Source organism: Schistocerca cancellata, chromosome 5, assembly GCF_023864275.1.
Source record: "Schistocerca cancellata isolate TAMUIC-IGC-003103 chromosome 5, iqSchCanc2.1, whole genome shotgun sequence".
NCBI lineage: Eukaryota > Metazoa > Arthropoda > Insecta > Orthoptera > Acrididae > Schistocerca > Schistocerca cancellata.
Genome location: NC_064630.1, coordinates 49,915,988 through 51,069,420, shown reverse-complemented (window position 1 = coordinate 51,069,420; position 1,153,433 = coordinate 49,915,988). Strand labels below are relative to the sequence as shown.

Below are 1,153,433 nucleotides of genomic sequence, written 5' to 3'. Positions count from 1 at the left end.
TAGACAAGACTCTTCGAATTCGCTTTTCCATATTGTTAAAATAGCAAGTCGTTCGAAGAATATGATAACATTTTCGTGGACCAAAATGTGCGTAGCTGAGATGAATGTACCAAATGAGCTTATTAACAAAATCGTCTGGAATGCAAAGTACCCATAGCTTGTCATCAACAGTGCAGCGTTTGAAGAGTATGTTGTTTCTAACCAGGTAATAATGCCGAATCTGAGTGTGTGTCTTTTCATGCCATTTACTTTTGATGTCTTTCCAAATCGGATCTTTATCTTGTTCATGAGCAATGTCCTTTAAAGATGTGGTGATGAAGTTTTCAAAGGCGACTTTCTGAATGTAAAGAATACTGAAATTTTTCTCAAGGTTGCCTTCTGTGTTACTTTTCTCAAGCCCAGCCGGTGCGCATGACAGCGCGTCCGCAACAATGTTCTCCTTGCCGGGAATGTAAACTATTGTGAAGCGGAATTCTTGCAGAAACAATGCCCAACGTTTTAACCTGTCATGATTTAATTTTGAAGACATAAGAAATTGTAATGCACGATGATCACTGTATACTTTTACGTGCTTGCCAGAAAGAAAGAAACGGAATTTGTTAAATGCCCAAACGATAGCTAAAGCTTCTAATTCAGTAACGGAATAATATTTTTCAGATTTTGTTAGCACTCGGCTAGCAAAAGCAATGGTTTTCTGAACAGTAATGTCATGTTCTATGGCTTCTTGAAATAAATGGGCACCAAGACCGACATTGGAAGAATCCGTGCTAAGGCAGAAATCTTGTGACAGATCTGGATTGGTGCGTGAAGTAATGCTTCTTTCAAAGAATTGAATTCCAACTGTGCTTGTTCGTCCCAGTTCCAAATAGTATTTTTTCCAGTGAGAGAACAAAGTTTTGGTGTAACAAGAATTTGCATATTCAGAAAACGACGGTAAAAATTTACGAGACCTAGAAAACTGCGGACTTGTCTTTTTGTGGATCGAACTGGAATGGCTCTGATTGCTTCTAACTTCTCAGGATCCGGCTGAATGCCTTCAGAAGAAATAATATGTCCCAAAAACTTCACCTTTGACCTACCGAATTCAGACTTTTCCAAGTTAACTGTAATTCCAGATTCTGCAAAAATACGTAACAAACTGTTGAGGATGCGATTATGCTGTTCCCATGAAGCTTCTGCTATCAGAATATCATCCACATATAAGGTGATGTGACGTTTTAAGAACTCAGGTAATATGGAATTTAACCCACGAATGAATGCTGCCGAAGAAATGTTCAAACCAAAAGGAAGTTTCCGAAACTGATAACAAACGCCGAAACAAAGGAAAGCTGTGTATTTTCTACATTCTGGATGAAGTTCGATCTGATAAAAGCTGGATCTGAGATCAATGGAAGACAACACTTTTACACCATTAAAATTTTGAAGAAGTTCTTCCATCGTCTGCGGCCTGTCTGTTTCAGGAATAATGATAGTATTGATTTGTCTCGAATCTAAGACAAGCCTGATCGATCCATTTTTCTTCTCAACAACATGTCATGGGTTGTTGTATGAGCTTACTGCAGGCTCAATAATGCCCTCATTAAGCATAGACTGTATTTCTGTTCTAACACGGTCCCTATAATGCGTCGGAATTACGTATGGTCTAACACAAAATTTAGTATGCTCACGAACACGAAATTGGTATTGAAATCCCTTGATTGTTCCTGTTTTGTGAGTAAAAACTGTGGAATGTGCTTGTAAAATCTCAAAAAGGTCCTGCCTATCAGTGTCATTACAATTCTCAATTGTTTGAATTTTATTCTGAGTTAACTCATTAGTTTCAAATATGCCGTCGATACCATCCCTGTCAGTACTTGCAGAGTGATTATTAGTGTCTAGTTCCGTAGAAAATTCCGAACTGTTGTCTAACGGAACGTAAAGCCAATTAATTTCCTCATCATAGTTTGAGAGCCAGTCTTCAAATTTCAAAGCTATTGACTTACCTTCTTTCTCTAAACTTATTTCAGCATCGTGAGAGCTTAAAATTCCTTTGTATTCATTCAAAAAGTCTACTCCCAGTATAATTTCCGTCGACAATAATGGAACAATAAGAAAGTTCATAGAAAAGCTGTGGCTTTGGCAAAAGAATTCTAAATTGGTTTGTTGGCGTACATCTACACTTTTTCCAAAGATTGCACCTTGTAATTTAATCTTACATAACGGAAGTATGGGACAATCGTTCGATTTGTTGCATTTGCTAAAAGCTGTTTCACTAATTACTGAAATGGGACTGCCAGAGTCAAGTACTGCCGTAAATTTTACGTCATTTACTGTAATGTGAATCACAGGATATGCAATGTTGTTATGTTTTACGTCGTGTTCCTGGAGTAAGATGTCTCTAATGTCTTCCATTCTTACGTAATTACTAGCTACGGCAGCTGCGTCGTCAGTTTCGTAAGTACGTTTTGTGGCTGCCAGCGGAGTGAGTCATTGCCTATTGTCTCTTTGTTGGCGCGCGTCGTTATTGGGATTTGGAGACCTAACTTCTACAAATTCATTGTAACGAGAGTGCTCTACTCTGTTTAAATCTCGCCAGTTCTGATGCAATTCAGGTCTGTCGTTACGATCATATCGTCTGTCGTCATGTCGGTAGATTCGATAGTTTCTTTCTTGTCGGTCACGTGGTGGAGAATTTCTCCCTGAATCGTAACTGCGCGCTGGACCGTTGCGTCTAAAGTTATTCTGTCTCCCTTGATAATAATTATTTTGGTTCCCATATTGTCTGTTTCTCTCATTGTCTCTGTGATAGTCATTACCGCGGAAAGGTGATCTTTCCCTGTAACTGTTACTCTGCCAGTGGTTGTCATATGGGTGGTGTCTGTTTTGGTCACGATTTACGTTGTAAGAATAGGTTTGTCGTGGCCATTTATTGTTTCTGTCGTCACGGAATTGTGACGGATGTGACCTGTAGTGATTGTTTTCCTGTTTTCGCATCCCACGACTGTCTGTGTCAATTTCTAATTCTTGTAAGAGTCCCTGAAAAGCTTCAATGTCGTCTTTGCAACGTCCTGCCAAAATAATATGCCGTAAATGTTCAGGTAATTTGATTAAACAAATGCGGATGAGTTCTGAGGGGCTGTATGGGTTTGACAGGTACTGATTCTTGTGCAACATGTCTTCAAAATATTTGACAAGACTGGAAAATTCAGATTGTTCAAAGTGTTTCATCATCATGATGCTGTGTTTTACTCGGTCTTGTGTAGCTTGTGACCAATATGCTGAGAGGAACACATGGTAAAATTCTCCTTCACTATGACAATCGTGAATGACCGATCGCATTCTTACTGCTGGTTCATTCTCCAAGTAGCCACACATAAATTCTAATCTGTGTTCTAATGACCAGTTGGGAGGAAAACAATGAGAGAATTGATGGAGCCACGCTTGTGGATGAATGTCGTTGGCAGAATTCTTAAATGTTTGAATTTACGTGTAGTAATGAACAGCTTATAGTCAAAGTCATCGTGTCGGCGAGTAGCATATCGGTCATTGTTACGTCGTGTCGGCGGTTCCATCTCAAAATTCGGTCCACCTTGCCAATTCCTTTCATAATTACCGAAATGCCCTGTGTTATTATTTTGTGGCTTTTCCGTATTTCTAAGTTCCTCTTCCCGTGTTGGAGCGCGCGTGTCCTCTGAAATATGTAATTCTTGTATCACCTGCGTCAACTGATCTTGTACTTCCCGGATTTCTCTTTTGCGTTGCATATTAATTTGATTTTGATTATGTTTAAATTTCTTAATTTGTTCATACTCTTCTGTGTCAGTGAAGGCTACAGTTCTTGTGTCATTCAGATCATCGTCTACCTTTGTAGATAAGTTAGTGACCTGATCCGAAAGTTCGGCTACTTTCTCTGATAGTGAACACATTTCCTCAGTGTGTTTTTGTGAACCAAGTTTCAGAGTGTCCATTTGTGTTGAAATCGAATCTACTGTGTCCTTTAAGTTTTCCTGAGTTTTTGCAAGTTGCGTAACCGAATCGGTAGATGCAACCTTTAGCTTGCAAGGTCTCATGATTTTCATGAACAATAGTTTGCAGTTCTTTTATGGCTGCTTCGTGATTCTGTAATGCATTTTCATGACGCGAAAAAATAGGTTGGAAATGCTCACAAATTTGTGTTTTTACGTCATTACAGACTTTTTGACATTTCGATTCAATGTTATGTAACTCAGTAGTTAAATCTTCACGTGTTTGTTCAAGTGTGGTGTCTAACTTTTGAAGCTTTTGCTGTGTTTGTCTCTGATTTTGTTCCATTGTGTCTAACTGTTGCTGTGTTTGTCTCTGGTGTTGTTCCATTGTGTCTAACTTTTGAAGCTTTTGCTGTGTTTGTCTCTGATTTTGTTCCATTTGTTGCATTAGTTGTAATAACAATGCATTAGTGTCTGGAATCTGTTCCTCTACGCTTTTCGGCAGTGCATTTGCACCGGCAACATTCACATTTTGACAAGCTGAAAATGTGTCTTGACTTATTTGAGAAAACGGTGAGGACGCAAAACCTGAATCTACAGTATTTGCAATATTGTGTTCTGTCATTTCGAATTCCTGAGGCGAGCTGTTGCCGACCGATCGATCGATAATGCTTCCCTGTTCACTACCTGTTTCACTGTCCACACCATTATTTGCCGCCCGCTCCATTTCCCTATGCACAATTACCAAATTACTACTTGGAATGTCTGTTAATTCACTACACAGTGGTGCTGATAAGCTACGCTCGTCGTCACTATTATTTCTCAGTTTACTTTGGAGCCTAGTGTTACGTTTTTCACACGCCATTATTGTCACAATATTTCACACGATAACACAGAAAAGCACAATTTGAAGAGCAAAAAATAAGAGAACACATTAACATAGCACTGAAAATAATATCTAGTTAATTGCAGCTGCTAAATACTTGGTGCAAATCTACATGCATGCCACAACTGTTTTACTGTACAAAAATGAAAGACTGCAACTACAAAGGAGATTTTCTCTATAATTACGCGCTAGCAATAAACAAAAGCTACACTAATTACACAAACTGCAAGAAAAAATCAGAAGATTCCAGTGAGGTATCCTCGGCTAAGGGTCGACATATGAAACGTCCCCTTTGAAAAATTATTCAAGACTGTGCTTAACCTGACACACAATATTATTTAGCGCAACGCAATCTGACTTTCAAAAATCCCTACAAAAGAATGGCCCTGACTAACATTAAACTATACCTTTCACAAATAACTTACCTCACAAAAATCTTCATTACTCGAACTACTGCAATACAGCGAGCGCCACTATTGCCAGCTAAATAAAAGATTCAAACTACAGAAGACACTAACTACTGATAGGGATAGTTAGCAAATGAAAGATTTTAATAGAGAACAAACACTGTATTTACCTTAATATCATCAAAAGTCATATGTAATTTCAAAACTCCGCCATCTCTCTCCTCACATCCACCACTGCTGGCGGCTCACCTCTAACTGTGCAACGCTACGCGCTGTTCACATCCAGCTGCCGCTGCCCAACACTACAATGGCAGACAACAATGCAAACTAGCCACATACTGCACACAGCACAGCCTGTGATTTTCATACAGAGCGCTACGTGGCATTACCAATATAAAAATCTAAACAGCCTACTTACAAGTCTCTTGTGAGGGACCGTGTCAAAAGCCTTCTGGAAGTCTAAAAATATGGACCCGCTTTGCGATCCACTGTAGATATCATTCAGCACTACCTGCGAATAAAGACCTAGTTGCATTTCACAAGAACGATAATTTATGTATTTGTACTCACTACATGTCAACAGATCGTTTCTAAGAGAGTACTTATGCCTTAATCTGGAGAGCCAGGTTTCCTTCCCCGTCGACTCCACTGTTTTAAATTTTCGCTGATTTCATCGATCGCATAAGGTAAGTTTGACGATGATCCGATTATCAAAGCTACGCTTGACACCGTCCGCATAACTACGAACTGTGATAGCTTGACCTCGACACAAACAGGACGCTAAATTTTACTCCTTGTTCAAGGTTCGACTTTTTTTTCAGTGAGTAGGAAAAGCTGAAGAAGTGTGAGTGCAACAACTGTTAGTAGTTCACTAAACCTGCTCGAAATTCTAGAGCAAAGGGGGGTAGACAATGGCACTGTTTGCTAATCTCCGGAGGGGAGATGTTCATGTACTTTACGGTCTCTGTCGGTCTTCGATGAATATTTTGCAATTTAGTTGAAATAAGTGTACTGTAACATGTTTGAACGATTGTACGTCGTCCCCAGAAAGTTTTTGTGTGTATCGAATCGTGTAACAGTTACTGTTAGCCCCTCTACAGATTTTAATGTAGCAGCAATACACAAACACTGAGTAATCTATGAAACAGAAGAAGATACATGTCACTGACATGACTGTTTTAGCCTGTGGGATAAGGTGCCTACCTTCCGCAATAATCTTTTTCTTGATTCACTCCACTTTTGTGGCCTCACAACTGCTATAAATGTCTTTCGCCAACCAACTTGCATTCCTCTCACGCCCCTGACCGACTTCGTCACAGAAGTTTTGAGGAGTTCCTCCTGCGGAGGAGTTCTGTCAATCTGGCGGCTTTTTGTCGCCCACCCGCTGCCTTGAAGGGAGCGTGTCTGCCCCTTGAGCTCGGCTGAGTGAAGGGAGCTAGGAAGAAAGCGAAAGTGGAACGGGCTCAAGAACAGCACATTCTTTATCGCTGTTCCCTTCTTCCTCGTATATTTAACATATTTCGTGCCAGTCACGTAGCATATTTCCCAATAGAGCAATCATATACTTTAAATAAAATGACAGAATGAGCAGGAGGGATAAAACCACCAACACCACGGTTTTCATGGAACGTGTCACACTAAAGCGATGACAATACTCAGTTTGGTATGTGTCGCTTAATTTACATGTTATCATGTCACACTAAAACCACGACAGTACTCAGTTTGGCATGTGTCGCTTCATTTACATGTTACCAAGTCACACTAAAACCACGACAGTACTCAGTTTGGCATGTGCCGCTTCATTTACATGTTACCATGTCACATTAAAACCATGACAGTACTCAGTTTGGCATGTGCCGCTTCATTTACATGTTACCATGTCACACTAAAACCATGATAGTACTCAGTTTGGCATGTGCCGCTTCATTTACATGTTACCATGTCACACTAAAACCACGACAGTACTCAGTTTGGCATGTGTCGCTTCATTTACTTGTTACCATGTCACACTAAAACCACGACAGTACTCACTTTGGCATGTGCCGCTTCATTTACATGTTACCATGTCACACTAAAACCACGACAGTACTCAGCTTGGCATGTGCCGCTTCATTTACATGTTACCATGTCACACTAAACCATGACAGTACTCAGTTTGGCATGTGCCACTTCATTTACATGTTACCATGTCACACTAAAACCACGACAGTACTCAGTTGGGCACGTGTCGCTTCATTTACATGTTACCATGTCACACTAAAACCACAAAGTACTCAGTTTGGCATGTGCCGCTTCATTTACATGTTATCATGTCACACTAAAACCACGATAGTACTCAGTTTGGCATGTGTCGCTTCATTTACATGTTACCATGTCGCACTAAAACCACGACAGTACTCAGTTTGGCATGTGTCGCTTCATTTACTTGTTACCATGTCACACTAAAACCACGACAGTACTCAGTTTGGCATGTGTCGCTTCATTTACATGTTACCATGTCACACTAAAACCACGACAGTACTCAGTTTGGCATGTGTCGCTTCATTTACATGTTACCAAGTCACACTAAAACCACGACAGTACTCAGTTGGGCATGTGCCGCTTCATTTACATGTTACCATGTCACACTAAAACCACGATAGTACTCAGTTTGGTATGTGTCGCTTCATTTACATGTTACCGTTATGGATACATTTTTTCCCTTCCCATTATTGGCGTTTTTATTTTATTTGCATTAGACGATGGTACCTGTACGCCAAATCATGTTATGTAATTGTAATTCCGTAAGTTAAAGTTCTGATTTACACAGAAATTGGAATAAAGTACGCAAGCATGATCGACGACTCGTATGTAGTATTATTTCCTTTATTGACTAAGAAATACGCAGCTGTAAGACTGGATGGAACACAATTGCACTGATCCTTCAAGATTTGACATTGCAGTTAAAGAAGCAGTGTAAGAGGGCAAGAATATTCTTCAACCTGATACAGAGCTGGTGTTGCTATGAATCACATTTTGTTTCCATGACACTGGTACACATCGAGCAACAACTTTTTTTTAAAAGTTGATCGCCAACGAAACTTCATCCAAAAGTTTTTTATTCTAATAAAGTGTTTACTTCTTCAGTTTCAACAAACGCATCATACCTCTATACTATTTTCCATGGAGTCGTTGATATGATAAATTCTACAAACGTTGCAAGGAGTAATTACAATACTTAACAAAATGCATTACTGTTTTTATACGCATTAGAATTACAGGTATCATTAGGTTATCAAAACCATAAATCCCAATTTTGTAAAATCTTTTTTTTACGTAAGTATTTGAAATATTATATGTCTAGCTTTATATACTTCACGTTGCAATACATCAAACGGCTCTTACTGTTTACTGCTTTAAAATTCATTGAATAAATAGTAGTTTTTTATTTAAAAAAACTGGCTTCGATCTGAGTAGTATACGGTTACAAGATTTTAGGGACTGTCACTATTTGATGTGTACTATATAATCTCATTAAAGTATGGGTATCGGTCTTTCCTTTTTAATTGTGTTCTTTGTCTGAAGTAGTGGTATTACGACCGTATATATAACTACATTGACTTCTCTTTGGCAGACGAAATATGTAATTAACTTATACAGCCACTGAGATTAGAGTGTGAAGCATCTGCTATGTATGAAATCTTCACGGACAGATTCCCTAGAGGTTGATCCATTTATAATCCTAAACAGCCTTTCTGTAGCAGCAGTACTCTCTTACGGCGCTGATCTGCAGCGCACAGCTAGTGTTGGAGAAGATTGTTCTACAATACAGGGTGAGTCACCTAACGTTACCGCTGGATATATTTCGTAAACCACATCAAATACTGACGAACCGATTCCACAGACCGAACGTGAGGAGAGGGGCTAGTGTAACTGGTTAATACAAACCATACAAAAATGCACGGAAGTATGTTTTTTTAACACAAACCTAGGTTTTTTAAAATGGAACCCCGTTAGTTTTGTTAGCACATCTGAACATATAAACAAATACGTAATCATTGCCATTTGTTGCATTGTAAAATGTTAATTACATCCGGAGATATTGTAACCTAAAGTTGACGCTTGAGTACCACTCCTCCGCTGTTCGATCGTGTGTATCGGAGAGCACCGAATTACGTAGGGATCCAAAGGGACCTTAGGTACAGAAGAGACTGGAACAGCACATTACGTCCACATGCTAACACCTTTTTATTTGTCTTTTTCACTGACGCACATGTACATTACCATGAGGGGCGAGGTACACGTTTTCAATTACGGAGTGGAATAGAGTGTGTCCCGACATGTCAGGCCAATAGATGTTCAATGTGGTGGCCATCATTTGCTGCACACAATTGAAATCTCTGGCGTAATGAATGTCGTACACGCCGCAGTACATCTGGTGTAATGTAGCCGCAGGCTGCCACAATACGTTGTTTCATATCCTCTTGGGTTGTAGGCACATCACGGTACACATTCCCCTTTAACGTACCCCACAGAAAGAAGTCCTGAGATGTAAGATCAGGAGAACGGGCTGGCCAATTTATGCGTCCTCCACGTCCTATGAAACGCCCGTCGAACATCCTGTCAAGGGTCAGCCTAGTGTTAATTGCGGAATGTGCAGGTGCACCATCATGCTGATACCACATACGTCGACGCGTTTCCAGTGGGACATTTTCGAGCAACGTTGGCAGATCATTCTGTAGAAACGCGATGTATGTTGCAGTGCTCTCCGATACACACGATCGAACAGCGGAGGAGTGGTACTCAAGCGTCAACTTAAGGTTACAATATCTCCGGATGTAATGTACATTTTACAATGCAACAAACGGCACTGATTACGTATTTGTTTATTTGTTCAGATGTGCTAACAAAACTAACGGGGTCCCATTTAAAAAAACGTAGGTTTGTGTTAAAAAACATACTTCCGTGCATTTTTGTATGGTTTGTATTAAACAATTACACTAGCCCCTCTCCTCACGTTCGGTCTGTGGATCCGGTTCGTCAGTATTTGAAGTATTTGATGTGGTTTACGAAATATATCCAACGGTAACAGTTTCCCAGACATGGGAGGTTAGCGGGGGGGTTGGGGGAGAGGGGAGGAATGTAAGGCTTTTTTAGACAGATAGTTGTTACTTACCTCATTACACAAAATGTTAATATGGCTTACCCATCAGACGTTGAAGACCACATGGACACCAGGTAATGCTCAACTGTTTGCTTCATCTGCCATTACATCACATTCACAGCTTACACATGAATGATCTGAGCTGGTAGTTGTAAATATTAGTATCTGTGATTTACTTACATTGACCTCTAGTCCCTGATCATGGAAATATGTACTAATTCCACTCCCTAGGTGCCCAAAATTCCACAACCTGGTTGTCTTTGCCATAGAACAAGAGCGAAGTGCCGTCAGCATAATTTAGAACGTGTGAGTTCATGGCAGGCGCTTCGTCATTAGTGATACAGGACTTTGTTTTCCAAAATTCTTCTTCATTTTTCATACTAAATCAAACATAAGAAATCAATTTTCAATAAAAACCCCATTTTCTAACAGTTTTATTTCTAATACGAACATCTTCTAATTCTATACAAACTTAGGAAACTAAAGGCGATAAAAAGTTTGTTCCTTGCGAAAACAACACGTATTCATCTCAGTACTCGTCTCTCTCGTGTTCATTTCAGTTTCCTTAACCTATCTTCTAAGATAAGTCATAGGGCCGATATTGCCTCGCATGTTTCTACATTTCTACGGAATTCAAACTGATCTTTCCCGGGTCTGACTCTATCAGTTTGACCATTACTCTGCAAAGAATTCGTGTTAGTATTTTGCAACGTTGACTTATTGAACTGTTAGTTCGGTAATATTCACATCAGTCAGCACCCTCTTTCTTTGAAATTGGAATTGCTACATTCTTCTTGAAGTTCGAGGGTAATTTGCCTGTCTCGTACATCTTGCACACCTGATGGAAGAGTTTTGTCACGGCTGGCTCTCCCAATGCTGTTAGTAGTTCTGATGGAATGTCGCCTACGTCCGGGGCCATCTTCCGGCTTAGGTCTTTCAAAGTTCTGTCAAATTCTTCTCGCAGTATCGTATCTCCCATCTCATCTTCATCTACGTCGTCTTCCATTTCTTTAGTGTTGCCTGCAAGTTGATCTCCCCTCGTATAGACCCTCTACATATTTCTTCCACCTTTTAGCTTCTCCTTCTTTGCTTAGGGCTGGTTTCCCGTGTGAGCTCTTGATATTCATACAGATGCTTCTCTTTCCCCCAAAGGCCTCTTTAATACTCCTATAGACGTTATCTATATTTTCACTATTGAAATATGTTTCTAAATCCTTACATTTGTCCTCTTGCTATTCGTGCTAAACCATTTTGCTCTTCCTTTCAATCTCTTTTTTAGGGCTATATATTTTTATGTTTACTATCGTTGGTTATTTTCCAAGTTAAATGCGGAATTCCCATCAGGGTACACAGAAAAAGCTTCGAAAATGTGCGCCATGCTTTATACTCCGTAGAAAAATTCTCTTCGACCACTCATGCGTATTCTCGACTCGATCACTGTCACATCATCAATATATATATATATATATATATATATATATATATATATATTACAAGTGTTTGAAAATAAGGTTTATAGAAAAATCTTTGGTCCGTATTATGACAATGAATCACAATGCTGGAAGAGAAGACACAACATAGAAATCCACGAGCTATCACAACAACCAATTATAGTAAACATAATAAATGCTAGAAGACTGCAAAGGGCTGGACATCTGATGAGAATGAAAGAAGACCAAATTGTGTTAAGAATGTTCAGGGAGAAGCCTTATGGCAAAAGACCAAGGGGGAAACCCAGGAGTACTTGGTGCAATGAAACTGATTGCATATGCGAATTATTGGAAATAAATAACTGGCAAGAGGCAGCACAAGACAGGAGTATCTGGACGAATCATGTGAGATCGGCATGGGAGCTACGAGTCCCTTAGAGGCCTACTGCTACTACTACTACATATATTCCGTTTCACCTGTTTCATTTGTGGTATTTTTAAATTATCCATTTTCTTCAATTAAATTGAATCTCTCCTGTGTTATCCAAGGATTTCTACTAGGCCTTGATATTAAGGCATAAATTTTGTTAATAATATTATGAATATAAACACCATTAATGCCAAAACTGTGTATACCATCGTTCATTTTTTTTTACCTGTTTCGATAAAACAGAATGAACCCAATGACGACGATGAAGCTTCACTGAAACATGCGTGGGTAAAAACCAGAAAATAGTGTTTACTCAAAGCAGAACCCTATTGCCAAGATCTCTCTTACGTCATTTACGTTTCGAATCTCCTGTAATTCTGAGATCATATTCATGTTTCGTTCAGTACTGCAGTTCGCCACAACCTACAGCATGTTCTCACAGTTTCCCATGTTCACTAATCTATACATCGCAACACCAATAGCTAAACATCAGCCTCATAGAACTAGGGAATATCTAGAACCCCATTTTCTCAGGGGACAAGTAAAAATTTCTGCAGACATCAAGAAACAAACGCTGATGTATTGCACGGCTTTTATTCAATAATCAATTTAATGTTGGTCTTTATTTTTCAAGTTAAATCCGTAATTCCCATCAGGGTAACCAGAAAAATCTTCGAAAATGTGCGCCATGCTTTATACTTCGTAGAAAAATTCTCTTCCACCACTCACGGGTGTTTTCGATCACTGTCACACCATCAAACAGACGTCAGCGGAGATAGTGAAAGCAATAAATATAACAAGTAAAGCGACCCCAGAATATCAGACATGGTGACGACAATAGGCACCTTTGTGATAAAAAAAACTGAGTAAAGGAACCAACGATCAACTTCAACGGATGTCTTGTGACGTAAGCCCAGACCAAACGCAATGAACTATAAAGAACAAAATGAAAAGAAAGAAGAAAAAAAGGGGTAGCGTCGTTGATTCATAATCAAAATGACTTCTGTACCGGGTTAGAATCCCGCCGCTGCTTATAATAATCAGCAATGGCAGCCGAAGGCTTCCGCCATAAGAAGTCACTACTCATTCTGCAAACAGCCTTGTCAAAGAGGGCGGAGGAGCAGACAGACGTTCAGGCCCCTCTCTTGTCCTTGAGGTGGAAAACTGCTCCTAAAGGCAAAAGAATCAGCAATGATCAACGGCATGAGGATGCAGAAGGCAATGGAAACTACTGAATTAAAGAAACGTAACGTCCATCCACAGGACATGTGGCCTGTAATTGAAAAATGTCATGATGATCTCTCCATTGGCAAAACATTCCGGAATAGTCCCCCATTCATATCTCCAGGAGAGGACTGCCAAAGAGGAGGTTACCATGAGAAAAAAATTGAATAATCAACGGAAGGATACCGTTCTATTAGTTGGGGCGTGGAATGTCAGAAGCTTGAACGTGGTAGGGAAACTAGAAAATCTAAAAAGGGAAATGCAAAGGCTCAATCTACATGTAGTAGGGGTCAATGAAGTGAAGTGGAAAGAAGACGAGAATTTCTGGTCAGTTGAGTATGGGGTAATATCAATTGCAGCAGAAAATGGTATAATTGGAGTAGGATTCGTTATGAATAGGGAGGTAGGGCAGGGAGTGTGTTACTGTGAACAGTTCAGCGATAGGGTTGTTCTTATCAGAATCGAGAGCAAACGAACACCAACAAAGGTGGTTCGGGTATACATGCCGACGACGCAAGCTGAAGCTGAAGTAGAGAAAGTGTATGAGGATATTGAAAGCGTAATGAACTATGTAAAGGGGAACGAAAATCTAATAGTCATGGGGGACTGGAAGGAAGTTGTACGGGAAGGAGTAGAAGATAAAGGTTACGGGAGAATATGGGCTTGGGACAAGGAATGAGAGAGTAGAAAGTCTAATAGGGTCCTGTAACAAATTTCAGCTAGTGATAGTGAATACACGCTTGAAGAATCACGAGAGGAGGTGGTATACTTGGAAAATGGCGGTTGATAAGGGAAGATTTCAATTAGATCACATCATGGTCAGACATCATCATCATCATTTAAGACTGATTATGCCTTTCAGCGTTCAGTCTGGAGCATAGCCCCCCTTATACAGTTCCTCCATGATCCCCTATTCAGTGCTAACATTGGTGCCTCTTCTGATGTTAAACCTATTACTTCAAAATCATTCTTAACCGAATCCAGGTACCTTCTCCTCGGTCTGCCCCGACTCCTCCTACCCTCTACTGCTGAATCCATGAGTCTCTTGGGTAACCTTGCTTCTCCCATGCGTGTAACATGACCCCACCATCTAAGCCTGTTCGCCCTGACGGCTACATCTATAGAGTTCATTCCCAGTTTTTATTTGATTTCCTCATTGTGGACACCCTCCTGCCATTGTTCCCATCTACTAGTACCTGCAATCATCCTAGCTACTTTCATATCCGTAACCTCAACCTTGTTGATAAGGTAATCTGAATCCACCCACCTTTCGCTCCCATACAACAAAGTTGGTCGAAAGATTGAACGGTGCACAGATAACTTAGACTTGGTACTGACTTCCTTCTTGCAGAAGAGAGTAGATCGTAGCTGAGCGCTCACTGCATTAGCTTTGCTACACCTCGCTTCCAGTTCTTTCACTATGTTGCCATCCTGTGAGAATATGCATCCTAAGTACTTGAAACCGTCCACCTTTTCTAACTTTGTTCCTCCTATTTGGCACTCAATCCGTTTATATTTCTTTCCCACTGACATTACTTTCGTTTTTGAGATGCTAATCTTCATACCATAGTCCTTACATTTCTGATCTAGCTCTGAAATATTACTTTGCAAACTTTCAATCGAATCTGCCATCACAACTAAGTCATCCGCATATGCAAGACTGCTTATTTTGTCTTCACATATCTTAATCTCACCCAGCCAGTCTATTGTTTTCAACATATGATCCATAAATAATATGAACAACAGTGGAGACAGGTTGCAGTCTTGTCTTACCCCTGAAACTACTCTGAACCATGAACTCAATTTACCGTCAACTCTAACTGCTGCCTGACTGTCCATGTAAAGACCTTTAATTGCTTGCAAAAGTTTGCCTCCTATTCCATAATCTTGTAGAACAGACAATAACTTTTTCCTAGGAACCCGGTCATATGCCTTTTCTAGATCTATAAAGCATAGATACAATTCCCTGTTCCACTCATAACACTTCTCCATTATTTGCTGTAAGCTAAAGATCTGGTCCTGACAACCTCTAAGAGGCCTAAACCCACACTGATTTTCATCCAGTTGGTCCTCAACTAATACTGGCACTTTCCTTTCAACAATACCTGAGAAGATTTTACCCACAACGCTGATTAAAGAGATACCTCTGTAGTTGTTACAATCTTTTCTGTTTCCATGTTTAAAGATTGGTTTGATTACTGCTTTTGTCCAGTCTGATGGAACCTGTCCCGACTCCCAGGCCATTTCAATTATCCTGTGTAGCCATTTAAGACCTGACATTCCACTGTATTTGATGAGTTCCGACTTAATTTCATCCACCCCAGCCGCTTTATTGCACTGCAATCTATTGACCATTTTTTCCACTTCCTCAAATGTGATCCTATTTCCATCATCATTCCTATCCCATTCCACCTCGAAATCTGAAACATTACTGATCGCGTTTTCACCTACATTGAGCAACTCTTCAAAATATTCCCTCCATCTGCCCAAGGCATCCACAGGATTCACCAGCAGTTTTCCTGACCTGTCCAAAATACTTGTCATTTCCTTCTTACCTCCCTTTCGAAGACTGCTAATTACAATCCAGAATGGTTTTCCAGCAGCTTGACCCATAGTCTCCAACCTGTTTCCAAAGTCTTCCCACGATTTCTTCTTCGATGCTGCAATTATCTGTTTGGCTTTGTTTCTTTCTTCAACATAACTTTCTCTGTCTACCTGGGTTCTGGTATGTAGCCATTTTTGATACGCCTTCTTTTTCCTTTTACAGGCTGCCTTGACTGTATCATTCCACCAAGCTGTTTGCTTCATCCTACTTTTACACACTACTGTTCCAAGACATTCTTTAGCCACTTCTAGTACTGTGTCCCTGTACCTTGTCCATTCCTTTTCCAATGACTGTAATTGACTACATTCAACTAACTGGTACCTTTCTGAGATCGCTGTTATGTACTTGTGCCTGATTTCCTTATCCTGAAGTTTCTCCACTCTTATCCTCCTACATATGGACCTGACCTCCTGCACTTTCGGCCGCACAATCCCAATTTCACTGCAGATTAAATAATGATCAGTGTCATCAAAGAATCCCCTGAATACACGTGTGTCCCTCACAGCCTTCCTGAATTCCTGATCTGTTATTATATAGTCAATGACAGATCTGGTTCCCCTGCCTTCCCAAGTATACCGGTGAATGTTCTTATGTTTAAAAAACGAGTTTGTGATTACTAATCCCATACTGGCACAGAAATCCAAGAGTTGTTTCCCGTTCCTGTTGGCCTCCATTTCCTCTCCAAATTTACCCATAACCTTTTCATACCCTTCTGTTCGATTTCCAATCCTGGCGTTAAAATCACCCATGAGCAGAACACTGTCCTTGTCCTTTACTCTAACAACTACATCACTGAGTGCCTCATAAAAACTATCCATCTTATCTTGATCTGTCCCTTCACAATGCGAATATACTGACACAATCCTAATTTTCTTGCTAGACACTGTCAAATCTATCCACATCAGTCGTTCGTTTACATACCTTATTGCAACTACGCTGGGTTCCATTTCTTTCCTGGTGTAAAGCCCTACACCCCATTGTGCTATTCCTGCTTTGACTCCTGACAGGTAGACCTTGTATTCTCCCACTTCCTCTTCTTTCTCACCCCTTACCCGAATGTCACTAACAGCTAAAACGTCCAGCCCCATCTTACTTGCAGCCTCTGCCAGCTCTACCTTCTTCCCAGAGTAGCCCCCATTGATATTAATTGCTCCCCATCTCATTACCATTTGTTTGCCATGTCGTATCTTAGGAGTCCCTGGTTTGTCTGTTAGAGGTGGGACTCCGTCACCTCCAAAGGTCTGAGGCATTTTGCTCTGATTGTTGCCAGCATCTTATTTAAAGTACCAGGGAAGCAGGTTGCTAGCCTTACTTGCCCCAAGTCCCATTGGGTTTTACCCCTAACGGCTGAGGGACTAACTGGTGGGTTTGGTAGTCTTTGCCGTATGAGCACAAAGGTGACCACGACTCAGAATATGTCCGAGATGCCCAGCCTTATTCCAAAGTAACTGGTATCCCGACTGTCGGGACCACTTACTTGGCCATTCATACGTTGCCCGTGGTTCATGAACTAGGACATGACTACAGGAACCCACACCATGAACCACCATGGCCAGACAGAGACTCCAAAATTAGATACTGGATGGTCAGACAGAGACTCCAAAATTAGATACTGGATTGTAAGACGTACCCATGAGCAGATATAGACTCAGATCGCTATATACTAGTGATGAAGAGTAGCCTGAAGTTTAAGACATTAGTCAGGAAGAATCAATACGCAAAGAAGTGGGATACGAAAGCACTAAGAAATGACGAGATACGCTTGAAGTTATTTAAGGCTATAGATACACCAATAAGGTATAGCTCAGTAGGCAGTACAGTTGAAGAGGAATGGACATCTCTAAAAAGGGCCATCACAGAAGTTGGGAAGGAAAACATGGATACAAAGAAGGTAACAGAGAAGAAACCGTGGGTAACAGAATCAATTGATCGATGAAAGGAGGAAGTACAAAAATGTTGCGGAAACTCAGTAATAGCGAAATACAAGTCGCTGATGAACTAAATATACAGTAAGTGCACGGAAGCTAAGACGAAATGGCTACAGCAAAAATGTGAAGACATCAAAAAAGAAACGATTGTCGGAAGGACAGACTCGGCATACAGGAAAGTCAAAATAACCTTTAGTGACATTAAAATCAAGGGTGATAACATTAAGAGGGCAACGGGAATTCCACTGTTACAAGCAGAAGAGAGAGCGGATGAGTGGAAAGGATACATTGGAAGCCTCTACGAGGGGAAACATTTGTCTGATGTGATAGAAGAAGTAACAGGACTCGATTTAGAAGAGATAGAGGATCCAGTATTAGAATCAGAATTTAACAGAGCAGTAGTGATAGATAACAATCCATCAGAATCTCTAAAATCATTGGGGGAAGCGGCAACAAAACGGCTATTCACGTTGGTGTGTAGAATGTATGACTTTGGCGACATACCATCCGACTTTCTGAAAAGCATCATCCACACAATTCCGAAGACGGCAAGAGCTGACAAGTGCGAGAATTATCGCACAATCAGCTTAACAGCTCATGCATCGAAGCTGCTTACAAGAATAATATACAGAAGAATGGAAAAGAAAATTGAGAATGCGCTAGGTGACGATTAGTTTGGCTTTAGGAAAAGTAAAGGGACGAGAGAGGCAATTCTGAAGTTACGGCTAATAATGGAAGCAAGGCTAAAGAAAAATCAAGACACTTTCATAGGATTTGTCGACCTGGAAAAAGCGTTCGACAATATAAAATGGTGCAAGCTGTTCGAGATTCTGAAAAAAGTGGGGGTAAGCTATAGGCAGAGACGGATCATATGCAATATGTACAACAACCCAGAGGGAATAATAAGAGTGGACGATCAAGAACGAAGTGCTCGTATTAAGAAGGGTGTAAGACAAGGCTGTAGCCTTTCGCCCCTACTCTTCAATCTGTACATCGAGGAAGCAATGATGGAAATAAAAGAAAGGTTCAGGAGTGGAATTAAAATACAAGGTGAAAGGATATCAATGATACGATTCGCTGATGACATTGCTATCCTGAGTGAAAGTGAAGAAGAATTAAATGATCTGCTGAACGGAATGAACAGTCTAATGAGTACAAAGTATGGTTTGAGAGTAAATCGGAGAAAGACGAAGGTAATGAGAAGTAGTAGATATGAAAACAGCGAGAAACTTAACATCAGGATTGATGGTCACGAAGTCAATGAAGTTAAGGAATTCTGCTACCTAGGCAGTAAAATAACCAATGACGGACGGAGCAAGGAGGACATCAAAAGCAGACTCGCTATGGCAAAAAAGGCATTTCTGGCCAAGAGAAGTCTACTAATATCAAATACCGGCCTTAATTTGAGAAAGAAATTTCTGAGGATGTACGTCTGGAGTACAGCATTGTATGGTAGTGGAACATGGACTGTGGGGAAACCGGAACAGAAGAGAATCGAAGCATATGAGATGTGGTGCTATAGACGAATGTTGAAAATTAGGTGGACTGATAAGGTAAGGAATGAGGAGGTTCTACGCAGAATCGGAGAGGAAAAGAATATGTGGAAAACGCTGATAAGGAGAAGGGACAGGATGATAGGACATCTCCTAAGACATGAGGGAATGACTTCCATGGTACTAGAGGGAGCTGTAGAGGGCAAAAACTGTAGAGGAAGACAGAGATTGGAATACGTCAAGCAAATAATTGAGGAGGTAGGTTGCAAGTGCTACTCTGAGATGAAGAGGTTAGCACAGGAAAGGAATTCGTGGCGGGTCGCATCAAACCAGTCAGTAGACCGATGACCAAAAAAGTTCTAGGGGACTGATGACCTCAGAAGTTAAGTCCCGTAGTGCTCTTCTTCATATCTTTGGCGGCGGGCATTTAACTGCAGCGCGTGCGTTCTGCTGGGACTCTTGCGTGGGGATCGTCGGTGAGATGTTCAGTGACGTGGGACTGTGTACGTAAGCAGCTCGCGGGGACCCCGAGTCGGCACGACGAAGGATGGTGGCCAGCCGCTACGGCGTGTTGAATCGTGCAACGACGATCCATTGCCCATGGTGATTTGGTTTTCCTAGAGGTTGGAAGGACAAGTTCCTTCGAGTCTGTTACAAGCTACACAGGCCGAATGAATTGGAGTCGTCGAGTTGCTACTGTGTTGCATGCACCTTAACTGAACACGCCACTGTACTAAGAACTATTTTGAATTGTTCTAGTTGTTTATCACGCAACTCGGTGTCGTGACTTGATACTCGACGGCAGTTGAGGAAGTGTGGCTACGTCCAACAAACCGACATGAAGCATGGCTAAACACGTAGTTAGAAGTGCAAAGAGTAGTGCGTAAGGCGGTGTCTGGCGTTCCAAGCCACACACAGACATTTCTTCCATGCTACCTTGTAGTTCATTATTGTAGTTTGGCGTTTAAATGTGTGCCGAGATAATTCTTGTGATTTTAACTGTAGTACATTATTTTAGTGGTCCTTTTGCGAACTGGTTAATATAATTGTAAGGGCCGTGACTGGCCAAGTAACTCACGGAGGCTGATTTCATTGTAAGTATTGATCACCTGTTCTCTAGACAAAATTGTGTATCTCATACCTCAGAATATTGTCCGCCGCTGATGTGTTTTGTGTTGCAGATAATTGGCAGTGGTCGACGTGAGCAAACTAGGAGCAGGGTACCAAGGTGGCAGAGTAATATTTAAGGCCCTGTCCCCCCCCCCCCCCCCCCCATTTTAACATCTCGGGGTATGTTGTTACTGTCTTGTGCTTCCATCCTTCTCGTGAAGAGTTATGGTGTCTGAAGTTCAATTGCACTGCAAATTTGAGTTCATTTCTGTTTCATTTGCTGTCTCATGGATCTCTTGTATTGATTAAAATCCTTTGGTGTGCTCGCGCCTATCACTAATTCACACGCAGTATTGGAGCGGCCTCATTTTAGGGGCTATTGTCATACGCTCATGTTCTAGCAGTTTTGTCAAATTAAAGCACCTCCTCAGTCGTGGAAGTGATTTTTATTATAATAAAGCTTTTAGGAATAGTGTTTTATTTAGGAAGGTTGGCTAGCCAAATCTTACAAGATTTGTGTCCTGTCACTTTAGCTGATTGGAAGTAATTAAAGTTCAGACAGGAATCTTGTGGATATTAGTTCCACCTAAGTATTAAAGTCCATCTGAGTTAGTTTAACTAGTTAAATTCAGTTTTCTTGTTTTATGGGTCTTCTTCTAGTTACAGAAATTTGTTCGTCATTTATCCAAGTGATCTGGCTTTATAAGGCAATCGCCTTTATTATTGTGATTTGATAATGCTTTATGATTGAATAAAGAAGTATCTGGCAACTGCAACGGATTACTAGTGTGATAACGTTGTGTCCTTATGACCCACACCCTACTTTGAATAAATCATCCAATTTTTCTAAAATTGTAATCATTTATTTGCCTGAACATGTACATCACATCTACCAACTTCCGTCCCATTCGGATAATTTCTTCGTGCTATGACGTTTTTTTCTTGGCACGTATTTCATGAAGTACAGGGTGAAAAGTATTTCAACCTACAAACTCTGGGAGGTTGTAGGGGACATCAAAACAAATATTTTCCCCTAATGTCATTTTTTCTTATGAGGAGTATTTAAACCGATAGAGGAAGATTTCTCTGGAGGCAAATTATTTAAACCAACAAACACTTTTCCATTTTTTTATCACCAAGGGACAACACATTAACACAATCCAATTTCTATTATAGTAGATTTTCAGAAATGCCTCCATTGACATGTAAGCAAAGGTTACACCGTCGGATCATGTTCTGTCTGTCACGGGCAAAAACCCCAGGAGTATCCTGAATTGTTCCTGCTGCTGCTACTATCCGGGCAACCAGATCCTCTTCTGATGCAACAGGAGTTGCGTAAACAAGGCTGCTCATCTCTCACCACACAAAAAGTCCAGAGGGGACTATCTGGGGATCGAGCAGGCCACGATACAGGACCACCCCTGCCAGTCCACGTTTCTGGGAAACGTCGGTCCAGAAATCGACGCACACGACGACTGAAATGTGCCGGCGCCCCGTCATGTTGGAACCAAATGCGTTGTCTTGTATGGAGCGGGACGTCTTCCAGCAATTCTGGCAATGTTCTGGCGAGAAAATTGTGATAGTGTCTGCCATTTAATGGCCTAGGTATCAGATACGGCCCAATTAAACAGTCCCCAATAACACCGACCCACAAATTAACGAAGAACCGCATTTGATGAGCGCTAGTAACTGTGGCATGTGGGTTATCCTCATTCCAAACATGCGAATTATGCATGTTGAAGATTCCATCACGCCCGAACGTTGCTTCGTCGGTAAACAACATAGAGGATGAAAATGTAGGATGCATTTCACACTGTTCGAGGTACCACTGCGAAAACTGTGCTCTGGGTGGATAATCAACTGGTTCCAGGTTGTGAGCACGTTGTAAGTGAAATGGACGTAGCAAATGATTCAAATGGCTCTGAGCACTATGCGACGTAACTTCTGAGGTCATCAGTCGCCTAGAACTAATTAAACCTAACTAACCTAAGGACATCACACACATCCATGCCCGAGGCAAGATTCGAACTTGCGACCGTAGCGGTCGCTCGCCTCCAGACTGCAGCGCCTAGAACCGCACGGTCACTCCGGCCGATTGGACGTAACAATTGCTCTCGAAGGACTGTTCTTACATTCGTCTGATTCGTCCTCATATTACGTGCAATTGCACAAGTGCTGACTGAAGGATCCTGCTCCACATGCTGCAAGACAGCTTCCTCAAATTGCCGTGCTACGGCGTCCCTGACCAGATAATCTTCTAAATGACCCGGTCTCACGCAGACGTTAGTACACAGCAGCAAAGGTCGTATGATGCGGGATACGGCGATTAGGACATTGTTGTTGATAAACCTGTTGTGCAGCTCGTCCGTTGTGGTGCGCTACGTAGTACGTAAGACGGACTCCACCAGTTTAAATAATTTTCATTGGAAAAAATGACATTAGGGAAAAATATTTGTTTTGATGTGCCCTACAACCTCCCAGAGTTTGTCGGTTTAAATACTTTTCACCCTGTATACACTGTAGACATGGAAGAGGGGTTAAGAGCAGCGTTACTTTAGAATGCCATCTTTCTTCATAAAAAACAAAGTAACCGACCCATGGTACTGATGTTACAGTACGAAGTAGCTTATTGTCTGCATCCCTTGCGCGACAAATTCGGGTGAAAAGTATTTCTACCATGAACAACCCAGCCGAGTCCCGCCACGTGTCACGGTGACGTGCTGCCCCGGCTGCAGAGTCTGGTGTTTTTGAGGTAGAGTGCTTTTTAATTTCTGTCCCCCTCAATGGGTAATTATTTTTCTCCTCACTCGTGAATGCACGGTTCTGAGATGTCGTGTGTTTTGCTGACAAAGGCTGACGTCATGAATGAGTGTATGACAACGGAGGTGGACTTGCGAAGGCGGGGCGCATTAAAACCTAAACAATGGCTCCGAATTCACCTGCGTGTCAAATCACCAAAACAATGGTGGCGCAGCGAGCGAGTCTGCTAATGAAAGGGCGTAGCGCGCAGACACCTGCTGGCCGTGGCAGACCGAGAGGAAGGAGAGCGAACAGTGTGACTGACACAACACCGTGGAGCCCCGAGTTCACTCGGTGCAATATAGGCGGCGATAAATCCTCCCCACTGTACTCCATCGTGAACAAAGGAGATGGCTTGAAAAATTTCAGTCGCGGTAATTTACACTACTGGCCACTAAAATTGCTACACCACGAAGATGACGTGCTACAGACGTGAAATTTAACCGACAGGAAGAAGATGCTGTGAATGCAAATGATTAGCTTTTCAGAGCATTCACACAAGGTTGGCACCGGTGGCGACACCTACAACGTGTTGACATGAGGAAAGTTTCCAACCGATTTCTCATACACAAACAGCAGTTGACCGGCGTTGCCTGGTGAAACGTTGTTGTGATGCATCGTGTAGGGAGGAGAAATGCGTACCATCACGGTTTCCGACTTTGATAAAGGTCGTATTGTAGCCTATCAAGATTGCGGTTTATCGTATCGCGACATTGCTGCTCGCGTTGATCGAGATCCAGTGGCTGTTAGCAGAATATGGAATCGGTGGGTTCAGGAGGGTAATACGGAACGCGGTGCTGGGTCCCAACGGCCTCGTATCACTAGCAGTCGAGATGACAGGCATCTTATCCGCATGGCTGTAGCTTATCGTGCAGCCACGTCTAGATCCCTGAGTCAACAGATGGGGACGTTTGCAAGACAACAACCATCTCCACCAACTGTTCGACGACGTTTGCAGCAGGATGGACTATCAGTTCGGAGACCATGGCTGCGGTTACCCTTGACGCTGCATCACAGACAGGAGCGCCTGCGATGGCGTACTCGAAGACGAACCTGGGTGCTCGAATGGCAAAACATCATGAATCCAGGTTCTGTTTACAGCATCATGATGGTCGCATCCGTGTTTGGCGACATCGCGGTGAACGCACATTGGAAGCGTGTATTCGTCATCGCCATACTGGCGTATCACCCGGCATGATGGTATGGGGTGCCATCGGTTACACGTCTCGGTCACCCTCTTGTTCGCACTGACGGCACTTTGAACAGTGGACGTTACATTTCAGATGTGTTACGACCTGTGGCTCTACCCTTCATTCGATCCCGGCGGAACCCTACATTTCAGCACGGTGATGCACGACCTCATGTTGCAGGTCCTGTACGGGCCTTTCTGGACACAGAAAATGTTCGACTGCTGCCCTGACCAACTTATTCTCCAGATGTCTCACCAACTGAAAACGTCTGGCCAATGGTGGCCGAGCAACTGGCTCGTCACAATAAGCCAGTCACTACTCTTGATGAACTGTAGCATCGTGTTGAAGGTGCATGGGCAGCTGTACCTGTACACGCCATCCAGCCTCTGTTTGACTCAATGCCCAGGCGTATCAAGGCCGTTATTACGGCCAGAGGTGGTTGTTCTCGGTACTGATTTCTCAGGATCTATACACCCAAATTGCGTGAAAATGTAATCACATGTCAATTCTAGTATAATATATTTGTCCAATGAATACCCGTTTATCATCTGCATTTCTTCTTGGTGTAGCATTTTTTTCTTATATTCTAATTTCCCGTCAAAACAGCCTTAGACGTCAACAGTGTAACCATACAGCCGGAAGATGGTGTCTACGGCGCTCCATACCCTCAACTGCAACACCATTGCGCTCACGGAAATACATTACCTAATCAGGTAAAACTTGTTAGTTGACATTAATATGTGGTGTGGCTGCGCTTGGCCTTTGAGACGTCTTGAAGTCTGCTGGGGACTCTTTCAATGACGTTTCTGAATGCCTGTGGAGGAGTGGCAGCCCAGTCTTCCTTAAAAGCCGAAACCAAATAAGGTAGTAATGTTTGACGCCATGGTCTGTAGCGAATTCGACGTTCTAACTCGTCCCAAAGTTGTCCCATTTGGTTCAGACTAGGACTATGGGCAGGCCAGTTCATGTCAAGAAGAGGGAAACAATTTACTTAGGATGTCACAGTTTGGGTCCCCGAAGGGTTTCTGGTCTGAGAATGCTATTTATACATTCATTCAACAAGAAGAACAAGTCTTAAATAAGAAAATATCGCCAGCTGGCATTTTTTGTGTTCTTCTCAAGGTCTTTGTTCGTGTAGATCCTGCAAATGTCTTCAAAAAACACTATTTTTATGGCGTTGCTAGCTATACCCACACGTCGTATGTGTCATACTGAACAAACAAATCGCAAAAGGTTGTGCTGAATAATTCAGACAATGTCGGAAGGGTAGAAAATTTTGGTGACTGGGCAGAAATCACGAAGGGAGTCCACACGGATTAATTTTGGGTCCACTGCTATTCCTTATACATGTGAATTACTTTCCACTTTACATTCTAGAAGCAAAATTTTTGCATACGATACTAGTGTTGTAATAAATGTCATTAGAGGCAAAGCGGCAGAAGAGATAGTAAATTATATTTTCCAAAGAATTATAATATGGTTCTCAGGTAATGAACCTCCATAAATTCTGAAAAAGACGCTGTATCCAATTAATGTGATATATGAGCAGGAGTCAGTAAATCGAGTAGAGCGCTCAAAATTTTTGGGTGTACATATTGACACGACGCTGAACTAGAAGAAGCATATTTGTAAATTTCTCAAACAATGAAGTTCAGCTACCTTTACTCTTCCTATAAAGCTAATCTATAAAACAAACGAATCAATGTCTTGACATACTTTCCGTGCTTCCTCTCAATAATATTTTACGCAATAATTTTCTGCGTTTAACTGATCACCTAGAAGAAGATATTGACTGCACAAAAGCGAGAAGTAAGAACAATATGTGGGGTTAACCCACTGACGTCATGTAGGTACCTATTTAAGGAGCTAGGAATTTCAACTGCGCCGTCACAGTACACATATTCGGTAACGGAATTCGTCACATATAACCCACCACTGTCTGAAAGGAACAGTGGTGTCCATAACTACAACACTGCCAGAGACTCAGTTCAATATGCAGCAACAAAAATCTTTTACCATTTGCACAACCGCATGAAATCTCTAACAGGGAGCAAAGCCAGATTTAAATTTAACTTAAAAACATTTCTCCTGGACAAATCTTTCTATTCCGTTGACGAACTTCCACTGCTAGACAGAAAAAAGATTAAAAAATATTTTCAAGCACATCTGCATGAATAGGAGTAAAATATTCAAAGCTTTCGTTAATGTTAGCACTGATCACATATCCTGTTAGCATTGTTATACACATCCTGTAAACTGACTCGTTACACATCACTTCAATAAAACAGTCGTTCAAGTGATCTCTGGTTCTTGTGACTAACTAACTAACTATTGCCTCACAGCTGATACAATCTATTTTCGTCTCCAAACAGTTCCTCTGTTGTACAAGTATACAATGCGTAAAATGTGTTCATATCCTTGTGTATTTATTCGTTTTCTTAAGGGCAATAAGGGGACTACGTCCCTACCAACAAGGGAACCTCCCCATCGCACCCCCCTCAGATTTAGTTATAAGTTGTCACAGTGGATAGGCCTTGAAAAACTGAACACAGATCATTCGAGAAAACAGGATGAAGTTGTGTGGATCTATGGAAAAAATAAGCAAAATATACAAATTGAGTAGTCCATGTGCAAGATAGGCAACATCAAGGATAATGTGAGCTTAGGAGCGACGTGGTCCCGTGGTTAGCGTGAGCAACTGCGGAGTGAGAGGTCCTTTGTTTAAGTCTAAAAGTGGAAGCAAGGCTAAAGAAAAATCAAGACACTTTCATAGGATTTGTCGACCTGGAAAAAGCGTTCGACAATATAAAATGGTGCAAGCTGTTCGAGATTCTGAAAAAAGTAGGGGTAAGCTATAGGGAGAGACGGGTCATATACAATATGTACAACAACCAAGAGGGAATAATAAGAGTGGACGATCAAGAACGAAGTGCTCGTACTAAAAGGGTGTAAGACAAGGCTGTAGCCTTTCGCCCCTACTCTTCAATCTGTACATTGGGGAAGCAATGATGGAAATAAAAGAAAGGTTCAGGAGTGGAATTAAAATACAAGGTGAAAGGATATCAATGATACGATTCGCTGATGACATTGCTACCCTGAGTGAAGAAGAATTAAATGATCTGCTGAACGGAATGAACAGTCTAATGAGTACACAGTATGGTTTGAGAGTAAATCGGAGAAAGACGAAGGTAATGAGAAGTAGTAGAAATGAGAACAGCGGGAAACTTAACATCAGGATTGATGGTCACGAAGTCAATGAAGTTAAGGAATTCTGCTACCTAGGCAGTAAAATAACCAATGACGGGCGGAGCAAGGAGGACATCAAAAGCAGACTCGCTATGGCAAAAAAGGCATTTCTGGCCAAGAGAAGTCTACTAATATCAAATACCGGTCTTAATTTGAGGAAGAAATTTCTGAGGATGTACGTCTGGAGTACAGCATTATATGGTAGTGAAACATGGACTGTGGGAAAACCGGAACAGAAGAGAATCTAAGCATTTGAGATGTGGTGCTATAGACGAATGTTGAAAATGAGGTGACTGATAAGGTAAGGGATGAGGAGGTTCTATGCAGAATTGGAGAGGAAAGGAATATGTGGAAAACACTGATAAGGAGAAGGGACAGGATGATAGGACATCTGCTAAGACATGAGGGAATGACTTCCATGGTACTAGAGGGAGCTGTAGAGTGCAAAAAGTGTAGAGGAAGACAGAGATTAGAATACGTCAAGCAAATAATTGAGGAGGTAGGTTGCAAGTGCTACTCTGAGATGAAGAGGTTAGCACAGGTAAGGAATTCGTGGCGGGCCGCATCAAACCACAAACCAGTCAGTAGACTGATGACCAAAAAAAAAGACCTACGGACATCACACACATCCATGCCCGAGGCAGGATTCGAACCTGCGACCGTAGCGGGTCCAGACTGTAGCGCCTAGAAACGATCGGCCACTCCGGCCGGCTTGACTGTATCAAGCTGGACGCTAGTAATACTGTATCCAAACATTACAGACATGTTCTTCCTACTCATGCGCATTAACTTAAATTTTTCCACATTTAGGGCTAGCTGCCATTCATCAAACCAACTTCAAATTTTCTCTAAGGCGTCTTGTATCTTCCTACAGTCACTCAACGCCGACACCTTACCGCGCACCACGGCATCATCAGCAAACAACCGCATACTACTGCTCACTCTTTCCGGCAAATTATTTATGTACGAGGGCTGTCCAGGAAGTAAGTTACGATTAGTCGCGAAATGGAAACGACTATGAAAATCCGATAAAGCTTTGCAAAGATGTGTTGGGCAGTGTTTCTAGTATGACTCTAGGTAGAATTATGTCGCTCTTTTCATTGCTGAGCTCTCAGTGAGCGCGTAAAGATGTTACAGAAAATAGTGTCTCCCGCCAAGTACGAGGGCCTGGTGAGAATTTTCCCCTGAAGCTATGCAACCAACATTACATAACTGTCTTGCGGTTTCTTGTTCGAGACAATTCTCAGTCCCATTTTGCAGGGGCAATGAAGATGTTCCTCATCGTTTCAATTGGAAATGTTTGGTTACCCACAATACAGCTCGTAATTGTCTCCCACTGAGTTTCATCTCTGCTCAAACGAACCGCTGGCTATGAAGACAACATTTTGGCACAGACAACGAGCTTTAGGCCAGCGTAGAGAATTGGCGGAAAGCACTGGCGGCTGCCTTCTATGATGAGGGTATTGGAAAGTTGGTACAACGCTACGACGAATGTCTGAGTCAGAACGGCGACTACGTAGAGAAGTAGCTGAAAGGTGTAGCTAACTGTTACAAATGAAACATTTCTGATTTTCACTGTGATTTTCATTTCGCGATCAATCGTAACTTACTTTCTGGACAGTCCTCGTATATAAAGAACAACAGCGGTCCTATCACACTTTCCTGCATCACTCCTGACGATATCCTTGTCTCTGATGAACACTCGCCGTCAAAGACAACACACTGGGTGCTATTATCTAAGAAGTCTTCGAGCCACTCATATGTCTGTGAACTTATTCCATTTATTCGTACCGACGTTAATAGCCTGCAATGGGGCACCGTGGCAAATGCTTTCCGGAAATCTAGAAACACGGAATCTGCCTGCTGCCCTTCATCCATAGTTATGAGTATATCATGTGAGAAAAGCGGAAGCAGAGTTCCGCAAGAGCGATGCTTTCTAAAACCATGCTGATTCGTGGACATAAGCTGCTTAGACTCAGGAAAGTTTATTATATTCGAAAATGTGTTCAAGGATTCTGCAGTGAATAGAAATTAGGTATATTGGTCTATAATTCTGCGGGTACGTTCTTTCTTATATATTGGAGTAACCTGCGCTGTTTTTCAGTGGCTTGGGACTTTGTCCTGGGCGAGAGATACACGATAAATGCAACCTAGGTAAGGGGCCAGTGCCGTAGAGGACTCTTTGTAAAATCGAGCTAGGATTCCATCCGGACCTGGTGACTTATTTGTTTTCAAATCTTTAAGTTGCTTCTCTACGCCAGGTGTGCTTGTTCCTATGTCGTTCATACGGGAGTCTGTCCGATGGTAAAATGACGGTATGTTTGCAGGGTTCTCCTGCGTGAACGACTTCTTGAAACTGACATTTAAAACTTCGGCTTTCGTTTTGCTGAGAGATGGTACCACCGGCGCGTATCGAGGTCATGTTTAGTTAGCAGCATCTTTGGAAATAATGCACACCAAGTTTCAGCCATATTTGTCTATTTCTTTGTGTTTGGCATTCGTGTGAATCAAGGAAGTCGAGTGGTTGCCAAAAAATTTCGTGTGGTGATAAAACATTACTTTATGAAGGGCAAAACGTCTCAGGAGACTAAAGAGAAGCTTGATAAACATTACGGTGACTCTGCACTTTCGATTAGAACAGTTCATAAGTGGTTTGAAAATTTTCGGAGTGGCCATATGGGCACAAGTGATGCTGAACGTTCTGGACGTCCTGTGGAGGTTATGACTCCAGAAATCTTTGATAAAATCCATGATATGGTGATGGATGACAGAAGAGTTAAGGTGCGTGAGATTGCTAGTGCTGTGGGCATCTCGAATGAATGAATACATAATATTTTGCATAAACATTTGGACATGAGAAAACTATCCGCAAGATGAGTTCCGCGATTGCTCACGCTTGACCAAAAACGGAATCGTGTGGAGTGTTGCACTATACTCCTGAGACCAAACAACAATCTAAACAATGGGTTACCAAGGGAGAATCCGCACTAAAAATGGCGAAGACTATTCCTTCGGCCGGAAAGGTTATGGCGACAGTCTTTTGGGTTTCGCAAAGGATGATCCTCATCCACTATCTGGAAAAGAGTCAAACTATTACAGGTGAATATTATTCATCGTTATTGGACCCTCTCAAAACCGAGCTGCAAGATAAACGCCGGCGTTTGGACCACAAAAAAGTCCTTTTCCATCACGACAATGCACCAGCACACACCTCATCAGTTGTGGTCGCAAAATTAATGGAAACAGGATTCCAACTCATTTCGCATCCACTCTATTCTCCAGACTTGGTTCTCTCGGATTACTATTTGTTCCCCAATTTGAAGAAATGGCTGGCGGGACAAAGATTTCATTCAAACGAGGAGGTGACTGCAGCAACTAATAGCTATTTTACAGACTTGGACAGTTCCTACTATTCGGAAGGGATCAACAAATTAGAACAGCATTGGACGATGTGTATAAGTCTAAAAGGAGACTATGTCGAAAAACAGGAAAGGTTTACCCCAAACACGTAAGTAGTTTTTATTTTTACACGGACTTTTCAAACGCCCCTCGTACATACGACTAGAATTTTCTCGGGTTCTCTTTGCTGAGGTGTGACGGTGGTAGTTGTTGTATGGTTCGCACATAGATTTTTCGACATACGCACGAATCTCTACTAACCTTCGCTTGTAGTCATTTGTGCGTCCCCTTTTGATCCTAGAATGCAACAGCTTCTGCTTCCTCAGAGTCTTAAGAATTTCGTTATTAATCCTAGATGGGTCTTTTCCATCCATCCAAGTTTCATTCGAAACGAATTAGGTATATTGGTCTATAATTCTGAGGGTACATTTCTTTACCTTTCTTATATACTGGAGTTGGGACTCGGTGCTGGGCGAAAGATTCACTATAAGTGCAAGCTAAGTAACGGGCCTATGGCGTGGAGACTCTAAAGTCGAACTAGGATTCCATCTTGACGCCATACCGAGTTATTCTTGAAACTAAATTAAACTTCGCAATCAGGCTAAAAACACCGCTTTATGCCGACAGGCCTCCGTATTATTCCCAGAATGAGATTTTCACTGTGCAGCGGAGTGTGCGCTGATATGAAACTTCCTGGCAGATTAAAACTGTGTGCCCGACCGAGACTCGAACTCGGGACCTTTGCCTTTCGCGGGCAAGTGCTCTACCAACTGAGCTACCGAAGCACGACTCACGCCCGGTCCTCACAGCTGTACTTCTGCCAGTATCTCTTCTGCGAAGAGCTTCTGTGAAGTTTGGAAGGTAGGAGACGAGATACTGGCAGAAGTAAAGCTGTGAGGACCGGGCGTGAGTCGTGCTTCGGTAGCTCAGATGGTAGAGCATTTGCCCGCGAAAGGCAAAGGTCCCGAGTTCGAGTCTCGGTCGGGCACACAGTTTTAATCTGCCAGGAAGTCTCCGTATTATTGTCTTTCATACGGCGTAATTCGGATTCTTTAAGTGGAGGCGTGGTACCGGACATCAGACAGCTCTCCTGGCAGTCGCCGGCCTTGCAGACCTTGGAGCTGCTACTTTTTATTCAAGTAGCTCCTCAGCTGGCATTAAGATGCCTAATGGGCCGGCCCGTTCCAGTCCTCCCACCAAGAAATAATCCTTTGCACTACTGGGAATTGAGCCCGAGTCTTTTGCAAGGCAATTGGACGAGCTGATTACTCAGCTACGGAGATGAAGGGAAATTTAATCTTACCTCTGTTATATCAACATTAAGAGTGCGACAAGAATTCCCCTGCTTTTTTCAGAGGAGACTGGATAGGTGCGGAGTACACTGGAGGCCTCTGCGACTGGCAGTAAATGTCTTAGTACGTGATAGGAAAAGACACAGGAGTCGATGTACGAGGTGCATTCAAGTTCTAAGGCCTCCGATTTTTTTTCTCCGAACTGGAAAGAGATAGAAACATGCGCATTGTTTTAAAATGAGGCCGTGTTCATTGTCAATACGTCCCAGAGATGGCAGCACCGTACGGCAGATTGAATTTTACCGCCAGCGGCGAGAATGAGAACTGTTTTAAATACTTAAAATGGCGACGTTTTCCTTACTTGAACAGCGTGCAATCATTCGTTTTCTGAATTCGCGTGGTGTGAAACCAACTGAAATTCATCGACAGTTGAAGGAGACATGTGGTGATGGAGTTATGGATGTGTCGAAAGTGCGTTTGTGGGTGCGACAGTTTAATGAAGGCAGAACATCGTGTGACAACAAACTGAAACAACCTCGGGCTCGCTCAAGCCGGTCTGACGACTTGATCGAGAAAGTGGAGAGAATTGTTTTGGGGGATCGCCGAATGACTGTTGAACAGATCGCCTACAGAGTTGGCATTTCTGTGGGTTCTGTGCACACAATCCTGCATGACGACCTGAAAATGCAAAAAGTGTCATCCAGGTAGGTGCCACGAATGCTGACAGACGACCACACGGCTGCCCATGTGTCGTGTTGCCAAGCAATGTTGACGCACAACGACAGCATGAATGGGACTTTCTTTTCGTCGGTTGTGACAATGGATGAGACGTGGATGCCATTTTTCTATCCAGAAACAAAGCGCCAGTCAGCTCAATGGAAGCACACAGATTCACCGCCACCAAAAAAATTTCGGGTATCCGCCAGTGCTGAAAAAATGATGGTGTCCATGTTATGGGACAGCGAGGGCGTAATCCTTACCCACTGCGCTCCAAAGGGCACTACGGTAACAGGTGCATCCTACGAAAATGTTTTGAACAACAAATTCCTTCATGCACTGCAACAAAAACGTCTGGGAAGGGCTGCACGTGTGCTGTTTCACCAAGACAACGCACCCGCACATCGAGCTAACGTTACGCAACAGATTCTTCGTGATAACAACTTTGAAGTGATTCCTCATGCTCCCTACTCACCTGACCTGGCTCCTAGTGACTTTTGGCTCTTTCCAACAATGAAAGACACTCTCCGTGGCCGCACATTCACCAGCCGTTCTGCTATTGCCTCAGCGATTTTCCAGTGGTCAAAACAGACTCCTAAAGAAGCATTAGCCGCTGCCATGGAATCATTGCGTCGGCGTTGTGAAAAATGTGTACGTCTGCAGGGCGATTACGTCGAGAAGTAACGCCAGTTTCATCGATTTTGGGTGAGTAGTTAATTAGAAAAAAAAATCGGAGGCCTTAGAACTTGAATGCACCTCGTACAAGTCATAGGAGGTGTAGCATTAGAGGTTGACAGTGGTTTGGGATAACTGCTATCAAATAAGGCGACACGTACAGATCACACTTCTTCGGAATTTCTGAAATCATTGCAGGAAGTGGCAAACAAAAGCCTACTGGAGTTGGTGTGTAGAATTTACACTGCGCAACAGAATTAAACGATCACTTATTCGAAACATCGTAATTGCCTCCCATTGCGACGTACAAGTTTGAAATTCAATTCAAAGGTACCCAAAACCTTCCTTTGTAACACTGCAAGACGGTGGCTCCCTGGGATCTTTGAGACCTTTCGAACAGCAGGGAGTCGACACATGCCAAGAACAGGCCAGAGCTCAGACGTTCATCGAACGTGTAAGGTGGGTTAGTGACGTCACATTGGCACCAAATTTCACCACAATTCTTCTCAACGCCACCGTGGATGTGTCACTTGATGTAAAGGTCGTCACATTCCCTATTACCCACATTTCTTTTGACGCCTCTGCACTGTAGGTCAGAACCGCGACACCTAGCGTTGGAATCACGTGGATTTCTTATGGCTGACCGTAAAAATCACTCCAGACACGCCATCGCTCACAATGGACACGAAAAACTGCAGCGAGTGGCACAATTGGCGTCAATGAAACCACCTCTTTACTTGGGCCGTTGATTCCCACACACTTCAAGGTCGAAAACGACAGTTTGCAGTGAGATAAGCAACAAGACCATGCTCATGGCTACGTTTGATACTAATAAAATTTTCTCGGGATTCCAACAGCGTCAAGTGGTTTGAAATCCACGAACTTTCGGCCGATTACTCTTCGGCCATTGACAAATGGTGACTATCTTCTGGTTGCTGCTGCCGTCCTTATATAGCCGCGCTGCCTTGCGTGACGTCACAGGTACCCGCTCCAGCACCATATATGGCAGGGGCGGGCAGGAATCCTGCACATGTGCGGTGCACTTGCACGCGTGCTGTTAACAGGTGTTCCGCGTGCACACAGGGGCAAGCTGGCCACCCGCTTATCTCCCATCCTGGGGATGGATTCCTTCTGTCCGCTCCTTCCTCTGTAATGTGTTTTGTATCCTAGCTTGCTTTATTGAGTGAATGAATAAGGTTAGTAGGAGTGCTTGAAAGAAATCATGGTTTGAAAGAGTACCTATTACCTACGATACGTTTTATTTAATTATCACAGGTGGAGTTTACAATATTTGGAACAAAATTTCTACATACAGACAAACACAAACAGTTACGTAAATTTTCATCACTGATGTTTGCTCTTAACCGAGACTTATTAATTCAGCAAACGGTTTTCCAGCTCTCGCTGTATTAAGCGCAGTCTTATAACTTGCACATACCGCTGGGCTATTATTGTTGTCGTCCTGAAAACTTGAAAACAGTGCTCCATAAAATGTTAAATCAGTTAGATGAGAGACATGACGAGAGAAAATCGCAGATCTCTCGTGACAACAGCAACTACGACAAATTCAAACGGCTCTGAGCACTATGGGACTTAACTGCTGTGGTCATCAGTCCCCTAGAACTTAGAACTACTTAAACCTAACCAACCTAAGGACATCACACACATCCATGCCCGAGGCAGGATTCGAACCTGCGACCATAACGGTCGCGCGGTTCCAGACTGTAGTGCCTAGAACCGCTCGGCCACTTCGGCCGGCCAACTACGACAGATTCATCTGGTATCGTCAGATCGCTTTTCTTAAGCTCAGTCAATTCCCCATCCGCTCAGAATCCGACAATAAATTGTACTCGTCCTTGTGAAATTTATTATAATGCCCTTCAATACTAAACTTCCGTTGACCAGCGAGAATACTGCCACATATTAAACATTTCGAATTTTCACGTTTTTGCACAAAGAAAAAATGATTCTCACATTATTTTTTAAAAGATAGCAAATCTCCACTTCTCCGTTTCTTGAAATACAACGTTCACTACATAGTGCTCGCTTCGCATCAACGTCCGCAGCTTAGCCTGGCACTACACTGACGCAACCTGCCGGCTGTCGCCACAGCCCCATTCGACGCCTGCACGCGAGCAGCACACGTGCAGCGCTGTGCGCTCATGAGCCGCGCGCAACGTTTGCCCGCCCCTGATATATGGTAATGTTTGCGTTGCGCGGCCGCCGCGCCCGCTTCAACTTTCCGATGGCCGGGTCCAACGCTGTGCATAGCTGCAGGCCGCCGTCTCTATTGAGCGTGTTGTCACAAATTTTTGTTTCGATCGCTTCTTTTATTATGCTATCCCAAAAACTGTTAGTCCGTGTGATAATAGCTGTCTCGTCAAATGCAATACGATGGCCGTTTTCTAGTGTATGCTCTGCTACCGCTAGTTTCTCTGGGTACCGCTAATTTCTCTCGTGTTCTACACAGCGCTCTTCAATATACGCACATTAGCTCCAGTTGTCGTCAATGTGTTCATGGAGTACTTTGAGAACATCGCCCAGGACACAGCTCTCGGAAAGCCTAGCTGCTTTTACCGTTACGTCGACGACACGTTCGTTGTCTGGTCTCATGGACGTGAGAAGCTGGCAGAAATTCTTGGACCACATAAACAACATCCATGACAACATCAAGGTCACGATGGAAATGGAGACTGATGGTGCCTTGCCGTTCCTTGATGTCCTCGTCCGCCGCAAAGCAAATAGGTGTCTCAACCACAGCGTTTACGGGAAATCCACCCACACAGACCGATATCTGCACGCTAACAGCCATCACCATCCGTCGCAGAAACGTTCTGTTCTGAGCACCTTAGTGCATCGAACCGAAACCGTCTCAGATTCTGATAACTTGCCGAAGGAACTGAGCCACTTACAGAAAGTATTCAGGGAAAACGGCTACAACAACCGCCAGATTTCGAAAGCTGTCTTTCCGAAAATACGTAAGCAGAAATACTTCGAGGAGGACTCGAAGACGTATGCGTTCTTGCCTTTCTGTGGCGCGATAACAGGGAAGACAATCTGGATCCTATAGAGGCATAAAATCGATTCGGTCTTCAGGGCTCCAGCAAAAATTTGACAGCTCTTGAGGCCTGTGAAAGACGACGTAGGCCTCAGAACACTAGGAGTATATAAAATACCACGTGGGTGTGGACAGCTCTATGTCGGACAGACTGTGCGTACCATTGAACAGCGCTGTGTAGAACACGAGAGATGTTTTCGTCTACAGTACCCAGAGAAATTAGCGGTAGCAGAGGATGCATTAGAAAACGGTTATCGTATTGCATTCGACGAGACATCTGTTATCACACGGACTAACAATTTCTGGGATAGCATAATAAAAGAAGCGATCGAAATAATATGTGGCAACACGCTCAATAGAGACGGCGGCCTGCAACTAACAAGGGGACCTCCCCATCGCGCCCCCCTCAGATTCACTTATAAGTTGGCACATTAGATAGGCCTTGAAAAAATAAACACACATCAATCGAGAAAACAGGAAGAAGTTGTGTGGAACTATGAAAAAATAAGCAAAATATGACTAATCCATGTGCAACATAGGCAACATCAAGGTAAGTGTGAGCTCAGGAGCGCCGTGGTCTCGTGGTTAGCGTGAGCAGCTGCCGAACGAAAGATCCATGGATCAAGTCTTGCCTCGGGTGAAAAGTTTACTTTCTTTATTTTCGCAAAGTTATGATCTGTCCGTTCGTTCATTGACGTCTCTGTTCACTGTAATAAGTTCAGTGTCTGTGCTTTGCGACCGCACCGCAAAACCGTGCGATTAGTAGACGAAAGGATGTGCCACTCCAATCGGAACCGAAAACATTTGATCACAAGGTCATAGGTCAACCGATTCCTCCACAGGAAAACACTGGTGGCGGCATGTGCGTCACATGACAGGAATATGTTGTCGACTCACCTAACTTGTACACTTGGCGAATGGGTAAAAAGATTCTTCTACCTTGCCCGATTTAGGTTTCCTTGTGGATGTGATAATCACTCCAAAAAAAGTGATGAAAACATAAGCGTTTGTCACATAAACTGAAAATAAAAAGTTAAATATTTCACCCGAGGGAAGGCTTGAACTAAGAACCTCTCGTTCGGCAGCTGCTCACGCTAACGACGGGACCACGGCACTCCGGAGCTCCTACGATCCTTGTTGTTGCCTATCTTGCACATGGACTACTCAGTTTGTATATTTTGCTTATTTTTTCATAGTTCCACACAACGTCTTCCTGTTTTCTCGATTGATCTGTGTTCAGTTTTTCAAGGCCTATCCACTGTGCCAACTTATAACTAAATCTGAGGGAGGTGCGATGGGGAGGTTCCCTTGTAAGCACAGCGTGGGACCCGGCCATCAGAAGGTTGAAGCGGGCGCGGCGGCCGCACAACGCAAACATTACCATATATGGTGCTGGAGCGGGTACCTGTGACGTCACGCAAGGCAGCGCGGCTATATAAGGACGGCAACAGCAACCAGAGGACAGTCGCCACTTGCCAACGGCCGAGGAGTACTCGGTCGAATGCTCTTGGATTTCAAACCACTTGACGCTGTTGGAATCCCGAGAAAATTTATTAGTACATTGATACTGTTCATGGTCCTGGGCAATTAAAGACTTCCCTAAGGACATTGTGGGTATGCATCCCCGTCGAATGTGATCGTACTCCTTTGGAGCGCAGCTGACCGCAATTTTTGCTCTTCTGTAAAGTCTGGAACCAGTAACGCGAGTTCAAACCATTCGTCGAAATTTGAACGTGATCTTAAGCAGCAACAGGATGCTTATTCTTTTTCAACTCTCCTGTTTCACGTCCGCATGTGGCATGACCACAGGAGTCTGCGACATTGACACATGTGTGAATAAAAAGGAAAAGCATCCCCTCCGAGACCCTCTCAGTTTGGCGAAACCGTCGATGGCACCTAGCCACCTTTACTGAGAATTTGAAAATGATCTTGTATAGAGATAACCTGTGTGGCCGTCCCAGGCGCCTGCACCAAGGCAACCCCTTGGCATCCCTCGAATTCTGTCTCAAGTGTTGTCGAGCCCAAGTGTGACATCACTGGCCGTCACGTTTTTGCACCGTTACAGAGTAAGGTTGTAGGCATCTTTGAGTCAAATTCTAAACTTTTGCGTAGCAGTGGGAGACAATGACGTGGTTTCGAAAACGTGATCCTTTAATTCTGTTGCGGAGTGTATGATTCCAGACAAATGCTGTCAGATTTTTGGTATAATATCATCCACACAACACTAGAGATATCAAGGGAAGATAAGTATGAAAACTATCGCACTGTCAGCTTACGAGCTGACATGAACAACATACAGAAGAATGGAAAAGAAAATTGTTCACCCTGTACGTCGAAGAAGCAACGTCGGAAATAAAAGAAAGTCGTACGGTACGATTAAAATTAAGGGTGAACGATATCAGCGTTAAGATACGCTGATGACATTGCTATCCTCATTTAAAGTGAGAATGAATTACAGGGTATCTTGATTGGAAGGAACCCAATAATGAGCGCACACTAAGGAGAGGAAACTGAAGCAAGGTGAAAGTAATAATGAGGTAGCAGAAAAGAGATTATGATAAAAGTAAGATCAAAGTTGGTGATCATTTGTCAAATAATTCTGATAGCTTGAAAACAAAATAACACGTTACAGGTGAAACAAGCAGGACACAAAAAGCAAAGGAGCACATGCACAATAGACATTCCTGGCCAATGGAAGTCTACTAGTATCAATCATTGGCCTAAATCTGAGGAAAACATTTCAGAGATTCTACGTCTGGACCACAGAATTGTAATAAGGAAGTGAATCATGGACTGTGGGAGGGGGGGCGGGGGGGGTTGAGAAGAAGAGGATCGATGAGATTGATATGTGATGCTACAGAAGGATGATGACAATTATGTGGACTGTAAGGTACGTAATCAGAAGGTTCTGCGCAAAATCAGCGACAAGATGAAACAGTGGAAGACATTGACAAGCAGAAGGGCCAAGATATATGTTAAGACAGAAGGGAATAACTTCCATGACACTAGAGGGAGCTGCAGAGGATAAAAACTGTAAAGGAAGACAGAGGTTGGAGTATCTCCAACAAATACTTGCGGATGGAGAGTGCAAGTGTGCAACGGAGATGAAGAAATTGGTGCAATGCAACAATTCGTGGCTGGCCGCATCAAACCAGTCAGAAGTGAGACGACAGAAACACGGTGTTCAATAAAAGTGTCTAACACTTGGGAGGGGTGGTAGTACTCATTGAAACAAGAAAAATAAGTCCGGTAAACATGGGTCCAGAAATGCATACTTTCTGAGATAAGTCCAATAAACATGAGTCCGAAAATGCATACATTCTGCAATAAACATGTGTTTACAGGAGGTGTTCAACCATGGAGTCCATTCATGACATTGCGCCCCTCTGGCGTAAGGTATGACGCATCCTTTGAAGCGTACCAGGTTGTTGCTGTACTTGCTGGTACTACGCAACGAACATGTGACTCTGTAGTGTCCGCACTTCTTTGATTGGCGTGGAGTAGACCAAGTGCTTCAAGTTGGTTGGTAGGTTTGGGGGAAGAGACCAAACAGCGAGGTCATCGGTCTCATCGGATTAGGGAAGGACGGAGAAGGAAGTCGGCCGTGCCCTTTCAAAGGAACCATCCCGGCATTTGCCTGGAGTGATTTAGGGAAACCACGGAAAACCTAAATCAGGATGGCCGGACGCGGGATTGAACCGTCGTCCTCCCGAATGCGAGTCCAGTGTCTAACCACTGCGCCACCTCGCTCGGTTAAGACAGAAGGGAATAACTTCCATGACACTAGAGGGAGCTGCAGAGGATAAAAACTGTAAAGGAAGACAGACGTTGGAGTATGTCCAACAAATACTTGCGTATGGAGAGTGCAAGTGTGCAACGGAGATGAAGAAATTGGTGCAATGCAACAATTCGTGGCTGGCCGCATCAAACCAGTCAGAAGTGAGACGACAGAAACACGGTGTTCAATAAAAGTGTCTAACACTTGGGATGGGTGGTAGGACTCATTGAAACAAGAAAAACAAGTCCGGTAAACATGGGTCCAGAAATGCATACTTTCTGAGATAAGTCCAATAAACAGGAGTCCGAAAATGCATACATTCTGCAATAAACATGTGTTTACAGGAGGTGTTCAACCATGGCGTCCATTCATGACATTGCGCCCCTCTGCCCTCTGGCGTAAGGTATGATGCATCCTTTGAAGTGTACCAGGTTGTTGCTGTACTTGCTGGTACTACGCAATGAACATGTGACTCTGTAGTGTCCGCACATCTTTGATTGGCGTGGGGTAGATCAAGTGCTTCAAGTGTCCCCAGAACCAAAAGTATAGGGAACTGTTGGCTGGGGAACGAGCATGCCCAGGTATGAGCACCCCCCTCCCCCTCCTCACCAATCCGGCGGTGCTGAAATATATGCATCAGATGTTCAAGCACATTGTGACGAAAGTGTTCTCGTGCGCCATCGTGGATGAACCACATTTGTATTCGTTGTTGCAATGGTACAACCTCTACCAAGGTAGGCAATACATTAATGAGGAATTCCAGATAATGCGCTCCAATTGTGGTAGCACGTGTGGCCATAATAATCTATAGCCAAGTACAACTGCCCTTACATTGATTGTGAATTATTGTTGATGCCCTCTTTCCCGAAGTGCTTGGGAATTTACGTCTGCCCATACATGCTGGTTATGGAAATTCACAAACACCGTATTTTGTGAACCCTGCCTCATCTGTAAATAATATCTTGGATATGAACAGTGGATCTGTGTCACTTCTGCAACAGCAACTAAAAGAAGTGCCGTCTGCCATGATGATCCTGTGGCCTTAGGGCCTGAACGAGCTGTAAATGATACGCGTACAATTGCTCGTGAAGCAACTCCCAGATAAGAGTGTGAGGCACACCTTCTGCTGTTGCAAATCGTCGCACACTGTTCCAAGGGTTTTCTTCCACCGAACGTAGCACCCACTCCTCCATGTGAGGCATTCGATTGTGCAGGACCTTCAATTGTCAGTCTTCCGAGCTGCAAGGGTACCTGTCTCTCTCACACACTGGAAAAATCTGCCGAACAGCTTACCAGAGGGCACTCAGCACTGTAGATATTTTTTAGCGCAGAGGGCACAGGCTGCAGGTTACGTCCATTTGCTGAAGCATAGCAGAATTTCATATCCGACATTTCGTTTCAAATAGTAGGCAAATAGTAGCAGATAGTAGCAGGTGTTGACAGATGCGAAAATTACCGAACTGTCAGTATAATAAGTCACAGTTGCAAAATACTAACACGAATTCTTTACAGAGGAATGGAAAAACTGGTAGAAACCGACCTCGGGGAAGATCAGTTTGGATTCCGTAGAAATATTGGAACACGTGAGGCAATACTGACCCTACGACTCATCTTAGAAGCAAGATTAAGAAAGGGCAAACCTACGTTTCTAGCATTTGTAGACTTAGAGATAGCTTTTGACAATGTTGACTGGAGTACTCTCTTTTATATTCTGAAGGTGGCAGGGGTAAAATACAGGGAGCGAAAGCCTATTTACAATTTGTACAGAAACCAGATGTCAGTTATGAGAGTCGAGGGGCATGAAACGGAAGCAGTGGTTGGGAAAGGAGTGAGACGGGGTTGTAGCCTCTGCACGACGTTATTCAATCTGTATATTGAGCAAGCAGTAAAGGAAACAAAAGAAAAATTCAGAGTGGGTATTAAAATCCATGGAGAAGAAATAAAAACTTTGAGGTTCGCCGATGACATTGTAATTCTATCAGAGACAGCAAAGGACTTGGAAGAGCAGTTGAGCGGAATGGACAGTGTCTTGAAAGGAGAATATAAGATGAACATCAACAAAAGCAAAACGAGGATAATGGAATGTAGTCGAATTAAGTCGGGTGATGCTGAGGGAATTAGATTAGGAAAAGAGACGCTTAAAGTAGTAAAGGAGTTTTGCTATTTGGGGAGCAAAATAACTGATGATGGTCGAAGTAGAGAGGATATAAAATGTAGACTGGCAATGGCAAGGAAAGCGTTTCCGAAGAAGAGAAATTTGTTAACATCGAGTATAGATTTAAGTGTCAGGAAGTCGTTTCTGAAGGTATTTGTATAGAGTGTAGCCATGTATGGAAGTGAAACATGGACGATAAATAGTTTGGACAAGATGAGAATAGAAGCTTTCGAAATGTGGTGCTACAGAAGAATGCTGATGATTAGATGGGTAGATCACATAACTGATGATGAAGTATTGAATAGAATTGGGGAGAAGAGGAGTTTGTGGCACAACTTGACAAAAAGAAGGGACCGGTTAGTAGGACATGGTCTGAGGCACTAGGTATCACAAATTTAGCATTGGAAGGCAGCGTGGAGGGTAAAAATCGTAGAGGGAGACCAAGAGATGAATACACTAAGCAGGTTCAGAAGGATGTAGGTTGCAGTAAGTACTGAGAGATGAAGAAGGTTGCACAGGATAGGGTAGCATGGAGAGCTGCATCAAACCAGTCTCAGGACTGAAGAGCACAACAACAACAACAACAACAACAACAGTAGGATTCCATTGCTAATAAGTTGTGGAAGAGTGAAAGTGTAAATGTACTCTTCGATTTGCACCTACAAACAGCTCAACAACAGTAAATGCATGAGTGGATCTGCGTTTGGAAGAAGGTAAAACATCATGATACATATCCGGGGTTGACAGTACTGTACAATAAGGCACACAAACACAACGAAAACCACCGTAGCCTACAATATAACTCTAACCACACAACTGACTGCAGACCACCTAATGCTAGGTAGAGTACTGTGAGTAAAACGTCATAATACCCTGCCGACACATTTGACAGACCGCCTATGCAATGACTATGCTAATATCAGCAACCAAGCGTCGTGCAGACGGTCCTTTAAACATGTATTTATCTCGGAAAGCGTACTTTTCCGGGTTCGTGTTTATTGGATTCATTTTTCTTGTTTCAATGAGTACTACCATCTCTCAAAGTATTAGAACCTTTTTTTTTTTTTTTTTTTTGATCATCAACAGTACACGGATGCGTAAGTACCATCGCGAAACGCTTATGCCTTTACAGTTTGGCGAGGTAATGGTAATTCAGCTGTAACCTCCCCCTCACTTATCGACTTTAATGACAGTGAAAAATTAAACCGCGTGTACCTAATGGAAATTTGGGAAAAGCAATCGTCACCGAAGTTAATTTGTCGGTAAAGAGGGAGGAAAGTGTTACATCTAAATGAAAGGAAAAATGCAAATGAAACTGGTGGAAATTAAATTTGAAAAGGGGTAAAGTTAATAAAGAAAGTAAATGTGCGGCCGTTACGTTAACAATTAACTAGCGGTAATTAGATATTTGAGATTTGGGGGAAATTACGGTCGCCAGTCCTAAGGACAATTACTATAGTAACTGAAAAAGAAAGGTTATTACACATATAATTAGCACTAGAAGCGTGGCAACTGAAGGTTGACACGTGTAGTGTGAAAACTGAAAGTTTGTCAGAAGTAATAAATTTCTCTACACTCTGACTTAATTTAGCAAAAGAATTAATAAAACCGGAAAATCGAAAGTTAATTTAGTGACTGAAGTTAATAGTGAGCTTTCTTTCTGAAACACATCGAAATTCAGTGAAATACGGTTAGTCTTGGACTACCTCAACAATCATTTCAAAAGCTACTCGAATCTACGCAATTTAGAAATAAGAGATTTAACTTTGAACTTGAATTAAATGATTCTGAACAATCAACAACAGTAAAATTTAGTACGTACCAAGCTGAGCTGTAGTCACAGGTAAGCTAAAATATGGTAACAAAACTCACACACATAATTTGTGCTTGTGTAATCTAAATATTGTAGCCAGCTATGAATACTTTAACTGAACTTTGAAATTAAAGCAGTGAAATAGAATAATATTGCTTTAATGCTGGCGTTTGAATTTCAACGACACTCGGGTTCATTCCGGAAAAGGAAGGGACCCTGCTTGGTAATGCAATTGGGACAATGAGCAACAAACGTTCATGCTAAGTTGCTGTAATTTTGTGATTTGAACAGTTTTAAAAGCTGAGAGATGCCATACAGTTCTAAAACTTTACGTGCTTCCAGTCTTCCTTGTTGGTTGATTGAAGGTTTGAAGCCGTCGATCGAGGAGATGGCGACAGTCACTCATTGTCGGCCGTCGCTGTTGCAGAAGCTGGATGTTGGCGCGCCTTCTTCTCGACACGGTCACCAGGCGAAACGGGCTCTTGATGTGCGCCAGCTAATGCTTCCCGTCCGCGTCACCGTGTCAGAAACTATCGTCGCAAGTCGAGCACAATACATGCTGCCAAACCCCGAAAGCGCGGCAGCTCGCGGGAGCTTCACACAACACACCTGCTCCACTGCACTACCCCAGCCAGACTCTCCCTGCCCGCGCTCCACGCGACAGAGTTAACACTACCAAAGATCCTAAACACTCTGGTTCTCCACACGACCTATCGACGTATTCGTTCGATAGCATAGTTTCCCCTAGGCAAGACCCAGCGTAAAAATACAAATAATATTTACAAAACAATCAAATATACATCGACATAAATGCATAAATATATAAATATATATATATATATATAAATAAATAAATAAATATATAAATATATATATATATATACAAACAGTAAAACAATTACAATATATAACGAGACAGAAATATCATATCTTGAGGTAACAAAACAAGGAAAAAGAATTATAGTACAATAGATGGAAATAGGCGGATATGCATTTCCGGCGTTACACAGCGATCACTTTGTGATAGCAGTAGTAGCGGTAGTACTAGAAGTAGTAGCAGTAGTGTTAGCAATGTGTTATTCATTCGAGGGTTGCTTTCTTAATGGTTCTGGACACGTCATGATAGTAGTGCGTAAAATCGTATATGCAGGCATTTGCGTACTTACGGTACTAGAGACCTAGTTTGACATGTATCATACAGATGGTGTCCGTGCCCTTGCCTGAAGTAATTTAGGAGAACAACAGAATATCTAAACCTGGATGGGTGGATGGGGATTAGATCTTCCATCCTCCTAAGTTCAAAGCCAGTCCGTATAAAACAGCGCATCCTCATTCGGTTTATTGATAGTGTACAGTAACGTTTTGTGTACACATTCGTCCAAAGGTGTTACTCCACCCGAACAGAGCATGAAGGCCGAACGGGACCGACCGGCCGCCGTGTCATCCTCAATCCATAGGCGTCACTGGATGCGGATATGGTGGGACATGTGGTCAGCACTCTGCTCTCCCGGCTGTATGTCCGCTTACGAGACCGGAGCCGCTACTTCTCAATCAAGTAGCTCCTCAGTTTGCCTCACAAGTGCTGAGTGCACCCCGATTGCCAACAGCGCTCGGCAGACCGGCTGGTCACCCATCCCAGTGCTAGCCCAGCCCGAAAGCGCTTAACTTCGGTGATCATTCGGGAACCGGTGTTACCACTGCGGCCAGACTGTTGGCTAAAGGTGTTACTACATAGCGTAAAAAGGCTAGTGCTACATTTCTCAACACCAATCACTGCTTACATGACACACATTTTCCGACACTATCAGTTGACATCAGGACCATGACGGCGATATTTCGTTTCCACTTTGTGTACGGCTACTTCCCATTTGCTTACCTGATAAACTGAATCGGCATCCCTCTATAATGTGTCAGACATTGAGCTTTCAAAGAGGATAAGATGTTAATATTATCCACTACAATGGTATAGTGTAAAGTTTTCCATTAAAAAGAAAGTAAATGCATGCAATGATAGTAAAGCAATAAAAAAGACCCTGATGACTGACAAATACGTCACATCCGAATAGTAACAATGGAATTAATAAGGAATACATCTTATATTGTAGTACCATACGATTTCTTTAGAATGGTCTTACCATTTATATGTGAATTATTTTGACTGTGACGTCTCATAATGAGACAATTTCTCGTATTTCATATTGAAAGGTGGCTACACTGAGCCACAGCGTCAAAGATCGCGCCAGAGAGTATTGTTCCGCCGCCTCCACTGGCAGTGATTATTGAGACGCAGCGACAAGCAGTTCTTACCGAGAAGTTGTGGTGGACACTGCTTGTCGTGAAGTCAGAGTGAGATGTGGTAGTGGAGAGTGTTGTTCCATGTTTTATGCAGTGGTTTGATGGGAGAGATAGCAGATGTTGTTCTAATGGAGATATTGTAATGGTCAGAGTGCATTTCGTCAATATATATGGAGGTATTTTCTTTTGTTCTTTCAGCGACCTGAATAATGTGTCATTACAGGTTCAGTCAACAAAGCATCTGGCGTGTGTTCTTGTATTAGAGTGTAATTCTGGTTTTCTTGCGCAATTATAGTATTTCTAATTTTCTTTTATCACGTCAGTATAATGGTATTTAAAATTTCTTGTCTTGTTGAAGAAGAACCGTGCCAGATGTGTACGTTGAGTCATACTTCCACACATACAGAACAGCTACACTTGTGCTATATTGGCTTCGTAGATTTTATAGTTGCTGGGGACTTAATTAATTAATTGTGCTAACAGAAATTTTCTTACATTCTTTGTTGACATTCTAAGCAGTCAGATTGCGTAATAATACTAGTCAGGGACAGCCGTTTACGAGACTTGCGTAATCGGACATACAGCGACAGAAAATTAAAAAGTATTTGCATTGCATTCTTATTTTTTTTAATTAAGCCCCCATGCAATATATATCCTTGCTGACAGCTGTTCCTAGAACATGTGATGTGGCTCATTAGCATCTAGTCACAGCAGTCGCAAAGAAAGGTTATCTACTTCATGCCAGATATTCAAATGGGAAAACTTTTTCGCAATATTCAAACATCTAATGGGTAGTTAGAATTTTGATACACGTTTACTGGTGTGTACAGTTTAATATTCAGCAAGTGATAAATGCTCTTCGTAACGAGTGAATAGAGGGATACTTTTCACTGGCATTTTTAACAATATTTTATCAGATGTGTTTCCCGCCGATTAAATTGCTGATGGGCTGTTCATTTCAGGACTTAACAGCTGCTAAACCAACTCATGTTAATTGTGTTCGTTATCTGAATTAGTATACCCGTCTTCAACTAAGATCCATAGTACCACACAAGTTACATATAATTCTAAATTATCATGCATTCTAAAAATTCTCTCTTCGCTGTATCCACTTACTGGATTGTAGTTTACTGCTCCCTACCGCATGGTACAGAAAGTTGGTTAGGTCAGAGGAAAGCACTTAAGGGTTAAGAAGAGTAACGTTGTAGCTAATCAAAAGAGAATTCTCTTGCTTGAGGTGTGTTCTTTAGGGGAAAAGTTTCAGTCAAAGCAGTAGCTAACTCATCGGCCAGGAATCCGATAAAAAAAAGTTTTCCTTTTCTATTATAATGTTCCTCAGCTAACGAATGAGGCAGTATGTGTGCTCCTTTTAAGCAGATAGGGGGGCATGGAACAAAATGGCATACTTATTTTCGATTGATTATTCTAGTAGTGTCGGCTTACGAGCGTCCTACTTGCAGTAGGGCCGAATACCTTATGATTCGTCAATCAATTTTAATGGCACCGCATTCCGTTTATGTCTCGACCGCAGTAATTCCACACGCACATATTTTTCTGTGCTTGCTACCATCTCTCTTCTGCGTCCGAGTCTCTGAAATTTTCCCTAACAGCTTCCATTTGTAATTACTGCTGCTAGCTAGTGGTACGTACTTTTTAATAAAGTGGAAGGTACCGAATGCCTGGAAACACAACACTGATGCTTTCAAAGTAATGAAAAGCTGACTAGCATTTCCTACTGCATTACGTTATTTGACGATGAGAGCGCAATAAATAAAAATTACTCCCCGTTTTTTAGATGCTCGCCAATGAAGTGAAACTGGGATTTATTCCGTGGGAAAATTTTGAATCAAATGTAACAACTCGCGTGGTTGGTGAGAAGTTAATGATGAGGGAAGAGGGCGGTGGGGAGAATGGTGGCGAGAGGGGATGAGGGGGGAAAGCGAGATCTTTTGTGGCGGTCGCACTACTGAGGGTAATTCCTCGGCTGCCTGCAACTGCGAAAGCTCGATTTCAGAGAATGTCTGAAAGCAGCCAATTAGTGAGCTCAACTTTCTGGCATTAGCATTTCTGCTTCACCAGAAGCAAGATTCGGTTCCAGTTAACGAAGCCACATAAATGCGGAAACTTAACACTCTCTTAGTGGCGAGCACGACTCAGCATGCAGTTCGATGTTCAGAAGTTTCGTCTTCTGAAAGATCTGCAGCACCTGGAGCGAAAAATTGGAGATGTTGACTCCAGTCTCCTACGATCAATGTTACAGTTTCTGTTATCTTTATTTCAGTGAAGTAATTCGGGCCCTGAACTGTTATCATAATTTTTTTCCTACCTTGAGGTTACTGGGATTTCTTTGACTCTTGTTTTGCTGAGGTGAAAATAATATAAAATTGTATATCATTTAGACTTTGGCTACCGTCGACATGAAATATAAAATTACAGAAGTCATTAAGCCGGCACATTCTCCAACTTTTTGGGTCTCAATATTTCGGAATCGCAGCTGAGACCTTTATCAGCTTTAACTCTTGTGGCATCGCTGCAGGGGAGACTTATACAGTACGAGACACTTTGGGTTTCTTCACACAAATTGTTTTTTTAACCACATGTAGGAATCGTAAAGTTCAAATGTTTATTTATCACAAAAAGTAGTAACCTTTCATACTTTAGCGCACCAAATAAATAAACTAATGGTCGAAAATGACTATGGTGAAAGACCATTTCCCAGTATCGGACACTTTACAAATTCATTAATTACAACTGTAATTGTTTATTGTGGGCTAACAAATGATACCTTTGTTTACTTTATAAGTCATTCTAATCAAATGGAATGTAAAACGAGATAAATGAGTTATGTTTATACAGGGCAGTTTTCTCACTTGTAGTAAAGGAGATTTTCTTGGTCCTTGCAAGCCACCTGAACCCATCCCTTGCATGATATGCACTGAACCCAATCTTCATTTGTTGATTTCCTGCAAATAATACACTCTGTCGTACTCTCTTCTTCGTTAGTGTCGATTTTAGAACATTTATTCTGTGGAATATTTGTCCGGAAGTGACGTTTTCGATTTGTTTTCACTTTATTTGCTTCTTTTTCTGATCATTGTTCTTCCTGTTTTTGCATCTTCTACTCTTTTTAAGGCTACTTTAGTAAGCCTCTCTTCTGATTCTTTTAATTTCTTCTCCAGCATTTCTTTATAAGGGCTGCCAGTTAATATTTTACTTTCTTCACTTATTCTCTTCCTACTGGCCGGCCGTGGTGGCAAAGCGGTTAAAGGCGCTACAGTCTGGAACCGCGCGGCCGCTACGGTGGCAGGTTCGAATCCTGCCTCGGGCATGGATGTGTGTGATGTCCTTAGGTTAGTTAGGTTTAAGTAGTTCTAAGTTCTAGGGGACTGATGACCTTAGAAGTTAAGTCCCATAGTGCTCAGAGCCATTTGAGCCATTTTTTTTCTTCCTACTGACAATTTACTTTCCATCTTTCTGTGACACTGGCGAAATTTTGTCCACGACTATTAGGAATAAGGACGAAACGCAGCTTCCTTGCCCATCAAAGTACTCAGAAGTCCTCGGAGGTGAAGCACAAGCAGAGTCCACCGTGGAAAGACTTGTTGATGCAATGACGGATAAGGTGGCATCTGAAGTACATGATGGCATTAGTTCAACCGTTGATGCAGAAGGAGTTCCAATTATAGCCCCTGGTTCTTCTGAAGAAGCAGTTAGGCTTACAGCACCAAAAACAGCCGGTCTTGAAAGAACTGATGGACTTTCATCAGAGAAGTGAGTTGCAGCTAGGAAGTCTATATCTGTGAAGATGTCTTTCTTTAATGCATGGAGCCCATTGCAGGAAAACCCAAAAGTTACAAGATCCATCCTGTACATAGCCTTGAAAGCAGTCCCAACCAAACCAGCAATGCCCCTCTGAGTTATTTTAAGTGGGCGATATTGGTTCATTAATCCAGCACAGACTTCATTGTAAGCCGCTCTGAAGGACCTTCATTGTACGGTCTAGAGTCTGAAATTTGTGCGTAGTACGAGGAGGAATGCTTACCATATGCTCATTGTTGTTTCTTGTATACAAAATCACTTGAAGTTCCTTGTGTGAACTGTGGCCTTCTAAAGCTATAAGAGAAGGACTTTCCTTTGTTGTCTTCACACAAGCAACAAATACCTGTAGCCGAAGCAAAAATGAACTTGCTGTGATCCACCGACTTTGTTCATAAGTGAAGATAGTTCCCTTTGGTGTACCTTTTTTTAGCTCATCGGCCATTTTCGTTCTTACAAATACAAATAAAGGGGGTAGGAGCACATCACCTGTAGTGTTGACTGTTAGCAACACAGTTAAGTACGAGGGTAATCCCAAAAGTAAGGTCTCCTAGTTTTTGATAAGTACGTAGACCTGTTTATTTCTACAATGGTTTACATCAGTTTACAGCTTGAACATTTCGCTATTTTTCGACATAATCACCATTTCTGTCGATGCATTTTTGTAGATGATGTGGCAGTTTTTGTATGACCATGTCATACCCGCTCGCCGCCATGCTGCGTAGAAGGATGGTGCCACTGGCGTGATTGTTGCTTGGTCTCAGGTGTAAACTCGGATGCCCAGATTTCGTCAGACGTAACAATCGGGTCCAGAAAGTTTTCCTGCTCGGCTGTAAGGCGGTGAAGAAATGCGCGTGAAGTTGCTGTATGTGGTCCTCGGTCAGCATGCGTGGCACCCATCTTGCGCACACCTTTCGGTAGTTCAATATTTCCGTTAAAATTCCGTGAGCGGTGCTTCCGGAAACCTCAGGAACCAACGTGCAGAGATTATCCAGGGTGATCCGCCGATCTTCACGCATAATTTGTACAAGCTTCAACACTATCTCCTCAGAAATTGACGGTCTCCCGCTCCTTTGTTCGTCGTGAATTTCCGTCCGACCAGCTACACCACATACGAACATTTTTGACATCCATGCCCGAATCACCATACACTTCCGTGAATTGGCGATGAATTTCAATCGGCGCAGTGCCCTTTGCGTTTAAAAACCGAGTTTTTTTTTTTGTCATCAGTCTACTGACTGGTTTGATGCGGCCCGCCACGAATTTCTTTCCTGTGCTAACCTCTTCATCTCAGAGTAGCACTTGCAACCTACGTCCTCAATTATTTGCTTGACGTATTCCAATATCTGTCTTCCTCTACAGTTTTTGCCCTCTACAGCTCCCTCTAGTACCATGGAAGTCATTCCCTCATGTCTCAGCAGATGTCCTATCATCCTGTCCCTTCTCCTTATCAGTGTTTTCCACATATTTCTTTCCTCTCCGATTCTGCGTAGAACCTCCTCATTCCTTACCTTATCAGTCCATCCAATTTTCAACATTCGTCTATAGCACCACATCTCAAATGCTTCGATTCTCTTCTGTTCCGGTTCCCCACAGTCCATGTTTCACTACCATACAATGCTGTACTCCAGACGTACATCCTCAGAAATTTCTTCCTCAAATTAAGGCCGGTATTTGATATTAGTAGACTTCTCTTGGCCAGAAATGCCTTTTTTGCCATAGCGAGTCTGCTTTTGATGTCCTCCTTGCTCCGTCCGTCATTGGTTATTTTACTGCCTAGGTAGCAGAATTCCTTAACTTCCTTGACTTCGTGACCATCAATCCTGATGTTAAGTTTCTCGCTGTTCTCATTTCTACTACTTCTCATTACCTTCGTCTTTTTCCGATTTACTCTCAAACCATACTGTGTACTCATTAGACCATTCCGTTCAGCAGATCATTTAATTCTTCTTCACTTTCACTCAGGATAGCAATGTCATCAGCGAATCGTATCATTGATATTATTTCACCGTGTATTTTATTTCCACTCCTGAACCTTTCTTTTATTTCCATCATTGCTTCCACGATGTACAGATTGAAGAGTCGGGGCGAAAGGCAACAGCCTTGTCTTACACCCTTCTTAATACGAGCACTTCGTTCTTGATCGCCCACTCTTATTATTCCCTATTGGTTGTTGTACATATTGTATATGACCCGTCTCTCCCTATAGCTTACCCCTACTGTTTTCAGAATCTCCAACAGCTTGCACCATTTTATATTGTCGAACGCTTTTTCCAGGTCGACAAATCCTATGAAAGTGTCTTGATTTTTCTTTAGCCTTGCTTCCATTATTAGCCGTAACGTCAGAATTGCCTCTCTCGTCCCTTTACTTTTCCTAAAGCCAAACTGATCGTCACCTAGCGCGTTCTCAATTTTCTTTTCCATTCTTCTGTATATTATTCTTGTAAGCAGCTTCGATGCATGAGCTGTTAAGCTGACTGTGCAATAATTCTCGCACAAAAACCGAGTAACCGCACGCAATTCGCACTTGGCAGTAACATCCAACGGGAGCTCCATTCTCAACGGCTGCCAATCCAAGACTCAGCGCGGCGTGCGCGTGTTTACACGCAGCGCGTAAAGCACTCTTCATAACAGTGTGACCAACTGCCACACAAACAGAGTTCTGTACTTATAAAAAAATAAGAGACCTTACGTTTGGGATTACCCTCGTATCTTCCTCTTTCTACTGACGTGATTTTTCTAGCTTGTTTTTTGCCTTTTTGGGACAAAACCGTTGTGGCACTTTCATGAACGACTAAGACATCAGTTTCGTCACAGTTGAAGATGTCTAAGGGGTCAAACTTGTATTTTGTTAACGTTGCCTCATACTTGTTATAAAACAAGTCACTTATTCTCTGCTAAAACTGACAGCACCTTAAACACTCCTTGATCGAGTTTTTCACAGAGATGGTTCAGGATGGAGACCTATAAATTCATAGTATAATTTATCACCTACTGTCTTTTTTTCTTTATTGAGTTCTACATATACATCTACATCCATACTCCGCAAGCCACCTGACGGTGTGTGGCGGAGGGTACCTTGTGTACCTATATCGGTTCTCCCTTCTATTCCAGTCTCGTATTGTTCGTGGAAAGAAGGATTGTCAGTATACCTCTGTGTGGGCTCTAATCTCTCTGATTTTATCCTCATGGTCTCTTCGCGAGATATACGTAGGAGGGAGCAATATACTGCTTGACTCTTCGGTGAAACTTCAACAAAAGTCCGTACCGAGCTATTGAGCATCTCTCTTGCAGAGTCTTCCACTGGAGTTTATCTATCATCTTCGTAACGCTTTCGCGATTACTAAATGATCCTGTAACGAAGCGCGCTGCTCTCCGTTGGATCTTCTCTATCTCTTCTATCAACCCTATCTGGTACGGATCCCACACTGCTGAGCAGTATTCAAGCAGTGGGCGAACAAGCGTACTGTAACCTACTTCCTTTGTTTTCGGATTGCGTTTCCTTAGGATTTTTCCAATGAATTTCAGTCTGGCATCTGCTTTACCGACGATCAACATTATATGATCATTCCATTTTAAATCACTCCTAATGCGTACTCCCAGATAATTTATGGCATTAACTGCTTCCAGTTGCTGACCTGCTATTTTGTAGCTAAATGATAAAGGATCTATCTTTCTGTGTATTCGCAGCACATTACACTTGTCTACATTGAGATTCAATTGCCATTCCCTGCACCATGCGTCAATTCGCTGCAGATCCTCCTGCATATCAGTACAATTTTCCATTGTTACAACCTCTCGATACACCAGAGCATCATCTGCAAAATACAATGGCTGTGCAGTCATGTTACGTAGAGAAATATGAGGATAGGTAAGAAGAACACCGTCATTCTTACAGTACTCAAAAGTTCTAGGAGGCTGTTGGTGCACAACTGTAAGGTGTGAAGCCACTTCAAACACAAATCACAATTTTTTTTTTATTCATTGACATCATTCTATTATACACACCTGCCAAGTCCTCAACTAAGCTTGATTCCCATTCTTCTGAAAAGGTCTGCTTGAAACAACCTGTCTGGGGCTTCATTTCAACATCACCATGTTTTAAAAGCTTTAGTCTATCTGCCAAAGCACTTTTTGGGCAGAAAATTTAATATAGACCAATCCTATTCCCATTTTGTCAGATAGGACTTGCTCAATAGCAATCTTGATGTAATTCTCGGACCAAGGTCCCCTTCTTTTCTTTTTACCCACGGCGTGGAATGTGCTTGGAAAGGGAAAAATGGTATTAGTGCACTTTGCAGTCGCACTAATACTGTAGTTTAAGTGTCCGGTACTGAGCAAGTGATACCTGTCCGGTAACGGGCAAATGATGCGAGGGGAAAATCTAAGTTTATCATCATGAACTAACGTTTAAAACCGAAGTTGTCACCGCTACCTATTCACAATGAAACAGGCGTTACCACAAAAAATAGATGAAAACATTCTACTCACCTAGTCTATTGTGATCTTCAGCGACAAATAGCTTCACATACAAGAGTGCATCCGCCCGACATCCATCGGAGTTTTTGAGAAACACGCTCTGTTCGGCGCTGGGCAGTGTCCGGTTATATGCAAGTTTCCGCTGTACATTTTAAAATCCTGTTTCCTTGGGGGCGTTGAAAATGTTCATGAAGCATGAAGAGAAAAGTAGTTAATGAATATGAAATGGTTAAATTTAACTCGAAATATCATATGAGACGTAATTTTTGCCTTTACCTTTTAAGGTACTAGAAAAACACGATGGCTGTGCAGTCAGGTTACGTAGAGAAATATGAGGAAAGGTAAAGAAGAACACCGTCATTCTTACAGTACTCAAAAGTTCTAGAAGGCTGTTTCTGGGGAAGATCCCAACAGTGTGACCAAGCCTGTCAGATGGAAAAAAATTTGAAGAATGACACGTTTCTATTCCGCAAAAGATTTTTCATTGCATCGTAGTATAATATTGCTTGAAAACTGCAAACAACCAGCTGTACCTTGTCTACAGATAAATCACATTGCCGCAAATCTTTGTATATGTGGTAAAGAACAATTATTGGAGTTTCTTGTTGATATCCATGGCTGACTAAGAGAATATTTAACAAAATAAACCACTGAAGAATTATCCTTTCCATAGGCCTCGATTTCTATTGAAATAGAGAGATTACTTGCACGACTGCAAAGATATCCTTCTTTACTCAGAACCAGCATTTTTTTCTTTTCTTTTTTTGCCGCTTGACAGAAACATAGAAGCGATATAATGGCTAAAGACAGTAACCGCGTACGAACGGTGCGAGTATATGTGACAGCTAAAGTAGATTTTGATTTCTGCAGTTTAAAGCTAAGTACTTCCAGGTACGGAATATACACTTAATTGAATCAAAAACTGAAAAGTTTCGTAACATACGATTAAAAATCGGAATACCACACATACAAAACTGTGGCCAGCTAACTAATATCGAGCTAGGTGGCGCAATGGTTAGCACACTGGACTCGCATTCGGGGGGACGATGGTTCAAACCCACGAGCGGCCATCCTGATTTAAGTTATCCGTGATTTCCCTAAATCGCTTCAGCTAGCTGTCGGGATGGTTCCTTTCAAAGGGCACGGCCGCGTCCTTCTCCATCCTTCCCTAATCCGTTGGGACCGATGACCTCGCTGTTTCGTCCCCTCCCCCCCAAAAAGACCAACCAACCAATTGACTAGAAGGAAAAGAAAATATTATTAGTTACACGTTATTGTAGTAATGCAAAAAGTGTAGTCTGGGCACAAATGATACGTACTTCGAAACAATTTCTCTTTGTCTTTCACATTCCTTAGTAAGATTTGCTTAAATAGTAGTGAAATTTAGAAGACTAATTTTTGAGTGATTTTCAGTTATAACAGCTTTTGCAGACTAAATAACATATTTTACGGAAATTAATCTGCCTCATGTGTAAACATATTGCATACGTCGCTCGGCTTTTAGTTGATCACATGGGGAACCCGTGCACTCGTAGAAAATAACGATCGAGATCTGGACCACGACGACAGCGCCCAAAGAATTGAGCTACGTGTCAAACATCTAGCATAAATATTTCTCCCCCATGCAGAAATGAGAAATTTCAGTGAAAGAACCGACTATAGTATCCCGCTCACGGGCGAGAAGTATGCAGCAATTCTCTGTTATAAGCAACGTTTCTCTTAAACTGGCGAAAAGAACTACCTCCATTCACCTTTTAGAAAAACAAATTTTCACACTGTGACCATCCGCTGTCGCGTCTGCAGTGTCCCGTGATCGTGTCAGGATGGGTGCGGCCGCTGTTTTTCAGTTGTGAAGTGACTCATCCGTCTCGTAGTACTGGTGCCTGAGAAGTTGAAATATTTAGAGGCGAGGAAACTCGATGGATAAGGACGATGAACTGTAACAAATAACTAAGAGAGAACAGTTACGTAGGGTAAAAAACTACTATCGAAGACTACGAGGTGCTAAGTGACTATGTATGTTGTGCAATCCTGCACGTACCACGTGCAACTAAGTGCCATGACCATCCAAGTCCCGCCCTTACGGCAGAGTAAGGCAGATCCAGTGCCTGAGGCAAACTGTCCACGGAATCCGCAGCAGCGCCAATGGCGCCACTTATAAAGGCTCGCATGCCGCACCTCCCACGCGATCACGCCCTGTCCTCCTATTCTCGGCTCTTTCTAGAAGCTTCTCTGCTACCAGTCACGTAGCCAGGAGCCAGGTTGCCCTAAAAAAAAAAAAAAAAAAAAAAAAGTCTCTGTCGCTTCCTGGCGTCCCTGCTGCCATTAAGTTACTGTTCCAGGCACTTACATTGTACAGTGTTACAACTCTTACAATTCCCTCTTTATATCCCTCGCGACTCATTTGCGACAACGCTCTTCATCCTCCTATTTTGCACATGGTCGAAATGTGGTGTCACCGCCAGACACCACACTTTCTAGGTGGTAGCCTTTAAATCGGCCGCGGTCCGTTAGTATACGCCGGGCCCACGTGTCGCCACTATCAGTGATTGCAGACCGAGCGCCGCCACACGGCAGGTCTGGAGACACTTCCTAGCACTCGCCCCAGTTGTACAGCCGACTTTGCTAGCGATGGTTCACTGACAAAATACGCTCTCATTTGCCGAGACGATAATTAGCATAGCCTTCAGCTACGTCATTTGTTACGACCTAGCAAGGCGCCATTACCAGTTACTATTGATGCTGTAAAACATGTACCGTCAAGAGCGATGTTCACCATTTATGGATTAAAGTTAAGTATTTCACAGCTACGTCCTTTCTTGCTAGTCTAATTTCCTTGACCTGTTCCAGACCTCACGCAAGCCTGCGTGAGCTAAAACGCGTGCCTTTCGGCTTCCTCTCATAGTGGGTTCGCTCTCTTGCCAATCCACAACACGAAATATTGTCGTCATGAAGTTAAGTTTCGTTGTCAGTAGCACAGCTGGAGGTCTTCCAGCCCACTCCTCAGCCTTTGGTTTAGAGGTCTAGGCCTCAGAACCCGGTGAGGGCAGTTATATTAAAACATCCGTGCATTGCCTAGATCTAGGGGCAGGGCGGTGGGGTAAAAAACGAAGATGGCTGAATGCAATATGGTGCTGGAAAGAAATTCAGAAATGAAAGAGGGCACTGATGGGGAATTCAAAAAGTGCGAAAAGGTGCAGATGGGGAAATCAGTAATTTTACCAGCCCTTAAAATGAAACAGCCAATGAAAGACCAGTGTTTTACCGGTCACTGGAGCGAAAAAGCCGACCTGTATTGCACAGTATTCACAATAGCTGAACGATCTGAATTATTTGTCAAAAGTATGTTAAGAGCGTAACAGTATTTCCATGATTTGAATTTCGCATCATGTTCAAAAGTATCCGACAATCTAAACGTTGCTCCATGTTCAAAATATCCCAACAGCCTGTGCTATTTATGGTGACCGCACACACACACACACACACACACACACACACACACACACACACACACACAAGTGTAAGCTTCACCTAAATTGCAAAATTGGCGTCATATACAAAACTATACGAACAGTATGAACATTGCACCGTGCTGAAAACTATCTGAACGATTTGAATTTTTGCGTAAATTGGCGCCCTGTTCAACGGTATACGAACGATCTGAACTTTGCGTACATTGGCGCCGCGGTCAAAAGCGTTTCAACAGTTGGAATTTTGCGTTCATTGGTGTTATATTCAAAGTCAGGCAGGAATTTTCGCACGCGAGGGGCGAAAGTTAAGTGTAACACTTCGAGGTGAGGAGAGCAGCTGAGTGTTTATTCACGAACTTCGTCGGGTATGGAAACGCGTGTCTTCTCAAAAATCCTGACAAACATTGCGTGATGTCTGCACGTTGTTGTTCGCATGCAGTCCACTCCTTATTCTGAGTTATTACATGTAACCTAGAGAATGCTTCGAAGAAGGTGGAATACTCCGTCTGTTACGGAAGTTCAAACACTGCAGACAAGTATAGATCACAATAAAAGCCCGCATCTCGTGGTCGTGCGGTAGCTTTCTCGCTTCCCACGCCCGGGTTCCCGGGTTCGATTCCCGGCGGGGTCAGGGATTTTCTCTGCCTCGTGATGGCTGGGTGTTGTGTGCTGTCGTTAGGTTAGTTAGGTTTAAGTAGTTCTAAGTTCTAGGGGACTTATGGCCATAGATGTTGAGTCCCATAGTGCTCAGAGCCATTTGAACCATTTTTTTCACAATAAAAACGCTGAGATATGAAGTTCAATATATTAAAAAACATCACATTGTCATAATGCATGTACAACCAATGAAGTTAAGGAATTCTACTACCTAGGCAGTAAAATAAGCAATGACGGACGGAACAAGGAGGACATCAAAAGCAGACTCGCTATGGCAAAAAAGGCATTTCTGGCCAAGAGAAGTCTACTAATATCAAATACCGGCCTTAATTTGAGGAAGAAATTTCTGAGGATGTACGTCTGGAGTACAGCATTGTATGGTAGTGAAACATGGACTGTGGAAAAACCGGAACAGAAGAGAATCGAAGCATTTGAGATGTGGTGCTATAGACGAATGTTGAAAATTAGGTGGACTGATAAGGTAAGGAATGAGGAGGTTCTACGCAGAATCGGAGAGGAAAGGAATATGTGGAAAACACTGATAAGGAGAAGGGACGGGATGATAGGACATCTGCTGAGACATGAGGGAATGACTTCCATGGTACTAGAGGGAGTTGCAGAGGGCAAAAACTGTAGAGGAAGACAGAGATTGGAATACGTCAAGCAAATAATTGAGGACGTAGGTTGCAAGTGCTACTCTGAGATGAAGAGGTTAGCACAGGAAAGGAATTCGTGGCGGGCCGCATCAAACCAGTCAGTAGACTGATGACCAAAAAAAGAAGAAAAAATGTACAACCAATTGGTTACAATATACATTTTCGTGATATACTCTAAGACAAAGAAACTACGCATCACGAAGGGGTTATCGGAATGGGTCAGAAATTGGTAGTGTGACGTACGTGCACAGACAAACACATGATTACACTTGCAGAAAAGAGAAAGAGCTTCAGAAAGGGAGCAAGTCAGTAATGCATTGGCCCACGTCTGCCCCTTATGCCAGCAGTTATTCGGTTTCCCGTTGATTGCCAGAGTTGGTGGGCGTCCTCCAGAGGGATATCGTGCCAAATTCTGTCCAAATGGAGCATCAGATCGTCAAAATCCACAGCTGCTTGCAGACCCTTACCTTTAATGCTCCAGACTTTCTCAATTAGAGAGCGATTCGGCAATCTTGCTGGCCCAGACAGGGGTTGGCAAGCGCGAAGACAGGCAGCAGAAACTCTCACTGTGGGCGGGTGGGCGGGCATTATCTTGCTGAAATGTAAGCCCAGGACAGCTTACCATGAAGGGCAACAATACGATGCATACACAATTGTTAAGGCTTTCGTGGCCACTTGTTGACAAACTGCCTATTGGCTTCTGTCTCGGGTTCTTCGGCCGACGTTCATCTAATGATTTTTCTGACGTTTCGCCAGCACGAGTGGCTGGCATTGTCAAAGCTTCACCCTCCATTGCCGGTGGTGAACTGGTGGCGAGCTCGCGGCCGCAGACTATATGTACCTGGCGCGCCAACGTCCGAGGGCTTCTCCGCGGTCACTTCCGGTGCGGTTCGCCTCTTGCTACCTGCGACGGTCGTTCGCTGCAGTACGGGAAGCCAGGATCCGTTTATCTTAAGGCTTTCCTCTTTCTTGTTGAAACTGTTCGCGTGTTTTTGGATTTCTACAGCTTCTCTGAACAAGCGCGTGTGATAGTGCTTCTCTACAGCCAGAACTTCCGTGTCGGCGAATTTTATTACGTGGTCGGTCTCATTCAGTGCGTGCTCTGCCACGGCCGATTTCTCCACCTGCCCCAACCTGCAATGTCGCTTATGCTCTTTGATCCTGGTGTTAATGGATCGTCCAGTCATTCCGACATAGACGTGTAACAGAGCCAAACACTCGGCGAAGTAAGTAACCAGAAAAAGAAATGTCGGCTACGGCCTTTCTGCCGTACATTCCCAGAGTGACGGACAGAATCGGCCGTATATTGCGCAAACACGGCGTAAAGACGATTTTCAAACCGACAAGGAAGATCAAAGAGTGTCTTAGATCGGCGAAGGTGAAAAGAGACCCACTTGCAATGTCGGGAATATACCGTATACCTTGCACATGCGGAAAAGCTTATGTCGGAATGACTGGACGATCAATTAACACCAGGATCAAAGAGCATAAGCGACATTGCAGGTTGGGGCAGGTGGAGAAATCGGCCGTGGCAGAGCACGCACTGAATGAGACCGACCACGTAATAAAATTCGCCAACACGAAAGTTCTGGCTGTAGAGAAGCACTATCACACGCGCTTGTTCAGAGAAGCTGTAGAAATCCAAAAACACGCGAACAGTTTCAACAAGAAAGAGGAAAGCCTTAAGGTAAACGGATCCTGGCTTCCCGTACTGCAGCGAACGACCATCGCAGGTAGCAAGAGGAGAACCGCACCGGAAGTGACCGCGGAGAAGCCCTCGGACGTTGGCGCGCCAGGTACATATAGTCTGCGGCCGCGAGCTCGCCACCAGTTCACCACCGGCAATGGAGGGTGAAGCTTTGACAATGCCAGCCACTCGTGCTGGCGAAACGTCAGAGAAATCATTAGATGAACGTCGGCCGAAGAACCCGAGACAGAAGCCAATAGGCAGTTTGTCAATACGATGCATGTAATATCGTCGACATACCGCTGTGCTGTTAAGGTGCTACGGATGACAACCAAAAAGGCCACGCTGTGAAGTGAAATGCAACCCCAGACCACCGTTCCTGGTTGTCGGTCGTATCGCAGACGACAGCCTCGCTGGTGTCCCACCGCTCTCTGAGGCGTCTCCCCAGACACGCCTTCGGCCTGGAATTTCATTGACAGGAGTAGTACCTTGTTCAGTGATGGGTCTTGCTTCGAACTGAGGCACGGTGACCAGCGCGGACGTGACTGGATACCAACCCGACTGTCACCCGCCATGCGCACAGACAACCTGGAGTGATGGTCTTGGGTGTTATTTCTTTCCATGGCGGGGCTCTTGTTTGCCTTACGCGGCACCCTGCAGCACAGCGGTATATTGACGATATTCTAGCCCCACTTTGTCGCCCTTCATGGCAAGCCGTCCTGGGCTTACATTTCAACAAGATTAAGCCCTTCTGTACATGACGAGAATGTCTACTGCTTGTCTCCGTGCTTCTCAAACCCAACTTGGCCAGCAACATCTCCAGATCTCTCCCCAATCGAGAACGTTTGCAGTACTATGGGCAGGGCCTCCCAATCGTCTCGGAATTCTGGCGATCTAAGAGGTCAATTAGACAGAGTTTTGCACGATATCCCTCACGATGAAATTGAACAACTCTGCCAATCAGTGCCCAGCCGCGTAACAGCCTACACAAGGGTCAGATGTGGACCAACGCGTCATTGACTTACTCAATCCTGTATGAGACAGCAATATACAATTTCACTGTCCACATAATAGAGTCCTTAAATAGTAAAACGTCACCAATAGGAATTTTCTGTGACTTGTCCAAAGTATTTGATTGTGTGAACCAGACATCATGTTACAGAAATTACAATTGTATGGTATAAATCGAATAGCATATGAGTGATTTAAGTCATACCTACAGAACAGGTTTCTTTATACGGGTCAAGTGATTGAAATAAGTTTGCCACTTCATCTAACTGGGATGAAATTACATTAGGTGTCCCACAGGGTTTAATCATGGGTCCCCTCCTGTTCTTGATATATGTGAACGACCTCCCTTCTTATCTTAAACAAAAAGCTGAACTGATACTGTTTTCTGATGATACAAGCATCGTTATTAATCCGGTAAAAGAAACTCCAATTGAAAAGATACAAATAAGGTCTTTGGAAAAGTCATTAATTGGTTTTCTGCAAATGGGCTTGCTTTAAGCTTTGAAAAAACACAGTACATACAACCTTCTGCTGCAAAAAGTACAGTTCTTTCAATAAACACATCAACAGAAGTCAGCAGACAGGGTAGAGCATACTAAGTTTTTGGTGTACATATAGATGAGAATCTTAATTGGAAAATTCATATTTTGGATCTTGTAAAGCGACTATATTCAGCAACTTTTGCAACCAGAATAATTGCCAATTTTGAGGATTCTCTGATGTCATACAGAATAATATTTTGGGGCAACTCAACACTTAGATAAAAAGTATCCACTGCTAAAAAGAAAGTGGTTAGAATAATGTGTAGGGGGCATAGTCGCACATCTTGTAGGCATCTTTTTAAAAGGTTGGAAATTCTTACAACAGCCTCACAGTACATTTACTCACTAATGAAATTTGTTCTCAACAACATGGACCAGTTTAAAAACAATAGTGACATTTATGATTATAGCACCTGAAAAAGAAAGACTTACACTATCCTTTACTCAGCCTATGTTTGGCACAGAAAGGGCTAAAATATGCTGCTATAAAAATTTTAGACAAATCACCTGAAATAAAATTTCTGACAGACAGCAGTAATAGCTTCAAAAGTAAATTGAAATAATATCTCCTTGACAACTCCATCTATACCATAGATGTATTCTTGAATAGGAATAAATAAATCTATAAATATACTATATGCATGTTGTTCCATTTGAGGGATTGGGGTAAATAATAGAAATATTAATCTTTAACACTGTATATCTTGTTTCATATGTGCATTTCCTGTGCACTTGACACGTTCCACATCATAACGGATTGATCAGATCACTGGAACACGCCACCAACTAAGTAACTAAACTCAATTTCTGAAGCTCTTTCTCTTGAATAAATCACGCAGTTTTTCTGAAATTCTAATCATTTGTTTCTCTGCCCCGCACGTCTACCGGTTTCAGTTCCATTAGGCTAATTCTTTCGCGTAGCGTCGTTTGTTTTTGTCTTAGAGTATAATGGTACAACTTATAGCTTACTTTCTCATTTCACCTCTTTCCTGTATCCACAGCGTGCACAACTAGAAGCCTCCACTCACAATTTTATAATATACTTCAAGGTGCACTTGGAGAGGACAGACCTATGGTGTTAAACAACGCACCCTACATGGCACTTTGAGGAAATATCGTGCTGAACGGTAGTAACACATATTCGCATATGTAAGGAACAATGGTTGCTATACTTTCAACTACCCTCTTTCAACTTCTATTCAAACTCATGCAGACATTAAGGTGACTATGCGCTAGGCAAAATACCTTATCTTGCAGTACAAAACGTTTGCCAGCTATGCTGACTTACGATATCACACAGTGGAGACTTCATGACACTTTGCCCTTCATACACTACTGGCCATTAAAATTGCCACACCAAGAAGAAATGCAGATGATAAACGGATATTCATTGGACAAATATATTATGCTACAACTGACATGTGGTTACATTTTCACGCAGTTTCGGTGCATAGATCCTGAGAAATCAGTGCCCAGAACAACCACCTCTGGCCGTAATAACTGCCTTGATACGCCTGGGCATTGAGTCAAACGGAGCTTCGATGGCGAGTACAGGTATAGCTGCCCATGCAGCTTCAATACGATACCACAGTTTATCAAGAGTAGTGACTGGCGTATTGTGACGAGCCAGCTGCTCGGCCACCATTGACCAGACGTTTTCAGTTGGTGAGAGATCTGGAGAATGCGCTGGCCAGGGCAGCAGTCGAACATTTTCTGTATCCAGAAAAGCCCGTACAGGACCTGCAACATGCGTTCGTGCATTATCCTGCTGAAATGTAGGGTTTCGCAGGGATCGAATGAAGGGTAGAGCCACGGGTCGTAACACATCTGAAATGTAATGTTCACTGTTCAAAGTGCCGTCAGTTCGAACAAGAGGTGGCCGAGACGTATAACCAATGGCACCCCATACCATCACGCTGGGTGATACAACAGTATGGCGATGACGAATACACGCTTCCAATGTGCGTTCACCGCGATGTCGCCAAACACGGATGCGACCATCAACCAGGTTCGTCGTTGAGTACACCATCGCAGGCGCTCCTGTCTGTGATGCAGCGTCAAGGGTAACTGCAGCCATGGTCTCCGAGCTGATAGTCCATGCTGCTGCAAACGTCGTCGAACTGTTCGTGCAGATGTTTGTTGTCTTGCAAACGTCACCATCTGTTGATTCAGGGATCGAGACTTGGCTGCACGATCCGTTACAACCATGCTGATAAGATGCTTGTCATCTCGACTGCTAGTGATACGAGGCTGTTGGGATCCAGCACGGCGTTCCGTGTTACCCTCCTGAACCCACCGATTCCATAGTCATTGGATCTCGACCAACGCGAGCAGCAATGTCGCGATACGATAAACCGCAATCGCGATAGGCTACAATCCGACCTTTATCAAAGTCGCTTTTCTCCTCCTTACACGAGGCATCAGAACAACGTTTCACCAGGCTGCGCCGGTCAACTGCTGTTTGTGTGTGAGAAATCGGTTCGAAACTTTCCCCATGTCAGCACGTTGTAGGTGTCGCTTCTGTAGCACGTCATCGTGGTGTAGCAATTTTAATGGCCAGTGGTGTACATCGTTATTTTACAGCAAAATAGTAATAAATTGGCCCATACATTTGAAATCTTCCCGCGCGCTATTCGTAATTGTAAAAGGAAAGGTGGAGAAACACAGGAGCCCCAAAACTAAGCTTCGCCATACGCCTTAAGGCGGTATGCTAGATATAGAGGTAGACGGAGATCGTCTGGGGTGTTCATTAGCCACGGCTCTAGCTTGGTATCTGACGCACTAGAGGAGTGGTATAATTTGTATAATATGCATGAATATGATTCTTAATTACAGCTTTCTTAGTGCAAGATGTCCCTCCTTAATGTACCAAGTTTTGAAATGATCACTGGGAGACTCGTTGAAATATTGTCATTCTTGTAATTATGAAGTAAATTTAAATGTCTAATATAAATGTGACGGGAAGACAACTCCCTACTAAGAGAAGTAGTTACGCATTGTTACTTGCACTCAACAGCTCTTCACAGTAATAAACATGGTGCGGCAAAGCTACGGGAAAAATAGATAACAACACATATAAGGAACAGTTGATAGTGATTTATTAAAAGAAGTTTTTACAGTATTTAAGAGGTGTGTGAAGATTTTGCGTGGCAGTGTACAGGATGCCTCAGGAGGAATGGCCAGTAGTCAGAGACATAACAGGATCGATTTTCCGAAGCAAAAAGGTCTAGTAAATGTGGGCTCTAACATGCATATCTTATGAGCTATGAGCGCCTCATCCTCTTCAATATTGTGAAACAAATCTCTTCTACTGCGAGTTCTTTGCTTTCCGTATTTTGAGAGGTGGTAGTGTGGACCAAAACAAGAGAAAAGTGTCCAGTAAACATGAGCTCTAAAGTGCATACCTTGAGGGCTACGAGCACCTGTTCATCATCGCTGTTGTGGAACATATCTTATCAACCAAGTAAGTGCTCATAGCGATTGAGGTATACTATTTCGAGACCTTTGTTACCAAACGTTTTTGTTACGAATTGTAATTCCTGTCATATCCCTGAATAATGATCATTACTCATAGTACACTGTGCATACTGGTGTGCTAAATTTAAGGACGAAAGTACCTTTCGCACTGTTTGTTACTGCTAAGTAACATAGCTTTATGAAACGTGGACCATACATAGAAAGAACTGCTACCGTACGGTAGAGAAGGTAAGTGAAACAAAAATGCAATGAGTCGAACAGAACTGACACTTTGTTCAAAGACAATAATTACACTGAATTCACCGCAATTTTAAGGGTCCCCTTGACATTAAAAATGGCCGAACACAACACGGTGTGTGATGACCATGGACGGCAATGCATGCTCTGCAATGTGCTCTCATTTTGGTCGCAATGTTGGTATGAAATTCCTGCGGTAAGGCGTCCCTTTCCTGCACCAGTGCGTTTGACAGCTGCTGGATGATCGATGGAGCATGTGGGTGTGCTGCAATACCACGGGGTTAGCAGTCGGGGGAATGGACAGAACCGTCCTTAGCTAAATATCGTCTCGTTCCAAGAGCTCTGCCCGTTGCGCTGTTCGATTCTGTCACTCGTTGACATCCACAAAATTACTGACAGGGCCTAATGCATCCCTAGAAAGACGCTCATGGGGAAGGAGTATTGTGTCGTAGTAACGTTGAGTAGTTAGTGTGTCATGTTGAAAGATTTAGAGGTCAATAGGCCCATGCAACCTCATGCCTCCCCACGCCATAACACGTGGACCACCCAGCAATCATGTTCGACAATGCTGGATAGGTGGGCTCACGTAATGCACCCAGGAACATTTTGGAACTTGATCATTTCAGTGGTCAAGTATTTCGGTGTGGGTAAGCGTAATGCTAAATGAGCACGCTGACCTGTGTATCTTTCAAAACGGTGCACTTGCAGCTCAACGTTACGGTAGCGGTACTACCGTCGCGCAAGTTACAGCCAGGCAAGGGCCTGTTTACAGTGAGTTACGCTCACCAGGAGTTGTGAAGTAAAATAGAGGCCACAGGAGCGTAGAAACGCCGGAAAAAGTACACACAACAGTTTGCATGGCGCAAGTCACAAGCGGAAGTGTTATTAGTACATGACGCTGAGCGGCGCGTTTAGCAAAACAGAGGCGCACAGCTGCATGTAAATAGGTGCCGGTTCACTAACAAAGCATTCAAGCGTGGCAGCTATGCTGGATGGCAGGGCGTGTCACACCACCAGCTACACGCAGCAACAGATGAGGCGCCAGCGTTCCAGTCCACGGCGGGTCGCTGGTTCGACCCTCTGAGGCCAACGCGGGGTCTGCAGCCAGCCAGCGGCGGCCCATGCCACGGCTCGCTACACCGAGAAGACTTGTTGGCTCCCAACACACGCTGGCGGCATCCCGAGGCGATGGCTGCAGATTCGGACGTCGGATAGCAGGCGCTTGTTGTCGCTCATGATATAAACCTTGACGGTGAAGAAGCCTACAGCTCCTGGCGAGTAGTGCTGAGGCGGTGGAGGTGAAGACCATTGAGATAACTGTTGGTGCATCCTGAGGTCATGGCTGTACAAGGCCGACACACAATATGGCGTGGCAGGTGTCACTCGGGCGGCCATTCCATGCCAAGCCCTTTCACGGACAGTGAAGTGGTGTCCTCAGCATTGTGGGACCCAGTGACACAGACCGAGGGGAACGCAGCACTGTAGTTGGAAACAATAAATCACTTGGAAAGCTTGGACGAGTCTCTTCTACCTCTTCCTGCTTCATATGGTGTTGCTGTTACATTCAGTGTCAGAAGTTGCTACTACATTACTGTAAGACTGTACTCTTTTTCCCACGTCCATTTCTTCAGGGGTGCATTCGGCAAATGGACTGGCCTGTCCACTCGAATCCCTTGGAGCACTTGTGAGATGCTTTGGGGAAATACAGGGTGATTCACCTAACATTACCGCTGGATGTATTTCGTAAACCACATCAAATACTGACGAATCGATTTCACAGACCGAACGTGAGGAGAGGGGCTAGTGCAATTGAGTAATACAAACCATAAAAAAATGCACGGAAGTATGTTTTGTGACACAAACCTACGTTTTTTTAAATGGAACCTCGTTAATTCTGTTAGCACAACTGAACATATAAACAAATACGTAATCAGTGCCGTTTGTTGCATTGTAAAATGTTAATTACATCCGGAGATATTGTAATCTAAAGTTGACGCTTGAGTACCACTCCTCCGCTGTTCGATCGTGTGTATCGGAGAGCACCGAATTACGTAGGGATCCAAAGGGAACGGTGATGGACCTTAGGTACAGAAGAGACTGGAACAGCACATTACATCCACATGCTAACACCTTTTTATTGGTCTTTTTCACTGACGCACATGTACATTACCATGAGGGGTGAGGTACACGTTCGACGGGCGTTTCATAGGACGTGGAGGACGCATAAATTGGCCAGCCCGTTGTCCTGATCTTACACCTCTGGACTTCTTTCTGTGTGGTACGTTAAAGGAGAATGTGTACCTTGATGTGCCTACAACCCCAGAGGATATGAAACAACGTATTGTGGCAGCCTGCGGCGACATTACACCAGATGTACTGCGGCGTGTACGACATTCATTACGCCAGAGATTGCAATTGTGTGCAGCAAATGATGGCCACCACATTGAACATCTATTGGCCTGACATGTCAGGACACACTCTATTCCACTCCGTAATTGAAAACGGAAATCACGTGTGTACGTGTACCTCACCCCTCGTGGTAATATACATGTGCGTCAGTGAAAAAGACCAATAAAAAGGTGTTAGCATGTGGACGTAATGTGCTGTTCCAGTCTCTGCTGTACCTAAGGTCCATCACCGTTCCCTTTGGATCCCTACGTAATTCGGTGCTCTCCGATACACACGATCGAACAGCGGAGGAGTGGTACTCAAGCGTCAACTTTAGGTTACAATATCTCCGGATGTAATTAACATTTTACAATGCAAAAAACGGGACTGATTACGTATTTGTTTGTATGTTCAGATGTGCTAACAAAACTAACGGGGTTCCATTTAAAAAAAACGTAGGTTTGTGTTAAAAAACATACTTCCGTGCATTTTTGTATGGTTTGTATTAACCAATTACACTAGCCCCTCTCCTCACGTTCGGTCTGTGGAATCGATTCGTCAGTATTTGATGTGGTTTACGACATATATCCAGCGGTAACGTTAGGTGACTCACCCTGTATATTGCAGCATGTCCACGTGCACCAACGGCTATCCAACAGTTTTCAACAGCCCTGATGGAGGAATGGTAGACTGTACAACAAGAACTCCATGCCAGCCTTGTGGCCATCTGCAACAGCATGTACTGCCTTCCGTGACATTCAAGCATGGTGCAAGAGCTGAACCATATGGCGCATGCTTCCAAACCTCCCATCAGATACGTTGAAGCGAAGTTTACGTTGCACATGCTGTGTTAGATGTTACATTGTAATGGAGGACAACAACACCTTCACTTTAGTTTTCCCCCTGTTGTTCTGTACGGTGTGGCACAGCAATGTCAGTGTTACAGTACAAATCGGCATTGACGGTTGTGCTTTTGGCATAAAGAATGTATACACAATTCCTTCATAGTCGAACAAAACTGCTGTTACGACCTTCCCTGCTGATACCGCAACTTTGCGTTCCTTTTGCACAGGCGAGGATGTGTTTCTCTGTTCCATAGACGCTCTCTTCCTTCCAAGTGTGCAATAATGCAGGCATGTCTCATCGCACCAGTGATGCTTAGGGAATAATTGCCTTCCATGGAGTTACACTTAGGGACTTCCAGATACACCTTAAACCTTGCGCCTTTGTGTGCAGATGACAGTGTTCACAGAACCCAGCGTGCGCCCTATTTCTGATATTACAGGTCTCGGACGATGGAATGAGCACTGCCAGTTGAGATGGGCATCTGCTGAGCAATGTCAGCTGTAGTCCCTCTGCAACTGCTGCGAATCAGTTCCTCGATTGTCTGTGGCTGATGTCGACTGCCTTCCTTCACGTCAGCATCACACATGGCTGTGAAGGCTTACTCGAACTGTTGGCACCATTTCACAGCAGCTGGATGTGGCATTGCATTTGCTCGACATACCTCCAGAATTTCACAGTGTGTTTTTGTACAACTGTTATGCGACAATTTTTCCCGCACTGCGCCAGTGACTGATGTAAAACCTAGAATAACAAGACAGACGTAAATGGTGCAACTAATCCCCACCAATGTGAGGATCAGTACCTGTGATTGCCAGTACTTACCACAGTTGATAATTTCCTATATTGAACTGCATGTTCTGCATTGTAGGTCATAAAAGCCAACCAGTGGACACCCTCCCAGAAGAATTTGCAAAACGTCCTTGGACACCTGCAAGGGATAAAGCCATGTGGTCAGCGTGGTTCATGCTTTGAGGAAGCCACCCCTGTGCGCTGGACGCCAAAAGTCACAATACATATCGTATCTCCAGTTGCACTGGGACAACAGAGTCTGTTTTAACGACCTATGTGCAGTAGGGGGATGCGTGCCACTTTTGGCAGAGACCTGAAAGGACGCCATTGTGGACGAAACAGTAGAAAGCCAGGTTTCGTCGAAATGCACAGACCGCAGAAGATAACATTTGAGAACGGAATGAGGGACAGCTAAGTTTAGGACGCTTTTGAAGAGTGACTGTGTGACACCATCACCAAGCTCAAGCCGTAGAAGACAAAATGCTTAACTCAATGTGAAAATGGCTACGACTGGATAACATAAATAATTTAGAACTGACAGAGGGAGACATGGCTGTGCTTACATAGTTCCATCCTCATTGGTCATAGACAGAGAAGGAAAGCCAGTAGGACAAAGTTTTTCAGTGCCAATTCTTACGAAGCTTGTAACTGGTTAACCACTTGAAATGAGAGAAAGGGTAGGCCAGCGTCTTTTAAGACAACCTGCACTGTTCAGCGCTCAGAATGTTTATTGTTCAGCCAATCAGAGTTATGTGATGCCAGAGTAACGCCAAGATCTGAGTGTTCCTTTTAGGAAGGAGATGGCAAAAAGTTACTCTGCAGCCAGGTTTCATCACAGAAAGATCTCTACAGGCTAGAGATGGGCATCCGTTCCTGAACTGATTCAGGGAACCGGATACTTCTAAGGTGTGGGTGATGGGTGGTTCATAAGAGATTAATGGGAGCTCACCTGATTTCTAAATGTGTTACTGGTGGCTGAATTGAGCAGAATGAAAATTCTCCTGTACTCTGCTGTAACAGCGCCCCACGCCACATCCTTAAGAAAACGGATCCCAAGCTACAAAGAACGTGCTACAGACCATGTGCACATGTGGACTTGCGTACCCTGTTAGTATGTGAAGTTTTTGTAAGGCATGAAAACAACAGAAAATAAAGAAACTTCCTCTTTTTTCGATATGTTGGCTGTCAGGCTGTACTCATTCAGCTATCTCAATAGCAATCCCAGTTACAACAGTTTGAAAGTAAGCACAACACAACACCCAATCCTGGAGTGGAAGAGAAAACCTCAACCCTGCCGAGAATTGAACCCACGCTCACTCACTTTGTAGTCTGCCGCGCTGACTGCAGGGCTACCGCAGATAACGGTAGATTTGTTGTTTAATACAGTACATTAATGCAGAAAAAGCTTCCAGCATCATGTATCTGCGCTTCATTTGAAAAGAAAACCTCTGATTTCAGAAGCTCAATAAATGTTTACATACTTCTGAGTGAGTTGTTACTTCTTAGCTTTTGATTCAGCATTGTACTCAGAATGTGTTGCCATATAAGCTGCAGTCTACAGTCACCACACAGTTGGAGTGTATCCCAAGGCCAGGGCGATCCACGCAGCACCCACCTCCCAATAGCTCAGGACTCCCACCACTCTCACCAATCAGAGTGTAGACGGTCCACTAGCTACTGCTCCCCACCACTCTCAGGGATCGGACCATAAAGTAGCTCACTATGTCTCTGCTCTCCATCATTCTCAGGGATCAGATCACAAGGCAGCTCACTTGCTCACCTCTCTCCACCACCCTTAGGGATCAGACTGCAAGGTTGCTAGCTGCACCACACCATTCTCACGGATGAGATCACAGGAAGCAGTTCACACGGCGACTTGAGGTTCACTTTGTTCTCTGCTCTCTAGACACTGTGATACAGCTTGCAACCTGACTGGACACCTCTGCATCTGGATTCAGCTTTTTATAAATATAATGGTATTTGTAACACTTGATTATTGTAATGTACATGAGTCCATGCACTGCAGTCTACAGTCACCACACAGGTGGATTGTATCCCAAGGCCAGGGCGATCCACGCAGCACCCACCTCCCAATAGCTCAGGACTCCCACCACTCTCACCAATCAGAGTGTAGGCGGTCCACTAGCTACTGCTCCCCACCACTCTCAGGGATCGGACCATAAAGTAGCTCACTATGTCTCTGCTCTCCATCATTCTCAGGGATCAGTTCACAAGGCAGCTCACTCGCTCACCTCTCTCCACCACCCTTACGGATCAGACTGCAAGGTTGCTAGCTGCTCCACACCATTCTCACGGATGAGATCACAGGAAGCAGTTCACATGGCGACTTGAGGTTCACTTTGTTCTCTGCTCTCTAGACACTGTGATACAGCTTGCAACCTGACTGGACACCTCTCCATCTGGGTTCAGCTTTTTATAAATATAATGGTATTTGTAACACTTGATTTTTGTAATGTACATGAGTCCATGCACTGCAGTCTACAGTCACCACACAGGTGGATTGTATCCCAAGGCCAGGGCGATCCACGCAGCACCCACCTCCCAATAGCTCAGGACTCCCACCACTCTCACCAATCAGAGTGTAGGCGGTCCACTAGCTACTGCTCCCCACCACTCTCAGGGATCGGACCATAAAGTAGCTCACTATGTCTCTGCTCTCAATCATTCTCAGGGATCAGATCACAAGGCAGCTCACTCGCTCACCTCTCTCCACCACCCTTACGGATCAGACTGCAAGGTTGCTAGCTGCTCCACACCATTCTCACGGATGAGATCACAGGAAGCAGCTCACATGGCGACTTGAGGTTCACTTTGTTCTCTGCTCTCTACACACTGTGATACAGCTTGCAACCTGACTGGACACCTCTCCATCTGGGTTCAGCTTTTTATAAATATAATGGTATTTGTAACACTTGATTATTGTAATGTACATGAGTCCATGCACTGCAGTCTACAGTCACCACACAGGTGGATTGTATCCCAAGGCCAGGGCGATCCACGCAGCACCCACCTCCCAATAGCTCAGGACTCCCACCACTCTCACCAATCAGAGTGTAGGCGGTCCACTAGCTACTGCTCCCCACCACTCTTAGGGATCGGACCATAAAGTAGCTCACTATGTCTCTGCTCTCCATCATTCTCAGGGATCAGTTCACAAGGCAGCTCACTCGCTCACCTCTCTCCACCACCCTTACGGATCAGACTGCAAGGTTGCTAGCTGCTCCACACCATTCTCACGGATGAGATCACAGGAAGCAGTTCACACGGCGACTTGAGGTTCACTTTGTTCTCTGCTCTCTAGACACTGTGATACAGCTTGCAACCTGACTGGACACCTCTCCATCTGGGTTCAGCTTTTTATAAATATAATGGTATTTGTAACACTTGATTATTGTAATGTACATGAGTCCATGCACTGCAGTCTACAGTCACCACACAGGTGGATTGTATCCCAAGGCCATGGCGATCCACGCAGCACCCACCTCCCAATAGCTCAGGACTCCCACCACTCTCACCAATCAGAGTGAAGGCGGTCCACTAGCTCACTGCTCCCCACCACTCTCAGGGATCGGACCATAAAGTAGCTCACTATGTCTCTGCTCTCCATCATTCTCAGGGATCAGATCACAAGGCAGCTCACTCGCTCACCTCTCTCCACCACCCTTACGGATCAGACTGCAAGGTTGCTAGCTGCTCCACACCATTCTCACGGATGAGATCACAGGAAGCAGTTCACATGGCGACTTGAGGTTCACTTTGTTCTCTGCTCTCTAGACACTGTGATACAGCTTGCAACCTGACTGGACACCTCTCCATCTGGGTTCAGCTTTTTATAAATATAATGGTATTTGTAACACTTGATTATTGTAATGTACATGAGTCCATGCACTGCAGTCTACAGTCACCACACAGGTGGATTGTATCCCAAGGCTAGGGCGATCCACGCAGCACCCACCTCCCAATAGCTCAGGACTCCCACCACTCTCACCAATCAGAGTGTAGGCGGTCCACTAGCTACTGCTCCCCACCACTCTCAGGGATCGGACCATAAAGTAGCTCACTATGTCTCTGCACTCCATTATTCTCAGGGATCAGATCACAAGGCAGCTCACTCGCTCACCTCTCTCCACCACCCTTACGGATCAGACTGCAAGGTTGCTAGCTGCTCCACACCATTCTCACGGATGAGATCACAGGAAGCAGTTCACACGGCGACTTGAGGTTCACTTTGTTCTCTGCTCTCTAGACACTGTGATACAGCTTGCAACCTGACTGGACACCTCTCCATCTGGGTTCAGCTTTTTATAAATATAATGGTATTTGTAACACTTGATTATTGTAATGTACATGAGTCCATGCACTGCAGTCTACAGTCACCACACAGGTGGATTGTATCCCAAGGCTAGGGCGATCCACGCAGCACCCACCTCCCAATAGCTCAGGACTCCCACCACTCTCACCAATCAGAGTGTAGGCGGTCCACTAGCTACTGCTCCCCACCACTCTCAGGGATCGGACCATAAAGTAGCTCACTATGTCTCTGCACTCCATTATTCTCAGGGATCAGATCACAAGGCAGCTCACTCGCTCACCTCTCTCCACCACCCTTACGGATCAGACTGCAAGGTTGCTAGCTGCTCCACACCATTCTCACGGATGAGATCACAGGAAGCAGTTCACACGGCGACTTGAGGTTCACTTTGTTCTCTGCTCTCTAGACACTGTGATACAGCTTGCAACCTGACTGGACACCTCTCCATCTGGGTTCAGCTTTTTATAAATATAATGGTATTTGTAACACTTGATTATTGTAATGTACATGAGTCCATGCACTGCAGTCTACAGTCACCACACAGGTGGATTGTATCCCAAGGCTAGGGCGATCCACGCAGCACCCACCTCCCAATAGCTCAGGACTCCCACCACTCTCACCAATCAGAGTGTAGGCGGTCCACTAGCTACTGCTCCCCACCACTCTCAGGGATCGGACCATAAAGTAGCTCACTATGTCTCTGCTCTCCATCATTCTCAGGGATCAGTTCACAAGGCAGCTCACTCGCTCACCTCTTTCCACCACCCTTACGGGTCAGACTGCAAGGTTGCTAGCTGCTCCACACCATTCTCACGGATGAGATCACAGGAAGCAGTTCACATGGCGACTTGAGGTTCACTTTGTTCTCTGCTCTCTAGACACTGTGATACAGCTTGCAACCTGACTGGACACCTCTCCATCTGGGTTCAGCTTTTTATAAATATAATGGTATTTGTAACACTTGATTATTGTAATGTACATGAGTCCATGCACTGCAGTCTACAGTCACCACACAGGTGGATTGTATCCCAAGGCCAGGGCGATCCACGCAGCACCCACCTCCCAATAGCTCAGGACTCCCACCACTCTCACCAATCAGAGTGTAGGCGGTCCACTAGCTACTGCTCCCCACCACTCTCAGGGATCGGACCATAAAGTAGCTCACTATGTCTCTGCTCTCCATCATTCTCAGGGATCAGTTCAAAAGGCAGCTCACTCGCTCACCTCTCTCCACCACCCTTAGGGATCAGACTGCAAGGTTGCTCGCTGCTCCACAACATTCTCACGGATGAGAACACAGGAAGCAGTTTACATGGCGACTTGAGGTTCATTTTGTTCTCTGCTCTCTAGACACTGTGATACAGCTTGCAACCTGACTGGACACCTCTGCATCTGGGTTCAGCTTTTTATAAATATAATGGTATTTGTAACACTTGATTATTGTAATGTACATGAGTCCATGCACTGCAGTCTACAGTCACCACACAGTTGGATTGTATCCCAAGGCCAGGGCGACCCACGCAGCACCCACCTCCCAATAGCTCAGCGACTCCCACCACTCTCACCAATCAGAGTGTAGGCGGTCCACTAGCTACTGCTCCCCACCACTCTCAGGGATAGGACCATAAAGTAGCTCACTAGGTCTCTGCTCTCCACCATTCTCAGGGATCAGATCACAAGGCAGCTCACTCGCTCACCTCTCTCCACCACCCTTACGGATCAGACTGCAAGGTTGCTCGCTGCTCCACACCATTCTCACGGATGAGATCACAGGAAGCAGTTTACATGGCGACTTGAGGTTCACTTTGTTCTCTGCTCTCTAGACACTGTGATACAGCTTGCAACCTGACTGGACACCTCTCCATCTGGGTTCAGCTTTTTATAAATATAATGGTATTTGTAACACTTGATTATTGTAATGTACATGAGTCCATGCACTGCAGTCTACAGTCACCACACAGTTGGATTGTATCCCAAGGCCAGGGCGACCCACGCAGCACCCACCTCCCAATAGCTCAGCGACTCCCACCACTCTCACCAATCAGAGTGTAGGCGGTCCACTAGCTCACTGCTCCCCACCACTCTCAGGGATCGGACCATAAAGTAGCTCACTAGGTCTCTGCTCTCCACCATTCTCAGGGATCAGATCACAAGGCAGCTCACTCGCTCACCTCTCTCCACCACCCTTACGGATCAGACTGCAAGGTTGCTCGCTGCTCCACACCATTCTCACGGATGAGATCACAGGAAGCAGTTTACACGGCGACTTGAGGTTCACTTTGTTCTCTGCTCTCTAGACACTGTGATACAGCTTGCAACTTGACTGGACACCTCTGCATCTGGATTCAGCTTTTTATAAATATAATGGTATTTGTAACACTTGATTATTGTAATGTACATGAGTCCATGCACTGCAGTCTACAGTCACCACACAGTTGGATTGTATCCCAAGGCCAGGGCGACCCACGCAGCACCCACCTCCCAATAGCTCAGTGACTCCCACCACTCTCACCAATCAGAGTGTAGGCGGTCCACTAGCTCACTGCTCCCCACCACTCTCAGGGATCGGACCATAAAGTAGCTCACTAGGTCTCTGCTCTCCACCATTCTCAGGGATCAGATCACAAGGCAGCTCACTCGCTCACCTCTCTCCACCACCCTTACGGATCAGACTGCAAGGTTGCTCGCTGCTCCACACCATTCTCACGGATGAGATCACAGGAAGCAGTTTACACGGCGACTTGAGGTTCACTTTGTTCTCTGCTCTCTAGACACTGTGATACAGCTTGCAACCTGACTGGACACCTCTGCATCTGGATTCAGCTTTTTATAAATATAATGGTATTTGTAACACTTGATTATTGTAATGTACATGAGTCCATGCACTGCAGTCTACAGTCACCACACAGTTGGATTGTATCCCAAGGCCAGGGCGACCCACGCAGCACCCACCTCCCAATAGCTCAGCGACTCCCACCACTCTCACCAATCAGAGTGTAGGCGGTCCACTAGCTCACTGCTCCCCACCACTCTCAGGGATCGGACCATAAAGTAGCTCACTAGGTCTCTGCTCTCCACCATTCTCAGGGATCAGATCACAAGGCAGCTCACTCGCTCACCTCTCTCCACCACTCTTACGGATCAGACTGCAAGGTTGCTCGCTGCTCCACACCATTCCCATGGATGAGGCCACAGGAAGCAGTTCACACGGCGACTTGAGGTTCACTTTGTTCTCTGCTCTCTAGACACTGTGATACAGCTTTCAACTCGCTTTCTTGACTGGACACCTCTCCATCTGGGTTCAGCTTTTTATAAATATAATGGTATTTGTAACACTTGATTATTGTAATGTACATGAGTCCATGCACACAGACTGCCTCAGGAGGAATGGTCAGTATCAGAATACAAGGATATGACAGGAACGATCATTTGAAGCAAAAAACTAGATATGGACAGATGCCCTATTCTAAAGTGTTTCTGAGATGGAACTTTTGTACTTTTGTTCTGAATAACTCGAAATTCGCAACCTGTAGCGAAAATGTGTTGCACTGAAAAATTAAACTACATTAAATTTTCGATAAAAAGACCCAACTCGTTCTTTCCCTAAGACTTAAAGTTTGCGTGAAGAGAGATAGACAATAATAAAAATTTTGTGCGACATGCATGCGCTGAGATGTAGATATATTGTAAGTCAATTTGTGGTGTTTCCCGACTTGATAGCTCACATGCGTTTTATCAAATTATTTGTCTCCACTTCGACTACACTACTCTGTTACATTGTAAACAATGATAATGTACTGAATAATAAAGAAAATAAATAACAATGTAGTTAAATACGTTCTGTTTCGGAAACCATTCAGAATAGAGCATGTGTCCACATGAAGTTTCATGCTTCAAATGATCATTCCTGTCATCCCTGAAAACTGACCATTCGTCCTGAGACAATCTATATGTTATGTTTAATTTTTAATTAGTCATTTAAGCTGGACAGATCAATGTCTTCAGGGCCCCTCTTACGTCAGACCAGACACTTATAAGTAATTACAAAACTTATTAAAATCACAGTTAATTAAAGAAATCATGATATTTTTAATATGATATCTCTTCTTCTCCGTGCATGTGTTAGGCATTTGGCTGTTATGCCCTCCTTGTTGGGATTGTTGATTTTTCTCGGTCTTCTTAAATATCTCATGCCCTCTGGGTAATAATATTACCAACAATGTATCCAGCTACTCTTCTTAGCAATCGGATCTCTACTGCTTGTATTCTGATGGGAACGAGTGTCTCTGCCGTATTGTCCAGGCAAGAGTTTCAGGGTCTAGGGAGCAGTGACTATTGTGAGCAGTAGTGGTTCAACAATAAATTAGCTGGATCATTTGGACTGTGACGCCGTCCTGTCAGTAAATGCTGATCTGTAGGATTTTTCGACAGCTTTTTCACCTCAAGACAGAATTTTTCGCGACTGACGTCATTTACCTCTGTGAAATAATCAGTACGTTTTGTTTGTGGTTCAATCATGACTATCGCTGAACTGAAGTACTGGTAAAGTTCCTGGGTGGGACAACGGGATCAGCCGCAGCTTCCACTCTGCCTATACATCTCTGGATCACACAAGCTTTTCCATATAGCATCTGGTCTTTATGTTTGAGATTAATATATTGCCATGCCTTACTTACCGCTCCTCACAGATTAATTGAATCTGTTTGCTTTTTGCTTTTATCTATTTTATTTTCAATGGTAGGAGGCCATTTGTAAGTCCGATGTGCTGTGTCTGCGAGATTCATGAAATGTTTTAGCTCCTCCGTTCAACAAGGTGCAGGTTTTCCCTTCAGGTTTCCGATCTTTGGGGTTGCATATTTATTGTGTAATCCAGTGAACTTGGTAGTAAATCTATAAAGCTTGTCTTTCAAGTCCAGGAATGGAACAGAAGTCGTCCCCCAAATTATCTCTTCCAGCTCCAATGCAAGTTCAAGTACACTGATACTTTTCAATTCTCTATATGTTCTCATTTACAGCTTATTCCTTGGATATTTTAGAGAGCAAGTCACGAATACGATGTTGTGAGATGATTCCAGGTAAGAATTTCTTTGCTTGTGGATTTTGTGGCAAATATATGTATGAGGGTGCGGCTATAGGCTGCATTAAGGCTAACAGCAAGATCAAATATTGTTACGTTTGAAGAAGAAACTACACACGTGAATTTCAAAGTGAAGGGGCAGAATGTTTACGTGTTACTATCATTATTTGTATGCTCGTAAGTCGAATCGAATTTTGAAAGGCCAGTTTTGAAAGAGGCTATCCCGCCTACTTCTGGAGGTTTGTAGAAGACGCAGACAGGAAAATTTTGTTAAGGGATCTGATATTTACGAACGAATATTCGACTTGTTTGCCTTCATTACTATTTGATATGAGTAGGAAGGGCGGTAATGCGTCAAAGTGTTTGTATGTCGCTACTTCACCTCCTCATCAGTTACTTCTGTTGCAGCTTCGGACAATGCAGTGTATGTTTACGGAACTGGAGAGCATGCTTACCTTGAGCCATGTGTCCACCTTCGTTAGAAGAAAGACATGGATGTCGATATTCTCAAATATACGGCGAAGTTCTTCGAAATGAGTTGAAAGTGATGGCCAGCTGTGTTCTACCACAACAACACAGACAGACTGGTAGAACATGTGGCTCCATTAGTGGACACGTTTGTAGCTCCTGAATCACAGGCTTTACAGTTCATTTGAATTGCGTTTTTCTAGTCTTTATCCGCACCATTATCCTGCAATCTCTTGTTCACACGCTATGTAACCCAAGTTCGGATATCACACTATTCACAATACTTATCTTTCAGCAGTGAATCCTCGTGTATTTGTCAGACATGTCTAAGCGAGTTCCTTAAGGGGATTTGGAACGCCCTATCCCGACAGCCTCTCCCCGATCTTATTGAATCTGTATATTGAGCAAGCAGTAAAGGAAACAAAAGAAAAGTTCGGAGTAGGCATTAAAATCCATGGAGAAGAAATAAAAACTTTGAGGTTCGCCGATGACATTGTAATTCTGTCAGAGACAGCAAAGGACTTGGAAGAGCAGTTGAATGGAATGGATGGTGTCTTGAAGGGAGGATATAAGATGAACATCAACAAAAGCAAAACGAGGATAATGGAATGTAGTCGAATTAAGTTGGGTGATGTTGAGGGTATTAGATTAGGAAATGAGACACTTAAAGTAGTAAAGGAGTTTTGCTATTTGGGGAGCAAAATAACTGATGATGGTCGAAGTAGAGAGGATATAAAATGTAGACTGGCAATGGCAAGGAAAGCGTTTCTGAAGAAGAGAAATTTGTTGGTTCAAATGGCTCTGAGCACTATGGGACTCAACATCTTAGGTCATAAGTCCCCTAGAACTTAGAACTACTTAAACCTAACTAACCTAAGGACATCACACACACCCATGCCCGAGGCAGGATTCGAACCTGCGACCGGAGCAGTCCCGCGGTTCCGGACTGCAGCGCCAGAACCGCTAGACCACCGCGGCCGGCAGAAATTTGTTAACATCGAGTATAGATTTAAGTGTCAGGAAGTCATTTCTGAAAGTATTTGTATGGAGTGTAGCCATGTATGGAAGTGAAACATGGACGGTAAATAGTTTGGACAAGAAGAGAATAGAAGCTTTCGAAATGTGGTGCTACAGAAGAATGCTGAAGATTAGATGGGTAGATCACATAACTAATGAGGAAGTATTGAATAGGATTGGGGAGAAGAGAAGTTTGTGGCACAACTTGACCAGAAGAAGGGATCGGTTGGTAGGACATGTTCTGAGGCATCAAGGGCTTACCAATTTAGTATTGGAGGGCAGCGTGGAGGGTAAAAATCGTAGGGGGAGACCAAGAGATGAATACACTAAGCAGAGTAAAAAGGATGTAGGTTGCAGTAGGTACTGGGAGATGAAGAAGCTTGCACAGGATAGAGTAGCATGGAGAGCTGCATCAAACCAGTCTCAGGACTGAAGACCACAACAACAACAACAACATATCCCGACAATGTTAAATTTAGTTACTTGGCTTTCCTGTATTTCAGGAACCACTGTACCTATTGACATGAAAAGTTTACAGGTCATTAAACTGTATGTTCTGAGTCTACTGCACTACAATAATTGTATTTCAGCCACTCCTTTCGGAAATTCAGTTTTTTAATTACTGGTTAAAATTGTGTGTACTTTTCTTGTGTCTTATCCTAATTTTATTTATACATATCATTATCTTCTTCTTTTAGTTCAGTACACTCAGTACATGTATGTTATTACTCCCTGAAAATTTGAATACTCTACTCGAAGTGGTTTCTGAGATTTAGGGAAAAATGCAACAGAAAATGTAAATTTTCAGGAATGGTTTCTAAAGTTTCAAAAGACTCTGACTCAATACATACTTAATTTTTTATTTTTAGTAACTCAGAAGCACCCTGCACCATACTGTGCATCATCCTCTTCGTATTTTTCCAAGTTTTTTCTTCTTTACTTCTTTCTGGACTTCTTAGTGGCCAACTGTGCTGCATACTCTGCTTTATCAATGCGAACCTCGTCCATCTGTCAAAGTTCTCTGATGCAGTTTGCTCCAGGATTAATTCCCATATGCTGTATCACTTTCACCCTACCAATGTTGCCATCGTTAAAAGCAATAACAGCATCACTGACCCCCTCTTTAGTGTCTTCATCCCAACAAAAACATTTTTTTGCAAACGAGTCCATATAATATTACTGATTGACTCATTGGGATTTTGAGTCTGACCATGCAGACAACTCGTCAGTAATTCAGGACTTGCCAGGCCACTGTAAATAGGTTTTATGATATCCATGACTGCTGCTGGGATGGAATGTTTATGGCTGTACGAACTGTTTGAGTACTGGGCATTGCAGTAATTGCGCCATAAATCAGATGCAGGCGGGCAAAGGTGGTGTACTGGTTTTTCATCAGTTGACAGTCTGTGGAAGAAGGTAGCCCATACTGCCTGCTTCATTTTCAACTTATGCTCAGCATTACTTCTAATGGCCATCCCATAATACTGCTCTGGTTCACCAATCATATTGTCTGTCAACCTGCCTCTTATGGTTTTACCATCAGAAAGTTTCTTGTCTGTCAGACTTTGTTTCAGCTTCCTCAACCCTGTGGCCATCCTGTTTCGGACATGACTTTACAACACAGCCTTCTATAACAGAATTGCCGATTTTATTAGATCTTGGAATAATGCACGTAAAAAGTTTGACCGGTTTAGATTCTATTTAAAAAAATAAAATTAAATACTCCCCACGTGAATTTATAAGTGACATATACGTATCATTTTATTCGGAAAATTGCAAATTTTATAATGAGACAAAAATCCGAAAATGTGGACTTTTTTCCGCTCTAGCTCCCCTTAATCACTATTACTGTTTCAGACCTTTCCCTGTATGATCCAAACGTCCTACAACCTCCTCTGTAACTTCTGACTACAGAATGTGCTGCAGGTATATTTGTTTTCACTTGAACCTTCTACAGTTTACAATGTCTAAGTTAAGAGTAAATATTTTAATTTTTCCAGGGCACTTTTCAGTGCTGGAACGCAATATGTCAACCACATTCCCTTCGACTAAAAGAATTACGTGCGATGTATGGTACCATTTTATCAAAATTGGAAAAAATTAAAATGCCGCTACTGTCAGTAGACAATTTCCTTGGCTTTTGGTTCATCATCAAACCTGAAGGGCCATCTAAAATCGAAGCATCCAACAGTGCCTCTGGAACGATGTAGGTCAGGAAGCCTATCAAGTTCACCATCAATCGATGAAGAAAATTGAGAAATCATTTGTGGTGAACCGTCCGCACTGCCGTCTACTTCCACCTTGGGTGAAGGTAACCCGTCAGAAAGGCAAACTGGGCCTCAAGCTGTATCCTGGGAATCAGCGTCGTCCGGTTCTGGACTAAGTCCTGATTTGCTTCCTTTTTTGATGTCCTCGCCCCCTTTTCATTTAGAACAACCAATGAGTAAATGTTTTAATACTATAAAGGCACTCACATTAAACGGAAGTGGGGCGTTACTTCAACTAGGGAATCTGACTCCAATTGCTGCACCATTTGGGTCGTACACTGTGTTCCATCTGTTATCTGTACCACAGCAGAACTGTCTCTGCAGAATATTCTGAACATATTCTCTCTTCTGTTAATGCGCCACTGTTGTTGTTGTGGTCTTCAGTCCTGAGACTGGTTTGATGCAGCTATCCATGCTACTCTATCCTGTGGAAGCTTCATCATCTCCCAGTACTTACTGCAACCTACATCCTTTTTAATCTGCTTAGTGTATTCACCTCTTGGTCTCCCTCTACGATTTTGACCCTCCACGCTCCCCTCCAATATTAAATTGATGATCCCTTGATGCCTCAGAACATGTCCTATCAACCGATCCCTTCTTCTGGTCAAGTTGTGCAACAATCATCTCTCCTCCCCAATCCTATTCAATACCTCTTCAGTAGTTATGTGATCTACCCATTTAATCTTCAGAATTCTTCTGTAGCACCAAATTTTGAAAGCTTCTATTCTCTTCTTGTCCAAACTATTTATCGTCCATGTTTCACTTCCATACAAATACTTTCAGAAATGACTTCCTGACACTTCAATCTATACTCGATGTTAACAAATTTCCCTTCTTCAGAAACGCTTTCCTTGCCATTGCCAGTCTACATTTTATATCCCCTCTACTTAGACCATCAACAGTTATTTTGCTCCCCAAATAGCAAAACTCCTTTACTACTGTAAGTGTCTCATTTCCCAATCTAATTCCCTCAGCATCATCCAACTTAATTCGACTACATTCCATTATCCTCGTTTTGCTTTCGTTGATGTTTATCTTATGTCCTCCTTTCAAGAGACTATCCATTCCGTTCAACTGCTCTTCCAAGTCCTTTGCTGTCTCTGACAGAATTACGATGTCATCGGCGAACCTAAAAGTTTTTATTTCTTCTCCCTGGATTTTAATACATATTACGAATTTTTCTTTTGTTTCCTTCACTGCTTGCTCAATATACAGATTGAATAACATCGGGGAAAGCCTACAAACCTGTCTCACTCCCTTCCCAACCACTGCTTCCCTTTCATGTCCCTCGACTCTTATAACTGCCATGTGGTTTCTGTACAAATTGTAAATAGCCTTTCGCTCCCTGTACTTTACGCCTGCCACCTGCAGAATTTGAAAGAGAGTATTCCAGACAACATTGTTCATAGCTTTCTCTAAGTCTACAAGTGCTAAAAACGTAGGTATGCCTTTCCTTAATCTAGCTTCTAACGTAAGTCGTAGGGTCAGTATTGCCTCACGTGTTAAAATACACTCCTGGAAATGGAAAAAAGAACACATTGACACCGGTGTGTCAGACCCACCATACTTGCTCCGGACACTGCGAGAGGGCTGTACAAGCAATGATCACACGCACGGCACAGCGGACACACCAGGAACCGCGGTGTTGGCCGTCGAATGGCGCTAGCTGCGCAGCATTTGTGCACCGCCGCCGTCAGTGTCAGCCAGTTTGCCGTGGCATACGGAGCTCCATCGCAGTCTTTAACACTGGTAGCATGCCGCGACAGCGTGGACGTGAACCGTATGTGCAGTTGACGGACTTTGAGCGAGGGCGTATAGTGGGCATGCGGGAGGCCGGGTGGACGTACCGCCGAATTGCTCAACACGTGGGGCGTGAGGTCTCCACAGTACATCGATGTTGTCGCCAGTGGTCGGCGGAAGGTGCACGTGGCCGTCGACCTGGGACCGGACCGCAGCGACGCACGGATGCACGCCAAGACCGTAGGATCCTACGCAGTGCCGTAGGGAACCGCACCGCCACTTCCCAGAAAATTAGGGACACTGTTGCTCCTGGGGTATCGGCGAGGACCATTCGCAACCGTCTCCATGAAGCTGGGCTACGGTCCCGCACACCGTTAGGCCGTCTTCCGCTCACGCCCCAACATTGTGCAGCCCGCCTCCAGTGGTGTCGCGACAGGAGTGAATGGAGGGACGAATGGAGACGTGTTGTCTACAGCGATGAGAGTCGCTTCTGCCTTGGTGCCAATGATGGTCGTATGCGTGTTTGGCGCCGTGCAGGTGAGCGCCACAATCAGGACTGCATACGACCGAGGCACACAGGGCCAACACCCGGCATCATGGTGTGGGGAGCGATCTCCTACACTGGCCGTACACCACTGGTGATCGTCGAGGGGACACTGAATAGTGCACGGTACATCCAAACCGTCATCGAACCCATCGTTCTACCATTCCTAGACCGGCAAGGGAACTTGCTGTTCCAACAGGACAATGCACGTCCGCATGTATCCCGTGCCACCCAACGTGCTCTAGAAGGTGTAAGTCAACTACCCTGGCCAGCAAGATCTCCGGATCTGTCCCCCATTGAGCATGTTTGGGACTGGATGAAGCGTCGTCTCACGCGGTCTGCACGTCCAGCACGAACGCTGGTCCAACTGAGGCGCCAGGTGGAAATGGCATGGCAAGCCATTCCACAGGACTACATCCAGCATCTCTACGATCGTCTCCATGGGAGAATAGCTGCCTGCATTGCTGCGAAAGGTGGATATACACTGTACTAGTGCCGACATTGTGCATGCTCTGTTGCCTGTGTCTATGTGCCTGTGGTTCTGTCAGTGTGATCATGTGATGTATCTGACTCCAGGAATGTGTCAATAAAGTTTCCCCTTCCTGGGACAATGAATTCACGGTGTTCTTATTTCAATTTCCAGGAGTGTATTTCTACGGAATCCAAACTGATCTTCCCCGAGGTCGGCTTCTACTAGTTTTTCCATTCGGCTGTAAAAAATTCGTGTTAGTATTTAGCAGCTGAGGCTTATTAAACTGATAGTTCGGTAATTTTCATATCTGTCAACACCTGCTTCCTTTGGGATTGAAATTACTATTTTCTTCTTGAAGGTATTTCGCCCGTCTCATACATCTTGCTCACCAGATGGTAGAGTTTTAACAGGACTGGCTCTCCCAAGGCTGTAAGTAGATCTAATGGAATGTTGTCTACTCCTGGGGCCTTGTTTCGACTCAAGTCTTTCAGTGCTCTGTCAAACTCTTCACGCAGTATCGTATCTCCCATTTCATCTTCATCTACATCCTCTTCCATTTCCATAATATTGTCCTCAAGCACATCGCCTTGTATAGACCCTCTATATACTCCTTCCACCTTTCTGCTTTCCCTTCTTTGCTTAGAACTCGGTTTCCATCTGTGCTCTTGATATGCATACAAGTGGCTCTCTTTTCTCCAAAGGTCTCTTTAATTTTCCTGTAGGCAGTATCTATCTTACCCCTAGTGAGATAAGCCTCTACATCCTTATATTTGTCCTCTAGCCATCCCTGCTTAGCTATTTTACACTTCCTGTCGATCTCATTTTTGAGACGTTTGTATTCCTTTTTGCCTGCTTCGTTTACTGCATTTTTATATTTTCTCCTTTCATCAATTAAATTCAATATTACTTCTGTTACCCAAGGAGCTCTACTAGCCCTCGTCTTTTTACCTACTTGATCCTCTGCTGCATTCACTACTTCATCCCTCAAAGCTACCCATTCTTCTTCTACAGTATTTCTTTCCCCTCATTCCTGTTAATTGCTCTCTTATGCTCTCCCTAAAACTCTGTACAACCTCTGATTTAGTCAATTTATCCAGGTCCCATCTCCTTAAATTCCCACCTTTTTGCAGTTTCTTCAGTTTTAATCTTCAGTTCATAACCAGTAGATTGTGGTCAGAGTCCACATCTGCCCCTGGGAACGTCTTACAATTTAAAACCTGGTTCCTAAATGTCTGTCTTACCATTATATAATCTATCTGAAACCTGTCAGTATCTTCAGGCTTCTTCCATGCATATAGCCTTCTTTTATGATTCTTGAACCAAGTGTTAGCTATGATTAAATTGTGCTCTATGCAGAATTCTACCAGGGGGCTTCCCTTTCGTTTCTTAGCCCCAATCCATATTCACCTACTACGTTTCCTTCTCTCGCTTTTTCTACTACCGAATTCCAGTCACCCATGATTATTAAATTTTCGTCTCCCTTCACTATATGAATAATTTCTTTGATTTCATCATACATTTCTTCAATTTCTTCGTCATCTGCAGAGCTAGTTGGCATATAAACTTGTACTATTGTAGTAGACGTGGGCTTCGCGTCTATCTTGGCCACAATAATGCGTTCACTATGCTGTTTGTAGTAGCTTACTGTGGTGTCACCGCCAGACACCACACTTGCTAGGTGGTAGCCTTTAAATCGGCCGCGGTCCGTTAGTATACGTCGGACCCACGTGTCGCCACTATCAGTGATTGCAGACCGAGCGCCGCCACACGGTAGGTCTAGAGAGACTTTCTAGCACTCGCCCCAGTTGTACAACCGACTTTGCTAGCGATGGTTCACTGACAAAATACGCTCTCATTTGCCGAGACGATAGTTACCATAGCCTTCAGCTACGTCATTTGCTACGACCTAGCAAGGCGCCATGTTCGGTTACTATTGATATTGTGAATAATGTACAGTCAAGAGCGACGTTCACCATTAATGGACTAAAGTTCAGTATTCCACCAGCTACGTCCGTTTTTCGAAATTCTAATTTCCTTGTCCTGTTCCAGACCTCACCAGCCTGCGTGAGCTAAAACGCGTGACTTTCGGCTTCCTCTAATAACAAGGTGTTGGCTCTCCTGCCAACCCACAACACTTACCCGCACTCCTATTTTTTATTCATTATTAAACCTACTCCTGCATTACCCCTATTTGATTTTGTATTTATAATCCTGTATTCACCTGACCAAAACTATTGTTCCTTGCACCACTACTGTTGCGCAATGGTTTTAGGGCGGGATGTGTAACGTAAGTTTCCGAAGCTCCTGCGTATCTAAAGAATGCTTTGAGTCTACCTTCAGGAAGGAAAGTAAATGGAGAGACTGGTGGACCACCACAACAACTCTGTAGTGGCATAAATTCAGAAACCAAGTGCTGGAGCCTGCAATTTGAACTACCCTATCCACTAAGCAATGCACAGTGCATACAGACCGCGAATAGAGTTCTACCTCCGCAGTGAATGAATTATCCAGTGATCAACTGCCTGTAACTGTGCGGTTCAGACTAGATCATAGACCACAAAGTGTCCCACCAGAAGGTACTTATACGAGAAAGAAGACTTCAGCCATGCCATACCTAATGCTGAGCGAGCGAATAATCAGGTAATGTGGACTACGAACTGTAATGGAGGCTCAGAACGGCTTCTTAATCGTATCTTAGCTGTAGTTGAACATTTGAAACGTCCCCTTAGAAAAATTATACATGACTGTGCTTAAACTGACACACAATATTTTTAGCGCAACGCAGTCTGACTTTCAATAATCCCTACAAAAGAATGGCTCTGACTAACATTAACCTAAACCTTTCACAAATCACTTACATCACAAAAATCTTCGTTACTCGAACTACTGCAATACAGCGAGCGCCACTACTGCCAGCTAAATAAGACATTCAAACTACTGAAGGCACTAACTACTGATAGGCATAGCTAGCAAATGAAAGATTTTGATAGAGAACAAACAATGTACACTCCTGGAAATTGAAATAAGAACACCGTGAATTCATTGTCCCAGGAAGGGGAAACTTTATTGACACATTCCTGGGGTCAGATACATCACATGATCACACTGACAGAACCACAGGCACATAGACACAGGCAACAGAGCAGGCACAATGTCGGCACTAGTACAGTGTATATCCACCTTTCGCAGCAATGCAGGCTGCTATTCTCCCATGGAGACGATCGTAGAGATGCTGGATGTAGTCCTGTGGAACGGCTTGCCATGCCATTTCCACCTGGCGCCTCAGTTGGACCAGCGTTCGTGCTGGACGTGCAGACCGCGTGAGACGACGCTTCATCCAGTCCCAAACATGCTCGATGGGGGACAGATCCGGAGTTCTTGCTGGCCAGGATAGTTGACTTACACCTTCTAGAGCACGTTGGGTGGCACGGGATACATGCGGACGTGCATTGTCCTGTTGGAACAGCAAGTTCCCTTGCCGGTCTAGGAATGGTAGAACGATGGGTTCGATGACGGTTTGGATGTACCGTGCACTATTCAGTGTCCCCTCGACGATCACCAGTGGTGTACGGCCAGTGTAGGAGATCGCTCCCCACACCATGATGCCGGGTGTTGGCCCTGTGTGACTCGGTCGTATGCAGTCCTGACTGTGGCGCTCACCTGCACGGAGCCAAACACGCATACGACCATCATTGGCACCAAGGCAGAAGCGACTCTCATCGCTGAAGACGACACGTCTCCATTCGTCCCTCCATTCACGCCTGTCGCGACACCACTGGAGGCGGGCTGCACGATGTTGGGGCGTGAGCGGAAGACGGCCTAACGGTGTGCGGGACCGTAGCCCAGCTTCATGGAGACGGTTGCGAATGGTCCTCGCCGATACCCCAGGCGCAACAGTGTCCCTAATTTGCTGGGAAGTGGCGGTGCGGTCCCCTACGGCACTGCGTAGGATCCTACGGTCTTGGCGTGCATCCGTGCGTCGCTGCGGTCCGGTCCCAGGTCGACGGGCACGTGCACCTTCCGCCGACCACTGGCGACAACATCGATGTACTGTGGAGACCTCACGCCCCACGTGTTGAGCAATTCGGCGGTACGTCCACCCGGCCTCCCGCATGCCCACTATACTCCCTCGCTCAAAGTCCGTCAACTGCACATACGGTTCACGTCCACGCTGTCGCGGCATGCTACCAGTGTTAAAGACTGCGATGGAGCTCCGTATGCCACGGCAAACTGGCTGACACTGACGGCGGCGGTGCACAAATGCTGCGCAGCTAGCCCCATTCGACGGCCAACACCGCGGTTCCTGGTGTGTCCGCTGTGCCGTGCGTGTGATCATTGCTTGTACAGCCCTCTCGCAGTGTCCGGAGCAAGTATGGTGGGTCTGACACACCGGTGTCAATGTGTTCTTTTTTCCATTTCCAGGAGTGTATTTACCTTAATAGTGTTCAAAAGTCATAATATATATAGCAGTTCATGACATCCATTCTTACAAATGTACTGTTTCTGATGGACACACGTCCAGATCATCCGCTCTCAAAATTCTGCCACTTCTCTCCCCACATCCACCACTGCTGGCGGCTCACCTGCAACTGCGCAACGCTACGTGCTGTTAACAGCCAACTGCCCAACGCTACTATAGCGACTATTGCAACAATGCCGACCAGCCTCAGACTGCACACAGCGCAGCCAGTGATTTTCATATATAGCGCTAAGTGGCGTTACCAATAAGAAAACCTAAACAGCCTACTTACATAGCCCCCATGCTCCCCACAAAAAATTTTACAAATTGTTTTGGGCAGTGGCCAATACAGATTTGAAAAATTTTTTCATAATTTCAATAACAAAGAAATCAAATGCACACACTTATTGATACAATGTTGGTCAAAAACTAAAATTTTCTCACAGTCCATGAAGACAGTCCTGATCAGTCATCACAGTATTAATTACAATTTTATGCATAAAGTCTGAGCAGTAAAAGAAAATGCACACGGAAGTAGTGGATTTCCATGCTGCCTTGAAGAACTACTGTTGTCCTTCCAACGAAAAGACAGTGCTGAATCTTGACATGCAGACAGGTAATGGCTCACAACAGAGCAAACTCACAGCAGAGTCAGTCGAAGTTTTGAAGAATATTGGTAGGTAGGTCATCACAGAGCAGACCACTGTAGTCCTGTTAGAGATTGCGGTATTGGTGGGCCACCAGAGGTGCAGACCCACTGCAGTCCTTGTAGAAATAATGGTATTGGTGAGTCATCAATCATGTAGACCCACTGTAGTCCTTGTAGAGATGGCTAGTAGCCATCCATTGCGACTGTGCAGGTGCACAATCACCATCGGAGAGTCTTGTGGACAATATAGCAAGTCCATGAACCACCACTTGTCCACCCACAAAATTTTTTTTTTATATGTCCATAGAACCAGCAATGCTGTTATCCAGTCCCTTGCTGAATTATTAACACACGTGCAAACGCTAACAGTCCACTTTTTTCACATGTTGTGCATATACTATGACCAACAGAAATGTGTGCAGTGAAATGAATGCTTACAAGTTACTTAATTTGATAAACTGGTGTCAATTACAATTTTATAATATGAGAATACAATAACAAAGGTACAAAATACATCATTAAAGAACATAACAATACAGATAACATTTGTAGTAGTACAGGCTTTACAAAAGAATAGAAATAGACATACACATCAGTGTTACAGGATTTATGACATAAGTAAATATTTAAAATAATGAAAATAATTTTTGAAACATTAATTTCACAAATGAGCATTAAAACAAAACAGAATAAATAATGTCTAAACATCTTTACAAAGTAAATAACATACTATAAATGCAAATTATATTTGAGGATAACAGTATTCCTCATCATAGTGAATGTAGCTGAGTATTAGAAAAATTATGTAACGTAAGTCTTATCAGATAAACACATAAAGACAGGAAGAACACACATACACAAGGTACACAAACACATAGTGGAATGACACAAAAGGACAGGACAGGATTCGTTTTCAGTGTGACATTTGGTACTGCAGTCCAACCCAAACTTCATTTCATAGATGTTTCCTCTTACTTCACCTTTTTTTTTATACCTTGCCAATGCATTTCTTCCAATTCATCACAACTCATTCTCTTACAAAGCCTACCCCCTCTTAAGCTAACTTAAATCTACTGAGCTCAGATGCTAAACTAAGGGACAAGGAAATGCAGCAGCACAAAACAATTAATAAAAACAGCAATGAAAAAATGCAAATTGGCAAATCTAGCAGCAGTAAATCTAAATTAGCAAAGCAAATGCAATACTACAAATAATATAAGGTAATGTGCAGCAAACAAGAAAAGTAAATCAGTAGTAAAACTGGCTTAACAGAGTAATACAAAATGACATTCAGTAGCACTATGCCTGGCAAACAGCAGCAGCAAATGCAATAACTTATACCTAAATATGACATAGCTCAAGCAGAAAAAATAGTACACTAAACACAACAATGCAGATAAGGGAAATGTCTATTCACATCTTAATATCTACATCATTAAAATGGTGCACCACAAGAAGTTATTCTACCAAAAAAATTAACAAGTAGTTGAAAAGAAAATTATGTATGCAGTTACTGTTATTAATCCCTTCCTATTGTTCTTTCCTTTGCAAGTGCTCCTTTTTCGAAGAATATGGATCATAAAATTATTATTTAACAGATCTGTTGGCAGAAAGTGTTCACATTAGCAAATGCATTTAATTTTATTTCATAAAACCAATGCTGCAACACAGCTGGAAAACAGATATCAAATGAAATAAGCAACTATGTACAAAGCATAAAAATATCATTCAATAGTCACGTGGCATTTCATAAGTTAGTAGAAATTCTCTCAATTCTCGTAGAAAGACACTTGTCATAATCAGGTGTGCAGATGTAAGAATATTTCCCATCAGTTCATAAGCATTTCAGTAAGTGGCACAAAGTACGTGCTCCACAGTATAATCATATGTTTCCAAGTAATAGCGTGTCATATTTGCGATGCTTTCTACAAAGGAATGTCAATAGCGAGGTTAATGGTCTCTTTTGTTTCACTTAATGGCTTTTTCTCCAGGCAGGTGGCACAGCTGGGCGTCCATGGCGCATTATGTGAAGGTCACTTAACTTTCTTACCGAAATATTTACGACAGCAGTGACAGTCTCATATAAAAAAAATTTCACAGGTCGAGAATTTGCGTTACAAATGTGTAGAAACAAAATCCTATACATATAACAGCGTCCAAAAAATTTTCGCCAGCATTGTGATACATTCACGCATATACACACATTTCATAACTCTTAAAGTACAATTCTTGGTTTCCAACATCCTTTTTCACAAACCAGAGTCCCTAACCACTACTCATTATTCCTTACCTTATTACACATATACATATTCGTCGACACTTCTTCAATATTTCATCATAATAAATACATATCATAATAAACATTCCTCAACAGCATAATACACATCGTCGTCATAATAATAACATCATAACACCTCAGTCAAATCTCAAAAATGTCGTAGCTCTCTGCAATAATTTCAAAACCTAGAACAATTCTCTGCTCATTTAAATAGTGTCATCTACCTCAAACGTACTTTAAAAATCGTGATCGCATACCAAATACATCATTCAAAGCTCTCATAGTATCACAATGGTTCCGAAAAAAATATGAACAGTTCACAAAGTACAGACAAAATACAATTTCATAAGTGTGAAGTTATCCAACTGTTTAAGTGCGTAGACATGTGTCACTGACTTAGTAAAAAAAATGTTTGTTTCTCTGTTAAATAATCAGATAGCTGTGTAATTCTGTGTTAGAGAAATATGGTACTGATGTGTAAAGTTGTATAAGCAAATACCATATTAGCTAGGACTCCTTGTGCTTGAGAAACACATGGTACACAAAGTAAGCGTGTACCCCCCCTGAGGATTAATGTAATTATACCCTCAGGTGTTACAGATTACAGCAATGGAGTGAAATGTATCACGGAAAACTTTCTTTGTAATTCAAAATTCTTTAAAAATAAATGTTTTAAGTACAAAATTAACCACTCAAATGCGTGTCCTGTAGCGCTAAATGTTCGTCTTGCTGTAAGATAATTCTGTGGAAGTGTCATAGTTATCGTCCTCTGTAAGCTACGTGCTGTTAACAGCGAACTGCCCAACGCTACAATAGCGACTATTGCAACAATGCCAACCAGCCTCGGACTGCACACAGCACAGCCAGTGATTTTCATACAGAGCGCTACGTGGCGTTACCAACATAAAAACCTACAACAGCCTAGTTACACATTCATCTCATTATTTTCTGCATTCTTTATGTACCAAAGAACAAATAAATAATGTTAGTTTATTATACGGCGTTTTTACTCAGCCACAAGTGTTAAAAGGACTTCTTATTGTTATGTAGCTATGACCAATATCCTAGTTCACGTAACATCGCAGGTGGTCATTTCACTGGGTTGTATCTTTTGTTATTTTTTTTTTTCAAGTAGCTGCTTTCGCTTAGGGATTATTGCTGACGCAAAATAAGTAATTAATATACTCTCTTATATATTAACTGCCGAGTTACGACGCTTTATTATCGACAAAGAAAAATGGCTGTTCCTGTTACTCATGGTTCTTCTGGTCGCATTTCGGAATCATTCGAATAAACCAAGACAAAATCGCCGGCTGGAGTGATCGTGCGGTTCTGGGCGCTACAGTCTGGAGCCGAGCGACCGCTACGGTCGCAGGTTCGAATCCTGCCTCGGGCATGGATGTGTGTGATGTCCTTAGGTTAGTTAGGTTTAATTAGTTCTAAGTTCTAGGCGACTGCTGACCTCAGCAGTTAAGTCGCATAGTGCTCAGAGCCATTTGAACCAAGACAAAATCTATAGCCATAAACGCAAAGCCTCAGTTACCGACGTATCTCTCAAGAGGCCTTTGTTCCTGGGGCATGTACTTTTGTTTTCTCTTCTTATAACTAGTTAGTTCCTGGCGCAAGTAGTAAAAAGCTGACTGATATAGCATGCGTTGTCTGCAGGCTCCATTTTTACCGAAAGTGCTTGTTTCAGAGAACGCTTCAAAGTTGCATCGTTCCCAGTGTAGCTCGTTCTGCGGTATAGTCTTACTCCCAAAGAACGTTATCAAAGTTTCAGAATGGGCAAACCGACTTTTATGAGTCCGCAGCGCACGCTACAAGGCAGAGTACACAAAAGGCTTTAATTTTATGGCTGCAGATAGAATCCTACTGGTCTTTACAGGAAATGTTCCTGCATCGAATTACAGCTCCGTCGAAACTGATAGCGCCGCTTTTTTATTAAAAAAAAAAAAAGAGGACACATTCCCGGGAAGTACAGTCTTCTGTTCGAAACGTCATCTGTTTGGTCGCAAATTGGCTCACTTCGGTGGCGGTCGTTGTCAGGTGCGCAAAGCTTTCTGCCTGTCCATTCGCCATTGTTGGGCGCGCAGCCCGCTGCTGAACTAATGAGATTTTTACGGGTGATACAGATCTCATTATCTTTCAAAGTCCATTTGCATAGGACGTGTGGGGCGATGGGCTAATTAAAAAGTTTGTTAATTTAGTTTAGTCCACGCACGCAGCAATGGGCTGAAAACTACGGAGACAGGCAACCCAAAACTAGTCGTAACGAGTTACATACAGTCTGCATTCTGCTGACATTCCATCTCTCCTTAGGTAGAAAAAAATTTACTTCATAATCTGGAGTAATTGTCACAGAAATCATACACAGTCCAGTCACATTGCCGGCCGGAGTGGCCGAGCGGTTCTAGGCGCTACTGTCTGGAGCCGCGCGACCACTACGGACGCAGGTTCGAATCCTGTCTCGGGAATGGTTGTGTGTGTTGTCCTTAGGTTAGTTAGGTTTAAGTAGTTCTACGTTCTAGGGGACTGATGACCTCAGCAGTTCAGTCCCATAGTGCTCAGAGCCTTTTTTTTTTTTTTTTTTTTTTTTTGAACCAGTCACATTAATGTGATAAGCGTGTATTTTCGATGTCAGTGTGCAGTACCACTCACAGTCCAGCTGGCAGTACTAGCAGTGGAGGGTATTAAGTTATAAAGCTTATCAGGGTATAACACTACCGTCTGCTACCGCTATACCATAAACTCAAAGCTGGAGGCAGTTTGTAAAAATGGAGCTATTCTGTTAAAGTAATTATGGTATAAAGCAATAGAGCAGTGTTATACTCTGAGAGGAATTCTGTTATACTGACCGTGTTGTACCTAACGGAGGTGGCTTATCGGAAGTGAAAGTCAGAAATACGTAAATATTTGAACAGTAATAAATAATATTTAACCTATACACACTGTTCAAAGGATAAAGAAAACGGTCGCCAGCCTAATTAGGCAAGAGAATGATTAACATTCTTGTTCAAGAAAATAGTTATTAGTAACTTTAACGGATAAACACAACTTATACTTTACCACACGCGAGTGCAATGAACTCTGACACCTGCATATGTTAACGTTAAGGTTGGAACTAACAGCTAGAGCAGCACAAACTATTTGCAAAAATATAACAGGTAACGAAACACACTATTACTTTCAGGGCTTATTCAAACTGACTGGTCTTTATAACATTACTATTAATATTCACTGCAGAATCATTAATTGGACATAGGTTCAGTATTATTGTTCAAATATTTTCGTAGCTGACATAAAATTATAAATGTAGTTCACTGCAAAATTATGAACTGCTCACAGGTTAAATATCTCTCAACTAAATACTATTCTATTTAGAATGAAAGTTAAATGGAATTCACTAACAGGTTACTTCTCACTGTCTTTTGAATAAAGAAATTATTGTTTTCATAGATAGTGGTAAAGGATAACCTGTGGATCTTATTACACTATTAATATGCACTTTCAATGCCCAAAAGAAACAAGTGCTTAGCAAGCACTCAACTTTCCACAACTGCAATTCATTTGTCAACATTGTGTCTCCTGCAGTGAGACACAATGTTGACAAATTTACAAGAAATTAACTCACCTCTTAAAATTTACTACAGGCAGCACTATGATCGTTAACCAAGCAAAACTTTATAAGCCTCAGTTTTAAGAACTTTTAATCTTTAAAGGAAACAGCAAATTGTCTATATTACCACAGTCTTCTACTTTCAAGCAAATGATTAAATAGGTGACTTTGACACTCCACAAAACTTCTAAATTAGACTGTTTCCATTACTGGGAGGCTTTCAATTTTTACACAAACTAGAACAATTGGTAATCATAGTTCAAATGGAGAGGAACCTGAGAGGTGTTGTGATAGGGAAAAAAATGAAGGCAGGTACATAAATTCAGTTACAAGTTACCTTATGTTTGTGCACACTAAAACATCCAATAAGCTGATCCTTCACTGTACATTATTATAGTATTCCGTTACAGTGATTGCGCAATGTGGTGGCAGCTGCATGTTCGTAGGTGGATTTGCAGGCAGAATTGCTGGACTCTGTCCCTTCTTGGTGGCGATAATGGATACCAATTCCAGAATCGTTCCAGCTATTTATCCATCCATCCGAGGCATTGGAAAGTGGCAGAAAAAACCTCTCTCGGAACCAGCACAATATACAACTTTTACATAGCAGTGTACAATTTGGTAGCTCGTTCCCGACTGACTCTCAATTCCATCTTTTCTACCTAGGCCAACCACAATTTGTGCGCGCTACTCAGTTCCGTTCCCGAGGGGAACCACACTATCTCTTACGCACAAGATAACTAAGAACCCTAAGTGAGGATCAGCAGTTTACATAACAGCAACCAAACGCATTAAATAAAACAGAACATTTGCACATATTAGTATTTCTACAAAAAAATTATTCACGCAAATTCCAAACGTATACAGTAAGTTTTGTCCCTCCAAATGGGACAAAGAATTTAAATGACAGATACACTACATTGCACAGACTCAAACCATGACATCAAAGTTTTTACAAAGGAAGGAGTATACAATTTTGTGTTATCGATTCAATCAAACAACATTTACAGAAGCTCAACGATGTAACATTAAATAAAACAAAGCAAAATAAATCAGTAGAGTATTAGAGATATGGTGTTACAAGGGGAACGCGGAAAACAGGGCAGTCGTTGTCGTAAAGAGCGTTAGATGGGCTTTCAGGCCAAGGGTGAAAACATTTCCGAAACGGCTAAGTTTGTGAACTGTTCGCGTGTCTCCGAGGTTAAAGTATATCGTGCATGGCAAAACGACGCTGTCCAAAACCGGATACGAGGCAACTGGGGTGCACTAGCGACCATAGATGGCACGGGTGAACGACGGTTGCGGAGATGATGTCGTGTCCTGACATAGATGGGAGAGCGAAAAAGGGGTTGCTGATCAGTCTGCGCTCCGGAGTGGTACAGAGCAGAAGGCAGAAGGACAATTCACAGTGGAGGCACTTACTAGAAATGCAGGTGGTGAGACTCGGTAGGGCATTCGTTGTGGAGACTCTAGGACAAACAGGGTTTTGAAATAGTTGTTTATTCCAGACGGGACTAACTAATACACTGGAGGCTAGTTCTAGGGTTAGAAAAAGCATGAGTAACACTGTTACAACAGAAGCCAGTGCAGAAGTCCCAGGAGTGGACGCTAACCACAGTAGCAAACACTAGCAGCATCTTAAGGCAACAACTTAGTTGCGAAACAAAACATAATGAATGTGACACTGTTCACTGAGACACTCCAAGTGAGAGAGAGCAGACTTACGCGGAGCTGGACTGAGGCTGGAGTCGACAGATCGTCTGACTGAGAACTCTGCCAAAATGCAGAATCTAGGGGTTTTAAAGAATCGCGTGGGGCCACTGTTTTTCCCACTTAAAGCCATGCAGCCAATCCCGTAGGTCTCTTGCAGGTGCCTGCCAATCATGGTTTAGTTAGGTCCCCTCTACTGCAGTTGCACGAAGTCCGTATTTGGTATCAGCATTGTTCAGCTGAAAGCTAAACGTAACTGCTCTGCCAAATAAGGCTTGCAACATTATTGTTATACGTCATTTAGCCCCGCCCCTCGGGCTCCCCGGAGTAGGGACTGCCGGGTCAACAGTTTTTGGTGTTTTCTCTCTCTTTGTAACCCTTGCGAGTCTACTGACGTAGCTGCTCTCAGGGTTGGTATCAAGCTGGCTTCATACACTAGTACGTGCCTGTTGGTTACAAAGGTCTACGGTGACGACCTACTACAGCGTCCAGACGACATATTATAATACTCCTTTCTGCTACTGTTATACCATAACCTCAAAACTGGAGGCAATTTGCAAAACAGGATTATTTTGTTGGATTAATAATGGTATAAAGCAACAGAACAGTGTTACCCTCTGAGAGGAATTTTGCTAGGTTGACCGTGCTGTACCTAACGGAGGTGGCTTATCGGAAGTGAAATTCAGAATTACGTGAATATTTGAACAGTAACAAACAAAATTTTGCCTATCTGCGCTGTCCAACTGATAAAGAAAACGGTCGCCAGCCTAATTAGGCAAGAGAAAGATTAACGTTCTCGTTTAAGAAAGTAGGTATAAGTAACTATAACGGATCAACACAACCTATACTTTGTCACACGCGAGTGCAGTGAACTCTGACACATACGTATGTTTATGGTAAGATTGGAACTAACAGAGCAGCAGAAACAATTTACAAAATTATAACAGATACCGAAACACACTATTACTTTCAGGGCTTACACAAAGTGAATGGTCTTTATAACATTACTATTAATATGCACTTCTAATACACAAGAGAGACAAACACTTAGCAAACATGAGTATATAACGTTTCACCACTGCAGCTTTCTCACTTTTACTACAGCGAAACACAATGTTGACAAAATTGCAAGAAACTGACTAACCTTTTCGAATTTACTACAGACAACGATGTGATCATTTACTTTATAAGCCTCAGTCTTAAGAACTTTTAATTTTGAAGTTAGCAACAGCATTTTAATAAGCAGTTTCAATAGGAATATTTTCAGCAAACAACATTTACTTTAACTCACTCTCTTGCCACCTTAACTTTAACTTTCTTTTTACTATGTTGAAGAGGCATTAATGAGCAAAATATTGGGCTTTAATGTTCTTTTAGTAAGGACACTCGGATATCACTTTAGCTCAAACGGAGAGGAACCTGAGAGGTGTTATGATAAGGAGAAAAATCAGGGTAGGTACATAAATTCAGATATAAATTACCTTATATTTGAGCACACTAACACATCCATTAAGCTGATCCTTCACTGTACATCATTGTAGTATTCCGATGCAATGATTGCGCAATGTGGTGGCAACTGCATGTTGGTAGGTGGAATTGCAGGTAGAATTGCTGGACTCTGTCATTTCTTGGTGGCGATGATTGATGCCAATCCCAGAATATTTCCAGCTATTTATCCATTCTTCCGAGGCATTGGAAAGCGGCAGGAAAAGCCTCTCTCGGAACCAGCACAATATGCATCTGTTACATGGCAGTGCACGGACTCGTAGCTCGTCTCCGACTCGTAGCTTGTCCCCGACTGACTATCAGTTCCACCTTTTCTATCTAGGCCAACCACAATTTGCGCGCGCTACACAGTTCCGTTCCCGAGGGGAACCACTACACCATTTACATACAAACTAACTAAGAACCCTAAGTGAGGATCAGCAATTTACATAACAGCAACTAAATGCATTAAATAAAACAAAACATTTACACATATTGACATCTCTACAAAAAATTATTCACACAAAATTACAATTATATACCGTAAGTTTTGTTCCCTCCAAATGGGACAAGGAGTTTAAATGAAAGATATGCTACACAGCATAGAACCAAACCATGACATCAAAGTTTGTATAAAGAAAGCAGTATACAATTTTATGTTATCGATTCAATCACACACACTTACAGAAGCACAGCAGTGCAACATTAAATAAAACAAAAGCAAAATAAATCAGTACAGCATTAGAGCTATGGTGTTACAATATGAAGTTACATGTTAATTCCTTGAAGAGTAATTAACGCCCTGGGACCGCGTCTGGGGGCGTCTGCATTTTCGCAAGGCTCTCCCCTTACGATTAACTTCATGTAACAATATCACTCCTGGTTCCGCCTGCCCTCAGCATCGTCTCTGCTTCCGCGCCTTGGAACGCCTGTCCTCCTTTCTCACAGCTTCTAGATAACACTACAGTAGCAAGGAATAATCAATATGTTACAATGAGTAAAGGCGAATAGACTGAAACTATTGGGCAAATGACTGCCCAGATCAACCAACAGTGTCTTACATAATTCGGTAGGCTTCCGCGGCCAGAGTCAGTCGACATGAAAGTTTTCTGAGTATGGTACAGCGTCATATTGTATACAACTACTGCTGGAGAAAACCAACGTTTCGGCCACGGTTGCAGCCGCCTCCTTCTGGGTCTACTAGTCCAATAGTCCAGTGTCTTCTCAATGACCGTACTCATATTGACTGCTGTTCATCGTCAACGAAGGCTGGAATTTTCATGCCAGAACCTCAACTGGACCTTTTCAAATGGATCTCGCTTTATGCTCCATCGGATAGATGGCCACTGGCGTGTACGGCTCTGAAACATCTCGGCCTTAGGAGGAAGTTTTATGGTCTCGAAAAAGTTTTCGTTGAATTCCCTGGGTGGTCTCGTCATTGTTGAAGCCACAGTGGACCAACACAAGCACGCATATATCCCCCGGGACCATGGCTATCCCCCCTGCATATACACTCCTGGAAATGGAAAAAAGAACACATTGACACCGGTGTGTCAGACCCACCATACTTGCTCCGGACACTGCGAGAGGGCTGTACAAGCAATGATCACACGCACGGCACAGCGGACACAACAGGAACCGCGGTGTTGGCCGTCGAATGGCGCTAGCTGCGCAGCATTTGTGCGCCGCCGCCGTCAGTGTCAGCCAGTTTGCCGTGGCATACGGAGCTCCATCGCAGTCTTTAACACTGGTAGCATGCCGCGACAGCGTGGACGTGAACCGTATGTGCAGTTGACGGACTTTGAGCGAGGGCGTATAGTGGGCATGCGGCAGGCCGGGTGGACGTACCGCCGAATTGCTCAACACGTGGGGCGTGAGGTCTCCACAGTACATCGATGTTGTCGCCAGTGGTCGGCGGAAGGTGCACGTGCCCGTCGACCTGGGACCGGACCGCAGCGACGCACGGATGCACGCCAAGACCGTAGGATCCTACGCAGTGCCGTAGGGGACCGCACCGCCACTTCCCAGCAAATTAGGGACACTGTTGCTCCTGGGGTATCGACGAGGACCATTCGCAACCGTCTCCATGAAGCTGGGCTACGGTCCCGCACACCGTTAGGCCGTCTTCCGCTCACGCCCCAACATCGTGCAGCCCGCCTCCAGTGGTGTCGCGACAGGCGTGAATGGAGGGACGAATGGAGACGTGTCGTCTTCAGCGATGAGAGTCGCTTCTGCCTTGGTGCCAATGATGGTCGTATGCGTGTTTGGCGCCGTGCAGGCGAGCGCCACAATCAGGACTGCATACGACCGAGGCACACAGGGCCAACACCCGGCATCATGGTGTGGGGACCGATCTCCTACACTGGCCGTACACCACTGGTGATCGTCGAGGGGACACTGAATAGTGCACGGTACATCCAAACCGTCATCGAACCCATCGTTCTACCATTCCTAGACCGGCAAGGGAACTTGCTGTTCCAACAGGACAATGCACGTCCGCATGTATCCCGTGCCACCCAACGTGCTCTAGAAGGTGTAAGTCAACTACCCTGGCCAGCAAGATCTCCGGATCTGTCCCCCATTGAGCATGTTTGGGACTGGATGAAGCGTCGTCTCACGCGGTCTGCACGTCCAGCACGAACGCTGGTCCAACTGAGGCGCCAGGTGGAAATGGCATGGCAAGCCGTTCCACAGGACTACATCCAGCATCTCTACGATCGTCTCCATGGGAGAATAGCAGCCTGCATTGCTGCGAAAGGTGGATATACACTGTACTAGTGCCGACATTGTGCATGCTCTGTTGCCTGTGTCTATGTGCCTGTGGTTCTGTCAGTGTGATCATGTGGTGTATCTGACCCCAGGAATGTGTCAATAAAGTTTCCCCTTCCTGGGACAATGAATTCACGGTGTTCTTATTTCAATATCCAGGAGTGTAGTTCGTGTTTTCCTTGGCACGCTGTCATCTACCAGCAGGTCGATTCAATATGTCACACAGTTCGCAGTGACCGTGCGTGGTTCGAAGAGCATCTGGATGAGACTACCACACTCCGCTCGCCACCGATCCCCCCAGAGTTAAACCTAATCGAAAATCTGTACGACGACGCGACTGGGTTGTGTGGGCCATGGATTTTCAGCCTCCGGACTTGGTGCAGCTGGCCGCAGCTCTGGAGTCGCTATGGTTCCTCATACCTGTTGGTACATCTACATCTGCATCCATACTCCGCAAGCCACCTGACGGTGTGTGGCGGAGGATACCTTGAGTACCTCTATCGGTTGTCCCTTCTATTCCAGTCCCGTATTGTTCGTGGAAAGAAAGATTGTCGGTATGCCTCTGTGTGGGCTCTAATCTCTCTGATTGTATCCTCATGGTGTCTTCGCGAGATATACGTAGGAAGGAGCAATATACTGCTTCACTCCTCGGTGAAGGTGTGTTCTCGAAACTTCAACAAAAGCCCGTACCGAGCTGTTGAGCGTCTGTCTTGCAGTGTCTTCCACTGGACTTTATCTATCATCTCCGTAACGCTTTCGCGATTACTAAATGATCCTGTAACGAAGCGCGCTGCTCTCCGTTGGATCTTCTCTATCTCTTCTAGCAACCATATCTGGTACGGACCCCACACTGGTGAGCAATATTCAAGCAGTGGGCGAACAAGTGTCCTGCAACCTACTTCCTTTGTTTTCGGATTGCATTTCCTTAGGATTCTTCCAATGAATCTCAGTCTGGCATCTGCTTTACCGACGATCAACTTTATATGAACATTTCATTTTAAATCACTCCTAACGCCTACTCCCAGATAATTTATGGAATTAACTGCTTCCAGTTGCTGACCTGCTATATTGTAGCTAAATGAGAAAGGATCTTTCTTTCTATGTATTCGCAGCACATTACACTTGTCTACATTGAGATTCAATTGCCATTCCCTGCACTATCTGTCAATTCGCTGCAGATCCTCCTGCATTTCAGTACAATTTTCCATTGTTACAACCTCTCGATATACCACAGCATCATCCGCAAAAAGCCTCAGTGAACTTTCGATGTTATCTACAAGGTCATTTATGTATATTGTGAATAGCAACGGTCCTACGACACTCCCCTGCGGCACACCTGAAATCACTCTTACTTCGGAAGACTACTGTCCATTGAGAAAGTCATCCTGCCTTCTGTTACCTAGGAACTCTTCAATTAAACCACACAATTCATCTGATAGTCCATATGCTCTCACTTTGTTCATTAAACGACTTCAAAGCTTCATTGACTCTCTTCCTGTACGTCCCCACAGCAAAAGTTGGATCTTATTTCTTTATTTGTATGGCCTACAAGGTCATTTTACAGTCTTATTTAAGGATTTCATATGTAAAAGGTTAAGTATACACAAAAAATGTGCATAAAATAAAAAATCAAACAAACAATCCAGAGAAAATATTATAATTGAATATCTAGGTCTCTTAACCACTCTTCAGCTCTTTGTTTCACCAAATGCAGCGCGATGGGTCCACCAGGAAAAGCCGGCCGCTGTAGCCGAGCGGTTCTAGGCGCTTCATTCCTGAACCGCGCTGCTACTGCGGTCGCAGGTTCGAATCCTGCCTCGGGCATGCATGTGTGTGACGCCCTTAGGTTAGTTAGGTTTAGGAAGTTCTAAGTCTAGGGGACTGATGACCTTAGATGTTAAGTCCCATAATACTCAGAGCCATTTGAACCATCCACCAGGAAATGTTCGTAGTATACACTCTCCAGTCAGGTGCTGTACAGTTTCCACAGGATCACCACCGTCACGCGGCAGGATATTCATACAAAAGGGTAGCACATCTTCCATGCACTGTATGGAATCGATTAACGGATATCCATAGTTTCTGGGGAGCCCAAATCCATTCACACGTTGTTAGTGTCAATTATAAGATGTGATTTAGTAGGACGAAACTGCTGCCAAACCTCTTTACATTCTTGATAAACATCAAGAGCCGCACCTTGCGTTGGCCAGGGTGATTTTCTAGATTTGAGTCTGCTGGCAGGTGTATTCTGTAGTTGATTCCATAGAAATGAGTACTGGTGAGTGAAACATTTTTGGAACTCTCTTATAGCTCCTGCTTCTCGTCTTATTAGTGGAGCTGCAATATGTAATATTACGTAACAGGCAGCCATGAAAGGAAAGGAGCCGGAAGCCTGGGAGGGTGGAAAGGAGAAAGAAGCTGGGTGGCAGGGGAAAAGGAGAAAGAAGGAAAGAGGGAGAGGGAGCCCTGAGGACGGGGGGAAGAAGGGGGGATTAGATCTGGTAGGAGGGGTAGATGGAAGGCACGAGGACATTATCCGGGAGGGGGAGTTGGCGGAAGGCACCTTGGGTGAGGATATGGAGTGAGTGAAGATGGAGACCAGGTGGGACACTGTGGTACAGGTGCGGCAGTGGGCTGGGGTGGGAGAGGATGGGGGAAATTAAAGGATGGGGAGGATCAAGTTTGTGGGAGATGTATAGGATTCGTATTCGTTCAAGGAACAGGAGGAGATGGGGGAAGGGGATCAAATCATAGAGGTTCCGCATGGGGGACAGGAGACGGATGCGATAAAGAAGGCGGAGTGCATGGTGCTCAAGGATTTGGAGGGATCTGTAGTAGGGGGGGGGGGGGGTGCGGAGATCCAAATGGGGTGGGCAGAACACGGGATGGGGTGGATGAGGGATATGTAGGATAGTGGAAGGGTCTAACCCCATGTTCGACCAGAGAGGAGTTTGAGGAGACTTGGACTGTGTGGAGATAGGGGATCCAGGAAAGGTGGCAGTCGAGGGTGACCGTAATCGGCGTCGGTGCGGTACTAAATACCCGCACAGCGGAGGAACACTCCCGCCTGATTCGCTGCAATGACATCGGCGGCTGCAGTAAAAGGTTCGTGGCAGCAGCGCCCTCTGTTGCTTTGGTCTGGTGTACGCGAAGCCCCTCTGTGCTCGCGCTGCAAATAGCAGAGCCCGAACGTCGAATAGTCCTAGAGTCTGAGCTGGCAACCAACTCGACGGCAGTGTGTTGCAGTGTGGCGTCAGCGCCTAACAGCTTTTGCGACACGCCGGAATTAATGGAGACACCGCTGTTGTTAGGCGTCGTCGTACTTCCTCAATGGTCACATACAATGATTACGCGAGCTGGATGCTGATAGTCCAACTGCAAGACCTGTACGTCCCTGGTGTCTCAGACTTTCCGATCGTGGACTTCGCGACCCGTGACGTCAACTTGTGTTTCCGACCACTAAGATTTTTATCCGTGGCTTTTTGCCTCGCCGAAGGAAGCCGCAGCAGTGAGAGAGACTCTGATCGGAAATAGCATGGTGCAAAAGTAGTTGATTGTTGCTATGATTTTTCCGTAAGAACGACACTCCTTCAACTCTCTCTCCCTCTTTCTCTCTCTCTCTCTCTCTCTCTCTCTCTCTAACATAGTACATTTTCCTTCCTTCCTTTTTTTGCCAGACTCTTCATCTCACAGTAGCACTTGCAACCTACGTCCTCAACTGTTTGCTTGATGTATGATCCCCCATCCCTCCTCTCCTGTGCAGTACTGGTCTGCGTGCCACCAGTTCGAGTCGACGACTGTATTACCAGATAAGTTCAGCCTGGCAGGTACAGTCATGAGCTGCCTAGTAGACAGATAGCGACAATGTTAGTTTGGAATGAAACATAATATGATCTCGTACATAAGTAGGCAACAGGAGGACTCAGAACCCGAGGTATTCTTTTCCTGCTAGAGACTCCACATTACATATTTCAGCAGGACAAGTCACACTGATGTTCGAAGTAAAAGCCTTTTTGGAAGAACAGCTGTTTCCACTGTTTTCGTGGCCAGGATATTGAGCTGTAACTGACTCACGACGGAAATAATGAACTGTAAGATACAGTGTTATAGTGAAGTATATGACAACGACAGGCGCAAAATCGAAATCGACTGCTTTCTTGAGGTATGATTTGAAGTGAGAAGTGAATATCTGCAGCCATCTTTGCAACTCAAGAATGCAGTGACAATATGTGGATGCAGTCACGCCCATTTCTCAAGAAAATTTGGCTTGTAAAGCTACCAGGGAACTCGCCGTGGACAGTAGCTGGTGCCGTGACTTGAGACAGTTTGGGGCTGCCATGTGATCATGGGCCGAGTTCATACGAGAGCCATTCGGAAAGTATGTTCCGATCGGTGGTGAAGCGGAAACCACTTTGAGAATCAAAAATGTTATATTTGCAACAGTTGGCTACATCTCCCAGCTACTTCCCTACATGGTCGCCTCTCCGACTTGAAAAATTGTCGTAGAGTTGTGCGAACTTTCCAATGCTCTCGTCATAGGAGGCAGCCACCTGTTCTCTCCGACAATACTCCGCCGGTCCATAGTTGACTGAACCAAAATGTTGTGTTCAACTCAATGGTTCATGTGAGCAGAGATGAAACTAGGGGCAGCTACTTATGTACTATGAGCCTTGGCGACTGGCGGTAGGGTGTTCTAGTTGCATCGCTGATATCGATATTCGGCTGTCTTTAACTGCTCCCCTCGGTGGTTTTCAGGGTGAACGTGTGACGAGAAGTCTCGGGTCGGCGTTCAATGAGCCAGCTTGTGTTGAAAACAAGCCGGCGTCCCTAACCTTGGTGCACGGGCCTCGCCGTGCTCGCCGCCCTTGTCTTTTGTCGCGCCGGATGTACGGTGCCGATCATTCAACGCCTTGACGTGCATTGTGGTGGGTTCGTCGTCCCACGCTGAACAGCTTCCCAGCTCGTAATTTGCAAGCTCCAAGTTACGTATGACTTCTATTCTGCGTTTAACGAAGAAGATTGTTGATACTTATTGTGGCATGGGTAGCTGCCGGAGATGGTTCTGCATTTGTTTCCACACTGGCTATTTCGTTTCTCATCATCTGTGAAGTGTGTATTTCAAGTGGTTTTCATGCAAATTTTAACTTGTTTTAGGACATATTGACCGCTTTGGGACTGGTTGCGGTTATGTACGCGCCCGGCAGCCGTAGAGTTAATGGTTTAATCATTTGTCACGGCAGGATTTGGTATGTGCCTTAAAGGGCTCCGGAAAGGCTCAAAATCATGAAAAGTTCAATTTTTATTTTTTTGCGTTTTCTGAATCTGCAGACTATTACCTTTTAATAAATATATAATTTATTCAATTCCGAACACTACAACTATTTTTAATTTTTTTTTTGAAATGTGTTCTACATGGGCGTGACCCATTGTGGCGCTGTTAAACTGCTGTCAAATGGTGTTATTATTAACGTCCGTGTTCATCAGGTACATTCTAGTGATGTGAGATAAAGTATGTGTTGTGGCTAACCTGTGATGGTTCAATATATATCGCTGGTATGATTGTCGATTGTTTCATGTTTATTTACTCTGTCGTTATCTCGAAAATATTCGTAATTAATTCTGTTTCTTGAGTCTCTGTTTTGTTGAAGTATAATAATGAGTCAAAGTAAAGTTATTAGAAATCCTCTGAAGGCTTTTAAGAAAAGGAGAAATGTTGGAAAGCCAAAGGTATGTGTTATTACTGTAAATAATAACATTCTAACACGGTACGAGCGATGCTTGCTTTAGACAAGGAACGCCTTCGGGCTGCAGACAGGGCTGTAAAGAGTCTAGAAATACAAGCAAGAGTAACCACGATGAGGAACAAGAGGAAGCTGGAGGAGGAGTTTGCAGAGGATGAAGATAATCCATCCTATGGACCTGGAATGCACTAAAAAGTTAATCCAATCTTTGTCGCTCGATTCCCAAAACTTTTATTTTCTCATACTAATTACATGTTTTCTAAGGATCTTCCAAACATATTTGTTTCAAACTTTCAGTAAATGTTACACAGTACCTTCTACATAATTTAACACAGCCTTTTTCCAAAAAACTGTATATTTTTGAATATATAAATAAAAAATTGCAAAAAAATGTTGTGAATTTTCATTACAATTGAAAAAAAATCATCTTTAATAACTGAACTAAAATTTTGTAAAATCCCTGTATTAAGTTGTAGCCAATATTCCAATAAATAATCTGTAAAAAGTTCAACTTCCTACCTCAAATACTTTGTGAGGAAAGATGTAATTTATAAGCGTTATTTTAACATTGCAAGTATAGGGCGTTCCGGAGCCCCTTAAGGCAACTGGAAGTGATCTCTAGGTTTCCTGCTAATTTACTGGGAGACGGGTAATGTTAGAGTATTGCTCCATAAGAATTCTGGTGCATGCTTATTGTATATTCCAGTGTGGCTGTGATTTGACCTTGTTTTTATTGCGATCTATTTGTGCTGCAGGCCCATTTGTTAAGTCTGCTCTTTTCCTGGCGTCGGTGCAGTTACGGATTCTGGTCAGGACCTCTCAGTGTGAGGCCAGTCGGACTCTATATAAATATATACCGCCTGCTAGTGAGCCCGTGCACAAGCCGTGGGGAGTGGACGCTCGTATTGCCTGCCGGCCGTAGCGTTATAGCTTCCAAATACTGCTGTGGGCTTTAACACTGTTCTCTAAAGTTAAATGCAATTTGGTAATCATTCTGAGTCATTATGTCCGTTAGGCCACTTTGTTAATAATAGCGTTTCTGTAAGTCTTTTTACTGTTACTAGCCATTGTTATTTAACACTTACGTTAATCATCTGTGTATCTTTAATGAATGTGCAACTTGTTATTTTTCCTGTGTGCCAGTTTTGCAACCTTTGTTGGCTTAGTATAAGCATGTTTCACTGTGGACCTTTATGTGGGCAGTTCAGTTTTATTAAGCTTTAAGATCTTGTTTTTTTAATGAAGCTGTGGTATTATGTGGCTGTGTAACTTTGGGTTGGAAGTGTATAGTGTTAATAGTCTTTTGAGATATGTTAAAAATAGAACGATTGTTTATGAATGATTTTTTCACCGCGTCTGCTATCTATGATTTTGGTTGCGGAGGCAAAATATGGTTCTTATTCGTGTTTACGTAATTCAATTAAAGTCAAGATTTGTATATTGCATCAGCAAGAGGGAAAATGTCCGAATTGAAGTTTATTATAAAGTCTGTTTTGAGTGAAATTAAAATTCTGAAACAATCACAAGCTTGTCCATCACTAGTGATCCCGGGCTTCCTATTTCCTTTAAATAACTGTGGTGAGGTTGTAATTTTTGATTTTCTAAAGAACTGAGTAGTACCACGGCCCAGGCTATATTGTGGGTGATCAAACACTTCCCATCGAAAACGCTGGAGGAGCATCTTCATTGCCCCTGCATAGTGGGGCCGAGGATTGTCATGAGCCGGCCAGGGTGGCCGAGCGGTTCTAGGCGCTTCAGTCCGGAATCGCGCTGCTGCTACGGTCGGAAGTTCGAATCCTGTCTCGGGCATGGATGTGTGTGATGTCCTTAGATTAGTTAGGTTTAAGTAGTTCTAAGTTGTAGGGGACTAATTGTGGTGTCACCGCCAGACACGACACTTGCTAGGTGGTAGCCTTTAAATCGGCCGCGGTCCGTTACTATACGTCGGACCCGCGTGTCGCCACTACCAGTGATTGCAGACCGAGCGCCGCCACACGGCAGGTCTAGAGAGACTTCCTAGCACTTGCCCCAGTTGTACAGCCGACTTTGCTAGCGATGGTTCACTGACAAATTACGCTCTCATTTGCCGAGACGATAGTTAGCATAGCCTTCAGCTACGTCATTTGCTACGACCTAGCAAGGCGCCATTACCAGTTACTATTGATGCTGTAAAACATGTACCGTCAGGAGCGATGTTCACCAATTATGGATTAAAGTTAAGTATTCCAGCAGCTACGTACGTTATTTGCTAGTCTAATTTCCTTGACCTGTTCCAGACCTCACGCCAGCCTGCGTGAGCTAAAACGCGTGCCTTTCGGCTTCCTCTCAAACCCGGGTTGGCTCTCTTGCCAATCCACAACACTAATGACCTCAGATGTTAAGTCCCATAGTGCTCAGAGCCATTTGAGCCATTTGAATTCCCATGAAGAAGGAGCCGCATGACAGTTGTGTTACGGCAACTGCACAACATCAGGCGAAATCTCTCACCAGGCCCTCATACGTGGCGGCAGACTATTTCCTAGGCATCTGCACGTGCTCACTGAGCACACAGAACTGAAAAGAGCGACTTGATGCGATCTATGGGCATACTAGAGGGACTGCCCTACACATCTGTGCAAAGTTTCATCGGATGTCCACAATGGTTTTCATTTCGCGCCCGATCGAAACTTACTTTCCGAATAGCCTTCGTATGTTCCACACTGGCCAGCATTTAGGGACTTTTCGAGGAGAGACTGAAATGGTTGGCACCCTGTAGCCAGGACTGGCCGGTTGGTGTTACCCAGCGTCTATCGTTGAAATCGGAAACAGCCCACTAACGAAAGAAAGATACGACTGGAAATTCAACAGCTTAAAGGACAATAATGGGGGAAGAAACAAATTCCCAAGCAGCAGCTCTCCTGAGATTCATTTCAAAGGTCATTCTGGAGATTACTTCCAAAGGTTCACATCAAATATCATGCTGTGATTCACATGCCATTTCACATAGAGCAGTGTGACTGCATTCTGTAGGTATGTCAGTTTGTTTTCCACCCTCTTTTTATACTTTTTAACTGGTTTCCGCATTTATCCCGATGTCTATTGTCATCTTGCGTCGTTCTCAGTTTCTAGTCCTTGTTGGATGGTCGTTCTTTCGGTCCGATGTTCGAATCTACTCTGTTCTTGTTACCTGATTTCCACCTCCAAATGTAAGTTGGAACTCACTTCTTCAGTCAAATCACTGCAGACAAAAGATGTTGCATGTAACATCAGGAGCAGCGGATGGCAGCGGCGACCCGTACAATAACAGTCATCCGCCATGTGGCGGTTTTATCTGGAGAGCGTTAAAGAAAGAAGCAATCAACTTGGTGTGCGTAAATCTGATGTGAGCGTCATCCATAAAGCTGTGGGTATGGGTCGGTGGGAAAATAGGAGCCACAGGCAGTCAGACAGCTGACAACGACGTCATGTCGGCTCATCTGGAGATTGGCATCTCACACGGATAGTACGCCAGCCGCCTGTGGCTTCATGCATGAAACGCCCTGCTACGCCCGCAGGGCAGGACAGGTAGTTGGAATTGTGGAAAGGGGCCAAAATGAGCGGTCGTCAGCTACACTCGAACACATATAACTTTATTTATTTGACCAAACATTGCAGCTCAAATTCTTGAACTTAGTTATCGACTAAATACGCCACACTATCTTATGCCTTAAGGGCACAACCACTTTAATTTTTCAAAAAACCGGCTGAAAGCCATTAACTCGAAATACAGACGCGAAAGAGAATATTTAGAGAGCAGAAGGCCTAACGTTAAGTAAGTTCTACAATTTGGCTGAAGGGCCAAAATAAACACTTGAAAAGCAACATCCTTAATTTAAAGACTGCTGAAGGTCCATGATGTAAGACTCAAGGCAAAATTAAATAAACAAAACACAAGGCAGAAGGCCTTACCTTCAATTAGGCTGAAGGCCCCAAACAGTCTGATGCTCGAAAGACAAAGATCCTTAATTTAAAAACGGCTGAAGGCCCCATGACTTAAAACTCAAGCTAAAATAAATTTAAACAACAAAGCTTTATCTTAAATTAAGCTGAAGGCGCCAAACAATCTAATACTTGACAAGCAAGGAATTTTAATTTTAAAACGGCTGAAGGCCCATGACTCAAAACACAACTAAAATAATTTTTAGTAGGCAGAAAGCCCAATGCTTTATCTATAAACAATATTTTAATCAGGCTGAAGGCGCAAACAATCTAACACTTGACAAGCAAGGAATTTTAATTTTAAAGCGGCTGAAGGCCCATGACTTAAAACACCACTAAAAACAATTCAACTTTAATTCAAAACCATTGACTATGAGCCATACAAATACACACAACAGAAAATAAGAAAAGGCGGTGCAGCTAAAGGCGCTCTGAAGTTTCGGGGTCGACCAGCACGTGAAATACTAACGACCACTTAGGTGAGACAGGGAGTCGGCCCAGCCATTCTCGATCCGACGACAACCCAACCAACAGACAGTCAACGGACCCACCGACGAGGTAATTTGCGCTCCACTCGACCAGCACACAACCGGGAGTTCAATGCAAAATGTAGTACGAATGGACGCCCACAACCAAGCATACACACCATGCAGGACAGTACAACACGGTGAGGAAACGACACTGCCTGAATTTACGTCAACTGCCAGGACAGGTAACTGGAACGTTAACGGCCACAATCCACAAAATTCCACTGGTGCACTTCAATTGCAAATACCCAAATACAGTTAGACTCCGCCGGATGGTGGCTAAACCTTCGTCAACTCGTACATACACTTTGTTGTTCGCGGGAATGTCCCAACAGTGAACAACAAGAACCAAATGGCACAATGTGAACAGTCTGAACTTGCTGATAAATTAAATTCAAACTCAACTTTCGTGTCCAGGGTCGGTGACCCACGGACCTCATAGCAATGGGAACAGCCGCACACACTCCGACACTGCGTAGAGACCGCCAACGGGCCCCGGCCAAACTACGCCCCGCGGAGATTTCCTCGCTGCTCCACGCCAACCGACCGACTGCTCGCACACAGCACAGCCGGAAACTATAAGCGCCAGGTCAAAGATAGTACGAGGTGCGAATATCGGTACACACCGCTGCTGCCTCTCACGGAGAGAGCGAACAACAGCATAATCGCAATAACTACGGGAAACCAAAAACAGAATAGGAACCAAGGTTTAAACCAACGCATAACATGAGCCTCAACACAGCTGAATACACTGCCAGATCTAACATGTGGGGAGATAAAATGAATACTACTTGAATACTACTCCTGCATGCCTCATCAGTGAGTCGTCTCTACGCCCAAAAAAGTGACCTTTACTAATTTTTATTTATAATTTATGCATAATAATAAATGTAATTTTAGCACCCCCACTTCATTCATTTGAATTTACAACATTTTTGTGCCCAGTCTATGGTGATTCCATTCCATTTTAATAAATTTACTTACAATGTAGCTGAATACACACAAATTATGAAAATGGACATACATTTACGAGGTGTGTGGGAAAAGTAAAGTGGCTAATTATTCATCTACCAAAGTTTTTATTACTTCAAACAGCAATATTGTCCCATTCAAAATAGTTCCCTTCACAGCCATACGCCAGTGGAGGCTTCAACTTTTAGAGCCTTTTGTTCCCCAGGGCCCCAAAACGACATCCTTTTCACGCATTTTTCAATTTCGGGAAAAGAAAAAGGGCACAATGAGTCATAATGAGGTGAATAGAGGGCTGTGGAATAACAGGAATATCTTTTGAGCTCAAAAACTGCGTGATAAAAGTGGCCGTGTGACATGAGGTGTTATGATGTAGCGTTCACTTGTGTCTGCAATCTCCTTTCTTACTCGATTCACCTTTTCCCTGAGCCTTCCTTTCAAGCACATCTTTACGAAACACTTGGTTGACAGTTTGTCCTGGAGGACTAAATTATTTATGCACCATGCCCCTGTTGTCAAAAAAGAAAATCAGTACTGTTTTGATCTTTTATTTGCTCATTCGAGCTTTTTTCGGTCTAGGAGATATCTCAGCGTGCCACTTCTCACTTTGCCGCTTTGTCTCAGGATCGCAGTCAAAGAGCCAGGATTCATCATGTGTGGTCGCACGATTAGACCATTCGCGGTCACTAGCAATTCTTTTAAGAAAATCATGCGTTTCTTCAATTGTTCTACTACTCATCTGTGATATTTTAGGGCCCTGCTGTAGCACAAACCCTTCGCGGCCAAAATTTGATCTACGGTGAAACAGGTTACCCATCATTATTATCGTTAACCGTCTGCCTGATCTCACAACAACGCGCATACGTTCGACGTCTCCATCGGTTTTTGAAATTAAAGGTCTCCCTGGGCGAGGTTCATCCTCAACCTTGTTCTCTGCCTTCCAAAAATGATTTGTGCCAGCGAAAAAATTATGATCTTGATAAGGAATGTTCCGCCGAGGACGGTTGAAACTTTTCGAACGTCACTGTCACGTATTCTCCAAGTTTAACACAAAACTTGATGGCATAACGTTGCGCTAAATTCCGCTGTTCCATTTTCGTAACACACAATAAATACACAGCTTCACTGATGGCGCTCTCAGACATCATGTGACTGCTGTACGGAGGTGAATCTCCGACAGAGCACCTGGAAGGGATGAACACACCGGTACTCACAAGCACAACAACACAGTGGTACCAGATCACTCGCAATATTGCCAGTCTCACTACTTTTCTCACACACCTCGTGTAATGTATGTACGTATGTTCCACACCTCCTTCTAAACAACTGGACAAATTTCAGGCAAACTTAGTACAGATATCCCTTATCGTCTGAAAATCATCGCTGTGAGCGTAACAACCAATTACCTATCAAAAGGGGTGGGGTGCAGCAACGTAGAATCTAGTGTGGCGCACTACACGCTAATACCCACACTTCGGTCCTCTAGCAGTGGAGAATGAAATCACTTAAAGATGTACAGCAGACTTCACGCAAAATTTCAAACCAGTACGACACTTTCTCCATGACGACCCGCACAAAATGATGAAAGGGTAAATATTATCGCTTAGTACATTTTTTGCTGTTCGTGCACTAAAACTGCTGCATGAAGCGCTACGTTTAATTTATTATTTTTTTACTACTCACTGTATTCAGAGTATACTTTGTAGACAGTATTCGCATATACCACTGAACGTACCAGAAAAATTATATCATTGTACGACACATATTTCAGGAGATATGATATAAACAATGCTATATGTTAAACACTTCCGCATCATGCACGACGTTTTAATTTATTACTTCTTTAGTATTAACTCTGTTCAAAACACAAATTTGCAGGCAATACATAAACATACCGCTGGATGCACTTGCAACATTATAACACTCTACAGCACATAGTTCAGTAGCTATGACGTCAAACATTGATCTGCGTGGAAATGAAACTGCAAAGCCAAAGTCGCTAGAGATGCAGGTGAAATATCTGTATAAATACGCCTGATATGTGTTCAATATATGTGAAATATGTTTAACATGTGCGTACACGATCAAAGCCATTGGTGAAAAAGCTCATCCTAAACCTCTGAAACGATTTCAAGCAAATTTCATATCTGTGTTAGTTACAATCTGGAAAGGAATACTGTGGGGGTGAGAACCACGAGCCTCTTATTTCGGTGAGTTTGACAGTGTGGATATAGGAGTTAGACGAGGAGATGGATAGATTGCGAGGTGGAAGGAGGAGATGGATACAGATAGGGGGAGGAAGAGTAGATCGGTAGAGAGATTGGGAGGGGAAATGGACAGAGGGAAAGGAGAGGCGAAGGTGGAAGGAGAAAGGAAAGAGGGGGAGATGGATAGAGACAGGGGCAGAGAGAGGGCGGATGGTTCAAATGGCACTGAGCACTATGGGACTTAACATCTGAGGTCATCAGTCCCCTAGAACTTAGAACTACTTAAACCTAACTGAGGACATCACACACATCCATTCCCTAGGCAGGATTCGAACCTACGACCGTAGCGGTCGCGCACTACCAGACTGAAGCGCCTAGAACCTCTCGGTCACAGCAGCCTGCAGAGCGGGCGGAGGAAGAGACGCAAAGACAGAGGGGGAGGGGCAAACGGACAGAAAGAGGGGAAAGAAAGAGATGGACTAATAGAAGATTGAAATAAATACATACTCTTGCAATGCCAGGAAGCCGGCAATTATTCTACAATATGAGCGTTAATGGGTTGTTGAAAGTTCATATTTGGTATACTTTCACGTGTATACGTGTACAACAATTGGCTATGGCAGGGTTATGTATATGACACGATACAAAGGTATTGAAAACACAGGGGCGATTGTCACAGTTTCATATAAATTGAAATGTATGTTGAAGGAACGTAAAACATGACTGACGTAAAAAAAAATCATTATATGCCGAAGAATATAAAATTCATACAAGATTTAAATACTACCATTTATAAAAATAAATAAGGAGCATCTTATTGTGCGATAAATTTTGTAACAGTATTCCGTAGAAGTGAAGCTACCTGAGACTGATTTTATGATAATGTAACACTTTCAGCTGATTCATTAACACTTCCGACTCTGTCACAAACATGTGATGCTGAGATATAGTTATCACAAAGTAATAATCACCTGCTAATTGCACTGTTGTTATTATTTTTGGGTACATATGTTTGATGAGGTGGCAATGTTAAAATGTCCGCCTCACATGTCCATTGAACATACTTGGAACAAACCACGTCAATGGAGGCTCTTTAGAAATAATGTCCAGGCCCTTTCTGGTTACAGGCTCAGGCGCACAATGTAGAGCTTCCACAGCAAGCACAGTCCAGTAAATCACATGCCGTATACAACCCTACAATCTCAGTTGTTTATAAACTGTGTCAACCTAACCGCAGATTCAAATCTCAGACTTGGGAACCTTCTTGGGGTTGAAATTCTGGCAAACATTTATGTGAAAGAGAACTGTAGTTTTCAACTATAAAATTTCTCATAAAACTGGCAGCTCTATTCACTAAAGGAATTGTCATAGCGATAATTTTATTGTGTTGAAGTTAACGACACTGTTGTTTCATATGTTCACTTCTACAGTTGACTCTTCACTGAAGGATTCGGGCTCGAAGTCAGACAGAACCAAGAGTTTTTGTCTCGAGAGAGGACTGAAATCGCGTCCGCTGCATAGGCAAGACAACTTGAAAGCTCTCTGTTTTCTGTCTTACACGAAACCCTGACAGAAATCGCCCAATGAAGCTGTCTTGTGTGCAAGTGCTGTGTTTCACTTAACCATGAAGATAGATTCTCCAGAACCAACTGTTGTACATAGATTCCTCGAATTACACCAAGAACACCGTCATCACATATTTTGAGGCACATGCTAGTTTGGACAAAGAGCAACATACGGAATTATAATGAAACTAGCACCCAGATTTTTTATTTTAAACCCTGTGCAATAACTAACTCTCCACGTTACAATACACTTACCCATTATCTGAAATGCAAGCACCGAAGGATTTAAAATGTGGCACTAAAGAAAGAAAAATTATACAACAATGGACATTTGGAAAGGTGGTTGCCTGTCGCTACGAACAAGTAGAAAAAATAGCATTTCCTTTGCTTACAGCCTCTTGACGAAAATGGTTATGAGAGAAATTACAAAAGCATATGTTCAATAGCTGAGGAAGTACATTAATCAAGTACACACTCCTTTGGCGTCCTGTCTGCAGTGTCACGCAACTGTTCGTTCTGTTACATAAAATAAGTATTATACGTGGACTACATAACTGAACTGATTATCAGATTACCATCACTTAGCATCACACGAATTTGTGAGGTAAGTCGTTACAGACGAAATAAGCCGACAATATCATCTTACCCAAGTTAACAACAGCATAACAGCAACAGATATAATCCATTGTACCAATCAAAAAACCTTCGATTACAATGTGCTGCCTTGACGTAATGTATCACTTGGAACAACACGTTAAATGAACGAACACTAAAAATGCATTGAAAGCAGTATCGACGCTCTGGGTCAGAGTAGAAGAGCGATAAGTGCAATGCTAGCTGGAAAACAAATTTTTGATCACAAGAGACGAGCGATAAACAATGCTTGTTCTTTTCTATGAATTCTCAATATAACTGATCGTTGAGTTTGGTGCACAACGATAACGCCATCACAGTGAGAATAACAAACTTAGGTGTCCATCGGGTTATATTTATTGTCAGTGGGTCGCCTAACGATGAAGAAGTTGTAGGACAGTGTAAAGGACCTTAAAATCTAAGTCAAGACTGAGATTAATAGATATTCATTTATTATAACTACTCATAATAAGAATTAACAGAGAACAGAGTTCTCTAAAATTCAAAACGTGCCAAGATTCAAAACGTTCCAAGATTCAAAACGTGACAAAATAAAAAACGTGCCAAATAAAAAAACGTGCCAAAATAAAAAAGGGGCAAAATAAAAAACGTGTCAAAATAAAAAACGTGTCAAAATAAAAAATGTCGCCAACACTGTGGGGAGTTACCAAAGGTGTGGAAGGCTACGGAAAAATACATCCACACCTGCTCTTCTGGGCAGCTCGAGAAATCAAAGATAACGATACGACATGTTGCCACAAATTATACCCAGATTAAGCACACAAGTGGCGTGGCAAAGTAATCAAGCATCGAGCTGCTCACAATATGACTGGCACTATTGCAATTGCAACACTTACATTTCTCCAAAGTCAACAAACCGAGTGCCCATCAAGACAAAATGCCGGCTTAGAGACATGTGACGCTCTCAGCAGCAGGCGATCGAATGATCACGAAACACATATCTTCCTCCACAATTTCCTACGAGGTGCATTCAAGTTCTAAGGCCTCCGATTTTTTTTTCTAATTAACTACTCACCCGAAATCGATGAAACTGGCGTTACTTCTCGACGTAATCGCTCTACAGACGTACACATTTTTCACAACGCTGACGCCATGATTCCATGGCAGCGGCGAAGGCTTCTTTAGGAGTCTGTTTTGAACACTGGAAAATCGCTGAGGCAATAGCAGCACGCCTGGGGAATGTGCGGCCACAGAGAGTGTCTTTCATTGTTGGAAAAACCCAAAAGTCACTAGGAGCCAGGTCAGGTGAATAGGGAGCATGAGGAATCACTTCAAAGTTGTTATCACGAAGAAACCGTTGCGTAACGTTAGTTCGATGTGTGGGTGCGTTGTCTTGGTGAAACAGCGCACGCGCAGCCCTTCCTGGACGTTTTTCTTGCAGTGCAGGAAGGAATTTGTTCTTCCAAACATTTTCGTAGGATGCACCTGTTACCGTAGTGCCCTTTGGAACCCAATGGGTAAGGATTACGCCCTCGCTGTCCCAGAACATGGACACCATCATTTTTTCAGCACTGGCAGTTACCCGAAATTTTTTTGGTGGCTGTGAATCTGTGTGCTTCCATTGAGCTGACTGGCGCTTTGTTTCTGGATTGAAAAATGGCATCCACATCTCATCCATTGTCACAACCGACGAAAAGAAAGTCCCATTCATGCTGTCGTTGCACGTCAACATTGCTTGGCAACAAGCCCCACGGGCAGCCGTGTGGTCGTCCGTCAGCATTCGTGGCACCCACCTGGATGACACTTTTCGCGTTTTCAGGTCATCATGAAGGATTCTGTGCACAGAACCCACAGAAATGCCAACTCTGGAGGCGATCTGTTCAACAGTCATTCGGCGATCCCCCAAAACAATTCTCTCCACTTTCTCGATCATGTCGTCAGACCGGCTTGTGCGAGCCCGAGGTTGTTTCGGTTTGTTGTCACACGATGTTCTGCTTTCATTAAACTGTCGCACCCACGAACGCACTTTCGACACATCCATAACTCCATCACCACATGTCTCCTTCAACTGTCGATGAATTTCAATTGGTTTCACACCACGAAAATTCAGAAAACGAATGATTGCACGCTGTTCAAGTAAGGAAAACGTTGCCATTTTAAGTATTTAAAACAGTTCTCATTCTCGCCGCTGGCGGTAAAATTCCATCTGCCGTACAGTGCTGCCATCTCTGGGACGTATTGACAATGAACGCGGACTCATTTTAAAACAATGCACATGTTTCTATCTCTTTCCAGTCTGGAGAAAAAAAATTGGAGGCCTTTTAACTTGAATGCACCTCGTACTTTCAAAAAAATTCTACACGGAGGGAACGACTCTTGCTGTTGTCAATGTGACAGGTGAAATTATCGCTTATGTCATGAAAAAGTTGGAGAACTTCTCACTCTTGGTGTACAAAACGAATCTTAGCGAATAAGAGGTTGGCACAGGAATGGAGGTGTCCCATCGATCTTTCGGATTTTTCGCGCTAAACACGGTAGAGGGGAGACTGAATTCGATTGCGTTCACGAAATTTTAGAGCTGATGAGGCGGACTCTCAGTGCCTCCTCCTTTGACGTCCGAACAGATTAGGTGAACATGTTGTGCTCAGTTACTCTGTAAGGAGAGGGCAGTGACGGCACGGAGCCTTCAGTTTAGGGCTGCGAGGCACCAGGCACCAGTTCTCCTGACAAAAGCACAGAGCACACTGCAGTCTCATATCCACAAAATCTGTCTGGCTCCCAGGGGACCTTCGCCCTCCCTAATGACGTTCTCTGACAAAGACGAACCAGAAACCACTCTGAGAACACCTTCCCAGCGACAAGGACGCTAAGCTTTCCTCCTAGAAAACGTGTCCATTGTACCCTAAATAAAATCAGTCACATAATGGTGACAAAAATGAATCAATTTCAGGTAGCAGTATGTGAGAGTAACGTCACAGTAACGTGCCATGAAGTGACGTATATTTGAAATAAGTGTACCACAATCAAATTACATCTCTTGACTTTCGTATGAGTCAAGTACAAAATCAGTACAGCACCTTAACAACGATTACATAGTTTGAATTGATTAATATCGATTACTAAAACGGAGCTTGCAAGACTGCCCAAAAGTTGCCGCTGGGTAAAACTTATAATGCATTCTTTTCTATATTCTGGTCGGAGCAGAAATTAGTGACTTCTCGTCATATGATTCACAGATAGAAACGGATCAAATCCAGAATTTGGTGTTACCAATCTTACCTTAAAGGATGTCATGATTTTCGCAAAGATAGATATGCGTCCTACTACAGTCGATTTCATTGCGCCACAGTGACAACTATGTTAGTATATGAGCAACTGACCACTGAATAATAATACTCCGCTTTACCCGTCTCTCTCTACAGCCGCCGACCGGTGTGGCCGAGTGGTTCTAGGCGCTACAGTCTCGAACCGCGCGACCGCTACGGTCGCAGGTTCGAATCCTGTCTCGGGCATGGATGTGTGTGATGTCCTTAGTTTAGTTAGGTTTAAGTAGTTCTAAGTTCTAGGGGACTGAAGACCTCAAAAGTTAAGTCCCTTAGTGCTCAGAGCCATTTGAACCAACTCCGCTTTACAGCAAACGTGAGTAAATATTGTGCATTTGGTGATGATGAAAGGCTGCGGAATAGACAGTCACATGTGAAAAAAACCTTACGTCGACTAGTGTGACCGTTGTTTGAGTACTCCATAGGCAGCATACGAAACAGTGGGCCTTCGGTAGAGCAGTGACCTGTATGACAATAGTGTCACATAGCTGCTGTGGAAGCATTTGATTTAAAGGAAAAAAAATTATTCCTACCAGCTGTTTCGAGCGCTGCTTTTTGTACTGCAACTGATTCCGTACCTTTCAGAAAGTCTCTATGTGTCCATCTTTTCAGAGATGGTTGCGGGACTCGGTCATTCAGTATAGAATGTCAAATCAAACAACTTTTAGCTGTCTAATTTCCAAACTGTTGTTTTATTGGGCTACCAGTTGTGGTGATATATTACGCCATCTTCAGTCCACGACATTGGGACACAGATTCACTTCAAATATAGGACAACATAATAAGAGGTGCATTCAAGTTCTAAGGCCTCCGATTTCTTTTCTCCGGACTAGAAAGAGAAAGATGCGCATTGTTTTAAAATGAGGACGCATTCATTGTCAATACGTCCCAGAGATGGCAGCACCGTACGGCAGATGGAATTTTACCGCCAGCGGCGAGAATGAGAACTGTTTTAAATACTTAAAATGGCGACGTTTTCCTCACTTGAACAGCGTGCAATCATTCGTTTTCTGAATTTGCGTAGTGTGAAACCAATTGACATTCATCGACAGTTGAAGGAGACATTTGGTGATGGAGTTATGGATGTGTCGAAAGTGCGTTCGTGGGTGCGACAGTTTAATGAAGGCAGAACATGGTGTGACAACAAACCGAAACAACCTCGGGCTCGCACAAGCTGGTCTGACGACATGATCGAGAAAGTGGAGAGAATTGTTTTGGGGGATCGCCGAATGACTGTTGAACAGATCGCCTCCAGAGTTGGCATTTCTGTGGGTTCTGTGCACACAATACTGCATGACGACCAGAAAATGCGAAAAGTGGCATCCAGGTGGGTGCCACGAATGCTGACGGACGACCACACGGCTGCCCGTGTGGCATGTTGCCAAGCAATGTTGATGCGCAACGACAGCACGAATGGGACTTTCGTTTCGTCGGTTGTAACAATGGATGAGACATGGATGCCATTTTTCAATCCAGAAACAATGCGCCGGTCGGCTCAATGGAAGCACACAGATTCACCGCCACCAAAAAAATTTCGGGTAACCGCCAGTGCTGAAAAAATAATGGTGTCCATGCTCTGGGACAGCGAGGGCGTAACTCTTACCTATTGCGTTCCAAAGGGCATTACGGTAACAGGTGCATCCTAGGAAAATGTTTTGAAGAACAAATTCCTTCCTGCACTGCAACAAAAACGTCCGGGAAGGGCTGCGCGTGTGCTGTTTCACCAAGACAACGCACCCGCACATCGAGCTAACGTTACGCAACAGTTTCTTCGTGATAACAACTTTGAAGTGATTCCTCATGCTCCCTACTCACCTGACCTGGCTCCTAGTGACTTTTGGCTTTTTCCAACAATGAAAGACACTCTCCGTGGCCGCACATTCACCAGCCGTGCTGCTATTGCCTCAGCGATTTTCCAGTGGTCAAAAAAGACTCCTAAAGAAGCCTTCGCCGCTGCCATGGAATCATGGCGTCAGCGTTGTGAAAAATGTGTACGTCTGCAGGGCGATTAGGTCGAGAAGTAACGCCAGTTTCATCGATTTCGCGTGAGTAGTTAATTAGAAAAAAAATCGAAGGCCTTAGAACTTGAATGCACCTCGTATGCAAGCAGTAAGGTGCACTAATCTAGCAATTTCGAAAAAACCGCAAGTGAAGTTTTACGCGCCTGTTATGTAACGCGTCTATTATGTAACTGATGCATCTTTGCGTGGACAACGATCAATGATGATACCGAGTGACGTATGCCGATCCACCGCAGTAGCCCATGGAACAACCACGTCATCAGAACCTCGCAAGGGAAGAAGTTTGCAGTCACCTTCATTAGGTTTTGCACCTGAACTCTGGTAAAAATGGTCGATTACAGCCTTCAGTCGAGGTATCTCAGCAGGATTTCGAAGTAGAACCATCACGTCATCCGCGTATCCGCTTGATCTCCATGAACTCAAAGCACTGCACCTTCGCAAAGATACGTCTGTTCCGTAATAGACGCGCAAAACTTCTCCTGCGATTTTCTTGGAATTGCCTGAGCAGTGCACTTTATTACTTCAACATTATGTTGTCTCGATGGCCTACTAAACGTGTAGAAAGTTTTAAGTAAATCCGTGGTCCCAACATCGTGGCCTCCCCTTGTAAGCACGATGCAGCTTGTGGCTAATACACACAACGAACAACATATGATTTCACATTGGTATGTATAGCGTAATGGAAGTTCAATTATGAAACGTATCTTGTTATTGTTAACATTTTATATGCAGTATTCTGTATTTTAGATCAGAAGAGAGTGGTCATTGAGATGAAACTAGTTATCAAAAAATATATTTTTGCTATCTATACCTAGAATTTTTAATCAATACATTTTAACATGACACGTCACTTGTCTCCCTACGTGACACTGTCACATAACAACAAAATTACTCGTTTACAGCTATCCATGGACCAATCTCGATGATCCTGCTCCCACTATGGTCGTAACTGACGATGACGTTGGGTCAACGTGGTCACACGCATGGTTCATCTGCGGGTAGCCCCATCTTAAACGCTTGTGTCTCATTAAGCCCTGCACTCCGTCGTCACATTTGTTGCAGATTGTCACCTGTCCAGCTTCACAGGGAGGGACGGCGATCTATCTGAGAGTTCTGTGATGAGGCGTAGACATCCAACACTTTGTCGCCTACACGTTGTTTCACCACCCTTCAACCAATTTCCACACGTGTTCACCCACCATCACTCGACAGAGGAAAGTCCACTGGACCTGACGGGATACCAATTCGATTCTACACAGAGTACGCGAAAGAACTTGCCCCCCTTCTAACAGCCGTGTACCGCAAGTCTCTAGAGGAACGGAAGGTTCCAAATGATTGGAAAAGAGCACAGGTAGTCCCAGTCTTCAAGAAGGGTCGTCGAGCACATGCGCAAAACTATAGCTCTGTATCTCTGACGTCGATCTGTTGTAGAATTTTAGAACATGTTTTTTGCTCGAGTATCATAGCGTTTTTGGAAACCCAGAATCTACTATGTAGGAATCAACATGGATTCCGGAAACAGCGATCTTGTGAGACCCAACTCGCTTTATTTGTTCATGAGACCCAGAAAATATTACATACAGCCTCCCAGGTAGATGCTATTTTCCTTGACTTCCGGAAGGCGTTCGATACAGTTCCGCACTGTCGCCTGATAAACAAAGTAAGAGCCTACGGAATATCAGACCAGCTGTGTGGCTGGATTGAAGAGTTTTTAGCAAACAGAACACAGCATGTTGTTATCAACGGAGAGACGTCTACAGACGTTAAAGTAACCTCTGGCGTGCTACAGGGGAGTGTTATGGGACCATTGCTTTTCACAATATATATAAATGACCTAGTAGATAGTGTCGGAAGTTCCATGCGGCTTTTCGCGGATGATGCTGTAATATACAGAGAAGTTGCAGCATTAGAAAATTGTAGCGAAATGCAGGAAGATCTGCAGCGGATAGGTACTTGGTGCAGGGAGTGGCAACTGACCCTTAACATAGACAAATGTAATGTATTGCGAATACATAGAAAGAAGGATCCTTTATTGTATGATTATATGATAGCAGAACATACACTGGTAGCAGTTACTTCAGTAAAATATCTAGGAGTATGCGTGCGGAACGATTTGAAGTGGAATGATCATATAAAATTATTTGTTGGTAAAGCGGGTACCAGGTTGAGATTCATTGGGAGAGTCCTTAGAAAATGTAGTCCATCAACAAAGGAGGTGGCTTACAAAACACTCGTTCGACCTATACTTGAGTATTGCGCATCAGTGTGGGATCCGTACCAGATCGGGTTGACGGAGGAGATAGAGAAGATCCAAAGAAGAGCGGCGCGTTTCGTCACAGGGTTATTTGGTAACCGTGATAGCGTTACGGAGATGTTTAACAAACTCAAGTGGCAGACTCTGCAAGAAAGGCGCTCTGCATCGCGGTGTAGCTTGCTCGCCAGGTTTCGAGAGGGTGCGTTTCTGGATGAGGTATCGAATATATTGCTTCCCCCTACTTATACCTCCCGAGGAGATCACGAATGTAAAATTAGAGAGATTAGAGCGCGCACAGAGGCTTTCAGACAGTCGTTCTTCCCGCGAACCATACGCAACTGGAACAGGAAAGGGAGGTAATGACAGTGGCACGTAAAGTGCGCTCCGCCACACACCGTTGGGTGGCTTGCGGAGTATAAATGTAGATGTAGATGTAGATAGCTGACCAGCTCCGCATTTTCCGAGATGCTATGTGCCGGGTGCCAGCCCACATACGCTATGTGATCAAAAGTATCCTGACACCTGGACGAAAATCAATTACAAGTTCGTGGCACCTCCATCGGTAACACTGGAATTCAATATGGTGTTGGCCCATGACACAAGTGACACCCAGTCACTTGACCACGTTCGAAGTCCGCGGAGCGCTCCATTCTTTTGTAGGGATTATTGAAAGTCTGATTGCGTTGCGCTAAAAAAAAAATAGTGTCAGTTTAGTGATGACCAAAATAAGTAAAGAGAGAAATGTCTGAGTACGTTCAGTTTTGCTCAGCTGCTTGAAAATCAAATAATATAAGAGGTTTATCAGCACACTCATTTATAATTTTTCCAAGGGGACGTTCGAAGATGTAGATTACATTATCTCCCAGGTGCACTTTCTAGGCTTTACTCGCAGTGCAACATTCCCAAAAGAATGGTTCAGAGACCTCACTCAGCAAAAGTGAATAATTTCAGACGGCAGTAGGTGATGGGGTAACTATAGGAAATGTTTTAAAAACTCTGTAACTCTGGCTCTACATTCTTAATATTAGCTGAAGTCGGATATTAAGCACAAACGTGTTTTCATAAGGTGTTCAAATGGTTCAAATGGCTCTGAGCACTATGGGACTCGACATCTTAGGTCATAAGTCCCCTAGAACTTAGAACTACTTAAACCTAACTAACCTAAGGACATCACACACAACCATGCCCGAGGCAGGATTCGAACCTGCGACCGCAGCAGTCCCGCGGTTCCGGACTCCAGCGCCAGAACCGCTAGACCACCGCGGCCGGCATCATAAGGTGTATGGAGATGGTAATACTCCGGTGGGCAAATTATTGTTGGATGCGGTGAATACAGTGCAGCCTCTGAATGATCAGATTAATCTGACAAAGATAGACTTTGGACTATTTCGAGTATCAGAAAGACGATAGCGGGGCAAATTTCTTTGAATTGGTGATCAACCCAGAAGTGGTGAGTGCAGAACAATTCTGATGTATTATTGCGATCACTTACATGCATATCGTTAATTTAGTACGTTTTTTATGTAAACCCCTGGTAATAAGAAGATGAGTCATGTTGTGGATTGGCAAGACAGCCAATCCACTATGAGGAAGCCGAAAGGCACGCGTTTAAGCTCACGCAGGCTGGCCTGAGGTCTGGAACAGGACAAGGAATTGAGACTAGCAAAAAAGGTACGTAGCTTCTGGAATACTTAACTTTAATCCATAATTCGTGAACATCGCTCTTGACGGTACATGTTTTACAGCATCAATAGTAACTAGTAATGGCGCCTTGCTAGGTCGTAGCAAATGACGTAGCTAAAGGCTATGCTAACTATCGTCTCGGCAAATGAGAGCGTAATTTTTCAGTGAACCATCGCTAGCAAAGTCGGCTGTACAACTGAGGCGAGTGCTAGGAAGTGTCTCTAGACCTGCCGTGTGGCGGCGCTCGGTCTGCAATCACTGATAGCGGCGACACGCTGGTCCGACGTATACTAACGGACCGCGGCCGATTTAAAGGCTACCACCTAGCAAGTGTGATGTCTGCCGGTGACACCACAAGTGAAATGCAAACCTTACATTTTTATTAACAAGTCGAAATTTCGCCCCGTTATCCAGTACGTTGAAAATGTAAATGTAAAGAATACAGAGTGTAAGAAATTGCAACAACTGTAATGTTACGAGGGTGGATCAAATGAAAACCTTAAATTTGTAATAAGAAATCGAAATTTCGTGCCGTTATCCTGTAAGTTGGTAAAGCGTGCTACAAACAGCGTGCAGAATGGCCTGTAGGTGGCAGCATAGTGCAGATGCACACATACCGTCGCAGCATCAGTATAAGGATGGCCGCCCCACTTGCGACTTGCACCAGGGAAGAACAGCGTTCTGTTATCCGGTTTTTGCGTAGTGAAGGTGTGAAACCTATTGAAATTCATCGACAAATGAAGGTTCAGTACGGTGATGCATGTTTGTCACAGCAGCAAGTCTACGAATGCAGTAGGAAGTTCGCAAGATGCTCCTCGTCCGGGTCATGTACAACGAGTTGTGACTCCACAGAACATTGCAGCAGTTGAAGCCATAGTGAAGGAAAACCGCCGAGTGACACTGAATGACATTGCAGCATGTTTACAGATTAGTCATGGGTCAGCACACCACATTGTGCATGATGTGCTCCAGTTTCACAAAGTGTCTGCAAGATGGGTGCCACGGCAGCTGACTCCTAAATGAGAGAACGACGCGTTTTGATGCTTGTGAAGAACTTCTTCGGCGCTTTGAACGAGAAGGTGATGTCTCCCTTGCAAGAATCGTTACTGGGGACGAAACCTGGGTTCGCTTCCACCATCTGGAAACGAAGAGAGCGAGCAAGGAACGGTGCCATTCCTCATCAGCAAAACCAAAGAAGTTTCGAATAGAATCATCAGCAGGGAAGGTTATGCTGACTCTCTTTTGGGACGAAAAAGGCGTCATTTTGGAGCATTACATGCCTAGAGGGACCACTGTCACCAGTGCTTCATACACAGATCTCCTAAAACATCATCTGCAGCCTGCAATCAAATCAAAGCGACGTTGATTGCTGTCAGCAGGTGTCCTTTTGCAACACGACAATGCAAAGCCCCACACTGCCTGTAGAACAGTTGCAACAATCACAGATCTGCATTTGAGTGTCTTTCTCATCCACCATACTCACCACACCTTGCCCCAAGTGATTTCCATATGTTCGGACCACTCAAAGAAGCAATGGGAGGAAAGAAATCCGTTCTGATGAAGAGGTACGCCACGTGGTGCATGAGTGGTTGCGCTGACTACCAAAAGAATTTTTTTTTTACCCTAAAGGAATTTATGCACTTTGTAAGCGCTGGAGGACTTGCATTGAGCGTGGGGAGATTATGTTGAAAAGTGATACATCTTTGTACCACTTCTGCACAATAAATAATATTTAAAAAATATTCAAGGTATTAATTTGACTCATCCTCGTAAAAGGTGTAATAGTTGCCGCATATGAACGTTTCCGGAAGCAGCAATTTTACTTTAGAAGAAGAGGACTGAGTTTGCCTTCGCTTTGCCCAGTACATGAGCAGTGGGCAACGAGAAGTTTCCATTGAGAAAATATTAACGTAATTAGACAGATTCAAGCCTTTATTATCAGGAATTTTTTTTCCAATTTGTAGGAGGAAGTTTAACTTTACGACGAAATTTTGTGTCCAAAAAGGTTTAGATTTTTAAGAGCGATAGTGCCAATGGGAGGGGGCTAAGACTCGCTGCGGTTTTAGAACAAGTTCATTATTCCAACAGTCTTTAAGTTTTGGGGAAGAATTTTTGTTACAAGAATTATAGTTAATAGGTAGTATTACCACATAATTTCGATAATTTCAGTCTTTCAATAAGATTTCAATTTCCTTTCTCAAGAGCATTTTAGTTTCCATTTCGGATTATAATTGTCAAGATGTTTTAGTAGGAGAAGAGGCGCGTGTCGCAGTTATATACCGTCTATTTCAATGATAGTTTAAATCAACCCTGTGATTGTTTTTCTGTCCTTTTTTTCGTATAAAAACTTGTAAAGGCCGAGGGCGCAGGCCAAATGGTCGAGGTCATTGAATACAAAACTGGTTGTGGTGGACTGAAGCACAAGAATCATAAATAAATAGAAAAACAAGAACCAAACTAAAAATGTAAAAAAGTGGAATAACTGTTATCGTCGCCAGATTCTTAAGAGGAGATCTGCCTATCATAGGTATTTTTTGTCAGGATGGGAAGATCTGGGATGCGGTTCTCTCAGCTTCCTGAGGCCAGATGAGGGATACTGTGGCGTGTAAGCAACCAATAGTTTTATTGATAGTTAAAAAGATCCGCGTTTCTGTATTTAAATTTTTTGAATCTTTCAGTATTTCACTTTCGGTTTTCTTCGTGAGCAAAAGAAAGGAAAGTTAAATTTCAACGTTTCGTCGACATCGGAGTGATTAGAGAGTACGACGAGAGTTGGCGATGAAAGCAGACTTAGCCAGCTGTGAGATGATTTGGGAAAATCGCGGAAAACATTGATTCGCATAGATGATAATTATAAGTCTACATCGAGTTGATTACATTTTGAGCCACAGTATTATGTCTGATACGAATAATCATAAATGTGCTCTATCCCTGAACTCAAATAAAGATGGCTGGGTGGGAATTCCTCAAGTTCGAAGATGATATATGAACGTTCATGGTCATCATTGTGGATCTTTTCCTGCACTAATTTGCTTGTTGCCACGAATGGTAATGTACAGTAGGCTTATTATATTATTCTGAGAGGGCAATGTAATATGTTCAAGGCAAGTCGAAACAAACGAGCTCGAGAAAAATAAATCGGTCGTCACACTACCGTTGTACGCGGATCGGTTTTTAAGTGAATACTGTCTGTGACTGTCCAGACTGTGCCTACCGACTGTACCGTCACACCGACAGTGAGTGACTGCAGAGTAGCGATCATACCTACGCAAATGTTCCGAGTGTTTGCTGATCGCTTGAAAACGGCACTTCCTCCATTAAGTTGTTGACGTTGACGTCAGTAACAGGTGGCAGGAGGCAGTAGCAGCAGCTGTCCACACGTCCGCAGAACTGAGAGAAGCAAATTGGACCCACTCTGAGACCAGCTGAGACAGAGTAAATTGATTGTTGAACTTGGGGAAGATACTACAGCTTGGCTATTGCCTGTCAGAACATCACGAGTATTTTGGTTTATGCAATTTACAAACAACTTCCGCAATTTTCATTAGGACAGTGAATTCACCCGGTTTTCCATTTGTGTTTGTGAAATGCCCTGCTGAACCCGCAGGACAGGACAGATAGAATAAATTGTGGAAAGGGGCTAAAATAAGGGGCTGTAAGTTACACTCGAACATACAACTTTATTATTTGATCAGACATTACAAGAGCCCAAAAATTTTTTAAACACACAGCTTTAACCTTTGGGACTTAATTTCTGGCTGAAATCCACTTTAATTTAAAAACGGTTGAAGGATAATAACTTAAAACGCAAGCATAATCAGAAATTTAAAAGGTAAGCCTTATCTTAAAACAGTTCTTTAGTTAGGCTGAACTAAACAAGATAATTTCAAATCGGCTGAAGACCGAACACTTAAAACTCCATTTAATTTTTTTTAATACCAAAGTCCTTACGTGAAACAGTTCTTTAATTTAGGCTGAAGTCCTTAAGAGCAAACAACTGAAACTCAAACCGGCTGAAGGCCGAAGACTTAAAAATTCAAAAGATTTTTTAAATGCAAAAGGCCTTACATGAAACAGTACTTTAAACTAGGCTGAAGGCCTTAAGAGTAAAACTGTGGTGTCACCGCCAGACACCACACTTGCTAGGTGGTAGCCTCTAAATCGGCCGCGGTCCGCTAGTATACGTCGGACCCGCGTGTCGCCACTGTCAGTGATTGCAGACCGAGCGCCGCCACACGGCAGGTCTAGAGACACTTCCTAGCACTCGCCCCAGTTGTACAGCCGACTTTGCTAGAGATGGTTCACTGACAAATTACGCTCTCATTTGCCGAGACGATAGTTAGCATAGCCTTCAGCTACGTCATTTGCTACGACCTAGCAAGGCGCCATTATCAATTGCTATTTATCTTGTGATGCCTGTACCGTCAGACCGATGTACACCAATTATGGATTAAACTTAAGTATTCCAGCAGCAACGTACCTTATTGGCTATATTAATTACATTGTCCTGTTCCAGACCTCACGCCAGCCTGCGTGAGCTTAAACGCGTGCCTTTCGGCTACCGGTCATAGTGGCTTGGCTGTCTTGCCAAGTCACAACAAAAACAACTCTAGTTTAAAACAAACAAAACCGGCTAGAAGCCATACAATTACCAACAACAAGAATTTAAAAAATCAAGGCAGCACACACAAGTGCGGCCAGATGTTCGAGGGTCGGACTGTACTTCAAACACTAAAGCTCGCTTAGTGTTTAGACAGGCAGTCGGGCCAACCATTCACGATCCGACGACAACCCAACCGACCGACATTCAGCGGACCCACCGACAAGATAACTTCCCCTTCACCTGACGAGGGCACAAGAGGGAGTTCAACGGAACAACGTAGAACATATTGGCGCCCACAACCAATCATACACGGAGCTGTCAAACTACAAACTGTGCTGGACAGCAACAACGCGATGAAGAGAGGACACTCCCTGAAAATTACGTCAACGCCCAGGGCAGGTAATCGGAGCGTTAAAGGCCACAAGGCAGAAGATTCCGCTGGTGCACCAATTCAAATAACCAAATACAGTGAAATTCCACAGGAGGGTACCTAGAATTTTCGGACTTGAAAACCACGTTCTTGCTCGTGGGAATATCCCAACAGCCGACAGCGAGCTCCAAACGACGCAATGTGAACAGTCTTGACTTGCTGTTAGGTTAAATCAAAACTCAACTTACGTGTGCAGTGTCGGTGAGCCACGGACCCCGTAGCAATGGGAACAACGCCACACACTCCGACACCGCGTAGAGACCGCCAGCGGGCCCCGGCCAAACTACGCCCCGCCGAGAATTCCTCGCTGCTCCACGCCAACCGAGCGACTCCTCGCACACCTTTTTTTTTTTTTCTTTATTGTAATTTTTAACACCTTACATAAGGTGGGCTGTCAGCAGCTGAGTACGCCGCTCTTCAGCCTTGAGAGTTACAATAAAATAGAGGGGACACAGAGAATACAATCAAAAATGGTGGGCATAACAATGCAGACACCAAAAAACAAATAAACACAGATTCGGTCACGCCTGACGAAAAAACATCACTGACACTAATTGACACGGCGCACAAAACACGGACAACTTCGACGGAACACGTGAACAGAGGAGGCGTGACGACGAAAGAACACTAAACACAGACAAAGGCACACACACAAGACACTGATGGCGGCGATCTCCGGCGCGCGAATGTTCACAGAGCGTGTGCGAGTCGGGGGACCTGCCAAGAGAGGAGGAGGAGGAGGGGGAGTGGGAGAGGGAGAGGGGAGAGCAGAGATGCCATGGGCAGGGGAGAGTGGGTGAGGGGGGAGGCGGGAGGGGAAGCCCGGGGGAAGAGGGGTGGAGGACGGGGGACGGGGGAAAAAGGAAAGAGAAGGGAGGGTGCCTAAAGGAAAAGAAACAGGGAGTGGGGGGGAGGATCAAAGTTGATAGGAGGGGTAAATGGAAGGGAGGAGGACATCATCAGGGAGGGGGAGCTGGCGGAAGCCATCTCGGGAGAGGGTAAGGAGGGTGGAGAGATGGAGACCGGGTGGGACGTGGGAATACAGGCGCGGCAGCGGGCAGGGATGGGAGAGGAGTGGGGAGACGAGCGGGTGAGGAGGATCGAGTTTGCGGGAGGTGTACAGGATCTCACACACCGCCCAGCCGGAAACTATAAGCGCCAGGTCAAAGATGGTCCAAGGTGCGAATATCGATACACACCGCTGCTGTCACCCAGGATAACCGCATAATCGCGATAACCGCGAGAGACTAAAGACAGAGGAGGTTTAATCCAGCGCATAGTATGAGCCAGCCACGGCTCAATTTGCTGCTGGGTATTGTGGCTATACTGCACTTCGAAACTTGCGATCGTTATTGCAAGAAGGAAGAACAAATAGTAACGCTAAGACAAAGGCAGATGGCCGTGTGCGCGCACGCGCGTGCGTGAGTGTGTGTGTGTGTGTGTGTGTGTGTGTGTGTGTGTGTGCTCCTAGTGACATCATCACTGATTTGTTCTGCCCATAGTTACAAGGAGGTAGGTGAAAGAGCAATGGGCGAGTAGATCATAGATCAACATCTAAAAATATGTGACAAGATGATCGTAACAGATGTGTGAGCGATACACAGAGTATTAAGGTAAAGGGAAGAGCCTTAGATAAGGATGTCTACTAAGGAAGTAATGTGATGGGCATGCATGCAAGGCGGTGAACAGTGTTAGGGCGAGTGGCGTGATTTGTGTTTTTGAGTGAAATGGTCATTTATGATTTCACGGACGAAAGGCTTCGCAAAATTAGATAGCTTTCTGATTACTTCTGCATTAGTCTCTACATACATACTCCGCAAGCCACAGTACAGTGTGTAAACTTTTAGATGGCAGACCTCTCCCTAGTCCTGAATCGGTAGAAGTCGGTAAACGTCGGGAGGCTTCGGTAGGCACGCAGTTTCGACTGCTGCCAACATTACGTAGCTGACTGTGTTGTACAAGGTAGCCATTGTCGTCTGCTTCGTTATTGTTTTGCGCTGTACTGTTCTGCGTGTTTTTATTGTGCAGTTGTGCTAAACATTATCAAAATGAGTGAAGAGGCAGTTGCTGGGCCATCTCGGAAGTTGCCAACAACCCCTACCGGTAGGACTACGGTTAGAAGGAAATCAGTATTACGTAGCGATGCTCGCAAGATTATATTGCGTGTGATTGAATTCTGCGAAAGGGAAGCGGAACAGAAAAAATTGCTTCACCCCATTTACAAATCTTCAGTGAGAGCTGCTACATACACAGGACAAAGCATGCGTAGCATTGGAAGATTCAGTTTTCCAAGAATCATCCTGGCGTATCACCACAAACGCCTAGCAAGAGAAGGTGAGTTTCCATTTCAGATATTTTGTTCACGATGACTTTGAAGGAGGCCCCTATTTCGTCCGAATCATCTTATATTTCATTTTTCCTTGCTACCGTATTGCTTTGTATGGAAACACCACTGGTTACTGTATTATTTCGAAACACATTCATATTACAGTACATTTCCAAATTCAAAAAAATACATGCAGTGCAGAAGGCACTTTCTTGTAAATCTTTCTCTCACTTTTAACTTAGGAAAAGAAGTGGAGAAATCGAAGTAATAATCGACGATTTCAACCAGCGTGTCATTCGCGACACGATAGCGGAATTTTATTCAGTGCGGAAGATTGTGCCGAGCCTGCGAACACCAGAGTATCATTGCAATCGGATGAATGGTTTGTGAGCACATAGTAGACAAACATACACACACACACATATATATATATATATATATATATATATATATATATATAGATATATAGATTTTAATGTACATGACGATTTCAGTTTCGTTTACGAACAACATTTAAAGCGAGTTTTACTTCCAAGCCTTTCGTCTGCTTTCGTGCAAGCATGACGCGCAATTTGTAGTGCCAGCACTGCAACTGGTAGGCGCGCCTTGTCCCCCCCCCCCCTCCCCCAACAGCTCCTCTCACCTCGCCAGCCAATGCTTGCTTCCTCCTCTCCCCGCACTCCGCTCACGACTCTGCCGTCTTACAGTTAACACACAGTACGGTGCATGGCGGAGGGTATTGTGTACCACTACTATCACTTCCTTTCCTGTTAAACTCGCAAATAGACTGAGGAGGAAACAATTGTTTATATGCCTCCGTATGAACCCTATTGCAGGCACCTCCAAATGCCTGTTTTCTAGATTTTTCTCAGTATTGTTCCTCGAATAGATCTCGAATTCCCTTCAGGTATTCCCATTTGAGTTCCCGAAGCATCTCCATAACGCTTACGTGTTGTTCACAGCTACAAATCTAGAAGCCCGCTTCTGAATTTCTTCGATGGCTTCCTTCAATCCGACCTTGGGCGGATCCCAAACACTCGAGCAGTACTCAAGAATAGGTCAAACCAGCGTCCTATATGCCGTCTCCTCTACAAGTGAACCACTCTCTCCTGAAGTTCTCTCAATAAATCGAAGTCGTCCATTTGCCTTCCGTACCACAGATTTCATATGTTTGTTCCACCTCAAATCGCTCCGCAAAGTTACGCCCAGGTATTTAGACACCTTGAAAGTGTGAAGCAGCACAACATTAATGTTGTCTTCGAAGATTACGTACTTGTTTTTCCTACTCATCTACATTAGCTTACGTTTATCCACTGTTAGAGCTAGCTGTCATTCATCACACAAATTATAAATTTTGTTTAAGTCATGTTGTATCCTGCTACCGTCACTCAACGATGGCAGCCTCCCATACAGCACAGCATCATCGGCAAACAGCCCACCCTAGCCCCAAGATCATTTATGTACGAGGTGTAAAACTTTGCTTCCGCCGTTTGTTCCCTAACATTTGAGGCTTTAGTGAAACAACATGTATCATTCAAAGTATTTCCCATCGCTGGCCACTACTTTCTCCGATCTTTCAGGCAGTGTAAGAATCTCGCGTCGAAAAAATTGTTCATCTTTTGAAGCGATCCACTTCTTCATGAGATCTAAAAGTGTTGGTCAGGCAGGCCGCGCGCCATTCTACATCTACATCTACATCCATACTCCGCAAGCCACCTGACGGTGTGTGACGGAGGGTACCTTCAGTACCTCTATCGGTTCTCCCTTCTATTCCAGTCTCGTATTGTTCGTGGAAAGAAGGATTGTCGGTATGCCTCTGTGTGGGCTCTAATTTCTCTAATTTTATCCTCATGGTCTCTTCGCGAGATATACGTAGGAGGGAGCAATATACTGCTTGACTCCTCGGTGAAGGTATGTTCTCGAAACTTTGACAAAAGCCCGTACCGAGCTACTGAGCGTCTCTCCCGAAGAGTCTTCCACTGGAGTTTATCTATCATCTCCGTAACGCTTTCGCGATTACTAAATGATCCTGTAACGAAGCGCGCTGCTCTCCGTTGGATCTTCTCTATATCTTCCATCAACCCTATCTGGTACGGATCCCACACTGCTGAGCAGTATTCAAGCAGTGGGTGAACAAGCGTACTGTAACCCACTTCCTTTGTTTTCGGATTGCATTTCCTTAGGATTCTTCCAATGAATCTCAGTCTGGCATCTGCTTTACCGACAATCAACATTATATGATCATTCCATTTTAAATCAATCCTAATGCGTACTCCCAGATAATTTATGGTATTAACTGCTTCCAGTTGCTGATCTGCTATTTTGTAGCTAAATGAAAAGGCTCTATCTTTCTGTGTATTCGCAGCACATTACACTTGTCTACATTGAGATTCAATTGCCATTCCCTGCACCATGCGTCAATTCGCTGCAGATCCTCCTGCATTTCAGTACAATTTTCCATTGTTACAACCTCTCGATACACCACATCATCATCTGCAAAAAGCCTCAGTGAACTTCCGATGTCATCCACCAGGTCATTTATGTACATTCTGAATAGCAACGGTCCTATGACACTCCCCTGCGGCACACCTGAAATCACTCTTACTTCGGAAGACTTCTCTCCATTGAGAATAACATGCTGCGTCCTGTTATCTAGGAACTCCTCAATCCAATCACACAATTGGTCTGATAGTCCATATGCTCTTACTTTGTTCATTAAACGACTGTGGGGAGCTGTATCGAACGCCTTGCGGAAGTCAAGAAACACGGCATCTACCTGTGAACCCGTGTCTATGGCCCTCTGAGTCTCGTGGACGAATAGCGCGAGCTGGGTTTCACATGACCGTCTTTTTCGAAACCCATGCTGATTCCTACAGAGTAGATTTCTAGTCTCCAGAAAGGTCATTATACTCGAACACAATACGTGGTCCAAAATTCTACAACAATTGATCTAAACAGGTGACAGTCAGAGGGAGGAATGTCTGGAGAATACTGCGGGTGGGGTAGGACTTCCCATTTTGACGTTTCCAAGTACGTTTTGATCAGTTTTGCAACGTGGCGTCGAGCGTTGTCGTGCTGCAAAATCACTTTATCATGTCTCTCACTATATTGCGGCTTTTTACCTTTTAATACTCTGCTCAAACGCATTAATTGCGTTCGATAACGAGCACCTGCGACTGTTTCACTTGGTTTTAACACCTCATAGTACACGACGCCGAGCTGGTCCCACCAAATCTTGGAGCCCTGAGTATTCGGTTTGGCCGTCGACGTGGAAGCATGGCCGAGATATCCCCAAGATATTTTGCGTTTGGGGTTGGCATAATGAACCCATTTTTCGTCCCCGGTCACAATGCGATGCAGAAATCCCTTCCGTTTTTGCCTCTGAAGCAACTGTTCACAAACACACAAACTCCGTTCTACGTTTCTTGGTTTCAGCTCACACGGGACCCAAGTTCCTTCTTTCTGAATCATGCCCATGGCCTTGAGACGTTTCGAAGTGGCTTTCTGTGTCACTTCCATTAACCGTGCCAATTGTTCTTGAGTCTGACGTGAGTCTTCACTAAGCAATGTCTCCAGTTCTGCATCTTCGAAAACATTCTCTCTTCCACCACTATGCCGGTCTACGACGTTAAAATCACGTTCTTGAAGCGTTGAAACCGCGTTATTTCACTAATAGCGTCCTTATCACACATACTTGAGAGCATTGATGAGACTCAGCCGCTGTTTTCTTCATATTGAAACAAAACAGTAACGCCACCCGCAAATGACGAGAATTTTACTCGTAACCAGACATTTTCAATGAAGAACAACGTTATGATGCAGACAGAAATCGACTAATGTTTGAATGTGGTTATGCTGACCGAAGTCCAACCTAAATGCCCGACGTTTCCCATCTGTTTTTTTCGACCGCCACTTAACCGTTGTCGCCACCTATCGGCAACGGCGAAAGCAAAGTTGTACACCTTGTATATACAAAATTATAGGGCCCAGTCACACTTCCCTTGGTACTCCTGAGGATACCCCTGTCTCTGATGAACACTCACCGTCGAGGACAACGTACTAGGTTCTATTATTTAATGTGGAACGACGGGGTGACAGTCGAAAACCAACTCCAAACTTTTTTGTCACGGAATTCGAATGTATATTCATTCAAAAATTATTTCCCAAAATGTTATGCGCCAGCTCCAAAAAATAACGATTCTGTGAGCGTTTGAAGCCGAGCGTGCACGGCATGCCTCGGCGTTAGAGAACCCGTTGCCACAAGGCATTACCGATGCCATCACACCCATTTGCTGGAGTTCTGTTTGGGTAGTTTCACTCAAAATGTGAACGACAGTTTTCAACAGTCTCATTTGGAGACACGCTTCGGAAATAACACCCAGCCGAAGCGAAGTTGACAACAGTGCTTCGAAATGGCCGTATGTCTATTCAGTATAGGCCATACTGCATTAATGCGGTTGGCAAATGCCCTTCAAATCAAAATCGACGAAGAAATGCGCCAATTCTGTGAAGATAGAGAAGCCAGTGGCGATGTGCTCAGCGACGAGAAGGGCTTTGAGAGGACGAAAATGAGGGCTTATCAGATCAAAGTAGCAGAAAGCGGCCATCCAATAGCCGGGGCGATAGTTGTTACTGACCAGGTGTCGATGATATCCCGTAAGATTCATGCTTTGTCCCTTTTGTTTTATGTGATAATTACCTGTCAAACTTCAAACGCGTCTCTGTCAAAACCATGTTCTTCGGCACGGTTGGCGTCGTCCATGCTACAGTTTTCACCCGATTTTAATGATTTTTGGTCTCCTTTGAAGCAAACTGAGTTCTCTTCAGTTCGTCGTAGCCGATTTTTTTTATTTTGATATTTAGCATTTTTTCGGCCAAAAATAGCGTTCGAAAAATTGCCATTTTTTTAAATATCGATAATTTCACAAAAAAATTATTTTTCAAATCCCTACGATGAACTAAAGTTACGTCTGTAAGGATCAGGGTGACATGTTAATTTCATGTTTCAGGTAACGACAACCGAAGTTACAGCGACAACCTTTCAGAACTGTCTCGGGAATATGCCAATTACACAATGTGAAGAAACTAATACTTTTCATAAACAAATGCCAATAAAAACTTCAATATATGCTTTATTCACTGCAGCAAACCCCATTTGTCTACTACATTCCAGGACGGAGAAAAAAGACCCTGAATTTGATCAATATTCTGGTCGGTCAGCATGTCGTTCCCCCTTAAGAATTCTTCAAGCCACTCGCATACCTGGGAACCTGTTCATCTACATCTACATCTACATTTATACTCCGCAAGCCACCCAACGGTGTGTGGCGGAGGGCACTTTACGTGCCACTGTCATTACCTCCCTTTCCTGTTCCAGACGCGTATGGTTCGCGGGAAGAACGACTGTCTGAAAGCCTCTGTGCGCGCTCTAATCTCTCTAATTTTACATTCGTGATCTCCTCGGGAGGTATAAGTAGGGGGATGCAATATATTCGATACCTCATCCAGAAACGCACCCTCTCGAAACATGGCGAGCAAGCTACACCGCGATGCAGAGCGCCTCTCTTGCAGAGTCTGCCACTTGAGTTTGTTAGACATCTCCGTAACGCTATCACGGTCACCAAATAACCCTCTGACGAAACGCGCCGCTCTTCTTTGGATCTTCTCTATCTCCTCCGTCAACCCGATCTGGTACGGATCCCACACTGATGAGCAATACTCAAGTATAGGTCGAACGAGTGTTTTGTAAGCCACCTCCTTTGTTGATGGACTACATTTTCTAAGGACTCTCCCAATGAATCTCAACCTGGTACCCGCCTTACCAACAACTAATTTTATATGATCATTCCACTTCAAATCGTTCCGTACGCATACTCCCAGATATTTTACAGAAGTAACTGCTACCACTGTTTGTTCCGCTATCATATAATCATACAAAAAAGGATCCTTCTTTTTTGTATTCGCAATACATTACATTTGTCTATGTAAAGGGTCAGTTGTCACTCCCTGCACCAAGTGCCTATCTGCTGCAGATCTTCCTGCATTTCGCTACAATTTTCTAATGCTGCAACTTCTCTGTATACTACAGCATCATCCGCGAAGAGCCGCATGGAACTTCCGACACTATCTACTAGGTCATTTATATATATTGTGAAAAGCAATGGTCCCATAACACTCCCCTGTGGCACGCCAGAGGTCACTTTAACGTCTGTAGACGTCTCTCCATTGAGAACAACATGCTGTGTTCTGTTTGCCAAAAACTCTTCAATCCAGCCACACAGCTGGTCTGATATTCCGTAGGCTCTTAATTTGTTTATCAGTTCCCCATGTTCCCCATGTCCGTACTGTGGTGTACTGAGATACCACACAAGAAAAGTCTGCGACAGTTGGTACGAGAAGTACTTTGGACATCCGTCCGCAGCAGGAACATCACTGTGGTCAAACCAATCACGCTCACCGAGAGAATCTCGCCCCCTGGAGCGGCAGCGCCACCAGAGAGACAGATGCGAGCTTAAGCAACCGAGCACGAGCGGAAGTTGTCAGTTGCAGTCCTAGTCTTGCAGAACGTTCGTCGTGTCTTCAAATCTTCAAGCCGTCGAGCGAGATGGAAGCAGTGTCCGATATTGTACGCGCAAACGAAGTTGACACTCGGCGCGGTGGCTGATGGCGGCTACCTAAAGGCATTTCCCATTTACAGTCGCTCCCATCAGCCACCGATCCGAGTGTCAACTTTGTTTGCACGAACAACTGATTCACAGTGCTTAGTCCTCAGTAGAAGCAGGAGAGCGAATAGAATTATCGTGTATGGACAGAGGCCGCCTGCCTAGAGATTTAACTAAGTACTGTTGAGGCCACATGTAGTAAGCGTTGCTTCATGTAGTGGAGAATGGCAGAACAGAGGCACACCGGCGACCGAGGCGTTGCGAAGTAAGCGCGGGACAGGTAGCCTTGCTGACAGTAGCAGACTACCAACCGGCTGACGCAAGGACGCACAGACTGAGCGCCGAGCGAAGCCTGGAGAGTGCTGAGTAAGGGAAGTGAGGCCAGCACGCTAAGTTACGCTGCAATATACTGCGGGAGTAATAACAAAAAGCTACCGCCGAGGGTAAGAAACGTCCTCCTGCCGGATACAAATAGTGGAGCGCAGGCAGCAACAGACAGAAGCCATTAGGAAGCAGTTCAGATCTGAGGACGGACGTGGTCCGTGTCCGAATGTTCAATTTCCGTAGATGACGATTCTGGAAGTGTGTTCCAGCTCACAGGAGTCATCCGTTCGCCACCAGATGTCAACTTCAGCTCTGGGGGTCGGCCCAAGTTCGGTCGGCGCCATGGCTGAATAACTACGAGGTGCATTCAAGTTCTAAGGCCTCCGATTTTTTTTTTCTCCGGACTGGAAAGAGATAGAAACATGCGCATTGTTTTATAATGAGGCCGCATTGATTGTCAATACGTCCCAGAGATGGCAGCATCGTACGGCAGATGGAATTTTACCGCCAGCGGCGAGAATGAGAACTGTTTTAAATACTTAAAATGGCGACGTTTTCCTTACTTGAACAGCGTGCAATCATTCGTTTTCTGAATTTGCGTGGCATGAAACCAATTGAAATTCATCGACAGTTGAAGGAGACATGTGGTTATGGAGTTATGGATGTGTCGAAAGTGCGTTCGTGGGTGCGACAGTTTAATGAAGGCAGAACATCATGTGACAACAAACCGAAACAACCTCGGGCTCGCACAAGCCGGTCTGACGACATGATCGAGAAAGTGGAGAGAATTGTTTTGGGGGATCGCCGAATGACTGTTGAACAGATCGCCTCCAGAGTTGGCATTTCTGTGGGTTCTGTGCACACAATCCTGTATGACGACCTGAAAATGCAAAAAGTGTCATCCAGGTGGGTGCCATGAATGCTGACGGGCGATCACACGGCTGCCCGTGTGTCATGTTGCCAAGCAATGTTGACGCACAACGACAGCATGAATGGGACTTTCTTTTCGTCGGTTGTGACAATGGATGTGACGTGAATGCCATTTTTCAATCCAGAAACAAAGCGCCAGTCAGCTCAATGGAAGCACACAGATTCACCGCCACCAAAAAAATTTCGGGTAACCGCCAGTGCTGAAAAAATGATGGTGTCCATGTTCTGGGACAGCAAGGGCGTAATGCTTACCCATTGCGTTCCAAAGGGCACTACGGTAACAGGTGCATCCTACGAAAATGTTTGGAAGAACAAATTCCTTCCTGCACTGCAACAAAAACGTCCGGGAAGGGCTGCGCGTGTGCTGTTTCACCAAGACAACGCACCCGCACATCGAGCTAACGTTACGCAGCAGTTTCTTCGTGAAAACAACTTTGAAGTGATTCCTCATGCTCCCTACTGACCTGACCTGGCTCCTAGTGACCTTTGGCTTTTTCCAACAATGAAAGACACTCTCCGTGGCCTCACATTCACCAGCCGTGCTGCTATTGCCTCAGCGATTTTCCAGTGGTCAAAACAGACTCCTAAAGAAGCCTTCGCCGCTGCCATGGAATCATGGCGTCAGCGTTGTGAAAAATGTGTACGTCTGCAGGGCGATTACTTCGAGAATAAACGCCAGTTTCATCGATTTCAGGTGAGTAGTTAATTAGAAAAAAAATCGGAGGCCTTAGAACTTGAATGCACCTCGTACAGCGAGAACTTCCAGCAGGACCGGTCGCAGCGCGGTCTCGGTCACAAGCGCCGCGGGGGACTGACGCCCGGACTCCACTGCAACCCTGCCCCACGGCGCTTAGTCCGTCCATGACGGGACCTCGCGGACATCGCGACTGACGGATTCCCAGCCGTCGGTGCAGCAGGCGAAGGCAGCTGACTTCGCGGCGACGAGTTCATCGCAACCACAGGGCATCCTGGCTTCAGCGGAGCACTGGCGGCCTGAGGCTCCGAGTGCGATCGGCGGCGCGCATTGCGCGTATTGTTGCAGAATCTGCACAGTAGCAGCCAGGCAGAGGGAGCCGCAGGGCTGGGCAGCGACGGCGAGGAAGAAATTGTAAACAAAGTTCAATAAATTATTGTAAAACTCCACGCCGTCTCAGTATTTGGGGGCAGCCACTGTGTCTGCTGGTAACAAGTACTGCTAGTCTGAAACCGTTCTTCGAATAGTACCTCAAGACAGAAAATAAGTTTTCTTCAGACTTTAGTCTGTTTTCATGGAATTGTAGTCAACGCAGGACAGACAGACTGCATTTGCATTCTACAGTTGCTGTAACCAGGCTCAACAAAGTTGAGCTGCATTTGCATTCTACAGCTGCTGTAACCAGGCTCAACAAAGTTGAGTAATATACAGTGTGATTCAAAAACCATACCACAACTTTGAAAAGCTGTATTTAATCAAAGAAACATGATGCAACCTTGGGTAATTAATCAACGTGAAGAGGACTCACCGAAGATTTTTTTAGTAGAAAACTAGTTCATAAATGTTCAGTATGGTGCATTCCAGACACTCGATCGACACGAATCCCCTACTCGAACTCGTTTCACACTCTCTGTAGCATATCCGGCATAACAGTTTCGATAGCTACAGTTATTCTTTCTTTTAGTTCTTCAATGTTAGCTGGTAGAGGTGGTCGAAACACAATATCTTTAACTCACCCCCACAGGAAAGAATCATAGGGGCTGAACTCGAATTCTCAGTGCATCATATATTGACATTTTGCCGATTGGCCTCCCTGCTGTGTAAAATGTTGCTTCATAGCTAAACATTAACTTCGAAATGAACTGGTCATCTGTTTCCATCTTCTCAAGGACGAACTTGCATAACTCCATTCTTTTCACCTTATCAGCTTCGTAAGGGACCTGAACCAATTGCAGACGATAAGCTTTCATAAACAACCTTTTCCTTAGCACTCTCCAAATGCTTGGTAGCGGAATTTGCAGCTCTCTGCTAGCTCGGCAGGTGGATTTTGCTCGACTGCGAGCACATGCTTCTTGAATGTGGCCAACATTTTCTTCACTGGTGCGCATTCTTCCGAAACTTTTTCATTTGCACAAACACTCTTTCTTTGTGAATTGTTTATAACAACGTACCATATACTAACTATCAGGAGGCTGAACACCATAGTTGGTCCGAAATGCATGCTGAACAACTGTCGCCGATTCACTTCTACGGTACTCGATAACACGAGAAGCTTTTTGTTGAGCAGTCGCCACTTTTGCACAGACAACCGAAATGCAGGTTACGTAGCTAACAGTGCTCGTAGTGATCAAACGAGCTACCAAATGTAACTTCAGAGCTCCCTTCAATCGACAAGACGGCGTAGCTCTCCTTATCTTCTTTGCAGAGTTTGCGATTTTCAGAGTTGTGGTATTCTTTTTGAATCACCCTGTAATTTACTATTCACTATTCTGTGTTACTTTCATTGCATGTGTACTGAACTAGAACCCACGCATCCATCCTACCAGGACACCTCTATTAATCTTTTTCAGCCGCAGCGAGTCTTTCGTCAAAGTGGACTGTTCCAGTCCACAATACGTTCCTTTTTTCTTAACAATCTGCAGTGCGGCACCATCCCAAATGCTCTTCAGGCATCCAGAAATACGGAAACCGTCTGTTTCCCTTCATCCATAGTTCGCAGTATATCATATAGGAGAAGGGCGAGTTGAGATTCGCAGGAGCGGTGCTTCCTAAAACCGTGCTGCTTCGTGGACTTAAGTTTTTCCGTCTGAAGGAGATTTATTATATTCGAACTTAGAATATGTTCAAGGACTCTGCAACAAACCGAGGTTAAGGTTGGTTGATTTGGGGGACGGTACCAGACAGCGAGGTCATCGGTCCCATCGGATTAGGGAAGGATGCGGAATGACGTCGGCCGTGCCCTTTCAGACATACCATCCTGGCATTTGCCTGAAGCGATTTAGGAAAATCACGGAAAACCTAAAGCAGGATGGCCGGACGCGCCGATGTTAACGATATTGGTCTGTAATTTTACGGGCCTACTCTTTTATCGTTCTTATACAACGGAATCAGCTGCATTTTTCTCCAATCGCTTGGGACTTTGCACTGGACGAGAGATTCGCGATAAATGGAAGCTAAGTAAGGGGCCAGTGCCGTAGAGTAGTCTTCGTAAAACTGAACGGGGATTCCATCCGCACCTGGCGACTTATCTGTTTCCAACTCTTTCAGTTGCTTCTCTATGCCACGGATGCCTGTTATTGTCTCCATACGGGAGTCTGTTGGTTGGTCAGAGGATGGTATGTTTACACGATTCTGCTGCGTGAACGATTTCTTGAACGTGAAATTTAAAACATCGACTGTCCTTTTGCTGTCTTCTACTGCCGCACCAGACAGGTCAAGGAGTGACTGGTTAGAAGCCTTAGACCCTCTTAGCGATATTACATAGGACCAGAATTACCGAGGGTTCTGGACAAGATGTTTTGCTAAGGTACGGTGGTGTTAGTTGTATTCTTCATGCATAGATGTTTTTACAGGCAAACGAATCTCTGTTAACGTTTGCCAGTCGTCGTTTTCGCGTTCTCTTTCGAACCGACTGTCCAACAGCCTCGCTTCCTTAGTATTTTCTGAATTTCGTTGTTAAACCACGGTAGGTATTTTTCGTCCTTAACCCACTTACTAGGCACATTTCTCCACAGCACCATTTAAAGACCGTTTAAACTTTGCCCATAATTTCTCTACATCCCTCACACTGGATCTAAATGATGTCAGTTCATTGTCTAAGTGACATTCCAACAACTGCTCATCTGCTCTCTTTACCATAAATACTCTCCTAGCTTTCTTGACTGATTTATTAACTTTGGTAACCACAAACGCTATGATGACATCATGATCACTTATTCCCATCTCTACACTGACACTGTCGATAAGGTCCGACTTGTTTGTAGCTACAGGGTGTAACCTCCCCCTCACTTATCGACCTTAATGACAGTGAAAAATTAAACCGCGTGTACCTAATGGAAATTTGGGAAAAGCAATCGTCACCGAAGTTAATTTGTCGGTAAAGAGGGAGGAAAGGGTTACATCTAAATGAAAGGAAAAATGCAAATGAAACTGGTGGAAATTAATTTTGAAACGGGGTAAAGTTAATAAAGAAAGTAAATGTGCGGCCGTTACGTTAACAATTAACTAGCGGTAATTAGATATTTGAGATTTGGGGGAAATTACGGTCACCAGTCCTAAGGACAATTACTATAGTAACTGAAAAAGAAAGGTTATTACACATATAATTAGCACTAGAAGCGTGGCAACTGAAGGTTGACACGTGTAGTGTGAAAACTGAAAGTTTGTCAGAAGTAATAAATTTCGCTACACTCTGACTTCATTTAGCAAAAGAATTAATAAAACCGGAAAATCGAAAGTTAATTTAGTGACTGAAGTTAATAGTGAGTTTTCTTCCTGAAGCACATCGAATTTCAGTAAAACACGGTTAGTCTTGGACTACCTCAACAATCATTTCAAAAGCTACTTGAATCTACGCAATTTAGAAAGAAGAGATTTAACTTTGAACTTGAATTAAATGATTCTGAACAATTAACAATAGTAAAATTTAGTACGTACCAAGCTGAGCTGCAGTCACAGGTAAGCTAAAATATGGTAACAAAACTCGCACTCTTAATTTGTGCTTGTGTACTCTAAATATTGAAGCCAGCTATGAATATCTTAACTGAACTTTGAAATTCAAGCAGTGAAATCGAATGATGCTGGCGTTTGAATTTCAACGACACTCGGGTTCATTTCGGAAAAGGAAGGGACCCTGCTTGGTAATGCAATTGGGACAATGAGCAACAAACGTTCATGCTAAGTTGCTGTAATTTTGTGATGCAACAATTTTAAAAGTTTGGCCGGCCGAAGTGGCCGTGCGGTTAAAGGCGCTGCAGTCTGGAACTGCAAGACCGCTACGGTCGCAGGTTCGAATCCTGCCTTGGGCATGGATGTTTGTGATGTCCTTAGGTTAGTTAGGTTTAACTAGTTCTAAGTTCTAGGGGACTAATGACCTCAGCAGTTGAGTGCCATAGTGCTCAGAGCCATTTGAATCATTTTTAAAAGTTTGAAAAGCTGAGGTTTGCCATACAGTTCTAAAACTTTACGTGCTTCCAGTCTTCCTTGTTGGTTGATTGAAGGTTTGAAGCCGTCGATCGAGGAGGTGGCGACAGTTACTCATTGTCGGCCGTCGCTGTTGCAGAAGCTGGATGTTGTCGCGCCTTCTTCTCGACACGGTTGCCAGGCGAAACGGGCTCTTGATGTGCGCCAGCTAATGCTTCCCGTCCGCGACACCGTGTCAGAAACTATCATCGCAAGTCGAGCACAATTACATGCTGCCAAACCCCGAAAGCGCGGCAACTCGCGGGAGCGTCACACAACGCACCTGCTCCACTTCACCACCCCAGCCAGACTCCCTCTCTGCCCTGCCCGCGCTCCACGAGGCAGAGTTAACACTACCAAAGATCCTACACACTTTGATTCTTCACACGACCTATCGATGTAATCGTTCGATAGCAGTTTTCCCTAGGCAAGACCCAGCGTAAAAATACAAATAATATTTACAAAACAAACCAATTATACATCGACATAAATGCATAAATATATATATATACAAATAGTAAAACAATTACAATATGTAAAGACACAGAAATGTCATATATTCAGGTAACAAAAATAGGAAAAAAAATTTATAGTACAATAGATGGAAATAGGAGGATATGCATTTCCGGCGTTACAAGGGCCTAAGATATTTCCATCGCGTGTGGGCCGCCAAACTAGCTGCTCTATACAGTTTTCGGTAAAAGTGTTCAGGAGTACTTCGCAAGACTGTCTGTCCCTACCACTTGCAATCAATCCATAGACGTCCGGACTATACTCTATTGGTTAAAGTCGCCTCCAACTAGTATTGCCGAGCGGTCTAGGGCGCTGCAGTCATGGACTGTGCGGCTGATCCCGGCGGAGGTTCAAATCCTCCCTCGGGCATGGGTGTGTGTGTGTTTGTCCTTGGGATAATTTGGGTCAAGTAATGTGTAAGTTTAGGGACTGATGACCTCAGCAGTTAAGTCCCATAAGATTTCACAAACATTTGAACATTTTTTTAACTAGTATTGCATGATCTCGTTGTTTGCGTGACGTTGATCGTACACATGCTTTCAACGATTCTAAAACTGTCACAGTAGAATCAGGTGGCCCGTAAAAACATCCAACAATCAAGTTAGTTTCACTTACACTTATTATACGTAACTGGACAACTCCACTGCCACACTCAACTCTGACGTCAATAGAGAGAAAATTTTTGTCAACTGCAATGGACACTCTCCATCCTGTGGCGTCTAATCTGTCATTCCGGTAATCGTCCCATGACCCTCTAAATCTCTCTTTCTACATTACTTTGAGTTTCAGTCAGCTCTCGGTCTCAAAAATAAATTGAGGGCGAGAACTTCCCTGGAGGGCAGTAAATTCGACAACTTTGTTAGGAATACTTCGACAATTTATTGATAAAATTTTGACAGTTGAAATGTCTTTAGATACAGGGTAATTCAAGCTGACGGAATGGATTTTGGGTACACTAATAATGATATCTTTCCGAAATTTATCTGTATTACTCCTCGAGCATGTCTGCAAGCAGTGAAAGACTATTTTCTCATTTTAAAATATTCACTCGTTATTGCACAAAACGTGATCAAAAATACACTACAGAACTTCACCCTTGTTTCAAATACCGGCTGTTTTATTATTTTGTAAAATTTAAAGGAACTGTGCTATCACTCTGTATGCAGTACCCTATAGATTAAGAAAATTGTTTATTTTTTCCTTTATTTCAGATAAGATTTTCAGCTTGCAGGGCTCCATTCATTGATACAGTTGATTTTTAAGAGAAAAACTTTAACTCTCCGGATGTGGAGCTTTATGCAGACTGAATTCCTTTAAAAAATAAAAAAAATCTTGTCCAAGAGTCAACAAATATGTGCAGGAAGATTTACTTTGATTGCCTCACTAGTTTTTCCAAGAAAATCGTAAAAATCGCTTGTATTGTAGGCTGACTGAGCAGTATTAATCCATAAACACTCTCACCTACATTACATTTATTTTAAAAGGGGGGAAAAGGGAAATTCTTCACACCAAGCGTTAATCATTTCAATTCTTCCGACTTACACAAAAATTTTGGAACAAGTGACCTGCCTGAATAAATCTTCTCTCCTTATCAACCGACTCGTGGCGTCGTGTAATCGCAACGTCTCGACGAGTTTCCTATTAGTCATCTTCAGACTTCGCCTGAAGATCAATAGAAACTTGTCGAAACGCTGCTGCAACACGGCTCCACGAGTCGACTGAAAACTCGAGAAATTTTATCAACAGAATTTGCAGACAACTGTATTCGCGTATAACTGTATTCGTACGTCAACAGCGCCGATTACTATCAGTGTCAGGGAGCTACAGAGCTCACTACGATCACTGCAATCGCGCCAGAAGAATGCCTGCTGGTGCTGCTCCCGATGGATCACTTCCGTGACGCACACAGACAAGCGGCCGAGAACGACAGCCGTCCATCGCAGCGCAGCGCCGCCCACCCGATGTGCAGGCGGCCGCACCTGTTGATCCTACAGGGAAGAGGCGGGGCGGTGGCGACTGGCGGCGACGTGCCTCCCCCTGTTTCCCCTGGGGACTCCCGCTCTTGACGAGGATCAGCGGCGCACGGCTGAAGGCGCACGTCACGAGATCCGGCTCGTCTCGGAGACGACCCGTTACTTGCTACCGCTGGGATATTATCTCCCCCTCGAACCTAATGTAATGCTAATGAGTGACTGAAACAATGGAATGTAAGGCAAAGCACAGTGGTTTGCGAAATATGGATGTAAAAATACTGGAAGTGGTAAAACGATTCATACGATTTCACAGAACCATATCCTCTACCCGAAGAACTGGCCATTAAAATTGTTGCACCAAGAAGAAATGGAGATGATAAACGGGTATTCACTGGACAAATATATTATACTAAAACTGACATGTGATTACATTTTCACGCAATTTGGGTACATAGATCCAGTACCCAGAACAACCACCTCTGGCCGTAATAACGGCCTTGATACGCCTAGGCATTGAGTCAAACAGAGCTCGGATGGCGTGTACAGGTACAGCTGCCCATGCAGATTCAACACGATACCACAGTTCATCAGGAGTAGTAACTGGCGTATTGCGACGAGCCAGTTGCTAGGCCACCATTGACCAGACGTTTTCAATTGGTGAGAGATCTGGAGAATGTGCTGGCCAGGGCAGCAGTCGAACATTTTTCGAACATTTTCTGTATCTAGAAAGGCCCGTGAAGGACCTGCAACGTGTGGTTCTGCATTATCCTGCTAAAATGTAGGGTTTCGCAGGGATCGAATGAAGGGTAGAGCCACGGGTCGTAACACATCTGAAATGTAACGTCCATTGTTGAAAGTGCCGTCAATACGAACAAGAGATGACCGAGACGTGTTGAAACGCGTACGTTTCAACCAGCGATGGTGAGGCATGACAGAATCTCTGACCAGAGAGTTATTTATCTATCGTTGCTAGTCTGCGCTTAACCGCGCGAGTCTGCAGTTCCGAGTTGGACGCAGTAGTTGTACGTAGCGAGTCGCGAGAGTTAGAGAGCAGTAGCGCGCGCGAGACGACAGTAGTAGTCAGTACAATGGTTGCGTGTAGCGAGCCGGCAGGAACAGTCGTGTGTGAGGAGTCGGCGGGCGTCGACATGGGTCTCTGGTCACGATTCAGGACGAGGTATATTGTTATCAAAGGTAATGAAGCAGCATTGCGCTCAGGCAATAACATCTGTTAATTGTAATTAATTTGTTCAAGAAATGCCCCAATAATAATTTTGTTTTCAAAGCAATCTTTTTAAGAAAAGAATCGTTCCAATTGAAACAATATTTCCTATGCTTTTCCTCCCGGAATCAATTTATCAGATTAATTATTGCACAGGGCCTAAGGTCAGCGCAGCTGCCCTTATAAAATTTATCAGGTTCATCTTAACGTTAATTTTGTGGAGACTTAACATTTTGCACATTTTTATTATCATTGAGTTTTATTACTGTGGGAAGCTAACATTTGGCTCTATTTGCATTTTCATTCAATTCATATCATTTAAAAATAATTACGGGGAGGTTACACTTAGCACGATGTCCAATGCTCAATTAAATATTTTCTTTTATTTTCACGGGAAGGTTACACTTTGGCTTTATTGTCATTAACATTGAAATATTTAACATTATTTCTGTGGGGAGGTAACAGTGTAACCAATGGCACCCCATACCATCACGCGGGGTGATACGCCAGTATGGCGATGACGAATACACGCTTCCAATGTGCGTTCACCGCGATGTCGCCAAACACGGATGCGACCATCATGATACTTTAAACTGATTCATCCGAAAAAATGACGTTTTGCCATTCGTGCACCCAGGTTCGTCGTTGAGTACACCATCACAGGCGCTTCTGTCTGTGACGCAGCGTCAAGGGTAACCCAGCCATGGTCTCCGAGCTGATAGGCCATGCTGCTGCAAACGTCGTCGAACTGTTCGTGCAGATGGTTGTCGTCTTGCAAACGCCCCCATTTGTTGACTCAGGAATCGAGACGTGGCTGAACGATCCGTTACAGCCATGCGGATAAGATGCCTGTCATCTCGACTGCTAGTGATACGAGGCCGTTGGGATCCAGCACGGCGTTCCGAATTACCCTCCTGAACCCACCGATTCCATATTCTGCTAACAGTCATTGGATCTCGACCAACGCGAGCAGCAATGTCGCGATACGATAAACCGCAATCGCGATAGGCTACAATCCGACCTTTATCAAAATCGGAAACGTGATGCTACGCATTTCTCCTCCTTACACGAGGCATCACAACAACGTTTCACCAGGCAACGCCAGTCAACTGCTGTTTGTGTATGAGAAATCGGTTGGAATCTTGCCTCATGTCAGCACGTTGTAGGTGTCGCCACCGACGCCAACCTTGTGTGAATGCTCTGAAAAGCTAATCATTTTTTTTAAAATCTTTATTCAGTTCATTACATTACATTATTCATATAACCCACTACCTAACTACATTAGTGGGTATTAATAATGATACAGTTAAATGCAGCTTTTTTATTCTACACTACAGGTACTTCTATTAGTTTTACTCTAGTCTTACCGCTATGGGGCTCTAAGCTACTTAATCTAAAGAACTACATTCTACCTGCAGCCTTACAAGTGTGCCAGTGCTACTATAAACCTACTAGGTGTTGGCCCGGCCCACTGAGCTAATCCCAGTGGGCGTTCCCCTGGCACTGGGCTGGCCTTTAACTTAGTGTCGCTGCAGTCTATTCTAGGTATTATCCTATCTTCTACATCTAATCTAACTACATATGTCATGATTGGTGTGCGGTCTATTCCGGTGTTTTCTACCCCCCTCCCTCCTAGTGCAAGGTAAGGCGGATTCCAGCCGTATGACGGCTGGCCAGGTCCCTACCCGGCGGTACAGGAAGAGTGCACGAAATCTAAGTCGGTGAAAGTGTTTGCCTTTTACTGGTGGTTGTCACTTAGAAAGTTCTTAAGTACTTTCTTTGATATTACATCAGTGAGAGTATTTAGGGTGTTGAAAGTGTTTTCGTGCCTTAATATGTGGTACGTGTCATTGTTCGGTAGCTGTTGTCGTAGATCATGGGCTACATCATCGAAGAGGCGGCACTCATACACCACATGCTCTGGGGTACCTTGCACAGCACCACAGTCACACGCTGGTGTAGCCTGCTTCCCAAACCGACATAGATATGTTGGGTATGGTCCATGTCCAGTAAGAAAGTGCAGCATTCCTCTCGTGGGTGTGAAAAATGTGAATTTTAACCTTTCCTCTATATCCGGTAGCAGTTCATAAGTTCTGCGTCCCGTGTCCTCACTGCTCCATTGATTCTGCCAAAGTTCAATTCCTCTCTTTTTGATGGCATACTTGTCCCCAGCGTCGACCCCAAGTATTTCCCTGATTTTATCCCTATTCTCTTTCCTCGCCCAGTACCGCGCGGCTTGCTCCCGAATTTTTATGTCTAGTGGACAAATCCCCATTAGCACTAACAGCGCTCCTCCTGGTGTAGTCCTGTAAGCCCCTGCTGAACGTAGAAGCATATTCCGCTGCACTCTTCTTACGGCCATGGCAGGCATGACCCTCGTGAGTCTGTGTGCCCATACTCCTGATCCGTATCCTACTATGGAGGTCAGAATACTGTTATGATATAGTTTTATTAGGTTGGGTGGAAGGTGAAACCGCTTATGACCAATTCCAATGAGATTATTTAATAAAACCAATGACTTTTGGGATACGGTATCAATGTGTGATGCAAAGTTCTACCTCTCATCGATGATTACACCCAGGTATCGGGCCTCACGGCGCCGAAGAACTGGCATGCCGTTGATTCTTACAGTGGGATTTCTGACCAGTTGGCCTTTAAGAAGCAAGTATGTTGATTTGTTGGGCGCAATCGTCATTTTACTTTTGTGGCACCACGATGTAAGCACAGTTACGGCTCTTTCCACTTTCGGCTCTAAATCCTCACGGCTTCGGCCGCCGACCAGCAAGAGGAGGTCGTCTGCGTATGCTATGACCTCTAGCACATCGTCGCAGTTCTTTAGGCTTCAAGTAGTGGCTCCATATTGATGTCCCAAAAGAGAGGTCCCAAGACAGAGCCCTGAGGACATCCTTTGGTCACAATCTTCCTGACCATGCCGCTAGGGGCCGATAGCCAGACCTCCCTGTCTGCACAATAGCTCCTCAGACAGCCGTATAGTAGCCCTGGACAGTTCTTCTCCCGCAGGCGGGAAAAGAGTGAGGGCCACCACAGGTTGTCGAAGGCGCCACTGATGTCCACCATGATGCCGACGACATACTTGTGCGGGGCAGAGCCACAGACCTCGGCAGCCAGGGCGATTGCGTCAGACGCAGAACACCCAGACCGAAAACCGAATTGTCTGTCGCTCATCCCACACAGCATGCGGTGTGCTGTCAGTCTGTGTGCTAGTAGCCTCTCAAAAAGTTTGCCCAGTACATCTAGCAAGCAGATGGGTCTATAGGATTTGATTTCTGTAGGATCTTTGTCTGGACCCTTTTTTATTATGATTACGTTCGCTTTCTTCCAGATTGCTGGGAATTTCCCGAGTTGTAGGTACTCGTTTTACAACTTAGTGAGAAGAGCTACGAGCTGGGGGGGGGGGGGGCAAGGAATTGCACCACTTCCACAGTAATGCCGTCCGGGCCAGGAGCTTTTCCCTTTTTAAGGGCCTTTATCTGGGCAGCGACTTCCTCTTCAGAGAAGGGGTAAGTTCTTATGTTATTGTTGTAGTCCCTTTGGTCTTCTCTTCTTATTCTTTTCTGTTCTTCTGTCTCATTTTCCTCCACATCGTCAGGCAACAGGACCCGGAGGAGGGCCTCGGCAGTTTCCTGCCATGTGCCCGTCATCCGGTCCCCGTCCCTGACGGTGGATAGCACCATAGGTGATCTTATTTTCTCTCGTACTAATTTATATGGGACTCCCCAAGGGTCTGTAGCCAATTGGCTTTTCACGTAGTTTTCCCAACTTCTGACAGCCCTGAGCTGTTGAAATTGATCCTTACTCTCTCTGTAGATCTGCAACCATCTTTGTTTTTCTCCCCAGACGACACTCCGCTGGTAGTACCTCCTCGCCCTCCTTACAGCCTGGCGCATCTGTCCTAATTCAGCCGACCATGGTGTGGGGGTGGACGCAACGGCTCTCCTCCTGGTTGGTACAGCAGCTCGCACTGCCCTGGTGATCGCTTGTACCAGTTCTTCGGCGCACTCTTCCACGTTTTCGTCACCCTCCAGCAATGTCGGGATGTTGCACTCTTCCACGAGACGGTCCCAGTTGCTCTTGTTATAATTGAGCTGCAGCTCCCACCCCATGTCCCAGTGGCACTCCCTTTCCCCAATAGTGAAAGAAATTAGGTTATGGTCACTGGTGGTTGCTCTGTCCCACACTTTCCAGTTGTTAATTTTTGTGGTGAGGTTTGGTGTTACTAATGTAACATCTATGTTTGTGCCTTCTTCCCCGCCGCCTGTATAGGTGGGGGGGGGGGGGTTCCCTTGTTGGTTTGCAACCACCAGTTGTAATGCCATTATTGTCTCTTCAGCCTTTAGCCCCCGATCGTCGTGAGTGCCACTGAACCATAGGGGGGACTTTGCATTTATGTCTGCCGTCACTATCATCCTGCGTCCCCGCAGTGTCGTGGCAACCTGTGTGAGTGTCTCCAAGAACCCGTCTATTTCTCTCCCATATTGGAAATATATGTTGGAGATGTAGATCACTCCTGTAGATGTTTGCAGTTCCACGACATTTCAGTGTTCGCTTGAAAACTGCGCGAGGACCGTGGCCCTGAATGATCTATTGGTAATTACTATTGCAGCTTTTGGTTCTGCTCCAGAGTATATTATTTGCCAATTGGCAGTCATATATGGGATCCGTCCCGCTTGGGAGTACGGTTCCTGTAAACAGAGTACATCTAGACTCTTCTCTTCCACTACCCTCCGAAGTTCCTGCAAGACTAGTTTACTGTTATGTGTGTTTATCTGACCCACGTTTAGTTGGTTCACGTGGGAAGTAAGTATGAATATGTGATTCTGGCCAGTTTTTGGACCAGTCGTGAGCTATTCTACCATTAGTTATTATTGCTTGATGATATAGTTCCTCTATGTCGAAATTCTCATTTCGACTTTCAAAAACCTTTTTGACTAGATCTCGCAGGGCTCCGAAGTCGGTGGGGAGATTCATTGTCTTGAGCAGGATTCTGTCCACAGCCTCCATTACTGGGAAGGTGACATCTCTGGCATATTCATGGCCGACACGTACCACATGTCTTAATGCCGTAGTGAGGATTGCCGGCTCCTTCAATCTGGAGAGTTGCAGTGCATGCTCCAGGTTGGGGTATATTCGTTGGGGGTCTATTCCTATTCCTCTCTGGGTTGGTGAGTCGGGGGATGACTTTGTGCTGCTCACTTCGTTATACTGGACTTTTTCGGTATTTACCGATTCTTTGCTGTGTGGAAGTGAACTCCCAGGTACAGGATGCCTGCGTGGCCGAGAAGGTTCTTGGTTCGACCCAGGTCCCCAGCAGGGAGGAGAGGGAGCTTTTTCTCCACATGGATCTGTTTGTATGCATGCGTCTTTCATTACTATAACCATAGTTCTTGGTTGCGTAATTTTTTGTATAAATTGTTTAAATTTGTTTGTCCTCAGAGCGTCCCTCAACCTCTTGCTTGGGGATTTCCTTTTTGGCTTCCTGAGTTCAGGTATGGCCTCAGCCATAGTCGATTCGAGAAATTAGTCTTTGTTCCAACATCCTATACGTTGGGCAGTTCCTTCCAGTGGTGTTGCATGGTTTCCTTCCCCTTTTTATGCATGGGATGCAGGTTACATTCTAAGTACAGTTTTCCCCACACCTGGAGCAGGCCGGCTTCCTTTCACAGTGTTTGTGGACATGGTCCAGATCGCCACAATTGTGGCATCGGGGGACTACTAAGTAGGCTCTGACATTGATTGCATGGAACTCTATATATACCTTACCCATAGCGGTAAGTTTGCGCCACATCTTGCCGGAGACCTCGGCGACGTGACGGACAACATCTCGTTCCCGAGGTCCGGTTTTAAAACGCAGCTTGAATTCGTTTTTGAAAGTTTCCCATTCGTTACCATCAGAATTCTGATTATACAAGGTTTCGTATATATCACTTTCAGTCAGGGCTACAGGTACATCACACAAAATAACCAGTGGATTTCTCTTTTTAAGTGGTTCGCATTTAATAGCCTTCTTTAGTTTGGAGTTATTTAATATCTTATCTCTATCTTCCTCTGTGGCAAGATCCACGATTACTACATTTTTTGTGGCTTTCACTTTATTGATTTTAATTTTGTCTCTTGCCGGGTCGATAGTAGTTGTAAAAATCTCCTGCACTTTTTTAATGGTCTGACCAGGCAGGGGTCTTAAAAAGACTGCCGTGTCTGGTTTCTTTGAAACCTTGGCGATCGTTTCTTTGGTTGTTTGGGCCTTCGTGGCGGTTTGCGCCACCACTCCAGCCCATGTCTTGACTGGTTGTTGTCGTAGTCTGCCGTTCTCCTTCTCCAGCTCTTCGAGACGCCCTTCGAGTTTCGCATGTGCAATAGCCCAGGTAGCGAGCTCGTTCTTTAGTGCCAGGACCGCAGCTTGGCTATTTTTTCCATTTTTGACACTGGAATCTAGGATTTGACTGATGCGACAGTGTCTTTCGTATATATTTTCATCATAATGTCCCACTTCCTCCTGTGAGGTAGGGACAGTGGACATACTCGCCCTCGATAACGCACTCGAATCACTCGTCTCTTGTTCAGCCATATTGTCGACGAGTGAAAGAAAGTTGGGAGCCCGTCTCTTACCCCGGACCGGCTCCTCTGGCATGGGGGGGGGGGGGGGGGACTGTTGCAGCTCGCCCACCGACCTCGCCCCTAGGTCAAGGGCACTCCAGAGCTGCAGGGTTCAACGCGCCGTTGCCAGCGCACTGGTCCCCGTCGAAGGCCTCGTCGTCGACGATTTCACGCGACGCTCCTCGGCAAGTGCACCCCGCACTCCGGAGAGGCGGATGCACCCCTCGCCCTTCGCCGCCTACTAGCCTGAGTTTCCACCTGAAGGCCAAGGAGCCACTCCTACTCAGGTGGTGGGTCCGTTCCCCAGTCGTTCGGCGGTCTGGGCCCATCTAACCTGGCCCAGGCGATGTCACCTCCTCCTGGGTTTTGCAGAACACGCCCCGGTTACCCAGGGGCGCGGCGAAGCGCCCTTGCCGACTCGCGCCGTGATCCCACGCCGACAAACGAGGTCGCCGGCATGCAGAGCACCTGCTGGTCTGTGCCCTGCGAACAGAAAGGGACTGGTGTTCGGTCTCTCGACACAGCTCCCCCTGTGCCACGCACCCTTCGCTTTCGCATCGGGTTGGGTCGCAGCTCTCCCTTTTGTCGCAAGGCAGAATGCCAAGCTTATCATCTGGCACCACGGGAAGGCGGAAAGAGCCACTTGGGAAGGAGAGGCTGTAAGAGACGCATCACTTCCCCGAGTGAGGACTGCCGCGGCACGCTCGACATAAAGCGATACGCCCCAGTGCGAGCTTCTGTGCCTTACGGCGCGCCGGCAACGGGCAGGCCCGCGCCGAAACGCGCCGTCAAGCGACTGACCTCACGCCAAGCTAATCATTTGCGTAATATAGCATCTTCTTCCTGTCGGTCAAATTTCGCCATCTTCGTGGTGTAGCAATTTTAATGGTCAGTAGTGCAGAAACCGCGGATGGATTTTCTTTTTGGGTATCAGTACAAAGTTTTTATTTCCAAAAGAGCAATCCTATTTTACGAGGGTGATAATTTAAGCCCAGGAAAGTGTCCCTCAGATTTTCCTTAAGACAGAAGATATGTTGTTGTTTTCTTTTCATCCTTGAGTTCGGGAGAGGCTTTATTTACGTCAGGGTAACTGAAATCGATCCAGTTGTTGCCAAACATGCATAAATACTAGTGTGCGAAACTTCAGGACGGAAATAACTTTCGCATAATGTGTCATTGTCAAGTAATATACCTCTATGAAACATGGTTCACGCACAGAAGGACCTGCTACAATATAGGACAGAAGGTAACTCTAAGAAATATGCAATGAAACGAACAGAAATAAAACTTTTATTCAAAGACAGTAATTACACTGAAGTGACCGCGTTTCGTGATGGTCTCCTGAACATTACAAACGATGGGACATGGTTCTCAGTGGGATGTGTGCCCTCAGTGATGGCAAAGCATGCTCTGCAACGTCCTGCCATGCTGGCCACTACGCTGGCAAGGAGTTGTTCTGCTAGTGCTTTCCATTCCTCCATCAGCCCGATTAACAGTTCCTGGATGGTCTTTGGCGTATGTGGACGTACTGCTGCACGTTTCTGTAGCGTATCTCACTTGTGCACGATGGGATTTAATTGGGAGAAACAGGCTGCCCAGGACATTCGCCGAATATCCCCTCGTTCCAAGATCTGCCCCCACCTGCGTTGATCGATGCGGTCGCTCGTGATCATCCACAAAATGGCAGTCAGGACTGGATACAACCCTGGAAACATCCACATGGGGAAGGAGTAAAGCGTCAAAATAATGTTGACCGATGGATGTACCGTGTTCTAATATTCAGGATCTGTACACTCATTCAACATTTTGCCTGCTCACACCTTAACACTTGGGCCACTAAGACGACCATGTTTGACAGTGCTGGACGTGCCCTCACACGGCGAGAAGCAGAAACGCGTAACGCAGCCAAGAACATTCTCGAACATGATCGCTTTGGTGGAACAAGTGTTGTGGTATGCGCAGGCGTAATGTTGCATAGCCTCACTGACCACAAAATCTTTGATCACACCACACCCACTGGTCAACGTTATTGTGACACTGCACTTTTTCCCCATGTGGATCGTTTCAGCAATGCATTCGACCCTGACTTCATTTTTCTGGATGACAATGCAAGACCACATCAAACAGAGTAGATGGGATGTGCCGACGACCATTCAGCAGGTATCAACCATGCTAATGGAGAAATGGAATGCCCCACCACAAAAACTCTTTATTAACCTTAAGTTAGCGTAGGAGCACATTGATAAACATCCGGGAGTCCGTGGTGACCACATAGCCTCTTAAGAAAACATGACCCAACCGTTTCTAATGTCCAGAGGACCATCATGAATCTCTGTGACTTCACCGTAATTATTGTCTTTGAATAAAAAGATCATTGTCGTTCATCTCGTTGCGTATTTCTTTCCGTTACTTTGTGTACTATACCTTAGCAGTTCAGTCGATATGTGGTACAAAAGGAAGGAAAGAAGATTGGGTTTAAGATCCTGTCGACATAAATGTCATTGCAAACGGAGTACAAGCTCGGATTGTGCCAAAGATGGGGAAGGAAATCGGTCGTACCCTTTGAAAGGAACCATCCCGGCATTTGCCTGGAGCGGTTTAGGAAAATCACGGAAAACCTAAATGTGGATGGCCTGATACAGGTCTCAACCGTCGTCCTCCCGAACGTGAGTCCAATGTGGTAACAGCTGCGCCACATCGCTCGGTCTGTATATGGTACAACTTTCATCGAGGTATGAACCTGGCAGTGAAACATTATGCGAAAGTCTCTTTCACCCCTACGTTCTGCTCACCATTGTGTATTTCGTGAAAAAAAAAACAATTGTGATGTACTCTGTCAACATTTCCGCTGCTGGTATCTGTTATTCATGGTAAATCTGACCTTAATATGCACAATTATTTGTAATTAATAAATATGACTCATATGAGTCAGGCCGGCCAGGGTAGCAGAGCTGTTCGAGGCGCTACAGTCTGGAACCGCGTGACCGGATGGTCCCAGGTTCGAATCCTGCCTCCGGCATCGATGTGTGTGATGTCATTAGGTTAGTTAGGTTTAAGTAGATCTAAGTTCTAGGGGACTGATGACCTCAGAAGTTAAGTCCCATAGTGCTCAGAGCCATTTCAACCATTTTTGATATGAGTCAGCTTATCACTGTGAAAGAAAAAAGAAATCACCACCACCACTGTATCCCAGAATGGGACTAACAAAGTACTCGAGCCGTGGCTGGCTCATGCTATGCGCTGGATAAAACCTGTGTTGCGATTCTGTCTTTACTATTCCGCTGTTATCGCGATTATGCTGTTATCCTCTCCTTCCGCGGGTGGCAGCAGCGGTGTGTATCGATATTCGCAGATGCAGATAAGTAGGAAAAACAAGCACGTAATCTTCGAATGCAACATTAATGTTGTGCTGCGTCACACTGACATGGTATCTAAATACCTGGGCATAGCTTTGCAAAGCGATTTGAGGTGGAACGAGCATATGAAAACTATGGTACGGAAGGCAAATGGACGACTTCGGTGTATTGAGAGAACTTTAGGAGAGAGTAGTTCACCTCCAACGGAGAACGCATATAGGACGCTGGTGCGACCTATTCTTGAGTACTGCTCGAGTGTTTGGGATTCGCCCAAGGTCGGATTGAAGGAAGACTTCGAAGAAATTCAGAAGCGGGCTGCTAGATTTGTAGTTGTGAACAACAGGTAAGTATTACGGAGATGCTTTGGGAACTCAAATGGGAATCCCTGGGGATAATTCGAGATCTTTTCGAGGAACAATACTGAGAAAATTTAGAAAAGAGGCATTTGAAGGTGCCTGCAGAACGATTCTACTGGAGCCAACGTACATTTCGTGTAAGGACCACGAAGGTAAGATAAGAGCAAGTAGGGTTCATACGGAGGCACATAAACAATCGTTTCCTCCTCAATGTATTTGGAGTTTAACAGGAAAGAAAGTGATAGTAGTGGTACAGGGTACCCTCCGCCATGCACCGTACTGTGGCTTGCGGAGTATGTATGTAGAGACAGATGCAGAAGTATTCAGAAAACTATCTAATTTTGCGAAGCCTTTCGTCCATGAAATCAGAAATGACCGTTTCACTCAAAAACACAAATCACGCCACTCGCCCTAACACTGTTCACCGCCTTGCATGCATGCCCGTCAAATTACTTCCTTAGTATGCAACCTTCTCCAAGGCTCTGCCCTTTAGCTTAATACTCTGTGTATCGCTCCCACATCTGTTACGATCATCTGGTCACATATTTTTAGACGTTGATCTATAATCTACTCGCCCTTTGCCCTTTCACCTACCTCCTTGTAACTATGGGCAGAACAAATCAGTGATGATAACACTAGGAGCACACACACACATACACACACACACACATAAACAGACGCGTGCGCGCGCACGGCCGCCTGCCTTTGTGTTAACGTTACTCTTTGTTCTTCCTTCTCCAATAAAGATCGCAAGTACAGTATAGCCACAATACCCAGCAACAAATTGAGCCGTGGCTGGCTCATGCTATGCGCTGGATTAAACCTCCATTGCGATTCTGTCTTTAGTCTCACGGTTATCGCGATTAAGCTGTTATCCTCCTCTTCCGCGGGTGGCAGCAGCGGTGTGTATCGATATTCGCACCTTGCACTATCTTTGAACTGGAGCTTATAGTTTCCGGCTGTGCGGTGTGCGAGGAGTCGGTGAGTAGGCGTGGAGCAGTGATGAGTTCTCGGCGGGGCGTAGTTTGGCCTGGGCCCGCTGGCGGTCTCTTACGCAGTGTCGGAGTGTGTGGCGCTGTTCCCATTGCTACGAGGCCCTTGGCTCACCGACCCTGGACACGAAAGTTGAGTTTTGATTTAACCTACCAGCAAGTCAAGACTGTTTACATTGTGTCGTTCGGAGTTCGTTGTCGGCTGTTGGGATATTCCCGCGAGCAACAACGTGGTTTTCAACTTGGAAAATTCTAGCCACTCTCAGGTGGAGCTTCACTGCATTTCGTTATTTGAATTGAAGTGCACCCTTAAGGCGTAAAATTCTTTAGGCCTTCAGCCTAATTTAAAGAACTGTTTCATGTAAGGCCTTTGGTATTTAAAAAAAATTTTAATGTAACGGAGTTTTAAGTGTTAACCTTCAGCCAATGTGAATTTAAATTGTTTGCTCTTGAAGTTTCTTAATTCTTGAGGCCTTCAAGAACTGTTTTAAGATAAGGTTTTGCCTTTTAAATTTCTGTTTTGGTTGAGTTTTGCCCAATTAAGAACGGTTTTACGTAAGACCTTTGTTGTGTCTTAAAAAAATTAATGTTTTTAGCCTTATGTGTTGGGCTTTCAGCCGAATTGGAATTCAAATTGTTTGCTCTGAAAATCTCAGATTCTTTGGGCCTTCAGCCTAAATCAAGAACTGTTGCAAGATAAGGCTTGCCTTTATATTTCTGATTATGCTTGCATTTTAAGTCATTAACCTTCAGCCGTTTTTAAATTAAAGTGACTTTCAGCCGGCAATTAAGACACAAAGACTAAAGGTGTGTGTTTAAAGAAAAATTTTTTTGGGGCTCTTGTAATGTTTGATCAAATAATAAAGTTGTATGTTCGAGTGTAACTAACAGCCGCCTATTTTGGCCCCTTTCCACAATTTAAACTACCTGTCCTGTCCTACTGGTTTAGTAGAGCGTTTCAGTACTCACTAAATCATCCTTACAGAATCGCGGTCCGACCCACAGGTTATAGCGCGCACTCCACGTCAAAGTGAAAATTTGATTCTAGGAACACCCTTACATAATGTGTTACATTCACTTCAGCTATACTTCATAGGTATTGTCTGCTTACTTATTTCTAAAGGGAATTTGTAATTTTTTCGACCGTCCTTACAAAGAATCAGTGCCTCGTCTAACAAGTGAGGGTTATTCTAAACTTTGGTGTTACTAATAGTTAACGTAAGATATTGATCACTATTATAAATTTTATCTCCGTTTTTTAGGCTTCATACCTAAACACATCGACTATTGGGTCTTTCGATATTTAATGGACTCGTTTATGTTCAATAGAGCGATGACTGTCGACTCATCGCAACCATGATCCCCTAGAGGGGTTTTGTGCACAGCGCTATGATCTCTTTCATTATAACAGTGGTTTCTCGGATGAAATAAAATACCTACTAAAATACATGAATCTTACTAACAAGAGCATAAGAATAAGTGATTTTTAATTCCTATTATGTCGCAAATAACGCGCCCTTTCGAAGTCGAAAGTTGTGTAATTTGATTTTTATCTTAGTATTCATTTCTTCAAAACCCCTATTACACAACACTACACTGCCTAGCAAAAAAACTGAAGCACCCAGAAGAGGAGGAGGAAACTAACTAAATCTTAACGGGTTGAGAGTGATTACAAAATCGAGTCAGTTGGCCAAGGAACTTGGCAGCATCGGCCCGCTTATGAAACACTACGTTTACATGCGATACATCTACCGAAACACAAAAACCGAATTTCGAAAACCGTTTTTCGCTGTGGTGTTTACATGTTAAGGTCTTAAGTAGATTTGCTAGCCCAGTTAAATATGGCGCTAGGAAAGCAGCTGTTACAGTTTCTGGTCTAGTCAGCACAATCACCATTTCTCTTCAATTACACGGAGACAGCTTCAGTCTAATATTTCTACTTATCCTTCACTGTAAAAAAGACGATTCCGTCCATACTAGCCGAAAACTTTGGAAAACAAGACGAAATCTGAGTTTCATTCAGGAAACAATGCCACGCGGGTTAGTCGAGCGGTCAAGGGCGTCTTTGTCACGGTCCGCGCGGCTACCCCCGTCGGAGGTTCGAGTCCTCCCTCGAGCATGGGATTGCGTGTTGTCCTTAGCGTAAGTTACTTTAAGTTAGATTAAGTAGTGTGTAAGCTTACCTACCGATGACCTCAGCAGTTTGGTCCCATAAGAGCTTACTACAAATTTCCTATTTTCCAGAAAACAATATTACATAATTCTGTGTTTGAATTCAGCTGATCTGTACCGCATAAATGTTACACTGAAGCGCCAAAGAAACTGGTATAGGCACGTGTATTCAAATAAAGAGATATGTAAACAGGCAGAATACGGCGCTGCGGTCGGCAGCACCTATACAAAACTGGCCACAAAATCTTTGATCACACCGCACTATCTGGTCAACGTTATTGTGACACTGCACTTGTTCCCCATGTGGGTCTTTTCAGCAGTGCATTCGGCACTGATTTCATTTTTCTGGATGACAATGCAAGACCACATGGAACAAGCGTAGACGGGGGAGGTTGTGCAAGGAGAGAATATTGGGCGAATGGACTTGCCAGCCCCTTCCCCCCGACTTAAATCCCATCGAGCACGTGTGGGGTGCGTTGGGGAGACTTACTGCAGAACGCCCACGTGTGCCGACGACCATTCAGCAGGTAGCAACCACGCTAATGCAGAAAAGGAATTTCCTATCACAAAAACTCTTTATTAACCTTAAGTTAGCATTGGATCACGTTGATAAATATCCGGGAGTCCGTGGTGATCACATAGCCTCTTAAGAAAACATGACCCAACCGTTCTAATGTCCAGAGGACTATCATGAATCTCTGCGACTTCACCGTAATTATTGTCTTTGAATAAAAAGATCATTGCCGTTCGTTTCATTGCGTATTTCTTTCTGTTACTTCGTGTACTATACTTCAGCAGTTCAGTCGATTTGTGATACAAAAGGAAGGAAGCAAGATTGGGTTTAACATCCTGTTGACATACGTGTCATTACAAACGGAGTACAAGCTCGGATTGTGCCAAGGATGGGGAAGGAAATCGGTCGTGCCCTTTGAAAGGAACCATTCCGGCATTTGCCTAATGCGGTTTAGGAAAACGTAAATGTGGATGGCCGGATCCAAGTCTAAACCGTCGTCCTCCCGAACGTGAGTCCAACGCGATAACAGATGCGCCACATCTGTATATGGTACAACTTTCATCGAGATATAGATCTTGGCAGTGAAACATTGTGTGAAAGTCTCTTTCACCCCTACGTTTTGCTCACCACTGTATATTTCGTGGAAATAAAACAATTAGAATGTACTCTGTTAACATTTCCGCAGTTGGTATCTGTTATTCATGATAAATCTGACCTTCAGTTGCATAATTATTTGTGATTAATAAATATGAGTCATATGAGTCAGCTTATCAGTGTGAAATGAAAAAAAAAATAAAATAAAACACCACCTAGACTGAATCCCAGAATGGAATTAACAAATTACTCACTAAATGATCCTTACATAATCTCGGTATGATGCACAAGTTTAACCTTCTAGGAAGTTTCATGTTAGAGCGCACTCCACTGCAAAGTGAAAATTTCGCTCTGGAAACACCCATGCATAATGCGTTAAATTCGGTTCAGCTACACTGCATAGGTATTGTTTGCTTAAAATACTTATTTTTAAAAGGAATGTGTAATTTTTTTGACCGCCCACACAGCCTTATAGGGAATCAGTGCCTCGTCTAACAATTGTGGGTTATTGTAAACGTTGGTCCTACATTTATCTAATTGTTAACGTACGATTTTGATCACTATTACAAATTATATCTCCGTTTATTAGGTTTCATCCCCAAACTCATGGACTATTGAGTCGTTTATATTTAATAGAGTGGTGACTGCACACTCATTGCAACCATGATTCGCTAGAGGGGTTTTGTACACAGCGCTAAGATCTTTCACTATAACAGTGCTTCGTCGGATGAATTAAATACTAACTAGAATGTGTAAATCTTACTAATAATAGCATAAGAATAAGTGATTTCTAATTATTATTATGTCGCAGACAACGCGCTCTTTCGACGCCGAAAGTTGTGTAATTTGATTTTCGTCTTAGTATTCATTTCTCCAAAACCCCTATTACACAACACTACACTGCCTAGTAAAAAAACTGAAGCACCCAGAAGAGGAGGAGGAAACTAACTAAATCTTAACGGGTTGAGAGGTTATCTGATATTATTCCAGGGACTACAAAATCGAATCAAAAGGACAAGGAACTTGGTAACATCGGCCCATTTATCAGTCACTACGTTTACATGCGATACATCTTCCGAAAGACGAAAACCGAATTTCGAAAACCGTTTTTCGCTGTCGTGTTTACATGTTCTGGTCTTAAGTGGATTTGCTAGCCCAGTTAAGTATGGCGCCAGGAAAGCAGCTGTTACAGTTTCTTATCTAGTCAGTACAACCACTATTTCTCTTCTATTAGACGAAGTGGGAACAGCTTCAGTCTAATATTTCTACTTATGCTTCACTGTACAAAAGGTCACTCCGTCCATACTATCCGAAAATTTTTGAAAACAAGAAATCTGAGTTTCATTCAGGAAACAATGCAGTGCGGGGTAGCCGAGCGGTCTTAGGCGCCTTGTAACGGTCCGCGCGGCTCTCGGAGGTTCGAGTCCTCCCTCGGACATAGGTGTATGTGTTGTCCTTAGCGTAAGTTAGTCAAGTTAGATTAAGTAGTACGTAAGCTTAGGGACCGATGACGTCAGCAGTTTGGTCCCATAAGGCGAAATTTCCAATTTTCCAGGAAACAATATTACATAATCTTGAATTTGAATTCAGGTGATCTGTACCGCATAAGTATTACACTGATGCGCCAAAGAAAATGGTATAGGCATGCGTATTCAAATGAAGAGATATGTAAACAGGCAGAATACGGCGCTACGGTCGGCAATGCCTACATAAAACACGTGTCTGGCTCAGGTGTTAGGTGGGTTACTGCTGCAGGAGTGAGTTTGAACGCGGTGTTATAGTCCACGCACGAGCTTTGGGAAACAGCGTCTCCGAGGTAGCAGTGAAGTGCCGATTTTCCCGTACGACCATTTCATGAGTGTACCGTGAATACCAGGAATACGGTAAAACATCGCTGCGGCCGGAAAACGATCCTGCAAGTGCGGGACCAACGATGACTGAAGAAAATCGTTCAACATGACAGAAGTGCAACCCTTCCTCAAATTGAGGCAGATTTTAATGCTGGGCCATCAACATGTGTCAACGTGACAACCATTCACGAAACATCATCGATATGGGAATTCGGCGCCGAAGGTCCACTCGTGTACCCTTGATGACAGCACAACACAATGCTTTACGCCTCGCCTGGGCCTCGTCAACACCGACATTGGACTGTTCATGACTGGAAACATGTTGCCTGGTCGGACGAGTCTCGTTGCAAATTGCATCGAGTGGATGGACGTATACGGGTATGGACCCTGCGTGTCGACAGGGAACTGTTCAAGCTGGTGGAGGCTCTGTAATGGTACGGGGTGTGTGCGGTTGGAGTGATATGGGACCCCTGATACGTCTAGATACGACTATGGAAGGTCACACGTACGTAAGCATCCTGTCTCATCACCTGCATCCATTCACGTCCATTGTGTATTTCGACGGACTTGCACAATTCCAGCATGACAATGCGACACCCTAGAATTACTACAGAGTGGCTTCAGGAACACTCCCCTGAGTTTAAACATTTCCGCTGGCCTCCAAACTCCCCAGACAAGAACGTTAGAGAGCATATCTGGGATGTCTTGCAACGTGCTGTTGAGAAGAGATCTCCACCCCCTCGTAATCTTACGGATTTATGGACAGCCCAGCAGGATTCATGGTGTTAATTCCCTCCAGCACTACTTCAGACATTAGTCGAGTCCACGCCACGTCGTGTTGCGGCACTTCTGTGCGCTCGCGGCGGCCCTACACGATGTTAGGCAGATGTACCAGTTTCTTTGGCTCTTCAGTGTATGTGCTTAAAAGGATGTTTCAGAACCGGTTGCGTTTATGTGGGAGCGAAAGTCGATTGCGGAACAGGAAACCGGCAACTAGAAACGGATTTCCAGGATCGATTTGAAAGTGTTTACATGACCACGAAGAAGCGGTATTGCGGAATCAGTTTACGAAATCCGGTTTTGGGAGCCCCATGTAAACGGGGTGTGTGTGACATTCCTCTCATTCTGGCCTGGATGCATGCTCTGATTCAGTTCGGAAAGGTGTCATAAGGCCGTTGTTTCCTCTCTTCAGGGAAGCTGCCCCACACCTGTTGCAACTGGTCCTTGACATACTGAATGCTGGCACTGGGGTGAAGCTAACGTCCCAGCTGGTGCCATTCACGTTCTGTCAGGGGCTTTAATGACCACGGGAGCATCTTAACATCACGCAAACATTTCATAGGAGTGTCATATGTGCAGGAGCATTTTCCTAGTGAAAAATGGCACCTCAGGCACTGTCAAGTGAGAAGTAACTCATGAGGACGCAGGATGTCTGTGTTTCTGTGCTGTCAGTCATTAGCAGTCGTGACCTGAGTTCACACTGTCGGGCGACGGGTAATTATCCAAGCCGTCGTTACTTATTTATTAAGCCTGTGGAAAGACAAACTGTGCCCACCTACATTCGCCGTTTACGAGAGTCTCAAATCTACTTCTGCTGTCGGCCAGAAAGCGATGGAGAACATACTGACCGCAACTTCCAGTCCACATTACTGTCTGTACTCACTGAAAGAAAATGTTCCTAATTGTTATTTACTCTACAGGATCAGGAACTACGCCTATAAATAAAAGTTTTGGGTTTTTAACTGATTGATACATTCTGCAAAAGTTCTCGCGCCCAAATTTTAATAATATCCCTAATAATAACAATAATAATGACTCTATTGGAAACAGCATTATCAACAGTTCAGAGGCGAACTGTATGGGTAGTTCCAAGTAAAATAGTCTATCGCTCCGACTTCTACTCACCAAAAGTTAATTATTCAGCTTAAGGGGAGTTAGAACGGAAAAAATCTTTTTTTTAATATTTTCGGATTTTTATCTCACTATAAAATTTGCAATTTTACAAATAAAATGATTATATATATATCTTATAAACTCACGTGGGAAGTATATTATTTTATTTATTTACATATAATCTACACCGGCTGAAAATGTTAAAATTTTTACATGCATTACTTCAATTACTTCAATATCTATTAAAATCCGTAACTTTTTCTACAGAAGGCTGTGGATTGCTGTGTTATAAAGGTTAAATTACGTGTATGTATTGGTAGCACTGTCAGAAACAGTATCATGTCGTTTCATAGTGTAAACACGCGTTGTATGTCGAAGTGCTAACGTTTTTCTGAGGAAAAGTGAGGAACAGATTGGTAAATCACTCAAAAAGTAAAGTATGACTTCAAAACGAAGTACTTTTAAGAAACGTGGGTTTCATGGTAATAGATTTTCGAATAAATGGAAATACTGTGTTCTACATGTGGCGTCTGAAGTTTCATAGAATGAAATATAGACAAACTTATCAGTATCTAGAGAAACACCCATTAGTGCTTCGAAGATTAAAATTAAACGTTATGATACACTGTTTTCTCAAAACGAAAGTGATGTAAATGGTAGGTTAGGTTATATTGTGATAGATTTACACATCCTAACAAGGGTGTTAGGTGAAAGTGTGTGTTGTAAAACATGTGGAGGGCCATTTAGTTGACATGGAGACAGTGAGGTAACAAATGGACTATCCAGGAAACTTATCATTAATTGTGCCAGTTGTAAATATACTCATTCAGTCTGGAATTCTGATAAGTGTAAAAACAATTATTTTTAAGTGAATATTAGGTGGTTTTATGGATTGAGAGCTATTGGCAAAGGACAAACTGCAGCAGAACAATGTGTGCCGTGACGAATACGCCACGCCAATCTTGTAAAATCGATAAGTATGCAGGATTTATTGGAACTGCTGTGGAATCTGTTGCATGTGAGTCAATGAGGGGTGCTGCAAACCAAGCTGTTGAAATAAATGATGGTATGACTAACATACCAGTAGCTTTTGATGGCACTCGGCAAAAGCGCGGCTACAGTTCTAAGAATTCTGTTGCTACAGTGACCAGTGTGGCTACTGGAAAGGTAATAGATTCCCAGATTTTAACCAAACATTGTTATAAGTGTAAATCAGGGAATGAAGAAGGGCACATCTGTGACAAAAATTATGAAGGAACAAATATTGGTTGGAGGCCTCTGCAGCTACTGAAATTTTTAGTCGATCTGCGAATGAAAGGGGAGTGTATTACACTTAGTTCTTAGGTGATGGAGACTCAAAAGCATATAACTGTAGTAGCCGTATGGTGAGAAGATTATCCCAAAACTGCAATGTGTTGGCCATGTCCAGAAGAGAACGGGCACCAGGTTGAGGAAGTTGAAACAAAGTTTGAGAGACAAGAAACTTCCTGATGGTAAAACCATAAGAGGCAGGCTGACAGACAAAATCATAGATCAACTAAAGCAGTATTATGGGATGACCATTAGAAATAATACTGAGGATTTGTTGAAAATGAAGCAAGCAGAATGGCCTACGTGCTTCCACAGAGTGTCACCTGATGAATAACCAGTACACCACCTTTGCCCACCTGGACCTGATTCATGATGCGCTTACCGCAATGCCCAGTACTCGAACAGTTCATACAGCCATAAGCGTTCCATCCCAGAAGCAATCATGGTTATCATAAAACCTATTTGCAGAGGCTTGGCAAATCCTGAATTACTGAAGACGTGTCTGCATGGTCCGACTCAAAATCCCAACGAGTCGTTCAATAACCTTACATGGACTCGCTTACCAAAAAAATGGTTTTGTTGGAATGAAGACACTAAAGTGGGGGTCAGTGGTGCTGTTATTGCTTTTAATGAAGGCAACATTGGTAAGGTGAAAGTACTGAAGCATATGGGAATTAATCCAATAGCAAACAGCCTCAACGAACTTGAACGGAAGGACAAGGTTCGCATTGGTAAAGCAGAGTATGCAGTACAGTTGGCCACTAAGGAGTCCAGAAAGAAGAAGAAACTTGGAAAAAGATCAGGAGGATGATATACAGTATGGTACAGGGTGCTTTTGAGTTACTAAAACCAAAAAAATAAGCATTTATTAAGTGAGGCTTTTGAAACTTTAGAAGCCGTTCCTGAAAATTTACATTTTCTGTTGCATTTTTTCCTAAATCTCAGAAACCACCTCGATTAGAGTAATCAAATTTTCATTGAGTAATAACATACATATCCTGAGTCTAATGAACTAAATAGAGAACATAATGTTACGTATAATTAAAATTATTTAGGACTACGTACAAAAAAGTACACAAAATTTTAACAGTGTAATTAAAAAAATTGTATTTCCGAAATCAGTGGCTGAAATGCAAGTTCAGTAGACGCAGAACACATACTTTAATGTCCTGTAAAAATTTCGTGTCAATGGCTACAGTGGTTCCTGAAATACAGGAATGCCAAGTCATTAAATTTAACATTGTGAAGATAGGACGTTACAACTTTCATTAAAAGTGGAAAATAAGCTCGCCACTTGCTGCGCAGTTTTGCCAACATTATGGGCTGCACACAAAGAATAATTTCCGTGAAATCTAAGCGAACCAGGACGGTGTACAGTCCCCGCGATTACACTTGCTACTTTTACCGAAAACGCATTCAAGCCTGACCAGCTCTGACATCATCCGAGGCAGACGTTTGACTGATGCGAACAGTTGATATCTCGGTGGGAAGTTGTAAGTAGGCTGTTTAGGTTCTTATACTGGTAACGCCGCCGCCACGTAGCGCTAACTGTCTGAAAATCACTGGCTGTGCTGTGTGCAGTCTGTCTAGTTTGCAATGTTGTCTGCCATTGTAGTGTTGGGCAGCGGCAGCTGGATGTGAACAGCGCGTAGCGTTGAGCAGTTAGAGGTGAGCCGCCAGCAGTGGTGGTTGTGTGGAAGGAAATGGCGGAGTTTTGAAATTACATATATTATGACTTTTGATGATATTAAGGTAAATACAGTGTTTGTTCTCCATTAAAATCTTTCATTTGCTAACTATCCCTATTAGTAGTTAGTGCCTTCAGTAGTTTGAATCTTTTATTTAGCTGGCAGTAGTGGCGCTCGCTGTATTGCAGTAGTTCCAGTAACGAAGATTTTTGTGAGGTAAGTGATTTGTGAAAGGTATAGTTTAATGTTACTCAGGGCCATTCTTTTGCAGGGATCTTTGATAGTCAGATTGCGTTGCGCTAAAAATATTGTGCGTCAGATTAAGCACAGTCTTGTATAAAATTGTTCTAAGGGGACGTTTCAAAGTGTCTCTTGTCGTTGCCTCCGTCGCCATATTTAGATACGGGCGCAGTGGAGCGCCAAACGGAAAATCTGCTACCACCCGCCCTGGGTACATGTAGCGGTATCTAAATGGCCCCTTTTTTGGACAAGTATTAATTCATATCTGTGTCGTCTAACAATTTACAATCTTCTTAATTTTTATATCAACAGAGATAAGTTTGCTTTAATTACTGGACAAGTTATTGCTCGATCACATTAAAAACTTACCGGCTAGAATTTTTAGAATGGGACCGACAGTAGGACATGACCTCTGATCTTCCTTGCATTCATAGTTGTTTATAATACACTCCTGGAAATGGAAAAAAGAACACATTGACACCGGTGTGTCAGACCCACCATACTTGCTCCGGACACTGCGAGAGGGCTGTACAAGCAATGATCACACGCACGGCACAGCGGACACACCAGGAACCGCGGTGTTGGCCGTCGAATGGCGCTAGCTGCGCAGCATTTGTGCACCGCCGCCGTCAGTGTCAGCCAGTTTGCCGTGGCATACGGAGCTCCATCGCAGTCTTTAACACTGGTAGCATGCCGCGACAGCGTGGACGTGAACCGTATGTGCAGTTGACGGACTTTGAGCGAGGGCGTATAGTGGGCATGCGGGAGGCCGGGTGGACGTACCGCCGAATTGCTCAACACGTGGGGCGTGAGGTCTCCACAGTACATCAATGTTGTCGCCAGTGGTCGGCGGAAGGTGCACGTGCCCGTCGACCTGGGACCGGACCGCAGCGACGCACGGATGCACTCCAAGACCGTAGGATCCTACGCAGTGCCGTAGGGGACCGCACCGCCACTTCCCAGCAAATTAGGGACACTGTTGCTCCTGGGGTATCGGCGAGGACCATTCGCAACCGTCTCCATGAAGCTGGGCTACGGTCCCGCACACCGTTAGGCCGTCTTCCGCTCACGCCCCAACATCGTGCAGCCCGCCTCCAGTGGTGTCGCGACAGGCGTGAATGGAGGGACGAATGGAGACGTGTCGTCTTCAGCGATGAGAGTCGCTTCTGCCTCGGTGCCAATGATGGTCGTACGCGTGTTTGGCACCGTGCAGGTGAGCGCCACAATCAGGACTGCATACGACCGAGGCACACAGGGCCAACACCCGGCATCATGGTGTGGGGAGCGATCTCCTACACTGGCCGTACACCACTGGTGATCGTCGAGGGGACACTGAATAGTGCACGGTACATCCAAACCGTCATCGAACCCATCGTTCTACCATTCCTAGACCGGCAAGGGAACTTGCTGTTCCAACAGGACAATGCACGTCCGCATGTATCCCGTACCACCCAACGTGCTCTAGAAGGTGTAAGTCAACTACCCTGGCCAGCAAGATCTCCGGATCTGTCCCCCATTGAGCATGTTTGGGACTGGATGAAGCGTCGTCTCACGCGGTCTGCACGTCCAGCACGAACGCTGGTCCAACTGAGGCGCCAGGTGGAAATAGCATGGCAAGCCGTTCCACAGGACTACATCCAGCATCTCTACGATCGTCTCCATGGGAGAATAGCAGCCTGCATTGCTGCGAAAGGTGGATATACACTGCACTAGTGCCGACATTGTGCATGCTCTGTTGCCTGTGTCTATGTGCCTGTGGTTCTGTCAGTGTGATCATGTGATGTATCTGACCCCAGGAATGTGTCAATAAAGTTTCCCCTTCCTGGGACAATGAATTCACGGTGTTCTTATTTCAATTTCCAGGAGTGTATATTCTTGAAAGTTGGTACACGTGTATTGTAGCATTATTGTAATCGCATGCTGTAATGAGAAATTTCTATTACAAAAATAAGTGATACTTAATCTATCATGAATAAGGGCGTTTTCGTTCCAAATTAAGTTTATAGTAAATAACTTGAAAACTAATAGGGCTAGGGTATTGGTGCCACAGAGATAATGTTTTTATATCAAGATGAGGTTAAGTACGAATTTCCATCTTTCTGAGTCTAATATTTAGCGCTTTCATTTTCCTGTCAAAATGCCACTTTTGACCAAAATATTGCTCTGATCAAGTTTCCACTTGTATGTTTTATTTGTGACATACGTTTTCATACTCTGAACAATTTTTAGCTTTCTAGTTTTATTACTTAGAGCCACTTATTTTTTCTTAAGATTGTATATTTTGCGTAACATATTCATTTGATCATTCTGATTCTTACTGAGTTAACATTAACATACTGAAGTATACGCTGACGATGTTTGAGGAAGTTATTCTAATTTTTTATTTCACTGTTGTATTATGGTGCAGTTAAGCACTGGCGCGTTATGAAGACGTGACGCAGTTAGTAGTGAACTGGAGTAAGTCCCAGCACACTAGCTCGTCTCTGTACCTCACACAATGATAAAGCGCTTGTTTCGCCTCAGCGCCCAATGACTCCTCACACCATGAGGCCAGATGTAACACCCGTGTGCCACTCCGAACACTGGATGAATGAGGTCTCTCCCCAGGTAGCCCCGAGACACGCCGACCATGGTCACCTGGGGTTCAGAAGAATGGCGATTCGTCACGCACAATCAGTACAGTGCGACGTCATTCATCAGCATCCCGCGCTTCCCGGTCACGACACCAACGAGCAGCCAACACGTGGGACAGCAATTCCCTGGTGCGGTTGCTGCTAAACTCCAGCTGACGGTGCACGATGAAACAGGATATTGGAGTACATTAATTGTTTACGGATGAGAGGTGCAGACGTGAAGGAATTGCGATGGAACCTAGATGTCCAGTGTACCTGCCCTCAGCTTCTCATTCAGTCCACCATCGGGCCACTGCTACAGCCGAACGCCCCATAATTCTGGATATCGCACGACTGGCCCAGGGCAGCTAACTGGAGACCTACAGTGAGGTCCTTTTGAGATTCTGTCAGGTATAACCTACCATAGGCCTCGTAACAACACTGAATACGAATAATATCTGTATCGCCATCTTCTCAGTGATGGTTGCGGGACTCGTATGTTCTGTACAGAATGTCAGATCGATCACCGGTCAGCCGTCTAATTTGCAACTTGTTATTTTACTGAGCTACCAGTTTCGGCGATTTACTACTCCGTCTTCAGGCCCCCTGAACGATATGAAGGAAGATTCCAATCTGGGTTCCGGTCAAAATAGGGGCCAGTATTCAAAGACTAGTTTCTGTAGACTTCTCCTTGATATGGTGATCACTTCAAACGTCATCTGCCAACAGATGGTGAAGGCGGTCAGGGGGCCTGAGGATGGCGTAGTACATCGACGAATCTCGTGGCCCAATAAAATTACAGGTTCGAAATCAGACGGTTGAAAGGTGTTTGATTTGATATTAAATACGGATAACACTAAAGCACTCTGTTGGCAGTTCTACCTATCACAGAGAATTGCGACTATAATTATTTATTCACCCCCCTCGCGATCCCATGATTTACACATGTAAGAAGTCAGAAATTTATTGAAACTTACAGAATCGGTATATGTGTCATTTTGTAGTAAATAGCCCCAAGTTTCGTATAAAAGTGTCAAGTGTGTAAGAGGTCAACCGCCCCTTACGTACTGAGAACAACATATCTTTGCCTTACACAGGTCGCAGTAGGTACTATCGACAGACGAGTGCCCAGTGCGCCAGAGGATAGCCAGTGTTGAGACTCCGATCAAGTAAGTTGTTGGCTGTTAAGCGAGCAGGGAGCATTTCGGCAGGACGGCCGACCGCGTTTACAATGGTTTAATGGGTGTCGGCCGGTGTGGCCGAGCGGTTCTAGGCGCTTCAGTGTGGAACTGCGCGACCGCTACGGTCGCAGGTTCGAATCCTGCCTCGGACATGGATGTGTGTGATGTCCTTAGGTTAGTTAGGTTTAAGTAGTTCTAAGTTCTAGGGGACTGATGACCTCAGAAGTTAAGTCCCATAGCGCTCAGAGCCATTTTTTAATGGCTGTGTGTGTCATCCATCGGAGTGGGCCTGACCTCCAGCAAACACGTAAAAGGCGTTAATTGAGTGATTACGTCGGTGTGATTAAGTGTTCATTGGTGCACTGCGATTACGCGACAACCGCGCCGGACACCCACGAATTTAATTGCAGTGATGAGTGTGCATTCAGTGCCACATGAAGAATATTGGCGTGTGACGACTTGTGATGCGTTAACCATTATTACTTTGTGAGACAAAAGGTATAGAACATTAACAACAAAGTATGTACCGGTTATTGCTACCTGGCATCGTAATTAGCGTTGTTGGACTTGATACGAAACAACTCCTGTGCAAATATTAACCGATCAGTCTTTATCAGCTGCACACGGTCAAACTATTTTAAACTGTTAGGCTGTAATCCACTAGTCAGTAACGGAGGATTTACATAGGGAGTGTTTCTATTGTCAATTTGGTTCGATGTAACTACCATTTGTGATGCGGCAAGCATCCCTTTGGTAATCAAATTCTTCCCACACTCGTTGCTGCAAATGGGGCGTAACTCGTGCAACGGCAGCGTAGATTCGATTTTTCAGGCCGGCTAAATTGTCTGGTAGGGGAGAACGTACACACGGTCTTTAATGAAACCCCAGAGAAAGAAATCCAGTGATGTCAGTCTGGGGAGGCAGGTGACAATGCGATTGGCCCTTCACGGCCGATCCACTGACCCGGGATGTGATTATCGAGGAAACCTCGATCTTCCGTGTGATAATGAGGTGCAGTGAATCAAAGTTAAGACTGTTTCCTATAAAACAACACATCTACCGATTCTGTAAGTTATCTCAATAAATTTCAATGTAAATGCAAATCTGCATCGCAAATATTGGGGAAATGGAAAACGCTGTTGATGTGAGGTTTTCACAGCATCGGTTGTTGATCAGGGAGTCGTACCGTTAGCCAATAAACAGACTGTAATAACACTTGGAATATATATTTTTTGTGCCTACACTTTTTAAATGGAACAATGGCTATTGACATTAACAAGCTAAGAGTAAGGTAAACTAGAATGTCAATCATGTTTGTATCAGGATTCTAGTGCGAATCTTTTATCAGATATCGTACAGTGAAAAGTTTCCACACCGACCGTTATTTGTGCCAGTCGAGGCAGTCACCCGGCGAAGTTGCTAGGCAAGATGTTGTTATGTTTGCTTACAGTGAACTTGGGTGTTCCTTGAGTGCATTGTGACTTGCTAGTCAGTTAGTTATACATAAATTGAAGATAGATGGGGCAGAAAGGAAAGGGAAAGAATTATTAATGTCAGCTGCATCGGGACATTACGCAGAATCAGCGGCGATGAGTGAAAATGTCTGTCTTACCGAGATTCGAACCCAGGACCTCCTGCTTACAGGGAAGTTGCGTTAACCACTGCGCCACCTGGAACACGGTGGCCATCACCACTACGCGGACTATCACAGCACCCCTCTTGGCTGACCCACATTACCATCTAGCGCCACCTATATGCAGTCCCTTTTACATGCCCTCGATGCTGGCTACTCAGAGATTCCCACGGGAGGTCGGACGTAGTTATGCATCCACACTGGAGAAGGTCGATTTATTGCCCAGTTAGGTGAATCGTTCATATAACTGATGGAAGGCATGGACAGGGACAGGGACTGCAGTCAGTTGGTGCTAGATGGGAGCCTGTGTTGCATCAGATCCACACTGTACCTCCCGTGCAATCACAAGAGGAAATGGTGTGAGTCAGGCAAGTGTACTACTCATTCTCCATCAACAAAGGTTTCATCCCTATCATATCTCTTTCCATCAAGAGCTGCATCGAAACGATTATGAGAATAGTGTTAACTTCTGTAGATGGACATTAAGACAGCATACTCCAGACGTATTATGTGTCTTGCTTAGTGATGAAGCCACATTTACCAATCATGGCCAGGCAAACCACCGAGACATGCACGGTTGGTTCTGTTGACAATCCCCATTGGCTTCGTCAGGTGGAACGACAGCGTCCATGGAGCGTAAACGTGTGGTGTGGGATATTGGTCCATCAGCTCATAGACCTGTTCTTCACAGACGGGACACTGAACGTGCACAAGTGTTGCAGCCTCCTAAAAGACTATCTTCCTCAAAGGTGAGGAGACGTTCCTTTACAGACTAGGAGGAACCTGTGGTACCCACTTGATGGCTGTCCATCCCATAGTGCACGAAGTATTACAGCCAGTCTTCAGGAACTGTTTCCAAACCGTCGGATTGGAGAGAGATGACCAATACCTCGGCTGGCCTGTTCCCTGGATTTGACCCCTGTAAACGTTTATCTGCGCGGAAATCCAAAAGATGCTGTCTACAAAGACATACCAACTACAGCCGATGATATACAACGACGTATCACTGGTGCCTGCTCGGACAGCTCCACTCTAATGGTAGCATGTGTATAGCAGTCGTTCCATACCAGACTGAAAGCGTGTATTGTCACTGCTGGTGGTCATTTTGAACAGGACCAGTGATGGTCAGTTGTTTCGTTATTGGTCGCAATCCATATAACTAGTGTATTCACTTATGTTGTTCTTTAGTATGTGCTGGTACAGGTATTGTGCAAGTGCGTTGTGGGAACTTTTCTAAATACGGTATCTCGTAAACCACTCACACAAGGATCCTACAACAAACACCGCTGGCATCTTAATTTACCCTACTTTTACTTTGTCAATGTCAGTAGGCATTGTTCTACTTAAAAACTATATTTTTGCACAAAGAAACACTTTCTATGTGTTATTACAATCTGTGTTTGGCTTTTAATACAAGCCCCTGACTATCAATCCATTCTGCGGAAACTGCGAAACTGCAAATCAGTAGCAGTTCTAGGTGATCATGCTATATATATATATATATATATATATATATATATATATATATATATATATATATATATATTCAGTACTATCGTGAAAATTTGGGCATAATAATATCGTTAATAACCACATAAAATTCGAAGCAAAATGGGTGGTTATCAACATATTCCTGAGTCAAGTAAACTAAACAGCAAATAAACAATTTCTTCAGCCTTCAGTTGCAAGGTAATTTTACTCGTTTACCTAGGTTTCGATTCCAGTAATGGAATCTTCTTCAGAACAAAAAATTAAATTATTTTGTGAGCCAAACACTGGCCATGTCACAGATTAAAAAATAAAACAATAAAGACGCATAATCATAATTTTTTAATCTGTGACATGGCCAGTGTTTGGCTCACAAAATAACTTAATTTTTTGTTCTGAAGAAGATTCCATTACTGGAGTCGAAACCTAGGTAAACGAATAAAATTACCTTGCAACTGAAGGTTGAAAAAATTGTTTATTTGCTGTACATTTCACAGTTGCTGACACGCTGCAATATGTTAAAGATTTGTAAAAGTAAACTAAACTCCGCCCGAACATATCCCGGAAGACACTAACTGTACTGACCGACCGCCGTGTCATCCTCAGCTTACAGGCCTCACTGGATGCGGACATGGAGGGATGTGTGGTGAGCACACCGCTCTGCCGGCCGTTGTCAGTATTCGTGTCTGGAGGCGCTACTTCTCAGTCATATAGCTCCTCTATTGGTCAGTTTTCGTGTCTGGAGCCGCTACTTCTCAGTCATGTAGCTCCTCTATTGGTCTCACAAGGGCTGAGTGCACCTCGCACCCCACTTGCCAACAGCGCTCGGCAGACCAGAGGGTCACCTGTGCAATTGCTAGCCAAGCCCGACAGCGCTTAACTTCGGTAATCTGACGGGAACTGGTGTTAGCACTGCGCCAAGGGCGTTGGACCATATTCTTAAGTAACGGACGGGATATAAAACAAAAAGACAAAGTATGAACTTCATTCACTGACTGCTTGTGATCCCTCTAACTTCTTAGAAAGCGAAACAGTGCAAGACGATTATTGCAAGAAACCTGCATAATCGCTAAGAGTAAAGAGTAAGAGACTGAGAAAGAAAGTAACGTAATGCAACACCGTCAACAGAATGCTTCTCCACAACAAGCATGTGTAGGAGATCTGGGTTTCAGAATGAACGGAACAGTGTCAGTGACATTCTGAAGCCTCATCATCAGTTCAGTCAAACAAGTATATTTGTAACGAAAGTGATCAGTGTCAATTTTGTATAAGCAGAGGATGCTGTTACACTTTTCTATCACTTCTTGGTACTAGAATTTTATGCTCAGCGGCCGGCCGCGGTGACCGAGCAGTTCTAGGCGCTTCAGTCCGGAACCGCGCGACTGTTACGGTCGCAGGTTCGAATCCTGCCTCGGGTATGGATGTGTGTGATGTCCTTAGGTTAGTTACGTTTAAGTAGTTCTAAGTTCTAGGGGACTGATGACCTCAGATGTTAAGTCCCATAGAGCTCAGAGCCATTTGAACCATTTTTTTTTATGCTCAGCAGTTGACTGGTATCGCTGAATTGTGTACTTGTCTGTTTACACTAAAAGCCAGTATATGTCAACAAATGTGTCGTCGTTAAGCTAATGACAATTGTTGGCAAAGGCAATAAAGCTAGGACGTGACAGACGCCACAACGCATTAAATGTCAAACAAAAATAAGTTTGATACAATTAAACCAACAATCAAACGATGAAGTTCAAATGGCTCTGAGCACTATGGGTCTTAACTTCTAAGGTCATCAGTCCCCTAGAACTTAGAACTACTTAAACCTAACTAACCTAAGGACATGACACACATCCATGCCCCAGGCAGGATTCGAACCAGCGACCGTAGCGGTCACGCGGTTCCAGACTGAAGCGCTTAGAACCGCACGGCCACAACGACCGGCAAACGATGAAGTAATAATTATGAAATGACGATAATTTTATGTATTTTGAACTGTTATATTAAATCATGGAAATGCACAAAAGGTCCAGTTTGAGGCCTCAGAAGTTAAAAAAGTTATAGATTGTATTATACAGAGTTGTTGTTGTGGTCTTCAGTCCTGAGACTGGTTTGATGCAGCTCTCCATGCTACTCTATCCTGTGCAAGCTTCTTCATCTCCCAGTACCTACTGCAACCTACATCCTTCTGAATCTGCTTAGTGTATTCATCTCTTGGTCTCCCCCTACGATTTTTACCCTCCACGCTGCCCTCCAATACTAAATTGGTGATCCCTTGATGCCTCAGAACATGTCCTACCAACCGATCCCTTCTTCTGGTCAAGTTGTGCCACAAACTTCTCTTCTCCCCAATCCTATTCAACACCTCCTCATTAGTTACGTGATCTACCCACCTTATCTTCAATATTCTTCTGTAGCACCACATTTCGAAAGCTTCTATTCTCTTCTTGTCCAAACTAGTTATCGTCCATGTTTCACTTCCATACATGGCTACACTCCATACAAATACTTTCAGAAACGACTTCCTGACACTTAAATCTATACTCGATGTTAACAAATTTCTCTTCTTCAGAAACGCTTTCCTTGCCATTGCCAGTCTACATTTTATATCCTCTCTAATTCGACCATCATCAGTTATTTTGCTCCCCAAATAGCAAAACTCCTTTACTACTTTAAGTGTCTCATTTTCTAATCTAATTCCCTCAGCATCACCCTACTTAATTCGGCTACATTCCATTATCCTCGTTTTGCTTTTGTTGATGTTCATCTTATATTCTCCCTTCAAGACACCATCCATTCCGTTCAACTGCTCTTCCAAGTCCTTTGCTGTCTCTGACAGAATTACAATGTCATCGGCGAACCTCAAAGTTTTTATTTCTTCTCCATGGATTTTAATACCTACTCCAAATTTTTCTTTTGTTTCCTTTACTGCTTGCTCAATATACAGATTGAATAACATCGGGGAGAGGCTACAACCCTGTCTTACTCCCTTCCCAACCACTGCTTCCCTTTCATGTCCCTCGACTCTTATAACTGCCATCTGGTTTCTGTACAAATTGTATATAGCCTTTCTCTCCCTGTATTTTACCCCTGCCACCTTTAGAATTTGAAATAGAGTATTCCAGTCAACATTGTCAAAAGCTTTCTCTACGTCTACAAATGCTAGAAACGTAGGTTTGCCTTTCCTTAATCTTTCTTCTAAGATTAGTCGTAAGGTCAGTATTGCCTCACGTGTTCCAGTATTTCTACGGAATCCAAACTGATCTTCCCCGAGGTCGGCTTCTACTAGTTTTTCCATTCGTCTGTAAAGAATTCGTGTTAGTACTTTGCAGCTGTGGCTTATTAAGCTGATTGTCCGGTAATTTTCACATCTGTCAACACCTGCTTTCTTTGGGATTGGAATTATTATATTCTTCTTGAAATCTGAGGGTATTTCGCCTGTTTCATACATCTTGCTCACCAGATGGTAGAGTTTTGTCAGGACTGGCTCTCCCAAGGCCGTCAGTCGTTCCAATGGAATGTTGTCTACTCCGGGGGCCTTGTTTCGACTCAGGTCTTTCAGTGCTCTGTCAAACAGAGTGAAATAAGAAATTAGCATCGGTAGAGGTCAAACAAACAGTATGAATTAGACGCAAACATTTAAACAACATGATGAAAAGCATTTTATAAGAAGAGTATCGTGACATCGAAGTTCTGGCTGGGATCAAAGTACCTACAGTCGCTCCGAATTCCTGTGTTTGTATGGTTCAAATGACTGAGCACTACGGGGCTTAACATCTGAGGTCATCAGTCGCCTAGAACTACTTAAACCTAACTAACCTAAGGACATCACACACATCCATGCCCGAGGCAGGATTCGAACCTGCGGCCGTAGCAGTCGCGAGGTTCCAGACTGAAGCGCCTAGAACCGCTCGGCCACCTGTGTTTGTACTTTCAATTACAAGAATGTACATAGAACATAATAATGAAGCACAACAGGCTCATTAGAATGTTAAATATGTAAGAAGAAAGAAGGAATGAGCTTCTGATTACAATCAGACATAACGAACACAAAAGTGTTAACTGTTTTGTGGAAGTGAACTGGTTCGCACACAGAGTCTCAGTTCTTTTGCTGTAAGTAAATAAGGGAAAAAACATTATTTTTACGCTTATCCCACATTTCTTTATGTTTATCAGTTGTGCCATTGAGTGTTATATTGTGTCGAGGTATCTGCCAGAGATAACATTAATCTAGTGAAAGTGAACTTTTCCTTAGCTATAATCTGTGTACTGCGTTTCGCTGGCCTTTTTAGTACAAATACACACACACTCACACACACACACACACACACACACACACACACACACACAGGCTGTACAAACATGTTGGTACTTCTCTGTTTTCAGAAATAAGTATTGCTTGTATCAAAGTGAACAGACTACTCTCTCAGTCAAAATTACAATTAGTTTTTTTCTATAACTATCCTGTTCCCCAAATTAATTTTCTATGCCTTCAAATGTAATTTCCTGTACACGAATTAATTTTATTCTAAATTTGATTGTAATAATAATTTACTCTGCTCGTTTGTTGGAATACTCATATGTAGTAATGCAGGTGAGGTACTTTACACCCAACGATTTTAGGAGAATAGTGCCGAAAAGTAATGTTTCGGAATTTTTTGTGTGAAAAATCTTAAAGATTGTTAAATAAAACAAACGTTATTAACATTCTACGTCTTTACTCTATTTATTTCTCAACATAGTCACCATAGCGGCGAACACTTTTCCTCTAACCAGACCAGTTTGTTGACACCATAACTATAGAATATTTGATGGAGTCAAACTCTCAACTCTGCTTACACCGTTTTATCGCTACCACACTGAAGCCCTCGAAAGTGTTCTTTAAGTTTTGGAAACAAGCGAAAATTGAAAGGGTCCAAGTCGGGACTGTATGGAAGGTGATCGATGACAGTGTACCCAAGGCGTCGGACTGCGGCAGAGGGCGCAGCCCCGATTCCTTCCGCGGTCAGAAAAATGGTACCGAATCCTCCCAAGCCCACAAGGGTGTGAAAAACGATAGGACCGATTCCTCCGGGATGAAGGAGGTAGCAGTTCTAAACGTTATGAATACACCAAGCAGGCAAAGGAAAGCATATGAAGTTACAGTAGAAGATGTAAAAAATTTTCGCGTGTATTGTATGTTTAAAAGTTTTATCTTTTATCTTATTGAGATAAAGTCCAGCCGGCACAGCACCAGCGATTGAGTCCCGCTCAAGGTCACGCGCAAAGCGTGCATAAGTGAATCAATATTTTTTGTTTAAAACATCGGAGGGGTAGGGGAAGGAGATAAGGAACATGGCAGATTCAAATGGCTCTGAGCACTATGGGACTTAACATCTATGGTCATCAGTCCCCTAGAACTTAGAACTACTTAAACCTAACTAACCTAAGGACATCACACAACACCCAGTCATCTCGAGGCAGGGAAAATCCCTGACCCCGCCGGAGATCGAACCCGGGAACCCGGGCGCGGGAAGCGAGAACGCTACCGCACGACCACGAGCTGCGGACGAACGTGGCAGAGATAATTATATTATTGTCTATAATACAACATACAATGTGTCAGCTTGGGGGGATGCAGTCCTGTTACCTGCTTACCCACCTGGTTTCGGGAGGATTCGGGGCTACACCAGCCGCAGATGTTGCAGCACTCGTGTGTTGTCTGGAACACTACTGGCCATTAAAATTGCTACACCACCAAGATGACGTGCTACAGACGCGAAATTTAACCGACAGGAAGAAGATGCTGTGATACGCAAATGATTAGCTTTTTAGAGCATTCACACCATGGAGGTAAGAATAAGGGGAGATGGCGCTACGTATCCCAGCCGTACTACGTTTTGAAGCCATGGGGGCGTAGCTCGCTGCCATGACACTCTGACCAAAACATTGCCAGTGTGCTATAGCGCTGCGTGTATTACAGTCGCTAATTGCACCATATACGCATGTAACGTCATCAGATTGGTTGTTTCAGAGTTTTTGTTTAAAATAAAATCTCGTAAAGGCGAAATTCCGCGTTTCTTCTGATTAAAAATAGTTTTTAATGTAATATGACAAATAGCTAGTCTTCAATGTAAACGATACAATTTTGTTAATTCAGTAATAACCATGTATCACAAACTAAATAATAGAAACTGAAAACTAAGTTAGCTATACCCTCCCTCCAAAGCCCCATAAATACATCTTGTTTGTAATACGTACTGAGACATTTCAGTTACGTTACACTACTGGGAAACACTGTTCATTACCACCAATATTTACTGAAATACGGTACATAGAATGGCAAATCTACGCAGTGTCCTGTTTAGGCCTATACTTTACGCCAGTTAATGTAGTGTTAGCTTCTAATTTGGTACATGATGAAGACAAAGTGAGTTACTCAACACTTCGATTATCGACGATACGTGTGTATTATACTGAAACGTGAACTTGAAAACTAAGAATTTAATTCTTTGAATTAACATACCTTTTGCAAATGTTTTGGGTGTGCAGGGAAAATTGATGGTACAGCATTTTCTCGGAGCCTTACTCTTGAAAGGGAAGTTTGGTCTATGTCCTCTTCTCGGAAATGCTGAGAACATATAGTGCTCCATTCAGACGCACGCCAATTCTTCCTCCTCACGGCATTCTACCACAGAGCTTTCCGACTTTCATTTTTAGGAAATCTAAAATCATACAGAAGAAAAACACGCTATAGTACATGTACCGATGTAGCACACGTTCATTCACAATGAAGTTGTAAAATCACACTTAACGAGACAACTAACACATGAAATGTTATTCCCTTCGATTTCGCATCACAATCAGAACGATTCGTACATCCGAACACCACACGAGTCACCATAATAGCGCAAAATCCTTCCAAAAGCGAGCGACAAGCCTATGCACACAAGCTTATAGTAGCAATGTTTTGGTCGGATTGAGATGGCTACCCTCGGCTTCACATAGCTTCGCAGCTGTGACGTCACGGCGTCTCCTTCTATTCTTACCTCCATGATTCACACGAGGTTGGCGCCGGTGGCGACACCTACAACGTGCTGACATGAGGAAAGTTTCCAAACGATTTCTCATACACAAACAGCAGTTGACTGGCGTTACCTGGTGAAACGTAGTTGTGATGCCTCGTGTAAGGAGCAGAAATGCGTACCATCAAGTTTCCGACTTTGATAAAGGTCAGACTGTAGCCTATCGCGATTGTGGTTTATCGTATCGCGACATTACTGCTCGCGTTGGTCGATATCCAGTGACTGTCAGCAGAATATCGAATCACTGGGTTCAGGAGAGTAATGCGGAACGCAGTGCTGGACCCCAACGGCCTCGTATCAATAGCAGTCGAGATGACAGGCATCTTATCCGCAAGCCTGTAACGGATCGTGCAGCCACGTCTCGATCCCTGAGTCAACACATGGGGACGTTGGCAAGACAACAATCATCTGCACGAACAGTTCGACGACGTTTGCAGCAGCACGGACTATCAGCTCGGAGACCACGGCTGTGGTTACCCTTGACGCTGCATCACAGACAAGAGCGCCTGCGATGTTGTACTCAACGACGAAACTGGGTGCACGTCATTTTTTCGGATGAACCCAGGTTCTGTTTACAGCATCATGATGGTCGCATCCGTGTTTGGCGACATCGCGGTGAACGCTCGTTGTAGGCGTGTATTCGTCATCGCAATACTGGCGTACCTCCCGGTGTGATGGTATGGGTTGCCATTGGTTACACGTCTGTGTCACCTCTTGTTCGCATTGACGGCACTTTGAACAGTGGACGTCACATTTCAGATGTGTTACGACCCGTTGCACTACCCTTCATTCGATCCCTACATTTCAGCAGGATAATGCACGACCGCATGTTGCAGGTCCTGTAAGGGCCTTTCTGGATACAGAAAATGTTCGATTGCTGCCTTCGCCATCACATTCTCCAGATCTATCACCAATTGAAGACGTGTGGCCAATGGTGACCGAGCAACTGGCTCGTCACAATACGCCAGTCACTACTCTTGAAGAACTGTGGTTTCATGTTGAAGGTGCATGGACAGCTGTACCTGTACACGCCATCCATGCTCTGTTTGACTCAATGCCCATACATATCAAGGCCGTTATTACGGCCACAGGTGGTTGTTGTGGGCACTGATTCTCAGGATCTATGCACCCAAACTGCGTGAAAATGTAATCACGTGTCAGTTCTAGTATAATATGTTTGTCCAATGAATACCCGTTTATCATCTGCATTTCTTCTTGTTGTATCAATTTTAATGGCCAGTAGTGCAGTATCATGCTGAAGGTGAGGGTGCTCCATGGGAGGACGAACTCTTCGAACTGGGAACTCGATTACACTACGATGTGTCTCACGCACCGACGTAGTTCGGTTATACACCGCCATGTTACGCCCTACATTTCGGATACATCTAGAGCAATCGCTTAAAAAATGTAGACATGAATAGTAAAGATGTACAATTTTAATAAAGTTAGTTTTATTTAAAAATCTGTAAGAGTTTTCACATAAAAAAGCGGAGGCATTACTTTTCAGCACGCCATCGTCATATGCACGAACGCGTACAGGTTAATGTTACTCGCGGCTGTGTATCAGCAGCTTCTCGCGTGCAGTTTATAAATACGGATGTGTTAGTAGCAGCTGCTGCAATGAATTTGTCCCTACCTCCCCAGCGGCTGTTTTAGCGAGATTAAAGAATGAAAGTGATACGTGCGACAGCGTCGGTGGCGAGATGTTATCGTCAGGAAACACGGCCGTCGTACAGTGCACGCAGACTGCGCTCTCACGCCACGTCCCAACCCCACCACCACCACCTAAAGGGTGCTGGTGACGTCACCAGACACTTGTTGGCACCGAGCTTGATGGCTGACCGGTGACCACACAGCCAGTGTGAACCTGACAAGGTTCAAATGGTTCAAATGGCTCTGAGCACTATGGAACTTAACAAACGTGGTCATCAGTCCCCTAGAACTTAGAACTACTTAAACCTAACTAACCTAAGGACATCACACACATCCATGCCCGAAGCAGGATTCGAACCTGCGACCGTAGCGGTCACGCGTATCCAGAATGAAGTGCCTAGAACCGCACGGCCACACCGGCCGGCGAACCTGACAAGGATAAGGCAAGCAGACCGCATAAAGACTCAGTCACCCGCTGGAAACATGGCGCTTAACATCCACTCCAGTTTGGATAATGGATTCAGTTCGGCATGGAACAGAGTCCACTAATTTCTTCAAGTACGGCACATCAAGCTGAAACCCTCCTGTGATTTTCAGCATGGCTCTGAGCACTATGGGACTCAACTTCTGAGGTCATCAGTCCCGTAGAACTTAGAACTACTTAAACCTAACTAACCTAAGGACACCACAAACATCCATGCCCGAGGCAGGATTCGAACCTGCGGCCGTAGCGGTTTCACGGTTCCAGACTGTAGCGCCTAGAACCGCACGGCCATTCCGGCCGGCTGTGATTTTCAGATGCCCCCACTCTTCAAAAGAGCACTATACAGATTAGGCGACGCGATCTCTGTGTTCGGAAAATCTGGAGAGTGAGGTCTGTGGAGGTGTAACAATTTGTGGTACAAAAGTACTCATCAAGCTTTCACGTAGCCACAGCAGAAGTTCACTACTCTCCCACCAGGCAGCACATACATCATCATCTTTTACAGTTCTGTTCTGGAACCTCGTGGCATTCGGACGCTTGTAGCTGGTGAAAATGAAGAAACGCCTTTCTCACATGGGACGTCTTTCTCGTCGCCAGACGTGGTGTCCGTCGTGTTTGCTGCAGGCTCTGACATGACCTGCCACGTCTCACGGAACGCAATGAAGTCCTCTTCGTGATGTGAGACATCAGCGCCCTCCAGCGGCAGTCTGCATAATTTGGCGTTTAAATCACACACAGCAAAACCTCCTTTTCGCACTCTCCAGCGGACTGACTCAAAAAAAATGTAAAATGTAGGAAAACGAAACTACAGGAAAGTGCGGGAAACACAAAAATTGAAAACGATTAAATTACAGAAATGATAATTAAATCGCCACCCTAGTGTGCTCCCTGCCGCCGTTGGATAAGCAGCTGCAGCAGCAAGTCGTATACTCCTAGCTCACTCATTTGTTACATAGTTTAATTCTTAATTTCTTTGCGTGTTTTTGGCACTTGCATTGTTTAATTCATAAATTTCGGGCGTATTATAGTATTTGAGAGTTGTAGCATAGCGTTTTAGTACCTGAATAGTGTAAAATCGCGTAGTCTCCTTCCGCCGCCGAGCAGTGTGTCAGCAGTGCACAAGTGGCAGCATTACTGCATTTACTAGGCAATCTTGTATTTTAATAACCGTTTAAATTTTGTGTCGTTTTGTTTGCGCTCTCTGTAGATTAGTTCAGACGTTCTTTGCACAGTTTTTAGCATGGATAGGGATTGCAACTGCTGTGTTCGGATGCAGGCTGAGTAGGCATCCCTTCGCTCCCAGCTTCAGGCAGTGTTGGCTTCGGTCACACAGCTTGAGGCTGTTGCCAATGGGCATCACTATGGGGGTTCGGATGGGGGTTTGTCGGGGACGGCCAGCTCGTCCCACGCATCCCCCGATCGGACTACGACTGTGGTTGCCTGGGATACTGCCCGCATTGAGGCTGATCCCTCACCTGTGGTAGAGTGGGAGGTCGTCTCAAGGTGTGGCAGGGGGCGAAAGACATTCCGGAGGGCTGAACGGAAGGCCTCTCCAGTTTGTCTGACGAACCGGTTTCAGGCTCTGTCTCAGGCTGATACTGATCTTTGGCCTGACATGGCTGCTTGTCCTGTTCCCGAGGTTGCCCCTCAGCCTGCAAGATCCGGGCAGTCGCAGAGGGTGGGCTTACTGGTAGTTGGGAGCTCCAACGTCAGGCGCGTAATGGAGCCCCTTAGGGATATGGCAGCAAGGGAGGGGAAGAAAACCAAAGTGCACTCCGTGTGCATACCGGGGAGAGTCATTCCAGATGTGGAAAGGGTCCTTCCGGATGCCGTGAAGGGTACAGGGTGCACCCATCTGCAGGTGGTCGCTCATGTCGGCACCAATGATGTGTGTCGCTATGGATCGGAGGAAATCCTCTCTGGCTTTCGGCGGCTATCTGATTTGGTGAAGACTGCCAGTCTCGCTAGCGGGATGAAAGCAGAGGACTGACTGCGGACCTTTGGTACAGAGCCGAGTGGAGGGTCTGAATCAGAGGCTGAGACGGTTCTGCGACCGTGTGGGCTGCAGATTCCTCGACTTGCGCCATAGGGTGGTGGGGTTTCGGGTTCCGCTGGATAGGTCAGGAGTCCACTACACGCAACAAGCGGCTACACGGGTAGCAGGGGTTGTGTGGCGTGGGATGGGCGGTTTTTTAGGTTAGATGGCCTCGGGCAAGTACAGAAAGGTCAACAGCCTCAACGGGTGCGGGCAAAGTCAGGACATGCGGGCACCAAGCAGCAATCGGTATTGTAATTGTAAAATGTCGAAGCTGCGTTGGTAAAGTACCGGAACTTCAAGCGCTGATAGAAAGCACCGAAGCTGAAATCGTTATAGGTACAGAAAGCTGGCTGAAGCCAGAGATAAATTCTGCCGAAATTTTTACAAAGGTACAGACGGTGTTTAGAAAGGATAGATTGCATGCAACCGGTGGTGGAGTGTTCGTCGCTGTATTTTATCCTGTAGTGAAGTAGAAGTGGATAGTTCCTGTGAATTATTATGGGTGGAGGTTACACTCAATAACCGAGCTAGGTTAATAATTGGCTCCTTTTACCGACCCCACGACTCAGCAGCATTAGTGGCAGAACAACTGAGAGAAAATCTGGAATACATTTCACATAAATTTTCTCATCATGTTATAGTCTTAGGTGGAGATTTCAATTTACCAGATATAGACTGGGACACTCAGATGTTTAGGACGGGTGGTAGGGACAGAGCATCGAGTGACATTACACTGAGTGCACTATCCGAAAATTACCTCGAGCAATTAAACACAGAACCGACTCGTGGAGATAACATCTTGGACCTACTGGTAACAAACAGACCCGAACTTTTCGACTCTGTAAGTGCAGAACAGGGAATCAGTGATCATAAGGCCGTTGCAGCATCCCTGAATATGGAAGTTAATAGGAACATAAAAAAAGGGAGGAAGGTTTATCTGTTTAGCAAGAGTAATAGAAGGCAGATTTCAGACTACCTAACAGATCAAAACGAAAATTTCTGTTCCGAAACTGACAATGTTGAGTGTTTATGGAAAAAGTTCAAGGCAATCGTAAAATGCGTTTTAGACAGGTACGTGCCGAGTAAAACTGTGAATGACGGGAAAAACCCACCGTGGTACAACAACAAAGTTAGGTAACTACTGCGAAAGCAAAGAGAGCTTCACTCCAAGTTTAAACGCAGCCAAAACCTCTCAGACAAACAGAAGCTAAACGATGTCAAAGTTAGTGTGGGGAGGGCGATGCGTGAAGCGTTCAGTGAATTCGAAAGTAAAATACTTGGTACCGACTTGACAGAAAATCCTAGGAAGTTCTGGTCTTACGTTAAATCAGTAAGTGGGTCGAAATATCATCTCCAGACACTCCGGGATGATGATGGCATTGAAACAGAGGATGACAAGCGTAAAGCTGAAATACTAAACACCTTTTTCCAAAGCTGTTTCACAGAGGAAGACCGCACTGCAGTTCCTTCTCTAAATCCTCGCACAAACGAAAAAATATCTGACATCGAAATAAGTGTCCAAGGAATAGAAAAGCAACTGGAATCACTCAACAGAGGAAAGTCCACTGGACCTGACGGGATACCAATTCTATTCTACACAGAGTACGCGAAAGAACTTGCCCCCCTTCTAACAGCCGTGTACCGCTAGTCTCTAGAGGAACGGAAGGTTCCAAATGATTGGAAAAGGGCACAGGTAGTCCCAGTCTTCAAGAAGGGTCGTCGAGCAGATGCGCAAAACTATAGACCTATATCTCTGACGTCGATCTGTTGTAGAATTTTAGAACATGTTTTTTGCTCGAGTATCATGTCGATTTTGGAAACTCAGAATCTACTATGTATGAATCAGCATGGATTCCGGAAACAGCGATCGTGTGAGACCCAACTCGCTTTATTTGTTCATGAGACCCAGAAAATATTAGATACAGGCTCCTAGGTAGATGCTATTTTTCTTGACTTCCGGAAGGCGTTCGATACAGTTCCGCACTGTCGCCTGATAAACAAAGTAAGAGCCTACGGAATATCAGACTAGCTGTGTGGCTGGATTGAAGAGTTTTTAGCAAACAGAACACAGCATCTTGTTATCAACGGAGAGACGTCTACAGCCATTAAAGTAACCTCTGGCGTGCCACAGGGGAGTGTTATGGGACCATTGCTTTTCACAATATATATAAATGACCTAGTAGATAGTGTCGGAAGTTCCATGCGGCTTTTCGCGGATGATGCTGTAGTATACAGAGAAGTTGCAGCATTAGAAAATTGTAGCAAAATGAAGGAAGATCTGCAGCGGATAGGCACTTGGTGCAGGGAGTGGCAACTGACCCTTAACATAGACAAATGTAATGTATTGCGAATACATAGAAAGAAGGATCCTTTGTTGTATAATTATATGATAGCGGAACAAACACTGGTAGCAGTTACTTCTGTAAAATATCTGGGAGTATGCGTGCGGACGATTTGAAGTGGAATGATCATATAAAATTAATTGTTGGTAAGGCGGGTACCAGGTTGAGATTCATTGGGAGAGTCCTTAGAAAATGTAGTCCATCAACAAAGGAGGTGGCTTACAAAACACTTGTTCGACCTATACTTGAGTATTGCTCATCAGTGTGTGATCCGTACCAGATCGGGTTGACGGAGGAGATAGAGAAGATCCAAAGAAGAGCGGCGCGTTTCGTCACAGGGTTATTTGGTAACCGTGATAGCGTTACGGAGATGTTTAACAAACTCAAGTGGCAGACTCTGCAAGAGAGGCGCTCTGCATCGCGGTGTAGCTTGCTCGCCAGGTTTCGAGAGGGCGCGTTTCTGGATGAAGTATCGAATATATTGCTTCCCCCTACTTATACCTTCCGAGGAGATCACGAATGTAAAATTAGAGAGATTAGAGCGCGCACAGAGGCTTTCAGACAGTCGTTCTTCCCGCGAAGCATACGCGACTGGAACAAGAAAGGGAGGTAATGACAGTGGCACGTAAAGTGCCCTCCGCCACACACCGTTGGGTGGCTTGCAGAGTATAAATGTAGATGTAGATGTAGATGCATACATGTGTTGATATACATCATTGGGAACATGTTGAAAACGTGTGCCCCAACCGGGACTCGAACCCGGGATCTCCTACTTACATGGCAGACGCTCTATCCATCTGAGCCACCGAGGACACAGAGGATTTTGCACCTGCTGGGACTTATCCCTTGTACGCTCCCCGTGCGATCCACATTCCCATCATGTCCACACCTCTACATTCGCAGTGCGCCTAATAGACGTTTGCCCATCACACTCATTACTCGTGGCAGATTAACCTACCAAGTCCCTTACGAGTTGGGCATAGCGTGTGAGTTCGCACCAGAAGGTCAATGGGCGGGTAGCCGTACTTTAACTACACTCCTGGAAATGGAAAAAAGAACACATTGACACCGGTGTGTCAGACCCACCATACTTGCTCCGGACACTGCGAGAGGGCTGTACAAGCAATGTTCACACGCACGGCACAGCGGACACACCAGGAACCGCGGTGTCGGCCGTCGAATGGCGCTAGCTGCGCAGCATTTGTGCACCGCCGCCGTCAGTGTCAGCCAGTTTGCCGTGGCATACGGAGCTCCATCGCAGTCTTTAACACTGGTAGCATGCCGCGACAGCGTGGACGTGAACCGTATGTGCAGTTGACGGACTTTGAGCGAGGGCGTATAGTGGGCATGCGGGAGGCCGGGTGGACGTACCGCCGAATTGCTCAACACGTGGGGCATGAGGTCTCCACAGTACATCGATGTTGTCGCCAGTGGTCGGCGGAAGGTGCACGTGCCCGTCGACCTGGGACCGGACCGCAGCGACGCACGGATGCACGCCAAGACCGTAGGATCCTACGCAGTGCCGTAGGGGACCGCACCGCCACTTCCCAGCAAATTAGGGACACTGTTGCTCCTGGGGTATCGGCGAGGACCATTCGCAACCGTCTCCATGAAGCTGGGCTACGGTCCCGCACACCGTTAGGCCGTCTTCCGCTCACGCCCCAACATCGTGCAGCCCGCCTCCAGTGGTGTCGCGACAGGCGTGAATGGAGGGACGAATGGAGACGTGTCGTCTTCAGCGATGAGAGTCGCTTCTGCCTTGGTGCCAATGATGGTCGTATGCGTGTTTGGCGCCGTGCAGGTGAGCGCCACAATCAGGACTGCATACGACCGAGGCACACAGGGCCAACACCCGTCATCATGGTGTGGGGAGCGATCTCCTACACTGGCCGTACACCACTGGTGATCGTCGAGGGGACACTGAATAGTGCACGGTACATCCAAACCGTCATCGAACCCATCGTTCTACCATTCCTAGACCGGCAAGGGAACTTGCTGTTCCAACAGGACAATGCACGTCCGCATGTATCCCGTGCCACCCAACGTGCTCTAGAAGGTGTAAGTCAACTACCCTGGCCAGCAAGATCTCCGGATCTGTCCCCCATTGAGCATGTTTGGGACTGGATGAAGCGTCGTCTCACGCGGTCTGCACGTCCAGCACGAACGCTGGTCCAACTGAGGCGCCAGGTGGAAATGGCATGGCAAGGCGTTCCACAGGACTACATCCAGCATCTCTACGATCGTCTCCATGGGAGAATAGCAGCCTGCATTGCTGCGAAAGGTGGATATACACTGTACTAGTGCCGACATTGTGCATGCTCTGTTGCCTGTGTCTATGTGCCTGTGGTTCTGTCAGTGTGATCATGTGATGTATCTGACCCCAGGAATGTGTCAATAAAGTTTCCCCTTCCTGGGACAATGAATTCACGGTGTTCTTATTTCAATTTCCAGGAGTGTATATATGAAGGTAGTATCTGTTTCCGAAAGAACAGATACCGTTCATGACCGTGCAGCTTCGCTAATTATCAAATGGTTCAAATATGCTCTGAGCACCATGGGACTTAACTTTTGAGGTCATCAGTCTCCTAAAACTTAGAACTACTTAAACCTAACTAACCTAAGTACATCACATACATCCATGCCCGAGACAGGATTCGAACCTGCCACCGTAGCGGTCGCGCGGCTCCAAACTGTAGCGCCTAGAACCGCTCGGCCACCCTTGCCGGCCTCCAATTATCATTTCATTCTAGAGAAGCTGCACGGTCATCAATGGTATCTGTTCTTTCGGAAACAGATACTACCTTCTTATATGATTTAAATCACCCTTACGGCCATTCTCCTTATGTTGTACAAAATTTGAAATTTAAAAAGTTAAATGTTGCTTATTTTAAAAATTGTAAAGTAATTAATTGTTTTTGTCTCTTTCTAACAGCAGTTATCTCTGCTTCTCTCTCCATAGTACACAAAGCTTCGATCATGAAGTCAGTGGCGGAGTGCTGACACACACAAACACAGGCAGAGGTTTCCCTTCTCGTTCCGATCATGTCCAGTGGTGTAAATAATACATGGAAGCAAAAGTCTTTCCTGAAACCGCATTATAAATATATTCCTATTTTGAGACTTGTTACAGATAATCAATATAAAATTACTTTAAAGAAAACTTGTAACACATTACTGGTTAAAACATTAAAGTTGGCGGTCTTCGTAAACGGAATAATAGGCACGAAATCTACAGCTTCCCGCCTATAAGGAGGTCACTCGGTTCAGGGACATCCTGGGTGAAAAAGCGGGTGGAAATCGTCGACACCGAATATATTGAGGAGGATTGGTTGCATATGACATTAGGTCATACCAACCTACTATGGATTAGCGTATTTCAGGCGGAAATAACGATTGGTGAAAGTTCGTTACAGGGAGAGCCGTCTTCAAAAGCGGCGCTTATTTGTTTAATGACTGTGAAATTAAATGAAAGCTGTTGCAATTCAGCGTGATGAGAAGAAGGAAGGTTGCTACTAAAGTCATTACCATCAGATCGTGATCATTATTAAGGCAGCGACTCAGCACACTTTCCCAGCCTACCAACCGCTGCGAACCTATAATACATGTGGCTGTGGCCCAACACGTCGACAATGAAAATGTTCCTTAGCGCGCTAACGCTCTGTTACATGATCAATAACTCTGCGTATGGTCTTTGTTCCAAGACTGACTCTGAGCAGCAATAAGGTGTACTTTTTGCAGAAATCTGTATGAAAATCATCGTTAAGGGTCGTGATGACATCAAAGAAACTCGTTAATGACGGGAAAGCATTATATTGAGAGAATGTGACTTCTGTTAGGACCAACAAAAATGAAAGTGGAAGGCGGGAAAATACGTATAAAATGCGAGAATATACAAACGGCGTTTTACTTTAGTTTCTTTACGAAAATCGAACGCGCGTAAAATATCAGCGTTAACTCTGTTAGCAACTGTCGCAGACAAGCGGAGGGAATCGCAAAGAAAATTCTGGATGCGTCGATGGCGTAAAGAGCTAGTAATGCTTTACAACTATCTGATATATACAGGGTGAGTCCCCTAACATTACCGCTGGATATATTTCGTAAACCACATCAAATACTGACGAATCGACTCCACAGACCGAACGTGAGGAGAGGGGCTAGTGTAATTGGTTAATACAAACCATAAAAAAATGCACGGAAGTATGTTTTTTAACACAAACCTACGTTTTTTTAAATGGAACCCCGTTAGTTTTGTTAGCACATCAGAACATATAAACAAATACGTAATCAGTGCCGTTTGTTGCACTGTAAAATGTTAATTACATCCGGAGATATTGTAACCTAAAGTTGACGCTTGAGTACCACTCCTCCGCTGTTCGATCGTGTGTATCGGAGAGCACCGAATTACGTAGGGATCCAAAGGGAACGGTGATGGTCCTTAGGTGCAGAAGAGTCTGGAACAGCACATTACGTCCACATGCTAACACCTTTTTATTAGTCTTCTTCACTGACGCACATGTACATTACCATGAGGGGTGAGGTACACGTACACACGTGGTTTCCGTTTTCAATTACGGAGTGAAATAGAGTGTGTCCCGACATGTCATGCCAATAGATGTTTAATGTGGTGGCCATCATTTGCTGCACACAATTGCGATCTCTGGCGTAATGAATGTCGTACACGTAGCAGTACATCTGGTGTAATAACGCCGCAGGCTGCCACAATACGTTGTTTCATATCCTCTGGGGTTGTAGGCACATCACGATACACATTCTCCTTTAACGTACCCCACAGAAATAAGTCCAAAGGTGTAAATAAGATCAGGAGAACGGGCTGGCCAATTTATGCCCGTGTCTGTTACAACACGCAACTGAACGTCGGAGGTTTCAAGCGTCAACTTTAGGTTGCAATATCTCCGGATGTAATTAATATTTTACAATGCAACAAACGGCACTGATTACGTATTTGTTTATATGTTCAGATGTGCTAACAAAACTCACGTGGTTCCATTTAAAAAAAGTAGGTTTGTGTTAAAAAACATATTTCCGTGCATTTTTGTATGGTTTGTATTAAACAATTACACTAGCCCCTCTCCTCACGTTCGGTAGGTGGAATCGGTTCGTCAGTATTTGATGTGGTTTACGAAATATATCCAGCGGTAACGTTAGATGACTCACCCTGTATACCGGTAGAAGTTATTCGTTAGCAGTAAGTCAACTGAATCTTCATCCCATTTTCTGTTTTAAGCTGCATAAAGTTAAAGTCAAGTTTAAATGTTCAGTTGCGCAAGCTTAATATCCATATTGTCGTTGCTGCATTAACTACCATCACTCTAAAGTAACATACTACATCAGATTAGGATCGAGATTTGTTTCGTTATTTCATTTGAATGGAGTAAGAGATCGCCACTGAAAAAGATATTTATCGGTAAGATACAAACATTCAGTCCATAAATGCAGGACATAGGAACATACGAGAGTTTCATAATATCAAAAACTCCCAGTGTGTAATTTGAGGACTTCTGACAGTCTGGCAGTTACGTTGAGATTTCTGGCCACTGGCCACAGTCGTCGCCCTTTGCAACAATAATTGCAGCAAATACATTATTTATAATAAATAACATCGATTACTGCATGCAACACCTCTGTTAAATTAATAAGAAAGACCCAGAATCTTTTAGAGAACAAAAGGCGAAAAAAAGTGAGCAGAGGTGAACACGTATTCGCTACCTTTCGCTTCACAGCACACGACACAACCAAATTAGCTAGGGCTTCAACATGACAACGACACTGTGTAAAGAGTGTATCTACAACTGCCATTAAGTGATATTTAACTATGACAAATTGTACAGAAACGACGCGCTTTTAATAAATCATCATTGTTCTGTAGCATTGAAAATGTACACTTTCATAGCACACAATCTATAACACTAAAAACATCAATTATGGGAAGCCTTTATCTACTGAAATGTAGTTATGTCACTTTATTATATCAAACTGTAGCTGAAATTATGCATTTTCGAGAGACCCATAATTTGGTTATGCTTTTACACCGTTTGTATTGATACCACATAGTCTATGACCAAAAAAATACCAGATACATATTTTAACTCAGTGCGAGAAGGGGGCACTTCAGTTCATCTTGTGAGGTAAAAACGATGCCATATCTCACTGCCCATGTTGCTCTCCAAGAGATAAAAACCTGTCATGCCAGATTCTTCATTACACTCTCCGAACTGTGACGTCATCAGCTGCTTTTCCACGTGCGTTTTCACGTCCAGTGAGAGGAAGGCTTTAAGTCACTTTTGTACGTTCGCGATGTAAAATTAATATAGGAGAACTAAGCCTTTTGCGACGGCACTGTTGTATAAAACATTCTAGGACTTCTTGCCGAGTTATCGTACAGCTGAAGTGGCCATGTCTAATAAATAAATAAAAATGTTAGTTACGGTGCGACAGTAATTTGACAGTTCCACTCTTACGACGTTATATGTTTACAAGTCTATAGCGTCGTAAGAGTGGAACTGTCAAATTACTGTCACACCACAATTAAAATTTTATTTTCAACTTATTTACATCATTTATCATTTTATTAAAATTGTGACATTTATACGACAGTTCACGAAAGACGTAATATGGGAGTCACATCAATCTAGACGTACTTGACAATGACGAATAAGGCCGAAACAATCTGTCCTGAATAAAAGTTACTTACTATAAGTGCAGCTATTTGGTGCCTCTGTTCTAATAATCAGGTCGTTATCAGAAAACGAATGTTACGTGGTCAGATGTGGGTGAGAAACTGAAGCGGATGTAACGCCCTTATGTCCACGCAGTCTTTGAAAATGGAATTGTAGCCCCGAAATGCGTTGGCCATAAATTAAAAAAACAACAGTATTTGGACTTAACACGAAATATAAACAATTAATATTTCCTGACCTAGAAGTTACAGTCTCACAGACGTTTTAACAACTATTGATGACAGAATTACCTCTCATCGCGCCTTCCATACATATCGCGTGTCCTTCCAATACCGTTTGAAACGTCCTGCTAAACCCGCAGGACAGGACAGGTAGTTGGAATTGTGGAAAGGAGCCAAAATGAGCGGATGAAGTTACACTCGAACTTATACAGGGTGTTACAAAAAGGTACGGCCAAACTTTCAGGAAACATTCCTCACACACAAAGAAAGAAAATATGTGATGTGGACATGTGTCCTGAAACGCTTACTTTCCATGTTAGAGCTCATTTTATTACTTCTCTTCAAATCACATTAATCATGGAATGCAAACACACAGCAACAGAACGTACCATCGTGACTTCAAACACTTTGTTACAGGAAATGTTCAACATGTCCTCTGTTAGCGAGGATACATGCATCCACACTCCGTCGCATGGAATCCCTGATACGCTGATGCAGCCCTGGAGAATAACGTATTGTATCACAGCCGTCCACTATACGAGCACGAAGAGTCTCTACATTTGGTACCGGGGTTGCGTAGACAAGAGCTTTCAAATGCGCCCGTAAATGAAAGTCAAGAGGGTTGCGGTCAGGAGAGCGAGGAGGCCATGGAATTGGTCCGCCTCTACCAAACCATCGGTCACCGAATCTGTTGTTGAGAAGCGTACGAACACTTCGACTGAAATGTGCAGGAGCTCCATCGTGCATGAACCACATGTTGTGTGGTACTTGTAAAGGCACATGTTCTAGCAGCACAGGTAGAGTATCCCGTATGAAATCATGGCAGTGAATCGAGGAAGTATAGTACATACTGACGAAACTAAAATGAGCTCTAACATGGAAATTAAGCGTTTCCGGACACATGTCCACATAACATCTTTTCTTTATTTGTGTGTGAGGAATGTTTCTTGAAAGTTTGGCCATACCTTTTTGTAACACCCTGTATAACTTTATTTATTTGACCAAACATTACAATACAAATTCTTGAACTTAGTTATCGGCTAAATACGCCACACTATCTTATGCCTTAAGGGCACAACCACTTTAATTCAAAAAGAAAATGCTAAAAGCCATTAACTCAAATTTCAGATGCCAAAAAGAATATTTAGAAGGCAGAAGGCCTTACGTTAAGTAAGTTCTATAATTTGGCTGAAGGCCCAAAAATCTAACACTTGAAAAGCAACAACCTTAATTTAAAGGCGGCTGAAGGCCGATGATTTAAGACTCAAGGTAAAATTAAATAAAAAAAAACACAAGGCAGATGGCCTTATCTTCAATTACGCTGAAGGCCCCAAACAGTCTGATGCTCGAAAGACAAAGATCCTTAATTTAAAAACGGCTGAAGGCCGTATGGCTTAAAGCTCAAGGTAAAATAAATTTAAACAACAAAGCCTTATCTTAAAATAGGCTGAAGGCCCCAAACAATCTAACACTTGACAAGCAAGGAATTTTAATTTTAAAGCAGCTGAAGTCCAATGACTTAAAACACCACTAAAAAAAATTCAACTTTAATTCAAAACCGTCGACTATGAGCCACGCAAATACACACAACAGAAAATAAGAAAAGGCAGTGCAGCTAATGGCGCTCAGAAGTTTTGGGGTTCAGCCAGCACATGCAATACTAACGTTCACTTAGGTGAGACAGGGAGTCGGCCCAACCATTCTCGATGCAACGACAACCCAACCAATAGACAGTGAATGCACCCACCGACAAGGCAACTTGCGCTCCACTCGACCAGCACACAACTGGGAGTTCAATGCAAACGTGAAAGGCATGGACACCCACAACCAAGCATACATTAAGCTGTCGAACTACACACCGTGCTGGACAGCGAGAACACAGTGAGGAAAGGACACTGCCTAAATTTACGTCAACGGCCAGGGCAGGTAACTGGAACGTTAACGGCCGCAAGGCAGAAAATTCCGCTGGTGCACTTCAGTTGCAAATAACTAAATACAGTTAGACTCCACCGGATGGGGCTAAACCTTTGCCAACTCTTAACACACACGTTATTGCTCGCGGGAAAGTCCCAACAGTCAACAATGAGAACCAAATGGCACAATGTGAACAGTCTTGACTTGCTCGTAAATTAAATCCAAACTCATCTTTCGTGTCCAGGGTCGGTGAGCAATGAACCTCGTAGCAAAGGGAACAGCCCCACGCACTTTGACACTGCGTAGAGACCGCCATCAATCCCAGCCAAACTACGCCGCCGGAGATTTCCTCGCTGCTCCACGCCAACAGAGCGACTCCAAACATCAGAACGGAGACAGCATTAAAATAACTGAGCAGTCGATATCACAAGCTACACCACACAGTTTCACGAACACTTGCACAAAAGACTAGACAATACTAACGGCAGCGACTCTGCAATAACAAGGACGAATCACGAGTCGTCACACGCAGGAAACCCATAATCGATCGCCGGCCAACATACACGTCGTCCGACAACACGACCGAACGACGACCAATCAAAATGGTCCGCACTCAAGTGATGCGTATCGGCAACCGTCGGGCAAGTCATGGCTGTCCGGACCTCACTGCAGCCACGCCCCGACTGAACTTCTGCCGCACCCTAAGTCAAAACACTTCCAGGTCCGACCTGCACTGCTAGTGCCGCCCAACTCACTGACAGATCCCAACTAACGCCAACACACGACAACCGGGAAGTAATAGCAGTCGCCAAAGATAATACGCCAGGGCTTATATCGATAATCGCTGCTGCTGCCGCTCACGGGTAGGCAAGAGGGCAACGAGGTGGTAGTAGAGTAAAAACAGGATGTCAAACGAGATATGGCACGAACACGAGCCACACACGGATCACTGTTACTAATGGCACGCGGTCTGTTAGCGACATTCGGAGCCTACGTCAGTACATACATGCTCTTCAAAGTCAATTATGAGTCGCCGACCCTTCCCCCAGAAAGGGTGGGGGGATCTTGGCCTAGTCCATGTCCCGACAGAGTTTTGGCCCTGTTTCTCAGCTCGCACATCAAGCTGTGGCGCAACCACTCGGGAAGTTTGACAGGTTTGCTGCTGGAGTCCTTAGATCCGTCCTCCCTTATGACCCCACTGTCGACGCAAGACATACCCTCCCCCCCTACTTCGGGCACTTTTACATTGAACACAGTTACGTCCATATAGCAGTACCACTGACGAAACAGGCGTCAGCGCGGGATATATATCGTGCCCTACAGCGGAGGCGCCCACCAAACATAGTGAGGCCAAAAAGGTGGTGTGGCGAGTGACACACGCGGTTACGCTGGATACAGACGTCCGATCCACATGGTACATCACAGTCAACGGTAAACAGATCACCCGATGATGCCTCACAAGATAAATATGGCAGAATCGCCTCTATGTGCAGACTACGGAATACCGGAAACGGACGAGCGCCGTCTCACGTGTGGCGCGGCAGAATACGTATGGCGCTTGGTGCGACAAATTTTGTCGTATTTTCTACGAGTGACTCTGCCACGCAACACACTTCGGCTTCTACTGTTTCCGAATGAACAGTATTTCAGGCGCACCAAAACAGACGCAGTCACGTTGATCCGTGGGCGTGGCTACAATACTTATTTCACGATGGACCTAAAGATGCATTAGACTTTTGGAACTACCTGCAAGAACGTCATTGCAAGATCGTACGAAACCCAAAATGCGGACAATATTTTTCTAATTGCTACGGGACCCTCCACGCAGCTGGATCATCAACAGGTAGGAGAAGATACCCTTTGACTGAGCTGACAAGACTGTGTCCGATTCTCGGTGGAATAACATACGACATGCGTGAAGACGTACCTGGATGATGAAGCGTAAGGAGAGTAGCAACACACCCTTCTTCATCGTGTACGAAGCACTTTTTTATTCGTTTTCCCCATATATAGGGTGATTCAAAAAGAATACCACAACTTTAGGAATTTAAAACTCTGCAACGACAAAAGGCAGAGCTAAGCACTATATGTCGGCGAATTAAGGGAGCTATAAAGTTTCATATAGTTGTACATTTGTTCGCTTGAGGCGCTGTTGACTAGGCGTCAGCGTCAGTTGATGCTAAGATGGCGACCGCTCAACAGAAAGCTTTTTGTGTTATTGAGTACGGCAGAAGTGAATCGACGACAGTTGCTCAGCGTGCATTTCGAACGAAGTATGGTGTTAAACCTCCTGATAGGTGGTGTATTAAACGTTGGTATAAACAGTTTACAGAGAATGGGTGTTTGTGCAAAGGGAAAAGTTCTGGACGGCCGAGAACGAGTGATGAAAATGTAGCACGCATCCAGCAAGCATTTGTTCGCAGCCCAGGAAAATCGACTCGCAGAGCTAGCAGAGAGCTGCAAATTCCACAATCAACTGTATGGAGAGTCCTACGAAAAAGGTTAGTTATGAAACCTGAACGTCAACTACCCGAGGCGATGGATCGGCCGCCAGGCAGCCCGTGACAGAGCACTTCATCACTGGCCTCCAAGAAGCCCTGATCTTACCCCCTGCGATTTTTTCTTATGGGGGTATGTTAAGGATATGGTGTTTTGGCCACCTCTCCCAGCCACCATTGATGATTTGAAACGAGAAATAACAGCAGCTATCCAAACTGTTACGCCTGATACGCTACAGAGTGTGTGGAACGAGTTGGAGTATCGGGTTGATATTGCTCGAGTGCCTGGAGGGGGCCATATTGAACATCTCTGAACTTGTTTTTGAGTGAAAAAAAACCTTTTTAAATACTCTTTGTAATGATGTATAACAGAAGGTTATATTATGTTTCTTTCATTAAATACACATTTTTAAAGTTGTGGTATTCTTTTTGAATCACCCTGTATATTACCTCGGTGTAGGAATGTGCCTAGATATTGTTTTGCTTACTCAGAGCACGATGCGGTGCTAGGTACATTTATTTTTGTTGTGGTATAAGAGAAATACAAATTACGAATATCTTAAAATAAGTAAATAGAAATAGCTAAAAATTCCCACAAAAGATTTCCCATTACCATCCCTGGTACCTTGACAGGCGAGGGGGACACTGTGGACAGGCCTCGGGTTACGACCCCTGCGCACTCTGCCCTCCCACCCTCCATTCCATACCTCAAAAAAAAAAAAAAAGTGTGGAAGCGCACTAATTGGCTGTTGGTTGACTCAGGTTAGATTCCTGCTGCTACCAACGTTTTTTCATTTAATTTTATTCCTCGAAATGTTAAACTTTTAACTATAAAATTTATGTATATCTAAACAATTCAGTTTATATATGTAAAATTAATATATTCCGTTTATTTATGATTACTACCCTCATCAGTCAAAGGGCTACAGGCCATTACCTCGCAGCACATTGATAAAATCTTGCACGAGCCACCACTGCCATTATTGTATTAGGCTAGCGAGGTATCCACTGGATGTATAAATATGTGACAGACTGTCATACAAAGGTATGGATCATACTATCGCATGACAATACCACGTCCTTTTCTCGTGGTGTCATCTGACCAGATGATTGCAGTCTACACTTTATCTAGTGAGTCCATCTTATATTTTGCTGATTTTTTTGTCTAAATATATGCATTGAACGCTCCAGGGGCTTGCAGGTTGATGAAGCAATGGATGGAAGCAAGAATGGATGAGAATGATATATTATGTAGTCATACACTTACATGAAACAAAATAACGGGACACTGCAGAGGACATCAGCAATGGTTGTACAAGATAGTTAATTCTCCCATTCGCTGAAATTACATAAGTAGATTTCTTATGTAAACATATAATCTACTTAAACATAAATCCTTAGTTCACTACACTATTTTTTTCGTTAAAAAATTCCTCTGGTATTTTAATGGTCTAGAAACAAATGGTATTTAACGTAAGCTTGTCAAATTTCTTGAAATTGTCTAAGAAACTGCTTGGCAACGAAGCTCCGCTTGCACACTCGTCTTCAGATTTAACATGTTCCACCACCAAGCCCCACATCCTGCTTTAATTAATTTTTACTTAGGATAGTTTCTTGGGAAGGGGGAGTGAACTTCGCAGACTACACCTGCTTCTTTTGAAGTCAGCAAGAACTGCTAGTGCAATAATTCTTTAAATATGCTGCCTGACATGAAAAATGAATTAACCAGAACACATGGTCGTATGTCTATGTATCACCATGCTCATACTACCATTGGCGAGTTTCTAAATGACTTAGAGTTGCAATTGTCTGTGTCAGGTAGAACGACCATCGAGGTGCACTATTGCTGTTCGTGTTTAGTTTTGTTGCTGGGCCTGGCAGGGCTTCTAAGAGGTGCGAACAGCATCAGATATCAGATGTCGAGTGATCGCTGTGGATGATATGGAGCTGCCACACACTCATGTGAGAAAGCGTTATCAGCCCCTGACTGAGTTAGAAAGCGACCTTATCGTGGGTCTCCATTTGTCCACCTGGTCGAATCCTGCAATACCCAGGTTTGTGGGGCATTAGATGTGACGTTGCTCCAGTGTTGTACTGCATGGAAGCGTGAGGGCAGGCTTACTCGTGATATGTGGACGACATCTCACGAACACGACGATCCCCACATTGAGCACCGAGCACATTGTAACCCCTCCACGTCCGCGCCCGCCACCCGAGAACAAGCAGTGGACTGACAAACGTTCTGTGTCACCCCACGTCAGTGGTCGGAGATTAGCAGCAGCCCGGGCAAGGAACCACTGTCCCATACGTACGTATACTGCCACTAACAGTAGAACACAAATGGCTTTGTATGGAGTGGTCTCATGACCAGGAAGCATGAGTGGTGTCGCGATGTGTTAGGCGAAAGAACCGTGGTTCAGTACTGCTACCCCAGAAGACTATAGTCAACACGTATGGCAATGACCCCGACAGAGGCCTCATTCTTCCAATTTTGGAGAGGTGTAACGGTGTTACTGCTCGCTTCATAGTGTGGGAAGCCATTGCGTGTACGAGGTGCATTCAAGTTCTAAGGCCTCCGATTTTTTTTCTCCGGACTGGAAAGAGATAGAAACATGCGCATTGTTTTAAAATGAGGCCGTGTTCATTGTCAATACGTCCCAGAGATGGCAGCACCGTACGGCAGATGGAATTTTACCGCCAGTGGTGAGAATGAGAATTGTTTTAAATACTTAAAATGGCGACGTTTTCCTTACGTGAACAGCGTGCAGACATTCGTTTTCTGAATTTGCGTGATGTGAAACCAATTGAAATTCATCGACAGTTGAAGGAAACATGTGATGGTGTTATGGATGTGTCGAAAGTGCATTCGTGGGTGCGACAGTTTAATGAAGGCAGAACATCGTGTGACAACGAACTAAAACAACCTCGTGCTCGCACAAGCCGGTCTGACGACATGATCGAGAAAGTGGAGGGATTTGTTTTGGGGGATCGCCGAATGACTGTTGAACAGATCGCCTCCAGAGCTGGCATTTCTGTGGGTTCTGTGCACAAAATCCTGCATGACGACCTGAAAATGCGAAAAGTGTCATCCAGGTGGGTGCCACGAATGCTGACGGACGACCACACGGCTGCCCGTGTGGCATGTTGCCAAGCAATGTTGACGCGCAACGACAGCATGAATGGGACTTTCTTTTCGTCGGTTGTGACAATGGATGAGACGTGGATGCCATTTTTCAATCCAGAAACAAAGCGCCAGTCAGCTCAATGGAAGCACACAGATTCGCCGCCACCAAAAAAATTTCGGGTAACCGCCAGTGCTGAAAAAATGATGGTGTCCATGTTCTGGGACAGCGAGGGCGTAATCCTTACCCATTGATTCCAAAGGGCACTACGGTAACAGGTGCATCCTACGAAAATGTTTTGAAGAACAAATTCCTTCCTGCACTGCAACAGAAACGTCCGGGAAGGGCTGCACGTGTGCTGTTTCACCAAGACAACGCACCCGCACATCGAGCTAACGTTATGCAACAGTTTCTTCGTGATAACAACTTTGAAGTGATTCCTCATGCTCCCTACTCACCTGACCTGGCTCCTAGTGACTTTTGGCTTTTTCCAACAACGAAAGAAGCTCTCCGTGGCCGCACATTCACCAGCCGTGCTGCTATTGCCTCAGCGATTTTTCAGTGGTCAAAACAGACTCCTAAAGAAGCCTTCGCCGCTGCCATGGAATCATGGCGTCAGCGTTGTGAAAAATGTGTACGTCTGCAAGGCGATTACGTCGAGAAGTAACGCCAGTTTCATCGATTTCGGGTGAGTAGTTAATTAGAAAAGAAATCGGAGGCCTTAGAGCTTGAATGCGCCTAGAAATTACAGCTCACGAATGATGGCGACTGAAGGAACTATGAGGTGCGACAATAAAGTAATGAGGCTGATTTTCTTTGCAAGATGTGGCAACCCTGCGGGATTGCGTAGGCACAATATCTTTGACACTAGGCTATAAACTGCTTCTAGTCCAAGTGGCACATCGATGCAACTGCTCAGTCGTGAGTTGTGCTGTAATAAGTTAACACGTCTCCTCACGGAAATGGAACAGCATAATATTGCGCAACGGTAAGCCATTTCTTTTTTCGTTAAATTGGGTGAAAACGCGACAAAAATCTACCGTAAGTTTCAGAAGGCTTTTTGAGAAGTGGTTATGTCAAGAGCTCAAGTTTTTTGTTGGCATAAAATGTTTAGTGAAGGCAGAACGAATGTTGAAGATGTTGCGGATGATGCTGTAGTATATCGAGAGATTGTAACAATGGAAAACTGTGCTGAAATGCAGGAGGATTTGCAACGAATTGACGCATGGTGCAGAGAATGGCAATTGAATCTCAATGTAGTCAAGTGTAATGTGCTGCGAATATACAGAAAGAAAGATAATTTATTATTTAGCTAAAATATAGCAGGCCAGCAACTGGAAGCAGTTAATTCCATAAATTATCTGGGAGTAGGCATTAGGAGTGATTTAAAATGGAATGATCATGTAAAGTTGATCGTCGGTAAAGCAGACGCCAGACTGAAATTCATTGGAAGAATACGAAGGAAACGCAATCCGGAAACAAAGGAACTAGGTTACAGTACACTTGTTCACCCACTGCTTGAATATCGCTCACCGTTGTGGGATCCGTACCAGATAGGGTTGATAGAAGAGATAGAGAAGATCCAACGGAGAGCAGCGCTCTCCTTACAGGATCATTTAGTAATCGCGAAAGCGTTACGAAGATGATAGATAAACTCCAGTGGAAGACTCTGCAGGACAGACGCTCAGTAGCTAGGTACGGGCTTTTGTTGAAGTTTCGAGAACATACCTTCACCGAGGAGTCAAGCAGTATATTGCTCCCTCCTACGTATATCTCGCGAAGAGACCATGAGGATAAAATCAGAGAGATTGGAGCCCACACAGAGGCATAACGACAACCTTTCTTTCCACGAGCAATACGAGACTGGAATAGAAGGGAGAACCAATAGAGGTGCTCAAAGTAACCTTCGCCACACACTGTCAGTTGGCTTGCGGAGTATGGATGTACATGTAGATGTCGAAGACCGCAGTGGATGACCATCAACCTCACGGATGGTTGTCTACTTGGCCAGCGTGCTTGAACTCATACGATCTGACCGAAGATTATCTGTGAAAATGATTACAGAAGAACTGAGCATCAATCAAGAAACGGTTCGTCTAATAATAACCGAAGATCTTGGTATCAGAAAAATTTGTGCAAAAATGGTCGCCAAAAATCTCACACCACAACAGCGAGAAACAAGGGAAATGTGGCTCCCGATCTGTTAGAGCAAACGGAAATCAATCCAGAATTGTTCAGGCGTGCTATCACTGATGATGAAAGTTTTTTTTTTTCAGTACCATCTAGAGACAAAACGCCAAAGCTCGCAATGATGCTCAAAGGGATCACCCACACCAAAAAAAGCACGCATGTCAAAGTCAAAAGTGAAATGCAAGCTTGTGTGATTCTTTGATTCCAAGGGAATTGCTCATAAAGAGTGGGTGCCTCCTGGACAAACAGTTAATCAGTATTACTACAAAGACATTTTAGAAAGAATTCGTAAAAGAGTTCTTCGTGTCCGTGCCAGCATTGCTGATAATTGGATTCTGCATCAGGATAATGCGCCACCCCATGCCAGTACAGCAATGTTTAACCTCAAAACGAATTTCAGTACTACCACAGCCAACCTATTTACCAGATATCGCTCCGTGCGACTTTTTTCTATTTCCAAGAGTCAAAACGGCGGTCAAGGGACAGCATTTTCAAACTACACAAGATGTCCAAAAAGCTGTGACGAGGGTCTTGGAGGATATTACAGAAGATGAGTTCCAGAAATGTTACGATCAGTGGTAGAAGCCCTGGAAAAGGTGTGTGCAATCAGAAGGGAACAACTATGAAGGAGACAACACTGAACTTGGCTAAAACGGTACGCAACATTTTTTTCTCGTCAGTCTAATTACTTTATTGTCACACCTCTTATATCGGCATAATAGTATGTCATGGACATAGTGCGACCTCATGTGTTGCATCTCATGCGACAGTATTCTTATGCCATTTTTCAACAGGACAATCCTGGTACACACACAGACCGTGTTTTTATGAAATACCCACGTGATAAGTACTCCCATAACCAACAAGATCCTCTGATCTGACCAGACAGAACATCTGTGGGACTAGCTAAGACGTACATTCCATCCCAATGCCAGTATCCAGCACTGAAGACAGGCTACAACAGATGTGGACCACGTTCTCTCACGAGAGCGTACAACGACTTCATCACACCTTCCCAAAACAGTCCGTGCATGCATCTACGCCAGAGAGGGTGCAACCTCAAACTAATAAGTAGGCTCTCACTGCTAAGAATTTCACTCGATTTCGTAATCACTGATATAGTATCACGAATCCCCTCTGAGACGCCCTGCTAAACCCGCTGGACAGGACAGGTAGTTAAAGTTGTGAAAAGGGGCCAAAATAAGCGGCTGTCAGTTACACTCGAAAATACAACCTTTTATTTGATGAAACATTACAAGAACCAAGAAAAAAATACTTTAAAAAACACAGCTTTAGTTTTGGAACTTAATTAGCAGCTGAATGCGCCGTACAGTCTCATACCTTAATGGCAAGACCACTTTGATTTAAAAACGGCTTAAACCCAATAATTTAAAGCTCAACAAAAATCAGAAATTTAAAAGGCGAAGCCTTATCTAAAAACAGTTCCTTAATAAGGCTGAAGGCCCGGAGAATCTGACACTTTAAGAGCAAAACAACTTAAATTCAAAATCGGCTGAAGGACCAACACTTACGACTCAAATTAGGCTGAAGGCCCAAACTATCTGACGCCTAAAACGCAAAACAACCTTAATCTAAAAATCGGCTAGAAGCCATAGAAGTACAAACAACGAGAACAAAAAGAAAAGGCAGTACACCCAACGGCGCTCAGAAGTTCCGATGTTCGTCCTCGAATTCAAACACTTAGGTGAGACAGGCAGTCGGCCCAGCCATTGTCGATCCTATGACAACCCAACTGACAGACAGTCAACAGACCCATCGACAAGCTAACCTGCGCATCACCCGACCAGGACACAACAGGGAGTTCAATGGAACAACGTAGAAGAAATTGGCGCCCACAATCAATTGTACATAGAGCTGTCAAACTACACACCATGCTGGACAGCGAGAACACGATGAGGAAAATACATTGCCCACAGTCGTTTAATGAACAAAGTAAGAGCATATGGACTATCAGACCAATTGTGTGATTGGATTGAGGAGTTCCTAGATAACAGGACGCAGCATGTCATTCTCAATGGAGAGAAGTCTTCCGAAGTAAGAGTGATTTCAGGTGTGCTGCAGGGGAGTGTCATAGGACCGTTGCTATTCACAATATACATAAATGACCTAGTGGATGACATCAGAACTTCGCTGAGGCTTTTTGCAGATGATGCTGTGGTGTATCGAGAGGTTGCAACAATGGAAAATTGTACTGAAATGCAGGAGGATCTGCAGCGAATTGACGCATGGTGCAGGGAATGGCAATTGAATCTCAATGTAGACAAGTGTAATGTGCTGCGAATACACAGAAAGATAGATCCTTTATCATTTAGCTACAAAATAGCAGGTCAGAAACTGGAAGCAGTTAATACCATAAATTATCTGGGAGTACGCATTAGCAGTGATTTAAAATGGAATAAGCATATAATGTTGATCGTCGGTAAAGCAGATGCCAGACTGAGATTCATTGGAAGAATCCTAAGGAAATGCAATCCGAAAACAAAGGAAGTAGGTTACAGTACGCTTGTTCGCCCACTGCTTGAGTACTGCTCACCAGTGTGGGATCCGTACCAGATATGGTTGCTAGAAGAGATGGAGAAGATCCAACGGAGAGCAGCGCGCTTCGTTACAGGATCATTTAGTAATCGCGAAAGCGTTACGGAGATGATAGATAAACTCCAGTGGAAGTCTCTGCAGGAGAGACGCTCAGTAGCTCGGTACGGGCTTTTGTTAAAGTTTCGAGAACATACCTTCACCGAGGAGTCAAGCAGTATGTTGCTCCCTCCTACGTATATCTCCCGAAGAGACCATGAGGATATAATCAGAGAGATTAGAGCCCACACAGAGGCATACCGACAATCCTTCTTTCCACGAACAATACGAGACTGGAATAGAAAGGAGAACCGATAGAGGTACTCAAGGTACCCTCCGCCACACACCGTTAGGTGGCTTGCGGAGTATGGATGTAGATGTAGAATTTACGTCAACGGCCAGGGCAGGTAACCGGAATGTTAATAGCCACAAGGCAGGAGATTGCGCTGGTGCACTTCAATTCAAATAACCAAGTACAGTTAAACTCCTCTGGAGGGTGGCTAAAATTTACCAGCTTGAAAACACACGTTGCTGCTCGGGGGAATATCCCAACAGCCAAACGACACAATGTGAACAGTCATGACTTGCAGGTAGATTAAGTCAAAACTCAACCTTCATGTCCAGGATCGGTGAGCCACGAACCTCGTAGCAATGGGAACAGCACCACACACTCCGATTTCATAGAGGCCGGCAGTGGACCCGGCCTAACTACGCGCCGCGGAGATTTCCTCGCTGCTCTACGCCAACCGACCAACTGCCCAGGCCCGGAAATGGTGAAAGGACCAAGTATACGTCGGCCGATGAGACGACCAACCGAACGACCAACCAACGGTCGTCCCGCTGCAATCTCCCTCCGTCGGACAGTTCATGTGTGTCGCCAGCGGTAGGCGAGCACTGGTTGTCGGCGCCTGACTGCTGCTCCTTCCCTCAACTTCACTGCTGCTGCTTCCCGACTTCACTGCTGGCCCGTCCCGAACTGACTGCCTGACACACGACGACCCGGAAATACTATCGGTCGCTCCAGAGATGGTACGACAGCACACTTATCGATACGAGCTGCTGCTGCCGCTCACGGGCAAGTAAGGCACAAAGTTAGTGACGCCAGTAAATGGAATAAGAAAACGAGGCGGCAGTACCGGAGTAGAAGATGACAAACAATAAATGGGATAAACGCGAGCCGTGCACTGCTCACTCTCAACCCGTGAAATTCCATTCCGTTTCCTGTTCCCTTTCTGCGTGCTCTACGTTTTTCTCAGGAATAATATAGCGCAAAACGCTTTTAAGAATTTTGGGGCAAATCTAGGGAATATCAAATTTACAACCGCAACTGAGTGGTCACTTAAACACGACAGCCACACCATCCCACAACTTGAAATAAACTCTCTTCTAGTGATACTGTTGTGATTTGGCAGGAGCCAATTCACGGAGTTTGGAGGAAGCCGAAAGGCACGCGATTAAGCTCACGCAGGCTGGCGTGAGGTCTGGAACAGGTCAAAGAAATAAGACTAGCAAAACAAGAGTAACTGGTAGAATACTTAACTTTAATCCACAATTGGTGAACATCTCTCGTTACTGTACAGGCTTCACAATATCAATTATCAAATGCTATGGCGCCTTGCTAGGTCGTAGCAAATGACGTAGCTGAAGGCTATGCTAACTATCGTCTCGGCAAATGAGAGCGTATTTGTCAGTGTAGCTTCGCTAGCAAGTCGGCTGTATAACTGGGACGAGTGCTAGTACGTCTCACTAGACCTGCCGTGTGGCGGCGCTCGGTCTGCCATCACTGACAGTGGCGACACGCGGGTCCGTCGTATACTAGCGGACCGCGGCCGATTTAAAAGCTACCACCTAGCAAGTGTGGTGTCTGGCGGTGACACCACAGATACTAAAGGATCTTTTGGTCCTACATGCGTCTTTCTGCCTGCACCAAGCTGATTAGCTTCTTGCCGTCCATCACTGAGTCGCGCAACCGACTTGGAAAACTCAAACTGATTTGACGCTTGTGTATGTCGCATGGTACTGCACGACAGCGGACACCTTTTTGTTTGACCTGCACGTTGTCGTGCAAAATCGCGCGATTTGTCGCAAGTTAGCGCACCCAGTGGACGTTAGGCCTACTGACAGGAACAGTCCACTCAATTCGCTGTCAAATGCCAAGTAATTTTAAACAGCATTATATTTTGCCCACACTTAATAATATTAACATCCGTGAAATGTCAGTGCAATAAGGCCTCGAAACCTCACTGTAATGGAGTTCTCGAGGTTCAAATTATTACCATTATTTTAGGGTAATTAGAAAAAGAAGCACAGCCTACGTAAGATAGATTTTGTGTACGTCACTAACTGTGGAGCACCATTAACATTCCAGAATTTCATTGCCATTAAAAGTAAAAATACTTAATAATCATATAAATCAGGGGCGGGCAAACGTTGCACGTGGCTCGTGAGCGCACAGCGCTGCACGTGTGCTGCTCGCGTGCAATCGTCGACTGGGGCAGTGGCGACAGCCGGCAGGTTGCGGCAGTGTAGTACCAGGCTAAGCTGCGGACGTTGATGCGTAGCGACCACTACGTAGTGAACGTTGTATTTCAAGAACCGGAAAATGTAGAGTGAAACAAGGAAACGGAGAAGTGGAGATTTGCTATCTTTCAAAAAGTAATGGAAGAATCATTTTTTCTTTGTGCAAAAATGTGAAAATTCGAAATGTTTAATATGTGGCAGTATTCTCGCTGGTCAGCGGAAGTTTGGTATTGAAGGCCATTATAACAATTTTCAGAAGGACGAGTACAATTTATTGTCGGATTCTGAGCGGATGGGGAAATTGACTGAGCTTAAGAAGAGCGATCTGACGATACTAGATGAATCTGTCGTAGTTGCTGTTCTCACGAGAGATCTGCGACTTTCTTTCCCCATGTCTCTCATCTAACTGATTTAACATTTTATGGAGCACTGTTTTCAGTTTTTCAGGACGACAACAATAATAGCCCAGCGGTACGTACAGTTATAAGATTGCGCTTAATATAGCGAGAGCTGGAAAACCATTTGCTGAATTAGTGAGTGTCGGTTAAGAGCAAACATCAGAGATGAAAATTTAAGTAACAGTTTGCGTTTGTCTGTATGTAGAAATTTTGTTCCACTCCACCTGTGATAATTAAATAAAACGTATCGTAGGTAATAGGTACTCTTTCAAACCACGACATATTTCACGCACTCCTACTAACCTTATTCCTTCATTCAATAAAGCAAGCTAGGAAACAAAATGCATTGCACAGCAAGGAGCGGACAGAAGGTATGGTGGGGAGGGGAGATAAGCGGGTGGCCAGCTTGCCCCTGTGTGCACGCGGAACACCTGTTAACTGCACGCGTGCAAGTGCACCGCACACGTGCAGGATTCCTGCCCGCCCCTGATATAAATCATGAGAAGTCTTAAATTCAATGTCCTTAATGAAAAATTATATCGAAAAGTATCATACGACTCTGAAAATAGTCTGTGGAGCCAAAATTTCAGCTACCTTATAGAAAAAAGACGAAAGAACATTGGAGATATGTCTTGTAAGTAATGTCCGGCTACAGATCAAAACAATTCGTCACGAAACAAAGATTATGGTAATTTAGCCTGAAGTGTTGAAAGCTACAAAGGCCAGAAAAACTTTGTAGTGTGATAAACTAAAAAAGAACAAAAATAGAGAAGCACGGCGTACATGCTCGAAACTCGTTACTGTCAGCATCAGACGTCCCTCACAGCTTATCAGAATAATTTAACAACTCTTCAACAGTGTCCGTACAGCAGGTACATTATAGCGGTCTCTGCTGACAACGTTTGCTCACGCGCTTGTCCTTTCACACGCAAGCCTGAGCTCTAATAGGCTGTTGTCATGAAAGTCAGCCACACCTGAACGCTACTATAACGAGTTCTTCCTCTGCTATAAGTGGCATCTCGCAACATAGATTCTAAGTCACCAGACGCTGTAAATACGAAATCTACCATGCGGCTTACCTAAACAGTTCGGGTGCTACCGCCGTGACGTTTAAAATAAGAATAAAAATGCATGGACAAGAATTTTACGGCATAATATACCGTTACTACAAACATCTAAGTGATAAATACTTGTTTTGTAAATAAAACTGCCTTTTCCTGATGCTAGTTACTTTACTTATCCCATACGCGTTTCGCCTTCTCTTCTTATAAGGCATTATCAGTGGGATCCATAACGATACAGTTTTGTTAGTTTCAGATTATTAAACAGTTCATTTCGAGATTTTTTTGTAAAAAAAGTAATTACTTACGATTTGCTGGTCTGCAGGTCGCACTACCACTTTTATCACTGCCATATAATCACATCTTTGTGTTCTCGGCTTCCACACACTGTTCATCATGTTTCTCACTCTTTTTTGTGGTGGACTATTGTTCTTTTGTCACTCTATACAACTATTTCCTCGTACACTATTTTTCACAACGTAAGTATTGCGACTCCATTACATGTTTCATCTTCTTTGGTATGTTTACCTATTTGTTGCCAACCTAACGAAGTGTATGTTCGAGACTCACTTCTGTTTATAATGTTTACACCGTGTGTGTGTATAAGTGAGAGAGGGGGGCACAGAGCCGACGAGGTTTTTTTTTTTTTTTGGGGGGGGGGGGGGGCCGTGTACTAGCTGTTAGCGAGTGGTTGAGAACTTTCGTGACAGCTGATTTGACTTTTCGTTTCAATATTCTGTGGAGGGGTTCGTGGATGAGTGAGTGCAAAGATGTTGGGTTCTATTATTATTATATTGGACAGTATCATTATATTAATAGTTTTTGCAAACATTATTCTATTATTTTATCTATTAGTGTAAATAATGAAATGCTTGGCATGTGTACTTGGTCATCCAACAGGATTTTCCCCACTCCTTTGGTTTTCTGTATGTGGTAATTTTCTTGCATGGCTAGGACGACCTCCAGACCAGATGTGAGGAAACGCAGATCAGCAAATCGTAAGTAATTACTTTTTTTACAAAAAAATCGCGAAGTGAACTGTTTAATAACCTAAAACTAACAAAGCTGTATCGTCACAGATCCCACTGATGATGCCTTGCCGGCTGATGTGGCCGAGCGGTTCTAGGCGCTTCAGTCTGGAACCGCGCGACCGCTAATGTCGCAGGTTCGAAACCTGCCTCGGGCATGGATGAGTGTGATGTCCTTAGCTCAGTTAGGTTTAAATAGTTCTAAGTTCTAGGGGACTGATGACCTCAGGTGTTAAGTCCCATAGTGCTCAGCGCCATTTGAACCTCTTTTTTTCTTATGATGCCTTACAACAGAAGAAGGCGAAACGCGTATGGGATAAATAAAGGAACTAGCAGCAGGAAAAGGCAGTTTTATTTACAAAACAAGTATTCATATGCTTGCTGCGGAGGATGGCCACACAAACAAATTTGTTATCTGAGTGATATTGTGCACCATAAAATACACTCCTGGAAATTGAAATAAGAACACCGTGAATTCATTGTGTCATGAAGGGCAAACTTTATTGACACATTCCTGGGGTCAGATACATCACATGATCACACTGACAGAACCACAGGCATATAGACAGAGGCAACAGAGCATGCACAATGTCGGCACTAGTACAGTGTGTATCCACCTTTCGCAGCAATGCAGGCTGCTATTCTCCCATGGACACGATCGTAGAGATGCTGGATGTAGTCCTGTGGAACGGCACCTGGCGCCTCAGTTGGACCAGCGTTCGTGCTGGACGTGCACACCGCGTGAGACGACGCTTCATCCAGTCCCAAACATGCTCAATGGGGGACAGATCCGGAGATCTTGCTGGCCAGGGTAGTTGACTTACACCTTCTAGAGCACGTTGGGTGGCACGGGATACATGCGGACGTGCATTGTCCTGTTGGAACAGCAAGTTCCCTTGCCGGTCTAGGAATGGTAGAACGATGGGTTCGATGACGGTTTGGATGTACCGTGCACTATTCAGTGTCCCCTCGACGATCACCAGTGGTGTACGGCCAGTGTAGGAGATCGCTCCCCACACCATGATGCCGGGTGTTGGCCCTGTGTGCCTCGGTCGTACGCAGTCCTGATTGTGGCGCTCACCTGCACGGCGCCAAACACGCATACGACCATCATTGGCACCAAGGCAGAAGCGACTCTCATCGCTGAAGACGACACGTCTCCATTCGTCCCTCCATTCACGCCTGTCGCGACACCTCTGGAGGCGGGCTGCACGATGTTGGGGCGTGAGCGGAAGACGGCCTAACGGTGTGCGGGACCGTAGCCCAGCTTCATGGAGACGGTTACGAATGGTCGTCGCCGATACCCCAGGAGCAACAGTGTCCCTAATTTGCTGAGAAGTGGCGGTGCGGTCCCCTACGGCACTGCGTAGGGTCCTACGGTCTTGGCGTGCATCCGTGCGTCGCTGCGGTCCGGTCCCAGGTCGACGGGCACGTGCACCTTCCGCCGACCACTGGCGACAACATCGATGTACTGTGGAGACCTCACGCCCCACGTGTTGAGGAATTCGGCGGTACGTCCACCCGGCCTCCCGCATGCCCACTATACGCCCTCGCTCAAAGTCCGTCAACTGCACATACGGTTCACGTCCACGCTGTCGCGGCATGCTACCAGTGTTAAAGACTGCGATGGAGCTCCGTATGCCACGGCAAACTGGCTGACACTGACGGCGGCGGTGCACAAATGCTGCGCAGCTAGCGCCATTCGACGGCCAACACCGCGGTTCCTGGTGTGTCCGCTGTGCCGTGCGTGTGACCATTGCTTGTACAGCCCTCTCACAGTGTCCGGAGCAAGTATGGTGGGTCTGACACACCGGTGTCAATGTGTTCTTTTTTCCATTTCCAGGAGTGTATATAGGGTGATTTTTTCTACCGTGTACAAACTCTAGGGATTGATCGACGAGAGAATGCGGAACAAAAAAGGTCTAATAAACTTACGTCCGGAAGATCATTTATTCAACCGTACATTGCTACAGAGTCTGCGGTCTAATACGCGCTGTACCATTCAGCCACAGTTACAGCGTGTGTTGAAAATGGTTCCCATGTGCCTCAATGCACGCGTGTACGCGCAGTAGCTTGTTCTGTCTCACACGTTCACATCGGCCAGGCTGCATCCGAACAGTGGCAAAGGCAGCGTGAATACGCTGCTCCACTGTGTTCACATCTGGAATGGGCTGTGCATGCACGATACTTCTGAGATGATCACATAACCAGAAATTGCGCCGGTGAACGAGCAGGCCATGCAGCAGGACCCCCTCGTCCGATCCGTCCACCAGGGAAGACACGGTTGAGATGCGTCCGGATGTTAACAGCGAAGTAGCAGGCATCTAACCATTCGAATCATCAGTGGCACTTCTTCCAGCAGGGGAGGCAAAGTCACCCGCAAGAAACTTGCAAGGTGTCAGGCAAATCCAACACTTTCCATGAAAACCCTGACACGATAAGCAAATCCAGTAGTATGTCACATAGCTCCGAATAAATCGTGACATTAAATTAACCAAAGTAATATGAGTAACGGGTGAGCAAATGGAATACCACAGACTAACACAAGAATGCCTAAATGCATGTCATACCTTCCCACCGTGAGACAGACGCAATTCCGAAAGGAGAAAGGAGAACAGAAGCCGAAAGCAGAACCGTGTTAAGCTAGAAGGCCCTACAATAAGGGACGGACTCCCACGTCGCTAGCTAACCACCAGGACCACCCCCCAGCCCATGTTAAAAGCTAGAGCCCTCCAGAAGAACAGTATAGATCTTACGATAACACTAAAAGGGCCACACCAGCCGCAAGTTTTAGCGTGAGACTTTTTCGCGTCTCTGTTACGTTGCAGACGTTAAGAACATTGTCCCACCACGAAAAGTAACCCCCAGGACCACCCCCCAGCCCATGTTAAAAGATAGAGCCCTCCAGAAGAACAGTATAGATCTTACGATAACACAAAAAGAGCCACACCAGCTGCAAGTTTTAGCGTGAGACTTTTTCGCGCCTCTGCTACGTTGCAAACTTTAAAAACATTGCCCCACCACGAAAAGTATAATGTTTCTCATTGGATAGACAGAATTTTTGTAGGCGGAGCTTAAGGTTAACATTCACCCTGATTGGTCAGATGAAAACACAGCCAGATAGTTTTTTTCAAACCAACTTCGGTAAATTGTAGTAGGGAGAAGTTAGGAGGGAGTTGCTTCCGAGACGGCGAGCTGTATGGAGCTGTGCCGGCCGCCGCCCCTGACGAACACCGACAAGGTAATGAACGCACGCGATGCCGCATTTTTGAGCGCATAAGGCTTCACTCAGAACTACAGAAGTCTCATCTGTTACATCCCCTTTTTACGTAATACTAGTGTCGATCGTCAATTGAAGCTCATGGTATTCACATTTGCTACGTAAGTTAAAATCTGAAACGCGATGATTTCTCTGTTATATAATTATTGAGAAGCCACGTCAGCCACTATAATTTACGACAAGTTAGATTAGTAATTAAAGATAATTGAGGGTCACTGTAGACCATTTTGATAGTTTTCTCTTTTGTGAAACTTAATTTAAACCTAGATTATAGATGTGATATGGCATAAGTCATCCTTCGATCCATTGTAGAACTTGGAAACCCACTCAGGGAATATTCGTTCACATTTTTATTGAATGCAGTTGGTTTTTATCATCCTGTATTAAAATATTTCCTTTTATCAACAGTACAATTGATAAACAATGTTTTGTGAGTAGAATAAAATTTCCAATGGTAAACTTAACTGCTTTTTCGACGTTATTTTACCAGCTAACTAAAAATAGGATAGCCTTGAACCCCTTCCACAAATTTTAGTTAGTATTAAGATTCGTTTACAGGGAGTGCAGTGGAGCTGACGCTGAAATCATTAAGTATTTGGTTATATCATCGCTAGTCTCACTGAACTCTTCTGAACTCTACATGTCATGTGTGGTCTGGCGTCTCCTTACCAGCAACAGGTCCCAGGTTCAAACTAGTCAATTCCCTAAAAAACACGCTCAGAGCGTCGTTGCGCGAAAGTGGTAGGGAGACACGACACACAACAAACAGAAACCACGCAGAATGTTAGAAACTCCGATAGTTCTGCCTGTCAAACGACGTGGAAGGAAGACTGGTCCCGAAATGCGGTCGCCTATTATACCGGCCCACACATTGCGGCTGCACCGATGCTGATGATTCGCTGTCACCATACCATGGGGGTTTTGCATGCTATACCACCGATGACTGTTATGTAAGTTTAAGATACCACTACACCTAAAGGTGGCCGCATCTGTGAATAAGGTGGAATCGTGGTTGCCTGGTGAAGAAACCATTGACAAAACTGCTCCCGATTTGGAAAGTCTGTCTCTAGTAAGACGTGCACAAACTGTAAGTAATAAGGGAGTAACAACTGTCATTGAGAATGTTCCACACGGCCGACTGGCTTACCCTGTACTGGCGGTCCAATTGACTGATACTGACACGGCAGTCGCCTTCCACAGTGTCAAGCACATTTTCCTCCAAATCTGGTGTCCGAACATTTCAGGTACGTCGTTCATGATTTCCTACTTCCAGAAAGGACCCTGTCTTAGACAAACGGTGAAACACTGTTGTAAACATACAGGGTGTTTCAAAAATGACCGGTATATTTGAAACGGCAATAAAAACTAAACGAGCAGCGATAGAAATACACCGTTTGTTGCAATATGCTTGGGACAACAGTACATTTTCAGGCGGACAAACTTTCGAAATTACAGTAGTTACAATTTTCAACAACAGATGGCGCTGCAAGTGATGTGAAAGATATATAAGACAACGCAGTCTGTGGGTGCGCCATTCTGTACGTCGTCTTTCTGCTGTAAGCGTGTGCTGTTCACAACGTGCAAGTGTGCTGTGGACAACATGGTTTATTCCTTAGAACAGAGGATTTTTCTGGTGTTGGAATTCCACCGCCTAAAACACAGTGTTGTTGCAACAAGACGAAGTTTTCAACGGAGGTTTAATGTAACCAAAGGACCGAAAAGCGATACAATAAAGGATCTGTTTGAAAAATTTCAACGGACTGGGAACGTGACGGATGAATGTGCTGGAAAGGTAGGGCGACCGCATACGGCAACCACAGAGGGCAACACGCAGCTAGTGCAGCAGGTGATCCGACAGCGGCCTCGGGTTTCCGTTCGCTGTGTTGCAGCTGTGGTCCGAATGACGCCAACGTCCACGTATCGTCTCATGCGCTAGAGTTTACACCTCAATCCATACAAAATTCAAACGCGGCAACCCCGCAGCGCCGCTACCATTGCTGCACGAGAGACATTCGCTAACGATATAGTGCACAGGATTGATGACGGCGATATGCATGTGGGCAGCATTTGGTTTACTGACGAAGCTTATTTTTACCTGGACGGCTTCGTCAATAAACAGAACTGGCGCATATGGGGAACCGAAAAGCCCCATGTTGCAGTCCCATCGTCCCTGCATCCTCAAAAAGTACTGGTCTGGGCCGCCATTTCTTCCAAAGGAATCATGGGCCCATTTTTCAGATCCGAAACGATTACTGCATCACGCTATCTGGACATTCTTCGTGAATTTGTGGCGGTACAAACTGCCTTAGACGACACTGCGAACACCTCGTGGTTTATGCAAGATGGTGCCCGGCCACATCGCACGGCCGACGTCTTTAATTTCCTGAATGAATATTTCGATGAGCGTGTGATTGCTTTGGGCTATCCGAAACATACAGGAGGCGGCGTGGATTGGCCTCCCTATTCGCCAGACATGAACCCCTGTGACTTCTTTCTGTGGGGACACTTGAAAGACCAGGTGTACTGCCAGAATCCAGAAACAATTGAACAGCTGAAGCAGTACATCTCATCTGCATGTGAAGCCATTCCGCCAGACACGTTGTCAAAGGTTTCGGGTAATTTCATTCAGAGACTACGCCATGTTATTGCTACGCATGGTGGATATGTGGAAAATATCGTACTATAGAGTTTCCCAGACCGCAGAGCCATCTGTTGTTGACAATTGTAACTACTGTAATTTCGAAAGTTTGTCTGCCTGAAAATGTACTGTTGTCCCAAGCATATTGCAACAAACGGTGTATTTCTATCGCTGCTCGTTTAGTTTGTATTGCCGTTTCAAATATACCGGTCATTTTTGAAACACCCTGTAGAATGCTGTGGTTGTTGTCGGCGGTGATGGGTCTCCTGACACAACCTTGCCGCCCGACGCCCGATGCCATTTGCCTTTCCGTAAGTAAACACCATGTCGGCAAGCTCTCGCCCCGTATAGGGAGCCATTGTGTACAACGCTGTGTCATGTCCACTAAAAGGTGAGTCAGCAAGAGAAGTGAATCGGACACAATATTACCAATTACTACGACAAAGAGGGCGCTAGGGCATGACACATGAGGAATAGCACCACCCTGTAGTAGGAAACCATGCATACTGTAACTGTGGCTGCTCTGTACAGCGCGTATTAGACCGCAGACTCTGCAACAAAATATGATTGAATAAATGATCCCTAGCATGGGACCCATTCATTTCCGGACATAAGTTCATTAGACCTTTTATGTTCCGTATCCCCTCATCGATCAGTTCGTAGAGTTTGTACACGGCGGAAAAAAAAGTCAGCCCGTATATTCAGCGTTCTGACGTGTTGTTACTGCACAGACACGATGGGTTGCTTACACATTTACATACGCCTGATGATGATCGAAATGTGATCGAAACCAGTCAGCCGGCCGGTGTGGCCGTGCGGTTCTAGGCGCTTCAGTCTGGAACCGCGTGACCGCTACGGTCGCATGTTCGAATCCTGCCTCGGGCCTGGATGTGTGTGATGTCCTTAGCTTAGTTAGTTTTAAGTAGTTCTAAGTTCTAGGGGACTGATGACCACAGATGTTAAGTCCCATAGTGCTCAGAGCCATTTGAACCATTCGAAACCAGTCATACTGTAACCAAAACACCTCTCACTATTTACAAAAAAAAAAAAAAAAAATCTTCTGGAACATGGCATGAAGGCCCAAAAGTACCGCCGGCCGCCGTGTCATCCTCAGCCCACAGGCGTTACTGGATGCGGACATGGAGGGGCATGTGGTCAGCACACCGCTCTCCCGGTCGTATGTCAGGTTCCGAGACCGGAGCCGCTACTTCTCAGTCAAGTAGCTCCTCAGTTTTCCTCACAGGGGCTGAGTGCACCCCGCTTGCCAATAGAGCTCGGCAGAGCGGATGGTCACCCATCCAAGTGCTAGCTCAGCCCGACAGCGCTTAACTTCGGTGATTTGACGGGAACCGGTGTTACCACTGCGGCGAGGCCGTTGGCCCATACTGCGACCAAAAAGAACGTGAAACTCAGACGGAAAAGTAAACGATATACATCCGCATAAACGTGACGTTATTAAGAACGTAACACAAGACTGACTTGGATTCTCTCCTCTGCTGGCTCACAGCACAGCTACCAGGTAACATAACTCGTTCACTTGCAGAAGCTGACAGTAAATAAATGGAAAGGCAAGGGGAAAATGCACACCGGGCAGTCAACCAAGATTTGCGTAAATCTGAAATTGGTGGTTATAATTAAACGTTCGCTACTTGAGAGCCCCCCCCCCCCCCCTTTGGAAAACGAGTGGTCGTACAAAAACAAAATTTTGTGGAAACATTTGCAAAGATACTCGGAAGAGAAATAAAGTATAAACCATTGAAACACGCACATTTTAATTTCCCCATGAGAGTACAACAATTTTTAATTGCGTACCGTAACCGAGCGAGGTGGCGCAGTGGTTAGCACACTGGACTCGCATTCGGGAGGACGACGGTTGAATCCCGCCTCCGGCCATTCTGATTTAGGTTTTCCGTGATTTCCCTAAATCGCTCCAAGCAAATGCCGGGATGGTTCCTCTGAAAGTGCACGGCCGCCTTCCTACCCCGTCCATCCCTAATCCGACGAGACCGATGACCTCGATGTTTGGTCTCTTCCTCCAAACAATCCAACCCAACCGCAACCCAATTGCGTACCACGTTTACGTTCCAGGTTACAAACGTTCCTCGATGTGATGGTCATCTACATCCATGACGGCCTGGAACAGCAGTAGAGATACCGTATCGCAGCTGTTGGCAGCACTTTTCGAAAGGTGGATCACGTCTTGTTCGGCTGTAGTGACGCAGCTCGTGCACTGCCTGAAGAGCGCACATTACGTCCTGCATTCTCAGCTATGGCAACAGCAACTTCTTCAACAATTCGTCCGACGGCCTCTCCCATGAGCAATTTCCAAATCGTCTTGTTGATTTGAACTCCCGAATCAAGTTCTTCAACCTCGGTGCACAAAGATCTCACTGTCTTCCTTTAATGCGTCGATACTCGCGCAGAGCAACAGCACAGTTTCTGCTGTTTTGATAAAAGCTTTACGAGTAAATGGTTCAAATGGTTCTGAGCACTATGGGACTAAACTTCTGAGGTCATCAGTCCCCTAGAACTTAGAACTACTTAAACCTAACTAACCTAAGGACATCACACACAGACATGCCCGAGGTAGGATTCGAACTTACGACCGTAGCGGTCGCGCGGGTCCAGACTGAAGCGCCTAGAACCGCTCGGCCACACCGGCCGGCTTTACGATTAAAGCCATGCTCACCTTACCCAGACCTATGTTAACTGTCTGCGACTTTAACGCACACTGATGCTTGTGTCTGAACCCTATGTCGCGGTGCAAGTAACAGCAACACAAATCCTGCAGAGCAGTCCCAACCTCATTCCGACAATGTTGTGTATCTATACGGTAAATAGTTTTCCGTCTACACTGCCTTGCGTAGCGTAAGTCTAATTCTAACCACTCTGTGCACATTAACGAAGACAATTTAGAAAAGCTAGTCATTTATGAAAAATTCATGGTACCAGAACATAAATTGCAATAATATTTTCTTATTTACAGTACGGGTATATATAGTGTCGCGACCACATATAGTAAGCGTTGCTTCACACAGTGGAGAATCGCAAAACAGAGGTACGCCGACGGCCGAGGCGTTGTGAAGCAGGCAGGCACAGATAGTTTTTCTGACAGCAGTGGTCTACCAACAAGCTGACACAAGGACGCACTCAGACCGAGCACTGAGCGAAGCCTGGAGAGTGCCGAGTAAGGGGAAGTGAGACCAGCACGATAAGTTACGCTGCAATATACTGCGGGAGTAATAACAAAAAACTACCACCGAGGGTAAAAATCGTCCTCCTCCTGGATATAAATAGTGGAGCGCAGGCAGCAACGGACAGAAGCAATTAGGAAGCAGTTCGGATCTGAGGACGGACGTGGTCCGTGTCCGAATGTTCAGCCTTCGTAGGTGACGATTCCGGAAGTATGTTCCAGCTCGCAGGAGTCATCCGTTCGCCGCCAGACGTCAACTTCAGCTCTGGAGGTCGGCCCGAGTGCAGTCGGCACCATGGCTGACTAACTACAGCGAGAACTTCCGGCAGGACCGGCAACAGCGCGGTCTCGGACACAGTGTCACAGTGTCGGAAGTTCCATGCGGCTTTTCGCGGATGATGCTGTAGTATACAGAGAAGTTGCAGCATTAGAAAATTGTAGCGAAATGCAGCGGACAGGCACTTGGTGCAGGGAGTGGCAACTGACGTTTAACATAGATAAACGTAATGTATTGTGAATACATAGAAAGAAGGATCCTTTACCGTATGATTATATTATAGCGGAACAAACACTGGTAGCAGTTACTTCTGTAAAATATCTGGGAGTATGCGTGCGGAACGAATTGAAGTGGAATGATCACATAAAATTAATTGTTGGTAAGGCGGGTACCAGGTTGAGATTCATTGGGAGAGTCCTTAGAAAATGTAGTCCATCAACAAAGGAGGTAGCTTACAAAACACTCGTTCGACCTATACTTGAGTATTGCTCATCAGTGTGGGATCCGTACCAGATCGGGTTGACGGAGGAGATGGAGAAGATCCAAAGAAGAGCGGCGCGTTTCGTCACAGGGTTATTTGGCAACCGTGATAGCGTTACGGAGATGTTCAGCAAACTCAAGTGGCAGACTCTGCAAGAGCGGCGCTCTGCATCGCGGTGTAGCTTGCTCGTCAGGTTTCGAGAGGGTGCGTTTCTGGATGAGGTATCGAATATATTGCTTCCCCCTACTTATACCTCACGAGGAGATCACGAATGTAAAATTAGAGAGATTCGAGCGCGCACGGAGGCTTTCAGACAGTCGTTCTTCCCGCGAACCATACGCGACTGGAACAGAAAAGGGAGGTAATGACAGTGGCACCTAAAGTGCCCTCCACCACACACCGGTGGGTGGCTTGCGGAGTATAAATGTAGATGTAGATGTAGGCGCCGCCGGGGACTGACGCCCGGACTCCACGGCAACCCGGCCCCACAGCGCGTGGTCCGTTCATGACGGGACCTCGCGAACATCGCGACTGACGACTTGCCAGCCGCCGGTGCAGCAAGCGTCGGCAGCTGACCTCACGGCGACGCGGCTCCGTTGGCGTGCCCGTACTGGGGCACCGGGCGGCGACGAGTTCATCTGGACCACAGGGCATCCTGGCTTCAGCGGAGCACTGGTGGCCCGAGGCTCCCCAGTGCGATCAGCGGAGAATCTGCACAACAGCAGCCAGGCGGAGGGATCCGCAGGTCTGGACAGCGATGACAAGGGAGAAATTTTAAAGTTCAATAAATAATTGTAAAACTCCACGCCGTCTCAGTCTTTGGCGCAGCCACTGTGTCTGCTGCTAACAAGTGGTGCAGAGGCCGTAAGAATAGTAAAGTACTGTAGTACTTCTTAACGGTATGTTGTATAAACTGAGATGACAGAAGTCACGGGACACCTCCTAATATCGTGCTGGATCTCATTTTGCCTGGAGTAGTGCAGCAACTCGACGTGGAATGGACTCTACAAGTCGTTGGAAGTCCCCTGAAGAAATATTTAGTCATGCTGCCTCCATATCCGTCCATGACTGCGAAAGTGTTGTGCTGTACATCTTTGTGAACATCACTCAGCCGGCCGGTGTGGCCGTGCGGTTCTAAACGCGTCAGTTTGGAACCGCGTGACCGCTACGGTCGCAGGTTCGAATTCTGCCTCGGGCATGGATGTGTGTTATGTCCTTAGTCAGGTTTAAGTAGTTCTAAGTTCTAGGGGATTGATGACCTCAGTAGTTAACTCCCATAGTGCTCAGAGCCATTTGTGAACATCACTCAGTAGGGGCAGCTGTGGCGGTAATTTTTAAGCTAATTGAAAGACTCACTGTCTGGCCGCTAGATAGCGTTAACATCTGTGACAACGATAAAAGATAGCAAGGCCAGAGATGATTATTAATGAGCAATCCTGTGTGCACTAATGAATTAGTAGCTCTCTGTCTGTGTTGAGACCTGAAAGACACTAAACGCATGTGTAAAAAATGAATACACGCCAGACATTATTAACCTTGTGGATGTATTACGTAAGCATCATGTGTTGATGACGATGTTTGGTTTGTGAGGCGCTTACTACGCGATCAACAGCGCCCGTACGAAGTCCTACGTTAGGTTACGTTAGGTTAGATTTTTATGCAGGCTAATTTTTTTACACACTCCAATCTAACCACTGTCATGAATGATGATTGTAACCTCCCCCTCACTTATCGACCTTAATGACAGTGAAAAATTAAACCGCGTGTACCTAATGGGAATTTGGGAAAAGCAATCGTCACCGAAGTTAATTTGTCGGTAAAGAGGGAGGAAAGGGTTACATCTAAATGAAAGGAAAAAATGCTAATGAAATTGGTGGAAATTAATTTTGAAAAGGGGTAAAGTTAATCAAGAAAGTAAATGTGCGGCCGTTACGTTAACAATTAACTAGCGTTAATTAGATATTTGAGATTTGGGGAAAATTACGGTCGCCAGTCCTAAGGACAATTACTATAGTAACTGAAAAAGAAAGGTTATTACACATATAATTAGCTCTAGAAGCGTGGCAACTGAAGGTTGACACGTGTAGTGTGAAAACTGAAAGTTTGTCAGAAGTAATAAATTTCGCTACACTCTGACTTAATTTAGCAAAAGAATTAATAAAATCGGAAAATCGAAAGTTAATTTGGTGACTGAAGTTAATAGTGAGCTTTCTTTCTGAAGCACATCGAAATTCAGTAAAATACGGTTAGTCTTGGACTACATCAACAATCATTTCAAAAGCTACTTGAATCTGTGCAATTTAGAAATAAGAGATTTAACTTTGAAAGATGAATTAAATGATTCTGAACAATTAACAATAGTAAAATTTAGTATGTACCAAGCTGAGCTGCAGTCACAGGTAAGCTAAAATACGGTAACAAAACTCGCACTCTTAATTTGTGCTTGTGTAATCTAAATATTGTAGCCAGCTATGAATACCTTAACTGAACTTTGAAATTAAAGCAGTGAAATCGAATGATGCTGGCGTTTGAATTTCAACGACACTCGGGTTCATTCCGGAAAAGGAAGGGACCCTGCTTGGTAATGCAATTGGGACAATGAGCAACAAACTTTCATGCTAAGTTGCTGTAATTTTGTGATGTAAATATTTTAAAAGTTTGAAAAGCTGAGGTCTGCCATACAGTTCTAAAACTTTACGTGCTTCCAGTCTTCCTTGTTGGTTGATTGAAGGTTTGAAGCCGTCGATTGAGGAGGTGGCGACAGTCACTCATTGTCGGCCGTCGCTGTTGCAGAAGCTGGATGTTGGCGCGCCTTCTTCTCGACACGGTCACCAGACGAAACGGGCTCTTGATGTGCGCCAGCTAATGCTTCTCGTCCGCGACACCATGTCAGAAACTATCATCGCAAGTCGAGCGCAATTACATGCTGCCAAACCCCGAAAGCGCGGCAACTCGCGGGAGCTTCACACAACACACCTGCTCCACTGCACCACCCCAGCCAGACCCCTCTGCCCGCGCTCCACGCGACAGAGTTAACACTACCAAAGATCCTAAACACTTTCGTTCTCCACACGACCTATCGATGTATTCGTTCGATAGTATAGTTTTCTCTAGGCCAGACCCAGCGTATAAATACAAATAATATTCACAAAACAAACCAATTATACATCGACATAAATGCATATATATACAAATAGTAAAACAATTACAATATATAAAGACACAGAAATGTCATATCTTCACGTAACAAAATGAGGAAAAATCTACAGCACAATAGATGGAAATAGAAGGATATGCATTTCCGGCGTTACATGATCATGATGAAATGATGAGGACAACACAAACACCCAGTCGCCGGGTAGAGAAAATCCCCAACCCAGCCGGGAAACGAACCCGGGCCCCGTGATCCAGAGGCAGCAACGCTAGCCACTAGACCACGAGATGCGGACAGGTTCTGTGTGAAAATATATTCAAGACAGTTTTAAGAAAGCTGTTTGAATATTTATTTATTAGTTATTAAAAGTACATCATAATGTTCGGACGATCGTGAGACCTGCAAGGACACCAGTAATAATGGAGGGAAACACTAATGTCTCACCGGAGTGTTGAACAGGCATAAAAAATTATTTCAAGACGAAACGTAAGAATATTATTTATTATTTATATCTATTCATTCATAACGAAACATTATTGTTCAGTTTTTTTCCTTCATTAGCTGCGTTGACTGTTCGGATAGCCGAGACCCCTCGTTTATCCGATAATATATTCCAGGACAATCTTAAAAATCATTTAAACCTTCAAATAATATTTTCCTTATTATTTCAAAATCATTTTCTCGAATAATTTTCCTACCGAGTTGCCAGTGCAGGATTTTGTATACGAAATGACATCTCGATTATGTCCCATAAATGTTCGAGTGATCTGAGTGGCCAAGCCATTCGCTGAAACTGTTCAGAATGTTCTTCAAACCAATCGCGAATAATTGTGGCCCAGTAACATGGACACTGTCATCCATAAAAAATTTCTGCGTTCTTTAGGAATATGCCGTCCATGAATGGCAGCAAAAGGTCTCCAGTGGCGCCTTCAACAACCTGTGGTGGTATTCGCTATTCTCCTGCCTCCAGGAGAAAGAGTGTCCAGGGCTGCTATATGGCTGTCTGAGGAGCTATTGTGAGGATCTGGAGGTATGGCATCCCCCAGCGGGAAAGTCGGAATGGCAGCAAAACATGTGGTGGCCTTCGCTTTTCTCCTGCCTCCGGGAGAAAGAGTGTCCAGGGCTGCTATATGGCTGTCTGAGAAGCTGTTGTGAGGATCTATGGCTATCATCCCCTAGCGTGAAAGTCGGAAAAACTATCACCAAGGGGTGCCCCCAGGGCTCCGTGTTGGGTCCCCTTTTCTGGGACATCCACATGGAGCCTCTTCTGGACAGCTTGCAACAGAGCGAAGAGGTGCTAGAGGTGATAGCCTACGCTGATGACCTCCTCCTGTTGGTCGGCGGCCTAAGTCATGAGGATGTAGAACCTAAGATAGAGAGAGCAATAGAAAAATAACAACTATGGTGCTGTAATACTAAGATGACCATTTAACCTACTAAGTCGACTTATCTCTTACTTAAAGGACAGCTGGTTATAAACCCAACCATGGGAATCTAGGGCACGCCAGTTCTTCGGAGACGGGAGACACATTACTTGGGCATCATCATCGACGAAAGGTGGAACTTCGCAAAGCACATGGCTGTGGAATAGCGTGGCTGTGTGGCCGCCATCTTGATGCGCAATGCGGGTGAACTTGAACGAGCTTCAGCAGGCGCCACCAGGGCCGCGCAGGATCGCGCTCTACTTTTAACAGAGCGCGATCCGCTGGAAAGGCCCGCTTCCGGTGTCGCCATTGCTGTGCTGAGCGGGGTTGCTTCCTGCCACGCCCAGATATGCTTATCGCTATTACGTCACGGGTCTTTATATCTCGCTCGTGAGGCAACAGCATGCTCATTCGACTCGAGGCAACGGCACGAAGAACACAGCCATGCTTTACAGGAGGAGAACGTATAGAAGGAGGAACAGAATGCCTGTTTACAAGAGTGTGGACAGCTTCTCTATTAATCCAAATGAAACAGGCCAACAAGAACTATTACAAGGACCAATTACCTTTGTTGGTTGCAAGATTCAGTTTTCTTGTACTACTACAGATGTTGTGAGTGGTAATTCATGGTTGACCATTGCCACACTCCTGGAAATGGAAAAAAGAACACATTGACACCGGTGTGTCAGACCCACCATACTTGCTCCGGACACTGCGAGAGGGCTGTACAAGCAATGATCACACGCACGGCACAGCGGACACACCAGGAACCGTGGTGTTGGCCGTCGAATGGCGCTAGCTGCGCAGCATTTGTGCACCGCCGCCGTCTGTGTCAACCAGTTTGCCGTGGCATATGGAGCTCCATCGCAGTCTTTAACACTGGTAGCATGCCGCGACAGCGTCGACGTGAACCGTATGTGCAGTTGACGGACTTTGAGCGAGGGCGTATAGTGGGCATGCGGGAGGCCGGGTGGACGTACCGCCGAATTGCTCAACACGTGGGGCGTGAGGTCTCCACAGTACATCGATGTTGTCGCAGCGACGCACGCATGCACGCCAAGACCGTAGGATCCTACGCAGTGCCGTAGGGGACCGCACCGCCACTTCCCAGCAAATTAGGGACACTGTTGCTGCTGGGGTATCGGCGTGGACCATTCGCAACCGTCTCCATGAAGCTGGGCTACGGTCCCGCGCACCGTTAGGCCGTCTTCCGCTCACGCCCCAACATCGTGCAGCTAGGGCACACAGGGCCAACACCCGGCATCATGGTGTGGGGAGCGATCTCCTACACTGGCCGTACACCACTGGTGATCGTCGAGGGGACACAGAATAGTGCACGGTACATCCAAACCGTCATCGAACCCATCGTTCTAACATTCCTAGACCGGCAAGGGAACTTGCTGTTCCAACAGGACAATGCACGTCCGCATGTATCCCGTGCCACCCAACGTGCTCTAGAAGGTGTAAGTCAACTACCCAGGCCAGCAAGATCTCCGGATCTGTCCCCCATTGAGCATGTTTGGCACTGGATGAAGCGTCGTCTCACGCGGTCTGCACGTCCAGCACGAACGCTGGTCCAACTGAGGCGCCAGGTGGAAATGGCATGGCAAGCCGTTCCACAGGGCTACATCCAGCATCTCTACGATCGTCTCCATGGGAGAATAGCAGCCTGCATTGCTGCGAAAGGTGGATATACACTGTACTAGTGCCGACATTGTGCATGCTCTGTTGCCTGTGTCTATGTGCCTGTGGTTCTGTCAGTGTGATCATGTGATGTATCTGACCCCAGGAATGTGTCAATAAAGTTTCCCCTTCCTGGGACAATGAATTCACGGTGTTCTTATTTCAATTTCCAGGAGTGTATATTACGAGGAGGTGATTCCCCACTAGCAGGACTTGAGAGCTACAACGAGAGAGATATTGTATCTTTTCGTACATTTGCAATTGGAGTACTACCAAACCGCAATTATGGAACCTGTGTAGTAACCACAGACAAGCCATTTTCACTCTACACAAGAAACAGGAGGAAGATTAATGCAAATGAGAGATTGAATGTATGGTGCAAGATTAGTGGTGTTCTTACAAAATATATTGTACCCAGAAAGCATTACAACTATTAAATAACCTGATTTCCATTGGAGATGAAAGATTTCACCTTCTGCCTCATCTGATAAAATTATATCATAATAGTATAATAACGCCAATAGTGGGTTATGGCTCGGGAGTCTGGGCTCACAGGCTCACGAGGGTGGTGCCCGCCATGACAGCGAGAAGAGTACAAAGGAACATGCTACTAAGATCTGTGGGGGCTTATAGAACATCCCCAGGGGGAGCCCTGTTAGTTTTAATGGGGCTCTGGCCTCTGCATATAAAAATAAGAGAGAGCAGGCCGCATGGCAGTGGGCTAAGAAAGACAACATTATAAAGAAATTATGGGAGCACCTGTTAGGGATAAGGGTGAGATAAGGAGGAGGGGTGAAGATTTATGGCAGGAGTTATGGGAGATAGATGAACCTGGTAGAAGGGCTTTTCAGTTCCTACCAAATATAAGGGAAAGAATTGGAATGAAATATTTTGAGCCGACTCGGGGATTGTTCCACTTCCTCACTGGTCATGGTCCCTATCCGACTTATGTATATATGTCGGTTTGGGAAAAGGGCGACGCCCGCGTGTGACTGTGGCGCATCAGAGGGTACTCCTGACCACGTGGTTTACGCGTGCCCCCTTTTCGATGATGTAGCAGCCGCACTACGACAACTACTGCCGAGTAACAATACTTACGACCTACTCAGACAAGAAGAGACCTTTCAAACACTGAACACACTAGCCAACGAGGTATCACGAAAAGTACTAACAATATTCTTGAGAGACTTTCGTGACTAGTTGGTAATCACCAATCGCGTCCAGCACTGCAATCCTGTACCGCCTGTTCGTGGATAGGTCGACTAAACAGTTGGAATCCGCCACGTGCAGAACTAGGGGAACTGGGGTGATCCACTTCACGGACTTGACAAATGCACCGATTATGACGTAGATTAGGTAGTAGTTTTAGTAAAATAGAATAGGATAGTAGATTAGGAAGCTGCAGCGACAATTAACTCCTTGCCTGCCCTGAGCCAGGGGCATGCTCATAGGGTTTAGCTCTATGAGCCAGGCACCCAAGTAGGTTTGTATTAACACTGGCACACATGTAACGCTGCATGCAGTTACCACAAATCAGCTGTAGTTATTAGAAAGTATGCTAACACTAGAAGTAGTAGAAGTAGTCTGCCCATTAACCCATGTAGTACTGTCTGGAGTAACGCAAATTAAATATTGTAAGAGGTATGCGCTGCCTGAGATATGTAAGCTATAAGAGAATCTGAGACCAAAGAGCAGTGTGGCTGCATTACGAACTGTGTAGCAGTAGCAGTAAGTTGTTGCTAGTCTGCGCTTGTCTGCAGTCTGCTCTGGTATGGTATAGTGTATCGTGTTGGCTGGGCCGGTCGCGGTGCAGCGATGCCGGAGACTGAGTATTATTGTATAAGGTAAAAAGCAGCCTCGCGCATATCTAGTAATGTTATGCAAACTCACATGTAAATCTTTTAAAAATGTCCTAATAATAATCTTTGTCTAATTTCTAACAAGCATTCATTTCAATTTAAAGAATTTAATATTTGTTTTAAATGCATGATCATTCCGATTGTTGCAAAAGAAAAATCATTTGCTTCCTTTCATAAATAACAAGTGTATAGGCCAGCACTGCACAGAGCTGTCCCGGAAAATTTTTATATAAGAGCAGATATATTCGCCGTCTTTATTGAGGTAAAAATTTTTCCTTTTTTTTATTCAGAATGATCTTACGGGGCCATGACGCAGCAATGCTGTCGCCCAAATTCTACCAGGTTACTGAATTTATTTTTTATTACGAGGTTTAGGAATTTTTCTGTTTCGAGCTTACATTAAATGAGAAAAGAATTTTGTGGATACATTAAATGGCAACCAGTTTTGTTCTGAGGTTACACAAAAATTAGAATCGCTATCCGTAATATTATTCTTATTTTATTATTTTATTATTTTTTTGTGGGGAGGTTAAAAATGTGAAACGAATGAATTTTGTGGGGACGTTACAGTTAAATTAGAATCATTAACCCAATAATACTCATTTTATTTTTTTTTTTTTTGTGGAGAAGTTACAATATGTAGTAGCTGCTATTATAACAACATTATAGAATATTAAGACCCACTAATCACTAAGGTGATGGATTACTCTTGTATAATTATCATAAATGAAAATAAAGAAATAAAAAAATAAAGGTCTCCATATAGCTGAACACCCAGCAGTCTCGTTCGATTCCGTGTAAACACAGCCCACACTATTGTGGAGCCAACATTAGCTTGCACAGTGCCTTATTGACAACTTGGATCCATGCCTTCGTTGGGTCTGCGTCATACTCGAACCCTACCGTCAGCTATTACCAATTGAAACCGTGACTCGTCTGACCACGCAACGGTTTTCCTGTTGTTTAGAGTCCAGCCGATATGGCCACGAATGCCGTACTGTTATAAAAGGCACTCGCATCGGTCGCCTGCTGCATGACACCGCATTCCTCGCCCTCGCTCCTACCCTCCACCGGTCCCAACGCCTTCTCCAGAATCACCTTGACCTTTTTGCTGCTTGGTGTAACCAGTGGCTCCTGACCCAGGCCATCATCGTAGGTCGTACCACTCGCTCCTTCCGGCTCCTGGATTTCTCCCTTACTGTCTGCGCCCGTCCTGTCCGCCTTACCTCCACCCTCACCTACCTTGGCCTCACCATTGACCGTCACCTCACCGGGATCCCTCATCTTCGCTCCATCCAATCCAAAGGCCACAACCACCTCCGACTCCTCAAACTCCTCTCTGACCGGACATGGGGGTTGCACCCCTCTACCATCCTCCACACCTACAAATCCTTAATCCGTCCCATCCTATGTTATGCCAGTCCTGCCTGGATATCTGCACCCCCCCCCCAAATTCTATAAGTCCCTCCAGATCCTTGAGCATCATGCACTCCGCCTCGCCATCCATATACGCCTCCCGTCCCCCATGCGGATCCTCTATGACCTCATTCCTTTCCCCCATCTGCTCCTATTCCTCGAACATATCCGCATCCTCTACACCTCCCGCGTCTTGAACCCCCTCACCCCCTGGTTGCTCCTCTCCTCTCCGATCCCCGCCCCCTGCCACGTCTTCACCGTTGTGTCCCCCCTACTCCATCTCTACACCCTACATCTCCTTTCCCAAGGTGGCTTCCATCAACTCCCCCTCCCAGATGATGCCCTTTCTCCCTCCATTTATCCCTCATATCAACTCTGATCCTCACTCCCCCTCCTTTCCTCTGTCCTTTTCCCGGGCTCCCTCTCCCCCCTTCCATCCTCTTTCTTCCCCACCTCCCCTCTCTTTGCCCCCGTCTCTCCTCCGAGTCCTTTTACATTTCCCTCCTCTACCTCCTCTCATTCCCTCTCGCTTCTGCCCTTCTCCCCCTTTATTAGTCCTCTCCCTCCTTGGTTCCCCGCCCTTTCATTTTTTCCTCTCCTCCCTCCTTGTTTTTTCCCCTTCTCCAGGTCCCCACCCCCATCTGCCTTTGGATCGGGAGTGCCATATTTGTGCCGCCATTTTCGTGCAGTGTTTTACGGTGTGTTTTTCCAGTGAGTGTTCCGTGTTGTGTCTTTTGGGAAGTGTAGCGAACAGCCATCATACTGTCACTGGGTATGAATTTTTTTATCTCTTGCGAACAGAAACCAGACTGTCGCCCTGTTTTTTCTAATTGTGTGTCTACTATGTTACTTGTCTGATTCCTGTGTATTTTATCAACATTGCCAACCCCCTTTTGCTTTCTGTTTTAACTTTCCGCATTTTTACGCTATTTTACACTTTAAATCGCCATTTTATCGCCTGTTTCTTCTTGTTTCTTTCTTCTTCCTTTTTTTAACAAAAAGTCTGTAGGCTGTAGAGCAGCGTAGTAAGCTGCTGCCAGCCCGCCCCCTTCGGGGGGAATTGAAAATCAATAAAGAAAAAAAAAGTCGCCTGCTGCCATAGCCCATTAACGACAAATGTCGCCGCACTGTCATAACGGGTAGGTTCATCGTAACTCCCACACTGATTTCTGCTGTTATTTCACGTATTGAATGTTAGCACTGACGACTCGACGCGAACGCCGCAGCTCTCGGTTGTTGAGTGAAGGCTGTCGTCCATTGCGCTCTCCATGGTGAGAGGTAATGCCTGAAATGTGCTATTCTCGGCACACTTGCCACTGTGGATCGCAGAATTCTCTAATGATTTTCGAAATGGAATGTCCCATGCGTCTAGAAGCAACTAACACCCCGCATTCAAGGTCCGTTAATTCACGTCGTGCGGCCATAATAACGTCAGAAAGCTTTTCACATGAATCACCTGACTACACATGACAGCTCCGGCAACGCACTGCCCGTTGATACCTTGTGTACGTGATACTACCGCCATCTGCATATGTGAATATCGCTACCACATGACTCTGTCTCCTCAGCGTATAATAAAAACTGCGTCATCACTGCTTTTCTCTCATTGTGGTTAAAAGTGGGTGTAATACACTCCTGGAAATGGAAAAAAGAACACATTGACACCGGTGTGTCAGACCCACCATACTTGCTCCAGACACTGCGAGAGGGCTGTACAAGCAATGATCACACGCACGGCACAGCGGACACACCAGGAACCGCGGTGTTGGCCGTCGAATGGCGCTAGCTGCGCAGCATTTGTGCACCGCCGCCGTCAGTGTCAGCCAGTTTGCCGTGGCATACGGAGCTCCATCGCAGTCTTTAACACTGGTAGCATGCCGCGACAGCGTGGACGTGAACCGTATGTGCAGTTGACGGACTTTGAGCGAGGGCGTATAGTGGGCATGCGGGAGGCCGGGTGGACGTTGCTCCTGGGGTATCGGCGAGGACCATTCGCAACCGTCTCCATGAAGCTGGGCTACGGTCCCGCACACCGTTAGGCCGTCTTCCGCTCACGCCCCAACATCGTGCAGCCCGCCTCCAGTGGTGTCGCGACAGGCGTGAATGGAGGGACGAATGGAGACGTGTCGTCTTCAGCGATGAGAGTCGTTTCTGCCTTGGTGCCAATGATGGTCGTATGCGTGTTTGGCGCCGTGCAAGTGAGCGCCACAATCAGGACTGCATACGACCGAGGCACAGGGCCAACACCCGGCATCATGGTGTGGGGAGCGATCTCCTACACTGGCCGTACACCACTGGTGATCGTCGAGGGGACACTGAATAGTGCACGGTACATCCAAACCGTCATCGAACCCATCGTTCTACCATTCCTAGACCGGCAAGGGAACTTGCTGTTCCAACAGGACAATGCACGTCCGCATGTATCCCGTGCCACCCAACGTGCTCTAGAAGGTGTAAGTCAAGTACCCTGGCCAGCAAGATCTCCGGATCTGTCCCCCATTGAGCATGTTTGGGACTGGATGAAGCGTCGTCTCACGCGGTCTGCACGTCCAGCACGAACGCTGGTCCAACTGAGGCGCCAGGTGGAAATGGCATGGCAAGCCGTTCCACAGGACTACATCCAGCATCTCTACGATCGTCTCCATGGGAGAATAGCAGCCTGCATTGCTGCGAAAGGTGGATATACACTGTACTAGTGCCGACATTGTGCATGCTCTGTTGCCTGTGTCTATGTGCCTGTGGTTCTGTCAGTGTGATCATGTGATGTATCTGACCCCAGGAATGTGTCAATAAAGTTTCCCCTTCCTGGGACAATGAATTCACGGTGTTCTTATTTCAATTTCCAGGAGTGTAGTTTATCAGGCAAAGGAACTCAATAGAGAGCGACATCCTGTCAAGATCTCTCTTTGCCGACAGACATTTTCTCGTCTTGTTGCGACGCTCCAAGAAATTGGATGTTTCAACCTAACGCAACGGCAATCCTCATAGAGCTTTCACAAATGAAGTCGATGAAGTAACTGTTGACACTTCTGTTGCAAAGACCCCGCCTGTGAGCTCAAAACAGCTTAATAGGAGACTGGTATTGCTAGAACCAGTGCACACTGCATGCTGACACGTCAACACTTCCATTCTTATTGCGTACACTTGTACCAGGAATGACGAGGAAACGATTTCCAGAATTTTCTACAGTTCTATGAGTAGATGGTTCAAATGGCTCTGAGCACTATTGGACTTAACTGCTGAGGTCATCAGTCCCCTAGAACTTAGAACTACTTAAATCTAACTAACCTAAGGACATCACACACATCCATGCCCTAGGCAGGATTCGAACCTGCGACCGTAACGGTCGCGCGGTTCCCGACTGTAGCGCCTAGAACCGCTCGGCCATTCCGGCCGGCTCTATGAGTAGACAGAGCAGTAAATCCTAACCAACCTTAACGGCTTCTCCGACGTTCTTTGTACCAATGAATGATCCTTTTCAAAAGCAGGACGGATAAACGCAAAAATTATGCACGATTGGTCCAGCAGAAACCACGATGGCTTAGACAGGTGGAACAACAGTGTCAATGGAGGGTTAATGTCTGGTGTGGTATGTCTGGCACTACAATTACTGGCTATCATTTCATCAACGATAACCTAAAGGCCAGGGCATATGCCAATTTTCTCAGAAAAATTCTTCCTCGTCTCCTGGAAGAAGTGGCACTAAAACCAGAATGGTTTTATGCTACCAACATGATGGATGTCCAGCACATAACGCCTTGTGTGCACGTCGTTTTCTGAACCGAAAGTATCCCGCCAGATGGATTAGTCGTGGAGGAACGGTGGACTGGCTGCTCCATCTCCTAGCTCCTCTGGACTTTTTTCTTGCATATTCTAACGACTGCGTAGGACATGCAGGAGTGTATCAGGCTACTTTGTAATCCATTTCAGCAAGCAACACTGAAAGCAGCGATGAATTCTTTCATCCATCTCGTGAACCACTATACCACTGTCCATGGTCACCACTTTGAACACCTTTGAATGTTCTAGCTTTTTTTGTGAGCACAATAAATTACTGTAGTATATATGGTGGTTGTAAGGGTGTTGCGGGGTTGATTGTACTGAGAAATAATAGTTAAGAAAAAATTCGATACACTGCGCATTTTCCGAGTTGTTGTTGTTGTTGTTATGGTCTTCAGTCCTGAGACTGGTTTGATGCAGCTCTCCATGCTACTCTATCCTGTGCAAGCTTCTTCATCTCCCAGTACCTACTGCAACCTACATCATTCTGAATCTGCTTAGTGTATTCATCTCTTGGTCTCCCCCTACGATTTTTACCCTCCACGCTGCCCTCCAATACTAAATTTGTGATCCCTTGATGCCTCAGAACATGTCCTACCAACCGATCCCTTCTTCTGGTCAAGTTGTGCCACAAACTTCTCTTCTCCCCAATCCTATTCAATACTTCCTCATTAGTTATGTGATCTACCCATCTAATCTTCAGCATTCTTCTGTAGCACCACATTTCGAAAGCTTCTATTCTCTTCTTATCCAAACTATTTACCGTCCATGTTTCACTTCCATACATGGCTACACTCCATACAAATACTTTCAGAAATGACTTCCTGACACTTAAATCTATACTCGATGTTAACATATTTCTCTTCTTCAGAAACGCTTTCCTTGCCATTGCCAGTCTACATTTTATATCCTCTCTACTTCGACCATCATCAGTTATTTTGCTCCCCAAATAGCAAAACTCCTTTACTACTTTAAGTGTCTCATTTCCTAATCTAATACCCTCAACATCGCCCGACTTAATTCGACTACATTCCATTATCCTCGTTTTGTTTTCGTTGATGTTCATCTTATATGCTCCCTTCAAGACACCATCCATTCCGTTCAACTGCTCTTCCAAGTCCTTTGCTGTCTCTGACAGAATTACAATGTCATCGGCGAACCTCAACGTTTTTATTTCTTCTCCATGGATTTTAATACCTACTCCGAATTTTTCTTTTGTTTCCTTTACTGCTTGCTCAATATACAGATTGAATAACATCGGGGAGAGGCTACAACCCTGTCTTACTCCCTTCTTAACCACTGCTTCCCTTTCATGTCCCTCGACTCTTATAACTGCCATCTGGTTTCTGTACAAATTGTAAATAGCCTTTCGCTCCCTGTATTTTACCCCTGCCACCTTTAGAATTTGAAAGAGAGTATTCCAGTCAACATTGTCTAAAGATTTCTCTAAGTCTACAAATGCTAGAAACGTAGGTTTGCCTTTCCTTAATCTTTCTTCTAAGATAAGTCGTAAGGTCAGCATTGCCTCACGTGTTCCAGTATTTCTACGGAATCCAAACTGATCTTCCCCGAGCTTCTACTAGTTTTTCCATTTGTCTGTAAAGAATTCGCGTTAGTATTTTGCAGCTGTGGCTTATTAAACTGATTGTTCGGTAATTTTCACATCTGTCAACACCTGCTTTCTTTGGGATTGGAATTATTATATTCTTCTTGAAGTCTGAGGGTATTTCCGAGGGTATTTCCGAGTTAATTCGCCTGTAAGTTAGCGGACGAGACTGCTCGACTCTTGGCTCGGGTTCGATCATTAATAGCGTTCAGTGTTCAATTTTTGTTTTAGGAAACCAAACGAACAACACGTTTGACGAGACCATCTCTGCTGGGTCGCTTGAATTTTCGCGCGCAAGAAATTAGTTGGCTAACTTCAGTGCTTATTAACTCGGAAACGGCGCAAAATAATGAATTTTTTTCTTAAAAATTATTTTTCAGTACAACCTGACCTTACAAGCTTTTCGGACTGTTTCTGACCACCCTGTATAATGCTGCTAAAGATGCGTAAGCCGCGCGGTCTGAGGCGCCTTGTCACGGTTCGACTCCTCCCTCGGGCTTGGGCGTGTTTGTTGTCCAGAGCGTAAATTTCTTTAAGTTAGATTAAGTAGTTAGTAGGCTTAGGGACCGATGCCCTCAGCAGTTTGGTCCAATAAGACCTTACCACAAATTTCCAAATTCTGTTTCTTATTAAGCTGAATATTGTGTTTACGTGAATGATAAACTGTTAATCGTTTTCGAACAAATCTTTAAGTGAGGAAGTGGATTATGGAATAAATAAATACTTGGTGTTATTTAAAGAAGACGTCCCACTTTTCATATCTTCGAAACGAACGAAGTTGCAAAAGAGACAGTCATGGTGGTTAATGTTCACTTACTAGTATCTGCACCGCTAATGCCAATTCCAGCCACTGCTCTCTCAAATTCTAGAACGTTTCTCGCATTATTTTTTTTTACAACAGGGTTCAATCTTCATTCATGAAGCAAATAGCTTGGTGGAATGATACAGTCAAGGCAGCCTGTAAAAGGAAAAAGAAGGCGTATCAAAAATGGCTACACACAAGAACCCAGGTAGACAGAGAAAGCTATGTTGAAGAAAGAAACAAAGCCAAACAGATAATTGCAGCATCCAAGAAGAAATCGTGGGAAGACTTTGGAAACAGGTTGGAGACTATGGGTCAAGCTGCTGGAAAACCATTCTGGAGTGTAATTAGCAGTCTTCGAAAGGGAGGTAAGAAGGAAATGACAAGTATTTTGGACAGGTCAGGAAAACTGCTGGTGAATCCTGTGGATGCCTTGGGCAGATGGAGGGAATATTTTGAAGAGTTGCTGAATGTAGGTGAAAATGCGATCAGTAATGTTTCAGATTTCGAGGTAGAATGGGATAGGAATGATGATGGAAATAGGATCACATTTGAGGAAGTGGAAAAAATGGTCAATAGATTGCAGTGCCATAAAGCGGCTGGGGTGGATGAAATTAAGTCGGAACTCATCAAATACAGTGGAATGTCAGCTCTTAAATGGCTACACAGGATAATTGAAATGGCCTGGTTGTCGGGACAGGTTCCATCAGACTGGACAAAAGCAGTAATCACACCAATCTTTAAACATGGAAACAGAAAAGATTGTAACAACTACAGAGGTATCTCTTTAATCAGCGTTGTGGGTAAAATCCTCTCAGGTATTGTTGAAAGGAAAGTGCGAGTATTAGTTGAGGACCAATTGGATGAAAATCAGTGTGGGTTTAGGCCTCTTAGAGGTTGTCAGGACCAGATCTTTAGCTTACGGCAAATAATGGAGAAGTGTTATGAGTGGAACAGGGAATTGCATCTATGCTTTATAGATCTAGAAAAGGCATATGACCGGGTTCCTAGGAGGAAGGTATTGTCTGTTCTACAAGATTATGGAATAGGAGGCAAACTTTTGCAAGCAATTAAAGGTCTTTACATGGATAGCCAGGCAGCAGTTAGAGTTGACGGTAAATTGAGTTCATGGTTCAGAGTAGTTTCAGGGGTAAGACAAGGCTGCAACCTGTCTCCACTGTTGTTCATATTATTTATGGATCATATGTTCAAAACAATAGACTGGCTGGGTGAGATTAAGATATGTGAACACAAAATAAGCAGTCTTGCATATGCGGATGACTTAGTTGTGATGGCAGATTCGATTGAAAGTTTGCAAAGTAATATTTCAGAGCTAGATCAGAAATGTAAGGACTATGGTATGAAGATTAGCATCTCCAAAACGAAAATAATGTCAGTGGGAAAGAAATATAAACGGATTGAGTGTCAAACAGGAGGAACAAAGTTAGAACAGGTGGACGGTTTCAAGTACTTAGGATGCATATTCTCACAGGATGGCAACATAGTGAAAGAACTGGAAGCGAGGTGTAGCAAAGCTAATGCAGTGAGCGCTCAGCTACGATCTACTCTCTTCTGCAAGAAGGAAGTCAGTACCAAGATTAAGTTATCTGTGCACCGTTCCATCTTTCGACCAACTTTGTTGTATGGGAGCGAAAGCTGGGTGGATTCAGTTTACCTTATCAACAAGGTTGAGGTTACGGATATGAAAGTAGCTAGGGTGATTGCAGGTACTAGTAGATGGGAACAATGGCAGGAGGGTGTCCACAATGAGGAAATCAAAGAAAAACTGGGAATGAACTCTATAGATGTAGCAGTCAGGGCGAACAGGCTTAGATGGTGAGGTCATGTTACACGCATGGGAGAAGCAAGGTTACCGAAGAGATTCATGGATTCAGCAGTAGAGGGTAGGAGGAGTCGGGGCAGACCGAGGAGAAGGTACCTGGATTCGGTTACGAATGATTTTGAAGTAATAGGTTTAACATCAGAAGAGGCACCAATGTTAACACTGAATAGGGGATCATAGAGGAACTGTATAAGGGGGGCTATGCTCCAGACTGAACGCTGAAAGGCATAATCAGTCTTAAATGATGATGATGATGATGATGATGATGATGATGAACAGGGTTCAATATTAACAAACTCTGTAATTGTCTTCTCAAGTGCTATCAAAAGCAGTTATGAAAAGTATACCGGTTCCTTTAAAGAAACTTACTTGCTTCAGTACTTGATACCAGCGCTAAAAACATTAAACGAACAAAAGAAACTGTGTTTCGATATGTCTAACCGTTCACGATATAAAAGGGATGTAACGTCTTACGTGACTCATCCTTTATCTATATCTCAGTCCCCGCTGCTTCCGTAACGTAGACTGTGTCGTCTGTACAAATTTTCTTATTCCTTCAATGGAATTTTTATGTTGTACACAAATTGTAACACCTTCTAAACGTTTCACGCTGATTAAGGCCATACAAGCATGGTCTTTTCCGTATATACTTCTTACCAAAAAGCGATTCCGGTAACTGGAATCCAAGGCTTTTGTTAATTATGCCTTCTGGTGATGTTTCCACAGAAACTTTCGCCCCCTAACACAAATTTCTTTATATGTAACGGAGAAGTTGCAGGCAGGGTGACAATTATTGAAAAAATGGTTCAAATGGCTCTGAGCACTATGGGACTTAACTGCTGAGGTCATCAGTCCCCTAGAACTTAGAACTACTTAAACCAAACTAGCCCAAGGACATCACACACATCCATGCCCGAGGCAGGATTCGAACCTGCGACCGTAGCGGTCGCGCGGTTCCAGACTGTAGCGCCTAGAACCGCTCGGCCACTCCGGCCAGCTGACAATTATTGAACTTCATGAAAAAAAAAAAAACGTAAACTAGTTACAAACTACGGCGTGTGCTCACTTTATTCAACAATGCAAACGTCACCACAGATGTTCTGATTTAGGTTATGACATCTTCGATATGCCGGCCATCATTGGCTGTGATGTGGTGCGAACGAACAGCGAAATTCTGCATGACCGATGAAGTGTCGCAGCATCGATGCTGTCCATGATCTCCTGAATGGCTGTTTTCAGCTTAGCAGTGGTTTTGGGGTTGCTGCTGTATACCTTGTCTTTAATATATCCCCACAAAAAGGAGTCGCATGTGTTCAGATCCGGAGAATATGACGGTCAATCGAGGCCCACACCAGTGGCCTCTGTGTACCCCAGAGCCAGAATGCGGTCCCCAAAGTGCCTTTCCAGTACATCAAACACTCTTCTGCAACCATAGGGTCGAACTCCGTCTCGCACGAACCACATCTTGTCGAAATCAGGTCACTCTGGAAAATGGGGTGAAATCATCTTCCAAAACCTTCACGGAGCGTTCGGTAGCCAACGTGCCATCAAGGAATATCGCACCGATTATTCGGTGGCTGGACATTGCAGACCGCACAGTCACCCGTTAAGGGTGAAGACACTTCTCGATCGTGAAATGCGCATTCTCAGTACCCCCAAATGCGCCAATTTTCTTATTGACCAACTCATCCAAATGAATGAAATGATAATTAAATCGAGGCACTAAGCTGTCGGCAGGCGTTGATATACATGAGCGGGGACAGTTGAAATTGTGTGCCCCGACCGGGAATCGAACCCGGGATCTCTTGCTTCCATAGCAGACGCTCTACCCATCTGAGCCACCGACGGAACAGAGCAGAGTGCAACTGCAGGGATTCATCCCTTGCACGCTCCCCGTGAGACCCACGTTCCCAACTTAATGTCCACACACTATATTCGTGGTGCCCCTGCCCAATACACTCATTACTCGCGGCAGACAATATTACGGAGTTGATGAAGGTTTCTCGGGTCGCCAGGCGGCTGGAGACCCGAGAAACTTTCATCAATAGTTTACGCCGGGAAAGCCTACAGTCACAAATCTTACGGAGTACCTTAAGAGTTCCGGCAATGCATGTGCATCGAGCACAGAAGAAGAAGGTCAACGGCCGGTTAGCCTTAACTACACTCCTGGAAATTGAAATAAGAACACCGTGAATTCATTGTCCCAGGAAGGGGAAACTTTATTGACACATTCCTGGGGTCAGATACATCACATGATCACACTGACAGAACCACAGGCACATAGACACAGGCAACAGAGCATGCACAATGTCGGCACTAGTACAGTGTATATCCACCTTTCGCAGCAATGCAGGCTGCTATTCTCCCATGGAGACGATCGTAGAGATGCTGGATGTAGTCCTGTGGAACGGCTTGCCATGCCATTTCCACCTGGCGCCTCAGTTGGACCAGCGTTCGTGCTGGACGTGCAGACCGCGTGAGACGACGTTTCATCCAGTCCCAAACATGCTCAATGGGGGACAGATCCGGAGATCTTGCTGGCCAGGGTAGTTGACTTACACCTTCTAGAGCACGTTGGGTGGCACGGGATACATGCGGACGTGCATTGTCCTGTTGGAACAGCAAGTTCCCTTGCCGGTCTAGGAATGGTAGAACGATGGGTTCGATGACGGTTTGGATGTACCGTGCACTATTCAGTGTCCCCTCGACGATCACCAGTGGTGTACGGCCAGTGTAGGAGATCGCTCCCCACACCATGATGCCGGGTGTTGGCCCTGTGCCTCGGTCGTATGCAGTCCTGATTGTGGCGCTCACTTGCACGGCGCCAAACACGCATACGACCATCATTGGCACCAAGGCAGAAACGACTCTCATCGCTGAAGACGACACGTCTCCATTCGTCCCTCCATTCACGCCTGTCGCCACACCACTGGAGGCGGGCTGCACGATGTTGGGGCGTGAGCGGAAGACGGCCTAACGGTGTGCGGGACCGTAGCCCAGCTTCATGGAGACGGTTGCGAATGGTCCTCGCCGATACCCCAGGAGCAACAGTGTCCCTAATTTGCTGGGAAGTGGCGGTGCGGTCCCCTACGGCACTGCGTAGGATCCTACGGTCTTGGCGTGCATCCGTGCGTCGCTGCGGTCCGGTCCCAGGTCGACGGGCACGTGCACCTTCCGCCGACCACTGGCGACAACATCGATGTACTGTGGAGACCTCACGCCCCACGTGTTGAGCAATTCGACGGTACGTCCACCCGGCCTCCCGCATGCCCACTATACACCCTCGCTCAAAGTCCGTCAACTGCACATACGGTTCACGTCCACGCTGTCGCGGCATGCTACCAGTGTTAAAGACTGCGATGGAGCTCCGTATGCCACGGCAAACTGGCTGACACTGACGGCGGCGGTGCACAAATGCTGCGCAGCTAGCGCCATTCGACGGCCAACACCGCGGTTCCTGGTGTGTCCGCTGTGCCGTGCGTGTGATCATTGCCTGTACAGCCCTCTCGCAGTGTCCGGAGCAAGTATGGTGGGTCTGACACACCGGTGTCAATGTGTTCTTTTTTCCATTTCCAGGAGTGTATATATGAAGATGGTATCTGTTCTTTCGCAACTGTCCGAAACAACAGATACCATATACATCCAAATGAAAGTGGGCTTCGTCACTTAATCAAACAACAATGTGCATACTGATTCCCATCGCACCCCGCGACCTACCACGCAGTTTGAACGTCCTAACGCAAGCCGTTCAGAAGTTATGACGATTTTATTTCATATGGTTCGATAATTGTCATCCTGTACAAATTTTCATAAATTTAGCTTTAAAATTTTTTTAATATAATGAAATATTTTGTCAAATATTTTTATCCCTTTTGGGGCTGACTTTTCCAAAAACAGTGTTACACGTTCTTTCGTTTCTAACCAAGAAGCCAAATTCCAATTTTCATAGATTTAGCTTTAACAATGCTTTCGTAACGAAACACTTCATACAAAAACACCGTCAGGAGCTGAATTTCCAAAAACAGTAAAACATGTATTTCTTTATTTCTAATCGAGAAGTCAAATACCAATTCTCGTAGACGTAGCTTCAAAAATACTTCGTTAGTTTTTTAATAATGACTAATTTTCAGAAAAATTTTCCCCCACTATTTTACCCCTACAGCACTTAAATTTCAAAAAATTCTGAAACATGTTATTCTTTATTTCCGATCGAGAAAGCAAGTACTGATTTTGGTAGATCTAGTTTCAAAATTGCCTTAATAAAGACATATTTTCAAAAAACCCTTCATCCCATATTTCACCCCCTCAGAAGTGGAATTTCGAGATAGCTCTCGTTCAACGACCCTGTACTGTAAATTTCAAGATTATACCTGTGGTGGTTTGGGGTGGGCGATGAGGTTCCTGTCGACGTTCCATTCAGCTGTGAACTTATTTTACCACTGAGTAAACGGTCTACGATAGCAACAATGTTCCAAGACACAGGTATCGGTGGCGACACAGATGAAGTATGATAAACTGCGGCATTTGCAAAAACACACACACATACACACACACACACACGCACACACACACACAGATATATATATATATATATATATATATATATATATATATATATATATAGCGTGAGTCACCTAACATTACCGCTGGATATATTTCGTAAACCACATCTAATACTGACGAATCGATTCCACAGACCGAACGTGAGGAGAGGGGCTAGTGTAATTGGTTAATAGAAACCATAAAAAAACGCACGGAAGTATGTTTTTTAACACAAACCTACGGCCGTCCGCGGTGGCCGTGCGGTTCTGGCGCTGCAGTCCGGAACCGCAGCACTGCTACGGTCGCAGGTTCGAATCCTGTCTCGGGCATGGGTGTGTGTGATGTCCTTAGGTTAATTAGGTTTAAGTAGTTCTAAGTTCTAGTGGACTTATGACCTAAGATCTTGAGTCCCATAGTGCTCAGAGCCATTTGAACCATTTGAACAAACCTACGTTTTTTTAAATGGAACCCCGTTAGTTTTGTTAGCACATCTGAACATATAAACAAATACGTATTCAGTGCCGTTTGTTGCATTGTAAAATGTTAATTACATCCAGTGATATTGTAACCTAAAGTTGACGCTTGAGTACAACTCCACCGCTGTTCGATCGTGTGTATCGGAGAGCACCGAATTACGTAGGGATCCAAAGGGAACGGTGATGGACCTTAGGTACAGAAGAGACTCGAACAGCACATTACGTCCACATGCTAACACCTTTTTATTGGTCTTTTTCACTGACGTACATGTACATTACCATTACGGGTGAGGTACACGTACACACGTGGTTTCCGTTTTCAATTACGGAGTGGAATTGAGTGTGTCCCGACATGTCAGGCCAATAGATGTTCAATGTGGTGGCCATCATTTGCTGCACACAATTGCAATCTCTGGCGTAATGAATATCGTACACGCCGCAGTACATCTGGTGTAATGTCGCCGCAAGCTGCCACAATACGTTGTTTCATATCCTCTGGGGTTGTAGGCACATCACGGTACACATTCTCCTTTAACGTACCCCACAGAAAGAAGTCCAGAGGTGTAAGATCAAGAGAACGGGCTGACCAATTTATGCGTCCTCCACGTCATGGTAATGTACATGTTCGTCAGTGAAAAAGACCAATAAAAAGGTGCTAGCATGTGGACGTAATGTGCTGTTCCAGTCTCTTCTGTACCTAAGGTCCATCGCCGTTCCCTTAGGATCCCTACGTAATTCGGTGCTCTCCTATACACACGATCGAACAGCGGAGGAGTTGTACTCAAGCGTCAACTTTAGGTTACAATATCTCCGGATGTAATTAACATTTTACAATGCAACAAACTGCACTGATTACGTATTTGTTTATATGTTCAGATGTGCTAATAAAACTAACGTGGTTCCATTTTAAAAAAACGTAGATTTGTGTTAAAAAACATACTTCCGTGCATTTTTGTACGGTTTGTATTAACCAATTACAGTAGCCCCTCTCCTCACGTTCGGTCTGTGGAATCGGTTCGTCAGTATTTGATGTGGTTTACGAAATATATCCAGCGGTAACGTTAGGCGACTCACCCTATATATATATATATATATATATATATATATATATATATATATATATATATATATATATATATATATATAGGGTTATTACAAATGATTGAAGCGATTTCACAGCTCTACAATAACTTTATAAGTTGAGATATTTTCACAATGCTTTGCACACACATACAAAAACTCAAAAAGTTTTTTTAAGCATTCACAAATGTTCGATATGTGCCCCATTAGTGATTCGGCAGACATCAAGCCGATAATGAAGTTCCTCCCACACTCGGCGCAGCATGTCCCCATCAATGAGTTCAAAAAGGTAAGGCTTCTGCTTTAGCCTTCTCCGTAAGATTTTCCAAACCGTCGGCTGTGGTACGTTTAGCTCCCTGCTTGCTTTATTCGTCGACTTCCGCGGGCTACGCGTGAAACTTGACCGCACGCGTTCAACCGTTTCTTCGCTCACTGCGGGCCGACGCGTTGATTTCCCCTTACAGAGGCATCCAGAAGCTTTAAACTGCGCATACCATCGCCGAATGGAGTTAGCAGTTGGTGGATCTTTGTTGAACTTCGTCCTGAAGTGTCGTTGCACTGTTATGACTGACTGATGTGAGTGCATTTCAAGCACGACATACGCTTTCTCGGCTCCTGTCGCCATTTTATCTCACTGCGCTCTCGAGCGCTCTGGCGGCAGAAACCTGAAGTGCGGCTTCAGCCGAACAAAACTTTATGAGTTTTTTTTACGTATCTGTAGTGTGTCATGAACATATGTCAATGAATGGAGCTACAGTGAATTTATGAAATCGCTTCAATCATTTGTAATAGCCCTATATATATATACCATGACGAGATATTTTCTAAAAACCTTTCATCCCCTATTTCACCCCCTCAGAAGTGGAGTTTCGAGGTAGTTCTCGTTCAATGATCCCTGTACTGTATATTTCAAGATTATGCCTGTGGTGATTTGGGGTGCGTGATGATGCGTATATGAGTCAGTCAGTCGGGACATTGCCTTTCCATATATATATATATATATATATATATATATATATATATATATAAAACCTTTCATTCCCTATTTCACCCCCTCAGAAGTGGAGTTTCGAGGTAGCTCTCGTTCAACGACCCCTGTACTGTAAATTTCAAGATTATACCTGTGGTGATTCGGGGTGGGTCAGTCAGGCGGGACATTGCCTTTATATATATATATGTATATATACTCACATACCCATCATCACCCACCCCAAATCACCACAGGTATAATCTTGAAATTTACTGTACAGGAGTCGTTGAACGAGAGCTACCTCGAAACTCTACTTCTGAGGGGGTGAAATAGGGGATGAAAGGCTTTTAGAAAATATGTCGTCGTGGTGTATATATATATATATATATATATATATATATATATATATATGTGTGTGTGTGTGTGTGTGTGTGTGTGTGTGTGTGTGTGTGTGTGTGTATGTTTTTGCATATGCCACAGGTTATCATACTTCATCTGTGTCGCCACCGATACCTGTGTCTTGGAACATTGTTGCTATCGTAGACCGTTTACTCAGTGGTAAAATGAGTTCACAGCTGAAGGGAACGTCGACAGGAACCTCAGAAGTGAGCGAAGGTGGCGGTGGCGGTGACACGGCCCTGGGGCGCTGGAAGGGCCGCATCGACCGGCGCGCTCAAATTAAAAGAGCACACTATTGGCTCAGGGTGCGCTCGGCTAATTAAATATCTGTCGCCTCCGCGGAGAGCTTGCCGGGGATCCTTCTGGATTAGGGGGCGGAATAAACGTTGACGGCGGCGCTGTGGCCGAGTGATTGCCTCTTAGCGGGCCAGCTCCCAGAACATTTCTTCTTCCCACTCAGCCTTACGACTCTTCGCTTTCTCCGCAGTCTCGGGAAATGAAGTGATGGCCGCTACCGCGTCGGATGGTAACTGTCGCTTGACAACAAACGTTAAGTCACTTTAAAGCACAAGGTATCTACATCAGAACACCTGTTATCACACCGAGACGGTTTGTCAGTACAAACATGAATACGTGAGTTTTTGTATGTATCTTCGGTTAACATTTCTCAGAGCTTTAGCTATGCTCTACAAAGACGTATGAAGTTTGGGTTTCTTCACTCACGAAAGGAGTCGTGCAGCTTGTCACAAACAATAACGCATGTTTCCAAAATCATTTTAATTGAATCAACTGTGGACTCTTGGTGAAACTTTGCAAATCAACTAAACATACATTGTTTTTTGTTTTCAAATGGTTCAAATGGCTCTGAGCACTATGGGACTTAACTTCGGAGGTCCCCTAGAACTTAGAACTACTGGAACCTAACTAACCTAAGGACATTACACACAACCATGCCCGGGGCAGGATTCGAACCTGCGACCGTAGCGGTCGCTCGGTTCCACACCGTAGCGCCTAGAACCGCTCGGCCACTCCTGCAGGGTTTTTGCCTTGTTTCACAAATTTTGTTATGGCTACTGCACAACCTAGATTTCTGGTTATAAGCCCATTCTTAAGTTCATTATTAATTCCAAATATGATCAAGCGGAGGTAAACAACATGATAAGGCAAAAAAACATGATAAGGTAAAAATAAACACCTAAACTTCTTAACGTGTCGATCCTTGGCTTCAATGGCTATTTTTTGACAAATGACATATGTAATTACACAATTCAGCAATGAATTAACATGACTGTACACATCTAGGAATAAAGTTACGCATCAGCCTAAAACTTTTTGTCTACTAATGGACTGAGGCCCAAAGTTTAGATTTAGTTGACAAGTTAACAGATGTTAAGGTTCCCGAAAATGCAAAATTAGTCTCTTTTGATAGACATAGCTTGTTCACAAGCGTTCTATTGAAAGATTGTGTAGATACTGTGTCACAATCATTGTATTCATATAACAATAATTCAGAAGAAGAACTGAGCATTCTTTGTGCAGTGGAATGTTGTTTAAATCAAAGTTATTTCTAGAATGAGATTTTCACTCTGCAGCGGAGTGTTTTCAAGTTTGCTATTATAAGCAAGCAGATGTTCTGGCAATGGGCTAACCTTTACCCTCCTTTCTAGCAAAAATGTTCAAGGACAAATGGAATGTCGACTTTTTTAAGAGGGAACCATTCGCAAAACATGTTGTGTATTGATGCAGAGGAGCTGATGTAGAAAGGTTCGAACGGACAACTCCACAAATTTGTAGAGAATATGAACCAGTGGCACACTAACATAAAGGTCAATAAGGAATTCGGGGAACCCAGCATAAATTTCCTGGCCATTTTTTTGAACATAGAAGACAGCGACCATAAATCGAAAATTTATCGAAAAGACACCTTCACTGACACATTTATTACAGTTTCTTGCCAACATCCTACAGCCTATAAACATGTACAACATGATCCACCATCTCCTTTCTATTCTCATGTTCCGAGAAGCGTTTGACGAGGAACTTAATACAATAAAAACAATACCCAGAAATAATCAATTCTACCCCAACATCAATGACAATATTCTTAGTAGAAAGATGAAGAAGCAAGCCAGGTCTTTACTGTCTCCAATGAACAACACAGACTTACTGGAAAATAAATGGCGCAGGCTATCTTTAGTAGTGAAAATTTCAAACAGAATAAGTACATTTTGAAAGCAGAAGAGTTCTCTGGGCTTTTCTATATCCCTCAGACCATAGGTAGTTGCTTGTTCACTGCAAAAGACAAACAACCAGCCATCACAAAAAGTCTGTTTTTTAAGATGATATGACAGGATGTTAATCTTGACCTGGAGGTCAATATCCACCAGGCTTAAAGAACGTCATAGAAGTTGGAGATTGAAGAAGGCTGATTCAGCCTTTTGCGAAACACTGCCTCAACAAAAGAAAAAACAAATATATAATAGATGTACAAGTCTTACACGTGAAGAAGAAGGGGACAAAACTCGATCAGTTAGAAATTCTAAAAATTAAAAACCAGAGTTGTATATTCCCCAAACCAATTATTAAATGAAGACACCCAATTTAATTATTCGCCACGACTCCTAGATATCAGAAAAACTTTGGACCTTAATCCATGAGCTGATAAAAAGTTCTAGGCTGAAGCGTAACTTTATTCATAGGTGTGTTTAATCATATTAGTGTAACTGCTAAATTTTGTGATTCCTTATGTGATTCGTCAAAAAATGGTCCTTGAAGTAATTTTACATTAAGCGAAGGATCGATACATTAAGAAGTTGAGATGTTTATCTTTGCCTTATCATCATATTTTGTAAGTAGGCTGTTGAGGTTTTTATGTTGGTAACGCGATGTAGTGCTCTGTATGAAAATCACTCACCGTGCTGTGTCCAATCTGTGACTGGTTGGCATTGTTGGAATATTCGCTATAGTAGTGTTGGGCAGTTGGATGTGAACAGCGCGTAGCGTTGCGCAGTTGGAGCTGAGCAGCCAGCAGTGGTTGATGTGGGGAGAGAGATAGCAGAATTTTGAGAGCGGACGGTCTGGACGTGTGTCTGTCAGAAAAACGAAATTTGTAAGACTGGATGCCATGAACTGATATATATACACATATGACTTTAGAACACTATTAAGGTAAATACATTGTTTATTCTCCATCAAAATCTTTCATTTGCTAACTATGCCTATCAGTAGTTAGTGCCTTCCATAGTTAGAATCTTTTATTTAGCTGGAAGTATTGGCGGTCGCTGTATTGCAGTAGTTCGAGTAACGAAGATTTTTGTGAGGTAAGTGATTCATGAAAGGTGTAGGTTATTGCTAGTCACGGCCATTCTTTTGCAGGGATTATTGAAAGTCAGACTGCATTGCGCTAAAAATACTGTGTGTCAGTTTATTGATGATCAGAATAAGTAAAGAGAGAAATGTCTGAGCACATTCAGTTTTTCTCAGCTGTTTGAAAATCAAATAACGTAAGAGGTTTACCAGCATAGTAATTTATAATTTTTCTAAGGGGATGTTTCAATTTATCTTTCCGTTATGATCTTTGAAATCAGTATTGGACTTAAAAATGGGCGCCGGCAACTGTGGCCGAGCGGTTCTAGGCACTTCAGACCGGAACCGCGCTGCTGCTACTGTCGCAGGTTCGAATCCTGCCTCGGATATGGATGTGTGTGCTGTCCTTGGGTTAGTTAGGTTTAAGTAGTTCTAAGTGTAGGGGACTGATGACCTCAGATGTTAAGTCCCATAGTGCTTAGAGCCAGTTGAACCACTTTAAAATGGGCTTATAACCCGAAACCTACGTTGTGCAGTAACCATAATAAATTTTGTGAAACAAGGCAAACAAAACTGTTTGTTTAGTTAATAACGTATGTTACAAGGCCAGATCAGTCAATCATCCAGACTGTTGTGGGTAGATCACATAACTAATGAGGAGGTATTGAATAGGATTGGGGAGAAGAGAAGTTTGTGGCACAACTTGACTAGAAGAAGGGACCGGTTGGTAGGACATGTCCTGAGGCATCAAGAGATCACAAATTTAGCATTGGAGGGCACCATGGCAGGTAAAAATCGTAGAGGGAGACAAAGAGATGAATACACTAAGCAGATTCAGAAGGATGTAGACTGCAGTAGGTACTGGGAGATGAAGAAGCTTGCACAGGATAGATTAGCATGGAGAGCTGCATCAAACCAGTCTCAGGACTGATGACCACAACAACAACAACAACATGTTTTCAATATAAAACACAACAGAAATAACTACTCACCCGACGTAATTATATTTTCCTGGAGACATACTGAGTCTCACTTATATCTTCGGTAGGATAGAAGCTGAATTAATGAGTTAAAAGAAGCAGAAAATTGGCTAAGGTGTGAGGTGAAGTTTATTTTAGGGAGGGCATTAGACTAGGGTGGTTCGTGCGTCTGTGTAAGCGTTGGAACACGCCTGTCGCTCTTGTCGGTCTGAGTTTGCTGTCACACATAGTGGCACACTAAGAAGGGAACCTCCCCATCGCAACCCGCACAGATTTAGTGGTAAGATGGCTCAGTGGATAGCCCGTCGAAAACTCAACACAAATTAACCATGAAAACAGCAAGAAGATTTACTGAACTGCGAGAAGAAAAGCAAAACACCCAAACGGTGAACGGTCCAAGCTTAACAAGTGCAACATTGAGCGAAATGTGGGTAAGTGGTCACAATGTTGGACTGCAAAACGACCGATTCTGGTTGAAAATTCCATCGTACCATTTATTTTATTTTATTTTTTCAGATCTTTATGAACCGTCCGTCCAGTCACTGAAATGTTTGTTCTCCTCCTTTAGCCTTGGCAGCGTTCATATTGTACAGTGGTTACAGAATATGAGTCAGTGGGCCGGCCGGAGTGGCCGAGCGGTTCTAGGAACTACAGTCTGGAACCGTGCGACCGCTACGGTCGCAGATTCGAATCGTGCCTCGGGCATGGATGTGTGTGCTGTCCTTGGGTTAGTTAGGTTTAAGTAGTTCTAAGTTCTAGGGGACTGATGACCTCAGAAGTTAAGTCCCATAGTGCTCAGAGCCATTTTTTATGAGTCAGTGGTAAGAATACGCTACCGCTGCAAGTAAATGTGATGAATAGCGACAGCAGGGGAGATACCACGTAGACGACTCACAGAAACGACAGCAATAAATAGACGGGCGTGAACTATGTTACTTCTATATCTACTGCCACGCGGGGTAGCCGCGCGGCTGCCCCCGTCGCGGGTTCGAGTCCTCCCTCGGGCATGGGTGTGTGTGTTCTCCTTAGTGTAAGTTCGTTTAAGTTAGGTTAAGTAGTGTGTAGGCTTAAGGACCGATGACATCAGCATTTTGGTCCCTTACTAATTCTCACACATTTGAACATTTCTACATCTACTTAGATACTCTGCAAGCCACCGTACGGTGCGTGGCGGAGGATACAATGTACCACCACTTGTCATTGCCGCTCCTGTTCCACTTCCAAATAGAGTGATGGGAAAACGACTATCTGTACACCTCCGTATGAGCCCTAATTTCTCGTATTTTATCTTCGTGGTCCTTACGCGGGGTGTATGCTAGCGGCAGCAAAATCGTTCGACAGTCAGCTTCAAGTGCCGGTTCTCTAAATTTTCTCAATAGTGTTTCTAGAAAAGAACGTCGCCTTCCGCACAGGGATTCTCAATTGAGTTCCCGAAGCATCCCCATAACACGTGCTGTTCGAACCTACCGGTAACAAATCCAGTAGTCCGCCTCTGAACTACTTCGATGTCTTCCTTCAATCCGACCTGGTACGGATCCCGAACACTCGAGCAGTACTCAAGAAGCGGTCGCACCAGCGTCCTACATGCGACCTCCTCTACAGGTGAACCACTCTTTCTTAAATGCTCCCAACAAATCGATGTCGAGCATTCCCCTTCCCTACCAAAGTTCTCACACGCTCGTTCCAACTCATGTCGCTTTCCAACGTTACTCCCAGACATTTAAAACGTCTTGACTGTGTCAAGCAGGACATTAATAATACTGTATCCGAACGTGACATGTTTGTTCTTCCTACTCATGTTACAGCGAAGAAATTGATGAATCAAAACTTTCAAAACGAAACGCAACTTCAAAAACGTTAAAAACATAAGTTTTGACAGAGCACAGAGAAACTGTGTGATCGAGAAACTGTTGCATTCGTATGTTGCTTCTTATGTGACAAACTACACTCCTGGAAATTGAAATAAGAACACCGTGAATTCATTGTCCCAGGAAGGGGAAACCTTATTGACACATTCCTGGGGTCAGATACATCACATGATCACACTGACAGAACCACAGGCACATAGACACAGGCGACAGAGCATGCACAATGTCGGCACTAGTACAGTGTATATCCACCTTTCGCAGCAATGCAGGCTGCTATTCTCCCATGGAGACGATCGTAGAGATGATGGATGTAGTCCTGTGGAACGGCTTGCCATGCCATTTCCACCTGGCGCCTCAGTTGGACCAGCGTTCGTGCTGGACGTGCAGACCGCGTGAGACGACGCTTCATCCAGTCCCAAACATGCTCAATGGGGGACAGATCCGGAGATCTTGCTGGCCAGGGTAGTTGACTTACACCTTCTAGAGCACGTTGGGTGGCACGGGATACATGCGGACGTGCATTGTTCTGTTGGAACAGCAAGTTCCCTTGCCGGTCTAGGAATGGTAGAACGATGGGTTCGATGACGGTTTGGATGTACCGTGCACTATTCAGTGTCCCCTCGACGATCACCAGTGGTGTACGGCCAGTGTAGGAGATCGCTCCCCACACCATGATGCCGGGTGTTGGCCCTGTGTGCCTCGGTCGTATGCAGTCCTGATTGTGGTGCTCACCTGCACGGCGCCAAACACGAATACGACCATCATTGGCACCAAGGCAGAAGCGACTCTCATCGCTGAAGACGACACGTCTCCATTCGTCCCTCCATTCACGCCTGTCGCGACACCACTGGAGGCGGGCTGCACGATGTTGGGGCGTGAGCGGAAGACGGCCTAACGGTGTGCGGGACCGTAGCCCAGCTTCATGGAGACGGTTGCGAATGGTCCCCGCCGATACCCCAGGAGCAACAGTGTCCCTAATTTGCTGGGAAGTGGCGGTGCGGTCCCCTACGGCACTGCGTAGGATCCTACGGTCTTTGCGTGCATCCGTGCGTCGCTGCGGTCCGGTCCCATGTCGACGGGCACGTGCACCTTCCGCCGACCACTGGCGACAACATCGATGTACTGTGGAGACCTCACGCCCCACGTGTTGAGCAATTCGGCGGTACGTCCACCCGGCCTCCCGCATGCCCACTATACGCCCTCGCTCAAAGTCCGTCAACTGCACATACGGTTCACGTCCACGCTGTCGCGGCATGCTACCAGTGTTAAAGACTGCGATGGAGCTCCGTATGCCACGGCAAACTGGCTGACACTGACGGCGGCGGTGCACAAATGCTGCGCAGCTAGCGCCATTCGACGGCCAACACCGCGGTTCCTGGTGTGTCCGCTGTGCCGTGCGTGTGATCATTGCTTGTACAGCCCTCTCGCAGTGTCCGGAGCAAGTATGGTGGGTCTGACACACCGGTGTCAATGTGTTCTTTTTTCCATTTCCAGGAGTGTATTATGTTCTCATCATTTCCTTGGGAATGATCCCAGTGCAGGAGGATCTGCAACGAATTGACGCATGGTGCAGGGAGTGGCAATTGAATCTCAATGTAGACAAGTGTAATGTGCTGCGAATACATCGAAAGAAAGATCCTTTATCCTTTAGCTACAATATAGCAGGTCAGCAACTGGAAGCAGTTAATTCCATAAATTATCTGGGAGTAGGTATTAGGAGTGATTTAAAATGGAATGATCATATAAAATTGATCGTCGCTAAAGCAGATGCTGAGATTCACTGGAAGAATCCTAAGGAAATGCAATCCGAAAACAAAGGAAGTAGGTTACAGTACGCTTGTTCGCCCACTGCTTGAATATTGCTCACTGTTGTGGGATCCGTGCCAGACAGGGTTGATAGAAGAGATAGAGAACATCCAACGGAGAGCAGCGCGCTTCGTTACAGGATCATTTACTAATCGCGAAAGCGTTACGGAGATGACAGATAAACTCCAGTGGAAGACTCTGCAGGAGAGGCGCTCAGTAGCTCGGTACGGGCTTTTGTTAAAGTTTCGAGAACATACCTTCACCGACGAGTCAAGCAGTGTATTGCTCCCTCCTACGTAAGGTATATCTTGCGAAGAGACCATGAGGATAAAATGAGAGAGATTAGAGCCCACACAGAGGCATACCGACAATATTTCTTTCCACGAACAGTACGAGACTGGAATGGAGAACCGATAGAGGTACTGCCACACACCGTCAGGTGGCTTGCGGAGTATGGATGCAGATGTAGATGTAGATGTAGATCACATTCACATTCATACGAACACCTAAATCGGGCAAGCAGGCATATCACACTCACTCACCAGGCGTACTAATTAGGTGCGTGGATAAAAGATTCCTATCATTCGACTCACGTACTGTCACTAATGCCATGTATGACACTCCAGACGTATTTTCCGGCATGGAGGCATATGTCACTCACGCACCAGGCGTACAAATCAGGTGCGCTGATAAGAGATTCCCATCAAATAGCATATTTTCCATCACTAATGCCTTGTATGACACACCAGAAGTGTTTTCGGATGAAGGATTCGGTTGAGTTGTCGCCTTGTCATCAAACTTTTCGGTTCCAATTCGAAAGCCGCTTCCTTCCGGCTACTAATAAAGTAGTTGTGCAGAATTGGCTTTCATTATAGGCCCCTTCCTTACACCTCGCTATTGCAAACGGACGTTACAACGACACAGACGCAAATATGAATACAGAAAATAAAATTGGCACGAATGAGTTTTGAAGCCGGCACGTCCATTTTGTAGTTCAAATCCGTGACCACTTACCAAAGACGCCACGACCACAATATACAGTGTTATTACAAATGATTGAAGCGATTTCACAGCTCTACAATAACTTTATTATTTGAGATATTTTCACAATGCTTTGCACACACATACAAAAACTCAAAAAGTTTTTTTAGGCATTCACAAATGTTCGATATGTGCCCCTTTAGTGATTCGGCAGACATCAAGACGATAATCAAGTTCCTCCCACACTCGGCGCAGCATGTCCCCATCAATGAGTTTGAAAGCATAGTTGATGCGAGCTCGCAGTTCTGGCACGTTTCTTGGTAGAGGAGGTTTAAACACTGAATCTTTCACATAACCCCATAGAAAGAAATCGCATGGGGTTAAGTCGGGAGAGCGTGGAGGCCATGACATGAATTGCTGATCATGATCTCCACCACGACCGATCCATCGGTTTTCCAATCTCCTGTTTAAGAAATTCCGAACATCATGATGGAAGTGCGGTGGAGCACCATCCTGTTGAAAGATGAAGTCGGCGCTGTCGGTCTCCAGTTGTGGCATGAGCCAATTTTCCAGGATGTCCATATACACGTGTCCTGTAACGTTTTTTTCGCAGAAGAAAAAGGGGCCGTAAACTATAAACCATGAGATTGCACAAAACACGTTAACTTTTGGTGAATTGCGAATTTGCTGCACGAATGCGTGAGGATTCTCTACCGCCCAGATTCGCACATTGTGTCTGTTCACTTCACCATTAAGAAAAAATGTTGCTTCATCACTGAAAACAAGTTTCGCACTGAACGGATCGTCTTCCATGAGCTGTTGCAACCGCGCCGAAAATTCAAAGCGTTTGACTTTGTCGTCGGGTGTCAGGGCTTGTAGCAATTGTAAATGGTAAGGCTTCTGCTTTAGCCTTTTCCGTAAGATTTTCCAAACCGTCGGCTGTGGTACGTTTAGCTCCCTGCATGCTTTATTCGTCGACTTCCGCGGGCTACGCGTGAAACTTGCCCGCACGCGATCAACCGTTTCTTCGCTCACTGCAGGCCGACCCGTTGATTTCCCCTTACAGAGGCATCCAGAAACTTTAAACTGCGCATACCATCGCCGAATGGAGTTAGCAGTTGGTGGATCTTTGTTGAACTTCGTCCTGAAGTGTCGTTGCACTGTTATGACTGACTGATGTGAGTGCATTTCAAGCACGACATACGCTTTCTCGGCTCCTGTCGCCGTTTTGTCTCACTGCGCTCTCGAGCGCTCTGGCGGCAGAAACCTGAAGTGCGGCTTCAGCCGAACAAAACTTTATGAGTTTTTTTACGTATCTGTAGTGTGTCGTGACCATATGTCAATGAATGGAGCTACAGTGAATTTATGAAATCGCTTCAATCACTTGTAATAGCCCTGTACTGCTCTATGTTGCACATTTTGTGCTAGGACCGTTCACTGTTTCTATTTTGTTTTTTTTTTCGCATTTCAGTACTCCTTCTTCCTGTTTTCACGCTTGATCTATGCTCACTTTTTGATAGGCTATCCACCGGGCCCTCTTGCCACTACATCTGAGAGGGATTCGATGGTGAGTTTCCTTCGTAAGAATTCCAGCAGTTCTGCACAGCTGCTCATGCGACCTGGCCCGCGCTCGAAACCCAGCAGTGAGCAATCATTTATCGCTTCAGGGTTGCTCATTAACGTGTTTTGTGGTAAATTTATTTTTAAGACTGTTGTATTGTTGAGAACTGAAAACGAAATTAAACATACTGAGAACTGTCAATGGAATACAACACCTCTTCTAATATTTTGATGATGCAAAGAATTGGTGACAACTACGAGGTGCATTCAAGTTCTAAGACCTCCGATTTTTTTTCTAATTAACTACTCACCCGAAATCGATGAAACTGGCGTTACCTCTCGACGTAATCGCCCTGCAAACGTACACATTTTTCACAACGCTGACGCCATGATTCCATGGCAGCGGCGAAGGCTTCTTTAGGAGTCTGTTTTGACCACTGGAAAATCGCTGAGGCAACAGCAGCACGGCTGGTGAATGTGCGGCCACGGAGAGTGTTTTTCGTTGTTGGAAAAAGCCAAAAGTCACTAGGAGCCAGGTCAGGTGAGTAGGGAGTATGAGGAATCACTTCAAAGTTGTTATCACGAAGAAACTGTTGCGTAACGTTAGCTCGATGTGCGGGTGCGTTGTCTTGGTGAAACAGCACACGTGCAGCCCTTCCCGGACGTTTTTGTTGCAGTGCAGGAAGGAATTTGTTTTTCAAAACATTTTCGTAGGATGCACCTGTTACCGTAGTGCCCTTTGGAACGCAATGGGTAAGGATTACGCCCTCGCTGTCCCAGAACATGGACACCATCATTTTTTCAGCACTGGTGGTTACCCGAATTTTTTTGGTGGCGATGAATCTGTGTGCTTCCATTGAGCTGACTGGCGCTTTGTTTCTGGATTGAAAAATGGCATCCACGTCTCATCCATTGTCACAACCGACGAAAAGAAAGTCCCATTCATGCTGTCGTTGCGCGTCAACGTTGCTTGGCTACATGCCACGCGCGCAGCCATGTGGTCGTCCGTCAGCATTCGTGGCACCCACCTGGATGACACTTTTCGCATTTTCAGGTCGTCATGCAGGATTGTGTGCACAGAACCATAGAAATGCCTACTCTGGAGGCGGTCTCTTCAACAGTCAGTCGGCGATCCCCCAAAACAATTCTCTCCAGTTTCTCGATAATGTCGTCAGACCGGCTTGTGCGAGCCTGAGGTTGTTTCAGTTTGTTGTCACACAATGTTCTGCCTTCATTAAACTGTCGCAACCACGAACGCACTTTCGACACATCCATAACTCCATCACCACATGTCTCCTTCAACTGTCGATGAATTTCAATTGGTTTCACACCATGCAAATTCAGAAAACGAATGATTGCACGCTGTTCAAGTAAGGAAAACGTCGCCATTTTAAGTGTTTAAAACAGTTCTCATTCTCGTCGCTGGCGGTAAAATTCCATCTGCCGTACGGTGCTGCCATCTCTGGGACGTATTGACAATGAACGCGGCCTCATTTTAAAACAATGCGCATGTTTCTATCTATTTCCAGTACGGAGAAAAAAAATCGGAGGCCTTAGAACTTGAATGCTCCTCGTAAGTAAGAAACATGGTGATTTTTATGAGTGTTACAGGCTCATGACGACTCCCCTTTTAGGACCAAATTTGAACTGACAAATTTATATTTAGCTATCATTTTACTTAAACGTTAAACGTAAAAACACAGAATCACAATGAATATTACGTTTTTGTTTTTCAGTAAAGGATCAACATCTGGTACAAATTTTCAAGTAATGCTGATTCGAAGACAAGATGCTTGAACGAAGGCAGTTTCGAAGTTTTTCGTCACAGATGCAGGTTTCTATCAAGACACGTTAAAGAAAGTCCATATATTTCTCGCTTTTTATTTGGCAGCTAAGCGAACACAACTGGAACGGTGTTTGTTTCCTCCCAAAAACTACATAAATCAAAAAGGTTTTGCATCACCCCGGTTCACAGAACTCCTGAAGACAGACGTTGACTGTGGATATTGTCTCACAGACACAGTCCCTTCGACTCTTCAGAGATGTCACTAAACCCATCCAAAGATGTCAACAATCACGCATGAGCAGCTCCTATTAGACGAAGGGGGTCCGACAGCCGATGAGTTCCAGTCACTCTACCAGGAAGTAGGTATACGGCTCGTGTTGTCTGTAGTTCAACCATCCATAGACGGTCAATACCGCGGTTCGATCGCGTCCGCATTGTTACTTTGTGCCAGGAAGGGCTCTCAACAAGGGAAGTGTCCAGGCGTCTCGGAGTGAACCAAAGCGATGTTGTTCGGACATGGAGAAGATACAGAGAGACAGCAACTGTCGATGTCATGTCTCGCTCAGGCCGCCCAAGGGCTACTACTGCAGTGGATGACCTCTACCTACGGATTATGGCTCGGAGGAACCCTGACAGCAACGCCAACATGTTGAATAACGTTTTTCGTGCAGCCACAGGACGTCGTGTTACGACTCAAACTGTGCGCAATAGGCTGCATGATGCGGAACTTCACTCCTGCCGTCCATGGCGAGGTCCATCTTTGCAACCACGATACCATGCAGCGCGATACAGATGGGCCCAAAAACATGCCGAATGGACCGCTCAGGATTGGCATCACCGATGAGTGTCACATATGTCTTCAACCAGATAATCGTCGTAGACATGTCTGGAGGCAACCCAGTTAGGCTGAACGCCTTAGACACACTGTCCTGCGAGTGCAGCAAGGTGGAGGTTCTCTGCTGTTTTGGCGTGCTATTATGTGGAGCCGACGTACGCCGCTGGAGGTCATGGAAGGCGCCGTAACGGCTGTACGGTACGTTAATGCCGTCCTCCGACAGATAGTGCAACCATATCGGCAGCATATTTGTGAGGCATTCGTCTTCTGAATTCGCGCCCCCATTGTGCACATCTGGTGAATGACTTCTTCCAGGATAACGACATCGCTCGGCTAGAGTGGCAGCATGTTCTCCAGACATGAACCCTATCGACATGCCTGGGGTAGATTAACAAGGGCTCCTTATGGACGACGTGACCCACCAACCACTCTGAGGGATCTACGCCGAATGGCTGTTGAGGAGTGGGACAACCTGGACCAACAGTGCCTTGATAAACTAGTGGATAGTATGCCACGACGAATACCAGCATGCATCAAAGCAAGAGGACGTGCTAGTGAATATTAGAGGTACCAGTGAGTACAGCAATCTGGACCACCAGCTCTGAAGGTCTCACTGTATGGTGGTACAACATGAGAAATAAAAAGGGCGGAAATGATGTTTATGTTGATCTCTATTCCAATTTTCTGTACAGGTTCCGGAACTCTCGGAACCGAGATGATGCAAAAGGTTTTTTGATGTGTGTATTAAGGTTGGCGTGAAGTATAAACAATTGTCCAAAATGCTTGCTCGAACTCTTGAGCGTTCCATCCAGAAAGAATGACTCGCAGTTTGATAAACACGTTTTTCCCTTTTCGCTGGCAAACACCAGTATTCTGTTATTCGGTCTCCTGTTATCATCTACAAGTAAAATATTGTTTCCATCATTCATCAGTAAATTATTTTCTTGGGAGAATGTTCCTCCAGACTCGGTGGGATCTTGTGAAGTTCCGTGCACTGTAACGATTGTTTCGCACTTCTGTGTGATGGAATGATGTTACTAAGTCTTACCCTCGACTAAAGAGCTGCTCTACTTCTTCAACATAAACTGATGAAACTGTAGCGTCTGTTTCTTTTGCCCGCTTCTTTGTGCTGACAAAAAGTTTTCGCACCTCATTTGAAGCTTCATCTGGAATACAAACACGGCTAGCTGTTCTAAATGATTGGTTCAAATGGCTCTGAGCACTATAGGACTTAACATCTGAGGTCATCAGTCCCATAGACTTAGAACTACTTAAACCTAACTAACCTAAGGACAGCACACACATCCATGCCCGAGGCAGGATTCGAACCTGCGACCGTAGCAGCAGCGCGGTTCCGGACTGAAGCGCCTAGAACCACTTGGGCACAGCGGCCGGCTGTTAAAGTGCGAGACGTTGAAACATGTACCCGGATTTTGACAAAAACAGTCGGTTTGGCGAACTTTCCTGATTCCAATGGTGAATCTAGTTCAACTACGGTCAGCTACGCTGGTTTAGGATTGCGATCTGTACGGATATTCAGCCTCCCATTTGAACTTGTAACCTCCCCCTCACTTATCGACCTTAATGACAGTGAAAACTTAAACCGCGTGTAGCTAATGGAAATTTGGGAAAAGCAATCGTCACCGAAGTTAAATTGTCGGTAAAGAGGGAGGAAAGGGTTACATCTAAATGAAAGGAAAAATGCAAATGAAACTGGTGGAAATTAATTTTGAAAAGTGGTAAGTTAATAAAGAAAGTAAATGTGCGGTCTTCACGTTAACAATTAATTGGAGCTAATTAGATATTTGAGATTTGGGGAAAATTACAGTCGCCAGTCCTATGGATAACTACTATAATAACTGAAAAAGAAAGGTTATTGCACATATAATTAGCACTAAAAGCGTAGCAACTGAAGGTTGACACGTGTAGTGTGAAAACTGAAAGTTTGTCAGAAGTAATAAATTTCGCTACATTCTGACTTAATTTAGCAAAAGAATTAATAAAACCGGAAAATCGAAAGTTAATTTAGTGACTGAAGTTAATAGTGAGCTTTGTTTCTGAAGCACATCGAAATTCAGTAAAATACGGTTAGTCTTGGACTACCTCAACAATCATTTCAAAAGCTACTTGAATCTACGCAATTTAGAAATAAGAGATTTAGCTTTGAACTTGAATTAAATGATTCTGAACAATTAACAATAGTAAAATTTAGTACGTACCAAGATGAGCTGCAGTCACAGGTAAGCTAAAATACGGTAACAAAACTCGCACTCTTAATTTGTGCTTGTGTAATCTAAATATTGTAGCCAGCTATGAATACCTTAACTGAACTTTGAAATTAAAGCAGTGAAATCGAATGATGCTGGCGTTTGAATTTCAACGACACTCGGGTTCATTTCGGAAAAGGAAGGGACCCTGCTTGGTAATGCAATTGGGACAATGAGCAACAAAGGTTCATGCTACGTTGCTGTAATTTAGTTATGAAAATGGAACAGTTTGAAAAGCTGAGGTCTGCCATACAGTTCTTAAACTTTACGTGCTTCCAGTCTTCCTTGTTGGTTGATTGAAGCCGTCGATCGAGGAGGTGGCGACAGTCACTCATTGTCGGCCGTCGCTGTTGCAGAAGCTGGATGTTGGCGCACCTTCTTCTCGACACGGTCACCAGGCGAAACGGGCTCTTGATGTGCGCCAGCTAATGTTTCCCGTCCGCGACACCGTGTCAGAAACTATCATAGCAAGTCGAGCGCAATTACATGCTGCCCAACCCCGAAAGCGCGGCAACTCGCGGGAGCGTCACACAACACACCTGCTCCACTGCACCACCCCAGCCAGACTCTCCCTCTGCCCGCTCTCCACGCGACAGAGTTAACCCTACCAAAGATCCTAAACACTTTGGTTCTCCACACGACCTATCGATGTATTCGTTCGATAGCATAGTTTTCCCTAAGCCAGACCCAGCGTATAAATACAAATAATATTCACAAAACAAACCAATTATAAATCGACATAAATGCATATATATACAAACAGTAAAACTATTACAATATATAAAGGCACAGAAATGTCATATATTCAGGTAACAAAATAAGGAAAAAATTAATAGTACAATAGATGGAAATAGGAGGATATGGATTTCCGGCGTTACAAACTGAAGTTCGATCTCGCCAAACAAGCGTTAACGCTTAGTGGAAAGGTTTTGCAGGTTACTGGTGAGAAATAGACATGCAACAAACATTTCAATGTTGAAAATTGTATGCGAAGTGTTAGAATTGATCTTCAGAAGCATATTCCGTCTTCAAGGCTTCAAAGCCTTAGTTGTTTATGATGGCCAACCAAGGACCTGCGTCGTATGTGGCTCCAAGGATCATCTAAGGCAACCTGTCCCCGTGTCAAATCTTTACGGGGGGAAAACGAGGCACTCACCTCCGTGGGCGTTGTGCGACAACAACAAAAACTGTTGCATGCGGAGACCTTGTCAGCCCCATTACAGGAAACCGGTATTGAGCCGGGCCCTGATATATCACATTAGGAAGAAAATGAAGGAAATCAGGATTCGACTGCACGTAGCATATTGACAAATGAACAGAGCTCAACGGTTATCCTGCCAAAAATTTCGAATCAGGCGTCTCCAGGAGAGACTAATCCCCAGACCTTAGACGGTAGCAAGACACCTGGGAAAGAAATTACTATGCCTATTAAGCATCCAGAGGTACCATTGGGTTGCAAAGCCGATGATGTTCCAGTGTTATCAGTAGGTAGTGACATGCTTGCTGACGAGGACACAAACCCAAACAACCCAACATTCAGCGACCGGTCTGATAACCCAGTATCATGTAAGGACAATTCAAAGAAGTCGTCTAAACAAAGGAAACGGCCCCGTAGAATTTAAAGTCAGGAAGAGACACGCACAAGAGAAATCCTTAACAAACCTCAGACAGGGGAAACGGCGGTGGCTGATGCAATAACGGTACCGGCTGCCATTCGGAATGAGGACGTTCAGGTGGAGTTAGACAATCACGTGAATACAATAATGTTAGCGTCTTCCGGGTCTCTTCCGGTTGCGAGCACGCTTTGTACGGAAGATAATGAGCATTAGTAAACAGTTACATGCAGACTTACAAGCTGGCTACAGTTAATGTCGCCGGTAAAGTCTGAAAGATTACCTTTATGCAGCGGACGTAGATGTCGCCATGTTACAAGAAATTGTAACAGCTAAAGTGGCGGACGTAACAGGTTATGAACCCATCATCAACATCGGAAATGAAGGAGGAACGGCGATTTTATTCAAAGAAGGTACCGCGTGTCGAGCTCAAGCTATTTTAGAGACTCGTCGGGGTATAACTGTCCACCTTCATCATTTCATTTTAATTAACGTGTTGCGCGATCTGGGGCTAATGAAAGACGGCACAGAAGTAACTTTTATCGGAATGGGATAGTTTAATTGTTAAAGAACGTTGAGGCCGCCGCCATGCTTGCCGGAGATTTTAACTGTGCGTTGCGCCGTCAAGACCAGACGCCCAGTTTTAACACTTGTCAAGAGCTACAAACATGGGTGACTGAAGTAGAACTGCAAGGCACCTGGATTAACCTGAACTATCAGACCAATTGTGTGATTGGATTGAGGAGTTCCTAGATAACAGGACGCAGCATGTCATTCTCAATGGAGAGAAGTCTTCCGAAGTAAGAGTGATTTCAGGTGTGCCGCAGGGGAGTGTCATAGGACCGTTGTTATTCACAATATACATAAATGACCTGGTGGATGACATCGGAAGTTCACTGAGGCTTTTTGCAGATGATGCTTTGGTGTATCGAGAGGTTGTAACAATGGAAAATTGTACTGAAATGCAGGAGGATCTGCAGCGAATAGACGCATGGTGAAGAGAATGGCAATTGAATCTCAATGTAGACAAGTGTAATGTGCTGCGAATACACAGAAAGATAGATCCTTTATCATTTAGCTACAAAATAGCAGGTCAGCAACTGGAAGCAGTTAATACCATAAATTATCTGGGAGTACGCATTAGGAGTGATTTAAAATGGAATGATCATATAATGTTGATCGTCGGTAAAGCAGATGCCAGACTGAGATTCATTGGAAGAATCCTAAGGAAATGCAATCCGAAAACAAAGGAAGTAGGTTACAGTACACTTGTTCGCCCACTGCTTGAATACTGCTCAGCAGTGTGGGATCCGTACCAGATACGGTTGATAGAAGATATAGAGAAGATCCAACGGAGAGCAGCGCGCTTCGTTACAGGATAATTTAGTAATCGCGAAAGCGTTACGGAGATGATAGATAAACTCCAGTGGAAGACACTGCAGGAGAGACGCTCAGTAGCTCGGTACGGGCTTTTGTCAAAGTTTCGAGAACATACCTTCACCGAAGAGTCAAGCAGTATATTGCTCCCTCCTACGTATATCTCGCGAAGAGACCATGAGGATAAAATCAGAGAGATTAGAGCCCACACAGAGGCATACCGACAATCCTTCTTTCCACGAACAATACGAGACTGGAATAGAAGGGAGAACCGATAGAGGTACTCAAGGTACCCTCCGCCACACACCGTCAAGTGGCTTGTGGAGTATGGATGTAGATGTGATGTAGATGTAGAGCTCAAGCTATTTTAGAGACTCGTCGGGGTATAACTGTCCACCTTCATCATTTCATTTTAATTAACGTATGGCGCCATCCGGGGATAATAAAAGGCGGCACAGAAGTAACTTTTATCGGAATGGGATAGTTTAATTGTTAAAGAACGTTGAGGCCGCCACCATGCTTGCCGGAGATTTTAACTGTGCGTTGCGCCGTCAAGACCAGACGCCCAGTTTTAACACTTGTCAAGAGCTACAAACATGGGTGACTTAAGTAGAACTGCAAGACACCTGGATTAACCTGAATCCCGACCATACCGAATTTACTTATGTCAGTAGCACATCAGCAAGCCGGTTAGATAGAATCTATGTTACCAAAGAAATCATGCACAATGTTGATGACTGTGAGATATGCCCTATAAACTTCTCCGACCACTGTGCACACCACGTTTCATTCAGGTATATCCGACAAAAAACATTTCGTGGGTCGTGGGGTATGGCAGCTTAATGCCTCACTACTGCAGGATGCTGAACTTAGGCAACAGACTGGACAGACGCTTACGCTCCCAAACTAGTATCGGGAGCGGATCGTTTGGTGGACCGAATATGCAAAACCCGCCCTTCGTAAATGCATTATACAGTACGCAAAATCCCAAGCATAGTGGCGTAAACAAACGGCGGACTATAACTTCTCCTGTTTACGAGACATTTATCAACAACCAGGCAGCTTTTCGGCTAACGTAATCAAACTGAAACGCTTTAAGTCGAAAATAACCTCCCCAGTCCGGCAGCGTCTGGACGGGGTGCGTAGGCAAGCTCGAGGCAAGGATGGTCTTATGCAGTAACGTACGTCGTTATACCATGTAGTAAGGGAGACAAGTAGAGGGAAACAGAGAATAATAAGTGCGCTGGTGGAAGATGACGAAGGGGAGTACACTGCTCAGACCACCATAAAATAATACGTTGGTGAAGTATTGGTTCAAATGGCTCTGAGCACTATGAGACTTAACATCTGAGGTCATCAGTCCCCTAGAACTTAGAACTACTTAAACCTAACTAACATAAGGACATCACACACATTGACGCCCGAGGCAGAATTAGAACCTGCGACCGTCGTAGTCGCGCGGTTCCGAACTGAAGCGCCTAGGACCGCTCGGCCACTCCGGCCGGCTTGGTGAATTATTATAAGGATCTCTACGCTCGAACGGAAATAGATAGACTGGACGGTGAAAAACTTTTAACAAACGTTACGACGGAAATACATGAGGTGGCTAATGCCAGTCTAATGGAACATATAACGCAGGACGAAGTAAAAACCATAATTAACGAAGCTCGCCGGCCGTTGTGGCCGAGCGGTTCTAGGTGCTTCAGTCTGGAACCGCGTGACCGCTACGGTCGCAGGATCGAATCCTGCCTCGGGCATGGACGTGTGTGACGTCCTTAGGTTAGTTATGTTTAAGTAGTTCTAAGTTCTAGGGGATTGATGACCTCAGATGTTAAGTCCCATAGTGCTCAGAGCTATTTGAATCATTTTTAACGAAGCTCCGAGGAACAAGTTAGTTGGTTCCGATGGGCTCACGCTCCTACTCCTGTTACTGCGGGTGTTTATTTATTAATTCGTTTTAGACCAGTATTAGATACTTACAATTGTGGTTGGTTTTTACTTTTAATTGGCTGTCGAATTTTATGAACGCACACAGCACAGCACACACACAGCACAAAAAAATATATATCACACCAAAAAACACTCACTCACATACACACACACACACATACAGAAACGCACACACAAATGCATACACGAACAGACCACAGATACTTCAATAGTTACACTCATAAGTCTGGCAATAACATTCGATCTTTGGCAAAAACATTTGACAGTCGTCAACAGAAACCAAAACATTGCTTTAAAACAAGCGTTCTGTGCATAGTGTTGTGGAATGGCGAAAAAATCCGTAAATTGGCGTTCATAAGAAGAACAACAACACCAAAAATGCAACAGGAGCTTAATATGTAGGAAATTGTCCACGCAACCTGTAAGTACAGTTCAAAACATTACTACTTAATAGGAAATACCAACTACCAGAACAGTTTATAACCTATAAGCACAATGACAAAAATGTAAATAAAATAGCTAACATATGTACACATTCCAGGCCACTGATGATGCCTTGCTGAAAATAAAGGCGAAACGCATATGGCACTAAAATTGTGTTTTATTCAGTTGCTGTCAGACGGTCCATAAGTAAAAATTATTAATATACCGTAATTTATGAACGCATGTCGGACATAATGGGGAATGAGCTCACAGATATGTACAATGAGTTGTTAACTAACCAGGCGTTCCCTCCTGTATTTACGGAGTTCCGAAAACAACAGACAGCAAGAGCATTCACGATTTACGACCACTCGCCTTACTCAACGCTGACTTTAAATTTCTCACTCGCGTCCTGAGTAGAAGGAAGAAGCCACTACTGCAAAATGTCATAGGTCCTTACCAAACGATTGCAATAAAGCAAAGATCAATTCTAGATGCCTTATGTGAGTATAGGGACGTCATAAACCTCAACTGGATAAGTGCCAATACTCTTTCCTTAATTTTTTTAGATTCTGATAAAGCCTTTGATAGGAAGCTTCTTGTGAAGCACCATGCAGAAAATGGGTTTCAACGATCTCTTTATAACTGTCATACGTAAATGTATCAGTGGGGTTTTCTCAAGGATTAAAAATCAGTGGACAACTGATTGAAGTATTTACAGGTCAACAATCATTACGTCAAGGATGTCCACTGTCAATGACATTATTTGCCATCGCTTTCGACAATGCACCAGAAATTGAGAGGACAACAGATCTTCAATATTAAGACAGTTTGTCACGGTTATGCTGACGACATAAGCGTTACTGTAAATTCGAATAATGATGTCGATGAAGTGCGACGTTTGGTACACCAACACTCACGATCCTCTGGCGCAAAATTGAATCTTCAGAAATCCAAAACAATGCATCTCGGTTCCTACAGTAGTGCAATAGGTGCGCACTGGTTGGATGTAACCGAAGAGAGACTCCAACTCGCATTGTGGTTAAGGGCGAATCATAAGCTCATGGCTACGAACAGTTGGGAGCAGAAATTTAATGTCATCAGGGCCTTGCTGAAGTACCATAACATGAGACCGTTAGATCGAATGCAGAAAGTTCAGTTTATAAATACATACATACTTAGCAAAATATATCATGCGGCAGCAATCTTAGCGATACCGCAGTTCACCGCACAAAAAATACTAGCTGCAGCGTGTTGGTATGTGTAGAAACAAAATATCTTCGAACTGCGTTTCCACACGGCGACTTTGCAGAGGCACAACGGGGGACATGGAATTAAAGACGTTAAATCTACATGTGTCGCACTGCTTCTAACTCGTGATTTTAAAATAATACATGCCACTAAGAAAGGCATTACGAAACTTCTATTCCTCTCGTTAGATCTTGGGGATAGGAACGCTCCTGTTAATGTAGCACATATAGATGCCAGCCTAGATTACGTCCGAAAGTACTACGTCGATTGGAGCCATATAAGACTTCCACCAGCACAAACCAACAATAGAACCATCTATGATTATATTACTAAAAATCGTCTTCACAACACAATTCATGTAAAATATCCTGCTAAAAACTGGTCGAACATTTGGAAAAATATCAACAACAAAATTCTACCTACTAGAGTCAGTGCTGTATGGTATGACGTAAACGAAACTACCGACAGCGGAACGATTATGGAAAATCAAATTGAGACCATCTCCATGCTGCGACAAATGTCAGCCTGTAGAAACTGATGCGAACATGCTCTTATGTGAAAATAAAAATATAATTTGGAACTGGACTAGGAATAAATTAGCACTTATCAACAGAACAACAGAAAGTCATATCCTGACAACTGAAGCTTTACAACTCGACTGGAAATGTTACCCGTCCACAAAGAATAAGACTTATTCGTGGCTTCTGGGACAGTTTGGGATTTGCGTGCTAACAAACAACTTAGAAGCGTAAGTGTTTTATATTGCAGATGAACATTTTAAGTTGAAGAAGAATAGCAAATATAAGGAATGGTTTCAAATTTTTTTCTATTGCTTTATTTGGACTACAAAGTGGAGGGCAGTTTTATTGATTAGAAGCGGAATACTTAATCTTTAGTTCTCTTATTCCTGAAATCCTTTTTTACGTTGGTTCTAGAATTAGAACTGTTCTAATTTGGCAAAACCCCTTTGGTTCTGAATTTTGTTTCATTTGTTGAAAAATATATGGCTTCCTGACAGACATCATATGTATCCAGTGCATAATAACTTAAATTGTGAAAATGTTTTTGAATGAATGTTTGTTATGGATTTTTCCGTCACATTTTTGCCTGTTATAAGTTATGTCCTACAAGAAACTCACGCCGTTGGAAGAGGCAATCAGTTATTTATTTTATCTTAATTACTACTTAAGTTTTGTTCTACAATTTAAGGCATATAAGGGAATAAACAGGAGAATACATAGGAATAATGAAGCAAGTCCGTGACAGGTATGGGGGGGCATTGTGGCCAGACCTTGGATCTTCGACCCCTGCCCTCTTTGCCTACTCCTGAAAGTTGCTGAAAGTCTTCTAAAAGGCAATATAAAGAAAATTAGACAAAATGTGAGTTGGTGACAGGTATGGGGGAGGCATTGTGGCCAGACCTTGGATCTTCGACCCCTGCCCTCTTTGCCTCCTCCTGAAAGTTGCTGAAAGTCTAAAAGGCAATTTAAAGAAAATTAGACAAAATGTGAGTTGGTGACAGGTATGGGGGAGGCATTGTGGCCAGACCTCGGATCTTCGACCCCTGCCCTCTTTGCCTACTCCTGAAAGTTGCTGAAAGTCTTCTAAAAGGCAATATAAAGAAAATTAGACAAAATGTGAGTTGATGACAGGTATGGGGGAGGCATTGTGGCCAGACCTTGGATCTTCGACCCCTGCCCTCTTTGCCTCCTCCTGAAAGTTGCTGAAAGTCTAAAAGGCAATTTAAAGAAAATTAGACAAAATGTGAGTTGGTGACAGGTATGGGGGAGGCATTGTGGCCAGACCTCGGATCTTCGACCCCTGCCCTCTTTGCCTACTCCTGAAAGTTGCTGAAAGTCTTCTAAAAGGCAATATAAAGAAAATTAGACAAAATGTGAGTTGGTGACAGGTATGAGGGAGGCATTGTGGCCAGACCTTGGATCTTCGACCCCTGCCCTCTTTGCCTCCTCCTGAATGTTGCTGAAAGTCTTCTAAAAGGCAATATAATGATAATTAGACAAAATGTGAGTTGGTGACAGGTATGGGGGAGGCATTGTGGCCAGACCTTGGATCTTCGACCCCTGCCCTCTTTGCCTCCTCCTGAAAGTTGCTGAAAGGCTTCTAAAAGGCAATATAAAGAAAATTAGCCAAAATGTGAGTTGGTGACAGGTATGGGGGGTAGCATCGTGGCCAGGCCTCAGAATTCTTGACTCCCGCCCTCTTTGCCGCCAACCTGTTTGCACTCACTCGCACAAAAAAAAAAGATGGTGCTGTGGATACCGCACCTGCAAAAAAAAAAAAGTTGCTTAGAGGATAACACATCTGTCCAGTAAGCAAGACACGCGAGTTCAATTACCGACCTTGGCACGGATTTTAACTCATTACTTCAGCTCCTATCCTTATTGAAGATCAAATAAATTCAATCGTGTAATTTCATTTTTAGCCATAATTTTTCATTGCAGAAAATACTTTATGTTACAAGCAAAACTACTCACAAATGGCATTCTGCACAGAAAATACGTATGTTTCACTCCAAGTAGACAGCTACAGTGGCAACCAAAAGTGAAGGAAAGATAAACGCTCTGTAAAATTTTACAGAGAATTGCTTATATATATATATATATATATATATATATATATATATATATATATATATATATCACCTTTTACAGTAAATTAAGCGAAAGCATTGATAGTGAAGCATATTTTGTAAACGCGAGTAGCAATAAAAATGATTTGCTCAAGGCATCATCAGAGTATTGGGTAGGTGGATAAGTTCGTACAGTTTTTGATTTGCATGTTGGTATTCCTGTTGCTATGGGTTTACTTATCGATTGTCATTTTTTTATTTGTAGTTCACTGTTGCCGTTTGACTTAATGTGTCATTTTGTGATTTGCAGATAGTAAGTGGAGTTGTGGGCGCTGGAATATGGAGTGCTAAGTGGGGAAATCGCAACGTTTCAGACATATTCTTCTGTTTCAGTTCAGTAGAGAGGTTATAGCAGCGGAGGTAGCCAGAAACATTTACACCGTGTATGGGGCTAATGCTATTGGACAAAACACTACAAGAAAATATTTCCTCGTTTCAAGGAGGATCGTTTTGACATTAATAACTCTCCACGTTCAGGAAGACCTTCAGGGTTTTATGAAGATGGTTTAAACGCATTAATCCAAAACGATCCATGTAAGTGTACTCGAGAACTGGCAAATGTGATGAACTGTGATCATTTCATTGTCGTGTGATATTTGCATGCAATGAGGAACTTTAAAAACTTGGATGTATGGGTACCACATACTCTAAGCTAAAATTACGCAAATCCGCGACTTGCTGTTCAGGTACACAGTCGTCATTGTTAGAAGTGAAGACCTGTGTTCGTAACATTAACCCGACTTATCCTAAACCCACCTTTAGATAGCAGTTCAAAGCTTTTATTTACAGTGCGTCCTTTCTAGCAAACGAAGCGCCGGAGTAGCCGTAAATTTTTATTTCAGTTTTGGTAATTGCTTTCTAGATCAACGAAACCACCAACGCCATCTTGCTGCAGCTCAGCGATATTCACGAACAGCAGAGCGTCGTCTCCAGAGAAGCACGCTGCAGTCTTCACGAGGTAGATTACATCTGAGACTCAGCTGTCAACAACAATCCGCCGCCACTTGTGTTATCGTATCGTATGAAACAAACCCCTAACTCAATGCCATATGTAAGTGCACCACATGTAAACAATAGTATCAGTTTTCCTTAAGATGTAGACAGGTCGACGGTGTATTAATTACTTTAGCAGCACTTAGATTTCTCTCGCTCCTAGAACTTCACAAACAATTAAAGTAGCAGTGTTAACGGTACAGTTTATGAAAGACGTACCGTAACTTTTCATTACAACTCTGCCCAACCCTTACGGAAATCCTTGCGACTTAATTTGTAAACAAGATTTAAGACTATATTAATTTACTGTATCTTATGAGTCTGAAACAGTCTGTTGTGAAACATTTCGTTGTATTTCTTTCAGCCGACGACGTACTATTCAATTGAGACGTTATACAATAGCACTATTACTGAGCACTGCACTCAAGTACCAGGCAGTTTTTCAAATCACTCAACCCCAGCTATGGTTCACATCGTTGTATGCTAAGAGGTCATAGGGTAATTAACATCTGTTCATAACGAACGACCTGAACTTTTGCTACACGGATCTGTTAATACACATCTGCAAACCTATTCTGTTCACTTACTCTGTGCATAACCACCCCGGAAAACTTACGTAAGAAACTTGCTCACCCAACTACCCTTTCGACATAATAGTTAACTGACAGAATTATCTCTACAGCACCATCTTTAGTATTTGTGTATTTATATGTGTTTGTGTGGATCACAGTATTCAGTGTGTGTGTGTGTGTGTGTGTGTGTGTGTGTGTGTGTGTGTGTGTGTGTGTGTGTTTTAAAAAAAATGGTTGAAATGGCTCTGAGCACTATGGGACTAAACATCTATGGCCATCAGTCCCCTAGAACTTAGAACTACTGAAACCTAACTAACCTAAGGACAGCACACAACACCCAGTCATCACGAGGCAGAGAAAATCCCTGACCCCGCCGGGAATGGAACCCGGGATCCCGTGCGTGGGAAGCGAGAACGCTACCGCACGACCACTGAGTGTTTTACACTGGTTATTTCATTCAGATGGCTAGCTGTCAGATTAAATACTAGGGCTGCCACTTTTTTTTCTCACAATACGGGAGACTTCGACCCGACAAAATTAGCAGGCCTAATACAATTTATTTACATCTTAAAACAGGTTTATTGCATGGACCAACGAAAAAACTTCTTCATAACAATTATAAGCTGAAGGTCTACAGAATTTTTTACTGAAAACTATATTTGTTTGCACTTTTGGCAGTCTGAAGTTTGCGATCGTTCTTTTGAAATTGGACAAATTCATCACATGCATAACAAAAATTAACACGTATTTGTAGTTCAGCTTTCATTAAATCTAGAGTGCAACGGTTCCTATCATCAGACCATTTGCTGTTCATCAAAGAAAAAATTCCCGCGGATACTTACTTGTCAACAGTGCTACCGTCTGTGGCCATTTTTTGTGTATTTATTATATTTTTCAAAGAACAAAATTCATTGCACAGGTTATCCTCGTGTCTACCTGAATATGAGTATGTATGTTCTGAAAATCATTAAAATTAAATGAATTATTTAGGGACAGTGTGAAAAAGGACTGAATTGTAGCATTTTAATAAATGTTTACATTTTTTACAATGTAAGTATGAAAGATATCACACAATTCAACAAGATTATTTTTGTATTATCTTCTGATTGACAGGATCTGATCTACTTAAAATCTTTTATGTATTACTTCCAAAAAATGAGTCATTTTTTCTTTTCAAAATTTTCTTTGACAAAGCTTCAATCGCACTACAGGTCTTTTTCCAAAATATTTCCAATGTAAGAAAGAAATCGAAGATATGCTTCGAGAATTAACATTTTGCTTGGATCCTCATCACTAAAATACAATTTCAAAGCTTTAGGTGTTTCATTTGTGCTTTGAAAATAACTCATTATTGGGCTCCCAGTTCTTTATTAGCTTATCAACAGCTGGTGCGAGGGACAGCCATCCACATAGTAGGCACACGCCTTAAAATTTCACACCAATGAGTACCAACAAAATTAAAAAAAGATCTTAATTCTTCCCTGCGTTTTGCTGACACTGAAAAGTGACCATAAATCTTGACAACTATCATTTCTATGTCTACATCCAAGACATCAGAAGCATATTTAGTGTCATTATGGGTTATGTGATTTGTGCAGTTTGCTTTAAATATTTTGTTATTTTTCTCACTCAACAATTTCATCACGGATTTATTTTTCCCATAATTGACACCAGCAATATCAGCACTATAAGACGAAATGTTATTTACATTTAAGGAATGAAATTCAAGACTGTTTTCTGTCAAAGCATGAATGCCACTACCACACTCATCTGCTTGTTCTACAAAATCAAATAGTTTTTTTTTTATACCAACACAAGGTTCAAAGTACTTGATTACTCCAGGAAATTTTTTCCTGTTCTTGAAATTTGACACATCTGAAACCACATCAAAACAGGTGCTACACTTCTCTGGATCATTAAGCACATCTAGGAAATTGCTTACACTTCTAGGCTCTAATACGTTTTTTTGCAATATACTCTGCTTTCATCCTACCACAACTTATTTTTTTGGCCACATCCGAATCTATAAATACGTTATTTTCATGTTTATTTGCGCATTCCATGCTAATATAACTTACGTTGTGCTTCACTGTATGATACACGAACAATAACTCACCCACTGCAACTTTGTCGGACTCACCACTAGTGGGACTATCACTTAGGCACTAAAAATAGCTGGGTATCTTAAATGTCTTACTCCCACTAACTCTGCTTTTGTATCCTTCAGTCTTGGCGTGCTGCTGACAGTCTATATTACCACCATGTGCTACGCTAAATTCACGCTTGCAATACGCTTTGGAATTGTTTCCTTTTGCAGGATTAACCCATAAGTGAGTTGCTTCCCATTTCTTCCGATACGAATAGAAGTACAGGGCTATTACAAACGATTGAAGCGATTTCATAAATTCACTGTAGCTCCATTCATTGACATATGGTCACGACACACTACAGATACGTAAAAAAACTCATAAAGTTTTGTTCGGCTGAAGCCGCACTTCAGGTTTCTGCCGCCAGAGCGCTCGAGAGCGCAGTGAGACAAAATGGCGACAGGAGCCGAGAAAGCGTATGTCGTGCCTGAAATGCATTCACATCAGTCAGTCATAACAGTGCAACGACACTTCAGGACTAAATTCAACAAAGATCCACCAACTGCTAACTCCATTCGGCGATGGTATGCGCAGTTTAAAGCTTCTGGATGCCTCTGTAAGGGGAAATCAACGGGTCGGCCTGCAGTGAGCGAAGAAACGGTTGAAAGCGTGCGGGCAAGTTTCACGCGTAGCCCGCGGAAAATTGGCTCATGCCAGAACTGGAGACCGACAGCGCCGACTTCATCTTTCAACAGGATGGTGCTCCACCGCACTTCCATCATGATGTTCGGCATTTCTTAAACAGGAGATTGGAAAACCGATGGGTCGGTCGTGGTGGAGATCATGATCAGCAATTCATGTCATGGCCTCTACGCTCTCCCGACTTAACCCCATGCGATTTCTTTCTGTGGGGTCATGTGAAAGATTCAGTGTTTAAACCTCCTCTAGCAAGAAACGTGCCAGAACTGCGAGCTCGCATCAACGATGCTTTCGAACTCACTGATGAGGACATGCTGCGCCGAGTGTGGGAGGAACTTTATTATCGGCTTGATGTCTGCCGAATCACTAAAGGGGCACATATCGAACATTTGTGAATGCCTTAAAAAACTTTTTGAGTTTTTGTATGTATGTGCAAAGCATTGTGAAAATATCTCAAATAATAAAGTTATTGTAGAGCTGTGAAATCGCTTCAGTCATTTGTAATAACCCTGTACTTTCCCCCCCTTTTATGCGAAGTTTTGGATTTTTCCATTTCGCGCAACTCGGATCAGGCCAGGGCTTAACAACTGACCGGTTTTGAGCGCGAGTACTCGCGTCTGCTCAGGCACGTGCTCGCGAGCAGGTGCAAGGTCGCGGAGTAGGGAGGGAGAAATGCGCGCGCACGTTTGAATGTGATCTCGCGTTCTTAGCAGATTTAACTAGCCATCTGAATGCTTTGAACATTTTACTACAAGGTAAAGATCTGCTAATTACTCATTTCATAGATCGAATACGAGATTTAAAAATGAAATTGACACTTTGGGTGAGTCAGCTGGAAACAGGAAACCTAGCTCATTTTCCTAAATTATCATCCATGCAAGATGTTCACAAAGACTGTGAACGTTATTCACATAGTTTAGTTGATCAGCGCTTTCAAGATCTGACAGCACTAGATAGTGATTTTGATCTGTTCTCCTCTCCATATTCAGCGAATATTTAAGAGATTCGTCCTGAGCTGCAGCAAGAAATTATTGACCTGCAGTGTGACAGAAAATACAGAGACAAATTTCAGAACAAGAAAAACATTTTGGAATTCTACAGACACTTCCCTCAGGATAGATTTCCTCGTTTGCACAAACTGGTGGCTACAATAATATCAATGTTCGGTTCCACGTATGTTTGTGAACAACCGTTCTCTGCAATGAAATGTAGAAAGACGCGCCTAAGAAACGCATTGTCTGATCGAAATTTAAACTGCACGCTGCGCCTAAAATGCACAAGAACAATTACTCCGAACATAGACACAATTGTAAAGGGCAAAAAGCACAAGATAACCGAGAATCCCACACTTCAGTGACACCTTTTATTGTGTAACAGTTCACAAATTAATGCGAATGTAGAGGCATACACTAAGCTAATAAAATTATGTGGCATGTGTACATTCTCCTTTATTTGTTTCATTTGTCGCAGTAGTAATTCGTGAGTGATATCCCTGCAGGTGGCCGCGGATTTACATTGACTGGCGGCAGCTGTTGTGTGCCCCACGTGACTCTCCCCACTCTCCGCTCTGGTCCGGTAGTGGGGGTAGCGCGCTCGCGCTGCTCCGTGCTCGCGCCTTGCTGCTCACAGCTTGCACCGCGAGCACGTATGTTGTGAAGCCCTGGATTAGGCGGAAGGACAAAGAAACAAGACAATCGCAACGTGACTCGCGACAGCGTGTTATGTTTTGTGTTCCCTACATATCAGAGTAGTAACTGTATCGATAATACCCTCCCATATCGATTAACCGATGTTGTAACGATCGTCCAGGAACGAGAATTTGAAAAATATGCGGCAGGTTTAAATCTTAATCGGTGTCATTTTCTCAAATATAGGAGATTGTACCTCCCGTATCAAATAAAAACGGGAGACGGGAGGAGGCTTAAAAATTCAGAAGAATACGGGAGTTCCCGCATAATACGGGAGAGTTGCAACCCTAATAAATACGAGGGCAGTTCAATAAGTAACGCAACACATTTTTTTTCTCGGCCAATTTTGGTTGAAAAAACTGGAAATTTCTAGTGGAATATTTTAAAACATTCCCGCTTCGTCTCGTATAGTTTCATTGACTTCCGACAGGTGGCAGCGCTGTACGGAGCTGTTAAAATGGCGTCTGTAACGGATGTGCGTTGCAAACAACGGGCAGTGATCGAGTTTCTTTTGGCGGAAATCCAGGGCATCTCAGATATTCATAGGCGCTTGCAGATTGTCGACGGTGATCTGGCAGTGGACAAAAGCATGGTGAGTCGTTGGGCAAAGCGTGTGTCGTCATCGCCGCAAGGTCAAGCAAGACTGTCTGATCTCCCGCGTGCGGGCCGGCCGTGCACAGCTGTGACTCCTGCAATGGCGGAGCGTGCGAACACACTCGTTCGAGATGATTGACGGATCACCATCAAACAACTCAGTGCTCAACTTGACATCTCTGTTGGTAGTGCTGTCACAATTGTTCACCAGTTGGGATATTCAAAGGTTTGTTCCCACTGTGTCCCTCGTTGTCTAACCAAACACCATAAAGAGCAAAGGAGAACCATCTGTGTGGAATTGCTTGCTCGTCATGTGGCTGAGGGTGACAATTCGCACTACACACCAGAAGCAGCTACTAGGGTAGCAGAGTACGTGTGGCGTGCACACGGGGGTTTTTTAGGTTAGAGGGACCCCCCCTTGGGCGAAACGATAAAATACCTGACGGCTTACCAGAGAGGACATTATCATCGTTGATAAAGAACGTCCGTCCTCAGAGACCAAAAACAGGAAAAGTTAACGTAATATTGGTAAACTGCAGGAGTATCCAGGGCAAGGTTCCTGAATTAGTATCTCTTATTGAAGGAAATAGTGCGCATATAGTATTAGGAACGGAAAGTTGGTTAAAACCGGAAGTGAACAGTAACGAAATCCTAGACACAGAATGGAATATATACCGCAAGGATAGGATAAACGCCAATGGTGGAGGAGTATTTATAGCAGTAAAGAATTCAATAATATCCAGTGAAGTTATTAGCGAATGCGAATGTGAAATAATCTGGGTTAAGCTAAGTATCAAAGGTGGGTCAGATATGATAGTCGGATGCTTCTATAGACCACCTGCATCAGCAACCGTAGTAGTTGAGCGCCTCAGAGAGAACCTGCAGAACGTCGTGAAGAAGTTTCGTGATCATACTATTGTAATAGGGGGAGACTTCAATCTACCAGGTATAGAATGGGATAGTCACACAATCAGAACTGGAGCCAGGGACAGAGACTCTTGTGACATTATCCTGACTGCCTTGTCCGAGAATTACTTCGAGCAGATAGTTAGAGAACCAACTCGTGAAGCTAACGTTTTAGACCTCATAGCAACAAATAGACCGGAACTTTTCGACTCCGTGAATGTAGAAGAGGGTATCAGTGATCATAAGTCAGTGGTTGCATCAATGACTACAAGTGTAATAAGAAATGCCAAGAAAGGAAGGAAAATATATTTGCTTAACAAGAGTGATAGGGCACAAATCGCAGAATATCTGAGTGACCACCATCAAACGTTCATTTCTGAGGAAGAGGATGTGGAACAAAAATGGAAAAAATTCAGAAACATCGTCCAGTACGCCTTAGATAAGTTCGTACCGACTAAGGTCCAAAGCGAGGGGAAAGATCCACCGTGGTATAACAATCATGTACGAAAGGTACTACGGAAACAAAGAAAGCTTCATCATAGGTTTAAGAGTAGTCGAATCATAGCTGATAAGGAAAAGCTGAACGAAGCGAAAACGAGCGTAAAGAGAGCAATGAGAGAAGCATTCAACGAATTCGAACATAAAACATTGGCAAACAATCTAAACAAGAACCCTAAAAAGTTTTGGTCATATGTAAAATCGGTAAGCGGATCTAAATCCCCTATTCAGTCACTCGTTGACCACGATGGCACCGAAACAGAGGACGACCGAAGAAAGGCAGAAATACTGAATTCAGTGTTCCGAAACTGTTTCACTGCGGAAAATCGTAACACGGTCCCAGACTTCAGCCGTCGCACGGACGCCAAAATGGAAAATATTGAAATAAACGATATCGGAATTGAAAAACAACTGCTATCACTTAGTAGCGGAAAAGCATCCGGACCAGACGAGATACCCTTAAGATTCTACAGTGATTATGCTAAAGAACTTGCCCCCTTTCTATCAACAATTTATCGTAGATCGCTGGAAGAACGTAAAGTACCTAGCGACTGGAAGAAAGCGCAGGTCGTTCCCATTTTCAAGAAGGGTCATAAATCAGATGCGAATAATTATAGGCCTATTTCGCTTACGTCAATCTGTTGTAGAATAATGGAACATGTTTTGTGTTCTCGTATTATGACGTTCTTAGATAATACAAATCTCCTTCATCATAACCAACATGGATTCCGCAAACAGAGATCATGTGAAACTCAGCTCGCCCTATTTGCCCAAGAAATTCACAGTGCCGTAGACACTGGCGAGCAGATTGATGCCGTATTCCTGGACTTCAGGAAGGCATTTGATACGGTTCCGCACTTACGATTAGTGAAAAAAATACGAGCTTACGGAATATCGGACCAGGTTTGTGATTGGATTCAGGATTTCCTAGAAGAAAGAACACAACATGTCATTCTTAACGGTTCAAAATCTGCAGATGTAGAGGTAATTTCGGGAGTACCGCAAGGAAGCGTGATAGGACCTTTATTGTTTACAATATACATAAATGACTTAGTTGACAACATCGGTAGCTCCGTGAGGCTATTTGCAGATGACACGGTTGTCTACAAGAAAGTAGCAACATCAGAAGACTCGTACGTACTCCAGAAAGACCTGCAGAGGATTAATGCATGGTGCGACAGCTGGCAGCTTTCCCTAAACGTAGATAAATGTAATATAATGCGCATACATAGGGGCAGAAATCCATTCCAGTACGATTATGCCATAGGTGGTAAATCATTGGAAGCGGTAACGACCGTAAAATACTTAGGAGTTACTATCCGGAGCGATCTGAAGTGGAATGATCACATAAAACAAATAGTGGGAAAAGCAGGCGCCAGGTTGAGATTCATAGGAAGAATTCTAAGAAAATGTGATTCATCGACGAAAGAAGTAGCTTACAAAACGCTTGTTCGTCCGATTCTTGAGTATTGCTCATCAGTATGGGACCCTTACCAGGTTGGATTAATAGAAGAGATAGACATGATCCAGCGAAAAGCAGCGCGATTCGTCAAGGGGACATTTAGTCAGCGCGAGAGCGTTACGGAGATGCTGAACAAGCTCCAGTGGCGGACACTTCAAGAAAGGCGTTACGCAATACGGAGAGGTTTATTATCGAAATTACGAGAGAGCACATTCCGGGAAGAGATGGGCAACATATTACTACCGCCCACATATATCTCGCGTAATGATCACAACGAAAAGATCCGAGAAATTAGAGCAAATACGGAGACTTACAAGCAGTCGTTCTTCCCACGCACAATTCGTGAATGGAACAGGGAAGGGGGGATCAGATAGTGGTACAATAAGTACCCTCCGCCACACACCGTAAGGTGGCTCGCGGAGTATAGATGTAGATGTAGATGTAGAATTTCTTGTCAAAGATTGTTACAGGCGATGAAACATGGGTTCATCACTTCGAACCTGAAACAAAACGGCAATCTATGGAGTGGCGCTACACCCACTGCCCTACCAAGAAAAAGCTTAAAGCCATACCCTCAGCCGGTAAAGTCACGGTTACAGTCTTCTGGGACGCTGAAGGGGTTATTCTGTTCGATGTCCTTCCCCATGGTCAAACGATCAACTCTGAAGTGTATTGTGCTACTCTTCAGAAATTGAAGAAACGACTTCAGCGTGTTCGTAGACACAAAAATCTGAACGAACTTCTGCTTCTTCATGACAACGCAAGACTTCACACAAGTTTTCGCACCCGAGAGGAGCTCACAAAACTTCAGTGGACTGTTCTTCCTCATGCACCCTACAGCCCCGATCTCGCACCGTCGGATTTCCATATGTTTGGCCCACTGAAGGACGCAATCCGTGGGAGGCACTACGCGGATGATGAAGAAGTTATTGATGCAGTACGACGTTGGCTCCGACATCGACCAGTGGAATGGTACCGTGCAGCCATACAGGCCCTCATTTCAAGGTGGCGTAAGGCAGTAGCATTGAATGGAGATTACGTTGAAAAATAGTGTTGTGTAGCTAAAAGCTCAAATGGCTCTGAGCACTATGGGACTTAACATCTATGGTCATCAGTCCCCTAGAACTTAGATCTACTTAAACCTAACTAACCTAAGGACAGCACACAACACCCAGCCATCACGAGGCAGAGAAAATCCCTGACCCCGCCGGGAATCGAACCCGGGAACCCGGGCGTGGGAAGCGAGAACGCTACCGCACGACCACGAGATGCGGGCTGTAGCTAAAAGATTGGGGAATAACCTGGTGTATTTCAATGCTGAATAAAACAACCCCTGTTTCAGAAAAAAAAAGTGTTACATTACTTATTGAACTGCCCTCGTACATTCGTTCAGGTTGGAAGTTTTTCGCATTACGATGAATTTGACAAAACGGGCGTGGCAACTCGGGTTGTATCCGTCCAGCAACGCGTATGGTGCGTACTGAGATTACTAGTGTTCGATAGAGTAAACAGCGTTCTATCATGGTTGAAATGTACGGCGTGTTGAGGATATTAATTTTTCTCGCATTTCTTAGATAGAGTTGGCGCTACCGCAGAGTACGTCAATCAGTTGCGGGCTCTACAAACTTTCTTAAAAACTGTCTTAACCCATCTGCAAACAGCCGCGGTGGTTAACCGGTCATAAGGTAGAGTAGTTAGGACTGTTTTAGGTGCTCACAACAGAATAGTGCATTTCACTGTCGGGTGTTATGCGAAGCACAATTCGCGAAAAACGCGTACACAAATGTTTGTGCAAGATTTGAAGACTGGAAGTGTTTTGGCAAAACTCCAGTAAAGTCTGCAATGCAAAGCTTAGTTGCAAAATGGCGCGAAACTGGCTCTGAAGCGAATAAAAACCGTAACTATATGCAAAAAGTTCCGACACCACAAAGCATTGCTCGTGTGAAGGAAAACCTGGAACAAAACCGACGATATCTCAGCACTATTTATCTGTGCTAGAGGGGAACTGAGAGATGGTCGTGTCGAAACGTCATCATTAAAGACCTCAGCTTCGTGATGCCAATGGAGGAGCTACTTCACCGAGTAGTAGAGGCTCCAGATCACGAAAACTGACAACGGCCGACAGACCAGTGTGCTAACCCCTCGACCATCCACCATTCCACATCCAAAGACGCCGTTGTCAGAGGACGGGACGGTGGTCGGTCGGTTCCCATGCGTACCAGGGAGTGTGGACGGAGTTTCCGTTTACATTTTACATTGCACCTGCATCTCTATCCTTGCTGCTTTGCTGTTGCGCACAAGTTTAAGCGTCCAGACGAACTTCCGCGAGTTGAGTTCTGTGGTGATCTCTGCCTAAAGTGGAATCTGAACTTTCGGACTCTAGTTTTTCATTTCTTCAGGTGACACCTAGTTCCGCCTGCGAGGGTAAGTGAACTCACAGAATTTGCTTCATTGCGCACCAGAAAATCCCCTTCAGTACAATGAAGAATCCATTACTTGATCTCAAATGGTTCAAATGGCACTGAGCACTATGCGACTCAACTGCTGAGGTCATCAGTCGCCTAGAACTTAGAACTAATTAAACCTAACTAACCTAAGGACATCACACACAACCATGCCCGAGGCAGGATTCGAACCTGCGACCGTAGCGGTCACGCGGTTCCAGACTGAAGCGCCTTTAACCGCACGGCCACACCGGCCTGCCTTGATCTCAAGATCGTTGTTTGGTGCACAGTGCCTGGTATCCCGCGTCGTAACACAATTCTTTTACCAAACAGGGAATCCTAATTGGTATGTTCAGAACCCGTTTAATCCATATGTGGATGAACTCACTGAAGACGAATGACTTTATGGATATTTTTAACAAAACGGAGCAACAGCACACACCACCTTAACAACCTTCCAATGGGTGCACGAGTGTTCAGGGAAGCAGAGGACAATTCGCAGTGGCAAGGCATTCTCCTGGCCATCTCGACCGTCTAGTCTGTCTTCCTATGATTTTTACCTTTGGGGCAAATTGAAGGGTCAGATAACTGAAATAATCGTCACACGCTGGAAGAGCTACAGCAGAACACTGAAAAGCTTTAGATGCTGTCCACCAGGCACAGTGTCCACCCCCAGTAGCTGAGTGGTCAGCGCACAGAATGTCAATCCTAAGGGCCTGGGTTCGATTCCCGGCTGGGACGGAGGTTTTCTCCGCTCACGGACTGGGTGTTTTGTTGTCCTAATCATCACCATTTCATCCCCATCGACGCGCAAGTCGCCGAAGTGGCGTCAAATCGAAAGGCCAGCACCCGGCGAACGGTCTACCCGACGGGGGACCCTAGTCACACGACATTTATTTATTTATCAGGCACAGAATAATGAAATGTAGTCGAATTAAGTCGGGTGATGCTGAGGGAATTAGATTAGGAAATGAGACACTTAAAGTAGTAAAGGAGTTTTGCTATTTAGGGAGTAAAATAACCGATGATGGTCGAAGTAGAGAGGATATAAAATGTAGACTGGCAATGGCAAGGAAAGCGTTTCTCAAGAAGAGAAATTTGTTAACATCGAGTATAGATTTAAGTGTCAGGAAGTCGTTTCTGAAAGTATTTGTATGGAGTGTAGCCATGTATGGAAGTGAAACATGGACGATAACTAGTTTGGACAAGAAGAGAATAGAAGCTTCGGAAATGTGGTGCTACAGAAGAATGCTGAAGATAAGTTGGGTAGATCACGTAACTAATGAGGAGGTATTGAATAGGATTGGGGAGAAGAGAAGTTTGTGGCACAACTTAACTAGAATAAGGGATCGTTTGGTAGGACATGTTTTGAGGCATCAAGGGATCACAAATTTAGCATTGGAGGGCAGTGTGGAGGGTAAAAATCGTAGAGGGAGACCAAGAGATGAATACACTAAGCAGATTCAGAAGGATGTAAGTTGCAGTAGATACTGGGAGATGAAGAAGCTTGCACAGGATAGAGTAGCATGGAGAGCTGCATCAAACCAGTCTCAGGACTGAAGACAACAACTACAACATCAGGCACAGTTGCTGAGACAGGCCTGTTTCACAATGTGATACCTAGAGTACGACGTTGTATCAACGTCAACAGTACCCAATTACGGAATCTTTTGTGACGTTCATTTACAAGGGTGAGTCCTGCAGCAGTCTTAATGCAAATACACTCCTGGAAATTGAAATAAGAACACCGTGAATTCATTGTCCCAGGAAGGGGAAACTTTATTGACACATTCCTGGGGTCAGATACATCACATGATCACACTGACAAAACCACAGGCACATAGACACAGGCAACAGAGCATGCACAATGTCGGCACTAGTACAGTGTATATCCACCTTTCGCAGCAATGCAGGCTGCTATTCTCCCATGGAGACGATCGTAGAGATGCTGGATGTAGTCCTGTGGAACGGCTTGCCATGCCATTTCCACCTGGCGTCTCAGTTGGACCAGCGTTCGTGCTGGACGTGCAGACCGCTTGAGACGACGCTTCATCCAGTCCCAAACATGCTCAATGGGGGACAGATCCGGAGATCTTGCTGGCCAGGGTAGTTAACTTACACCTTCTAGAGCACGTTGGGTGGCACGGGATACATGCGGACGTGCATTGTCCTGTTGGAACAGCAAGTTCCCTTGCCGGTCTAGGAATGGTAGAACGATGGGTTCGATGACGGTTTGGATGTACCGTGAATTATTCAGTGTCCCCTCGACGATCACCAGTGGTGTACGGCCAGTGTAGGAGATCGCTCCCCACACCATGATGCCGGGTGTTGGCCCTGTGTGCCTCGGTCGTATGCAGTCCTGATTGTGGCGCTCACCTACACGGCGCCAAACACGCATACGACCATCATTGGCACCAAGGCAGAAGCGACTCTCATCGCTGAAGACGACACGTCTCCATTCGTCCCTCCATTCACGCCTGTCGCGACACCGCTGGAGGCGGGCTGCACGATGTTGGGGCGTGAGCGGAAGACGGCCTAACGGTGTGCGGGACCGTAGCCCAGCTTCATGGAGATGGTAGCGAATGGTCCTCGCCGATACCCCAGGAACAACAGTGTCCCTAATTTGCTGGGAAGTGGCGGTGCGGTCCCCTACGGCACTGCGTAGGATCCTACGGTCTTGGCGTGCATCCGTGCGTCGCTGCGGTCCGGTCCCAGGTCGACGGGCACGTGCACCTTCCGCCGACCACTGGCGACAACATCGATGTACTGTGGAGACCTCACGCCCCACGTGTTGAGCAATTCGGCGGTACGTCTACCCGGCCTCCCGCATGCCCACTATACGCCCTCGCTCAAAGTCCGTCAACTGCACATACGGTTCACGTCCACGCTGTCGCGGCATGCTACCAGTGTTAATGTCTGCGATGGAGCTCCGTATGCCACGGCAAACTGGCTGACACTGACGGCGGCGGTGCACAAATGCTGCGCAGCTAGCGCCATTCGACGGTCAACACCGCGGTTCCTGGTGTGTCCGCTGTGCCGTGCGTGTGATCATTGCTTGTACAGCCCTCTCGCAGTGTCCGGAGCAAGTATGGTGGGTCTGACACACCGGTGTCAATGTGTTCTTTTTTCCATTTCCAGGAGTGTATTTTCCAGGCGACTTTAACTTTGCCGATCCTGCATTTATGGAGCTGCTAGTTTCAAGTGGGCGGCGTCCTGGAGGTTATGTATAATGTGGGAGGGCGATTGGTAGGAAATGAAGGGAATTTGGACACAACCACCTAGGGTGGCGGCCGAGCCAAGGTCAAGAAGAACAAACAAGAGGGGAGGCTTGAGAAGGGAGAGGAATAGGGAGCACTGGGTTAAAAATGATTCGAGAGACACATGTCAGGGCAGATTTTGTTGTCAGCGGCTGGGAATCCGTTAAAAGTGTGCTGGGAGATGGTAGGAAGAGTGTGTGTGTGTGTGTGTGTGTGTGTGTGTGTAGAGTGAGTAGGGTGCGTTGATATATGTCCAGCAGTGTGTCAGGATTTGTGATTATGGGGAAAACGATGGATTTTTTGGGGTCGATTTTACCTGATGAATGGGATATAAGGAGGTGTTCAATGTGGCTGAGGCGGTGGCGAAAAGTGATGAACTGGTAAAGGATTCTTGTACAGGAGGGTAAACGGAATCAGAAAGCTACTCGAAGTGTGAGGCGTTCAGGGATTTGGAGGGAGTGAAAGATTGTTGGTGCAGCAGATTCCAGACGACATTTGTGTAGGAGAGGACAGGTTGTCTTAAGACTTCGCGAGTGTGGAGGATGATGTGGTGATGTAGTACCCATGTTCGGCCAGTCAGTAGTTTTAGTCTGTTGTGGGCTTTCTGATGAATGGTGGGGTTTCCATGTTAGTTTACACTCAAGAATTAACGTGAATACTTAGTGCGTTTGTAAATTAAATAGGGCGGTCAGAAACTGTAAGATAAACACCATGCAGGCGGAAACTGTGGTTGGTTCTTCCTGCAAAAATTATTGTCTGGATTTTGGAGGGACTGATCTTGAAAAGCTACTGGTTGCACCACGATGTAAACTGGGTGAGATGGATTTGAAGAGAGCGTTGCGATTTCTGGCGGGCAGGGTAGAGGGAAGGCAGTATCATCAGCCTACAGCAGGAGATGGACAGAAGATGGTGGTTTGGGCATGTCAGCAATTTAAAGGTATGCAGGAGTGGAGAGGGAACATGGCTTTAGGGCATACCTATAGCACGGCAGAAGACACAGATATTGGTATTTTTAATAGCTATGGAAGACTGATGGTTCTATAGAAAGGACTAATTAGCCTGACATATTTAACTAGAAATTCGTATCTCCGCAGTTTGAAGAGAACGCCGTAATGCCATACATGATAATACATTTTCTCTAAGTCAACGCATACAAAAACTGCGAACTGACGGTTATTAAGCTGATGTGATCAGGTAGAAGTGTTGGTCATCGGAAGAGGAATTGGGACAGAAGTCACATTGGTTTAGATGGTTATGGTCGTATCGATGCATTGATTGGGGAAGGATTCAAAGACTTTGCTAAATACTGAGGGTAAGCTGATGGAGCAGTAGGAGAAGGTTTCAGCAGGGATCTTATGGGGATTTAGGAAAAGCAGGATCGTGGGAGGTTTTCTACAGTTCAGAATAATAGCCTGTGTAGAAGATATTGTAAAGAGTTGCTAGGAAGGAAGGGGATGATTCTTTTATATTGTAAGATGGCAAGAACCATGTTTTGTGTTGGCAGAACAGCCAACTCCGTGTTACTAGTGGAGGCCGAAATGCACGCATTTTAGCTCACGCAGGCTGGCGTGAGGAGGGAAGAACTATACTGATGTGAGGTCTGGAACATGACAAGGAATTAGAATTCAGAAAGCGGACATAATTAGTTTGATACTTAACTTTAATCCATTAATGATGAACGTCGCTCTTGACAGTACATGATTCACAATATTATCTGTTCAGAATACATTCTTGAAGTAAGTACAGAAACTGAATATGGCGCCTTGCTAGGTCGTAGCAAATGACGTAGCTGAAGGCTATGCTAAACTGTCGTCTCTGCAAATGAGAGTGTATGTAGACAGTGAACCATTACTAGCAAAGTCGGCTGTACAACTGGGGCGAGTGCTAGGGAGTCTCTCTAGACTAGACCTGCCGTGTGGCAGCGCTCGGTCTGCAATCACTGATAGTGGCGACACGCGGGTCTGACGTATACTAACGGACCGCGGCCGATTTAAAGGCTACCACCTAGCAAGTGTGGTGTCTGGCGGTGACATCACACTATGCCCCTTACATGAAGTCATTAAAAATCACCTAACTCACGTTGAGCGAACACTAGGGCTGAACAAAAATGACTGACAAGGCACAATGCACCTTGAAGAGGGTATAGCATGGACGTACTGGAATAATTAATGTCGGGTGATGGTTTTAAAGTAATTCACACGACATGAAAACTTTGTGGAAACGCGTCGATTTACTGGAGGCTAGTTTATCCCAGGGAAGTATTCAGAGTTGACCGTGGCCAGCTGGGGAGCGGCGAAGGGAAGCGACAATAGGCAGCTTAGGGCGGCTCAAGCTCTGAGAAAGTGGTAACGGTGTGCGGCATCCAGCTGCCTTAAGATGAGTGACAGAGAGTGGGTGCTGGACCCCATGCTGGTGTACTGGGAAGCAGACGGAGAACTTCTACACCTGTTGATAAATGTCCGTCATCCTGTTTTCAGTGAAACATGCGAGAAAGCCGCGCAAAGCTATGGTGGAGCGGTCACCAGAGGCCAAAATATGCGTGTTTGTGACTATAGCAACTTCACACCGAATTCACGGTCCTCAGAGTCTGAAGTAAATCAGGTGAAGAGCGACGGAATGAAATACGCCGGCCTCCAATGGGAACGTAGGACTGAGGAATTTGAAGTACTCACCTGGGAGTCAGAATTCCGGAAAAAACTGGTGTTTTGCGCAGACGCTAACCTTGATGGGTGGCCTGGGAGGAGCTAAATAGCAGAAGTTGAGAGGAAGGGAAATTTTGTGGGAATTTGTTCACTTCCCAGAGCAGGCGTTGGTCGGCGCTGGGAAGCGACGTATAATTTACGAGACTTGCGCTGCAATTGGCGTAAGTGATTTTGCTGGAGGGGAAACCGAGGCGAAGAGCGGACTGGGAGAAGTATCCATAGTGGTCTTCCGTTCCCAGCTTGCCTAGAGTGCGGACGTGGTGTTCTTTACTGAGCTTGCCTGAGAAAGAGTGAGCATCTCTGCAGTTTAGGACTTAGCAAATGGAATGATTGAGCTTGGAGTTTTGGTTCAGCTATGTACTGAGCAAGATAGCTGGGAGTGAATAGACGAGCGCAGCCTTGCAGCACCACGAGGCCGGCCGACGTTCTCACAACAACGCCCCGCCACGCTGAATTCGATGGTATTGCACACACTCCGCCTTGAATTAGGCCACTGATTAATTTGTTGGATGACGTCGGCAAAGTTTCCACGAGGTCTTCATCGGCCGTGTACTGGGGAATTATTCTCGCACTTCGCATTACGCCTGGGTCAGTCGATAGGAATTAATTTTGATTTATCGCGCTTTACTCCATGTAAACGCAATTTATTACCACTCCCTGATAGGGGAGTTATGTAATGTGATGACTGAAGGTCGGGAGTTAAAATAAATTTGTGCCAATCGACTGTATCTGTTTTCAATCAAGTAGTTGAAATCCCAAGTCACTTTCCTAATTAATTTTATGTTCAACATTTGCATCTGGTGTTCAGTTGCTGAATATAACATCAATGTGCACCCCTTTTTAATTAAAAGTGATCAATTCTGAATCAATTAATGTCAACACTGCCACCGCAGTTCAATCAGGAGTCACAGGGCCATATTACTTTCTTTACGTTATTCGATATTGCGGCAGTTTTGCACTCTCTGTTGATCTGTTAGTCAATTACCTGGGGTGAACACGCGCCAAAACCAGATAAGTGGCGGGTGGGGTGTTACAATATGTCTATGTAACACTGTCGTGACTGGGAGCACCACTGCGTTTCTTGAGAAGGACTTGGTTGCTGTGGTGAGCTGTGACTCGTATGTTTAGTTCTGTCAATGCTATGCCATCCAAATGCTGTAAAAATTTGGACAAAGGTCGGGACAGTGGTATCTGTACGTTCATGGGTTGTAGGGAATAGGAAGTAGTTGAAACAGTAGTCGTCAGGAATGGCAACGATGTCGGAGATAGAATACGAAGTGATTATTTTTACTCAAGTTGTCGTTAGGGAATGTTTATTGTGGAGGAAAGGGTTGTAAGGTGCAGCGTTCTTGCCTGTGAGCTGGTGGAAAGATTGTAGAAGTTTATAGGGGGTTTAGAGTTAAGTCTGGCGCATTTTTGGTGATATTCTTAGCGTTCGAGAGGTTTATAATGGGTCTATCTACTTGTAAATGTATACTGTTCAAGAGTCTGTGTGAAAGATTAGTGTGATCAACGGGATTCGTGGAGGAGGAGCGGAACTGATTCATCTACATCTACATCTACATTTATACTCCGCAAGCCACCCAACGGTGTGTGGCGGAGGGCACTTTACGTGCCACTGTCATTACATCCCTTTCCTGTTCCAGTCGCGTATGGTTCGCGGGAAGAACGACTGTCTGAAAGCCTCCCTGCGCGCTCTAATCTCTCTAATTTTACATTCGTGATCTCCTCGGGAGGTATAAGTAGGCGAAAGCAATATATTCGATACCTCATCCAGAAACGCACCCTCTCGAAACCTGGACAGCAAGCTACACCGCGATGCAGAGCGCCTCTCTTGCAGAGTCTGCCACTTGAGTTTGTTAAAAATCTCCGTAACGCTATCACGGTTACCAAATAACCCTGTGACGAAACGCGCCGGTCTTCTTTGGATCTTCTCTATCTCCTCCGTCAACCCGATCTGGTACGGATCCCACACTGATGAGCAATACTCAAGTATAGGTCGAACGAGTGTTTTGTAAGCCACCTCCTTTGTTGATGGACTACATTTTCTAAGGACTTTCCCAATGAATCTCAACCTGGTACCCGCCTTACCAACAATTAATTTTATATGATCATTCCACTTCAAATCGTTCCGCACGCATACTCCCAGATATTTTACAGAAGTAACTGCTACCAGTGTTTGTTCCGCTATCATATAATCATACAATAAAGGATCCTTCTTTCTATGTATTCGCAATACATTACATTTGTCTATGTTAAGGGTCAGTTGCCACTCCCTGCACCAAGTGCCTATCCGCTGCAGATCTTCCTGCATTTCGCTACAATTTTCTAATGCTGCAACTTCTCTGTATACTACAGCATCATCCGCGAAAAGCCGCATGGAACTTCCGACACTATCTACTAGGTCATTTATATATATTGTGAAAAGCAATGGTCCCATAACACTCCCCTGTGGCACGCCAGAGGTTACTTTAACGTCTGTAGACGTCTCTCCATTGATAACAACATGCTGTGTTCTGTTTGCTAAAAACTCTTCAATCCAGCCACACAGCTGGTCTGATATTCCGTAGGCTGTTACTTTGTTTATCAGGCGACAGTGCGGAACTGTATCGAACGCCTTCCGGAAGTCAAGAAAAATAGCATCTACCTGGGAGGCTGTATGTAATATTTTCTGGGTCTCATGAACAAATAAAGCGAGTTGGGTCTCACACGATCGCTGTTTCCGGAATCCATGTTGATTCCTACATAGTAGATTCTGGGTTTCCAAAAACGACATGATACTCGAGCAAAAAACATGTTCTAAAATTCTACAACAGATCGACGTCAGAGATATAGGTCTATAGTTTAGCGCATCTGCTCGACGACCCTTCTTGAAGACTGGGACTACCTGTGCTCTTTTCCAATCATTTGGAACCTTCCGTTCCTCTAGAGACTTGCGGTACACGGCTGTTAGAAGGAGGGCAAGTTCTTTCGCGTACTCTGTGTAGAATCGAATTGGTATCCCGTCAGGTCCAGTGGACTTTCCTCTGTTGAGTGATTCCAGTTGCTTTTCTATTCCTTGGACACTTATTTCGATGTCAGCCATTTTTTCGTTTGTGCGGGGATTTAGAGAAAGAACTGCTGTGCGGTCTTCCTCTGTGAAACAGCTTTGGAAAAAGGTGTTTAGTATTTCAGCTTTACGCGTGTCATCCTCTGTTTCAATGCCTTCATCATCCCGGAGTGTCTGGATATGCTGTTTCGAGCCACTTACTGATTTGATGTAAGACCAGAACTTCCTAGGGAGAGTGGGGAAGTTATGGTAGATACGTGTGGTTGGGATGTGATAGGATATCGAATCTAACAAGATATGCTGTAAAAAGGAAGCTGTATGAGAGACCTCTTCAGGGGCTGCCATGTCACTGGATGACTTCAGATGTGGGCATCAATGGATTTCGGGTAGGCATTCAGGTGTGTGGGAGTAGTCTTGGATATTTTTAGAACGTATATTGGGACTGAGTGTGTGAGATGCTGCTTAGAGGAATGATAGGGATGGCTAGGTGTTCATTTCCAGTTGGAACAGGGACCTGCAATAATACGAACAATATTAGTTGATACTATGATCACATCGTGTGTGGAACTATTTTTCTGACGACTCTGATGCGGAATGGGAACTATATCACCTTGGAGGCTATCAGTAGACCGACGCGAAGCCGACGCTACCACAGAATTTCAGCTTGGGAACAGTTTTCGATGTTAAGGTCCGGGGCAGCAATGTAGGTGAAGAAGGTATTCTCTCTGTAGATGAGGAAGTCGTAAGAAAGAGGATAATTAGCTGGTATGTACACTGACCGACTAAAAAAAATTTTAAAAATTAAAAAAAACTTCGTGCATGTTCGTGCGGGCGCTTTAACTCACAAGCTACCAGAAGACATGGTCAGGTGTCAATGTAACTTCATACATTTAATTTATACACCATCAGCGGGTATGAAAATGATTAGAGTTGAATTCTTTGTGAATTGCCACTAGACTGCATCAGTGTTCTTCGTGTTTAGTGTTTCTACCAGGCCTGACAGATTTTATACGGTCCAGTCAAATCAATACGACCACCGCCAATGTTCGTCAGTGTGCAATAACCACTCACACATTTCCTTTGCTCATTTTGCTCCTTTTCCTCGGGGCCACAGAGGTGAGACAGCACTCTTCCATGGCAGTTAGGTGGTAGAGAAGTCATGAGGACTGGACTAACAGAGCAACCACATTCCCACTGCTGCTCTCAGTTCTGCGGACTTTTTCAATGGGTATGAGCAGTTGCGGAACCTGGTGGGTGGCATCTCTGTCATGTTTTGTGTTCAGACATAATGACCTTTCTAGACTCTGAGAAGCTCATCTGCAGAAACCAGAACGGTTTTAGGAAATAGCGGTCTTGCGGAACAAGCTGGCCCTCTTTGTGCATTATAAACAACAGGCTCTAAATACAGGCTCCCAGGCTGATGCCATATTTCTCGACTTTCGAAAGGCTTTCGACTCAGTTCCGCACTGTCGCTTGCTACAAAAAGTGCACGCTTACGGTTTATCCGATGACATATGCGGTTCGATGGAAAGTTTTCTAACAGAGAGCAGTATGTTGTCCTGAATAGGGTTATTTACATAAACGACCTGGTTGATGGTATTGACAGCGGCGTTAGACTGTTTGCCGATGATGCTGTAGTCTACAGGTTAGTAGTGTCACACGGAAGTTGGGAACAAATCAATGAGGATTTGCAGAAAATAAATGCGTGGTGTAATGACTGGCAGTTATCTCTCAATATTAGTAAGTGTAACCTAATGCGTATAACAAGGCGAAAATCCCCATTAATGTACGAGTACATAATAAATGCCCAGTCTTTGGAAGCTGTAATATCCGTCAAGTATATAGGCGCGACTATCCGAAATGATCTTAAATGGAATGACCAGATTACACAAGCAACGGGAAAGGCGAGCTGTAGATTGCGGTTTATTGGTAGAATCCTGAACCAATCACCTGACCACGTTCGAAGTCTGTGAGTTCCGCGCCCCATTATGCTCTCTCACGATGTCTAAAGATTACTGAGGTCGCTAATGTGGCGTACCTGGCTGTAGGTGGCAGCACAATGCACCTAATATGAAAAACGTGTGTTTCTGGGGGTGTCCGGATACTTTTGATCACATAGTGTACTTCTAAGTTACCATAGAATTAACTTTGTAGATGGAATTTAATATCTGTTCAGACTGTGGCTTTGATGGTACACAAATAGTAAGTAGTTTAAACCACTTCACTTAAAAACTGAAATGTGGTCACACTATGGCCATTATGTTACAAAAATGGGTACATCGTCCTCAATTTAAATGAAACAGTGAAAATCTATTAATTGTATTGAGTGTACTCCTTTCATACAACTTACGTTTATTTCAATTTTTTCTGGTCGTTATTTTATTTTCAATACTTTATTTCCGGAGTTTACCCCAACAGCAATATCTGCAACCATTCCTTACCACCTGTACCACCTTAGCTCCTTTATTATACTAAACACACCATTCATCATTGTAATCATATGTAAGAAGATTCAGTTATTTTCTCGATAAATGTCAGCAGTCAAGTGTAATGCCTAATCGGATTCACCTATATGTCTAAATTAGTTATGAAGTAGAACATATCTTCCTGTAGACTAAAACTGATAAGACACAAAGAAATTTAATAACCACAATTCATTCGTGCATGAGAAGGATAATCATAACTACATCCAGAGATGAATAATTCCTTAAACAAGACACTAATGGAAAGTATCCCCAGGTAGACTATAATAGTAGTAACAAAATATATGGCCATGTAGGGGAACCCGGGGTAGAATGGGGTACTGGGGCAGAATGAAGATGTACGTATTTTCGTGTCAAGGAGGTGCTGCCAACGATCGGCAGTAAGTAGAACTAGTTCAGACAGTTCCTGCTCAACCGTGGGAGCCATGTTTGTTTGGTTCTCGTAAGTGTTGGGTCGCGAAGGTTTCGTTGTGCTAATTTTTGCTCCTGCCTTGTAACTTCTGGCGAATTGGAAGCAAGAAAAAGTATACCTATTTATTTACAATACGACTATTGTTAGTAGATACTTAAAATATGCTTAATAATCTTTAGTTTCATGCGGTTAAATGTTTGTTTTCGTATCTTTGTTTAGTGGCCTTACCTCCATAACCTAAACCATGTAGTAAGTGGAGCGGAATGGGGAAGTATCCCATTCTGCCCCCCTAAATTTTAAACAAAGAGATCGCTTTTATTAGGCTCCTAATCTGTTTTGCTTTCGATTTCAGATGGTTCGAGTATATAAGAGATAAAAATAGGCAGTCATGGTCTACTGAGGACATGAACGATGCTGTAGCGGCAGTTAAATCTGGACATTGTGGGTATTTGAGGGCTTCAAACCAATATGACGTTCCTTAGACTACTCTGGAAAGATACGTTAAAAAAAGAAGGGAAAACACTGACTACAAAACTGATAAAATGCCTGAAAAGTTTAAAAACATATTTACAGAAGAACACGAACTTGAGCTCATTAAGTACTTAAAAAGTATGGAGGCTAGGTTATTCGGCTTAACAATCAAAGAACTGTGTAACCTAGCTTATCAGTTGTCCATAAGAAATGGCATTGTTCATAGATTTAAAAATGAAATTGCAGGCGAAGATTGGACCAACGGGTTCCTTAAAAGACATCCTACTTTATCTGTTCACAAACCCGAAGCAACATCTGGTGCAAGAGCCATGGGTTTTAATAAAGTAACTGTCGATAGTACTAAATTTAACTGACAAACACGAACTAATGGGATCTCAGATATTTAATTGTGATGAAAGGGGTGTTTCGGTTAACCCTGAAATCCAATTAAAGAACTGCTTGCAAGGGGAAACGTTAAGTAGGATCGTTAACATCCGCAGTAAGGGGCGAAACTGTAACCTGCCTCATATGTATGTCAGCAAGCGGAGCTTACATGCCTCCAATGCTTATTTTTCCACGAAAGGAGAAGCAGAAACAATTTGAGTTAGGACTGCCACCAGGAGGTTGGGCTGAGGTCCACAGCACTGGATGGATGACCACAGAGGCATTCTTTGTATAGTTTCGAAAACTTGTGGAATTTTCTAAGGCATCAAAAGACTTCCCAGTTCTTCCTACATTAGATAGCGACTCAACACGTACCAAGAACATTGACGTTACAGACTACTTGAGGGAGAGTGGCGTTTCGTTGCTATGTTTACCACCACATTGCTCTCACAGACTTGAGCCGCTTGATGTTTCCTTTATGAAGCTTGTAAGTCTTCATTACAGTAATGAGCTTCGAAAATGGCTACGAAGCAACCCAGGGAAAGTAGAAACTCTATTTCATATTTCAACTCTTTTTGGTTCAGCTTTCATCAAAATTGCAACAATGAAAACCGCTATTAAAGGTTTTGAAGCTACTGGAATATTGCCCACGGACCCATCCATATTCACCGATGTAGATTTCCTCCCGGCAGACACAACTGAGGTCGGACTCGATAAGCTGTCAGATAAAGAGGTTATAATATCTGGAGCTGAACAACTGGAATTGCCTTCACCTAGCACACGAGCTGAAAAAGACGTCGCTAACAAGTTAGATGATCAAGGTGGCGAGGTTTTTCATCGAATTGTAACAATGAACTGCTGCCTAAAAATGACAAAGTTATTGAGGCTAACTGTTCTAGTCCTGGATGCTCTTGGATGACAACTGACAACACAGCCTCCTCATTTCATATTTCACCTGAAATTATGATGCCCTTGCCAAAAGTTAACGAAAGCACAAAAATGCCGAAACAAAAGAGAGGGAGACCATTGTTTTAACTGATTCATCGTACAAAAAAGAGTTAGAAGACATCATTAAAGAAAAAGAGGAAAAGAACTTTGCCAAAGAAGAAAGAGCAACGAAGAAACTATTTGCGAAAGAGAATGAAATTAAGAATCCAAAAAAGGAAGGAATTGGCCTGAAGATAAAGGGAAAAAAGAAGGAGAGAGCATCCAATACTAATTAGAGTGATCATGGGGGAAGATCTGAATGTGAATGTTTATATTGTGGTGAATTTTATTCAAAATCAGTTGAAGGTTTGGTCGCTTGTTCCATGTGCAAGAAACAGGCACATGATTCTTGTGCAGGAACAGAGAGCAAAGATGATGAGTCTCTCCTCGTGCATGAATTTTGTAAATAGCCTTAAGAAAAGGATGCAATACATGAAAACTGTAGTTTGACATTAATTAACATTCACTTTAAACTAAATAAATACCGAGCAAGCCAATATTTTCGGCATTTCCGATAATTTAACTTGTACTTACCACCTCAATCTGCCCTGTACACGGGGCAGAATGGGGTAAATGACATACCTTTCTGTTTTCGAGTGAAAAAATATTGTTCTTTTATTTTACTGCAATGTTCTTGTATTTTTGTGATTAATACATTATAATGTGTTCATATAAAAATTGGTAACTCTCTTATTTAACACTTTTGTACTTTTAATCAATGTTTTCAACATTGTACCCATTTCAACCCCAGTTCCCCCTATATCATTACTATGTATCATCAACATTTTCACTATTATAGTGTTCAACATTACTGCAGAATTTAGAAATATGGAAATGTTAAAATAACAAGATAGTTCAGCATTTGCAACACAAAATCTTATCTGAATATCATAAACTCAAGCATTATCAAATCCATTGAAAAGTACATATATACTTACAGACTGCATATTGGTTTGCTACTTTACACATGCCAAAATGACTTAATACTGTGTGGCAAAAAAAAATCACACATCTTGATTCATTTCCAAACTACAATACCATACTACGAGTTATCTCAATATGTCTCAAACCAAGTCAAAGGTGGGCACACTCCAGTCTTCATCACTTCCTCTCTGTGTGTTCAGAATAAGTTCAATATGTCTTCACTCCTCCTGGGTAACATTTTTCTCTCCACTACTGTCAACACTTCCACTCCTTATCGAATTGTAATTGCTAAGGGTTTTAGTTACATAAATATTTATGAAAATTTAACTATCTAAAAGGTGCAAGATGCATATTACTACACAAACAGCTAGTGCAATTAATAATTACACTTCTCTCCACCCTCTAGGACTTATTTTTACATTACTGACGTGATGGATTCCATGGATTTTGCTACATATTGTATTCCACTTCTATTACGTTCTGATGCACAATATGCCCCATCATATGGTCTCAGGTATACAGGGAAAAACTTGTGTATCAGAGAATGTTACTTACTCCATAGTTTATAATATTTTACTGACAGCTCTTGCTTTTCTACTATTGTCTTCATGATTCTACTACATTTATCAAATTGTTTTGCTCCACTTGGATGCTTTCTGAAATTTGTTAATACTAATTGCATCACCTCACTTTGTCTTCATTTAGTGATATTATGCAGTTAATCTTATCATTTGGAGGATGATTTTTTAAAACGATGATCATTGGTAGAAAGATTGAGTAACCAGATAGCTCACTTAAGATCATTTCCAATGGCTGAATGTAAGAACAACTTTCCTAGTTCCTTCATCACTCATTCAGAAGTGTTCGACACCTGAATGGTAACGCAAAACAAAAATCATTTTCATCATTGATGATGTAGAGCATGCTTTGATATCATTGACCAGAATTGGAGTCCATAGTCCAATAATTCCTTTTCCTTATGACCAACCTCATGTAGAAAATGATTAAAAAAGGTACACATGATCTACCTGCTGGTAGGTCTTCTCAGTGCCATAAGAGAATAATTTTGAAGAGGTACACAATGAGACAGTGTTGATGGTTTTGATTTTTGACAGAGTTTGCAGGTAGCCAAGACCTGGTGGTTGTGGTTCTCGATATTCAAAAAATAGGATGTTTCAGACAGTTTATGGAAACAATTTATTGACTGAGAGTGAGCATAACTTAAATGAAAGTACCTGATTAACTAATTCATTCAGGATCCATACAACCCAATGAGAATCCTCTCCTCTTCTTTTCTTGAATAAAATATCACTTTAAAGAAATAGTAATGTCCCATAATAAAACTGTTCTGATCTCTCCATATTTTTCCTTTTACTTCCTTCCATATTAGATCTTTGCCTTGCTCCTTAGCAATGTTTTCCAGAGAAGGTGCAATAAAATTACCAAAATCAACATTCTGTAAGTACACAATAAAAAATTGTTTGTCCAGAGATCCTCCAGAGTACCAGGAATGCTTACTACCTTGAAACTGAATTCTTGGAGATATTATGCCAACCTGGCCAAATGACTGAGTTAATTTTGCTCTAATTAAAAATTCCACTGCTCTATGATCAGTATAGATTTTAGTTGTTCAATGAAATAGTTAACACCTCGTTTTCATGGAGCCCCCTACAATGTCTAAGGCCCTGCAGTTCCGTTACTGAGTTGCTGTACTCTCATTTCAGAAACACCCAGCTTACAAATTCAATTGTTTGGTCCTCACCACTTTAGTACTTCAGCTTCCTGAAACAATTCAGCACTCTGACCTGCCCTGGAACTTCCTAGTCTGGATGAGACAGAAGATGCTCCATGACAAGAACCTGTGTTATACTTTCAAATTCTGTTTGTGCCTGGGCATCCCAAACCCAGAGCTTTTATTACCTGTCAGCGCACGCAAATGTAGTGTGGCCAAGAAATTCAAACTTATGAATAATTTATAGGAACTGATTAATATCAGAAAAAACAAAGCTATTTCCTTGTTTTAGATACTGGGAAGACTAATGTCTTCTACTTTTTCAGTATTTGGTAAAACCCCTTATGCCTCATATGGCCAAGAATACGTGCTTCAATCAAACCTATCACTTTTCTAAATTAACTGTCACCCCATGTACTTTAGAAGCACCTAGCAGCAAATCCAACACCTCATTGTGAGTCTCTCTTTTGCCATTAAAACATCATCAACAGATATTATCAACCTCTTCTTAAGACCCAAGAAGAATGCCACTAAAGCCTCTAATAAATGCAGCCAAACTAATATTCAAGCAAAGAATAGCTTGTGGAACTGGTAGCAGCAACCATAGCACAAGAACGCTGTATACTTCCTGCATCACGGATGCAACTTTATCTGTTAGTAACTGGCTTGTAGATCAGTTGTCAGTAAAACCTTAACACCATGAAATTCCTGCAATAACTCTTCTAGAGTTAGTGATCTATTGGTTTCTGGCATGAGCATTGTATTGGTTTGTCTAAAATTTAAACCTAGTATAATGTCATCTCCTCATTTTGGCACAATTAAAAGAGCACTATTACACTACTGTTTTGAAAAAGTGGAACAGCAAGACCAAGAGATGTGATCACAGTGAAATTTATTCCACCTATTAGGGACACGACACTACAAAAAAACATTAGCATTACAGACCTGTACATGCACTGTGACTGTGGAAAGTCAGTATGGAGTAGTGCTACCACATGCTGCAGTCAGAGCTTCTGCACATTGTGCCATGGAATCAAAGAGCACCTGATTATGCTGCTGAGGAATACTTCACTACGCGATATGCAGGCACATCCACAAAGTACCAACTGTGGTCGCAGGAGGACCTGAATGAACAAGTTGCCAACATACCATATCCTAGACATGTTGGACGGGCAACACGTCAAGTGAACATGCAGGCCCAGGAAGCAGTGCCTGTTGTTCTTTAAAGAAGGTTTGCACATTCCTCACCACACACACCCCGGTGTTGTCCTGCTGAAATATGGGATGTGGAATGGCCTGAGGAGGGGCAGGGTCTCAGGCTGTAAAACCTCCCTGATTTAGTGGTAGCTTTTTGGAGTGCCCTCAAGGCACACATCTTGTAAGCAATGCCTCCCCAAAACATCACACTTGGCATTTGTGCTCTATACTGCTTAACAGTACAGTCTGCTCAATTGCGATCACCAAGGCAGTGTCAAACACATATGCAGCCGTTACTATAGAACAAGTTGAAGTGGGACTCATCCAAAAACACTAAATTTGGCCACTCAGCATGCCACGGTCAGCTTTCATGTGCCCACTGCAGTCTGCTGCTTTTATGGCTTATGGTACGCGTGATGCCAGTCCAGCTCACAGAAGATGGCATCAAACCATTGATGCAGATGTGTTTACACCAATTGTAGTGCTCCAACATTGTGTCAACATAGTGGATTAAGCTGTTCTGTCCATTATGGCCAAACAGACAAGATGGCGGCCGTCTTGTGCTGTGGTCACATTGTGTCATCCAGTACCTGTCAGAACTGTGTATGACCCTCTTTTCTCCACTGGTTCCACATAAACCTTACTGTTGAAGCAGCATGCTCTGTACAAGCTGCAATGTAGCAGAACAGACCCACCACCCAGAAACCAATCATTCTGCCCTGTGATGTCAGTGAGGCATAGTGACACTTGATTACAAGTTTCCACTTTGTATGATGGCTTCGCACCAAATGAATGTTGCATAGCACTGATCTCTCTGGTCACACAAAAGAGGGCACTGTAGGGCCCAAATTCATACTACCTCTCTACCATTTAAATCACTTATTATGGTTTTGCTGTTCTACACATCCTCTGCTCATGGTATGTTGCAGACCTTTGCTTCTCAATGCTTCACTTTCTGCAATCAGTAGTATACAAGAGTTGACCAGTGACTCAGTCACCTGTAACTCTTAATACTTTCTCTTTGTAAATTACTGATATCAAATATAGTTTAACAAAGAATCTCTTATGTTCTCTAACTTGAAATTGATATGAAAATCCCTTATAGTTTCTGCATCCTTACAGAATACAGAAGAGTGATGGCATAAAACTTCATATAAACTTCTGTTCACTACTTCATTGGCCTCTTCTGTTTATTCAACCTTGTTCACACTAAAGCCTTTGTCACAGCCTACTAATAGAATGGCACTAGACGTATTCTCTTTCACAACAGACTTCAACGTAAAAGATACTCTTGGCTTCATTAAAAATTTAAGGCTATTACTTGCATTCCTTTCTCTAATAACATGTTTTTTAAAGCACAGTTTCAGTGTCAACCCATTATACTCAAACAACACTCCAACATGACTTAAGTCCATTACTGCTTGATGTGTGGACAAGATGTCCACACATAATACTGAATCAACTACTAGGTTTCACAGAACCAAAAAAGTTTGCAAAAAAACCTTTTGGCCTGATATAACAGAAGTATCAGACTTGTTACTGTATTCCTCTGCTCTTGATCAAATGAAATCTCCCTCACATACCCATAATTCATCATTTTCAACAGTTCATAGGCATGGTTCATTTGGTTGGCAGTAACCAGTGCAGCTACAGAATTCAACTGTCAATGGAGTGGTGGCATAGTCTCCATCCAAATGTTATTTCTCAGCTCAGGTAATTTGAACTTCACAGTCACTGGATACGAATTTTTATCACTCCAATGGCTGCCTGTATTACTACCTCCATTCCTTGGTTACTGAGATGTCTACTGTATCAATTGTTCTTCCTTTTCCTCTAATCATTATTCTTATTCTCATACATACTTCCTCCCCAAACCTCAATTTGTTATTCCCATATCTTGCATACAGCAAATTATTTTCCATACTACCATAATTACTTCTTCCATGAAACATTGAATTTGTCCATTTGTCTTGATTGACACGAGTACTCTGACAATTTTGCTTCTTGATGTCAGGTTGATGTGACAAACTCTACAAACTTCGCAAATCATCCTTCACATGAGCAGCAAGACAAATTCGGCATGAGTATCGAAATAATTTAATAAGAGACACATGAATCAACTCAGTAGGATTAAAAGGATTGTATGAAAACTGATATATATGTTCAAAGAACTGAGCAGGACTGCCAAAACAAGAATTGCAAAAATCCATCATCAGAACACTATATTTGACTCCATTCTACACTCCCTCAGACCACTGTGCAGATAAAATTACTTGTCTAAGCTCTTCACGATTCCCAACTTTTGCCTAATTTTTGGATTCATAGTGCAGGTTTACTTTCTAAATAAAAACACATAAACTCAACTTTGTGACTATATGGCCAAATAGGTGGAAGCGAATAATTAAATTGTCCCAACCACCACTCAGCTGAATACTGTTGTGAGAATTTCTACAGACTCGAAACATTTTTACAGTTAAAAATTGAGTCTAGTTGAAACTAGATATTTTCTCAGTATGTACCTCATCTCTATAAGGATCTCCCCTACTCTGCTGTAGTTTGTTCCTTTCACAATGACACCTAGAACTAGGTCCACCTACATTGAATATACTCATACCTTCATCAGGTATTTGACCTCTACTATTTTATAGCTCTTCTCTAACACCTTTACCGATGTCCTTTCAATTTTTCAGAATTTCTCAATTCTTCTATCAATTCCTTACTTCTGTTGATTTTCATTTACCCACCTTTGATTCTGAATAATGATTTTATTTCCTCCAAGTCACCCTTCCTGACTGTGATCATACTACTAGGACTCTGGTTTGAATTATTCACTAATTGAGTACCCAAATGGCCTAGTTTACCTATGTTTCTCCTACTTGTCCACTCTCCTTTCCAGCACTAAGCTTTACTTCCTTAAAGTTCTCTTCGAATCCTAGCATCAATATGGTAAGACATAAAGCTTGTTCTCTCATTTGAGGAACATCCTGTTGGCCTAGTATCAGCTCTGTTCTTTGTGCAACTATAATTTTTTACTCACTCTCATTTCTTACACCCTGAAAAAAATATTTTGTACATGCTTAGACTGCCTATTGTTTTTGCAATTTTTCAATAATGCCAAGCTTCTTCTCAACACTAGAAATTCTACCATCAAACTACCTTTGGAACTCTTCCAATAGCGTATTTGCTTGATGTCTTCCCTCAAGGACTAATACGCAGAGGTGACAGAAGTCATGGGATAGCGATATGTGCATATACACGTGGAAATAATATCATATACACAGATATAAAAGGGCAGTGCATTGGCAGGGTTGTCATTTGTTTTGAGAAGATTCATGCAGAAAGGTTTCAAACATGATTATGGCTACATGACAGAAATTAACATACTTTGAAAGTGGAATGGTAGTTGGAGCTAGACACATGGGACATTCAGTTTCAGAAATTGTTAGGGAATTCATCATCCCAAGTTCGACAGTGTCAAGAGAGTGCTGAGTATACCAAATATCATGCATTACCTCTCAACATGGACAACACAGTGGGCGGTGGCCTCCATTTAACAGCAGAGAGCAGCAGCATTCGTGTAGAATTGTCTCTGTTAACAGACTAGTGACAATGCGTGAAGAAACTGCAAACTGGAATGTTTGATGAATGTATCAGTTATCATAGCGCGGCAAATTTGGTGTTAATGGTCTACGACCACAGATGACCAATTTGAGTGCCTCTTCTAACAGTATTTTATTGCCTCCAGTGCCTCTCTTGGGCTAGTGACCATTTTGGTTGATCTCGTGGTTTATCAGCTCAGGTGTACTTTTGTCTGCGTCTATTTAGCTGTCCTCAGGAAGAACCAATATTATCCCTTTATTTCTCAGTCATCTCTTTTCATGGCCTTAATTTTCGCTTCCAAATTTTCATTATACCTCTACACACTAGTTTCTATTTTTTGTGATAAACCTCTGGTACGCGCCTTTAAGTCCATGTTGAAATTTTTCGTCAAGTCTCTACCATTACAATTCGTAATAGCTGCTATTACTTTTAATTCCCTATGACATTACTTTTTTTCAAACTGATTGTCCTGACTCTTCATTCTTCTGTTAGTTGTTCTATGATCCTATTCAAGCCTAATGATAATTCATATTTAGACTGATTGTAACATTTTTCTGTAGTTACACTAACAGTCTACTGTTCAGCATGTGGAGAATGAACCATCAAGGCTTTGAATCACATTTACTGCTAATTTCCAATGGTTGGACTACATCAGCACTACCTAGAATATCACCTTTTTCTCAGCTACTGGCAGTCTGTCACTTGCATGACTGTTAGTTATAACACCTTCTAGCAGATCGCTAATTCCACTGATTAAATCAACTGAAAAATTCACTGAATCAGTAATCTGTGTATCCCTCAGTCTCCTCCTCCCTCTATTTTCTTCAAAATGTTCCCTTCATCTCGTTATGACCAACTATTGATTTTCGCTTTCAACTTATAAAAAATTCCACCATAGAGATAAACTAGAAATTATTTCACAAATTCCAGCTTACAAAACAATTTACCAGTCAACAAATTATTTTGGGTAAACCTGCAAAAATCAGTATTCGCTACTGCATGCATGTATTAATACACCCTGTAGATAGCCTGATGTAGCTCAACCAATAAGTAACTTCTGTATACCACACATTGTCATTTCCTGTCCTTATACATGGGATAAGGAAACTGTATCACAGATTCATTTACTACAAAGGGTCTGATAATGCCACACAACCTGACAAGAAAAACCATTAGAGCTCAGCACACACAGGTCTGTCACTCTACAACTTGACTTACCATACATTTACATAATTGTCCCTATTATACAACAGCAACTCCTAATAGACATCTCACTTCGGCAGGGATAAGTTAAAAATCCAGACTTACATTAACCACAAAATATTTGTTATTACCTCAGAAAGGCATGTGATGGGAACTTTAGTCTGACTAAGTTAATGAAATTGCAAATTTCATATAAACTTCTGATTTATTAGAATAATTACAATGAGAAGCCCTCACACAGATTAATACAACACAAACCATCTGCAGTACTTAATACAGTCACATTTTTCTTGATTCCTGAATCAGTAATATTAAAAGAGAGAAACAGAAATATTGCCAATGTCTTTGATGAATGAGATAATGACTTACTAACTTCTGATCATGGGATGCAAACACAAGCAAAGTGCTATATATTGATCTCAGTCTAATCACCACTCTGCTTCTCACTTCTTAGGAAACCCTAATAAGTCACAATGCCTCACTCTTCCAAGATATTATAGTGTAGTTGCCCTGAATACAAATTCCAATTTTTTGCTTTATTGTTATTTCATCCCCCTCCCCCATGTGTAAGTTGGAAGGAGGCACATGATGTGCTGGTAAGAATACAATCAACCTTACTGTTGAGCCAGTATAAATCAGTCATTAACTTAAACTTTAAAACAAAACAGAAGGTGACATACATACCACGAATTTAAAAATATTTTAAAAGGTGATGTTAATGGGAGAATGAACTCTTGAGAAACACTTTAAGAACACTACACACTTGGAAAACACTGAAGATGACTGAAGAGACATTGGCAATTAAACAAGGAGCACCATGCTCTTTCTCTAAAACTGCTCTGGGATGGTAGTTTGTTGATGAAAAGAAAGATTGATATTGAGGGAAATAGGAGAATATTGGTGATGAGGACTGAGGACTGGTAAGAGGTGGTGATGAGACAAAGGTGACAGAGAGGGCTAGCTGGTATTGGGATCTATAAATATGAAAGGAAATTAAGTTGGGGGGGAGGGGCAACAGGGAAGGAAAAATGAAGGTGGTGTGGTATGGGAGAGGATGAGGAGGGAGCCATTGCAAGGGGCTGATTCAGAGGTTGTAAGACAGGTGTATCCTGGGACAGGGTTTGTGGTATGGGGGAGGAAGACAGTTGAAATTTCTTTGAGAGAGGACTTGTAGGGTGTACTGTTGGGCAGTTGGTGGGATGTGTAGGTGGAGACTCGACAGTACACAAGGATTGGAAAGCAGAACAAACACAATAGGGCTGCTAGTGTTGGGCTTGCAGGTAGTGTAGGTTATTTGGAGGTGTTCAATGTGAGTGAGGAGAGGAGGGAATCTGACAAGTTGGTAAAGGATCCTAGTGGGGGAATGTAAGCAGATGTGGAAATCAAGATGGAAAGCATGGTGTTCGAGGATCTGGAGGGACTCATAACAGGAAAGTTTGGGCTAACAGTTGTTAGAGTTGTGAAGGGTCCATGTCGACCAAGAAGTTTTTGGAAGACTGCAGAAACCAGTTGGATACAGTGGTCACTACAATAATATAAACAACTAGATGACTTACCCAGTTTTGTGTAGAGAGGCCTGAAAATTGTGCCAATGAGTCACTGAAACTTGCAGCTAAATAAAATTACAGCTGTTGGAATCTATTTTCTTCAAGTCTTTGGCCAGCTGCTGTACCATTCCATTTATACAAAATGTTATTACAGAAACATAATTATTACTGGTCACCAAGGTGATGGGGTTATTGGGAAAGCTTCTTGGTTTGAAGAGTTATGCAAGCGGATCAGGCATGCATTCCTGGGAGATACCTGGCAATAAGGACCAGCCAGGTAATGGTAACCTAACAGACCTCATTAGTAAGATGGACATTTCTTTTTGTTAGCAATGCCAATTTAGGTTGGCAATAGAACATAGTGCTTTTCATGACAGTCTGGTGTTTTTTATTGGGACCGAGTTTTTAAATGGGACCTGGCAGACAGTGTCACTTCTGCCAGTGTCCTAGAGCAGTTAACACATAGTCTCTGTATTCATCACAGAGGGCCTTGCAAATGACTAATGCTAGCTGCCATCAGTGCATGGCAAGATGATGTGAACTACCAGCTAGATAATGAGCCATCATGCAATGCTGTTGCTGATCATTTCTTTGTCACTCGGCTCTACCTGACATGGGCTCCATTGATTAATTTTGGTTACTTTTATCTTTATTGATGCTTAATAACAAGATAATATGATACTGTACATTTCTGCATTCTTTCCTCCCAATTTAATTGCTTATAATACCCATGTTCTGGTGCTTTGTAAGTCTTGAATGTAGCGTACATGGCAATTAAAGAGTCGAATTTGGAATCTTCCTGCTCACCTACATGGCTACTATTAAGTTCATTTAATCAGAGTTAGAAGTTCCCACCTGGTGGGCTTGAGTCAGATCTTTGCGATGTCACATGGTATGGCATCACCTTCATTTGGTTCTATTTATTAGTAGAAACAGCGGGCAGCCAAAGTGTTCCACCAGATATGCCCATCACATGCCACATAGCTTTTAGTTACCTACAAGAAAGCAGTACTTCATACAAATAAAATTTAGGCTACTTTGAAAAGGTACAGTGAACTTCCGCAGATAGAGTGAACTCCTGCAGATCTTGGGTCTAGCAAATATCTATATAAAGTCTGATGATGTTAATTTATTGTTTTTTTTCCAGAACCTACAATTTACCCTTCTCCCTGGCATTCAGGGAATACAATCAATGTAATGTCACAAACTACTGCATAAATGTGAGTCAAACTGAAGTAACTCATGATGACATTAACATATCAACTAAAGTTAGCCATTCAAGAATACTCGTGTAGGAATCCTGCTTGTATGCACACTATGGTAAGACCTGAAACCAGAGAGCAAAGTTTCCACTGACGGATTACACCAAAACATTGTAATCTCTAAATAATAATGTTATCAACCTTTAGGTAATGTAGCCCTCTTGTATGTCAGTGAACAACCCATAGTTTCATTTGTATTTTATAAATCACAACAGATGTTTTAGCTGTTTAAGTATATTAACGAGTTTGAAGTTGACTTCCTTCAAATTAAACATACACTGGTTACCTACTCATAGTTTCACCATCCTTCAACCACCTTTCAAAGAGGAAGTTGTTCATAACAGCAGCACATGAACAATCAACCACCTTTGCCATTTACAAATTGTTCATTCCCAGTCACTGGACCTTAGCAACCTGTCCTCTGTCAAAATTGCTTATGCTACTGGATGTCTTCATATGTGGCCCTCATTGCTGCTAGGATGATTCCCCATATGTTTCTGCTCTGCGTACATACTTTCCTTACTATGTTACTTGACCAAAACACCATCAGGTAGCTTTCATTCAGGAAATGGCAGTCAAAATGTGTCTGCTGAGCAGTGTATTTGCTTTATCACACTTCTCATATCAAGTGAAAACTTCTCATCACTATTAGTGCACATAAACAGTTGTGATGCTTACTTTATTACTTCTTTCTCTGTTACTACTTCTTTTGCTTGTCATTAATGACACAAAGTTGTGATAAAGAAGTATATGAAGACTTAGTATTTGACTTCCTCTACATCATGCAGACATTGTATGTATCTTCTAGTGAATTCTCTTTTGTGTCATTAGGAAGAATTAAATATTTTTTTTCAATCTGAGAGCATTATGATACCAAAACATTACTTGTACTCCCAACAATCACCAGAGGAAAGTGAAGCACTGGCAATGTAGTTAAACAAGTACTATGAACAGTAAACAACTGCACTTTTGAAAAGCAATATATTGTCTTTTGTTCAGCAATGTTTCATTAAGTACTTGTACACCAACTAACAGATTAGTTCATTAACAATAACTTATTGTCCCCCACGTGGCCCAGATTTTGAGGAGTCAATAATGTAGCATGCCATTTGAGATTCATAAGTTTTTTATTATTGAAGCAATATCAGTAACAGCCAATCAGCTCCTTCCATCAGTCTAATGTATAAATCAGTTTATGGCAAGGTGCTGACAATTCAGTCACATCAAAGAAATGATAAGTAGAACACAGAAATTGAAACTCACAACATGTCATCATGAAGCTGTCCAGAAATACAAGATTATTGTGAAGATAGATAAGGAGCTTTATTTTTAGTGAGGAAAATATCTTAAAGTACTTTTCCATACTTTCAAGTTACATTGAATTCACCTGGTATACAACTACATAAATACATGACAATGTTTGGCATCTTTATTCCTGAATTTTATAATTTAAATGTGAATTTCCCACAACACTGTACACACACCACAATTACGTTCAGACAATTGATAACTGTAAAGCATGGCTTACAACAAAATTATGCAAGAAGCAAACTTCAGTTTCAAAAGAATAATTAATACCTAACACTATGTGTGTATTTTCAAATACATCAGTGTTATTAAAGTAGCAGCACCCACCCAATCTCTGAGCAATAAAGCAGGAGAATCAACTTTGAAATGTGACAAGGAGGCTTCTAACGGATTTCTTCAAACACATTTTCTGAGAAATGCTAAGATCTTGTAATCACTATCTCCTGGATTAAACAGACATGGCCATACTTCAGTTCCCAACACTGACAAACCAAAGGGACACACAACACAATGAATAAATAAAAATATAAAAAGCTGGATACTGGATGGGCAGCATATTCTTACAAATAACTTAGCTAAAAATATCAGCTACTCACAATATATAGGAGTTTCAAGGAAGTCAAGGAAGGAGGATGTTGGGTTCAATTTTCTTTCCTGCCCAATGGACAGAGAAAAAGAGTAGTGAGCTTTAAACATTCAGGTACTTTTACATCATATTCCCAGTACTGAAGTTACATCACTCCTACTTTCACTGTTTGTTGTAACCTCACTGCTTTACCAGACACTCATTAATTATTTTATTAGTCAGATGTATGTAAAAAGTTGGTCTCTCTGTATACTTAAGAAACAAACTCACTAATATTGGATACGAGCATACAGCCTTAGTCACATTAAACAGTCATTCTTCTTGGCAAAATGTGTTTTTCATTTTTCTTTCTTCAGTGTTAGAACATATGACAAGTGACAAGTGTTCTCACAAAAAAATTATTTCAATAAAAGCATCAAATTCACTGACAATATTAAAGTAAAAATGTAGTGTTACTAATATTAGTCTCATGCATTACTTTATCAGTAGTACTAATATTGGACAATGAAAGTGGAACAGACTTTATATGTAACTTAGCTAAAAATATCAACTACTCAGAATACGTAAGAGTTTAAAGAAGGATAAGAAACTGTTCCAAAAATTAACTCCCTGAACACGACCATACTACAAAGAAAGAGCAATATCTGACCAAGACAATTATAAAAATGAAAAGCAACTAGTTTTGGAGTAGACAAACAGAAATTTTAAAAATAGTAATCTGTCTGTTAACACGTTTTTTTTTTTTTATGTTACACATGGTGACTACAGATCACAGGGTAAAAATTTCAGTTTCTCTCTTTCAGGACCACATATGGTACAGTAGCTTGCTTCATATTATGACTGCATAAAGAATATTTGCTTTCCCAAAACACACAAATGTTATTTAAATTTTGTAATGTTGGAAGAAAATGCATGATGGAAAGAGAATTTTTTAGGAACAATTTTTTTCCAATTTTAATTTATTTATTTTTTCATACTGATACTTAAGAGGAAGGTAGTAATGTTGTGAACAATTTTGCAGCAAAGTGACATTCACTATTTTAGTGTACAAAGAAATTATTCTGGAAAGTAAATGTTAGATTATAATTGTTTTTGGCAAAGATCTGTGTGTAATTTTTAAATGGAATGGAATCATTCTCAAAATATGGCATTGAAAAGAAATGACTTTGTAAAAATGTACATATTCATGATTTACATTTGCATTCTCACTATCTCCCATTAACAAATTAGAAACAAAGTTCAAATAAATAACTATTTCTACCACATAAGATGATTTTTATTTTTTAATTCACTGACTAAGAACAAATTTCGTTTCACAATCTCTCCTAGTCTAACAATGTATCAAAGTTTCCATGTGCACTAATAAGATTAAATATTCCATCAGTACCAAAAAGAAAGTTTGTTGTTAACAAAAAGATTATAAGCAGTACTACACAATGGTATAACAATACCATACCATCACTTTCTGTGCAGACTAGCTACACAGAAGATTTCTTGTATAAATTAGAGCTACTCTCTACAAATGTTTATAGACTTGAAGAAAATAGGCCACCGCTATATTGCAGTGATACTCAGGAATGCCATAGGCATTTCATAGAATTTTAAAACAATCTATCTTCAAGTAAATTCATATTACTATCGTTCATAACCTGTGTTCGACTTGTGGTATAAATATGACAACTTTGAGTAATAAAATACTATATCACTTATATCTGCAATAAATAAGCTAATAAAACTAATTAACCACATCTTACTATTTAATCTACCTAAAACACTTATCAAAATTAAATTTGTTCATAAAAGATATCTTAATCTCATTAAATGCAGGTAATGCACAATATAGTTATCCAATCATATCTCCCAGTGAGTCTACCATTGTTTTTCTCCCTACTGGCAAGATACTGGCTTGGTAGTACTCCCACATGTAGACATATCTTCACAATTGTCTGAACGTACACAATAATTACTGAATTCTGATTTGGACCCATTCCACACAGTATGACACATGTAAACTAGTAACACTGGAAGGCTTCCCAAAAGGTACATCTTCCCAGCACTGTGACCATCCTCATGTCACAACTGAGGCTAATTACATCAAATGTGAATAAACTTAACCAATGTATATTTAGTATTTTATATTGGACTTCCTGACAGTGAGACACACAAAAATATTTAGAGGGACTGTATTTATATATGGTAAAGTACAATACGTTAGCATTATCATAGTTCAGGTCAGGTAACAGATGCAACAATACAACATCAACACACTAAGTACTAAAGCCTATTCAGTTTTCAACATCCATTCAGAGGAGGGAAATGAATTCTTAGGAAGTTATTACAGATAGATTTGAACAACATTTAAAGGCCTGAATATTAGGCTACATACCTAAGCATAGTTGCTGTTCCAGTTTCTTCAAAAAATGTATCTAAATGAAGTGGCACCAGTTCCTCAGTGAGAATACACAAATGGCTATATTCTAAATTCTAAAGAGTATTCAACTCCTCTTTTAAAAATTTAAGTACATACTGTCATTTATCATTAAGCGTAAGTCAATTTTAATAGGCTCCCATATAGCCCCAATTAAGAACATATCACTAGCCTTCCTCATTTGCATTGAAACAAATGTAAACCAACTGCTGCATCCATAATGGGTGCTCCCTGTCATGTCAGCAGAATTTTCTATATTCCAACTGACAAGTGCAGTAAAAGATACACTTGCATAGTTCTGCAGTTGAGTTCATTTCAGGTTAAATTTTGACGAGTAGAACTTCTAAAATAATTTCCTTGTAACAACCAGCCTACACAGTTCTGAACATTGCACGGTATACTAGATGCAGTAATGTGAAGTACTTGGTTTTTAATGGTGAATACGGAAATCCTTGAAAACTTTGGCACAACATTACCAGTCGACAGAGCACGACCTGTCTCTCACACTGCGACTTCTGCAATTGGAGCTGCTCCTTCCTCATTTAATTTTGCGTCATCATCACAATATTCCAAGACTAGCCGGCCAACAGGTGCAGATGTAAATCAATTTTTTTTTTGTGAATATGTTACACAGTACCTTATCACAGGATAACAATCAATACCCTGTTTGTCGTAGTAAATCTCTCCTGCATCACTTTTGCCAATTCACGTTAAATATATTACACGTGAAGTGGTACTATGTGTTTTTGTGGTGACAAAGCAATACGAGTAATGTCAGTATCTGGTAGCAGTGGGCAGTAAGTAATAAACTTGGCTGGTTTAGATTTACCACAATAAAAGAAAAATGAAGTATGTGGTATGAAAGGCACTAAAGGAGCAACTGTGTAAATAATTTTACTGTCGAGTAGTTGGTGTTGAGCTGATCTGGACTACCTTGTCAAATTTGTTGCTGAAGTGATTACACAAGTAGGGTGTCGTGTGGTAATATTGTCAACAGGTGCAAGTTTGTTTGAAGATTATACTTGTGCAACTGAATCTCAAGAAACGTAAAGAAAAAGGTACATGAAGTGACCACTCACCAAAGTGGCTTGAAAGAGATAATGAAGCAAGAAAGCAAAACGAAGAGAAAATGAAAAAGAATAGGTATAATCGATACACCGATTTTTTGTAATGAATTTAAAACGAGCAAAGTTAATTTAATAGGAGCAAAATTTTGGTTTGAATAGGTGGTGGGGAAATCAATCAGAGCAGTAATGTAAAGATAATGTTAGTGATTTTTTTATGTAGCTAAGTTTGGAATTTTACTTTTGCAGTGGAAGCAAAACTCGACAGTAAAATTATTTACACAGTTGCTCCTTTAGTGCCTTTCATACCACATACTTCATTCTTTTATTGTGGTAAATCTACACAAGTAGGGTGCCGTGTGGTACTACTGTCAACAGGTGCAAGTTTGTTTGGAGTTTATACTCGTGCAACTGAATCTCAAGAAACGTAAAGCAAAAAGTAGATTAGGTGACTATTCACCAAAGTGGCTTAAAAGAGATAACGAAGCAAGAAAGCAATGCAAGGGGAAAATGAAAAAGAATAGGTATAATTGATACACCCAAATTTTGTAGTGAATTTAAAATGAACTTAGTTAATTCAATAGGAGCAAAATTTTGGTTTGAATAGGTAGTGAGGGAATCAGAGCAATAATGTAAAGAGAATGTTGAGTGATTTTTTAAGTAAGTTCGGAAGCAAATTAAGGAGTAGTATAGTAATTACAGTTCTGGAAAATACAAAAGTCTTCGTTTTTTAACATTTTGCGAAATGAGACTGTCGATTTATCAAAGTACAGCTGGAAAGAAACTGTCAGTTTCAAGTCGTATTAAGTGAAAGCTCGGTGTATCACTTTTTTTTACAAGGTACTTCGCTAAAATACTGTCGGCTGTTGCTACCAAACCAATGATCGGAGACATTCAGTTGTACGTCAGGCTAAGCACGGCCGGATTCGCAGTCGGAAACACACAACAACTGAGAAAAGGACGTTCCGTCAGTGAACTCGGCAATTACTGTACAGCGATTCAGGTCGCCCGCTATTTCCGGCCGGTGGCCAGGAGAGTCAGTAGGGAGAGGCGAGACGAACGTTCCAGCAGGAGCACCCCCGGGAGAGAGAGACGAAGGCGACGGTCGACTGCGAAGGCACTTGTCGGGCAGCGGGGCGGCGGCGGCGGCACGGTCGTCAGGAGTGGTCTCCTGCGTGGGCGGCGTCGGTGGCGGGGGCGGCGCCGGCGTGGGCGCGCGACACGACGCGCCAGAGGCGGCGGATGGCGTCCAGCGACATGTTGGGCGCGCCGAAGAGGAACTGCGGCGGCGGCTCGCCGGCCAGCACGGCGGCCACCTGCGCCTCGGACAGCACCAGCGAGCCGAGCGGCGTGTGCGTGAGGTTGGCGCGCGCCGCCAGCGTGCCCGTCACGTGCACGTCGTCGATCCAGAAGTAGGGGCCGGCCTGCGCCTGCTCGTACAGCAGGAAGACGACGTCGGGCGAGTAGAGCACGGCCCAGCCGGCGCAGTAGGCGGGGTACACGCGGCCCGGGTACTCGAGCGGCGACACGCGCCACTTGCTGCGCCACGAGCGCTTCACGTAGGCGTAGGGGAAGGGCGCGCACAGGATGAGCCGGCGCGCCCCCCACGGCGAGAGGGCGCGCGCCAGGAAGGAGAGCAGCGCCGGCGCGTTCACGAACACGTCGTCGTCCGCCTTGAGCAGGTAGCGCGCGCCCGGGCAGTGGTACGCGGCCCACTTGAGCGCCATCACGTGCTTGTACGTCATGTTGCGGTACGAGTCGCGGAAGTTGCCCTGCACCAGGTCGCCGTGGCGGCGGTTCTCGGCGTCGAGGCGCGCCTGGCGCGCGCCGCCGCCCACGTCGCCCAGCAGGAAGAGCACGCGGAAGTCGGCGCCCGCGCGCGCAGCCGCGCCGCCCCACGTGGCGCGGATCGTCGCGCGCTTCTCCGCGTTGTCCGGCGCCGAGTGCACCAGCACCAGCAGCAGCGGCGCCCGCTCCGCCGCCGAACCGCCGCCGCCGCCCCCGCCGCCGCCCCAGCCGCTGCCCCACGACGCCGAAGACGACGACTGCTGCTGCTGCTGCTGCTGCTGCGGTGTCGACGCATTCGCCGCTCCTGAGGACATTCGACAACACTGTTATAGTCACCACCCTAATGTGAGAGAATTGCAGCACACATTCAACATAGGACTGGAGTGATAGAACAATGCAAGAATGCAGAGTCTCACGGTGGTAACATTGAATAAAAAAAACTCGATTTCTCAGTTGCGCCAAGTGATTAAAACTACGCGAGTGTTTGGCCGACAGCTCGTGTAACCCCAGAAGCAAACCTGAGAGGTGGTGCTTGATGGGATGTTTGGACATTACAAATGGCCGAACACAACACGGTATGTGATGACCATGGACGTAAATGCATGATCTGCAATGTGCTCCCATTTTGGTCGCAATGTTGGTATGAAATCCTGCGGCAAGGCTTTCCATTCCTGCACCAGTGCGTTTGACAGCTGCTGGATGATCGATGGAGCATGTGGGTGTGCTGCAATACCATGGGGTTAGCAGTCGGGGGAATGGACAGAACCGTCCTTAGCTAAAAATCGTCTCGTTCCAAGAGCTCTGCCCGTTGCACTGTTCGATGCTGTCACTCGTTGACATCCACAAAATTACTGACAGGGCCTTTTTTTTTTTTTGGTCATCAGTCTACTGACTGGTTTGATGCGCCCCGCCACGAATTCCTTTCCTGTGCTAACCTCTTCATCTCAGAGTAGCACTTGCAACCTACCTCCTCAATTATTTGCTTGACGTATTCCAATCTCTGGCTTCCTCTACACTTTTTGCCCTCTACAACTCCCTCTAGTACCAAGGAAGTCATTCCCTCATGTCTTAGCAGATGTCCTATCATCCTGTCCCTTCTCCTTATCAGTGTTTTCCACATATTCCTTTCCTCTCCGATTCTGCGTAGAACCTCCTCATTCCTTACCTTATCAGTCCACCTAATTTTCAACATTCGTCTATAGCACCACATCTCAAATGCTTCGATTCTCTTCTGTTCCGGTTTTCCCACAGTCCATGTTCACTACCATACAATGCTGTACTCCAGACGTACATCCTCACAAATTTCTTCCTCAAATTAAGGCAGATATTTGATATTAGTAAACTTCTCTTGGCCAGAAATGCCTTTTTTGCCATAGCGAGTCTGCTTTTGATGTCCTCCTTGCTCCGTCCGTCATTGGTTATTTTACTGCCTAGGTAGCAGAATTCCTTAACTTCATTGACTTCGTGACCATCAATCCTGATGTTAAGTTTCTCGCTGTTCTCATTTCTACTACTTCTCATTACCTTCGTCTTTCTCCGATTTACTCTCAAACCATACTGCGTACTCATTAGACTGTTCATTCCGTTCAGCAGATCATTTAATTCTTCTTCACTTTCACTCAGGATAGCAATGTCATCAGCGAATCGTATCATTGATATACTTTCACCTTGTATTTTAATTCCACTCCTGAACCTTTCTTTTATTTCCATCATTCCTTCCTCGATGTACAGATTGAAGAGTAGGGGCGAAAGGCTACAGCCTTGTCTTACACCCTTCTTAATACGAGCACTTCGTTCTTGATCGTCCACTCTTATTATTCCCTCTTGGTTGTTGTACATATTGTATATGACCCGTCTCTCCCTATAGCTTACCCCTACTTTTTTTCAGAATCTCGAACAGCTTGCACCATTTTATATTGTCGAACGCTTTTTCCAGGTCGACAAATCCTATGAAAGTGTCTTGATTTTTCTTTAGCCTTGCTTCCATTATTAGCCGTAACGTCAGAATTGACTCTCTCGTCCCTTTACTTTTCCTAAAGCCAAACTGATCGTCACCTAGCGCATTCTCTATTTTCTTTTCCATTCCATGTTTAAGGGGGACTAAACAGCTAAGGTCATCAGTCCCCCATTCCAAAAACAGGCGAGACGAAAATTTGCGGAGCAGGTAAAACCCCAAGGGAAAGGAGACTTCCCCCCCCCCCCCCCCCCCAGGCACTGAAAGAACACAAATGCGGCAACGAACACTACAGATAAGAAGAGTACAGATGAACAACAGACAGAAAGAAACAGAAGAAAAGAAGATGGCCGGAGACTGGTTGACTGACCACAAAAACAAAAAAAAGGGAAAGAGTCAACCATCCGACTACACACTAAAATCTGCAACCAATTATGAGAGACTGCAAACATGAGAGCTCTTCATTAGGGATAGAACAACGATCATCAAATGTATTAGAATCGATGCTCAGTATTGAATATACAGGGTGAAAAGTATTTAAACCGACAAACTCTGGGAGGCTGTAGGGGACATCAAAACAAATATTTTTATTTTTCCCTAATGTCATTTTTTCCTATGAGGATTATTGATACCTGTGGAGGCTGTATTACGCTCTTCAGTTGTTGGAGGCAGTATTACGATCTTTAGTTGTTAGATGTTACGCTCTTCAGTTGTAGGCAACTGCTGTCCACCTGTGTAGCAGTTCATTGTCTCTGTTTACTAATGGAGCGATACACCTGGAGTGCGTACAATGGCATGTTTGGTGCGTACTACGTAGCGCACCACAACGGACGAGCCGCACAGCGGATTGATCTACAAGTGCGGTCCTTCGTTAATGTGTAAGTCGGTGTTGTTGGGGACTGTGTAATTGGGCCGTATCTGATACCTAGGCCATTAAATGTCAGGCAATATTACAATTTTCTCGCCAGAGAATTTCCCGACTTGCTGGAAGACGTCCCGCTCCCTACAAGACGACGCATGTGGCTCCAACATGACGGGGCGCCAGCACATTTCAGTCGTCGTGTTTGTCGATTCCTGGACCGACGGTTCCCAAAAACGTGGATTGGCAGAGGTGGTCCTGTACCATGGCCTGCTCGATCCCCAGATATGTCCCCTCTGGACTTTTTTGTGTGGGGAGACATGCGCAACCTTGTTTACACAACTCCTGTTGCATCAGAAGACGATCTGGTAGCCCAGATAGTAGCAGCAGCAGCAGCAGGAACAATTCAAGATACTCCTGGGGTTTTTGCCTGTGTCAGACAGAACATGATCCGACAGTGTAAACTTTGTTTACATGTTAATGGAGGCATTTTTGAAAATCTACTGTGATTCAAATTGGGTTGTGTTAATGTGTTGTCTCTTGGTCATAAAAAAATGGAAAAGTGTTTGTTGGTTTAATTAATTTGCCGCCAGAGAATTCTTCCTCTACCGGTTTAAACACTCCTCATAGGAAAAAATGACATTAGGGAAAATATTTGTTTTGATGTCCCCTACAACCTCCAAGAGTTCGTCGGTTTAAATACTTTTCACCCTGTATATATCAAAGTACGCTGTCGGGGTATACATGGGGGGAAAAAAAGGAACTTCAGGGTTTCTCTTCAAAATGACATATGTATCATATCTGTACAATGTTTGGTTCTTGTGCAATAAATAATTGATAGTGTTCCCGGACTTTATGTACAGCCTGTACACTATGTGATCAAAACTATCCGGACACCTGGCTGAAAAATGACTTACACGATCGTGGCGCCCTCCATCGGCAATGCTGGAATTCAATATGGTGTTGGCCCACCCTTAGACTCTTTATGACATCTTCCACTCTCGCAGGCATACGTTCAATCAGGTGCTGGAAGGTTTCTTGGGGAATGGCAGCCCATTCTTCAGGGAGTGCTGCACTGAGGAGAGGTGTCGATGTCGGTCGGTGAGGCCTGGCACGAAGTCGACGTCCCAAAACATCCCAATGGTATTCTATAGGATTCAGGTCAGGACTCTGTGCAGTCCAGTCCTTTACAGGGATGTTACTGTCGTGTAACTACTCCGCCACAGGCCGTGCATTATGAACACGTGCTCGATCGATCGACTGTCGACGACAAATCTATTACATCAATACTCCGCAAGCCACCCGGCGGCAGTGTGCGGCGGAAGGTACCTATTCCAGTCGCAAATGCCCCGGAGAGAGGGGGGTGGGGGGGGGGGCGGCGGATGATTGCATTAGCTCTAAGTTCGTAAATTTTCTGATTGTGGCCATTTCGCGACACGTGTGTGAGAGGAAGCAATACGTTCTCCGACACTTCCTGGAACGTACTTTCTGGAAATTTCCATTGTAAGCCCACGTGTGCACAGCGTCTGCCTCTGGAGATTGTTGAGCATCTCTGTGACATGCCAGCGACGACTAAACGGTCCCACGACGAAGCGAGCCGCTCTTCCTTTTGAATCTACAGAAATTTTAATCACTCACTTGAGACAAATTAGTGTCCTACGACCACAATATCAGTGATTCACAATTGCCGTGAACTGGTACAACCGCGTGCAACAATTTGCTTGGATATGAAATGGAATCACCACACAGCCTGAATTGCAGGTAAGGCAGACTTCGCTTCCGTGGCATATTACTGGAAAAACTGTCAGCCTACAGAGGGGACTGCTGACTAACCACTTGGGCCCCTCATCTTTGACTGTCATTCAACTGCGTGTGCCCGTACGATATAGGACAAACGGGGTACATTGGATATATACAAAGACCGGCCGCATGAGTGTTGACAGGTTTTTTTGACTCATGGGAATGCTGAAGATTTGATGTGAAACGTTAACTTTCCTAAACAGTGATTGATTTAAGATTAGATAATTTTAATGGGAAATATTCCCGAGCGGTGCGAACCACTATGAAATTGCTTTGTAAAGACGAATGACTACTGGGAGTGTAATACTGCTGCCTAATACACTCCTGGAAATTGAAATAAGAACACCGCGAATTCATTGTCCCAGGAAGGGGAAACTTTATTGACACATTCCTGGGGTCAGATACATCACATGATCACACTGACAGAACCACAGGCACATAGACACAGGCAACAGAGCATGCACAATGTCGGCACTAGTACAGTGTATATCCACCTTTCGCAGCAATGCAGGCTGCTATTCTCCCATGGAGACGATCGTAGAGATGCTGGATGTAGTCCTGTGGAACGGCTTGCCATGCCATTTCCACCTGGCGCCTCAGTTGGACCAGCGTTCGTGCTGGACGTGCAGACCGCGTGAGACGACGCTTCATCCAGTCCCAAACATGCTCAATGGGGGACAGATCCGGAGATCTTGCTGACCAGGGTAGTTGACTTACACCTTCTAGAGCACGTTGGGTGGCACGGGATACATGCGGACGTGCATTGTCCTGTTGGAACAGCAAGTTCCCTTGCCGGTCTAGGAATGGTAGAACGATGGGATCGATGACGGTTTGGATGTAACGTGCACTATTCAGTGTCCCCTCGACGATCACCAGTGGTGTACGGCCAGTGTAGGAGATCGCTCCCCACACCATGATGCCGGGTGTTGGCCCTGTGTGCCTCGGTCGTATGCAGTCCTGATTGTGGCGCTCACCTGCACGGCGCCAAACACGCATACGACCATCATTGGCACCAAGGCAGAAGCGACTCTCATCGCTGAAGACGACACGTCTCCATTCGTCCCTCCATTCACGCCTGTCGCGACACCACTGGAGGCGGGCTGCACGATGCTGGGGCGTGAGCGGAAGACGGCCTAACGGTGTGCGGGACCGTAGCCCAGCTTCATGGAGACGGTTGCGAATGGTCCTCGCCGATACCCCAGTGTCCCTAATTTGCTGGGAAGTGGCGGTGCGGTCCCCTACGGCACTGCGTAGGATCCTACGGTCTTGGCGTGCATCCGTGCGTCGCTGCGGTCCGGTCCCAGGTCGACGGGTACGTGCACCTTCCGCCGACCACTGGCGACAACATCGATGTACTGTGGAGACCTCACGCCCCACGTGTTGAGCAATTCGGCGGTACGTCCACCCGGCCTCCCGCATGCCCACTATACGCCCTCGCTCAAAGTCCGTCAACTGCACATACGGTTCACGTCCACGCTGTCGCGGCATGCTACCAGTGTTAAAGCTCCGTATGCCACGGCAAACTGGCTGACACTGACGGTGGCGGTGCACAAATGCTGCGCAGCTAGCGCCATTCGACGGCCAACGCCGCGGTTCCTGGTGTGTCCGCTGTGCCGTGCGTGTGATCATTGCTTGTACAGCCCTCTCGCAGTGTCCAGAGCAAGTATGGTGGGTCTGACACACCGGTGTCAATGTGTTCTTTTTTCCATTTCCAGGAGTGTAATTACTTACTACAATTTGAATACTTATAAGTAATTATGAAATACGGAATGTTTGACAATTTTAATTTCAGTACACGTTGGTCCGGAAACCAATCGTTTGCCCGTTACAAGGTATTACGACTGACAAGGGGAAGGGATGAGTCACAGTCGATTCGGCTCAGTAACATGGGAAGTGGCGTGGCATTCGGCTTCGCCTTCCACGCCGCCAACCCGCAACGCACCCACACTTAGCGGGTTATCGTCAGCTCGACCCGTGCGTTCAGGCTGGTTTCCGCGATATCTGGCTCAGCCCCCAGAGGGCGCAGACGGCAACAAGATGACTCAGTCCAGACGTACACCTCCTATTGCATCTGCTGCAACTTCGATTGAAATACGAAAATTGTAACCTGGCGCCTCGCGAGTATTTCTGCCTGTGCGGAGCCCTTCACGGTCAGTTCCGTCTCCGCTAGCCGGCGACTGGTGTACCATCACAGTTTGGATACAGCCTCGGGTCGGGCGTCGCCTTCGACACCCGGGCAGCTGCGCTCTTGCGACCTGTGCTCCAACGCTTTGTGTTTCGCGCCGTGGACAAGTAGTGCTGCTCGTAAGACAGAACTTTTAATACGTACATTGTTTTGGAGATAAGACTTTTCATTCGACAAGGGAACTTAATCTACGCTGTCAAGAATCTATTTTTGTTTCTTTTGTGACGAACTTTTCCTTCACATTATTAAGAAGGTCTGGAGAACGTTTACGAATTGCATTCAAGTTCAAAGGCCTCCGATTTTTTTTCTCCGGATTGGAAAGAGATAGAAACATGCGCATTGTTTTAAAATGAGGCCGCGTTCATTGTCAGTACATCCCAGAGATCGCAGCACCATACGGCAGATGGAATTTTACCGCCAGCGGCGAGAATGAGAACTGTTTTAAATACTTAAAATGGCGACGTTTTCCTTACTTGAACAGCGTGCAATTATTCGTTTTCTGAATTTGCGTGATGTGAAACCAATTGAAATTCATCGACAGTTGAAGGAGACATGTGGTGATGGAGTTATGGATGTGTCGAAAGTACGTTCGTGGGTGCGACCGTTTAATGAAGGCAGAACATCGTGTGACAACAAACCGGAACAACCTCGGGCTCCCACAAGCCGGTCTGACGACATGATCGAGAAAGTGGAGAGAATTGTTTTGGGGGATCGCCGAATGACTGTTGAACACATCGCCTCCAGAGTTGGCATTTCTGTGGGTTCTGTGCACACAATCCTGCATGACGACCTGAAAATGCGAAAAGTATCATCCAGGTGGGTGCCACGAATGCTGACGGACGACCACACGGCTGCCCGTGTGGCATGTTGCCAAGCAATGTTGACGCGCAACGACAGCATGAATGGGACTTTCTTTTCGTCGGTTGTGACAATGGATGAGACGTGGATGCCATTTTTCAATCCAGAAACAAAGCGCCAGTCAGCTCAACGCAAGCACACAGATTCACCGCCACCAAAAAAATTTCGGGTAACTGCCAGTGCTGAAAAAATTATGGTGTCCTGTTCTGTGACGGCGAGGGGGTAATCCTTACCCATTGCGTTCCAAAGGGCACTACGGCAACTGGTGCATCCTACGAAAAATGTTTTGAAGAACAAATTCCTTCCTGCACTGCAACAAAAACGTCCGGGAAGGGCTGCGCGTGTGCTGTTTCACCAAGACAACGCACCCGCACATCGAGCTAACGTTACGCAACAGTTTCTTCGTGATAACAACTTTGAAGTGATTCCTCGTGCTCCCTACTCACCTGACCTGGCTCCCAGTGACTTTTGGCTTTTTCCAACAATGAAAGACACTCTCCGTGGCCGTGCTGCTATTGCCTCAGCGATTTTCCAGTGGTCAAAACAGACTCCTAAAGAAGCCTTCGCCGCTGCGATGGAATCATGGCGTGAGCGTTGTGAGAAATGTGTACGTCTGCAGGGCGATTACGTCGAGAAGTAACGCCAGTTTCATCGATTTCGGGTGAGTAGTTAATTAGAAAAAAAATCTGAGGCCTTAGAACTTGGAATCACCTCGTATTTTCTTTTGTTGCAGCGCATGAAAAACAGCATATTGTTTGTGTTCGAAGTTTACTTTTTCAGATAAAGAAAGTTTAACTGCATCTCCTTGTGATCTTGTGGCAGTATTCTCAGTGAGGGATACTGCAGAAAGACTAAGACATTTGTGCTCAAAACAAACCCCTCCCCCCCATTTTCCAGAAATCACCCATAAGGTTCAAAATTGACAGAATCGGTAGATAAGTCAAAAATTGAGCAATTTCGTCATCATATACGGTGTCCGCAAGCGCATATTTACCATGAATCGAGGAAAAACTTTCTCGACTGCCGCTAATATACCCATACGTAACGAAACCGCTGGTAGCGCAGCGGTCAAGGCATCTGCTGCGAAATAGAGAACCGGCGTTCGATTCCTAGATGAATTCTGTGTGTTTTTTCCATTTGTATTTTCTCTGCACCCAAGTTGGTTAATCAGGTAAGTACATCGATTAGAAATAAAAACCCGATATGCAAGCAAATCTCTCGAAAAACGAATCTTTGTCGCGGTTGGTGGTACACACAAAATAATTCATTCGTACACGCAGAATCGTATTCCGTCACAGAGTCTGGAAAATTGTTGCCTGAAGTTTTCCTGTGCTTATAAGAAATTAGTCATTAATTTGATCTTCGCGGTTTAGAAGAGATCAATCATTTAACTGACATGTTAAGCATATTCATTTCACTTGCTGCAAATCTGGGAAACGGACAAATTCAGTTCACAAAAAATATCTTAAGATACTAAAACCATACGTTGCCGGGAACTAGTTTTTGTCTGATATTGGATTCTTGGTGTGGACGAATACCGTCATGTATGGCAGCACATCTATAGAGGACAAGGGTGGGGCAACTTCCACGGTGAAAGTAACACCGTCAAACTGCACACCTGTGCGCCCAACCTGTGACGTTTATTTTTATCGCGAAGTTAAAGTTTTTAACTCACAGGCTTCAAAATTGCAATCTGCAACCGGAAACCCTGCGAGAATTGCACAATCACGCGGATGCAATAACGAATCACAGCACAATTCATGATCTCCTTTCACGACCGATTTTTCAGGTAATGTTATCGTATTCAGGATATGCATCAAAATTAATTTCCGAAAAAAAAAATTTTAAAACGTACGCCAAGTTTGTTTCCCGTCGAATCTTCGGAAGGAACGATGCAGCTGCGCCAAGACTGCATTCAATAGACGTTTCTTGGTGCCAGGAGCATATTTCATTCGGATGTTTACATGACAAATACTGTCAACTGGTTCAAAAATGGTTCACAAATGGCTCTGAGCACTATGGGACTTAACATCTTAGGTCATCAGTCGCCTAGAACTTAGAACTACTTAAACCTAACTAACCTAAGGACATCACACACATCCATGCCCGAGGCAGGATTCGAACCTGCGACCGTAGCAGTCTCGCGGTTCCGGACTCAAGCGCTTAGAACCGCACGGCCACTGTCAGCTGGGATAACATTAACCCTCCGAGTGTAGCACAGGAAAAAATAAAGATTCGGTACCACACAGCCGTTAAATACGTCATTGAATATACATGTATCTTGTCTTAAGCGGTAGATAACAGCACTAGCTCGGTTACTTGTGCACTGTTTCTGTAGTTCACGAATTTGCCACTGTAGCAGCACTTATGTGACACGTATTTTACTCGAGGCACAATAGTGATATTCCAACTTTCATCTGTTCATCTGTTACAGAAGTCATTTAAATGTTGGTGAAGAGTTTTTGTCATTGCTTCATTTGTTAAGATGGAAGTGTAAAGAAAAAAAATTCAATTTCTTCAATATGGGTCGCCGCGAAAGTCGAAAGTGCGTCCGAGCTTCGGTATGGTGAAAGTTATGGAGGTTCTCGTGTACCACTGTGATGGTGTTATTCTAACGCATTACGTTCTTCCACGGCAGACCGTCAATGCACAGTATCACTGTTCGTTTTTGGAGCATCACCTGCGACCATCTTTGCTGAAGAAGCGGCGACACTTTCTCCGCAACCGAACCATCATTTTGCACGACAATGGGAGGGCGCATACAGCGCAAGCTGTGGCTGCTCTGTTCGGTCGATGGGACTGGGAAGTACTGTACCATTCACCATACTCCCCGGACTTAAGTCCTTGTGACTTTGATTTGATTCCGAAGATGAAGGAACCACTTCGTGGCATTCGCTCCAGAACTGTTCCAGAGATTCGACAGGCAGTAGACCGCTCCAATCGCACCATCAACAGAACCGGCACTGCTAACGGCAGGCTGTTCCAGCATATCGGCTCCGCTGTGAGCCGCTAGCGCTCCCTGCTCCAGGGAGCCGCGTCGCTCGCTGTGACCATTCAAGTGGGCCGGCACGCCGGCACGTGGCACGGCAGGCTGAGGCAGGCGGCAAGGCAAGCGTTTTGATGTGCCAGCTGCGTCTTACAAGATCGACAACCTCATACTCTTAGCTGCTAAGACGTGGTGACATGCTACACCAGGAAATACGATGTTCAGGAAATAAATAAGAAACAACTGTTTCACAAGAAACTGCATACTAAATTTATTGGTCCTCTGTAGCTTGACATTTTCTTTTCATTATAAGATCGGAAATATCAGGCGTCAAACTGTTCGCAGCGTTAATGCGGAGAATGGCATTCATTGTTGCATCCTGAAGAAACGATCGTTCCTTACTTTTACTGTTTTCATTGCTGAGAAAAGCTGCTCACAACAATACGTAGATCCAAACATGCACATGATCTGAGTGGCAATGTTGTGAAGCTTGGGAAATGTTTTTTTCCGTAATGAACGATACCATCATGACAAATCCAACGTGTTATAGTACCTGTCTTTCAACAAATTTGAATTTTACAAATCAATAATCTCCAATTGAAGTGACGATGACAAGTCATTGGGGGAAACTGAAAAAGGAGTGCTGAACACCTTAAGTTCCATTTCCAAATTAGTGAGGTGTCGGAATCGGGTTTCAAACGACGTGATGAGCTGCTTTAACTTTGCTTGGTAATCGTCCAAAGTAGTACCTTCAGGTAGTTTTAAAGAAGCAGGACGATTGAACATCTGCCTCTCAAATAAACGTAACTTTTCCATAAACGCTTTGATCTGGTCGTGCATGTCAACGATTAGCTGCCCTTTGCCCTGCAATGGCAGATTTAAATTATTCAGATACATAGATATGTCAGCTAGGAACGCCAGATCTGATATCCATTTTATATCTTTCAGAGAACCTATTTCTTCCCTTTTCATTTCGAGAAAAACGGATATTTCCTCACGAATGGCAAAGAAAACATCAAGAACTTTTCCCCAACTCAGCCGACGAACTGTACTGTGGTGAGGTATATCCCCATACTCCGCTTCCATATCTTTCAGGAATCCTTTGAACTGGCGATGATCCATACCGTGACACCGCACATAATCCACACACTTCACGACATCTTTCATTACTCCACTTAGTCATATCTGTCATTGAACACGGATTATTGCGTCAGTTGCGGCTACATGCGGCCAGGGGGCAGTGAGTTCGCTTTCCCCCTCCACGGCGGGCTCCGAGCTGCCGCAGTGAGCGCTCCGGCTTCCTGGAGCTCGGTTGGAACAGCCTGGCTAACGGTATACGACGCCTTCCGCATCGCTGGCAACGGGTTCTGCACAACGCTGGTGACTACTTTGAAGGACAGTAACAGGTGCAATAATATAACACTTTTGTATCGGTTGTGAATAAATAGTTGCCCCTATTTGAGTTCCAACCCTCGTACATATCTTACACTTGCACAGTAGCGGATCTTAAGAATTTTCTTCTTAGAATTCTAGGAATATATGCCTTTGCGGCCCCCTTATGACGAAAACCGCTCATTTTACAGTTACATATCGATTCTGCCAGTTTTGAGCTGATTGCCACTGAAGAACTTTCATGGTGGTTTCCTTAAAAAAAAAAAAAAAAAAAAAAAAAAAAAAAAAAAAAAAAAAAAAAAAAAGGGGAGGGGCAAGGGGAGGCGGGCCGGGTTCTGAGTCAAAATAACTTAGAGACTTTCATTTCAGGTTGAACACAAGCGACATGCCAAATATGAGCCTAGTACACCGAAGAGCCAAAGAAAATGGCATCTGCCTAATATCGTGTAGAGCTCCATCGAGCACGCGGAAGTGCCGCAGCACGACGTGGCATGGACTCGAATAATGTCTGAAGTAGTGCTGGAGGGAACTGACACCACGAATCGTGGACGGCTGTACATAAAACCGTAAGAATACGAGACGGTGGACAGCTTTTCTGAACAGCACATTGCAAGGAATCCCAGATATGCTCCACAATGTTCATGCCTGTGGAATTTGGTGGCCAGGGGAAAGGTTTAAAATCGGAAGAGAGTTCCTGGAGACACTATGTAACAATCCTGAACGTGGGGTGTCGCATTTCCCAGCTGGAATTGCCGAAGTCCGTCGGAAAGGACAGTGGCCATGCATGGATGCAGGTGCTCAGACAGGATGCTGACGTGTGTGTCACCTATCAGAATACTATGCAGACGTATCAGGAGTCCCATATCACTCCAGCTCCACACGCCCCCCACCATTACAGAGCCTCCACTAGCTTGAACACTCCCCTGCTAACATGCAGGGTCCATGCATTCATGAGGTTGTCTCCATACCCGTACATGTCCATCCGCTCGGTACAATTTGAAACGAGACTCGTCCGACCAGGCAACATGTTTCCAGTCATGAACAGTACTATGTCAGCGTTGACAGGCCCAGGCGAGGCGTAAAGCTTTGTGTCGTGCAGTAAAGGGTCCACGAGTGGGCCTTCGGCTCCGAAAGCCAATATCGTTGATGTTTCGGTGAACGGTTCGCACGCTGAAACTTGCAGATGGCCCAGCATTTAAAGCTGTAGCAATTTGCGTAAGGGTTGCACTTCTGTCACGTTGAACGATTGGTTGGTCCAGTTCTTCCAGGATCTTTTTCCGGACGCAGCGAGGTCGGACATGTGATATTTTACTGGATTCCTGATATTCACGGTACATTCATGAAATGGTGGTACGGGAAAGCCCGCACTTCGTCGCCGGCTCGGAGACGTTGTGTCCCATCGCTGGTGCAACGACTACAACACCACGTTCAAACTCACTTAAATCTTGATAACCTACCACTATAGCAGCAATAACCGATCTAAAAACTGCGTCAGACACTTTCTGTCTTATACAGAAATCGCCGACCAAGCACCATATTCTACCTATTTACTTACCTCTGTATTTGAATACGCCTACCTATACCAGTTTCTTTGGCCCTTCTGTGAATGTTGGACGCGTCTGAGGCATTCTCCTTGTGAGTACATGAACACGTTGTAACAATTCCCGAGGATCCAAACTGCAGATAAGCACTTGAGGACAGGCACAGTACAGCATGTCATATGGCCACAGTTCATGTGAAGGCAGGCTTCAGCACATCTCATCATCAAAGTCCGTGTACGATCAAACATCCTGGGTGCGTTCCGAATGGCTTGATAACCATCCACACTGGGTTGCCGGAGTTCATCGACACTATCAACACGACTTGAATACATTGAGCACTTAAGTATCCTAAACACAAAAAAAAAGAATGGCAGCTAACCCTAAATATGGATAAATGTAAATTAATGCAGATGAATAGGAAAAATAATCCTGTAATGTTTGAATACTCCATTAGTAGTGTAGTGCTTGACACAGTCACGTCGATTAAATATTTGGGCGTAACATTGCAGAGCGATATGAAGTGGGACAAGCATGTAATGGCAGTTGTGGGGAAGGCGGATAGTCGTCTTCGGTTCATTGGTAGAATTTTGGGAAGATGTGGTTCATCTGTATAGGAGACCGCTTATAAAACACTAATACGACCTATTCTTGAGTACTGCTCGAGCGTTTGGGATCCCTATCAGGTCGGATTGAGGTAGGACATAGAAGCAATTCAGAGGCGGGCTGCTAGATTTGTTACTGGTAGGTTTGATCATCACACGAGTGTTACGGAAGTGCTTCAGGAACTGGAGTGGGAGTCTCTAGAGGAAAGGAGGCGCCACTGAGGAAATTTAGAGAACCAGCATTTGAGGCTGACTGCAGTACAATTTTATTGCCGCCAACTTACATTTCGCGGAAAGACCACAAAGATAAGAGAGATTAGGGCTCGTACAGAGGCATATAGGCAGTCATTTTTCCCTCGTTCTGTTTGGGAGTGGAACAGGGAGAGAAGATGCTAGTTGTGGTACGAGGTACCCTCCGCCACGCACAGTATGGTGGATTGCGGAGTATGTATGTAGATGTAGATGCAGATGCTTCCAGGAGACGTGGGAGGCCATGGTATCGGCGTGCCTCGACCAGTACAGTTCTTGTGGAAACGGTATTTACCAGTATTTAGCTATCCGAAAGGGAGATAAAATCAAAGAAGTGCAGGTTATCACTTCGAAATTAAAATGTCACTTGCGGTGTTTCAAAATACACGTCGCGTAAGACATCGCCGGCTGTGGTGGCCGAGGGGTTCTAGGCGCTTCATTTCGGAACCGCGCGACTGCTACGGTCGCAGGTTCGAATCCTGCCTCGGGCATGGATGTGTGCGATGTCCTTAGGTTAGTTAGGTTTAAGTAGTTGTACGTTCTATGGGACTGATGACCTCAGATGTTAAGTCCCATTGTGCTCAGAGCCATTTGAACCATTTGAACCTTAGACATCGACATTGTTGTAACACTGGCATGACTGCACTTGTGTGTAACATGTAATGAGGAAACCGTTGGTTTCCGGACCCGTATCTCTCCCCTTCTGTCTAGAGGGTGTTCGGAACTTCCCATGACAAACTTCTAGTACTTCGAGAGAGTAGTGAGTACATAAAATCTTGAACAGGAACCTATGTCCAGAAACGTACCGTCCGCAGCTCGTGGTCGTGCGATAGCGTTCTCGCTTCCCGCGTCCAGGTTCCCCGGTTCGATTCCCGGCGGGGTCAGGGATTTTCTCTGCCTCGTGATGACTGGGTGTTGTGTGATGTCCTTAGGTTAGTTAGGTATAAGTAGTTCTAAGTTCTAGGGGACTGATGACCATAGATGTTAAGTCCCATAGTGATCAGAGCCAGAAAGGTACCTTTTCCGTGTTACAGCCGCTTGATAACACGTTTGCTTGGTAGCTGTGCAACAGTCTGATGTCATTTGACGTCTATCCTACCTCTCTGACCTGGTTCGAGCCTGACTCACGTGTCTGCAAGCACCAGAGAAATATAGTTGAGTACACGTTTTCAGAATACTCCGACATGATCCTTGTGAATGGCGAAGTTCGCGGTAATGGAAGAGCTGCTCGTCGCCTTTGTCGGGATTTTCCACAACGTCCGAATCCATCGCATACACTTTTCGCCACAGCTAGGCAACGGCTTCGAGAAAGGGTCAGCAGACGTGGCTGTGGTGCTCCAAGGAGACGCCGCACACCCGAATTGGAAGAGGCCGAACTGCGTCACGATGGGAAAACCCCGTCAACGAGCAGACGGGCAATTTCTTTGACTATTTATGAACTGTAAAACAAGTGATGTATTGGGTCACTCCTGATCAATTACTTGTTAAAGTCGTCGCGTGAGCAACATGTTTTCAAATGGTTGTAGCGCGAGAACTGTACGTTTACGGACATGGGTTCCAGTTCAAGACATTATGTACTCACTCCCCTCTGCAAGACCCGTAAGTCTGTTGCGGGAATTTCCGAACACCCTGTATAAGAGTCAAACAGCATGTAGACTGATGAGCCAAAACGTTATTACCATGTGCTTAATACCTTGTTTGTCCATCTTTGCAATGTTATACATCACCGATTATTACTATTATCAGGGATCCGGCAGTTTGGTGGTAGGTTAGGAGGTATGTGGCATTAGACGTCTAAGCACAGGTCAAGTAATTCGCGTAAATAACGGGCCGATGACTTGCGTATGCGAAGATGGCGCCCGACAGCGACCCAGAAGCGCTCCATAGGATTTACATCAGGCGAACTTAGACACGGAGACATCAACGTGAGATCACTACAGTGCTCTTCAAACCACTGTAACGCGGTTCTGGCCGCAAGACACGGACAACTATACTGCTGAAAAGTGACGTCGCCGTCGGGAAAGGCATCATGCATGACTGGTAGACCACTTGGAAAATGTAACAGATTACTAAAGAGACTGACTAGAGTAAGCAAGTCCGTCCTCTTTTGGAGTACTGCTGCGCGGTCTGGGATCCTTAGCAGTGAGCATTAACAAAGTACATCGAGAAAGTTCAAAGAAGAGCAGCACGTTTTGTACTATCGTGAAATAGGGGAGAGTGTGTCAACGACATGATACATGATTTGGGGTGGACATCATTGAAACGGAGGCGTTTTTTGTCACGGCGGAATCAACTCCGGAAATTTCGATCACCAACTTCCTCCTCCGAATGCGAAAGTATTTTGTTGGCGCCTACCTACATACTGAGAAACATCATAATAAAATAAGGGAAATCAGAGTTCGCACGGAAAGATATAGGTGTTCGTTTTTTCCGCGCGCTGTTCGAGATTGGAATAATCTAGAACTACTGTGAAGATGGTGCAATGAACCCGCTGCCATGGGCTTAAGTGTGATTTGCAATCCATGCAGACCTGGATGTAGAAGGGACGCAGGTGATTCGCAGCTCCCAGCGTGTCTTCCATTACTACCACAGCTGTCATGCAAGTGCAGGAGAATGTCTCCTATAGCATATTACTGGTCTCACCAGCCTGTGTCCGTGCAACGCCTCATGCTTCGAGCCGCCGTCCAACGCGATGAAGGCGTTTGGGGAGAGAACGTAGTCTAGCGAAAATGTGATTTGCCCGAAGAGCCGACGCATTTACAACGGTCGACTATCGAATCCCGAAGGTCCCGCGCCCACTGTAAACATTGACTGTGTAGTTCGATGAACATGTGAACAGGTAGGGGTGATCTACTGCGGAGCTCCATGTTCAACAAAGTACGGTGAACGGTGTGCTCCGGAACATTTGTGCGTGCACCAGCACTGTGCTTCTTCCGCAAAGATGCCACAGATCACCATCTATGCTACTGTAGAGAGCAGACAAGCCTCCAGTCTCCACGTTCTGTGAAGAGTCGTGAACGTCCATCCATTTAGCGCCTAGTGGTAGTTTCACTGTCCTACCTCTTTCCGTAGATGCTCACGACAGTAGCACGTGAACATTCGACCAGCTTCGCCGCTTTCGAGATGCTCTTCATAGACTCCGCGTAATAACGATCTGGACTTGGCAGAGGTTGAAAATACCGCTTCAGTTCTAAGTTACACTACTGGCCATTAAAATTGCGACACCACGAAGATGACGTGCTACAGACGCGAAATTTAACCGACAGGAAGAAGATACTGTGATATGCAAATGATTAGCTTTTCAGAGCATTCACACAAGATTGGCGCCGTTGGCGAAACCTGCAGGTGCTGAGGTGAGGAAAGTTTCTAACCGATTACTCATACACAAACAGTAGCTGACCGGGGTTGCCTGGTGAAACGTTGTTGTAATGCCTCATGTAAGGAGGAGAAATGCGTACCATCACGTTTCCAACGTTGATGAAGGTCGGATTACAACCTATTGAGACTGCCGTTTATCGCATCGCGACATTGCTGCTCGTGCTGGTCGAGATTCAACGACTGTTAGCAGAATATGGAATCGTTGGATTCAGGAGAGTAATACGGAACGCCGTGCTGGATCCCAACGGCCTCGTATCACTAGAAGTCGAGACGTCAGGCATCTTATCCGCATGGCTGTAACGGATCGTACAGCCACGTCTCGATCCCTGAGTCAACAGATGGCGACGTTTGCAAGACGACAACCATCTGCACGAACAGTTCGACGACGTTTGCAGCAGCATGGACTATCAGCTAGGAGACCATGGCTGCGGTTACCCTCGACGCTGCATCACAGACAGGAGCGCCTGCGATGGGGTACTCGATGACGAACCTGGGTGCACGAATGGCAAAACGTCATTTTTTCGGATGAATCCAACTTCTGTTTACAGCATCATGATGGTCTCATGCGTGTTTGGCGACATCGCGGTGAACGCACATTGGAAGCGTTTATTCGTCATCGCCATACTAGCGTATCACCCGGCGTGATGGTATGTGGTGTCATTGGTTACACGTCTCTGTCACATCTTTTTCGCATTGACGGCACTCTGAACAGTGGACGTTACATTTCAGATGTGTTACGACCCGTGGCTCTACCCTTCATTCGATCCCTGCAAAACGCTACATTTCAGCACGATAACGCACGACCGCATGTTGCAAGTCCTGTACGGACCTTTCTGGATACAGAAAATGTTCGACTGCTGCCCTGGCCAGCACATTCTCCAGGTCTCTCACCAATTGAAAACGTCTGGTCAATATTGGACGAGCAACTGGCTCGTCACAATACGCCAGTCACTACTCTTGATGAACTGTGGTATCGTGTTGAAGCTGCATGGGCAGTTGTACCTGTACACGCCATCCAAGCTTTGTTTGACTCAATGCCTAGGCGTATCAAGGCCGTTATTACGGACAGAGGTGGTGGTTCTGGGTACTGATTTCTCAGGATCTATGCACCCAAATTGCGTGAAAATATAATCACATGCCAGTTCTAGTGTAATATATTTGCCCAATTAATACCCGTTTATCATCTGCATTTCTTCTTGGTGTAATAATCTGCCCTTGGCAGAGGTTGAAAATACCGCTTCAGTTGTAAATTACTTTATTTTCACAAGACCGGTCTCGAACTGTTATGAGCCCATCCTCAGGTGTCGTACTGGGAATTTTAGAAGACGGGAGATAATTTTCACACGCCGCAACACACATAGAAAGCAAAAAACAAGTTTTTCCGAACAGTTTATAAACTTCTCTTGGTCAAACTCGCCTATCTCGGCGGATTTCTCCGTTTGATGCCAATATCTTCGCTAGGGTGGTCCCCATCCGTGCCTGGTCCGCTTACATACTTTTGTTGCAGCGTCACGTACCCGCAACGCCACCAGGCGGCATCCATCGACGCTGTGGGCAGTGGTCTTAATGTTTTGGCTTGTCAGTGTGTAACTCAGGACATTGTATCATCTGTTAAGTTACAATAAACAACGGTGTATCTACACTCGTGCTCATAAATTAAGGATAATGCTGATACATGGTGAAACAACGCTCTGGTGGGCGGTTTGCGGGTTTAAATCACCTCGGGGTATGACCATGTGGTGCATCTGACCTGTGGTCGTCACACGGTGGCGCTGGCAGCAGTCCACATACGCAGAGGTGTGTTGGTGCATGTCAGAGTACGGTGAAGCGAGTAAGTGTGCAGACGTTCTCAGATGAGCTAATGGTGACTGTGTGTTGGCTCGAAGAACATACTGATGACGTTATGAGGGGTAGGATACTAGGGCGACTGGAGGCTGGTCAAACACAGCAGGTCGTAGCACGGGCCCTCCGTGTGCCACAACGTGTGATCGCACGATTATGGCAACGATTCCTACAGACAGGAAACGTGTCCAGGCGCTACAGTACGGGACGTCCACAGTGTACAACACCATAAGAAGACCGATTATCTCACCATCAGTACCTGCAGACGGCCACGGAGTACTGCAGGTAGCCTTGCTCGGGACCTTACCGCAGCCACTGGAACAGTTGTCTCCAGCCACACAGTTTACCGATGACTGAACAGACATGGTTTATTTGCCCGGAGACCTGCAAGGTGCATTCCACTGACCCCTGGTCACAGGAGAGCCCGTAAAGCCTGATGTCAAGAACACAGTACATGGTCATTGGAACAGTGGTCCCAGGTTATGTTCACGGACGAGTCCAGGTATAGTCTGAACAGTGAGTCTTGCCAGGTTTTCATCTGACGTGAACCAGGAACCAGATACCAATCCCTTAAGGTTCTTGAAAGGGACCTGTTTGGAGGTCGTGGTTTAATGGTGTGGGGTGGGATTATGATTGGTGCACGTACACCCCAGCATGTCTTTGACAGAGGAACTAACAGGTCAGGGGTATCAGGATGTCATTTTGCACCAGTATGTCCGCCTTTTCAGGGGTGCAATGGGTCCCACCATCCTCCTGACGGATAATAACGCACTGCCCCACGGAGCTGCCCATGGAGGAGTACCTTGAAATACAAGATATCAGGCGAATGGAGTGGCCTGCCTGTTCTCCAGACCTAAACCCCATCGAGCTCGTCTGGGATGCTCTCTGTCGACGTATTGCTGCACGTCTTCAAACCCCTACGGCACTTCAGGAGCTCCGACAGGCACTGGTGCAAGTATGGAAGGCTATACCCCAGCAGCTGCTCGATCACCTGTTCCAGAGTATGCCAACCCATTGTGCGGCCTGTGTACGTATTTATGGTGATCATACCCCATATTGATGTCGCGGTACATGCACAGGTAACAGTAGCAATTTGTAGTACATGTGTTTCGGGACAGTTTTCTCAACTTATCGCCAATACCGTGGACTTACAGATCTGTGTCATGTGTGTTCCCTATGTGCCTATGCTATTAGTGCCAGTTTTGTGTAGTGCCACCACATTCTGCAATTATCCTTCATTTATGTGCATGAGTGTATATCAAAAAACCGAAAGAGGGGGATGGGATTCATACTAAGTCATACGGCCAACTCCTTTAATCTCCCATTTTTCACCTGTACCCGAGTTCATCAACGCAGTTAAATAATTTCCCATGCCCATGGTTAAATCTGCGACAGTGACATAAACAATCTAAATACAGCAAGAGGGGAGGAGTGTTATAAGTTGGCTCAGGAAGTTTGTGCAGAATTCATTCGTTATTGCTTTACTCCTAGCGCAATAATCAGTTTTTGCTTACTTATATAATCGCTATGAGGAATCCGGTCTGCATCTCAGAAAACACTGTCATTAACGTTCCGATATACTGAATCGACTTCTTCTTACTCTGTGCACGGCCATCGGTTTCCACACACTACTTTAATGGATTTTACTTACGGCGTAAAACTGGGCTATGTCTCCCAATGCTGAGACACTGGGCGCGTATTCGGGAGGATGGGGGGTTCAAGTCCTCATCCAGCGATCCATTTTGGGTTTTCTCTGATAGACCTAAATCGGTTTAGGGCACGGCGCTATATCCTCACCCATTTCGTGCTTTCTCTGTCTGTAATGAACTGGTCGTCGATGGGACGCTAAGCACTAGTCTTCGTGGACTTGCTGTAAACTAACGTCTCCAAATTTTTGATGTGAAAATTCTTAAGGCTTTTTAAAATAAAACATTCATGTTAATTCTTTACGTCTACAAACTTGCAGCATTCTGCCGATAGAGGGCTCCGAATTTTAGCGTGTAACACGGCGGTGTGTAACGTAACTATGTCGGTGCGTGAGAAACATCGTGCTGTAATCGAGTTTCTAGCAGCAGGAGAGTTCCTTCACGCATGGAATACCCTTTCCTTCACAGTGACAACGCTGAACCACACACGGAAGCTGCGACATTTGCAACAATCCGACGCCTTAGGTGCACTGTCACTGACCACCCTCCACGCAGTCCCGAGTTGGACCCAACTGACTTTCATCTGTTTCCAAACTCATGTAACATCTTCGAACACTTCTCACTCTGACAGTGACGAAGCCTTGCGAGCAGAAGTGAGGTTGCGGCTCCGTCAATAAAGTCAAACATTCTACAGTGACGGTATCAACAATCTGGTCTCTCGTTGGCGGAAAGATGTTCGCCGCCAGGGTGACTATGTTGAGAAATAAATAGGTAGACATGAATAAAATGTAGAATGTTAACCACGTTTCTTTTGTTTATAAAGATTAAGAGTTTTCACGTAACAAATTGGGAGGCATTACTTTCTAGCACACCCTATTAGGTTCTTCCTTCCATCCTGGCAGGAGAAAGTGAACAAAAATGTCTAGGAACCATTTGTACACAGTTAAACGTTTTATATACAGTTGTGAAATCCTTTTTCGCATTTTGCTTCATCCAGCATTTCTTCGCATTTTGTTTTGTTCAGTATTCAGCAAATTCGACGCCAATCTTCCACAAGACTCTCTCGAGCCTAATTTTCAAGTAAATGTTCTGTATCTTTCTTCTGGTGCATCTCTCACTTCAACTATTCCACATGCCTTCAGTAAAGTTGCCCAGAATTGTATTTTCCACTTTCCCGGTGTTTCCGCTTTGGTCGCAGTTCTTGGAAGTCCAGAACACGGATGAGTTGCGAGATAACAACGTTTCAGTTCTTATTTACAACTAGAAAATGAAAAATGAGGAAATATATGACTATATAAAAGCTAATGTGAAAATCATAGCAACAGAGGTGTTGGGTAAAAAAGATAGCAACCACAACCATGCAGCAGAGTGGTGGTCAGAGGAACTAGAGGTCCTCGTTAGAGAAAAACGTAATGCGTTCCTTCAGTGGTTGAATGATAAATCAGAAGAAACAAGGTCAATATACAAGGAAAAGAAGAATGAAGTGATGAAAAAAATAAGGATGGCAAAAAATGAAGCATGGGAAAGAACATGTGCCAAGGTGAATAGGATTTGGGAGAGCAAAAGAAGCATGGACAGTATTGAAAGGACTTCGACAGGATACAAAAAGCAAAACTAATCTCCAACTGATAACACAAAAGGAATGGGAAGAGTATTTCCAAAAATTATTAAATGAGGACAGAGAAGAATATCTAGAAGAAGGAACAGGGGAAGATAAAGGACATGAAGATGATGAGATCCAGATTTTAGAAAGTGAAGTACTTCAGGCGTTGAGAACAGGAAAGAATGGTAAATCACCGGGACCAGGCAATATCAATCTGGAGTGTCTGAAATATGGTGGTGACAAAATTGTGAAACTGATAAAACAGCTCTTCAACAAAATGATACATGGAGATTCAATACCCAACGAGATGAAGCTAGGTTACATTAATACAATATTTAAGAAAGGGGATCGCAAAATTTGTTCAAACTATCGAGGAATTTGTGTTACAAACACATTAATGAGAATTTTTGCGAAAGTAATTAAAAACAAACTGGAAAAAAATTTTAGAACCCAAGAAGAACAATGTGGATTCACGGCTGGGAGATCATGTGTAGACCATATTTTCACATTACGACAGATTTTGGAGAAACATAGGGAAAAATCAAAAAGTATAGGATTAATTTTCATAGATCTAGAAAAAGCGTATGATACTGTTCCAAGAAAATTACTTTGGAGAGCACTACATATGGCAAACATAAACCCTTCCTTGATTAAAATAATACAACAGATGTATAAAGATAACATTTGCCAAGTGAAAGTTGGTAATAAACTTTCACAGAAATTTAGAACAAGCAAAGGCCTTTTACAGGGCTGTCCCATGTCACCATCATTATTTAAAATCTATATAGATATTAGCCTTAGAACATGGTCTCGTAAATGTAATGGTATGGGATTAGAAATAAGAGATGGAGTTTACCTACATCATTTATTATTTGCTGATGATCAAGTAGTCGTAGCACAAGATGGGGAGGATGCTAACTATATGTGCAATCAACTAGCAGTAGCATACAAAACTTGGGGTTTGAAGATTAATTACCAAAAAACAGAATACTTGACTAATGATTCAGATGAGCTATACATTGAAGGAAAGAAAATTAAAAAGATAAACACTTTCTGTTATTTGGGATCCATTTTAGAAATCGAGGGAAAATCAGAGTGAGAAATCAATAAAAGAATTAGTAGCGGACGGAGGGTCATTGGGATGCTTAACTCAGTCTTATGGAGCAGGAATATAATGAGCAGAACTAAAAAATTAATATACAAATCCATATTAGAGAGTGTGGTTCTGTATGGAACGGAGACCTGGACAAGTAAGATGAAGCACATAAAAAAATTACAAGCTCTAGAGATGGACTTTTGGAGAAGATCGGCAAGAATCTCCAGGAAAGAAAAGATAAGGAACACCGAAGTAATAAGGAGAATGGAAATAAAAGAAAGAATATATGACGTAATGGATAGGAAGAAATTACAGTGGTACGGGCATGTACGACGAATGGAGGAAGCCAGAATACCAAAATTGATACTGGAGTGGGAACCGGAGGGGAGAAGAAGAAGAGGGCGTCCTGTGACCACCTGGCTCCAAAATGTACAGCACACAATGAGGAAAATGGGCGCAGAGGAAGAGGACACGCAAGATCGAAACACCTGGAGAAATATTTTGAGAGTATAGTTTAAGAACGTTTATTGTTTGTATTGTAAATTCCAAGTAAATTATTATGTTGGAGATAAGCCTCTGTACTGAGGAAAAGCTCAAAGTAATAAATAAATAAATGAAAAAGCAGGCTCCTTATAAACCTTAACCAACGTCCGAATAATTTCTGTGTGTGAAAAGATGACGAAAAGAAAGAATTACAAGGCGATAAGGTATTCCAATTTGATTCAATTGAATGTAACACACATAACACGACTATTTTAAAGAAATATTTCGTTAATCTAGTGACATTTGAGTATGTTACAATGCACGACGTACCATAAGGAACATAAAATTTCATCTGAACCAACGACGTCGCTGCTCACAGAAGAATTTTGTTGTTGTTCACATACACCAGAAGAGAGCAGTCATCAGCAACGGGTTGGGCACTGCTCAATTACAGCAAGCGGATGGACCAGGTTCCTGTCAGGTAATCAAGGTAGACTGCGAGATCAAAAGTATCCAGACACGCCCAAAAACATACGTTTTTCATATTAGGTGCACTGTGCCGCCACCTACAGCCAGGTACTCCATATCAGCGACCTCAGTAGCCATTAGACATCGCGAGAGAGCAGAATGGGCCGCTCCGCGGAACTCACGGACTTCGAACGTGGTCAGGTGATACGGTGTCACATGTGTCATACGTATGTACGCGAGATTTCCACAATCCTACGCATCCCTGGGTCCACTGTTTCCGATGTGATAGTGAAATGCAAACGTGAAGGGACACGTACAGCACAAAAGCGTACAGGCCGACCTCAGCTTCTGTTCACTGACACAGACCGCCGACAGTTGAAGAGGATCTAATGTGTAATAGGCAGACATCTATCCAGAACATCACACAGGAATTCCAAAGTGCATCAAGATCCACTGCAAGTACTGTGACACTAGGCGGGAGGTGAGAAAACTTTGATTTCATGGTCTAGTGGCTACCCAAGTCACACATGACGCCGGTAAATGCCAAACGACGCCTCGCTTGGTGTAAGGAGCGTAAACATTGGACGTTGAACAATCGGAAAACGTTGAGTGGAGTCACGAATCACGGTACACAATGTTGCGATGGCAGGATGTGGGTTTTTGATAGAGGTGATTTGCACCCTTTGTTGTTTTGCGTGGCACTATCACTGCACAGGCCTACATTGATTTTTTAAGCCTCCCACTGTTGAACAACAATTCGGGGATGGCGACTGTATCTTTCAACACGATCGAGGGCCTGTTCATAATGTACGGCCTGTGGCGGAGTGGTTACACGACAATAACATCCCTGAAAACAAAATGGCCTGCACAGAGTCCTCAGCTGAATCCTATAGAACACCTTTGGGATGTTTTGGAAAGCCGACTTCATGCCAGGCTTCACCGATCGACATCGATAGCTCTCCTCAGTACAGTACTCCTTGAAGATGGGCTGCCATTCCCCAAGAAACCTTCCAGCACCTGATTGAACGTATGCCTGCGAGAGTGGAAGCTGTCATCAAAGCTAAGGGTGGGCTAGCACCATATTGAATTCCAGCGTTACTGATGGAGGTCGCCACGATCGTGTAATTCATTTTCAGCCACGTGTCCGGATACTTTTGTTCACATAGCGTACAGGGTGTACCTAAAGTCCGGGAACACTTTCAATTACTTATTGCACAGGAACTAAACATTGTACAGATATTAATATCATTTTGAAGAGAAACCGCGAAGTGTTTTTTTTTTTCATGTATACCGCCACAGCGTACTTTGGTATTTTGCCGACAGTCAGCGCTAGTCGCAATCATTGCGAGCTTTCTGTGTGTTGGAGTTCGACAAAACAAGTGTGGTATAGCTGTTCAACGTATGGTTAGAACCAAGTACGGTAAGAAGCCACCAACAAGGAAGGCCATTTACCACTGGCACAACAAATTCGTGACGACGAGTTGCTTGTTCCCGGCAAAGAGAAGCGGACGTCCCATTGTGAGTGAAGTGAATGTGGAGCGCGTACGAGAGACGTTCATAAGGAGTCCAAAGAAACCGGTGAATCGTGCATCTCGTGAACTCGAAATGGCTCCAATGACAGTGTGGAAAGACCTGCGACAGAAGCTGTCTATCAAACCATTCAAATTGGAGCTAGTGAAGAAGCTGAATGACGACGACAAAGACAAGCGTTTTGAGTTTTGTTCGCAGTTGCAACAATCGCATGTCGATGGGGATGTCATTGTTGATCGCTTAATTTTTTGCAACGAAGCCACTTTTCACACTAATGGGAAAGTGAACAGGCATAATTGTCGAATCTGGGGTACAAAGCATCCACACGAATGCATTGAATTTGAGCGTGATTCCCCAAAGGTAAATGTTTTTTTTTGTGGCTCGTTACATTGAAAACTGTACGGGGCATTCTTCTTCGCTGGGAGCACTGTCACTGGATATTCCTACTTGGGCATGTTGAAGCAATGGCTGATGCCTCAAGTGCAATCGGACTGTCCGTTCATCTTTCAGCAGGATGGGGCTCCACCCCATTTTCATCGTGTGGTTCGTAGGTTTCCAGAATGAGATTTTCACTCCGCAGCGGAGTGTGCGCTGATATTAAACTTCCTGGAAGATTAAAACTGTGTGCCGGACCGAGACTCGAACTCGGGACCTTTGCCTTTCGCAGGCAAGTGCTCTGCCAAGTTTCAAGTTCGAAGGTACCTGAACACGGAGCTGCCTCATCGATGGATCGCCCGTGTTACAGAAGGGGACAGCGGTTTCATGAAATTGCCTACCTGATCACCATATCTCATTCCGTGTGACTTTTTTCTGTGGGGACACACAGATCTAGTGTATGTACCGCCTCTACCACGTGATGTAGCAGAGCTCAAGGAGAGAATGCGGGAAGCGACTGCCACAGTCGACGATGCCGTGCTGGGACGGGTATGGCAAGAATTCAGTTATCGTATTAACCTCTGCCGGGTCACTCATGATTCACATATCGAATGTTTGTAGAAAAATCTTTCAGCGTTTCTCTTCAAAATGCAAAATGTATGACATTTGTACAATGTTTAGTTCTTGTGCAATAAATAATTGAAAGTGTTCCCGCATTTCATGTGCACACTTTATAGTGTTACTCGCAGAACAAACTGTGTAGCCGGCAGCGGTGGCCCAGCGGTTCTAGGCGCTTCTGTCCGGAACCGCACGACTACTACGGTCGCAGGTTCGAGTCCTGCCTCGGGCATGGGTGTGTGTGATGTCCTTAGGTTAGTTAGGCTTAAATAGTTCGAAGTTCTAGGGGACTGATGATCTCAGATGTTAAGTCCCATAGTGCTCAGTGCCAATACCTTATGTATATATGAACGTCATGAGATTAACTTACGTGGGCTGTCTATGAGGTTTAACACTCCTATTAAATGGGAACATTTTAGATTAGGCTTTACCATGACTGTTATTGATATCGAATGAAACAGCAAGTTCACCGATACCAGACATTGTTTATGTATGTCCACGATGTTTCTCGAAGGTTTAAACCTCCATCAGTAGGTTGATTTACATTTGTTAGTATAATATACACTCCTGGAAATGGAAAAAAGAACACATTGACACCGGTGTGTCAGACCCACCATACTTGCTCCGGACACTGCGAGAGGGCTGTACAAGCAATGATCACACGCACGGCACAGCGGACACACCAGGAACCGCGGTGTTGGCCGTCGAATGGCGCTAGCTGCGCAGCATTTGTGCACCGCCGCCGTCAGTGTCAGCCAGTTTGCCGTGGCATACGGAGCTCCATCGCAGTCTTTAACACTGGTAGCATGCCGCGACAGCGTGGACGTGAACCGTATGTGCAGTTGACGGACTTGGAGCGAGGGCGTATAGTGGGCATGCGGGAGGCCGGGTGGACGTACCGCCGAATTGCTCAACACGTGGGGCGTGAGGTCTCCACACTACATCGATGTTGTCGCCAGTGGTCGGCGGAAGGTGCACGTGCCCGTCGACCTGGGACCGGACCGCAGCGACGCACGGATGCACGCCAAGACCGTAGGATCCTACGCAGTGCCGTAGGGGACCGCACCGCCACTTCCCAGCAAATTAGGGACACCTTTGCTCCTGGGGTATCGGCGAGGAACATTCGCAACCGTCTCCATGAAGCTGGGCTACGGTCCCGCACACCGTTAGGCCGTCTTCCGCTCACGCCCCAACATCGTGCAGCCCGCCCCCAGTGGTGTCGCGTCAGGCGTGAATGGAGGGACGAATGGAGGCGTGTCGTCTTCAGCGATGAGAGTCGCTTCTGCCTTGGTGCCAATGATGGTCGTATGCGTGTTTGGCGCCGTGCAGGTGAGCGCCACAATCAGGACTGCATACGACCGAGGCACACAGGGCCAACACCCGGCATCATAGTGTGGGGAGCGATCTCCTACACTGGCCGTACACCACTGGTGATCTTCGAGGGGACACTGAATAGTGCACGGTACATCCAAACCGTCATCGAACCCATCGTTCTACCATTCCTAGACCGGCAAGGGAACTTGCTGTTCCAACAGGACAATGCACGTCCGCATGTATCCCGTGCCACCCAACGTGCTCTAGAAGGTGTAAGTCAACTACCCTGGCCAGCAAGATCTCCGGATCTGTCCCCCATTGAGCATGTTTGGGACTGGATGAAGCGTCGTCTAACGCGGTCTGCACGTCCAGCACGAACGCTGGTCCAACTGAGGCGCCAGGTGGAAATGGCATGGCAAGCCGTTCCACAGGACTACATCCAGCGTCTCTACGATCGTCTCCATGGGAGAATAGCAGCCTGCATTGCTGCGGAAGGTGGATATACACTGTACTAGTGCCGACATTGTGCATGCTCTGTTGCCTGTGTCTATGTGCCTGTGGTTCTGTCAGTGTGATCATGTGATGTATCTGACCCCAGGAATGTGTCAATAAAGTTTCCCCTTCCTGGGACAATGAATTCACGGTGTTCTTATTTCAATTTCCAGGAGTGTACGTGTGTATGTTGTCTTACGAATTTTGAAAGAACTTGTGCCACTGTCTAGACGAGAACCAGAAGACTATTTCAGAACATTGTTTTGGGGTTTATTGGCTAAAAACTAAACGTCATACTAGGGAACGTAAATACACCTGATGATGGAGGCTTAAACCTTCGAAATGCGTCCTGGAAATAAATAAACAGTGACTGGTAACAGTAAACTTGTTGTTTCATTCGACGTCAACAGTATGATTTGTTGCTACAATTACTCCCTCCAGTTGTCCACGTCCTAAGCGGGAGAGGAGCCTCGGACGGGTAACCTCGATCCTTGTCTATCCGAAAGGCACTTATCTATGCCGTGCGTTGGTGTTCGTGTAGTTATCTCTTATGATACTCCATATGTATGTTTGTGTACAATATTATAAAATTCACGTTTAACAGTTTAAGATACAAACAGTTTAAATAATACAGGGTTCAAATGGCTCTGCGCACTATGGGACTTAACTTCTGAGGTCATTAGTCCCCTACAACTTAGAACTCGTTAAACCTAACTAATCTAAGGACATCACACACATCCATGCCCGAGGCAGGATTCTAACCTGCGATCGTAGCGGTCTCGCGGTTCCAATCTGCAGCGCCTAAAACAGAACGGCTACTTCGGCCGGCACACGGTTACATGTTTGAAAATAATGATCCATAGAAACTAACTAATTACTTATTTTACTTTGTGCAAACACGAAAATTCATTGTATAATTTGTTATTAATAAATTATTTCTAAATTCCATGTATATATTACTTGTAGTACCGTCGCAGTCAACTGATATGATACTATGCCGTATATACAGGGTCAACAGGGACGAATTCCTGACTGGAAATGGAGACGGCCGTTGTGGCCGAGCGGTTCTAGTCAGTCCGGAACCGCGCTGCTGCAACAGTCGCAGGTTCGACTCCTGCCTCGGCCTTGGATGTGTGTGCTGTCCCTAGGTTCGTTAGGTTTAAGTAGTTCTAAATCTAGGGGACTGATGACCTCAGATGTTGTCCCATAGTGCTCAGAGCCATTTGAACCATTTTGAACTGGAAATGGAGGGAAGAAGGTCCTATGAACATGTGTCCGGAAATGCATCGTTGACACAGTAGATGGCGCTGATGAATGAAAATTCGTCTGACCATTGTGCCGTGTGTTCCTTTTATTTTGCAGGCTGTTTGATTGAAGCGGTCCCGGCGGAGGTTCGAGTCCTCCCTCGGGCGTGGGTGTGTGTGTGTTTGTCCTTAGGATAATTTAGGTTAAGTAGTGTGTAAGCTTCGGGACTGATGACCTTAGCAGTTAAGTCCCATAAGACTTCACACACATTTGAACATTTTTGATTGACGCAGGGTACTGTAAACAGCAGAATCGTCCGGTATTCGTGTCGGGAACAAGCCGAGATGGTGTATATCTACGGCCAAGCAGACTGAAACGGTTGAGAGGCAGCATGGCTATACCAAAACAAGTAACCTCACAGATAACAATCACATCAAGCAACAGAATTGTTCAAATGTGTGTGGATTCCTAAGGGACCAAACTTCTGGGTTATCGGTCGCTAGACTTCAAATTACTGAAACTAACGTGTGCTAAGAACAACAGACATACTCATGGCCGAGGGAGGACTCGAACCTCCGGCGGGAGGGGCTCCGCAATCCGTGATATGGCGCCTCCAATCGCGCGGCCACTCCGCCCGGCGATCTCACATTTCAAACCTGTTTCCGGCGTATATGTGATCAGGGGTCCTTTAAGACAAACTAACGTGCGGACTGTGCGTGCACCAGATTTGGAGGACCGTGGTCTACACAATATTCAGACGAATCGTAGTACAAGCTCCAAGGAAGTGGCCCGCCATCATGGTGTAAGCCAAAGTACGGTTATATGTACCCTGCATGACAACCGCTGCTACCCTTATCACCTGCAACGAGCTGGACATCTGTCGTGACGTGGATGCGATGCAGTTCTATTCTATGTTCCGGGAATATCTGTTATTATGTAAGTCTGCAGGCTTTCGTGGCCGTTGTCACTGAAGTTAAAATCTTCTGGGTTATTATACCGCGTCATGTTTCTTCTAAAGTGTTCGACGTTTCGACCCCTCTGCTGGCATCCTCTTCAGGATCTTTTCGTGTCCACTACTGCTAGAACACTATCAGAGACGAGTGTCGCGTCCACTTATAAAGGGGGAGTTCTCCAGCACAAACGCCAGAAAACTCCCCCTTTGTAAGTGGACGCGACACTGGTCTCTGATAGTGTTGTAGCAGTAGTGGACACCAAAACGATCCTGAAGAGGATCCCAGCAGAGGGGTCGAAACGTCGAACACTCTAGAAGAAACATGGCGCGGCCTAATAACCCAGAAGATTTTAACTTCATATCTGTTGTTGCACGGAGACCGTCAATTTCTAGACGCATGTTCACAGGACCTTTCTTCCTCCATTTTCAGTGAGAAATCCGTCTCTGCATGAATGTTCACCCTGTATATCTGTATCTGGTGATACTGGTGTGTTCATATCATCATCTGTTTCCGTATCAACGCTTGAATTTGTGTTGCCCCATGTATCATGTTATCATCTTGTATACGGTCGTTACCTGCTTACGAATCTGGTACAGCGCTCTTGATATTTCATCAGTGATGCGGTTAAGCATGATCCATGTAGGTGGGTCTCTTAACGGGGGTAGGACGCCAATCGGGCCGACTTGGAGCAGGAGAGGCACCACAGGACATTTTAATTTACACTGTGTATACTTTTACAAATAAATTCATGAAACTCTAACAGCATGACCAGGAAGGATTCAGGATGCATACTCATAGCAGTGGAAGCTCAAAAACGTAACAAAACACATTTTTTTACATGTGAAATTTCATCATTTTTTCACTTACTACTGCCTGCATTTGTTGCTATAGGTACACTTCTTCCTAAGTAAGAGAGATTCTTCAATGACTTTTGTACAGCATACAAACCATAGTTACAGGTGTATGAAACTCTAGAAGTTATTTAATTTATGAAAAAAATGAATGAACTGTTACATTTTAAACTTAATGTTTAGAAAAAAACTCAAGATTTGTAGTTAATTATCTCAATTTTTTCCACAGTTTTTCAATCGACTTGGAAAATTCTAGAGTTTCATACACCTGTAACTACTGTTTGTATGCTATGAAAAATTCATCGAAGAATCTCTCTTACTTAGGAAGAGAAGTGTATCTACAGCAACAAATGCAGCCAGTAATAAGTGAAAAAATAATGAAATTTCACATGTAAAAAAAGGGTATTTTGCTACGTTTTTAAACTTCCACTGCTATGAGTGTGAGTGTCGTCAATCCTTCCTGGTCATGGTGACAAAGCTTTATGAATTTATTTGTAAAAGTATAGACAGTAGAAATTAAAATGTCCTGTGGTGAGTCTCCTGCTCCAAGTCGGCCCGTTGGACGACCTACCCCCCTTAAAGGTTACCCTTGTGCCTTCGATTTCTGCCATCAGTTTTACTTGTCCTGGAGCGCTGCGCTGAGACAGCGAAGAAAGAAGTGCGGCTCACCTGGGCCGAGGGCGGCGGCCGCTGGCTCGCCGCAGGGGTAGTTGTTGATGAGGAAGCGGAAGCCGCGCAGGTCGATGAGGGAGGCGGCGTCGCCGGCGGGCAGGCGCGCCAGCGGGTAGGGCGGCGCCGAGGCGGTGGCGTTGCCGGGCAGCAGCAGCAGGTAGGCGGGCTGCGGCGGCCGCGTGGGCGGCGCGTCGCCCAGGCCGCCCGCCGGCCAGCCCAGCAGGCGGTACAGCGACAGGCAGAGCGCCGCCGCCGCCGCGCCCCACACCAGCGCCGGCAGCCGCTTCTCCAGCATCGCTAGGCGCGCGCGCCGCCCCCGCCTCCAGCCATGGCCTCCTAGACGGACCGGGAGAGCAGTCAGCAGTGGTGCAATGAAGGAAGGGCGTAAGCGAAAAAGCTGGGTGGGTGGGAGAAAGTAAAGTTCTGTGTGTTCGAGCAGGGAAGTAGAGGTGTGAGATGACAGAGGGATGGGAGGGACAAGGGGAAAGGACGGAGTGTGAAGGCCACAAGTAGTACAGTGAAGGAGCAGGGAAGTGGAGGTGTGAAGTGTCAGAGGGATGGGAGGGACAAGGGGAAAGGACGGAGTGTGAAGGCCACAAGTAGTACAGTGAAGGAGCAGGGAATTGGAGGTGTGAAGCGTCAGAGGGATGGGAAAGACAAGGGGAAAGGACGGAGTGTGAAGGCCACAAGTAGTACAGTGAAGGAGCAGGGAAGTGGAGGTGTGAAGCGTCAGAGGGATGGGAGGGACAAGGGGAAAGGACGAAGTTGAAGGCCACAAGTAGTACAGTGAAGGAAGGATATAGGAGTGGTAAAAGAAAAAGGCAGGAGAGTGGGAGTAACAAAAGAGCGTGGCTGGAGCGGAAAGTAGAGGTGCAAACTGCAAGAGGAATGAGACAAGGGGAGAGGAAGAAGAGTGATGACCAGTAGTAGTGCAGTGAAGCAAGAATGTAATTGGTAAAAGCTGGGCAAGCAGGAGAAAGAGAGAAATTTGGTGAGCTAGAGTGGGGTAGTAGAGGTGCAAAATGCAAGAGGGATAACAGGGACAAGGGAAAAAGGCGAAGTGTGATTAAAAATGGTTCAAATGGCTCTGAGCACTATGAGACTTAACATCTGTGATCATCAGTCCCCTAGACTTAGAACTGCTTAAACCTAACTAACCTAAGGACATCACACACATCCATGCCCGAGGCAGGATTCGAACCTGCAACCGTAGCGGTCGCGCGGTTCCAGACTGAAGCGCCTAGAACCGCACGGCCGAGGCGAAGTGTGAAGGTCACAATTAGTACAGTGGGGGAAGGATATAAGAGTGATAAAAGAAAAAGGCAGGAGAGTGGGAGTAACAAAAGGGAGATGCTGGAGGGGGGGAGGGGGAGGACAAGTAGAGGTGCAAAGTGCAACAGGAATGAGAGGGACAAGGGGAAAGGACGAAATGTGATGCCCAGTAGTAGAGCAGTGAAGGAAGAAAGTAAACAAAAAAGCTGTGCGTGTAGGAGAACAAAAGCGTTTTTAATATTTTCATCATTTCGCAGACCTGTCAGCAACTGTATAAATATTAATTTTAAACTAACAACAGCCTGAGCTGCAATGTTTACCTATATTTACCTATGTTTCAGTTGGGATAACCCAACCTTCTACAGAATTAATTCTTTTATTCTGAAGGAGGTTGGGTTATCCCAACTGAAACCTAGGTAAACATTGCAACAGAGGCTGTTGTTAATTTAAAATTAAAGGCGTTTTTCATTGTGGTAAGATCATTTCACGAAATTTCCATCTCCAACGAACTCTTCCAGAAGCGAAAATATTTTTTACACCCACCCATATAGCGAAAAACTCACTGTAACAAAGAGAAAACAGAATTACAGAGGGGTCCCAAAAAATGTATCCACTGTTTAAGTCCATAACTGGCAAACTAAGAGACGGAGTTGTCTGATCTTTGTAGTTCCGGCAATCGCCACACAAGCGTTGCATTGCGTTATTTTGTTTCTTAGTTGCACCTAATTACTCGAGTAAACATGGCTGGCGCAAGGCTTACATTCGATGAAATGAAGTCAGTTTTGAAGTGGTATTTTAAGTACGAAAACGTTAATGGGGTTCAACGACAATGGCGAAATGAGTATCAAACAGAGCTACAGAGACGTTTAACGATTTGTCACATTCGAGACAAATTTGAACAACGGTTCAAAATGGCTCTGAGCACTATGGGACTTAACATCTGAGGTCATCAGTTCCCTAGAACTTAGAACTACTTAAACCTAACTAACATAAGGACATCACACCCATCCTGTCCGAGGCAGGATTCGAACCTGCGACCGTAGCAGTCGCGCAGTACCACACCGAAGCGCCTAGAACCGCCCGGCCACCGCGGCCGGCCTCTCACCAAAGATGAGACAACTCCGTCTATTAGTTTGCAAGTTATGGACTTTTAAACAGTGGATACATTTTTTTGGACCCCTCTGTAGTGTGGAAGGATTTACGTGTTCTTTTTCCCATGAGCCATTAAGAGAGTGGAATGGTAGGGAATTTTGTGAAACTGTAGTTCGATAAATCCTCTGCTAGACAGTTAAGAGTGGATTGCAGAGTAGTCATGTAGATGTAGATGAAAAGTGAAGGTCTGTAGTATGAGCGCAAAGAAGGGGGTTGCAAAAGATAAAAAGGCTGAGGTCAGCAGCAGTGAAAAGAAGGAAAGAATTGTGTGTAACGAAAGGTGAGAGAGTAGGAGAAAAAGAGAAGGTACATGGACTGCAGTTGGAAGTAGAAGCGCAAGGTTCAGAAAGTGCATGTAGAGGAATGTGAAGGGGTATAAGGAGGGCAGAAGAAGAGTTAGTAGTACTGTAAACAAGGAAAGATGTGTGGGTGGGGAAAGAAATAAGATGGTTGTGAAAAAGAGAGAGAGAGAGAGAGAGAGAGAGAGAGAGAGAGAGAAAGAGAGAGGTGGCGACCTGGAGGTGGAAGTCGCGAAGTACAAGAGCTGCATACAGCGAAACAAGGAGGAGGACAAGTAAGAAGGAAGACGAGCTTAGTAAATCAGTAGTAACGAAATGAGTGAAACATGTATGAGTAGTAAAAGAAAAGTAGGAAGCGGCTTTAAATGTCGGAATCCAAGCTACACCTCAGAGAATTGCCACCCTATTCAGTGTGCTAGAGTATGCATAGATTGCTACTAACTTTAATAAGTTATTAAGTATGAAGAGTACGCCTGTATTTTTTTGGGCAAGTGATGAGATGCAGCGCAGCGCAGAGTTGTGTTGTGTTCTCTTCTATTCTGCTGGTATTGTTAGGTAAAAAAAGCAAACCAGAGGATGAAACTCGGCGTCAGAATATGTCCCAATCCTCTCCAAGCACTACGAGATTCCTCCCAGTTTACTATTCTCATTAGCAGACAGATCTCCATCGAGAATCTCCATCAGTCCATGAGGCACAGAAGTGACGTTTGGATTTTTATCAGTAACACTACAGCAAAGTCGGTCAAACGAGTTTGCCAGCTAGTGAAATAATAGCGCTGAAAACTTCTCCCTCTCCACGATTCGAAACAGTTGATCGGAGCGCTACAGTGTATGGGTGTAACAGCTATAAAGACCATGGAGGCTAGAGGAATATTCTGAAGACGGTAGAAGATGCAAATAAGAGTCTTTGACAGAAGGAAATTGGGAGAAGAAAGGTAGCGGGCAAGGAGAGAGGAAGAGTAAAAAAGGGTATGGGATAGAAAGATAGTACGATAGTGGGTGTTGGGAAGCCTTAAACCACATGAACAGGAATATTGGGATAAGAAGAGGAAACTGAGGAAGTGAGTGAGGACAGAATAAACAAATATAATAGTAAATGATGCAGTACGAAAGGAAGGATCTTGCACATTATAATGGAGTACACATTGTAGGAACCAAAGAATCTGTTTACACAAAGGCAGGCGAAGGAATAGGTCTTGTCCTTGTTGAAGCTACCATTCCAATGCATTTGCACGAAGAGGTGACATGCACATGTTAAACATTCATCAATTCAATCAAATGGGGATTTGAAACCGTTCATCCAGAATACCTCTCCACTATCGTAACTATCACGTCATTTCACTATATCAGGGTGAGAATGCTAGATCAAAGAAATGGGACATACAGGAGACACAGATACAAAGAAAAAGGATGAAGAGAAAGAGGGATATTTAAAGATGCGAAAACAGGGCTGCTTAATGAAGTTTATTATTATTATTATTATTATTGTTATTGTTATTATTATCTTTTGTGTTCAACAATCAGCAGTTTTTATCATTAGCGTCGTACAGATTTTTAATGTTTCACAAATTGGTGAAAGACATAAAATGATATACAGAAGCATTGTTTCATATGCAGATGCCAGAAAAGGTTTAAAAATCTGTCTTTGTTAGCATTCAGAGAATGATCCTGCCACTGAGAGACATTAAAACATACAGGAGTCCACATAACACACAAAATTTTAAAATATTTTCCTCATTCGCATCGCCCTTCCCTACAATAGAAGGCATGTAATTATCTAGGCGGATTTTCTCTCGTTATAGAAAAAGGGCTGATTAAGGATGTGGAAAGGGTTACGACGAGACCCTGCTAAGGCTTTCGCATCACGTGATTTACAGAAATTGCGGAAAACCTAACTAAGATCGCTGTACAAGAATTTGAACTAGCATTTGAAGGAAGTGATTCCACTAATCTGATTTGGCGACACATCGCGCAAGGGGTGCCCTGGAAAATGTCTGGGAGATTCGACAACCTGCTCCTAGTGTTATATATCATAGGTTTGATTGGCGCTGAAGTATGCCACAGAGCCACAGGGAACATAAAATTGATCGAGCTAGCTGTAAGAAAAATGCTATTGGCTCAGACGTTTCGAGCCCTTGTCTTATTTTTTTTTTCCCAACTCGTTTCCGCTGTGTGTCATTGTCCAGCAGACTTAAGATTTCTTTAAATCCGTGTATACCAAATGTCTATAATTTTTAAATATTTTCGATATCTATTTTAAAATTATAGACATGTGGTACACAACAATTTCAAACTTTTTGAATCTGTTACACGATGACATACTGTCGAAACTAGTTGAAACAAAATAGGAGCTTTGTGGTACATCATAATGTCTTTTATAAAAGCTATGGAGCACACCTTTACTCGCCGGCCAGTGTGGCCGAGCGGTTCTAGGCGCTTCAGTCTGGAACCGCGCGACCGCTACGGTCGCAGGTTCGAATTCTGCCTCGGGCATGGATGTGTGTGATGTCCTTAGGTTAGTTAGGTTTAAGTAGTTCTAAGTTCTAGGGGGCTGATGACCTCAGATGTTAAGTCCCATATTGCTCAGAGCCATTTGAACAATTTTTGAATACCTTTAATCTATTAGCTCAGTTTGGAAAACAGTGCTATTACAAACAGATCGTGAAACACACTGTCAACATGGTTTATTTCACGTGAGGTTCAGAAACGTACCACAGATCACGTCAAGTTCAGGTAAATCTCGTTATGATACTAAAATGTAGACTTTCACGACCCAAAATATCATGTCCATTATAATTATCCGGGCTGTTATGCCGTGGTCGGTTCATGAATTCTGTGTCGATTCCCAACGTTTCGTCTCCGACTGCGGGAGACATCTTCAAGGGGGTCCGTAGCTCAATGGAAGGTCCAACACACCCACTGGCTCGCTACTGACTGCCGCTAAATTCCGTGTCCGCGCGCTCCCACGCCGCGGCGTGACGTCACTTGTTTTGAAAACGTCAGTGCAATTGGCCGCTGTCCGTCGCCGTCGATCGCCGTTGCCATCACCCAGTAGTGGGCGGGTGGTACACATCTTCTTTAACAGCGGGGTGTTATCAAGACGTTAGCGGACAGAGCTAGAAATATTTGTAAACCTGAGTTGCTCGACGCTGAGATGGAACATCTCCACAATGCACTAATGAAGAACGGATATTCGTCCGTCGAAATATAACGTGCGTTGAGGCACCCACGTAGAAATCATACTGACGTACAGGCTACTGCAGAATCTAAGGTTTTCCTGCCGTTTGTTAAAAATGTAACGGAAAGAATAGGGAGGATCTTGACGAAGCGGAATATTACCGTAATTTACAAGCCCACCAGGAAGATACAGGAATACCATAAGCCTGCCAAGGACGCTCGCAAACCACTGGAAAAAGCTGGAGCGTATAGGATCCCGTGCAGCTGTGGTGATGTTTATGTGGGTACCACTAAAAGAACTGTTTCTAAACGTTTGGAAGAGCATAAGGGAAATTGCAGAAGAGGAGAAACGGAACGATCAGCCACTGCGGAGGATGCTTTCCAGCCAGGGAATCACAATATTCGTTTCGAGGAGACGCAAGTACTAGCGGCCACAAGCGGATATTACGAAAGGCTCTAAGGGAGGCAATCGAAATCGCTAAACACCCTAATAATTTCAACCGTAAGGAGGAGGATGTGAAATTAAACGGCATATGGATGCCGGTGTTAAAGAAGATGTGTACCACCCGCCCACTATTGGGTGATGGCAACGGCGATCGACGGCGACGGACAGCGGCCAATTGCACTGACGTTTTCAAAACACGTGACGTCACGCCGCGGCGTGGGAGCGCGCGGACACGGAATTTAGCGGCAGTCAGTAGCGAGCCAGTGGGTGTGTTGGACCTTCCATCGAGCTACGGACCCCCTTGAAGATGTCTCCCGCAGTCGGAGACAAAACGTTGGGAATCGACACAGAATTCATGAACCGACCACGGCATAACAGCCCGGATAATTATAATGGACATGAAATCTCGTTATACGCGATAATCACGTTCCGTGAAATCGCCGAGCCTACCGAATTCGCTTGAATCGAGTCATTTTATATGTAAAATGTAGAATTAGGTTTTGGTTTATTCACATATTAAGTTCAAAACAGAAGCGCTTCTTAGCATATTTACAATCTTTCTCAAATGGACTTTAGTGCAAATTTCATACACTTAAAAATTTAACACAAACACACAATAATACACTAAAATGTTAATTTCAGTAGCCCCTGGATCGTATATACCGGAAGACTCTGATGATGCCATAGTTAATTCAGTTTCCGTGGCAGATTTCCTTACACGCAAATCCTTTGTAGCTGAAGTGTTGTCGCTAGGTACTTGTAACACTGTGAAATGTCACACTGTTCTGCAGAGAAATGTTCAATTGTGAAGGACTTTGAAAGGATTTTTTTCTTTCTCAGAAGAGGCCTTCAATTCTCTATTCAGTTCATTAACAAAATATTCACTGAAAATGGCAAAAGTCATCCAACATTTTCTGATCGATCTCCAATGAACTCCCAAGCTCGCTCTTGTCACAGCTCTTTAGTGCCCTAAGACTTTGCGATGGCGGTTTCAATTTGCAATCCTCTGCAGCATTTCCTCCGAAAAGAAGGGTGCATCGGGCCTTCGCAAACCTTAATTGAGGTGCAGCTTTTTCATCAATAAAAATGATCGTCCGGCTAGGCTTTTGATTCCAAAACAAGCCTGTTTCACCAAGGCTGAATAACTGCTTCGCAATATAGACACTTACTGTCACAATTGCTTCTTAAATTCCTAGGCTCCAACTTCACCCCCCGCAACTGCCTCTCCTGCCATTTTAATGTTGTGAAAGCCAAATTGACGCTTGAAACGATGATTACCAACCTCAGATGGCCGAGAAAGTTGCTCGATTGTCCTGTTCTGTCGTTAAATCTGTACACATGCTCATGGCTTTAGCTTGAATAGCAGCTTCAGTCAAATGACTTTGCATTTTTTCCAGTCTTTCGATCGCCTCCGAGCGAGATTTGGCCACTTCTAGTCACACTTAAGTCACCTGAAGATCAAGCAGTTTTACGAACTGATTCTGGGTTGTCACAAATACTTCTGACAGCGGCTTCACGAATTAAATCCGAAAGCACACACAATCGCAACAAAGCGCTGACTTTTTTCATATTGAACCAAAACTTATAACTTTTGTTCTAGTAAATACATGCTTCTTTCCTTCTACAGGCACTCTTTCTTCTTTTTTACCCAACATTTTACACACAGACCACGTCAGGTGCAAATCACACTTCTACTGACCTGAACTGACGATTCATATCTCGACCACGGATCCGCGAGCAGATGACAGCACTTTACGTAAAATCATGTATATGCGGAACCGTGGATAGCGAATCCGACTAGAAGAGGAATGGGCTATCCACTATTATTAGTTATACGGATATCCTATGCATGTTACAGTTAACATTGGAATTAAAATGCTGCTGTGATTTAAATGACATGACAAGAAATTTCTCGCTGAGACAAGCAGTAAGCAACACACTGCGATCTCATAAGACCAGATACGGGAGTATTAAAAAAAAAAAAAATTAAGAGCCGATTCGCAAAATAGAGATTAAATCCTGGAGAGTATATTCTGTTTACAGCTATCTCATCAGGGATGCAGGCGTTGTTTCCGTGACGCAATATGCTAATCGATTCCAAAAAAATTCCTCGGTAAACGGCACAGCACGCCATCCGGTCGTTTTACTCCGTGTAATGCTGCTCTTGAACAGTCTCCCGGATTTCCAGATAAGACGGTACTGCCACGTCTTAATGCCAGTCGGCGGCCCCATCTAAATGTTGATTTTAATTCTTTCCACCGGTTAGTTTCGTCGTCAATTGTTACAAGCATAGTACCAAGACACCGGTCTGTCTCGACGATCAGGAGTATTCCGGGATTAATTTTGCGTGCATCGTTAAACTGGGATCGACATGCACTATGTGATCAAAAGTATCCGGACACCTGGCTGAAAATGACTTACAAGTTCGTGGTACCCTCCATCGGTAATGCTGAAATTCGGTATGGTGTTGGCCCACTCTTAGCCTTGATGACAGCTTCCACTCTCGTAAGCATACGTTCAATTAGGTGCTGGAAGGTTTCTTGGGGAATGGCAGCCCATTCTTCACGGAGTGCTGCACTGAGGAGAGGTATCGATGTCGGTCGGTGAGGCCTCGCACGAAGTCGGCGTTCCAAAACATCCCAAAGGTGTTCTATGGGATTCCGGTCTGGACTCTGTGAAGACCAGTCCGTTACAGGGATGTTATTGTCCGCCACAGGCTGTGGATTTTGAACAGGTGCTCGATCTTGTTGAAAGATGCAATCGCCTTCCCCAAATTGTTGTTCAACAGTGGGAAGCAAGAAGGTGCTTAAAAAATCAGTGTAGGCCTGTCCTGTGATAGCGCCGCGTAAAACAACAAAGGGTGCAAGTCCCCTCCATGAAAAACACGACCACACCACATCGCCACCCTCTCCGAATTTTACTGTCGGCACTATACACGCTGGCAGATGACGTTCACCGGGTATTCGCAATACCCACACCCTGCCAGCGGATAGCCACATTTTGTACGTGATTTGTCACTCCACACAACATTTTTCCACTGTTCAATCGTCCAATGTTTACACTCCTTACACCAAGCGCTGCGTCGTTTGGCATTTACTGGCGTGATGTGTGGCTTATCAGCAGCCGCTCGACCATGAAATCCAGGTTTTCTCGCCTCCCGCCTAAGTGTCATAGTACTTGCAGTGGATCCTGATGCAGTTTGGAATTTCTGTTGTGCTGTACGTCTCCCTTCACGTTTCCACTTCGCTATCACATAAGAAACAGTGGATGCTTCGGACCGTGGAAATCTCTCGTAACGACATATGACACAAGTGACACCCAATCACCTGACGACGGTCGATGTCCGTGAGTTCCGCGGAGCGCTTCACGATGTAAATGACAACTGAGGTCGCTGATATGGAGTATCTGGCAGCAGGTGACAGTACAGTGCACCTAACATGAAAAACGTTTGTTTTTGGGGGTGTCCGGATACTTTTGATCACATAGTGTAAGCATGAAAGGTTGTAATTGACTCTGTAAAGTGAATAGTCTTGAGAGGAAAAGAAATTTATGCCTGAACTTACTAAAAGGAGGGGTCATTTGGGAAGACACACCCTGAGGTACCAAGGAAAAGTGTCTTGAGTTCCTGGTGGGTCAGAAGCAAAGGTTTAAGACTACGGAGCCAAAGTTCTCGTGTTCCACCCCCGCTCAGTCCTTTTATCTGTATCTGCCAATTATCGCTTTTCTCAGCTCTGGAAATGCTTTGTTAATGTGACAAATGGTAAAACACGGCGCCTTTCGTGACACTGTAGGTCCCCGTGTCATTTGGTGGTTGAGTCAGTCAAAAGATCGGTCAAAAGCACCAGGAGGAGCGTACCTAGGACAGCACTGTGGCGTTCAAAAACCTTCGGTTTGATGACAGCTTATCTTATCTGTGACATGATAGGTACACCATTTCTGACCGCATTTGACTCACATTTCTTCTCATCGCCTTTCACTGATTTTTCAGCCCCCATTCATTTCATTTATTCCTTTTCTGGTAATTTAAAACAAATAGTGCAGATGTTGAGCATAAATAAAAATTTATTTCTAACGGACTGCGATAGATAATAGCTATGCGGTTTTTGCAAATGGCAGCTTAACTCAAAGAATTTATGAATACACTTCTACGAAAGCTTAGTGCGATTTGTGGCCTCATGGAACACTGTCGCCTATTACTACAGTTCAGCGATAGTTCGGAAATACCGATTGCCAAGGTCCGCCAGATGTAAAGAGCATCAAATAATGGTTCGTAAAGTTTAGAGAGACTAGCACTGCTCGTGGCAGGGCAAGAAGCGGCAGACCTGGAGTGAATAACGTTACTGCTAATAGCAACTGAACAGCATTTCAGCGCAAACCGGTGAAATCTACGCGTGCCGTGTTTCCGGACAGACGGAAACACCAGAACGTTGTGATGAAGATTTTACACAAACGGCTGCATTTCTGTGCATAAAAAGAGCAACTCTCGAATTTTTCCAGCTACTACCTAGGCCCAGACGTGCTCAGTTTGCTAAAACGTGCTACGACGAGTCGATGCAGGCAGTAACCACCTTAATAAAGTTTCTTTTTCCGATGAAGCGACTTTTCACATCTCTGCGAAAGTAAACAGTCGTAACGCCCGGATTTGAGGGGGAGGAAGTAGATAGGGAGCCGCCCGAACGAGAAGAGCCTTAAAGCACGACACAATTATTGGCCCATTCTTTTTCCCCGAGCTTAACTTTAAGGTAACAGTTTATTTGGACGTCTTCGAACTTCACATTGCACCTCAATTGTAGGAACTCCAACCATGGGTAGTGTTTTAACAGGACAGTGTGTACCCTCACACTGTGGGTTATTGGTTCGCCAGTTCTTTGATGTGACCTTGCCGGACAGATGGCTCAGGAGAGACGGACGTACATCATGCGTCGCCACGTTCACCAGAAATAATCCCTCTTGACCTTTTTCTAGGGTCAAGATTACGAAAAATTATTTAGTTCGCCAGTTCCTCGTGAGGAAATTCTTACGGCACAAAAACGAGATGCTGCAGAGTTGGTGACGGAAGAGCTGCTGGCAGAGACGTGAGAGAAATTTAGAATCGCCTGAACGTTCGACGCACAACAAACAAAGAACGGAGACAAGTGTACTGTGATAGGCAAACGTGCGGTACTCAAGCGATTTGCTCTTCCCACATACCCCATTGGAGAAGGTTTCGTTGTTAAGTCTGGAGGTAACAGGAGGGAACATCACGGAGAATGATCACAATAGGTAGGAATGTTCCAGAAAATGTTGAATATGCATATCCGTGGCGGTTCTATCTGCTCCATGTTTCACTTGCTGGCCAGTCCCCAGTGGCAGGTTATCAAGATTTAATTGAGTTTGAACGTGGTGTTATATTCGGCGTACCAGCGATGGGATACAGCATCTCCGAGGTAGCGATGAATTGGGGGTTTTGCCGAACGACCGAGTCACGAGTGTACCGTGAATATCAGGAATTCTGTAAAACATCAAATTTCCGACATCTCTGCGGCTGCAAAAAGATCCTGTAAGAACGGGACCAACGACGACCGAAGAGAATCGTTCATCGTGACAGAAGTGCAGCCCTTCCGCAAATTGCTGCAGATTTGAACGCTGGCCCATCAAATAGTGTCAGCGTGCGAAACGTTTAACGATATGGGCTTTCGGAGCCGAAGATCCGCTCGTGTATCTTTGATGACTGCACGACACAAAGCTTTACGCCTCGCCCGGGCTCGTCATTACCGACATTGGATTGCTGATGACTGGAAACATGTTGCGTGGTCGGACGACTCTCGTTTGAGATTGATGATGATGTTTGGTTTGTGGGGCGCTCAACTGCGTGGTTATCAGCGCCCGTACAATTACCCAGTCTTTGCTCAGTCCAATTTCGCCACTTTCCTGGATGATGATGAAATGATAAGGACAACACAAACACCCAGTCATCTCGAGGCAGGTGAAAATCCCTGACCCCGCCGGGAATCGAACTCGTTTGAGATTGTATCGAGCGGATGGATGTGTACGGGTATGGAGATAAACTCATGAATCCGTAGACCATGCATGTCTGCAGGGGACTGCTCAAACTGGTGGAGGCTGTGTAATGGAGTGGGGCGTGTGCCGTTGGAGTGATATGGGACCCCTGATACGTCTACATATGACTGCGACAGGTGACACGTACGTAAGCATCCTGTTTGATCACCTGCATCCATTCATGTCCATTGTGCATTCCGACGGCCTGGGGCAATTCCAGCGGGACAATGCGACACCCTACAGGTCCAGAATTTGTAGAGTGGTACCAACACTTCCGCTGGCCACCGAACTCCACAGACAAGAACATTATTGCGCACAGCTGGGTTGCCTTGCAACGTGCTGTTTAGAAGAAATTTCCACCCCCTCGTACTCTTACTGATTTATGGACAGTCCTGCAGGATTCATGGTGTCAGTTCCCTCCAGCACTACTTCAGTGTATGATGTCATCCATACATTACTTCTGCCATTCGCGCATTCACCATACGAGTTCCACTATAGTTTCTGTATAGGTGTGATGCGATGGCACTGAATTGCCTACTTCATATACTGTATGATACAGTAATCGGAAAATTTATTACACAAAAATCATTTCAGAATGATTATTCCAACTGCTTTGTGCACTACATTAATGCAAATGTAACCAGTGTTCATTACATTCCACCTATGAATCTTTATTACAATGATTCGTACTACAATAGGCCATATGTTAAATGGCTACCATCTGACTGTACAAATTCACACTACCTTCCTCCTGATAGCCTATGAACTGAAACATCCTTCTAAAAACTCAGCTCAAAGAAAAAGTGCCGTATGTGCTTTGCTATTTCGAACATTTATTTTTACAAATACTTTAAAGTGGTGATGTGGATCTGGCTTCGAAATTTGCTTCCACGGTGAACAGTTACCACCAATTTCATAGAATTAAAATTATTGCTCCTTGCGCTACGCTTTAGCAAGGGAGCTTGCGAGCATGCCACAACTCCGTCGCATGACAAATGTCTGTTTTGCGGTTACATTTCGATGTCAGTCGCGCCAAAGATTAGTGCCTATCCCGCTTCGCCAAAAACGCATCCTATATACCTCCGCTTTCTTAGATGAGGTACAGAGGTCTAGCTCATTAACCTGCACTGTAGGTTTTACCGTCAGATGAGCCTCATTATTTTTCTGATACCAGGCCATTAACAGACCACCAGCAACTAGTTTAAATCAGCCGATTTACTGAGTCTCTGCATGAAGAGTGGTACGAATGTTTTCTATGTCTCTCCGTCAGCAACTGCATTTCATTTATGCGCTCCCTCCAGGACATTTTCATATGTTTATTCACTAATGAGTATTGTCTTGGCTTTTGAAAGTGTCACGAGCTTCAATAGAAAAGCCATTCGCAGGATGATAACATAACGATCCTGCCTTCAGCAAGATTAACTCGAATGTTGCTCTTTGTTATAGTCGCTGCAGTGGGCACCTTATAGCTGCAATCACTCACATGCTGAGATGCTGATAACACACATCGTGCTCCAGTACTCTTTCAAAACGGCGACCGCCCATGCCACAATCCCAGAATCGTGTTACAGCTGTGTGGGCGAGCATGATTGGTGAATTATGGCTGATGCGTTGTTCCAATCTCCCCTATCGGCTCAACATACAATGACTAACTCATCTTCGAGGTCTCACTACAGTTAAAAGAAATTTCTTGTCATGTCATTTTGCATAGAAAGAAGGGGCACATTTACACAGACAGAATAAAACTCCCAACCCTAAGGAGGAGTTGTGCGAGATAAACGAATATTGGTAGGTGTGTTTCAAATTTCGCTCCAGCCGCATAAACGTAGCGCTAGTAACGGTCGTGAGGGTTACTTACCTTTGAGATTTGACATAGTGAGCTTATGTTAGTGAACAATGCCTTTAAGACGACGCAGACGCCATTATCAATGCCTCACTGAGACTGAAAATGGTTCAAATGGCTCTGAGCACTATGTGACTTAACTTCTGAGGTCATCAGTCGCCTAGAACTTAGAACTAATTAAACCTATCTAGCCTATGGACATCACACACACCCATGCCCGAGGCAGGATTCGAACCTGCGACCGTCGCGGTCGCTCGGCTCCAGACTGCAGCGCCTAGAACCGCACGGCCACTCCGGCCGGCCACTGAGACTGAACGAGGTCATGTAATTAGGGCTACAAGAAGCTGGATGTTCCTTCTGCAATATTACAGAAAGACTTGGAAGGAATGTTGCCACTGTACGTGACAGCTGGCAGTGGCGGTCACGGGAAGGTAGGGTCGCAAGAAGACCGGCCTCCGGGCGGCCATGAGGTGCTTCCGAGAAGGAAGACCATTACTTATGGCGTAAGGCTCCGGCGCATCGGACTACACATGCATCACCAATTTGAGCAGCAGTTGCCACCACAGCGACACAACTACACTACTGGCCCATAAAATTGCTACACCACGAAGATGACGTGCTGCAGACGCGAAATTTAACCGACAAGAAGAAGGTGCTGCGATACGCAAATGATTAGCTTTTCAGAGCATTCACACAAGGTTGGCGCCGGTGGCGACACGTACAACGTCCTAACACGAGGGCAGTTTCCAACCGATTTCTCATACACAAACAGCAGTTTACCGGCATTGCCTGGTAAAACGTTGTTGTGATGCCTCGTGTAAGAAGGAGAAATACGTACAATCCCGTTTCCAACTTTAATAAATGTCGGATTGTGACCTATCGCGATTGCGAATACCGTATCGCGACATTGCTGCTCGCCTTGATCGAGATCCAATGACTGTTAGCAGAATATGGAATCGGTGGGTTTAGGAGGGTAATACGGAACGCCGTGCTGGATCCCAACGGCCTCGTATCACTAGCAGTCGAGATGACAGGCATCTCATCCGCATGGCTGTAACGGATCGTGCAGCCACGTCTCGATCCCTCAGTCAACAGATTGGGACATTTACAAGACAACAACCATCAGCACAAACAGTTCGACTACGTTTGCAGCAGCATGGACTATCGGCTCGGAGACCACGGCTGCGGTTACCCTTGACGCTGCATCACAGACAAGAGCGCCTGCGATGGTGTACTCAACGACGAACCTGGTTGCACGAATGGCAAAACGTCGTTTTTTTGGATGAATCCAGGTTCTGTTTACAGCATCATGATGGTCGCTTCCGTGTTTGGCGACATCGCGGTGAACGCACGTTGGAAGCGTGTATTCGTCATCGCCATACTGGCGTATCACCTGGCGTGATGGTGTGGGGTGCCATTGGTTACACGTCTCTGTCACCTCTTGTTCGCATTGATGGCACTTTGAACAGTGGACGTTACATTTTAGATGTGTTACGACCCGTGGCTCTACCCTTCATTCGATCCCTGCGAAACACTACATTTCAACAAGATAATGCACGACCGCATGTTGTAGGTCCTGTCCGGGCCTATCTGGTTACAGACAATCTTCGACTGCTGCCCTGGCCAGCACATTCTCCAGATCTCTCACCAACTGAAAACGTCTGGCCAATGGTGGCCGAGCAAGTGGCTCGTCACAATACGCCAATCACTACTCTTGATGAACTGTGGTATTGTGTTGAAGCTGCATGGGCAGCTGTACCTGTACACGGCATCCAAACTCTGTTTGACTCAATGCCAAAGCGTATGGTTCAAATCGCTCTGAGCACTATGGGACTCAACATCTTGGGTCATAAGTCCCCTAGAACTTAGAACTACTTAAACCTAACTAACCTAAGGACATCACACACACCCATGCCCGAGGCAGGATTCGAACATGCGACCGTAGCAGTCCCGCGGTTCCGGGCCCAGGCGTATGAAGGCCGTTATTACGGCCAGAGGTGGTTGTTCTGTGTAATGATGTCTCAGGATCTATACACCCAAATTGCGTGAAAATGTAATCACATGTCAGTTCTAGTACAATATATTTGTCCAATGAATACCCGTTTATCATCTGCATTTCTTCTTGGTGTAGCAATTTTAATGGCCAGTAGTATAACTGTTACAAATCTGTTAATTCAATGACAGTTTCGAGACAGACGCCCTGTAGCGTTCTTTCCACTGACCCACACCTGCCTCGAGATGACTGTATTTGTGTTTTCCTCATCATTTCATCGTCATTCATGAAAGTGGCGAGATTGGGCTGAGAAAACATTGAGAATTTGTACGGGCGCTGATAACCGCGCAGTTGAGCGCCCCACAAACCAAACATCATCATCCATTGACCCCAAACCAATGCCGTTTTCAGCGTAAGTGGTGTCAAACGAGAGCTCAATGGAGGGCGGAGTAGACGGCTGTCGTGTCTTCTGGTGAAAGCCGGTTCTGCATCGGTGCCAATGATGGCCGTGTGTCTGTTGGAATGAGGTCAGGTGAACGCCTGCAAACAGCCTGTCTGCGGCCTATACTGACTACACCTACACCTCGAGTTTGGACTGGGGTCCGATTTCGTATGACAACAGGACCATTATCGTGGTTATCCCACGAACCCTGGCTGCAAATTTGTACATCAATCTGGTGATTCTACCTGTCTCGCTGCCATCCATGAACAGAGTTGCTGGGGGTGTTTTCCAACGGGATAACGCTGGTCCGTGTACCGCTGTTGTAACACGACATGTTCTCCAGACCGTCGACATGTCGCCTTAGCCTGCTCGATCATCAGATGTGTGTCCAGTCGAGTACATATGGTACTTCGTCGAATGACAACTCCAGAGTCACCCAAAACCAGCATCAACCTTCCATGTATTGATCGACCAAGTGCAACAGGCATGGAACTCCATCCCACGAACTGACATCCGGCGCCTGCATTCAACATATTCGCAGCTACACCGGTTATTAATGTAAGAGCATTTTACATTTGCAATATCTTTTCTCGCGCTTCAGTTAACCTGTGAATTAGCAACGGTAATGAATCAGATGTGTTACATGGACAAATGCATTCACGAAATTTCATCACTCTTGTTGTTGTGGTCTTCAGTCCAGAGACTGGTTTGATGCAGCTCTCCATGCTACTCTATCCTGTGCAACCTGCTTCATTTCCCAGTACGTACTGCAGCCTACATCCTTCTGAATCTGTTTAGTGTATTCATCTCTTGGTCTCCGATTTTTACCCTCCGCACTGCCCTCCAATACTAAATTGGTGATCCCTTGATGCCTCAGAATATGTCATAGCAATCGAGCCCTTCTTCTAGTCAAGTTGTGCCACAAATTTCTCTTCTCCCCCAATTCTATTCAATACGTCCTCATTAGTTATGTGATCTACCCATCTAATCTTCAGAATCCTTCTGTAGCACCACATTTCGAAAGCTTCTATTCTCTTCTTGTCTCAACTATCGTCCACGTTTCACTTCCATACATGGCTACGCCCCATAAAAATACTTTCAGAAAAGACTTCCTGATACTTAAATCTATACTCGATGCTAACAAATTTCTCTTCTTGAGAAAGGCTTTCCTTGCCATTGCCAGTTTACATTTTATATCCTCTCTACTTCGACCATCATCAGTTATTTTGCTCCCCAAATGGCAAAACTCATTTACTACTTTAAGCGTCTCATTTCCTAATCTAATACCCTCAGCATCACCCGATTTAATTCGACTACATTCCATTATCCTCGACTTGCTTTTGTTGATGTTCATCTTATATCCTCCTTTCAAGACACTGTCCATCCCGTTCAGCTGCTCCTCCAGGTCCTTTGCTGTCTCTGACAGAATTACAATGTCATCGGCGAACCTCAAAGTTTTTATTTCTTCTCCATGGATTTTAATTCCTATTCCCAATTTTTCTTTTGTTTCCTTTACTGCTTGCTCAATATACAGACTGAATAACATCGGGGATAGGCTACAACCCTGTCTCACTCCCTTCCCAATCACTGCTTCCCTTTCATGCCCCACGACTCTTATAACTGCCATCTGGTTTCTGTACAAATTGTGAATAGCCTGTCGCTCCCTGTATTTTATCCCTGCCACCTTATGAATTTGAAAGAGAGTATTCCAGTCCTGGATTTTATTTTCCGTCAGTGTATACGATGCATACGTGTGCGGCAGGGAGTCTACGGCCGTGTTGACACAGCTGTGGCAGCCGACTGCAGAGGCAGCGGCTCCACCGCCGCACACGCCACGCGTTAAAACCCCAGCCACGCTAATCGTGTTTCCGGACGCGACTAAATTAGTCGGTCAGGACGCCGCTTGTTAGTCGGGTAGTGTCGCCGGCACCGATGACGTCACGCCGGAAGCTGCGGCGCTGGCGGTCTCAGTGAGCGCTCAGAACTGTGACGTAGTGCTCTGTGTGACGCACGAGGAGCAATTTACGAGCCGCAAGACGCCTGCAAAGAGGGCCGCAGGTTGCTTTCATACACTGCTGTCACTTTTTCTGATTTCAATCTCGAATTTTACGCGACGAGATCGACTGCTCGTAAACCTCCGTGTGAGCTGGAATCTCGATAATTTTACCTTCATCATCTGGTGAGGACGCTATCCCCCACACCAGGGAAGCGACATCCTCTTCAATCCACGACAGGTGGCGCCAACACTATAGCCTGAACTACAAACGTTTGCCCACTTAGCACGTTAACAATGAGACGGATGATTCAGCAAAAAAAATGGCTCTGAGCACTATGGGACTTAACATCTTAGGTCGTCAGTCCCCTAGAACTTAGAACTACTTAAAGCTAACTAACCTAAGGACATCACACACATCCATGCCCGAGGCAGGATTCGAACCTGCGACCGTAGCAGTCCCGCGGTTCCGGACTGCAGCGCCTAGAACCGCACGGCCACCGCGGCCGGCTCGATGAGTCAGCAACAACCGTCTCACTTCCAATAAAGCACCCGAGCTTTCGATAGCTGACTCCGCAATCATTAGGAATTAAAACCATTTACGTAGGTCAAACAAAAGGAACTTGCTAATTCGGCTCTGATTGAACACTGCTTAGAAAACGGGCATAAAATACAATTTGAAAATACGAGAGTTTGGCTCAAACGTCATCATACTGATGATTCTGCTATAAAAGAAGCATCCAATATTTGAATAAACGGCGATAATTTTAACAGAGATTAGGGGTACGCACTTAGTAGGGCTTGGGTGTGGACTTTGAACATTTAGTGAAAGGAAAGGCGGAGACTTGCGGGTTGTAGCCAGGAGAGAGCTGCAGTTTCAAACTAGGCGCCGACTTTTAGTGATTCTTGGGAAATGGTGTAGTGATCGCCTATTTATACACGCGAAAATCTGATATTCATTGGCTATAGAATTACAGAACAATAACTGAAGCCGGCCGGAGTGGCCGAGCGGTTAAAGGCGCTACAGTCTGGAACCGCACTGCTGCTACGGTCGCAGGTTCGAATCCTGCCTCCGGCATGGATGTGTGTGATGTCCTTAGGTTAGTTAGGTTTAAGTAGCTCTAAGTTCTAGGGGACTGATGATCATAGCAGTTAAGTCCCATAGTGCTCAGAGCCATTTGAACCAATAACTGAAAACAGATACACCTGCACAGTGTGTGTGTGTGTGTGTATATGTGTGTGTGTGTGTGTGTGTGTGTGTGTGTGTGTGTGTGTGTGTCCATACCACAGTAATACTTAATTCATCAACCTTAGTTACCAAACAGTAATCAATAAATATATTTTACTGTTTCACCACGATAAGTTGACGATTTCGCTAGTGCTCCCAGAAGCGAAGAAAATCGGCACTACTTCGAAGAGTGCTGCCAACGTCAGACTGCCCCTAGACGCAAAGCATTGCGAAGGTCTTGAGTCCACTAGCAAGTATCTTCTGTAAGTGAGGTTTTTCTTTACGTTGACTTCGAGTCATAGCGCAAGTTTATTTCAGGAACTTTCTGCAAGTACTTGTTGCAGAAGGGCAGTTTTCTTAAAAAACCAGAGCAGTCGCCACTGTTGTTGCTTTATTATGAGTGAATAAAAATTGTGACGAAACGTAAAAGAATGGAAAAATTTTAGAGTGTACATTTTTATGTTGCCAAGAAACACTATTCATTTAATTAAAATCAGAGAATTTCACTTACCTCGAATACTTTCAGGAAGTCGTATACAAATTTCGAAGATCTCTTGTTAAATATACAGGGTGAGTCGCGTAAGACCTAACACCCCCATTATTCCGGGGGCGATTGCACGTATCGACAAGCGGTGTTCGGCGAATCAAAGCCGACTATGGGGCACTTACTTTGATACATGCACAATAATCACAACGTTTATATTGACCGAGATAATGAGGCAAGTACATGTTTTTTAAATGGGACGCTATACTTTTTTTACCATCATTCGAACGCCCTGGACAAGACGCGTATAGTGATGTAACGCATGTTGCTATTGTGATTGAAGCTTCGCTTAAAAGATGCTGGGAAATATTGTACGATTGAAGGTCGAGGCGGTCGGAAGCGGCTGCAGACCGTAAACACGCCTCGCGCGACCCGTAGGCCGAGTTGACGTGCTCTATGCAGCATGCACGGCCTACGCTACGTAGGTAAATCCTCATCCGCCCACTTTTAAGCAAAGTTTGAATCACAATAGCAACATGCGTTACATCACTATACGCGTCTTTTCCAGACCGTTCGAATGATGGTAAAAAAAGTATAGCGTCCCATTTAAAAAAAACATGTACTTGCCTCATTATCTCGGTCAATATAAACGTTGTGATTATTGTGCATGTATCAACGTATGTGCCCCATAGTCCGCTATGATTCGCCGAAAACCGCATGCCGATACCTGCAATCGCCCCCGGAATAAAGGGGGTGTCACGTCTTACGCGACTCACTCTGTATAATCAAATATTCGATAGCAGGAAAGAAATGTGCGTCGCGATATGTCACATGGAGCCTGAGTTTTAATTACTCTTCTGTTTTTGCCAGCAGTTTTTGCTACTTTTATCAAAAATTTACGTTTACGGTAACATTAAAAAAAAAACAGCGAAAATTTAAAGACTATACTGCCGTTCTATTTTCCGTTCTGGTGATACAAATTGATTGGTGGACGCATTTCGCACTTGCTTGACTCGTGATGCCAATTTCGTGTGTTCAGGGGTTCCAATAGTTCGTTTGTTTTGGCCCATCTGTCTTTGTGCTATTCTCCTTTCCGACAATGATATTTTCGCTCCGGTAGTGAATCAACACAATTTCTGCGAGTTGGAGAATAACTTCCACGAAATGACAAATTCGGCAGAAACCTACAGGAAGACGGAAGAAACTAGAACGAATTTTCACCCCACAGCGGAGTGTGCGCTGATTTGACTTCCTGACAAAACTGTGTGTCCGAAACGGGGCTCGAACCTCGAAACCCAGTCTGGCACATGGTTTCAATTTGACAAGAAGTTTCATGCAAGACACTGTTTTCATTAACTTGCGAACTCCTTCTTGATGTATACGGAAGTAGCGGACACCACCGGAACGAAAGGGGTTAAAAAAAATAGTTCAAATGGCTCTGAGTACTATGGGACTTAACTTCTAAGGTCATCAGTCTCCTAGTACTTAGAACTACTTAAACCTAACTAACCTAAGGCCATCACACACATCCATGCCCGAGGCAGGATTGGATCCTGTGACCGTAGCGGTCGTGCGGCTGCATACTGTAGCGCCTGGAACTGCTCGGCCACCACGGCCGGCCAACGGGAGAGGGGAAGGGGGTTACAGATATGGGTGGTTCCTAATATTCCACCCAATTCTGTGATTGTGTGACTAATGCGCCATCCTACAGCAGGAAGTTCGACAGAATGGTTAATAAACATGATTTCAGGATTACGATATTAAGACAAACTGCAGCGACTCGGTGATAAATACTGAACTGTTATCTAAAATAAAGAAAAACAAACCAGCCGTGAAAGCGTACGTCGTGGATAAAATCGTCGAGAGCGGAGGGCACAAAAATAGTCCGTTTATCGCCCCACAACTGCGATCTAAATCTAATGGAATTGGCATGGTCCAAAATAAAACTTTCAGAGAGAACAATGTCACTGGTGACATGTCAGAGACAGATTTCAGAATCCTGTTAATGCTGCTCTTTCCTTTTAGTTACTGCCACAGGACTTGCGAGGTCACTGCAGGAAAATGCAGCAGCTGGAGCAGGAGTACTGGACACGAGATGGAATAATGGAAACGGTCATCGATGAAGTTATCATCAATACCACGCCCTCAAACCATGATGATGATGATGATGATCTTCAATCAAACACAAATGACAACGATCTTTAGTGAACATCATTCTGACGATTCGTCCAAGCACATACAAGTACATTTTGCAAACATTAATGTTGTGCTGTTTTTACTATATCCAATGTGCAAATTCGGAGTAGGAATTAAAATCCATAGAGAAGAAATAAAATCTTTGAGGTTCGCCGATGACATTGTAATTCTGTCAGAGACAGCAAAGGACTTGGAAGAGCAGTTGAACGGAATGGACAGTCTCTTGAAAGGAGGACATAAGATGAACATCAACAAAAGCAAAACGAGGATCATGGAATGTAGTCGAATTAAGTCGGGTGATGCTGAGGGAATTAGATTAGGAAATGAGACACTTAAAGTAGTAAAGGAGTTTTGCTATTTGGGGAGCAAAATAACTGATGATGGTCGAAGTAGAGAGGACATAAAATGTAGACTGGCAATGGCAAGGAAAGCGTTTCTGAAGAAAAGAAATTTGTTAACATCGAGTATAGATTCAAGTGTCAGGAAGTCGTTTCTGAAAGTATTTGTATGGAGTGTAGCCGTGTATGGAAGTGAAACGTGGACGATAAATAGTTTATACAAGAAGAGAATAGAAGCTTTCGAAATGTGGCGCTACAGAAGAATACTGAAGATTTCATTGGTAGATCACATAATTAATGAAGAGGTATTGAATAGAATTGGGGAGAAGAGGAGTTTGTGGCACAACTTGACTAGAAGAAGGGATCGGGTGGTAGGTTATATTCTAAGGGATCACCAATTTAGTATTGGAGGGCAGCGTGGAGGGTAAAAATCGTAGATGGAGACCAAGAGATGAATACACTAAAGAGATCAGAAGGATGTAGGTTGCAGTAGGTATTGGGAGATGAAGAAGCTTGCACAGGATAGAGTAGCATCGGAAGCTGCATCAAACGAGTCTCTGGACTGAACACCACAACAACAACAACATGTGCAAACATTCAAAAAATCAGTTTTTTTACTTTCCATTCATAGTGTCGTAAGTTATATATTCGTCTACTTTCATTTTTCATTACTGTCGATAAATAAACAATACGTAAGTTGTAGTAAAAGTCTCGAGCATGAATATGTCAACAAATTTACCGATTTGCGATCTGATAGAAGTGTCAGTTAATGGGATAATATTTCCAGGAGTGCTGCCTCCGATTTTGTGTTAAACACAAAACTCAGCAAGTGGTGCCATCAATGGCTAGAAGCAGCTAACGCTGCCTCCCCCTCACCGCTCCTCACCCCTTTCTTCCGCAGCCGTAATGCGGAGGCACGGCCGTCCCCGACATCCACCGCGCCAATCGTCAACTTATCGTGGACAAACACAGTAGTTTGCAGAGAAACAGGGGATCCGCCTCTCAGACCGCAGATACTGCACATGGAATGGAGTCAACAACTCGTTGAAAGTCCCTTGCGCACACACTGAACCATGCTGCCTCTACAGCCGTCCATAATTGCAAAAGTGTAGCCGGTCCAGGATTTTGTGTACGAACTGACCTCTAGATTATGTCCTGCAAATGTTTGATGGGATTCATGTCGGGCCATCTGGGTGGTCAAGTTATTCGTTCGAAATGTCCAGAATGTTCTTCAAACCAGTCGCGAATAATTGTGGCCCGTTGACATGATGCATTGTCATCCACAAAAATGAAGGCCATGAATGACAGCAAATGTTCTCAAAGTAGCCTAAGATAACCATTTGCAGTCAATGATCGGTGCAGTTGGACCAGAGCAACCAGTCCATTGCATGTAAACACAGGCCACTTCACTATGCAGCCATCACCACCTTGCACAGTGCCGTGTTGATAAATTGGGTCCATGGCTTCACGTGGTCTGCGTCATACTCGAACCCTGTAATCAGATCTTACCAGCTGAGATCCACGGCACGAACCCGCCCGGCGTATTAGTGTTGAGGACCGGTGTGCCGGCTAGCCTGTGGATGGTTTTTAATGCGGTTTTCCATCTGCCTCGGTGAATTCGCGTTGATCCCCCTTATACCGCGCCGGCCGAGGTGGCCGAGCGCACTAGACTCTTCGGTCTGGAACCGCGCGACAGCTACGGTCGCAGGTTCGAATCCTGCCTCGGGCATGGATGTGTGTGTTGTCCTTAGGTTAGATAGGTTTAAGTAGTTCTAAGTTCTAGGGCACTGATGACCACAGCTATAACTCCCATAGTGCTCAGAGCCATTTTTGAGCCTTATTCCGCCTCAGTTATACTACGAGGTGCATTCAAGTTCTAAGACCTCCGATTTTTTTCCTAATTAACTACTCACCCGAAATCGATGAAACTGGCGTTACTTCTCGACGTAATCGCCCTGCAGACGTACACATTTTTCACAACGCTGACGCCATGATTCCATGGCAGCGGCGAAGGCTTCTTTAGGAGTCTGTTTTCACCACTGGAAAATCGCTGAGGCAATAGCACCACGGCTGGTGAATGTGCGGCCACGGAGAGTGTCTTTTATTGTTGGAAAAAGCCAAAAGTCACTAGGAGCCAGGTCAGGTGAGTAGGGAGCATGAGGAATCACGTCAAAGTTATCACGAAGAAACTGTTGCATAACGTTAGCTCGATGCGCGGGTGCGCTGTCTTGGTGAAACAGCACACGCACAGCCCTTCCCGGACGTTTTTGATGCAGTGCAGGAAGGAATTTGTTCTTCAAAACATTGTCGTAGAATGCACCTGTTACCGTAGTGACCTTTGGAACGCAATGGGTAAGGATTACGCCCTCGCTGTCAAAGAACATGGACACCATCATTTTTTCAGCACTGGCGGTTACCCGAAATTTTTTTGGTGGCGGTGAATCTTTGTGCTTCGATTGAGATGACTGGCTCTTTGTTTCTGGATTGAAAAATGGCATCCACACCTCATCCATTGTCACAACCGACGAAAAGAAAGTCCCATTCCTGCTGTCGTTGCGCGTCAACATTGCTTGGCAATATGCCACACGGGCAGCCATGTGGTCGTCCGTCAGCATTCGTGGCACCCACCTGGATGACACTTTTCGCATTTTCAGGTCGTCATGCAGGATTGTGTGCACAGAACCCACAGATATGCCAACTCTGTAGGCGAATTGTTCAACAGTCAGTCGGCGATCCCCCAAAACAATTCTCTCCACTTTCTCGATCTTGTCGACAGACCGGCTTGTGCGAGCCCGAGGTTGTTTCGGTTTGTTGTCACACGATGTTCTGCCTTCATTAAACTGTCGCACCCTCGAAAGCACTTTCGACACATCCATAACTCCATCACCACATGTCTCATTCAACTGTCGATGAATTTCAGTTGGTTTCACACCACGCAAATTCAGAAAACTTATGATTGCACGCTGTTCAAGTAAGGAAAACGTTGCCATTTTAAGTATTTAAAACAGTTCTCATTCTCGCCGCTGGCGGTAATATTCCATCTGCCGTACAGTGCTGCCATCTCTGGGACGTATTGACAATGAACGCGGCCTCCTTTTAAAACAATGCGCATGTTTCATCTCTTTCCACTCTGGAGAAAAAAAATCGGAGGCCTTAGAACTTGAATGCACCTCGTATGTCAACGATTGCTGCCTAAACACTTTCTCCACATACGCGTACACCATAATTACTCTACCGCGCAAACATTTGGGGGTTACACTCGTCTGGTGAGAGACGTTCCCGGGGGGGTCCACTGGGGGTCGAACGGCACAATAACCCTGGGTTCGGTGTGGGGTGGCGGTGGGGTTGTGAACCACTGAGGGCTACGGCAGGGACAAAGCCTCTCCGTGGTTTCTAGGTCCCCAATACAAAAGGCAGTTGGGTCAGTCGTCTGCTGCCACAGTTCATTAACGCCCCATTTCGCCGCAATGTCCTAAAGGATACGGTCGTCGTACGTCCCACATTGATTTCTGCAGTTGTTTTATGCAGTCTTGCTTGTCTTTAGCTCTGACTACTCTACGCAAACGCCGCTGTTCTCGGTCGTTAAGTGAAGGCCGCAGGCCACTACGTTGCCGGTGCTGAAATTTGGTATTATCGGCACACTCTTCACACTGAGAATCTCGGAACACTCAATTCCCCAACGATTTTCGAAATGAGATGTCGCATGCGTATAGCTCCCTCGTTCGAAGGCTGTCAACTTCCGTCGGGCGGTCGCAGTCGCGTCGGTAACCTTTTCACATGAGTAACCTGACTACGCCAATGGACTGTCCTTTTGTACCTCGTGTACGCAGTACTACAGCCATCTGTATATGTGCATACCGATATCCCGTGACGCTTGCCACCTCGGTGTAAACGGGAACTTTGAATTTTTCTGCGTTTTGCAAAGAGCGTAACTTGGTGACGGTGTACAAAGTAACGGCGACTTGGCTCGAACTGTAATTTTAGCAGGGGTACGACAAAGCACTCTCATTTGAGATGAAATCATTTCAAATATCTGTCGGGTCATCCTGATTTAACTTTTCTGTGATTCCTAAAATGCCGCAGTGGATACACTTGTTCCCGCGAGATCACCGAAGTTAAGCGCTGTCGGGCATGGTCGGCACTTGGATGGGTGACCATCCAGGCCGCCATGCGCTCTTGCCATTTTTCGGGGTTCACTCAGCCTCGTGATGCCAACTGAGGAGCTACTCGACCGAATAGTAGCGGCCTCGGTCAAGAATACCATCCTAACGACCGGAAGAGCGGTGTGCTGACCCCACGCCCCCCCCCCCCCTATCCGTACCCTCCGCTGAGGATGACACGGCGGTCGGATGGTTCCGGTAGGCCACTCGTGAGCTGAAGACGGAGTGATTCCTTAAGTCACGTGATTTATTTGAAAAGTGCACCGCCAATTTCTCTCCAGTCCTGCCCCAGAACGAGCTTGTCCTACGTCTTGTGTCACCTCGCCGTGATCCGAAACTGATGGGTGTGTCTAGGTAAAATGACGCCTGTTTCTGCAACGATACAGCAGAAGGGAAAAGAGCAACAGGTGTGTCGCACGCGTAGCGCGTCCGATCCCGTTGCGGACGTTTGACCCCGCTGAACGGCGCCCGCCTTCCCGTTTCGCGGTGGACGCTCGACCGGCGTCGCCGTGCTTCCGCCACCGGCACTGTGACGTCACAGCGGGCGTCGACGCCGCACGTGCCGGCAGACCGCGTCGCCAGACCAGCCGGCAGCCGGCGGCGCCGCGCCGTGCTGTGACGTCAGCCTTCACAATTGGGAGCAATTCGTATCGATCTGTCAAGGTCGAGGGTCGAGCGAGGGGGGCGGCGGCTGGGCGCCGGAGAGCGAGCGAGCGAACGCACGCACCGATGGGCCGCCGCGGTCGCCCGTCTTCAACGCAGGGCGGCGCGCCGAAGATCGATTCACAATGGCCGGCGGAGCGGAAGGCGACGTCGCCGTAAAACGATAGTCCTTTCACGCTGGATGGAACGTCAACACAAGGTCACTACGCCGTACCCAGTGCCGGACGCTGAAAGTCAAGCTTCGACATACCATCCGTGATACAAAAAGTTGTAATACACGGTACACTGTTGTTCAAAACTTGAGGACGGATGGATCGATCACGTTCCACAATGCTGGACGCACCCTCATACGGCGAGAGGCGGGAACCGTAATGCACTCATGAACATTGTCGAAAACGATTGTGTTGGTGGTCCAGGTGTGGGGTTTCATCTACATCTACATCTACATTTATACTCCGCAAGCCACCCAACGGTGTGTGGCGGAGTGCACTTTACGTGCCACTGTCATTACCTCCCTTTCCTGTTCCAGTCGCGTATGCTTCGCGGGAAGAACGACTGCCGGAAAACCTCCGTGCGCGCTCGAATCTCTCTAATTTTACATTCGTGATCTCCTGGGGAGGTATAAGTAGGGGGAAGCAATATATTCGATACCTCAACCAGAAACGCACCCTCTCGAAACCTGGACAGCAAGCTACACCGCGATGCAGAGCGCCTCTCTTGCAGAGGCTGCCACTTGAGTTTGCTAAACATCTCCGTAACGCTATCACGCTTACCAAATAACCCTGTGACGAAACGCGCCGCTCTTCTTTGGATCTTTTCTATGTCCTCCGTCAAACCGATCTGGTACGGATCCCACACTGATCAGCAATACTCAAGTATAGGTCGAACGAGTGTTTTGTAAGCCACCTCCTTTGTTGATGGACTACATTTTCTAAGGACTCTCCCAATGAATCTCAACCTGGTACCCGCCTTACCAATAATTAATTTTATATGATCATTCCACTTCAAATCGTTCCGCAAGCATACTCCCAGATAATTTACAGAAGTAACTGCTACCAGTGTTTGTTCCGCTATCATGTAATCGCACAAAGAAGGCATAACGTTGCACAGACAGAGTCGACCAATTCGCTTCAAAACCTGGACAGAAGCAGATAAAGGTGCGCATTCCGGCTTTGGTCCCGCGAAATCTTGTGTACATTGCACTGGTGCGTACTTGTCCAATGCTGCGGTAGCATTCCTGTCAGAAGTCGATCGATATGATAGGTGCCGTGACAGTTGCGGTAAACAGTGAATTTGAAGATGACATTTTCCGACGTTGTTTGCGTCGCCTGTTTAGTATTTGATAGTCATACTGCCCATTTGTCAGGAAAAGTAGGATGGGAAGCAACCCCAAAGGTAAGTTTATGACATTTTGAACTGGTGTAACGACTTATATCGATACTACTGATAATATCCGGAATCGTTCGCTACATAATTTCCTCTGCGTGGCCCCACTTTTGTAAATTGCTCTCCTACTACCTTAAAAGTATAGTCAACGAGTTCAAATGCATTTGCGAGCGCATATATGCAGATTTTGTAGTAGACGATAATTTTTGCACTGAGCGGCCGTGCCACACCGTGGACAATTATTGTGCAACAATGCACAATTTTCTGCAATAATGACCTATACAGACGTCAGCGTACATACTTTTGATGTACGGATATGCCATAATCAAAGCTGTTCCGTTGCCGATTGGTCGGCTATCGGAAGATACACAGGAAGCTCGGAATAAGGATATTCCGCATTAGAGAGTTGACGCGCAAATATTCCCGTGAGCAAAACTATGCATTTCGCTTTCCATCGGCTTCTGACATCTTCGTATACACTCGCATCGAGATTCCAGAGAATGACAACTGGAGAAGATAAACAGTAAGATGGCTCAAATGGCTCTGAGCACTATGGGACTTAACATCTGAGGTCAGGTCGTGCGGTAGCGTTCTCGCTTCCCACGCCCGGGTTCCCGAGTTCGATTCCCGGCGGGGTCAGGGATTTTCTCTGCCTCGTGATGACTGGGTGTTGTGTGCTGTCCTTAGGTTACTTAGGTTTAAGTAGTTCTAAGTTCTAGGGGACTGATGACCATAGACGTTAAGTCCCATAGTGCTCAGAGCCATTTGAACCATTTGAACCATCTGAGGTCATCAGTCCCCTAGAACTTAGAACTACTTAACCAGAACTAACCTAAGCACATCACACACATCCATGCCCGAGGCAGGATTCGAATCTGCGACCACAGCCGTCGCGCGGTTCCAGACTGAAGCGCCTAGAACCGCTCGGCCACACCGGCCGGCCATAAGTAAAATATTTGCTTTTCAAACCATCTCCCAGTGGACAACACAACAGCGACTCTTCTCGGAGATTATGACTCAGGTGATTTCTACTTCTAATTGGGTATCACTGACATTAAAACACTTACTCGAAACCGCTAAATTTATAATTTCTGACTCGGCAGATATGACCGGCCATCCTACCCTTAATAATCGACCCCAGGGATATCAGAATAACACATTTTTGTAGGATTTTATAAATATTTTTCTATGATGTCCATGTTTTGAAGCGAGTTGCCCACTTTGAGGCGAACTGACGTCCAAATCTTTTAAAACTGTAGTCTCACCACTCAACATTAATATGACACCATACCCCTTCTCCATGTGTGTCTTTTCAGCGATGCATTCCGCCCTCACTTCATTCTTGTGGATGACAATCGCGACCGCATCGAATTGCACAGTTGGAGCGGCTCTTGGAACAACAGGATATTCGGTGAATGGACTAACCTGCCCGTTTCCCTGTGTTAAATCCCATTAAGCACCTGTGGAATGGGTTGGGAAGACGTATTGCGGCACGTCGATAAGCACCAAGGACCATCCACCAGTTCCCAACCGCGCTGATGGATGAACTCCTTACCGAACTGTGACCAGCATGGGAACAAGTTGGCAAGTGTGCATTTCCGTCAGTGGCGGTAACACAGCTTTTGAAAAACTATTTCTCGCTTTTTATAATGGTCAGGACACCATTGTAAGTAGCAGTGACACCAGTCTTAACAAGCTGGTTAAGTAAATGTCAATGACAATAAAATTCACAAACAGTCGTGTACGTCTAGATACTATTTTATCTTATTCTGAAGGTAACCAGTTTCGGCATTTCATTATGCCATCTTCATGCCCCATAGCCTCCTATCCAAATAAACTAACTTGCCGTATAGCACACAAATCACTGGATGATGGACCAACAGAGACTGAATACCTAGGTATGTTGCAGTTGGGGGCCATCGAACCTGGGCATGTAAAAAGTGCCCCGCCAGCAAAGAGTACACCCAAGGGATACAAAAATTGTAAAAAGCAAACTGAATGGCGGCAATATCTACAGCTGGGTCATACCCGCCATCAGTTACACTCCACGCATTGTGAAATGGAGACAAGCAGAGCTACAGAATTTGGGCAGGGAAACAATAAAGATCGTGACAATTCATCATGCACTTCAAACTTGGAGTGACATCGACAGGCTGTACTTGTCCAGAAAAGGGAGTGGTAGAGGACTCTAGTCACGAATCGCAGACAGTGGATGAAGAAAATCATGCCCTCGCAGACTACATGAAAGGTAGCCAAGAATCGACACCGGAAAGCTGCACTTTAGTCTGCGCAATGAAGCAACACATGGGCTGACCAACTGGACCCTACAGTATGTTACTGAAGAACTGATTTTTGCTGCATAGGAACGAGCCATAAGAACTATCTCTGTCAATCCCATAATCGAGAAATCACTACGTACACGGCAGTGCAGACTCTGAAAAGAAGCTGAGGAAACAACTGACAATATCTCTAACTACTGCAAAAAGATCGCTAAGACTGATTGAAGCAGAGGCACAAAGCTGCAGCAAGAATGATCCACCGGAACTTGTGCCAGAATTGCAATTTTATTACGTAAGTGAACGGCCTTTTGTCCGCCAAACCTCCAGTCAGAGAGATGGACATACAAAAACTTTAGGTATCGTAACTGTTCAGAAAAGAGAAAATGTGGGTCACTGACACTGCTATCCCAGGTGACAGCTGAATCGAGCAGAAAAAAACATGCCAGAAAGGGGGACTTGAGAATCGAACTATAGCTGTTCTGGATTAAAAGAGTGGAAGGGATTCTAGCGCACTAGGAACAGTGCCGAAAGACCTGAGTGGGCACCTGACAACAACTGGCACTGACAAAACAGCCATCTGACAGCTACAACAAGCCACTTTACCGGGAACTGCGGTAGATGGCACAGACCCTGATACTTGTGAACTGTGTGAATAGCGATAAAATACGAAATCCATAATAGCGACACCATTTGCTATGCTTACAGTTATCACAGTAAAATGTCAATAAACACTGTGCAAATTATTATCTTTGGAAGAATCATCGCGTTATATTCAAAGCTTTTTTTGCTAATTGTACAATAAAGTGTAACGCCCTCCAAAAAACGTGAAGCATTCAGTAAAGGAGGAAGAGACGAAATGAAACGTCACAGGTTGTGAGGGTGTGTGATACTATTTCATTGATTGCAAAATCGATTCAAACGTACAAAGAAGGATAAACCTACTGATCAGTATGATATTGTAACCTCTAAGACCAGGATTCATTCACTGATGTGGCTGGCTGGGAAGGGTGTCAAAAAAAAAAAAAAATTGTACTATATCCTGAGACTAGCTGGACCACAACTGTAGTAGCTGGTCCTTGAAATCCTGGATATTGGCACTGGGACAGAGTTAATGCCCGAGCTGGTCCAACGTTGGAGACAGATGCAATGCGCAGATGAGCATTGTCCTGTTGGAAAATGGCACCCCTATCCTGTCGCGTGAGAGGTAACACATGCGGACATAGGATGTCCGTTACACGGCGATGTGCCCTCCGACTTTCCGCTATCATTTGCTGCGTTGATATCACGGTATACCCGATGCCGCCCCCCCCTCCCCCCTCCCCCCCCCCCACACACACACACACCAGGACTGCTGTACCTGTCCAAAACAGTAGAAGTAAGTGTCCTCTTTTCCAGTTAGTGCAGAACAGGTAGCGACTAAGCGTTAGCAGGATATAGCAGGATAGAGGAATTGGGACAGAGTAAGATGGAAGGAGGCCAGCCCGGTTGGCCGTGCGGTCTAACCCACGGCTTTCCGGAGAGGGACGGAGTGCCTGGTCCCAGGCACGAATCCGCCCGGCGGACTTCCGTCGAGGTCCAGTGAGCCAGCCAATCTGTGGATGGTTTTTAGGCGGTTTTCCATCTGCCACGGCGAATGCGGGCTGGTTCCCCTTATTCCGCCTCAGCTCCACTTACGCGTACACCACCATTACTCTAACACGCAAGCATAGGGGTTACACTCGTCTGGTGTGAGACGTACCCTGGAGAAGGGGGGGGGGGCTTCAACGGGGGCCGAACCGCCCTATAACCCTGGGTTCGGTGTGGGGCGGCGGAGGGGTGAAGTGGACTGCGGTAGTCGTCGTGGGGTTGTGGACCATTGCGGCTGCGGCGGGAGCAGAGCCTCTCCGTTGTTTCTAGGCCCCCGGTTAACATACAATACCATACAATATGGAAGAATGCTGTGTGGTGGGAATTGAGTGAAATTACGCAGGAGGGGATGGACAACGCACGAATGCGGCTATCTCCGATATTATTCAATCTGTATATTGAGCAAGCAATAACGGAAACAAAACAAAAGTTCGGAGCAGGTATTAAAATCCATGGAGAAGAAATGAAAACTTTGAGGTTCGCCGATGACATTGTAAGTCTGTCAGAGACAGCAAAGGACTTGGAGGAGCAGTTGAACGGAATGGATAGTGTCTTGAAAGGAGGATATAAGATGAACATCGACAAAAGCAAAATGAGGGTGATGAAATGTAGTCAAATTAAGTCGGGTGATGCTGAGGGAATTAAAATTAGGAAATGAGACACTTAAAGTAGTAAAGGAGTTTTGCTATTTGGGGAGCAAAATAACTGATGATGGTCGAAATAGAGAGGATATAAAATGTAGACTGGCAATGGCAAGGAAAGCGTTTCTGAAGAAGAGAAATTTGTTAACATCGAGTATAGATTTAAGTATCAGGAAGTCGTTTCTCAAAGTATTTGTATGGAGTGTAGCCATGCATGGAAGTGAAACGTGGACGATAAATGGTTTAGACAAGAAGAGAATAGAAGCTTTCGAAATGTGGTGCTACAAAAGAATACTGAAGATTAGTTGGGTAGATCACATAACTAATGAGGAAGTATTGAATAGAATTGGGGAGGAGTTTGTGGCACAATTTGACTAGAAGAAGGGATCGTTTGGTAGGACATGTTCTGAGACATCGAGGGATGACCAATTTAGTATTGGAGGGCAGAGTGTAGGGTAAAACTCGTAGAGGAAGACCAAGAGATGAATACACTAAGCAGATTCAGAAGCGTATAGGCTGCAGTAGGTACTGGGAGATGAAGAAGCTTGCACAGGATAGAGTGTCATGGAGAGCTGCATCAAACCAGTCTCAGCACTGAAGACCACAACAACAACATCATGACGCAGCAGGGTATCTGGATTGGTGATAAGGTGCTCCAGTTTTCCACGAGGAGCACTGAGTAACTAAGCTGGACAACTTATCTGGCACAGCGATAGTAACTTATATAAACCAATCTTCCGAGTGGATCTGTCTGTGTACAACCGAAAAACCCATCGAAATCCCTACAGCGGCCGGCAGGGGTCGCCGTTCGGTTCTAGGCGCTACAGTCTGGAACCGCGTGACCGCTACGGTCGCAGGTTCGAATCCTGCCTCGGGCGTGGATGTGTGTGATGTCCTTAGGTTAGCTAGGTTTAAGTAGTTCTAAGTTCTAGGGGACTGAAGACCTTAAAAGTTAAGTCCCATAGTGCTCAGAGCCATTTGAACCATTCGTTCCCTACAGCGATCTCTGGGATTAATCTACACGTACAGACAGAAAAACGCAGCGAGGGGACTTGCATTTAGTGATACGTATGGACGCATGTATAGATAATGGTAGGGTATCTGCGGCAAGATTTTGAAGGCTATGCGAGTAGTCGTGTCTGCAGGTAACTACACTCCTGGAAATTGAAATAAGAACACCGTGAATTCATTGTCCCAGGAAGGGGAAACTTTATTGACTCATTCCTGCGGACAGATACATCACATGATCACACTGACAGAACCACAGGCACATAGACACAGGCAACAGAGCATGCACAATGTCGGCACTATTACAGTGTATATCCACCTTTCGCAGCAATGCAGGCTGCTATTCTCCCATGGAGACGATCGTAGAGATGCTGTATGTAGTCCTGTGGAACGGCTTGCCATGCCATTTCCACCTGGCGCCTCAGTTGGACCAGCGTTCGTGCTGGACGTGCAGACCGCGTGAGACGACGCTTCATCCAGTCCCAAACATGCTCAATGGGGGACAGATCCGGAGATCTTGCTGGCCAGGGTAGTTGACTTACACCTTCTAGAGCACGTTGGGTGGCACGGGATACATGCGGACGTGCATTGTCCTGTTGGAACAGCAAGTTCCCTTGCCGGTCTAGGAATGGTAGAACGATGGGTTCGATGACGGTTTGGATGTACCGTGCACTATTCAGTGTCCCCTCGACGATCACCAGTGGTGTACGGCCAGTGTAGGAGATCGCTCCCCACACCATGATGCCGGGTGTTGGCCCTGTGTGCCTCGGTCGTATGCAGTCCTGATTGTGGCGCTCACCTGCACGGCGCCAAACACGCATACGACCATCATTGGCACCAAGGCAGAAGCGACTCTCATCGCTGAAGACGACACGTCTCCATTCGTCCCTCCATTCACGCCTGTCGCGACACCACTGGAGGCGGGCTGCACGATATTGGGGCGTGAGCGGAAGACGGCCTAACGGTGTGCGGGACCGTAGCCCAGCTTCATGGAGACGGTTGCGAATGGTCCTCGCCGATACCCCAGGAGCAACAGTGTCCCTAATTTGCTGGGAAGTGGCGGTGCGGTCCCCTACGGCACTGCGTAGGATCCTACGGTCTTGGCGTGCATCCGTGCGTCGCTGCGGTCCGGTCCCAGGTCGACGGGCACGTGCACCTTCCGCCGACCACTGGCGACAACATCGATGTACTGTGGAGACCTCACGCCCCACGTGTTGAGCAATTCGGCGGTACGTCCACCCGGCCTCCCGCATGCCCACTATACGCCCTCGCTCAAAGTCCGTCAACTGCACATACGGTTCACGTCCACGCTGTCGCGGCATGCTACCAGTGTTAAAGACTGCGATGGAGCTCCGTATGCCACGGCAAACTGGCTGACACTGACGGCGGCGGTGCACAAATGCTGCGCAGCTAGCGCCATTCGACGGCCAACACCGCGGTTCCTGGTGTGTCCGCTGTGCCGTGCGTGTGATCATTGCTTGTACAGCCCTCTCGCAGTGTCCGGAGCGAGTATGGTGTGTCTGACACACCAGTGTCAATGTGTTCTTTTTTCCATTTCCAGGAGTGTAAGTACTGGCGCCGCGACTAGCGTCGGGGTAGGTCATCGGAATTCACTGCGCGGCGGTTGGTACCACAGGCGGCGGACGCCCCGCCTTTCTAAAAGTACGCGCGGCCGCACGCCAGGCATGCTTATACGCGCCGGCCATTCACCGCCGAGGTCGTCAGCTCGACGCCTGGGCTGCCTGCGGCGAGGGCTTCCATCGATCGGACAGTGGGGAGGGCGGAGCTCAAGATTGTGCCGCAAGTCTAGAACGCACCCCTCTGGCTGCCGCCTAGAACTTACCGAGACACTCCAGTGTGAACCAAGAAACACTGGAAAAGGTGGGTTACGGTTGTCTGTGACCAAATGTACGAGGTGGACTCAAGTTCTAAGGCCTCCGATTTCTTTTCTCCGGACTGGAAAGAGATAGAAACATGCGCATTGTTTTAAAATGAGGCCGCGTTCATTGTCAGTACGTCCCAGAGATGGCAGCACCGTACAGCAGATGCAATTTTACCGCCAGCGGCGAGAATGAGAAATGTTTTAAATACTTAAAAATGGCGACGTTTTCCTTACTTGAACAGCGTGCAATCATTCGTTTTCTGAATTTGCGTGGTGTGAAACCAATTGAAATTCATCGACAGTTGAAGGGGACATGTGGTGATGGAGTCATGGATGTGTCGTAAGTGCTTTCGTGGGTGCGACACTTTAATGAAGGCAGAACGTCGTGTGACAACCGAAACAACCTCGGGCTCGCACAAGCTGGTCTAACGACATGATTGAGAAAGTGGAGAGAATTGTTTTGGGGGATTGCCGAATAACTGTTGAACAGATCGCCTCCAGAGTTGGCATTTCTGTGGGTTCTGTGCACAAAACCCTGCATGACGACCTGAAAATGCGAAAAGTGTCATCCAGGTGGATGCCACGAATGCTGACGGACGACCACACGGCTGCCCGTGTGGCATGTTGCCAAGCAATGTTGACGCGCAACGACAAGATGAATGGGACTTTTCGTCAACTTTTTGTCGGTTGTGACGATGGATGAGACATGGATGCCATTTTTCAATCCAGAAACAAAGCGCCAGTCAGCTCAATGGCAGCACACAGATTCACCACCACCAAAAAAATTTCGGGTAACCGCCAGTGCTGAAAAAATGACGGTGTCCATGTTCTGGGACAGCGAGGGCGTAATCCTTATCCATTGCGTTCCAAAGGGCACTACGGTAACAGGTGCATCCTACGAAAATGTTTTGAAGAACAAATTCCTTCCTGCACTGCAACAAAAAACGTCCGGGAAGGGCTGTGCGTGTGCTGTTTACCAAGACAACGCACCCGCACATCGAGCTAACATTACGCAACAGTTTCTCCGTCATAACAACTTTGAAGTGATTCTTCATGCTCCCTACTCACCTGACCTGACCTGGCTCCTAGTGACTTTTGGCTTTTTTCACCAAGACAACGCACCCGCACATCGAGCTACCGTTACGCAACAGTTTCTTCGTGATAACGTCCGCCCCCGGTAGCTGGGTGGTCAGCGCGACAGACTGTCAATCCAAAGGGCCCGCGTTCGATTCCCGGCTGGGTCGGAGATTTTCTCCGCTGAGGGACTGGGTGTTGTGTTGTCCCAATCATCATCATTTCATCCCCATCGACGCGCAAGTCGTCGAAGTGGCGTCAAATCGAAAGACTTGCACCAGGTGAGCGGTCTACCCGACGGGAGGCCCCCGTCACACGCCATTTCATTTCATTTCGTGATAACAGCTTTGAAGTGATTGCTCATGCTCCCTACTCACCTGACCTCGCTCGTAGTGACTTTTGGCTTTCTCCAACAATGAAAGACACTCTCCTTGCCACACATTCACCAGCCGTGATGCTATTGCCTCAGCGAGTTTCAAGTGGTCAAAACAGACTCCTAAAGAAGCCTTCGCCGCTGCCATGGAATCATGGCGCCAGCGTTGTGAAAAATGTGTACGTCTGCAGGGCGATTACGTCGAGAAGTAACGCCAGTTTCATCGATTTCGGGTGAGTAGTTAATCAGAAAAAAAAAATCGGAGGCCTTAGAACTCGAATGAACCTCGTATTTGCCGTTTCATTCGCCTTTGTAACAGGGACTTTGAAAAACTGAAAGCATCTTTAAGTTTTATTGTTTCTGAATGTAAATAGATTTTGTGTTAAAATTTCGTGGCTCTTACTGATATGTTGCCATCAGACTAATGTACGAGGGTAAGTCAAAAAGTAAAGGGACTTTTGCAATTTGTCGCCATAGGGCTTGGTAACACTGCTATACTTCGTTCATTATACGAATAAATCTCATGTAAGCAAACACAAGCGCAATGATTGGTCAGAAGCCGTAGCACACGTACACTTGTGTTGTTGCGCTCTTGGAAGTAGGCCCTACTTATGTATTAGATATACACTCCTGGAAATGGAAAAAAGAACACATTGACACCGGTGTGTCAGACCCACCATACTTGCTCCGGACACTGCGAGAGGGCTGTACAAGCCATGATCACACGCACGGCACAGCGGACACACCAGGAACCGTGGTGTTGGCCGTCGAATGGCGCTAGCTGCGCAGCATTTGTGCACCGCCGCCGTCAGTGTCAGCCAGTTTGCCGTGGCATACGGAGCTCCATCGCAGTCTTTAACACTGGTAGCATGCCGCGACAGTGTGGACGTGAACCGTATGTGCAGTTGACGGACTTTGAGCGAGGGTGTATAGTGGGCATGCGGGAGGCCGGGTGGACGTACCGCCGAATTGCTCAATACGTGGGGCGTGAGGTCTTCACAGTACATTGATGTTGTCGCCAGTGGTCGGCGGAAGGTGCACGTGCCCGTCGACCTGGGACCGGACCGCAGCGACGCACGGATGCACGCCAAGACCGTAGGATCCTACGCAGTGCCGTAGGGGACCGCACCGCCACTTCCCAGCAAATTAGGGACACTGTTGCTCCTGGGGTATCGGCGAGGACCATTCGCAACCGTCTCCATGAAGCTGGGCTACGGTCCCGCACACCGTTAGGCCGTCTTCCGCTCACGCCCCAACATCGTGCAGCCCGCCTCCAGTGGTGTCGCGACAGGCGTGAATGGAGGGACGAATGGAGACGTGTCGTCTTCAGCGATGAGAGTCGCTTCTGCCTTGGTGCCAATGATGGTCGTATGCGTGTTTGGCGCCGTGCAGGTGAGCGCCACAATCAGGACTGCATATGACCGAGGCACACAGGGCCAACACCCGGCATCATGGTGTAGGGAGCGATCTTCTACACTGGCCGTACACCACTGGTGATCGTCGAGGGGACACTGAATAGTGCACGGTACATCCAAACCGTCATCGAACCCATCGTTCTACCATTCCTAAAAAATGGTTCAAATGGCTCTGAGCACTATGGGACTCAACTGCTGTGGTCATAAGTCCCCTAGAACTTAGAACTACTTAAACCTAACTAACCTAAGGACAGCACACAACACCCAGCCATCACGAGGCAGAGAAAATCCCTGACCCCGCCGGGAATCGAACCCGGGAACCCGGGTGTGGGAAGCGAGAACGCTACCGCACGACCACGAGATGCGGGCTACCATTCCTAGACCGGCAAGAGAACTTGCTGTTCCAACAGGAAAATGCACGTCCGCATGTATCCCGTGCCACCCAACGTGCTCTAGAAGGTGTAAGTCAACTACCCTGGCCAGCAAGATCTCCGGATCTGTCCCCCATTGAGCATGTTTGGGACTGGATGAAGCGTCGTCTCACGCGGTCTGCACGTCCAGCACGAACGCTGGTCCAACTGAGGCGCCAGGTGGAAATGGCATGGCAAGCCGTTCCACAGGACTACATACAGCATCTCTACGATCGTCTCCATGGGAGAATAGCAGCCTGCATTGCTGCAAAAGGTGGATATACACTGTACTAGTGCCGACATTGTGCATGCTCTGTTGCCTGTGTCTATGTGCCTGTGGTTCTGTCAGTGTGATCATGTGATGTATCTGACCCCAGGAATGTGTCAATAAAGTTTCCCCTTCCTGGGACAATGAATTCACGGTGTTCTTATTTCAATTTCCAGGAGTGTATTATTGCTAAGTTACGTTAAACGAAACTTTAAGATTTTCAAATGTATTAGCAGCCATCAACGTTTTTCTTAATCACGCTTTAGCTACGTAGTTTTTATTTCAAAAATGGTGTATAGTCACAGCTTCTGCACTGTTGTCCTTTGATTGTCGCGCTGTTAATATGTAGTATGAAAATGGCTGACGCTGCGTCCTGTTCCGTAGTCAAACACGCGCGTGGAACACGGTTAAATGGTTCAAATGGCTCTGAGCACTATGGTACTTAAGTGCTGAGGTCATCAGTCCCCAGGAACTAAGAACTACGTACACCTAACTAACCTAAGGACATCACACACATCCATGCGCGAAGCAGGATTCGAACCTGCGACCGTAGCGGTCACGCGGTTCCAGACTGTAGCGCCTAGAACCGCTCGGCCACTCCGGCCGGCGAACACGGTTAAAAAGTGGCGAGAAATAGGTTGTTCTTAATGTTTGTCGTAAATTTACAAAGATAATTGGATTTGAAGTTTTCCGAGCATCTGTATCACATACAGTTGTAACACGTTTGCGTATTTGTGTATAGCGGAATCATTACCGTAATAAACTAACAAAAAAATGGTTCAAATGGCTCTGAGCACTATGGGACTTAACTTCTGAGGTCATCAGTCCCCTAGAACTTAGAACTACTTAAACCTAACTAACCTAAGGACATCACACACATCCATGCCCGAGGCAGGATTCGAACCTGCGACCGTAGCAGTCGTGCGGTTCCAGACTGTAGCGCCTAGAACCGCTCGGCCACTCCGGCCGGCAATAAACTAACAGCTAAATGCTCTAAATGGTTCGTTGGTTCAAATCTCACCCCAATCAATTTCTTTCTCGTTCAGTTCGAATTATTTACATCTCGTAATTGTAAAAGTCTTCATTTTTTATGAATACTGCACGTCTTCTTGTTTTTAATCACATACTGGACGCGAAATTCCTGTTTTCATTTCAAATATAAGTTCTCAATTAAGAAAACATAGACTAACAATTTCATTTTTTAAGACAAACACGAAAAACCTAATACTGTTTATCTGGACTATGTCCATAGTTCTAGACCACAGATGTAGATATGTATCGTAGAAACATGAAAAACAATCATTTTTACAGTATCGAGCACACCATACAAATGCTGCATTTTTACATTTGCAACTGTACCATTACAATATGAACTCAACAGAACTGATGTGGGTTCAAGTTAAGAGATTTGGCCCGAGAAATAACAAGACTGTTAAGCTGCCAAGACGTGCCGGAACTAACACACGCAGCTTTTTCACGTCACTGCGAACGTTCGCGGGATATAGAAGCCATTTAAATGACATTCGAAGCTACATTTCTTCTTTGCCCGTCTCTTTTCACGTCTGAACTGCAGCTGCTCGCATCATTCCAGGCTACTTGGATCGCTGGTTGGCCAGTGCTGTCCAAGTTTACTGCGCCAGTAAATCTGTTGTCCCGCACATTATCGTTCAGTCTATGTGCGTTTAACACAGCATAAAGCGTATTCTTATGATCGTATTTGACTGCACTGGTCACACCTTGGTTTCCACTCCACGTGAAACGAAATCCAATGAGATTCAAGCAAATGTGGAAAAATACGTGGCGGAATGTTTACATCAAGTTTATTCTTATGATGAACGGGGTATGGTACCCGGGGCTGAAGTATTGTCGTCTGCAACAATTCTGTACATGTCAGTCTTATTCCCACGTTAGTCATATTGTAGCAGACCGTGAAACGTGGCCGCTCTATTGTCGATCTGCATCAAGGAAGAAATGAGAACAGTGAGTGATTCGCATTTTGGTTGCAGAGGCGCTAAGCCTGCGGAAATCAATCGTGGGATGCAAGCGCAGTATGGTAACGTACCTACGAATGGATTGAGCACTCTAAGCAGGGAAGTACTTCTCTATGCGACGAGGAAAGATCGGACACGCCATCGACGTCAACAATTGAGGACACTTTGGAAGTCGTTGACGGTATAGTAATGGAAAATAAACAAGTCACAGTGGGCGAAATCGCCAATACTTACCATATCATTCATGGTTTAGTGTATTCCATCTTACACGAATGGCTAAGTCATCGGGAAGTGTGTGCACGGTCAGTACCGAAAGAACTGTCAGCATACGGCGCAAAGAATGGACATAGCTCGTAAACATTTGACCCGTTATCATCGCGAGGGATAAGAATTTTTACAGCAAATCTTTACTGTAGACGAAACGTGGGTGCATCATCACGAACCAGAAAGTAAGGCTGTGAGCATAGTTGGAAACTTTCGTCATCATCAGAAGTTCACACATTTAAACGCCAACCATCGGCTGGTAAGATAATGCACTATTCTCGGATATGGAAGGTGTGGTAGCCCTTCATTTCACCCCAACAGGCGAAACTGTGTACAGAGAGAAGTATTGTGATCTGTTGCGAACTAAAATGAAACCTGCAATCAGATCCAAACGCCGTGGAAATCAGCGAAAAGACGTCATCCTGCAGCCAGATAACGCTCGCCCACGTTATGACAACGGACTGCTGAAACACTCAAGTATTTGGGATTCGAACTGCTGGAACACTCGCCATACAGCCCAGACTTGGCTCCAAGCGATTTCCGTATGTTGGGACGATTTAAGGAAGTGCTTAAGCGAAGATCTGATGCAGAATTCAATGATGCTGTGCAAAGCTGATTACAGTGGCAACAAAAAACTTCTTTTCCGACAGAATCAACAAACTTGTGAAACGCTGGGCAAAGTGAGTTGAAGTGCAAGGAGGTTATGTAATAAAATAATGGACGTTTCAGAGTTCTATCATTACAATAAATATTCCTTTTCTCAAAAGTATCTTTATTTTCTGACTCTTATTTTGTTGATTCCTTCTCTCGTTTAATTACCTTCATGTTTTGTAATGAAATCACACCAATGTCATGTCTTTACCAGCATGTGCAATAATTTTATATGGTGAGACAGTCTTTGCCCGGAGAAAAAAGTTAGGATCCACTCGATTAAGAGACCATTACAGACGGAGCACCAACTGGAATGGGCAAGGATCAGGAAGAAAATCGACAGTTTTCTTTTTTAACGAACAATCCTGGATTCGGCTTACGTGATTCAGGGAAATCGCAGAATGACCAGAAGGAGATTATGAACCTCCCACAAAAAAAGAAGTCGAGTATCTGGACCACAGTGCCAGTTGACTGGATACCACAAGCATAGTACATCTTCCACAATACACAAGGGTGTACACTTGTCATATCCTTCGTCTTGGAGGCGTTACATGTGTAATGTAGATATCAGAAAACGTAAAGTGATGTTAAAATTACAGAGCAGCCTCAAGTCGCATGTAACTTTTCCTTTATTTTGACATTATTAAACTTGACCAACGCGAACATCGTCAGAACTGTGGAAATACAAATACACCACTATACGAAAAAGCAGGCACCACAGTACAACTACAATAAGTTTCTGATGACTTCTGTGACCACTACGGTCCTTCACACTATATTTGCAATGTGATATTTTGGTATCTCTCCATTTTATTTCTAGAATAATACTCTCCATATCAGACCCATAGTCCATCACGTATGCGTTATTTGCAATTCTTTTTATAATCTTTTTTTAATTTGAAGGTTTCGATTTTTTAACCTCGTTAAATCACACTGTATTATTAAACTACCATCTCGGCTGCTTGCCTAAAGACTACTGTTACTTTCTAGTTTATACATTTAGCGGTATTCGATTGATTAGGTCGCACTTGCGCGATGTGTATTTTCACTGTTCTTTGTTGCTTTTCACAGGAAACGAAGGAGATTTAAAATATTCTATGAACATGATGCACCCAGAAAGAAAATCAACTACTTCACACGATTATTTGAAAGCTTCTGGCTTCCTACTCACCAAATCAAATATTCGAGTTGAATAAACAGATTCTATCAAAATTAGTATTTGATATTACATATATCAAAAAAAGTTTTGCATCACCTCGGTTCCGAGAGTTCCGGAACCTCTACTGGAAATTGGAACAGAGATAAACATAAACATCATTTCTGCCCTTTTTATTGCTCATGAAACCACACATTGCATGTTGTACCACCTTACGGCGAGACCTTCAGAAATGGTGGTCCAGACTGCTGTACACACCGGTACCTCTAATACCCAGTATCACGTCCTCTTGCACTGATGCATGCCTGTATTCGTCGTGGCATACTATCCAAAAGTTCATCAAATCACTGTTGGCCCAGATTGTCCCACTCCTTAACGGCGATTCGGCATAGATCCCTCAGAGTAGTTGGTGGGTCACGTCATCCATAAACAGCCCTTTTCAATCTAACCCAGGCATGTTCATGTCTGGAGAACATGCTGGCCATTCTAGTCGAGCGATGTCATTGTCCTGAAGGACGTCATTCACAAAACGTGCACGATGGGGGGCGCTAATTGTCGTCAATGAAGACGAATGCCTCGCCAATATGCTGCCGATATGGTTCCACTATCGGTCGGAGGATGGCATTCACGTATCGTACAGCCATTACGGCGCCTTCCATGACCACTAGCTGCGTACGTCGGCCCCACATGCCACCCCAAAACAGCACTCGCTGGACAGTGTGTTTAAGGCGTTCAACCTGACCGGGTTGCCTCCAAACACGTCTCCGACGATTGTGTTGTTGAAGGCATATGCGACTACTCATCGGTGATGAGAACGTGAAGCCAATCCTGAGCGGTCCATTCGGCATGTTGTTGGGCGCATCTGAACCGCGCTGCATGGTGTTGTGGCTGCAAAGATGGACCTCGCCATGGACGTCGGGAGTGAAGTTGCGCATCATGCAGCCTATTGCGCACAGTAACACGACGTCCCGTAGCTGTACGAAAAGCATTATTCAACATGGTGGCGTCGCTGTGAGGGCTCCTCCGAGACATAATCCGTAGGTAGCCGTCATCCACTGCAGTAGTAGCCCTTGGGCGGCCTGGACGAGGCATGTCATCGACAGTTCCTGTCTCTCTGTATCTCCTCCATGTCCGAACAACATAGCTTTGGTTCATTCCGAGACGCCTGGGCACTTCCCTTGTTGAGAGACCTTCCTGGCACAAAGGTATTGACCATCTAGGCGTGGTTGAACTACAGACAACAGTAGCCGTGTACCTCCTTCCTGGTGGAATGACTGAAACTGATCGACTGTCGGACCCCCTCCGTCTAATACGCTGCTCATGCATGGTTGATTACATATTTGAGCGGGTTTAGTGACATTCTGAACAGTCAAAGGGACTGTGTCTGTGATACAATATCCACAGTCAGCGTCTATCTTCAGGAGTTCTGGGAACCGGAATGATGCAAAACTTTTTTTGATGTGTGTATATTGTCTCGTCACTATGTATACGTAATTCCTCAAATTACACTGTCATGCATCGATTTCATTGCAGCAATAAAAAAGGAGCCACGATGAAGGTCACTTGTGTGGCATTCAGCCTTATATTAAGAGTATCCAATAATTCAATAACTTAACATGCAAAAGTAGTGGCATTACAGGATGTGATTCATTCATGGCATTTCTCTGGCTTATCTTAATTATCTGAAAGTAAAGGATTTCAGTTTATGTGACTTTCACATTTCGATGTGAGATTTATATCCTGTATTCTAGCAGAGTTCAGATGTGGGATGTACATAAATCTTCCTAGAAAGCAACACATTTATCTAAAAACTTATTATTTATATTATTTCGTACCATTTCTTCAAGCACTTTAAAACATTACCTTTCACCACTATTACTATCCAGTTGTTTCAGAAAATAAAAAAAAAAAACCATTGTACGTGTCAGAGGCCCCTGTACACAGGACGCCTGGTGTTTATTTGTGACGGTTCTTCTGCTTTTGTAGAAAAAATGGTTATGTCCGATGTAAGTGGTTGAATGGTCAGATTTATGAAATCCAAAAGTAAATGTCCATTCAGCTAGAAGTAGACCCTGTAAACCTACGACGTACATTCAAATCCCCCAAATACAGAACATAATTTAGTGACTAGCACAGCGAAATAACGAAACATTCATTTTAGGATAGCACAAATGAATAATAATATGGGAGGAAACGGTCTGCAGCTTGGTTGGTGCAACCACCGCAACATTCGTTTGGTAAAAATGAAGAACACTGAAGAGATCAACGAACGTTTTATAAACTACGAAACTGAACAGAAATTAATGTAGGACTATAGTATATTGTCACTAATAATCAACGATAGAAATCTAAAAATTGTTCAAATGGCTCTGAGCACTATTGGACTTAACATCTGAGGTCATCAGGGAACTTAGAACTACTTAAACCTAACTGACCTAAGGACATCACACGCATCCATGCCCGAGGCAGAGCAGAGGAACAACAACAACAACAACTCTGGCGTATAAAGCATTGATCACTTTTTAAAAATTAATAACTTTACCTTCCAAGCAAATCACTCACGAAATACTATTGCCCAACATTCGAGAGATTTTATGTACCATTTTACTCCTTCACAGTTAGCCTTTACCTGTCCCGTTTTCTCATACGCCACAGCAGACGTCCCTATCGAATTTACCTCCACTTGCTGCTGTCTTTCGTCGTTGCGCGGAACACCGAAAGACAAAGGAGTGCAGTACTTACTGCTGGGGCCGAATAAATAATTTTTACCCGAAACGCCCCAGGACAACACTTGGATCAATGGGCGGTCTGACACGCATCAAGAATTTACGGCAGCCTGGAGGGTCGCCATCGACTGACGGTTTTGCGGTTATGTGGCCTTTTCTGCTATTGGCTCTTCGTCGTGGGAAGACGCTGAGAACAGCGCCGTGTTCTCATTATTAATGAACGGCAGCACACAGGAATACACACGGAAGGGAAAAAGGCCCCATCAGTTCAAACAATCTGACACGTGTGAACAGCGCCCGTTTAAGACTGACGATAGAGACAAGAATCACCACGTAAGACAACGTTCCACGAGACGTTAACATTCGTCGGCAATTTCAGACATCGATCACACCAGCAAATGTTGGTCTTGTACTCCTGAGGAAGACTGCAACTTACAGTATACCGTAGACGTGAGGGAACCGACGTACAAAGCCCACACAAACAAACTTGTTTTCACAGATCAGAAAGCGCTATTCATCTGAGCGCAGACACGACAAAGTGTGCAAGTGCACGTAAAAGCCGGCCGCGGTGGCCGTGCGGTTCTAGGCGCTCCAGTCCGGAGCTGCGCTGCTGCTACGGTCGCAGGTTCGAATCCTGCCTCGGCCATGGGTGTGTGTGATGTCCTTAGGTTAGTTAGGTTTAAGTAGTTCTAAGTTCTAGGGGACTGATGACCACAGCAGTTGAGTCCCATAGTGCTCAGAGCCATTTGAACCATTTTTTTGCACGTAAAAAGCGTTGTGTCACGCAAAGACATGCAGGCGCCAGTGTTCAGATATTACTAAAACGATGGCTGGTTTGTTTTTGAAAAACGAACAACTCGAAAATTTTATACCCTTACGAAATTACTGTTTCACTAAACTTTCTCTTTCGCATGTCTAATCCTCTCTAAATCCCATCTCATCTCACAGAAAAATAAATTCCAGAGATTACTTACGGCTCTAGAAGTCCGTGGAAACTTCTGCAAATTAAATATTTCTCCCCAAAACTCGAAAGGAGATAAGTTGTAACGTCGCAATTTAGAGAACACAGTATATGAAGATCAACTGATATTTCAAACTGTGTACAGTATCAGTACTACTAATTGGTATCCTAGTAAAACGAGAAATTTCTGTAGGTCAACTCTGAATATTTTCTTTCCCTTATTTTGACATAAATACACTCACATTCATGACTGAATAGAGAAAGGACGTTCATATTCGCGGGACATGTACATTAGTATGTTCTGCAGAAAAGACACCTGGAAAATGTATCCAACAAAACAAGCTCACGGAACAGCCTCATTCAGAGGCTCTGCAGCACTAACTGGGGAGCAGCAGCAGACACACTACGAACCTCTGCACTCGCCTTAGTGTACTCTGCAGCCGAGTACTGTGCACCAGCGTGGTTAACCAGCAAGCATGTAAACAAGGTGGACACCCAGCTCAACGCTGCTATGAGAACCATAACTGGATGCATAAGGACTACCCCACTATGTTGGCTTCCAACACTTAGTCATATAGCTCCACCCTCCCTGCGAAGACAGGAAGCTCTGATGAAGGAATACACAAAAATAATGAATAACCCCCTACTTCCTATCCATGAAGATGTCCCAACTTTGGAAAGAACACGACTCCGCTCCAGAAATCCCCCTTTTAAGACTGGCCCAACAACTGTCAGCTGCCAACTTCAGCATGGATACTAAATGGCACGAGAGCTGGAGTGATAGTGCCTCCACTGACAACGGTGAACTTATCTGTCCATCAGAGAAACCTAAGGGCTTTGAACTTCCACGACAGCTATGGAAAAGCCTAAACAGAATCCGAACAGGACATGGACTGTGTGCACACGATCTACACAAGTGGAGAAAGCTTCCCAGCCCTAGCTGTGACTGTGGGACACCTAATCAAACAATACAGCACATCGCCCAGGACTGTGAATTAAGAGCCTACCAGGGGAGTCTGGCTGACTTCTTCAACGCCACACCGCCCTGCCTCGAATGGATCGCCAATTTGGACGTCAGGGTTTGAAGACTTGTGTAAAGCAAAATATGTGCTGTGATGTTACTTTTTATTGTGTTTATGTATTATGTTTTATCTGAATATGTATCCTTCACTTATGTATTTTATAGTGTGTTTTATCATCATATAATTTCATATTGCAATAAGTGAAAACCATGTGTGTAGCGACATACGCTAAATATATAAAAATATATATATTAGCATTTAAGTCACCTGGGTTTAGCACGTGTCCTGTTGCCTAGCAGGCATAGGGTCCACCATGGGGCGTGATATCTTGTTCCACGCGTGTAGCCCCGACGCCTATTTGGCGCGAAAGGCGTTCTGTGGTATAGCTGTGCTGAATTCACCTGGTTCCAAGGTTCATCTGTGTGGTTGGGATTGGGCCACAGCGCTGCACCCGTCGTTTCGCCGTATGCCACACATTTTCGGCTAGCGACAAGTCTGGTGATCTGCCGGGCCAGGGCAAAACGTTGACATCCTGTGGCGCCAAGAAGGCACCTGTTCGTGCAGCAACATGTGGTCGTGCATTGTCTTGCTGAATAATGGCGTCTGGGGCGTTGTGGAGAAAGGGTATGGCTACGTCATTCACGTGCGTCACAGTGGTCACAGAGCGCTGGACACGCACCAACTGTGATTTGTGGCTGTACCCAATGGCACCATAAGGCCTCGATTTGGCGCTGTACGTCTTGTGCGAATGTTGTCACTGTGTTGGCGCTCCCCATGTCTGCGGCGAACCAAAATGCGGCCATCATTTTCAAACAAGCAGAACCTGTATTCGTCCGAAAACACTATCTGATGTCCTCCTGTCCCCCGTGACGTAGTTCCATAGACCGCTGCCGCCTATCATGTTTCTGCACTTCCGTGAAAGGTGGGACGGCGCGCACGTAAAGATGCATCACATTCTCTGAAGCCAATAATGTGGCCTGTTTCAAACTTACTGATTTAACGGTACGGTTCGTGCATAGTGCTCAGAGCCGTTTGAACCATCCTGAACGGCCACTCAGTCACGTTGATCCATTTCCTTCGGTTTGTGGCGACAACGATAGCCACAGCCACATTTTACCGGTAGGTGGTGTTGGGCTGATACCTATATTGAAGTTGAACCCGCAGTCCTACATGGTTCAAATGCTAATCATTTCTGCACAGCATACTAATGTACATGTCCTCTGAATATGAACGTCCTATCTCGAGTCGTTCTAGGTGTTCTGTTTTCTTCTGAACATAAGTATATTACAATGTTATGATAGAGTAGCTTTTTTCTTTCTTTTAGGGGGGAGTTGGAACGCCCTATCCCGACAATGTTAAATTTAGTGACTTTGCTTCCCTGTATTTCAGGAACCACTGTAGCCATTCACATGAAACTTTTACAAGACATAAACTGTATGTTTTGAGTCTACTGAACTACAATAATTACATTTCAGCCGCTGCTTTCGGAAATACAATTTTTAATTACACAGTTAACATTTTGTGTACTCTTTTGTGCGTCAACGTAAATAATTTTAATTATACATAACATTATGTTCTTCTTTTAGTTCAGTAGACTCAGACTATGTTCCGCCGCTGTGGCCGAGCGGTACTAGGCTCTTCAGTCCGGAACCGCGGTGTTGCTACGGTCGTAGGTTCGAATACTGCCTCGGGCATGGACGTGTGTGATGTCTTTAGGTTAGTTACGTTTAAGTAGTTTTAAGTCTAGGGACTGATGACCTCAGATGTTAAGTCCCCTAGTGCATAGAGCCATTTTAACCATCAGACTATGTGTGTATTACCCCCTGAAAATTTGAATACTGTACTCCAAGCGGTTTCTGAGATTTAGGGAAAAATTCATTAAAAAATTTGAAGTTTCAGGAACGGCTTCTAAAGTTTCAAAAGACTGTAATGACTTAATATACGCTTAATTTTTTTTTTATTTTTAGTCAAAGCGCCCTTCACCATACTGTATATCATCCTACTGATCTTTATCCTAGTTTTTTTCTTCTTTTTTTCTTTCTGGACTCCTTAGTGGCCAAATATGCTGCATACTCGGCTTTATCAATGCGAAACTTCTCCATCCGTTCAATTTCTCTGATCCACTTTGCTCCGGGATTAATTCCCATATGCTGTAGCACTTTCACCCTACCAATGTTGCCATCATTAAAAGCAATAACAGCATCACTGACCCCCATTTTAGTGTCTACATTCCAAGAAAAACGTTTTTTGGTAAGCGAGTCCATGTAAGATTATTGAACGACTCATTGGGATTTTGAGTCTCACCTTGCAGACACTTCTTCAGTAATTCAGGATCTGCCAGGTCTCTGTAAGTAGGTTTTTGATATCAATGACTGCTGCTCAGATGGAATGTTTACGGCTGTATGAACCTTTGGAGTACTGGGCATTACGGTAATTGCACCGTGAATCAGGTCCAGGAAGGCAAAGGTGGTGCACTGGTTTTCATCGGTTTACATTCTGTGGAAGAAGGTATCCCACACTGCCTGCTTCATTTTCAACAAATCCTCAGTATTATTTATAATGGCCATCCCATAATAGTGCTGTAGTTCGTCAATGATTTTGTCTGTCAGCCTGCTTCTTATGGTTTTACCGTCAACAAGTTTCTTGTCTCTCAAACTTTGTTTCAACTTCCTGAACCTGGTGTCCATCGTCTTCTGGACATGACCAATTCAGACACGTAATTTAACCTTTGTAACACAGCAATCGTCAGCCACCAAGCGAGGTGGCGCAGTGGTTACCACTGGACTCGCATTCAGGAGGACAACGGTTCATTCCCGCGTCCGGCCATCCTGATTTAGGTTTTCCGTGATATCCGTAAATCGCTCCAGGCAAATGTGGGGATGGTTCCTTTGAAAGGGCAAGGCCGACTTCCTTCCCCGTCCTTCCATCATCCGATGAGACCGATGACCTCGCTGTTTGGTCTCTTCCCCCCCCCCCCCCCCAAAAAAAAAAATAACATTTTCAACCGGTGTAGATCATATTTCCCATGTGAGTTTATAAATTTTTAAGTTGACAAACCAGAATAATTCGAAAAATAAGCTTCATACGAAAAAATGTGTAGAATCCAAAGTTGATTATTTTCGAATGGGACATCCGCTGGTGCTAAAATTAGCCCACCACCCCAGCCTCCTGGGGGTGGGGCAGCAGGCAACTCTAAAATTTCAAATGGAAACCCCTATTTTTTTTATTGCAGAATCTGATTCTAGGTAAAAAAACTACGTACATTTTGTCTTACACATTTGTTTTGATTCTTGATAGTTGGCGCTGTAATTCAAGAAAATCTTAAAGGGGAACACGTTCATCTTTAGTTAATGAGTGGGTTAGTCTTTTCCTCACTTAGTCTTTTACTTTGTTTACTCTGTGAGTTAACAAGTTCACTCGCTAGTAAGTAGGATGTTTGGTTAGTTAGTTAGTTAGCTAGTCAGATGATTTGTTTGATAACTGAAAGTTGTGTGGCCTCATGACCACGAAACAAACAAAACATATCCGAATCTGCGGAATAAAATTTATATTTGGGTCAACATTTGTAAAACTCTTAATTCCTCTCTCTCGAACTCCACCCTATGGGGAGAGAGGGAGAGTTTTATCTTGCAGCGGATCAAAATTTACGAAGTAAACAAGTATTTTTTATGTATCCGTAACCATTTTCCACGCAAAAATGAGAACACGGATAAGGTAAATGTGAACCACAAAAGGTCTAAGCAGATTTAAATCCAAAATCACAATGATCGTTTCCAGATTCTATAACGAAACGAAAAAGAAATCCAATAGTTTTTTCTCAAAAGTTTTCCTGCTCAATTTAACAATTTTAACAGCGAACATTTCTCCCTAGCACTTAGGCGTCATTCCGCAGTATTCTAACAAAACTCTATCTGTTACATACAGTGGAACGACACAGGCAGTTCCCACACTTGCGATTCGTTAATAAGCGGCCTAAACGCCTTTGCAGCACCTCTAAGACAGCAAGTATAGTTCTCTCTCTCTCTCTCTCTCTCTCTCTCTCTCAATATATATATATATATATATATATATATATATATATATATATATATATAAAATGTGTGTGCGAGCCTCGGTTTAACCTGGAGAAAACAGGGTTTAATTTCACATTACCACACTCTCAGTTATTGATGACCTGTAGCAATCCGACTAATTTTGGAAAGATTCCGTGAGCTGATCGTTCGACAGGAATACGTACACCACTTGCTGTTAATACCCTTCCTCCAGTTGCCTCGTAAAAAGTTCCGCCTACAATATCCACACGACGGAGCAGGAACACAGTTCAACGCCAGCAGTTAAAAGACAAGCTAAAACGCTACACTCAAATTTCCACACAGACAAATGGAGTTTATTTGCTTCAGTTATATCTCGCGAAATCCGCTTCGTTCACTACACACTTCCTCCAGCTGACTCCGCCGTCTGTTGTGAAATTCCACTTCCTAGCGCGCAACTGCACGCTCACTCGAAGACAACGGCTGCCTAGGAAGCCACAAAAGTACTAAACAGAATTCCACGCCTGTACACGGGAATGCTTTTTCGACTCTCGTTATCTTTGCGTGTTTGTGAAGTGCCGTATCCTCCAGAAAATACGGAACGTAGTCACACTGAGTGACGGGCTGCCTATTACTCGGGTGCAACTGAGTTAAGGCTGGCCTCCGACAGATGGCGCCAGTAAGCAACGACTATTTCATGTAAAATGTTTTTTTATTCTAGTCTTTGATCGCAATATACTGTCCTTCGACGATGACCGGTTTCAGCCAGTAATGACTATCTTCAGATCTGTTCTATCCCATGTCTTAATGTGACAGTGTAGAACAGATCTGAAGATGGTCATTACCGACTGAAACCGGTCGTCGTCCAAGGACGTTATATTGTGATCAAAGACTGGTATAAAAAACATTTGACAGTACCTTGATCACTGTTTATATTCGTCACTATGTCGCAGCTTGTGAGATTATTTTATGCACTCGGCTTACGTGACACACACACAAACACACACACACACACACACACACACACACACACACACACATATCAACAAAAGTTTTGCATCACCTCGGCTCCGAGAGTTCGCGATGGAACCGTCTAGGCATGGTTGAACTACAGACAACAAGAGCCGTGTAATTCCTTCCTGGTGGAATGACTGGAACTGATCGTCTGTCGGACCCCCTCCGTCTAATAGGAGCTGCTCACGCATGGTTGTTTACATCTTTGGCCGGGTTTAGTAACATCACTGAAAAGTCAAAGGGACTGTGCCTGTGATACAATATCCACAGTCAACTTCTATCTTCAGGAGTTCTGGGAACCGGGGTGATGCAAAACTTTTTTGATGTGTGTAGTTCCCAAGTGGACATCCTCTGCGCCAAACACGCATAAAAGCCGACACACGACTTCGCTCAAGTCAGTATGAATAGTATCGGTAGTACCTTAAGGCAGTATCAGCAGTGATCCATCGTTGGCGCCAAGAATGTCCAAACTGTACATTCGACAGCCGATCGTTCACTGGATTCAATTATAGACCATAATTGAACACAGATGAGTCCGTGTGCAAGTAAAATTATTGCCATGTACTATCTTCATGCTAAACTTAATTAGCATAAAATTCCTATCAACCAGTTATTGTAAACTGTTGCGTAACTAGAATGAGATTTTCACTCTGCAGCGGAGTGTGCGCTGATATGAAACTTCCTGGCAGATTAAAACTGTGTGCCCGACCGAGACTCGAACTCGGGACCATTGCCTTTCGCGGGCAAGTGCTCTACCAACTGAGCTACCGAATCACGACTCACGCCCGGTACTCACAGCTTTACTTCTGCCAGTACCTCGTCTCCTACCTTCCAAACTTTACAGAAGCTCTCCTGCGAAACTTGCAGCACTAGCACTCCTGTTGCGTAACTGTTTTGCCGTCTTTTTGCCATGGAAGTAGCCTAACCCTGCTTGGCCATGTGGTGAGGCTGTAGAGTTGCCGTGTGCGAGAAATCCACATCATAAAAGCAAATACAATAATTAAAGTCCTGCTATTTACGGAGGTCCACTGTGGGCTGTAATTATCGTACGACAGCGAAACTTGGTAGATATGCTAATGAGTTAGTGCGGGGCTGATTTACGCTGGAAAAAAATTAGTTCCAATTTTGACCACCAGATCCAAATCTGGCGCTATACAGCATCTCGTCGACATCTGATACTGACATTGAACGAATTGTGTAAGGTGCTGTTAATAAGGAAACCAACGTTCTGTCTTCCTCACTTGTTTGACGTTCCCTGCTCGTGTCTCGTTCCTAATCCATTACATATGGACATTTTTCTATACCTCTTTCTTGCATCCGCAGCACCTAGTGGCCAAAATTGGAACTAATATATATATTCAAAGTAAATCGGTTCCGCGTTAACGCTTTACAGTATCTACCAAGTATCGCTTCCGTATGATAATTAGACCCGACAATGAACCCCTGTGAGTAGCTGCACTTTGATTATTACCACCCGGTACTATTGGTGGGAAAGGTTTCTCTTTCTGTAACCTATTTATGTTTCACACGAAGTGTAAACAAGAAATAAATTTTTTGATCACGTAGGAGCACGAACTTTGGACTTCAGCTAAACACTTCAAAATGCGGACCCGCAACATGCCACCTCAATGCCACATCTGCCGAAAGGTTCCTCGACTTCTATACCTTCGAAATCCACTCTATGGAACTGTTGTTAGAGCCAAGCCTTTCAGCCAGACACCAGAGGACAATGCACACAATTGCACACGCCAATTCTTGCTCACGGTAACATAACTTCTGTAGAAGGTACTGCCTCCTACTTATTTTCACCATGTGCTGTAAAACACCATCTACCATGGGGAAATTACCCTACTGACTATTAAAATTGCTACACCATGAAGATGACGTGCTACAGACGCGAAATTTAACCGACAGGAAGAAGATGCTGTGATATGCAAATGATTAGCTTTCCAGAGCATTCACACAAGGTTGGTGCCGGTGGCGACACCTACAACGTGCTAACATGAGGAAAGTATACAATCGATTTCTCATACACAAACAGCAGTTGACTGGCGGTGCCTGGTGAAACGTTGTTGTGATGCCTCGTGTAAGGAGGAGAAATGCGTACCATTACGTTTCCTACTTTGATAAAGGTCGGATCGTAGCCTATTTGGTCAATGGTGGCCGAGCAACTGGCTCGTCACAATACGCCAGTCACTACTCTTGATGAACTGTGGTATCGTGTTGAAGCTGCATGGGCAGCTGTACCTGTACACGCCATCCAAGCTCTGTTTGACTCAATGTCCAGGCGTATCAAGGCCGTTATTACGGCCAGAGGTGGTTGTTCTGGGTACTGATTTCTCAGGATCTATGCACCGAAATTGCGTGAAAATGTAATGACATGTCAGTTCTAGTATAATGTATTTGTCCAATGAATACCCGTTTATCATTTGCATTTCTTCTTGGTGTAGCAATTGTAATGGCCAGTAGTGTAATACACGCTGTCTCGGTTTCACTGCCCCAGATCGGCCCTACGGGCTGGCCCGCTGTCCCACTGCACAGTGGTCGGCTGAGGTGGCGCGCCGCGGAGGCAGCGCCCGCCGGCGGCTTTGCGGCGGGACAAAGACCGCCCCCGGCGTCCCTGAGGCGCGCCACAGCCCTGGCTGGCGCAGTGGCGGCGGCGTCGGCGGCGGCGTCGGCGTCCCTCCTCAGGTCGATACCGCCACCCTAGCCCACCCTCCCCCACCCCCACCACAACTCTGGCCTAGCTGGCAGCTGCTCCGCTACAGCGCGTTTACAGACTCGTGGTCGCCGACACCATCCCCTAAACTCGATGCTGGCTCCGATGACGTCAACCGAGCGAGGTGGCGCAGTGGTTAGCACACTGGACTCGCATTCGGGAGGACGACGGTTCAATCCCGTCTCGGGCCATCCTGATTTAGGTTTTCCATGATTTCCGTAAATCGCTTCAGGCAAATGCCGGGATGGATCCTTTGAAAGGGCACGGCCGATTTCCTTCCCCATCCTTCCCTGACCCGAGCTTGCGCTCCGTCTCTAATGACCTCGTTGTCGACGGGACGTTAAACACTAAATCCCCTCCTCCTCCTCGATGACGTCAGCCATTTGAGGTCGGTTGACACTGGCCGCAGTTTGAACGTAACATCCTGCTATTCTTCTTTCTAATTTAAACCGCGGCCGAGCAGTGTAACGAGGCGTGAAATCGTTTTGGAGCGTCAACGTGTTCGGGAAGAATGTTTCAACATTTGGTGACGAACTCTACATGTTCGATGGTATCCAGACACCGCTGTGTAATGCGGAATTGGACAGTCTATATTGCGGGAGCAAAACTCGCCAGTATAAAAGGAGGCGGGGAGTATTGTGTTTCCAGTAGAAAAAGAGTAAGAGCAAAGTACGCTCGTGTCCAAAATGAAACAAACGGAAATTTTACAAGGTTGCGTGTATTTTGCCAAAAAATAGTATAAACAGGTCTACATCTACATCAACATCTACATGGATACTCTGCAAATCACGCTTGACTGCCTGGCAGAGGCTTCATCGAACCACCTTTACAATTCTTTATTATTCCAATCGCATATAGCGCGCGGAAAGAATGAACACCTATATCTTTCCGTACGAGCTCTGATTTTCATTATGTTATAGTTCCTCTCTATGTAGGTTGGTGTTGGGAGGAGAAAGTTGGTGATTGGAATTCGGTGAGAAGATTCCGTCGCAACAAAAAACGCCTTTCTTTTAATGATGTCCAGCCCAAATCCCGTATCATTTCTGTGACTCTCTCTTCCATATTTCGCGATAATACGACATGTGCTGCCTTTCTTTGAACTTTTTCGATGTACTCCGTCAGTCCTACCTGGTAAGGATCCCACACCACGCAGCAGTATTCTAAGAGAGGACGGACAAGCGTAGTGTAGGTCTGTTATATTTTCTAAGTGTCCTGCCAATAAAGCGCAGTCTTTTTTTTAGCCTTCCCCACAATATTTTCTGTGTGTTCTTTCCAATTTAAGTTGTTCGTAATTGTAATACCTAGGTAGTTAACTGAATTTACGTCTTTTAGATTAGACTGATTCATCGTGTAACCGAAGCCTGAGTTCCTTTTAGCACTCGTGTGGATGACCTCACACTTTACTTTGTTTAGGGTCAACTGCCGCTTTTCGCACCATTCAGATATCTTTTCTAAATAGTTTTCCAGTTTGTTTTGATCTTCTGATGACTTTATTAGTCGATAAACGACAGCGTCATCTGCAAACAACCGAAGCCGGCTTCTCAGATTGTCTCCAAAATCGTTTATATAGAAAAGGAATAGCAAAGGGCCTATAACACTACCTTAGGGAACGCCAAAAATCACTTCTCTTTTACTCGATGGCTCTTCGTCAATTACTACGAACTGTGATCTCTGACAGGAAATCGCAAATCCAGTCACATAACTGAGACGGTATTCCATAAGCACGCAATTTTACTACGAGCCGCTTGTGTCGTACAGTGACAAAACCCTTCTGGAAATCCAGAAATACGGAATCGATCTGAAATCACTTGTCAATAGCACTCAACACTTCATGTGAATAAAGAGCTAGTTGTGTTCCACAGGAACGATGTTTTCTAAAACTCATGTTGACTGTGTGTCAATAGACCGTTTTCTTCGAGGCAATTCATAATGTTCGAACACAATATATTTTCTAATATCCTGCTGCATATCTACGTTAACGATATGGGCCTGTAATTTAGTGGATTACTCCTACTACCTTTCTTGAATATTGGTGCGTCCTGTGCGACTTTCCAGTAATAGTAAAGTAGAAACTATGTAAAGAATACAGAACGTAATCAACCGCAACGGTGGACAAAAATGTTCTTAGTTTTTTCCCAACTTAACGCATTTGCACACACATTCTGACAACTGGTTAATGTGCTCACTGTGGTGTCACCGCCAGACACCACACTTGCTAGGTGGTAGCCTTTAAATCGGCCGCGGTCTGTTAGTATACGTCGGACCCGCGTGTCGCCACTATCAGTGATTGCAGACCGAGCGCCGCCACACGGCAGGTCTAGAGAGACTTCCTAGCACTCGCCCCAGTTGTACAGCCGACTTTGCTAGCGATGGTTCACTGACAAATTACGCTCTCATTTGCCGAGACGATAGTTAGCATAGCCTTCAGCTACGTCATTTGCTACGACCTAGCAAGGCGCCATTACCAGTCACTATTGATGCTGTAAAACATGTACCATCAAGAGCGATGTTCACCAATTATGGATTAAAGTTAAGTATTCCAGAAGCTACGTACGTTTTTTGCTAGTCTCAATTCCTTGTCCTGTTCCAAACCTCACGCCAGCCTGCGGGAGCTTAAACGCGTGCCTTTCGGCTTCCTGTCATAGTGGGTTGGCTGTCTTGCCAATGCACAACACTCACTATGAGGTGGCGCCTCTGGCGCCAATACCGGCCTAACGAAGGTGGGACATGCAGTGAATGATGTCATCAATCTCATGTTGAGGCAATAACGCCAATTTTGCCTGCAGAGCTGCTCACAAGCCTTGGAGACTGGTTGGTGGATGCTGACGTGATGCAGCCAGTCTCCCTAATGCATCCCAGACGTGCTCTGTGGGATTCAAATCCGGAGAGCGAGCAGGCTACGCCATGCATGCAATATCTTCCATTTCCAAAAAAACACCAACCACTCTTGCTCTATAAGGTCGCGCATTATGATCCACCACTACGAGGTATGGGCACACAGCACTTCGCAACCACCGTACGTGAGATATCCGAATATCTGCTCACGGTATCTCACAGTAGTTAAATCTTGCTGATTCACTCGTACAGTTTCATGAACAGGTGCGCGAGTGATCAACATAACCCCTGCTCACGTCATTAGGGATCCTTTTCGATATCGATCTCTTTCCACAATGTTTGGGTCCCAAAATCGCGCTCCACGTGCCCTAAAGATGAGAATTCGTCGAATCACTCTACAGACCATATCGCGACTCATCTGTGAGTAGAACAGTGGCTCACTGTTCGACCGACCAGGTGGCTTGTTGACGGCTCCAATCTGGACGCCAGAGGTAAACAGACAGTAAGTCTCCAACAACAAAGACCACCCTGCTGAAGCCATCTGTACACCGTCTGCCTCGATACAACACGTCCAGTGGATGCTGCGTGTTCAGATGCTAGTTGCAGTGCAAAACTAATGCAGTACTGTCGTGCCCTTACGCCAAATAACGGTCCACTTTTTCTGATGTCACACGTAGTCGGCCCTGTCGTGGTATCTGCGATACAATTTCGGTCTCTATGAAATGAAATGTCGCCTCATCCGAGAAACAACAGAACGATTCACATCGGGCCACGTGAGTTTGCGATTCTCCTGCTTCTGTTCTTCCTGTGGCCATCCACAGCAGAGAGTCTGGTAGGCGTCTTCTTTGTGCTCTGCTGCACGGTCTCTGACTGTGTACACAGCGATTGTCGGTGTGGGACTAACCTGAAACCACCACCGCGCTTGATAGGTGCTTGACGTCACTCTTGGCGTGTTTATCCGTTGATGGGAATGCCATCTTGTGTGCAGAACACGATTGTACGGACACCTGGTTGACAGTACGTATTATTATACAGGGTGTTACAAAAAGGTACGGCCAAACTTTCAGGAAACATTCCTCACACACAAAGAAAGAAAAGATGTTATGTGGACATGTGTCCGGAAACGCTTACTTTCCATGTTAGAGCTCATGGAATGGAAACACACAGCAACAGAACGTACCAGGGTGACTTCAAACACTTTGTTACAGGAAATGTTCAAAATGTCCTCCGTTAGCGAGGATGCATGCATCCACCCTCCGTCGCATGGAATCCCTGATGCGCTGATGCAGCCCTGGAGAATGGCGTATTGTATCACAGCCGTCCATAATACGAGCACGAAGAGTCTCTACATTTGGTACCGGGGTTGCGTAGACAAGAGCTTTCAAATGCCCCCATAAATGAAAGTCAAGAGGGTTGAGGGCAGGAGAGCTTGGAGGCCATGGAATTGGTCCGCCTCTACCAATCCATCGGTCACCGAATCTGTTGTTGAGAAGCGTAAGAACACTTCGACTGAAATGTGCAGGAGCTCCATCGTGTATGAACCACATGTTGTGTCGTACTTGTAAAGGCACATGTTCTAGCAGTACAGGTAGAGTATCCCGTATGAAATCATGATAACGTGCTCCATTGAGCGTAGGTGGAAGAACATGGGCCCAATCAAGACATCACCAACAATGCCTGCCCAAACGTTCACAGAAAATCTGTGTTGACGACGTGACTGCACAATTGCATGCGGATTCTCGTCAGCCCACACATGTTGATTGTGAAAATTTACAATTTGATCACGTTGGAATGAAGCCTCATCCGTAAAGAGAATATTAGCACTGAAATGAGGATTGACACATTGTTGGATGAACCATTCGCAGAAGTGTACCCGTGGAGGCCAATCAGCTGCTGATAGTGCCTACACACGGTGTACATGGTACGGAATCAACTGGTTCTCCCGTAGTACTCTCCATACAGTGACGTGGTCATCGTTACCTTGTACAGCAGCAACTTCTCTGACGCTGACATTAGGGTTATCGTCAACTGCACGAAGAATTGCCTCGTCCATTGCAGGTGTCCCCGTCGTTCTAGGTCTTCCCCAGTCGCGAGTCATAGGCTGGAATATTCCGTGCTCCCTAAGACGCCGATCAATTGCTTCGAACGTCTTCCTGTCGGGACACCTTCGTTATGGAAATCTGTCTCGATACAAACGTACCGCGCCACGGCTATTGCCCCGTGCTAATCCATACATCAAATGGGCATCTGCCAACTCCGCATTTGTAAACATTGCACTGACTGCAAAACCACGTTCGTGGTGAACACTAACCTGTTGATGCTCCCTAATGATGTGCTTGATACTAGTACTGTAGAGCAATGAGTCGCATGTCAACACAAGCACCGAAGTCAACATTACCTTCCTTCAATTGGGCCAACTGGCGGTGAATCGAGGAAGTACAGTACATACTGACGAAACTAAAATGAGCTCTAACATGGAAATTAAGTGTTTCCGGACAAATGTCCACATAACATCTTTTCTTTATTTGTGCGTGAGGAATGTTTCTTGAAAGTTTGGCCGTACCTTTTTGTAACACCCTGTACAGTTAATTAGACTGTACAGGTACAGCTGCCCTGTAGCTTCAACACGATACCACAGTTCATCAAGAGTAGTGACTGGCGTATAGTGACGAGCCTGTTGCTCGGCCAGCATTGACCAGACTTTTTAAATTGGTGACAGATCTGGAAAATGTGCTGGCCAGGGCAGCAGTCTAACATTTTCTGTATCCAGAAAGGCCCGTACAGGACCTGCAACATGCGGACGTGCATTATCCTGCTGAAATGTGGGGTTTCGCAGGGATCGAGTGAAGGGTAGAGCCACGGGTCGTAACACATCTGAAATGTAACGTCCACTGTTCAAAGTGCCGTTAATGCGAACAAGAGGTGCCGAGACGTGTAACCAATGGCACCCCCCATACCATCACGCCGGGTGATACGCCAGTGTGGCGATGACGAATAAACGCTTCCAATGTGCGTTCACCGCGATGTCCCCAGACACGAATGCGACCATCATGATGCTGTAAACAGAACCTGGATTCATCGAAAAAATGACGTTTTGCCATTAGTGCACCCAGGTTCGCCGTTGCGTACACCATCGCAGGCGCTCCTGTCTGTGATGCAGCGTGAAGGGTAACCGCAGTCATGGTCTGCGACCTGATAGTCCATGCTGCTGCAAACGTCGTCGAACTGTTCGTGCAGATGGTTGTTGTCTTGCGAACGTCCCCATCTATTGACTCAGGGATCGAGACGTGGCTGCACGAACCGTTACCGCCATGCGGATAAGATGCCTGTCATCTCGACTGCTAGTAATACGAGGACGTTGGGATCCAGCACGGCGTTCCGTATTACCGTCCTGCTAACAGTCATTGGATCTCGACCAACGCGAGCAATAATGTCTCGATACGATAAACCGCAATCGCGATAGGCTAGAATCCGACCTTTATCAAAGTCGGAAACGTGATGGTACGCATTTCTCCTCCTTACACGAGGCATCACAACAACGTTTCATCTGGCAACGCCGGTCAACTGCCGTTTGTGTATGAGAAATCGGTTGGAAACTTTCCTCATGTCAGCACGTTGTAGGTGTCGCCACAGGCGCCAACCTTGTGTGAATGCTCTGAAAAGCTAATCATTTGCATATCACAGCATCTTCTTCATGTCGGTTAAATTTCGCGCCTGTAGCACGTCATCTTCGTGGTGTAGCAATTTTAATGGCCAGTAATGTATGTAGATGTACCGGTACGCCTGCATGTTATGTAGACCTTCTTGTACAACGTGTGATTCCTGTTTTGGAACACAAACGTGTGGAAACTACTTTTTTCACGCAAAATGGGGCAACACCTCATATCGCTCGCCCAGTGGAAGATCTGCTTAATGCAAGCTTCCACGAATGAGTTACCTCTAGAGGTTATCCAGAAACATGGCCTGCAAGATCACCCATGGCACGTTTGGCTCTGGGGATACCTAAAAGATCGTGCTTACTGCGGACACGTTCGGTCTCTACCGTCTCTGAAGGCCAGTATACAGAAACACTTTGCTCCGATTCCACCGGAACTGCTGTCAGCGACTCTTGATCACGTCGTTTTACGGCTGCAGCATCTCGTCGACGCCTTGGACGTTCATATTGAAAAAATGGTGAAAACGTGGGTTAGTAATACCTTTCTCACTTGCCTGACCTTTCCTGCCCGCGAGAAAAAATAGAAACACCTACAGCTGTCCTTATGATTTTATTTTATTTTGTCGCTGGTTCATGGTGTCGCTGGTTCATGGTGTGGGTTCCTGTAGTCATGTCCTAGTTCATGAAACACGGGCAACGTATGAGTGGCCAAGTAAGTGGTCCCGACAGTCGGGATACCAGTTACTTTGGAATAAGGCTGGGCATCTTGGACATATTCTGAGTCGTGGTCACTTTTGTGCTCATACGGCAAAGACTACCAAATCCACCGGTTAGTCCCTCAGCCGTTAGGGGTAAAACCCAATGGGACTCGGGGCAAGAAAGGCTAGCAACCTGCTTCCCTGGTACTTTAAATATGAGGCTGGCAATAATCAGAGCAAAATGCCTCGGACCTTTGGAGGTGACGGAGTCCCACCTCTAACTGACAAACCAGGGACTCCTACGATACGACTTGGCAAACAAATGGTAATGAGATGGGGAGCTATTAATATCAACGGGGGCTACTCTGGGAAGAAGGTAGAGCTGGCAGAGGCTGCAAGTAAGATGGGGCTGGACGTTTTAGCTGTTAGTGACATTCGGGTAAGGGGTGAGAAAGAAGAGGAAGTGAGAGAATACAAGGTCTACCTGTCAGGAGTCAAAGCAGGAATAGCACAATGGGGGGTAGGGCTTTACATCAGGAAAGAAATGGAACCCAGCGTAGTTGCAATAAGGTATGTAAACGAACGACTGATGTGGATAGATTTGACAGTGTCTAGCAAGAAAATTAGGATTGTGTCAGTATATTCGCATTGTCAAGGGACAGATCAAGATAAGATGGGTAGTTTTTATGAGGCACTCAGCGATGTAGTTGTTAGAGTAAAGGACAAGGACAGTGTTCTGCTCATGGGTGATTTTAACGCCAGGATTGGAAATCGAACAGAAGGGTATGAAAAGGTTATGGATAAATTTGGAGAGGATATGGAGGCCAACAGGAACGGGAAACAACTCTTGGATTTCTGTGCCAGTATGGGCTTAGTAATCACAAACTCCTTTTTTAAACATAAGAACATTCACCGGTATACTTGGGAAGGCAGGGGAACCAGATCTGTCATTGACTATACGTATAATAACAGATCAGGAATTCAGGAAGGCTGTGAGGGACACACGTGTATTCAGGGGATTCTTTGATGACACTGATCATTATTTAATCTGCAGTGAAATTGGGATTGTGAGGCTGAAAGTGCAGGAGGTCAGGTCCATATGTAGGAGGATAAGAGTGGAGAAACTTCAGGATAAGGAAATCAGGCACAAGTACATAACAGCGATCTCAGAAAGGTACCAGTTAGTTGAATGTAGTCAATTACAGTCATTGGAAAAGGAATGGACAAGGTACAGGGACATAGTACTAGAAGTGGCTAAAGAATGTCTTGGGACAGTAGTGTGTAAAAGTAGGATGAAGCAAACAGCTTGGTGGAATGATACAGTCAAGGCAGCCTGTAAAAGGAAAAAGAAGGCGTATCAAAAATGGCTACATACCAGAACCCAGGTAGACAGAGAAAGTTATGTTGAAGAAAGAAACAAAGCCAAACAGATAATTGCAGCATCGAAGAAGAAATCGTGGGAAGACTTTGGAAACAGGTTGGAGACTATGGGTCAAGCTGCTGGAAAACCATTCTGGAGTGTAATTAGCAGTCTTCGAAAGGGAGGTAAGAAGGAAATGACAAGTATTTTGAACAGGTCAGGAAAACTGCTGGTGAATCCTGTGGATGCCTTGGGCAGATGGAAGAGTTGCTCAATGTAGGTGAAAATGCGATCAGTAATGTTTCAGATTTCGAGGCAGAATGGGATAGGAACGATGATGGAAGTAGGATCACTTTTGAGGAAGTGGAAAAAATGGTCAATAGATTGCAGTGCAATAAAGCGGCTGGGGTGGATGAAATTAAGTCGGAACTCATCGAATACAGTGGAATGTCAGGTCTTAAATGGCTACACAGGATAATTGAAATGGCCTGGGAGTCGGGACAGGTTCCATCAGACTGGAGAAAAGCAGTAATCACACCAATCTTTAAACATGGAAACAGAAAAGATTGTAACAACTACAGAGGTATCTCTTTAATCAACGTTGGGGTAAAATCTTCGCAGGTATTGTTGAAAGGAAAGTGCGAGTATTAGTTGAGGACCAATTGGATGAAAATCAGTGTGGGTTTAGGCCTCTTAGAGGTTGTCAGGACCAGATCTTTAGCTTACGGCAAATAATGGAGAAGTGTTATGAGTGGAACAGGGAATTGTATCTATGCTTTATAGATCTAGAAAAGGCATATGACCGGGTTCCTAGGAGGAAGTTATTGTCTGCTCTACAAGATTATGGAATAGGAGGCAAACTTTTGCAAGCAATTAAAGGTCTTTACATGGATAGTCAGGCAGCAGTTAGAGTTGACGGTAAATTGAGTTCATGGTTCAGAGTAGTTTCAGGGGTAAGACAAGGCTGCAACCTGTCTCCACTGTTGTTCATATTATTTATGGATCATATGTTGAAAACAATAGACTGTCTGGGTGAGATTAAGGTATGTGAACACAAAATAAGCAGTCTTGCATATGCGGATGACTTAGTTGTGATGGCAGATTCGATTGAAAGTTTGCAAAGTAATATTTCAGAGCTAGATCAGAAATGTAAGGACTATGGTATGAAGATTAGCATCTCCAAAACGAAAGTAATGTCAGTGGGAAAGAAATATAAACGGATTGAGTAGGAGGAACAAAGTTAGAACAGGTGGACGGTTTCAAGTACTTAGGATGCATATTCTCACAGGATGGCAACATAGTGAAAGAACTGGAAGCGAGGTGTAGCAAAGCTAATGCCGTGAGCGCTCAGCTACGATCTACTCTTTTCTGCAAGAAGGAAGTCAGTACCAAGACTAAGTTATCTGTGCACCGTTCGATCTTTCGACCAACTTTGTTGTATGGGAGCGAAAGCTGGGTGGACTCAGGTTACCTTATCAACAAGGTTGAGGTTACGGATATGAAAGTAGCTAGGATGATTGCAGGTACTAGTAGATGGGAACAATGGCAGGAGGGTGTCCACAATGAGGAAATCAAAGAAAAGCTGGGAATGAACTCTATAGATGTAGCAGTCAGGGCGAACAGGCTTAGATGGTGGGGTCATGTAACACGCATGGGAGAAGCAAGGTTACCCAAGAGGCTCATGTATTCAGCAGTAGAGGGTAAGAGGAGTCGGGGCAGACCGAGGAGAAGGTACCTGGATTCGGTTAAGAATGATTTTGAAGTAATAGGTTTAACATCAGAAGAGGCACCAATGTTAGCACTGAATAGGGGATCATGGAGGAACTGTATAAGGGGGGCTATGCTCCAGACTGAACGCTGAAAGGCATAATCAGTCTTAAATGATGATGATGATGATTGTCGCTACCAGTTTCAACGCTTCATTGTGTCATCTCCAGGCTGTTTTGATACGGTACAGGTTGATATGATCCCCATGCATAAGCCATCCGTTGCCAGCATACCTGGATACGCAGATAATGTGTCAGCACTCCAACCATCAACTCCCAGAAACCTCCTGCTAAAAGGATGGACATACAAAAGTTTCCTGCCCGCGTGTCGTTGCTAACACATTACATATGAAAACATTTCTATGCGTCTTTCTCACATTCACAGCGCCAGATTTACACCTGGTGGCAAAAACTGGAACTAAATTTTTTTTCAGCGTAAGTCGGTTCCGCATTAACGCATTAGAATATATACCAAGTTTCGCTGCCATACGACAGTGTAGCCGGCACTGGACCTCTGAATAGGTGCACTGTAATTGTAAACACCGGGGCGGGGGTTGACTCAGTGAAGCCACCGACTGGCTACCGGTTCTTTACACGTAACTCGTTCGGTACTTGGGGGCGGCTCTGCTGGAGGAGAGAGTAACTGAGGAAACTGAATGGGGAACAGCACGGCTGTGGTCCCACCTGTGGCTTGACCGAGCGGCAATTATTCAGCCGTCCGGTCGCTGGGCAGACAACGCGGCCACGCCTCCCTGCACGTCACGTCACGAAACCATCTGCTGGCTGTCTTGATCGGCAGGAGTACGCCTCTTCTGGAGACAGCACACCGACAGTGCCGACCGGCTACCTGGACTCGAGAAGAGACGTTGGTCAAGATTAAACTACTCAGTCACATCACAGCGAACAGTTCGCGTGGCAACACACGAAGTGCTGCATGCTACTGACAATGGATTTCAAACTTATAACGTATTCCTTGATCTAAAGAAGGCTTTTGACATTGTGCCACAAAAGCGACTTGTGGTGAAAGTGCATGCTTACGGAATATCGCCTCAGTTATGTGACTGGATTCGTGATTTCCTGTCAGAGAGCTCATACTTCGTAGTAATTGACGGAAAGTCATCGAGTAAAACAGAAGTTCTGCATTTAGCAGAAACCGGCCACACTGTACACAATATCGAGAGTTGTATGCGTATTTTACACGGGGCAGAGAAGGGTCGCGCTCTCGACTTGTTGGAGGGGTTAGAAATTTACAAAGCCAAAAGGCATGAACCCACTAGGGTACCCAACGCCTGCTTTGCTTTGTTTGATAACATACTACGATAACCAAATAGGCATTTCCCTTACTTCTGCACAGTAGTCGCTCTAATCTTGTAACTGATTACCTCCTACCTACTCATGGAATGTATAGCCAAACTATGTAATTTTATTTATTAAATGCTTATATGTTTGTTTAAAAGTTTTCTGTGTGAGACATGTCACGATGTATGTAAAGACCTCTATTGGTTAAATTCTTACGATCGGTGCGCGCCTACATAAGATCCTAGCGGCCGACCCAACAGAGGGCGCTGTTCATTGATCTGTCTGTCTTTCAGCTGTCATATAGACATTTTATCTTTCATAAGTAATTTATAGGTTGGCACAGGCAATGTATTACGCTATATTAATTGTTGACTGTAAATTCACCATAAAAATAAGGTCGCATCTATACTCTTCATATAATTTCTTTTAATAATTTTACATGGGTAACCGCATTCACCTTTTAATCTATCACAATTGGTTTCTATGATAGTCATCTATTTTAATATGTCTGCTACATGCATTTTATTTAATGTGCTTTTTCTGGATGCTACTGTACCTCAGTAGCTAGTTGGCAATAATCACTATGTGGACGATGTGGCCTATTCTACAACATATTTTAAATCTATGTGACGATGCTATGCTGATTATATTTACGAGGGCAGTTCAATAAGTAATGCAACACTTTTTTTTCTCGGCCAATTTTGGTTGAAAAAACCGGAAATTTCTTGTGGAATATTTTCAAACATTCCCGCTTCGTCTCGTATAGTTTCATTGACTTCCGACAGGTGGCAGCGCTGTACGAAGCTGTTAAAATGGTGTCTGTAACGGATGTGCGTTGCAAACAACGGGCAGTGATCGAGTTTCTTTTGGCGGAAAACCAGGGCATCTCAGATATTCATAGGCGCTTGCAGAATGTCTACGGTGATCTGGCAGTGGACAAAAGCACGGTGAGTCGTTGGGCAAAGCGTGTGTCATCATCGTCGCAAGGTCAAGCAAGACTGTCTGATCTCCCGCGTGCGGGCCGGCCGTGCACAGCTGCGACTCCTGCAATGGCGGAGCGTGCGAACACACTCGTTCGAGATGATCGACGGATCACCATCAAACAACTCAGTGCTCAACTTGACATCTCTGTTGGTAGTGCTGTCACAGTTGTTCACCAGTTGGGATATTCAAAGGTTTGTTCCCGCTGGGTCCCTCGTTGTCTAACCGAACACCATAAAGAGCAAAGGAGAACCATCTGTGCGGAATTGCTTGCTCGTCATGTGGCTGAGGGTGACAATTTCTTGTCAAAGATTGTTACAGGCGATGAAACATGGGTTCATCACTTCGAACCTGAAACAAAACGGCGATCAATGGAGTGGCGCCACACCCACTCCCCTACCAAGAAAAAGTTTAAAGCCATACCCTCAGCCGGTAAAGTCATGGTTACAGTCTTCTGGGACGCTGAAGGGGTTATTCTGTTCGATGTCCTTCCCCATGGTCAAACGATCAACTCTCAAGTGTATTGTGCTACTCTTCAGAAATTGAAGAAACGACTTCAGCGTGTTCGTAGGTACAAAAATCTGAACGAACTTCTCCTTCTTCATGACAACGCAAGACCTCACACAAGTCTTCGCACCCGAGAGGAGCTCAGAAAACTTCAGTAGACTGTTCTTCCTCATGCACCCTACAGCCCCGATCTCGCACCGTCGGATTTCCATATGTTTGGCCCAATGAAGGACGCAATCCGTGGGAGGCACTACGCGGATGATGAAGAAGTTATTGATGCAGTACGACGTTGGCTCCGGCATCGACCAGTGGAATGGTACCGTGCAGGCATACAGGCCCTCATTCCAAGGTGGCGTAAGGCCGTAGCATTGAATGGAGATTACGTTGAAAAATAGTGTTGTGTAGCTAAAAGATTGGGGAATAACCTGGTGTATTTCAATGCTGAATAAAACAACCCCTGTTTCAGAAAAAAAATGTGTTGCATTACTTATTGAACTGCCCTCGTATATGTTTTAACGATGCCATTATGGCCGTATCACTTTAGGACATGGTGTAAAAAAGGTACGTTATACCATATTTTATCTGCCCGTTTCACTGGTGTATGACAGTATATTGTGATACATATTGATGTTTTACGTTAAAAGACACACTGTCACTAGATGTATATATTTATATATTTTAGATCTGAAGATGGTCATTACATACTGAAACCGGTCATCGTCTAAAGAATTCATTTGTGATCAGAGACTGGAATAAAAAAAATAAAAAAGCATTGGATCACTGTTTGTACACGCGATTATGTCGCAGTTGGTAAAACAGAAGTGACTTCTGGCGCTCCCCAAGGTAGTTTTGTAGGCCCTGTTCCTTATCTAAATAAACGATTTAGGAGACAATTTGAGCAGCCGTCTGATTTATGCAAATGAAACCGTCGTTTATCGTCTAGTAAGCTCATCATAATATCAAAAGAAATTGCAAAACGATTTAGAAAATATATCCGAATTGTGCGAAAATTGGTTCTTGACCCTAAATGACGAAAAGTATGAGGTCATCCACATGAGTGCTAAAAGGGACTCGCTAAACTTCGGTTATACGATAAATCAGTCAAATATAGAGGCGGTAAATTCAACTAAATACCTAGGAATTACAATCACGAACAATTATTTTTGAAAGAAGACGCAGAATACATTGTGGGAAAGGCAATTCAGAGACTGCATTTTATTGGCAGAACACTTAGAAAATGTAATAGATCTACTAAAAAGACTGCCTACACTAAGTTTGTCCATCCACTTTTGGAATGTAGCTGCGCGGTGTGGGATCCTTACCAGATAGGATTAACGGAGTACATCGAGAAAGTTTAAAGAAGATCAGCACGTTTTGTATTATCGCGAAATAGGGTAGAAAGTGACACGAACATGATACAAATTTGGGATGGACACCGTCAAAACAAAAGGCGTGCTACTATCAAGACCTGTACATCTTTCTTAACTTTTACCGTCTATAAACCATGTAATTCGTGTTTCTTTAATTTTTATCAAAGTAGTGAGCCTCCTCTTGTCCATTCGCTGTAAGTGGCCATAAAATATACTCCTCATTTTATCTCTTATTTTCTCAGGTTTTTCATACACCTCCCTGTTGCTTCTCAGTTCCAAAATCCTGTTTTTATACTTTGGACCCAACACTTTTCGAATTATTCTTCTTTCTTTCTGTCTCTCTCGCCGTGTTTGTAGTGAGGCATTAGAGACACCAGGTTTTAATCTCCACATTGTAACGCTTCAGTTTTGTAATAAATGGTAAGGGTTTTGTATTACACGTGTTCTTTGCTTCTCATTTTCCTGGCCCTCTTTATGTTAGCTGCTCTGTCCACAGCATCTGGTTGGATTATTTTTCCCTGGTACCTAAACTCTTAAACTTAATTTATTTTCCGTATTCTTGTCCTCTTATTTCGGTGCATCTTTCACGTTCGTCATGTATACTGGTTTTTCGGAACTAAGTTTGTTACACAATTTCTTCTGATACCTACTGGTGATTGTTTTGTTGTATGCTGTAGCTTGTCTGCTAAGACAGCAGCACAAACTAATCAATCAATTTCAAAAATCTCTCTCTGTTTGCTCCAAGTTTCACTTTAATTATTCCGTATTTTTCTGTCCTTGTTCTCCGTTCTCCAATAATCAAATGAATAATAATGGAGGCAGTCCATCCCCCGCCTCACGTTCTGGTTCAATTTCGAAATGTTGCGATATTTTGCTTTTATTTATTTGCTATAGAACCGACAATATTTATCATTTGCTCTCTCTCTGACTCTTTATATATATGGGAATTGGATGTACGATCTAATCATCGTCTCCTCACTCTCTGTGTCCATCTCATCCAATTGCTCCCCCCCCCCCCTCTCTTTGTTCATTTCCTCCTCCCTCTCTGTCCTACTCTGCTTTTCCTGGACTTGGAGCCTTTTTTTTATTGGTGTTGTTGCACTGGACTGCTTGATTGGGAATTGAAGCCGCTCAAAATGTATGCGTAAATCGGTTGGAACCATTGTTATACTGGGTGTGAGAGAGACCTCTCTCGGTAATGCATCTACCGAGGTAGAAACTCCAGTGACAGTGTTTCGCGAGGTTTTAATCTGCGAACGGGTAAGATTACAAGATTTCAGGCGATTCACATCCCGTAGTAGTATTCTAATCGTAAGTCGATAAGCCGTAAGTACAACTTTCCTGTTTCCTATTAAAACCGAGCGTGAGGAATAAAACGAAAAAGTTCATTGTTGTGTACACATATTTCGTGCTGGGAAGCGGCCATTGAGAAAAACCCCAGGACGTCAGCCAGGTAGTGGGGTGGTGCACCACCTTGCATGAAGTAAACATTTTGTTCTTGGTCGTCATCATCGATCTGTGGTATCCGAAATTATTGTAACGTATCCAAGTACACTGTCCCGTTAATAGTTCTCTCACGGGAAGAAGTGGGGCCGTCCACGTTGTTCTTGCTCAGTGCACAAAAAACGTTCAGTTTAGGAGATCGCGAACATCTTGCAATGTCTGGTGTGGATTTTCACTGCCCCAAATCCTACAGTTGTGTCTGTTAATCTTGCCACCTAAGTGAACAATCGACTCGTCAGAAAAGAAATATTCATCCTCCAGTAATTTATTTAACATATCGGCACCAAAGTTCTTGCGATCAGTTTTATCCGTGTCTTTTATTGCTTGTACGATTATCAATCTGTACGGTTCCAAACGTAAACTGTTTCTCAACACACGCCAAGCAGTCGTATGCGGGATTTGCAGTTCGCTTCGAAGCACGCCGCGTCGATTTCGCAGGACTGCTAACAAAACGTTGGCTCACTCGTTCGACGACGCCGTCAGATGTGCTTGGACGACCTGGTGATTTCCCATGTCTTACCGAGTACCCTGTTTCTACACAACATTTATGCCACTCAAACTGTAGGCCTTCTAGGAGGATCTTTAGCATACTTGGTGCGGATATTACACTGGACTGTTGTCGCCGACTCAGATTGTTCAAACCAAAACACACAGTTAGCACGCTCGGGTGCGGTGAAGGCGGCCGCCTTTAACTCAACTGCCGCTAGCGCTCCTTACGGTGCGGTTCGGCACTAGCGAAATACTCGAGACAGAACTTTATGTTTTTCCCTACAAATTGACACTACAGTCACTTCTGTAGTTATTATGAATTTATTTATATGAATTTTCTAAGTTGTATGGTCCTTTTTGAAACACCCAGTAAAGCTGTATTGTCCCCCCCCTCCCCCCAATATCTACATCTACATCTAAATTTATACTCCGCAAGCCACCCAACGGTGTGTCGCGGAGGGCACTTTACGTGGAACTGTCATTACCTCCCTTTCCTGTTCCAGTCGCGTATGGTTCACGGGAAAAACGACTGCCTGAAAGCCTCCGTGCGCGCTCTAATCTCTCTAATTTTACATTCGTGGTCTCCTCGGGAGGTATAAGTAGGGGGAAGCAATATATTCGATACCTCATCCAGAAACGCACCCTCTCGAAACCTGGCGAGCAAGCTACACCGCGATGCAGAGCGCCTCTCTTGCAGAGTCTGCCACTTGAGTTTGTTAAAACATCTCCGTAACGCTATCACGGTTACCAAACAACCCCGTGACGAAACGCGCCGCTCTTCTTTGGATCTTCTCTATCTCCTCCGTCAACCCGATCTGGTACGGATCCCACACTGATGAGCAATACTCAAGTATAGGTCGAACGAGTGTTTTGTAAGCCACCTCCTTTGTTGATGGACTACATTCTCTAAAGACTCTCCCAATGAAGCTCAACCTGGTACCCACCTTACCAACAATTACTTTTATATGATCATTCCACTTCAAATCGTTCCGCACGCATACTCCCAGATATTTTACAGAAGTAACTGCTACCAGTGTTTGTTCCGCTATCATATAATCATATAATAAAGGATCCTTCTTTCTATGTATTCGCAATACATTACATTTGTCTATGTTAAGGGTCAGTTGCCACTCCCTGCACCAAGTGCCTATCCGCTGCAGATCTTCCTGCATTTCGCTACAATTTTCTAATGCTGCAACTTCTCTGTATACTACAGCATCATCCGCGAAAAGCCGCATGGAACTTCCGACACTATCTACTAGGTCATTTATATATACTGTGAAAAGCAATGGTCCCATATCACTCCCCTGTGGCACGCCAGAGGTTACTTTAACGTCTGTAGACTTCTCTCCATTGATAACAACATGCTGTGTTCTGTTTGCTAAAAACTCTTCAATCCAGCCACACAGCTGGTCTGATATTCCGTAGGCTCTTACTTTGTTTATCAAGCGACAGTGCGGAACTGTATCGAACGCCTTCCGGAAGTCAAAGAAAATAGCATCTACCTGGGAGCCTGTATCTAATATTTTCTGGGTCTCATGAACAAATAAAGCGAGTTGGGTCTCACACGATCGCTGTTTCCGGAATCCATGTTGATTCCTACATAGTAGATTCTGGGTTTCCAAAAACGACATGATACTCGAGCAAAAAACATGTTCTAAAAATTCTACAACAGATCGACGTCAGAGATATAGGTCTATAGTTTTGCGCATCTGCTCGACGACCCTTCTTGAAGACTGGGACTACTTGTGCTCTTTTCCAATCATTTGGAACCTTCCGTTCCTCTAGAGACTTGCGGTACACGGCTGTTAGAAGGGGGGGCAATATCACGTAATTCGATACTTCCCGTTTAGGCGTTTGTGCGACGGCAAAATCGTATTACGATCTTCTGCGGTGAAAGTTTCGGAAGAACGAATCTGAGACCAACACTGGCACACGCTTACGTGTGTGATGACGCGGCACCAGGAACAGCTGAGAACTGTGAAGGCCGCACCGGCACGGTCAGGGTCGCGAAGCGTCCGAGCGTGGGCCAGCTGCAGGCAGCAGCCAGCAGCCAGGTGACAAATATAGGCGTGACGTGCCGTGGAGCGTCACGCGTGCGTAGTGTCTGGCTGTCTGCAGCGCCGACGCGACGGAAATATCGGGACGCGAATCGGTGCGCGGGAAACCCTTGTCCCGCTCTGCAGGGCGTACCACTGTTTCATGGCGCCGTAACGCTCGGCGCAAGGCGTTTTCCCAAGCACCCGTCAAAGACTTCAACTGAATTATAGAAGCCCTTACAAATACGAGGTGCGGCTAGAAAAAAACCGGACTGATGCTGGAAAAAACATTTATTTACAATTACACTCCTGGAAATGGAAAAAAGAACACATTGACACCGGTGTGTCAGACCCACCATACTTGCTCCGGACACTGCGAGAGGGCTGTACAAGCAATGATCACACGCACGGCACAGCGGACACACCAGGAACCGCGGTGTTGGCCGTCGAATGGCGCTAGCTGCGCAGCATTTGTGCACCGCCGCCGTCAGTGTCAGCCAGTTTGCCGTGGCATACGGAGCTCAATCGCAGTCTTTAACACTGGTAGCATGCCGCGACAGCGTGGACGTGAACCGTATGTGCAGTTGACGGACTTTGAGCGAGGGCGTATAGTGGGCATGCGGGAGGCCGGGTGGACGTACCGCCGAATTGCTCAACACGTGGGGCGTGAGGTCTCCACAGTACATCGATGTTGTCGCCAGTGGTCGGCGGAAGGTGCACGTGCCCGTCGACCTGGGACCGGACCGCAGCGACGCACGGATGCACGCCAAGACCGTAGGATCCTACGCAGTGCCGTAGGGGACCGCACCGCCACTTCCCAGCAAATTAGGGACACTGTTGCTCCTGGGGTATCGGCGAGGACCATTCGCAACCGTCTCCATGAAGCTGGGCTACGGTCCGGCACACCGTTAGGCCGTCTTCCGCTCACGCCCCAACATGGTGCAGCCCGCCTCCAGTGGTGTCGCGACAGGCGTGAATGGAGGGACGAATGGAGACGTGTCGTCTTCAGCGATGAGAGTCGCTTCTGCCTTGGTGCCAATGATGGTCGTATGCGTGTTTAGCGCCGTGCAGGTGAGCGCCACAATCAGGACTGCATACGACCGAGGCACACAGGGCCAACACCCGGCATCATGGTGTGGGGAGCGATCTCCTACACTGGCCGTACACCACTGGTGATCGTCGAGGGGACACTGAATAGTGCACGGTACATCCAAACCGTCATCGAACCCATCGTTCTACCATTCCTAGACCGGCAAGGGAACTTGCTGTTCCAACAGGACAATGCACGTCCGCATGTATCCCGTGCCACCCAACGTGCTCTAGAAGGTGTAAGTCAACTACCCTGGCCAGCAAGATCTCCGGATCTGTCCCCCATTGAGCATGTTTGGGACTGGATGAAGCGTCGTCTCACGCGGTCTGCACGTCCAGCACGAACGCTGGTCCAACTGAGGAGCCAGGTGGAAATGGCATGGCAAGCCGTTCCACAGGACTACATCCAGCATCTCTACGATCTTCTCCATGGGAGAATAGCAGCCTGCATTGCTGCGAATGGTGGATATACACTGTACTAGTGCCGACATTGAGCATGCTCTGTTGCCTGTGTCTATGTGCCTGTGGTTCTGTCAGTGTGATCATGTGATGTATCTGACCCCAGGAATGTGTCAATAAAGTTTCCCCTTACTGGGACAATGAATTCACGGTGTTCTTATTTCAATTTCCAGGAGTGTATTTACAATTTCATGTTATCTCCTTCAATGTACTCTCCTCCTCGGTCTCTACACCGCTCCATACGAATTTTCCAGTGTTCATAGCAATGCTGCAGATCATTTTCGTTAAGTCCATACATTACTTCCGTCGCTTTTTCTTTTACTGCTTCAACAGTCTCAAATCTAGTTCCTTTCAAAGCTGACTTGACTTTAGGGAAAAGAAAAAAGTCACAGGGGGCCAAATCAGGTGAGTAGGGTGGATGATCTAAGATGGGAATGTTGTGTTTTGCCAAAAACGTCTTCACTGACAACGCACTGTGAGCTGGGGCATTGTCTTGGTGAAGGATCCATGACTTTTTTCTCCACAAAAGCGTTCCGTTTTCTCCGTACTCGCTCACGTAGGGTAGCCAGGACGCTAATGTAGTAATGCTGATTCACTGTTTGTCCCTCTGGTACCCAATCAATGTGCACAATCCCTTTGATGCAAAAAAAAAAAAAAAAAAAAAAAAAAAAAAAAAAAAAAAAAAAAAAAAAAAAAAAAAAACAATTATCATTGCCTTGAATTTCGATTTTGAACATTCGTGCTTTTTTTTTTTTGTCGTGGAGAACCAGGAGTTTTCCAATTCATCGATTGGCGTTTAGTTTCGGGATCGTAAGTAAAAAACCACGATTCATCGCAAGTAATAACATTTTGTAAGAAGGTGGGATCACTTTCAATGTTTTCCAGGATGTCAGAACAAATCATTCTTCGGCGTTCCTTCTGTTCAATTGTGAGACACTTTTGAACCATTTCTGAACACACTTTGTTCATGTTGAAACTTTCATGAAAAATCTGCCTGACACTTTCCTTGTCAACTCCTGTTAACTCAGACACTGCTCTGATTGTTAAACGGCGATCTTGTCGAACAAGTTTACCGATTTTTTCAATGTTTGCATCAGTTTTTGCTGACAATGGTCTGCCAGTGCGAGTGTCATCACTGGTGTCTTCGCGGCCATCTTTAAATCGTTTAAACCACTCAAACACTTGTGTTCGCGATAAAAAATCATCGCCGTACACTTGTTGTAACATTACAAACGTTTCACTTGCAGATTTTCCTAGTTTGAAACAAAATTTGATGTTAACACGTTGTTCTTTCTGTACACTCACCATTTTCCGACGCACAGACAAAACGTCAACTACTTAAAACAGACACCACGGGCAGACTGAGTGCAGGAGGCAGATGAAACTCGAGCAGTAGGCGGAGCGAGAGTCACGTGACAGGCCACGCGACTTTCAGACTTATTGCATTCGTTTTATTGTTTCACCAGTACTAGTCCGGTTTTTTTCTAGCCACACCTCGTAGGTGACATTTGACGTGACATGACCCATATCCCATTTCCTTACGTAACATTACCAAGATCGGCTTGCATTTAACATGTCTCTCGCCCAGCGCAAAGTCCCAAGCGACTGGGAAAAGACACAACTGACTAGTGTGCATAAGAATGGTGCAAGAACGGACCTGCAAGATTAGAGAAAAATATCCTTAACATCGGTTTGCCGCCAAGCTCTTGAGCGTATTCTGACACGGGAATCTCCCCATGGCACGCGCGTCAGGTTTAGTGGTAAGATAGCCCAGTGGAAAGCCCGTCAAACACTGAACACAGTTCGAGCATGAAAACAGGAAGAAGGTGTACCGAACTGTGAGAAAAAAAAAGCAAAATAGAAACAGTGAACGGTCCAAGCTTAAGAAATGTAACATTGAGGGAAGGGGAATGGCTGCGGCGTCGTGGTTAATTGGTTATGGTGTCGGACTAAGGACCAGAAGAGGCGACTTCAGAACTCCATCGTGCCATTTTTTTCCTCCCACAACATTATGAACTGTCTGTCCCGTCATTGAAATGTTTGTTCTCCTTCTGTAGCCTTGACAGTTGTCACAATACACATTGACTGTAGAATATGAGTCACGTGGTAATAATACGTTACCGTCACAAGTAAATGTGATGAATACCGTCAGCACGAGAGATACCACATAGACGTTTCACAGAAATGAAAACAACAAATAAACTGGTGTGAACAACCACGTTACAACAAAGCAATTCGAGAGTCAAAACTTCCAAAACAGAATGCAATTTCAAAAACGTTGAAAACGTATGTTTTGAAAGAGCACAGAGAAACTGTGTCGTTGTGAAACCGTTGAGTTCATTTGTTGCAGCTTATGAGACAAACTGTTACGTTTGAATCATTTCGCTGGGAGTGATCACATTCACATTCGTACCAACACCTAAATCGGGCAAGGAGGCATATCTCACCAGGCGTTCAAATTAGGTACGTCGACACGAGATGGCTCAGATGGCTCTGAGCACTATGGGACTTAACATCTGAGGTCATCAGTCCCCTAGACTTATAATTACTCAAACCCAACTAACCTAAGGACATCACACACATCCATGCCCGAGGCAGGATTCGAATCTGCGACCGTAGCGGTCGCGCGGTTCCAGACTGTAGCGCGTAGAACCGCTCGGCCACCCCAGCCGGTGACACGAGATGCCTATCGTATGACATACGGTCTGTCACTAATCCCGTGTGTGACACAATAGCGTGTTTTCCGGTGCAGGATTCGGTTCACTTGTCACCTTGTCATCAAACGTTTGCGATTGCCATTCGAAAGACATTTCCTTTCGGTTGCTACTACAGTAGCTGTGTAGAATCAACTGTCATTATAGGTCCCTACTTTAAACGTCACTGTTGCAAACGGACGATACACCACGACACACACAAACAAATTTGAATACAGCGAACAGCGGGGGGAGAAAAAGAAAAAGAATTGGTCCGAGCGAGGTTTCAACATGGCCTGACCCCCTTGGCAGTCCAACACCGTAACCAATTGACCACGACGCAATTTATTTTCTAGACTACTCCGTATTGCACTTCTAGTTCTTGGATCGTTCACTGTTTCTATTTTGCTTTTTTTCTCGTAGCCCAGTACACCTTCTCCCTGTTTTCATGCTTGATCTGTGTGGAGTTTTCGACGCTCTGTCCACTGGGCCCTTTTACCATTAAATCTGAGGGGAGTGCGATGGGGAGTTCGAACATAATAAATTTCCTAGACACCGAAAAGCTTATGCCCACGAATCAGCACGGCTTTAGAAAGCATCGCTCGTGGAAAACTCCGCTTGCCCTATTCTCCGCCCGCACCTCGCGGTCGTGCGGTAGCGTTCTCGCTTCCCACGCCCGGGTTCGATTCCCGGCTGGGTCAGGGATTTTCTCTGCCTCGTGATGGCTGGGTGTTGTGTGAAGTCCTTAGGTTAGTTAGTTTTAAGTAGTTCTAAGTTCTAGGGGACTGATGACCTAAGATGTTAAGTCCCATAGTGCTCAGAGCCATTTGAACCAACCCTATTCTCGCATGATATACTGCGACCTATGGATGTAGGGCAACGCGTAGATTCCATCTTTCTAGATTTACGGAAAGCATTTGACGCGGTGCCCCACTGCGGACGGAAACGTTTGCTAGATACCCGACTGGCTCCAAGACTTATTACGTCATATGTTTGACTTGGCTTCAGTTTGGGGGCGATGTGAGAGATACAGTACATTATTCTTCAAGAGCCAAGTTTGCCAAGATCTCTTGCAACGCTTCTTATTACTATGACTGGTTTCGACAGATTGACGTTGTCACCATCATCACATCTTGAAACACTATTAGCAGTAAAAGGAACTGCTAGCGAACTTCGCAAACTCCGTGCTTCAAGAATAGTACTTCTCAAGTCATAGAACCCAGTATCTTTTCCTCTACGGCGAGTGACCATCAAAGACAAGGGTATCGTCAAGCTGCCCCGAGGAAGTGTGATTGGACAGCTACTATTTGCTAGATACATAAATGATCTGGCAGACAAGAGTGGGCAGGAATCTGCGGTAGTTTGCTGCTGATGATGTGGTGTACGGTTAGGTGCCGAAGTTGAGTGAGTGAAGTGGAATACAGGATGACTTAGACAAAATTACTAGTTAATGAATGACAGCTAGTTCTAAATACAGTAAAATGTAATGTTCCGATACAGTATTAGTTGTGCCTGACAGAGTCAAGTCGCTTAAATATCTGGGGGTAACGTTGCCATGTGAGGATTGCAGTACGGAAGGCGAATCGTCAGCTTCGGTTTATTGGGAGAAATTTGGGAAACTGTGGTTCATCTGCAAAGGAGATCGCATTTAGGACAGTAGTGCAACCTATTCTTTAGTACTGCTGGAGTGTTTGGGATCCGCACCAGGTCGGATTCAAGGGACAACATGGAAGCAATTCGAAGGCGGTCTGCTAGAACTGTTAGCGGTAGGTTCGAATAACACTGAAGTGCTACGGAGATGCTTCGGGAACTGAAATGGGAATCCCTGAAGGGATGGCGATGTTCTTTTCGAGCAACACTCTTGAGAAAATTTACAGAATCGGCATTTGAAGCTGATTGCAGAAGGATACGGCCGCTATTTCGCGTAAGGATCAATAAGGTAAGACACGAGAAATCAGGGCTCGTACAGAAGCATAGAGAGTCGTTCTTCCCCCGCTCGAATAGAGATGGGCAAAACTGTTCTTTTCAGAGATTGGATCAGAACTGTTCACTCCCTGAAATGAATTAGCTCTTTTTCATGACTCACCACTCATTTACAATAGAAAATAAATGGAAGGCACGTTGCCCTTTAAACTTGGTTTATTCCAGTACTATACCTGTATTTTGATCTTATTTGATCCTATTTTGAAGTAACACAGATAATGAGTAACAATTTTGTATTGTTTATTGAAATTTCCACAATATGACAAGGTTTTTTGATTATTGATTTATTTTGCACTATCGTGGTTTTTTGGGTGATCGGAAAATGTTGTAACTTGAGATTTACATTAACAATATATTTGGCTATAATGTATTAAAATTTCATTAACCTCATACAAATACATCGCAAGCCATATATTTTTAAAGTGAACGTTTCCTTCCGAAGACGCCTAAAATCGCAAAATCCGTACCAGAATAAGTAAAAAAAATATAAATTTGACTGTAAAACGAAAGTGCTGCATATAGCCTTACGCAGAATAAAACAAAATATTGGTGTATCACCATTTTGCGATACGTTTATCAGTTTGCTCGTAATCAAAGCGTAAATTCGAGTGTCCATAATAAAAATCCTATAGTAAGAGGAGTCATCAGGAACCTAATCTAATGAGTTTAAACAAATAAAAATAAAATAAAAACAATTGATGTATACATAACATAATAATGCAATATACATATCGGTATTACTACGAAGAACAATATCCAGTAGAGACGAACTCCAATGCAGAGGCGCTGAGACCGCAGAGACCAGAGTGACACCTGAGTCGCTTTGCTCAACGCTCTGGCTAGAGTCGAGACGGTGGGGTGAGCGTTGAGCGGGCGAGTTCCGAGGGTGGGGGGAGCGATGAACTCACCCGCTCCAAGACAAATCGTCCGTTCCCTTGCGAGCAGGTTGTTGCAAGTAGTTCCTATGTTATCCGCTAGGTGGCTCTCTGTCCTGTTGCTCGCATCAACTGCCCAGAGGGCAGGACGTGCGACTGAAATGATCGCCGACAGAGTGCGATGCGAAGTTAAGCTGCGCCAGACACTGCACAGTGCACACGGCAGACGACGCACAGAGACGGCACGGCATATGTAAAACACAAAATCCAATGGGGCACTGCACAATGCAGGCAGCCAAGGTAGAAGCAGGGCAGAGGCCGGCGCTGGCTGTGTTGTGTGGCGTGCACTGTGCTCTGACCAGCAGAGGCGCTGCTGATATGCTCCGTCTCTCTCTCTCTCTCTCTCTCTCTCTCTCTCTCTCTCTCTGCCGTGGGAAACGTTTGGAGCTACCGTTCTTTTTTTCTGAATCACTGATTGTTCACTCCTTTGAAAGATTGAACTCTATGAATTAGTTCAAGAGCGAATCCCTCATCTCTATTTTCGAATGGAACTGGAAAGGAAATAACTAGCAGTGGTACATGGTACCCTCCGCTACGCACCGTACGGTAGCTTGCGGCGTACGTAAGTATATGTAGATTAGGTTGGTGTCCTCTGAACTGCGCCCACTGACATTTGCGCCTACACAGGGTAGGGGAAAGAACCGCTAATCCCCCTGTTCGAACTGAAACTTTCAAAATCTCAAGTGGATACAATTGATTTTATTTTCTGTCCGACGAAACAACATGTTTTTGACATTTTCATGGGATTTTGCCTGATTGTTGAATAGCATCGTCATCTTTGTTTGCGTTCCAGCATATCAGCAGCAAAACTACATTCTGGATTGTACAGGTCATCTAACTTTCAGAAATATATTTTAGAAACCGGAGTCTCATCCTGCCTTGCCCTCTTCTTCGCGTGATTCTGAGTTATGTCTATATTGTTAACTGAGTATCCCGGGGCACGGAACTCGGACACAGTTGCAATTTGCGTGTCTAACCGCTCCAAAAGGCATAAAAAATTTGATTTTTAATATTTAATACAACCTGTATGGTCGGCTAATAACACCATATTGTAAAAAAAAAATTACGGAAATTGAAATGAAGCCTCGGAAACCGGAAGGAAAACATCTATCACGACCCCGGCAAAGGAAACGGATAAAGGATCTGACAGCAGCATCATGGATTGTGAGGACGATGCTTCAGCCTGGAAAAATGAAGAAAATACCCAATGAATCTTTAAATTTTAAATATATTGTTGTAGGGCTACAGGAAATTAGATGGCAAGGAAATGGGCAGACAGATAAACCTGAATACTTATTTGTATACTGTGGACCAGAAGAAAGAACAGGTCAACTAGGAACGGAATTGATAATAACAAGGGAAAAGCCTAGTACAATTAGAACCCATACATGAAAGGATATGTGCAGACTCAGATCACTAGGGTAGTTTAGAAATTTATAAGCCTTTGAGCGGAAAATACTACGCAAGATCTATGGTCAATTATGGGAGGTAGAAGGCTGGAGAATATGCTAAAACACCAAATTACAAGTGTTAATACAATGTAGGGACATTGTAAAATTTGTGAAATCACAGCTAGGACATTTGGAGAGGATGGCAGAGGACAGGATTCCGAAGAACAAGATGAAAGGAGTGATCCATTGAGCTAGGCGAAAAGGGAGACCTAGAGGAACATGGACTGACGACGTAATAGAGGATCTCACCAGTAAGGGAGTCCGAAGTTGGAAAAGTGCAGCAAAGAAGAGGATAATCGTGGTGCCCTTTTCTGTACACTTTCAATATCCCCTGTTAGTCCTATCTGGTAAGGGTCCCACACACTTGAGCAATATTCTAGAACCGGTCGCACGAGTGACTTGTAAGCAATCTCCTTTGTAGAGTGTTTGCAGTTCCTCAGTGCTCCAAGTCTACCATCTCCTTTACCCATGTGATCATTCCATTTCATATCCCTACAAAGTACTTGTATGAGTTGGCCGATTCCAACAGTGGTCTTTGATATTATAGTTACAGAATACAACATTTTTTTTGTCTTGTAAAGTGCACAATTTTACATTTCTGAACATTTAAACGCAGTTGCCATTCTTTGCTCCACTAAGAAAACTTGTCAAGATCTGAGTGAATATTTATGCTGATTCTTTCAGACAGTGCTTCATCATAGATAATTGCATTGAAAGTCTGATTTTACTATTAATATTGTCTGCAAGGTCTTTCATATACAACATGAACAGCAAGAGTCCCAGCACACTTCCCTGGGGCACACCTGAAGTTACTTCTACATCTGACGATGCCTCTCCATCCTAGATAACGTGCTACGTCCTCCCTATCACAAAGTCCTCAATCGAGTCACAAATTTCGTATGATACCCCATATGATCGTACTTTTGACAATAAGCGTAGGTATGGTACTGAGTGGAACACTTTTCGGATGTCAAGAAACACTGCATCTACCAAGGCTTTCAGTACGTCACGTGGGGAAAAAACGGGTTGGGATTCACACGACCGATGTTTTGGGAATCCATGCTGCTTGGCACTCAGGAGGTCATTCTGTTTAAGATAACTTATTATGCTTGAGCTTGGAATATATTCTAAGATGCCACAGAAGATCGATGCCAAGAACATCGGACTGTAGTTATAAGGATCACTTCTACTACCTTTCTTATAGATGGGTGTGACCTGCGGTTTTCTTTTTCTTTTTTTTTTTCAGGAACTGGGCGCCGTTTTGTTTTGGTGATCTACGATAGATTATAGTTAGGAGAGAGGCTGACTCAGCAGCAAATTCAGTACAGAATCTGATAGGCATTCCATCGAGCCCTGCAGGTTTATTTAATTTTAATGATGTCAGCTTCTTTACTACTGCTGCGCGGTGTAGCCGAGCGGTCTAGGTCGTCACAGTCTGCGCGGCTTCCCCCGTCGAATCCTCCCTCGGGCATGGGTGTGTGTGTTGTCCTTAGCGTAACTTAGTTTAAGTTAGATTAAGTAGTGTGTAAGCTTAGGGACCGATGACCTCAGCAGTTTGGTCCCATAAGACCTTAACACACATTCCCATTTTCTTTACTGCTATCTCTATTCACAACGGATTTTGTTGATAGCATCCACATATAGCAATGAACGTACATGCATATTTTATCATTCCACGACACACAGTTTAGGAGATACGACGTCGAACACTGATGTGAATGAAAACCTAGCTTTTCAGAATGATGACTTCACTGTGCAACAAGTGTGCACTGATATGAACATCCTGCCTCGGGCATGTATGTGTGTGATGTCCTTAGGTTAGTTAGGTTTAAGTAGTTCTAAGTTCTAGGGGACTGATGACCTCAGCAGTTGAGTCCCATAGTGCTCAGAGCCATTTCAATCATTTGAACTGATATGAAACTTTCTGGCAGATTAAAACTGGATGCCGGATCGAGACTCGAACTCGGGAGTTTTACCTTTCACGGGCACGTGTAGTACTGGTAGAAAGGCAAAAGGTACCTTATTCGAGTCTCTGTGCTGTAAATAGTTTTAATCTGTCAGGAAGTTTCAACGAAACTTCTGCTTAAAACGGGGCGCAAATTGCTCAAAATATACTCATCCAGTGTTTGATATCGTAAGTAGTTAGCCTCTTCCACCAAACTTTAAGTATAATTTCAAACCTTTTCTAAACTACTACTCGCGGCGGACATGCTTATCGTGAAACATTTAACACATTAACTCGGCTGTGAATTATACGGAACTCTGAAGCTATTTTTATACGCGGGAATTCGATTCCTCAAGATATCGTGGGTTTACTGGTGTACTTCCAATACCCAAACCCAAACCTCTAGATGTCAGACACTCGGATCGGCACCAAACGTTGTATGTCGAAATGAAATGTCGTGTGACGAGGGCCTCCCGTCGGGTAGACCGTTCGCCTGGTGCAAGTCTTTTGATTTGACGCCACTTCGGCGACTTGCGCGTCGATGGGGATGAAATGATGATGATTGGAACAACACAATACCCAGTCCCTGAGCGGAGAAAATCTCCGACCCCGCCGGGAATCGAACCCGGGCCCTTTGGATTGACAGTCTGTCACGCTGACCAATCAGCTACCGGGGGCGGATTGTATGTCGATAGAGTATCAACACAAACTCCGATTTAGTTCGTACTACGTGCTGTCGTCCTGTAGAACATGCATAAGCGTTAATTAAAAGCATCACCAGAGCTATGGAACACAGGATAAGCGTATCTGTGAGTGATTATATTGTAGATCTCGCTTGAGTGAGGAAGTCGATCGTTCGGTCTTGAACCAAAGGTGCCGCGTTCAAATCCCACTGATGGCAAGCTTTTTTAACTGTTTACGCGTGAATCTGAGAGAACATATTCCTCACAAGTAAAATGACTTTTAGGAGTTTGTAGCAATGTTCTTTCAGCAGTCTGCTTTCGCTTCGTTAGTTGAACGTTATCTACTTATTACTGATCTCATTATGGTTCAAATGGCTCTGAGCACTATGGAACTTAACATCTATGGCCATCAGTCCCCTAGAACTTAGAACTACTTAAACCTAACTAACCTAAGGACATCACACAACACCCAGTCATCACGAGGCAGAGAAAATCCCTGACCCCGCCGGGAATCGAACCCGGGAACCCGGGCGCGGGAAGCGACAACGCTACCGCACGACCACGAGCTGCGGAAGATCTTATTATAGTGCTTATTATTAATTATTAGTATTACTATTACGTTCTCACTTGTGACGCAATTGTTTATTTTCTGTTCTGATTGTATATGCTGTGAAACTACAAATGTACTCTGCAGGTTTATTACTTTCAAAGAAACGAAGTGAAAGTAGACTGCCAAGTGAGCATTGCTGTAAACTCCAAACAGCCCTCTTACATGTCACAGCGCTGTGTAAAAGAAAAAAAGTTTCATCATTGGGGTTTGAACCTGGAACCAATGGTGCGAGGATTTAATGCTCTACCAACTTCCCCACGGAACCAAGATGCATTAGTTACTGTTTTCCTTTCGATGTGCTCCGTACTTCTGATGTAACTTTTAATTAACGTTTACGCCCGTTCTACTGGAACTAAATCGGAATTTTGGTTGAAACTATCGACATTCAACGCTGGTACCGATCTGAGTGTCTGACATCTGGAGGTTTGGGTGTAAGTGAGCGTCATCCGGAGCTCCACAGTGATGCTCGTTTGACCATGCACCTTACTATTTTTGGTCTAGGACATTCCTGAGAAACACGCTGATATCTGTTCTTAAACAGCGCCGAATCACAGTAGTGTCTACTACGGTTCTCTTCATGATATGCGAGTAATCTTCACGATAGTCAAAAGCTCACCATGTATGGTCTTCGACTCTTCCATATCGAATCTTTAAGCACACTGACACACACGGTGCGCTAACTGAACACTGCCGATGTTAGAGTCGTGCTATGGCTGATTCTATAAGTGACCATCCACTGCAGTGGGCAAGGATTCTCTGGGTGCAGCTAGACCGTGACTTAGAGAGCCTGCCGTTTCCAGAAACACCGGATGCAAATTTGACGTAAGTTCACATGGCCGCGAATTCCACTGCGAGCCGTTTTCGTGTATCCGACTAGGACACGTATGTCCAACTGCGGTTTGGCAGATAGACATGTGAAAAACTTTTGCTTAAATGTGTCCAATATACTGAATTGGGACAGCGAATGGACATAAGATCCGATAGGGTACGTGGCATAGTGTACAATGAAGGAAAGTGGCATCTAGTTGATACTTCAGCGTATAATAACTACATCCTGAGGAAGAACGCAACAATTCCAGTTCCAATGAAGGAAGTGCTGGCAGTTGTGACTTTTACCGAAATCTCCACTGTAAATAACAGCCAAACAGTTGCAGAATAAAGATTTATTGAAATGCTTGACCACGGTTTCGGTATATCTAAATATAGCTTCATCAGAAGCAAAAATACACTAAAATCACATCCTGCAGAAGAGATGCATAAAACAATCGTGCCGAAGGCGTCGCCAGGGAAATACGGAAGCGTCCGATCCCGCCCGTCTGCTTTGACCCATGACGTCACAAATATGGCGGAAACAAAAACAAACACACTTTCCACAAGAAGCCTAATGATACTAACGGGATAAGCGCGGGAAATGGGGTGTTTTGGGTGGCGGGGGGGGCAAACTAAATATAAACAAATTTAGACGCCTTGCGTAGCTACAACGTGTAAGTGAAGACAGCCATGCATGAATACCCACCCACCTCCCCAGGGGTCGTAACCCCTGCAACCCATAGAAGATAAAGATGCTTCAGTAGCTGATTAGTGTTTTTTGTCTTTTTTAAAAAAAAATCTCACGGGATAGAACGAACAGATCAGAAAGATAAATATAATAAACTAAAACAGAAATTGGAGGAAACATAATTAAAATAAGTAATAAGCGTTTTTAAATTTTAAAAAAAATCTCACGTGATAGAACGAACAGATCAGAAAAGTAAATAAAATAAGATAAAACAGAACTGGAGACAGCCACACTCAAACCAAACTCCGCGCCGTCATGACGTCACACACGACAACACCCTTACGTCACGGGTCAAAGCCGACGCGTGGGATCGGACGCTTCTGTCGACCCGTCGCCAGTAGTTAAAATTAAAGTATCACCTCCACCTGTACAACTAAGTACTGATAGTATGCCGTGGTCGCTTCGACCATCTCTTTATAATTATGCTGTACAGGGGGAGGTGATACTTTAATTTTAACTACTGACGACGCCTTTGGCAAGTTTGATTTATGCATCTGCAGGATGTAATTACAGTGTATTTTTGCTTCTGATGAAGGTATATTTAGATATACCGAAACGGTGGTCAAGGATTTCAATAAATCTTTATTCTGCAACTGTTTGGCTGTCATTAACCGTGAAGATTTTCAACAGTTGCTGCTTCAGCCATGTTTAAAATTTTGTATTACCGAAATATCAATCTGATAAGTTGTTGCAAAATACTGACCCAATTTTTTACAGAAGAATGGAATAACTTGCAGAAGACAACCTCAGGAAAGGACAGTTTTTCCGGAGATACGTAGGAACAAGTGAGGCAAAGTAATTCCTACGATTTATCTTAGAGCATAGGCCCAAGAAAGGAAAACTTAGGTTTATAGCACATGTAGATACGTAGAAGGCGTTTTACAATGCTATCTTCAGTACGTTCTTTGATATTCTGAAGGCAGTACGGGAAAATACAGGTAGCGGAAGGCTGTTTACAACTTGTATGTATGGATGTGTGTGCGAAATCTTATGGGACTTAACTGCTAAGGTCATCAGGCCCTAATCTTACACACTACTTAACCTAAGTTATCCTAAGGACAAACACTCACACCCATGCTCGAGGGAGGACTCGAACCTCCGCCGGGACCAGCCGCACAGTCCATGACTGCAGCGCCTAAGACCACTCGGCTAATTCCGCGCGGCTACAACTTGTACAAAAGCCGCTCTGCAGTTACAAGACTCGAAGGACATGAAACGGAAGAGGAAGCTAAGAATGGAGTGCGACACAGTTGTAACCCGTTCCTGACTTTTTTCATCCCGTACATTGAGCAAGAAGTAAAGTACATAAACGAGAACTGGCAGTCAGCACGTGCAGAACTGAATACTTCCGAGCTGGGTGATGGTGGCTCTCCGCCTGCAGGTACCGATTCATGAGGATACGCTTCCGGTACACCGTGTGTCCCAGTGTCCCATGGTTCTGCACACGCTGCCCGCCCGCGCCTACGGGATTAAGTGACACTAACACCTAAAATGAACTGAGGGAGCTACATCACACGTTCCGCGCCAACGGCAATGACAACAACATTATAAGGAAGGCGACAGAGGTTCAAAATGGTTCAAATGGCTCTGAGCACTATTGGGCTTAACATCTGAGGTAATCAGTCCCCTCGAAATTAGAACTACTTAAACCTAACTAACCTAAAGACATCACACACATCCATGTCCGAGGCAGGATTCGAACCTGCGACCGTAGCGGTCTCGCGGTTCCAGACTGAAGCGCCTAGAACCGCTTGGCCACACCGGCCGGCGGCGATAGAGACCAAAAGAAGTTAAACACTATAAGAAAGCAAGGATGAGAAACTTCCGCTAGTGCACTTACTTATTGTGAAGGGCGTCCGTGAACGGCCGGGCAACATCCTCCGCCGACGAGGTTTCAAACCGATTTTCCGCAGGGGCCACAGCGTCCACGACATGACAGGTCCCACGAAGGCTGCAGTGAACAAACTGAATACTGACGCGGCGTATGAGCTACATTATGAGTGCGGAGCAGTCTACATAGGTGAGACGGCGAGGAAAGTCTGCACGCGAGCAGCAGTACATGAACGCTATGGACGATTGGATAAAAAAAAAAATCTGCGATTTTGGAACAGCACCGTGGCTGAGGATTGGCTAACTCGTTACAGGGAGCTCGCGTGCTGGCGGAAGAGTCGTGGACGTGACACCGCAAAATCCGGGGGGCGAGTGAAATTGTTAAGCAGCCTGACAACATCAACAGAAGGACTGACTACGAACTTCCGGCCTACTGGCTGGCGGCTCTCGCAGTCCAACTCGCCGCAATCGGTCACGGCGCAAAAGCGTCACCTGCGCAGGGACGCGACTACCTAAACAAACAGCTGTATAGGAACTGTGGGCGCGTTGCCGCGCACACCAGGAAGAAAAACTCGTCTACCAGGAACCGAGCACTGATTTGCGGACTGTCGCCAATCACTGACAAGCACGGCAGTCCACAAACAGCTTCTTTGCTACCGTCTCCCTTTTTTCATGACTAGCCTGTCACATTCCAGGGCCAACAAAGTTGCAGAAATGTTGCGTATTGACAACGACTGTCTGCAATAAATAGAAGATCCTCTCGTCCAACAAAACCGGTCCTGCCCTGAGGAAGGCCGTTGCAATACGGTCGAAACGTCGGTTTTACACTAAATATTTTATACTCCTGGCAGCTGCTGAGAGGCACGATATTAGGGAGTACTCCGCTTACACCTGATGAAAAAGTTGTTTATTTAAAGACGACCGGTTTCGCGAATTCAAGGCGCATCATCAGGTGAACCTACACGGCAAAAATCAAAGTACAGTGACACTACATTTTGTGCATACCCAAATTAACAGCCGGCCGAGGTGGCCGAGCGGTTCTAGGCGCTTCAGTCTGGAACCGCGCGACCACTACGGTCGCAGGTTCGAATCCTGCCTCGGGCATGGATGTGTGTGATATCCTTAGGTTTTGACTGCCACTGCCATCACTTTTTTGCTCTAGTTTTTTTGTATTTTGATGTTTACCTGGTTTCAGTCTGATATGCCACCGTTGTCACACTCTGAAGACTGGTTAGATGCAGCTCTCGATGCTGGTTTATCCTGTGCAAGCTTCTTCATCTCTGCAAAAATACTGCCACACCCATGCAACAACTTGTTTGTTGTATTCCTTGCTCTCCCTCTACAATACCCCCCCTCCCCACCCTCCCACGCACACACTCTTCATCACCAAATTAATACGAATAGTATCCCAGTGCTTCAGGATGTATCCTGTCAATCGATCGCCTCCTTTAATCAAGTTGTGTCATAAATTTTAAGTAGTTCTAAGTTCTAGGGGACTGATGACCTCAGATATTAAGTTCCATAGTGCTCAGAGCCATTTGAACCATAAAATTAATAAAGGAATGTAAAACTTCCTGGTAGATCAAAACTGTGTGCCGGACCGAGACCCGAACTCGGGACCTTTGCCTTTCGCGGGCAAGTGCTCTACCACCTGAGCTACCCCAGCACGACCCACGGCCCCGTCCTCACAGCTTTACCTCCGGCAGTACCACGTCTCCTACTTTCCAAACCTCACAGAAGCTCTCCTGCGAAATTTGCAGAAGTAGCACTCCTGGGAGAAACGATATTGCGGAGACATGGCTTAGCCGCAGCCTGGGGGATGTTTCCAGAGTGAGATTTTCACTCTGCAGCGGAGTGTGAGCTGATATGAAACTTCCTGGCAGATTAAAACTTAGTGCCAGACCGAGACCCGAACTCGGGACCTTTGCCTTCCGCGAGCAAGCGCAAAGGTCCCGAGTTAAAGTCTCTGTCCTCCACGCAGTTTTAACCTGCCAGGAAGTTTCATATCAGCGCACGCTCCGCTGCACAGTGAGACTTTCACTCTTCAATAAAGGAATGTCTAAAATACACTCACAACGTTATAAGATGACACGCATATCCTTTGGTCCTAGTCAAAATTTACTACTCAGAGAATATCGCCAATACTATGGCGCCCGAAAAGTAAAGACGTGCTCCACTCTTTAAAATTTGCCTGCGTCTAAATAGAAAATAATTTATGGTGAGCGGACGCTAAACTTTTTAAAAAAGAGGCCGCTCACTACAAAATATTTTCTTTTTCGTTTTCGACGCGCGCAAATTTTAATGAGTGGACCACGTCTTCTTTACCTTTCGCTCGTCATAGTACTGACGATATTCTCTGATCAGTTGACTCTGACTAGAATCGATGGGTACTCCTATGATATTTTTAACTTTGGGAGTATATTTTAGACATTCCTTTATTAATTTTAAAATGTTCAAACGTGTGTGAAATCTTCTAAGGTCATCAGTCTCTAAGCTTACACACTACTTAACCTAAATTATCCTAAGGACAAACACACACACCTATGCCCGAGGGAGGACTCGAACCTCCGCCAGGACCAGCCGCACACTATTAATTTTAGTACCGAAAAATGTGGTGACACTGTACTTCGATTTTTACCGTGTAGGTTCACCTGGTGTTGCGTCTTGAAGCCGCGGAAGTGGTCATCTTTTAATAAACATAATTTTCCCAGTTATAAGCGGGGTTCTACCTAACATCATGTCGGTTGTACAGTTTATAATTAAAGTTACTTTATACAACGCCGTGGTGCAACACCCAGGAGAATTTTATCGATAATGGTGTCGGCCCCGGAAGCCTACGTAGTTTTGTCAAAAACTTCGGATTTTGTCGATGATACTGCAATTCTGTCAGTGACAGCTAAGAACTTGGAAGAGCACTTGAATGGTGTGGAGAGTGTAATGAAAAGCGATAGCATGAAAATCAACAAAATAAAAAAAAAGGTAATGGGACGTATCCGAATTAAATCAGCTGATGCTGAAGGAATTAGTTAATGAAAGGAGAAACCAAAAGCAGTAAATGAATTTTGGTATTTGGGCAGTTAAATAACTGATGATGGTGGAGGAAGAGAAAATATAAAATGTAAGCTGCCAATAGCAAGAGAAGCATTTATGAGAAAAATAAATGATTGTTAATATCGAACATTAAGTGTTAGGAAGCCTTTTCTGAAGGCTTTTGTCTGGAATGTACAGTTAGTTCCATGTATCATTTTCAACCATAAATCGTAATGATGTGAGACGAGTCGTTTTAGAATTCACTTTATAAATTAATTTGTAACTACGGCTACATACTAACACCTGCAAATTTTTTTAACTAGTAGAAAAAATAAAAAAAATTGGTTTCTCTGTGGGAACACAGCCTCCAAATGCTTAAGAAAAGAAAACATGGTCCATAGTAGGTTGTAATATAGACGAGACAATCTTTATTTAAATCGTGAGATCAGCTAATTTCTACGATTTGTCATTTTCAAGCACATGTGTAATATTACGTAATACATGTAGATGTCAGTTTCATTCGCAAACGTTCGCAATATGATGTTTAAAGTTGTCATGTTATTGTGTATCCATCCAAAACGTAAAGGTGGAATATAAACGTCTATTTTTAACTTATAGTGAACAATAATTTCATAATTACGACATGTAATACGTAATATTACTCTTGCACTTGAAAATGACAAGTCGTGGAAAGCAGCTAATCGCATGATTTAAATAAAACTTGTCTATATTACAACCACCTACGGACCATGTTTTCTTTTTTAAATACGGACAAGTGGAGACTCGAATTATTTTAAACGTGATGCAACAGATTACCTAAAACTGAATGAGTGGATTGAACACCTACTGCGGACATACTGGACTGAACTGGGAAAAAGAAATTTATGACACAACTTGATTAAAGGAGGCGATCGATTGACAGGATACATCCTGAAGCACTGGGATACTATTCGTATTAATTTGGTAATGAAGAGTGTGTTGGGGGGGGGGGGGGGGGGGAATTGAATAGGGAGAGCGAGGAATACAGCATAAAAGTTGTTGTATGGGTGTGGCAGTATTTTTGCAGAGATGAAGAAGCTTGCACAGGATAAACCAGCATCGAGAGCTGCATCTAACCAGTCTTCAGAGTATGACAACGGTGGCGTATCAGAGTGAAACCAGGTGAATATCAAAATAAAAAACTCGAGCAAAAAAGCGATGGTAGTAGCGGTCACACTCTAGAGCCAAAGAAACCGGTAGTGCTGCCTAATATCGTGTAGGGCCCCCGCGAGCACGCAGAAGTGCCGCAACACGACGTGGCACGGACTCGACTTACGTCTGAAGTAGCGCTGGAGGGAACTGACACCATGAATCCTGCAGGGCTGCCCATAACTCCGTAAGAGTACGAGGGGGTGGAAATCCCTGCTGAACAGCATGTTGCAAGGCATCCCATATATATTCAACAATGTTCATGTCTTGGGAGTTTGGTGGCCAGCGGAAGTGTTTAAACTCAGAAGAGTGTTCCTGGAGCCACTCTGGACGTGTGGGCTGTCACATTGTCCTCCTTGAATTGCCCAAGTCCGTCGGAATGCACAACGGACATGAATGTATGCAGACAATCAGACAGGATGCTTACGTACGTGTCACCTGTCAGAACCATATCTAGACGTATCAGAGATCACTCCAACTGCACACTCACCATTACACAGCCTCCACCAGCTTGAACAGTCCCCTGCTGACATGCAGGGTCCATGGATTCATTAGGTTGTCACCGTGCCCGTACACGTCCATCTTCTCGATACAGTTTGAAACGAGACTCGTCCGACCAGGCAACATGGTTCCAGTTATCAACAGTCCAATGCCGGTGTTGACGGGCCCAGGCGAGGCATAAAGCTTTGTGTCATGCAGTCATCAAGGGTACACCAGTGGGCCTTCGGCTCGTCTGTTCCTTCGACAGAACAGCTGTGAAACACTGTATGTAAAATGAAGGGGGATGACTGCTGTCAGCTGCATCGGGGCATTGCGCGGAATCGGCGGCAACGACCGAAACTGCACCAGGGGGTCTGCGGATAGGTGGCGCTCGGTGGGGGTTCGATAGAGTTCCGCACTATCGCCTGATAAACAAAGTAAGAGCCTACGGAATATCAGACTAGCTGTGTGGCTGGATTGAAGAGTTTTTAGCAAACAGAACACAGAATGTTGTTATCAATGGAGAGACGTCTACAGAAGTTAAAGTAACCTCTGGCGTGCCACAGAGGAGTGTTATGGGACCATTGCTTTTCACAATATATATAAATGACCTAGTAGATAGTGTCGGAAGTTCCATGCGGCTTTTCGCGGATGATGCTGTAATATACAGAGAAGTTGCAGCATTAGAAAATTGTAGCGAAATGCAGGAAGATCTGCAGCGGATAGGCACTTGGTGCAGGGAGTGGCAACTGACCCTTAACATAGACAAATGTAATGTATTGCGAATACATAGAAAGAAGGATCCTTTATTGTATGATTATATGATAGCAGAACAAACACTGGTAGCAGTTACTTCTGTAAAATATCTGGGAGTATGCGTGCGGAACGATTTGAAGTGGAATGATCATATAAAATTGATTGTTGGTAAGGCGGGTACCGGGTTAAGATTCATTGGGAGAGTCCTTAGAAAATGTAGTCCATCAACAAAGGAGGTGGCTTACAAAACATTCGTTCGACCTATACTTGAGTATTGCGCATCAGTGTGGGATCCGTACCAGATCGGGTTGACGGAGGAGATAGAGAAGATCCAAAGAAGAGCGGCGCGTTTCGTCACAGGGTTATTTGGTAACCGTGATAGCGTTACGGAGATGTTTAGCAAACTCAAGTGGCAGACTCTGCAAGAGAGGCGCTCTGCATCGCGGTGTAGCTTGCTCGCCAGGTTTCGAGAGGGTGCGTTTCTGGATGAGGTATCGAATATATTGCTTCCCCCTAATTATAACTCCCGAGGAGATCACGAATGTAAAATTAGAGAGATTAGAGCGCGCACGGAGGCTTTCAGACAGTCGTTCATCCCGCGAACCATACGCGACTGGAACAGGAAAGGGAGGTAATGACAGTGGCACGTAGAGTGCCCTCCGCCACACACCGTTGGGTGGCTTGCGGAGTATAAATGTAGATGTAGATGTAGATCGGCCTTGAGGCGTACCGAGGTAGTCCGCGCAGTTACGATAACTCTGTGTCCCGGATGCCTAGTAAGCAGGAGATCCCGGGTTCGAATCCCCGTCCGGTACACATTTTCCCTCGTCGCCGCTGATTCCGCGTAACGTCCCGCTGCAGCTGATAACAGTGGTACACTGTTGTGACACCGGCAAAAGGCTGATCGGCTGGGGGTCAAGCGACTGCTCTGTGAGGTCATCAGTCCCTGGTTCTGTATTTCATATAGAGTTATGACGTCCGCCAGAAATGCGATAGGATGATAAAAGTAGGCAAGAATGCTGGAAGTGAGGTACTGAAGGTTATAATGAAGAAGGAGATGCGAAATAATTTACGGAGAAATAAAAGTAAATAAGACGTGTGAGCAAAAAAAAAAAAAAAAAAAAAAAAAACAGGGTGAATGGTTATTTTTTAGCAGCATCTGATAACTCCACAATTATTGGATTAATTTGTCCGATAGCCTCATCGGTTGAGACAGCCAGCGTCAAGATGGTACACGTTCTGACCTGTCAGCCAGCAGCCAGAGATGCCTGAGTCAGGTTGTATTAACCATGTCTGTCAAATGTTCACGGCCATCCTGATTTAGGTTTTCCGTGATTCCCTAAATCACTTCAGGCAAATGCCTGTATGGTTGCTTTTAAAGGGCATGGCCGACATCCTACCCTAATCCGATGAGACCGATGACCTCGCAGTTTGGTCTCCTCCCCCAAAGCATCCCAAAAAATGGCTCTGAGCACACCTGTGGTCATCAGTCCTCTCTTAGAACTACTTAAACCTAACTAAGCTAAGGACCTCACACACATCTACATCTACATCTACATCTATACTCCGCGAGCCACCTTACGGTGTGTGGCGGAGGGTACTTATTGTACCACTATCTGATCCCCCCTTCCCTGTTCCATTCACGAATTGTGCGTGGGAAGAACGACTGCTTGTAAGTCTCCGTATTTGCTCTAATTTCTCGGATCTTTTCGTTGTGATCATTACGCGAGATATATGTGGGCGGTAGTAATATGTTGCCCATCTCTTCCCGGAATGTGCTCTCTCGTAATTTCGATAATAAACCTCTCCGTATTGCGTAACGCCTTTCTTGAAGTGTCCGCCACTGGAGCTTGTTCAGCATCTCCGTAACGCTCTCGCGCTGACTAAATGTCCCCATGACGAATCGCGCTGCTTTTCGCTGGATCATGTCTATCTCTTCTATTAATCCAACCTGGTAAGGGTCCCATACTGATGAGCAATACTCAAGAATCGGACGAACAAGCGTTTTGTAAGCTACTTCTTTCGTCGATGAGTCACATTTTCTTAGAATTCTTCCTATGAATCTCAACCTGGCGCCTGCTTTTCCCACTATTTGTTTTATGTGATCATTCCACTTCAGATCGCTCCGGATAGTAACTCCTAAGTATTTTACGGTCGTTACCGCTTCCAATGATTTACCACCTATGGCATATTCGTACTGGAATGGATTTCTGCCCCTATGTATGCGCATTATATTACATTTATCTACGTTTAGGGAAAGCTGCCAGCTGTCGCACCATGCATTAATCCTCTGCAGGTCTTCCTGGAGTACGTACGAGTCTTCTGATGTTGCTACTTTCTTGTAGACAACCGTGTCATCTGCAAATAGCCTCACGGAGCTACCGATGTTGTCAACTAAGTCATTTATGTATATTGTAAACAATAAAGGTCCTATGACGCTTCCTTGCGGTACTCCCGAAATTACCTCTACATCTGCAGATTTTGAACCGTTAAGAATGACATGTTGTGTTTTTTCTTCTAGGAAATCCTGAATCCAATCACAAACCTGGTCCGATATTCCGTAAGCTCGTATTTTTTTCACTAAACGTAAGTGCGGAACCGTATCAAATGCCTTCCTGAAGTCCAGGAACACGGCATCAATCTGCTCGCCAGTGTCTACGGCACTGTGAATTTCTTGGGCAAATAGGGCGAGCTGAGTTTCACATGATCTCTGTTTGCGGAATCCATGTTGGTTATGATGAAGGAGATTTGTATTATCTAAGAACGTCATAATACGAGAACACAAAACATGTTCCATTATTCTACAACAGATTGACGTAAGCGAAATAGGCCTATAATTATTCGCATCTGATTTATGACCCTTCTTGAAAATGGGAACGACCTGCGCTTTCTTCCAGTCGCTAGGTACTTTACGTTCTTCCAGCGATCTACGATAAATTGCTGATAGAAAGGGGGCAAGTTCTTTAGCATAATCACTGTAGAATGCCCGAGGCAGGATTCGAAACTGCGACTGTAGCGGTCGCGCGGTTCCAGACTGAAGCGCCTAGAACCGGTCGTCCAATCCGGCCCAAATCATCCCATCCCATCAAATGTTCAAATGTATGTAAATTCCTAAGCGACCAGACTGCCTAGCTCATCGTTCCCTAGACTTACACACTACTTAAACTAACTTATGCTAAGAACAACACACACACCCATGCCCGAAGGGGGACTCGAACGGCGCAATCCGTGACGTGGCGCCTCTAATCGAGCGGCCACTCCGCGCGGCACCATGTCTGTCGCGCATCATAACGTCGAACAACGGGCAAACATTAAGTCCTGTCCTTGAAGCTGCAAAAAAGTGCCAAGTAAACTCATGAAATCCATAATGAAACTTTCACTCTGCAGAGGAATGTGCGCTGACATCAAACTTTCTGGTTGTTTAAAACTGTGTACCGGGCAGAGACTCGAACTCGGGACCTTCGCCTTTCGCGGGCAAGTGCTCTATCGATCGAAATACCCAAGCAAGACTCACGGCGCCTCCTCATAGCTTTACTCCGCCAGTGCCTCGCCTCCTCCCTTCAAAACTCCACGGAAGCTCTCCTGCGAAACTTTCAAGACTAGCACTCCAGGAAAAAATTATACTGCGGAGACATGGCTTACACCCAAACCTCCAGACGTCAGACTTTCAGATCTCTACAAAACTTTGTATGTCGCTAGAGTATCAACGAAACGACAGATTTAGTTCGTGATATGTATTGCCGTCCAGTAGAAGGTGCGTAAACTGTAATTAAAAGTAACGCCAGAACTACGGAGCAGAGAAAAAGCGTATGTGTGAGTGACTGTTTCGTATAGATCTCTCATTGGAAAGGTCCCGCGTTCTAGCCCCACTAATAATATTTTTTTCTGTCCACGCGTGAAACTGTTATAAGGGAGAACATTTTCCTGACATGTAAAAGGACTTTTCGGAGTTTGTAGCTATATTATTTTGGCATTCTGCTTTCGGTTTGTTAGTTGAAAGTAGCAAATGTATAGAATACATCTGTGTAGAAAGGTGTGGTGTTCTGTCGCAAAGGCTTGTTACGATGCGGGAGATGCGCACCGCTGTAGTAGGCAAGGTCATAGCGGAGGTGGTTTGCCGTTGCCTTCCTCCGACCGTAATGGGATGAATGATGATGAAGACGACACAACAACACCCAGTCATCTCAGTCCGTGAACCCGCCGGGATCGAACCCGGGACCCCGTGCGTGGGAAGCGAGAACGCTACCCCAAGACCACGAGCTGCAGACAACGAAATGAAAGCAGCGTGCCAAAAGAACATTGCTACAAACCCCGAAAAGTCCTTTTATATGCCGCGAAAATTTTCTCCCATATAAGAGCTACATACACGCGTAAACAGTTAAAAATGTGTTATCATTTGTGGGGTTTGTACGCGAGACTTCTGGTACTACGACCACCTCACCTACAGGACATCTACGGAACAATCACTCACAGATACGATTTTTCTGCACTCCTTAGTTCTGGTGTTTTAATTACCGTTTATGTATGTTCTGCTGCACGAGAGCACACAGCACGACCGAAATCAATGTTTTTGTTGATGCATACAACGTATGGTACCGATCGGAGTGTCTGACATCTTGAGGTTTGCTTGTTAGCCACAACCTGGGAGATGTTTCCACAATGAAATTTTCAGCCTGCAGCGTAGTGAGCGCTGATATGAGACTTCCTGGTAGATAAAAACTGCGTTCCGGACCGAGACTCATTCTGGAAACATTTCCCCAGCTGTGGCTAAGCCATGTCTCCCCAATATCCTTTCCTCCAGGACACCTAGTGTTGCAAGTTTCGTGAAGTTTGGAACGTTGCAGACGATGTGAAACGTCCCCTTAGAACATTTTATACACGACTGTGCTTAAACTGACACAATATTTTTAGCGCAACGCAATCTGACTTTCAAAAATTCCTACAAAAGAATGGCCCTGACTAACATTAACCTATACGTTTCACAAATCACTTACCTCACCAAAAATCTTCCTTACTCGAACTACTGCAATACAGAATGCAATGCAATGCAAAAATCAGAAGATTCCAGGTTGGAATCCTGGCAGGGTCGCCATATGAAACGTCCCCTTAGAACATTTTATACACGACTGTGCTTAAACTGACACAATATTTTTAGCACAGCGCGATCTGACTTTCAAAAATTCTTACAAAAGAATGGCCCTGACTAACATTAACCTATACGTTTCACAAATCACTTACCTCAACAAAAATCTTCCTTACTCGAACTACTGCAATACAGCGAGCCTACTGCAATACAGCGAGCCTACTGCAATACAGCGAGCGCCACTACTGCCAGCTAAATAAAAGATTCAAACTACGGAAGTCACTAACTACTGATAGGGATAGTTAGCAAATGAAAGATTTTAATAGAGAACAAACACTGTATTTACCTTAATATCATCACAAGTCATAATATATGTAATTTCAAAACTCCGCCATCTCTCTCCTCACATCCACCACTGCTGGCGGCTCACCTCTAACTGCGCAACGCTACGTGCTGTTCACATCCAGCTGCCGCTGCCCAACACTACAATGGCAGACAACAATGAAAACTAGCCACAGACTGCACACAGTACAGCCAGTGATTTTCATATAGAGCGCTACGTAACGTTGCCAATAAGAAAACATAAACAGCCTACTTACAGATGTACTGGCTGTGAGGACGGGTTGGGTAGTTCAGTCGGTTTCGCACACATCGCGGCCTTCAGTGTGAAACGCAGTTATGCTCTCGTCGGCCTTCGACGAACGCTCCTGCCGAGGGCGAAGGATTTCTACGTCCTTTTAGTGAGTGATGCCGCCTGCAACGCCGTGGAACACAAGTTCACATTGTTGCGATGAACTGCGATTTGGCGTCACAATCATGACAGTTCCTTTCCGACGCACATCAGATCGACTTGATGTTATGCGACCAGTGGGAAGAAGTATCCAAATGACCAACGGCCCCAGGCCACAAGACTGGCGGACCCTCCCCTTCTCGCCGTCTTTCGTAGTGTCGACGAAGGTCATCACCGATTCAACTGTGTAGGCGTTGCTGATGTCTGGTTGTTGGGGCGACAAGTGGTCGCGTGTTTTCTACGAGTGCCACAATATTTTTTGACCCCGAGTCCTTTCTTTAGCCAGAGGAGGAATATTTTCCTACAACGAAGTCTCGGGCAGTTCTCTGGATAAAGGCCTGGACTTCGGCATATCTATATGAAGATGATCATCACTCGTGCCTTGATTTTTGGCGATACTTGCAGACTGCACACGCGGAGGTTGCGCGCAGTTCCCGTTATCGCGAGTATTTTGACAATTATCTTAACAGTGTTTTTAACGCTCCTCCACTGAAGTTGGCAACGAGGCAGATGTCCGCCCGATGAGGAATGAAACACGACGCACCTACACCTTGGAATCGGACCGCCTGCCATCCTTTATCACCTTGCAGGATCCCCAGGCTTCCGGATGGGTGGACTTGTTTTAATTTCTTTTTCCTCTATATATATATATATATATATATATATATATATATATATATATATATATATATATATATATTTTGTAAGTAGGCTGTTTATGTTTTCTTTATGTAAGTTTGCTGTTTATGTTTTTTATTGGCAACGTTACATAGCACTCTGTATGAAAATCACTGGCTGTGCTGTGTGCAGTATGTGGCTAGTTTGCATTGTTGTCTGCCATTGTTGTCATGAACTGCTATAGCTGGATGCGAACAGCGCATAGCGCTGGGCAGTTGGAGGGGAGCCGCCAGCAGTGGCGGATGTGAGGACAGAGATGGCGGAGTTTGAAATTTGTAAAAATTGATGTCATGAGCTGCTGTATATATTATGACTATTGATGACTATTAAGGTAAATACAGTGTTTGTTCTCTATTAATATCTTTCATTTGCTAACTATCCCTATCAGTAGTTAGTGCCTTCAGTAGTTTGAATCTTTTATTTAGCTGGCAGTAGTGGCGCTCGCCGTATTGCCGTAGTTCCAGTAACGAAGATTTTTGTGAGGTGAGTGATTTCTGAAAGGTGTAGTTTAATGTTACTCAGGGCCATTCCTTTGTAGGGATTTCTGAAAGTCAGATTGCGTTGCGCTAAAAATACTGTGTGTCAGTTTAAGCACAGTCTTGTACAAGTTGTTCAAAGTGGACGTTTCGTATGTATAAATTCCTCTAAGGGGATGTTTCATATGTCGACCCTTAGCCTAGGATACCTCACTGGAATCTTCTGATTTTTTCTTGTAGTTTGTGTATTTAGTGTAGCTTTTGTTTATTGCTAGTGCGTAATTGTAGAGAGAATCTCCTTTGTAGTTGCAGTCTTTCATTGTTGTACAGTAAAACAGTTGTGGCATGCATGTAGCTTTGCGCCAAGTATTTCGCTGCTGCAATTAACTAGATATTATTTTCAGTGCTATGTTAATGTGTTCTCTTATTTTTGCTCTTCAAATTGTGCTTTTCTGTGTTATCGTGTGAAATATTGTCACAATAATGGCGTGTGAAAAACGTAACACTCGGCTCCAAAGTAAACTAAGAAACGACAGTGAAGACGAAAGCAATTTGTTAGCGCCACCATGTAATGAATTAACTAATATTCAAAGTAGTAATTTGGTAACTGTGCATAGGGAAATGGAGCGGGCGTCAAACAATGGCGTAGGCAGTGAAACAGGTAGTGAACAGGGAAGCATTATCGATCGATCGGTCGGCAACAGCTCGCCTCAGGAATCCGAAATGACAGAACACAATATGGCAAATACTGTAGACTTAGGTTTTGGGTCCTCACCGGTTTCTCAAATGAGTCAAGACACATTTTCTGCTTGTCAAAATGTGAATGCTGCCGGTGAAAACGCACTGCCAAAGAGCATAGAGAAACAGATTCCAGACACTAATACATTATTATTGCAATTAATGCAAAAAATGGAACAACACCAGAGACAAACACAGCAACAGTTAGACACAGTGGAACAAAATCAGAGACAAACACAGCAAAAGCTTCAAAAGTTAGACTCATTGGAACAAACGCTTGAACAAACACGTGAAGATTTAACTACTGAGTTACATAAAATCGAATCGAAATGTCAAAAAGTCTGTAATGACGTAAAAACACAAATTTGTGAGCATTTCCAACCTATTTTTTCGCTGCATGAAAATGCATTACAGAATCACGAAGCAGCCATAAAAGAACTGCAAACCATTGTTCATGAAAATCATGAGACCTTGTGGGCTAAAATTGACTCAGTTGCATCTACCGATTCGGTTACGCAACTGGCAAAAACTCAGGAAAACTTAAAGAACACAGTAGATTCGATTTCAACACAAATGGACACTCTGAAACTTGGTTCAGAAAAACACACTGAGGAAATGTGTTCACTATCGGAGAAAGTAGCTGAACTTTCGGATCAGGTCACTAACTTATCTACAAAGGTAGATGATGATCTGAATGACACAAGACCCGTAGCCTTCACTGACACAGAAGACTATGAACAAATAAGAAAATTCAAACAAAATCAAAATCAAATTAATACACAGTATAAAAGAGAAATCCGGGAAGTACAAGATCAGTTGACGCAGGTGATACAAGAATTACGTATTTCAGAGGACACTCGCGCCCCAATACTGGAAGAGGGACATAGAAATACGGAAAAGCCACAATATAATAACACAGAGCATTTCGGTAATTATGAAAGAAATTGGCAAGGTGCACCGAATTTTGAGATGGAACCGCCGACACGACGTAACAATGACCGATATGTGACTCGCCGACATGATGATTTTGACTATAAGCTGTTCATTACTACACGTAAATTCAAAACATTTAAGAATTCTGGCAACGACATTCATCCACAAGCGTGGCTCCATCAATTCTCTCATTGTTTTCCTCCCAACTGGTCATTAGAACACAGATTAGAATTTATGTGTGGCTACTTAGAAAATGAACCAGCTGTAAGAATGCGATCGGTCATTCACGATTGCCACAGTGAAGGAGAATTTTACCATGCCTTCCTCTCAGCATATTGGTCTCGAGCTACACAAGACCGCGTAAAACATAGCATCATGATGATGAAACACTTTGAACAATCTGAATTTTCCAGTCTTGTCAAATATTTTGAAGACATGTTGCACAAGAATCAGTACCTATCAAACCCATACAGCCCCTCAGAACTCATCCGCATTTGCTTAATCAAACTGCCTGAACATTTACGACACATTATTTTGGCAGGACGTTGCAAAGACGACATTGAAGCTTTTCAGGGACTGTTACAAGAACTGGAAATTGACACAGACAGTCGCGGGATGCGAAAACAGGAAAACAATCATTACAGGTCACATCCGTCACAATTCCGTGACGACAGAAACAATAAATGGCCACGACAAACCTATTCTTACAACGTAAATCGTGACCAAAACAGACACCACCCATATGATAACCACTGGCAGAGTAATAGTTACAGGGAAAGATCACCTTTCCGCGGTAATGACTATCACAGAGACAATCAGAGAAACAGACAATATGGGACCCAAAATAACTATTATCAAGGGAGACAGAATAACTTTAGACGCAACGGTCCAGCGCGTAGTTACGATTCAAGGAGAAATCCTCCACCATGTGACCGACAAGAAAGAAACTATGGAAACTACCGACATGACGACAGACGATATGATCGTAACGACAGACCTGAATTGCATCAGAACTGGCGAGATTTAAATAGAGCAGAGCACTCTCGTCACGATGAATTTGTAGAAGTTAGGTCTCCAAATCCCAATAACGACGCGCGCCAACAAAGAGACAATAGGCGATGACTCACACCACTGGCAGCCACAAGACGTACTTATGAAACTGATGACGCAGCTGCCGTAGCTAGTAATTACGTAAAAATGGAAGACATTAGAGACATCTTACTCCAGGAACACGACGTAAAACATAACAACATTGCATATCCTGTGATTCATATTACTGTAAATGACGTAAAATTTACGGCAGTACTTGACTCTGGCAGTCCCATTTCAGTAATTAGCGAAACAGCTTTTAGCAAATGCAACAAAGCGAACGATTGCCCCACACTTCCGTTACGTAAGATTAAATTACAAGGTGCAATCTTTGGAAAAAGTGTAGATGTACGCCAACAAACCAATTTAGAATTCTTTTGTCAAAGCCACAGCTTCTCTATGAACTTCCTTATTGTTCCATTATTGTCGACGGAAATTATACTGGGAGTAGACTTTTTGAATGAATATAAAGCAATCTTAAGTTTTCACGATGCTGAAATAAGTTTAGAGAAAGAAGGTAAGTCAATAGCTTTGAAATTTGAAGACTGGCTCTCAAACCATGATGAGGAAATTAATCGGCTTTACCTTCTGTTAGATAACAGTTCGGAATTTTCGACGGAACTAGACACTAACAATCACTCTGCAAGTACTGAAAGGGATGATATCGACGGCATATTTGAAATTAATGAGTTAATTCAGAATAAAATTCAAACAATTGAGAATCGTAATGACACTGATAGGCAGGACCTTTTTGAGATTTTACAAGCACATTCCACAGTTTTTACTCACAAAACAGGAACAATCAAGGGATTTCAATACCAATTTCGTGTTCGTGAGCATACTAAATTTTGTGTAAGACCATACGTAATTCCAGCACATTATAGGGACCGTGTTAGAACAGAAATACAATCTATGCTTGACGAGGGCATTATTGAGCCTGCAGTAAGCTCATACAACAATCCATTACATGTTGTTGAGAAGAAAAATGGATCGATCAGACTTGTCTTAGATTCGAGACAAATCAATACTATCATTATTCCTGAAACAGACAGGCCGCAGACGATGGAAGAACTTCTTCAAAATTTTAATGGTGTAAAAGTGTTATCTTCCATTGATCTCAGATCAAGCTTTTATCAGATCGAACTACATCCAGAATGTAGAAAATACACAGCTTTCCTTTGTTTCGGCGTTTGTTATCAGTTTCGGAAACTTCCTTTTGGTTTGAACATTTCTTCAGCAGCATTCATTCGCGGGTTAAATTCCATATTACCTGAGTTCTTAAAACGTCACATCACCTTATATGTGGACGATATTCTAATAGCAGAAGCCTCATGGGAACAACATAACCGCATCCTCAACAGTTTGTTACGTATTTTTGCAGAATCTGGAATTACAGTTAACTTGGAAAAGTCTGAATTCGGTAGGTCAAAGGTGAAGTTTTTAGGACATATTATTTCTTCTGAAGGCATTCAGCCGGATCCTGAAAAGTTAGAAGCAATCAGAGCCATTCCAGTTCCATCCACAAAAAGACAAGTCCGCAGTTTTCTAGGTCTCGCAAATTTTTACCGTCGTTTTCTGAATATGCAAATTCTAGTTACACCAAAACTTTGTTCTCTCACTGGAAAAAATACTATTTGGAACTGGGACGAACAAGCACAGTTGGAATTCAATTCTTTGAAAGAAGCGTTACTTCACGCGCCAATACTAGCTCATCCAGATCTGTCACAAGATTTCTGCCTTAGCACTGATTCTTCCAAAGTTGGTCTTGGTGCCCATTTATTTCAAGAAGCCATAGAAGATGACATTACTGTTCAGAAAACCATTGCTTTTGCTAGCCGAGTGCTAACAAAATCTGAAAAAAATTATTCCGTTACTGAATTAGAAGCTTTAGCTATCGTTTGGGCATTTAACAAATTCCGTTTCTTTCTTTCTGGTAAGCACGTAAAAGTATACAGTGATCACCGTGCATTACAATTTCTTATGTCTTCAAAATTAAATCATGATAGGTTAAAACGTTGGGCATTGTTTCTGCAAGAATTCCGCTTCACAATAGTCTACATTCCCGGCAAGGAGAACATTGTTGCGGACGCACTGTCACGCGCACCGGCTGGGCTTGAGAAAAGTAACACAGAAGGCAACCTCGAGAAAAATTTCAGTATTCTTTACATTCAGAAAGTCGCCTTTGAAAACTTCATCACCACATCTTTAAAGGACATTGCTCATGAACAAGATAAAGATCCGATTTGGAAAGACATCAAAGGTAAATGGCATGAAAAGACACACACTCAGATTTGGCATTATTACCTGGTTAGAAACAACATACTCTTCAAACCCTGCACTGTTGATGACAAGCTATGGGTACTTTGCATTCCAGACGATTTTGTTAATAAGCTCATTTGGTACATTCATTTCAGCTATGCACATTTTGGCCCACGAAAATGTTTTCATATTCTTCGAACGACTTGTTATTTTAACAATATGGAAAAGCGAATTCGAAGAGTCTTGTCTATTTGTAAACTTTGTCAAAAGGCGAAACCGTCTACTATCTCACATCGTGCTCCGCTGTTTCCTATCATTCCTTCTAAATTAAAAGAATTTGCTGCTGTTGATCTCTTGGGACCGCTTGTCAGAACATCTAATGGATTTGCATACGTTCTAGTCGCTGTTGAACTTACTTCAAAATTTGTTTCTTTCACTCCGTTACGTAAAGCCACTGGACGGTCTGTATCCAACGCCTTTGTTAAAAATTTCTTACGTGAAGTTGGACACGTTAGTAAAGTCATTTCAGATAACGGACCGCAATTCAGATCTGCTGTTTGGTCACGCATGCTTCGGAATCATAAAATCAAACCTGTTTTTATTTCATTGTATTCACCACATTGTAACCCGTCTGAACGGATTATGAAAGAAATCAATAAGCTTTGCAGACTTTATTGTCACAGAAAGCATCAGCATTGGGACAGATATTTACACTTATTTCAAAATGTGCTGAATGAAATGCCTCATGATTCCACTGCTTTACCACCTACTCTTGTACTGAAGAATGTAGAACCACCGAACAGAATCAGAGAGCTTGTACCTTTCCCGAATACACGTAAACTGCGACACAAAGACATAATTGATCTGGCTCTTAAAAATATAAAATCTGCAGCAGAGAAAAGGAGAAAACTACACGGTAAAGCAAATGCAAAGAAATTATATATTGGTCAGAAAGTTCTCATTAAAGCTCATTCATTGTCACATAAGAAGAAACACTTGAGTCACAAATTCTTTCTAGTTTACAATGGACCTTACAGAATCCGACGTATACCACATGATAATTGCGTTGAAGTTGAAACTCTGCGTACTAGGAAGAGTAAAGGTTTACACCACATTTCTCATGTCAAACCATTTATTGACAGATAATTTGCTTTTTAACTTAGTCTTTGCAATTTTCACTTCACGCTACTTGTACAATTTGTCAGACTTAAGAAACTGTTAACATGCAACATTTTGGTTTGCTTACGAGTGGATTCTGGATTTGAGGTGCTTTCTGTGAAATGCCAGATGACACAGCGGTTGGTTTGTGTGACAGCTACATGATTATATCACGACGTTACTAATGAGTGACAATTTACAATGTTGCTTTTGCGGTGTATCTGTTTGATATCTGCACAGTTTTTCTGAATTCTTCTGTAAAGTAAAAGATGTTTTAGTGGTGACTTTTGTGCTATTGCTACAAGGAGACAGCCTTTTCCGTAGGACAACAATACGTTACAGCACAGTACTTTCCTCATCACGGCAATAAGCGTAATAAGTATGATATCTATACGCAAAGCATTTCACTTTTGTGTATCATGAGGTAAGTACATTGACTTCTGCAGAACTTAGCTTTCGGAGGACAATAACTACGACACTTCCCAGAGATTATCTTAGAGCAAGACGCACATTTAGCGCTACTGGACACGTATTTGAGTGATTAATTTTGTACTTAAGACATTTATTTTTAGAGATTTTTGAATTACAAAGAAAGTTTTTCGTGACACATTTCATTTCATTGCTGTAAGCTGTAATACCTGAGGATACAATTACAATAAACCTCAGGGGGGTACACGCTTACTTTGTGTACCATGTGTTTGGCAAGCACAAGGAGCCCTAGCTAATATGGTATTTGCTTATACAATTTAACACATCGGTACCATATTTCTCTAACACATAAATTACACAGCTATCTGATCATTTAACAGAGAAACAAACATTTTTTTCTACGTCAGTGACACATGTTTACGCAATTACAGAGTTGGATTACTTCACACTTAAGAAATTGTACTTTGTCTATACTTTGTGAACTGTTCATATTTTTTCGGAACCATTGTGATACTATGAGAGCTTTGAATGATGTATTTGGTATGAGATCATGATTTTTAAAGTACGTTTGAGGTAGATGACACTACTGAAATGAGCAGAGAATTTTCTTTAGGTTTTGAAATCATTGGAGGAAGCTACGACGTTTTTGACATTTGACTGAGGTGTTATGATGTTATTTTTACGACGACGATGTGTATTATGCTGTTGAGGTATGTTTATGTCAATAAAATTCTTGACCTGTGAAATGTTTTTATATGAGACTGTCACTGTAGCGGAAACTACTGTCGTAAATATTTCCGTAAGAAAGTTAAGTGACCACCTGCACATAATGTGACGTGGGCACCCAGGTGTGTCAGACACCTGGAGAACAAGCCTTTTCAGATGCTCAGGTAGAAAAGAAAGCCATTAGGGTGTGCCAGAGGCACAGGTGGAAGAGAAGGACAAAGAGAGGCCTATACCCCTGTTAATGACATTTCTTTGTAGAGGGCATCGCTAATGCGACACGCTCGTTACTTGAAAACATATGATTTTTGTAATGCGTTGTGGGCACACAGCTGTGTCAAACACCTGGAGAATAAGCCATTAGGATGTGCCTTTCATCGCTAATGCGACACCCTCGTTACTTAAAAATTTATGATATTTACTGAAATGCCTAACGAAATGACAAGAAATATTTTTACATCTGCACACCTGATTATGACAAGAGTCTTTGTACGAGAGTTGAGAGCCATTAACTTATGAAATGAAATGTCACATGACTACTGAATGATATTTTTATGCTTTGGTTTGTGTAATTGCTTATTTCATTTGATATCTGGTTTCCAGCTGTGTTGCAGCATTGCTTTTATAAAATGAGATGCATTTGCTAATGTCAACTCTTTCTGTCAACAGATCTATTAAATGATAATTTTGTAATCCACATTCTTTAAAAAAGGAGCACTTGGAAAGGAAAGAACAATAAGAAGTAACTCGTAACAGTAACACTTAATTTTCTTTTCAGGTACATGGTAATATTTTTTTTTACAATAAGTTGTTATGGTGCACCACTTTAATTACATAGACATTAAGATGTGAATATGCATTTCCCTTGTCTGCATTGTTGTTTTTACTGTAATATTTTTTCTGCTTGAGCTATGTCATGTTTAGGTATAAGTTGCTGCTGTTTGCCAGGCATAGTGTTACTGAATTGTACTTTGTGTTACTCTTCTAAGCTAGTTTTTCTTGTTTCCTGCATTGCCTTATATTAGTTGTAATATTGCACTTGCTTTGCTAATTTATGCTGCTTGCTTTGCCATTTCTATTTTTTTGTCATTGATGTTTGTGTTAATTATTTTTTTTTTTTGCTGCATTGCCTCGTCCCTTAGTTTAGCATCTGAGCTCAGTAGATTTAAGTTAGCTTAAGAGGGGGTAGACTATATAAGGAACTAACTATGATGACTTGGAAGAAATGTATTGAGAAGCTATAAGAAAATAGTTTGGCCAAAAAAAGTAGTGCACAGTGGAGAAAAACTATTTTTGAAAGAGGATGTGAACAGAATACAGAAAGCATGCTTGGATAGGATTTTTTTGGTGGAAACAAATGTTGAAATAAGACGAAAGATCTATCGAATGAAGTTGTGGGGTGGACTGCAGTACCAAATGTTACACTGAAAACACACCCTGTCCTTTCCTTTTCTGTTATTCCGCTATATGTTTGTGTACCCTTGTGTATTTGTGTTTTTCCTGTCCTTACGTGTTTAGCTGATGAGAGCTATGTTGTAGAATTTTTCTAATACTCTGTTATTTTCTTTGTAAAGATGCTTAGACTTTATTTATTCTGTTTTGTTTTAATGCTCATGTGTGAAGTTGACGTTTCAAAAGTGATTCTGATCTTTTATTTTTGTACTCAAGTCATCATTCCTGTAACACTGATGTATATGTTTATTTCTATTCTTTTGTAAAGCCCCTATTACTACAAATGTTATCTGTATTGTTATGTTTTTAATGATGTATTTTGTATCTTTGTAATTGTATTCTTATGTTATATAATTGTAATTGACGCCCGTTAATCAAATTAAGTAACTTGTAAGCATTCATTTCACTGCACACATTTCTGTTGGTCATAGTATATGGACAATATGTGAGAAATAGGGACTGATAGTGTTTGCACGTGTGTTAATAATTCAGCAAGGGACTGGATAACAGCATTGCTGGTTCTAAGGACAATTCCAAAAAACTTTGTGAGTGCACAAGTGGTGGTTCATGGACTTGCTCTATTATACGCAAGACTCTTCAATGGTGATTGTGCACCTGCACTGTCGCACCAGATGGCTGCTGGCCATCTCTAACAGGACTACAGTGGGTCTACACCTTTGCTGACTCACCAGTACCATTATTTCTACGAGGACTGCAGTGGGTCTGCACCTCTGGTGGCCCACCAATACTCTCTACCAGGACTGCAGTGGGTCTGCTCTGTGATGACCTACCTACCAATCTTCTTCAACACGTCGACTGACTCTGCTGTGGGTTTGCTCCATTGTGGCGCATTACCTGTCAGCATGTCAAGAGTCAGCACTGTCTTTCTGTTGGAAGGACAACACTACTTCTTCAAGACTGCATGGACATCCACTACTTCCGTGTGCATTGCCTTTTATTGCTCAGACTTTGATAAAAGAAATGGCAGTTTTACTGTGGTGAATGATCAGGACTGTCTTTATTGACTGTGAGAAAATTTTAGCTGTTGACCAACATTGTATTAATAAGTGTGTGCATTTGATATCTTTCTTACTGTAATTATGAAAAAATTTTTCAAATCTGTATTGGCCACTGGCCAAAAACATTTGTAAAATTTTTTGTGGGGAGCATGGGGGCTATGTAAGTAGGCTGTTTATGTTTTCTTTATGTAAGTTTGCTGTTTATGTTTTTTATTGGCAACGTTACATAGCACTCTGTATGAAAATCACTGGATGTGCTGTGTGCAGTATGTGGCTAGTTTGCATTGTTGTCTGCCATTGTTGTCATGAACTGCTATAGCTGGATGCGAACAGCGCATAGCGCTGGGCAGTTGGAGGGGAGCCGCCAGCAGTGGCGGATGTGAGGACAGAGATGGCGGAGTTTGAAATTTGTAAAAATTGATGTCATGAGCTGCTGTATATATTATGACTATTGATGACTATTAAGGTAAATACAGTGTTTGTTCTCTATTAATATCTTTCATTTGCTAACTATCCCTATCAGTAGTTAGTGCCTTCAGTAGTTTGAATCTTTTATTTAGCTGGCAGTAGTGGCGCTCGCCGTATTGCCGTAGTTCCAGTAACGAAGATTTTTGTGAGGTGAGTGATTTCTGAAAGGTGTAGTTTAATGTTACTCAGGGCCATTCCTTTGTAGGGATTTCTGAAAGTCAGATTGCGTTGCGCTAAAAATACTGTGTGTCAGTTTAAGCACAGTCTTGTACAAGTTGTTCAAAGTGGACGTTTCGTATGTATAAATTCCTCTAAGGGGATGTTTCATAATATATATATATATATATATATATATATATACATATATATATGTGTGTGCGTGTGTGTGTGTGTGTGTGTGTGTACAAAAAATGAAATAAATAAATAATCAAAATTAATATGAGCAATGTGAGGGCGCAGCATGGCGGCGGGAAGGATAAGGCATCGTGGCGAGGTCTCGGGATTCGACCCCAGACCATCTCGTCTCTTCCAACCTGTAGCTGACTGTGGCCCGAACAAATCGTAAATACAAAAATACATAAATAAATTAGTTAATAAAAAGAGAAAAATTTAAAACATGCTTTCCTCATTTAAAAAAAGGGGGTAGCGTAAGAAAATGGTCGGTATAGGGCTTGTCCACGAAAGACAAAGGTCCCGTGTTCGAGTCTCGGTCCACTACACAGTTTTAATCTGCCAGAAAGTTTCGAACTCATGAATTGTTGATATTGGTGTATGGCGATATTGCTGCAACTCTGAAGACTGTGCACGTCTGCTATGGGCGACTTAAAAGCGGAGACGAGTCAGTAGAAGACGAGGAACTTTCTGCATGTCCATTAACCTCAGCAACAGGAGGAAACGTACAACAGGTGGCAAAAATTGTTCAATAAAACGGGCGAATAACTATTCGAGAGCTTACTGAGTCTTAGCATCTGGTACGCGACCGTGCAAAACATTTTAACCGATAATTTGCAAATCAGACAGATGAGTGCAAAATTTGTTCCCGGACTTTTGAGTGATGGAGGAAGAATATCGTGTGTCGGTTTGCACAGAGCTGAAGGATCGTCATCATTCAGATTCTGACTTCATGTCCAAAATTGTAACTGGAGATCAAACTTGGGTCTATGGGTATCATTCTGGGACGAAAATTCGGTGTTCCCAGTGCATCTTCTCGTCCTACAACGGCGCGTCAGTCAAAATCGTGTAAAAAAGTTATGCTCACATTTTTTTTTTTTTACTTTTTCGATATTGAGGACTTAGGGGTAAAAACTGTAAACGCCGAATTTTACGAGGGCATGCTGCAACGTCTGGGAAACGATGTACTAAGAGAGAGACCAGAAAAATTGGTCCTTGGCTTCCTTCGTCGCCAAGAGAACGCGCTTTAGGGAAACAGTGTCCACATCCAGCTTACTCATCAGATTTAGCACCATGTGACTTCTGGCTCTTCTCAAAAATTAAAACCGTAGAGAAAGGAAAACGTTTTGACACAATTTCCGATTCTGAGAGCGCTACAACAGAGCAGCTGAATGCCCTTCCAAAAGAATTCCAGAAACGCTTCCTGTCATGGCTTCAAATCGAACGAGGTGGCGCAGTGGCTAGCACACTGGACTCGCATTCCTGAGGCCGACGTTTCAAACCCGCGTCCGGCCACCCTGATCTAGATTTTCCGTGATTTCCCTAAAACGCTTTAGGCAGATGCCGGGATGGTTCCTTTAAAAGGGCACGGCCGACTTCCTTCCCCGTCCTTCCCTAATCCGATGAGACCGATGACCTCGCTGTCTGGTCCACTCCCCCCAGAATCAACCAACCAACCACGGATTCAAAGTTGGAATAAATGCATTGCTATCCAAGGACAGTACTTTGAAGGAGATTAAATCAAATTCCATGTAAGCTCATTTATTGTTTCTAGTAAAATTATTCACCGCATTTTTTTTAACACACTTCGTAGAGTGGGCCGGTACATAGGTCAGGAGAGACGAGATGTCTACGAGGGCTCACATGTGGCAAGAGAAACCCCGCTTATACCCCAATTAAGCGTAAGGAATATCTTTTAGTCCGAGATTCATAGAAGTAAATGTGAGGAGGTTAAAAACGCAATGGACGTCAGTTCACCTGGATATAGTTTCGTGTAAACAAGATTCGGAGTGGACTCGTGTAATTTAACGCCCGACAGATTCTTATTGCAGTAATACAGTCTATAGTTACAGTGAATAGTTATACTTTATGTTTCTTAAACAGTTGAATGGCCAATTCTGAATGCCACAGCAACAGTTAATCCACGAAAATTCCTGTATACAGAATGACATACAGGGTGTTTCAAAAATGACCGGTATATTTGAAACGGCAATACAAACTAAACGAGCAGCGATAGAAATACACCGTTTGTTCCAATATGCTTGGGACAACAGTACATTTTCAGGCAGACAAACTTTCGAAATTACAGTAGTTACAATTGTCAACAACAGATGGCGCTGCGGTCTGGGAAACTCTATAGTACGATATTTTCCACATATCCACCATGCGTAGCAATAATATGGCGTAGTCTCTGAATGAAATTACCCGAAACCTTTGACAACGTGTCTGGCGGAATGGCTTCACATGCAGATGACATGTACTGCTTCAGCTGTTCAATTGTTTCTGGATTCTGGCGGTACACCTGGTCTTTCAAGTCTCCCCACAGAAAGAAGTCACAGTGGTTCATGTCTGGCGAATAGGGAGGTCAATCCACGCCGCCTCCTGTATGTTTCGGATAGCCCAAAGCAATCACACGATCATCGAAATATTCATTCAGGAAATTAAAGACGTCGGCCGTGCGATGTGGCCGGGCACCATCTTGCATAAACCACGAGGTGTTCGCAGTGTCGTCTAAGGCAGTTTGTACCGCCACAAATTCACGAATAATGTCCAGATAGCGTGATGCAGTAATCGTTTCATATCTGAAAAATGGGCCAATGATTCCTTTGGAAGAAATGGCGGCCCAGACCAGTACTTTTTGAGGATGCAGGGACGATGGGACTGCAACATGGGGCTTTTCGGTTCCCCATATGCGCCAGTTCTGTTTATTGACGAAGCCGTCCAGGTAAAAATAAGCTTCGTCAGTAAACCAAATGCTGCCCACATGCATATCGCCGTCATCAATCCTGTGCACTATATCGTTAGCGAATGTCTCTCGTGCAGCAAAGGTAGCGGCGCAGAGGGGTTGCCGCATTTGAATTTTGTATGGATAGAGGTGTAAACTCTGGCGCATGAGACGATACGTGGACGTTGGCGTCATTTGGACCGCAGCTGCAGCACGGATAACGGAAACCCAAGGCCGCTGTCGGATCACCTGCTGCACTAGCTGCGCGTTGCCCTCTGTGGTTGCCGTACACGGTCGCCCTACCTTTCCAGCACGTTCATCTGTCACGTTCCCAGACCGTTGAAATTTTTCAAACAGATCCTTTATTGTATCGCTTTTCGGTCCTTTGGTTACATTAAACCTCCGTTGAAAACTTCGTCTTGTTGCAACAACATTGTGTTCTAGGCGGTGGAATTCCAACACCAGAAAAATCCTCTGTTCTAAGGAATAAACCATGTTGTCCACAGCACACTTGCACGTTGTGAACAGCACACGCTTACAGCAGAAAGACGACGTATAGAATGGCGCACCCACAGACTGCGTCGTCTTCTATATCTTTCACATCACTTGCAGCGCCATCTGTTGTTGAAAATTGTAACTACTGCAATTTCGAAAGTTTGTCCGCCTGAAAATGTACTGTTGTCCCAAGCATATTGCAACAAACGGTGTATTTCTATCGCTGCTCGTTTAGTTTTTATTGCCGTTTCAAATATACCGGTCATTTTTGAAACACCCTGTATATCCTCTAAGTGACGTAGCATAATCCTGATACTTACTTTTGAAGGTGTATGAGGTGGACTCTTTGGACATATTATTCTAGCAGTAACAAGTACAGGGTTTTTCACGCGCGACGCCTGCGCTCTCTGGGACTTCGTCTGCCTTATGTCTCTGGGCCCCGTCTTCGACAGTGACACTGACCGCTTGTCTCCCACACTGTGCGACTGAGTGTATGGGTGACTTCTTTTGAGTTTTTTCTCAGCTTTCCATTCGCTATGGTATACACAAAGGATCAACGAGCGTTTCCTCTGCTGAACGATGCAAAAATCAGAATCTTGCGTGGGATGTCGGGTTGCATTCATATGAAAATTTCCGGGTGCGCGCGCTCTCAAAGATTACACGATACGTAGATTAGTGGAGAAAATTTCAAGAGACTGCATCCGTATTAGACAAACGAAGACCTAGAGAACCAAGTTGTTTTAACTGAACATAAATTACACAGGGTAGGAGAGGCATCGGAAAGATGACCGAGAAAATCTGCGCCGTTAAACACTTCCATAACATCGCATCACAGAGTTGTGCACAAACCCAGTGTGAGTTCGAGTTGCGTGTGTTGTTCTTAGCATAAGTTACTTTAAATAGTGTGTGAGTCTAGGGACCGATGACCTCAGCAGTCTGGTTCAAATGGCTCTGAGCACTATGGGACTTAACATCTATGGTCATCAGTCCCCTAGAACTTAGAACTACTTAAACCTAACTAACCTAAGGACATCACACAACACCCAGTCATCACGAGGCAGAGAAAATTCCTGACCCCGCCGGGAATCGAACCCGGGAACCTGGGCGCGGGAAGCGAGAACGCTACCGCACGACCACGAGCTGCGGATTCAGCAGTCTGGTTCCATAGGAATTCACACATATTTCTTCCGAGACCATACCTCACAATGACGGAAGTGCGTCGACTAACTCGGGTACTGTTGCCCGACGCCATTATTGCGACTGTCAGTTCCACTCTGTCCATGATGGGGAGCTTGCTCCTAGAAATGTTCTTCTAGTTTTGTTGAATCATGGCTGCATTTGTCAGGGTACAAAAATTCGCATAACAGCTAGAGTTCCGAAAATCGTCATCGGTTACATGAACAGCCTCTGTACGATGTGAAAACAGGAGGGTGATGAGCAGTTAGTTCTAGACGAATTATTGGACCGATCGTTTTCCACGAATCAAAAGATTGTGACAGGTATGTTGTAAGAGGTCCATGACTAAGGAATTTATTGCTAGCTCACTCGAGCAGATGTAATTTCGATGGATTGTTCACGCGCTGCCTGCGATATGTAAGCTATAAGAGAATCTCAGACCAGAGAGCAGTAAAAGCAGTGGCAGTAGTAGTAGTAGTAGGAGTAGGAGTAGTAGTAGCTAGATAGCAGTCGTGTGTATCGAGCTGGCTGGCCCGGTCGTGGGGAGCGATGGCGGTGCCTGAGCGATGTAATGTAAGGTACAAGCATTCGCCCGCATATGTACTTTGTTACAACAAAATTTGTACTATTGTTATATCAAGTCCCATGTAAATGTTTCAAAAGATCTTTTAATAATAATCCTTTTCATAGAATTAACTTTTTGACAATCATTCATCTGAATTTAAAGAATTTACTAATTTCTGCAATCCATGGTCATCCCAATTATCAGAAGAAAAATCAGTCGTTTCCTTTTATACATCACAGATCTAGCGGCCAGCACTGCACTGGGCTGTGCCAGAAAAATTTCTTGTAGGAGCAGATACATACGCGTTATCCGGCGACTTCATTGAGGTAAGAATTTGAATTTATTCAGAATGATCTTTCAGGGCCATGACGCAGCACTGCTGACGTCTAATAACTACCAGTTTAAATTCGCAGTCAATTATTGAAAGGTTATAAGTGAGCCACAATTTTGGTTCAAATGGTTCAAATGGCTCTGAGCACTATGGGACTTAACATCTGTGGTCATCAGTCCCCTACAACTTAGAACTACTTAAACCTAACTAACCTAAGGACATCACAGACATCCATGCCCGAGGCAGGATTCGAACCTGCGACCGTAGCAGTCGCGCGGTTCCGGACTGCGCGCCTGGAACCGCTAGACCACCGCGGCCGGCTGCCACAATTTTATTGAGAGGTTAGTCACGTTATTGTTGCGGCGTTACGGAATAATAAACTGTTGGGAGGTTACACTGAATGTGAATGTTACAACTATTTTAACTGTTGGAAGGTTAGAATGTGAACAATATACTGCGTATTTTTTTTTTTTTAAATACGATAAATCAGGCGCCTCCTCGTTCTCCAGATCTACATCCATGTGATGTTTATCTTTGGGGTATATGCAAACAACCACTATACATTCGAAGAGTTAGAAGACAGCGTTCCGCGAGTCATTTCCCAAATTTCAGCATCCTAAATTCATCGAGCGTTTGGTAATGTGTTCAGAACGCGGCAGGGCTGCTCTTGCCACGGTGGGGCATTGTTCTGAGCACCAGCTGTAAATAAACGTAAGCTTAATTTAGTCAGATTGCATCACTGTTTACGCTCAACTCACGGGGAATCGCGCACGGCCGTCTTGCGGAAGATGGAGGCGACAGCAGCTAAATCTGCCGTGCGAGCTGTGGGCTACGGGCATCCCCCAGGCGTCGTACGTGAAACACCCCGTATGTTTAACAGTGGCGGCTCGTGCAAATGTTTACCAACGTGCTACTGTATGGCGGCCTGTAGCCTTTTGACTTACAAGGAGAGTATCAGAATGAGATTTTCACTCTGCAGCGGAGTGTGCGCTGATATGAAACTTCCTGGCAGATTAAAACTGTGTGCCCGACCGAGACTCGAACTCGGGACCTTTGCCTTTCGCGGGCAAGTGCTCTACCGACTGAGCTACCGAAGCACGACTCACGCCCGGTACTCACAGCTTGGAAGGTAGGAGACGAGGTACTGGCAGAAGCAAAGCTGTGAGTACCGGGCGTGAGTCGTGCTTCGGTAGCTCAGTCGGTAGAGCACTTGCCCGCGAAAGGCAAAGGTCCCGAGTTCGAGTCTCGGTCGGGCACACAGTTTTAATCTGCCAGGAAGTTTCATATCAGCGCACACTCCGCTGCAGAGTGAAAATCTCATTCTGGAAACATCCCCCAGGCTGTGGCTAAGCCATGTCTCCGCAGTATCCTTTCTTTCAGGAGTGCTAGTTCTGCAAGGTTCGCAGGAGAGCTTCTGCGAAGTTTGGAAGGTAGGAGACGAGGTACTGGCAGAAGTAAAGCTGTGAGGACGGCGCGTGAGTCGTGCTTGGGTAGCTCAGTTGGTAGAGCACTTGCCCGCGAAAGGCAAAGGTCCGGAGTTCGAGTCTCGGTCGGGCACACAGTTTGAATCTGCCAGGAAGTTTCAAGGAGAGTATCGTACCTGAATTGAATATACAGGTAGACAATTGCTGAACTGCATAAAATGAAATGGTCATAACTTCTGAACGGTTTCTGTTACGACGCTTAAACTGCGTGGTTGTCCGCGGAGCATGATGGGACTTAGTATGCGCATGTGCACGCGCCTTATTGTTATTGGCCATTTGGACGCAAATATGTCACGGTAAGCAAAATTGCCGCATTAGGGGGACTGAGACACCGCATTTCGATATCGAAAAGTCTCTTCAGCCTCAACTGGTGACTGTGTGGTGTGCAGCGTCCAGATACGGAATAATTGGTGCGATATTCCTCGATGGCACGGTGCCTACCGAACGGTACGTGAAGTTTAGGAAGATGATTTCATCCCCATTACCCGAAGTGACCCTGATTTCGACAAGCTGTGGTTGATGCAAGACGAAGCTGGAGCCCATCGAAGCAGGAGAGTATTTGATGCCCTGGAGGAGCAGTTCGGGGTCCGCATTCTGATTCTGGCGTAGCCAGAGGACCCTGGCATGGGCCTCGGCTGGCAGCCATATTATCTAGACGTGAAACAAAAGCGACTGGTTTTTGTGGGGCTATATTAAAGACAGTGCCAACGGCCTTGCCGCAGTGGTAACACCGCTTCCCGTCGGATCACCAAAGTTAAGCGCTGTCGGGCTGGGCTAGCACATGGATGGGTGACCATCCGGTCTGCCGAGCGCTGTTGGCAAGCGGCGTGCACTAAGCACTTGATTGAGAAGTAACGGTTCCGGTCCCGGAAACTGACATACGGCCGGGAGAGCGGTGTGCTGACCACATGCCCCTCCATATCCGCATCCAGTGACGCCTATGGACTGAGGATGAGACGGCGGCGTGTCAGTACCGTTGGGCCTTCATTGCCTGTTCGGGAGGAGGATGTTAAAGAGAAGGTGTACAGCAATAATCCCAAAACCATTGCTGGGCTGATAACAGCCATTCAGGAGGTCGCCGACAGCACCAATGTTCCAACACTTCAGTGGGTCACGCAAGAATTTTGCTATTCGTCTGTCGCACACCATCGCCAATGCTGCAAGGCATATCGAACATTTCATAACATTACAAATGATTGAAGCGATATCACAGCTATACAATAACTTTATTATTTGAGATATTTTCACAGTGCTTTGCACACACATACAAAAACTCAAAAAGTTTTTTTAGGCATTCACAAATGTTCGATATGTGCCCCTTTAGTGATTCGGCAGACATCAAGCCGATAATCAAGTTCCTCCCACACTCGGCGCAGCATGTCCCCATCAATGAGTTCGAAACGGTAAGGCTTCTGCTTTAGCCTTTTCCGTAAGATTTTCCAAACCGTCGGCTGTGGTACGTTTAGCTCCCTGCTTGCTTTATTCGTCGACTTCCGCGGGCTACGCGTGAAACTTGCCCGCACGCGTTCAACCGTTTCTTCCCTCACTGCAGGCCGACCCGTTGATTTCCCCTTAAAGAGGCATCCAGAAGCTTTAAACTGCGCATACCATCGCCGAATGGAGTTAGCAGTTGGTGGATCTTTGTTGAACTTCGTCCTGAAGTGTCGTTGCACTATTATGACTGACTCGGCTCTTGTCGCCATTTTGTCTCACTGCGCTCTCGAGCGCTCTGGCGACAGAAACCTGAAGTGCGGCTTCAGGCAAACAAAACGTTATGAGTTTTTCTACGTATCTGTAGTGTGTCGTGACCATATGTCAATGAATGGAGCTACAGTGAATTTATGAAATCGCTTCAATCATTTGTAATAGCCCTGTAGATTAGTGTATCTGTAGTAACGTTTACATGTTCTCCATGTGGTTCAATAATTGTCACCCTGTATTAATTTTGCATATGTAATGTGAACTCTTTAAATACATTTAAACTTTATAATCGATAGTTTAACAGTGCGAGGAATAAAAAAAATGAAAAACATGTTGCTAACAGCGGGAATAGAACTCCACGCGCCGAACAGCCACTCAGTGTGCTCGACCACTTTTTTTTTTTTTTTTTTCATAGACTGTTCACCGTTCAATCTTTCGACCAACTTTGTTGTATGGGAGCGAAAGCTGGGTGGATTCAGGTTACCTTATCAACAAGTTTGAGGTTACGGATATGAAAGTAGCTAGGATGATTGCAGGTACTAGTAGACGGGAACAATGGCAGGAGGGTGTCCACAATGAGGAAATCAAAGAAAAACTGGGAATGAACTCTATAGATGTAGCAGTCAGGGCGAACAGGCTTAGATGATGGGGTCATGTTACACGCATGGGAGAAGCAAGGTTACCCAAGAGACTCATGGATTCAGCAGTAGAGGGTAGGAGGAGTCGCGGCAGACCGAGGAGAAGGTACCTGGATTCGGTTAAGAATGATTTTGAAGTAATAGGTTTAACATCAGAAGAGGCACCAATGTTAGCACTGAATAGAGGATCATGGAGGAACTGTATAAGGGGGGCCATGCTCCAGACTGAACGCTGAAAGGCATAATCAGTCTTAAATGATGATGATGATGAGACTTCTTCCACCTCAGGAGTTGGCCCCTAACACCCGTACTACCCCCGAACACCTATCAAACCTACAAACAAAAACAATATCTAATGCCATTGCCATCTTCACATCACAGGCTAACTAGGACAAATGTATGCCAGATTCAGGAAACTTCGACCACCAGCAAACGAAAAATGACCCCGCCCGGACAGGTCGCGATTGCTTAATGGTACCGACCGGCCGCAGCGTCATACTCACTCGACCCACAGGCGTGACTGGACGAGGATATGGAGGGCCACGTGGTCGCACACATCTCTCCACGCCGTAAGTCAATTTACGAGACCGGAGCCACTACTTCTCCGTCAAGTACGGAGGTCATCGGTTTGCCTCACAAGGGTTGAGTGCACCCCGTTTGTCAACAGCGCTTGGCAGACCGAATGGTCGCCCATCCAAGTGTTAGCCCAGCCCGACAACGCTTAACTCTGATGATGCAACGGGAACCGGTGTTACCACTGCGGCAACGCCGTTGCCACGAGCACATGTGGTAGGTTACAAACGCTCATTCGACCACTTTTTGAATATTGTTCGTCAGTATGGGAGCCGAGAAACATGGGACTCATAGAGGAAATGGAGAAGATCCAAAGAAGAGCAGCACGTTTCGCTACAGGTTCATTTACCTAATTCCAGTGGCAGACGCTCCAAGAGAGGAAAATTCGGGGAGCTTACGATCTTAGAAGAGTCAACCAAAATATTGCTTCGTCCAACTTACATCATGTGATATGATCATGAAACGAGAAATAGAGAGATTTGAGATCACACGGAAGCTTACTAGGTATTGATCTCCACGAGAAACATTCGCGACTGGAACAGGCAAAGGCACGAAGTTACAAAAAAATGGCTCTGAGCGCTGTGGGACTTAACTTCTGAGGTCATCAGTCCCCTAGAACTTAGAACTACTTAAACCTAACTAACCGAAGGACATCACACACATCCATGCCCGAGGCAGGATTCGAACCTGCGACCGTAGCGGTCGCGTGGCTCCAGACTGTAGCGCCTAGAACCGCTCGGCCACCCCGGCCGCTCTGTGCACGAAGTTACAGTGGTGCAGGAAGTAAGGTGGTTTGCGGACAAGAGTAAATACAATCAGAATATCTGTCGTTACCACAAATACTGGGCGCCTTTCTGGTTCCGTGCTAAGATTCTGCTATCAGAAGAATTCTCCGTAGAGGGTAAAGATACGCACAAAGGAATAATTTATGAATACTGCAGAAACTAGTACTGTAAGTAGGCTGTTTATGTTTTCTTATTGGCAACGTTACGTAGCGCTCTATATGAAAATCACTGGCTGTGCTGTGTGCAGTCTGTGGCTAGTTTGCTTTGTTGTCTGCCATTGTAGTGTTGGGCAGCTGGATGTGAACAGCGCGTAGCGTTGCACAGTTGGAGGTGAGCCGCCAGCAGTGGTGGATGTGGGGAGAGAAATGGCGGAGACTTGAAATTTGTAATACTGGATATTATGAACTGCTATGTATATTATGATTTTTCAACACTATTAAGGTAAATACATTGTTTGTTCTCTATCAAAATCTTTCATTTGCTAACTATGCCTATCAGTAGTTAGTGCCTTCAGTAGTTTGAATCTTTTATTTAGATGGCAGTAGTGACGCTCGCTGTATTGCAGTAGTTCGAGTAACGAAGATTTTTGGTGAGGTAAGTGATTTGTGAAAGGTACAGGTTAATGTTAGTCAGGGCCATTCCTTTGTAGGGATTTCTGAAAGTCAGATTGCGTTGCGCAAAAAAATATTGTGTGTCAGTTTACGCACAGTCGTGTACAATTGTTCAAAGGGGACGTTTCAGTACCGCAATCGCATTATCAGCAGAGAAAACTGCGATCAAACATTAAATCAGCAGCGATCAGGGGTGGTCTTTAAGCACCGGAGGAATGCCGACATTTGTTACTGCACGATCGACAGGTATAGCGGAAAACTCGTTGCTCCGTGATAAGACACCAGTGTCGTGTCTGGAAAAGAAAATTACAGGCACCGAGGAGGCCTCGTATGGCTTCTACGGCGTCGAGAATCTTCACTCTTTCTGGATGACTTGCGAGCTACTTGACGGCCCTCGTCCGATATTGATGAGGTTCGATCCCAGTTGGTCAATTAAGCAACGGAATGAAAATTTAATTACACCACACTGAGGGCGCCGCATCACGAACCGCCACCGGAGGTCAAGGTACGTCGACGGGAGTCTTCGAGTAATTACGCGTCATTTCACTGGAGAACTGTTTTTCCCAGCTTGTTATCGTCCCTGATGACGTCACTCTGAAAAGACTGCCGGACACTTCTGCGTTGTCGCTCGTTCGTTGAGGACGTCCGGCAAATAAGCGACAGGGCCATGGGGAGGGACATGTGAGAAAGGTACAACTGGAACCTACTGCGCATGTTGTTAGTGCTAAATAATTATCCCTGTCACGCTGGCAAGACACTTCCATACAATTCGCTGCCAACGACACTTCTCCGTTGACAACTGTTACGGGGTGATCGGAAATTCCCGTTACAAACTCCTAGGACTTGTCGAGGGGAGTGAGTACATAATATCCTGAATAGGAGCCCACGTCCGGAAACGTACCGTTTCCGTTCTACAACGGTTTCAGTTCGGATGTGTAACGCGTCCACGGCACCTGAGGGAAAGAGGAAAGTCTCAGACTTGCTAGTCCTGATATGTAATAGGGTAGAGGTCTAGACGTGCGTAGGTACATCGAGCGAGGTGGCGCAGTGGTTGGCACACTGGGCTCGCATTCGGGAGGACGACTGTTGAAACCCACGTCCGTCCATCCTGATTTAGGTTTCCCGTGATTTGCCTAAAACGCTTCAGCCAAATGCTGGCATGGTTCCTTTGAAAGGGCACGGCCGACTTCCTTCCCCATCCCTCTCTAATCTGAGCTCGTCCTCCGTCTCTAAATGACTTCGTTGTCAACTGGACGTTAAACACTAATTTACTCCTGTCCTCCTCCTTCGTACGTACGATGTCTGTAACGACGTTGGTGGTCGTCACATCGAGCCAGTGTTGTAATACTTCAGTACTGTTCCGTACGTACAGTATAGTGGGTTCTTTTTAGTTTTGGAACAATTTAAACGCGTAACGTTTAAGTATAACACAAACAAATATACTTAAGTGATGGTGCACGGGATTAGCCGAGCGGTCTAAGGCCCTGCAGTCATGGACTGTGCGGCTGATACCGGCGGAGGTTTGAGTCCTCCCTATCCTTAGGATAATTTAGGTTAAGTAGTGTGTAAGCTTAGGGACTGATGACCTTAGCAGTTAAGTCCCATAAGATTTCACACACATTTGAACATTTTGAACGGATGTTTCGTTATGTTTCCTTTCGAACTGTTACCTAATAATTGTACTGCGTCACGCCTACTTCAATTCCTTGAGTAGAAATGCATGACTTAAAAATCTGAATCGAAACCATTTTCAAAATATTATGTACTCACTCCCCTCTGCAGGTCCTAGAAGTTTCTAACGGTAATTACCGGACACTCTGTAGATGACTACGTCTTATAGTGACACTTTCAGCTGTGCCTCTATATTAGGACCTTGTGGTTGAATGCAGCGAATTTAAAAGTGAGAGAAGCTCTTGTTCTGTATACTTTCATCCCCTAATGTTCGAGAGAGACTTGTGCAGAACTAAGTCAGATAAAATGGTGGACATGTTTTTAACGTGCAGTACTGTCGAGCTCAAAAGTGAATTAAAACTCGAATCTTACTGTTGCACAATGCCTCCTCTAAATCCATTAAAAAAACCTTCCCACGCATTTTTAAAACTCATTTGTTAGGTTGTGGGACAGGGTGATTCAGCTGCTACGATGTCGATTTGTATAACCGGCAATGTTATGTCTGGCCTACAAAAACCAAGCGCGAGAGTCTCTCGTACTCTTTCGCTCGCTACGCGTAAACTCTTTGTCCTGCAGAAAAATGAACAGGACATTTTTGTGGGATATTTAATGTAGTTAAATTTTGTACTGCTATAAGTTTTCGCTGGAGGCCGTAGTTTGTGAATTATGAAGAAAAACACAATCAACCCCCCACCCCTCCCCCATTAAGATTATTGTTGTGTTGTTCGTGACATTTCCTCTTACCACTGTACAAAAGTTTCCGACTGTACGAATTATTTCCCATAATGGACCTTTTTTGGTCTCCATTGACTGCCATTATTACGCCACCGACTTTGTGGAGCACTTACAAATTGTGCAATTGACGTTTGTGTAAAGTCTGCAGAACAGTTTTCTGAATTTTAACAGCATAAAATAAGGAATTACAACGCTATATTCGTCAGGCCTTCTGACTACGAAACTACTGTGCTTTAAATGGTTAACTTTGGACTGAACTGTCAACGTAGTTAGTTTTAGCGTAACGTTTACAGAGTCGTTTTCCCTTTAGCGGCAGGTTTAAATGAATAATGTTAACGAAATAGCCGTATACGCTGGGGGCGCAACGGTGAAGTCGAATATCGGTAACAGTCCGTGCAGTCGGAATTTTTTCTTCAGTGGTAGGACAGAGCGCCACGAATAACGTATTGGAGATCCTGACTGCTGAGGGACGAGTGTGGGGCTGGAGGTGCATTTGAAGGTCACTTTTATTTAATAACTCGAAAGCTGTGGCCTCCAGCGAAAACAATCCCTGTACAAAATTTATTTACATAATTACATCGGTATCAGTTGAATCATCGTGTCTATTTACTATTAGCCCTTAAATTCAGGAATGTTTCAAAAATTTGTTTTCATTGTATTACGAGGGCGTGCTGAAAAGAAGTGCATCCGAAATTTTTGTGTGGAAGCTCTTAAAGTTTCTAAAATATAACAAAGTTTATTAATATTCTACAAATTATGGACATCATTTTAGCAGGAGGTCTCTGGGACGACGGCCGTTTACTATCGTGACAAGTAAATAAAAACACCTACAGCCATCAAATGGTTCAAATGGCTCTGAGTACTATGGGACTTAACATCTGAGGACATCAGTCCCCTACAACTTAGAACTACTTAAACCTAACTAACCTAAGGACATCACACACATCCATGCCCGAGGCAGGATTCGAACCTGCGAACGTAGCGGTCGCGCGGTTCCAGACTGAAGCGCCTAGAACCGCTCGGCCACTGCGGCCGGCCCTACAGTCATCCTTAAGATTTTATTTTATTTTGTCGCTACCAATTTCAACGCTTGATTGCGTCATCGTCAGGCTGTTTTTGATGTGATATGAGTTGATATGATCCCCATGCAAACCAAATCTGTTGCTAGCATTACTGGATACGCAGATAATGTGTCAGCACTCCACCAATCAACTGCCATCTCTAGTTAATCCTGCTCTAGTTAATCCTAGCAATACCAACCCTTTCTCCGTAAGGCGTAATACGAGGAGGGGTGGGGTGGTATGGGGTGGTACTCCGTGCGCACCACCCAAAAAAAACTTTAAAAAAAACAAGTTTCGTTAAATGTGGCTATCTTTCATAAACAATATACTTTGTACTGGTGTGTAAGTAGGGTACAGGTTCTGAAAATATCTTTCAGTACAAACTTAGCAACACCAACGCATTTTTCGTGATGTTTACACCGAGTGGAGGGGTACTTTAGGATCATCACAAAATTTTTTTTAAAAAATACAGATTTAGTTAATTGTCGTTGATTTTCATTCGCAACACACTTTTTAGAGTTATGTAGATGTGTAAGAAGGGTCTTGATATTTGTTGCGAAAAGCCGCATTCACTACTAAGATTTAAAATTTTGGTTTAAGTTTTACCGGAAAATTTTAAGCACTAACAGATTCTGATATGAGAAATCATTAAAACCATTTTTTTTTTCAAAATTTTGAAGTATAAAGCACCAGACTAGATTACGACAATTTCACGCAGTGGGCACAAACTAACACTCATCCCACCGGTATCGCGAGGATGAAGATATGTATTTTAGAACTCACGTTTACAAGACTTTTTTGCTTCCAATCCTGCCATATCTCTGAATTCTGACCATTAATCTGGCAACACCCTGTCTATGTCAGTCAGGCAGCAACAGGACACTTGTTCTTATTCCCTGAATCTTATTCCCTGTATCTTAACAACGTTATCAGTATAGAAGCTCTGAACTGACCTTATTGAACGCTGAGGACAAGCATAGTTTCGTAAAATACTAATCATAAAAATTGGAGGCCTTACTTTCTAACTGCAGGTCACAAGCCTCGGTAATTTTACTGTTCTTCGACGAATATCATTCTGATAACTACACTACTGACCAAGAAGAAATGTAGATGATAAACGGGTAGTCATTGGACAAAAATATTATACTAGAACTGACATGTGATAACATTTTCACGCAATTTGGGTGCATAGATTCTGAGAAATCAATACCCAGAACAACCACCTCTGGCCGTAACAACGGCCTTCATACGCCTGGGCATTGAGCCAAACAGAACTTGGATGGCGTGTACAGACACAGCTGCCCATGCAGCCTCAACACCATACCACAGTTCATCAGGTTTCGATGTGACGAGCCAGTTGCTCGGCCACCACTGACCAGACATTTTCAGTTGGTGAGAGATCTGGCGAATGTGCTGGCCAGGGCAGCAGTCGAACATTTTCTGTAACCAGAAAGGCCCGTACAGGACCTCCAACATGTTGAAATGTAGGGTTTCGTAGGGTAACACATCTGAAATGTAGCGTCCACTGTTCAAAGTGCCGTCAATGCGAACGAGAGGTGACCGAGACGTGTAACCAATGGCACCCCATACCATCACGATGGGTGATACGCCAGTATGGCGATGACGAATACACGCTTCCAATGTGCGTTCACCGAGATGTCGCCAAAAACGGATGCGACCATCATTATGCTGTAAACAGAACCTGGATTCGTCTGAAAAAATGACTTTTTGCCATTCGTGCACCCAGGTCCGTCGTTGAGTACACCATCGCAGGCCCTCCTGTCTGCGATACAGCGTCAAAGGTAACCGCAACCATGCTCTCCGAACTGATAGCCTTATGCGCTGCAAACGTCGTCGGACTGTTCGTGCAGATGGTTGTTGTCTTGCAAACGTCCCCATCTGTTGGCTCAGGGATCGAGACGTGGCTGCACGATCCGTTACAGCCATGATGATAAGATGCCTGTCATTTCGACTGCTAGTGATTCGAGGCCGTTGGGATCCAGCACGGCGTTCCGTATTACCCTCCTGAACCCACCGATTTCATATTCTGCTAACAGTCCTTGGATCTCTACCAATGCAAGCAGCAATGTCGCGATATGATAAACCGCAATCGCGATAGGCTACAATCCGACCTATATCAAAGTCGGAAACGTGATGGTACGCATTTCTCCTCCTTTACACGAGGCATCACAACAACGTTTCACCAGGCAACACCGGTCAACTGCTGTTTGTGTATGAGAAATCGGCTAGAAACTTTCCTCATGTCAGCACGTTGTAGGTGTCGCCACCGGCGCCAACCTTTTGTGAATGCTCTGAAAAGCTAATCATTTGCATATCACTGCATCTTCTTCCTGTCGGTTAAATTTCGCACCTGTAGCGCGTCATGTTCATGGTGTAGCAATTTTAATGGCCAGTAGTGTAACATACTGACAAAAACTGTCCCTTGGGAAAAATGCTTTTGGAACTAGCAGGCAACTATTCATATGCATGACGCGACATGTTGTTGTTGTTGTGGTCTTCAGTCCTGAGACTGGTTTGATGCAGCTCTCCATGCTACTCTATCCTGTGCAAGCTTCTTCATCTCCCAGTACCTACTGCAGCCTACATCCTTCTGAATCTGTTTAGTGTATTCATCTCTTGGTCTCCCTCTACGATTTTTACCCTCCACGCTGCCCTCCAATGCTAAATTGGTGATCCCTCGATGTCTCAGAACATGTCCTACCAACCGATCCCTTCTTCTAGTCAAGTTGTGCCACAAGCTCCTCTTCTTCCCAATTCTGTTCAATACCTCCTCATTAGTTATGCTTTCTACCCATCTAATCTTCAGCATTCTTCTGTAGCACCACATTTCGAAAGCTTCTATTTTCTTCTCGTCTAAACTAGTTATCGTCCACGTTTCACTTCCATACATGGCTACACTCCATACAAATACTTTCAGAAACGACTTCCTGACACTTAAATCTATACTCGATGTTAACAAATTTCTCTTCTTCAGAAACGCTTTCTTTGCCGTTGCCAGTCTACATTTTATATCTTCTCTACTTCGACCATCATCAGTTATTTTGCTCCCCAAATAACAAAACTCCTTTAGTACTTTAAGTGTCTCATTTCCTAATCTAATTCCCTCAGCATCACCCGACTTAATTCGACTACATTCCATAATCCTCGTTTCGCTATTGTTGATGTTCATCTTATATCCTCCTTTCAAGACACTGTCCATTCCGTTCAACTGCTCTTCCAAGTCCTTTGCTGTCTCTGACAGAATTACAATGTCAGCGGCGAACCTCAAAGTTTTTATTTCTTCTCCGTGGATTTTAATACCTACTCCGAACTTTTCTTTTGTTTCCTTTATTGCTTGCTCAATATACAGATTGAATAACATCGGGAATAGGCTACAGCCCTGTCTCACTCCCTTGCCAACCACTGCTTCCCTTTCATACCCTTCGACTCTTTATAACTGCCATCTGGTTTCTGTACAAATTGTAAATAGCCTTTCGCTCCCTGTGTTTTACCCCTGCCACCTTCAGAATTTGGAAGTGAGTATTCCAATCATGACGGGACATAATGGGGTGGAAATGCGTCCAGTACAAAGGAGGCGGGTGTTCCAGAGGGCCCACTCCAGCTCAGTGACAGACTGCTCCGTCGCAGAGCGCCGAGTGCGGCTGGCGCCCTCCAGTCCTGTGGGCTGGTCTCAAGACGCGGCTCCCCCTCGTGTAATCTATTACCAGCCGAGATCGAGTTTGCGAACAGTGTTTGGCGCCGGCAGACTACGGCCGAGTGGGCTCAGCGCAGCCGCGTCTGCCGGCACCTGTGTACCCCCTCCCCCTCCCCCTCCACCTGCGCCCGCCAATCCGCCACGGGCGGGCGCGCCGAAAACTCGCCTAATCCCATCGCAGACAAGGGCCGCAACAGCGCCGCCCCGAGTCTGAGGAATTACCTCCGGGGCGCTAAGTAATTGGAAACTCGGTCCGGCCGCAGCGAGGACTCCGCGCCTGCGCGAACTGGCATTCCATTAGCGGTTCCCGGGGCGCTACGTGCCTCACGTGAGCCTCGGGCGACGACAGACCATGGGGGAGAATTAGGGGAGATGGCGCTACAGTCTTACGCTGTACGTTGTTTTGAAGCCAGTGGGCGGAGCCTGCCGCCATCTTGGATCCCCCAAAACATTAGCAGACGAGTGTTTACAATTCCTTCTTGTTCGTTATTTCTGTCGTGTGCACGCGATATTTATTTTATATAGTAAATGTTGCACTGTTTTAGTGAACAACACAGCATAAGGAACGCAACATCAAACGTTTTTCTCGTCTTAAATGCGTATTCGATAAAGTAATACGACACGAAAATATGACGCTTCTGGCCTCAGTACTGTAATTCCTTTTTGTTTATACACTTCGAATAACCGAGAAGAGAAGTATGTGCTATGAAAAGCGTGCTTTCGTAATCCATTTCTATTCACTTTCATTGTGTCTGTGTCGATAATTGATAAAGCCAGAACTCCAAAAGCAATGATTGATAGTTTAGAGTCACCGATTTGTTTTCGTTGCATTTTCAAGTCAAATGCAAATTTTAAATGTTCTTGCCTTATTCCTTTGGTGTCCCATAGATGTATGTAGGGATGATATAAACAAGCCAGCTGTCATGTCAACAAAGTGAAAGGTTCGTTAAATTACGAAGGAAAAGAACGGAATTTAAGATTGTCGGGCACATTGTAGTTTACACATCTACTTTGTTTTTAAATTGTACCTACCAAGTGACATTCGGTGTGGCAAATAACAGCAATTTACAGGATAACACGGCAACACAGTGATTAACGTAATGCTCGAAATAGCCTGGACATAGATAGGGAACTTTGCTTTAACAAATATGTAACCCTTTAACTACTCTTAATTTAACCACTGTAACATGTGTTCCACAGATTTTACTTAAGATTTAATTAACTACATGAACTTACACTACTTTTATATTAAATTATCGCATTTTAAAACATTAGTCCCCATTTCCAGGATATTTCTTGCCAGGACTTTTCAGTTACTTGGGAATAACCAAACAATGAAAACCAAGTGTATTGCTCACCTCCCGAGAGTTCTTCGCATTGGACTGACAGGAAATCTAAAGTCAAATCACAGAAATAAAACCATACTGTAGAACTTTACAGTGCATCAGAATTTCAAGTATATATAAGAAAATAGCGCTTAAATAAGTCCACTTACGAATGAAATGGGATTTGTTTAAACTTTAGACTACAATCAGAACGATTAGTACACCAGTAAGCGACGCAAGCCGGCATTTTCTATCAAAACACTTCACGACTACACGGAATCAAACTACCAGAAGCGAATGTTTTGGGGTAGCTAACATGGCGGATCTTGACTTGGGTCGGCTTCAAGTTTGTGACGTCATGACAACTCCTCTTATTTTTACCTCCATGCGACAGTCGCCCTTCTCACAGCAGGGAGACTCCCACGCAGGGGGTTGGGACACTTGGGAGCAGCGACAGTTGTGGGGAGACCCGGCCGAACAGTTGGCGGGCGGTCTACGGAGGATGCAAGTTCACCGGACTTGGATACGATGTGACGTCATTATGACGTATACACGCTACATCGAAAACGATAGAAACCGTATATCGACTATTCGACTTTTGTGAACTTTCGAGAGGTTGTGTGACAGGGTAGCGCTGTGCTCTGCGCCATTCGTTTAGCTGTGTTTTGCGTTCCTTGCGTTTAAATCGTGTACTGTACTGTGTTTGTGTCCTGTGCGTTGTTTTTCGTTTGCTCGTCTCTAATTGTGTGTTCAGCATTCGAGACACTAACGAGAGAAAAGCTGAAAGAGTTCAGCATCGGTGACGACGGGCAATTGCGTGGTTATTGTGAATCTCAAGCAGAAATTGATGTACTTCTGACCCAGCTGAAGTGCGTCGGTTATTCGTACTCGGTGAGAAGAAGCACTCAGCAGCCAAAATCTTTAGATGCGTCAAGACACTAACCTTTGGTTAAGATTACATTGAGAAATCCACTTCCCCTCGTATTTCATCTCCGGTCGACAATTTTTCTTCAACATTGCCTCATATTATTCTTTTTAAGTTCGAAATTCAATCATTCTACACACCAGTCATTACTGGACACTAAGGTACCTGTCTCTGCTGTCCGAGGGTAAAATTACTTGGAATTATGGTTGATAAAAGACTATCTTGGTATGGACATATAAATTACTTAGCTAACAAACTTGCACGAGTTCTCTTTCAGCTATATAAATTAAGAAAAGAAAGTCAGCAAGAATATGCTGCTACAATCTAATATGTACTGACAAGACCAATTGTATGAAACCATACTAAAATATTGATAATAAATAAATAAATATTATTTTCGGCGTAAGCGTTCAATACAACACTCACACAATCTAACCTGATCGGGACATAAGAAGACTTCACTTTTTTACGAAACGTGTTGTCCGTGGTGTTTTCAAGGCCACGGTCAGGAATATTTCTATTAATATCCAGCTCTTTTACTTTTATTTTGGCGAAATACATACACGCTGCCACACTGAGCTGTTATCAGAATCGCACGTGTCAAAACAAGCCACTAGCTGACGACAGTTTAGAATCTCGAACGTTCGTAAAAGTCGATAGGTGTGTTAATCGACTAAAGTGTATATACGTCATAATGACGTCACATCATATCCAGGTTGGGTGAACTTAGCATCCTCCGCGGTCTACAGGAGCACCAAACAGGTAGTGCACCGTAGTTCGGTACTGCTGCGGATATAGTGGAATATACCAACAATGAAGGTACAAGTTATTGGCGGTGCGTAAACGTAAACAAGAAGAGTAAAGGAAGACTATCCACCAGAAACAACTTACTTTTAGGCGAAGGAAGCGATATATGTATTCCGAACGTCGCGGCTAAAGAAGTGCGAAAACACGTGGCAAACGCCAAAAGGCGTCTTAGGTGGTGCGTAAACGTAAACAAGAAGTGTAAAGGAAGGCTATCCACCAGAAACAACTTAGTTTTAGGCGAAGGAAGCCATATACAGGGTGTTACAAAAAGGTACGGCCAAACTTTCAGGAAACATTCCTCACACACAAAGAAAGAAAATATGTTATGTGGACATGTGTCCGGAAACGCTTACTTTCCATGTTAGAGCTCATTTTATTACTTCTCTTCAAATCACATTAATCATGGAATGGAAACACACAGCAACAGAACGTACCAGCGTGACTTCAAACACTTTGTTACAGAAAATGATCAAAATGTCCTCCGTTAGCGACGATACATGCATCCACCCTCCGTCGCATGGAATCGCTGATGCGCTGATGCAGCCCTGGAGAATGGCGTATTGTACCACAGCCGTCCACAATACGAGCACGAAGAGTCTCTACATTTGGTACCGGGGTTGCGTAGACAAGAGCTTTCAAACGCCCCCATAAATGAAATTCAAGAGGGTTGAGGTCAGGAGAGCGTGGAGGCCATGGAATTGGTCCGCCTCTACCAATCCATCGGTCACCGAATCTGTTGTTGAGAAGCGTACGAACACTTCGACTGAAATGTGCAGGAGCTCCATCGCGCATGAACCACATGTTGTGTCGCACTTGTAAAGGCACATGTTCTAGCAGCACAAGTAGAGTATCCCGTATGAAATCATGATAACGTGCTCCATTGAGAGTAGGTGGACGAAACTAAAATGAGCTCTATCGTGGAAGTTAAGCGTTTCCGGACACATGTCCAAATAACATATTTTCTTTATTTGTGTGTGAGGTATGTTTCCTGAAAGTTTGGGCGTACCTTTTTGTAACACACTGTATACATTCCGGACGTCGCGGCTAATGAAGTGCGAAAAAACGTGGCAAACGCCAAAAGGCGTGCAAAAGAAACGGACACTTCAGTTTCTTCTGTTTAAGCCGAAGAAGTAGGGCCGCTGTTCAATCAAGGATAAGACATCGTCACATCACTGCTGTCACACAGGAGTGCAAAACGATCGCTGCAACACACCAGGAAAAATGCATGGGATCTACACAAGATCCGACCGATGGTGAAGGGATATTTCTGCAAGAACATCATTTGCTTCTGAATGATGGGAGCAAATTTTTACTTGCAGATGGCAACAGAGGGCCAAATGATAGGATATTGGTGTTGGCCAGCGAAAGGGGAAAAACCTGTTTAACCGACTGCAGTTCGTTCTTTGTCGATGGAACGTTCAAAAACTCCAGCAAGCAGTTTGGACAATTATTTATTGTTCATCCGATATTTCTAGTTCTGAGGACGAAACAAACACAGTTCCAACCGTGTGCACATATCTAACCAATAAAAAGCGAGAAACGTACGGTCGCTTTTTCACAGCTGTTGAGAGCAACGTACCTGGACGGAATCCTACAGCTATCATGATGGATTTTGAAGCTGCAGTCATCCAGTCAGTACCACACTTGTTTCCTGATGCAAAGATTAATGGCTGCAACTACCATTTGCTTGTGGAGGCAAGTGCAGAATTGCGGCCTTGTTGCCGCCTACAAGGAAAACAAAGAAATTCGTTTTCACATAAGATTGTGTTCCGCTCTGGCTCACATTCCCCTGGACATGTCAGATGATGGGTGGCTATGGATTCAGGAGAGCACGCCAGATAATGAAAAACTGCAAGATTTTTACGACTATTTTGTTGAACAATGGCTGGATAATGAAGACATGCCAAGGGATATGTGGAATTGCGCAGGAAGGCGTCATCGCACCACCAATGTTTCAGAAGGACAGAGTCGGAGGATAATTGCATTCATTTCGAAGGTTCATCCAAATTTTTACTCCTTAGTAAAAATTCTCAGAGAGGACACAGAATATCATGGCCACCAATTTGACCGACTAGTTTTAAATCTATGTGGGAAAAGGAGAAAGTAGTCCGCAATTGATGAGATAGTTTCTAAAGCCCATACAAGACTCCAAGTTGACGGCAATATAAAATCATTTTTTACTTGCGTGGCCTATGCACAGAAATTACAGTGGAAAAATGGTTCAAATGGCTCTGAGCACTATGGGACTTAACTACTGAGGTCATCAGTGCCCTAGAACTTAGAACTACTTAAACCTAACTAGCCTAAGGACATCACACACATCCATGCCCGAGGCAGGATTCGAACCTGCGACCGGAGCGGTCACGCGGTTCCAAACTGACGCGCTTAGAACCGCACGGCCACACCGGCCGGCTACAGTGGAAAGGAAATGGCTGAAGCTACAGCAGTACTTGTTTCTAAAGCCCATACAAGACTCCAAGTTGACAGCAATATAAAATCATTTTTTACTTGCGTGGCCTATGCACAGAAATTACAGTGGAAAGGAAATGGCTGAAGCTACAGCAGTACTTGTAAATATTGGAAAAGGGTTCAGTTCACGCCGATCGGCCTATTGTAAAAATCGTAAATAAATAATCATCCTGTAAATATTGTAAATAAATATAATGAGGGACGAAGAGAGACTACCTCCTTGGTGGTGTTCCCCGGACACGACACAAAGTCGGCTAAATGTCTCTTGCAAATTGTAAAAGATTCACTAATGAAGTCTGAAAAGTCATAGCTTTTGTAACAATCAGCATTTTTGTGTAGAGAATTTTAGAAACGATGTCTCTTTGAGTGGACGATGAATACAGCTTGTTTCAATACATAAATTGCATTCCTTAACGCTAATTGCTAGCAGGACTCACATTAGACCTCAGTACACTTCCCTGCGTGGTACGGGAAAATTGAGGTTTATTTCGAAATAATTAAAGAAAAAAGTTTCCACTGAGAACCAAATTCTTTAGTTGGCTCCTCTTAATATATGGTAAAAGGTTGCCACTCCTATCATATCAAATTTTGGGTGAGGGGTTGAAAGGTGGAAATCATTTTCGGTTTCTATAGTTTCTGTAAAATACATCGTTAAGTATGAGGTTGGGCGAAAACTATGCCCTATGTAAGATTTGTAAGTAGGCTGTTTATATTTTCTTATTGGCAACGTTACGTAGCGCTCTGTATGAAAATCACTGGCTGTGCTGTGTGCAGCCTGTGGCTAATTTGCATTGTTGTCTGCCATTGTAGTGTTAGGCAGCGGCAGCTGGATGTGAACAGCGCGTAGCGTTGCGCAGTTGGAGGTGAGCCGCCAGCAGTGGTGGATGTGGGGAGAGAGATGGCGGAGTTTTGTAATTTGTCATGAACTGCTATATATATTATGACCCCATACCAGATTTCGTTTCGAAGAAATTTAGAACACGACTTACCTTAGAAGATGGGTTAAGGAAAGGCAAACCTACGTTCCTAGCATTTGTAGACTTAGAGAAAGCTTTTGACAATTTTGGCGAACACTGTCTTTGAAATTCCGAAGGTATCAGCAATAAACTACCGGAAGCGAAAGGCTGTTTACAACTTGTACAAAAGTCAGAAGGCGGTTATAAAAGTCGAGGTGCATGAAAAGCAGAGATTGAGAAGGGAATGAGAGAGGGTTGTAGCCTATCCCCAATATTATTCAATCTGTACATTTAACAAGCAGTAAAGAAAACCAAGGACGAATTTGGACTTGGAATTAAAGTTCAGGGAGGAGAGACAAAAACTTTGAGGTTTGCCGATGATATTGTGATTCTGTCAGAGACAGGAAAGTACTTGGAAAACCAGTGGAACGGGATGGACATTGTCTTGAAAGGAAAATATAAGATGAACATGTGCAAAAACAAAACAAGGACAATGGAATGTAGTCGAATTAAATGAGAAGATGCTATGGGAATTAGATTACGAAACCAGACACTTAAAGTAGTAGATGATTTTTGCTGTTTGGGCAGCAGAATAACTGATGATGACCGAGGTGCAGAGAATGTAAAATGTAGACTGGCAATGTCAAGGAAAGCATTTCTAAAGAAGAGAATTTTGTTAACATCGAATGTAGATTTAAGTCTTGGGAAGCCATTTCTGAAGGTATTTGTATGGCGTGTAGCAATGTATGGAAATGAAACATAGTGCGATAAAGTGATTAGACAAGAAGAGAATAGAAGATTTACAAATGTGGTGCTACGAAGGAATGTTTAAGATAAGATGGACCGATCACGTAATTAATGGGGAAGTATTGAATAAATTGGGTGAAAAAAATTTGTGGCACAACTTGACCAAAAGAAGGAATCGGTTGATAGGACACATTCTGAGACATCAAGGGACCATCTACATCTACATGGATACTCTGCAAATCACATTTAAGTGCTTGGCAGAGGGTTCATCGAACCACTTTCACAATTCTCTATTATTCCAATCTGGTATAGCTCGCGGGAAGAATGAACACCTGTACCTTTCCGTAGGAGCTCTGATTTCACTTATTTTATAGCGGTGATCGTTCCGCCCTATGTAGTTCGGTGTCAACAAAATATTTTCGCATTCGGAGGAAAAAGTTGGTGATTGGAATTTCGTGAGAAGATTCCGTCGCAACGAAAAACGCCTTGCTTTTAATGATTTCCAGCCCAAATCCTGTATCATTTCTGTGACACTCTCTCCCATATTTCGCGATAATACAAAACGTGCTGCCTTTGTTTGAACTTTTTCGATGTACTCCGTCCGTCCTACCTGGTAAGAATCCCACATCGCGCAGCAGTAATGTAAAAGAGGACGGACAAGCGTAGTATAGGCAGTCTCCTTAGTAGGTGTGTTACATTTACTAAGTGTCCTGCCAATAAAGCGCAGCCTTTGGTTAGCCTTCTCCACAACATCTTCTATGTGTTCTTTCCAATTTAAGTCGTTTGTATTGTAATACCTAGGTATTTAGTTGAATTTACGGCTTTTAGATTAGACTGATTTATCGTGTAACCGAAGTTTAACGAGTTCCTTTTAGCACTCATGTGGATGACCTCACTCTTTTAGTTATTTAGGGTCAACTGACACTTTTCGCACCATTCAGATATTTTATCTAAATCGTTTTGTAGTTTGTTTTGATCTTCTGATTAATTTATTAGTCGATAAATGACAGCGTCATCTGCAAACAACTGAAGATGGATGGCCTGATTGTCTCCCAAATCGTTTATATAGATAAGAAACAGCAAAGAGCCTATAACACTACCTTGGGGAACGCCTGAAATCAATTCTGCTTTACTCGACGACTTTCCGTCAATTACTACGAACTGTGGCCTCTCTGACAGGAAATCGCAAATCCAGTCACATAACTGAGACGATATTCCATAAGCACGCAATTTTATTACGAGCCGCTTGTGTGGTACAGTGTCAAAAGCCTTCCGGAAATCCAGGAATACGGAATCGACCTGAAATCCCTTGTCAATAGCACTCAGCACTTCATGTGAATAAAGAGCTAGTTGTGTTTCACAGGAACGATGTTTTCTAAACCCATGTTGACTGTGTGTCAATAGATCGTTTCCTTCGAGGTAATTCATAATGTTCGAACAGAGTATATGTTCTAAACTCCTGCTGCATATCGACGTTAACGTTATGGGCCTGTAAGGATTTAGTACTAGAGAGAAGTGAATGAGTGTGTGTGTGTGGGGGGGGGGGGGGGGATTTAGGGGGAGAAGTACAGTGAGGAGATTCAGAAGGATGTGAGTCGCAGCAGTTTTTCGGAGATGAAGAGGCTTACACACGACAGAGTAGCATGAAGAACTGCATCAAGCCACAACAACAATATTGTTGTTGTTGTTATGATCTTCAGTCCTGAGACTGGTTTGATGCAGCTCTCCATGCTACTCTATCCTGTGCAAGCTTCTTCATCTCCCAATACCTACTGCAACCTACATCCTTCTGAATCTGCTTAGTGTATTCATCTCTTGGTCTCCCCCTACGATTTTTACCCTCCACGCTGCCCTCCAATACTAAATTGGTGATCCTTTGATGCCTCAGAACATGTCCTACCAACCGATCCCTTCTTCTGGTCAAGTTGTGCCACAAACTTCTCTTCTCCCCAATCCTATTCAGTACTTCCTCATTAGTTATGTGATCTACCCATCTAATCTTCAGCATTCTTCTGTAGCACCACATTTCGAAAGCTTCTATTCTCTTCTTGTCCAAACTATTTATCGTCCATGTTTCACTTCCATACATGGCTACGCTCCATACAAATACTTTCAGAGATGACTTCCTGACACTTAAATCTATACTCGATGTTAACAAATTTCTCTTCTTCAAAAACGCTTTCCTTGCCATTGCCAGTCTACATTTTATATCCTCTCTACTTCGACCATCATCAGTTATTTCGCTCCCCAAATAGCAAAACTCCTTTACTACTTTAAGTGTCTCATTTCCTAATCTAATACCCTCAACATCACCCGACTTAATTCGACTACATTCCATTATCCTCGTTTTGCTTTTGTTGATGTTCATCTTATATCCTCCCTTCAAGACACCATCCATTCCGTTCAACTGCTCTTCCAAGTCCTTTGCTGTCTCTGACAGAATTACAATATCATCGGCGAACCTCAACGTTTTTATTTCTTCTCCATGTATTTTAATACCTACTCCGAATTTGTCTTTTGTTTCCTTTACTGCTTGCTCAATATACAGATTGAATAACATCGGGGAGAGGCTACAACCCTGTCTTACTCCCTTCTTAACCACTGCTTCCCTTTCATGTCCCTCGACTCTTATAACTGCCATCTGGTTTCTGTACAAATTGTAAATAGCCTTTCGCTGCCTGTATTTTACCCCTGCCACCTTTAGAATTTGAAAGAGAGTATTCCAGTCAACATTGTCAAAAGCTTTCTCTAAGTCTACAAATGCTAGAAACGTAGGTTTGCCTTTCCTTAATCTTTCTTCTAAGATAAGTCGTAGGGTCAGTATTGCCTCACGTGTTCCAGTATTTCTACGGAATCCAAACTGATCTTCCCCGAGGTCGGCTTCTACCAGTTTTTCCATTCGTCTGTAAAGAATTCGTGTTAGTATTTTGCAGCTGTGGCTTATTAAACTGATTGTTCGGTAATTTTCACATCTGTCAACACCTGCTTTCTTTGGGATTGGAATAACAATTACAAATTACAGTCAGTAGAACATGTACCTATTACCACCTGACCCAAACATGGAAGCTTCTCCATTCTTGAATGAATGTGGTATAATAAATGCATGCAACTAGGCAAATTCAAGTGGAAGCTCTTGCTTAGCTTTGCAGTAGCAGCCTGGGCAGGCAGTTGAACGTTATTTTCGAAGCCAGCTCGGATGTCGTCAAGTCGGCGCTACACACAGTGTGTGCAGACGTGTCTGCACGCCCCCTGTCGTTTGGCCGCGTGGTTGGTTATTTCGCGGGACGCCGTCCTCGAAATTTCAGCCGTTGAATGAAGCGAAAAATCTCAGGTCAAGAGAAGCGGGCGTTTCTCCTCCTGTCATCTGATTGAAGGAAACGCCTGCTCTTGCTAAAAAGGCAGTTTGGCCACTGTTCAATGTACCCCACCAAATTGTGTCGCTCTCTGTATGCAGAAACGAGGCAGTTTAAGTCTTGGAGAGAATTTCGCGGGACGTGGATGAGAGCAGTCACAACAAGCAATCACTGCTTCTTTATTAAGGGGCTCCGGAAAGGCTCAAAATCATGAAAAGTTCAATTTTTACTTTTTTGCGTTTTCTGAATCTGCAGACTATTACCTTTTAATAGATATATAATTTATTCAATTCCGAAGACTACAACTATTTTTAAATTTTTTTTTGAAATGTGTTCTACATGGGCGTGACCCACTGTGGCGCTGTTAAACTGCTGTCAAATGGTGTTATTATTAACGTCCGCGTTCATCAGGTACATTTTAGTGATGTGAGATAAAAGTATGTGTTGTGGCTAACCTATTTTCAGAGACTTAGCAGCACCTGAACTGTTGAGAAAGTGTATTCACGGAAAAACTCAAAACCCCAATGAAAGTGTAAATAGTGTTATATGGTCGAGAATCCCCAGGACTGTATTTGTTGGAATAGAAACACTTCACTTTGGTGTGTATGATGCTGTTGCGACTTTCAATGATGGCAACATTCTAAGGTGCAAGGTATTTAGAAATATGGGAATGAAGATAGGTTCTAACATGGTACGAGCGATGCTTGCTTTAGACAAGGAACGCCTTCGGGCTGCAGACAGGGCTGTAAAGAGTCTAGAAATACAAGCAACAGTAAACAGGAGGAGGAACAAGAGGAAGCTGGAGGAGGAGTTTGCAGAGGATGAAGGTAATCCATCCTATGGACCTGGAATGCACTAAAAAGTTAATCCAATCTTTGTCGCTCGATTCCCAAAACTTTTATTTTCTCATACTAATTTCATGTTTTCTAAGGATCTTCCAAACATATTTGTTTCAAACTTTCAGTAAATGTTACACAGTACCTTCTGCATAATTCAACACAGCCTTTTTCCAAAAAACTGTATATTTTTGAATATATAAATAAAAAGTTGCAAAAAAATGTTGTGAATTTTCATTACAATGGAAAAAAATCATCTTTAATAACTGAACTAAAATTTTGTAAAATCCCTGTGTTAAGTTGTAGCTCATATTCCAATAAATAATCTGTAAAAAGTTCAACTTCCTACCTCAAATACTTTGTGAGGAAAGATGTAATTTATAAGCGTTGTTTTAACATTGCAAGTATAGGGCGTTCCGGAGCCCCTTAAGTAGTTCCAAGTTCTAGGGGACTGATGACCTCAGCAGTTAAGTCCCATAGTGCTCAGTAGTAATTTTGGATTTTCTCTATAACGATGAAATTCCGTCATTAAGAGCAATGCCTAATTGTCGCGAGTGACGATTTCAGGATCGTTTTTACGTAAATTCAGAAGGAACTGGTTTCTGTGTTTGATCAGACACATGAAGCATTTCGTCCAACGTGTACCTATTTATCATCGTTCTTTGCGCTGTGAGTCACGAGCGGTTTTGATGATTCAATTAGTAATGGAAGGTGGTGAACTTCGCTTTCGAATGTAAGTGCGTGAGTAATTGCGCGTCGATGTAGCGCTCCCCTACACCACTCGTCCCTTTACTGACAAATGATCGCTATGTTAGTATTTTTTCCTGGTATGTAACCACAGGTTTAGTATTTTTATGAGTGTTTCACGTAGATGCAATCTCAGGAGTACGCTAAGTTCATGAAGTACACGTTTATAATACAGCTACGTAGTTCGTTAGGTTTCACGCGCGCCAGCACGTGCTCTATGTCCAGAAATCTTTAGCATTCTCTGCCCTGCAAGACAGAATTACCTAATATATCAGCAAAGTGTGATCCCTGATCGGTCGTTCTGGGGCTCAACAATTAAAATTCCGTTGCGCAGTTCTCTCTTTAGAATAGTGCGTAGGGCTAAAATCAGTTAAAATGTCATGGAACTTACGAAGGGTTGTCACTCAGAGCCGAATAAATACCGTTTTTGTGCACAGTTAACGCCCAGCTACACTAAGTCCTTGTTATAACGAGAAGTGGACCACTTATATCAGCAGTACGATCCACTTTGAACTCTTCCATCTTGGATTGCACGAGAGTGTGGAAAACACCAACAGTTTCAGTCTGAAGATCTCGTAGTCTGTGCATGGACTGTTCTCTGGTGACATTGCACACGGCATATGAATTTTAGAGACAAGTTAAATACAATACATGTTACCTCTGTACATTGTTTCACCTCTTTTCAATCCACAATTTTTCCTTCACCCAACAGAGTGTCATTTTCCACTGTTTATAAACTGACTGCACAGTCTAATCGGTAGTATAATGCCGTCTTGCAAACTCAAAAAATGTTCAAATGTGTGTGAAATCTTATAGGACTTAACTGCTAAGGTCATCAGTCCTTAAACTTACACACTACTTAACCTAAATTATCCTAAGGACAAGGGAGGACTCGAACCTCCGCCGGGACCAGCAGCACAGTCCATGACTGCAGCGCCCTAGACCGCTCGGCTAATCTTGCAAACTAAGAATTGTTTTATGTATCTAAGCAGTGTACCCATTTAAAACCACTAAGTGCTCTATATACTCCGTTAAAAAGAACTTTTTTCTTAGAGACAATAGACAAACAAAATCTCCTTGGCGTAAGTCGGCGAATCGGAAGCAGATATTTACGAACTGCGTAATGACAAGGACGGCTTTAACCAGCACTCCATGAATCTGCAATGACACATCGTAAAATTCAGAATAAGTACATCTGTAAGTAATTTGAGACGAATAAGAAACTTTAATCTCTTCCCCCATGCGCACAAATTATAATGACGTAAGATGTTATCAGATAAACAGTACTCTGAAACGCTGACATGAGCTCATCCGTTGGGAAAGCCGGTAACGATATGAAAATTACACTACTTCAAAATCCTGTTTTACGTGATATATGTATTTCGAAATGCTTGCTTTTAAAAGTTATCCGCGTATTCGGTAAATACAATTTAAGGACACAGCTACATGATAAAATCACCGCTAACAACTTTCGCCTCCGTACCCGAGCCTTCTAACGGAAAGAAGCATTTTCCTTCTATTCAAACACGTACCGGGCTTGCAGTCGGCCATCGCTCATTTCAGTTCAAGTCTTCGATGTCTCACCCGAGGATGAATGGCAGTCGATCAATCGCAGTATCGTCCAGTAAAGTTAGCGACGACAGGTTGCATCCTCAAAACTTCTTGGAATACTAAGTTCGCCGAAAAATTTTAAAATTCACATTTTCGTCTCTTTTAATCGCTGTGAACAACTATGTAGCAGTTTTCTGCGACTGTCGAGCTTTCAGTTACTACATTCAGAACAATGTATTACTTTCCATAATTAGTTTCGAACTACATAGGCAATTTTGAAGTTACGTTCGATCTCATGTGCCGTATATTTGCATGGTTCAGTACTGTCGACGATCGAGTTTAACGATGTTTAGGAGAGAAAGTAATATGACACTCTCAGGTTCTGATTACAAAGAGAGAGAGAGAGCGGGAGGGGGGGGGGAGGGAGGGAGAGAGAGGAGGGAAGGGGGGCAGATGATGCATTTATCTACAGACTAAAATTTAGCAATGTTAGCAATTTCCTTTGCCATGGAATACGTACTTGTGGTGATATTTCCAGAGCTGCTCTAACACCTATAGAATGCAGCCGTACCTGAAAAGAAAAAGCGAGTAAGATCCTGAGTCTGTCATGCAATATGAATAATACATCATCTTGTGGAAACATTATAACATCTAACATAACAAAAAAAAGGCACAAAATGTTTTTAAACTCTGATGATCAGCTCACGTTAAAACACCGGAAAAGGAACTCCACTGAAACTAATGAATTCTCCATATGAATAGCAGTAATACAATGGCACCATTTGACTAACACAATAATAATACTAAACGCTCCAAATCAGTGACTCTGATCAATGGTTGTACTAGACGTCAATTTTCTGCAATGTTGCTTTGGTAGGCAGTATATCATCTACGTTAGAAGTAATGTGTCGCCATCAATTTGTCAAGATAATACGCTGTGCTGTTGGAAACCGTATAACGTGTAGTAATATTAATAAGTAAATCTAAGGGTCGCATATTTTAATTTTTCCTAATATACTGAGAGCATGCATGAACTTTTATCCTAACAAGTACAGCAGATCAGTGTGAACAAGAAAATCGAAATTGAATTTTTAATGATGTTCTTTCACAAATCACAGTTTCTCCAGCAGATACTAGTCTTGCTTCCAGTTTGTCCCCTATCCTACCGTGAAGCTATCAGGTTTTTCCTTTCTCTACCCTGTACAAAGGCACTCCACTCCAGTGGTGGAGACAGGTTACTCATTCTAACACAGGTGGTTATTCTGTTGAGTGTCCAGCGGTATGATCTAAATGCACCAAGGCGGCAAACAGATCATGTAGAGAATCCAGTAGCGATTTCACTAATTTGTGGTTTCATTTTGGTTTCCAGACTTGTTCTGGATGATCAGATACTGTCACTTCGTAAATAAAGAGCAGAGCCATACACACATCAAAAAAAGTTTTGCATCACCTCAGTTCCGAGAGTTCCGGAACCTGTACAGAAAATTGGAGTAGAGATCAATATAAACATCATTTCTGCCCTTTTTATTGCTCATGAAAACCACACATTGCATGTTGTACCACCATACAGCGAGACCTTCGGAGGTGGTGGTCCAGATTGCTGTACACACTGGTACCTGTAATACCCAGTAGCACGTCCTCTTGCATTGACGCATGCTTGTATTCGTCGTGGCATACTATTCACACGTTCATCAAGGCATTGTTGGTCCAGATTGTCCCACTCCTCAACGGCGATTCGGCATAGATCCCTCAGAGTGGTTGTTTGGTCATGTCGTCCATAAACAGCCTCTTTCAATCTATGCCGGACATGTTAGATAGGGTCCATATCTGTAGAACATGCTGGCCACTCTCGTCGAGCGATATCGTTGTCCTGAAGGAAGTGCCGCTTGGGGAAGCCGCGCGGTCTCAGGCGCCTTGTCACGGTCCATGTGGCCTCCCCCGTTGAAGGTTCGAGTCCTCCCTCGGGCATGGGTGTGTGCGTTGTCCTTAGCGTAAGTTAGTTTTAGATTAAGTAGTGTGTAAGCTTAGGGACCGATGACCTCAGCACTTTGGTCCCATAGGACCTTACCACAAATTTCCAAATTTTTCCTGAAGGAAGTCATTCACAACAGGTGCACGATGGGGGCGCGAAATTTCGTCCATGAAGACGAATGCCTCGCCAACATGCTGCCGGTATGGTTGCACTATCGGTCGGAGGATGGCATTCTCGTATCGTACAGCCGTTACGGCGCCTTCCGTAACCACCAGCGGCGTACGTCTGTCCCACATAATGCCACTTCAGAACAGCAGGGAACCTCCACCTTGTTTCTCTGCCTCGTGATGGCTGGGTGTTGTGTGATGTCCTTAGGTTAGTTAGGTTTAAGTACTTCTAAGTTCTAGGGGACTGATGACCACAGATGTTAAGTCCCATAGTGCTCAGAGCCATTTGAACCATTTTTTGGACCTCCACCTTACTGCTCTCACTGGATAATGTGTCTAAGGCGTTCAGCCTGACCGGGCTGCCTCCAAACAGTCACTGGTGAAGAGAATGTGGTGCCGATCCTAAGCGGTCCATTCGGCATGTTGCTGGACCTATCTGTACCGTGCTGCATGGTATTTTGGTTGCAAAGACGGACCTCGCTATGGACGTCGGGAGTGAAGTTGCACACAGTTTGAGTTGTAACACGACGTCCTGTGGCTGCATGAAAAGCATTATTCAACATGGTGGCGTTGCTGTCAGGGTTCCTCCAAGCCATAATCCGTAGGTAGCGTTATCCACTGCAGTAGTAGCCCTTGGGCGGCCTGAACGAGGCATGTCATCGACAGTTCCTGTCTCTCTGTAACTCCTCCATGTCCGAACAACGTCGCCTTGGTTCATTCCGAGACGCCTGGACACTTCCCTAGTTGAGAGCCCTTCCTGGCACAAAGTAACAATGCGGATGCGATTGAACCGAGGTATTGACCGTCTAGGCGTTGTTGAACTGCAGACAACACGAGCCGTGTACCTCCTTCCTGGTGGAATGACTGGAACTGATCGGCTATCGGTCTCCCTCCGTCTAAGAGGCGATGTTCATAATGGTTGGTTAAATGTTTGGGCGGGTTTAGTGACATCTCTGAACAGTCAAAGGGACTGTGTCTGTGATACAATATCCACTGTCAACGTCTGTCTTCAGTTGTGGGAACCGGGGTGATGCAAAACTTTTTCGATGTGTGTATTAAATTCCCTAGTTGCAACTGCTACGTAGGCGTCACCAGATAAAAGGCAACAAAGGTCATATAAAAAGAAGCAAAGGCGACAGCTTTAAAGACGAACAGAGTGCTGGGCAACATTTTTGAACGCCTTATGCCCCTTTCCAAAAGAGCATGTCTTGTGGAGAACCGCAAACGGCCTGCCTTAACGCGGTCTCTATCGGGGCTCGTTCCCGGAGCGTCCTCCTGACCGTTGTCTCTAACTTCAACGCTGCCTAGCGGCAGTTGTGTGTTGTAGTGTCTAGCATGCAAATTACACAATGTAAAATACAAGATTTGAAACATGAGAATGTTAAATCTAAATAAAATGTTCATATGCATTCATTGCTACATGTGGATGCTACTAGGGTGAGTCAAATGAAAACCTTAAATATTTTTTTAAAATATTATTTATTGCGCAGAAGTGGCACAAAGCTGTATCACTTTTCAACATAATCTCCCCCACGCTCAATGCAAGTCCTCCAGCGCTTACAAAGGGCATATATTCCTTTAGAAAAAAATTCTTTTGGTAGTCCACGCAACCACTCATGCACCGCGTGGCGTACCTCTTCATCAGAACGGAACTTCCTTCCTCCCATTGCGTCTTCGAGTGGTCCAAACATATGGAAATCACTTGGGGCACGGTCTGGTAAGTATGGTGGATGAGGAAGACACTCAAAATTCAGGTCTGTGATTGTTGCAATTGTTGTACGGGCAGTGTAGGGCCTTGCATTGTCATCTTGCAAAAGGACACCTGCTGACAGCAATCCACGTCCCTTTGATTTGATTGCAGGCCGCAGATGATTTTTTAGGATATCTGTGTATGATGCACTGGTGACAGTGGTCCCTCTAGGCATGTAATGCCCCAAAATGACGCCTTTTTCGTCCCAAAAGAGAGTCAACATAACCTTCCCTGCTGGTGGTTCTGTTCGAATGTCCTTTAGTTTTGGTGATGAGGAATAGCGCCATTCCTTGCTCGCTCTCTTCGTTTCCGGTTGGTGGAAGTGAATCCAGGTTTCGTCCCCAGTAACGATTCTTGCAAGGAAGCCATCACCTTCTCGTTCAAAGCGCCGAAGAAGTTCTTCACAAGCATCAACACGTCGTTCTCTCATTTCAGTAGTCAGCTGCCGTCGCAACCATCTTGCAGACACTGTGAAACTGGAGCACATCATGCACAATGTGGTGTGTTGACCCATGACTAATCTGTAAACATGCTGCAATGTAATTCAGTGTCACTCGGCGGTTTTCCTTCACTATGGCTTCCAGTGCTGCAATTATCTGTGGAGTCACAACTCGTTGTGCCTGACCTGGACGAGGAGCATCTTCCACTGAAGTCACACCATTTGCGAACTTCCCACTCCATTCGTAGACTTGCTGCTGTGACAAACATGCATCACCGTACTGAACCTTCATTGGTCGATGAATTTCAATAGGTTTCACAGCTTCACTACGCAAAAACCGAATAACAGAACGCTGTTCTTCCCTGGTGTAAGTCGCAAATGGAGCGGCCATCTTTCTACTGATACTGCGACGGTATGTATGCATCTGCACTATGCTGCCACCTACAGGCCATTCTGCACGCTGTTTGTAGTACGCTTAGCAACTTACAGGATAACGGCGCGAAATTTCGACTTGTTATTAAAAATCTAAGGTCTTCATTTGACTCACCCTCGTATAAATAAATACTGATCTGCGCTCGAATCGGCACTGACGTAAAAAGGAATCTGGCAGTTCACCGATGCATCGGCAACGAAGGTTGAAATTTGGACGCCAATGCCGCAACTGGAGGTCCAGTGACTGGCGACAGGTGGCCTTTGCACATGAATCACGTTTTATGCTCCAGTGGCGTGAAACGTCTGAAAGCAAACACCCTACAATCATCGTCAGAAGGGTCCGCGCCGGAGGATTGAGCCTTATGGTATGAGGAATACTTCCATGGCGTTCCATGCGTGATCTCGACATTCTGGAAGGCAGAATAGATCAGAGCAAGTATGCATTTATCTTTGGGGACCATATCCACCCCAACATGAAGTTTCTTTATTCGCGACACGATGGCATTTACCAGCAGGGCAATGCGACAGACCACACAGGTTGCAGTGTATGTGAGTGGTTCGAAGAGTGCTACGGTCAGTTTACCGTATTCCCCCGGCCACCAAACTCCCCGCATTTGAATCGGTGGGACCACCCCTATCGGGCTGTTCGCACCATGGATCCTCATCTGTGAAGTCTAGCGCAACTAGCCACAGCATTGCAGTCTGCATGAGTCCACATCCTTACCCTCTAGAACCTCAACGACTCTCTTACTGTACGTCTTGCAGTGGCCTGCACTGCAAAAAGCGATTATGCACGCTTTTCATAGGTGATCCGTGAATGTGACTGGACAGTATACACTCAGGTGACAAAGTTGTGGGCTAACGATATGCGCATACACAGATGGCGGTAGTGTCGCGTACACTAGGAATAAAAGGACAGTGCACTATCAGAGCAGTCACTTCTGCTCAGGTGATTCATGGGTAAATCATTCTGACGTGATTGTGGCTTCACGACTCGAACAGACTCTGAAGGCGGAATGGTAGTTAGAGCTAGATGCATGGGACATACCATTTCGAAGAACGTTAGAGAATTCAGTATTTCGAGATCCACAGTGTCAAGAGTACGCCGAGAATACCAAATTTCAGACATTACCTCTGACCACGGACAACGCAGCGGCCGACGCCCTGAACTTAACGACCGGGAGTAGCGGCTTTTCATAGAGTTGTCAGTGCTAACAGACCAGAAACACTGCGCGAAATAACAGCAGAAATCACTGTGGGACATAGATGAACGTATCCGTTAGGACAGTGCGGCGAAATCTGGCGGTAATGGGCTATGGCAGCCGACGGTAGATGCGAGTCCTAACAGTACGACATCTCCTGGGCTCGTAACCAAGTCGGTTGGACCCTAGACGATTGGACAACTGTGGCCTGGTCAGTTGAGTCCCGATTTCAGTTGGTAACAGCTGATGGTATGGTTCGAGTGTGCCACAGGTGGTCGACGGTCCCATCGGAGTAAAGAAGGATGAGAAGGAAGTCGGCCGTGCCCTTTCAATGAAACCATCCCGGCATTTGCCACAATCGATTTATGGAAATCTCCGAAAACCTAAATCAGGATCGCCGTTTGAACAGTCGTCCTCCCGAATGCGAGGCCAGTGTGCTAACAATTGCGCCACCTCGCTCGGTGTGTGTTGCACACCAACCGAAGTTGTCAACGAGGCGCTCTGCAATGTGGTGGTGGTTCCATAATGGTGTAGGCTATATTTACATGGTATGGACTGGGTCCTCTAGTCCAACTGGACTGATCACTGGCTGGAAATGTTTATTGTAAGAATGTGAAACACAGACAGCAGTCCTTATATTGTCGTTTGTTGTGTAGCTACCAGTTTCGGCGCTTCAATGCTCCATCTTCAGGACTTAGTTGTAGCTGAGTGGTGGTCAGTGGTATGGCGTACAGTGCACCACCCACACCTCGATACGGGAACGCGCGCATTGTGGTATCAGGTGGTAAATGGCAAATACGTGACTCGTTCCAGGTTGCATACAATTCATATGGCGGAAGAGCCACTGTGTCCGCAGTGCAATGTTATAGACACTGAGGAGCATCGCCTGGTATGCGGTCCTTCGGCGGACGTCTGGTGTTTGGTCAAAAAAATTATCGCCTTCCTCCTTCGGGTGGGGCCGCAAACAATAGAACCACGCACACTACTTCTCCCAGATAGGACATATTATCCCCGAACGAAGACAAACGCAGTGACTTGGATTCGAGGTTTGACTGTGCGTTATCTTTTCCGCGACGGCAGTAAAAATGTGCTTGACTTTTGGGCCTTACTACAGGAACATCACTCGCAGCTTATGAGACATCCGAGATATCGAACATATTACGCAAATTTTTTAGGGAGTGCCTAGCTTGATCCCCCACCCAGTTGGGGTGTCCCGGGTAGGAGAATGTAATTATTGCCTATAAGTATCAGAACAAGAAAGGACCAGGACAGTGGAGAGGATCCACAAACACACGTGAAGACGTACCCGACACCAACGTGAGGTATGACGGGATTAGCGAGGTACGCGCCTAAAAGAGAATCGTAGACCGTTATTGTTTTGTACTGACAGAAGCAGGATAATTTATTTTATTTTTTTCACTATTATGTAAAAAAAAGGAAAAAATGTCCCCTTATTTACGTTTCCCAGAAAAATTTTATTTTATAAAGTCATCGTCTTATATATTTAAAAAAAATGCTAGAAGCAGTTTATGTTTTGGGCTCGGACTATTACGCCAGAGAGCTCGGGTTCGATTCCTCCTCTGTCACTTTTTTTCTTCTGTTTAAAAAAATAAACAAATAAAAATAAAAAAATTTAAAAAATGAAAAAGAAAAAAAATAGTGCAATGGCCAAGGTAATTGGCTGGGAATCGGAGAACCCGGGTTCGAATCTAGATTTTAAAAAAAGAAGTGGTCAGCGCGACAGAATGTCAATCCTAAGGGCCCGGGTTCGATTCCCGGCTGGGTCGGAGTTTTTCGCTGCTCAGGGACTGGGTGTTGTGTCGTCCTAATCATCATCATTTCATTCCCAACGACGCGCAAGTCGCCGAAGTGGCGTCAAATCGAAAGACTTGCACCCGGCGAACGGTCTACCCCACGGGAGGCCCTAGTCACACGACATTTAAATTTTTAGGATTTAGTTGATACTGAAGGGGTTGTCCGATCCATATACACCATGCATCAGTGGCCAACAACAACAGGTTTACGCTGACTAACTGTAACTGTGATGTCGTCTCTGCAACCATCAACCTATGTTCGGCTGGTTGGAGACCATTTGCAGCCATTCATGGGCTTCGTGTTCCCAAACAACATCGGAATTTTTATGGATGATAACGCAGCGGGTCATCGGGCCACAACTGTTGACAAATGGTCTGAACAATATCCTGGACAGTTTGAGCGAGTGGTTTAGTCACACAGATCGTCTGCCTTGAATCCCATCGAACGTTTATGGGACATAAACGAGAGGTCAGTTCATGTACTAAATCCCGCTCTGGCAACACTTTAGCAACTGTGAGTGGCTATGGAGGCAGCGTGGCTCAATATACACTCCTGGAAATGGAAAAAAGAACACATTGACACCGGTGTGTCAGACCCACCATACTTGGTCCGGACACTGCGAGAGGGCTGTACAAGCAATGATCACACGCACGGCACAGCGGACACACCAGGAACCGCGGTGTTGGCCGTCGAATGGCGCTAGCTGCGCAGCATTTGTGCACCGCCGCCGTCAGTGTCAGCCAGTTTGCCGTGGCATACGGAGCTCCATCGCAGTCTTTAACATTGGTAGCATGCCGCGACAGCGTGGACGTGAACCGTATGTGCAGTTGACGGACTTTGAGCGAGGGCGTATAGTGGGCATGCGGGAGGCCGGGTGGACGTATCGCCGAATTGCTCAACACGTGGGGCGTGAGGTCTCCACAGTACATCGATGTTGTTGCCAGTGGTCGGCGGAAGGTGCACGTGCCCGTCGACCTGGGACCGGACCGCAGCGACGCACGGATGCACGCCAAGACCGTAGGATCCTACGCAGTGCCGTAGGGGACCGCACCGCCACTTCCCAGCAAATTAGGGACACTGTTGCACCTGGGGTATCGGCGAGGACCATTCGCAACCGTCTCCATGAAGCTGGACTACGGTCCCGCACACCGTTAGGCCGTCTTCCGCTCACGCCCCAACATCGTGCAGCCCGCCTCCAGTGGTGTCGCGACAGGCGTGAATGGAGGGACGAATGGAGACGTGTCGTCTTCAGCGATGAGAGTCGCTTCTGCCTTGGTGCCAATGATGGTCGTATGCGTGTTTGGCGCCGTGCAGGTGAGCGCCACAATCAGGACTGCATACGACCGAAGCACACAGGGCCAACACCCGGCATCATGGTGTGGGGAGCGATCTCCTACACTGGCCGTACACCACTGGTGATCGTCGAGGGGACACTGAATAGTGCACGGTACATCCAAACCGTCATCGAACCCATCGTTCTACCATTCCTAGACCGGCAAGGGAACTTGCTGTTCCAACAGGACAATGCACGTCCGCATGTATCCCGTGCCACCCAACGTGCTCTAGAAGGTGTAAGTCAACTACCCTGGCCAGCAAGATCTCCGGATCTGTCCCCCATTGAGCATGTTTGGGACTGGATGAAGCGTCGTCTCACGCGGTCTGCACGTCCAGCACGAACGCTGGTCCAACTGAGGCGCCAAGTGGAAATGGCATGGCAAGCCGTTCCACAGGACTACATCCAGCATCTCTACGATCTTCTCCATGGGAGAATAGCAGCCTGCATTGCTGCGAAAGGTGGATATACACTGTACTAGTGCCGACATTGTGCATGCTCTGTTGCCTGTGTCTATGTGCCTGTGGTTCTGTCAGTGTGATCATGTGATGTATCTGACCCCAGGAATGTGTCAATAAAGTTTCCCCTTCCTGGGACAATGAATTCACGGTGTTCTTATTTCAATTTCCAGGAGTGTATCTGCAACGGGCCTCCAACGACTTTTTCATTCAACACCACATCTAGTTGCTGCATTACACTGGACAATAGGAGGTCCGCCACAAATATGGGGGTATCCCATGATTTTTGTCGCCTCAGTGCAAATCACCTAGCTCATCTTCGAGACATAAAAATGATTTTGGATCGTTAGTTACATTTTGTATGCGGCGAAGTATGACCCAGCATGCACCATACGTAAACTGGTCAGAGACTATATTTTTTACCGTTAAGGTTTCGAAATATGTCTGGTGGGTTACTTAATTCTCAAGTACCACAAAAAAGAAAGCACTCCGTCTTCAGGCCACAAGTGGCCCATCTGGACCATGCGACCGCCGCATCATCCTCAGCTGAGGACGCGCATAGGAGGGGCGTGTGGTCAGCACACCAACTCCTGGTCGTTATGATGGTTTTCTTTGACCGGAGCCGCTACTATTGGGTCGAGTAGCTCCTCAGTTGATGTGACGAGGCTGTGCACCCCGAAAAATGGCAACAGCGCATGTCTGTCCGGGTGGTCACCCATACAAGTGCCGGCCACGCCCGACAGCGCTTAACTTCAGTAATCTGACGGCAACCGGTGTATCCACTCTGGCAAGGCCGTTGCCACTTAATTCTGAAGTACCACAATAATTATGAGCAATGACGAAAAGAGAGCCAGTTTATTATTGTACTGCGATGTAACACTAAGAAGAATTCTTTCTTCTTTTTGTACCAGATGGTTTCCTCCAAATCGAATGACAAAGACGGTACAGTAACCAACACATACGGATCCCAAAACAGGATTTTTAATTTTTTACGTGATATTTGAAGGTTTTATACTACAAAGTAGACTTTCACGGCCGGAAATATCATGTCCATTATAATTATCCGGGCTGTTATGCCGTGGTCGGTTGATGAATTCTGTGGTGATTCCCGAAGTTTCGTCTCCGACTGCGGGAGACATCTTCAAGGGGGTCCGTAGCTCGATGGAAGGTCCAACACACACACTGGCTCGCTACTGACTGCCGCTAAATTCCGTGTCCGCGCGCCCCCGCGCCGCGGCGTGACGTCACGTGTTTTGAAAACGTCAGTGCAATTGGCCGCTGTCGGTCGCCGTCGATCGCCGTTGCCATAACCCAGTAGTGGACGGGTGGTACACATCTTCTTTAACACCGGCATCCATATACCGTTTAATTTGACGCCCTCCTCCTTTCGGTTGAAATTATTTGGGTGTTTAGCGATTTCGATTGCCTCCCTGTAGAGCCTTTCGTAATATCCGCTCGTGGCCGCTAGTACTTGCGTCTCCTCGAAACGAATATTGTGGTTCCCTAGCTGGAAAGCATGCTCCGCAACAGCTGATCGTTCCGTTTCTCCTCTTCTACAATTTTCCTTGTGCTCTTCCAAACGTTTAGAAACAGTTCTTTTAGTGGTACCCACATAAACATCACCACAGCTGCATGGGATCCTACACACTCCAGATTTTTCCAATGGTTTGCGAGCGTCCTTGGCAGGCCTAAGGTATTCCTGTATCTTCCTGGTGGGCTTGTACATTACGGTAATAGTCCGCTTCGTCAAGATCCTCCCTATTCTTTCCGTTACATTTTTAACAAACGGCAGCAAAACCTTAGATTTTGCAGTAGCCTGTACGTCAGTATGATTTCTGCGTGGCTGCCTCAACGCACGTTATATTTCGGCGGACGAATATCCGTTCTTCGTTAGTGCATTGTGGAGATGTTCCATCTCAGCGTCGAGCAACTCAGGTTCACAAATATTTCTAGCTCTGTCCGCTAACGTCTTGATAACACTCCGCTGTTAAAGAAGATGTGTACCACCCGCCCACTACTGGGTGATGGCAACGGCGATCGACGGCGACGGACAGCGGCCAATTGCACTGACGTTTTCAAAACACGTGACGTCACGCCGCGGCGCGGGGGCGCGCGGACACGGAATTTAGCGGCAGTCAGTAGCGAGCCAGTGTGTGTGTTGGACCTTCCATCGAGCTACGGACCCCCTTGAAGATGTCTCCCGCAGTCGGAGACGAAACGTTGGGAATCACCACAGAATTCATCAACCGACCACGGCATAACAGCCCGGATAATTATAATGGACATTTGAAGGTTTTACTGGGAAACTGATAACGGAGGACGCTGCAGCTTTCCTCCGTTTACATCAAACGATTCTTTTAGAGCCACAGCAGGTGACTCGGTATTCGGCTGTGCGCATTCCATTTTCAAGGGTACGGCATAGACCGCCCCTCGCAGTAGTACCTCCACGGTCGCGGAAGCAATTTGCTCGTGCGGCCCCAGGCTTAATCGCAGCTGCACAGTGGGAAAGGTCGTACGTTGTGTGCGTCAGTCAGCGCAGTGGTGACACAGGAGTCGAGCTGTAGCTGCAGCTGCAGCAGCGAGAGGCCGCCGTGCGGTTAAGCAGGCGGCTGGGCGCCGCAGCCCCAGGGTAGCCTAGCGGTCGGCGCGCCGCTGCGCCCCCACTGGAAATAGCATCGCCCGCGGCCGGCTCTGTCAGCGGTCAGTGCTGTTAATGAATTTCCCGACGGGCTGCGGACCGCCTAATTGGATGCGCGTGGCCGCTGCAGCCGTGTAATGGCCGGTAGCTCGGGCCCGCAGTGCAGTGCACCGCATCGGCACTGTTCTGTCCGTTTCCGGCGGTTCATCGCATTTGCCCGTAATGGAAGGGCAGCACTTCGTATCCACGGGATGCCCACTGCCCTTCTGTCCGTGGCCACCCGTGTTACGCGGAACTGCGCCCAGGGGTGGTGAGACCAACCATTTCGGCACATAAGTAACGTGAGGGTAAAAATATTCTAATTCCTCTCCGACTTCGACGTTTAGTTACCTTTTCTGTGATCTCCCTCGTAATTTTCTGTTTGTACACGTCGACTCCAACACTTACACGCCGCAAAAGAAATGTACAGTACAGGGCGGAGGGTTCTTCGTAGCAGTGTTATCTACAGGATGTCCACACTGTCGGTGAAGCAATTCAAAAATTGTAAATTGTTTTGTACGACTTCCTACACGACCGTAAGCGTATGTGTGAAATCTTATGGGACTTTACTGGCCGGCCGAAGTGGCCATGCGGTTAAAGGCGCTGCAGTCTGGAACCGCAAGACCGCTACGGTCGCAGGTTCGAATCCTGCCTCGGGCATGGATGTTTGTGATGTCCTTAGGTTAGTTAGGTTTAACTAGTTCTAAGTTCTAGGGGACTAATGACCTCAGCAGTTGAGTCCCATAGTGCTCAGAGCCATTTGAGCCATATGGGACTTAACTACTAAGGTCATCAGTCCCTAAGCTTACACACTACTTAACCAAAATTATCCTAAGGACAAAAACGCACACCCATGCCCAAGGGAGGACTCGAACCTCCGCCGGGACCAGCCGCACAGTCGATGACCGCAGCGCCTAAGGCCGCTCGGCTAATCCCGCGCAGCACGACCGTAGGGACAGGTGGGATACAATTGGTGCAGCAAAGGTCGTCGTAGGAAAGCCGTACAGGAGCAGATATGATTAGCGAACAAGTTAACACCGCAAACAGGAGTTTCATTTAACTTGAAGAACACGAAGTGGTGGAAATCTCTTGTGAAAACCACGTTGCAAGGCATCCCAGACATGCTCAATAATGTTCATATCTGGGGAGTTTGGAGGTCAGCAAAAGTGTTTAAACTCAGAAGACTGTTCCTGCAGCGACTCTGTGGCAATTCTGGACGTGTGGGATGTCGCGTTATCCTCACGGAATTGCCCAGGTCCGTCGGAATGCAGGAGGGACATGAATGGATGCAGGTGATCAGACAGGATGCTTATGTACGTGTCACCTGTCAGAGTCGTATCTACACCTATCACGGGCCCCATATCGCTTCAACTGCACGCGCCCCACACCATTACAGAGCCTCCACCAGCTTCAACAGTACCCTGCTGACATACAGGGTCCATGGATTCAAGAGGATGTCTCCATACCCGTACAGGCCCATCGCTTGATACAATTTTAAACGAGACTCGTCCGACCAGGCAACATGCTTCCAGTCATCAATTGTCCAATGTTGGTGAAGACGGTCCCAGGCTAGGCGTAAAGCTTTGTGTCGTGCAGTCATCTAGGGTAAACAAGTGGGCCTTCGGCTCCGAAAGCCCATATCGATGATGTGATTCTTCAGTTTCTCACGGCATATTTCTTGTTCGAACAGTCCATGGATGCACTGCCGGTCCATACTGTCCAACGGGCACAATATTTCGGCGATCAGACATGTCGCCATCGTCAGGTTGTAACGCCGGAAATGCATATCCTCCTATTTCCATCTATTCTACTATAAATTTGTTTTCCTTATTTTTGTTACCTGAATATATGACATTTCTGTGTCTTTGCATATTGTAATTGTTTTACTATTTGTATATATATATTTATGCATTTATGTCGATGTATAATTGGTTTGTTTCGTAAATATTATTTGTACTTTTACGCTGGGTCTTGCCTAGGGGAAACTGCTATCGAACGATTACATCGATAGGTCGTGTGAAGAATCAAAGTGTGTAGGATCTTTGGTAGCGTGAACTCTGCCGCGTGGAGCGCGGGCAGAGGAAGTCTGGCTGGAGTAGCGAGTGTGTTGTGTGACGCTCCCGCGAGTTGCCGCGCTTTCGGGGTTTGGCAGCATGTAACCGCGCTCGACTTGCGATGATAGTTTCTGACATGGTGTCGCGGACGGGAAGCATTAGCTGGCGCACATCAAGAGCCCGTTTCGTCTGGTGACCGTGTCGAGAAGAAGGCGCGCCAACATCCAGCTTCTGCAACAGCGGCGGCCGACAATGAGTGACTGTCGCCACCTCCTCGATCGACGGCTTGAAACCTTCAATCAACCAACAAGGAAGACTGGAAGCACGTAAAGTTTTAGAACTGTATGGCAGACCCCATGCTTTTCCAACTTTTAAAATTGTTGCATCACAAAATTACAGCTACTTAGCATGAACCTTTGTTGCTCATTGTCCCAATTGCATTACCAAGCAGGGTCCCTTCCTTTTCCGGAATGAACCCGAGTGTCGTTGAAATTCAAACGCCAGCATTAAAGTAATATTATGGCATTTCACTGCTTTAATTTTAAAGTTCAGTTAAAGTATTCATAACTGGCTACAATATTCAGATTACACAAGCACGAATTAAGAGTGCGAGTTTTGTTACCGTATTTTAACTTACCTGTGACTGCAGCTCAGCTTGGTACGTACTAAATTTTACTATTGTTAATTGTTCAGAATCATTTAATTCAAGTTCAAAGTTAAATCTCTTATTTCTAAATTGCGTAGATTCAAGTAGCTTTTGAAATGATTGTTGAGGTAGTCCAAGACTAACCGTATTTTACTGAATTTCGATGTGCTTCAGAAAGAAAGCTCACTATTAACTTCAGTCACTAAATTAACTTTCGATTTTCCAGTTTTATTAATTCATTTGCTAAATTAAGTCAGAGTGTAGCGAAATTTATTACTTCTGACAAACTTTCAATTTTCACACTACACGTGTCAACCTTCAGTTGCCACGCTTCTAGTGGTAATTATATGTGTAATAATCTTTCTTTTTCAGTTACTATAGTAATTGTCCTTAGGACTGGCGACCGTAATTTCACCCAAATCTCAAATATCTAATTACCGCTAGTTGATTGTTAACGTAACGGCCGCACATTTACTTTCTTTATTAACTTTACCCCTATTTCAAAATTAATTTCCACCAATTTCATTAGCATTTTTCCTTTCATTTAGATGTAACCCTTTCCTCCCTCTTTACCGACAAATTAACGTCGGTGGGCCGGCCGAAGTGGCCGTGCGGTTAAAGGCGCTGCAGTCTGGAACTGCAAGACCGCTACGGTCGCAGGTTCGAATCCTGCCTCGGGCATGGATGTTTGTGATGTCCTTAGGTTAGTTAGGTTTAACTAGTTCTAAGTTCTAGGGGACTAATGACCTCAGCAGTTGAGTCCCATAGAGCTCAGAGCCATTTAAACCATTTTTAACCTCGGTGACGATTGCTTTTCCCAAATTTCCATTAGGTACACGCGGTTTAATTTTTCACTGTCATTAAGGTCGATAAGTGAGGGGGAGGTTACAAGGTGCGCTGACCAACTGAACTCCTAAGGGTGGGCGGCCGTCGGCGGCAAAAAGTCGGCGGTCGCAGAACACTGTTTGTCCGAAAATCACGAAATGGATTACCAACATGCCACGGTCCTGGCGCAGACATCTAAATACTGGGACAGCGTCGTTAGAGAGGCTATCGAATTTCGTACCAGGGACGGACTCATCAACCGAGATTGCATAGGAACCGGCCTTAATTCTTTTTAAAAAGACGCTCAGCAAAGGAAACGAACGGGCGACCAGGACGGACGAGGCAGTTACACCGACGCCACCACAGACGCCGACCCCAGCGTCCCACCGACCGCTGACGCGCGGGCGCGGACCACGGAGAGAACGCCTCGTGAGGGAGGGGATTTAAGACGGCCCACCACCCTCAGGTCTTAAATGGCTACACAGGATAATTGAAATGGCCTGGGAGTTGGGACAGGTTCCATCAGACTGGAGAAAAGCAGTAATCACACCAATCTTTAAACATGGAAACAGAAAAGATTGTAACAACTACAGAGGTATCTCTTTAATCAGCGTTGTGGGTAAAATCTTCTCAGGTATTGTTGAAAGGAAAGTGCGAGTATTACTTGAGGACCAATTGGATGAAAATCAGTGTGGGTTTAGGCCTCTTAGAGGTTGTCAGGACCAGATCTTTAGCTTACGGCAAATAATGGAGAAGTGTTATGAGTGGAACAGGGAATTGTATCTGTGCTTTATAGATCTAGAAAAGGCATATGACCGGATTCCTAGGAGGAAGTTATTGTCTGTTCTACAAGATTATGGAATAGGAGGCAAACTTCTGCAAGCAATTACTGGTCTTTACATGGATAGTCAGGCAGCAGTTAAGAGTTGACGGTAAATTGAGTTCATGGTTCAGAGAAGTTTCAGGGGTAAGACAAGGCTGCAACCTGTCTCCACTGTTGTTCATATTATTTATGGATCATATGTTGAAAACAATAGACTGGCTGGGTGAGATTAAGATATGTGAACACAAAATAAGCAGTCTTGCATATGCGGATGACTTAGTTGTGATGGAAGATTCGATTGAAAGTTTGCAAAGTAACATTTCAGAGCTAGATCAGAAATGTAAGGACTATGGTATGAAGATTAGCATCTCCAAAACGAAAGTAATGTCAGTGGGAAAGAAATATAAACGGATTTAGTGCCAAATAGGAGGAACAAAGTCAGAACAGGTGGACGGTTTCAAGTACTTAGGATGCATATTCTCACAGGTTGGCAACGTAGTGAAAGAACTGGAAGCGAGGTGTAGCAAAGCTAATGCAGTCAGCGCTCAGCTACGATCTACTCTCTTCTGCAAGAAGGAAGTCAGTACCAAGTTGTCTGTGCACCGTTCAATCTTTCGACCAACTTTGTTGTATGGGAGCGAAAGCTGGGTGGATTCAGGTTACCTTATCAACAAGGTTGAGGTTACGGATATGAAAGTAGCTAGGATGATTGCAGGTACTAGTAGATGGGAACAATGGCAGGAGGGTGTTTACAATGAGGAAATCAAAGAAAAACTGGGAATGAACTCTATAGATGTAGCAGTCAGGGCGAACAGGCTTAGATGGTGGGGTCATGTTACACGCATGGGAGAAGCAAGGTTACCCAAGAGCCTCACGGATTCAGCAGTAGAGGGTAGGAGGAGTCGGTGCAGACCGAGGAGAAGGTACCTGGATTCGGTTAAGAATGATTTTGAAGTAATAGGTTTAACATCAGAAGAGGCACCAATGTTAGCACTGAATAGGGGATCATGGAGGAACTGTGTAAGGGGGGCTATGCTCCAAACTAAACGCTGAAAGGCATAATCAGTCTTAAATGATGATGATGATGATGATGATGACCACCCTCAGGAGCTGAGTTGGTCAGCACACCTGACGATGGCGACGTGTCTGATCGCCGAAACATTGTGCTCGTTGGACACTACGGACCGGCAGCACACCCGTGGGCTGTTCGACCATATCGATGATGTTTCGTTGGATGGTTCGCAGGCTGACACATGTTGATGGCCCGCATTGAAATCTATAGCAGTTTGCGGAAGGGTTGCACTCTGTCACGTTGAACGATTCTCTTCAGTCGTCGTTTATCCTGTTCTTGTAAAAATTGTATACGGCCGCAGCGATATCGGAGATTTGATGTTTTACGGGTTTTCTGATACTCACGGTACACTCAGAAATGGTCGTACGGGAAAATGCTCGCTTCATCGCTACCCCGGAGGTGTGTGTCCCATCGATCGTGCGCCAACCATAATACCACGTTCAAACTGACTTAAATCTTGATAACCTGCGATTGTAGCAGTAGTAACTGATCTAACAACTGCGCCAGACACATGTCTTATATAGGCGTTGCCCACCACAGTGCCGTCTTCTGCCTTTTTAAAAATGGTTCAAATGGCTCTGAGCACTATGGGACTTAACATCTATGGTCATCAGTCCCCTAGAACTTAGAACTACTTAAACCTAACTAACCTAAGGACAGCACACAACACCCAGCCATCACGAGGCAGAGAAAATCCCTGACCCCGCCGGGAATCGAACCCGGGAACCCGGGCGTGGGAAGCGAGAACGCTACCACACGACCACGAGATGCGGGCACTCTGCCTTTTTACATACCTTCTTATTTGAATACGCATACCTATACCAGTTTCTTTGGTGCTTCAGTGTAAAACCGAAAATATGATCAAGATCTGTTGAGCTAACGGATAACTTCCACTAGTGTGTATGTCAGATCGCTGTACAACATTATTCGCCGCTCCGGCCATCGATTAGTCCGTAATCTTTTTCGCTATTTCCTCTGTTTTATTTTCAACAATCGGTAATAGCGTCAAATCAGCTATTTTACGAGCGTGCATTTTCTAGAGAAATTGTGTCACTTAGGCGCCGGATGGTGCGGAATGCCGCTGGAGAGCGCTGATGTCGATGAGGAGCACGTTCTGTGAGATGCAGGTCGATCCACAGCGTGCAGCGACCACGGAGGACACCGGTTCTCGCGTGCGTCGCGATGAGAAATACAGGACGGCTTACTAGAGACGGAAGATACAATGCGTATGCCACTATACACCAATAAATTCTCAGGCAAAAAAACAAGACAATTACCTTCCATATGAAACGAATCATCATCATCATCATCATCATCATTTATTGTACATAACAGGCCATAAAGGCCCATGGCAGAAAGCAAAAGAAATATTACAAAGCAGAATAACTCACTAGACAAAGATCAACACAATTAGTGAAACAAGAAGGAGCATTGTCCTGATCCCAGTTGTAGGTTCCACTTTCTTCTGTCCATTGCACCTTCCTGGGATACTGTCGGTTCTACCTTCTGCATCGTCCTCATCACCCTATCTTTCCACCTAGCCCTTGGACGACCTCTTGGACGTCTTCCAATCAGCTGGGAATTAAACACTCGGTCTTAAGACATGTCCCAACCACTGGAGTCGTCGTCGTCCTTTGATGGTCCTGCCAAAGTCAGCTTTCACAAACCGTTGGTACAAGTCCTCTGTTGAGTGTAGGGCCATAGATCTTTCTGAGCACTTCCCTTTCAAATGTTTCCTTCAAGTGTTTGTGAAGTCGCCCATGTCTCGCAGCCACATAACAGAACCGGTTTTATTAGTGTCATGTAAAGTTTGACATTGTAACACATGCGTCATTCACCCACGGTACGGGACTATAAGTCCCACCGCCACACCTTCACCTGCACATGTTAGGCAATAAATTCTGCCTGACTCATGTAGTACCATCACCGTCAGAGGGTGGTACGGGACCACGAGTCCCACCGCCACACCTCCAAAGTGAATTGCAGTGACGCAGTCACTGCACAGTGGAAATTTACTGGCTCACCAACACAGTTAGACCGCAATAGACCGGTGATGCTGTATTGTAACCTATCACCCCGGACTACAAGTCCATTAAAAAAAAAAAAAAAAAAAAAAAAAAAAAAAGACATTGTAACATATCACCCCGGACTACAAGTCCATTACAAAAAATAAATACTTGGCAGCTTGTATCTGTATAACAGGCTTCAATCGCTTTGATGTATTTTCTTGCGATGCCCAACTCCTGCATTATCCCCCATAATATCGTCCGATTAATGCTGTCATAGGCCTGTCGAAAATCTGTTAATACCTTTCCATTAACTGTCGTAGCGTAAAGATGTGATCTACTGTTGAGCGTCCTGCCATGGATTCACATTGACATGGTCCTATGATCTCTTCTACAGCTGGTTTCAGGCGACTAAGTAATAGGGAAGTTAAGACTTTATAACCTATCTCAAGTAGCGAGATTCCTCGATAAGTATCTACTTTCGTGGCATCTCCTTTTTTTCAAAAAATTCGACATACAGTTGCTCTCTTCCATTCAACCGGTATCTCCTCTGATGACCAAATTTCACAATAAGCTGTCTTAGCGTCTCCAACAAAGCTTCCCCTCCGTTTCTAACCAGTTCTGCACTAATACCACTACCACCTGGCGCTTTATTGTTTTTGAGGGACTCTTCAGTTGTTCTTATCTCTTCCACTGAAAGTTCAGGTACTTCCTCTTCCTCTGTATTGAACTACCATTTTTGTTCTATACTTACTTCTGGAGTTTCTACATTTAGCAATTTTCTGAAATGCCTCCCAACCTCATCTCCTTGCTCAATAGGAGGTACCACATTCCCATCTTCACCTGTTAGGATTGAAGTTTGCTGTTTATAATTGCCTCGAGCAAAACCTGACAATGAAACGAATATATAACCAAATATAATGTAGTAATGAACTGAATATGTAATACCGCTATAATGTCCGGAAAACTGCGGAAAAAAGCAAAAGTGTGAACCAGAAGCCGAAAAGAAACAGTTACAGGCAAATGCAAACGTCATCATGTCGCTTATAAAGAGCTAACGACAAATCATACCACAGGAGAGGAGGTAGTCGGACGAGGAGCACTGGTTCAGCTGACCTAAGATGCGGAAGGAAACCATCTGTGGGCACGCTGAAGGCAGCATCAACGTCAGCGTGAAACGAAACATTATGTGATAAAAAGTGTGCGGACGCCTCTTAGTGCACATTAATGAGGGTCGAGTACACCCTTCGCTGGCATGATGGCTGGAACTCTGCTGACAACACTTCCAGTGAGGTGTCTGAAGGTCTGTGGAGGAATGGTTGCCCATTCTGCCTCAAGAGCCGAAACCAGATAAGGTAGAGATGTTGACTTTCTAACGCATTCCAAAGGTGTTCCGTTGTGTTCAGGTCGGGACTCTAGACAGGCCAACCCATTTCCAGTATGTTTTTGATACGTGGTACTTACTGGAATTAAGGAAACGCTGAAGACAGAAGGATAATGAACACATTTAAAGCATTGTTAACTTTCTGCAGTAGAAGGAGAGTTCGGGTGCGATGAGTGATTGTATCAACACGACAATTCACCATGTCATAAAGTCGCATTTGTGAGGCAATGGTCTGTGGATAACAATGACCAGTGGCGCCATTGAGTTAGTAGACTGTTCTGTCTGGCGCCACTGTCTCTGAGCGTCTTAAACACACTGTAAAATACCATCCCGAAAAAGTGTATTGCGGGGTTTCTTCCTTGCAAGTCCCTCTGGGGTACAAGTTCCAGTCGATGATGTGATGAATTCAACTAAATACACGGAAATCGTTAGGAGCAGAATTGTGCCATTCCTAAAGAACTCTGTAGATGGTGGAGGAATATTTCAACATGATCTGGCCCCGCGCCACACTTCCAAAGCAGTCAAGACATTCATGGAAGAAAACAACATTAATGCGCTTCAGCAGCCTGGCAGTCCTATCGAGAATTTCTGGAGTACTGTGGCAGACGTCTTGGTAAAGTGGAACGTTCAACAAAAGTGTACCTGTTAGTAAATGTGGTTAAAGAGTGGTTTCATGACGCTGAACTACAAAACATTTGCTATAGACTGGTCGAATCTATGCCACAACTGGTTCAGAAGTTCACTGAAGCAAAAGCAGAGCACTTTTTTTTTGGGGGGGGGGAGGGTGTTCAGTCCTGAGATTGGTTTGATGCAGCTCTCCATGCTACTCTATCCTGTGCAAGCTTCTTCATCTCCCAGTACCTACTGCAACCTACATCCTTCTGAATCTGCTTAGTGTATTCATCTCTTCGTCTCCCTCTACGATTTTTACCCTCCACGCTGCCCTCCAATACTAAATTGGTGATCCCTTGATGCCTCAGAACATGTCCTACCAACCGATCCCTTCTTCTGGTCAAGTTGTGCCACAAACTTCTCTTCTCCCCAATCCTATTCAATACTTCCTCATTAGTTATGTGATCTACCCATCTAATCTTCAGCATTATTCTGTAGCACCACATTTCGAAAGCTTCTATTCTCTTCTTGTCCAAACTATTTATCGTCCATGTTTCACTTCCATTCATGGCTACACTCCATACAAATACTTTCAGAAACGACTTCCTGACACTTAAATCTATACTCGATGTTAACAAATTTCTCTTCTTCAGAAACGCTTTCGTTCCCATTGCCAGTCTACATTTTATATCCTCTCTACTTCGACCATCATCAGTTATTTTGCTCCCCAAATAGCAAAACTCCTTTACTACTTTAAGTGTCTCATTTCCGCAGGACACATTAGTTGTTAATATTCACTAAGCTACTAACAGTATTATACATGTACTAATAAATGTGCACAACTAAAGTTTAACTGTCCCAATTAATTTGCACAGTACTGTACTTACAAGGAGACGACACGACCGTGGGATCGGGGATTTGCTCGAAATTTTGTGTGGTGAAAGAGGGCCCCTAACACCTCACGTGGTTAAAATATTAGGACGCACTACCAGGAAAATCCCGGGAAGAATCGATCCAAAGTTTCTTAGGTACCGTATGAGTATAAAATGTTAGTGCATTGCCGAGCCGCCGTCTGTCCTAGATGTTTAGGGCTCGGACTTTTACGCCTGAGGTCTTAGGTTCGATTCCTCCTCCGGCACTTTTTTTTTTCTTCTGTTTCATTTTCTTTTGTTATTTCACCAGTTATTCAGAAAGTTTCGCAAACCTACATTTTCTTTAACAAATTAGTTACATTATTAAATAAAAATTATTTTCTTTTTGTCCAACAACACAATTCATGGCGGTGGATTTTCCATTTTTCATTGTAAAGTATATGAGGAGAAACACTGGGTTTTTAATCAGAATAACAAAGTCGATTGGGAAACGTTCAATTTTTATACATATAATAATTATAAAGAAGAACCGCAGTGGTAATTATCGTAAAAACAAACAAAGCAATAACTTTTGCGACATCTTGCGCAACATATAAAAGCGGATTTTTTACAATCACAGGGCGTTTGCAATAAGTCTGTACAAAAACATGCCCCATTAACATTTAGGAAAATATTTTGAATTTATGATAATTTTGAGGCAACCAGGAATACTGAATCATGTCTCGGACTATTGGTGACGATAACTGATGGTGAATTACAGAATGAATTTTTATACAATCTTCCCGGGAATTAATTTCACGATTCTCCTGTAACAATGCGCTGCAATTTTGCAAGCAACAGAATGAAAAAAAGTGCGGGAGGAGGAATCGAACTCGAGACGTCTGGCGTAAGGATCCGAGCGCTAACCATGTAGGCCAAACTGCGGCTCTGTAACGGACTAACATTTTATTCTCATACGGCACCTCAGAAACTTTGTATCGATTTTTCCTGGGGAATTTCCGAGTAGTGCGTCCTATTACTTTAACCATGTGAGGTTTTTTTTTTTTTTTTTTTTGTGGTTTTAGGGCGCAAAACTTCTATGGTCATTAGCGCCCAGCCCGTGACTTAAGACAGTAAAAAACCGAAATTTAAAACCAGCAGCAATGGGAACAAAGTCAGAAAATTGGAGAAACTAAAAATAGAAGACTGCTTAAAAATCCACTACAGAAAGGGGGTGATTGTCCCCAAAAAAAGCTTCAAATGACTGACGTCATTGCACTGTCACTAATAAACTGTAGAACGCGGTCGGCGGAGCGCGTGTCATCTGCTAAAATCGACGATAGATCAGGCGATAGCTGTAGACGGGAGCGTAACGGATTAAAATAGGGGCATTCAATTAAAAGGTGTCTTACCGTCCACAGCTGAGAGCAGTGGGGACAGAGTGGGGGAGGATCGCCGCTTAAAAGATGTCGATGGCTAAAACGACAATGCCCTATCCGGAGTCTAGCTAAAATTACCTCCTCCCGACGACGCGTTCGGGAGGAAGAGGTCCAAGCGCAAGGAAGGGCTTTCACTTCCCGCAATTTATTACAGGGAAGTGCCGACCAATGGGCATGCCATAAATGAGCAACATGGCGACATAAATCGTTCCGAAGATCGGTGAAGGGAAGCGACTGAATAGCTGGCCGAGGAAGAGAGACTGCGGCCTTGGCCGCTATATCGGCCGCCTCATTCCCACAGATACCAGCGTGTCCCGGGAGCCAGAGGAACGCCACCGAGACGCCCCTCAGGTGAAGCAAGCGCAGACAGTCCTGAATCCGGTGGACCAGAGGGTGCACAGGGTAAAGAGCTTGGAGACTGAGGAGAGAGCTGAGAGAATCTGAGCAGATAACGTACTGTATCCGCTGATGGCGGCGGATGTAGTGGACAGCCTGGAGAACAGCGTAAAGCTCCGCAGTATAAACCGAACACTGGTCGGGAAGCCGAAAGCGAGTTGGGGTGTCGCCAACAATATAGGCACACCCTACACCTAACGATGTTTTCGAGCCGTCGGTGTAAATAAATGTGGCGTCCGTCATTTCTGCACATAGAGCAGCAAATGCCCGACGATAAACAAGTGTAGGGGTACCATCCTTGGGAAATTGACAAAGGTCACGGAGCAGGCAGATCCGGGGACGGAGCCAAGGCGGAGCTGTACCCCAAGTTGTCAAGAAGGTTTTAGGAAAGCGGAAGGAAAGAGAATGGAGCAGTTGACGGAAGCGGACTCCCGGGGGTAGTAGGGAGGAGGGGCGGCCTGCATACCCTACATCAAAGGAGGCGTCGAAAAAAAGGTCGTGGGCTGGATTAGCAGGCATGGAAGACAGACGGCTAGCATAACGACTCAGGAGGACTGCTCGCCGATTGGACAGCGGAGGTTCAGCAGTCTCAGCATAAAGGCTTTCCACAGGGCTAGTGTAAAAAGCTCCAGACACTAAACGTAATCCACGGTGGTGGATAGAGTCGAGACGCCGAAGAATAGATGGCCGAGCAGAGGAGTAGACTATGCTTCCATAATCCAATTTCGAGCGCACTAAGGCGCGATATAGGCGGAGAAGGACCACTCGGTCCGCTCCCCAGGAGGTACCATTCAGGACACGGAGGGTGTTAAGTGATCGCAGACAGCGAGCCGAAAGATAGGAAACGTGGGAGGACCAGCATAGTTTTCTGTCAAACATAAGACCCAAGAATTTAGCGACGTCTGAAAACGGAAGGTTGACAGGACCTAGATGTAAGGAGGGCGGAAGAAACTCCTTACGTCGCCAAAAATTGACACAAACGGTCTTACTGGGTGAAAAAAGGAAGCCAGTTTCGATGCTCCACGAGTGGAGGCGATCGAGACATCCTTGAAGACGTCGTTCAAGAAGGCTGGTCCGTTGAGAGCTGTAGTAGATCGCAAAATCGTCCACAAAGAGGGAGCCCGAGACATCAGGAGGGAGACAATCCATAATTGGATTTATGGCGATGGCAAACAGTACAACACTCAGCACGGATCCCTGGGGTACCCCGTTTTCTTGGGAGAAAGTACGGGAGAGAGTAGTGTTCACCCGCACCCGAAAAGTGCGCTCTGCCATAAATTCGCGAAGAAAAAGGGGCAACCGGCCTCGAAAGCCCCAAGAGAACAGTGTGCGGAGGATGCCTGTCCTCCAACAGGTATCGTATGCTCTCTCCAGATCAAAAAATATTGCTACCGTTTGGCGTTGCCGGAGAAAATTGTTCATGATATAAGTGGAGAGAGCGACAAGATGGTCAACTGCAGAACGATGCTTCCGAAATCCGCAATGGGCTGGTGTTAAAAGACTGCGGGATTCCAGCCACCAAGCTAAACGGTAATTCACCATACGCTCCAAAACCTTACAGACACTACTCGTGAGAGAAATGGGGCGATAGCTAGAGGGGAGATGTTTGTCCTTTCCAGGTTTCGGAACGGGAACGACAATAGCTTCCCGCCACCGTCAGGGAAAGGTGCTGCCGGTCCAAATTCGATTATAAAGGCGAAGGAGGTAACGCAGACTATGGGTGGATAAATGCAGCAACATTTGGACATGGATACCATCCGGTCCTGGGGCGGAGGAGCGAGAAGATGAGAGGGCATGTTGGAGTTCCCGCATGGAGAAAACAGTATTGTAGCTTTCGTGATTTTGGGAGGAGAAAGCAAGAGGTCGCACTTCCGCTGCACGTTTCTTCGGGAGAAACGCTGGCGGGTTATTTGAAGAGCTCGAAATCTCAGCAAAGTGCTGACCCAACGAGTTAGAAATTGCGACGGGGTCCACTAAGGTATCATGCGCGACAGTGAGCCCAGAAACCGGGGAGAAACTAGGCGCGCCTGAGAACCGTCGAAGCCGACTCCAAACTTCCGAGGAGGGAGTGAAGGTGTTAAATGAGCTAATAAAGAATTTCCAGCTTGCCTTCTTGCTATCGCGGATGACGCGACGGCATCGCGCACGGAGCTGCTTATAGCGGATACAGTTGGCCAAAGTAGGATGGTGACGGAAATTGCGTAGAGCACGTCGCCGCTCACGTAGTGCGTCACGGCATGCCTCGTTCCACCAAGGAACTGGGGGGCGCCGGGGCAATTCGGAGGTGCGTGGTATTGAACGTTCCGCAGCTGTAAGAATAACGTCGGTAATATGTGTGACCTCATCGTCGACGCTGGGAAAGCGACGGTCATCGAATGTCGCGAGAGACGAAAAAAGTGTCCAATCGGCTTGGGCAAACTTCCAGCGTCGCGGGCGCATATATGGCAGTTGAGGCTGCAGTCTGAGGACACATGGAAAGTGGTCACTCGAGTGTGTATCATCAAGGGCGAACCATTCGAAGCGCCGAGCTAGCGGAACAGTACCGACCGCAAGGTCCAAATGAGATAAGGTTGTCGTGGAGGCAGACAAAAACGTGGGGACCCCAGTGTTGAGGCAAACTAGATCCGCTTGGTGGAAGACGTCTAGCAATACGGAGCCACGTGGACAAGGGTGTGGAGATCCCCAAAGCGGGTGGTGGGCATTGAAGTCCCCAACCAGCAAATAGGGGGGTGGAAGCTGACCAAGAAGATGAAGGAGATCAGCTCGTGCCATTGGTGTGGACGATGGAATGTATACAGTACAAAGAGAGAACGTGTATCCGGAAAGTGAAAGACGGACGGCGACAGCTTGGAAGGAAGTGTTTAAGGGGATTGGGTGATAATGGAGAGTATCACGGAGAAGAATCATGAGTCCTCCATGGGCTGGAGAGCCTTCAACAGAGGGGAGATCATATCGGACAGACTGAAAATGAGGGAGAACAAAGCGGTCATGGGGACGCAGCTTTGTTTCCTGAAGACAGAAGATGACCGGCGAGTAGGAGCGTAAGAGGACCGACAATTCATCCCGATTGGCTCGAATGCCGCGGATATTCCAGTGGATAATGGACATGGGGTGAAAAGAGAATGGAGGAATGTGACCAAAGTTGCTGTCAACTCAAAGACTGCTCGGAGCTAGCAACCGACAGCATGGAATGGCATTCAGCCGAAGGCAGAAGATCCTGATCCATAAGTTGGTCAGGAGCAGTCCCTGCCACCAGCGATCGGCCGGTTGACCGGCCACCAGCAGTGCGCCTCGGCGACACAGAAGATGGCCGAGGGCGATTTCCGCCAGGTGGTGCTGTAGAGGGGGCACGCCTTGGCGGAGAAGGAGAGGAACTGGGTTTCTTTGTAGCCTTCTTGGAAGAATGTTGTTTAGAGGAAGAAGGAACCGATGGTTGTGAAGCTGCGGTCCGTAAAAACTCTTCACGAGTATGCTCTTTTTTCGAAGACTTGGCGTCCGACTTTTGGGCTCGAGATGTAGCAGAACCCGACGAAGGGTGAGCCATAGAGTGGGCAGGCGAAAGTGGTGAGGTTGAACGAGCGATCTTTGCGCTGGCCGATCTGACGACCGTGGTACTAAAGGTGAGGTCGCAAGTCTGCGTGGCCGCCTCCTTTGTTGGCCGAGGAGAAGCAAGGACAGTGCTGTATTTTCCTGTCTGAGGCACGGTGGGCTTGCGACTGGCGAATAATTTTCGAGCAGCAAAGGTCGACACCTTTTCCTTCACCCTTATTTCCTGGATGAGCTTCTCATCCTTAAAAACGGGGCAATCTCGAGAGGAAGCAGCGTGGTCACCCATACAGTTGATGCAGCGAGGGGATGGAGGTGGACAAGCACCCTCATGGGCATCCGTGCCACACGTAACACATTTGGCTGGATTGGAACAGGACTGGCTGGTGTGATTGAACCGCTGACATCGATAGCAACGCGTAGGGTTTGGGACGTAAGGGCGAACGGAAATCATCTCATAGCCTGCTTTGATTTTCGATGGGAGTTGAACTGTGTCAAATGTCAAGAAGACAGTACGGGTTGGAATGATGTTCGTGTCAACCCGTTTCATTACTCTATGAACTGCCGTTACGCCCTGGTCAGACAGATAGTGCTGAATTTCTTCGTCAGACAATCCATCGAGGGAGCGTGTATAAACGACTCCACGCGAGGAATTCAAGGTACGGTGAGGTTCCACCCGGACAGGGAAGGTGTGGAGCAGAGAAGTACGCAGCAATTTTTGTGACTGGAGGGCACTGTGTGTTTCTAACAACAGGGTGCCATTCCGTAATCTGGAACAAGACTTTACAGGACCTGCTATTGCGTCGACTCCTTTCTGAATAATGAAAGGGTTGACCGTGGAGAAGTCGTGACCTTCATCAGACCGAGAAACAACAAGGAACTGTGGCAACGATGGAAGAATCGTCTGTGGCTGAGACTCAGTATGCTTACGTTTGTGACTAGACTTAGTGGAAGGTGAGGAAACCATTGCGGAAGAATCCCCCATGATTACCGGCGTCTCCGATGGCGCGCTCCTCCCTTGTGGGGGCCCTCTCTGAGGGCACTCCCGCCTTAGGTGATTGTTCACACCTCAGGTCACACCTCCCGACAAACGGACGGAGGGACCAATCGGCATTTTCGGAAGGTATCAGCTCGGGTAATCACCCCTCCCTGGGCCTGGCCGTTACCAGGGGGTACGTACGTGTCCTACCTGTCTACCCGGGGCGGGGAATTACGCGTTACCCCGTCACCGGCTACGCACGAAGGGCGTGGGTCGGCCATCAGACACGCACAGGGAGGAAGAAAAAGAAAGGGAAGGGAAGGAAGAGAAGTCTCAAACGCCGCAGCGGAGAAAAGAGAAAGAGAAGAGGTAAGGAAAAGAGAAGGACAAAGGAAGGAAAAAGACAGAGAAGGACAAAGGAAGGAAGAAGACATAAAAGCAAGGAAGGCAAGAAATGCAGTACATTTACGAGCGTCCGTCTCCGGACGTAGGCACAAACCATACTCCCAGATGGGGAGAAAGAGAAGGAAAGAGCCAGAGGTGAGGGGAGGAGGGGCGAAGATAGGGATGGGGAAGGATGCGGAATGGGAAGGTATGCAGCCCGGAAAGGAAGGAAGGCCACATTAGCTCGGGGTCCCGTGCTCGCTACGCACGTATCCACAAAAGAGTTGTGGACCCCCTGGGGGGAACCATGTGAGGTGTTAGGGGTCCTCTTTCACCACACAACATTTCGGACGAATCCCCGACCCCACGGTCGTGCCGTCTCCTTGTTAGTATGAATGTACACTCCTGGAAATTGAAATAAGAACACCGTGAATTCATTGTCCCAGGAAGGGGAAACTTTATTGACACATTCCTGGGGTCAGATACATCACACGATCACACTGACAGAACCACAGGCACATAGACACAGGCAACAGAGCATGCACAATGTCGGCACTAGTACAGTGTATATCCACCTTTCGCAGCAATGCAGGCTGCTATTCTCCCATGGAGACGATCGTACAGATGCTGGATGTAGTCCTGTGGAACGGCTTGCCATGCCATTTCCACCTGGCGCCTCAGTTGGACCAGCGTTCGTGCTGGACGTGCAGACCGCGTGAGACGACGCTTCATCCAGTCCCAAACATGCTCAATGGGGGACAGATCCGGAGATCTTGCTGGCCAGGGTAGTTGACTTACACCTTCTAGAGCACGTTGGGTGGCACGGGATACATGCGGACGTGCATTGTCCTGTTGGAACAGCAAGTTCCCTTGCCGGTCTAGGAATGGTAGAACGATGGGTTCGATGACGGTTTGGATGTACCGTGCACTATTCAGTGTCCCCTCGACGATCACCAGTGGTGTACGGCCAGTGTAGGAGATCGCTCCCCACACCATGATGCCGGGTGTTGGCCCTGTGTGCCTCGGTCGTATGCAGTCCTGATTGTGGCGCTCACCTGCACGGCGCCAAACACGCATACGACCATCATTGGCACCAAGGCAGAAGTGACTCTCATCGCTGAAGACGACACGTCTCCATTCGTCCCTCCATTCACGCCTGTCGCGACACCACTGGAGGCGGGCTGCACGATGTTGGGGCGTGAGCGGAAGACGGCCTAACGGTGTGCGGGACCGTAGCCCAGCTTCATGGAGACGGTTGCGAATGGTCCTCGCCGATACCCCAGGAGCAACAGTGTCCCTAATGTGCTGGGAAGTGGCGGTGCGGTCCCCTACGGCACTGCGTAGGATCCTACGGTCTTGGCGTGCATCCGTGCGTCGCTGCGGTCCGGTCCCAGGTCGACGGGCACGTGCACCTTCCGCCGACCACTGGCGACAACATCGATGTACTGTGGAGACCTCACGCCCCACGTGTTGAGCAATTCGGCGGTACGTCCACCCGGCCTCCCGCATGCCCACTATACGCCCTCGCTCAAAGTCCGTCAACTGCACATACGGTTCACGTCCACGCTGTCGCGGCATGCCACCAGTGTTAAAGACTGCGATGGAGCTCCGTATGCCACGGCAAACTGGCTGACACTGACGGCGGCGGTGCACAAATGCTGCGCAGCTAGCGCCATTCGACGGCCAACACCGCGGTTCCTGGTGTGTCCGCTGTGCCGTGCGTGTGATCATTGCTTGTACAGCCCTCTCGCAGTGTCCGGAGCAAGTATGGTGGGTCTGACACACCGGTGACAATGTGTTCTTTTTTTCCATTTCCAGGAGTGTATATCGATACATGCGGTACATGTCATGCCAGTTTTATGTCTATTGCTTGCCGGCGTATGGTGATGCAGTTTTGATGACAAGTCGTGTAGAAATTACAAGTCAGTGTGCATGTTCCAGCAAAGCAGCGACTGATTGGCTGCTGACGGTGTGCCGACAGTCACTCTGCTGCAGTGGAGGGCTTCGCTGATGGACTGTATTCAGTCGACCGATAAGGTCGACGAATACGGCCCCGATAAGAGACCGGCCCTGGTCCCTCAGAGCATGGTGAAAGATTGCTTGCGCCGATAAGTGGCAGCACAGGTTGATAACACGCTTATAGCGGGATAAGAGCACACACAAAACAACACGGCGCGATGCATCGCGTTTGTCAACAAGGCGTCACGACAGATCGGGGGGTGGTGGGGGTCAGGACTATTCTCGTGTGACACATGCGTATCTGAGGGAATACATTGGGGCCATGAATCACCTCTCGCCGTTGAACGGTACAGGGACCTATTCGTTGCTTTTGTACATCGATTTGTCCGCATACTGAACCTGTAAGTAGGCTGTTTATGTTTTCTTATTGGCAACGTTACGTAGCGCTCTGTATGAAAATCACTGGCTGTGCTGTGTGCAGTCTGTGGCTAGTTTGCATTGTTGTCTGCCATTGTAGTGTTGGGCAGCGGCAGCTGCATGTGAAGAGCGCGTAGCGTTGCGCAGTTGGAGGTGAGCCGCCAGCAGTGGTGGATGTGGGGAGAGAAATGGCGGAGTTTTGAAATTTGTAATACTGGATATTATGAACTACTACGTATATTATGACTTTTGAACACTATTAAGGTAAATACATTGTTTGTTCTCTATCAAAATCTTTCATTTGCTAACTATGCCTATCAGTAGTTAGTGCCTTCAGTAGTTTGAATCTTTTATTTAGCTGGCAGTAGTGGCGCTCGCTGTATTGCAGTAGTTCGAGTAACGGAGATTTTTGGTGAGGTAAGTGATTTGTGAAAGGTACAGGTTAATGTTAGTCAGGGCCATTCTTTTGTAGGGATTTTTGAAAGTCAGATTGCTTTGCGCTAAAAATATTGTATGTCAGTTTAAGCACAGTCATGGATAATTTTTCTAAGGGGATGTTTCAAACCTCCAACAAGGCACTAACATCCCCTCTCCCCAGTTCACATCAGTTCGTATTTTTATTTTTATTTATTTATTTGTTTATTTATTTTTGTGATCTCTCCAAGGTTTTCGACTGTGTAGATCAATATACTCTCATAGAAAAACTCAAGTGTTATGGAACCGATGGCTTTATGCACATGCTCATGCAACTTGAGAAACAGAACGCAAAAGGTTGAGCTCAATAATTCAGACAATGTCGGAAAGACAGAAAATTTTAGTGACTGCGTTAAGTCGTGGGCTGTATACTTTCCGCGACTTAACGCAGACACGACATTCGTCAATGACAATGGCCTTTTTATCAATTGACGGTGGTTTTTTTATCGACTGAGCGGGACTGAAAACTACACCTAGCCATTCCAATTGCTACTCTGCAGCATTCTGTAACGTATGACATAACCTTTATATTTGCACCAGAAGATGCAACTTACAAGTTGCGGCCGGCCGGAGTGGCCGAGCGGTTCTAGGCGCTACAATCTGGAACCGCGCGACCGCTACGGTCGCAGGTTCGAATCTTGCCTCGGGCGTGGATGTGTGTGATGTCATTAGGTTAGTTAGGTTTAAGTAGTTCTAAGTTCTAGGGGACTGATGACCTCAGAAGTTAAGTCCCATAGTGCTCAGAGCCATTTGAAACATTTTTCTTACAAGTTGCGAAACCAGTTGTGTGGGTTTATAGGTGACCTAAACAAATACGGTTACAGCGGACCATTGGACATTTCATTCAATTTCATTTTAATAGTTTTAACACCTGCATTTAAAAAAAAAACTGTTCACTGTATGAATTGTCACGCAATCGCGTGTAACTACTTTAGCTGCGGTTGCCCCTGTTTTAAAATTATATGCAACTTTTAAGTTAATTTTTAAAAAGCCAACGGACTCTTTAAGTTCCGTTAACTGTCTTTGAGTCAGTTAATCGTTAATTCGGTACCTACTATTTATGACAAAAGTGACGCTGCGCCGCCCCCGGAAATCATGTTCTGACAAGCTCGGGTCTTGCATGTGTGCGGCTAGCTCGTGTGGGCGGAACTCATTTAAACGTTTGAGAGCCAGCGGGAACGATGCCGGGGTTACACTATCACATTTCTCTGAGAAAGTTGATACGATAAATATTTATGTTAGAGCAGTTTTACAATTTAATAGATAACTTTGTCAAATCTCCCCTTTCGCCAAAGAATATGTTCACATCTAGAGCCTCGCCGTAGATTTGATCCATAAAAGCCATTCGTCTTTTGTCCACTGCTATGTGAAAGGTAACCGCTTAGAGCGTTGGCATCACTACACTATTTGACGTATCTGTAGTGTGTTTGTAAACATGGCTTCAAATTTTGTATGCTCCTTCGACTCTTCTTGCTTCGACTAGGGAAGGGGGTGGGGAGGGGAGGAGGGGGGGAGGAAGGGGCAGAGTGCATAGTACTGATCATGTGTTGGTGGGTAGGTGTAATATGCTGCACGCGACTTCATATCCACAATCACAGCTACAGCCAACCATCTCTACATCTAAAAACACCCAGGCAGCTTTTCAGCAAGCCGCAATAGGTGATGCAGTTTAGTCTTACGAGTTAACGATTAACTTAATTTGTTTCATCATATTAGACGATTCAGGAAAGACTGAAATTCTGTCATTCATGAGTTAAATACTGAAAACAGCACCAGTTACTTATTTTTTGATGCTTAGTACAACGAGTTTCGAGAATTTATTCCCATTTTCAAGTGCATTTGTGCGGTTGTTTACATTATTATGGTTCGAATGGCTCTGAGCACTATGTGACTTAACATCTGAGGTCATCAGTCGCCTACTTGAACCTAACTGACCTAAGGACATCACACACATCCATGCCCGAGGCAAGATTCGAAACTGCGACCGTTGCAGCAGGACGGTTCCAAACTGAAGCGCCTAGAACCGCTCGGTTAAAACGGCTGGCTTACATGATTATGTTTGGTGATGTTTGCATGTGTGATTCTCTGCCTCTCTTGCATCTTGTTGAATTTAGACTGCAATCGGAAAATTGGACAAAATGAATCATTGACTGTTTTTAAACGCTAGTGTTAGAAACGGTATTTTTGTTTGACAGCTTACAGGTATTCTGCCTCCTCCATTATACACAATATCACACACACGCAAATCATCACTTACACTGCTACATGCTACAAAGATATTACGAAATTACGGCTTCACAAAGTGTTTGTACACAGTCAGAGTTGCTGCATTGTGTATATGTGTATAAGGCTGTAAATTATAAAACGTATTTTTACCAGTATTGATTAATACTTTATCGATTACTTTTCTTTTTTTTCCCAATGATGAAATGTCATTGCCGGCCGGAGTGGCCGAGCGGTTAAAGGCGCTACAGTCTGGAACCGCGCGACCGCTTCGGTCGCAGGTTCGAATCCTGCCTCGGGCATGGATGTGTGTGATGTCCTTAGGTTAGTTAGGTTTAAGTAGTTCTAAGTTCTAGGGGACTTATGACCACAGCAGTTGAGTCCCATAGTGCTCAGAGCCATTTGAACCATTTTTTGAAATGTAATTATTTATGGAAATTATCGCAGTTACCATATGTAGGAGAAAATCATGATTAACTTCTCGTAAATCTCCTGTTAAGTAACAGTTTAAAGTTTTACAATGTTAACCTCTTTAGCAATGGCTTCACGATTAGCGACGTTAATTTTTTGATTAACGTTGCCCAGATATGACCATGCAGCATCAAGGACATCTAGGGGGCCACGAACTGTCAGCATGGCGACCATTCTTGTGCCTTCCCTTGATGCTTGATGCAGCAGCAGAGGGATGATGATGATGATGATGATTGGTTTATGGAGCGCTCAATGACGCGGTTATCAGCGCCCATAAAAATTTCCAACTCCGAATGATGATAAAATGATGAAAGCAACACAAACACCCAGTCCCCGGGCAGAGAAAATCCCCGTCCCTGCTGGGAATCGAACTGGGGACCCCGTGATCCAGAGAGAAGAGTGTGCGACGACAAGACTGGGGACCCAAGAGGGGCAACACCTCTTTCTTTTTACACGAACCGCGGTTCTGGGTGCGCCATCATGGTGGACGTATCTGTACGTGTAGACGAAACTTCCTTATTTGCTACACTTCTGGGTGTGGTTATTTTAATGGCTACCAGAGAAGAAAATATCTACCTCCTGAGGTACACAGTCCAGCGAAAAGTAAGTGAGTATCGGGTCAGCTACAACCTAATCAAGTTAAGCAGATTATAATTTAATAAACTACTTGATGAACAGTTTGGCTATGGCAACATTTCACTACGTTCTCACACCTACACTGACGGAAAATAAATCGCAACACCAAAAATTAACTACCGCAGCGTAACGAAATTTCGGGAATACATTGGTCTAGGTAACACATGTAGGTGGTTAACATTGCAAGACCACAATTTAACTTACGACTGAGATAAGCCATTGTAAATATGAAATGCTGGTACATTAATAACCGGCAGAGTGTCGAATGCAAGCATGCAAGTGTGAATAAATTGTGTTGTACAGGTGAAGGATGCCAATTTGTGGGACGGAGATCCACGCTTCTAGCACTTGGTCGGTCAATACAAGATGGTTAATTCTGTGATGTTCCATACATGCTCGACTGGAGACAGATCTGGTGATCCAGCAGGCCAAGGCAGCATGTCTACACTCTATAGAGCATATTTATTACAACAGTGGTAGGTGATTGTGCATTATCCAGTTGGAAAACACCCCCTGGAATTCCATTCATGAATGGCAGCACAACAGGTTGAATCACCAGACTGACGTACAAACTTGCAGTCACGAGAGTGCTACCGCTGACATATGAAATCACACACCAGGAGTAGCTCCAGTGTGTCTAGCATGCAAACTGGATGGCGATGGTGCGTTATCCAGTTGGAAAACACCCCCTGGAATTCCGTTCATGAATGGCAGCACAACAGGTATCATCACCAGACTGACGTACAAACGTGCAGTCACAAGAGTGCTACCGCTGTCATATGAAATCACACACCAGGAGAAGCTCCAGTGTGTCTAGCATGCAAACTGGATGGCGATGGTGCGTTATCCAGTTGGAAAACACCCCCTGGAATTCCGTTCATGAATGGCAGCACAACAGGTATCATCACCAGACTGACGTACAAACGTGCAGTCACAAGAGTGCTACCGCTGTCATATGAAATCACACACCAGGAGAAGCTCCAGTGTGTCTAGCATGCAAACTGGATGGCGATGGTGCGTTATCCAGTTGGAAAACACCCCCTGGAATTCCGTTCATGAATGGCAGCACAACAGGTATCATCACCAGACTGACGTACAAACGTGCAGTCACAAGAGTGCTACCGCTGCCATATGAAATCACACACCAGGAGTAGCTCCAGTGTATGTATATATATATATATATATATATATATATATATATATATATATGTGTGTGTGTGTGTGTGTGTGTGTGTGTGTGTGTGTGTGTGTGTGTCCAGATTTTTCTATTTGCTGGTCTTTAAAAAAAGATGTAATAACTAAAATTTCGTTCATTTGATCACATTATCGACACTCTAAAGACCAGTGATCTGCCATCGAAGCGTTTTCTTGTCATGCGAACGAGTTCAAAGTGAAGGATACCAAGCGTTCGCAAGCAGTGAACAACAGGGAGTTCAGCTTCCCGCTGGTGTTGTCATCTGCCAGCCCAAACTTGCCCGCAGCACTGAACAGTAACCTTGTTAAAAATTTACCGACTGTCGGTAACTCTGGAACGACGTTGGCTGACGAAGTTCTGAATAATTCATTCGGCGCCAGAACGCCGCCAATGAACGCTGCGAAAGGTACCGCGAAAACTTTAATTTCATCATCAAGTTGCATCCAGCACTAATCAGACAGCTCACCGATGCATGAAATGGGGACGCGCGGGGGCCTTCACATAGTATTCATCGAGTGTCAAGTTTTAGTGACAGTATAAAGCCAGCATATCGAAATTAGTAAACGAGACATAGTCACCAATGACGTGCAGCACGTAATATGAATGCATCGCCACTCCCGTAATGTGCTGCCGATAACAGCACGTAAATTTCGAAAATTCATTCATATTTAGATATAATGTGTCACGAATAAGATACAAAGGAACTCGAATATGCGTGATGGACGCTATTCCGTGACAGAGAGTAAAAGTGTTAGAATGTGAGGACAGAATTTTGCTGTCCGCATTGACGGATAACATAAAAATGTAGCGCCGAAGAAATGAAACGCCAGAAATTATTTTAAACTGTTATAACGCTGTGTGTTGAACTTCAAACAGACCTGTTTCTGTAAATAACACCAAGAAGATTCAGAAGAAATAACAAATTAAGTATAGATTCATACCCACGCTTCATTTGCTACAAGTCGACGTCTTTCGATACAGCTGTAAATTACAGAATGGTCTAACTTCACACTGAGAAATACACAATTTGCGAAAAAATTAAACAAGTCAACAGTCAGACTTAAGTTTCGCTTGTACTTAATTTCCGGAGGTACTTGGATTGTACAAAGTAATATTGGACTCTTTTACGCACGGAGAGCAAGACCAAATGAGAAAAGAAAGCTGAATTTGTTGGTGTAAATGTTAGGACTATAACTGCCGCCGTCCACCGCAGTCTCGAATCTGAGAAAACACTGAACGGAATATTACATGCTAATCTTTTCAAGTATTCTCAAGTGGGAGATAATACGCTTCGAAGGATGAGTAATAATTACACTACTGGCCATTAAAATTGCTACAACAACAATCAATGCAGATGATAAACGGGTATTCATTGGATAAATCTATTATACTAGAACTGACGTGTGATTACATTTTCACGCAATTTGGGTGCATAGATCCTGAGAAATCAGTACCTAGAACAACCACCTCTAGGAGCAATAACGGCCTTGATACGCCTGGGTATTGATTCAAACAGAGTTTGGATGGCGTGTACAGGTACAGCTGCCCATGCAGCTCCAACACGATACCACAGTTCATCAAGAGTAGTGACTGGCGTATTATGGCGAGCCAGTTGCTCTGCCACCATTGACAAGACGTTTTAAATTGGTGAGAGATCTGGAGAATGTGCTGGCCAGGACAGCAGTTGACATTTTCTGTATCCAGAAAGGCCCGTACAGGACCTGCAACACGCGGTCGTGCATTATCCAGCTGAAATGTAGGGTTTCGCAGGGATAGAATGAAGGGTAGAGCCACGGGTCGTAACACGTCTGAAATGTAACGTCCACTGTTCAAAGTGCCGTCAATGCGAACAAGAGGTGACCAGGCGTGTAACCAGTGGCACCCCATACCATCACGCCTGGTGATACGCCTGTATGGCGATGACGAATACACGCTTCCAATGTGCGTTTACCGCGATGTCGCCAAACACGGATGCGACCATCCTACTGCTGTAAACAGAACCAGGATTCATCCGAAAAAATGACGTTTTGCCATTCGTGCACCCAGGTTCGTCGTTGAGTACACCATCGCAGGCGCTCCTCTCTATGATGCAGCATCAAGGGTAACCGCAGCCATGGTCTCAGAGCTGATAGCCCATGCTGCTGCAAAAAGTCGTCGAACTGTTTGTGCAGATGGTTGCCGTCTTGCAAACGTCCCCATCTGTTGACTCAGGGATCAAGACGTGGCTGCACGATCCGTTGCAGCTATGCGGATAAGATGCCTGTCATGTCGACTGCTAGTGATACGAGGCCGTTGGGACCCAGCACGGCGTTCCGTATTACCCTCCTCAACCCACCGTTTCCATATTCTGCTAACAGTCATTGGATCTCGACCAACGCGAGGAGCAATGTCGCGATACGATAAACCGCAATCGTGATAGGCTACAATCCGTCCTTTATCAAAGTCGGAAACGTTATGGTACGTATTTCTCCTCCTTACACGAGGCATCACAACAACGTTTTACCAGGCAACGCCGGTCAACTGCTGTTTGTGTATGAGAAATCGGTTGGAAACTTGCCTCATGTCAGCACGCTATATTTGTCTCCATCGGCGCCAACCTTGTGTGAATGCTCTGATTAGCTAATCATTTGCATATCACAGCATCTTCTTCCTGGTGGTTAAATTTCACGTCTGTAGCACGTCATCTTCGTGGTGTAGCAATTTTAATGGACAGAAGTGTAAATAGTTAACAACAACAGCATCATTAATATCATATACGACGGCTACGTTTTTCTCAACCTCCGATCGGTCGCGAAATGAAAACCATTGTGAAAATCAAAACTGTTTTATTTCCAAACGTTTAGCTACTTGTCTGCATAGCTTCCGCTCTGACATAGACATCTGTCGCAGCGTGTTAGGAATGTTCCAATACCTTCGTCATACACTGATGCGCCAAAGAAACTGGTATAGGCATGCGTATTCAAGTACAGAGATATGTAAACAGGTAGAGTACGGCGCTGCTGTCAGCAACACCTATATACGACATCAAGTGTCTGGAGTAGTTGTTAGATCAGTAGTGCTGTTACAATGGCAGGTTAGCAACATTTAAGTAACTCTGAACATGGTGTTATAGTCGGCGCACGAGCGATGGTACACTGCATCCCCGAGGTAGCACTGAAAGGGGGAATTTCCTGTAGGACCATTTCGCGAGTGTACCATGATTATCAGGAATCTGATAAAACATCAAACCTCCAACATCCCTGCGGCCGGAAAAAGATCGTGCAAGAACGGGGTCAACGACGACTGAAGAGAATCGTTCAACGTGTCAGAAGTGCAACCCTTTCGCAACCTGCTGCAGATTTCAATGCTCAGCATGCAACATGTGGCAGCATGCAAACTAGAGATGGGCAAAACTGTTCTCTTCAGAGATTGGATCAGAACTGTTCACTCCCTGAAATGAATTAGCTCTTTTTCATGACTCACCACTCATTTACAATAGAAAATAAATGGAAGGCACATTGCCCTTTAAACTTGGTTTATTCCAGTACTATACCTGTATTTTGATCTTATTTGATCCTATTTTGAAGTAACACAGATAATGAGTAAGAATTTTGTATTGTTTATTGAAATTTCCACGATATGACAAAGTTTTTGATTATTGATTTATTTTGCACTATCGTGGTTTTTTGGGTGATCGGAAAATGTTGTAACTTGAGATTTACATTAACAATATATTTGGCTATAATGTATTAAAATTTCATTAACCTCATACAAATACATCGCAAGCCATATATTTTTAAAGTGAACGTTTCCTTTCAAAGACGCCTAAAATCGCAAAATCCGTACCAGAATAAGAAAAAAAAATATAAATTTGACTGTAAAACGGAAGTGCTGCATATAGCCTTACGCAGAATAAAACAAGGAAAATATTGGTGTATCACATTTTGCGATACGTTTTTCGGTTCGCTCGTAATTAAAGCGTAAATTCGAGTGTCCATAATAAAAATCCTATAGTAAGAGGAGTCATCAGGAACCTAATCTAATCAGTTTAAACAAATAAAAATAAAATAAAAACAATTGATGTATACATAACATAATAATGTAATATACATAGCAGTATTACTATGAAGAACAATATCCAGTGGGGACGAACTCCGATGCAGAAGCGCTGAGTCGAGCAGGTCGAGCCGTGAGCTGTATTACTGCGTGAGCTGAGACCGCAGAGACCAGAGTGACACCTGAGTCACTTTGCTCGACGCTCTGGCTAGAGTCGAGATGGTGGGGTGAGCGTTGAGCGGGCGAGTTCCGAGGGTGGGGGGGAGCGGTGAACTCACCCGCTCCGAGACAAATCGTCCGTTCCCTTGCGAGCAGGTTTTTGCAAGTAGTTCCTATGTTATCCGCTAGGTGGCTCTCTGTCCTGTTGCTCGCATCAACTGCCCAGAGGGCAGGACGTGCGACTGAATCGATCGCCGACAGAGTGCGATGCGAAGTTAAGCTGCGCCAGACACTGCACAGTGCACACGGCAGACGACGCACAGAGACGGCACGGCATATGTGAAACACAAAATCCAATGGGGCACTGCACAATGCAGGCAGCCAAGGTAGAAGCAGGGCAGAGGCCGGCGCTGGCTGTGTTGTGTGGCGTGCACTATGCTCTGACCAGCAGAGGCGCTGCTGATATGCTCCGTCTCTCTCTCTCTCTCTCTCTCTCTCTCTGCCATGGGAAACGTTTGGAGCTACGGTTCTTTTTTTCTGAATCACTGATTGTTCACTCCTTTGAAAGATTGAACTCTATGAATTAGTTCAAGAGCGGATCCTCCATCTCTAGTGTGAACCACTCAGCGAAACATCATCGATAAGGGTTTTCGGAGCCAAACGCCCACTAGTGTACCCTTGATGGCTGCACAACACAAAGCTTTACGCCTGGCGTGGGCCTGTCAACACCGACACTGGACTGCTGATGACTGGAAACGTGTTGCCTGGTCGGACGAGTCTCTTTTCAAACTGTATCGAGCGGATGGACGTGTACGGCTATAGAGACAACCTCATGAGTCAATGGGCCCTGCTTGCCAGCAAGGGACTGTTCAAGTTGGTGGAGGCTCTGTGATAGTGTGGGGCGTGTGCAGTTGGAGTGATGTGGGACCCCTCATACGTCCAGATACGACTCTGGCAAGTTACACGTACGTAAGCATCCTGTCTGATCACCTGCATCCATTCATGTCCATTCCGACTGACTTGTGCAATTCCAGCAGGCCAGTGTGACAATCCACGCGTCCAGAATTGCTAGAGTGGCTCAAGGAACACTGAAATACTCTTTTGGATTTAAACACTTCCGCTGGCCACCAAACCCCCCAGAGATGAACGTTATTGAGCATATCTGGGATGCGTTGCAACGTACTGTTCAGAAGAGAGCTCCACCCCCTCGTAATCTTACGGATTTATGGACAGCCCTGCTGGATTCAAGGTGTCAAGTCTCTCCAGCACTACTTGAGACATTAGTAGAGTCCACGCCACGCCGTGTTGCATCACTTCTGCGCGCTCTCGGGGGCCCTACACGATATTAGGCAGGTGTACCAGTTTCTTTGGCTCTTCAGTGTAGAAGGCACCCGCTTGTGCTTTCTCCAGATTCTACGAGGGCAGTTCAATAAGTAATGCAACACATTTTTTTTCCGAAACAGGGGTTGTTTTATTCAGCATTGAAATACACCAGGTTATTCCCCAATCTTCTAGCTACACGACACTATTTTTCAACGTAATCTCCATTCAATGGTACGGCCTTACGCCACCTTGAAATGAGGGCCTGTATGCCTGCACGGTACCATTCCACTGGTCGATGTCGGAGCCAACGTCGTATTGCATCAATAACTTCTTCATCATCCGCGTAGTGCCTCCCACGGATTGCGTCCTTCATTGGGCCAAACATATGGAAATCCGACGGTGCGAGATCGGGGCTGTAGGGTGCATGAGGAAGAACAGTCCACTGAAGTTTTGTGAGCTCCTCTCGGATGCGAAGACTTGTGTGAGGTCTTGCGTTGTCATGAAGAAGGAGAAGTTCGTTCAGATTTTTGTGCCTACGAACACGCTGAAGTCGTTTCTTCAATTTCTGAAGAGTAGCACAATACACTTCAGAGTTGATCGTTTGACCATGGGGAAGGACATCGAACAGAATAACCCCTTCAGCGTCCCAGAAGACTGTAACCGTGACTTTACCGGCTGAGGGTATGGCTTTAAACTTTTTCTTGGTAGGGGAGTGGGTGTGGCGCCACTCCATTGATTGCCGTTTTGTTTCAGGTTCGAAGTGATGAACCCATGTTTCATCGCCTGTAACAATCTTTGACAAGAAATTGTCACCCTCAGCCACATGACGAGCAAGCAATTCCGCACAGATGGTTCTCCTTTGCTCTTTATGGTGTTCGGTTAGACAACGAGGGACCCAGCGGGAACAAACCTTTGAATATCCCAACTGGTGAACAATTGTGACAGCACTACCAACAGAGATGTCAAGTTGAGCACTGAGTTGTTTGATGGTGATCCGTGGATCATCTCGAACGAGTGTGTTCGCACGCTCCGCCATTGCAGGAGTCACAGCTGTGCACGGCCGGCCCGCACGCGGGAGATCAGACAGTCTTGCTTGACCTTGCGGCGATGATGACACACGCTTTGCCCAACGACTCACCGTGCTTTTGTCCACTGCCAGATCACCGTAAACATTCTGCAAGCGCCTATGAATATCTGAGATTCCCTGGTTTTCCGCCAAAAGAAACTCGATCACTGCCCGTTGTTTGCAACGCACATCCGTTACAGACGCCATTTTAACAGCTCCGTACAGCGCTGCCACCTGTCGGAAGTCAATGAAACTATACGAGACGAAGCGAGAATGTTTGAAAATATTCCACAAGAAATTTCCGGTTTTTCAACCAAAATTGGCCGAGAAAAATAATGTGTTGCATTACTTATTGAACTGCCCTCGTATATGCTGGTCTGCAGCGCGTTGTGGGAAAATGCTGTTCTCATAGTCTGTGGTTCAAGTGAGCGAAGAGATGACAGTCTGGTGGGTGATCAAACACTTCCCATCGAAAACGCTACAGGAGCGTCTTTGTTGCACGTGCAGTGTGCTGCCGAGAGCTGTCATGGAGACACGCATGACAGTAACCTTCTGTGGGCTGCACGAAACACGGAAAAACCGCTCAGCAGGTCTTCACACTTGACGGAAGACACTATTTTCTAGGCATCTTTACGTGGTCACTGTTCGCTCAGAAAATCAAAAGTGCGGCGTGGCGAGATAGACGGGCATACTAGCAACACTGTGCAACATACAGGGTGTTTCAAAAATGACCGGTATATTTGAAACGGCAATAAAAATTAAACGAGCAGCGATAGAAATACACCGTTTGTTGCAATATGCTTGGGACAACAGTACATTTTCAGGCGGACAAACTTTCGAAATTACAGTAGTTACAATTTTCAACAACAGATGGCGCTGCAAGTGATGTGAAAGATATAGAAGACAACGCAGTCTGTGGGTGCGCCATTCTGTACGTCGTCTTTCTGCGGTAAGCGTGTGCTGTTCACAACGTGCAAGTGTGCTGTGAACAACATGGTTTATTCCTTAGAACAGAGGATTTTTCTGGTGTTGGAATTCCACCGCCTAGAACACAGTGTTGTTGCAACAAGACGAAGTTTTCAACGGAGGTTTAATGTAACCAAAGGACCGAAAAGCGATACAATAAAGGATCTGTTTGAAAAATTTCAACGGACTGGGAACGTGACGGATGAACGTGCCGGAAAGGTAGGGCGACCGCGTACGGCAACCACAGAGGGCAACGCGCAGCTAGTGCAGCAGGTGATCCAACAGTGGCCTCGGGTTTCCGTTCGCCGTGTTGTAGCTGCGGTCCAAATGACGCGGACGTCCACGTATCGTCTCGTGCGCCAGAGTTTACACCTCTATCCGTACAAAATTCAAACGCGGCAACCCCTCAGCGCCTCTACCATTGCTGCACGAGAGACATTCGCTAACGATATAGTGCACAGGACTGATGACGGCGATATGCATGTGGGCAGCATTTGGTTTACTGACGAAGCTTATTTTTACCTGGACAGGTTCGTCAATAAACAGAACTGGCGCATATGGGGAACCGAAAAGCCCCATGTTGCAGTCCCATCGTCCCTGCATCCTCAAAAAGTACTGCTCTGGGCCGCCATTTCTTCCAAAGGAATCATTGGCCCATTTTTCAGATCCGAAACGATTACTGCATCTCGCTATCTGGACATTCTTCGTGAATTTGTGGCGGTACAAACTGCCTTAGACGACACTGCGAACACCTCGTGGTTTATGCAAGATGGTGCCCGGCCACATCGCACGGCCGACGTCTTTAATTTCCTGAATGAATATTTCGATGATCATGTGATTGCTTTGGGCTCTCAGAAACAGGAGGCGGCGTGGATTGGCCTCCCTATTCGCCAGACATGAACCCCTGTGACTTCTTTCTGTGGGGACACTTGAAAGACCAGGTGTACCGCCAGAATCCAGAAACAATTGAACAGCTGAAGCAGTACATCTCATCTGCATGTGAAGCCATTCCGCCAGACACGTTGTCAAAGGTTTCGGGTAATTTCATTCAGAGACTACGCCATATTACGCATGGTGGATATGTGGAAAATATCGTACTATAGAGTTTCCCAGACCGCAGCGCCATCTGTTGTTGAAAATTGTAACTACTGTAATTTCGAAAGTTTGTCTGCCTGAAAATGTACTGTTGTCCCAAGCATATTGCAACAAACGGTGTATTTCTATCGCTGCTCGTTTAGTTTGTATTGCCGTTTCAAATATACCGGTCATTTTTGAAACACCCTGTATTTGCGCAAAGTTTCAGCGGACTTTCGCTCTGGTTTCTATTTCGCGGCCGATCGGAGGCTGAAAAAATAGCCCTCGTATTACAACAGAACAGGAATCAGAAAATGTGTATGTAACCACGTGCTTGCTTCTCTGGAACAAGTATTGTGACTGTCTAGAGGCGTAGCCCCTTACAGTGTGTCTAATCGCAACAACAGTGAACAGCCGTGAAGTATGGGTCAAGCACAGGGGAGGTGGCTTGAGATACCCAGTGTATGTAGTTTTCATGCGGTCTTGTAGAGGACACTAGCGCACGGCCACTGTTTGAGCTGCAGTCAAAATACTGTCATTTTTTATTTTCTGTTTTCTTTGTTTAATTTTCTTAACTGTGCTTAGTTATGGCAGTGAATCGAGGTGTGAATGTGTAATAACGTTTCATGTACAGTTTTTATACTATATATTGAAGTAACTGATACCGTAAGGAATGTTCGAGAGTGACGTGTGTTTCAGTCATTCGTACTGGGGAATTTCTTATAATCTGTTTCGTCAGTTTATGGTACTGGGAAAACGAGATTATGATTTCAGTAAAGTAGTTTTGTTAAGAGGGAATTTATTTTATATTTGTGGGTTTTCAAAATTAATTTATGTTAATTTACTGTTCTCATTTAGAGACGAATTTTGATTGGTTATGTACATATGCGAGGGCTTGAACGGGTTTGATGTTGCTTTCCGATTGGCTACGATGTTTCTCTGCCAATCAGAACTTAGCACATTCGTGCGTATTTTAGGAACTACTAACTTGTTTTGTGTAGAGAGATGAGCAGAGTCGGGACTTGGATGTCACAGAGATAAGTTACATTGATATGTTCTCCAACAAAAATTATTGTGATATTTAGGAACCAAAATATTTGAGATGTGCTGTATGTAAAGTGTGGAAGAGAGTTCGATTTAATGCACGGTGTGAAATTGAACTTTTGGTGACGTTTTAAATAACTAAGTTCCGCGTTTCCTGTTGCTTACTCGCGAACGACAACATTTTGTTACGTGAGAATTATTACAGCAACATTTGAGCGAGCAATTCTAAAAGAAACATTCCGTTTGCAAACTTTCGGTGAAAGATATTTAATAGTTATCATAAACTGGCTACAGTTTTGAGTGACGTGTGCGTGTGGACTTTCCAGACTGTGTACAGCTTAGGGTAAGGCTTGGTAGAAACTGCTAACAGAAATAGAACGAAAAATTTAAGCACATAAATACTTTCATTTTACTATTCCTTCCAACAACAAAACAATTCTTAGAGCGAATTGTGATTAAGAGGTGTACAGCTGTCGTTTCTATAGCTTTTTCCGGCTGGCAACTGCATTTCAATAACTTCAAGGAAGCGTGCGTGTGAGAAGAGATTCACCACAAGGTGACTGGAACTTCGCAACACCCCGCGCCGCCGCAATCTGTTTAGAGGTGTGTTGATGCACCTTTGAGAAGCAGTACTGCATCGACTCTACGTGGCATGGATTTGCGGTACGTGGCGCCAGATGTGATGCACGAATTTCCCAAAATTCTGCAATTGCTTTGTGAGTGCGGATCTGGCGCCCGATAGCGTCCCAAATATGTTTCGTCGGGTTCAAATTAGGTGAATTTGGTGGCGAAGATATCAATGCGAGTTCGCTATCGTGCTCCTCAAACCACTATAGCAGGGCTTCACAACATACGTGCTCGCGGAGCAAGCTGTGAGCATCAAGGCGCGAGCACGGAGCAGCGCGAGCACGCTACCCCCACTACCGGACCAGAGCGGAGAGTGGGGAAAGTCACGTGGGGCACACAACAGCTGCCGTCAGTCAATGTAAATCCGCGACCACCTGCAGGGATATCACTCACGAATTATTACTGCGACAAATGAAACAAATAAAGGAGCATGTACACATGCCACATAATTTTATTAGCTTAGTGTATGCCTCTACATTCGCATTAATTTGTGAACTGTTACACAATAAAAGGTTTCACTGAAGTGTGGGATTCTCGGTTATCTTGTACTTTTTCCCCTTTACAATTGCGTCTATGTTCGGAGTAATTGTTCTTGTGCATTGTAGGCACAGCGTGCAGTTTAAATTTCGATCAGACAATGCGTTTCTCAGGCGCGTCTTGCTACATTTCATTGCAGAGAACAGTTGTTCACAAACATACGTGGAACCAAACATTGATATTATTGTAGCCGCCAGTTTGTGCAAACGAGGAAACCTATCCTGAGGGAAGTGTCTGTAGAAATCGAAAATGTTTTTCTTCCTCTGAAATTTGTCTCTGTATTCTCTGTCACATTGCAGATCAATAATTTCTTGCTGCAGCTCAGGACGAATCTCTTAAATATTCGCTGAATATGGAGAGAACAGATCAAAATCACTGTCTAAAGCTGTCAGATCTTGAAAGCGCTGATCAACTAAACTATGTGAATAACGTTCACAGTCTTTGTGAACATCTTGCATGGATGATAATTTATGAAAATGAGCTAGGTTTCCTGTTTCCAGCTGACCCACCCAAAGTGTCAATTTCATTTTAAAAGCTCGTATTCGATCTATGAAATGAGTAATTAGCAGATCTTTACCTTGTAGTAAAATGTTCAAAGCATTCAGATGGCAAGTTAAATCTGCTAAGAACGCGAGATCACATTCAAACGTGCGCGCGCATTTCCCCTCCCTCCCTTCCCTCCCTACTCCGCGACCTTGCACCTCCTCGCGAGCACGTGTCTGAGCAGACGCGAGTACTCGCGCTCAAAACCGGCCAATTGTTAAGCCCTGCACTATAGTAAGATTCTGGTCTTGTCACACTGGAAGATGCCATAGCCTTCGGGGAAGACACAACGCGAAAGGGAATTCAGGTGGTACGAAATAAGGTTCACGTATTCCACAACCGTCGTTTTGCCTTCGATTACCGCCGCAGGTCCCATCGAGTCCCAGGTGAATATCCCACGTAGGATAACACTTCCCCCACCGGTAAGCGTCCGTGGCGAGATGCATGCTTCGCGCAGCAGTTCGCCTGGATAATGTCGTATCCGCACATAACCACTGACCTGGAAAACGAGAAACGTGATTCTTCTGACCCGGCGACACGTCTTAATCGGTCCGCCATCCAATCCAGATGATCCCGTGATTACTGCAATTGTAACTAATCATGTCGTTGAGTCAACATACGTATAAAACAACGTGCGCGAAACCGTGTGCTCCGAAACACTTGCTCCTGCAACAGTATTGTTCACTGTGGTCAGATCTGACACAGGTCGCCATCTATCCTGTCCTATAGACACACCTCAAACGCTGTATGAGCGTTGATCTTGTAACCCAATGGTGATCTCGCCATACTACAACCACTTTTCATTGATGCTCAGGACGGTAGCACCCGTCCAAATCCGCAATTTCCAAGAAGCTCGGTCCCCGGCGGCAGATCTTAACAATCCGTTCGTTTCCAGAATGAGATTTTCACTCTGCAGCGGAGTGTGCGCTGATATGAAACTTCCTGGCAGATTAAAACTGTGTGCCGACCGAGACTCGAACTCGGGACCTTTGCCTTTCGCGGGCAAGTGCTCTACCAACTGAGCCACCGAAGCACGACTCACGCCCGGTACTCACAGGTTTACTTCTGCCAGTATCTCGTCTCCTACCTTCCAAACTTTACAGAAGCTCTCCTGCGAAACTTGCAGAACTAGCACTCCTGAAAGAAAGGATATTGCGGAGACATGGCTTAGCCACAGCCTGGGGGTTGTAAAGTTTGGAAGGTAGGTGACGAGGTACTGGCAGAAATAAAGCTGTGAGTACCGGGCGTGAGTCGTGCTTCGGTAGCTCAGTTGGTAGAGCACTTGCCCCCGAAAGGCAAAGGTCCCGAGTTCGAGTCTCGGTCGGGCACACAGTTTTAATCTGCCAGGAAGTTTCAATCCGTTCGTTGTCAAAGCAACAAATGTCAGCAGATTTAACCATTTGAGAGCCGCATCTTGCCACTTTGTTCTTCCAGACAATAAAGGAAGATCTAGAGTCTCATTTCCATCTCTCAAATTATTTTCCTCAGAAGGTAGACCCACCAGTGACGAGATACAGCCTTGGTACGGTCAAGGAAGGGGAAGAATATCGGCCATGGCGGTGCCTGACATGATTTAGGGAAACCAAGAGAAACGAAAATCAGAATTGCCATATGACGATCTGAACCCTACTGCTCTATAATGAGCACGAGTCCAGTGTCTTAACCACTGCCGCACCTCATCTCGCTTGTCCTCTCCGTGCGGTCGCCGACGACAATGAATTCGCCGGAGATCGAAGGCGAACTACGAGGTGACAAGCTGCATTCAGCATAGCGCCACTTATGTTTTACCTTGCTCCTGACTCGAAAAAGTATCTAACAATATCAAATACACTGTAAGCGCTCAAACGAGGTTTCAGCAAAAAGAAACCGAACTAATTTTTTGGTGGGCACAGTTTCTGTAGTACCGTGTTTCGCCGCTAGGAGCGCATAGAGCGAACATTCCGCAGTCAGTAAGCCAAATGCCGTCGCTAAAGAAGGTCAAGAGTACTTTCGGCAGAGTTTAAAGAGACAACTGTTTTGTCTGACTGTCGTTTATGCAATGTCTGATTTTTGTGAAAAGCGTGCGGCTGCGAAATTCTGCTTTTTGCTCGGAATATAGAAACTCTTGAAGTGTTAAAAACGGCATACAAGGGCGATACTATGTGTGAAACGCAAGTGTGAGCTGTTTTCCAGTTTAAAAAATAGCGAATTGTTAACTGATGTGAGACCTCGTTTTGGTCGTCCTTCCACGGTCCGAACACATGAAAATGTTGAAAATATTCGTGCAATCATCAACGAAGATCGACAACGGACCATTGAGGAAATTGTGGAGCTGTCGGGAGTGACTTGGAGTTCAGTGCAGCAAATTGTGACCAAATATTTGAGAATGGAACGGGTGGCTGCCAAATTGGTGCCACAATGATGACTGGTGAACGAAAACACGATCGCGTGGAAGCATGCTGTTTATACTTTAAAAGTCCCGAAATGACACAACTTTTCGAACAATTATCACAAATGACGAAACTTGGTGCTGTGCCTAGGATCCTGAATCAAAGTAACAATCAATGCAGTGGAAGACTTCAAGTTCGCCTCGTCTCAAGAAAGCTCGTCAGGTGAACTCAAGCATTAAAACAATGCTGATTTGTTTTTCCTACGTGAGAGGAGTCCCCTGCTCACACAGCGCTGCCTGTTTCGGAAATTTGTGGTAATCTAACTTGAACTAAGTCACGCTAAGGACAACACACACACACACACACAAACACATATGCGTGAGAGAGGACTCGAACCTCCGACGAGGGGAGCCACGCGAACCGTGACAAGACGCCTGAGACCGCACGATTATCCCGTGCGGCAGCGCTGCCTGTACAACATTTCCTGACCAAATATGTTACAACCATGTTAGCCACACCCCACATTCACCAGACCTTGTACCACGCGATTTGTTTCCTAGAATGAAATGAGACACGAAAGAAAAGCATCTTACCGATGTTGCTGTGGTGAAGAAAAAACCAACGGAGGTGCTGTCAAGCATCACAAGAGATCAATTTAAATAATTTTTTGAAAAATGGATTAAAAGATTAAACAAGTGTATTAGTGCAAGTAGAAGGGTATTGAAGGTTTGTGCTTAAAACATGTTCAGTTTCTTTTGGGCACCCCGATGCTGAGAAAAAGACCAGCGGTGAGCTTAAAGAATTGCCCCACGTCACAATCCGCTAATTGTGGAATGTGTGAACACTGGCAATAACGGGATACGATCGTAGCACTTCTAAATTCTGTTTACGCGTGCCAAGAGGTATGGACTGTTGTCGAGAAATACTAGGAGCTAAAAGTCGACGAGCCTCTACGCTGACCATAACCAGTCCAGTCGGCTTCACCAGAATTAATTCTGCAGAGCCGATAAATCTCCGCTTCTCCGCTGCAGCTGTCGGCCTGCGACCACCATTAATCCTTCAGGGGCTGCGCTGCGACGGCAAGCGGGAAGAAAGGGCAAGGGGTAGCCGCCGTGGAAGCTACCATCAGTATGATAGGCTGCCAGGAAATTGAGCGGGCTCGAATGGAGAGCGGAAGGTCTATTTCTGATTTCTTTCCTGGTCGTAGGAAAGAGGCTACAGTTTGGCGCAAACATTCTATTACTTGCAAGTTTTTGTTTTTTCCACGTCAATTACGAGCGTCGCTTGCCAATTGAGGTTATTTCTTCACCTAAATATTACAAAGGGGCGTTCAAAAAGTTTAGCACAGTCGTCTCTGATTTTTTTTATTTTTTGCAGGAGGAGAATGAAATTTTTTGTGAACATACTTGGACCATTTAGCTGTAAGTTGGTATATAAAGGTATTTTCTTTTATTTACAGGTGAGCCATAATGGACCGCCGGCCGGTGTGGCCGTGCGGTCTAGGCGCTTCAGTCTGGAACCGCGTGACCGCTCCGGTCGCAGGTTCGAATCCTGCCTCGGGCATGGATGTGTGTGATGTCCTTAGGTTAGTTAGGTTTAAGTAGTTCTAAGTTCTAGGGGACTGATGACCATAGCTGTTAAGTCCCATAGTGCTCAGAGCCATTTGAACCATTTGAACCATAATGGACCGTGAAGTTGATGTCAGGTTGCGACAACGGTCGGTAATAGAGTTCCTCTTCAGGACCGGCGATGACTCTGCGACATCTACATCGACGCTCTGCAAATCACATTTAAGTGCCTGGCAGAGGGTTCATCGGACCAAACATCGATTCACAGGAAGTTGCTCCCTGTTCCCTGTTTATGGGGAGGACACAGTGGTTCAAAAATGGTTCAAATGGCTCTGAGCACTATGGGACTTAACATCTACGGTCATCAGTCCCCTAGAACTACTTAAACCTAACTAACCTAAGGACATCACACAACACCCAGTCATCACGAGGCAGAGAAAATCCCTGACCCCGCCGGGAATCGAACCCGGGAACCCGGGCGTGGGAAGCGAGAACGCTACCGCACGACCACGAGCTGCGGACAGGACACAGTGGATCGCAGCAGTATCCAGCGGTGGTTGCAGAGGTTTAAAGAAGATGCTTTCTCTCTACTGGACAATCCAAGATGCGGTAGACCATCGACGGCAGTGGGTAATGTGAATAAGGAGACCATTTATCAAATCATCCACAATGACAGATGTGTGACGACACACCAGCTTGCTAAAATGACTCGTTTGTCACTGGGTAGTGTGGTATCACTGGTACAGTCACTAGGGTACAGAAAAATCTGTGCACGTTGAGTGCCTAGATTATTGACAAGAGAAACGAAAACGATGAGGAAAAATGTGTGCCACGGTCTCATGAAGACCGTTAATGAATAGTGGAAACACGTGTTTTGACGGCGTCATTAGCCAGGATGAAACATGGTTGTTTTTGTCCGAACGTGAGAGCAAAATCCAATCCATGGAGTGGCGTCATCCGGGTTCCCCTCGGAAGAAGAAACCAAGACTTTCACGAACAGCAGGCCGAAAGGTGATGGCCTTCTTCTTCCGAGGTCAGTGTGGTGTCATTTTCATTGACTGTTTGGAACCTGGCTCCACAATTAACCGGGGCCGTCACTGTTTGTCATTAGACAAGCTGCGACATGCCATTAAGACCCACAGACCACAGCTTCAGGGTCAGCTCATCAGACTACACCATGACAATGCCACACCCCCTATATCCCTTATGACGCAGGAGAAAAATCAGGAAAATGAGTTGGAAAATGGTTCCTCATCTTCCCTGCAGTCCGGAGTTGGCTCAGTCTGATTGGTTCAAATGGCTCTGAGCACTATGGGACTTAACATCTATGGTCATCAGTCCCCTAGAACTTTGAACTACTTAAACCTAACTAACCTAAGGACATCACACAACATCCAGTCATCACGAGGCAGAGAAAATCCCTGACCCCGCCGGGAATCGAACCCGGGCGTGGGAAGCGAGAACGCTACCGCACGACCACGAGCTGCGGACGGCCCAGTCTGATTTTTACCTCCTTGGTCGTCTGAAGGCCCACCTGCGCGTTAAAACATTTGATAGTGAGAAAGACCTTATTTCCTGTGTCAAGCGATGGTGTAAAAGTCAAGCCCAGAATTTTACCAAAGTGCATTTACATCATGGAAAGAACGTTGGGCCAGATGCGTCACAGCTGATGGAGGTTACATTGAGTAGGCTCAATGTATAGCTAAATGTTCCAAGTATGTTCACAAAAAATTTCATTTTCCTCCTGCCAAACATAAAAAAATTAGACACGACTGTGCAAAACTTTTTGAACGGCCTTTGTAAAATCGGAAAGGGGGAACAATCGAGCATGAGAAAATTCGACTTTAGATTGAGGCTGCAGTCATCTGAGCGATACGAGAACGTGATGGAAGAAAACGACGATTTGCGGATAGCCAGCAGAATAATTTCGGTCCTAGAAATACCGATCAGACAGTCTCACTGCATTCGTAATGCATGGATATGAAACAAATCTGGGGTTCTTTGAATAACACTACAGACATCGAATGTTTCTGCTTCTTACGTCGGATCGAAAAGGCAAGATATATTTGATGTAATATGTATTTTCTCCTTATCTAATATATGTTTTCAAAACATCAAGCACTTCTCATCCGCTCTACACATTACCCTCGTCCAGCTTTCCATTTATTTGTTGTTGTTGTTGTTGTTGTGGTCTTCAGTCCTGAGACTGGTTTGATGCAGCTCTCCATGCTACTCTATCCTGTGCAAGCCTCTTCATCTCCCAGTACCTACTGCAGCCTACATCCTTCTGAATCTGCTTAGTGTATTCATCTCTTGGTCTCCCTCTACGATTTTTACCCTCCACGCTGCCCTCCAATACTAAATTGGTGATCCCTTGATGCCTCAGAACATGTCCTACCAACCGGTCCCTTCTTCTTGTCAAGTTGTGCCACAAACTCCTCTTCTCCCTAATTCTATTCAGTACTTCCTCATTAGTTATGTGATCTACCCATCTAATCTTCAGCATTCTTCTGCAGCACCACATTTCGAAAGCTTCTATTCTCTTCTTGTCTAAACTATTTATCGTCCACGTTTCACTTCCATACATGGCTACACTCCATACAAATACTTTCAGAAACGACTTCCTGACACTTAAATCTATACTCGAGGTTAACAAATTTCTCTTCTTCAGAAACGCTTTCCTTGCCATTGCCAGTCTACATTTTATATCCTCTCTACTTCGACCATCATCAGTTATTTTGCTCCCCAAATAGCAAAACTCCTTTACTACTTTAAGTGTCTCATTTCCTAATCTAATTCCCTCAGCATCACCAGACTTAATTCGACTACATTCCATTATCCTCGATTTGCTTTTGTTGATGTTCATCTTATATCCTCCTTTCAAGACACTGTCCATTCCATTCAACTGCTCTTCCAAGTCCTTTGCTGTCTCTGGCAGAATTACAATGTCATCGGCGAACCTCAAAGTTTTTATTTCTTCTCCATGGATTTTAATACCTACTCCGAATTTTTGTTTTGTTTCCTTTACTGCTTGCTCAATATACAGATCGAATAACATCGGGGAGAGGCTACAACCCTATCTCACTCCCTTCCCAACCACTGCTTCCCTTTCATGCCCCTCGACTCTTATAACTGCCATCTGGTTTCTGTACAAATTGTAAATAGCCTTTCGCTCCCTGTATTTTACCCCTGCCACCTTTAGAAATTGAAAGAGAGTATTCCAGTCAACATTGTCAAAAGCTTTCTCTAAGTCTACAAATGCTAGAAACGTAGGTTTGCCTTTCCTTAATCTTTCTTCTAACATAAGTCGTAAGGTCAGTATTGCCTCACGTGTTCCAGTATTTCTACGGAATCCAAACTGATCTTCCCCGAGGTCGCCTTCTACTAGTTTTTCCATTCATCTGTAAAGAATTCGTGTTAGTATTTTGCAGCTGTGGCTTATTAAACTGATTGTTCGGTAATTTTCACATCTGTCAACACCTGCTTTCTTTGGGATTGGAATGATTATGTTCTTCTTGAAGTCTGAGGGTATTTCGCCTGTTTCATACATCTTGCTCACCAAATGGTAGAGTTTTGTCGAGACCGGCTCTCCCAAGGCCGTCAGCAGTTCTCCTGGAATGTTGTCTACTACGGGGGCCTTGTTTCGACTCAGGTCTTTCAGTACTCTGTCAAACTCTTCACGCAGTATCGTATCTCCCATTTCATCTTCATCTACATCCTCTTCCATTTCCATAATATTGTCCTCAAGTACATCGCCCTTGTATAGACCCTCTATATACTCCTTCCACCTTTCTGCTTTCCCTTCTTTGCTTAGAACTGGGTTTCCATCTGAGCTCTTGATGTTCATACAAGTGGTTCTCTTATCTCCAAAGGTCTCTTTAATTTTCCTGTAGGCAGTATCTATCTTACCCCTAGTGAGATAAGCCTCTACATCCTTACATTTGTCCTCTAGCCATCCCTGCTTAGCCATTCTGCACTTCCTGTCGATCTCATTTTTGAGACGTTTGTATTCCTTTTTGCCTGCTTCATTTACTGCATTTTTATATTTTCTCCTTTCATCAATTAAATTCAATATTTCTTCTGTTACCCAAGGATTTCTACTAGCCCTCGTCTTTTTACCTACTTGATCCTCTGCTGCCTTCACTACTTCATCCCTCAAAGCTACCCATTCTTCTTCTACTGTATTTCTTTCCCCCATTCCTGTCAATTGTTCCCTTATGCTCTCCCTGAAACTCTCTACAACCTCTGGTTCTTTCAGTTTATCCAGGTACCATCTCCTTAAATTCCCACCTTTTTGCAGTTTGATATAATTTTGAAAAGGGCGGGAGAGACCGCATATGGATACATTTTAAGTAAAGAGCGGGAAAGACCGCGCATTGATACATTTTGTAATGGTAGCAGGGATTGTCTGCACCAGAAAGCATTGTTGGCGGGGAGACCGCACTTTAGCGTTCATAGGAAGTCAGTAGTAAGCGAGATGTGAAGCGAGTCGGTAGCAGGGCTGAAGCGGGAGGTTGAGAAGAGCGGTGTGCCTGCCAGCCACCAGCTATGATTTACATGGGATTATAAACGGATGTACAGAGACACCAGCTATCTATTATCATAAGAGGAACTAATATTATTGAGTTAATTTTTTGAGAAGCTCAAGACTACTGAAGGTACGTTTGCGCAATGCTAGTTGTAAGATTATTGTAAAAAGTAAGTTCCATTTGAACGTTTGTAAAATCATTTCATTACAATGCATCCCAAAAACTATCAACGCAAAACTTTGCAAAATTTTATTGTTGTCAAGAGAAAGTTTAACTATGAATTACGTAACGTCAGTCAAATTAATTAAAGAATAATGTCAGCTTTGCTATTAAAGAATAGTGTCAGCTGTGGTAATAAATACAGCCACTTATTACGACAGCCCACCAGCAGCTAACAGAGTATAGTAAAACAGAGTAAGTATATTCATGTCGCAGTTCGATGTAGCAGTCAGATGACGATCCAGTAACAGTAAAACAAGGTAAGGAACAGTTTTGAGTTATTACAGGTAACGACTGAGGGCCACGACGACGACAAATTCTATATTTCGTCGAAATAATCACCAAATCACTTTCAATAAGCAGCATTTAAATTTGTATGCGAAGATTGCACTTATTATTAAGAAAGAGATTCAATTTCAAAGGGAAGATTCATTTGCATTATTAAGCAAGAGATAGAAATCCTACGGGAAGGTTTCATAGGTTATTGTAGAAGGGAAGGTTATGTAACAAAAGAGATATAGACGAAACGGGAAGGTTTCAAGCTTCACCAATAATGCCCTGCTCCTTTTGTCCAAGCTCGTGTTGACACGTCAACAAGTGCACTGCGATTGGTTAGGCACTGCCTTTTAATGTTGAAATGTTTGTGAAATCTTATGGGACTTAACTGCTAAGGTAATCAGTCCCTAAGCTTACACACTACTTAACCTAAATTATCCTACGGACAAACACACACACCCAAGCCCGAGGGAGGACTCGAACCTCCGCCGGGACCAGCCGCACAGTCCATGACTGAAGCGCCCTGGACCGCTCGGCTAATCCCGCGCGGTGCGCTGCCTTTTAATTAATCTGAAAAACTGCTTCTAAATCGAAAAGTACATCATATATATGCAATGGCTGGTAAGAGGTCTGCGAAATGCATGTCAGTCTCACTAAATTATTAAAACACGTTGAAAAATGTTCCATGTTAATTGCCCAAATATATTCTTGCATGACAGATATAACTGCTTCACAGGTTTCCATGACACTTTTGTTAACTGCAGCTGTTGATATTACAACACTAAACTCAAGTATTCTAATGACCTATACCTCGTCAGAAATTTCAAAATTACTCTCGTCGATTGCGACAGCCTCTTCTCTATTTCATGTCTTACCTATATTAACAATTTATCGTACGATGCAGGTGTAATAGGGAAATAGTTTACGAAATCGTTCGGGTCCGTAGTCCTGGTGTAGTCAGTAATTTTCTCAGCCATCTTTCCTCTTTTCGTTGTTTTTTTTCAGTTACAGCTAATATAATTGTGGCATTCAATTCCTTTTGGATATCCGACATTTAACGTCGCGAAATAGCACTGTCAGCTGACTATATTCACAATATTATTGATGGTGTGAGAGTCGCTTCAATATAACAAAGGACTGACAAAGTAGTAGTTAACTTATCGCGAAAAGCAACTGCTTATAACGTTTACATTTTGCTATCTAATATATTGGAAAACCGATTTTTAATTTGAATATTTTTGACAGAGTACACTAAACGACGAGAACAGAATTACTGCTAATGTTGTTTGTATGAAGAGACACGAGGTGATGCCATATTGTCATTAGTGTTGTATCGGCAAGAAGCTTTAATTTTTATTTGAGCACCTCAAGAATCCTAAGTGTTTAATCCCTCACTCGCCAGTAATAAACTTACTACTCTTCTCAGGAGTGCTGTTACAAGAACGATTTAATTAGCGAATTGCCCACTGTTAGCTTGCTGATTCGCCACTTCTGGCGTTTCAGTCTCGGCAGGCATTATCGTCTCCTCGTGTAATGGCTACCGAGTGAAGGAGCAGGCTGCGCCGCGGTTTAACGGCGTCCACCGAAGCGGAAGAGGGCACCTCGCCATTAGGAGATTACGGGCTGAATGGAGGCGTGTTTATCTTGCTGTTGAGGGCATTAGCGGAGCTGCTGGGCTCTTATTATTAACTGCTTCCTAGCAAGTGATAGGCACACTCACCCGACAATAGCACTTTAATTTACACGGTTTGTTAACAGCTGCAAAAGCAAAAAGGTCGTCTGCAGACGCAGACGTTACATATGAGCCCACGATGATGACTCCGTACCATTAAAGTGGACACGCGCCCAGATAATGAAGCGGGACAACAGATGATACGCAAACCAAGAGAATATAAAGATATATTGGAAAGTATTCGGTACGTTACATCGGACAGATGGTGAAAGTTTTGAAAGTTCCTTTGAAGAACTCAATGATGCACGTAAAGTGAATAACATCAACAAATCATCCGCAGCCACACACTAGCGGGACAAGAATCTAAAAAAGGCAGGAAATAAACGAAGCCCTCAACATTCTCCACGCTACTTAAAAAATTAGAGAAATTAATTTACACAAACTTAATAAGTAAAGATGCTGAGAGGGTAAATGTAATTCTGAGGTCAGTTTGCTACAATTTTCCTAAATTCAAGTACTACTTTTTAATTAAATGCAAGAATGCTAGTGTCCCAGATTAACAGGAATGTACATGTCCTGATTTCTTTCGTGCATCTCCTATCCGTAACCATTGTAATCCATCTCCACATGTGAACCTCTCTCTTTCGCCGTTCCTCCCGTTAGGGATTTGTAACCACTTGTATTGTATCTGATGTACTATAGATTTGCAGTTACATCCAATGTTATGTTGCAGTACCAAACTGGCAAGGAATATTTCATTTACCAATAATAAGCCCTTTTATCGTCACCTCTAAGTATATTATGTAAGACACTGTTCTGTTAATACCACGTACAAAACATCGCATAAATGTACGCATGCAGATGTTGCAGACACCAGAGAATATGAAGACAGATTCACAGGCCCAAGAAAGTTATGTGCATAATTGAAAATACTTCTGTTCAAGGCTCAAGGGGCAACTGCACCGCCGGCCGGCGTGGCCGTGTGGTTCTGGACGCTACAGTCTGGAACCGAGCGACCGCTACGGTAGCAGGTTCGAATCCTGCCTCGGGCATGGATGTGTGTGATGTCCTTAGGTTAGTTAGGTTTAATTAGTTCTAAGTTCTAGGTGACTGATGACCTCAGAAGTTAAGTCGCATTGTGCTCAGAGCCATTTTTAAGAGCAACTGCGCCAAGTGGACCACTCCTGTCAGTATAGATTAACCGTTTTGTATCCACGCATCAACACCTAGCATGCTGCCCAGGTGAAAATAAGCGTTAATGGCCTGCTCTTGCCACCTGTACTTGGTGGTACTAACCTAGCTAAAAACATACTACCCATATATATATATATATATATATATATATATATATATATATATATATATATATATATATATAGTGTTAAGGGTGTGCGGTGGCCGAGCGGTTCCAAGCGCTTCAGTCCGGAACCGCGTTAGTGCTAAGGTCGCAGGTTCGAATCCCGCCTCGGGCATGGATGTGTGTGATGTTCTTAGGTTAGTTAGGTTTAAGTAGTTCTAGGTTCTAGGGGACTGATGATCTCAGATGTTAAGTCCCATAGTACTCAGAGCCATTTGAGTCATTTTTGTTAAGGGTGTAAGTGGAGATATTTTAATTGGTGATAAAGGACAGTGTACTGAGCATCATCATCAGTACTTACTTCATTTGCCGACTAATAATTATAGCTATTAGGAGTAGTATGTTTTTAGCTAGGTAATGTACACGTGGCAAGAGCAAACAATTAATGCTTTATTTTCCCCTGAACAGCAGCTCACGTGTTGACGCGCGGATGCAAAACGGTTAAGCTATACTGACAGGCGCGGTCCACTTGGTGCAGTTACGACCGTTAGGTAGGAAATGTTTGCAGGAAAAACAACTAACACACTGAAGTGTGTACATGTTAAGGTACTTATGATCACAATATCTGTAGTTAGACCCCTAGCAATTGTTTACAGAGAAAAGGATGTTGTTGTTGTTGTTGTTATTGTTGTTGTCTTCAGTCCTGAGGCTGGTTTGATGCAGCTCTCCATGCCACTCTATCCCGTGCAAGCTTCTTCATCTCCCAGTACCTACTGCAACCTACATCCTTCTGAATCTCTTTAGTGTATTCATCTCTTGGTCTCCCTCTACGATTTTTACCCTCCACGCTGCCCTCCAATACTAAATTGATGATCCCTTAATGCCTCAGAATATGTCTTACCAACCGATCCCTTCTTCTAGTGAAGTTGTGCCACAAATTTCTTTTCTCCCTAATTCTATTTAATACCTCCTGATTAGTTATGTGATCTTCCTATCTAATCTTCAGCATTCTACTGTAGCACCACATTTCGAAAGCTTCTACCATTAGTTAATTCCCAAACTGTAACAAGCAATATTATGTTCGAGCAGTAAAGAGAGGAACAAATTATTGTGTGTACCTGCCAGTTGCATACACAAGTTTTCAATTTAGTGTTTCGTGACGACATATTTACCTTCCAGTGAACGTTAATTCTTATGGCGATGAAATAATATGCAGGCAAATATACGCTTATTGAAATATTAAACACACCAGAAAGAGTGAAACAAAAAAATTCGTCGTGTTGGCACCATATAACTGACGCGTTGACCTTGCCGCACGTTTTACAATGCTAATAACGTTATTTGTTCGCCGTGTATGCCGAAATACTGCAGCAGCGAGCACTGAACGACACTTGTTTGTTGTTTATGGCTTAATTAATGCGAGTGATTAAATTCAGCAGTTCCGCTGCTCGCCGATGTGCGCCGTGTCGAATAATTCGGCGTGTTTATGCAACAGTCGGGGGGCGAAGGCTGCAGACGCCACCATCTGCGTGGCGTCCCAAATAAGTCGCCACGCGTTTAATAACATCGCTGTCGCACAGTTGCTGCCTCAACTGAATCTCGTATACTAGTGAACGACTCCCAAATGTATCGTTTGCACAGCTGTACCGCGCTGACAGAACCCTACGCTAGGCCAATGGTGACCACAAATTCGTTAATGATAATAATCAGATGCCAATAAACACACAAAACTTGCATGTTGCACCCAACCACAGTGCGATCGAAATATTGTGCACACGAAAATAAATGTGTCTGTAAACAGGGGCTGCACTGCGTCCGTTCCATCGGCCACCATGAGATAGCAGTCCGAGCATTACTTCATCTTTGGCACCTGATCGTCCATTTTTTGTAGTGAACGAATCACTGTTGCAATGGATCAGACGCCGAAACTAAATGAGTACTGTCATTTCCAACCCGGCACGTCGAGTAGCTTGAGTATGATTACACTCATGCTCATATATTAAGGATAATGCTGATACGTGGTGAAACAACGCTCTGGTGGGCGGTTTGCGGGTTTAAATCACCTCGGGGTATGACCATGCGGTGCATCTGACCTGTGGTCGTCGCATGGTCACGCTGGCAGCAGCCCACATACGCAGAGGTGCGTTGGTGCATGTCAGAGTACGGTGCAGCGAGAAAGTGTGCAGACGTTCCCAGATGAGCTAATGGTGACTGTGTGTTGAAAATGGCTCAAAGACCACATATTGATGACGTTATTCGGGGTAGAATACTAGGGCGACTGGAGGCTGGTCAAACAACAGGTCGTAGCACGGGCCCTCTGTGTGCCACAAAGTGTGATCTCTAGGTTATGGCAACGATTCCACAAGACAGGGAACGTGTCCAGGCGCTACAGCACGGTACGTCCACAGTGTACAACACCACAAGAACACCGATATCTCACCATCAGTGTCCGCAGACGGCCACGGAGTACTGCAGGTAGCCTTGCTCGGGACCTTACCGCAGCCACTGGGAGAGTTGTCTACAGACACACAGTCTACAGACGATTGAACAGACATGCTTTCTTCGCCCAGGACCTGCGAGGTGCATTCCACTGACCCCTGGTCACAGGAAAGCCCGTAAAGCCTGGTGTCAAGAACACAGTACATGGTCACTGGAATAGTGGGCCCAGCTGATGTTCATGGACGATTCCCGTTATAGTCTGAACAGTAATTCTCGCCGGGTTTTCATCTGGCCTGAACAAGGAACGAGATACCAACGCCTTAAGGTCCTTGAAAGGGAGGTCGTGGTTTGACGGTGTGGGGTGGGATTATGATTGGTGCACGTACACCCCTGCATGTCTCTGACAGAGGAACTGCAACAGGCCAGGTGTATCGGGACGTAATTTCGCACCAGTATGTCTGCCTTTTTAGGGGTGCAGTGGCTCCCACCTTCCTCTTGACGGATGATAACGCACAGCCCCACCGAAGTGCCATCGTGGAGGAGTACCTTGAAACGGAAGATATCAGCCAAATGGAGTGGCCTGCCTGTTCTCCAGACCTAAACCCCATCGAGCACGTCTGGGATGCTCTCAGTCGACGTATCGCTGCACGTCTTCAATCCCCTACGACACTTCAGGAGCTCCGACAGGCACTGGTGCAAGTATAGGAGGCTATACCCCAGCAGCTGTTCGACCACCTGATCCAGAGTATGTCAACTCGTTGTGCGGCCTGTGTACGTGTGCATGGTGATCATATCCCAATACTGATGTCGGGGTACATGCGCAGGAAGCAGTGACGTTTTGTAGCACATGTGTCTCGGGACGGTTTTCTCAACTTATCACCAATACCAGGCTTACAGATCCGTGTCGGGTGTGTTCCCTACGTGGCTATGCTATTAGCGCCAGTTTTGTGTAGTGCCACGTTGTGTGGTACCACATTCTGCAATTATCCTTAATTTTTGACCATGAGTGTATAAACGGGTTACTGACTGGTTCAGTAGCTCCGAGGGCGGCGTCCCATTCATTACACCGATTGTGACTCGTTTGTGATTTGCACGGTAGCTCTATGGGCGTAGTGACTCGCCGTTTGGATCAGAAGCAGATAATTCATCGTCTTCACTGAAACACGTCGAGAGGTGGCGTATTGCCTCAAATCTCCTTCTAGCAATCATTCACGTGGTTCCCCTCTACCATTTCAGGCGAAAATCGCGAAGGTTCTTTCAACAAGGACACGACTAAGATAAGAAGAGGTATGTTTCTTGCGCAACAGTAAACGACACTTTATAAGGATGGCTATTTTATACGGCATGTTGTATCACTCCTTTGTGACCCACGCTGTGTAACAGCTGACAGTTCCTGTTACCGTTGTTGCTAATGTTCTCATTGCTATGCAGTTGCGATTAATGAGCATTTGATGCAAGATTTACTAATGCAACTAGCCATTTTCCTCATTAATAACTTCCATCCTGTGAGATTATGGTTCTCAACTTGGCTCGCTCACGATGAAGTTTTTAACTACATACTGCCATAGTGTTGTGGCCCACAATAATAATGCATGCCATTGCATGACCACAGCTAATGATGATATTTTTGAATGCATACTCACCGCTTTCTTCCGATTTGTGCGATCGGGAGATGGTTCATGAAAATAACCAAAACTGCTCATCGTGTTTTAATTGTGCACCAAAAATTGCGGTCTAGAAATTAATAATATTTTACATTACGTATTTTCTATTTAACATACATCCTACAGTTTTTCCAACAAAACTGTCAATTGTTCCTCTGAAGAAATTAATCGTCTAACGTGTATTTCCAAAGTCATGTGTACGTCTATGAGAAGTTACGAAAACAAAAAGAAAGGCAAATAACGTTGAAACGAATAAACTGATGTACACGCATCAAAAACAGCCTGTAGATGACGCACTGAAGCGTTGAAACTGGTAGCGGCAAAATAAAACAAAATCATAAGGTTACTTATAATCCGTCTTAATTGCAAAATGTTTATTCATATGACCGGTTTCGGTTCCTCTAGAACCATCTTCAGATCTGTAACGATAATGATACTAATTTACTATTTCACGAATGCAAACCTTTTTCATCCTATCCAATCAACATCCAATGTACCAGAACGTATGTGCAATTTCGGTTACAGGAGTAACCCGCCCACACACAACAACCTTCACATGCTGCGTCACATAAAACTGGTTGGCAGAATGCGCGTCATTTATATTAATTATAACACTATTATCGACAGGTGGCGTGTGGTACATTTGTTACATTACATATGCACATACTGTATTCAGTAGATTTTTGTAATTAACTTGTATCTCTAAAAATACTTAATTAAAATCTGTAGATGTCAAGGTTAAAATCTGTACTTATCAAAATTAAAATACACAGTGAAGTTATCATTTTTATACGATCTAAAAACAAAAGGCGATTTCTATATCTATGGCGCTGGTGTAGACTTGTTTTCTTCCACGGTCTGCTTCCGTGGTTCCCGCCATTTCGGTGTTGTGCCGCGGTCCGCTCAGTTGTCCGACGTCCATCGCCGTGGGCAACAAGGCCGCACAGGAGGGGCCCGTCAACGACGCCAGGCGCTGCACGCACCTTCAAAAAATGGTTCAAATGGCTCTGAGCACTATGGGACTTAACAGCTGTGATCATCAGTCCCCTAGAACTTAGAACTACTTAAACCTAACTAACCTAAGGACATCACACACATCCATGCCCGAGGCAGGATTCGAACCTGCGACCGCACGCATCTTCCAGCTTCCCCATCGCGCACCATCCCTCATCCCTCGGCCTGGACCTCCACAAGCAAGAGTCGTCATCTTAGTAAGTCGTCATAAATACTAAAATAGGCGTTATGATTGAACTCGCTTTGCTCGTTGAGGATTAAATCCGGATCTTCCTTTTTGGGGGTGTATATTTCAATTTCTTCCAACATGTTAAGAAACCGTCCCTTATGAGCTCTATGCAGGATGTCTAAATTTCGTTCATGTTCGTGACTGAGTGCTTTGAGGCAGCCATGTGAGCCCCAAACGCAGTTTTGTTTCGAGAGTAGGTGTGCTCCCTGAATCTGGTCTCAAAGTTCCTACCAATCTGCTCCATATATTGTTTACAGCAGTCATCACATTTGAACTCATATACACCTGAATCCTGAAATTTACTCTTAATATTACATATTTTGTGCCGGAGCTTCAATTTTAGCGTGTTATTTGTTCGGAACGCTATTTTAACTTCGGATTTACGAAAGCATCTTTCAGTCTTACCTGTAATTCTTCCACTGTAAGTGAGACGCACATATTTTTTCTTGTTGTTCCTCTTAACTGCGACTTGACGTCCTTCTACTTTATGTGACGCAGCATGTGAAGGTTGCTGTGTGTGGGCGGGTTACTCCTGTAACCCAAATTACACGTACGTTCTGGTACATTTGATGTTGATTGGATAGGATGAAAAAGGTTTGCATTCGTGAAATAGTAAATTAGTATCTTCATCGTTAAAGATCTGAAGATGGTTCTAGAGGAACCGAAATCGGTCATATGAATAAAAGTTTTGCAGTCAAGACGGATTATACACTACTGGCCATTAAAATTGCTACACCAAGAAGATATATATTATACTAGAACTGACATGTGATTACATTTTCACGCAATTTGGGTGCATAGATCCTAAGAAATCAGTACCCAGAACAACCACCTCTGGCCGTAACAACGGCCTTGATACGCCTGGGCATTGAGTCAAACAGAGCTTGGATGGCGTGTACAGGCACAGCTGCCCATGCAGCTTCAACACGATACCACAGTTCATCAAGAGTAGTGACTGGCGTATTGTGACGAGCCAGTTGCTCGGCCACCCTTGACCAGATGTTATCAATTGGTGGGATATCTGGAGAATGTGCTGGTCAGGGCAGCAGTCGAACATTTTCGGTATCCAGAAAGGACCGTACAGGACCTGCAACATGCGGTCGTGCATTATCCTGCTGAAATGTAGGGTATCGCAGGGATAGAATGAAGGGTAGAGCAACGGGTCGTAACACATCTGAAATATAAAGCCCATTGTTCAAAGTGCCGTCAATGCGAACGAGAGGTGACCGAGACGCGTAACCAATAGCACCCCATACCATCACGCCAGGTGATACGCCAGTATGGCGATGACGAATACACGCTTCCAATGTGCGTTCACCACGATGTCGCCAAACACGGATGCAACCATCACGATGCTGTAAACGGAACCTGGATTCACCCGAAAAAATGATGTTTTGCCATTCGTGCACCCAGGTTCGTCGTTGAGTACACCAACGCAGGCGCTCCTGTCTGTGATGCAGCGTCAACGGTAACTGCAGCCATGGTCTCCGAGCTGATAGTCCATGCTGCTGCGAAACGTCGTCGAACTGCTCGTGCAGGTGGTTGATGTCTTGCAAACGTCCCCATCTGTTGATCAGGGATCGAGACGTGGCTGCTCGGCTTTGGGTGTCGGCCGCGCCGCGGCCAGAGGAGGTGCGTCGAGGTGAACGCTCGCTTGGTCGCTCGCTCCCTCGCTCGCTCGCTGACAGACCGGATATAGGGGCGCATCCGCACGCATCGCACGCTCCGCTGGCGCACCTAATTGTCATTCACGGTGCGCCCCGCCGCGGCACGGCGGCGCGGACGCCGCTCGCCGCTATGGCGGGCCAGCCCAGCTCATATCGATTCGCAGAGGCAGCAGACGCGGTGCCAGGACCGGCGCCAAATATTTGCCGTTTAATCAGCAGGAGTGACAGCGGCGGCTCCGAGCGCCCGCCAGCCACTCAGCGAGCGCGCCGTCGATCCTCGCCGGTCGCTGGCGGCTATCGACTGTCGACTGTCGACTGTCGACCTGCCCGCTGCCCCGCGCCTGTCGCGTCGCGTCATTCTCCACTCGTTATATCTACCTCCTCCTGCACCACAACAGCTTCTTTCTTTCCCTTCGCCGCTGTTCGTAATAGCTGGAACGGAGCAGCTGCACGCGATAACAAAGCGTGTCTGGCGCGATGAAAGTAACTTCTCCATCTGGCGCCCAGTCTCCCCAAGCACCCTCCCGATTTCTCTGTCCTCACCCCAACCTCCTCTCTCTCTCCCTCTAGGCGCGGATCCAAGAGGACTTCTCCGTGCATTACTCTCACCAGCTATAGTTTCTTTTTTCTTTCTTTTTTTACCAATTTCCGAGTAATCACTTCCAGATGCCTCTGTTTTTCATGAATATGAAAAACAGAGACAGTCGCTTAATGAACAAAGTAAGAGCATATGGACTATCAGACCAATTGTGTGATTGGATTGAAGAGTTCCTAGATAACAGGACGCAGCATGTTATTCTCAATGGAGAGAAGTCTTCCGAAGTAAGAGTGATTTCAGGTGTGCCGCAGGGGAGTGTCACAGGACCGTTGCTATTCACAATATACATAAATGACCTGGCGGATGACATCGGAAGTTCACTGAGGCTTTTTGCAGATGATGCTGTGGTGTATCGAGAGGTTGTAACAATGGAAAATTGTACTGAAATGCAGGAGGATCTGCAGCGAATTGACGCATGGTGCAGGGAATGGCAATTGAATCTCAATGTAGACAAGTGTACTGTGCTGCGAATACACAGAAAGATAGATCCTTTATCATTTAGTTACAAAATAGCAGGTCAGCAACTGGAAGCAGTTAATACCATAAATTATCTGGGAGTACGCATTAGGAGTGATTTAAAATGGAATGATCATATAAAGTTGATCGTCGGTAAAGCAGATGCCAGACTGAGATTCATTGGAAGAATCCTAAGGAAATGCAATCCGAAAACAAAGGAAGTAGGTTACAGTACGCTTGTTCGCCCACTGCTTGAATACTGCTCAGCAGTGTGGGATCCGTACCAGGTAGGGTTGAAAGAAGATATAGAGAAGATCCAACGGAGAGCAGCGCGCTTCGTTACAGGATCATTTAGTAATCGCGAAAGCGTTACGGAGATGATAGATAAACTCCAGTGGAAGACTCTGCAGGAGAGACGCTCAGTAGCTCGGTACGGGCTTTTGTCAAAGTTTCGAGAACATACCTTCACCGAAGAGTCAAGCAGTATATTGCTCCCTCCTACGTATATCTCGCGAAGAGACCACGAGGATAAAATCAGAGAGATTAGAGCCCACACAGAGGCATACCGACAATCCTTCATTCCACGAACAATACGAGACTGGAATAGAAGGGAGAACCGATAGAGGTACTGAAGGTACCCTCCGCCACACACCGTCAGGTGGCTTGCGGAGTATGGATGTAGATGTAGATGAATATCGCATCAGTGAAGCCTGATTTATGTCTTCCAAAATTCTATCTTGTACATAATAATAAAAACAAAACAAAAAACAATAAAACATCTGATTTGGAATAATGAAGTTTCAGAAAGAGCAAAACTCCTGATGTATAAGAATTATTACTTCCCTATTGTCACCTATGGTGGAGAAACATGGACAATGAAAGAAAGGGACTGGAGCAGACTGCAAGCAGGGGAAATGAAATTTCTCAGAGCAGTTAAGGGAAAAGCAAGAATGGACAGAGTAAGGAATGTAGATATTAGAAAGGACCTCAAACAAGAAAGTATGAGAGAAGAAATTGAAAGAAAGAGATTAAGATGGTATGGGCATGTTAAGAGGATGCGTGGGCAGAGACTCCCCAAAATTATGGAAGAACTAAAGATGGATGGGAAAGACCTAGAGGGCGCCCAAGAACACGGTGGGAAATGGGAGTGAGAATATCTGTTGGAAGGAGAGGTGTGACCTTGCAGCAAGTGGAGGAAGAAAAGTGGTGGGAGGACCGAGCCAAATGCAGAGGACTCGTCAGCACTTAGACCCGGCAGTAGCTGGAGCGGGATTCGGATATAGATAGATAGATAGATAGACATAATAATAACGGTTACAGGTTATAACAATACCACCACTTGCAAAGTAGGTTAGAAAACAGATTAACAATGTTGCTCACGCAGCATGTTGTGTTGGCAGAAGAGCCAACACCGTGTTACTAGAGGAGGCCGAAATGCACGCGTTTTAGCTCACGCAGGCTGGCGTGAGGAGAGAAGAACTATACTGACGTGAGGTCTGGAACATGACAAGGAATTAGGATTCAGAAAGCGGACGTAAGTAGTTTGATACTTAACTTTGATCCATTAAAGATGAACGTCGCCCTTGACGGTACATGAGTCACAGTATTATCTGTTCAGAAGACATGGCGCCTTGCTAGGTCGTAGCAAATGACGTAGCTGAAGGCTATGCTAAACTGTCGTCTCGGCAAATGAGAGCGTATGTAGAGAGTGAACCATCGCTAGCGAAATCGGCTGTACAGCTGGGGGCGAGTGCTAGGGAGTCTCTCTAGACTAGACCTGCCGTGTGGCGGTGCTCGGTCTGCAATCACTGATAGTGGCGACACGCGGGTCCGACGTATACTAACGGACCGCGGCCGATTTAAAGGCTACCACCTAGCAAGTGTGGTGTCTGGCGGTGACACGACACAGCATATGTTCGCTTTATCGAGCAACAACAAAGTTATTGACTGTGGATGGTATCGTCAGAACGGAAATAATGAAATCACCAGAAAATTCTTAATGATCAAACAATCCCAGATCAGAACAATGGTATGGTAGAAATAATTTTGACTTGGTGTTCACGATCCTAATTTGTATTAAACTTCTTGTAAATTCACATATACTTCTTCTTAATTGTCACATCATCAAGAAAACAGTTTTGTATCAATCTTCATATATTTAATTTCCACTTTAACCAAACACAAGACTTGACTGTTCTTTTGCAAAGCGAAATAACAACTTAACTTCTGCAAAGTGAAACAAAGACTGCTCTGTGCGCATTCGCGCTAAAACGGTTACAAGTAAGTCACAGATTATGATAGTCTCACAGAAATGAATACACACAAGAACCATATGACGGTAATATATCGATACATCGGAGTACCTATACATTAATAAAACCAAATATGAATATTGTCACATAAATATGCCTGTTACTTCGCAGAAAAGTAGTATGATATTACTGGTATCAACAACTGGGATTAGAGTGCCGTAATGGTCACGTAAATAAAGAACCATTACAAGGTCTTCTGAAATTTTGTTTTATCTGACAACTGAAAACGATTCGCCACATTGCTTTAGTTATCTTCATTGACCTCTAGCAGAAATTATTTCTGTACAGCATTACCGTTATTTGTGTAATACATTGAAAAATCCGCCTCAGTTGCGAAAATTTTCTGGTCTTTACCCAGGTTTCGGCTAGAATAATCTAGCATTCTTCAGAAGCATAAAATTACTATAGCATGCCAGAGTAAGGCATAGTTAACATTAAAAATTAAAACCTATAGTACCGTGATACCATGTCGAATTAAAACTAGTTAACTGAAGTCAAGCTCCGGCATCACTTCACCACGCGGTCGGTTCGCAGCGGCAACTACGTTGGCACCATTTTTTATTGCAGAAACAGACTCTACGTAAAAAAAACTACGTACATTTTCTCTTAAATATTTGTATTGATTCTTGGTAGTTGGCGCTGTAGTTCAAGAAAATCCATGTTCTCATTTTTGCGTGGCAAGTGGTTACGGATAAATAAAAAATACTTATTTACTTCTTGATTTTTGATTCACTAAAACTAACTAGTCAGTTAGCTATCCAGATGATTTGTTTGATAATTAAAAGTTGTGTGGCCTCATGACCACGAAACAATCAAAACTTATCGAAATCTGAGGGAAAAATTAATATTGGGGTCAACATTTGTAAAACTAATTTTTCTCTCTGAAACCCCACCCTATGGGGATTTTCAGTGAATCAAAATTTACGAAGTAAATACGTATTTTTTATTTATCCGTAACCATTTTCCACGCAAAAATGAGAATATGGATTTTCTTGAATTACAGCGCAAACTACCAAGAATCAAAACGAATGTTTAAGACAATATGTACGTAGTTTCTTATGTAGAATCTGATTCTGCAATAAAATACGTGGGTTCCCATTTGAAATTTTAAAGTTGCCTCCTCCCCCTCAACCCCCCTCCCCCTCCCCCCCCCAAGGGTGGCGGGCTAATTTTAGCACTAGCAGATTTTTCGAGTTATTCTGGTTTGTCAACTTAAAATTTACGCCCTGTATGACGCTGAAAATGTAGCACGTATCCCTGCAATACAAACAGCGTTGCATAAATTTCAGTACATGACATGTGGTTGTCGGTTTGTTAAAGAATTATTGAGTGATAAAATATTTCGTTGTTATACTTACTATAAATCCGTAGTGTGGTTGGACTGTGGTTGTTGAATTTTTATAAGAAATTCAATTGTCAGTTTTTCCCAATAGTGGACTGCTTCTCACAACAACTAACAAAAACCTGAAAGAACGATTGTTCAGCAATTGGTAAACAAGGATTACAACAGTATAGAAGTCCACTGTTGTAAAAAAAAGAAAAAAAGAGACCTGAAGATCCTGTCACGTGTACCATTAATGTACCTCTGAGCACTAATGGGTTAAGTGGGACGCTGTTGTTGTTGTTGTTGTGGTCTTCAGTCCCTGAGACTGGTTTGATGCAGTTCTCCGTGCTACTCTATCCTGTGCAAGCTTCTTCATCTCCCAGTACCTACTGCAGCCTACATCCTTCTGAATTTGCTTAGTGTATTCATCTCTTGGTCTCCCCCTACGATTTTTACCCTCCACGCTGCCCTCCAATACTAAATTGGTGATCCCCCGATGTCTCAGAACATGTCCTACCAACCGATCCCTTCTTCTAGTCAAGTTGTGCCACAAGCTCCTCTTCTCCCCAATTCTATTTAATACCTCCTCATTATGTGATCTACCCATCTAATCTTCAGCATTCTTCTGTAGCACCACATTTCGAAAGGTTCTATTCTCTTCTTGTCTAAGCTATTTATCATGAACGTTTCATTTCCATGCATGGCTACACTCCATACAAATACTTTCAGAAACGACTTCCTGACACTTAAATCTATACTCGATATCAACAAATTTCTCTTCTTAAGAAAGGCTTTCCTTGCCATTGCCAGCCTACATTTTTATCCTCTCTACTTCGACCATCATCAGTTATTTTGCTCCCCAAATAGCAAAACTTCTTTACTACTTTAAGTGTCTTCTTTCCTAATTTAATTCTCTCAGCATCACCCGACTTAATTCGACTACATTCCATTATCCTCGATTTGCTTTCGTTGATGTTCATCTTATACCCTCCTTTCAAGACACTGTCCATTCCGTTCAACTGCTCTTCCAAGTCCTTTGCTGTCTCTGACAGAATTACAGTGTCATCTGCGAACCTCAAAGTTTTTATTTCTTCTCCATGGACTTTAATACCTACTCCGAACTTTTCTTTTGTTTCCTTTACTGCTTGCTCAATATACAGATTGAATAACATCGGGGAGAGGCTACAACCCTGTCTCACTCCCTTCCCAACCACTGCTTCCCTTTCATACCCCTCGACTCTCATAACTGCCATCTGGTTTCTGTACAAATTGTAAATAGCCTTTCGCTCTCTGTATTTTACTCCTGCCACCTTCATAATTTGAAAGAGAGTATTCCAATCAACACTGTGAAAAGCTTTCTACAAATGCTAGAAACGTAGGTTTGCCTTTCCTTAATCTTTCTTCTAACAAGGGAACCTCCCCATCGCACCCCCCTCAGATTTAGTTATAAATTGGCACAGTAGTTAGGCCTTGAAAAACTGAACACAGATCAATCGAGAAAACAGGAAAAAGTTGTGTGAAACTATGAAAAAAATAATCAAAATATACAAACTGAGTAGTCCATGAGCAAGATAAGCAACATCTAGGATGACATGAGTTCAGGAGCGCCGTAGTCCCGTGGGTAGCGCGAGCAGCTGCGGAGCGAGAGGTCCTTGGTTCAAGTCTTCCCTCCAGTGAACAATTTAATTTTTTATTTTCAGACAATTATCAAAGTTCAGGCACTAACACATAATCAACTTCGCTTTCCAAAACTCCAGGACATGTTCAGATTTGCTTGCACATATGCAGGATTTCACGGTCTACACACGGAAAAATTTGAAAACGTTAAAAACATATGTTTTGACAGAGCACAGGGAAAACTATGCGACTGTGAAACTGTTGCATTCATTTGTTGCAGTTTATGTGACAAACTCTTATGTTTTCATAACTTTTTTGGGAGTGATTATCACATCCACAAGAAAACCTAAATCGGGCAAGGTAGAAGAATCTTTTTACCCATTCGCCAAGTGTACAAGTTAGGTGGGTCGACAACAGATTCCTGTCATGTGACGCACATGCCGTCACCAGTGTCGTATAGAACATATCAGACGTGTTTTGCTGTGGAGGAATCGGTTGACCTATGACCTTGCGATCAAATGTTTTCGGTTCCCATTGGAGGGGCACGTCCTTTCGTCTACTAATCGCACGGTTTTGCGGTGCAGTCGCAAAACACACACACTAAACTTATTACAGTGAACAGAGACGTCAATGAAGGAACGGACAGATCATAACTTTGCGAAAATAAAGTACGTAAAAATTTTCACCTCGAGGGAAGACTTGAACCAAGGTCCTCTGACTTCGCAGCTGCTCACTCTAACCGCGAGACCACGGCGCTCCTGCGCCTCTAGGCTCCTTGATGTTGCGTATCTTACAGATGGACAACTAGGTTTGTATATTTTGCTTATTTTTTTCATAGTTCCACACAACTTCATCCTGTTTTCTCAATTGATCTGTGTTCTGTTTTTCAAGGCCTATCCACTGTGCCAACTTGTAACTAAATCCGAGGGGGGTGCGATGGGGAGGTTCCCTTGTAAGACGGGACGCACTGTGCTGGAAATACGGTAAGTGGATGTGAAGCAGTGATTACGTCACTGCCGTAAGTCGAGACGTTGTGGAGGAAGAGGAGGATCCGCAGCAGGTAGGTGCGGACGCGTGCCCGACAAAGCAGACGGCGTGGCGACGCCCCCCTTCCCCCTGCCCCCACGGCCGGAGCATCGCGTGCTCGGGCTTAAGTGGACAATGGGCCGTGCGTCCTCGCACGCTCTTTAATCTGTGCGTACGCGTGTCCGCAGGCCGCAGCAGCTGAAGCCCGCAGCTCACCCGCCTAGTGTAAGAACAGTAGTCTCTCTCACACGATTTTACAGAAACTATTCGGTAAAAAAACTAGATTTTTGCACTACTTATTGTTTTGTATGTCTGCTTCATGGAGAAGTTGCAATCACTTTGTTAATGACAGGTTTTTTTTTCTATTTTGTTCGATATACACTACTGGAAATTGAAAAAAGAACACACTGACACCGGTTGTCAGACCCACCATACTTGCTCCGGACACTGCGAGAGGGCTGTACAAGCAATGATCACACGCACGGCACAGCGGACACACCAGGAACCGCGGTGTTGGCCGTCGAATGGCGCTAGCTGCGCAGCATTTGTGCACCGCCGCCGTCAGTGTCAGCCAGTTTGCCGTGGCATACGGAGCTCCATCGCAGTCTTTAACACTGGTAGCATGCCGCGACAGCGTGGACGTGAACCGTATGTGCAGTTGACGGACTTTGAGCGAGGGCGTATAGTGGGCATGCGGGAGGCCGGGTGGACGTACCGCCGAATTGCTCAACTCGTGGGGCGTGAGGTCTCCACAGTACATCGATGTTGTCGCCAGTGGTCGGCGGAAGGTGCACGTGCCCGTCGACCTGGGACCGGACCGCAGCGACGCACGGATGCACGCCAAGACCGTAGGATCCTACGCAGTGCCGTAGGGGACCGCACCGCCACTTCCCAGCAAATTACGGACACTGTTGCTCCTGGGGTATCGGCGAGGACCATTCGCAACCGTCTCCATGAAGCTGGGCTACGGTCCCGCACACCGTTAGGCCGTCTTCCGCTCACGCCCCAACATCGTGCAGCCCGCCTCCAGTGGTGTCGCGACAGGCGTGATTGGAGGGACGAATGGAGACGTGTCGTCTTCAGCGATGAGAGTCGCTTCTGCCTTGGTGCCAATGATGGTCGTATGCGTGTTTGGCGCCGTGCAGGTGAGCGCCACAATCAGGACTGCATACGACCGAGGCACACAGGGCCAACACCCGGCATCATGGTGTGGGGAGCGATCTCCTACACTGGCCGTACACCACTGGTGATCGTCGAGGGGACACTGAATAGTGCACGGTACATCCAAACCGTCATCGAACCCATCGTTCTACCATTCCTAGACCGGCAAGGGAACTTGCTGTTCCAACAGGACAATGCACGTCCGCATGTATCCCGTGCCACCCAACGTGCTCTAGAAGGTGTAAGTCAATTACCCTGGCCAGCTAGATCTCCGGATCTGTCCCCCATTGAGCATGTTTGGGACTGGATGAAGCGTCGTCTCACGCGGTCTGCACGTCCAGCACGAACGCTGGTCCAACTGAGGCGCCAGGTGGAAATGGCATGGCAAGCCGTTCCACAGGACTACATCCAGCATCTCTACGATCGTCTCCATGGGAGAATAGCAGCCTGCATTGCTGCGAAAGGTGGATATACACTGTACTAGTGCCGACATTGTGCATGCTCTGTTGCCTGCGTCTATGTGCCTGTGGTTCTGTCAGTGTGATCATGTGATGTATCTGACCCCAGGAATGTGTCAATAAAATTTCCCCTTCCTGGGACAATGAATTCACGGTGTTCTTATTTCAATTTCCAGGAGTGTAGTTCGTTGCGTTTGGTCTGGGCTAAGCGGAATCGGCGGTGGCGAGCGAAAATGTGTGTGAGTTTTTATGTTGATGAGCTAGTAAGTGGAACTTCTTGCAGTTATTATGGCACTGTTCAGTGTGTAAGTGCGTTGCAAGTGTCCGTGGTGGCCACAGTAGTACTGCTTATTGCAGGCGTTAGCCAGACTAACTTCGACCCTCTGTAGCTTCAGTGAGTGACTTTCCTGACACGGCTCCTGTTCTCTGTTTGTTTCTCAAGAAACGTTCTGCAGTCCTTCGAAGTACGTTGGTGCCATTTTCATACACGGCATTTCATTTCATCAGTTTGTGTAAAACTCACTCAGAACGTTTATTTTTAAAAAGTCGAACACAAAACCATTCTGCACGTACAGTTAGATCTATGTTATAGTGCAGCTGGTACCAACATAAAGAAACACACAATTCCATCGCTGAAGGCTCTTGCACCGTTACACAAGACCATCTTATCACGTTCCCATATAGGAAAGGCAGGCATGAAATTAGATCTTGGCTATCCTAATTTACATTTTATATAGTTTACAGAATTTAAATCCACCTATTCCCCGCGTATTTCCCTGAGGAAATTTCTTCTCCGATTGATACTTCCTGGCAGATTAAAAGTGTGTGCCGGACCGAGACTCGAACTCGGAACCTTTGCCTTTCGCGGGCAAGTGCTCTACCAACTGAGCTACCCAAGCACAACTCACGCCCCGTCCTCACAGCTTTACTTCTGCCAGTACCTCGTCTCCTATCTTCCAAACTTTCTCCGATTGTTGACAAAATAAGATGTTGATGAAATCGGAATGTCCCGATGCCAACTTGGATTCTACGAATCTGTTGTAAGGATTTTTGGGGAAAAGGATTCGCAAATGATAAGGAAAATATTATTTAAAGAATTAAATGATTTTTAAAATTACTCTGGAACATACTATCGAATAAAGGAGAGGCTTTGCTCTTCAAAAAAAATTCACAATTACAGGAAAATAATTCGGAAATGGAAGGAAAACATTATTTGGAGAGTTAAGTGATTTTTAAGATTTTTCTAGAACACATTATTATCGGATAAAGGAGGGGTCTTTGTTCTTCCAAAAGCACACAATTACAAAAAAAAAAAATGGTTCAAATGGCTCTGAGCACTATGGGACTTAACATCTTAGGTCATCAGTCCCCTAGAACTTAGAACTACTTAAACCTAACTAACCTAAGGACATCACACAACACCCAGCCATGACGAGGCAGAGAAAATCCCTGACCCCGCCAGGAATCGAACCCGGGAATCCGGGCGTGGGAAGCGAGAACGCTACCGCACGACCACGAGATGCGGGCCACACAATTACAATCTACGATTTTTAATGCGTATTTTACGTCCAGTACTTTCTCTTACTGCTTTTGGTTCGCAAACAGGAACTGCAGCCCACTAATGTGAGGGGAAATACGATTACGAAGCGGAAGAGGAAGAGATTAGTGTTTAACGTCCAGTCGACAACGCGGTCATTAGAGACGGAGCACAAGGTCGAATTAGGGAAGGATTGGGAAGGAAATCGGCCGCGCCCTCTCAAGGGAACCATCCCGACATTTGCTTCAAGGGATTTAGGGAAAATCACGGAAAACCTAAATCAGGATGGTCGGACACGGGTTGGAACAGTCCTATTTCCGAATGCGAGGCCCCTGTGCTGACCACTGCGTCACCTCGCTCGGTGAAGCGGAGGAGGATTGCCTGTTTGCACCGAAAGCACGATTTCCGGTGTTAAACGTCCACTTGTGGCTGATGACAACACAGTCTTAACATCATCAAATTAAGGAATCGTTACGTTAAGCCGTCGGCACACGGACCGTGCATCCGAACGTTGAGCGTTGAGCGTGCCGAGTTTCTGACGTCACAGCGTGGAATAGCACGCTCGGGAGTCTTTCCGAACGTGCAGAGCAATATATGGCATGTCAGATATTCTGAGCGTGCGTCTGAGCGTTGACCAATGAGATGGCACAACACCACCTACGTCACAAGCACGCCGTCTCCCTTCAGTACAGAGCTGTGAGGCGCCATACTGGCATTCATTTCAAGCCTATATGGATTTTTGCCGTTCCGAGCACCAGCAAATTGAGAATCGCTGCAAAACCCATTGTTAACTGTGTGATTCTTTCCGATAAAATAATGAGAAACATCATATTCGTGGTAAAAGAATTATTGTAACTTGCGTATAATGAGAGTAGGCTATTTGAAGGCAGCGACACACTGAATATCCACCCAAAACGCATTATTCTTGGTACAATTTGTTATAATTAAATTTTAGTTAGTAACATATCTACGATTAATGTCTTTAGCAAGTGCTAAGAATCAGAAACTAACTGTGGGGTGTTGGTTTAGCGTAATGATTAGCGTGGCTGACCAACATATGGTTTTTGTTTGGGCGGAGGTTCGCGTCCTGGCACAACCAATTTTTTTTCCTAACATTCGCGTTTTTATTAGGTTCTGATACTTTATTATTAGTTTAATATAAGTATAGACTATAATATTTGATGTTATGTAAATATAAGTTAACCCTTTTTTCTTTTTTTCTTTTTTTTTTTTAAGGGGTGACTTTGTTCGATTGGCTTAATCTAAAGGACAGCTTGCGCTACTTGTATAAAGATATTTTGCTCCTTCTTCATTTACGCTTCGTAATTCACATGTTGCAAGGATTCTGCTACTGGGTAGGAACAGCGATCAAGTAAGCCTGACCCTGGAGTTTTAGTAAAATGTGGGAATAATGGAATAATGTTTATCGTATGCAGGGAAGTATTCCAACTTGTACCTCGCTGTTTGTAATGGAACTGTTATAAGCCTGTGTCTTTATTGATTGGACATGGTACTTTCCTTTTCGTGGACGATGGAGAAAATGTGCGTTTTAATAGAGCTAACGTGGGAATTTTACGCACGCCCGTTGAGTAAATAGTGTGATTTACGAACTACTAGAAACAACTACCGCTTGAGTGCGTTGCGATCGCGTATACCACGTTGGGGCCCACGTACCGTATGCACAAGTCGCATCGTTCCTGAGCGATCAGCAGCATGTCGAACTTGGCACGCTCAACGTTAACGTTCGACAGCACGGTCCGTGTGCCGACGGCTTTAGGCAAATTCGTCGCGAGTGGGAAAGAAAGGGACACTGTATCTGGAAAGGTGAATACAGCACCCAGCAGCAGAAGATAGCACTCAACTTTTAGGATTATGGTAGAGCAGTCGAACCCATTCTACTTGTTCTTCATTCAATTATTTAATAACTAACAAATGTAGTCAACAACTAACTTCAAAAGTTGTGTCGAAATTGCGTAAGCACTGTCTCGCTCTTGGAGCAGCGCTGCACGTCTGTCGTTGACGCGTAATGGTTACGTGGGACCGAAGCTACGCTGGTGTCTAGCGTTAAGCCGTCGGCACACGGACCGTGCTGTCGAACGTTAACGTTGAGCGTGCCAAGTTCAACGTGCTGCTGAACGCTCAGGAACGATGCGACTTGTGCATACGGTACGTGGGCCCCAACGTGGTATACGCGATCGCAACGCACTCCAGCGGCAGTTGAGGGATGTTTCTACTTCGTAAATCACACTCTCTAGTCAACGGGCGCGCGTGAAATTCCCACGTTAGCTCTATTAAAACGCACTTTTCCTCCATCGTCCACGAAAAGGAAAGTACCATGTCCAATCAGTAGACACACAGGCTTATAAAAGTTCCGTTACAAACACTGCGTTACGAATCTGGAATACTTCTCCGTATAAGATAAACATTATTTCATCATTCCCACATTTTAGTAACATCCCAAGGTCAGTCTTACTTGATCACTGTTCCTACCCAGTAGCAGAATCTTTGCAACATGTGAATTACGAAGCGTAAAAGAAAAAGGAACAAAATATCGTAAGACAACTAGCGCAAGCTGTCCTTTAGATTAATCCAATCGAACAGTCACCCCTCGAAAAAAGGTGAACTTGTATTTACATAACATCAAATATTATAGTATATACTTATATTAAACTAATAATAAAGTATCAGAACCTAATAAAAACGGGAATGTTAGGAAAAAAATTTGGCTGTGTCAAGATGCGAACCACCGCCCCAACAAAATGACACATTTAGGGACAATGATGCTATTCATTACGCTAAACCAATATCTGCCTTTAATGATCTAATTATAGTTTCTTACCACTTGCTGAAAACTTTAATCGTAGATATGATACTAACTGAAATTTAATTATAACAAATTGTACCAAGAACAATGCGTTTTGTGTGGCTCTTCAGTGTGTCGCTGCCTTCAAATAGCCTACTGTCATAATACGCAAGTTACAATAATTCTTTTGCCACGAATATGATGTTTCTCATTATTTTATTGGAACGAATCACACAGTTATCAAAGGGTTTTCCAGTGATTCTCAATTTGATGGTGCTCAGAGACTGCATATATACGTATACACTTGAAATGAATGCCAATATGGCGCCTCAAAACTCTGTACTGAAGGGAGACGGCGTGCTTGTGACGTAGGTGGCGTTGTGCCATGTCATTGGTTAACGCTCATACGCACGCTCAGAATATCTGGCATGCCAGATATTGCTCTGCACGTTCGAAAAGACTCGCGAGCGTGCTATTCCGCGCTATGACGTCAGAAACTCTGCACGCTCAACGTTCGGATGCACGGCCCGTGTGCCGACGGCTTTGGGCAGGCCAGCACGGCGCAGGCACAGTGGCGGGTGGGACGCCGTCCCCAGCCGACAGACCGGATGGAATTCCCCGCGGACGCAACAAGCTGCTGGTGGCTGCGGCTGTGCGGTGTCCGCGCTGCCGGGCTGTAATGCCGGCCGTCACGGCAGCTCCCCCGCTGGCTCCGCCTCAACAGGTAACTCGGCACGGCTTCCCCCGACCTGCACTCACTCACCTTACGCTAATCCCTGCGCACATACACACCGTTTTCTCGACGTTTAGTCTGAATGTATTCTGGCTTGTACGTTTTACACTTACTACCCGTTTAGATTCAATTGCGTTACTATTTCACTGTCAAAGACGACATTTACTCCGTGTCTGCATTCTCTATGTGAAACATATTTTTCAGTGTTCTTGACTAGTACTGTGTCCTCTGTGATTGCTATTGTCGGTTACGGTTTGGTGACAGCCTGGTAGACCGAAAACAAACTAAATAAATTAATACTACAGATCCAGTGGTCGTCAAACAGCGGCCCGTGGGACACACGTGAGCGGAATTGACTATGCGTGCGGCCGTATTTTATAGCAACTAGGCTTTTCCCTGCAGCTTCGCTCGTGTACGTGTTCGACGCAAGTGTTACATACATCTCCTCCTCCCCCACTCTGCTCATCTACTCTTCCCCTCTCCCTCTATCTCTCTTCCTCCCCACCTCTGTCCATGTTCTCCTCCCCATCTCTGTTCACCACCCTCTGCTCCTCCCCCACCCTGCCAATTCCCTTCTGTCCTCCTCTCTTTGTCCTCTCCTCCTCTCCCATCTCTCTCTCAGTCCATTCCCCCCCCCCCTGGATCCCCCCCTCTCTCTCTCTCTCTCTGACCATCTCCTCCTGCACACGCTCCTTACATGTCACCTCACTTCACTATATTCAACACCTCCTTCCCCCTCACCTCATCGATCAAATCCCCCCCTCTCCCTATCCATCTTCTCCTCCTCCTCTCGCTGTTCATCCTCCTGCAACCCCTCTCTCTCCAACCCACCCCTCCTTCTTCCCTCTATATGTCCATCCTTCGGCGCCCCCCTCCCCCGTCCATTCCCTCCTGCTCCCTCCATCTATCTGTCCTTCCTCTCATTCCCCTGTTCCCTTATCCTTCCTCTCCCACCCTATCCATGTGTCCATTCTGTCCTCTAACCATCTCGTATTTCCCCTGGGTCATACCCATTTGCACATGTAGCCCCTGCAAAAAGATGTCAATGAAGCAGGCCCCAACATGCCTCATACATAGCACAGCTTATATGCAAGGGGTATCGAAACCCTTTTTTCCCATGATGTGTAAGCTACCATGAAAAGCAGACAATATAACAGGCTGATACTACTCCAAACAACATGCCTGTTGTGCTGGGCAGCCAACATGTCAGGGGCTGGGAAACAGTTTCTTGCCCCTTAGGTGTAGGTTGCCCTACAAAGGAGGTCGATATTTTCCCCACACAACACATCTGTCTGTGTGTGTGTATGTGTGTGTGATTGTGAGTGTGTGGGTGGGTGGGTGTGGGTTTGTGGTTTTTAAGTTTATTACATACACAGTTATGCATCTGCAACTAACAGCGAATCAAAAAATGTGAACTGACGTTAAGAGGTTCAAAAGAGTGCAGGTTTCTTGCTCAGTAGCAAACAAACATAGATATAGACACAGTAATGTTTCAAAAAGTGAGTAATTGTAACTGATGTAGGTCATTTTGGCCATGAGCTAGGTGAAACTGGCCACTTACCTTTGGGGTCAGAGGGGTAATTAGTGTGACCAATGCTGAGTCAGAGGAATGTGAGGAGGAAATGTTATTTTGTTTGTCTCCCAGCACTGACAACTTTAAGGGCACATGTGACTTGTGTTACTACAGTAGAAATTTTGACACAGAAGCAACATTGTATTCGTGAATGCGCGTTACAGGAACGGCCTTCTTCAAATGAAGTACATTGTTGTAGCAAGGAATATGAAATTCAGGTTGCACTAACATAACGCAATGAGAAGAGGGAAAATGACATTCAAAACATTTAGAAAACATTTCTGACCATGTCTCATTTTGAACAATACATTTAAAGATAAGTAAAATTGCTGTTAATAATCAATTAATCACACATATAACACAAAGACACTTCGTCAGACGATTACAGTGTGAAAACTTGGTCTTACTGAAGGTGGCAGCAATCTGAAGGTGGCTGGCTGCCAACTTATCAGGCCCTTACTATGGCTAGTCTACTGAGATAACACATTGCTTATTCAGTAGAACTAAAACCCAGACCAAGTTGCAAATATTTACTTTTTATTCATTTGATGATTAGTTTCGGGCCGTGACACATTATCAAATCATCATGACAAAGTCGAAAATGGCATTTCCAAAGACGTCAAAAAACGTGTAATGCCCAGTTACAGCGCAGTTATCTGTAGGCCTGTGCGATGTAAATCTGCACTGCACATTTTTTGACATCTTCGGAAATGCCATTTTCGACTTTGTTATGATGATGTGAAAATGGGTCTCAGTCTGAAACCAGTCATCAAATGAGTAAAAAGTAAAAATATGCAACGTGGATTGGCTTTGTCGTCCTAGTAATTAACAGAAGTGGCTGACCCAAGCTGCTTCAGCATGCTCTAAGTTCGCACACTGATTACTGTAAGTTATCAATTAATAATAAGATCGGTACATATGCTGCCCAAGGTCGACCACACATTGTCACTATTGGACCTTGAGCAACAACGTTTGACGACCATTGCTCTAAAACGTCCACAATTTTGTTCTTTTCACTAATAATTAAGAAGTTATACTATCTGGCAGCCACGAAAGAATCAATTAACTCGATGATAATATTAAAAGATTTTCAAGAGTCTGTTCGCAGCAATTTTCGTTCCTTCGGTTTTGTGTTGGCAGTAGAATAGTCAATTTCTTTGCCATTTAACTGTTAAATCATTGTTCCTTAGGAAAATACAGTGTTCCTCGATACGAGGAAACCTATTAGATTGGTTCGATAAACGATGTAAGCGATAAACAGTTTCAGTGGTCACAGGCTTATTCAGCAATCATGAAATGTTGTTCAGTTCCAAGAAAAATCGAAATCAGCTAACGCTCGGGAAAAGAAAAAAAGAAACGAAGATTACTTCGCATAAACTTACCCTGCTACGTTTCAGGATACAGCTTTCATCGGGGATCTAGGACCATTCTAAAATGTTTTGCGTGGTAGTCTCGCCGATATTGTAACAAGGACAGGTTAATCACGCCTCTTACATAGTCACAGAAGGGACCTGCTTACGAAGTAACGAAAGGATGTTGTGAAATTTAAATTTTCCCGGCCAGTCGTCTTCAGGTGAGCCAAGGAAGACTCATCTGAAGATGACTGGCAGGTGTGCAGTCGAAATACCGTGGAGTAAAGCTTGCGACGACCGACTGCAACCCCGAAATCTCTTCGAACAATGAAAGTATGTTAACATTGTCTCGTACGTATATAGATTATCAATATGACATAAACTTTTGAAAACATTACGTTATATGTGACCCCTGGCAGGTCCGCTAATTCTCCACGGATGGCGTTTAGTAGGCAAGACAAATAACGTCGTAAGCTATCTCTCCTAAATATAAAAAGGGTAACTGCATGCCGCCTTACTGCCATGGGCAGTTAACCTTTTAGCGCCAAAATTGTTTTTAGTGCGAACTTCTTTAAAATTTCTTCAGAAACGTTTAAAAGGTCTACAGTAACATATAGCTGAAGTTTCAACTGATTACCTCTCACAGAAATAAAACTGATCACTGTGCTATAAATACGGCGCTCGGCGCTTACGGTGACCCATGAAGAAAACAATCTTTCTTCAGCTTTCTTTCCTGTCTTACAATTTTTGTTCCACTTTATTTTTAAGGAAGACAAATTAGAAACAAAACACTAAAAGTCGAAGTGGGAAAGATTCCTTTAAATGCTTAACTTATAAAACAAATTTAGAACTCTTGAAAGATTATGAGAGAGCATTCGTGAAAGTTTGTAGTCAGACTCTAAATGCAGTTGCATCATTGGTGAACAAAGGTAATTGTCATTATCTACAAAAGGTTATGATTAGAATCTGCAGGCCCAAAGAGTTACCCTTACTAAAAATGTTGAATCTAATTATTATTGATGGAAAACAAGTATTCATAGAAATTAGTAGCTAGTTGGATGGTACAATTACAATCAAACCACTTAGTTGGGAAGTCTGGTTAGTTACGAAATTTTGGAAAACAAGGAATACATAGTTACGTCACACTTAGTTTGAGACTTCCTCGAACCATTTTGGAATTGGAACCTTCTCTGTTTTCCTCTTTTTCCAATGATGTGACCTTTCCCATTTAGCTGCACAGTATCCAGAACATTCTCCCTAGAGGTCTGCAATGACACTGGTCTGCCATTGCTTCTTCTTGCACTCTGCCCGATTTTCACATATGAAGTGGAAACGTATCTTCGAATATCCTTGATGTTTTTGGTCTCCTGAGATACATTGTTGTAGAGTACATATGTGTTTACAACATTCACGTCAACATTTCTAATGGAAACTGTCCAATAACTATTTTTCCCCACCAACTGCGATCGTAAGCTTCTCCAGAACCCAGTCATGCTGGTCTACGCCGCCCATGTATTTGTTGTACTGACACACAAGATAAGGCGGCTGTTTGACGAGCTTCTTTTCATTTTGTCCCTTTTGTCCTCCATAAACTGAAACCAGAGGTTCAACTCGATCATAATTTGTTGCCAATGAAACACAGGTTTTGTCATTCCCCTTTACCATGGTGATTTGGTTGCTTGCGTCGAAATGGGAATCGCAATTTCCTCGATCTTTCATTTATCTGCTTCGACACGGCAATGAACAGTGCAGTTTTGCCTTATTGTATCTGTGGCACGGAATCCCACCTGTTTTATTTAGTTCTACAAACAGATAATATGAAATAAAAAAATTTTCAGAATATATGATATGGCTGTTTGGGTCAGCGACACACACAAGCATTTCCTTCACGACTAGATTTCGCAAAGGTTGAGAATCTTCAGAGTCAACACCAATTCTAATGGGTTTCCCTGTTAGAAATTTCTTCAGAGAATGAATACCATGGTACCTGAACATCATTTCCTCACTTCTGTAAGTTTTTATTCACAGTGACAATCAAATTTCTGACACTCAATACTCGATCACTTTCATTAGCACTCGCTTCTTTATTATCTACAAAATGAGGTATTGCTTTTAGTCCAAGGTATTTATTATGTGATATGGCCCTGTTCATAAGGGTTACCATCAGATTATTTTCAGACCAATAATCTCTCTGTTTGGACAATGTGTGTTAACCAGATAAAATTAAGAAACCGACAAAAACTTTCATTTCATCTTAATTTTCAGTTCGTTTACTGAGGTAAAATAATGTTTTGCATTCTATTCAGTTTATACTGCTATTTTGCAACTCAGAAGTAAGCAACTTCTCAAAAATGTGCGGTGCAATATAACCTTACAGAGCTTTCACAACATTTTTACACTTAATTTGTGCCAGACTACCTACGTTGCCGTAACTGTAACTAGAGTCTGTCTCAGACCATACTACCGTTGGTTCACTTTTTTGTCTTTTGAGAAGAACGATTCTGCAGTTGTGACTGGGCCTTGGCATTAGATGAAGATGCCGTAGAACAGCTTGGAACGTCGTCCTCCGGCATATTGATTTCCACTGTTCCTGGACTATCCATAGGACGGCCTGTTTCGTCATCAACGAAACTCTCCTCATCTGTCACTTCATCGACATCAGGTGGTAAAGCAACCATATCCGTCTCTGTCTCTTCAGAAAACTAGTATTCTACAGAATCCTTGGCCAATCTGAATGTTTCCTACCGATACATATTAAAATTTCTCAAAGGAAAGGTAATTGAGCGGGTATTATAACACCCCAGCGTCCTATTTGTAAGACACAATTTTCTAATCAAATTTTTTAGCACGAGATTATCGGTTTTTGTCCTGGGGTACGCTGTCGCCAGCACACCAGTAGGCAAAGATGTTGCAAGAAGATCGATAGTAGGCGCTGAATCAAGCGTACTTATCAAGAGAGAGGCCAAAGACAGACTCGCAAGCAATGCGCCGCCAACGCACTCTCGACCACCAGTATTTCCAATTCCGCCATGGACTGGAGGGCCCAGTCAGAGTCACAGTCCCTAGGTCATAGTCAGTCACAGACAGTCAGCTCAGTCGCAGTCGGTTATAGTCGTAATCTCAGTCACTATTCTAGTAGATGTCTGTCAGTGCTGCTTCACAGAGGAAGACTTGTAACAATAATGTGCCTATAATAATTTTTTTTCTTTATGAATTTAGATAAATTTTTCTTTCTGAATTTATGTAAAATAATGTAAATAATGTTGTGGATTTTTTTTCTTTTCGTGTCATGTTAAAGAAACTGTAAACAACTTTTTAAATGAATGGTATTATTTATGTTAGGTTTCAAGCAATTTGATAACCAAAAGGAAATGTATTTAATGTTAAAACTATTGTATAATGTGAAAATTGTAATTTAAACACTTGGTCCATACGTAGGTAATGCATTAGGATATGTGTATTAGAAAACCTGTGGTGAATACCCTACCTGTAGGGGCGCGGGAAAAGGTGGATGCAGGCGAGCGCGGGAAAACGCACACTGGCGCGGTTCGGCACAACGGGCTCAGTGACACAGTCGGAGTTGGTCATCGGTCAGAGGAACATGTACTGTACCGAGGAGGCTATCTAGGAAAAGTGGATTCCATTAAGCCTCGGATGGGCCGATTCCGACGACTACTTGGCATGGCTATATCCTTAGGCACAAAAGTGGAAAGATTACGACGCTAAGAAGAATGAAAGTGCCGATACTGTGAGAGCCTTAGCCGTGCTTGTATGTGTGCTGTGCTGCCCGCTATCTCGCTGCCCGCCATCCGCCGCAACGACGTGCACAGGTCAAACATTTATTTCATCTTTAGAATTGTATCTGTGTGGACCAGTGTCGAAACTGTTTTAACTGTTCAATAATAACGTGACTTTTACCAGAATTGCCTTAGCCATCACTTATCCTTATCATTGACCTAGACAGGGTCCTTACCACATATTGTGCAACCCGAGTATCCCGAACTGAAAGTTTACAGTTAGTATTAAATTATCTGCAGACCAATCTATGCTATAAAGGCGTTTAAAGTTAGGAGTGCAAATGTAAATGTTAGTAAAGAACAACAGTGTGGTTAAATTGAAAGATAAATTTTGAATGGAGCTAGCAATGTTATTTAATTGATTTGTGACTGAAATAATGATAACTAAGTAATTCAAAATAAGACAAAATAGTAGTTCTTCACAGATTGATAACTTTGAGTGTTAAATTAACTTCAGGACATACTAGTTGCAGTATAATGACCATAACAGTTTCAGGGCCTCCCCATTCTCTTGCCTATTCTTGCACATTTTGAAGTGTACTGATCAGAATTGAACTGTAAAATTAATTTCTATATTAAACCTAAGTGTATTAGTGTTTTTTCCAATTTTAATAGTGACATTGTATGTGTGTTTTCAAAATTGCTGATTCTAGGGTAATCTATGCCCGATTTCAGTCTGATCAATATATAAAGTGCAGCTCGTAGTAATCATTGCTGTGTGGTGTTGTGTAAGTTTAGCTCATCCAAATTAGTACAAAAGAAAAGAAAACTTTAGTTCAGTGGATTTTTCCTATGCCAAACTCTGCCATATAATGCAGCACTACTACGTGTTGTTATGCTTGTACATGCACACACTTATACAAGGAAAAACTCACTTAATGCCTAATTAGGCTGGCGACCGTATTATTTATCATTGGTAATATCTACTGCGTGTACTTCTTGTCCATGCGAACGCGGAATTGTACTTTACATTTGCTTGACGCATCACTGTAGTTACTGACTGGATATAAGTCCGAATTGCTTCCATTAGGTACACGCGGTCAACTTATGTACTAAATCCTTGTTTACAAGGTGAAGCCCGTGAACTTATTACAGTATAGGCTTTATTGAGCTAACGCTCGTCCGACAGGGCAGGAGTGTTACAGACTCCACTGTAGTTCCTTCTCTAGATAGTCGCACAGATGACAAAATGGTAGATGTCGAATTAGATGACAGAGGGATATAAAAACAATTAAAATCGCTCAAAAGAGGAAAGGCTGTGGGACCTGATGGGATACCAGTTCGATTTTACACAGAGTACGCAAAGGAACTTGCCCCCCACCCCCCTTCTTGCAGCGGTGTACCGTAGGTCTCTAGAAGAGTGTAGCGTTCCAAAAGATTGGAAAAGGGCACAGGTCATCCCCGTTTTCAAGAAGGGACGTCGAACAGATGTGCAGAACTATAGACCTATATCTCTAATGTCGATCAGTTGTAGAATTTTGGAACACGTATTATGTTCGAGTATAATGACTTTTCTGGGAGACTAGAAATCTACTCTGTAGGAATCAGCATGGGTTTCGAAAAACACGATCGTGTGAAACCCAGCTCGCTCTATTCGTCCACGAGATTCAGAGGGCCACAGACACGAGTTCCCAAGTAGATGCCGTGTTTCTTGACTTCCGCAAGGTGTTTGATACAGTTCCCCACAGTTGTTTAATGAACAAAGTAAGAGCAGATGGACTATCAGACCAACTGTGTGATTGGACTGAAGAGTTCCTAGATAACAGAACGCAGCATGTCATTCTCAATGGAGAGAAGTCTTCCGAAGTAAGAGTGATTTCAGGTGTGCTGCAGGGGAATGTCGAAGGACCGTTGCTATTCACAATATATATATATAAATGACCTGGTGGATGACATCGGAAGTTCACTGAGGCTTTTTGCAGATGATGCTGTGGTGTGTCGAGAGGTTGTAACAATGGAAAATTGTACTGAAATGCAGGAGGATCTGCAGCGAATTGACGCATGGTGCAGGGAATGGCAATTGAATCTCAATATAGACAAGTGTAATGTGCTGCGAATACACAGAAAGATAGATCCTTTATCATTTAGCTACAAAATAGCAGGTCAGCAACTGGAAGCGGTTAATACCATAAATTATCTGGGAGTACGCATTAGGAGTGATTTAAAATGGAATGATCATATAAAGTTGATCGTCGGTAAAGCAGATGCCAGACTGAGATTCATTGGAAGAATCCTAAGGAAATGCAATCCGAAAACAAAGGAAGTAGGTCACAGTAGACTTGTTCGCCCACTGCTTGAGTACTGCTCACCGGTGTGGGATCCGTACCAGATAGGGTTGATAGAGGAGATTGAGAAGATCCAACGAAGAGCAGCGCGCTTCGTTACAGGATCATTTACTAATCGTTACGGAGATGATAGATAAACTCCAGTGGAAGATTCTGCAAGAGAGACGCTCAGTAGCTCGGTACGGGCTTTTGTTGAAGTTGCGAGAACATACCTTCACCGAGGAGTCAAGCAGTATATTGCTCCGTCCTACGTATATTTCGCGAAGAGACCATGAGGTTAAAATCAGGGAGATTAGAACCCACACAGAGGCATACAGAGAATCTTTCTTTCCACGAACAATACGAGACTGGAATAGAAGGGAGAACCGATAGAGGTACTCAAGGTACCCTCCGCCACACACCGTCTGGTGGCTTGCGGAGTATGGATGTAGATGTAGATATAGATGTAGATCACCAGCTGCATGAGTGTAGTGTTTGTGGCAGAATTTGTACTTCACCAGCAGTGAGGCTAACGTGGACTATTACAGAAGAGCTTGTACCACAACACATGGAACAGTTTAAAAATAAGTTGCTTTCTGTTCTGGTAGATAAAGAACCCTGTTAATACATGTGTGCAGTTGTGTTGTATGAAGAGAATACTGGTCACCAAACAACATCCTCTCCTTGCTTCCCGTGGTACAAGACCATACACTGCCAAAGACAACACAAACGATTTCCTCGCATACTTTATACAGCTGGCATAAATAGACTTTTAACATTAAATACAAAATAATTTAATTTACTGACCCTTGTCGTAGGACTTCTAGTGAAACAGAAAGCAAATCATGGGCACAGGAAAAAATTGACTGATATTGACATAAAAACATGTAAAAACAGACTGAGAAACTTGTTTTCCGAGCTGGCAAAAGTTTCAGCTGAAAGTGTGGAGGCAACAATGAAAGCAGACAGAAATTATGCGGCGTTCATTTTTGGATGATTCAGCAATGGAAAGAAACTTTCCTACAGCTAGAACGCTGGGAGCTTATGAGTAAACACCATTGCTAAATTAAAATTTATAGACGAACTGTGGGGTAAGCAAAAAGATCATATCGTCCGTATTCAACATTACACGTCAACAAATCTCATGTACGTGTTCAGCTCTTATTCGCTTCTAAAATACACAGTCTAACATTGAACTGAGACATTAATTGCTGCAACGATGATAGTCTGACCATTTAAAACATGGCATATGACTCGACATTGGCGTCACCCAGAAGACTCGTCGTTTTAAATACTTCAGCGCAATGGAATGTTTCTCTAAACTATACGTCGAGAGGCAGGGGCGTTGGAAGACTAGGCACACGAGAACAATAATTGATATAGTATAATTACACTCACCTGTAGCGCATTCTAATTAATGTACCTGTCCTGTTAATTCCAAACAGCCGGAGCTATTAATGAAAGACGGAAAAAAATTCCGTTATCTGATTTCTGTGGAAGCGAGGCATTATTAGCTTATTCAGCACGCAGCCGGTCTACGCTGAAGTCTGCGAGGTTTTTGCCGACGTTGCCAAGGCAAGCGAAGCTATTACTACATACATTTCGTGCCTCATCAAGAGTTACGACCCATTTCGTACGGCGTCCTTATCTGACGCAGACAAACTGCTTTCTGTCTCAAGGGAGCAGCGTCCGAGCTTTTAATAGTGAGAAACAGACGAGGTAAAAGCATTCTGTTGTGTTTTCATCCTTGGCAGATTTGTTTTGTTGGTCAAACCCAACGTCTGTTTCGTGCATCTCTCCATTCCTGTTGCTTACAAACCGTCCGCTTCGTACAACGGGAAATACGGTGTATTTCACATCACCGATTGTCTGCCTTATGTACTCACATCTAACTCTTATGATTATTTCCACTGCCATCCATTCAACTACAGATTGTCTGAGGACCATCTAGTGGCTTCCAAAGGCAACAAACATTTAATTTCCAGTAGTTCATATAATTATATATTCCATTTACAAACTGAAAATGCTATCATACTCCGCTCATAAGGATATAGGGTATTATTACATCATACGTTGAACCACTAAGTCAAGTATTAAAGTCATAAACTGAGAAAACGTAACTCAGCGACGAGCAAATCTCCGAGTATATGTTCACGCAGTACTTGGGAATATGAGTACTTAGCGACATCCAACAAATTGTATCCATAATTTCAAATATTTTCAAAACTTTGTCGCTGACACCTCCCACAAAATAACGAAGGGAAGTAAGTTTATGGTTTACCGCATTTTTCGCGTTCATGGCAGCAAGTTTCAGCATAGTGTTGGGGTGGGTTGTTTGGGAAAGGAGACCCGACAGCAAGGTCATCGGTCTCATAGGATTAGGGAAAGACGAGGAAGGAAGTCGGCCGTGCCCTTTCAAAGGAACCATCCCGGCATTTGCCTGGAGTGATTTAGGGAAATCACGGAAAACATAAATCAGGATGGCCGGACGCGGGATTGAACCATCCTCCTTCCGAATGCGTGTCCAGTGTTCTAACCACTGCGCCACCTCCCTCGGTCAGCATAGTGCATCATGTTTTAATTTATTATTTGTTCATTAATAACTCTAGTCCCAACACATTTTGCAGGCAGTATCCACATATACCACTGAAGATACCTTCAAAATTATATACTCTACGATACATTGTCTACAAGAAAAAATAGCTTTTCATAAACAAATAGACAATAACTGGAAAAAATCGTAGCACCAAAAAATAATTACCGTAGACTAATGAAATTTCGGGAATTCAGTTGTCTAGGTAATCTGTACATCGAGGAAGCAATGATGGAAATAAAAGAAAGGTTCACGAGTGGAATTAAAATACAAGGTGAAAGGATATCAATGAAACGATTCGCTGATGACATTGCTATCCTGAGTGAAAGTGAAGAAGAATTAAATGATCTGCTGAACGGAATGAACAGTCTAATGAGTACACAGTATGGTTTGAGAGTAAATCGGAGAAAGACGAAGGTAATGAGAAGTAGTAGAAATGAGAACAGCGAGAAACTTAACATCAGGATTGATGGTCACGAAGTCAATGAAGTTAAGGAGTTCTGCTACCTAGGCAGTAAAATAACCAATGACGGACGGAGCAAGGAGGACATCAAAAGCAGACTCGCTATGGCAAAAAAGGCATTTCTGGCCAAGAGAAGTCTACTAATATCAAATACCGGCCTTAATTTGAGGAAGAAATTTCTGAGGATGTACGTCTGGAGTACAGCATTGTATGGTAGTGAAACATGGACTGTGGGAAAACCGCAACAGAAGGGAATAGAAGCATTTGAGATGTGGTGCTACAGACGAATGTTGAAAATTAGGTGGACTGATAAGGTAAGGAATGAGGAGGTTCTACGCAGAATCGGAAAGGAATATGTGGAAAACACTGATAAGGAGAAGGGACAGGATGATAGGACATCTGCTAAGACATGAGGGAATGACTTCCATGGTACTAGAGGGAGCTGTAGAGGGCAAAAACTGTAAAGGAAGACAGAGATTTGAATACGTCAAGCAAATAATAGAGGACGTAGGTTGCAAGTGTTACTCTGAGATGAAGAGGTTAGCACGGGAAAGGAATTCGTGGCGGGCCGCATCAAACCAGTCAGTAGACTGATGAAAAAAAAAAAAAAAAAAAAAAGGTAACATATTTAAGTGTCTAACATCGCAAGATCACAGGTTCAAGTAAGCCCGACAAAAGCCACAGCAAATGTGAAACGCTGTTACATTAATAAACGTTGTAACAGTCAGAATGTTGCTGCACAGGTGCCGGATGTCCGTTTTTTGGATGGAGTTCCATGCCTGTTGCACTTGTATCGGTCAATACAGGGACGGCAGCTATTGCTGTTTGTGGACGACGCATAAGTTATCGTCCGAAGATGTCCCATATGTGCGTGGACGGAGACAGATCTGGTGATCGAGAAGGCCAAGGCAACATGCCGACATTCTATACAGCATGTTGGGAGAGCGTTATCCTGCTGGAAAACCCCCACTGTAATGCTGTTGATGAATGGCAGCACAACAGGTCGAACCACCAGGTTGACGTACAATTTTGCAGTCAGGGGATAACCACGGGAGTGCTCCTGCTGTGATACGAAATAACGCCAGGTGTAACGACTGTGTGGCAGCCCGAGGGCAGGATGGTTGCAGGCCCTCAATTCGCCTACTCAACACCCAGCCATCACTGGCACCGAGGCAGAAACAGCATTCACCAAAAAACACAACAGACCTCCATCCAGCCCTCCAAAGAGCTCTCGCTTGACACCACTTGAGTCGCAAATGACGGTGGTTTGGGGTCAGTGGAATACACGCTACAGGGTGTCTGGCTCGGAGCTTTCCTTGAAGCAACCGATTTCTAACAGTTCTTTGAGTCACAGTGGTGCCAGCTGCTGCTCAAGTTGCTGCTGCAGGTAGAGCACGATGCGCCAGAGCCATACGCCGTATACAATGGTCAAATGGTTCAAATGGCTCTGAGCACTATGGGACTTAACATCTATGATCATCAGTCCCCTAGAACTTAGACCTACTTAAACCTAACTAACCTAAGGACATCACACAACACCCAGTCATCACGAGGTAGAGAAAATCCCTGACCCCGCCGGAAATCGAACCCGGACACAATGGTCTTCCCTCTTTGTAGTGCCACATGGCCGTCCGGAGCACGGTCTTCCTGCGACCGTACATTCTCGTGAGCATCACTGCCAGTAGTCATGTACAGTGCCTACATTCCTGCCAAGTCTTTCTTCAGCATCGCAGGAAGAACAGCCAGCTTCTCGTAGCCCTATTACACGACCTCGTTCAAACTCAGTGCAGTGTTGATAACGGCGTCTTTGTGGCCTTAAAAGCACTCTTGAGTAATATCGACTCGGCACGTCCGCCCAACCTCAAACATACACTCCTTCTTGATGCTCCGATTTTTTTCCATCGGTGTATTTTCGCTATTATATTGGACTCGCATTTGGGATTTGGTTCCTTCGAAAGGACACAGCACACTTCCCTTCGCATTCTTTCCCAATAGAAGCTTGAGATTCGATTCAAACAACCTCGTCGTCGGCGTAAGTTTAAACTCTAACCTCCCTTCCGTGCAATTACTGCAGCGAACACAAGGCAACCAAGAGAAACGGAATTTTTTATTTTAAGCTTCTTGAAAATTTATACCTGTAAAAAAAAAATACCGAGTTACAGTCGACGAAAAAAAACAAAATCCAGGAGAGCACTGTACGATCTATGTCAACAAACTATTATCCTACACTTTCCACACGATTGGCAACGGCCTTGCCGCAGGGGATACACCGGTTCCCGTCAGATCACAGAAGTTAAGCGCTGTCGGGTGTGGTCGGCACTTGAATAGGTGACCATCCAGGCCGCTATGTGCTCTTGCCATTTTTCGGGGTGCACTCAGCCTCGTGATGCTAACTCAGGATCTACTCGACCGAATAGTAGCGGCTCCGGTCAAAGAAAAGCATCACAACGACTGGGAGAGCGATGTGCTGACCACACGCCCCTCCTATCCGCATCCTCATCTGAAGATGACAGCGATCTGATGGTCCCGATGGGACATGATTGCACATTGACTCACTTTGCTATTCGATATGAAATGTCATATAACTATCAGTTATAAACAAAATAGTCCTTGGCTCTAAGGATGGTAATTTCTCCCACACTCAGCTTGCATCTCACTTTGTGAGAATTTCGTAGGTGTATTAAAGCAGTACTTACCAACAGAAAGTGGAGAAGTTAATGAAGTTCATACAGAGCCAATGCAGTCATTCTCCATACCTAGAAAACAAAAAATTGATTCTATTTAGTGAAATTACACATATAATCTTCTTTTAAAATTAGCGTCTACACAGAAAGACTTCAGTACAGTTAATTGGATATGTACGAGGTGCAATCAAGTTCCAAGGCCTCCGATTTCTTTTCTCCAGACTGGAAAGAGATAGAAACATGCGCATTGTTTTAAAATGAGGCCACGTTCATTGTCAATACGTCCCAGAGATGGCAGCACCGTACGGCAGATGGAATTTTACCGCCAGCGGCGAGAATGAGAACTGTTTTAAATACTTAAAATGGTGACGTTTTCCTTACTTGAACAGCGTGCAATCATTCGTTTTCTGAATTTGCGTGGTGTGAAACCAATTGAAATTCATCGACAGTTGAAGGAGACATGTGGTGATGGAGTTATGGATGTGTCGAAAGTGCGTCCGTGGGTGCGACAGTTTAATGAAGGCAGAACATCATGTGACAACAAACCGAAACAACCTCGGGATCGCACAAGCCGGTCTGACGACATGATTGAGAAAGTGGAGAGAATTGTTTTGGGAGATCGCCGAATGACTGTTGAACAGATCGCCTCCAGAGTTGGCATTTCTGTGGGTTCTGTGCACACAATCCTGCATGATGACCTGAAAATGCGAAAAGTGTCACCCAGGTGGGTGCCATGAATGCTGACGTACGACCACATGGCTGCCCTTGTGGCATGTTGCCAAGCAATGTTGACGTGCAACGACAGCATGAATGGAACTTTCTTTTCGTCGGTTGTGACAATGGATGAGACGTGGATGCCATTTTTCAATCCAGAAACAAAGCGCCAGTCAGCTCAATGGAAGCACACAGATTCACCGCCACCAAAAAAATTTCGGGTAACCGCCAGTGCTGAAAAAATGATGGTGTCCATGTTCTGGGACAGCGAGGGCGTAATCCTTACCCATTGCGTTCCAAAGGGCACTACGGTAACAGGTGCATCCTACGAAAATGTTTTGAAGAACAAATTCCTTCCCGCACTGCAACAAAAACGTCCGGGAAGGGCTGCGCGTGTGCTGTTTCACCAAGACAACACACCCACACATCGAGCTAACGTTACGCAACAGTTTCTTCGTGATAACAACTTTGAAGTGATTCCTCATGCTCCCTACTCACCTTACCTGGCTCCTAGTGACTATTGGCTTTTTCCAACAATGAAAGACAATCTCCGTGGCCGCACATTCACCAGCCGTGCTGCTATTGCCTCAGCGATTTTCCAGTGGTCAAAACAGACTCCTAAAGAAGCCTTCGCCGCTGCCATGGAATCATGGCGTCAGCGTTGTGAAAAATGTGTACGTCTGCAGGGCGATTACGTCGAGAAGTGACGCCACATTCATCGATTTCAGGTGAGTAGTTAATTAGAAAAAAATCGGAGGCCTTAGAACTTGAATGCACCTCGTATATGGTTAGTCGTTTTTAATGCTGTCTAGAGGATCCACGAAGACAATTTAATTGAACGACTAAGGTTTTTCACTAACTAGAATTAGCTTTTCCGCCGTCACATAAAATAGGAGGGGGCTACAAGGAGGGCACTGGCTGTCTTCCCTTCCAGTGGGGATGATAACCTTCTATAATTAATAAATCAGAGACCAGGTTACCGGAGTTTAGGGGTAGTGCCTCTGAATACTAATCGAAAGGATATGGATCTGGGTTGGATGCCAGCTAGTGCTATGGAACTGAAAAACATTATAGTCCGATTGAAATTGCTTAATACACTCCTGGAAATGGAAAAAAGAACACATTGACACCGGTGTGTCAGACCCACCATACTTGCTCCAGACCCTGCGAGAGGGTTGTACAAGCAATGATCACACGCACGGCACAGCGGACACACCAGGAACCGCGGTGTTGGCCGTCGAATGGCGCTAGCTGCGCAGCATTTGTGCACCGCCGCCGTCAGTGTCAGCCAGTTTGCCGTGGCATACGGAGCTCCATCGCAGTCTTTAACACTGGTAGCATGCCGCGACAGCGTGGACGTGAACCGTATGTGCAGTTGACGGACTTTGAGCGAGGGCGTATAGTGGGCATGCGGGAGGCCGGGTGGACGTACCGCCGAATTGTTCAACACGTGGGGCGTGAGGTCTCCACAGTACATCGATGTTGTCGCCAGTGGTCGGCGGAAGGTGCACGTGCCCGTCGACCTGGGACCGGACCGCAGCGACGCACGGATGCACGCCAAGACCGTAGGATCCTACGCAGTGCCGTAGGGGACCGCACCGCCACTTCCCAGCAAATTAGGGACACTGTTGCTCCTGGGGTATCGGCGAGGACCATTCGCAACCGTCTCCATGAAGCTGGGCTACGGTCCCGCACACCGTTAGGCCGTCTTCCGCTCACGCCCCAACATCGTGCAGCCCGCCTCCAGTGGTGTCGCGACAGGCGTGAATGGAGGGACGAATGGAGACGTGTCGTCTTCAGCGATGAGAGTCGCTTCTGCCTTGGTGCCAATGATGGTCGTATGCGTGTTTGGCGCAGTGCAGGTGAGCGCCACAATCAGGACTGCATACGACCGAGGCACACAGGGCCAACACCCGGCATCATGGTGTGGGGAGCGATCTCCTACACTGGCCGTACACCACTGGTGATCGTCGAGGGGACACTGAATAGTGCACGGTACATCCAAACCGTCATCGAACCCATCGTTCTACCATTCCTAGACCGGCAAGGGAACTTGCTGTTCCAACAGGACAATGCACGTCCGCATGTATCCCGTGCCACCCAACGTGCTCTAGAAGGTGTAAGTCAACTACCCTGGCCAGAAAGATCTCCGGATCTGTCCCTCATTGAGCATGTTTGGGACTGGATGAAGCGTCGTCTCACGCGGTCTGCACGTCCAGCACGAACGCTGGTCCAACTGAGGCGCCAGGTGGAAATGGCATGGCAAGCCGTTCCACAGGACTACATCTAGCATCTCTACGATCGTCTCCATGGGAGAATAGCAGCCTGCATTGCTGCGAAAGGTGGATATACACTGTACTAGTGCCGACATTGTGCATGCTCTGTTGCCTGTGTCTATGTGCCTGTGGTTCTGTCAGTGTGATCATGTGATGTATCTGACCCCAGGAATGTGTCAATAAAGTTTCCCCTTCCTGGGACAATGAATTCACGGTGTTCTTATTTCAATTTCCAGGAGTGTAGTTGACAGTTCACGCGCTGGAACTGGTTTCTTCCAAGCAGAGCGCTCAACGTCGCGGCCGAACCCTTTGCCTCTGCCAAACTGCCACAACAATTTGTCAGTTCACGTCCAATTCATTGTCCGGCATACTGTCTTGCTGTTTGGATCGCGAATCACGGGTGGTCTGTCACTTTTATTTCGTATTGCATCACACATGACAACCACACATACACACAACGAATCTAATAAAATACACACGTTTCAAACACAGCATTAACCAAACACTACTTCCGCACAAGACACGATTCAGCGTCACATATGCAGCTGTCATAATCACAAAGATCGACTTATATTAGATAAACTTTTCAGGACGTTGCGTTAAGACAAATTTTTTGAAGGCTGCAATTCATTGTAGCGACTGGAGTTCCACAGTCATAACCTACTTAAACCTACGTCATGGCGTAGCGCAATGGCGACTGTAGAAATCTGACGAGTAGAAGGCCGTAGGGTCGAATCTGGTTAAATATAGCGAAGTTTCTTTTTATTGCTAAATCTAATCAAAAGAGTTTATTATTTTTTCAATTAATTGGTTTAAATTTAACTTTTTTTATTTTTTGCCGAATTATTTTCATCATCGTATTGACTTTCTTTGCACGTATTTTTCATCCAATTATTGTTTTTTCGTTTAGAGTCTGCCGGTGTCATCTATAATCTCCAACCAATTGCGCGGCATCCCGTATAGCCAGTGTGAGAATAGTTATAGGTAACCAACGATAGCGAGAAACTACAGTTTGTTTTTGCCGCTCAGACTGAATTATTTCTGCCTCAGGTTGTTCTTAGAGATTAGCTGTAATCGTCATGAACAAAGCGATAGTGATTTTAGTTCTGCCGCCGATTGCAAGCCGCTGTTTCCTCAGATTAGCATAGAACATGAGTTTACATTCAGGGCTACAAAACACATCGTCTGCCGTAATTCAATCACTGGTCACTTAAAATCAACTTTTAACAGAGCTTATCGATTTCTGCCACAACTCGCGGCGGCAGCTTCCAACATTGCTCCGCGTTACACACTAAGAGCATTTCTGAAGCGACCCGCCGTGTTTGTGTGTCATCTACAGTACTGGCCATTAACATTGCTGCACCATGAAGATGACGTGCTACAGACGCGAACTTTAACCGACAGCAAGAAGATGCTGTGATATGCAAATAATCAGCTTTTCAGAGCATTAACACAAAGTTGGCGCCAGTGGCGACACCTACAACGTGCTGACACGAGGAAAGTTTCCAACTGATTTCTCATACACAAACAGCAGTTGACCGGCGTTGCCTGGTGAAACGTTGTTGTGATGCCTCGTGTAAGGAGGAGAAATGCGAACCATCACGTTTCCGACTTTGATAAAAGTCGGATTGTAGCCTATCGCGATTGCGGTTTATCGTATCGCGACATTGCTGCTCGTGTTGGTCGAGATCCAATGACTGTTAGCAGAATATGGAATCGGTGGGTTCAGGAGGATAATACGCAACGCCGTGCTGGATCCCAACGGCCTCGTATCACTAGCAGTCGAGATGACAGGCATCTTATCCGCATGGCTGTAACGGATCGTGCAGCCACGTCTCCATCCCTGAATCAACAGATGGGGACGTTTGCAAGACAAAAACCATCTGCACGAACAGTTCGACGACGTTTGCAGCAGCATGGACTATCAGCTAGGAGACCATGGCTGCATTTACCCTTGACGCTGCATCACAGACAGGAGCGCCTGCGATGGTGCACACAACGACGAACGTGGCTGCACGAATGGCAAAACGTCATTTTTTCGGATGAATCCAGGTTCTGTTTACAGCATCATGATGGTCGCATTAGTGTTTGGCGACATCGCGGTGAACGCACATTGGAAGCGTGTATTCGTCATCGCCATACTGGTGTATCACCCGGCGTGATGGTATGGGGTGCCATTGGTTACACGTCTCAGTCACCTCTCGTTCGCATTGACGGCACTTTCAACAGTGGTCGTTACATTTCAGATGTGTTACGACCCGTGACTCTACCCTTCATTCGATCCCTGCAAAACCCTACATTTCAGCAGGATAATGCACGACCGCATGTTTCCAGTCCTGTACGGGCCTTTCTGGATACAGAAAATGTTCGACTGCTGCCCTGGCGAGTGTGTGTGTGTGTGTATGTGTGTGTGTGTGTGTGTGTGTGTGGTTTGAGGTTTTCGGGCGCTAAACAGCGTGGTCATCAGCGCCCAAACGCATAGAAACAGGAACAGATGCAGTGAAGGGACGAAGATGGACAGCGAACAAGGAGAACGGCTAAAAGACACAGACCTGACGCAGTTACAAATCCTCACATACAGAGGCAAAACAAGAGGAGAAGAAACGCACTAAAAAAGGAAAGGCCAGCACATTCCCCAGATCTCTCACCAACTGAAAACGTCTGGTCAATGGTGACCGAGCAACTGGCTCGTCACAATACGCCAGTCACTACTCTTGATGAACTGTGGTATCGTGTTAAGCTGCATGGGCAGCTGTACCTGTACACGCCATCCAACGACTCAATGCCCAGGCGTATCAAGGCCGTTATTACGGCCAGAGGTAGTTGTTCTGGGTACAGATTTCTCAGGACCTATGCACCCAAACTGCGTGAAAATGTAATCACATGTCAGTTTTACTATAATACATTTGTCCAATGAATACCCGTTTATCATATGAATTTCTTCTTGGTGTAACAATTTTAGTGGCCAGTAGTGTATAATCGACTGGTAGCTGGCAGCCGTTGTGGCAAACACCGTAGCGGCAAGTGACAAGACGTCAGCTATCAAGTAATTTTAATCGGACTATAGCAGTGGCAGTCAGACACTGAGAGTACAAGGAGTCATCCTCATTCTACCAGTTATCTTGTCAAAAAAGTAGGAGGAGCAGATATTGCTTTGGGGCACCTTACAGCACTTGGATGGGAAACTGCTCTAAAAAAGTAAAAGTTCCACGAATGATCAACGACACGAGGATGCAGAAGCCACTAATCGAACACAATGTCTATCCACACGAAATGGGGTCCATATCTGAAAAAGTGCAACAACGATATTAATTTTTTGACTGGCACAATATTCCAGTAAAAGATTTTCAAGACGCGAACGACGATACGTACCTACACGTGCGCTGCTGTTTACTATTCGCCTCTGCTAGGCATTGTTAAACATTTTTAAGGAATAGTCACCAGCAACAGTGACAAATGCCCTCACACCATGAGAGACTGCAGAGATGTTTGGAATTAAATCCAGAACATCTGGCGCAAAGATTGGTTAGCAGGAAGTTCAAGCGAACATCTCTCCTCCCCTTGACGACCAAACATTTACAGTGAAAATTTTTAAAAAAAATTGTTCGAATGGCTCTAAGCACTACGAGACCAGAGGTCATCAGTCCCCTAGAACTTAGAACTACTTGAACCAAACTAACCTAACGACATCACACAAATCCATGCCCGAGGCAGGATTCGAACCTGCGACCGTAGCAGCAGCGCGGTACCAGGCTGAAGCGCGTAGAACCGCTCGGCCACACCGGCCGGCTTGAAACTTTTCCACGGCCATGATTCGAAACGACGTACTCATGGGTCGAGAGACACCGCACAAGTGTGCATTAGCGACGTCTGCTCCGGAGGCAAGTTTACGTTATTCTACTCAGTCACAAAAACTGTTCACAATACTGCCTCCCTTTACACATTCGAGACGGCTCCCGAGTCTAACTCGTGCAGTCGCACGGCCACTGCCCGAGTGAGACTCGGGTGCCGTCTCAGACTGTTAATGTTATTTTTTATGTTGTAATGTAGATAAATTACACAGAAACATCAGCCTTCTAATCAGAGTTTTCACTGGTGTCACTTAACTTCATTGCCGGTTATTTTTCAATCAGTTCATTGTCCTCCACTGCCATTCAGGCCGGCCGGTGTGGCCGTGCTGTTATAGGCGCTTCAGCCTGGAACCGCGTGACCGCTACGGTCGCAGGTTCGAATCCTGCCTCGGGCATGAATGTGTGTGATATCCTTAGATTAGTTAGGTTTAAGTAGTTCTAAGTTCTAGGGGACTGATGACCTTAGAAGTTAAGTCCCATAGTGCTCAGAGCCACTTGAACTGCCATTCAGGATGTTTGGCATGTAGCACTTCCTGAACCTTTTGATTAAATTTGATGGTATTGTGCTGCCACGTAAGACTGACTGATGGCTTTTTAATCCTGCCAAATGCAGTGAGTGCATGATCCCCAATTGGGTTAGTGTTTTCGGAGACGGCCTTGGAATGGCTTATTTACGACATCAAACATGTGCAGTTTTGAAGTTACATCTCTAGGTTTAAAGATCAGGTCTCTTTCAACGCGGCAACGAGAGGAATGAGCACTACAGCTGAAGTTTCTATCAAGTGAAAATACAAGGTTTGGAACTTTAACAGTGGCAACTATTTATTTACAGCTCGTACAAAATAGATACGTATTTCAGAGTTTTACTGATCTTCAAAGTAGTCACCAGCATTGTGTATAACCCGCTGCCAGCGATGTGGAAGTCGTAGGATACTCTTAGCAGACACAACCTACGATCAGCTTAGACAAAGAAGTGATGACACTTACTGCTGGACCTGACCATCATTTTGCAGGACAATGCTCAGGCACGTACAGTGCAAGCTGTTACTGATTTGTTTGTCTGCACTCCCCTGACTTAAGCCCTCGTGAGTTCAACTCGATTTCTAAACCGAAGGAAACACTTCACGGCATTCGCTTCAGAACTGCTACAAATTCGTTAGGCAATAGACCGCGCAGCTCGAACTGTCAACACAACTGGTACTGCTAAGAGTATCCTACGACTTCCACATCACTGGCAACGGGTTATGCACAGTGCTGGTGACTACTCTGAAGGTCAGTAAAACTTTAAAATACGTATCTATTTTGTACGAGCTGTAAATAAATAATTGCCACTATCAAAGTTGCAACCCTCGTATACTGGAGGTCGTAAAATTGCTCAGACAAGCTGCACCCTAATTTTTGGTGGCCAAACTTCTTCCACAAAGTGTGGCTTACATTCAGGCCAATACTGTATTAAGGATTAAAGAGGCAGAGCACGATAACCACTAAGATGAGCAATTCCTTAGTTGGAGAATAGTATGATTATGTGGAGGATGTAGGCTCAGTGGTTAAGTGTTCACTATTAAAATCCTAAGATTTTTTTCTGTCGACTTCTCGCTCCTTTCACGTCTGGTAATTATGACTGTTAATGTCAAAAGTAACAAGCTCCACCATGGTTTGAAGCTACCCTCCCTCCTCCCTACCCTCTTCCCATTCCCCTGTACCTGGCTGGTTAAGCTTTTTCAAAATACATGAGGAAGGCGGAAGCATACCACCTCCACGCACACTAACGGACTGCAGTGCTAAAATCAACCGCCAGGTGAGGACAGCTTTACTTACACCCCTTAGTGCAGTCGAATTTAGTCCCATCATTCCTGCCATCGTTGCGACGAACCGAAGCTGGTCTTCGATAAAATGAAGAACATGGAAGTGTTCATTGTTTTCTTCGCTCAAAGTGAGTGCTATGTGGAAGTAACAGGAGCAACAGACAAATAAATTGACATCAAATACCCGATACTTTATAAAACGCGTTATCTTTAGGCGTAGAAATTTATGTATATAAAATATGTGTTTACTGGCAGTTTAATTACTCCATACATCCGTTTCCACTTCTTTATCTTTTTTAGGTCACGCTGTCTCTAATTTTGATTCCTCTCTGAACACGGATGTCGCTAATTGAACTCGTTCTGTTTCTAGTCCCAGGAGAGAGAGCTGACTGACTGCAGGTACGAAATACAACGGACCGAACCCTGAGGGAGGCGTGTGAACTTGGCTGACCGGCGGCAGACATGCGGGTGTGACGTCACAACACCCCTCCAGGGGTCGGCGAGAACGCATCCATGTCACGCCATGCCCGACAAGGGCGCCGCCCCCAGGGGGCGCTGTATGGCAACTCAGCACCGAGCTTCAACGTCCACGAATACGCACAGCACAAGCGGAGAAGCGTTAAAAGTTAATTTCAAAGGACGAAAACAACAGTACTTGGGGTTCTCATAATCTTCTAATTTTCACCTACAAAAAAAGGGTTAGATACGAGCGTCATTCGGAAAGTATAGAACATTTTGTTTTAACAAGTGGCTACGTCCCTCCGCCATCACTGTCGGCCGACCACTGGCATTGTTACACATCCGCTTCAGTTGCTTACTGCTTATCTGGGCGGCTTTAAAATGTACAACAAAATTGACGATCCTACCAAGTGTAAGGTGTCCAGTTTTTCCGCTTTTTAAATGCGCAAAAAATCCGGCCAATCGACATTCATACACACATAAGGCCGGTATTGCACTATCGTATTTCTTTGTCTAAGTTGACATGTCAAATATTTATGTCAAAGAAATTTGACGGTGTAACAAGGAACTTTGTCAAATCTCGCCTGTCGTCAAATATATATGATCAAATATATAGAGTCTCACCGTAGATTTGATCATAAAAGTCGTTCGTCTTCTCTTCACTGCAATGTGAAATGTAACCGCCAGGAGCGCTGGCGTCACTACAGCTATTTGACGTCTGTGGTGTGTTTGTAAACATGGCTACAAAGTTCGTGTGTTCTTTCGACTCTTTCTTTTTTCTTTTTTAATAAAGTTGCTCCGACTAGGACGGGGGGGGGGCGGGGGGGGGGGGGTGAGCAAGAGGCACAGTGCATGCTATTAACTGTATGTTGATGGGCAGATGGGATATGCCGCAGGCGACTTCATGTCCACAATCACCGCTACAGCCATTCACTTCTACATCTGGAAACATCCAGGCAGCTATTCTGCAAGCCGGAATAAACGATGTGGTCACACTCTAAAATAAAAAAAATCTTTCTTAGCTTTCCATTCTACTTTCTATATTTTTTAACTCTGGATGCCACAAGTTAAAAAGCGCTTCATCTGTTTCGTAATTTTGTAGTTGTTAGAACATTAATTCCATTAGTTAAATTATCCAAAAATGAAAATGTTTCTTATTGCCCATATAGTGTACGAAAGATTTATTTACCTTGACATATTCCCTCCTCAGAGCTTTATAAATAGCTTCACATGTTTCTGAAATTATTTTGGTTAATGTACAATGTGATATACTAGAGCTGTGTTTTAAACTGAAGTAGCTGTCTCCTGTGTCAAGAAATCACAGTGTCACAGTTTGCCTGTCTTCTGGACACACAGTATTTCTCAACAGAATGTTCTGTTTTGTAATATGAGAAGGCACTTTACTGAGCAAATACATGTACTCTCATCTATTCGTAAGTAATTTATATATGAAACTCGGCGTCCTCCACTTGTAGCTCTCCCAACAAATTTGGCTGAATGCTTTTATTATTTCGACGTAGTACCTCTGGATACATCCAAGTATGTTTCCTTTTTTTCCGTCGCTTTTCTTCCAAATACACGCACAATGCAATTGTGCTACTAGCAACTGCAGTGCGTAATAAAAAGTTGTTGTCTGCCATCTTGAAATTTGGCGAAAAATACGGCGACAGTGAAACTTCCTGGCAGATTAAAACTGTGTGCAGGACCAAGACTCGAACTCAGGACCTTTGCCTTTCGCAGGCAAGGGCTCTACCATCTGAGCTACCCAAGCACGCCTCACGCCCCGTCCTTACAGTCTTACTTCTGCCAGTATCTCGTCTCCTACCTTCCAAACTTCTCAGAAGCTCTCCTTGCAGAGCTAGCACTCCTGGAAGAGAGGATATTGCGGAGACATGGCTTAGAAACAGCCTGGGGGATGTTTCCAGAATGAGATTCACTCTGCAGCGGAGTGTGCGCTGATGTGAAACTTCCTGGCAGATTAAAACTGTGTAATACCCCTTTGAGTGCCACGTCAAAGATCTTTGTCAAAGAAATTTGACGAATATTTGATTATATTCCTTTGTCAAAGAAATATGATAGTGTGGTGCCGGCCTAACTGAGGTTTATGGTAATGTCATGAACGGGGTGTCAGTTCGGAAGTGGTGTGTCACGTTTCAAGGCGGACGGAAGAATGTTCACGACAAAGATCGCTCGGGCTGGACCTCAGTGGTGAATGACGGATTTAAAGCAAGGATTGAAACAACAATCCAAGAAGAGAGGCATTTCACGATTAGTGACTGCACTCGTTCTTCCCAGAAATTTCAAGAACTTCGTTGTACGAGATTGTTAGTGTAGATACTGGTTATAAAAAAAACAGTGTGTGTCAGGTAGATTCCTCGAATTTTGTCAGGCGAACACAAAACAAAACGAATGGCAGTTGCATTGACGTTTAGCAGTCGCTGTGAAAAGGATGGGGATGAACGTTTGAATTATAGTATCACTGGTGGTGAGGCTTGGATATCAAATTTCACACCAGAAACAAAGTGCCAATCAATGGAATGGCATCATTCGCAATCCTCAACGAAACGTAAAAAAGCAAACAAATTTTGAGCACCGGAAAGATTACGGCTACAGTGTTTTGCGATAATAAGGGTGCCCTGCCCATCGACTAAAACCCTAGAGGAGCCTATTGTTAGACGCTTCTCAATGATTTCGCCCACCATTAAAAACAAGCGGCGTGGAATGCTAACCACTGGAGTCATTGTCCTTTGCGATAATGCAACCTGGTGCAAAGTAATTATCACTTATTTCCCTCAGTGAAAGACTGTTTGAGTGCACAACGCTACGGAAGTGATTATGAACTTAAAGAAGCCGTTATCAGTGGTTCAATACCTTGGTGGTAAATGACTATTCGGAAAGCACAGAAAAGCTGTTAAAACGGTACAAGTGCCTGGCTAAGTAGAAAAGTAGCTTGCTTATCAAACTGTGTATAAAACATAGTTTCGTATAATTATAGCATGAAACAATTTCTGTAGAAAAAAAGTTTTCTACTTTCCGAATGACTCTCGTAATTAATGTTTTGTTTGTTTACAGTTACATGACTGCAGTCCTCGTATACAGGGTGTTACAAAAAGGTACGGCCAAACTTTCAGGAAACATTCCTCACACACAAATAAAGAAAAGATGTTATGTGAACATGTGTCCGGAAACGCTTAATTTCCATGTTAGAGCTCATTTTAGTTTCGTCAGTATGTACTGTACTTCCTCGATTCACCGCCAGTTGGCCCAATTGAAGGAAGGTAATGTTGACTTCACGTCATCAACACAGATTTTCTGTGTACGTTTGGGCAGGCATTGTTAGTGATGTCCTGATTGGGCTCCATGTTCTTCCACCTACGCTCAATGGAGCACGTTATCATGATTTCATACGGGATACTCTACCTGTGCTGCTAAAACATGTGCCTTTACAAGTACGACACAACATGTGGTTCATGCACGATGGAGCTCCTGCACATTTCAGTCGAAGTGTTCGTACGCTTCTCAACAACAGATTCGGTGACCGATGGATTGGTAGAGGCGGACCAATTCCATGGCCTCCACGCTCTCCTGACCTCAACCCTCTTGACTTTCATTTATGAGGGCATTTGAAAGCTCTTGTCTACGCAACCCAGGTACAAATGTACAGACTCTTCGTGCTCGTATTGTGGACGGCTGTGATACAATACGCCATTCTCCAGGGCTGTGTCAGAGATTCCATGCGACGGACGGTGGATGCATGTATCCTCGCTAACGGAGGACATTTTGAACATTTCCTGTAACAAAGTGTTTGAAATCACGCTGGTACGTTCTGTTGCTGTGTGTTTCCATTCCATGGTTAATGTGATTTGAAGAGAAGTAATAAAATGAGCTCTAACATGGAAAGTAAGCGTTTCCGGACACATATCCACATAACATATTTTCTTTCTTTGCGTGTGAGAAATGTTTCCTGAAAGTTTGGCCGTACCTTTTTGTAACACCCTGTATATCCAAATCCCCGTGCCACTGTACGCTGCTAGGTGAGACAAAAGTAAACAGTGCAGAACATAGAAAAAGTCGAGTATCGTGAGATAATTCACTTTTCGCACTTGCAGGGAAACAACACTGTAACAATGCATGCTAAGTTGGCCGACTTGTACGGCAATAATGCAACATCATGTAACACACTTGTTCGGTGGGGCGAGACGCTCCCATCTTGATGAAATACTGCGAAGTGAGAAACGGTGAAGTAGGAGACCATCACTCTGTGAAGAACCCAGTAATCGCGAAAGAAGATCTCCCGGTACTCGAAGGCGATGGGTTAGCCGTCACGACGTTCGGGACGTTAGAAAATTTGTCACACTCCGGCTACCGAGAGACTCCACACACCCAAAGTGTCCACCGAAACGAGGCTGATATCCTCAGATGAAGGAGAAACGCTAACAGTGAAAACATAGAATCAGTGCGTAGTGGGAATGTCCGTGTTACTGATAAGTCGCATATATGTACAGTATTTAATAATCACTTTCTGAATATAGCAGGTGAACTAAATAGAAACCTAGTCCCAACAGGGAATCATATAGCGCTCGTAGAAAAAAGTGTTCCGAGACTGTTACCTGAAATGCTCCTCCATGATACTGACAAGAGGGAGATTGAGTTAATAATTAAATCACTAAAGACCAAGAACTCTCATGGATATGACGGGGTATCTAGCAGAATACTGAAGTATTGTTCCATGTATGTTAGCCCAGTACTTAGCCATATCTGTAACTTTTCCTTTAGGAGTGGTCGGTTTCCTGACCGATTAAAGTACTCGGTAGTGAAGCCACTTTATAAAAAGGGAGACAGGGATAATGTTGACAATTATAGACCTATTTCTATGCCATCGGTATTTGCTAAAGTTATCGAGAGGGTTGTATATACAAGGCTACTGCAGCATTTAAATTCACATAATTTGCTGTAAAATGTACAGTTTGGTTTTAGAAATGGCTTAACAACTGAAAATGCTATAGTCTCTTTTCTCTGTGAGGTTTTGGACGGATTAAATAAAAGGTTGCGAACGTTAGGTGTTTTCTTTGATTTCACGAAGGCTTTTGACTGTGTTGACCACAAAATATTACTGCAGAAGTTGGAACATAATGGAGTAAGGGGAGTAGCTTACAATTGGTTCGCCTCTTACTTTAAGAACAGAAAGCAGAAGGTAATTCTCCGCAATATTGAGAGTGGTAATGATGTTCAGTCCCAATGGGGCACTGTTAAATGGGGCGTTCCCCAAGGATCGGTGCTGGGGCCACTGCTGTTTCTCATTTATATAAATGATATGCCTTCTAGTATTACAGGTGATTCAAAAATATTTCTGTTTGCTGATGACACCAGCTTGGTAGTGAAGGATCTTGTGTGTAATATTGAAACATTATCAAATAATGTAGTTCATGAAATAAGTTCGTGGCTTGTGGAAAATAAATTGATGCTAAATCACAGTAAGACTCAGTTTTTACAGTTTCTAACTCACAATTCAACGAGAACTGATATTTTGATCAGACAGAATGGGCATGTTATAAGCGAGACGGAACAGTTCAAGTTCCTAGGCGTACGGATAGATAGTAAGCTGTTGTGGAAAGCCCATGTTCAGGATCTTGTTCAGAAACTAAATGCCGCTTTATTTACCATTAGAACAGTATCTGAAATAAGTGACATTTCAACACGAAAAGTAGTCTACTTCGCATATTTTCATACGCTTGTGTCATATGGTATTATTTTTTGGGGTAATTCTTCTGATTCAAAAAGGGTATTTTTGGCTCAAAAACTGGCTGTTCGAGCTATGTGTGGTGTAAGTTCTAGAACCTCTTGTCGACCCCTATTCAATAGTCTGGGAATTCTGACATTGCCCTCACAGTATATATTTTCTCTAATGTCGTTTGCTGTTAGCAATATTAGCTTATTCCCAAGAGTTAGCAGCTTTCACTCAGTTAATACTAGGCAGAAATCAAATATGCATGTGGAATGCACTTCCTTGACTCTTGTGCAGAAAGGAGTGCAGTATTCTGCTGCATTCATTTTCAATAAGCTACCACAAGAACTCAAAAATCTTAGCAGTAGCCCAAACGCTTTTAAGTCTAAACTGAAGAGTTTCCTCATGGCTCACTCCTTCTATTCTGTCGAGGAGCTCCTGGAAGAGCTAAAAAATTAAGCAAATTCCAGTGTTACATTCTTCATTTTCTTTATTTAAACTAATGACGTGTCGCCTGAATATGTTTCTTATATTTCATTTTATCTGTTTCTACAATCGTGTTATAATTTCATGTATTGACTCGTTCCATGACCATGGAGACCTCTCCTTAATGTGGTCCCACGGAACAATAAATAAATAAATAAATAAATGGAGGTTTGCCACCGCCAAAAACGGCGAAAGACAAGACAAGATTAGACCAACCACAATACGCGCAGAAAAACTCAAGCAGTCAGTTCTCCCGCGCTACAAACATGAATGTAATGGGAGAAAGCCCTAATAATTGGTACAATGGCGATGTATCCTCTTCTATGCACTCCAAAATGGTTTACTGAGTATGGATATGTATTTAAATGGGCCGCGCAGTGCTTACACTACTCTTGCGGTAACACTGCCAAATTAATGCCCCACGCGCCTTGACAATCCCTTCTGCAGACAGTCGTACCAACTTCCAACTATTACGTATTGCGCTTCTACGCAAGTGAAAACTAGGACAGAGTAGTAACAAATGCTTATAGGATTCGCAAAATCAAAACTAATACTGTCATGTTGAAATATGGTCCTTGTTGCCATTTAGTTCGTATCAGTTCTCATAGACAACTGGAACTGAAAAAGTGCCATAGGAAAACTTACACTCTGGCACTAAAAAGAATGATTAAAATTTTGAATATTTATTAAGACTTGTAATGCTGAACGGTAAGCACACATAAATCGCCTAGAATAAGTTTTAATATGTGTATCATCTGTGCCTAGTTCATTATTATTATCATTATCATAATTATACTATCTGTTTCAATAGTCTCAACAATGAATTCGTTTATTGCGTGATCGATGGCAGTTGTTGGACCCTCCTGCAGTAACCTTCCCAGTCATCAGTACTTACTGGCGGTCTTAAACACAGTCATTCGACATTTCCAATGAAATTTTGCACTGCCTAAACAAAATTTCACTTTCAACCAAGCCAGTTGCAACGCAAGCGAACCATGATTACACAGCGGCATGTAGCGTAAGGTTGCTATCGACGGGTGTGTTCCATTTTTCTGTGGACATTCTCAATAAGTGCATTCTAGCAGTTATTGAGTGTATCCCGTTTGCCAACTTTATACTTTTTCTAATAGTTTGTAAGTGCTTTGATAATCAATTAAACGTGTTTTTCTTTTTTACCTTGGAAGGCGACAGTTTGTACTTTTAGCCACCCATCTTCGTTTGGAACACAAGTTAAGCGGTTCCAGACGCCAAAAGACTCCTAAAATATGAAATGTACTGCCACCTATTTAGACGTGTCTGGTATTTAAGAGCTATTACACTATTGCCCATTCACGGAAACTGACACATGTTTTTATTTTACAAATATTTCATTAAGAGCGAATATTTATGACTTCTGTGCCTACTTTAATGAAATGTAAAAGATAATGTTCAAGTTACACTGAAAATAAAATGTTTATTACACTATAGGAGGATTTTATTATACACTTTCTTTAGGTGGCCCACTGGTAGCAAACTTCCCCTACACAAGCATGTGGCCTTTCTCTTTAACCATTTCGTCGAACACATGCGGCCTTTTAGCTGGTCAATGTTCTAGAATTAAGGAGAAAAAGAGCTTGCTTCCTCATGCTCTCATTGCAGGGAAGACACTTCTTTTACAGCCACTGCAAAATCCCCGCTTTGGTACCATACCTTGTTTGTCCACCAGACTATCATGGCATGGAGCGTTGTCCGTTACAATGACGGTCTTTGCAAGAAGATTTGCGAGAGCCATATTCGAAATGCAGGAATAATCAACTGAATAAAAAGGTGATCACAGTCATTTGTATGAAGACGTAAAGACACAGACATGTGACAGAGTTCGCATCCACTGCATTCAGCATACCAGCCACATAGCTTACCCCTTGCGTTACGAGGGGACGGGGTTCAGAAATCGACGTTCTTATTACAGCTTTTGTCATTTATGGATGGCACAAAACTCATTTTTGTTAATTGTTACTCGCAAACGAGGGCCTACTAGGGGACGATATAATAATGGCTGCACACAGTTAAATGGTTTCAGAAAGTCGACTCCACCCTGAAGCCCTTTCCTACTATGGGAAACGGCACGAAGAGTTTTCTAGAATAAATAACCGTCCTTTTACACAATCAAACAAAACTCTACACACACACACACACACACACACAAACAAACAAACAAATGTATAATTTTATTGTAAATCAGACATAGGGGAAGGCAGCTCCCAGTCACTGTGGAAATGAAAAAATTTAATAGAAATTTAACTCATTTTTGCCGGGAGAAAATAGTAATTTCCCAGGGTTATTTTTGCAGACATTCCGAATTCTTCCAACAGAGCTGATTCTTGCACCTGCGTACGTCATTGTTCGTCTCATCGGCTGATCACGAGATGAATTGATTTTGGACAAGGCACAACAACCAGTTGGCGTTGTCTACATACACGGTTGGCAGCGGCCGGACACAAAACGCGAGCTGGCGAAGGTTAACAGACTTCTAACGAACCAGAATTATGGAGCCCTCGCTCGTCTCTTTTGTGGACAAACTTGAAGAACCACCGCGAGAAGGTGATGTTGCCAGCTTTATGGAATGCCATCGTGTGGTGCTAAGGGATTACATTCTTAAGGAACAGTGATGCCTACACTTGGAGGCGAGGGGATTCACGGCCCCAGCTCTGGGAAAAATGAAGAAATATATTGTTATCATGCCTTTTTCATTCAAGAAAATGATTTAAATGTCGGTGTTATGCAAGTCTGTAACACGGTCGGAACTGGAACTTTTTTACGGCTACTTACAAGTCGCCCATCGTCTTCCAAAATATTAAAAGTACTCCATACCCTAAGGTCTAGCCACCCCCGCCCCCCTTCCTCATTACAAATTATCTTATGGGAGCCCCTTGCTAAGAGGCAAATCGTCACAGCAGTATTATACAACCGAAATCTCCTGACAAGGTGAAGAAAAGAAGCTGCCAAGACGAAGAACCGCGTGATAATCTGTCGAACACGGTGCTTTTGATTCACGACAGTTAAACTCAATAGTTCAAATGACAGTTATACTGAAACACAGTAGCTACGTGTGAGACAGTTAAGTGGCACTGCATGAGAGCATCATTGAAGCACGACTACAAGATCGGAAAACACGTGAGGAATGCGTCAGGAAGGACACTGCATCGCAACGGCAACAAAGACGGATGAAAGCTAATTGCGGACGCAGACCTCTGAGAATGGGGTGAATCGTTGGATGCAACAAGACGCACGAGACCTTGAACTGTTTTAAATACGTAGCTTGGAACTTAAATAGTGGCAACACTGCTGTGGAGACACTATGCAATGGAATCTACTATTGTCGCTGATAGCACACGTTGTTGACGTACCTACCTTACCTCCGAGCAAATGGCCTCGCACGGCCCATGTCACCGGCGTGCGCACAATCAAGAGAAAAGACAGTCACTTGTGAGCGGGCGGTTCGAATGGTTCAAATGGCTCTGAGCACTACCGGACTCAACTTCTGAGGTCATTAATCCCCTAGAACTTAGAACTACTTAAACCTAACTAAGCTAAGGACATCACACACATCCATGCCCGAGGCAGGATTCGAACCTGCGACCGTAGCGGTCTCGCGGTTCCAGACTGCAGCGCCTAGAACCGCACGGCCACTACGGCCGGCCGTGAGCGAGCGGTCTAACGTAACGGTGTCACTATGTTTTCGAAACAGGAATAACGGAGTTGGATCAAGATTGAATGTGCCGGAGGTCGTACAGCACGACAGTGTCATCAAGGTCTTCAAGAAGCGCGTAGGGAATCGGAATTGCCGCACAGAACAGTGGCACGTTGGGTAAAAGCCTTCAACGAAGGTCGGCAAACTGTGGCAGACATGCATCGGGCAGGTCGTCCTAGCGTCTCTGAAGAAGAAGCGCGTGCTGTGGCCGCGTTAGTGGACAGTCATCGACGCCATACGATTCGTGAGCTCGCTCACGAAACCGGATTAGCCCATACGACTGTGCTTCGCATCCTGGAGGAACGCTTGGGCATGCGAAAAATTGCATCACGATGGGTCCCGCATGACTTGACGAAAACGCGGAAATGGATGCGTTACGACGCTGCTCAGACGCACTTTGTGCGTTATGAGCGCGAAGGAGAGGCTTTCTTACGCAATACCGTAACACTGGATGACATATGGGCCACACCGTACGACCCAAAACTGAAACGCCAATCCAACGAATGGCGTCATTATGGCTCGCCGTGAAAGTCGAAAGTGCGTCGGAGCCCCAGTACGGTGGAAGTTATGATGATCCTCGTCTACGACTGTGATAGTGTTATCCTAACGCATTACGTACCTCTACGGCAGACAGTCAGTGCACAGTATTACCGTTCGTTTTTGGAGCATCACCTGCGACCAGCTTTGCGAAATAAGCGGCGACACTTTCTGAGCAACCCACCCATCATTTCGCACGGCAATGCGGGGGCGTAAACTGCGCAAGTTGTGGCTTCTCTGTTCTGTCCATGGGACTGGGAAGTACTGTACCATCCAACATACTCCCTGGACGTAAGTCCTTGTGACTTTGATTTGATTCCGAAGATGAAGGAACCACTTCGTGGCATTCGCTTCGCAACTGTCCAGAGATTCGACAGGCAGTAGACCGCTCCATTCGCAACCATCAACAGAACAGGCTCTGCTAACGGTATACTACGCCTTCCACATCGCTGGCAACGGGCTCTACACAACGCTGGTGACAGTCTGAAGGACATTAACAGGTGCAAACATGTAACTCTTTTGTATCGGTTGTGAATAAATAGTTGCCACTATTTAAGTTTGTAAGGGATCCATGATCCCACGAACATACATGTTAGTATGCCACACCCAGGTCAATAGCAGACAGGAGTCGATTGCCGAGCTCTGCAGGAGGCAGTGAGACTAGTGTCGAGTGAGCAGTAGTTCTGGTGAGACGGGCAAGAATGGTGCTCAAGTGAGCAGTAAACGGCAAATTCACCGGAGTATGACGAGTGAGCGCGTCCCGCTGATGGTCGTGGGGTTGACCCTCATCGATACCGATTCGCGAGTGATATGAAACCAAAAGTGACATGTGCCGAATTACGTGCTTCGCGTCAACCGCGCCGGCCAGCAACAACCATGGATTACAGTGAGGATTGTTGTGAATGATAACCATCATCATTGCGCATGACGAAGTACTTAAAATCAGCAAGCAATAAAAATATAACTGTAATTAAACGTGTAAGGCGAAGGTAGCAACTGCCTCAGAATTTGTGTGTCAGTAGAGAATACATATCAGTTTGTACATCGCAACCTTTATGGTTTTTTAATAATAGACAAACTTTCAGCCATTAACTATTCCGTCTCACAAGGAAACCTCCTCATCGCACCCCCCTCAGATTTAGTTATAAGTTGGCACAGTGGATACGCCTTGAAAAACGGAACACAGATCAGTCAAGAAAACAGGAAGAAGTTGTGTGGAACTATGAAAAAAATAAGCAAATATACAAACTGAGTAGTCCATGGCAAGATAAGCAACATCAAGGATAATGTGAGCTCAGGAGCGCCGTGGTCCCGTGGTTAGCGTGAGCAGCTGCGGAACGACTGGTCCTTGGTTCAAGTCTTCCCCCGAGTGAAAAGTTCAATTTTTTTTATTTTCAGACAATTATTATCTGTCCGTCTATTATGTCTTCATCACTTTTTGGGAGTGATTATCACATCCACAACAAAACCTAAATTGGGTAAGGTAGAAGAATCTTTTTACCCATTCGCCAAGTGTACAAGTTAGGTGGGTCGACAACATATTCCTGTCATGTGACGCACATTCCGTCACCAGTGTCGTATAGAATATATCAGACGTGTTTTCCTTTGGAGGAATCGGTTGACCTATGACCTTGCGATCAAATGTTTTCGGTTCCCATTGGAGAGGCACGTCCTTTCGCCTACTAATCGCACGGTTTTGCGGTGCGGTCGCAAAACGCAGACACTAAACTTATTACAGTGAACAAAGACGTCAATGAACGAATGGACAGATTATAACTTTGCGAAAATAAAGAAAGTAAAATTTTCACACGAGGGTACACTTGAACCAAGGACCTCTCGTTCCGCAGCTGCTCACGCTAAACACGGGACCACGGCGATGCTGCACTCATATTACCCATGATGTTGCCTCTGTTGCGCATGGACTACTCAGTTTTTATATTTTGCTTTTTTTTTCATAGTTCCACACGACTCCTTCCTGTTTTCTCGATTGATCTGTGTTCAGTTTTTCAAGGCCTATCCACTGTGCAAACTTATAACTAAATCAGAGGGGGGTGCGATGGGGAGGTTCCCTTGTCAGAACAGCCGCACTTGGTTGAAATACCCCGGAAACCACAGCAGAAAAACCGATAGCCTTTCATCCATTAAACACACGGTCATATAATCATAATAATTAACTGTTTGGTGGCTTCGGTAAATCACACAAAACCCAATAAAGGACAAAACGGGGGTGTTTCAAGTTCCAAACCTCGTATCTATAACCGCTCAACAAACATGTGGAACTCGTAGAAATTGTTCGGAACGTGATCCATAGCTCACCACACTTGTTTCACGTCTCTATACGTAAGGTGGCAACGGCCTGGCCGCCGTGGTAACACCAGTTCATGTCAGAAGTGCTGTCGGACTTGGCTAGCAGTTGGATGGGTCACCTTCCCACTCTGCCAAGTGCTGATGGCAAGCGGGTGAACTCAGCTTTGTGAGGCCAACTGAGGAGCTACTTGACTGAGAGGTAGCGGCACCGGTCACGAAAGCTGATAACGACCGAGAGTGTGCTGTGCTGGCCACATGCCCCTCCGTATCCGCATCTGGTAACGCCTAAGGGCTGAGGATAAAACGGCGGCCGGTCGATACCGTTGGGCCTATCGGGCCTGTTCGGACAGTGTTTGTATATTCTACAGTACGTTCATCAGGAATAAGGCTAAGTGGCCACGTACGAGGTGCATTCAAGTTCTAAGGCCTCCGTTTTTTTTTTCTCCGGACTGGAAAGGGATAGAAACATGCGCATTGTTTTAAAATGAGGCCGCGTTCATTGTCAATACGTCTCAGAGATGGCAGCACCGTACGGCAGATGGAATTTTACCGCCAGCGGCGAGAATGAGAACTGTTTTAAATACTTAAAATGGTGACGTTTTCATTACTTGAACAGCGTGCAATCATTCGTTTTCTGAATTTGCGTGGTGTGAAACCAATTGAAATTCATCGACAGTTGAAGGAGACGTGTGGTGATGGAGTTATGGATGTGTCGAAAGTGCGTTCGTGGGTGCGACAGTTTAATGAAGGCAGAACATCGTGTGACAACAAACCGAATGAACTTCGGGATCGCACATGCCGGTCTGAAGACATGATCGAGAAAGTGGAGAAAACTGTTTTGGGGGATCGCCGAATGTCTGTTGAACAGATCGCCTCCAGAGTTTGCATTTCTGTGGGTTCTGTGCACACAATCCTGCATGACGACCTGAAAATGCGAAAAGTGTCATCCAGGTGGGTGCCACGAATGCTGACGGACGACCACATGGCTACCCATGTGGCATGTTGCCAAGCAATGTTGACGCGCAACGACAGCATGAATGGGACTTTCTTTTCGTCGGTTGTGGCAATGGATGAGACGTGGATGCCATTTTTCAATCCAGCAACAAAGCGCCAGTCAGCTCAATGGAAGCACACAGATTCACCGCCACCAAAAAAAATTCGGGTAACCGCCAGTGCTGAAAAAATGATGGTGTCCATGTTCTGGGACAGCGAGGGCGTTATCCTTACCCATTGCGTTCCAAAGGGCACTACGGTAACAGGTGCATCCTACGAAAATGTTTTGAAGAACAAATTCCGCAACAGTTTCTTCGTGATAACAACTTTGAAGTGATTCCTCATGCTCCCTACTCACCTGACCTGGCTCCTAGGGACTTTTGGCTTTTTCCAACAATGAAAGATACTCTCCGTGGCCGCACATTCACCAGCCGTGCTGCTATTGCCTCAGCGATTTTCCAGTGGTCAAAACAGACTCCTAAAGAAGCCTTCGCCGCTGCCATGGAATCATGGCGTCAGCGTTGTGAAAAATGTGTACGTCTGCAGGGTGATTACGTCGAGAAGTAACGCCAGTTTCATCGATTTCGGGTGAGTAATTAATTAGAAAAAAAAAACCGGAGGCCTTAGAACTTGAATGCACCTCGTACAGTGTTTTTCTCTCTGGGTGAGTTGCATTTAGTGATAAAGATTGTTACGTACCTCCGAGTAACGCACCATTGTTCCCGTTTCGCCGCTGTTGCGCGATGCATTATTCGGGAAACGCTCTCGGATATCTTTCGAAAGGGGCAGTGGAGCTTGCGACAGAACAGTTCCCCTTCGTTATCAGTTCCCCGTTTGGCCATTGTCGGCAGCCGAGCTCCATGTATGAATGCCGGACGAGATGATGTCGGCGGTATGCGTCACTCGCCTCTGAATGCAGAATGTTGTCCAGCGTCCGCTGTAAAATCGCCGAAACCGAGTTAAACCGACTACCGAACAACAAACTGCTCCGGGTGTTGTATGAAATTTGCACCTGAATAGGCCCGGCTGACGGCACGATCGCAATATCCACATTCACGGCGTAGTAGCCGCAGCATCCAGTGCTGTGTGGAGGTGTACTGTTGTCGGTATATTTCTAAACAACGCACGGCTTCGGTGTGCCATCCTCCAGTTAATCTCCTGCCCGTGTGTGTGCACAGCTCGTCCAAGCTCGTCGTACCACAATCTGCTATTGCAGTGCAACTTGTGGTACTTCTGCGAAGTGACTTCACGTATTAAGTTGCTAGAAATTTGCGAAAACGTACATGCTGCTGCACAACATATTCTTAAACCAATCTACATCTACATTCTACATTTATACTCCGCAAGCCACCTAACGGTGTGTGGCGGAGGGCACTTTACGTGCCACTGTCATTACCTCCCTTTCCTGTTCCAGTTGCGTATGGTTCGCGGGATGAACGACTGTCTGAAAGCCTCCGTGCGCGCTCTAATCTCTCTCATTTTACATTCGTGATCTCCTCGGGAGGTATAAGTAGGGGGAAGCAATAAATTCGATACCTCATCCAGAAACACACCCTCTCGAAACCTGGCGAGCAAGCTACACCGCGATGCAGAGCGCCTCTCTTGCATAGTCTGTCACTTGAGTTTGTTAAACATCTCCGTAACGCTATCACGGTTCCAAATAACTCTGTGACGAAACGCGCCGCTCTTCTTTGGATCCTCTCTATCTCCTCCGTCAACCCGATCTGGTACGGATCCCACACTGATGAGCAATACTCAAGTATAGGTCGAACGAGTGTTTTGTAAGCCACCTCCTTTGTTGATGGGCTACATTTTCTAAGGACTCTCCCAATGAATCTCAACCTGGTACCCGCCTTACCAACAATTAATTTTATATGGTCATTCCACTTTAAATCGTCCCGCACGCATACTCCCAGATATTTTACAGAAGTAACTGCTATCAGTGTTTGTTCCGCTAGCATATAATCATACAGTAAAGGATCCTTCTTTCTATGTATTCGCAAGTAAATTTGTCAAATAATTCTCTGCGTTCCTTCAGCGGATTGCCCGTCGTATACGGCACCTCTCAGAACTCCACTGAAAAAAAAATCCTGTTCCACGCTGAATTACTTATGGAGATGGCACTTCAAGATCTTTCTAGTCAATTCTTACTATGACAATTTAACAGACTTACTAAATGTCGTGTGACTAGGGCCTCCCGTCGGGTAGACCGTTCGCCTGGTGCAAGTCTTTCGATTTGACGCCACTTCGACGACTTGCGCGTCGATGGGGATGAAATCATGATGATTAGTACAACACAACACCCAGTCCCTGAGCGGAGAAAGTCTCCGACCCAGCCGGGAATCGAACCGGGCCCTTAGGATTAGTGATGGGGAGCTCGTGAATGAGTCGTTCAAATGAACGCTTCACTCCAGTGAAGTGTGAACTAACCACTCAATTTCAATGAACTGGTACTTCAAACTCTTCACAGATAACACACTCCACACTTTTTTCTAGTTCATTCACTCTCTTCCCCTCTCCCTCATCCCATTACATCGGCGCTACGTCACTCATTCTCCCTTCACTTCAGTGCCCCCTCTACTGCCTGTCGACGAATCGCGCGGCGTTTGTGGGAAATGATAGGTTTGTGATGGGTTGTGAAGGTGAAGGGCGAGGGGAAGGCAGCGTCAGCTGCTTCCTGCAGTGCTGACATCATTACCCGTGACTATTTGTGCAGTTCAGTTATACTTCGCGTCTACCGTTGGCAGCGCTTGCGGACAAATGAATATTACAGATACAAACGAAGAGGCTGGCTGTGTGAGCACGCACAGCCAACATGAAAATAAAAGGTTTGTTAATAACACTGAAAGAGGGATTGTACCTGAAATCGTACCAGTGACTACAGGTGACAGTTTACGTTTTGAATCTGGAGGGTTATTATTCTCAACAAAAATAAAATCAACATAGATATTTACACTTTGTGACAGTGGTAAACATACTCATTCTATTTTGGATTAAATTTTAAAAGGAACATAAAATTGGACTGTATTTCGTTGGTAGCCCTAGTTTTCAGTCCATGAATATAACAAATAATGTTTCACTTGGCAGATAAAGACTTTTTTGGGCGCATCATGAGAAAATGTCGAGCAAGATTAAATGTAATACCTTCTTTGTATGTGACAGGCTTCTCTGTTTATCTTTCCTTTGTCCCCTTCGACCATGCTCTATTTAAGTTATCTCAGACGCTGTAAGAGCGTAAAACGTTGCGTGCACGTTACTGCATAGTTCGGCCATCTGTTGGTAAAATTATGAAGTATTAGGAAGCTTTATTGTACGAGCTAGGCGAAGCGAGCGTAGCCGCGGCTGAGCGGCGAACTGGGCAACTTCGCCAGGCTTCCGTACTTCATGAATGAACTACTTCATTTGAACGCTTCTCGGCGAAGAGTGAAATGAATGAAGTAGTTCACGGGAATGAACGAGTTCGACCCATCTCTACTTATGATTGACATTCTGTCGCGCTGACCACTCAGCTATTGGGGGCGGACAACAGGCTTACTTAACCCACTGTACTGAAACTGATCATTCCAGAAAAACAGTAGCTAACAATTACATCTGTCCGGTTCATAGTTTGGAAGATCCATGAAACCTTCACGAGATTTTAAGCATAGGCCTAATGCTCTAATGCAGTGGTTCTCAAAGTGTGCGCCAGGGTGCACTGGTGTGCCCTAAAACATTTACCGGTGCGCCTTGTAATATTTTAGGAAAACATAAGGCCAGATATAAAAGAACAGACAGCCACTCGTTTTTATCTATTTTACGATATGTATAATACGGAACGAACCCTTAAGTTCTGTCGAATAATTCAGTTTGGTTAAGGAAATAAAGTGGCTTATTCTCCTTACAGTGTCGACAGTACTCTGAACGTTTCATGTCGACTGTCTTCTCTCTTCCACTGCTACCAATTTTAGCTATCTAACAGTAGCGGCTGTTCAGGAACTGGGAAGAGGTAACTGAAAAAATTAGTGGTGGTAAAGCCACTGCTGGCCCATCTAGGTCATCCTTTACATCACCGAGAAGTGTAAGGAATAATATAATAATAATTATTGGGATGGCAGAATGCTGCAGTCTGGGGAAACAGAACGGTCAGATAATTGTCACATTGCTACAACCATAACAATACGCAGTGGTGGGAGCAGTTAATTCATTTAATAATGGGAGCTAAATTGAGAGAAGTCTTAAGAGCAAGTTGTTCAGATGGCAAATGTTACTAAAAGAAGACCCTGACAAAACCCGTTTATTCGAAAAACTTTGTATCGATGTTGAGTCAGAACACAGACGGTTGATTTTACACACGGAAGTCAGGGAGGTGTCGAGGGGAAAAGTATTTACCCGTGTGCATGAGCTGCGACAAGAACTTTTCATGTTTTTCGAAGAAATGAAACATTTACATTTTTGCAACCTCCTTTGGAGTGAATTTTGAATTACCAGATTGAAGTATTTGGCCGATATATTTCAGCAGTTCAATATTTTAAACACTAGCCTGCAAGGGAAGGAAGAAAATATCCTCACATCCACTGACAAAATTAAAAGAGTTTCACAGAAAACTACAAATATGGAAAAGAAATAGCTTTTCAAGGTAACTTGTAAATGTTCCCGTTGGTAAGGAGCATGTGCGTAAATGAAATACTTCCAACAGTAGTATATATAAGTTCAGAAGAGAAACAGAGTTCATATCTTCCATCCCTCAATACTGAGAGTACGACTGGATTCGACATTCATTCATGGAAACTTCAGGTGATTTCGGCTTTACATTAACAGAAGAAGAAGAACTGGTAGCTATATCTACTGATCGTGGACTGACGATTAAGCGTAAGGAATTGTCTCTTGAAGCCTTTTGGACTTCTATAAAAGAAGAATATGTGTCGATATCTAAAAAGGCTTTGAACGTTTTACTTCAGTTTTCGACGTCATATTTATGTGAATTGGGATTTTCTGCCCTGGCTCCCACAACTAAAGGTAAAAAGAGAGGAACTCTTTAATTTACTGACGAGGAAATAATGAGTTTGTGCTTCAAACATATCTCCAAACATTGAAGAAATGGCGAGGACACATCAGGCTCATGTTTCCATAAACAGTAGAAAGAACAGACGTAAGGTAAGTTTCATTTGTATTGTATTATTATTTTTTTCTATAATATGAATTAATCGTTAGTTTTATTGTATTATTTCATTTCAATACGTTTCACTTAATAGTTTCTCTTGCCTTTCATTTTGGCAGGGTGGGAGGCAACATGGCGCTGGGCCGTCACATTTGGGTGACAGTCGTGCTTCACGGACCTCTCGCATTTTTTATACAAAAATTATTTGTTCATATTGTGATAATGTATGTTTTTTATTAACATAACTTGTATTTTCTGTAGTATGGACGCGAAATTCTGACTAAAATGACTTAATTGTTATTTAATCAACTATTTAGTTCCTGAATTTACTATTGTAAAATATTCCTCAGAAATGTGTGTATAGTGTACCCGCAGTTATTTGCGACCTTTCAAATACGCCCAAAGCTCAAAAAGTTTGAGAACCACTGCTCTAATGAAACGTGTTTCTCTAATCATCTACAGGACCTCAGCCATACCCGACAGTGAAGCCGTTCGGTAAAGAAAAGGACACGTACTTGATGTTGGTACCTGTCAGAGTTCGTATCTACCTAGCGAATCCGGCAATGCTTCGCAGTGGCTACTTACGTATGGGAACTGAATAAACATCCTGCAGCCCCTCCTCCCCCACCCCTCTCTCTCTCTTTCTACCTCTTTCCCCATATTCTCCTCCTCCCCCTCTCTCGCTGTCCATCTCCTCCTTCCTTCATTCTACAGGGTTGTCCATCGATCGTGACCGGGACAAATAAGCGTCAAACGAGAAAACTACAAAGAACGAAACTAGTCTAGCTTGATGGGGGAAACCAGATGACGCTATGGTTGGCCCACTGGATGGCGCTGCCATAGATGAAACAGATATCAACTGCATTTTTTAAAATAGGAACCCCCATTTTTTATTAAATATTCGTGTAGTATGTAAAGAAATATGAATGTTTTAGTTAGTCTACTTTTTTCGCTCTGTGATAGATGGCGCTGTAATAGTCACAAACATATGGCTCACAATTTTAGACGAACAGTTGGTAACAGGTAGGTTTTTTAAATTAAAATACAGAGCGTAGGTACGTTTGAACCTTTTATTTCGGTTGTTCCAATGTGATACATGTACCTTTGTGAACTTATCAGTTCTGAGAACGCATGCTGTTACAGCGTGATTACCTGTAGATACCAAATTAATGCAACAAATGCTCAAAATGATGTCCGTCAACCTCAGTGCATTTGGCAATGCGTGTAACGACATTCCTCTCAACAGCGAGTAGTTTGCCTTCCGTAATGTTCGCACATGCTTTGACAATGCGCTGACGCATGCTGTCAGGCGTTGTCGGTGGATCACGATAGCAAATATCCTTTAACTTCCCGCCCGCATCTCGTGGTCGTGCGGTAGCGTTCTCGCTTCCCACGCCCGGGTTCCCGGGTTCGATTCCCGGCGGGGTCAGGGATTTTCTCTGCCTCGTGATGGCTGGGTGTTGTGTGCTGTCCTTAGGTTAGCTAGGTTTAAGTAGTTCTAAGTTCTAGGGGACTTATGACCACAGCAGTTGAGTCCCATAGTGCTCAGAGCCATTTGAACCTTTAACTTCCCCACAGAAAGAAATGCTGGGACGTCAGATCCGGTGAACATGGGGGGCATGGTATATATGGTGCTTCGACGACCAATATACCTGTCATGAAATACGCTATTCAATACTGCTTCAACCGCACGCGAGCTATGTGCCGGACATCCATCATGTTCGAAGTACATCGCCATTCTGTCATGCAGTGAAACATCTTGTAGTAACATCGGTAGAACATTACGTAGGAAATCAGTATACATTGCACCATTTCGATTGCCATCGGTAAAATAGGGGCCAATTATCCTTCCTCTCATAATGCTGCACCATACATTGACCCACCAAGATCGCTGATGTTCCACTTGTCGCAGCCATCGTGGATTTTCCGTTGCCCAGTATGCATATTATGCCAGTTTACGTTACCGCTGTTGGTGAATGACGCTTTGTCGCTAAATAGAACGCGTGCAAAAAATCCGTCATCGTCTCGTAATTTCTCTTGTGCCCAGTGGCAGATCTGTACACGACGTTCAAAGTCGTCGCCATGCAATTCCTGGTGCATAGGAATATGGTACGGGTGCAATCGATGTTGATGTAGCATTCTCAACACCGGTGGTTTTGAGCTTCACTATTCTCACGCAATTTGTCTGCTACTGATGTGTGGATTAGCCGCGACAGCAGATAAAACACCTACTTGGGCATCATCATTTGTTACAAGTCGTGCTTGACGTTTCACATGTGGCTAAACACTTCCTGTTTCCTTAAATAATGTAACTATCCGGCGAACGGTCCGGACACTTGGATGATGTCGTCCAGGATACAGAGCAGCATACATAGCACACTCTATGTAAACGGTCCATTTTAACACGGGTAATGTATCACGAAGCAAATACCGTTCGCACTGGCGGAATGTTACCACGTACTTATACGTTTATGTCTATTACAGCGCCATCTATCACAAAGTGGTCCAACTAAAACATTCATCTTTCTTTACGTACTACACGAATATGTAATAAAAAATGGGGGTTCCTTTTTTAAAAAAACGGTGTTGATACCCGTTTGACCTATGGCAGCGCCATCTAGCGGGCCAACCATAGCGCCATCTGGTTTCCCCCTTCAAGCTAGACGAGTTTCGTACTTGGTAGTGTTTTCGTTTGATGCTTATTTCGTGAGATATTTGGCCCGGTCACTATCAATGGACCATCCTGTATGTCGATTTCCTTCCCCTGGTCTCTGTCCGTCTCCTCTTCTCCCCTCTCTTTGACCTCGAGCCTTATTTATTGTTGTTGGCAACGAAAGCGTGATTTGGAATTGGAGTCGCCTACAGTGAATGGGTACGTAGGCTCGGATCATTGGTATATGGGGTATGAGAGAGACCTCTCCTGCTACCGGATCCATCAGGATGGTAGCTTCAATGACAGTATTCCGATGGTCTCGATCTACAATTACAGAGTTTTGGATGTTCAGATTCTGTAATAGTATTCTAATCACAAGCAGGTAGGCCATAAATGCAATTTTTCTACTTTCTGTAAAACTGACGCCGAGGAAGACAACAAAACATCACATTATTGTGCATACAATTTTTGTTTAAATGGTTCAAATGGCTCTGAGCACTATGGGACCAAACATCTGTGGTCATCAGTCCCCTAGAACTTAGAACTACTTAAACCTAACGAACCTAAGGACATCACACACATCCATGCCCGAGGCAGGATTCGAACCTGCGACCGTAGCAGTCGCGCGGTTCCGGACTGAGCGCCTAGAACCGCTAGACCACCGCGGCCGGCTTTTGTTTAAAATTAAGGAGAAAGAATACACACGGGAGAAAGAATTTGCCTAATGCCCTGCAGACTTCGAGCAAGAAAACATTGAACAACACATTTTCACAGGACGGCATTTTCTTTATGGCAGATGGTTTTAATGGAAAATCTGTAACCTAATTGCGTCTGTATGTTTGTTAGAATATAGTGTAAAAATGTGAAGTAAATCGGGACACACTTTTTTACTAACTTTTGTCGCTAACAAAGTTTCCTTATTATACCAGATATATTTAAAAAATATGTAGCCTCTTTCCGTCCGTACGTTTATTAGGGAATGGCGCAAAAATTTGAAGTAATTCGGTCAAATATTTTTCGAGATTTTTGGTGACAACTTTACACATCGACTTGTCTTTATATACTAGTAATATAGGGAACAGATAAAAGGAAGAACTGGCCCATTTGGGAGCAGCGTGTCAAAGATCGACTGGAGAACGGAAAGGCCCAAGTCACTGGAAAAAGGATAGGTTGTTCTAAGGGAAGCACAGCATGTTCACAGAACTATAATGGGTATCCGAGAAGTCTGCGTATCCCTGTTGACTTTATAAACTGAGTAAGTGAATATCTGTATTTTTACTTTTGAATACATTGTGGGAGTGAACAGTGATCAAGGTGTTACAAATTTTTACTATCAAAAACAGTCTTGATCACAATTTATTTATTACGGTGCTCGATTTCGACCACTACTGTGATCATCTTCAGATCATTGTGGGCACACTGTTTATCAAGTAATTTATAATGTGTCATTTTAATCGGCGTTTCAGTGCGCATCTTCTGACATTTTCAGATTTAAAACGGCAACTAAGAACCAAATGCTGTATTTCGGCCTGGTGAAATTTCCTACTATCTGTTTCACGAATGTCACAGAAAACAGAGACTACGGCCATTAAAAAAGGAGGACGCAGTCTTGGCTTTTGGTCAGTTAACCGGGAGTGCTTGATGAGGCAGGATAAATGTCTCTTTGGTAGATGATTTAGTCGTTCGAATAATTTCATTGTGGGTGGGCTGGACTTTTGTTTCGGCACGTGTTGAGCCAGTGCGGACTTTGAATAATTTCGTTGCGACTTGGGTTTTGAACGCCGGCCGTACTTCATGGACTTAGAATTTTTCGCATCTGTAGACAACCAGAACTATTTCGCCGTGCGTCTGTTGGACTTGGGTTTTCGCGTCTAGAGCCAGACTGGACTTCACTCAGACAGCACAGTGCCGACTTTGAGTATTTCGCCACTGTGGAGATTCGCCCTTCGAATAACTTTTTTTCAGATTAATTAAAATTTATAGCAATTTTCAAACCACTGTATGGGACTTCAGTAACATTCAGACCTAATTACTGACAGCGATTAAGTTTCCACCAGTCCGCTATATAATATGTCGGATTATCGAACATATAGTGAGTACTTCTGAAATATAATCTCTTCGTGGGCACCTCATTTACATCCCACATTAATTGCTCCAACCTAATACACATTTTATCATGACTATGTTAATCAGTAATAGTTAAAGTTTGAATTTTATTCAAAAAGCGACCAGTGCGACCACAAATCATACAACCAGGGTTTCCATCTATAGCTGTGACCTCGTCGGGACACTCTTAGACGGGGGTGTAGATGTGAAGTAAAACGTTTTATTTAACATAATTACTTTTTATTTACAACTCAGTTACATGGAATCTCGGCAGAAGCAGTTGGTACACCATATTTTTAGAAGATTTGCACCCTTTTCGGCAAGTCTTTTTTTCCCTTTTAAATACTTATAAAACTCCATGAAAGTCAGCTTGTAGTTAAACTGGCACTGTAAGAGTCAGCTTGTAGTTAAGCTACCACTGTAAGATTGATTCCACAGTCCCTGGCAGCAGTCGATTTCTTTCATCAGTCCACTGGGCCGACATCAGCGAAAATATTCTTTCCACAGTGGCGTTGTGTGCGGGAATAGAAAAAGAACACTCGTATAATTTTAGCAGTTGGCATTGTGTTCAGGATTTTCGGTTTCCTTCAGAATGTATATCCATCTTCCTTCAACGGAGTGTTTCGACTTCCACTCTTCCGAGTCAAGCTTAATTTCGAAAGAGCTCTACAGATAAATATATTACTGAAAAAAAAAATGGTTCAAGTGGCTCTGAGCACTATGGGACTCAACATCTTAGGTCATAAGTCCCCTAGAACTTAGAACTACTTAAACCTAACTAACCTAAGGTTCCGGACTGCAGCGCCAGAACCGCGAGACCACCGCGGCCGGCTATTACTGAAAACAATTGTCGCTTGAAATATTCACATCGTCTTAGTCAGGTATAACAGTATTTCCAAACATCACCCTATCTGGGGTTTCAGAGAGCGTCATCCAATCAAATTCTTGATATTTACTGAGAGAAATGACCCACTTCTCCCAAAAATCAAATGCTATGGTATAGAAAGCCATTGTCTGTTATTCAAAGTTGGAACTCAAATTAATTATTTATTGGTTTGGTTTTTCTTTTCTTAATTTGTTCATATTTATCTTGGTTTGGTTGCCAATAAAATTGGCAGTCTTCCTTTCATTCAGACATCTTTGAGTGTCACTTGCTATGTTTCTTATTTCAGTTACAGAGACTTTATTCTCCCCAGGTTTTTTTTTTGTTTTTTCAAACAGAGCGTAGTTTGGCTGTAGAGACATGAAGTAAACTGATCGCACTACTGAACAAAATCGAAATTATTTTAGGTGGCCTGTCTCCGCCGTCAAAAAGTTTTGAGACGACCTTGTCAACATAACGCTCTTGACATAAACGAAATAACCGATGCTGTATTTGCATGTTGCGCAAGTAGATGGCGTTACTTTAGTACTTTGCAAAATCAGGACAAAACTGGGTCTTGCTAGGATGTCGGGATACGCGACGCGACGGTCCCAATATATCGGGACGGATGGCAAATCTATTTACTCGAATCTAAGCCGCACTTTTTTCCGGTTTTTGTAATCCAAAAAACCGCCTGCGGCTTAGAATCGAGTGCAAAGTAAGCGGAAGTTCTGAAAAATGTTGTAGGTGCTGCCACAACTAACTTCTGCCGTCGAATATATGTAGCGCTACATAGGCATACTTTACAGGCAGAAAGATAAATACTAGAGCCAAAACCTCTGCGTCAGTAAATAAATTTAAAGAAAGGTGAAGAGGAGCTTTTCTCTCCGCCCCGAGTTTCGACCATTGCATTTTCATACATTATCCAACGAAGTAAATACAAATGCCGTATTGTTTATCTTCGAATGTGGCAGCATTTCAATGTACTACGAAAATCCGACTGGCAAGACTGTTTGGGATGTTTGTCAATATGGCCAACTCTACGTTCTGAATTTTTTTCCTACATGTGAAAAGAGATGGTTGCAAATAGGAACTTTTATGAATTGTGAATCACATGCAGTATTCTCTTCACCATAAGAATAACACGAATATAAACATTTTGCCATGTATTCTTTCGTGTTTGCTGCTATCTCATTTAAATCCTGTCTGCCTAATAAACTACGAAACTAGAGTGAGACAACAGCAAACGTGGAAGAATATACATATCATATCATGTTTATATTCATATTATTCTTATGCCTAATAGTGATACAGTCAGAAATGAAGCACGGCAATTGACTAGATTTTTAAATCTAAGACGACTCTAATTTCTGTGCAGAATGTAATGTACGAAAGAGGCGTCTGCAAAGATTTTCAAACGGAGAAAAATTTTCGCTAAACTCTCGTGCAGAACATCTTCTATCATATGCAGTCTATTATTTAGTTCTTGCTGATCATTATCAAAGAAAGCAGCAAAGAAAACAAATAGCAGTCTCTTGCCATTGTTTCGCTGATGAGACGATTCCTTTAAAAAAAAAAAAAAAAAAAAAATAGCGGCGGTGGCGCGCACAAAAGCAAGTCATGCCGCGAGCGGCGGCAGGTCATAAACACTCATTATCAGAATGCGACAAACATGGCATGACACAGTAAAATAATGCATTTTCAGCTTAGAGTGACGTAAACACCTATAACAAAGAGAACGGCACTTATCAGATCAAAGAAAAATAAGCAATCAATTCAAACCAGACGAAGCACGTGAAAAAGGACGGGTAACCGTATGAATACGGACGGAGCGCCTGACGCATAGCAATGGCCACCTGGTAAAGCTTAACTGCTAAGCTTACGACTCGAATCAAACTACTGCAGCTGTATCGTCATTCATTCGACCTAAATTGTGTCTCATATTACTATGGACCAACTTTGTTTCGATTTGGAGGTGCGGCCTAATACTTTTCTCTCCCCTTGGATTTCGAGTCTCAAATTTCAGGTGCGGCTTAGATTCGGGATTTTTTTTTCCTTTATTTCGAGTCTCATTTTTCAGGTGCGGCTTAGATTTGAGTGCGGTTTAGATTCGAGTAAATACGGTACCTACAATGCAGAGACGAGCGTACGACAATTTAACATTAACCAGTGCTCGCTCCGACACTGAGTTGCAACTTTAATACTGTATCGTCGCATCTGCCACTTCGTTCTTCGTCATTCAGACATTCTTGTCAACCCTGGGAGCAGCCGCACCACCTAGGCAATGTGTCATATATTACATCGAAGCGACAAAGAAACTGGTGTAGGCATGCGTATTCAAATACAGTGATACGTAAACAGGCAGAATGCGGCGCTGCGGTCGGCAATGCCCATGTAAGACAGTAAGTGTCTGGTGCAGTTGTTAGGTCGCTTACTGCGGCCATATTGGCAGGTAATCAAGATTTAAGTGAGTTTTAACGGGGTGTTACAGTCGGCGCACGAACGATGGGACAGAGCATGTCCGTGGTAGGGATGAAGTGGGAATTTTCCCGTACGACCATTGCACGAGTGTACAGTGAATATCAGGAATCCGGTAAAACATCAAATCTCAGACATCGCTGCGGTTAGAGGACGATCCTGCAAGAACAGGACCAATGACGACTAAAGAGAATCGTCCAACGCGACGCAAGTGCAACCTTCCCGCAAATTGCTGCAGATTTCGATGCTGAGCCATCAACAAGCGTCAGCGTGCGAACAGTCAACGAAACATCATCGATACGGGCTTTCGGAGCCAAAGGCCCACTGCCTTGACGACTGCACGACACAAAGCTTTATGCCTGTCTGGGCCCGTCAACACCGACACTGGACTGCTGATGACTGGAAACATGTTGCCTTTTCGAACGAGTCTCGTTTCAAATTGTATCAAGTGGATGTAGACAACCTCATGAATCCATGGACACTGCATATCAACGGGGGACTGCTGGAGCTGGTAGAAGCTCTGTATGGTGTGGGGCATGTGCTGTTAGAGTTTTATGGGACCCCTGATACGTCTAGATACGACTCTGACAGGTGAAACGTACGTAGGAATCCTGACTGATCACCTGCATCTATTCATGTCCATTGTGCATTCCGACGGACATGGGCAATTCCAGTAGGACGATGCTACACCTCACACATCCAGAATTGCTACATAGTGGCTCCAGGAACAATCTTCCCAATTTAAACACTTCCGCTGACCACCAAACTTGCCAGATATGAACATTATCGTGGATACAAAATTGTTAAGGCTTTCGTGGCCACTTGTTGACAAACTGCCTATTGGCTTCTGACTCGGGTTCTTCGGCCGACGTTGATCTAATAATTTTTCTGACGTTTCGCCAGCACGAGTGGCTGGCATTGTCAAAGCTTCACCCTCCATTGCCGGTGGTGAACTGGAGCCGAGCTCGCGGCCGCAGACTATATGTACCTGGCGCGCCAACGTCCGAGGGCTTCTCCGCGGTCATTTCCGGTGCGGTTCTCCTCTTGCTACCTGCGACGGTCGTTCGCTGCAGTACGGGAAGCCAGGACCCGTTTACCTTAAGGCTTTCCTCTTTCTTGTTGAAACTGTTCGCGTGTTTTTGTATTTCTACAGCTTCTCTGAACAAGCGCGTGTGATAGTGCTTCTCTACAGCCAGAACTTCCGTGTCGGCGAATTTTATTACGTGGTCGGTCTCATTCAGTGCGTGCTCTGCCACGGCCGATTTCTCCACCTGCCCCAGCCTGCAATGTCGCTTATAGTCTTTGATCCTGGTGTTAATTGATCGTCCAGTCATTCCGACATAAACTTTTCCGCATGTGCATGGTATACGGTATATTCCCGACATTGCAAGTGGGTCTCTTTTCTCCTTCGCCGATCTAAGACACTCTTTGATCTTCCTTGTCGGTTTGAAAATCGTCTTTACGCCATGTTTGCGCAATATACGGCCAATTCTGTCCGTCACTCTGGGAATGTATGGCAGAAAGGCCGTACCCGACATTTCTTTTTCTGGTTCCTTACTTCGCCGAGTGTTTGGCTCTGTTACACTTCTAATGTAATTTGTGGAGTACCCATTGCTCCTCACAACAGTTTCCAGGTGTTGCATTTCTCGTTTGAGGTGTTGAGGCTCACATATTCATCCTGCTCTCGTTACGAGCGTACTAATCATGCCTCTTTTCTGGCTCGGGTGGTGGTTTGACAGTTTGTGAAGGTATCGGCCCGTGTGTGTCGGTTTTCGATAGACGCTGTGTCCCAGGTGTGTACCATGCACATGCAGAAAAGTTTATGTCGGAATGACTGGACGATCAATTAACACCAGGATCAAAGAGCATAAGCGACATTGCAGGCTGGGGCAGGTGGAGAAATCGGCCTTGGCAGAGCACGCACTGAATGAGACCTACCACGTAATAAATTTCGCCGACACGGAAGTTCTGGCTGTAGAGAAGCACTATCACACGCGCTTGTTCAGGGAAGCTGTAGAAATACAAAAACACGCGAACAGTTTCAACAAGAAAGAGGAAAGCCTTAAGGTTAACGGGTCCTGGCTTCCAGTACTGCAGCGAACGACCGTCGCAGGTAGCAAGAGGAGAACCGCACCGGAAATGACCGCGGAGAAGCCCTCGGACGTTGGCGCGCCAGGTACATATAGTCTGCGGCCGCGAGCTCGGCTCCAGTTCACCACCGGCAATGGAGGGTGAAGCTTTGACAATGCCAGCCACTCGTGCTGGCGAAACGTCAGAAAAATCATTAGATGAACGTCGGCCGAAGAACCCGAGACAGAAGCCAATAGGCAGTTTGTCATTATCGTGGATATCTGGGATGCCTTGCAGTGTGTTGTTCAGAAGAGATCTCCACACCCTCGTACTCTTACGGATTTAAGGACAGCCTTGCAGGTTTCATGGTGTCAGTTCCCTCCAGCACTACTTCAGACATTAGTCGAGTCCATGCCACGTAGTGTTGCGGCACTTCTGCGTGCTCTCAGGTGCCCTACACGATATTATGTACGTGTACCAGATTCTTTTGGCTCTTCAGTGCAGCTGCTGTGAAACAAAGAATTAATTGCGTAACTTAATTTCTTCGAGTGATGATTGAAACTTTATGAGCACCGCTCATACTTGTGACTGAGCTGCAGCTATTTTCCATTTTGGATTCTTTACCTGCTCTCGAGTTTCCAGTAACCGTCGGTTGTGTAATTCCTCCCGCGTGCGTCCATTCGGAAAGAAGGCGGTTCTTTAATGGCGGCTTCCAGAGCGTGGCGACAATGGCTGGCCGTCCATTGTTGAGAAGGTAGGCGGGGAGGGAGTACCGCTGCTGCTGTCTCCCCTCCCTTCCCCCCCGCCCCCGTCCACACCCCCTGAGGACGGAGCCCGGTACAGTCGGCGGCGCTTCATTAACAGGCGGTAATTAACGCCGGTGGCGCTGCGCTGCGCTGCCAATTGTGCTCGGGCGATTGTGGCTGCCCTGCCGGCCGGCGGAACTCCGCGGCGCACCCGGGCAGCAGTGTGGTGGGAGGCAGGGAGAGAGGGGGGGGGGGCGGGATGTCGCGGTATCCAGAGTCCCCCAGTCTGGTGACCAACTCCCAGAGATTGATCAGCAGTCAGTGTGGTGTGTCTACTGCAACGATCGTGTGACCAGTGGCCTGTTGCAGAGTAATGAGTTCGGTTTGCTAACATACACTGTGATGACAAAAGTCAAACGATACCTCCTACTATCGTGTAGGACCACTTCCCGCCTGGCTTTGTGCAGCAACTCGGCATGGGCGCAACAAGTTATCGGAATTTCCCTGCAGAAATAATAAACAATGCTGCCTCAACAGCCGGCCAGCGGAAGTGTTTAAACTCAGAAGAGTGTTCCTGGAGCCACTCTGTACTAATTAAGTATGTGTGGGGTGTCGCATTGTTGTGCTGGAATTGCCCGTGTCCGTCGGAATGCACAATGGACATCAACGGATGCAGGTGATCAGACAGGATGCTTATGTACTTGTCACCTGTCAGAGTCGTACCAGAGGTCCCATATCACGCGAACTGCACACGTCCCACAACATTACAGAGCCTCCACCAGCTTGAAGAGTCCACTGCTGACATGCAGGGTCCATGGATTCGTGAGGTTGTATCTGAGCCGTGGTAAAAATTGCTGTTTTGAAGAGCGCGCCGCAGCGCGTAGTGTAAAGCAGTCGCTTTCTGTTTCTGGCGGTGGCCCCGCTGTGACAATCGCAGCTTTGTTGTCTCCCTCTGGTGGGAAAGGGGAAAAGTTGCCTGTCCACGTGCATTTAAGGGGCGCAATGAGCTCCGCAGTCAGGAGCCATGCACTCCGCCTCGCCTTCCGCATCCGCTTTCCGTCCCCCACGTGCATCCTCTACGACAGGCTGTTCCAACCGAGCTTCAGGGAGCCGGAGCGCTCCGGAGCGCTCACTGCGGCAGCTCGGAGCCCGCGTGGAGGGGGAAAGCGAACTCACTGCCCCCTGGCCGCATGCAGCCGCAACTGACGCAATAATCCGTGTTCAATGGCAGCTACGACTAGCCGCGGGAGCCCTGTACCTCTGTTGGAGGATACCTTTCTATTCACTGAGAGGGATGGTCGTCCGCAGTGTCTTGTATGTCATAAAGTATTTAATTCTGCAAGGAGGTAAAATATACACCGACATTATACACGTCTTCACGCAGCGCACTACGATCAGGTAGAAGGCGTTGCACGCAGAGAATTGGTAGCCAGGCTTAAGAACGACATACCAGGAGGCGTAATACGGAGGGTATCGAAACATGCAACATAGTTCGTGTTCTGTAATGCGTTTATAATTTTCAGGTGAATGAGAGCGGAGAAAACACTACTGATCCTGCAATTCGAGCAAGCTACAGGATCGCTCACGTCTTTGCGACCAGTGAAAAGCCGTTTTCGGTGGGACCACTCGTAAAATCGTGCATGGTAGCAGTTGCAGAATGTTTGTTTCCAAGGGAGGTGCAGGCAATTGAAGGGGTTTGCCTGAGTTTGCCTGTCGAAGCAAACTATGTCTCGTCAAATCCTGAATATGGCGGCGGTTTTAGAGACACAGCTCAGGGAAAAAGCGGAGAGCTTTGTTGCATTTTAGCTAGCGCTTGGCGAAAGCACCGACATATCGGACTGTGCTCAGCTGGCAGTGTTTGTGTGTGGTGTCGACATGGAGCTGCAAGTAACTAAAGAATTCTTGGATGTGGTACCACTCGATTACACCGCAACAGGACGTGACATTTTTGAAGCTGTTTGTGAATCAGTGGACAATATGGATTTCCCGTGGGATAAGCTCCATTCTGTAGCGACAGAAGCTGCACCACAAATGATCGGGCGTCACCAAGGTTTTGCTTCTCGTTTGAAAAATAAACTCAGGGACGAATTCGGGAAAGACATTTTGACTTTTCATTGTTTTGTTCGCCAAGAGGCACTGTGTGCTGAAACAGTAGAGCTAGGTGGCCTAATGAAAGATGTCGTGAAATGTGTGAATTTTGTGCGGCGTCACGGTAAGAATCATCGCCAATTCAAAGGATTCCTGAAAGATGTGGAAGCGGAATATGGGGATATATCTTACCACAGTACAGTTCGTTGGCTGAGTCGCGGAAAAGTTCTTGATGTTTTCTTTGCCATTCGTGAGGAAATATCCCTTCTTCTCGAAATGAAAGGGGAATAAATGCGTTGTCTGAAAGATATAAAATGGATATCAGACCTGGCGTTCCTAGCTGACATAACTATGCATCTGAATAATTTAAATCTGTCATTGCAGGGCAAAGGGCAGCTAATCTTTGACATGCACGACCAGATCAAAGCGTTCATGGAAAAGTTACGTTTATTTGAGAGGCAGATGAGTAATGGACATTTAACGTTCTTCAATCGTGTTGCTTCTTTAAAACTTCCTGAAGGTACTACTTTCGGCGATTACCAAGCAAAGTTAAAGCAGCTCATCACGTCGTTTGAAACACGATTCCGAGACCTCACTAGATTGGAAATGGAACTTACGGTGTTCAGCACTCCTTTTTCAGTTTCCCCCGATGACTTGTCATCGTCACTTCAGTTGGAGATTATTGATTTGCAAAATTTAGCTTTGTTGAAAGAGAGGTACTACAACACGTTGGATTTGTCACGATGGTATCGTTCATTACAGCAAAAAACATTTCCCAAGCTTCACAACGATGCCGCTCAGATCATCTGCATGTTGGGATCTACGTATTGTTGTGAGCAGCTTTTCTCAGCAATGAAAAGAGTAAAAAGTAAGGAACGATCGTTTCTTCAGGATGCAACAATAAAGGCCATCCTCTGCATTAATGCTGCGAACACTTTGACGCCAGATATTTCCGATCTTGTAATGAAAAGAAAATGTCAAGCTAAAGAGGCCCAATAAATTTGTAAAACAGTTGTTCCTTATTTGTTTCCTGAACATCGTATTTCCTGGTGTAGCACGTCACCACGTCTTAGCAGCTAAGAGTACGAGGTTGTCGATCTTGTAAGACGCAGGTGGCACATCAAAACGCTCGCCTTGCCGCCTGCCTCAGCCAGTCATGCCACCTGCCGGCGTGCCGGCCCACTTTCAATGGTCACAGCGAGCGACACGGCTCCCTGGAGCAGGGAGCGCTCCGCGGCTCACGACGGAGCCGACGAGCTGGAACAGCCTGCTCTACGACCTCATCCCCTTCCCCCACCTTCTCCTTTTCCTTGAACACATCCGCACACTATATATTGTCCGCCGCCTTGATCCCCCTCACCCCCTGGTGTCTCCCTTCCTCTCCACCCCCAACCAGTTGCCGCACCTTTACCGTTGTGTCCCTCCCTCTCTCCATCTCCACACCCTCCATCCTCTTTCCCAACACAACTTCCACCGTCTACCCCTCCCGGATGATGAGCTTCCCCCTGACATCTACCCTTCCTACCAACTCTGACCCTCTCTTCCTGCCTCCTCCTCAGGGCTCCCTCTCCTCCCCCTCCCTCCTTCTGACCGGCTTTCCCCTCCTACTCCCCCTCCATCTCTTGTGCCTCCTTTCAGTGTCTCTGCGCTCCCTCCTGCCCTGTCTTCCCTTTTCCTCTCCCGCCCCACGTGTCTCCTGCCTCTTCGTGAACCCACGGTTGCCCCTCCTCTCTTCATCCCGCCGCTCCCCCAGCTGCCCCATGCTCTCCCCTCCTTTTACATCCTCTCTGACCTTTCCCTCGGCAGGTCCCACCTGGTAGTTTTATTCTTTGTCGTGTGTGCTCCAAGTGGGTTTTAAGTGTGTTGTTTCGGAGTGTATTTAATACTGTGGCCAACTTTTAACCTGTGCATGCGCATTCAGTGTCTTCTCTGTGTTTTAAGAATCGCCAACTGTGTTTTTTAACTTTCTGGTGACTTTTTTAACTGTCCCCCATGAATGTCTACATGTCAGTGTATTTTTACCTCCATTTTCTCCCCTTGTTTTATGTTCCCCTTTTTTATCTCCTTATGTATGTATCATTTTATTCTTGTTTTAGTTGTCATGTCACTCACTCGTGTCACTCAGCTGAAGAGCGGCGGATTGTGCCGCTGAAAACTCCGCAGTCGGGCAGTCTGTGAGTCTGAGTCTAGTCAGTTGGTCACCCGGCTCAGTATCGATCAGTCAGTGTCTGTCTGTCTGTCGGTCTGCTGTACATTAAGGGGGTCAGTCAGAGTGAGGCTAGGTCAGTCTCGCGTCATCAGTTCCTGGACTGTCTCTCGTTTGCATTTGTGCGGCAGTTAGTGTCTGTCTGTCGTTAGAGTGCTAGTATGTCTGTCATTTAGATTAAACCTTAAAGCCAGAAAATGAGAGTCTTGCCACTCCGCCAGTAACAGAACTCAGCTAGTGTTCGCCCGGTCGGGGCTGAGTTCCTGCATCTGAGTCTGCACGTTAGGCCGCCAGTCTGCTCGAGTTGCTCGGGCAACGGTCTACATCTACATCTACATCTACATTTATACTCCGCAAGCCACCCAACGGTGTGTGGCGGAGGGCACTTTACGTGCCACTGTCATTACCTCCCTTTCCTGTTCCAGTCATGTATGGTTCACGGGAAGAACGACTGTCTGAAGGCCTCTGTGCGCGCTCTAATCTCTCTAATTTTACATTCGTGATCTCCTCGGGAGGTATAAGTAGGGGGAAGCAATATATTCGATACCTCATCCAGAAAAGCACCCTCTCGAAACCTGGCGAGCAAGCTACACCGCGATGCAGAGCGCCTCTCTTGCAGAGTGTGCCACTTGAGTTTGTTAAACATCTCCGTAACGCTATCACGGTTACCAAATAACCCTGTGACGAAACGCGCCGCTCTTCTTTGAATCTTCTCTATGTCCTCCGTCAACCCGATCTGGTACGGATCCCACACTGATGAGCAAGTATAGGTCGAACGAGTGTTTTGTAAGCCACCTCCTTTGTTGATGGACTACATTTTCTAAGGACTCTCCCAATGAATCTCAACCTGGTACCCGCCTTACCAACAATTAATTTTATATGATCATTCCACTTCAAATCGTTCCGCACGCATACTCCCAGATATTGTACAGAAGAATCTGCTACCAGTGTTTGTTCCGCTATCATATAATCATACAATAAAGGATCCTTCTTTCTATGTATTCGCAATACATTACATTTGTCTATGTTAAGGGTCAGTTGCCACTCCCTGCACCAAGTGCCTATCCGCTGCAGATCTTCCTGCATTTCGCTACAATTTTCTAATGCTGCAAATTCTCTGTGTATTACAGCATCATCCGCGAAAAGCCGCATGGAACTTCCGACACTATCTAGTAGGTCATTTATATATATTGTGAAAAGCAATGGTCCCATAACACTCCCCTGTGGCACACCAGAGGTTACTTTAACGTCTGTAGACGTCTCTCCGTTGATAACAACATGCTGTGTTCTGTCTGCCAAAAACTCCTCAATCCAGCCACACAGCTGGTCTGATATTCCGTAGGCTCTTACTTTGTTTATCAGGCGACAGTGCGGAACTGTATCGAACGCCTTCCGGAAGTCAAGAAAAATAGCATCTACCTGGGAGCCTGTATCTAATATTTTCTGGGTCTCATTGGCGGTTGAATTGGTCGGTTGGTTGGTCGCTCACTGAGACACGAAATGATATGTCCGTCTTGAGCGTCGGCGCATGTGAGGTCCCGACGTGAGTCCAGGGGGCAGCGCCGAATAACGTGGAGAGGTGGCTTCGCGGCCGACACGAGAGCAACAGGAGTCAACCCACGACGTCGGTCTGGCCGGTGCGAGCTGCGACGCCGTGAGACGGGAGATCGGCGCGCCTTCCCGCGTCCGTTGAAGCGGCTGCCAGCGGACGGTTCGGGAGAGCATTTCGGGGGTGCTGCGCCAGGTCTTCGCCAGTAATAGCATTTTATTAGAAGTTAAGATTGCTGATATTTTGTTTCATTTGCTTGTTAAATTCTACTTATTTTCTTGGTCAGCCTCTCGTCCCCAGCTTGCTCGTCGGTCTCTCGTCTCCATTTGTTAGGCAGTTAGTGTCTGTCTGTATGTCTGTCAATCTGACATACGTTAATAGCTGCCTCTGTCATTTTTGTCGGATTCGGTGTTGACGAATTTATTGCTTAAAAGCCGAATTCTTGAAATATGTTTCTATCTTGCTTATCATCTTGCCAGGTGGTATATGTGTAATGTAGAGGATGTTGCACATTTTATGTAAGTCTGAATTTTTTGGGTTTTATTTAAATTGTCATTTTAGGTTATAAGCTTGCCACCCTTCCACCGTGAGAGTCCTTTTAAAAATCGCACTTTCGGTGGCAAATAATTTGGGGGTTGTGCCATTTCCATTCCTCTTACGGGGTGCATAGTTTACATGTTTGTGTGAGTTGTTAAAATTTTTTTGTTTAAAGTAATCTGGTGTGTTTCAGAGGTTGTTATGAGCGGTCATGACTACGGCCGTGTTGAAAGGGAGCAGGCAAGCTTCTCAGTCCGAACGCTCCTACTGTTAATATTGTTCTTTGCCTCTAAATAAAACTGTAACTTTATATTTCGGTGGTGCTTTTCTGCTTATACACTCCTGGAATTGGAAAAGAGAACACATTGACACCGGTGTGTCAGACCCACCATACTTGCTCCGGACACTGCGAGAGGGCTGTACAAGCAATGATCACACGCACGGCACAGCGGACACACCAGGAACCGCGGTGTTGGCCGTCGAATGGCGATAGCTGCGCAGCATTTGTGCACCGCCGCCTTCAGTGTCAGCCAGTTTGCCGTGGCATACGGAGCTCCATCGCAGTCTTTAACACTGGTAGCATGCCGCGACAGCGTGGACGTGAACCGTATGTGCAGTTGACGGACTTTGAGCGAGGGCGTATAGTGGGCATGCGGGAGGCCGGGTGGACGTACCGCCGAATCGCTCAACACGTGGGGCGTGAGGTCTCCACAGTACATCGATGTTGTCGCCAGTGGTCGGCGGAAGGTGCACGTGCCCGTCGACCTGGGACCGGACCGCAGCGACGCACGGATGCACGCCAAGACCGTAGGATCCTACGCAGTGCCGTAGGGGACCGCACCGCCACTTCCCAGCAAATTAGGGACACTGTTGCTCCTGGGGTATCGGCGAGGACCATTCGCAACCGTCTCCATGAAGCTGGGCTACGGTCCCGCACACCGTTAGGCCGTCTTCCGCTCACGCCCCAACATCGTGCAGCCCCCCTCCAGTGGTGTCGCGACAGGCGTGAATGGAGGGACGAATGGAGACGTGTCGTCTTCAGCGATGAGAGTCGCTTCTGCCTGGGTGCCAATGATGGTCGTATGCGTGTTTGGCGCCGTGCAGGTGAGCGCCACAATCAGGACTGCATACGACCGAGGCACACAGGGCCAACACCCGGCATCATGGTGTGGGGAGCGATCTCCTACACTGGCCGTACACCATTGGTCATCGTCGAGGGAACACTGAATAGTGCACGGTACATCCAAACCGTCATCGAACCCATCGTTCTACCATTCCTAGACCGGCAAGGGAACTTGCTGTTCCAACAGGACAATGCACGTCCGCATGTATCCCGTGCCACCCAACGTGCTCTAGAAGGTGTAAGTCAACTACCCTGGCCAGCAAGATCTCCGGATCTGTCCCCCATTGAGCATGTTTGGGACTGGATGAAGCGTCGTCTCACGCGGTCTGCACGTCCAGCACGAACGCTGGTCCAACTGAGGCGCCAGGTGGAAATGGCATGGCAAGCCGTTCCACAGGACTACATCCAGCATCTCTACGATCGTCTCCATGGGAGAATAGCAGCCTGCATTGCTGCGAAAGGTGGATATACACTGTACTAGTGCCGACATTGTGCATGCTCTGTTGCCTGTGTCTATGTGCCTGTGGTTCTGTCAGTGTGATCATGTGATGTATCTGACCCCAGGAATGTGTCAATAAAGTTTCCCCTTCCTGGGACAATGAATTCACGGTGTTCTTATTTCAATTTCCAGGAGTGTAATTTTAAATCTGTGAATAAAATTCGCATTTGTTAAAAGTAATTTTTCATCAGTTACTTCCTGGCAACTACTTCCACGCTCACCTAGTGTGATTAAATGTGTCAATTTTCTTGATGAATCGCCAGTAAATAAAGTAAATTCTTTAAGAAAAAAAATTTTTTGAAAGTAAATTCACAGTTCAGTCTCCATACCTGAATACGTCTATCCGCTCAACACAATTTGAAACGAGACTCGTCCGACCAGGCAACATGTTTCCAGTCATCAACAGCCCAATGTCGGTGTTTGCGGGCGCAGGCGAGGCGTAAAGCTTTGTGACGTGCAGTCATCAAGGATACACGAGTGGGCCATCGACTTCGAAAGCCCATGTCGATGTTATTTCGTTGAATGGTTCACACGCTGACACTTGCTGATGGCCCTGCATTGAAATCTGCAGCAATTTGCAGTAGGGTTGCACTTCTGGGGTTGCACTTCCGTCACGCTGACGATTCCCTTCAATCAACGTTGGTGTCGTCTTCTAGGACCTTTGTCCGGCCACAGCGATATTGGAGATTTCATGTTTTGCGGATTTCCTGATATTTACGGTACACTCGTGAAATGGTCCTATGGGACAATCGCCACTTCATCACTACTCTGCCTACATAAGACTACTATCTTATATAGATGTTTCCCACCCCAGCGCCGTATCCTGCCTGTTCACATATCTCTGTATTTGAATGCGCATGCCTGTTTGGCGCTTCAATGTACAAAAGGTGGCTCTATAAATTTTCGCGGTAGTGTTTCGTCGTGAAATGAATGTCTTCTTCACTCCAGGGATTTCTACTTGAATTCACTAAGCATCTCCGCAGCACTTGCCTGTTGATCGAAAGCTACTGGTAACTAATCTAGCAACACGCCTCAGAATTGCTTTAATGTCTTCCACTAATTCGATCTGGTGGGGATCGCATACATTTGAAGAGTGCTGAAGTGTGGATCGCGCTAATGTTCTGCACGCGATATCCTTTCCAGAAGATCTACAGTTCCCTAGAATATTCCCAATGAACCTAATCCGGCCATTGCCTTCACTACAACCGACCCTGCATGCCCGTTCCACTTCATATCGCTTATTGCAACATTACGGCTAGATAGAAACCAGATGGCAGTTATAAGAGTCGAGGGACATGAAAGGGAAGCAGTGGTTAAGAAGGGAGTAAGACAGGGTTGTAGCCTCTCCCCGATGTTATTCAATCTGTATATTGAGCAAGCAGTAAAGGAAACAAAAGAAAAATTCGGAGTAGGTATTAAAATCCATGGAGAAGAAATAAAAACGTTGAGGTTCGCCGATGACATTGTAATTCTGTCAGAGACAGCAAAGGACTTGGAAGAGCAGCTGAACGGAATGGATGGTGTCTTGAAGGGAGGACATAAGATAAACATCGACAAAAGCAAAACGAGGAGAATGGAATGTAGTCGAATTAAGTCGGGTGATGCTGAGGGAATTATTTTAGGAAATGAGACACTTACAGTAGTAAAGGAGTTTTGCTATTTGGGGAGCAAAATAACTGATGATGGTAGAAGTAGAGAGGATATAAAATGTAGACTGGCAATGGCAAGGAAAGCGTTTTTGAAGAAGAGAAATTTGTTAACATCGAGTATAGATTTAAGTGTCAGGAAGTCATTTCTGAAAGTATTTGTATGGAGTGTAGCCATGTATGGAAGTGAAACATGGACGGTAAATAGTTTGGACAAGAAGAGAATAGAAGCTTTCGAAATGTGGTGCTACAGAAGAATGCTGAAGATTAGATGCGTAGATCACATAACTAATGAGGAAGTATTGAATAGGATCGGGGAGAAGAGAAGTTTGTGGCACAACTTGACCAGAAGAAGGGATCGGTTGGTAGGACATGTTCTGAGGCATCAAGGGATCACCAATTTAGTATTGGAGGGCAGCGTGGAGGGTAAAAATCGTAGGGGGAGACCAAGAGATGAATACACTAAGCAGATTCAGAAGGATGTAGGGTGCAGTAGGTACTGGGAGATGAAGAAGCTTGCACAGGATAGAGTAGCATGGAGAGCTGCATCAAACCAGTCTCAGGACTGAAGACCACAACAACAACAACATCTAACCGACGTGACTGCGACACACAGCACACTACTAACGCTGTATCGAACATCTCGGGATTGTTTATCTTACTCATCTGCATTAGCTTACATTTTCCTACATTAAAAGCAAGCTGCCATTCGTCAAACCTGTGGGGTCTTGCCCGCTTGTCGCTAGTAGGACGCCTACGGGATGCAGCGTTTTCGGAGTGCTATACAACAATTCTAACAAATAACATTAGTAGTTTTATTTCTAGAAAACAATTGACTATACTTAACAATGAAGATTTAGAAATAGTAGTGGCAAACGAGGATCATATAATTTATAGTCCTTGATATGTGAACGGCACAGGCATGTTGACACACGTCACTGATAACTAACGACCGCGGCAAAGGCTAGCAGGAGCGTCTCTTATATTCCCATTTCCAGGTGTCGCTCTTGGCACGGAGTGGTCCAATTCCGAGCACCATTGGCCGCCGTTTTCTCACCGCCTCCTCTGCTCTTGCGTACCGCATCAACATTCCGGCGCTTGAGGTTACGTCAGAACAAAACCAAATCGAAATTCTGTATACACTGCCCAGCCAGAGTATTATGACCACCTACCTAACAGCCGGTATGCCCACCATCGACAAGGGTAACAGCGGCTAGGCATCGTGGCATGGAAGCAGTGAGGCCTTGTTAGGTCGCTGGAGAGACTTGGCATCACATCTGCACACACAAGTCAATACGCGTAAATTCCAGGGAGTGGGGAACGATTAACGCCAATTTCAATCACATCCTAGACGTGTTCGATGGGATTCAGACCGGATGAGTTGAGGGGAGGGGGGAGCAGCACAAATCGATGAAACTGGCGTTACTTCTCGACGTAATCGCCCTGCAGACGTACACATTTTTCACAACGCTGACGCCATGATTCTATGGCAGCGGCGAAGGCTTCTTTAGGAGTCTGTTTTGACCACTGGAAAATCGCAGGCAATAGCAGCACGGCTGGTGAATGTGCGGCCACGGAGAGTGTCTTTCATTGTTGGAAAAAGTCAAAAGTCACTAGGAGCCAGGTCAGGTGAGTACAGAGCATGAGGAATCACTTCAAAGTTGTTATCACGAAGAAACTGTTGCGTAACGTTAGCTCGAAGTGCGGGTGCGTTGTCTTGGTGAAACAGCACACGCGCAGCCCTTCCCGGACGTCTTTGTTGCAGTGCGGGAAGGAATTTGTTCTTCAAAACATTTTCGTAGGACGCACCTGTTACCGAAGTGCCCTTTGGAACGCAATGGGTAAGGATTACGCCCTCGCTGTCCCAGAACATGGACACCATCATTTTTTCAGCATTGGCGGTTACCCGAAATTTTTTTCGTGTCGGTGACTCTGTATGCTTCCATTGAGCTGAGTGGCGCTTTGTTTCTGGATTGAAAAATGGCATCCACGTCTCATCCATTGTCACAACCGACGAAAAGAAAGTCCCATTCATGCTGTCGTTGCGCGTCAACATTGCTTGGCAACATGCCACACGGGTAGCCATGTGATCGTCCGTCAGCATTCGTGCCACCCACCTGGATGACACTTTTCGCATTTTCAGGTCGTCATGCAGGATTGTGTGCACAGAACCCACAGAAATGCCAACTCTGGAGGCGATCTGTTCAACAGTCATTCGGCGATCCCCCAAAACAATTCTCTCCACTTTCTCGATCATGTCGCCAGATTGGCTTGTGCGAGCCCGAGGTTGTTTCGGTTTGTTGTCACACGATGTTCTGCCTTCATTAAACTGTCGCACCCACGAACACACTTTCGACACATCCATAACTCCATCACCACATGTTTCCTTCAACTGTTGATGAATTTCAATTGGTTTCACACCACGCAAATTCAGAAAACGAATGATTGCACGCAGTTCAAGTAAGGAAAACGTCGCCGTTTTAAGTATTTAAAACAGTTCTCATTCTCGCCGCTGGCGGTAAAATTCCATCTGCTGTACGGTGCTGCCATCTCTGGGACGTATTGACAATGAACGCGGCCTCATTTTAAAACAATGCGCATGTTTCTATCTCTTTCCAGTCCGGAGAAAAAAAATCGGAGGCCTTAGAACTTGAATTCACCTCGTAATTTCTGCCCAGGCTGGCCACCTGTCTTGCGTTACCAGTCTGCCCAGCGTACGGCGTACGACATCGGTAATGATGGGTGGCTGCCCTAGCGTACGAAGTCTGGACATGGTTTCACCTTGATTTAGCCGCGTGTCGAAGATACGCACCACAACACTCCTCGAGCACCCGAAGAGTCGTGCTGTTTCTGAAACGGTCGTGCCGAGCGTCCGCGCCATCACAATGTGCGCTAGGTCAAACTCTGATAGATTGCGCGCCTTTCCCGAACTCCACGCGGCCAGCACGCTCACTGACACTACATGTACGGCGTGTGCGTGTCTCACCAGCAGTCATTCCTCGCCAGGTGACGCTGCTATCGCCTGGACGGGTTTATATCTGTAGCAGGTCGGTGGTCACAATGTTCTGGCTGGTCGGAGTAAGTCGTCTTGTACCCTCCCACCGTCACTCAACGACGAAAATCTCCCATACACCACAGCGTCATCAACAAACAGCTGCAGATTCCAGATTGAGATTTTCACTCTGCAGCGGAGTGTGCGCTGATATGAAACTTCCTGGCAGATTAAAACTGTGTGCCCGACCGAGACTCGAACTCGGGACCTTTGCCTTTCACGGGCAAGTTCTCTACCATCTGAGCTACCGTAGCACGACTCACGCCCGGTACTCACAGCTTTACTTCTGCCAGTATCTCGTCTCCTACCTTCCAAACTTTACAGAAGCTCTCCTGCGAACCTTGCAGAACTAGCACTCCTGAAGGAAAGTATATTGCGGACCTGCCAGGTTCGCAGGAAAGCTTCTGTAAAGTTTGGAAGGTAGGAGACGAGATACTGGCAGAAGTAAAGCTGTGGGCACTGGGCGTGAGTCGTGCTTCGGTAGCTCAGATGGTAGAGCACTTGCCCGCGAAAGGCAAAGGTCCCGAGTTCGAGTCTCTGTCGGACACACAGTTTTAATCTGCCAGGAAGTTTCATATCAGCGCACACTCCGCTGCAGAGTGAAAATCTCATTCTGGAAACATCCCCCAGGCTGTGGCTAAGCCATGTCTCCGCAATATCCTTTCTTTCAGGAGTTCTAGTTCTGCAAGTTTCACAGGAGAGCTTCTGTAAAGTTTGGAAGGTAGAAGACGAGATACCGGCAGAAGTAAGGCTGTGGGCACTGGGCGTGAGTCGTGCTTCGGTAGCTCAGATGGTAGAGCACTTGCCCGCGAAAGGCAAAGGTCCCGAGTTCGAGTCTCTGTCGGACACACAGTTTTAATCTGCCAGGAAGTTTCATATCAGCGCACACTCCGCTGCAGAGTGAAAATCTCATTCTGGAAACATCCCCGGGCTGTGGCTAAGCCATGTCTCCGCAATATCCTTTCTTTCAGGAGTGCTAGTTCTGCAAGGTTCGCAGGAAAGCTTCTGTAAAGTTTGGAAGGTAGGAGACGAGATACCGGCAGAAGTAAATCCGTGAGGACGGGGCGTGAGTCGTGCTTCGGTAGCTCAGAAGGTAGAGCACTTGCCCACGAAAGGCAAAGGTCCCGAGTTCGAGTCTCTGTCGGGCACACAGTTTTAATCTGCCAGGAAGTTTAATATCAGCGCACACTCCGCTCCAGAGTGAAAATCTCATTCTGGAAACATCCCCCAGGCTGTGGCTAAGCTATGTCTCCGCAATATCCTTTCTTTCAGGAGTGCTAGTTCTGCAAGGTTCGCAGGAAAGCTTCTGGAAAGTTTGGAAGGTAGGAGACGAGATACCGGCAGAAGTAAATCCGTGAGGACGGGGCGTGAGTCGTGCTTCGGTAGCTCAGAAGGTAGAGCACTTGCCCACGAAAGGCAAAGGTCCCGAGTTAGAGTCTCTGTCGGGCACACAGTTTTAATCTGCCAGGAAGTTTCATATCAGCGCACACTCCGCTGCAGAGTGAAAATCTCATTCTGGAAACATCCCCGGGCTGTGGCTAAGCCATGTCTCCGCAATATCCTTTCTTTCAGGAGTGCTAGTTCTGCAAGGTTCGCAGGAAAGCTTCTGTAAAGTTTGGAAGGTAGGAGACGAGATACCGGCAGAAGTAAATCCGTGAGGACGGGGCGTGAGTCGTGCTTCGGTAGCTCAGAAGGTAGAGCACTTGCCCACGAAAGGCAAAGGTCCCGAGTTCGAGTCTCTGTCGGGCACACAGTTTTAATCTGCCAGGAAGTTTAATATCAGCGCACACTCCGCTCCAGAGTGAAAATCTCATTCTGGAAACATCCCCCAGGCTGTGGCTAAGCTATGTCTCCGCAATATCCTTTCTTTCAGGAGTGCTAGTTCTGCAAGGTTCGCAGGAAAGCTTCTGTAAAGTTTGGAAGGTAGGAGACGAGATACCGGCAGAAGTAAATCCGTGAGGACGGGGCGTGAGTCGTGCTTCGGTAGCTCAGAAGGTAGAGCACTTGCCCACGAAAGGCAAAGGTCCCGAGTTCGAGTCTCTGTCGGGCACACAGTTTTAATCTGCCAGGAAGTTTCATATCAGCGCACACTCCGCTCCAGAGTGAAAATCTCATTCTGGAAACATCCCCCAGGCTGTGGCTAAGCCATGTCTCCGCAATATCCTTTCTTTCAGGAGTGCTAGTTCTGCAAGTTTCGCAGGAGAGCTTCTGTAAAGTTTGGAAGGTAGGAGACGAGATACCGGCAGAAGTAAAGCTGTGGGCACTGGGCGTGGGTCGTGCTTCGGTAGCTCAGATGGTAGAGCACTTGCCCGCGAAAGGCAAAGGTCCCGAGTTCGAGTCTCTGTCGGACACACAGTTTTAATCTGCCAGGAAGTTTCATATCAGCGCACACTCCGCTCCAGAGTGAAAATCTCATTCTGGAAACATCCCCCAGGCTGTGGGTGAGCCATGTCTCCGCAATATCCTTTCTTTCAGGAGTGCTAGTTCTGCAAGTTTCACAGGAGAGCTTCTGTAAAGTTTGGAAGGTAGGAGACGAGATACAGGCAGAAGTAAGGCTGTGGGCACTGGGCGTGAGTCGTGCTTCGGTAGCTCAGATGGTAGAGCACTTGCCCGCGAAAGGCAAAGGTCCCGAGTTCGAGTCTCTGTCGGGCACACAGTTTTAATCTGCCAGGAAGTTTCAGCTGCAGATTGCTATTCACCCTGTTCCTCCGATTATTTATGTTCATACAAAATAACAGCGGTCCTGTCACACTTTCCTGGGGCACTCCCGGCGATACCCATGTCTCTGATGAACACTCACCGTCCAGGACAACGTATTGTCTTCTGTTACTGTGTCTTCTAGCCGCCCACATGTTTGGGTACCTATTCCGCATGCTCGAATCTTCAACAGATTGCAGTTGGCAACCATGTTAAATGCTTTATGGAAATATGGACTCTGCCTGCTCCTATTCATCCACAATTCGCAAGCTGAGTTTCGCACGAGCGGTGCTTTCTAAATCCGTGCAAAATCTTGATCAGGAGTTTTTTTTTTTAATCTCGAGGAATTAATTACTCTCCAGCATACAGTATGCAAAAGCGTTCTACAGCAGACTGATGTTCCGGATGTGGGTGTGTAATATTGCGGGGCCGTTTGAATAGAGTTTCCGTCCGCACCTGGCGCCTTATGTCTTTTCAGTTCTTTCAGTTGCTTCTCAAAGACGTCAATGACTATTCTTGTGTTCTCCATAAAGGAGTCTGTGCGACGGTCAAACGATGGTATGTCTGTATGATCCTCCTGCGTAAATTATTTCTGACGCGTGAAATTTAACACATTAGTTATTGTTTTGCAGTAACACAAGATACTATCCAAATTTTCCGCAGTTTATTTAATATATATTGTACACAGGTCTCACGTTTCTAGCACTTTTGAATCGCATCCTGGATGTCATCTTTGTTAGGATGTTTAGCACCCCTGCGATTTCGATCGAACCTCCTCCACCGTAGTGCCTATAATCTCTCTCTCTCTCTCTCTCTCTCTCTCTCTCTCTCCCTCCCTCTCCCCCTCCCCACACACACACACACACACACACACACACACACACACACACACACACACACAGTATTCGATAGTGATACATACTAAGTTTAAGACACAGAATTTTGTAAATCAAGAAATAAAAATTCTTACATTTTTTATGAATGGGACTGCTATATAACAACACAATATTTGATACCAAATTAATTTAAAATTGTGATTCCAATTTGAAACGGCAGTATTGTTATTATTCGTGTGTGTATGACTTATTCTTAAAGCATTTGACAAGAACCGATAAAATTATTCTGGGTTTGTGACCGCATTGTCAATATGTAAAACTACCGATGTTTCGATCACTATTGCAAGTGACCTCCTTCAGGGTGGTTTTTTTTCTGTTGAATGAAAAAACCTTGTTTCTTATGTACCTGCAGACATGGCTGTTAGAAGTTCTTTATTGATGTTTTCGTTATTTCTTTTCATTCGTGGAAACCCGACGTTTTGATTGGTGTTTGCATTACTGCTCGTGATTGGTGGTAATCGGCGAATGGAAAAACCAGGCGGCAGTTGTGACGTGGCGTTGTTTTCGTGCTTTCTAGCGCCGGCTGAAGCGCGCCAGTACTCCATGTACCTGCGGTCGCTGCCGTCTCCCGCACGCCTGAATGTATTGCTTCACGTGAGCTGTCGTCGGGCGTAACGCTGTTATTGCTGGCAGCGAAGGCGTCGCAAGTCTGTACCCGTCTTCTCTGTTCATCCTGGCGGGTCGCTTGGCTATTTCTATTGCCTCTGTAATCTTCCTCCTGAAAGTAAGAGGCTGTTTCGCCAGTACGCCAGCTTCACCAAAATGAATCTGTTTGCCGCACTCATCCTGTCGTTCTGCTACAGCTTATTTCGTGTGTTGTCTTAGTCGGATATATCTTTCGTGTTCAGGTATCCGTGTGCTGATGGGTCGTCCCATCTCGCCTACATATATGAATCCACATTCGCACCTGATTTCGTCATCTCAAGCAGCACGTAATTTGTCAACTGTATCTTTCGTTGTGCAATGAACATCTTCCATTCTTTTGAATACATTATGGGAGTGAACAGTGATCAATGTGTTACAAATATTTACTATCAAAAAGCCGGCCGCGGTGGTCTCGCGGTTAAGGCGCTCAGTCCGGAACCGCGCGACTGCTACGGTCGCAGGTTCGAATCCTGCCTCCGGCATGGATGTGTGTGATGTCCTTAGGTTAGTTAGGTTTAAGTAGTTCTAAGTTCTAGGGGACTGATGACCACAGATGTTAAGTCCCATAGTGCTCAGAGCCATTTGAACCATTTTTTACTATCAAAAACAGTCTTGATAATTATTTATTTATTACGGTGACCGGTTTCGGCCACTACTGTGATCATCTTCAGACCAATGAGTAAAAACCTCCTTCTGGTGGTAGTGATTTCTTACTCATTGGTCTGAATATGACCACAGTAGTGGTGGAAACCGGTCACCGTAATAAATAAACAGTTATCAAGACTGCTTTTGATAGTAAATCTTCCATTCTGTTGCTGCTTCGGAAAATCGGCTTGAGGCCTGATCGGCGGAGAATTTTGCCCACCCGTTCAGTGACACCTTGAACATATGGAAGTAGAGCGATGTTTCGTGCCTCCTTCTGCTCTCCTCTATTGCCTTCATTCTTTGTCGCCATAGTTTTATGTGTTAGTTTCATCCCACAACTATTAGCACCAAAAATGGAATTAAGGTTTTGTAGTTCACCCATTACATTTTCCTTATCGCTGATCCTGTGAGCCCTCTTGGTTAAAGCGTGCAGCACAGTAGAATCCAATTCGCTACGGAGATAGAAAAGAATGGGGTGCTGCCATTCCTCGAAGTGGAATTTTACAGAAAGCCTGATGGTAAACTTGGCCTAGAGTATATAGGAAGCCGACGAGTACTCACAGGTACCTACATGCCCCCTCTCATCATCACCCTACGAAGAAGAAATCCGCCCCGCACGGAGGGGAAGATGGACAGTGAACCTTACGAAAATGGATGGATAAAGGAAATAGGAGCAGAAGGACAGAGAGACGAGGGAGGAGAAGCAGATGAAGCCCGACAGGGTGGAGGACGAGATGGGCAGAGAGGTGGGGACGAGGGAACAAAGACAGTAAAGCAGAAAGGGATGGACCGAGAGGATTAGATGAACAGAGGATGATAAAATCTGATGGCAGAAAGAGGGGTAGGAGGAGATGAACAGTGAGAGGGAGAACGACAGAGAGGTGGGCGTTGGAGATGGATAAAGAGAGGACGAAGGTGGAGATGGGCCAATTAAATTCGGATAAATACACTACTGGCCATTAAAATTGCTACAGCAAGAAGAAACGCAGATGATAAACGGGTATTCATTGGACAAATATATTATACTAGAACTGACATGTGATTACACTTTCACGAGCCGGCCACGGTGGCCGAGGGGTTCTAGGCGCTTCAGTCCGGAACCACGCTGCTGCTACGGTGGCAGGTTCGAATCCTGCCTCGGGCATGGATGTGTATGATGTCCTTAGGTTAGTTAGGTTTAAGTAGTTCTAAGTCCTAGGGGACTGATGACCTGAGATGTTAAGTCCGATAGCGCTTAGAGCCATTTGAACCATTTTTGAGCCGGCCGCGGTGGTCTCGCGGTTCTAGGCGCTCAGTCCGGAGCCGCGCGACTGCTACGGTCGCAGGTTCGATTCCTGCCTCGGGCATGGATGTGTATGATGTCCTTAGGTTAGTTAGGTTTAAGTAGTTCTAAGTTCTAGGTGACTGATGACCACAGATGTTAAGTCCCATAGTGCTCAGAGGCATTTGAACGATTTTTGAACCATTTTTGAACATTTTCACGCAATTTGGGTGCATAGATCCTGAGAAATCAGTACCCAGAACAACCACCTCTGGCCGTAATAACGGCCTTGGTACCCCTGTGCATTGAGTCAAACAGAGGTTTGATGGCGTGTACAGGTACAGCAGTCCATGCGGCTTCAACACGATCTGGCCAGGGCAGCAGTCGAACATTTTCTGTATCCAGAAAGGCCCGTACAGGACCTGCAACATGCGGTCGTGCACTATCCTGCTGAAATGTAGGGTTTCGTAGGGATCGAATGAAGGGTAGAGCCACGGGTCGTAACACATCTGACATGTAACGTCCACTGTTCAACGTGCCGCCAATGCGAATAATAGGTGACCAAGAAGTGTAACCAATGGCACCCCATACCATCACGCCGGGTGATACGCCAGTATGGCGACGACGAATACACGCTTCCAATGTGCGTTCACCGCGATGTCGGATGCGACCATCATGATGCTGTAAACAGAACCAGGATTCATCCGAAAAAATGACGTTTCGCCATTCGTGCACCCAGTTTCGTTGTTGAGTACACCATCGCAGGCGCTCCTGTCTGTGATGCAGCGTCTAGGGTAACCGCAGACACGGTCTCCGAGCTGATAGTCCATACTACTGCAAACGTCGTCGATCTGTTCGTGCAGATGGTTATGGTCTAGCAAACGTCCCCATCTGTTGACTCAGGAGTCGAGACGTGGTTGCACGTTTCGTTACAGCCATGCGCATAAGACTCCTGTCATCTCGACTGCTGGTGATACGAGGCCGTCGGGATCCAGCATGGCGTTCCGTATTACCCTCGTGAACCACCGATTCGATATTCTGCTACCAGTCATTGGATCTAGACCAACGCGAGCAGCACTGTCGCGGTACGATAAACCGCAATGACGACAGGCTACAATCCGACCTTTATCGAAGTCGGAAACGTGATGGTACGCATTTCTCCTCCTGACACGAGGCATCACAACAACGTTTCACCAGGCAACGCCGGTGAAGTGCTGTTTGTGTATGAGAAATCGGTTGGAAACTTTTCTCATGTCAGCACGTTGTAGGTGTCGCCACCGGCGCCAGCCTTGTGTGAATGCTCTGAAAGCTAATCATTTGCGTATCACAGCATCCTGTCAGTTAAATTTCGCGTCGGTAGCACGTCATCTTCGTGGTGTAGCTGGCCGCATTGCCGCCCGCAGCCCTGAGAGTTAGGGCGCAGGAGAGCAGACGCGGCCGCCTTCCAGACTGCAGACTGGGGCCGCCAGCCAGCCAGCCAGCCAGCCAGGCACTGTGCGCTGTGCCCGGGTCGATGTCTGGCGCCCGCGTGGCGTCGGAACTGGGGCACAGCCGGCGGATGCGGCCCCCGCCCGCATCTGCCAGCCGCGTCCCTCCCCATCTCCTGCTCCGGCCAGCGAGCCAGCAGCCAGCAGGCAGCAGACACACCCGACACCCCACCTCACTCCACACGGAGCTACCTGCCGCGTGCGAAAGGAGTTGCGACACAAGCAGCTGTCACCTATATGCGGGTAGCAAACGAAGGGGACGTCACAGCGCGGTCCAAAGACTTTAAAATACACTACTGTCCGTCTCGACCGCAAATTTATACTGAAACGTCCCCTTTTTAACAATTATACAAGACTGTGCCTAAACTGACACACAATAATTTTAGCGCAACGCAATCTGACTATCAAAAATCCCTACAAAGGAATGGCCCTGACTAACATTAACCTGTACCTTTCACAAATCACTTACCTCACCAAAAATCTTCCTTACTCGAACTACTGCAGTACAGCGAGCGCCACTACTGCCAGCTAAATAAAAGATTCAAACTACTGAAGGCACTAACTACTGATAGGGATAGTTAGCAAATAAAAGATTTTAATAGAGAACAAACAATGTATTTACCTTAATAGTCATAATATATATAGCAGTTCATGACAAATTACAAAACTCCGCCATCTCTCTCCCCACATCCACCACTGCTGGCGGCTCACCTCCAACTGCGCAACGCTACGCGCTGTTCACATCCAGCTGCCCCTCTACAATGGCAGACAACAATGCAAACTAGTCACAGACTGCACACAGCACAGCCAGTGATTTTCATACAGACCGCTACGTGGCATTACCAATATAAAAATCTAAACAGCCTACTTACATAGCCCCCATGCCCCCCACAAAAAATTTTACAAATTGTTTTGGGCAGTGGCCAATAATGATTTGATAAAATTTTTCATAAATACAATAACAAAGAAATCAAATGCACACACTTATTAATGCAATGTTGGTCAAAAGCTAAAATTTTCTCACAGTCCATAAAGACAGTCCTGATCAACATCATAAGAGTAAACCTGCAGTTTGTTTTCTCAAAGTCTGAGCAGTAAACGACAACGCACACGGAAGTAGTGGATTTCCATGCAGTCGTGAAGAAGTGGTGTTGTCCTTCCAACGGAAAGACTGTGCTGACTCTTGACATGCAGACAGGTAATGGGCCACAACAGAGCAAACCCACAGCAGAGTCATTCGACGTTTTGAAGAAGATTGGTAGGTAGGTCATCACAGAGTAGACCCACTGTAGTCCTGGTGGAGATTACGGTATTGGTGGGCCACCAGAGGTGTAGACCCACTGCAATCCTTGTAGAAATAATGGTATTGTTGAGTCATCAAAGGTGTAGACCCACTGTAGTCCTTGTAGAGATAATGGTATTGGTGACTCAGGAAAGGTGTACACCCACTGTAGTCCTAGTAGAGATGGCCAGCAGCCATCTGGTGCGACTGTGCAGGTGCACAATCACCATCGAAGAATCTTGCAGAGAAGATAGCAAGTCCATAAACCACCACTTGTGCACGCACAAAGTTTTTCGAATTGTCCTTAGAACCAGCAATGCTGTTATCCAGTCCCTTGCTGAATTATATAGCAGTTCATGACAAATTACAAAACTCCGCCATCTCTCTCCCCACATCCACCACTGCTGGCGGCTCACCTCCAACTGCGCAACGCTACGCGCTGTTCACATCCAGCTGCCGCTGCCCAACACTACAATGGCAGACAACAATGCAAACTAGCCACAGACTGCACACAGCACAGCCAGTGATTTTCATACAGAGCGCTACGTGGCATTACCAATATAAAAATCTAAACAGCCTACTTACAATACTAACAAGGGAACCTCCCCATCGCACCCCTCTCAGATTTAGTTACAAGTTGGCACAGGCCTTGAAAAACTGAACACAGATCAATCGAGAAAACAGGAAGAAGTTGTGTGGAACTATGAAAAAAAAAGCAAAATATACAAACTGAGTAGTCCATGCGCAAGATAAGCAACATCAAGGATAGTGTGAGCTCAGGAGCGCCGTGGTCCCGTGGTTAGCATGAGCAGCTCCTATCCTCATCCTCCTCTAAGGATGACACGGCGGTCGGATGGTCCCGGTAGGCCACTCGTGGCCTGAAGACGGAGTACATTTACACCAATTAACTGAACAAAAAAAATGATCAAAGCCATTTCGATAAAGATTTAAAAATAAAGAAAACTTGAAGTATCTGAGTAGATTGAAACCCACGATGTTTTGCACGTAATGGCCCTACCCTATCCACTACACCACACAACCAGTCAATATGATATTACTTATTTAATGGCACTGAGCGTCATTCAAAATTTCGAGTTTTTTTCCGTCAGTCACTCACAAACGAGGGCCCAATAGGGTGAATGGCTGCAGGGTGTGATACCTGGCCTCATAACCTACATTACTGTATAGATGGTTTCATGAAGCCTAACCTACCGCTGGGAACCTCTCCTTGTAAGATTACCAGTTTAGATTGGTTAGACGATCATCTTCAGATCACTGTAGATAGGGAAAAGCGTTGTTCATAAACTCTTCTGACTACAGTACACAGCTCTGAAGAATATTTGCGAGGCGTGAGACAGGGAGCGGGAACAATTCTTCCCCTCTCTCCTTTCCGCCCCACGGCTGCGTGTGGTCAATGGTACGGGGCGTCCGAAAAATATTGCCCTGCCGGAAGACTTCATAGTTAGCCTTTCTAGCCGGCCAGGGTGGCCGAGCGGTTCTAGGCACTACAGTCTGCAACCGCGCGACCGCTACGGTCGCAGGTTCGAATCCTGCCTCGGGCATGGATGTGTGTGATGTCCTTAGGTTAGTTCGGTTTAAGTAGCTCTAAGTTCTAGGGGACTGATGACCTCAGAAGTTGAGTCCCATAGAGCTCAGAGACATTTGAAGCATTTTTTTCAGCCTTTCTCTGGGGCGTTTGCCTTTCGACATTAGATTAACAATATTTTTACAACAGCGTGTACTATTCTACCGTAGATTCCGACACGAGCTGCAGCCGCATTCCTGCTGCTTGTTTTCCTCTCAGCTGCCGACACTATGTCCAGCATGTACTGTATTCAGGGTGTTAGGGTAGAAGTGCAGATATTGTGATGATTCGTACCTTAATGTATACCCACTTCAGTGTGTTAATTTTTTTTTTCTTCTGTAGATGTCACAACCTGCCCGCAAACACATTAAACGATTTACTGTCTGATGTTTGCTGCACGGTCATAACTGCACCACTCACAAGGGAACCTCCCCATCGCACCCCCCTCAGATTTAGTTATTAGCACAGTGGATAGGCCTTGAAAAACTGAACACATATCCATCGAGAAAACAGGAAGAAGTTGTGTGGAACTATAAAAAAATTAGTAAAATATACAAACTGAGTATTCCATGCGAAGATATGCAACATCAAGGACAACAGGAGTCTAGGAGCGCCGTGGTCCCGTGGTTAGCGAGAGTAGCTACGGAGCGGGAGGTCCTAGGTTCAAGTCTTCCCTCGAGTGAAAAATTTAAGTTTTAATTTTCAGTTTATGTGACAAACTCTTATGTTTTCATCACTTTTTTTGGAGTGATTATCACATCCACAAGAAAGGTAGAAGAATCTTTTTACCCATTCGCCAAGTGTACAAGTTAGGTGGGTCGACAACATATTCCTGTCATGTGACTCACATGCCGTCACCAGTGTCGTATAGAATATATCAGACGTGTTTTCCCTTGGAGGAATCGGTTGACCTATGACCTTGCGATCAAATGTTTTCGGTTCCCATTGGAGAAGCACGTCCTTTGGTCTACTAATCGCACGGTTTTGCGGTGCGGTCGCAAAACACAGACACTAAACTTATTGCAGCGAACAGAGACGTCAGTGAACGAACGGACAGACCATACCTTTGGGAAAATAAAGAAAGTAAAAATTTCCAGTCGAGTGAAGACTTGAACCACCGACATCTCGTTCTGCAGCTACTCACGCTAACCACGGGACCACGGCGCTCCTGAGCTCACATTCTCCTTGATGTTGCCTATATTCTGCATTGACTACTCAGTTTATATATTTTACTAATTTTTTTCACTGTTCCAGACAACTTCTTCCTATTTTCTCGATTGATATGTGTTCAGTTTTTCAAGGCCTATCCACTGTGCCAACTTATATCTAATCTGAGGGGGGTGCGATAGGGAGGTACCCTTGTCAGTGGACTATGCCTGTCAGTATAGACTAACCACTTTGCGTCCATGTGTCCACATGTCCACACCACAACAACTGATCTCCCCTGGGGAAAGTAAGCATTAATGGCATGCTCCTGCCTATTTACTTGGAGGTACTAAGCAACCTAAAAATATACTACTCCTAACAGCTATAATTATTAGTCTGCTTGGCCGGCCGGAGTGGCCGTGCGGTTCTAGGCGCTACAGTCTGGAGCCGAGAGACCGCTACGGTCGCAGGTTCGAATCCTGCCTCGGGCATGGATGTGTGTGATGTCCTTAGGTTAGTTAGGTTTAATTAGTTCTGAGTTCTAGGCGACTGATGACCTCATAAGTTAAGTCGCATAGTGCTCAGAGCCATTTGAACCATTTTATTAGTTTGCAAACGAAGTAAATAATGAAGCAATGTTCTTCAGTATACTCTCCTCAGTCACCAACAGAAATATCTGCACTTATATCTCTAACACTGTGTCTATAAAAGCAGTGGAGAAAATATCAATAAAGTATCATCACAATGAGCATATACTGTTTCATGAAACCTGTCGTGGATTCTGTTAATTTACAAAGTTAGAAGCAAATGCGCATCCGTTAGAGAGCGAAAAGGGGCACTCATTTTTTTGAACTACCCACCCTTATCGACTTCTTTGGATAATTGAAATGTTCACTGAGTTTACAGGAATCTGACGAGAGAAAGGGGTTCATTAAAACGGATACACAACCGGCTATTAAACTGAATCGTGTGGATAAACCACCGTGCACAGTGCATCCTGTAAGTACAGATCGTCGCCGTCATCACAATCTACAGTTTGCAATCCCTGGCTGGGTGTGTTCAGATATCTGCCTCTCCATCTTGTCCCATTCTGCCACCACGTTTCTGTCTCTACTGTGTCCCAGTCTTTTTCTCTCTTCTCCACACATTCCTTCACTCCAACGATCCAGCTGTCTCTCGGGCCTCCTCTAGCTCTCTACGCCATTTCACAGGCCTGTCTCAGTATTCTGCCAACTCCCGTTCTTTTAACATACCCACGTCATCTTGATCTTGCCTTTCCCACGGTCTCTTGTAGTGGCTTCTCTTCCAGTACTTCTCTCACCGTCGCATTCCTTACTCTATTCATTCTATTAAGTCCCACTCTGCTTCACCGAGAGAGGTGGCGCAGTGGCTAGCACACTGGACTTGCATTCGGGAGGACGACGATTCAATCCCGCGTCCGGCATCCTGATTTCGGTTTTCCATGATTATCGCACGATCAGCTTAACAGCTCATGCATCGAAGCTGCTTACAAGAAAAATATACAGAAGAATGGAAAAGAAAATTGAGAATGCGCTAGGTGACGATCAGTTTGGCTTTAGGAAAAGTAAAGGGACAAGAGAGGCAATTCTGACGTTACGGCTAATAATGGAAGCAAGGCTAAAGAAAAATCAAGACACTTTCATAGGATTTGTCGACCAGGAAAAAGCGTTCGACAATATAAAATGGTGCAAGCTGTTCGAGATTCTGAAAAAAGTAGGGGTAAGCTATAGGGAGAGACGGGTCATATATAATATGTACAACAACCAAGAGGGAATAATAAGAGTGGACGATCAAGAACGAAGTGCTCGTATTAAGAAGGGCGTAAGACAAGGCTGTAGCCTTTCGCCCCTACTCTTCAATCTGTACATCGAGGAAGCAATGATGGAAATAAAAGAAAGGTTCAGGAGTGCAATTAAAATACAAGGTGAAAGGATATCAATGATACGATTCGCTGATGACATTGCTATCCTGAGTGAAAGTGAAGAAGAATTAAATGATCTGCTGGACGGAATGGACAGTCTAATGAGTATACAGTATGGTTTGAGAGTAAATCGGAGAAAGACGAAGGTAATGAGAAGTAGTAGAAATGAGAACAGCGAGAAACTTAACATCAGGATTGATGGTCACGAAGTCAAAGAAGTTAAGGAATTCTTCTACCTAGGCAGTCACGAAGTCAAAGAAGTTAAGGAATTGTGATACCTAGGCAGTAAAATAACCAATGACGGACGGAGCAAGGAGGACATCAAAAGCAGACTGGCTATGGCAAAAAAGGCATTTCTGGCCAAGAGAAGTCTACTAATATCAAATACCGGCCTTAATTTGAGGAAGGAATTTCTGAGGATGTACGTCTGGAGTACAGCATTGTATGGTAGTGAAACATGGACTGTGGGAAAACCGGAACAGAAGAGAATCGAAGCATTTGAGATGTGGTGCTAAGGACGAATGTTGAAAATTAGGTGGACTGATAAGGTAAGGAATGAGGAGGTTCTAAGCAGAATCGGAGAGGAAAGGAATATATGGAAAACACTGATAAGGAGAAGGGACATGATGATAGGACATCTGCTAAGACATGAGGGAATGACTTCCATGGTACTAGAGAGAGCTGTAGAGGGCGAAACCTGTAGAGGAAGACAGACATTGGAATACGTCAAGCAAATAATTGAGGACGTAGGTTGCAAGTGCTACTCTGAGATGAAGAGGTTAGCACAGGAAAGGAATTCGTGGCGGGCCGCATCAAACCAGTCAGTAGACTGATGACAAAAAAAAAAAAAAAAAAATGATTTCCCTAAATCGCTCCAGGCAAATTCCGGGATGGTTCCTTTGAATGGGCACGGCCGACTTCCTTCCCAGTCCTTGCCTAAATCCAATGAGACCAACGACTTAGCTGTCTGGTCTCCTCCCCCAAACAACTCAACCCCCCCCCCCCCCCCACTCGGCTTCTTTGAAATTTGACTTCGATCGTCTGCATCTTGCTCATCTGATTTTCCCCAATTACCCTAGTTGCGGATGCCACGTACTACAACATGGTACAGCCGGTGTAACATCTCCTTACTTTTTTTTTTTTTTTTTTTTTTTTTTTTTTTTTTTTTTTTTTTTTTTTTGCCGGCCGCGGTGGTCTAGCGGTTCTGGCGCTGCAGTCCGGAACCGCGGGACTGCTACGGTCGCAGGTTCGAATCCTGCCTCGGGCATGGGTGTGTGTGATGTCCTTAGGTTAGTTAGGTTTAAGTAGTTCTAAGTTCTAGGGGACTTATGACCTAATATGTTGAGTCCCATAGTGCTCAGAGCCATTTGAACCTTACTTTTTGGTGGTACGCTCTTGCGTCATACCCAGCTTCCTGCACTCTTCAGGAAACCAAGGGCTTGCCTTCCCCACTATCAGTCCTCTTGCTTTGTATCGTGCCCCCCAGATTCTTCAACCTTCTCATTTTCTTCAGTGATTGCCCTGTGATCGAGAAATGCTCCTGGCTGTTGAAGGTAGCAAGGAAGCAAAAAACCTCCCGCGCACTAAAAAGACTTAAGAAATGACTCCGTTAGCAAATTTAGTTTTATAGACACTGAAACCCAATAGTGGATAAAGTACTTGCTTTTAAAAATGGAACAAGCCTGTTAAGTATAGGTATATGTTTTTATTAAAATTAATTTAAATTAACCTCAGTTTTTTCTGTAGCAAGTTTATTACCCCTCATCAATCTTCTTCAGCCCAACATCGCTCATCTTTCTTAGCCACCTAAGTCAGTTCCTTTCAACCATCCCACACTACAAATATTTGAGATATTTAGTTACTTCACCCGAAATTGATCAAGACTAGGGTGCAATGTAATATCTGCTACCAATCACAATTGAAGGTGATTTATGTATGACACGACCGTTTCGGATTTTGCCCATTTTCACGTTATTATACTGGCGAACTTAGTCCCCTCTGAGGATAGTTTCCTTACATCGATACAAGAAACAAATGTCTAGTAAACATAGGATCTAAAATGCCCACCTTAAGAGCTATGAGCATTTGTTCAGTAGAAGAGATGTATTTCACAGCAGCGAAGATGAAGTGCTCATAGCTCTCAAGGAATGCATTTTAGAGCCCATGTTTACTTCACAGTTGTTTCTTGTTTTGGTGTAAGGAGCCTGTTCTCTAAGTCTGCAAATGGAATTCAGTTACACACTGTAGATTTATTTTCCTGTTTCCACACTCAGTGTTCACTGTTTAAATAAAAGGTATATTACGTGACGTTGACTAAATAGATACACGTCAAGGAGTAGGACGTGGCGAAGAGACATGTTTTGAAAATCCTAGTGTACTCACATATAACAGAAGTATGCACGTCAGTTGCATAGCAGGTGCGAATATCGATACCCACCGCTGCTACCACTCGCGGAGAGAGAGGATAACAGCATAATGGCGATAACCTGCGGGAGACTAAACACAGAATAGCAATCAAAGATTAATCCAAGGCATAACATGAGCCAGTCACGGCTCAATCTCATTCACTCCTTCACAATGCTGCTGTATCTTCTCACTGTCACTCTCTCTCTTTTCCTCCTTGTCATTGTCAAAGACTGTCTCTCATTATCACTGACCCACTCCCACTATTTCCTTCTCTTTATTACCCTCCTACTTGCTCTGCTCCTAGCACTGCTCTGTCAACATTGCTCCACTGCCACTGTGTCCCTGTCTTTCTCTCACTCTGTCATTGTCTCCTTCATTCTATCGTCACTGCAACCACTTTCCACAACCTTCCTGCATTCACTAGCTTTCCGTCTCTTTCCCACTGCCTCTGTACCCTCCTCTCTCCGGATAAAACAGCGAGAATACACTCCTGGAAATTGAAATAAGAACACCGTGAATTCATTGTCCCAGGAAGGGGAAACTTTATTGACACATTCCTGGGGTCAGATACATCACATGATCACACTGACAGAACCACAGGCACATAGACACAGGCAACAGAGCATGCACAATGTCGGCACTAGTACAGTGTATATCCACCTTTCGCAGCAATGCAGGCTGCTATTCTCCCATGGAGACGATCGTAGAGATGCTGGATGTAGTCCTGTGGAACGGCTTGCCATGCCATTTCCACCTGGCGCCTCAGTTGGACCAGCGTTCGTGCTGGACGTGCAGACCGCGTGAGACGACGCTTCATCCAGTCCCAAACATGCTCAATGGGGGACAGATCCGGAGATCTTGCTGGCCAGGGTAGTTGACTTACACCTTCTAGAGCACGTTGGGTGGCACGGGATACATGCGGACGTGCATTGTCCTGTTGGAACAGCAAGTTCCCTTGCCGGTCTAGGAATGGTAGAACGATGGGTTCGATGACGGTTTGGATGTAGCGTGCACTATTCAGTGTCCCCTCGACGATCACCAGTGGTGTACGGCCAGTGTAGGAGATCGCTCCCCACAGCATGATGCCGGGTGTTGGCCCTGTGTGCCTCGGTCGTATGCAGTCTTGATTGTGGCGCTCACCTGCACACGCCAAACACGCATACGACCATCATTGGCACCAAGGCAGAAGCGACTCTCATCGCTGAAGACGACACGTCTCCATTCGTCCCTCCATTCACGCCTGTCGCGACACCACTGGAGGCGGGCTGCACGATGTTGGGGAGTGAGCGGAAGACGGCCTAACGGTGTGCGGGACCGTAGCCCAGCTTCATGGAGACGGTTGCGAATGGTCCTCGCCGATACCCCAGGAGCAACAGTGTCCCTAATTTGCTGGGAAGTGGCGGTGCGGTCCCCTACGGCACTGCGTAGGATCCTACGGTCTTGGCGTGCATCCGTGCGTCGCTGCGGTCCGGTCCCAGGTCGACGGGCACGTGCACCTTCCGCCGACCACTGGCGACAACATCGATGCACTGTGGAGACCTCACGCCCCACATGTTGAGCAATTCGGCGGTACGTCCACCCGGCCTCCCGCATGCCCACTATACGCCCTCGCTCAAAGTCCGTCAACTGCACATACGGTTCACGTGCACGCTGTCGCGGCATGCTACCAGTGTTAAAGACTGCGATGGAGCTCCGTATGCCACGGCAAACTGGCTGACACTGACGGCGGCGGTGCACAAATGCTGCGCAGCTAGCGCCATTCGACGGCCAACACCGCGGTTCCTGGTGTGTCCGCTGTGCCGTGCGTGTGATCATTGCTTGTACAGCCCTCTCGCAGTGTCCGGAGCAAGTATGGTGGGTCTGACACACCGGTGTCAATGTGTTCTTTTTTCCATTTCCAGGAGTGTATGTTCCCATACCAAAATCTTTGACAAAAATTGTACAGGTGATGTGTAAGACAGAATGAAGTAGCTGGTATCCAACTTATCAGTCACAATCTTTTAATCAGGAGCATATTCGCCTTTTTCGTACTCCCGTACGAGTATTTTCCGTTCGTTCCCTTTTCTTCCATGCTACAGCAGGGCATTTCAAATGGTTCAAATGTCTCTGAGCACTATGGGACTTAACAGCTATGGTCATAAGTCCCCTAGAACTTAGAACTACTTAAACCTAACTAACCTAAGGACAGCACACAATACCCAGTCATTACGAGGCAGAGAAAATCCCTGACCCCGCCGGGAATCGAACCCGGGAACCCGGGCGTGAGAAGCGAGAGCGCTACCGCACGACCACGAGCTGCGAACGCACACAGCAGGGCATCTCATGCGAAGTGAACTTCACGAATTACCGAACTTTTTATATTTTTCGTATGTGAAACCGAAGCAACGCAAGACTATAATTTTACACCTCAGACCAGATTTTACGTGTTCAAAAATTTTGCATGTGGTTTAGTACAACATAGGGTTCCCAGAAGCCTTCAGATGATGACGGAGAAACTTGATGATGATGTTTGGTTTGTGGGGCGCTCAACTGCGCGGTTATCAGCGCCCGTACAATTACCCAATCTTTGCTCAGTCCAATTTTACACTTTCCTGGATGATGATGAAATGATGAGGACAACACAAACACCCAGTCATCTCGAGGCAGGTGAAAATCCCTGACCCCGCCGGGAATCGAACCCGGGAACCCGTGCTCGGGAAGCGAGAACGCTACCGCGAGACCACGAGCGGCGGACGCGGAGAAACTTAACAGACTAACAAGTTTGTTTGCGTGGCCATGCTCCGCTGCAAGAATAGGAATACTTGTTTTGTGAAGAAAACGGTCTTTTCTTGCTGCAGCTTAATTTATATTTCTCAGAGGCGTTTCGCCTTTTACGTACTATAAGGCGTCTTCAGTGGCATGTAGAACGATACAATTTTGTTATTTTTAGATTATCAAACAGTTCACGTGACGTTTTTTGTATAAATAATTAAAATAAAATAAAAATAAAAACAGTTCACGTAGCTTTCTCATGTAATCAATACTTATTTACATAGAAAACGTGACGTGGACCGTTTGATAATCTAAAAATAACAAAATTTTATTGTTGCAGATTCCACCGAAGATGCCTTAGAGTAAGAAAAAAGCGAAACGCGTCTGATAAAGATAAATTAAACTGTAACACGAAAAGGCATTTTTCTTTACAAAAAAAAAAACTTTACAGAATATTTCTCCGTGCTACGTCATTTTATAAACTACGTCTTCGCCCCACACATGATTACATGTATAAGCAGGCTAAATTTGAACCTCTGTCTCTCGGAAATGGATAAAGAGATAAAAAAAATTCAAGACTGTTCGAGAACGGGATCTTTGGAATACGTCGTAAAAATTTCAGTCATTTTCTGTGCAACGCTGTCCTGGAATTCGCGGCTCGGTTTTGGTAACCAAAACCTATGTTCTTCGGGTTTTCTCACGAACAGCCGATGAACTACATTGTGACCCCATATCGCCTTAATGCGTAGTGTAGACCACATCTAATTCCAAAAGAACCAACAGATTTGCACATTTGCTAAGGTGGACGTTGAGTATAATATTCAAATTTTTGTCTCTCTACTGTAGGACAGTTACAGTAAGACTATCCTTATGTTTGCTATACAAATGGTCTCTACCCTAAGGGCTATGCACAGTTGACTGCCGGCCACTGTGGCCGAGCGGTTCTAGGCGCTTCAGTCTGGAACCGCGTGACCGCTACGGTCGCAGGTTCGAATCCTGCCCCGGGCATGGATGTGTGTGATGTTCTTAGGTTAGTTAGGTTTAAGTAGTTCTAAGTTATAGGGGGCTGATGACTAAAGACGTTAAGTCCCATAGTGCTCAGAGCCATTTGAACCCCCCCACAGTTGACTTTATGGGAGTAAGACATTGTGCGAAATTCGAAAATGTTTGCAATGAAAAATAGGGTTCGCTATGATTTTGCGTCTGGTGCATATTACATAATACGTTGCTGCATATGAAATTTACCTACGATACTGAATGTTTCTTTACACTTGGAGTTCTCCATCTGTCAACTATCTCGAGAGAATTGATCTGACGTAGCGCGCTCACTTGGGATTGTTCCGCAGCCTCCAATAAAGCCAGAGTGACATCTCCACAGCATTCCTCAACAACACAATATATTTCATAAACGGTTTAAGATATTGAAGTGACATTTTGGCAAATGACAGCACACAAAGAGGAGAGAATTTTTACGTACAGTTATTATGCAGAACTTCATTATCTACTGTGTTATTCCACTAACTACAGACTCTTCTGGTGAAAGAATATAATTTTTAAGGGCCATCGATAGCTGGTGAAATTAGAAATGCTGTGGGTTTTGGAACTACATAAGCAAAGTCATTATACGTTTATTTTGTACCAAAAAAATGGTTCAAATGGCTCTGAGCACTATGGTACTCAACATCTTAGGTCATAAGTCCCCTAGAACTTAGAACTACTTAAACCTAACTAACCTAAGGACATCACACACACCCATGCCCGAGGCAGGATTCGAACCTGCGACCGTAGCAGTCCCGCGGTTCCGGACTGCAGCGCCTGAACCGCACGGCCACCGCGGCCGGCTATTTTGTACCCAGTATGTACTTTTTCATAATATGCTGACCTCACTTCTCCTCAGTTCCTCACTTAATAAACTTAATATTCTACTGTTCCAGAATTGCAATTGCGTTTGCACAACATGTTAGAGAGATGAGACTGAGTAAACTCCGCTGAGGTTTGGCAAAAGACGCAAATTTTAGGATGGCAACAAGAGATATGTGTAGATTTTACTCAAAATTCCCCACTCGTGACACTTCTCTGAAAGTTACAAATGATAAATAAACCAGGCAAAAATAAATCGCTGCATTTCGGCGGAACTCCTTTTCGATACCAACCAAAGAAGAGGTGACAGATCTTTTTGAATTGTCACCATGGAAGCGTGGGCACGGAATGGTCCCGCTTACTATTGATCGAAAGTATGAGTGTAGGCTTCAGTTTAAAACGGCACTCCCCATCCAGCACTCGGCATTTCCCCTACAGGGCTCTGACCGACCCCCCACCACTGCTGCTCCCTCCAAACTTCCCCAGCAGACTGCGCATCTAGCGGCCACAGCATTTTGCGCGCACTATACATTTCTGTCGCCAAAACAACCGGAGGTATGAGGCCTGAAAAAACCTCTTCTTTATGCCTGGCGTTTTGGAACCTATTAGGTAGTGCGTACTGTCACATGTGTACCGCCAATACACTGAAGAGCCAAAGAAACGAGCACCTGCCTAGGTGGACCCATGCAAGCACGCAGAAGTGCTGCAACACGACGTGTTTGTCTGAAGTACTGCTGGACGAAACTGACATCATGAATCCTCCAGGGAATGGAGGTATGCTCAATAATATTCATGTCTGGGGACTTTGGTGGCCAATGGAAGTATTTAAACTCTGGGGAGTGTTCCTGGAGTCATTCTCTAACAATTCTGGACGTATGGGGTGTCGCATTGTCCTGCTGGAATTGCCCAAGTCTGTCAGACTACGCAATGGACACAAATGGATGCATGTTATCAGACAGGATGTTTATGTACGTGTTACCTGTCAGTCGTATGTAGACATACCAGGTGTCCCATATCACTCCAACTGCACACGCCCCACATCATTACAGAGCCTCCACCAGCTTGAACAGATTCCTGCTGACATGCAGGGTCCACGGATTCATGAGGTTGTCTCCATACCCTTACACATCCATCCACTCGATACAACATTGGCTCGGTTTCAAATAGTGTAGTACATGACCTCAGTCCACAGCTTGTAGAAAATAAACTAATGATAAATCACAGTAAGACTCAGTTTTTACAGTTTCTAACACACAATTCAACAAAACCTGTCGTTTCAATTTCACAGAATGGGCATATGATTAGTGAAACTGAACAGTTCAAATTTCTAGGTGTTCATATAGATAGTAAGCTGTCGTGGAAAGCCCACGTTCAGGATCTTGTTCAAAGACTTAATACTGCCAGTTTTACTATTCGAGCGGTATCAGAAGTGAGTGATCGTTCGACACGAAAATTAGTCTACTTTGCTTATTTTCATTCGCTGTTGTCGTACGGTATTTATATTCTAAAATGATATTTTTGGCTCAGAAACGGGCGGCTCGGGCAATAAGTGGTGTAAGTTCACGAACCTCTTCTCGACCTTTGTTCACGAGTCTGGGTATTTTGACATTGGCCTCTCAATACGAATATACCTTATTGTCGTTTCTTGTTACCAATATTTGTTTATTCCCAAGAATAAGCAGCTTTCACTCGGTTAATACTCGGCAGAAATCAAACCTGCATTTGGATCGGACTTCGTTAACTCTTGTGCAAAAAGGTGTGCATTATACTGCTGCATCCATTGCATGGGGGCTTAATTATATATATATATATATATATATATATATATGCAATTAATTTTAGTTTTAGTGGCTGTCTGTCCGGTTACGCAGTCTCGTAACCGGTTGGCCCTGACCAGTATTAGTACGCAATCTGACTGCATAGAATAACAACAAGAAATGAAAGAAAACTTCCGTTAACACAATTAATTAATTAAGTCCCCAGCAACTATAAAACCTAGGAAACAACAAAACACAAGTGTAGCTGTTCTGTGTGTGGAAGTGTGATTCAACGTACACATCTGGCACGGTTCTTCCTCTATAAGACCAGATATTTTAGACACCATTTATACTGAAGTAATTAAAAAAAAACAGAAATACTATAATTGCACATAGAAACCACAAATACAGTCTAATACAAGAACACGAGCCAGATGCTTTGTTGACTGAACCTGTGACCAAGAGGCATTATTGTTTAAGACATTCAAATAATTAAAAAAAGGAATTTTTTTACCTTCATATATATTGACGAAAAGCACACTCTGATCATTACAGCATCCCCAATCCAACAACATCTGGTGTCTAGCCCATCAAAACAATACTACAACATCTGAACAAGCACTCTCCATGGGAACTTCTCAACAACGACTCACCACTGCTACATCTCAACAAGCACTCTCCACTACTACACCTCAACAAGCACTGCCTGCCACCGCTTCTCGACAAGAACTGCCTGTGGAGGCGGCTGAATAATACTCTTTGGCGCAATCTCTGGCGCTGTGACTCAGTGTAGCCACCTTTCACCATTTTCAATAAGCTGCCACACGAACTCAAAAATCTAAGCAGTAATTCACGCACTTTCGAATCGAAACTGAAGAGTTTCCTCACGGGTCACTCCTTCTATTCTGTCGAGGAGTTCCTTGAAAAATTAAGCTGATTTCTATTGTACTGCTGATAGCGTTTACTTAAACTAATTGAGCTACCTTGTTAAGGTTCATGAACATTTATTTTTATCCGTTATTACGTTTATGTTGTAATTTCATACCGCGCGGGGTTAGCCGAGGCGCTGCAGTCATGGACTGTGCGGCTGGTCCCGGCGGAGGTTCGAGTCCTCCCTCGGGCATGGGTGTGTGTGCTTGTCCTTAGGATAATTTAGGTCAAGTAGTGTGTAACCTTACGGACTGATGACCTTAGCAGTCAAGTCTCATAAGACTTCACCAACATCACATCTGTAATTTCATGTACTGACACGTTATATGGCCTTAGAGATCTGCTCCTCAATTTGGCCCTACGGAACTTGACGAGTAAATAAATAAATAAAACAATCTGAAACTAAACTCGTCCGACCAAGCAACATGTTTCCACTCATCAGCAGTCCAATGTCGGTGTTGATGGGCCCAGGCGAGGGTAATGCTTTGTGTCGTGCAGTCATCAAAGGTACACGAGTGCTTCATTGTAATAATAATAATAATAACAGGTACAGTATCTAAAGTCAAATTTATGGGAGACGTATCTCAGCCTTTTGAAATAAAAACTGGTGTTAGACAAGGTGACGGTTTATCACCTTTACTGTTTAACTGTGTTCTAGAAAAAATTGTAAGGATCTGGAATTCGGAGCTAAAAAATCACAAAATTGTACCAATAACTCTGGGAAGGAAAACAAATGGAATTAAGGTAAACTGTTTGGCTTCTGCGGATGATTTCGCAATACTTTCAGAAAACCTGACAGAAGCAGGTACTCAAATAAACATTCTGGAAAAATTAGCAAACAGAACTGGTCTCAAAATTTCAGCTGAAAAAAACAAAATTCATGACAAATATAAAAAATGCACCAAAATACCTAGAAACACAAATAGGTAAAATAGAGCGAGTAAATAAATTTAAATATCTTGAAGAAACTATACACCAGAATGGACTAGAAAAATCTGCAATAGATGTAAGAATTAACAAAATGGAAAGAGCATATGGTTTGACCAAAAATATTTACAACAAGAAATGTATATTTATAAAAATAAAACTAAAACACTACACGACAGTGGTACGACCAGAATGTTTATATGGATCTGAATGCTTAACGATGAACTATAACATGGACAAACTAGAGGTACTGGAAAGAAGGATTATTACAAAAATAATGGGTGCAATGAATACTGCAGATGGTTGGAAAATAAGAAGTAATGAGGAGATCTACAAAAATATAGAGAAAATATCTGAAGTAATGGCCAAACGAAGATTAACCTTTTTTGGGCATCTCTACCGAATAGATGGAAATAGACTAACAAAACAAATACTCCTATATTTCTGGAAGAAGAAATCGACAATAACATGGATTACAGAAGTAACAAAAGATCTTGAAAGAAACAACATCAAAGAATCAGAAATAGCAGAAAGGAACCGTTTTAAAAACGAAATACTAAATTTGGACGGCTTTCAAAGCAGAAGAAATAAAAAATCGGGGACAACATGGACAGAAGAAAGGAAGAGACTTTATGGGGAGAAAATGAGAGAATACTGGAAAAATAGGAAACAACAACAAAGGAAGAAGAGGAACTGAAGTTGTTAACGTGATCCTAGTTGGTCAATACGATTGTAAAAAAAAAAATAATAATAATAATAGTAATGTGACGTGTCAGGAATAATAATGGTAATGTGTCAGGAGTAATAATAGTAATATGACGTGTCAGGACGGATGGAAAATGTCGCCTTCACCCCGTTCTCGCACCATACGTGAAGATTAGCTGCGGAGGACAAACTTTTTTTTTTTCTTTTTACGGTAAGCACGGACGGAGTGTTTGCAGGACAGGGAGAGGCCTGCCCTGTATTTCGGAGTGAGCGGCAGCTGCAGCCGCCCAGTGGGCGGTCGGGATGCTTCATCAGCCACACGACAGGCGGCGGCGGGACCCCGCGTCAAATCAATAACTCGGCCCGGTTGCCGGTGGCCAGCGGCCGTGTAGTGCCATACCCCGTCGTGGCGTGCTGGCCACCCCTGGCAGGCGGCTGCTATCACTGCCGGACCGCGGCTGCGGCGGCGCCGGCCGCGGCGCAATACGACCGCGCCTAAACACGCGGGAAGTCTGGCTTGGCGTAGGGTGGCCAGCTTCCGCCGGAGGATGGCGCGGCTCCGACCACTGCGGACCTGCCTACCCGGCAAGTATCAACGCACCACAACTGCACCAGGGACTATCCCTCAATACCGTATTAACCAAGTACTAGCGCTCTACAGAGCAGGGCACGGTGGGTAATGTTAGCAGTGGCACTTTCTGGCGGATTAAAACTGCGTGCCGGATGCGAATGCCCGAAACTTGCCTTTCGCGGCCCGAGCTGTCGAGCTATGGCTCACTGCACAGCTCCAAAGGCCTTTACCGCGATTTAAATTAGCTGGCATCCGACGTTTCAGGTCCAAAGTTGCGACGTCGTCGTCGTTGTTGTTGTTGTTGTTGTTGTCTTCAATCCAGAGACTGATTTGATGCAGCGCTCCATGCCACTCTATCCTGTGCAAGCCTCTTCATCACCAAGTAACTACTGCAACCTACAGGGTGTTTCAAAAATGACCGGTATATTTGAAACGGCATTAAAACTAAACGAGCAGCGATAGAAATACACCGTTCGTTGCAATATGCTTGGGACAACAGTACATTTTCAGGCAGACAAACTTTCGAAATTACAGTAGTTACAATTTTCAACAACAGATGGCGCTGCGGTCTGGGAAACTCTATAGTACGATATTTTCCACATATCCACCATGCGTAGCAATAATATGGCGTAGTCTCTGAATGAAATTACCCGAAACCTTTGACAACGTGTCTGGCGGAATGGCTTCACATGCATATGAGATGTACTGCTTCAGCTGTTCAATTGTTTCTGGATTCTGGCGGTACACCTGGTCTTTCAAGTGTCCCCACAGAAAGAGGTCGCAGGGGTTCATGTCTGGCGAATAGGGAGGCCAATCCACGCCGCCTCCTGTATGTTTCGGATAGCCCAAAGCAATCACACGATCATCGAAATATTCATTCAGGAAATTAAAGACGTCGGCCGTGCGATGTGGCCGGGCACCATCTTGCATAAACCATGAGGTGTTCGCAGTGTCGTCTAAGGCAGTTTGTACCGCCACAAATTCACGAAGAATGTCCAGATAGCGTGATGCAGTAATCGTTTCGGATCTGAAAAATGGGCCAATGATTCCTTTGGAAGAAATGGCGGCCCAGACCAGTACCTTTTGAGGATGCAGGGACGATGGGACTGCAACATGGGGCTTTTCGGTTCCCCATATGCGCCAGTTCTGTTTATTGACGAAGCCGTCCAGGTAAAAATAAGCTTCGTCAGTAAACCAAATGCTGCCCACATGCATATCGCCGTCATCAATCCTGTGCACTATATCGTTAGCGAATGTCTCTCGTGCAGCAATGGTAGCGGCGCTGAGGGGTTGCCGCGTTTGAATTTTGTACGGATAGAGGTGTAAACTCTGGCACATGAGACGATACGTGGACGTTGGCGTCATTTGGACCGCAGCTGCAACACGGCGAACGGAAACCCGAGGCCGCTGTCGGATCACCTGCTGCACTAGCTGCGCGTTGCCCTCTGTGGTTGCCGTACGCGGTCGCCCTACCTTTCCAGCACGTTCATCCGTCACGTTCCCAGTCCGTTGAAATTTTTCAAACAGATCCTTTATTGTATCGCTTTTCCGTCCTTTGGTTACATTAAACCTCCGTTGAAAACTTCGTCTTGTTGCAACAACACTGTGTTCTAGGTGGTGGAATTCCAACACCAGAAAAATCCTCTGTTCTAAGGAATAAACCATGTTGTCCACAGCACACTTGCACGTTGTGAACAGCACACGCTTACAGCAGAAAGATGACGTACAGAATGGCGCACCCACAGACTGCGTTGTCTTCTATATCTTTCACATCACTTGCAGCGCCATCTGTTGTTGAAAATTGTAACTACTGTAATTTCGAAAGTTTGTCTGCCTGAAAATGTACTGTTGTCCCAAGCATATTGCAAAAAACGGTGTATTGCTATCGCTGCTCGTTTAGTTTTTATTGCCGTTTCAAATATACCGGTCATTTTTGAGCACCCTGTACATCCTTCTGCATCTGCTTACTATAATCATCTCTCACCCTCCACACTTCCCCCCCAATATTAAACTGCTGATGGCGCTTCAGAATGTGTCCTACCAACTAAACCCGTCTTCTAGTCAAGTTGTGCCACAAATTCTTCTTCTCCTCAATTCTAATCAGCATCTACTTACGAGTTACATGATCTACCCATCTAATCTTCAGCATTCTTCTGTAGCACCACATTTCGAAATCTTCTATTCTCTTCTTGTCCAAACTACTTATCGTCCGTATTTCTCTTCAAATCCAAATGGCTCGAAGACTATGGGACTTAACATCTGAGGTCATCAGACCCCCAGACTTAGAAGTACTTGAACCTAACTAACCTAAGGACATCACACACATCCATGCCCGAGGCAGGATTCGAACCTGCGACCGCAGCAGCAGCGCGGTTCCGGACTGAAGCACCTAGAACCGCTCGGCTACAACGGCCGGCCGTGTTTCACTTCCATACATGGCTACATTCCATATAAATACTTCCAGAAATGACTTTCTGACACTTAAATCTACATTTGATGTTAACAAATTACTCTTCTTCAGAAACGCCTTCCTTGCCATCGCCAGTCTATATTTTATATCCTCTCTACTTCGACCATCATCATTTATTTTGCTCTCCAAATAGCAAATCTCATCTACGACTTTAAGTGTCTCATTTCCTAACCTAATTCCCTCAGCATCACCCGACTTCATTCGACTACATTCCATTATCCTCGTTTTGCTTTTGTTGATGTTCATCTTATACCCTACTTTCAAGACACTGTCCATTCCGTTCAGCTGCTGTTCCAGGTCCTTTGCAATATGTAACAGAATTACATTGTCGTAAGCAAATCTTACAGTTTCTATTCCTTCTCCATGGGTCTTACTTCCTACTCCAAATTTTTCTTTTGTTTCATTTACTGCTTGCTCAATATGGGGATAGGCTACAACTCTGTCTCACTCCCTTCTCAGCCACTCCTACCCTTTCGTGCCCCTCGATCTCATAACTGCCATCTGCTTTCCGTACAAATTGTAAATAGCCTTTCGCTCCCAGTATTTTACCCCTGCCACCTTCAGAATTTGAAAGAGCGTATACCAGTCAACATTGTCGAAAGCTCTCTCTAAGTCTACTACAAATGCTAGAAATGTAGGTTTTCCTTTCCTTAACCTATCTTCTAAGGTAAGTCGTAGGCTCAGTATTGGCTCGCGTGTTCTAACATTTCTACCGAACCCAAACTGGTCTTCCCCGAGGTCGGCTCCTACCAGTTTTTCCATACGTCTGTAAAGAATTCGTGTTAGTATTTTGCACCCGTGTCTTATTGAACTGATAGCTGGGTAATTATCACACTTGTCAACATCTGCTGCCTTTGTGATTGGAATTACTATGAAACTTCCTGGCATATTAAAACAGTGTGCCGGACAGAGACTCGAACTCGGGACCTTTGCAAAGTTTTAATCTGCCAGGAAGTTCGAGACTTTGCAAAGGTCCCGAGTTCGAGTCTCTGTCCGGCACACAGTTTTAATCTGCCAGGAAGTTTCATATCGGCGCACACTCCGCTGCAGAGTGAAATTCTTATTTTGGAAACATCCCCCAGGCTGTGGCTAAGCCATGTCTCCGCAATATCCTTTCTTCCAGGAGTGCTAGTTCTGCAAGGTGCGCAGAAGCGCTTCTGTGAAGTTTTGAAGGTAGGAGACGAGGCACTGGTAGGATTGAAGCTATGTGGACGGGGCGTGTGTCGTGCTTGGGTAGCTCAGATGGTTGAGCACTTGCCCGCGAAAGGCAAAAGTCCCGAGTTCGCGTCTCTGTCCGGCACACAGATTTAATCTGCCAGGAAGTTTCATAGCGGCGCACACTCCGCTGCAGAGTGAAAATCTCATTCTGGAATTACTATGTTCTTCTTGAAGTCTGACACTATTTTAACTAGACTGAAGAACGCGTCTGAAGGGAGAGGTGAAACCAACTCTTCTGAAAAGGTTTGAAAACAGCTGCCAGAAACTTCTTCAGCGTCTTCACCCTGAGCCGTGGCGGCCTATTCCACCGTCCCACTATCGATAGTTTCTAGCTGGAGTCTCACCAGGCGGCGCGTATTAGCCGCTTGAGTGGTTATCGCTACTCCGGCTAGGCTTCAAAAGCGACCTCTCGAGCGGCGTCGAGAGAGAGAGAGAGAGAGAGAGAGAGAGAGAGAGAGGCCTTGCAACAGAGCAGTGCAGGCAGTATACGTGTAGCCTTCGGAGCTGGAGCTGCGGCTGGAGCTGGAGGCAGCGCCACTGCTTGCAGGAACGGGCACGCGGTGCAGGATCGGCGCGACGTCTTCTCCGGATTGTTTTTCAGTCTTCTTAGCCAGGAATGGGTAGAAGGCAAAGGTTTGGTTCGCCTATGCCTTCCGTGTCTGGTTGCTCAACTCTGTGGCCGATTTCGCGTTCCGCAAGCTGTCTGAGCACACGTTCGTCTTTATATTCATTGTGTCGTCACGCACGCCTTTCTTACACTCCTGGAAATGGAAAAAAGAACACATTGACACCGGTGTGTCAGACCCACCATACTTGCTCCGGACACTGCGAGAGGGCTGTACAAGCAATGATCACACGCACGGCACAGCGGACACACCAGGAACCGCGGTGTTGGCCGTCGAATGGCGCTAGCTGCGCAGCATTTGTGCACCGCCGCCGTCAGTGTCAGCCAGTTTGCCGTGGCATACGGAGCTCCATCGCAGTCTTTAACACTGGTAGCATGCCGCGACAGCGTAGACGTGAACCGTATGTGCAGTTGACGGACTTTGAGCGAGGGCGTATAGTGGGCATGCGGGAGGCCGGGTGGACGTACCGTCGAATTGCTCAACACGTGGGGCGTGAGGTCTCCACAGTACATCGATGTTGTCGCCAGTGGTCGGCGGAAGGTGCACGTGCCCGTCGACCTGGGACTGGACCGCAGCGACGCACGGATGCACGCCAAGACCGTAGGATCCTACGCAGTGCCGTAGGGGACCGCACCGCCACTTCCCAGCAAATTAGGGACACTGTTGCTCCTGGGGTATCAGCGAGGACCATTCGCAACCGTCTCCATGAAGCTGGGCTACGGTCCCGCACACCGTTAGGCCGTCTTCCGCTCACGCCCCAACATCGTGCAGCCCGCCTCCAGTGGTGTCGCGACAGGCGTGAATGGAGGGACGAATGGAGACGTGTCGTCTTCAGCGATGAGAGTCGCTTCTGCCTTGGTGCCAATGATGGTCGTATGCGTGTTTGGCGCCGTGCAGGTGAGCGCCACAATCAGGACTGCATACGACCGAGGCACACAGGGCCAACACCCGGCATCATGGTATGGGGAGCGATCTCCTACACTGGCCGTACACCACTGGTGATCGTCGAGGGGACACTGAATAGTGCACGGTACATCCAAACCGTCATCGAACCCATCGTTCTACCATTCCTACACCGGCAAGAGAACTTGCTGTTCCAACAGGACAATGCACGTCCGCATGTATCCCGCGCCACCCAACGTGCTCTACAAGGGGTAAGTCAACTACCCTGGCCAGCAAGATCTCCGGATCTGTCCCCCATTGAGCATGTTTGGGACTGGATGAAGCGTCGTCTCACGCGGTCTGCACGTCCAGCACGAACGCTGGTCCAACTGAGGCGCCAGGTGGAAATGGCATGGCAAGCCGTTCCACAGGACTACATCCAGCATCTCTACGATCGTCTCCATGGGAGAATAGCAGCAGCCTGCATTGCTGCGAAAGGTGGATATACACTGTAATAGTGCCGACATTGTGCATGCTCTGTTGCCTGTGTCTATGTGCCTGTGGTTCTGTCAGTGTGATCATGTGATGTATCTGACCCCAGGAATGTGTCAATAAAGTTTCCCCTTCCTGGGACAATGAATTCACGGTGTTCTTATTTCAATTTCCAGGAGTGTATTTGACTCTGTGTGATTCTTGGAACAATTTATTGTCCAGTCTGCTCAGTGTGTTTTTGAAAAGACTTCTGTTAATCTGCTGGCCGTCGTTATCTCTAAAACCTTGCCATGGTTAATGTTGTTATGGCTACATAATATGCTCTCCTTTCACACATAATTACACTGAAGGGACAGAGAATCTGATAACAGGCATGCGTATTCAAATACAGAGCTAGGTAAACAGGCAGAACACGGCGCTGCGGTCGGCAACGCCTGCCTATAGAGGACAACAAGTGTCTGGCGCAGTTGCTAGATTGGAGGTTTAAAGGAGTTTGAACGTGGTGTTACAGCCGGCGCACGAGCGATGGGACACAGCATCTCAGAGTTTAATATTTTTTGTGTGGGATCTAAAATTTAAAAACCTCTCTCACACCGGCCTGATTTAGCTTCACTGATCAGGATAGTAAAAACATGCGTATATTAAGGGAATTTTCATTGACAAAGCAGGCCTATCACATTCACACAGTTCAGTACTGTTCTATCCTGATTAAATTGAGCTTAACTTAAATTCCATAAGGCAGTGAAGCAATTTCGAAGTGTCGGTGCGACGAAAATTGTCAGTCGCTCTCCTGGAAACATTTGTAATAATTATTATCTTTCGGTGATCACATGGGGAAGACCGGAGATCTGCAAGACCGTGTTAGCCTATTTATTTGAAGTAACTGGATATCTTGAGCATACAAAACGGCAGGTTCGTCCAGGGTAAATCAGACGTTCCCCACTGATCCCGTGCAACACAGCGTAGTGAGCAGACACTGTCAATAATAATCAGTTAGATAATACGCGAAAACACTTACTTTAGTTTAGTTCATGTATTAAATTCCTTCTCATACAGAATCTCATCAAGATGGCGACTAGCCCAACAATACATACGTATACATCCTCCTTTCACGACTAATCGGCAAGAAGACCTCTATTCTTTTCATAAGAGAAAACATAGATAGCAGAGAAGCTATTCCATGGAGTAAATGGACGCTCCAAGGAATAATTGGGCTTGAAACTACTTTGCCTTGATAATCGGTAAGATAAGAAGAGATAATAAGAAGAGATATTTCGAGATATGTACTGAGTTATATAATTTATAGAATTTCTGAAAATATCGTGGAGAGACCGCCGCAAGAGACATTACAAGAGACAGCAATGAAGTGCGGATTTTCCCGCACGACCATTTCACGAGTGTACCGCGAATATCAATGAATCCCGTAAAACATCAAATCTCCGACGTCACTGCGGCCGGAAAAAGATACTGCCAGAACGGGACCAACGACGACTGAAGAGAATCGGTCAACACGGCAGAAGTCCAACCCTTCCGCAAATTGCTGCAGATTTCAATACTGGGCCACCAACAAGTGTCAGCTTCAATGAAACATCATCGATATGGGCTTATGGGCTTTCGGAGCCGAAGGCCTACTCGTGTACCCTTGAAGACTGCACGGCACAAAACTTTACGCCTCGCCTGGGCCCATCAACACCGACATTCGACTGTTGATAACTGGAAACATGTTGCAAATTGTAACGAGTGGATGGACATGTATGGGTATGGAGACAACCTCATGAATCCATGGAGCCGTCATTTCACCACGGAATTGTTCAAGCTGGTGTGGGGCGTGTGAAGATGGAGTGATATGGGACCTCTGATACGTCTCTGACTTGTGACGCGTATGTAAGCATCCTGTCTGATCCCCTGCATCCATTCATGTCTGCAGCGCATTCCGACGGGCTTGGGCAATTCGAACAGGACAATGCGACACGCGACACGTCCAGAACTGCTACAGAGTGGCTGCAGGAACACTCTTCTGAGGTTAAACACTTCCGCCGGCCACCATACTCCCCAGATACAAACATTATTGAGCATATCTCGGAAGGCTTGCAACGAGCTCTTCAGAAGAGATATCCAACCCGTCGTACTCCGGCGGTTTAATGGACAGCCCTGCTGGATTCGTGGTGTAAATTCCCTCCAGCACTACTCCAGCCATTAGTCGAGTCCATGCAACGTCGTGTTGCGACACTTCTGCGTGTTCGCGGGGGCCCTACACGATATTACGCACGTGTACCAGTTTCTTTGGCTCTCCAGTGTACGAGGGCAGTTCAATAAGTAATGCAACACATTTTTTTTCTCGGCCAATTTTGGTTGAAAAAACCGGAAATTTCTTGTGGAATATTTTCAAACATTCCCGCTTCGTCTCGTATAGTTTCATTGACTTCCGACAGGTGGCAGCGCTGTACGGAGCTGTTAAAATGGCGTCTGTAACGGATGTGTGTTGCAAACAACGGGCAGTGATCGAGTTTCTTTTGGCGGAAAACCAGGGCATCTCAGATATTCATAGGCGCATGCAGAATGTCTACGGTGATCTGGCAGTGGACAAAAGCACGGTGAGTCGTTGAGCAAAGCGTGTGTCATCATCGCCGCAAGGTCAAGCAAGACTGAACTCCCGCGTGCGGGCCGGCCGTGCACAGCTGTGACTCCTGCAATGGCGGAGCGTGCGAACACACTCGTTCGAGATGTATTCTGAAGTGTATTGTGCTACTCTTCAGAAATTGAAGAAACGACTTCAGCGTGTTCGTAGGCACAAAAATCTGAACGAACTTCTCCTTCTTCATGACAACGCAAGACCTCACACAAGTCTTCGCACCCGAGAGGAGCTCACAAAACTTCAGTGGACTGTTCTTCCTCATGCACCCTACAGCCCCGATCTCGCACCGTCGGATTTCCATATGTTTGGCCCAATGAAGGACGCAATCCGTGGGAGGCACTACGCGGATGATGAAGAAGTTATTGATGCAGTACGACGTTGGCTCCGACATCGACCAGTGGAATGGTACCGTGCAGGCATACAGGCCCTGATTTCAAGGTGGCGTAAGGCCCTAGCATTGAATGGAGGTTACGTTGAAAAATAGTGTTGTGTAGCTAAAAGATTGCGGAATAACCTGGTGTATTTCAATGCTGAATAAAACAACCCCTGTTTCAGAAAAAAAATGTGTTGCATTACTTATTGAACTGCCCTCGTATATCATGGGCCTACGAAGTTTTTAAATTATTTTACGCGAGAGAACAAACTATTTCTGAATTTCAATATTTGTCTTCACTATGTTTTAGAAGTTTGTGTGCTCTCTGGTATTACTAATATCCGGCCCTTTAACTTTTTTGAGTTACGGCCTCCAGTTAATGGTAAAACCTTACCGAGTTGTTATTTATGTTCCTTCCTCGAAAAATTTACAGTTCCCCTTGAGTACTCTTTTTACACCTGACATTTTTAGCGAACCTTATTTTCTAGAGCGTGTGACACGGGAAAAGTTCCGTAAGTGCAATCGTGATTAAACAATCACCTTCACTTGTAATGTAATTCTGTGAGACAATGGTCGGTGTTTGTTAACAGCACCTACCAAGTTGCCGACAGAGGGTAACGTGTCGGCGGCTTCTTGCCGCGTGGGTCTGGCTTGCTTGGGGCCGTCTGGAGGGCTCTCGAACATTTCCTAGCGATGCTTGCTATTGTTTGCAACCGCAAGTCCCGACTGCGCTCAAGTTCAGTATCTTATGTTACCTGACTTGCACTGCAAATGAAATTTTGCTGCGGGCGACGAGGCCTCTGAATAACTGGCTTCGCACAGGGAATTTTCCCTTCAATTTTATTGTTCTGTTCAATACATATTGTAACCTTGTGCTAAATTTAGCTGTAAATTATTTGGTGTAAAACTTCTTGGTAAGCCGTAAAGGCGAATTATTTTGTCTTGTTAACCAGTTAATTTTTATCTTTTGGGAGTCCAAAAAATGGTTCAAATGGCTCTGAGCACTATGGGACTCAACATCTGAGGTGATCAGTCCCCTAGAACTTAGAACTATTTAAACCTAACTAACCTAAGGACATCACACACATCCATGCCCGAGGCAGGATTCGAACCTGCGACCGTAGTGGGTTCATGAGGGTAATGCGGAACGCCCTGCTGGATCCCAACGGCCTCTATCACTAGCAGTGGAGATGACAGGCATCTTATCCGCATGGCTGTAACGGATTGTGAAGGCACGTCTCCATCCCTGAGTCAACAGATGGGGACGTTTGCAAGACAACAACCATCTGCACGAACAGTTCGACGACGTTTGCAGCAGCATGGCCTATCAGCTCGGAGACCATGGTTGCGGTTACCCTTGACGCTGCATCACAGACAGGAGCGCCTGCGATGGTGTACTCGACGACGAACCTGGGTGCACGAATGGCAAAACGTCATTTTTTCGGATGAATCCAGATTCTTTTTACAGCATCATGATGGTCGCATCCGTGTTTGGTGACATCGCGTGTATTCGTCATCGCCATACTGGCGTATCACCCGGGGTGATGGTATGGGGTGCCATTGGTTACACGTCTCGGTCACCTCTTGTTCCCACTGGCGGCACTTTGAACAGTGGACGTTACATTGCAGATGTGTTACGACCCGTGGCTCTACGCTTCATTCGATCTCTGCGAACCCCTACATTTCAGCAGGATAATGCACGACCGCATGTTGCAGGTCCTGTACGGGCCTTTCTGGATACAGAAAATGTTCGACTGCTGCTCTGGCCAGCACATTTTCCAGATCTCTCACCAATTGAAAACGTCTGGTCAATGGTGGCCGTGCAACTGGCTCGTCACAATACGCGTTGAAGCTGAATGGGCAGCTTTAGCTGTACACGCCATCTAAGCTCTGTTTGACTCAATGCCCAGGCGTATCAAGGACGTTATTACGGCCAGAGGTGGTTGTTCTGGGTACTGATTTCTCAGGATCTATGCACCCAAATTGCGAGGAAATGTAATCACATATCAGTTCTAGTGTAATATATTTGTCCAATGAATACCCGTTTATCATCTGCATTTGTTCTTGGTGGAGCAATTTTAATGGCCAGTAGTGTGTATTCCAGTACAGGTGAGACATTTTACTTGAAAATCACTTGCCCGCTGTTGGCGCATAAATGCGTGTGTTATTCCAATTCACGGTGCAAGGTATCCGTCGGAACCTTGTATCGTAAATCGGAATTACACGGGCACAGCCATACCGTATAATCATTTACATACCCACCGACGGTGTGGACCTGTACGAAGATACATTGACATCGGACCATGTTTTCTGGGTGCTTCAGTTTCTGTGTCAGGCATGTAACACTGACGAGTATGCGGAATCACTGGCACGAGATACAAAGAAACGGAGACGGCACGGCAACTGCCGAAAGACTACGAGAACTTGCGTGAAGTTAAGTCGGCGGTCTGGCGAGTGACAACTTCGCGGCTCTCAACCTGCCGCGGCACAAACAAACGAGTCCGCAGAGCCACCGCTGTTTCGCCCGCATACAGAACAAAAGGAGCGACCGGGAAGGCTGCCAAGGAAGGCCTGGAAGACGGCACGTGTCTGCCTGCTCAGTGCGTGGGGCAGCCAGAGATTAAAGCCCCGCCGCCGGTACAACGGCGCGTGGCGACCCTCCATCAGCGGCCGCGTCCAGTGCTGTCATCGGAAATGGCGCGGCCGCCCCAGCAGAAAAGGGCCCGAGTCGCCGCGTTATTGTGCCTCCGCCCCTGACGTTTTTTTTTTTTATGGTTTTAGGGCGCACAACTTCAATGGTCATTAGCGCCCTGACTACCCTAAGAATGCACCGCGAGGCACAAGTTGACAACAACAACAAAAGGGAAAACACGATAAAAGACAGACTGACAGGCATAGGATTAAAAAACAGCATCATCAAATGTCCTTAGAGAGGTTTGTCAAATTGATAAAACGAAGAACACGAGCAGCTGCTCGTGGGTCATCCGCTAAAATGGCATCGAAAGTACTTGGCAGGTTAAGATCTAGGCGCAGTGTGTTAAAATCTGGACAGGACATTAAAATGTGTCGAACCGTCAGCCAGTGCCCACATGGGCAGAACGGCGCTGGCGCAGCCGTCAGCAGATGGCGATGGCTGAACCGGCAGTGTCCAATTCTTTACCGGGCCAAAACTACCTCCTCCCGCCGAGAAGGGCGTGAGGAGGACGTCCAAGCCACGGGAAGAGGTTTTAAGGCCCGAAGCTTGTTGTCTGTAAGTGCAGCCCAATCGGCATGCCACAGCGATAAAATGCGCCGACAAATGACCCCGCTAAAATCGGACGAAGGGACACAACAAGAAGCTGTCCGAGGCTGGAGGACCGCAGCCTTGGCCGCGGCATCTGCAGCTTCGTTCCCAGGGATACCGACATGGCCAGGAACCCACATAAAGCTAACTGGGGAACCGACGTCCACCAGCTGCTGAAGAGAGCGCTGGATCCGGTGTATGAAAGGGTGAACCGGGTACGGATCACTGAGGCTCTGGATGGCGCTCAGGGAATCGGAGCAGATGACATAAGCAGAATGTCGGTGGCGGCAGATGTAAAGAACAGCCTGGTAGAGGGCAAAGAGCTCAGCTGTGAAGACCGAACAATGCCCATGGAGCCGGTATTTGAAACTTCGTGCCCCGACACTAAAGGAACACCCAACCCCGTCATTGGTCTTAGAGCCATCTGTATAAATGAAAGTCATGTTGATGAACTTCGAACGAAGTTCCAAAAAACGGGAGTGGTAGACCGAACCGGGGGTAACCTCTTTTGGGAGCGAGCTGAGGTCAAGGTGAACGCGGACCTGAGCCTGGAGCCAAGGTGGCGTGTGGCTCTCGCCCACTCGAAAGGTTGCAGGGAGTGAAAAATTAAGTTGTTGAAGGAGGCGACGAAAGCGAACTCCAGGGGGTAGCAGGGCAGAGACATACAACCCGTATTGACGGTCGAGAGAGTCGTCAAAGCCCCTGACGTAACCAGCCAGTGGCGCGACGCTTACGACATCGGGGCTCCGGAAGAATTCGCTGTGTTTCATGACAATGGTGGGAGCTGTAACGACCGAGGTCGAAACCATACGTTTCGAATCATCCTACTTACTACATGAATCGCTAGGATTCCCAAGAGATGTCCTGAAAACAGCAGCACAGCTAAAACGAAAGTTACTTCTCAAAGAGTACGCGAAGGAAATTGCCTCCCTTCTTGCGGCCTACCGTAGGTCTCTAGAAGAGCGTAGCGTTCCAAAGGATTGGAAAAGGGCACAGGACATCCCCGTTTTCGAGAAGGGGCGTCGAACAGATGTGCAGAACTATAGACCTATATCTCTAACGTCGATCAGTTGTAGAATTTTGAAGCACGTATTGTGTTCGAGTATAATGACTTTTCTGGAGACTACGAGGTGTGGCTAGAAAAAAACCGGACTAGTACTGGTGAAACAATAAAACGAATGTAATAAGGCTGAAAGTCGCGTGGCCTGTCACGTGACTCTCGCTCCGCCTACTGCTCGAGTTTCATCTGCCTCCTGCACTCAGTCTGCCCGTGGCGTCTGTTTTAAGTAGTTGACGTTTTGTCTGTGCGTCGGAAAATGTTGAGTGTACAGAAAGAACAGCGTGTTAACATCAAATTTTGTTTCAAACTAGGAAAATCTGCAAGTCAAACGTTTGTAATGTTACAACAAGTGTACGGCGATGATTGTTTATCGCGAACACAAGTGTTTGAGTGGTTTAAACGATTTAAAGATGGCCGCGAAGACACCAGTGATGACACTCGCACTGGCAGACCATTGTCAGCAAAAACTGATGCAAACATTGAAAAAATCGGTAAACTTGTTCGACAAGATCGCCGTTTAACAATCAGAGCAGTGTCTGAGTTAACAGGAGTTGACAAGCAAAGTGTTAGGCAGATTCTTCATGAAAGTTTCAACATGAACAAAGTGTGTTCAAAAATGGTTCCAAAGTGCCTCACAATTGAACAGAAGGAACGCCGAAGAATGGTTTGTTCTGACATCCTGGAAAACATTGAAAGTGATCCCACCTTCTTACAAAATGTTATTACTTGCGATGAATCGTGGTTTTTTACTTACGATTCCGAAACTAAACGCCAATCGATGCATTGGAAAACTCCTGGTTCTCCACGACAAAAAAAAGCACGAATGTCAAAATCGAAATTCAAGGCAATGATGATTGTTTTTTTTGACATCAAAGGGATTGTGCACATTGATTGGGTACCAGAGGGACAAACATTAAATCAGCATTACTACATTACCGTCCTGGCTACCGTACGTGAGCGAGTACGGAGAAAACGGAACGATTTGTGGAGAAAAAAGTCGTGAATCCTTCACCAAGACAATGCCCCAGCTCACAGTGCGTTGTCAGTGAAGACGTTTTTGGCAAAACACAACATTCCCATCTTAGATCATCCACCCTACTCACCTGATTTGGCCCCCTGTGACTTTTTTCTTTTCCCTAAAGTCAAGTCAGCTTTGAAAGGAACTAGATTTGAGACTTTTGAAGCAGTAAAAGAAAAAGCGACGGAAGTAATGTATGGACTTACCGAAAATGATCTGCAGCATTGCTATGAACACTGGAAAATTCGTATGGAGCGGTGTAGAGACCGAGGAGGAGAGTACATTGAAGGAGATAACATGAAATTGTAAATAATTGTAAATAAATGTTTTATCCAGCATCAGTCCGGTTTTTTTCTAGCCGCACCTCGTACATCTACATGTACATACATACTCCGCAATCCACCATACGGTGCGTGGCGGAGAGTACCTCGTACCACAACTAGCATCTCCTCCCCCTGTGCCACTCCTAGACAGAACGAGGGAAAAATGACTGCCTATATGCCTCAGTACGAGCCCTGATCTCTCTTATCTTATCTTTGTGGTCTTTCCGCGAAATATAAGTTGGCGGCAATAAAATTGTACTGCAGTCAGCCTCAAATGGTGGTTCTCTAAATTTCCTCACTAGCGATTCACGAAAAGAACGCCTCCTTTCCTCCAGAGACTCCCACCCGAGTTCCTGAAGCATTTACGTAACAGTCGCGTGATGATCAAACCTACCAGTAACAAATCTAGCAGCCCACCACTGAATTGCTTCTATGTCCTCCCTCAATCCGACCTGATAGGGATCCCAAACGCTCGAGCACAACTCAATAATAGGTCGTATTAGTGTTTTATAAGCGGTCTCTTTTACTACTAGAAATCTACTCTGTAGGAATCGGCGTGGGTTTCGAAAAAGACGATCGTGTGAAACCCAGCCCGCGCTATTCGTCCACGAGACTCAGAGGGCCATAGACACGGGTTCCCAGGTAGATGCCGTGTGTCTTGACTTCCGCAAGGCGTTCGATACAGTTCCCCGCAGTCGTTTAATGAACAAAGTAAGAGCATATGGACTATCAGACCAATTGTGTGAATGGATTGAAGAGTTCGCAGATAACAGAACGCAGCATGTCATTCTCAATGGAGAAAAATCTTCCGAAGTAAGAGTGATTTCAGGTGTGCCATAGGGGAGAGTCGTAGGACCGTTGCTATTCACAATATACATAAATGACCTTGTGGATAACATCGGAATTTCACTGAGGCTTTTGGCGGATGATGCTATAGTATACTGAGAGGTTGTAACAATGGAAAATTGTAATGAAATGCAGGAGGATCTGCAACGAATTGACGCATGGTGCAGGGAATGGCAATTGAATCTCAATGTAGACAAGTGTAATGAGCTGCGAAAAAAATGGCTCTGAGCACTATGGGACGTAACATCTGAGGTCATGAGTCCCCTAGACTTAGAGCTACTTAAACCTAACTAACCTAAGGACTTCACACACATCTATGCCTGACCGAGCGAGGTGGCGCAGTGGTTAGACACTGGACTCGCATTCGGGAGGACGACAGTTCAATCCGGGATGGTTCCTTTCAAAGGGCACGGCTGACTTCCTTCCCCGTCCATCCCTAATCCGATGAGACCGATGACCTCGCTGTCTGGTCTCCTTCCTCAAAACAAAAAAACATCCATGCCCGAGGCAGGATTCGAACCTGCGACCGTAGTGGTCTCGCGGTTCCAGACTGAAGCGCCTACAACAACTCGGCCACACCGGCCGGCTGATGAGCTGCGAATACATAGAAAGAAAGATCCTTTATCATTTAACCACAATATAGCAGGTCAGCAACTGGAAGCAATTAATTCGATAAATTATCTGGGAATAGGCATTAGGAGTGATTTAAAATTGAATGACCATATAAAATTAATCGTCGGTAAAGCAGATGCGAGACTGATATTAATTGGAAGTATCCTAAGGAAATGCAGTCCGAAAACAAAGGAAGCAGGTTACAGTTCACTTGTTCGCCCACTGCTTGAATATTGCTCGCCAGTGTAGGATCCGTGCCAGATAGGGTTGATAGAAGAGATAGACAAGATCCAACGGAGAGCAGCGCGATTCGATACAGGATCATTTAGTAATCGCGAAAGTGTTACGGAGATGACAGATAAACTTCAGTGGAAGACTCTTCAGGAGAGACGCTCAGTAGCTCGGTACGGGCTTTTGTTGAAGTTTCGAGAACATACCTTCACCGAGGAGTCAGGCAGTATATTGCTCCCTGCTACGTATATCTCGCGAAGAGACCATGAGGATAAAATCAGAGAGATTAGAGCCCACACAAAGGCATACTGACAATCTTTCTTTCCACGAACAATATCAGACTAGCTAGAATAGAAGGGAGAACCGATAGAGGTACTGAAAGTACCCTCCGCCACACACCGTCAGGTAGATGTACGTAGATGGACGTAGATGTAGATGTACAAGGAAGAATGGAAGGAAGGCAAGAAATAAGGTAACATTAACATCTAATCCTTGTGTTCAAGGTCCAGTCGACAGCTAGGTCATTAGAGGCGGAGGAGAAGCTCGGATTAGAATGGATTGGGAAGGAAATTGACCGTGTACATTACAAAGCCACCATCCCGGTATTTGCCTTTGGCGATTTAGGAAAATTACGGAAAACCTAAATCTGAATGGCAGGACGGGGATTTGAACCGTCGTCCTCCCAAATACGAGTCCAGCGTGCTGACCACTGCCGCCACCTCGCACCGTTAATTCACACGTGTTGTTAGGAACGGAACACATAGGAGTTAGCACCGTGTACGAGAGACGTTCAATAAGCAATGTAGCACATTTGTTTTTCTGAAATCAAGTTTGTTTTATTCTGGATTCCAATACACCACATGATTCCTCACTCTTTTGGCTATTAATCTGTATTTTTCAAGTCAATCTCCGTTCAGGGCGACGTCCTTACGCCACTTTACTGGGATGGCCTGTGTGCCCGCATGGTACCACTCGGAACCATCGTCTTGCAGCATCAGAACCCTCACCATCATCCACGGTTGATTTCCCGCAGCGTGCATCCTTTATTGTGCCAAACAGATGGAAGTCAAAAAATGGTTCAAATGGCTCTGAGCACTGTGGGACTCAACAGCTATGGTCATCAGTCCCCTAGAACGTAGAACTACTTAAACCTAACTAACCTAAGGACATCACACACATCCATGCCCGAGGCAGGATTCGAACCTGCGACCGAAGCAGTCGCGCGGTTCCGGACTGCGCGCCTAGAACCGCGAGACCACCGCGGCCGGCCGATGGAAGTCACATGGTGCGAGATGCGGGCTGTATGGTGGATAAGGAGGAACAGTCCAGTGAAGTTTTGTGAACTCCTCTCGGGTGCGCAGACTTGGTTGAGGTCTTGCGTTGTCATGGAGAAGGATGTTCGTTTCCATTGTTGTAGCGATAAATACGCTGAAGTCGTTTCTTCAGTTTCCTGAAGGTAGCACAGTACACTTCATAGCTAATAGTCGCACCATGAGGGAGGACATACAAAAAAATAACTCCATCAGAGTCGCAGAACACCGTCGCTATGACCTTAACAGCTGAGAATGCGGCTTTGAACTTTTTCTTCCGAAGAGAGGCAGTATGGCGCCACTACATGGATTGCTGTTTTGTTTCCAGTTCGAAGCGATGAACGTTTCATCGCCTGTGACGATGTTCGCCATACTAAGCCGCCTCGTAGCGCGCAAGTAACTCCACACAGATGTTTGGTCTTCTGTTAACTGCTAGGAACCCCTCGAGTACCCCAACTGGTGGACCAGTGTGTCATCACTACCAACAAAGACACCAGTTGTGCAACGAGGTGTTTGCTTGTTATCCACCGACCACCTCGAATGAGAGTATCCGCACGTTCTGAAATTGCATGGGTCACAGCTGTGTGGACGGCCGCTGTGGCCAAGCGGTTCTAGGCGCTTCAGTCCGGGACCGACCTCTTGCTACGTCACAGGCTCGAATCCTGCCTCGGGCATGGATGTATGTCATGTCCTTAGGTTAGTTAGGTTTAAGTAGTTCTAAGTTCTAGGGGACTGATGACCACAGATGTTAAGTCCCATAGTGCTCAGAGCCATTTGAACCATTTTTGAACCAAAATATGCGAACACGTTTCTCCGCTTATCCTTAGGTTTTCGAGCGTTTCTGAGACGACGAAGGTCAAAGTTTTCGAGGTATGTGCCTTTTAGCAGAGTAAACAGCCCAGCTAAAGCGGTGACACAGTGGCTAACGTCGCAGTCTCACACTTTTGCACCCTTTGTTCGGAACCCGGTTATCATTATTATGTTTTAATTTATATACTAATTCCAATCATGTTTGTAGAAGATTACTACGCGAATGTTTTCCGGCGTATACTGCAATAACGTTGCTCTTATTCGCCTACAAATTGTATGTCTGGTGAATGAATGTTCAACAGATTTAAAGAAATTCGTTCGTTTAGGTTTTTTGGAGCTGGACAGAAAAACAAAACATCCCCTCCCCTCCGCCTTGGTACACCTGATGGAAAAATACGTTGACACTGCTACGTTAGCATTTCAGCAATCCAGGTACCACTTCTCAAGTATCATTGCTTTATACTGGGACACAGTTATTAGAATGAGACCCTGGCCGTTTATCCAGATTTGTGTCATAGTAATTGCTTGATATTGTCAGTGTTTGTCATTTTACTTTACAGTAATAAACTGAATTAACTGTGATTCTTGTTTAAATACGTAGCTAACCAACTCGCTATTCACTACCCTGGAGCGACTATGATTTGTCTACATCAGAGTGCAGAGCCATTCTATACAGGGTGATTCAAAAAGAATACCACAACTTTAGGAATTTAAAACTCTGCAACGACAAAAGGCAGAGCTAAGCACTATCTGTCAGCGAATTAAGGGAGCTATAAAGTTTCATTTAGTTGTACATTTGTTCGCTTGAGGCGCTGTTGACTAGGCGTCAGCGTCAGTTGATGCTAAGATGGCGACCGCTCAACAGAAAGCTTTTTGTGTTATTGAGTACGGCAGAAGTGAATCGACGACAGTTGTTCAGCGTGCATTTCGAACGAAGTATGGTGTTAAACCTCCTGATAGGTGGTGTATTAAACGTTGGTATAAACAGTTTACAGAGAATGGGTGTTTGTGGAAAGGGAAAAGTTCTGGACGGCCGAGAACGAATGATGAAAATGTAGCACGCATCCAGCAAGCATTTGTTCGCAGCCCAGGAAAATCGACTCGCAGAGCTAGCAGAGAGCTGCAAATTCCACAATCAACTGTATGGAGAGTCCTACGAAAAAGGTTAGTTATGAAACCTGAACGTCAACTACCCGAGGCTAGCAGTGTAGATCGCCGTCTTTCGTGAGCGAGAAAATTTCATCGGCAATGTGTCGATAGTTACTTGTAGGCCAGCGAGGTGCGAAGCAATTTCTGACGTCGAAGGACGCAGTGGTGCCTCAGTTGCTCTGGTACTGTGGCAAACGCAGACAAACAGGTCATCACAGTTCGACAGTGAGCAATGCTACGAACCTGCCGTTAACGATAATGGCGTAGCCGCGATGAGGTTTGAACTCAGAATAACCAGCGCTTATCGGCGCGTCGCTGCCCTCTATTCACGCGCACGTAGTGCAGCGTTTTTGCAGCAGACGGTCGATGGTCGGTGGCTGCCGGCAGACCAGCATAATTTTGGGAGACCGCGTTATAACAGCGGCAGGCGGATATCCTGTGGCCACGCGTACGCCTGTGGTCCCAGCGGATGTCTCTCGGCGGTCCGCAACGGGCGGCCTCAGCGTTGCGTGTCCTCCAGTCACTGCCTGTGACTGCGACACGCCTGTGATAACACTGGCCTTCACGAGCGTCAGCTGCTCACCGACAACACACGCACTAGTAGCGTGCTAGCGGCTACGTGGAGTTCTCTGGCACTACGACAAAACACGCACCCACTCACACCTCGTGTACTTCGTTTTGAGGTAGCGAAGTGCGATCGTCTTTTTTTTATGGTTGTGGAAGCGTCATAGGGAATACGGGACGGGGTGAGTACGTACGAGGGTTGCCCAGAAAGTAATGGCTCAAAAACATGGCTCTGAGCGCTATGGGACTTAATTTCTGAGGTCATCAGCCCCTAGAACTTAGAACTACTTACACCTAACTAACCTAAGGACATCACACACACCCATGCCCGAGGCGGGATTCGAACCTGCGAACGTAGCGGTCACGCGGTTCCAGACTGTAGCACCTAGAACCGCTCGGCCATCCCGGCCGGCAGAAAGTAATAGAACGCATTATTTTTTTCTCAGTCGAAAACAATGCTACGGTTGCGAAACGTTACGTATGTATTATTTGAAGTCTCCTGAGCGAGCGCGCCAAGTTCCCGTCACTTCCGACAGATAGCGTAGCTGCAGGTCAATTTCAAAATGGCGTCTGCAGAGAAAGAAACTGTGGGGAACATTCACAAACGCTAGTGCAAAGTCTATGGAGCATCTCCAGTCGACAGAAGTACAGTTAGTCACTGGGCACGAAGGGTGAGGTCGGCAGAAGGCGGTTCGGCGGAGCTCCACGATTTGCAGCGGTAGGGGAGACCCCCCACGGCTGTCACACCTTACAGCCCTGACCTAGCGCCCTCGGACTTCCACTTGTTTGGGCCATTAAAGGATGTCATTCGAGAAAGACATATTGAGGACGACGAGGATGTTATTCACACAGTGAAACACTGGCTCCGCCACCACGACAAGGATTGCTACCGACAGGGCGTACACACCCTTGTTTCGCGCTGGAGGAAGGCCATAGAACGGGATGGAGTTTACGTGGAAAAATATGGTGTGTAGACAAAACACCATTCTCTCACATGTGTAATTCTCATTGTGTTCAGTAAGGAATTGTTGAAGAAAAAAAATGTGGTGCATTACCTTCTGGGCAACACACGTATGTCCTTTTTCCTTATTTTTTTGGAGAACATGCGTGTAAGGGGAACGTGATATGCCCAAACTCCCGCGTGCGCAAATTATTTTTGTGTTAAAGTCACTTCAATATGGAACTGTAGTCGGCGATCATGAATGGGCACGTTGCATTCGTTAATGTGATATTGTTTATGTGGTGGTTAGAGGGGTTGTTATTCAGCCACTAAGTGTTTGATCAGTTTTTTAGTAACGTTTTGTGTTCATGTTTATTTGGACATTTGTTTAGAGTTTCTTTTCTGTGACTGCCTTTTGAATTTGGAAGTTTTCTTATAGTGTTAGGAGACGTTTCTCTGTTACTGAATCTGGTTATTTTCATGTCTATTTCAATCTACATCTACAAAGTACTCTGCAATTCACACTTAAGTGCCTGGCGGAGGGTTCATCGAACCATTTTCATACTACTTCTCTACCATTCCACTCTCGAATGGCGCGTGGGAAAAAGGAATACCGAAATCTTTCCGATCGAGCTCTGATTTCTCTTACTTTATTATGATGAGCATTTCTCACAACGCAGGTGGGTGTCAATAAAATATTTTCGTATTCGTAATAGCAAGTTGGTGATTGAAATTTCGTAAATAGATCTCGCCGCAAAGAAGACCGCCTTTGTTTCAGTGACTGCCACCCCAACTCGCGTATCCTATCAGTGACACTCAACCATATTACGTGTTAACACGAAACGAGCTGCCCTTCTTTGCACTTTTTCGATGTCCTCCGTCAATCCTACCTGGTAATAATCCCACACCGCGCAGCAATATCCCAGCAGAGGACGGACAAGTGTAATGTAGGTTGTCTCTTTATTGGGTTTGTCACCTCTTCTAAGTGTTCTGCCAACAAAGCGCAGTCTCTGTTTCGCCTTCCCCACAATATTATCTATGTGGTCTTTACAATTTAAGTTGCTCGTAATTGTAATAACTTGACAGTCCTTAGATTTGTGCGATTTATCGTATAACCAAAATTTATCGGATTTCTTTTAGTGCCCATGTTGATGACCTCGCACTTTTCTTTGATTAGTGACAATTGCCACTTTTCGCACTATACAGAAATTCTCTCTAGATAATTTTGTAGTTGGAATTGATCGTCTGATGATTTTCTAGACGGTAAATTACAGCGTCATCTGCAAACAATCTAAGGGGGCTGCTCAGATTATCACCTAGATCATTTATGTAAATCAGGAACAGCAGAGGGCCTATGACACTGCTTTGCGGAACGCCAGATATCACTTCTGTTCTACTCGACGATGTACCGTCTATCGCTACGAACTGTGACCTCTCTGAGAGGAAATCACGAATCCAGTCACACAACTGAGACGATACTCCATATGCACGCAATTTGATTAATAGTCGCCTGTGAGGAACGGTATCAAAAGCCTTCTGGAAATCTAGGAACACGGAATCGATCTTAGATCCCTTGTCGATAGCACTCATTACTTCATGGGAATAAAGAGCTAGCTGTGTTGCACAAGAACGATATATTCTGAATCTGTGTTGGTTATGTATCAGTAAGCCATTTTCTTCAAGGTGATTCATAATGTTCGAGTAGATTTGTGGTAGGGTGGTGGTTTTCTTGTCGGAGGAGTTCTAGGAATGTTGAAACTCTGGTACCATATTTCCTTGCTCTTCCACGCTCTTTATGCCTTATTTCAGTTGTTTTGCTGGCCTGATAACCCTATAACATAAAATAAAGAGCTATAGTCGCATGAAATCGCTGTGGCTCGTAAATCTTAAGGCGAGCTCAGTTCCCAAATGCAGGCTTGACTGTACGAATGCATGAAGTTCACTTTCCAGCTAATAGATGGCTCTTGAAAATACAGTATTCTAGAATGAAGTACAGGCCATGTGCATCGCGTGGTAGCTGACCTTAGTAAACAACCAACATGGCGAAGAGAAAAATGGTTCAAATGGCTCTGAGGACTATGGGACTTAACTTCTAAGGTCATCAGTCCCCTAGAACTTAGAACTACTTAAACCTAACTAACCTAAGGACATCACACACATCCATGCCCGAGGCAGGATTCGAACCTGCGATCGTAGCGGTAGCGCGGTTCCAGACTGTAGCGCCTAGAACCGCTCGGCCACCCCGGCCGGCCATGGCGAAGAGAGTTGTTCGTGGTGATGAAGAGGTGGGTTTACAGCAACCGCTAGAGTGTGCACAGTTTCCTGAGAATTCCGTCTGCAGGAGACCACCAACGACCAGCACTGTTATGAGACTTCAGACAAAATGGACATACTCCCAACTGAGAAAAAAAAGAATGTCACAAACAGTTGTTTATGAGCTACTCAAGAGAAAAACGAAGTGAAACTGCACGCCAGTGAAAAAAAATGTAGTGTTGCTCTACATCTAGAAGACTGTTTCGAGTATCAAAAGCCTTCTGGAAATCCCAGCAACCACCTACATCTACTGACTACTATGCAATTCGCAGCTAATGCCTGGCAGACGGTTGTTTGAACCACATTCAGATGTTTTGTCTACCGTTCCACTCTTGAACAGCGTGTGGGGAAAAATGAACACCTACGTCTTTCTGTACGAGCTCTGATTTCTCTTACTAGATGATCATCTCTCCCTAAGTTAAGACGGCGGCAGTATAATACACTCCTGGAAATTGAAATAAGAACACCGTGAATTCATTGTCCCAGGAAGGGGAAACTTTATTGACACATTCCTGGGGTCAGATACATCACATGATCACACTGACAGAACCACAGGCACATAGACACAGGCAACAGAGCATGCACAATGTCGGCACTAGTACAGTGTATATCCACCTTTCGCAGCAATGCAGGCTGCTATTCTCCCATGGAGACGATCGTAGAGATGCTGGATGCAGTCCTGTGGAACGGCTTGCCATGCCATTTCCACCTGGCGCCTAAGTTGGACCAGCGTTCGTGCTGGACGTGCAGACCGCGTATGACGATGCTTCATCCAGTCCCAAACATGCTCAATGGGAGACAGATCCGGAGATCTTGCTGGCCAGGGTAATTGACTTACACCTTCTAGAGCACGTTGGGTGGCACGGGATACATGCGGACGTGCATTGTCCTGTTGGAACAGCAAGTTCCCTTGCCGGTCTAGGAATGGTAGAACGATGGGTTCGATGACGGTTTGGATGTACCGTGCACTATTCAGTGTCCCCTCGACGATCACCAGTGGTGTACGGCCAGACTAGGAGATCGCTCCCCACACCATGATGCCGGGTGTTGGCCCTGTGTGCCTCGGTCGTATGCAGTCCTGATTGTGGCGCTCACCTGCACGGCGCCAAACACGCATACGACCATCATTGGCACCAAGGTAGAAGCGACTCTCATCGCTGAAGACGACACGTCTCCATTCGTCCCTCCATTCACGCCTGTCGCGACACCACTGGAGGCGGGCTGCACGATGTTGGGGCGTGAGCGGAAGACGGCCTAACGGTGTGCGGGACCGTAGCCCAGCTTCATGGAGACGGTTGCGAATGGTCCTCGCCGATACCCCAGGAGCAACAGTGTCCCTAATTTGCTGGGAAGTGGCGGTGCGGTCCCCTACGGCACTGCGTAGGATCCTACGGTCTTGGCGTGCATCCGTGCGTCGCTGCGGTCCGGTCCCAGGTCGACGGGCACGTGCACCTTCCGCCGACCACTGGCGACAACATCGATGTACTGTGGAGACCTCACGCCCCACGTGTTGAGCAATTCGGCGGTACGTCCACCCGGCCTCCCGCATGCCCACTATACGCCCTCGCTCAAAGTCCGTCAACTGCACATACGGTTCACGTCCACGCTGTCGCGGCATGCTACCAGTGTTAAAGACTGCGATGGAGCTTCGTATGCCACGGCAAACTGGCTGACACTGACGGCGACGGTGCACAAATGCTGCGCAGCTAGCGCCATTCGACGGCCAACACCGCGGTTCCTGGTGTGTCCGCTGTGCCGTGCGCGTGATCATTGCTTGTACAGCCCTCTCGCAGTGTCCGGAGCAAGTATGGTGGGTCTGACACACCGGTGTCAATGTGTTCTTTTTTCCATTTCCAGGAGTGTATTTTTACACTCAGAGCAGAGTAGGTGATTGAAATTTCGTCACAAAGATGTCGCCGCAACGGAAAAAGCATTTGCTTTAAGGATTGCCATGTCAACTTGCTCTTCAAATCCGTGACACTCCCTGCCCTGTTTCGCGATAGTACAAAATGAGTTGCCCTTGCTTGAACTCTTTCAATGTCCTCCGTCAATCCTATCTGGTAAAATTCCCAAACGCCATAGCGGGACGAACATTTGTAGAATAGTATGCGAATTAGTAGATCTGTTGCATCACATAGAAGATGACAATAAAACGCAATCTTTGGTTTGCCTTCCCCACTATATTACCGATGTGATCTTTTCAACGTAAGTTGCTCGTAATTGTAATTTTTACGTATTTACTTGAACTGACAGCCTCAACATTTGTGTGATTTATCGTGAAACCGAAATTTAACGGAATTCGTTCCATACTCGTGTGGATGATCTTACTTTTCCTCAGAGAGTATCTCCACTTTTTGCACCACACAGATATCGTGTCTGGGTCATTTTGCAATTGGTTTTGATTTCTGATGACTTTATCACACGCTAAATGGCAGCAGCATCTGCAAACAATTTAAAAAGACTGCTCCGATTGTCTCCTAATTCGTTTATATAGATTAGGAAAATATAGGGATCCTACGGAACGCTGGAATCACTTCTGTTTTAAGCTTTAATTTCCCTTCGATTACTACCTACTGTGACCTTTCTGGCAGGAAATTACGTATCCAGTAGCACAACTTAAGCGATATCCACAGGCAAGCAAACGATTAGAAATCTCTTCGTGCTACCAGAGGTAGTTGTGTTTCACACGAAATGTATTTTCTCAATCGATGCTAAGCCTTAATAGACCGTTATCTTCGAGGTAATTCATAATGTTCGAACCAAGCCATACTATCTAATACGTAAAACCATCATACAAGCTGATATAATATACTAAATTTGATTTTACAGCAACCAGGAGGGTATTTAAAAATCATGTCAATGGCTTAAGTATAGAGCATCACAGTTCTTACACGGTGAAGTTGGTTAAGGTTTGATATATCTTAGTGTTATAAAAACGAAAATATTTTCCGCTTCAGTGAAGCCCAGCGTACTAAAATCGGACACCTATGAGTAGAGGAACTGTCGGAATTGAAAAGAAAACCAAGCAAAACAGTCTGTAATAATAATAATTTAATACTGTTTTTAAACAGTACTTTGAAGCATAACTGTTTATGATCTTGGTAAACAATAGTAGTTGTTCTTGTTGTTGTGGTTTTCAGTTCAAAGAGAGGTTTGACGCAGCTCTCCATGCTACTCTATCCCGTGCAAGCTTCTTCATCTCCCAGTACCTACTGCAACCTACATCCTTCTGATTGTGCTTAGTGTATTCGTGTCTTGGTCTCCCTCTACGATTTTTACCCTCCACGCTGCCCTCCAGTACTAAATTGGTTATCCCTTGATGCCTCAGAACGCGTCCTATCAACCTATCACTTCTTCTAGTCGAATTAATTCACAAATTCCTCTTCTCCCAAATTCTATTCAGTACCTCCTCATTAGTTATGTGATCTACCCATCTACACTTCAGCATTTTTCTCTAGCATAACATGTCAAATGTTTCTATTATATTCTTGTCTAACCTGCTTATCGTCCATGTTTCACTTCCATACATGGCTACACTCCGTACAAATATTTTCAGAAAAGACTTCCTGACCCTTAAATCTATAATTGATGTTAACAGATTTCTCTTCTTCAGAAATGCTTTGCTTGCCATCACCAGTCTACATTTTACATCCTCTCTACTTCGACCATTCAAAAAATGGTTCAAATGGCTCTGAGCACTATGGGACTTAACATCTGAGGTCATCAGCCCACTAGAACTTAGAACTACTTAAACCTAACTAACCTAAGGACATCACACACATCCATGCCCGAGGCAGGATTCGAACCTGCGACCGTAGCAGTCGCGCGGTTCCGGACTGAAGCGCCTACAACCGCTCGGCCACCGCGGCCAGCACTTCGACCATTATTTTGCGGCCCAAACAGCAAAACTCATCTATTACTTTAAGTGTCCCGATTTAATTCGGTTTCATTCCACCATCCTCGTTTTGCTTTTGTTGATGTTCATCTTTTATCTATATGGCAAACAGATTTGCAAGGAAAAAAAACACATTTTTACAGTCACCACTGTAACCGCCATAAAATAAATGGTAATGCGTATAGTCTAAGTAAGACTTTTATTACAGTCGCAAAAGATGGTGTATGACCTCGATTACTTTCATGACTGCGACTGCGGAAGATAGGCCAAAAACAAATACTATATTATTGAGTTAATGAGTGATTTATAGCAGCAGTGGTCGATCATACTTAGAACTTTCAACAAAACTGCTTGGCAGAGGATAAAAAAACGCGAGAAGTAAAAGGAAAACGATCTGACGAACAGACGACAGCGTCCGGATTTTTATTTACTTTTTTTACGTGTCTTATTCCTTGTACGGTATGATGCTGTTGCAAGCACTTCGCTCTTCTTAGGCCACTGGCAACAAGATGGGAGTGACTGACTGCCCAGCTCCGGCATTCCGCTTGGTGACCTTGAAAAGTACTGCACAAGCCCGCGGCAACTAACACGCGAGTTGGCGCAGTAGCGGGGCTCGCACGGGCTGGGCGATATCGCAGTCTCGGCTTGGTGGATGTAAGGGGCTGTCCGTGGAGGGAGCGCCGATCAATAGCAGCCGCCACAAATCCCTCCCGGTCTCCAGTTTCGTATCCGATCGCTTCAGTCCCCGCTTTCCCCTTCGAGCTATCTGGACCAGCGCGGGATCTGATAGGTATTCCGACGGTTTGACTCAAAACGACAAATACACACTTTCGATTACGAGATGAACTGCACAAGCGTATTTCATTTTTGCTGTATTTGGTGTTGCCTTTTCAAAACGCACAGGTTACGAGCCGTACACTGTGTAGAATGTCAACAGGTGAAACTAGGGTAAGATGGCAAAAACTTTTAGTGTTTGCTTTCTGAGCTCAGTATTTGTGCTGTGGTCTAGGTTGTTGTCATACTGTTACAACTGTCTAGTTTAAAGTAATATTTTAAAAATATCAGTTCCTATATCTACATAATACTCCGCAAGCCACCTGACGGCGGGTAGCGGAAGGTACTTCTGGGAGCCAAATTTTCGTAAACTCTGAGTGTTTGCTTTAGAGCACAGTATTCGTGCTGTGGCCTAGCCTGTTGACATACTGTTACAACCCTGTGAGAAAGACAACACACAGGTGCAGAGAAGATGGCGGATAAGAGTACAAAGACAATCATTTACAGCAACAAATCATATTCATTTTCAGCTACGCTGTTAGTGAGTTAGAAAACGAAAATCTATATAAATAAAGAAGTATACATGGGAAACATCGTTACCAAAAATTTCGAAATATTCTTGACAGGTTTACTTTAAATTTTTACGCAATACTCTCACGAACATTCGCTCGAAAATAGGCTACAGTGAAATGTTACTAGAAAACAGGAAAGTTGTAGTCTTGGTTTATCGGTTTATGATTAGAACACCATTGCAGAGTTTGAATATGCGGTAACAACAAAGAAGGCGTAAGGTCAGAGAGAGAAGGGAAAAGAAGATGGACAAAGGTGTGGAAGAAAATTGAGATAGAAATGCGGAGAGGACGAGGTGGACATAGAGAGGAGGCAAGAGGATTGGAGAGAGTAGAGGAGGAGAAGTGGACAGGCAAAGGGGCAGCAGGAGATGGACAGAGAGGGTGAGGAGGGAGGGGGAGGGGTGAGAAAGAAGAGGAGATGGAGAAAAAGAGATGGACGAGGGCATGGGCAGAGACCGGTGATTGGGGGGAGGGGGGGGGGCAGAGGTGGAGTAACAGATTAGGCGCTATATCCAGTTCCCATACACATTAGAAACGTGTGCTTTCTCATTTCTTCCTTGCCCATTTAACCAAACTGGGTCACAGCAAAGCGTGGCTGCGAATCGTCTGCAAGAAAACACAGGGAGTTAGAAAACTAAACACAATATATAGTATTTAAATATCTTCAACATTTCGCGGTCCTGTCAGCAACTGTGTAAATATTAATTTTAACTTTAATAATTAACAGCCTCGGTTGCACTGTTTGCTTAGAATTTACCTAGGTGCCGCCGGAGTGGCCGAGCGGTTCTAGGCGCTACAGTCTGGCACCGCGTGACCGCTACGGTCGCAGGTTCGAATCCTGCCTCGGGCATGGATGTGTGTGATGTCCTTAGGTTAGTTAGGTTTAAGTAGTTTTAAGTTCTAGGGGACTGATGACCTCAGATGTTAAGTCCCATAGTGCTCAGAGCCATTTGAACCATTTAACTAGGTTTCAGTCGAGATAACCCAACCTTCTTCAGAATAACAGGAACTACCGTCTTTCCATAGTGGACATCGTCAAGCTAAAACTACAGATCCATAAATTATCGTGAGACTGTAAAACTTATCTGGAACTGCCTCGGCCCCACTTCGCGTACAGCACTCGTGGCTGCCGCAGCGCGGTCGCGAAGTGGAACCGACGCAGTTCCAGATAAGTTTTACAGTCTCACGATAATTTATGGATCTGTAGTTTTAGCTTGACGATGTCCACTATGGAAAGACGGTAGTTACTGTTATTCTGAAGAAGGTTGAGTTATCCTGACTGAAACCTAGGTAAATTCTAGGCAAACAGTGTAACCGAAGCTGTTAATTATTAAAATTAACAATAGATAGTGTTATTAACGAGTCAATATTTGGTATCGTACTAACATTACTGCCTCGCTAGGAGCAGTTTCTTTACATAAACACTCCTGTTATAAAATACCGCCGGCCGGTGTGGCCGTGCGGTTAAAGGCGCTTCAGTCTGGAACCGCGTGACCGCTACGGTCGCAGGTTCGAGTCCTGCCTCGGGCATGGATGTGTGTGATGTCCTTAGGTTAGTTAGGTTAAATCAGTTCTACGTTCTAGGCGACTGATGACCTCAGAAGTTAAGTCGCATAGTGCTCCGAGCCATTTGAACCATTTTTTATAAAATACCAACAACTGAAACTTCATCTGAAATCCAATTTCCTTGGATGGTGCTAAGCTTAAATTTCTTTCCTTTTTTGTACACACGGTAAGCACCCATTGTTTAAATACAGGGCTACTATAAATGATTCATTCGCTTTCAGAGCCCTATATTTTACGAAGTAATTACTTGTAGAAATATAACTGATGCATGATTAGAAGCGTAAACTCACAAGTTTTGCACTCTTCGTACGTTCATAAGTGTTCCTCTTGTCACAGCGAGACACGTCCAAACGGAAGTCTAGTTCGTTCAGTACCGTACGTAGCAACAACCTGCCAATGCCCATTGTAGCAGCATTGACGCTTTCTCTGAGCTGTTCCAGTGTTCTTGGCACTGGATGTACGTAAACACCGAGGTTTACGTAGCGGCGAACATCGATGCTTCAATGATGGGGTGCGATGTCTTGTTGGAAGAATTCTTCGAATCAGCAGTCTGTAGTGGAAACAACCTCAACTGCATTATACAGTATCAAAGTAAGGCCAGCATTACACTATCACAGCCCGCATCTCGTGGTCGTGCGGTAGCGTTCTCGCTTTCCACGCCCGGGTTCCCGGGTTCGATTCCCGGCGGGGTCCGAGATTTTCTCTGCCTCGTGATGGCTGGATGTTGCGTGCTGTTCTTAGGTTAGTTAGGTTTAAGTAGTTCTAAGTTCTAGGGGACTGATGAACATAGATGTTGAGTCCCATAGTGCTTACAAGGGAACATCTCAATCGCACCCCCCTCGGATTTAGTTATAACTTGGCACAGTGGATAGGCCTTGAAAAACTGAACACAGATCGATCGAGAAAACAGGAAGAAGTTGTGTGGAACTATGAAAAAATAAGCAAAATATACAAACTGGGTCGTCCATGCGCAAGATATGCAATATTAAGGGCAATGTGAGGCGAGGAGCGCCGTGGTCCCGTGGTTACCGTGAACAGCTGCGGAACGAGAGGTCCTTGGTTCAAATCTGCCCTCCACTGAAAATTTTGCTTTCTTTATTTTCGCAAAGTTATGATCTTTCCGTTCGTTCATTGACGTCTCTGTTCACTGTAATAAGTTTAGTGTCTGTGTTTTGCGACCGCACCGCAAAACCGTGTGATTAGTTGACGAAAGGACGTGCCTCTCCAATGGGAACCGAAAACATTTGATCGCAAGGTCATAGGTCAACCGATTCCTCCACAGGAAAACACGTCTGATATTTTGTATACGACACTGGTGACAGCATTTGCGTCACATGACAGGAATATGTTGTCGACCCACCTAACTAGTACACTTGGCGAATGGGTGAAAAGTTTCTTCTACCTTGCCCGATTCAGGTTTTCTTGTGGATGTAATAATCACTCCAAAAAAGTGATGAAAACATAAGAGTTTTTCACATAAACTGAAAATAAAAAGTTGAAATTTTCGGCCGAGGGGAGATTTGAACCAAGGACCTATCGTTCCGCAGCTGTTCACGCTAACCACGGGACCACGGAGCTCCTCGCCTCACATTCCCCATAATATTGCCTATCTTACGCATGGACGACCCAGTTTGTATATTTTGCTTATTTTTTCATAGTTCCACACAACTTCTTCCTGTTTTCTCGATCGATCTGTGTTCAGTTTTTTAAGGCCTATTCACTGTGCCAACTTATAACTAAATCTGAGGGGGGTGCGATGGGGATGTTCCCTTGTCAGAGCCACACTATCATATTTCTTTGTCAAAGTTGATATGTCAAATATTTATGTCAAAGTAATTTGATAGTCTAATAGGGCACTTTGTCAAATCTTGTCTGTCGTCAAATAAATATGACGAAATCTAGGGCCTCGTCGTACATTTGATCATAAGAGTCCTTCGTCTTGTATTCACTGCAATGTGAAATGTAACCGCTTGGAGCGCTGGCGTCGCTACATCTATTTGAAGTTACTGTAGTGTGTTTGTAAACATGGATTCAGAGTTTTTTTGTATATATAAATTTGGTTCGACTAGAGTGGAGGTTGAGCAAGGGGCACAGTGTATGCTGTTAATTGTGTGTTGATGGGCAGATGGAATATTCTGCAGGCGACTTTATGTCCACAATCACAGCTACAGCCATCCACCTCTACATATGCAAGCATTGAGGCAGCTCTTCGGCAAGCCGGAATAGAGGATGTGATCACACTCTAAAATAAAAATTCTTTCTTTGCTTTCCATTCTACTTTGTCTGCTTTTGAACTATAGATGCCACAATTTAAAAAGCACTTCATCTGCTTCTTCCTTTTTATTAATTTTGTAGTCGTTGGAACACTAACCCCATTAATTAAATTATTCAAAAATAAAATATTTCTTATTGCCCATATAGTGTACTAAACATTTATTTACCTTCATATTTCCCCTTTAGTGCTTTATAAATCGCTTCAGACGTGCTTATGTTTCGGAAATGAAGTGGTAGTGCGACCTCCAGACCAAATGAGAGGAAACGCAGATGCCAACAAACTATCTCACTGGAGATGCCTTAGAGTAAAAAAAAAAAAAAAACCGAAATCACAGTTGTAGCAAGAAAAGGCGGTTTTAATTACAAAACAAATATTGACATTTTCAATTCAAGCAATATTCCAGGAAATTACCTCATCGGGATACAAGAATCATCTATCAGTCAGCGATTTTGAGCATTACTGCTCTAATATCAGTGATAAAAGTATAGACATTCACGCCACAAACGCTATCGTATGCGGCTAATTATACGGATTCCAAGATGGAACGTTTGGTTTTACACATATGACTAGACTCGGAAGTCGCTTTATATACAGGAGCTCACATTAGCGCCAAATATGTGGCTTTTGAAATTCGCCATTTTTTACCCTCTTTGTCATCTCACCCAACCTTCTCCGGTTTTCATCTTCCCTACCTACCTAGGGGATTCTAGGGTCCTTCCTTAGTGGCTGGGTGCTCCTTTACTTTTAATTGGACCGAGGGTTTCAAGAGTGTGCCTTCTTCATCGTCATGTGCCTTTGCACTGAATCGCGTTTCGGTGGTGCAGCCAGCAACGTGTAAATGTGTTTCCTACACAAGCGGTTTGCGTACGTCAACGGCCAGCAGTGAACGTCCGCTCCCGCTGACACGCTAGCGACGGACATTTACTTCCTGCTTTCCCCCACCATCACCCCCCCCCCCTCCACCACCAGCCGCGACTGCGCAAATGACTCACCGGCCACGTGCCTCGTGGGCAGTGAGTGTCAGCTGGAAAAGTCAAACTCCACGGTTACGCACCGACAGTAGAGACGGGTAAACTGAAACACGTAAATGTTTCGAAACAAATGAAACAGTACAATGTAATGTTTCGATACGGTGTTTCGAAACAGTGAAACAGTTTGTTTTGTAATCTAATAAACCTACACATTTTATCATCTTGAATGTCTACTGTATAAGTATGTCCATATAAACACAAATGAGGTGCGAGAGCGCTAATCATAACGCAGAAAGTATGAAACTATCACTTAGGCGTCTTGGCAGTTTCGTATTTCCTGCAGCAAATGCACTGCTTTTGTGTCATGTGACTTTCATACTTTTCAATTGGCTGAGGAAAGCCTTAGCTGAAGACAGAAGAACCACCACGAACGGAACTGGAGGTGGGAGCAAACTGCAGAAACAACAGATATCCTACTGGGATTCCCACATTCCATTAGTATGGCTAATATACCCATCCTGCTAATTTCCACGCACACAAAGGGAATCATTGTGGATAATAGACACAGTGACTATAGACTCACAAATAACGCCAAATAATTCGAATAAATAACAAAATATAACAGAAAAAATTTTTGTGTTTCAAGGTGTTTCGAGCCGTTACTATAAATTTACGATGCTTCCCGTTCACCATTACACTATCAGTGAAATGTCAAACAGATTGCTTGCAATTATACCTACATCAAATTTATATACATGTCTAATAACTGTCACTCTACGCCTTTTTTTATTTAAAATGTTGTAGTCTTACTTGCGTTTCTTAATATGATTACTGTACATGAACAGAGAAGCGTATGTTATAAAAAAAGTGTAATTTAACTGAATGATTTTCACATATTTATTATTTTGAATGCGAATAGTATGCGTTGTTTTATTGTTTGGTTAGTGTTTATAAAACAGATGTTACGCCATTTCGGAATAGGACAGTCAGCTAGAAACGAAGCTTTATTTTCGGATATCTTAAGCTTCATGCTATTGCTTATCAAAAGATTTCGACACCCTTGAAAGTGTTTCATGAAGTGGTATGTTGTGTTTCAGTACCTGTGCCGAGCCCGAATCCCGTCCGACACAGAGCGGAATGAAACATCACTGTTTCGATACAATTAGTCCGTTCCAGGCGCAGGTGGACTGAAACAGTCTTATTTTGAAACAACGATACAGTTTCTGTGTCTGGCTCGAGATCCGAGACAGGGGCGGAATGAAACATCACTGTTCCGAAACAGCGAACCATAGCCGTTCCGAAACACTGAAACAGTTCCAAGTATCGATACACTGTATCGAAACATAGAAACAGTGGCCAAGTCTAACCGACAGTTTGCGCCGGTCGTCCGCGTGAAGTGCAGAAGTAAGAAACGAGACAGAGTAGTGGACTAATTATCTGTATCGCTCGCATCAAATGCTCACATCACGCCGAATCGTTACGAGTGAAATATCTGTTAGCACAGATCTTGTCTCCAGTGACAAGACTCCCCGCTTTAGATTGAGAATACATGGGGAAAAACTTATCCAGACTCACAAAATGAATGAGCTTCATCGAGAATGACGACGTAAAAAAGTAACTGAAAAATATGCTAAACATACACATTATATATTTTTTTGCGTTTCTTAACTTCCCTTTCCTGAAAATCTTCACATAAATGTCGGCCTACTGGACAAGACAAGGCTGTATGGCATAACAAAATAGAAACAGAAAGCGGGTAGCACCTTTTGATAACTGGTGTGACATTTTACACAATGTGCTGAGTGTCTTTCCACTGCAAAAGTTTACAAATGTACAACACAACTGTCAGTTTGCAGATGGTATTCTAGTGCGACCCCTGGGTGCTGAAGCTCTTAACTAGAGACCAAGCTCTGATATAGGTATATAAATGAGGAATACTGCGTCAAGGTATAATCTTTTGTTGTAGAATTTATTTATTTATTTTTGTGGAATTTGGCGGAACCCCTACACACACACACACACACACACACACACACACACACAAAATCGCAAACAGAACCATATGTCATTTAAAATATGAAGTATGAATCTTGGTAAATTTCGAAGTTACAACAGCGTCACGCCGAACGATATGCATATTATCAAGCGAGCATTACGATGATACAAAATTGCTGTCCGAACTCGGTAAAGGACGAGCAAGACTTGACTAGACAGCGGACTGCCGTGATCGCGGTACGTGCAACTTCTGCTGAAAACAGAAGATGTGTGTAGAAATGTGAAATTTCGAGGCATGGTAGTGATAGATTCTTTTTCGGCGTAGTCCTCTTTTCGGCAACTCGTTTATCTACTGAGTAGATGCTATTCCTGAAGAACGACGCCTCGACGTTTACAAAAAATCTACATACGAGGCGCGTTTTTTAAGTAAGTTATTTTTGAAATTAAAAAAGACGTGCTAAGATATCTGAATAATTTTATTTTTATACGAAAGCCTGTACCTAAATCTACGTACTGACGCCGTTACAGTCTGATTCTTACTTGTGTAATGTTCGTATAAGATGCCCCCGATAATCGTTGAGTCCCGCCGACTGTGAAGTACGGGCTGTTATAAGATTTCTTAGTGCTAAAGGCCTAAATGCGATCGATATTCATCGTGAGATCTGTGCAGCTTACGGAGAAAACATTATGTGTGATGGAGTGGTAAGAAAGTGGGTGAGGGCATTTAAAAATGGCCGCACAAATGTGCATGATGAACAACGGAATGGGAGTCCTTCGGTCGTTAATGAAAGTTTGGTTCAGGAAGTGGACAATAAGGTGAGAGAAAACACACGCTTTACGATTTCCTCCTTGCGGGATGACTTTCCTATTGTTTGTCGTAGTGTTTTGTATGGCACTATGACCGAGCACTTGAATTACCGAAAATTGTGCGCACATTGGGTACCGAAAATGTTGACGGATGTGCACAAAACCAAACGTTTAGACAGTGCATTGACTTTCCTTGAGCGGTACCACAACGACGGTGATGATTTCTTAAGCCAAATTGTTACGGGCGATGAAACATGGGTGGCCTACGTCACACCAGAATCAAAGCAACTGTCTATGGAAGTTGAGCAAGGGCATCGTTTTGCTGCAAGACCATGCCCGTCCGCATGTGGCGAATCAGACCAAAGATCTCATCACATCTTTTCGATGGGAAATTCTAGATCATCCTCCGTACAGCCCCGATCTTACGCCCAGTGACTACCATCTGTTCCTGCACTTGAAGAAACACCTGGGCCGTCAGCGTCTTCAAGACGACGACGAAGTCAAAACAGTGGTGATGCAGTGGTTAACAAGTCAGGCGGCAGACTTCTATGAGGAGGGTATTCAAAAACAGGTACAATGTTGACAAGTGCCTCAGTACTGACGGAAATTATGTAGAAAAGTAGATTAAGGTAAAGGCTTTCATGTAAAAATGAAATTATTGAGATATCTTAGCACGTCCTTTTTTAATTTCAAAACGGTACTTACTTAAAAAAACACGCCTCGTACGTTTCACTCTCCAATTGATTCAGCTTCTACCGTCAAGTGTTGTGCCTCGAAGAATTACTATATTCTTCCTTCAAATCCAGACCGCTCTTCTCGAGTACTGTTTCATCATTTGCCCACAAGATCGTCACAATATTCAGCAGTTAACATTTCCATAGTAATGTAGAGATATGTTCCATTTACCCTGCTACCTGTTATACATCACTGGCAGTATACCGAATCAATCTGAACCAACATGTGGGTGGTATGTGGTAAAGGCAGGTTAAGGAATCGAGATCAATGGACGACACAAAAAGAAACGAAGGGAGGGTAAAAAAGTAGTAACGATAAACACAGAAGCGCGAAAATGTCGGGTTACTTCAATAGTATTCGCGGTTGGCAACTCAGCACTAAGGGAGGTTTACAAAGGGCTTCCTCGGGCACTGTTTCAGATCCGTACGTGCCGGCGGAACGAATGCAGTAGACTTGGCCACTGTTTCTATGTTTCGATACAGTGTATCGATACCTGGAACTGTTTCAGTGTCTCGGAACGGCTATGGTTCACTGTTTCGAAACAGTGGTGTTTCATTCCGCCCTTGTCTCGGATCTCGAGCCAGAAACAGAAACTGTATCGTTGTTTCAAAATAAGACTGTTTCAGTCCACCTGCCCCTGGAACGGACTAATTGTATCGAAACAGTGATGTTTCATTCCGCTCTGTGTTGGACGAGATTCGGGCTCGGCACAGGTACTGAAACACAACATACTACTTCATGAAACACTTTCAAGAGTGTCGAAATCTTTTGACAAGCAATAGCATGAAGCTCAAGATATCCAAAAATAAAGCTTCGTTTCTAGCTGACTGCCCTATTCCGAAATGGCGTAACATCTGCTTTATAAACACTAACCAAACAATAAAACAACGCATACGATTCGCATTCAAAATAATAAATATGTGAAAATCATTCAGTTAAATTACACTTTTTTTATAACATACGCTTCTCTGTTCATGTACAGTAATCATATTAAGAAACGCAAATAAGACTACAACATTAAAAAAAAAGGAGTAGAGTGACAGTTATTAGACATGTATATAAATTTGATGTAGGTATAATTGCAAGCAATCTGTTTGACATATCACTGATAATGTAATGGTGAACGGGAAGCATCGTAAATTCATAGTAACGGCTCGAAACACCTTGAAACACAATTTTTTTCTGTTATATTTTGTTATTTGTTCGAATTATTTGGCGTTATTTGTGAGTCTATAGTCACTGTGTCTACTATCCACAATGATTCCCTTTGTATGCATGGAAATTAGCAGGATGGGTATGTTAGCCATACTAATGGAATGTGGGAATCCCAGTAGCATATCTGTTGTTTCTGCAGTTTGCTCCCACCTCCAGTTCCGTTCGTGGTGGTTCTTCTGTCTTCAGCTAAGGCTTTCCTCAGCCAATTGAAAAGTATGAAATTCACATGACACAAAAGCAGCGCATTTGCTGCAGGAAATACGAAACTGCCAAGACGCCTAAGTGATAGTTTCATACTTTCTGCGATATGATTAGCGCTCTCGCACCTCATTTGTGTTTATATGGACATACTTATACAGTAGACATTGAAGATGATAAAATGTGTAGGTTTATTAGATTACAAAACAAACTGTTTCACTGTTTCGAAACACCGTATCGAAACATTACATTGTACTGTTTCATTTGTTTCGAAACATTTACGTGTTTCAGTTTGCCCCTCTCTAGAATGCACGCAAGCCAGGCAGAGAGAGTTTTGAAGCCACCTGGCGGGACTTACTGGACACTAACTCCTCATTACCTGTTGCAGGGCCCTGGAACGAGTTGCTAAATTAACCGTCGCTGTGCAGCAGTTAGTCCGGCATTCGATGGAAACTGCCAGCCACAGAACAGGCCTGGCAAACAAGTGGTCCTCTGAGCAAATAAAAACCTGCCGTCTCAGTTGATTCTGGCCTTAAGAAGCCCTGCAACGGATTTTATGGTTGCCCGACTTTAAATAATGAACCGTCCACGATGAAACACCGTGGAGGTATTACACATATTTGTGTTGATGTAGCTACGCGTCACAGTATATTCCAGCACGGATTACTGATTTTCAGATATGTTTGCACACAGAATACAAGCTAAACGAAAGCATTAGTTACTGAAACAGTCCAAAACTGGACTGTCGAATTATGAGGCAAAAAGTATGAAGGTAGCTAACCGAACCAACAATTCTATTCATAAGTATTTCCCAAACAATAAGAGCGGAAAACCGGATCTATATCAGACAGCAGGAATCCATCAATTAAGAATGTAACACATGTGATGTAAGATTTATAGAGCAATCTGGGAGAACGTATGACACCACATATTAAAATCGTGTACAAGTACGGAAATACGGATAAAATAAATCAACTTTTGCTTATCACTTACACCAATGCAAAATTACCGCAAGAGATACAGATATGGAAAGCATAAGGACCACTTACAAGAGACAAAAAATGGCTCTAAGCACTATGGGACTTAACATCTGAGGTCATCAGTCCCCTAGACTTAGAACCACTTAAACCTAACTAACCTAAGAACATCACACATATCCATGCCCGAGGCAGGATTCGAACCTGCGACCGTAGCAGCAGCGCGGTTCCGGACTGAAGCGCCTAGAACCGCTCGGCCACAGCGGCCGGCTTACAAGAGACATCTCACCCTCCAAAACACACTACTGCATACGTGAAACAATAACAGATAAAACAGCTCATAACTCATTAGACTAACCAAGCTATCTGTCACATTTCAAATTAATAAGACACAGTACAAATTAACCATGGACATATGATCCTACCTCATGTTACATCCCCTCCCCCTCCACAACCCTTGACTCTCTCTCTCTCTCTTTCTCTCGCTTCACTGACTTGCAGTATTACGCCAACAGCTTACTCGAGCACTTACAAATTGTAAAGTTGCCGCTTGTGTAAATTTTATCTAACAGTTTTGTGAATTTTAAAGTATAAAATAACAGTTACATCGTTGCATTGATCAGGCGTTCTGACTACGAAACTACTGTGCTTGTTAGGGTTAAGTTTGGATCTAACTGTCAACGTGATTAGTTTTAGCGTAACATTTACAGAGGTCGTTTTCCTTTCACTACCACCACGGGCACGTTTAAATTAATAATGTTAAAGAAAGAGCCGACTATGCTGGTGGCGTAACAGCCCAATCAGTAGAGACCAAAAGAGGTTGAATATCGGGAATAGTTCGTCTGAAATTTTTGTGCAGTGGTAGGAGGGAGTACCATGAACAACACACTAGGAATCCTGACGTGAGGAGGTGCGTTTGCAGATCACTTTCGTACGTATTTCTTAAATCGTGGCGTCCAGTGAGAACAATTCTCTCTCGTATATCGTTTAAATAGTAAATTTTCGCCGAATACGGCGCCTCCATCTAAAGTGCCATCTGGATTTTTGCTTGTGGGGATACGTAAACGACGTTGTTTATAAAGACGTTCCAACTACACCTGGAGATGTGCGAGAGAGCATTGTTAGAGCATGTGCATCGGTAAGTGCCGATGTGATAAGGAATACCACTCAATCCATGATAAGATTGCAGCACTGCATTGATACCCAATGGCCATCACTTCGAACACCTTCTGCAAATGGACGTTCGTGCCACCTTTGTGACCTTCATTGACATTCAGAGACCTTACTGTTACACATCACTGGATTCGTCTGGATAGCCGCTATCAGAAAATAAGTACCAAACTATAGCATTCCATTTAAAAAAAAAAAAAAAACAAATTTGACCTTCATATCTCTGAAGCGACCCCACCTAGCAACAAAAAACCAACGACATATTACGGCCCCCGTTGTCCCATGCAACTTTTGTCCCACAAACTTTTCAGCTTCTATCATACTTTCGGAATTACTCTTGGTGGCAATAGTCAGTGACTCTATATAATTTAAAAAATACTGCGTTTGCTATTTGACTACCCACAAGGAACATGAAAAACAGCGCTGAATGCAAAACACAGTAAAATTTCTATGAAGACAGCTTTTGTGAAATTTTACAGGAGTAAACTGAAGGTCTAAGAACACAAAAGGCGCAGAAGACGAAGTAGGTTCCTAACAACTGAAAAATGGTTAGGGTGAAAGCACAATCAAATATTTTATACTACAATCTCTGATACGAACAACGTAAAACTCCGTAAAAAGAAATAACAACCGTCGCAGGATATATTGTACGCGATATTCATTACCAAAAATATTTTTAATCGGTAAGTATCGACATGCAGAAACGTATTAGCCGCGCGAGATTAGCCGAGCGGTCCAAAGCGCTGCAGTCATGGACTGTGCGGCTGGTCCCGGCGGAGGTTCGAGTCCTCCCTCGGGCACGAGTGTGTGTGTTTGTCCTTAGGATAATTTAGGTTAAGTAGTGTGTAAGCTTAGGGACTAATGACCTTAGCAGTTAAGTCCCATAAGATTTCACACACATTTTTTTTTGAGAAACGTATTACATATCACAAAACCACCACTGATGACGCTTTGTGAATAAAACGTGTAACACGTCTGGTGTTACATACTGTTAATTTACATTGTACTTCAGGACATCCCAAAAGATGCTTTTGTACTGAAAGGATCATCCGGTAATTTTGCAGTAGCAGACGCCTGATGGTAACTACGATATTTAATTAGCCATTAGTTTATAAGTGCTCTTGTGTATGTATACATCTGGTAAACTGAAGTTTCATGCTTTTGATACGAATAAAACAAATGCGCTTAAGACACAATAACCCAACAATGACTGGTTTTAATAATAGTCAAACTATATTTAAATCGAAAGAGGCAGGTAGTACACACGGTCACAGATCTTGCCGTGTTTACATGTATGTCAGCTCTAAAGCCTTTAACTAAATTAATTCCAATAACTTTGATTATATCTGCGACTGATAATGTCCGTGATATATTGATCGGGGGAGAGTGGAAGCTTACAGTTTGTATAGCTTCCAAGAATGCCTAAAATGTCCATCTTACTGAGAAAATGATGACCGGGAGCTTACTGAGTCATCATCATCATCATTTAAGACTGATTATGCCTTTCAGCGTTCAGTCTGGAGCATAGCCCCCCTTATACAGTTCCTCCATGATCCCCTATTCAGTGCTAACATTGGTGCCTCTTCTGATGTTAAACCTATTACTTCAAAATCATTCTTAACCGAATCCAGGTACCTTCTCCTCGGTCTGCCCCGACTCCTCCTACCCTCTACTGCTGAATCCATGAGTCTCTTGGGTAACCTTCCTTCTCCCATGCATGTAACATGACCCCACCATCTAAGCCTGTTCGCCCTGACTGCTACATCTATAGAGTTCATTCCCAGTTTATCTTTGATTTCCTCATTGTGGACACCCTCCTGCCATTGTTCCCATCTACTAGTACCTGCAATCATCCTAGCTACTTTCATATCCGTAACCTCAACCTTGTTGATAAGGTAACCTGAATCCACGCAGCTTTCGCTCCCATACAACAAAGTTGGTCGAAAGATTGAACGGTGCGCAGATAACTTAGTCTTGGTACTGACTTCCTTCTTGCAGAAGAGAGTAGATCGTAGCTGAGCGCTCACTGCATTAGCTTTGCTACACCTCGCTTCCAGTTCTTTCACTATGTTGCCAGCCTGTGAGAATATGCATCCTAAGTACTTGAAACCGTCCACTTGTTCTAACTTTGTTCCTCCTATTTGGCACTCAATTCGTTTATATTTCTTTCCCACTGACATTACTTTCGTTTTGGAGATGCTAATCTTCATACCATAGTCCTTACATTTCTGATCTAGCTCTGAAATATTACTTTGCAAACTTTCAATCGAATCTGCCATCACAACTAAGTCATCCGCATATGCAAGACTGCTTATTTTGTGTTCGCATATCTTAATCTCACCCAGCCAGTCTATTGTTTTCAACATATGATCCACAAATAATATGAACAACAGTGGAGACAGGTTGCAGCCTTGTCTTACCCCTGAAACTACTCTGAACCATGAACTCAATTTACCGTCAACTTTAACTGCTGCCTGACTATCCACGTAAAGACCTTTAATTGCTTGCAAAAGTTGGCTCCTATTCCATAATCTTGTAGAAGAGACAATAACTTCCTCCTAGGAACCCGGTCATATGCCTTTTCTAGATCTATTAAAGCATAGATACAAATCCCTGTTCCAGTCATAACACTTCTCCATTATTTGCCGTAAGCTAAAGATCTGGTCCTGACAACCTCTAAGAGGCCTAAACCCACACTGATTTTCATTCAGTTGGTCCTCAACTAATACTAGCACTTTCCTTTCAACAATACCTGAGAAGATTTTACCCACAACGCTGATTAAAGAGATATCTCTGTAGTTGTTACAATCTTTCCTGTTTCCATGTTTAAAGATTGGTGTGATTACTGCTTTTGTCCAGTCTGATGGAACCTGTCCTGACTCCCAGGCTTACTGAGTCAATATTACAAAATGTTCTCACCACCGTGTCGTTAAAAATTGTCCTTAGAACGAATAACTTGGCCGTACACTCACGCCTCACTCTGACAACGTTTGCTTTGCAACGGTGAATCAACCCAATGACGCAGCCCTGCGCGCACTGTTGCTCACCTCCGACCCATCACCAGCCGCTGCAGTAAGCACTAGGCGACCGTACCTGAAACAAAGACGAACGTCTGTTATGAATCATGGTCAGAAAACTGCCTAAGCAGTAAAAAATTCACACAGCATCATTATTGTATTAAGTTCCACAGACGTACAGGTAATGTGATGCAGAATGAAGTACTCGATCGCAGACAATGTTAATTTTCCTCGGTTGGAGTAGACAGAACGCTGTAACGCAGTGTTTAAAGCCGTCGCATATGGGAGTCCGTCCAGCCGTTGATTTTAGGTTTTCCGTGGTTTCTCTGAATTAAGACACAGGAAACTAGCTTGGAAAAATATGTGCCTGCCCACACCGAAGCGTGGGAAGAAGCAGGGCGTCAGCAGTAAAACATGGACAACACAGGAAGAAAAAGGTAGAGGGTGCTAAAACAATGTAGCAAATGGAAGTGGCTGGCTGACCGCAAGGAAAAAGAGGGAGGAGTCAGCCACTCTGCAATACACTAAAACCGCCAGACACATCACAAAACTTAAAAACCCTAGACACACACGTCTCATCGTTAGCTAAAACATAGGGCAGATCCCCATCAACTTGTGCTTCTGCCCTTGCATCACGGTATAAAATGCAGTCTGTTAAAATGTGCCGGACAGAGATGTGCACACCACAAGCATCACAAAACGGAGGATCCTCCCGCCGTAATAAATAGCTATGTGTCAGAGGACAGTGCCCGATCCGAAGACGTGTGAGCGCCACCTCTTCCCGCCTGAGCAGCCACGGCCGAGTGGTCGACTTTACCGACCGCAGTTTATTGGCCGTCACCGCCGGCCATTCGTCCTCCCACAACTCCATGCACTTCCTGTGGAGTGCAGCGATGACTGACTGCAAGGGGATAGGACACTGGACCACATCCTGCTCTCTGCAGGCCTCCTTGGCAGCCCGATCGGCCTGTTCATTGCCCCATATGCCGACATGACCAGGCACCCAGCAGAAGGATACCTCTTTACCCCGCCGTTGGAGCAAGTACAGTTGGTCATGTATCAGCTGGACCATCTCTTCAGTCGGGTACAGGTTCTGCAGTGACTGTAAGGCACTAAGAGAATCGGAGCAGAGGAGAAATCGATTGCCCCGAACACGATGCATCTGCTCCAGTGCCTTCAGGATCGCGTGGAGCTCCGCTGCGAAAACGGTATATTCAGCAGGGAGGCGAATCCGGGTAACATGATCAGGGAACACCACAGAACAGCCAAGGAAAGTCTCCTGTTTGGAGCCATCAGTATAAACGACAGTGAAACCATGATGCACATCTAAAATGTTAAAAAACAGAGATTGGATCGTAAAATCTGGTGTGCCAGCTTTCTTAAAATTAGTCAAATCTAAAATAAGTTTGGGTCTCCGGAGGAGCCAAGGTGGAGATCTGCTCCAACCGCGACGTAAAACACGAAGACCAGCCATAGACATCGCACCGAGGCAATCCTGTGCGCGAATCCCATAGGGCTGCGTCGCACGTTCTGTTTTATCTTATTGTTCTGAGTCTTTTCTTGACACCCATCTCAATCTGTTACTGAGCGGGCGCTGAAGACCATGCCGTCGTGCGCCCTTAAATCCCTCTCCATCACATCATCATCTCTGAATTAACGAAGGGAAAATAAGTGGATGATTCTTTTGAAAATGATTGCCGATGTACTTCGCCAACTTGTCAAATTCTAGGTTGTGTTCAATCGATAATGACCGCGCCGTCGACGAGCTGTTAAACCCCTACCTACCTTTTAAAGTTGAACAGTCTGACAATGGTGAGAAATCTGGAAGACGTAACGCAAGTGTGTCTAAAGTTACGTATTAGAACCCCGCTCCACTATCCCGGCCCCCCAGAAATCTTGGTTGTAGTGACACATTGATCTGTAGCGCAGCGCGAGGTCTAGGTTAGAATGTAAGACGACAATCTGTTTCTGAGTTGGCGAAGAGAGTGAATGTGAAAGGAGAAAATTTGGTTGTGGTAACAAATCGACCGGCACCGAAGCGCCATATTGAAAAATGCTGGAATTCTTTTACTGTTCTTGCTACTCTCAAACAAAAAATTACAGACAAAGATGGTGAGACAAAGTTAGTAATCCTATTTAGTTTCATAAAAATACTTCCTTCTCAACTGCGTTCAAGTCATAATGTCAGAGGTGAGGGAAATACACGAGCAATAGAATATCCTGGTACAGATACATCCCTCAAAAATGGTCCAATGGCTCTGAGCACTATGGGACTTCACAAATGTGGTCATCAGTCCCCTAGACTTCCCTACTTAGGCCTAACTAACCTAAGGACAGCACACACATCCATGCCCGAGGCAGAATTCGAACCTGCGACCGTAACAGCAGTGTGGTCCCAGACTGAAGCGCCTAGAACCGCTCGGCAACAATGGCCGGCGCATACATCCTTATGTATCTCGCTTTATTAGTTATTCTTTCTGCGCTTGCCGCATTAAGTCTCTACGAAAATACGATCTTTGGATAATATCCGCCGTTGTCTTCGACAGGAAAGTAACAGAATAACACAGATAATAGCCACTGTGCCCACTGCTAACAGAGATTAAATTGGCGTCGGAGACGAAGCGTCACTACCAATACCCTAGTTTTCATCACGACGTATAATACAGGACAGATTCTTTAGCTGCTTCTTGGTGCTGAGTGCTTACTTCCAAGCACTACTGCCCACGAATTCCGTACCTGTTTTGAAGTTGTTGACACACATTTTAATCACACAGCTTCTCTAACTGACTCCCAGTACTCTGAAGCGTGTGCTTGAATCCGTTTCTCCTCAAACAAAAACTTATGCGTCTGCATAAGGCTGTATTCGGCAACAGCAGATTATGTCGGATCTGCCGCTGAAGTCTTGTATAGCATCACGTATCGTTTCTGGTAGACTGCTCCACGAAGCTACATTCACATGGAATACTGCAAATGCCTGGAGCTGTGAGGTCATGACTCTTTCACAGAACGCAAAATCTCTTTGATTTTATGGGGCGGCCCAAAGACGGTTTTAATCATGTATCTGTTGATGATTGGGCCAATTTTACTTCATGTTGTTCCACAGGAAGGTGTAACGTTACGAGTATGTGGGCGAGTTATTTGTCCACCAAGGCCTAGCACTGAGGAGAGATGAAACATCACGGCGGAACGCTAGTCCGGGGCATACGGCATAGACCACGCCATGGGGTTGCCTATCTACACTCCTGGAAATGGAAAAAAGAACACATTGACACCGGTGTGTCAGACTCACCATACTTGCTCCGGACACTGCGAGAGCACAAGCAATGATCACACGCACGGCACAGCGGACACACCAGGAACCGCGGTGTTGGCCGTCGAATGGCGCTAGCTGCGCAGCATTTGTGCACCGCCGCCGTCAGTGTCAGCCAGTTTGCCGTGGCATACGGAGCTCCATCGCAGTCTTTAACACTGGTAGCATGCCGCGACAGCGTGGACGTGAACCGTATGTGCAGTTGACGGACTTTGAGCGAGGGCGTATAGTGGGCATGCGGGAGGCCGGGTGGACGTACCGCCGAATTGCTCAACACGTGGGGCGTGAGGTCTCCACAGTACATCGATGTTGTCGCCAGTGGTCGGCGGAAAGTGCACGTGCCCGTCGACCTGGGACCGGACCGCAGCGACGCACGGATGCACGCCAAGACCGTAGGATCCTACGCAGTGCCGTAGGGGACCGCACCGCCACTTCCCAGCAAATTAGGGACACTGTTGCTCCTGGGGTATCGGCGAGGACCATTCGCAACCGTCTCCATGAAGCTGGGCTACGGTCCCGCACACCGTTAGGCCGTCTTCCGCTCACGCCCCAACATCGTGCAGCCCGCCTCCAGTGGTGTCGCGACAGGCGTGAATGGAGGGACGAATGGAGACGTGTCGTCTTCAGCGATGAGAGTCGCTTCTGCCTTGGTGCCAATGATGGTCGTATGCGTTTTTGGCGCCGTGCAGGTGAGCGCCACAATCAGGACTGCATACGACCGAGGCACACAGGGCCAACACCCGGCATCATGGTGTGGGGAGCGATCTCCTACACTGGCCGTACACCACTGGTGATCGTCGAGGGGACACTGAATAGTGCACGGTACATCCAAACCGTCATCGAACCCATCGTTCTACCATTCCTAGACCGGCAAGGGAACTTGCTGTTCCAACAGGACAATGCACGTCCGCATGTATCCCGTGCCACCCAACGTGCTCTAGAAGGTGTAAGTCAACTACCCTGGCCAGCAAGATCTCGGGATCTGTCCCCCATTGAGCATGTTTGGGACTGGATGAAGCGTCGTCTCACGCGGTCTGCACGTCCAGCACGAACGCTGGTCCAACTGAGGCGCCAGGTGGAAATGGCATGGCAAGCCGTTCCACAGGACTACATCCAGCATCTCTACGATCGTCTCCATGGGAGAATAGCAGCCTGCATTGCTGCGAAAGGTGGATATACACTGTACTAGTGCCGACATTGTTCATGCTCTGTTGCCTGTGTCTATGTGCCTGTGGTTCTGTCAGTGTGATCACGTGATGTATCTGACCCCAGGAATGTGCCAATAAAGTTTCCCCTTCCTGGGACAATGAATTCACGGTGTTCTTATTTCAATTTCCAGGTGTGTAGTTGCTTTTCGGCTAGACAGGTATACGCCAAAGCTGGGAATTTGGACAGCTGTCGCGCATGGCCTTTGTCCTACAGTTAATGTTCCAGAAAGTGGCGGAGTATCATTCATAAAGGTGGCTAAGTCAAGGCTCTCTGAACCTCGACAGCAAGTTGTGTAGTTTTTTAGTGAACAGTTTACCATTTTGTCAGTAAGTTTATTCGAACGTTGGTTGCAAGTGGTATTAAAAAACTGTGCTAATTTGTAAGAGGTCAATCGCATGTGTTAGCGGACACACGATTTAAAAAAGAATCAAAAGACGCTTCTGTCAAGAACGCGTAAATGTTTAAACAACACATAAGGACAGTCTGTCGTCATTTATCGTGAACAAATTTGCACAATAATGCTGGCTTCTTTATTTATGAACCATCTATTACTCATGTTTATTGCAATTGATCTGAGTGTAACCGAATGTTGATGTCTTCGCCGATGGCTATTTCTTCTTTCAGCAGTATAACTGTCCGTGTCTGGGAACCAGGACCGTTCTACAGTGTTTTGAGGAGCATTATAACTCACACTGATGTCTCGGCGACTAAATTTGCCTGATATAAATCCTACAGAACCCATCTGAGTCGATATCGGGCGCCATTACCCCCTACGCAAATCAGCGGCCCGTTATTTATGCGAATTGCGTGATCTGTACGTAGACATCCAACACCATATACCTCCGAAAAACCTAACGACAAACTGTCGGATCCCTGATACGCAGAATCAATTATGTATGTCGTTCCAAAGACGGACAGACAAGCTATTAAGCATGTGGTCATAATATTTTGGCTCGTCAGTGGATGACAGTATTCTCTAATACAGGGTGACGCACGGGAGACGGACCGTTTTCAACTGCGTAGTACTGAGGCGCGGTAGTGGGAGGTGGTCGGGGTGGGGATAGTTCTGATCCACGCAAGACGCCATTTCATTTACTCAATCGCTGTGGAGCAGTGGGACTTGCAACGTCGAGTGTTTGTCAATGACAGTTTCGTGAAAAGTGGTGAGTCTATTATTGCTACGCAGCGATTGTTTCGTGCGCGGTTTAATGTCGGTCGACATGGAGCTGTTCCGAGCCGTACCGAGCCGTAACGCAATCCTCAGATGGGTGGAAAACTTCAGATCAACTGGAAACATACTGGATAAGAAGAAGCATCCTGGTCCGAGACGCAGAGTAACGACACAATAAAATGTTGAAAGGCTAAGGGAAGCGGCAGTCCGAAGCCCAAGACGGTCAGGTAGACGTCATGCTAGTGAGTTACGAATCAATCGTGAATCTGTTGGACGAATTTTGTATAAAGAATTAAAATTCCACCCCTACAAAATGCTCATTGTCCAACAACTTAAGGAAACTGATTTTGCTGTACGAGAAGACTTCGCTTACAGAATGCAAGTAATTTTTGGGATCGAATGAAAATGAAATTTTATTGATGAGCGATGAAGCTCATTTCCATTTAAACGGAACCGCGAATAAGCAAAACCTACGTTACTGGGCTCCAGAGCATCCATACCTTATCCACCAGCGTCCTCTACACTCAGAAAAAGTGACGGTATGGTGTGCTCTTGGCTCTGTTGGCACTATTGGACCATTTTTTTTTTTTTAAGAGAACGGGGCCACAGTTGCTGTTAATTCGGTTCGTTACATTCGTAGGCTTGAAACATTCTTGAAACCAGAAGTAAGAAGACGACGAATCCCTTAAAAACGCGTTTGGCTCCAGCAGGGTGGGGCAACATCGCACACCGCAAACACTTCAATGACAGAAGCATGTTTCCTGGCCGGATTATCTCACGTTTGGCAATGTTGCTTGGCTTCCCAGGTCTCCCGAATTGTCAGTATGTGATTTTTTCTGTGGGGGTACCTTAAGAACTGTGTCCATAACCACAAACCACGAAATTTGGACGAGTTGAAGAGTGCAATCATTCAAGAAATTGCTGCCATTCCTGCATTTTAGTCTGTGTGATGGAGGATTCTGAGAAGAGACTTGAGTCCTGCATTCGAAGTGGTGGACATCCACCTTGACGACTTTATTTTTCACAAATAAACTTTGTTAACTAAAATGGCAAATAATGAGCTCTGATTTTGTGTAAATAAACATGCATTAATTTTAAAGTTGGCTGAGTATTATTTCATTAAAAACCGTCCGTCTGCCGGACCGTCCGGCTCCCGTGTGTCACCCCGTACTAAAGAAACTGCCCGTAAACGTCGTATAGGGTAGGATTGTTTCCCGTATGACGGGATGCGGGTGTGAAAGAGGGCGAGTTATACTGCGGTGATTCAAAAAGAATACCACAACTTTAGGAATTTGAAACTCTGCAACGACAAAAGGCAGAGCTAAGCACTATCTGTCGGCGAATTAAGGGAGCTATAAAGTTTCATTTAGTTGTACATTTGTTCACTTGAGGCGCTGTTGACTAGGCGTCAGCGGCAGTTGATGCTAAGATGGCGACCGCTCAACAGAAAGCTTTTTGTGTTATTGAGTACGGCAGAAGTGAATCGACGACAGTTGTTCAGCGTGCATTTCGAACGAAGTATGGTGTTAAACCTCCTGATAGGTGGTGTATTAAACGTTGGTATAAACAGTTTACAGAGAATGGGTGTTTGTGCAAAGGGAAAAGTTCTGGACGGCCGAGAACGAGTGATGAAAATGTAGCACGCATCCAGCAAGCATTTGTTCGCAGCCCAGGAAAATCGACTCGCAGAACTAGCAGAGAGCTGCAAATTCCACAATCAACTGTATGGAGATTCCTACGAAAAAGGTTAGTTATGAAACCTTATCGTCTGAAATTGGTTCAAGCACTGTCTGCAGCTGATAAGATTAAAAGAATCGATTTCTGTGATTTTATCCTTGCTCAAATGGAAACAGATGAATCTTTCGTTTCAAAGATTGTGTTTAGTGATGAAGCAACTTTCCACACTAACGGGAAAGTCAACCGTCACAATGTCTGTATATGGGGCACTGAGAATCCGCGGCAAACAACTCAGTATGAACGTGACTCGCCTAAGGTGAACGTTTTCTGTGCCATTTCAGCCAATAAAGTTTTTGGTCCCTTTTCCTTCGAAGGTGCTACTGTAACTGGACTACAGTATCTGGAGATGTTAGAGAATTGGCTGTTCCCTCAGCTCGAACAAGAAGCACAACAATTCATATTACCGCAGGATGGAGCGCCACCACATTGGCACTTATCTGTCCGTAACTACCTGAACGTCAACTACCCGAGGCGATGGATCGGCCGCCAGGCAGCCCGTGACAGAGCACTTCATCACTGGTCTCCAAGAAGCCCTGATCTTACCCCCTGCGATTTTTTCTTACGGGGGTATGTTAAGGATATGGTGTTTCGGCCACCTCTCCCAGCCACCATTGATGATTTGAAACGAGAAATAACAGCAGCTATCCAAACTGTTACGCCTGATATGCTACAGAGAGTGTGGAACGAGTTGGAGTATCGGGTTGATATCGCTCGAGTGTCTGGAGGGGGCCATATTGAATATATCTGAACTTGTTTTTGAGTGAAAAAAAACCTTTTTAAATACTCTTTGTAGTGATGTATAACAGAAGGTTATATTATGTTTCTTTCATTAAATACACATTTTTAAAGTTGTGGTATTCTTTTTGAATCACCCTGTACTGCGGTGGCGGAGCGGATGGCGAGGAGCGTGGGTGGAAGAGAGGGTTAACAAACGATGACAGGCATTAACACTGAAGTGCCGGACGGCTTACCCGGAACTCTAGCAATCACTCACCGGGCTCCGATTTCAGTTTGTTGCTCGTTCGCCCTGCGCAGAGTGCCGTTCCACGGACGTGAATGACGTCAGCAGCTTCCGAGTTATAATGGCCATGCCGTAACAGTCCGTGGGAAATTCAACCTTCACGTCAGCAATTTGGCAGCCCTCCTGGTAAACCTGTGTATTTTTAGCCGAATAACGCGAATGTTTAGTGTCTTCCAGAGATATTCTTTATGGCGCCATGCGTCGTGTTTATTAATATTACAACTCATTTCCTTTTCAGAATTTTGCCAGTTACAGAAAGCGGGTATCACGCCTTTGGGAAAAGGTAATGATAATATCAACCCTTCTCTGTGTCAAACTGGGAGTCGGAATTTATTTTTCCCTAACTACTACCCTGAAGTATTTCTGTGGTGTCACCGCCAGACACCACACTTGCTAGGTGGTAGCTTTTAAATCGGCCGCGGTCCGCTAGTATACGACGGACCCGCGTGTCGCCACTGTCAGTGATGGCAGACCGAGCGCCGCCACGCGGCAGGTCTAGAGAGACGTACTAGCACTCGCCCCAGTTGTACAGCCGACTTGCTAGCGAAGCTACATTGACAAATACGCTCTCATTTGCCGAGACGATAGTTAGCATAGCCTTCAGCTACGTCATTTGCTACGACCTAGCAAGGCGCCATAGCATTTGATAATTAATATTGTGAAGCCTGTACAGTAACGAGCGATGTTCACCAATTGTGGATTAAAGTTAAGTATTCTACCAGTTACTCTTGTTTTGCTAGTCTTATTTCTCTGACCTGTTCCAGACCTCACGCCAGCCTGCGTGACCGCTTTTCTTACCATCCTTTAGGGGCTAACGCTTGTTAACGACTGTTACGTAGCGCATGATTTAGTTTAGCGATAACCCGTTCTAATGCAGACATGGACAGGAAGAGACAAAGAGAGAGTATTAAAATGTTTGTTGTTATTTGCCGAAGCGTTTCCAGCAAAATCGCAGAGCTCGCGTCCCTCCTGGAAATCAGTAGCTTCCGTGCCACATGTGGAACTTGGTCGATTGAAATACAAAGCAGAAAGTAGGGGAAGCTACATTAGACTCCCCAGGAGGTGGTGTGTTTACAGTTACTACGGGGAACATTAAGTACGGTGAGGTACAAAGTAAACTACAGTAATCTGCGTCGGTGAAATTAACATGGATGTTTCTACTGGTCATTATATTCAGACACATCGCTTGTAACGCGAGAGACGGCTGCAACTTGATAGCACAGAAATACCTGGCCGTACAATGGTGGTGGTGCTGTTGGTAGTAATAGCAGTAGCAGTAGTAGGAAGTAATATTAACTCGCACTACCAATTGTAAAAAAAAAGGTGGTAAGGACAAATGGTTGTGCGAAGTTACACCAGCCACATGATCAACAACAATTTCGAAAAACTAGTGCAACAGCTCACATGTAAAAGAATTATATCAAATCCACATTCTAGAAACGAATCCGATCTTTTTAATAACACTACCAGTTAGGCAGGGGTTAACAACTTCGACGCTGTTATAAAGTTTTGCCTTTAATCAAGAAAATTATGATTTTACTAGTGTCTGTTAAAACTGATACGTCGTGACTAACATCCTACCTAAAAGACGAAATTGTAACATTTAGATAGAATCCGAGAAATGCAGAGCAGCTTTGGTTACAGCTGCAGCAGGTCTTAACTCAAACTTTATCTAAACATCGAAAATAATAAAGTATGACAAAAATTCAGCACTGTTTAATAGTACCTTTCGGATATGGGCACCCGTGAAAATTTCTTTGCGTAAATGCTACAAATTGTCAGTCAGAGATCCTTGTGAAAAAGTTTCAGGTAACTGAACTGTTGTTAAATTCTGCTCTCATTTAAATTCAATAAACGGATTCGAAACGTTCATGCACTCTTTCGTGAATGCTTTTTTTTTTTTTAATATTTCATGGCCCCCTTCAGCTGCCATTATCTTTATTTCTTGTACATTGTACAATGGCCTTCGGCTATTTTCAAGTCTTTTATGGATGATTTTTTATTATTAAATTATGTCATGTATGTCGTTGCTCCTATGACTCGATGTTATGCTCATAAAATTAATCCTAGATGTTTACGCTATTGTAGGAGCACGTTACTTTCGAGCAATTGTTGGAAAGCTCGTGAATGTGTTTGATGTCGAAAGTGAAGGCAACTTACAGAAGCCAAAATATTCAATCCTGTAATTAAAAAGTATATCTACGCCTTACGATAGTACCATACCAATGCACCGAACGTGGATCAAACAATGTATCGTATTTTTGTCTCCAATGTTGGTTTTGATACGGATCGCTCGTCACAGTGCAGTGAATGATAGAGTGCAGCTCAAAATCCACAAGACTTGTAAAAATCTTAGTCCCCATTATCAGTTCAGCAGTAAAGGTTTCCACGAGTATTAGACCTTTGAGTATAAGCTGATGACGAAATGTGTGTAACCTGGCCTCATAGACCAGAAAATCTATTACTAAATTCCGTACAGCACACGAGAAATATCTCTCTTTCAACGCAAATTTCCCTTCTGAAAAAGACTGCACTCTTAGTGTAAAGCCGGCCGGAGTGGCCGTGCGGTTATAGGCGCGACAGTCTGGAACCGCGTGACCGCTACGGTCGCAGGTTCGAATCCTGCCTCGGGCATGGATGTGTGTGTTGTCCTTAGGTTAGTTAGGTTTAAGTAGTTCTAAGTTCTAGGGGACTTATGACATCGGCAGTTGAGTCCGATAGTGCTCAGAGCCATTTGAACCGTTTGAATCTTAGTGTAAACTTAATTTTATGTATTGAATGAGAATGAATAGATTTCGAAACTAAGTTAAACTGCTGACGAGATGTATAATGACTGAGACAGTGAGTTCACATTCCAGTAAAACAAGAGTGAAATCCCGTCGCCACTGATCCTGATGTAGACCCCACATAGTTCCCCAACTCGCTAAGGCCAAATGAAAAGCTAAGACCATGGATGATGAGATCGATTTGTAGGTGACGCTGTTCACGTGACTGCAAGCTGAATGTAGGAGTGATTCAGTACACACGATCCATCACACGGCCAATCGCAGGCGTTATTTGCTCTAAAGCAGAAAACGCCATCGTACTAAAGAGATTCCTTCAGGTGCTTTCATTCGTCTGATAAATATCTGTACAGATTTAATGTTAAGATTACTGTGTCCGGCAACGGAACACAAGCAGACACAATGGAGTGCGAAAACGTTCTTTGTAATACCCTTAAGGTGGCACTTGTTTTTGCATCATTAACGATTGTAGACAGAGATAACATACGCGAATATTCAGCAACAGAAGTCCATAGTCAGCCAATAATAGTAGTATTTAGAATTTCTACATCTACATCCATACTCCGCAAGTCACCTGACGGTGTGTGGCGGAGGGCACCTTGAGTACCTCTATCGGTTCTCCCTTCTATTCCAGTCTCGTATTGTTCGTGGAAAGAAGGATTGTCGGTATGCCTCTGTGTGGGCTCTAATCTCTCTGATTTTATCCTCATGGTCTCTTCGCAAGATATACGTAGGAGGGAGCAATATACTACTTGACTCTTCGGTGAAGGTATGTTCTCGAAACTTTGACAAAAGCCCGTACCGAGCAACTGAGCGTCTCTCCTGCAGAGTCTTCCACTGGAGTTTATCTATCATCTCCGTAACACTTTCGCGATTACTAAATGATCCTGTAACGAAGCGCGCTGCTCTCCGTTGGATCTTCTCTATATCTTCTATCAACCCTATCTGATACGGATCCCACACTGCTGAGCAGTATTCAAGCAGTGGGCGAACAAGCGTACTGTAACCTACTTCCTTTGTTTTCGGATTGAATTTCCTTAGGATTCTTCCAATGAATCTCAGTCTGGCATCTGCTTTACCGACGATCAACATTATATGATCATTCCATTTTAAATCACTCCTAATGCGTACTCCCAGATAATTTATGGTATTAACTGCTTCCAGTTGCTGACCTGCTATTTTGTAGCTAAATGACAAAGGATCTGTCCTTCTGTGTATTCGCAGCACATTACACTTGTCTACATTGAGATTCAATTGCCATTCCCTGCACCATGCGTCAATTCGCTGCAGATGCTCCTGCATTTCAGTACAATTTTCCATTGTTACAACCTCTCGATACACCACAGCATCATCTGCAAAAAGCCTCAGTGAACTTCCGATGTCAACCACCAGGTCATTTATGTATATTGTGAATAGCAACGGTCCTATGACACTCCCCTGCGGCACACCTGAAATCACTCTTACTTCGGAAGACTTCTCTCCATTGAGAATGACATGCTGCGTCCTGTTATCTAGGAACTCTTCAATCCAATCACACAATTGGTCTGATAGTCCATATGCTCTTACTTTGTTCATTAAACGACTGTGGGGAACTGTATCGAACGCCTTGCGGAAGTCAAGAAACACGGCATCTACCTGTGGACCCGTGTCTATGGCCCTCTGAATCTCGTGGACGAATAGCGCGAGCTGGGTTTCACATGACCGTCTTTTTCGAAACCCATGCTGATTCCTACAGAGTAGATTTCTAGTCTCCAGAAAAGTCATTATACTCGAACACAATACATGTTCCAAAATTCTACAACTGATCGACGTTAGAGATATAGGTCTATATCTCTGCACATCTGTTCGACGTCCCTTCTTGAAAACGGGGATGACCTGTGCCCTTTTCCAATCCTTTGGAACGCTACGCTCTTCTAGAGACCTACGGTACACCGCTGCAAGAAGGGGGGCAAGTTCCTTCGCGTACTCTGTGTAAAATTGAAGTGGTATCCCATCAGGTCCAGAGGCCTTTCCTCTTTTGAGCGATTTTAATTGTTTCTCTATCCCTCTGTCGTCTATATCGATATCTACCATTTTGTCATCTGTGCGACAATCTAGAGAAGGAACTACAGTGCAATCTTCCTCTGTGAAACAACTTTGGAAAAAGACATTTAGTATTTCGGCCTTTAGTCTGTCATCCTCTGTTTCAGTACCATTTTGGTCACAGAGTGTCTGGACATTTCGTTTTGATCCACCTACCGCTTTGACATAAGACCAAAATTTCTTAGGATTTTCTGCCAAGTCAGTACATAGAACTTTACTTTCGAATTCATTGAACGCCTCTCGCATAGCCCTCCTCACACTACATTTCGCTTCGCGTAATTTTTGTTTGTCTGCAAGGCTTTGGCTATGTTACAAAGGCTTGCAAAAAGAAAAAAAACTGACAGGAAATGACTATTATTGGAACTACCTGGAATGAAAATAAAAAATACGGCTTGATTTAACGCTTGTATTATTCTATTTAAAACTTGTGAAAATTCTCCCTCTCTCTCTCTCTCTCTCTCCCCCTCTCTCTCTCTCTCAACACACACACACACACACACACACACACACACACACACACACACACACATATTTAAAACAGAGATGAAGAGATTGTAGCCTTTGGAGAATCTACTTTAACCCTTTTATCAAAGATTAGTATCGATACCTTCATCTATCGATACTTTTTTCCATACTCTTACGAATTCTTACTATAATAGAGAAGTACACACACATACACGGACTCTGTGTAATCTCACAGTCGTAACTTCGAACGTTTACTTCGTACGGAGTGTCGTTACTGGCACAACTTTTCAAAGTAAACAGCCGTTCCACGGCATTCTTGTTTCGTTCTATGTCGGCGGGCCTTTCCCGCGCTCAGACGCCACAACGTCAAGCTTCTGGTGGTTTCTACGCTGTTCTTTTGTTTGCCAATGTGCTGACGCCATATTTTGTAGCGCACGGACACCGAAGCGTTGTATTTTCAGGCAGCGTTTTTACCAGAGGCATTCCATACCATTAGCTGAAACATTGAGTTATGTGCTGGACAAATCCACTCACAGAAAGAGTGTATCGCCGAAAGCGAGCGAATCAGTATAATTGGTGCCAACGCGAGCTCCGAAATGAAATGTTTCGCATATTCATCGCTTGTACCCAAAAAATAGGAATGAGTCGAGAGCTCACGCCTGCTTACAAACTTACGCTTCTTTTATTAAAAAAAATAAAAAATAAAAAAAAAGCGCCAGCGCGGGAAACACTTGGGTGCGAAGGAGCATATGCGTCTAACCTAATATGTTCCCCTACAGACTTAAAGTATCTTAAGGCGTGCACAATTTAATGGGTTAAATAAAAATATTGGATTTTTACGGTATTTCCGTTTTTCATACTGGACGGTTGCAGACACGCACGTACACACACACACACACACACACCATTCTGTTATCAGATTTCAACAGTTTGAACAAGCGACGACTGACTGCAGTTCTAACAAGGCAACCTCCCCATCGCACCCCCCTCAGATTTAGTTATAATTTGGCACAGTGGATACGCCTTGAAAAACTGTACACAGATCAGTCGAGAAAACAGGAAGAAGTCGTGTAGAACTATGAAAAAGTAAGCAAAATATACAAACTGAGTAGTCCATGGGCAACGTATGCACGATCAAGGCATATCTGGGCACAGGAGCGCCGTGGTCCCATGGTTAGCGTGAGCAGCTGCGGAGTGAAAAGTCCTTGGTTCGAGTCTACCCTTGAGCGAAAAGTTTACTTACTTTGTTTTTGCAAGTTATGATCTGTCCGTTCGTTCATTGACGTCTCTATTCACTGTAACAAGTTTAGGGCCTGTGTTTTGCGACCGCACCGCAAAACCGTTCGATTAGTAGACGAAAGGACGTGCCTCTCCAATGGGAACCGAAAACATTTTATCCAGGAAAACACGTCTGATATATTCTATACAACACTGGCGACGGCATGTGCGTCACATGACAGGAATATATTGTCGATCCACCTAACTTGCACACTTGGCGAATGGGTAAAAAGATTCTTCTACCTTGCCCGATTTAGGTTTTCTTGTGGATGTGATAATCACTCCCAAAAATGTGATGAAAACATAAGCGTTTGTCACATAAACTGCAACAAATGAATGCAACAGTTTCACAGTCGCACAGTTTTCTCTGTGCTCTGTCAAAACTTATGTTTTTAACGTTTTCAAATTTTTCCCTGTGTAGACCGTCAAATCCTCCATATGTCCAAGCAAATCTGAACACGTCCTGGAATTTTGGAGAGCGAAATTGATTATATGTGAGTGCCTGAACTCTTATAATTGTCTGAAAATAAAAATTAAAACTTTTTACTGGAGGGAAGACTTGAACCAAGGACCTCTCGCTCCGCAGCTGCTTACGCTAACCACGGGACCACGGCGCACCTGAGCTGATATTATCCTTGATGTTGCGTATCCTGCGCATGGACTACTCAGTTTGTATACTTTGCTTATTTTTTCATAGTTCCGCACAACTTCTTCCTGTTTTCTCGATTGATCTGTGTTCAGTTTTTCAAGGCCTATCCACTGTGCCAACTTATAACAAAATCTGAGGGGGGGTGCGATGGGGAGGTTCCCTTGTAAGATAATTCGGGTCCACAAAGCATGATGGCGCGGCTTCACCTTGCGAAACCATGGAGGGAATCACATGACTAGTGTTTAGGAAACTGGGGTTTCATTGGCAGCACTCATTTTTTCCATTTGTGTTGGGGAGTGGAGGCGGGAACATCTGATTGCGCCAATCTCGGTGAGCTGGAGAACGATTGTATGCTGCAGCTACAGAGGTGGTCCAGTCGTGTTTCGATTTTGGTAGGAAAATGGGTTTACACAGCTAGGTTACTTGTGAGTAAGAAAGTCTGATTTCTATACCAGTTTATTCGCCGTTAATATAGTAACACTTTCCTCTTTATGCTATTCAAAGCGTTGTGGAGGGATGTAAGTACGTAGATGTTAGTTGGGTCCAAGCAAAGGTTACGGTAGGAACCCGCAGTCAATGTGCCAGAGAATGCCGGCAATGCGACAATGCCTTTGAGTGCCTCCCTATTCTGCTATACGGGATGTTCGGAAACCATTTGAAAACATATTGGTAACGCGACCACTTTTAAAGGAACTGATTTGGCGTGACTTAGTACACATCACTTGTTTTACAATTCCACTCATTAAAAGCCAAAGGAATTGTTCGATACTCTTTTGACGGGTTCTCTTCGACGTGATGCAATACGGCCTCTTCCATTTCCGGTGTGTGGTGTCTCCTTGGAGGACCACGTTCACCCACGCTGACTTTGAAGGTAGCCGTTGCGTAATCGTGGCGTGGATATGCGACGCAGTCGCACGTTGTGGATACCGATCTTCACAAACACGACGAGCAACCCTTCCATCACCGTGAGCTTCGTCATTCAGAAGAACCATATCGGTGTATTCTGCAAAAGTTTACTCAATCGTGTTGCTCCAACACTCACAGACACGCGACTGAGGCTCGAACTAGGTCAGAGACGTAACCACCTCTCACCATGACTACTCTGTTACGTTCCTACCTAGCAAACGTGTTTTCAAATCGCTGCAGCACGGAAACCGCGCGTTTGCCGACGTGGTTTCCTGTTCAAAATACAGGGTGATTCAAAAAGAATACCACCACTTTAGGAATTTAAAACTCTGCAAGACAAAAGGCAGAGCTAAGCACTATCTGTCGGCGAATTAAGGGAGCTATAAAGTTTCATTTAGTTGTACATTTGTTCGGTTGAGGCGCTGTTGACTAGGCGTCAGCGTCAGTTGATGCTAAGATGGCGACCGCTCAACAGAAAGCTTTTTGTGTTATTGAGTGCGGCAGAAGTGAATCGACGACAGTTGTTCAGCGTGCATTTCGAACGAAGTATGGTGTTAAACCTCCTGATAGGTGGTGTATTAAACGTTGGTATAAACAGTTTACAGAGAATGGGTGTTTGTGCAAAGGGAAAAGTTCTGGACGGCCGAGAACGAGTGATGAAAATGTAGCACGCATCCAGCAAGCATTTGTTCGCAGCCCAGGAAAATCGACTCGCAGAGCTAGCAGAGAGCTGCAAATTCCACAATCAACTGTATGGAGAGTCCTACGAAGAAGGTTAGTTATGAAACCTTATCGTCTGAAATTGGTTCAAGCACTGTCTGCAGCTGATAAGATTAATAGAATCGATTTCTGTGATTTTATCCTTGCTCAAATGGAAACAGATGAATCTTTCCTTTCAAAGATTGTGTTTAGTGATGAAGCAACTTTCCACACTAACGGGAAACTCAACCGTCACAATGTCTGTATATGGGGCACTGAGAATCCGCGGGAAACAACTCAGTATGAACGTGACACGCCTAAGGTGAACGTTTTCTGTGCCATTTCAGCCAATAAAGTTTTTGGTCCCTTTTTCTTCGAAGGTGCTACTGTAACTGGACTACAGTATCTGGAGATGTTAGAGGATTGGCTGTTCCCTCAGCTCGAACAAGAAGCACAACAATTCATATTTCCGCAGGATGGAGCGCCACCACATTGTCACTTATCTGTCCGTAACTACCTGAACGTCAACTACCCGAGGCGATGGATCGGCCGCCAGGCAGCCCGTGACAGAGCACTTCATCACTGGCCTCCAAGAAGCCCTGATCTTACCCCCTGAGATTTTTTCTTATGGGGGTATGTTAAGGATATGGTGTTTCGGCCACCTCTCCCAGCCACCATTGATGATTTGAAACGATAAATAACAGCAGCTATCCAAACTGTTACGCCTGATACGCTACAGAGAGTGTGGAACGAGTTGGAGTATCGGGTTGATATTGCTCGAGTGTCTGGAGGGGGCCATATTGAACATCTCTGAACTTGTTTTTGAGTGAAAAAAAAAACCTTTTTAAATACTCTTTGTAATGATGTATAACAGAAGGTTATATTATGTTTCTTTCATTAAATACACATTTTTAAAGTTGTGGCATTCTTTTTGAATCACCCTGTATATGCCAGTGTAACAGGGTTGGAGGAATCAGATAGTGGTACCGAAAGTACCCTCCGTTACACACCATTAGGTGGCTTGCGTAGTATAATGTAGATGTAGAGAAGTTTGTAACGGAAATTTCCAGACACTCTGTGTACATTCTGCGTTCATTTACTTATTTCTTTTGTTTTATTGCATGTCACACTTTGTCTGCATATTTTTCCTTTTGTTTACTTCAACTGAATTTTCCTTCGCTGCTTCACAAAACGTGGTAATAACATTAAACATGAAAGTCTTTCCTAATGTTCTGCAAAATATTTTTTATTCCATCTCGAACTGGTTTCCAGGTTCTTCAGTTGAGAACTTCCGATGGCTTAAGAAGTCAAAGGCGGCTCATAATCAAATAAATAGTATTTTGCTGAAGATCAGGAAAGAGTTTCTTATTCGATATTTTTATTTACTTCTGTGCAACGCTCTACATTCCTAAACGGAGAAAAACTAAAAGCGATTTTTCTGATAGTTGTATTGACTATTGTACGCAACACTAGCACCTACCGCAGTTAATGAAGGCAATACGTCGGCGTAGTAAACTACACGCTAAGAGTTACACCGCGTGGCGTTTAGACATAACCTGCTGCTGCCAGGATCCTGGTTGAGCTGTGTTTCTGGGTCGGGTTTTCGACATGTCCCAACAAAGAGAGTGCTTGACATGTTACGGAGGGTGATGTCCTGATGCACCGCCTGGATATTTTAAGCAGCTCCTCTGCTATCCACTGGCCCGATAATATTCCGATCCTCCTCAAAAAGTGCGGGCCGAGGGTACGAGTGGACAAACTTACGGCCGAGTTCAGATGACGTATGTGAAGGTCGCATCTTAACAGTTCCCCTCTTTTCCACAAAGCCGGCTGCGGTGGTCTAGCGGTTCTGGCGCTGCAGTCCGGAACCGCGGGACTGCTACGGTCGCAGGTTCGAATCCTGCCTCGGGCATGGGTGTGTGTGATGTCCTTAGGTTAGTTAGGTTTAAGTAGTTCTGAGTTCTAGGGGACTTATGACCTAATATGTTGAGTCCCATAGTGCTCAGAGCCATTTGAACCATTTTTCCACAAAACATCCATAGTGGCAGTCATGAATTTCCTTAAAGGCCACTTGCCACTAACATACTGCCATGTCCTACATTTAGTACAAATCATCTTACGAGTCAACAAACCCGCCAAGGGTTCCTTGCTCGCCCGTGCAGACTCACTCTCTCTCTCTCTCTCTCTCTCTCTTTCTCTCTCTCTGTGTGTGTGTGTGTGTGTGTGTGTGTGTGTGTGTGTGTGTCTGTGTCACACCTCCAAACACAACACTCCCCGCACGCTGCCACGCGCGGCATCTTGAAGTCAGAAATAAACAGTGAAGTACTTTAAGAGTATATAATTTAGAACGCTGATCGATATATAGACACATTATCTGCGTCATCAGTCTTCTGACTGGCTGACTGGTTTGATGCCGCCCGCCGCGAATTCTTCTCCTGCGCTAACCTAATCAGTGTTGCACTTGCAGCGTACATTCTCAGTTACTTGTTGGATACATTCATATCTCTGTCTTGCCCTACAGTTTTTGCCCTCTACAGTTCTAGTCCCCTAGTCTCCTAGTCCCTGCTTAGAAAAGCCTCATTCCTCATCAATCCACCTGATTTTCAGCATCCTTATGTACCACCACATCTTAAACGCTTCGATTCACTTCTGTTCCGGTTTTCCCATCGCCCGTGATTCACTGTTACGGTATACATTGTAGCATACAATAATTTCAAATATATTGAGAACAATAAAGCCAGTTCATACAAAAGACAAGTGTTGCTCTTGACATTTTACAACGTGACTTGACGCAGAGTTACTCCTCTGTTAGAGGTTCCTTAGAGGGAAACTGTCATATATACATCTACTATATTATAACCTCTTCAATCACAATCCGTAGTTCTAACACTCTTACCTGTGTACAGTACAGTAAAAATGAGCCTGTTTTTCATTTACCTTACTTCTGTAATGCCATATACTCAGGATGTCAGGACATTTGCAAAGCTTAGTTGCTACGATTAAGCATCACGGTTACGGAAATAGTTTTCACCGGAAAGTCCACAGAAGCTGTTGACTTGCCATAATGACGACAGTTTCTGTGGAAAATTGCCTCCGAATTTTTTACTCTGTTCTCAATATCGGTTGAGGTATCACAGTACATGTCACGCATATTTCTCGCCCGACTTTTCATATTCGCTAACTGAAGTTGCAAGTGTGTGCCGCTATGGGGCTCGAATTGTAGCGTGTATAGAGTTTTAAAACTACTGTAGACTATCACAAGTAAGCGTAGACTGCAGTAGGTTTCCTAATAGCTTTGGTCGGATAAGATTGTGCCCGCATTACCTGTATGTTAGGCGTGTTGCATACCTATCGGGGAATACCTCATAACTATTGCTTTCTTCACATTCGCAATCAGTGTCTTACTAGATTCCCATAAGAACCGGAACTGGTGAACTGTCTGCAAACTGAGGGTATATAAAGGGCTGGGTAACCTACAGAACATTTTTGTCCTACATAGTTATCTTTATGTCTGCTACTTATAATTAAACAGCTTTTTGTGGCAAAATTGAAATTCAGGTTCTATTCGAAATTGTTGATTTGTAATGTGGACCAGAGATATGTTGTAGTAAAAATAAAGAAAACAATACAGATTTATCATAAAGAGCTAGAAAACACAATTTTTCACCAAAAAGGTAAAATAAAAAAACGTAGAATAGAAATACATTATACATTGTTTCAAGAATTCGTCGAACTAACATACAATCTTTTCTGGTATTCATGAACAACTTTCGCACTTATCACTAATAAAAAAAACCTCTGATCATTATGAAGAACGTTCTGTTGAGTACAAAATGACAACAATTATATACAGCATAATGGACTAGCACTGAATGATGTGCAGTTCTAATTGTGAGTAAAACAACCAACGAGTTTCTCTCTTGAACATTCATTTATGTTTCTTTCCCTACCAGTACTACAAATACTACCAGTAATCCTACCATTTACTAATTCATTATTGTTGTGCACCAAAACTACTGAAATATAGTTTGGTAGAGTGCAAAATCTAAGCGGTCTGTAACGAAGCTACGTGGGTGGGTGAGAAACAGCGTGCTGCAATCGAATTTCTAACCACAGAAAACGTGCCTCCAATTGAAATACACAGAAGAATGAAAGCTGTGTACGGTAATGACTGCGTCGACATCACTGATGTGGGACGTAGGGTTGTTCGTGCTCGTAATGAGGGAAATGGTTGTTGTAACCTCAACGAGTGTGACGTGAATCTGAGTGGACGATCTTGGACGGCAACCGACGAGACTCATCGGAAACCTGTTGATGAAAATCGTCGGATAACACAGAGACAGCCCTCAGGTAAGTGTGTCATATCACGAAAGGGAGTGGACGCCATCATTGCAAAACTGCAGTACAGAAAAGTGTGGGCCTGGTGGGTGCGTCGAATGCCCACTCTTGACATTAAACCAAGGAGGTTGTACATTTGTCAGCAATTTCTTTTACCTATTGAGCGTGCGGGTGATGGACTCCTTAACAACAATCACAGATGATGAAATTTGTGTTCACCATTTTGACCCGGAAAACAAGAGAGTATCAGTGAAGTTCCGGCGCAAAGGGTCACCCACGCCAAAAAAGTTCAAGCTCATGGCATCAGGCAGCAAAGTCATGCTTGCGGTGTTTTGGGATGTTCAAGGTGTGGTACATTTGGGTTTCATGTCTAAAGGCATCACCATACACTCTGCAAGGTACTGCCAGACCTTCACAAAACTGAAAGCACGAATTTGTAGAGGTCGACCACACATGGAGCATCTTCTTCTACATCATGACAATGCCGGACCACACATGAGCGATGAGACATATGCAACAACCCGACGCCTCGGGTTCACTGTCATCGACCATTCTGCATACAGTCCCAACTTGGCACTATCCGATTTTCATTTATTTCCAAAACTTAAAGAGGACGTCACTTTGATCGTGATAAAGTGCTGCAAACCGAAGTGACGATGTGTCTCCGTCAACCAAGTCGAACGTTCTACAGTGACGCTATCAACACACTGGTCTCTCGTTGGGAGAAATGAGTTTGTCGCCAGGGTGACTATGTTGGGAAATAAGTATGTAGACTAGAGATGGGGGATGCGCTCTTGAACTAATTCATAGAGTTGAATCTTTCAAAGGAGTGAACAATCAGTGATTCAGAAAAAAAGAACGGTAGCTCCAAACGTTTCCCACAGCAGAGAGAGAGAGAGAGAGAGAGAGAGAGAGAGAGAGAGAGGGAGCATATCAGCAGCGCCTCTGCTGGTCACAGCACAGTGCACGCCACACAACACAGCTGGCGCCGGCCTCTGCCCTGCTTCTACCTTGGCTGCCTGCATTGTTCAGTGCCCCATTGGATTTTGTGTTTCACATATGCCGTGCCGTCTCTGTGCGTCGTCTGCTGCGTGCAGTGTCTGGCGCAACTTAACTTCGCATCGCACTCTGTCGGCGATCGTTTCAGTCGCACATCCTGCCCTCTGGGCAGTTGATGCGAGCAACAGGACAGAGAGCCACCTAGCGGATAACATAGGAACTACTTGCAACAACCTGCTCGCAAGGGAACGGACGATTTGTCTCGGAGCGGGTGAGTTCACCGCTCCCCCCACCCTCGGAACTCGCCCGCTCAACGCTCACGCCACCGTTCTCGACTCTAGCCAGAGCGTTGAGCAAAGCAACTCAGGTGTCACTCTGGTCTCTGCGGTCTTATCTCACGCAGTAATACAGCTCGCGGCTCGACCTGCTCGACTCAGTGCTTCTGCATCGGAGTTCGTCTCTACTGGATATTGTTCTTCGTAGTAATACCGCTATGTATATTACATTATTATGTTATGTATACATCATTTGTTTTTATTTTATTTTTATTTGTTTAAACTGATCAGATTAGGTTCCTGACGACTCCTCTTACTATAGGATTTTTATTATGGAGACTCGAATTTACGCTTTAATTACGAGCGAACCGATAAACGTATCGCAAAATGTGATACACCAATATTTTCCTTGTTTTATTCTGCGTAAGGCTATATGCAGCACTTTCGTTTTACAGTCAAATTTATATTTTTTTTTTCTTATTCTGGTACGGATTTTGCGATTTTAGGCGTCTTCGGAATGAAACGTTCACTTTAAAAATATATGGCTTGCGATGTATTTGTATGAGGTTAATGAAATTTAAATACATTATAGCCAAATATATTGTTAATGTAAATCTCAAGTTACAACATTTTCCGATCACCCAAAAAACCACGATAGTGCAAAATAAATCAATAATCAAAAACTTTGTCATATCGTGGAAATTTCAATAAACAATACAAAATTCTTACTCATTATCTGTGTTACTTCAAAATACGATCAAATAAGATCAAAATACAGGTATAGTACTGGAATAAACCAAGTTTAAAGGGCAATGTGCCTTCCATTTATTTTCTATTGTAAATGAGTGGTGAGTCATGAAAAAGAGCTAATTAATATCAGGGAGTGAACAGTTCTGATCCGATCTCTGAAAAGAACAGTTTTGCCCATGTCTAATGTAGACCTGAAGAATGAAGATGCAAAATAGTAATAACGTACCTTTCATGTAAAAAGCTGTGAGAGTTAGTAATTCGGAGGCATTACTTTTCAACGCGTCCTCTTAACAAAGAGATCATTTCCAGCTACAGTTGGTCGCTAGCTGTGCTGAGCAGAAGTTCTCGGGTCTCTTTAGACGGTACCTTGAAACGATTCTGCGATCTCGCATACCTTTGTACTGGGATTACGTCAGCGCACAGTCCTACTGTACATCGCAGGCGACGGGCGGCGTTTCCTCTACGAAACAGAGCCCGGCGTTTTGTCTGACATAGCGGAAAACGTCCCCAAAACAAGGCGCGCTTTCTGCAGCTTACCGCGAGACCTCACCAGTCGTCAGACGAGGAGCGCAGCCTAGTAGAGACCAAAGGGCCTTTGACAAGCTCGGCTTTGTCGGAGTCTGCACATCTGGTCTGCAGTATTGAATTCGCATTTGCTCGTATAACTTCCAACCCACAAGGCAGCTTTCACGCAGTCCTGAATCAGCAGCCCGAGAGTGCAGACTATTAACTCGCTATGGCCAAGTTACGTAAATTCGCTTATATGACAAATATTATTCTATGTAGTGCTATTACTTACGAAGTTATAAAAAAAAATAGATCAATATGAATAAAACTGGAGAAAGGGGCTTGTAAAACATGTAATGTTTTCGCATGTTAAACTTTATGAAGGCGCTAAAAATTGAGAAAGAGGACTGGTGTAAGTATGTGGGCCGAAGAGTCGTTCTTCGTGTTGTTGCAGTATGCTGTATCGCAAACAGGGAGAAATGATACTGTAATGAGGAAATCGGTAACTGCTTATGAAAGACTTACAATAACATTCAGGTGCATGGCGACTGGCGTAACCTAAGCTGATCTGAAATTTTCTGCTTTGATAACATCCTTCATCGCTGAACCACATCGTTGCGGAACCACGTCATGCCGTATGTGAAGTACTAAAGCACTTCATGTGGTCTGCATCAGTTCAATGTAATTTGTGGAGTACCCATTGCTCCTCAGAGCAGTTTCCAGGTGTTGCATTTCTAGTTTGAGGTGTTGAGGCTCACATATTCGTCCTGCTCTCGTTACGAGCGTACTAATCATGCCTCTTTTCTGGCTCGGGTGGTGGTTTGACAGTTTGTGCAGGTATCGGTCCGTGTGTGTCGGTTTTCGATACACGCTGTGTCCCAGGTTTTCGCCGTCCCTTGTGACCAGCACATCTAGAAATGGCAGTTTCTTGTCCTTTTCTACTTCCATGGTAAATGTTATGTTGGCATGGAGGCTGTTCAAGTGTCTCAGGAATTCACCGAGCTGTTCTTCACCATGGCTCCACACCACGAAAGTATCATCGACGTACCTGTACCACACCTTAGGTTTGCAAGTCGCCGAGTCCAGTGCCTGTGCTTCGAATTGTTCCATGAAGAAGTTGGCCACCACTGGACTGAGAGGACTACCCATGGCGACGCCTTCCAGCTGTTCATAGAAATCGCCATTCCACGTGAAATAGCTCGTGGTGAGACATGCATGGAAGAGCTTTTTGATGTATTGCGGGAACATGGAACCGATGTGCTCCAGAGCGTCGCTGAGTGGCACTTTCGTAAATAACGAAACAACATCAAAACTGACCAGGATGTCATTTGGTGCAAGTTTCAGTTTCTTCAGCTTCTCAGCCCTCCGTAACAATAACTCTAAATATGACCACTTTCGCTATTAGTTTGCTTTCGGAATTAAAATTATTGTAACCAAAACTGTGTGGCCTACATCATTTATGTGTCGTTAATTTAGTTCCCGATATTATTATTACTGTTATTATGTCTTATGTTAACTTCATATTTCGCAAACTTGCCATCAGCCAGACAATTTAACCAAAGAGTGACAAGTGTCTAATTTAGGGCGTGTATCGCGACACGTGCGGTTCAACCCCTAGTCGAGTTTGAGCCAAGGCATTTCGGCGAAGAGGAGCCGCATGTGAGCCCGAACATCTTTGGGATGTTAACTCGCAAGGATAGCGATATATTGTCATTAAACACCAAACACTAAGTTCCAGCCGCAGCGACGCGCGGAAACACGAGGTTGCGTCAAACGATGTTGGCAGAGTACAGTGTTTGTAAGTGAAACGTAAAAAAAATACACGGTGAAATTTCAGCTGAATTGTTACACATGTTTGTGGGGCCTCCTTCGAGAGGGACACTAGCCATGGTAAATAGCACGGGAGTATCTACTTCAGTTTGGGAGTGCGACTATGTTTATCAATATTTTAGTCACTTAATGTGATTCTTTGTCTTACCGCTACCGGGGCGATAAGTGAGTTCTTTGAGCAACTTAAGTCTCGCTTTACTTTGTGTGTGTCGTGTTAGAATTATTTTTGCGTATTTCAATTAAAAATTAATTTCATGAGTCCTGCTTTTTTGTGCTGGTTAGACCACTTGCCCGTCCACCACATAGAGAGCCTTCAGCTTAATGTTATTATAAATTCAAGCGTGTTGTTCAACTCGAATTTCATATCTCTGTATTTTCTCGTATCTCAGACAAGGAGAATTTCTAGCAAGCTACCGACCATGCGGTTGATCAGTAACGCTAACGTTTCTCTGACCCGTAGTCTTTCAATCTGATGTATACATTTTGTCCTTATGTGGCTTTCTTTATGCCTGTGTATTGTGGGATGAACACGCGTGTCTATGTAGATGGGCGGAATCCTTCTATACACCAAACCGGGGCTTTTCCCACGTGTTAAGAAGTATTGATTGAAATGGTTACTGTGTTATACAAACAGTATTAAGCATTCCTTCAATGATCATTGTTGTTAGTAATTGAAGTACTTGTGATTTTATTCGTAAATAGTTTTTAACTGTATTCTTAACATTACTTGTGCGACACGTACAACCTGTAGCGTGACTCCTTCAGAACCATCTGCAATGACTACTTGATTTCATAACATTTTATTTGGTGTCAGTAAGAAAGCTTTAGTCTGGGTCTGATCAAATGCAAGGTAGAGAGAAGATAATATCTCAGTGATTTAGTGGAATCTAAACTGGTTGAATTACTAGTCACTCATAAACCTCACTGATTTCTAACAAGCACAAGGCTCACTTTCAATCTGACCATTCGGACAGGCTATGTAATGGGAGCACGAGTAAGTATCATTCAGGTTCAAAATGGACCTCTCTGAACTGTATGCAACACATACTGGTAGTAGTGTTTTAAACGGTAATGCCGTCAGCTGCTTCTGCAAAGCTGAACCAACTGATCACCCGTTCGTGGATATTTGGGAAAACTGTGATTAGTTTCCCGATTAAAGTTTTCCCGCACAGCGACAGTCTAATTCCGCATTGTTAATCTCATAAACCAACAAACTCAACACAGCAGAAAAACAAAGATCAAGAACACAAAATCTACTTGCTTCAACACGTAAGAGCTCGCGTGGTCCGAGTAGAGCTTCTCGACAAAAAGTGACGTAAGGCGCAAAATGGACAACAGTGTTGGTTCTGCGCACGCACATTGCCCCCCCCCCCCCTCCCCCGTCCCTGGTGTTACGGGCCCGTTGCACGCTCAGACATGGCACCGACTTGTCTGTATAGACAGTGTCGACACAAACAAATAGGTGCATGTGAATGAGTTGCCTAGTGAAAAAACAGAGCCAAACACTTGGCGAAGTAAGGAACCAGAAAAAGAAATGTCGGGTACGGCCTTTCTGCCATACATTCCCAGAGTGACGGACAGAATCGGCCGTATATTGCGCAAACACGGCGTAAAGACGATTTTCAAACCGACAAGGAAGATCAAAGAGTGTCTTAGATCGGCGAAGGAGAAAAGAGACCCACTTGCAATGTCGGGAATATACCGTATACCTTGCACATGCGGAAAAGTGTATATCGGAATGACTGGACGATCCATTAACACCAGGATCAAAGAGCATAAGCGACATTGCAGGTTGGGGCAGGTGGAGAAATCGGCCGTGGCAGAGCACGCACTGAATGAGACCGACCACGTAATAAAATTCGCCGACACGGAAGTTCTGGCTGTAGAGAAGCACTATCACACGCGCTTGTTCAGAGAAGCTGTAGAAATCCAAAAACACGCGAACAGTTTCAACAAGAAAGAGGAAAGCCTTAAGGTAAACGGATCCTGGCTTCCCGCACTGCAGCGAACGACCGTCGCAGGTAGCAAGAGGAGAACCGCACCGGAAATGACCGCGGAGAAGCTCTCGGACGTTGGCGCGCCAGGTACATATAGTCTGCGGCCGCGAGCTCGCCTCCAGTTCACCACCGGCAATGGAGGGTGAAGCTTTAACAATGCCAGCCACTCGTGCTGGCGAAACGTCAGAAAAATCATTAGATGAACGTCGGCCGAAGAACCCGAGACAGAAGCCAATAGGCAGTTTGTCAACAAGTGGCCACGAAAGCCTTAACAATTTTGTATTGTTACGGAACTCGGTAAGATTGTCTGCCGCGAGTAATGAGTGTAATGGGCAGGGGCACTACGAATGTAGTGTGTGGCCATTAAGTTGGAAATGTGGATCTCACGGGGAGTGTGGAAGGGATAAGTTCATGCAGTCGCACTATCCTCTGTGTCCTCACTGGCTTAGATGGATGCCGGCACGGTAGCTCAACGTGTTCGATCAGAGAGGCGGTGGCCCTCTGTAATAAAAAAAAACTGAGTAAAGAAATCAACGATCAACTTGTCTTGTAACGTCCGTCCAGACCGAACGCAACGAACAACACCGAAGAAAATAAAGAGAGAGAGAAAAAAAAGACGGTCAGAGCGCCTGCCATGTAAGCAGGAGATCCGGGGTTCGAGTCCCGGTCGGGGCACACATTTCCAACTGTCCCCGTTGATGCATATCAACGCCTGTCGGCAGCGTATGGTCTTGATTTAATTATTTCAAAGACTGGCATGTTTCGAGCAATCATACTGAGTCGCATCATCGGCCCAATTTTCTTGGAGTCTTCTGAGACGAGTTCAGTTTACATCTAAATGTTTCGGAAATTTGTGAACCAGTTGGGCGATGAAGATCATACCCTCGGCTGGTACTTACCCTCGGCCCCACACGCTACACGTCTCGAGTGACCATGGCTGAGATTGAATGATTTTTTCCCCGGCAGATTGATTCAGAAAGGACTGTGTCCCCCAAGGTCACCTGATTTATCACCACCTAACGTTTTCCTCTTGGGTGGCCTAAAAGGCACGTTCTACAGGAACAATCCAAGGAACCTGGAAGATTTACGAGAGAGCGTCATCCGTTAAATCCAGGTAATGACACCAGAGGTTCCGGTAGTAACTTTCTAGAGCTTGCAGCTTCGTGTTCAACTGCGTTTACAAGTCGAGGGCGGTCACTTCCAGCACCTTTTATAATTCACCTTTATTCCCTCATGAACAACGTATGACATGTTCATTTGATTTCCTGATTTTTATGCAAAGCCTTTAAGTGTAATTTAAGCAAATGTTCGTTTATGGGCCCTCTTTCGACTGGGACACCGTTTATCAGCATCTCACCCTTGATCAAATCCTTACACATTCCAACTATCTAAACTTATATACCGGGTTATTACAAATGATTGAAGCGATTTCACAGCTCTACAATAACTTTATTATTTGAGATATTTTCAAAATGCTTTGCACACACATACAAAAACTCAAGAAGTTTTTTTAGGCATTCACAAATGTTCGATATGTGCCCCTTTAGTGATTCGGCAGACATGGAACCGATAATCAAGTTCCTCCCACACTCGGCGCAGCATGTCCCCATCAATGAGTTCGAAAGCATCGTTGATGCGAGCTCGCAGTTCTGGCACGTTTCTTGGTAGAGGAGATTTAAACACTGAATCTTTCACATAACCCCACAGAAAGAAATCGCATGGGGTTAAGTCGGGAGAGCGTGGAGGCCATGACATGAATTGCTGATCATGATCTCCACCACGACCGATCCATCGGTCTTCCAATCTCCTGTTTAAGAAATGCCGAACATCATGATGGAAGTGCGGTGGAGCACCATCCTGTTGAAAGATGAAGTCTGCGTTGTCGGTCTCCAGTTGTGGCATGAGCCAATTTTCCAGCATGCCCAGATACACGTGTACTGTAACTTTTTTTTTCGCAGAAGAAAAAGGTGCCGTAAACTTTAAACCGTGAGATTGCGCTTCTGGTGAATTGCGAATTTGTTGCACGAATGCGTGAGGATTCTCTACCGCCCAGATTCGCACATCGTGTCTGTTCACTTCACCATTAAGAAAAAATGTTGCTTCATCACTGAAAACAAGTTTCGCACTGAACGCATCCTATTCCATGACCTGTTGCAACCGCGCCGAAAATTCAAAGCGTTTGACTTTGTCATCGGGTGTCAGGTCTTGTAGCAATTGTAAACGGTAAGGCTTCTGCTTTAGCCTTTTCCGTAAGATTTTCCAAACCGTCGGCTGTGGTACTTTTAGCTCCCTGCTTGCTTTATTCGTCGACTTCCGCGGGCTACGCGTGAAACTTGCCCGCACGCGTTCTAGCGATTCTTCGCTCACTGCAGGCCGACCCGTTGATTTCCCCTTACAGAGGCATCCAGAAGCTTTAAACTGCGCATATCATCGACGAATGGAGTTGGTAGTTGGTGGATCTTTGTTGAACTTCGTCCTGAAGTGTCGTTGCACTGTTATGACTGACTGATGTGAGTGCATTTCAAGCACGACATACGCTTTCTCGGCTCCTGTCGCCATTTTGTCTCACTGCGCTCTCGAGCGCTCTGGCGGCAGAAACCTGAAGTGCGGCTTCAGCCGAACAAAACTTTATGAATTTTTCTACGTATCTGTAGTGTGCCGTGACCATATGTCAATGAATGGAGCTACAGTGAATTTATGAAATCGCTTCAATCATTTGTAATAGCCCTGTATCAAAGGAAGCCCAAAACAACCTCACTTCCCCAAGACTCAGCGAACAGTGGTGTTCCACGTTGCCGGACAGAGTCCCCAGGTAGTAGCGGAAATGCGGAGAGAAAATGCGATCCGGCCTACTTGTACCAGCTTGTACAAATAGCTGCTAACCACTCTCACTATAATCAAGCATTTTTTAAATACTTGTTTAAAAGTACTTTTGATGACCGAGTGCAAAGGACTGTTCCTGCAACACCAAATACGTTAGGCCATCATGTCTCTGATAATTTTAGGAAGTGTAAATCGCTTGAACTTAGTATACGAGGCGTCTTTTTTAAGTAAGCACCGTTTTGAAATTAAAAAAAGACGTGCTAAGATATCTCAATAATTTTATTTTTACATGAAAGCCTGTACCTTAATCTACTTTTCTACATAATTTCCGTCAATATTGAGGCACTTGTCATAACGTTGGACCAGTTTTTGAATACCCTCCTCATAGAAGTCTGCCGCCTGACTTGTTAACCACTGCATCACCACTGTTTTGACTTCGTCATCGTCTTGAAGCCGCTGACGGCCCAGGTGTTTCTTCAAGTGCAGGAACAGATGGTAGTCACTGGGCGCAAGATCGGGGCTGTACGGAGGATGATCTAGAGTTTCCCACCGAAAAGATGAGATGAGATCTTTGGTCTGATTGGCCACATGCGGACGGGCATTGTCTTGCAGCAAAACGATGCAATTGCTCAACTTCCATAGACTGTTGCTTTGATTCTGGTGTGACGTAGGCCGCCCATGTTTCATCGCCCTTGACAATTTGGCTTAAGAAATCATCACCGTCGTTATGGTACCACTGAAGGAAAGTCTATGCACTGTCTAAACGTTTGGTTTTGTGCACATCCATCAATATTGTCGGTACCCAACGTGCGCACAATTTTCGGTAATTCAAGTGCTCGGTCACAATGCCGTACAAAACACTAAGAGAAACATCAGGAAAGTCATCCCGCAAGGAGGAAATCGTAAAGCATCTGTTTTCTCTTACTTTATTGTTCACTTCCTGAACCAAACTTTCATTAACGACCGAAGAACGCCCACTCCGTTGTTCATCATGCACATTTGTGCGGCCATGTTTAAATGCTCTCACCCACTTTCTTACCACTCCATCATTCATAATGTTTTCTCCGTAAACTGCACAGATCTCACGATGAATATCGATCGCTTGTAGGCGTTTAGCACTAAGAAATCTTATAACAGCCCGTACTTCACAGTCGGCGGGACTCAACGATTATCGGAGGCATCTTAAACACTCAGTATACAACGTAAACAGTGAAGAATCAGATTGTAACGGCGTCAGTGTATAGATTAAGTTACAGGCTTTCATGTAAAAATAAAATTATTGAGATATCTTCGCAAGAATATTGTTTTTTTTTTGTTTCATAACGGCACTCACTTAAAAAACACGCCTCGTATATCGGCTGTTTTATACAGAAGACCTGACTGAAAAAATGCCAACAGCAGAATGGCCAATTGTCGAACCGCTAACACTCTCCCTTACACACTCAATACGTACTGATAACAATGTGAATATTTTTGTCGGCATCAATACTGTTGGTTAATATTTCAAGTACTGAGAATAAGACAAATGACGTATTGACATTATTATTGATCGTTCGAAGGCAGTAAGTGGAAGCGTGTACTTCTGTTGTTCAAACCCAGCGACGGCGAAATGGAGCAAAGAAAAGCTTTTACTCATCTACGCTATGAACAGCAAAGCCGAGCGTCGACGGAATTATTCGAAAATTCGTCCAGGGCGGAGCACAATGCGAGCGCCTCGCTTTCTGTCCCGCGAACTTCTTCCTCGAGCCGGATCCCCCTAGCGGGCAGCCGTTTACCCACCCACCCGTGATACAAAGGAAGGAGAGCTGCGTACGCTGTTTGCGAATCACGTGAAATTCGTTGAGAAATTTCGTGCTTTACCACTTTGTGTGCTGTGTTTCTACAGCAGAGGTGGAGAATCAGTCCATTGTCCTTTTGTGTAGCTGCAGAAAACAAAACAAAAAATTGCATTCTAACTGACTAAAATAACCACAGCGCCGCATCGCTCTGCAAGGAGCTTAAATGGAGGGAAGGCTGCTGAGGCTTGTGGGCAACAAAGCGTGAAGAGTGTGGCGGTAGGAAATGCATACGTACAGCGATTACTCGCAGGCGAATTTTATTAAACTTACCACAAATGGAAACAATTCCCAAGTGGTGTGGGGCGGCGGGTGGAATTTATTTTGTTATTGTAAATGTAGAATGTAATGCAGAAAAGATGCATTTCCCGGCCGATTAACTATATATGGGGCGGCGGGTGCAATTAATTGTTGTTAAATGTTCCTATTATTTAAGCTATCCTTTGCCGCTCTCAACACTGGCCCTCTAACTACAATATTGGCAACCAGAAAGTGATTAGCAAAACGTGAAGCCTGTAATTAGAATTCCTAGTGCCCACTTTCTGAGAAATACACTTATAGCTACAGCTTATAGCTCTGAGGAATTAGGAGATTGTCTGGGATTCATAATCAAAAAACGATCCTGTAAAATAGCTACAGCTTATAGCTCTGAGGAATTAGGAGATTGTCTGGGATTCATAATCAAAAAACGATCCTGTAAAAACGTTCGCTATATTCTGAAAGTCAACTACCAGAGCAGTTCAGAGTCTAATGCGCTGATGCAACTATAACTGTTCAAATTAAAGGTTTAAGTGAATGCTCGCCATAATTTGATGATAATGTCCATCAAACGCCACGCTAAATAATGGTAGAATGTCTGTCCCGCGACGGCACGTGAAACTACGACATACGCAAACTGAAGATATATCATTAAAGTCATCCCAGAATTAACACTTCACTCGAAAATGATTTCACGGTTACGCGTATCCCGAGTAACTTAATGCGGCATCCGAAGATATTTATAGCAATGATACCGACGCGACGCGACTCCCGACACAGATGGTGTGCTTTTCAGCGTCTGGAGAGAACTGGGGCCTGTATTCCTCGCGCAGCGTTCTTATATATAAAGCCGCGGTGCGGACGGCTAAGGGAACGCCTGATCAAATCGGCTCTCCCAACTAGCCGCTGGGCTAGTAATGCACCACTTTAAGTTATTGAATAAATCATCGCTTTCTTTGCTGATGGCCGATGAAGCTCTCAATTTAAATGTGCAATCAGCACACAGGTAAGTAATCATAATAAAAGTCTGACGTGGCTAAGTCAAATATTTTGGGCGAGAGAATTAATTTAATTACACTACACGCAGTAGACGAGCTCTGAACTTGCCCTTTGGAGATACGCTATCGCTATAGTTTTATAGTTATTCAATTGAAACTTCTCACATCTTTATGATTATAGCGGATCTCCCTTCTACTTAAATTTAAACATCCTAGCCTTATTTATGAGACAAAAACCAGAACATATTGAATTTCAACTAAAATCTTAATTTGTGAGATCCAGAAGACTGTTTCTACTAAATTATTATGAAAAAGGAATCTAAATATAAAATTTTAAGTCTCTAGCTCTTTTCTGCTGCGCCAATGATTTTTACAGAAAAACGTCCAAATTTCGAAAATGGTTAAGTTATTGAACTGACATTCAACACATATTGATTTAGTATTATTCCTGACATGCTAGAAACGTTTCAGGTTATTTACTTGATTTTTAAAGTATTGCGCAACATTTATGACGTCAGAGCTAGTTACAGCGGACTGGCTGGCACACAATGGAAAGACTGATGAGAATTTTATAAGGCGTCAGTAGGCTGCTTCCCTACAATGGTTCCAGAGACCTTTTCGAATCATCAAAGTTCTATGAAGTATATATGGAGAGTAGCGATGATTGAAAATTTTAACCAATGCCAGGATTTGAAACCGGATCCCTTGTGTTTTCCTCTTTTGCCAATAGATTTTCATTTTGGCTGACTGTGCACCTTTTCTCTGTTTTGACCATTTGCAGGCAAGACGTGGAACTGGCGTAGTAAGCGAAATAAGGTTTTTAGTAATTTTGACTTTTTCTCTGAAAACTTCTCGATCCTGAACGTCCTCAAATGAAATTTCAGCTTCCTGTAAATCCTCTTTAATTTGGCTTGCACATTTTGAATACGATTTTGTTCTTGAAATTGATGAATGTATGCGATGAGTAAGTCTTTGCGGGTTCATTCTTTCCAGATGAGCAAAAAACATCATTCTCCTCTCCCTGATGCTGGTAACAATGTCTTCTGTATGTTCGTATAATTCACAGTTGTGTCTTCGGCGGAATTCTCCGTTTTCTTTGATAGGGCCAAAGATTTTCCTCGAAATTTTCCGATATTTTATTTTCGTAGTGGTTCTTTCTTCGTCACGTTTAAACATTCTGATGTATACAAAGCTGACGGTATAATTACGGTGTTATCATGATAAAGTCTTAGGTTTAAAGACAGGCTTTTGCTTTTGTATAAGTCTTTGCACAGATGAAAAGCACCTTCTAGTTTAGAACACCTACTTTCTACAGCTGCATTTTCTGAGCCGGCAGGTGTAATTATTTCTCCAAGATATTTAAATTTCGACTGCTTGATTTTCTCTTGTTGTATTTCAATAGGAGGAGGAGCGTGTTTGATGTTTGTGATGAATTCAGTTTTGTTAAATGCTATTTTTAGGCCAGTCTTAGCAGCAATTGATTGTAGGCTGGACACCTGAACCTTAGCTTCGTCAATATTATGTGCAGTGAGTGCCAGATCATCAGCAAAAGCCAAGCAGTTTCCACCGAGGCCATTTCTTTTTGTCCACTCTGAATCCCATAACCTGGCGGTACGGTTGTTTTCCACTCTCTGACTATCTTTTCCAGGACACAGTCGAAAAGCAATGGAGAAAGCAGGTCACCTTGTCTCACCCCTGTACAGGTTTCAAACGGTTCTGATAGTTGGCCTCTGAACATGACCTTTGACACTGTGTTATTTAAAGTGGCGCTTATCAGGTTGATTGTTTTCCTATCTAGACCAAATTCGGCAAGGGTGTTCTTTATATGATATTAGAATGGATCTCAGCCTCAAACGAAACAGGGGAGCGTCCTGTTTGAAACTGAGCCATAGGTGCTTTAACGAAAACCTTTTCTTTTAAACATCCAATTTATTTTCCATACTTTAGATAGTTTTACAGTACGTTGATATATGTATTTGACAGACAAATTGTCATTTTTCCACATAACCGTCCGCAGCTCGTGGTCTAGTGGCTAGTATTGCTGCCTCTGGATCACGGGTTCCCGTGTTCGATTCTCGGGCGGATCGGGGATTTTCTCCGCCCGGGGACTGGGTGTTTGTGTTGTCCTCATCATCTCATCATCATTCGAGACGTGGCGAGACTGGAAATGTAAAGATAGGGAACTTGTACGGGCGCAGATGACCACGATGTTGAGCGCCGCACAAACCAACATCAACATCCACATAAACTCCGTCCACTTCACCACGAAACTAACACCTGTGTACTGTACGCTAGAAGTCTGGGCCAGCACGTTTAAGCCACTGCTTATTCGCCTTCACAAGGGAGACACCATCTTCAAATCTTCTTGCGCAAAAGGAATGCTTCAGTTTACCGATGATGTGTAATGAAATGGCGCCGGAGCACGGGTGTAGGGTGGGTGTAAAAAAATGGGACTTAACTGCTGAGGTCATCAGTCCCCTAGAACTTAGAACTACTTAAACCGAACTAACCTAAGAACATCACAACATCCATGCCCGAGGCAGAATTCGAACCTGCGATCGTAGCGGTCGCGCGGTTCCAGACTGAAGCGCCTAGAACCGCTCGGCCACACAGGCCGGGACCTGCTTACTGTGAACATTTTTCAACACCAATTGTTTCAATACTCTTCACACACTCGCATGTCCTATCCCCACTCGGATTAACAGGTCGTTCACTGATACGCATTTCTCAAACAAAATCAGTTTGTGAATACGCTACACAATATCAGGAGCCCGTGCAGTGTTCGGTCTGCCGTTCGGAGAATAGGCTTTCACATTTCCATCAAATACCATCAAATAAACTGCTTACCCAACAACTAACTGTACTGTAATCAACAGGTGGCATCCGATACACCTTCATTATCTTGTGAATGTTTGTCACTGCGTCCTCACAACACAGGAACTCTTACGACACCGCTTTGTTTCAGACAAACATCAAGTGCATCTGTCATCTTGGCGTAAAATTACGATACTAGCGTTATGCCAAAAGACTTCAGCAGAAATTAAAGAAAATATTTACAATATAAGTCTTACAACTTTTCAGAATATTCTCCATAAAGACTTATGCGTTTTTCCATCATTTGAAACTACATCAAAAATGTCTCAGTCCAAACTACCTTAGGTAAGAGCACTGTTGTATGCCGTGATATGCTTTTTACCGCACGAAATAAGCTGCCCAAATTTTTTTCCGTACTTCTTTGGGAACAGGAAGAAGTTACCCGAAACTGATTTTGTCGTGAAGCAGAAGGCGCTCACTCTTCGACAATGGGCACTGTGACCTACAAGTGGTGATGACTTTTGGCTGACATTAAGCCGCGTACCACTCAGCATAGACTGCGCAACGTGTGTCCAAGGTCACAGAGGTGAGATGACCAATCTTAGTGAAGAAGGCGCCGTCTTCTTTCCTCAGCTCCCATTTCTAACTTCCGTCAGTGGTTCTTCACCTGGCATGCATCGTATTGAAGAGTGCCTCCTCGTTTAGGGGTCATCACGGTACACCCACGTTTCGCTGCAGTTAATCCAGTAATTTGGGTCCCTTCAGTGTCACAAAATGTGAGAAGGGAATCATCTGTGACGATATTCCTTACAGTATCAATGTTTTCTGAAATCAGTGCCGCTGCAAGGCGACCGGGACGATGTCCATCTTCAAAAGACACCAGCCCCCTTGAAAATTCACGAAGCCAATTTCCAACGGTGGCCCTAGAAGGGGCAAGTGCACCAAAAACACGTACCACACAAGACTGGCATTCTACTGCATTTATCTTCGTTTTGTAAACATAGTAAATCATTGCACGAAAATCGCAGCCCGACAAGAGACCTATCTTTGCGCTGTGTCTTTTTTTGTGTTTGATCGTTGCGGACGTCACATGATATCCGTTCAAGTTCGTTTGTTGATCCTTCCACCCAGTTTTTTTTTATTACAAAGGCCAACCGGCTCTGACCGAACACGCTGAGCTACCGTGATGGCTTTTGTACTCATAATTAATCATTGCACGAAAATTGTAGCGCGACAAGAGACCTATCTCGGCGCTGTGTCCGAATCAGCAATGCCTGCGACTTCGTTCACCGTTCGCTGCCTGGTTTGAAATCCAGTGGTGGCGGAACGGCCGTGCGCTCGCTCCTAAGTCGAGTTACAACGCCGTTTCAAACTTAAATAATCCCACTGTCAGACGTACGGTTTAAGAGCTGGGAAAAACATTCGGCACAAGCTTCGTAGCGCGACCTGCACAAACAGGTTGAATTAAATTTAATTACAAGTGGGAAGAACGTTTCCATTATAACGTTGTTGCTTTATTTTGTGGTGTAAGCGGAACTGATAGACAATAAAAGCGGGTTAAAAGCTGTGAGCTGTCTGGGGAAGTTAACCTTGCATTACTGCGCAACTGTTTCACCAGGTATCCAGTCTAGCTTACCAAATTCCCAACCAGACTAACATTAATTATAATCTTTTAATAGTCATACGACAACCGGTGATTATATATATATATATATATATATATATATATATATATATATATATATATATATAAAAGAGAATTTAAATTAAAAGAAATAAATCAGTTTATATTTGGAAATTTATTTTAACATTGATCATTGAAATTTCAGCATATTAAATTTGATTCATGACTAAGCTGGTGCCTTATTTAGGATTGTGGAAAATGGGAAAATGTGAGTTTGTAATCTTACGGAACACATCAAATATGGACCCAAGATTGTGAGACTGCATACAACACTGCATTCATAGACTAACACGCGAAGAACGTTGAAACATATGCAAGAGGAAATTAACCACGACCAACCGATTCAATTTTCACCCAAAGAAGTTACGTTCGTAGCACAATCCTGTACGTCATGTAATTACCACACACTGGTATACTAAATTCATCCCAAAAAGAATAGCTGAGGGCTACTTTGATGATTACACCACATGCTTCACGTGGTCAACTTGGTTTACACAAAGCGTGTAACTCCACAATAATTTTGATAATTAAAATAAATTAGATCGAAAAGCAATTTACAAAAGAAAAACCTCGAACTGGTTACTAACGTCTTACTATTAACCTGATGGGTCAAACAATATATAAGCACGTGGTAGTGGTCTTACAAAGTACACCCCACGTGGGTTGAACATAAAGAAAAGTTGCTATATTGAAAAATATTGTCAAGACGAGACGTTATAATCTCACGCACATTCGCACTGAAGACTGATGATGCTAGTTAGAGTTACTGATCAACACGTGGTTCCACTTTACTCACAAAGTAGTGACAAAGCAACTACCGGAATATATTCTGAACTGTACACTCGAATCACATTGCGTTGCAATTTAAGATAACATTAGAAATTTTAGAGCTAAACCTGAAATAAAGGTGATTAAATTTTCAGTTAGGCTGAATTTAAGAAATCCATTGTCCTACGGACTTAGCAGAGACGCGCTTAGCCGGAGATCTTACCACTTCAGACGCTCGCCACAGGCAGACTGACCTGGTCCCTTCCTGAGGGTGGCTCACAAATACAAACGGAAGTGGCCACAGGGGCAGCTTCCTATACCAACATGACAAGGGACGGACAGGACCATACTACTGGATAGAAACCTCTTTGCTTTTAGAAAGCGTAGCTACCTGTTCCGACGTTGGTCCTACTGTTCTCTAGCAGACAGGCTTGTCTGCTACCCTCAAGCATGCAACTAGAAATACATTTGCTCATTCATCCTCTCACAGAGAAGGGAAGGGGGATGACAGTATCTTATCATATACAGTATATAAAGAAAGCGGATGTAGGTTCCGTATGAGACTGTGTGACATGAATTACATATAAACTGTGTTTTAAAGTGTAGTAGTGTGACAGATCGTTCTTGTTTATGTGTAAAAGTAACACGTTCCACTACTCAGTCTCCTCCCAGATAGCCAGAAACGCCACAGTACATTTAGAAGAGGAATTTATGCCGTAAATGACAACAGATTTAAGAAATCAAACATGAAAGGAGTCCAACAGAGACCTTTCACCATCACCTTCGTGAATAGCAAAGAGTTAGAACGAAGTCGGATTTTTGAAAAATATGTGGTGTATTTCTTTTGGTGTGACCATCATATACAGGGTATATCATAATCAATGGCATAAACGCATACAGTTGAATGTACTCGATACTAGGAACAGTAAACATAGGTCTGCGAGATAACTGCGAGTTTGTGGTTACCAGCCGCTACTGACGTGCTTATGTGTAAACACCGCATGCCGGTCCGTGGTGTGGTCTTTGTTTACATTTTCGAGACGGAGTTGCAAACAGAATCGAGACGACAGTACAGTACACTCAAGAGTGTCACTCATGTCAGTTGTTCGCAGAGCTTCACCGGTGTTGACGGGTGTTGGTGGTGGTGTGGAACATTACAGTAAATATGAGGTTAATCCCGAAAGTAAGGTCTCCTATTTTTTTATAAATACAGAACTTTGTTTGTGTGGCAGTTGGTCACACTGTTATGAAGTGTGCTTCACGAGCTTTGTGTAAACATGCGCACGCCGCGCTGAAGCGCTCAGTCTTGGCTTGGCAGCCGTTGAGAATGGAGCTCCCGTTGGATGTTACCGCCAACTGGGAATTGCGCGCAGTTATTCGGTTTTTGAAAGTACGAGGTGCATTCAAGTTCTAAGGCCTCCGACTTTTTTTCCTAATTAACTACTCACCCGAAATCGATGAAACTGGCGTTACTTCTCGACGTAATCGCCCTGCAGACGTACACATTTTTCACAACGCTGACGCCATGTTCCACGGCAGCGGCGAAGGCTTCTTTAGGAGTCTGTTTTGACCATTGGAAAATCGCTGAGGCAATAGCAGCACGGCTGGTGAATGTGCGGCCACGGAGAGTGTCTTTCATTGTTGGAAAAAGCCAAAAGTCACTAGGAGCCAGGTCAGGTGAGTAGGGAGCATGAGGAATCACTTCAAAGTTGTTATCACGAAGAAACTGTTGCGTAACGTTAGCTCGAGTTGCGGGTGCGTTGTCTTGGTGAAACAGCACACGCGCAGCCCTTCCCAGACGTTTTTGTTGCAGTGCAGGAAGGAATTTGTTCTTCAAAACATTTCCGTAGGATGCACCTGTTACAGTAGTGCCCTTGGGAACGCAATGGATAAGGATTACGCCCTCGCTGTCCCAGAACATGGACACCATCATTTTTTCAGCACTGGCGGTTACCCGAAATTTTTTTGGTGGCGGTGAATCTGTGTGCTTCCATTGAGCTGACTGGCGCTTTGTTTCTGGATTGAAAAATGGCATCCACGTCTTATCCTTTGTCACAACCGACGAAAAGAAAGTCCCATTCATGCTGTCGTTGCGCGTCAACATTGCTTGGCAACATGCCACACGGGCAGCCGTGTGGTCGTCCGTCAGCATTCGTGGCACCCACCTGGATGACACTTTTCGCATTTTCAGGTCGTCATGCAGGATTGTGTGCACAGAACCCACAGAAATGCCAACTCTGAAGGCGATCTGTTCAACAGTCATTCGGCGATCCCCCAAAACAATTCTCTCCACTTTCTCGATCATGTCGTCAGACCGGCTTGTGCGAGCCCGAGGTTGTTTCAGTTTGTCACACGATGTTCTGCCTTCATTAAACTGTCGCACCCACGAACGCACTTTCGATACATCCATAACTCCATCACCACATGTCTCCTTCAACTGTCGATGTATTTCAATTGGTTTCACAACATGCAAATTCAGAAAACGAATGATTGCACGCTGTTCAAGTAAGGAAAACGTCACCATTTTAAGTATTTAAAACAGTTCTCATTCTCGCCGCTGGTGCTAAAATTCCATCGGCCGTACGGTGCTGCCATCTCTGGGACGTATTGACAATGAACGCGGCCTCATTTTAAAACAATGCGCATGTTTCTATCTCTTTCCAGTCCGGAGAAAAAAAATCGGAGGCCTTAGAACTTGAATGCGCCTCGTAAAGGGCACTGCACCGATTGAAATCCATCGCCAATTGACGGAAGTGTATGGTGAGTTGTGCATGGATGTCACAAATGTTCGTAAGTGCTGTAGAGAGTTTGCAGGTGGACGGACCGAAATTCACGACGAACAAAGTAGCAGGAGACCGTCAATTTCTGAGGAGACAGTGTTGAAGGTTGAGCAAAGCATGCGTGAAGATCGGCGGATCACCCTGGATGATCTCTGCACGTTGGTTCCTGAGGTTTCCCAAAGCACCGCTCACAGAATTTTCACGGAAACATTGAACTACCGGAAGGTATGCGCAAGATAGGTGCCACGCATGCTGACCGAGGACCACATGCGCCAACGAGTTAATGCTTCCCGCGCATTTCTTCATCGCCTTGCAGGCGAACAGGACAACTTTCTAGACTCTATTGTCACGGCTGACGGAACTTGGGCATACCAGTTAACACCTGAGACCAAGCAAGAATCACGCCAGTTCATAACTTTCTGAACAGCATGGCGACGAGCTGGTATGACATGGGCATACAAAAATTGCCACAGCGTCTACAAAAATGCATCGACAGAAATGGTGATTACGTCGAAAAATAGCGAAATGTTCAAGTTATTAACCATTGCAGAAATAAACACGTCTATGTACTTATAAAAAAGTAGGAGACCTTACTTTTGGGATTACCCTCGTACCAGTGCGGTTAAACAGTTTATGTTTGGTAGGGCTAACGGCAATACACGGGAGGCTGTACGCTTGTAACAAGAAGTGTACTCTTTCTGAAGGCACCCCTCGACTCGAACGTTTACAACGGTGCATCGACGCCTGCGAGAAACTACGAGCTCTGTAAATGCTGTGGGAGCTGTTAGGACTGCACGAATTACGCCTGTGCTTTAAGATGTGGTGCTGAAAACAGTCTAACACTCCCCAGCAATCTCGGCTAGATGACTTGCCACACAAATTCCAGGAATGGCCCACAGTAGTGAGTGGAGACTAATGCATCGCAACACCGTGTACCCGCACCACCTCGAACGAGATAGGTGTGTTAGTGAGGTGGATTTTGGTCATAGATTAACGTTCTGTCAGAGGATGCAACAACAAACTGTAGGCAACCAACACTTGACGATAACATTTTATTTACGGATGAAGCAGTGTTCACACTTGATGGCGTTTTTAATTATTAGAGTTCGCACGTATGGTGTCATATGGGCTCCACCCTAAATGAGTCTCCAAATCAACAACATCTGTATTTGAATAAGTGGTTATGGGTACTAGGAGATCGTCTTATTGGGCCGTACATGTTAGCAAAAGATACAGAGTGGATGTAATTCATTCTGTTTCTGCTGCATCATTTTGCAGGATTGCTTCAGGATGTTCCCCTCAGAATAACGCCATATGCATGATGGAGCGCCGGCGCATTTTCCTGCTGTGTTGAGACGACATCTAACGCCCCGATATGGCCAAAGATGAATGGACGACGAGGAACTGCCAGCTGGCCTCCAAAAATCACCTGATCTGAACCCCATGGGTTTCGTGTTTGCGGTCACCGTATAGGTCTAGCGTACGCCACGGTTGAAGAAAAGGAGCAGTGTATCCGGGAACATGGACGTAACTCTGAACAGCTCCATTAACTACGAGTACAGTCATGTTACTGTTGTGTTCACATGAAACACCTGCACTTCTACCCAAGTATCTCTGATAACTTTTCTTAATGTTCTACAGTACTGTTGTCCTTTTCTAACTGGGATGACGTTTACACAGAATAGAGGCAGTGCTGGCTGATAACCCGGAAGTGGCAATTATCTTGGAAACGGTTAGTTTGCGTACCTATGTTTACTGAGACTTTTTTGTTCCCAGCACTCTCACTTTCAACTGTACGCGTTTACGCCATTAATCATGATACACCCTCTATGGCACGTGCGACAGCAACACACAAGCCGATAAGCAGTAGATAAAACACAGGTACACGAGAAAAAACCGAATGTCACCACATTTGCAATTACTTTGCAACCAATCTGTAGCTACGACGAAACACACAACTTGGCGAGAAAAAAAAAATGTTACATGGAATTCCTCACTAATTCACATGTACCAGAGAGAATTTCTGCAACACGTAAGGAATTTACTTTTGCTGGAATGTTATGCGTAAACGAATACCCCACTCGTCATATTTAGAATTTGCATAGAGACGCAGTTGTTACGGGTTCATAACAGGCGACGTACCACAGGCGATAAAAATGCAAATGAACTCCCTTCCGGATAGCATCACAAGTTCCAACACAGCCAACAGCTGCACGAAAAAACATCTACAAGACTAATCACATGTTCATAAATATTCAAAAAGTTATTTCGGTGACGAATTCTTACCCCGCCTCAGCTACCAACCAATTACATAGGCGGTATTACGTTCTCTGTTGCGCGTTTCGGAGCGTAGTTGCCATTTCGCAGTATATCTGCAACATTCGCTCAATTCACCCACGTTAACATAACATTCCTGAGTCAGTCCCATCCCACTGATGTGATCTACCAGTAAAGAAAGAGACGATAGTTTCTATTCACTTGTATACGCTATTAACCTCTGATTTTCAGAAAGTTTCTCTTCAACTGAATTCTCTTCGATATCTATTGTACTGTTAAATTGAGGTACGTTAGCACTTGCTGCACATGATTCGCTCCTTTCGTTTCTCAAACAACGTACTAATTTTGGATGTTATTCTGTGTTATTATCGATTGTTACGGCACTACATAATGTCTGGAAATAGAAGGGAGTTTGTAAAAGCAGAGACAGAAGTCACTAACCGAAGGAAATATAAGGTGCTGTGAAGGGGTAGAGAGTGATTCAACATTTACGAGGTTAATGGCTCAAAATAAAATCGCTGCAGTCTCATGTTAGTCACGCAATCGAGAATTGTAGGTTCACTTTATCGTTGTCGACTCTGGGTCGTTTTCCGCAATGAGGACCACCTTTCAAAATCTTTTGTACTACTCACATTCTTGGTGTTCTAGGACACTCTTCGCAGGCGATGAATATTTCACACGAAGCAGGAACAATGGAAACAAAATGCGTATTCTCTCAAATGGTTCAAACGGCTCTGAGCACTATGGGACTTAACTGCTGTGGTCATCAGTCCCCTAGAACTTAGAACTACTTAAACCTAATTAACCTAAGGACGTTACACACATCCATGCCCGAGGCAGGATTCGAACCTGCGACCGTAGCCGTCTCGCGGTTCCAGACTGTAGCGCCTAGAACCGCACGGCCACTCCGGCCGGCTCTCTCAAATGATGGCGTTCTTGGAACGTCTTGGTCTTCAGGGGTGTGACGATTTAAGCCAAAAAACAAAAAATGGACCAATCATCGTATCTGTATTCAGAAAGAAGATGCCAAGGAAAGTTTACAATACGAGCTAATTCTTACTCGTATATATATTTTTTTATTATGGTAGTAACCTGCGGTGTGACTTTCATTTTTGGATGTTTTATATGTGTTGTATGGATGATACGCACAATTTAAGATATGGCACTACTTCAACACGTTGATTCGTAGAATATGTACGAACCAAGAAATGCAATATCCATAATGTATTTCCTACTTTACAAGTCAAACTGCTTTTCTGTAGCTAAAAAATTACATAGAAATTTGTAATCAGGGTATTTCTCAAATGGAATATTCTTAAACCTTAATGCAAAAGCTGGTATGTGAATACAGTGTGGCCGAGCGGTTCTAGGCGCTACAGTCTGGAGCCGCGCGACCGCTACGGTCGCAGGTTCGAATCCTGCCTCGGGCATGGATGTGTGTGATGTCCTTAGGTTAGTTAGGTTTAAGTAGTTCTACGTTCTAGGAGACTGATGACCACAGCAGTTATGTCAGATAGTGCTCACAGCCATTTGAACCAAGCCATTTGAACCACTCAGTTTTACAGTACACTATATATATATGTGAGAATACTGCCTCAAAACACAGTACATTCCACTGAACATCACTAATTAACCTCGCCAGTATTTGGCGAAATGGTGTGTTACGCTTAGTCTGCTGCCAAACTGTGCGATGAGTCGAGTCTTTTATGAATGTATACCATATCAGTTTTTCTACAGGAATATTGCAACAACCATGTAACTGTAAAAATGCGCCGGCCTGTGTGGCCGTGCGGTTCTAGGCGCTTCAGTCTGGAAACGCGTGACCGCTACGGTCGCAGGTTCGAATCGTGCCTCGGGCATGGATGTGTGTGATGTCCTTAGGTTAGTTAGGTTTAAGTAGTTCTAAGTTCTAGGGGACCACAGATGTTAAGTCCCATAGTGCTCAGAGCCATTTGACCCATTTTTGTAAAAATGCGGCGTTTATAATGTGAGCAAGATGGCAAGGTAATTACTACTTCATCTACGTTCTACGATGAATATCGCCTCAGCAGGCGTAAATCATCAACGACGAAATAAGAGAGAATCTAATTTTGCATATGAAGTTCTCGAGTATGCCTTAGCATCGCTTCCTGGAAATTTATTTAAGATATCAAATTTTCCTTTGCCTTTTCTTTTCGTTCCTTTTATCAAAATATTAATAAATACAACATGTTGAACATTATTTTGTTTTGTTTGAATTTTAAGTAACATAGTAGTTGAAAATAAAATAGAGATTCGACCCGATGACTCTCTGATTACTGTTCTCTACTCGTTCCGCGGCGCGAGCCTCTGCCTTCGGTTTTTTGTTTTTTTTAAATTTTCATTTTGTTCGGTACTGTTCGTTGCGTTTGGTCTGGGCGGACGTCAGATGACATCCGTTCAACTTGATCGTTGGTTCCTTTACTCAGTTTTTATTACAGATAGCAAGCAGCCCTCTGAACGAACACGCTGAGCTACCGTGCCGGCGTGCCTGGAACCTAAGCTGACATACGAGGTGCATTCAAGTTCTAAGGCCTCCGATTTTTCTTCTAATTAACTATTCACCCGAAATCGATGAAACTGGCGTTACTTCTCGACGTAATCGCCCTGCAGACGTACACATTTTTCACAACGCTGACGCCATGATTCCATGGTAGCGGCGAAGGCTTCTTTAGGAGTCAGTATTGACCACTGGAAAATCGCTGAGGCAATAGCAGCACGGCTGGTGAATGTGCGGCCATGGAGAGTATCTTTCATTGTTGGAAAAAGCCAAAAGTCACTAGGAGCCAGGTCAGGTGAGTAGGGAGCATGAGGAATCACTTCAAAGTTGTTATCACGAAGAAACTGTTGCGTAACGTTAGCTCGATGTGCGGGTGCGTTGTCTTGGTGAAATAGCACACGCGCAGCCCTTCCCGGACGTTTTTGTTGCAGTGCAGGAAGGAATTTGTTCTTCAAAACATTTTCCTAGGATGCACCTGTTACCGTAGTGCCCTTTAGACCCAATGGGTAAGGATTACGCCCTCGCTGTCCCAGAACATGGACACCATCATTTTTTCAGCACTAGCGGTTACCCGAAATTTTTTTGGTGGCGACGAATCTGTGTGCTTCCATTGAGCTGACTGGCGCTTTGTTTCTGGATTGAAAAATGGCATCCACGTCTCATCCATTGTCACAACCGACGAAAACAAAGTCCCATTCATGCTGTCATTGCGCGTCAACATTGCTTGGCAACATGCCACACGGGCAGCCATGTGGTCGTACGTCAGCATTCGTGGCACCCACCTGGATGACACTTTTCGCATTTTCAGGTCGTCATGCAGGATTGTGTGCACAGAACCCACAGAAATGCCTACTCTGGAGGCGATCTGTTCAACAGTCATTCGACGATCCCCCAAAACAATTCTCTCCACTGTCTCGATCATGTCAGACAGGCTTGTGCGAGCCCGAGGTTGTTTCGGTTTGTTGTCACACAATGTTCTGCCTTCATTAAACTGTCGCATCCACAAACGCACTTTCGACACATCCATAACTCCATCACCACATGTCTCCTTCAACTGTTGATGAATTTCAATTGGTTTCACACCACGCAAATTCAGAAAACGAATGATTGCACGCTGTTCAAGTAAGGAAAACGTCGCCATTTTAAGTATTTAAAACAGTTCTCATTCTCGCCGCTGGTGGTAAAATTCCATCTGCCGTACGGTGCTGCCATCTCTGGGACGTACTGACAATGAACGCGGCGTCATTTTAAAACAATGCGCATGTTTCTATCTCTTTCCAGTCCGGAAAAAAAAATATCGGTGGCCTTAGAACTTGAATGCACCTCGTAAATGAATCATTCCTCGCCCGGCCCTTGCCGAGAATAATATTTTCACTAAACGCTTGGCCACTTATCGCTCCATCTTCCGTTACTTTCAATTCCAGCCAAGCCGTGTATGTACCATAAATCTGACGGAAATATGTGATGACAAGGAGGCAGGGTCCTCTAGTAAGACGGTAGAAGCGGTACTGTCCTTTTTCAGATTTCGGGCTTTGTATATATATATTTTCTGTGTTTCACAGCTCAAATGGCTCTGAGCACTATGGGACTTAACATCTGAGGTCATCAGTCCCCTAGAACTTAGAACTACTTAAACCTAACTAAGGACATCACACACATCCATGCCCGAGGCAGGTTTCGAACCTGCGACCGTAGCAGTCGCGCGGTATCCGGACTGAAGCGCCTGGATCCGCTCGGCCACAACGGCCGGCGTTCCACAACTCTGGCCGTCGATGTAGTTTTCACATTCATGGGCTTCGCGGTTGTCTCATGTGCATGCTCCTACATTCCTACAAACACATGAACAATGAGCGTGTGACTTGGGTCCTTATTATACTGTAAAAGATATCTGTCAAAGATTTTGTCATACTACTGTAAAAGATATCTGTCAAAGATTTTGTCAAACTACTTTGATCAAACAACTTTAATGGGGCTACGACATCACTGTAAAATTTTTCGTCACAGTTGTTCGGGAATGGATGCTGAATAGTAATCGTGTGTATAACAAAATTTAATTCAATTTTGACGGTGAGCGCATTGCTTTAAAAAAAAAGAGAAATTGAAGCAGTTATGGGTGAAATCCTGGATGGCGAGAAGACAAGTTCGAAGCGTTCACCAGAATTAGCTCCATGAGCTACAGTGGGAAGATAAAAGTACGAAAATCATCTGAGAATGGACGAACAAACATTTCAGTTTGTCCTTGTGAAAGTAGCCCCTCATATTTGCAAACAAAACACTCGTTTAAAAGCTGTCATTTCATAAATTCATTCATCATAATCGATGTTTTTGTAAGGCCTGCAACAATGTCATTCATGATTTCATTAATGAAACACTGCACTCTTACTTATCTTCATACGCCAAACATGACGTACTTCGAGAATTTATTTTCATTTTCATAAGCCAGAATTTACATAGGTGGTTGTTCTCCCTCTCAGGCCCACCAGTTGTCTTTTTATGGTTTACTGCAATCGTGCATATTTATTTTGTCCGATTTTCCGAAACACGGCATAAAATACCTATGTATATATTTGCACTTGATAATGAGAACAAAGTCTTGAAACAAGTCGTGCTATACATGAGAAAATACGTAATTGGTTCTGTGTTTCCCTATTTAAATCATGAATACCATTTTTTTTCGTAGTAATAGAGGGCAAATCATCGAGTAAAAGTGAAGTGATATCAGGTGTTCCCCAGGGAAGCGTCCTGGGACCTCTGCTGTTCCTGATCTATATAAATGACCTGGGTGACAATCTGAGCAGTTCTCTTAGGTTGTTCGCAGATGATGCTGTAATTTACCGTCTAGGAAGGTCATCCGAAGACCAGTATCAGTTGCAAAGCTATTTAGAAAAGGTTGCTGTATGGTGTGGCAGGTGGCAGTTGACGCTAAATAACGAAAAGTGTGAGGTGATCCACATGAGTTCCAAAAGAAATCCGTTGGAATTCGATTACTCGATAAATAGTACAATTCTCAAGGCTGTCAATTCAACTAAGTACCTGGGTGTTAAAATTACGAACAACTTCAGTTGGAAAGACCACATAGATAATATTGTGAGGAAGGCGAGCCAAAGGTTGCGTTTCATTGGCAGGACACTTAGAAGATGCAACAAGTCCACTAAAGAGACAGCTTACACTACACTCGTTCATCCTCTGTTAGAATACTGCTGCGCGGTGTGGGATCCTTACCAGGTGGGATTGACGGATGACATCGAAAGGGTGCAAAAAAGGGCATATCGTTTTGTATTATCACGTAATAGGGGAGAGAGTGTGGCAGATATGATACGCGAATTGGGATGGAAGTCATTACAGCAAAGACGTTTTTCGTCGCGGCGAGATCTATTTACGAAATTTCAGTCACCAACTTTCTCTTCCGAATGCGAAAATATTTTGTTGAGCCCAACCTACATAGGTAGGAATGATCATCAAAATAAAATAAGAGAAATCAGAGCTCGAACAGAAAGGTTTAGGTGTTCGTTTTTCCCGCGCGCTGTTCGGGAGTGGAATGGTAGAGAGATAATATGATTGTGGTTCGACGAACCCTCTGCCAAGCACTTAAATGTGAATTGCAGAGTAGTCATGTAGATGTAGATGTAGATGCTGAAGATCGTCTCTCGGTTAGGTTGATTTTAAGCAACAGGCGAAAGCTATTCCATTTCCAATATAGAACAAATCCAACGATGTACCATTTCACGTATTATTCCAGAAACTTGTGAACCAAAATATAAACCAATCAAGGGCGAATTTACGAATGTTCGGTTAGATTATTTGGAGTACAAATAAATACATCTATTTCACTAACGGAGTCTACACTTCATTGACATCACTTGATGTTCCACATTGCCACACACTCTTCAGGGCATTTAATTTCTTTCTTGCGTAACCCGGAATGATTTCGATTACAGCCGATTACTGCATCTTCTTGTTTACAACATTCTATACGCCTATTGCGGATTTTGTAACCATATACGCCTATTGCGGATTTTGTAACCAGCGTGCTTTGTATTATGAAAAATTTAAATTTTTTCATATTCTGCAACGATCACTGTGGTGATAAGTTTACAATGGCGAATTTTGATCAAAGCTAGGGCCACGTTCTAAATGATGTCTCTTACAAAAGCCTTCCTCGTGCCACATACCTAACAGAGCGACACTCCGTCTCGTTTTTGTTACCCACAGTGATAGCAGCGCACCAAGCGGCCAGCAAGCGACCCTTCCGGATGCGACATCAGATGAGTGCAAATACAATATAATGATTTGTAACATAGTTTTTACAATAGGGAGATTATGTAGTGCCGTAACAATCGATAATAACTAAAAAACGACACATTTGTCATTATTTAGTTTCCTAAGGATCCTGTGAGGTACGAAACGCTACTCAATAGGGCGGTTTATTTACGAATCTCTAGTAACGTAGAGACATTTGCTGAATAATGTCGTTTTCCTTTAATAACGAAAAAATTGCTACTAAACAGCAGAAGACGTGACCTTTTGCATAAACAGGTCGCATATCTACCCAACGAAGCAGAGATTTCATTGCTACACTTTATGCCACATCAGTAAATGTTGGATGCAATAAACCTGCATGGAATGTAATACCTACATTACGTAACGAACCAAATAAGTCAACACAGCTACAGCTTAAGGAAGACCACACAGACGTGATAATAAACCGTCAAAAGTAATAAAACTCTTTCCCAACAAAGAAGAAACCAATTCCACAACTGTTGCTAAATCAGAGCCGCAAACGGCAAAAATCTTCAACACATTTCGCATTCGAAGAAAAAGTAATTACACTTAGAAAAATATTCGTGTATTAGAAAGTCGAGCGAAGTATAAGAATAGACGAATTAGTAGACTCCATAACAATCTTTGTTTTTTAGTGTCAAGGAAAGTGCCTATGATAATAAAACAGACATCAACGGAAATATACGCTTCTCATACATGAAATGCGTCTTTATATTCTCTTGCTTTCCAACAGTATAAACTGCAGATATACGCATAATGTAAAGTATTCTTCATGAATAAGTCTTAGCTTAAGTCATTAAACCAGTGAAATTTGCCTGTTCTTACACTATTTCACGATAATTCATGGGTCTTGGTAATTTACGAGTACTAACGCATGGAACGCAAAAATAACAACTTTTTCGTTAATTAGAACGTAATTAAAAACGAACACATGCGAGTGTCTGCTTTCTCACCGCCTGGAGCGCTAGTGTCGCTCCAGCTGTCAAACGGTAACAATTTTCGCACCAGAGAGAGTCGCGGCTCTATGTACTACGTGTGGTTTTTCATAAAACATTAACATATCTATTCATCGACACTTTTTACAAAAATGTCGGTAAATATCGGCGATTTTTCTCTCGATTTATCGACGTCAAAATGGCAATATCAGCGGCCGATATTTTTATTTTGTATTACTTTTTTCACAATTTTCGGTAAGTATTTGAAGTTATCCTTTTGAAATTGTAGTAGATCATAATTTCGCTTTCACTGTATGAAGGTGTCTATTTGAGCTTTCATCACGTCCAGTCTTTCTCTTTGACTGTGTGAAACAAACATATATGGCACAAAAGACGTGGTTTGATTGCACTGTGAGCAAAGAGGGTAGGGGGTTTGCGGTGTGAATGGAGTAAGATATCAGATGAAGAAATAGTACACCAGCTATGTTTAAAAAAACATTAACGTATGTAGTGTGCTATTTCTTCACGTCGGCGTTCTTAAAAAACAGTTGCTAAAAATGATAAACAAAAATCTAAATGACAAGTTGGTCTTTAGGTGAGCAGAGACGCTGACGTAATCGGCGCTATCAACAGAAACTGCGTCCCGGCGGAGGTTCGAGTCCTCCCTCCGGCATGCGTGGGTGTGTTTGTCCTTAGGATAATTTAGGTTAAGTAGTGTGTAAGCTTAGGGGCTGATGACCTTAGCAGTTAAGTCCAGTAAGATTTCACACACATTACTCACAACAGAAACTGCAAAATTTAGCTTTACCACGCAATTATGTCCACATAATTAACACCCGGTTAACACACTTTGCAGAAAAACTGCTACCAGAGACCCAGTGTGGCTTTCGCCCAAACAGAGGCACAGTGGATGCCATATTTGTTGTCAAACAAATGCAAGAGAAAAGCTTAGAGCAACATCGGCCTTTGTTCATGTGCTTTGTAGACCTGGAAAAAGCTTTTGATCGTGTCCCACGGGAAGCCCTGGGTGCCCTGACAAAATTGTCAGTTTGATTCGGCAGTTTCATGAAAACATGATGGCAAAAATCCGCCATGAGGACAAGCTCTCAGAACAGTTTCCCGTGACATGTGGTGTAAAACAAGGCTGTGTTTTGGCTCCCACACTCTTCTCACTTTACTTCGCAGTTGTTATGAGAGACGCGACCAAAGCCTGTAGTAATCAAATTAGTCTCGACACAAGGACAGACAAAAGTGTCTTCAACATCTCTCACCTCAGAACAAAAAGTTGCGTAACCAAACTATCCATCTTAAGAGATTCTCTACGCGGATGATGTATGCACGATGGCTAGTTCTTGCGAAACTCTTCAGACTTACATAAATCTGCTAAATGTCTCCTGCAGAAGATTTGGCTTAGCCATTAGCATCACTAAGACGCAAGTTCTCAAACAGCCACTTAGAGGTCTAAATGCAGATGACTCCAGTATTGAGATAAATAACAAACCCTTGCAAAATGTGTCAAATTTCAAATACCTGGGAGGCCAAATTAGAAGTGACAACAGCCTGACAACGGAAATCGCAGCGCGTATAACCAGCGCAGCATCAGCCTTCGGTAAGCTTAATGACCGAGTATGGAAATCACGTGATCTCAAACTACAAACAAAAATTGCAGTCTACAAAGCAGTAGTATTATCCACCTTACTCTATGCCTCGGAAACCTGGTGCTGTTACAAAGCTGACATTAAGAAGCTAGATAAATTTCATCTTCGATGTCTGAGATCAATTCTGCGCATCAAATGGGAAGACCGTGTCCCAAACACGGAGATTTTGCGCCGCGTGAAACTGGCTGGTATTGAAGCTTTAATAATGAAACATCAACTGAGATGGAGTGGTCACATAGTACGCATGGATGACAGTAGGCTACTTAAAGCGGTGTTCTACTCGCAGCTCTCGTGCGGGAAGAGGAGGAAAGGTGGTCAACACCTGCGATATAAAGACACCATTAAACGCCACCTTGCAGCCTGTGGCATCCCAAGCAACCGTTGGGAGGAGCTAGCATTGCGCCGATCGGAGTGGCGATCAACTGTACATAAGAGCATCGAACAATTCGAGCAAAAGCGTCTAATGAACCTGGATGCTAAAAGAGAGCTCCGAAAATCTCAGCTCAAGCCTGTCTACACGTATACTTACAACTCTGCTGGCCAACTTCACTGTGCTTCATGCAACAGGATATTCAAAGCAAAATTCGGATTCGCGAGCCACATCCGAGCCTACCACAACAAGGACAGAGAAGACTGACGGAGTCGCTGTCGCCGGACACGGCGAGGAGGACATCATGACACTATAAGCGCTAGGTGGCTAGCGTTGGCAGGAATGAAAAAGCAGGAATGTCGACATGAAGTGTTCCCTACAAATGCGAGATGTGACAAAACAGAACGACGGGCCCGTCGGACACCTTTTATTGTGTCCCTTACATGCTCTTAAACCACCGTTGGCAAAGTGGTTATCGCCAAGCGTGAACGTGCATCGTTATCTTTTCAGTTCTTGTTCTAGGGGGGATAGGCAGGCTGCTAGCTTGTTGATGTACATCTAATAATAAATCAATACGTAAATACGCAGCCGCAGTGGATACACCGGTTCCCGTAAGATCACCGACGTTAAGCGCTGTCCGGCGTGGCCGGTACTTGGATGGGTGACCATCCAGCCGCCATGAGCTGTTGTCATTTTTTCGGGTGCACTCAGCCTCGTGATGCCAAATGAGGAGCTACTCGACCGAATAGTAACGGCTCCGGTCAAAGAAAACCACCATAACGACCGGGAGAGCGGTGTGCTGACCACATGACCCTCCTATCCGCATCCTCATCTGAGGATGACACGGCGTCCCGATGGGCCACTTGTGGCCTGCTTTAAATACACAGTTCAAACACCGACAGTATATTTACAATGTGCAGCCGATATTTTTATAGGCAGGAGCGTCATTTTTTTTCCGTCGATATACAGGGTGAGTCACCTAACATTACCGCTGGATATATTTCGTAAACCACATCAAATACTGACGAATCGATTCCACAGACCGAACGTGAGGAGAGGGGCTAGTGTAATTGGTTAATACAAACCATAAAAAATGCACGGAAGTATGTTTTTTAACACAAACCTACGATTTTTTAAATGAAACCCTGTTAGATTTGTTAGCACATCTGAACATATAAACAAATACGTAATCAGTGCCGTTTGTTGCATTGTAAAATGTTAGTTACATCCGGAGATATTGTAACCTAAAGTTGACGCTTGAGTACCACTCCTCCGCTGTTCGATCGTGTGTATTGGAGAGCACTGCAACATACATGGCGTTTCTACAGAATGATATGCCAACGTTGCTGGAAAATGTCCCACTGGAAACGTGTCGACGTATGTGGTATCAGCATGATGGTGCACCTGCACATTCCGCAATTAACACTAGGCTGACACTTGACAGGATGTTCCACGGGCGTTTCATAGGACGTGGAGGACGCATAAATTGGCCAGCCCATTCTCCTGTTCTTACACCTCTGGACTTCTCTCTGTGGGGTACGTTAAAGGAGAATCTGTACCGTGATGTGCCTACAACCCCAGAGGATATGAAACAACGTATTGTGGCAGCCTGCGGCGACATTACACCAGATGTACTGCGGCGTGTACGACATTCATTACGCCAGAGATAACAATTGTGTGCAGCAAATGATGGCCACCACATTGAGCATCTGTTGGCCTGACATGTCGGGACACACTCTATTCGGTCGGGCACACAGTTTTAATCTGCCAGGAAGTTTCATATCAGCGCACACTCCGCTGCAGAGTGAAAATCTCATTCTGGAAACATCCTCCAGGCTGTGGCTAAGCCATGTCTCCGCTATATCCTTTCTTTCAGGAGTGCTAGTTCTGCAAGGTTCGCAGGAGAGCTTCTGTAAAGTTTGGAAGGTAGGAGACGAGATACTGGCAGAAGTAAAGCTGTGGGTACCGGGCGTGAGTCGTGCTTCGGTAGCTCAGTTGGTAGAGCACTTGCCCGCGAAAGGCAAAGGTCCCGAGTTCGAGTCTCGGTCGGGCACACAGTTTTAATCTGCCAGGAAGTTTCATATCAGCGCACACTCCGCTGCAGAGTGAAAATCTCATTCTGGACACTCTATTCCACTCCGTAATTGAAAACGGAAACCACGTGTGTACGTGTACCTCACCCCTCATGGTAATGTACATGTGCGTCAGTGAAAAAGACCAATAAAAAGGTGTTAGCCTGTGGACGTAATGTGCTGTTCCAGTCTCTTCTGTACCTAAGGTCCATTACCGTTCCCTTTGGATCCCTCCGTAATTCGGTGCTCTCCGATACACACGATCGAACAGCGGAGGAGTGGTACTCAAGCGTCAACTTTAGGTTACAATATCTCCGGATGTAATTAATATTTTACAATGGAACAAACGGCACTGATTACGTATTTGTTTATATGTTCATATGTGCTAACAAAACTAACGTGGTTCCATTTAAAAAAACGTAGGTTTGTGTTAAAAAACATACTTCTGTGCATTTTTTATGGTTTGTATTGACCAGTTACACTAGCCCCTCTCCTCACGTTCGGTCTGTGGAATCGGTTCGTCAGCATTTGATGTGGTTTACGAAATATATCCAGCGGTAACGTTAGGTGACTCACGCTGTATAGGTGCTGTTTTTGATATACGATTTCCGATACATGTCGACAGTCCCTAGTATTAGACTGTGTTAGTATACTGTCAAAGATTTAACCAACGGGCTTTGATAACATATACAGAGAGGATGACCAGCGCCAACGAAATAGCCTCCACATATGTGGGCACGACGTCAGTACGTCGGAAGCTACCTACACAGCTGGTGGTTACGTAAGTCAGCCACTCAACATCAATGGCGTCTATTACAGTCACATTCTAGCGACGTTGCCGTGAACACTATTGCGGTCACAATGATTCCGTGTCAACACCTGTTAAGAAACCTCGGCTCTTCTACCTGTCGAGCATGAGATCCTGACGCGGAAATTAGGGGAACTTCAAGCAAACCCTGGCGCAGCTCACAGGACACCGTAGAATCGACGTGTTCGTATCACACTGTAAACTTCGACTTCGCCCCGACACATCTCTCCTTCCGCAAACTATACGAGCGTTCCGGCCGCGTGGGGCATCAGCTGACAGCGGCGTGGGAGCACAATGTGGACCGTTCGCCAGGCACAGCAAAGAGGGGGGGAGGGGAGGAGGGAGGGGGGGAGAGCACGCGGTCAGTGTGCGGTCCGCGGCTGTGTTGGCAACAGCGGAGCGAGGCGGTGGCTGCCCGGCCGGCGCGCCACCAGACTCCCAGTCAAGGTGAGCCAAGCCGAGCTGCGCCCGCCGGGGCCCAGTCCTCACAGCGGCGGCCAGATAACCATCACCTGCCAGCTAGGGTGACGCACCTCTTAATTACGTAGGCGGCGCGTTCCCGCGGGCCTGCTCCGGCCCACACAATGCCTGCTAATTAGGCTCCCAGACCTTCGAGGCACATTTCCAATGCCGCTACACACCACCACTTGTAGAATAAAGGCAGCCAACTCAACGGTTACGAAATTGTGAATTTCGGTTGAGCATCGTCATGTAGAGGCTTATCTCGCTAGGGGTAAGATACAGGGTGTTTCAAAAATGACCGGTATATTTGAAACGGCAATAAAAACTAAACGAGCAGCGATAGAAATACACCGTTTGTTGCAATATGCTTGGGACAACAGTACATTTTCAGGCGGGCAAACTTTCGAAATTACAGTAGGTACAATTTTCAACAACAGATGGCGCTGCAAGTGATGTGAAAGATATAGAAGACAACGCAGTCTGTGGGTGCGCCATTCAGTACGTCGTCTTTCTGCTGTAAGCGTGTGCTGTTCACAACGTGCAAGTGTGCTGTAGACAAGATGGTTTATTCCTTAGAACAGAGGATTTTTCTGGTGTTGGAATTCCACCGCCTAGAACACAGTGTTGTTGCAACAAGACGAAGTTTTCAACGGAGGTTTAATGTAACCAAAGGACCGAAAAGCGATACAATAAAGGATATGTTTGAAAAATTTCAACGGACTGGGAACGTGACGAATCAACGTGCTGGAAAGGTAGGGCGACCGCGTACGGCAACCACAGAGGGCAACGCACAGCTAGTGCAGCAGGTGATCCAACAGCGGCTTCGGGTTTCCGTTCGCCGTGTTGCAGCTGCGGTCCAAATGACGCCAACGTCCACGTATCGTCTCGTGCACCAGAGTTTACACCTCTATCCATACAAAATTCAAACGCGGCAACCCCTCAGCGCCGCTACCATTGCTTCACGAGAGACATTCGCTAATGATATAGTGCACAGGATTGATGACGGCGATATGCATGTGGGCAGCATTTGGTTTACTGACGAAGCTTATTTTTACCTGGACGGCTTCGTCAATAAACAGAACTGGCGCATATGGGGAACCGAAAAGCCCCATGTTGCAGTCCCATCGTCCCTGCATCCTCAAAAAGTACTGGTCTGGGCCGCCATTTCTTCCAAAGGAATCATTGGCCCATTTGTCAGATCCGAAACGATTACTGCATCACGCTATCTGGACATTCTTCGTGAATTTGTGGCGGTACAAACTGCCTTAGACGACACTGCGAACACCTCGTGGTTTATGCAAGATGGTGCCCGGCCACATCGCACGGCAGACGTCTTTAATTTCCTGAATGAATATTTCGATGATGGTGTGATTGCTTTGGGCTATCCGAAACATACAGGAGGTGGCGTGGATTGGCCTCCCTATTCGCCAGACATGAACCCCTGTGACTTCTTTCTGTGGGGACACTTGAAAGACCAGGTGTACCGCCAGAATCCAGAAACAATTGAACAGCTGAAGCAGTACAACTCATCTGCATGTGAAGCCATTTCGCCAGACACGTTGTCAAAGGTTTCGGGTAATTTCATTCAGACACTACGCCATATTATTGCTACGCATGGTGGAAATGTGGAAAATATCGTACTATAGAGTTTCCCAGACCGCAGCGCCATCTGTTGTTGAAAATTGTAACTACTGTAATTTCGAAAGTTTGTCTGCCTGAAAATGTACTGTTGTCCCAAGCATATTGCAACAAACGGTGTATTTCTATCGCTGCTCGTTTAGTTTTTAATGCCGTTTCAAATATACCGGTCATTTTTCAAACACCATGTAGAAAAATTAAAGAGATCTTTGGAGAGAAGAGAGCCACTTGTATAAATATCAAGAGCTCAGATGGAAACCCAGTTCTAAGCAATGAAGGGAAAGCAGAAAGGTGGAAGGAGTATATAGAGGGTCTGTACAAGGACGATGTTCTAGAGGACAATATTATGGAAATGGAAGAGGATGTAGATGAAGATAAAATGAGAGATACGATACTGCGTGAAGAATTTGACTGAGTACTGAAAGACCTGAGTCGAAACAAGGCCCCGGGAGTAGACAACATTCGATTACAACTACCGACGGCCTTGGGAGAGCCAGTACTGAGAAAACTCTACCATCTGGTGAGCAAGGTGTATGAGACAGGCGAAATGCCCTCAGACTTCAAGAAGAATATAATAATTCCGATCCCAAAGAAAGCAGGTGCTGACAGATGTGAAAATTACCGAACTATCAGTTTAATAAGTCACGGATGCAAAATACTAACTCGTATTCTCTACAGACGAATGGAAAAACTGGTAGAAGCTGACCTCGGGGAAGATCAGTTTGGATTCCGTATAAATGTTGGAACACGTGAGGCAATACTGACCTTACGACTTATCTTAGAAGCTAGATTAAGGAAATGCAAACCTACGTTTCTAGCATTTGTAGACTTAGAGAAAGCTTTTGACAATGTTGACTGGAATACTCTCTTTCAAATTCTAAAGGTGGCAGGGGTAAAATACAGGGAGCGAAAGGCTATTTACAATTTGTACAGAAACCAGGTGGCAGTTATAAGAGCCGAGGGGCATGAAAGGGAAGTAGTGGTTGGGAAGGCAGTGAGACAGGGTTGTAGCCTCTCCCCGATGTTATTCAATCTGTATACTGAGCAAGCAGTAAAGGAAACAATAGAAAAATTCGGAGTAGGTATTAAAATCAATAGAGAAGAAATAACAACTTTGAGGTTCGCCGATGACATTGTAATTCTATCAGAGACAGCAAAGGAAGAGCAGTCGAACGGAATGGACAGTGTCTTGAAAGGAGGATATAAGATGAACATCAACAAAAGCAAAACGACGATAATGGAATGTAGTCGAATTAAGTCGGGTGATGCTGAGGGAATTAGATTAGGAAATGAGACACTTAAAGTAGTAAAGGGGTTTTGCTATTTGGGGAGCAAAATACCTGATGATGGTCGAATTAGAGAAGATATAATATGTAGACTGGCAATGGCAAGGAATGCGTTTCTGAAGAAGAGAAATTTGTTAACATCGAGTATAGATTTAAGTGTCAGGAAGTCGTTTCTGAAAGTATTTGTATGGAGTGTAGCCATGTATGGAAGTGAAACATGGACGATAAATAGTTTGGACAAGAAGAGAATAGAAGCTTTCGAAATGTGGTGCTACAGAAGAATGCTGAAGATTAGATGGGTAGATCAGATAACTAATGATGAAGTATTGAATAGAATTGGGGAGAAGAGGAGTATGTGGCACAACTTGACCAAAAGAAGGGACCGGTTAGTAGGACATGTTCTGAGGCATCAAGGGATCACAAATGTAGCATTTGAGGGCAGCGTGGAGGGTAAAAATCATAGAGGGAGACCAAGAGATGAATACACTAAGCAGATTCATAAGGATGTGGGTTGCAATAAGTACTGGGAGATGAAGAAGCTTGCACAGGATAGGGTAGCATGGAGAGCTGCATCAAACCAGTCTCAGGACTGAAGACCACAACAACAACAACATCGTCATGCCGTCCTCGGTACGCAAAAGCAAACGTCGGTGACGAGCAAGTGTTATGTGACGTCATGACGTGGGATTCTACTTTTCGCAGCTTTTTCGAGAGGGAATGGCGGACAAGTAAGACTTTTTACTTTTTATTTATTTATTGTTCCGTGGGACCAAATTAAGGAGAAGTCTCAATGGTCATGGAACGAGTCAATACATGAAATTATAACATGATAGTTGAAACAGATAAAATGAAATACAAGAAACGTATTCAGGCGACAATTCGTAAGTTTAAATAAAGAAAATCAACAATGTAACAATGGAATTTTCTTAATTTTTCAGCTCTCCTAGGAGCTCCTCGACAGAATAGAAGGAGTGAGCCATGAGGAAACTCTTCAGTTTAGACTTAAAAGCGTTTGGGCTACTGCTAAGATTTTTGAGTTCTTGTGGTAGCTTATTGAAAATGGATGCAGCAGAATACTGCACTCCTTTCTGCACAAGTCAAGGAAGTGTATTCTACATGCAGATTTGATTTCTGCCTAGTATTAACTGAGTGAAAGCTGCTAACTCTTGGGAATAGGCTAATATTGCTATCAACAAACGACATTAAAGAAAATATATACTGTGAGGGCAATGTCATAATTCCCAGACTATTGAATAGGGGTCGACAAGAGGTTCTCGAACTTACACCACATATAGCTCGAACAGCCCGTTTTTGAGCCAAAAATACCCTTTTTGAATCAGAAGAATTATCCCAAAAAATAATACCATGCGACATAATCGTATGAAAATATGCGAAGTAGACTACTTTTCGTGTTGAAGTGTCACTTATTTCAGATACTGTTCTAATGGTAAATAAAGCTGCATTTAGTTTCTGAACAAGATCCTGGATATGGGCTTTCCACAACAGCTTACTATCTATCCGAACGCCTAGGAACTTGAACTGTTCCGTCTCGCTTATGATATGCCCATTCTGTCTGATCAAAATATCAGTTCTTGTTGAATTGTGAGTTAGAAACTGTAAAAACTGAGCCTTACTGTGATTTAGCATCAAATTATTTTCCACAAGCCACGAACTTATTTCATGAACTACATTATTTGATAATGTTTCCATATTACACCCAAGATCCTTCACTACCAAGCTGGTGTCATCAGCAAACAGAAATATTTTTGAATCACCTGTAACACTAGAAGGCATATCATTTATATAAATAAGAAACAGCAGTGGCCCCAGCACCGACCATTGGGGAACGCCCCACTTAACAGTGCCCCATTGGGACTGAACATCACTACCACTCTCAATATTGCGGAGAACTACCTTCTGCTTTCTGTTTTTAAAGTAAGGGGCTAACCAGTTGTAAGCTACTACTGCAGTAATATTTTGTAGTCAACACAGTCAAAAGCCTTCGTTAAACCAAAGAAATCACCTAGCGTTCGCAACCTATTATTTAATCCGTCCAAGGCCTCACAGAGAGGAACGTAGCTAGTGGTAGACAATACTGATTTTATGTCAAAAGCGGAACAGACAGGGTGTTTCAAAAATGACCGGTATATTTGAAACGACAATAAAAACTAAACGAGCAGCGATAGAAATACACCGTTTGTTGCAATATGCTTGGGACAACAGTACATTTTCATGCAGACAAACTTTCGAAATTACAGTAGTTACAATTTTCAACAACAGATGGCGCTGCGGTCTGGGAAACTCTATAGTACGATATTTTCCACATATCCACCATGCGTAGCAATAATATGGCGTAGTCTCTGAATGAAATTACCCGAAACCTTTGACAACGTGTCTGGCGGAATGGCTTCACATGCAGATGAGATGTACTGCTTCAGCTGTTCAATTGTTTCTGGATTCTGGCGGTACACCTGGTCTTTCAAGCGTCCCCACAGAAAGAAGTCACAGCGGTTCATGTCTGGCGAATAGGGAGGCCAATCCACGCCGCCTCCTGTATGTTTCGGATAGCCCAAAGCAATCACACCATCATCGAAATATTCATTCAGGAAATTAAAGACGTCGGCCGTGCGATGTGGCCGGGCACCATCTTGCATAAACCATGAGGTGTTCGCAGTGTCGTCTAAGGCAGTTTGTACCGCCACAAATTCACGAAGAATGTCCAGATAGCGTGATGCAGTAATCGTTTCGGATCTGAAAAATGGGCCAATGGTTCCTTTGGAAGAAATGGCGGCCCAGACCAGTACTTTTTGAGGATGCAGGGACGATGGGACTGCAACATGGGGCTTTTCGGTTCCCCATATGCGCCAGTTCTGTTTATTGACGAAGCCGTCCAGGTAAAAATAAGCTTCGTCAATAAACCAAATGCTGCCCACATGCATATCGCCGTCATCAATCCTGTGCACTATATCGTTAGCGAATGTCTCTCGTGCAGCAATGGTAGCGGCGCTGAGGGGTTGCCGCGTTTGAATTTTGTACGGATAGAGGTGTAGACTCTGGCGCATGAGACGATACGTGGACGTTGGCGTCATTTGGACCGCAGCTGCAACACGGCGAACGGAAACCCGAGGCCGCTGTCGGATCACCTGCTGCACTAGCTGCGCGTTGCCCTCTGTGGTTGCCGTACGCGGTCGCCCTACCTATCCAGCACGTTCATCCGTCATGTTCCCAGTCCGTTGAAATTTTTCAAACAGATCCTTTATTGTATCGCTTTTCGGTCCTTTGGTTACATTAAACCTCCGTTGAAAACTTCGTCTTGTTGCAACAACACTGTGTTCTAGGTGGTGGAATTCCAACACCAGAAAAATCCTCTGTTCTAAGGAATAAACCATGTTGTCCACAGCACACTTGCACGTTGTGAACAGCACACGCTTACAGCAGAAAGACGACGTACAGAATGGCGCACCCACAGACTGCGTTGTCTTCTATATCGTTCACATCACTTGCAGCGCCATCTGTTGTTGAAAACTGTAACTACTGTAATTTCGAAAGTTTGTCCGCCTCAAAATATACTGTTGTCCCAAGTATATTGCAACAAACGGTGTATTTCTATCGCTGCTCGTTTAGTTTTTATTGCCGTTTCAAATATACCGGTCTTTTTTGAAACACCCTGTAAGAGAGGCCATATTGAGTTTACTTTGCAACTGGACCCTGTACTTTCTTGTTTTCATGATTACACCGAGGTCACAAGAATCGTAGATACCACATAATATCGTGTTGGATCTCCGTTTGGCCGTTGTAGTGCAGTAACACTACTTGGTATGGACTTAACAAGTCGTTGGAAGTCACGCTGCCTCAATACCCGTCCATAATTGCGAAAGTGTCGCCGGTGCAGGATTTATGCATAAACTGACCCCTCGATTACGTCCCACAAATGGTCGATAGATTTACGAGGTGCATTCAAGTTCTAAGGCCTCCGATTTTTTTTCTAATTAACTACTCACCTGAAATCGATGAAACTGGCGTCACTTCTCGACGTAATCGCCCTGCAAACGTACACATTTTTCACAACGCTGACGCCATGATTCCATGGCAGCGGCGAAGCCTTCTTTAGGAGTCTGTTTTGACCACTGGAAAACCGCTGAGGCAATAGCAGCACGGCTGGTGAATGTGAGACCACGGAGAGTGTCTTTCATTGTTGAAAAAAGCCAAAAGTCACTAGGAGCCAGGTCAGGTGAGTAGGGAGCATGAGGAATCACTTCAAAGTTGTTATCACGAAGAAACTGTTGCCTAACATTAGCTCGATATACGGGTGCGTTGTCTTGGTGAAACAGCACACGCGCAGCCCTTCCCGGACGTTTTTGTTGCAGTGCAGGAAGGAATTTGTTCTTCAAAACATTTTCGTAGGATGCACTTGTTACCGTAGTGCCCTTTGGAACGCAATAGGTAAGGATTACGCCCTCGCTGTCCCAGGACATGGACACCATCATTTTTTCAGCACTGGCGGTTACCCGAAATTTTTTTGGTGGCGGTGAATCTGTGTGCTTCCATTGAGCTGACTGGCGCTTTGTTTCTGGATTGAAAAATGGCATCCACGTCTCATCCATTGTCACAACCGAAGAAAAGAAAGTCCCATTCATGCTGTCGTTGCACGTCAACATTGCTTGACAAGATGCCACACGGGCAGCCGTGTGGCTGTCCGTCAGCATTCGTGGCACCCACCTGGATGACACTTTTCGGATTTTCAGGTCGTCATGCAGGATTGTGTGCACAGAACCCACAGAAATGCCAACTTTGGAGGCGATCTGTTCAACAGTCATTCGGCGATCCCCCCAAAACAATTCTCTCCACTTTCTCGATCATGTCGTCAGACCAGCTTGTGCGAGCCCGTGGTTGTTTCGGTTTGTTGTCACACGATGTTCTGCCTTCATTAAACTGTCGCACCCACGAACGCACTTTCGACACATCCATAACTCCATCACCACATGTCTCCTTCAACTGTCGATGAATTTAAATTGGTTTCACACCACGCAAATTCAGAAAACGAATGATTGCACGCTGTTCAAGTAAGGAAAACGTCGCCATTTTAAGTATTTAAAACAGTTCTCATTCTCGCCGCTGGCGGTAACATTCCATCTGCCGTACGGTGCTGCCATCTCTGGGACGTATTGCCAATGAACGCGGCCTCATTTTAAAACAATGCGCATGTTTCTATCTCTTTCCAGTCCGGAGAAAAAAATCGGAGGCCTTAGAACTTGAATGCACCTCGTAGTGTCGGGCGACCTGTGCGGCCAAATCAAATGGTTCTGAGCACTATGGGACTTAACATCTGAGGTCATCAGTCCCCTAGAACTTGGAACCACTTAAACCTAACTAACCTAAGGACATCACACACATCCATGCCCGAGGCAGGATTCGAACCTGCGACCGTAGCGGTCGCGCGGTTCCAGACTGTAGCGCCTAGAACCGCTCGGTCACACCGGCCGCCGCGGTCAAATCAATCGCTCTAACTCTCCAGAACGTTCTTCAGACAAATAGCGAGCAGTTGTGAGCTGATGACATGGCGCACTGTCATGCATAATAATTCCACCGTAGTTGGGGAACATGAAGTCCATGAATGGTCTTCACGTAGCCGATCATAACCATTTCCAGTCAGTGATCGCTTCAGTACAACGAAAAATCAGTCCACAGTTGCGAGTTTTACTTTTTTCATACACTCGACGACTAGTTTCGAGCCGAGACTCATTTTCCGATTTTCGTACCGTAGTGAAACGGTATTTCCGAAAATATGAGAAGGATGTCAAAAATGTGCAACGAACAGTTAACGACGTACAGGTTATCCAACAAGGGGAGGCCGCCAATTGTGAAATTCAGATTCGATTAATACTGCGCATAATAAAAGCTCATGGCCAGAGGTGTAATGTGGCAAAGCACCAAGATGCACTTCTCAGCCGTTGTCGAGAAAGTCGACAGTTAAAAGAAACCGTTGCGGTGAAATACTCTCTACAATTAATAATTTTCTACAGCGTCGTGGCGCAGCGGTAAGCGCTCGGGTTCGTAATCCGAAGGTCGCCGGATCGAATCTAGCGCCATGCAACTTTTCTTTACTATTTGTTTTTTGTAATTCAAATGTACACACACACACACACACACACACAGACACATTATATAAACTATTAATGAATTGCTTATGCATGTTGGTGAAGGCGGATCGCTCTCCAATTGTACCGCCTCCATTTTTCCGTTTGTTTAACAGGGTGTACCAAAGCTCTCACGTACGCACTGATTTTCGACATGTAAGTTACGCTAGGGACTGCATCTACCTTCTTCCGAAGTTAGCAGGCAACTACGCTGTTATGCGGCGGCTAGTTTCGGCCCATTCAACATCTGTCCTTCAAGTGTGACGAGCGAGTAACGGAGTTTATATTTCATACCTGCCACACCAAATTTGTGTTCGTGGGGGGTCTATTCTAATTCGAACGTTTGACGTACACTATACGTATTCGTTTCGGAATATCGTTTCTACGTCTTCCGTTAACTATACGTGGTAAACATTATGAAGACAATTAATAACATTTGTGAAATACAACTTTGTTTGCGGAAAACATAATGATGTTCGAAGTCACCAGTTCATCCACGACAAACGACTTTCAGCAACTTATTATATGCTTAATTGTTGCAACTGATTGCCGAGAATTATATATATACACACATTTGGATTAAAAAAACAAATACTAAAAAAATGTTGCATCGCGCCAGATTCGATCCGGCGACCTTCGGATTACAAACCCGAGCGCTTACCGCTGCGCCACGACGCTGTAGACAACTATTAATCGTAGAGAGTATTTCACCGGAACGGTTTCTTTTTAACTGTCGATTTTCTCGACAACGGCTGAGAATCTTGCATCTTGCTGCTTTGCCACATTACACCTCTGGCCATGAGCTTTTATTATGCGTAGTATGAATCGAATCTGAATTTCACAATTGGCGGCCTCCCCTTGTAAGTAAAATTGGAAATACGGAAGCGTCCGATCCCGCCCGTCTGCTTTCACCCATGACGTCACAAATATGGCGGAAACAAAAACAAACACACACACACTTTCCACAAGAAGCCTAATGACACTAACGGGACAAGCGCGGGAAATGGGGTGTTTTGGGTGGGGGGGGGCAAACTAAATATAAACAAATTTAGACGCCTTGCGTAGCTACAACGTGTAAGTGAAAACCGCCATGCATGAATACCCACCCACCTCCCCAGGGGTCGTAACCCCTGCAACCCATAGAAGATAAAGATGCTTCAGTATCTGATTAGTGTTTTTTGTCTTTAAAAAAAAAAATCTCACGGGATAGAACGAACAGATCAAAAAGATAAATATAATAAACTGAAACAGAAATTGGAGGAAACAGATAATTAAAATAAGTAATAAGCGTTTTTAAATTTAAAAAAAATCTCACGAGATAGAACGAACAGATCAGAAAAGTAAACAAAATAAGATAAAACAGAACTGGAGACAGCCACACTCAAACCAAACTCCGCGCCGTCATGACGTCACACACGACAACACCCTTACGTCACGGGTCAAAGCCGACGCGTGGGATCGGACGCTTCTGTCGACCCGTAAAATTTGCAACTTTGGGATGGTTTTCGTTGTGGAGATTAACAGAATTTGCTGACCCATAGCAACTCCAGCATGCTGGAAGTCGGTGAATGATTGCTTCAGTTCCACCAAAGGTCTCAGTTTATTCCATACGAACACAGCACACACCATTGTGGGGACACCGCCAACTTGCCTCTTGAGAACGGTCCGCCGCTTTGTTAGGTTTGCGTCGCACTCGACCCCTACCACCAACGCTCACCAACTGAAATCGGGACTCGTCTGACCAGACCACGGTTTTCTAGCCCCCTAGGGTCCAGCGAATACGGTAACGATCTCAGGAAAGGCGCTGCAGGCAATATCGTGCTGCTAGCAAAGACACACGCTTAAGCCGTCGGCACACGGACCGTGCATCCGAACGTTGAGCGTTGAGCGTGCCGAGTTTCTGACGTCACAGCGTGGAATAACACGTTCGGGAGTCTTTACGAACGTGCAGAGCAGTATCTAGCATGTCAGATATTCGGAGCGTGCGTCTGAGCGTTGACCAATGAGATGGCACAACGCCACCTACGTCACAAGCACGCCGTCTCCCTTCAGTACACAGGCGCCATATTGACATTCATTTCAAGTCTATATGTATATATGCCGTTTCTGACCACCAGCAAATTGAGAATCACTGGAAAACACGTTGTTAGTTGTGTGATTCGATCCAATAAATTAATGAGAAACATCATATTCGAAGCCAAAGAATTATTGTAACTTGCGTATTATGAGAGTAGGCTATTTGAAGGCAGCGACACACTGAAGATCCACCCAAAATGCATTGTTCTTGGTACAATTTGTTATAATTAAATTTCAATTAATAACATAATTACCTGCGATTAACATTTTTACCAATGGGTATGAGAATATGATTCAGTAAAGGGGTATCGATGGTTTAGCGTAATGAGTAGCGTCTCTGTGCAATAAAGAGATTTTGATGGGGGCGGTGGTTCGCGTCATAACACTGCCAAATTCTTTTTCCTAACATTCGCATTTTTATTAGGTTCTGATACTTTATTATTAGTTTGATATAAGTATATACTATAATATTTGATATTATGTAAATATAAGTTCACCTTTTTTTGAGGGGTGACTTTGTCCGATTGGCTTAATCTACAGGACAGCTTGCGCTACTTGTATGAAGATATTTTGCTCCTTTTACGCTTCGTAATTCACATGTTGCAAAGATTCTGCTACTGGGTAGGAACAGTGATCAAGTAAAACTGACCCTGGGGTTTTACTAAAATGTGGGAATGATGAAATAATGTTTATATTATGTGGAGAAGTATTTCAAATTTGTACAGCACTGTTTGTAATGGAACTTTTATAAGCCTGTGTCCTTATTGATTGGACATGGTACTTTCCTTTTCGTGGACGATGAAGGAAATGTGCGTTTTAATAGAGCTAACGTGGGAATTTTACGCGCGCCCGTTGAGTAAACAGTGTGATTTATGAACTAGAAACATCCCTCAACTGTCGCTGGAGTGCGTTGCGATCGCGTATACCACGTTGGGCCCCATGAACCGTATGCACAAGTCGCATCGTTCCTGAGCGTTCAGCAGCACGTTGAACTCGGCACGCTCAACGTTAACGTTCGACAGCACGGTCCGTGTGCCGACGGCTTTAGGCCGCCTTCTGCCACAGCCCATTAACGCCAAATTTCGCCCCGCTGTCCCAACGGACGCGTTCGTCGTACGTCCCATATTGCTTTCTACAGTCACTTCACAGTGTCTCTTGTCTGTTAGCACCGACAGCTCTACGCAAATGCAGCTGCTCTCGCTCGTGAAGTGAAGGCAGTCGGCCACTGCGTTATCCGTGGTGGGAGATAATGTATGATATTTGGTATTCTCGGCACACGTTTGACTCTGTGGACCTCGGAGTATTGAATTCCCTAACGATTTACGAAACTGCATGTCCCATGCGTCTAGCTGCGACTACCATCCCCCATCCGAAATTTGGCAAATACCGTCGTGCGGCCACAATCACGTCGGAAACATTAAAAAATGGCAGATCCGCCAATGAACTGCCCTTTTATTACATGTGCACGCGATACTAACGGCATCTATACGTGTGCATATCGCTGTCCTACGACTTTCCTCTCGGCCCCTCCCGCCGGAGGTTCGAGTCCTCCCTCGGGCATGGGTGTGTGTACAGGGTGTTTCAAAAATGACCGGTATATTTGAAACGGCAATAAAAACTAAACGAGCAGCGATAGAAATACACCGTTTGTTGCAATATGCTTGGGACAACAGTACATTTTCAGGCGGACAAACTTTCGAAATTACAGTAGTTACAATTTTCAACAACAGATGGCGCTGCAAGTGATGTGAACGATATAGAAGACAACGCAGTCTGTGGGTGCGCCATTCTGTACGTCGTCTTTCTGCTGTAAGCGTGTGCTGTTCACAACGTGCAAGTGTGCTGTAGACAACATGGTTTATTGCTTAGAACAGAGAATTTTTCTGGTGTTGGAATTCCACCGCCTAGAACACAGTGTTGTTGCAACGAGACGAAGTTTTCAACGGAGGTTTAATGTAACCAAAGGACCGAAAAGCGATACAATAAAGGATTTGTTTGAAAAATTTCAACGGACTGGGAACGTGACGGATGAACGTGCTGGAAAGGTAGGGCGACCGCGTACGGCAACCACAGAGGGCAACGCGCAGCTAGTGCAGCAGGTGATCCGACAGCGGCCTCGGGTTTCCGTTCGCCGTGTTGCAGCTGCGATCTAAATGACGCCAACGTCCACGTATCGTCTCATGCGCCAGATTTTACACCTCTATCCGTACAAAATTCAAACGCGGCAACCCCTCAGCGCCGCTACCATTGCTGCACGAGAGACATCCGCTAACGATATAGTGCACAGGATTGATGACGGCGATATGCATGTGGGCAGCATTTGGTTTACTGACGAAGCTTATTTTTACCTGGACGGCTTCGTCAATAAACAGAAATGGCGCATATGGGGAACCGAAAAGCCCAATGTTGCAGTCCCATCGTCCCTGCATCCTCAAAAAGTACTGGTCTGGGCCGCCATTTCTTCCAAAGGAATCATTGGCCCATTTTTCAGATCCGAAACGATTACTGCATCACGCTATCTGGACATTCTTCGTGAATTTGTGGCGGTACAAACTGCCTTAGACGACACTGCGAACACCTCGTGGTTTATGCAAGATGGTGCCCGGCCACATCGCACGGCCGACGTCTTTAATTTCCTGAATGAATATTTCGATGATGGTGTGATTGCTTTGGGCTATCCGAAACATACAGGAGGCGGCGTGGATTGGCCTCCCTATTCGCCAGACATAAACCCCTGTGACTTCTTTCTGTGGGGACACTTGAAAGACCAGGTGTACCGCCAGAATCCAGAAACAATTGAACAGCTGAAGCAGTACATCTCATCTGCATGTGAAGCCATTCCGCCAGACACGTTGTCAAAGGTTTCGGATAATTTCATTCAGAGACTACGCCATATTATTGCTACGCATGGTGGATGTGTGGAAAATATCGTACTATAGAGTTTCCCAGACCGCAGCGCCATCTGTTGTTGAAAATTGTAACAACTGTAATTTCGAAAGTTTGTCTGCCTGAAAATGTACTGTTGTCCCAAGCATATTGCAACAAACGGTGTATTTCTATCGCTGCTCGTTTAGTTTTTAATGCCGTTTCAAATATACCGGTCATTTTTGAAACACCCTGTATGTTGTTATTAGCGTAAGTTAGTTTAAGTAGTGTGTAAGTCTAGGGACCGATGACTTCAGCAGTTTGGTCCTTTAGGAATTCACACACGTTTGAACATTTTTTATGACTTTCCTCATCTCAGTGTATAACATCCGTGTTACGAAAGTATATGCTGTTTCAGATTATCGCCCAACTGAAGACCTCTCCAAAACGGTTCGTTAAATGTGAAGTATTACTTTTAAAGTAATTCAAATTTGTTTCGTATTAGAAGAAACTTATATTTTAATGGTACACCCTTGAAATTTCAACCTTAATGTAAACACTTTGATGGAGTCATGTTTTGCAAATCCATTCTTTCATATTTCACCGACGTATCGAATCACAAGGCTGAAAAGACGTTTCCTGTAGGTGTTCAGTACTTTACCGAAACTGATGGAATCCAACAGAAGCTGTTGAAGTTTGATTTGCTGAATAACGAAACATTAAAAGAAAATGGATCAAATGACTCTGAGCACTATGGGATTTAACTACTGTGGTCATCAGTCCCCTAGAACTTAGAACTACTGAAACCTATCTCACCTAAGGACGTCACGCACATCCATGCCCGAGGCAGGATTCGAACCTGTGACCGTAGCGGTCGCGCGGTTCCAGGCTGTAGCGCCTAGAACCGCTAGGCCACTCTGGCCGGCAAACGATACATCGGTGACGATTCCAAAGTTTTGTCTAGACACTTTAAGACAATATAAATTCCATTAGATACATTAATCACTTTTTTGCGGAGACAATACTAATGCCAACTTCGGAGGGCTTCATCGACGCGGCAAGGGGAATGTGTTTCATCAAATTAAAGAAGAATTAGGGGAAAATGCAAAAAGAATTATATGTCCTGCCCATATTCTGCACAACAGTGTATCAACTGTTGACAATGAAATAATCGACATGAAAATATTTAATTATTTTTCAATATATACGGTAAGAACAGAGAAGCTGAAAGAGTTCTGCTTATACACTGATGTGAATCACCTCACTCTTTTATCTGACTCAAAAACAAGATGAGTGTCGTTAGTAACCGCAGTTGAGAGAGTTCTTAAGCTTTGGATTCCTTGTAACTTTTTTGTGGTCGAAGATTGGCCACCAAAATAATTTCAGTTTTTCAGTAGTCCGATCAGTGAAATTTACTTCGTTGCTGTAGTCGCACATGCCAGAAGAATGAAGTCTAGGCAACAGAAATAAAAAACATATTAATCAACACTCAAAAGACGTCTGAATCACAGGAGGACTGCCAAGATGAAAGAGACAATGTCTCTCTATATCATAGCATTTGATTACTTAGAGAATTGGGCTATTTATTTTAATAAATAACAGCTGTTTGATTGGATGACGCTATCTGAAACATCAGACTGGGTGATGATTGAAACCACTGTTATATACCTGACTAAAAATGGTGTGAAGATTTCAGGCGAAAATTGTTTTCAGGAATTCATGAATCTGAAGAGCTTTTTCGAAACTAAGCGTGACTAGGAAGAATGGACGTGTAAACACTCCGTGGAAGAAAGGTGGATTTATTTCTTAAGGAAGCCGAAAATCCTAAACGCAAATGCCAACTGCTAGAATTATGCGAGTATTTGTTTCTTGTTCCCGCACGCTACGCCACTGTGGAAAGAGAATTTTCGCTGGTGTCGGCCCAGTGGACTGATGAAAGAAATCGAGTGCCGGCAGGGACGGTGGAATCAGTCTTGCTGTGCCAGTTTAACTACAAGTTGATTCGCATCGAATTTTATAAATACATAAAAGGGAAAAAGGAGACTTGCTGAAAAAGTCCAAAAAATATGGTCTACCAACTACTTCTGCCGCAACAAGTTCCATGTAATTGTGTTCTAATCATCATCATCATCATCATTGTCATTTAAGACTGATTATGCCTTTCAGCGTTCAGTCTGGAGCATAGCCCCCCTTATACAGTTCCTCCATGATCCCCTATTCAGTGCTAACATTGGTGCCTCTTCTGATGTTAAACATATTACTTCAAAATCATTCTTAACCGAATCCAGGTACCTTCTCCTCGGTCTGCCCCGACTCCTCCTACCCTCTACTGCTGAATCCATGAGTCTCTTGGGTAACCTTGCTTCTCCCATGCGTGTAACATGACCCCACTATCTAAGCCTGTTCGCCCTGACTGCTACATCTATAGAGTTCATTCCCAGTTTTTCTTTGATTTCCTCATTGTGGACACCCTCCTGCCATTGTTCCCATCTACTAGTACCTGCAATCATCCTAGCTACTTTCATATCCGTAACCTCAACCTTGTTGATAAGGTAACCTGAATCCACCCAGCTTTCGCTCCCATACAACAAAGTTGGTCGAAAGATTGAACGGTGCACAGATAACTTAGTCTTGGTACTGACTTCCTTCTTGCAGAAGAGAGTAGATCGTAGCTGAGCGCTCACTGCATTAGCTTTGCTACACCTCGCTTCCAGTTCTTTCACTATGTTGCCATCCTGTGAGAATATGCATCCTAAGTACTTGAAACCGTCCACCTGTTCTAACTTTGTTCCTCCTATTTGGCACTCAATCCGTTTATATTTCTTTCCCACTGACATTACTTTCGTTTTGGAGACGCTAATCTTCATACCATAGTCCTTACATTTCTGATCTAGCTCTGAAATATTACTTTGCAAACTTTCAATCGAATCTGCCATCACAACTAAGTCATCCGCATATGCAAGACTGCTTATTTTGTGTTCACATATCTTAATCTCACCCAGCCAGTCTATTGTTTTCAACATATGATCCATAAATAATATGAACAACAGTGGAGACAGGTTGCAGCCTTGTCTTACCCCTGAAACTACTCTGAACCATGAACACAATTTACCGTCAACTCTAACTGCTGCCTGACTACCCATGTAAAGACCTTTAATTGCTTGCAAAAGTTTGCCTCCTATTCCATAATCTTGTAGAACAGACAATAACTTCCTGCTAGGAACCCGGTCATATGCCTTTTTCTAGATCTATAAAGCATAGATACAATTCCCTGTTCCACTCATAACACTTCTCCATTATTTGCCGTAAGCTAAAGATCTGGTCCTGACAACCTCTAAGAGGCCTAAACCCACACTGATTTTCATCCAATTGGTCCTCAACTAATACTCGCACTTTCCTTTCAACAATACCTCAGAAGATTTTACCCACAACGCTGATTCAAGAGATACCTCTGTAGTTGTTACAATCTTTTCTGTTTCCATGTTTAAAGATTGGTGTGATTACTGCTTTTGTCCAGTCTGATGGAACCTGTCCCGACTCCCAGGCCATTTCAATTATCCTGTGTAGCCATTTAAGACCTGATATTTCACTGTATTTGATGAGTTCCGACTTAATTTCATCCACCCCAGCCGCTTTATTCCACTGCAATCTATTGACCATTTTTTCCACTTCCTCAAATGTGATCCTATTTGCATCATCATTCCTATCCCATTCTACCTCGAAATCTGAAACATTACTGATCGCATTTTCACCTACATTGAGCAACTCTTCAAAATACTCCTTCCATCTGCCCAAGGCATCCACAGGATTCACCAGCAGTTTTCCTGACCTGTCCAAAATACTTGTCATTTCCTTCTTACCTCCCTTTCGAAGACTGCTAATTACACTCCAGAATGGTTGTGTTCTAAATAAAAAGTAATTGCATTAAGGAAATTTTTTACTTCATTTCTACGCCCTCGTCTCAGAGTATACCGACGAGGTCCCAGCTATGTCTGTAGTACACTGTATCGAAATTATTATGAAAGTAGTAGACGTGTATAAAAAAGTAAACACTCATGACGGAATTACATAGCGTCTTTCGTATCACAAGTGACAAAATAAAGGGTTTGGTTTTCCTGGATATAAACTGGTATAAATGCACTCAGTGCCGTGTTTTTTATTGTTAGCACTTCATGCAAACTCCGTTTTTCTTGATTACTTCAAAAAATTTCTGTGGCATTGATTTTATTAGCACTTGTAGTTCTTGCAGTGAAACCTTCACCTACTCTTCTCACATCCCACTTTTCAGCTCACATACGACCTCAAATTACCTTCCACTGCGATAAACACGCATTGCTAGTATTCCTCAAAGGTCTACCACAGGGTTTAGAAACTAGCTACGTGAATGTCAGGGCAAGACATCGCCATCTTATCTTCAAACCACTTTTGGTTGTGGCAGAAGCATGCACAGATGCGTTATCTTGTTGAAACGTTGCTTTGATTCATTAGGTCTTCTAAACAGTTCTGTCTTTAGCACCTCACTGTACATGTTAGGAGTTAACTGCTGTGTACAGCCAAACAGTGCATGATTTACCTTTAGTGCAGAAGGCACTAGCACTGAACGCCAAAATTTCTGCCCATTTTTACCTGCTGCTCTGTTCTTACAGCATGCCAGTAGTATTGAAATCCATCCGGGGCATTTGAATTAAACTGCTTCTCATCACTGAAAATCCATGACATATGTTACCCAGCAAATTCCAATCTAGCCTGTTTATGTTGGGGTGTTGAAGCAGGTTTCTGCAATCGTTTCTTGAATGCAAGATGCTTGTCACGTGACAACATTTTTCGTACACGTCTGTTAGTTACTGACAACTGTAAATCAGCAACAAGTTGACAAGAAGGACGGTTTGTGGCCTTTGCTTCCAATAAAGTGGCTCGTCTTATTTTCTACTTTGCCCATATTTTCTGTTCTGTCTACATCGTGCGCCCAATTTAATGAAATTATTAATCACTGCACTTAGGTGTTCAGCTTTTTGGTAATTTGACCATTAGAGTGCCCCACTTCCTTGTATTTCCCGATCTTCGTTTCATCACCACATACTAACTGTTTTCCGCGGGTTTATATCGTGATTTATGTAGACAACATCCGCCGTCACTAATGTTGTCTGTCTGCTATCTGCAGTAAAGGCACGCCCTCTATACCCGCATCGGTGATGTCTTGCTATACACTGTACCACAGACATCAAATACAGCACCATTTTCATTTGTCGGTATGCTCGGATCTCCTACTATTGCATTATACTGTGTGCAACTATTCCTGGCGACATTCAATTTCCTACAAATATCCGTTACTTTATCCTGATTTCCACTAAAGTGGAATAAGGTATAGCCATATTTTGTGTATTTATTGCCTGAAATGAAGGACCATTACCTTCTCTTTTGCATCACGCATTAGCTTGCAAAATTCCTTCGTGTTACGTGTAACTGCAGCGGCCTGATTAACTCTGAAGATGTGGAGAAAGTACAAGGACTTGCTTGCCTTTTCGTTGCGCGACATGAGCGGAACGTTGCCGGGTGTTTAATTTCCAGTGCATATAGTTACTGGATACGAAGTACCTCTTCGGAATTGAAACGGCCTTTTCACAGATAACGGCTGCAAGAAGTTCCTATGCTAGTCGTTGCAAATGGCAATATTATTACGAGGCACTTGAGTGCAGCCGTTTCGCACACTATCTGCGCACTAGAATTTCCCAGGCATTAATTCCCGGCGAGCGTTATTGCTGGGACTGCGTACTGCTCGCGCAGGAATGAGGTAGAGAAGCACAAGAGCAACCACAGAATGCAAGCGGAGAAAAAGAAAACAAGAGAGGCGCAGGAAAATGTTAAGAAGGAATCGAAAAAAGAAAAACTTTGTATTCACACAAAATAACAAAGGTCGTCTAATTTTGAATCCACAGTAACAAGCAGATCGTACGTTTCCACGCTCACGCCGCTATCTCACTTTTTTATTACTACTTTGCCGCAAGCTTCAACAGCTATTTCTGCGTTCGGGCATGATCAACAACTTCAATTTCAGTATATTTTATGGACTCCGCAGGAACGTGTTTTGGGGTCCCATGCGGTAGTGGCAAGCATTCTTACCCACGAAACGGGGAATCGGATTACGAAGAAGCTACGGTACTCAAAGACGACGGAGGTCGAACGATTCTCAATTAAGCACCGCTGTGGTAGATGTCACTATCCAGTACTGTAACAGGTTACAATACAAACTATCCGACCAAGCACCTTCTACAAAACAGGAGGGAAGGGGGGAAGAGGGGGGGGGGGTGGCCGGATGTCATGTTCATTGTAGATGTAGTGTATAGATCAGACGAAGTGTCTATGTGAAGCCAATAGTTTTAGTGTAGTCTATATGAATTGCACGATGAAAAAATTGAGTGTGAATGTACCAGCGACGTGTCCACATGTTGGTACATCGAAATATATGCATGGACAAGACTGTTCTGAACACTGAAAACCGAGGGCAGATGGCTCACCGTATAACAATTCCGATTTGATTATTTTCTGTTTATCTGTGTCCACAGTCCAGCAATATTTTCGAAAGGATATTTACCGCCTAAACTGCACCTTTCCTTTATCTTCTACTTCTTCTTCTTCTTCTCTGTCATTCTTCTTCTACATCTACAAAAACACTCCGCAAGAAACCGTATGTTGCGTGGCGGATGGTACCTTGTACCATTTCATTAATTTATATCATTTATTTATTTCATTAACAGTACAGAGTAACCCACCGCCTTGAATTGTAAGGTGGGTCGGATGTTCCTGAATCTAATAGCAAAGACTTCTCATGGTTACAGTCTCACTGCTATACAGTTGTTACAAATTGTTCTTAACCACGCTCATTGTGTTACATTTTCTTCTTTTTTTATTTTTTTTGACATTTGTGTTGTATAAATTATATTCTCATCAACCTTGTACCACTAACAGGCATTTCCTTTATTGTTCCACTCGCAAATATAGCACGGGGAAAACGACTGAAACTTCCTGGCAGATTAAAACTGTGTGCCGGACCGAGACTGGAACTCGGGACCTTTGCCTTTCGCTGGCAAGTGCTCTACCAACTGAGCTACCCAAGCACGACTCAAGCTCCGTCCTCACAGCTGTAATTCCGCCAGTACCTCGTCTCCTACCTTCCAAAGTTCACAGAAGCTCTCCTGAATACCGAGTTCGAGTCTCGGTCCGGCACACAGTTTTAATCTGCCATATCAGCGCACACTCCGCTGCAGAGTGAAAATCTCATTCAGGAAAAACGACTATTTATATGCCTCCGTAAGAGCCGAAATTACTCTTATATTTGTGGTTCTTGCCCGAATTGTACTTTGGCGTTAGTAGAATCGTTCTGCAGTCAGCTTCAAAAAATGGCTCTGAGCACTATGGGACTTAACATCTATGGTCATCAGTCCCCTAGAACTTCGAACTACTTAAACCGAACTAACCTAAGGACAGCACTCAACACCCAGCCATCAAGAGGCAGAGAAAATCCCTGACCCCGCCGGGAATCGAACCCGGGAACCCGGGCGTGGGAAGCGAGAACGCTACCGCACGACCACGAGATGCAGTCAGCTTCTAATGTAGGTTCTCTACATTACCTCGACAGTGTTCCTGTACATGAACGTCGCCTTGCCCCCAGGGGGTTTCCCATTTGAGTTCCCGAAGCATCTCCGTAATAGTTTGGTGTTGACCGAACCTACCGGTAACAAAAGCACCAGCCTGCCTCTGAAATGATTCTATGTCTTCCTTTAATACGACCTGGTGCAGATTTTAAACATCTGAGCAGTCGTGTTCTATTTGTAGTCTCCTTTACAGATGACCCACACTTTCCTTAAACTCTCCCAACAGCCCGAAGGCTACCATTGGCCTTCGCTACTACAATCCTAACATGCTCACTCCTTCCCTTTCATGTCGTTCCATCGCTACTTCTAGACATTTAATTGACGTGGCTATGTCAAGCAGCACATTATTAATACTGTATTCGAACATTGTGGGGTTGTTTCCCCCACTCATGTGCGTTAACCCGCATTTTCCTACACTTAGAGGAAGCTGTCATTCATTGCACCAACTATTTTGTCTAAGTGATCTTGTATCAGTCTACAGTCACTCAACGAGGAAAGTTTCCCGTACACCAGAGCGTCATCAGCGAACAGCCGCAGATTCCTGCCCACACGGTCCGTCAGATCACATATGTACGAGGGCAGTTCAATAAGTAATGCAACACATTTTTTTTCTGAAACAGGGGTTGTTTTATTCAGCATTGAAATACACCAGGTTATTCCCCAATCTTTTAGCTACACAACACTATTTTTCAACGTAATCTCCATTCAATGCTACGGCCTTACGCCACCTTGAAATGAGGGCCTGTATGCCTGCACGGTACCATTCCACTGGTCGATGTCGGAGCCAACGTCGTACTGCATCAATAACTTCTTCATCATCCGCGTGGTGCCTCCCACGGATTGCGTCCTTCATTGGGCCAAACATATGGAAATCCGACGATGCGAGGTCGGGGCTGTAGGGTGCATGAGGAAGAACAGTCCACTGAAGTTTTGTGAGCTCCTCTCGGGTGCGAAGACTTGTGTGAGGTCTTGCGTTGTCATGAAGAAGGAGAAGTTCGTTCAGATTTTTGTGCCTACGAACACGCTGAAGTCGTTTCTTCAATATCTGAAGAGTAGCACAATACACTTCAGAGTTGATCGTTTGACCATGGGGAAGGACATCGAACAGAATAACCCCTTCAGCGCCCCAGAAGACTGTAACCATGACTTTACAGGCTGAGGGTATGGCTTTAAACTTTTTCTTGGTAGGGGAGTGGGTGTGGCGCCACTCCATTGATTGCCGTTTTGTTTCAGGTTCGAAGTGATGAACCCATGTTTCATCGCCTGTAACAATCTTTGACAAGAAATGGTCACCCTCAGCCACATGACGAGCAAGCAATTCCGCACAGATGGTTCTCCTTTGCTCTTTATGGTGTTCGGTTAGACAACGAGGGACCCAGCGGGAACAAACCTTTGAATATCCCAACTGGTGAACAACTGTGACAGCACTACCAACAGAGATGTCAAGTTGAGCACTGAGTTGTTTGATGGTGATCCGTCGATCATCTCGAACGAGTGTGTTCGCACGCTCCACCATTGCAGGACTCACAGCTGTGCACGGCCGGCCCGCACGCGGGAGATCAGACAGTCTTGCTTGACCTTGCGGCGATGATGACACACGCTTTGCCCGACGACTCACCGTGCTTTTGTCCACTGCCAGATCACCGTAGACATTCTGCAAGCGCCTATGAATATCTGAGATGCCCTGGTTTTCCGCCAAAAGAAACTCGGTCACTGCCCGTTGTTTGCAACGCACATCCGTTACAGACGCCATTTTAACAGCTCCGTACAGCGCTGCCACCAGTCGGAAGTCAATGAAACTATACGAGACGAAGCGGGAATGTTTGAAAATATTCCACAAGAAATTTCCGGTTTTTTCAACCAAAATTGGCCGAGAAAAAAATGTGTTGCATTACTTATTGAACTGCCCTCGTATATGGAGAATATCACACTTCTCATTTGCCGAGACGATAGTTAGCATAGCCTTCAGCTACGTCATTTGCTACGACCTAGCAAGGCGCCATTATCATTTGCTATTTATCTTGTGATGCATGTACCGTCAGACCGATGTTCACCAATTATGAATTAAAGTTCAGTATTCTAGTAGTTACTTACGTTCTTTGCTACTATAAATTCCCTTAAGTGTTCCAGACCTCACGCCAGCTCTACTAGTGGCTTGGCTGTCTTGTCAAGTCACAACAAAGTGAGTTTCGTACGAGCGATGGTTTCTAAAGCCATGGCCGCGCGGGATTAGCCGAGCGGTCTCAGGCGCTGCAGTCATGGCCTGTGCGGCTGGTCCCGGCGGAGGTTCGAGTCCTCCCTCGGGCATGGGTGTGTGTGTTTGTCCTTAGGATAATTTAGGTTAAGTGGTGTGTAAGCTTAGGGACTGATGAGCTTAGCAGTTATGTCCCATAAGTTTTCACACACGTTTGCACTTTTTTTTTTTTTCTAAAGCCGTGCTGATTCTCGCCAGAAGCTTTTCCGTCTCAAGTAAATTTATTGTATTCGAACCGAGAATATGTTCAAGAATTCTGTTAAGGATATTAAGCCATGCTGCGGCTCGCGTTGGTACTGTTTGTGGGTTTCCGCCCTCTGTTGGAGGCCAGACGGTATCGTTTAGTTGGCATGGTTGCGGTTGTTTGTCTTCTTCTCGTGTTGACTGGCGCCACTCGGTTTCGCAAGCGTTGCCTGTCCGCTCGTGGCACCAGCGGCGGTTATCGATATGTACTAACTGTTGTCCTATCTTTGGGTCGTCGTCGTTGTTTTTCCGGGAGTGGGCCCAGTTCGCTTGAGGACTGAGGAGAAGCCAGGTCTTGGCAGTGTGAGAACACGCCGGGACCACTGGCGGCACGCATGGATTGCCGGATGGAAGGGCTGCGGTCACCAGGGTGCACGACCCCGTCGTAAACCGGATCCAGCAAGCCTTAAGATGGGTGCATTTCAATCCAGGTAGAGAAACCTCCACCATTGTGATACCTCGCGATTCTCCAGTGACTTGGGTTCGTGTTGCTGCTCGTAGTGTCGCCGAGGCGAAGAGCAGCGAGTGGAGTGCTTTCTACTCTGGTGGTAGTGGTTCCTTTCTCGTTCCAGGCGCTCTAAACACAGTATTCTGGGGACGTAGCGCAGACCGCCGGTTCCGGCTTTAGCGTATTGTTTCATCGTTGCATTTGGTTTATCAGACGTCAGGTAGCTTCAGCAAGATTATCATTAGTCATTCATTAGACTGCCACTAGTCTGAGTTACCATCTCGTGAAGTGAATGCAACTCTTGGCTGCCTATCTCATCGCTCGCGAAAAAGTTTTCTGCCGGACCTTCTCAGACAGAGGTCGATTCCTGGAGCACCGTCTAGTGGCCCCTTGTGTTACAAAGTTTACCATAATCCTATTTCACCCGTTTGGTGGTCAGTTGGTTGTTTCTTTAATTAACCTTTGCTATTGTATTTGCTGTTTTACAGCAGGTTTCTAAATTTTTATATTATTGCCGTTTCTGGCGTGTAAGGCCTTCAGCCGTGATTGTGGTCACTTGCCTTAAGATTCTAGTTTGGTATTTGCATTTACGCAGTGAGCCTTTAAAATCTTATTTACTGCCAATCCTGGCGTCTGATGCCTTCTGCTGTGTTTGTGGCGACTTGCCTTTAATATTTCAATACCTGTAATTTGTAAGTTGCAGTGAGTTTTACACAATTCTTAATTTATTGCCATTCCTGACGTGTAAGGCCTCCTGCCCAGATCACAGTGGCTTGTTTTTAAAACAATATCTGTTGTATCTGTATTTTGTGGTGATTTGCTAAATTGTAGCTCACTGAAAACACTATTATTTGCACAGTTGTTTATTCCTTTATTAATAACATGTGGTATTTTATTTATTGTTGAGTCTGGAATTACTAATTTAAAATAAATTGTGCGTAACTGTAAAAGGTAACCAATAGGAACTGATTACGGCCCCGTCCACAATCGTAACCGAATCCTGCCTTCCCTTGACTATCAGGTCTCAGATATTGGTCTGTAATTTTGCGAGCTCGTTCCTTCACCCTTCTTATATGCAGGAGTGACCTGGGCTTTTTTCCAGTCGCTTTGTACTTTTAGCTGGGGGGGGGGGGGAGATTCGCGATAAATCCAATCTGCCGTACAGTACTCTTTGTAAAACCGAATCGGGATTCCATATGGACCTGGCGACTTACTTGTTTCCAACTCTTTCAGTTGCTTGTCTATGCCACCCATGGTTAATTACTATGTCCTCCAAACAGGAGTGTGCGATGGTCAAACGGCGGTATACTTGTACAATTTTCCTGTGTGAACTATTTCTTAAATGCGAAATTCAGCACTTCACCTTCCGTTTTTCTGTGTCCTACTGCCACGCCAGACTGGCCAACGAGTGACTGGATAGGAGCCTTCGACCCACTTAGCGATTTTACGTGGGGCCAGAAATACCTCGGTTTCGTAGCAAGATTTATTGCTAAGGTACGATGGTGGTAGCAGTCGTATGCTCCGTGCATCGACATTTTTAGAGACGCACAAATCCCCGCTATCTTTTACCTATCGTCATCGGCGCGTTCTCTATTGAGCCAAGAGTAGTAGTTGTATCATGCGTTAGGCCTTGCACGGCAACTACATTTGGTCCTTCCATATTTCTGCTGGTCTTCACGGCATCGTTTACCTTGCGAATTAAACTGCCAAAGATGTTGTGGTAATATTGGCTACTCCATTCGCAACGGACAGGATACGCATCTTTTTGCGTATTTTCTTCACGTTTTTAATTTACATAAAATATTCGCACTTCCTTCCTAATATCTATATTTCTTTTGTAATATAACTTTGTGTATCCTGTCGTGTTCCGGAGAAATTTTATCTTATTGCCAGAAAACTGACTTTATCTTTTTTTTTCTTTATCCAACGTTCATTCCCAAACAGCAACTCCGGTAATGACATTTAAGTTAAGTTTCTGTTCCTACTTCATTTTGGAGAGATCTTCTAATGATAATATTCAGAAGTTCAATTATTTACGAGATATTTTAAATTTATTTATTCGCCGCGATCGTGATTTCTGATGTGTTGGCAAATGTGCCAACACCTTGTAGATAGAGGAGGCCGAAATGCACGCTATAATCTAACGCAGACGGGCGTGAGGTCTGGAACAGGATACGTAATGAATGCTATAAAGAAAAGTACGTAGCTGCTGAAATACTTAACTTTTAATCCATCATTTGTATACAGCATTCTTGATGATACAAGTGATACTCTCTATAGAAACGGTTAATGGCGCCTTGCTAGGTCGTAGCCATGGACTTAACTGAAGGCTATTCTAACTACCTCTCGGCAAAATGAGAGAAAGGCTTCGTCAGTGTAGTCGCTAGCAACGCCGTCGTACAACTGGGGCGAGTGCTAGTGCGTCTCTCTAGACCTGCCGTGTGGTGGCGCTCGGTCTGCAATTACTGACAGTGGCGACACGCGGGTCCGACATGAACTAATGGACCGCGGCCGATTTAAAGCTACCACCTAGCAAGTGTGGTGTCTGGCGGTGACACCACAATTTCGGCTTATAAGGCCCTTTTTAAGAGATAGCTCACTATGAAATACGACAATGCATCATTATAGTGACGCACTACACGACGAGCTGTCACTTGAAAATGACACTGAAAGCAGAAAATGTCGATCGTGATGAATAAACAAATTTAGGAACAGGCGGAACAGGCAAATCTTGTATGGGTAACAAATGCGGCTGAAGAGGATATACACATTGACTGTTTATGGCATGACCAAGATACTGTAACTCAGTTTAAAAAAAAAAAAAATTCACACTTGTCCAGTCTACACTTTAGTCCTGCATCAGATAACACATGAAACATAGCACGCAAATTTGCAATGTGTTCTTCAGGTGTGCTACAACAATGCTGTCCAAATTAGTTTGAACAGTATGGCACTTGTGCAGTCAGCTGTTCTAAATACCATTGGAAAATGGTGGTTGCAGAAGCACTGCCAAAAGGCAAATGCATATATTTAAATAGACCCAAATCAGTATTCACTACACACACCTTTTGAGATTCTTTAAAGGGAGACATTGTACTGAGTATAATGACGGCTACATGTATGGATAAATGTGACCAGTATTTGAGAAAAAGTTAAGATTAAGCAAGGAGACCGGAAACCAGTCTTGTTTTGCCGGCCGGAGTGGCCGTGCGGTTCTAGGCGCTAGAGTCTGGAGCCGAGCGACCGCTACGGTCGCAGGTTCGAATCCTGCCTCGGGCATGGATGTATGTGATGTTCTTAGGTCAGTTAGGTTTAATTAATTCTAAGTTCTAAGCGACTGATGACCTCAGAAGTTAAGTCGCATAGTGCTCAGAACCATTTGAACCAGTCTTGTTTTCCCTCTGGACATCTGTCCGTTCCATACTCTTTCCACCCAATCCCACTGCAACAACATGGCGATCAGCCTGCAGTGGGAGCTGTCATGAGAGATGGATGACTAATTTCAGTGCATTGCTCTGGATGCGGACCGGAGTAAAAAGCGCTACCCGTCAGGGTATCAGTTTTCTGAAGTGCCGACCTGGAACACTCGTCGCAGGAACTGAGTCATACACGCTAGTGCACCCGCATCAAGCATCTGCGACGCGTTCTCTTCAACAAGCCAAACCAGTATCTGCTCGCGCATTGTGCTCGTTAAGAGCTACGTATTCCGTTGAAACCTGTTGCACTGCGTGTTCAGCTGTTCCACGACCCTCCAATTGATGACGCGCAGCAGTCTTCGCACCCAGACGCCCACCACCTGCGGTCTCTTCTCCACGGTTGTGCCCACACTTCGTCACTTCACTGTTTCGTCGCCAGTCTCTGTATCGTAGATACGCAACTCATAACATTTAAGCATTTTCTAATGCTGCAACTTCTCTGTATACTACAGCATCATCCGCGAAAAGCCGCATGGAACTTCCGACACTATCTACTAGGTCATTTATATATATTGTGAAAAGCAATGGTCCCATAACACTCCCCTGTGGCACGGCAGAGGTTACTTTAACGTCTGTAGACGTCTCTCCATTGATAATAACATGCTGTGTTCTGTTTGCTAAAAACTCATCAATCCAGCCACACAGCTGGTCTGATATTCCGTAGGATCTTACTTTGTTTATCAGGCGACAGTGCGGAACTGTATCGAACGCCTTCCGGAAGTCAAGAAAAATAGCATCTACCTGGGAGCCTGTATCTAATATTTTCTGGGTCTCATGAGCAAATAAAGCTAGTTGGGTCTCACACGATCGCTGTTTCCGGAATCCATGCTGATTCCTACATAGTAGAGTCTGGGTTTCCAAAAACGACATGATACTCGAGCAAAAAACATGTTCTAAAATTCTACAACAGATCGACGTCAGAGATATAGGTCTATAGTTTTGCGCATCTGCTCGACGACCCTTCTTGAAGACTGGGACTACCTGTGCTCTTTTCCAATCATTTGGAACCTTCCGTTCCTCTAGAGACTTGCGGTACACGGCTGTTAGAAGGGGGGCAAGTTCTTTCGCGTACTCTGTGTAGAATCGAATTGACGGGATACCAATGATGAGAACAAGATGTGAGAGATCGGGGCATGTCCCAAAACACCACGGTACTCATTTCCGTCTCGCTCACTACGCAAATGGAATACGAATGGAAATCGATGATACTGTACGCCGGACCCGTCACCATGCACCGTAAAACGGATTGCAGGGAATACGTGCACATAAAGCACATAATGCTGGGAGGAAATGTTTAAAATATTTCGCATTGCGACCGTGCTTCATACACGGCGGCTATATTATGTGTGCCCGCAGGTCCCGGATTCCATTCGTGATTGCCGACATAGCTCGCAAATACGGCCCGTGCTGCAGCTTTCACAGCGCCGGAGGCCGGCCATTTATTTCTCGGCTCCATAACAGCGGCGCGTGCCACAGGTACATACGGCACTGCAGCAGCTACGCGGAACAAATTTAATATCGACATGGTGCGCCAAACCCCTGACAGCGGCATTCGCGAAATACTTGACACGCTGCAGCCGGCGTGGATTCGCGAGTCTGTTACTCGTATGAAACGATTACTACACTGGGTGGCCCTAACTTGTGGAGAAGCACTGTATGTGATATTACATCTACATCTACATCTACATCTATACTCCGCGAGCCACCTTACGGTGTGTGGCGGAGGGTACTTATTGTACCACTATCTGATCCCCCCTTCCCTGTTCCATTCACGAATTGTGCGTGGGAAGAACGACTGCTTGTAAGTCTCCGTATTTGCTCTAATTTCTCGGATCTTTTCGTTGTGATCATTACGCGAGATATATGTGGGCGGTAGTAATATGTTGCCCATCTCTTCCCGGAATGTGCTCTCTCGTAATTTCGATAACAAACCTCTCCGTATTGCGTAACGCCTTTCTTGAAGTGTCCGCCACTGGAGCTTGTTCAGCATCTCCGTAACGCTCTCGCGCTGACTAAATGTCCCCATGACGAATCGCGCTGCTTTTCGCTGGATCATGTCTATCTCTTCTATTAATCCAACCTGGTAAGGGTCCCATACTGATGAGCAATACTCAAGAATCGGACGAACAAGCGTTTTGTAAGCTACTTCTTTCGTCGATGAGTCACATTTTCTTAGAATTCTTCCTATGAATCTCAACCTGGCGCCTGCTTTTCCCACTATTTGTTTTATGTGATCATTCCACTTCAGATCGCTCCGGATAGTAACTCCTAAGTATTTTACGGTCGTTACCGCTTCCAATGATTTACCACCTATGGCATAATCGTACTGGAATGGATTTCTGCCCCTATGTATGCGCATTATATTACATTTATCTACGTTTAGGGAAAGCTGCCAGCTGTCGCACCATGCATTAATCCTCTGCAGGTCTTCCTGGAGTACGTACGAGTCTTCTGATGTTGCTACTTTCTTGTAGACAACCGTGTCGTCTGCAAATAGCCTCACGGAGCTACCGATGTTGTCAACTAAGTCATTTATGTATATTGTAAACAATAAAGGTCCTATCACGCTTCCTTGCGGTACTCCCGAAATTACCTCTACATCTGCAGATTTTGAACCGTTAAGAATGACATGTTGTGTTCTTTCTTCTAGGAAATCCTGAATCCAATCACAAACCTGGTCCGATATTCCGTAAGCTCGTATTTTTTTCACTAAACGTAAGTGCGGAACCGTATCAAATGCCTTCCTGAAGTCCAGGAATACGGCATCAATCTGCTCGCCAGTGTCTACGGCAATGTGAATTTCGTGGGCAAATAGGGCGAGCTGAGTTTCACATGATCTCTGTTTGCGGAATCCATGTTGGTTATGATGAAGGAGATTTGTATTATCTAAGAACGTCATAATACGAGAACACAAAACATGTTCCATTATTCTACAACAGATTGACGTAAGCGAAATAGGCCTATAATTATTCGCATCTGATTTATGACCCTTCTTGAAAATGGGAACGACCTGCGCTTTCTTCCAGTCGCTAGGTACTTTACGTTCTTCCAGCGATCTACGATAAATTGCTGATAGAAAGGGGGCAAGTTCTTTAGCATAATCACTGTAGAATCTTAAGGGTATCTCGTCTGGTCCGGATGCTTTTCCGCTACTAAGTGATAGCAGTTGTTTTTCAACTCCGATATCGTTTATTTCAATATTTTCCATTTTGGCGTCCGTGCGACGGCTGAAGTCAGGGACCGTGTTACGATTTTCCGCAGTGAAACAGTTTCGGAACACTGAATTCAGTATTTCTGCCTTTCTTCGGTCGTCCTCTGTTTCGGTGCCATCGTGGTCAACGAGTGACTGAATAGGGGATTTAGATGCGCTTACCGATTTTACATATGACCAAAACTTTTTAGGGTTCTTGTTTAGATTGTTTGCCAATGTTTTATGTTCGAATTCGTTGAATGCTTCTCTCATTGCTCTCTTTACGCTCTTTTTCGCTTCGTTCAGCTTTTCCTTATCAGCTATGATTCGACTACTCTTAAACCTATGATGAAGCTTTCTTTGTTTCCGTAGTACCTTTCGTACATGATTGTTATACCACGGTGGATCTTTTCCCTCGCTTTGGACCTTAGTCAGTACGAACTTATCTAAGGCGTACTGGACGATGTTTCTGAATTTTTTCCATTTTTGTTCCACATCCTCTTCCTCAGAAATGAACGTTTGATGGTGGTCACTCAGATATTCTGCGATTTGTGCCCTATCACTCTTGTTAAGCAAATATATTTTCCTTCCTTTCTTGGCATTTCTTATTACACTTGTAGTCATTGATGCAACCACTGACTTATGATCACTGATACCCTCTTCTACATTCACGGAGTCGAAAAGTTCCGGTCTATTTGTTGCTATGAGGTCTAAAACGTTAGCTTCACGAGTTGGTTCTCTAACTATCTGCTCGAAGTAATTCTCGGACAAGGCAGTCAGGATAATGTCACAAGAGTCTGTGTCCCTGGCTCCAGTTCTGATTGTGTGACTATCCCATTCTATACCTGGTAGATTGAAGTCTCCCCCTATTACAATAGTATGATCACGAAACTTCTTCACGACGTTCTGCAGGTTCTCTCTGAGGCGCTCAACTACTACGGTTGCTGATGCAGGTGGTCTATAGAAGCATCCGACTATCATATCTGACCCACCTTTGATACTTAGCTTAACCCAGATTATTTCACATTCGCATTCGCTAATAACTTCACTGGATATTATTGAGTTCTTTACTGCTATAAATACTCCTCCACCATTGGCGTTTATCCTATCCTTGCGGTATATATTCCATTCTGTGTCTAGGATTTCGTTACTGTTCACTTCCGGTTTTAACCAACTTTCCGTTCCTAATACTATATGCGCACTATTTCCTTCAATAAGAGATACTAATTCAGGAACCTTGCCCTGGATACTCCTGCAGTTTACCAATATTACGTTAACTTTTCCTGTTTTTGGTCTCTGAGGACGGACGTTCTTTATCAACGATGATAATGTCCTCTCTGGTAAGCCGTCAGGTATTTTATCGTTTCGCCCAGGGGGGGTCCCTCTAACCTAAAAAACCCCCGTGTGCACGCCACACGTACTCTGCTACCCTAGTAGCTGCTTCCGGTGTGTAGTGCACGCCTGACCTGTCTAGGGGGGCCCTACAGTTCTCCACCCAATAACGGAGGTCGATGAATTTGCAACCATTATAGTCGCAGAGTCGTCTGAGCCTCTGGTTTAGACCCTCCACACGGCTCCAAACCAGAGGACCGCGATCGACTCTGGGCACTATGCTGCAGATATTAAGCTCAGCTTGCACTCCGCGTGCGATGCTGGTTGTCTTCACCAAATCAGCCAGCCGCCGGAAGGAACCAAGGATGGCCTCAGAACCCAAGCGGCAGGCGTCATTCGTTCCGACATATGCTACTATCTGCAGCCGGTCACACCCAGTGCGTTCAATAGCTGCCGGAAGGACCTCCTCCACATTACGGACGAGACCCCCCGGCAAGCACACCGAGTGCACACTGGCATTCTTCCCCGACCTACCCGCTATTTTCCTGAGGGGCTCCATAACCCGCCTAACGTTGGAGCTCCCTATAACTAATAGGCCCGCCCTCTGTGACTGTCGGGACCTTGCCGGAGAATCGGCCACTGGCCCAACAGGCCAGGCATCCTGTGGTGGCTCGGAAACGATGTCATCGCCACTAGGAAGCACCCCGTACCTGTTGGAAAGGGGTAAGGCAGCCGCCACGCGGCCAGATCCCACCTTCGCCTTTCGGCCAGGCACGCGCGAGCCCACCACTGTCCGCCATTCACCCTGGAGTGATGGCTGACCGGTAAGATGCTCACTGCCGGAAGACGCAGCGACATCAGGGGTTCCATGTGATTCCAAGGCCACCGAAGTAGGCATAGGTCTCACCACAGTTGCCCCAACGCCACTACGAGCCGACGCCTGCGCCTCGAGCTCGATGAGCCTAACAGACAAAGCCTCCACCTGCCCCCGAAGAGTGGCCAATTCTCCTTGCGTCCGCTCACAACAACCACAGTCCCTACACATGACTATGTTTACCCTGCCCTATACGGTGACAAATTCCCAAGATAATCTTCTGATGAGCTACTCTGATAATCAAGAAACACTCACTGAAATACGAGACGCGAAAACTACGCTAGGTTTTCCCAGAAAAACTATTTAAAAGCTAAGCGCAGCAAATAAGTACAAAAACGCTTTATACAAACAGTACTCGCTGCTGCTGGTGCTCTCGCTCTAATAGTGGGAGACTCCTCCGCGAGCCATCACAACTGGACTGTACGAGGCGCTGGAATTATTCTGGAGAGGGCTTAATTTATACGTCTTACAGTGCCATGCACAACTCTTCTAGTGTATACAAAGTGCGTCCCACAGTAACGCTGACTAATCCGGAGTAATATGGAATGTAGTCGAATTAAATCGGGTGATGCTGAGGGTATTAGATTAGGAAATGAGACGCTTAAAGTAGTAAAGGAGTTTTGCTATTTGGGGAGCAAAATAAGTGATGATGGTTGAAGTAGAGAGGAAATAAAATGTAGACTGGCAATGGCAAGGGAAGCGTTTCTGAAGAAGAGAAATTTGTTAACATCGAGTATAGATTTAAGTGTCAGGAAGTCATTTCTGAAAGTATTTGTATGGAGTGTAGCCATGAATGGAAGTGAAACATGGACAATAAATAGTTTGGACAAGAAGAGAATAGAAGCTTCCGAAATGTGGTGCTACAGAAGAATGCTGAAGATTAAATGGGTAGATCACATTAAAGAGGAGGTATTGAATAGAACTGGGGAGAAGAGTAGTTTGTGGCACAACTTGATAAGAAGAAGGGACCGGTTGGTAGGACATGTTCTGAGGCATCAATGGATCACAAATTTAGCATTGGAGGGCAGCGTGCAGGGTAAAAATCGTAGGGGGAGACCAAGAGATGAATACACTAAGCAGATTCAGAAGGATGTAGGTTGCAGTAGGTACTGGGAGATGAAGACGCTTGCACAGGATAGAGTAGCGTGGAGAGATGCATCAAACCAGTCTCAGGACTGAAGACCACAACAACTACATGACTTTTTTTATTCAAAATAACCTCTTTGTCAGTCAATACACAACTGGCACCGTTAGAAAAACTGTTCGAAACAATTCGGATACTCAACTGTTGAAATTCCCACAGAACCATAGTTGTAGCCTTTTGAATATCTGAGAGACGCTTTCTTTTCATATACATTTTCAGCTTTAGAAGTAACAAGAAGTCGCACGTAAGAAGAGGCGAATGAGGGCGTTCAAGCACCACGACACATTTTTGAGACAAGAAAACGATTACGAACTTGCTTTTGTGCTCCTGCGCATTGTCGCGCAACAAATACTGTTGTTGTTGTTGTTGTGGTCTTCAGTCCAAAGACTGGTTTGATGCAGCCCTCCGTGCTACTCTATCTTGCGCAAGCTTCTTCGTCTCCAAGTAACTGCTGCAACCTACATCCTTCTGAATCTGCTTAGTGTATTCATCTCTTGGTCTCTCTCTACGGTTTTTACCCTCCACGCTGCCCTCCAATACTAAACTGGTGATCCTTTGATGCCTCAGAAGATGTCCTACAAACCGATCCCTTCATCTAGTCAACTTGTGCCGTTTCTTCAGAAACGCTTTCCTTGCCATCGCCAGTCTACATTTGATATCCTCTCTACTTCGACCATCATCACTTATTTTGCTCCCCAAATAGCAAAACTCCTTTACTACTTTAAGTGTCTCATTTCTTAATCTAATTCCCTCAGCATCACCTGATTTAGTTCGACTACATTCCATTATCCTCGTTTTGCTTTTGTTGATGTTCATCTTATATCCTCCTTTCAAGACACTGTCCATTCCGTTCAACTGCTCATCCAGGTCGTTTGCTGTCTCTGACAGAATTACAATGTCATCAAATGGTTCAAATGGCTCTGAGCACCATGGGACTTAACATATGAGGTCATCAGTCCCCTATAACTTAGAACTACTTAAACCTAACTAACTTACGGACATCACACACATCCATGCCCGAGGCAGTATTCGAACCTGCGACCGTAGCAGTTGCGCGGTTCCGGACTGAAGCGCCTAGAACCGCGCGGTCACAGCGGCCGGCACAATGTCATCGGCAGACCTCAAAGTTTTTAGTTCTTCTCCATGGATTTTAATTCCTACTCCAATTTTTTTTCTTTTTTTCCTTTACTGCTTGCTCAATATACAAATTGAATAACATCGGGGATAGGCTACAGCCCTGTCTCACTCCCTTCTCAACCACTGCTTCCCTTTCATGCCCCTCGAATGTTTTAACTGTCATCTCGTTCAAATGGCTCTGAGAACTATGGGAGTTAACATCTGAGGTCATCAGTCCCCGAGACTTAGAACTGCTTAAACCTAACTAACCTAAGGACATCGCACACATCCATTCCCGAGGCAAGATTCGAACCTGCGAGCGTAGCGGTCGGGTGGTTCCAGATTGAAGCACCTAGAACCACTCGGCCACAACGGCTGGCGCCATCTGGTTTCTGTACAAATTGTAAATAGTCTTTCGCTTCCAGAATTTGACGCCTGCCACCTTCAAAATTTGAAAGAGAGTATTCCAGTCAGTCAACATTGTTAAAAGCCCACTCTAAGTCTGCAAATGCTAGAAACGTAGGTTTGCCTTTTCTTAATCTATCTTGTAAGGTATGTCGTAGGGTCAGTATTGCCTCACGTGTTCCAAGATTTCTACGGAATCCAAACTGATCCTTCCCGAGGTAGGCTTGTACCAGTTTTTCTGTTCGTCTGTAAACAATTCGTGTTAGTATTTTGTAGTCGTGACTTATTACACTGACAGTTCGGTAATTTTCACACCTGTTAACACCTGCTTTCTTTGGGACTGGAATTATTATATTCTTCTTGAAGTCTGAGGTTATTTTGCCTGTTTCGTACATCTTGCTCACCAGATGGTACAGTTTTGTCAGGGCTGGCTCTGCCAATGCTATCTGTAGTTGTAATGGAATGTTGTCTACTCCCGGGGCCTTATTTCGACTTAGGTCTGTTTATGGTCCTCGATTGTGACCGTACCCCGGCAATCTGCGCCCATAAACTATTTGAAACCCCCAAGTAGTAACATCAATTCACTATTTAATCTTTTGGAGCGATTTATTTATGCACAAGTCCTTTTGAATCAAAGGAAACTGTGAGCAGTGTCTTGACACGGCTTTTCTGCATGTGCAGTTTTTTCGGTTTCGGAGGTTCTGGATCTTTCCACTCAGGGCTTCGGCTCTTTGTGAGAGGCTCAGAATGAAAACACGATGTTGTACCACCTGTTACGATGCAAGACATGAAGTCTGGGTCCCTAGTGGCCGATCTTTTCATATCTCTGCAGTGATCCGCCCTGCAATTTATGTCCGTTAGCTACATGTAGCACAGAGCGACAGGAGATGATCTTTTTGCTCAACAGTTCATTTAAAAGTTTCAACCACTTTTTTATCATTTTCTTCGACTCAAATTGTCGATGATGTTCCCAGACGTCGACGATGTTCAGTGCTCTCTTGACCAGCACCAAGACTTGCGTAGCATCTAGAAACATTTTTACAATTCATTGCTCACAACCGTAAACAGTTTGCATCATTGCGAAAGTACCTAAGGCACTTTTACCCAATTTAAAACAAAATTTAACGTTCGCTTGTTGCCCCATTGTTCCTTTTTCAAATTCAAAACATACTATTGAAGTTCTACCTTAACAAGCAGTTTGTGATGCCAGCTGTGTTAAGTTTAAAACGGCAAATGGTCAAATATCACGTTAGTTAATTCAAGCATGTGTTCACAGAGGCATTACGCATCACAGGTTCATAGGGGCAGCGGTAGTTACGTGAATATCAGACCTGTCACCTGTGCTGTGGGACAGACTGTGTAGAGTGCTGCATTCATCGAACGTGCACGGGTATCGGCTGTGTCGCGTAAATGCTCTATTTTGTTAAGATCTGTTCATCTGAAGGGCCAAGCCACTTACGTTAATGGTTCAAATGGCTCTGAGCACTATGGGACTTAACATCTATGGTCATCAGTCCCCTAGAACTTAGAACTACTTAAACCTAACTAACCTAAGGACAGCACACAACACCCAGCCATCACGAGGCAGAGAAAATCCCTGACCCCGCCGGGAATCGAACCCGGGAACCCGGGCGTGAGAAGCGAGAACGCTACCGCACGACCACGAGATGCGGGCTCCACTTACGTTAACTCACTGCTATGTTCATCAAGTAACTTACGTTCAACTAAAGAGTGGTGGCACAATATCCCCTATCAGAGTTCCCTAACACCAGGAAGGGCGGCGTTTAACCCAAATCTTCCTTCTTCTTTTTTCTTCTGCGGAAAGTATTAGTTTCCAAGTTTCGTCACGAAAAAACAAATGATTAAGAAATCGTGTTAAAATTATTAATCTGTCGGAATTCCGCCCATCACACATTTCGTACACAACTCCGAATACTGAGGCTTGTGTTCCGCGCTAAGAAGATACGATGTACAGGGTTATTACAAATGATTGAAGCGATTTCACAGCTCTACAATAACTTTATTATTTGAGATATTTTCACAATGCTTTGCACACACATACAAAATCTCAAATAGTTTTTTTAGGCATTCACAAATGTTCGATATGTGTCCCTTTAATGATTCGGCAGACATCAAGCCGATAATCAAGTTCCTCTCACACTCGGCGCAGCATGTCCCCATCAATGAGTTCGAAAGCATTGTTGATGCGAGCTCGCAGTTCTGGCACGTTTCTTGGTAGAGGAGGTTTAAACACTGAATCTTTCACATCATCACTATGCGTGAAACTTGCCCGCACGCGTTCAACCGTTTCTTCGCTCACTGCAGGCCGACCCGTTGATTTCCCCTTACAGAGAGAGGCATCCAGAAGCTTTAAACTACGCATACCATCGCCGAATGGAGTTACCGTTGGTGGATCTTTGTTGAACTTCGTCCTGAAGTGTCGTTGCACTGTTATGACTAACTGATGTGAGTGCATTTCAAGCACGACATACGCTTTCTCGGCTCCTGTCGCCATTTTGTCTCACTGTGCTCTCGAGCGCTCTGGCGGCAGAAACCTGAAGTGCGGCTTCAGTCGAACAAAACTTCATGAGTTTTTCTACGTATCTGTAGTGCCTCGTGACCATATGTCAATGAATGGAGCTACAGTGAATTTATGAAATCGCTTCAATCATTTGTAACAGCCCTGTATAAGAACACACACTTTCAAGCCACAAAGACACTCCTAGGAGACTGTGAGATAGGCACAGCTCCATAGGCACAGCTCCAAATCTATCAGTACATTTATTTTTCTGGTTAGTGAGTTGGATACTTAAGACCTAAACTAGGCTGAACTTGTGAATAATTCATACAGAGTAAAATTTAGACTCACTAAAAAGTTAACATTTTATGAGTGCCAGCAGCAGGTGCAAATCTGTTTGGTCTTGGAATCAGTACTAAGCGGTAGCTGGTAACAAATCTTACTGCCTCTGTTAACCATGTTAATGAAATTGTATTTACGTTTTGCGAGTGCTCCGTAACCGCTCCCCGAGCTTGTTTCTTGACAAATTATCTTGTGCAGTCTGCGGCCTCTTACCTGCAACAAAATGAAACAGTATGAAAAGCAAGAAAACATGAGTCATTCTGAAAAGGGGGGAAAAAAGAAAAATCTTACAAACATAATGATACAAGACCTCCTCGTTTAACTCAACTTTTACAGTATCTGCTTTTTTCTGCCGTTCGCTTTCTTTGGAATCACTCGGTAAATGACGTAAGTCTCCTGCATATCGTATCGTATGTGTTAAACTGCCACCAATCTCTTATGGTATGAGAGCTGCTTAATACTTTTGGTACGTCAGTTCATAAAGCAGTTTCAATTCTGATTACATAGAGCATTTAGAAACACTAGTCAAAAGTGTGTGTGTGTGTGTGTGTGTGTGTGTGTGTGTGTGTGTGTGTCTGTGTAGGTTTAATTTTTACGGGCGTTGTACATGCTTTACAAACCGTACACCCCATCACTCTTGACAACAGTTACCCCCAAAGCAACTTTTTTTTTTGCAGTCACGTAGCTTCTTGCTTCAATATTCCGTCATAAGGAAGTAGCAACCGCTCATCAGTAGAATGATAGCAACGGCAGAGATAAGCCAAACACTTGGCTTGGATCCATGCACCAGAGTAACGACCGTTGATCCAGACTATATGGTTGTGGCATTTACACGGTTTTTTAGGTAAAGTATCGCCAGGGCGCCCAGTCGACCCAGGCACACAAACGATTACAACATACAGGGTGTACGTGCAGGCATTTTTATATGTTACCTTAATATCCACATACTTCAGTGTGTTGACTACTTTCTCTCATTGTCGACGAGTCTTTTCACGAACATGTCACATACTCTACGACCTGATGTTTTGTGCACGGTCGTAACTGCACCAGTAAGTGGACTACACCTGTCAGTACAGAGTAACTGTTTTGCGTTCTCACGTCCACACCTCAACACCTGTCTTGCTGCCTGGGGAAAAGTAACTATTAATAGCTTGCTCTTGCCACATGCACTTGGATATAACTAACCAACCTAAAAACATACTACTCCTGAAAGCTATAATTGTAAGTCTGCAAATGAAGTAAATCCTGATTTAATGTTGTCCAGTACACTGTCTTCAGACACCTATAAAATATCTGCACTTTACTGTATATCCCCAGTTTACTGACAGGTGTACACCTACAATCGCTCCTCTGATTTCCCTTGTTAGATGACCTTAGGTTAAGATGGCACAGAAGTGAGGGAAATGTTGTCCACTCCTAAAAGAAGTGTCATGTTCGGTATGGTAGAAAGCTCTTCAGATATGGACTTACTTGTGCGAGGGTAAATCAATTATTATCCGCAATTTAGTTATATTGTTGTTTATTTTGGTAGTACTGTCATTTTTAAGTTATGAGGCAAGTTTTGTTTATTTATTGTTATATCTTTGCAATTTTCAAGCTGTTAGGTTGGTTTCCTATTCCCTACCGTGCTGTTAACCTTGGCTGCTCTGCTGTCTGTTTCCACCAACGAAGAGCAACGTTCAGTTTCCGTTTCTTTTTTTTTTGCGGCCGGAAGGCGTACCAGGGGTCGAAATTCATCGAAAACTCTCGGTACAGTATGGGAACAGTGTTTTGCCACAACGGAGTGTTAGGAATGGATTGAAAAATTCCCAAATGGTCATACAAGTGTTACGCACGATGTAGGAGCCGGACGACCGTTTACCGCCACAAATAAAGAAACCACTGAGCGTTCACGTGAAATGATTCTCTTAGACAGACGATTAATATTGACGAAGTGGCACATCGTCTGCAAATCAGTCGCGGTTCTGCCTACGTCATCCACAACAGACTTGGGTTCCATAAAGTTTGTACAAGATGGGTCCCAAAACAACTCACACAGTTGCATTAACAAACGAGCTTGGACATCTGCAAAAAAACACTGGATCACCATGGTAACGAAGGGGACAACTTCTCAGACAGGATCATTACTGGTGACGAAACATGGATCCATCATTACGAGCCCTAGAGTAAGCGGCAGAGTGTGGAATGGGAACATCCAAATTGCCGTGCAAGGAAAAGTTCAAGACCCTACCGTCCGCCGGAAAACTGATGCTTACGGTTTTCTGGGACGTACAAGGTCCAGTACTGGAACAGTATGGGGAAAGGGGCACAACAATAAACATTGTGCGTTACAATGAGATGCTTACTGCCAGGTTAAGGCCTGCAATTCGAAGCAAACGCCGAGGATTGCTGTCAAAAGGTGTTCTGTTGTTGCACGACAATGCCCGTCCGCATACTGCTCCCCACACTGCTGAAACACTCCGGAAACTCAAATCTGAAGTACTGGGTCATCCTCCATATAGTTCCAATCGTGCCGGCCGTAGTGGCCGTGCAGTTCTACGCGCTACAGTCCGGAACCGCGCTGCTGCTACGGTCGCAGGTTCGAATCCTGCCTCGGGCATGGATGCGTGTGATGTCCTTAGGTTAGTTAGGTTTAATTAGTTGTAAGTTCTAGGCGACTGATGACCTCAGAATTTAAGTCGCATAGTGCTCAGAGCTATTTTTGAAGTTCCGATCGTGCCCCTTCTGACTATCACCTGTTTGGTCCACTCAAACAGGCATAAAGAGGCCGTCGATTTGCCTCGCACGAAACAATGAAAAGAAGCGGTGCATTCCTGGCTCGCAGCTCAACCGAGAACTTCTTTTATTGCGGGCGTCAGGAAGCTTGTACAACGATGGACCAAGTGCGTTGAAACGCAAGGAGACTACGTCGAAAAATGGTGTTCTTGTTCTTCGATTAAAGTAAAATTTTATAACTACTTTACGGATAATAATTGACTTAACCTCGTATGTGTCTTAATGCCACTTATCTCTAGTTTTTCAGTGCAAAAAACTGCTGGGTCTTAGATATCATCTGAGTACCTCATTCGTCTCAGTGTGTCGGAGAAATATCAAAATCCAGAATCGCAGCTGCCGTTATATTGCCACTGAAACATTTTCTCAAGAAATCAACGAAGTATGAAATTATGACCGTTTACCACGACCAGGTCAGTTCAGCAATAATCTAAGGAAAGTACCTGAATGGCGTGCAGATTTCATTCACTGAAAAAATTAGCATTCGCAAGTAGTACTGAACATGGAAGTAACACGTATTTGAGACATTGTGTGTCAGCACTACAGGCATCACAAAATCATATTTAATGTATATTTGTCAGATTTATGGTTCAAATGGCTCTGAGGTCATCAGACGCCTAGAACTTAGAACTACTTAAACCTAACTAACCTAAGGACATCACAAACATCCATGTCCGAGGCAGGATTCGAACCTGCGACCGTAGCGGTCGCACGGTTCCAGACTGTAGCGCCTAGAACCGCTCGGCCACTCCGGCCGGCGTCAGTTTTATACCAGTGTGGTACGACAGCCCTTCAGGTTGTGACCGATGCATCTGAGTTTCGCACAACGACGTTGCTTCACTTAGCGTAAAAAAGGTGGCTCTTCATATTTTGGACTTCACTTTTGAGAGACATTCGTGTATTCTACTGGCCGATTCACTTAATCCTCGGTATCATTATTAAGCATTAGTTAGGGCCTTGGGGCTGTTTGCGGCAGCAGTGGAGCGTAAATGTATAGTGCAGATGACCTTTGAAACCTGGTGTTGTATTATTTTCGTTGCTATCAGTCGTTATTGTAATGAAGCCGCTTAGGAAAGGGATGGGTGAAATCTGGTGTCGAAACACGGCCTGCTATTGTTGGGAAGCAGTAAAGGGAACATCGACATTAACGCCCTACAGACTACTGCGCAGAAATAATGTTACAAGGCTTCACTCTACGAGACTCTGCGAAGATTTTCCAAGATGAAAACACAGAACTGTACGTAGTCTCTTCTCTCGCCACTAAAAACCATATGACAGCGACGGAAATTTTGTCGGTGCCACCAGCATTCGACCCGGCTATCAACCAGTTTCAAGCTTGCGTCAGTGGCATCTGCTTCTAAGGCTGGTTTGAAAGGGGCAAAACATGAATTTCTCATACCTAAGCTGGTTGGAAATTTGAAGAATCGCCTATCACTGACCAAACGAAGAAGTATGCAGCAACGTTAATTTCTAAAAGCAAAGAAATCCTAAAAGAGACAGCTCTAAAATCACAAGTAATCGTTCAGGATACCAACCATAATTTTTCCTCCACTAATTCTCGAGAGAGAAAATGAATGCAGAATAGTGACAAAATTAAACCTACAGAAATATGTCACTACTTGAACACAATGTCTCACACTCAACATAACCATGTGGTAACAAAGACGGTTATCCTGAAAACCATTTTAGCATCTCTTCAGGAATTGTCGATTAATGCCATCTAGACTACTTAGCGATTTTCTGTTACATTATTTTGTTTAAGGTGTTTCGGTTACCGTCATCATCAGTACCAAACTTCGAACTTCAGCAGTAGTAGTCCGTGTCGGTGTACAGTAAATCCTACTACGAAGTAAGGTTTGAAATCATCATAGTACAACTTCGTAGGCCGCACAATCAGTATTACCTTAAACTGGGATCTCTACAACTGCTTTACCGACACTGAAACAAAAAATTAATCGCCGTCCCTACACAACGCTCGTGAACGTGCCAGCTGCAGAACATGCTATCCTCGCGTCAGGAGGTCACAGCATCTTGTACGCAATGCATGCGAGGCTGTTTACTCTGAACACAGACGCACTCGTAACTGCACGGTGACAAGTGTGCACCATCAAGAACTTGGTATAAGTTTGTTGGCCGTCCGTAGGATAATTTTGCGCACTTATTAGGACCACTGAAGCTGTTTCACGCTTGATCGCTTTTCAATTATGCAGGCTTGCGAAAGCATACAAAAAATGCATACACTTTAGCGTGGGTTACGATGATGTGCAGGCTTGTACAAGAAAACGTTAGTTATCAACCAGTCTTCGTAGTCGCATTATGTCGAGCGACATGTAGCATATCAATCGCACATTGCTGAACAAGCATGTTCGAGTATACGAAAGCTAGCCTTATTTCAACAACATTATATCGAAAGCCAATCACAGTAAGGCAAAGAGGGATATTGCATGTGTTTTAATTTTAATTAATAACCGATCGAATAAGACTATCATAGACAAATACGGCGTTTATAAGGTGAATTTCCACTGAACCAGTCACACGAGAGAAAAATCAAAGATATTTATAAATCCGCGACAGGAGATAATGAAGTACACGGATACCACAGATGTATATACACCAATATTTCAAATCTTGGTAGCCCCATCTGGACGAAAGGAAAGCAATATTGTTGTCTTTCGTGTAGTAGTTTCTCTCATCACCACAACCTTTTTAATCCAAGATGTAGTGAGTTCACTTATGTTTCTCTACTTAATATGAGCTGAAGAAAAAGCCATCGTTTGGTTTGACTACGAGGGTTGAACCTTAAATAGTGGCAACTAATTATTTACAGCTCGTAAAAAATAGATACGTGTTTCAAAGTTTTACTGACCTTCAAAGTAGTCACCAGCATTGTGTATAGCCCGTTGCCAGCGATGTGGAAGTCGTAGGATACTCTTAGCAGTTCCAGTTGTGTTGACAGTTCGAGCGGGCGCGGTCTATTGCCCGACGAATTTGTAGCAGTTCTGAAGCGAATGCCGTGAAGTGTTTCCTTCAGTTTAGAAACCGAGTTGAACCCACGAGGGCTTAAGTCAGGGGAGTGCAGTAGGTGGTAAAGCAGTTAGCAGCCACAGCGGTCAGACAAATCAGTAACAGCTTGCACTGTACGAGCTTGAGCATTGTCCTGCAAAATGATGGTCAGGTCCTGCAGAAAGTGTCATCACTTCTGTCTCTAAGCTGGTCGTAGGTTGTGCTCCAAAAATGAGCAGCATAGAGACGGAAGTTACGAGACTTTTTGCAGGACCTGACCATCATTTTGCAGGACAATGCTCAAGCTCGTACAGTGCAAGTTGTTACTGTTGTGGGTTGGCAGGAGAGCCAACACCGTGATATTAGAGGAAGCCGAAAGGCACGCGTTTTAGCTCATGCAGGCTGCGTGAGGTCTGGAACAGGACAACGAAATTAGACTTTAGAAAAAAGGACGTAGCTGGTGGAATACTTTTATCCATAAATGATGAGCGTCGCTCTTGACGGTACATGTTTTACAGTATCAATAGTAACTGGTAATGGCGCCTTGCTAGGTCGTAGCAAATGACGTAGCTGAAGTCTATGGTAACTATCGTCTCGACAAATGAGAGCGTATTTTGTCAGTGAACCATCGCTAGCAAAGTCGGCTGTACAACTGGGGCGAGTGCTAGGAAGTCTCTCTAGACCTGCCGTGTGGCGGCGCTCGGTCTGCAATCACTGACAGTGGCGACACGCGGGTCCGACGTATACTAACGGACCGCGGCCGATTTAAAGGCTACCACCTAGCAAGTGAGGTGTCTGGCGGTGACACCACAGTTACTGATCTGTTTGACTGATGGGGCTGCTAAGTGCTATACCACCTACTGCGTTACCCTGACTTAAGCCCTCGTGAGTTCAACTCGATTTCTAAACTGGAGGAAACACTTCACGGCATCCGCTTCAGAACTGCTACAAATTCGTCGGGCAATAGACCGCGCCGCTCGAACTGTCAACACAACTAGCACTGCCTAGAGTACCCTACGACTTCTACATCGCTGGCAACGGGTTATACACAATGCTGGTGATTACTTCGAAGGTCAGTAAAACTTTGAAACACGTATTTATCTTGTACGAGCTGTAAATATATAGCCCGCATCTCGTGGTCGTGCGGTAGCGTTCCCGCTTCCCACGCCCGGGTTCCCGGGTTCGATTCGCGGCGGAGTCAGGGATTTTCTCTGCCTCGTGATGGCTGGGTGTTGTGTGCTGTCCTTAGGTTAGTTAGGTTTAAATAGTTCTAAGTTCTAGGGGACTTATGACCACAGCAGTTGAGTCCCATAGTGCTCAGAGCCATTTGAACCTTTTTTTTTTTTTGTAAATATATAGTTGCCACTATTAAAGTTCCAACCCTCGTAAATTGACGGAAAAAATATCGTTACACCAAGGAGGAGTTGTATGACATAATGGAAGTTGGTACGTGTCATCTGGAAGATGACGTCTATTCAGATTTCGTGTCGATCCAGTGTATTTTAAATACACTCTGTAAAGGTGGTGAGCGTTAGTCACCTTTGAGACAGGACGTGGTGAGTTGACGTTAGTCAAGAATGACTTTAAGGCGACAAAGACGCCATTTTCAGCACCAAACTGAGTTTGAATTAAGTCGTGTAATAGGACTGCGAGAAGCTGGGTGTTCCTTCGGAGACACTGCAGAAAGCACTCCGTCTTCAGGTCACAAGTGGCCCAACGGGACCATCCGACCGCCGTGTCATCCTCAGTCGAGGATGCGGATAGGAGGGGTATGTGGTCAGCACACCGCTCTCCCAGTCGTAATGATGGTTTTCTTTGACCGGAGCCGCTACTATTCGGTCGAGTAGCTGCTCAGTTGCAACCACGAGGCTGAGTGCACCCCGAAAAATGGCAATAGCTCATGGCGGCCCGGATGGTCACCCATCCAACTGCCGGCCACGCCCGACAGCGCTTAACTTCGGTGATCCGACGGGAACCGGTGTATCCACTGTGGCAAGGCCATTGCCTGACACTGCAGAAAGACTTGGCAGCAATGTAGCCACTGAACATGACTGCTGGCAGCGGTGGTCACGAGAGTGTACGGTCGCAAGAATACCGGGCTCCGGGTGGCCACTTGCCACTACCGAGAGGGAAGACCATCGTGTTCGGCTTATGGCGCTGGCGTATAGCACCGACACCCCCGGGATAACAAGGCCGCCCAGCAGTGTTAGTGACGTCACACTAAGCGGCCCATAGCCGACGCAGCAGTCCACGGACACCTCCGTACAGACGCGCCTGATGCTAACCATCTTCTGTCCGTCATACAGAAAGGAGCGAACTATAATTCGAACCAAAGACCAAATTACGAGGGCAGTTCAATAAGTAATGCAACACATTTTTTTTCTCGGCCAATTTTGGTTGAAAAAACCGGAAATTTCTTGTGAAATATTTTCAAACACTCCCGCTTCGTCTCGTATAGTTTCACTGACTTCCGACAGGTGGCAGCGCTGTACGGAGCTGTTAAAATGGCGTCTGTAACGGATGTGCGTTGCAAACAACGGGCAGTGATCGAGTTTCTTTTGGCGGAAAACCAGGGCAAAAAAATGGTTCAAATGGTTCTGAGCACTATGGGACTCAACTGCTGAGGTCATTAGTCCCCTAGAACTTAGAACTAGTTAAACCTAACTAACCTAAGGACATCACAAACATCCATGCCCGAGGCAGGATTCGAACCTGCGACCGTAGCGGTCTTGCGGTTCCAGGCTGCAGCGCCTTTAACCGCACGGCCACTTCGGCCGGCAAAACCAGGGCATCTCAGATATTCATAGGCGCTTGCAGAATGTCTACGGTGATCTGGCAGTGGACAAAAGCACGGTGAGTCGTTGGGCAAAGCGTGTGTCATCATCGCCGCAAGGTCAAGCAAGACTGTCTGATCTCCCGCGTGCGGGCCGGCCGTGCACAGCTGTGACTCCTGCAATGGCGGAGCGTGCGAACACACTCGTTCGACATGATCGACGGATCACCATCAAACAACTCAGTGCTCAACTTGACATCTCTGTTGGTAGTGCTGTCACAATTGTTCACCAGTTGGGATATTCAAAGGTTTGTTCCCGCTGGGTCCCTCGTTGTCTAACCGAACACCATAAAGAGCAAAGGAGAACCATCTGTGCGGAATTGCTTGCTCGTCATGTGGCTGAGGGTGACAATTTCTTGTCAAAGATTGTTACAGGCGATGAAACATGGGTTCATCACTTCGAAACTGAAACAAAACGGCAATCAATGGAGTGGCGCCACACCCACTCCCCTACCAAGAAAAAGTTTAAAGCCATACCCTCAGCCGGTAAAGTCATGGTTACAGTCTTCTGGGACGCTGAAGGGGTTATTCTGTTCGATGTCCTTCCCCATGGTCAAACGATCAACTCTGAAGTGTATTGTGCTACTCTTCAGAAATTGAAGAAACGACTTCAGCGTGTTCGTAGGCACAAAAATCTGAACGAACTTCTCCTTCTTCTTGACAACGCAAGCCCTCACACAAGTCTTCGCACCCGAGAGGAGCTCACAAAACTTCAGTGGACTGTTCTTCCTCATGTACCCTACAGCCCCGATCTCGCACCGTCGGATTTCCATATGTTTGGTCCAATGAAGGACGCAATCCGTGGGAGGCACTACGCGGATGATGAAGAAGTTATTGATGCAGTACGACGTTGGCTCCGACATCGACCAGTGGAATGGTACCGTGCAGGCATACAGGCCCTCATTTCAAGGTGGCGTAAGGCCGTAGCATTGAATGGAGATTACGTTGAAAAATAGTGTTGTGTAGCTAAAAGATTGGGGAATAACCTGGTGTATTTCAATGCTGAATAAAACAACTCCTGTTTCAGAAAAAAAATGTGTTGCATTACTTATTGAACTGCCCTCGTATATATATTCTTGTACACAGCATAAAGGTTCATAACGAAATACCGATTACATATGCGGGCAGGAATAGGTTCTAGAACTTCTCTGAAAAGTGTTTATCTTCAGTACCAGAATGAACATCAAATTGTCAGGTTTTCTAAATAGAAAAGCACTTTGTTAGTAACAGACAGCAATAATGAGACTTGCAGTTGGTGATTTCTACGTGGAAAAGGAAATAAGCTGTAGAGAGATTGAAAATGGTAAGTAAAGAGATGGCTGGCTCTGAGCACTATGCGACTTAACTTCTGAGGTCATCAGTCGCCTAGAACTTAGAACGAATTAAACCTAACTAACCTAAGGACATCACACACACCCATGCCCGAGGCAGGATTCGAACCTGCGACCGTAGCGGTCGCTCGGCTCCAGACTGTAGCGGCCAGAACCGCACGGCCACTACGGTCGGCGTAAGTAAAGAGAGCCTCACCCTTTTCCTCACATTCTTACACGTAATGCACTTAGTTGTTTTTCATTTCCTTACCTTTCATAACATGTTTAATATTGTTTCAAGAAGTGTATCTTCAATAGCAGAGTGAACTTCATATTGTCAGGCTTTTCTTAAAGGAAAGAGCAGTCCGTTAGTATCACAGTGCAAGACAGAATCTTGTGTTCAGTGATGTCAATGTTAAAAGGAGAATATTTGATATCTATCTTTTGTTTCCATTCTTTATTACTGGGGATACACTTGTAAAAATTCTTGAAAAGAGCTGTCACCATGAACATATGAGTAAATTCACAATAGTCATGTGTTTTATGAGTCAAAGCGAAATCTTGTTACCTTATTGTAAACGAAAGTTGTGAGCGTTTTGGTATGTATGACAGTGTTTAAAATAATTTACTTTCAGTGTAATAGCTTGAAAATGTTAAGTCCTGCTGTCAGTTGGCATTTGTCACCACCTGTATGCGAGTTTTAAAGCTAAATAGTGTTCTGACAATTATAAAATAGTGGCAAAGTTCCTCAATCGATTAAACTTATTCCTGCCCATATATGTAATCGGTATTTGGTTATGAACCTTTATGCTGCTTACAAGAATATATATAATTTGGTTCGAATTATACACTCCTGGAAATTGAAATAAGAACACCGTGAATTCATTGTCCCAGGAAGGGGAAACTTTATTGACACATTCCTGGGGTCAGATACATCACATGATCACAATGACAGAACCACAGGCACATAGACACAGGCAACAGAGCATGCACAATGTCGGCACTAGTACAGTGTATATCCACCTTTCGCAGCAATGCAGGCTGCTATTCTCCCATGGAAGCGATCGTAGAGATGCTGGATGTAGTCCTGTGGAACGGCTTGCCATGCCATTTCCACCTGGCGCCTCAGTTGGACCAGCGTTCGTGCTGGACGTGCAGACCGCGTGAGACGACGCTTCATCCAGTCCCAAACATGCTCAATGGGGGACAATTCCGGAGATCTTGCTGGCCAGGGTAGTTGACTTACACCTTCTAGAGCACGTTGGGTGGCACGGGATACATGCGGACGTGCATTGTCCTGTTGGAGCAGCAAGTTCCCTTGCCGGTCTAGGAATGGTAGAACGATGGGTTCGATGACGGTTTGGATGTACCGTGCACTATTCAGTGTCCCCTCGACGATCACCAGTGGTGTACGGCCGGTGTAGGAGATCGCTCCCCACACCATGATGCCGGGTGTTGGCCCTGTGTGCCTCGGTCGTATGCAGTCCTGATTGTGGCGCTCACCTGCACGGCGCCAAACACGCATACGACTATCACTGGCACCAAGGCAGAAGCGACTCTCATCGCTGAAGACGACACGTCTCCATTCGTCCCTCCATTCACGCCTGTCGCGACACCACTGGAGGCGGGCTGCACGATGTTGGGGCGTGAGCGGAAGACGGCCTAACGGTGTGCGGGACCGTAGCCCAGCTTCATGGAGACGGTTGCGAATGGTCCTCGCCGATACCCCAGGAGCAACAGTGTCCCTAATTTGCTGGGAAGTGGCGGTGCGGTCCCCTACGGCACTGCGTAGGATCCTACGGTCTTGGCGTGCATCCGTGTGTCGCTGCGGTCCGGTCCCAGGTCGACGGGCACGTGCACCTTCCGCCGACCACTGGCGACAACATCGATGTACTGTGGAGACCTCACGCCCCACGTGTTGAGCAATTCGGCGGTACGTCCACCCGGCCTCCCGCATGCCCACTATACGCCCTCGCTCAAAGTCCGTCAACTGCACATACGGTTCACGTCCACGCTGTCGCGGCATGCTACCAGTGTTAAAGACTGCGATGGAGCTCCATATGCCACGGCAAACTGGCTGACACTGACGGCGGCGGTGCACAAATGCTGCGCAGCTAGCGCCATTCGACGGCCAACACCGCGGTTCCTGGTGTGTCCGCTGTGCCGTGCGTGTGATCATTGCTTGTACAGCCCTCTCGCAGTGTCCGGAGCAAGTATGGTGGGTCTGACACACCGGTGTCAATGTGTTCTTTTTTCCATTTCCAGGAGTGTAGTTGGCTCCTTTCTGTATGACGGACAGAAGATCGCTAGCATGAGGCGCGTCTGTACGGAGGTGTCCGTGGACTGCTGCGTCGGCTATGGGACGCTTAGTGTGACGTCACTAACACTGCTGGGCGGCCTTGTTATCCCGGGGGTGTCGATCGTACTGCATCTCCAGCAGCTATCTGAACAGCATCTGGCACCATGTAATATTTCTGGCTTTACAGCCACCATATTTAGCTACTAGGAGCTCTTTTTAGAGCAGCTGAGAAGGCAGAAGTGGAAAGATGACGTAATGTGACGTGAGGTGCCGATGACAGATGGTTTGTTCGGTACGGGTGTCGTGGTCCTTCTCCACGATTCGCTGCCGCGTTCGGAAGTTGCGCGCCAAAATGATAATCTCCTGCTATTAATATTGGACAAACTAAACAGTGCGTTCACCGGCATTTCACATTAAAGCATCTGTCAGTAGTGTGCTATCATTCCTTTATTTCACAAGTATTAATAACCAGCATAATAATAAGCAACTGCTAAACGAAAAGGCAGACGAAGCACTTCGATGATCTTAAGATCGCGCGTAACTTGGATGGCGGGCGAAGTGGTTCGGCTGTAAGATCAGAACTTGTTCGGTAATGTCGGAGAGCAGACTTGTTGTCTGCAGCGGTGTCAGGTAAGATTTAATTTGCAATGTCTAGTTTGTAAATGTCAGAGCTTGGCTGGCAGTTCTGGAAGACAGACATGTTGTCTGCCGCGGTCGGCATCAAGTTAAGATTTTATGAGCAATGTACGGTCATTTAAACTTGTAGTTGAGAACAGTAATTATGAAATACGCAGTTCATTGTTTTGATGAAGACTGGAAATTATTTGTGACTCTACAGTGGAATGTAATTGTGCAGTTCTTCGAGTTGTGCTAGCAAAAAGCAAGTGGCATCCCATATAAACAAACTAACTGGAAATTATTCACACAACATCAGTCCCTCGCTCAGAGTATCTTACAGCGTCAAGCTAACGGATTCACGACCTACGTGCTGTTTTCTGCGTAGGGGACAACAACTGTAGAAGACTGCAGATTGGTGACCATTTATTAGGCGCTTCAGTCCGGAACCGCGCTGCTGCTACGGCCGCAGGTTCGAATCCTGCCTCGGGCATGGATGTGTGTGATGTCCTTAGGTCAGTTAGGTTTAAGTAATTCTAAGTTCTAGGGGACTGATGACGTCAGATGTTAGGTCCCATAGTGCTTAGAGCCATTTGAACCATTTTGAACCATTTATTAGAGCTTATGCACTCCGCTCAGGGCGGTGGAAGCAAAGAGGTACCTCGCGAGTGCTGCAATCTTGGTACAAATGAGACCAGTGACACGTCATCTGTGGTAACACAGAGCAGGTATGAAAGAGGGAAGGGGCTTATAACATACGTAAATACCACCCTCTTTCTCCCTCCCACTCTTTCGACTTGCCGTAAGACTCCAAAAGAGATGACTTGATGACGTGAAGCTGGTGGCTGAAACACTATGGTACCAGGTGGCTCAAAACTGAAGACAATGGAAACCTAGGGAAGAGGTCTATATACAGCAATGGATTAAGATAGGCTGCAAAAGAATATCTTCGATAAAGGAATCAGGTGCCCTGGTGCATGGAAAGACGAGAAACAGAAGAGGAACAGCATGCAAAAATAGCTAGAAGTCTTGAGTGATTTGCTGCGAAAACTTCTGATAGCACCAGCTCTGTAGGTATAGAGGAATTTCCGTATTAATCCAATTCACAGTATCTAAGCTGTTCACTGTTTACAGCTGAACAACTTTGCCTGAAAATGCTTTAACGCCTGCGCAGAAAATCACTCTCCGAGCAAGTTTATTTGAAAGTTTTCACTGATACTAGTTGTTGGCCAGGAAATGTAAGCGGGACGTTTCCAAAAATGACTTTGTTAAGAGATGGACGTGTGAACTGCAGAATAAAGATGCATCTTTCCCAACGAAAATATTGCCAGACTTTGTCTGAGGATAGGTTTTATAGGAAGTTACAAAATGTTGATAGTATTTTGAGGACATGATTGTCGCATTCTCTTGCGAAATGTGCTATATATTGCTTTCCTTACATTCTTTTATTTTTAAGTACAGGGAGAAGGTATTTTGTACAGCAAAATGGTTTTAAAGCATTTAAAATGTTTCAACGTCAGAGTATTAGATCACGAAAAAAGTTATCGCAGTGAAGCATATGAAAACAGGAAATGGCTTGAAATGCGACTACAGAAAATAATGTGGAACAACTGATCGCGCTGTTCAATTAGAACAATGTAAGTCATTTGTGAAATGGAAGGTTCTATTAATAAGAATTCTCGATTGTGTATTGTATTTAGCCCGACGGTCTTTAGCCTTGCGTAGTCACTCAGAAGATCTATGCTGAAGTGATAACTGTGGAAATTTCCCTGACACTTTCAAACTACTTGCCAAATATTATCCAGTTGCGAATCATCATCTTTAGTAAAATCAGCACACAGTCCCCTGTGCTGTGTCTTATCTTTCTCTACGAAGGCATAATGACTTCACCAGACTACTTGGTCATCGTGTCAGAACTGAGACATTTAGGAAATTCTCTGAGTTTTACGTGTATCTGCACCAAATATAGCATACACCGACCAAATGTCTCAAGTAATCCTTATGTACTTATTAAAGTTTCACAAGTCACAGTTGAGGAATCCAGTAACTTCATTATATTACATGGTAAATCAACTAATGAAATTACAGAACCAATTTCTGAAAAGTTGCAAGGAGATAGTGTAAAACTGGAGCACTCTTGTGGACAAGGACATCATAATGTTGTGACCATAGATGGACACATTAGTGGTGTTCAGAGACGTATTCTGGATATAAACTCAAAGGCAGAGTTTGTGCCATGTAACAACCGCTCAGTCTTGTCAGAGTACATGGAGCTAATGTTGAAACAAAATCGGTGCCTTTTTTGACACTGCGCAAAACGTGTACACATTTTTCTCGAGCTTTACTCATAGCCGGGGCGTTATTAAACATGATGTACAATGAATGCTAAGCTAAGGCAGTCTGTGCCAAAGCGTGAATCGTCCATGTGCTTGCTGAGCACATTGAAAGCATAACAGAAGTTATGGAAGTATTGAGGGGTGGATCAGAAGAAATCCCGGAAACCAAAGGAGATGCAGGCGGTTTGTTTGCACCGCGAACTATCCTCCAATGGATTTCCTTATTTTTGGAGCCCATTGCTTACTGAAGTGATTGATGCTCAGATATACCTACAACCAAGAAGTAGTCATCAGTGTGTTCGAAAGTTACAAGTACTGACTATGAGGAAAAGCGTGATTCTCTAGTCACAAAAGCGCCGAGAACACAATGCGAGACATGAAATATATTTGATATTTCTATAGAAGGAAGTATAGCATAACTTGCTTCGTGTTTCACGCGTGTCAGTGCTTCCTCGACGTGACGTAACAGAAACTACATAACGAAATAGTACGCAACCAGTTGCATAAAAGAAATTTAATTTCTTTTACAGGTTTCGGGCACTTAGTTCTCTTCTTCAGAATATTATACCTCTTTGCGAGTGTCAATAATAAAGTGCATGCGGCAAGATGCCATCGTCATGTAGTTTTATGCAGACCCTGTGAACTGTATGAACTGTGAACTACTGTATCTGCGCAAAACTAATTTTATGCAGACACTGAATTACATGACCATGGCATTTTGCCGTATGCACTTAAGTATTGACACTCGGAAACAATGTGATTGGCATAACTTTCTGAAGAAGGACACTTAATGTCTGAAACCAGTAAAGAAATTATTTTTTTTATCAACTGGCTGCTTATTACTTCATTATATAAGACTACAGTTGCTGAAGACGGATAAAATACTATAACGGGACATGGCGTCACAAAACTGTAGCACCTCCACATCAGCTTTTAAGTCCATCATGGAGAAGGGAACCTTCACCATGCCCCAACGGGCATCTCGCGGCGTGACCACATGAATTAACTAAATTCGGAAAAATATGATGCCAGTCCCACGAGTGAGACCGCAGTTACCTCGTGGGGCTGCGGCAAGTCGATGGCGTCATCGAGCCGGCTGCAACGGCTGTTGGTGTAGGTCACCGGTTAACGGGATAGGGAAAGAGTGATAGGTAGGGGGAAAGGTGTAGGGGAGGGGAGAGGGGGGGGGGGTGGCAGGACGCGGAGCGGCGTGGGCAGCAAAGCGTTTCGTGTAGCCTGCGAGCTTTCCTCGTCACGACTCGGTGTGTGCAGGAATTCCTGGAATGCCAATGACGCTCTGGGGACCTCGATGGCATCGCGCGACTGAATTCGCAATTTGCTATCGGAAAGGTCACACGTTCGATACAAGCTCAACAGTTATCGGCGATCGACGCTGTTCGCCGTTTCACTGCAAATGCTGATACTTGTTTTCTCGCACGGGAAAACAATGGCGTGGATTTGGAGTTATAGCGATTACGATGAAAAAAAAGTTCAGTAGAACGATCCATTCATTTCAGGAATCGACACCTCTCGCACGGATTCCAAGACTTTCGAGAATATTTTAAGTCTGAAGCAGGATAACAAATGATGGAAGAAATATGTCTGTGAGATAGAATTACAAATTCACAATTTTCTAATATTTTTCTCTTCACTTTTATTTTAGAACATTGCTTCTTGCCGAACTTCATGATTCTAAGTCAACGAAAGGTACCCTATTGATTTCAACGAGCGAGTTTTCGAGTATCAAAATACGTGACATAAATGGCCGTATCTTCTGATTGCATTGAGTTAGAAGCTTCAATTTTTTCCCTCCGTAAGGGACTGTAGACCTTAGAATGTGGCATAAATTTCAACTTGATAGATCCACTCATTCCTGAGAAAAAGCTCTTTTGACAGTCGGATGCACAGACAGACGGACAACAAAGGGATTTTACGACTGGGTTAGGGAACCCTAAAACGGAAAAAACGAAAGAAAAACTATTACGCTGAACTTCGTTACATCAGGACGAAGTACCCCTGATATAGTCTTGAACGATTCACGACCGGCGCTCACAGTTAGTAAAGACATTGATTTCCCCGTAAATCGATAATTTTTTTTTTCTTTTGTGCATTTCCTTGTCATAGTAAGCATGTATCATTTATTTCAACTATTCTTTATTTGTTAATACGTCACATTGTTTCTTCATTCATTTTGCTACTGTTTTATATTTTATATTGTACGAATATGAATGTTCTGGTTTTATATGCTTTGTAAATCTTTGGTTAGGCTAGGAGAAGTACTGTGTCAGAGAGAGAGAGAGAGAGAGAGAGCGAACGACTATCGATAGAGAGCGTGCGAGTTGTTGTGGTATCGCGGTCGGTTCGCGGGTGAAAAACGTTGCAAATATCTGCGTGAAAGACGGTGATAAGCCGAGGAACAATTAGTTACAGTGCGTCCGCTGTGTTAATAGGACATCGTGCATTATCAAGTGAACAGTGAAACCTGAAAAAGTATATCGAGTGTTTGCGGTGACGATTTTACAAACTGTGTGAACTTCTGACAATTAGCCATGAATCAGACACCATTGTCGTGTGGTGACACTAACTGTTAGAATTGCGTGAAAGTGGAACAAACCAAAATGTTAAGTAAAAAAACAGTGCTGTGATTTGATCAAGAAACATTTATTATATCGTCCAAACTGTCTCAAAGACGACGGTGTAAATTGAACTGATGTTTAACGGACTGTTATAGTAATAAACACATGTGACTGTTTTCCTGTGGCAACACGGTGAAAGAACTGTGCGAAGTATTGGCATTAACCGGATATATATCGTACATACTAAAGACAATGCATAATTCCGACCTACCCGCACCGCGTTATTAATAAACTTTTAATAATAAAACGTCGCGCGCGTAACGACAACGCACATACTGGAACTACACTCCTGGAAATGGAAAAAAGAACACATTGACACCCGTGTGTCAGACCCACCATACTTGCTCCGGACACTGCGAGAGGGCTGTACAAGCAATGATCACACGCACGGCACAGCGGACACACCAGGAACCGCGGTGTTGGCCGTCGAATGGCGCTAGCTGCGCAGCATTTGTGCACCGCCGCCGTCAGTGTCAGCCAGTTTGCCGTGGCATACGGAGCTCCATCGCAGTCTTTAACACTGGTAGCATGCCGCGACAGCGTGGACGTGAACCGTATGTGCAGTTGACGGACTTTGAGCGAGGGCGTATAGTGGGCATGCGGGAGGCCGGGTGGACGTACCGCCGAATTGCTCAACACGTGGGGCGTGAGGTCTCCACAGTACATCGATGTTGTCGCCAGTGGTCGGCGGAAGGTGCACGTGCCCGTCGACCTGGGACCGGACCGCAGCGACGCACGGATGCACGCCAAGACCGTAGGATCCTACGCAGTGCCGTAGGGGACCGCACCGCCACTTCCCAGCAAATTAGGGACACTGTTGCTCCTGGGGTATCGGCGAGGACCATTCGCAACCGTCTCCATGAAGCTGGGCTACGGTCCCGCACACCGTTAGGCCGTCTTCCGCTCACGCCCCAACATCGTGCAGCCCGCCTCCAGTGGTGTCGCGACAGGCGTGAATGGAGGGACGAATGGAGACATGTCGTCTTCAGCGATGAGAGTCGCTTCTGCCTTGGTGCCAATGATGGTCGTATGCGTGTTTGGCGCCGTGCAGGTGAGCGCCACAATCAGGACTGCATACGACCGAGGCACGCAGGGCCAACACCCGGCATCATGGTGTGGGGAACGATCTCCTACACTGGCCGTACACCACTGGTGATCGTCGAGGGGACACTGAATAGTGCACGGTACATCCAAACCGTCATCGAACCCATCGTTCTACCATTCCTAGACCGGCAAGGGAACTTGCTGTTCCAACAGGACAATGCACGTCCGCATGTATCCCGTGCCACCCAACGTGCTCTAGAAGGTGTAAGTCAACTACCCTGGCCAGCAAGATCTCCGGATCTGTCCCCCATTGAGCATGTTTGGGACTGGATGAAGCGTCGTCTCACGCGGTCTGCACGTCCAGCACGAACGCTGGTCCAACTGAGGCGTCAGGTGGAAATGGCATGGCAAGCCGTTCCACAGGACTACATCCAGCATCTCTACGATCGTCTCCATGGGAGAATAGCAGCCTGCATTGCTGCGAAAGGTGGATATACACTGTACTAGTGCCGACATTGTGCATGCTCTGTTGCCTGTGTCTATGTGCCTGTGGTTCTGTCAGTGTGATCATGTGATGTATCTGACCCCAGGAATGTGTCAATAAAGTTTCCCCTTCCTGGGACAATGAATTCACGGTGTTCTTATTTCAATTTCCAGGAGTGTATTATTATCGCGCAAGTGCTGCCAGCTGATTCGACTACAACGGAGACGGACCACCGCCGTAACTGGAATATTAATGAAACAGGAGGATCCATCATTATCTTCACGCCACGAACCAGGATTCACTTCACACATCGTCCGCGCGGACCACCGCTGACGTCATCGCACTGCCTGCAGCAACAGTTAAGACATTGAAAGAAAATTATTATGCTCTCTCATTTCAAAAGTAAAGACAACTGCAGTTAAATTAACTATTTTAAAAATACTGTCTCAGTATCTCAATTTTGTTTAGCCCCAATAAATATTCTTTCCATTATTTCGTCCTCTTGACAGTGTTGAAAACCCGCCAAATTAAAGTTCAATTAATAATTTTCTTTCAAAATTTTTCTCAGACATTTTGCTGCTCATTATAATTTTATTTTAATGTTTGTGTGTAACTTCTTTTGGAGGGAGTACGTATTTTACTTTTTTGTGCAGTAAAATTAGCTGCCATAAAATTACGTATATTACCAGTTGATGCTGTCCGCCATTACTGCTTGGAAACTGCACCTATTTTCTCATTGGCTGTAAGCTTCAAAACAAAGTTACGTATTTCGTGGGCATCTAGCAGATGCGCAATGTCTATGTAGGTCCCTACAATAATTTGTTTTTACTTTTACAGGTTTACTGGAATTAGTATCGACTTTTTTCATTTGGCCCCCGTTGAAGTGATTTATCGCATCTATATAATAATTGTACTGAATTACCTAATTTTTTTTCTTTTTCGTTCATGACTAACAGGGGTAATCAGATTACTTGTATAGGTCATGTTTTATTATTCAAAAGGTTTTTTTTTATTTTTAAAGAAGTGGAGAACCAGTTTCTTTACAAGTTGCCATTATCTTTCACCAGCATTCCAACATTGAAAGAAGCTCTGCTACAAACAGTCCTGGACTAGCATTTCTGGAAGAAGGGATGGTTCAAATGGCTTTGAGCACTATGGGACTCAACATCTATGGTCATCAGTCCCCTAGAACTCAGAACTACTTAAACCTAACTAACCTAAGGACAGCACACAACACCCAGTCATCACGAGGCAGAGAAAATCCCTGACCCCGCCGGGAATCGGACCCGGGAACCCGGGCGTGGGAAGCGAGAACGCTACCGCACGACCACGAGCTGCGGACGGAAGAATGGATACCGCGAAGAACCTTTCACCCTGCACTTCGCTGGAGAGTGAACGATGAATGTCGTCGTATTTCCTCTCTGATTTCACAATGCACGACACACACCTGCAATTCCTGAGAAGACACGGAGTTCCACTGCGCTGGAGCCGGAAGCAGACGTTCCAGCGCAATATCCGGAACGGCCGGCCGACTGGAAGCATTCGGAGAAAAAGCGCCTTTCCCCTCCACGAGCAATGCCTTCCTTGCGGGCACCGAGCGGGCTCTACTGGCGCCTGTATAGCTCTGTGTTAATCAAGTTTGGCGCAGCGTAAATCTCGCTGCCGAATGCAATCAGTGTGCACCTACAAATAAACGCAAATGATGGGATGCAACTCGGAATGCTGCCTTCTTGTTTTTGAGGTCTCCCTTCCACTGTCGCAGTCTTACAAATAGTATGGGAATTATTCCATCTCTTTCGACAGCATAAAGTTTTATTCGGACCAGCAGCTGAAAGGTGGCTACACTGAGTCACAGCGCCAGAGATTGCGCCAAAGAGCATTATTCAGCCGCCTCCACTGGCAGTGCTTGTCGAGCAGTCGCCGTGGAGAGTGCTTATTGAGAAGTGGGCAGTAGGAGTTCTGATGTAGCCGTGCCTAGTTGTGAGCATGTTGTATGCAATTGTTCTGATGGGCTAGACAGCCGATGCTGTTCGATTGCGGATGTTGTAATGATCAGAGTGTATGTTTCGTCAATATATATGAAGGTAAAGAAATTTGTTTTTTTTTTTATTTCAAATGTCCTAACTAACAATGTCTCTTGGTCACAGGTTCAGTCAACAAAGCATCTGACTTGTGTTCATGTATTAGAGTGTAATTCTGGTTTCTATGTGCAATTATAGTATTTCTGTTTTTTTTTAATTACTTCAGTGTAAATGGTGCTTAAAATACCTTGTCGTATTGAGGAAGAACCGTGCCAGATGTGTACGTTGAATCACACTTCCACACACAGAACAGTTACAGTTGTGCTTTGTTGTTTCGTAGCTTTTGTAGTTGCTGGGGACTTAATTAATTAATTGTGTCAACGGAAGTTTTCTTTCATTCTTTGTTGTTATTCTATGCAGTCAGATTGCGGAGTAATACTAGTCAGGGCCAACCGGTTACGAGACTTCGTAACTGGACATACAGCGACTAAAAAATTAAAATTATTTGCATTCTATTTATTTAATTAAGCCCCCATGCAAAGCGTTTTGCATTATTTTAATCATCTACAGTGGTCATTGTAACAACTGTGGTACTTTACAAATCTGTTTAACGAGACTATTGACCTTTCTCATGTTTGTAGTTACCTTCCTATTACTCACGTTCTTCTGCTCCCACATTAAGTGTCGAACGAACCAACACACGCTAGTTACGAACTATCACCCCACTCCCCCTTTTTCAAACTGCCCCTGCCACTTTCTAACGTACCGTCCTAGAGCACATGTGGGTGCAGAATAAGCACTGATGTGCTGTGCCTGCAGGTTCAAAATAAAAGAGATGATGGTAACCTCACGGATTGTCTGGACAGACTGTATTCGTCTAGGTTGATGATGGGGGACTGATGGAGGAATGCACACATTTCCTAGGAGAGGAGGTCGGAACCCGAATGCTCGGGTGGGCGGGAGGTTCGCACCGACCCGAGCGGGACTCCACCGCCCAGCCGCCTTGGCTGAGACCACAAAAATGTGTTCCCAGTCAGAGGGCGTGAAGACGGGGTGTTTCTTGCTGAGGTTCAAGCCTTTCCTCGATACCAGGGATCCTAGAACCGAATATATATATACACTCCTGGAAATTGAAATAAGAACACCGTGAATTCATTGTCCCAGGAAGGGGAAACTTTATTGACACATTCCTGGGGTCAGATACATCACATGATCACACTGACAGAACCACAGGCACATAGACACAGGCAACAGAGCATGCACAATGTCGGCACTAGTACAGTGTATATCCACCTTTCGCAGCAATGCAGGCTGCTATTCTCCCATGGAGACGATCGTAGAGATGCTGGATGTAGTCCTGTGGAACGGCTTGCCATGCCATTTCCACCTGGCGCCTCAGTTGGACTAGCGTTCGTGCTGGACGTGCAGACCGCGTGAGACGACGCTTCATCCAGTCCCAAACATGCTCAATGGGGGACAGATGCGGAGATCTTGCTGGCCAGGGTAGTTGACTTACACCTTCTAGAGCACGTTGGGTGGCACGGGATACATGCGGACGTGCATTGTCCTGTTGGAACAGCAAGTTCCCTTGCCGGTCTAGGAATGGTAGAACGATGGGTTCGATGACGGTTTGGATGTACCGTGCACTATTCAGTGTCCCCTCGACGATCACCAGTGGTGTACGGCCAGTGTAGGAGATCGCTCCCCACACCATGATGCCGGGTGTTGGCCCTGTGTGCCTCGGTCGTATGCAGTCCTGATTGTGGCGCTCACCTGCACGGCGCCAAACACGCATACGACCATCATTGGCACCAAGGCAGAAGCGACTCTCATCGCTGAAGACGACACGTCTCCATTCGTCCCTCCATTCACGCCTGTCGCGACACCACTGGAGGCGGGCTGCACGATGTTGGGGCGTGAGCGGAAGACGGCCTAACGGTGTGCGGGACCGTAGCCCAGCTTCATGGAGACGGTTGCGAATGGTCCTCGCCGATACCCCATGAGCAACAGTGTCCCTAATTTGCTGGGAAGTGGCGGTGCGGTCCCCTACGGCACTGCGTAGGATCCTACGGTCTTGGCGTGCATCCGTGCGTCGCTGCGGTCCGGTCCCAGGTCGACGGGCACGTGCACCTTCCGCCGACCACTGGCGACAACATCGATGTACTGTGGAGACCTCACGCCCCACGTGTTGAGCAATTCGGCGGTACGTCCACCCGGCCTCCCGCATGCCCACTATACGCCCTCGCTCAAAGTCCGTCAACTGCACATACGGTTCACATCCACGCTGTCGCGGCATGCTACCAGTGTTAAAGACTGCGATGGAGCTCCGTATGCCACGGCAAACTGGCTGACACTGACGGCGGCGGTGCACAAATGCTGCGCAGCTAGCGCCATTCGACGGCCAACACCGCGGTTCCTGGTGTGTCCGCTGTGCCGTGCGTGTGATCATTGCTTGTACAGCCCTCTCGCAGTGTCCGGAGCAAGTATGGTGGGTCTGACACACCGGTGTCAATGTGTTCTTTTTTCCATTTCCAGGAATATATATATATATATATATATATATATATATATATGTGTGTGTGTGTGTGTGTGTGTGTGTGTGTGTGGTCAAAAGCATCCGGAGGACACCCGTATGTAAATCGGAGTTGACCATTAGATGTCACGCGAGGGAGTCCCGCCAGTATAAAAGGAAGCAGGGAGTAGTGTCGTCGGCAGAAAAGCGGTAACAGCAGAATGGGTTATCAGGAGACTTTAGTGACTTCGAACGTGGACTAGTCACTGGTATCACCTGAGTAACAGTCCGCCTCAACAGGTGCCTGATCTGTGCGGCAGAAAGCCATGCAAGGCGCCCGGGTTCGATTCCCGGTTGGGTGGGAGGTTTCCTCCATTCGGGGACTGGGTGTTGGGTTGTCTTCATCATCATATCATTCTCATCGACACGCATGTCGTCGAAGGGGCGTCAACTAAAAAGACTTGGGCCAGGCGACCGGTCTACACGATGGAGGCCCTCGTCACAGGACATTTCATTTTACCTGAGTAACAAAAACATGATGGATATAACCTGCGACATTTGAATCCTTCTAAAAATACCCAAGTCGACTGCTGGTAATGTGGTTGTTGAACTGGATTGGCAAAGGAACAACCACAGCTAAATCAAGACCAGCCAGATCTCATGTACTGACGAACAGGGACCGTCGAGTTTTGACGAGGGTGGTTGTAAAAAACCGCATGAAATAAGCAGAAGGAATTATGTATGAGTTCCAAAAAGCTACCAGCAGTCCAGCCGCAATGACGATGCGTTGGGAGTTGAATATATGGGCTACAATGGTCGAGGAACTCCTCATAAGCCACACATTCTGTAGTCAGTATTTGATGGCGTAAAGAGCGATGCCTGTGGACAGTGGATGGCTGAAAACTAGTGATTTGTAGTGATGAATCACGCTGTACTCTATCCGCTGGAAGGGCTTGGGTTTGGCGAATGCATGGAGAACGTTACCTGCCATCACGTGTAGAGGCAACAGAAGTACGGAAGAGGAGGTGCTGCCGTATGGGGCTGACTTACGTAGCTAGTGTGCGGTTCCCTTACTGTGATTACGGAATCGCTAAGTGCGAATGTGTACTAACACATTGTACAGCACTGTGTGATGTGTGCAGGTCGTCTGAGTAGCGGCTCTCACGCGTCGTATTAGACTTAGGTGCTCCGAGGTGGACAGAGAAATTGTGACAGTTCTAACAAATTAGTGATACACAAATACACACTTTACTGCGCTGCAATACTTGAGTTGTACAGCAACTCGTTGGATGTGCTTGAGGACAGATACAACTAAGCAGTGGCCTGTCAAAGCGTGCGTTACTGATTACAAGTCTATGTCCGTCCTGGGTGCCACACTGTCAATCACTGTAGATTAGATTAGATTAGATTAGATTAATACTAGTTCCATGGATCATGAATACGATGTTTCGTAATGATGTGGAACGAGTCAAATTTTCCAATACATGACATAATTAAGTTAATTTAACAACATACTTAAATTAATGTAACAACTTTTTCATTTTTTGTGTTTTTTATTTTTATTTTTTAATTTATATCTAAAAATTCCTCTATGGATTAGAAGGAGTTGTCATTCAGAAATTCTTTTAATTTCTTCTTAAATACTTGTTGGTTATCTGTCAGACTTTTGATACCATTTGGTAAGTGACCAAAGACTTTAGTGCCAGTATAATTCACCCCTTTCTGTGCCAAAGTTAGATTTAATCTTGAATAGTGAAGATCATCCTTTCTCCTAGTATTGTAGTTATGCACACTGCTATTACTTTTGAATTGGGTTTGGTTGTTAATAACAAATTTCATAAGAGAGTATATATACTGAGAAGCTACTGTGAATATCCCTAGATCCTTAAATAAATGTCTGCAGGATGATCTTGGGTGGACTCCAGCTATTATTCTGATTACACGCTTTTGTGCTATAAATACTTTATTCCTCAGTGATGAATTACCCCAAAATATGATGCCATATGAAAGCAACGAGTGAAAATAGGCGTAGTAAGCTAATTTACTAAGATGTTTATAACCAAAATTTGCAATGACCCTTATTGCATAAGAAGCTGAACTCAAACGTTTCAGCAGATCATCAATGTGTTTCTTCCAATTTAATCTCTCATCAATGGACACACCTAAAAATTTGGAATATTCTACCTTAGCTATATGCTTCTGATTAAGGTCTATATTTATTAATGGCGTCATACCATTCACTGTACGGAACTGTATGTACAGTGTCTTATCAAAATTCAGTGAGAGTCTTTACAAGGAACCACTTAGTAATTTTCTGAAAGACAGTATTGACAATTTCATCAGTTAATTCTTGTTTGTCAGGTTTGATTACTATACTTGTATCATCAGCAAAGAGAAGTAACTTTGCCTCTTCGTGAATATAGAATGGCAAGTCATTAATATATATTAAGAACAACAAAGGACCCAAGACTGACCCTTGTGGAACCCCATTCTTGATAGTTCCCCAGTTTGAGGAATGTGCTGATCTTTGCATATTATGAGAACTACTTATTTCAACTTTCTGCATTCTTCCAGTTAGGTACGAATTAAACCATTTGTGCTCTGTCCCACTCATGCCACAATACTTGAGCTTGTCTAGCAGAATTTCATGATTTACACCCGTCCTGACGCGAAGAGTACAGGCGACTCCACTTGTACGCTAAGTCTCGGCAGGCTGGTCTCCATTACGAACTTATGTAACCCTGTAAGTCCATACTAAGACTGTCGTACGCCAACGCTGAAAATGAGCTGCTCGTTCCTGCCTTTGACCGCCGCTATCACAACGCGGAAGTCCCTCTCGTCGGCGGCGGCACGGAGGCTGCTGCTTGGGCGCTTGTGGTTGGCGGCGAACTTCAAAGCGTCACCCTTGGCGCCAAGTCGGAAACTGTCGTATCGCGCCAGCCCCGGGCGAGTCCACTGCCGAGGACACGACCCTGTGCTTTGCGTGTATTACAGGAACGACCGCCAAACGACAGGTCATGCGCTGAAGCCTGTGCGTCCACAAATGTGTATCTCGCCTAATTCGTCAGTTGCAGTTAGCGAGTGTGCGAACGATCGTATTACCCGGTATGTCAGCACGATCAATAACTCGAAAATTTAGATGTCCAGTGTCAGCAGTTGTTCACCAGAGTAACGAAAAAGAAATACTCGCATAGGTAAAGGATAATCAATGTGAAACAAGATCGACTACGTGCTGCCAAAAGGAAATCTCATAAAACGAAAAAGGGGTAAAAATGTCGAGGGTAAGTCAATTATTATCCGCACTTTAGATATATTTTTGTTTAATTTGGTAGTACTGTCGTTTTACGTTGTGTCGCATGCTTTGTTTATTTGTTGTTATATCTTATATCTGCTAGGTAGTTTCGTTAACGCTGCCGTACTGTTAAACATGGCTGCTCCGCTGTCTATTTGCACCAAAGAAGAGCAACGTTCAGTCATCCGTTTTTTGTGGTCGGAAGGCGTATCAGGCGCCGAAATTTTCATCGAAGACTTTCGGTACAGTACGGGAACAGTGTTTTGCCACAACGGAGTGTCTACGAATGGATTGAAAAATTCCGAAATGGTCGCACAAGTGTTACGCACGATGAAGGAGCCGGATGACCGTTTACCGCCGCAAATGAAGAAACCATTTAGCTTTCACGTGAAATGATTCTCTTAGACAGACTATTGACGAAGTGGCACATCGTCTGCAAATTAGTCGCGGTACTGCCTAAACTCACCCACAAGAGACTTGTGTTTCAGAAAGTTTGTGCAAGATGGGTCCCAAAACAACTCTCACAGTTGCACAAACAAACGAGCTTGGACATCTGCAAAAAAATTGGATCGCTATAGTAACGAAGGGGACACCTTCTTAGACAGGATCATTACTGGTAACGAAACATGGACCCAACATTACGAGCCCTAGAGTAAGCGGCATAGTGTGGAATGGGAACATCCAAATTGCCGTGCAAGGAGAAGTTCAAGACCCAACCGTCCGCAGGAAAACTAATGCTTACGGGTTTTTGGGACGCACAAGGTCCAGTACTGGAACATTATGGGGAAAGGGGCACAACAATAAACAGTGTACGTTACAGTGAGATGCTTACTGCCAGGCTAAAGCCTGCAATTCAAAGCAAACGCCGAGGATTGCTGTCAAAAGAAGTCGTGTTGTTGCACGACAATGCCCGTCCGCATACTGCTGCCCACACTGCTGAAACGCTCCGGAAGCTCAAATTTGAAGTACTCGATCATCCTCCATATAGTCCCGATCTTGCCCCTTCTATCACTTGTCTGGTCCACTGAAACAGGCATTAAGGGGCCGTCGATTTGCCTCGGACGAAGCAGTGAAAGAAGCGGTGCGTTCCTGGTTCGCAGCTCAACCGAGAATCTTCTTTTATGAGGGCTTCAGGAAGCTTGTACAACGCTGGACCAACTGCGCTAAAAGGCAAGGAGTCTATGTCGAAAAATGATGTTCTTGTAAGTTTCCTATTTGATTGTTTGTTGTTGTTGTGGTCTTCAGTCCTGAGACTGGTTTGATGCAGCTCTCCATGCTACTCTATCCTGTGCAAGCTTCTTCATCTCCCAGTATCTACTGCAACCTACATCCTTCTGAATCTGCTTAGTGTATTCATCTCTTGGTCTCCCTCTAGGATTTTTACCCTCCACACTGCCCTCCAATGCTAAATTTCTGATCGCTTGATGCCTCAAAACATGTCCTACCAACCGATCCCTTCTTCTAGTCAAGTTGTGCCACAAACTTCCCTTCTCCCCAATCCTATTCAATACCTCCTCATTAGTTACGTGATCTACCCACCTTATCTTCAGCATTCTTCTGTAGCACCACATTTCGAAAGCTTCTATTCTCTTCTTGTCCAAACTAGTTATCGTCCATGTTTCACTTCCATACATGGCTACACTCCATACAAATACTTTCAGAAACGACTTCCTGACACTTAAATCTATACTCGATGTTAACAAATTCCTCTTCTTGAGAAACGCTTTCCTTGCCATTGCCAGTCTACATTTTATATCCTCTCTACTTCGACCATCATCGGTTAATTTACTCCCTAAATAGCAAAACTCCTTTACTACTTTAAGTGTCTCATTTCCTAATCTAATTCCCTCAGCATCACCCGACTTAATTCGACTACATTCCATTATCCTCGTTTTGCTTTTGTTGATGTTCATCTTATATCCTCCTTTCAAGACACTGTCCATTCCGTTCAACTGCTCTTCCAAGTCCTTTGCTGTCTCTGACAGAATTACAATGTCATCGGCGAACCTCAAAGTTTTTATTTCTTCTCCATGAATTTTAATACCTACTCCGAATTTTTCTTTTGTTTCCTTTACTGCTTGCTCAATATACAGATTGAATAACATCGGGGAGAGGCTACAACCCTGTCTTACTCCTTTCCCAACCACTGCTTCCCTTTCATGCCCCTCGACTCTTATAACTGCCATCTGGTTTCTGTACAAACTGTAAATAGCCTTTCGCTCCCTGTATTTTACCCCTGCCACCTTCAGAATTTGAAAGAGAGTATTCCAGTTAACATTGTCAAATGCTTTCTCTAAGTCTACAAATGCTAGAAACGTAGGTTTGCCTTTTCTTAATCTTTCTTCCAAGATAAGTCGTAAGGTCAGTATTGCCTCACGTGTTCCAACATTTCTACGGAATCCAAACTGATCTTCCCCGAGGTCGGCTTCTACCAGTTTTTCCATTCGTCTGTAAAGAATTCGCTTTAGTATTTTGCAGCTGTGACTTATTAAACTGATAGTTCGGTAATTTTCACATCTGTCAACACCTGCTTTCTTTGGGATTGGAATTATTATATTCTTCTTGAAGTCTGAGGGTATTTCGCCTGTCTCATACATCGTGCTCACCAGATGGTAGAGTTTTGTCATGACTGGCTCTCCACAATGAAATTTTATAACTACTTTGCGGATAATAGTTGACTTACCCTCGTAGCTTAGCGGACGTCAGTTACTGCTATATTGTCCACGTGAGATTTTAGAACATCTCACGTGGAAATGGTATGTCAGTCCCTCGACAATCAGTTGGGCAATACTGCCTAAATATAAATTTTTCTTTCCTTCATCAGCACCTTTCTGAAGTACTAAAGCCCTGGGAAATACTTGCAGATACGTTTCCTCACTCGTCTTTTTATTCTCTTTACTGGGCGACTGGAACAGCCAGTGGTTCCTGAAACCCTCTGGGGCAGAGTTTTAATGAGATTTTTGCTTAGTTATTTGCCTCCTCTAAAAAAAATTTAAAGGTGTCTGTAGACGATCAGACCTCCCAGACATGAAAAAATTTCCCCCTTTGCACGCAGGGTGGACGAAGACTGCTGTGCCACGCTGTGTTGTGAAGAGATAGTAATGAAAACGTGCAGATGGGCAGGCAACACGCAAGTGACGCGGCCGCAGTTTCGGAGCAGTGGGATGGAACCCACCAGCAACCACGACGAGAACGCGTTTCGGCGCAAAACTGTCCACATTTTCCACGGGCCGTTGATCATGCTAACCTCGTCTTAACACTAATACAACCACGGTACGGGGAAGAGGGGCGGGGGGGGGGGGGGGAGATCACGCGAAAATATGAAATACTTATTAAATTTTTTATTAACCAAAAGTGAAACACAAATGCACCATTTTTCGACATAGTCTCCCTGTCTTTCAACACACTTCCTCCAGCGCGTAGGAAGTACATGCATTCCACCAGAAAAAAAAAATCTTTCGGTCGTGGGCGAAGCCACTGGTGCGCCGCCAGCTGCACCTCTTCATCGGAACGAAATTTCTTTCCGCCAGTCGCTTCTCTGAGAGGTCAGACATGTAATCACTCAGTGCGAGGTATGGTGACTATGCTGAATGTGGCAGAATATCAAAGTGCAGATCATAGACAGTTGCCATTGTTGCATGGGCAGTATGAGGTCGAGCATTGTCAAGTTGCAAACTGACAGCTGTGGTCAGAAGTCCATATCTTCTTGCAAGTCGAAGCTGATTTGAAACTTCCTGGCAGATTAAAACTGTGTGCCGGACCGAGACTCGAACTCGGGCCCTTTGCCTTTCGCGGGCAAGTGCTCATTCTCGAAGCTGATTTGTTGACACTTTGCAGTCCGCACGTCTCGTAAGAATTTATCCGCTTGGCGCCGGCAGCGCTGATTCGGATTACTTGGATTGTCGCCGGCTGTTCTTTACATTATCGGGAGATTACAAATTGTTACAGTGGTCGTGCGGTAGCGTTCTCGCTTCCCACGCCCGGGTTCGATTCCCGGCGGGGTCAGGGATTTTCTCTGCCTCGTGATGGCTGGGAGTTGTGTGCTGTCCTTAGGTTAGTTAGGTTTAATTAGTTCTAAGTTCTAGGGGACTGATGACCATAGATGTTGAGTCCCATTGTGCTCAGAGCCATTTGAACCATTAAATTGTTACATTTTACTGATCTCATCGTTAGTTCTCATAAGTTCTCAACCCTGTTCCCCTACTTTTATGAAATTTCGTAGATATACATACGGAAATAAATACAAAATTTCTTTGTTTCATATATTTGTTTATTTGCATTGTCTTTGGTACTTAATATTTCTCTTTCATATGATATGCAGCAAAACAGTCTGCAAGATGTAACGCATCTCCAAAAGACTTGCACATTAAGTTTATCGTTCTTCCTTTGTTTTTGTGACATACATGGCAGTTGCTTCGTTTTCGTTTATTGGTTTCGGAAATACGTAGGCCTATTAGCTGGTGTTGCTTTACGTGACCGGAACGCCTGTCAACCGGATCATGATGAGACGTACACGATGTAGTGGCAACCTCCAAGTTTTGTTCCGCGCGTAAATAATCGTATCGTCTCTTTCGTTTGCCATGATGAAAGGGCACAAGTACGTATAAAAACAAAAAACTTTGTAACGCCGGAAATGCATATCCTCCTATTTCCATCTATTGTACTATAAATTTGTTTTCCTTATTTTTGTTACCTGGATATATGACATTTCTGTGTCTTTACATATTGTAATTGTTTTACTATTTGTATATATATATTTATGCATTTATGTCGATGTATAATTGGTTTGTTTCGTAAATATTATTTGTATTTTTACGCTGGGTCTTGCCTAGGGAAAACTGCTATCGAACGATTACATCGATAGGTCGTGTGGAGAATCAAAGTGTGTAGGATCTTTGGTAGTGTTAACTCTGCCGCGTGGAGGGCGGGCAGAGAGAGTCTGGCTGGAGTAGCGAGTGGAGCAGGTGTGTTTTTTGTGTGACGCTCCCGCGAGTTGCCGCGCTTTCGGGGTTCGGCAGCATGTATTGCGCTCGACTTGCGATGATAGTTTCTGACATGGTGTCGCGGACGGGAAGCATTAGCTGGCGCACATCAAGAGCCCATCTCGTCTGGTGACCGGGTCGAGAAGAAGGCGCGCCAACATCCAGCTTCTGCAACAGCGACGGCCGACAATGAGTGACTGTCGCCACCTCCTCGATCGACGGGTTCAAACCTTCAATCAACCAACAAGACTGCAAGCACGTAAAGTTTTAGAACTGTATGGTAGACCTCAGCTTTTCAAACTTTTAAAACTGTTGCATCACAAAATTACAGCAACTTAGCATGAACGTTTGTTGCTCATTGTCCCAATTGCATTACCAAGCAGGGTCCCTTCCTTTTCCGGAATGAACCCGAGTGTCGTTGAAATTCAAACGCCAGCATCATTCCACTTCACTACTTTAATTTCAAAGTTCAGTCAAGGTATTCACAGCTGGCTACAATATTTAGATTACACAAGCAAGAATTAAGAGTGCGAGTTTTGTTACCGTATTTTAGCTTACCTGTTGCTGCAGCTCAGCTTGGTACGTACTAAATTTTACTATTGTTAATTGTTCAGAATCATTTAATTCAAGTTCAAAGTTAAATCTCTTCTTTCTAAATTGCGTAGATTCAAGTAGCTTTTGAGATGATTGTTGAGGTAGTCCAAGACTAACCGTATTTTACTGAATTTCGATGTGCTTCAGAAAGAAAGCTCACTATTAACTTCAGTCACTAAATTAACTTTCGATTTTCCTGTTTTATTAATTCTTTTGCTAAAGTATGTCAGAGTGTAGCGAAATTTATTACTTCTGACAAACTTTCAGTTTTCACACTGCACGTGTCAACCTTCAGTTGCCACGCTTCTAGTGCTAATTATATGTGTAATAACCTTTCTTTTTCAGTTACTATAGTAATTGCCCTTAGGACTGGCGACCGTAATTTTCCCCAAATCTCAAATATCTAATTACCGCTAGTTAATTGTTAACGTAACGGCCGCACATTTACTTTCTTTATTAACTTTACCCCTTTTCAAAATTAATTTCCACCAGTTTCATTAGCATTTTTCCTTTCATTTAGATGTAACCCTTTCCTCCCTCTTTACCGACAGTTTAACTTCGGTGACGATTGCTTTTCCCACATTTCCATTAGGTACACGCGGTTTAATTTTTCACTGTCATTAAGGTCGATAAGTGAGGGGGAGGTTACAACTTGTTGACGTGTGTAACTTATTGTTACCTCAACAAAACACCGACAGAATGAAAAAGATACGAAAGTGCTGATGCCGGTCACTGTTCGATACTATGCTCATGACACCACTGTGGTGCCGCCGGCCGTTGATCGCTATTTCGCGCACGACACCACTGTGGTGTCACCGAACGGCAGAGTGTTAACATGTTGGAATATCATGCAGTGTTCCAAGACAACGCCTCGTTCGCCCCGAAACAGAGTTCGCAAAACCAGAACTGGGCTTTGGTGATGAAGAATGGCGCCATTCCTTGCTTGCTCTCTTTTCTTTCGGGTTGGTGGACGTGAACACAGGTTCTGTCCCTCATAACAATTCTCACGAAGACGCCACTACCTTCTGACCCAGAGCGCCGCAAAAGTTCTTCACATACGCCAACGCAATGAGCTTAAAGAGAATTTGCGAAACTTAAGCACGTCATGAGTGATGTGATGTGCTGAGCTGACTGACGTACAGGTTTGTCGCTATTTCAACCACTGTCATACGACGATTTTCCATCACAAAGGCTCCAAAAATGGTTCAAATGGCTCTGAGCACTATGAGACTCAACTGCTGTGGTCATAAGTCCCCTAGAACTTAGAACTACTTAAACCTAACTAACCTAAGGACAGCACACACATCCATGCCCGAGGCAGGATTCGAACCTGCGACCGTAGTGGTCGTGCGGTTCCAGACTGTAGCGCCTTGAACCGCTTGGCCACTCCGGCCAGCACACACAAAGGCTTCAACTGCTGCAGCAGACTCCGGTGTCACAACGCGGTGTGCTTGGCCCGGGCGCTGAGCGCCTGTCACAGAAGTCGCGCGCGCTATTTCCGAACTTCTTAATTCACTCATACACTTTCTGCAGTGACTAGCATGCAGTACTATCCTGAACCTTTATTCTCCGACGGATTTCAGTACGTTTCGTACTTTTAGTCCTCAGAAAACGTGGTTCTTCCTTCGTGCATGTCGCAAGCGGGGCAGCCATTTTGAACTGGTATTGTGACCGCGTTTTGTTTGTCTGTTGTATGCTGCCACTTATAGGGCATTCCTTATGGGATTCCTTACACCATTAGTAACAGTACTGCCGACTTACAGAACGATGGCACCAAATGTCGATTTTTAGTTAGAATACACTTCTAAGGTTTTTATTTGACTCCTCGTGAAATTCACGTACGTACTCCCGGATAAAGAGAAAAGAGACAAAAGCAAAAATAAAAATTTTCTATTTGTACAGTTCGGAATAGCGCTGTAGATTTTTTGTGAAAACGACTGGATGAAAACTTAAGTGTTTCGTACTAACACGTAATTTAGTTATCGATCTCTTTGGTTGCACAGAGTAGTATAATGGTTACAGAATAGATGAACCACGAGCTTCGATTGTCGCTGCCCGCTGTACGCCTAATGGGTCAGCTACGTAAACGCTTTGCACCGTTACCTTCATTTATTTTGTTACTCTCGCATTCGCTTGCCACTGGACTCTTTAGACTTTTTGAATTACTTTTGACATTAGTTTTCCTCTGACTTGCATTTTTCATGATTCCGTGCATATTTACAAATAATGTGAGACAGCTTTCATTATTTTGTAATTTTCAGTTGAATAGCTATTTTCACTTGCATTTCGGCGAATGTTTTTATTCACACTTTGGGCCCTAGAATGCTCAGAAAGCTCTTCACAAACGCGTTTAGCTTGGACACTGATTCTGATTTCATACCAGAATCAGTGTCCAAGCTAAACGCGTTTCCAAGCTACAACAATTTATAACTTTACACAAAGCTAGTTCAGAAGAATCAGGTGCATGCCCCTACACTGGAACTATGACGTCACATGCAAAACAAATTCTGCGCGGCAAACACTTAAGACAGAACTATTCGTTGTGGACTCAACTACGCTTTAAGCATCATTAGCGTAGCAGCTATTAGGGATTCAAATTTGGTGGTACTCTCTCACAATTTTTGACAGTTCGACCGATGAGAAAATATACTTTTTCACGTAAAAACATTTTGACATGCTTGAATTTTATGACAGAATTAGGTGAACAACCATACGCATCGAAAATTTACTTCAATATCAGTTGATAATTAGTCCAAACAGTAGAACAATGGTTGGGATAACTGTTTCATTATTTAAAAAGCGAACCATCCTGCCATATATCAACGCTCCCTGTCAAATAGTTGCGACAGTATTTCCAGCAACACACATTCTCCACCCGCACCTCGTTGTTGCTTAAACGAGGTGGTAGGTCATTACCTGAAAACCTCGCTCTTTTCCAAAGTTAAAAGTCAATCTATATGTGCCACACCGAAACAGGCTCGTCCAAATACCACGAGCCGACGCACTCTCAAGAAACTGTTCTTCGTTTACCGAATAAAATCAGTGTTCGATAATTAGCCAATCTTTTAAAAAGGCGTTCTGTTGAACCATCTAATTTTAACTGCAAAAAAGTAAAGGTTTTCACCTTTCTCCTGTAGAAGTCGCCATTTCCAGAGGAGATGTGAGAAGTAAGCGTCTTCTATCTCCCTTATCTAAGGACCGGATTGTTTCAATCGAGGAAACCGATATCCGAGAAAATGTCACTTTAATGGAAATCAGCGCTCTTGACCGACGTAGAATGCAATTAAGCGGAGAGCCACTGGCGCTGAAAAGAAATTAAAGGCAGAGAGACTGGATCTAAAATGCCCCCTACTGCATGGGGAAAAGTGCCAGCAAAGCAGGCGCCTCCACTAAACCTAGAAAAACGTTTACAGTTGATGGCACGGCAGAAGTCGGCAAGAGAGAGTGTCCACAAGCAGAAGTGGGCGATATTCGCAAGATCCAAAATAAAATTATAACTAAAGTACCTCTACCGATTATAAGCGGGCTATAATTCGTTCCGTTTCAATGTCCTTAAATTGATTTGCCAGCTGAAAGAAATAATAGATTAGTAAAAAAACCGCCCAGGGCGCTTTAGACTAACGAAGTGAGGTTTTCAGAGCGAAGATTCCTATGTGCCTGGAGTTCAAAGTTTATAATTACTATATACAGTCAGTTCTGACCTATGATAGTAAGAAACTTACTGTATATGCAAAAACAGTTCACCAAGTTGGCGTTGCTCGGTGATCAATCTAAAGATAAAATTTGGGAATTATTAGAACAAAAGGAAAACAAAAAAACCTGTCACGGTAGAGACTGCTGAGGAAGAGGCAGCTGGCACAGCTATAGTTGTGGTGAAAATTAAAGTGGGCGGGGACATGAGGCCCAGCGAAAGTATGGTACATGGACCAAGTATTATTCCCAGAAACACATCTATATGACTACTCCACATCTACATCTACCCTCCGCAAACCACCGTGAGATGCATGGCAGAAGGTGTCTCATTGTACCAGTTTTTCATCACATTGGATATAGCAAATTTAAATTCAAGATTTGAATGACGACTTGTGGTGTTATCAGTCGACAGCAAAACATTTCCAGCATGCCCAACTTAACAAAGCGATGCCTTCTGGCTTGTGGGTTAAGCCTAGTTTACACGTCGACACTGGGTTGCACGCAACTAACTTTGCTTCCGGCCACTGCGCGTGCGCGGCGTACGGTTCAGCAACTCGTTGGTGAAACTAAACACTTTCGACTTGTTCCAACTTTGCCGACACTAGATGCACGATTCTTGAGATTATGTTTGTCGGTAGAGTGGAAACAAATTGACGTATGAAGTGGGGAACGGAGGAACTTGTTCGCTTATTGGGTATGTATGCTAGCCATAGGTTGTTTGTGGGATTTAAATTATGCTGACTACAAAAACAAAGAACATGAGATCGTCATTCGCGATTTGAACACCGATAAATTAAAAGTGTCTGAGCTATGAAGCAAAATTCATTCAATTAGGAACACATATACGCACAAATAAGTTAAGAAAAATACAGGCATGCAAAACATCTGACTGTAGATCCGCTCACTTCTAGAAACCTAAAGACACGTGTACCAGGAAAATTGTTAACAGGAAGAAAAGTTACACAAATGTGGGAAGCTTAATTTTTTATCCAATATTCATTTATTCAGAAAAATGGTTCAAATGGCTCTGAGCACTATGGGACTTAACATCTATGGTCATCAGTCCCCTAGAACTTAGAACTACTTAAACCTAACTAACCTAAGGACATCACACACATCCATGCCCGAGGCAGGATTCGAACCTGCGACCATAGCGGTCGCGCGGCTCCAGACTGTCGTGCCTAGAACCGCTCGGCCACTCCGGCCGGCCAACTACGACAGATTCATCTGGTATCGTCAGATCGCTCTTCTTAAGCTCAGTCAATTCCCCATCCGCTCAGAATCCGACAATAAATTGTACTCATCCTTGTGAAATTTATTATAATGGCCTTCAATACTAAACTTCCGTTGACCAGCGAGAATACTGCCACATATTAAACATTTCGAATTTTCACGGTTTTGCACAAAGAAAAAATGATTCTCCCATTACTTTTTAAAAGACAGCAAATCTCCACTTCTCCGTTTCTTGAAATACAACGTTCACTAGATAGTGCTCGCTTCGCATCAACGTCCGCAGCTTAGCCTGGCACTACACTGCCGCAACCTGCCGGCTGTCGCCACAGCCCCGGTCGACGCCTGCACGCGAGCAGCACACGTGCAGCGCCGTGCGCTCATGAGCCGCGTGCAACGTTTGCCCGCCCCTGCTTTAATTACAGCGTTCTTTCGACGCACCATATGCGAATGGAACAAGGAAGAAGGAGGGAAATGATAGTTGTACACTAAGTGAGATGGCTTGCGGAGTATCGAAGTAGACATCTCGTTCGACTTTTGTTATTTCGTGCACACGCACTGCTGTCGCTACAGCAGCTGCCGACAGTGACCTCGACATTACTTACCGTGGCGTCTTTGTGGGAACGTCAGCCACGGACTGTGGACGACGATGGCCGACGCTGGCGTGGAGAGAGGAGAGGAGAGCTGCCGCCATTAGTACTGCCGCCCTTAATGCGTGGGCGTTGGCGGAATCTGCCTCCTGCCAGACCTGCGCTAATGCCCACTTAGGCGCACCCGGCGGCAACTCGTCCTCGCCGAATGCCGCCTGGCGTTCTCTACGGACCCGCGGTGTGCACACGTGACACTAGAATCCATTTGGGTCGCGGACAGTGGCGTAATTAGAGTACGGTAGCCAGGGGTCCCCATTTCACTGGAGCAAATTTTTGTAAGAAGTGAAAAAAAAAATGTGGAAGGGCAAAGGAAAGGGGAAAGAGGTAGAACGAAGCAGGAGGGAGCACAAGAAGGACGACGACTGCCTTCATGAAATTTTTGCGTATTTGTCATTATGATCCTAATTTGATATTTCATATAGTTCCTGCTTTAGTCTTGAAGTTCCTTTTGCTTTTACAGACGGCCCTATTCTGAAATGGAGGAAATGAACCAATTTGGAATACTTCCAGAGATTTTTGACGATGAGTATTCAGATGTTTCTAGTGAGAATGAAGTTTCGGATGACTGTGAATGAATGTTTTGCGGTTCTGAGGACGATTCTGGTAACAATCACATCATTAGACCTGTAAAGAATCATAAGGTGACAGTGTTTTCAAGTTACTCCAACAGTAACAATGAATAATCATATAATCATCTTGTGATGCAGTTCTTCTTGTTGTGTCCCTGCTTGCTACGAAAATGGGATGAGACGTGCCGCCCTATCTATCTCTCTTTCTCTCTCTCTATCTATCTATCTCATTCTATCTACCTGTCTCTCTCTATCTACCTCTCTCTCCGCCCCAGTACTCAACACACACGCGCAAACCCACGCAAACCATACACCCTTGACGCCAAATACAATTCAAACTCGCGAGCCTCACCCAGCCAAACACGCGACGAAACAAATGAACACTACAAAGCCACAACAACACGTAATGGCAGCGAAAACTCCGCCTTTGTTTTGAGAAATCGAAAAAGTGCAGTGCCAAGCGATCATAGGTCACAAAGTAAGCCTATTTACTTCGCCACCAACACAGGAGAACGCACCACAACTTCAAAACTGGAAGTTACACACGAAAAACGCGATACACGCTCATTTCCGTTCGTAAATACATAACAAACAGAAAAATGAATTACGTTTTGCTCTTTGCAGATGACAAGTTGTAAATTGTGTAGCAGAATAGCTACCAAAATAAATGTACAATAACATCATGTAAGGTATGTTAACTAATGTATACATCCACTTTTCGCCAATTAAGCTATAAATGGAACTTTATGACAAAGTGTTATAAAGAACGCAAATGTTAATATGTAACAACAATTTTACGGTTAAAAATAAAAAATTAAACCCACTGATGATAGCACAACAGTGCTGAAACATGTACGGGTAAAACAAAACAGAAGAAAGGTGTCTTGCATAAGGCGGAACTTCTCATCGCATTCCCAGTAACGATGAAAGTAATTCTGTTCTCGTGAGGGCATCCAGACAGTGCCCGAGGAACACTATCACCATCTCGAATGTGTAAAAAAAAGCTTATTATTTCTGATTCTTTGATGTTTACTTTTAGTTTTTTTTAATTATTTGTGAAATTCATGCCATTGTCGACTTCTTTTTACAGAAATACAAGAATATTTGTTAACCTGTTCTCATTCACTCGGTAGACGTGCCCAAAGAAGATTTATCTCCGTTTTGCAATTACGCCTGATATTTTGTCTTTATTTTCGTAGATCTCTTCCTTACCTGTCATTCTATAACCATCTTTAGTTTCTATTGCACCCATTCTTTTTTTTAATAATCCGTCTTTCAATTGTTTCTATTCTGTCCAGCTTATGGTTCACCGTTAATCATTCACATGCACATAGATATTCTGGTCTGATCACTGTGGTATAGTGTTTTAGTAGTATTTTACTACATATACACTTCTCGTTTTAGATGTTTTTTTGTCAAATCATGTTCTGTTTCTGTTTCATTAAACCTTGCATCTATTGAAAACCTTTCTAGTCCAGGGTATTTATAACTACTATCTCACCTTAATCTACATATCTGCGTTTGTTCGTATTTTAGCCGGCCGGTGTGGCCGTGCGATTCTAGGCGCTTCAGTCTGGAACCGCGTGACCGCTACGGTCGCAGGTTCGAATCCTGCCTCGGGCATGGATGCGTGTGATGTCCTTAGGTTAGTTAGGTTTAAGTAGTTCTAAGTTCTAGGGGACTGATGACCACGGATGTTAAGTCCCATAGTGCTCAGAGCCATTTGTTCGTATTTTATTGCATTTCTGAATTTTCCAGAAATTTATTATTATTATTATTGCCGTATTGAGTTGTAGCACAACTTGTAGCTAAATCCATCAAGTGTAATTTGTACATAAAACAGCTGATTCGCTAACATTACAGCGAATGGCATCTTTCATCCGAGGCTAGAGATACGAGGTACCTCTCTAACAATTCCACTCCAGAATTCAGACTATTTGATCTGTAAGCAGCATACGGGTCTACAGCTTAACTGCCGCCCCTAATCTGGTGCGTTAATCACCAGCGGCGGTCGACTGAAACTGAACTGCTGCGAAACTCACATCAATGAGCACGTGTGAGGTTGGCAACACTGGCTGCGAGTGCCGGTACCTGGTGCGGCTGCTGAAGCGCCTCACGACCTTGACACCAGCTGGCGGCTGTTGCCCTCAGCGCGACGCTCCAGTTGGCTGTTCTGCCAACTGGCGGGAAAAAAACGCGGTAATTGTAATGTCAGGAGCCCACTCCGCAGGTACAGCAGAATGGCTTAAACATGAGCACAACTTCCTAAGTTGTATAGCTTTGCAGTTACCTCGGAAGGACGCTTCACAACGTGTGTACGTACAACAAAGGAGACAAGACCGCAGAATACATAGTGTAAGCACGCCTACTATAAGTGTTGACCCCACCATCAGTGCAAAGTAGTAATTCTGAAGTAGAAATTTCTCATGTTAATTTTGAAATTTTCCCGTCGAATGTTCAAAGAAATGTCGAGTTTGCAGCCAGTTGTCGTTTCATTCATTCATTCACTGCACAATATTCCGACTGGGGCACCTGCCAGTCAACTTTAGGTGTGCCATCGATGACCAAGACGTGCTCCGTTCCGCCCTATACAACGCGCTGCGAGTATTCCGCACATAGGCAAAATTCCTTTCGTTGAAAGTTCCTTAGTGAGAATCCTCTGTAACTTTCGAGTTAAAGTGGTATTCCGCCCGCCATATAGGATTGCAGACCTTCTGGGATCGATGAAGGACGACTTGTTACTGCGGAAGGCCGGAATTCACAAAACACCTTGTCAGTGTAGTATCGCTTACGTAGCACAACCACACACTCTGAGAAATAAAGCTGCCCTGAGCATCAACGTAGTACTCCCCTTTTGCAACCAAGCAAGTCCCCTACTGCCGAACACTATTTCCACAGGACATTCAGTGGAGTACGATAGAACTGTGAATCTGACCACAACTACATCTTCTTGGGACGCCGTTATTAAGGAATCCGTGGAAATACGCGTGGTGGAAAATCTGATGAACCCTGATAGCGGCTACCAGTTGGACACGGCGTGCAACTCCATCTTCTCCACGGTTTGTTCCAATCGAAGACGACAGAGTGCTCAAACGGCGCGGCGAGTGGCACCACAAATGACAGCAGAGTTCCACGGTTCTATCAGCGAGGGTGCTGCCGTGTGTAAGTGTGGTGCATCTGTCAAGAATACTTGCAGCTTGCTATATAAGGCGCAACGGAACGAGTCTTCGTTACTGTCTGCGCACGTCCTGTCCGCCTCACCCCCAACCTCACCTACCTTGGCCTCACCATTGACCGTCACCTCACCTGGATCCCTCATCTCCGCTCCATCCAATCCAAAGCCCACAACCGCCTCCGACTCCTCAAACTCCTCTCTGGTCGGACGAGGGGGTTGCACCCTCTACCATCCTCCACACCTACAAATCCTTAATCCGTCCCATCCTCTGTTATGCCAGTCCTGCCTGGATATCTGCCCCCCCCCCCCAAATTCTATAAGTCCCTCCAGATACTTGAGCGTCATGCACTCCGCCTCGCCTTCCGTATACGCCTCCCGTCCCCCACGCGGATCCTCTATGATCTCATTCCTTTCCCCCATCTGCTCCTATTCCTCGAACATATCCGCATCATCTACACCTCCTGCCGTCTTGAACCCCCTCACCCCCGGTTGCTCCTCTCCTCTCCCATCCCCGCCCCCTGCCACGTCTTCACCGTTGTGTCCCCCCTACCCTCCATCTCTACACCCTACATCTCCTTTCCCAAGGTGGCTTCCATCAACTCCCCCTCCCGGACGATGCCCTCTCTCCCTCCATTTATCCCTCCTATCAACTCTGATCCTCACTCCCCCTCCTTTCCTTTCCCTGGGCTCCCTCTTCCCCCCTTCCGTCCTGTTTTCTCCCCACTAAACCTCTCCCTACCTCCCTTCTCCCCCCCACGTCCTTTTGTATTCCCCTCCTCTGCCTACCCCACTCCCTGTCGCGTCTGCCCCCCACCCCTCTTATGGGTCCTCATCCTCCATCAGCTCCTTTCCCGGTTCCCTCCTTCGCTTTTACTCTCCTTTCCCCCTTTTTTGTTTTCCGATCATCTGTCCAGTTTCCCCCCACCTGCTCTCGGCTGTGGTATGTCACATTTGCCAACTTTTTAGTGCTGTGTTCCAGTGACTATTCAGTGTTGTTCGTCTTTCTCGTGTTGCGAACAGAAACCATGCTGTCGCTAGGTGTGAATTTTATGTCTTTTGCGAACAGAATCCAGACTGTCGCCGTGTTTTTAATTGTCTGTCTATTGTTTTACCTGTCTGCTTCGTATGTATTTTATTAGCATCATCATCCCTCTGTTCTTTGTTTTCAGTTCCACGATTTCTTTTCGCCATATTACTCTTTAAGTCTCCGATTTTATCGCCTGTTTTTATTGTTTATTCTCTTCATCTTTCTCACAAAGTCTGTAGGCTGAAGAGCGGCATACTAAGCTGCTGCCAGCCCGCCCCCTTTGGAGGGAATTGAAATTCAATAAAGAAAAAAAAAAAAGAGTCTTCGTCAGTTGCAGAGGTTTTCTTCGCTTGGTTCTTGCCATGGCGATTTTTTCCCCCTGCCTTTCAAACCGCTACCCTGCGTTCAGCTTTCGACCCAATCTGCCGGCCGCGGTGGTCTAGCGGTTCTGGCGCTGCAGTCCGGAACCGCGGGACTGCTACGGTCGCAGTTTCGAATCCTGCCTCGGGCATGGGTGTGTGTGATGTCCTTAGGTTAGTTAGGTTTAAGTAGTTCTAAGTTCTAGGGGAGTTATGACCTAAGATGTTGAGTCCCATAGTGCTCAGAGCCATTTGAACCATTTTATTTCGACCCAATCTAACTCCAGATGAGCGCGTATTAACGGTTAACCTTAACCAGACGTAAGCAAACTTCGCAGTACCCACACCCTGCGACACCTCACTTTAGTAAAAACTAACCCTTATGCAGAGATGGCAGTAGACCTGTTGTGTTGGCCATCATGCCGGTGTGGGCGTGGAGGGGCTCCACCTCTTTCTAGAAAAAATGTCTTCGTCAGTCTTCGATGGTTCACCTTAAGGGGATCGGCAGGTGCCCAGTCTAAACTGCGTGCTACGAATTAAACGACGCCTGTTTGCAAGCGCGAAATTTGTTTGAACAGAAACAGTAACGGATTGCTACTGTTTGGAACGTTCCAAACTCATTCTGGCACCGCAACAGTCTCCTTTTTTCCGAAAAAAAAATTGAAAGAAAATGTCATGCACAGTATATTAAACTGCAACACTGACTGAAATAATCAGTTACAATATTCTAAGAGTTGCCCCATCTCTCTACATACGTCTTGCCGTATTAATTAAAATTAACGGGCATCTACGAGAGTTATGTTCACAACAACCAAACAACCAAATTTTAAGATTACATCTATGCCACTCCTCTACCCCTCCCCCCCCCCCCCTCTAGGCTGAAAAATGTGAAATTTAAAGAATAATGTGAACGCAGTGCTTTCCTGGGACGTAACCCATCCCGTCTCTCCCCAATACAGTATTTCTTTTAGTAAACGTAAATCCAAAACAGTTAATGATAAGCATGTTGTTGTGGTCTTCAGTCCTGAGATTGGTTTGATGCAGCTCTCCATGTTACTCTATCCTGTGCAAGCTTCTTCATCTCCCAGTACCTACTGCAACCTACATCCTTCTGAATCTGCTTAGTGTATTCATCTCTTGGTCTCCCTCTACGATTTTTACCCTCCACGCTGCCCTCCAATACTAAATTGGTGATCCCTTGATGCCTCAGAACATGTCCTACCAACCGATCCCTTCTTCTGGTCAAGTTGTGCCACAAACTTCTCTTCTCCCCAATCCTATCCAATACTTCCTCATTACTTATGTGATCCACCCATCTAATCTTCAGCATTCTTCTGTAGCACCACATTTCGAAAGCTTCTATTCTGTTCTAGTCCAAACTATTTACCGTCCATGTTTCACTTCCATACATGGCTACACTCCATACAAATACTTTCAGAAATGACTTCCTGGCACTTAAATCTATACTCGATGTTAACAAATTTCTCTTCTTCAGAAACGCTTTCCTTGCCATTGCCAGTCTACATTTTATATCCTCTCTACTTCAACCATCATCAGTTATTTTGCTCCCCAAATAGCAAAACCCCTTTATTACTTTCAGTGTCTCATTTCCTAATCTAATTCCCTCAGCATCACCCGACTTAATTCGACTACATTCCATTATCCTCGTTTTGCTTTTGTTGATGTTCATCTTATACCCTCCTTTCAAGACACTGTCCATTCCGTACAGCTGCTCTTCCAAGTCCTTTGCTGTCTCTGACAGAATTACAATGTCATCGGCGAACCTCAACGTTTTTATTTCTTCTCCATGGATTTTAATACCTACTCCGAATTTTTCTTTTGTTTCCTTTACTGCTTGCTCAATATACAGATTGAATAACATCGGGGAGAGGCTACAACCCCGTCTTACTCCCTTCCCAACCACTGCTTCCCTTTCATGTCCCTTGACTCTTATAACTGCCATCTGGTTTCTGTACAAATTGTAAATAGCCTTTCGCTCCCTGTATTTTACCCCTGCCACCTTTAGAATTTGAAAGAGAGTATTCCAGTCAACATTGTCAAAAGCTTTCTCTACAAATGCTAGAAACGTAGGTTTGCCTTTGAACGATAAGCATAGTTACATTAATATTTTACCTTACGGTCACCGTCTAGAGTACTTAAAGCTACGCTGCATATGATAAATACTGTACGACTGTGTGTCAGTGGGTACGTAGTTTCTCCCGTACAGTCAGTAGAAAAAAGAATGCTTCTGGAAATAAGGTGTACCCTCTCACAAAGATACAGCCAATGGCGAGAATTCTGTAAGTCACACTTTATGCTGGTAACAGTCAGTTTTCCCGAGTGTAATGACGCAATTCAGGCAGTGCGTTGTAAGTAAGCACTACAGTTATTTCTGAGAAGTCGCAATCTGCACATCTGTGCGCTATTAGGTCTGATAATAACCTAGGCCATTATACGATCATGCGAAAGGAATGTTTCTTTGATCGTCGCCTCTTATTAGACTCAACCCCAGTTTGGCAACGTGGGTAGATTACAGAAAGCGGAAATGATTTACCGGTTCTTCAACGACGAGGTCATTTAGAGACGGCACGCAAGCTCAGACACTGACAACGAAAGAAAACTATATCCTTACCTACCCTGTCATTCGCCTTAATTGATTTCCAAACCTACACCTGAGCAATGCGTTATAGGGCATCTATTGTCAATATTTACCACATTTGGTATTGAACCTCTGAAAATGGCCCGTGTGTTTCATCTAACGTGGAAATATCCAACGTCTTATAGAATATTCATGATAGCGGCGTGAAGTTTGCGGAAGTGTGTGTAATATACACACAGGGTTATTACAAATGATTGAGGCGATTTCACAGCTCTACAATAACTTTATAATTTGAGATATTTTCACAATGCTTTGCACACATATACAAAAACTCAAAAAGTTTTTTTAGGCATTCACAAATGTTCGATATGTGCCCCTTTAGTGATTCGGCAGACATCAAGCCGATAATCAAGTTCCTCCCACACTCGGTGCAGCATGTCCCCATCAATGAGTTCGAAAGCATCGTTGATGCGAGCTCGCAGTTCTGGTAGAGGAGGTTTAAACACTGAATCTTTCACATAACCCCACAGAAAGAAATCGCATGGGGTTAAGTCGGGAGAGCGTGGAGGCCATGACATGAATTGCTGATCATGATCTCCACCACGACCGATCCATCGGTTTTCCAATCTCCTGTTTAAAAAATGCCGAACATCATGATGGAAGTGCGGTGGAGCACCATCCTGTTGAAAGATGAAGTCGGCGCTGTCGGTCTCCAGTTGCGGCATGAGCCAATTTTCCAGCATGTCCAGATAAACGTGTCCTGTAACGTTTTTTTTCGCAGAAGAAAAAGGGGCCGTAAACTTTAAACCGTGAGATTGCACAAAACACGTTAACTTTTGGTGAATTGCGAATTTGCTGCACGAATGCGTGAGGATTCTCTACCGCCCAGATTCGCACGTTGCGTCTGTTCACTTCACCATTAAGAAAAAATGTTGCTTCATCACTGAAAACAAGTTTCGCACTGAACGCATCCTCTTCCATGAGCTGTTGCAACCGCGCCGAAAATTCAAAGCGTTTGACTTTGTCATCGGGTGTCAGGGCTTGTAGCAATTGTAAACGGTAAGGCTTCTGCTTTAGCCTTTTCCGTAAGATTTTCCAAACCGTCGGCTGTGGTACGTTTAGCTCCCTGCTTGCTTTATTCGTCGACTTCCGCGGGCTACGCGTGAAACTTGCCCGCACGCGTTCAACCGTTTCTTCGCTCACTGCAGGCCGACCCGTTGATTTCCCCTTACAGAGGCATCCAGAAGCTTTAAACTGCGCATACCATCGCCGAATGGAGTTAGCAGTTGGTGGATCTTTGTTGAACTTCGTCCTGAAGTGTCGTTGTACTGATATGACTGACTGATGTGAGTGCATTTCAAGCACGACATACGCTTTCTCGGCGTCTGTCGCCATTTTGTCTCACTGCGCTCTAGAGCGCTCTGGCGGTAGAAACCTGAAGTGCGGCTTCAGCCGAACAAAACGTTATGAGTTTTTCTACGTATCTGTAGTGTGTCGTGACCATATGTCAATGAATGGAGCTACAGTGAATTTATGAAATCGCTTCAATCATTTGTAATAGCCCTGTATAATAAAAAGTTTCCGTCTATTCTACGTTCGTAACCTTATTTCTACGACGATTCGACGGCGAATCTCAGCGTTGGTTGAAATGCAGGCGATTATTAACGAGAGCTACTCTCTTTTTTCGAAATTAACAGTAAATATAGCAGTAACGTGAACCATTTATTAAACGAGAGTATTCAAGATTCCTCTGTCAACAGTCTCTACTGCGGCAGAAAATGGCGAGAATGTAGCAAGGTCACCTGTGATGAAGTGATGTGCACAGAAGACTGTTGAGCAGTAGAACTTCGCTAATCTGTCTACTACAGCGCCGGGAGCAAGGTCGGAACGCAGAAAAGGTCAGATGTCACAGACACACTTTTATTGACAAATGACATCATAGTACAGCGCAGTACAACTTTAATTTTCAACTGTATGTAGTGTATGAAATATTGTTCCATGCTAAACTAAAGCGAAAAGAAAACTTTGACACAGTAAAAGAAATCTTAAAAAGAAGTGTAATGTGCTGTAGTGTCTGTTCTACAAAATACTTCCGTATCGTACGGTATGGCATTGTTACTGTGAGTGTACGTACTGTATTACAGTACAGCATTGACACACAACTAATTTGCACTTAACTCTTATGAATTCTTTAGCTTAGCAGACTACAACCTTGATTTTGCCGCGATGTTCCGCAATTTCCTAATCTAACTATCGGGATAGACGCGGAACATACATTCGATATATTGAACGGCTACTACAAATGCATTTTTAGCATCTGTATGTGATACTCGAGCCCTAGGTTCATGATAATCGTCATCTTCTTTCTCGTTCTCATCTTTTGCTCGAGATATAGCGTCATTGGTTCGGTCGTCTGTTAATTCTGCTTCTGTCAGTCAACGTCAGATATACTGATCCACTCACGTCTCTGGGCTCAATGTCCGGTTGTAAAGACAGCGTCACATATTTAAGTTTACTTGGTACCTTAATTTGGTTTTACATGCTTTACATCTACGTCTACATGGTTACTCTGCAATTCACACTTAAGTGCCTGGCAGAGGGTTCATCGAACCATTTTCATACTACTTCTCTACCATCCCACTCTCGAACTGCGCTTGGGAAAAGGAACACCTAAATCTTTCCGTTCGAGCTCTGATTTCTCTTATTTTATTATGATAGCCATTTCTCCCTACGTAGGTAGGTGTCAACAAAATATTTACGCATTCGGAAAAGAAAGTTGGTGATTGTAATTTCGTAAATAGATCTCGCCGCAAAGAAACCCGCCTTTGTTTCAGTGACTGCCACTCCATCTCGCGTATCATATCAGTGACAATCTCACTCCTATTGCGCGATAACACGAAACCTGCTGCCCTTCTTTTTCGATGTCCTCCGTCAATCCTACCTGGTAAGGATCCCATACCGCGCAGCAATATTCCAGCACAGGACGAACAAGTGTAATGTAGGCTGGCTCTTTATTGGGTCTGTCGCCTCTTCTAAGTGTTCTGCCAACAAAGCGCAGTCTCTGTTTCGCCTTCCCTACAATATTATCTATGTGGTCTTTCCAATTTAAGTTGCTCGTAATTGTAATAACTTGATAGTCCTTAGATTTGTGCGATTTATCGTATAACCAAAATTTATCGGATTTCTTTCAACACCCATGTGGATGACCTCGCACTTTTCTTTGTTCAGTGCTAATTGCCACTTTTCGCACCATACAGAAATTCTCTCTAGATCATTTTGTAATTGGAATTCATCGTCTGATGATTTTACTAGACGGTAAATTACAGCGTCATCTGCAAAAAATCTAAGGGAGCTGCTAAGATTATCACCTAGATCATTTATATAAATCAGATACAGCAGAGTGCCTATGACACTACGTTGGGGAACGCCAGATATCACTTCTGTTCTACTCGTTGATTTATCGTCTATCACTACGAATTGTGACCTCTCTGAGAGGAAATCACGAATCTAGTTACGCAACTGAGCCCGCATCTCGTGGTCGTGCGGTAGCGTTCTCGCTTCCCACGCCCGGGTTCCAGGGTTCGATTCCCTACGGGGTCGGGGATTTTCTCTGCCTCGTGATGGCTGGGTGTTGTGTGCTGTCCTTAGGTTAGTTCAGTTTAAGTAGTTCTAAGTTCTAGGGGACTTATGACCACAGCAGTTGAGTCCCATAGTGCTCAGAGCCATTTGAGCCACGCAACTGAGACGATACTCCATATGCACGCAATTTGATTAATAGTCGCCTGTGAGGAACGGCATCAAAAGCCTTCTGGAATTCTAGGAATATGGAATCGATCTAAGATCCCTTGTCGACAGCACTCATTAGTTCATGGGGATAAAGAGCTATCTGTGTTGCACAAGAACGATATTTTCTGAATCCGTGTTGGTTATGTATCAGTATGTCATTTTCTTCAAGGTGATTCGTAATGTTCGAGTACAGTATATGCTCCAAAATCCTACTGCAAATTGGAGTCAATGATACGGGTCTGTAATTCAATGGGTTCGATCTTTACTACCTTGTCCCAGTCCCATTTTTGTATCGCTCTCTTTTATTAAATCAAACGAAATATAGGTTTGGCAACACAGTCTCTGGTGGGCAGCTTGGATTTGGGCGCGCAATGGTCTGCTTAGCTAACTTCAATACTAATTAACTCAGAAACGGCGCGGCGTATCGAATTTTTACTCTGAACAGTTATTTCCCGTCACGACCTACCTTGCGACATCCTTAGAAGCAATTCAGACTGTTTCTGAGCATCCCGTATACACAGTGTGCCCCAGTAGGAAAGGTCAATATTCAGGGATAAGACAGGGACGATCATTCGAAGCAAAAAGCTCTAGTAAACATGGGGTCTAAAGTGCAAACCGCAAGAGCTGTGAGCAGCTGGTCATCTTCACTACTGTGAAACATTTATACTGATGAAAACCACTCGGCCACCCCCAGAGATCTCCACACTATCGTTCTCCAGAATGTATTTCTGTGCTTTTGTGTTGTTGGGTGACGTGATCACATCAAGAGACGGCGGGGAGAGTTCGATGCCTCAACAGGACGGGACTTGCCAATGAGCCAGCTCCGTTTGCCTCAAAGCAACCACGTTGTAAACACCATTGGATTCTCGTAACTGATTATGAGCAAATTATACATTCCTTTCTCCTGAGTAAAAGTAATTTGTACATTGTATTTGAATAGCCTTGACCCAAAGACACTTTGTACATAAAAATAAATATTTGTGACCAATTTCCTTACGTTCATGTAGCTGCCGCTCCTAATACGTTCCTATAATTTGCAGATGCTGCACTTAAGTGCAATTGATGACACGCGCAGAGAAACGGACTGTCATCTATTGCTGGGTACGGGAACTATCAAAACTGATATTGGTCTCACCCATAAATATCACATTAGGATATTGAGGGGCTGAGCGGTCCTAGGCGCTTCAGTCCGGAACCGCGCGACTGCTACGGTCGCAGGTTCGAATCCTGCCTTGGGCAAGGAAGTGCGTGATGTCCTTAGGTTAGTTAGATTTAAGTAGTTGTAAGTTCTAGGAGACTGATGACCTCAGATGTTAAGTCCCATAGTGCTCAGAGCCATTTGAAATTTGATATTGAGGGGTGAGACCAATGTCAATTTTGATAATTCCCATCCCCAGCAACAGATGGCAACAGTTATCTCCAAGTTTTTACATTTGAGGGTTAGCACGTGTTTCGGCGCACGTCTTCAGTTTAAGATATTATGATTCCATTGAGTTAGTACACAAATGCTGCACTCAAGTGCAATTTAATAACACGTTGTAAATATTCCGACCTCTACGAGGTTTAACACAGTATGTCAAGTATGAAACTTGGAAACTGCGTACATGCCTGGACGTACTGTAACTCACGAAGCGCAATTTGTCCAGACAACGTCCATCCCGTGTTTGATAGCACCTAGAGGCTTCCAACAAATTCTGCTCATAATTTGAAATCTTTTCGAAACTTTTAAACACGGGAGATTGAATCTTTAAGGAACTTTGGAGGGGGGATGGGGAGAAAGGCGGGGAAGGAGCGTTATGGTGTCACAACAACAAAAAGAAAAGCTTTTTAAACTGTGAGCTGCGAGTGTGGCAAGTGGCTCGACAAATGACTGGTTACGCGCAGCTTTACTCGTACCACATCGTTGAACGTCGTCCACAAAACACCACTTGCGTATGTATTCATGAATTAATGAAAACCACGGAAACGGATGACCTCACATTATCGTTCGCACTTGCATTCTGTAATCTACATTCACGACCACATCCAAAGTCAATCTTCCGTGGCAACATCTCGGTACAGTTACTGACGCAACGCGCAAATGCTGCATTACGCAATAGTTAGGCTACGTCTGTGTGTATGGCTGGCTGATTACCTCCGTTAGCACTTCGGTTAGTCTCCGTCTTCAGTCTAGCGCGGAGCGTACAGTCACGGAACTAGACCTGTACGGTGTGTTACACATTGCAGTGAAGATGGTAAGCAACTCTTGCAACAAAGAAATATCAGCATTACTGGCTGGGAGGCCCCGTCCGAGAAGTTCGGCCGCGGAGTGCGAGCCTTATAGCAGTCGGCGACACACTGGGCGACTTGCATGCCGGTGATGAGGGTGAAATGATGATGAGGACAACACAACACCCAATCCACGAGCGGAGAAAATCTCTAACTCGGCCGGGAATCGAACCCGGGACCGCTGCAAGGTAGGCAAGCGTGCAAGCACTCAGCGAAGCAGGCAGACCATCTGCTACTAACCACACTGCACAGGGGTAGAATGAATAAAAGTGCAATTAATTTTCTTCCATTCTCATTTGTATTAAGAGAAAGTAAGTAAACGAGATCATTATTTTGGGGCCGATACTGGGTCGACGAGTGTGCCATCTAAAGATTTTCACAGTGATGGGGAAAATGAATGGACACGTAACACACAGTTACGTATCAAAATTACAACACCATGCGTATTGGCGTGAAGTGTACTTCGGACTTGGATGTGCAAATGATTAGCGTTTGAGCGCAACCGCGCAAAGTAGCTACGGATAGGGCCATCTACGATCTGTATGTGAAGGTACGTTTATAGGGGCTATAAAAGACGTACGTTGCCGACGCTGATGTCCGACAATAACACAGCCACACGTACTACAACGTTACCGGCCACTGTAGCCCGGCAAAACATTTCCGGGCCAGAAGCGTTTACAAGGGACCGCACTGTTGCCACAAAATGTACAGAAGCGAGCTAGTGCAAGTGCAGTTTGAAAGTAAAATTTTGTCACCTGATCTGAGTAAAAACACTAAGAAGCTTTGGTCTTACGTAAAATAAGTATGAGGTTCGAAATCCTCTTTTCATTCACTCAGTCATCATACTGGCGCCGAAACGGAAGATCTACATCTACATTTATACTCCGCAAGCCACCCAACGGTGTGTGGCGGAGGGCACTTTACGTGCCACTGTCATTACCTCCCTTTCTTGTTCCAGTCGCGTATGGTTCGCGGGAAAAACGACTGTCTGAAAGCCTCCGTGCGCGCTCTAATCTCTCTAATTTTACATTCGTGATCTCCTCGGGAGGTATAAGTAGGGGAAAGCAATATATTCGATACCTCATCCAGAAACGCACCCTCTCGAAACCTGGCGAGCAAGCTACACCGCGATGCAGAGCGCCTCTCTTGCAGAGTCTGCCACTCGAGTTTGCTAAACATCTCCGTAACGCTATCACGGTTACCAAATAACCCTGTGACGAAACGCGCCGCTCTTCTTTGGATCTTCTCTATCTCCTCCGTCAACCCGATCTGGTACGGATCCCACACTGATGAGCAATACTCAAGTATAGGTCGAACGAGTGTTTTGTAAGCCACCTCCTTTGTTGATGGACTACATTTTCTAAGGACTCTCCCAATGAATCTCAACCTGGTACCCGCCTTACCAACAATTAATTTTATATGATCATTCCACTTCAAATCGTTCCGCACGCATACTCCCAGATATTTTACAGAAGTAACTGCTACCAGTGTTTGTTCCGCTATCATATAATCATACAATAAAGGATCCTTCTTTCTATGTATTCGCAATACATTACATTTGTCTATGTTAAGGGTCAGTTGCCACTCCCTGCACCAAGTGCCTATCCGCTGCAGATCTTCCTGCATTTCGCTACAATTTTCTAATGCTGCAACTTCTCTGTATACTACAGCATCATCCGCGAAAAGCCGCATGGAACTTGCGACACTATCTACTAGGTCATTTATATATATTGTGAAAAGCAATGGTCCCATAACACTCCCCTGTGGCACGCCAGAGGTTACTTTAACGTCTGTAGACGTCTCTCCATTGATAACAACATGCTGTGTTCTGTTTGCTAAAAACTCTTCAATCCAGCCACACAGCTGGTGTGATATTCCGTAGGTTCTTACTTTGTTTATTAGGCGACAGTGCGGAACTGTATCGAACGCCTTCCGGAAGTCACGAAAAATAGCATCTACCTGGGAGCCTGTATCTAATATTTTCTGGGTCTCATGAACAAATAAACACGTTCGCTGCTTCCGGAATCCATGTTGATTCCTACATAGTAGATTTTGGGTTTCCAAAAACGACATGATACTCGAGCAAAAAACATGTTCTAAAATTCTACAACAGATCGACGTCAGAGATATAGGTCTATAGTTTTGCGCATCTGCTCGACGACCCTTCTTGAAGACTGGGACTACCTGTGCTCTTTTCCAATCATTTGGAACCTTTCGTTCCTCTAGAGACTTGCTGTACACGGCTGTTAGAAGGGGGGCAAGTTCTTTCGCGTACTCTGTGTAGAATCGAATTGGTATCCCGTCAGGTCCAGTGGACTTTCCTCTGTTGAGTGATTCCAGTTGCTTTTCTATTCCTTGGACACTTATTTCGATGTCAGCCATTTTTTCGTTTGTGCGAGAGATACTAGAGAGATGGCCGAAATACCGAATTCGATCTTCCGAAACTGTTTCACCGCGCAATATCGCCCTCCTTTCAATCATCGTATAAGTGCCAAAGGGGCAGATATTGAGATAATCGATCGCAGGACAGTTAAACACCTACAATCGCTTAGCAGTGGAAAGACACGAGTCGCAGATGAGACACCTGTAACATTCTACAAAGATGATGCGAAAGAACTTGCTCCCGTTCTAGTAGCAGTTTATCATAGATCGCTTGAGCAACGAAAAGTACAAAGCTGCTGGAATAAAGCGCAGGGCATTCCCGTTTTTTAAGAAGGGATGCATGTAATTATACGCCTAAATTGTTGACGTCAATCTGTTGTAGAATTATGGAACACGTCTTATGCTCAAGAATATGACCTTTTGGAGCATGAAAATCTCCTCAAAATGGATTTCGCAAACAGAGCTATTGCGAAACTCAGATCGTTCTCTTCCTCCATGAGATCCACAGCACTGTAGACTACGGCGCTCAGGTTCCTTGATTTCAGGAAGGCATTTGATACCGTCCCGCTTTGGTGTTTACTGAAAAAATTCGAGCTTACAGATTATTGGACCAGATTTGTGACTGAATTCAAGACTTCCCTGCAGGTAGAACTCAACATGTCGCTCTTAACGGAACAAAATCGACAGATCATCATCATCATCATCATCATTTAAGACTGATTATGCCTTTCAGCGTTCAGTCTGGAGCATAGCCCCCCTTATACCGTTCCTCCATGATCCCCTATTCAGTGCTGACATTGGTGCCTCTTCTGATGTTAAACCTATTACTTCAAAATCATTCTTAACCGAATCCAGGTACCTTCTCCTCGGCCTGCCCCGACTCCTCCTACCCTCTACTGCTGAATCCATGAGTCTCTTGGGTAACCTCGCTTCTCCAATGCGTGTAACATGACCCCACCATCTAAGTCTGTTCGCCCTGACTGCTACATCTATAGAGTTCATTCCCAGTTTTTCTTTGATTTCCTCATTGTGGACACCCTCCTGCCATTGTTCCCATCTACTAGTACCTGCAATCATCCTAGCTACTTTCATATCCGTAACCTCAACCTTGTTGATAAGGTAACCTGAATCCACCCAGCTTTCGCTCCCATACAACAAAGTTGGTCGAAAGATTGAACGGTGCACAGATACCTTAGTCTTGGTACTGACTGCCTTCTTGCAGAAGAGAGTAGATCGTAGCTGAGCGCTCACTGCATTAGCTTTGCTACACCTCGCTTCCAGTTCTTTCACTATGTTGCCATCCTGTGAGAATATGCATCCTAAGTACTTGAAACCGTCCACCTGTTCTTACTTTGTTCCTCCTATTTGGCACTCAATCCGTTTATATTTCTTTCCCACTGACATTACTTTCGTTTTGGAGATGCTAATCCTCATACCATAGTCCTTACATTTCTGATCTAGCTCTGAAATATTACTTTGCAAACTTTCAATCGAATCTGCCATCACAACTAAGTCATCCGCATATGCAAGACTGCTTATTTTGTGTTGACATATCTGTTACCAGTGTATATAAATGTATACAGTATGAATTTGCAGAATGAATGCTACAGGCTCTGGCAGTTGGCCCTGAACGTAAATGAATGTAACATATTGCACAAACGTAGGGAAAGAAATCCACCAATGCACGACAACACGACTGATAAACTACTGGAAACAGTATCTACCGTAAAATATCGAGGAGTAACTATCCAGAGCGACGTTCGGTGGGATGACCACATAAAGCAAATAGTAGAAAAATCAGACGCCAGACAGATTCTTAGGAAGAAGTGGTTACAAGGCGCTTGTTCGGCCGATCCTTGAGTGCTGTACATCAATCTGGGATGCTTGCCTTGTAGGACTGATAGAAGAGCGAGAGAAACTCATACGAAGAGCGGAGCGTTTTGTCATGGGATTGATAGTCGGCTCCAGAGCGCTCCAGGGGCAGACGTTACAAGAGAGGCGTTAATGCATCACGGGGAGGTTTACTACTGACATTTCGAGAGTACACTTTCTGGCAAGGGTCGGACAACAATTACTTCCTCCTACATACATGTCGCGAAATGACCACGACGAGGAAATTGGAGAAATTAGAGTTAATACAGGGGCTTACCGACAATCATTCTTCCCAAGCGCCACTCGCGAATGGAAGAAGGGAAGGGGGAGGGGGAATGAGTTCGTGGTACCAAAAGTATCCCTTGCCACACATCTTTAGGTGTATGATGTATACGTGGTACAAGAGAAATCAGACTTTGTGGATGCGTTCTTTTGTTAGTAAGCGGAATGCTTCAGAAAATTTAACTTGTGAACTGATGTTGGATCAACACCTTCACGAGGATTTTATTAGCATGCTGAAACAGGATTTCGAATATTACGTACAAGCAACAGATCCGAGAAATGCTAAAACCGCTATGAGAAAGCGTATACCAGTTACAAGCCGACTCGCGATCAACCATCGGGTTTCACCCACTGGTTATTCGTAGAGAAGCTTGATATACTATTTTAATGTGTGCTATTCATTACTATGGCAACGGCCTTGACACAGTGGATACACCGGTTCCCGTGAGATCACCGAAGTTAAGCGCTGTCGGGCGTGGCCGGCACTTGGATGGGTGACATCCAGCCGCAATGCGCTGTTGCCATTTTTCGGGGTGCACTCAGCCTCGTGATGCCAATTGAGGAGCTACTCGACCGAATAGTAGCGGCTCCGGTCAAAGAAAACCATCATAACGACCGGGAGAGCGGTGTGCTGACCACACGCCCCACCGATCCGCATCCTCACCTGAGGATGACACGGCGGTCGGATGGTCCCGATGGGCCATTTGTGGCCTGAAGACGGAGTGCTTTATTCATTACTATGCCTCCTGGTTTCAGAAGTATGAAATGTTCTGGCAGAAGGAGTAAAGGATTTCATTAACGCACGATTCAAATAAAAATAAAATTTTTATTCATATTTTCTTTTTGTTCACCAGCACACAGAACATATGCGTAAGAGATGGGGCTTAGTGTGCATCCGCACTGTACGAATAGATCTTTCGTTGCTGCAACTTATTGATATACAGGGTGTTTCAAAAATGACCGGTATATTTGAAACGGCAATAAAAACTAAACGAGCAGCGATAGAAATACACCGTTTGTTGCAATATGCTTGGGACAACACCACATTTTCAGGCGGACAAACTTTCGAAATTACAGTAGTTACAATTTTCTACAACAGATGGCGCTGCAAGTGATGTGAAAGATATAGAAGACAACGCAGTCTGTGGGTGCGCCATTCTGTACGTCGTCTTTCTGCTGTAAGCGTGTGCTGTTCACAACGTGCAAGTGTGCTGTAGACAACATGGTTTATTCCTTAGAACAGAGGATTTTTCTGGTGTTGGAATTCCACCGCCTAGAACACAGTGTTGTTGCAACAAGACGAAGTTTTCAACGGAGGTTTAATGTAACCAAAGGACCGAAAAGCGATACAATAAAGGATCTGTTTGAAAAATTTCAACGGACTGGGAACGTGACGGACGAACGTGCTGGATAGGTAGGGCGACCGCGTACGGCAACCACAGAGGGCAATGCGCAGCTAGTGCAGCAGGTGATCCAACAGCGGCCTCGGGTTTCCGTTCGCCGTGTTGCAGGTGCGGTCCAAATGACGCCAACGTCCACGTATCGTCTCATGCGCCAGAGTTTACACCTCTATCCATACAAAATTCAAACGCGGGAACCCCTCAGCGCCGCTACCATTGCTGCACGAGAGACATTCGCTAACGATATAGTGCACAGGATTGATGACGGCGATATGCATGTGGGCAGCATTTGGTTTACTGACGAAGCTTATTTTTACCTGGACGGCTTCGTCAATAAACAGAACTGGCGCATATGGGGAACCGAAAAGCCCCATGTTGCAGTCCCATCGTCCCTGCATCCTCAAAAAGTACTGGTCTGGGCCGCCATTTCTTCCAAAGGAATCATTGGCCCATTTTTCAGATCCGAAACGATTACTGCATCACGCTATCTGGACGTTCTTCGTGAATTTGTGGCGGTACAAACTGCCTTAGACGACACTGCGAACACCTCGTGGTTTATGCAAGATGGTGCCCGGCCACATCGCACGGCCGACGTCTTTAATTTCCTGAATGAATATTTCGATGATCGTGTGATTGCTTTGGGCTATCCGAAACATACAGGAGGCGGCGTGGATTGGCCTCCCTATTCGCCAGACATGAACCCCTGTGACTTCTTTCTGTGGGGACACTTGAAAGACCAGGTGTACCGCCAGAATCCAGAAACAATTGAACAGCTGAAGCAGTACATCTCATCTGCATGTGAAGCCATTCCGCCAGACACGTTGTCAAAGGTTTCGGGTAATTTCATTCACAGACTTCGCCATATTATTGCTACGCATGGTGGATATGTGGAAAATATCGTATTATAGAGTTTCCCAGACCGCAGCGCCATCTGTTGTTGAAAATTGTAACTACTGTAATTTCGAAAGTTTGTCCGCCTGAAAGTGTACTGTTGTCCCAAGCATATTGCAACAAACGGTGTATTTCTATCGCTGCTCGTTTAGTTTTTATTGCCGTTTCAAATATACCGGTCATTTTCGAAACACCCTGTAGATATACACTGGTCAGCAAGAACATTACGACCACCGAACCACTAGCGATATAAATCCGTCAAGGCAACAGCACGGTCACCTAGCGAGGATCGACTGCTCGTTAGACACAGGTATGGTGCACGTAGTTATCAGTGAGCGCGTCATCCGCGTGCAGAACCGAGAAGGCGCGCGATCTATCTGAATCTGAACGAGGGCAGGTCCTCACGGTCTGCAGGATCGGCACGCACTAAGGCACTCCGTCTGCAGGCCACAAGTGGCCCATCGGGACCATCCGACCGCCGTGTCATCCTCACTGACGATGCGGATAGGAGGGAGGGGTGGTCAGCACACCGCTCTCCCGGTCGTTATGATGGTTTTCTTTGACCGGAGCCACTACTATTCGGTCGAGTAGCTTGTAACGCCGGAAATGCATATCATCCTATTTCCATCTATTGCACTGCAAATTTGTTCCTTATTTTGTCACCTGAAGATATAACATTTCTGTGTCTTTATATATTGTAATTGTTTTACTGTTTGTATATATATATTTATGCATTTAGGTTTGTTTGTTTTGTGAATATTATTTGTATTTATACGCTGGGTCTGGCCTAGGGAAAACTATGCTATCGAACGATTACATCGATAGGTCGTGTGGAGAACCAAACTGTTTCGGATCTTTGGTAGTGTGAACTCGGCCGCGTGGAGCGCGGGCAGAGCAGAGAGAGAGTCTAGCTGGGGTAGGGCGGTGGAGCAGGTGTGTTGTGTGACGCTCCCGCGAGTTGCCGCGCTTTCGGGGTTTGGCAGCATGTAATTGCGCTCGACTTGCGATGATAGTTTCTGACATGGTGTCGCGGACGGGAAGCATTAGCTGGCGCACATCAAGAGCCCGTTTCGTCTGGTGACCGTGTCGAGAAGAAGGCGCGCCAACATCCAGCTTCTGCAACAGCGACGGCCGACAATGGGTGACTGTCGCCACCTCCTCGACCGACGGCTTCAAACCTTCAATCAACCGACAAGGAAGACTGGAAGCACGTTAAGTTTTAGAACTGTATGGCAGACCTCAGCTTTTAAAACTGTTCAAATCAAAAAATTACAGCAACGTAGCATGAACCCTTGTTGCTCATTGTCCCAATTGCATTACCAAGCAGGGTCCCTTCCTTTTCCGGAATGAACCCGAGTGTCGTTGAAATTCAAACGCCAGCATTAAAGTAACATTATCCTATTTCACTGCTTTAATTTCAAAGTTCAGTTAAGGTATTCATAGCTGGCTACAATATTCAGATTACACAAGCACAAATTGAGAGTGCGAGTTTTGTTACCGTATTTTAGCTTACCTGTGACTGCAGCTCAGCTTGGTACGTACTAAATTTTACTATTGTTAATTGTTCAGAATCATTTAATTGAAGTTCAAAGTTAAATCCCTTATTTCTAAATTGCGTAGATTCAAGTAGCTTTTGAAATCATTGTTGAGGTAGTCCAACACTAACCGTATTTGACTGAATTTCGATGTGCTTCAGAAAGAAAGCTCACTATTAACTTCAGTCACTAAATTAACTTTCGATTTTCCGGTTTTATTAATTCATTTGCTAAATTAAGTCAGAGTGTAGCGAAATTTATTACTTCTGACAAACTTTCAATTTTCACACTACACGTGTCAACCTTCAGTTGCCACGGTTCTTGAGCTAATTATATGTGTAATAACCTTTCTTTTTCAGTTACTATAGTAATTGTCCTTAGGACTGGCGACCATAATTTCCCCCAAATCTCAAATTAACACTAGTTAATTGTTAACGTAACTGCCGCACATTTACTTTCTTTATTAACGTTACCCCTTTTCATTAGCATTTTTCCTTTCATTTAGATGTAACCCTTTCCTCCCTCTTTACCGACAGATTAACTTCGGTGACGATTGCGTTTCCCAAATTTCCATTAGGTACACGCGGTTTAATTTTTCACTGTCATTAAGTTCGATAAGTGAGGGGGAGGTTACAAGCTCCTCAATTGGCATCACGAGGTTGAGTGCACCCCGAAGGAGACTCGGCACAAGTATTTCGGAAACTCCACAATTTGTCGAGTGCTCGAGAAGTGCTGTGGTCAGTGTCTTCAACACGTGGCGAAACGAAGGTGAAATCACGTCCGGACGTTGTGGGGTTGGAACGCCCAATCCTCATTACAGATGTCGGAAGTCGCACTTTGGGCAGATTGGCAAAACAGGACATGCGGCGAACTGTGGCGGAACTAACGTTAGACTTCAATACTGGGCGGAGTACAAGTGTGTCTGAACACGCAGCGCACCGAACACTCTTAATGATGGGCCTCCTCGGCCAACGACGCACGAAAGTGCCAATGTTAACACCACGACGTCGGCTGCTACGACTGAAATGGGAACGTGACCGTCGGCAGCGGCAGTGGCAGAGCGTTGCATGGTCTGGTGAATCCCGACAACTTCATCACGCCGATGGGAGAGCGCGAATCCGTTGTCTTCCAGGGAAACAGTTCCTTGACACCTGTACTGCGGGACGCAGACAAGCTCCATTATGCTCTTGGAAAGATTCCCACGGGCATCCATGGGTTCAAAAAATGGTTCAAACGGGTCTGAGCACTATGGGACTTAACATCTGAGGTTATCAGTTCCCTACACTTAGAACTATTTAAGCCTAACTAACCTAAGGACATCACACACATCCATGCCCGAGGCAGGATTCGAACCTGCGACTGTAGCAGCAGCGTGGTTTCGGAGTGAAGCGCCTAGAACCGCAGTAATGCAGAACGTTGATCCGGAGCCGCCGAACACCGCAAGTGTTGCAGTTACGTTGTACAGTGGCACCATTGCAGAGCGCTAAGACCGGATGCCCCCCTTGCTCTGGCGTGCATTCACGCTGCTAAGAGACTAATCGTTGGCGACATCTCTCATCGGAAAGGGAATAACCAAAAGCATTTCAGGGAAGCGAGAGCCAATCGGGTGGCTTCATTTCGGATGAGCCTGTGTGCGATCTGGCGCAGCATTTTTATCTTTCGTGTGCTGTTGACGCTAACTCCGGACTCCACTGCTGGACTCGCTACGGCTCGCACCGTTCACACCGTCGCTCACGCACGCCTTTGTTCTAACCACACGATGGCAGAACGCAAAGGGAACAAGTTAGCAGCCGCGCTGGATCACCTCATCACTGCCTCGGGGAGCGCCCGCGGCCGCAGGCGACGACAACAGAAGCCGAGGCGCAAGCAGCGGTCACTGCAAAATGTGCAGTGCTACAAGTGCCAGCAGTTGGGGCACGTGGCGGGTGTCTGCCGGAACGCAGCCGCGTGTTTGAAATGCGCGGCGGCACACGACACCCGTAACTGCCCCAAACCACGCGGAGCACCCAGCAGATGCGCGAACTGCAGCGGACCTCACGCCGCCAACTCGCGCAGCTGCAGCTACCGCCGGCAGCACACCACAGCAAGCTCTGAGGTGCCTGCCGCCAAGTCGGCCGCACTGCCTCCCCCCTCCGGCGAGGGGCGCGCGTCGTGCCGCGTCGAAGCGGCAACCGACCAAGCGCTGGCCTACCTGCAAGCAGCCATCGCGGCCGAAAGGGCCGCAACGAGGGAAGAACTAGTGGCTGTCCACCGACAGCTTCATCAGCTGCGGGAGGAGCTGCGGCTTCTCAAGAAGACGCTGCCTTTGCCAGCTCCCCCCGCCCCTGTGAGGCGGCCACTGGTGGCAGATGCCGCCACCCAGACGTCCACCGACTCGCCCCCTGCAGCAATGCAGGCGGCGTCCCGTATAGAAGTGGACGTCGTGACGCCTGCACTGTCTTCTCACCAGGAGACAGCTGCAGAAGAACCAGCCGACGAAGAGTTGCCGTCCGCCTCTTCACACGACGAAGAAACGGACACCGACGAAGGACTGCCCCTCCCGCTCCCAGACGAGCGGAGTGTGCAGTCCTTCCTGAAGAAGATCGCGGCGTCGCTGAAGGACGGGTCGTACCCTCACGGGGACAATCCGTACCCCTTCACGCCGGCGCACGCGAAACCACGTCTTCCGCACGTACCGTGCGACCTACGCTTCTCGCGTGGCATGTTGCATGAGGCGATAACACGGAAGGAGCTCAAACTGCTGAACAGCCGCCCCATCTTCACCCCTTCGGACTGGGACCACATCACTGAGGTCACAACGAAGTGGTTGAGGGAAGAGTGGCGCTCCGGCAGGCGGCAGCCTGCCCCAGAAGATCTTCCAGCAATCGAATACTTCGCCAGACTAGAACTAGCGAAGCATCCAGAGGCCCATTCCAACGAGAGGCCACACTGACGTCAACAGAGCTGTCAACGGAGGAATAGCAGCACTGCTGCTTAGCCTCCACCACCACCGGACAGATGAAGTCCGTGATTTGCGAACGGGAACGGGAACGGGAACGGGACGTAACATCTGAGGTTATCAGTCCCCTACACTTACAAGGGAACCTCCCCATCGCACCCCCCTCAGATTTAGTTATAAGTTGGCACAGTGGACAGGCCTTGAAAAACTGAACACAGATCACTCGAGAAAACAGGGAGAAGTTGTGTGGAACTACGAAAAAAATAAGCAAAATACACAAACTGAGTAGTCCATGCGCAACATAGGCAACATCAAGGAACCAGTGAGCTCAGCAATGCCGTGGTCCTGTGGTTAGCGTGAGCAGCTGCGGAACGAGAAGTCCTCGGTTCAAGTCTTCCTCGAGTGAAAAGCTTAATTTTTTATTATCAGACAATTATTTTGCGAAGCTGCAGAGGTACACACTGCAGTATTGTTCACGTGATCGTGTAACAATTATCAAAGTTCAGGCACTCACACATAATCAACTTCGATCTCCAAAATTCCAGGACATGTTCAGATTTGCTTGGACATATGCAGGATTTGACGGTCGACAAACGGAAAAACATGAAAACGTTAAAAACATATGCTTTGAGAGAGCACAGGGAAAACTGTGCGACTGTGAAACTGTTGCATTCATTTGTTGCAGTTTATGTGACAAACTCTTACGTTTTCATCACTTTTTTGGGAGTGATTATCACATCCACAAGAAAACCTAAATCGGGCAAGGTAGAAGAATCTTTTTACCCATTCGCCAAGTGTACAAGTTAGGTCGGTCGACAACATATTCCTGTCATGTGACGCACATGCCGTCACCAGTGTCTTATAGAATATATCAGACGTGTTTTCCTGTGGAGGAATCGGTTGACCTATGACCTTGCAATCAAATGTTTTCGGTTCCCATTGGAGAGGCACGTCCTTTCGTCTACTAATCGCACGGTTTTGCGGTGCGGTCGCAAAACACAGACACTAAACTTATTACAGTGAACAGGCAGATCATAACTTTGCGAAAATAAAATCTTCAATCGAAGGAAGACTTGATCCAAGGACCTCTCGTTCCGCAGCTGCTCACGCTAACCACGGGACTACGGCGCCCTTAAGCTCATGTTATCCTTGATGTTGCCTATGTTGCACATGGACTACTCAGTTTGTATATTCTGCTAATTTTTTTCATAGTTCCACATAACTTCTTCCTGTTTTCTCGATTGATCGGTGTTCAGTTTTTCAAGGCCTATCCACTGTGCCAACTTATAATTAAATCTGAGGGGGGTGTGATGGGGAGGTTCCCTTGTTAGAACTACTTAAGCCTAACTAACCTAAGGACATCACACACATCCATGCCCGAGGCAGGATTCGAACCTGCGACTGTAGCAGCAGCGTGGTTTCGGACTGAAGCGCCTAGAACCGCTCGGCCACAGTAATGCAGAACGTTGATCCGGAGCCGCCGAACACCGCAAGTGTTGCAATTACGTCGTGCAGTGGAACCATTGCAGAGCTCTAAGACCGGATGCCCTTGCACTGGCGTGCATTCACGCTGCTAAGAGACTAATCGTTGGCGACATCTCTGATCGGAAAGGGAATAACCAATAGCATTTCAGGGAAGCGAGAGCCATTCGGGTGGCTTCATTTCGGATGAGCCTGTGTGCGATCTGGCGCAGCATTTTTATCTGTCGTGTGCTGTTGACGCTATGGCAGACATTACGAAAGCACAACGTTTATAAATGAAATACTGCGGGAACAGTTTGTCAGAAGGTGATTCTTGGAGCAGTGTGTTACGTCACTGCAGCAATTTTTTGTGATAAAGGAGAGAAAAATAAAACTTGGTCCGTATTTTCAATGCGTGAGTGTGCACGTGTTGCTGGTTTCTGCTTCTGGAACATTCACGCATTGTAGAGATTCACCGAAAGCTTATTTTGTAATTTGGTTTGCATTAGTTGTCTTGACGAATAGTGTTGCGTGCTACAATTAACTGTATATTTTCTCCTTGAATTATCACTTAGCGAGATGTAAAACGTGACGTGAATTATGGGAATTATCGTACTAATCATAGTCGCACGCCATAATCTCAACGTCCATTCTCTATTTTGCACGAAGTTCGCTATCACTCTGTGTGGTGCGACCTTTGCACGTGGCAGGACGCTAACGTAATTCCTCTGACACCATGAATGAAAAATTTGTGACAAGCAAGTGTGTAAATATTTACGAAAGATTGTTAACGATTCGCTCGCAGCTAAAAATTTGTGACAAGCAAGTGTGTAAATGTCACAGCTGCAAGTCTCTTACGACAAGAGCACCCCAGTTGATGTGTACAATTTTCTGCATCAGTATCACTTAAGATCTCCGAAGCGCTTTATACTGCTCATGTGTCGTTAACTGACATTTAATTGAAGACATGCGAGGAGAAACGGGATAAGCCTCAAACGTAAAAGCTTAGAGACAAGTGTTGCCATCTGTTTCTGGGTACGGAAACTATCGAAACTGACAGTAGTCTCACCTCTCAATATCCTAACGTGATATTTATGGGTGCGGCCAATGTGAAGTTTCATAGTTCCCGTACTCACCAATAGATGGCAACACTTATCTCTAAGCTTTTACATTTGAGGCTTAGCGCGTTCTTCCGCGAATGTCTTCAATTACCGTAACAAATTGTGATGTTTGCGATAAATGTTCCACGTGCCACTGCCTTGAAACGGCATAGTGTCATAACACGGAAGTTATAATAGAGAAACAAGAAAACTGGGTGAAATCCGATACTGAGTCTCCATAAGTAGCAAGCAAGGTACGACAGCCGGCCCGACGTGAAATCCGGGAAATGCTTAGTTTCGGGCTGAGCTGTCCCTAACGATAAGCGCTAAGATTCAAAATGGTTCAAATGGCTCTGAGCACTATGGGACTTAACATCTGAGGTCGTCAGTCTCCTAGAACTTAGAACTACTTAAACCTAACTAACCTAAGGACATCACACACATCCATGCCCGAGGCAGCATTCGAACCTGCGACCGTAGAAGTCGCACGGTTCCGGGCTGATATGCCTTGAACCGCTCGGCCACCGCGGCCGGCAAGAGCTAAGAGGCGAATCATATCGACACAATTATTAAATGAACTGCAGAAAGCACGAAAAAATAGATTTACCTGACGCGATTTCAAAAAGAATTGCTCTTTCTAAATTCACTCTAACCACTGCGCAGGTTACCTCAAATTTCGCGACCTCTGTTCACAATGAAAAGAATTTCTCGTCTTACTAGTACTTCTCATTCCTTACAAATACGCAGCACCTTTTGTGTGATAATATGTTGATACGTTACTTAGCTCAATATCGCAAGACAGACTCCCTCGTAGGCATGTGCGGGCAAGTGACGAATGACGCCGCTTTTAGACTTTCCACTGAGTCCTAGCCGCCCGAACAACTGGCTGCCACCCGCAGTCGTGCGTTACTAACGGGACAGCCCAAACATTCCTACACACTTACGGAACACTGACGAACGGTGCTGCGTATCACAGCCTTATCGGCGTCGTTGGGTCATTGCTCCGTGCTGTATGCCAGCTACCACTGCACTGCATCTTTGAGGGGCTAATTGGTCGTCGCACTGAACAAACTCAACACACACGGTCCACATTTCTCATTTCTCCAGCCATAACAGCGCTTTCCAAGCGCCGCTATGAATATCTGTGTCACCGTTATCAATGCGTAATGTGCTTGTCGTGCGCAGCACGTAACGCCTGGTTTACACCGCAGCCAACGCTAGCTCCTGCAAACGGTAAGCGAGCGCGACCAAACGGCATTCGGTCACTTTCTCTAGTGTTCCGCTGGTTCTCGGTCTTTAAGCGAACCGTCGAAGGAAATATATATGCCCTCCGCTACAGCGCTACTAGCAATACCGAAAGCTTTCGTCTGTTATCTTGTCTACTTTTACTGTTCACATGAATTTACGTGAGAATAAAAAGTGGTTGAAATGGCTCTGAGCACTATGGGACTTAACATCTGAGATTATCAGTCCCCCAGAACTTAGAATTACTTAAACCTAACTAACCTAAGGACATCACACACATCCATGCCCGAGGCTGGATTCGAACCTGAGACAGTAGCGTCTAGAACTGCTCGGCCACACCGGCCGGCTACGTGAGAATAGATCCATAGCGCAAATACCAAAGGAGAAGAAAAAAGTATATTTGAAAGAAAATTTCCGAAGTTGGCTGGCTCTGAGCACTATGGGACTTAACATCTATGGTCATCAGTCCCCTAGAACTTAGAACTACTTAAACCTAACTAACCTAAGGACAGCACACAACACCCAGCCATCACGAGGCAGAGAAAATCCCTGACCCCGCCGGGAATCGAACCCGGGAACCCGGGCGTGGGAAGCGAGAACGCTACCGCACGACCACGAGATGCGGGCATTTCCGAAGTCCTAAAAGGTCAAACAGGGTGCATGAGAAAGACGATGAAAAGCAAAATGCACACATGCTCAAGAATATAAACTGCTTTTCCCTATCATTTAGCCGCGCGGGATTAGCCGAGCGGTCTCAGGCGCTGCAGTCATGGACTGTGTGCGGCTGGTCCCGGCGGAGGTTCGAGTCCCCCCCCCCCCCCCCCCGGGCATGGGTGTGTGTGTTTGTCCTTAGGATAATTTAGGCTAAGTAGTGTGTAAGCTTAGGGACTGAAGACCTTAGCAGTTAAGTCCCGTAAGATTTCACACACATCTGAAGCCCGCAGCTCGTGGTCGTGCAGTAGCGTTCTCGCTTCCCACGCCCGGGTTCTCGGGTTCGATTTCCGGCGGGGTCAGGGATTTTCTCCGCCTCGTGATGACTGGGTGTTGTGTGCTGTTCTTAGGTTAGTTGGGTTTAAGTAGTTCTAAGTTCTAGGGGACTGATGACCATAGATGTTAAGTCCCATAGTGCTCAGAGCCATTTGAACACACATCTGAACACATCTTTCCTTATCATTTAATGGATCGTCGAGTCTACTTTTTCCGTGTTCAAATGGTTCAAATGGCTCTGAGCACTATGGGACTCAACTGCTGTGGTCATAAGTCCCCTAGAACTTAGAACTGCTTAAACCTAACTAACCTAAAGACACCACACACATCCATGCCCGAGGCAGGATTCGTACCTGCGACAGTAGCGGTAGCGCGGTTCCAGACTGTAGCGCCCAGAACCGCTCGGCCACACTTCGGCCGGCCTTTTTCTGTGTAATTATTCTTTAAGAGTAGTTTCATTTCACATATCTCAATATGCTACACTAAAATTTCTTCACATTGTAAATTCATTACGTCATCTCATCTCTAATACATTCTGAAGTCACAGCTGGCACGTCAGCCATCTTACATCGTTATGTGATCAACGGAACACAATCACTGGTGAGGTGGAGTCGGTGCGCGAAGCCGTTGTAAGTAGCGTACTAAAGGGCACCTGTTAAGCATGCAAGAAACTAATTTGTTAAATTGTTTATAATTTTTAATTCAGCTGTGATAAAACATAGAATTCAGCATGTGGTGTCACCGCCAGACACCACACTTGCTAGGTGGTAGCTTTAAATCGGCCGCGGTCCATTAGTACATGTCGGACCCGCGTGTCGCCACTGTCAGTACTTGCAGACCTAGCGCCACCACACGGCAGGTCTAGAGAAACGTACTAGCACTCGCCCCAGTTGTACTACGACATTGCTAGCGACTACACAGACGAAGCATCGCTCATTAGCCGAGCAGATAGTTAGAATAGCCTTCAGCTAAGTCCATGGCTACGACCTAGCAAGGCGCCATTAGCCTTACATAGCAATTGATAATTATCGTCTAAAGCATGTCTCAACAAGAACGATGTATACCAAAAGGATGGATTAAAGTTAAGTAAACAGACATTACGTTCTTTTCTTATTAGCATTCATTGAGCGTCCTGTTTCAGACTTCACGATATTCTGGGTGAGCTTATAGCGTGCATATCGGCCCCCTCAAAATAACACTGTGTCGGCTCTTCTGTCGACACATCACAGCACATGCTCATTATCAGTTAGTTTCGGCATGAGTAGATTGGACTGGATCTATGATGTAATAAGCGATGAAAATAGAATTTATGAAATTTGTATTACTTAAGAAATGTGCTTTGGCTCACGAACGCGCAACGCCGGGTAGAATACCAACGTTGTGTAACTTCGTATCAAAACAAATGCAAAAATATTAAATCAAAAGGATAAAACGTAACATATTTAAATCTGGAACAGGATGTAAGTAAATAGACTTAGATTTATGAATATGTCTATTAAAGCCTCGTGGTGCCAATTGAGGAGCTACTCGACCGAATAGTAGCGGCTTCGGTCAAGAATACCATCATAACGACCGGGAGAGCGGTGTGCTGACCCCACGCCCCTCCTATCCGCATCCTCCATTGAGGATGACACGGCGGTGGGATGGTCCCGGTAGGCCACTCGTGGCCTGAAGACGGAGTGCTATTAAATACGCATAATGCAAAATCAGTGTGAAGTGCATTGTTTCGGCAAGATGGCCCAGAGAAAGTAGCAATCCTGAAGTTGAGTGGTGATCAAGCTCTTGAGGAAGAAAACAGAGGGTTTTGTCTCTTTGATCTCGGTCGATAAACTTACTATACGGTCGTGTAGCTGCGTATAAAAGCTGTTCAGTATTATTGTATTACGGACTTTTAGCGAGATTCTAGAAGACCGCAGCGGGTCATTACAGTATTATTCGAGTGAGTAACAGAACTGATAGCTGTGTCTGAGTTGACTCGATCTTTTCCACTTCAGTGGAACTGTTGCGATAACTGAAAATTATTGAAGCTGTGATATACGATGGAGGTTATAGCAAGTGTAGCAAATCTCAGTGATAGAATCGAACATTTTTGTTGCGTCCTTGATGGATGATGGTACGCTTGATTATTCCAAGTATTGTATACAGACTTCGAACATTGTTCAGTGTACAGTTCATTGACGACAGCCGCCTGAATTGGTCGGTGAGGCGGCTGCGATGGAAAATACAGAAAACCGAGTTTCATACTGTTATTAAACATTTTCATTTGAAGGGTTGGATTGCCGCACAGTTCAAAAGTGAATTTGATGAAGTTAACGTGGACTCTACTCCATCTCTGAAGAGCATTTACTTTTACATTAAGGAATTCAAATGTGGCCGTACAAGTACCGAAGACGATGCAAGATCCGACCTCCAGTTGACGTGACCAGACAAAAAAACTTCGACAAAATCCACGATACGGTAGAGCAACACCGCCGAATAAAAATTATTAAGGTTGCTGAGACTGTAGGCATCTCAGCTGCACGGGTGAATAATATCCTGAACGAAGAATTGGCCTTGAAGAAGCTGTGTGCCTCGTGGGTGTAGCGATTGCTCACAGCCGACCACAAGCGCATCCGGCACATTTCAACGCAATGTCTGGCGATGTTTAATTGTAATCCGCAAAACCTTTTGCGCCGACTTGTGACTGTTGATGAAACCTGGACCCATCATTACACACCTAGTCGAGACGGAAATCAAAACAATGGCCGAAGTCTGGTGGAAGGGCACCGATAAAGACAAAAACCATTGTTTTTTCAGCTGGTAAGTTGGTGGCCACTGGATTTTGGGATTCCCAAGGAATAGTCCACACAGATTATTTGGAAAAAGACAGAACCATAACTGGACCATATTATGCTTTATTGTTGGACAGTCTGAAACTTGCGTTGGCTGAAAAACGACCGAGTTTGGCACGCAGAAAAGTGCTCTTCCACCAGGATAATGTACCAGACTTGAAACTGTGGCTTGTTGGGAAAAAAATTTTCTTCAAATGAGGTAGCGATATTTGCAGTCAACCAGTATTTTGCAAAGTTTGACAGAACATATTTTTCTGATGGGATGAAAAGTCGAAAGGATCGCTGGATCAAGTGTGTAACCCTCAGAGAAGACTATATCGAGAAGTAAAGTAAGTTGTTTACGAAACAAACATTTCTTCTTACTTTTTTATCAGACTTATCAAACAACTCTCGTATGTGCTACGAACTACGAGATTAGTTAGCTATCAATACTTTCTTCTGTCGCTGTGCTCTCAATACCTTCTCACAAAGTCCTTCCAACATCGAGAGCGATGAACGCCCCTATGCCTATGCCGTCAAACCTTTTGGTATCACCAGATGAACAAGTTTGTTGTCGTCGGGTACGATGCTCTAAACGGTTCTTTCACGTTGACTAGACCAAGGATCTAACAATAATACGTATGTTTATTCATTATTTTGGCCACTCACACACATTCGCCAAGTTTCACCACGATCGTTAATTTACCCGTCGGAATGTTTTCTTGTTAGATGTAGTACGCACATTTAATATTTGTCCTTGGCCCAGTTCACTTAACAATAAACAATTTTGCACCATTAAAACATTTTTTGTAATTTGCAATTTCTTCATCCCCAGCTAAGCGGTAACTAGTTGTCGCCGATAAAAATGTACTGTATCTTCATTTTTTTTTGTAGAAAAAATTAATGTAGTTTGATAATTTACTGAGAAGCAGTTTCCCTAGAATCCATTGTTTTCGAGTTATTCAAGAAAAACAGAATAAAGTAACCTTTAAACACTGCCTCCCTCAACCCCAACCCCAAACCAATACCAATACATTTAATATTTGTCCTTGGCCCAGTTCATTTAACAATAAACAATTTTACACCATTAAAACATTTTTTGTAATTTGCAATTTCTTCATCCCCAGCTAAGCGGTAACTAGTTGTCGCCGATAAAAATGTACTGTATCTTTTTTTTTTTGTAGAAAAATTTAATGTAGTTTGATATTTTACTGAGAAGCAGTTTGCCTAGAACCCATTGTTTTCGAGTTATTCAAGAAAAACAGAATAAAGTAACCTTTAAACACTGCCTCCCTCAACCCCAAACCAATACCTCACCTGTTGGGATTTCTTTTTAATTTTCTGTCGTTACCGGGCTATTAAGGAAACTAACATGAAAGAAGGGTTACTCAAGCTGTATTTGCAAGAAACTGAAAAGTGGCCATCTTCGAAAGAAACTTTGATGAGAAACCAATGAGACACGTCTAACCCTAAATGAAAGGATCTGACAAGTTGGTCTGAGGAACGATTGACCTGCAAGGCCTACAATATAATCTTCTTCCACCTTTTGCCTTTAATTTTCAGGCTTGGGGCAGAAATGGTGCTATTACCATTTGCGACTTATTACCAAGTTGCTAAGGTGGTTGGTTGGTTGATTCTGGGTGAAGGGACCAAACAGCGAGGTCATCGGTCCCACCGGATTAGGGAAGGATGGGGAAAGAAGTCGGCCGTGCCCTTTTACAGGAACCATCCCGGCATTCACATGAAGCGATTTAGGGAAAAGTTACGAAGTTAGAAATGGTAATGCTACCATTTGTAGGACCTTAGGCTGAAATACATTAACAGAAGTTTTCTTATATGACTAATCCTATGCTTTCCTGAGGCAGTGTGTCTAGTCTGTATAACCTATAGTTTTAATTTCGTGGAGGGTCTTGTAATACAAAAGGCTAGTGTAGTACTCGATACAAAGTCGTGAGTATTGTAATGACATATGACTTCTGTTGATATTTTGTCTTTTGTCGTCTAATGGTGGTGGTGGTGGTAAGTTCCTATGGGACCAAACTGCTGACGTCATCGGTCCCTAGACTTACAAACTACTTAATGTAACTTTAACTTACGCTACGGACAGTATTCACACCCATGGCACGGGGTGGGCTCCAACCTCAGACGGGAGAGCCGCCTGAACCGTGGCAAGGCGCCCTAGACCGCGTGGCACATCTAATGTTATATATGACTACAAATGCTCTCGAACTAAAAGTATGTTATTTCGAAGCCACAATTTTATATAAAATTAATGTTTGAAAAACCATAGAAAAAACAATATTAGTTCAGTTTAATAGTACATTCCCTATAGTAATAAGAAATGACGTCAAGTAAAAGTTACAGCTCCTAAATGATATTTCCTGAACAAGTTTGCAGTTGAAATAATCATGTAATTAGTAAGAAATTTAAAGTTTTCCGAAGTAACTGTTTACAGATAGCATTTTCCAAAATATCAACTTTTGTCTAATTTCAATTTATGTAAACTTTTCTTTTGTTCGAAAGCCTAATGTTTTACTTGGATATATGTAAACTCGCAACTTTTCATTGTAAGTATGTTAATTTAAAAGGTAATAGGTCTGTGAAACAGCACTGTTACAACATTATACAAACATCGGTGGCTGCATCCACCACAGTACTGTAAGTCAGTTCTACATCTTTCACGTACTTAATAATTTTTTCAAAAATATCATTTACTAACTTTTAATGGTTCAAATGGCTCTGAGCACTATGGAACTTAACATCTGTGGTCATCAGTCCCCTAGAACTTAGAACTACTTAAACCTAACTAACCTAAGGACATCACACACATCCATGCCCGAGACAGGATTCGAACCTACGACCGTAGCAGTCGCGCGGTTCCGGACTGCGCGCCTAGAACCGCTAGACCACCGCGGCCGGCATTTACTAACTCTTCTGTTGCTTTCTCTGTAATAGGATTTATTATAACACAATTACCGTCTGCAAAAGGTACCTATTTTGTTTGTTTTTTTTCCTTTATTGTAATTCAATTCCCCATCGGGGCGGGCTGGCAGCAGCATATGCGCTGCTCTTCAGCCGAAAGACATAGAACAAACAATAGAAGACATTTAAAAATATACAAAGGAGAGAATATGGTGAACATAGATATAAAAAAGGGGGATCATCATGGAAGGCAATAGACAAAAAATGGGGTGACCGTAAAATGGAGATAAAAAACTTAAAACTGTTTCGTTTGATGAGGCAATGTTAAGTAGAAGGTCATTCAAATATTTAAGGAATGGGAGTGGACCCAAAATTGTATCCTGTGTGACAGTTTCTACCATGCGTTTGAGAGCAGAAATGAAGTTTATTCAGAACTGTATTTGTAAGTGGTGCTAATGGAAACAATAAAGATATGTTATCGGCAGCACTTCGCCGATTGCGTGCGCCGCCGGCGATGCCGCCGCGTTTCCTACAGCCGCCACCGCGACACGGCGGCGCTGCCTGCCATGAACCATTACGCCGCTGCCAATGAGATGCAAGCATCCCCTGTCCGGAGCTCCAGCGGCGGGTGCACGTAAGTTCGAATAATCTTGCGATGACTCCATTTTGTGTGTTTGCCACTTGAATAATATTTTCAGACTTGCATAGTAGCCAGGAGTCGATACCATCTGGACAGAAATTGCATTGAAGAGTGAGAGATTTATAAATCTTTTGTGTCTGTAAATATTTCCACATTCAGATCTGTTAGCAACTGCCGCTCGAAATACCGCAACAAAGTTATGTATTATTTTTAGCCCGCCCGGTTGGCCGTGCGGTCTAACGCACGGCTTTCCGGGCGGGAAGGAGCGCCTGGTCCCCGGCACTAATCCGCCCAGCGGACTTGTGTCGAGGTCCGGTGAGCCGGCCGGTCTGTGGATGGTTTTTAGGCGGTTTTCCATCTGCCTCGGCGAATGCGGGCTGGTTCCCCTTATTCCACCTCAGCTACACTATGTCGGCGATTGCTGTGCAAACAAGTTCTCCACGTACGCATACACCACCATTACTCTACCACACAAACATAGGGGTTACACTCGTCTGGTGTGAGACGTTCCCTGGGGGGTCCACCGGGGGGCCGAACCGCACAATAATCCTGGGTTCGGTGTGGGGCGGCGGAGGGGTGAAGTGGACTGCGGTAGTCGTCGTGGGGTTGTGGACCACTGCGGCTGCGGCGGGGACCGAGCCTCTCCATCGTTTCTAGGTTCCCGGTTAACATACAATACAATACAATCTATTATTTTTACTATTTGATATTATGCGTGGAATAAATTAATATCTGAATTCTCTGTTCATTGACAGCACCAGTTCCTCGCTGCTGTATCCACTGAAGAACCTCACATCGTGCAAGGAAGACGTAAGAAAATAGATCAAATGCAAAAAGTTGTCATGTTATTTCTGTCTTAAAGCTCAGTAGCTAACCAATCTACATCCAAAAATAAGTATTTTAAAAATCAATTACTTTCCGCACAGTGTCTGACGAAACTGGGTTGTTGTTCCAATGAAACCACCTGCAAATTTCAGTCAGTGCTGAGGCAAAATAAGGATTTTTATTACTTTTAACAATCGGATCTATGCCAAACTGATCAGTTAAAGGGATGCCCTTTATTTTTATTTTCAGTAATCTCATTGCCATTATATCATTAATTTCGTAGGGTAGGTAAATTCTAACAAATGAATTTCATTACATAATTAAGTCATTCGGCAATTTTAAAGAGTACTGTTATCCAGAAGCAGTAATTACGTGTATACGACCTCTAACGTAAACAACTTCGCAGCCTCCGACATCGGTTCCGATAAAACTACCGCCGTTACATCCCTACTGCAGGAAGAAAGAGTTTAAGACAACATCGAACTAAGACTAGTTAAAGTAATAAGAAATAGAGAAACTACGTATATATTGTCTGCAGCCGGCCGGAGTGTAACGAGCGGTTCTAGGCGCTACAGTCTGGAACCGCGCGACCGCTACGGTCGCAGGTTCGAATCCTGCCTCGGTCATGGCTGTGTGTGATGTCCTTAGGTTAGTTAGGTTTAAGTAGTTTTAAGTCTAAGGGTCTGATGACATCAGAAGTCAGAGCCATTTGAACCATTTTATTGTCTGCAGGAGAAGGGAAGATCTCTGCTAGTAACACTCCTTGCCCCACACTACACTGTTCTCCTGAGCGTTGGCGCTATGAACTGTTCTGATTACACAGTTACGGGCGCATGTTGATCACTGCAATGGAACGTCAATACGCGCTCTCCCCGAGTACCCATTAAGCTACGTGCTGCAGCTCCACGGCAGCTGTTTGCACGTCCTCTCCTGGGCACATAAGCTGTCACACACAGGTAACACACGTCTCCATGCGTCAGCAAGCGGCCATGTGTCCCGTCATTCCGCTCACAGTATCGGCAATCGTCTTGTTGGTGGAGCCACCGTAATGTTTAATCAAGAGTGTCCACGGGAAACTTAGGCCAGAACGACACCACTCCCACAAATAGGAGTTTTATTGGTTGACCATGGATTAACTTCAGTATTTCGTTATTGTGAAAATAAAGGTTCAGTGCTGCACCAGAGCTGGCATTCTAGACAGGCACGATGTTTTAGTAGTATGGGCAAGTGCCAACGCGACTTGCCCTCTGAGGGCTCCTTGCAAATTTAATTGTGTATGTAGATGTTTCTCCTACAGATTGAGGTAAGTAAATCTGCGAGTACTAAAACATGTGACATAAATGGCTCCTGCCGCATCTCGTGGTCGTGCGGTAGCGTTCTCGCTTCCCACGCCCGGGTTCCCGGGTTCGATTCCCGGCGGGGTCAGGGATTTTCTCTGCCTCGTGATGGCTGGGTGTTGTGTGCTGTCCTTAGGTTAGTTAGGTTTAAGTAGTTCTAAGTTCTAGGGGACTGATGAACATAGATGTTAAGTCCCATAGTGCTCAGAGCCATTTGAACCATTTTTGAAATGGCACCTGCCATGAATTTCAACTGTATACCAGCACCCTTTCCAGAGAGAGAAGAGAAAAGATCCTAACAGACGGAGAGGGACAACAAAGTGATATTGTAAGGGTTCCGTTTTTGTCTATGGAGATACGGAATCCTTAAAAGGACGAGATAAACCTAATCTTTTACTTTATAGCTTCAGCTTTAGAATGAAGGTTTTGTCATAAACTACACATGGACAAATTTCAGCACCAAGTTTTCTAGCATGATTTTGCAGCACGTTTCTGCCATAAGACGGCCAGCAGCGTGATATTATCTGTTACCCACTGTGAAGCCACAGTACAACTCTAGTACAGAGATTATTAGGCACCAGTTGTCGAAAATGGGTGACTTACTTTACACAGCATGTTTAGGGACAACATAAGTCCATTATCAAGTTAAACAGAAATCATTGCTTCGTATTACCGCACAGACTAACAAACACGAACTTGTTAAATGGGATGACAGAAGTGTCCAATGCGTATTTCTGGGCCACTGTACCCATGTTTTTGTGAAAAGCAGCCACCAAGCTAAACAACACACCTGGAAATTGAAATAAGAACACCGTGAATTCATTGTCCCAGGAAGGGGAAACTTTATTGACACATTCCTGGGGTCAGATACATCACATGATCACACTGACAGAACCACAGGCACATAGACACAGGCAACAGAGCATGCACAATGTCGGCACTAGTACAGTGTATATCCACCAATGCAGGCTGCTATTCTCCCATGGAGACGATCGTAGAGATGCTGGATGTAGTCCTGTGGAACGGCTTGCCATGCCATTTCCACCTGGCGCCTCTGTTGGACCAGCGTTCGTGCTGGACGTGCAGACCGCGTGAGACGACGCTTCATCCAGTCCCAAACATGCTCAATGGGGGACAGATCCGGAGATCTTGCTGGCCAGGGTAGTTGACTTACACCTTCTAGAACACGTTGGGTGGCACGGGATACATGCGGACGTGCATTGTCCTGTTGGAACAGCACGTTCCCTTGCCGGTCTAGGAATGGTAGAACGATGGGTTCGATGACGGTTTGGATGTACCGTGCACTATTCAGTGTCCCCTCGACGATCACCAGTGGTGTACGGACAGTGTAGGAGATCGTTCCCCACACCATGATGCCGGGTGTTGGCCCTGTGTGCCTCGGTCGTATGCAGTCCTGATTGTGGCGCTCACCTGCACGGCGCCAAACACGCATACGACCATCATTGGCACCAAGGCAGAAACGACTCTCATCGCTGAAGACGACACGTCTCCATTCGTCCCTCCATTCACGCCTGTCGCGACACCACTGGAGGCGGGCTGCACGATGTTGGGGCGTGAGCGGAAGACGGCCTAACGGTGTGCGGGACCGTAGCCCAGCTTCATGGAGACGGTTGCGAATGGTCCTCGCCGATACCCCAGGAGCAACAGTGTCCCTAATTTGCTGGGAAGTGGCGGTGCGGTCCCCTACGGCACTGCGTAGGATCCTACGGTCTTGGCGTGCATCCGTGCGTCGCTGCGGTCCGGTCCCAGGTCGACGGGCACGTGCACCTTCCGCCGACCACTGGCGACAACATCGATGTACTGTGGAGACCTCACGCCCCACGTGTTGAGCAGTTCGGCGGTACGTCCACCCGGCCTCCCGCATGCCCACTATACGCCCTCGCTCAAAGTCCGTCAACTGCACATACGGTTCACGTCCACGCTGTCGCGGCATGCTACCAGTGTTAAAGACTGCGATGGAGCTCCGTATGCCACGGCAAACTGGCTGACACTGACGGCGGCGGTGCACAAATGCTGCGCAGCTAGCGCCATTCGACGGCCAACACCGTGGTTCCTGGTGTGTCCGCTGTGCCGTGCGTGTGATCATTGCTTGTACAGCCCTCTCGCAGTGTCCGGAGCAAGTATGGTGGGTCTGACACACCGGTGTCAATGTGTTCTTTTTTCCATTTCCAGGAGTGTACTTAGAAGTCAACAACTTTTAACGTCTCCTGTTTGTAATTTATAGTGTACGTAGTGAACACCTTCTGGAATGTGGATCAATGATAACCATACCTTTCGATCAATTGCCAAGAGTTGCGCATATGGGAAGATGTGAGTATTACGATCTCTGAGTTCTATGAACGTAGACGCAAACATTGTAACCTAGGTGTAAGACTTTTTGAAAGATTTTCTCTAATAAAACACATTAACTTTAAAATATCTTAATTTAGAAAGTAGCGTCTTTGGTGGCTCTGATAATACGTTAAAATCTTTGGTAGATGATTAGCAGTTTACTTTCGTTAGTAAGGTTCGTAATACTACATAAAAAAATCATTTTGAATGATCATTAAACCATCACTGAGTCGCGTGGGATTAGCCGAGCGGTCTTCGGCGCTGCAGTCATGGACTGTGCGGCTGGTCCGGGCGGAGGTTCGAGTCCTCCCTCTCGGGCATGGGTGTGTTTGTGTTTGTCCTAAGGATAATTTAGGTTAAGTAGTGTGTAATCTTAGGGACTGATGACCTTCGCAGTTAAGTCCCATAAGATTTCACACACATTTAAACATTTTTTTGAAACCATCACTGAAACCATTTCGGCTTAACTCCTCAGAAAGTTTCATTTTACCCATCAGGGGGTAATTATCCCTAGGTTATTCCTTTTGTAGTAGATAAAGTGGAGTAGTCTTTGGGTTTCTCCCGTCATCAGGTCTGCGTACAAGTCTACGGTGTTTTCGATTATGCCTCTGGGTCACTCAACGCGGGTCTGGTTAAGAATCATCCCTGCTGTTTCACAAATGAAGTCGGATGACGTTCTAAAGTCCAGTTTAAGGATGCTTGAGAGTACCTGTCGTTCTGTTGTGTATAGTTTGGTGATAGTCGTTTCTGAGAGCCCTACTAGAGGTCAAGAGTCAAATGGTTCAAATGGCTCTGAGCACTATGGGACTTAACATCTATGGTCATCAGTCCCCTAGAACTTAGAACTACTTAAACCTAACTAACCTAAGGACAGAACACAACACCCAGTCATCACGAGGCAGAGAAAATCCCTGACCCCGCCGGGAATCGAACCCGAAAACCCGGGCGCGGGAAGCGAGAACGCTACCGCACGACCAGGTGAAGAGTCGTACTCCATAATCGATCTGATTAAAATTTTCCACTTGCGAATGGCTGTTGTGTCTGCGCATCCGTGAAAACGTCATTCAGTAAGTTCTATCAGGGATTCCTTATATACGCCGCGGAAAACCAACAGCACGTGCGCCATAAATATTCGCTGCCGCCACCTTCAAACGATTGCAACAGTGATTCAAATGCTCAACTCCGATTCCAGGAAAGGGACTAGCAAGTTGCGGGTCTTGATCATACAGGAGTCTAAAGCATAAGTTTAGAAAATTCCTCCAGCCGCTCTGTCACGCGACGCGAAAACGCACGTGGACGAGGAGTTGTTGACGTCACAAATTCCACGAGCCACTACACTGCGGAGCGTGAAATACAGAATCTGGCACGTCGGATTTTTGCCTCGTTGAGTAGAACGTGGCCAATGAGATGAAACATCGTTTCACGTCACAAGCACCATTTAGAAGCCGCCATATTGTACCGCGTTAAACGTCGTATTTTGTGCGCTTTCTTTTTCATAGCGTACGTGGTATGAATATAAGCTATTTCAGAGCATCAGCAAATTGAGGGTCTCTCCAAAACGCGTCGTTTTAGCTACGATTTGTTGTAGTAGAATGATATCGGTAGAAAAAGGCTATTTTATTTGACGTTCTTAACTGTTATGTTCAAGTGTGAGACAATTCCTAAAGCCGACGGCACACGGGCCGTGCATCCGAACGTTGAGCGTTGAGCGTGCCGAGTTTCTGACGTCACATCGTGGCATAGCACGTTCGCGAGTCTTTCCGAACGTGCAGAGCAATATCTGGCATGTCAGATATTCTGAGCGTGCGTCTGAGCGTTGACAATGAGACGGCACAACACCACCTACGTCACACGCACGCCGTCTCCCTTCAGTACAGAGTTGTGAGGCGCCATATTGGCATTCATTTCAAGCCTATACGTATATATGCCGTTTCTGAGCACCAGCAAATTGAGAATCATTGGAAAACCCGTTGTTAACTGTGTGATTCGTTCCAATAAAATAATGAAAAACATCATATTCGTGGCAAAAGAATTATTGTAACTTGCGTATTATGAGAGTAGGCTATTTGAAGGCAGCGACACACTAAAGATCCACCGAAAACGCATTGTTCTTGGTACAATTTGTTATGATTAAATTTCAATTAAGTAACATATGTACGATTAAGGTTTTCAGCAACGGGTAACATGCTACGATTAGATAGCAGAGGAATATTTTTGGTGTGCCGTAATAACTAGCGTCATTACCCGCTAATGAGATGTGGGGTGGGGCGGTAGTTCGCGTCTTGCCAATTCTAAAGTTTTTTTCATAACATTCGCGTTTTTATTAGGTTCTGATACTTTCTTATTAGTTTAATATAAGTATATACTATAATATCTGATGTTATGTAAATATAAGTTCACCTTTTTTTCGGGGGTGACTGTTCGATTGGCTTAATCTACAGGACAGCTTGCGTTACCTGTATAAAGATATTTTGCTCCTTTTTCTTTAACGCTTCGTAATTCATATGTTGCAAAGATTCTGCTACTGGGTAGGAACGGTGATCAAGTAAGACTGACCTTGGGGTTTTACTAAAATGTGGGAATGGTGAAATAATGTTTATTTTATGCGGAAGTATTCCAAATTTGTACCGCACTATTTGTAATGGTACTTTTATAAGCCTGTGTCCTTATTGATTGAACATGGTACTTTCTTTTCGTGGACGATGGAGGAAATGTGCGTTTTAATAGAGCTAACGTGGGAATTTAACGCGCGCCCGTTGAGTAAACAGTATGATTTACGAACTAGAAACATTCCTCAGCTGCCACTGGAGTGCGTTGCGATCGCGTATACCACGTTGGGGCCCACGTACCGTATGCACAAGTCGCATCGTTCCTGAGCGTTCAGCAGCACGTTGAACTTGGCACGCTCAACGTTAACGTTCGACAGCACGGTCCGTGTGCCGACGGCTTTAGGGACCAAACTGCTAAGGTCATCGGTCCCTAGGCTTACAAACTACTTAAACAACTTATGCTAAAGGTACGTTTACACTGGGATACGTGTATCGCGACATGTATGAGCGACATGTCAGTTTGACATGTCGCGATACATCACCTCATACAAAAATTCACGGAACTTGTATGCGGACCCTCGAGCTCATACATGTCACGTATACATTTTGTATATCGCTTTTTGGCCATATACGCGACATGTATGAGCGACATTTGAACTCGCGCATGCGCAGTACTATCATTTCCTGTCGTCTTGTCGCCTGCCGCTTATTTTGACGATTAGCGCATGCGTAGTACCAGGCTCTTTGGCGGCCGTTTGAGTTTTGGAGGTGCCGACTATCGTTTCGACGTTAATGTATCTGCATAGAACATCAAAAAGTGCCATATGCAACATTATTCTTCGTGTTTGCGAGGCCATTGTGCAAGTTTTATTCCAAGAAGTGAAGGTAAAAGTTTTATATATATCAGAGTATGTAATACATTCTATAATTTTTTCATGCATCTGGCACGTATATCAATTTTTTGCTATTATTCCGGCGGCCTCGCGTGATAATGTTGACAACGGATGCCGACAATCGTGTGTGAGACGTTGGCATTAGCAATCGCGCGACAATGCAAATGTATTGTAATGAAATCTTCGTTTCAAGAGGAATCCCCAGTGGCCAAAGAACGGAGTGTTACTGCCAACTGATACTCTGGTGGAATCGCTTCCCGAAAGTTTGTGTTGGTTTTGGACACAAGAGGAGCCACAAGTGATAACAAACCGCGGAAATCCTCCATACTCATCCTAACATAATTTCTAAAATATGCGTCATCCTTTAGCGTTAATTCGCGAGAAACTCTCTCTGCCACCATCTACGCTTCCTCTGCTTTTTCTTCCTATCATCTTCCAAAAGAGCAAGTGTACCAGCACATAAAAATGTGAAATCTTCCAAATCGTCGTCGTCGAAAGCTATCGCACAGTGACACATATCAACCAGTGTAAACGCACGCTCATACGTGTACGAGGTTGATACTTGTCAACTCATACAAGTCGCGATACATGTCGCAAAGTCGCATATACATGTATCTCATACATGTGCCGATACAAATGGCAGTGTAAACGCACCTTAAGAACAACACGCACACCCCTGTCCGAGGGAGGACTCGAACATCCTGCGGGAGGCGCCAAGCAATCCGTGACATGACGCCTCTAACCGCGCGGCCACTCCGCGCGGCTTACTGTTATAACTCGGGTGCTACGAAAGTATACCGTTTCAGTGCTACGGCACAACGATCGCTCAAAAGCGCGTGTTTGTGGCACAACTTGTGCATTAAATATCAAATAATGACATTTGTAGGCACAGTCTTCAGACAGTGTGAGGCACAGACGAAGTCTCGGTAGCAGTGTCGAAACTGCACCGCAGTTCGCTAGCGTCGTAGACTTATAAGTTGTGAAGAGAAAGGTAGCACGTTCGCATCCAAGGCATTAAAATATTTTTTTCGTTTTTTCCAAATGTACTTCTGACCAAAACGCGATTCTGGTAGCTGGAGTACAACGTTTTTGTTAATCTTGCCTCTTGCGCTCTTGTAGTGACACTTCCATAGAAACTTTCATCTCCTAAGACATATTTCTTTATATCTTACCGACAAGTGGAATACCCAGTGTTATAAATTTTGATTATTTTTTTCTTTTTTTTTTTGTGCAACGAAACATTTTCTTACAAATTTGCAGCCGATCGCGGTAGCCGAGCGGTTCTAGGCGCTACAGTCCGGAAACGCGCGACTGCTACGGTCGCAGGTTCGAATCCTGCCTCGGGCATGGATGTGTGTGATGTCCTTAGGTTGGTTAGGTTTAAGTAGTTCAAAGTTTTAGGGGACTGATGACCTCAGATGTTAAGTCCCATAGTGCTCAGAGGCATTTGAACCATTTGAACAAATTTGAATATCATATTTAAACCCCTTTAGAAATTCAATTTGCAAGAATAGTGAAATACGTATTTTTTCCATTTCAAACAGAGAAGCGAAGTACCACTTTTCAAAGATTTAGCTCTAAAAATTGCTTTCACAATGGACATTTTCATAAAAACATTTCACCCCTTTGGGATTAAATTTTCAAAAAACAGTGACATTCGTACTTTTTTTATTTCCAGCGGAGAAATCAAATACAAATTTTCATAGATTTAGCCTAAAAAATGCAGGCGTAATGAATTATTTTCGTACAAACTCTCATCCCTTATTTCATCCCCTTAGGAGTTGAATTTCAAGAAATAGCTACTTAAGCAATGAATACTGTGTAAGACCAACATCCTCTGAAAATTTCATGTTTCTGTTGAATCCTGTCTTGACATCAAATATGTGGGATCTAGGAAGTCTGTCTTCTCGGACTGCTAGACAACATTCAAACAAATCGTATTAATGAGTTTTATTACGAAATGAACAATGACAATACTTAATTTTAGCTATAACAAAGAAGTGTCGCAAGAAAAGGGCGACATGCAAATAAGAAATCTCTTAAGTTGTAACGCGTACGTTTCATATGTATTCAGTACCAGCGATGGCGAGCCATGAGAGAATCTCTGACCAGAGAGTTATTTATCGTTGCTAGTCTGCGCTTGACCGCGCGAGACGACAGTGGTAGTCGAGTACAGTGCTAGTAGCGTGTTGCGAGTCGGCAAGTTCAGTTCGAGAGCAGCAGTAGTTGCGAGTGGACGGTTGTACTGAGCGGGCGTCGACATGGGTCGGCGGCGTGCTCTCCCTCCATCTCTGGTCACGGTTCTGGACGAGGTATATTGTTGTCGAAGGTAATGAAGCAGCATTGCGATCAGCTAATAACGTATGTTGATTGTAATTAATTTGTTCAAGAATTCCCCCAATAAAAATTTTTTATAAAGTGGATCTTTAAACAAAGGTAATCATTTCAATTTAAAGAGTTTTTCATATGCATTTCCTCCAAGAATGAGAATTAAATATACGCCAGCATTGCACGGAGCTGTGCCGAAAAACAAGAGCAGATATTGAGGCAGTTTACTGATGTAAGAATTTTGGTTTTTTTGTTCAGATTTAATAATTTCACAGGGCCGAGGGTCAGCGCAGCTGCCCTTATAAAATTTACCAGGTTCATTCTAGCGTTAATTTTGTGGGGACTTAACATTTTTGCACATTTTTATTATTCAGTTCTGTGGGGAGCTAACATTGTGGCTCATTTGCATTTTTACTTAACACTGACATTCTTAAATTTACAACGAGGTTACACTTTCTATATTATTGACTATAAAAAAATTATTCTTGGGAGGTTACAAAGTATATACAGTTCCTAAGTCGCTGGTCTTGAACTGCCTAATCTTGATGCTTCTGTAGAAGTGGGCCGTAACCAGTCGGCGTGACGCTTACGTCCTCTTCGCATAGAGGTAGCTGCCGTCGCGTTGTCCTCCTGGAGAGGTGTCGGTCACAGTGCAATTGACTGATGTCTACTTCAGAGACCTCTCTGCTCTCTCGTTTCCCATTGGCGCTTGACTTTACACCATAACAGTTTCTATATTTAGTTGTTTGGGACGGGGATGGGATGATTTGGTGGAAGAGGCCAAACAGCGAGGCCATCCGTCTCATTGGATTATGGAAGGATGGGGAAGGAAGTCGGCCGTGCCCTTTCAAAGGAATCATCCCGGCATTTGCCTGAAGCGATTTAGGGAAATCACGGAAAACCTAAATCAGGATGGCCGGACGCGGGATTGAACCGTCGTCCTCTAGAATGCGAGTCCAGTGTGCTGGTCACTGCGCCACCTCGCAGTGGTTTGGGCTGGGCGACGATCTGCGTCAGTCGCGACACCGCCTTTTACATATAGATAATGTATTTGCTAAAATTCTTTTTGCAAAATTCAAGAACTGGAACGTTTTCTTGGCCGTAAATCTTAACGTGGCTGCCAGTCTATGTCAAATAAGCACAAGTTACACACTTTTAGCCGGCCTGGGTGGCCAAGCGGTTCTAGGCGCTACAGTCTGGAACCGCGCGTCCGCTACGGTCGCAGGTTCGAATCCTGCCTCGGGCATGGATGTGTATGATGTCCTCAGGTTTGTTAGGTTTAAGTAGTTCTAAGTTCTAGGGGACTGATTGCCTTAAGATAAGTCCCATAGTGCTCAGAGCCATTTGAACCATTTTTACACACTTTTATTTTCACAAGTCCGTCTCGATCACACAGATTTCTTTACACTTTATGATCGGTTACGGCTTATCGCCATCTCCAGATCGGTTGTAAATATAAATAGTGTGTAAGTTTACATAATACACTTTTATTTTCACAAGTCTATCTTGATCACATAGATTTCTTTACACTTTATGACCGGTTTCGGCTTATCGCCATCTTCTGTGTAAGCTTACACAATATTTATATTTACAACAGATCTGAAGATGACGATATGCCGAAACCGGTCATAAAGAGTAAAGAAATCTGTGTGATCAAGACGGACTTGTGAAAATAAAAATGCTATAAATAAAATGATCGCGGACTCATATACAGACTTTATTTCTTCAGTTGATAAGTTACACACTTTTAGTTCCTGCTATTATGAATCTCTGTGTAAAATATATACACATGTCTCTGGGTTTATGAACTGGCTCGTGTTTGTATCTTGCCGGTAAACATCTCTGTCACTGATAGGTGAGCAGCTTCGAAAAAATCTCCTCTTTCATTCGAATGAAATTATGAAATGAATCACGATCTTGAAATCTGTGAGATGAAGAAGTACGTTATTACAAAGTGATGGTAGTCAAAGAAACCTCAAAAATTAGGATATTATGCAAGCGCAGACTGATACTTAAAACCGAAAACGCGATGAAAATTCAACTGAGTTAAAGCCGTCGGCACACGGACCGTGCTGTCGAACGTCAACGTTGAGCGTGCTGAGTTCAACGTGCTGCTGAACGCTCAGGAACGATGCAACTTGTGCACACGGTACGTGGACCCCAACGTGGTATACGCGATCACAACGCACTCCAGCTGCAGTTTCGGGATGTTTCTAGTTCGTAAATCACACTGTTTACTCAACGGACGCGCGTAAAATTCCCACGTTAGCTCTGTTAAAACGCACATTTCCTCCATCGTCCACGAAAAGGAAAGTATCATGTCCACTCAATAAGGACACAGGCTTAGAAAGGTTCCATTACAAACAGTGCGATACAAAGTTGCAATACTTCTCCACATAAGATAATCATTATTTTATATTTCCCACATTTTAGTAAAATCCTAAGGTCATTCTTACTTGATCACTGTTCCTACCCAGCAGCAGAATCTTTACCACATGTAAATTACGAACTCAAAAGAAAAAGGAACAAAATATCTTTATACAAGTAGCGCAAGCTGTCCTATACATTAACCAATCGAAGAAACTCACCCCTCGAAAGAAGGTGAACTTATATTTACATAACATCAGATATTATAGTATATACTTATAGTAAACTAATAATAAAGTATCAACCTAATAAAAACGCAAATGTTATGAAAGAAATTTGATTGCGCCGAGACGCTAACTACCGCCCTAGCTATCAGCAATAGGAATCAGTGACGCTACTCATTACGCTACACCGGCACAGTAACATTCTCGCTGAAGTTAAACGAGTAAGAAATTGGTAACAACCAATCAGAACATATCACCCCTCCCTAAAACTTTAATCCTAGACATGTTACTGATTGAAATTTAATTACAAGAAATTGTACCAAGAACAATGGGTTTTGGGTGGATCTTAAGTGTGTCGCTGCTTTCAAATAGCATACTCTCATAATATGAAAGTTACAATAATTCTTTTGCCATGAACATGATGTTTTTCATTATTTTATTGGAACAAATCACACAGTATAAACAGGCTTTTCAGTGAGTCTCAATTTGCTGGTGCTCAGAAACGGCATACATACGTATAGGCTTGAAATGAATGCCAATATGGCGCCTCACAACTCTGTGCTGAAGGGAGATGGCGCGCAAGTGACGTAGGTATCGTTGTGCCATCTCATTGGTCAACGCTCAGACGCACGCTCAGAATATCTGACATGCCAGATATTGCTCTGCACGTTCGGAAAGACTCCCGCGCGTGCTATTCCACGCTCTGACGTCGGAAACTCGGCACGCTCAACGCTCAACGTGCTGATGCACGGTCCGTGTGCCGACGGCTTAACGAATAACTTCTACTGGTATTATCTCAAATCGCTGTACAGCATTATGTAGTACCTGTACCGTTCAAGCCATCGACGAGTCCCCAACCTTCTTCGGGATTTTCTCCGCTCTTCTTCGACGATGGTGCTGATCCCCCATGCTATACAAAACGGCTCAGATCGTTGTTGCAGAAGCGGCGATAAAATCATGGCCAATTTAAAAGATCGCAAAACCCCCCAAGGCTTGCACTGTTTTGCACAAGTTCGAAATATAGCGCGTACTTCAATGCGAGATGCTTTTAATAATTTCCACAACGGAACTTTTTCTCGAAAGCTGGCAGAAAACCCAAAGAGATTCTGGTCATACATAAAGCACACCAGCGGCAAGACGCAGTCAATACCTTCACTGCGCGATAAGAAAGGTAAAGTCACTGATGACAGTGCCACTAAAGCAGAGTTATTAAACACGGTTTTCCGAAACTCCTTCACCAAAGAAGGCGAAGTAAATATTCCTAAATTCCTATCAAGAACAACTGCCAAGATGAGAAATATAGTAGATATCCTCGGAGTAACTAAACAGCTTAAATCACTCCGGTCCAGATTGTAGACCAGTCAGGTTCCTCTCAGAGTATGCTGATAAAATAGATCCATATTTAGCAATTATATACAACCACTCGCTCACAGAAAGATCCGTATCTAAAGACTTGAAAATTGCTCAGGTCACACCAATACCCAAAAAGGGAAGTGGGAGTAATCCGCTGAATTACAGGCCTATATCACTAACGTCGATTTGCAGTAGGGTTTTGGAACATATACTGTATTCGAACATTATGAAGTACTTCGAAGATAACGATTTACTGACACATACCACGGATTCAGAAAATATCGTTCTTGTGAAACACAACTAGCTCTTTATACTGATGAAGTAATAAGTGCTATCGACAGGGGATGTCAAATTGACTCCATATTTTTAGATTTTCAGAAGGCTTTCGACACCATTTCACACAAGCGTCTTCTAACCAAACTGCGTGCCTACGGAGTATCGCCTCAGTTGTGCGACTGGATTCGTGATTTCCTGTCAGAAAGGTCACAGTTCGTAGTAATAGACGGAAAGTCGTCTAGTGAAACAGAAGTCATATCCGGCGTTCCCCAAGGAAGTGTTATAGGCCCTCTATTGTTCCTGATCTATATTAACGACATAGGAGACAATCTGAGTAGCCGTCTTAGATTGTTTGCAGATGATGCTGTCATTTACCGTCTTGTAAAGTCATCAGATGATCAAAACGACTTGCAAAATGATTTGGGTAAGATATCTGTATGGTGCGAAAAGCGGCAGTTGATCCTGAATAAGGAAAAGTGTGAAGTTATTCACATGAGTACTGAAAGAGATCAGCTAAATTTCGATTACGCGATAAGTCACACAAATCTGCACGCTGTAAATTCAACTACATACTTAGGGATTACAATTACAAATAATCTAAATTGGAACGATCACATAGATAATGTTGTGGGTAGAGCAAACCAAAGACTGCGATTCATTGGCGGAACACTTAGAAGGTGCAGCGGGTCTACTAAAGAGACTGCTCACACCACGCTTATCGACCCTATTTTGGAGTATTGCTGTGCGGTGTGGGATCCGCCTCAGGTGGGACTGACGGATGACATCGAAAAAGTACAAAGAAGGGCAGCTCGTTTTGTATTATCGCGAAATAGGGGAGATAGTGTCACAGACTTGATACGTGAATTGGAGTGACAATCATTAAAACAAAGGCGTTTTTCGATGCGACGGAATCTTCTCATGAAATTTCAATCACCAGTTTTCTCCTCCGATTGCAAAAACATTTTGTTGGCACCCATCTACTGTGTGTTAACTGTAAGACGGCAGAGTTGTGAGGGGAGTGCGGGGAGAGGAGGAAGCAAGCATTGGTTGGCGAGGGTTGAGGAGTTATTGGGGGGGGGGGGAGGGGGACAAGGCACGCCTACCAGTTGCAGTGCTGGCACTACAAATTGCGCTTCATGCTTACACGAAAGCAGACGAAAGGCTTGGAAGTAAAACACGCGTTAAATGTTATTCGTAAACGAAACTGAAATCGTCATGTACATTAAAATCTATATATATATGCTTCTTCACTGATTTTGATAATGTTTAGCACAACTGTACAATAAAAACACGCAGAACAGTACAGCGCAAAACAATAACGAAGCAGACGACAATGGCTACCTTGTACAACACAGTCAGCTACGTAATGTTGGCAGCAGTCGTGCCTACCGAAGCCTCCCGACGTTTACCGACTTCTACCGATTCAGGACTAGGGAGAGGTCTGCCATCCAAAAGTTTACACACTATACATAGGGAGAAATGATCATCACGATAAAATAAGAAAAATCAGGGCTTGGACAGAGAAATTTAAGTGCTCGTTTTTCCCGCGTACCGTTGGAGAGTGGAACGGTAGAGAGACAGCTTGAAGGTGGTTCACTGAACCCTCTGCCAGGCACTTTATTGTGAATAGCAGAGTAATGACGTAATGTAGATGTAGACGATCGCCAATAGAGTTGACGCAGCTATTTTATGCGCCTTAATTTTCCTAAAGAAACTGCGTGGTTTGCGAGCCAAATAAAGCTGACAACGGTCCAGATCACCAAACTCGGCTTGCGTACCGACGGCGCCCTGGTTCTCGTGAGGTCGGGTGCCTCCCGTCCGCGTCTACGTCAACGTTAGCTGCCTCGTCGCGTGGGAGGACGGCTTAAGCACTGTGGGGAAACGAATGTTCACTGGTCGTTTCGGACCACTCACAACAGATGTGTTGAGCATCGTCGCCACACACGAGTACTACAACCGGGAAAATCTGCGGCTGCAGAGTGGTGTCTAACTTGAGGAACACAGAATAGTGTATAATGAGACATAGTTTGTCTAGTGACCCGGGTAATCGACATACAAATAGTGTAAGTAGGCTGTTTAGGATTTTATGTTGGTAACGCCACGTAGCGCCCTGTATGAAAATCACTGACTGTGGCTGGTTTGCATTGTTGGAATATTCGCTATTGTTGTGTTGGGCAGTTGGATGTGAACAGAGCGTAGCGTTGCGCAGTTGGAAGTGAGCCGCCAGCAGTGGTGAATGCGGGGAGAGAGATGGCAGAATTTTGAGAGCGGACGATCTGGACGTGTGTCCATCGGAAAAAGGAAATTTGTAAGACTGGATGGCATGAACTGATATATACTTTATGACTTTTGAACATAACGAGGATTTTTGTGAGGTAAGTGATTCATGAAAGGTATAGGTTATTGTTAGTCAGGGCCATTCTTTTGTAGGGATTATTGAAAGTCAGATTGCGTTGCGCTAAAAAATATTGTGTGTCAGTTTAGTGTTGATCAGAATAAGTAAAGAGAGAAATGTCTGAGTATGTTCAGTTTTGCTCAGCTGTTTGAAAATCAAATAATGTAAGAGGTTTACCAACACTGTCATTCTTAATTTTTCTAAGGGGATGTTTCAATAGAGTTGTATGGATCAAGAACTTCAAACTAAGAAATAAGGAATATTTCGTACTTTTGTCAGCTAAACATACCTGTTACGTTCCGACACTACAGACGATGTTTTTTAAGGCATCAAAAACCTTGCGAACTGTTGTCTTTTTAAACTCTTAAGCATATATCGTGATGATTAATTAGTTCTCTAACTTCACGCACTGTATCTCTAAGCCAGTACAAAGTAACCGATTCAGAACTGTAATCCTTTTTAGATTAGGTTACGTTGAGAGAAGCACAAAGCATTGTCTCTGTCAGCTGGCAAACGGGGATTTTTCGGACGCTGAAACTAAGCTCTCGTACACGAGGAGAACGCAGCAAGTGCCATCTATCGATTTCCCAGAAACTTCGCTCAACGGAAGGGGGGTCAAAATAAGCGAACACGTGTTTCGGCTTATCCGTAAATACTCGACCGTTTCTGAGGAAACGACAGTCAAAGTTTCCGGCGTAATTTATACACGTTTCAGAAGACTGAAAATTGAACTGAAGCTGTCGCACTATTGCGGCTTAACAGTTTCGCACCCCCTGTTCGAAACCCAATCATAGTTTCTGTTGTATTTTATTTCAGTTGTCTACCCACGTCCGTAGAGGATTCCTACACGAATGTTTCTTATCAAATTAGGCGATACAAGGACGTTATAGTAATTGCAAAGTTACAACTAGATTTAACAATAAGTTTCATACATTTATTATGTAATAGATGTGTGTATACGATATAGCAATGCCTGTGTTATTCCAAATTTTGTAAACAAATATTTGTTTACAAAATATGAGAGTATACACGTGATGTGTTACGACAGTGAAAGTAACCTGTGACCACAGGAGGCAGTGCCACAAGTTCCTCCAAAAAATCGTAACACAACACACACACAAATGTCATATTAACAAATGTAAATCCACCTTATGAGGTTTAAACCTCTGAAACGCGTCGAGGAGATAAATAAACAGTGACTGGTAACAGTAAAATTGTTGTTTCATTTAATGTCAATAACAGTCACGGTAAAGCCTAACCTAAAATGTACGCATTTAAAGTTAACTACAGTGAATCTGAAGAATGTTTCGTTGTTAATGTCCCATAGTCTGTTTCAAGACAATAAATAAGGTCCTGATTTAGAGCGATTGGATTGTATGGGGGAAGAGACCATACAGCGAGGTCAACGGTCTCTTCGGATTAGAGAAGGACGGGGAAGGAAGTCGGCCGTGCCCTTTCAAAGGAAACATCCCGGCATTTGCCTGGAGCGATTTATGGAAATCATGGAAAACCTAAATCAGGATGGCCGGACGCGGGATTGAACCGTCGGCCTCCCGAATGCGAGTCCAGTGTATTTAGAACGACATATCCGCTTCCGAAGCTGAGTGATCAGCGCGGTTGAGTGCCATTCAGGGGACCCAGGTTCGATTCCTAGTACTACCAGGGATTTTTCCGAGGTGAGGAAGACTGGTGCAGGGTGCACTCAGCCTGGTGAGGCCAAATGGGGAACTACTCGACCGATTAGTAAGGTCAAGAACCAGATAACGACCGGGAGGGGGATGTGCTGACCACATGCCAGGCCACAGCACATCCGATGACGTCACTGGCGGAGGACGACACGGCGGTCGGGCAAGCCCTACTGGTCGTCAGGGGAAGAACGCGGATCTTTACCTTACCTTCATAAGAACGTGAACTTTCGCCCCACAGCGTTTTATGAGGAGGACTCAATAAGGAATGCAACACATTTTTTTTCTGGAAGAGGTTAGATGTATTCTCACTCGGTTAGATGTATTCAGGATTCCAACAGACCACACTATTACCCACTCTGTCGGTCACAAAACTCTATTATTCAATATAATCTCCATTCACTGCGATCGCCATACACCACAATACACCACCTTTCTAGGAGGGCTTGTTTGCCCTCAAGGTTCCATTCTACTGGTTGACGAGTTCAAATGGTTCAAATGGCTCTGAGCACTATGGGACTTAACACCTATGGTCATCAGTCCCCTAGAACTTAGAACTACTTAAACCTAACTAACCTAAGGACATCACACAACACCCAGTCATCATGAGGCAGAGAATACTGGTTGACGTCGGAGCCAACGCCTTGCTGTACCAATAGCCTCCCCCTCAGCCACTTACTGCCTCCCGCGGAGTGCATCCTTCATTGGGCGAAACAGATGGTAGTCGGAAAGTGCGAGATCCAGGCTGTAGAGTGGATGAAGAACAGTCTAATAAAGTTTTGTGAGCTCCTTGGAGGAGTGCAGACTTGTATGAGACCTTGCGTTGTCATGGAGAAGTTCGTTGAAGTCGTTTCTTCTGTTTCCTGAGTGTGTGTGTGCAGCCGGCCGGCACGCAGGAAATCGAATAGGTCTGGGCGACCTTGTTGCGATTACACCTTGCCCATCGACTCACCGTGCTTTTGTTCACTGCCAGGTCTCCGTAGACATTCTACAAATGCCTATGAATACCTGCGATGCTCTGGTTTACCGTCAAAAGACACTCAATGACAGCTCCCTGCTTGTAACGCAGCTCCGTTTAGACGCCATTCAGAGGGCTACATACAGGGTCGCCACTTCAAGAAACTTTAGGGCTGAAGTGGGAATATTCCACGAAGTCCCACAACAAATTTCGCATTTCTTCCAGCCGGAATTTGCCCAGAAAAAAATATATACTGCTTTCGTGTTCTGAGATAAACATGAACATCGTATTGCGAACAAATACGGCTTGGCGAGGGTGGAATATCACTCCAGACGACATTATGTGGCGCTACCCTGTGAGTACATCGTGTGGCGGAACAAACCACACGAAGGCCCTGGCGGCCATTGCAGCACAGTGACGTAACACTGCAGACTGCAGGCACCTTGACACTGTGGGGAAGGCACACAGAAGAGCTGCAAGTTATGCAAGCGCGTGCACTCTAGATAACAAGACGGAACTGTTCACGACAACGGGCCAGAAGTTGCTCGCAACACTCGTTACGTACGCGACCTGGCCAGGACATGTCGCAGAGCAGCCAACACATTGGCTCAAATCTGAAAACCACTGTGTCGCATATAAACGGAAAGACGCATTCATCATCATCATCGTCATACTTTCCACTACAGTCCATCCTCTGCGTATGCACCGCTACCTTCTCAACGTTGCTGTACTTACTACCGTCCAGCATATCATCCAAGATCTGAAAAATCTTTCTCCCTAGCGTCCTCATCCCTTCCAGATGCTCCTCTACGACTGTTTTTGTAAGCCTCCTCCTTTCTTTCTTTCTTTCTTTCTTTCGGATATAGTCGTTTACGCATTATACAGAAAGATACCTTACGGGCTGAACGATTATATCCGACCCAACATCTCTCCACAGAGAATTAGTTAGCATTGTAAATGCTTGTGGTAACAGGCCGCATACACTGTAATCTGTTACTTCAGATACATGTGTAGACATTGATTAACCTGCTTCATATTTTGTAAATTGAAGGTGGAATGGGGAGAAGGAAAGGGAAGGAGCGAATGGTACCAGCTGCTTCGAGACTTCATGCGGAATCAGCGGCAAGGAGTTAAAATGTGTGCCGGACGCGGAGTCGAACCCGGGATCTCCTGCTTGCTAGGCAGTTGCGTTAACCACCCCGTACCATTTTTTTTTTTAATCTAATTTTTTTGTTCTATATTGTTCGTTGAGTTTTGTCCGCGGCGGACGTCCGATGACACTCGTTCAGGGTGTTGGTTGAGCCGTTTACTCAGTTTTTTTTTATTACAGAGGGTAGCTAAGCCCTCTGACCGAACACGCTGAGCTACCGTGCCGGTGTCCCACATTCCCACCCAGCGCCACTTACCCCCAGTCCCCGTCCATGTGCTCCATGCTCGCTACTTTGAGATTCCCGCAGGCAGTCGAACGTTGTTGTTGTTGTGGTCTTCAGTCCTGAGACTGGTTTAATGCAGCTCTCCATGCTACTCTATCCTGTGCAAGCTTCTTCATCTCCCAGTACCTACTGCAACCTACGTCCTTCTGAATCTGCTTAGTGTATTGATCTCTTGGTCTCCCTCTACGATTTTTACCCTCCACGCTGCCCTCCAATGCTAAATTTGTGATCCCTCGATGCCTCAGAACATGTCCTACCAACCGATCCCTTCTTCTAGTCAAGTTGTGCCACAAACTTCTCTTCTCCCCAATCCTATTCAATACTTCCTCATTAGTTACGTGATCTACCCACCTTATCTTCAGCATTCTTCTGTAGCACCACATTTCGAAAGCTTCTATTCTCTTCTTGTCCAAACTAGTTATCGTCCATGTCTCACTTCCATACATGGCTACACTCCATACAAATACTTTCAGAAACGACTTCCTGACACCTAAATCTATATTCGATGTTAACAAATTTCTCTTCTTGAGAAACGCTTTCCTTGCCATTGCCAGTCTACATTTTATATCCTCTCTACTTCGACCATCATCGGTTATTTTACTCCCTAAATAGCAAAACTCCTTTACTACTTTAAGTGTCTCATATCCTAATCTAATTCCCTCAGCATCACCCGACTTAATTTGACTACATTCCATTACCCTCGTTTTGCTTTCGTTGATGTTCATCTTATATCCTCCTTTCAAGACACTGTCCATTCCGTTCAACTGCTCTTGCAAGTCCTTTGCTGTCTCTGACAGAATTACAATGTCATCGGCGAACCTCAAAGTTTTTACTTCTTCTCCATGATTTTTAATACCTACTCCGAATTTTTCTTTTGTTTCCTTTACTGCTTGCTCAATATACAGATTGAATAACATCGGGGAGAGGCTACAACCCTGTCTCACTCCTTTCCCAACCACTGCTTCCCTTTCATGCCCCTCGACTCTTATAACTGCCATCTGGTTTCTGTACAAATTGTAAATAGCCTTTCGCTCCCTGTATTTTACCCCTGCCACCATCAGAATTTGAAAGAGAGTATTCCAGTCAACATTGTCAAAAGCTTTCTCTAAGTCTACAAATGCTAGAAACGTAGGTTTGCCTTTTCTTAATCTTTCTTCCAAGATAAGTCGTAAGGTCAGTATTGCCTCACGTGTTCCAACATTTCTACGGAATCCAAACTGATCTTCCCCGAGGTCGTCTTCTACCAGTTTTTCCATTCGTCTGTAAAGAATTCGCGTTAGTATTTTGCAGCTGTGACTTATTAAACTGATAGTTCGGTAACTTTCACATCTGTCAACACCTGCTTTCTTTGGGATTGGAATTATTATATTCTTCTTATAGTCTGAGGGTATTTCGCCTGTCTCATACATCGTGCTCACCAGATGGTAGAGTTTTGTCATGACTGGCTGTCCTGAGGCCATCAGTAGTTCTAATGGAATGTTGTCTACTCCCGGGGCCGTGTTTTGACTCAGGTCTTTCAGTGCTCTGTCAAACTCTTCACGCAGTATCTTATCTCCCATTTCATCTTCATCTACATCGTCTTCCATTTCCATAATATTGTCCTCAAGTACATCGCCCTTGTATAATCGAACGTAGTTGTGCATAAAGTTCATTGCCCATGAAGGCGAATCGGTTAGGTGAATGCGTGGTGTCTCTTCTTTCGAACATGTTCATAAACTGCTTCATATAGAATGAGACAGTTTCTCCTCCATAACCTATTTTTTTAATCCATATCCATATGGAGCATTAAACCAAAATAACCGTGCTAAAAATGACTGAGCTCTAAACAAAATTTTGTGAAATAGAAGTGGGAATTTTCAGAATAACTTGTAGCAAAGTACGACACTATGATAAATACGTTTTCAATCCGTAGGAAAATTTTGAAATCCATGCTAAAATATTTAATGACTTATTCTCTATCTGTATTTGATAGCTATATGTGCCACTGTATGTACTAGTTCTGCATCATTCTGTTATGCTTTGCATCAGCATTGTTACTGAGCTGTTCTTCTTTCATATTTTCAATAATGTTACGAAATCCTATCACTGAAGTACTGATGGATCAAAATAGTACATGTTTTCATGTGGACGTGTCAGCACGAATACTTAAAAATTCCAGAATGAAATTTCAGTAAGCAACGGAGTGAGCACTGATATGGAACTTCCAGGCAGAATACAAATAGTATCCCAGGTTCGAGTCCCGGTTTGGCACATAGTTTAATCTCCCAAGAAGTTTCATTATTCAAAAGTGCTAACCAGAGATTTCTCAGTGAAATAAGGCTTAGTTCTTTTCTGCCTATGACTACTCACTGACATTTAAATAACAATTGTCAGAATCATAGTGAAGGTTTGCATTTAATTGGTACCGGTAGTGCTGAGTAACCGCAAGATTACCGAAAGAGCAAGTCCGCTTCGGACTGAGACCGTTTCTTAAAACGGTTACGGAGCGTTTGTATTTCCGGACACACAATACTCGCAGTCCTCTGTATTAGTAACAATATTAAACTATAAATTTTATTTCATTACTGTGTGACAATGGAGAAATCGTGTTGTTAAACATCTATTTCCTTATCTCAAGTCCAATAACATATCCAAAATTTAGGCTACACAACCCTTGCGTTATAATGTCTGATCAAAATTTTTCGGAACCACAGAACTTCAAAGCGACCCATGTTCCCTTCTAAGGGGCTGAATTTTTTTGTAGTGAAGTTATTTCCCCAGGACACTCTTAAAGGAAAAGTGTAAATATGGTCACCCTCTTGATTTTTATTTGCGAAAACTAGATTTTTTCTTCATTAACTAAGAAACTTACTAAGTATTATTACCCAAAAAAATGATTAATATTGATTATTTCTATTCAAAAACTAAGAAGATCCAAAAATCAGAACTAAAAAAATTGGGTGCTAATATGAACAATTCCCAAAAAAGTCAAAAATATTTTGAAGTGTTTTATGATAATGGCTAAAACAGTACACAACAGTTTAGTCTACAACGAGTAACTGGTGTATTTAAACTCTTTAAATATAAATGGCTCTTTCAGTCCCGACACACTGAACTAAAAGCTATTTATAGGCAGTCAATAAAAAATAAATACGAGAACGGCAATAACAGTGACGATAGGCAATAAAGGAGTGCAATCAACAGTAATGATTTAACAATGGCAATACGATCGAATGGTCGGCTGGTGTGGCCGAGCGGTTCTAGGCGCTTCAGTCTGGAACCGCGCGCCCGCTACGGTCACAGGTTCGAATCCTGTCTCGGGCATCGATGTGTGTGATGTCCTTAGGTTAGTTCGGTTTAAGTATTTCTAAGTTCTAGGGGACTGATGACCTCCGATGTTAAGTTCCATAGTGCTCAGAGCCATTTGAACCATTTTTTAAAATCGAATGTTTCCCTACAGAGCTGAATGCGCCGCATTTTGTAGACTGTTATCATTCGCTTGCAACCACTGGCTGGTTTCACTCAAAAAAATGAATGATTTACGAGATACGTAAAACTACAATCCATTGAGTCGATTGTTCGTTCCCATTTGGTTGCTGCCATCGCTACTAATTCGCCAGCGATATTCAGCTCAGCGGTGCACCGCGGTGGTTCAGCTATCTCGGCCACGGCGGTGAGGTTACAGTGTGTGAAGACTGGTTTCGGAGATGACTATAATCCGTTCATCATAAGAATGAACCTGATGTAAACATTGCACTATGTACTCTTCCGCGTTTTCTGGAACCTCACTGGATTTCCGTTTCACGTGGGACTGCTGTCAAGTACGATAATATGGGTACATTTTGTGCTGTGCGTTACGCGCACATCGTCTTACCGATAATACGGGGCAACAGCTTTACCGGAGCATTTAACTTGAACAGCACTGGCTGGTCAGCTGGTAGAGCCAGCCTGCAGTGACGTAGCCAGCTGCAGTTCAAAATGGTTCTGAGCACTATGGGACTCAACTTCTGAGGTCATTAGTCCCCTAGAACTTAGAACTAGTTAAACCTAACTAACCTAAGGACATCAGACACATCCATGCCCGAGGCAGGATTCGAACCTGCGACCGTAGCGGTCTCCCGGTTCCAGACTGCAGCGCCTAGAACCGCACGGCCATTTCGGCCGGCAGCTGCAGTTCATACGTAAAAAGCGACGAGCAAGACAGGTCATTTAATTTTTAAGAAGCATGAAATAATCCATTGCAAATCTCCCACAGTACGCTCCTTAGACGACTAGACGAAAATTACAACACGTTTACATTTTTAGCTAACGTACTATTGTAATTAAAAACAAGAATGATGAAAATTCGTAACTAAAACAGGGTAATTTTTCTGCATAAGCCGTGTGTAACGTAAAAGAGTAGTGATGGAGTTCACCGTATAGTTAAATATTGAAGCCACTGAAGGTATTACTTACAGTCAGTCGTCTGGTAATCTCTTAGCCCCTTCCTTGTCCGAATTCGATAAATACATTTCAGTTCTGGAAGTGCCACCTACTACGTTGATAACGAGCCTATCAACAACGGAATCCACGAAGCCAGCCACGCGCAGCATTTTCTCTTCTTCTTTTATGACGAGCCGTTCCATATCCAGCCAGCGTTCGGTAGTAGTGTGTGAAAAAGCTGCGTGCGTTAGTTCCAGTACGTCTGGCAGCTTAATAGTCTTGTTAGTTCTCGGGCAAAATCCCGTAGCTTGGCTCCATATCAGTTCTGTTGGGTTCATAGTGTAATTGTACACCAGCAAATATAAAAATGCAGCATTTGTAAGATGTTGCTCTGAGCACTATGGGACTTAACATCTGAGGTTATCAGTCCCCTAGACTTAGAACTACTTAAACCTAACTAACCTAAGGACATCACACACATCCATGCCCGAGGCTGCATTCGAACCTGCGACCGTAGCGGTCGCCCGGTTCCAGACTGAAGTGCCTAGAACCGCTCGGCCACGCCGGCCGCCTGTAAGATGTGCTGGATGCTGTGAAAATGATTGCTTCTCATGTTTCTACAACACTTATCTACCTCTGTGGTATAAAAAGATGGACATAGTCCAAATAAAGAGTATTTGGTATTTCATTTTTGCCTTAAAAATCGAATTGTTATTTTTTCTTAATTTAAACAACTTTCATAAAACATCGATAATTAAGAATTTGTATTTGAAATGGAAACAGGAATTTTGCGTCCAACATGTAATTAGAAACACGAAGACGTGCATTATTCATAAATAATTGATGAGTTTTATAATTACGAGATGTAGGTATTTCAGACTGAACGAGAAAAAAATTGATACGGAGGCAAATTGAACCAATTGAACCAACGCACGAACAACGGCATTTGGTTTACGCTCAATTACCTTACCCACTGAACTACACGTTCAACGGTTGCTCTATTATCAACTGCAGTATATACAACGCTGGGAAAACATAAAAGCCAATTATCTCCGTAAATTTATGAAAAACATTAAAAACAGCCTATTTCTCGGTACTTTTTAACCGTGTTCCACGCGCGTGTTTCACTACGGAACAGAAAGCAGCCTCAGCCATTTTTATACTGCTCATTAACAACGCGACAATCAGAGCACAACGCAGCAGAGGCTGTGACTGTACACGGTTTTTGAAATAAAAACTACGTAGCTAAAGTGTGACTAAGAAAAACCTTGAGGGCTGTTAATACATTAGAATATCTTAAAGTTTCATTTAACGTAACTTATTAGTAATATATCTGGTACATAAGTAGGACCTACTCCCAAGAGCGTAACAACACCAGTGTACATGTGCTACGGCTTCTGACCAATCATCGCATTTGTATTTTGTTTACATCAGGTATATTCCTTTGATGAACGGGTTATAGATCGCAGTACCGATTTGACTGGTGACAAGGAAAATCTCTCCTCGCGCAGTCTGCGTGCTGACGAACGCGCACTGTTTTCCCGCCCCTATATTTAAAGTGCGTCTGTCGACTAGTGTAGTCATACATCCTCCCACACGTGCCGGAGCTGCAGAGAACACGCAATCTCGCACACCTGAGCGCAATCCGAATGTGCTGTGCGACTAGCTACCAAAAAGTGAACGAAGCAAAAACCTCGAAGTCGGTAAGTAATAAATACCCTGCCGTCGGATCCAAAGCGCCGGTTGAGCCAGTATCAGGTGAATGCCGTTCGCCGCCACACCAGGGGGGATTTCGGGCGCCGTAAAAGCCAGCTTTAACGGGCCGACCGGCCTCTGCGGCAGAGCCGAGCATCCACGCTTCTCGGAAAGTCTCTACTATCGGAAAGCCTGTCCTATTGTTCTTTTACAACGAAGAGGCGGCTACCAATGGCATCCCGATAGAGGTAAATAGTACAGGTAATCCTCACTTAAAGACAAGAAAAACGGAAAACATATATCTAATGGAATGCGATACCCCACTATAGCGGAATCAACTAGCGTTCCACGCCGTTAGCATTTTGACTGGTTTGACGTATCTTCCAATCCCAAAGAAAGCAGGTGTTGACAGATGTGAAAATTTCCTAACTATCAGTTTAATAAGTCACAGCTGCAAAATACTAACGCGAATTCTTTACAGACGAATGGAAAAACTAGTAGAAGCTGACCTCGGGGAAGATCAGTTTGGATTCCGTAGAAATACTGGAACACGTGACGCAATACTGACCTTACGACTTATCTTAGAAGAAAGATTAAGGAAAGGCAAACCTATGTTTCTACCATTTGTAGACTTAGAGACACCTTTTGACAATGTTGACTGGAATACTCTCTCTCAAATTCTGAAGGTGGCAGGGGTAAAATACAGGGAGCGAAAGGCTAGTTACAATTTGTACAGAAAACAGATGGCAGTTATAAGAGTCGAGGGACATGAAAGGGAAGCAGTGGTTGAGAAGGGAGTGAGACAGGGTTGTAGCCTCTCCCCGATGCTATTCAATCTGTACATTGAGCAAGCAGTAAAGGAAACAAAAGAAAAGTTTGGAGTAGGCACTAAAATCCATGGAGAAGAAATAAAAACTTTGAGGTTCGCCGATGACATTGTAATTCTGTCAGAGACAGCAAAGGACTTGGAATAGCAGTTGAACGGAATGGACAGTGTCTTGAAAGGAGGATATAAGGTGAACATCAACAAAAGCAAAACGAGGATAATGGAATGTAGTCGAATTAAGTCGGGTAATGCTGAGGGAATTAGATTAGGAAATGACACGCTTAAAGTAGTAAAGGAGTTTTGCTATTTGGGGAGCAAAATAACTGATGATGGTCGAAGTAGAGAGGATATAAAATGAAGACTGGCAATGGCAAGGAAAGCGTTTCTGAAGAAGAGAAATTTGTTAACATCGAGTATTGATTTAAGTGTCAGGTAGTCGCTTCTGAAAGTATTTGTATGGAGTGTAGCCATGTATGGAAGTGAAACATGGACGATAAATAATTTAGACAAGAAGAGAATACAAACTTTCGAAATGTGGTGCTACAGAAGAATGCTGAAGATTAGATGGGTAGATCACATAACTAATGAAGAGGTATTGAATAGAATTGGGGAGAAGAGGATTTTGTGGCACAACTTGACTAGAAGAAGGTATCGGTTGGTAGGACATGTTCTGAGGCATCAAGGGATCACCTATTTAGTACTGGAGGGCAGCGTGGAGGGTAAAAATCGTAGAGGGAGACCAAGAGATGAATACACTAAGCAGATTCAGAAGGATGTAGGCTGCAGTAGGTACTGGGAGATGAAGAATCTTGCACAGGATAGAGTAGCACGGAGAGCTGCATCAGACCAGTCTCAGGACCGAAGACCACAACGACGTATCTTCTCCATCTTCGGCTAAATTTCTCGTCTTGAAACCCAAAGTGCTTGTGAACTGCAGATTAAAACTGAAAAAATGCTGACAGGTAAGAAATTACGGAGGTAGGACCTAGATAAACTGAAAATGCCTCAGGTGGTTTATTCAGTAAGAACATTAAGCAACAACTGATTGAAACTGGGGAAACAAATAACAGACGACGAGCTGTAGCTAGTGAAAGCAGCAGAAATTCTAGGATCACAAACGAGATATTGAGTACTGTCGACGAAAGGAGAATATACTCTTGTAAAAATGCAATACATTATTGTTCTAAAGTACTGCACGAGCCTGACTGCAGTGATGTTTTTTTGTTTGCTACAAATCTTCAAGCAGAAAGGTACGAGGGCTATCCACAAAGTACATTACGTTTTCGTTTGTGTCCGTTAGGGGCGGGGCTAGCGCGGCCATCTTGGTGTCATGGCATTCCGCCGCTCAGTCGGCATCCTGCCATGCTAGTGAGAGGTTCGTACTGTACTCCGTTGAGTTACTGTGACAGTTTGAAATGTCAGCGGTAATTGAAAATGCCGCGAAGTGTGAAGTGCGTGCTGTAATAAGGTTTCTGACTCCAAAAAACTGTACACCGATAGAAATCTATCGGCAGCTTTGTGAAGTGTATGGGACAACATAATCACTGGAGGTGGAGTGCGTCAAAGGGTCATAAAATTTAAAAATGGCCGAACTAACGTTCACGACGAAGAGCGAAGTGGAAGACCCAGCATACTGACTGCCGAACTTGTCGAAAAAGTCGATGCCGCGGTCCGTGAAAACCGTAATTTCACAATAACGGAACTCTCTATGAGTTTTCCACAAATTTCACGAAGTTTGTTGCACGAAATCATTACCGAAAAACTTGGTTACCACAAGTTTTGTGCAAGATGGATACCAAAAATCTTGACAGAGATTCACAAAAATCAGTGAATGGCTGCAGCGATAACGTTTTTGGACGCTCACGAGAAAGATGGCGACTCATTACTCGATCGCATCGTTACTGGTGACTAAACATGGGTTAAGCATGTGAACTGCGAGACAAAATTGCAGTGAATGCAGTGGGGGCACACAAATTCCCCCCAAAAACCCAAGAAATGCATGCAGACAATGTCAGCAAGGAAGGTGATGGCGACTGTCTTTTGGGACAGAAAAGGTGTGATTTTTTTGGATTTCCTGGAAAGAGGCACTACAATAAACTCTCAAAGGTATTGCCAAAATCTGCACAACCTCAGAAGAGCAATACAAAACAAGCGCAGGGGAAAGTTGGGCTCAAAGATCTTGCTGATTCACGACAACGCCCGGGCCCACACGGCAAATGCCACTCGTGGAGTTCTCGAATCTTTTAAGTGAGAGTTGTTTCCTCATCCGTCGTACACCGAGCGACTTCCACTTATTCCCAGCAATGAAGAAGTGGCTGGCTGTGCAGTGTTTTGATGACGACGCACAGCTTCAAGAAGAGGTAACCACGTGGTTGAAGGCGCAGGCGGCCGAATTTTACGACGAAGGAATTTCCAAGCTCGTCCATCGCTACGATAAGTGCCTTAATTTATATGGAAACTATGTAGAAAAGTAGTATTTAAGTGTGGCTTTCATCTGTATATAATAAAAAAAATTTCCAATACTTTATTTATTTTTTATTCCAAAACGTAATGTACTTTGTGGATAGCCCTCGTATATGTATTAATTTTTTTTGGAAGAGGATGGGCAGCGCGGAGAGGTGCCTTGCGACAATGTTCAGCAACAATGTGACCTCATACTGCCGAATGTTCCCTCAGAAAGTGTCTTGTGTTAACTGGGATTTGGCGTTCGCCAGCTCTGTTCTGAAAACACCGTTGGACTTTTTAAAAATATTCTTCCTACTGTGCGTGCGTGCAGTTACCGTCATGGTACAAACTCATAAATTAACCCCAAGAAATAAGGCCTAAAAACGCTGAAACTCCAAAGATTAAACTGTATCAGGTCATCTGCGAACCGAAATCTGCAGAATGTGACGGCCAAAGGAAATATGGAAAATTTACCATGAAGCGGGCGCCCATGCCTTTCTTCGCCCCGGGAGGGCAGGCTACTTCGTCGACTAAGCCGGAAAAACAGGAGTGCTACTTCAGTCGAACTGGCAAAACCATGATAAGAGACAACGGGAGTTGATTCCCGGTCATCAGTTGTTAGGAAAAGACTCAGTGCTATGGGAACGAAGGCTAGAGTTGCCAAGAAGAGGCCATTTTAACTGCTGCAATGAAGAAAAAGATGCTGGCATGGGGCTGACTACACTTAAAATGGGCCAAAGAGCAGTGGAGAATTGTAGTACTTTCACATGAAAACCGCTTTTCCGCGATGAGCGATAGATCACAGCTCGTCAGGTGTGAACCTAATGAAAGCCTGGATCCTGGGTCCCTCGCTCGAACCATGAAACATGCTCCAGTGGTGGGGAGCAATAACATACCAAGGTGTTGAAGGTTGTACTTTGTCCAGGGAACAATGAAACGTGATCAACGCGAAGTTGTGATTCGGCGCCGTCTGATGTTCACCTCATGTGTTTCCCAGATGTGCAGTGGATTTGACAGCAGGATCTGGCTCCATGCCACACATCAAAAAGGTTTGATTATTCTAGCTTTGTAATGTAATTTCAGAGATTACTACAGTTACATGTTGTCCAAATCTATCACTTCACATTCGTTCTGTCACGACCGAGTTGTGTTAACAGAGATCTACCGTGGTTGGGAAATTCGCCAGACCTTAATCCAACCGAGAATTTGTGGCGACTGTTTGGGAAAGGAGTTCAGAAGAAGAAGTCTGCAACAAACAGGAGCTGTTGAAGGTGATTGTGAAAGTGTAGCACTACGAAATTGACATCAGAACCGGTACAAAATTGATCGACTCCATGCCTGACAAGTTGGCAGTTGTAAGTGCCAAGGGGAGGGGGGGGGTCGAATTTAATACTAAGGTCATTTTAAGTATAACTACTGAATAATGCACTTCTGATACAATCTGAAGCCATTACCAAAATAAATGAAAATTTCATCAAAATATTTAATATTTAACTTACACATCATCAGTGACATGGCATGTAGTTGCACAGATATGTACGTACTGTTGACGTATTTCCTAGAATTAAAATATTAGAGACAATCTTGTCTTTCATTATAACGGCCCTTCTCACTTGTAAACTATCCTTCTTCAATAAAAATTTGAAATTTGAAAGATGAATGGGCCTGTAGAAATTCTATACCAGAATTCTCATAATTCTATAGGGACGCGAAATACTTTGGAACAGTAGTGTGTAATAAATGTAGCATCAGAGGGGAACACACGTCTAAAAAATTCAGTGACAAGAAGTGCAAAAATGGCAAAGCAGGAATGGGTTCCGAAGATGTGCTAAGCTGTCGAATGAGTCATGACTGGAAAAATAGACTCCGTGTATAAAAAAATTTAAAAAACCTTTGGAAGAAAAGCAGCTGTATAAATGTCAAGAGCTCAGACGGCAAGCCAATTATATGCAAAGATGGGAAAGCTGAAAGCAATGTATAGGGAAACGAATTTTAACACAGTATTATAAAAATGAAGGTGGAAGTAGGTGACGATGAGATTGGAGAGATGATATTGCGGGAAGAATTTCACAGTACACTGAAAAACCTAAGTAGAAGCAAAAACTCTCGATTAGATGACATTTTCTTAGAGTTATTGAGATCCTAAGGAGTATTTATATTGTCCACTCCTACATTTTTTTCCCCCTTAGCTTTCGTGTGTCTAACTGCTTCGCATGTGACTGCACTTTGTTTTCATGAGCACCAGGGTTCATGTCATAATCACTCAGTGTTTCCAGGTAATCACTTTTAACACAAAAACTGATGTCCTCAAGCAAGGCCAGTCCTATTTTTCTCCAAATAAGTTACTGTTCGGTATGTAATGTACTCGACGTATACCAGATAAACTTTTAAAGCATGTATGTGCTCAGCTTGAAGGTAGGTGCAACTTTGAAGTATAGAAAGGTGTTAATCGCACAATTCTTTGTCAAGCGTTACGCGTTTAAAACTTTCATCGACAGGCTGAAGCTGTGGAATGAAGTATACACCTTTGCAATGCATTCCGTATAAGCCCCAACGAAATCCATTAACTCCGAAATCAGTGTGACCACTATTACGATTTCCTAGACATCAGTTTTTTGTCAAGCAACGGCCATAATTTTACATCTTTGACCACAATGTGCTACGACGTTTTGAATGTCCTCACGCATCTACTTAAAGAGAATTGTAAAACATATCCGATATTATAGCTTTACATTTTAATATAAAATAAAGGAAAACTGTAAGATTTTATTTCAAAATATTGACACTCATCTATGCTTCCGGTCTCGGAAACTGAAATACGGCCGGGAGAGCGGTGTGCTGACCACATGCCCCTCCATATCCATATCCAGTGACGCCTGTGGGCTGAGGATGACCTGGCGGGCGGTAGGTACCGTTGGGCCTTCATGGCCTGTTCGGGAGAGTTTTTTTTTCATCTGTGCGTACCTAAATTATTGTACTGTGCGTCATCCTTTGTTTGTTCGACTGTTGTAATGATTACAATTAGTGATACTTATGTAGCATTTCTTTGTGTGAAGGTTATAGTCTGATAAGAGCTGGACAGTCCCACGATCTAACACAAAGTTTTTAGAAAAAGGCCCTTTTATCGCACAATAATTTTTTTTAATTTCAAGTTGTTACCACCAATTTTGGCTCACCTAAATGATTCTGTTACGTCATTATCGCATATTCTTCGTCTGTTGTAATTTGACTACATTTTGTGATACTTACGTACATTTATTTTGTGATGGTTGTGAACTTATTCCTTCCCACTTTTATTTAACCTTTTATTTATACCGGTTTTATGTTTATATTGTACCACACCAGCTCTTGGTTACAATCGTCTTCTGTTTTGATTATTGACTAAAGACTACCTCTGTAACTTTCTTACAATGTTACATAACGATGCGCTTTTCATGCTGTTAGTACGATTTTCTCTTCCACAAAAGTAGCAAAAATGTTTTTGTCAACAACCTGGCGGCCGGTAGGTACCGTTGGGCCTTCATTGCCTGTTCGGGAGAAATTTTTTTTTTCATCTATGCTTACCTAAATTATTGTACTGTGCGTCATCCTTTGTTTGTTCGACTATTGTAATGATTACAACTAGTGATACTTATGTAACATTTCTTTGTGTGAAGGTTATAATCTGATAAGAGCTGGACAGTCCCACGATCTAACACAAAGTTTTTAGAAAAAGGTCCCTTTTATCGCACAATAATTTTTTAATTTCAAGTTGTTACCACCAATCTTGGCTCACCTAAATGATTCTGTTACGTCATTATCACATATTCTTCGTCTATTGTAATTTGACTACATTTTGTGATACTTACATACATTTATTTTGTGATGGTTGTGAACTTATTCCTTCCCACTTATATTTAACCTTTTATTTATACCGGTTTTATGTTTATATTGTACCACACCAGTTCTTGGTTACGATCGTCTTCTGTTTTGATTATTGACTAAAGACTACCTCTGTAACTTTCTTACAATGTTACTTAACGAAGCGCTTTTCATGCTGTTAGTACGATTTTCTCTTCCACAAAAGTAGCAAAAATGTTTTTGTCAACAACCTGGCGGCCGGTAGGTACCGTTGAGCCTTCATTGCCTGTTCGGGAGAAATTTTTTTTTTCATCTATGCTTACCTAAATTATTGTACTGTGCGTCATCCTTTGTTTGTTCGACTATTGTAATGATTACAACTAGTGATACTTATGTAACATTTCTTTGTGTGAAGGTTATAATCTGATAAGAGCTGGACAGTCCCACGATCTAACACAAAGTTTTTAGGAAAAGGTCCCTTTTATCGCACAATAATTTTTTAATTTCAAGTTGTTACCACCAATCTTGGCTCACCTAAATGATTCTTTTACGTCATTATCACATATTCTTCGTCTATTGTAATTTGACTATATTTTGTGATACTTACATACATTTATGTTGTGATGGTTGTGAACTTATTCCTTCCCACTTATATTTAACCTTTTATTTATACCGGTTTTATGTTTATATTGTACCACACCAGTTCTTGGTTACAATTGTCTTCTGTTTTGATTATTGGCCGGCCGCGGTGGTCTAGCGGTTCTGGGCGCTACAGTCCGGAACCGCGGGACTGCTACGGTCGCAGGTTCGAATCCTGCCTCGGGCATGGGTGTGTGTGATGTCCTTAGGTTAGTTAGGTTTAAGTAGTTCTAAGTGCTAGGGGACTTATGACCTAAGATGTTGAGTCCCATAGTGCTCAGAGCCATTTGAACCATTTTGATTATTGACTAAAGACTACCTCTGTAACTTTTTTACAAAGTTACATAACGAAGCACTTTTCATGCTGTTAGTACGATATTCTCTTCCACAAAAGTAGCAAAAACGTTTTTGTCAAATTTGTTCAAATGGCTCTGAGCACTATGGGACTTAACTGCTGAGGTCATCAGTCCCCTAGACTTAGAACTACTTAAACCTAACTAACCTAAGGACATCACACTGATCCGTGCCCGAGGCAGGATTCGAACCTGCGACCGCTGCAGCAGCGCGGTTCCGGACTGAAGCGCCTAGAACCGCTCTGCCGCAGCGGCTGGCGACATGAGTATCACCTGAGTGGAGAAGTAACATGTGGCCCGCTCAGAACTTGCAGCGCGGTGATGCAGCACTCTCGGTCGTGTCCGTGGACAGGGCCCCCCCGGTGCCTGGCTTGACGGCCGTTGGCTGGCCGGCCTTGGCGTAGCACCGACAGCTCCAGCCAAACGAGAGGGACCGCTGCGAGGCGTAGGTTGTAATGACACATTCCGACGGAGAGAGATACAATACCTTAAAAGCTGCGCCAAAGATTAAATTGAGAGGCATGTAGATTATAATCTTTGTAATGTTCACATTGGATTCTCTTTTGTTTCATACTCCAAGGAGCTAAGGGACACTTTCGATTGTTGCCTCGTGGAGGATGGACGTAATTTTTGGTGTCTGCGGAAAGGCAGCCATATTGTTAGTAATTATGGTTTGTGCGACGAGCACTGCAAGTCTTATTGTGTTGTGAATAAAAATAGTGAGAAGTATCGAAGTGTTACAAAAATTATTTAAAGCGACGTAGCATTTTATTCCTTGCTTTCCACCGTCTTCGTGAAGTGAACCGATGCCGACTTAGGAAGATACACACGGTCAACAAAGAGAAGAACTTCGATGGCGACTGATGAATTAATATTGTGGCAGAAGGACTAATTCTACGTCTAAGGTGAGAACTCTGATTAAATCAATAATGACATAGAATTCAAAATGTAATTAATCGGAATGGTAAATTATATTACAGGCATATTTCACGCAGCACTGAATTTGTCCGCATTTAAGCCAGTCAATACAGTCCGTAAAAAAAGCCCTTCAAAAATTCTAAAGTTACAGTTCCATGTCCGTAATTTTTCCTCTTTTCAAAAAAAAAAAACAATAAATTTAATTTTTTTTGTTTATTTCGCCACAAGGTGCACCCAGTCTCTCTCTCTGTTACTTTAATCTCTGATTCCTGGCACAGCGTCCTAAGTCGCCCCTGCTTTGGTTAAACGTTTGTCGAAAGTTTGCACTGGGAAATTACAACACTGGACGACAGACTTATTCCCAAGGTACACGTGCCAGTACTGGAATAAAACTTTTCAGTAAAAATTTCTCAATTTCTCGTTATTTTGATGCATCAAGGCCAGTGATGGGGTCATTCATACATTCATTCCACACACAGAGTTCCGTAACTTACCCCTTGAAGGAGGGCTGTCAGGAACGTGGAACGATGCAAGTTACAAACTAACCAACTGCTGTTACGTCCTTCTGTAAAGTATGCTGCCAATAAATCGTGACTGGCACTAATCCACTCAAACAGGTATTTATTTTAACTTTTATTATAAAGTTATGTCCCATAGACCAAGTTCTCAAATAGTGGAGACAGAGAAAACTACGACGAGGAGAAGGACCTACGACCACCACAGAGCCGAAATGATTAGTCGCTGTACAGTGCGAACGGAAGGCTATTAAAGGATCGATTTCGAGTAGGAGACAGGACAGACAAGACAACGTAGGAAAAACTCAGAACACGGGAGACAACCACAGATAAATTCAACAGATCAGGAATGTATGAACTCACATGCAACACTTGCCAATCATACTCGAAGCCGTAGAAAGTATCAGCACCGATAGCACATTTGCTGACCACCTAATGGCCCATAATCACCATCCGACTACAAGAGCAGCAGATTAAAAAAAACACTGAAACCCAGCCATGGCCTGTATCACAAACTAACAACAGAAGAGAACTTCCCTATACAGAAAGCAAACGAGGCTTAAATGAATACAATACAGTTTGTAAAGGCACATTATATAACACATTAAAAGAACTTTACGGAAAAGACACCACAAACGGCTATAGGAGCGTGCCACACACACACACACACACACACACACACACACACACGCAGAGAGAGAGAGAGAGAGAGAGAGAGAGAGAGAGGTGAAAGTAAACAAAATTCAAATTCGGCGCCAAACTCGCTTGGGAACAATTGAACGGCGAAGGTGTTAGGACTCGTAACGACATCATGTACAGCGCGTTTTGTGAAGTAAAAAGGCGTTTGTAAGGCCCAAATTATGCAAAGTACAATTAATATTTCTATGCAGTGCCCTCAGAACGCGGAAGGGGGACGATGGATTGCAACAGAGCGTGAGTAGTAACAAATATATACGCAAAACATTTTGTCACACGACAATAACATTTTTAAAAATCAAGAGAGGTGTTAACTCGCCGAAAACATCACATTTACATCGTTTGGTTTGCAAATGACATGCTATCAGTGCAGGACACCATTCAGGTGTAAAAATCAAGGTAAGAACAAAAACGAACAAAAAGTATCTTTAGGGCTAATTTTGTTGGATCAATTACACTACTGGCCCATAAAATTGCTACACCAAGAAGAAATGCAGATGATGAACGGGTATTCATTGGACAAATATATTATACTAGAACTGACATGTGATTACGTTTCCACGCAATTTGGATGCATAGATCCTGAGAAATCAGTACCCAGAACAACCACCTCTGGCCGTAATAACGGCCTTGATACGCCTGGGCATTGAGTCAAACAGAGCTTAGATGGCGTGTACAGGTACAGCTGCCCATGCAGCTTCAACACCATACCACAGTTCATCAAGACTAGTGACTGGCGTATTGTGACGAGCCAGTTGCTCGGTCACCATTGACCAGACGTTTTCAATTGGTGAGAGATCTGGAGAATGTGCTGGCCAGGGCAGCAGTCAAACATTTTCTGTATCCAGAAAGGACCCTACAGGACCTGCTACATGCGGTCGTGCATTATCCTGCTGAAATGTAGGGTATCGCAGGGATCGAATGAAGGGTAGAGCCACGGGTCGTAACACATCTGAAATGTAACGTCCACTGTTCAGAGTGCCGTCAATGCGAACAAGAGGTGATACGCCAGTATGGCTATGAGGAATACACACTTCCAATGTGCGTTCACCGCGATGTCGCCAAACACAACCTGGATTCATCCGAAAAAATGACGTTTTGCGATTCGTGCTCCCAGGTTCGTCGTCGAGTGCACCATCGCAGGCGCTCCTGTCTGTGATGCAGCGTCATGGGTAACCGCAGCCATGGTCTCCGAGATGATAGTCCATGCTGCTGCAAACGTCGTCGAACTGTTCGTGCAGATGGTTGTTGTCTTGCAAACGTTCCCACCTGTTGACCCAGGGATCGAGATGTGGCTGCACGATCCGTTACAGCCTTGCGGATAAGATGCCTGTCATCTCGACTGCTAGTGATACGAGGCCGTTGGGATCCAGCACATCGTTCCGTATTACCCTCCTGAACCCACCGATTCCATACTCTGCTAACAGTCATTGGATCTCGACCAACGCGAGCAGCAATCTCGCGATACGATAAACCGCAATCGCTATAGGCTACAATCCGACAAGTCGGAAACGTGATGGTACGCATTTCTCCTCCTTACACGAGGCATCACTACAACGTTTCACCAGGAAACGCCGGTCAACTGCTGTTTGTGTATGAGAAATTGGTTGGAAACTTTCCTCATGTCAGCACGTTGTAGGTGTCGCCACCGACGCCAACCTCGTGTGAATGCTCTGAAAAGCTGATCATTTGCATAACACAGCACGTTCTTCCTGTCGGTTAAATTTCGCGTCTGTAGCACGTCATCTTCGTGGTGTAGCAATTTTAATGGCCAGTAGTGTACATCCTAAGATGTTTTCAGTTTTTACAGTTTTCCAACAAACGAATCCCACTGCCGATAGCACGGAGATACCGAAATATCTTTGTGTAAGAAGGAAAACAATGTTTTGCATAAAAGGTAGAACTTACATACAATAACACCACGACTGTGTAGTGTGGTGTTGTTTTTCAGTGTATTCACTCGTACCGCAATTTACACACGTCATAAGGCGGAAGTCGTTCTTATCCCTGCTACAAGCGTGAGTCAACGGGAAGCAGCGGCAGAATACAACAACAGGCAACATACGAACCAACGTAAGCCTAATCACGGGATGATTGGTGGTTTAATGGATCGGTTCCGATGTACAGGCAGTTTTCACAACAAAAGGCGTTCCGGACGACTACGCACAACAGCACCGGATACACAATTAGCAGCCGTCCTAAGGCGATAGAGTCCAACTCGATCGCCATCTTTTACTCAAGTTCGTAAAGGGTCGTACTACACCGTCGGCGGACACGAAACCAGGCAATCTGGAAAAGGTCGACGAAGAGTCCACAAATCCCACTGTCCGTCAGTCAAACAGGTGCAACCGGCAACTTCACCTTAAGGCCCGTTTCAACGAGCGACTTTCTGGCCAAAAAATACCACTCGTTGTTTTGTGCGCGTAACGTGGTTACGTGTAAATCAGCAGGCAATCACGTCACGAATGGATCAGTGGCGTGAGTGATGCCGTGCGTGAGTGTGGAGTTCGAAAATGTTGAGTACGCAGCAGACTGTGAATGTGCAAAAACGGGGACTGTGGCTTCGTCTGGTATCACACGAAGTTTACCTATTCTCCCGAACTCGCTGCTGCCACACTAATGGATTTTGTGGCTTCTTAATATTTATTTCGTTGATCATTTTGTTTCTGTGACACAGAGTGAAGATTTCTCGATGGTCTGGCATTTTTGCTACTACTGTTGTTTCACAAGGAAGACGAAATACCAGAAAGCAAAATGGTATTTAGTTTTTACAATACCTGGACAACGAAAAAACCCAAACTGTGCATAATCTAAACGGATAAACATTTTAATGAATTTTGTTTTGATTGTGAAAAGGTCATATCTATTTAACAAGATACAAAAGGGCATAGGCGCTATTTTCTACCACATAAATGTTGGTTCAAAAAATGGCTCTGAGCACTATGGGACTTAACATCTGTGGTCATCAGTCCCCTAGAACTGAGAACTACTTAAACCTAACTAACCTAAGGACATCACACACATCCATGCCCGAGGCAGGATTCGAACCTGCGACCGTAGCAGTCCCGCGGTCCCGGACTGAGCGCCTAGAACCGCTAGACCACCGCGGCCGGCCATAAATGTTGTTTTGCTGTGTTTGTCAGTATGTATTTTCTAGAGCAAATACATTTACATGTTTTACGTAAGTGTATGGACAAAACTTCTACAATTCTTTCAGTTCTCAGGATTGTGGAGAATTTAATCAAGAACAACCACTACGAATTTTGCTATTGTTATTGGTGAATGCTTATCATTCTTGTTTCAGCATCGTTGCTGTATTTCGATTGTTTCGTAAAAATGGATCGTGTTCAAACAGCACGGCAGACAACTCTGACAATGAATGCATTTTTGGCGCTGCCGTGTAAACGAAAACAGCGTCTCGAGGGAGATGAGAATTAGTAGAGGAATAAAACGCCAGGTGCGCTGCTATAGACTTACGTACCAATAGCAGTTGCCTGGGAGATGTCGCTCACGAAAATGTGCTTTAGGAAGCGGTAGGTAATATCATAATCGTCAGTCTGGTGCTGAGAAAGTAAGTTACTGAGAAGTGATGCTAGGCAAGTAGGGCAGTGACGGTGATGGTGGAAAACTGTGTGAAAGTAATGTATAGTGAAAGAGAGTCGGAAACTCATACTTGATAAAAAAAAACCTTACATTCGAACACTGTACAGTTGAATTCTACTTCTGGTACAGAACGCCGCGGGTTTCCAATCCACGTCAGACGGCATGGACCTCGATTACCACTAGAGGTCTCTGCAGCCGTCGCGCCGTAAGCCGTGGCTGCGCGCTTTCCTGGCCCGCGTATAATGTGAGGGCGCCACTGTGGAGCACGTGGTCCCAGTGGCCAATAGCGACGTACCCTATCCTGTATTTAAGCGCCTGCCTCTCGTTCAGCGAGTCCCACCGCCCCTCCTATGTTACCATCCATAATGCCAATTCCCACACCTTCTACCCCTCTGCAGGTATGCCCCAGGGCTCTGTCCTCTCCCCTCTCCTCTACCTCCTGTACACGGCAGATATGCCCCAGCCTCCCCCCCCCCCCTCCAGTACACCTCTTGTAATATGCTGATGACACCGCATTTCTCGCCCTCGCTCCTACCCTCCACCGGCCCAACGCCTTCTCCAGAATCACCTTGACCTTTTTGCTGCATGGTGTAACCAGTGGCTCCTGAAACTCAATCCTTCCAAGACCCAGGCAATCATCGTAGGTCGTACCACTCGCTCCTTCCGCCTCCTGGATTTCTCCCGTACTGTCTGCGCACATTCTGTCCGCCTCACCCCCACCCTCACCTACCTTGGCCTCACCATTGACCGTCACCTCACCTGGATCCCTCATCTCCGCTCCATCCAATCCAAAGCCCACAACCGCCTCCGACTCCTCAAACTCCTTTCTGGCCGGACGTGGGGGTTGCACCCCTCTACCATCCTCCACCCCTACAAATCCTTAATCCGTCCCATCCTCTGTTATGCCAGTCCTGCCTGGATATCTGCCCCCCCCCAAATTCTATAAGTCCCTCCAAATCCTTGAGCGTCATGCACTCCGCCTCGCCTTCCGTATACGCCTCCCGTCCCCAACGCGGATCCTCTATGACCTCATTCCTTTCCCCCATCTGCTCCTCTTCCTCGAACATATCCGCATATTTTACACCTCCCGCCGTCTTGAACCCCCTCACCCCCTGGTTGCTCCTCTCCTCTCCCATCCCCGCCCCCTGCCACGTCTTCACCGTTGTGTTCCCCCTACCCTCCATCTCTACACCCTACATCTCCTTTCCCAAGGTGGCTTCCATCACTCCCCCTCCCGGATGATTCCCTCTCTCCCTCCATTTATCCTTCCTATCAACTCTGATCCTCACCCCCCCTCCTTTCCTCCGTCCTTTCCCTGGGCTCCCTCTTCCTCCCCCCTTCCATCCTGTGTTTTCTCCCCGCCTATCGTCCGCCGCTCGTGGTCTCGCGGTAGCGTTCTCACTTCCCGAGCACGGGGTCCCGGGTTCGATTCCCGGCGGGGTCAGGGATTTTCACCTGCCTCGAGATGACTGGGTGTTTGTGTTGTCCTCATCATTTCATCATCATCCAGGAAAGTGGCGAAATTGGACTGAGCAAAGATTGGGTAATTGTACGGGCGCTGATAACCACGCAGTTGAGCGCCCCACAAACCAAACATCATCATCATCATCATCATCATCCCCGCCTATCCTCTCCCTATCTCCTTTCTCCCCCCCCAATCCTTTTGTACTCCCCTCCTCTGCCTTCCCCACTCCCTGGCACGTCTGCTCAGCACCCCCCCTCTCATGTATACTCATCTTCCATTGGCTCCTTTCCCCCTCCCCCTTCACTTTTTCTCTCCTTCCCCCCCCCCCCCTTTTTCCCGTCATCTGACCAGTTTCCCCCCCACCTGCTCTCGGGTGTGGTATGTCATATTTGTACCAATTTTTTAGTGCAGTGTTTAAGTGAGTGTTCAGTGTTGTGCGTCTTTCCACAGTGTTGCGAACAGAAATCATGCTGTCGCTGGGTGTGCTTTTTATATCTCTTGCGAACAGAACCCAGACTGTCGCCATGTTTTTTAATTGTCTGTCTATTATTTTTCTGCTTCCTGTGTATTTTATTAGCATCATCCACCCTGTGTTTTATGTTTTAAGCTCCGGCATTTTCTGCTATTTTACCTATAAGTCACCGATTTTATCGCCAACTGTTATTATTTTTTTTATTATCTTCATCTTTTTGAAACAAATTCTGTAGGCTGAAGAGCGGCGTAATAAGCTGCTGCCAGCCCGCCCCATTTAGGGGGAATCGAAACTCAATAAAGGAAAAAAAAATGTTCAGCGAGGCAGTTCGCCTCAGAGTCATCCACCATAAAACAAACATGCCCACCATAACACAACTCATACAGCAAAAAACTCAGTCCTTCTACACTTCTTCGGAAGCTTCGCCCCATTTACTCATCTCCACCCTGGGCCCTGACCCACTACATGTAAATTACAAACATCCCAAGCACACTTTAACTCGCCATTTCAGAGTATAACCACATGCACACAACAACAAGCACAAATCACACATAACATAACACAAGTACTACCAACATCACTTCAAAACACCCTAGCTCAGACAGCAGGCATAATGGGAAAGTCCACTGACCCTTCAAAAATACATGGGCAATTGCCCACCATGATAACGGCAACGGCAACGGCGAGGCAGTCAGATATTCGCTTGAGTCTGTCGACAGCCCGAGTAAGACAGCGTGTTTATTTTGTTTCCGTGTACGAGTGGACGTTGTGGATTCGTCAGGTTGTCGCTTGTGACCCCGTTGCTTCTTGCGTGTTGTTGTTCGTAAGGTCTTGCTCGGTCGTTCGTGTCCGTACTTTCCCGTACCCCGTTAGGTACTGCCGCGCTTCATACTCGGCAGCCCCGCAACCGTTCCAAAAATGGTTCAAATGGCTCTGAGCACTATGGGACTTAACATCTGAGGTCATCAGTCCCCTAGAACTTAGAACTACTTAAACCTAACTAACCTAAGGACATCACATACATCCATGCCCGAGGCAGGATTCGAACCTGCGACGTAGCAAGAGCTCGGTCCCGGACTGAAGCGCCTTCTGGATCCTTTCCACAGTATCAATCAAATTTGAAACAGTAGCCACTTGCTCCACAAAGAGACCACAACTTATAGCCAAATCTAATAGGCTTGCCTCGGATAAAGTGTTTCAGCCCACTTCGTCCATAGTATTTGACTATCATTTCATCAACTGACAAATTATATATATATATATAAGAGGGGTCGTTACTTACCTCAACAACAAAATCTGGTAAAATTGCCACGTTCTAAAGAGAAAATACATCAGCAGTAGCAGAGTTTCATATTGGAACGTGCAGCAATACAAATAACTGTAATGATAACACCAAGTCCCAGTGTCCTATTTCGAGTACACCAATTTTTATAACAATGGAAAACAATGAATATAACTCCAATTGAGCTAACAAAGCAAGTAGTTTAAAAGATACATTGTTGACTATAAATAATCACAAAAAGATCTTTGCCGCATATTTCAAATATTACTAAATTGTCGCTAAATAATAACGAAAAGTGTGCCCTAGTATTCAATAATCAATTAATGGTAGGATTTATTGCTTTTAATTTCCTGTAAGCATACATTTGCTATAAAAAGCATCAACAAATGGCGTAGAACAGTAATAGTTGGAAATTAATAATTTATTGTGTATTTATAAATAAATATCTGCTCTGTCCTCAAAATAGGACGCTGGTACTTAATGGGCTAAGCTGCTCGTTCGTCTCACGCGTCATATTCGTCACGCTCCTCTAGCAACCAAGATTGACTCAGTGGAATTCGTCTGTAATGTCCATTTCATTCACTTCTACTCTCCTTGGTGTTCTAGTCTTCACAGATGTTCGACTATTATCGTAGGAATTACATGGATAGATGAAAAACGAAATCGAGAGGTATTATAGAGCAAGTGCCTTGTAAAATCTCTTTACCAGAAGGGGAAAAGTGTGCAGACATTGTTCACCCCTGTTGGATAACTTACACACATGATCCAAAGCACTATGACCACCTGGCCAGGAGTATGTGGGTCCAACCTTTGGAACTCCAATGCAACAGCGATTCTGTGTGGCATGGATTGGACAGGTCCTTGGTAGATTTTCAGAGGTACGTAACCAGATGCCTACGTGAAGGCACGCAGTTTCCGTAAATTACGGGCCGATAGTTTGGTGGCGCGGAGCTGGCGTCTGACAGCTTCCCAAATGTCCTCCTTCGAGGTCAGCTTTGGGGAGATGGCTGGCCAGGTAATTTATCGCTACATGAAACGTAGCAATTACAATAACAAACTTTTAAAACTATAATAATTTAATGTTGTGTATCAAGAAGGCTCACCAGATCTCTTTCTGTAAATTTCAGATGTATCGAATATTGTAACCTTAGGGAGTCTGCTCAAATGGCTCTGAGCACTATGGGACTTAACATCTATGGTCATCAGTCCCCTAGAACTTAGAACTACTTAAACCTAACTAACCTAAGGACAGCACACAACACCCAGCCATCACGAGGCAGAGAAAATCCCTGACCCCGCCGGGAATCGAACCCGGGAACCCGGGCGTGGGAAGCGAGAACGGAGGAGTCTGCATTCACCAGTACTGTGTAACTGCTAAAAAGGCTGAAAATGCACTACGACTGCTAGTTAGTGAAGCGATGGTGGGTGAACGGGTTTTAATTATGTTGCACCGTGACACGCAGTTGTGTTAATTACAAACTCACGTAGAACTGCAAAAACTGTGGTGCAGGATTTGACTAATCCACCATCCTTCGGACGTCCCTGTAAGTTACGCTAACAAGATTCGTTATGTACTGAATATGAAGGAATCAAGCAGATATAATATAAATTTGTTAGACATACCTGACTCATTGTAAATTAATTCTGTTAATTAGCAGTTCACAACTCCAAATAATGCCCTTAGTGGAACCGCGCGACCGCTACGGTCGCAGGTTCGAATCCTGCCTCGGGCATGGATGCGTGTGATGTCCTTAGGTTAGTTAGGTTTAAGTAGTTCTAAGTTCTAGGGGACTGATGACCTTAGAAGTTAAGTCCCATAGTGCTCAGAGCCATTTGAACCATTTGAATCAATGCCCTTAGTAATCGGTATACTCAGCCACACTGCACGTATTTCATTACATTACAATTCCTTGTACAATGGCTTTCTACAACACAATGCAGAATTAATATCGATCACTTTAATGCGCTGATTTCTAATGCGTCTCGTACTTTGAGCTCAGTTACAAGTCAGAGAGTAACCGTCGTTCAGTGTCGACAGAATACCAAGTTAATTTTCTCATATCATTGTTATAACATCTCTAGAAGCGTTCTATTCAGTAACATATGCTACATAAAAAAAAAATGAGAGGGCCGGCCGGAGTGGCCGAGCGGTTAAAGGCGCTACAGTCTGGAACCGCACGACCGCTACGGTCGCAGGTTCGAATCCTGCGTCGGGCATGGATGTGTGTGATGTCCTTAGGTTAGTTAGATTTAAGTAGTTCTAAGTTCTAGGGGACTTATGACCACAGCAGTTGAGACCCATAGTGCTCAGAGCCATTTGAACCATTTGAAAAATGGGAGGTTCTTAAGAAAGTCATAGCTTCTGCATCCTTACATTTACCGTATCCTAGATGCATAGAAAATAAAGTTTACTGAGATATGGCGGTACCACACGGGACATAAACGTGAGTTCACGAACAGGCTCCTGAAGCCACTGTAGCACGATGCTGGCCTTGTTAACCCGCTGGGAAGATGCAATCGGCATTTGGGAACACAGCAAGCATGGAGGGATACAAGTAGTTCGTAATAATGTTCACGTAGTCCACATCTGTCATGGTGCCTTGGATTACTACCACAGGTCTCAAAGGCGTCCAAGTCAATGTCCGCCAGACCCCCCCCCCCCCCAATCATCTTCCATGGCACAGTTGTGCCCACACGGCGTATCCAAACACGACTGGCGTAAGATGAAATGTGAGTCCAGCAACCAGGTGACACACACTCCTGGAAATGGAAAAAAGAACACATTGACACCGGTGTGTCAGACTCACCATACTTGCTCCGGACACTGCGAGAGGGCTGTACAAGCAATGATCACACGCACGGCACAGCGGACACACCAGGAACCGCGGTGTTGGCCGTCAAATGGCGCTAGCTGCGCAGCATTTGTGCACCGCCGCCGTCAGTGTCAGCCAGTTTGCCGTGGCATACGGAGCTCCATCGCAGTCTTTAACACTGGTAGCATGCCGCGACAGCGTGGACGTGAACCGTATGTGCAGTTGACGGACTTTGAGCGAGGGCGTATAGTGGGCATGCGGGAGGCCGGGTGGACGTACCGCCGAATTGCTCAACACGTGGGGCGTGAGGTCTCCACAGTACATCGATGTTGTCGCCAGTGGTCGGCGGAAGGTGCACGTGCCCGTCGACCTGGGACCGGACCGCAGCGACGCACGGATGCACGCCAAGACCGTAGGATCGTACGCAGTGCCGTAGGGGACCGCACCGCCACTTCCCAGCAAATTAGGGACACTGTTGCTCCTGGGGTATCGGCGAGGACCATTCGCAACCGTCTCCATGAAGCTGGGCTACGGTCCCGCACACCGTTAGGCCGTCTTCCGCTCACGCCCCAACATCGTGCAGCCCGCCTCCAGTGGTGTCGCGACAGGCGTGAATGGAGGGACGAATGGAGACGTGTCGTCTTCAGCGATGAGAGTCGCTTCTGCCTTGGTGCCAATGATGGTCGTATGCGTGTTTGGCGCCGTGCAGGTGAGCGCCACAATCAGGACTGCATACGACCGAGGCACACAGGGCCAACACCCGGCATCATGGTGTGGGGAGCGATCTCCTACACTGGCCGTACACCACTGGTGATCGTCGAGGGGACACTGAATAGTGCACGGTACATCCAAACCGTCATCGAACCCATCGTTCTACCATTCCTAGACCGGCAAGGGAACTTGCTGTTCCAACAGGACAATGCACGTCCGCACGTATCCCGTGCCACCCAACGTGCTCTAGAAGGTGCAAGTCAACTACCCTGGCCAGCAAGATCTCCGGATCTGTCCCCCATTGAGCATGTTTCGGACTGGATGAAGCGTCGTCTCACGCGGTCTGCACGTCCAGCACGAACGCTGGTCCAACTGAGGCGCCAGGTGGAAATGGCATGGCAAGCCGTTCCACAGGACTACATCCAGCATCTCTACGATCGTCTCCATGGGAGAATAGCAGCCTGCATTGCTGCGAAAGGTGGATATACACTGTACTAGTGCCGACATTGTGCATGCTCTGTTGCCTGTGTCTATGTGCCTGTGGTTCTGTCAGTGTGATCATGTGATGTATCTGACCCCAGGAATGTGTCAATAAAGTTTCCACTTCCTGGGACAATGAATTCACGGTGTTCTTATTTCAATTTCCAGGAGTGTATTTTCGTTTATCCACGGTCCGGACACTGATCCGTGTCTGCAATCTCAATTGATAATTGACAATGTTGGTCAATACGGGAAAACGCAGAGGTCGTTTGTAGAACTTCACACTTGTGCCAGCACACCAGCGTTGTACTCTGCCATGAGGTCACACAGTCCAGCCTGCATTACAGTTGCAGGTGAGCCTCCAGCGTCCACGTTCGGTGATGAGGCGTGTACGTCGGTCACCTCGTTACCATCTACATTTACATCTACATCCATACTCCGCAAGCCACCTGACGGTGTGTGGCGGAGGGTACCTTGAGTACCTCAATCGGTTCTCCCTTCTATTCCAGTCTCGTATTGTTCGTGGAAAGAAGGATTGTCGGTATGCCTCTGTGTGGGCTCTAATCTCTCTGATTTTATCCTCATGGTCTCTTCGCGAGATATACGTAGGAGGGAGCAATATACTGCTTGACTCTTCGGTGAAGGTATGTTCTCGAAACTTTGACAAAAGCCCGTACCGAGCTACTGAGCGTCTCTCCTGCAGAGTCTTCCACTGGAGTTTATCTATCATCTCCGTAACGCTTTCGCGATTACTAAACGATCCTGTAACGAAGCGCGCTGCTCTGTTGAATCTTCTCTATATCTTCTATCAACCCTATCTGGTACGGATCCCACACTGCTGAGCAGTATTCAAGCAGTGGGCGAACAAGCGTACTGTAACCTACTTCCTTTGTTTTCGGATTGCATTTCCTTAGGATTCTTCCAATGAATCTCAGTCTGGCATCTGCTTTACCGACGATCAACATTATATGATCATTCCATTTTAAATCACTCCTAATGCGTACTCCCTGATAATTTATGGTATTAACTGCTTCCAGTTGCTGACCTGCTATTTTGTAGCTAAATGATAAAGGATCTATCTTTCTGTGTATTCGCAGCACATTACACTTGTCTACATTGAGATTCAATTGCCATTCCCTGCACCATGCGTCAATTCGCTGCAGATCCTCCTGCATTTCAGTACAATTTTCCATTGTTACAACCTCTCGATACACCACAGCATCGTCTGCAAAAAGCCTCAGTGAACTTCCGATGTCATCCACAAGGTCATTTATGTATATTGTGAATAGCAACGGTCCTATGACACTCCCCTGCGGCACACCTGAAATCACTCTTACTTCGGAAGACTTCTCTCCATTGAGAATGACATGCTGCGTCCTGTTATCTAGGAACTCTTCAATCCAATCACACAATTGGTCTGATAGTCCATATGCTCTTACTTTGTTCATTAAACGACTGTGGGGAACTGTATCGAACGCCTTGCGGAAGTCAAGAAACACGGCATCTACCTGTGAACCCGTGTCTATGGCCCTCTGAGTCTCGTGGACGAATAGCGCGAGCTGGGTTTCACATGACCGTCTTTTTCGAAACCCATGCTGATTCCTACAGATTAGATTTCTAGTCTCCAGAAAAGTCATTATACTCGAACACAATACGTGTTCCAGCACTAGGTTTCACCATCGTTCAACCACATTCCGCAGACGCCCTCAACAGCAGCGAGCAATCGACTTCTCAGTTTCCAATACTCGTTCTCAGGCGACAGGGCACAACAATTTGTCTTCTGAAAATGTCGATTACGTCTGGATTGTCCATTTGCGACCCATGTCGTTGCAGGGATGATTCCCCATTCTTTTCTGCGCCGCTTATACTGTCTCTCCGCCAAAAGGCGGCATTTAGTATCGCAGGTGTCACTGGTTAATGGTTTGCCTCACAGAATTTGAGAGAAGATGAGACAGCAACGAGTAAAACTTCTAGAGAGTGGCGAGATAGAAGGCGAAACTTTAGTACGGAACATTGGGGCCATGGCTGCATGGAAACAGCGAGGTTACGAAACTCTTTAGCCTGAAAAGAAACATGCATCAAACTACGAGTATACAGATTCGCTGACCATTGTTTAGCTGCGGTGCGCCAAGAACGTTGCCTTTTTCCCCTCTTTTAGTCGAAGCTAACCGACTCGATTACAGCGTGAACAACGTCTTAAAGACCGGCAGTAGAGGTGAAGTGTGGCCTTTGTGTAGACATAATGCCGGCCTTCAGAGAAACGTTAAAAGAACAGTTAGCGCTGGTACTACATCAGTCATTCAGTTGCGACTTCGGAGTCGTATTCTAGGTGTGTTACCGATGTACCGATCTGAAGTGCTCGTGCAAAACGACACACTTTTGAAAGGGCGTATTGTCCACCTTCTCAGGGATAATGTATTCGTGTACTGGATTACCCTTCGTCCCCTGAGAGTTTTTCTACCATGTATGATATAAATATGAGTTTACTTTTGGAAACTATCTACGCCTTTCAATTTATCATTTGCCTGTAACTTGTTCAGGAGCTCATTCTTATCTGATATTGCAATTTCTGAATTGAGTGCATGAGACAGTTACGAAGCCTTAAGGTTCCGTCCAAATTCTACTCCACTTGTGTTCATACAAATAATAAATATGTACCGTACCGTACTATTCATGGCCTTACCTAGATATTCTTCAAACTATTGTAGTGCATGGCAGACGCTACGTCCAACTGTACCAGTTATTAGTGTTTCTTCCCTTTACATTCAAGTATGGCGTCTGTATGAGACCCTTACCAGTTGGGTCTGATTCAAGAGATTGAGAATGTCCAAAGAAGAGCGTTACAAATCTCATTGAAAGTTTGAAGTGCGACACACTTGCAGATAGACAACGCGCTTAACGGAAGGGGCTGCTCACTAAATTCCGAAATCCGATCTTCGTCGAGGATGTAGAGCATATATTATTAGCAACAACTTTAAAATCGCGCAATGATCACCATTCGAAGATAAGGGAAATTAGAGCTCATACTGAGGCTTTCAGACAGTCGTTTTTCTCTCGCGCGTACCGCGAGTGGATAAGAGGGGGGGGGGGGGGGGGAGGGGAATATGACTTTGGCGCGAATTGTGCCCTGCGTCACACACCGCTTGGCGGTTACCGGAGTATATATGTAGATGTAAAAGTAAAAGGATGTTTAAATGCCTTTACGCGTATTGTAATTAATCTAATCTTATCCTCACGATCCCTATGTGAGCGACACATAGGGAGTTGTTGTATACTCCTAGAGTCATCAGTTGCAGCGGGTTCTCTAAGTCGATCGTCAAGAGCCTGCCAGTGCACTTTGTTCAGCACCTCTGAGACGCAATTTTGTCTCTGAACTCTTCCACTGGTTCGCGTCTGCAAACAAAAACAACAATATAGGGTTGAGGGTCCGCCTTGATGCATAAAAACTGTTGTTATTTATTTATTCCCCCAAACTACAGGGCTATTACAAATGATTAAAGCGATTTCATAAATTCACTGTAGCTCCATTCATTGACATATGGTCACGACCTTCGACCATAGATACTAGTAGACTGGCCTTGCTGTGCAGAAGCTATAGGGCTGGTGTGGCTCCAACATAAACCACGTGACTGTTGGCAAAACGTTGCGGGATTTCAAATCAGCGGTCTGCCATCCTATGTTTGTATCGTATTTTATCCACATTTCTCAGTTGACTGCCAAACGCTTCCAACAAAAATTACTTTTTTATTTGCGAAAAATTGTCAGAACTACATTTGACCTGGATTTGTTCACAGTACCATTTATAAAATCTAACAAATACATCGAACGCCCCTCTGGTGGCCAGTGGGACGAAATTACTATAAACTATCAATTAAAGTAAAATGTCGTTAAAATTCTTTTAAACGGTAAGAGTGGGCTCTTGTCAAAACTTCTAACATTGGATTCGCCGCGTTTTGAGCTCTAGTCACTTATAAAAGAAAATGGGATATGGGAATTACGTCAACTATAGGTGCCAAAATTGTCGACTTTAGGAGCAGGTCCGTTTTAGAGTATCAATTTTAGGTGCACTCTAAAGGTTCAGTTCCTACTATTTTTACAAAAGTTTAAACTATCAGTTTAAAAAAAATGATATTTTAGATGAAAGGTGAGACTTTGAAGTTTCAGAAAATAATTTTGGAGCCTACATTTATTTAATAGTATCAGAAGGTAGAAAAAAATTCTCTTCATGTGTCGACTATAGGTGCTCTTACCTTATTATAATCTCACTTGTATATACAAAAAGGCGCGTATGTGCAGATGGCTTAAAGTTTTTCAATTTCAGGGCCTGTATCCAAAGCTGCCTTCGGTTTTCATCCTTAGGGAACCTATGAGTAGGAACGAGAAACAGTTATACTTACTTCTGTAACCGAATTATCACAGATACTTTCGAAAATGGAATATGAGTCTGACTTTACAGGCATCACTTTCAACACTTTAATTTACGGGATACTCTATTTCAAGTGTAAAAAAACATAAAAGTCACTTCAGCAGATTTCCATAAACGCATCTGCACCATCATAGGAACACTTACACGTGAAATGTAATGCCATTTCCCCCGACAAAACGCTGAGTACAGCCGTAAGCGCAACACGAAACAACCATGTTTTGCCAACATACACGTGACTTTAGCCCTGAGATGTTGGAGCCACGAAAATGACGTCAGGGCCAGTCTATTATATTTATGGTCGAAGGTCACGACACACTACAGATACGTTGGAAAACTCATAAAGTTTTGTTCGGCTGAAGCCGCACTTCAGGTTTCTGCCGTCAGAGCGCTCGAGAGCGCAGTGAGACTAAATGGCGACAGGAGCCGAGAAAGCGTATGTCGTGCTTGAAATGCACTCACATCAGTCAGTCATAACAGTGCAACGACACTTCAGGACGAAGTTCAACAAAGTTCCACCAACTGCTAACTCCATTCGGCGATGGTATGCGCAGTTTAAAGCTTCTGGATGCCTCTGTAAGGGGAAATAAACGGGTCGGCCTGCAGTGAGCGAAGAAACGGTTGAACGCGTGCGGGCAAGTTTCACGCGTAGCCCGCAGAAGTCGACGAATAAAGCAAGCAGGGAGCTAAACGTACCACAGCCGACGGTTTGGAAAATCTTACGGAAAGGGCTAAAGCAGAAGATTTACCGTTTACAATTGCTGCCGGCCGGTGTGCGGTTAAAGGCGCTTCAGTCTGGAATCGCGTCACCGCTACGGTCGCAGGTTCGAATCCTGCCTCGGGCATGGATGTGTGTGATGTCCTTAGGTTAGTTACGTTTAAGTAGTTCTAAGTTCTAGGGGACTTATGACCTCAAATGTTGAGTCCCATAGTGCTCAGAGTCATTTGAACCATTTTTGAACAATTGCTACAAGCCCTGACACCCGTCAAACGCTTTGAATTTTCGGCGCGGTTGCAACAGCTCATGGAAGAGGAAGCGTTCAGTGCGAAACTTGTTTTCAGTGATTAAGCAACATTTTTTTCTTAATGGTGAAGTGAACAGACACAGTGTGCGAATCTGGGCGGTAGAGAATCCTCACGCATTCGTGTATCAAATTCGCAATTCACCAAAAGTTAACGTGTTTTGTGCAATCTCACGGTTTAAAGTTTACGGCCCCTTTTTCTTCTGCGAAAAAAAACGTTACAGGACACGTGTATCTGGACAAGCTGGAAAATTGGCTCGTGCCACAACTGGAGACCGACAGCGCCGACTTCATCTTTCAACAGGATGGTGCTCCACCGCACTTCCATCATGATGTTCGGCATTTCTTAAACAGGAGATTGGAAAACCGATGGATCGGTCGTGGTGGAGATCATGATCAGCAATTCATGTCATGGCCTCCACGCTCTCCCGACTTAACCCCATGCGATTTCTTTCTGTGGGGTTATGTGAAAGATTCAGTGTTTAAACCACCTCTACCGAGAAACGTGCCAGAACTGCGAGCTCGCATCAACGATGCTTTCGAACTCATTGATGGGGACATGCTGCGCCGAGTGTGGGAAGAACTTGATTATCGGCTTGATGTCTGCCGAATCACTAAAGGGGCACATATCGAACATTTGTGAATGCCTACAATAACTTTGAGTTTTTGTATGTGTGTGCAAAGCATTGTGGAAATATCTCAAATAATAAAGTTATTGTAGAGCTGTGAAATCGCTTCAATCATTTGTAATAACCCTGTACTTTCAGCGACAAATGTCGTCATCAGTGGTTTCATTCTAAAACATGTAGAAATAGCATACTTATAAAACACTCTAGAACATTACTACATGTGTACTATGTTGTTCGAAATATTGTTTCCGTGAATAGTTTCATAATATCTTCTTTACTATACAGCATTATTTTACAGTTGTTGCCGATTTCTATTTTTTTTTTTTTGTTGCCGTTTTTCTCATGTCATCTGCAACTGTGTGAGTGGTTGTTAAATTCAAAAAGTTTACTACCAGCAACTCATACAGTTGCAGACAACATGACAAAAACGGCAATGAAAAACCCTGTAAGTATTCCGAAAACAGTGGCAACAATTGTAAAATCATGCAGTGACGTATAGTAAATAAGGTATTATGGAAATATTCACAGAAACAATATCTGGAACAAAATAGCACACATATAATAATGTTTTAAAGTGTTTTACATGTATGCTATTTCTGCATGGTTTAGAATTAAAGAAGCCACTGATCATGGCGATACTGGCGATAAAACTAGTTTTGGGGAAATAAGTAAATAAATAACAGAAGCGTTTTGCAAGGCGGACCCACAATCCCATATTGTTATCTCTGAGACGCTCTCACGTGGGTCCTACAAACATCTGACCATTCGTGCTGAACCTTCTCTGTATACGTTCAATATCTTCAATATACCCTGTCAGTCCTGTTTGGTACCGGTCCCACACATTTGAGCAATACTCTACAATGGGTCGCTCTATTTACACAGTACTTTACCGATTACCCAAAGCCTACCACCTGCTTTATCGACTACAACCCTACGTGATCATTATATTTCATATCCCACGTAGTATTACACCCAGGTATTTGTATGTGATGACCGATTCCAACTGTATTTTATACTAACTTTTTGATACTGTACAGTGATACGATACTACATTTTTTAGTTTTATAAATTACAAAACTTTATATTTTCGAACATTTAAAGCAAGTTTCCAATCTCTGCACCACTTTGAAATCTTATCATGATCTGACTGAATATTTATACAGTACTACATTATAGATAACTGCAACATCTGCAAACCTCCCAGGTTGCTATTAATATTGTCCGCAAGGTCATTAATATACAACATGAACAGGAAGGGTCACAACGCTCCAAAGTTAATTCTACATCTTATGATGACTCTTCATCCAAGACAACCGGCTGCTGCTCCCTACCAACAATACTCAGTCCAGTTACAACACAAGTTTCCCTTAATACAATTACGACAAGAAGCGCTGATCTGGTACTGAGTCAATACTTTTCGGAAATCAAGAAATACTGTATCTACCTCACTTCCTTGATCCAAAGCTTTCATTATGTTGTGTGAGAAAAGTTTGAGTTGGTTATATCACATGCCACCGTACGTGGTGACGTGGAAAACTAATTTAATAGCCATGTTTGGTTAAGATAAGACTTGATTTGCCTCCACCGACTGTAAGTCGCGAAGTTGTTGCAACTGAGTGCGAAACGGAAAAAGTTGCTTAGTTTTTCTGATGATAGTTACGTAGAACTTGAATTATGCCCCAAAAAGAATAGTACATTCTACGAGGGCCTGGGTGTGGGATACTAACATGTATGTTCGTGTGATCATGGATCCCTTACAAACTTAAATAGTGGCAACTGTTTATTCACAACCGATACATGAGAGTTACATGTTTGCACCTGTTACTGTCCTTCAAAGTAGTCACCAGCGTTATGTAGAACCCGTTGCCAGCGATGTGGACGGTGTAGTATACCGTTATCAGAGCCTGTTCTGTTATTGGTGCGAATGGAGCGGTCTAAAGTTATGGCGATTCTCGTGTATGAATGTGATGGTGTTATCCTAACGCATTGCGTTCCTCCATGGCAGACCGTCAATGCACATTATTACTGTTCATTTATGGAGTATCACATGCGACCAGCTTTGCGAAAGAAGCGGCGACACTTTCTACGCAACCCACCCATCATTTTGCACGACAATGCGCGGTCGCATACAGCGCAAGCTGTGGCTGCTCTTTTCTGTCGATGGGACTAGGAAGCACTGTACCATCCACCATACTCCCCGGACTTAAGTCCTTGTGACTTTGATTTGATTCCGAAGATGAAGGAACCACTTCGTGGCATTCGCTTCAGAACTGTTCCAGAGATTCGACAGCCAGTACACCGCTCCATTCGCACCATCAACAGAACAGGATGTGCTAACGGTATACTACGCCTTCCACATCGCTGGCAACGGGTTATACACAATGCTGGTGACTACTTTGAAGGACAGTAACAGGTGCAAACATGTAACTCTTTTGTATCGGTTGTGAATAAATAGTTGCCACTATTTTAGTTCCAACCCTCGTTTAACATAGTCCTTTGCTAATTAAAATATAACGCACTGAATAAGAGTGAGTTTATGTTATTCACTTCTGTATACGAAATCAGCGAAATGCAACCACTGATACGCCTAACACACGACGCGTAATACGAGGGCAGTTCAATAAGTAATGCAACACATTTTTTTTCTCGGCCAATTTTGGTTGAAAAAACCGGAAATTTCTTGTGGAATATTTTCAAACATTCCCGCTTCGTCTCGTATAGTTTCATTGACTTCCGACAGGTGGCAGCGCTGTACGGAGCTGTTAAAATGGCGTCTGTAACGGATGTGCGTTGCAAACAACGGGCAGTGGTCGAGTTTCTTTTGGCAGTAAACCAGGGCATCTCAGATATTCATAGGCGCTTGCAGAACGTCTACGGTGATCTGGCAGTGGACAAAAGCACGGTGAGTCGTTGGGCAAAGCGTGTGTCATCATCGCCGCAAGGTCAAGCAAGACTGTCTGATCTCCCGCGTGCGGGCCGGCCGTGCACAGCTGTGACTCCTGCAATGGCGGAGCGTGCGAACACACTCGTTCGAGATGATCGACGGATCACCATCAAACAACTCAGTGCTCAACTTGACATCTCTGTTGGTAGTGCTGTCACAATTGTTCACCAGTTGGGATATTCAAAGGTTTGTTACCGCTGGGTCCCTCGTTGTCTAACCGAACACCATAAAGAGCAAAGGAGAACCATCTGTGCAGAATTGCTTGCTCGTCATGTGGCTGAGGGTGACAATTTCTTGTCAAAGATTGTTACAGGCGATGAAACAGGGGGTCATCACTTCGAAGCCGAAACAAAACGGCAATCAATGGAGTGGCGCCACATCCACTCCCCTACCAAGAAAAAGTTTAAAGCCATACCCTCAGCCAGTAAAGTCATGGTTACAGTCTTCTGGGACGCTGAAGGGGTTATTCTGTTCGATGTCCTTCCCCATGGTGAAACGATCAACTCTGAAGTGTATTGTGCTACTCTTCAGAAATTGAAGAAACGACTTCAGCGTGTTCGTAGGCCCAAAAATCTGAACGAACTTCTCCTTCTTCATGACAACGCAAGACCTCACACAAGTCTTCGCACCCGAGAGGAGCTCACAAAACTTCAGTGGACTGTTCTTTCTCATGCACCCTACAGCCCCGATCTCGCACCGTCGGATTTCCATAAGTTTGGCCCAATGAAGGACGCAATCCGTGGGAGGCACTACGCGGATGATGAAGAAGTTATTGATGCAGTACGACGTTGGCTCCGACATCGACCAGTGGAATGGTACCGTGCAGGCATACAGGCCCTCATTTCAAGGTGGCGTAAGGCCGTAGCATTGAATGGAGATTACGTTGAAAAATAGTGTTGTGTAGCTAAAAGATTGGGGAATAACATGGTGTATTTCAATGCTGAATAAAACAACCCCTGTTTCAGAAAAAAAATGTGTTGCATTACTTATTGAACTGCCCTCGTAATATGTCACCAGTTAGTGCCGTAGATGCTGATGCGACAGTTTTTTTTCCTTTTTCAGGGTGAGCTGGAACGATCGATGGCAATCTTACAGTTAGGCTGTCGGTTGGTAGGCGTGACAAATGCAGCAAAGAATTTTTAATCAACTGACGCAAAAGTTCCTTTCATTTACATTGATCGCAGAACCACGATGAATACCAAGTCTCTAACAATGCAGAGAAGCGCTGGCTACCGTAATAGCTTTTTACGGAAAACGGAAAAGAATAGCAAATGGCAGCAGGGCACGAATTGCTCGATATTGTATTGTAAAGTCAATGTGGAACGGCATGACACGCAACTGGAACTTTTCATGTTATCTCTATAATACTTTTAAACAATTAAGGGTCGAAAGAATGGTAAGTGAATGTATATTAAAATGCGAGTTATATCTACACGAGTCTCTGTATTAGTCACACATCATTAAACATTAAGACGCTGATTTCTTCTTCCGTACCTGCATCGTATTTTACAGGAATCCTGTCAATGCTACCGTAGATCCGATTGGCAGCTTCTATTTCCGGATTAGAATGATGAGATTTCGTGTGTTAAAATATGGCAGAATAGTCGTTTTAGTTACGCCATTAGGTTATTCCACTATTTATAATTTTTATAGTCAGTTTTGTTTGTACGTGGTATTGTAGAATCATTCTGAGCGTGTATTCTTTATCCACTGAAGTTCGCTATGCAGGTCGGAACAGCAAAAAGAAATTACATATTAAAGCACGACGATATTTTTTGTCTTTTAACAGGTAAATTTTTATTAGCTGATGTTAGAATTGGCATGTAGTTTTTTTGTGAAAACATAGGGACAAAATATTAACAAGTATTTCGTATTAATATGTGTGCCAAGAGAAGTAGATGGAATGAGAAACTTGAAGAACCCTTTACAAGAAACACAAATCACGAGTCTTTTTCAGAGAAATGAAGAGTAGAATTAAAGGCTTCTAGGAAAAAGAACCCTATGTAATAGGACGAGATGGCACAATAAAAATTGGCGAGAAAGAGGTGTGCGAGGAAGTGGCTAGGTACACTATGTGATCAAAAGAATCTGGACACCTGGCTGAAAATGGCTTACACGTTCGTGGCGCCCTCCATCGGTAATGCTGGAATTCAATATGGAGTTGGCCCACCTTTAGCCTTGATGACAGCTTCCACTCTCGCAGGCATACGTTCAAACAGGTGCTGGAAGGTTTCGTGGGTTCAAATGGCTCTGAGCACTATGGGACTTAGCATCTGTGGCCATCAGTCCCCTAGAACTACTTAAACCTAACTAACCTAAGGACATCACACACTTCCATGCCCGAGGCAGGATTCGAACCTGCGACCGTATAGGTCGCGCGGTTTCAGACTGAAGCGCCTAGAACCGCTCGGCCACACCGGCCGGCGGTTTCGTGGGGAATGGCAGCCCATTCTTTACGGAGTGCTGCACTTAGGAGAGGTATGGATGTCGGTCGATGAGGCCTGGCACGAAGTCGGCGTTCCAAAACATACTAAAGGTGTTCCGTAGGATTCAGGTCAGGACTCTGTGCAGCTCAGTCCATTATTGTCGTGAAACCACTCCGCCACAGGCCGTGCATTATGAACAGGAGCTCGATCGTGTTGAAAGATGCAATCGCCACCACCGAATTGCTCTTCAACCGTGGAAAGCAAGAAGGTGCTAAAAACATCAGAGTAGGCCTGTGCTGTGATAGTGCCACGCAAAACAAGGACTGCAAGCCCCCTCCATGGAAAACACAACCAAACCGACACTCCACAACCTCCATCCTGGCAGATGACGTTCACCGGGCATTCGCCATACCAACACCCTGCCACCGGATCGCCACATTGTGTACCGTGATTCGTCACTCCATACAACATTTTCCCAGTGTTCAATCGTCCAATGTTTACGCTCCTTACACCAAGCGAGGCGTCGTTTGGCATATACCGGAGTGATGTGTGGCTTATGAGCAGCCGCTCGAGCATGAAATCCAAGTTTTCTCAACTCCTACCTATCTGTCATAGTACTTGCAGTGGACCCTGACGCAGTTTGGAATTCCTGTGCGATGGTATAGAATAGATAGATGTCTTCCTATTACACATTGCGACCCTCTTCAACTGTCGGCGGTCTCTGTCAGTCAACAGACGAAGTCGACCTGTACGCTTTTGTGCTGTACGTGTCGCTTCACGTTACCACTTCACTATTACATCGGTAACAGTGGACCTGGGGATGTTTAGGAGTGTGGAAATCTCGCGCACACACGTATGACACAAGTGACGCCCAATCACCTGACAATGTTCGACGTCCGTGAGTTCCGCAGAGCTCCCCATTCTGGTCTCTCACGATGTCTAATGACTTCTGAGGTCGCTGATATGGAGTACCTGGCAGTAGGTGACAGCACAATGCACCTAATACGAAAAACGTTTTTTTCGAGGGGGTGTCCGTATACTTTTGATCACATAGTTTATTTTAGGGGTTTGATGAATGCAGACAGTAAAGTGGACACACTTACGCTCTAGGGCCGAAAGTTAGGATAATCTAGACAATGCGCCCACCAGGGCAGAAGTAGCAGAGAGGCAATTAAAAACCTCAAAAACAACAAGGCATCAGGCAATGATGGTATCTGTGCTGAAGAGATCAAGTGAGGCGGCCATGAAATAAAAAAAAGTATGTACAATATAATAAGGGATATCTGGAGAAATAAGAAAATACACATAGACTGGAAAGAAGCCATTATAATACAAGAAAGGGGACATGAAAGTACTGGATAACTACAGGGGCATCTCTCTATTAAAAATAGGGTACAAGGTTTTGCCGACAACCTTGCTGAACAGAGTTGAAGAACAACTGGGGCCGACAATAGGAGAGTACCCGTGTGGTTTTAAAAAGGGGAGGAACTGTACAGAACAGATATTTGGAATAGAAAGGATAATAGAACACAGACACAGGAAATGAAAAAACGACAATAGTGACATTTGTGGACTTCCAAAAGGCCTGCGATTCAGTTGACAGAAGAAGTCTGCTTGATGTGTTAGAAGACAGAGGACTGGATGCTGCAACATACGCAGTAATAAAGGAAACGTTAAGCGACACTATTGCCCAGATCAGGCGCAGCAGTACGCTGTCAGACAGCTTCAAAATAAAAACAGGAGTCCGGCAAGGGGACAGACTATCACCTGGTTTTGGACGAATTAGTGAGACACTGGAGACAACTAAATGGTAACATGAAAATCAAAGATGTGGAAATAGGGTATAAGGTCAAACATAATGCAACAGTGGGCTGCCTGGCACTCGCAGATGACATGGCACTCTTAAATGAGACAGAAGAGGCAAAGACAGCACTAAAAAATCTAGCCGAAACAGCAGAAAAGGTCGGACATGAGGTTGCATATAAGAAGACCAATACATTGAACACACAGTCTGACTGGAAGATGGATGGCCGAGTGGTTGAGAGAGTCAACAGTTTTCTTTATTTGGGGGAGAAGATAACTGGTGGCATACAGGGCAACAGTAGCGCAGTAGACAGGGCACAGCTTCTGCAGACGCTTCGGTATGCGGTGAAAACAACACGTGGCAAGAAAAACTGCCATGGAATGTCAAATTGCGACGTTACACAGCAACTGTAAGAAATGCTGCTCTGTATGCACCAGAAATGATCACACTCAGCAAGAGAGCTTGTATACAGTTGAAGGAGGAGGAACGGAAAATTTTGAGAGACATGTTGTTGTTGTGGTCTTCAGTCCTGAGACTGGTTTGATGCAGCTCTCCATGCTACTCTATCCTGTGCAAGCTTCTTCATCTCCCAGTACCTACTGCAACCTACATCTTTCTGAATCTGCTTAGTGTATTCATCTCTTGGTCTCCCTCTACGATTTTTACCCCCCACGCTGTCCTCCAATACTAAATTGATGCCTCAGAATATGTCCTACCAACCGATCCCTTCTTCTGGTCAAGTTGTGCCACAAACTTCTCTTCTCCCCAAACCTATTCAATACTTCCTCATTAGTAATGTGATCTGGGGCACCAAAAAACATGGTGATATCTGGATGCACAGAACACGACAGGAAAATATGAACCCATATCGAGCGAGATACGGAAGAGGAGGTTACGATTTATTGGGAACATCATGAGGATGGAGGAGGAGAGGTTGACTAAGAAGATATGAATGCAACATGTGATACGGGAAACAACTGGGCGAAGGAAGCTAGAGATGAGTGGAAGGCTGTAAGAATAAAAGAAAGGAATCTGCAGGCAGTAATAAAGGACAGGGAGAAGTATAAAGAGTTGGTGGGTGGTCACAGGTGGCCGGACACCAAAATCAAACTTGTCTTCGCAGAAGAAGAAAGAAACAGAAGAAGCGAGAGAATGAAGAGGTATTGGGAAGAAAGAAGACGTGCAAAACGAGCCACACGTGATCCTGAAGGGTCCTAACAAAGCAGAAGAAGAAGAAGAAGAAGAATATGTGATTTAATTGTGAATCTCGGGCTCATTAGGTATATCCAGTGTATTGAGGGTTGTGTTACGGTGTACGTAGCATCCTTATGAATGAGGTCAGCATGACCAGCAGTGTCATCTTTCATAAAATAGACAACCGACCGAAGCAGATCACACGCTATGAACTTCGGTGAGCTCCACATAATATTGTGCGTCGATATGCCACACGGGCGGTCTTTTGCTTTTCATTTAATTTTCGCCCTTGTCTTTCTTATTTACTCGCTACTGGACTTTTTAGGCTTTTTGTATCCATTTCGGAGCGAGCTTTCCTCTGACTCAAGTCTTCTATAATTTGGAGCATATATACGAGTCATGTGTAACACCTTCCGTTATCTTCTGTTTTTTATTTTGTTTATTTATTGTTTATTTTTATTTGGTTTGATTTCATTATTTTGTGATTTACAACTTAGCAGTTTCTAGCTTTATAACACAAAGCTAATTTCTAACGATCATGCGCATGCGCCTACACTGGTACGAAGACATCACAGGCAAAACAAATACTGCGCGACAAACATGTACAGCTGCGATCTATCCGTTGTTGCCTCATTGTTGACACGTTATTAGTCTTCGTTATTACGATTCAAATCTGACAATCTTTTGCCACACAAGGAGGTTTCACCGACGAGCGAACACACACGAAAGGAATATCGAGTGCCTTTGTCATTTAAGCGTTAAATGTGTACGAATTCTCCCGCGTCCACGTCATTACAGATAGATATTTTTTCCACGCAATACATTTCACCATCTTCGTTACATAATTTTCCTAAAGTTTATTCGAAGAAATAAGACACTGTGGAGAACCGAGCACACTACATTTATGATCTCGCATTTGATGCAAGGTTACAGTCTAATGTTTCAACATCCACGCAATATTACTATTTTTGGATTGAGATTGTGCCAGCAAATCCGCCGTTCCCTTCTTTAAGTAATCGTTGGGGTATTCACCTGAAAAGAAAAAGCATGAAAAAGCTAAAAACCCGACGGAGATTTGAGGCATTATCCAGCCCAATACGAAACCAACGATTATCACTGAACTACCTGGCGCACGTATATCAGCGCTTAAGTCAGTTTTAAGTATACTTTGGTTAAAAGATGACCCTCTGCTGCGCACACTAGCAGAATTATTCTATGGCACCGATGTGGTACTGCAAAAGGATTTTCGAATTTTTTCCCCACTGCCAACAGAGGTGCATACTGTAGTACGACTTAAAATTTTAAATGATTGTGTTCTGACGGTGAGCCAAAACTACAGTGTCCATATACGTTACAGTGTCAATGCCTGAGCACTATAGCGAAGCGATGAGTAATTAATGGTGCATTCGCCGATGGACAAATTTAAGGGCCATGGTTGCAGGGCAAAGCAGATAATAGAGGCAGACATCATCACGAACGGTCCTTGACGAATCTGATGAAGAACCACGTAAAGTTAATATCTCGTTGTCACTAATTGCTGTACGAACCTGCTCTTGATAAACACTGTCTGCTAACTATTCGTCAGCGCAGCGCGTCACCGGCTGTTACATAACTATTCACTACATCTCTGATGCCAAAGTAACTTATTCTGCAATAGGATTTTTTTTCCGGCTGCCGACAGACAAGTTTCAAAGAGTGGGCTAAGATTACCTTCTTATCACCTTTCCATTTCAACTGCATAACGGGTATTTACGTAGTCAATGAGTATGTCATCTTCATTAGATCGATGACAGGAACTGGAAGAGCATATCCACTCGGTACAATGTTTATGACTTAAGGCTATCCTTTATCTGATTAGTAGCACTTCCCAACCGTTAAAATGTCAAGAGAACTGGTGGCAAATCACATGAAGGCTACTGGAAAAAAATGCTACCTGACATCGACGTCTATCAACAAACATTTGAAACTGAAATGTGAATTATGAAAGATAACAAGCGTTTCAATGACATTTGAGATTCGGCTTGTGTTTGATTATCAGCAGCAGTTTATTTATTTATTTTTTCTACACCAGAAGCACATGGCTGCGAACTTCCCACTGAATGACGTCATCAATTAAGTATAAGCGCTGGTTTATGTACCTAAATTATACCATTCTTAAAGCGTAAATAATTAGTTCTAACGATGTATTATCACTATTAATAGCCTTGATCCACAAAAAAAATGCTGACCCTCCTTTGAATTGAAAATGTTCAACGTAATATGCTGCTGCTTTTGTCACGCATTTGTGCAACATTTACCAAAGTTACATCTATAACTAACAACGCAAAACTGTAGCCTTCAGAAGGTGATTGTGAACGAGTTCTCAGTTGAGAAGTCAACACCATTTCCGGGAAGCAATGCTAGAAGGAAGTCTACAAGTTACGCTAACGTAAGTTTTTAAATATGGCCAACGCTTAGAAAAACAGAACTAAATGTTAAGTATATTGCTGATTACGCGTTATTACATATTATTTACATATAAATGATGTTATGAATGACGGTCAACAGGGCGTACAACATACGTGTTGCTAAAATAAAATTCGACACAGAACCAAGAATGCTTATAACTTATGCGAGCGTTCACAGATGTTGCTTCTCCGTCTCGTATCGTTTTTCATCTTACGGTTATATCTCTGAAAAAAAAATGTTCAACATAATATGCTGCTGCTTTTGTCACGCATTTCTGCAACATTTATCAAAGTTACGTCTGTAATTAACAACGCAAAACTGTAGCCTTCGTATCTTTTTTCATCTGACGGTTATAAAAACGGTTCAAATGGCTCTGAGCACTATGGGACTTAACATCTGAGGTCATCAGTCCCCTAAAACTTAGAACTACTTAAACCTAACTAACCTAAGGACATCACACAGATCCATGCCCGAGGCAGGGTTCGAACCTGCGACCGTAGCGGTCTCGCGGTTCCAGACTGAAGCGCCTAGAACCGCTTGGCCACACCGGCCGGCGACGGTTATATCTCTCGAAGTTAGATATTGAGAACTTTACATACTTTGCTACTTATCTTTTTGAGTCTCTCAGGTTTCACTACTAACAAAAACACCTGACTACCCTCAGAAGTCTTTCGCGGAAGCGAACATTTCTTGGCGTCTGTCCGTACCCGCTTCACTGATCTTCCCCCGCACCCACGATTTCTCAGAATTATTCGTTCCGCTACAGCAGCAGGGCAACTTTTTCAAATGGCTCGGAGCACTATGGGACTCAACTGCTGTGGTCATCAGTCCCCTAGAACTTAGAACTGCTTAGACCTAACTAACCTAAGGACATCACACACACCCATGCCCGAGGCAGGATTCGAACCTGCGACCGTAGCAGCAGCGCGGCTCCGGACTGGAGCGCCTAGAATCGTACGGCGACCGCGGCCGGCACAACTATTTCTTCTGCACTAGCACTAAATATTCTCTCGTGCAATGTTGACCTGAAAGTTTACGCACATCCCTTGCGACCAAGTCATACAGAAGAAATTATTTCATGTTTGTCATAATTATAAGTACGATCCAGCTACACTTTTCACTTGTAGTTTATTTCTAGTCTGTGCCTGAAATATTTAAAATGTGAACACGGACGCTACGTGCCAGCGTCACGAAAACAAAATGCAAGAACGAAACACTTTCTGCTTTTAGTACATTTGTCGTGTGTATGTATACAAACTAGTTCCTTTCAACTGAAGACAAAAATAAAAACTGCGTGGTTTATGCCGTAGTTAAACGACTACAACGAGAGGTTTTGACACTTGATGTGGGTGAACACTTTCATCCCTCATCACCGTACTACAGTGTACATAAAGTGCAGCAGAAAGTTAGTAATGTAACGTCTACTAAATGTGTCTAATGAACATGCACAACCGTATTTGTAGAATTCCAGAAGACGGTGAGTGATTAGCTGAGGCTACGCGCATCGTATTTAATTATTCCACAGATTCCTCAGGCACAGCAACGACGAACTGATTGCTGCAGTGTAGTCCACGGCAGCCTTACGTTAAAACAAGTCTAGCCGTGGAGTTGCACTTTGAAAAACGAGTTGCGGACGGCTGTGGACAGTGTGGGCTGGCCAGGTGTTTTGTTGGCGCGTCGGTAGAGGAGTGGAGTGGTGCGTAGCAGAGCAGCGCAGGCTGGGTTGTGTGCAGCAGGGAGAGTGCGTGGACTGACCTGACAGCGAGAAGATGCGACCCGGGATCCTGGCTCTATTGATCACGGCGGCCCTGCGCTCCGCACGCCAGCAAACACAAGACTGCCGCCAGTATCCCGCCGCGCCGCCAGCTCCGGGCAGACCAGGCCTGTGGCGGGGGGGGGGGGGAGGGGTGCGAGGGAGAGGCAGAAGGAGAGAGAGACAGAGAGGGAGAGAGAGAGAGAGGAGGAACACCGCAGCAGAGAAGGAGAGACGAAGACAGCGAGATCTGCCGCGCGTGAGGCACAGCGCTGACGCGGTGGAGGGAGGGGGACGAGGGGTGGGAGGCGGCAGCAGGGAGGCAGCGCTGCTGCCGCCGCCGTTGCCATGTCGACCTGCCGCCGCTGCGGCTGGCGGCAGATTCCCCTCCGTGTGACACATTGCCCGTGGTTCGGGACGGGATGCTGCCGTCTTGCACCTCTTGCTGTAGCAGCGCCGTCTCCCAACACAAACTGGCCCCAAGGCGGCTCCAACTTCATCCCGGAATCAGCGTCTGGCGCTACTCTGCTGCAGATGGGAAAGAATGTGGTAGCCCGAAGGGAAGAATGCAGACTTCCGCATCTATCACGAGTCGGCGTGTGCATAGAATGTGGGTAAAACGTGTTAGGAATGGTATGTAGAAGGTTGTGAGCTACGGTCTGATCCACCAACGATAGCAGTAAGCACAGGTCAACGGATTGTGGGTCCACCTTTTAGCAAAACACTTTTGTTGTTTATCTATTCCGCCAAATTAGTTTCAGCGACAAATATCGCCATCATCAATGGGTTCTATGGCTCTTATTTACCACGCGACACAGCATGATTTTACAATTGTTGCCGCTGCTTCCGGCATATTTTCTGCGTTTTTCTTTTTTTGTTGTTGCCGTTTTTCTCGGCATACATCATGTCGTCTGCAAGTCCGTTGGATGGCTTGCAGATGACATGGCGTATGCTGAGAAAAACTGCAACAAAAAAAAGAAAAAAGCGCAGAAAATATGGCGGAAACAGCGGCAACAGTTGTAAAATTATGCTGTGACGTATAGCAAATAAGAATCAAGGAACCCACTGATATTTGTCGCTGAAAGTAGTTTGGGGGAATAAATAAATAACGAAAGCGTTTTGCCCATATTGTTGTTTTTGTATGTAAACATGGACCGATGGAAGAGTTTCAGTATAAAATTATTATTCTTTTTGTTGCCGGCGGAGGTTCGAGTCCTCCCTCGGGCATGGGTGTGTGTGTTTGTCCTAGGATAATTTAGGTTAAGTAGTGTGTAAGCTTAGGGACTGACGACCTTGGCAGTTAAGTCCCATAAGATTTCACACACATTTGAAAGTTTTTTTTTTGTTGTCGGTTCCAGGTGAGAGGTGTGGTACGCGGATACACATGCTTTGTGCTCTGTGTTAAGTATGCAACCCACTTATTTATGTATCGTATCGCTACAACAGCAAATATTGAGAAAGACATACAGTTTACAATCATACATTTAAGGATTTAGGCACACAGCTAATATGTTCAAATTCTTATAGTTAATAATTCAAGAATATTAAAAGGAGGACATTTAGACTATAAAATTGGGACTGTTAATTAAAACAGATACATTTCATCAGAGTTCAACATCTGTTGAATGAAGCCAGTTGATATCAGACTATTTTTGTGGTAATTTCCTATGCGACCAAAGTGCTGAGATTATCGCTCCCTAGGCTTACACACTACTTAATCTAACTTAAATTGACTTACGCTAAGGACAACACACACACCCATGCTGGAGGGAGGACTCGAACCGTGGCAATGTGCCTTTGACCAGGCGGCTATCACGCGCGGCGATAGCGTAGTATGTAACCTACAAATAACCTTTCTCACTTGTTTGTTTAGTAATTGTTTCGCTTACTACCACCATCAACCATGAGAACTCGCAACAGTCAGAATAAAAATTCACTAAATAACTCGCTAACTTGGCAGACACTTGGCAGATGTTACGGACGCTTTAAACAAAGACGACGCTTGTCCGTCCTCTTTTAGAGTACTGGTTCGGGGTGTGGGATCTTTACCAGGTAAGATTAACGAAGTACAGTGAGGAAGTTCAAAGAAGGGCAGCACGTTTTGTATTACCGAGAAATAGAGGAGAGGACGTCACGAGCATCATACAGGATTTAGGGTGGATATTATTAAAACAGAAGCGTTTTTCATTGTGACGGGATCTTCTCACGCGGTTTTAATCACCAAGTTCCTCCTCCGAATGCGAAAATATTTTGTTGACTGTTGACGCCGACGCTCAGGAGAAGAAACGATTCAAAAAATGGTTCGAATGGCTCGGAGCACTATGGGACTTAACTTCTGAGGTCATCAGTCCCCTAGAACTTAGAACTACTTAAACCTAACTAACCTAAGGACATCACACACATCCATGCCTGAGGCAGGATTCGAACCTGCGACCGTAGCGGTCGCGCGGTTCCAGACTGTAGCGCCTAGAACCGCTCGGCCACACCGGCCGGCGAAGAAACGATCATCATAACAAAGTAATGGAAATCAGAGCTCGCACGTTTTTTCTGCACGCTGTTGGAGAGTGCAATAATAGAGAGTTATTGTGATGCTGATTCGATGAACCCTGCGCCAGGCACTTAAGTGTGATTTGCAGAGTATCCATGTAGATGTAAATGAACTGTAACGTTTAGTGCATTGGGTACGATATTAACAGCAGAACGCTCAGAGTAGGAATGGGATTAACCAACAAGTTAAAATCGATACCTTTATTTTACACTCCTGGAAATTGAAATAAGAACACCGTGAATTCATTGTCCCAGGAAGGGGAAACTTTATTGACACATTCCTGGGGTCAGATACATCACATGATCACACTGACAGAACCACAGGCACATAGACACAGGCAACAGAGCATGCACAATGTCGGCACTAGTACAGTGTATATCCACCTTTCGCAGCAATGCGGGCTGCTATTCTCCCATGGAGACGATCGTAGAGATGCTGGATGTAGTCCTTTGGAACGGCTTGCCATGCCATTTCCACCTGGCGCCTCAGTTGGACCAGCGTTCGTGCTGGACGTGCAGACCGCGTGAGACGACGCTTCATCCAGTCCCAAACATGCTCAATGGGGGACAGATCCGGAGATCTTGCTGGCCAGGGTAGATGACTTACACCTTCTAGAGCACGTTGGGTGGCACGGGATACATGCGGACGTGCATTGTCCTGTTGGAACAGCAAGTTCCCTTGCCGGTCTAGGAATGGTAGAACGATGGGTTCGATGACGGTTTGGATGTACCGTGCACTATTCAGTGTCCCCTCGACGATCACCAGTGGTGTACGGCCAGTGTAGGAGATCGCTCCCCACACCATGATGCCGGGTGTTGGCCCTGTGTGCCTCGGTCGTATGCAGTCCTGATTGTGGCGCTCACCTGCACGGCGCCAAACACGCATACGCCCATCATTGGCACCAAGGCAGAAGCGACTCTCATCGCTGAAGACGACACGTCTCCATTCGTCCCTCCATTCACGCGTGTCGCGACACCACTGGAGGCGGGCTGCACGATGTTGGGGCGTGAGCGGAAGACGGCCTAACGGTGTGCGGGACCGTAGCCCAGCTTCATGGAGCCGGTTGCGAATGGTCCTCGCCGATACCCCAGGAGCAACAGTGTCCCTAATTTGCTGGGAAGTGGCGGTGCGGTCCCCTACGGCACTGCGTAGGATCCTACGGTCTTGGCGTGCATCCGTGCGTCGCTGCGGTCCGGTCCCAGGTCGACGGGCACGTGCACCTTCCGCCGACCACTGGCGACAACATCGATGTACTGTGGAGACCTCACGCCCCACGTGTTGAGCAATTCGGCGGTACGTCCACCCGGCCTCCCGCATGCCCACTATACGCCCTCGCTGCAAGTCCGTCAACTGCACATACGGTTCACGTCCACGCTGTCGCGGCATGCTACCAGTGTTCAAGACTGCGATGGAGCTCCGTATGCCACGGCAAACTGGCTGACTAGTGGTGGGCAGGAAATCGCGTATCTGCTAGAAATCACAGTGACTGAGAAGTCACAGATATCACAGTAGCAACTTTACAGAATCTAACTGCGATTTCAGTCACAGTTAGCAGTCGCAAGTAGTATTTCATATTCAAAGACGTGAGCCATCTATTGGTCGAAGTTAGCACTGCTTTCTGCGATTTCAGTGACAAGTCGCAACTAAGAGTCGCAAGTAGCAACTAAAAAGCGCGGTTTACAGTGGCATCTGTTGGCCAAAGTTCGTACTACATCCATCTCTGCGGTACGCTATGGAGTCCAACTGCGATTTCCGTGACAAGTCGCAACTAAGAGTCGCAAGTAGCAACTAAAAAGCGCAGTTAACAGTGCCATCTGTTGGCCAAACTTCGTACTACGTCCATCTCTGCGATACGGTATCGAGTCTAACTGCGATTTCCGTGACAAGTCGCAACTAAGAGTCGCAAGTAGCAACTAAAAAGCGCAGTTAGCACTGCCATCTGTTGAGCAAAGTTCATACTACGCTATTCGCTACCGAGTCAAACTGCGATTTCTGTGACAAATCGCAACTAAGAGTCGCAAGTAGCAACTAAAAAGCGCAGTTAACATACTTTTACTAGTGTCATCTGTTGACCGACGTACGTACTTCGTTATGAGAGCCTTGTGCCTCACGAGATCTATGTGCTGTGTGTGCATATGAAGGGCTTATTTTAATAGTGGTACAAGTCCATTTTTGTTCATTTTGAGATACAGAGTCGTAAAGTTAAATGAGCGCTGACAAATCTGCATTTGAGATACCAGAAATATTCAAGCATATGGCTTCTTGCTAGAGATGAACCTTTATTTATGTTTGTTTGGATCACTAATTTCACAAGCATTATAGACAGAAAAGTGGAGGTAATGGACTAGTACCGCTATTGAAATAAGCCCCTCATATTATATGACGACATGCACATTCAGCATCAGTTATGGTTGGTCAAATACTGCTGTGACTCTGAATGCCTTTTCTCCTGAAAATATCAAGTAACGTAACAAAAATGTGTTTGATTCTGCTTCCAATATGACGGTTTTGGTTAATACTCCACATGCCTACAGGACTTTGCAATGTTAACACAGCAGAACTCAGACATCTGTATAAGTGTACAGAAATGAAAACAGTCACATGAATGCCTCACTTTTGTTCCGACACAGTTCAAGACTCGGGAGAAAAGTTTTACACCTGGTGTTCTACATGGCAACTTCACACACAAGAACTTTTTGCCGACACTACTACCACCTACATAAGTAAGCTTATCCTGTGTTACTTTCAAGTAATGCACTTAAGCTATTCTTGATTTAACTGGAAGATCTGTACTTCCCACTTTCATATTAACAGCCTCAAAATGCATATTGTAGACTTCAGGATAAGTTACAGGTCAGTGTCACACCAAGATTGTGGAGAAAGGGGGGGGGGGGGGGCGGCATGTCACTCTCCAACAAGTGTTTACCAATAAGTAAGTGGCGGAAAATTATGGGTATAGGACGGCTTAAACATGTGAAAAATGAGATTTTTATTATTCACTCACTGTATTTGACATTTATTATTCCTTTAAAATCGCACAACTTCAATAAAACACAGTTTAATCATTCACACACTTATTTCACAATTATTTCACTTTTAAACTGCAAATCCTCTAAGAGCTGTCTTGAATCTTCACGAGTCTCTCTCAAAAACAGCCTTGATGTGGATAGATACGTACAGCAACCAGTAATCAGAGTCAGAACTGTGTCTACAAAAACGCAAGGACTATTAAACAATTATTGCTGTCATTAAATAATAGCAATATAATTGACAGAGTAGATTGCTAATATTTGCTATAATGAATATCACATTTGCAAGAACGATCTCACTGAAGTAATTAAGTCCATCGAAACGCTTAGAAACTAACCCCTCGTCTGACGAAAACGGTCTAAAGACGCAGTGGCAATTCCTTCAGATCTGTTGACAATGATATTTTGAGTTATCACTTTACTGAGTGACTGAAATGTAGTTCAGGTACCTGTGAACATAACAATATGTTAGAATTCATTTTCTAAATACGAACTATTACGGTACTGTACGGCTACTTACATATTAATTACACTATTAATATTTTCACAGTTGTTTCTTTAATACAAAATTAAAGCCAACGGAAGAAAAAACGTAAAACATACTTGCCAATGACAGGTTTGTTGAGATGCAATTTTCTGTGTTGACAGATGTAACTTTTTCATACGGTGGTAAGTCGCAGAAATCGCAGGAATCACAGAAATCACAGAAGTAGCAGAAGTCACTGAAATCGCAGAAGTAGCAGAAATCGCAGAAGTAGCAGAAATCGCGGAAGTAGCAGAAATCGCGGAAGTAGCAGAAATCGCGGAAGTAGCAGAAATCGCAGAAATAGCAGTGGCGGAGGGATACACGACCTATGTTCCTTAACTGCGAAAAATCACAGTTAAGAATAACAGATACTGAAAAGTAGCATTCACAGAAATCACTGATATCGGAAAATCGCAGTTTAGCCCATCACTATGGCTGACACTGACGGCGGCGGTGCACAAATGCTGCGCAGCTAGCGCCATTCGACGGCCAACACCGCGGTTCCTGGTGTGTCAGCTGTGCCGTGCGTGTGATCATTGCTTGTACAGCCCTCTCGCAGTGTCAGGAGCAAGTATGGTGGGTCTGACACACCGGTGTCAATGTGTTCTTTTTTCCATTTCCAGGAGTGTAGTTCTGAATAACTGGTACTTTTCGGTATTTACTTGGTCTTGGTTGTAGCTGGTGTTTTTTTATTACCAGGTAAAGAAATCGGAATATCAGTGAGCCATAGCGGAAGTGCTAAAATTTTCGGTACTTTATTTAACCTTTCTTAGTAAACCAGTAATTTGTATTTGTAAAATTTCCATTCCTTTGAAATTTTACGTTTTTATACGAAATGGGAAAAGTGGTCTGTGATAGTTTAATAACAATACCGATAAACGCACGACATAAGAACTGGTACAGCATGGCAGAGACAATAATGAACCTGTTACCATGTGGCGTGGCTTATTGGGGGGTCTATATGGTAGCATCCCTGTCGTCGCTGTCGGACATCAAATGTATTACAGAATGGCACCATCCATTGTGTGAAAGTACAGGTTGTTTACAAATGAATATCGGGGCTTTAACGCTTTATAATATTCATTATATTAAACTTACAGTTATAAATTATACGAGGGGCATTCAAGTTCTAAGGCCTCCGATTTTTTTTCTAATTAACTACTCACCCAAAATCGATGAAACTGGCGTTACTTCTCGACGTAATCGCCCTGCAGACGAACACATTTTTCACAACGCTGACGCCATGATTCCATGGCAGCGGCGAAGGCTTCTTTAGGAGTCTGTTTTGACCACTGGAAAATCGCTGAGGGAATAGGAGCACGGCTGGTGAATGTGCGGTCACGGAGAGTGTCTTCCATTATTGGAAAAAGCCATAAGTCACTAGGAGCCAGGTGAGGTGAGTAGGGAGCATGAGGAATCACTTCAAAATTGTTATCACGAAGAAACTGTTGCGTAACATTAGCTCGATGTGCGGGTGCGTTGTCTTGGTGAAACAGCACACACGCAGCTCTTCCCGGACTTTTTGTTGCAGTGCAGGAAGTAATTTGTTCTTCAAAACATTTTCGTAGGATGCACCTGTTACCGTAGTGCCCTTTGGAACGCAATGGGTAAGGATTACGCCCTCGCTGTCCCAGAACATGGACACCATAATTTTTTCAGCACTGGCGGTTATCCAAAATTTTTTTGGTGGCGGTGAATCTGTGTGCTTCCATTGAGCTGACTGGCGCTTTGTTTCTGGGTTGAAAAATGGCATCCACTTCTCATCCATTGTCACAACTGACCAAAAGAATGTCCCATTGCATGGGGGCTTAATTAAATATTTAAATATTAAGCAAATAATTTTACTGTCTGTCCGGTTACGCAGTCTCGTAAACGGTTGGCCCTGACTAGTAATTGTACGCAATCTGACTGCATGGAACAACAACAAAGAATGAAATGAAAATTTTCGTTAATACAATTAATTAATTAAGTCCCCAGCAAGTATAAAACCTACGAAACAACAAACACAAGTGTAGCTGTTCTGTGTGGAAGTGTCTCAACGTACACATCTGGCACGGTTCTTCTCCAATAAGACAAGAAATTTCAAGTACCATTTATATTGAAGTAATTAAAAAAATTAGAAATACTATAATTGCGCAAGAAAACCAGAATTACACTCTAGTACAAGAACACAAGCCAGATGCTTTGTTGACTGAACCTGTAATGATGCATTATTTGAGACACAGAAATAATAAAAAGAAAATAGTGTTTTGTTACCTTCATATATATTGACGAAATGCACTCTGATCATTACAATCTCTCCATTAGAACAAAATCTGCTATCTCTCCCATCAAACAACTGCATAAAACATGGAACAAACACTCACTACTACCACATCTCAACAACTCTCCACTCCGACTTCACGACACGCACTCTCCACTACATCTGAACAAGAACTGCCAGTGGAGGCGGCGGAATAATACTCTCTGGCGCGATCTCTGGCGCTGTGGCTCAGTGTAGCCACCTTTCATATGCCCTTCCTCCACGGGCTAGAATTTGATGGTATTTTTGCCAGCATTGGTGGTGAAAATACCACCAAATTCGTCAAAAAAAAAATAACAGACAAAAATAAAAGATAATATTAATACGTAAATATCATATAACTAGATAAATTTTTGGCTTTGCACCGACCTTTCAATAGCCTAATATATAAAATACAGTAAGGAATACAAATTCTTTCATACATATGACTTTACGTAATAGTTTACACAAATATCATGTGGTTAAACAACTCAATCGATAGCGTCAGCAATGACGAATATGTGCAGGTAAGAGCCTCATAACTTTTCACAAACAGTAATACACAAAACATCAGTTTATACAAATATTCACATAAAATGCTTTCACAACAAGTAGTTGACAGTTCCAGCAGTAGCACCCAGCAATGTTGAATAGGTGCTACAGCAACAAGTGTCAATATTTCAGTAGAAGCAGTTCCATTAGTGGCACCCAGCATTGTGGAACAGGTGTAGACACCATCAGGTGACATCATTTCAGCAGAAGCAGTTCATCAGTGGCACCCAGCATTGTGGAACAGGTGCAGACACCAACAGGTGACATCATTTCAGTATAAGCAGTCTATCAGTGGCACCCAGCATTGTGGAACAGGTGCAGAGACCAACAAGTGACATTTCAGTAGAAGCGGTTCCATCAGTGGCACCCAGCAATGTTGAGCAGGTGCAGACAGCAACAAGTGACATCATGCCAGTAGAAGCAGTTCCAACAGTGGCACCCAGCAATGTTGAACAGGTGCTACAGCAACAAGTGACATCATCTCAGTAGAATCAGTTCCATCAGTTACACCCAGCAATGTTGAACAGGTGCAGACACTAATCACACTGTTGATCAGAGTTTATAAGCAGAAATTAAACATGTCCTAGTGGCACCAATCAGGTAGAAAAAGTACAAGTAACAGTTCATAATATTCACTATCCTAATCACACAGTTCATCAGCAGAAATTAATCATTCCTAAGTGGCACCCATTATGTTGAAAAGTGCAGGTAACAGTTCATAATATTCACCATCACTAATCAGACAGTTCAAGCATGAACAATAGTTTGAATACACATACAAATGCTTTTACACTAAACATACAAATCATAACAAACACACAAATGATGTCAGATAATTGTCATATTAACTATTACAAATACTCAAATATCAGTAAACCTATAATATTTATGAGTGTCAGTGCAAGCCACTACAAACAAATAAAATAATATTTAGGAGATAGGTGGGTAGGATCAGGAAAGGAAAACACACAAAACACACTCACTCATCTTTCATCCACATTAAGTACTAATGTGTAATTGAATAGTGTTAACTGTGTAAATGCAATTCTGTCAAAATTTGATGTTCATCATGTGTATCAAGTGGTAGTGGCAGCAATGTATAACAGTCAATAATAGTCAACGTCATAGTCATCATGTCAAGACCAATGTTTGCCAAGCCAGATCAAATGTACTGTTACTGAACAACTGTCAGTGTGCCAAGATATGCAAATACTTCCTCTCTCCAAAAAAAAAAAAAAAAAAAAAAAAAAAAAAAAAAAAAAAAAAAAAAAAAAAATATGTACTGCTTAGTGATTTAACAAAGTGTGTGTGTAGACAATCTTCTTTCCACTTGAGTGTTCTAATCTGTCATCTTCATCCTCCTTGTTCCATATAGACCAACAAAAAAAAAAAAAAAATGCTCCTCACCTACTTTATCTCTTATCCACCAAAACTCCAATAATCATCAGCATCACATAATCTCAATACTTCAATAATACCTCTTATGTCGATACATATAAATCTTATCATCAATATCATTTACCTTACCTCTTATCCACAAAAACTCCAATAATCATCAACTTCATATAATCTCAATACCTCAATAATACCTCTTCAATACGTCGACACATATAAACCTTATCGCCAATATCATTTCACTTCCATAACAACTCTTTCCTCTAGTCAGTCTCCTCGAACAAGTACAGATAAAATCCTAATGCAAACCTCATCATCCCATACAATCCGAAGACACACTGTCAACACACAACCTCTGTGTAATCCATCTGATCCAAATCTTCTACTCATTATGAATTATAAACAAAAGAAATGCATACATGACCTCTAACAGACTTAGTTCGAATAACTCTCAGTAATTAAGTACGATTACGGAGGGTGAATGATCCTAATATTTCGCAGTGTGTACACCACTTCAAGAATTATGGCAAACGGAAGCAAACATGTGAAGTATTTCTTGTGTCAAGTGTCACTTCCTATTTCAATTGCTCACGAAAAATGCAGTGTAATAACTGTGTTGGTATGTCATGTCGTTAGCTTCCTTCCTATTGGCATACATTTATACAGCTTTCATAAAACCTCCAGCTCATGTGACTTCTATGAAGTTTCTTGTACTAAAGTCGTTCGTCGAATTATAGCAGTTCATTTTCCTATCTTAAAAATATAAGGCACTGAGCGTAAGCAAAACATGCGATAGCGAGTAAATATACCAGTAGATAACAGAATGTCAACAAGTGGATGCAGCACAATTCCTACAACGAGGCTCTGCCAAGCGAACAATAATTAATACCATAGTGTGACCTAAACTCAATGTTTGTACACCGTATATCAGCATTTCTATATACCAAATTAAAGAATAGTTATGACAACAAGCAGAAATGTGTAAATATGCAATCCATACGCAATGCAGGAAATATGTATCTTACATAATAAACAGGTCATTAGCATCGTATCAGCGTAAGCAAATAAATGTTCATATGTAATCTTAATAAATAAACATGAAGGCGCAAGCAGATAAATCACAAAGTATATCTTACATACATAACCATATGAGCACGATTAATCAGGTGACAATTATAATTTAAATAAATAAGCACAGCAGGCACATAATTAAAAAAAAGTGACATCAGTGAAAAAGCAGTGCAGCCAAGCGATGCATAATATACACAAGTTACAACCTAGTTCATTAATAATCATTGTCAAAATCAGTTAACGTACGCAAGCACGTCGCTTCACAAGTAATTTTATAGAACATGTAATTAGCACAAAGTATGAATCACGTAATCGCGAGCAGCAAATTACGTCTAAAGTACGTACCTAAGTGGAAATATGTTACCTGAAAAATAAACTCAATTAATAATTACCTTCTTAGTTTATTACTTTCTTCTTCGAAATGACATTTTTCCTGAAATTTTCTCGATAGCAAGTCATCTTAACGTCGGACACGCACAGAATTTACCTGAAGTTCTTAAATATTTTATAGAACCGTATCCTGAAAAATACTGAATGTTAATAACATAATTCATCAAGTCACTATAGCTTTATACTGAATTTAATCGGAGAAATTAAACACTGTGTAATGGTTTACGGCTGTCAGTGCATTCGCACTGAGCGCTCGATCAGCTGTAGGCGCGTGACGTAGGAACTAATTGTTTGCGGTCAACGATTGCCTTGTGCGGCGCGCAGACTTCACTGTTGCTTTGAGTATCTGCCGCCGCCGGAACACGGCGCGGTATCCTTGCTTTCTCCGCATGTTTACATCTAGCTGTTAGTTTCTCAAAGGTATGTCATTCCACAAAAATTTTAACGTTTGATATATGATGTATTCCCTTAGAGCGTCGTGATTTAAGAGTTTCTACTTCAACAGTGTTATCATGAATAATTTTGCGAATTCTATATGGACCGTTATAAAGCAGAAAAAATTTGCGACACAAGCCTTTTCCTTTGTGAGACAAACGATGAGACTTAATTAACACCTTCTGACCAACTGACAAGATTTTTAAACGACCAGGACGCTTAGCTGATTTCTCTCTTCTAGCAGCCGCAGATGTAATTTTTGTAGAGCCAGGTTGACAACTTCAGAATGCCGCAGTTTCCGTGAAGGCGGAAAAGGAACGATTTCAGATATGCGATTTGTCGGTGCTTTGTTTTTTAATATCAGTATAGGCGGTAAAGAAGTTGAATCATTAGGGAGTTCATTCAGAATGTTTTGAAAAATATGAAGATACTGATCCCACGTTCTGTGATTATGATGACAATAAAGACGACACAATTTATTGATTTCCTTCATCCATCTCTCTGAAGCGTTAGATTGAGGGTGAAAAAGTGAAATGAAAATTGGTTTAATTTTACGACGCCGTAGAGTACGAAGCCCAATTTTAGAACGAAACTGTGGTCCATTATCTGATATAACCTTATCAACATGACCAATTTCTTTAAGTAAATGTTTGATGAAAGCGTTAGATACTGAACGAGCTGTTGCTTTGCGTAACGGTGTAAAACACACATATTTTGATGTCATCTCCACTGCTACGAAGATGTACGCAAAACCATTAGTAGAACGAACCACTGGACCGAACAAATCAACTGCAGCCATGTCCTTTAATTTCGCTGGAATGATAGGAAACATCGGTGTTCTGTGAGAAACTGTTGGCGGCTTAGCCTTTTGACATAATTTGCATTTGGCCAGAACAGATCGAATACGTTTTTCCATATTACTGAAGTAGCAATTTTCCCGTAATTTACGAAAGCATTTTCTGGGACCAAAGTGTGCATAACTGAAATGCGTATACCAAATCAGCTTATTAACCCACTCGTCAGGAATACAAACTAACCAAACAGAGTTGTCGACCGATTTTCGTTTAAAAAGAATATCATTGCGAACTAAATAATGCTGTCTAATCGCTACGCTGTCCTTCCTCCTCCACTTCTCCTTAATGTCCTTCCAGATTGGGTCCTTATTTTGCTCCTTAGCGATGTCCTGGAGCGAAGAAGAAATAAAATTCTCAAACGCAACACCTTGAATATACATCAAACGGTAATTGTTTCCTTTGCAGTCCTCTTCAGCACTTTGTTTCAAACCCATAGGTGCATGTGATAAAGCATCAGCAATAATATTTGAAGATCCCTGTATGTAAACAATACTAAAATCAAATTCCTGTAGGTACAACGCCCATCGTGACAATCTTCCATGAGTTAATTTTGTTGACATAAGAAATTCCAGAGCTCGATGATCAGTGTAAACCTTAGTATGTCTGCCAAACAAAAATGTGCGAAATTTTGTGAAAGCCCAAACAACAGCCAAAGCTTCAAGTTCCGTAATCGAATAATTCTTTTCGGATTTAGAGAGAACACGACTTCCAAATGCAATAGTTTTCTGTACTACAACGCCGTTTTCTTCTATCTCTTGAAATAAATGTGCACCTAGGCCTTTGTATGATGAGTCCATCGCCAAACAAAAATCTTTAGAAAAATCCGGATGTGAAAGAAGTGGAGCAGCAACTAAAGCATCACGAAGTTGTTCAAATTCTGATTGAGCTTCCTCATCCCAACACCAATTAGAATTCTTACCAGACAGTTCACATAAACGAGGTGTGGCCAAATCGTCCAATCTAACAAAGCGTCTAAGAAAATTACAGACACCAAGGAAACTACGAACATCACGTTTTGTGGTAGGAACAGCATAATTACGAATAGCGTCTAGTTTCTCTGGATCGGGAAGAATACCTTCTGTAGAAATAATGTGACCGAGAAATTTCACCTGAGAACGACCAAATTCAGATTTTTCCAAGTTCACTGTAATGCCAACTCTTGCAAAGATACGTAATAATGAATCCAAAATTTTGTTGTGCTCATTCCAAGAACGTTTAGCAATAAGAATATCGTCAACATATGAAGTAATATTGTCACGGAGTTAACAGGTAAAATTTCATTTAGGCTACGAATGAATGCTGCAGAAGATACAGTAAGTCCAAACGGTAATTTCCGAAACTGGTAACAATTACCAAAGGCTAAAAAGGCAGTGTATTTTCTACAATCAGGGTGGAGTTCTATTTACCAAAAACTTGCGCGCATATCAATCGTGGATAAAACTTTAATTCCATGGAAATGTTGAAGAAGTTCATCTAAATTTTGTGGACGGTCAGTTTCAGGAATGATGATATTATTTATCTGTCTGGAATCCAGAACCAAACGAATTGACCCATCCTTTTTAAGAACGACGTGTAATGGGCTGGTATAAGGACTGACTGCTGGCTCAATAATGCCCTGATCTAACATTGAAGTTCACTCTTAACCTTGTCTCTGTAAGCCAAAGGAATAGCGTACGTTTTCCCGCGAAATGGTGTGTGTTCTTTTACTTTAAATAAATATTGTAAGCCTTGTATAGTTCCTGTGTGATGACTAAACACTGTAGCATGTGAAGTCAAAATGTGGTGCAGCTCTTCTCTTGCAACGTCATTTGGCACTTCAGCTTTCTTAACCTTTTCATTAATTAATTCTTCGCTATTAATTATATCATCCATCGCGTCTCTGTATCTATTGTCATTGTCGTGAATAAACACATTGTCGTCATAATGCTCAACGAAAACATTAGAAGTAAGAAACCTTAAACATTTTGTATCTCATTCAGATCTTGTTAAACACTCGAAAAATTTCAAACTTTTCGGCATTCCGGCAACAGTCAAATTCACACTTCCTTCTTTAAAGTTCAAAATCGCTTTATGTGCGTTAAGAAACTCCATACCTAATATAATTTGTGTGTTGAGTAATGGAACAATAATAAAATTAGCTGAAAATTCGTATCCTTGACAAATGAAATTTAAGTTGGTCTGTTGTTTGACTTCCACACTTTTTCCAGAAATAGCGCCTCGAATTGTAGTTTTAGAAATAGGTAACACAGGACAGGCAATAGTTCTTTCACATATACGAAAAACTGATTCACTAATGACATTCAATGGACTCCCAGAATCTAAAACTGCAGTGAACTTATTCTTACCCACACATACTTCAATAACAGGATGTAAAAATGCGTCTACATTATTTACCTTTTCTTCTAACAAAATGTCTCTCATGCCTTCCAGGCGTACGTAGTGTAAAGTCGTAGTGTCATTACTTTCTGAACCGTCTATATTGCTGCCAGAAGCCGAAGCTGCAAGTCATTGTCGATTGTTTGCGTCACGTCTTTGATTATTCCCGTCATTTCGCGGATCAATTTCTACTATTTGCACTTGTCTCTCTGAAGTTCTGTCACGTGGAGGATGCCAATTAGGTCCCTCCTGTCTGTTAGATGCAAATTCTTGGTTGTGTCTGTTATTAAAATTTCTATTTTGCTGTCTGTCTGCATAACTACTTCTTGTATAATTTCGACTGTCACTTCTGAAATTATTGTTGTATCTATTACCCTGGTTATTTCTGTAGTAAAAATTTCTATTACTGTATGAATAATTTCTGTCTTGATGATACCGATTACTGTTTCCGTATGATTGATCATTCCGGTAGGAATTACCGTTATTATAATTGTCTGTGTAATTTCTGTTAGAACGTCTGTTATTGTCATAAGGCTGGTATCTACTGTCCTGTCTGTTACGTCTGTCATTCTCAAAATTACCCATATAACGCCCGTTCCGACCACTATCCCTTTTCTCTGAAAATCTATTGTAATCACTGTTACTGAAAAAAATTACAAGAAGTCCCTTCGTCGTTGTCATACTCAAGTTCTTGTAGCAAGGTCTTAAAAGTCTCAATGTCGTCTTTACATCTTCCGGCTAAAGCAATTTGTCTTATGGATTGTGGCAGCTTAGTTAAACAAATGCGAATTAGCTCAGTCGGGCTATAAGGGTTGGACAGGAACTGATTCTTTCGAATCATGTCTTCAAAGTATTCTGCCGGCGTACGGAACTCAGACTGTTTAAAATTACGCTGCATAATAAGACTGTGTTTGACTCTGTCTTGCGTGTTTTCGGACCAATATGCCGATAGAAATGCATGATAAAAATCATTTAGATTATTACACTCTCTAATAAGTGCGCGCATGCGCGTCGCTGGTTCGTTTTCTAAATATCCACACATAAATTCCAGTTTGTGACTTAGTGGCCAATTTGGTGGAAGTGCGTACATAAATTGATCTAACCATGAACATGGATGTATGTCATTCTTAGAATTGCGGAAGATCTTAAATTTCCGAACAGTCAAAAAGTGTTTATAGTCAAAGTTTTCGCCTCGTGGCGACAAAGACCTACCGCGTCTGTCCCAGTCACAATGACGATTATTGTCAAGTTCGCGCGCCTGGCGCTCTCTTGTTGCATCTCATAAATGAAACAAATTACTTTCTTCAAACCCCTCTGCTATCTGTGATTCTAAATTTCTCCTACTATCTTTTCCTACAATTTCGCCTTCGATTTGTTTGACTTGCTTTCGTAATGCCTCAAATTCCCTTTTCACGCGTTCATTAAATTTTCCCTGATTTTCAACATGCTTATTTATGTTCTGGTACTCTTCGGTTTCTGAAAATGGTAATGGAGCTGTGTCATCTGAATCTCTGTCCCCATTTAAGCTAAGACTTGTCAATTTATCTGAAATCTCCTCAACTCTTTCCGATAAGTCACCAATTTGTTCTTTCTGTTTATTTACGTCTTCCGTAAGTGTCGCGACTCGCGTTTCAGTATTGACGCATTTAGTAGTTAACTGTTCATATTGTTGTGTTAGATTATTTATTCTGTCATTTGGTACGGATTCCTCGATTCTCTCAAATATTTCCTCCTTATCCTGAGCACGTTGTAAATTTAACTCTGAAAATTTTTGTATTATCATGCGATCTCTTTCTTCCTGTTCTCTATCCTGTTCCTTTTGTCTAATTTCTACTGCAAATAATCTATTATTGTGAGAATTCAAAATCGGTTGTACTTCTTCTTTAATTTCTTTCTTTAATTCATCTTTCATGTTTTTGAAACATGTCCCTATTCGTGAATCTAACCGTGTTTCCAGTGTTTCCATATCAGTTTTTAATTCAGATCCCAAAGTTCCCATCTCTGTTTTTAATTCAGATCCTAACGGCGATCCCAATGAGTCTAACCGTATTTCCATTGTTTCCCTATCTGTTTTTAATTCAGATCTAAACTGAGTTTGCATTGTTCCCAATATCAGTTTTAATTTCAGATCGTAACTGTGATCCCATATTTAATATAGCACTCATCAACCGCTCCAAAGTAACTGGTTCGAAATTCTTTTCGCCCATAACGTTTCCCTCAAAACCAGCTTCCTTTGTCATAGCTGTAAGACTATCTGTTTTCGATACTATTCTAGAATCTTCTGTGGTTAATCTCGAATTCTGAAAATTTTCTAATTGTGAAAAGTTTTGAATTGGTTCCGGACTATTCTCCCGACTTATTAAATTGTTTTCAACTTCATTATTCATCACACTACTGTCCTGTGTTGGCGAGTTCGTCATGTTAACAATTTCGTCATTCTCACTATTCATCATTTTTGCCTTTTTCATTGATCGCGTAATCATTTACTAAATGTACAAAACTCGTCACTATATGAAAATTACACACAATGACACTTTACCATCAACAATATCATTCACACGAAATGCTTCCCTCAAACACGATTAACGAACAATAGAAGAAAGACAATTACCAAATCTACACATGCAATATGGACTACAATTACTAAACTACAAATTACTACAACCATACTACTGTCTACTATTTTTACAATCAGAAGAATTCCAAGGGACGATCCGAAGCAGCGGTCGCCACGTGCATGGGGGCTTAATTAAATATTTAAATATTAAGCAAATAATTTTACTGTCTGTCCGGTTACGCAGTCTCGTAAACGGTTGGCCCTGACTAGTAATTGTACGCAATCTGACTGCATGGAACAACAACAAAGAATGAAATGAAAATTTTCGTTAATACAATTAATTAATTAAGTCCCCAGCAAGTATAAAACCTACGAAACAACAAACACAAGTGTAGCTGTTCTGTGTGGAAGTGTCTCAACGTACACATCTGGCACGGTTCTTCTCCAATAAGACAAGAAATTTCAAGTACCATTTATATTGAAGTAATTAAAAAAATTAGAAATACTATAATTGCGCAAGAAAACCAGAATTACACTCTAGTACAAGAACACAAGCCAGATGCTTTGTTGACTGAACCTGTAATGATGCATTATTTGAGACACAGAAATAATAAAAAGAAAATAGTGTTTTGTTACCTTCATATATATTGACGAAATGCACTCTGATCATTACAATCTCTCCATTAGAACAAAATCTGCTATCTCTCCCATCAAACAACTGCATAAAACATGGAACAAACACTCACTACTACCACATCTCAACAACTCTCCACTCCGACTTCACGACACGCACTCTCCACTACATCTGAACAAGAACTGCCAGTGGAGGCGGCGGAATAATACTCTCTGGCGCGATCTCTGGCGCTGTGGCTCAGTGTAGCCACCTTTCACCATTCATGCTGTCGTTGCGCGTCAACATTGCTTGGCAACATGCCACACGGGCAGCCGTGTGGTCGTCCGTCGGCATTCGTGGCACCCACCTGGATGACACTTTTCGCATTTTCAGGTCGTCGTGCAGGATTGTGTGCACAGAACCCACAGAAATGCCAACTCTGGAGGCGATCTGTTCAACAGTCATTCGGGGATCCCCCAAAACAATTCTCTCCACTTTCTCGATCATGTCGTCTGACCGGCTTCTGCGAGCCTGATGTTGTTTCGGTTTGTTGTCACACGATGTTCTGCCTTCATTAAACTGTCGCACCCACGAACGCACTTCGACACATCCATAACTCCATCACCACATGTCTCCTTCAACTGTCGATGAATTTCAATTGGTTTCACACCACGCAAATTCAGAAAACAAATGATTGCATGCTGTTCAAGTAAGGAAAACGTCGCCATTTTAAGTATTTAAAACAGTTCTCATTTCCGCCACTGGCGATAAAATTCCATCTGCCGTACGGTGCTGCCATCTCCGGGACGTATTGACAAAGAACGCGGCCTCATTTTAAAACAATGTGCATATTTCTATCTCTTTCCAGTCCGGAGAAAAAAAATCGGAGGCCTTACAACTTGAATGCACCTCGTATGTCAAATAAAAGAGCAACTCAGTTTTATCAAGAACCTTACAAATGTTCAATGTGGGCACCATTTGTCACACGGCACACATCAAGTCTATAGCCGAGTTCTTACTAAACGTTGACAAGTGTGTCTTCAGTTATTGTAGCAACAGCTGCTTCAAACCGGTTTCTTAATTCAGGGAGGTCTGCTGGTAGCGGAGACACGTACACGCACACGATCCTTGATGAAGCCCCAAAGGAAAAAATCGCATGACGATAGGTCGGGTGAACGTGGAGGCCATGCAAAGCAAGCCCTGTCATTGGGCCCCTTGCGGCCTATCCAGCGCTTGAGTACAGTGAAGGTCAACCAATCGCATACTTCGCTATGCCAGTGAGGTGGCGCATCGATTCCCGGCGGGGTCAGGGATTTTCTCTGCCTCGTGATGACTGGGTGTTGTGCGATTTCCTTAGGTTAGTTAGGTTTAAGTAGTTCTAAGTTCTAGGGGACTGATGACCATAGATGTTACGTCCCATAGTGCTCAGAGCCATTTGAACCATTTGAGGTGGCGCGCCATCTTGCTGGAAAATGAAGTTCTCTGGCTCATCTTCTTCCAACTGAGGGAAGAGCCATTGCTCTAGTGTGTCAAGGTAAGAAGTGCCAGTTACAGTAAGTTCACCAAAAAAGAAAGGCCCATAAACTTTCCGCCGGTATACGGCACAGAAAACAGTCACTTTAGAGGAATCTCGTTGCATTTGTACTGTGGTGTCACCGCCAGACACCACACTTGCTGGGTGGTAGCCTTTAAATCGGCCGCGGTCCGTTAGTATACTTCGGACCCGTGTGTCGCCACTATCAGTGATTACAGACCGAGCGCCGCCACACGGCAGGTCTAGAGAGACTTCCTAGCACTCGCCCCAGTTGTTCAACCGACTTTGCTAGCGATGGTTCACTTACAAAATACGCTCTCATTTGCCGAGACGATTGTTAGCATAGCCTTCAGCTACGTCATTTGCTACGACCTAGCAAGGTGCCAGTACCAGTTACTATTGATACTGTAATCATGTACCGTCAAGAGTGATGTACACCAATTATGGATTAAAGTTAAGTATTCCACCAGCTACGTCCGTTTTTCTAAAGTCTAATTTCCTTGTCCTGTTCCAGACCTCACGCCAGCCTGCGTGAGCTAAAACGCGTGCCTTTCGGCTTCCTCTAATAATACGGTGTTGGCTCTCCTGTCAACCCACAACATGTATCACCTCGTGAGGAATTTCTGTGCCCCAGAGATGCGCACAGTATGAGTGTTAACATGTCCGCTAAGGTGAAAGCTCGATTCATCAATGAAGACAACGTAATCCAGAAAATCTTCATCGTCATGAAACAAGAAGTTGGCAAGTAATCCATGGTCTGCCGGCTTTAGAGCCTTTAATAACTGTAAACGGTAAGGATGTAGTTGTACGCGTTTTCTTCAAACTTTTCAAACAGTCGACACGGGAACTTGTAATTCACGACTAGCCTTCCGGACTGATTTCTTCGGGCTACGAGTGAACGACTGTCTCACTCGCTCAACAGTCTGTTCACTAGCTCTTCGTCGTCCTCTGCTCCTCCCTTTACAAAGGCAGCTGGTATCTTGAAACTGATGATACACCTACGAATGTTATTATCACTTGGAGGATCACAACCGAACTTCAGCCGGAACGCATGTTGCACAGTAACTACAAATTCGGTCTTTGCGAGCTGCAAAACACAAAACGTTTTCTGTTCACTAGTCGCCATCTTCACTACTACCACTGCCTAGCGGATTGCGGCGGAACCATTGCGCGCTGCACATCCACACTGGTGCCAAACACAACTGCTTGAGTTGCTCTTTCATTTGACATATCATTTATAACTGTAAGTTTAATGTAATAAATATTATAAAGCGCTAAAACGCCGATATTCATTTATAGTGGTTCAAATGGCTCTAAGCACTATGGGACTTAACATTTGAGGTCATCAGCCCCCTAGAACTTACAAGGGAACCTCCCCATCGCACCCCCCTCAGATTTAGTTATGAGTTGGCACAGTGGATAGGCCTTGAAAAACTGAACACAGATCAATCGAGAAAACCGGAAGAAGTTGTGTGGAACTATGAAAAAAATTAGTAAAATACACAAACTGAGTAGTCCATGCGAAGATAGGCAACATCAAGGACAATGGGTGTCACGGAGCGCCGTGGTCCCGTGGTTAGCGAAAGCAGCTACCAAACGAGAGGTCCTAGGTTCAAGTCTTCCCTCGAGTGAAAAGTTTAAATTTTCAGTTTATGTGACAAACTCTTACGTTTTCATCACTTTTTTCGGAGTGATTGTCACATCCACAAGAAAACCTAAATCGGGCAAGGTAGAAGAATCTTTTTACCCATTCGCTAAGTGTACAAGTTAGGTGGGTCGACAACATATTCCTGTCATGTGACGCACATGCCGTCACCAGTGTCGTATAGAATATATCAGATGTTTTCCTGTGGAGGAATCGGTTGAACTATGACCTTGAGATCAAATGATTTCAGTTCCCATTGGAGAGGCACGTCCTTTCGTCTACTAATCGCACGGTTTTGCGGTGCGGTCGCAAAACACAGACACTAAACTTCTTACAGTGAACAGAGACGTCAATGAACGAACGGACAGATCATAATTTTGCGAAAATAAAGTTTTCAGTCGAGGCAAGACTTGAACCAAGGACCTCTCTTTCCGCAGCTACTCACGCTAACCACGGGACCACGGCGCTCCTTATGCTACAATCTCCTTGATGTTGCATATGTTGCGCATGGACTACTCAGTTTGTATATTTTATTAATTTTTTTCATAGTTCCACACAACTTCTTCCTGTTTTCTCGATTGATCTGTGTCCAGTTTTTCAAGGCCTATCCACTGTGCCAACTTATAACTAAATCTGAGGGGGGTGCGATGGGGAGGTTCCCTTGTTAGAACTACTTAAACCTAACTAACCTGAGGACATCACACACATCCATGCCCGAGGCAGGATTCGAACCTGCGACCGTTGCGGTCTCGCGGTTCCAGACTGAAGCGCCTAGAACCGCTCGGCTACACCGGCCTGCTATTCATTGATAAACAGCCTGTAATTTACTATGTGAGGTATGAAACACTCCCTGTTAAACTAACCGTTATTGACTAGTGGTTTATAGCCTAACAATTTAGAATAGTTTGAGCGTGTGCCACAGAAAAGGCTGATCGGTTAATATTTGCACGGGAGTTGTTTCGTACTAAATCCAACAAAGCTAATCAGGATGTCAGGTAGCAATAGTCGGTACATACTTTGCTGATAATGTTCCACATCTACTGTCTAAACAGTACGAATGAGGCAGTTACTCCCTTCGTCTGACAAAGTAATAACGGTTAAGTCATCACAGGTCGCCTATTAATGTCGTCACACGCCAATATTATTCCTATGGCACTTCTAACAACCCTACCACAACAAAGGTCAAAATTTAATAATGATTGTGGTGTTGCTCACGCTGCTAAATACTGCATTTTCGGGCAACAACAAAGTTATTATGTGGCAGGTGTCATTAGAGCACAGTTAATAAAGTCATTTCATGTAATAATGAATAAACTAGGCACACATCTTTTCGTGTTTCCCACGCTGGTCTCGTTGTAAAATCATGGCTCAATCTTCGAAAATCTAGGTGGTGATGATTCCAAGCTCGGATGCAAAGAGGCCTAGGTTTTATTCTGCTATATTCAAAAGTTTTGTAGATGTGCTTCACAAACCATTCTTGAAGATTAAACCTTTCAAAGTTAGCACAATGGTGATGTAAAAAAATAATCAGCACTCCGAATTTAAGTTACACTTCCTTTTTATTGCTTTTGTTGCCGTATCACGTAACACACAAAACATCACTTCACAATATAAAACATACTTGAAAACATCTTCCTCACAGTCACTGTTAAAGTTCACATTTTATAAGCTGACTACAATATGCGTCTTTCCAACATGACGTCCAAGACTTGACTTTTTCAAGGTCCGACTCTCTAATAACCGCTTACGCGCCCAAAAATCAGAGTTACAAGTACGTCAAAGATCATAGTGACAAAAGAAAGAATACACTTAAGAATAATACCATTGCAATACAAACATATCGATGTATCAAAGTACCTCTACATTAATGAAATCAAATCAGAATGTTGTCTCAGAAATACACTCCTGGAAATTGAAATAAGAACACCGTGAATTCATTGTCCCAGGAAGGAGAAACTTTATTGACACATTCCTGGGGTCAGATACATCACATGATCACACTGACAGAACCACAGGCACATAGACACAGGCAACAGAGCATGCACAATGTCGGCACTAGTACAGTGTATATCCACCTTTCGCAGCAATTCAGGCTGCTATTCTCCATGGAGACGATCGTAGAGATGCTGGATGTAGTCCTATGGAACGGCTTGCCATGCCATTTCCACCTGGCGCCTCAGTTGGACCAGCGTTCGTGCTGGACGTGCAGACCGCGTGAGACGACGCTTCATCCAGTCCCAAACATGCTCAATGGGGGACAGATCCGGAGATCTTGCTGGCCAGGGTAGTTGACTTACACCTTCTAGAGCACGTTGGGTGGCACGGGATACATGCGGACGTGCATTGTCCTGTTGGAACAGCAAGTTCCCTTGCCGGTCTAGGAATGGTAGAAGGATGGGTTCGATGACGGTTTGGATGTACCGTGCACTATTCAGTGTCCCCTCGACGATCACCAGTGGTGTACGGCCAGTGTAGGAGATCGCTCCCCACACCATGATGCCGGGTGTTGGCCCTGTGTGCCTCGGTCGTATGCAGTCCTGATTGTGGCGCTCACCTGCACGGCGCCAAACACGCATACGACCATCATTGGCACCAAGGCAGAAGCGACTCTCATCGCTGAAGACGACACGTCTCCATTCGTCCCTCCATTCACGCCTGTCGTGACACCACTGGAGGCGGGCTGCACGATGTTGGGGCGTGAGCGGAAGACGGCCTAACGGTGTGCGGGACCGTAGCCCAGCTTCATGGAGACGGTTGCGAATGGTCCTCGCCGATACCCCAGGAGCAACAGTGTCCCTAATTTGCTGGGAAGTGGCGGTGCGGTCCCCTACGGCACTGCGTAGGATCCTACGGTCTTGGCGTGCATCCGTGCGTCGCTGCGGTCCGGTCCCAGGTCGACGGGCACGTGCACCTTCCGCCGACCACTGGCGACAACATCGATGTACTGTGGAGACCTCACGCCCCACGTGTTGAGCAATTCGGCGGTACGTCCACCCGGCCTCCCGCATGCCCACTATACGCCCTCGCTCAAAGTCCGTCAACTGCACATACGGTTCACGTCCACGCTGTCGCGGCATGCTACCAGTGTTAAAGACTGCGATGGAGCTCCGTATGCCACGGCAAACTGGCTGACACTGACGGCGGCGGTGCACAAATGCTGCGCAGCTAGCGCCATTCGACGGCCAACACCGCGGTTCCTGGTGTGTCCGCTGTGCCGTGCGTGTGATCATTGCTTGTACAGCCCTCTCGCAGTGTGCGGAGCAAGTATGGTGGGTCTGACACACCGGTGTCAATGTGTTCTTTTTTCCATTTCCAGGAGTGTATTTTAACTACTTTACAGAAATACAGTAGAATATTGCTGGTATCGAGAGGTTCAGATGAGGTGCCGTAATGGTTACGTAATTCAAGTACCATTACACACTGAATACACAATCCTCACTACAATCCAAATCGAGGGTGTCCGGCGCAGGTGTTGCGTAATCACGATGCACCAGTGAACACTTAAACACATCAAACAAATCACTCAGTTAATGCTATTTACATATTTGCTGTGGGTCAGGCCCACGGCACTGGGTGACACACGGCCGTTAGCAGCTGTAAACGCGGTCGGCCGTCCTGCCAAAATTCGCCCTGCTCGCTGAACAACTTACTTACCCGGAGTCTCAACACTGACCACTACCCTGGCGCAATTGGCGCTCGACTATCGATACTACCTACTGTGTCCTGCTTGAGGCAAAGATACATTGTTCTTAGGGGCGGTCGACCCCTAACAGGTATCGGTGAAGTAAATGTTCCATTTGTTATAAAATTTTGAAAACGGTAGAAGCCGCAACAAACTTTCGACATCATACAAGGAAAACTTAAAACCTCACAGTTCATTCATTCGTACATTGCATGTAGAAATTATCTGATCTGCTGTCTGTGACTACATAATATGCCTTTATCTGCTTGTGGCCCTTGAAAATGGACAAATTAATACAAAAAATACACTTCTCCAACCTCAGTTTTTATCTTTTGGCACTGACTGTTCGCAATGCCCAAATAATGGTATGATCCTCGATTACAACATGGTTTTTGAGCAGAGTATAAAAAAAAACAATTAAAAGGATAACACTGGTAATTATTTGTGTTCTTCAACCAGCGAGCGACTTGTGGGCAGACTAATTTTTTTGCCTCTTTCATTTTAATATTCTGATTCTATGTATCGTGAAGCTGACAGAGTCAAATTCTTAGTCTTTGTTCAATTTCTACGCTAATTACAGGAAATAAGAGGAATAAAAACAGAAAACCGCTTTTTCAAAAACCGGTTATTTTTAGCGGTTTTTGACAGCCAGAAATACCGACATAACCGAAAACCGGTTGCTTCGGCGATAATCGCCATCCCTAGCTCAGAGCACTGCAGAACTTTCATTGGCTGTCGATGAATGCGTGACGTAGACTGAAGCGCCATAGAAACTGGTATAGGCGTGCCTATTCAGATACAGAGATATGTAAACAGGCAGAATAATTTGCTGTGATCGGCAACGCCTATATAAGACAACAAGTATCTGCCGCGGTTATTAGACCGGTTACAGCTGCTACGATGGCAGGTTATCAAGATTTAAGTGAGTTTGAACTTGGTGTTATAGTCGGCGCACGAGCGATGGGACACAGCACCTCCGAGGTAACGATGGAGATTTTCTCGTACGATCACTTCACGAGTGTACCGTGAATATCAGGAATCCGGTAAAACATCAAATCTCCGACATCGCTGCAGCCAGAAAAAGAACGGGACGAACGGCGACTGAAGAGAATCGTTCGACGTGACAGAAGTGCAACCCTTCCGCAAATTGCTGCAGATTTCCATGCTGGGCCGTGAAAAAGTGTCAGTGTGCGAACCATTCAACGAAACATCATCGATAAGGGCTTTCTGGGCCAAAGGCCCATTCGTGTGCCCTTAATGACTGCACAACACAAAGTTTTAAGCCTCGCCTAGGCCCATCAACACCGACATTGGACTGTTGACCAGAAACATGTTGCTTGGTCGGACGAATCTCGTTTCAATTGTAATGAGCGGATGGACGTGTGTAGGTATGGAGACAACCTCATCAATCCGTGGTCCCTGCAAAGCAGCAGGGGACTGTTCAAGCTGACGGAGGCTTTGTAATGGTGTGGGGCGTGTGCAGCTGGAGTGATGTGTGACCTCTGATACGCCTAGGTGACACGTGCGTAAGCATCCTGTCTGATCACCTGCATCCATTCATGTCCATTGTGCATTCCGACGGACTTGGGCAATACAGCAGGACAATGCGACACTCCACACGTCAAGAACTGCTAGAGAGTGGCCCCAGTAACACTCTTCTGAGTTTAAACACTTCCGCTGGCCACCAAACTCTCCAGACACGAACATTATTGAGCATATCTGGGATGCCTTGCAACGTGTTGTTCAGAAGAGATCCCCGCCCCCTCGTATTCTTATGGACTTACGGATAGTCGTGCAGGATTCATGGTGTCAATTGCCTCCAGCAGTACTTCAGACTTTAGTCGAGTCCATGCCACGTCGTGTTGCGGCACTTCTGCGTGCTCGCGGGGGCCCTACACGATATTAGGCAGGTGTACCAGTTTCTTCGGCTCTTCAGTGTGGGAGTGCAGAACGAGTCTACACTAGACCTCCATCGTTTGTGACTCCAGCCATAGTACCCAGTTTGCGGCTACTTGGATAGAGCACGACAGACGTATTGTTGCCCTCGATAGCGGACGTCCAGTTGAGCTGTTCCACTAATAATTTTTAGTATTGTTTGTAACAAACTACTTTTACCTCTCCTCGTTAAAAAACAGAGAAATTTGCAACTACCTCAAAATTTTCGTCTGCATCTTCAGGTTCCTATCACAATAAGAAGATTTATAATGTTTTTGAATCAAAGAACTACCAGTCCGAGGATGACCAGTGCACAAGGCTTAATTTCGTCCCCCACGTCATTTAGCATTTATAAAAGTGACCTCTGATCCATCCTGTCAGATGGATGTTAGCATACTTCAATAGGCCGATGATCTGCGTGTTTATGTTACTGTTTTACATCCACCTGAAACTAGTACACCTGCCTAATATCGTGTAGGGCCCCCTGGAGCACGCAGAAGTGCCGCAACACGACGTGGCGTGGACTCGACTAAAGTCTGAAGTAGTGCTGGAGGCAATTGACACCATGAATCCTGCACGACTATCCGTAAGTCCATAAGAATACGAGGGGGCGGGGATCTCTTCTGAACAACACGTTGCAAGGCATCCCAGGTATGCTCAATAATGTTCGTGTCTGGGGAGTTTGGTGGCCAGCGGAAGTGTTTAAACTCAGAAGAGTGTTACTGGGGCCACTCTCTAGCAGTTCTTGACGTGTGGAGTGTCGCATTGTCCTGCTGTATTGCCCAAGTCCGTCGGAATGCACAATGGACATGAATGGATGCAGGTGATCAGACAGGATGCTTACGCACGTATCACCTAGGCGTATCAGGGGTCCCACATCACTCCAGCTGCACACGCCCCACGCCATTACAAAGCCTCCATCAGCTTGAACAGTCCCCTGCTGCTTTGCAGGGACCATGGATTGATGAGGTTGTCTCCATACCTACACACGTCCATCCGCTCATTACAATTGAAACGAGATTCGTCCGACCAGCCAACATGTTTCCGGTCAACAGTCCAATGTCGGTGTTACTCCGAAAGCCACCGTACGGTGCGTGGCGGCGGGTAAGTTGAACCACTATTAGTCATTTCCCTTCCTGCTCCACTCGCAAACAGAGCGAGAGAGAAATGTCTATATGCCTCCGTACAGTTCTTAATTCCTCTTATGTTCGTGGTACTTACGAGAAACGTACGTTGGCGATAGTAGGATCGTCCTGTAGTCAACTTCAAATGCCGGTTCTCTAATTTTTCTGGACAGCATTTCTCGAAAAGAGCGCCACCTTACTCCAGGGGTTCCCATTTGAGTTCCCCACCCATCTCTGTAATACTTGCATGTTGTTCGAACATCTAACAGCCCACCTCTTAATCACTTCGATGTCTTCCCTTAATCTGACCTGGTGCGGATCCCAAACAGTGGAACGGTATCCAACAGCATGTCACATTAGAATCCTATGTACTATCTGCTTTGCAAATGAACCAAATACTCCTAAAAATCTCTCAACAAACCGAAGTCAAACATTCCCCTTCCCTACCGTAATCCTCACGCGCTCGTTCCATTAATCTCTTTGCAACGTTACGCCTAGATGCTTAATCTACTTGACCACGTGAAGCGGCACACTAGTTCAAAAATGGCTCTGAGCACTATGGGACTCAACTGCTTTGGTCATAAGTCCCCTAGAACTTAGAACTACTTAAACCTAACTAACCTAAGGACATCACACAACACCCAGCCATCACGAGGCAGAGAAAATCCCTGACCCCACCGGGAATCGAACCCGGGAACCCGGGCGTGGGAAGCGAGAACGCTACCGCACGACCACGAGATGCGGGCAGCACACTAGTAGTGCTGTATTCGAACATTAGGGATTGTTTGTCCCACTCATCTACGTTAACCTTAGAGCAAGCCGCCATTCATCACACTAACCAGAAATTTTTCTTGTATCCTCCTGCGCGCCACAACATCATTAGGAAACAGCGCCACATTACTGCCCACCCTGTCCTCCGAATATGTTACGAATGTGTACAACAAAATCGGTCCTACCACACTTCTCTGGGGCACTAATGACGATACCTTTGCCTCCGATGAACATTCACCGCCGACGACAGCGTACTGGGTCCTATTACTTAAGAAGTCTTTTAGCCACTAACGTATCTGGAAACGTACTCCGTATGCTCTTAACTTCGTTAACAATCTGGAGACCGTTAAAAACAATTTGAACGAAACAATACACAACTTCAGGCAATGGATGCAGGTGAACGGATTTGGTAAAGAGAAAGGGCATTGTTTTTTTTACCAAAGCGAATAACTGCTGCTGAATCAGAGCTACCAAGAATCGGTGCTGAGTCGTCATTTATATCGATCGAGGGACACACTGGGATTGTGGGGAACGAGAAAGTTGACCAATTGTCAAAGAACAGAAGAAAGAACGGAATGCAAGAGCGATGCATTCCAGCGGATGATCCAGTTGCTATAGTCATAGACATGGGAAAAAGCAGCTAGAAGAAAGTGTGGCAGACGAAGATCTGCACAAGGGCATCAGGTGCAAACAAATCCACCCATATTTACATGAAGCCCACTGCTACACGGAAAAGTGGGATATGAAATGTATCTCAACTGGTACAGGGAAGAAGTAACAATTCCTAATGACCACTCTCCAGTTGAAATTAAACTACGACGGCTACTGTCAACACTTTTTGAGTCATCAGTCTTCTGACTAGTTTGAGCCGGCGGCGGTGGCCGTGCGGTTCTAGGCGCTTCAGTCCGGAACCGCGCAACTGCTACAGTCGCAGGTTCGAATGGGGTGTGTGATGTCGTTAGGTTAGTTAGGTTTAAGTAGTTCTAAGTCCTAGGGGACTGATGACCTCAGATGTTAAGTCCCATAGTGCTCAGAGCCATTTGAACCATTTGACTAGTTTGATACGGCCCGCCACGAATTCCTCTCCTGTGGCAACCTCTTCATCTCAGAGTAGCACTTGCAATCTACGTCCTCAGTTATCGTACTATCACCATACCGCGACTATGGGGAGAACCAGGATGTCAACCACATCTACTCTGGCCGCCCTAGTACACAGAGAATCAGACTGCCTATCAAGGATCCTGTCCACATGAACCAAGAATTTCCTTCGAATGTGTTAACACTCCTAGGTACAATGGATATCATCGTCATAAGTCACTGTGCTCATTGCTGGTCGCTTATAAAACGAATAGCCTCCCTTTCTAAGACACGCTGGTACCACTTGAGAGAAAAACAAATGGAGCATGTCCATCGATCGCGGATTTTTGCTCAGTATTTTTGGCGGTTAATTATTGGCGAAGTATTATACTTACTAGAGGATGTGTGACAGATTCGATGTGATCAAGAGTCTTATAACGCGTGTGTTGGGATGTAAAGTTTACTGCGGTCTGTGTTCCGACATGTGCAAAGAAAATGACCATGTCCCATCGTAAGGGAGGTCTGGATTTGATGTGGAAAGTTGCGATTTAAACGCATCGATATCCATAAAGAGGATGAGAGATTTTATGTGGTAAATTATGTCCAGTCATAAGGAGGATATAGATATTAATATTTCAACCTGAGATTTACCAGATATAGACTGGGACACTCAGATGTTTAGGACGGGTGGTAGGGACAGAGCATCGAGTGACATTATACTGAGTGCACTATCCGAAAATTACCTCGAGCAATTAAACAGAGAACCGACTCGTGGAGATAACATCTTGGACCTACTGATAACAAACAGACCCGAACTTTTCGACTCTGTAAGCGCAGAACAGGGAATCAGTGATCATAAGGCCGTTGCAGTATCCCTGAATATGGAAGTTAATAGGAATATAAAAAAAGGGAGGAAGGTTTATCTGTTTAGCAAGAGTAATAGAAGGCAGATTTCAGACTACCTAACAGATCAAAACGAAAATTTCTGTTCCGACACTGACAATGTTGAGTGTTTATGGAAAAAGTTCAAGGCAATCGTAAAATGCGTTTTAGACAGGTACGTGCCGAGTAAAACTGTGAGGGACGGGAAAAACCCACCGTGGTACAACAACAAAGTTAGAAAATTACTTCGAAAGCAAAGAGAGCTTCACTCCAAGTTTAAACGCAGCCAAAACCTCTCAGACAAACAGAAGCTAAACGATGTCAAAGTTAGCGTAAGGAGGGCTATGCGTGAAGCGTTTAGTGAATTCGAAAGTAAAATACTAGGTACCGACTTGACAGAAAATCCTAGGAAGTTCTGGTCTTACGTTAAATCAGTAGGTGGCTCGAAACAGCATATCCAGACACTCCGGGATGATGAAGGCATTGAAACATAGGATGACACGCGTAAAGCTGAAATACTAAACACCTTTTTCCAAAGCTGTTTCACAGAGGAAGACCGCACTGCAGTTCCTTCTCTAAATCCTCGCACAAACGAAAAAATGGCTGACATCGAAATAAGTGTCCAAGGAATAGAAAAGCAACTGGAATCACTCAACAGAGGAAAGTCCACTGGACCTGACGGGATACCAATTCGATTCTACACAGAGTACGCGAAAGAACTTGCCCCCCTTCTAACAGCCGTGTACCGCAAGTCTCTAGAGGAACGGAAGGTTCCAAATGATTGGAAAAGAGCACAGGTAGTCCCAGTCTTCAAGAAGGGTCGTCGAGCAGATGCGCAAAACTATAGACCTATATCTCTGACGTCGATCTGTTGTAGAATTTTAGAACATGTTTTTTGCTCGAGTATCATGTCGTTTTTGGAAACTCAGAATCTACTATGTAGGAATCAACATGGATTCCGGAAACAGCGATCGTGTGAGACCCAACTCGCTCTATTTGTTCATGAGACCCAGAAATATTAGATACAGGCTCCCAGGTAGATGCTATTTTTCTTGACTTCCGGAAGGCGTTCGATACAGTTCCGCACTGTCGCCTGATAAACAAAGTAAGAGCCTACGGAATATCAGATCAGCTGTGTGGCTGGATTGAAGAGTTTTTAGCAAACAGAACACAGCATGTTGTTCTCAACGGAGAGACGTCTACAGACGTTAAAGTAACCTCTGGCGTGCCACAGGGGAGTGTTATGGGACCATTGCTTTTCACAATATATATAAATGACCTAGTAGATAGTGTCGGAAGTTCCATACGGCTTTTCGCGGATGATGCTGTAGTATACAGAGAAGTTGCAGCATTAGAAAATTGTAGCGAAGTGCAGGAAGATCTGCAGCGGATAGGCACTTGGTGCAGGGAGTGGCAACTGACCCTTAACATAGACAAATGTAATGTATTGAGAATACATAGAAAGAAGGATCCTTTATTGTATGATTATATGATAGCGGAACAAACACTGGTAGCAGTTACTTCTGTAAAATATCTGGGAGTATGCGTGCGGAACGATTTGAAGTGGAATGATCATATAAAATTAATTGTTGGTAAGGCGGGTACCAGGTTGAGATTCATTGGGAGAGTCCTTAGAAAATGTAGTCCATCAACAAAGGAGGTGGCTTACAAAACACTCGTTCGACCTATACTTGAGTATTGCTCATCAGTGTGGGATCCGTACCAGATCGGGTTGACGGAGGAGATAGAGAAGATCCAAAGAAGAGCGGCGCGTTTCGTCACAGGGTTATTTGGTAACCGTGATAGCGTTACGGAGATGTTTAACAAACTCAAGTGGCAGACTCTGCAAGAGAGGCGCTCTGCATCGCGGTGTAGCTTGCTCGCCAGGTTTCGAGAGGGTGCGTTTCTGGATGAGGTATCGAATATATTGCTTCCCCCTATTTATACCTCCCGAGGAGGTCACGAATGTAAAATTAGAGAAATTAGAGCGCGCACAGAGGCTTTCAGACAGTCGTTCTTCCCGCGAACCATACGCGACTGGAACAGGAAAGGGAGGTAATGACAGTGGCACGTAAAGTGCCCTCCGCCACACACCCTTGGGTGGCTTGCGGAGTATAAATGTAGATTAGATGTAGATTCGGCCCAGAGCCATAGCCACAGCAGTCAGGTGTATGTACTTCCAGTACTTTGCTCATTGTGACATGTCACCAGGTTTGGGCTGCAATCGTAATATTTAATTGTAATTACCGTGATAAATCTGTGGCCGGTTTCCTAGGACGGCTTTGCCGGCAGTTTGGGCGCATGGCGGAGGTAGCCGGCGACCAGAACGAACTGACATTTCCGGCTTGAAGCTGTTTGCTCGTGGCGGATACAAAGAAGAGTTCCAACTGACATGCTAGTCAGTTGTTGCCCGCAGCAGCGGGAACAAGTCCCAGCGGCGGCCCTCGCGATGCTCTCTGGATAGTTGAATACTGAAGTAATACTCGTTACGCTTTGGGGTGTCCCGGCAATCGCGTGTGGTGTATATGTCCTCCGTGGAAAATTAAGCGATTCAATATTGATCACTACCAAGAGTTCGTGGTGGACGTATTGATAACATCCGAATTCCTACCAGTCCAATCATCCCTGGTTGCCCTCGATGGCTGGTGTGGTAGACTCTGCCAGACACACACGTCCACGACTGCGACTGCAGTTACGGCGGCAGTATTCTGCGACCTCTGAGAGTTGGCGCTGGCGATGTACGACTGACGGGCTTACTCCGTGGAGACAAGTGGAGTATGAGCCAGCGACCTCCAACATCTACCCATGACAACAACAGCAGTTACTACTACTAAGCACTGGATGACAGTGAAAGGTGGCTACAGTGAGTCACAGCGCCAGAGATTGCGCCAAAGAGTATTATTCAGCCGCCTCCACTGGCAGTGCTTGTTCAGAAGTTGTGGTAGTTAGTGCTTGTTGAGATGTGGTAGTGGCAGTGCTTGTTGAGAAGTCGTAGTGGAGAGTGCTTATTGAGAAGTGGGCAGTAGGAGTTCTGATGTAGCCGTGACTAGTTGTGAGCATGTTGTATGCAGTTGTTCTGATGGGCTAGACACCCGATGCTGTTCGATTACGGATGTTGTAATGATCAGAGTGTATGTTTTGTCAATATACACTCCTGCAAATGGAAAAAAGAACACATTGACACCGGTGTGTCAGACCCACCATACTTGCTCCGGACACTGCGAGAGGGCTGTACAAGCAATGATCACACGCACGGCACAGCGGACACACCAGGAACCGCGGTGTTGGCCGTCGAATGGCGCTAGCTGCGCAGCATTTGTGCACCGCCGCCGTCAGTGTCAGCCAGTTTGCCGTGGCATACGGAGCTCCATCGCAGTCTTTAACACTGGTAGCATGCCGCGACAGCGTGGACGTGAACCGTATGTGCAGTTGACGGACTTTGAGCGAGGGCCTATAGTGGGCATGCGGGAGGCCGGGTGGACGTACCGCCGAATTGCTCAACACGTGGGGCGTGAGGTCTCCACAGTACATCGATGTTGTCGCCAGTGGTCGGCGGAAGGTGCACGTGCCCGTCCACCTGGGACCGGACCGCAGCGACGCACGGATGCACGCCAAGACCGTAGGATCCTACGCAGTGCCGTAGGGGACCGCACCGCCACTTCCCAGCAAATTAGGGACACTGTTGCTCCTGGGGTATCGGCGAGGACCAATCGCAACCGTCTCCATGAAGCTGGGCTACGGTCCCGCACACCGTTAGGCCGTCTTCCGCTCACGCCCCAACATCGTGCAGCCCGCCTCCAGTGGTGTCGCGACAGGCGTGAATGGAGGGACGAATGGAGACGTGTCGTCTTCAGCGATGAGAGTCGCTTCTGCCTTGGTGCCAATGATGGTCGTATGCGTGTTTGGCGCCGTGCAGGTGAGCGCCACAATCAGGACTGCATACGACCGAGGCACACAGGGCCAACACCCGGCATCATGGTGTGGGGAGCGATCTCCTACACTGGCCGTACACCACTGGTGATCGTCGAGGGGACACTGAATAGTGCACGGTACATCCAAACCGTCATCGAACCCATCGTTCTACCATTCCTAGACCGGCAAGGGAACTTGCTGTTCCAACAGGACAATGCACGTCCGCATGTATCGCGTGCCACCCAACGTGCTCTAGAAGGTGTAAGTCAACTACCCTGGCCAGCAAGATCTCCGGATCTGTCCCCCATTGAGCATGTTTGGGACTGGATGAAGCGTCGTCTCACGCGGTCTGCACGTCCAGCACGAACGCTGGTCCAACTGAGGCGCCAGGTGGAAATGGCATGGCAAGCCGTTCCACAGGACTACATCCAGCATCTCTACGATCGTCTCCATGGGAGAATAGCAGCCTGCATTGCTGCGAAAGATGGATATACACTGTACTAGTGCCGACATTGTGCATGCTCTGTTCCCTGTGTCTATGTGCCTGTGGTTCTGTCAGTGTGATCATGTGATGTATCTGACCACAGGAATGTGTCAATAAAGTTTCCCCTTCCTGGGACAATGAATTCACGGTGTTCTTATTTCAATTTCCAGGAGTGTATGTGAAGGTAAAGAAATTTTTTTTTCATTTCAAATGTCCTAACTAACAATGTCTCTTGGTCACAGGTTCAGTCAACAAAGCATCTGGCTTGTGTTCATGTATTAGAGTGTAATTCTGGTTCCTATGTGCAATCATAGTATTTCTGTTTTTTTTTAATTACTTCAGTGTAAATGGTGCTTAAAATACCTTGGCTTATTGACGAAGAACCGTGCCAGATGTGTTGAATCACACTTCCACACACAAAACAGTTACACTTGTATTTTGTTGTTTCGTAGGTTTTATAGTTGCTGGGGACTTAATTAATTAATTGTGTTAACGGAAGTTTTGTTTCATTCTTTGTTGTTATTCACTGCAGTCAGATTGCGGAGTAATACTAGTCAGGGCCAACCGGTTACGAGACTGCGTAACCGGACAGACAGCGACTAAAGATTGAAATTATTTGCATTATATATAATTAAGCCCCCATGCAACAGTTCAAGTCTCTCTTGTTTAGTGCTTCTCAACACATAGCACTTCCAGTAGTATTTGTCTGTCCTGTATGTCTATCCTATCATGCACTAGGCGCTTCCTCCAACTTCTGAATGTAGAGAAGAGAAGTAACTTAGGAATCATATAGTGCTTTAAAAAACTAATCACAACGTCAAATTTCCGATTGATCAATTTATTGTTTCCAATAGTAGTACTGTGAGCAACTGTCCAGCCCCTCCCACACATTGTTTCAGGTCATAGCATGCAACTGAGCTGAAATTTGAAATTTTCAGCTACCTCCAATATAATGACCTAACTGTGCCAGTATCGACCAATAGGAAGCATGGGAGAAAAATTTGGAAGGGTGAAGAGAATTATTTGGAAATTGGGCAGATGGGGGATCGAATCACGCCAAATATACCAGTCATAGTTTACACCAATAGTATGCAAAAAGACTGGCCACACACAAACGGCATTGATTTGATTAGTTAGTCAAGCAATCTGATAGGGTCAGGGAATATTTCCAACACATCCACAGCTGGGGTTTCAAATGGTTCAAATGGCTCTGAGCATTATGGGACTTAACATCTGTGGTCATCAGTCCCCTAGATTTAGAACTACTTAAACCTAACTAACCTAAACACATCACACACATCCATGCCCGAGGCAAGATTCGAACCTGCGACCGTAGAAGCAGCGCGGTTCCGGACTGAAGCGCCTAGAACCGCTCGGCCACAACGGCGGGCAGCTGGAGTTTGCCAGGTATCCACTATTTTGTTCAGAACCATGGTGTGATTGGCGCGGTACATGGCAGACGCTACCTACTACTTCTCAAATGTGTTTGTTCCATCCGCTACAGGTTTCCATAGCAAAGGAAGTCTGGGAATAAAGGGATGTACCAAGTACGAACGCCAGGTCGGCATCAATGGCGAGTCGGTAGGGGAGGGGGTGGAACGGAAGAGGCGTGGAGGAGCGGGGGTGCACTTCTTCGGCTGTGCGTGTTTCCATATGTTGGTTCACAGAAACAGGAAGGAAACATTTGAGAGAGGGACAGGGACAACCTCTGTTTTGACAGGAATTTCACACATATTCACATCCAACCGTTGCCACCACCTGATAATTTACTTGGGGATTAGCATAACACCCGGTCCGTGCACTGCATCAGCCGGCTGGTTGTGTGGCAGCTGACACCAGGCCCAAGCATGCGTAGTGCGATCTCTCTGGCACTGGCGGCATGGTGCAGCCTGCTAATATGGTCACGGCCTGTGCGTGCAATGTGCTGCAGTTTTTAACAGTGTAATTCGGTGTGGAGAGTTGCGTTGACATCGATTTCGTGACGGTTTTCCTTCCATGATGAGAAAAATGCAATCTCTTTAATTTCAGATTTTTTATGTATTTTACAAGACCTGTATCTTCCGAAACAACAGAGAGTGCCCGCATCTCGTGGTCGTGCGGTAGCGTTCTCGCTTCCCACGCCCGGGTTCCCGGGTTCGATTCCCGGCGGGGTCAGGGATTTTCTCTGCCTCGTGATGGCTGGGTGTTGTGTGCTGTCCTTAGGTTAGTTAGGTTTAAGTAGTTTTAAGTTCTAGGGGACTGATGACTTTAGATGTTAAGTCACATAGTGCTCAGAGCCATTTGAACCATTTGAACAACAGAGAGTGATGAGCAAGAGAGATCCATCCCTGCAAACAGAATCTTATAAGTAAACAGTATTTCCTTTGCTATGAAATTGAATTTACTGTCATTAGAGCCTTCCTCTCCATCACAGACTGAGACCTTTTCACTCCAATTTTCAGTTGGGGGAGGGGAAGGTTGGTGGGGGCGATGGGATGGGAGGGCTTGGGGATTTACCAGAGGTCGAGGTGTTACTTAATTGTTCCATTTCATTAATTAGTCACTTTATTTGATGTCAAAAGTGTGCTTGTATCTGCGAGTGGTTTTTCAGAGCGGTGTGTGAGGTGGAGGGTGAGGTGGAGGGGGTAACATTGAGCTGAACAATAGGTAAAGGGAGATCTAAATTTGGCAGCCATACAGAATGGGGTGATACTGCCATTCTATCTAGAATAAGTTTGCCAACAATGCAATGTGGCGATGCCATCTTTGCCCTACTACTTGGGAAATACCCTTTGCCATACACTTAGAGTCTGCAGAATATAGGAGTAGATATAGATATCGTCATCTTGGTGTGAATAAGTGGCTTCCTTGGCCATTGCAATTGTGTATGAGCTCAAGAACATTGTTGATGGTGTAACAATTTTGCTAAGCATTCCTCTGTGAGACATCACCTCCTGTAAAATCCTCATATTGCCACGTATTAGCCATTACACTGATAGAATGCTCTCAAAGAAAGCTAGGATTCCACATTCTCCAATAAACTTTTCCGGCAATTTGTAATTGGTTTTCCTTCTCATCACTTGAGACCATGGTCTTGCTTAAAACATGTCGTCTGCATGTACAAGTCTGCACATTATCAGTAGCGCGCTGAAGCATGTGCATGTTGTTATGCCTACATAACTGAAAATCGATGGAGCCTTAGGCTGCTTGAAGTGCCCGAATGCTTCAGTAAAATTACCTCACAGCTCGGCAAACGTGCAAGATAATGCTTCATCATAAAGATTGCCGATTTCATTGTCTATCTTCAACAATGCAACAATGAAATTTGCAAATACACTGCATTGGTATATATATATAATATGCCAAAATTGGCCACGAACATATGTATTTAGTCACAGTTGCTTCAGATCTTTTCGTTTTCTTGTGCTACGAGCTTTTGTAGGGAAGTCAGAGAGGCCAGTGGGATCTTCCCAAGGACACATTCAGACCTTTTCTTAAATTTATTTATTTGATGGCCTTTGTGTACACCAGTACAGCCGGTCCACAATAACAGTGCTGTCTATCGCTTATAGGCACCAATGTTTCATTTCTACAATTTCTGAGAAATTTAAAACAAATGTCATTGACATGGTTAATAACACTTAATTAAATACAGTGGTCTATATCTACATCTACATATATACTCCGCTAGCCACCAAGCGGTGTGTGGCGGAAGGCACAATTCGCGCCAAAGTCATATTCCCCCTCCCCCCCCCCCCCCCCCCCCCCTCTGTTCCACTCGCGGATCCCGTAAGGGAAAAACGACTGTCTGAACGCCTCAGTACGAGCTCTTATTTCCCTTATCTTTGAATGATGATCATTACGCGATTTGAAAGTTGGTGGTAATTATATATGCTCTACATCCTCGGCGAAGATTGGATTTCGGAATTTAGAGAGCACATGTCCGCAGCTCGTGGTCGTGCGGTAGCGTTCTCGCTTCCCACGCCCGGGTTCGATTCCCGGCGGGGCCAGGGATTTTCTCTACCTCGTGATGACTGGGTGTTGTGTGCTGTCCTTAGGTTAGTTAGTTTTAAGTAGTTCTAAGTTCTAGGGGACTGATGACCATAGATGTTAAGTCCCATAGTGCTCAGAGTCATTTAGAGAGCAGCCCCTTCTGTTTGGCGCGTCGTCTATCTGCAAGTGTCTCCCACTTCAAACTTCCTATGAGATTTGTAACGCTCTCGCGATGGCTAAATGTACCAGTCACGACTCTTGCCGCTCTTCTTTGGACTTTTTCAAGCTCTTGAATCAGACCCAACTGCTAAGGGCCCCATATGGACGAACAGTACAATAGAGACTGGACGAACTAAAGTATTGTAAGCTATTTCCTTTGTTGAAGTACTGCATCGCTTCAGGATTCTACCAATAAATCGCAATCTAGATTTCGCCTTCCCGTTATTTGTGTAATCTGATCATTCCATTTGAGATCATTTCGAATAGTAACACTCAGATACTTGACTGATGTTACCGCTTCCAAAGACTGATTTTTTATTTTGTACTCGCACATTAATGGGGATTTTCGGCTTGTTATACGCATTATGTTACACTTACTAATATTGAGAGATAACTGCCAATCATTACACCACGCATTTATTTTCTGCAAATCCTGATTGACTTGTTCACAACTTTCGTGTGATACAACTTTCCTGTAGACCACAGCATCATCGGTAAACAGTCTAAGGCCGCTGTCAATACGATCAACCAGATAATTTATGTAAATCGTAAAAAGCAGAGGACCTATTACGCTGCCCTGGGGCACATCTGAAGTTTCTCTTGTTTCTGTTGAAGTACTCCGTTCAGGACGAAATACTGCTCCCTGTCTCTTAGAAAACTTTCTATCCAACCGCATATGTCATTGTATAGACCATAAGCGCGCACTTTTTGTAGCAAGCGACAGTGCGTAACTGAGTCGAACGCCTTTTGAAAGTCGAGAAATATGGCATCGACCTGGTAGCCGGTGTCTAGAGCCTGTTGTATATCATGCACAAAGAGGGCCAGCTGTGTCTCGCATGACCGCTGTTTCCTAAAACCGTACTGGTTTCTGCAGATGAGCTTCTCAGAGTCTAGTAAGGTCATTACGTCTGAACACAATATATGTTCCATGATTCTACAACAACTCGATGTCAGTGAAATTGGCCGGTAATTACGTGCATCCGATTTTCTATCATTTTTACAGATTGCTATGACCTGGGCCTTCTTCCAGTCCCCTGGAACTTTCCGCCGTTCCAATGATCTCTGATAGATGATGGATAAGAATGGTGCTATATTTGTAGCATAGTCAACATATAATCTTACGTGGGTACCATCTGGGCCAGATGCCTTCCTGGCGTCTAAGGATCTTAAGGGTTTCACAATCCCAGATACACTAAACATTATCAGCCATTCTTGCGTTTGTTCGATAGTTGAAATGGGTAGTGGTGCTGCAGCCCTCTACCATAAACGAGTTTTTGAAAGCTAGGTTTAGAATTTCTGCCATCTGTTTATCATCATCCGTTGTAGAGTCTTGTTAGAAATTCTCGGTACAATGCAACAATAAGTATTCAGGTGCCTGACCAGCAGAAAAGTGCCTCTGAAAGGTGCTGTTTGAAAAGTCTGCATTCACCAGGAAAGCTGACAGCAAGGTAAACATGATGTCATAGCCACCACCACCGCTGCAGAGTACGTGGGAAGCGCCAACATAAATAACTCACCTTGTAACGTCTACGCTCTCGCGTACGTTAACTCTTTAAAGCCTGTACTATGGTAAGTTGACGGGCTTCACCTTATAAGAAAGGATTTTAGTAAATATGTTGACCGCGTGTACCTGAATGGAGGCAAAATCAGACTGACACCCACTCAGTAACAACAATGATACGTCAAGCAAGTCTAAAGTGCAATTACACGTTAGGGTGGACAAGAAACATACACAGCAGATGCTACCAATTATTAATAATACGGTCGCCAGCCTAATTAGGCATTAAGTGAGTTTTTTCCTTGTACAAGTGGATGTACGTACAAGCATAACAACACGTAGTAATACTGCATTAAATGGTAAATTTTAGAACCAGAAAAATCTACTGAACTAATATTTTCACTTTGTGTACTAATTTGGACAAGCTAAAAATAGACAACATCACACTACAATGATTACTACAAACTGCGTTTTGTCTATTGATCCGACTGAAATCGGGCATAGGTTATCCTAGAAACAGCACTTTTGAAACACACATACAATGTCAATTTTAAGAAGGGTAAAACACTGATAAATTTAGGTTTTATATTGACTTTAACTTTGCTGGTCAAAGCAGTTCAGCACACTTCAGGATTCAAATGAATAGAAAAGAAAGAAAGAAGAAGGGGGGGGGGACCCTGAAACTGTTCTGATCACTGTAGTGAAAGTTTGATCATTGAGAGCCTTAAGCATTCTAGATTTCCAATATATGATTTACCACTCTTTTTGTCTTATTTCCTACTCATTTAACTACCGTTATTTTTGTCTCAATTTAAATAAACTTCATTACTAAACCAATTTCAATATTAACTTCCAACTTGGCCAGACCTATATTATTCGTCCAGTATTTCATTAACAACAAAGTTCTTTAAATATCATTCTAACATAGATAGGTCTGCAGGTAATTATTATTAACATAAACTTTAAATCTTCATCTTGGGATACTGGGATTGCACAACATGTGCAAAGGACTCTGTCTAGGATAGTTGTGAGGATAATTAATTGATAGGACAGTTCTGGTAAAATTTAAGTTATTATAGAACAGTATGTAGCAAAAGTGACACTGGTCCACACGAATACAGTACTGAAAGTTTCAACCTGTTCGTATCGATGAGGCGGTCGGCAGGCGGCGAGATGGCGAGGTACAAAGCACACGTGCAATTACAGCAATGGCTCATGAAATATCAGCACTTTACTTCTTCATGGCGTCGCAATGCTTTTCCATTTAGTGCCTATGGAATATTGTCATGCTGTATAGACGTCGGAAACAGCGCATCCGAGGCTCAACGAAACCACTTTTACTAGGAGAGCCTCCTCGATCTAGCACATGTTTCTCAGATCGATGCCCAACTCCGACTACTACTGCTGAGCCCGTTCTGCCGTACCGCGCCCGTGTGTGTTATCCCGCGCTCGCCTGCCTCCACCTTTTACCGCTCCCCTACAGAGACAGGGTATTCACCAAAGGTTTTACATTCCACATATTCTAATACATTGCCTACGTATGGACCAGGCGTACAAATACAACTTTCACATCTTACAATAGTTTCAACATTAGGTACGCTTCCCTTCGATTACAACATTGTTTGAAATTTGACATAAATATTAAAATTTACATCGAAAAGTGTTTATAGCTTCTTCAGCATAATGGCATGAAACAAAAAAGAAATGAAATCAGACCATCGATTATACTAATTTATTGAAATTCAGAAGAAAAAAATTTATTACATATACAGTAGGATAACGTTAGTGTTGTTACAACCTTTCTTAACAGATGTCTCATTGCTGAGTGCTGATTGCCGACTGCCCAATACGTAGTCTCAGCCCATGTGTCAGCTGCAGCTATCCAGTGTGAGGGGGGGCTGTGGAGGTTGATCCTCGGCACACCTAGCTGTCTTTAATTGCTTGTGGAACCACGAGTCTAGCCGGCCGCGGTGACCGTGCGGTTCTAGGCACATCAGTCCGGAACCGCGTGACTGCTACGGTCGCAGGTTCGAATCCTGCCTCGGGCATGGATGTGTGTGATGTCCTTAGGTTAGTTAGGTTTCAGTAGTTCTAAGGTGTAGGGGACTGATGACCTCAGATGTTGAGTCCCATAGTACTCAGAGCCATTTTTTTTTTTTTTTTTTGAACCACGAGTCTGGCTGGAAGGACGCTGCTACTGCCAGCTACACTGCCAAGGGGCAACACTGATGGGGTGCAGAGACTGCCATCACCCTGAAGCCATGCTGGACGCTTGACCTGTTTGACCTGGATGCTGTCTGCATTCGAGAGGGGGGCACTGCTGCTGTTCCTCCCAATATTGTGGCTGACACCGATGCTGCCGACTCCTGTCACCTAAACGGGGGACTGATAGCCAGACTCCTGCAAGCGAGCAAGTACTTTAAGTGGACATGGGGCGTAACTCCTGAGTGCAAACCTTTAACATCAACGAGTGCACTTTGGAACTCGATATGTAGAGCTGGAGGCTGCTGGAGTCTGCAAGTCAACGAATGCCCCAAGACGCAGCAGTCACCAACCAATGCTTTGCTGTGCAGGCCATACTGCAAGGCGAACATACTGCACTGACGAGGCGCCGTTCTGCTGGCCGACCTGAGGCATGGAGCTTTGAAAACAATCTTGTATTACTGCCTAATAAATGTGTTACTGTGAATCATATTTTCTTGGCGCTCTTGAGTGTAAGTCCGTAGCTCTTGGTCTATTGGCTAGCATTGCTGCATCTGGACCACAGGGTCCTGGGTTCGATTCTTGGCCAGGCCGAGAATTTTCTCCCCTGGGGACTGGGTGTTTTGTGTTGTCCTCATCATCTCATCATCATCCAGGAAGGTGGCGAGACTGGACTGTGTAGTGATTGGGAATTTGTACGGGCGCTGATAAACAGTCTGTTCAGCGCCCCACAAACCAAAAATCATCATCATTGAGTGTAATTATTTGCTCACCACCGCATGCCACCCAGCTCTCTCCTTATGACTATAGGAGTCTGCGACAAGACCCCTATACTTGTGACGTCAGGAACATGGTGTTCTTACAAAGTGACTGGTGGTCATGTATTGTTTGGCAGGAGGGAAGGAGCAGGCTGTAAGATTCAGCAAGAAAATTGGAAGTCTGTCCAGGGACGGAGGCGGGTGTGGATATAAGAGTTCGACGGGGCTCTTGCTGTAGAACAGATCACTGTGAGCTGCCGTCTCTACTCGAGCAAAAAATGGTTCAAATGGCTTCAAGCACTATGGGACTTGACATCTGAGGTCATTAGTCACCTAGACTTAGAACTACTTAAACCTAATTAACCTAAGGACATCACACACATCCATGCCCGAGGCAGGATTCGAACCTGCGACCGTAGCCGGTTCCAGACTGTAGCGCCTAGAACCGCTCGGCCACTGCGGCCGGCTCCAACGGTCAGGCCAGCAGTCATTGTGTTCGTTTAGTTTACAGCACGCGGGTCATAGTTACAGAGTTAGTTGCGTCGAAAGGGCATGTTCTCAAAATTTTAAAGTAACTCTGAGAACCAACAGGTTCACTTGGTGTAATCCATGCAGTATACTTTTGTCGTAGTCAACCACTTGTAACTTAACGAGAAAAGGAGCGGACTGTGTGCGGACTGTTTTCTTTTGTTTGCCTACTTAATTTAATAATTTGATTCTAATGTAATTTTTCCTCCTATCTATGTAGTTCGAGCAATCAGTCATTCATAATATGAAACACAGTCATAGCTCATTCACTCAAAATGATTCAGAAATTTTACGTGTTACAATGAAATCAGGCGATGATTCTTCTTCTCTGGGGGCTCGTGCTATGCGGTAGTCTGCTAATATGTACAAATACAATGCCTCGTAATTTTTGGGAGCGTTGTATAATCAGTCGGGAAACCTCAGATCAAGCGGATATTTGGCTTTGATGAAGTTTAACCTTCCGAAGAAGTATTGGAGCTCTTGGATTATTAAATGCAGGTTCGTATCCAGTCTTTCGGAAGTTCCCTTCTGATTAACAACTACGAAGTATATCGATGAATATCATTAATTCTCAAATGTCAAATACACACCTTTTGTATGAAGGAGCAATATACACTCCTGCAAATTGAAATAAGAACACCGTGAATTCATTGTCCCAGGAAGGGGAAACTTTATTGACACATTCCTGGGGTCAGATACATCACATGATCACACTGACAGAACCACAGGCACATAGACACAGGCAACAGAGCATGCACAATGTCGGCACTAGTACAGTGTATATCCACCTTTCGCAGCAATGCAGGCTGCTATTCTCCCATGGAGACGATCGTAGAGATGCTGGATGTAGTCCTGTGGAACGGCTTGCCATGCCATTTCCACCTGGCGCCTCAGTTGGACCAGCGTTCGTGCTGGACGTGCAGACCGCGTGAGACGACGCTTCATCCAGTCCCAAACATGCTCAATGGGGGACAGATCCGGAGATCTTGCTGGCCAGGGTAGTTGACTTACACCTTCTAGAGCACGTTGGGTGGCACGGGATACATGCGGACGTGCATTGGCCTGTTGAAACAGCAAGTTCCCTTGCCGGTCTAGGAATGGTAGAACGATGGGTTCGATGACGGTTTGGATGTACCGTGCACTATTCAGTGTCCCCTCGACGATCACCAGTGGTGTACGGCCAGTGTTGGAGATCGCTCCCCACACCATGATGCCGGGTGTTGGCCCTGTGTGCCTCGGTCGTATGCAGTCCTGATTGTGGCGCTCACCTGCACGGCGCCAAACACGCATACGACCATCATTGGCACCAAGGCAGAAGCGACTCTCATCGCTGAAGACGACACGTCTCCATTCGTCCCTCCATTCACGCCTGTCGCGACACCACTGGAGGCGGGCTGCACGATGTTGGGGCGTGAGCGGAAGACGGCCTAACGGTGTGCGGGACCGTAGCCCAGCTTCATGGAGACGGTTGCGAATGGTCCTCGCCGATACCCCAGGAGCAACAGTGTCCCTAATTTGCTGGGAAGTGGCGGTGCGGTCCCCTACGGCACTGCGTAGGATCCTACGGTCTTGGCGTGCATCCGTGCGTCGCTGCGGTCCGGTCCCAGGTCGACGGGCACGTGCACCTTCCGCCGACCACTGGCGACAACATCGACGTACTGTGGAGACTTCACGCCCCACGTGTTGAGCAATTCGGCGGTACGTCCCCCCGGCCTCCCGCATGCCCACTATACGCCCTCGCTCAAAGTCCGTCAACTGCACATACGGTTGACGTCCACGCTGTCGCGGCATGCTACCAGTGTTAAAGACTGCGATGGAGCTCGTGAATTACGTTCTGTCGTGTTATTTATGTAAATGAGGTAGAAAAAAATGACAATTTATATCAAAACAGTCTCGGTTATTTGGTGCGTGTTACACTGCTGTAATATTAGAAAGGTCTGTTTGGTTTCATCTGGCAGACAGTGACAAAACTGAAGTAATCAGATCGAGAAACTACACCAGTCTTGGGTTCTATTCGTACTAACAGCTTTTTTAGTATTAGACAACGACATTTTGATTTTTCCTGTAGCAAAACGTTTGACGTACTTTGATGAGGTAATAGATTCTTCCGCAGAAAGGAAAGCATGCCGTGTAAAGCTGTAGCAAGATTAGAGAGAAAAAAATGTTTGGACTCAAGGATTGAAGACGTGTGTACTGTCTTGCTTGTCTTTTGTCTTTACTGGTTTTATGTTTACTATCTTTAATTTTAAGTCACATAAAAAAGAAAGTTATTAGCTAACAGGCAATAAAGAGTGCAAATTTTCGCAAGAGTGCTTATTCTCCAGGTCACAAACAATCCCACCCAGTATTAGCTGTGATTTTTTTTAAGGGGGGTAGGACGCAAACCGGGAGACTGGGAAAAGGAGAGGCGCCATACGACATTTTGATTTTCACTGTCCTGAATATAGGTTTACTAGCTTCAATTACAAAATACACACGTTTGAGTTCCACAAAGCGAAATACAGTGACACGCGATAGAAGTACGCTGTGTGTAGAGGTGTGGCACTGCACTTTGGCACTCGTAAGACTGAATAACATGCTCGCATTTCCTCGAATATATATTTTTCGATATATCAAACTCTTCAGAAAGACGTGTGCTGCAAAATGAATATATGTTTCAAACGCTGGAGTGTGGGGCGGGGGGGGGGGGGGGGGGGGAGGGAGAGGGGGGGAGAGGGACGCCACTATCGCCAAACAGGAGAGCTGAAAAAGCATAAATACCCTTTACTGTTTCAGATCACGTTCAATTTTCGTCAGTTGGCTTTGACTGGTCCCTAGTGGTTCCTTCCTCGTCTGATGAGGTTTCCTGCCTCATTCCTGTGTGTATACTTGTAAGGTGTCAGGCAAATCCAACACCTTCCATGAAAACCCTGACATGATAGCAAATCCGGCAGTATGTCACATAGCTTCGAATAAATCCTGACATTAAAATAACCAAAGTAATACGATCAGCGAGTGAGCAGACTAACACAAGAACGCCTAAATGTATGTCATACCTTCCCACCGTGAAACAGACGCAGTTCCGAGGGGAGAAACGAGAACAGAAGCCGAGAGCAGAGCCGTGTAGCCTAGAATGCCCTACGATAAGGAACGGACACCCACATCGCCGGCCGATCGCCAAAAGCACCCCCCAACCCATGTTAAGAGATAGAGCCCTCCAGAAGAACAGTATAGATCTTACGATAACACTAAAAGGGCCACACCAGCTGCAAGTTTTAGCGTGAGACTTTTTCGCGTGTCTGTTACGTTGCAAACGTTAAAAACATTGCCCCACCACGGAAAGCAACCGCCAGGACCACCCCCCAGCCCATTTTAAAAGAAAGAGCCCTCCAGAAGAACAGTATAGATCTTACGATAACACTAAAAGGGCCACACCAGCTGCAAGTTTTAGCGTGAGACTTTTTCGCGTGTCTGTTACGTTGCAAACGTTAAAAACATTGCCCCACCACTGAAAGCAACCGCCAGGACCACCCTGCAGCCCATTTTAAAAGAAAGAGCCCTCCGGAAGAACAGTATAGATCTTACGATAACACTAAAAGGGCCACCCCAGCCGCAAGTTTTAGCGTGAGACTTTTTCGCGTGTCTGTTACGTTGCAAACGTTAAAAACATTGCTCCACCACGGAAAGCAACCGCCAGGACCACCCCCCAGCCCATGTTAAAAGAAAGAGCCCTCCGGAAGAACAGTATAGATCTTACGATAATACTAAAAGGGCCACACCAGCTGCATGTTTTAGCGTGAGACTTTTTTGCGTGTCTGTTACGTTGCAAACGTTAAAAACATTGCTCCACCACGGAAAGCAACCGCCAGGACCACCCCCCAGCCCATGTTAAAAGAAAGAGCCCTCCGGAAGAACAGTATAGATCTTACGATAATACTAAAAGGGCCACACCAGCTGCATGTTTTAGCGTGAGACTTTTTTGCGTGTCTGTTACGTTGCAAACGTTAAAAACATTGCCCCACCACTGAAAGCAACCGCCAGGACCACCCCCCAGCCCATTTTAAAAGAAAGAGCCCTCCAGAAGAACAGTATAGATCTTACGATAACACTAAAAGGGCCACCCCAGCCGCAAGTTTTAGCGTGAGACTTTTTCGCGTGTCTGTTACGTTGCAAACGTTAAAAACATTGCCCCACCACTGAAAGCAACCGCCAGGACCACCCCCCAGCCCATTTTAAAAGAAAGAGCCCTCCAGAAGAACAGTATAGATCTTACGATAACACTAAAAGGGCCACCCCAGCCGCAAGTTTTAGCGTGAGACTTTTTCGCGTGTCTGTTACGTTGCAAACGTTAAAAACATTGCTCCACCACGGAAAGCAACCGCCAGGACCACCCCCCAGCCCATGTTAAAAGAAAGAGCCCTCCGGAAGAACAGTATAGATCTTACGATAATACTAAAAGGGCCACACCAGCTGCATGTTTTAGCGTGAGACTTTTTTGCGTGTCTGTTACGTTGCAAACGTTAAAAACATTGCTCCACCACGGAAAGCAACCGCCAGGACCACCCCCCAGCCCATGTTAAAAGAAAGAGCCCTCCGGAAGAACAGTATAGATCTTACGATAATACTAAAAGGGCCACACCAGCTGCATGTTTTAGCGTGAGACTTTTTTGCGTGTCTGTTACGTTGCAAACGTTAAAAACATTGCCCCACCACTGAAAGCAACCGCCAGGACCACCCCCCAGCCCATTTTAAAAGAAAGAGCCCTCCAGAAGAACAGTATAGATCTTACGATAACACTAAAAGGGCCACCCCAGCCGCAAGTTTTAGCGTGAGACTTTTTCGCGTGTCTGTTACGTTGCAAACGTTAAAAACATTGCCCCACCACTGAAAGCAACCGCCAGGACCACCCCCCAGCCCATTTTAAAAGAAAGAGCCCTCCAGAAGAACAGTATAGATCTTACGATAACACTAAAAGGGCCACCCCAGCCGCAAGTTTTAGCGTGAGACTTTTTCGCGTGTCTGTTACGTTGCAAACGTTAAAAACATTGCTCCACCACGGAAAGCAACCGCCAGGACCACCCCCCAGCCCATGTTAAAAGAAAGAGCCCTCCGGAAGAACAGTATAGATCTTACGATAATACTAAAAGGGCCACACCAGCTGCATGTTTTAGCGTGAGACTTTTTTGCGTGTCTGTTACGTTGCAAACGTTAAAAACATTGCCCCACCACGAAAAGCAACCGCCAGGACCACCCCCCAGCCCATGTTAAAAGAAAGAGCCCTCCAGAAGAACAGTATAGATCTTACGATAACACTAAAAGGGCCACACCAGCTGCAAGTTTTAGCGTGAGACTTTTTCGCGTGTCTGTTACGTTGCAAACTTTAAAAACATTGCCCCACCACTGAAAGCAACCGCCAGGACCACCCCGCAGCCCATTTTAAAAGAAAGAGCCCCCAGAAGAACAGTATAGATCTTACGATAACACTAAAAGGGCCACCCCAGCTGCAAGTTTTAGCGTGAGACTTTTTCGCGTGTCTGTTACGTTGCAAACGTTAAAAACATTGCCCCACCACAGAAAGCAACCGCCAGGACCACCCCCCAGCCCATGTTAAAAGAAAGAGCCCTCTGGAAGAACAGTATAGATCTTACGATAATACTAAAAGGGCCACACCAGCTGCAAGTTTTAGCGTGAGACTTTTTCGCGTGTCTTTTACGTTGCAAATGTTAAAAACATTGCCCCACCACGAAAAGCAATCACCAGGACCACCCCCCAGCCCATGTTAAAAGAAAGATCCCTCCAGAAGAACAGTATAGATCTTATGATAACACTAAAAGGGGCACCCCAGCCGCAAGTTTTAGCGTGAGACTTTTTCGCGTGTCTGATACGTTGCAAATGTTAAAAACATTGCCCCACCACGAAAATCAACCACCAGGACCACCCCCCAGCCCATGTTAAAAGAAAGAGCCCTCCAGAAGAACAGTATAGATCTTACGATAACACTAAAAGGGCCACACCAGCTGCAAGTTTTAGCGTGAGACTATACGCGTCTCTGTTACGTAGCAAACATTAAAAACATCGCCCCACCACGAAAAGTATAACGTTTCTCATTGGATAGACAGAATTTTTGTAGGCGGAGCTTAAGGTTAACATTGAGACCATGATTGGTCAGTTGAAAACACAGCCAGATACCTTTCTCTTAAACCCACTTCAGTAAATTGTAGTAAAGAGAAGTTAGAGAGTTGCTACCTTGACGGCGAAGTGTGTGGCGCTGCGCCACCCGCCGCCCCCTGCCGCTGACTAACCACCGCCAAGGTAATCTACGCATTCGATGCCGCATAAGAGTGCATAAGGCTTCACTCAGAACTGCAAAAGTCTCATCTGTTACATCCCCTTTTTACATAATACTAGTGCCGATCATCAATTAAACTTCGTGGTATTCACATTTGCTACTTGACGTTAAAATCTGAAACGCGATGGTTTTTCTGTTATATAATTATTGTGAAGCCACATCAGCCACTGTAATTTATTACAAGTTAGATAAGTAATTAAAGATAATTGAGGGTCACTGTAGACCATTTTGATAGTTTTCTCTTTTATGAAACTTAACTTAAATCTAGATTATAGATGTGATATGGCATAGGTCATCCTTTGATTCATTGTAGAACTTGGAAACCCATTCAGGGAATATTCGTTCACATTTTTGTTGACCGTAGTTGGTTTTTATCATCCTGTATTAAAATATTTCCTTTCATCAATAGCGAAATTTATAAACAATGTTTTGGGAGTAGAATGAAAATTCCAGTGGTAAACTTAACAGCTTTTTCGACGTCATTTTACCAGCTAACTAAAAATAGGAAAGCCTTCAACCCCTTCCACTAAATTTAGTTAGTATTAAGATTCTTTTACAGGGAGTGCAGTGGAGCTGACGCTGAAATCATTAAGTATTTGATTATATCATCGCTAGTCTCACTGAAGTCTTCTGAACTCTACATGTCATGTGTGGTCTGGCGTCTCCTTACCAGCAACAGGTCCCAGGTTCAAACTAGTCAGTTCCCTAAGAAAACACGCTCAGAGCGTCGTTGCGCAAAAGTGGTAGGGAGAGACGACTTAGAACAAACAGACACCACGCAGAATGTTAGATGCTCCACCTATCGTGATATCAACGTTGACGTGAAGCAACATTCTGAACTAATTACCTCTTTTTACTTAAAAATTACGTGTACTAAAAGAAAGCTTTTCCTGCCGTTAATTTCCTTGGAATTATCGCCTAGAGCAACAAATTTCATTATATTTTTGTTCTTCTATAGTTACTTCAAATGGGTCAAATGGCTCTAAGCACTATGGAACTTAACATCTGAGGTCGTCAGTCCCTAGACTTAGAACTATTTAAACCTAACTAACCTAAGGACATCACACACATCCATGCCCGAGGCAGGATTCGAACCTGCGACAGTAGCAGCAGCGCCGTTCCGAACTGAAGCTCCTAGAACCTCTCGGTCTCAGCGGCCGCCTCTATACTTACTACCAGATAGAAATTAATACCTGTTGATAGTTTCACTCGTCTACTGCTATTTGTAACTTGTCACTATTTCGAGAAGATGTCACCTACAGTCCCTCAGAATCATCTAATTAACGTCAAATTCAATTACGATCCGAAGTTGTCAATACGGAGGATAATACACTGCTTCATAATAATTATCAGATATTTTATATAGCTTTCTTTCTAAGTGGTTACACTTATTTGTTTTCCGTCAATTCATCTGCGTCATCGAACAAATTACTTTCCACTCTCAGGGCTCATATATTTGTGTTGACACATATTAACAAATGCCTGTTCGTAATTTCAGAAGAATTCGTTTAAGCTTTATAAAGAGTGGCGCGTAATCTGCATTAGCGGAACATCATAGCTGGTCGTTAGCGGAATATACCACGTCTAATTAGCTGCACAAACGACGCGGCTTTAAGCTAACGAGATAAGGTCCAGGGGCCTGCACCGAAGTCTTTAGTCTCAGGGAAGCCTCTGACGTCACTTTTCGCTTTGGCATTACCGGTATGCCATGCGCGCGACACTTTCGTAACGATGTCTCCTTGTTAGTACACGTGGGCGTTAATATTGCCAAGTCTCAAAAGAGGCGTCTGATATCCTTCTCTACAGTACAACTGTAATAAACACCTAAGTTGACATGATCAAAAATAATTGGTATATGTCTTACAGCAGTGACAAAAGACCTTCAAACACTTTCTAGAAATGTCATGAGCATAACTAATAGCCTGTAGAATCTTGTTTCGCTAATTTATAACGGTTTATCTTCAGGGAAAGACTTCATCTAAACTGTTGAAATATTCTCTACTACTTTCTCTCGTATTTCATATTATTTTGACTTGAAATTTCTAGTGATAAACAGAGCACATCGGTTAACAACGAGAAAAAAAAGTCTGACTTCCGACAGCTAACCAAGAACGTACCATGAACAGACTGCTTGTATCAGGAACCGGAGGTTAACACGTGTGCTTGGCTCTAGTGAAAAGCAGACCTTCCTTTCGGTTCTGTATCTTCGACATCCAGCAGAACGTCATCAACCTGTTAACTCATCTGATCTAGTCTGCAATACAATTGACAATACGTTGGGCTCCACCACTCTGATAACGGATTCTGCTGCGACTCTGGCCTCAGAGCTTTATAAATTGTCGGTACAAATCGAAATATTCAGAGCGAATGGCACCACACAAAACTGTAACATTAGCCCCCATGAATGAATACAGGGTACTTTTTGGACTCCTGTACTAACCTAAGAATCCGGTACTCACACATCACGTCCACAGACGGCAATAGTTTCGCCTCCGTAGCAATTCATCAATTGATCCTTGCCTATCAGTTCTCTTTCCATGATATCATTTAATTTCTGACCATTTAAAATAAGAGCGAATGCTCCCGTCTTTTGTTGGGACCGCAAATAACGGATAAATATATTCACTACTGGCTCGTTCATTAACTTCTCATGATAATATCAGATTTATTTCAGTCTTCATGGATTCTCTTTACACACAGTGCATCAGGTGTACCTTGGCTACAAACTTTTTATGAGACTTTATTTGTAAGTGACAACGAAATTCTTTCAACACCCCAGGCGAATCCGAAAACAGAACACTAGTCCTTAGCAATGTCTCCTTCATTGTTTCTTTCTGGATGTCCGATACCATGTTCACATCATTCACTTTCTCCCGTATCTCGTCCTCGCTCTGCTCCTGCCTTTTAACGACCGGCTTTTCATTCTGATTCTCTCTCCTAATTGTCTGCACTGCAATTAATCTATCAACTTGCTCTCCATCCTCCTCGTCTGGATACTGAGCCTGTAAAGTTCTTGTTCCTCTCCCCCCCCCCCCTCCTCGCCCCCCCCCCCCCCCCCCTTTTGCGACAACGCCTCGCTACGACGTCGCCTCTCTCCATTATAAGATTCCTTCCATTAATTTTTTTATACTGAAAATAGAGGGCTCTGACTATAGTTAACAAAAAAGTTTTGCTGCCGCTGAATAACTCTGCCTCGCGATGAGCAACGCACAGTTTTTTAATAGTTGGATGTTCTTTTCTTTCGTAACACGCATATATGTGGCGACGAACAGCGTTTTGTTGAAAAGAGTCCAAGTTTGTTACACGTGGTTCTGTTATTTTCTCTCCGGGTGTGCGCAGTTTTTGATGAACCAGGCACTTCGCGTTCTACACTTCGCGTTCTACACAGTATTTCTCCTTACAAATTTTGACTACAATATTTTTGTTTATCTTAAAGGCATCTGCAGTTCTTTCGACTACTTCCTTAGAGGCAATAGAGCTCCGCCATTGTCTCTCTCTCTCTTTCTCGAAATGTTCTCGCCCAGATCACACAAATCTCATGCGTATGACCAAGCAAAAAATGTGTAGTCGCTGAACTTTCCGTATAGCAGCCACACTTTTTTGCATACTTCTACTACAAGCTTCAGACATTCTGTAACTTGAGAGAAACTCGCCACATAGAGAAAGAAAGCACACAACGAAACAGACAACTCTTTACCCTACCGGCTGCGAGCGTCGACTACAACCGCATACAGTAGCGGCTACGTGCAGTAGCAGAGAGATTTGACAACGGTGAACGGAGAAGAAGGCGCAGCCAAGCGCGTTCTCAGAGTGGCTGTTGCTGTGGTAGCAGCCCTGTGAACAGGTAGACGTCAATCACTTCCTTATTCTGATCCAGGTATAAATGGTATCATTGGGGGAAGTGGCAACAAAACGACTATTCACATTGGTGTGTGGAATGTATGAGTCTGATGACATACCATCTGACTTTTGAAAAAAAAAGAACCGCACAATTCCGAAGACTGCAAGAGCTGACAGGTGCGACAATTATCGCACAATCAGCTTAACAGCTCATGCATCCACGTTGCTGACAGGAATAATATACAGAGGATGTGTTAGATGACGATCAGTTTGGATTTAGGAAAGGTAAAGCCACCAGAGAGGCAATTCTGATGTTGCGGTTGATAATGTAAACAAGAATAAAGAAAAATCAAGACACATTCATAGGATCCGTCGACCTGGGAAAATGGTGCAAGGTGTTCGAAATTCTGAGAAAAATAGGGGTAAGCTATAGGTAGAGGCGGATAATATACTATGTGTACAGGAGCCAAAAGGGAATAATAAGAGTGGACGACCAAGAACGAAGCGCTCGGATTAAAAAGGGTGTAAAACACGGACGAAGTCTTTCGCCCCTACTGTTCAATCTGTCCATCGAAGAAGCAATGATGGAAATAATAGAAAGGTTTAGGAGTGGAATTAAAATTCAAGGTGAATGGATATCAATGACACGATTCGCTGATGACATTGCTATCTTGAGTGAAAGTGAAGAAGAATTACATGATATGCTGAGTGGAATGAACAGTCGAATGAGTACAAAATGTGGACTGAGAGTAAATCGAAGAAAGGCGAAAGTAATGAGAAGTAGCAGAAATGAGAACAATGAGAAACTTAGCACCAGGATATACAGGCATTAAGTAGACGAAGTTAAGGATTTCTGCTACCTAGGCAGCAAATTAACCAGTAACGGACCGGCCGTTGTGGAGTAGGTACTAAAATCCATGGAGAAGAAATAAAACATTTGACGTTCGCCGATGACATTGTAATTCTGTCAGAGACAGTAAAGGACTTGGAAGAGCAGTTGAACGGAATGGACAGTCTTGAAAGGAGGATATAAGACGAACATCAACAAAAGCAAAACGAGGATAATGTAATGTAGTCGAATTAAGTCGAGTGATGCTGAGGGTATTAGATTAGGAAATGAGACAATTAAAGTAGTAAAGGAGTTTTGCTATTTGCGGAGCAAAATAACTGATGATGGTCGAAGTAGAGAGGATATAAAATGTAGACTGGCAATGGCAAGGAAAGCGTTTCTGATGAAGAGAAATTTGTTAACATCGAGTATAGATTTAAGTGTCAGGAAGTCGTTTCTGAAAGTATTTGTATGGAGTGTAGCCATGTATGGAAGTAAAACATGGACGATAAATACACTCCTGCAAATGGAAAAAAGAACACATTGACACCGGTGTGTCAGACCCACCATACTTGCTCCGGACACTGCGAGAGGGCTGTACAAGCAATGATCACACGCACGGCACAGCGGACACACCAGGAACCGCGGTGTTGGCCGTCGAATGGCGCTAGCTGCGCAGCATTTGTGCACCGCCGCCGTCAGTGTCAGCCAGTTTGCCGTGGCATACGGAGCTCCATCGCAGTCTTTAACACTGGTAGCATGCCGCGACAGCGTGGACGTGAACCGTATGTGCAGCTGACGGACTTTGAGCGAGGGCGTATAGTGGGCATGCGGGAGGCCGGGTGGACGTACCGCCGAATTGCTCAATACGTGGGGCGTGAGGTCTCCACAGTACATCGATGTTGTCGCCAGTGGTCGGCGGAAGGTGCACGTGCCCGTCGACCTGGGACCGGACCGCAGCGACGCACGGATGCACGCCAAGACCGTAGGATCCTACGCAGTGCCGTAGGGGACCGCACCGCCACTTCCCAGCAAATTAGGGACACTGTTGCTCCTGGGGTATCGGCGAGGACCATTCGCAACCGTCTCCATGAAGCTGGGCTACGGTCCCGCACACCGTTAGGCCGTCTTCCGCTCACGCCCCAACATCGTGCAGCCCGCCTCCAGTGGTGTCGCGACAGGCGTGAATGGAGGGACGAATGGAGACGTGTCGTCTTCAGCGATGAGAGTCGCTTCTGCCTTGGTGCCAATGATGGTCGTATGCGTGTTTGGCGCCGTGCAGGTGAGCGCCACAATCAGGACTGCATACGACCGAGGCACACAGGGCCAACACCCGGCATCATGGTGTGGGGAGCGATCTCCTACACTGGCCGTACACCACTGGTGATCGTCGAGGGGACACTGAATAGAGCACGGTACATCCAAACCGTCATCGAACCCATCGTTCTACCATTCGTAGACCGGCAAGGGAACTTGCTGTTCCAACAGGACAATGCACGTCCGCATGTATCCCGTGCCACCCAACGTGCTCTAGAAGGTGTAAGTCAACTACCCTGGCCAGCAAGGTCTCCGGATCTGTCCCCCATTGAGCATGTTTGGGACTGGATGAAGCGTCGTCTCACGCGGTCTCCACGTCCAGCACGAACGCTGGTCCAACTGAGGCGCCAGGTGGAAATGGCATGGCAAGCCGTTCCACAGGACTACATCCAGCATCTCTACGATCGTCTCCATGGGAGAATAGCAGCCTGCATTGGTGCGAAAGGTGGATATACACTGTACTAGTGCCGACATTGTGCATGCTCTGTTGCCTGTGTCTATGTGCCTGTGGTTCTGTCAGTGTGATCATGTGATGTATCTGACCCCAGGAATGTGTCAATAAAGTTTCCCCTTCCTGGGACAATGAATTCACGGTGTTCTTATTTCAATTTCCAGGAGTGTAGTTTGGACAAGAAGAGAATAGAAGCTTTCGAAATGTGGTGCTAGAGAAGAATGCTGAAGATTAAATGAGTAGATCACATAACTAATGAGGAGGTATTGAATAGGATTGGGGAGAAGAGGAGTATGTGGCAGAACTAGAATGGATCGGTTGGTAGGACATGTTCTGAGGCATCAAGGGATCACCAATTTAGTATTGTGGGTAGCGTGGAGAGTAAAAATCGTAGAGGGAGACCAAGAGATGAATACACTAACCAGATTTAGAAGGATGTAGGTTGCAGTAGGTACTGGGAGATGAAGAAGCTTGTACAGGATAGAGTAGCATGGAGAGCTGCATCAAACCAGTCTCTGGACTGAAAACCACAACAACAACAACTGGCATACATTTAAACTCTCTAAGCACCCTGGCGACAATGGCATTGGGTTTTGACCCTCTAGGTCTGGGAGTATGAGAGCACTGTAATGTTGTTATCGAACGTTAATGTCAGTTAATACTCAGAATATCCATCGAATGTGGCACTCTCGCGCCTCCTTATTTTACTGCTCGTTTGAGTTCTCTCACGTGCATTTTGGAAGTGTTTGCACCTTCATGTTCTTTAATATGGTGGTCTTTATCCCAAAGTTCCCATACTTGCCTGCTCAGTGAATTGTTTTCCTTTAATGTTTCGGTTGCAGTCAGTTTTACAAACTTATCCACGGCGCCAAAGTCGCGAAGAACCTCTTGATGATCTGAACTACTGGTATGAAGGTCAAGCCGCACTACTCGCTCAAGTGCAGCTGCAAGAGAGTCTCACGTGCTGCTACCAAGATCGCTATCACAACCCAGCCGATGCTCAGCCAATCTAGACTGTGGACCCGTTACCTCCAGTGACTGATTTTCTGCGCCAACAATGCCACCATTATTATCTGCTACTCACGCTTGGTTTACACTCACTACTCTCAGATTGTCTGCTAGTGTCGAATTAAACGTGGAACCTCGTAACTCGTTGTCTGTAGCCGATGCTGCATAGAGACACTTTCTAGCTTCATTTTATTTTAATAAATACAGTAACCAGCCACATTTTAATGTATTTTTATTTAAGCTAATACGCGTTTTGTGCTTTCAGTTCAATCAGCGTAATACGTATCTGAGTCTTCCGTCAGTACATAGTCACAACATCGACTGTGGACAGACTGAAGACTCAAAAACGTATTACACTAACTCAAGATGGGTGGAAGTCCGAAACGCGTATTAGCCTAAATAAAAATACATAACAAAGTGGCTGATGGCTGTATTTATTGAAATTATGCAGTTCACAGCCACGGAGCTCAACGGCAAGTAAAATGGATAAGTTATTGACTTTCTAGGTTAATGGGTCGTGTGGAACATGATCACTGTCATATTCCACACTTTCATTACCCTGGCTGCTACTGTTGTCACCCGTTGGGTGCGTCAGGGCTGCTGCCCCTACCTCGCTAAGATGCACGTGTCTTACACCTTCCCGTTGTCTTCATTGTACGTTCTGCGGTCCGCCATAATTAACGTGTAAGTGTTAGACTCTTTCGCGTAATTCTCATAATTATTCCACAGCGCTGTAACCAATTCTCGCCGAATATAAAAAGGCAACATACTATCTATACCAGAGGAAAACATTTCTACAGCCACGCCCACGTAAAGTTACTTAATTCGTTTGCATCAGTACTCACAGAATACTTTCACTGTACCACGATCTGGTTGATACTTATTAACACCACAGAAATCTATGAGCAATTTCTACAGACCAATACTCTCTTAAAATTTTGTCCTGGAACTCCTGCAGATCATTGCAACCATTAGCCACATCATTCGCCCATCTAACGGCATCACCGCTGACATATCCTGCCACGAAATAAATTTCTTCTTGTTACTTCAGGATACCAGTAACGTTGTTAAATTGATTTGCTATGAAAACAGTGCTGATTGACAATAAAAGCGGGTTAGAAGCTGTGAGCTGTCTGGGGACGTTAACCTTGCATTACTGCGCAACTGTTTCACCAGGTATCCAGTCTAGCTTACCAAATTCCCAACCAGACTAACATTAATTATAATCTTTTAATAGTCATACGACAACCGGTGATATATATATATATATATATATATATATATATATATATATATATATATATATATAAGATAATTTAAATAAAAAGAAATAAATCAGTTTATATTTGGAAATTTATTTTAACATTGATCATTGAAATTTCAGCATATTAAACGTGAGTCATAACTAAGCTGGTGCCTTATTTAGGACTGAAAACGTGAGTTTGTAATCTTACGGAACACATCAAATACGGAGCCAAGATTGGGAGACTGCATACAACACTGCATTCATAAAATAACACACGAAGAACGTTGAAACATATGCAAGAGGAAATTAACCACAACCAACCGATTCAATTTTCACCCAAAGAAGTTACGTTCGTAGCGCAATCCTGTCCGTCATGAAATTACCACACACTGGTATACTAAATTCATACTCACTCTCTGTGAAATCTTCCCGAAAAGAATAGCTGAGGGCTATTTGATGCTTACACCACATGCTTCACGTGGTCAACTTGGTTTACACAAAGAGTGTAACTCCACAATAATTTTGATAATTAAAATAAATTACATCGAAACGCAATTTACTAAAGAAAAACCTCGAACTGGTTACTATCGTCTTACTATTAACCTGATGGGTCAAATAACTGTATTAGCACGTGGTACTGGTCTCACAAAGTACACCCCACTTGGGTTGAACATAAAGAAAAGTTGCTATATTGAAAAATATTGTCAAGACGAGACGTTGTAATCTCACGCACATTCGCATTAAGATTGATGATCTTAGTTAGAGTTACTGATCAACACGTGGTTCCACTTTACTCACAAAGTAGTGACAAAGCAACTACCAGAAGATACTCTGAACTTCACACGCGAATTACACTGCGTTGCAATTTAAGATAACATAAGATATTTTAGAGCTAAACCTGAAATAAAGGTGATTAAATTTTCAGTTAGGCTGAACTTAAGAAATCCATTGTCCTACGGACTTGCAGACATGCGCTTAGCCGGAGATCTTACCACTTTAGACGCTCGCCACGGACAGACTGCCCTGGTCCCTTCCTGAGGGTGGCTCACAAATACAAACGGAAGTGGCCAGAGGGGCAGCTTCCTATACCAACATGACAAGGGGCAGACGGGACCATACTAAGGATAGAAACCTCTTTGCTTTTAGAAAGCGTAGCTACCTGTTCCGACGTTGGTCCTACTGTTCTCTAGCAGACAGGCTTGTCTGCTACCCTGAGGCATGCAACTAGAAATACATTTGCTCATTCATCCTCTCACACAGTATATAAAAGAAATCGGATGTAGGTTCCGTATGAGACTGTGTGACATGAATTACATATAAACTGTGTTTTAAAGTGTAGTAGTGTGACAGTTCGTTCTTGATTATGTGTAAAAGTAACACGTTCCACTACTCAGTCTCCTCCCAGATAGTCAGAAACGCCGCAGTAAATTTAGAAGAAGAATTTATGCCGTAAATGACAACAGATTTAAGAAATTAACATGAAAGGAATCCAGCAGAGACCTTTCAACATGTCCATAAATCCCTGTACGAATAGTATCTGGTGTACATTCCCTTGCGGGTCTATATAACTATATTTTCGACAACGAATAAATGCTGCTTCCATTGAAGTAATATGTGAATTCTGCAACACAGTCTGTGACATCTTTGAAATCTCCTTGTCGGTTTTAACCGGTATTTTATCTACTATTTTACCATGCGCCAGCTGCTCTGTTTGAAATGACACGCGTACTGTTCGCTCAGTGCCCAACGTACGACCTGTCTCTGTTGCATGCTCATGAAAACTGTCCGCTTGCTTAGCTGAGGGGTTATGTGCTTGCCTACCATGCAGCAGGCCCGGGTTCGATTCCCGGCCGGGTTGGAGATCTTCTCCGCTCGTGGACTGGTTGTTGCGGTGTCATCCTCATCACCGGCATGCGAGTCGCCCAGTGTGGCGTCAACTGAAATAAGACTCAAAATCAGCGGCCGAACTTTCCCGGATGGGGCCTCCCTGCCGACAATGCCATACGATGATTTCATTTTTTTCCTTAAAATTAATGCTTTGATCAAACGTTATCGTATCCTTATATTATTTCATTTTTGAATCACTGCTTGCTCATATGTTGTTGTTGTGGTCTTCAGTCCTGAGGCTGGTTTGATGCAGCTCTCCATGCTACTCTATCCAGTGCAAGCTTCTTCATCTCTCAGTACCTACTGCATATTCTACAGGGTGTTACAAAAAGGTACGGCCAAACTTTCAGGAAACATCCCTCACACACAAAGAAAGAAAATATGTTATGTGGTCATGTGTCCGGAAACGCTTACTTTCCATGTTGGAGTTCATTTTATTACTTCTCTTCAAATCACATTAATCATGGAATGGAAACACACAACAACAGAACGTACCAGCGTGACTTCAAACACTTTGTTACAGGAAGTGTTCAAAATGTCCTCCGTTAGCGAGGATACATGCATCCACCCTCCGTCGCATGGAATCCCTGATGCGCTGATGCAGCCCTGGAGAATGGCGTATTGTATCACAGCCGTCCACAATACGAGCACGAAGACTCTCTACATTTGGTACCGGGGTTGCGTAGACAAAAGCTTTCAAATGCCTCCATAAATGAAAGTCAAGAGGGTTGAGGTCAGGAGAGCGTGGAGGCCATGGAATTGGTCCACCTCTACCAATCCATCGGTCACCGAATCTGTTGTTGAGGAGCGTACGAACACTTCGACTGAAATGTGCAGGAGCTCCATCGTGCATGATCCACATGTTGTGTCGTACTTGTAAAGGCACATGTTCTAGCAGTACAGGTAGAGTATCCCGTATGAAATCATGATAACGTGCTCCATTGAGCGTACGTGGAAGAACACTAACCTGTTGATGCTACGTATTGATGTGCTTGATGCTAGTACTTACTGTAGAGCAATGTCAACACAAGCACCGAAGTCAACATTACCTTCCTTCAATTGGGCTAACTGGCGGTGAATGGAGGAAGTACAATATATACTGACGAAACTAAAATGAGCTCTAACATGGAAAGTAAGCGTTTCCGGACACATGTCCACATAACATCTTTTCTTTATTTGTGTGTGAGGAATGTTTCCTGAAAGTTTGGCCGTACCTTTTCGTAACACCCTGTATACGCTTATGGTCAAAATGCACAGCGAAAGTGCGATATACAGTTTCGTTAACTTCCAACATTTTTACTAACTTTCCTTCAGACTTCTTACTTTTTTTATCACAATTCATGCTAAGGTCTGATCTCTTTTGAAACTATCTTCTTCAACTCAGCAACACCCTGCTGCTCTAACTTCACTCAGTATTGGGCAAACTGTTTTTCAGAGCCACATTTTATGTGTGATTTTAAATTTGTCATTTTTGCTGACACTTGATAATTGATTGTTTCATTCCCTCTTACATGTCTGTCCTTGCTATTCTATCTCGAGACTATCTACTGTTTCAATCAGTGACAACAGCGAAACATTTTGACAATCTGACCTTACCTCTGGAGCCAATTACTCCGATATTTCATCTGTGATTTTTTGGGTGTCATCAGTGCCTGCAGGAACTGAATTGTTCAAGTTACTTTGCAGTGGTTCCACTTTCACTGCTTCGAATGGTACGAGTATATGCTGAAAAGCGATGTCTCCGAATTTTTTATGTCTAAACTGTTGAACCTTTTCGAATGAAACAAAGGTTATTAACATTCTACGTCTTTATTCTTCATGTCTACGTATTTGTAATCTTCTGCTGATAGAGATTTCCGAATTGTAGAGTGTAGCATGGCGGTGTATTACGTAACTATGGGAATCAGCATGCTGTAATCGCGTTTCGAATTCCAAGAGTCCGTCCACACACGGAACACCCTCTCCTTCAGCAAGACAGTGCCGGACCACACACAAGCATTGTGACATCTGCAACAGTCGGATGCCTTGGGTTCATTGTCATCGTCGTCCGCACAGTCCCAACTTGATCTGATCCGATTCCCATCTGTTTCGAGAACTTAAAAGAACAACTTTGAGGACTTCGTTTTGATTGTGATGAAGCGGTGAAAGCGGGGGTGAGGTTATGGCTCCGTCAACGAAGCCAGACATTCTATAGTGACGGTATCAGCAAACTGGGCTCTTTGGGAAAATGTGTTCATCGCCAGGGTGACTGTGTTGAGAAATAAATACGTGAACATGAAAAATAAAGATGTATAATGTTAATAACGTTTGTTTTATTAACAGAATATTCCGTCGGTTCTTGGTAGAACAACATTACAATAATAAATGAAAAGCACCAGTTTGCTTTTGTTCTACAATATTATTTTTATTGCTAACCGGTTTTCGGCTTACAAGGCCATCTTCAGGCATTTACTGAGTATTATCACCAAAGAAGGTTCCCTCAAACACCTCAATTTTCCTGCATTTATTAATTTCTGTTTATTGTATTGATATGGCTTAAGTTCCTCGTGTATTCTGTATTTACATTGACAACTGTCTCTTCTTTTTTAATTGGTTGTGTATTACTCTCCATGTTTCATACCTCTTGATGCAGCCTTGCCTAGTACTAATTTTATCTTATTTCAATAGTTTTGTTTATCAATAGAAACTGTTATGTAGGCATGCTATTCTTATTTTGTGCTAAAGGTTTTCCTGTCAACTCCATTGTTATTTATGTACTGTTCAGTCTTTACTATTTCATTGCAAAGATGTTACTCACCGTATGTTTCTAGTTCACTCTAGATGTGTTACTTCTCTTCCAATGTTGTCTGCTAACATTTAACTTCTTTGGTGATAATACTCAGTAAATGCCTGAAGATGGCCTTGTAAGCCAAAAACGGGTTAGCAATAAAAATAATATTGTAGAACAAAAGGAAACTGGTGCTTTTCATTTATTATTAACGTTTGTTTTATTTAATACGCTGTAGGAGTTCTCACAAAAAAAGTCTGAGCCATTACTTTTCTGCACGCTCTCGTACCGTTCGAACCAGTGAAACTGGAATCGCTGGAAATTAATCTGAGTGATTCAGTTCCTTAGTGTTGGAGACTCTTCCCGACATCAATAGCTCGATTGTTAATTATAGGTATCATTCAGTGCAGTTTTCGTGCACCACTGTACATTATTTTGAAACCAGTCTTACTTCTTCTCCAGCAGTATTCCATGTCGTTTCGTAGTCGATGCATCATTTTGAAACAGTCTCCATTATTTCCCCCCATATTTTATTAGGGGCGTTCAAAACGAAACGAACCGGAGTCTGGAATGCGCAAACCGGTGACAGGAGGGTAATATCGTGGCGTGTGTAACGAGCTGTGGTTCCGATCAGAGCGTGGAGGTTCACAGCTCGTCGGTAGAGGGCACGCGTGCACATCATGTGACTATACAGAGCTAAAGTGCGCGTCATTTATGACGGCGGCCGAGTTTAGGTTCGTTCTGCGCATCTGACGTCACAAAACACAGTCAGCCAATGAACAGAGAACGACGTTGCCAGAGCTCGACTGCAGTGCAGAGCACGGACGAGTGTCTTCAGTTTTAGAAATGTTCAGTCATAAATAAAGTAATTGAACAAAAGCAGTGTCTTGATAGCAGACTTTCTTTTATAGAAAGTTTGGAAAAAGCATTTTTTATACCAATTGCTTCATATTCTATTAATTAATTAAACCAAACAAGCAATAAGCCTCCTAACTCAGGCGATAGCTAGGAAAGGTGTTTGTATCATTCTCACTAGCCACTTTTTCGCAATAAAGAACAGCGGTAATTGTTATTTCCTATTGTACTTCGACGAAATGTGAGTAATTCATAGTCATACCAACAGTGTTTGTCGGTATTTTGCGTGATATTTTAAAATCCTCCGGGAGCTGTATTGAATGACGAGCCACGCTAGCGTAATGGTTAAATTGTATGGCTACTAAGCAAAAGGTTCCGAGTTCAGTGCTGAATATTTTCTTTATTTAAAAACAATATAGAAGTGTGTTACTTCATGAATTTTATTAGTTTGAATGTAATGTTTTGAAATTTCTAGTGGCAGCTGAAATCGACCATATGGACCATAAGTATATGCTATGGACTTTTACCTCTGCAAACTCTTCAAAATTTCGTGCAATGGTTTACTACATCTAATGCTGCACAATAACTGCTACATCTGCACAATAACTGCGTTGAACATCGAAACAAAATTAAGCAATTTATGGGGGGAAGGTATCAGTCCAGGTGCGTAAAAATCAAATTTTTGGGCCAAATAGTTTTTATGAAAATGATAAAGTGTGTCAAAGCAGTCGAAACACCATGTGTCTGCACAGGCGAGCTATGCAATGATGACAAAATCACGCACATCGCGGAATGCGGGCAGCACGTCTCTGTAGCAGCGAAAGGCTTAATGCGGCTGTGGTGGCTTTACAGTTGACCTCATATGCTGCGCGCTCCCCCCTAAACGTAAGTTTGCGAACTATGCTATGGCGCTGCTTCTGTTGGCGCGTACAACTGGCAACGCAGCAATCTCACTCGTCTGGGCGGGCATGCGCGAACCGCCGACATAGAAGAATTGAACTACAGCAGCAGCGTTCAACAGTCGTCCAACGCTGCCAGTCGCGTTGCAAACAGTGACACGGAGGCGTCAACAAAAGAGGAAAGAGGTGTTGTTCGTTTTCTGACGACAGAAGGAGTGTGAGGAACGGACATTCATCGACGAATGTCACGAGCGTACGGCGAACACTGCATGTCCCTTGCAAGGGTCAAGGCGTGGCACAAGCGCTTCAGGGAAGGACGAGTGTCGTTAGCCGATGATGCACGGTCTGGAGCATTACAGTGCATTACCGATGACATCGCCCACCTGGTGACTGCACTCATTACCCAGGACCGCCGAATGACAGTGACAACTATAGCCGCCATTGTCGGAATGAGCGTTGAAAGTGTTCACACCATCATGAAGGAACGACTGCACATGCGCAAAGTGTGTGTGTCCCACAGTCTTCAGCCACACCAGGAAGCATGTCGAATGGCCGTCTTGCTCATCTGCAGCGCTATGCTCGGGAAGCGAATGCGTTCCTGGTACAAGTGGTGGCTAGATATGAGTCATGGTGTCATCATTTCGAACCAGAATCAAAATGACAAAGTCTCCACTGGAAGCACCTGCGGTATACACCACTTCTAACAAACACCGAACATCGCGCTCCCTTACGCGGGCGCCAAATACATCGCTGGCCGCACTTCTCTGGGCGGCCCGCTGCTCCAATCGCTGGCCGTCTTCACACGCAGGCTCCCTTACGTGGCCGAGAAATACATCGCTGGCCGCACTTCTCCGAGCGGCTCGCGGCTACCATCGCTGGCCGCCTTCGCGCGCGCGCGCGTTTGTCAGCACACAGCAATTGGCTACACTAGGAAACATTGCGATTGGTTTTCCCTGGAAAACAGCGACCGCAGACGACGGCTCCATTAACTAGCAAGCCTTATATAAACCCGGCGGCCGCCGCAAACGACTCCAAGCCAAGGCACGCGCCCGACTCAGTCTCTTCAAGCTCCTCTCCGGCCATACGTGGGGTCTGGACCCCTCCACCATCCTCCACACCTATAAGTCCCTCATCCGTCCTATCCTTTGTTATGCCCATCCGGCTTGGATCTCCGCCCCCCCTACCTTTTACAAATCCCTCCAAATCCTTGAACACCATGCTCCCCGCCTTGCCTATCGCATCCGTCTCCCCTCCCCCACGCGGATCCTGTATGATCTCATCCCCTTCCCCCACCTCCTCCTTTTCCTTGAAAGGATACGGATCCTGTACACCTCCCGCAAACTCTATCCTCCTCACCCGCTCGTCTCCCCAATCCTCTCCCACCCCCGCCCACTGCCGTGCCTGTATTCGCACGTCCCACCTGGTCTCCATCTCTCCACCCTCCTTACCCTCTCCCAAGGCGGCTTCCGCCAGCTCCCCCTCCCTGATGGTGTCCTCGTCCCCTCCATCTACCCCTCCTATCAACTTTGACCCTGTCCCACCCCCCACCTCCCGTGTCCTTTCCTTTCGGCACCCTCCCTCCCTTCTCTTCCCTTCCCTTCTCTTTCCTTTTCCCCTGTCCCCTCCCTCCACCCCCCCTTCCCCCGGGCTTCCCCTCCTCTTCCTCTCACCCCCCTCTCTTCCCTGCCTGTGGCATCTCTGCTCTCCCCTCTCGCTCTCCCACTCCCCCCCTCCTCCTCCTCCTCTCTTGGCAGGTCCCCGGACTCGCACACGCATAGTGAACATTCGCGCGCCGGAGATCACCGCCATCACTGTTTCGTGTGTGCCGTCGTGTTTAGTGTTCAGTGTTCACCGTCACACTCCCTCGTTCACCAGTGCCATCGTCATTTTCAGTGTTTGTGCGTCGTCTCATCAGTTAGCAGTGTGGATTATCGACGAGTGTGAACGGCTCCGTGTTTGTCTCTATGTGTCTCCTGTTTTATTGCCCACTGTTCTGTAACTTATGTGTCTTCTCCTGTTTTTGCTGCTTGTATATTCTATGGCTGAAGAGCAGCGTAGTGTGCTGCTGACAGCCTGCCTGTTAACTGGCTTTAAAATAACAATAAAGAAAAAAAAGAAAGCCTCAGACGACAGTTCTCTTCGGGAAGTGCAGTACGCCGTGTTCCAGCTGCTTGTGGATGACTCGCCGCACCACTCGAGGTTACCTGGCTGCTCGGCGGAAAATCTTGCGACTTCGCTTGGAGAGACTGAACTTCACTGGACTTGGGAATCATTACGGAACGTGCACCCCACCATGCACATTCTGACATTGGTATAACCAAACTTTAATTCTGCATTACTTCTGAGTGTGAGCCTGGGTAGACGCTTGGCTAACATAATTGTTAAAAAGTGATTTGTGATTTAATAAACCAGACTGAAGAGGTTATTGTGTTATTCCTGGTTATAACAGCACCCAGGGGCACCACCACCAAAAAAAAAAAAAAAAAAAAAGCGAGGCTATCCATAAGATAAGAATGCAGGAAAGGTTAAGCTGACATTCTTCTTTGACCAAGATGGCCCCCTTCTGATTCACTTCCTGCAGCACGGGACAACAGTGAGTTGCCAGTGTTACTCGCTAACCTTGACCACCCTTCGCCAAGCGGTCAAATCAAAACGACCATGCAATCTCACCCGTGTTGTCATTCTGCTCCACGACAATGCAAAGCCTCATACAGCCAATACAGTTGCGGCACTCCTGCAGAAATTCAAATGGGAGGTTCTCGGCCAGCCTCCATACAGTCCGGACCTGTCTGCCTGTGATAACGCCATTTTTGATCCCATTGAAAAGGGTCTGTGGGGCAAACGAATCACCTCGGACGACGAGGTCCAGCTGTAAGTGTGGAACTGGTTAACATTACAGCCCCGGGAATTTTATGAGACCGCCATTCACCACCTTGCGTCACAGTGGGACAAGTGTCTCAACAGCCATGGTCAATATTTCTAACATACAGGTACTGGTTTCTGTAATTATGCCTCGTGTTCGTTTCTTTTTGAACACCCCTTGTACATTAATTTGACCTGAAATTTTTAGTGAGAAATGAAACAAAAGATTGTGATTGACAACTAAAGAAAATAAGTGATGACCGAACGTTAACAAACAACGTGCCATAAACAGAGCACCTGTATCAGGAAGCGGAAGTTTGACATGAGTACTTGGCTCTAGTGATTGGCAGACCTGCCTGTTAAACTCACTCGAGCTTCCTTGCAGTGCTGCCAACACGCTGCGCTACACTGTATGAACAACAACACTCTGGGAGAACTTGGTACACTCATAAATGAATAACAGACAAATCTGTTAAAAGCTTAATATATGGTCGAGGCCCAGTGGTGTAGGTGAGCATTCATTACAGCAACAGCGCAAACCTACAAATGCTTTGATCAGAACTCGTGGAGCTCTCGCAACAGTAACTTCTTGCTCTTGACCTGACAGCACCAATACTAAAGAAAAAGTTACTCACAATCAAATTTACACTGCTTTACTGCCACAACTGCGGCATATAATTGTTGGTACCTACCACGAGGCATTTCCTACCACAGCACCAGTATAGTGTACGATTTGCTGGCACTTACGAATAAGACGTTCTCCTATATATGAAATTACACTGAAGCGCCAAAGAAACAGGTATAGGCATGTGTATTCAAATACAGATATATGTAAACAGGCAGGATATGGCGCTGCAATCGGCAACGCCTGTATAAGACAAGTATCTGGCGCAGTTGTCAGGACGGTTACTGCTGCTACAGTGGCAGGTTATCAACATTTAAGTGACTTTGAATGTGGTGTTAGTCGGCGCACGAGCGGTGGTATACACCTCCAAGATAGAGATGAAGTGGGGATTTTCCCGTTCGATCTCGAGTGTACTGTATTAGGAATCCGTAAAACATCAATTCTCCGACATCGCTGCGGCCGGAAAAAGATCCTGAAAGAAAGGTACCAACGACGACTGAAGAGAATCATTCAACATGACAGAAGTGCGACCCTTCCGCAACTTGCTGCAGCTTTCAGTGCTCGGCCATCAACAAGCGTCAGCGTGCGAACCATTCAACGAAACATCATCGATATGCGCTTTCGGAGCAGAAGGCCCACTCGTGTACCCTTGATGACTGCACGACACGAAGATTTACGCCTCGCCTGGGCCCGCCGACATCGACAATGGACTGTTGATTACTGGAAGCATGTTGCCTGGTCGACGAGTTTCGTTTCAAATTGAATCGAGCGGATGGACATGTAAGAGTATGGAGATAACCACATGAATACATGGTCCCTGCGTATCAGCAGGGGACTGTTAAAGCTGATGGAGGCTCTGTAATGGTGTTGAGCGCGTGCAGTTGGAGTAATATGGGACCCTGATACGTCTGCATACAACTCTAACAGGTGACACGTACGTAAAGATCCTGTCTGATCACCTGCATCCATTCATGTCAATAGTGCATTCCGACGGACTTTGGCAATATCAGCAAGACAATGCGATAGCCCACACGTACAGAATTGCTACAGAGTAGCTCCAGGAACACTGTTTTGAGTTTAAACACTTCCGCTGGCTACCAAACTCCCAAGACATGAACATTATTTAGAATATCTGGGATGCCTTTCAACGTGCTGTTCAGAAGAGATCTCCACTCCCTCTTACTCTTACGGACTTATGGGCAGCCCTGCAGGATTCATGGTGTCAGTTCCCTCCAGCACTACTTCAGACATTAGTCGAGTCCATGCCACGTCGTGTTGCGGCACTTCTGCGTGCTCGCGGGGGCCCTACACGATATTAGGCAAGTGTTTCAGTTGCTTTGGCTCTTCAGTGTGTAAAAGACTCCCACTATCACTGTTGTGTCTAGACAAGACAGCCTAGACACAATGAGAGGAAGCCGAAAGGCACGCGCTTAAACTCACGCAGGCTGGCGTGAGGTCTGAAACAGGATACGTAATGAATGCTATAAAGAAAAGTACGTAGCTTCTGGAATACTTAACTTTAATCCACATTTGTAGATCATCGCTCTTGATGATACATTAACAGAATCTCAATATCAATTGAATACGGCGCCTTGCTAGGTCGTAGCAAATGTAGCTGAAGGCTATGCTAACTATCGTCTCGGCAAATGAGAGCGTAATTCTCAGTGAACCATGGCTAGCAACGTCGGCTGTACAACTGGGGCGAGTACTAGTACGTCTCTCTAGACCTGCCGTGTGGCGGCGCTCGGTCTGCCATCACTGACAGTGGCGACACGCGGGTCCGTCGTATACTAGCGGACCGCGGCCGATTTAAACGCTACCACCTAGCAAGTGTGGTGTCTGGCGGTGACACCACAATCACAATGAAGTGGTCATCAGTGACGATAAAATCGCAACACTAAGGCAGCAAACACTGGAATAATCAAAACATTTGAAACGTCCCCTTAGAAAAACAGCAAACACTAGAATAATCAAAACATTATTAGCGACATGAAGTGTGGTGATAGAGTCGCATGGGCGTTGAGCATTGTATCACATCTGTGTCTGCGCAAGTTGTCCCCAATCAAAACATACTTTACCAGTGCCAAACAAGCGCACTTCGTACGCGTCTTTAGAGATGTTATTGACGTAATATGTTCAAATACAAAGATTGGTGCGCCATAGCTGGGGAGCAGAAGATTTGCCGCATGTCTGCTCGCTCCAGCCGCCAACCGCGTTCTTCTCTAATGATGACACGTCAGTCCCTCTACAGCCTGGGCATCAGTGATGTCATCCCATACGATTCAAGAATTACTAATGCTTTCAATATTCTAACAAGTCACATAGCTTGCTGCGTGGGAAACACTCTCAGGCAGACATCTGACAGAATATCTCCTGCCTTATAAATATGACGATGTGTAACTTTATCACGCACTATTTTTCCTCGGTCTTTCTACGCTGCCTTGATCTCCCCAGTCCGGCTGTACTGAAGGGGTGTCCGCTTCTGCAAGCTTGTAACAGGTATGCGCTGCCTGAGATATGTAAGCTATAAGAGAATCTGAGACCAAAGAGCAGTGTTGGCTGCAGTACGAACTGTGTAGCAGTAGCAGTAAGTTGTTGCTAGCGAGCAGTCGCCTGTCTGCTCCTGTCTGGTGTATCATGTTGGCTGGGCCGGTCGCGGTGCAGCGATGCCGGAGCCTGAGTATTATTGTACAAGGTAAAAAAAGCAGCCTCGCGCATATATAGTAATATTATGTAAACTCACATGTAAATCTTTTAAAAATGTCCTAATAATAATCTTTGTCTAATTTCTAACAAGCATTCATTTCAATTTAAAGAATTTAATATTTTTTAAATGCATGATCATTCCGATTGTTGCAAAAGAAAAATCATTTGTTTCCTTTCATAAATAACAAATATATAGGCCAGCATTGCACAGAGCTGTCCCGGAAAAATTTTATATAAGAGCAGATATATTCGCCGTTTTTATTGAGGTAAGAATTTTTTCTTTTTTTATTCAGAATGATCTTACAGGGCCATGACGCAGCGCTGCTGTCGTCCAAATTCTACCAGGTTACTGAGTTTATTTTTTATTACGAGGTTTAGGAATTTTTCTGTTTCGAGCTTACATTAAATGGGAAACGAATTTTGTGTGGAGGTTAAATGTGAAACAATTTTTGTAGGGAGGTTATAAATGAAAAAGAATTTCTGTAGAGAGGTTACACTAAATAAGAATCACATTAATTATATTCATTAATATTTCGTGTGGGGAGGTTACAAGCTATGGAGTTTTTTTACTTAAGTCACAGTTAGTACATAGTGTTAGGGTTTCAGTTGCAGATATTTTTGTTGGTGGCTGAGGGCAGCGTTCTGAACAACCTTACATCACTATTTACTTCATTTGGAGACTGATAATTATAGCAATTACGAGGAACACGTTCTTATGTTGATTAGTGAAGGTGTCCCGAAAAATTTCGAATTTGGAGCAATGTCAATCTCCACTTATCCTTAGGGAAACTGAAATACATATTAATCACATATTCTGGACATCATAGATACTAATGGCACTGTTTCCTACTGTAAACAGATAAAAATAAGCGTATTGGCTTGGAGACCTGTATAATAGGGAGGTAATGACTCTGAATGTTACACGCAGATCTTATCTGCTCATGAAAACGAATTGACTGGCAACACACTCCCACAGTATCTACCGCTAGTCTCGTAAATATATGACCATTCAGTCACATAAATTAGCCATATAGTGTGAAACTAATTGTACATTCGTCGTAATTACTTTGAAATGTAGTTTTTTTCTCCTTTGACGTATTTCGATTTCCATCCTTAGCAGCAACTATAATTCATCGTTGCTGTCACGAATATGTAAGTGTGCAAAAAGTGGGCATACACGTATAATATTAAGATTTCGCTCTTAGCCCAAAATGTCAATGAAATGATAGTAAGACATTATTATGACTGGTGGGCTCCATGTGGTTCCCAAGTCGTGCAGTGACCGTAAACCATAAAATTACCAAACATGCAACAACCAGTCGCAAAGTCATGTTTTATTTATTCACTTTTGCAAATCGATTTCAACTGATTAACAGCCGTCATCGGTGCTTTCAACCAATATGTGCCCTGAGTAGTAATACTGTCTTAAGCAGTTATGTTTGACCTCTGCTTAAGACAGTATTACTACTCAGGGCACATATTGGTTGAAAGCACCGATGACGGCTGTTAATCAGTTGAAATCGATTTGCAAAAGTGAATAAATAAAACATGATTTTGCGACTGGTTGCTGCATATTTGGTAATTTTAAGACATTATTGACCAAAAGAAAACTGGCCAAAAATAAAAAAAAAAGACGCACAACTAAGGAATTATCCGAATGGAACGAAAATCAGTAAACGTGGTCTAGATATGCAGACAAACACATGTTTATAATTTCAAATAAACTGGATAATTTATTGAAGAGAAAGAGCTTCACACATTGAGCAAGCCAGATGGTCTACCTCTGCCCCTTATGTGGGAAGTTACTAGCCTCGACACAGATTGATAACATTTTTGGACATTCTGAGGGATATAGTGCCAAATTCTTTCCAACTGTCGCGTGAGATAGTCAAACTCCGAGCTGGTTCGAGGGCCCTGCCCTTAATGCTCCAAACGTTCACAGCTGGGGAGGGATCCGGAGACCTTGCTGGTCGAGTTAGGTTTTGCCAAGCACGAAGACAAGCAGTGGGCATTATCTTGCTGAAATATAAGCCCGGGATGGCTTGCCATGAAGGGCAACAAAACGGGGCGTGGAATACCGTCGAAGTATCGGTGTGGTGGAAGGGTAACGCGGATGACAACCAAACGGGCCGTGTTATGAAGCGAAGTGGCACCCACGTCATCACTGTGGTTGTAGGGCGGTATGGCGGTGGCAGTCAGGTTGGTACCCCTCGCTATGTTGGGCGTCTGCAGACACGTCCTCGGTCTGAAATCTCTTGGAGTGGAGTAGAATTGCCTTCACTGATGAGTCCCGCTTCGAAGTGAGCCTCGATGACCGGCGAACACGCCCTGGACAGCTGTGGGATACCAACCTGGTCAGATATCCAGGAGTGATGGTCTGGGATGCCACTTCGTTTCTCAACAGGACCCCTTTGGTTGTCATTCGCGGCATCCTTACAACACAGTGGTACGTCGACGATATTCTACGCCCCGTCTAGTTGCCCTTCATGGCAAGCCATTCTGCCCTGACATTTCAACAACATAAAGACCGCCCACACAGGCAAGAGTTTCAACTGCTTATCTCCGTGGTTAATGAATCCTACTTGGGTCGGCATGATCGCCTGATCTTTATCCAGATGAGAACATTTGGAGCATTATGGACAGGACCCTCCAACCATCTCAGGATTTTGACCATCTAATGCACCTACCATGCAGAATTTGGCATGATATACCTAAGGGGGGCATCCAACAACTTTATCAACCATTCACAAATCTAATAGCTGCTTATATAAGAGCCAGAGGTGGTCCAACGTGTTATTCACTTGCTCAATTAGTGAAGATCTTTCTCTTGGATAAATCATTTAATTTTTCTGAAATTGTAGTTACTTGTTTGTCTGTACATGTTCATCACATCTACTGATTTCCATTCAATTCAAAAATAGTTCAAATGGCTCTGAGCACTATGGGACTTAACTTCTGAGGTCATCAGTCCCCTAGAACTTAGAACTACTTAAACCTAACTTACCTAATGACATCACACTCATCCATGCCCGAGGCAGGATTCGAACCTGCGACCGTAGCTGTCGCGCGGTTCCAGACTGTAGCTCCTTGAACCGCTCGGCCACTCCGGCCGGCTGTATTCCATTCAGATAATTCTTATGTTAGAGGGTATTTGACGCCACTTTGACGACTTTCGCACCGATGAAGACGAGGTGAAGAGGTTAGGGCAACACTAACACCCAGTCCCCCCAGAGAACAAAATATTCAACCTTTCTAGAAACTGAACCCGGTACCCCACGATGCGATGCTACCCTTTAGACTGCTTCCGCAAAAATGTAAAGAAGAGCATCATACGAATGTCGATAAAACAATTCCTGTTTGATGTTTGCGATGTGCTCACATCATAGTTACTCCTACTCTATGGTTCGCCCACAGATGTTCTATTGTATTTGGGTTGGAGCTATAAGTAGGCAACTATAGCAAATTCATCTGATTTTCTTTGAAGTCCGATGCTGTAACTATTGGTTTTACGCAAGCACACTGTCCCTCAGACACAAAAAAAACCTTTGATTCCACATTACGACCACGATGGGAGAAAGCCTGTAGTATCGATAACCTTTTCGTAAATCGCATGAAACTATACGGCTTTTTTCATAAATACTTGCTTTCATTTTTTGTCGGGTAAAAGCAGTGGCCTGATCAAAACTGGGGAGAACGGATGCAGACCGCCAAAGCATGTCTACGCAGTACTGTTGTCGTGACAAAAACCGCTGGCAAGTGCCCTTTGTCAGGCCGTGACACGCCCGTCTGAGCACCACACCGTGCACGTCTCTCTTCAGTGCTCCGCTAGTGGCGTGTTTTCAGTGGACTCATAATAAACTCTGCAGTATAAACTGGAAACGAAGGAGAAACTAGTGGAAATATTAAAATTGAATTGACAAAGGCGATGTTACTCAATATTTTAGGATTAGCACTGCTGATTTTTCATGATTCTCACAAGGGAACCTTCCCATCGCACCCCCCTCAGATTTAGTTATAAGGTGGCACGGTGGATAGGCCTTGAAAAACTGAACACAGATCAATCGAGAAAAAAAAAAAAAAAAAAAAAACGAAAAAAATGGTTCAAATGGCTCTAAGCATTATGGGACTTAACATCTGAGGTCATCAGTCCCCTAGACTTAGAACTACTTAAATCTAACTAACCTAAGGACATCACACACATCCATGCCCGAGGCAGGATTCGAACCTGCGACCGGAGCGATCGCGCGGTCCCAGACTGTAGCGCCTAGAACCGCTCAATCGAGAAAACAGGAAGAAGTTGTGTGGAACTATGAAAAAAATAAGCAAAATATACAAACTGAGTAGTCCATGCGCAAGATACGCATCATCAAGGATAACGTGAGATCAGGAGCGCCGTGGTCGCGTGGTTAGCGGGAGCAGCTGTGGAACGAGAGGTCTTTGGTTCAAGTCTTCCCTCATGTGAAAAGTTTAATTTTTTGTTTTCAGACAATTATTATCTGACTTGTTTTCCTGTCGAGGAATCGGTTGACGTATGACCTTGCGATCAAATCGTTTCGGTTCCCATTGGAGAGGCACGTCCTTTCGTCTACTAATCGCATGGTTTTGCGGTGCGGTCGCAAAACACAGACACTAAACTTATTACAGTGAACAGAGAGGCAACGAACGAACGGACAGATCATAACTTTGCAAAAATAAAAAAGCAAACATTTCACTCTAGGTAAGACCTGAACCAAGGACCTGTAGCTCCGCAGTTGCTCACGCTAACCACGGGACCACGGCGCTTCTGAGCTCACGCTTGATCTGTGTTCAGTTTTTCAAGGCCTATCCACTGTGCCAACTTATAACTAAATCTGACGGGGGTGCGATGGGGAGGTTCCCTTGTCAGCTACATTGGCAAGTTCGCGCCGCTTCAGGCAAAGAGCGATGTTCGTTGAACGGGCTGTACAAGCGGCTCTGGAGTGCCGGGAAGTGCGGATACCTGTCAGTATGCCAACACCGACCACCAGGTCCCCAGTTTGACTGGGTGTGAGGTCAGGAAGACTGAATGTGGTAATTTCTCATGTGGTGCTACGGAAAACAGACTCAGTGTTGACGTAAATGACTTGACTCCAAATGTGGCTCATGGTTTTACATTATCTCAGGGTCGTAAACAGCCTTAACAGTTTCCCTTCCTGTTGCCAGGAAGGAAAGCAAGCACGCTCGTTGCGTAGCGTATCGTACCGCGGAGCAGCGAAATCAAACGGGATGCAGGAATCTGTGGCACAGCTTTGCTGCTTACGGTTTCCGAGAGGAGAAGAACGTATTACAACTCGGTACGCTTAGAAATGAATCACTCATCATAACTAGAACTCTTGCACATGAGGTTTCCACACAAGACTGGCTGTCAGGATACTCAAATATGCAAAAGCCGAATAAACGCAACGTTGTCGAACTTGCACATCTCAGTGAATATAACGAAAAGCAAAACGCCATTTTGTTCCACATTTACAGGAGCGCAACATCTAATACGGAATGACCTGACTGCTTCTGTTCCAAAAGTACTCACGAATAAAAGAAGACAAGAATGGAATTTTGTGCTGCGCGGGATTAGCCGAGCGGTCTAGGGCGCTGCAGTCATGGACTGTGCGGCTGATCCCGGCGGAGGTTCGAGTCCTCCCTCGGACATGGGTAGGTGTGTTTGTCCGTAGGATGATTTAGGTTAAGTAGTGTGTAAGCTTAGGGACTGATGACCTTAGCAGTTAAGTCCCATAAGATTTCACACACATTTGAATTTTTTTGGAATTTTGTTTCAGGTATTGTGTATGAATTCTCTGATTATTTAATTCTTCGTAGATATCCTCATTACTTCACTACATCACAACTGTTGCTCAATTCGATGAAATATTTGTAAAATACACGAACATGCTCAGAATTACAATGGAGCTGCAGTTATGGCTGCGTATTTTAATGGATTTTAATTAAGAGTGGTGAACATGTAAGTCGTGCCAAAAATTAAAAAAAAATGCAGAATTGTTTGGGTTCTAAATGTCTCACCGAAACAAGAAAGTTACGTAATGAACAAGATTCCGTACGCATGAGGCGCAGTCCGTCAATATGTCGGGTGAGAAACATCCTGAATGAGATTATCACTCTGCAGCGGATGGTGCGCTGACATGAAACTTCCTGGCAGATTAAAACTGTGTGCCGGACCGAGACTCGAACTCGGGACCTTCGCCCTTCGCGAGCAAGTGCTCTACCATTTGAGCTACCCAAGCACGACTCATGCCCCGTCCTCACAACTTTACTTCTGCCAGTACCTTGTCTCCTGCCTTCAAAACTTTACAGAAGCTCTCCTGCGAACCTTGCACAACAGCACTCCTGAAAGAAAGGATATAGCAGGAGAGCTTCTGTAAAGTTTGGAAGGTAGGAGACGAGGCACTGGCAGAAGTAAAGCTCTGAGGACGGGGCGTGAGTCGTGCTTGGGTAGCTCAGATGGTAGAGCACTTGCCCGCGAAAGGCAAAGGTCCCGAGTTCGAGTTTCGGTCCGGCACACAGTTTTAATCTGCCAGGAAGTTTCAAGAAACCTCCTATCGATGTTGCCAACTAGTCGGTGAGCACTGCCCGACTTCGAATGGGAAATGATATCTAGCCATGTGGGATGGGCTGCACGAATTTTCGTTAAACAGAAATTAAAATTAACCAAAGAAATCTTACTTCTTCTGCTACTTCGTATTTAGGAACAGCAGAACTTTACGATTCAAATGTAGATTATTGGACAGGGAAGAAGAGTAAAAGTGAGATGAAATCGGGTTTCAGAAGTATGGTAAAAAATTGAAGTCCAAGTAAAATTAAAATCAAATAGTTTTTTTGCTGTGGAGGATCAGAGCAATGGGATCTTCGCCTGTAAGCTTTACTGTCAGGAAGAAAATTAAAAATCTCTGTTTCAGGTATCAAAGGAATGTCGAGGACAATAATAAGAGTTTAAAAAAAAAAAGGCGTTTCACGCAAATCATTCAATTCTAGGTGCTAAAATTCTATTTTGCTCTTTTCTCCTTTCATCAATTAAATTCAATATTTCTTCTGTTACCCAAGGATTTCTACTAGCCCTCGTCTTTTTACCTACTTGATCCTCTGCTGCCTTCACTACTTCATCCCTCAAAGCTACCCATTCTTCTTCTATTGTATTTCTTTCCCCCATTCCTGTCAATTGTTCCCTTATGCTCTCACTGAAACTCTGTACAACCTCTGGTTCTTTCAGTTTATCCAGGTTCCATCTCCTTAACTTCCCACCTTTTTGCAGTTTCTTCAGTTTTAATCTACAAGTCATAACCAAAAGACTGGTCAGAGTCCACATCTGCCCCTGGAAATGTCTTACAATTTAAAACCTGGTTCCTAAATCTCTGTCTTACCATTATATAATCTATCTGATACCGTTTAGTATCTCCAGGATTCTTCCATGTATACAACCTTCTATCATGATTCTTAAACCAAGTGTTAGCTATGATTAAGTTGTGCTCTGTGCAAAATTCTACCAGGCGGCTTCCTCTTTCATTCCTTCCCCCCAATCCATATTCACCTACTATGTTTCCTTCTCTCCCTTTTCCTACTGACGAATTCCAGTCACCCATGACTATTAAATTTTCGTCTCCCTTCACTATCTGAATAATTCCTTTTATTTCATCATACATTTCTTCAATTTCTTCGTCATCTGCAGAGCTAGTTGGCATATAAACTTGTGCTACTGTAGTAGGTGTGGGCTTCGTATCTATCTTGGCCACAATAATGCGTTCACTATGCTGTTTGCAGTAGCTCACCCGCATTCCTATTTTCCTATTCATTATTAAACCTACTCCTGCATTACCCCTATTTGACTTTGTGTTTTTAACCCTGTAGTCACCTGACCAGAAGTCTTGTTCCTCCTGCCACCGAACTTCACTAATTACCCCTATATCTAACTTTAACCTATCCATTTCCCTTTTTAAATTTTCTAACCTACCTGCCCGATTAAGGGATCTGACGTTTTTCTTATAGGGACGAAATAACCAAATGTGAAAGTATACTCTTCAGTAGCCCTGAGAAGAGGTAATCTAAATTACCATGTGATTAACGATGGAACGACCTTGAGGTCTTAACGCCTGAAAACAGTAACAAATCGCAGGTAGTCGTTCAGAGGATCGGCAACACGTGCAACAAATGGTAGTCAAACCTTGAAACATAACCGTTTTCTTCAAACTGCATCTTAAATAATGACACCAAAATAACGAAACCCCATATAGCTGCTTTAAAGCCGTTTTACAGGCAAGCCCTCATGACAGCACCTGTGACTCTAGGTCACTCGGTGGCAACGATTAAATTTCGCATGCGCAATGTAAACAGTATTAGTGTTTGTCTGAGGAATCCGATAGTTAACATTACTAGAGGAGATTTGCAGGGCTTAAGAAGTTTTAATGTAAAGAGCTTCGCCTAGCAGACAAACATTTGTGCAATACGTTTGTTTATGCTGTCTGTGGAAACTGAAAAAGCACAGAATCTGACTTGCATGCCAAAATCGCTAATCTCTGAATACTGAAGAGCGTTTCACTGAAACGTTCTATGAAAACTGATCTGAACATACGAGGTGAGCTGCTGGTGGAGCTGGATACATCACCAAATTGCGGCACAAGTACTTACCGAAACTCCTGCAAATTTACGCAAACAATGACAGTAACATGTGATAGCACAACACTGATAGCATAGAGGAGCCATAAAACAAGCTAAGGAATTGTGGCGCAACAAGTTGCAGGTCGTGAACATGAGTAACCACATTGTTCAAGTAGCAAACAAAGTAAGATTCAACAAAGTAAGGAGATGGATAATGATTCTGGTAGCGTTTGTCATCTAATTGAAACGGCTTCAGATATAGAATTAGCAATCGTTTATAGAAAAACATAAACGATACTAGACTGTACAGAAAGGACTGAGATATTAAAAAAAATGGTTCAAATGGCTCTGAGCGCTTTGAGACTTAACATCTGAGGTCATCAGTCCGCTAGAACTTAGAAATACTTCAACCTAACCAACCTAAGGACATCACACACATCCAAGCCCGAGGCAGGATTCGAACCTGCGACCGTAGTGGTCAGACGGTTCCAGACTGAAGCGCCTAGAACCACACGGCCACTAGCGGCCGGCGAGATATTAAACATTATTTACAATATTCACAAAACTACGCTGAAGAGCCAAAGAAACTGGTACACCTATATGATGCCGTGTAGAGCCCTCGCGAACACGCAGAAGTTCCGTAACACGACGTGGCATGTGTAGGGAAGCAGCCTACTCACGCCTTATAAAATTCTCATCAGTCTTTCCATTGTGTGCCAGCCAGTCCGCTGTAACTAGCTCTGACGTCATAAATGTTGCGCAATACTTTAAAAATCAAGTAAATAACCTGAAACGTTTCTAGCATGTCAGGAGTAATACTAAATCAATATGTGTTGAATGTCAGTTCAATAACTTTAACCATTTTCGAAAATTGGACGTTTTTCTGTAAAAATCATTGGCGAACAGAAAAGAGCTAGAAACTTAAAAATTTGTATTTAGATTCCTTTTGCATAATAATTTAGTAGAAACAGTATTCTGGATCTCACAAATTAAAATTTTTGTTGAAATTCGTGATTTTCTGGTTTTTGTCTTAGAAATTAAAGAAACAAGATAGATTAAGTAGGCGAATAAATAAGGCTAGGATGTTTAAATTTAAGTAGAAGGGAGATCCGCTATAATCATAAAGATGTGAGAAGTTTCAATTGAATAACTATAAAACTATAGCGAAAGCGTATCTCCAAAGAGCAAGTTCAGAGCTCGTCTACTGCGTGTAGTGTAATTAAATTAATTCTCTCGCCCAAAATATACGACTTAGCCACGTCAGACTTTTATTATGATTACTTACCTGTGTGCTGAACGCACATGTAATTTGAGAGCTTCATCGGCCATCAGCAAAGGAAGCGATGATTTATTCAATAACTTAATGTGGTGCATTACTAGCCTAGCGGCTAGTCGGGAGAGCGGAATTGATCAGGCGTTCCCTTAGCCGTCCGCACCGCGGCTTTATACATAAGAACGCTGCGCGAGTGAGAAAGGCCCCAGTTCTCTCCAGACGCTGAATAGCACACCACCTGTGCCGGGAGTCGCGTCGCGTCGTTATCATTGCTATAAACAGCCTCGGATGCCGTAGTAAGTTACTCGGGATACGCGTAACCATGAAATCGTTTTCGAGTGAAGTGTTAATTCTGGGATGACTTTAATTATCTATCTTCAGTTTGCGTATGTCGTACTGTCACGTGCCGTCGCGGGACCGACATTCTACCATTATTTAGCGTGGCGTTTGATGAATATTATCATCAAATTATGGCGAGCATTCACTTAAACATTTAATTTGCATCAGCGCATTAGACTCTGAACTGCTCTGTTAGTTGGATTGTGTGGATTCTCTTTGGTCTGTGACTTTCAGAATATAGGGAACATTTTAGAGAGAATCGTTTTTGATTATGAATCCCAGACAATCTCCTAATTCCTCAGAGCTATAAGCTGTAGCTATAAGTGTATTTCTCAGATGAAGTGAGCACTAGGAATTCTAATTACAGGTTTCACGTTTTGTTAATCACTTTCTGGTTGCCAATATTGTAGTTAGAGAGCCAGTGTTGAGAATGGCAAACCACAGCATAAATAATAGGAACATTTAACAACAATAATTTCCACCCGCCGCCCCACATATGGTTAATCGGCCGGGAAATGCATCTTTTCTAACATTCTACATTTATAAACCAATTTATTCCACCCGCCGTCCCACACATGGACTCGACTAAAATCTGAAGTAGTGCTGGAGGGAACTGACACCATGAATCCTGCAGGGCTGTTCAGAAATCCGTATTAGTACGAGGGGGAGGAGATCTCTTCTGAACAGCACCTTGCAAGGCGTACCAAATATGCTGGCGCTCAGCGGAAGTTTTAAACTCAGAAGACTGTTCCTGGAGCCACTCTGTAGCAATTCTGGACGTGTGGGGTGTCACATTGACCTGCTGGAATTGCCCAAGTACGTCGGAATGCACAATGGACATGAATGGATGCAGGTGCTTACGAACGTGCCACTTGTCACGTATCTAGACGTGTCAGGGCTCCCACATCACTCCTACTGCACACGCCCCACACCATTACAGAGCCTCCACCACCTTGAACAGTCCCCTGCTGACATGCGGGATCCATGGATTCGTGAGATTGTCCCCATACTCGTACACGTCCATCCGCTCGATACAATCTGAAACGAGACTCGTCCGACCAGGCAATATGATTCCAGTCATCAACGGTCCAATGTTGACGGGCGTAGGCGAGGCGTAACGTTTCGTGTCGTGTAATCTTCAAGGGGACACGAGTGTTCGTTCGGCTCCGAAATCCGGGATCGATGTTGTTTCGTTGAATGGTTCGTACGCTAACACTTGTTGATAGCCCAGCATTGAAATCGGCAGTAATTTGCGAAAGGATTGCACTTCTGTCACGTTGAACGATTCTCTTTAGTCGTCGTAGGTCCCACTCTTGCAGAATCTTTTTCCGGCCGCAGCGATGTCGGAGATTTGATGTTTTACCAGTTTCCTGATATTCACGATACACTCGTGAAATGGTGGTACGGGAAAATCTGCACTTCATTGCTACCTCGGAGACGCTGTGTCATATCGCTCGTGCGCCGACTGTAACGCCACGTTCACGCGCACTTAAATCTCGATAACCTGCCATTGTAGCAGCATTAACCGATCTAACAACTGCGCCAGACACTTGTTCCCTTATATAGGTGATGCCGACCGCAGCGCCGTATTCTGCCTATTTACATATCTCTGTATTTGAATACGCATGCCTATGGCGCTTCAGTGTATAATATCAAAAAAGTGCGCACTTGTTATTGAATGAGAGGGAAACTAAAACCAACGTATTGTTATTGATAAATTAAGTAGAAAGGGATATTCCTGTCCTAGTGGACACGCCATTTGAAGCCGATGAGAAGGAAAACTAAGTTTCATTTCAATAGAAACACGCAGTAAGCACAAAGTATAAACCCGACATAATAATGAGTGAACGATAAACACGCCCTACGGAATTGTAGCAAAGTAGGCTTTTAAAGCGTTGTTTAATATAAGAGCATGTATCTGTCTCAACCAGAAGATTTGAGGCAGCGTGGTGTGAAACGGCCGCCAGCGACCGACCATAGGTCCGAACAGAGCAACAGAGTAGTCTTCAGCTTTATTAAGAGATGTGCGAGGAAAGTAATGACATTGAGTTTTTATCAACCAAATATTTAATTTTTTTTCAAGCAACAATATAGTCCCCTTCAAAGTAGTTCTGTTCGGCAGCTATACAGCGGCGGAGTCGTTACTCCCAGACTTGGTAGGAGCTCTCAAAGATTTCATTTTGTAGGGTCTTTAATATATTGGCCTCATTCTTTTGAACTTTCCACACATTCCCAAAATGTCGTCCTTTACGACATTTTTCAATTTAATGGAAAGGAAACAGTCACAATGTCTCAGATCAGGTAAATAGGGAGGGCTGTGGATCAACAGGAATGCCTTTTGAGTTAAAAATTGCGTGACGAACGTTCGATGTCACATGGGGCGTTGACGTGTTGCAGCACTCACTTGTCTGCAACATACGATATCACTCGATTCACCCTTTTCCGAAGCCTGTCAAGGACAGTTTTGTAAAACACTGGGTGGCAGTATGTCCTGGAGGAACAAGTTCTTTATGCACGATACACTCGCTGTGAAAAACGGAAATCAGCATTGATTTAATCTTTGATTTGCTCATTCGAGCTTCTTACGGTCGAGGAGATGTCTGCACGTATCACTCCTCACTTTGTCACTTTGTCTCACGATCGCTCTCTGGTTCACCACCTGTGATTCCACGACTGGTCATTGGTAATCCTCTCAGGAAGATCAGTGTACAAGTTTCTTCGATTGTCCTTCTGCTCAGTTGTGGAGTTTTGCGACACAATTGTAGCACAAACCCTTCACATGCGCAAAACGTCGGTCAAAATTTGATAAACGTTGAAATTGTTTAACAAGTCACTCATCATCCTTATTGTCAAGCGTCGGTCTGATCTCAGAAGAGCATACACATGTTATAGGTTCTAGTCGGTTATTGAAGTTGAAGGTCTGCCTGAGCGATGTTCATCTTTAACGTGCTCTCGGCCTTCCAAAAATGATTTGTTCCAGTGGAAAATTTGTGCTCTTGGTCACACTCGCAGATTCCCCAAGTTTAACAAAGAGCTTGATGGCATAACGTTGTTCTAGCATCCGAAATTCCATTTTCGTAACACACAACTTAAACAAAACTTCACTGACAGTGCCTCAAAAATCACGTGACGGCTGTACGGAGCTGAAAGTCGGACTGAGCATCTGGAAGGACGAACAGAGCATCCACACAAGCAGAGCAACACAGCGTTGCCAGATCGCTCCCAGTGTTGTCAGTCTTATAACTTTCCTCACGCACCTTGTACGTACTACATACCACTGAAAACTTACTGCAACCCACCTGATTGGCTGATTTAGTCAAAGAGCCTAACCCATGCAAGATGTATCATGTATGCTGCATACGAAGATGCAAAACGTTTACCATTGGCAGCAGTGTGTCTAACTCCATACCTCTTTGGAGAAGACAGACTAGCGTCATACTGACACATTGATGAAACATGTCGTGTTCCAACCTCCGTGTAAATGAATGTAACGTATTGTGGGTAAATGGATGGAAATATTCATTACTGCATGGTTACCCTATCTGTGATTATCACTGGAAACAGCAATAAACATCTGATACCTAACAATAACATACCAAAGTGACGCAAAACGAACTGTAGGAAAATCAGAGGCCACGTAGAGATTCGTTGAGAAAATTGTAAGAAAATGTAATTCGTCCATGAAATAAGTGGCTTACAAAACAGTTGTTCGACCGATTATTGAGTATGTTCAATAGTCTGGGTCTCTTAATATTATTGTATTAATAAAAGAGATACAGTAGATCAAACGAACAGTGTCGCGGTTCGTCACAGGTTCGTTTAGCAAGTACGAGACCGTCACGAAGACGCTCGTCAAACTGCAGTGCCGTACACTACAAGAGAGGCGTTCTGTATCTCTGTGAAATTTTAGTTCTGAGAATGTACATTGTAAGAAGAGTGGGGCAATATATTACTACCTCCCACATACCTCTCACGGTATGATGTGCAGTGATTGTGAGAGATTTCATTCTTTGGATCAGCAGTAGGTTGCGTGGTATTTCCGAAAAATTTCTCAACACCTCGAATGTGAAGTCTCTGTTGTGTGCAAATGTTGGTGTACGTGAGCTAACTGGTCCTGGATCACAGCAGAGTACAGATATGCGTGTGAGCCACAGAGGCCGACGAGCAGTTTTTGCTGATCCTCTACCCGTACACCAATGATCGGAAGTTTCCGGACACTGCTGTGTTATGCAGAGCTGGCCAACAGATGTAATAACAGGCGGACCCACCGATATGAAAGAAGTAGGGGAGTACAGCTGGTGCAGTATACGGTGGCCGAGCGGTTCTCGGCGCTTCTGTCTGGAACTGCGCCTCGGGCATGGATGTCTGTGATGTCCCTAGCTTGGTTATGTTTAAGTAGTTCTAAGTCTAGGGGACTGATGACCTCAGCTGTTGAGTCCCATAGTGCTCAGAGCCGTTTGGACCATTTGAGTACAGCTCGGGCAGGATACAGTGGCCGGTGCGCAGTGACCAGTTTTCGTCCAAAGTGCTGGGCTAGTCATTCATTTGTTTGCAAGGGGAGGCCAACAAATATTTTCCAGATTTCGGCCAGTTATGGATAACAGAATCGAAGCGCGGAACCTGCAGTCTTTCTCAAACGATTTTACAGAAGCTATTCAGTAAAAAAAAAAAAATCATTTTTGCTTTACTTATAACGTTATATATCAGGTTCATGATATTTTGCCCATCGTTTCATTAATGGCCATAGGTATTGCGATATTTACGTGAAAGTAAGACACTGCGCGAAATTTGGAAAAATATTGCAATGAAAAACAGAGGACGGTAAGATTTTGTGTTTGGTGGACATTACATAATAATATGTTGTTTAATACAAGATTTAGCTAACATACTGAAGTTTTCTTCGACTTGGGTAGAGGTATATATCTGTCACCAATCTAGAGAAAAATTGATCTGCTGTAGCACACTCATTTGCGATCGCGCCGCGCCAGCGATAAAGCCAGAGTGAAATATTCACAACATTCCTCATATTTCTTAAATAGTTTCAGATATGGAATGAGATTTTGGTAAATGATAGCACGCATTTTACCATATCGGTGTTATGTAAAACTTCGTTATTAAAAATGGTTGAAATGGCTCTGAGCATTATGCGACTTAACATCTGAGGTCATCAGTCCCCTAGAACTTAGAACTACTTAAACCTAACTAACCTAGGGACATCACACAAATCCATGCCCAAGGCAGGATTCGAAACTGCGACCGTAGCGATCACGCGGTTCCAGACTGTAGCGCCTAGAACCGCTCGGCCATTCCGGCCGGCCATTATCAGAAGTGTTATTCCAATAACTACAGAAATTTACAGCGAAAGAATGTATTTTTTTAAGGGACATCGATAGCTGGTAAGACGAGAAATACTATGGGATTTGGAACAATGTATGTGATGACATTACCCTTTTTTTTTTGTTCAAATGGCTCTGAGCACTATGCGACTTAACTTCTGAGATCATCAGTCGCCTAGAACTTAGAACTAATTAAACGTAACTAACCTAAGGACATCACACACATCCATGCCTGAGGCAGGATTCGAACCTGCGACCGTAGCGGTAGCTCGGTTCCAGACTGTAGCGCCCAGAACCGCACAGCCACTCTGGCTGGCCCGTTTTTTTTTTTTTTTTTTTTTTTTTTTTTTTTTTTTTTTTTTTTTTTTTTTTTTTTTTTTTTTTTTTACCGAGGATGTGATCTTTCATAACCTGCTGACTTTACTTTTCCTCAGTTCCTCCCTCAATAAACTTAATAAACCGCTGTGTCAGAATTCTCTTGAAATTGTGTCTGCACAAAATGTTACTAAGGCGAGACAGAGTAAGCTCCTCTGTGTATTGACAAAAGAAGGAAATTTTGACATGTAAACCAGAGAAATTGTAGGTTTTACTGAAAATTCGCCACTCATGCTACTTCTCTGAAAGTTACAAGTGGTTTATAAGCCAGGCGAAAATAAATCGCTGCATTTTTGGCAGAATTCTTTTTAGATACTAACTGAAGCAGAGGTGACAGTAGATCATTTTGTATGGTCACCATGCAATTGTGGGTGTGGAGGGGCCCCACTTAATATTTACAAAAAATGAGTGTAGGCTTCAGTTTAGAAAGACACTTCCCCTCCAGCGCTCGGCATTTCCCCTACAAGGCTCTGACGACCCCCCCTCCCCACCACTACCACTACTCCCCCAACGCTCCCCAATCCAACTGTGCGTCTACTGGCCATGGCATTTTGCGCCCCCTGTACTGTGTTGTCAATGTGAAGGCAGTAGCAGCAGAGTGTGTCGGTCATGAGAGCTCACTGACTTCAGATGTCGACTAGTCAATGGATGTCACATGATTAACAAATCGATCAACGACATTTCAATTGTTCTAAAGGTGCGCGAGTCGACTGTTGGTGTGACACAAAGGCACAACTACAGCAAAACCAAGACCAGGCAGACCCGATGTACTGATGGATAGGAACTGTCGAGCATTGCAGAGGGTGGCTGTAAATAGTCGCATGAAATCGGCAGAAGGAATAAATCACCAGTTCCAAAGTGCTAACAGCTGCCAACAGCTAGTGTGGAGGAGGAGGTGTTACGGTATGGGGCGATTTTTGTGGTTTGGGTGCGGTCTCCCTCTAGTGCTTAAGAAAATTCTAAATGCTGAAGGTTCAGATGATTCAAATGGCTCTGAGCACTAAGGCACTTTACATCTGAGGTCACCAACCCCTAGACTTGGAACTACTTAAACCTAACTAACCTAAGGACATCACGCACATCCATGCCCGAGGCTGAATTTGAACCTGCGACCGTATCAGTCACTTGGTTCTGGACTGAAGCACCTAGAACCGCTCGGCCACAGTGCCGGGCTAAATGCTGGAGGGTATCAACACATTTAACAGCATTGTGTACAGTGTATTGTAGAGGAACAGTTGGGAGATGATTGTCTGTATTAGCCTGACAGTGCACCCTCTCGTAAAACAACATCTGCGATGCAATGGTTTGAGCATAACAAGGTTCCTGAAGTACACTGGCCTGCCCAAAGTTCCAATCTGCGTCCTGTGGAACACCTTTGGGATGAGTTAGAGCGTCGACTTCGCTCCAAATCCAAGCGTCCACACCTTCTCTGGTTTCGGCTCTTGAGGACGAATGGTCTGCCAGTCTTCGGACACCTTATTGACAGTATCCCCAGCAGAGTTCAAGGGGTCATAAAGGAGAAAGGTGAACATACCCCATATTAATGTCCATTAATATGTCTCTGGATACTATTGGCCAGATAGTATAAATACCGTCCCCCCCCCTCTTCCTTCTTAATCATGCAAATTCAAATGATACTAAGCACTATGGGGCTTAACATTTTTGAGGTGATCAGTCCCCTGGACTTAGAACTCCTTAAACCTAACATAGGGACATCACACACATCCATGCCTGAGGCAGGGTTCGAACCTGCGATCGCAGCGGCAGCGCGGTTCCGGACTAAAGCGCCTAGAACCGCTCGGCCACAGCGACCGGCGTCTTAATCATGCATTCGCCGATGTTGTACATGAATAATGAGTGTTGATATCGTTCTGTATGTGAGCGAATTTCACTAATTTTGCTCTCACGAATGTTACGTGAGGCGTAATGGATCGCAGACTCGTAATGGATCATAGCCTCTTGGGAACTAGAGAGGAAAGCGGCCTCCTTGTAGCATCTCCAATTGCAGCACATCAATTAAATTTTCGTCTTGTCTATATTCGAGTCAGCAACAGAATATTCAGTGTCGTATAAAACAGTTGGCGGGGAGAAATTTTCGCCGAATGACAAAGCATGACTGGCAAAATGTGTCGCAAGCCTTGCATCTCTATAGGCCTACATACATATTTATAAACCATCGCTTTTATTTGTTTATACAGTATGGAATGATGCTCAGGAAGTGAGAACAGTTTTGACCAGAAAAAATCAATCCTTCTTTCCTGGACGATTTTATAAAAAGGCCTATAAAAGACTGGCCTTTTAAAATCTCATATTGTAGTGTTACTTTAAATGAAGAACCAAAGCAGTTGTAATCACAGTATTGATTAAAGCGATACGAGAAAATATTTTAGTCATCTTTCGTTATCAGCCAAGTGCCATGTCAAATGTTTTTTTCTTGTAAGTCTCTGTGTTTACAGTCAACCATTTCATCGCAGTCCTGCACGATATGGCCTCCAAGCCATCTAGTTCAGCTTTGGGCTTGTGATAGGTAGTTTATGTCCAAGAACATACTTTTCCCATTTCAGTGTTTTCCTGGTAGAAATCGCTTTTCCTCAAAAAAAAAAAATTAAAATGAATAAATTAATCTCTGCTTCTTATGATCCCTAGTACGCATATGCATATATATATATATATATATATATATATATATATATATATATATATATATATATACGATAAAACAAAAATTATAAATTAAATATCTTTGTGTTTCTCCTCTTTCTTTACTAAGCTACCTACTAATATTTCTGTTGGATATACCTAAAAAGTTGCAATAAGAGACATAAATTAAAGACGTCGAGCCAAGTACACCTTTTCGATGCCTAGAAACGTATTCCTTGCTGCGTGTATGCCAATGAACCCATATTACTTCACTGATAAAAATGAATAGCCACCGTACTCCACACGGCGAAAGTCTGCGCTGTAATATTAAACGTAATTACAAGAAATATGTCAAAGCCATGTTTGGCATTCCATTCCTCCTCATTTATTAAATCACCTGCGCTTGGTTACTCTCCCTGTGTTCCTTCAAGGGCGAAGTGTTGCGCCTGCAGCACAAATGTATTTGCTCTACTGCCGCTGAAATTGGTGTGCTTTCTACGGCAAGACATGCATATATACTTACCTTCTACGATACCTCACATACGGTAAATGTGTTTCAGTGAGTAATGTGCATTACATTAAGCCTTGGAAAAGACCAGTTATGGTGAACTATGAGACTTTCAGTGGTTTGTAGCTCCAAAATGCCAACAGTTTTTATAGAAAAATTTCCAGCATATGAAATGATTCTCTCTGAACACAAGAGAACTGGTGCTATAAGATTTAATAGAAACTCCCAACTGACTTCAGTACTGTAAATTTTCCATTACTTCACAGGCAAGTAATGATTTTACAGTATTTTTTTTGTATATTACGTAGTTCCACCGTCGTGCTTTACACTGATGTTTTCTTTGTCTTCTGCATTATGTTGACCCTCTACTGCGGGCTGATTAGATGTTCACGTTGCTTTCAAGAAAAAGTGCAGGAGCAAGCAAGGGTTCACTATAGTTTATTTTGAATTTCCCTTTGATGATAAAAGCATAAGATTATTAAATATGTATCTGTACAGTGGCAGATAATTTTAACTGTTAAAGTTCGCTGAATACACAATTTGTTTCCTGGGAACTATAACTGGTATAACACGGAGAAGGTAATTTCACAGTTCGCTACGACAGTTGCAAATTAACATCTCTTGAATGCTGCCACACGGGTTTGCTGGAAGCAGCTGAAAGGGCTTTGATGTTCTGAAGAGCGAATAACCGGCTCCTGTTGAAATTCAGAGCAAGCTTTCCGTTGCTCTGGCGTCGCCAGTACGTGTCAGAGAGCCACCAACATTTCTCTCTTTACACTCAAACCGAGGTGGTGCGACCGTTCCACAACCGAGCGTTCTTCTCCTGCCAAACTCGATTCTCTCGCAGATGATTATAGTAGGAAATTCTACTTAATGTAAAACATACAGTCACTCCATTTAAAAAAAAAAAAAAATTCATTGTTGAGTTGCCATTAGTAATCAATGCCGACTGCTGTAAGTATCTGAACGTCTGATTCAATTATTGCGTTACGAATTCTCAGAACCGTAAAAGCGAAAAATAATCACAGACGAAGTAAAAACACTTCATATTGATAACCTTTGTTGTTAGATTTGCCTTCCAGTAATAGATTTGGAAAACTTGGATTTTTTGGTCGAAGCATAGACGAAGTAAAAACACTTCATATTGATAACCTTTGTTGTTAGAATTGCCTTCCAGTAATAGTTTTGGAAAACTTGGATTTGTTGGTCGAAGCATTCTCCCACATATTTGGAATAACATGTAAACTGAAAGCTTCAGTGGCTTTTGATATCCTCAACGCAAGCTAACTTCTGATTCTGATAGGAAAGGCCTATAAAATGAAACGATTGTAACTTCGTAAGGGACCTTATTAAACTCAAGATCGCTGATTGTTCCTTCTGACGCTTCCCATCAATGTTTTAGTCACAAATGTATCTACTCGTATGTTGTCTATTTTTTGTAAACTGTGTTGTCAAAATTCACTGGTTTGTTGTGGCAGCTGCCGATTTATATCCTAAGATGTCTCTCTCAGATGCGGACGGAATGTCAGTGAATCGTTGTAGGGGAGGGTTGCTATCGATCGGCTGGCTCCATTGATGGGCCGACTCGATTTCTCTGGACATTGACAATAAGAGCACGCTAGCAGTTATAAGTTTGGCCATTGCTGCTAAAGGTTCGCCATCTTTGTGGTGAGGTGTTCCACGAAGAAACAAAGCAACAATGAAAAAATGTAAAATTTTTGCAATGTTCTTGTAATTCACTAGTATCAATGATTAAAACGTCGTAATGATATGGCAATAGTAGGATTGACATCCGTCCCGACACATCGCGACCGTCATAGTTAAGGGGCCTTACTGTCCCAACATCCGGACAAGACCCAATTTTGTCCCGATTTTGCAAAATACTGTTACGAGCTTTGCTCAAGTGCACAATTAACGCCATCTGTTAGCGCAACACGTAAATGCAGCCTAAGTTAGTTTTATTTATGTCAAAAAAATTATGTCAACAAGTTTACGTTGACAAAGTCGTCTCACAGATGGCGTTATATGTTGCGTATCTGTACCGACGATGCAAGCACCTTCTAGGTCCAGCGCCATCGTTCGAGAAAATACCAGACTTCTTCAGTAGCACGGGGCTGGAACTATTTAAGCAGCGCCACGCCGAAGAAGCAGGCAGTTCCCGTTTGAAATAGCGATGTGAGAAGACAACTATTTCTAAACGTAATACGAACAACGAACGGAAGTTAGCAATGTTTGAAGTGTTTCTTGCGGATGTATAGGGCATGAAGTGTATAGCGATGTGTACTAAAGTGACTAAAGTGCCATTGCCGACTGTTTAGCGGGTAATAAATTTATCATAGCTTACGAAAATGCCTGAGGATGGGAAGAGAAAATATCACTTTTCGGATGATTACACGAAAGAGTTGTCATTTGTTAATAAAGGACGTACGGATCAGGAAGCGTTGTGTGAGATTTGTAGCTGTTTTATCTGAGTAACTCACGGAGGTAAGGCAGATGTGATGCATCGCATTTCTACTGAGAGTCATATAAAACAGATTCACCGTAGCATCGACATCAAAGCATTTTTCTACATTCACGATGAAAGAAGATACCCAGGAAGAACTGCTCGTTGCTGCTGCAATACTAACAACAGATTGTAAAGTCGTCGAGCATCATTAATTCTTGAGTTCTCTTGACAGTAACGTAAAACTGAATGCCACAATGTATATGACTCCAAAGTCTCCACAAACTATTGTCTCCAACCAGGACCAGAGATACAGCGATTGTTAAAAATATTCTCCCACCAAACTCTGTGTCCGAATGCGTAAACCAACTGCAAGGGGTTTCATTTTACTACATAGACACAGACGCTTCTAACCACAAGGCTGAAAGGATGTTTCCTATAATTATTCAATACTTTGCTTTAACTGACGGAATCCAACAGAAGCTGTTGAAGTTCGGTACCCTGAATAACGAAACATCGGAGACAGCCCAGGCTGTGGCTAAGCCATGTCTCTGCAGTATCCTTTCTTTCAGGAGTGCTAGGTTGTTTCGGGGAAGGAGACCAGACAGCGAGGTCATTGGTCTCATCGGATTAGGGAAGGATGGGGAAGAAAGTCGGCCGTGCCCTTTGAAAGGAACCGTCCCGGCATTTGCCTGGAGCGATTTAGGGAAATCACGGAAAACCTAAATCAGGATGGCCGGACGCGGGACTGAACCGTCGTCCTCCCGAATGCGAGTCCAGTGTCTAACCACTGCGCCACCTCGCTCGGTCACTCACCGTGAAATCCTGGCTGAGTACTGACGAAATGCAGTGTCGCTTGCAGCCGTAGTGAAATGGTGCCAGGAAATTGACCTACGCCGCAAAGAAGTGCGTGATGCCGACCAGGAAGTCCAATCTTGCACCATGCCATTCCGCAAGCTGGAAGAACATCCGGATGCAAAGACGTTTCTCAACGATGAGGACGATCGTACAGCTGTTCTGGAATGGCTGCGTGGCCAAGGAACGTATTACTGTCGTCGAGGAACTGAACGATCGGCAGAAAGCTCCGGTCGATGTTTATAAATACTCGGTGACTATGTTGGAAAACTAGTGTCGTGTGTCAGTGTCACTTTGAAGTATGCTGCAGCACTGAGTACAAGTTACTTGGCCAGTCATATTAACGCGTAACTTACTTTTCTAAGAGTCCTTGTACCTCAACACCGATATCCTATAGGTCTCGTATTGTACCACATACGAAGGGTCCCCTTCCACGCACGCAAGGAGAACGGAAAGAATGATTGTAGACCTATGAGCGAGTGGTGTTCGCCGAATTGTATTTGCATGATATGTACAGATACGTTCTAGGGTGGAGAATATTCGTCTTTCTTGACCTTAAATACGGCTCTACAGATATTCTCAAAAGGTTCTTGAGAGAAGTACGGCGTTTTTATTCGAGCACGTACCATTCAGCTCTCGGCCTACAATTGATTCCACAGTTAGTCCATCGTGACTGGGTCTCCTACACTTACACAGTATTCAGTTGTTGCCCATACAAGTATCTGAACGCAATGTCTTTTGTAACAGCTTGCAGTATTCCCAATATCCTCACAATGAATCGTAGACTACACTATGTGGTCAAAAGTATCCGGACACCTGGCTGAAAAAGACTTACAAGTTCGTGGCGCCCTCCATCCCGGAATTCAACATGGTGTTGGCCCACCCTTAGCCTTGATGACTGCTTCCACTCTGGCTGGCATACGTTGAATCAGGTGCTGGAAGGTTTCTTGGGGAATGGCAGCCCATTCTTCAGGGAGTGCTGCACTGAGGAGAGGTGTCGATGTCGGTCGGTGAGGCCTGGCACGAAGTCGGCGTTCCAAAACATCCCAACGGTGTTCTATAGCAGGCACGTCAGGACTCGGTGCAGGTCAGTCAATTGCAGGGATGTTATTGTCGTGTAACCACTCCGCCACAGGCCATGCATTATGAACAGGTGGTCGATCGTGTTGAAAGATGCAGTCGCCATCCCCGAATTGCTCTTCAACCGTGGAAAACAAGCACGTGCTTAAAACATCAGTGTAGTCCTGTGCTGTAATAGTGCCACGCAAAACAACTAGGTGTGCAAACCTCCTCCATGAAAAACACGACCACATCATGACACCATCGCCTCCGAATTTTACTGTTGGCACTACAGACGCTGGCAGATGACGTTCACCGAGCATTCGCCATACCCAAACCCTGCCATCGGATCGCTTGATCGCTCTGTGTAAGAGATAGTTGCTAACCTTTGCACTAGACACTGGCTGTAGTCGTCACTCATTACTCCTGTAGCCAAGAGTATCACTATCATACACCTCGTGACGCGCATTTCTCTGTGTAAGAGATAGTTGCTGACCCTTGCACTAGACATTACTGCATTTTTTTTTTATCAGCTAGAATTTCCTCGTAGATACGTACATATGTGAAAAGCCACAGATTGTAGCTGATGCCGCCCACTAAGTCATGGATCTACCTTAGGAAGGCATTTTCTTTAAAACTAATCGATGGTATACTGAATGAAAAGCTTTTCGAAAGACTAGAAACACTGAGTACCAGTTTCCTCTGTCCACGCAAGAAGTTGAGATTCGCATTATCGATATTTTAGGGAGCCCTGGTGATTTCAGTGAAGGTCATTTTGTTCCAGATATGCGTACTTATATAGTCTTCGCCTTAGCAGTTTATCGAGTTGAAGTACCTGCAAAGGGGAGTAGTGATTCTTCAACATCCATACCACGTGTTTAAGTTTAGGAAACAAGTTCATGATAACAGTTTCAAACGTCGCAGTCGACATAATTTCAAAAAGAGTGTCTGGATTTATACGATTACCATGGCTCTATTGGCTGCTGCTCTTTGTCTTTATTGTATACGAGTATCGTTTAATTTAAGGGGCGATCAAACAGTTTCCGTTGAAGGCCGCACTAACCCCTTCCCTACGTGTCAGTGCTTATACACCCACATCGGAATCGCGCTGGGTTGCATATACGTTACACCTAAACGGAAACTGTTTTGACCACCCCTTACAATTATTGCCTTGGAAGAGACGAAAAATCACTTGCAGTTACAATCTGATATTAAATTTTGTGGGTTTCGCAAGTTGCATTTACGGTATTCAAGCATATAATTTTTCAGTGGTTCATATAGTTCCTTCTATCAAGTACAGACACGCTGAAAGTCAAAATCAATTATTTGTAAATGTCAACCCTTGACTTTCAACTATCTCTTGAAAATTGAAAAGCAATTACAATAGAATTTTTTACGTTTTTCGTATTTTTTTACTACATCACACGAGGAAAATTATTTCCAAATACGTAACAGAGTGAAACTTCCGAGCAGATTGTGTGCCGGACCGAGACTCGAACTCGGGACCTTTGCCTTTCGCGGGCAAGTGCTCTACCAACTGAGCTACCCAAGCACGACACAGCGTACCAGTGCATATAAAAGCATGTGTGAAATGTACACAATATCGGAATAAAACCGTAGGGTCTACTGAATAGAGTGCAGCTGCAGTATCCGAAAAAACAGTCTACGGAAACATAATAATGATGAATATACAATTGATTTACAATTAAGACAAGTGAAGAATGTGAAAAAAGGAAAGTCTTGGCATAAATAAAATTATTTACAAAAATTCGCTGTTGGCTTTGTTTTTTCAAGTATTTTAGTACACAACAAACATAACAGTAAATAATGACGATGGATATTTATTATAATTAGCATGCTGTAAGTTTTCCCGCTATTTTATTATTTTAGGTTGTATGAACCTTTTATTAAAGTGGAAGCAAAATTGTATCTTGAGCCATCTGGTGGTTTTGTACCAAAATCATGGCCCAAGATTAAACTCATTGTTAGGCACATAACAAAGTTTGTTTCAGTAACTCCCCTGTTAATTATGGTAGTTGTCAACGAACAAGGGGTGTAAAACAAGACCACCAGATTCTTCCAGAGCGCTGCTAGGAGTTGTAGTTGTTGTGGAGTATCGACTATCAGTGGGAACAGCAGCAAAAGATTTCGTTATTTCAAGAGCCCCTCTACAGCGATATTTAGAAAAAAAAATAATTATACTCCTTACAAAAATTGTCTAGTCAAACAGGTATTTAGTCCTGAGGAAGAAAATGAGTTGGTCGATTACTTCGTAACTGCCTCCAAAATGCACTATGCATTATCTCGAATTGAGCTGCTAAAACACATTTCACTTTGGTGCATCACAGATTGAAAGCATACCGCCATCTTGGGAAGAAAAACAAACGGAGAAGCTAATGAACAATGCAACCTAGATTGCACGAAATGCCACGAACGACTGACCCTAAGAAACCCCGAAGCAACGAGCCTGCTCATTCAACATATCATATTTTGATAGGCACAGTGACACAACGGTCTTCAGCAATTTAAAATCAATTCTGTATGCCCTTTATTAGGTGGTGTAGACGAAAAATCGCAAGAACGTATTACGCTATTGGCGCAGCGTGCTATACTTAGCTTTTGTTAACAGTACCTTCCAGCCTTTTATAAAGGAGCCACGTATAACACCTACGGACTAGTAAATTCCAAATACGACCTAAACCGGTAGTATAGTGTTGCCCTCTAGGAAGAAGTTTGAATTTGACCGTGTGTTACCTAACAGAATGAGGGTATGGGACATGAATATCGTATTGTTAGCAATTGGCAGAAAACAAAAAAAACTAATTGTGTTAAAAGTTACAGTAACAAAATTCTTGTAAACGAAATAATAAAACGGCCACCAGCCTAATTAGGCATAATGATGTGGAAATATTATTTTGAAAGTATCTATCTTTACCTGTGCAAAAGAAACTTTTATTACTTCCTTCTTAATGAGGTGCAATGGACCTCTACAGTAACCAGACGAACTACAAAGTGAATAGCAGTAGTTATGAGTAGCATGTATAAGCAATCACAAAAATGAACAGAAACGTTATCCCTGTTAACCACAATCTCCACTCCTAGCTTTCAACAATCTAACACATAAATTATCCTCGAAGACAAAGCAAGACTGAATACCACCTGACTATAGCTCAAGTTTGATTAACACAGAAAAGCACATCACAAAAGCAACAAGATAGCACTATCCACATACCTCTTATATATACTCTTTTAGATAACCACTTCAGCTTTCTTTAAGTAGAAAATGACTATTCATCTGGTTTTCTTCCTGATATAAAAGATTGGAATGCAGGCCCACAAATTAAACCCCTCTTCATAAAAGTAAACTATACACACTTTTCAGAAAATAATTTTCATTATGATACCAGCTTAGTTACTTCCCCACTTAAGATCATTTATCTTGCAAAGCTTTGAAACAATTTGCACTCTACAGACTTCAAGTACGACTTCAAGTAAAAATTACACTTTGAATAGCGTCGGAACCTAGTGCTTTATAATACCACTTGTGAAGCAAGTGGTTTTTACTGACAACATTTTATGTAGCTGAACTTTAAAAGACTGACACTTGTAAAATATAAACAAACCAGAACACATTAGAGATTTTCATAGATTCAGTAATTAATGCCCCCTTTATATCACTGAAATTAATAATGTAACTATTCACTCCTATATATTTTTGCATTCAGAACTATGTATTATTAAATAACACTGATGATTATCAGTTTTTTCACACACAGGATACTCGGATATTGGTCATTGTAAGGAGAGGACCCAGATAGGTACCCTGAAAGGAAACAATTCATGGTTCGAACACAAAGTTCAGTATTATTTGCATTATTACTGCAAATTAATTCACGCAAATACTCTGGTTCATACTGTTATAGAGTTCTAACCTCTCGGATCTGATGAAGTGGTGGCGCAATAGTGGTGGCGAGCACTTGGCGGCTACCTGGTCTCTCCTTTGGCAGTAATATGCTCTATTAAAGTCTTCTTGGCGACGTGTATACTATTTTTAGAGGCATTTCCAATGCCAGAGCGCCATTTTACAACCGCAATTACAGCCGAGGCCATTCCATCTCAGATTTGGTACTAGATGCCTCGCTCGGCACCTGCGCTGTCCACTTATCAGGTGCTGGTTAGCACACTGGACTCGCATTCGGGAGGACGACGGTTCAATCCCGTCTCCGGCCATCCTGATTTAGGTTTTCCGTGATTTCCCTAAATCGTTTCAGGCAAATGCCGGGACGGTTCCTTTGAAAGGGCACGGCCGATTTCCTTCCCAATCCTTCCCTAACACGAGCTTGCGCTCCGTCTCTAATGACCTCGTTGTCGACGGGACGTTAAACACTAACCACCACCACCACCACCACCACCTGTTTCCTTACTGTGCTCTCTCGCCTGCCACCCAGATTGAGCGCCAATTCCACCTTTTGGCGCGCGCCAACTCACTTCTGTTGCGCAGGGGAAGTACCATGTCTTTTACAGTATACAATACAAGTTCCTAAATACACTCCTGGAAATGGAAAAAAGAACACATTGACACCGGTGTGTCAGACCCACCATACTTGCTCCGGAAACTGCGAGAGGGCTGTACAAGCAATGATCACACGCACGGCACAGCGAACACACCAGGAACCGCGGTGTTGGCCGTCGAATGGCGCTAGCTGCGCAGCATTTTTGCACCGCCCCCGTCAGTGTCAGCCAGTTTGCCGTGGCATACGGAGCTCCATCGCAGTCTTTAACACTGGTAGCATGCCGCGACAGCGTGGACGTGAACCGTATGTGCAGTTGACGGACTTTGAGCGAGGGCGTATAGTGGGCATGCGGGAGGCCGGGTGGACGTACCGCCGAATTGCTCAACACGTGGGGCGTGAGGTCTCCACAGTACATCGATGTTGTCGCCAGTGGTCGGCGGAAGGTGCACGTGCCCGTCGACCTGGGACCGGACCGCAGCGACGCACGGATGCACGCCAAGACCGTAGGATCCTACGCAGTGCCGTAGGGGACCGCACCGCCACTTCCCAGCAAATTAGGGACACTGTTGCTCCTGGGGTATCGGCGAGGACCATTCGCAACCGTCTCCATGAAGCTGGGCTACGGTCCCGCACACCGTTAGGCCGTCTTCCGCTCACGCCCCAACATCGTGCAGCCCGCCTCCAGTGGTGTCGCGACAGGCGTGAATGGAGGGACGAATGGAGACGTGTCGTCTTCAGCGATGAGAGTCGCTTCTGCCCTGGTGCCAATGATGGTCGTATGCGTGTTTGGCGCCGTGCAGGTGAGCGCCACAATCAGGACTGCATACGACCGAGGCACACAGGGCCAACACCCGGCATCATGGTGTGGGGAGCGATCTCCTACACTGGCCGTACACCACTGGCGATCGTCGAGGGGACACTGAATAGTGCACGGTACATCCAAACCGTCATCGAATCCATCGTTCTACCATTCCTAGACCGGCAAGGGAACTTGCTGTTCCAACAGGACAATGCACGTCCGCATGTATCCCGTGCCACCCAACGTGCTCTAGAAGGTGTAAGTCAACTACCCTGGCCAGCAAGATCTCCGGATCTGTCCCCCATTGAGCATGTTTGGGACTGGATGAAGCGTCGTATCACGCGGTCTGCACGTCCAGCACGAACGCTGGTCCAACTGAGGCGCCAGGTGGAAATGGCATGGCAAGCCGTTCCACAGTACTACATCCAGCATCTCTACGATCGTCTCCATGGGCGAATAGCAGCCTGCATTGCTGCGAAAGGTGGATATACACTGTACTAGTGCCGACATTGTGCATGCTCTGTTGCCTGTATCTATGTGCCTGTTGTTCTGTCAGTGTGATCATGTGATGTATCTGACCCCAGGAATGTGTCAATAAAGTTTCCCCTTCATGGGACAATGAATTCACGGTGTTCTTATTTCAATTTCCAGGAGTGTAGCAATAGAGCTCCGGTAAGATTTACTGTAGTTAATTAGTAAAGTTTTTCCTTGAATGCATCTGTCTTTCGGCTTGACTTCTAGAGTATTTCTTGTTTCGGTATGCCACGCGCGAGGTATTTGAAGACAGCCTTCTCTCGTGGTGACCGGGCTATCGCTACCAAATGAGACAGCTAGGCAGTGCCACGCCCAAAGCGCAGGTGGTGGGCTCGTGGAAGCTTCACGGAAGTCTGGACCCGCCACAGCACTGTGCCGCCAGTCAGCAGCAAGGCACCATTCATTCGCAGAAGTGGCGCTGGCGGCGTCAGCGCATTTCGCGGTAGGCGGTAGCGCACAAGCCGCCACTTCCTGCTGCCCGCTGGCTAGCTTTCGCCTCTGCCGCCGTCACGAGTGGAATCCGTTTACTGTAAGCGAATTCATCACCCACTCACTTCGCAAATCGCTACCGAGAACCGTACCAGCTCTTAATTTTCCAGTGAGTCGTTGGTAGTCGGGCAGATAGGAACACAGGTGTCCGCAAGACGTTACATCCTCCTGGAATCTCTTACAGACTTTTTACTCTGGTGTCACAGCCAGACACCACACTTGCTAGGTGGTAGCTTTAAATCGGCCGCGGTCCATTAGTACATGTCGGACCCGCGTGTCGCCACTGTCAGTAATTGCAGACCGAGCGCCACCACACGGCAGGTCTAGAGAGACGTACTAGGACTCGTCCCAGTTGTACGACGACTTTGCTAGCGACTACACTGACGAAGCCTTTCTCTCATTTGCCGAGAGATAGTTAGAATAGCCTTCAGCTAAGTCCATGGCTACGACCTAGCAAGGCGCCATTAAGCATTTCTATAGAGAGTCTCACTTGTATCATCAAGAATGCTGTATACAAATGATGGATTAAAAGTTAAGTATTTCAGCAGCTACGTACTTTTCTTTATAGTATTCATTACGTATCCTGTTCCAGACCTCACGCCCGTCTGCGTTAGATTATAGCGTGCATTTCGGCCTCCTCTATCTACAAGGTGTTGGCACATTTGCCAACACATCATTTACTCCGTACAGAACTCTCGGCATTTCTAGTAATGATTATCAGCGACCCTACTGAACTGAAAATTTAACACTACAGAGTCCATTGGGAAAGATTATGACTTTAGCAAGCATTATACCCGGTTGTTATAATTAAACTTTCCCTATTTAATGTAATACGTTGCAAGGCGGAAACTAATTACCGTACGAGGACCGAACTTAGTAGCACTAATGTCAAGGACATGGGTAAGAGAAATAATGCAGAATAAACTAAACTGAAACACTTTTAATGTGCTGCTACGGTACATCGTACCATTACATGCCGACACCATTAGTGCTACAAAACGAGCTCAGTATGGCTCCCATCAGTATCCAGAAGAGTCTGAAAGCGCAGGATTGCATTCTGCACAGCAGAACGAAGCATGTCGGTAGGTATGCTGGCTACCTCTCTTGATATGCTGCGCTTCATATCAGCACAAGTGCGTGAATGTTCCTCTGGTAAACCCTGTCATCCAGGTAGCCCCACAATCAGGAATCACAGGCAGTAAGACCAGGTGATCGTGCCGGCCAAGAATTTGGAAATGATTGGCTGATAATTCGATCGTTTCCAAATGTGTTTCGGAGAGGCAGGTGAACTTCACGAGCGATGTGCAGTGGGGCCCCATCTTGCATGAAAACTGTGTTCAGTGCGTCTCTTCCCTGCAGGGCGGGTATGACATGCTAGCGAAGTATATCGCAGTAACACTGGCCAGTCACACTGCACGTCTTTGGTCCTTGAGCGCCAATCTGTTCAAAAAATAATGGCCCCATGATAAAGATAGCCGCATGTAACGGAACTGAAATGATGGTGGGCTGACAGTAATTTGGAGCCCGCACGTCGGAAACGGGCGCGCTTGTGTGAGACTGCCAGGGAGTGCACCCTGATGCCATCTATTGGCGAAACTGGGAATTAGCGCTACCTGTCAGACAATGCACTAAGCTCTCGGAGTCAAATGTATTCTTTTTCTTGGTAATTATAAGTTATTACTGTATAATTTAATGTTGTAAAGCGCTAGTAGTAAATCATTATGACTGGTATGAACTCCAGGGTAATAAATATAAATATTCTTAAATACTAAATGATTTCGGTAAAAAGGTGGTAGGGGAACGCCCCCCCCTCTTGGTGATACGAGCGTAGCTAGGGGTAGCTGGAGACACAGGGACTGAACAATGGATTGGCCTGGGGAGTGTTGACGTGATCGGACGTGCGTAACTGTGCTCACGCAAAAGTGATTCTGCAACAGAGAAGAGGTGAATATCGTCGCCGTTTTTGGAGTGAAACGCGACGAATGGTTGTTGAAGCGGCCTCTATGCCACTGGGGCTGATTGTAAGAGTTCCTGCGCCCAGATTTTATGGCAGACGTGCAGTAGCTTATACGAGTGCTACAGCTCGTAGTTCCAGCCGCCATTAAGGGCATGAGGCGTGAAGAGCTGCGTTAGCCACCTGCATCTCACCACCAGCACTGACACGTCTATCCAAGGCAAGACTGCTTGCAGTTGTTAAGTCGAACTTTGTATACATGTAAAAGGAGAATATCAGTTTTCTTTTATGCAAGTGCAGAGGACAGAATATAGTAATGAGTAAAATTACGACGCATGTTGTTCATTGTAAAGTGTAGTAACCTCAAACATAGTATAGTGAAATCAGACTGAGGCCACCATCGCCTCTTACATTTACAATTCTTTTGGTTGTAGAATACTTTAGCATATAAGAATGTTGAAAAGAGCAATGGTCACACCAGAATGAGTCGCCTATTTATAGTTACTTAAATTTTTCTGAGTAACCTTTCAGGTAAAGTCACTTAACTAATTCTGTATCAATTGTCCAAAGAGTAATATCCAAAATCATTAAATAAGTTGAAGGATAGAATTTTGTTAACCCAAGTTGCATAAACTGTCTTGGTAGTAATTACCAAGCCAACTCACAGAAATTGAGAGAGTATTTGCTTTGTAGAATCATCTAGAATGATCAGAAATAGTAATATTCAGAATTAAGTTTAAATTCAACTCAAGCCATTTCACTTTGAAACGAGCCAAAAATTGATTTATTCTTTTGCTCCTTCAGAGCTGGCGACCGTAGTTATAAGTATTTTCAGGAGGATTCGACGGTAAGTCTGCTGCTCTCGTCGTGCTGATAGGATTATCCACTGCTGCTAGCAGTGGTGATTGGATACATAAGCTCACTACCAAGTTAAGTGGGTCAGTTAGGCAGTGTTACCGTGTGAACTGTAGGGCACTGTAGGCCGTGGATCGAACCCGTTCAATCATCACAGCTCTTAGGGAAATAGTCCGGTTAGGAGTGTACTAATCATTAGGTAAATACTGGCGAGTAACGGTCAAAAATGTATACGCAAGTGAATTTAGCAAGGTCCACGTAGCACCTAGTTAATGTGGTGCAATGGCGAGGGTAGGAGTGGAGTAAAAGTGAGCTGAGCTTGTGGCAGCTGTGCTGAATTCAAATATTAACAACGTGAATTCACTACTACCTCTTACCATTAGGACTGAGCTATTTACAGTTAAAATACGTAGCAGTAAGCGCAAAGGCGTGACAGCTGCAAGTCCGTATTGGTTTTATACATACGGAATTAGGAAGCGGGTCATTCCGTCAGTGGAGGGGGTTAAAACAACCGAGTCAATTGAGAACATACCTCATATACTGATGGAAAGATTCGGCGGTTCGGTCGCACACACCATACGATGACACGTTGACCATACATAGGAACTTAATGCACAGGATTGGAGAGGATGATCCCCACACTTGGCAATTCTGTGTCTTCACATCACCCTTCCGAGAAAAATGAGCTGCGTCTGTCCAGAGGATGGTCAAGGATCAGCCCTCGTCAACTTCAGTCCTCGAGAGAAAGTAGGGAGCGAAGTCAACACTTCGTTGTGCGTCCTGTGGTGCAAGCTGCTGTACGATATGGATCTTGCACAGATGCCATTTGAGAATGGTTTAAAGCACCTTCCGGGATGTTCAACTGCCATGACACAGCACGAGCACCGCCTGACAGTAGGGAATTGTGCGCAGCGTTGTCAGCCATAGCAACAGCGATTTCATCAACCACCCATGTTGCCACCGGTCATCGACCTCTTCCAGTTCTGCAGTTGGTTCGAACTTCTTTGTCATGTTCCGCTCAGCAGGTGGAGAAAGAGGATCCTTTCGTAATCCTTTCAGACGGTGATATTCTCAAGTACAGTTGCAGTATTACTGTTGTTTTGCTAATATGTTGTTGTTGTTGTGGTCTTCAGTCCTGAGACTGGTTTGATGCAGCTCTCCATGCTACTCTATCCTGTGCAAGCTTCTTCATCTCCCAGTACCTACTGCAGCCTACATCCTTCTGAATCTGCTTAGTGTATTCATCTCTTGGTCTCCCTCTACGATTTTTACCCTCCACACTGCCCTCCAATGCTACATTTGTGATCCCTTGATACCTCAAAACATGTCCTACCAACCGATCCCTTCTTCTAGTCAAGTTGTGCCACAAACTTCTCTTCTCTCCAATCCTATTCAATACCTCCTCATTAGTTACGTGATCTACCCACCTTATCTTCAGCATTCTTCTGTAGCACCACATTTCGAAAGCTTCTATTCTCTTCTTGTCCAAACTAGTTATCGTCCATGTTTCACTTCCATACATGGCTACACTCCATACAAATACTTTCAGAAACGACTTCCTGACACTTAAATCTATACTCGATGTTAACAAATTCCTCTTCTTGAGAAACGCTTTCCTTGCCATTGCCAGTCTACATTTTATATCCTCTCTACTTCGACCATCATCGGTTATTTTACTCCCTAAATAGCAAAACTCCTTTACTACTTCGAGTGTCTCATTTCCTAATCTAATTCCCTCAGAATCACCCGACTTCATTCGACTACATTCCATTATCCTCGTTTTGCTTTTGTTGATGTTCATCTTATATCCTCCTTTCAAGACACTGTCCATTCCGTTCAACTGCTCTTCCAAGTCCTTTGCTGTCTCTGACAGAATTACAATGTCATCGGCGAACCTCAAAGTTTTTACTTCTTGCTAATATAGCTTCACCAACAATGCTCTGCTCCTTTTGTCTAAGCTCATGTTGACACGTCAACAAGTGCACTGCGACTGGTCAGGTGTTGAGACCATGAATCACGATGGGTGATGACGGCACCTGCTGGCCGTAGTTGGGAATGGACGGTGGCGTTCTGACGCATGGAAACCATGCACCCGATACTCTGGACATCAATGCTACCAAGTCTGGTAGTCGCACGATAATTAATCTCTGTGTTATAATGTGTTAAATAGGGAAAGTTTGATTATAACCACCCGGTATGTATCTTGCACTTAGGATTTGTAACTGAAACAGCAACCAGTCAAAATTATGGTTTAACAAGGTTAATCTGGATGAAACCAAGACTGTTTCCGGATTTTTTACAAATCTACCTTCAGATTGTTGTTACAAGTTTCGTTTTGTTTTCTTGCTGGGGCCGCATTTTGTATCCTTTATTGGTTTGCTGCACTAGAACTTTTGTTCACTATTTGGTTAAGTTTACGATAGATATATTTCTTATGACCGCTATCAAAACATTTGTGATAACTTTAAACCCTTTTCATAAATACTTTAATAGATGTCATAAGAAATAAATCTCTCGTAAACCTTACCAAACAGTGAAAAAAATGCTTCCTATTTATCCTAATGCAGCAAACCAAAACGGATACAAACCTAGGCTACAATAAGAAAACAAAGCGAAACGTTTAACCACGATCTGAAGATGGGTTTGTAAAAAATCCGAAACGTGTCAGGATTTGATACAAATAGACCTTTTTAAACCGTAATTGTGGCTCCAGAATGAGATTTTCACTCTGCAGCGGAGTGTGCGCTGATATGAAACTTCCTGGCAGATTAAAACTGTGTGCCCCACCGAGACTCGAATTCGGGACCTTTGCCTTTCGCGGGCAAGTGCTCTACCATCTGAGCTACCCAAGCACGACTCACGCTCGGTACTCACAGCTTTACTTCTGCCAGTATCTCGTCTCCTACCTTCCAAACTTTACAGAAGCTCTCCTGCGAACCTTGCAGAACTAGCACTCCTGAAAGAAACGATACTGTGGAGACATGGCTTAGCCACAGCCTGGGGGATGTTTCCAGAATGAGATTTTCACTCTGCAGCGGAGTGTGCGCTGATATGAAACTTTCTGGCACATTAAAACTGTGAGCCCGACGGAGACTCGAACTCGGGACCTTTGCCTTTCGCGGGCAAGTGCTCTACCATCTGAGCTATCGAAGCACGACTCACGCCCGGTACGCAGGAGAGCTTCTGTAAAGTTTGGAAGGTAGGAGACGAGATACTGGCAGAAATAAAGCTGTGAGTACCGGGCGTGAGTCGTGCTTCGGTAGCTCAGATGGTAGAGCACTTGCCCGCGAAAGGCAAAGGTCCCGAATTCGAGTCTCGGTCGGGCACACAGTTTTAATCTGCCAGGAAGTTTCGTAATTGTGGCTGGTTATCAAACTTTTAGTATTAGAGCCACGGTTCTCAACATGTCAATTTTCGACAGAATAGCGGTATCTTGGTCTTGTTTTATAATAACACTGTTATTGTGCGATTCATAAATATGGCGGCGATCAGGGACCATGCAGATCTTGCGCCAACCTTACAAACCACCTTTTCCAGATCCTGACTTCGGCTGTTTCCACCTAGTCTTTCTGTGAATCCTAGTTGTTGCAGATCTTTCCCTAGTCCGTCCTTTCAAGCTTGTTCTTGGTCTTTCCTGGTGCACTTTCCCTCTGGCCTTCCTACAAATACCAGTTTTGGAATAGCATACAACCTCTGTCATCCTCGCAACAGCTCCAGCCCAATTTAGACACTTATTCTTTGCTTTTTCCACAAAATTGGGCAAATTTATAATAGCGTATATTTCTTCGTCTTGCAACCTCAGCCATACTTTTTCTTCCTTCGCTGGCTCCAAAATTTTTGCTCCTGGTCTTTATCTCAAATACTGTCAGTTTTTCGCCATCGCTATTGGTGGTACGCGATGTTTCTACGCAATATAACAGGAAACGGTATGTTATATGCCTTCATTTTAACTTTCGTTGAGACGAAAAAAGGAACGGACATCAGTCTGAATGTAAATCTGCAAATGCTAACATATACAGTTGATATGAGGATCAGAGTCAAGAGAAATAGTGATAAAAGCAGTAGTGTAGCGAAGGTGAATATGGGAAACAACCCAGAAAAGACAGAAGTGATGGAATTAAGTCGGATGAATCACAACGTTCTCGGGGATTAACATATGGGGTTAGGTTGGGTTGATTTGGGGAGGAGACCAATTGCAATGCAAGGTCATCGGTCTCATCGGATTAGGGAAGGTTGGGGAAGGAAGTCGGCCGTGCCCATTCAAAGGAACTATCCCGGCATTTACCTGAAGCGATTGAGGGAAATTATGGAAAACCTAAATCAGGATGGCCGGACGCGGGTTTGAACAGCGGTCCTCCCGAATGCGAGTCCAGTGTGCTAACCACTGCGCCACTTCCCTCGCTCGACATATGGGAGAGATAAGGATGAATTGCCTAGGCCCGACAAGACGCCTCCTGAGACGCGGCAAGGTAGGAGTAGGCAAAATGCAACAGGGAATAACAATATTAATGTGCTAATAGTAAACTGCAGGAGCGTCTACAGAAAGGTCCCAGAACTGCTCTCATTAATAAACGGTCACAACGCCCATATAGTACTAGGAACAGAAAGTTGGCTGAAACCAGACGTAAACAGTAATGAAATCCTAAACTCAGATTGGAATGTATACCACAGAGACAGGCTGGACAGTGAAGGGGGAGGCGTGTTTATAGCGATAAGAAGTGCAATAGTATCGAAGGAAATTGACGGAGATCCGAAATGTGAATTGATTTGGGTGAAGGTCACGGTTAAAGCAGGCTCAGACATGGTAATTGGATGTCTCTATAGGCCCCCTGGCTCAGCAGCTGTTGTGGCTGAGCACCTGAAGGATAATTTGGAAAATATTTCGAGTAGATTTCCCCACCATGTTATAGTTCTGGGTGGAGATTTTAATTTGCCGGATATAGACTGGGAGACTCAGACGTTCATAACGGGTGGCAGGGATAAAGAATCCAGTGAAATTTTTTTAAGTGCTTTATCTGAAAACTACCTTGAGCAGTTAAACAGAGAACCGACTCGTGGCGATAACATATTAGACCTTCTGGTGACAAACAGACCCGAACTATTTGAAAAAGTTAACGCAGAACAGGGAATCAGCGATCATAAAGCGGTTAGGGCATCAATGATTTCAGCCTTAAATAGGAATATTAAAAAGGGTAGGAAGATTTTTCTGTTTAGAAAAAGTGACAAAAAGCAGATTTCAGAGTACCTATTGGCTCAACACAAAAGTTTTGTCTCAAGTACAGATAGTTTTGAGGATCAGTGGACAAAGTTCATAACCGTCGTACATAATGCGTTAGATGAGTATGTGCCAAGCAAGATCGTAAGAGATGGAAAAGAGCCACCGTGGTACAACAACCGAGTTAGAAAACTGCTGCGGAAGCAAAGGGAACTTCACAGCATACATAAACATAGCCAAAGCCTTGCACACAAACAAAAATTACGCGAAGCGAAATGTAGTGTGAGGAGGGCTATGCGAGAGGCGTTCAATGAATTCGAAAGTAAATTTCTATGTACTGATTTGGCAGAAAATCCTAAGAAATTTTGGTCTTATGTCAAAGCGGTAGGTGGATCAAAACAAAATGTCCAGACACTCTGTGACCAAAATGGTACTGAAACAGAGGATGACAGACTAAAGGCCGAAATACTAAATGTCTTTTTCCAAAGTTGTTTCACAGAGGAAGATTGCACTGTAGTTCCTTCTCTAGATTGTCGCACAGATGACAAAATGGTAGATATCGAAATAGACGACAGAGGGATAGAGAAACAATTAAAATCGCTCAAAAGAGGAAAGGCCTCTGGACCTGATGGGATACCAGTTCAATTTTACACAGAGTACGCGAAGGAACTTGCCCCCCTTCTTGCAGCGGTGTACCGTAGGTCTCTAGAAGAGCGTAGCGTTCCAAAGGATTGGAAAAGGGCACAGGTCATCCCCGTTTTCAAGAAGGGACGTCGAACAGATGTGCAGAACTAATAGGTCTATATCTCTAACGTCGATCAGTTGTAGAATTTTGGAACACGTATTGTGTTCGAGTATAATGACTTTTCTGGAGACTAGAAATCTACTCTGTAGGAATCAGCATGGGTTTCGAAAAAGACGGTCATGTGAAACCCAGCTCGCGCTATTCGTCCACGACACTCAGAGGGCCATAGACACGGGTTCACAGGTAGATGCCGTGTTTCTTGACTACCACAAGGCGTTCGATACAGTTCCCCACAGTCGTTTAATGAACAAAGTAAGAGCATATGGACTATCAGACCAATTGTGTGATTGGATTGAAGAGTTCCTAGTTAACAGGACACAGCATGTCATTCTCAATGGAGAGAAGTCCTCCGAAGTAAGAGTGATTTCAGGTCTGCCGCAGGGGAGTGTCATAGGACCGTTGCTATTCACAATATACATAAATAACCTGGTGGATGACATCGGAAGTTCACTGAGGCTTTTTGCAGATGATGCTGTGGTGTATCGAGAGGTTGTAACAATGGAAAATTGTACTGAAATGCAGGAGGATCTGCAGCGAATTGACGAATGGTGCAGGGGATGGCAATTGAATCTCAATGTAGACAAGTGTAATGTGCTGCGAATACACAAAAAGATAGATCCTTCATCATTTAGCTACAAAGTAGCAGGTCAGCAACTGGAAGCAGTTAATACCATAAATTATCTGGGAGTACGCATTAGGAGTGATTTAAAATGGAATGATCATATAATGTTGATCGTCGGTAAAGCAGATACCAGACTGAGATTCATTGGAAGAATCCTAAGGAAATGCAATCCGAAAACAAAGGATGTAGGTTACAGTACGCTTGTTCGCCCACTGCTTGAATACTGCTCAGCAGTGTGGGATCCGTACCAGATAGGGTTGATAGAAGAAATAGAGAAGATCCAACGGAGAGCAGCGCGCTTCGTTACAGGATCATTTAGTAATCGCGAAAGCGTTACGGAGATGATAGATAAACTCCAGTGGAAGACTCTGCAGGAGAGACGCTCAGTAGCTCGGTACGGGCTTTTGTCAAAGTTTCGAGAACATACCTTCACCGAAGAGTCAAGCATTATATTGCTCCCTCCTACGTATATCTCGCGAAGAGACCATGAGGATAAGATAAGAGAGATTAGGCCCACACAGAGGCATACCGACAATCCTTCTTTCCACGAACAATACGAGACTGGAATAGAAGGGAGAACCGATAGAGGTACTCAAGGTACCCTCCGCCACACACCGTCAGGTGGCTTGCGGAGTATGGATGTAGATGTAGATGTAGATGTAGAATATAGTTGCGAACTTTAAATATCTGGGATCATATTTCAACCGGAGGAATAGTGTCCAGCTAGAAGTAAAACAACGAATCGTTAATGCTTCCACGTTTTATAACACCCTGATGTTGTTGTTGTTGTGGTCTTCAGTCCTGAGACTGGTTTGATGCAGCTCTCCATGCTACTCTAACCTGTGCAAGCTTCTTCATCTCCCAGTACCTACTGCAACCTGCATCCTTCTGAATCTGCTTAGTGTATTCATCTCTTGGCCCCCCCCCCCTTACGATTTTTACCCTCCACGTTGCCCTCCAATACTAAATTGGTGATCCCTTGATGCCTCAGAACATGTCCTACCAACCGATCCCTTCTTCTGGTCAAGCTGTGCCACAAACTTCTCTTCTCGCCAATCCTATTCAATACTTCCTCATTAGTTGTGTGATCTACCCATCTAATCTTCAGCATTCTTCTGTAGCACCACATTTCAAAAGCTTCTATTCTCTTCTTGTCCAAACTATTTACCGTCCATGTTTCACTTCCATACATGGCTACACTCCGTACAAATACTTTCAGAAATGACTTCCTGACACTTAAATCTATACTCGATGTTAACAAATTTCTCTTCTTCAGAAACGCTTTCCTTGCCATTGCCAGTCTACATATTATGTGGTCTATACTTCGACCATCATCAGTTATTTTGCTCCCCAAATAGCAAAACTCCTTTACTACTTTAAGAGTCTCATTTCCTAATCTAATACCCTCAACATCACCCGACTTAATTCGACTACAATCCATTATCCTCGTTTTGCTTTTGTTGATGTTCATCTTATACCCTCTCTTCAAGACACCATCCATTCCGGTCAACTGCTCTTCCAAGTCCTTTGCTGTCTCTGACAGAATTACAATGTCATCGGCGAACCTCAAAGTTTTTATTTCTTCTCCATGGATTTTAATACCTACTCCGAATTTTTCTTTTGTTTCCTTTACTGCTTGCTCAATATACAGATTGAATAACGTCGGGGAGAGGCTACAACCCTGTCTTACTCCCTTCCCAACCACTGCTTCCCTTTCATGTCCCTCGACTCTTATAACTGCCATCTGGTTTCTGTACAAATTGTAAATAGCCTTTCGCTCCCTGTATTTTATCCCTGCCACCTTTAGAATTTGAAAGAGAGTATTCCAGTCAACATTGTCAAAACCTTTCTCTATGTCTACAAATGCTAGAAACGTAGGTTTGCCTTTCCTTAATCTTTCTTCTAAGATAAGTCGTAAGGTCAGTATTGCCTCACGTGTTCCAGTATTTCTACGGAATCCAATCTCATCTTCCCCGAGGTCGGCTTCTACTAGCTTTTCCATCCGTCTGTAAAGAATTCGTGTTAGTATTTTGCAGCTGTGGCTTATTAAACTGATTGTTCAGTAATTTTCACATCTGTCAACACCTGCTTTCTTTGGGATTGGAATTATTATATTCTTCTTGAAGTCTGTGGGTATTTCGCCTGTTTTTTACATCTTGCTCACCAAATGGTAGAGTTTTGTCAGGACTGGCTCTCCCAAGGCCGTCAGTAGTTCCAATCGAATGTTGTCTACTCCGGGGGCCTTGTTTCGACTCAGGTCTTTCAGTGCTCTGTCAAACTCTTCACGCAGTATCGTATCTCCCATATCATCTTCATCTACATCCTCTTCCATTTCCATAATATTGTCCTCAAGTGCATCGCCCTTGTATTGACCCTCTATATACTCCTTCCACCTTTCTGCTTTCCCTTCTTTGCTTAGAACTGGATTTCCATCTGAGCTCTTGATATTCATACAAGTGGCTCTCTTTTCTCCAAAGGTCTCTTTAATTTTCCTGTAGGCAGTATCTATCTTACCCCTAGTGAGATAAGCCTCTACATCCTTACATTTGTCCTCTAGCCATCCCTGCTTAGCCATTTTGCACTTCCTGTCGATCTCATTTTTGAGACGTTTGTATTCCTTTTTGCCTGCTTCATTTACTGCATTTTTATATTTTCTCCTTTCATCAATTAAATTCAATATTTCTTCTGTTACCCAAGGATTTCTACTAGCCCTCGTCTTTTTAACTACTTGATCCTCTGCTGCCTTCACTACTCAAAGCTACCCATTCTTCTTCTACTGTATTTCTTTCCCCCATTCCTGTCAATTGTTCCCTTATGCTCTCACTGAAACTCTGTACAACCTCTGGTTCTTTCAGTTTATCCAGTTCCCATCTCCTTAAATTCCGCCTTTTTGCAGTTTCTTCAGTGTTAATCTACAGGTCATAACCAATAGATTGTGGTCAGAGTCCACATCTGCCCCTGGAAATGTCTCACAATTTAAAACCTGGTTGCTAAATCTCTGTCTTACTATTATAAAATCTATCTGATACCTTTTAGTGTCTCCAGGGTTCTTCCATGTATACAACCTTCTATCATGATTCTTAAACCAAGTGTTAGCTATGATTAAGTTGTGCTCTGTGCAAAATTCTACCAGGCGGCTTCCTCTTTCATTTCTTAGCCCCAATCCATATTCACCTACTACGTTTCCTTCTCTCCCTTTTCCTACACTCGAATTCCAGTCACCCATGACTATTAAATTTTCGTCTCCCTTCACTATCTGAATAATTTCTTTTATTTCATCATACATTTCTTCAATTTCTTCTTCATCTGCAGAGCTAGTTGGCATATAAACTTGTACTACTGTAGCAGGTGTGGGCTTCGTATCTATCTTGGCCACAATAATGCGTTCACTATGCTGTTTGTAGTAGCTTACCCGCATTCCTATTTTCCTATTCATTATTAAACCTACTCCTGCATTACCCCTATTTGACTTTGTATTTATAACCCTGTAGTCACCTGACCAGAAGTCTTGTTCCTCTTGCCACTGAACTTCACTAATTCCCACTATATCTAACTTTAACCTATCCATTTCCCTTTTTAAATTTTCTAACCTACCTGCCCGATTAAGGGATCTGACATTCCACGCTCCGATCCGTAGAACGCCAGTTTTCTTTCTCGTGATAACGACATCCTCTTGAGTAGTCCCCGCCCGGAGATCCGAATGGGGGACTATTTTACCTCCGGAATATTTTACCCAAGAGGACGCCATCATCATTTAATCATACAGTAAAGCTACATGTCCTCGGGAAAAATTACGGCCGTAGTTGCCCCTTGCTTTCAGCCGTTCGCAGTACCAGCACAGCAAGGCCGTTTTGGTTATTGTTAAAAGGCTAGATCAGTCAATCATCCAGACTGTTGCCCTTGCAACTACTGAAAAGGCTGCTGCCCCTCTTCAGGAACCACACGTTTGTCTGGCCTCTCAACAGATACCCCTCCGTTGTGGTTATACCTACGGTACGGCTATCTGTATCGCTGAGGCACGCAAGCCTCCCCACGAACGGCAAGGTCCATGGTTCATGGGGGGAGGAACACCCTGATATCTACCTTAAAAATACTAAGCGCGTAAAAATGCTCATCTGAGATACAATTACCTTTGAATATTTTTTGTCAAACTTAGTGATTGGAGCTGGACACGTTATCAGACTCATCAAACCATATAAATAAAAAATGGCAATTTTAGAATTTTGCTACCTCTTGGATAAATTTACGCGGACGTCCATGGAAAGCAATATCATTTTTACCTTCTTTTTCTTCTTAGATTGGTGTCCTTGACTTTTGGCAATACAGTTTCATTAAAATCTTCGTCTCGTTTAGTGTGACACTAAATACTCTCCTCAAACTGCAGTCTTCTCGACGTGAACCCGGAAGCAGGAAAGAACTGTATATATATATATATATATATATATATATACGTCTCCATTCGTCCCTCCATTCACGCCTGTCGCGACACCACTGGAGGCGGGCTGCACGATGTTGGGGCGTGAGCGGAAGACGGCCTAACGGTGTGCGGGATCGTAGCCCAGCTTCATGGAGACGGTTGCGAATGGTCCTCGCCGATACCCCAGGAGCAACAGTGTCCCTAATTTGCTGGGAAGTGGCGGTGCGGTCCCCTACGGCACTGCGTAGGATACTACGGTCTTGGCGTACATCCGTGCGTCGCTGCGGTCCGGTCCCAGGTCGACGGGCACGTGCACCTTCCGCCGACCACTGGCGACAACATCGATGTACTGTGGAGACCTCACGCCCCACGTGTTGAGCAATTCGGCGGTACGTCCACCCGGCCTCCCGCATGCCCACTATACGCCCTCGCTCAAAGTCCGTCAACTGCACATACGGTTCACGTCCACGCTGTCGCGGCATGCTACCAGTGTTAAAGACTGCGATGGAGCTCCGTATGCCACGGCAAACTGGCTGACACTGACGGCGGCGGTGCACAAATGCTGCGCAGCTAGCGCCATTCGACGGCCAACACCGCGGTTCCTGGTGTGTCCGCTGTGCCGTGCGTGTGGTCATTGCTTGTACAGCCCTCTCGCAGTGTCCGGAGCAAGAATGGTGGGTCTGACACACCGGTGTCTATGTGTACTTTTTTCCATTTCCAGGAGTGTATATTTCTAGCAAGTGTCAGATGAACCAGAATTAACAGTTAGATGATAAACGCTGTTTATGAAATGTACCACAACTGTTCATTATCATCTTTCTGTGTTACAGCGGTTTTATGAGATCTGGCTCGGAAGTCCAGTGAAGCAGTACGTCATCCAATATTTGAAACTGCGATGCTTCTCAAAGTTGATGTGACGTTGCGCTGCGTGTGCATGGGACTTTGCGTGCGTGTCACGGTTAAATCTCTGCAGTCAGTCGCACGTCAGGTGTGGACACGCTGGTAATGAAGGCAGCGTCAAACCGTCCGTCACGGATGGCTCTTGATCCAACTCAGTGGCGAATTTGCGAGCGCTTGTTAATTCCTGAAAAAAAACTTTGGAATCCAGTGAACTTTTTGTCTGAAGTCATTTGAATCTATGCATTAACTGTTACTCACTGTGTAGTCGTTCATCAGTCGTGTTAGAGATAGATTAGACTGTAAGTAGGCTGTTTAGATTTTTATATTGGTAATGCCACGTAGAGCTCTGTATGAAAATCACTGGCTGTGCTGTGTGCAGTCTGTGGCTAGTTTGCATTGTTGTCTGCCATTGTAGTGTTGTGCAGCGGCAGCTGGATGTGAACAGCGCGTAGCATTGCGCAGTTAGAGGTGAGCCGCCAGCAGTGGTGGATGTGGGGAGAGAGATGGCGGAGTTTTGTAATTTATCATGAACTGCTATATATATTATGACTATTAAGGTAAATACATTGTTTGTTCTCTATTAAAATCTTTCATTTGCTAACTATCCCTATCAGTAGTTAGTGCCTTCCGTAGTTTGAATCTTTTATTTAGCTGGCAGTAATGGCGCTCGCTGTATTGCAGTAGTTCCAGTAACGAAGATTTTTGTGAGGTAAGTGATTTGTGAAAGGTATAGGTTAATGTTAGTCAGGGCCATTCTTTTGTAGGGATTATTGGAAGTCAGATTGCGTTGCGCTAAAAATATTGTGTGTCAGGTTAAGCACAGTCGTGTATAAATAGTTCTAAGGGGACGTTTCAAGACATGTTATCACTCTGACTGCACTCCCAAAACGTCTGTAAACTTTGTAACTACGAAAACGCGGTATCGTCAACAATTAAACGTAGAGCAAAGCTGTTCTATACCCGTATAACTCCGCATTTACGCTGAAACTCTTCGTATCTTTATATTTACTCGTAGTCAGAAAGAACTAGCCTTGTTCAGAATACGATGACCTTGTCTTAAGTACGCCTTCTTTGTAACTTGTCGTCATAACTGATCATTATTACATGTGCAGCGAAAATGCTATTGTTTCGTCTAACCAATAAAGTTAATAATGTTGCCTCCTACGTTGCACAAGGTTCCTGTGACAATGATGGGGTTAAGGAAAACCGCATATCGGTTATTTTTCTTTTCCTACTATCAGACATATTTAATTGATTTGCACCTCAGCAATGTTATTAAAAAACAATTTTTTTTCCTTTATTGTAATTTCATGCCTCAGCTGAGGCGGGCCGGCAGTGGCCTACATATGCCGCTCTTCGGCCAAAACACACAACATAAATACACAGAAGGCATAGAAAACATAAAAAAACATGGCAAACACAAGATGTACACTGCACAAGAGATCAGAAGTCGATCGAAGGAAGACACTGTAATGAAGGGTGGCACCAGTTGAAATCAGATGAAGACGACCAGGGGGAGACACGAATGTAGGACAAAACACTGATGAAGACACAGTACACAAACGGAGAGACACTGACGCACGGAAAATACTGGCGACGATCATCGGCGAAGCACTCACACTGACGAAGGGGGGGGGGGGGGCTGCCTCCAGGTCAAAGGGAGTGGTAGGAGGGCGGGAAGGAGGGGGTGGAGCTATTGAGAGAATGAAGGGAGAGCAGGGGGGAGAACAGAGGGGTGGGGTTGGAAGCCCGGGGAGAGGGGTGGAAGATGTGGGAGAGAGGAGGGGGGGAAGGAAGGTGAGGAGGGAGAGAGGAAGCCCTGGGGGAAAAAAGAGGGGGAACGGGAGGGAAGAGTCTGAGCTGATAGGAGGGGTAGATGGACAGGACAAGGACATCATCAGGGAGGGGGAGTTGGCGTGTAACCTCCCCCTCACTTATCGACCTTAATGACAGTGAAAAATTAAACTGCGTGTACCTAATGGAAATTTGGGAAAAGCAATCGTCACCGAGGTTAATCTGTCGGTAAGGAGGGAGGAAACGGTTACATCTAAATGAAAGGAAAAATGCTAATGACACTGTTGGAAATTAATTTTGAAAAGGGGTAAAGTTAACAAAGAAAGTAAATGTGCGGACGTTACGTTAACAATTAATTAGCGGTAATTAGGTATTTGAGATTTTGGGGAAATTAAGGTCGCCAGTCCTAAGGACAATTACTATAGTAACTGAAAAAGAAAGGTTATTACACATATAATTAGCACTAGAAGCGTGGCAACTGAAGGTTGACACGTGTAGTGTGAAAACTGAAAGTTTGTCAGAAGACATAAATTTCGCTACACTCTGACTTAATTTAGCAAAAGAATTAATAAAACCGGAAAATCGAAAGTTAATTTAGTGACTGAAGTTAATAGTGAGCTTTCTTTCTGAAGCACATCGAAATTCAGTAAAATACGGTTAGTCTTGGACTACCTCAACAATCATTTCAAAGGCTACTTGAATCTACGCAATTTAGAAATAAGAGATTTAACTTTGAACTTGAATTAAATGATTCTGAACAATTAACAATAGTAAAATTTAGTACGTACCAAGCTGAGCTGCAGTCACAGGTAAGCTAAAATACGGTAACAAAACTCGCACTCTTAATTTGTGCTTGTGTAATCTAAATATTGTATCCAACTATGAAGACTTTAACTGAACTTTGAAATTAAAGCAGCGAAATTGAATTATTTTTTACTTTAATGCTGGCGTCTGAATTTCAACGACACTCAGGTTCATTTCGGAAAAGGAAGGGACCCTGTTTGGCAATGCAATTGGGACAATGAGCAACAAACGTTCATGCTAAGTTGCTGTAATTTTGTGATGCAACAATTTTAAAAGTTTGAAAAGCTGAGCTCTGCCATACAGTTCTAAAACTTTACGTGCTTCCAGTCTTCCTTGTTGGTTGATTGAAGATTTGAAGCCGTCGATCGTGGAGGTGGCGACAGTCACTCATTGTCGGCCGTCGCTGTTGCAGAAGCTGGATGTTGGCGCGCCTTCTTCTCGACACGGTCACCAGACGAAACGGGCTCTTGATGTGCGCCAGCTAATGCTTCCCGTCCGCGACACCATGTCAGAAACTATCATCGCAAGTCGAGCGTAATTACATGCTGCCAAACCCCGAAAGCGCGGCAACTCGCAGAAGCTTCAAACAACACACCTCCTCCACTCGCTACTCCAGCCAGACCCCCTCTGCCCACGCTCCACGCGGCCGAGTTAACACTACCAAAGATCCTACACACTTTGATTCTTCACACGACCTATCGATGTAATCGTTCGATAGCAGTTCTCCCTAGGCAAGACCCAGCGTAAAAATACAAATAATATTTACGAAACAAACCAATTATACATCGACATAAATGCATAAATATATATATACAAATAGTAAAACAATTACAATATACGAAGACACAGAAATGTTATATATTCAGGTAACAAAAATAAGGAAAACAAATTTATAGTACAATAGATGGAAATAGGAGGATATGCATTTCCGGTGTTACAGGCGGAAGCCACCTTGGGAAAGGGTATGGAGGGTGTGAAGATGGGGAGAGCAGGTGGGATTCAAGAATATAGGCGCAGCAGCAGGCGGGGATGGGTGAGGATGGGAAGGACAAGCGGGTGCGGGGGATGAAGCTTGCGGGGGGTGTAAAGGATCTGTATCTGTTCGAGGAAAATGAGAAGGTGTGGGAAGGGAATCAAGTCAAATAGGATCTGCATGGGGGATGGGAGACAGATGCGATAGGGAAGGCGGAGCTCGTGGCGTTCAAGGATTTTAGGGACTTATAATAGGGGGGAGGGGCAGAGATCCAGGTGGGATGGGCATAGCAGAGGACGGGGCGGATGAGGGATTTATAAGTGTGGATGATGGTGGAGGGGTCCAAACCCCATATGCGGCCAGAAAGGAGTTTGAGGAGGCGGAATCGGGAATGTGCCTTGGCTTGGATCATCCGGAGATGGGGGTTCCAGGAATGGTGACGGTCAAGGGTGACACCAAGGTAGTTGAGGGATGGGGTGAGGTGAATGGGATGGCCAAAGGTGGTACATAAAAATAAAGCAGGCGGAAAGAAGGGGTGGTTTTGTCTAGAATGGTTTCCTGGGCTTTGGAAGGATTGACCTTGAGTAGCCACTGGTTACACGAAGTGGTGAACCGGTCAACCTGCGATTGGAGATGGTGATGGGAGCGTTGCAGGGTGGTGGCGAGGGCAAGGAAGGCGGTGTCATCGGCATATTAAAATATTGACAGTTCGTGCTTTTGTGTTCTGTTAACCTACAAACAGCTTGTGGCAACATGCATCGCTACTTTGGTCATTATGCTCGTGAATCATGTTGTATTTGCGTAACAGAGTAAGATTAGAAAAAAGTTATAATTTGAATTTAGGGTTATAGCGCTTTAGAAAAAGGAAGTTTAACGTGTCTTGCGAAACGTTTTTTTTTTTTTTAATGTATCCGGATACTCCTACGTAATACGGAACTGACATTTTATTTCCTCTCTACTTTGACCATCATCAGTTATTTTGCTCCCCAAATAGCAAAACTCCTTTACTACTTTAAGTGTCTCATTTCCTAATCTAATTCTCTCACCATCACCCGACTTAATTCGACTACATTCCATGATCCTCGTTTTGCTTTTGTTGATGTTCATCTTATACCCTCCTTTCAAGACACTGTCCATTCTGTTCAACTGCTCTACCAAGTCCTTTGCTGACTCTGACAGAATTACAATGTCATTGGCGAACCTCAAAGTTTTTATTTCTTCGCCATGGATTTTAATACCTACTCCGAATTTTTCTTTTGTTTCCTTTGGAATTATTATATTCTTCTTGAAGTCTGAAGATATTTCGTCTGTCTCATACATCTTGCTCACCAGATGGTAGAGTTTTGTCAGGACTGGCTTGTTTCGACTCAGGTCTTTCAGTGCCCTGTCAAACTCTTCACACAGTATCATTTTCCCATTTCATGTTCATCTACATCCTCTTCCATTTCCATAATACTGTCCTCCAGTATGTCGCCCTTGTATAGACCCTCCATATACTCCTTCCACCTTTCTGCTTTCCCTTCTTTGCTTAGAACTGGGTTTCCATCTGAGCTCTTGATATTCATACAAGTGGCTCTCTTTTCTCCAAAGGTCTCTTTAATTTTCCTGTAGGCAGTATCTATCTTACCCCTAGTGAGATAAGCCTCTACATCCTTACATTTATCCTCTAGCCATCCCTGCTTAGCCATTTTGCACTTCCTGTCGATCTCATTTTTGAGACGTTTGTATTCCTTTTTGCCTGCTTCATTTACTGCATTTTTATATTTTCTCCTTTCATCAATTAATTTCAATATTTCTTCTGTTACCCAAGGATTTCTACTAGCCCTCGTCTTTTTAACTACTTGATCCTTTGGTGCCTTGACTACTTCATCCCTCAAAGCTACCCATTCTTCTTCTACTGTATTTCTTTCCCCCATTCCTGTCAAATGTTCCAGTATGCTCTCTCTGAAACTCTGTGAAACCTCTGGTTTAGTCAGTTTATCCAGGACCCATCCCCTTAAATTCCCACCTTTCAGCCCGCATCTCGTGGTCGTGCGGTAGCGTTCTCGCTTCCCACGCCCGGGTTCCCGGGTTCGATTCCCGGCGGGGTCAGGGATTTTCTCTGCCTCGTGATGGCTGGGTGTTGTGTGCTGTCCTTAGGTTAGTTAGGTTTAAGTTGTTCTAAGTTCTAGGGGACTGATGACCGTAGCAGTTAAGTCCCATAGTGCTCAGAGCCATTTGAACCTTTTTTGAACCCACCTTTCAAATCGTATTAATGAAGTTTATTACAGAAAATAAACGACAATACCAAACTTTGAGAAAGACAGTTGTGTCGCAAGCAAAAGGCGACATGTAAAATGAACACTCTCTTCAGTATATACAACTCCTAACACAAGTGCAATGATACAAATGTGGCTTCTATCCAGGTCGCGGCCAGTCGGATGCAGTACTTGTGTTCTCTTCGCGTAGAGGGCTCTGCTGTCGCCTTGTCGTCCTAGAGAGGGGCCGGGCCGCGTGCAGTTGGCTGACGTCTTCTTCACAGCCCTCTCTGCTCTAACGTTCCCGACTGGCGAGCCGGCGCTTGGCTTTACGCTGGAACGCTTAATAACCACTTCTAAGAATTCTTTTGCAACTGCGTCTGCACGTGTTAGGGAGATGAGACTGTGTAAACTCCACTGTGTTTTAGCTAAATAAGCAAATTTTAACGAGGCAACGGGAAAAACGTGTAGGTTTTACTGAAAATCCGCCACTCATGACGCTTCTCTGAAAAATAAATTGCTGCATTTTCGGCGAAATTTATTTAGTTACTGATCAAAGCGAGGTGGCAGTAGGTGTTTCTGATGGCCAGTGGACAAGTGTGGGCGTGGAGGTGTTCCACTTAATATTTACAGACAATGTGAGCTTAGACTTCAGTTTAGAACGTCACTTCCCCTCCTGCATTCGGTATTTCCCCTACAGCTCCTGCCCGTAACCCCCACCACTACCGCTCTCAGCCAGCCGGTGTGGTCGTGCGGTTAAAGGCGCTTCAGTCTGGAACCGCGTGACCGCTACGGTCGCAGGTTCGCATCCTGCCTCGGGCATGGCTGTGTGTGATGTCCTTAGGTTAGTTAGGTTTAATTAGTTCTAAGTTGTAGGCGACTGATGACCTCAGACGTTAAGTCGCATAGTGCTCAGAGCCATTTGAGCCACTACCGCTCTCCCCATGTGTGCCCTGCCATCTGTACATCTACTGACTACAGTATTCCGGGCTGGGATTGTTGAGGATTGCAGGAAGTGGTTGTAAAAATCGCATTAAATCAGGAGAAGGAATCACCTGTGATTTCCAAAATGTGACCAGCAATCCAGCTGTCACGATGACTGTGAGTAGGGAGTTAAAGAGAACGGGCTCCTTGTAAGCCACCCATCTGCTGCATCAATGCTAAGCGACTCAGGAGGTGGTGTAAAGAGAGACACTGGATGTCTGGAAGAAGAATGATTTAGAATGATGAATCATGCCATATACTGAGGGAATCCAATGGACGGTTTGGGTTTGGCGAATGCCTGGTGAATGTTGCCTGACATCAAGCGTAAAGTTAACACTGAAGTACGGAGTAGGTGGTGTTTCGGTCTGGTGGTGCTTTTTGTGGTTAAGGTCCGGTCCCCTTATAGCGTTTGAGAAAACGTTAAAAGCGGAAGGATACGAACACGTTGTACGGCATTATGTACTGCTCGCAGTAGAGGATCAGTCCACAGGCCATGGCTGTTGTATCACCATGACAGAGTACCCTGTTATTACGCAGCATCTGTAGGGAATGGTTTGTGGGCATTAACAATCCTGAAGTGGACTCACTTGCGCAGAGTCTCGACATGAACCCACTCGAACAACTTCGGGATGAGTTAGAATGTAGACTTCGCTCTAGATTCCAACATCCACCACCACCACTACCTTATCCATTAGGGAAGCTTTTATTGTTCTTTCAATTATACGTGTAATTTTGTCTCTAAACAGTTGCTCTGTTTATAGTGAACATATTTAGTAAGTTGTCTGTGAGATTCTATATTTACTACGTCTACTTTAATACATTAGCTTGTTTACTATGATTTGTGGTATTTGCGTTAACAATGAATTTTGTATTTTCATAAGAGAACTATGTGCTCTCCCAATCCCCAGTCGCTACCACTCCGCAGCCTATGGTAGGGCTAATTCCGCCGTATCAGACTCAAGCAGCAGGTGCGCAGTTCATACAGCAGCTACAAGGAGGTATCCAAAAAGTTCCTGAAATATATAACATTATTACATTTTGAGCAGACGTTATTCTCAACCGATACTTTCAGAGGAGTCACCTTGGGATTAAATAAATCAGCTCCACCGTTCCTCCATTTTCGAAATGCACCGCTGTTCTTTGTTACGGTGTTTAGTACCCTCAGCGATTTCACTCGAAACTTCTGAAAGAGACTCTGTGGCTGGTTGGACTCGCAGTTGTAGGTGAACAAAAAAATGGTTCAAATGGCTCTGAGCACTATGGGACTTAACTTCTAAGGTCATCAGTCCCCTAGAACTTAGAACTACTGAAATCTAACTAACCTAAGGACATCACACACATCCATGCCCGGGGCAGGATTCGAACCTGTGACCGCAGCGGTCGCGCGGCTCCAGACTGTAGCGCCCAGCACCGCTCGGCCACTCCGGCCGGCGTAAGTGAACAGCCAGCAGTGATGGAAGATGGATGTGAGTAGTCAGCACTGATGGAAGTTAGAGGTTAATAATTAAGTGTTGGAGGTTTGCAGTATTAGTGCGAGAGGACGGTCTGAATGTGTATTCATCATGTGACAGGCCAGAATCGTTGACTAGTTCGTGGATATTTTATAGGCATCCTCCTCGCTTATCTCAGGCCCGGTGTTATGGAATAACATGCCTGCCCAACCCGTCGAATCTAGTCCTTTTGCTCTGTCTTCAGGTCGCGTCGCTTCGTGCGTGGCGCACATCGGCGGATTTTCTTGGTTTATCGACGGATCCAGAAATGTGGTACGTGCTCGATAGCCCAGAGGCTACGGGCGAGGGATTTCAAGAGTTGCGACTGTGACTCGCCGATAGAAAGTCGCATACTGAAGTGGTTTTAAGATATTATTTGGTTTTAGTACATTTTCGAATTTTGAAACTCGTTTATATCGTCGAGAAAAACTTACCGTGGTGATCTGCGGTTCCTGCGCTATGTACTTACCTATGCTGTTCAGTCACGTTAATGTGACCAACTGTCAAAAACCTGAATAGCCACCTCATGCAGCGGGGACTGCTGCAACATGTGCGAAAAAAAAACTGTTAATGAGGTTCTGGAAGATACCAATTGGCATGTGCAGTCATTCCGACTAGGTTTCTCGGTTCAGGAGCCGGTCGGTGTGGCCGAGCGGTCCTAGGCGCTTCAGTCTGGAACCGCGCGACCGCTACGGTCGCAGGTTAGAATCCTGCCTCGGGCATGGATGTATGTGATGTCGTTAGGTTTAAGTAGTTCTAAGTTTTAGGGGACTGATGACCTCAGATGTTAAGTCCCATAGTGCTCAGAGCCATATGAACCATTTTTCGGTTCAGTAGATATGGTGCGTACAGCCTAATCGAATAGGTCCCAGAGATTCTAATTTTGGTTTGTGATTCTCGACTGGGCTTAAATGCGGGAAGTTTGGTGGCCTGGGGAGTCAGTAAAGTCATCCTTGTGCTCTTTGAACTATGCACGTACGCTGCGAGCTGTGTGATATGTTGTAGCGTCTTGTTGGTAGGTGCCATCGTGCATAGGAAAAACTGACTGCATGTACGGGTGGAAATGATCCCTAACTGTAGAGGCACACTTGCGTCGATCCATTGTGCTTTCCGGAATGACGAGGTCACCCTGAGACTGCCACGAAAACACTCCCCAGGCCATAACGCTCTCTCCACCGGCGTGGCCATTAATACGATTGTGGTGAGTTCATACAGGCCAACGGCCATCTGTCCAATGTAGCACAAAGCGTAATTCATCTGTAAATGTTACCTGGCGCCGCTCAATGAATGTCCAGTAGGCGTACTGGCGTGCAAATTCCAGCCGCCGTCGCCGATGAACCGCAATCAGCATGGGTGCATGAACCTGGCGCCTGCAGCGAGGCCTTTACGCTGCAACAGTCGCTGAACGGTTGTTCAGGAACACTGCTGGTAGCTCCTGGGTTCATCTGGGCGGTCAGTTGTACGTACGTTCGCCCGTACACATCTCTTCGCCCGCCTTTTACGAGGTGCATTCAAGTTCTAAGGCCTCCGATTTTTTTTCTAATTAACTACTGACCCGAAATCGATGAAACTGGCGTTACTTCTCGACGTAATCGCCCTGGAGACGTACACATTTTTCACAACGCTGACGCCATGATTCCATGGCAGCGGCGAAGGCTTCTTTAGGAGTCTGTTTTGACCACTGGAAAATAGCTGAGGCAATAGCAGCACGGCTGGTGAATGTGCGGCCACGGAGAGTGTCTTTCATTGTTGGAAAAAGCCAAAAGTCACTAGGAGCCAGGTCAGGTGAGTAGGGAGCATGAGGAATCACTTCAAAGTTGTTATCACGAAGAAACTGTTGCGTAACGTTAGCTCGTTGTGCGGGTGCATTGGCTTGGTGAAACAGCACACGCGCAACCCTTTCCGGACGTTTTTGTTGCAGTGCAGGAAGGAATTTGTTCTTCAAAACATTTTCGTAGGATGCACCTGTTAGCGTAGTGCCGTTTGGAACGCAATGGGTAAGGATTACGCCCTCGCTGTCCCAGAACACGGACACCATCATTTTTTCAGCACTGGCAGTTACCCGAAATTTTTTTGGTGGCGGTGAATGTGTGTGCTTCCATTGAGCTGACTGGCGCTTTGCTTCTGGATTGAAAAATGGCATCCACGTCTCATCCATTGTCACAACCGACGAAAAGAAAGTCCCATTCATGATGTCATTGCGCGTCAACATTGCTTGGCAACATGCCACACGGGCAGCCGTGTGGTCGTCCGTCAGCATTCGTGGCACCCACCTGGATGACACTTTTCGCATTTTCAGGTCGTCATGCAGCATTGTGTGCACAGAACACACAGAAATGCCAACTCTGGAGGCGATCTGTTCAACAGTCATTCGGCAATCCCCCAAAACAATTCTCTCCACTTTCTCGATCATGTCGTCAGACCGGCTTGTGCGAGCCTGAGGTTGTTTCGGTTTGTTGTCACACGATGTTCTGCCTTCATTAAACTGTCGCACCCACGAACGCACTTTCGACACATCCATAACTCCATCAACACATGTCTCCTTCAACTGTCGATGAATTTCAATTGGTTTCACACCACGCAAATTCAGAAAACGAATGATTGCACGCTGTTCAAGTAAGGAAAACGTCGCCATTTTAAGTATTTAAAACAGTTCTCATTCTCGCCACAGGCGGTAAAATTCCATCTGCCGTACGGTGCTGCCATCTCTGGGACGTATTGACAATGAACGCGGCCTCATTTTAGAACAATGCGCATGTTTCTATCTCTTTCCAGTCCGGAGAAAAAAAATCGGAGGCCTTAGAACTTGAATGCACCTCGTACTCCTCTCTTCTGTAGTCCGCCGTGCGCCACAGTAATCTCGGCGCCGGTTTCGGATAGACCATTTTGCCATGCACGATATCCTTTAACCGCGGCGGCACGCGAAAATTTACAACCATAGCTTCCACCCTCGGGCCGAAAGCCAATGATCATCCTCCATTCGACCTCATATAAATTGTTCCGTTTCGGCATTACGACGATTGCACTGTTTTCCGCCTGCCCCGAGACGCTTTATAGACCCTCCACTGCTAGTGCTGCCACCAGCCGTCTGTGAGTGGCTATATCGGGCTGACGTCGAACGTGGGCGGTGGTCACACGAATGTGTCGGGGCACTGCATTTCTGGAAAGAATAATCGCACAAAACGGGTGAATAAATGGGTTGGCAAAGGGAACATTCCAGTCGCACGGACATGATCCACAGTCTCCGAATTACTGAACCTGAAGACTAAAAGACTGAGTCAATATACCGAGCGGGGTGGTGCAGTGGTTAGACACAGGACTCGCATTCGGGAGGACGACGGTTCAATCCCGCGTCCGGCCATCCTGATTTAGGTTTTCCGTGATTTCCCTAAATCACTCCAGGCAAATTCCGGGATGGTTCCTCTGAAAGGGCACGGCCGACTTCCTTCCCAATCCTTCCCTAATCTGCTGAGACCGATGACCACGCTGTCTGGTCTCCTTCCCCAAACCAACCAACCAACTGAGTCAATAGAATTTCGGCGCACTTTCAAGTGAGTGCGTTTCAGTTTTGTTACCGCTTTATACACACATCAGAAAAAGTTTTGCATCACTTCGGTTCCGAAAGTTCCGGAACCTGTACACAAAATTGGAGTGGAGATCAACATACACATCATTTCCACCCTTCTTATTGTTCATGAAAACCACACATTGCATGTTGTACCATCATACAGCGAGACCTTCAGAGGTGGTAGTCCAGATTGCTGTAAACACCGGTAACTCTTATACCCAGTAACACGTCCTCTTGCAATGGTGCATGCGTGTATTCGTCGTGGCATACTATCCACAAGTTCATCAAGGCAGTGTTGGTCCAGATTATCCCACTCCTTAACAGCTATTCGGCGTAGATTCCTCAGAGTGGTTGGTGGGTCACGTCGTCCATAAACAGCCTTTTCAATCTATCCCATGCATGTCCGATAGGGTTCATGTCTGGAGAACATGCTGGCCACTCTAGTCGAGCGATGTAATTATCCTGAAGGAAGTCATTCATAAGATGTGCTCGATGGGGGCACGAAGGCATGTCAGCGATAGTTCCTGTCTCTCTGTGTCTCCTCCATGTCCGAACATCACTTTGGTTCACTCCGAGACGCCTGGACACTTCCTTCGTTGAGAACCCTTCCTAGCACAAAGTAACAATGCGGACGCGATCGAACCGTGGTATTGACCGTCTAGGCATGGCTGAACTACGAACACGAGCCGTGTACCTCCTTCCTGGTGGAATGACTGGAACTGATCGGCTGTCGGACCCCCTCTAGTAGGCGCTGCTAATGCTTGGTTGTTTACATCTTTGGGCGGGTTTAGTGACGTCTCTGAACAGTTAAAGAGCCTGTGTCTTTGATACAATATCCACAGTCGACGTTTACCTTCTTCTGGGAACCGGGGTGATGCAAAACTTTTTTTGATGTGTGTAGTTGGCGTAAAGCGTCTGCAGTAGCAAATTGTGTTATAATGATTAGTGGTGAGTTTCAGTGTATTCTACCGAGTTGTGCCAATTTCTGCGCAACATATGGTCGACAGACCAGGTTGTCTTCTTAGGTTTTGATGTTATATGTGCTCACTGCCAAGGTGGCATCGTGCAACAGAAACAAGACACAACATCGCGTGAAAGCATTTTCCCGGACCAAAATTTGGTTTGTGAATCGTCGGCACTATTTTCAGAATCGTCACGGTTTAGTTTGATAGGAACAGAGCGTTCTTGATCTTTTGTAAAGAAAGGTCGTAAACTTGTAAATTAGTGGATGTAAGAAAGTAATATGTACGCCGGAAATGCATATCCTCCTATTTCCATCTGTTGTACTATTTTTTTCCTTGCTTTGTTACCTCAAGATATGACATTTCTGTCTCTTTGTATATTGTAATTGTTTTACTATTTGTATATTTATGCATTTATGTCGATGTATAATTGGGTTGTTTCGTAAATATTATTTGTATTTTTACGCTGGGTCTTGCCTAGGGAAAACTGCCATCGAACGATTACGTCGATAGGTCGTGTGAAGAATCAAAGTGTGTAGGATCTTTGGTAGTGTTAACTCTGCCGCGTGGAGCGCGGGCTGAGAGAAGGGGTCTGGCGGGAGTAGCGAGTGGAGCAGGTGTGTTGTGCGAAGCTCCCGCGAGTTGCCGCGCTTTCGGGGTTTTGCAGCATGTAATTGCGCTCGACTTGCGATGACAGTTTCTGACATGGTGTCGCGGACGGGAAGCATTAGCTGGCGTACATCAAGAGCCCGTTTCGCCTGGTGACCGTGTCGATAAGAAGGCGCGCCAACATCCAGCTTCAGCAACAGCGACGGCCGACAATGAGTGACTGTCGCCACCTCCTCGATCGACGGCTTCAAACCTTCAATCAACCAACAAGGAAGACTGGGAGCACGTAAAGTTTTAGAACTGTATGGCAGACCTCAGCTTTTTAAACTGTTAAATTTTCGTAAATAATTACAGCAACTTAGCATGAACCTTTGTTGCTCATTGTCCCAATTGCATTGCCAAGCAGGGTCCCTACCTTTTCCGAAATGAACCCGAGTGTCGTTGAAATTCAAATATAATTCGATTTCACTGCTTTAATTTCAAAGTTCAGTTAAGGCATTTTAGATTACACAAGCACGAATTAAGAGTGCGAGTTTTGTTACCATATTTTAGCCTACCTGTGACTGCAGCTCAGCTTGGTACGTACTAAATTTTACTATTGTTAATTGTTCAGAGTCATTTAATTCAAGTTCAAAGTTAAATCTCTTATTTCTAAATTGCGTAGATTCAAGTAACTTTTGAAACGATTGTTGAGGTAGTCCAAGATTAACCGTATTTTACTGAATTTCGATGTGCTTCAGAAAGAAAGCTCACTATTAACTTCAGTCACTAAATTAACTTTCGATTTTTCGATTTTATTAATTCTTTTGCTAAATTAAGTCAGGGTGTAGCGAAATTTATTACTTCTGACAAACTTTCAGTTTTCACACTACACGTGTCAACCTTCAGTTGCCACGCTTCTAGTGCTAATTATATGTGTAATAACCTTTCTTTTTCAGTTACTATAGTAATTGTCCTTAGGACTGGCGACCATGATTTCCCCCAAATCTCAAATACCTAATTACCGCTAGTTAATTGTTAACGTAATGGCTGCACATTCACTTTCTTTATTAACTTTACCCCTTTTCAAAATTAATTTCCACCAGTTTCATTAGCACATTTCCTTTCATCTAGATGTAACCCTTTCCTCCCTCTTTACCGACAGGTTAACTTCGGTGACGATTGCTTTTCCAAAACTCCCATTAGGTACACGCGGTTTCATCTTTCACTGTCATTAAGGTCGGTAAGTGAGGGGGAGGTTACACGTGGCGACCTGGTGACAGGACAACCTTCAGATTTGAGGTTGTTCTGGACACGAATTTTGCATTGTGCAAATCTCATAACAAAGTATTGGTTACGTACAGGCCGTTACGTCAGCGAGAATAAGTAGTGGGAGTAATCCTAATTATATTTGAGATTTGGCATTTATATTGAAAATTATTAAAATGAGTGAAGGTAACAATTGCCAAAATTTGGTAGACTTGGATACGGAACAATCGGTCGAACAATGGGAAACGCGCACCGCGGTACCCATTGTTCAGGGGCAGGCGGCTAGCATGAAAGACGCGACCGCCGAAACGCAACAAAGAGCAGAAATGGAATTCCAAACTTTAGAAAATGTTTCGGAATCGGAAGTGAAAATCAAACCTGAATCCCTTTATGACGAATACGGGGGGACAATTAAAGAGGAAGCCGCTACGGAAGTGGAACCGGTAGTTTCCGGGAATTTAACTGATTTATTGAATGTTTTGATTAACGAAATCAAGAGTCAATCGGCCAAGCTAGACAATCAGAACAAAGTCATTAACGTTGTTAACAACAATGTTGGAGTTGTTAATACAAAAGTTGATAAAATCAAAGAAGATATTGTTGTAATTAATACCGAAATCGGTAATCTTAAACAGGAAATGATAGGCGTTCAGGGCCGGCCGAAGTGGCCGTGTGGTTAAAGGCGCTGCAGTCTGGAACCGCAAGACCGCTACGGTCGCAGGTTCGAATCCTGCCTCGGGCATGGATGTTTGTGATGTCCTTAGGTTAGTTAGGTTGCACTAGTTCTAAGTTCTAGGGGACTAATGACCTCAGCAGTTGAGTCCCATAGTGCTCAGAGCCATAGGCGTTCAGGCGGAAATTGCGAGCATAAATACTCGTTTTGATTCCGAAATTAGCAGAATCGAGAAAAGTGTAGGAGAAGCAGTTGCTCCGATCATCGAGAATAAGGTGACGGAACAAATTCAATTAGTGAAAAAAGAGGATCAACAGAAGGTGGAAACTTTAAAGGCTTTAGTGTCCGAAGTAGACACTAAAGTGAGGGAGCAGGCTAATACCTGCGAAGAGAAAAAGAGGGAAGTGGAAACGCTTGCGACAACCACTTGCCAAGTAATTACGAGAGTGTCGGAATTAGAAAAGAAACTTGACGAAAAACAGAGCTATGTGCCAATCTGTGCACATAGTTCGGAATTGTTGACGAAGGAGGAGCGGTTCGACCCCTTGAAAAAAGGCGGTATACACGCGACGGATTTCATTAAAAATTGTGAAAGAGTTTTACCCAGATCATGGACTAATGAGAGAAAAATTAATGCGGTTATTGATGTGCTGGCTGGTGATGCCAAGCGTTGGGGCTTAAACCTCAACATTACGAACCTGACTTTTGACGAGTTTAAAAATTTGTTTCTGGCTGAATACTGGTCAGAGCAAAAACAGCAAAGTGTTTGGCGCGAATTTGTCGTATCGAGGCCTTTCGATGCGAATTCGCGCGGCTCGATGAAGGAGTTTTGTGAGGGCTGGATCCGCAAGTTGGAATATTTGCGTGATCGCCGCACGGAATCCGAAATAGTCTGGGAACTCTACAAGAAGCTTCCAGATGATACAAAACGCTACGTAGGAAGCAATTATAGGACAGTGAATGATTTCCTGGAAAGAGTTGAGGACGAGGACTATTGGCGCAATAATCGCGACAGTGGTAGAGGCTGTGGTAACAACAACGGGTACCACCCCAACCATAATAACGATAACCATGGGAATAATGCATACCGCAGCAATAACTATAATGGTTCGGACCGTAATAACAATCTGTACAATGCAAATAATAACAGGAATGACAGAAACCAGTATCATACTAACGTGATACGGGCTTCACAGAATAGTAATAACGCCAGAGGGTGTGATCAGCCGCCTCAGCAGCATCCGGGGAGCGTATCTGCTGGGACGAGACAGGGAAACCATTAGCCGCGCCGGTGAGGGGCCGACAGGGCGTGGAGAAATTTTGGAGGCCCAATAACAGGAGAAAACCCAGGCGTCGCCGTTATGAAAATTCCGTATGGAATAATCAACGGCGGGAGAGTGTGCCAGTGTTAAGAGAAAAGAGTGCGCCCACAAGTAGTAGATCAGCTGTATACACGGCAGTAGAAAATACATTCGCTGTCAGTGAGAACAATTTAAGTAGTGTTCCGGAAATCGATCATAAAGTGGCAGCTGTAATACCCACAGCGGAACTGGAGATTGAGTTTAATAATGATTCACAAGTGTTGAGAGAAGATCAGATGTCGGATAAAACGTCCGTCATCGAGTGAGGGGATGTAGAGAGGGATGAGGTCTGGTTAAGGCAGTTCGGTCGCTTATACGACGAACTAAGAGATTATAGGGGTCTGTATGGGAGAAGTGTTTATGGGGAGCGCGTGCAGGATTTTCCGCGTCTCGTCCCGCAGGAAGATAGTGTTTGTGAAATGATAGAAAGTTCTGGCCCTAATCGGCAGACTTTACTAGAAATAGTTGATGTTAAGGGGGAGCACGAGCAAGATTCGTCGTGTTTCGTCCCGCAGGAGTTAGATGTTGAAGTAGTAACGGAAAGTTCTGGCCCTAACCGGCAGACCTTACCGAAAGTTTCAGTGGTAGAAGTAACCGACCCATCCGACGCAAACCTCCAGTTTAAACATTGCGAGAGTATTAAGGAGAAAGATTGCGAAAATTTTAGTGATAGCCGGACACGATTGGTAGAAAAGCACATAGATTACAACGTGTATGAGGTTAGAGCTGACATTATACGGTCAGACGATAGCAGTGTGGGTTGCGCAGATCTAGCGGAAGTAATTGCAGAAACTACTGGACACATTCCTCCAGGTAGATTGGCGGATGAGATTAATCTGACCAAAGTGGAATCAACGAAGGTGACGATTAATGAATTGATAGCAAAGCAACACTCACTAGTTGACGAGTTACAGGAAAAGGTTTCGGTATTGGAGGCGAAGCTACAGACTACGCCTCAGGACAAACGTGTTGAAATTAAAACTGTATGTGAACAGAGGCTGAAAAAGCCGCCAGATAAGCCGGATTTAGGATCAAAGCCGGATGGTTTTTTCTGGAATGACCTGGATATAGACGAGGATTTACTGTGGGAAAATAAAGAAACAGTCGAGGACAAGTGTAGACAGATAGTAGTGTCTGTTAATATACATGACCTACAACTAAACGTGTTGATTGACACCGGTGCAGAATTGAGTGCTGTATCTGGGAAAATATTTGAGTTACTGAAAGACAGACCCGGCATCGTAGTTATGCCAGTAACAGGAGTGAAAATTATCGGTGCTACTGGGAAGGCCAGTAAACCGGTCACAAAACAGATTTTTGTCAACTTCGAGATAGGTGGGGCACGATTTGAACAAGAGTTTGTCGTCGTGCCAGACTTGACTACGGAAGTAATTATCGGGTTAGATTGGCTATTAAAGTACCGTGCAGTGATTAATTGCGAAAGCAAAACTTTGACATGTACGTCACAAGATAAAACAATAGTAGTTAGTTTTGACGAGGCAGGAGACGGTGTGCATAGGCAATACCAGCCTATGCACATTGTTAACTGACCAGATGACATTGACGTAGGAATGAATTTGAACTGCCGTAACGTGAGGAATTTCGGCATTGACAAAAGTGTAGAAAGTGAATTGGAAGAGATAATCAAATTCCCTCCACGGATTGACATTAGTATAGGTGTGAAAAAAGATCGTTTGCGAGAAGTAATGAAGCTAAAAGCCGACGGTCGCATACATCGTCATGACGCTAAAGCGCGTTTTGCTAAGTTTGCAATCGGAGACTTAGTACTTGTAAAAGCTCATGAGAAATCGAGCGAGATAGACAATGAAATCTCTAAATTTAAGTTTGTTTATAATGGACCATATAAAGTCATTGGTATACCTCACACAAATGCTTATTGCTTAGAGTATCCAAGCTCTGGAAAACGATTAGGTATACGGAATATTGTAGACTTGAAATTGTACCAACCTAGGATCGATTAATACCACACAATGGGTAATTTGTACAGTATGTAAATATAGAGTGTAAGATTTAAGGATGTGCCATGTTACGATGCTTTTGCCTGACCTAGAGGTCATTAAAGAAGTTGTAATTAATAAGTAATTAATTTTGACTAAATGATTTAAGAGTAACTGATTAGTAATCATCTGAAAAATCCAAGCTGCTAGTTTAAGTTTTCAGCTGAGTCACAGTAGATTAAGGAATGTAAATATGATTTTGTAACTTGCTGTAATATTTCATGAATGTATGTTTTTATTAGTCATTGCCGATGTACTTATACGCTGTTTTAAGTTTCAGGCTAGTACATGCGTGTGATGATGGACAGTGTTGAGTTATCCGCTGTGATTGTATTAAGGGACTCCTTGAGATTACTCGGGAGTGCGTTTTTCCTAAAGAATCTAGTGAAACGGACGTTCTGGAAACGCCGTTACAAGGGCGAGTGAGATCAAGCGTGCCGCACAGGCGGGCGCAACAATAATGGAAAGACCGAGCCGCTGTCGGCTCTTGTGTCGCTGTCGGCTCTTGTTCCGCTGTCGGCATTCTTTGTACTCGCGAGTACGGAATGTGGAGTTGCTTTTCTTCCCGGACAGCTGATGTGAAAGAATTCTGTTGTCAATATTTATGTTTTTGTCGATCTGCTGTATATTATTTTCTTGTTTAACGTTAAGTGCACACTCATGACGAGAATATTAATTATGAAAAGTTTGTATAAAATAGGTATTCTATGTAATTAATTATTAATTTGCGTATTTTGATATACCTGTTTTTTATGGCCATGTACTCTGATTAATTTTGTAAATTGTATTCTATTTCTTGATACTGTTAGTAATTTTGATGATTTTAGAATAGCTAAACCATTTTCTATGTTTTTTGTTGGATTTTGATATGTTGTCAACCTGTTTTACTTTGTGCAAGATGACAGAGTGGAATAAGATTAGGAGTGTCTCCACTCAATTATTATTGTCTAAAAATTGGTTTATGATTAATTAGACGAATGCTAAATTTTTTTGATGTTTTGAGCATATGCATTTCCGCTGTTTCTTTTTTGGGACATTTTCTGAGTCTGTTTACGTTACACGAACATCCTCAGACAATGTGGGGCACGTGTAACGCCGGAAATGCATATCCTCCTATTTCCATCTGTTGTACTATTTTTTTTCCTTGCTTTGTTACCTCAAGATATGACATTTCTGTCTCTTTGTATATTGTAATTGTTTTACTATTTGTATATTTATGCATTTATGTCGATGTATAATTGGGTTGTTTCGTAAATATTATTTGTATTTTTACGCTGGGTCTTGCCTAGGGAAAACTGCCATCGAACGATTACGTCGATAGGTCGTGTGAAGAATCAAAGTGTGTAGGATCTTTGGTAGTGTTAACTCTGCCGCGTGGAGCGCGGGCGGAGAGAAGGAGGGTGGCAAAGACCTTGTAAAAAATAACTAGACTCACTGATGGCGCTGCAGTCGCGGGATAATTTGAACCTTCGGCTGGACGCCATTATAGTGGTTGTAGTCTGATGTGTTGTGTAGTACTGTTGTTTATGAAGACCCTGATTCAACGTTGTATATTTGTTGGGGCGTACATACAGTATTTGTTACTCGTAATTTTACTGTCTGTACGTTCCAATCAAAAGAAGTACAATGGTGAAGAGTTGTGCAGCGATTAATTGTGCAAATAAATTCGAGAAAGGAACGAATATTACATTTCACAGGTATGTGGATATTTTAAGTTGTTTTGTATGTCAGTGCACTTGCTTAGTAAATGTTTTTGTAACACGGTATTAGCATAATGTCTGTGCATATATTTGCAGGTTTCCTTTCTCAAAACCACAGCTGTTACAAAAATGGTTACACGCTGTCAGGAGGCAAGATTTCCGACCGACAGAATACCATTTTATATGTTCCGATCATTTTGAAGAAAGTTGTTTCCTTGAAAATTACGTAAATCGCAGAAAGCTGAAAGATGATGCTGTTCCATCCATCTTTCGTTTTCCAGACCATATACAGCAGAAGATAATTTTTTTTTTCTGAACCACATTTTATTTTAACTATAAAAGTTGAGTTGCAAGCAACACGAAATTTGAGTTAGCAGGCTTTTTATCGTTATAAAATGCAACTGAATGTGTGTAATTGTAATCTGATTTCACAACTTCTCTCGATGGAACAGTTGTTGAGTTTTATTTATTATATGAAAAAACCACACATATAAACTAAAGTGTACATCTTCGAAAGTAAATATTGCGACTAATGCGATACTGGATGCCTGCCTGAAGTCTTGTTTGTTGTAGCTGGCTGATCGGTAGTGTTTTCATGGTCTAGGTTAGGTTGAAACTTGATAATTTGGTCGTGAGTTGCCAAAGCACTACGCCATATATAACGCCCTTTTCGTCATAAAATCTAAAGCAAGGTAGAGTCAGAAAATATCTATTAACATAGTGGGCAAATCTTAGAGTATTTTGATGCATTTTGCGTACATCTATCGTAAATGAACTACGAAAAATGCTAGGGGTCCAGTGCATAACTTTTAGCTACGGCAGATCCCATGTACTACGTAACATAATTTCATAAACAGTGACTAGTTGCTGTTTGTTCATAAATTAAAAACTATATTGTAGTAACGTATTTAAATGAGGCATTATGTTTGTGACCTAACTCTAGGGAAGGCATTTTATAACCAAAAGCGATGTATAAACATTCGAAATCCGCGCGTCAGTTTACCACTCTAATGGCCGCCGGCCAGCTATTCAATTTGTCCGCTCTTCCAAGTCGACCACTCGTGCGGTTGTGGGGGCCTGGAGGGTGGCGGGAGTAGCGAGTGGAGCAGGTGTGTTGTGCGAAGCTCCCGCGAGTTGCCGCGCTTTCGGGGTTTTGCAGCATGTAATTGCGCTCGACTTGCGATGACAGTTTCTGACATGGTGTCGCGGACGGGAAGCATTAGCTGGCGTACATCAAGAGCCCGTTTCGCCTGGTGACCGTGTCGAGAAGAAGGCGCGCCAACACCTAGCTTCTGCAACAGCGACGCCCGACAATGAGTGACTGTCGCCACCTCCTCGATCGACGGCTTCAAACCTTCAATCAACCAACAAGGAAGACTGGAAGCAAGTAAAGTTTTAGAACTGTATGGCAGACCTCAGCTTTTCAAACTGTAAAATTTTCGTAAATAATTACAGCAACTTAGCATGAACCTTTGTTGCTCATTGTCCCAATTGCATTGCCAAGCAGGGTCCCTACCTTTTCCGAAATGAACCCGAGTGTCGTTGAAATTCAAATATAATTCGATTTCACTGCTTTAATTTCAAAGTTCAGTTAAGGCATTTTAGATTACACAAGCACGAATTAAGAGTGCGAGTTTTGTTACCATATTTTAGCCTACCTGTGACTGCAGCTCAGCTTGGTACGTACTAAATTTTACTATTGTTAATTGTTCAGAGTCATTTAATTCAAGTTCAAAGTTAAATCTCTTATTTCTAAATTGCGTAGATTCAAGTAACTTATTGAAACGATTGTTGAGGTAGTCCAAGATTAACCGTATTTTACTGAATTTCGATGTGCTTCAGAAAGAAAGCTCACTATTAACTTCAGTCACTAAATTAACTTTCGATTTTTCGATTTTATTAATTCTTTTGCTAAATTAAGTCAGGGTGTAGCGAAATTTATTACTTCTGACAAACTTTCAGTTTTCACACTACACGTGTCAACCTTCAGTTGCCACGCTTCTAGTGCTAATTATATGTGTAATAACCTTTCTTTTTCAGTTACTATAGTAATTGTCCTTAGGACTGGCGACCGTGATTTCCCCCAAATCTCAAATACCTAATTACCGCTAGTTAATTGTTAACGTAATGGCTGCACATTCACTTTCTTTATTAACTTTACCCCTTTTCAAAATTAATTTCCACCAGTTTCATTAGCACATTTCCTTTCATCTAGATGTAACCCTTTCCTCCCTCTTTACCGACAGGTTAACTTCGGTGACGATTGCTTTTCCAAAACTCCCATTAGGTACACGCGGTTTCATCTTTCACTGTCATTAAGGTCGGTAAGTGAGGGGGAGGTTACACGTGGCGACCTGGTGACAGGACAACCTTCAGATTTGAGGTTGTTCTGGACACGAATTTTGCATTGTGCAAATCTCGTAACAAAGTATTGGTTACGTACAGGCCGTTACGTCAGCGAGAATAAGTAGTGGGAGTAATCCTAATTATATTTGAGATTTGGCATTTATATTGAAAATTATTAAAATGAGTGAAGGCAACAATTGCCAAAATTTGGTAGACTTGGATACGGAAAAATCGGTCGAACAATGGGAAACGCGCACCGCGGTACCCATTGTTCAGGGGCAGGCGGCTAGCATGAAAGACGCGACCGCCGAAACGCAACAAAGAGCAGAAATGGAATTCCAAACTTTAGAAAATGTTTCGGAATCGGTAGTGAAAATCAAACCTGAATCCCTTTATGACGAATACGGGGGGACAATTAAAGAGGAAGCCGCTACGGAAGTGGAACCGGTAGTTTCCGGGAATTTAACTGATTTATTGAATGTTTTGATTAACGAAATCAAGAGTCAATCGGCCAAGCTAGACAATCAGAACAAAGTCATTAACGTTGTTAACAACAATGTTGGAGTTGTTAATACAAAAGTTGATAAAATCAAAGAAGATATTGTTGTAATTAATACCGAAATCGGTAATCTTAAACAGGAAATGATAGGCGTTCAGGGCCGGCCGAAGTGGCCGTGTGGTTAAAGGCGCTGCAGTCTGGAACCGCAAGACCGCTACGGTCGCAGGTTCGAATCCTGCCTCGGGCATGGATGTTTGTGATGTCCTTAGGTTAGTTAGGTTGCACTAGTTCTAAGTTCTAGGGGACTAATGACCTCAGCAGTTGAGTCCCATAGTGCTCAGAGCCATAGGCGTTCAGGCGGAAATTGCGAGCATAAATACTCGTTTTGATTCCGAAATTAGCAGAATCGAGAAAAGTGTAGGAGAAGCAGTTGCTCCGATCATCGAGAATAAGGTGACGGAACAAATTCAATTAGTGAAAAAAGAGGATCAACAGAAGGTGGAAACTTTAAAGGCTTTAGTGTCCGAAGTAGACACTAAAGTGAGGGAGCAGGCTAATACCTGCGAAGAGAAAAAGAGGGAAGTGGAAACGCTTGCGACAACCACTTGCCAAGTAATTACGAGAGTGTCGGAATTAGAAAAGAAACTTGACGAAAAACAGAGCTATGTGCCAATCTGTGCACATAGTTCGGAATTGTTGACGAAAGAGGAGCGGTTCGACCCCTTGAAAAAAGGCGGTATACACGCGACGGATTTCATTAAAAATTGTGAAAGAGTTTTACCCAGATCATGGACTAATGAGAGAAAAATTAATGCGGTTATTGATGTGCTGGCTGGTGATGCCAAGCGTTGGGGCTTAAACCTCAACATTACGAACCTGACTTTTGACGAGTTTAAAAATTTGTTTCTGGCTGAATACTGGTCAGAGCAAAAACAGCAAAGTGTTTGGCGCGAATTTGTCGTATCGAGGCCTTTCGATGCGAATTCGCGCGGCTCGATGAAGGAGTTTTGTGAGGGCTGGATCCGCAAGTTGGAATATTTGCGTGATCGCCGCACGGAATCTGAAATAGTCTGGGAACTCTACAAGAAGCTTCCAGATGATACAAAACGCTACGTAGGAAGCAATTATAGGACAGTGAATGATTTCCTGGAAAGAGTTGAGGACGAGGACTATTGGCGCAATAATCGCGACAGTGGTAGAGGCTGTGGTAACAACAACGGGTACCACCCCAACCATAATAACGATAACCATGGGAATAATGCATACCGCAGCAATAACTATAATGGTTCGGACCGTAATAACAATCTGTACAATGCAAATAATAACAGGAATGACAGAAACCAGTATCATACTAACGTGATACGGGCTTCACAGAATAGTAATAACGCCAGAGGGTGTGATCAGCCGCCTCAGCAGCATCCGGGGAGCGTATCTGCTGGGACGAGACAGGGAAACCATTAGCCGCGCCGGTGAGGGGCCGACAGGGCGTGGAGAAATTTTGGAGGCCCAATAACAGGAGAAAACCCAGGTGTCGCCGTTATGAAAATTCCGTATGGAATAATCAACGGCGGGAGAGTGTGCCAGTGTTAAGAGAAAAGAGTGCGCCCACAAGTAGTAGATCAGCTGTATACACGGCAGTAGAAAATACATTCGCTGTCAGTGAGAACAATTTAAGTAGTGTTCCGGAAATCGATCATAAAGTGGCAGCTGTAATACCCACAGCGGAACTGGAGATTGAGTTTAATAATGATTCACAAGTGTTGAGAGAAGATCAGATGTCGGATAAAACGTCCGTCATCGAGTGAGGGGATGTAGAGAGGGATGAGGTCTGGTTAAGGCAGTTCGGTCGCTTATACGACGAACTAAGAGATTATAGGGGTCTGTATGGGAGAAGTGTTTATGGGGAGCGCGTGCAGGATTTTCCGCGTCTCGTCCCGCAGGAAGATAGTGTTTGTGAAATGATAGAAAGTTCTGGCCCTAATCGGCAGACTTTACTAGAAATAGTTGATGTTAAGGGGGAGCACGAGCAAGATTCGTCGTGTTTCGTCCCGCAGGAGTTAGATGTTGAAGTAGTAACGGAAAGTTCTGGCCCTAACCGGCAGACCTTACCGAAAGTTTCAGTGGTAGAAGTAACCGACCCATCCGACGCAAACCTCCAGTTTAAACATTGCGAGAGTATTAAGGAGAAAGATTGCGAAAATTTTAGTGATAGCCGGACACGATTGGTAGAAAAGCACATAGATTACAACGTGTATGAGGTTAGAGCTGACATTATACGGTCAGACGATAGCAGTGTGGGTTGCGCAGATCTAGCGGAAGTAATTGCAGAAACTACTGGACACATTCCTCCAGGTAGATTGGCGGATGAGATTAATCTGACCAAAGTGGAATCAACGAAGGTGACGATTAATGAATTGATAGCAAAGCAACACTCACTAGTTGACGAGTTACAGGAAAAGGTTTCGGTATTGGAGGCGAAGCTACAGACTACGCCTCAGGACAAACGTGTTGAAATTAAAACTGTATGTGAACAGAGGCTGAAAAAGCCGCCAGATAAGCCGGATTTAGGATCAAAGCCGGATGGTTTTTTCTGGAATGACCTGGATATAGACGAGGATTTACTGTGGGAAAATAAAGAAACAGTCGAGGACAAGTGTAGACAGATAGTAGTGTCTGTTAATATACATGACCTACAACTAAACGTGTTGATTGACACCGGTGCAGAATTGAGTGCTGTATCTGGGAAAATATTTGAGTTACTGAAAGACAGACCCGGCATCGTAGTTATGCCAGTAACAGGAGTGAAAATTATCGGTGCTACTGGGAAGGCCAGTAAACCGGTCACAAAACAGATTTTTGTCAACTTCGAGATAGGTGGGGCACGATTTGAACAAGAGTTTGTCGTCGTGCCAGACTTGACTACGGAAGTAATTATCGGGTTAGATTGGCTATTAAAGTACCGTGCAGTGATTAATTGCGAAAGCAAAACTTTGACATGTACGTCACAAGATAAAACAATAGTAGTTAGTTTTGACGAGGCAGGAGACGGTGTGCATAGGCAATACCAGCCTATGCACATTGTTAACTGACCAGATGACATTGACGTAGGAATGAATTTGAACTGCCGTAACGTGAGGAATTTCGGCATTGACAAAAGTGTAGAAAGTGAATTGGAAGAGATAATCAAATTCCCTCCACGGATTGACATTAGTATAGGTGTGAAAAAAGATCGTTTGCGAGAAGTAATGAAGCTAAAAGCCGACGTTCACATACATCGTCATGACGCTAAAGCGCGTTTTGCTAAGTTTGCAATCGGAGACTTAGTACTTGTAAAAGCTCATGAGAAATCGAGCGAGATAGACAATGAAATCTCTAAATTTAAGTTTGTTTATAATGGACCATATAAAGTCATTGGTATACCTCACACAAATGCTTATTGCTTAGAGTATCCAAGCTCTGGAAAACGATTAGGTATACGGAATATTGTAGACTTGAAATTGTACCAACCTAGGATCGATTAATACCACACAATGGGTAATTTGTACAGTATGTAAATATAGAGTGTAAGATTTAAGGATGTGCCATGTTACGATGCTTTTGCCTGACCTAGAGGTCATTAAAGAAGTTGTAATTAATAAGTAATTAATTTTGACTAAATGATTTAAGAGTAACTGATTAGTAATCATCTGAAAAATCCATGCTGCTAGTTTAAGTTTTCAGCTGAGTCACAGTAGATTAAGGAATGTAAATATGATTTTGTAACTTGCTGTAATATTTCATGAATGTGTGTTTTTATTAGTCATTGCCGATGTACTTATACGCTGTTTTAAGTTTCAGGCTAGTACATGCGTGTGATGATGGACAGTGTTGAGTTATCCGCTGTGATTGTATTAAGGGACTCCTTGAGATTACTCGGGAGTGCGTTTTTCCTAAAGAATCTAGTGAAACGGACGTTCTGGAAACGCCGTTACAAGGGCGAGTGAGATCAAGCGTGCCGCACAGGCGGGCGCAACAATAATGGAAAGACCGAGCCGCTGTCGGCTCTTGTGTCGCTGTCGGCTCTTGTTCCGCTGTCGGCATTCTTTGTACTCGCGAGTACGGAATGTGGAGTTGCTTTTCTTCCCGGACAGCTGATGTGAAAGAATTCTGTTGTCAATATTTATGTTTTTGTCGATCTGCTGTATATTATTTTCTTGTTTAACGTTAAGTGCACACTCATGACGAGAATATTAATTATGAAAAGTTTGTATAAAATAGGTATTCTATGTAATTAATTATTAATTTGCGTATTTTGATATACCTGTTTTTTATGGCCATGTACTCTGATTAATTTTGTAAATTGTATTCTATTTCTTGATACTGTTAGTAATTTTGATGATTTTAGAATAGCTAAACCATTTTCTATGTTTTTTGTTGGATTTTGATATGTTGTCAACCTGTTTTACTTTGTGCAAGATGACAGAGTGGAATAAGATTAGGAGTGTCTCCACTCAATTATTATTGTCTAAAAATTGGTTTATGATTAATTAGACGAATGCTAAATTTTTTTGATGTTTTGAGCATATGCATTTCCGCTGTTTCTTTTTTGGGACATTTTCTGAGTCTGTTTACGTTACACGAACATCCTCAGACAATGTGGGGCACGTGTAACGCCGGAAATGCATATCCTCCTATTTCCATCTGTTGTACTATTTTTTTTCCTTGCTTTGTTACCTCAAGATATGACATTTCTGTCTCTTTGTATATTGTAATTGTTTTACTATTTGTATATTTATGCATTTATGTCGATGTATAATTGGGTTGTTTCGTAAATATTATTTGTATTTTTACGCTGGGTCTTGCCTAGGGAAAACTGCCATCGAACGATTACGTCGATAGGTCGTGTGAAGAATCAAAGTGTGTAGGATCTTTGGTAGTGTTAACTTTGCCGCGTGGAGCGCGGGCTGAGAGAAGGGGTCTGGCGGGAGTAGCGAGTGGAGCAGGTGTGTTGTGCGAAGCTCCCGCGAGTTGCCGCGCTTTCGGGGTTTTGCAGCATGTAATTGCGCTCGACTTGCGATGACAGTTTCTGACATGGTGTCGCGGACGGGAAGCATTAGCTGGTGTACATCAAGAGCCCGTTTCGCCTGGTGACCGTGTCGAGAAGAAGGCGCGCCAACATCTAGCTTCTGCAACAGCGACGCCCGACAATGAGTGACTGTCGCCACCTCCTCGATCGACGGCTTCAAACCTTCAATCAACCAACAAGGAAGACTGGAAGCAAGTAAAGTTTTAGAACTGTATGGCAGACCTCAGCTTTTCAAACTGTAAAATTTTCGTAAATAATTACAGCAACTTAGCATGAACCTTTGTTGCTCATTGTCCCAATTGCATTGCCAAGCAGGGTCCCTACCTTTTCCGAAATGAACCCGAGTGTCGTTGAAATTCAAATATAATTCGATTTCACTGCTTTAATTTCAAAGTTCAGTTAAGGCATTTTAGAAAAAATGGTTCAAATGGCTCTGAGCACTATGGGACTCAACTGCTGTGGTCATAAGTCCCCTAGAACTTAGAACTACTTAAACCTAACTAACCTAAGGACATCACACACATCCATGCCCGAGGCAGGATTCGAACCTGCGACCGTAGCGGTCGTGCGGTTCCAGACTGTAGCGCCTTTAACCGCTCGGTCACTTCGGCCGGCAAGGCATTTTAGATTACACAAGCACGAATTAAGAGTGCGAGTTTTGTTACCATATTTTAGCCTACCTGTGACTGCAGCTCAGCTTGGTACGTACTAAATTTTACTATTGTTAATTGTTCAGGGTCATTTAATTCAAGTTCAAAGTTAAATCTCTTATTTCTAAATTGCGTAGATTCAAGTAACTTTTGAAACGATTGTTGAGGTAGTCCAAGATTAACCGTATTTTACTGAATTTCGATGTGCTTCAGAAAGAAAGCTCACTATTAACTTCAGTCACTAAATTAACTTTCGATTTTTCGATTTTATTAATTCTTTTGCTAAATTAAGTCAGGGTGTAGCGAAATTTATTACTTCTGACAAACTTTCAGTTTTCACACTACACGTGTCAACCTTCAGTTGCCACGCTTCTAGTGCTAATTATATGTGTAATAACCTTTCTTTTTCAGTTACTATAGTAATTGTCCTTAGGACTGGCGACCGTGATTTCCCCCAAATCTCAAATACCTAATTACCGCTAGTTAATTGTTAACGTAATGGCTGCACATTCACTTTCTTTATTAACTTTACCCCTTTTCAAAATTAATTTCCACCAGTTTCATTAGCACATTTCCTTTCATCTAGATGTAACCCTTTCCTCCCTCTTTACCGACAGGTTAACTTCGGTGACGATTGCTTTTCCAAAACTCCCATTAGGTACACGCGGTTTCATCTTTCACTGTCATTAAGGTCGGTAAGTGAGGGGGAGGTTACACTAATGCATGGTTGTTTAAATCTTTGGGCGGGTTTAGTGACGTCTCTGAACAGTTAAAGAGCCTGTGTCTTTGATACAATATCCACAGTCGACGTTTATCTTCTGGGAACCGGGGTGATGCAAAACTTTTTTTGATGTGTGTAGTTGGCGTAAAGTGTCTGCAGTAGCAAATTGTGTTATAATGATTAGTGGTGAGTTTCAGTGTATTCTACCGAGTTGTGCCAACTTCTGCGCAACACATGGTCGACAGACCAGGTCGTCTTCTTAGGTTTTGATGTTATATGTGCTCACTGCCAAGGTGGCATCGTGCAACAGAAACAAGACACAGTATCGCGTGAAGGCATTTTCCCGGACCAAAATTTGGTTTGTGAATCGTCGGCACTACTTTCAGAATCGTCACGGTTTAGTTTGATAGGAACAGAGCGTTCTTGATCTTTTGTAAAGAAAGGTCGTAAACTTGTAAATTAGTGGATGTAAGAAAGTAATATGTAGCAGAATAATGAACATAATACAGGCAACTTTGAACTGATTTAAACAATTCACCCTTTCCTTTTCCCCCTTCTGAGATCTTTTTTTCTGAAGTTTTATCTCAAATTTTGTAGCTTAGCTTTCATTATACCTGCGTCTACAGTCAATACCGTCTAGAAATGTTTCAACCATCGTATGCCCCGTTTTTTCTATTATTGATCGTGTAGTGGTCATGTTTCATGGCTCATTATCCACAAACAAAGTCTTTTGCGAAACAATTGGATAAGTTTTTCGATGTGGTCGGTGGTCCACTCCATCGACATACTGGAGGCCACTGGAACTTGCTGTCACGTGGAAACCTAAGGTAAGTCCACGGACTTTCTGAACGTGGCTCATCACCGAAATCCGCACCAGTGCGCCTAGCTATAAAGGCCAGACCACCTGTTCTGAGAACAGCTGACACAGCCAGAGATTGGGAGAGCACATAGTTTTCTTATGAAAATGCAAAATTCATTGTTAACGCAAATACCACAAGTCATACTAAACAATTTAATGTATTAAAATAGACGTAGTAAATATAGAATCTCACAGACAACTTACTAAATAAGTTCACTATAAACATAGCAACTGTTTAGAGACAAAATTACACGTATAATTGAAAGAACACCAAAAGCTTCCCTAATGGATAAGGTAGTAGTGGTGGTGGATGTTGGAATCTAGAGCGAAGTCTACATTCCAACTCATCCCTAAGTTGTTCGAGAGGGTTCATGTCGAGACTCTGGGCAAGCGAGTCCACTTCAGGATTGTTAATGCCCACAAACCATTCCCTACAGGTGCTGCGTAATAACAGGGTACTCTGTCATGGTGATACAACAGCCATCGCCTGTGGACTGATCCTCTACTGCGAGCAGTACATAATGCCGTACGACGTGTTCGTATCCTTCCGCTTTTAACGTCTTCTCAAACGCTATAAGGGGACCGGACCTTAACCACGAAAAGCACCACCAGACCGAAACACCACCTACTCCGTACTTCAGTGTTAACTTTACGCTTGATGTCAGGCAACATTCACCAGGCATTTGCCAAACCCAAACCGTCTATTGGATTCCCACAGTATATGGCATGATTCATCATTCTACACTCCTGGAAATTGAAATAAGAACACCGTGAATTCATTGTCCCAGGAAGGGGAAACTTTATTGACACATTCCTGGGGTCAGATACATCACATGATCACACTGACAGAACCACAGGCACATAGACACAGGCAACAGAGCATGCACAATGTCGGCACTAGTACAGTGTATATCCACCTTTCGCAGCAATGCAGGCTGCTATTCTCCCATGGAGACGATCGTAGAGATGCTGGATGTAGTCCTGTGGAACGGCTTGCCATGCCATTTCCACCTGGCGCCTCAGTTGGACCAGCGTTCGTGCTGGACGTGCAGACCGCGTGAGACGACGCTTCATCCAGTCCCAAACATGCTCAATGGGGGACAGATCCGGAGATCTTGCTGGCCACGGTAGTTGACTTACACCTTCTAGAGCACGTTGGGTGGCACGGGATACATGCGGACGTGCATTGTCCTGTTGGAACAGCAAGTTCCCTTGCCGGTCTAGGAATGGTAGAACGATGGGTTCGATGACGCTTTGGATGTACCGTGCACTATTCAGTGTCCCCTCGACGATCACCAGTGGTGGAGATCGCTCCCCACACCATGATGCCGGGTGTTGGCCCTGTGTGCCTCGGTCGTATGCAGTCCTGATTGTGGCGCTCACCTGCACGGCGCCAAACACGCATACGACCATCATTGGCACCAAGGCAGAAGAGACTCTCATCGCTGAAGACGACACGTCTCCATTCGTCCCTCCATTCACGCCTGTCGCGACACCACTGGAGGCGGGCTGTACGATGTTGGGGCGTGAGCGGAAGACGGCCTAACGGTGTGCGGGACCGTAGCCCAGCTTCATGGAGACGGTTGCGAATGGTCCTCGCCGATACCCCAGGAGCAACAGTGTCCATAATTTGCTGGGAAGTGGCGGTGCGGTCCCCTACGGCACTGCGTAGGATCCTACGGTCTTGGCGTGCATCCGTGCGTCGCTGCGGTCCGGTCCCAGGTCGACGGGCACGTGCACCTTCCGCCGACCACTGGCGACAACATCGATGTACTGTGGAGACCTCACGCCCCACGTGTTGAGCAATTCGGCGGTACGTCCACCCGGCCTCCCCCATGCCCACTATACGCCCTCGCTCAAAGTCCGTCAACTGCACATACGGTTCACGTCCACGCTGTCGCGGCATGCTACCAGTGTTAAAGACTGCGATGGAGCTCCGTATGCCACGGCAAACTGGCTGACACTGACGGCGGCGGTGCACAAATGCTGCGCAGCTAGCGCCATTCGACGGCCAACACCGCGGTTCCTGGTGTGTCCGCTGTGCCGTGCGTGTGATCATTGCTTGTACAGCCCTCTCGCAGTGTCCGGAGCAAGTATGGTGGGTCTAACACACCGGTGTCAATGTGTTCTTTTTTCCATTTCCAGGAGTGTAAATCATTCTTCTTCCAGACATCCAGTGTCTCTCTTTACACCACCTCCTGAGTCGTTTAGCATTGATGCAGCAGATGGATAGCTTACAAGGAGCCCATTCTCTTTAACTCCCTACTCACAGTCATCGTGACAGCTGGATTGCTCGTCACATTTTGGAAGGTCGTGTCTACACTAACGCTCACTCGGTGATTGCTGCTGTTCCAGAGTTCGCCGGAAACGTCCGTAGCCCGCTGCCAAAATCCTCTCTTGCGTGGACAGATAGTCAGTAGTGTCGGAGTTTTGTGACTCTTTAACCTCTTCTCGCAGGTCCGCACAAGGCTGGCGACAGTTATCGTAGTCGTGTTTACAAACACGGCAGGGCAGGGCAAGATTCCGTCACCAGTAGCTCTGTAGTTGCATCACGGATCGAAGTCGTTCAGATATGGGGCTCGTAGACACAACGACAAGGCAGTGAGAGATCTCGGGGGGGGGGGGGGGGGGGGGGGTAAGGAAACCTGCCTCGAGAACCGAGTTAAGTGGGGCGCCAAAATGGGCAGAACCGTTACAACAGTTATAATAGATTTTGGGGAGGTAAACAAATTAATTAAACTAACCTTAGCGTACGCTGCTGCGTAAATTACGTTATATTAGTAATAACCAATTATAAATACTCTTTCTTGTATTCCTGGAAATTTTACAACTATTTAATACATAACGCCTCAGCTGTGCCCGTGCCACATAAATTACAAGCACTGGCCGAGTGTTCGGTCATCCACAGTCCACGCACATTAAAATTGTTTATACAGTATTATTGCGACACCCACGCCGCAGTGGCAGGAGCAGGAACTGTGAATTTATTTTGCGTGTACTCTCGATTCTTGTAATCGTAAGCGATGTGGCAGTGTTTTGTTTTTGTTCCTTTTTTTGCTGCTGATGGATGAATTGCTGGTATTGTAAACTAAAATAGTTCTAATCGGTTCAACTATGATTATTTGTTTTAGTAACCATAATAAATCAATATGAAATATTAGCGTATTTATTTGCGTATCTAGTGTGGGAAGATGTAAAAACAAAACTATCTGGAACAGCATTCAGGAAGTTTACCATAGAAAAGGAAGAAGAAACAGAAAAATTATCTTTGTTAATGTCAATTTGGTTCAGAGGAAATACATGACGTGAGTGAATTACTAGTCAGATAACTGATGTAGGTCAAGATAAGTTGAAATCATTACGGTTTTGACTCATTGTTTGTTTACCCCTGATGGTATTCCTCATATTCTAAGCGTTTTTCATAGTTATGAAGTGGTCACTCTTTTCACGAATATATTTTAAATGCAGCAGTAGCATTATGTTACGGAAGTACTTATCGAAATATGTTATAGTTAAAATGTCTTTGCAAAAGTCAGTTTACCATAAAGCTAGAGGCACAATACTTTTCTCGCACATTTAACTTAAAGACAACACTTGTTCACGACACAGTCACAGCAACCAACAAGAGTCAGTGTAGATATTAAAAATCATCTGCATGCATAAACTACCGTACTTATACATATTGTCCTAATTACCATTTTAAGTCCCAAAATTATCTGTGTCCTATGAAATTGTGATTCTTTCTTTTCCATCCACGCTATTAATATGTTTTTCTTTCTTCAGTGAATTGCAACTCTTGTTCAGCACGCTCTGCCGAAACGGCAAAGCTTTCAGGAATGGAAGTTGACAGACATACAGTATTTGCGGCTAGGTACTGAGAAATGTGCACCCAAATTATTTGCTTTGTTTTGCATACCATGCGAAAGCTCATCATGATAACTTATCTGAGAAAAATCTTTCTCATATGGCTAAGGATGGTCTCATTCTGTGGAAAAAAGTTAAATGATAAGTTTCCAGAACACGAAAACTCATTGAGCCACAACAAATGGCTTTGCTGTAGGAAAACTTTAGAGGCATCTTTAAATAAAGGTTACATTCACAAAGAGTTGAAACAACGAATATCGGAGGAGAAGAAGCATTGAAAATCGTTTTTAGTTTTCATTGTTGATGTGATTCTGCATTCGGCAAAACAGAACAGCCCTTTTAGAGAATCAGATGAAAGGCTTGACTTTGGCGATCCCAGGGTGGGAAGTCCTTAAACACGATTGACTTACTGCCTTGCTACCACCTCGCACTGAGAGAGGACATAAGTTGACACACCGAAAGTCAGGTCAGCTACTTCTCAACGGATCGAAGATTAATTTTTGGAAATTATTGGATTAAAATAAGGGTTGTAATAAAGAAGGAAAATACTTTATTATCATGTTTGATTGCACACCTAATGTAAAGTTATGACGCAAGTTATCAGATATGTAAATTTCAATGGTAGTGGTTCACAGATTTGTGAAAGTTTCATTGATTTTATAACGATTAATGACAAGATAGGGTAGGCGCTTTCTGAAGTAATATTGCAGAATATCGTAAGTGATGGGTTGGAGCTTGAAAACTGCCGAGGCCAGTCTTACGACAATGCTGATAACATGACTGGAAAATGCAAAGTTGATTCAAACTCATCTACAAGAAGAAAGTAAGTTACATTCTTCGTGACGTGCGCTGCTCAGGCATTAAATTTAGTTGGAGTAAATGCTGGCAGTGCGTCGCGCAAGGCAGGAACTTATGTTGGAATAATAAACAGCTTCTGTTTATTCTATGTATCGTGTACTAACAGAGCGTGGGTTATGCTGAAACATGTGCCGTTATCTCTGAAGCTACGGAGTTCTACCAGATGGTCAACAAGAGAGATGCTGTAACAGTTCTGTGCAAACACCTCGAAGAGATAATCAACGCATTAAATCAGCTTATATATATAGTACGACAACCATCCCTGAGACTACAGAAAGAAGCTACAGAGCTTTTCAAAAATGTCAGTATTTTTGAATTTATTACAGCTACTTGGTTTTGGTTCAAGCAGCTAATATGAGATGACAATGCAAAAAAATTTTCCAAAAGAAGATACCATCATTGACCGATTTTTAACCTATCAACCAACTTATCGACGAGTTTCAGGAAACTCTAACGAACACTACAATTGTAACAGACTTGATCTCGGAAATTAAAGCCATAGCTGGAAAGCTCAGATTGGATCCTTAGTTCAAAGAGGTGCAGAAACGGAAAAAGAAGAGGCTGGTCGGCGAAGATTGTGAAGATGATAGATGGAATGAGACAGCTGAAAAAAGGTTTCACAACACGATCTTAGAAACAGTAGACCACATCGTTAATGAACGTGGGAACAGGTTTCATGCGTGACAGAGTATAAACAATTTTTTTGGGTTTTTGCACGGGGCTTAGCTGTAGACGTTAAAAGAGGATGACACTGAAATCTGGGCATTGCAGTTAACTCATATGTCTAAAAATGACCTTAGCAGGAGTGAATTAATAATGGAACTGCAGAGTTTCAAATATCATGCTTTTGATTTAATACCAACCATGAAAACATCTTTGCAAAAACAGACATAATGTCTTATGGGATAACAGCAATCAGTGATTTTATAATTTTACTTAAAATCCGTCTTGATTTATGTGACATAGCATGTGAAAGTTGCTGGATTTGGACGGGTTACTCCTGTAACTGAAATATCAGATCTGAAGATGGTTCTGAATGAACCGAAACCGGTCATATGAATAATAAAAAAAAAAATTGCAATCAAGACGGATTTTAAGTAAAATTATGAAAACATCTGCAAAAATTTTGACCAGAACTTGCCAAAATGGACTACACAATGCACATCCGAATGTGACAACGGCACTTAGGATTTTTGTAACAATGCCTTTTTCATTTTCATCGAATGAAATGTGTTTTAGTAAAATGAAACTAATAAAAACATACTTAAGAAACAGGACGGCACATCAACTTGGAGTATTATCAGCACTGAACATTTGTTAGCGTTTAAGATCTTATACGGTGCTGTTATTAACATTTTTGCCGAAAGGAAGTCCGGTAAAATTAAGTTTTAGGTTACAGTTTTTGTTCATACCGCTTCTTTGTTTCAGAAAATATCTCAAGATTTCATTTTTCCAAATTTTTTTTAGGCGAATGTCTTAAAACTGGGGTGCACTCAGCCTCGTGGTGCCAATTGAGGAGCTACTCGACGGAATAGTAGCGGCTTCGGTCAAGATCACCATCATAACGACCGGGAGAGCGGTTTGCTGACCACACGCCCCTCCTATCCGCGTCCTCCCCTGAGGATGACACGGCGGTCGGATGGTCCTGGTAGGCCACTCGTGGCCTGAAGACGGAGTGCTTTAGTGAGTGAATGTCTTTAAACTACATAATACGAAATAACCTTTCTTTTAACTTTTTCTTTGCTATTGCGGAGGTACAATTTTATTTGTTTATTACTATTTGAATCATCTACCCAAAGGAAAGCTTTTACTATCAGTTCATAGGAATTAAATTCACCTAAGACTTTAACTCTAATTTCGGACGTTATTAATTTTTCCAGTAATGGAATGCCTAAACTAATAAAATCGTGGTGTTTTAAAATCAGATATGACTTTATTAACCTGCGTTATTTGTTTATTTAACATAAAATATTTTGCCTTCTTTAAGAAGATTAATTGGTAAAGTTAATTTTTATGTTAGACCTGGCCTCCACTTGTTTTTAAAAAATTTCATTTGTATCTCTATTAATGTATGATTTAATTCGTGTCCTTCGTGTTCTCTTATTCATTAATAAAAGTATTTAAATAAATACAATTTTTTTTGTTTGTATCAGATATCATTACGATTTTACCCCGGGAGACGGAGAGCGTACATCCGTCCTTCCGACACGGACGTGATTTCACAACTTCACGCAGCAAGAAACAGGATGAGAGAATCGTTGTAGATGTATCCCGTAACGTTCCCTTCGTGTTTTAGCGAAACAGTTTTAAGCTGAAAGATCGTGGGAGAATAAACAAAGAAAGCTCAAGTATCGGATCAGCAGTCGTTCTAATTTTTTTTTCAGAAAATATTTGTATACTCTTCCGTTGTAGAAGGAGACCGTTCAGACTGAAACAGAAGTAATAACCTTCAAGCAGCCGCTTTTATTGAAGTTACCAGTTTTGGCGAACTATGTCAGTGTCAAGTACTATGAACAACCTTTCAGACTGTTTTAAGGGCGCTCCCTCCTAATGTGCCTGACTCCACTGTTGATACTTTATATATCTGGCACTCATTGAATCTAGTTCCACTGTCGTGTACTTCTAAGGACTTTTTTTAGTTTGAAAGATGGGAAGAGTGATTCGACCTCATGGAAACAACGGTGGGTCTGTGTGGAGGAAAAGTAGAGGAGTCGTTTTCTAAAGACAACAGTAACGACAGGCGCAGTGGCGTATAATCACGTGTCTTGTTTATACTACCGTTCAATGACGTCTTGGACTAAACACTGGATCAAGCATGACTATACAGGGTGTCTAAAACTTTTAGGATGAAACTGAAGTAGGTGATGTGGGCCTGGTTCACAAATGGTTCAAATGGTTCTGAGCACTATGCGACTTAACTTCTGAGGTCATCAGTCCCCTAGAACTTAGAACTACTTAAACCTAACTAACCTAAGGACATCACACACATCCATGCCCGAGGCAGGATTCGAACCTGCGACCGTAGCAGTCACGCGGTTCCGGACAGAGCGCCTAGAACCGCACGGCCACCGCGGCCGGCGATGTGGGCCTGCAACCAACTATATAGTGACAGGGAACTAATGGTCGGAAATGGATGTTTACTGTGTTATGGACATATACGGCGTACACCGCACAGCAATAACGTACTCATAAAGTGCGCGTCATTTATGTTGGCGGCCGAGTTTAGGTTCGTTGTGCGTATCTGACGTCACAAAACACAGTCAGCCAATGAACAGAGAATGACGTTGCCAGATCTCGACTGCAGAGCAGAGCACGGACGAGTGCCTTCAGTTTTAGAAACTTTCAGTCATAAATGAAGTAGTAGAACAAAAGCAATGTCTTGATAGCAGACTTTATTTTATAGAAAGTTTGGAAAAAGCATTCTTTATACCAATTGCTTCATATTCTGTTAATTAATTAAACAAAACAAGCAATAAGACTCCTAATTCAGGCGATAGCAAGGAAAGGTGTTTGTATCAATCTCACGAACCGCTTTTCCGCAATAAAGAACAGCGGTAATTGTTTATTTCCTATTGTACTTCGCCGAAGTGTAGTAATTCATAGTCATACCAACAGTGTTTGTCAGTATTTTGCATGACCTGTTAGAGTCCTCATGGAGTCATATTGCGGTACGAGCTGCGTTAGCGTAACGGTTTTAAAAATAATATCGAAGTGTCTTACTTCACGAATTTTATTCGTTTGAATGCAATTTTTTTTATATTTCTAGTGCTTTGTCTCTTCATTAACCCTTTTGCTGCTGCAGACACTTGCTCGCCGCATTCCGCGCTGTGCGCGATTTTGTCATCACTGCACTGCTCGCCTGTGCAGACACATGGTGTTTCGACTGCTTTGACACACTTTATCATTCGATTTCACAAAAATCTGATTTTTACACATCTTCTTGACTGATACCTTCCCCCCATGAATGACAATTTTGTTTCGATGGTCAACGCAGTTATTGTGCAGCATTAAATGCAGTGCACGAAATTTTGAAGAGTTTGCAGAGGTAAAAGTCCATAGCGTATACTTTCCGTATGGTCGATTTTAGTTGCCACAATGTTGAGAATGAAATGTGGACAAGATACCTAAATTTCATATAAAATTTACTGTATAACAATATATCATTTAATTTAAGTACCACATAGGTGTCGTATGTAATATTAAGAAATATTCCATCTTTCGCGACGGCACTTCAGTCAATGAAAGGTATGGCACATACACAATGGTACTCATGTTCTCTTTCTTGTTTTTGTTCCACAGTCGCAGTTTTACCAATGGTATTGAAATATATTCCTCTTCTGCAACTGTAATAAAGCGACTTATTTAGACCAGATGCGTGTCTCTCTTTTGAAGCATCTTCAGTTGACAATATTTTGTCTCCTCCATTGCCAAGTCACCTTTCGTAGTTTTGTGCTGCGGTAACACAATATTCAACGTTTGTGTCGGCTGATCAGTGTTTTAGCAAATAAATGTTGTTTGTGTGTGCCACACACAAAAATTATATTTGACATAGCTCAGACCACTTTACTGATAGACGGTATATTCAAGTCCTAATGTTTTTGTAAGTCCACAGTTTTGTTTAATTTATTTTGTCTACTTCCTTTTGATTGATTGAAGTGCTTTAAAATAAAGCCAAACATGCCCGGTGTAAATAAAACTTTTGTGACAGTCGCGAAAGACGGAATATTTCTTATTATTACATATGACACCTATGTGGTAATTAAATTGAATGAGATATTGTTATACAGTAAATTTTATATGAAATTTAGGTATCTTGTCCACATTTCATTCTCAACACTGTGGCAACTAAAATCGACCATACGGAAAGTATACGCTATGGACTTTTACCTCTGCAAACTCTTCAAAATTTCGTGCAAAGGTTTACTATATTTAATGCTGCATAATAACTGCGTTGATCATAGAAACAAAATTAAGTCATTTATGGGGGGAAGGCATCAGTCAAGAAGATACGTAAAAATCAAATTTTTGGGCCAAATAATTTTTGTGAAATAGAATGATAAGAGTGTCAAAGCAGCCGGAACACCATGTGTCTACACAGGCGAGCAGTGCAGTGACAAAATCGCGCACAACGCGGAATGCAGGGTGCACGTCTTTGTAGCAGCTATAGGGTTAATGCGGCCGTGGAGGCTTTACTTCATGAACTGCGCGCTCCCCCCTAAACCTAAGCTTGCGAACTATGCTGTACTATGGCGCTGCTTCTATTGGCGCGTGCGTCGTGTGCAACTGGCAACGCAGCAATCTCCCGCGTCTGGGCGGGCATGCGCGAGTCGGCAAGATAAAAGAATTCAACTATAGTAATAATTGAAAGTGACGACCTTCAGTCTCAGTGGCAACGCCGCATGAAGTTCTGCCGCTCTCTCGCGAAGATCCCTGGTGTCTGTTCTGTAAGGAGACTGGCAGCTTGGACCCTAGGAAGCAGGTCTCCAGCCGTTTCTGCTGGAGTTTCACACGCCATCGTCTTGACGTAACCCCAGAGGAAAAAGTCCAGAGATGAGGCATCTGGCGATCGCCCTGGCCATGGGACAGAACCTCTCCTTCCAATCGAACGATGAAGGTACGTGTTGTTCAGGTGCTCGTGGACATTAACACTGAAGTGGGCTGGTGCACGATCGTGTTGAAAGCACATGCTTTGGCGGATAACAGTGGGTACACTCTCCAGGAACTGCGGCAGCATATCTCGCAAAAACACCAAGTAATGTGGACCAGTCAAACGGGGAGACAGCAAACAGGGTCCTATTAGGTGATCTTAGCCAATACCCAACCATATGTTAACAGAGAATCGTTGCTGGTTGCCACAGATGTAGATGACTTGGGGATTGTCCTCACTCCCGATATGGCTGTTGGAAGTGCTGAAAACACCATCACGAACGAACAAGACCTCACCTGTGCACAATAAAAACTGTACGAAGTTCGGAACTACAGCATTGCAGTGGATAATCCATTCTCTTCAATCTATATATAGCTGACTTGCCAGAAACTAAATCACGCAAATTTGCATATGCAGACGACCTGGCCATCGCATATCAGAGTAAAAACTACAACGATCTCGACGAAACACTGAATGCAGACCTTGAAGTCCTGAACACCTATTACTCCAAGTGGCACCTACTTCCCAACCCCAACAAAACAACCAGCACTATAATGCACCTCAACAATAGAGAGACACACAGAAAACTACAGATCTTTTCGAATGGCCAAAGCATAAGACATGAGGATAAGCCTAAATATCTGGGAGTGAAACTAGACCGGACCCTAATGTACAGCTCACACCTCGAAGACACAAAGCAAAAACTAAAATCCTGCAATGCTATCCTTTCGAAACTGGCTGGAACAACATGGGGATGTGGAGCGAGCACTTTGAGAACTTCAGCACTAGCCCTTGTCTACAGTGTAGCTGAATATTGTTCACCAGTCTGGAGGAGAAGTGCACACGTATCTAAAGTGGATGTCCAGCTGAGGGAGATAATGCGAATAATCTCGGGAACACTCAGGGCCACCCCCTGTGCATGGCTTCCTGTACTAGCGAACATAGAGCCTCCAGAAATCAGGCGATCACAGCTAGCCGTAAAAACCTACAGGAAAATTGTAGACAACCCCGACCTCCCTATTCACCAAGATCTGACACCGACAAACAGGCTTAAATCCAGATCACCTTTTTGGAAAATCGGTGAAGAACTACAAGCATTTGAGCCGAGAACGGCCTGGAACGAAGTATGGTCGGCAAGTGGATTTAAGAACAATAACTTAGTACACGATCCGAACAAGAAGATTGATGGCTTCAACCTACCAAGAAGAGTGTGGACAGCTCTAAACCGGGTCAGAACGAGTGTTGGGAGATGTAAAAACCTGATGAACAAGTGGGGCCTGGCAGACAGCGCTGTATGTGAGTGCGGTGAAATACAGACAATGGACCATCTACTCGTGTGCAAAGTGTATGGCTATGGTGGTGAACTCATGGACGTACATAGACTCAGTGACTCAGCCCAGAGTGGCTCAAAAACATATCTAATATAGTGTAGAATTATATTGTTTTCTTTTTAGTATATAGTTATAAGAATATTGTAAATTATGCCTCTGTGATGCCGAACGAATAATAATAATAATTGACAGAAGTGAACAGGGGAATCAAAATCGGTTGTTCCCAGTGCTTGCACATGTTCGTTGTGACAACAGCGCAGTTCCACCAGTACTTTCCACTGTATCCTTCGAAGTGTGCATTTCACGGGTAAGTTGTGGGTGCTTATTGTTAGGTTGTCAGAAATGTCTTTGGCGGGATCCTTGGCCGGCTCTCCATGATGTGAACGACCCCGTCTCTCGTAAGATGATATTCATGCAGGTAAGCTTCTTCCAATTCAGATGACGTCTGTTGAGGAAGCCTTCTCTGTACATTCGTGTTGCTTTACGGGCTCGACATCCTGCTGCACCGTACATTTAAATGCATGTCTACCGACATTCTTGAAGAGTAACGTTCCATCTTTGACTACGCGTCATGCACTCACTGTACACAGTAACACACCTCACCATGGACACATCACAAGTTGTCTGATCCAATGGACAACTGACTCCAGGGACTCTGGTGTTCCTCAGACACACATTAATGCGCCGGTGCGATGCATGCAGTCGTCACATGACACACGTGCTATGATCTAAGTTGTGTAGAGTATGTCTCTTTAGTGGTGAGGTTTACGCTCTTTCTGTCATCCACTGCCTGTTCCAGCGTACAAAAGACACCCAGGATCACTGCGAGAGTGTGGTAGAACTGCATCCACCGTTGCAGTGCATACATTGAGACTGGTGGCCGTCACTTCGAACAGTTACTACGAGCTTTGCTATTGTTCCGCGGTGCACCCTGTGTATGACTATAACAGAATAAATTTCTGACCATTCGTTCCCCATCTCAATATAATCGTTTGTGGACCCACTGTCACCTGTTTCAATTTGACCCAAAAGGTTTGAGACACCTTGTAGACTTGCGAAACTGCTACGATACGACGGGTAGTAAAAAAGTGTTAATTGTCACCCCAAAAAAATATATTAACGTAATTAAACCATTTTAGCAAGTACAGGCTTGTAGTCTTGGCACACCTTGAGATCCACGCACCGTTGCACGCTGGTGATGAGTCAAATAAAATTGCGCATCAATTGAATAGCTTATTGCAGAAACCGCCTCAGTACGCTTTTCCAGGATGTTGGGAAACTGAAAAAAAACTGTGTCGCATTGTAAGCTGAAGTCCGATCTCCTTCTAATATTTTTGAACGAAACTTTAAGGTGCTAGAAATGCTTACGAAACACGAAATAATTTTAAAGAAATTTGCTATGCTATAAACAATGTTTTAAAATACTGCACTTAGGTGGTTTCTGAAATAAACCACTTTCACTATTAATTTCTGTAGTAATAATATAGAAACAGACAGGTAAATTGATTAATCTATGCATGTTTTAAGATGGAAGATTAATTAAATAACACAGTTCTATTTATAAAAATGTCACAGGCATACATTAGTGAACCACAAAATACAAATTCGTTCAGTAAACGCCTTTCTGGCTTTATTGAGCCTCTGGCATCTCCTCGACAGTTTGTTTCTCGGTTATTGTCCACTGAATGATGCTGTCATAAAATTCATCATAAGCAACAGTACAGTCCACTAATTTCACCAGGTCATCAAGTTTCTTTTTGATGAAAGGAACCTAAAAGCAAAAGTTAGGTTGTGCAAAACCCAGAGTACAAAGATACATAGGTCATCAAGTTTCTTTTAGGTGACTGGAACCTAAAACCAAAACTTAGGTTGTGCAAAGCCCAGTAAGTGTTTGTAATGCTACAAAAAATTGTTTTTACTTGCTCACTAATTTGATATCCGACTAATAACTTTACTGTAATCAACGTACCTTTCCCGAAGGATAAGCCTTCTCCGAAGGTAGTTCATGTGGACTGTCAGTTTTCAATAGAGTGAAAGTATATGAAAATCCTCCAATACACGCCTTTGCCACAACTTCTCCTTGTGTACCTTACGAGTACAGGAACTGATTGTAACTAGATACCTTGAGTGACTCCTTACGTTCTCTTGATACATCCCTGTCTGATGTTTCATCAGAGTTTGTAGCTCTCTTGTACGACGTAGGCCACCAACTTTTAAAACTTAAAACATCGTCCGAGGTAAGATGATAAACAGAAAAACGTCGGGACGCACTTGCCTTAAACATGAGCTCAGAATACTGATGTGGAGCATAAATTCTGTCCACCTTCCTCAAGAGCAGTTAAATACTTCCAAAATCCCTGTCGCATGGCGAAAAAGAGTGTCCACGGACTGGAAAGTTATACGTAATCGTCTCAAACCAACCTTTGTTACAGAGATTTAGTAAGAATCGCGTAACGGTGTGATTCTTATTTTGGCCCGTTGGCCCATCACAAAACAATGTAAGGTACTTGACATTAGATGGAATTTCAGTGTCAGGGTAATGAAGCAGCATAGAACAGACTTCATCTGGACTTTTGTGCGATTCTCCCTCATGGTACATATTCAGTTTCGAACGATTAGTTTTTAAATCGTGTACTGAAAAAACATTTAACCACAGCTGTCTCAAATAAAATACCGCCTGTACGGGTATATGAGGCAAAGGCAGGTTTTGCATGAAGTCAAATGCCAATGCCACAGTGTCATCGTATTTGTGGTGAGACACTTCTTTTATAGCTGAATAATATTTTTTAGGATCTTCTGTTACGCAAAACCATTTCAGCTGCCACATTCCGCTTAGCGTTTTCACGCAGAGCTTTGTCTTTCAGTTTTACAGGTAAACTTTCACACTTTGAACAAACGTCAACTTGTGTCTTACCAAAGGAATATGCGAAGTTCTCTTTGAAGTATTTGTAGTAGAAACTTTACTTTATCTTGTAGATCAAGGTTATCTAGAATGAACACATTGTACCCTTTTCCAACATCAAATCACGCATCAAGGTATTTTTTGGGTATGCCTCTATAATGGGTTACTTTCACATAAAATTTCTCAATTTGTTTATGAAAGCGTACACAAATTTCACCTGGAACACAGTACCTACTTCTTGACTTCCTCCTCCTGTCCACTGGCCTTTTGTTAAGGACAGAACATTTATTGAGTCTCTTAATTTTGTTGTCTGAAATGCCAAAAACTTGCAAGAAAACATTTCTACATACTGGAGATAAAACACCATTCAGTTTTAAATTGTATTTATAAGGGTGTGATTTTTTGTTGTTACATAATTCACCAATAGGCATGGCAGCGTTTTCTTGAATCTCATCTTGACCTTGTTCCACTACGTTAGGGTCTTTAGGCCTACGTTTTACTGGCATAACCTCAACCAATGGTTGCAAGTAGATGTCTTGCGTGTTTTTACTCTCCAAAGAATAGAAGGTGTTCCAGAATACCTGTATAGATTCTTCAGAAAGTTTTGAATTACATTTATAGCTACACTTACAGTTTACAATGTTCGGTGGGACAGGTACCTCAGTCCTTGCATCCTAGCTTTCTGGACAACGTTCCGCTTGTATTTTTCTTCATGTCTCACTCCACGTTTTCGCTTACGATTAGGTTCAGCGTCTGAACTGTCAGACATAGTTAAAGAACTGCACACTACTTAATAATCACTAAATACGCCTATATTTTCACTACAAACACACACTCGATCACTCCGTGTTTATTGCCATAACAACAACAGACTCTGAAAAAACAAAAGAAGGGTCACGAAACACGTAATCCTAACAGGACCACCAACCGTCATGAGTGGAGGAATGAATTTACCGCAGAAAGAACCTAAGTGACGGTGCTTGGGTTCTTTTATGAAATAAACACATTATTTACACAGCTGCCTAATAGCAATCCTTATATGGAACATAGGCTGTTTCTGCAATAAGGTATTTATCTCCAAATAGTAACATCCCGTCAAAATCTCTATTTTGTTAAAAGTGTCACTTAGGTGGTTTCTGAAATAAACGATTCAGTTAATAAAATGGACTGTTATGCGCTAATTCGTTGTCCGCATTATATGGTGAACAATGCTACAACAACCCATATTGAGCTGGTGGGAACGAACGGCAGCACTGTAGCGCCATATGACAGTGTCTAGGTGCCGGAGATGCTCCCAGTGGGGTGAAACAAGTGTGAATGAATCAGTGGAGAACCGCGGAATCCCCAGAAGGGTGGAGGGTCCGATGCCGGACGAGCGGTGGATCACAATTGTGGCGATAGCGAGAAAATTGGATATTGGTCACGCTCCGGTTTCCAACATCTTGCCGGCATTTTGAACATGACAGGTACCTGTCCGTGTTGGTGGGCTTTCTATAAACTCTGTGTCCAAGCTTCCCGTCTGGTTTACGGTAAACTTCCACGTCGACAAAAGGTAATACCCCGTTCTTTTCTATCTCTGTGGGAAAGTGAATTTTGCTGTGCTGCTGTGAAACTTTTTGCTAGACGCTCTGCTTACCCACAAGCTACCGAAGGAAATAAATACACAAATTTTAAAACACTGATCTAAACTAGACATTGTGTACTAACATGAGATATAAGCTATTTCACGTGACCTGGCGCTTCTGGCGGCGAAAAAATTGCACGAGGAAGCCGCATCACACAAGGATACGTAGCAAGATTTACACAAAGCAAAAAAAAAAAAAATTAAAGTAAGTTCATAAACAGTAGCGTGAACAATAAAATACGCAGGTACAGTTCATATCTTCGCAGAAGGACATTGCTACAGCTGCTACCGCTGCAAGGGCGTCTCTCTCCGCTCGGCGTCTGCCGCTGCACGGTAATATTAATGTTCAGTTCCAACATTCCCAACAAAATGGTTCAAATGGCTCTGAGCACTATGGGACTCAACTGCTGAGGTCATTAGTCCCCTATAACTTAGAACTAGTTAAACCTAACTAAGCTAAGGACATCACACACATCCATGCCCGAGGCAGGATTCGAACCTGCGAACGTGGTGGTCTCGCGGTTCCAGACTGCAGCTCTTACAAGGGAACCTCCCCATCGCACCCCCCTCAGATTTAGTTATAAGTTGGCACAGTGGACAGGCCTTGAAAAACTGAACACTGATCAATCGAGAAAACAGGAAGAAGTTGTGTGGAACTATGAAAAAATAAGCAAAATACACAAACTGAGTAGTCGATGTGCAAGATATGCAATATCAAGGAGAGTGTGATATCAGGAGCGTCGTGGTCCCGTGGTTAGCGTAATCACCTGCGGAACGAGAGGTCCTTGGTTCAAGTCTTCCCTCTAGTCAAAATTTCAATTTTTTATTTTCAGACAATTATTTTGCGAAGTTGCACAGGTACACAGAGCAGTATTGTTTACGTTATCGTGTGTCAATTATGAAAGTTCAGGTAGTCACACATAATCAACTTTGCTCTCCAAAATTCCAGGACATGTTCAGATTTGCTTGGACATATGCAGGACTCGACATTCGCACACGGAAAAATTTGAAAACGTTAAAAACATATGTTTTGACAGAGCTCAGGGAAAACTGTGCGACTGTGAAACTGTTGCATTCATTTGTTACAGTTTGAGTTACAAACTCTTATTTTCATTACTTTTTTGTGAGTGATTATCACATCCACAAGAAAACCTAAATCGGGCAAGGTAGAAGAATCTTTTCACCCTTTCGCCAAGCGTACAAGTTAGGTGGGTCGACAACATATTCCTGTCATGTAACGCACATGCCGTCACCAGTGTCGTATAGAATATATCAGACCTGTTTTCCTGTGGAGGAATCGGTTGACCTATGACCTTGCGATCAAATGTTTTCGGTTCCGATTGGAGAGGCACGTTCTTTCGTCTACTAATCGCACGGTTTTGCGATGCGGTCGCAAAACACAGACACTAAACTTATTACAGTGAACAGAGACGTCAATGAACGAACGGACTGATCATAACTTTGCGAAAATAAAGAAATTAAACTTTTCAGTCGAGGGAGGAACTGAACCAAGGACCTCTCGTACCACAGCTGCTCACGCTAACCACGGGACCACGGCGCTCCGCAATTCGCACTTTCCTTGTTTTTGCCTATCTTGCACATGAACTACTCAGTTTGTATATTTTGCTTATTTTTTTCATAGTTCCACACAACTTCTTCCTGTTTCCTCGATTGACCTTGAAAGGTGGCTACACTGAGCCACAGCGCCAAAATTCGCGCCAGAGAGAGTATTGTTCCGCCGCCTCCACTGGCAGTGCGTGTTGAGAGGTAGCGGCAAGCAGTGCTTGCCGAGAAGTTGTGGTGGACACTGCTTGTCGTGAAGTCAGAGTGAGATGTGGTAGTGGAGAGTGTTGTCCCATGTTTTATGCAGTTATTTGATGGGAGAGATAGCAGATGTTATTCCAATGGAGATATTGTAATGATCTGAGTGCTTTTCGTCAATATATATGAAGGTAATAAGTATTATGTTGTTTTATTATTTGAGTGTCCTGAAAAGTGTGTCATTACAGGTTCAGTCAACAAAGCATCTGGCGTGTGTTCTTGTATTAGAGTGTAATTTTGGTTTTCTTGCACAATTATAGTATTTCTAATTTTCTTTTATCACGTCAGTATAAAAGGTATTTAAAATTTCTTGTCTTGTTGAAGAAGAACCGTGCCAGATGTGTACGTTGAGTCATACTTCCACACACAGAACAACTACACTTGTGCTATGTTGGCTTCGTAGATTTTATAGTTGCTGGGGACTTAATTAATTAATTGTATTAACGAAAATTTTCATTTCATTCTTTGTTGTCATTCTATGCAGTCAGACAGCCTAACAATTAGTCGTCAGGGCCAGCCGTTTACGAGACTTGCGTAACCGGACATACAGCTACAAAAATTATTTGCATTACATTTTATCAAGCCCCCATGCACGTGGCGACCGCTGCTTCGGATCGTCCCTTGGAATCTTCTGATTGTAAAAATAGTAGACAGTAGTATTGTAGTAATTTGTAGTTTGGTAATTGTAGTCCATTTTGCATGTGTAGACTTGGTAATTGGTATTCTTCTAATGGTATTTTTCAAAAGTTATTCTTTTTTTTGTTGTCTTGTCCACGGGTTTGATAATTTAGTGCAATTATTTCAATTGTTCGAGTAAACGTGTTTGAGGGAAGCATATCATGTGAATGGTATTGTTGGTGATAACGTGTTAAATTCTCCGTAATTTTTATATAGTGACAAGTTTTGTATGTTTTGTAAATGATTACGCGATCAATGAAAAAGGCAAAAATGATGAATAGTGAGAATGACGAAATTGTTAACATGGCGAACTCGCCAACACAGGAGAACAGTGTGATGAATAATGAAGTGGAAAACAATGTAATAAGTCGGGAAAATAGTCCGGAACCATTTCAAAATTTTTCTCAATCAGAAAATTCACAGAATACGAGATTAACGATAGAAGATTCTGAAATAGTATCGAACACAGATAGCTTTATGGCTATGCAGAAGGAAGTTAGTTTTGCGGGAAATGTTAGGGGCGAAAAGAATTTCGAACCGGCTAACATGGAGCAGTTGATGGATGCTATATTACATTTGGGATCACAGATGGGAACTTTGCGATCTGAATTAAAAACAGAGATTGGAACTTTGGAAACACGGTTAGACTCACGAATAGGGACATGTTTCAAAAACATGAAATATGAATTAAAGAAAGAAATTCGAGAAGAAGTACAACCGATTTTGAATGCTCACAATAATAGATTAGTTGCAGTAGAGATTAGACAAAGGGAACAGGATAGAGAACAGGAAGAAAGAGATCGCGTGATAGTACAGAAATTTTCAGAGTTAAATTTACAACGTGCAAAAGATAAGGAAGAAATATTTGAGAGAATCGAGGAATCCGTACCAAATGATAGATTAAATAACCTAACACAACAGTATGAACAGTTAACTACTAAATGTGTTAATACTGAAACCCGAGTCGCGACACTTACGGAAGACGTAAATAAACAGAAAGAACAAATAGGTGATTTATCGGAAAGAGTTGAGGAAATTTCAGACAAATTGACAAATCTCAGTTTAAATGGGGACAGAGATTCAGATGATACAGCACCTTTGCCATTTGCAGAAACCGAAGAGTACCAGAACATAAATAAGCATGTTGAAAATCAGGGAAAATTTAATGAACGCGTTACAAGGGAAGTTGAGGCGTTACGAAAGCAAGTCAAGCAAATTGAAGGCGAAATCGTAGGAAAAGATAGCAGAAGAAATTTAGAATCACAGGTAGCAGAGGGGTTTGAAGAAAGTAATTTGTTTCGTGTACGGGATGCAACAAGAGAGCGCCAGGCGCGTGAATTTAACAATAATCGTCATTGGGACTGGGAGGCGAAAACTTTGACTATAAACATTTTTTGACTGTTCGGAAATTTAAGATCTTCCGCAATTCTAAGAATGACATACATCCATGTGCTTGGTTAGATCAATTTATGTACGCACTCCCACCAAATTGGCCATTAAGTCACAAACTGGAATTTATGTGTGGATATTTAGAAAACGAACCGGCGACGCGGATGCGCGCACTCATTAGAGATTGTAATAATCTGAATGATTTTTATCATGCATTTTTATCGGCATACTGGTCCGAAAACACACAAGACAGAGTCAAACATAGTCTGATTATGCAGCGTAATTTTAAACAGTCTGAGTTCCGCACGCCGGCAGAATACTTTGAAGACATGATTCGAAAGAATCAGTTCCTTTCCAACCCTTATAGCCCGACTGAATTAATTCGCATTTGTTTAACTAAGCTGCCACAATCCATAAGACAAATTGCTTTAGCCGGAAGATGTAAAGACGACATTGAGACCTTTAAGACTTTGTTGCAAGAACTTGAGTATGACAACGATGACGGCACTTCTTGTAACTTTTTCAGTAACAGTAATTACAATAGATTTTCAGAGAAAAGGGATAATGATCGGAACGGGCGTTATATGGGGAACTTTGAGAATGACAGACGTAACAGACAGGACAATAGATACCAGCCCTATGACAATAACAGACGTTCTAACAGAAATTACACAGACAATTATAATAACGGTAATTCGTACCGGAATGATCAATCATACGGAAACAGTAATCGGCATTATCAAGACAGAAATTATTCAAACAGTAATAGAAATTCTTACTACAGAAATAATCAGGGTAGTAGATACAACAATAATTTCAGAAGTGACAGTCGAAACTACACAAGAAGTAGCTATGCAGACAGACAGGAAAACAGAAATTTTAATAACAGACACAACCAAGAATTTGTATCTAACAGACAGGAGGGACCTAATTGGCATCCTCCACGTGACAGAACTTCAGAGAGACAAGTGCAAATCGTAGAAATGGATCCGCGAAGTGACGCGAATAATCAAAGACGTGACGCAAACAATCGACAATGACTTGTAGCTTCGGCTTCTGGCAGCAGTATAGACGGTTCAGAAAGTAAAGATACTACGACTTTACACTACGTACGCCTGGAAGACATGAGAGACATTTTGTTAGACGAAAAGGAAAATAATGTAGACGCATTTTTACATCCTGTTATTGAAGTATGTGTGGGTAAGAATAAGTTCACTGCAGTTTTAGATTCTGGGAGCCCATTGAACGTCATTAGTGAATCAGTTTTTCGTATATGTGAAAGGACTATTATCTGTCCTGTGTTACCTATTTCTAAAACTACAATTCGAGGAGCGATTTCTGGAAAAGGTGTAGAAGTTAAACAACAGACCAACCTAAATTTCAATTGTCAAGGATACGAATTTTCTGCTAATTTTATTATTGTTCCTTTACTCAGTACACAAATTATATTAGGTATGGAGTTTCTTAACGCACATAAGGCAATTTTGAACTTTAAAGAAGGAAGTGTGAATTTGACTGTTGCCGGAATGCCGAAATGTTTGAAATTTTTCGAGTGTTTAACAAGATCTGAGTCAGATACAAAATGTTTAAGGTTTCTTACTTCTGATGTTTTCGTTGAGCATTATGACGACAATGTGTTTATTCATGACAATGACAATAGATACAGAGACGCGATGGATGATATAGTTAATAGCAAAGAACTGATTAATGAAAAGGTTAAGAAAGCTGAAGTGCCAGATGACGTTGCAAGAGAAGAGCTGCACCACATTTTGACTTCACATGCTACAGTATTTAGTCATCACACAGGAACTATACAAGGCTTACAATATTTATTTAAAGTAAAAGAACACACACCATTTCGCGGGAAAACGTACGCTATTCCTTTGGCTTACAGAGACAAGGTTAAGAATGAACTTCAGCACATGTTAGATCAGGGCATTATTGAGCCTGCAGTCAGTCCTTATACCAGCCCATTACACGTTGTTCTTAAAAAAGATGGGTCGATTCGTTTGGTTCTGGATTCCAGACAGATAAATAATATCATCATTCCTGAAACTGACCGTCCACAAAATTTAGATGAACTTCTTCAACATTTTCATGGAATTAAGGTTTTATCCACGATTGATATGCGCGCAAGTTTTTGGCAAATAGAACTCCACCCTGACTGTAGAAAATATACTGCCTTTTTAGCCTTTGGTAACTGCTACCAGTTTCGGAAATTACCGTTTGGACTTACTGTATCTTCAGCAGCATTCATTCGCAGCTTAAATGAAATTTTACCTGTTTATCTTCGTGACAATATTACTTCATATGTTGACGACATTCTTATTGCTAAACATTCTTGGAGTGAGCACAACAAAATTTTGGATTCATTGTTACGTATTTTTGCACGAGTTGGCATTACAGTGAACTTAGAAAAATCCGAATTTGGTCGTTCTCAGGTGAAATTTCTCGGTCACATTATTTCTACAGAAGGTATTCTTCCTGATCCAGAAAAATTAGACGCTATTCGTAATTATGCTGTTCCTACCACAAAACGTGATGTTCGTAGTTTTCTTGGTGTCTGTAATTTTCTTAGACGCTTTGTTAGATTGGACGATTTGGCCACACCTCCTTTATGTGAACTATCTGGAAAGAAATCTAATTGGTGTTGGGATGAGGAAGCTCAGTCAGAATTTGAACAACTTCGTGATGCTTTAGTTGCTGCTCCACTTCTTTCACACCCGGATTTATCTAAAGATTTTTGTTTGGCGACGGACTCATCATACAAAGGCCTAGGTGCACATTTATTTCAAGAGATAGAAGAAAACGGCGTTGTAGTACAAAAGACTATTGCATTTGGAAGTCGTGTTCTCTCGAAATCAGAAAGGAATTATTCGATTACGGAACTTGAAGCTTTGGCTGTTGTTTGGGCTTTTACAAAATTTCGCACATTTTTGTTTGGCAGACATACTAAGGTTTACACCGATCATCGAGCTCTTGAGTTTCTTATGTCGACAAAATTAACTCATGGCAGATTGTCACGATGGGCATTGTACTTACAGGAATTTGACTTTAGTATTGTTTACATACAGGGTTCTTCAAATATTGTTGCTGATGCTTTATCACGTGCACCTATGGGTTTGAAACAAAGTGCTGAAGAGGACTGCAAGGAAAACAATTATTGTTTGATGTATATTCAAGGTGTTGCGTTTGAGAACTTTATTTCGTCTTCGCTCCAGGACATCGCTAAGGAGCAAAATAAAGATCCAATCTGGAAGGACATTAAGGATAAGTGGAGGAGAAAGGAAAGCGTAGCGATTAGACAGCATTATTTAGTTCGCAATGACATTCTTTTCAAACGAAAATCGGTCGACAACTCTGTTTGGTTAGTTTGTATTCCTGATGAGTGGGTTAATAAGCTGATTTGGTATACGCATTTCAGTTATGCACACTTTGGTCCCAGAAAATGCTTTCATAAATTACGAGAAAATTGCTACTTCAATAATATGGAAAAACGTATTCGATCAGTTCTTGCCAAATGCAAATTATGTCAAAAGGCTAAACCGCCGACAGTTTCTCACAGAGCACCGTTGTTTCCTATCATTCCAGCAAAATTAAAGGACATGGCTGCAGTTGATTTGTTCGGTCCAGTGGTTCGATCTACTAATGGTTTTGCGTACATTTTCGTAGCAGTGGAGTTGACATCAAAATATGTGTGTTTTACACCGTTACGCAAAGCAACAGCTCGTTCAGTATCTAATGCTTTCATTAACCATTTTCTTAAAGAGGTGGGTCATGTTGATAAGGTTATATCAGATAATGGATCACAGTTTCGTTCTAAAATTTGGCTTCGTACTCTACAGCGTCGTAAAATTAAACCAATCTTCATTTCACTTTTTCACCCCCAATCTAACGCTTCAGAGAGATGGATGAAGGAAATCAATAAATTGTGTCGTCTTTATTGTCATCAGAATCACAGAACGTGGGATCAGTATCTTCATATTTTTCAAAACATTCTGAATGAACTTCCTAACGACTCAACTTCTTTACCACCTATACTGATATTAAAAAACAAAGCACCGACAAATCGCATTTCTGAAATCGTTCCTTTTCCGCCTTCACGGAAACTGCGGCATTCTGAAATTGTCAACCTGGCTCTACAAAATATTGCATCTGCGGCTGCTAGAAGAGAGAAATCAGCTAAGCGTCCTGGTCGTTCAAAAATCTTGTCAGTTGGTCAGAAGGTGTTAATTAAGTCTCACCGTTTGTCTCACAAAGGAAAAGGCTTGTGTCGCAAATTTTTTCAGCTTTATAACGGTCCATATAGAATTCGCAAAATTATTCATGATAACACTGTAGAAGTAGAAACTCTTAAATCACGACGTTCTAAGGGAATACATCATATATCTAACGTTAAAATTTTTGTGGAATGATATACTTTTGAAAAATTTTTGCAGAATGACATACTGGTGAGAAACTAACAGCTACATGTAAACATGCGGGGTGAGAAACTAACAGCTACATGTAAACATGCGGAGAGTACAAGGACACCGCGCTGTGTTTTGGCGGCGGCGTATACTCAAAGCAACAGTCAAGTCTGCGCCGCACAGGGCAGTCGTTGACCGCAAACAATCACTTCCTACGTCACGCGCCTACAGCTGACCGAGCGCCCAGTGCGAATGCACTGACAGCCGTAAATAAATACACAGTCTAATTTCTCCGAATAAAATCAGTATAAAGCTATAGTGACTTGATAAATTCTGTTATTAACATTCAGTATTTTTCAGGATACGGTTCTATAAGGTATTTAAGAACTTCAGGTAAATTCTGTGCGTGTCCGACGTTGAGACGACTTGCTATCGAGAAAATTTCAGGAAAAATGTCATTTCGAAGAAGAAAGTAATAAACTAAAAAAGGTAACTATTAATTGAGTTTATTTTTCAGGTAACATATTTCCACTTAGGTACGTACTTTAGACGTAATTTGCTGCTCGCGATTACGTGATTCATACTTTGTGCTAATTACATGTTCTATGAAATTACTTGTGAAGCGACGTGCTTGCGTACGTTAACTGATTTTGACAATTTTTATTAATGTACTGGATTGTAACTTGTGTATACTATGCATCGCTTGGCTGCACTGCTTTTTCACTGATGTTATATTTTTTTTAATTATGTGCCTGCTGTGCCTATTTATTTAAATTATAATTGTCACCTGATTAATTGTGCTGATGTGGTTAGGTATGTAAGTTATACTTTGTGATTTATCTGCTTGCGCCTTCATGTTTACTTATTAAGATACGATGCTAATGACCTGTTTAGTACGTAAGATATATGTTTACTGCTATGCGTATGGATTGCACATTTACACATTTCTACTTGTTGTCATAACTATACTTTAATTTGGTATATAGCAATGCTGATGTACAGTGTACAAACATGGAGTTTAGGTCACACTATTGTATTAATTACAGATTGTTCGCTTGGCAGAGCCTCGTTGTAAGAATTGTGCTGCATCCACTTGTTGACATTCTGTTCTCTACTGGTATATTTACTCGCTGTTGCTTGTTTTGCTTACGCTCAGTGCTTTATATTTTAACATAAGAAAATGAACTGCAATAATTCGACGAACGACATTAGTACAAGAAACATCATAGAAGTCACATGAGCTGGAGGTTTTATGAAAGCTGTATAAATGTATGCCAATAGGAAGGAAGCTAACGACATGACATACCAACACAGTTATTACACTGCATTTTTCGTGAGCAATTGAAATAGGAAGTGACACTTGACTCAAGAAATACTCCACATGTTTGCTTCTGTTTGCCATAATTCTTGAAGTGGTGTACACACTGTGAAATATTAGCATCATTCACACTCTGTAATCGTACTTAATTACTGAGAGTTATTCGAACTAAGTCTGTTAGAGGTCATGTATGCATTCTTTGTTTATAATTCATAATGAGTAGAAGATTTTGGTCAGATGGATTACACAGAGGTTGTGTGTTGACAGTGTGTCTTCGGATTGTATGGGATGAGGTGGTTTGCATTAGGATTTTATCTGTACTTGTTCGACGAAACTGACTTGAGGAAAGAGTTGTTATGGAAGTGAAATGATATTGGTAATATTGGAGTTTTTGTGGACAAGAGGTAAGGTAAATGATACTGGCAATAAGGTTTATATGTAGACGTATTGAAGAGGTATTATTGAGGTATTGAGATTATATGAAGTTGATTGGAGCTTTGGTGGATAAGAAGTAAAGTAAGTGAGGTGCATATTTTTTTTGTTGTTGGTCTATATGGAACAAGGAGGATGAAGATAGCAGACTAGAACACTAAAATGGAAGGAAGATTGTCTACACACACTTTGTTAAATCACTAAGCAGTATGTATTTTTTTTTTTTGGAGAGAGGAAGTTGCATATCTTGGCACACTGACAGTTGTTCAGTAACAGTACATTTTGATCTGGCTTGGCAAACATTGGTCTTGACATGATGACTATGACGTTGACTTAACAATTATTGACTGCTATACATTGCTGTCACTACTACTTGATACACATGATGAACATGAAATTTGACAGAAGTGGATTCAGCCAGTTAACACTATACAATTACACAGTAGTACTTAATGTGGATGAAAGATGAGTGAGTGTGTTTTCTGTGTTTTCCTTTCCTAATCCTACCCACCTATCTCTTAAATATTATTTAATTTGTTTGTAGTGGCTTGCACTGACACCCATAAATATTATAGGATTACTGATGTTTGTGTACTTGTAATAGTAATATGACAATTGTCTGATATCATTTGTGTGTTTGTTATGATTTGTATGTTTAGTGTAAGAACATTGTAAAAGCATTTGTATGTGCATTCAAACTATTGTTCATGCTTGAACTGTCTGAGTAATGATGAAATTATGGACTGTTACTTGTACTGTTTCTACATGATTGGTGCCACTAGGACATGTTTAATTTGTGCTGAGGAACAGTATGATCAGTGATAGTTGTTTAATGTCATTTGTCGATGTCTGCACCTACTCAACATTGCTGGGTGCCATTGATGGACTGCTTCTACTGAAATGATGTCACCTGTTGTTGTCTGCACCTACTCAAAATTGCTGGGTGCCATTGATGGACTGCTTCTACTGAAATGATGTCACCTGTTGGAGTCTGAACCTACTCCACAATGCTGGGTGCCACTGATGAACTGCTTCTACTGAAATGATGTCACCCGTTGGAGTCTGCACCTGTTCCACAATGCTGGGTGCCACTGATGGACTGATTCTACTGAGATGATGTCACCTGTTGCTGTTTGCACCTGTTCCACAATGCTGGGTGCCACTGATGGACTGCATCTATTCAAATAATGTCACCTGCTGGAGTCTGCACCTGTTCCACAATGCTGGGTGCCACTGATGGACTGCTTCTACTGAGATGATGTCACTTGTTGCTGTCAGCACCTATTCAACAGTGCTGGGTGCTACTGCTGGAACTGTGAACTACTTGTTGTGAATATTTGTATTAACTGATTTTTTGTGTACTACTGTTTGTGAAAAGTTATAAGACTCTTACCTGCTCATATTGGTCATTGCTGACGTTATCGATTGAATTGTTTAACCACATGAACTGATTTTTTGTGTATTACTGTTTGTGAAAAGTTATAAGACTCTTACCTGCTCATATTCGTCATTGCTGACGTTATCGATTGAATTGTTTAACCACATGATATTTCTGTAAACTACTATGTAAAGTCATATGTATGAAAGAATTTGTATTGCTTAGTGTATTTTATATATTAGGCTATTGAAAGGTCAGTGCAAAGCCAAAATTTTATCTAGTTATATGATATTTACGTATTAATATGATCTTTTATTTTTGTCTGTATTTTTTTTTTGACGAATTTGGTGGTATTTTCACCACCAATGCTGGCAAAAATACCATCAAATTCTAGCCCGTGGAGGAAGGGCATATGAAAGGTGGCTACACTGAGCCACAGCGCCAAAATTCGCGCCAGAGAGAGTATTGTTCCGCCGCCTCCACTGGCAGTGCGTGTTGAGAGGTAGCGGCAAGCAGTGCTTGCCGAGAAGTTGTGGTGGACACTGCTTGTCGTGAAGTCAGAGTGAGATGTGGTAGTGGAGAGTGTTGTCCCATGTTTTATGCAGTTATTTGATGGGAGAGATAGCAGATGTTATTCCAATGGAGATATTGTAATGATCTGAGTGCTTTTCGTCAATATATATGAAGGTAATAAGTATTATGTTGTTTTATTATTTGAGTGTCCTGAAAAGTGTGTCATTACAGGTTCAGTCAACAAAGCATCTGGCGTGTGTTCTTGTATTAGAGTGTAATTTTGGTTTTCTTGCACAATTATAGTATTTCTAATTTTCTTTTATCACGTCAGTATAAAAGGTATTTAAAATTTCTTGTCTTGTTGAAGAAGAACCGTGCCAGATGTGTACGTTGAGTCATACTTCCACACACAGAACAACTACACTTGTGCTATGTTGGCTTCGTAGATTTTATAGTTGCTGGGGACTTAATTAATTAATTGTATTAACGAAAATTTTCATTTCATTCTTTGTTGTTGTTCCATGCAGTCAGATTGCGTACAAAAACTAGTCAGGGCCAGCCGTTTACGAGAGACTGCGTAACCGGACAGACAGTAAAAAAAATTATTTGCATAATTATAAAATTTATTTAATAAAGCCCCCATGCAACCTGTGTTCAGTTTTTCAAGGCCTAGCCACTGTGCCAACTTATAACTAAATCTGAGGAGGGTGCGATGGGGAGGTTCCCTTGTTAGAACCGCACGGCCACTTCGGCCGGCCATTCCCAACACACCGTAAGCTAACGTCCCTAGTTTTTGCCCCAAGACTTGCACACATACTTCACATTGCGCAATTTTCAAGGTATATATGCTGTAGTTACTTGCAAGAAAATAAAATTCAGAAGAACTCAGACACGATTCACACACAAAAAGAAACTTGCTAATGACGCACTTTACCCCGCAAATGTCATTAGGAAGCAAGGAAACTGCTAGGAACTAAAGATCGCAGGGCATGTCTTGCGCGGTTATTTCCTCTAATCATTCCTGACACTCTCGTTAGGTGGAGCCTCTAATGTCACCACACTCTACAGCACTCTGCACCACAAACTTAGCGAGCCTTTCCTAAAGCGGATAGAATATCCAATTCCAGAAGCACTGTTGCAGTGCTATCAGGACATAAGTATTAAACGTCGATTAATGACACATCTAAGCATAATACCGAGGGAGGGATTCGACAGCAAACGTTCAACCACCCTGTTGATTCCCTTTCGTTGTAAGCAGTGGAATGCGAAAATTATGGAGAGATTGGTGGGGCACTCTTAGGCTGACGAAAAAGAGTCTTCAGGAAGCCCATATGAGCTGCACCACACGGAAGCCACCCCTGCAAACCCTCTGCTATTTTGAGCTAGCTGGCATTTCAAGGCGCAGCCTTAAGACTAGCTACTCTAGTTGCAAAAACATCAGTTGATATCAGTAGTTCCAAAAACGTTTCTGTCACTATTTAAATCATTGGGGGAAATAAACGAGAAGCGTCCTAGTAATTTAAATTGTGTAATCCATAATTCAGAAATATATTTGTATGCACACTCACCGTTATCGGCACGTCACTTAGCACTGCTGTTGTGAAAGTGGGTCTGCAGATTATGCTATGCAAGAATGTAAACGGTAGAAAATACTGCTTCTCTCAGTCAAGTCTAATCCCGTTTAAGAAAGTCTGTTTTCTCTTTGTTTATGCGTTATGCATTCTTCCATTCTTGTTTTACTTTAGTCAGTTTCCTGTACTTTGCTGGTTCTTATTGTTCACTCACTCACAAACTGTGTAGGATTGATTGGTAGCAGGTTTGATCTGTAGTGAATGTGTGCCTTTTGCTGGCTGTAATGTTCTCTGCAGACAGCCATAGCACAAACCCATATACATGGAAACTGAATAGTATCCCATGCTTGAAACTTATAGAATTCTTTGTCATTTTTGAGGTTCATAGTTTTCATGTTACTTTGTTTTCCAAATTTACCTGAGAAACGTAGAAATTGATATATATCAATAACCTATTCAGCAATACATTGTAAATTTCTAGGACAGGTATCTGAAATCTTGAATGATGTTGAATATTTCACTTTTTCAAGGGGGGACGGAAGTTTTATTATCTTCATAATAAAACATACTGTAAATGAAGTTATTAAGGACTATATAATATCGCCACATGAAGTACTACCGTCTTTGATTTTAATTTTCTAAGTGACTGCTTCTGATGAACAAGATAATATGAAGGCATCTACATCTACATCTACATCCATACTCCGCAAGCCACCTGACTGTATGTGGCGGAGGGTACCCTGAGTACCTCTATCGGTTCTCCCTTCTATTCCAGTCTCGTATTGTTCGTCGAAAGAAGGATTGTCGGTATGCCTCTGTGTGGGCTCTAATCTCTCTGATTTTATCCTCATGGTCTCTTCGCGAGATACACGTACGGGGGAGCAATATACTGCTTGATTCCTCGGTGAAGGTATGTTCTCGAAACTTCAACAAAAGCACGTACCGAGCTACTGAGCGTCTCTCCTGCAGAGTCTTCCACTGGAGTTTATCTATCATCTCCGTAACGCTTTCGCGATTACTAAACGATCCTGTAACGAAGCGCGCTGCTCTCTGTTGGATCTTCTCTATCTATTCTATCAACCCTATCTGGTACGGATCCCACACTGCTGAGCAGTATTCAAGCAGTGGGCGAACAAGCGTACTGTAACCTACTTCCTTTCTTTTCGGATTGCATTTCCTTAGGATTCTTCCAATGAATCTCAGTCTGGCATCTGCTTTACCGACGATCAACTTTATATGATCATTCCATTTTAAATCACTCCTAATGCGTACTCCCAGATAATTTATGGGATTAACTGCTTCCAGTTGCTGACCTGCTATATTGTAGCTAAATGATAAGGGATCTTTCTTTCTATGTATTCGCAGCACATTACACTTGTCTACATTGAGATTCAGTTGCCATTCTCTGCACCGTGCGTCAATTCGCTTTCGATCCTCCTGCATTTCAGTACAATTTTCCATTGTTACAGCCTCTCGATATACCACAGCATCATCCGCAAAAAGCCTCAGTGAAGTTCCGATGTCATCCACAAGGTCATTTATGTATATTGTGAATAGCAACGGTCCTACGACACTCCCCTGCGGCACACCTGAAATCACTCTTACTTCGGAAGACTTCTCTCCATTGAGAATGACATGCGTTCTGTTATCTACGAACTCTTCAATCCAATCACACAATTGGTCTGATAGTCCATATGCTCTTACTTTGTTCATTAAACGACTGTGGGGAACTGTATCGAACGCCTTGCGGAAGTCAAGAAACACGGCATCTACCTGGGAACCCGTGTCTATGGCCCTCTGAGTCTCGTGCAAGAATAGCGCGAGCTGGGTTTCACACGATCGTCTTTTTCGAAACCCATGCTGATTCCTACAGAGTAGACTTCTAGTCTCCAGAAAAGTCATTATACTCTAACATAATACTTGTTCCAAAATTGTACAACTGATCGATGGTAGAGATATAGGTCTATAGTTCTGCACATCTGTTCGACGTCCCTTCTTGAAAACGGGGATGACCTGTGCCCTTTTCCAGTCCTTCGTTTTGTAAGATGGCAAGAACTATGCCCCTTACATGAAGTCATTAAATACACCTAACTCACGTTGAGCGAACAGTAGGGCTGAACAAAAAAAAAAAAAAAAAAAAAAACTGACAAGGCACAATGCATCTTGTAGAGGGTATAGTATGGACGTATTGGAATAATTAATGTTGGGTGATGATTTTAAAGTAATTCACACAACATGAAAACTTGGTGTAAACGAGTCGATTTACTGGACGCTAGTTTACCCCAGAGAAGCATTTAGAGTGACCATGGCCGGCTGGGGAACAGTGAAGAGAAGCGACAATAGACAGCTTAGGGCAGCTCAAACTCTGAGAAAGCGGTAACGTGGCGCGGCCTCCAGATGCCTTAAGATGAGTGACATTGAGTGGGTGGTTAACCCCGACTCCATGCTGGTGTACCGGGAAACAGACAGAGAACTTGTACGCCTGTTGATAAATGTCTGTCGTCCCTTTTTCTGTGAAACATGCGACAAAGCCACACAAAGCTACGGTGGAGTGGTCAACAGAGATCAAAATATGCGTGTTCGTAACTATAGCAACTTCACGCTGAATTCATGGTCCGCAGAGCCTGAAGTAAATCAGGTGAAGAGCGACAGCGTGAAATACGCCGGCCTCCGATGGGAACGTAGGACCAAGGAATTTGCAGTACTCTCCTGGGAGTCAGAATTCCGGAAAACTTGGCATTTGTGCAGACGCTAACCTTGATGGGTGGCCTGGGGGGAGCTAAATAGATGAAGTTGAGAGGAAGGGAAATTTTGTGGGAATTTGTTCACTTCCCAGAGCAGGCATTGGTCAGCACTGGAAAGTGACACATAGTTAACGCGACTTGTGCAGCAATTGGCGTAAGTGATTTTGCTGAAGGGGAAACCGAGGTGAAGAGCGGACTGGCAGAAGTTTCTGTAGAAGTCTTCCTTTCCCAGCTTGCCTAGAGTGCAGACGTGGTGTTCTTTGCTCAGCTTGCCTGAGAAAGAGTGAGCATCTCTGCAGTTTAGGACTTAGCAAATGGAACGATTGAGCTTGGAGATAGAAAGTTTTGGTTCAGCTATGTACTGAGCAAGATAGCTAGGAGTGAATAGACGAGCGCAGTCTTGCAGCACCACGAGGTCGGCCGACGTCCACACAACGACGCCGCTCCGCCACGCTGTATTCGGTGACATTGCGCCCGCTCCGGCCACTGATTAATTTGTTGGATCACGTCGGCAAAGTTTCCACGAGGGTTTCATGGGCCATGTATTGGAGAATTCTTCTCACACTTCACATTACGCCTGGGTCAGTCGATAGGATTTACTTTTGATTTATCACACTTTACTCCACGCAAACGCAATTTATTACCACTGCCTGTTAGGAGAGTCATGTAATGTGATGATTGAAGGTCGTGAGTTAAAATAAATTTGTGCTAATCGACTGCATCTGTTTTCAATCAAGTAGTTGAAATCCCAAGTCACTTTCTTAATTAATTTTATGTTCACAATAGCATCTGGTGTTCAATAGCTGAATATAACATCAATGTGCACCCCTTTTTAATTAAAAAGGGATCAATTCTGAACCAATTAATGTCAACACTGCCACCGCAGTTCAATCAGGAGTCACAGGGCCATATTACCTTTTTTCGTTATCCGATATTGCGGCAGTTTTGCACTCTCTGTTGATCTGTTAGTCAATTAGTTGGGGTAAACACACGCCAAAACCAGCTAAGTGACGGGTGGGGTGTTACATGTGGCTGACCCATGCCAGGATGTGATACTTCAGGATTTGCTAGGAAGTAGTCTTAAAAAAGGGAATTTTTCCACGTGATCCATTGCTTAGTTATTTTTAATCGAAAAACGGGTAGCATTAGTTACAATAAGTTGCATTGTCTTCTTCATGTGCTGTCCTTTCAAATTGACATTTATAGATGCCTACACATTATATTTGTGATTTGTTGGAGTACTTATGATGTGCAGTGCCGTAATCAGCCGATGCTGAGCACACAGAACACAATCATTGGTACTAGTCCTTTTGGGGGAATGCTTCATGAACTATTTGTCAGGTCATTGCTCACACCCAGTGTATCAATTTGTGTCCTGATACATGTTTTGCTTTATCTAATTATTGAGTGTAAGTACTTGGGTTTTGAGTTTTCGTGTAACATAAAAGTGTAAATGATAACGAGGGGAAAAGACAAAGCAACGGCAGAATATAATCAGACTCAAGAGAACATGGGTGATAGTAGGGAAAGCTCTACCGATGAGCGTGACGAACGCGAGTTGCAACTTCCTGAAACTGCGTCTCATGACTGGTTTAGTCCGCTGAATAGCAAGGACGTTGATTCAGGCAGTGATACTGAGGGCTCGGGGGACGCAGGGAGTACAGGATTAAACCATAAGTGTGGAAGATCCAGCCTAAGAAGCCAGAGTGTGTTGGAACAAAACGGTGTCCGACGATTATCAAACGATTCATTCACAAGTGATCCGACGAGGGTGCGGAAATTAAAAAGGCGAATTCGGAGCTGAAAGAGCAGAACGCCAACTATAATGCCGAAATTAAAAAGGCGAATTCGGAGCTGAACTATAGGCTCACAGAAGTTCATAGGGAAGTAAAAGAGGAGGTAAAGAATCTCGGCGTCAAAATAGAGAAAGAGATTGCTATCATCCAACGAACGGCAACTAAAGCCAAATTAATTGCGAAAGGTGCAAGGAAAATAGCGAGAGAAACTCGGGACTCCACGCAAAGCACGGCAAAAGTAGGAAAGGTCATGTTATCAAGGCTACAAAGCCGGATAAAACGAGTTGAAGAAAAGCAACAAGAGGAACCGGATATAGGGCCTAACGAGATGTTGAAAGAGGAGATGGCAATATCAAAAAGAAACAGAGGACGAGGTAAAACGTCTCATTACAGAGACATTAGGAAAGGAGAAGGGTGTAATTACTGCGTCGACTGAACCGTCACTTGCCCGAACACAGATAACCGCTTCACGGTGTGACAAAGTTGACACTATAAGCAACGGGAGCCACGCCTTGATTCACAGCTCTGAGGCAACGACCGAGGTAAACACGGACAGCGCGCAGCTGTCCAGTGAGTAGAATTACTGTCGGCTGATTAGATGAACGAATTAGTCCACGTCCCGAAGTTCATACGAATCGTAAGAACGGGCGAAATGATAACTGGAATGATGACCGGTTTGACTACAAGTATTTTGTATCAGTCCGAAAGTTCGATCACTACAAGGTCGAAGGTAATAGCTTGCATCCAAAAACTTTTATGGGACAATTCGAGTTATCTTTGCCGCCACACTGGCCATTGATGTACCAGCTGGATTTTGTGTGCTCCCAAATGGAGGGCGCGAGCGCTGAGTACATGAGAAATGTAGCGAAGACGAGCGTCTCGTTCGAAGAATTAAAAAATGCCTTATTGGGCAAGTATTGGTCTAAAGAAACCCAAGAAAGAATGAAACAAGAAATTATGATGTCCAGAGATATGGAAGGGGCAGGGTACCGGTGTCCGGTCAAATTTTTTGAAAATATGACAAAAAGGAACCAGTACCTAGACAACCCATGTAGCGGTGCGGAAATCATCAGATTATGCTACATGAAACTTCCCATCTCGTATCAACAATTACTTGCCGGTCGTTGTGGTAGCGATACTGAGGTATTTAAGGGCATTTTGCGCGAACTGGAATTCGCATTTCAAGAGGAACAGGCGCGGCAGAATCGCCGACAGCGTGAACAAAATAACAACCGTCTCAATAATGGACCTCAGTGGGATAGTAGGCCAGTGCCGAACTAAAACGGCCACAATCAAGATAAAGGTAATGGAAACTCGAAAAGAAGGTACACGGAAGAAGAGCGACACTCTCCGGTGAAACATAATAAATTACAAAAGACTTGGGGCGGTAACCAGCAATCGGGAAGGAACAGGAATAATGGTTACCAAAATAACAACCAGGAAGAGGTCGAAGTCCGCCCTCCGAAGCCTGGTCCATCCCACATTAACGGGCAGGATTACGAATGGCTAGACCAGAGCGCGGACGTAGTAAATATAGGTTTAGAATAAGGATTTTGTTGAAGTGCCTTGTTTGTTTGTGTATATACTGATCTTAGTGGTAGAATGTCTCCTTTATATGTGCCTATGTTTTGTGTTTCATCATCATCATCATCATCATCATCATCATTTAAGACTGATTATGCCTTTCAGCGTTCAGTCTGGAGCATAGCCCCCCTTATACAGTTCCTCCATGATCCCCTATTCAGTGCTAACATTGGTGCCTCTTCTGATGTTAAACCTATTACTTCAAAATCATTCTTAACCGAATCCAGGTACCTTCTCCTCGGTCTGCCCCGACTCCTCCTACCCTCTACTGCTGAATCCATGAGTCTCTTGGGTAACCTTGCTTCTCCCATGCGTGTAACATGACCCCACCATCTAAGCCTGTTCGCCCTGACTGCTACATCTATAGAGTTCATTCCCAGTTTTTCTTTGATTTCCTCATTGTGGACACCCTCCTGCCATTGTTACCATCTACAAGTACCTGCAATCATCCTAGCTACCTTCATATCCGTAACCTCAACCTTGTTGATAAGGTAACCTGAATCCACCCAGCTTTCGCTCCCATACAACAAAGTTGGTCGAAAGATCGAACGGTGCACAGGTAACTTAGTCTTGGTACTGACTTCCTTCTTGCAGAAGAGAGTAGATCGTAGCTGAGCGCTCACTGCATTAGCTTTGCTACACCTCGCTTCCAGTTCTTTCACTATGTTGCCATCCTGTGAGAATATGCATCCTAAGTACTTGAAACCGTCCACCTGTTCTAACTTTGTTCCTCTTATTTGGCACTCAATCCGTTTATATTTCTTTCCCACTGACATTACTTTCGTTTTGGAGATGCTAATCTTCATACCATAGTCCTTACATTTCTGATCTAGCTCTGAAATATTACTTTGCAAACTTTCAATCGAATCTGCCATCACAACTAAGTCATCCGCATATGCAAGACTGCTTATTTTGTGTTCACATATCTTAATCTCACCCAGCCAGTCTATTGTTTTCAACATATGATCCATAAATAATATGAGCAACAGTGGAGACAGGTTGCAGCCTTGTCTTACCCCTGAAACTACTCTGAACCATGAACTCTATTTACCGTCAACTCTAACTGCTGCCTGACTATCCATGTAAAGACCTTTAATTGCTTGCGAAAGTTTGCCTCCTATTCCATAATCTTGTAGAACAGACAATAACTTCCTCCTAGGGACCCAGTCATATGCCTTTTCTAGATCTATAAAGCATAGATACAATTCCCTGTTCCACTCATAACACTTCTCCATTATTTGCCGTAAGCTAAAGATCTGGTCCTGACAACCTCTAAGAGGCCTAAACCCACACTGATTTTCATCCAGTTGGTCCTCAACTAATACTCGCACTTTCCTTTCAACAATACCTGAGAAGATTTTACCCACAACGCTGATTAAAGAGATACCTCTGTAGTTGTTTTGTGTTTTATTATTAATAATGATATCTCGCCTCTCGATGCTGTGAATGAGAAGCACTAGATTATTTTGTAAAAACACATGATTAAAGAATGGAATACAAGTATTTCTGGGCGTACCCCTAGAAAAAGATAACTTAGGAACTCTGTAAATTACAGAAAAGTTCCCGTAATTGTATCTCCGACATTGGAGAACATATTTAAGGTGGCCAGTCCCGTAGGCCGTTACGAGGACGCACCGACGCATATTGTATGCCCCTGAATACGTAAGAGGTGGACAGCTATGCGCAGTTGCGTGAATTAGCGCACCCAGTGTATGTTAAAATGAACCGGATGTAATCATCTACAGAGCGAACAGCAGCATGGATACGACAGAAATACTTGTTGATACCAAGATAGGGTGACAACTGCGAGTGTGAGCAGTGAGCTATATTTGTGTTGTGCCATTGTGACATTGCTAATCCGAAACATGTTCACAGGCCTTATAAAACCATTCGTGACAAAAGGAGAAAACGGGAAGAAAATAGAGGAGAGAAGAAGTGTCGCAATAGAACACGATAAAGGACGCTATCCAAACTTCCAACAAAAATCTTGGGAAGACTGACACATGTCTAGGTTTGTTGTGTTTTATTCATGTTCGCAGGCACAATAAGAGGGACGTCTGCCACATAGGGAACTCAGAAAAAGAAAAAAAAAAGATTAGAGATGAAAAGTAGTAAATAGTAAATATGTAGTCGGGTTGGCCAACACCGTGTTAGTCGTAGGAATTGGTAGTTAGAAATGGTGATGGGATCCTGTGCAGATAATATTGATTCCCTATCCCTTGATTGTGTGTGTGTGTGTGTGTGTGTGTGTGTGTGAACGACTGTGAAGCAAGTTGTCTTGTACATTTTTTATGTTTATGTATAAAAAAAAGTATCGTACTGATGGTGAAACATGACCACTTTCCACGTACTAAAATTAGTTGCCTTAGTGTGTTAAGGTGGCGTAACTGAGCAAGAAGGAGTAGAAGCTACGACACCTGGCACACCACACACGAGCTGACAAGGAACGAGGACGACAGCAATGAGGGGAGCACACAGCTGACGATGGTGATGGCATGCAGACCACGCCCTGAATCGACGGGGACGGTGGTCAACTCAGCAGCCAAGGAGAGGTGATATCCAGCACCTCTGTGTACGACAAAGAGGTCGGTCCTGGTCTCTGTACACGGTACGGATCAGGGGCCGCAACGAAGAGGTCCATGAAGGTTTCTATATTTGTTGCTCGCCACGTCAGGTGGAGCGACAGCCCAGATGACCTTTTGTGCCTAATGACACCAACTTTGAAGGCCTGAGCAAAAAAAATAGGCTCTTATCACAGTCTCTCCTTTGCCCTAAAACGTGACCTGTGGCTGAGCCGCGAGAGGTCACCGATCATAGATGCACCGATGGGGTGTTGTGCCTGTCGGACAAGATGTCAACAATGAGCTCTTAGGTGAGAGCCATCCTGCCTCAAAAAGATGCAGGCGCCTGTGGCGCCATCTCCGTAATCGACGTTGCTCTCTTCTCAGCCGTTAGCCATCCCTCAACTTGCTAGTCAGAACTATTGTCACTTCCGTTCCTGCAAGAAACTTGTGCCGTGTGTGTGAGTGTGTCAGTGTGGATTCAAATGAATAACATGCGCTTCAGCGAACGTACTCATTTGTTCTGTTTATGAATTATGTTATAAGAAGGTTATGATTTTATAAATGTGCCATTTGTTAAAACGTCATATATTTGTCATGCCACGTCTGTTTGTGTTAGAATAAGATTTCATACTTATACCTTGTTACAGATACACAACAGTAGTTGCTCAATACGCAATGATTCTTGTGATTTTGCTTGTGTTTTATATGTAAGTACATGTGTGTACACAATCCAGACACTGGACTGGGCCAGACCGTATTGAATTGTGTAACGATGACACTTACACCATGCTCAATATAAACGTACAGAGACAGCCACAAAAAACCCTTTCTTTATAAAATGTCAAAGGGGGATCCACATATAATTCAATGAGAGCAACTACTATCAACTTCGCAAAATGTTACATGAATATTGTTCATGTATGTTTTTAGTAATTTAAGTCGAGTAGGGATGGATAACTGAGAGTGAATGGACCTTAAGTTATAATTGCGGGTCTTGCCATTCAAATGACAAGCACATAGGTGCTTAAACATGTGTATTTGCCCTTTACGACGTGTGTCCTAGTAATATAATTGTAGTTTTCTTTTGAGTACTCTGACCAATAATTGTCTCAGGAATCGGCAGAGATTAAAGTAAAATTAGACTAAATAATGACCACGTCTTAACAGTAAATCCAGTCACTGAAGGCAGGTACCCTAGGAATGAGTGGGAGTTTGCATCAGAGAGGAGGCAGTGGTAATCAATCGCCCATAACTAACCACGTGAACGGATTACAATAACAGTTAGGAGATTTTTTACCACAGGTGGTAACACCATAGGAGTCATCACCTGTACTACAAAATTGATTTGAAGAGAGGGGCTATGTAAGATGGCAAGAACTATGCCCCTTACATGAAGTCATTAAATACACCTAACTCATGTTGAGTGAACAATAGGGCTGAACAAAAAAAATGACTGACAAGGCACAATGCATCTTGTAGAGGGTATAGTATGGACGTATTGGAATAATTAATGTCGGGTGATGGTTTTAAAGTAATTCACACGACATGAAAACTTGGTGGAAACGAGTCGATTTACTGGACGCTAGTTTACCCCAGGGAAGCACTTAGAGTGACCGTGGCCGGCCGGGGAACAGCGAAGGGAAGCGACAATAGGCATCTTAGGGCAGCTCAAGCTCTGAGAAAGCGGTAACGTGGCGTGGCCTCCAGCGCCCTTAAGATGAGTGACAGTGTGTGGGTGGTTGACCCCAACTCCATGCTGGTGTACCGGGAAACAGATGTAGAACTTGTATGCCTCTGGATAAATGTCCATTGTCCCATTTTCTGTGAAACACGCAAATAAGCTGCACAAAGCTACGGTGGAGCAGTCCACAGAGGCCAAAATATGCGTGTTTGTGACTATAGCAACTTCATGCTGAATTCACGGTCGGCAGAGCATGAAGTAAATCAAATGAAGAGCGACAGCGTGAAATATGCCGGCCTCCGATGGGAATGTAGGACCAAGGAATTTGAAGCACTCTCCTGGGAGTCAGAATTCCGGAAAACTTGGTGTTTGTGCAGACGCTAACCTTGATGGGTGGCCTGGGGGGAGCTAAATAGAAGAAATTGAAAGGAAGGGAAATTTTGTGGGAATTTGTTCACTTCCCAGAGCAGGCATTGGTCGGCGCTGGGAAGAAACACATAGTTAACGCGACTTGCGCTGCAATTGGCGTAAGTGATTTTGCTGGAGGGGAAACCGAGGTGAAGAGCAGACTGGCAGAAGTCTCGGTAGAGGTCTTCCATTCCCAGCTTGCCTAGAGTGCAGACGTGGTGTTCTTTACTCAGCTTGCCTGAGAAAGAGTGAGCATCTCTGCAGTTTAGGACTTAGCAAATGGAACGATTGAGCTTGGTTCAAGTTTTGGTTCTGCTATGTACTGAGCAAGATAGCTAGGAGTGAATAGACGAGTGCAGCCTTGCAGCACCACGAGGTCGGCCGACGTCCACACAACGACACCGCTCCGCCACGCTGTATTCGGTGATATTGCGCCCGCCTCGGCCACTGATTAATTTGTTGGATCATGTCGGTAAAGTTTCCATGAGGGTTTCATGGGCCATGTATTGTAGAATTCTTCTCGCACTTCGCATTACGCCTGGGTCAGTCGATAGGAATTACTTTTGATTTATCGCGCTTTACTCCATGCAAACGCAAATTATTACCACTGCCTCTTAGGAGAGTCATGTAATGTGATGACTGAAGGTCGTGAGTTAAAATAAATCTGTGCTAATCGACTGCATCTACTTTCTTTAAGTAGTTGAAATCCCAAGTCACTTTCTTAATTAATTTTATGTTTACATTTGCATCTGGTGTTCAATAGCTGAATATAACATCAATGTGCACCCTTTTTTAATTAAAAAGGGATCAATTCTGAACCAATTAATGTCAACACTGCCACTGCAGTTCAATCAGGAGTCACAGGGCCATATTACCTTTTTGCGTTATCCGATATTGCGGCAGTTTTGCACACTCTGTTGATCTCTTAGTCAATTAGTTGGGGTGAACACACGCCAAAACCATCTAAGTGACGGGTGGGGTGTTACAGTTTGTGTGGACCACTACTGTGACATACACAGTTTTTATCTATGTCAAACATATATAAATATTTCAAAACATTTAATTAGTTACATTGGCACTGTAATTATTCTTTTTGAACAACGTGACCGTAATTCGAGTGTAATTCAGCGACCATGTTAACCCTGATATGCCTTGTGATGCATTACTCGAAATGCATAAACGAGCATGGAGTGAGAACGCAAACAATTTTCTAGTTACAAGCAAAGGTGATGATTTATATAACAGACGTTATTGTGTTAAATCAATAGTTATACAGGGTGTACATAAAGTCCGGGAACACTTTCAATTATTTATTGCACAAGAACCAAATATTGTACAGATGTCATAAGTATTGCATTTTGAAGAGAAACTCTGAAAGTGTTTTTTTTTTTTTTGTTGCAACATTCGATATGCGAACCATGAGTGACCTGGCAGACGTCAATACGGTAAACGAATTCTTGCCATACGCGTCCCAGCATGAAATCCTCGACTGTCTTAGTCGCTTCCCATATTGTCTCCCGGAGCTCTGCTATATCACGTGGTAGAGATGGTACATACATCAAATCTTTAATGTGTCCCCACAGATAAAAGTCACACAGAGTCAGATCTGGTGATCGGGGAGGCCATTTCATGAAACCGCTGTCCCCTTCTGTAGCACGGCCGATCCATCGATGCGGCAGCTCCATGTTCAGGTACCCACTACTTCATGATGAAAATGGGGTGGAGCCCCACCCCGTTGAAAGATGAACGCAGAGTCCGATTGCATTTGAGGCATCAACCATTGCTGCAACATGTCCAAGTAGGAATATCCAGTGACAATTCTCTCGGCGAAGAAGAATGTCGTGTACAGTTTTCTACGTGACAAGGCACAAAAAACTTTTACCTTTGGGTAATCACGCTCAAATTCAGAGCATTCGTCTGGATGCTTTGTACCCCAGATTCGACAATTATGCCTGTTCACTTTCCCATTAGTGTGAAAGGTGACTTCGTCGCTAAAAATTAAGCGATCGGCATGCCATCCCCAACCTCATTCGCTGTTGCAACTGCGAACAAAACTCAAAACGCTTGTCTTTGTCGTCGTCATTGAGCTTTTGCACTAGCTCCAATTTCAATGGTTTTATAGACAACTTCTGTAGCATAACTTTCCACCCTGTCATTTGAGCCATTTCGAGTTCACGGGATGCACGACGCACCGATTTCTCTTGACTCCTTACGAATGTCTCTCGTACGCGCTCCACATTCATTTCACTCACACTGGGACGTCCACTTCTCTCTGCTGGGCACAAGCAACTCGTCGTCACGAATTTGTTGTGCCGGTGGTAAATAGCCTTCCTTTTTGGTGGCCTCTTATCTTACTTGGTTCTAAACATCCGTTGAACAGCTTAGCAGACTTGTTTTTGTCGAACTCCAACACACAGTAAGCTCGCTCCGCACCTGAGCTCACCATGTTTGCGACTAGCGCTGTCTAACGGAAAATTACCAAAGTAAACTGTGACGGTATATACGAAAAAAAACTTTCAGGGTTTCTCTTCAAAATGACATATTTGTGATATCTGTACAATGTTTGGTTCTTGTGCAATAAATAATTGAAAGTGTTCCCAGACTTTATGTACAGTCTGCATTTGTATTTAATCTACCATATTGAAGCTCAGGAGTAATATACCAGAAAAGACACTTAAAATTCATCTTCAAATATATGTGAGCAGTTGCATATTGTGGTATAAACTGAGATGTTTGCTTATAATCATTTCAGATGCTAATGGAGCAGCAGTTATCAACAACAGCAACTTGCTTCTTAGTTCCATTGGATGAAACACTAGTCTTAAAAATCAGGCATTGAAATCCCTACGAAATATCACATGAAGCTGTCACTGCTGCAAAAAGCGGAAGCTGCAGCTGGGTCTGTGGTCGAAAAAGTACTTGCATCAGTTTCTCAATCGCAATAAAGATTGAGTCAAGACGGGTAACTGTTCCGAGTGGGGAAGAAAGACCAAGAAGAAGACGCAGATGTTAATGGCAAAGAAAACCAGGTAATTTTGAACGCTGAAAGCAGAGAAGGAAGTGGAGAAATCGGAGGAAAAGAGTGCGGTGATCAAAATGAGGGAGGTAATAAAGGTTCAATTTGATATCTAGAATTGTGGATGGTTGGTGATTCGCCAACAGATGTCAATGGTAATGATTTAATAATTTACAATGTAGGATAGCCAGGAATGAAAGGACTATGCAATACATTGTTTAAAATAAAACCCACGGCATGACATTAGCTACTATCCTCATGGTTACCCATGCTTATACAGAAAAATATGTCTCCTGCATACCGATATCCCTTTTGAAGACCACTAAATTCCAATAGAGGCTACAAATATATATAAAAAATGCTAATCCTGCCATAGAGTACAGTATTGGATCATAGTTGAGAGATGATGAAATATGCAACGGCATGGAGATAAAAAAATGTTTTAAGCATTCGAACGTTGCATCCAACGACACGTTAGCACATACCGACTATGTCCGCTGGAGTAACACAAATGAATTGGTAGAGCGATTGCTTTTCTTTCTGACAAAATATCATATCATAGTGAAATAATGTCTGTTATGGAAGAAGCTGCGATTATCACTTGAAATTTAAGCAGCTGAGGATAAGGATGGCTCCAGAAAATGAAGTGAGAGACTCAACTGCAGAATGGTAAGTTGGGTGTGAAAACATTCCGTCAGTTGAAAGACAGCCACAAAAGGTATAATTCGCAAATTCGAAAATTTGGGAACAGTGTATAAAATTATTGTGTTGGATTTTGTTTCAAACAGATTCTTTGGAACATGGGAACAGCAAGGGTGATGTACTCGATTTCAAAGGAAAACTGAATATATCGGCAGAGTTCTAGAGCCAATGCTACAAACCCGTCACATAAGATAAATGTCTGGCTTCATTGTTTTATATCTGGAGAGGATAGCAGGTGCACATGCACGTTATCGAAATAAGACTCATCCGTTACATGTGTGTCTTATGTTGAAGCGCCAAAGGAGCTGGTATAGGCATACGTATTCAAATACGGAGATACGTAAACAGACAGAATATATCGCTGCCGTCGGCAACGCCTGTGCATCACAACAAGTGTCTGGCGAATTTGCTAAATCGGCTTCTGCTGCTGCAATGGCAAGTTATCAGGATTTAAGTGAGTTTGAACGAGGTGTTATAGTCGGCGCACGGGCGATGGGACACAGCACTCCGAGATAGCTATGAAGTGCGTACTTTCCCGTACGACCATTTCACGAGTTTACCGTGAATATCAGAAATCCGGTAAAACATCAAATCTCCGTCATCGCTGCGGCCTGAAAAGGATGTTGCAAGAACTGGACCACCGACGACTGAAGTGAATCGTACAACATGACAGAAGTGCAGCCCTTCCGCAAACTGCTGCAAACTTCAATGCTGGGCTATCCCCAAGTGTCAGCGTGCGAACCATTCAACGAAACATCGTCGATCTGGGCTTTCGGAGCCGAAAACCCATTCTTGTACCCTTGATGACTACGGGCCACAAAGCTTTTCGCCTCGCCAGGGCCCCGTCAACACCGACACTTGACTGTTGATGACTGGAAACATGTTGCCTGGTCGGACGAGTCTCATTTCAGATTTTATCGAGCGGTTGGACGTGTACGGGTATGGAGACAACCTCATGAACCCATGGTCCCTGCATGTCAGCAGCGGACTATTCAAGCTCGTGGAGGCTCTGTAATGGTGTAGGGAGGGTGCAATTGGAGTGATATGGGACTCACGTTACATCTAGATGTGATTGTGATAAGGTGACACGTATGTAAGCATCCTGTCTGATCACCTGCATCCATTCATGTCCATTGTGCATTCCGACGGACTTGGGCAATTCCAGCAGGACAATGCGACACCCCACACATGCAGAATCGCTACAGAGTGGCTCCAGGAACACTGTTTTGAGTTTAAATACTTCCGCTGGCGACCAAACTCCCCAGACGTGAGCATTATTGAGCACGTATGGGATCCCTTGCAACGTGCTGTTCAGGAAGGACCTCCACCCCCTCGTGTTGTTACGAGTCTGTGGACAGCCCTGCAGGACTGATGGTGTCACTTCCATTCAGCACCACTTCAGACATTAGTCGAGTCCGTGCCACGCCGTGTTGCGGCACTAGGCAGGTGTACCAGTTGGTTTGGCTCTTCATTGGATAGCGGCAGTGCGTGGAAGTTGAGCTGCATGTCGCAGCATGATGGCATGACGACTGTGATAGAATTACGCAGTTTTCATCACTATTGGATGAGAATAATTTCATGCCCAAATCTGAAAATGTAACACGCTGGCTGTAGATGTATTATGGAAATATAATTGGATCCTAAATTTTAGACATGTATTATGATAGTTAAAATGTAATGCATGGGTTATAAAACTATTATCAAAAAATACGAGGATCACTCCAAAAGAAATGCACACTATTTTTGTAAAAATACAGTTTTCATTCTGCGTGTGTAAAAGTTTTACAGTGTGTAGATGCATCCTTCCCGGTTGTTTTCAAACATAGTTCAACCTGTTGTCGTGAGTGGCGCCGTCACAGCATGTTTTCAAAATGGCTGCTACCCATGACGTTCGACAGAAGCAACGTGCTGTCATAGAATTCCTGTGCTGTGAAAACGAGACAGTGGGAAACATCCACAAGAAGTTGAAAAAAGTGTATAGATGGTTCAAATGGCTCTGATCACTATGGGACTTAACAGCTGTGGTCATCAGTCCCCTAGAACTTAGAACTACTTAAACCTAACTAACCTAAGGACATCACACACACCCATGCCCGAGGCAGGATTCGAACCTGCGACCGTAGCAGTCGCACGGTTCCGGACTGCGCGCCTAGAACCGCGAGACCACCGCGGCCGGTAAAGTGTATAGAGATGCTGCCGTCGATCGCAGTACAGTTAGTCGGTGGGCTAGCAGGTTACGTGATGAAAGCGGGCACGGCAATATTGAGGACTGTCCTCGCAGCGGCAGGCCTCGTACTGCACACACTCCAGACAGTGTGCAGAGAATTAACGAATTGGTGACTGCTGAGAGGCGCATCACAGTGAACGAATTGTCACGCTACGTTGGGATAGGGGAAGGAAGCGTTCGCAGAATACTGAACGTGTTGGCGTTAAAAAAGGTTTGTGCCAGGTGGGTTCCCAGGATGTCGACAGTGACTCACAAAGAAACAAGAAAAACGGTATGCAGCGAACTTTTGGAACAGTACGAGAATGGTGGAGATGAATTTCTTGGAAGAATTGTGACAGGTAATGAAACATGGCTCCAACATTTTTCACCAGAGACGAAGAGCCAATCAATGGAGTGGCATCATGCAAATTCACCCAAGAAAAAAAAATTCAAAACCACACCTTCTGCTGGAAAAGTTATGGCTACGGTATTTTTCGATTCCAAAGAACTCATGCTTGTGGACATCATGCCAAGTGGAAACACCATAAATTCTAATGCATATGTGACGACACTGAAGAAACTTCAAGCTCGACTGAGTCGTGTTCGACCACATCGGTAAAAGCAGGATGTTTTGCTGTTGCACGACAATGCACGGCCATATGTGAGTCAAAAAACCACGGAAGCGATCACAAAACTCGCACGGACAACGCTGAAACACCCGCCTTACAGTCCTTACCTGGCTCCATGTGACTATCATCTCTTTGGGAAACTGAAAGACTCTCTTCGTGGAACAAGGTTTGAAGATGATGACTCCCTTGTGCACGCTGCCAAACAGTGGTTGCAACAGGCTGGTCCAGAATTTTACCGTTCGGGTATACAGGCGCTGGTTCCAATATAGCATAAGGCAGTTGAGAGGGATGGAAATTATGTGGAGAAACGAAAATATTGTTCCTAAAAGATATTTCTACACACTGTTAAACTTTCGAACATGTAGAATAAAAGATGGATTTAAAAAAAAATAGTGTGCATTTCTTTTGGAGTGACCCTTGTAATTGCAATATACTCATTATCGATATACAAGATATGCAGTTGATGTGTTACGAAAATGTAATGTGAAACTTCAGTAATGTATTAATAACTACATATCTTAACGTTTTCATTTTAGTAGGCAAGGCGGATGGGCGAGTTCCGTTTATTAGAATTACAGGAACGTGTGATTCATGTGTAAAGAAGTCCACATATGGACACCAGTGTGATCCATTCTTCAGTACGAGTGTTTGTGATCCCCACCAGCTCTGACTGAAGAAAGACACTGAAGCAGTTCAGAGACGAACTGCTAGATTTGTTAACGTTCGATCAACACGCGAGTGTCGCGGAAACGCTTCGGGAATGCAAGTTGGAAAATGGCTCTGAGCACTATGCGACTTAACTTCTGAGGCTATCAGTCGCCTAGAACTTAGAACTACTTAAACCTAACTAACCTAAGGACATCACACACATCCATGCCCGAGGCAGGATTCGAACCTGCGACCGTAGCGGTCGCTCGGCTGCAGACTGAAGCGCCTAGAAGCGCACGGCCACTCCGGCCGGCAATCCAAGTTGGAGTTCCTGGAGGGAAGGCAATGTTCTTGTCATGGAAGAGTATTGAGGAAATTTAGAGAACCGACATTTGAACCTGAATGCAGGACGATTCTACTGGCGCCAGCGTACATTTCGCGTAAGGTCTACGAAGATATGAGAAGTTAGAGCTCGCACGATGGCATACAGACGATCGTTTTTCCTCGCTCTGTTTGCGAGTGGAACAGGAATGGAAATGACTATTTCTGGTATAGGGTGCCCTTCGGCACGCACCGTATGTTGGCTTGCCGAGTATCTATGTCGATGTGGATGGAGATGCGTTTTTGAACCTTTCGTTGCAGACGGAATATTCTATCTCCTTCATGCATGTACACAATTGTCTAGATTTTATCACGTGACAACTCAGAGTGTGCATGTGTGAGGAATTGGCTGTGTGCAGACAAGTGAAGTACGAAGAACGTTCAATAAGTAATGCAACTTTTTTTTTATTGGGAAAGCAGGTAGGTTTTATTTAGGACTCAAACACACCATATTATTCCCCACCCATTCGGATACAATCCGTATTTTTCAGTGAGACGATCTTACGCCACCTTACCAGGGGAGCCTGTATGACCGCATCGTACTGGTCTACTGTTTGACTTCAGAGCCCACGTCTTGCTGCATGAGTAACCTCCGTGTCATCCACGTACTGCTTTCTGATGAGTGCATCCTTCAGTGGGTCAAAGAAATGAAAGTCGACTGGTGCGAGATCCGGGCTGTAGGGCTGATGACGAAGAACAGTCCAGTGAAGACATACGAGGTGTGGCTAGAAAAAAACCGGACTAGTACTGGTGAAACAATAAAACGAATGCAATAAGGCTGAAAGTCGCGTGGCCTGTCACGTGACTCTCGCTCCGCCTACTGCTCGAGTTTCATCTGCCTCCTGCACTCAGTCTGCCCGTGGCGTCTGTTTTAAGTAGTTGACGTTTTGTCTGTGCGTCGGAAAATGTTGAGTGTACAGAAAGAACAGCGTGTTAACATCAAATTTTGTTTCAAACTAGGAAAATCTGCAAGTGAAACGTTTGTAATGTTACACCAAGTGTACGGCGATGATTGTTTATCGCGAACACAAGTGTTTAAGTGGTTTAAACGATTTAATAGTTCAAATGGCTCTGAGCACTATGGGACGTAACATCTATGGCCATCAGTCCCCTAGAACTTAGAACTACTTAAACCTAACTAACCTAAGGACAGCACACAACACCCAGCCATCACGAGGCAGAGAAAATCCCTGACCCCGCCGGGAATCGAACCCGGGAACCCGGGCGTGGGAAGCGAGAACGCTACCGCACGACCACGAGATGCGGGCTTAAACGATTTAAAGATGGCCGCGAAGACACTAGTGACGACACTCGCACTGGCAGACCATTGTCAGCAAAAACTGATGCAAACATTGAAAAAATCGGTAAACTTGTTCGACAAGATCGCCGTTTAACAATCAGAGCAGTGTCTGAGTTAACAGGAGTTGACAAGGAAAGTGCTAGGCAGATTCTTCATGAAAGTTTCAACATGAACAAAGTGTGTTCAAAAATGGTTCCAAAGTGTCTCACAATTGAACAGAAGGAACGCCGAAGAATGATTTGTTCTGACATCCTGGAAAACATTGAAAGTGATCCCACCTTCTTACAAAATGTTATTACTTGCGATGAATCGTGGTTTTTTACTTACGATCCCGAAACTAAACGCCAATCGATGCATTGGAAAACTCCTGGTTCTCCACGACAAAAAAAAGCACGAATGTCAAAATCGAAATTCAAGGCAATGATGATTGTTTTTTTTGACATCAAAGGGATTGTGCACATTGATTGGGTACCAGAGGGACAAACAGTGAATCAGCATTACTACATTAGCGTCCTGGCTACCCTACGTGAGCGAGTACGGAGAAAACGGAACGATTTGTGGAGAAAAAAAGTCATGGATCCTTCACCAAGACAATGCCCCAGCTCACAGTGCGTTGTCAGTGAAGACGTTTTTGGCAAAACACAACATTCCCATCTTAGATCATCCACCCCACTCACCTGATTTGGCCCCCTGTGACTTTTTTCTTTTCCCTAAAGTCAAGTCAGCTTTGAAAGGAACTAGATTTGAGACTGTTGAAGCAGTATAAGAAAAAGCGAAGGAAGTAATGTATGGACTTACCGAAAATGATCTGCAGCATTGCTATGAACACTGGAAAATTCGTATGGAGCGGTGTAGAGACCGAGGAGGAGAGTACATTGAAGGAGATAACATGAAATTGTAAATAATTGTAAATAAATGTTTTTTCCAGCATTAGTCCGGTTTTTTTCTAGCCGCACCTCGTATGAGCTCAGATTTGCGTGAGGTCATGCGTTGTCATGCAGAAAGAGAAGTACTTTTGCATCTTTGTGGTGACGAAG

The 1,153,433-nt window shown here is 44.4% G+C and overlaps 1 protein-coding gene, 1 long non-coding RNA gene, 4 other non-coding genes and 1 pseudogene across 6 annotated transcripts; 2 read left to right on the top strand and 5 right to left on the bottom strand.

Moving 5' to 3' along the window:
* Positions 1-195,737: 195,737 nt before the first annotated feature.
* Trnat-ugu (transfer RNA threonine (anticodon UGU)) lies at positions 195,738-195,811 on the bottom strand. The gene has a single exon. It is a non-coding gene; the product is annotated as a tRNA-Thr (tRNA).
* Positions 195,812-316,912: 121,101 nt separating this feature from the next.
* LOC126187431 (beta-1,3-galactosyltransferase 4) lies at positions 316,913-356,276 on the bottom strand (the record flags this gene model as incomplete). Its single annotated transcript, XM_049928505.1, has 2 exons — positions 316,913-323,309; positions 356,136-356,276. Coding segments are annotated over 2 exons (957 nt in total), but the record flags the coding sequence as incomplete, so codon positions are not given.
* A 38-nt stretch (positions 356,277-356,314) lies between these two features.
* LOC126188869 (uncharacterized) lies at positions 356,315-955,496 on the bottom strand. The gene is made up of 3 exons (XR_007537868.1): positions 955,423-955,496; positions 502,117-502,167; positions 356,315-356,452 (listed from the first exon to the last, which is right to left on the bottom strand). It is a non-coding gene; the product is annotated as an uncharacterized LOC126188869 (long non-coding RNA).
* Positions 375,766-375,849, top strand: Trnas-gga (transfer RNA serine (anticodon GGA)). Its single transcript is given in 2 exon segments — positions 375,766-375,805; positions 375,809-375,849. It is a non-coding gene; the product is annotated as a tRNA-Ser (tRNA).
* Trnas-cga (transfer RNA serine (anticodon CGA)) lies at positions 550,567-550,642 on the bottom strand. Its single transcript has one exon. It is a non-coding gene; the product is annotated as a tRNA-Ser (tRNA).
* On the top strand, positions 550,862-550,936 carry Trnas-cga (transfer RNA serine (anticodon CGA)). The gene has a single exon. It is a non-coding gene; the product is annotated as a tRNA-Ser (tRNA).
* On the bottom strand, positions 821,758-821,875 carry LOC126189063 (5S ribosomal RNA; annotated as a pseudogene).
* Positions 955,497-1,153,433: the final 197,937 nt, after the last annotated feature.